This window comes from Somniosus microcephalus, chromosome 9 (assembly GCF_052327205.1).
Source record: "Somniosus microcephalus isolate GS21.2 chromosome 9, FLI_Smic_1.0, whole genome shotgun sequence".
Classification (NCBI taxonomy): Eukaryota; Metazoa; Chordata; class Chondrichthyes; order Squaliformes; family Somniosidae; genus Somniosus; species Somniosus microcephalus.
This window is the reverse complement of record NC_140995.1, coordinates 134,067,660-135,157,596: the sequence shown is the minus strand read 5'-3', so window position 1 is coordinate 135,157,596 and position 1,089,937 is coordinate 134,067,660. Positions and strand designations below refer to the sequence as shown.

The window sequence follows — 1,089,937 nt, the reverse complement described above, 5'->3', positions numbered from 1 at the left end:
TCATCCTCTAGCCCATTAATTCTTATTAATATCTGATCTCTGACACTGACCTAGAAATAAACTTTTAAAATTTGGTGCTTATTTGAAAGTCGCCTCAAGGCAAATATCTAATACCACGACTGAAAGTATTTTCAATTTGCTCTGCTGGCACAAAACCAGTGGGTGCCATCATGTTGTTCTGTCAGGAGTGGGAAATGACTGAAGTTGGGAGTTTGAACGTTTGAGCTGTGGCTGTAGTTTCCTCACTATGTTGGTGTTAATTTTTCAATGTAATTTTAACTAGTTGAAGTAGCTCACGAGACTCCTAATCAATCTGTCAAAAATACTTTTGTAAAAGTAACTGGGAACTGCTGTCATGTGTATGCACTGCTAAGATATTCATTTTATGCAGGAGTCTGCTCTATAGTCTCGAGATTGTGCTCATTTGCACTCCATGTAGTCGATTTTGCCAATTTTCAGACTTTAAAAAATATTCAGATAAGTACATTAAGGTGATGAGGGTGCGTAACACAGCATTCCATTTTGAAGTGCATGGTCCATTTAAGGTAGATTATCATTCATTCATCATATTACTGATTTTTTTATTTTGGGATGGGCTATAATGACCTTCCTCATTCACTGGGACAAGAGTCTGTGCTGATATTTTAATTTTTATTATTGTATAAAATCTAAAGTACAGCCACTGTATATAAATAAGACTCTTTAATAAGCATGGGGTTATGAGCTTTCTAAAGATTAGCAAGGGACTGAAACTGACGACTGTCTTCTGTTTGCAGACAGCTTTCCATTTCTTTAAACCCTGGAGCTTTCTAGTTCCTGTGTTAATGGATGAGAGAGGTTTTTTTTCATAATGCTATGGCAGTTTAAGCTTGGGAGCTTGCAAGAAGTGCCATTATACATAATTTTAAATATTTATATGGAATCCCAAAATTTACAGTGCAATGGCATCCAAAATACAGTTTGAACTTTTCAAATAATATCTATCATTCTGCTGATGCAATTTGAATTGCCCATTTAAAACAAAGTCCTGTATCTTTAAGTTATGAAATTGAGAAAAAGCATGGTAAAGATAACATTCTGCATTAAGATAATGGCATTTATTCATCTCTTGCTAAATGGTGATTGGCTCCCTTTAAACACTGCTTATAAATGAACCAAAAGTTGCAGATACATAAACCTTTAATGTGTGGAATAGACTAGCCCTCTATAATACCCAGCACACTAAAAGTTGTGATTGGTGCTTTAAAATTTAAAAACTGGAAAATTCAGATGAATTATTTTTTTTCCCTCTGAACTATGATGAATTGAAGCAAAAATGAAAACTAGATACATAAAATTGTGTGAGTTTAGAGGGGATTTGCACAAATTAACTCAGCTGTGCTTTAAGTCCTAGAGGTGAAGCTTTGGCACAGGAAGCAGAAAAAGCTTATTATCAAGTTTATTAACATGCACCATTACTTAAAACATTCTCTCACTTCAAAAAATTCCCTTTGACGTGGATCGCTCTCTTTTGTGGAAAAGGCTCCTGTTGAAGGGAAAATGTTAAAATGTTATTATCCTCATATCATTTTTCAAATAAAACCCTAATCAATGAAAGAAAAGTTTATTTTATATTGTTTTAAGAAAATACACTTTTTATTTTACTTTGCTTTCAGCCACTTTAAAAAATATTTTTCTGATCTTTTGCCAAATACTGAGCTATGGAAATAGAATGGAAGCTTGTTGTCATGGTAACAGTAAAATGGTTTCTCCTACACTCTGCCAATATTTGTATTATTGTTAGAACATTCCGTCTCTCATGCTTTCTATTGAAACAATGGTTATCGGTAATGCTTGTACAAGAAGGTGACCGCTTCTTGTAGCGGTGTCATTGTTATTCCCTCTCCATGGCAATGATCTGGATCAGAATATAAAACTGATATTAAAATAAGAAATGGGAACGGATACTGGTGACTTGTGATATTTATTTTACATAATAATGAAGCATGTTTAACTTGTATTGTGTGCACCACTTTCACACATGCAAGTATACATTTTATGAACTGCAAAAAGATGCAAAATACATTGGACAAATGTAAAATTTTAAATTGTCTTAACTTACCTCATTGAAACCAATTTTATATTGCTATATTTATTTATTTCTGTGTATTATGCACCATAATTTCACAAAAATTACCCTCGTTTTCAGCCAATTTTTTTCCATTTTGTGATTAGTTTGTATTTTTTGTTGTTGTTGAAAACTATACTGTATATACTTAACACTAAGTGTTGGTTCCTCTAGATATACAACTCCCATCAATACTACCTTCCAATTTACACGTGCACAGAACAACATTTGGCTCTTTTTCACACTTACAAACTACCTTCTAAATATATATTTAAATCCTACAGATACTGGCCCCACATTTCCTCAGGTCCTGGGGTGTAATGGGGTGGGTGGAAATGAAGAAAAGACAACACAAGAGGCCTGGTGGTGGAGTCTGGAAACTCTGGGCCACCACCCAGGAGAGGAGCCAGCAAGATTTTTTGTTGGGGCCTAGGGCAGGGTGAGCAGTATGGCGTCTCCCTCCGAAATACCCATGACTCCTGCCTCGTTTCCACACGGCGATCTGAATACCAGGTTATTGAAGAGGCAAAAGTGGGGTCTATCTGAAAAGTGCCAGCATGCTCAGGCATATTTGTCTCCTTCTAAAGGAGGCTGATTGACAACGTTAAATAAAAACTTTTGAGCCAGTGGCACCAGATATGCCCCCTGGTAGCATGCCAGCAGCGCTATCTCCTCCCTCCTTCCTTTAGTGGGTGCTAAAAATGGGGCCATACTGTTGCGAGTGCCCATTGAAAATAATGAAATAAGATGACGCCGTCCTGACTCCAGATACTCTGGTGGAGTCAGCTGCACCACCACATTTATAATGGTGCAGCAGGTCGAAGGATTTTCAGGGCCATTATTTCCACTATCATAAGAAGTTAGGTCTAAATTTTACATTCTGCACCGGTGGCGAGGTACCTCACCACTGTAGCCCACAATGCTCCAATACACACTCGCAGCAGGTTAGTTACTTCACCACTTGCTCAAGCTTGGGAAAGTTACCGCCATGTTGTACTTGTTACCTGTAGATAAACTAGTACTGGTCGGCTTGCTGCAAACATGTACCTTCCTATAAATATAATTCCTGCACCTGGAACATTTAAATTTGCACAATGGGTTATTTTCATGAAATTATGGGAAATGTACTGTAAGCTATAGTTATGCAATTTTTTCATGTAAGGTATCTGCGAAAATGTAACTCCGATCTTATGTAAAAGCTTTCATTGAAATGCTATTCTATGTATAAGCTGTTTGTATTTTGGTGTTGGCCTTCACCTCTGGAGGCCCAGGTCTGTCAAGTTTCAATCTTTTGGAGTAATACTCACTATTTTTGGCTGAAAAATGTAAACTGTTTCTGTACATCCCACTCTTTGAAAATAAATGCATCTCTATATATTTAAATGGCCTCATAATTCATCACAAAGTGTCACTTTTGGTAACACAGTATGCCTAATTACCATTCTCCGGTGTAGAGAGCGAGGTTCCTGCCTAAAACAGTCAGAGGCATTTAAATACGATAATGACATGGGAGTTGTAGTGTCCGCGTATCAATAACACACGGACTGCAGGAGAACGGTAATAACAGGTGTTTACTGAACAGAGGGTATGCTGGAACTAACTGTACAAATTACTACACGGTGTTATATACAGGTGTGGTCACTACTGATACTGCAGTATACAGGGGCTGTAAAAGATAGTTCCTCTCTTAAAGGTACATACATTACAATTCCTCCCCTTTTAGATAAACAGTACATAACATTCATTTAACAATTAAATAATAACTAATTACAATTACAATTTTCTTTGTACTATATACATCAGCTGAAAGTAATCATTTATAAATTCAGTCTTTGAGGAGGCTTCCTGATCCTGTCTGGATAGCACCTTTCTCGAGTATCCTGTTCTTGCGGCGGAGTCGATTCTGGTTCATTGTCATTGGTTGGTTCGTCAGCTTCCAATACCACTGATTCTGAGGTAGACGCAATCTGTACTTCGGGTTCATCGCCAGGTACGTATGGGCGAGGCATGGGGTTGACTTGTTCCTGTGACTCTAGAATCTGGTCAACATGGCATCTCACGATGCTCTCTCCAACGTCCACTGTGTACATTAGTGGTCCCTGCCGTGTGCATATCGTTCCTGGCTGCCATTTTTCTGTTCGGTAGTCGTGGGCCAAGACTGGTTGCCTTATCTTGAAGCTCCTGGTTGGCTTCTCATTGATGTGCTGGAATTGCTTATTCTCAACATCTCGTCTTATGTTTGGTTTGAGCAAATCCAGGCGACATCTTAACCTTCGGTTAAAGAACATCATGGCTGGAGCTTGGTTGGTGACTGCATGTGTCGCATTCCGGTAAGCAAACAAGAAATTATCCACCTTGTGTTGCAGTGGTATGTTGTCGTTATACATCGCCTTTATTGCTTTTTTAAAGGTTTGAACAAACCTCTCAGCCAATCCATTTGTGGCTGGATGATATGGGGCGGATGTGTAATGCTTTACCCCATTATTCTTCAAAAACCTCCGGAAATCCTCGGACACAAACTGTGGTCCATTGTCGAAGCAAATCTGTTCTGGCAAGCCATTCCTGGCGAAGATGGTCCGTAGGACTGCAATAATTTTCTCTGTGGAGGTGGAGGATATTTTGATGACCTCTGGCCATTTCGAATGTGCATCCACGGCGATTAAAAACATTGAGTCCATAAATGGACCAGCAAAATCAATGTGTACCCATTGCCATGGAGATGAGGGCCACTCCCATGGGTGTAGCGGGGCCTGTGGTGGAGCGTTTTGGACTTTCTGGCATCCTGTGCATCTCTTGGTCATTTCCTCGATTTCTTTATCAATTCCCGGCCACCACACAAACGCCCTGGCTAGGCTCTTCATTTTTACCCCTCCCAGATGACCTTCATGAAGCTCATTGAGCACTCTATCTCTCAACTTGGGTGGAATTACCACTCGGGATCCACACATCAAGGTCCCCCGGCACACTGACAGCTGTTCTCTCCTTGGCGAGAATGCTGGCAACAGTGAGTCACCACGTGCTGGCCATCCCTTCACCATCAAATCATAGACCCGAGAGAGTGTCGGGTCATTTCGGGTTTCCTTCTCTATACTTGAGTTTGTAACAGGTAGACATTCGACTATGGTCGAGTGGAATATCTCAACAGGGTCTACTGCAGGTGCTTCCTCCACCATAGGCAGCGGCAGGCGTGACAGCCCATCAGCGTTTCCATGCTGTTTCGTGCCCTTATACTCTATGTCGTATTGATGTGCCCCTAGAAAAAGGGACCATCTTTGCAGCCGTTGCGCCGTCATCACCGGAACGCCCTTCTTTGGGTTAAAAATGGAGACAAGGGGCTGGTGATCAGTCAGTAAGGTGAATTTCTGCCCGTGCAGATAGTGATTGAACTTCTTCACCTCCCACACCAGGCTGAGGGCCTCCCTGTCAATCTGGGCGTAGTTACGCTCGGCTGAGGTTAACGAACATAACGCAAAGGCTATTGGCCTCTGAACTGTCAAGGAATTTGTGCGACAGCACCGCTCCAATGCCGTAGGGAGATGCATCACATGCCAACCGAATCGGTAGTGTTGGATTGTAGTGGGCCAATACTTCTTTTGAAGTGATTAGGTATTTACATTTCTGAAAGGCACGCTTACACTCATCACTCCATTTCCATGCTACTCCAGTTTGCAGCAGGGCGTTCAATGGGTGCAGAATTGTAGACAAATTTGGCAAGAACTTATGGTAGTAGTTCACCAACCCGGGGAACGACCTCAGTTGCGACACATTTTCCGGTGCTGGAGCCTTGACTACTGCCTCAATCTTGTCTGGGGACTTATGTAACCCCTCTTCATCAATCACGTGGCCACAATACAAGATTTATTTCCTGAAAAACTCGCATTTGGGGCGGTTGGCTCGTAGCCCATATTCTTGTAATCTAGTGAGCACCTGCTCCAGGTTGGCAAGGTGTTCACTGTCATTTTCGCCCGTAACCAGGATGTCGTCCAAATAACACTGGGTCCCCGGGAACCCTTGCAGGACTTGTTCCATCGCCCTCTGCCAAATAGCCGGAGCTGATGCTACCCCGAATACCAGTCGGTTGTACTGGTAAAGACCTTTGTGAGTGTTTATCGTGAGGTATTTTCTAGATGCTTCTTCTACCTCCATTTGTAGATATGCTTGGGCCAGATCAATCTTCGTAAAGCGTTTCCCTCCAGATAGTGAGGCGAAAATATCTTCTATCCACGGAAGTGGATATTGTACTGTGTGAAGGACTGGGTTCACAGTTACCTTAAAGTCCCCACAGATGCGAACCTTCTTCGGCTCCCCAGGCGTGCTGCTCAATGATTTCTTCATTACAGGAACGATGGGTGTGGCCCACTCGCTCCAGTCCACCTTGGACAGCACACCTGAATGCTCCAGACTCTCCAGCTCTGCTTCGACGACTGGGCGGATCGCATACGGTACCAGTCTGGCCTTAAAAAAATTTGGGTTTGCGTTATCTTCAATTTTTATCGTTGCCGTTACGCCTTTTAGAGTCCCAAGTCCTTGCTGGAACACCTCTTTCGAGTCAGTTAGAATTTTTGACAGTCATCCAGGTGTGACGTCGTCATCCTTTTTGTCAGCCACAGTTAGCGCCTGAATGGAATGCCAATCCAATTGTATTTTTCAGATCCATTCACGTCACAATAATGGTGGTCCTCCATCTTGTAGTATATATAGATACAGTTTCTGTGTTTCCTTGCTGTTGTATTTAACGGGCACCCTTATTTTTCCTCTGGGGTAGACCTTTTGCCCCGTATATGTCTTCAAGACAATGGACGTGTCCTTCAAGGGTATGTGTGAGAATAGCCGCTCGTAGTCTCGTCGATTCATGACTGTTAGGGCTGATCCTGTGTCCAATTCCATCTTTACTTGGGACCCTGCTATCATGATGGTGACCCAAATGGTTCGGTGATCCTCCTTTGCGATCACGTGTAACTTTAGACAACTTAGTCTCCTGCTCCCGGAGTCATTATCACTCTTCTGATCTTCTGAACTACTGTCCGTCATCTTTTGTACTTTCTTGTACTTTTCCTTAGTAGTTCTTTTAGTGTTGGTTTTCTTTCCCGACCTGCAGACTCATGCTATGTGTCCCACTTTTCCACATTGCCTGCATACTTTGTCCTTAAACCAGCAATCCTTCTGGTCATGGGTTCTTCTGCCACAGCAATAGCACTTTTCTGCTCCATATGCCATTTCATTGGTGCTATATTCTTGCGGTTTCTGTTGTATTTCCGCAGCTCCCCGTGCTGCTGCTTTGTAGGATACTGCCACGCTGAAAGCCTTTTCTAGCGTAAGGTCTTTTTCCGAAAGTAGTCGTTTCTGGGTTCCTTCACTCTGGAGCCCGCAGACAAACTTATCCCTTAAGGTATCTGCCAGTCCTGCTCCGAACTGGCAGTGTTTTGATAACTTGCGTAGTTCTGTAAGATAGTCAGCATTACTCTCATCTTTGTGCTGGTTTCTTTTATGGAACTTGAATCTTTCTGCTATCAGCAGCGGTGTAGGGTTTAGATGTTCCTTTAAGATATTGACAATCTCTTCAAAGCTTTTCTCCATTGGTTTAGCTGGGGTAATTAAATTCCGCAATAGGCCGTACGTTCTCGCGCCCATCAAATTCAATAATACAGACGCCTTCTTTTCATCGGCCACCTCATTTGCCTTGCAGTACACTTCAATTCTTTCCACATACGTGGTCCAGTCTTCTATTTCGCTGCCACTCTTCGGCATCTTGGGTGGTTTAAAATGGCGCCTCCCACGCTTTTCCTTCTTCCCCAATGGATTAAAATGGCGCCTCCCGCGCTTTTCCTTCTTCCCCCTGCTGCCAATGCTGCTCCTAGCGTTCTAAATAGTAATGGCGGCGTCCCGCGGCTTTCTGCGCGTCTCTCTTTTGTTAATTAATTTTCTTAGTTTTATTCTTCTTTGACGCTGTCCACTGCGTGCCTCTTTTCCTTCTCCCTTTTTTATTTTCTTTAACGCTGCCCGGCTCTTGAGCACCGGCCACGCCCTGTGCGCTCCACCCTCTCTCTCTCTTTTCCTTCCCGACGATGCTGCTCGGCCCCCTTGCAGAGCCGCTCGATCGAGCTCTAGCCCGCCGCAGTCCGGGAAGGGCCAGCGCACTACCTGCTACCAGCCCGATTTGCTGGAACACCTTGACTGGAGAGCCAAGCCCAGTTCTCCACAGCTTCCCCTGCGATTCTCTGAACTCCGATGGATCACTGGGCGGTTGCCCACGGTCGACGCCCGTTGCTCTGGCTTCCACCTCCAAGAAGTTTCTTTTCAGGGATGGATCCCCGTGAGGTGATGCAGTACTGCAGGTGAGTTTGAACCTGCTCGTCGCCACTGTAGTGTCCGCGTATCAATAACTCACGGACTGCAGGAGAACGGTAATAACAGGTGTTTACTGAACAGAGGGTATGCTGGAACTAACTGTACAAATTACTACACGGTGTTATATACAGGTGTGGTCACTACTGGTACTGCAGTATACAGGGGCTGTAAAAGATAGTTCCTCTCTTAAAGGTACATACATTACAGGAGTGATGCCTCAACACCTCAAGCATTGTTTTCCTGAATTTCCACCTGACAGATGCCCAAAAAAGATCACCTAGAGAAAGTGAGCTTTAAAAATTGAAGCCAACCGCTTCAGATTGGAGGATATGAAAAGCGACTCCTAGCATTGCCAGAAAGAAAATAGGGCACATTAATGGGCCAACAAGCAGGGCAGCGGGACCCATCAAGCCTGTAACTATGGACGTGCATTCTCATAATCTGGCCATTTTGACAGCAAACCATGCAAATGAGCTGACTGTTTCCAAAACTTAACCTGAATTTTTATACAGGGGGTGAAATTCGGGATCGTTCATTTTTGCTCCCCCCCGCCAGCGCGCTGGGTAATTCTCCTGCGAACAAATGATAAGGTCCGGGAGGCCCCGAATATTCAGCCTTAGAATTCATTAGACACAAGACGGCATTGCGAGAAGAAGCCAGGGAGGTAAGGACTGCAGGTTCGGGCCACTGGTAAGTAATTAGTGTTCGCAGGGATCATGATAGGGCCTCGGGGGAGGGGAGTGATCGCGGCTTGGGGCAGGTAGAGATCGGGCCTCGGCGGGGGCAGGGGGAGAGCGATCGGGGCCTCTGTGAGGGAGAGATCAGGGACTCGGGGAGCAGTGATTGAGGGCCTTGGGTGAGGCGGGCGAGAGATTGGGCCTTGGTGGGGAGGGGCGAGTTCTGGACCTGGGGTGTGTTGGGGGGGGGTAGGAAGAGATAAGAACCTTGGGGGGGGCGAGTTCTGGGCCTGGGGTGTGTTGCGGGGCGGGGGGGAGATCGGGGCATCGGGGTGGGGATGCGGGGGGGGGTGGTAGGAAGAGATAAGGGCCTTGGGGTGGGGGGGGAAAGAGCTCATGGTCTCAGGGAGGGAGAGATCGGAATGTTACAGATCAAGCCTGTGTTCATATGACAGCTAATTCCAATGATGGGCACTCCCAGTGAGGGGCAGTGCATGGAGCATTGCTCTGGAAATTAATTGCCCACAAGTTATTATTTTTCCATTCATTAAAATTAACTGCAGCAAATCAATTGCTGTAGGCCCATGAATTCCTAATCTGGGAGCACCCTCCGTGTTGGGACTGCTCTATCAGGTAATCAGTCCTAAAATGTGTTTAGGAAGACCGTGACGTAACCTATTTCACACCATTTTCTGCTTGGAATGGTCCTGCTCCTCTGGACTCAAAAATTTGAATCTTATCTTTTCAGAGCCTATTTGACTCTAACATCCATAGAACAGTTTAATCCTAAAATGGCAATTGGGATCATAGGACAACGATTTGCATTTTAAAAAGGGCTTACCACCTGAAACAGGCTGGCGTTTTGGGCAGTCAGCAATAGGCCGCTGTACAAGTCGCAGTGGGGTGATTGTCACCGTTAATGGGATGGTGGGTTTACCAATCCCTTTTTTAGGCCCTTACTGCCCCAATTGGCCCTGATAAGCCTACACCAAAGGTCCAGAAGACCAACTAGGAGATATCCTTACTATCAGAGTCTACAGACCACTCCACTCCCTCAGTGATGACATAGAAGAGGTTTGCTTAAGGAGGCAATGGTTCAGTAAGGAGGCGTAGAAGGAACTCCCACTGTAAACTGAGACTCTTAAACATAAAAAACAAAGTACAGACTTACTTCAGAACACTGTGTCACTAAGTGGTTTTATTCTGCATATATATATTTACATCACATTCCTTATTGCCGCCATGCCTACCCAGCACACCTCTCTGCTGTTCTGTGATGGTGCTGTACCTGAGGGCCAGGGATACCAGCAGTGCTTGGTTGTGCTGTGGCATTATAAGCCTCTTGAGACCAAGGTGGCCGCATCTCAAGACTTCTGTGTCCTCGGAAGGACTCTTCAGGAAGCTACATAAACACAGCAAGTTCGTGGAGAGCCTGGTCCTGTATTCTAACCCCTACATGAGCAGGCATCTGAGGGGGCAGGCTAAAAAGATCACATGAGCTGTCATCAGGAGAGAGGATGGCACCATGAAGACAGACTCTAGCCACACCATTTATGTGTCTTGAGTACCCATTCATTACTGGGAGGATAGACCTTATAATATCAGTTACATTGTGCAGACTCTGATAGTTGATGCCTCAAAGCTCTCGGAATCTGCTTTCCATCTTTCTCTCCAAACGATCCCCCAAGACCTGAATGCCAGAGACTAAAGCATCCATTTTGGATGCATCAAATGGTCTGGAGGTATCTCTATCCGGTGGTACAGATGGTGTCACTCATCCCAGGTAGCCCTTCACTGTGTCAAATCCTTCTCAGATATTAGCACCGAAAACAGCATTGGACTTTGCCATGACTCCTGCCATCTGTTTCTGATCCTCTGAGATAGTCCTCAGTGCCTCCATGTGAGTGTGATGCTCACCCAGCATCCATCTGTTTAGAGCAGGACTCCGGAGATCTGTGTACACAGACGTAAAGGCCAGGGGCTGACTCCTGAATCCACTCTCCACTGTTAGATCTCACTTTCACTTCTGATTCCTCTGGCATTGTGAGGATAATGAATGAAGGAATGACACATATAAGGAGAATGCAAAGAAGAGTCGGGGAAGCAGATAGCTTACCTTGTCTGCTATGGTGAGGTTGTTAAACTTCCTGCACTGCAAATTAATTCTGAAGTTCAAGAAGTTGGTAGTCAGTGACCAAGCCACTTCCCTCCACAGAGTGTGTACCGCATTCTTGATAAATCTCCAGCCTCTGATCCCAAACAGACCATCCTCTTGCTTCGTACCTCAGTTTGGAGGACTAGCAGGTCCAGCTTTCTGAAGTCTGCTGCTCATTTCTTCGATCTGGCTGCCAGTCTTCTTCCTCCAGTGCTGCCATTGCTCTTTTAAGCAGCAGCAGGTTTTATTGCATTGTTCCATGGAAACCCAGTGTAAGCTCGAGGAACAGCACCTCATCTTCCGATTAGGCACTTTACAGCCTTCCGGACTCAATATCGAGTTCAACAATTTCAGATCATAACCTCGGCCCCCTTTTACATTTTTACTTATTTTTTATCCACACCTTTGTTTTAGTCTCGCCCCCCCACCCCCACCCCAGCTCCCCTCCTTTCTTTTTTTTCTCTCTCCCACATGACAGCTGTCTCCCATTCTGCCAGCGCATTTCACACCTAATCTAGAGCCGTCTTTTGTCTCCACTAGTCCTATCACCATCTCATCTCATTTTGAATACCTCTTGTTGGCCCAGTAATTCGGGTCCCAACACGTGAGTACAGACGGGGTACTCACGCGTGGGCCCGTTGGAAGTGCCGGATTTCAGCATGCACAGCGCATGCGCGGAAAACTGGCATTTCCTCTCCTCTGAACCAAGGGGTTAAGAGGCGGTTCGCGTGCGACGTTTCCGGCAGCGCGTACGCGTTGAACTTCGTTTTTTTTGACAGGTTTGTCCGTGCGTGAAGGCCTCCACTTTTTACCAATGAAAAAAGCAGACGTAAGGACTTAGTTTTAAAAGGTAAGTGGTCTAATAATTAAAGTTAGAATTTTTTTTCCACAGGTTTATTATTTTTAAAGAATTTACAGTAAGGTAAGTGTATTTTTGGACCTGATTTCTTGAAAAAAAAATTTTTGCAGAAATTTGAATAATTGTTTAAAATAGTTTTTTTACAGTTATTAATAGTTCATTTAATTAGTGGGATTTTTAAAAACTTTTATTTGAAGGTACTGTTTTGGGCGCCCGGAGTTTTCATGAGTTTGACAGGTCTTATGTCTAACTCATGAATGGACTTTTGCAAACTCCCATTGATTGCCCAGTGCTCACGTGATCCCAGCCGGCTCATCGCACTAAGTACGCCGCTGGATCATGCACGCACAGCGCGCCGGGAGCTGAACCGGGCCACAGACCGGAAATCCACGCAGGCCCAGTCTTCAAATGTCAGCGCGATATGTAAGTGTAGGTCGGGGGCTTGCACCAGCGGGAAACCCCCGACCCGAATTTCTGGGCCATTGTCTCTTCTCTTTTGTTCTCCCCCAGCCTGGCCTCTTAATCTATTTCATTTCTTGTGCTTCTTTTAGTCTTGACAAAGGGTTCACCTGAAACGTTGACTCTATTTTCTCTCCACAGATGTTGCCTGGCCTGCTGAGCTTTTCCAGAATTTTCTGTTGTTATAGCAGGTTTTATATCCTGTTGCTGCACTGGGCCTCTACATCTCCTCCATGTATTTTCTGTCCCCTGCACGCCCCCCCCCCCCACCCCGAATAATCTATTTGGAATCTAGCTCTCATCCCGCTGCTATTTCACATAGCCCTCTCCAGCGAATCTGAGGTGTGCAGGCTGTATTTACACATCCTGCCCGCCTCCGTCTATGTAAATTGGTTAACCTCACAATTTACAGCGGGATCAGCATCGCTACCTGGAGGTGGTTGGACATCCCTTTCCTCATCAGTACGAATGGCATAATGACACAGTGGGAATTTCGGTCCCTTGCTCCTTTAAAAAGACATCTGTGAAAATACCTGCTTGTTTCCTGGACTGGGAAAAGGATAGGACAAAAACCATGCTGGTCTGTGGAAAAGTCACACAACCACTCTCACTTTACTGGTTGACTATCTTCTGAATAATGACTAATGTTTTTCTTTGTGTGTTACAAGCCCTAAATGTCAGTGGTGCATGCCTCCTGCCCTGGCAGACACACTGGATCTTGCTAATTAAATGGCAGCAGCCGAGGCCACAGAAGGAGAAGTGTGATAGATGCTTGCTTATCCTTTCACTGATTGATAAGTGGAGCAGCTACAGATGCTTTTGTCCTGATTAGCTTATAATCATTAGAAGAGTAATACCTTCACTGCTAAATAATGACCAATTTTTTTTAACACATTCTAGCTGCAATCTGAATCATTGGGTGAGTGTGTTATCTGCTGTGCTGAAACTATTTCCTTTGGAAATGCCTACCAAAAAAAAAATCCCCACATTTGTGTGCCTCCTGGTTAACAGCTGGTAGGATGATACAGCTGGGACTCCAATACAAAGTGAGTCACCCTTAGGCTCCAATAGACAGATGTTCCATCCTCTCTGCCACTGTGCTATCACAGGTTATAATAAACACTGTGGTTTTGATTGTTATGAGATATTTTTGAATGTACCATCAGAAATTGTAATGAGGGCACTGGCAATGGCTTCAAGCTCATACTCTGCCCTCTGCCATGTTTACGGCAGGAGATTTCCTGGCCATTCACTGTCGAATATTGGTTGGAAAATCATGGGCAAGGCAGCCCAAATTTCTGATATTCATCCTCAGCAGGCAAAGTTCTGGGAGTGCAAAGAAAGCTTTATTTATATAGGAACAAAGGAACAGGAGTAGGCCATTCAGCCTGACATAGTCATACTCACAGAATCATCCCTTTCAGCCAATGTCCCAAAATCCTCCATCACCACCCCTGGGTATGTCACATCCCACCGGCAGGACAGACCCACCGGGGTGGCGGCACAGTGGTGTACAGTAGGGACGGAGTGGCCCTGAGAGTTCTCAACATTGTTTCCGGATCCCATGAAATCTCATGGCTTCTGGTCAAGCAAGGGCAAGGAAACCTCCTGCTGAATATCCTCCCTCAGCTGAGGAATCAGTGCTCATCCATGTTGAACACCACTTGGAAGAAGCAAGGGAGCAAGGGCACAGAATGCACTCTGGGCGGGGGACTTCAATGTCCATCACCAAGAGTGGCCCGGTAGCACCACTACTGACTGACCTGGTCAAGTCCTGAAGGATATAGCTGCCAGTCTGGGCCTGCGACAGGTGGTGAGAGAACCAACACGAGGGAAAAACCTACTTGACCTCGTCCTCACCAATCTACCTGTTGCAGATGCATCTCTTCATGACAGTATTGGTAGCAGTGACCACCGTACAGTCATTGTGGAAACGAGGTCCTGTCTTCACACTGAGGACACTCTCCATCGTGTTGTGTGACACTATCACTGTGCTAAATGGAATAGATTCAGAACAGATCTAGCAGCTCAAAACTGGGCATCCAAGAGGTGCTGTGGGCCATCAGCAGCAGCAGAATTGTATTCCACCACAGTCTGTAATCTCATGGCCCAGCATATTCCTCACTCTACCATTACCATCAAGCCAGGGGACCAACCCTGGTTGAATGAGCAGTGTAGAAAAGCATGCCAGGAGCAGCACCAGGCATACCTAGAAATGAGGTGCCAACCTGGGGAAGCTGCAATACAGGACTACATGCATGCTAAACAGCGGAAGCAGCATGCTATAGCCATAGCTAAAGTAAATGTTGGTCCCTTAGAGGATGAGACCGGGAAATTAATGGTGGGAAACATGGAGATGGCAAAAACGCTGAACAAATATTTTGTATCAGTCTTTACGGTAGAGGACACTAAGAATATCCCAACACTGGACAAACAGGGGGCTCTAGGTGGAGAGGAGCTAAATACGATTACAATCACTAAGGAAGTGGTACTTGGTAAAATAATGGGACTCAAGCCGGATAAATCCCCTGGACCTGATGGCTTACATCCTAGGGTCTTGAGGGAAGTGGCGGTAGGGATTGTGGATGCATTGGTAATAATTTTCCAAAACTCCCTGGACTCAGCAAAGGTCCCGGCAGACTGGAAAACTGCTAATGTAACACCCTTATTTAAAAAGGGCAGTAGACAGAAGGCTGGAAACTATAGACCGGTTAGCCTAACATCTGTGGTAGGTAAAATTTTGGAGTCCATTATTAAGGAGACAGTAACAGGACATTTGGATAATCATAATTTAATAGGACAAAGTCAGCATGGTTTTATGAAGGGGAAGTCATGTTTGACAAATTTGCTGGAGTTCTTTGAGGAAGTAACATATAGGGTGGATAAAGGGGAACCAGTGGACGTAGTGTATTTAGACTTCCAAAAGGCATTTGACAAGATGCCACACAAAAGATTATTGCTTAAGATAAAAAATCATGGGATTGGGGGTAATATTCTGGCATGGATAGAGGATTGGCTATCTAACAGAAGGCAGAGAGTTGGGATAAATGATTCATTCTCAGACTGGCAATCAGTAACTAGTGGTGTTCCGCAGGGGTCAGTGCTGGGTCCCCAACTCTTTACAATCTATATTAACGATTTGGAGGAGGGGACTGAATGTAACATATCAAAGTTTGCAGATGATACTAAGATGGGAGGGAAAGTAGTGAGTGAGGAGGACATAAAAAACCTGCAAGGGGACATAGACAGACTAAGTAAGTGGGCAGAGATCTGGCAGATGGAATACAATACTGGAAAGTGTGAGGTTATGCACCTTGGCAGGAAAAATCGTAGAGCAAGTTATTATCTTAATGGCAAGAAACTGGAAAGTGCTGAAGTACAAAGGGATCTGGGGGTCCAGGTGCACGAAACTCAAAAGGTTAGTATGCAGGTACAGCAAGTGATTAAGAAGGCCAATGGAATGTTGGCTTTCATTGCTAGGGGGATAGAATATAAAAATAGGGAGGTATTGCTTCAGTTGTACAAGGTATTGGTGAGACCGCACCTGGAATACTACATACAGTTTTGGTGTCCATACTTAAGAAAAGACATACTTGCTCTCGAGTCAGTACAAAGAAGGTTCACTCGGTTAATCCCGGGGATGAGGGGATGGACATATGAGGAGAGGTTGAGTAGATTGGGACTCTACTCACTGGAGTTCAGAAGAATGAGAGGCGATCTTATTGAAACATATAAGATTGTGAAGGGGTTGGATCGGGTGGATGCGGTGAGGATGTTCCCGATGATGGGTGAAACTAGAACTAGGGGGCATAGTCTTAGAATAAGGGGCTGCTCTTTCAAAACTGAGATGAGGAGGAACTACTTCACTCAGAGGGTGGTAGGTCCATGGAATATGCTGCCCCAAAAAGCTGTAGAAGCTACATCATTACATAAATTTAAAACAGAAATAGACAGTTTCCTAGAAGTAAAGGGAATTAAGGGTTACGGGGAGCGGGCAGGAATTTGGACATGAGTCTAGGTTCGGATCGGTCATGGCCCTGTGGGTAGCGGTGCGGGCCCAGGGGCCATGTAGCCTGATCCTGCTCCTATTTTGTGTGTCTAATTCTGTTAGATTCAGGAGATGGTTCTGTGATAGTAGATTGGCGGTTAGGATCAGATCAGCCATGATCTTATTGAATGGCGGAGCAGGCTCGAGGGGCCGATTGGCCTACTCCTGCTCCTATTTTTTATGTTCTTGGAAGCTTGACACCATCCAGGACAACGCAGCCCACTGGATTGGCACCCCATTAAACATTCACTCCCTCCACCACCAGCACACCATGGCTGCAGTATATATCATCTACAAGATGCACTTGCCAAGGCTTCTTCGACAGCACCTCCCAAACCCGTAGCCTCTACCACCTGGAATGACAAGGGCAGCGGGTGCATGGGAGCACCATCACCTCCAAGTTCCCCTCCAAGTCACACATCATCCTAACTTGGAAGTATATTGCCGTTCCTTTATCGTCGCTGGGTCAAAATCCTGGAACTCCCACCTTAACAGCACTACGGGAGTACCTTCACCACACGGACTGTAGCGGTTCAAGGCGGCTCACCACCACCTTCTCAACGGCAATTAGGGATGGTCAATAATTGCTGGCCTTACCAGCGACGCCCATATCCCATGAATGAATTAAAAATGTGCCTCGAGCCTGTTCTACCATTCAATTAGATCATGGCTGATCTGTATCTTAACTCCATCTAACCACATTGGTTCCATAATCCTTAATACCCTTGCCTAACAAAAATCTAATAACCTCAGTTTTGAAATTTTTAATTGATCTAGTCTCAACAATTTTTTGTGGGCAAGAGTTCCAGATTTCCATTACCCTTTGTGTGAATAACTGCATTCTGACATCACCCCTGAATGGCCCAGCTACAATTTTATGAGATTGTTAAATTTTTGTTAGGCAAGGTATTAATGGTTACGGAACCAATTTGGGTAGATGGAGTTAAGATACAGATCAGCCATGATCGAATACTTTTGGCTGGATTTTCATTGAGGAGGTGTGTAGGAGGCGGGACTACAACTTTCGGGGTTGTAGTCCCGCCTCCATCGAGTTGTGGCCAACCCACACAATTTTGACTTGATTGACCTTGTTGAGCCCGCCCAGCGCCCAATTAAGGGCCACCTGGCAACAGGTGACATCACAGATTGACATTTCATCTGTCAAGAGCTTTTGACAGATGAAATATCAGCATTTCACAGCTGTTTAAAGCTGTCAAACACTGACAATCTGTACTCTAAGTTAATTCCTTCCTCTCAGGATGATTTAGAGATCTCTCCGGAACAGAAAGCTGAATGCTGCAGATTTTGACAGATCGCGGCCATTCTGCTCTCTGTGCCGATGAGATGAGGGACTCCTAAGACCTGAAGGAAGGAAGGCTGTAAAGGTAAGTAAAACTTCTTTAAACACTTTACACACACCAAACACACTTAGCTTTGCACTCATGCACCCATCACTCACCTGAACACCGGACATCTCGACCCCTCCAAGCCCTTCATCCCGACGGCCCACCTCGCTAACTTGGTGTGGTTTGGAGCTGTTGGGAATCCCACACTTCACCAATAAAAATAGGAAATAGGCTAAAAACTGCCTGTTAACTACCTGTTAACAGGCAGCTAATTGGCACTAATCCCCTACCCGCCTCGGGGAGGTGGGTCCCAGCGCGGGTCAGGTACCCGCCTCCTTTGAAACTGGCATGGAGGCAGGTTGGGGGTGGGATGGGTTCGTGCCCCCCGATTTCAAGATTTTAACCCCCCACGCCTCCAATCCCGCCTCCACGGCTCAATGAAAATCCTGCCCTTTGTATCTGTCTTCATGGTAGAAGACACAAGTAACATTCCAGAAATAGTGGGGAGCCATGGGTCTATGAGAGACTTAAAGCAATTACTATTAGTAAAGACATAGTACTGGAGAAATTAATGGGACTAAAAGTTGACAAATCCCCTGGACCTGATGGCCTACATCCTAGGGTTTTAAAAGACGTAGCTACAGAGATAGTGGATGTATTGGTTTTGATCTTCCAGAATTCCCTAGATTCTAGAACGGTTCCCGTAGATTGGAAGGTAGCAAACATAACCCCGCTATTCAAGAAAGGAGAGAGGGAACAAACAGGTTGCTTAGACCAGTTAGCCTGACATCAGTAGTAGGGAAAATGCTAGAATCTATTATTAGGGATGTGGTAACAGGGCACTTAGAAAATAATAATAGGATTGGGCAGAGTCAACACGGATTTATGGAAGGGAAATCGTATTTGACAAATCTGTTAAGAGTTTTTAACTAGCAGGGTAGATAAGGAGGAACAAATGCATGTGGTCTATTTGGATTTTCAAAAAGCATTTGATAAGATGCCACTCAAGAGGTTGTTACACAAAATTAAGGCTCATGGGATTGAGGGTAATATACTAGCATGGATTGAGGATTGGTTAATGGACAAAAAGCAGAGAATAGGAATAAATGGGTAATTTTCGGGTTGGCAGGCTGTAACTAGTGGGGCATCACAAGGATCAGTGCTTGGACCTCAGCTATTTACAATCTATATCAATGACTTTGTTGAGGGGACCGAGTGTAATGTATCCAAGTTTTATGATGATACAAAGTTAGGTGGGAAAGTAAGCTGTGAGGAGGACACAAAGAGGCTGCAAAGGGGTATAGACAGGTTAAGTGAGTGGGCAAGCACCTGGCAAATGGAATATAAAATGGAGAAATGTGACGTTATCCACTTTGGTAGGGAAATTAGAAAAGCAGAATATTTTTTAATTGGTGAGAGACTGGGAAATGTTGGTATTCAGAGGGACCTGGATGACCTTGTACACGAATCACAGAAAGTCAACATGCAGGTACAGCGAGCAATTAGGAAGGCAAGTGGTATGTTAGCCTTTATTGCAAGGGGATTGGCGTATAAGATTAAACAAGTCTCACTACAGTTATATAGGGCCTTGGTGAGACCACACCTGGAGTGTTGTGTACAGTTTTGGTCTCCTTACCTAAGGAAGGATATACTTGCCATAGATGGAGTGCAACAAAGGTTCACCAGACTGATTCCTGGAATGAGGGGATTGTCCTATAAGGAGAAATTGAGGCGACTAGGCCTATATTCCCTAGAGTTTAGAAGAATGAGAGGTAATCTCATTGAAACATAAAATTCTTAAAGGGCTTGACAGGGTAGATGCTAGGAGGATGTTTCTCCTGGCTGGGGCATCTAGAACTAGGGGTCAGAGTATCAGAATAAGGGGTCGGCATTTAGGACTGAGATGAGGAGAAATTTCTTTCACTCAGAGGGTTGTGAATCTTTGGAATTCTCTACGTTAGAGAGCTGTGGATGCTCAGCTGTTCAGTATATTCAAGGCAGAGATCAATAGATTTTTGGCTACTAAGGGAATCAAGGGATATGGGGATAGGTGGGGTTGAGGTCAATGATCAGCCATGATCTTATTGAATGGTGGAGCAGCCTTGATGGGCCGAATGGCATGCTCCTGCTCCTATTTCTTCTGTTCTTATATTCCTAATTTTAAGGTTATGCTCCCTTGTTCGGGACTCCCCCACCAGAGCAAATAGCTTTTCTCTATCTACCCTATCAACTCCTTTAATCATCTTAAACACCTCAATTAGATAATCCCTTAATCTTCTGTACTCAAGGGAATACTCAAGGGGGGAGAAATTGGGTGAGTAGCGCCACCTGTTAGCGCCTAAAGAGGCAGTCAGTGGCTGTAGCACCACTGGCTGCATCTCCCGCGATATTCAGTAGGGGCGCTAATGGTGGCGTTAGGCTTTTGCGCTGCGCCGCCACCGATGACGTCATCGGTGTGCGCAGCGCCCCATTCGCGATATTTGGTAGCGAACGCCGCAGTTGCGCCGCTCGCTACCCGCGCCCGGTTCATGGGGCCTTACTGTGCCGGCAGCGGCGCAAGTTAAGGTGGAGGTGCGGGGCGGCCGCTTTTTCGGCGGCCGCCTGCCAGCACCTCCGTCCCCGGCCTCCTAACCCCCCCCCCGCAGCATTGCCAGCTGTTTCCCAATAGCCCGGCACTTCTCCTTGGTGCTGGGCTCATTTGCCGGCACTCACGAGCGGGGATCGCGCTGTTGCAGGCACCTCCCCCTTAACAGTGGGAGGAAGGCCTGCAGTACCGCAGCGTGCCGTGCCGCAGCATGTGGCGCTGCGGCACGTTGCGCTGCGATAATCAGTTTCAGCGCCCTAAGAGGGACGTGGAGCGCCTTGAGCCTCGCCCCCGTGTCCCTCGAGCGGCACTGAAACTGAATTTCTGGCGATCGGAATTACTCCGATCGCTGCGCTAAATCCTGCGCTCAGGCGACTTTTGCGCCACTTTGGCGCCCCAACCCAATTTCTAGGCCAAGGTCTATGCAACCTGTCCCACATATAAAAGGTAAAATTCAACTTTGGCGGGAGTGTAAAGCAGGCTGTCGCACATTGGCCATCCGTTATTCACCCGCCCAATTTTCTTTTCTATTGAAGTCAATAGAAGGAAAAAATCGGGCAGGGTGTTTAATTGGCAGCCGACCCAATACCACCTGTTTTGCGCTCATGAATTTTACCCCATCTAGTCTGGAATCAATCCTTGTTGATATATGCTTTGATTGTTGATACATGCTTTGAGGTTGACATGTGGAGTATTGACGGTGCCTTTTTTTCACTAGAAACGTGATAAAGGTACTTCTCCTGGTAAACATGCCATCTGTCATTTGCTTTATACAGGAATGAAATGCAGACTGGTTTATCTGCCAGACAGCCTCTACCGTGACCTAGAAGGAACCTGTGCCATAGAATTTTAATACCATAGTGATCTTTACATGGATGGGAAAAGCAGGTCCCCTCTGATTTACACAGGTAGCAGTGTCATGGTCTATAATTATGATTCTAGTTTTGAGAAAATCTCCAATGGCACCATGGTGTTAGATAGGGAATTCCAGGATTTCGACACAGCGATGATGAAGGCACATTTGTATATATCCAAGTCAGGATAGTTTGTGATTTGGAAGGGAATTTGCAGGTGATGGTGATCCCATGAAGTTGTTGCTGCTGCCCTTTTCCATGGTAAAAGTCATAGGGCTGGGAGGCACTGTCAAACTAAGCTTGGCAAGTTGCGGCAGTGCATCCTGAAGACAGATCATATTGCAGTGCTAGTGTGTCGGTAGTGGAAGGGATGTATATTAAGTTCAGTGGCAAGGTGCTGATCAAGCAGACTGATTTTTCCAGGGTGGTGTTCAGCTCATTGAGTGTAGTTGCATCTGCACCCATCCAGGTAACTGGTAAGGATTCCTGACTTGAGCCTTCAAGATGATGGCGCGATATTGAGGGATCATTGCAGAGTACCCAGTCTTTGCCCTGCTTGTTTAGGCATGGTGTAGTTATGATTAGTCTAATTAAACTTCTGGTCAATGGTGAACCCCAGAATGTTGGAAGTCGAGAGATCAGTGATAGTGGTGCGTTGAAGGTTAAGAGGAAGTAGTTTGGTCTCTTGTTCCTGGAAGTGGTCATTGTCTGGCTTTTCTGTGGCACAAATACTACCTGCCATTTGTCAGCCCAAGCCTGAATGTAGTCCAGGCACTGCTGTAGGCTGGCATGGGCTGCTTCATTATTCAAGGATTTATAATTGAAGCTGAACCAATGTTCCCACTAATTTATTTTGGGTGGGGTGGCCCCTGTAAGGGGCTGCACAGCCCATTCAAAGGTTTACGCATGTGCAAAACTTAACATTGAAAATACTGATCCCAGCTGTGCGGGACCGCAGAGAGCTGTGCAGATAAGCGGGAACATTGCGCTGAACACTGAATAATTAGCAAACAGAGGGAACATCAGTGATGAAGCAACTGAAGATGGTTGGCCTATAGACGCTGCCTTGAAGAACTCCCACAACACCAGGTTATAGTCCAACAGCTTTATTTGAAATCACAAGCTTTCGGAGCGCTGCTCCTTCACTCTTCAGGTGAAGTGAAGAGAAGCATACAGGCACAGCATATATAGTCAGAGAAAACTGCCAGATGATTACAGGTAATCTTTCTAACTGCCCTTTATCACAGCTCAGCAGAGAGATAATCACAGCAATCAAAGGTGTGAATGGTGTCCAAACAGGTCAGTCAGGAAAACATTACATCAAAGAACAATGAGGTGGGGTCACAAGGGATCAAATGTTGCAGATGCTGGGGTCTGTATGAAAAACAGAAAAAAACCCAAAAAACTTTGCTGGAAATCACAGCAGGTCCGGCCGCATCTGTACAGAGAGAACAAGCCAACGACGACTCGAGTCTGGATGACTCTACGTCAGGTGGGGTTACATGTAGCGTGACATGAATCCAAGATCCCGGTTGAGGCCGTCCTCATGAGTGCGGAACTTGGCTATCAGTTTCTGCTCGACGATTTTGCGTTGTCGTGTGTCTCGAAGGCCGCCTTGTAGAATGCTTACCCGAAGATCGGAGGCTGAATGTCCTTGACTGCTGAAGTGTTCCCCGACTGGGAGGGAACACTCCTGCCTGGCAATTGTAGTGTGGTGTCCGTTCATCCGTTGTCGCAGTGTCTGCATGGTCTCGCTGATGTACCATGCTCCGGGGCATCCTTTCCTGCGACGTATGAGGTAGACAACGTTGGCCGAGTCACATGAGTATGTACCATGTACCTGGTGGGTGGTGTCCTCACGTGTGATGATGGTATCTGTGTTGATGATCTGGCATGTCTTGCAGAGGTTGCCATGGCAGGGTTGTGTGGTATTGTGGTCACTGTTCTCCTGAAAGCTGGGTAATTTGCTGCGAACGATGGTCTGTTTGAGGTTAGGCGGCTGTTTGAAGGCAAGTACTGGAGGCGTGGGAATGGCCTTAGCGAGGTGTTCGTCATCGTCGATGACATGTTGAAGGCTGCGGAGAACATGGCGTAGTTTCTCCGCTCCAGGGAAGTACTGGATGACGAAGGGTACTCTGTTGGTTGTGTCCCGTGTTTGTCTTCTGAGGAGGTCTATGCGATTTTTTGCTGTGGCCCATCGGAACTGTCGATCGACGTGTCGAGCGTCATATCCCGTTCTTACGAGGGCGTCTTTCAGCATCTGTAGGTGTCCATCGCGTTCCTCCTTGCCTGAGCAGATCCTGTGTATTCGCAGGGCTTGTCCATAGGGGATGGCTTCTTTAACGTGGTTAGGGTGGAAGCTGGAGAAGTGGAGCATCGTGAGGTTGTCCGTGGGCTTGCGGTAAAGTGAAGTGCTGAGGTGTCCGGCTTTGATGGAGATTCGTGTGTCCAAGAATGAAACCGATTCTGAGGAGTAGTCCATGGTGAGTTTGATGGTAGGATGGAACTTGTTGATGTCATCGTGTAGTCTTTTCAGTGATTCTTCGCCATGGGTCCATAGGAAGAAAATGTCGTCGATGTATCTGGTGTATAGCGTTGGTTGGAGGTCCTGTGCAGTGAAGAAGTCTTGCTCAAACTTGTGCATGAAGATGTTGGCGTATTGGGGCGCGAATTTGGTCCCCATGGCTGTTCCATGTGTTTGGGTAAAGAACTGGTTGTTGAAGGTGAAGACATTGTGGTCAAGGATGAAGCGGATGAGTTGTAGGATGGTGTCTGGAGATTGGCTGTTGTTGGTGTTGAGTACTGAGGCTGTCGCAGCGATGCCATCATCGTGGGGGATACTGGTGTAGAGTGCCAAGACGTCCATCGTGGTGAGGAGTGTTCCTGTAATCATCTGGCAGTTTTCTCTGACTATATATGCTGTGCCTGTATGCTTCTCTTCACTTCACCTGACGAAGGAGCAGCGCTCCGAAAGCTTGTGATTTCAAATAAAGCTGTTGGACTATAACCTGGTGTTGTGTGACTTCCTACATTTGTCCACCCCAGTCCAACACCGGCATCTCCACATCTTGAAGAACTCCAGTAGTGATGTCCTGGTGCTGTGATGACTGGCCTCTGACAACCATGATCATCTTCTGTGTGAGGCATAATTCCATCAAATGGAGGATTTTCCTATTGATTCCCATTGCCCTCAGTTTTTCTAGGGTTCCTTAGTGCCATCCTCAATCAAATACTGCCATAATGTCTAAGGTGGCTACTCTCACCTCTCCTCTGGCATTAAGCTCTTTCATCCATGTCTGAATCAAGGCTGTGATGAGTTCTGGAGCTAATTGGTTCTGACAGAACACGAACTGAGTGCCAAGCAGGTTATTGGTGAGTAGATGTGGCTTGATGGTACTGACTTGATTGGAAAGACCAAAGCCATTGTTTTCAGTCCCTGCCACATACTCCGTTCCCCAGCTACCGACTCCATGCCTTTCCCTGGCAACTGTCTGAGGCTGAACCAGAATGTTCGCAACCTTGGTGTCATATTTGACCCTGAAATGAGCTTCCGACCACATATCCACATCATCACTCTGTCCCTGCCTCAGCTCATTTGCTGCAGAAACCCTCATCCATGTCTTTGTTACCTCTAAAACCTGACTATTCCAACTCACTCCTGGCTGGCTTCCCATGTTCTACCCTCTGTAAACTTGAGGTCGTCCAAAACTCTGCTGCCCGTGTCCTAACTCGCACCAAGTCCCGTCCACCCATCACTCCTGTGCTCACTGACTTTCATTGGCCTCTGGTTAAGCAATGCTTCGATTTTAAAATTCTCATCCTTGTTTTCAAATTCCTCATCCCTCCCTATGTCTGTAATCTCCTCCAGCCCCACAACCTTCCGAGACATCTGTGTTCCTCTAATTCTGGCCTTTTAAGCATCCCCAACTTCAATCGCTCCATCATTGGTGGCTGTGCCTTCAGCTGCCTAGGCCCTAAGCTCTGGAATTCCCCCCTTAAACCTCTTCGCCTCTCTTTCCACCTTTAAGACGGTCCTTAAAACCTACCTCGTTGACCAAGTTTTTTATCATCTGCCCTAATATCTCCTTATGTGGCTCTGTGTCAAATATTTTTTGATAACGCTCCTCTGAAGCTCCGTGGAATGTTTTACTGTGTTAGAGGCGCTATATAAATGCAAGTTGTTGTTGCTATTGTTGATGACTCCTTCCATCACTTGACTCACGATTGGAAAGAGGATGAAAGGGAAGTAATTGGCTGGGTCAGATTTCACATAGAGTCACATAGGCCCCAATCTTATCTCGGAGGCGGGGAGGGAGTGGGGAATGGGGTGGGGGGGTGGTGGGTTGGGGGCAGTTTTGCGGTCGGGAAACCAAATCTAACGGCACAACCTGATTACCATTTTGTGTCTCCGTTTCCCGGCCGCAGCTTGCCAGATAGAGAAGCTGGCTGGCTGTTGGGCAGGTAGACCTTCGGCACCGGGTCACAGCCGGAAAGTAGACAGGAGGGAGGGATCAGAAAGGCTGGGGGGGGGGGCGGGTAGGGTCAGGGACAGATTGGAGGCCTGAGGGGAGATCGGAGGCCAGGGTTGGGTGAAGATTGGGGTCCAGAGCAGAGGGGAGATCTGAGGCTAGAAAGGAGATTGGAGGCTCGGGTCGGGAAAGGAATTAGGTCCAGAGCAGAGTGGCGATCTGAGGCTGAGGTAGGGGTAGATCGGGGTCCAGAGCAGAGGGGAGAAGAGGGGAGATCGGAGGCCGGGGTCAAAGAAAATCAGAGGCCAGAGGGGAGATCGAAAGGGTTGGGGGGTATCCGATTGTGGAGGGTGGGTGAAGCAGGTTAACTGGATCCAGCAGGTGGATCCCACAATCCTCGCCTCCCTTTAGCTGTTGGGTTTCCCGAGGCCCGGGAAACCCGGCCGGCCAGGGTTAAATTTAATATGGTGGTTAATTCTGAGCCTTGCAGCCTCATTATAATATTTAAATGACCATCTTGCCTCCTGCGAGCGGGTTGGTTGCCCGCATCTCCATATCTTCTCCGTTAAATCTGAAAGTGGGCGGGTTGGAGGTGGGCTGGGGTCGCGTTTCAGAGTTTTAAAAGCTTTACATCCCACCCAACCCAAACGCACCTAATTTTGGGGATAAAATTCCCCACATAGAGCCAGCCTACAGCGCAGAAAAAGGCCATTCGGCCCAACTGGTCTATGCCGGCGTTTATGCTGCACACGAGCCTCCTCCCACCCCTCGACATCCAACCCTATCAACATATGCTTGTATTCCTTTCTCCCTCATGTGCTTATCTAGCTTCCCCTTAAGTACATCTATGCTATTCGCCTCAACTACTCTATGTGGTAGCAATTTCCACATTCTAACCACTCATTGGGTCAAGACGTTTCTCCTGAATTCTCTATTGGGTTTATTAGTGACTATTTTATATTTATGACCTCTTATGTTGGATTCCCCGACAAATGGAAACATCTTGTCTATGTCTACCCCATCAAATCCTCTCAAAGTCTTAAAGACCTCTATCAGATCACCCCTCAGCCATCTCTGTTCTAGAGAAAAAACGCAGCCTATTCAACCTTTCTTGTTAAGTATATCCTCTTAGTTCTGGTATCATCCTTGAGAATCTTTATTGCACCTTCTCCAGTACCTCTATATCCTTTTTATAATATGGAGACCAGAACTGTGCACAGTACTCCAAGTGTGGTTGAAGATTTGTCCTACCTTTTGTGGTTAGAACATACCTGGGCAATCTTCCATATTATCAGTAGTTGCCAGTGTTATAGCTGCACTGTAATAGCTTGGCCAGCGTGGCAACTAGTTCTGGTACACAGGTCTTCAGCTGAAATGTTATCAGGGTCCGTAGCCTTCACTGTGGCCAGTGCACTCAGCCACTTCTTAATGTCAAGTGGAGTGAACCAAATTGGCTGGACATCTATGATAATGGGGACCTTGTCTGGAGGAGCCCAAGTAGGATCATTTGATTGACCTTATTTGCTAAAGACACTTGTAAACACTTTAGCCTTCTCTCTTGCACTCATGTGCGGGCTGCACCATGGTTGAGGATGAGGATGTTAGCTGCCTGATTGTACACCAACGTTATAGCAAGGCCTATTTATTCTGCTTGAAATTACCTATTGGAAAATCAAGCCTAACACAAAGAAGGTGCATAAGATCAACCTTACGGCCCATACTTTCCACCAGCAAGGCTCCACGCTACAGGCAGAGGCTCAGAAAACCAAGGCCTAGGAATCTGAAAAGGCCCAAAAATGGGCAGTGCCACTGCGGGGCGAGGTTTGCTCACGTCTGTAAAAAGATCGCAGGCAGCGCTGTTATTTTGGTGCTGTCTGCTGATTATTATTATGGTGGCATTCAGCCCAATGCTGAACGCGTGAATGGCTGAATGCCCAGCAAGGACTCTGGGGGAGGGCCTGGAGGTTTGGGTAGGATCGTGGGGGGGGGGGGGGGCGGGTGTCAGGACCAGGATCTGGGATGGGGGAGATAGGGGCCAGGATCAGGGGCCAGGATCGGGACTTGAGACGAGGATCGGGGGGAAGGTCGTGGCCAGGACCAAGTGGAGGTTGGGACTTGAGGCGAGGATCGGGGGGAGGTCATGGCCAGGATCAGGGGGGAGTTTGGGGCCAGGAACGGGGGAGGGTGGGGAGAGATCGAGGCCAGCATCGGAGGGAGGTCAGGACTTGGGCCAGAATCGGCGGGACGTCAGAGCCAGCATTGGGGGGAAGGTTGGGTGTTGAGATTAACTTATCCCTGGTCTTTCAAATAAGCAGGATCAACTGCAACCAATATGGTGAGTATATTGTGTTTAATCGGAGTTTAAGGCGGAATATAACACAATAGTTATACAGCAAAAACTTACGACCATGACAAGTAGCAAGTACCGGCCCCGATTGAACAGACAACTGGCGTGCACGAACAGCTCTCCTTCTCGTCTCACATGTCTTCTCTCTCTCTCTCTCCTTGAACTGTCCAAGAGTGTTAGACCAGAGTCAGCATGGATCCGCCCTCAGGAGCTCTCCAGTCCACCGCCTGTACTGGAGGCTTTTTTAGGTCTTTCTTTTATACTCTTTTTAGGGGTGGACCTGGGGTAGAATATTGACAAGACCATTTAACCTATAGAGGTTTTCCTTAAAACAAGGTGCCCAATGGTATGTCAAGTTCTTTGTTTAAGCCATGGAAAAAGGCCAACCCTCATGTTATCTTCCACCTGTCAGGGGTCCCTGCAGCCATTACACATGGTTTCTGTACTTAACCAATTATGGCCTTACAGCATGTTGAGGACTGCTTTCCCCTTATCTCACCTGACTCTGTCCTCCCCAGCCTCCAGGAAAACAAAGCTTAAGTAGTTCCAGTGAAACACAAATTATACATTAACCCCTTACTTGTCTCGAGCTCTAATACAATCATCTAATCACAGTATTATTTGCATCACAATTTCATATGCGTAACCATATACATTTTAGGTACCCCTATTTTATAACACGGGACTCGAGGCCAGCATCAGGTGGAGGTCAGGACTCGGGACCAGCATCAGGGGGAGATCGAAGACGGCTTGGAGGTTGGAGTCACGAGTGAGGTCGGAGATGATAATGGTAAGTACTTTCCTTTTTTTCATTCTGCGCTGTTGAGCGTTTATTTTCCCAGGAGTACACATCGCTGGTGCTGAATATCCCAGACACATGCCAAATTTGTAAGAGGTAGCAGAAGCAGATGTTAGGCTCCTTATTTGGATATGTTAATAGCCTAACGCCTGCTTCAGACAAAGGTAAGCAAAGCCTTTTTTTGTCCTCACCAATATGGCATCTGGTGCGGCCAGCACCAGAAGTGGGTGGAAGCGAGGCAGACGCCACTTTTTCCACGAAACCAGCCTTAAAATCTGGCGCTAAGGTGCCGAGTTTCAGGCCCCAAGACTTTGCTATTAAGGTTCACGCATGAGGAGCAGCCAGTATTGCAAAGTGCGGAGAACAGCAGTCAGATCCTAGCACAACAGTCCCATTAAGAGAAGGGAGAAAATTGCACGGGGGGAAGAAAAAAAATCGACCTATACTAAGGCAAGTGTATGAAACAGTCTACCTTTTTGTTTACTATTCTTATCTTTGACTTTTGGATTATTCCATTACTGAACCAGTTCTCTGACTTTGTGGCTTTCCTCTGTTCATTCCTCTCACCCAGGTTTTCTGCCTTCAGATAGCCTTCCAAGAACTATACCAAAATGCTCATTTGGGGTAATTTGGTGGCGCCTCACCTGTCTGGAGCATGTCAGGAATTTGGAGCATTTTCTGTACATTCATTTTAATAGATGGAAATTCATATGGGGGGCACACACCCGAATTCCTAATATCCACTCTCAGCAGGTGAGATTTCTCGCCAAGAGTGTGAATTTATACACACATTCCTATTTCTTTTTGCTCTGCCCATATTGCCTTCTAAGGAACAAGATGAATGCAACAATATATCACATTGGATACTTCAGATTGAAGATTCTCTACTGTCTCTATCAATTAAATTTGTTTCACTTCTGGGGCCCTGTAGGTGTAGACTGTCAGCTTCAATAACAAAACTCTGCAAGTTTTATAATTCAGTATGAGATATAACCTTGAGGATCTAGCATAATGGGCAATCAGTAAAAGGTACTGTGATTATTTTGTAACCCAAAGATAGATTCATACAGATAACCATGAAAGAATTTCACAGCTCACATCAAAGCCAATGGTTTATTTTATGTTGTGGAATAATTTCTTTCAACCTTATTTAAACTTCTACTGACAGTAAAAAATCTTCTCCTCTCCCAGTCTTATTTCACTTGAGACAAAACCTTCCAGACCGATAGCTGAGATATTGATTTCTAAATAAAAATACCAAACATGCTGCTTGACATTTAGAAGTCAATAGGAAAGGTTTCTCTTTAAGACAAATATTAGATTAAAAAAAACAAGTAAAGCATCTGTAGAAAAGGCTATTCTTGAGAAATTCTAGTTCTAAGTAACAATGAGTAGGATAGGATTCAGCAGTATTAAAGTACAAGTTAAGCCTTTTAACGATACAAAAGTAAGATAGTGTGAGAGAAAATCAATAGGGGAGAAATCTACGATTTCTTTTCAGTGGTTTTCACAATAAAAAAATGATTGCTGTTTCTGGTAGCTTGAAGGATTGGCTATACATTCAAGTTCTTGGAGAAAATAGATATTAACAATGAAATGGTAATCAATAACAGCAGCAGGACTAGATGTATCGTATCCAATAATGCTTGAGGTAGAAGTGCGGAGATCTCCTGTTGATAGATTTTCACATTTTACTCTTTTTCAAATTCTTTCCAATTTTCCATCCTTACCCCTCTTGGTGTACGAGTCTCTGGAAGATGACAGACTTTAAGACAATTACAATGCCTTCATAGAAAGTGGGTTTATGATTTTGTTGCACATGCTACGCAGAGGAAATCTTTCTCCTCGGTGACCATGCACATTTTAAAGGATGAAAACTATGGTGACCACATTCAAGATTTTCCCGATATGTGCTTCTGGTAGGTGAGGCTCCACATATACATAAACTTGGCTCAACTAACTCCAAGTCAAAGTGAATGTATGACAAGTAGGCCATGCCAAACAAATGTATTCAAATTCTTCTGAAATGTTCCAGTGCATGTTATATATTTTGACTTTCAGAGTGCATTCCATAAGATTCCTTACAAGAGATATGTGTCTCAAATGGATCTCCTGGAATAATTGAAGAAGTAAAAATAAGGATAATAAATTAACTAAATAATAGGAAGCAAAGGGAAGTGATTAATGGGAGTGACTCTAAGTGTGCAGCTGTGACCAGCAAAGTATTTCAGGAATAACTCCTGGGACCTCTGCTGTTCACAATACTTATAAATGGTCTTGATGAAATTCTGCTCTCTATGCCAGCTGTTTTATCCCCCCCAAGTTTTCAGCTCACACACTGTGATGCTGAAATAAGCATAAATAGAATAGTAATACAGCACCTCAACTGTCAGGATTTATTACTGTACATTAGGCATACTCTACAACATGTTAATCTTAAAAAAAATTAAATAAAAAAATTACCAACACCATTTCTGCTTCCTCAGGTTTTCTTTCCGCCATGCGTTTTTCTTCCTTATTCTCTAACACTTGTATTGTTTTGATTTTTACATTTTTGCTTTAACAACTGTAAATTATTCTAGTCCTTGTTCATTATATATTGACTTTGTTAGGTCATAACCTTTAAAGCGTAAAATATGCCAAAATAAAAAGGACTGCTGCCAGATTATATAGAATTACATAGAAATTACGACAGGGCATTCAAGACAAACAGTTTGTGTTACTGTTTATCATCCACAGGGGCAGTAGTCCTAATCTCATATGCCCACTCTGTTCCCATATTCCTTTATTGCTTTTTATTCAAACCACCTATTTAACCTGTTCTTCAATGTTGATATGCCCAGAATTTCCTCGGAGCTGGCACTGTAATTTTGCCGTAAGTTTACATGCATAAACGGGGTTCTTGCCGCACTTCCAATGAAGCTATGGCGGCAGAGCAGAAGCAGCTCCGAGGAAATTTCGAGCCTTGGTCTCTGCTTCAATTCCTAACGCTGGTAATAAATTCCAGTCTCACGACCCTCTGTTTCAAAAAGCTTCTCCTGCTCTCTGTCCTAAATCTCTCACATTTAATCTTATATTTATATCCCTTCATTCTAGACTCTCAATCATTGGAAACATTCAGTTTCTATCTAATCTGTTCCATCTCTTCATAATTTTAAACACCTCTATCAAATCTCCTCTGTTCTAATGAAAATAGCCCATTTTTTTCAGTGTATTTAAATTTCCTGATATGAGGCAACATCTGTGCCATACCCTCTCTATTGCCTCAACATCCAAAACTGTACAAAGTACTCCAGCTAAGGTTTTAAATAGATTCATCATTTCATCGCAACTTTGATATTCTATACTTCTTGGTATAAAATACATTGTTCCATTTGTTGTTTTTACTCTATTTGACTTGCTGCTTTTAAGGTCTTGTGAATCTGAATCCCAAATCTCTCTGCCCTTCCACATTATCTAGCTTTCCTCCATTTAAAGTAGAATCATAGAAACTTACAACACAGGAGGCCATTCGGCCCGTTGTTCCTATGCTGGCTCTTGAAAGAGCAGTCGTGCTTAGTCCCACATCCCTGCTTTTGTTCCTCATCCTCAAGGGCCTGTCCAACTCCATTTTAAAATTATTTACGGAATCAGCTTCCACCACTTTTTCAGGTAGAGCATTTCAGATCCCGACAACTTTCTGAGTGAAAAAGCTTCTCCTCATCTCCCCTCTGGATCTTTTACCCATGATTTTAAATCTATGACCTTTAGTTAATGACCCACTCACCAGAGGGAACACTTTTTCTTTATCTACTCTATCAAAACCTCTCATCACATTGAAAACCACCATTAGGTCACCTTGTAACCTTCTCTGTTCCAAGGAGAACAGTCCTAACTTTTCCAAACTCCCTTCATAACTGAAGTTCCTCGTCGCTGGAAACATCCTGGTAAACCTCTTCTGTACCCTTTCTAATGCCTTTACATCTTTCCTGAAGTGTGGTGCCCAGAATTGTCCACAATACTCCAGCTGAGGTCTAACCAGTGATTTATAAAGTTCCAGCATGATCTCTATTCCTTTATTTATAAACCCAAGTAACCCACAGGCTTTTTTAACCACGCTATCAACTTGCTCTGCAACCTTTAAGGATTTGTGTATATGGACACCAAGGTCTCTCTGCTCATCTACACTTTTCAAAATCATGCCATTTATAGTACACTGTGGCGTTGCCACATTGGGGAAACACTGTGTGTATGTAGATAAACCTGTATAATCCCCTTTTAACTGCTGTATTCCCCTCCCCCCGCAAGACAGTTGCAAGCTGAGAGGAATAAGGCATGTTCAGACTTGCCTGCTGCTGAGAGAAGGAAAACCAATCAGGTTCCAGCAGGTGACCAATCCGTGAGTCATCACAGGTTCGCGGGCTTTACTAATTCAGTACTGTATTGTGAGAGTTGGAGTAAAGACCTATTTCTTGTAGCTCGCTGTGTTGCCTATTTCTTTACACGGGAGACTGTAGTCTCCCACATTGGTGACCCCGAATGTCAGCGGCCGAAGCCCCCGACTCACGTAGCCCTACAGAGGCTAGCAACGACCCGACGGCAACCAGCAGCAGCCCAATGTCGGCCGGCGCCGCGTCCTTGAAGCTCCCCACCTTCTGGGAACACCAAGCACCAGCTTGGTTTGCGCACACGGAGGCCCAATTCACCCTTCGCAGGGTTCAAGATGATGAAGAAAGGTACCTCCACGTAGTCTCAGCACCAGCAAGCTCCACCGCCGCCGAAGTTCTTGACCTGCTGGGGAATCCACCACAGACCGGCAAGTACTCAACCATTAATGGCCGCTTGCTGCAGGCTTATGGCCTGTCCGGGGAGGAGAGGGCCCGTAGGCTTCTTTCACTACCAGGCCTCGGTGACTGTACCCCGACCCAGTTGATGAGCCGGATGCTTGCGCTCCTGGGCTCTGAACCGCAGTGCTTCTTGTTTCGGGCCCTTTTCCTCAGCCTGCTTCCTCAGCAGGTACAGACTGCCCTCGTGGGGTCCCCGATCACGGACTGCGTACAACTGGCAGCCGCCGCGGACAAAGTCTTCGCCGTCGCCCAACTCGGCTGTGCAGCCGCGAGGCTCCCCGACACCACCGAGCGCGCGCCGCCACGCCAGGCCGCAGAACTATGCTACTACCACGTGCGTTTTGGCCACAAGGCCCAACGCTGCAGAGCACCCTGCTCTTTCGATCAAACCAAGATGGCCACCCGGCCCAACGCGCCAGCCCCATGCCGCCGTCTAGGCCCGCTCGACCGCACCCCCGCCGCCACGATGGCCATCGGCACCGCAGGTAAACTGCTGTACATAACCGACTCCCTTTCAGGGTGCAGATTCCTTTGCGACACCGGAGCACAATGCAGCATAATTCCTGCCTCCCAGCTCGACATCCAGGCAGGCTGCAGCGGCCCACCCCTCGTGGCGGCAAATGGCGCAGCCATCGCTACTTTTGGAAAGCGACGGGCCGAGGTTTGTTTCAACGGCCAGCGATTTCCGTGGGATTTCGTGACGGCCTCGGTGGCACATCCCTTGCTGGGCGCCGATTTTCTTTGCGCCCATGGACTCCTGGTCGACGTCCGCGACAGGCGCCTGATCGACGCAGCAACTTTCGCTTCACTGGCCTGCCAGCAGAGCAACAGCCCGGCCCTCGTCGGGTCCTGCTCTGCCCCGGTGGATGACGACTACGCCCGCCTACTCGCAGATTTCCTGAGGCTCACACAACCGACCTTCTCAGCCGCGGCAGCCAAGCATGGTGTCGAGCACCACATCACCACTACGGGACCACCAGTGTTCGCCCGAGCCAGACGCCTGGACCCAGCCAAGATGGCGGTGGCCAAGGAAGAATTCGCCACGATGGAGAAACTGGGCATCATCCGCCGCTCAAACAGCCCCTGGTCATCCCCCCTCCACATTGTGCCCAAGCCGGGCGGTGGCTGGCGCCCCTGCGGCGACTACAGACGGCTCAACGACGCCACCACGCCCGATAGATACCCCATTCCGCACATCCAAGACTTCTCGGCACACCTAGCAGGAAAGTCCGCCTTTTCCAAGGTCGACCTGATTCGCGGCTACCATCAGGTCCCCGTCCACCACGCAGACATCCAGAAGATGGCGGTCATCACCCTCTTCGGACTGTTCGAGTTCCTGCACATGCCCTTCGGGCTCAAGAACGTCGCACAGGCCTTCCAACGGCTCATGGATTCCATCCTACGGGACCTGAGCTTCCTGTTCGACTATCTGGACAATATCCTCGTGGCCAGCACCAGCAAGGCTGAGCACATCGCGCATTTGCGCTCTCTTTTCCAGCGCCTCAGCCAACACGGGCTAATCGTCAACCCGGCCAAATGCCAGTTCGGAGCAGCCCAAATTGACTTTCTCGGCCACAGAATCTCGCCAACGGGAGCCATTCCCCTACCTTCCAAGGTGCAGGCGGTGGCGGACTTTCCCCAGCCCACCTCGGTCAAGGCGCTGCAGGAATTTTTGGGGATGGTCAATTTCTATCACCGTTTCGTGCCCAAGGCCGCCTCACTCATGCGCCCCCTCTACGAAGCCACCAGGGGCAAAATGGGCAAAGAGCAACTCACCTGGTCCAGCGAGATGGCGACAGCCTTCCACCAGACCAAAAGCGCCTTGACCAACGCCACACTACTGGCCCACCCCATCCCGGGCGCCAAGACCGCCCTCACCACGGACGCCTCGGATTACGCCATCGGCGCTGTCCAGCAACAGTGGGTCGAAGGCGCGTGGCAGCCACTGGCATTTTTCAGCCGACAGCTGCGCAAGAACGAGCAGGCCTACAGCACGTTCGACAGAGAGCTCCTGGCCCTGTTCCTGGCAATCCGGCACTTCCGTTTCCTCCTGGAAGGCCAGCCGTTCACCGCATTCGTGGACCACAAGCCGCTCACTTTCACCATGGCCAAAGTAACCGAACCCTGGTCCGCGCGCCAACAGCGCCAACTCAACTTCATCTCGGAGTTCACCACGGACATCCGCCACGTCGCCGGCAAGGACAATTTGGTGGCCGACTGCCTCTCAAGACCCTCGCTCCACGCAATGCACCTGGGCGTCGACTACGCCAGCATGGCGAGAGACCAGGCCGCCGACGCGGAGATCCAGGCCCTCAGGACGTCAACCACCAGCCTCACTCTGGCCGACATCCACTTCCATGCAGCCGGCACAACCCTCCTGTGCGACGTCTCAGTCCCCTCACCTAGGCCGGTCGTCCCATCCGCCTGGCGCAAGCGAGTTTTCGACATCATCCACGGCCCCTCACATCCAGGGATGCGTGCGTCTCAGAAACTCATGTCCGCCAAGTTCGTCTGGCCTGGACTCCACAAGGATGTGAGAGACTGGACCAACACATGCGTGGCGTGTCAGCGCGCTAAGGTCCAGCAGCACACCAAGGCGCCATTGGAGTGTTTCCCGGTGCCCGAGAGGTGTTTCGACCATGTCCACGTCGATCTGGTAGGCCCCTTGCCGCCGTCGCACGGTTTCACACACCTGCTCACGATCGTCGACCGCACCACCAGATGGCCCGAGGTGGTTCCCCTCGCCTCCACCACCACGACCGACGTCGCGCGAGCATTCGTCTCGACATGGGTGGCCCGGTTCGGCGTGCCGACCGACATATCCTCGGACAGAGGCCCCCAGTTCACCTCCCACTTGTGGAATGCCATCACCGCCGGCCTCGGCACCAAGTTGCACAGGACAACAGCCTACCACCCGCAGGCCAACGGGTTCTGCGAGCGCTTTCATCGTTCCTTGAAAGCCTCCCTCCGCGCCAGCCTGGCCGACACCAGCTGGATCGACAAACTACCCCGGGTCCTCCTGGGATTGCGCACCGCACCCAAAGAGGACCTCCGCGCCTCCGCGGCCGAGATGGTCTACGGCCAACCGCTCAGAGTACCAGGCGACTTCCTCCCCCTGACAACGGAGCCGTGGTCAGCCGCCAGACAGCTTTCCCTGCACCAGGACGCGGCCCAGCAATTCCGTCCAGTGCCCACTTCGCAACACGGCCTGCAGCCGTCCTACGTGCCTCGGGACTTACGACATGCGGAGTTCGTCTTCGTGCGCCGGGACGCACACAGAGGCCTGCTGCAGGCACCATACACCGGCCCCTTCTCAGTATTGGAGATGGGGGATAAAGCTTTTCTTATCGACGTCGGCAGGAAGCCGGACCCTATTTCAGTAGACCGCCTCAAACCGGCGCACCTGGACCTCAGCTTCCCATTTCGTCCGGCTCTTCCCCCACGGCGGGGCAGACCTCCCGCGTTGGCGGCGGCCCCACAAGAGGACCAAGACACGCCAGAACCTTACTTCCCGGCCGCCGCCCCAACTTCGCCGGCAGCCCGTCCAGCCAGCCCACCGGCAGACCAGACGCCAGACCAGCCGACGAACCAACTGGCCGACCTCCCAGACAGCCCTCCTCACACGCCAGATGGCTACTACAGCCGCTACGGCTGTTTGGTCAAACCTCCGCAGAGACTGACTTTTACAGTTAACGAGGATTCTGGGGGGGCATATGTGGCATTGCCACATTGGGGAAACACTGTGTGTATGTAGATAAACCTGTATAATCCCCTTTTAACTGCTGTATTCCCCTCCCCCCGCAAGACAGTTGCAAGCTGAGAGGAATAAGGCATGTTCAGACTTGCCTGCTGCTGAGAGAAGGAAAACCAATCAGGTTCCAGCAGGTGACCAATCCGTGAGTCATCACAGGTTCACGGGCTTTACTAATTCAGTACTGTATTGTGAGAGTTGGAGTAAAGACCTATTTCTTGTAGCTCGCTGTGTTGCCTATTTCTTTACACGGGAGACTGTAGTCTCCCACAACACTGTCTTTCCATATTAGTCCTCCCAAAGTGGATCACTTCACACTTCTCCGCATTGAACTCCATTTGCCATGTTTCTATCATTTTCACCATTCTATCTATATCATCCTACATAGAAACATACAAGATAGGAGCAGGGGTAGACCATTCGGCCCCTCGAGCCTGTTCCGCCATTTAATGAGATCATGGCTGATCACCCAAATTCAGTACCCTGTCCCTGTTTTCTCCCCATATCCCTTGATCCCTTTAGCCTTAAGAAATATATCTAACTCCTTCTTGAATATATTTAATGAATTGGCCTCAACTGCCTTGTGTGGTAGAGAATTCCACAGGTTCACCACTCTCTGGGTGAAGAAATTCCTCCTCATCTCAGTCCTAAATGGCTTACCCCTTATCCTTAGACTGTGACCCCTGGTTCTGGACTCCCCGCCATCGGGAACATCCTTCCTGCATCTAGTCTGTCTAGTCCTGTTAGAATTTTATAAGTTTCAATGAGATCCCCTCTCATTCTTCTAAACTCTAATGAATATAAACCTAATCGACCCAATCTCTCCTCATACATCATTCCTGCCCTCCCAGGTATCAGTCTGGTGAATCTTCGCTGCACTCTCTCCATTGCAAGAACATCCTTCCTCAGATAAGGTGACCAAAACTGCTCACAATATTCAAGGTGTGGTCTCACCAAGGCCCTGTACAACTGCAGCAAGACATTCTTGCTCCTGTACTCGAATCCTCTCGCTATGAAGGCCAACATACCATTTGCCTTCTTAACTGCCTGCTGCACCTGCATGCTTACCTGAAGCAACTGGTGCACAAGGACACCCAGGTCTCGTTGCACTTCCCCTTTTCCCAATCTATTGCCATTCAGGTAATAATCTGTCTTCCTGTTTTTGCCACTGAAGTGGATAACCTCGCATTTATCCACATTATACTGCATTTGCCATGCATCTGCCCAATCACCCGATCTGTCCAAGAACCATCCTGAAGCCTATAACTATCCTTATCACTATCTGCTACATTGCCAAGTTTTGTATTATCTGCAAACTTTATAATGCTGCTCCCTACACCTGAGTCTAGGTCATTTATAAAAATTGAAAAGAGTAATGGACCCAAATCTGATCCTTGGGGAACACCACTGAAAACCACCTCGCAGTCCAAAAAACATCCATCCACCACCACCCTTTGCTTCCTGTCACTGTACCAATTTTGTATCCATACGGCCACTTTCCCCTTAATTCCATGGGCTTCCATCTTCTTAACAAGCATCCTGTGTGGCACTTTGTCGACTGCCTTCCGAAAGTCCATATATACATCTACTGCATTACCTTGATCAACCTTCTGTTATCTCATCAAAGAATTCAGTCAAGTTAGTCAGACATGATTTGCTTTTAACAAACCCATGCCTTTCCAAATGGAAGTTTATTTTTTCCCTGAAAATGGTTTCCAATAACTTCCCCACCACCGATGTAAGGCTGACTGGCCTATAGTTTCCTGATTTACCCATCTCCCCTTTCTTGAATAGTGGTATAACATTAGAAACCCTCCAGTCCTCCACCACTACTTCTATATCCAATGAGGATTGTGACCAATGGCTCTACTATTTCTACCTTTGTTTCTTTCAGCAACTTAGGATGCACTCCATCTGGACAGTGTGACTTACCAACTTTCAGTAATGCTAATCTTTTAAAATTATTACTTTTATATTTTTAACCGAAATTTACCAGCTCACATCACACTTACTGGCATTAAACTCAATCTACCACTTTTTAGTCTATTCCACCATCCTAGTAATATCTCTTTGAAGCTTCCTTTGGTCCTCAGAGATATTTATTTTGCCTCCATATCATGATAACTTGTTTAGAAGCACATTGTGCCAGACCCTATCAAAAGCTTTCTGAGATATCCAAAGTATTAACAGATGATTCAGCAAAGTGTTCAAGAGAAGAGTTCCAGAGTTATGTAACACATAGAACAAAATCACCAGGGGAACAATAACGCTGAAAACAATACTGACAATCATATGACTAGCCCAGGACTATCAAGATGATGGATAATTTGATAGTTAGCAGCAGCTTCCATAACGTTATGTCTTTAATAATAAATTTATCAATTTATTAATTTTCATCAGCAGAAAATCAAAGCTCAGAACTCCAGACATGATACCACCGCCTGCCCCATTCATATCCCACCTCCTTGTCTGGTTTTGGACTTAACAAAACATGGCAACTCCAACCACAGTGTAACACGGATGCAGGTGGCTGTGATTTCACACAGCCTGTGTTCCCAATCTTAGGCCATGTTATCAAAAGAGAGCAGGAATGAAAGATCTCTACAGCGATGCGGGAGGGTTGTGGTGTGGTGGGGGGGCGGGGGCTAAGTTGAGGAAAAATCCATCAGAGGGATCACACAATGTAGTATAATCGTGAGCAGAATGGAACCAATGCTAAATATTTGCACAGCTAAAGTTGAAAATTGCCCCCCCCACATGCGTTTTTTGTAATAAATCTCTTACATGATGTTATCAAATGCTTTCTGAAAATCCTAAAGCACATATTCCATTTAATTCTCTTTATCTATAGATTTCCTCAGGTTCACCTGCTCATTCAAGAAGCTTGACACCATCCGACACCTTAAACGTTCACTCCCTCCACCATCAGTGTAAGGTGGCTGCAGTGTGTACCATCTACAAGATGCACTGCAGCAACTCGACAAGGCTTCTTCTACAGCACCTCCCAAACCCACGACCTCTACCACCTAGAAGGACAAGGTCAGTACATGCATGGGAACACCATTACCTCCAAGTTCTCCTCCAAGTCACACACCATCCTGACTTGGAAAAATATCGCCATTCCTTCATCGTCATTGGGTCAAAATTCTGGAACTCCCTACTGTTAGATCCGTGATTCTTTAAATAGGATGTTTCCCCAAGAACTACACGGATGCTGTAACTTAACAATCAACAGGTATTTACTGGAGTAGAGTAGTCTCAAGACTGAAGTACAGAAGCCTGCTCCGGCTTTATATACAGGTGTGGTCACTGCCGGTATTACAGTATACAGGAGCTGTAAAACAGTTCTCTCTTAAAGGTACATACACAACAATTCCTCCCCTTTTAGATTAACAGTACCATAACATTCATTTAACAATTAACATTTTTAACATGCAACATTAACTGAAAATAGTCCATTTATAGATTCAGTCTTTGGGGCGGCTTCTTGATCCTTTCGGGATAGCACCTTTCCTGAGGTTCTTGTTCTTGGTGCGGAGGCGATTCTGGCCCCTTTTCGTCGGTTAGTTCATCGGTTTCCACTGCTACTGGTTCGGAGGTAGATGCTACCGGTATGTCGGGTTCATCCCCAGGCACTCGAGACATGGGGTTGACTCGTTCCTGTGATGCTAAGATCTGATCGACGTGGCGTCTCACAATGTTCTCCCCGACATCCACTGTGTACATTAATGGCCCCTGCCTTGTGCATATCGTTCCGGGTTGCCATTTCTCTGTTCGGTAGTCACGGGCCAAGACTGGTTGTCCTACATTGAAGCTCCTTGTCGGCTTCTCATTGATGTGCTGGAATTGTTTATCCTCAACATTTCTTCGCACATTGGGTGTGAGCAAATCCAGACGAGAACTCAACCTTCGGCTAAAGAACATCATGGCCGGGGTCTGGTTGGTAACTGCATGTGTCGCATTTCTGTAGGCTAATAGGAAATTGTCAGCACGGTGGCATAGTGGTTAGCACTGTTGCCTCACAGCGCCAGAGACCCGGGTTCGAATCCGGCCTCGGGCGACTGTCTGTGTGGAGTTTGCACATTCTCCCCGTGTTTGCGTGGGTTTTCTCCGGGTGCTCCGGTTTCCTCCCACAGTCCAAAGATGTGCGGGTTAGGTTGATTGGCTATGATAAATTGACCCTTAGTGTTAGGGGGATTAAATACGTGGGGTTACAGGGATAGGGTGGGATATGTGTCGGTGCAGGCTCGATGGGCCGAAATGGCCTCTATCTGCACTGTGGGGTTTCTGTGATTCTGTGATATGCTGTAGTGGAATTTCATCGTCACACATGGCCTTTATCACCTTTTTAAAGGTTTGTACGAACCTTTCAGCCAATCCATTTGTGGCTGGATGATACGGGGCAGATGTGTAATGCCTTACCCCATTCCTTCTCATAAATTTTCGAAACTCTTCGGACACAAACAGTGGTCCATTATCAGAGCAAATCTGCTCTGGCAAGCCGTTCCTGGCAAATATGGTCTGTAGGACTGCAATCGTTTTCTCTGTAGTGGTTGAGGACATTTTTATCACCTCAGGCCATTTCGAGTGAGCATCCACTGCTATTAAGAACATTGAGTCCATGAATGACCAGCAAAATCAATATGCACCCGTTGCCATGGAGAGGAGGGCCACTCCCATGGGTGTAAAGGGGCATGTGGTGGTGCATTTTGGACCTTCTGGCATCCTGAGCAGCTCTTGGTTAGGTCCTCGATTTGTTGATCGATCCCCGGCCACCACACATGAGCCCTAGCAAGGCTTTTCATTTTCACCCCTCCCAGATGACCTTCATGAAGCTCATTTAGCATTCTCTCCATTAACTTGGGTGGAATCACCACTCGGGATCCACACATCACTGTCCCCTGGCACACTGACAGCTGTTCTCTTCTGGATGAGAATGCTGGCAACAGTGAGTCACCATGTGTTGGCCACCCCCTCACCGTCAAATCATATACCCGAGACAGTGTCGGATCATTGCGGGTCTCCTTCTCTATATCCGCATTCGTTACTGGCAATCGTTCAATTATTGACAAATAAAATATCTCGATAGGGTCCACTGCTGGTGCTTCCTCCACAGTAGGCAGTGGCAGGCGTGATAGCCCATCAGCGTTTCCATGCTGTTTTGTGCCTTTATATTCTATTTCATATTGATTCGCCCCTAGAAACAGGGACCATCTTTGTAATCGTTGTGCAGTCATCACTGGAACGCCCTTCTTAGGATTAAAGATGGAGACAAGTGGTTGGTGGTCAGTCAGCAAGGTGAACATCTGCCCATGCAGATAGTGGTTGAATTTTTTTACTCCCCATACTAGGCTGAGGGTCTCCCTGTCAAACTGGGCGTAGTTGCGCTCGGCTGAGGTTAGTGACCGAGACGCAAAGGCTACTGGCCTCTCCAACCCGTCTGGAATTTGTGCGACAGCACTGCTCCAATACCATAGGGTGATGCATCACATGCCAAACGAATTGGTAATGCTGGATGGAAATGGGCCAACACCTCTTTTGATGTGATCAATTCTTTACACTTCTGGAAAGCTCGTCTACGTTCGCCATTCCACTTCCATGGCACCCCTGTTTGCAGTAGGGTGTTCAGTGGGTGTAATACCGTGGACAAATTTGGTAAGAACTTATGGTAGTAGTTTACCAGCCCGAGGAACGACCTCAGTTGTGACACATTTTCCGGTGCTGGAGCCTTGACTACTGCCTCTATCTTTTCAGGGGACTTATGTAACCCCTCTTCATCGATGACGTGGCCGCAAGACGAGATCTGCTTCTGGAAAAACTTGCACTTGTGGCGATTAGCTCGTAGCCCATATTCCTTTAATCTGGTGAGCACCTTCTCCAAGTTGGTGAGGTGATCACTGTCATTTTCGCCCGTGACCAGGATGTCATCCAAATAACACTGGGCTCCTGGAACCCCTTGCAGGACTTGATCCATCGCCCTTTACCAAATAGCCGGAGCCGATGCTACCCCGAACACCAGCTGGTTGTATTGATAGAGACCTTTATGAGTGTTGATCGTGAGGTATTGTTTCGAGGCTTCTTCTACCTCCATTTGCAAGTACGCCTGGGCTAGATCAATTTTGGTGAAGCGTTTACCTCCAGATAGCGAGGCGAAAATATCCTCAATTCGTGGAAGCGGATATTGTACCATGTGAAGGACTGGGTTCACTGTCACCTTAAAATCCCCACAGATGCGGACCTTCTTTGGCTCCCCAGGCGTATTACTCAACGACCTCTTCATTACAGGAACGATGGGTGTAGCCAGTGAGCCTAACATCTGTGGTAGGGAAATTATTGGAAAAAAATTCTGAGGGACAAAATTAGTCTCCACTTGGAGAGGCAAGGATTAATCGGGGATAGTCAGCATGGCTTTGTCAAGGGTAAATCATGTCTGACAAATCTGATTGAATTTTTCGAGGGGGTGTCTAGGGGGGTGGATGAGGGAAATGCTGTGGATGTGGTTTACATGGACTTCAGTAAAGCTTTTGACAAAGTCCCGCATAGGAGACTGGTCAAGAAGGTAAGAGCCCATGGGATCCAGGGTGCCTTGGCGCGTTGGATCATAAACTGGCTGAGTGGCAGGAGGCAGAGGGTGATGGTCGAAGGTTGCTTTTGTGACTGGAAGCCTGTGTCCAGTGGGGTACCTCAGGGATCGGTGCTGGGTCCCTTGTTGTTTGTGATCTACATAAATGATTTGGATGAGAATGTAAAAGGTATGATCAGTAAGTTCGCAGATGACACGAAAATTGGTGGGGTGGTAAATTGTGAGGAGGAAAGCCTCAGGCTACAGGACGATATAAACGGGTTGGTCAGATGGGCGGAAAAGTGGCAAATGGAATTTAACCCTGAAAAGTGCGAGGTGATGCATTTTGGACGGACAATTAAGGCAAGGGAATACACAATGAGTGGTAGGACCCTAGGAAGTACAGAGGGTCAGAGGGACCTTGGTGTACATGTACATAGATCCCTGAAGGCAGCGGAACAGGTAGATAAGGTGGTTAAAAAGGCATATGGGATACTTGCCTTCATTAGCCGAGGCATAGAATATAAGAGCAGGGAGGTGATGATGGAGCTGTACAAAACGCTGGTGAGGCCACAGCTGGAGTACTGTGTGCAGTTCTGGTCGCCTCACTATAGGAAGGATGTGATTGCTTTGGAGAGGGTGCAGAGAAGATTCACCAGGATGTTACCTGGGATGGAGCGCCTCAGCTATGAAGAGAGGCTGGACAGGCTGGGGTTGTTTTCCTTGGAGCAAAGAAGGCTGAGGGGGGACCTGATTGAGGTGTACAAAATGATGAGGGGCATAGATAGGGTAGACAAAGAGGAACTTTTCCCCTTAGTAGGGGGGTCAATAACAAGGGGGCATAGATTCAGGGTAAGGGGCAGGAGATTTAGAGGGGATTTGAGGAGGAACTTTTTCACCCAGAGGGTGGTTGGAATGTGGAACTCAATGCCTGAAAGGGTGGTAGAGGCAGGAACCCTCACAACATTCAAGAAGCATTTGGATGAGCACTTGAAATGCCATTGCATACAAGGCTATGGACCAAATGCTGGAAAATGGGATTAGACTGGACAGGGATGGATGGGCGGCGCAGACACGATGGGCCGAAGGGCCTCTTTCTGTGCTGTAAAACTCTAGGGGCTAGATTCTCAGTTGCTTGCGCCAGCAGTTAGCGCCTTAAGAGAAGTGATTTTCGGGCGCTATGCGTGTAGCGCCCGGGCGCAGCGCAGTTTGCGCCCCGCCCCAAATTAAGTTGCCTGTTAGCGCCGGCGCAAAGTTTAGCGGCTGCCCGGATGCGCACGCAGAAAATGACGTCACATCCTCGTGCAACGCCCTTTGGCCGCCCCGAATCCAAACTTCAGTCGGACCGCCCCATTGTGCGGCTGGCGTCCAGAGCGTTTGTAAAATGGAACGCAACACACCCTGGGGAGCGCAAATTAAAGGGCACTCCTCCTGCACTATAAACGGCAGTCTGCATGTGTTGTGTGGAAGGATGCAGTGTGTGTTGTTCTGAATGGCGTATTTATGTTTCCGTCCTCCTCCTCCTCCTCCTCCTCCTCCTCCTCCTCCTCCTCCTCCTCCTCCTCCTCCTCCTCCTCCTCCTCCTCCTCCTCCTCCTCCTCCTCCTCCTCCTCCTCCTCCCATCATCATTCCCCAGACTCTGCCTTTGAAAAAAAACACATGCACCCTTCCCCTTTAAGAGCTCACTGGCACCAGAGTGTCTGCTGTGCGCTGCGCCCGAACTCGGGCGCTGCGCTCTGCACCGCCGGCTTAGCGCCTAAAGATAGTAGTGGAACGCCTCTTTTAGCGCTCCACCAACCTCTTAGGGCGAAGCCACTGAATTTCCGGCAAAGGGGCGCTACTTTGGGGCGGGCGCTAACTTCAGGCGGGCGCTAAGGTTAGCGCCCCAAAACTGTCTATACTGAAAATCTAGCCCTATGACTCTATGACTCTATGACTCTAGCCCACTCGCTCCAGTCTACTTTGGACAGTACTCCTGAACATTCCAACCCTTCCAGCTCTGCTTCGACGGCTGGTCTGATCGCATAAGGCACTGGTCTGGCCTTAAGAATCTTTGGGCTTGCATTTTCCTCTATTTTGATCGTTGCTGTTATGCCTTTTAGTGTTCCGAGTCCCTCTTGGAACACTTCTTTTGCGTCAGTTAGCATTTTTGACAGTCGTCCAGGTGTGACGTCATCATCGTTTTTGGCCTCAACCTTCAGTGCCTGTATGGAATGCCAATCTAATTGTATCTTCCGGATCCATTCACATCCTAGCAGTGGTGGTCCTCCATCTGGCAGTACATATAAGTCCATTTTAGGTATTTCCTTGCTTTTGTATATCACTTTCACCCTTATTTTTCCTTTGGGGTAGACTTTTTGCCCCGTGTACGTCTTCAAGACAATCTCTGTAGCTTTCAAGGGTATATGTGAAAATAGCCGCTTGTAGTCCCTTTGGTTTATGACTGTTAGGGCTGATCCTGTGTCCAATTCCATTTTCACTTGGACTCCATCTATCTTGAGTATAACCCAGATAGTCTGGTGATCCTCCATTTTGGTTACCTTATGTAGTTTTAGACAACCCAGCTCCTTGCTTCTGGAGCCTGTGTCACTTTTCTGTTCGTCTGAACTACTGTCCATCACCTTGTGTACCTTTTTGTACTTCTCCTGTGGAGATTTCTTGCTGTTGGTTTTCTTCCCAGACCTGCAGACTCTTGCTATGTGTCCTGCTTTTCCACACTGTCTGCATACTTGGTCCTTGAACCAACAATCCTTCTGGTCGTGTGTTGTTCTGCCGCAGCGATAACACTTCCCTGTTCCATAGGACATTTCATTGGTGCCATATTCTTGCGGTCTCCCTTGTATCTCTGCAGCGCCCCTTGCGGCTGAAAGCCTTGTCCAGCGTAAGATCCTTTTCTGATAGAAGCCATTTCTGGGTTCCTTCACTTTGAAGCCCACACACAAACTTGTCCCTTAACGTATCTGCTAGTCCCACTCCAAACTGGCAGTGTTTCGATAGCTTGCACAGTTCCGTTAAGTACTCAGCATTGCTTTCGTCTTTGTGTTGGTTCCTTTTATGGAACTTAAATCGTTCTGCTATCAGCAGCGGTGTGGGGTTTAAGTGGTCCTGTAGGATTTCTACTGTGCTTTCGAAATTCTTATTCACAGGCTTCTCTGGGGTTATTAGGTTTCACAGTAACCCATAAGTTTTTGCACCCATGAAATTTAACAAAACCAGTGCTTTCCTAGCATCTGGCACTTCAGTCACTCTGCAGTACACCTCAATACGTTCCAGATATGTCGCCCAATCTTCGACTTCATTGTCGAACGTAGAGATACTGCCACTCTTCGGCATCCCTGGGTGTGATTTAACTGCCAAAAATGGCATCTCCCGCGCTTTCCCTTCTTCTCCGCTGGCACAAAATGGCGTCTCCCGCGCTTTCCTTTCTTCCTGCGCTCGCCCTTCTTCTCCGCTGCGGCTTCTAAAAATGGCGTCTCCCGTGCTCTTGCTTCTTCTCCGCGGCTCAATGGCGTCTCCCGCGCTCTCCCTTCTTCTCCCCATGGACAGTGTTCAGCCCTTGAGCCCTGGCTGTGCTCTGCGCGTTTTTTTTTTCTGTGCGCCTTTCCCGTTTCCACCACTCGGTCCTGAACCCGGCTGCTGCTTTACCCTCTCTCTCTCCATTTTGTTTTTCCTCGACGCCGCTCGGTTTTCAACCCCCGGCTGCGCCCTGTGCGCTTCACCCTCTATCTTACCCCGTCGACGCTACTCGGCTTTGTCTCTGCCATCGGTTGGCTCCAGCCGCCGCTGTCCGGGAAGGGTCTGCACTGTACCTGTCGTCAGTCTGTTGCTGATTGTCGTGGCTGGGGAACCAAGCCCAGCTCTCCACAGCCTCCCCTGCGATGTTCACTCTCTGCCGGACGACTGGGCGGTTGCTCGTGGTCGACGCCCGTGTTTCTGGCCTTGACTTTCTTTCACTGCCCTCCTGGAGTGAATCCTCGAGGGGAAATGCAGAGTTGCAGGTAGATTCGAATCGACACTCATCGCCACTGTTAGATCCGTGATTTTTTAAATAGGATGTTTCCCCACGAACTACACGGATGCTGTAACTTAACAATCAACAGGTATTTACTGGAGTAGGGTAGCCTCAAGACTGAAGTACAGAAGCCTGCTCCGGCTTTATATACAGGTGTGGTCACTGCCGGTACTGCAGTATACAGGAGCTGTAAAACAGTTCTCTCTTAAAGGTACATACACAACACCTACCTAACAAACTATGGGAGTACTTTCACCACACGGACTGCAACAGTTGAAGAAGGCGACTCACCACCACCTTCTCAAGGGCAATTAAAGATGGGCAGTAAATGCTGGCCTTGCCAACGATGCCCACATCCCATGAATGAATAAAATAAAACATAAGTTGGTAAAGATTTCTGTCATTCCGTGACTCTGAAGTACAAGATGGCCCCTTTCTCTGGAAGTGGTCCCACTGTACTTTGATGATCCTTTACTTACTGCTTATAAAAACCCTTGCTATTTCTCTTTATGTTGATCATAGGTCTGCCTTCTTCCTCCCCTTACCCCTCCTGATTTCTCTTTTTGCTTCTAGGTGTCAGCCATGGCTCAGTGGTAGCACTCTCACCTCCCACTTCAGGAGACTTAAGCACAAAATCTAGGCTGACACTCCAGTGCAGTCCTGAGGGAGTGCTACACTGTCAGAGGGGCTGTCTTTAGGAATAAGACGTTAAACTGAGACCCTGCCTGCCCTCTCAAGTGGACAAAAATGATCCCATGGCAATATTTCAAAGAAGAGCAGGGGAGTTATCCCTGGTGTCCTGGCCAACAACAAGAAAGCAGATCATCCGGTCAATGTCTCATTGCTGTTTATGGGATCTTGCTCGGTGTAAATTGGCAGCCATGTTTCCTGCATTAAAACACTTCAAAAATACTTAATTGGCTGTAATGCATCCTAAGGTTGTGAAAGTTGCTTTATAAATGCAAGTTAATTCTTTCTTAACTAAAGCTTTTATAATTCTTATAATTTTACTTTTCATTATTTCCCATATATTTATCATATGCCCCTTTTGAACCTGATTTTTGCTCTAATTTTTCTACTTATCATGGAGCCCCTTGATTTCTCTTTTACTCCTAGTTAGAATGTATTTAACTTGTGCCATATTCATCTCATATTTAAATACTCCCCACTGTTGGTCTGCTGTTTAATCTGCTATTTTTCTAACCTATTAATTTGGCTAGGTCTCTTGCAAGCCTTTCGAGTCCAACACCTTTATCTTTTACTCTTCTTTTTCTGTTTCAATATGAACCTAATTAGATTTATATCTTTACTTCCCAAGTGTTCCACCTCAGGTTTCTTATTTGTCCTGCTTTCTTATCTTGAACCAGATCTACCACAGTAACCATTATTCAGATATGCATCATACTGATTAAAAAGCTAATGGAACTAAAGATGCATTCTAAGAACTCTTTCCCATTTCTGACTATAAGCTTTTCTTTTACCGGAATCTATCTAAGAATAGTTAAAGTCCCCTTTAATTATAACCCTGGTTCACTACAAACCTCTCCCCTCAATTTATTTGACAACATCCAGTGGTCTATAATGTAAACCCAACATTGTAATCGCTCCCTCCTTAATTCTTAACTCTGTTCAGATAGAAGATTCCATCTGTGCACCACCATCAGTAAAAACTTTAGTTCTATGTCTGTAATGTTTTAATTAATAAGGTCACTCCTCCTCCGTCGTTTCCTTTTCTGTCCTGACAATTGTAGAGCCCGGAATATTTATTTCTCAGTCATGCCGCAGAACAGGTGCTTGGGCCTCATTAACAACAATGCAACATGATCGCTAAGGGCTGTGAAGTCGTGGGAGCACCCCAACTCCTCCTGGCTCCATGGGAAGGTTTGGAAAAAAATCTTGTTTAAAAAAGAAACAACCCTTAGTTTTAGGCCATAGCTGCCTGTGAAGAATCCTGGTCCGACCCCCTGCCCTGCTTATCATTGCTCAGCTTCTGTGAGGGACCTAAAACAGGCATTAGGCTCTTCATTTACATATAAAAGAGCCTCGTAAAAGGCCCAATTTCAATCCAGGTTCAGGTTTATGTCACATTTGTTAAAGTACAATTACATATATGGTCAAAATGTGTGGTTCCCTGAACCGGTTAATGCTGAGTGGATATAATTTGATTCCATTCTTAATGACTCCTTCCATCGCTTTGCGGATGATTGGCAGGGGGCTGATAGGATGGTAAATGAGCAGGTTAGATTTTTCCTTTATGATTTGTGGATGGGACATATCTAAGCAATCTTCTGTATTGTCATTAGTTTCATAGCTGTAATGGAACAGCTTGGCTAGGGAGGCAGCTAGCTTTGGTGCACAGGTCTTCAGCACTAATGCTGTCAGGGCCCATTAATCATATCCTGAGACATCTATCCAATTTTCATCTCATTATTGAACTGTGTTGTGAATTTTATAACTAGATGGCTTGCTAGGCTATTACAGAGGCATTAAGAGCCAACCACATAGTGGGGAACTGGAATAACATGTTGGCCAGACTGGGTAGGGGTAGCAACCATCCTTCCCTGAAGGACATTAATGAATCAGATGGGTAATGACAATCTGGAACCTTTCATGGTTATTTTTCCTGGGGTTAGCCCACAAATTACTAGATTTATTAAGTTCAATTTCACAACTTGCCATGATGGGAATTCAAACTCACAACTGTTGGGGTTGCTAATTCAGCACCATAACCACTAGGCTACCAATCCCATCTCTGATTATTGGCCTTGAATTTCATTGGACTTCCCCCCAACCCGCCCCGCCCTCCCCCACTGTTGGATCCATGGTTCAGTGGATAAATAATTACATGGATGCTGTACATAAACAAATAACAGGTCTTTACTGGAGGAGGGCAATCTCTAGACTGGAGTACAGAGGCATGCGCACAGCTTATATACCGGTGTGGTTACTGCCGGTACTACAGTATACAGGAGCTGTAAAAAGTAGTTCTGACTTAAAGCACATACACTACAATTCCTCCCTTTTTAGATTAATAATACCCCCTTAATATTCAAATAATAATTACATTTTTACATGTACATTCAATAACAAAAGTCCATTTATAGATTCAGTCTTTGGGGCGGCTTCCTGACCCTTTCAGGATAGCGCCTTTCCGGAGGTTCTTGTTCTTGGTGCAGAGGCAATTCTGACCCCCTTTCATCGGGTAGTTCATCGGGTTCCACTGTTACTGGGTCTGAAGTAGATACTACCGGTATGTCGGGTTCATCCCCAGGTACTCGAGACATGGGGTTGACGCATTCCTGTGATGCTAAGATCTGATCGACGTGGCGTCTCACAATGTTCTCCCCGACATCCACTGTGTACATTAATGGCCCCTGCCTTGTACATATTGTTCCGGGTTGCCACTTCTCTGTTCGATAGTCCCGGGCCAAGACTGGTTGCCCTACATTGAAGCTCCTTGTCGGCTTCTCGTTGATGTGCTGGAATTGTTTGTCCTCAACATTTCTTCGCACATTTGGTCTGAGCAAGTCCAGATGAGATCTCAACCTTCGGTTAAAGAACATCATGGCCGGGGTCTGGTTGGTAACTGCATGTGTCGCATTTCGGTAGGCTAATAAGAAATTGTCCATCTTATGCTGTAGTGGAATTTCCTCATCGCACATGGCATTTATCACCTTCTTAAAGGTTTGTACGAACCTCTCAGCCAATCCATTGGTGGCTGGATGATACGGGGCAGATGTGTAATGCCTTACCCCATTCCTTTTCATGAATTTTTGGAACTCATCGGACACAAACTGTGGTCCATTATCAGAGCAGATCTGCTCTGGCAACCCGTTTCTGGCAAATATGGTCCGTAGGACTGCAATCGTTTTCTCTGTAGTGATTGAAGACATCTTTATCACCTCAGGCCACTTTGAATGAGCATCCCCTGCTATTAAGAACATTGAGTCCATGAATGGACCAGAGAAATCAATGTGCACCCGTTGCCATGGAGAGGAGGGCCACTCCCATGGGTGTAGAGGGGCATGTGGTGGTGCATTTTGGACTTTCTGGCATCCTAAGCAGCTCTTAGTTAGGTCTTCGATTTGTTGATCGATTCCCGGCCACCACACATAAGCCCTAGCTAGGCTTTTCATTTTCACTCCCCCCAGATGACCTTCATGTACCTCATTTAGCACTCTCTCCCTTAACTTGGGTGGAATTACCACTCTGGATCCACACTTCACTGTCCCCTGGCATACTGACAGCTGTTCTCTTCTGGATGAGAATGCTGGCAACAGTGAGTTGCCATGTGTTGGCCATCCCCTCACCGTCAATTCATATACCCGTGACAGCGTCGGATCATTGCGGGTCTCCTCTATATCCGTGTTTGTTACTGGCAATCGTTCAATTATCGACGAATAAAATATCTCGATAGGGTCCACTGCTGGTGCTTCCTCCACAGTAGGCAGTGGCAGGCGCGATAGCCCATCAGCGTTCCCATGCTGTCTCGTGCCTTTATATTCTATTTCATATTGATTCGCCCCTAGAAACAGGGACCATCTTTGTAACAGCTGTGCAGTCATTACTGGCACGCCCTTCTTAGGATTAAAGATGGAGACAAGTGGTTGGTGGTCAGTCAGCAAGGTGAACTTCTGTCCATGCAGATAGTGGTTGAATTTTTGTACTCCCCATACTAGGCTGAGGGCCTCCCTGTCAATCTGGGCGTAGTTGCGCTCGGCTGAGGTTAGTGACCGAGACACAAAGGCTACTGGCCTCTCCAAACCGTCCGGGAATTTGTGCGACAGCACCGCTCCAATGCCGTAGGGTGATGCCTCACATGCCAAACGAATTGGTAGTGCTGGGTTGAAATGGGCCAACACCTCTTTTGATGTGATCAATTCTTTACACTTCTGGAAAGCTCGTCTACGTTTGTCATCCCACTTCCATGGTACCCCTGTTTGCAGTAGGGTGTTCAGTGGGTGTAATACCGTAGACAAATTTGGTAAGAACTTGTGGTAATAGTTTACCAGCCTGAGGAACGACCTCAGTTGTGACACATTTTCCGGTGCTGGAGCCTTGACTACTGCCTTTATCTTGTCAGGGGACTTATGTAACCCCTCTTCATCGATGACGTGGCCGCAATACGAGATCTGTTTCTGGAAAAACTCGCACTTGTGGCGATTAGCTCGTAGCCCATATTCCTTTAATCTGGCGACCACCTTCTCCAAGTTAGCGAGGTGATCACCGTCATTTTCGCCCGTGACCAAGATGTCGTCCAAATAACACTGGGTCCCTGGAATCCCTTGCAGGACCTGATCCACCGCCCTTTGCCAGATAGCCGGAGCCGAGGCTACTCCAAACACCAGCCGGTTGTATTGATAGAGACCTTTATGGGTGTTGATCGTAAGGTAATGTTTCGAAGCTTCTTCTACTTCCATTTGCAAGTACGCCTGGGCTAGATCAATTTTTGTGAAGCGTTTACCACCAGATAGCAAGGCAAAAATATCCTCAATTCGTGGAAGCGGATATTGCAACTTGTGAAGGACTGGGTTCACTGTCACCTTAAAATCCCCACAGATGCGGACCTTCTTTGGTTCCCCAGGCGTATTACTCAACGACCTCTTCATTACAGGAATGATGGGTGTAGCCCACTCGCTCCAGTCCACTTTGGACAGTACTCCTGAACGTTCCAACCCTTCCAGCTCTGCTTCAACCGCTGGTCTGATCGCATAAGGCACTGGTCTGGCCTTCAGAAACTTTGGGCTTGCATTATCCCCTATTTTAATTGTTGCTGTTATTCCTTTTAGTGTTCCTAGTCCCTCCTGGAACACTTCTTTTGCGTCAGTTAGCATTTTTGACAGTCGTCCAGGTGTGACGTCGTCATCCTTTTTGGCCTCCACCTTCAGTGCCTGTATGGAATGCCAATCTAAATGTATCTTCCAGATCCATTCACGTCCTAGCAGTGGTGGTCCTCCATTTGGCAATACATATATATCCATTTTAGGTTTTTCCTGACCTTTATATGTCACTTTCACCCTTATTTTTCCTTTGGGGTAGACTTTTTGCCCCGTATACGTCTTCAAGACAATCCCTGTAGCTTTCAAGGGTATGTGTGAAAATAGCCGCTTGTAGTCTCTTTGATTTATGACTGTTAGAGCTGACCCTGTGTCCAATTCCATTTCCACTTGGACTCCGTCTATCTTGAGTGTAACCCAGATAGTCTGGTGATCCTCCATTTTGGTTACATTATGTAGTTTCAGACAACCCAGCTCCTTGCTTCCGGAGTCTGTGTCACTTTTCTGTTCGTCTGAACCACTGTCCATCACCTGGTGTACATTTTTGTACTTCTCCTGTGGAGATTTCTTACTGTTGGTTTTCTTCCCAGACCTGCAGACTCTTGCTATGTGTCCTGCTTTCCCACACTGTCTGCACACTTGGTCCTTGAACCAACAATCTTTCTGGTCATGTGTTGTTCTGCCACAGCGATAGCACTTCCCTGTTCCATAGGTCATTTCGATGGTGCCATATTCTTGCGGTCTCCATTGTATCTCTACAGCGCCCCTTGCGGCTGCTTCGTGTGATCCTGCCATACTGAAAGCTTTGTCCAGCGTAAGGTCCTTTTCTGATAGAAGCAGTTTCTGGGTTCCTTCACTTTGTAGCCCACACACAAACTTGTCCCTTAACGTGTCTGCTAGTCCCGCTCCAAACTGGCAGTATTTCGATAGCTTGCGCAGTTCCGTTAGGTACTCAGCATTGCTTTCGTCTTTGTGTTGGTTCCTTTTATGGAACTTAAATCGTTCTGCTATCAGCAGCAGTGTGGGGTTTAAGTGGTCCTGTAGGATTTCTACTATGCTTTCAAAATTCTTGTTTACCGGCTTCTCTGGGGTTATTAGATTTCGCAGTAACCCATAAGTTTTTGCACCCATGGAATTTAACAGAACCAGTGCTTTATTAGCATCTGGCACTTCATTCGCCCTGCAGTACACCTCAATACGTTCCACATATGTCGCCCAATCTTCGACTTCATTGTCGAACGTAGAGATACTGCCACTCTTTGGCATCCTTGGTTGTGCGTTAACTATCACCAATGGTGCCTCCCGCGCTTCCCCTTCTTCTCCACTGGCATAAAATGGCGTCTCCCGTGCTTTCCTTCCTTCCCGCGCTTGCCCGTCTTCTCCGCTGCAGCTTCGCAAAATGGCATCTCCTGCGCTCTTCCTTCTTCTCCGTGGCTCAATGGCATCTCCCGTGCTCTCCCTGCTTCTCCGCGGCTCAATGGTGTCTCCCCTTGCTTCACCTCGCGGACCCTGATCAGCCCGTGATCCCTGGCTTTGCTCTGCGCGTTCTTCTCTTGATATTTGTCGACGCCGCTCAGTCTAGAACCCGGCTGTTTCTTACCCTCTCCGGTTTTGCAGTATTTTTCCTCGGCGCCGCTCGGTGATCAACTCCCGGCTGCGCCCTGCTCTCTTCACCCTTTTTCTTACCCCATCGACGCTGCCCGGCTCTCTCTCTCTGCCATCGGTCGGCTCCAGCCGCCGCTGCTCGGGAAGGGTCTGCTCTGGACCTGTCGTCGGTCTCTTACTGCTCGTTGTGGCTGGGGAACCAAGCCTGGCTCTCCACAGCCTCCCCAGTGAAGTTGGATCTCTGCCTGACTGCTGGGCGGTTGCTCGCGGTCGACGCCCGTGTTCCTGGACTCGACTATTTTTTTGTTTTTTTTGTTTAATGTTGCAGTTAGATTCGCATCAACACTTGTCGCCACTGTTGTATCCGTGGTTCAGTGGATAAATAATTACACGGATGCTGTACATAAACAAATAACAGGTCTTTACTGGAGGAGGGCAATCTCTAGACTGGAGTACAGAGGCATGCGCACAGCTTATATACCGGTGTGGCTACTGCCGGTACTACAGTATACAGGAGCTGTAAAAAGTAGTTCTGACTTAAAGCACATACACTACACCCGCCACTGCAATTTTAGATAGTTAAGGGTGAACCGTTCCACGTAGAACAGGGAACAGGTGCAGAGGGGAAGGCTGCATGGCATCTTCATTAAAAAACAAATGCACTGAATTTTATTCCACTTTGTAGGTTTCTGGCCACTGTGGGGGCAACATGCTTTCGTGGCACTGGACTTGGTAGAGGAGAGCCAGCAAGAGCAGTTAAGGGCTGGTCATAACATCAGGCCATAAAAAACTGTACTTTTATGTGCTGCCACCCTGCTATTTCTTTAATTCATTCTCAGGATGTGGATGTCGCCGGCAAGGCAGGCATTTATTGCCCATCTCTAGTTATCCTGAGAAGCTGGTGGTGGGCCTTCTTATTGAACCGCTGGGATACAACTGAGTGGCTTGCTAGGCCACTTCAGAGGGCAGTTTAGGGCCAACCACGTTGATGTGGGACTGGAGTCAAATATAGGACAGACCGGGTAAGGACAACAGGTTTCCTTCCCTAAAGACATTTAGTGAACCGGTTGGGTTTTTACAACAATCCGATAGTTTCATGGTCACTTTTACTGATACCAGCATTTTATTTCCAGGTTTCTGAAACTGAATTCAATTTCTAAAACTGTCATGGTGGGATTTGAGCTCACGTTCTCTGCATTATTAGTCCAGCTAACATACCAGTGTTTCCGATTTCCAGCAGAGTTATGTAGTAATCTATGATGTATCAGAGAACTGTGGCAGACCTTTGCCATTTCCTTCACAAAGACATTAGCATAACATGCAGTATCTGTACAGCACTGCCAAAGGGTGACATAGTTGGCACAGTATTCAATATTAATGTATCAGGCTCTCTCTCCCTTGCTTTCTTTCACTAAGTAACACTTAATTCCACAACTATTCTGTACAGTCAACAGCTGGCATTGCCATTCCAGTGCTACTGCAGGTGCTTAACGGGCTCCTTATTGCAGTTTGCAGCTGATTTAAAAGATTAGTGCTGCTCCCTTTCAATTTGCTGCTTGACTGTGTTGGAGAGAATGCCCACATTTTAGTCACAGTCTGAATATACCAACATTTTGTGTGAACCAGCAGGTTTAAATTCTCCCAGAACTTTCCGTAACCCACAGTTTACTCATGAATAGCCCACCAGCAGCAATTTCTAGTCTATTGAGACTAACATTGATATCTACTGATGTTGAATTAATAGGCTGATTGTCAAGCCAGGCAGCAACTTAAAATTAATCTATTGTTTATTGTAACTGAACTTCAGCTTACTGGTTCTTTCTTATCAACAAGCAGTCAGTCAGTAACATTCAATAAGCTGCTTCCTGCTTAACGAAACAACTGAAATAATGAGATTTCAATATAGCAAACCAGGTTTCTCTATACAACGGTTCATTATAAAATGAGACTCAGTCATTTTGAACAACTGAACATCGTGTGGCAATGTATTTTACTTATGGACATTAAATTTATATTTAAAGTCCTTGCATTGATGTTTCACAGCAATAAAAATAACAAGCTGAACAAACCAACCAGTTAATATTCCACCTTTCTATTACTGTATCTGTGTATTTGTTTTACTCTGGCCTCGATTCTAGGTCGAGATCGGTGCGTGCAGGGGGCCTGGGCTAGTGACAAACTCACATGCCGAGGCCCAGAGAGATTCTGACTGTTCGCAACCTTGGTATCATATTTGACCCTGAAATGAGCTTCCGACCACATATCCGCACCATAATGAAAACCGCCTATTTCCACCTCCGTAACATCGCCTGACTCCGCTGCTGCCTCAGCTGATCTGCTGCTGAAACCCTCATCCATGTCTTTCTTACCTCTAGACCTAACTGTTCCTGGCTGGCCTCCCACATTCTACCCTATATAATCTTGAGGTCATCCAAAACTCTGCTGCCCATGTCTTAACTCGTTCCAAGTCCGGTTCACCCATCACCCCTGTGCTTGCTGACCTGCATTGGCTCCCTGTTAAGCAATGCCTTGATTTTAAAATTCTCATCCTTGTTTTGAAATCCCTTCATGGCCTCATTCCTCCCTATCTCTGTACTCTCCTCCAGCACCAAAACCCCCATGAAATATCTGTGTTCCTCTAATTCTGGCCTCTTGAGCATCCCTGCTTTCAATCGCTAAACCATTGGTGGCCATGCCTTCAGCTGCCAAGGCCCTAAGCTCTGGAATTCTCTCCCTAAATCTCTCTACCTCTCTTTACTCTTTAAGACGCTCCTTAAAACCTACCTCATTGACCAAGCTTTTGGTTGCCTGCCCTAACTTCTCCTTATGTGGAGCGGTGTCAAATTTTGTTTTATAACGCTCCTGTGAAGTGCCTTGGGAAATTTTACTATGTTAAAGGCGCTATATAAATACAAGTTGTTGTTGTTTGACTTCCAGGCCTTGTTTCAACTTTCAGGCTCAGTCTCCTGCCCGAACCTGGCAGGAATCAGTGCCTGGCTGGCGATGGGGCGGCGGGGGGGGGGGGGTGCAGGCAGCAATTCGATCGGCAGCGGGAACAGTCCCTGGCAGTCGGAACAGTCCCTGGCAGTCAGGTAAGTTTTGAAGGGGTGGGGATGCTCGGGGCAAGGGAGGCCCAAGGTAGCATTGTGGGGTATAAAGTAGCACTCCTGCTGCTCCTGGCCCACAAGGGAACTTAAAATTTTTTTTTTATCTTAACTTACTGGGCCTCCTCTGGCCCTCAATCCAGCTCCTGGAAGGTTTGGCTGGGCGAGGATGCCACCACTACTCCCTTGCTCAGGCCTTAGGTGAAAATTGTAGATCGAGGCCCTGGGCTTGGGGCAGGTTTGCTTGCTATGTGCAATTTAACATTGGACTTGGTCAGATCAGCCAGCACAGCATTAAGATGCTCCAATTGGCCTCAGTGCCCTTGAGAATAAAAAAAAATCATCCATTGCTACCCAGTGACTTCATATGGATATCAGGTGGAAGTGGGGGCCATGATTGAACAGACTGTACATGTTAAAGGATGAAATTCCTGAAGTGGGAGAAGGCGCAACTTAGGTGAATCACTTGCCAGTGGCAGGGATTTGGGGTAGAACTAGATCCACTGGGTTTCTGTTCCAGTCACCCTCCATCCTAAATTCTGAGAGGGAGGGGCCAATCAGTTTTCTACCCAGCCCACCTACATTCACTTAGAGGTATGTATGGAGTGTTCCTAGGCTACTCCAAGAATACTAGCAAACAGGCCCTCCTTAGACCCAATGGAAGCCATACCAGTTAGGATAAGGCATGGCTTCCATTAAGGGCCTACTAAAGGCCTTAAAAAACTTGCACAGTTAAAGTAATCAATCGCAGAGAGAATCAGTGACCACTGACTGAAGGCCTCTGTTTCCTTTTGGGAAGAACTGAAATATTTTAAGCTATTTTTGGCCTGATAAGTGTCTCTGTCTTTCCTCATCAGTCAACATCTTTGGTGTCGATAAATTCCACTCTGTTGCCCTCCCCGCGGTGAAGCAGGGACCCCAGAATTTCAGGCCTTTACAGTCGAGGCTCCAACATGAATCATAGAATCATAGAAATTTACAGCACAGAAGGAGGCCATTCAGATCATCTTGTCCGTGCCGGCCGACACAGAGCTATCCACCCTAATCCCACTTTTCAGCACTTGGTCCATAGCCTTGTAGGTTACGGCACTTCAAGTGCATAGCCAAGTACTTTTTAAATGTGATGAGGGTCTCTGCCTCTACCACCCTTTCAGGCACTGAGTTCCAGACCCCCACCACCCTCTGGGTGAAAACATTTCTCCTCAAATCCCCTCTAAACCTCCTACCAATTACTTTAAATCTATGCCCCCTGGTTATTGACCCCTCTGCTAAGGGAAATAGGTCCTTCCTATCCACTCTATTTAGGCCCCTCATAATTTTATACACCTCAATAAGGTCTTCCCTCAGCCTCCTCTGTTCCAAAGAAAACAACTCCAGCCTATCTAATCTTTCCTCATAGCTAAAATTCCCCAACCCAGGCAACATCCTCGTAAATCTCTGCACCCTCTCTAGTGCAATCACATCCTTCCTGTAATGTGGTGACCAGAACTGCATGCAGTATTCTAGCTGTGGCCTAACTAGTGTTTTATACAGTTCAAGCATAACCTCCCTGCTCTTATATTCTATGCCTCAGCTAATAAAGGCAAGTGTTCTGTATGCCTTCTTAACCACCTTATCTACCTGTCCTGCTACCTTCAGGGATCTGTGGACATGCACTCCAAGGTCCCTCTGATCCTCTGAACTTCTCAGTGTCCTACCATTTATTGTGTATTCCCTTGCCTTGTTAGCCCTCCCCAAATGCATTACCTCACACTTCTCTGGATTGAATTCCATTTGCCACTGTTCTGCCCACCTGACCAGTCCATTGATATCTTCCTGCAGTCTACAGTTTTCTTCTTCATTATCAACCACACGGCCAATTTTTGTATCATTTGCAAACTTCTTAATCATATTTCCTACAATCAAGTCCAAATCATTGATATATACCAGAAAAAACAAAGAATCTAGTACTGAGCCCTGCGGAACCCCACTGGAAACAGCCTTCCAGTCACAAGAACACTCTTCGACCATTACCCTTTGTTTCCTGCCTCTGAGCCAATTTTGGATACAATTTGCCACTTTGCCTTGGATCCCATGGACTATTGCTTTCGTGACCAGTCTGCCATGCGGGACCTTATCAAAAGCCTTGCTAAAATCCATATAGATGATATCAAACGCACTACCCTCATTGACCCTCCTTGCTACCTCCTCAAAAAATTCAATCAAGTTAGTCAGACACGACCTTCCCTTAACAAATCCATGCTGACTCTTCCTGATTAATCCGTGTCTTTCTAAATGAAGATTTATCCTGCCCCTCAGAATATTTTCCAATAATTTTCCCACCACCGAGGTTAGGTTGACTGGCCTGTAATTACTCGGTCTATCCCGTTCTCCCTTTTTAAACAACAGTACCACATTAGCAGTCCCCCAGTCCTCCGGCACCACACCTGTAGCCAGAGAGGATTGGAAAATTATGGTCAGAGCCTCTGCTATTTCCTCTCTTACTTCTCTTAACAGTCTGGGATACAGTTCATCCGGGCCTGGGGATTTATCCACTTTCAAAGCTGCTAAACCCCTTAATACTTCATCTTTCACTATGTTTATTTCATCTAATATTTCATACTCCTCCTCCCTGATTGCAATTTCTGCATCGTCCCTCTCTTTTTTGAAAACAGACGCAAAGTATTCATTAAGAGCCTTACCCATGTCTTCCGCCTCCACATACAAGTTACCTTTATGGTCCCTAATAGGCCCTACTCTTACTTTAGTTGTCCTCTTGCTCTTAATGTATTTATAAAACATCTTTGGGCTTTCCTTGATTTCACTTGTCAACATTTTTTCATGCCCTCTCTTTGCTTTCCTAATTTCCTTTTTAATTTCCCCCCTGCATTTTCTATACTCCTCTAGGGTTTCTGCAGTATTGAGCCCTCGGTATCTATCATAAAATTCCCTTTTTTTCTTTATCCTTCCCTGTATGCCCCTTGACATCCAGAGAGCTCTAGATTTGTTAGCAGATTTTAAAAAGGAGGGCCACTAGTGTGAGTTACTGAAAGGGTTGTCAACCTCACCCCAGCAAAGGTCAACACGTGGAGGGGAGGAGGAAGGCAGACTGGGAAATTTTAAAAGAAGTACCTGTAATACAAAAAGCATTGCACTATTGTGGTCCATAACATACCTGATCATGTAATTGTATGGTAATTTTAATGCCATTGCATTAAATATATAGTTTTAATTTAATTTTTTAAAATATGCTAATTTCTAGTGGCCCATTGGCCGAGAGTATGAAGCCTCGATTTCCAGGTGCCAGTCACCAGATGTTGTGGCGTCAATCGGATGTCAGAGATGGGCGGAAGTCTCACTCTACTGAAGCTCGGCCCAGGCCTGCTTCCACGTCCTTATAATGCTGACCTAAGGGGACGGTGCTGGGGAGTGGCGCAGAGGACATCATCCTCACAAGAACCTCGTGCAACACCAACTCCGCTTCAGGGCAGCCATCAAACAGGGAGTCAAGTGTTGACTGCATCATCACTTATCTGCAGTTGATTAAATAGGAAAAATGGGAGAGGGAAATGTAACCTGGTGAGGGAAAAAAGCTTCAAATACGTGGGCAGAAATAAATGTAAAATACCAATTTTAATCATTTCAGTTGTTAAACAGCGAAGCTTTATTTTGAGGGGTGGGGAGTGGGGGCCGGTATACCAACATATTAACATTTAGATCCTAGTCTGCATTTTAAGACAAGGTTAAGCAGCTTTGACACAATTGGATAATGTCAGCTGCAGTAGCACATTGTGTTCACTTCATTCACCACAACTATACAACCAGTTAGAGATGCCCTGCGGTCTCTCATGGGCTGGTCAGGCAGGTGCATCAGCCAACCGCACAGCAAGCATGATTGAGTGCATAATCCTTTTAAAATACATATATACATGAAGGGCGGGTTAAGTCAGCTGTGCAGATAGGGTCTGTGAGCCTTTACTGATTGCAGCAATTACTGAGTAGTCTGCTAGAGCTCCCTTCAGGCATCAACTGCTTTGCTCTTTACAATGAACATTACAAAAAAAGCACACACACACACAGGCAGTATCCAGGCAACGGAAAAGCTAAGATCCTGCAGTTAATCATGAACTGCACCCTTTTACCTGCATTATTGAAACAAAATTACCTCAAATAGCATGATAAATTATTTTTATTTTTAATATTTTTATTTTAAATATTTTTATGTGCATTACCAAAAGATATATTTTTCTCCTTCAATTCAACCAAAATGAACCTTTAATATAATTTGATAGACTAAGTAAGAAGCATTATCCATGCAGTCAGAACCAAATTTATAAAGTGACACAAGTGCAGTTTTATTATGCAAATACCCCTAAATTTGGAACATTCTTCAAGTTGCATATCTATAATAATTCAGCAGAAAGGAAACTGGTTGACACAGATTAGTACATTTTTCTTTCAGCTTAGGAATTTGAGTATATTGATATCTTTTACTTACAACAGACTTCGTAGCTTCTTTCCCACCCTGTGGCTTCTTGATTTTCTGCTTCACACCAGTACCATCAGGCTCTCTCCATAGCTTGGAGCTTGTTTGTACTAGTTATATATTAGACTAACATATGCTGTGAGCTTTAGAGTTCTAGCAGGAACAAGCAATTTAATTACCCTATGTGGGCTGTCTAATCATGGACTGTGTAATCAGTAAATATCATTAAACATGGGGTTCAATCCGGCCCAGAATTATGGATGAAAGTCTCCTCTCACTGCTAGCTGTAAGGCCGGGTCCCGTATGAAATGAGCATGGATAGAGTGTGAGGCAAAAGCATATAAGTATGCATGAAGGAAACCCCAAGGAGGGATAAACTGATACAGCAGGATCACTTTGCTGCGTTTGGGGTTCCCCATTAATTTTAATGTGAGGCCACCTAATAGCTGGTGAGATTATACAACATGCAGGGCAAATCATAGACTGTACACTTTGACTGGTCTATATTGTGAAGTTCCTCTCCCTCCTTATGAGAGAGCAAGGTACCAATGTGAGTAATCTGTGTGCCTGGTGGTATCTCTGAGCTGCGTGCACTTCAGCCAGTAGCCGAAGAGGAACTGACAGTTAAATTTATGTTTAATTTTGTGGGGCCAGGCTGGTGTTCATCCAGTCTCTCCAAAATCAGCCTTGGCTTCTGCCGCTCCGCTCTCCCCCTCCTGCGAGTGGCCAGCGCCCCCCCACCCCACCCACAGATCTGCCTTTTTCCAGGCTGGAGGCTGGGCCAGGCCACCCGATATTGCGGTGGACCAGTGCCAGCAGGCTGCTCCAGGCGCTTGTTTTCCACCTTCAGCCCGCCGATATGAGTCGCGAAATCCAACTGTGGCAGGTTTGTAAAGCAGGAAATCTATGAGTGTGGGCCTTTCAGGAAAATTGGGTGGGGTGTATAATTGGCGGCCGATCCAATACTGGCCCTTTTACGCCACGCCCAAGTTGAACGCTCCGCCCCATGGTTTCAGATTCAGAAATCAATTACATTTCAAACAAGGAGCTGTTGATAATCTAAAATTGAATTTTGCAGAATATCTAATTGGGTTGTCACTAGACCTCTACTTTAGAGTACAAGAGAAGACAGAAATGCTCTGTTTGGACAAGCATCTTTGAAGCTAATGCTTTTGGCAGTTCAATTTTTCTTGCCAATTTCTGCCCTGAATTGGTATAATTTTTATAAACTTTTCATTTTTGTTTTTACCAAATAGGTCTAAGAATAGAGGCTCACAATAAATCCTGCTTTAAGTCTAAAACACGAAGCAAGTGTATTAAATGAACAACGGACAACTGAATTAAACAGTGATATAATAGTGAGAAATTTACTGAAGACTAATCAAAACCACACGGAAACTCCCGGGGAAGGGCAGCACCTGGCCATTAGGGTACTATGAGAGTCTGCAAAACCAGATGTCAGCAAGCATCCCATAAGGGGTGTAATGAAAGGTGAATACATGATGCAATTAAAGTCGATGGAAAGCTTTAGTGGGTGGTTGCAGTGAGGGAAAGAAAACTTACAGGTAAAGGCTGGGGTTTAAAGGGGTGCTGCCTACTAGGCATTGACAGCAAGCAATTCACTTAGTTTAAGACCATGGAGCCCTGGGTGAAATACACAGCATGAGTGAGAGGAGGTGACAGTAAGTTTCTAACACCTCCAACACCCAATCCCCTTCTCACCGCATCTTCCCGTGCAACCGCAGATGTAACAAATGCCCTTTTACCTCCTCCCTTCCCACTGTCCAGGGCCCCAAATACACCTTCCTGGTGAAACAGTGATTTACTTGTACTTCTTTCAATTTAGTATACTGTATTCGCTGCTCATGATGCGGTCTCCTCTACATTGGGGAGATAAAATGCAGATTGGGTGACTGCTTTGCGGAACAGCTCCGTTCAGTCCGCAAGCATGACTCCGAGCTTCCGGTCGCCTCTCATTTTAATTCTCCACCCCACTCTGACTCTGAGATCACTGTCCTTGGACTCTGACACGGTTCCAATGAAGCTCAACGTAAGCTCGAGGAACAGCACTTCATCTTTCTATTAGGTACTTTACAACCTTCTGCAACCTGCCTTGCACCAGCACAGCCACTCCTGCCTTCTACCCTATCATAGACCTTCCATTTTGTTCTTTCCTCCCCTCCTCCTTTCCCTGCTCTGTTCTTGCTTAAAACCTGTTACATCTTTAAACTTTTTCCAGTTCTGACGAAAGGGCATCGACCTGAAACATTGGGCAGGATTTTCATTGGGCCGTGGAGGCGTGTGGGGGGTTATAATTGCAAAGACTGGCAGGCGGGCCCAACCCCACCTCCATCCCTCCTCCAAGCAATTTTCATTAATTCGTGTCTAATGGTCCCATCTCCATCCCGCCTCCAAGAGACGGGATAGCCCGTTAAGGCCCTTAACAAGCACTAAATTGCCTCTGTAATGCCATTTTGAAAGGCCTTTGCGATTTTAACCCTTTTCCCACATGAAACACATCTGTTCTGAAACACGACGGTGAAACCTGGTGGGAGCACAATTGAATTGCTGACTATCAGCTGCAGCTCAACCATTAAAGAGGAGATTTGATCAGCCATCATTTGCAGGTGGCAGGACTTTGTAGTCTCATGTCTGGGGGAACTTTTAGAAGGCATAACCACAGCTGTGGAAGTTTGGAGCCTGACACCTATCTCCAGTGTGACCTCTTGGGAAACCCCTCTCGCCACCTTCACTGAGCGCTTCCTCAACTGAGGCATATACCAGAAGCATGGGAGCCATTTATTTCCTTCCCTTCTGAACATTAGATGAGGGCGAAGACCAGCCGCGGCAACAGCAGAACCATGAACAACAGCACCAGCAACAACAGCAGCACCAACAGCAGCAGCACCAACAACAGCAGCACCAACAGCAGCAGCAACAACAGGAGCACCAAGCTGCTGCTCACCCACCTGAAGCTGCACAGGCCAGAAGGGGCCAGCGCATGGAAGCCCGTCGGCTCAGGAGATACCCCCAAACAGGGTCTACAGACACAGGGTCAGCTACCTCAACATGTTTGAGCAGCAGTGCCAAAGGCGGCTCCCACTTTCACGAGAGGTAGTGGGTGACATCTGCGCAATGCTGCAACAAGACCTGCAGCCCAGAGGACCAGGTGGACAACCCTTACCAGTGGCTGTCAAAGTCAACACCGCACTCAACTTTTTTGCCTCAAGCTCATTCCAGAGATCAGCAGCAGACATCAGCGGCATCTCCCAGGCGGCCGCACACACTTGCATCACGCAGGTAACCGATGCCATCTTTGCCATCGTGCACAATCACATCCAGTTAACCAAGGATCAAGCATGTGTCACGACGCGTGCAGTTGGATTAGCTAATCTGGCAGGCTTTCCAAGGGTGCAGGGTGTTGTTGACTGCACACATGTGGCCCTTAAGGCACCCCATTGCAATCCAGGTATTTTTGTCAACCGCAAGGGCTTCCATTCCCTCAACGTTCAGCTGGTGTGCGACCACAAGAAGGAAATTTTGCATGTTTGTGCCAAGTACCCTCACAGTTGCCATGACTCCTTCATATGGCGCCAGTCTAGTGTGCCTCCACTATTCAGTCCGCCAGACCAACTTAACGGATGGCTACTTGGAGACAAGGGCTACCCCCTGAAGACGTGACTAATGACACCGTTGAGGAGCCCATCCAACGAAGCTGAGGAGAGCTACAACTCCAGCCACATGTCCACCAGAGCCATAATCGAGCAAACCATCAGTTTGCTGAGGATGTGCTTCAGATGCCTGGATAGATCAGGTGGAGCCCTGCAGGACTCAGCAGCCAGGGTCTCCAGAATCGTCGTGGTTTGCTGTGCACTTCACAACATGGCACAGCGTCGTGGCTTGCAGATTCCTGAGGACCAAGTGGCTCCTCACATATCCTCCTCAGATGAGGAGGAGGAGGAGAGCGAAAATGAACATCTTGCAGAGGCCCATCAACCAGCGGCAGCAGTACGCGAGAACATTGCTGCCCGGGATGCAAGGAACGCACTCATCTTGGCCAGATTTGCTTAGCCTAACCAATCAAGCACTTTTGCCTCGCAGCTTCTTACCTGAGCATCGACAATGGCCAAGGGCCAGCGGATTCCTAGCAATTTGACCACCATACTGAAAATTGCAAGTAATGCTAGGCCCTCAATGTGAAAGTCCCATTCACGAAATGCCACAACTACAGCAGTAGCCATCAGATTTTTTATTTACATTATTCATCTGATGGCTTTTTCACAGAAAACATCAAATTTCACCCAAGTGACTACACTTGTGACTATTTGTGCTGTATCGTTCTCTTACGCATGCTCCTACGTGGTGCTTCCCCTGTGGCTTCAGCAGGTGTGGAGGCCCCTTGCTTACTTTCCTGCTGTTCCTGTCTCGACACCTTTGGCGGGCGTCCTCTGGGGCTGGGAACCTGTGAGGGCTTGTCAACAGTCTACTGCTCCTGCGGCTGTGCAGCGCTTGAGACGCTGATCTCAGTTGGGTGTGGACTCTGGTGGGACTCTGACCGAGGGCTCTGCAGTGGCATGGAAGTGTGAGCGCTTGGAGAGGAGCCCCCACTTCCTTGATGTCTGCCACCAACTTCCCTCTCATGGGTCAGGTCCCCCCTCAGCGCTTGCAAGTGGCTTGAGAGCATCTTGCTGCACATCAGGGGGGCCATGGGGACCCGTATTTGCACTGGCAGTCCTACTCAGAAGGACTTCCATGAAGGTCTGGTTTCTCTGTTCAATAGATGGCCACCATTTTCTGATAGAAGCCGTTTCTGGGTTCCTTCACTTTGCAGCCCACACACAAACTTGTCCCTTAATGTATCTGCTAGTCCCGCTCCAAACTGGCAGTGTTTTGATAGCTTGTGCAGTTCCGTTAGGTACTCAGCATTCCTTTCGTATTTGTGTTGGTTCCTTTTATGGAATTTAAATTGTTCTGCTATCAGTAGCGGTGTGGGGTTTAAGTGGTTCTGTAGGATTTCTACTATGCTTTCGAAATTCTTGTTCACAGGCTTCTCTGGGGTTATTAGGTTTCGCAGTAAGCCATAAGTTTTTGCACCCATGGAATTTAACAAAACCAGTGCTTTCCTAGCATCTGGCACTTCATTCGCCCTGCAGTACACCTCAATACGTTCCACATATGTCGCCCAATCTTCGACTTCATTGTCGAACGTAGAGATACTGCCACTCTTCTGCATCCCTGGGTGTGATTTAACTGTCAAAAATGGCATCTCCCGTGCTTCCCCTTCTTCTCCGCTGGCACAAAATGGCGTCTCCCGTGCTTTCCTTCCTTCCCGCGCTCGCCCTTCTTCTCCGCTGCGGCTTCTAAAAATGGCGTCTCCCGCGCTCTTCCTTCTTCTCCGCGGCTCAATGGCGTCTCCCGCGCTCTCCCTTCTTCTCCCCATGGACACTGTTCAGCCCTTGAGCCCTGGCTGTGCTCTGTACGTTCTTTTTTTGTTTTTTTTGTGCGCCTTTCCCGTTACCACCGCTCGGTCCTGAACCCGGCTGTTGCTTTACCCTCTCTCTCTCCGTTTTGTTTTTCCTCGACGCCGCTCGGTTTTCAACCTCCGGCTGCACCCCCCGTCGACGCTGCTCGGCTTTCTCTCTGCCGTCGGTCGGCTCCAGCCGCCGCTGTCCGGGAAGCGTCTGCGCTGTACCTGTCATCAGTCTGTTGCTGATCGTCGTGGCTGGGGAACCAAGCCCGGCTCTCCACAGCCTCCCCTGTGATGTTCACTCTCTGCCGGACGACTGGGCGGTTGCTCGTGGTCGACGCCCGTGTTTCTGGCCTCGACTTTCTTCCACCGCCCTCCCGGAGCGAATCCTCGAAGGGAAATGCAGAGTTGCAGGTAGATTCGAATCGACACTCGTCGCCACTGTTAGATCCGTGATTCTGAGAGTACAGTATGATGTTTTTCAATAACCACACGGATGCTGTAACTTAACAATCAACAGGTATTTACTGGAGTAGGGTAGTCTCAAGACTGGGGTACAGAGGCATGCTCAAGGCTTATATACCGGTGTGGTCACTGCCGGTACTACAGTATACAGGAGCTGTAAAAGTAGTTCTCTCTTAAAGGTACATACACTACAATGCAATGTCAATGAGAGATGGAAAACTATTCTGTCACCAGCTTGCTGTGATGAAACACTCTGTCCGTCCCCCACTTGCGCATCTTCCTCCACTCCTACGATCTACAGGACCGCCTCCTCCCAGGGGGTGAGGTGGGCTACTGAGGGTGGCCCTCCTCCTCGCTTTTTCTCGCTTATTGTGAGCTCTCTTTTCCTGCAATGAGGGAGACAAGTGGAGGTTGAGTGAGAATGAAGGAGTGAGTGTAGCGATTCCATAGCATAGATACTTAGAAGGAGACAAAGATGGAGCGAGGTGGCAAGACCAAGGGCCCTCCCTGTATGTTGTCAGTTGTTTTCATAGCATCACAGTGATAGGGAGTGTGAGGGCTGCATAGTCAAATAGTTAGATGAATGTGACCATAGAGAGAGAGGGAATGGGTAAGAGTGCACGGATATGAGTGTCAAGTGGGATGTGGAGGAAGAGATTGCTAAAGCTGAGTGCTGGTGAGGAAAGGCAATGGGGATCAGATTGAGGGTGATGGGAAATTCATACTCACTTTTCCAGTGCGCAGAATGTCATGAAATCTCTTCCTGCACTGAATCCAGGTTCTGCAGGTTACTGATGATGAGTTGACCTCCTGGGCCACCTGGATCCACACAGCCTTGGTCTGCTGGGGAGGCTTCTTCCTCCCTGAAGAAGGGAAGAACACCTCCTTATGAGCTCTTGCTCCCTCAAAAAAAATCAAATCAAATCAAATCAACTTTTATTGTCATTGTTAGTGCACAAGTGCAGTACAACGAAATGTAGGCTTGCGGCTCCCGAGAGTGTACATTTAGATTAAGACATTTAAACATTCAACATACATTTGGCTTGTAATACATTAACATAAACATAACCATAATAAAGTGCATTGGCAGATGTGCAGGCTTTAGAGTTTATTTGTGGAGTTCAGTAGGATGACAGCCCTGGGAAAGAAGCTGTTCCTAAATCTGGTCGTACGGGTGCGAATGCATCTGTAGCATCTCCCAGATGGCAGGAGGGCGAACAGACTGTGGCTGGGGTGGGTAGGGTCTTTGATGATGGACCGTGACCTCCGTAAACAGCGTTTCTGGTATATGTGCTCTATGGTCGGTAGCCGGGTGCCGGTAATGCGTTTGGCAGTTTTGACTACCCGCTGCAGGGCTTTCCGGTCATAGTAGCTACAGCTGCCATACCATACTGTGATACAGTTTGTCAGGATGCTCTCTATTGTGCAGCGGTAAAAGTTAGAGAGGATCAGGGGTGACAGGTTACATCCCTTCAGCCTCCTTAGGAAATAAAGGCACTGCTGGGCCTTCTTCACCAGAGAGGAGGTATTGAGGGACCAGGAGAGGTCTTCTGTGATGTGGACTCCGAGGAACTTAAAGCTGTCCACCCTTTCCACCACAGCCCCATTGATGTGGATGGGGGTGTGACTTCCGCCTTTAGACTTCCTGAAGTCCACAATGATTTCTTTGGTTTTCTTGATGTTAAGGGCCAGGTTGTTATCGGCGCACCACTTCACGAGATGCTGGACCTCCTCCCTGTAGGCTGACTCATCATTGTTGGTGATCTGGCCGACTACAGTGGTATCATCATCCGCAAACTTGATGATGGTGTTGGAACCATGAACAGCCACACAGTCGTGGGTGAAGAGGGAGTAGAGGAGGGGGCTCAGCACACATCCTTGTGGGGCCCCCGTGTTCAGGGTCGGGGGGGGGGAGGTGTGGTTACCTAATTTGACAGACTGGGGTCTGTTTGTTAGGAAGTCCAGGGTCCAGTTGCAGAGGGAAGTGTTCAGGCCAAGAGTTTGGAATTTGGTGGCCAGCTTGTTGGGGACGATAGTGTTGAATGCTGAGCTGTAGTCTATGAACAGCACTCTGATGTAGGTCTCCTTACCATCTAAGTGATTCAGTGCCAAGTGTAGAGCAGTTGTGATTGCATCCTCCGTTGATCTGTTTGCACGATAGGCAAACTGGTGTTGGTCAAGAGAGGTGGGACCACTGGCTTTGATGTGAGCCAAGACCAGTCTCTCGAAACACTTCATTATGATGGGTGTGAGTGCGACAGGTCGATAGTCGTTCAGGCACGTCACAGCCGTTTGTTTTGGCACAGGAATAATGGTAGCGGTCTTGAAGCATGTAGGGACTACTGCCTGGGCCAATGACAGAACTAAAGCCTGCAAGGCAACGTCATCAAACCTGGGAGCAGACCTAGGTCTCTCGCTGGTCATTCTGCCTCCAGGTCCCTGTAGCATGAAAGGCCAAAAGGTTGGCAGTCTGCAGAAGAAGCAAGGCTTGTTGCAGACCTTAAATGCAGCAGCAATGATGATGTCATCGGAGGCGACTTTCAGACTGGAAAAACTCATTTGCCATGGGTTCCCACACGTTGGAACTCAGTTGGCCAATTAAGTTAAAATCGCATCAATCTCCCACATCGATTTTGATTCGGGTGGATAACACGAAATGCGGATTACACAACCCCAGCCCGCCCCTGAATTAAAATCCAGCCCATTAACTCTGTTTCTCTCTCTGGATTACAACAGTGACTCCACTTCAAAAGTACTTCAATGGCTGTAAAGCGCTTTGAGACGTCTGGTGGGCATGAAAGGCGCTTTATAAATGCAAGTCTTTCTTTCTATCTCCACAGATGCTGTCTGGTATGCTGAGTACTTCCAGCATTTTTTGTTTTTATTAGCCCCTTTAAGGTGTATACAGTGGTGTTCCCCAGGGGTCGGTTCTAGGACCACTGCTTTTCTTGATATATATTAATGACTTAGATGTGGGTGTACAGGGCACAATTTAAACATTTGCAGATGGCACAAAACATGGAAGGATAGTGAACAGTGAGAAGGTTAGTGATAGACTTCAAGAGGACATAGACAGGCTGGTGGAATGGGCGGACATGTGGCAGATGAAATTTAATGCAGAGAAGTGCAAAGTGATACATTTTGGTAGAAAGAATGAAAAAAGGACATATAAACTAAATGGTACGATCCTAAAGGGGGTGCATGAACAGAGAGACCGAGGGGTATATGTGCACAAATCGTTGAAGGTGTCAGGGCAGGTTGCGAAATCATTTTAAAAAGTTTATGGGATCCTGGGCTTCATGAATAGAGGTATAGAGTACAAAAGTGTGTAAATTATGATGAACTTTTATAAAACACTCATTTGGCCTCAACTGGAGTATTGTGTCCAATTCTGGGCATCGCACTTTAGGAAGGATGTGAAGGCCTTAGAGAGGGTGCAGAAAGGATTTACGAGAATGATTCCAGGGATAAGGGACTTCAGTTATGTGGATAGACTGGAGAAGCTGTGGTTGTTCTCCTTAGAGCAGAGAAGATTGAGAGGAGATTTGATAGAGGTGTTCAAAATCATGAGGGGTCTGGACAGAGTAGATAGAGAGAAACTGTTCCCATTGGCAGAAGGGTCGAGAGCCAGAGGACACAGATTTAAGGTGATTGGGAGAAGAACCAAAGGCGACATGAGGAAAAGCTTTTTTACTCAGCGAGTGGTTAGGATCTGGAACGCAATGCCTAAAAGGCTGGTGGAAGCAGACTTAATCACAGCTTTCAAAAGAGAATTGGATAAGTATCTGAAGGAAAAGACATTGCAGGGCTATGGGGAAAGGGCAGGGGAGTGGGACTAGCTGACAGGGAGCCGACACGGGCTCGACAGGCCAAATGGTCTTCTTCCGCGCTGTCGCCATTCTATGATTCTATGATTCTAAGCTGTCGAGGGTCTTTTAATCCTGCAGCAGCAATTTCCCAGCCCCAAAATGGTGAGCTCCCAATCAGAGGCAGTAATACCACTGGGAGCTTACCTCTAATATTAAGATTAGGTTGAGCCTGGAAAATGTCCACTTGACTTCTAGCATCCTGCCATTATTCCACCCAGGTTGTCACCTGAGTGGAGAATTTAGGCTTATGATTTTAAAGGGTTATTAGGACATGGAAGGCTTCACCACAAGTGACTATTGAGGCAGAGTGTTGTGTATGTACCTTTAAGGGAATAACTGGTCTCAGACTGCAGTACCGGCAGTGACCACCCCTGTATAAAAGGCCCTAGCAGGCTTCTGTAGTTTCAGTTTCCAGGTTGTCTCCATTCAGTAAAGACTTGTTATAATCAACTCCTGCAGTCCGTGTCTCAATTATACATGGCCTTAATACTGGCGACGAGTAAGAAACGAACTTACCTGCAACTCGGCAGCACCTCAGACGACGTTATTGAAGGTCGAAGCCAGAAGAAAGAAAAAAAAAATAATCCAAAGGAACTCGAGAAACGGGCATCGACCGTGGGCAACCGCCCTCCAAATCATCGAATTGAAAAGTTGCAGGAGAGACTGTCGAGAGCCAGGCTTGGTTCCCAGTCTGTGGTTTCCCAGCTAATCGGGCAGGTGGCAGGTAGTGCACTGATCCTTCCTGGGCTGCGGCGGGCTAGAGCTCGATCGGGTGGCTCTGCAATGGGGCCGGGCAGCGAGTCGGGAAGCAAAGAGAGAGAGAGAGGGTGGAGCACACAGGGCGCGGCCGGTGCTTCGAAGCCGGGCACCGTTCGGACCTAAGAAGAGGGAGGGAAGTGTCCCAAAGGGTCCGCTGCACGACGGGAACGGTTCTTCAATTAACGGAGCAAATATTGAAGCGCGATAGAAAAATAAAAATACCGCGGAGAGCGGCGTTGGCAGCAGCGATCGGGGAGGCGCGAAGACCATAGGGCGTCGCCATTACAGGATAGTAAAATAAATATAATCGCCAGCAACAGCGTTGGCAGCAGCGGCAGCGGCGGGAAAGTGCGGGAGGCGCCATCTTAACTCGGCGGGGAAGAAGGAAAAGCGTGGGAGGCGCCATTTTGATCCATCGGGGATGAAGGAAAAGCGCGGGAGGCGCCATCTTAGATTTTCAAGATGCCAAAGACTGGCGATATCACTGCCTTCGATAATGCAATAGAAGACTGGACCACGTATGTGGAAAGAGTCGAGGTATATTGCGAGGCAAACGAAATAGCCGATGAGAAAAAGGCATCGGTATTGCTAAATTTAATGGGCGCAAGAACGTACAGCCTATTGCGGGACCTGATTACTCCAGCCAAACCGAAGGCGAAGAGTTTTAACGAAATTGTTGCTATCCTACAGGAACACCTAAATCCTACACCACTGCTGATAGCAGAAAGATTTAAATTCCACAGGAGAAATCAGCATAAAAATGAGAGCAATGCTGATTACCTTACGGAACTACGCAAGCTATCAAAGCACTGCCAGTTCGGAGCAGGACTGGCAGATACCTTACGGGGCAAATTTGTCTGTGGACTCCTGAGTGAAGGAACCCAGAAGAGGTTACTCTCAGAGAAAGAGCTGACGCTAGATAAGGCTTTCAGCGTGGCAGTATCGTACGAAGCAGCAGCAAGGGGAGCTGTGGAAATACAGCAAAAGCCACAGGAATACGGCACCCACGAAATGACACGGGGATTTGCAAAATGTTATCGCTGCGGCAGAACAAACCATGACCAGAAGGACTGCTGGTCCAAGGACAAAATATGCAGGCAATGCGGAAAGATGGGACACATTGCACGAGTTTGCAGGTCTGGGAAAAGACCAATGACAACAAAAAGGCTACTAAGGAACCATACAGGAAAGTACAAAAGATGACAGACAGTAGTTCCGAAGACCAGATGAGCGATAGTGAATCCGGGAACAAGAGACTAAGCTGTCTCAAACTTCACAACATAATCGCAAAAGAGGATCACAGAACCATTTGGGTCACCCTCATGATAGCAGGGTCCCAAGTCAAAATGGAATTGGATACAGGATCAGCTCTAACCATCATGAATCGACGAGACTACGAGCGGCTATTCTCACACATACCCTTGAGAGAGACATCCATTATCTTGAGGATGTATACGGGGCAAAAAGTATACCCCAGAGGAAAAATAAGGGTGCCTGTCGAATACGACGGCAAGAAAATACGGAAATTGTATCTCTACATTCTGCAAGATGGTGGGCCACCGTTATTGGGACGTGAATGGATCAAAAAGATAAGTTTAGACTGGCACTCCATTCAGGCACTGACGGTGGCTGGTAAAAAGGATGATGACGTCACTCCTGGATGATTGTCAACAATCTTAGCTGACGCCAAAGAGGTATTTCAACAAGAACTGGGCACTCTTAAAGGCGTAACCGCCTCGATAAAAATAGAGGAGAATGCAATTCCCAAGTTTTTCAAAGGAAGACCGGTACCATATGCAATTCGCCCAGCCGTCGAGGCAGAGCTGGAGAATCTGGAGAATGCAGGCGTGTTATCTAAGGTAGACTGGAGCGAGTGGGCGACACCCATCGTTCCTGTCATGAAGAAAACGTTAAACAATATGTCTGAGGAGCCAAGGAAAGTTCGCATCTGTGGGGACTTCAAGGTGACAGTGAACCCAGTCCTTCACACAGTACAATATCCTCTTCCAAGGATAGAAGATATCTTCGCCTCACTATCTGGAGGGGAGCGTTTTACAAAAATTGACCTAGCACAAGCATATTTGCAGATGGAGGTTGAAGAATCCTCTAGGAAGTATCTCACGATAAACACTCACAAAGGTCTTTACCAGTATAATCGACTGGTATTCGGAGTAGCATCAGCTCCGGCGATATGGCAAAGAGCGATGGAACAAGTCCTGCAAGGGATTCTGGGGACTCAGTGTTACTTGGACGACATCCTAGTGACAGGTGAAGATGACAGTGAACACCTTGCCAACCTAGAGCAGGTGCTCACTAGACTACGTGAACATAGGCTACGAGCCAATCGCCCCAAGTGCAAGTTTTTTAAGAAATGGATATCGTATTGTGGCCACGTGATTGATGAAGAGGGGTTGCATAAGTCCCCTGACAAAATTAAAGCGGTAGTTAAGGCTCCAGCGCCTGAAAATGTGTCGCAACTGAGGTCATTCCTCGGATTGGTGAATTACTACCATAAGCTTTTTGCCGAATTTGTCCACAATTCTGCATCCACTGAACGCCCTACTACGAACGGGAGTAGCATGGAAATGAAGCGATGAATGTAAGCGGGCCTTTCAGAAGAGTAAGGACCTAATCACTTCAAGAGAAGTATTGGCTCACTACAACCCATCACTACCGATAAGACTGGCGTGTGATGCGTCTCCCTACGGCATTGGGGCGGTACTGTCACATAAATTCCTTGATGGTTCAGAGAGGCCGATAGCTTTTGCGTCACGCTCGTTAACTTCAGCCGAGCGTAACTACGCCCAGATTGACAGAGAGGCCCTCAGCCTGGTGTGGGGGGTGAAGAAGTTCAATCACTACCTGCACGGTCAGAAATTTACTCTACTAACTGATCATCAACCTCTCGTCTCCATTTTCAACCCTCAGAAGGGCGTACCGATAATGACGGCACAACGGCTGCAGAGGTGGTCCCTTTCCCTAGGGGCACACCAATATGACATCGAGTACAAAGTAACTAAACAGCATGGGAATGCTGATGGATTGTCGCGCCTACCATTGCCGATGGTGGAAGAAGAACTGGCAGTGGATCCAGTGGAGTTATTCCACTCGACTATAGTCGAATGTCTCCCTGTGACGAATGCAAACATAGAAAAGGAAACACGGAATGACCCGACACTCTCCTGGGTCTATGGTTTAACGGTGAAGGGATGGCCAGCACATGGCGAACCACTGCTGCCAGCATTCTCGCCGAGAAGAGAACAGCTGTCAGTGTGCAGAGGAACCTTGATGTGTGGATCCAGAGTAGTAATTCCACCCAAATTGAAGGATAGCTTGCTCAATGAGCTTCATGAGGGTCATCTGGGAGGGGTAAAAATGAAGAACTTAGCCAGAGCTTTTGTGTGGTGGCCGGGAATCGATAGAGAAATCGAAGAGATGACCAAGAGCTGTACAGGATGCCAGAAGGTCCAAAACGCCCCACCACAAGCCCCTCTACATCCATGGGAGTGGCCCTCATCTCCATGGCAAAGGGTGCACATTGATTTTGCTGGTCCCTTTATGGACTCGATGTTTTTAATTGCGGTGGATGCACATTCAAAGTGGCCAGAGGTAATAAAAATGTCCTCAATCACCACAGAAAAAACTATCACAGTCTTACGAACCATATTCGCCAGGAATGGGCTGCCTGAACAGATTTGCTCTGACAATGGACCACAGTTTGTGTCTGAAGAGTTCCAGAGGTTCTTAAAGAACAATGGTGTTAAGCATTGCACATCCGCCCCATATCATCCAGCCACTAATGGATTGGCCGAGAGGTTTCTTCAAACATTCAAGAAGGCTATCAAGGCAATGTGTAATGAAGATATACCCCTACAACACAAGGTGGATAACTTCTTGTTTGCCTACCGGAATGCGACACATGCGGTTACCAACCAAACTCCAGCCATGATGTTCTTCAATCGAAGACTACGATGCCGCTTGGATTTGGTAAGCCAAACGTCAGAAGAGATGTGGAGAACAGGCAGTTTCAGAATATGAATGAAAGGCCGACCAGGAGTTTTAAGATAGGTCAACCAGTTTTGGCCCGGGACTACCGCACAGAGAAATGGCAGGCAGGAACGATCTGTACACGGCAAGGACCTCTAATGTATACCGTGGACATTGGAGAGAGCATTGTAAGATGCCATGCTGACCAGATTCTAGAGTCACTGGAAAACGTCAACTCCACACCACGATCTGATACACCTGGTGATGAAACCGAAGTACCAATTGCATCTACCGCAGAATCGGTGATATTGGAAGCAGACGAACCAAACAACGACATTGATCCCAACTCAACCTTGCCAGAAGAACCTGATATCCCAAAGAGGCGTTATCCAGACAGAATCAGGAAGCCTCCTCAAAGACTGAACTTATAATTGCTTAACTTCAACCAATGTATCTAGCAACCGTAATTGTAATTGTAATTAGTTATTATTTAGTTGTTAAATGAATGTTATGTACTGGTTATCTAAAAGGGGAGGAATTGTTGTGTATGTACCTTTAAGGGAATAACTGGTCTCAGACTGCAGTACCGGCAGTGACCACCCCTGTATAAAAGGCCCTAGCAGGCTTCTGTAGTTTCAGTTTCCAGGTTGTCTCCATTCAGTAAAGACTTGTTATAATCAACTCCTGCAGTCCGTGTCTCAATTATACACGGACATAATACAGAGACTAAAACATAATTTAAATGGGAATTGAATAAGTATTTGAAAAGGAAGATTACAAAGGGATACAGACAAAGGGCAAGGAAATGGAATTAAAATAGATGAGCTAGCACTAATACAGGATTGATTTGTCAAATTGTCTTTTTCTGTGCTGATTCTATAATTCTAAATCAATAAACTACCAAAGCTGGAAGGTACAGTCATGTTCATTCAGTTATCAAGAAGAACTGCTGCAAAAATAATTTCTGATTCTTAAAAAATATCAAAATACATATATGTTTCATTAGGCTAATACAAATTATTTATACCCGCTCGGGTTAATCATTCAAGTTTATGCTGTTGTGAGAAAATGGTTATCTTTGCAAAATGACCAAAACCCCATGAAAACTGACTGGTTTTACTCTGTGTCCTCACAATACAGCTAAGGATTTGAACTTATGCTGTTCAGATATTAATAAGTGAAAGATTTACTTGCTTATGAAATTCATTTGCTTGTTATTTTAATGAAGCTGTTAATCTGTTTACTTCAAACCAATTATTGTGGACAGCGGAATTTCATATATACATGTTAAACGTTTGTATGTTAATATTCACACAGCATCATTTTAAGGCCTAAGAGTCATGCTACAAAAACAATGATACAAGTGAGCAATGATCTAAAGCTAGACTTCTCTTCTGTGGATGTCAGCGTTTTAATGTATTAAATTATCAAAACTTGGAAGTGTATGGCTTCTTCAGCATGTAAGTGTTAGCCCCATTATCCTCAGATTATAATGTTTTCTCTGATATTCTTCATTTTGAATAACTGCTATCGCTATTATTAAAAAAGGAAAACTCTTACACAATTTCATTTTGACTTTGGGCATTTCCTGCCTAGCTGAATGAGAAAGACATGTCAAATGGCAATGTAGTGGAAACCATGGAAAAGCCAATTGTCCCCTTGACTGCTTTTCTGCCAGAGGATTGGTTACCATTGTAGGCAGATATATAAAATGAGGAACACTTGGATACATTATGAGCTCTCACATTGAATACGAGCATCCAAGAGAGCAAATGATAGCAGCTACTGGAGATGTATATCCACATTACTTCTTGTGTCATTAGATATATATCACATGGTGGCAGAAAGCCTTCTAGCTGATATCTGATTCAGACCTCATTTTCGCAGTCATGAGAATGTTCTTTCTGGCACTTAAAAGGCTGTAAATAACAATTCTGTTCCCCCAAAAGTGCCGATGTCACGTAACATTTTTCAACAGGGCATGCTCCAATTCTATATTCAACTCCTGATTAATTATAATCCATAATAATGCAAATTATATATGGTCCGTGGATGATGCAGGCATGAACAGGTTCTTGGGCTAGATTTTCAGTCGCTTGCGCCAGCAGTTAGCGCCTTAAGAGAAGTGATTTCCGGGCGCTATGCGTGTAGCGCCCGGGCGCAGCGCAGTTTGCGCCCCGCCCCAAATTAAGTTGCCCGTTAGCGCCGGCGCAAAGTTTAGCGCCCGCCCGGATGCACGCGCAGAAAATGACGTCACATCCTCGTGCAACGCCCTTTGGCCGCCCCGATTCCAAACTTCAGTCGGACCGCCCCATTGTGCGGCGGGCGGCCGGAGCGTTTGGAAAAAGGAACGCAACACAACCAGCGCGGGCCCCGGGGGGCGCTAATTAAAGGGAACGTCCTCTCCAGTATAAAGGCCAGCCTTTTTTCAGAAAACAGTCTTGTGCAACGCATTTCTGGAGACACAACAAGGAGGATAGCTAACTGGTTTCAAGCAGCAAGAGCCAGGTATTTTTGGACTCAGGCCATAGCGCTGCAAGTGGCCATTTGGAAATTAGACTGTTTGCCAGGATTTGATGGGGCCTGCATGGGGTGCCAACGCGGAGCTGCAGCGCCATGTCCGTAGGGCTCGCAGACGCATTGTGAGAGGGGCAGCCCTGGCTAGAGGCAGAGGGGGCTACAGGCGTCGGCCACGTAGGCCTTACCCAGTCAGGCTATACCGCTAGCAGCGCTCCTACCTAAACATGAGTGCCGCGCGATGTGTTAAAAGGCTCCGATTCCGAAAGGAGGTGATTGCAGAGATCTGCCACCTGCTTCGCCGAGATCTGCGGCCAAAGCTCAGGTGCAGGACGTCTCTGTCGGTGGAAGTGAAGGTGACGGTGGCATTGAACTTCTATGCCACCGGCTCCTTCCAATACGCTGCTGGGGACATAGCAAACATCTCCCAGTATGGCGCGCATCGCTGCATCCGCCAGGTGACCGAAGCACTGTTCAGAAGGAGAAGCCAATTCATCTCCTTCCCCATGGCCCTCGAGAGCCAGCATCAGCGCGCATTGGGATTTGCCAGACTCGGGGAATTCCCCTTGGTGCAGGGCGCCATTGACTGTACGCATGTGGCTTTGCGGGCCCCTCTGGAGCATGGCGAGCAGTATCGCAACAGGAAGGGCTACCATTCTCTGAATGTGCAGCTGGTATGTGACCACAAGCAGCGCATCATGGCAGTCAATGCCAGCTTCCCAGGCAGCAGCCACGATGCCTTTATCCTGCGGCAGAGTACTGTGCATGACATGTTCCAGGCACAGCCTCCCCCAAGAGGATGGCTCATCGGGGACAAAGGCTATCCTTTGTGCACCTGGCTCATGACCCCGCTCCGCGCGCCCAGGACCGCTGCTGAAGTGGCCTACAACGAGAGCCATCAAACCACCCGCAACATCATCGAGCTAACTATTGGGGTCCTCAAGCAGCGGTTCCGCTGCCTTGATCGCTCCGGAGGAGCTCTCCAGTATTCGCCGGACCGGGTCTCCCAATTTGTGGTGGTTTGCTGCATGCTACACAACCTGGCTATCCGCAGGACTCAGGCACTGCCACCTGACGTTGGACCAGCACCTCAGGAGGAGGAGCAGGAGGAGCATGAGGAGGAGGAGGAGGAGGAGGAGCAGGAGTACGTTCCCAGGAGGGAGCGACCAGGGCCAAGGGCTGCACGACGCCACCTTATTACACGGTACTTCTAAGCCCCCTGTCAGGGAATGGCCAGGGGCCATGAGGGAAGATGAATGCAGCCGCTCCGCAAGCCCTCAGCCGGCGAAGCCAACAAACACTAAGAAGAACAACCATGGAGACTGCATGAATAAAGATAATTTTTTATTGCACAAAAATGAAAAGCCCTTCCCACATGAATCCCCAAAAACAATAAACGGGCCCCACAAAAAGCCCAACAAACGACTCACTCCCACAAACTGGGGAGGAGTCACTCCACCTTTCTTCAAACCGGGCCTCAACGTCGGCCTAACGCAAAAAATAAGCCCTCCAACAACACAACCATGGGCAAAATAAAGATGGCCACCGCCATATTAAAGGAAAGCTGCCCACACCCTCTACTGAGTGGCCCGCGAGGGCGAGACCTTGCCCAGCCTTTTGCCTCCCCTGCCCGGCCTGCTGCTCCTTCGCAAGCTCTGCCCAGTGGCTGCTGCGAGGCTGGGGGAAGGCACCTGAGGCTCAGATGCCCTTCCGCCAGATGCCGCTGGGGGGCGGCCTACACGGCGTTTGGGCCTCGAGGGGCCATCTGCTGAGTGGCGCACCTGAGCCTGGCCACCATCAGCTGCAGCCGCTTGCCCTTGACGCCCCAGTGGGGGAATGGCGGCGACGGATGGCGCAATGTGGGCCAGCTGGCGTCTGGGATGCGCTGGCTGGTGCTGTGGCGCGGTGGCACTCGGCCGGGCCCGCACTGCAGGATCCGCAGCAATCAGCCGAGGGGCAGCTTGCTGGGATGGTCCAGTGCGGCGGCTGCCCTGGCGATGCCTGCCTGAGTCAGCGCGTGTGGCAGCAGTGAGTGCCCCTGTGGTCCTGGTGTGCGCGCGCATCACAGCCGCCAGGGTCTTGACGGCATCAGTCAGCATGCGGCCACTCGCGGCAGTTGCTGCCCCGAACTCGCGCACACTGGTCGCCAGCAACTCGATGGCCTCAGGCATGCGCCCCACCACGCTCATGAGCTCCGTGTGGCGCCGGTCCGAGTCCTCGGCCATCTTATCCAGCTTCCGCACCTCCTCCGAAGTGAAGGTGTCCGGACTGGAGTCGCGACTCTCCCGCTGGGGAGGAGGGGGCCGAACTAGGGGACCCTTGCCGCGTTGGTGGCGGTGAGTGTGCCGAGCAGCAGCACTCCCCTCTGATCCTTCCCCCCTTTGGGGGGAAGGCCGCGGGCCACGCGCACGGCTGCTGGGTGGCTGGATGCCACTGGTCCCAGAAGCTGCATTGCCCTGCGACAGTTCCTCCAGGCACTCGTCCAGTGAGGAGGTGTCAAGCATTTCCTCCTCTCCTGCGGGACGTGACTGTTCCCCCGAAGGTCCGGCTTGCTCCTCCTCCTCCTCCTGGTCGGAGGTGCTGTCACTGGCAGCTTCAGGGTCGTGGTCGTCACCAGCTGAAAGCAGGAATGCACAAGAGTAGCTTCAGAGTGAGGAGACGGCGTCAGCGAGGGAGTTAGGACTGGTGGCATTCAGCGCATTGGTGGGACAGTGGCAAAGGAGGTAGCTCGGATGGGCCAGTGCGAGGCGAGAGGGCCAAAAGGTGAGGTCCTTACCATTGCCGGGCAGTGGAGGGTCGGATACACCGCACGCTGTGGGGACAATCACACGGGCTCCCATGAGCACACACACGCGCTCCTCCAGCCGAGTGAGCTTCTGCAGCTTGGCGCGGCCACCCCTGGCACGGGCCTGGCGATTAAACGCTACTTTAGCCTGCAAGAGAAAGGACGGGCTGTAAGTGCGCAGTGAAGCCCTGATGTAGTGTGCACTGCCTCCCATGGTGGAATAGCTTGGACAGAGTGAAGCCCTGATGTAGAGTGCACTGCCTCCCGTGGTGGAATAGCTTGGACAGAGTGAAGCCCTGATGTAGAGTGCACTGCCTCCCATGGTGGAATAGCTTGGACAGAGTGAAGCCCTGATGTAGAGTGCACTGCCTCCCATGGTGGAATAGCTTGGACAGAGTGAAGCCCTGATGTAGTGTGCACTGCCTCCCATGGTGGAATAGCTTGGCCAAAGTGTAGAGTGCCGAATGGCCATTTGATGCTCATGACTGTCCCAATGCTGCTGGCTGAGGGCTGGCCAATAGGACTTTCAGCTCCCTTTGCCCATCATGTCAGGTGTACATGCAAGAATGAGGAGGAGACTGGAAAAGCTACTCACCTTCACAATCCTGGTCAGATTGTTGTATTTTTTACGACATTGTTTGTGGGTCCTGGGGGCATCGCCGGTGAACGTCACCCTCTGGGCGATCTGCTTCCAGGCTTTGGTGTAGTCATGGTGGGTTGGATTCCTCCCACTCTCTGGAAACAAGATCTTGCGCCTCACCTCCAGAGCTGTGACCATTATGTCCAGATCACCCTCTGAGAAGCGCAGGGCACGCTGACGGGCCTTCTCTGGCGTTGCCATGACTCCCTGGGGCTGAGCAGCAGTGTTGAGGTCTCTTTGCAAGGCTGCAGTGTGCAGGGCGTGGCAGCAGACCAATTCGTCCCTTCCCCCTTTAACAGCTGGTCGGCACCACGGGGTCTGCTGTCAGTGCAAAAATGACCGCACCCGCGCTGCGCCCCGCCTGGGTGCTATCCCTCTGGACCACCGGCTTAGCGCCTAAAGGTAGGAGTGGAACGCCTCTTTTAGCGCTCCACCACTCTCTTAGGGCGAAGCCACTGAATTTCCGGCAACGGGGTGCTACTTTGGGGCGGGCGCTAACTTCGGGCGGGCGCTAAGGTTAGCGCCCCAAAACTGTCTATACTGAAAATCTAGCCCCTTGTACTTTATTGTCTTACATTTCATTGAATAATTAACAGCTCAGGTAAAATCCTTGTTGGCCAATGAAACACCTCTCTCTGAAAAAATGTCCTTTGCATAAGCCCGCAATCTCATCTGGCTAAGTAGATTTATAAAGAAATTAAAAATTTATTACAATAACTCCAGTTGGTTCCTTAATTCTGAAAAAAATCACAAATAATAATAATTCCTAAAGAATAGATAATTCAAATATAGCACCAGATATAACTTTTTTAATTACTATGGAGGTATAGCTTTTAATCAATCTTAATAAAGAACCAATTGCAACTACATACTAAAAAGGACATATAATCTATGAATTCTTGACATCTGCAAGCATGCAGTATTGGAGGTAATAACAAGGAAGTGCTGTGTCACCAATAAATTGATACAAGCCAGTAGAAGATGACATTTAATGCCTAGGTGTTACATCAGGCATCATTAAAAGCTAATTTTACATGCTTCTCTAGAAAACAAGAAACAACCTAAAAGGTATAAAAGTCAAGCTAACAGTTTGATGCTCTACATGTAGATTCATTACAAATAACCATTATTTTTCTGTATAAAGTCCATTCCAGTTGGGGCCAGATATGCTTCTTATTATGCTTAGAAACATAGAAAAAACATAGAAGATAGGAGCAGGAGTAGGCCATTCGGCCCTTCGAGCCTGCTCCGCCATTCAATGAGATCATGGCTGATCATCCAAATTCAGTACCCTGTCCCTGCCTTCTCCCCATATCCCTTGATCCCTTTAGCCTTAAGAAATATATCCAACTCTTTCTTGAATATACTTAATGAACTGGCCTCCACCGCCCTCTGTGGCAGAGAATTCCACAGGTTCACCACTCTCTGGGTGAAGAAATTCCTCCTCATTTCAGTCCTAAATGGCTTACCCCTTATCCTTAGACTATGACCCTTGGTTCTGGACTCCCCGGCCATCAGAAACATCCTTCCTGCATCTAGTCTGTCCAGGCCTGACAGAATTTTATAGGTTTCGATGAGATCCCCTCTCAATCTTCTAAACTCCAGTGAGTATAAGCCCAATCGACACAATCTCTCCTCATACGTCATTCCTGCTATCCCAGGTATCAGCCTGGTGAATCTTCACTGAACTCCTTCCATGGCAAAAACGTCCTTCCTCAGGTAAGGCGACCAAAACTGCACACAATACTCAAGGTGTGGTCTCACCAAGGCCCTGTACAACTGCAGCAAGACATGCTTGTTCTTGTACTCGAACCCTCTTGCTACGAAGGCCAACATACCATTTGCCTTCTTAACCGCCTGCTGCACCTGCATGCTTACCTTCAGCGACTGGTGCACAAGAACACCCAGGTCTCTTTGCACTTCCCCTTCTCCCAATCTATTGCCATTCAAATAATAATCTGCCTTCCTGTTTTTGCCACCAAAGTGGATAACCTCACATTTATCCACATTATAGTGCATTTGCCATGTTTCTGCCCAATCACCCAACCTGTCCAAATCGTACTGGAGTTTCACGACATCCTCCTCACAGCATACCCTCCCACCCAGCTTTGTGTCGTCTGCAAATTTGGAGATATTACATCCAATTCCCTCGTCCAGATCATTAATATCATTAATAGCTTGGGCGTAAAGGATCACCTGAATGTAGTGGAAAATCCCTGGAGTGCATCACTCACGCACATATTCGAGCTTGCTCGATTTTCCACTATTTACAATCTACATTAATGGCCCAGAAATTCGATTCTCCATAGGGGAGTACGCATGGGATACTCACCCATAGGCCCAATGGAAGTGCCGGTTTCGTGCATGCACTGCGCATGCGCAGGAAACCGGAACTTCCGTTCCCTTAAAGGAGGGGTTCAGAGGTCGAACGAGTATGCCGGAGAGGCAGCGCATGCACATGGAACTTAAGTTTTTTTTGCAGGTTTCTTCGGGAGGGTAAGTCTCTAGGAGTTACACATGTAAAAATTAGGCACAAGGCCTGCTTTTAATAAGGTAAGTGGTGAATTAATTAAAATTAAAACATTTTTTCCACAGGTTTATTATTTTTAAATACTTTAAAGAAAGGTAAGTTTATTTTTAGCCCCGTTAGAAAATGTAATTAATTTTTTCAAAAATTTATATTATTGTTTAAAATAGTTATTTTATGTAATTTATAGTTATTTTAAAAATGTGATTTTTTAAAAATGTATTTGAAGTTTTAGTGATGTTTTGGGGCTTATAGTATTTATAGTTTTGACAGCTCTTCCTGTCAATTTTATGAATGGGCATTTCCCTGCTACCATTGGCTCTCCATGGCCCACGTGATCCCAGGGGACGCATCGAACTAACTGCGCCCCTGGGATACGCAAGCACTGCATGCTGACAGTTGGAGGAGGCCCAGGATTGGAATCCCACGCGGGCCCACAGCTCAACGGCAGGCGCGCTAGGTAAGTGCAGGTCAGAGGCTTGCACCCACGGGATGCCTCCGACCCGAATTTCTGGGCCAATGACTTGGATGAAGGGACCGAGTGTAATGTAGCCAAGTTTGCTGATGATACAAAGATGGGTGGGAAAGCAAGTTGTACAGAGGACTCAAAGAATCTGCAAAGGGATATAGACAGGCTAAGTGAGTGGGCAAACATTTGGCAGATGGAGTATAATGTGGGAAAGTGTGAGGTTATCCACTTTGGCAGGATAAAAAAAGCAAATTATTATTTAAATGGAGAGAGATTACAAAATGCTACAGTTCAGAGGGACCTGGGGGTCCTTGTGCATGAAACACAAACAGTTAGCATGCAGGTACAGCAAGTAATCAAAAAGGCAAATGGAATGTTGGCCTTTATTGCAAGGGGGTTGGAGTATAAAAGCAGGGAAGACCTGCCACAACTGTACAGGGTATTAGTGAGACCACACCTTGAGTACTACGTACAATTTTGGTCTCCTTACTTAAGGAAGGATATACTTGCGTTGGAGGCAGTTCAGAGACGATTCACTTGGTTGATTCCTGAGATGAGGGGGTTGACTTATGAAGAAAGGTTGAGCAGGCTGGGCCTATACTCATTGGAATTTAGAAGAATGAGAGGTGATCTTATTGAAACATATAAGATACTGAGGGGGCTCGACAAGGTAGATGCAGAGAGGATGTTTCCCCTCGTGGGGAAACCTAGAACTCGGGGGCATAGTTTCAGAATAAAGGGTCGCCCTTTTTGAACTGAGATGAGAAGGTATTTGTTCTCTCAGAGGGTCATAAATCTGTGGAATTCTCTGCCCCAGAGAGCCATGGTGGCTGGGTCATTAAATACATTTAAGGTGGAGATAGACAGATTTTTGCAAGATAAAGGAGTGAAGGGTTATGGGGAGTGGGCAGGGAAGTGGCTTTGAGTCCAAGATCAGACATGATCTTATTGAATGGCAGAGCAGGCTTGAGAGGCCAAGTGGCCTATTCCTGCTCCTATTTCTTATGTTTACTGTGATGTAATAGAGGGAATGTGATTCCCTGGAGGCTAACCTCACCAAACTCCTTCTAGTCCTGCTAACCTACTCATCAGTTCACCAATGATAGTATAAAAATCTAGTTAATAATTTATTCAAATGGAAAATCATACAATAGATTTTTCCAAAATAGTTTTCATGACTAGCCAGCATTGTTAAATGTTGGCTTAGATTTGATGCAAAATCTTGTCTGAAGAAAATAAAGGCCAGTCTGGCTATGGCAATGAATGATAATTCATTGGATAATAAATGTTCACACCGATGCTAGACCATGCTGTTGTATAGAATCATAGAATAGTTACAGCACAGACGGAGACCATTTGGCTCGCCGAGCCTGTGTCAGCTCTCTGCAAGAGCACTTCAGCTAATCCCACTCCCCCGCCCTTTCCCCATAGCCCTGCAAATGTTTTCCCCTCAGGTACTTATCCAATTCCCTTTTGAAAGCCATGCTTGAGTCTGCCTCCACCACCCTTTCAGGCAGTGCATTCCAGATCCTAACCAGTAAAAAAGTTTTTCCTCATGTCGCCTTTGGCTCTTTTGCCAATCATCTTAAATCTGTGACATCTGGTTCTTGACCCTTCCACCAGTGGGAACAGTTTCTCTCTATCTACTCTGTCTAGACCCCTCATGATTTTGAACACCTCTATCAAATCTCCTCTCAACCTTCTCTGCTCTAAGGAGAACAACCCCAGCTTCTCCAGTCTATCCATGTAACTGAAGTCCCTCATCCCTGGAATAATTCTCGTAAATCTTTTCTGCACCCTCTCTAAGGCCTTCACATCTTTCCTAAAGTGCGGTGCCCAGATTTGGACACTATACTCCAGTTGAGGCCAAACCAGTGTTTTATAAATGTTCATCATAACTTCCTTGCTTTTGTACTCTATGCTTCTATTTATGAAGCCCAGGGTCCCATATGCTTTATTAACTGCTTTCTCAACCTGAAATGATTTGTGCACATATACCCCCAGGTCTCTCTGTTCATGCACTCCCTTTAGGATTGTACCTTTTAGTTTATATTGCCTCTCCTCATTCTTCCTACCAAAATGTATCACTTTGCACTTTTCTGCATTAAATTTCATCTGCCACGTGTCTGCCCATTTCACCAGCCTGTTTATGTCTATCACTATCCTCCTCATTGTTCACTATACCTCCAAGTTTCGTGTCATCTGCAAATTTTGAAATTGTGTCCTGTACTACCAAGTCCAAGTCATTAATATATATCAAGAAAAGCAGTGGTCCTAGTACCAACCGCTGGGGAACACCACTGTATACCTTCCTGTAGTCTGAAAAACAACCATTCACCACTACTCTCTGTTTCCTGTCACTTAGCCAATTTTGTATCCATGCTGCCACTGTCCCTTTTATTCCATGGGCTTCAACTTTGCTGGTAAGCCTATTATGTGGCACTTTATTAAGCACCTTTTGGAAGTCCATATACACCACGTCAACCGCATTGCCCTCATCAACCCTCTCTGTTAGCTCATCAAAAAACTCGGTCAAGTTAATTAAACACGATTTGCCTTTAACAAATCTGTGCTGGCTTTCCTTAAATAATCCACACTTGTCCAAGTGACTGTTAACTTTGTCCCTGATTATCATTTCCAAAAGCTTCCCCACTACCGAAGTTAAACTGACTGGCCTGTATTTGCTGGGTTTATGCTTACACCCTATTTTGAACAAGAGTGTAACATTTACAATTCTCCAGTACTCTGGCGCCACCCCCATGTCCAAGGAGGATTGGAAGATTATGGCCAGTTCCTCCGCAATTTCTCCCTTAACTTCCCTCAGCATCCTAGGATACATCGCATCCTATCCTGGTGACTTACCAACTTTAAGTACAGCCATCCTTTCTAGTACCTCCTCCTTATCATTTTTTATCTCATCCAGTAAATCCACTACCTCCTCTTTCACTATTATTTTGGCAGCACCTTCTTCCTTGGTAAAGACAAATGCAAAGTACTCATTTAGTACCTCAGCCATACCCTCTGCCTCCATGCATAGGTCTCCTTTTTGGTCCCTAATCGGCCCCATCCCTCCTCTTACTACCCAAGTATTATTTATATGCCTATAGAAGACTTGAATTCCCTTTTATGTTAGCTGCCAGTCTATTCTCATACTCTCTTTTTGTCCCTCTTAGTTTCTTTTTCACTCCTCTCTGAACTTTCTATATTCAGCCTGATTCTCACTTGTATTCTCAACCTGACATCTGTCATTTGCGCCCATTTTCTGCTTCATCTTACTCTCTATCTGTTTCATCATTCGTGGAGCTCTGGTTTTAGTTACCCTATCTTTCCCCCTCATGGGAATGCACTTCAACTGTAACAGGACCATGCCTGCCAATCTTTGATTCCAATTTACCTGGGCCAGATCCATTTTCAACCCACTGAAATTTGCCTTCCTTCAATTAAGTATTTCTACTCTAGATTGCTCCCTGTCCTTTTGCATAGCTAATCTAAACCTTATGATACTATGATCACTGTTCACTAAATGTTCCCCTAATGACACTTGCTCCACTTGACCCACCTTATTCCCCAGAACCAGATCCAGCAATGCCTCCTTCCTTGTTGGGCTGGAAACGTGCTGATCAAGAAAGTTGTCCTGAACATACTTCAGAAATTATTCTGCCTCTCTGCCCTTTACACTATTATTATCCCAGTCTATATTAGGATCATTGAAGTCCCCCATTATCACTACTCTATAGTTTTTGCACCTCTCTGTAATTTCCCTGCAAATTTGCTCCTCTATATTTTTCCCACTAGTTGGTGGCCTATAGAATACACCTAGTAGTGTAATGGCACCTCCATTGTTTCTTAACTCTAACCAATTTGATTCTGTCCTTGACCCCTCCAGGACATCCTCTCTCTCCAGCACTGTAACATTCTCCTTAACCAATACTGCCACCCCACCTCCTTTCTTTCCTTCCCTATCTTTCCTGAAAACCTTATATCCAGGAATATTTAAAACCCAATCCTGCCCTTTTTTGAGCCAGGTCTCCGTTATCGCCACAACATCATATTCCCATGTGGCTATTTGTGCCTGCAACTCACCAACCTTATTTACCACACTTCGTGCATTTACACACATACACTGTAAACCTGTCTTAGACCTTCTTGTATTCCCCCTTAATCTGACCCCACCTAATACCTTACTATTTCTTACTCTAGTGCTATCTGTCTCTCCCCATTCTTTGTGCCCTTTGTTCCTCCTTTCTAATGGTATATCCTGGTGCCCATTCCCCCAGCCAAATTAGTTTAAACCCTCTCCAACAGCACTAGCAAACCCCCCTGCGAGAACATTGGTTCCGGTTCTGTTGAGGTGCAACCCATCCAGCCTCCCCCAGAATGTCCCAGGAATCTAAAGCCCTCCCTCCTGCACCAGCTCTCCAGCCACACAGTCATCTGCTCTATTCTCCTATTTCTTTACTCCCTAGCTCATGGCATGGGGAGTAATCCAGAAATTACTACCTTTGAGGTCCCACTTCTTAATCGCTTTCCTAGCTCCCTAAAATCTGCCTGCAGGACCTCATCCCTTTTTTTTACCTATGTCATTGGTACCGATATAGACCACTACCTCTGGCTGTTCACCCTCCCCCTCAGAATGTTCTGCAGCCGCTCAGTGACATCTTTGACCCTGGCACCAGGGAGGCAACATACCATCCTGGAATCACGTCTGCGGCCGCAGAAACGTCTGTCTGTTCCCCTATCAAATCCCCTACCACTATTGCCTTCCCGATCTTCCTCCTCCCCCTCTGTACAGCAGAGCCACCCGTGGTGCCGTGAATTGGCTCTGGCTGTACTCCCCAGAGGAACCATCGCCCTCACCACTATTCAGTAACTGCCACAGTCAACTCAGGTGTCAGAAATATAAATGATCAGTTATTACTGATGATCCTGGAGGAGATAGGAGAAACTCAGACTTCAGTATAATCTCTCAAGCTGGCAAGACTCCAGCATGATTTTTCTAAAGTGGGGCAATGAATAGAACAGGTGGTGAGCATGCAACGCAGCTTAGGTCACAGCATGCAACTTGGCAGCAGTTGAAACACAAAGAAGCTGCTGCTGTCAGTGACCTGGAAAATCACTGGCTCCACCACGATGCAAAAATAATGGCAGTCTATTTTACTAAACTGATTTATTAAACTGACCCATCCGTATCGGGTGGGATTTAAGTCTGAGGTACACAATTCATAATGTAACAATGCATTGCAGATGCTATCCGTAGCTCAAAGGCACTAACTGAATTGAAACAAAAATAGTAAACACCGGAGACACTCAGCAGGTCAGGCAGCGCTCATCAAGCAAACACGAGGCAGGTGACGTTTCAGGTGTAAAAGCTTTTCTCAGAACTGAAAGATGTTACAAATGAACAGCATTTAAGAAGGAACAGAATAAGGAAAAGGGGGAAAAATACACACACACACACACAAAGACCACACGCAGAGGAAAGGATAGTGAATGACCTGTAAAGTGTGGGACTGGGAGAAGCAGGGCTTCTCCTCCGGTCTCCATAAAAACAACTTGGATCGCTGCTGCACAGAGTACCCCCTCTTGGGAATGGACCCCTTTTGGGCCTGGAAGTTGACCAGGCTGCTTGATACTGCAGTGGAACAGAGCCGGCGGACTGACCTGGGGCTCGTCTTACACATGTCGGGACTATGGGATGGTCAGGGGAGCGCTTCACAGGCCAGCCGCCCGAACAACGCTGGGGGCATAGGTGAGTTAGGGGGCGGGATGGAATCTATCCCTGAGAGTAGAGGAATCGGTTAGCAGAATGGGATGTATGAAAAAGTGAAGCAGGCCCCAGCAGTCCAGGAGTCTGGTGGAAGAAAAAAGTGGGTGCAGACCACCTCCCCATTCAGTGATCTAACAGGGGAGATTTGGGGGGTCCCCACTCCTTGCATCAACCCACTCACCTCCCCCTTCTTAAAAAATGCCAGTACACACCGATCCCACACTGCCAGCAACTACAACTTGAGGAACAGCACATCTGTGTACAAGGCACTTTACAGCGGCTGGCCTTAATATTGACTTTAGCAACTTCAGATCTTTACCAAAGCTCCCATTTTCTCTTCGGCAGTAGGTGAGTGTTTCATTTTATTGGTTTTCTTCCTGCCTTTCCAGGTCAGTTGTTCTGACTAATGGAATGAGCTTTGGTCAAAATTCAGGTCCTGGTATGTAGTCTGAAGAGTAGCTGTGAAATTGGATTTGTACAATAATGCAGATCTTGAGAAATCTGCACCCCTAAATAGTTCAAACCCACCAAAATCCACTGTAGGTACCTTGTATCCCATAATAGCACTTGAGAGCAGATTGCTTCGGGTTTGGAGATCCCATTCATACAGGGATCTCCAAATCCAATCTGAGCTTTTAGAGATTATTTGTGATGTTAAGATGTCAGGATCCATGTCACGGAAAACATTGTAGTTGATTTATTTTTCTTTAAAAGGATTTTAAAATTCATTCCTGGGAGGGACAACCAAGTAGGGATTGATTTTTTGAAGTTTTTTTCTGTTTGGCACTTCGTCCTTTGGGAACTGAACTGCAGTAAACCACATTTACAATGCTGTCTGTCATCTGCAGTTCAGGTCTGAAACTGCCAGATGCCTGCAGATCAATTCCATTTGCCTTTGACCCTGTTTACATACAGACCAGCGCTTTCAAAGACTCCATGACACCAGCGGGGCCTGACACACAGCGGGAGACATACTGGAAAATTATGGTGCTTTTGTCTGTGATTTTTCATCCTTTAACTGAATTGGTGGAAAACTGTTAGCAACATACCTACCATATATCAATGAGTATGCTGTATGCAAGGCCTGACTGGTGGTGCAGGACCTTGGAAAATTCCACTGACCATCTTTAGTATCACTTTGAAGTGAGAATTAGTCTCAAATAATGGTTGGAAGCATCAGTTCCTAATCCATAGCCTCTGACTTAGTACAGAAAGGGGTAAGAGAATGGCTTGCAAGTCAGCAGAGTGAACGCTCTGAATGCTGATAGTGGTTCTCTGAACTAGTGAACTAAGGTGTCTTGTTTTGCACACTTTGTACAAAAATAATAGCTTGCAGGACAACGGAGTATTACAGTTTACTTCTTTTACTAAGCAATAGGTCTGTAAACCTTCTCATACAGCACAGTGGGGACAAGATGGGGTAAGGAACCCTTACAGATGCCTGCAGGCCAATGACTACTCAGCATGTGATCACATGTGAATATAATAGGTATTCCTTACAGATGCCTGCGGGCCAATGATAATTCAGTATGCAAATGTTACACCCCCTTTTAAAAGAAAAATGTTATGCATTACTTTTAAACCTTCTACATAATGTTCTCGGTAGCATAAACATATAAGTAAACTCAGCATTTAACTAGCACTGAAAACATCTCAACATTTCAATAACGATGTACAGTTTTTTTTTAGGGCAGCGATCCACCTACACCCTTTGATAGTTCACAAGTCAAGGATAACTCTAGGCTTGACCTCTCGTCCCGACCTTGTGTGGTATGGAACTGAGCATGCTCCTGAATCGGTCAACAAATCAGGTTCAGGTAAGTATGATGTGTTTTGTGTATTGCTCTGTTCATCACACTCTGTTGAACTGATCCTCTCGTCGGAATGACGGTGTTGTTCCTTGGTGTTCAGGAGGTGTCTGCGATTGCGGCGGTACACCTGTTCTTCTGGGGTGCGGACGTGATACGATCGCTCAGTGTCAGCTGGCTGGATGATGACTGCTGGCTTCCAGTAGTCATGCTCCTGGATTCTGACGGATTCTCCATTGTGCAGTGGTGGCAGTAGTCTAGCTGACCTGTCATAGTATCTCTTTTGGTATTGCTGTCTCTGTACATGTTTTGCATGCACTTGCTTGTGGCTGACGACCTCTGGCTGCAGCTGCTGGTTGGTGCTTGGAAGGATTGAGTGAAGTCTGCGGCTCATCAACAGCTGTGCTGGTGACTTGAAGTTGTCAACCGGAGTGTTGCGGTACTCAAGGAGATTGATGTAGGGGTCTCTTTTGTCTGCTTTGGCTTTGTCCATGAGTGTTTTTGCAATCTGGACAGTTTTTTCAGCAAGGCCATTACTTTGAGGGTAATGTGGGCTTGATGTGACATGTGTGAAATCCCATGCCTTGGCAAATGACTCGAACTCTTTTGATTTGTATTGGGGGCCATTGTCTGAGACTAAAGTCTCTACAATGCCATGCCTGGCAAAGGCTGCCTTTAGCTTGTGGATCACAGCTGCAGGTGTGGTGCTGTGAAGCTTGTCCAGTTCAAAAAATCTGCTGTAGTTATCAATAGTCACTATGTAGTCCTCGTTGTTCCATGTGAACAGATCCGTTGCCGCGACCTGCCAGGGCCTGTCTGGGATACGGTGAGGTATCATGGGCTCTTTGACATTTGATGGGTGGTGTTCTAGACAAATGGAACATTTTCCGACAATGTCCTCAATGTGTTTGCACATTCCGGGCCAAAACATAATGTCATGCGCTCTTTGTTTGCATTTTTCCATGCCCATATGTCCAGCATGAATTGTTGTCAACATCTCTTCTCTGAGACTGGTAGGAATGATGACTTTCTCCCCTTTGAAGATGATTCCGTTGATTTGTGACAGTTCGTCTCTGTGGTTCCAGAATTCAGATATGCTCTGAGGGCATTTCTTCCTTTCCTCAGGCCATCCTTCGTGTATGACTTTGCTCAGCAGTGTGAGTTGTGCATCTTTCTTTGTTTCTGCTCAGATCTCCTTCAGTTTTGAGTCACTCACAGGTAAGCTGTTGTACACCATGTGCACCTGCACATCCATGCCTTCACTGAGGCTGCTGTCCTGGTAGCTAAGAGACTTTCTGGAGAGCGTGTCTGTGACAGGAATGTCTTTGCCTGGACAGTGAATGATTGTGAAGTCATATTTCTGCAGCTGAAGGATCATTCTCTGTAGCCTTGGTGGGGCTGCGGCTAGTGGTTTCCTCATGATTGACTCGAGGGACTTGTGGTCGGATTCCACAATGACTTGTCGGCCATAGACGTACTGGTGGAAATGCTTACATCCAAACAGAATTGCATATAGCTCTTTCTCGATTTGAGCATAGTTGATTTCACTGTCTGTGAGAGATCTGGAAGCGTAGCCGATGGGCTTTCCTTCTTGCAGTAATACTGCACCTAGCCCGTACTTTGACGCGTCCACTTGTAGTCTGAGCTCTTTGTTGGGGTCGAAGTAGGTAAGAACTGGTCCTGGTTCTCTGGTGATTAGGTCTTTCATTTTCTGAAATGCTGTGTCATGTTATTTGTCCCACAGGAACTCATTGGATTGTTTGAGCAACTGATGCATGGGTGCATTGATTTCGGAGAGGCTCAGGGCAAACTTGGCTAAGTAGTTAACCATGCCTAGTACTGTCTCTAGCTCTGCGCGGTTCTTCGGTGGCTCCATCTTCTTGATGGCGGAGATTTTCTCTGGATCCGGCTTAATGCCATCAGTTGAGAGGCGATGCCCGAAATAACTGATCTCGGTGGATCCGATTATGCTTTTCTCAGGGTTGAGCCGGATACCTTTCTCCCGTGATCTTTGTAGCATCGCACGAAGGTTCCTATCATGTTCCTCTCTATTCCTGCCATAGATGAGGATGTCGTCTACAATTGCGACTACTCCGCCAAGGCCTTCATAGGTTTCGTTGATCTTCCGCTGGAATTCATCCTGAGCTGAGATAAGACCAAATGGTAAATGCAGAAATCGGTAGCGTCCAAATGGTGTGTTGAACCTTGTTAGCTTAGATGACTCTTCCGTGAGCTTGATAGTCCAGTATCCTGATCGTGCATCCATTACCCTGAAGTAACATGCTCCCACTAGCTTGGGTGTGATGTCATCTAGCGTTGGTAGAGGGTAGTGAGGGCATTTGATAGCCTTGTTCAAATCTCTGGGGTCGAGACAGACTCTGAGCTTGCCTGTACGTGGTTTCTCAACCACTACTAACGCGTTGACCCACTCTGTCGGTTCTGTTTCCCGGACGATGATTTCTGTATTCTCCATGCTCTGTAGCTCCTCCTTCAGGCGACTACGTAGAGCAAGGGGTATCCTTCTCTGTGGGCAAACCACAGGGGTTTTGCTGCTGGGTCAAGGTGAATAGTGCATTCACCTGGGAATAGTCCGATTCCTTTGAAAATGTCAGCAAACTCCTCCATGACTGTCTGCTTCTCAACTGGTGCTGTCAATGATAGCACTAGCTTGATGAGGTCCATGTCTAAACATGCCTTTAGACCTAGCACTGGAGGTGCTTGAGTGTCTGCTTGAGTGTCAACAATGTAAATGTCCAACATCATGTCGCTTTCTTTGTACTTGCATTTCATCACGCATGTGCCTTTTACAATGAGCTGCTCACCCCCATAGCTGGTCAGTCTGCGTGAGGTGGGCTGTAGCTCACACTCATCCTTCAAGCTGTGATACTCACTCAGAGGAATTACATTAACCTGAGATCCAGTGTCTAGTTTAAACTTAAGCTCTTTGCCCTGTTTTCCTATCTCAATATCGGCAAAGGCTTGCTCAGTCTCTGAAATCTGTTTTTTCTGTGACACAGAATCAATAAACAGCTCCTCTGCATTTGGCTCTCTATCTGGCATTTGGCTGTCACTCACTGTGTGTACTGTTTTTACAAAAACAGTCCTGCAAACTTTAGCAAAGTGGTTCCATTTACCACATTTAGCACATTGCCTTCCTTTGGCAGGGCAATGCTCCTTTTCTCCACGCATCTTGTTTCCACAATATCCACAGTTTTTGAAGTGTTTTATGTCTGTGTCGCTCATTGTTAGAACTCTCTCTGTTCTTTCTGTTCTGAAACACGCTCTCTGGGCGGTGTTCTTTGGTGTGTGTCTATTAACTGCGTGCACTGTCTGTTCACTCGAGCTGCTCGTGGTGCCGGTTATGGTTTTCAACTGTGCTTGGGCTATCTCGTGCGATCTAGCTATGTCCATAGCTTTGTCCAGCGTTAGCCCGGACCCAACATTCAAAAGTTTCTCTCTCACTTTAGCTGAATGTATTCCAAACACGATGCGGTCTCTGACCATCTCATCTTTATCTGCATATTCACAGTCATTTACCTGCAGTTTTAACTCAGTCATGAACTGTTCAAACGACTCACTAGCTCCTTGTACTTTCTCCTGAAACTTGTACCTAGCGAATATCGTATTTCTTTTGGGCATCACATATGATTCAAAACGGTCAAAATAACTTTTCAGTACCTTTGCTTCATCCGCGGTGAGAGACCATGTGTTAAAAATGTCTCTCCCTTTTTCTCCGATCCACAGGAGTAGGTAGCTGCATCTTTCTTCCTCCCCTTTGCTTTTCAACGGACCTGAGAATCAACTGCACGTGTTGCTTGAACTTGCGCCATTCTCTATGTAAGTTCAAAGATTCCCAATTCATTCAAGGTAAGGGAGCTCCAACAATGTCCATTTCAAATCCCTGTTCTGACACCATGGCCCCGATTTTCGGCTTGTGTGGGAAATGGTCGGGTTTCCCCGAATGTGGGGTTTCTGACACACATAAAAAAGTCAGCCAGCTCCACGCAATTTTCCCTCAATTGGCCAATTAATTCCCAGCATGTTGGAAGCCTTGCTAATTGTCCAATTCAAGTCAGAAATCCCCACAGTATGATGTCATCATTCGTGGTGCTTTCAAGGTCCACAGCAAGCACTGTATCCTCTGAAGGCATCCAAACAAACCATACAGTATGGCAGAGGAGCCTGCAGCAGCTGTGGCCAGTGCCAGACCCCGAGCTGCCTTCAAATTCGATGAGGCTTCACTGCAGGCATTATTGGATGGGGTTAGGGCCAACAGGGAGGTCCTCTTCCCTAGGTCAGGGAGGAAGAGGCCTCCCACTGAGACCAATGCTGCATGGATGCAGGTGTCAGCAGATGCCAACTCGCTGGGAGTCACCAGAAGAACTCCTTCCTTAACTCCCCCACAGTACCATCCAGAGCCCCCGTCCTCACTGTGGAGGAAAAAGAGGCCGTGCAGCCAGACTCCTCAGGGGAAGCTCCAACCTCTGAGGGTGCAGCGTCAGCAGAAGTAAGCGCACCCAGCACCAGCGCAGACACTCACACCTCGGGAGGACTTTCGGGACATAGAGTAGTGTTGTCACTTGGTGTTTCACATCTCACAAGTGAGCCTCAGCAGATTCTGGAGACAGGGACAGTAGTGGAGAGTCCTCGTCGAAGGGCACAGGACTCTGCCAGCTCAGCTCAGCTGTGCTGCATGTCGACCCTCTGCCTCTGGGTCCATCTGCAAGAGAAGAGGTGATGGATCTCCATGCACAGATACAGGAGTCTCTGGCAGGTTTTGTCTCCAGGGTCGCTGCAAGTTTGGAGCGAATGGAGGAGTCCATAGCGACCATGAGCAGAGCCTTTGTGGAGTAATTGGCGCATGAACGCATCACCATGGAAAGGTTGGAGCAGATAACTCGCCAGGGTACGGAAAACATGGTGAGTGCTCTTAAGAGAATGACATCTCTTGAGGAGCGTTGGCCATAAGTTGAACAGGGAAACCAGATCTTCATGGAAGTCCTTCTGAGTAGGACTGCCAGTGCAGAAATGGGTCCCCATGGCCCCCTAAAGCGCAGCAAGGTGCTCTCAAGCCACTTCCAAGCGCTGGCCCCTTCTGGCCTGTGCAGCTTCAGGTGAATGAACAGCAGCCTGGTGCTCCTGGTGCTCATCATGCTGCTCCTGGTTCTGCTGCTGCCGTCTCTGCTGCTGGAGATCCTCTAATGGCAAGAAGGGAAGAAAAAAAAGGCGCCCCATGCTTCTCGTAGATGCCTCCGCTGAGGAAGCGCTGAGTGAGGGTGGCGAGAGAGGCTTCCCAGGAGATCACATTGGAGAAGTGTGTGAGGCTCCAACCTTCCACAGCTGTGCCTAAGCCTTGAAGAAGTAGCCCCAAGCCTTCAGCAACAAGGTTCTTCAACATACAAGTGCTGTCCCTTTAAATCGCAGCTTCTCCATTGACCTGCAGCTGACAGCTAGCAAGCCGGCAAGCTTCACGCCAGCTCTCAGCAGCAGGGTTCCCCACAGGCGGGTTTCATGTGGGGAAAGCCCCAAAGTCGCAACGGCCCCGGAAAATCTACCTCAACGAGGTCATTATTGGTATTAAGTGTGCCGACGACCAGTCCCGCCAGCGGCGGCCGGGACTGAAGCGGGGTGTGGGGAAACAGTGGTCCAAAAGTCGGACGGGGCGGGGAATCAGGCGGGGGGGGTGGGTCCCGACCCGCTTTTTTGATGATTTTTGGCCCCCGGCCGCATGAAATGCCGCCCAATGGCGGCCAGAAAATCGGGGCCCATGTCTTGTTTTGCACACTTTGTACAAAAATAGTAGCTTGCAGGACAACGGAGTATTACAGTTTAATTCTTTTACTAAGCAATAGGTCTGTAAACTTTCTCATACAGCACAGTGGGGACAAGATGGGGTAAGGACCCCTTACAGATGCCTGCAGGCCAATGACAACTCAGCATGCGATCACATGTGAATATAATAGGTATTCCTTACAGATGCCTACGGGCCAATGATAATTCAGTATGCAAATGTTACATAAGGCACCAAGTGGGAGTCCGCAAGCTGCTCGCCGGTACCAAGTCAGCAATTTGGTTCGGCTTCGGCGCCAACAGCAGCCATCAAGTATATCCTGCAATGGGGGTGTGGGGGTCTGGGGGGGTGTGGTGGTGGTGGGAGTAGTGGTGCTGAGATGGGGCGAGCTCGGTCTGGCAGCAACCCGCAGTTGTTTCACGGATCCAGGAGGAGCACTCCTGCTCCTTCCAACTCCACAAAATACAAACATTTTCAACGTTTTTTGCCTCTTTTTAGCGGCCTACAGTGGTCCCATTAAAGACCGTTGGTTAAGCCACTCTAGAACCAGAAGAACTAGTTGGAGCTCGGCCTAGTTAGAACAATGTAGGATCCCTACTTGAATAAACAAATCAGTCTGCCGCCTGTTTTAGGCAGGTGTCCTGGACGACTAAATGTTATCTGATGCAATTACATGTGAGGCACATTTCCGGGATTGATTTGGCGTGGGGGATCGCAACCTGAATTTGGACCATTTTTGTCTATTTCCTGCCTGAAAAACAGACTCATCAATGTCAATTCCTGCCCTTTAATCTTTATACCTAGACCTGCCACCAATGCAACGTATAATATTCAGAGAGACTGGATGTTAGAAGCATGCTATCAAGTATTATTGGATAGACCTGTGACCTGGATTCAGATGTTGTAGCGAATGATCCCGTTAGAGAGAATTATATATTCTCTTTGGCTGGACTGAGGGCAGCAGGTCCTTAACAACAAGGGGTCCTTCATAAGTTCAATCAATTCTCATGGAAGACATACTTAGGCTGAGCAGAGTTATTGAATGTATCCTTCAGAACAGCAGCTAGTATGCATTTAGATGGAGTGGGGCCTTGCTGGAATGATAGAATAGAATCATAGAATGATACAGCACAGAAGGACATCATTGGGCCCATCCTTTCTTTGCCGGCTCTTTGAAAGAGCTTTCCAATTAGTTCCCACTCCCCTGCTCATTCCCTATGGCCCTGCAAAACTTTCCCCTTCAAGTATTTATCCAAATCCCTTTTGAAAGTTATTATTGAATCTACTTCCACTGTCCTTTCAGGCAGTGCATTCCAGATCAAAACAACCACTGGGTAAAGAATATTCTCCTTCTCTCCCCTCTGGTTCTTTTGCCAATTACCTTAAATCTGCGTCCTCTGGTTGCTGACCCTTCTGCCAGTGGAAACAGCTTCTCCTTATTTATTCTATCAAAATTATTATTCAAAAAATTATCAGACTTTAATCTCGATATTTGTTTAACCTAGTACTTACACTTCTATTGTTGCTTGTTCATGCTATACAATCTATTCTGTGCTCTACAGGTCTCGTTTTCAATTATCTATATATATATAAACGGATCCTTCTGTCTGTCTGTCCTTCTGTCTGTCTGTCCTTCTGTCTGTCTGTGTCACGTGTGCGTCTGTCTGGCTATGCGCTCAAAAGTTATAGAGCGTACCTACGCGTGCGTTACGTCGAAAGAAAGCTTACCTTTCCGAAACGGTCGTAAGCGTATTTACGTTTCGGCCGGACAAAAATCGCGCCCACGGTATCTGAAAAACGTTCAAACTTCCTCATTAGCATCTCATTATCCGCTCATTAGCGACAGAGTGACCTCGAGGTCGACCAATCGTACGCCGGGTCCCTGGCGCGTGCGGCCGGGCCCTCCTACGGTCGAGTGACGGGACGATTGACCAATCCTACGCTTCGGTCACCTGATGGTCGACCAATCGGTGCGTGTGTGGGCGGGCCTTATCGTTCTGTACCGAGGTGAGTCGCCGCCATCTTTATTCTCACTTTCTGTGTGTTTATTGTCTGGGTGGGGCCTAATCCTTCAGAGACTATAAATACATTAGCTTAGCCTTCTTTCATCAACAAAGAGACGGACACTGGCCTGAGTACACGTGAGTCACTTGGAGGATTGAGAAGTAAGTTAAATTTCTGTTTTGTTAGGCGTGATTCTTTCTTTTATTTTTAAATGTGTGAAACGTTAAAACACAATGAAGATGGTGTCCCATCTCCTTAACAGCCGTTTAAAAAAAAAAAAAACAACTTTTGGTCTTTTCAGCAAGAATGCACATTCTCTCTCCGTGGCAGCTTTTTAAAAACTTAAAAAAACATTCAAAATAGCCTCCCATCTTCTTAACACCCATTAAAAAAAAAAATTTTTGGTGTTTCCCTGACCCCCTCAAAACACTCCTCCCCTCCTCCCTCTCCCTTTCCCCCCCCCAACTCTCCCTGACCCCCCTCCCTGACCCCCCTCCCTGACCCCCCTCCCTGATCCTCCTCTCCCTGAATCCCACTCCCCTCCCCGCTCTCTCTCCCTGCCCCCCCTCTCTCCCTGCCCCCCCTCTCTCTCTGCACCCCCTCTCTCTCTGCCCCCCCTCTCTCTCTGCCCCCCCTCTCTCTCTGCACCCCCTCTCTCTCTGCCCCCTCTCTCTCTGCCCCCCCCTCTCTGCCCCCCCTCTCTCTCTGCCCCCCCTCTCTCTCTGCCCCCCCTCTCTCTCTGCCCCCCCTCTCTCCCTGCCCCCCACTCTCTCCCTGCCCCCCCCTCTCTCCCTGCCACCCCTCTCTCCCTGCCCCCCCCTCTCTCCCTGCCCCCCCTCTCTCCCTGCCCCCCCCTCTCTCCCTGCCCCCCCTCTCTCCCTGCCCCCCTCTCTCCCTGCCCCCCCCTCTCTCCCTGCCCCCCCTCTCTCCCTGCCCCCCCTCTCTCCCTGCCCCCCCCTCTCTCCCTGCCCCCCCTCTCTCCCTGCCCCCCCTCTCGCCCTGCCCCCCCCTCTCTCCCTGCCCCCCCTCTCTCCCTGCCCCCCCTCTCCCTGCCCCCGCCTCCCTGCCCCCCCCTCCCTGCTGCCCCCCTCTTTCCCCCCGCTCCCTCTCCCCTCCCCGCTCGCTCGCCTCCTTGCTCTCCCCCCTCGCTCTCCCCCCTCGCTCTCCCCCCTCGCTCCCCTCGCTCCCCCCCCTCGCTCCCCCCCCCTCGCTCCCCCCCTCGCTCCCCCCCCTCGCTCTCCCCCCTCGCTCTCCCCCCTCGCTCTCCCCCCTCGCTCTCTCCCCCCTCGCTCTCTCCCCCCCTCGCTCTCTCCCCCCTCGCTCTCTCTCCCCCCTCGCTCTCTCCCCCCCTCGCTCTCTCCCCCCCCTCGCTCTCTCCCCCCTCGCTCTCTCCCCCCCTCGCTCTCTCCCCCCCCTCGCGCTCTCTCCCCCCCTCGCTCTCTCCCCCCCTCGCTCTCTCCCCCCCTCGCTCTCTCCCCCCCTCGCTCGCTCCCCCCCTCGCTCGCTCCCCCCTCGATCGCTCCCCCTCGCTCTCTCCCCCCTCGCTCTCTCCCCCCCTCGCTCTCTCTCCCCCCCCTCGCTCTCTCCCCCCCCTCGCTCTCTCCCCCCCCCTCGCTCTCCCCCCCCCTCGCTCTCCCCCCCTCGCTCTCTCCCCCCCTCGCTCTCTCCCCCCCCTCGCTCTCTCCCCCCCTCGCTCTCTCCCCCCCTCGCTCTCTCCCCCCTCGCTCTCTCCCCCCCTCGCTCTCTCCCCCCCTCGCTCGCTCCCCCCCTCGCTCGCTCCCCCCCTGCTCGCCCCCCCCTCGCTCGCCCCCCCTCGCTCTCTCCCCCCCCTCGCTCGCCCCCCCCCTCGCTCGCCCCCCCCTCGCTCTCTCCCCCCCTCGCTCTCTCCCCCCCTCGCTCTCCCCCCTCGCTCTCCCCCCCTCGCTCTCCCCCCTCGCTCTCCCCTCCCCCCCCTCGCTCTCCCCCCCTCGCTCTCCCCTCCCCCCCTCGCTCTCCCCTCCCCCCCCTCGCTCTCCCCCCCTCGCTCTCCCCTCCCCCCCTCGCTCTCCCCTCCCCCCCTCGCTCTCCCCCCCCCTCGCTCTCCCCCCCCCTCGCTCTCTCCCCCCCCCTTGCTCTCCCCCCCCTCGCTCTCCCCTCCCCCCCCTCGCTCTCCCCTCCCCCCTCGCTCTCCCCTCCCCCCCTCGCTCTCCCCTCCCCCCTCGCTCTCCCCTCCCCCCCTCGCTCTCCCCTCCCCCCCTCGCTCTCCCCCCCCCTCGCTCTCCCCTCCCCCCCCTCGCTCTCCTCTCCCCCCGCCCCCTCCCCCCACCACCTCCTCCCTCCTCCGCCCTCCCGCCCCCCCAGGTCTCTCCCTTTCTCCCACCCCGCCACAGACAGACAGACACACACACTCATTTCTATATAGAAAACTTATTTTTTCTTTTTTCATAACAGAATGCCCCCAAGAAAACGTACAAGACTTGGATGCAAACCTTCCGATGCTTCCTGGAAAAAGGAACAGAGAGCTGCTGAAACTGAGCAGCAGAAAGAGGCTCGCCTTCACGCTGATCAGGCCAGACATGCTGCTGCTAGATCAGCTGAGACTTCTGAACATTCTGAGGGATGCCTTACTGCTGACAGACAAAGACATGCCGAAGCCACTGCCTCCGAGACTCCTCAGCAGAGTCAGGCATGTCGCCAATCCGATAGTAGACGCAGGGCTATTGCCACATCTGACATTTGGAATCATTGGGTCGAAGCAGCCTTCTCCTATACACCCACCATCGATTATGAAGCATGGTGTGGAGATGCCGGAGTTGGACTGGGGTGGACAAATGTAAGAAGTCACACAACACCAGGTTATAGTCCAACAGCTTTATTTGAAATCACAAGCTTTCGGAGCGCTGCTCCTTCTTCAGGTGAAGTGGAGAAATGCATAAAGACACAACTTTGACTGCTGTGATTATCTCTCTGCCGAGGTGCGATAAATGGCAGTTGGAAAGGTTACCTGTAAACATCTGACATGATTCTCTGATTATATAAGCTGTGTCTTTGGGGAACAGCGACCACGACACCACACAACCCTGCCACAGCAACCTCTGCAAGACATGCCAGATCATCAACACAGATACCATCATCACACGTGAGGACACCACCCACCAGGTACATGGTACATACTCATGTGACTCGGCCAACGTTGTCTACCTCATACGTTGCAGGAAAGGATGCCCCGGAGCATGGTACATCGCGAGACCATGCAGACTCTGCGACAACGGATGAACGGACACCGCGCAACAATCGCCAGGCAGGAGTGTTCCCTCCCAGTCAGGGAACACTTCAGCAGTCAAGGACATTCAGCCTCCGATCTTCGGGTAAGCATTCTCCAAGGTGGCCTTCGAGACACACGACAACGCAAAATCGGCGAGCAGAAACTGATAGCCAAGTTCCGCACTCATGAGGACGGCCTCAACCGAGATCTTGGGTTCATGTCACGCTACATGTAACCCCACCTGATGCAGGGTCATCCAGACTCGAGTCGACATTGGCTTGTTCTCTCTACACAGATGCGGCCGGACCTGCTGTGATTTCCAGCCAAAAAAAATGTTTTTTGTCTTTTTTTGTTTTTCATACAGACCCCAGCATCTGCAATATTTGGCCCCTTGTGACCCCACCTCATTGTTCTTTGATGTAATGTTTCCCTGACTGACCTGTTTGGACACCATTCACACCTTTGACTGCTGTGATTATCTCTCTGCCGAGGTGCGATAAATGGCAGTTGGAAATATTACCTGTAAACATCTGACATGATTCTCTGACTATATAAGCTGTGTCTTTATGCATTTCTCCACTTCACCTGAAGAAGGAGCAGCGCTCCGAAAGCTTGTGATTTCAAATAAAGCTGTTGGACTATAACCTGGTGTTGTGTGACTTCTTACAATTATGAAGCAGACCACACAGTCATCATTGGCAACATGAGCGTCATTTGCCGTCACTGTGGCGCTCTGAAGTGGGAAGGAGAAATTGCTGGGATATGCTGCAATGGAGGAAAGGTTAAACTTCCAACACTAACCGCTCCACCTGAACCCCTACACTCACTTCTGTTTGGCCGAAATCCAGCTTCAACACATTTCCTCACTCGCATCAGAAAGTACAACAACTGCTTTGCAATGACCTCTTTTGGTGCAAACAGAGTGCGTGAAGCAGGATTTTCCCCAACTTTTAAAGTTCATGGACAGGTGTACCATACAGTTGGCTCACTACTTCCTCTCCCAAACGAAAGACCTCAGTTTCTGCAAATCTACTTCTTGGGTGACGACGAAGAGCAAGCCAATCGCCGCAGGGAAGCTGCTGTTCTCCCCACAGAACAACACCAAATCAAGCTTGAAACTTTGAGTGAGTTACAGCACATGCTTCATGACCAAAACCCATATGTTAAGACTTTCAAAACAGCCATCGAAGAAACAACAAATGAAGACCTTAAAGTTGTCATCAAAGCTGACAAGACTCCTGCAGGTGAACATGAGCGACGCTTCAATGCACCGACCACCAATGAGGTAGCCATTATTATTGTGGGCCAAGAATTTGACCAACGGGACATTGTCTTGCATATTAGGGGTGGTCCACTCAAAAGAATTTCTGAGCTTCACAGGTCATATGATCCTCTGCAATACCCGCTTTTGTTTTGCCATGGGGAAGATGGATACGATGTCTATAACAAGATCCCACATGTTGACCCCAAAACTGGTGTGCCACCTACAGCCCAAAGGCAAAAGATGGTTTCTGCCATGGAATTCTATTCATACAGGCTGATGGAACGACAAACTGCTTCAAACCACCTGCTTCAGTGTGGACGACTTCTGCAGCAGTTCCTCACTGACATGTATGCGAAAATAGAAGGAGAGCGGCTTAATTGGTTCCGGCATAACCAAAATCATTTGAGAGTCACAGACTATATACACTTACGAGATGCTGTGGCCAATGATGGCAACACTGAGGACATTGGTCAACTGGTCATCCTACCATCCACCTTCGTTGGGGGTCCTAGGTACATGCATGAGCACACGCAAGATGCCATGACCTATGTCAGAAACTATGGCAGACCTGACCTCTTCATCACCATGACTTGCAATCCCCAATGGCAGGAGTTCCCACCCAAAGCTGGTACTGAAAGGCATGACCTCATGGCACGGGTCTTCAACCTCAAAGTTAAAAAACTGCTCAAACTGCTGACTGCGGGCAAACTTTTTGGTGCACACAATTGCTACATGTACAGCATTGAGTGGCAGAAGAGAGGACTTCCTCATGTTCATCTGTTACTCTGGCTTCAGGCAAAGATTCGCCCCAATCAAGTTGATTCCTTCATTTCTGCAGAGCTACCCGATAAGGACCAGGATCCAGTCCTGTTTGATGTTGTTGTAAAACATATGATTCACGGTCCTTGTGGGTGACACAACCCTTTTTCTCCCTGCATGAAAAACAATGCATGTACAAAACGGTACCCAAAGCCACTCCACGAAGAAACTCAGCATGGGGATGATGGCTATCCTTTGTACAGGAGAAGGGGCAAAGAGAGTGGAGGTTTCAGCACTGAGATAAGAATGCGAACTAAAAAATCTAGCCACTCGAGTCAACCTGGTCCATCAACTCAGACAGCACAGCAAAGACAGACATTTGAAGTTGACAACCATTAGATTGTTCCTTACTGTCCACTCCTATCCAGGCTCTTCAAATGTCACATCAATTTGGAGTACTGCCACTCAGTTAAGTCTATCAAATATGTGTGCAAGTACCTCCATAAGGGCAGTGACCAAGCTGTCTTTGATCTTGAAGCGGCTGGACAGCAGAATCAAAATGATGAGATCACCACACATCTGATGGGCCATTACATCTGCAGCAATGAGGCAGCCTGGCGAACTTCTGGATTTGACAGCCACAACCGTGACCCCACTGTCACTAAATTGGATGTTCACTTGGGAAATGGAGAAAGGGTTTTATTCCGACCTGAAAATGCCAGCCAACGTGCTGAGCAACCTCCAAAGACAAAACTTACAGCATTCTTTCAGTTGTGCCAAACGAATGACTTTGCTAAGACACTTCTCTATCATCAGGTGTCGAAGTACTACATATGGCAGACAAACAAAACATGGCGGCCTCGGCGCCCTGGAGCAGGTCAGAAGGAAGTTCCTGGTCATACAGGGGTGGACTCATCAGATGCACTTGGCAGAGTCTACATGGTGCATCCAAACAACACAGAGTGCTTTCACCTTCGTCTACTCCTCCATCAGGTTGCTGGCCCCACTTCATTTAATGACCTCAAGACTGTCGATGGCCGTGTCTGTGAGTCTTTTCAAGAAGCTTGCCACATGAGAGGACTCATTGAGGGTGACAGTCATTGGGATGCGACGATGAAAGAAGCTGCTCCGTGTTACCCCACCAATCGCCTACGGAAACTCTTTGCCCTTATAATTGCCTTCTGCACACCTTCCAACCCAAAGCAATTGTGGGCAGATCACAAAGACTGCCTCACAGAAGACATCTTACGCCAACTCGCCAGAGCCAACCCCACAATGGCACTCAACTACACTGTTGCGATGTACAATCAGGCATTGATCCTTTTGGAGGACCAGACTTTGAAATTGGCTGGCAAGTCTCTGACTCAGTTGAACCTTCCAGCTCCCAATAGGGATGATTCTCCAGGTCTCAGCAGAGAGGTCCTCAGAGAAACCACCTACAATGTTGAGGAACTGACTTCCTTTGTTACAGTCACTGAGCCTAAATTGCTTCCAGAGCAGAAACAGACTTACAGGTTGCTCCTCGATATGGTGCAAAACAACACTCCTGGCATTATCTTCCTCGATGCCCCTGGTGGAACAGGAAAGACATTCCTGATCAATCTTTTGCTGGCCACGGTTCGCTCTAAGGGATTCATTGCACTGGCTGTTGCCTCATCAGGAATCGCTGCAACTCTTCTGCAAGGAGGTCGCACTGCCCACTCAACCTTTGCTCTGCCTCTGGATCTGACAAGACAAGAAGAACCAGTGTGTCGCATTAGCAAAGGAACTGGTGCTGCTGAGATGCTTCAAAAGTCTCGATTGATTGTGTGGGATGAGTGTACAATGGCCCACAAGAGGGCACTTGAAGCATTCAACAGAACTCTTAAAGATCCGAGAGGCAATGATATCCTGATGGGTGGCATCACCTTGTTGCTGGCAGGTGATTTCCGCCAAATCCTGCCAGTTGTCCCCAGAGGAACAGCAGCGGATGAAATCAATGCATGTCTCAAGAAATCCCATCTGTGGCAATATGTGCAAACAGTCCATTTGACGACAAACATGCGTGTTCATATGCATGGTGATGAGATGTCAGAATCGTTTGCGCGACTTCTACTACAATTGGGAGAAGGAAAGTTGCCCATTCACGGCAGTGGACAAATCACAATTCCTCCAGACTTTGGCACTCAAGTAAAAACAGTTGATGACTTGATATCAAACGTGTATCCAAACCTCGTGAATCACTTCAAAGATCACAACTGGCTGTGTGAACGGTCAATACTTGCACCCAGGAATTATATTGTCAACGAGATAAACAAGATCCTTCTTCAAAAACTCCCTGGCCAAGAGCACATTTACAAAAGCATTGATACTGTTTGTGATATTGATGATGCGGTAAATTACCCCATTGAGTTCCTCAACGAATTGGAGCCTTCAGGAACGCCTCCTCACAAACTGGTACTGAAGGAAGGCACCCCCATCATGCTCCTAAGAAACTTATATCCACCAAAGTTGTGTAATGGAACCAGACTGGCAGTCAAAAAGCTCATGGATCATTGCATTGAGGCTACCATCATGTCAGGCTGTGCCAGGGGGGAGGATGTTCTCCTTCCTCCAATTCCTATGATACCAACTGATTTACACTTTCAATTCAGAAGGCAACAGTTCCCTGTGAAAATTTCTTTTGCTATGTCCATCAACAAGGCCCAGGGGCAGACTGTGAAGGTTGCTGGCATCCACTTACTCACGCCCTGCTTTTCACATGGCCAGTTGTACGTGGCATGTTCCAGAGTTGGTGCATCCAAGAATCTGTTCATTTTAACCCCGTCAGGAAAAACAGACAATGTTGTCTATCCACAGGCTCTCCAATAACAGAGTGCTCCCACCTTCATCTACTCCTCCCATGAGGTTGCTGACTGAACCTCATTTAATTACCTCAAAACTCTCACGAGCCATCTCTGTGCCTGCTTTGTAAAAGCTTGCAGCAACAGAGCACTCCTTCAGGATCACATTCGTTGGCATCCAACGATCACAGAAGCTGCTCTGTCTTACTCCCCCAAAAGGCTACGACATCTCTTTGTGGCGATCCTTTGCTCTAAGGGATTCATTCCACTCGCTGTTGCCTCATCAGGAATCGCTGCAACTCTTCTGGAAGGAGGTCGCACTGCCCACTGAAACTCTCCTGTCCCTCTGGATCTGAATAGACAACAACACCCAGTGTGTAAGATTAGCACAGCAACTGCTGAGCTGCTTCCAAAGTCTAAAGTCATTGTGTGGGATGAGTGTACAAAGACCCACAAGAGGTCACTTGAAGAACTCAACAGCACTCTACAAGATATGAGAGGCTGTATACCTACTACAAGATAACACATTTAACAGTGTAATGTTGAATACTTTTATATTGATTATAAAATCACTCTGTATAATACCAAACCCATTGGGTTTGCAAAACTTTACCAGAACAAGTATTCACTCAGTCTTTGGTTGTAACTCCACCATTTTGTAAAATGTTCTTTTGTTCTACATTATTATTGGCATAAATGTTCACTGTTGATTTATAAACTGACCTCTAAATGACTGAGAGATAGTACCTTTTTATTTTGCTATTCTACTCATACACTGAAACTTTGTGATATCACTCCTGGGTCACCCACAATCACCTCCATCCCCTCCCTCGGCCCCCCCCCTCCCTCCCCCCCCAATCGCGCGCTCTCTCTCTATCTCTTTCCCCCCCCGTCGCTCTCTCTCTCTTCCCCCCCCCCAGTCGCTCTCTCTCTTTCCCCCCCCAGTCGCACGCTCTCTCTTTCCCCCCACCCAGTCGCTCTCTCTCTTCCCCCCCCGCAGTCGCGCTCTCTCTCTTCCCCCCCCGTCGCTCTCTCTCTTCCCCCCGTCGCTCTCTCTCATCCCACCCCCCCGTCGCTCTCTCTCTTCCCCCCCCTCAGTCGCTCTCTCTCTCTCTCTCTCCCCCCCCAGTCGCTCTCTCTCTCTCCCCCCCCAGTCGCTCTCTCTCTCTCCCCCCCCAGTCGCTCTCTCTCTCTTCCCCCCCCAGTCGCTCTCTCTCTTTCCCCCCCAGTCGCTCTCTCTCCGCCCCCCCAGTCGCTCTCTCTCTCTCCCCCCCCAGTCACTCTCTCTCTCTCCCCCCCCAGTCGCTCTCTCTCTTTCCCCCCCAGTCGCTCTCTCTCTTTCCCCCCCAGTCGCTCTCTCTCTTTCCCCCCCAGTCGCTCTCTCTCTTCCCCCCCCGTCGCTCTCTCTCTTTCCCCCCCAGTCGCGCTCTCTCTTCGCCCCCCCCGCCAGTCGCACTCGCTCTCTGCCCCCCCCCAGTCGCGCTCTCTCTTCCCGCCCCCCCAGTCGCTCTCTCCCTTCCCCCCCCGTCGATCTCTCTCTTCCACCCCCCCCCCAGTCGCTCTCTCTCTTTCTCCCCCCGTCGCTCTCTCTCCCCCCCCAGTCGCGCACTGTCTTCCCCCCCCAGTCGCTCTCTCTCTTCCCCCCCCCGTCGCTCTCTCTCTTCCCCCCCCCCAGTCGCTCTCTCTCTTCCCCCCCCAGTCACTTTCTCTCTTCCCCCCCCCCCAGTCGCTCCCTCTCTTCCCCCCCGTCGCTCTCTTCCCCCCCCAGTTGCTCTCTCTTCCCCCCCACCCAGTCGCTCCCTTCCCCCCCCCAGTCGCTCTCTCTCTTCCCCCCCCCAGTCGCTCCCTCTCTTCCCCCCCCCGTCGCTCTCTTCCCCCCCCGCAGTTGCTCTCTCTTCCCCCCCCACCCAGTCGCTCCCTTCCCCCCCCAGTCGCTCTCTCTCTTCCCCCCCCCCAGTCGCTCCCTCTCTTTCCCCCCGTCGCTCTCTTCCCCCCCAGTTGCTCTCTCTTCCCCCCCACCCATTCGCTCCCTTCCCCCCCAGTCGCTCTCTCTTCCCCCCCCCAGTCGCTCTCTCTCTTCCCCCCCCCAGTCGCTCTCTCTCTTAACCGCCCCCCGCAGTCGCTCCCTCTCTTCCCCCCCGTCGCTCTCTTTCCCCCCCGTCGCTCTCTTTCCCCCCCCCAGTTGCTCTCTCTTCCCCCCCCCACCCAGTCGCTCCCTTTCCCCCCCCAGTCGCTCTCTCTCTTCCCCCCCCCAGTCGCTCTCTCTCTTCCCCCCCCAGTCGCTCTCTCTCTTCCCCCCCCCAGTCGCGCTCTCTCTCTTCCCCCCCCGCAGTCGCTCTCTCTCTTTCCCCCCCAGTCGCTCTCTCTCTTCCCTCCCCTCCCCAGTCGCTCTCTCTCTTCCCTCCCCTCCCCAGTCGCTCTCTCTCTTCCCTCCCCTCCCCAGTCGCTCTCTCTCTTTCCCCCCCCGTCGCTCTCTCTCTTCCCCCCCCCAGTCGCTCTCTCTCTTCCCCCCCCCCAGTCGCTCTCTCTCTTTTCCCCCCCCAGTCGCTCTCTTCCCCCCCCAGTCGCTCCCTCTCTTCCCCCCCGTCGCTCTCTTTCCCCCCCCCAGTTGCTCTCTCTTCCCCCCCACCCAGTCGCTCCCTTCCCCCCCCAGTCGCTCTCTCTCTTCCCCCCCCCAGTCGCGCTCTCTCTTCCCCCCCCCAGTCGCTCTCTCTCTTCTCCCCCCCAGTCGCTCTCTCTCTTCCCCCCCCGTCGCTCTCTCTCTTCCCCCCCCAGTCGCTCTCTCTCTTCCCCCCCCAGTCGCTCTCTCTCTTCCCCCCCCCAGTCGCTCTCTCTCTTCCCCCCCCAGTCGCTCTCTCTCTTCCCCCCCCCAGTCGCTCTCTCTCTTCCCCCCCCCAGTCGCGCTCTCTCTTCCCCCCCCAGTCGCTCTCTCTCTTCTCCCCCCCAGTCGCTCTCTCTCTTCCCCCCCCGTCGCTCTCTCTCTTCCCCCCCCAGTCGCTCTCTCTCTTCCCCCCCCAGTCGCTCTCTCTCTTCCCCCCCCAGTCGCTCTCTCTCTTCCCCCCCCAGTCGCTCTCTCTCTTCCCCCCCCGTCGCTCTCTCTCTTCCCCACCCCAGTCGCTCTCTCTCTTCCCCCCCAGTCGCTCTCTCTCTTCCCCCCCCAGTCGCTCTCTCTCTTCCCCCCCCAGTCGCTCTCTCTCTTCCCCCCCCAGTCGCTCTCTCTCTTCCCCCCCAGTCGCTCTCTCTCTTCCCCTCCAGTCGCGCTCTCTCTTCCCCCCCCCAGTCGCTCTCTCTCTTCCCCCCCCAGTCGCTCTCTCTCTTCCCCCCCCCAGTCGCTCTCTCTCTTCCCCCCCCAGTCGCTCTCTCTCTTCCCCCCCCAGTCGCTCTCTCTCTTCCCCCCCCAGTCGCTCTCTCTCTTCCCCCCCCAGTCGCTCTCTCTCTTTCCCCCCCAGTCGCTCTCTCTCTTCCCCCCCCAGTCGCTCTCTCTCTTCCCCCCCCTCCCCAGTCGCTCTCTCTCTTCCCTCCCCTCCCCAGTTGCTCTCTCTCTTCCCCCCCAGTCGCTCTCTCTCTTTCCCCCCCCGTCGCTCTCTCTCTTCCCCCCCCAGTCGCTCTCTCTCTTCCCCCCCCAGTCGCTCTCTCTCTTTCCCCCCCCGTCGCTCTCTCTCTTCCCCCCCCAGTCGCTCTCTCTCTTCCCCCCCCAGTCGCTCTCTCTCTTCCCCCCCCAGTCGCTCTCTCTCTTCCCCTCCCCCCAGTCGCTCTCTCTCTTCCCTCCCCTCCCCAGTCGCTCTCTCTCTTCCCCCCCAGTCGCTCTATCTCTTCCCCCCCGTCGCTCTCTCTCTTCCCCCCCCCAGTCGCTCTCTCTCTTCCCCCCCCAGTCGCTCTCTCTCTTCCCCCCCCAGTCGCTCTCTCTCTTCCCCCCCCCAGTCGCTCTCTCTCTTCCCCCCCCCAGTCGCTCTCTCTCTTCCCCCCCCAGTCGCTCTCTCTCTTCCCCCCCCCAGTCGCTCTCTCTCTTCCCCCCCCCCAGTCGCTCTCTCTCTTCCCCCCCAGTCGCTCTCTCTCTTCCCCCCCCCAGTCGCTCTCTCTCTTCCCCCCCAGTCGCTCTCTCTCTTCCCCCCCCAGTCGTTCTCTCTCTTCCCCCCCAGTCGCTCTCTCTCTTTCCCCCCCCAGTCGCTCTCTCTCTTCCCCCCCCCAGTCGCTCTCTCTCTTTCCCCCCCCCAGTCGCTCTCTCTCTTCCCCCCCCCAGTCGCTCTCTCTCTTCCCCCCCCAGTCGCGCTCTCTCTCTTCCCCCCCCCCAGTCGCTCTCTCTCTTTCCCCCCCCAGTCTCTCTCTCTCTCTCTCAAGTCAGGTTCTTCCTGGCAAAACTGCTTCCTGGGGTCAACAGGAAGAAAGGTAGGAAGGTCAAATGACCTCTCACAGGAAGAAAGGAACAAAGGTCAAATGACCTCACACAGGAAGAAAGATCAGATGACCTTTCCAGCATACAAACTGTTAACACAATAACCGCCACCAGAGGGTGCTATTGCATGTAAAAATGTCCAGAATGTCACAATGTCCATCTGTCCAGAACACTCCCCATCTGGGGTCATTAACGACTCCACATAGTCCGAACTCTACTTGTCACTGGAGTCCTCTGGCGACAAAAGAAGAACCACCTTGGAGACAGTCTGTCGGTTTCGATGATAGGATGCAGCTTCCGTAGACTGCTGTGAGGGGGTAGGTTGCGTTCTGCTATGCACAGTTCCAACCTGGGTATGGTGAGGTCTGGCTGGGGCGTCAACTTGCCTCTATCAAAGACGAAGCCGATTTTGCTTTGTCCTTCTTGAATGGTGACCTTCAGATAAGCCACACTTGCAATGGCGTTAGCGGATGCGTCTGCAAAGACACAAAGCTCTTTGAATTGGGCATTTAAGGGAGAGAAAGATGAATAGCAGCGAGGTATTCGGATCTCCTGTATGTCTTGGAGTGAGTCTCTCCATCTGTCCCACTCTGCTTCCATCTCTTCAGGGAGAGGTGAATCCCACTCTTCAGCGTGTGTGGAGAGTTCCCTGAGGAGCAGCCTGCCTTGTATGGTGACAGGGGCTAAGAAGCCGAGAGGGTCGTATAGGCTGTTGACTGTAGAGAGCACTCCTCTACGTGTGAAGGGTTTCTTGGCGTCTAGGACTTGGAACGTGAACGTGTCTGTTGCTATGTTCCACGACACCCCTAGGCTACGCTGTAGGGGGAGGTCATCAGTGAAGAGGTCTAGGTCTTTGACGTCCTTAGCATGATCTTCAGGGGGGAATGCCTCCATCACTGCTGGTCTGTTAGAGGCTATCTTATGCAGCCTGAGGTTGGATAGTGCAAGTAGTTCCTGGGCTCGTCCGAGTGTACTGATGGCCTCTGCTTTGGTCGGGAATGACTTCAGTGCGTCGTCGACGTAGAACTCTCGTTCGATGAACCCTCTCACATCACTGCTAAAGTCGTCGTCTTCTTCCTTGGCAGCCCTCCTTAGTCCGTATATGGCGACAGCAGGGGACGGGCTATTCCCAAAGACATGGACACGCATTCTGTAGTCCACAATGTCTCTATTAGGGTCATTGTCCCGATACCACAGGAAGCGGAGGAAGTCTCTGTGGTCTTCTCTCACCACGAAGCAATGAAACGTGCTGGATATCGGCAGTGGTGATGACGGGCTCTTTCCTGAATCTCATGAGCACTCCCAAGAGGCTGTTGTTAAGATCAGGCCCTGTGAGGAGTACGTCGTTGAGAGAGACGCCCTGGAGTCAAACACCACGGGGATCTGACTACTGCATGGGGTAAGGTAGCTTGGACAACCATTCTCCAAGATGGAAGTCTTGAGTGTGCTCACCTGAGATGGCTTTCTCTCAGATTCTTGGCGCCATCCTACAGGGTACACATTAACGAGGCATATCTTGGAGCATGCTCTTGCACTCACTCCTTCTCCACACAGCTCGGTGCACCTGGATGTAACCTCTGGACCAGCAGCTCCCTCTCTCTCCCTGCCGTGCAATGATGCGGGAGGAGGCGTCTCTGACTTCCAAGGAGCTGGGCCTGGGTGTAGTGCTGAAACGTGCCGATCACTTTCGCCTTCTGTGCATTTTGCATATACCTTGCAGTTCTTGGCGAGATGGCTCGTGGAAGAGCAGCACCTGAAACATGTGGAGTTCTCTTTAAGATATTGTTTCCGTTCTTCCAGGGACATCTCCCTGAAGCCTCTGCACTTCTTTAAAGGATGGGGCTTGTTGTGGATAGGGCATTGTTTGCTCATATCCTCAGGTTTCTTCTGAATCTTTGTGTGCTCAGTTGAGGACACTTGCATTCTGTGGACAGATATTGGTGTCTTTCCATGTCTGTCGAACTTGTCTCTTCTGGCAAGTGCTGGGTGGGAGGAGAAGAAGTTGAAGCTGGGGTCGTTCCTGGCTTTGGCTTCTTTACGGATGAATTTAACGAACGCCGAGAATGGTGGGAACGCCACGTTGTGCTTTAGCTTGAACTTTGATCCAAACGTTATCCACTTCTCCTGCAGGTTAAATGGAAGCTTCTCAATGATGGGACTTACCCCTCTGGAAGTGTCTAAGTACGATAGACCGGGTAGGTAGCCGTCCTGCTTTGCGGCTTCGAGTTCCGACAGCAGATCTCCAAGGTCGCGGAGCTTCTGGGGTTCCTTACTCGTCAACCTCAGAAAGTTCTCCAACCTGTCAAAGAGAGCCCTTTCAATGGCTTTGGGCGAGCCGTAGCTTTCTTCCAGCCTCACCCAAGCCTTCTTCAACCCCTCTGGCAGCTGCCCCACTTTGGCCGCTTTTATCCTGCAGGCCTGTCCGGCGGACTCTGGGCCGAGCCATTTGATAAGGAGGCCGAGCTCTTCTCCTGCCGACAGGTCTAAGCCCGATATGGCATTGTGGAAGCAGGACTTCCAAGCCCAATAATTCTTTGGCCTGTCATCGAACTTGGTTAACCCTGTAGTCACCAGCTGGGTGCGTGCAAGGTATTTGGCAAGGTTGTAGGTACTGGGACCTGTGCCAGGGTTGCCTTGGCTGGGGGCTCTGTTGGGGGTCTCATGGGGCCGAGAGGGGATTTGCCTCTGACTTTCTCTATTCGGCATTCTATTCCTCTGCACCGTGTCTTCCGTTCTGCTGGCGGAGACTCTGTGGCTTGAGGCACGCCGTCTGCTTTGACCTTGGTTGGCAACTTGTGGCATGTTATATGAAGTGTTTGCGTCTGTAGAGATGTGCGGGCCTCCATCCCTTTCTCCTGTAAACTGTATGTCGGCATGGTCGCTCACGTAATCTATGGTGCGCTGTCGTGGACTCTGCCACGGAATGGGAATTAAAGGTTTGTAAGCTGTCTCGGGATCAGCTCCCTCCAAAATTGCCTCGAATACTTGTGTCTCGGCTAATGCAGCATCTATCTCTTTTTGTTGCTGCAGAGCCTCTAATGTGGCTTGGAGACGGGCCTGTTCAGCCTGGCATTCCACTTGGTGATGGACCTGTTCCGCTTGGAATTCAGCTTGGAGTCGGGCCTGTTCTGCTTGGAGCCGGGCCTGTTCTGCTTGGAATTCAGCTTGGAGTCGGGCCTGTTCTGCTTGGAGCCGGGCCTGTTCTGCTTGGAATTCAGCTTGGAGTCGGGCCTGTTCTGCTTGGAGCCGGGCCTGTTCTGCTTGGGGTTCAACTTGGAGATGGGCCTGTCTTACTTTTATTTCTATTTCACTGTCCGTATGCGCAGCTCTGGCTTGAGCTGCTACTAGTTTAGCCCGTGCTTTGGCGATGGCTATGCTTACTCTAGAACCACCCGATGACCGTGAACCAACTTGCGATCTGTAGTAACCGGTGCTTATAGACCGATTGTCATGTTCTACAGTTTCGTCTGCCTGTTTAAGGTCTTCTACTTGCTGCAAAGCATTTTCGTTATTATCTTCTGACATGTTGATGTGAGGTAGATGTGCTCTACGAGGTTAAGGCTTACTCTGGGTTTCTCCTGCTCCGCTCTTCACAGCTAGCTGTATTGCTATCTTTTCACTGTACTGGCCGCGCTAGACGTGCTCCTATCTAGTTATCCAGCAAGTTAAACACTCTTTCAAAAATAATTCTTCTGAAGCGGTTGCTGTTTTGAAGCTTTACTTGAACAAATTTGTGAAACTGTAAACAAAGACAAAGTATGTTTTGTACATAAACTGAGTACTATACATTCGATATTACATAAGATATAAACATATTTACAACAGTAGAATGGACTAATTGTATAACTAACTAACATTTGAACTAACTTCTGTAACTATTAAATATTAACCTTTTATAAACATAGTATTATCAAAATATTACTTTGACAACATTGCTATTATGCTAAGAACCAAAGATACTCACAGATATTGCGCTTGGCCTAACATATGAAATCAGATTACATTGGATTGTAAATGGAACCTCTCATGGCAGATTCTCCATTACTCAAGTCAGGTTCTTCCTGGCAAAACTGCTTCCTGGGGTCAACAGGAAGAAAGGTAGGAAGGTCAAATGACCTCTCACAGGAAGAAAGGAACAAAGGTCAAATGACCTCACACAGGAAGAAAGATCAGATGACCTTTCCAGCATACAAACTGTTAACACAATAACCACCACCAGAGGGTGCTATTACATGTAAAAATGTCCAGAATGTCACATAATGTCCATCAGTCCAGAACATAGACTGTTATTAAAAAAGAGGTCAGTCAAGGGATAAGATTCCATAGTTTGTAATAGCTCAAGGTGACACACTTTGCATCATTAAAATGGCCATAAGCAGGTCAGAAACATCACTTTTCAATGTCCTCTGGTACTATACAAAGAGGGTTATAGAATCTCAGTCTGCCTTCATAATTGTGTATGGAGCTATCTTAATACTAGTAGGAATATGAAGTAAAGAAGTTCCTATGACAGAACAATAGCAAAATACTGCAGATGCTGGAAATCCGAAATAACAACAGAAAATGCTGGAAAAACTCAGCAAGCCAGGCAACATCCGTGGAGAGAAAATAGAGTCGACGTTTCGGGTCTAACCCTTTTCAAAACTGGAAAGGAAATGAAATAGATCGAAAGGCAGGGCTGGGAGAGAACAAAAGAAGTGAAGAGACATTAAGAGGTATTCAAAACGAGACGAGATGGTGATAGGACTAGTGGAGACAAAAGACGGCTCTAGATTAGGTGTGAAATGTTCTGGCAGAATGAGAGACAGCTGCCATGTGGGAGAGGAAAAAAAAGAAAAAAAAAGGGGGGGGAAGGGCCAAAACAAAGATAAAATATAAGCAAAAATGTAATGGGGGCCGAGGTTATGATCTGAATTTGTTGAACTCGATGTTGAGTCCGGAAGGCTGTAAAGTGCCTAATCAGAAGATGAGGTGCTGTTCCTCAAGTTTACATTGAGCTTCCGTGGAACAATGCAAGAGCCCGAGTACAGTGAGGTCTGAGTGGGAATGGGGCGGTGAATTAAAGTGACAGGTGACCGGAAGCTCGGGGTCCCCCTTACGGACTGAACGGAGGTGTTCCGGAAAGCGGTCACCCAATCTGCGTTTGGTCTCCCCAATGTAGAGGAGACCACATCGTGAGCAGCGAATACAGTATACTAGATTGCAAGAAGTACAAGTAAATCACTGTTTCACCTGGAAGGGGTGTTTGGGGCCCTGGACAGTGGGAAGGGGGGGAGGTATAAGGGCAGGTGCTGCATCTCCTGTGCTTGCATGGGAAGGTGCCGGGCAATGGGGAAGGGGTGCTGGGCGTGATAGAGGATTGGACTAGGGTGTCTCGGAGGGAGCGGTCCCTCAGAATGCTGAAAGGGGAGGGCAGGGGAAGATGTGTTTGGTGGCGGGATCACTTTGGAGGTGGCGGAAATGTTGGAGGATGATCTGTTGAATGTGGAGGCTGGTGGGATGAAAGGTGAGGACAAGGGGAACCCTATCGTGGTTCTGGGAGGGAGGGCCAGGGGTGAGGGCAGAAGTGCGGGAGATAGAACGGACACTGTACTGGCCTCGCTAGACGTGCTCCTATCTAGTTATCCAGCAAGTTAAACACTCATTCAAAATAATTCCTCCTGAAGCCATTTGCTGTTTTGAAGCTTTACTTGAACAAATTTGTGAAACTGTAAACAAAGACAAAGTATGTTTTGTACATAAACTGAGTACTATACATTCGATATTACATAAGATATAAACATATTTACAACAGTAGAATAGACTAATTGTATAACTAACTAACATTTGGACTAACTTCTGTAACTATCAAATATTAACCTTTTATAAACATATTATTGTCATAATACTACTCTGACAACATTGCTATTATGCTAACAAACAAAGATACTCACAGATATTGCGCTTGGCCTAACATAGAACATCAAATTACATTGGAGTGTGAATCCCTTATGGAATCCTTCATTACTGCCAGGTTCTTCCTGGAATTCTACTTCCTGGATCACACAGGAAGAAAGCTACGAAGGTCAAATGACCTCACACAGGAAGAAAGGAACAAAGATCAAATGACCTTTGCTGCATACAAACTGCTAACACAATAACCACCACCAGAGGGTGCTATCTGCATGTAAAAATGTACAGAATGTCACTGCTATATGATAGCTACCACCAGAGAGTCCAGAACAGACACGGTCGAGGGCTGCGTCAACCACAGTAGAGGGGAATCCTCGGTTGTGGACAAAGGAAGACATGTCGGAAGCACTGGTGTGGAAGGTGGCATCATCAGAGCAGATGTGGCAGAGATGGAAAAACTGGGAGAATGGAATAGAGTCCTTACAGGAATAGAGCAATGTAAACTCAAGGAACAGCACCTCATCTTCCGATTAGGCACTTTACAGCCTTCCGGACTCAACATCGAGTTCAACAATTTCAGATCATAACCTTGGCCCCCATTACATTTTTGCTTATATTTTATCCACATCTTTGTTTTGGCCCTTTTCCCCCCAACCCACCCCCCTTTTTTTTTTCTTTTTTTTTCTCTCCCACATGGCAGCTGTCTCTCATTCTGCCAGAACATTTCACACCTAATCTAGAGCCGTCTTTTGTCTCCACTAGTCCTATCACCATCTCGTCTCGTTTTGAATACCTCTTAATGTCTCTTCACTTCTTTTGTTCTCTCCCAGCCCTGCCTTTCGATCTATTTCATTTCCTTTCCAGTTTTGAAAAAGGGTTAGACCCGAAACGTTGACTCTATTTTCTCTCCACAGATGTTGCCTGGCCTGCTGAGTTTTTCCAGCATTTTCTGTTGTTATTTCTTATGACAGAAGATAGTTTCCTGTGGTCCTCCTGGATTGGCTCTGAGTGGGCACTTTTTAAATAAATGAAAAGTCATCCATATATTTGCAGAAAATATCCTTGTTACCCAAAACTTTTTATTGGAAGGATGTGGAGAATGTTATGGCACTATTTTTGGACTTGTGGGATTTGGGGCAGTTTAAGCCAATCAGTAGTGGTAATCTCATACACACATGGTCATCAAGCCAATTGTGCCCCAGTTTTGACTCCATTGGGTTTTGACTTAACGCTTCTGATAGAGTAAGCCATGCAATCAGAGCCACGTAAAAATTTACAAATTGATTGATACAATTGATTGCAGTGTTCAGTTCCATTCGCAATTCCTCAGATAATGGAGCAGTCCATGCCCGCATGCAGCGAGACCTGGATGACATTCAGGCTTCGTCTGATAAGCGGCAAGTAACATTCGTGCCACACAAGTGCCAGGCAATGACTATCTCCAACAAGAGAGAGAAAAACCACCTCCCCTTGACATTCAACGGCATTACCATCGCCGAGTCCCCGACCATCAACATCCTGAGGGTCATCATTGACCAGAAACTTAACTGGACCACCCACATAAATACTGTGGCTACAAGAGCAGGTCAGCGGCTGGGAATTCTGCAGTGAGTGTCTCACCTCCTGACTCTCCAAAGCTTTTCCACCATCTACAAGGCACAAGTCAGGAGTGCGATGGAATACTCTCCACTTGCCTGGATGAGTGCAGCTCCAACAACACTCAAGAAGCTTGACACCATCCAGGACAAAGCAGTCCGCTTGATTGGCACCCCATCCACCACCTTAAACATTCACTCCCTCCACCACCAAGCTACTGCAGTGTGTACCATCTACAAGATGTGCTGCAGAAACTTGCCAAGGCTTCTTTGGCAGCACTTCCCAAACACGGGACCTCTTCCACCTAGAAGGACAAGGGCAGCAGGCGCATGGGAACACCATCACCTCCAAGATCCCCTCCAAGTCACACACCATCCTGACTTGGAAATATATCGCTGATCCTTCATTGTCGCTGGGTCAAAATCCTGGAACTCCCTCCCTAATAGCACTGTGGGAGTATCTTCACCACACGGACTGCAGCGGTTCAAAAAGGTGGCTCACCACCACTTTCTCAAAGGCAATTAGGAATGGGCAATAAATGCTGGCCTTGCCAGTGACGCCCACATCCCAGGAATGAAAAAAAAACCTTATTTTGGTGACAATAATGTCCCAGACAAGCAGTAGAAAAGCGTATTTCAGTAAAATGTGGATTTATATATTGGTAACAAGGGTATAACAGAAATGAAATGAGCATTCTGTGCGTATTGTTGATTTTAACCCTAGCCACCCGGGCAGGTAGGCAGTTTAAAACAAGTAGGTTACGTACCCGCTTAGAATGCGACCCTTTCCCACTGTCTCCAATATTAACCTGTAGCGTTCTGCAGGTGGCTGAGCTACTTAAAGGTGTTGGGAGCCTCATGAATTTGTACAAAATGGTGTGTTATTAGACATGTTAACCAGGGCCTGAGTGGGGAAGGCTCTGTGGCATTCTGCCGGGCTAAAATAGGTCAGTAGCAGGTGGGAAGGACGAAGAGGCCCTCCAAGTAAGTCAAAACATTTATTTGTGGGGCCAGAAGGTGCTTCTCCGAATTCCCAATATGTGCTTCTGGCATGGAGCTTCACCCACCAGGAGCGCTGTTCCAATAAAACCTCCCATATTTTATGTTCTTTGTAATTAAGTGTGACTAATATCATAGAAATGTTGATAATGTATTTTCTAATATTCACATAAATGCAAAGTCTTGAAAATCATAACTTAACAATGTTTTCTGTTTAGGAACATTCAGTATTCCAGGTAAATACATTTATAAGTGGCATTTTGAGTTCTGCACAGCTTGCTGTAACTACATCAAAACTTCATAGGAAGCGGTTAATTCAGCTTTCCCAGTAGTGAGCCATACACAAAGGGACTGTGGGTCAGAGAATCAGTGCTGCGGTTTTGTAACCCTATCTCCGACCAATGCTTCTTTTGAGTGTGACTCCCTATGGGAGCAGGGGAGCGCTGAATTTAATCATATAACTTGTCTCATAGCTGCGCAGTTGAGTCCATCACATGAAGCCTTGAGCTGCTGCAAGAGGTCATTACAATTTCTATGGATCAATGAGAGGCAGGTCCAGATGATGATCAGAAAAAGAGACTGCCACACAAATCATGAGATGTGACCTCTGGTTCGATGACTGTGCTGCCGAATGGTGGAGGACACTGAACTCGTAGGATCCCTCTCATGGATTCCTCTGGATTGCAACATCAAACCCAGAGGATCTATCACATAAAACCAAGGCCATATCAATCATAGTTTACAATACTGGACCTCAAGAGTCAAGACCAACCTCACAACCAGAGCGGACTACAGAAGGTAATTTCCTGCTACAATAGATAGTGCAAAAGGTTATGCCATTATGCTATCGAGATACACCCAGAAATACAGTTACGTGGCAATATTGAATTACATTAATGGTCACTTAGGCTGGGTGCAGTAGGTAGACTATTCAAATTGTTCACCACACAGGTAAGAAACCATCATGTGGGATCCAGCTCCAGCAAATCTTCTGATTTCCCATCAAGCCTTTACTTTTACAGAAATAATAAGAATACGTCAATGAATATTTGGAATGAAAGATTTGTTTTAGGTTTACCTGCATATTTAATTAAAAAAAAAGATGTGCAGCAAATCCAACATGTGCTCATGTTCTTGCCTGTAGAAAAACACATTTTTGAGCCGGTAAACTGTACTTAAATTTTTGATTAACCAGCTTATTATTTTTAATCCTGTCTTTGCTGTTGTCAGATCTTCATTTGAATTTCCAAGAGCCTATAATATTTGACTTCCTTCACTTCAAGATGCATGTTTTATCATTTCTGGAATACTCTGCCACACACGTTGCTCTTTAATTACAGAGGTTACCTGAATTCTACTGTCCGCCTCAAAAATACAATATTGTTCCAATGGGAGCTCCCTATGTTTATACTGAAAAATTATGAGGGGCATAGATAGGATGGATGCTGAGGAGCTTTTTCCCTTAGTAGAGGGGTCAATAACTAGGGGGCATAGATTCAAGGTAAAGGGCGGGAGGTTTAGAGGGGATTTGAGAAAGAACTTTTTCACCCAGAGGGTGGTTGGAGTCTGGAACTCACTGCCTGAAAGGGTTGTGGAGGCAGAAACCCTCACAACATTTAAGAAGCATTTGGATGTGCACTTGAAATGCCATAGCATACAAGGCTACGGGCCAAATGCTGGAATATGGGATTAGATTAGGCAGGGCTTGATGGCCGGCGCGGACACGATGGGCCGAAGGGCCTCTATCCGTGCTGTATTACTCTATGACTCTATGACTCTATGACTATAAAAAAATCCAATAACTATACACAGGTCCATTACTGAGCACACAGTAGTGAAGTAGATTGCCGTTATATGGCTAAATTTTCCCCTGTTGCCCAAACTCCGGCAGGATAGCAGTGGAAAAGTGGGAAATGGGCCTCACCGCTCACCCTCAATTTTCCTGCCCTGTTAGAACACTACGGGGTCAATTTTAACTCAGGTGTGGGGAATTGTCGGGTTCCCCGAATTTAGTGTTACCCACACGAATCTAAATGGGTCTGTGAGATTGATGCAATTTTAACTCAATTGGCCAATTGATTTCCAACGTGTGGGAAGCCTTGGCAATTGAGTATTTCCAGTTAGAAAGTCGCAGAATATGACGTCATCATTGCTGCTGCTTTTAAGGTCCACAGCAAGCCTTGCTTCCTCTGCAGGCTTCCAAACTTCACCATTGAGATGGCACAGGAGCCTGCAGGAGCAACGGCCAGCGGGAGGGCAAGAGCTGCCCCAAAATTTGATGAGGCTTCACTCCAGGCATTGCTGAATGGTGCTAGGGCCCACAGGGAGGTCCTGTTCCCTTCTTCAGGGAGGAAGAGGCCTCCCAGTCAGACCAAGGCTGTGTGGCTACAGGTGGCTGGGGAAGTCAACTCCTTGGAGCTCACACAGCGCACCTGGTTGCACTGCAGGTAAAGATTCCATGACCTTCATTGCACTGGAAAAGTATGTACTGTATGAAGTTTCCTTCACCCTCAATCTGATCCCCATTGCCTTTCCTCACCAGCACTCAGTTTTAGCAATCTCTTCCTCCACATCCCACTTGACACTCACATCCATGCACCCTTACCCATTCCCTCTCTCTCTATGCTCACACTCACGTAACTATTCCACCATGCAGCCCTCACACTCCCTCTCACTCTGATGCTTTGAACACAACTGACAACACACAGGGAGGGCCCTTGGTCTTGCAACCTCACTCCATCTTTGTCTACTTCTAAGTATCTATGCTATGCAATCTCTGCACTCACTCCTTCATTCTCACTCAACCTCCACTTGTCTCCCTCATTGCAGGAAAAGAGAGCTCACAACAGGAGAGAGCGAGCCAGGACAGGAGGAGGGCCACCCTCATTAGCCCAGCTCACCCCCTGGGAGGAAGCCGTCCTGGTGATTGTTGGGGCTGACAGAGATGCAGAAGTTGGGGAAGGACAGACAGGTGCATTCCCGCAAGCTGGTGACAGAATAGTTCACAGAAACCCCACAGTGCAGATAGAGGCCATTTCGGCCCATCGAGCCTGCACCGACACATATCCCACCCGATCCCCGTAACCCCTGTACCTACACATATCCCACCCTATCCCCGTAACCCCACATATTTAATCCCCCCAACACTAAGGGTCAATTTATCATGGCCAATCAACCTAACCCGCACATCTTTGGACTGTGGGAGGAAACCGGAGCACCCGGAGGAAACCCACGCAAACACGGGGAGAATGTGCAAACTCCACACAGACAGTCACCCGAGGCCGGATTCGAACCCGGGTCCCTGGCATTGCATGAGTCTCATTGGCATTGCATGAGTCGCTGATAATGATTCTGAAGCTACATCATATGGACTTATGATCATCTACAAAATGCAATGTGCATGTAACCTTGGCATCACATCTCTAACTTTTTCCTTGACTCCCCCACAGGACCATCGAGAGCCCCCATCCCCAGTGTGCAGGAGGAAGAGCCTGAGATGCCAGACTCCTCAGAGGAATCTGCAACCTCTGAGGGCGCAGCGTCAGCAGAAATAAGCGCACCCAGCACCAGCGCAGACACTCACACCTCGGTGGGACCTTCGGGACATAGAGTAGAGTTGTCACCTGGTGTATTACAGCTCACAAGTGAGCATCAGCAGATTGCGGAGACAGGGACAGCAGTGGAGAGTCCTCGTCGGAGGGTGCAGGACTCTGCCAGCTCGGCTCAGCTGCATGTCGACCCTCTGCCTCTGGGTCCATCCGTAAGATCAGAGGTGATGGAACTCCATGCACAGATGCAGGAATCTCTGGCAGGTTTAGTCTTTAGGGTCGCTGCGAGTGTGGAGCGAATGGAGGAGTCCATAGTGAACATGAGCAGAGCCTTTGTGGAGTCAGTGGTGCATGAACGCATCAACACGGAAAGGATGGCTACCTACGTGGAAATGATTGCTGCCTCCATAGTAAGGCTGGCTATGGTAGAGGAGAGGATGGCTATGGTAGAGGAGAGGAGGGCTACGGTAGAGGAGAGGAGGGCTACGGCCATGGAGGAGGTTAGTCGCCAGGGTATGGAAAACATGGTGAGTGTTCAGAATAGAATGACATCTCTTGAGGAGCAATGGGCATCTATTGAACAAAGAAACCAGACCTTCATGGAAGTCCTTCTGAGTAGGACTGCCATTGCAGATACGGGTCCCCATGGCCCCCCTGATGTGCAGCAAGCTGCTCTCAAGCCACTTGCAGGCACTGAGGGGGACCTGACCCATGAGAGGGAGGTTGGTGGCAGACCTCAAGGAAGTGGGGGCTCCTCTCCAAGCGCTCACACTTCCATGCCACTGCAGTGCCCTCAGTCAGAGCCCCGCCGGAGTCCACACCCAAATGAGATAGATGTCTCAACTCCTGCACAGATGCAGGCTCGCCACCCCAGAGGACGCCCGCCAAAGGTGTCGAGACAGGAGCAGCAGGAAAGTGAGCAAGGGGCCTCCACATCTGCTGAAGCCACAGGGGAACCACTATGTAGGAGCACGCGTAAGAGGAAAATAAAGCACAAATAATCACAAGGGTAGTCACTTGGGTGAAATGTTGTGTATTTTGTAAAAATGCCATCAGTTGTTTGTTTTGCATAAAAATTCTGATGGCAACTGCTGCAGTTCTGGCGTGTGTCATTTCGCGAATGGGGCTTTCACATTGAGGGCTTAGGATTACTTGCAGTTGTCAGGATGCTGGTCAAATAGCTCGGAATCTGCAGGGTTTGGCCATTGTCGATGCTCATTTAAGAAGCTGTGAGGCAAAAGAGTTTGATTTACTAGGCTAAGCCAATCTGGCCAGGATGAGTGCGTTCCTCGCATCCCGGGCAGCAATGTTCTCGCGTAATGCTGCCGCTGGTTGATGGGCCACTGCAGGATGCTCGTTCTCGCCCTCCTCCTCCTCATCATCATCATCTGAGGAGGGTATGTGAGGAGCCACTTGGTCCTCAGGAATCTGCAAGCCACGATGCTGTGCCATGTTGTGGAATGCAAAGCAAACCACAACGATTCTGGAGGCCCTGGCTGCTGAGTACTGTAGGGCTCCACCTGATCTATCCAGGCATCTGAAGCACATCTTCAGCAAGCCGATGGTTTGCTTGATTACGGATCTAGTGGAAATGTGGCTGGAGTTGTAGCGCTCCTCAGCATCGTTGGCTGGCCTCCTCAACAGCGTCATTAGCCAAGTCCTCAGGGAATAGCCCTTGTCTCCAAGCAGCCATCTGTGAAGTTGGTCTAGCGGACTGAATAGCGGAGGCACACTAAACTGGCACAGTATGAAGGAGTCATGGCAAATGTGAGGGTACTTGGCACAAACATGCAAAATCTCCTTCTTGTGGTCACACACCAGCTGAACGTTGAGGGAGTGGAAGCCCTTGCGGTTGACAAAAATACCTGGATTGCGATGGGGTGCCCTAAGGTCCACATGTGTGCAGTCAATGATGCCCTGCACCATTGGAAAGTCTGCCAGATGATCTAATCCAACTGCTCGCGCCGTCACATTTGTGCAATCCCTGGTGAAATGGATGTGATTGTGCGCGAGGGCAAAGAGGGCATCGATTACCTGTGTGATGCAAGTGTGTGCGGCCGACTGGGAGATGCCGCTGATGTCTGCTGCTGATCCCTGGAATGAGGCTGAGGCAAAAAAGTTGAGTGCGGTGGTGACTTTGATGGCCACTGGTAAGGAGTGTCCACCTGGTCCTCTGGGCAGCAGGTCTTGCTGTATCATTGCGCAGATGTCAGTCACTACCTGTCGCGAAAGTCAGAGCCGCCTTTGGCACTGCTGCTCAGTCATGTTGAGGTAGCTGACCCTGTGTCTGTAGACCCTGTTTGGGGGGTATCTCCTGTGCCAACGGGCTTCCATGTGCTGGCCCCTTCTGGCCTATGCTGCCTCAGGTGGGTGAGCAGCAGCCTGTTGGTCCTGCTCCTGCTGCTGCTGCTGCTGCTGTTGCTGGTGCTGCTGTTGTTCCTGGTTCTGCTGCTGCCGCGCCTGGTGCTAGAGGTCCTCTAATGCCAAGAAGGGAAGGAAAAAAAGGCCTCCCATGCTTCTGGTAGATGCCTCAGTTGAGGAAGTGCTGAGTGAGGGTGGCAAGAGGGGTTTCGCAGGAGGTCACTCTGGAGAAGTGTGTGAGGCTCCAACCTTCCACAGGTGTGGTTAAGCCTGGTAAAGGTTGTCCCAGGCCTGAGACAACAAAGTCCTGCCACCTGCAAATGATGACTGATCAAATCTCCTCTTTAATGGTTGACCTGCAGCTGATAGTCAGCAAGCCAATAGTGCTCACGCCAGGTTTCACAGGCGTGATCCCCACCAGGCGTCTTTTACGTGGGAAAAGGGTTAAGCAGGCAAGGGCCTGTTAAAATGGGATTATAAAGGCCAATTAGTGCTGTTTAAGGCGGGACTGATTCGGGACCATCAGACACGCCTAGGTTAAAATGGCTAGGTGTCGTGAACCAGGTGGGGTGGGGGGGGTCCCGACCCCCAGGTTTTGCGATTTTAACCCCCCACACGCCTCAAAGCCCGCCTGACGGCTGAGTTAAAATTGAGCCCTACCACTCCAAGGAAAATCCAGCCCATACTGTCTCTCTCAGATAAAGTATTGGCACTGAAAAAGCTGTTGCTGGTTATGTGGACATGTAGAGAATGGGATTTCACTTTCATTAAGCATAAGTTTTTTTGCATTTTAAAATTATAAGCAGCCTTACAAAGGTGGTCGAGGGGACCTGGCAAAACATCTTGGACTGGCAGAAGACGGATCATTTTCCGACCTTTAGAGCAGGTGGGTGCCCGTAGTGGTGTGAGCACCCTTCAATGGTATGCAAATCATAGAATCGTAGAAAACTACGGCACAGAAGTGTTAGATCCGTGTTTCTGAGAGTATGATGTTTTCAAATAACTACACGGATGCTGTAACTTAACAATCAACAGGTGTTTACTGGAGTAGGGTAGTCTCAAGACTGGGGGTACAGAGGCATGCTCAAGGCTTATATACAGGTGTGGTCACTGCCGGTACTACAGTATACAGGAGCTGTAAAAGTAGTTCTCTCTTAAAGGTACATACACTACAATTCCTCCCCTTTTAGATTAGCAGTACCCATAATATTCAAATAACAATTAACACTTTAACATGCACATTAAACAAAAATAGTCCATTTATAGATTCAGTCCTAGAAATTGAGTAGCCTTAGCGCCGCATTTGAGGCGCTAGAGGGCCTAGCGCCGGAGTTATGGCCAGTTGGGAAATTGAGTGGGGCCCTTCCGTCGGTGTTAAGCCGGTAGCGCTGCGCCGGCACCGATGACGTCATCGGTGTGCGCAGCGTCCCGGTTGCCATGCCGACGGGCCCCAGCGCCGAAATTCAGTTGCGGCCGCCTCGCCCGTGGCAGCCGCAACTAAGACTCTGGCAACCGAGTCTTCCCCGAGTTAGCGCCGGCGCATTAAGGTCGCGCGGCGGCCGGCCGCTTTCCCGTCGGCTGCCTGCCCGCACCTCCCTCCCCGGACTCCTCCACCACCCCCCCGCGGAACAGATGCGTCTGGCCTGCAAGCCCGGCACTTGTCCGAGGTGCCGGGCTCATTTTTTCAATATTTGAACGGACAGCGGGCGGGTGCAGGCAGCTCCTCCTTAACTGAAGGAGGAGGCCTGCACTTCCCCAGCCTGCCGCACCGCATCGGGTGCCGCAGCGCCGGATTAGCGCCGCAATTCGGCACTCAGCGCCCATTGGGAGGCGCTCACGCCCGCCAGTAGCGCCGGCAGCCGTCTGGGCGCGGCGCTACTGAATTTTTGGCGCGCGCAAGGGAATTAGCGCCGGCGCTAAATTTCCGGCGCTAAAGCCCTGGCGCGGCGTCAACTCAATTTCTAGGCCATAGTCTTTGGGGCGGCTTCCTGATCCTTTCTGGATAGCGCCTTTCCTGAGGTTCTTGTTCTTGGTGCGGAGGCGATTCTGGCCCCCTTTCGTCGGTTAGTTCATCAGTTTCCACTGCTACTGGTTCTGAGGTCGATGCCACCGGTATGTCGGGTTCATCCCCAGGTACTTGAGACATGGGGTTGACTCGTTCCTGTGATACTAAGATCTGATCGACGTGGCGTCTCACAATGTTCTCCCCAACATCCACTGTGTACATTAATGGCCCCTGCCTTGTACATATCGTTCCGGGTTGCCATTTCTCTGTTCGGTAGTCACAGGCCAAGACTGGTTGTCCGACATTGAAGCTCCTTGTCGGCTTCTCATTGATGTGCTGGAATTGTTTATCCTCAACATTTCTTCGCACATTTGGTCTGAGCAAATCCAGACGAGATCTCAACCTTCGGTTAAAGAACATCATGGCCGGGGTCTGGTTGGTAACTGCATGTGTCGCATTTCTGTAGGCTAATAGGAAATTGTCCACCTTATGCTGTAGTGGAATTTCATCGTCGCACATGGCCTTTATCGCCTTTTTAAAGGTTTGTACGAACCTCTCAGCCAATCCATTTGTGGCTGGATGATACGGGGCGGATGTGTAATGCCTTACCCCATTCCTTCTCATAAATTTCCGAAACTCTTCGGACACAAACTGTGGTCCATTATCAGAGCAAATCTGCTCTGGCAAGCCATTCCTGGCAAATATGGTCCGTAGGACTCCAATCGTTTTCTCTGTAGTGGTTGAGGACATTTTTATCACCTCAGGCCATTTTGAGTGAGCATCCACTGCTATTAAGAACATCGAGTCCATGAATGGACCAGCAAAATCAATATGCACCCGTTGCCATGGAGAGGAGGGCCACTCCCATGGGTGTAGAGGGGCATGTGGTGGTGCATTTTGGACCTTCTGGTATCCTGAGCAGCTCTTGGTTAGGTCCTTGATTTGTTGATCGATCCCCGGCCACCACACATAAGCCCTAGCAAGGCTTTTCATTTTCACCCCTCCCAGATGACCTTCATGAAGCTCATTTAGCACTCTCTCCCTTAACTTGGGTGGAATCACCACTCGGGATCCACACATCACTGTCCCCTGGCATACTGACAGCTGTTCTCTTCTGGATGAGAATGCTGGCAACAGTGAGTCGCCATGTGTTGGCCATCCCCTCACCGTCAAATCATATACCCGAGACAGTGTCGGATCATTGCGGGTCTCCTTCTCTATATCCGTGTTAGTTACTGGCAATCGTTCAATTATTGACGAATAAAATATCTCGATAGGGTCCACTGCTGGTGCTTCCTCCACAGTAGGCAGTGGCAAGCGTGATAGCCCATCAGCGTTTCCATGCTGTTTCGTGCCTTTATATTCTATTTCATATTGGTTCACCCCTAGAAAAAGGGACCATCTTTGTAACCGTTGTGCAGTCATCACCGGAATGCCCTTCTTTGGATTAAAGATGGAGACAAGTGGTTGGTGGTCAGTCAGCAAGGTGAACTTCTGCCCATGCAGATAGTGGTTGAATTTTTTTACTCCCCATACTAGGCTGAGGGCCTCCCTGTCAATCTGGGCGTAGTTGCGCTCGGCTGAGGTTAGTGACCGAGACGCAAAGGCTACTGGCCTCTCCAACCCGTCTGGGAATTTGTGCGACAGCACCGCTCCAATACCGTAGGGTGATGCATCACATGCCAAACGAATTGATAGTGCTGGGTTGAAATGGGTCAACACCTCTTTTGATTTGATCAATTCTTTGCACTTCTGGAAAGCTCGTTTACGTTCGTCATTCCACTTCCATGGTACCCCTGTTTGCAGGAGGGTGTTCAGTGGGTGTAATACCGTAGACAAATTTGGCAAGAACTTATGGTAGTAGTTTACCAGCCCGAGGAACGACCTCAGTTGTGACACATTTTCCGGTGCTGGAGCATTGACTACTGCCTCAATCTTTTCAGGAGACTTATGTAACCCCTCTTCATCGATAACGTGGCCACAATACGAGATCTGCTTCTGGAAAAACTCGCACTTGTGGCGATTAGCTCGTAGCCCATATTCCTTTAATCTAGTGAGCACCTTCTCCAGGTTGGCGAGGTGATCACTGTCATTTTCGCCCGTGACCAGGATGTCATCCAAATAACACTGGGTCCCTGGAATCCCTTGCAGGACTTGATCCATCGCCCTTTGCCAAATAGCCGGAGCCGATGCTACCCCGAACACCAGCCTGTTGTATTGGTAGAGACCTTTATGAGTGTTGATCGTGAGGTATTGTTTCGAGGCCTCTTCTACCTCCATTTGCAAGTACGCCTGGGCTAGATCAATTTTGGTGAAGCGTTTACCTCCAGATAGCGAGGCGAAAATATCCTCAATTCGTGGAAGCGGATATTGTACCGTGTGAAGGACTGGGTTCACTGTCACCTTAAAATCCCCACAGATGCGGACCTTCTTTGGTTCCCCAGGCATATTACTCAACGACCTCTTCATTACAGGAATGATGGGTGTAGCCCACTCGCTCCAGTCTACTTTGGACAGTACTCCTGAACATTCCAACCCTTCCAGCTCTGCTTCGACGGCTGGTCTGATCGCATAAGGCACTGGCCTGGCCTTAAGAAACTTTGGGCTTGCATTTTCCTCTATTTTAATCATTGCTGTTATGCCTTTTAGTGCTCCGAGTCCCTCCTGGAACACTTCTTTTGTGTCAATTAGCATTTTTGACAGTCGTCCAGGTGTGACGTCGTCATCCTTTTTGGCCTCAACCTTCAGTGCCTGTATGGAATGCCAATCTAATTGTATCTTCCGGATCCATTCACGTCCTAGTAGTGGTGGTCCTCCATCTGGCAATACATATAGGTCCATTTTAGGTATTTCCTGGCCTTTGTATATCACTTTCACCCTTATTTTTCCTTTGGGGTAAACTTTTTGCCCCGTCTACGTCTTCAAGACAATCTCTGTAGCTTTCAAGGGTATGTGTGAAAATAGCCGCTTGTCGTCCCTTTGGTTTATGACTGTTAGGGCTGATCCTGTGTCCAATTCCATTTTCACTTGGACTCCGTCTATCTTGAGTGTGACCCAGATAGTCTGGTGATCCTCCATTTTGGTTACCTTATGTAGTTTCAGACAACCCAGCTCCTTGCTTCCGGAGTCTGTATCACTTTTCTGTTCGTCTGAACTACTGTCCATCACCTTGTGTACCTTTTTGTACTTCTCCTGTGGCGATTTCTTGCTGTTGGTTTTCTTCCCTGACCTGCAGACTCTTGCTATGTGTCCTGCTTTTCCACACTGTCTGCACACTTGGTCCTTGAACCAACAATCCTTCTGGTCATGTGTTGTTCTGCCGCAGCGATAACACTTCCCTGTTCCATATGACATTTCATTGGTGCCATATTCTTGTCGTCTCCGTTGTATCTCTGCAACGCCCCTTGCGGCTGCTTCGTGTGATACTGCCATGCTGAAAGCCTTGTCCAGCGTAAGATCCTTTTCTGATAGAAGCCATTTCTGGATTCCTTCACTTTGAAGCCCACACACAAACTTGTCCCTTAACGTATCTGCTAGTCCCGCTCCAAACTGGCAGTGTTTCGATAGCTTGCGCAGTTCCGTTAAGTACTCAGCATTACTTTCGTCTTTATGCTGGTTCCTTTTGTGGAACTTAAATCTTTCTGCTATCAGCAGCGGTGTGGGGTTTAAGTGGTCCTGTAGGATTTCTACTATGCTTTCGAAATTCTTATTCATGGGCTTCTCTGGGGTTATTAGGTTTCGCAGTAAGCCATAAGTTTTTGCACCCATGGAATTTAACAAAACCAGTGCTTTCCTAGCATCTGGCACTTCATTCGCCCTGCAGTACACCTCAATATGTTCCACATATGTCGCCCAATCTTCGACTTCATTGTCGAACGTAGAGATACTGCCACTCTTCGGCATCCCTGGGTGTGATTTAACTGTCAACAATGTCGTCTCCCGTGCTCTCCCATCTTCTCCGCTGGCACAAAATGGCATCTCCCGTGCTTCCCTTTCTTCCCGCGCTCGCCCTTCTTCTCCGCTGCGGCTTCTAAAAATGGCGTCTCCCGCGCTCTTCCTTCTCCGCGGCTCAATGGCGTCTCCCGCGCTCTCCCTTCTTCTCCCCGCGGACACTGTTCAGCCCTTGAGCCCTGGCTGTGCTCTGCGCGTTTTTTTTTTGTGCGCCTTCCCCGTTTCCGCCGCTCGGTCCTGAACTCGGCTGCTGCTTTACCCTCTTTATCTCCGTTTTGTTTTTCCTCGACGCCGCTCGGTTTTCAACCCCCGGCTGCACCCTGTGCGCTTCACCCTCTCTCTTACCCCGTCGACGCTGCTTGGCTTTTTCTCTGCCGTCGGTCGGCTCCAGCCGCCGCTGTCCGGGAAGGGTCTGCGCTGTACCTGTTGTCAGCCTGTTGCTGGATCGTCGTGGCTGGGGAACCAAGCCTGGCTCTCAACAGCCTCCCCTGCGATGTTCACTCTCTGCCGGACGACTGGGCGGTTGCTCATGGTCGACGCCCGTGCTTCTGGCCTCGACTTTCTTCCACCCCCCTCCCGGAGCGAATCTTTGAAGGGAAATGCAGAGTTGCAGGTAGATTCGAATCGACACTCATTGCCACTGTTAGATCCATGATTCTGAGAGTATGATGTTTTCAAATAACTACACGGATGCTGTAACTTAACAATCAACAGGTGTTTACTGGAGTAGGGTAGTCTCAAGACTGGGGGTACAGAGGCATGCTCAAGGCTTATATACAGGGGTGGTCACTGCCGGTACTACAGTATACAGGAGCTGTCAAATTAGTTCTCTCTTAAAGGTACATACACTACAAGAAGGAGGCCATTCGGCCCATCGTGTCTGTGCCGGCCAAAAAAAGAGCAATCCAGCCTAATCCCACTTTCCAGTTCTTGGTCCATAGCCCTGTAGGTTACGGCACTTCTTGTACCTATCCAAGTACAAATAACTGGAGCTTCCCCTAAGCCCACATAGCTCCTGTGGGATCAGCAGCCGAGGTCCTCAGTGAGCATGATCTCGACATAAGGAGAGTATTTAGAAGTGGCAATTTAGAGGAATCTGGAAAAGTTCCAGTCACGAATGGGATGGCTGGCAATTGAAAATACCTCCATTAAAGCCATAGAGAGCATATAACATAGATTCATCAGGCTGATGCCAGGGATGGGAAACTATAATTAAAGGAACTGAGATACTGGGGCTATTCCCACTGGAGCAGGGAAGGCTAAGAGGGGATTTAATAGAGGTTTTTAAGATTATGAAGAGTTTTGATAGAGCAAATAGGGAAAGACTATTTCCTTTGTTTGGAGAATCAATGATGAAGATTGTCCATTTAAAATTATTACTAAGAGAGTAAAGAAAGAGTAAGGAGAACATTTTTCATGCAGCTGGTTGTTGGAGCATGGAGTGTTTTGCTACAGGGAACAGTTACGGCAAAGACTATTGCAACATTTTAAGGGAAAATTGGAGAATTTTTGAAGCCAAAGAAGATACGAGGACATGGGGGAGAGCCGGAGAGTGGGACTAGTTATGGATCGCTCCAGCAAACAGCTGGCATAGGCATGATGGGCTGAATGGCCGCCCTCTGTGCAGTAAACATCTATGGTTCTATTGGTGCAAGTATTTAAGATTGGTAAAGGTGCAGTATTCACAACATGGGCTTTTATAGGAAGGAAACTTAGCCCGTGCTCTTTTTGCAGAGTGTCATGTGTTTTCTGATGGGAGAATGGCTAAGGCAGTCTATATTTTCCAAGGCATTCTTTTTAGACCTCCAATTATTTCCCTCACCAGACTTCTGTCAATACTGTTCTATAAATAAATAATTGCTGACAGGTGTTGTAGTGCTTGACACTTATATACTTACACATACATCCAGCAGAGGGAGCCTGGTTCTGGAGGTAGTGGTAACAGTAGGGTTGTCGCCGTTTGCTAAATCCAGAACTGGACAGTGGAAAGGCATGGGCAAGTGATAGGAAGTAGATTCAGTAGAACCTCAGTGATGCCAACAATAAAGATGCTTGCAGACAAAAAAAGTGCAAATAGATATTGCCAACATGCTGACAGCAGTAAAAGGAATGTTTACACACTCCTATAGACACTAGGGTTGCCAACTCTGATTTGCCATATTCCTGGAGATTTGATCATGTGACACTTGATCACATGACATTCAATCATGTGACACCGCTCATATGATGCTTAATCACATGACATTCAATCATGTGGCATTTGCCTACTGTTTGCAAATGTTATTGCATTTACCTTAGTCTCACTATCACCAAGCCTCGAATAAAAGATTTGGGGGGAAAAATTCGGCATCAACCATTTTGGGGTGCTAACATCGCCTGGGCGCTAACTTTAGTGCCCGGCGCTAATTAGCGCCGGCGACTGCAAAATTCAGTTTTAGCACCCCAAGAGGGAGGTGGAGTGCTAATTGAAGCACTCCACTTCCTTCTTAGAGCGCTAACCCCGAATATCGGGGCGGTGAATTCTGCAGCGCTACGCACTGGGTCACGTAGCACTGCCGCATGGTAGGGCTCTTCCCGTCATTAAAGGGGAGGGCCCAAGCACACAACTCTGCGGGGCCCTACCTGGACCACCGGGGAGCGGGGTGATGTGCCAGCAGATCGGCACACAAGAGGAGTGCCGGGCTGCTAGATCGCAGCACGGACCCCGCTTTCAAAGACGCAATGGGCCACGACAAGTAAGTTGGCCGATTTTTCTCTTCCCCGCCCACCACCTCCCCTTTAGTTAGTGCCCCGCAAGCCTCCTGCCGCTCTGTTCCCACCCCCTGAATCGGTCGCTGTCATCGCCCGGCGTAGATTCAGGGGTTGCGGGCCAATTTTGCAGGCGGGGCAAAAACAGGGCGCTGTGCACTGTGATGATGTCATCATCGCCTGCGGAGCGGGGCACTACTGGTTACCGCTGCCGCAAAACTCCCGCTGAATTTAGCAAGAGTCGCTCATGGTGCTGCGCCTGGGCGAAAAGTCATTTGCACCATGTTAGCACCCCCCCGGAGGCGCTAATGGGAGGCGCTATGGTACCCAATTTCTAGCCCTTGACCTTTTATTTTATAGTGAGATGAATAACATAAATTATCAAAGAAAGAACACAAAAGAATAGAAAGATTTAAGGATAAGTGATCTTTAAATAAAAACTACTGTGATGTTTCTACAGTATTTACCACAACAAGAAACAACAAGTAAATACCACCGATAACAAAAACATCATCGATATAAGTAACATCTAACAATTTATGACTTTTTACAGTACACTGACTCCCAAACTCCACTACTGAAGTCCATCTTCAGAGAGGTGAGGCTTAGTCCTCAGGGAGAAGCACCAAAGCTGCCTGACTCCCAAAACAAAATACATTGTACAACAGCGCACATCATAGGCCAACATGAACTCTCCCTCCCTCCCATTTGTGTTTCTCTGTCTCCCTCCCGCTCCCCAGTTTGTGATTCTCTCTCTCTCTCCCTACCCAGTTTGTGTGTGTGTGTCTCCCTCTCCTCAGTTTGTGTTTCTCCCTCTCTCCCTCCCCCAGTTTGTGTTTCTCTCTCCCTCCCTCCCTCCCCCAGTTTGTGTTGTTCTCCCTCTCGCTCTCTCTCACTCTCCCTCCCCCAGTTGCTCTCTCAGGACTCAGAGGGGTCAATTTTCCTGGAGCCGTCAGGCGGGGTTTCAGGCGTGTGGCGGGGGGGGAAATCCCGAATTCGGGGGTCCCGACACCATCCCGCCCAAAACCCCGCTCCACGCAACTTTCAGAGGCGGCGGGTACTCGCCCCTGTAGGATTCGCAAAAATCCATGAAATACAGTATACGGGTAGGGCCCCTGAAGTGGCCACATTATGAGAACACAGAATGGAGTTGGCAGTTCTCATGGCCCAGTTCAAAAGGACGCACACACAGTACCTAAAAGCAGTCTGAGTCATCATCGATTAGAAGGATCCAGAACCTTACTGTTTTTGATATTGTAATGTGGTTACAGCAGTAAACAAAACTATTAGCACCTGGAGGTGCGCTAATCGCTGGCAGAGCGGGAACCGATCTCAGAAACTGCTGAGCACACACAAACGAAGGGACACTAATCGGATTCCCATTAGTTCGATTTGCGAGCAGTTAAAATTAATGTGCTTGCTTTTGTTAAAGCAACCTTAACAAAGGAAAATGGTTGATTTGGCGCCAAGATTAGGGCCAGAAAAGAGTATAACCGTTCAGGTAAATCGTCAGCAAGTCAGTCTAAGATTCGACCAGAGTAAGGAAGACCCCTCCGGAGACGGTTCACACCGTGAAGTCCAAGTCCAGTTACCATCAGGAGTTCGAGAACCGTGCGGAACAGAAAACGGCTCGAGGATTTCGGAGGACTTCCAAAGTTTGTACAGGAGAGCGAGTCCATGAGCCGGTCCCATAAGGAAGGTCGGAGGTCCTGGACGACACCAAGTAACAGGGTCCAGGAGCCGGTCCCATAAGGAAGATCGGAAATTCCAGACGTAACAAGAAGTACCAAGGTCCAGAAGGGTTTTGAAATTCTGGTGAGCATAAAGGCCCAACTCTACCTAACTGACATAATTGAGGTATATTCAGTAACGGGAGGGTTTGTAACGTTAAGGGTATTTGTAAGTCAGGAGTGTGATTTATCCCTCGATGTGTCCGTGCGCTTCCCTCAACCCCGCTTTTAGCTTATCGCTATGTTAGAACTGTTTATATGCTTTAAAGTTATTTTTCTCAGTGTATAATTTAGTCCTCTGTGAGAAACGTTATTTTTCGTCTGCATTTATTCTTGCCATTATTCTCTGTGTACATTCTCTTTCAAAAATAAAGATCGTTTTGATTTAAAACTCAATCTGTCTCATCTGACCATTTGTCTTCCGAGTCACGAGTTGGGCCAACACACAAAGGTTGTCTGGCAAAAAGCCCAGTGTCTAGAACCGTGAGGGGGGAGCGCTTCAAAACCGCTCACGAGTAGTGCGAAAATCAAAACCGATTTAGCACACCATAAGCTCGTTAAAACGACCCCTTACACCCCGCACTGGGACCTGCCGAAACCAGGAGGGAAGGGATTAGTGTCAATTAACTGCCTATTAACAGGTAGTTAACAGGCAGTTTTTAGCCTAATCCCTATTTTGAGGGGTTTCGTGTGGGATTCCCGACGGCTCCAAACCACGTCAGGTTAGAGCAGGTGGGCCGTCGGGTTGAAGGAGTTGGAGGGGTCGCGATGTCGGTGTTCAGGTGAGTGATGGGTGCATGAGTGCAAAGGTAAGTGTGTTTGGTGTGTCCAAAGTGTGTAAAGAACTTTTACTTACATGTACTTACCTTAACAGCCTTTCTTCCTGTAGCCGTCGGGAGCCCATCACTCAGCCGGAACTTAAAGCTGAACGGCTGCGATCTGTGAAAAGTGACAGCCTTCAGCTTTGAGTGCCGGTGTGAGTTCTAACTGAGTCTGCGCAGAAGGACTTATGTTACAACTCAGACTGTCAGTGTTTCACAGCTTCAAACAGCTGTGAAACACTGATATTTCATCTGTCAAGAACTATTGACATGAAATTGCAGTCTGTGACGTCACCTGTTGTCGGGTGGCCCTTAATTGGCCTGCTGAGCCCGCTGGGCGGGCTCAACAAGGTCAATCAAGGGAAAATTGCGCGGATTGGCCAGACGTCGAAGTAGGCGGGTCTAAAACCCGAAAGTTGTAGTCCCGCCTTCTTCCCGACAGCTTCGGGAAAATTGACCCCAGAGTTTCCAGGCGATTTCCGTTGGCCCCGATACCATCATCCTCACAACCAGCAATGAAGCGGGATGTTTCCGAATAGCGGAGGGACCAGCAGGGCCTAGACAACACGGTTTGGTTGCAAGCCACAACAGCCAGAGTATTGTGAATGCACTAATCGCACATACAAGGACGTTTCTTTCGAGTCGCCAGCAACAGCGCTCGGGAGACCAATCGTCCATTCCGGTAGACTCCCACCTAAAGCGGGAGGGTTAGGAACCCTAGACTGTGAGCTATTAATCTGGTGGTGGGACAGACTCAGATTGTGTGCACCTGTGGTCGAAAGACTAGGCTGTACTGATGGAAGTTCTGTATTGTTGGATGTGCTGTCTTTTGGATGAGATATTAAACAACGATCCTGTCTACCTGTTCAGGTGGATGTTAAAGATCTCATGGTACTATTTAAAGGGAAGCTGGTCAACATTCCTCCCTCAATAACAACAAAATCTTGCATTTATATAGCATCTTTAATGTAGAAAAACATCCCAAGGCACTTCACAGAACCGTAAGCAGACAAAAATTGATGCAGAGCCAAGAAAGAGATATTAAGAGAGGTCATTAAAAGCTTTGCCAAAGAACTGGTTTAAAGGGGGTCTTAAAGAAGGAGAGGGAATTGGAGAGGCAGAGAGGTTTAGGGAGGAATTCCAGAGCAGAGGCCTAGACTGAAGGCACGGCATCCAATGATGGGGCAAAAGAGGTGGTGGATGCACAAGAGGTGAGAATTGTAGGGACACAGAGGGGGTGAAAGTCGATAAGGCCCAAAAGCGGGCACGGGCACCGCAATGCGAGATATGCCCGTGCCTGTTCAGAAAGCGCAGGCAGCATGTCAATTTGGTGCTGCCTACTAATGATCATGATTATAGCACACAGCCTAGCGATTAACGTGCTGCTGATAGGCTGTGCGCCCAGCAGGGGGCCGAAGTCCGAGTCGCTGGAGCGAGGCTGGCCTTACTTAAAGCTAGCCTGCTCACAATTTCACAATTCACAATTCAAATGCTTTATTGGCATGAAAGTTTACAGAGAACCATATTGCCAAAGCTTACACAACAAAAAAGTACAGTTTTCCAACATTCTGTAGGTGTCAAACAATTTTGACCCTTGTTGGGTACATACAATATTACTTTTAAACAATATTAATTTAAACAGTCTTTGTACATCATTGGGTACATTCAGTGATAATTTTAAACAGTCCTCAGGTTGTGACATGTTGTTACATATTTGGCACCAAGGTATGGTCTGTCTCCCTCACCCAGGACTAATCTTAATTTCTTTCAAGGCAGTCTCTAGCTCTGAAAGCTGAACTGCCTTCTGCACATAAAAAATGCTAAAAGGACATTTGGATAATCATAATTTAATAAGACAAAGTCAGCATGGTTTTATGAAGTGGAAGTCATGTTTGACAAATTTGCTGGAGTTCTTTGGGGAAGTAACGTATAGGGTGGATAAAGGGGAACCAGTGGACGTAGTGTATTTAGACTTCCAAAAGGCATTTGACAAGGTGCCACACAAAAGATTATTGCTTAAGATAAAAAATCACAGGATTGGGGGTAATATTCTGGCATGGATAGAGGATTGGCTACCTAACAGAAGGCAGAGAGTTGGGATAAATGGTTCATTCTCAGACTGGCAATCAGTAACTAGTGGTGTTCCGCAGGGGTCAGTGCTGGGTTCCCAACTCTTTACAATCTATATGAACGATTTGGAGGAGGGGACCGAGTGTAACATATCAAAGTTTGCAGATGATACTAAGATGGGGGGGAAAGTAGTGAGTGAGGAGGACATAAAAAACCTTCAAGGGGACATAGACAGGCTAAGTAAGTGGGCAGAGATTTGGCAGATGGAATACAATACTGGAAAGTGTGAGGTTATGCACTTTGGCAGGAAAAATCGTAGAGCAAGTTATTATCTTAATGGCAAGAAACTGGAAAGTACTGAAGTACAAAGGGATCTGGGGGTCCTGGTGCACGAAACTCAAAAGGTTAGTATGCAGGTGCAGCAAGTGATTAAGAAGGCCAATGGAATGTTGGCTTTCATTGCTAGGGGGATAGAATATAAAAATAGGGAGGTATTGCTTCAGTTGTACAAGGTATTGGTGAGACCGCACCTGGAATACTGCGTACAGTTTTGGTGTCCATACTTAAGAAAGGACATACTTGCTCTCGAGTCAGTACAAAGAAGGTTCACTCGGTTAATCCCGGGGATGAGGGGATGGACATATGAGGAGAGGTTGAGTAGATTGGGACTCTACTCATTGGAGTTCAGAAGAATGAGAGGCGATCTTATTGAAACATATAAGATTGTGAAGGGGTTGGATCGGGTGGATGCAGGGAAGATGTTCCCGATGATGGGTGAAACTAGAACTAGGGGGCATAGTCTTAGAATAAGGGGCTGCTCTTTCAAAACTGAGATGAGGAGGAACTACTTCACTCAGAGGGTGGTAGGTCCATGGAATATGCTGCCCCAAAAAGCTGTCGAAGCTACATCATTACATAAATTTAAAACAGAAATAGACAGTTTCCTAGAAGTAAAGGGAATTAAGGGTTACGGGGAGCGGGCAGGAATTTGGACATGAGTCTAGGTTCGGATCGGTCATGGCCCTGTGGGTAGCGGAGCGGGCCCAGGGGCCGTGTAGCCTGATCCTGCTCCTATTTCATGTGTCTAATTCTGTTAGATTCAGGAGATGGTTCTGTGATAGTGGATTGGCGGTTAGGATCAGATCAGCCATGATCTTATTGAATGGCGGAGCAGGCTCGAGGGGCCGATTGGCCTACTCCTGCTCCTATTTCTTATGTTCTTATGTTCTTATGTACTAACACAAATGGCTCAACAGGCCAGGAAAAGGACACCCAGGGTCTCGCTCACAGCACTCCGGCTTTTGCAGGGGGTCAACACTGGAAGAGAGGTCCTCTACCCACAGGGGGCTGGGAGGCCCTCCAGAAGGAAGGATGTGGGACCAGATCGCCGAGGCAGTCACTACCAGCAGTGTCGCCCCCAGGACCTGGCTCCAGTGCCCAAAGAAGTTTCATGACCTCAGACGAGTGGTCAAGGTCAGTGAATGCATCTTCAAAAGCTGTCTCCTACCAACTGAATCACTAGCCTCACACACGACCCCATACCCCCATCACTCACCTACCAACAAACTGTACCAAACACGAGGCACACCTCCCATTCCTAGCTTCACCTCACCCACTTGGAGGAGACAGTGCAGGCCATTCTTGGCAGAGGCATTGCTGAGCTCCTGGCTAGCAGCGGGGTTGAAAGAATACAAGGTGCTGGTATCCTCATAGATTATCCTCCTTCTCATATCCCACTTCCCCCTCATCCCACAATCTCTTCTGATGTACAAGCTGCACATGGTGTAAGCATACACCTGTTCCTTTACCCTACTCCCCTCACCACAACCCTGCCCTTGTGCCTTCCTCATTTCAGACACCCAAGAAACCCAGCCTGCCCAGCAGTGGGCCAACAAGAAGAGGGAGAGGAGAGTGAAGAAGAAGAAGAAGAAGAAACACCGTCACTCGATTTCACATTCCCAGCCACCAGCTCCTCGAGGTCATCCTGCAAGGCCATCTGTAGAGCCCCCACTGAAAGTCAGCAGCCTTCCACCATCCATGCTGTACCCACTGCGGTAGCATTGTGTAACATTACTGGGATAGGCAAAACACACACAAGACAGTCACTAAGGGAATGTACAAAGGTGATTAGTTGATATTCTGATGTAATATTGGATGCATATATGGATAAAGTTGGATTGGAAAGTTTGATTTGTCATGGCTTTTATTTCAGCATTGTGGCCAGGAGGACGCTGTTGCGGTCAGTAACAGAGTGAAGGTAAGGTGTGGGACAAATGTTGAAAGGGGAATTGGGGTTATGTTCACTGGTACTGCAGGCTAATGATTCGGTCCCGGATATCCCAGCCAGTAACGGGATGTCTGCGTTGCCTCTTTCCTTCCGCTTCCTCCTCTTCAATTTTTTCCTCATCTGCTTCCTCCTCCCTCTGCGAGCAGCTTGTCCCTTTTGCTTCCTCTGCTCCATCTCCATGTCATGCTGCAGCCCAAGGGGGACTGCAACTAGAGCCCCCAGGACTAGGAGCAAGTGATGTTCTCAGAGGCCTTCCTTTAATAGCCAAAGCTTTGCAAACATCTAGCAGCACTCCCTGCACACTTTAACAAATTTTAAAATGCATCACACCAAGCCACTACTCCAATAAAATGTAAAAAAAGTCCAAAAGCAATAATCTAGACTTACCTGAAAGATGTGTGTGTCCCTTTAAGAAGTGCTGGAAGCGTCTCTGTTGTACTGCTGCACGCACGTTCTTCTGTGCGTGGTTTGGAGAGGGCATTAATAAGAGTGGTGACATCCAAAATCACAGATCGTGCATCAATTCAACTGTTGCACGTGAGTGACATCACGATCTGCATCATTTAAATGTGGGCAGCGAGCGCAGGCAATGGCAGCACTGCTGACCTTCCCAAAATGGCAACCGCCACGTTCCGCGCCGGAAGTGGGCAGAAGCAAGGCGGCCGCCACTTTTTCAGCAAAACCGGCCTTAACGGCCAGGGCTACACCTCCCAATTTCACGGCCAGAGTTCTTAAATAGCGCCAAAAACAGCTGTTCCTGACCATTCATTGTATTGCCCTTTGTGGATGCATTTGCCTGCACAACTGTCATTGCATTCCAAAAGTAATTCACTGTAAAGCATTTGACTCATTTCAATGACATAAGGCTGCAAGTATTTAGATAGCTTCCTCATGACTCTGTAAGCCATAAAATAAATTCATTTCCTACTCTTGTCAATGGATGAAGACCATAACCTCATTGCCTGACAATTTATTGGCAAGAGATTTCTAAAGCCAGAAATACACCTTACATCAACCTCAATATCACAATCAGATAAAAGGGATAACAGACTCAGAGTTCTCATTATACCTTCTGCCAGTTTAGTTAAAATTGCAGCTGTCTCCCTTAATTAATTTGGCTAAAATTGCTTTAAAGCAGCATTGGGATAAAATGTGACTTTCTTTGAAGATGATCCCTTGGCTTCCTTTCTTTTGGAGGCGGGGAGGCAGGAGAGGAGGGCAAGGGATCATCTCGGAAGAGAAACGCGTTCTATCCTAGTGCTGCCTAAAAGCAATTATAGCCAATCAACTGGGGGAGACAGCTGGAAGTTTAATTAAACTTATCATATAATACCCATTAAAAAGTAACTTGAATTAATAGCAAACTACCACCCAGTTTAATCCTCAGATTCCTCGAAGACACAACCAAAGCACATTTGCATCTCTTGCACTATGCCCATCTCACATTAATTGGCAGCAGAGTTGGGCTACCTCGAATAAAGGCTGGCTAGAGAGACAGGTGGGTCCTGGGAGATTGACTGATGGGTCAGGCAGAAAGTTGTACGCCACAATTCAGCTCCCACATACACATGGCATTTCAAAGATGCAAAACTGAAGAAAAAGAAAACTCGGAGAAAAGAACCAGAGATTGTGTGAGGCCCCAAACTTGGAGGCAATCTGGGTCGCGTCCTCAAAGAAAATGGGCTTGTTACTGCCTGAAACTGCATGGTTTAGCAACTGAAAACAAATAGGTGTTATCCCTAGGAACATTTCGAATGAAATAAAGAGGACTAGCAAGCTAAACATGTGCTAAAACAGACAGAATTCAATTTTGTTTATACCTAATTGCACACATGGGTGTGAGATTGCATTTACACTACAAGTTTAGTATTGGTGCAAAGTGATTTTGGATGTTAAGACTTGACCAAACTCCAGAACAAAGTGGAGCAAGACTGTCCTTCAAGAATCTCACTCACTTTGCTGCACATTCAGGCTGCATTTGCGCTATAACATCAGTGGTAGTGTAAACATACCTTGAGAAAGAATCAGAGAATTAACCCCGCCCTGATTTCCTTACGCACAAAACTCTACACATTTTTAAATTGCCAATTAATAGCAAATCAAACTATTGCACACCTGTACATATCCACATCTACATCAATGACCCAGAATTTTCTGGAATGACACAATCTGTGACTTATGCTGTAAATTATGCTGTTTTGGGCCCTGGTCTTTCAGTTGTGAACTTATTCCAAAATTTCCTGGAATAGTAATTTCAGTACGCCACAGCAAACATAATGGTGACTCCATCTGCATCAATTAAGCAGATCAATATTGGCCCGGTCTGAGTCATAGAATTCTAGATTTCAAATCCTTTCACTATGCTGAACATGGCACTTGCAGAAAACATCTTGGCCTAGAAATTGAGTTTGCGCTGCGCCGGGGCTTAACGCCGGAAATTTAGCGCCGGTGCTAAGTCGCGCTGTGCGCGCCAAAAATTCAGTAGCGCCGCGCCCAAACGGCTGCCGGCGCTACTGAAGGCTGTTTGCGCCTGAAAACTGGTGCTACGCGCCGCATTGCAGCGCTATTCCGGCGCTGCGGCGCCCGATGCGGTGCGGCAGGCTCGGGAAGTGCAGGCCTCCTCCCTCAGTTAAGGAGGAGCTGCGTGCACCCGCCCGCTGGCCGGTTAAATCGCCACAAATATGAGCCCGGCACCTCGGGGAAGTGCCGGGCTCGCAGCCGAGAAGCATCTGTTCCGCGGGGGGGGGTGGTGGGGGAGTCCGGGGAGGGAGGTGCGGGCAGGCGGCTGGCGGGAAAGCGGCCGGCCGCCGCTCCACCTTTATGCGCCGGCGCAAAGTCGTGTAAGACTCTGTTGCCAGAGTCTTAGTTGCGGCTGCCACGGGCAAGGCGGCCGCAACTGAATTTCGGCGCTGGGGCCCGTCACCACGGCAACCGGGACGCTGCGCACACCGATGACGTCATCGGTGCCGGCGCAGCACTACCGGTGTAACGCCGATGTTGGGCCCTAGTCAATTTCAAAACCGGCTGTAAGTCCAGCGCAATGCCCTCTAGCGCCGCAAAATGGGCGCTAAGCCCACTCAATTTCTAGGCCCTTGAGTTATAGACACACTCAGCTGCTGTATTCAATTTTCAGGAATATTCTAAGTTACAGATTTATTTTTTTACCATTTTTTAGAAGATGACGTTAGTAACTTAAGCTACCTAAAAAGTCTCAGATTAAACAGAGAGGGGGTGGAAGTTGTACCTCATTTTGGCCATTGGAAGGAAAACGAGGGCAAAATAGTCTAATTTTGGAGGCTATGTCCTGTGCCCCAATGTCAAATGCCATATTGGCTCGGGAAGTATTCAGTCATCCCTGGTGGCCGCCTTAAACAGGTGTTAGGCTTCTTACATATGCTAATGAGGGACCTAATGCTTCTTTCAGGACCTGTCTCTCAAATTGGTCAGAAACTAAGAAAAGCACGCGCTGGGCAATTTTTCCAGTTCCTTCTGTGGCATAACCAGCAGTCCTTAAAGGAACTGTTGGAGGCCACCAACATAAAGGGAAGATTTTTCTTTGTAACTGACCTTAATGTGGAGTCAGGAGGAGCAGGAGTGCTAGTCTGCTCCAAACCATGACTGAAGATTTGGCCGGCTCGATCCCCCTCCCAGGATCTACCTGAGGGCCTCTACTGGTGTCGCAGTCGGCCGAAATAAGTCCAGAGGAAATCAGCGAGCTGCATCAGAAGTGCCTGCAGCTCACTGCGTGCTGCGTGTGCTTCAGCCATTTCAGGCCTGAAAATAAGCCTAAACTAATTTCTGCACCACTCTCACTTACATCACTGGCATGTGCAAGTATTTCATTGCCCTACTCCATGTACAAAATGTACAATAAACCTAACAAACAATGAAGAACTATTTTGAGGGAACAACAGAAAATGCTGGAAATACTCAGCAGGCCAGGCAGCATCCGTGGAGAGAGAAACAAGGTTAATGTTTCAGGTCTGGGACCCTTCGGGTTTAGTTAAGAATTAAAAATATCAAGAACAAAGGTTTTATTTTACTTTAATCAATTATTTTCAACTCATAAATTTAAATACATTCACCTGCGCCATTATTTTTCTATCTAAGTGGCTGCAGTGAGAAAACTGGCATAAATCCAGGAAATATGCAATCGCCATTGACTTAATTGTAGTGGGGGAAGAGCTAAGATAATCAATTTTGCATGGCTTCAGTGAGGTTGTTGATGAAGCGGTGCAAATGTCTCAGGAAATTATGGGGGGAGGGGGCAAAAATAATGGTGTAAGTCACTTAATTTCCTGGAACTTTGTTGGTGTAAATAAATAGTATAGATGCATTTAAGGGGAAGCTAGATAAGCATATGAGGGAGAAGGGAATAGAGCGTTATACTGATAGAGTTAGATGAGGAAGGATGGGAGGAGGCTCGAGTGGAGCATAAACGCCAAATGGTCCGTTTCTGTGTTGTATATTCTATCTAATTCTATGTAAATGGACCCAACGCCGTAGATGCGACATTTAAATGGCACAAGGTTCCAGGAAATTCTGGGCCAATATCTGAATCTGATAAAGGCAGGATTGGACATGGCCATTAGGATTTTTTTTGGTCACGTTTTCTGGGAGTCACTGCATTTCGAAAGTGAAGCACTTTCAGATGTTCCCGTGCAACAGGGGTAACCTGAACGCTCAGGCGGTCCACCGGCAGAATGTGCAGGCCGACTATCCGGTGGTGCAGCGGGAGGCACGGTATATTTTAAAGGCCCAGGCTTCATTTTAATGGAACTGAAGGGTTTTGGGAACGAGGAAGGTGGGAGGAGCCCAGGGTAGCAGAAACCCAAACTATTTTCATGAGGTATGGCTGAGCGTTCAAAGGGAGCTTCGGTTGGAGAATCAAGGGTACAAGCCCTATGAGAGTGGCTTCCCTGTTGGGAGCGCAGGATCATGATTTATTCTTATATATCACGACTACATCAGTGTGAAAAGCAGTGTATAATTTTCTCTCGTAAAATATAAAACTGAGAATTTTAAAATTTAAAAAAGCTTATGACTGTTAATTGTTAAATGTTTGCCAATTTTCCTGTTTCAACTTGTAATCTATTTGTTCGTAATATAAATAACTTTCTTTGTGCATAATTTATTGTGATTCTGGCTTATTCCTGCCTTCGCTGCCTCAGGTCTCCCTTGACTCCTGACTGAATTACAATATAGCTGTCAGATTTATATTACCATTTTAAATTTTGTAACACATTTCTTTGACATCTGCTTTTATTGTATGTGTGTTAACGCTCTTAGATTAGGCATTGTGAGTTCACATGTCTTTTTCTAACGTTAGCTGTCTGCAGTTACTGGATTTGAATTGAAGGTTAATTTTTTTAATAAAGTTATCATTGTGATAGTTCTTGGGGCTCCTTTGTTCTGAATTATTGCATCCTCTCAGGGACAAAAGAAAAAAAAGAAAGTCTTGCATTTATATAATGCTTTTCATGACCCCAGGATGTCCCAAAGCACTTTACAGCCAATGAAGTACTTATGAAGCATGGTCACTGTTGTAATGCAGGATAATAGCCATCCTATGGTCCTACACATAATATTCCAGATGGAACAAGTGCCTTACGCAGCACATGGAAGTTCCATCATCTTCATTTTTTATTATCCATCAGACTTTTTGTAGGACAAAGCCTTGTGCAAGACATCAGGGGAGGAGGGGGGTGACTTTCAGTTTTGCCCCCAACTGGCACTTAGGATTTCATGAGTCTTTGTGCCAGCTGCTGTTATTTATTTATTTATTTTGCCCTGATCTCCCTTTATTGGCACCAGAAGATTTGCCACCAGGAATCCTTTGAGCTGATGTGTTCAGAGGTACAGAGGACCAGCAGAAGGATGCCAGGCAGGTCATGCTGGCCTGAGGGATGCCTTAGGCACTCCTGCCCACAACTGCACTGCAACATCTGCAGAGAGAGGTAGCAAACCTTACTTTGGCAGTTCTTCCTGGTGAAGGCTCTTCATCTCAATGACGGCCGCACCAGCAGACCTCCTGGTAGCATCACAATGAGATGTGAATGCCGATCTAACCTTTAAGCTTCCCAATCACAGCATGAAATGCCTTACATGGTATTGCATGGAAGAAAGCACTGAGTGATTATGAGCCAGCATTGCCTGCTTAGCTGCGCCTGCCAAAATGGCAGCGGCTATTTCTGCGGGTCCTGGTAAACCCACCTGGGATTGACCGATGGTCTGGATCAGCAGAAGGGAAGATTCCAAGCACTGCCATCTGCTGCAAGAACATTAATGTCTACCATGCAGCACAGAACTTGCATATGCACAAGGACACTGATGCTCAGCTGTGGACTGAAACATGGCTACACCTTCCAGTCATGCTGAAGTATGTCAGTGGTATTGTGCTATAGAGTGATACAGAGGAAAACCTCTGGATCCCTGCAAGCATTTGATGCAGCACTACCTCGATGTCAGCAGTCATCAAAGAGGAGTCCGAGCGCTGGGCTGCACCGTCATTCATCTGCAGACTCATGCCAACGCCTATGGACCACTTTCCCTTCATCCTGGCCTGCCGCTTCTTAAGCCCGTACCGCTTCAGCCTTGGAAAAGGTTGCTGATGGGTTCAGATGCCTTTTAATGCTGCTCAGAAGCTTTCTAATTTTTTGTCCCCCTCTTTGTGACACTCCCCTTAAATTGTCGCCATACCTTTAAAGTTGACTTGCAGATAATTTTTCTCTACTACCAGTGATGTCATCCCTAGACACATCTGAATTTGCACCTGGGATTGTGAATAATTATATAAATTCGAGAGAAAATTCAGTGCTATTAGCACATGGGATTCAGGCGTGTCTTAAAGAAGTGCAAACCAAATTAGAACAGTTTTACTCCTGAAGACAGTAATCGCCTCCTTTTACCTTAGATCTTGACTGTGTGAGATAGTGTAAAATGGGTGATAGTGAAACGACATCTCTCCCGATATATTATTGGCTGCCGAATTGTTATCCCCCATTTTACACTATCGCACAAAGTCAAGATCTACCCTTTAGAATGTGTCTCCATTGTATTTTTTTTATTTTACAGCAGAATAATGCGCAAAGCAATGAGGATTTGTATTTAGGATTAAAACAATTGAGTCCATATTGATAATAGGATAATAGACACAGTCGATCACATCATCCTCCTCCAAGCTTCTCCTTTTTCTAACTTGATGCAACTGCCTTTGCTTGATTTCAATCTTACCTATCCGATCATAGCCAGAGCATTTCTAGCAATGGCTTCTCCTCTCACCCCCACATCATCACCTTGGGAGTCTCCTAAGGACCCATCCTTGGCCTCTTCCTCTTCCCTTGGCGACATTATCCACAGACATCCACACTCACCAGCTTCCATATGTGCACTGATGACATCCAATTCTACTTCCCCATCATCTCTCTGTGGCCCTCCACTGTCTCTTTGCTGTCAATCTGCTTGTCTAACATCCAGTCCTGTGTAAGCAAAAATTTCATCCACCTAAACCTTGGGAAGACTGAAGCCATCATCTGCAGCCACTGCCATAAATTCTGTACTCTCACCACCGACTGCATCCCCTCCCTGGCCACTGTCTCAGGATGAAACAGACTGATTGCAACTTTGATGGGAGGTGCTGCCAAAGAAGCCTTGGTGAGTTGTTGCAATGCACCTTGTAGATGGTACACACTGCAGCCACAGTGCGCCGGTGGTGGAGGGAGTGAATGTTTAAGGTGGTGGATGGGATGCCAAGCAAGCGGGCTGCTTTGTCCTGGATGGTATTGAGCTTCTTGAGTGTTGTTGGAGCTGCACTCATCCAGGCAAGTGGAGAGTATTCCATCACTCTTCTGACTTGTGCCTTGTAGATGGTGGAAAGGCTTTGGGGAGTCAGGAGGTGAGACACTCATCGCAGAATACCTAGCCTCTGACCTGCTCTTGTTGCCACAGTATTTATGTGGCTGGTCCAGTTAAGTTTCTGGTCAATGGTGACCCCCAAAATGTTGATGGTGGGGGATTCGGCGATGGTAATGCCGTTGAATGTCAAGGGGCGGTGGTTAGACACTCACTTGTTGGAGATAGTCATTGCCTGGCACTTCTGTGGCACAAATGTTACTTGCCACTTATCAGCCCAAGCCTGAATGTCATCCAGGTCTTGTTGCATCTGGGCATGGACTGCTTCATTCTCTGAGGAGTTGTGAATGGCGCTGAACACTGTGCAGTCATCAGCAAACATCCCCATTTCTGACCTTATGATGGAGGGAAGGTCATTGATGAAGCAGCTGAAGATGGTTGGGCCTAGGACACTGCCCTGAGGAACTCCTGCAGCAATGTCCTGGGGTTGAGATGATTGACCTGCAACCACCACAACCATCTTCCTTTGTGCTAGGTATGGCTCCAGCCAGTGGAGAGTTTTCCCCCTGATTCACAATGACTTCAGTTTTACTCGGGCTCCTTGATGCCACACTTGGTCAAATGCTGCCTTGATGTCAAGGGCAGTCACTCTCAGCTCACCTCTGGAATTCAGCTATTTTGTCCATGTTTGGAGCAAGGCTGTCATGAATCACCAAAACAGCAAACTGTTTCTGTTTGATGCAGTGCTTAATCAGTGTTTTCTTTCTCAGGCCATTAATTCCAATTTGTGTAATTACTGACATGTTCTCTTTAGATGTTTCTATTTTTCAGCCCAAAGGTTTTAACAAGAACATTATCTAGAACCTTGTAGTTATTCCTTGGTTCACTGACCATTCTGATCACAATGGTTGCAGCCAAGCATTTTCATTAGGACTCAGTTTCGCTTTTGCTTGATTTGTTTCTCAGACAAAATTATTGATCTGGCTCCACATTACACAATGGTATTTTTTTTTCAAAGTGGAAGTTAAGCGATTCACTGAAGTAGAGTTTCTGCTTTAGGCGCAATCGGCAATCAAGGTGCGAATTGTGACCAAAGTTATGCCCGTTTTGAAGTATATTTTTTCTTCAGTTTCCGCTCAAACTCATTTGCATATAGCCAAATGCAAAACCTGCCAGGAACCAGCATAATCAGGCAGCGTTTTAAAATGCAATTTAAAAAAAATTACTTTAAGAAAATATTTCTTGATATATTTAAGAGGAGTAACTTGGTGCAGTTTGATTAATACAGCTGAAAATGGGTTTATCATAAAAAATAAGCATTTTAATGACAATATCAATCCACCACCTGTGAGTACCCTAATTTTAAATTGCTAAAATGACTTTTAAAAAATATACCAGACCCATTTCCTAGTTATATTGGGGTACAGTAGTCAGTTTCTTAGTAAATTAAAAAAATGACATTCAAAAGCTTTTAAAACGTGCTAGATATTAACTGGGATAAAATTAGTGTGAAGGGTATAGAGGGTGCGGAATTCCTAAAATGCATCCAGGAGAACTTTTTTAGCCAGTATGTAGCAAACCCAACAAGGGAGGGGGCGGTTTTGGATTTAGTTTTAGGGAATGAAGCTGGGCAGGTAGAAGGCGTGTCAGTGGGGGAGCATTTTGGTGCTAGTGACCATAATTCCATTAGATTTAAGGTAGTTATGGAAAAGGACAAGGATAGACCAGAAATAAAAATTCTAAATTGGGGAAAGGCAAATTTTGCTAAGCTCAGAGGGGATTTAGCCAGTGGACTGGAAACAGCTACTTGAAGGTAAATCAGTGTCAGAGCAGTGGGAGGCATTCAAGGAGGAGATCCGGAGGATTCAGACGGAATATGTGTCCTTAAAGAAAAAAGGTGGGACTAACAAATCTAGAGCCCGCTGGATGTCTAGGGACATACAGGGTAGGATAAAGAAAAAAAGGGAGGCGTATGACAGATACCGAGGGCTAAATACTGCAGACTCTTTAGAGGAGTACAGAAAGTGCAGGAGTGCAATTAAAAAGGATATTAGGAAAGCAAAGAGAGAGCATGAAAAATTATTGGCAAGTAAAATCAAGGAAAACCCAAAGATGTTTTATAAATATATTAAGAGTAAGAGGATAACTAAAGAAAGGGTAGGGCCTATTGCAGATCATGAGGGTAATCTGTGTGTGGAGGCGGGAGACGTCGGTAGGGTTCTTAATGAATACTTTGTGTCTGTTTTCACAAAGGAGAGGGGCAAAGCAGAGATTGCTATCAGGGAGGAGGAGTGTGAAATATTAGATGAAATAAACATAGTGAGAGAGGAAGTATTAAGGGGTTTAGCAGCTTTAAAAGTGGATAAATCCCCAGGCCTGGATGAAATGTATCCCAGGCTGTTAAGCAAAGCAAAAGAGGAAATAGCAGAGGCCCTGACCAAGATTTTCCAAACCTCTCTGGCTTCAGGTGTGGTGCCAGGGGACTGGAGGACTGCTAATGTGGTACCCTTGTTTAAAAAGGGTAAAAAGGATAGACCGAGTAATTACAGGCCAGTTAGCCTAGCCTTAGTGGTGGGAAAATTACTGGAAAGAATTCTGAATGACAGGCTAAATCTTCATTTAGAAAGACAAGGATAGTAAGCACGGATTTGTTAAGGGAAGGTTGTGTCTGACAAACTTGATTAAATTTTTGGAGGAGGTAACCAGGAGGCTCGATGAGGGTAGTGCATTTGATGTAGTGTATATGGACTTTAGCAAGGCTTTTGATAAGGTTCCACATGGTAGGCTGGTCATGAAGTTAAATGCCCATGGGATCCAGGGCAAAGTGTCAAGTTGGATTCAAAACTGGCTCGGAGGCAGGAAGCAAAGTATAGTAATCTGGAATGTTATGATTAAGGTTATCCACCAGGTGGTGCTGTAGCCAATGCTGCTACTAAGGTCAGAGGTTTGCTTCCTGTTAAGGTCAGAGGTTTGCTTCCTGTATAGGTCAGCAGAAGGTGGAATGCCAGGATGCTGATGCAGGCTGTCTGTAAATGTGTTTCCCAGTTGTTAATAAAGTACTCATGTTAATTCTAACATCTAGCCTCTTTGAGTTCCTTGTTCCACTTTCTGGATTTATCACATTTGGCGATGAGGATGGGAAACTTGTCAACTATGTTAGCACCTCTTCACAAACTACTGCACAAGGAGATACAGTGGCAGTGGGGAGAGGAGCATGGGGTTTCATTTGAACAGTCCAAGAAACTGATGCTGTCGTCAGATGTGCTGGTTCACTACAATGCAGAGAAAGACATCATTCTCTCTTGTGACGCTTCACCTTACGGGGTGGGGGCAGTTCTTTCACACTGCATGGAAGATGAAACTGAAAGACCAATAGGGTTTATGTCCCGAACTCTAACACCAGCGGAAAAAAACTATTCCCAGTTAGACAAAGAGGGGTGAGCAGTAATGTTTGGGTTACAGAGGTTCCACAAGTACATATATGGCAGGAAGTTCACCATATGCACTGATCATAAACCTCTTATCTCTCTTTTCAATGAAATGAAAGCAGTTCCACAGATGGTGGGCAGAGGTGGGCAGTGACGTTGAGGGCATATGAGTATGTCATCATCTACAAGGCGGGCAAGTACCATGGGAACGCAGATGCCTTGAGCCGTCTTCCACTGCCAGGCACACCTATCCGTGCAGCTCCAGAGGACAGAGTTTTGATGTTGGAGGACACTGACATGGCACTTGTGACTGCAGAGCAAGTAAGAACATGGACAGGTAAAGATCCAGTACTGTCTAGAGTTCGAGAATATGTGGTGAGGGGATGGCCACAGCATCCAGAAGGGGCTGACTTCACACCCTACAGTGTCAGGAAAACAGAGCTGAGTGTGCAGGATGGTTGCGTGTTGTAGGGAGCACGAGTGATTATTCCACAGCCAGCACGACAGTCTATCCTAGAGCAACTACATCAGTGTCATCCTGGGGTCTCGCGTATGAAAGCCTTGGCCAAGAGTTACTTATGGTGGCCAAAGCTAGATGAGGAGATAGAAAATCTAGTCAAGACATGCAACACTTGTCAGGAACACCGGAAAGCACCAGCAGCAGCTCCTCTCCACCCCTGGAAGTGGCCGGATAAACCATGGAGAAGATTGCACTTAGATTATGCTGGTCCATTCATGGGGAAGATGTTCCTCATAATCATTGGTGCACATTCCAAATGGATGGATGTTTATCCTGTAAATTCTGCTTCCGCCACTACTACTATAGACTGCCTGCATCGAAGCTTCAGCAACCAAGGGCTACCAGAGATCGTGGTGAGTGACAATGCCACTTGTTTTGTGAGTACAGAGACAAAAGAGTTCTTGAGAAAAAATGGCATAGTGCAGGTGACCTCGGCTCTATATCATCCATCCTCGAATGGACTTGCAGAGAGAGCCGTACAAACATTTAAGGAGATGATGAAAAAAAGTGCAGAAGGGAGTTTAGCAGCCAAAGTGTCACGGGTTCTGTTCAGCTACAGAATAACACCTCAATCCACCACAGGACTCTCTCCTGCTGAGATGTTATTAGGTCGTAGACTACGCTCCACTCTTGACCTTGTCCACCCAGACCTAAAAAGGAAAATGGAAAACAGACAAAACAAACAAAAAGAGAACCATGACAAAAGAACAAAGAGCTGAAGTTTTGGAGAAGGAGATGCGATCCTTACCAGGAATTTCAGTTATGGACCAAAGTGGATTCCTGGCTTCATAGACTCAACGACAGGTCCAGTATCATACAAGGTCATGTTGGGAGATGGTAGGGTAGTACGCAGACATGTAGATCAGGTACTTCCCAGACAAGGGGAAATTGAAATGAAGGTTCCAGATGCAATGACTGAAGACAGGGTTGCCCCCAGTTATCCAAGTGCATCTGTGGTGCCACCACCAGGGACAGAGATAATTCCACAGGAACCTATCCGTCAAGAGGAAACCATCGTTGCAGAGTCAGATACTCTGAGCACTGCTCAGGAGCAGCTGGTGGCTTCACCACAAACAAGCAGGGACTTTACTGTTAGACGTTCACAAAGGCCTCGCAAGCCACCAGAGAGATTAATACTGAACTGTTAGATTCGTCAAGTATGGAACATGATGAATGGAGACTCCTTATGTGACCCCCAGGAATGGTTGTTTGTTAAGAAATTCATACTGAAATCTTAAGGGGGGAGGGATATAATAATCTGGGATGTTATGATTAAGGTTATCCACCAGGTGGTGCTGTAGCCAATGCTGCTACTAAGGTCAGAGATTTGCTTCCTGTATAGGTCAGAAGGTGGAATGCCAGGATGCTGATGCAGGCTGTCTGTAAATGTGTTTCCCAGTTGTTAATAAAGTACTCGTGTTAATTCTAACATCTAGCCTCTTTGAGTTCCTTGTTCCACTTTCTGGATTTATCACACAGAGGGTAATGGTTGATGGGTGTTTTGTGACTGGAAGGCTGTTTCCAGTGGGGTTCCGCAGGGCTCAGTACTAGGTCCCTTGCTTTTTGTGGTATATATCAATGATCTAGACTTGAATATAGAGGGTATGATTAAGAAGTTTGCAGATGATGCTAAAATCGGCTGTGTGGTTGATACTGAAGAAGGAAGCTGTAGACTGCAGGAAGATATAAATAAATTGATCAGGTGGGCAGAACAGTGGCAAATGGAATTCAATCTGGATAAGTGTGAGGTAATGCATTTGGGGAGGGCTAACAAGGAAAGGGAATACACATTAAATGGTAGGACACTGAGTAGTGTAGAGGAACAAAGGGACCTTGGAGTGCATGTCCACAGATCCCTGAAGGTAGCAGGCCAGGTAGATAAGGTAGTTAAGAAGGCATATGGAATGCTTGCCTTTATTAGCCGTGGCATAGAATACAAGAGCAGGGGGGTTATGCTTCAACTGTATAAAACACTAGTTAGGCCTCAGCTAGAGTACTGCATGCAGTTCTGGTCACCACATTACAGGAAAGATGTGATTGCACTAGATAGGGTACAGTGGAAATTTACAAGGATGTTGCTGGGAGTAGAGAGTCTTAACTATGAGGAAAGACTGGATAGGCTGGGTTTGATTTCCTTGGAACAGAGGAGGCAGAGGGGAGACCTTATTGAGGTATATAAAATTATGAGAGGCCCAGATAAAGTGGATAGAAAGGATCTATTTCCCTTAGCAGAGGAGTCAAACACCAGGGGCACAGATTTAAAGTAATTGGTAGAAGGTTTAGAGGGGATTTGAGGGGAAATTTCTTCACCCAGAGGGTTGTGGGGGTCTGGAACTCACTGCCTGAAAGGGTGGTAGAGGCAGAAACCCTAACCACATTTAAAAAGTACTTGGATGCGCACTTGGGATGCTGTAACCTGCAGGGACCAAGAGCTGGGAAGTGGGATTAGGCTGGATGGCTCTTTGTTGGCTGGCGCGGACACGATGGGCCGAAATGGCCTCCTTCCACGCTGTAACTTTCTATGATTCTATGATTTTATGATTCTAGTGTGATGTTTTTAAAGTAGCGCAAAAGATCACGGAAACACGATTTGCGCTGAATGTAATTCTGCTTAAAATTCCGCGATTTTTTCCGCAGGTTATGCTGATTTGGGGCAATTTGTGTCGAAAAAAACAGCACAATCAAGCGGAAACTCTACCCCACTATTTTTACACAAACGAATTGTCTTGTATGGGTATGCCTTGCAGATCCACCTTCAAAACCCTCAGCTTCACATAAAGCAGCCTTTTATACTGTTATGAGCTGCTTTGCTATTAGCCAGTCTTATGATCCTGGTATGTCAGTGCAGGTGCAGGATATTATCATACACTTAAAACACTGGTTTGTCACTGAATCTCATTTTCAAAATCATACTTTCCTTATGCTCATTACTTTTCATATATTTGTTATTTAAAGATTATTCAAACAAAGATAATAGCAACCACAACAAAAAGTGCACAGGAGAGCATTTCAAGCGAACCTCAATCAATTGACAACATAACATCTCACATATTTATTAGAATTAATGTGCTGTAACATGTGATTTCTTCCAGGATTGAGTCCAAGCACAACATTAATTAAAAACAATAAATATCAATCCAAAAGCAAAACATATCATTGAGCACCAGAAGAAACTCTTTAACCACATCAGAATTAGAACCCTTACGTTGAAAGAAATCTGGAGTCACATAGATCATCAGCTACAGAATATTGATTGAAATACAGTGCCATAGAATAAAGGTACAGATTTATAAACACTGTAACCTAGTAATTAAATGTCGTAACTATTAGGTTTATTACATTTCAAACTTGTAGTCACTTTTCTGTTAAATGTCGTAGATACTTAGTGAGAAGACATTGTAAATGCCAAAGTGATTCTAATCAGTAAGTCATTAATCAGAGGTAAAGTTTTCACACTATACATTTTATTTTGGTTACGCCACACAGAGCTGATCTTAGTGCTCAGTCACAAAGAAAAAGAAAAATAATTAATTACAAACAGCAGTTACATAACTATATCGTATAACTGAAAATCACTTTTACGACTATACAATAAGTAAGCTTCTCCATAGCTTAAGGCAGTGTATTATAATATTACTTTTAGTACCTAATTGAGGTCTGTCTATTAGCACAAGAATCAATGTTTAAATGATAATAACGTTTTCAGTCAACATTTATTTTATTTTACCCTTTGATAACTGTCACATCTGAGTACTTCAAACTCTCACCAAGATGCTGAGCAACATCCAGCACCAGCCTACTGTCACAACCCTCCATCGTGACATTAGTCAGATAGCAACAACCTTCCAATGTCCCTCTCATATCAGTCTCTGAAGACAATTACAAAGCTTTCAGCCGAGAGTGAAGAACATTTCATGTGACTATTTTAAGTCAGTTATATTTGTTAATATTTTTGTTCATTTTGTCCAAAGGTAACATTTATTCAGAGGTGTTGTTCAGCCCCATTTGAGTGAATAGTTGAAAACTGATTGACTAAAACTAAAAAGTCATTAGGCATTTAAACAGAAGTTTCCGGCACTATTAAAAGAAAAGCTCAGTTTCAGCTCGTGTTTAATATTCAAGGTGGCCACTATCCGCCCGTGATGTGATCATTGTCATCTGATTCAAATAGCTTTCAAACATTAAATTATTTTATGGATTTTTTTTCATAAACTAGCAGCTGCATTTGGGAATATAATTTAAAAATGTCATTTAAATCCATACTTTATGATTTGTAATCAACAGAAGAGCAAAAGAAGAACATCAGTTTTAATTGGTTAAAACAGATGATTTGTATGGTATTGAAGGGTTTTATTCTGACTGCTATTTTTTGCTTCCAGGTTTTGGGAACCTGGTATTTTAACTGAAATCTCTGTTCAGCGGGAGAAATAAAATGGACTGTGATTACACTGTTTTAGTTGATCATGTAGAATTTATTGTAAACCATAGAATCATCAGCACAGAAAGAGGCTATTCGGCCCATCGTGTCTGTACTGGCTCTTTGAAAGAGCTGTCCAACTCGTCCCACTCCCCCGCCCTCTCCCCATAACCCTGCACATTTCTCCTTTTCAGCTACATATCCAATTCCCTTTTGCAAGTTACTATTGAATCTGCTGCCATCACCCTTCCAGATTGTAACAAATCGCTGTGTAAAATAATTTCTCCCCTGGATTTTTTGCCAATTATCTTAAATTAGTGTCCATTGGTTACCGACCCTTGTACCAATGGAAACGGTTTCTCCCTATTTACTCTATCAAAACCCCTTATTAAATTAATTTTTGGAGTTACTTTTGGAATTAATTTTTCCATATTGGCAGAGAATTTAAATTCTAGGTTACATAATTAATAATTTTATTTTAAATTAATGTTATCTGGAAGGGAGGAAGAATAAACTTATAGCCATGAATAATCTAGAATTCTATTGCAGGGAATATATGATTTAATAATTTTGTGCGCAGACACAAGCATTCAAATGTTTGCATGTTTACTGATAAGTGAGGTTTATCCTGTCTCTCTAAATCAAAAGCTAATTTCTGACTAATAATGTGCTGTATGTATCAATTTAATTTTTACCTTATTTGTTGTTCGATAGCTAAAACAAATCACAAGGTACATAATTCTAATTATTCCAAAATTAAACGTCATCTGTTGATATTAACATGGTAATCTCTCACCTCTCACACGCAGCTCCTTGCAATCCCTCCTGCATAACAGACACCACACCCAGAAACCCGAGAGAGAAAGCTTAATCATTTGCATATTCCTGCTCAATTATAAAAACAATCAGTTTAACTGGGAGAGATTTATAATTCATTAATCTTCCATCGAAAAATCTTATAACTTTGCTCCATATGTATGTTATGTGTTTATTCTCTTCAGCATGATTTATTGTCCTTTTTTGGAAATGAAAGTACTGAGACAGCTGGAAGGATATTCCTGTTTGGATTTCATGACTGAAAACTGTTTCTATGTGATTGTACTTTTAAGCTAAGCAATATTTTAGGTAAGTTCTGTTATTGCCCAAAATACTGATGAATGAATGAGTGGCTGGGTGCTGGTGCCTGATTTATTTTTCTCTGTGCCCTGCAGTGCTGGTATATGTTTCCTAAATGAATCTTGGCAGGAGCAGAGATATTTGCTGTGCGACAGGCTTTTGATAATCATAGATGCAGTATTTGTTACATTTTTACTTCTATCCATGCTATTGAATTATACATTTTGCATGTTGTTTTGAGTCACTGCCTCTTTGTAATGTGGAACATGTTGACATCAAATTACGAGGTCAATTTTCACTCCCCTTGCCTAACATTAACAGCCTCAAAATGGGGTTGGTAGCCTTACTGCCCCATTAATATCAGCGATGCAGCCAGTGCCATTTTACAAGGGGCCTACCTCTGGGTGTTCAAAGTGACTGTCCGTTTCAGGCGATAGGCCCCTTTTAATATGGAAATCGGTGTCCTATGACTTAACCTCCTCCAGCCCTACAACCCTCCGAGATCTCTGCACTCCTACAATTCTGGCCTCTTGCACAACCCCAATTTTTATCGCTCCACCATTGGTGGCCGTGCCTTTAGCTGCCTAAGCCCTAAGCTCTGGATTTCCCTCCATAAACCTCACCGCCTCTCTACCTCTTTCTCTTCCTTTAAGTCTTTCCTTAAAACCTACCTCTTTGACCAAGCTTTTGGTCACCTGTCCTAAACATCTCTTTATCTGGCTCGGTGTCAAATTTTGTCCGATAACACTCCTATGAAGCACCTTGGGAGATTTTACTATGTCAAAGGTGCTAAAGAAATGCAAGTTGTTGTTGTTGATTGTCAGTTTAGATAAATGGAAGGGAAGAGGCCCAGCAAAGGGAAGTCTTGAATTACTTTTGTGGGCCTCAAAGGAGCACCTCGGGAGAACACAAAAATAATCTGGGCCGATGCTGCCCTGGGACTCATGCCCTCCACGATTGTGACTCCCCCTCCCCCACCCACCACCACCGCCGTGAACTATCTTCTTGGCAGCAGCTTTCCTTTGCCAAATTTTGCGAGTTTAGTTGGGGTGCCTGTTTGGTGCCCTGTAGCTCGCCTGGTGAATGTAAATGAGGCCGGAGCCTCAAAATCACGGGGTCTCTTCACCGCTGGAATGGTCACTGCCCAAAAGTCACAATAGACCCCAACATTTCTCTGTTGAGTTATAATGGAAGAAAGGAACTCACTGACTTCTTTTCTATCAACATACAGTAGTCACTTTATGAAACAAATAAATACTGAACCTGTAAAAGGCATGGACTACATTTTACCCACTTACTGCTGCTGCTAAATAGTATCAGTTGCTGACAACATGTGGTTTTAATGTTACTCCATGACATAGAAATCAGGTGCACTAGTTTAACCCATCTCTCTAATCTGAGCTCCACTGTTTAAACTACCACTCCAGTGTAAAACAGGTGACAGTGAATCGGCAGCCTGTTTTACATCTCTTTTCATTTTAATTTCCATTGAAGTTGAAGTCAATGGAAATAAAGATCAGGAGAGATATAAAATGGACGATCGCACAAAGTCAATATTACCCCCTCCTAACATACTAAGGGGGAAAAATTCAGTTGTTTGCACCTCCCGTTAGCGCCTTAAGAGAGTGCTAATGGGGCGCAAAGCAACTAGCGCCCGGGCGCGGCGATGTTTGCGCCGCTTGCGAAATTAACTAGACATTTTGCGGCGGCGCTAAACACTACCACCACGATCTCCTGCGCCGGCAGATCGTGATGTCAGTCGAGTGCGCAACACCCCGGTAGTGCCCCGGACCGGATTTTGAGTGGTGCCCCCTGCCTTACCGCCTGCCGCTAGCAACGTCAGGTTGAGGGGAGCGTTATGCTGTCAGAAAGGGACTGGTGGAGCGCTATTTAAAGGTGTCCGCATCCTGCCTTTTTTTGTTGGTGACATTTTTGCACCACGCATTCTGAGAGAGAGAGAGAGAGAGAGCGCTGTGTGAAGGAGTTTTGGGTACTGAGCAGCACTTTGCAGGTTCATTTTGATTTGCCCTTCCTTGCTTCGCTAGCGCTCTGAGGTAGCGCCTCGCTCCTTGGCCTTTGCGCTTTAAGACTGGTGTGATGCGCCTGATTTAGCGCTCCAATCACCTCCAGGGGCGATAAAAGCCAAGTTTGCCGTCGGAGGCGATAATTAGCGCCAGGCGCTGAACTTTGCGCACGGCCGATAATGGCGCCCCAAACGGGGCGATACTGAATTTTCCCCCCTAAGACACAGGGCTAGATTTTCAGTATAGACAGTTTTGGGGCGCTAACCTTAGCGGCCGCCCGAAGTTAGCGCCCGCCCCAAAGTAGCGCCCCGTTGCCGGAAATTCAGTGGCTTCGCCCTAAGAGGTTGGTGGAGCGCTAAAAGAGGCGTTCCACTACTATCTTTAGGCGCTAAGCCGGCGGTGCAGAGCGCAGCGCCCGAGCTCGGGCGCAGCGCACGGCAGACACTCTGGTGCCAGTGAGCTCTTAAAGGGGAAGGGTGCATGTGTTTTTTTCGGAGGACGTCGTGGTGGTGGTGGTGGTGGTGCTGGTGGTGCTGCTGGCCGGAAACATAAATACACCGTTCACAACAACACACTGGATCCTTCCACACAACACATGCAGACTGCCGTTTATAGTGCAGGAGGAGTGCCCTTTAATTTGCGCTCCCCAGGGTGTGTTGCGTTCCATTTTACAAACGCTCTGGACGCCAGCCGCACAATGGGGCGGTCCGACTGAAGTTTGGATTCGGGGCGGCCAAAGGGCGTTGCACGAGGATGTGACGTCATTTTCTGCGCGCGCATCCGGGCGGCCGCTAAACTTTGCGCCGGCGCTAATGGGCAACTTAATTTGGGGCGGGGCGCAAACTGCGCTGCGCCCGGGCGCTACACGAATAGCGCCCGAAAATCACTTCTCTTAAGGCGCTAACTGCTGGCGCAAGCAACTGAAAATCTAGCCCCATGTCTTTAAATTGTCACACCCCTTTCTGCTATGTGCTACTAAAGGGAAGAATGGAGAGGAAAAGATTCATTCTTCCCTATTGAGTTCCAGAAGTTGTTGATAACTGCATTCAATCGACTGCTATCTTCCTGGGTTGGCATGTAAAATTGTTGCAAAGATCGGCCTGGTTGCATCTAAGACCATGTGAAACTGCCAAGTATGTGCTTTTGATTGGCTGAAAAAAGAAGTTTTGAAAATTTAGTTCAGCCAATAGAACCAAGTTTTCTAAAACTTGCTTTTACTTCCAAAATGGATGATGTGAGTCAAGACTCAAAAGAAACAAAGTCCATTTTTAAAAATGAGCTCACATTTTAGACAAAAGGGTAGAAAAGATAGAAAAGTTTAAAAATGAAAATTTCAGCCAAAATAATTATTGGAGAGATAGAGAATGGGAAGGTGAAAGAACACGAAAGAAAATAGGGGTAAAAGGCTAACGAAAATTAAAGTGTTAAAACTTTTCAATTAAAGTTGTATTCTAAATATGTATTTTAGTTCTATAGGATTAACATTACAGCCGTAAAGCTACTCAGGTACTGGAATAGTTTTACTGTGGTACTATTAGTGTTTATTTCTGTGTCATGTTACTTGGCCTGGAAACAAATAAAACTGTTTGGCCCAGGTAGACAGGAATTTCCCTTGTCGGCAGTCTTAGATTAATTCAGTAGCTTAGAGAATAATTTTTCTTGCCAATGTTTCTTGTCTTCCCATCCTCCCCTAAAGGCAATGGGCAGGATTTTCATTGGGCCATGGAGGCGGGATTGGAGGCATGTGGGGGGTTAAAATCTTGAAATCGGGGGGCACGATCCCATCCCGCCCCCAACCCACCTCCATGCCAGTTTCAAAGGAGGCGGATACCCGACCTGTGCTGGGACCCGCCTCCCCGAGGCGGGAAGGGGATTAGTGCCAAAACAGGCAGTTTTTAGCCCAATCCCTATTTTTATTCCAGAAGTGTAGGATTCACAACGGCTCCAAACCACTCCAAGTTAGCGAGACGGACCGTCGGGCTGAAGGACTTGGAGGGTTTGAGATGTCCGGTGTTCAGGTGAGTGATGGGTGCATGAGTGAAGAGGTAAGTGTGTTTGGTGTGTGTAAAGTGTTTAAAGAAGTTTTACTTACCTTTACAGCCTTCCTTCCTTCAGGTCTCGGGAGTCCCTCATCTCACCGGCACAGAAAGCAGAATGGCCACGAGCTGTCAAAAGTTGCAGCATTCAGCTTTCTGTTCTGGAGAGATCTCTAAATCAGCCTGAGAGGAAGGAATTAACTTAGTGTACAGATTGTCAGTGTTTGACAGCTTCAAAGAGCTGTCAAACGCTGATATTTCATTTGTCAAAAGCTCTTGACAGATGAAATGTCAATCTGTGACGTCACCTGTTGCCGGGTGGTCCTTAATTGGCCTGCTGAGCCCGCTGGGTGGGCTCAGCGAGGTCAATCAAGTGAAAATTGCGTGGGTTGGCCACAACTCGATGGAGGCGGGACTGCAACCCCGAAAGTTGTAGTCCCGCCTCCTACACGCCTCCAGAATCAAAATCCAGCCCAATGACTCTCTGTTGGGGTACAGTTCTAAAGTGCCAATCACCCTCCAGTACTTTACTCATTTGGCAATTGTTCATGTGTTAGCATTGGCAGTGAGTGTGGATAGCCTATTTGACCTACTTCACCTGAGCTGTACACCCACACACTCTACATAGGTCACTGAATAACACTCAGCAGCAGGAAATCTAGCTGATTTCCACCATCTATAATCCCAGACCTATAAAACACTCCTACCAACACTGATGAAATTAGCGAACTCAGCACAGTCAGGAGATGAAATCTCAGACCTTCTTGTTCTGTATGGATGAACTACTTACTGGATAAACTCACTGAACCACTGGAGGAACTGTTCCTAATACAATTTTAAATATTAGCATGAATAGTAACACAACATTGGTGTAGTGTAACAGTGAAATATTGGAAATAATCGTACCAGGTTATCGGAAGATGATGGAGTTAGGGGCTGAGCAATGATGAAGAGTTTGTACGGAAGAGAAATACAAATTTAAATCGTATTTAGATACCTCTTTATCCTACAAATGCTAAATAGATGTATTTTGGATTGTCTGTGAATTTGCCTAAAGTTTTGTACTATGGAAAACCTTTGATGATACAGGAAACCCTTGGATAGTAGCTTTTTTTGAAAGCTCTTCTGGGCTTTGTTTAACTTAATGAAGACACTGCTGTAGATATTGCACCAGATCACTTCTTGGGACTGTAAGCCAACCCACAAGTTGGAAGGTAGCAGCTCACAGTAATTGGAGGGGGAGAAAAGCTGATATGCTAAACCGACACTAGGACAACATTGTGCAGATAGAAGTTCAAGCCTGATCTCAGTCCCTAATGTTTCTTTGGAGGATGGATCTGCCATACATTTGATTGACTTTATACTAAAATAGTATGTAACGTATCCTAACTTGTTAATGACATTTTCTTTCATCTATTTTTCCCATGAAACTTTGTATTTCACTTATTTTTATTTATGTACCCAAATAAAAACAAATGATCTTAATTTGAGATTATTTTGTTTAAAAAAAACTCCACATGAACTGGCAGGGATTATAAATTGAAGCCATTTTCCTTTTTTCATTATTTTATTGAGTTGATGGATATTGAGGGATTATGACTGACCTTCAAGCCATATTCCTATTATTTTATTTTATTCAGTAAATATTGGCACCTTTCACCATTTCTGATCCTCCACTCAAAATATACTCTTGATGATGATATATTTTAATTAACTTTTTGATATATATTTAAATTAGTTTATTGGTATTCATTTGGTGCTACTGATCTCTGCCACTAAATAGAAAATTATTTTTGATTCCTAGAGTACTATACACTGGGGTAGATCTTGACTGCAGTAGTGTAAAACAAAGAGAGATGTAAAACAGGCTGCCGACTTGCACCCGTTTTACACTATTGCTCAAAGTCAAGATCTACCCTATTATCTTTAATACGAATACAAATAAAATCTAGCCCATAAACTCTGTTTAGTGTAATATTTTTGCAACATGAACTTTTCTTTTAAGAGCATATCAAAAGTACAATCTGAAAATATATGTTTGATCACAAAAGTGACATCGTCTTACAGCTCATGTTAAACTCATATAGCTATTCATTAGTTTCATTTATAACTTCCATTAAGCCTAAATTAAATGTTATGAAATTTCAGCCCAGATTAAGGACACTGTGGAGGCAGATTGGCTGCCTGCAGCCAGAATTTAGCTCTAATGGGAATCCACCCCATTTTTTGGGTGCACCCATTTTCTGGCGAGGGGGACCATGAATGGATCTACTGCCTGTGCCTACATCAAGGGGGCATGTCAGGTGAAGTTCACAGGCTACCTTGTGAATTCCATCCTGTACCCCTTTAAAAGACCTCAGCAGAACACACGCCATCTGAGATTTGTCGTGAGATTCCTTTGAAGCCCTTTGAAAGGCCTTAACTAGGCTAAGGTAATTGATCCCGGAAGGGATCAATAATCTTATATCTTCAAGCAGAATGTCTCCTTTTGGAGCCAAAGACTTGTGCACTTCAGTTTTTATCTTAAGCCTGGGGACAACTCAGGCAGACTGGCTGTGGGCTGCTCCACCTTACAAAGCTAGATTAAGAGGGTGCTACTGAAGCGCAAGTGACCATGACCATGCAAGTGACCCCGTTCCTACCATGTGGGCGGAGAGGTGTTCTGCTCTGCTGTTCTTGCACCGACAGAATAGCCTCAGTGGAATTTTGGGCCTCATATACATTTTTGAAGGTACGCATAAAAGCATAGCTGGAGTTGCTATCCCCTTTGACAGGAGATTGTGGTTACTCAGCTGCTCAGTGCCTTAAATTTCTCCATGATTTATATTAATATAAAAGTAAAATATAGCATAGTGCAGTGAATCACTTGAAAATATGATAAGCAAATGTACTTGTGCCTTGTAGGCAACTGAATGGTGATACTTATATAAAGCTTAATTTCACAGCCACAGATTTAAAAACAGCTTCTCAAGTTCAAACCTGTAACACACTTTCAAAGTGCCACCTTTCCCTTTCATCCCTTAATTCATTATTCCTGGAAAATAAAACTTGCTTCCATTTTGCCCTTCACACACCTTTACATTACCACTTACACTGATCAATGTAACCTGAAAAACTTCATAGATCAATCAGCCTCTTTTGCCCTCAAATTGTGTTTTCACCTCACCTATACAATGTCATCTGAACTTTTACAACTTCCTTTTAACAAATATTTTCTCCAGTCTCTCTTACCCTGTTAATTGTACCTTCCTGCCAAAATCATATGTTTCTTTACTTCCCTGTGGACACACATGGGCTGCACCCATCTGCTTTGCAGGATTACATCAGATTTATATTCCAGCAATTGGAAAGCTTTGTCCTTTGTGCCGAAATCTTTTCCAACTGCAAATAGTATAACATGGCAAACAGAATCCCAACAGAATATTTGGAATTCTTTTATAAAGAACACAAATTACTTACAGATGTTTACAATTTTGCATTCTCTGATTCAGCATTGATTCTGCACTAAGATAGTGCTGTCAATTGTATTTTAACATCCAATATTAAAAACTCATTACTGTCCAACTGTCACATTTCTTAATAGATTGCTAGATCTAAAATGCACTATAAAAAGTCTTTCACATCTTATTTCTGTATCTTCACCCATGCATGAACAGGATCTTCTTACTGAGATCTGATGCAACTAAAGTCCACATAGACAAGGTGCTGTGGCATAAATCCCAGAGCAGAAATTTCTGTCCACAAGCACACACATGCACATGCTCCAGAATAATTTATACTAAAAAGATTACAAGGCAACTTCTTTGTGAGTACATTGATAAACAATGATCACAATTAATATGAAGAAATGTAAGCACAAATTTAGGTAAAAAGTGAGATGCTTCAGTTTAGTTGCTCTTTCGATGTAGCCTTGTAATTACAAAATTATTAAAGCAAAAATCAAAAGCCTTTAGATGTTGCATTATTGAGTGCAGGCTCTATTAATGTCTGTAAGACTCTATTATGCATTTTGTTTATAAAAACAAATGATATATTAAAAATATTTAGCACCCAATGAAAATATTAGTACCCAATGAAAATATTACTATTATTACATTGGTGGCACCAGTCCTCTTGAATCTCGGTGACTTACTAGTTATTTGCACTATACATAAATCGGAACCAAGCAAAATTCTGACTAAGTCAAATGCAGTTTCCCACAATAAAACAACACTTGCATCTCTTTTAAAACTCTTGCTGGTGTTCAGTCACATACAAGAGCACGCAGACCACCTCAAGTCATGATATTTCATACTCCAAATACATTTCCTTCATGTGCTTCTATAATAATAACCCAGGTTATGAAATTTCTCCTCAAAACTTAAATTTTTTTTTATCACATGCTTGAAAAATAATTAAAGTCACACAGTAGCTGGTAAATAACTGTATTTTTTTCCCAAAATCATCATCATAGTATGTTATGAAAATACAGTTACAGAAGCGGGGAGCAGAGAGGTCACTTCCAACAAAGCCATGCACTGTCAGGATAGATACATCATAGGTTTCGGATAGGATACGTCTGACAGTAAAATGCTGAGTGCAACTGCTCTGTATGAAGGTTTCCATCTGGCAGTTAATCACAACAGTAGTTTTGAATGCTGAAGGGCAATTAATGGCATAAAAACAATTTGCTTTCCTGTAAATTCTACTTTAGAACTAATGCTTCAGAACATATTGTCAAGACTTAAGTCACATTGAAAATATGGATGGGCACTTTCACTGCCCATTGGTATTTGTGTCATAGTTAGTACAAAGATTATCGGAAACCCTTCACAGTCTGTACACAATGCTGAATATTCTCTCTGGTTCTCAGTAAGAACCAGCTGCAGTAACATTAATATTCAGAATTCATAGACAGAAGGCACAAGAACAATTGAAGCAGGCAAACAAGTATTTTGATGGCGCTCACATTTTTTTTCTACATCTGTTTAAACTGGAAAACGGAAATGCAGAAAGTCTATCAATTCAGGAGAATGAGAAATCATTACATAGACAAGCATTATTCTTCGTTACAAAGAGGTTTGAACTGAATAAATCATGGTTACAGAAGTGTTGTATTTTACAAGCATTTGAAAGGCAATTTTAAACCGACACATCTTCAAGTTTGAGAAGGACTTGCAAAAAACCAGAGAGCAAAAGAGCTGAAAGGTGCAGGCACATGTCAGCGTTGCAGATGTTGTTAGGAGCAATTTAATGCTATAGCACCAGAGTTTTGACAGAAGGAATTAGATGTTTAAGTGTTCCAACCCTAAATAATGTTGAGCTCCATTCAAACCGATCATCATTCCTGCTTTTTGTATCTGTAGTCAACAGTAAAATGCTTTCTTCTTCTCAGTGACCTCTGTGATTACAACTCTGCAAACAGAGCCAGAGCAGGAGGACTGAAAGTTTCAGCATGAAATCTGCAGAATAATTTTCCATGTAATCTCGTTATCTGTTCATCTAATGTCCTGGAGATCTGACCTTCTTTTCAGATTCCACACTCTGCTTGGGGTTATGTTTACTCACTGCAGGGCTTTGGAGAGACGATAAAGCATTTGACATAGGCCCATATCCATTGAGGGCATCAAGGAACACACACTGGAAGAAGTGCAGAGGAGCTGTAGTGGCAAAAGAGTATTAAAAAGTTCATACAGCAATGAAAATATACATTTTAGATTGAAGTGTGTAATTCTAACATATATATGATAGGGTGTTCATGGATACATGCATAGAACCATTTAAAAATGAATTAACTTCAAATGTAGTAATTTTGGTTTAGCATATTATGTAAACCAAACTTCCACCTTTTGATAAAAGTTCTGATAAATGCTAGCAAAATAACAAAAACATAAGTCTGGAAATTAAGGTTAGTGCACTAGTCAGGAGTACACAATGAGTTACTAAATGTTTTTGGGAGCAACAGTCTTGCTGGTTTACACGTTCCTGTTTATAATCTGTGGGCTATGTCTCCCACACAGCAAGCAAGGCAATGAAAAGGGAGAAGCACTAATCTTCTTAATCAGCTGGGAACTGCAATTAGGAAACAGTTTACCAAAAATGCACTGGGAAAGCAAAGGCAGCTATTTACTGAGCAAACTTGCTGTAGAGTTGGGCATTAGAATGAGGAAACACAGTTTTACAGGCCAGGTGCTGCAAGTGGAGGTACACAATTGAGGGGACTTGATGGCTGTCTCTCCAAAAGCTTGGTGCTTGGTGTACTGGGCGTGGAAAAGATGGCTAAAAGCAGGCAGGACCAGTCAGTTACTAGTCCTGGACACTTCCATCTCACATGCAGCCCAAGTAGGGATAGGGTTATTAGAATTGCAGCAGGTTGTAGGTGAAACTCTACAACCAGCCACAGTGGATTCACTTAGAAGGAGCAAGTAGGTTAGGTATCACACAACTGAAACAAAACACAAGCATCATCGGGCTGCACTGTGCTAACCCAAGCTGCTAGTGTTAACACACCACGCCCAGAAATTTCCTCGAAGCTGCTCATGCTCCACTGCCGTATCTTCACCGGACGTATGGTGGAACCCTCGTTTTAATTCGAGCATGAAGGCACCTAATGCAACTCTCTTTAAAAGCAAAAAATTATGAATTGATTTATGGATCTGATGTCATAACTAATTTGTAAATTCACTTTGTGCATGATTGACAGCAGTGTCCTCTGTGTATCCTCTATTAACACTCTGACTAGCCAATTAGTGCAATGGTTATATTCAGTGAATGCTCAAAGTGCAGCAGATAATGGTGACTGAGCATGACATTTAGGTGTAATTGCGCTGATAATACAAAAACTGAACAGTAATGCCATTAAAAGTCAAAGTAACACTTACACCATGGCATAGCTATTCAATGCTGCTTGATATGTTTGTAGCCAGTTTAAGATGCAATTCCTTTTTAGAATAACATCATGAAACAGTAACGGATTGCGACTACAGAAACAAAGATGTTCAACTGAGCTTTACGTTAATTTTCTAAATTGTGTAAATTTTACACCAAGGTCAGTTGTTGAAAATAATTGCATATAAGTTTCTGGTAATCATCAATTCAGTCATTTCATTCTGAAAATAAAGTTATTTGAATGCATATAGTTGAGCAGATATTTAGAGCTGGCAGTCCAGGAGGAGTTTTATGCCACTTCACACTTGATGGTGCAAGTTTAACACAGTGGTACATAATTAAAGCTAGTGAACTAAAAACAATAATGCATCCATTTAGAAAGACCAAATCCGATTAACCAAATATGTCATCCATAGTCTCATCTTTTAAAAGGAATTTCAGTCATGGTTGGACTAAGTTTTGAAACTGCTGGCAGTTAAGCATAGTGGTTAGCACTGTTGCCTCACAGCGCCAGGGAACCGGGTTCAAAATCCGGCCTCGGGTGACTGTCTCTGTGGAGTTTGCACATTCTCCCCGTGTTTGCGTGGGTTTCCTCCGGGTGCCCCGGTTTCCTCCCACAGTCCAAAGATGTGCAGGTTAGGTTGATTGGCCATGATAAAAATTGGCCCTTAGTGTTAGGGGGGATTAAATACGTGGGGTTACGGGGATAGGGCTTGGGTGGGATGGTTGTCGGTGTAGGGACCAGGTGCTAGGGTTTGGATGATCAGCCATGATCTCATTGAATGGCGGAGCAGGCTCGAAGGGCCGAATGGCCGACTCCTGCTCCTGTCTTCTATGTTTCTATGTTTCTATATTATGTAGCCTAGAAGGTTATCATCTTAGAGTATCAATCCCCCAGAGGAGATGAACTCAAATTGCACCACAGTGAGTTGTGAAATCGAATTGTGGGCTGGTACCATAAGAAATTACCATTGAAAGCTGCTGGATTGTGGTAAAAACCCAACTGGTTTACAAATATTCTTTAGGGAGGATCTGCCACCACTACTTGGTCTGGCCTACATGTGACTCCAGTCCCACACTATGTGGTTACCTCCTAATGTTCTCACACTAAGGATGGGTAATAAATACTGCCTTTCCAGTGTTGCCCACATCTAGAGAACAAATAAAACAAAAATCAATATAATTTATGCTAAGAAAAGCAAGAGAATGGTCCATAAAGGTGGTGACCAGCAAAGGAAAGATCCTACCCTCATGAAAGGCTGTCAGATTTAGAATTAATTACTTAGGGGGTAATTTTAAACTAATCTGCCAGCGAGAAACTGATGGGATTGGAACAACCGATTTTACTTCCCACAAAAAGTAGTGATATTTGGGCGATGGGTAAAACCAACAGCCGATCAATTTCCCACTGGGCAGGTTAGGTTAAATTGACACCCTTGGTCTTATTTGAATAGCAAAGAATTCAAAGAATTTGGATTACCCGGGAGGCTATCATTGAGATATGTCTAATGTTAATTGACTACAGTTTGGGAGGGATCCTCAGTGCTCCAAATCTTCTGCTTGTAGCTTTTAAAATGGTTTCCATTCTCAACATTGAAGCTACAGAACTGAATTGAGAGAGCTTTGCAGTCACACAAATCATGAATGGCCGACCATGTCACATCTTCAGAAGCTGGTTCTCATTATGTATTCAGTGAGTTTTTGGCCTGGATTGGGCATGGTGCTGGGAACTTGCCAACAGGTGAGGGTGTGGAAAATCTCATATTATTAGCCCTTAAAGGGCAGCAGGTATTTAAATGCAAGTGTAGCTGCCTCCCGTTCCTCCCCCAGTTCACACTGACACTCTCCCTAGATTGTTCACTAAATTGATTCCTGGGATGAGAGGGTTGTCCTATGAGGAGAGATTGAGTAGGTTGGGCCTATACTATCTTGAGTTTAGGAGAATACGAAGTGATCTCATTGAAACATATAAGATTCTGAGGGGAATTGACAGGGTAGATGCTGAGCGGTTGTTTCCCCTGAAGAGCCTAGAACTCGGGGGCATAGTCTCAGGATAAGGGGTCGGCCATTTAAGACTGAAATGAGGAGGAATTTCTTCACACAGAGGGTTGTGAATCTTTGGAATTCTCTGCCACAAAGGCTGTGGATGCTGAATCGTTGAGTATATTCAAGGCTGAGATAGATACATTTTTGGACTCTAGTGGAATCAAGGGATATGGAGATCAGGCGGGAAAGTGGAGTTGCGGATGAAGATCAGCCATGATCTTATTGAATGGTGGAGCAGGATGGAGGGGCCGTATGGCCTAATCCTGCTCACAATTCATATGCTCTTATGTCCCTCCCAATCCCCCCTGATTTAATGCTGGCACTTTTCTTCCTACCAAGTTGCCACTCCCAATTTCTCCACTCTTCCATCCCAAAACAAAGATCTGGATAAAGGCATTGGGGGAACTATTCAAAAGTTCATGGATACACAAATATATTTTTCCCCTGGAGAGTCTAGAACTCGGGGGCATAGTCTCAGGATAAGGGGTCGGCCATTTAAGACTGAAATGAGGAGGATTCAGCATCCACAGCCTTTGGGGCAGAGTAGTAGGCGCAGACAGGTAGTGCAGGGGTCCCCTGTGGCTATCCCCCTCTCAAACAGATATACCACTTTGGATATTGTTGAGGGAGATGGCTTATCGGGGGAAGGCAGCAGCAGCCAACTTTCTGGCACCATGGGTGGTCCTGCTGCACAGGACAGGAGGAAAAAGACTGGGAGAGCTATAGTGCTAGGGGATTCTATTGTTAGGGGAATAGATAGGCGTTTCTGCGGCCGCAAACGAGACTCCAGGATGGTATGTTGCCTCCCTGGTGCAAGAGTCAAGGATGTCTCGGGGCGGTTGCAGGGCATTCTGGAGGGGGAGGGTGAACAACCAGTTGTCGTGGTGCATATAGGTACCAACGACATAGGTAAAAAATGGGATGAGGTCCTAAAAGCTGAATATAGGGAGTTAGGAGGTAAATTAAAAAATAGGACCTCAAAGGTAGTAATCTCCAGATTGCTACCAGTGCCACGTGCTAGTCAGAGTAGAAATAGAAGGATATTTCAGATGAATATGTGGCTAGAGGAATGGTGCAAGGGGGAGGGATTCAAATTCCTGGGACATTGGAACCGGTTCTGGGGGAGGTGTGACCAGTACAAACTGGACGGTTTGCATCTGGGCGGGACCGGGACCGATGTCCTAGGGGGAGTGTTTGCTAGTGCTGTTGGGGAGGGTTTAAACTAAAATGGCAGTGGGTTGGAAACCTGTGCAGGAAGACAGAGGAAAGGGAAGCAAGGATAGAAACAAAAGACAGGAAGGAGAAAAGCAAAAGTGGAAGGCAGCGAAATCAAGGGTGTAAATCAAACAGGGCTACAGTAAATAATAATTCTAAAAGGACTAAGAGTGTTAAAAAAAAACAGGCCTGAAGGCTTTGGCCTAGAAATTCAGTATAGCCACTTTTGGGGCGGTAAAGTCGGGCGGCCGCTGAAGTTTGCGCCCGGCGCAAAGTCGAGGCCACTTCGCCGATATTCAGTAGCATTGCCCTAAGAGGTTGCTGCAGCGCTAAAACTGGCGATGCACGACTATCTTTAGGCGCTAAGCCGGCAGTGCTGAGCTATACCGCCGAGGCCGGGCGCAGCGCAGGTGCGGTGATTTCTTCATTGACGGCAGACACGCTGGCGCCGGCCATCTCTTAAAGGGGGAAGGGTCGATTTGTTTGGCTGCCACGCCCTGGACACTGCAGCCCTCCACCTAGGCCGGAGCACTGCTGCTGCAACTCTTTACCGCCCAGGACGATGCAGAAGGCCCGGGAGAGAGCGCTGCGCTTTAGCGAAGGTGACCTGAGGCTGCTGGTTAGCGCAGTGGAGCGAAGACGCCATGTTTTGTTCCCTGACAGTGGCAAGAAGCCGTAGCCCAGCGTCTACCGCAAAGCCTGGAGGGAGGTCTCCAACAGGGTGACATCCAACAGTGTGGTTGCCAGGAATCCTGTACAATGCAGGAAAAAGTTCAACGACCTCACTCGGATTGTCAGGGTGAGTACCCTTTCCAGTGTCCTCCTCATCCTTGCATGTGCACCTCACATTATGGACAAAGGGACCTGAAAGCCCTAATGGCCAGCCCTCATCCAGCAGCTATGGGACTGGCATGAACATCAATTGCACATTCTGCACTTTACACACTGTCCAAGCTATTCGACCATGGGAGGCAGTGCAGACAAGATCAGGGCTACACAATGGCCAAGCTATTCGACCATGGGAGGCAGTGCAGACAAGATCAGGGCTACACAATGGCCAAGCTATTCGACCATGGGAGGCAGTGCAGACAAGATCAGGGCTACACAATGGCCAAGCTATTCGACCATGGGAGGCAGTGCAGACAAGATCAGGGCTACACACCGTACTTAGAGGCCGTCCTTTCTCTTGCAGGCCAAGCTGACTAACAACAGGCGTAGCCAGATTGCAACCGGTGGAGGCCGACCTCAGCACCAGGAGCTCACCGACTTAGACCAGCGCATGGAGCGCATTATGGGAGTCCGTGTGATTGGCCCTGTTGCCACTGGAGATGCCGACCCTGTTCTGGGCACCAATGGTAAGGACATCACCTTTTGAACCTCTCTCGTTCCACTTGCGCATCAGATCAACATCCTTTGCCACTGTCCGACCAATGCGGTGAATGGCACCACTCATGCCTCCCTCGCTGACGCCCTGTCCTCACTCTAAAGCTACTCTTGTGCCTTCCTGCTTTCAGATGGTGAATCGCCAGGTGAGGAGGCGGGCCCTGAAGCTGCCAGTGACAGCCCCTCGGAAGAGGAGGAGGAAGAGGTAGCCGGCCCATCAGTGGCACCCTCAGCCGCGGCAGCCCATGGCGATGTAGGGGACACGTCTTCCCTGGAGGGGAGCCGGGGGGAAGGGTCGCAGGAGAGTGAAGTTCCTGGGCCCAGCGGCCTGCAGCAACGCGGGAGGGGTGGGGAAGCTCGGCGGCCTTCTCCCCAGAGGGTGAGCGCGGCCTCCAGTCCTGTGACGGTCAGCGCAGAGGAGGTGCGCCTCCTAGAGGAAATGGCCGTCGACTCGGAGCGCAGGCACACGGAGCTCATGGGGGTAGTGGCATGGATGCCTGACTCCATACAGTCACTGGCTCGGAGTGTGGAGGAATTCGGGGCAGCACAGGCCAGGCGTCTGCAGGAATTCGGGGCAGCACAGTCGGCGAGTACCCAAGTGCTCACTCGTGCCGTCCAGTCACTGCCTGGGAGTGTGGAGGAATTCGGGGCAGCACAGTCGGCGAGTACCCAAGTGCTCACTCGTGCCGTCCAGTCACTGCCTGGGAGTGTGGAGGAATTCGGGGCAGCACAGTCGGCGACTACCCAAGTGCTCAGTCGTGCCGTCCAGTCACTGGCTGGTCTTATGCGGTCACAGACCAGGGCAACACGGGCACTAACTGGTGCCACACTGGCTGCATCAGCCAGGCATCGCCAGGGCACCCGCCACCCTGCAGCAGCCCAGCGGGCTGTCCTTCAGTAGTTTGCTACGCATGCTGCAGTGCTGGCCCGGGCGACTGCCACTGTCTCAGGTGACCAGCGAGCGCCTGCCATCAGCCAGCTTGCCCCCATTCCTGCAGCCGACACTGCCACTCCACCAGTGCAGCTGCCACCAGCTGCTGGACACACTGATGCCGCCCAGCCACAGCTGCAGCAGTCACCAGCCGGCCCCTCGAGGGCCAGAGCTCGTGCAGGCCGACCCCCAAGGGCATCTGCCGTCTCGCCATGTGCCCCTCAGGAGCCTTCCCCCAGCCTTGCTGCAGCCACTGGGCTCCAATTGAGGAGGAGCAGCAGGGCGGGCAGGGGCCGCACAAGTATGCGCAAGGCATCGCCCTCGCGGGACAAAAAGTAGAAGGTGTGGGCAAATGTGTTGTTTTTATGAAGGCCGAGGATGTTGTGTTTGTTTTTATGAAGGTCGAGGATGACGGTCATTTTTGTTTCACTGTTTTGTTAATCCTCTCCAGGTTGTGGGAGCGAGTTATGTGTCTGACTGTTTTTGGTTTTTTTTTTCTGTTTTTGTTTGTCATGTGGGAAGGGCACAGAGTTTGTGGAATAAACAATTTTCTTTAATCAGATTGTCCATGTTTGAACTTTGACGTTTTTGTTGCCTTGACCGGCTGAGGGCTTGCGGAGCGGCTGCATTCATGTTCTTTCATTGGCACAAGCCATTCCCTGAGAGGGGGCCTAGAACCTACGTTCAATAAGCCGCCGACAGGCGGCCCTTGGACCTTGTGCCTCCCTCCTGTGCTGGTCCTCCTCCTCCTGCTCCTCCTGCTCCTCCTCCTGAGGTGGTGCTCCAATCTGTGGTGGCAATGCCTGAGTCCTGCGGATAGCCAGGTTGTGCAGCATGCAGCAAACAACCACGAAATGGGAGGCTCGCTCCGGAGCATACTGCAGGGCTCCGCCGGAACGATCCAGGCAGCAGAACCGTTGCTTCAGGACGCCGATTGTTTGTTCGATGATGTTCCTGGTTGCTTGATGGCTCTCGTTGTATGCCTCTTCAGCAGGGGTCCTGGGCGCGCGGAGCGGGGTCATGAGCCAGGTACACAAAGGATAGCCTTTGTCCCCGATAAGCCATCCTCATGGGTGAGGCTGTGCCTGGAACATGTCAGCCACAGTAGTCTGTCGCAGGATGAAGACATCGTGGCTGCTGCCTGGAAAGCGGGCATTGACAGCTAGGATGAGCTGCCTGTGGTCACACACCAGCTGCACGTTCAGCGAATGGTAGCCCTTCCGGTTGCGGTATTCCTCGGCATTCTCCACAGGTGCCCGCAAAGCCACATGCGTGCAGTCAATGGCGCCCTGCACCATGGGGAAGCCCGCTATTCTTCCAAATCCCATTGCACGCTGTTGCTGCTTGTCCAGGGTCATGGGGAAGGAGATGAACTGACGTCTCCTTCTGAAAAGGGCATTGGTCACCTGGCGGATGCAGCAATGCACGGCGAACTGGGAGATGTTAGCAATGTCCCCAGCAGCGGATTGGAAGGAGCCGGTGGCATAGAAGTTGAGAGCCACCGTCACCTTCACTGCCACCGACAGAGACGTCCTGCACCTCAGCTGTGGCTGCAGATCTCTCCGAAGCAGCTGGCAGATCTCTGTGACCACCTCCCTTCGGAATCGCAGCCTCCTAACACACTGGTCATCAGACATGTTGAGATAGGAGAACTGCTGGTGGTAGACCCTGGGTGGGTAAGGCCTCCCTTGGCGACGCCTGTTGCCCCCTCTCCATCTAGCCAGGGCTCGCACTCTCTCACGGCGTCTGTGAGCACTTTGGATGTAATTGTGAAAGCCAGCGTTGACACCCATTGCAGCCCCCATAATATGCTGGCAAACAATGAGATATGAATGAAGGCAAAGACAATTGCAAAGCTGTGGCCTGAAGCCAGAAGTACCTGTCCTAGTGTTGGGCCAAAGCAGTAAGCTCTCTACCTTGGTCTCTCTTCAAAGATCCGTTTCACAAGAATGAGTGCTGCAAAATGGCAGCCTTTTATAGTGCAGGTGACGTCCCCTTTAATTTGCGCTCCCCGCGGCCTGCATCGGCTGAGCACTGTTCCACTCAACAGTCGCTAGGGACGCCAGGCGCACAATGGGCCAGCGTGACTGAAGTTCCGGTTGGGGGCGCACAAAGGGCGTTGCACGAGGAAATGGTGTCATGATCTGCGCGCGCAGCTGAGCGCGCGCAAAGAATTTGCGCCGGCGCTAAATGTCTAATGAAGTTGGGGCGAGGCGCAGATCGCGCTGCGCCCGGGCACTAAGCGCCTAGCGCTCGACATCTACTCCTCCTAAGGCACTAACGGCTGGCGCAACCAACTGAATTTCTAGCCCTTGGTGTCTTAATGCGAGGAGCATTCGTAATAAGGTGGATGAATTAGCTGCACAAATAGATGTAAGCGGATATGATGTAATTGGAATTACGGAGACATGGCTCCAGGGTGACCAAGGCTGGGAATTCAACATCCAGGGGTATTCAATATTCGGGAAGGACAGGCAAAAAGGAAAAGGAGGTGCAGTAGCATTGCTGGTTAAAGAGGAGATTAACACAATAGTAAGGAAGGATATTAGCTCTGATGATGTGGAATCTGTATGGGTAGAGCTGAGAACTACCAAGGGGCAGAAAACATTAGTGGGAGTTGTATACAGACCCCCAAACAGTAATGCTGAGGTTGGGGATGGCATTAAATGGGAAATTAGAGACGCGTGCAATAAGGGCACAGCAGTTATCATGGGTGACTTCAATCTACATATAGATTGGGCTAACCAAATTAGTAAAAATACTGTGGAGGAGGAATTCCTAGAATGTATACGGGATGGTTTCCTGGACCAATATGTCGAGGAACCAACTAGAGATCAGGCCATCTTAGACTGGGTATTATGTAATGAGAAAGGATTCATTAGCAATGTTGTTGTGCGAGGCCCCTTGGGGAGGAGCGATCATAATATGATAGAATTCTTCATTAAGATGGAGAGTAAAGTAGTGGACTCAGAGACTAGGGTCCTGAATTTAAATAAAGGAAACTACGATGGTATGAGGCGCGAGTTGGCTAGGATGGATTGGGGAACGTTACTTAAAGGGTTGACGGTGGATAGGCAATGGCAAACATTTAAAGATCGCATGGATGAACTACAGAAGTTGTTCATCCCTGTTTGGCATAAAAATAAAACAAAAAAGGTGACTCAACCGTGGCTAACAAGGGAAATTAGGGATAGCATAAGATCCAAGGAGAAGACATATAAATTGGCCAGACAAAGCAGCAAAATTGAGGATTGGGAGCACTTTAGGATTCAGCAAAGGAGGACAAAGGGATTAATTAAGATGGGGAAAATAGAATATGAGAGTAAGCTTGCAGGGAACATAAAAACTGACTATAGATGCTTCTATAGATATGTGAAGAGAAAAAAATTGGTGAAATCAAGCGTAGGTCCCTTGCAGTCAGAATCAGGGGAATTTATAATGGGGAACAAAGAAATGGCAGACCAATTAAACACATACTTTGGTTCTGTCTTCACAAAGGAGGACACAAATAACCTTTCGGAGATGTCGGAGAACATAGGGTCTAATGAGAGGGAGGTATTGAATGAAATCAGTATTTGTAGGGAAATGGGGTTAGGGAAATTGATGGGATTGAAGGCCGATAAATCCCCAGGGCCTGATAATCTACATCCTAGGGTACTTAAGGAAGTGGCCCTAGAAATAGTAGATGCATTGCTGGTCATCTTCCAGAATTCTATAGACTCTGGAATAGTTCCCATGGATTGGAGGGTAGCTAATGTAACCCCACTATTTAAAAAAGGTGATAGAGAGAAAACGGGGAATTATAGACCAGTAAGCCTGACATCGGTAGTGGGGAAAATGCTAGAGTCCATTATAAAAGATGTAATAGCAGAGCACCTGGAAAACAGTGACAGGATTGGACAAAGTCAACATGGATTTACAAAAGGTAAATCATGCTTGACTAATCGACTGGAACTTTTTGAGGATGTAACTGGTAGAATAGATAAGGGAGAACCAGTGGATGTGGTGTATTTGGACTTTCAGAAGGCTTTCGATAAGGTCCCGCATAAGAGATTGACGTGCAAAGTTAAAGCATATCGGATTGGGGGTAAGGTACTGACTTGGATAGAAAACTGGTTGGCAGGCAGGAAGCAAAGAGTTGGAATAAATGGGTCTTTTTCCGAGTGGCAGGCAGTGACTAGTGGAGTACCACAGCGATCGGTGCTAGGACTCCAGCTATTCACAATATATATAAATGATCTAGACGAGGGAACTAAATGTAATATCTCCAAGTTTGCAGACGACACAAAGCTGGGTGGGTATGTGTGCTGTGAGGAGGATGCAGAGAAACTCCAGTGCGATTTGGACAGGTTGGGTGATTGGGCAGATACATGGCAGATGCAGTATAATGTGGATAAATGCGAGGTTATCCACTTTGGTGGCAAAAACAGGAAGACAGATTATTATCTGAACGGCAATAGATTGGGAAAAGGGGAAGTGCAACGAGACCTGGGTGTCCTAAAGGTAAGCATGCAGGTGCAGCAGGCGGTTAAGAAGGCAAATGGTATGTTGGCCTTTATAGCGACAGGATTCGAGTACATGAGCAAGGATGTCTTGTTGCAGTTGTACAGGGCCTTGGTGAGACCACACCTTGAGTATTGTGTGTAGTTTTGGTTGCCTTATCTGAGGAAAGATGTTCTTGCCATGGAGGGAGTGCGGCGAAGATTCACCAGGCTGATACCTGGGATGGCAGGAATGACGTATGAAGAGAGATTGAGTCGATTAGGCTAATATTCACTAGAGTTTAGAAGAATGAGAGGGGATCTCATTGAAACTGATAAAATTCTAACAGGACTAGACAGACTAGATGCAGGAAGGATGTTCCTGATGGCGGGGGAGTCCAGAACCAGGGGTCACAGTCTAAAGATAAGGGGTAAGCCATTTAGGACTGAGATGAGGAGGAATTTCTTCACCCAGAGCGTGGTGAACCTGTGGAATTCTCTACCACAGAAGGCAGTTGAGGCCAACTTATTAAATATATTCAAGAAGGAGTTAGATATATTTCTTAAGGCTAAAAGGATCAAGGGATATGGGGAGAAAGCAGGGACAGGGTACTGAATTTGGATGATCAGCCATGATCTCATTAAATGGCAGAACAGGCTCAAGGGGCCGAATGGCCTACTCCTGCTCCTATCTTCGATGTTTCTATGTTTCTATGTTCTGCTGTAAGGACCTTATATGAAAACAAATAGATTTCACGTAAATCTAGATGCAATAGGGGAATGGCCCCAGGTCTGGCAGATGACTTTAAATGTAGACAAATGTAGTGTGATGCACTTGGGTAGGGGGATCTCCAAGCAAGGGTGCACCATGCAGGGTTGCCTGCTCGAGGCAGCTGAACAGAAGAAGGACCTGGTTGTTATAGTATATAAGTCATTGAAGATCTACAACCAGTGTCAATAGGCTATTGTGAAAACAAATAGGGTGTTAGGATGTATTGCAAAGATAGTTAAATATCAAACAAGAAATAGATCATAATGGGTTGAAAGTAGCTGAAAGATTAACATGCAAATCGGCCAGCAACTTGTGGCGAGGAAGAGATACCCCATGACTTGCGAATCACCACAAGTTGCTGAACGATTTGGGCCGGTCTGCCGTTAGCTTCGCAAAAATGCCATCTTGCCCTTAACCTTCCCATCTGTTTCATGAACATAACATAAGAACATAAGACGTAGGAGCAGAAGTAGGTCATTTGGCCCCTCGAGCCTGCTCCGCCATTCAATAAGATCATGGCTGATCTGATCTTGGCCTCAACTCCACTTCCCTGCCCATTCCCCATAACCCTTGATTCCCTTATCGTTCAAAAATCTGTGTATCTCCACCTTAAATATATTCAATGACCCAGCCTCCACAGCTCTCTGGGGAAGAGAATTTGAAAGATTCATGGACCTCTGAGAGAAGAAATTCCTCCTCATTTCCGATTTAAAAGGGTGCCCCCTTATTCTGAAATTATGCCCCCTAGTTCTAGATTCCATCATGAGGGGAAACATCCTCTCTGCATCTACCCTGTCAAGCCCCTTCAGAATCTTATATGTTTCAATAAGATCCCCTCTCATTCTTCTAAACTCCAATGAGTATAGGCCCAACCTGCTCAACCTTTCTTCATAAGACAACCCCTTCATCTGCAGAATCAACCTCGTGAACCTTCTCTGAACTGCCTCCAATGCAAGTATATCCTTCCTTAAATAAGGAGACCAAAACTGTACGCAGTACTCCAGGTGTGTTCTCACCAATGCCCTGTACAGTTGTAACAAGACTTCCCTACTTTTATACTCCATTCCCTTTGCAATAAAGGCCACACTCCATTTGCCTTCCTAATAACTTGCTGTACCTGCATGCTAACTTTTTGTGATTCCTGTACAAGGACCCCCAGATCCCTCTGTACCTCAGCATTTTGTAATCTCTCCCCATTTAAATAATAAATTTGCTTTTTTATTTTTCCTACCAAAGTGGATAACCTCGCATTTTCCCACATTAAACTCCATCTGAAGTTGTTGCATTTACACATTATTTGCCCATTAAGCTGGCCACAGAAGGTTAAGACCAGTAACTAATAACGTAAGTACCCATTTAACAACGTGATAATTGTTAATGTCTGCCAATCAACATCTCTGGCCCCAAAAGTGAACAATTAAAAGTGTGGAGTCTTACTCCTTCAGGTAGTGATTTGTTGGGGATTTTAAAAATGCATTTTTTCCCCTTACTTTTCCTTTATGTCTCTTTTCTCTCTCTCTTAATTCAATTGCTCTTCGCCTCCCTTTATTTCTCTTTCTATACCTGATTTGATATTCAATTCACCCACTAATTCATCTTCCTTCTCAGTCCTTATCTGTTTATTTCTCAATCCTTAAATCTAATTGATTAAGGAGATACACTATTTGTCTTGTTGTTCACCAAGGTCCTAGATGGGCCGTTGCCCTCACTGCGCCGTTATCAGCTCACACTTCCAGCAACTTACAAGGCAAAATTTTTTTGAACTGAAATGTGCAGCAAAAGGTCTAACTAACCAGGCTGCTGTGAAATGCTCCACTCCAACAAATTCTGGGCCAATAGATTCTGGGACTAATCAGAACTCCAATTTTCAGGACAACCCAGGCTAACTCAAATTAATGATACTTTCTCATTTCAAAAGTACAATTCATAGCAAGTTTCTACAAAACAAATGACTCAAATTGGCTATTTTTACAACAAAAATGTGAAGATTTTTATTCAGGTGACCAACCTTTAGACTTCATCTCTGCAGCTGAACTTTGCCCTAGAAAATGAAAAAGATAGATTCAGTTACAGATATCTACAAGCCATTGTGCAAATGTATGTAAATACATTTTTAAAAATTACCTTTGAAATCTTAAGGGGTCTAGACCATAATTCCAGCCAATCAACCCCGCACCCCCCAACCACCCCATCAGAGGCTAGTACACCTCCTCTTCCTTACTGCACTGGCCTCCAGGTCCCTTTGAGGCCGAGAATGGGAGAACTGCATCAATGGCCTTCCTTGGCGCAGTAGATAAGGCCACAGGAAATCCTAGGGCAAGTTTATGATCCGGTGATCATGATGGGAGTCCGATGGAATGGCCATGCAATTTTGGCTCCATTACCCTTTCAACTGCAATTGAAAAGCAAACAAAATAATCCAAAATTTCCATGGGGAGCTTCTCCCAATCTCCTGTCATAACTTTGACAGACGATCAGCAGGGCTCCCGCAGCATGTGTAAATGTCTAAAATTGCTGGTTTATTCAGATTACTTGGGAGCTCTGCTGATCTCCCCCTGAAGTTGCAGCAGGAGATCCAGAGAATCCCTATGGAAATTCAGGTACAATAAGTTTAACCAAACATTCCCAGGTGAGGAAATACAAATGTGCGCAAGGTAGCCGCATCCATCTGGAGCACATCTCCAGAAACCACCAGCCCGCTGCCTATGGTTTTCCATCCATAAAATGAATGGTTGTAAAATTCTGAGGAATATGCCTATAATTTCCTAATACGTGCTCCTGGCAGTTGAGGCTCCCTGCCCAGGGCAGAATTTCATAAATCACATGATGGTTTTGCACCAAACAATGTCCTTTCAGAAAAAGTGTGTCATCATTGTTAAAGAAGAAAAAAGTCCACCAAACAATATTTGTTGAAAAACTTCAACTAAAGTTGAAGCTGTCAACCCAGGATTATATTTTAAACAGTCCTAAAATGGGGCTAATGTGTATAATAAAGAAATAATACTTGCTTTTACTTGACACCTCATCATGTTAAAATGTCTCTAAGTACTTCACACAATCAATTATTTTGAAGTGTTGTGATTATGTAGGCTAATATGACAGCAATGACCCATAAACAGCAATGAGCGACCAATTTTATTCATGGTACTGGTTGAGTAAGAAATGTTGACCAGGACATCAAGAAAGCTCCGTCTTATTTTTGAATACTTCCTGTAAGAACTCTAATATCTGGAACAAGTAGATTGGACCTTAGTTTGCCATCACACCATGGCACCTCTGACAATGCAGCACTCACACAGTACTATACGGAAGTGTCAGCCTCAGTTATGTGCTCAGAACCTGGCGTGGAGTTTGAAACCATAGGGGGAGAAATTCATTTTTGCCCCGTTTGGCGCGCTAACTTTTAAAAGTTGAGAAAATTAGCTCCAGGCACTAATGTTGCTAAACTTTTAACAAATTTGGATTTGCACTCCAGGAAGGAAGTGGCGCGCTAAATCAAGTGCTCCACTACCTTCTTGGAGCGCAATCGGCATCAAGCGGGGTGGAGACTTCAGCAGTGCTGCTCACTGGGCTGTGCAGCACTGCCACATTCAAAGGCTCCTTCCCTTCCTTAAAGGGAAGGGCCATTGCTGCAGGCTCTGCAATATATAAATTACCTACCTGGACCACCAAAGCAGCCGCGATCCCACGCGGTCAGCCCGGCACTCAAGCAGAGTGCCAGGCTGATCGATCACAGGCAGAAACCCGTGAAAGAAACTGGAACAAGAAAGGTAAGTTTTGCCTTTAATCATCGCCCCCGAAGCATCCGGCTGCCCGATGCTCACCTCCTGCAGCTGTCGGTGTTTTTGACTGGCGCTGCTGCAGGGGCCGGAAGTTAATTTCGGGTCCAGGGTGCTACCAGGGCAATGCGCACGCGATGATGTCACGATCTCCGGGCGGAGGAGATCGGGGCGCAATGCTGTAGCACTGCCGCAAAACTCCTGCTGAATATGGTGGGAGTCGATGTCAGCGCCGCGCCCAGTCGCAAAGCCATTTGCGCCCTGTTAGCATCCCCCAGGGGCCCTAACGGGGGGTGCAATGGCACCCAATTTTGCCCCCGTAATCTTCTGACCCAGAACCCAAAGAGTTACTTACTGAGCCAAGTTAACAAAAGGCAGAGATAGAAATTCCCAAGACTCATTTCAAGCAATACTTTTGAAAGCTTAAACATTTTTGACCCCAAACACTGTGATGTTGTGACATTGATAGCACCATCAATTTAATCATGCTATAGCACATTAAGTACTGAGACATTCATATGACTCCAATAAAGGATTTTACATTAAAGATGTTTTAGAGGATGCATATCAAGACCGGAAGATTCTGAAAAATAGACACGAGTCAGTTATACAAATCATAATATAATAGTTTATATTTTTTCAATGTCCTCCAGTACTTCCAGTGTATTCTGGTAAGGACTGATATTGATTCTCATCAGAATATATTCAGTCTGCAGCATGTTCCTGCTTTATGGGATAATATGAAGCAGCTTGAGGCAGTCATGAGATATTCTTTCTCAATGGTCTGGATGTTGATATGTAAAGCTGTTTGCATGGAGTGTGCTGAACTGGAGAAATGCCTCAGAAGACATTGAGCAGATGGAGCAACAGATCAGGAGGCACGTTGAAGAAACAAAAGGAGTATGCCAGGAAGGAGACCTTTGTAGGATTCGCAAAATCCAGAAAATACAGTCTAGATTGTAAAACCCCTGAAATGGCCACATTTTGTGAGAATACAAGATGGAGTTGGCAGTTCTCATGGCTCAGTTCAAAAGGACACACCAGCAGTATCTTACAGCAGCCTGAGTCATCACCGATTAGAAGATTCCAGAACTTACTGCTATTGATATGATAATATGGTTACAGTAGTAACGAAGTCAAAACAAAAGTATTTGCACCTGGAGGTGCGCTAGTTGCTAGCAAAATGCAAACCCATCTCTGAAATCGCTGAGCACAGAAAAAAAACCATTATCTGTACCAAACTCAGAGGGACACAGGATAGATCCCATCAGTTTCATTTACAAGACATTAAAATAAAGTACTTGCTTTTGTCAAAGCAGCCTGTCCATTACCTTGACAAAAGAAAACCCCTGATTTGGCGCCGAGATAAGGACAAGGAAACAGTATAGCTGGGAAGGGAAAATCGACAGCAAGACATTCATTCATTCAGTGAGATTCAGCCAGATCTATCACAGATTCACACAGACACGAGGTCAAGGACAGAGGGAGGAGGACCCACAAGATTGTGCAGGAGAGAGATTCAGAAGTTCAGTCCAGATCCAAGACCATCAGGAGTTCGAAGGCCGAGTGGAGAGGAGACGGTTCGAGGAGTTCGGAGGACTTTCAAGATTGTGCAGGAGAGAGATTCAGCCAGACTCAGACAGATCCATAAGATTCACCAGAAGCAGTGAAGTCCAAGTCCAGGTACCATCAGGAGTTCGAAGACCGTGCGGAAGAGGAGACGGCTCGAGGAGTTCGGAGGACTTCCAAGTTTGTGCAGGAGAGCGAGTCCAGGAGCCGGTCCCGTAAGGAAGATTGGAGATCCCAGACGTAACAAGGAGTACCAAGGTCCAGGAGGGTTTTAAAAATCTGGTGAGCATAAAGGCCCAACTCTACCTAACTGACATAGTTGAGGTATATTTTAGCAACGGGAGGGTTTATAACATTAAGGGTTTTGTAATTCAGGAGTGTGATTTATCCCTCGATGTGTTCATGCGCTTTTCCCACCCCCGTTTTAGTATACCGCTGATTAAGAATTGTTGTATGATTTAAGATAGTCAAAGTTATTCCTTGTGTGTTAATTTTAGTTCCCATTGGGAGACGTGCTAATGATTTTTGTCTAAATTGATTCTTGCATTCTCTGTGTTTATTCTCCTTGAAAATAAAGATATTTCTGATTTAAAACTCACCTTGTCTCACCTGATCCATTTGTCTTCCGAGTCACAAGTTGGACCACACATCAAGGTTGTCTGGCAATAAGCCCAGTGTCTAGAACCGGTGAGGGGGGAGCGCTTCGGAACCGCTCACGAGCAGTGCGAAATGAAAAACGATCTAGCACACCATAAGCTCGTTAAAACGACCCCTTACACCTTGTGCTTGAGCAGTAAGAATGAAACAAACGGGCTTAGAGTGAAAAATAACAGTTAAAAACAAATGAAATACTTAGAGGAATATCCTATTTATATTATTAGTAGGCAAGATTGTCCAATAATTTAATTTAAAGACATTGGCCTTGGAATTTCCACAGGGATTCTGCCAATTTCCTGTCAAAGTTACAGGAGACTGGAGATACTCCACAGAAATTCAGGGTTATCATTAATGCATGGAAGAGAAACTGAAAAAGTAGCATAAACGAATAAAAAACTTGGAGAGAATCCTACTGGCCTGTGGATGAGGATTAGGTACAGTAATAATTTGACCAGTTCAATGATCTGATGAGGGCAGGCAAGGTAACTGAACCGTCACTGTCCCTTTCTTGGGCAGCATGGACAACAATGCATAGTTGGCCCTCTAATATTACTTGCTGCACAAGTTGTGCTTCATACTGAACTGTGGCTCAGGGGTTCACTAACTTCTTATCATGCAGTATCTCCCCTTACTGGCTTAAAAGCTTTTCTCTACTTTGATAGGGTGACACCAGTAGATGCATTATAGCAGCCAACTGAGCTACCTAGGAGACATCCCACACATACTAGCTTTCACCTAATGCACACAATTGTAAGACAAACTTGCACACAAAGCCCATGAAAAGTAGATGACTGCAGGTGGCATACCCGAGGACAGCAGCACATGGCAGACATCCAGCCTGCCCCCTCAGAGCACCATGCAAATGGCCAAGGCAAATGCTCCAGCAATGTCTTGTAATGGGCAGAACCGCTGCCTGTCCCTTACAAGTGAGCCCAGTGAGTGAAAGGGTGTCAGTCTCCACAAAGGCACATGTGGGCCCAACAGACCACCAGTTTTTCAAAAGTTTATGCAGGTTGGCCCCCATGCTCAAGGAGCTGAAGAGATAATGGCTGAGGTCCAGGGCCTGAGAAACCCTCCCCAACACTGGCTGGTGCCAGAGTTTCCAGCCAACATAGACAGGGCACCAAAGATACACCCGAAGTGGTGCTCAAGCCCGCCTGTCTCATGTAAGTGAATTGCCCTTTCACTGATCTCTCAACCTTTGGCGGGTTCAATGCTAGACAGCCTCCTAGGCGTAATTCCAGTGTAACCACCATAATCATGATCTGAGAAATTTCAGGGCCAAGCACATTGTTTTGTGCTCATCAATGTGAGGGATAATAGTGCTGGGGAATGGAATATTTTGACATTTTATGCACCCAGTATTAGCATTATGCACTTCCAAGTCAGGTGTAGCTAGGTCAGATACAGAGTAAAGATTCCGCTACACTGCTCCAACAATCTGCCTCAACCTCAGACGACCATCTCCTACTTAACTAATATGGCAGTGGATTTTGCAGACTCAGTAAGAGGTCATCTAATTGGCATGGGGCAGGTTAGAGCATGTGCCATTGTGGGCACATCTCTGGCACCCACCTGCTCCATGCGGCCAAAGATTCTGGTGCCCACCTGCTATATAGTGGGCAGGGGTAACCCCTGCCCAGACTCCAGCCATGTACTCCTTGAGCAAGGCTGATCTGCCTTTTATCACCCCCCCAGAAAATGTAGAGGATTTCTTTGGGGGGGTCCAGGCCTACATTCATAAATGTGGAGGCTGGTGCACCTCAACTCACTCGATGTACCAGCCTCCACAGATACGCCAGATCCTGACTGAGCCACTGGAGCAGGAACCCGTGGAGTAAGGCAAATCGGAAACTCCCAGAAATGGTAGAGGCCCAGTGTAAATGGGTCTCTGCCATTTTCTGGGTGGTTCCACTTGTCTCTTGCCAAAATTACAGTGACAGACCAACAGGTCTCCCGTGGGATTTCAGCCCATGAACCCATTCGCTCCTCAGACTGTACCCTTATCCATTTGCCTCTAACCATCTTTTCTTCCAGGAGTTCAGGACAGGTATCAATCAGTCCATTAAAAAAAAAAGCTATTGTATTTTTCTAAAGTTTTGCAAACCCATAGCTGAGCAAATTTGTTCATGTTCCATGGAGCAGCTCACAAGCACTTGTCAAATTAAAATGCAGAACTAGAATGTTATGCATCTTATATAGTAAAGTTTAACATTTATTTTGAAAAGTACCACTGGTAAGATGATTAATGTAGCAGAATTCTACTTACTGTGTACATGACATCACTTTTTTACTAATAAGTCAAATAAATAAGCAATTATCACAGCAGGATAACATGATTCACTAATGGAAAATGGCATTAACTAAATCACTAGTAAGTGGATTTCCAGGAAAATTATACAGAGAACATAAGGGTACAAAAAATGTAAATTCTTATGTGAAGAGCATGAAGAAGCAAAGCAGTAAAGTCATTAATGTAAAATTAGAATAATCAAAACTAATTTACACAAAAGGATTGTATTTATTATTGAGTAATGAACTCAGATAATTGCCAAACATTACTGTCGTCAATTGAAAATAAATGAAGATAAACTATTTAAATGGAATTAAAGTATGGCAGTTCAATGTGTTCTGCTTAAAAGAGGTAACACAGAAATATGTGTCTCTAATTCTTTTTGTGACCTCAATTTCAAAGGGGGCCTTTGAGTGGAGACCTGGGACTGCTTCACAGTGAGGGAAAATCAGAGGACAAATGATCCAAGCTATTCTTGTGCATATCCTAGCAGCTGGTAATGCAGTACCAGCATCAGTCCAGGGAGTAATGCATGACACAGGGTGAAGAGCAAGAAAACATGACATAAAAAGAAACTGTCGGTGGGAGGAAATTATATCCCTAGGGGGGAGACGCAAAAGCAAAATTACATAATTTATGTGAAAATCACAGGCATGAAAAATGTTCTGAATTGGAAGTGTAGAATTATAACCAGACCAACTAACAGCAAAAATTTGAAGCCTACCTTTCACCAGCCACTGGGCTTTTAAAATAATACGGAGAAAATTCATAAACAACCATTTTTTCCAATTGCTTATCTTGTGCCAAAACAACTGAGAATCGAACACAGGAATCTGATATTTAACTACCCACAATCATATTAGATCACTGAAAATCACACTTAAATTGCAAAACTACCAATAAAAATATTTTTAAACAAAAATATTTGCAGGGTACCACCTCTTGAATAATCATTCCTAGTCACCATCACTAGAACATGATTCTAGTGACAAGAGGCAATGATTCCACATATTTATGGATTGATACTTTCTCCATAAGCATTTGACTTTTTTTCAGGAATGGCCTTTTGAATCACCTCTGAATCTAAACAGGTTTGACCTAAACCAGGTTTGTTCAAATTCAGGTTAGCTTTTTGATTCAGCCTGAGACAAGTACAAATGAGTTGAGATAGCTAGGGCCTGTCATGACCCTGTTGCGAAAGTGGCCTGCTCTGGCTATGCTGCACACTTTATGCAATTCTGATTCTGCTAACTGAAAACAATGAGCTTAATTCCTAGATTATCATATTATACAATTATAAGCACTGTAGGCACAGATTTATAAATGTTTCCCCTTGGAGACTAGCTGTAATTAGGACATGGAGGCATAGGCCAAGTTCTGATTGCATGCTAATAATCTAAGCGATACTGCTCTAAGAAAAGCAAGTTGGTAATTTTTATTTAATAAAACAAAAACATTGGAGAAAATTTTTATTTCTACCCAACCTTTCTTATAGGAAAAGGTCATGTTTGTTGTCATGGTAACATAGACGTCTCATAAATGGAATGCGTTTGTCCTCTTAATGTGCTTCTAATGAAATACAAGACGACATGAAAATACATTTTGAATTTCTATAATTATTTTGTCTCAGTTCATGGAAACAAACACAGAAGGAAGCTATTTGGCTAATTATGTATGTACCAGCACTAGCTTTTCAACTGAAAATATTTATTCTAATCCCATTTCCTTGCCCTTTCCCCATATCCTTTTTTCAAATATTTACCCGATTCCCTTTTAAATGATATATCATTACTTCCCCAATAACTACTTGTGGTAAAGCAGTCCATGTTCGAATAACCCTCATGTAGGAAAATAAATTATTCTAATTTCCCCCTTTGTTCCTCCAGTGATAATTCTGAGTCTATGCCCTTTCCAGGGCTGTAACATCCTTCCTATAATGGGGTGCCCAGCACTGCATTCTGTGCAATGGTTTGTACAATGTCAACATCACTTCCTTGCTTTTATATTTCATGGCCAATATATAAAGCCCAGAATCCCAGTTCCTTTTTTTTGGGACTTATCAATTTACACTCCAACATTTAAAGATCTACAGACCTGTGCCTTTTGATCTCTCTATTCCTTTACTTGGGTAAGAATATTACCAGTTATGTGGCATCTATCAAATGCATTCTGAAAATCCATATTGTGAAATTGGCTGTATTCCCTTTATCTATACATTCTGATTCCTTCAAAAAATTCAACTAAGCTAATCAAGCATGATCTGGTGTTTACAAATGCCTGCAGACTTTCCCTGATTAAGCCATGTCCTTCTGAGTGCTCAGTAATGCCGTCCTGCATTATAGACTCCAGGGGTAGATTTTTGGAATCCTTGGCAGGCACCAGCACTTTCCAAAAAATTGTGGGCAGCGCACCAGTGATTCTCCAATATGGCAGATGAGACACCTCAACACAGGTGAGAATTCATAAACTCCATCCTCAGAATGGGTGGAAGATTTGTCATATTCCAGTCCCTTGACAGAATTCCTCCCAATGTTTTAGGAAAATTATGATTAGCGCCTCTGCGGTAGTCTGGATATTTGCCATCTGGGCTGAAGACTTTTCCAATTTTAATTCCCGTCAAGTTTTGGGGCTTTTACACCAGATCTGTTCTTGTGTTCAGTGTTACCGACCACTCCCATAAGGGGACCTTGCGCCTCCTCTGATCCAGAGAGCTTTTCTTCTGCCTAATATCTAGGTAAATAATAATGAGACCCAGTGACCGCACCAGAAGACTATCACTCTGCACCATGGAAAGAAATATACTACCCCTAAATATGCTCGCATGGAGGGTAAACACTGACATGGATTTGTTGAGCCAAATGGTCTATTTGTGTATAGTAACATCAATGTAATTGTGTGATCTGGAGACTCCAGTTGCATGTTATGTGGTTGACTGTTAATGCCCATTGAAATGCCCTAGCAAGCTACTCAGTTATTAAAACAAGTATATCACTTTCTCAGGGCATCTAGGAATAGGCAATAAATGCAGCTTTGCCAGGGGCACCCACCTCCTGATTGCAAATTTAAAAAAAACTCAGGCTCTAAAGCAAGAGATAGTAGACATGAAATTGTAGTTATGCCAGGATTGTACCTGCCTCTGGTACTGACTCCACTGGAGAATGCGATCACCCTATTTAAATATTGCCAAGATACACCCCTAATGATGCATGCCTATTCATTCATGTCTGCTGCCATCTGAGGACTGGGTGCCTAACTTCCCTCCCAAGAAAGATGACTGTTGTGGCCCAGTCAGTCTGCTTTTGGGCTGATAATATCTTTAATTAAAAATAAAGTAAACTTAACTTCAGGGGTTCAAGGTTGCATCCCTGGCCTGGACCCTGATCCTTGTGCTCCGCAGGAGAGTGATACACCTCATCTCACTAAACATACCAACCTTCAAGTTTCTGACAAGTTACTTTGAGGCCAAGGACATGGGAATTCCCAGTGTAGGGAGTCCCTAACCCTCAGCCCCCACCACCCCATGCTCCCCCCCCCCCACCACGTTAGTCGTCTTTTGGGGGCAGGCAGGGATTCTGCCCCAAAGCAAAGCCATTGGAAAGTCTACCTTGAGTCTGGACCATGGCATTTCTGGGTCATGGTGCAGCTTGCAGCTGTTCTGCAGGAGTTAAGACAGGAGTCCACCAAAATGGCTGAGCAATTTCAAGGCCAGTTGTTTACATAAAACAAATAAATGAACAACACACAGTACAAAACAGTGAATCGTACACTACTATTCTTTTGATACATGAAACAATACACATAATGACCTTGATATTAACTCCCTCATGATGGGCGGGAGAGGCTTAGGTGGGGTTAAAGACTTAAATATGGGGAACACGCCACGCACGTGCCCATTGCTCTTTTTACGGAGGTGGATATTGGGGCATCTGAATGTCCCGCCTACATAATTAGTATATTTAAATTGGGTTCTCACAGTGCAATTGGGAGTCCGTTATAAAATTCACTGTTGCTGCATGGGTTTCCTAAGGGTGGGGAAACCCGGCAATGATAGGGAAGTGGGAGCTGCTGGCTCCACAAATTAAGGGCCTTTCGCAGCAGGAATGCTCCTCTCAGCCACTCAAGGAAGAATTTGGCCGCCACCCCTGCTAATCGGCAACCTCCCTCCCCCATGTCCCGTTTGCCAAGGACTGTCCCCAAGGCTGTGGCCTCCTGCTGCTGGCTTATTCTCCCAGCCACTGGCCAGGCTGACAGGCTGCTGGGCGGGACATGGAACAAAATTAAGTGATAATGAGGTCTTGCCATCAAATTTGGCAGGATCTCAATGTCCCAGGGCTTGCTAGGTTCTTTGGCCATTTTCAGCCTTCCCCGCATCCTTCCCGCCTCCCCGTAAATATTGGGACTCAACACTTGACCCCTCCATCCTTGCAAACTACCATCCCATCTCCAACCTCCCTTTCCTCTCCAAAGTCCTTGAATGTGTTGGCACCTCCTAAATCCGTGCATTCCATCTTTCTCGGAACTCCATGTTTGAATTCCTCCAATCAGGTTTCAGCCCCTGCCACAGTACCAAAATGGCTCTTACCACAGTCACAAATGACATCCTATGTGACTGTGGCAAAGGTAAACTATCTCTCCTCATCCTTCTCTACCTGTCTGCAGCCTTTGACATGGTTGACCACTCCATCCTCCTCCAACGCCTCTCCACCGTCGTCCAGCTGGGTGGGACTGCACTCGCCTGGTTCCATTCTTATCTATCTAATTGTAGCCAGAGAATCACCTGCAATGGCTTTTCTTCCTGCTCCCGCATCGTTACCTCTGGGGTCCCCCAAGGATCTATCCTTGGCCCCCTCCTATTTCTCATCTACATGCTGCCCCTTGGCAACATCATCCAAAAACACAGCGTCAGTTTCCAAATGTACACTGACGACACCCGAAATTTCTCCAATTCAATATTGGGAAGACTGGAGCCATTGTCTTCGGTCCCCACCACAAACTCCGTTCCATAGGCACCGACTCCATCCCTCTCCCTAGCACCTGTCTGAGTCTGAACTAGATTGTTCGCAAACTTAGTGACACATTTGACCCTGAAATGAGCTTCTGACCACATATCCATGCCATCATTAAGACCACCTATTTCCACCTCTGTAACATTGCCCGTCTCCAACCCTGCCTCAGCTCATCTGCTGCTGAAACCCCCATCTATGCCTTTGTTACCTCTAGACTTGACTATTCCAATGCACTCCTGGCTGGCCTCCCACGTTCTACCCTCCATAAACATGAAGTCATCCAAAACTTTGCTGCCCGTGTCCTAACTTCCACCAAGTCCCATTCACCCATCACCCCTTTGCTCATTGGCCTACATTGGATCCCGGTTAAGCAACACCTCGATTTTAAAATTCTCATCCTTGTTTTTCAAATCTCTCCATGACCTCGCTCCTCCCTATCTTTGTAATCTCTTCCAGCCCCACAGTCCTCTGCGATATCTGCGCTCCTCTAATTCTGGCCTCTTGAGCATCCCTGATTTTAATTGCTCCACCAATGGCGGCCGTGCCTCCTGCTGCCAAGGCCCTAAGCTCTGGAATCCCCTCCCTAAACCTCTCCACCTCTCTACCTCTCATTCCTCCTTTAAGACGCTCCTTTAAACCTTCCTCTTTGACCAAGGTTTTGGTCATCTGCCCGAATATCTCCTTATGTGGCTCAGTGTCAAATTTTATTTTATAATGCTCCTGTGAAGCACCTTAGGATGTTTTACTACATTAAAGGCGCTATATAAATACAATTGTTGCTGTACAAGTTGTTGTCAAGTAGCACCCCCCGCCCCCCAGAATCACCAGCGCAATTATTACAGCAGTCGTGAATGGGGTCAGGTTGGTCGATCCTGATATTTTAACCCCTCCCCCAGACACTCTCCTGCCTGTCGGGGGGGTGGGGGTTTAAAATCGAGACCTTTGTATCTGAGATGATCACCCTTTCTTTGACTATTCTTTTACTTCTTATGTGCTTATAAAACCACTTGCTATTTCTTTTTTATGATGACAATAAATCTTTCTCCATAACTCAGTTAACTTTCCAAACCTTTCATTTTGCTCCCTTAGTATGCTTTCTATAATTCTCCTAGTTTTCTTCTGCATTATTCCCCCTATCGTTAGCACATGTCTCTTCTTAAAAACAGTTTTGTTCTAACCTATTTGCCCGTGGAACCCCAGTCTTTGATGCACTCACTTTATTCTGTGTCATAAATTATTTAGCATGTACTTTATGCATCTCATATTTAAATATGTCGCACTGCTGATCCATTGATTGATATGCCATTTTCTTCCAAAGTATTAATCCGGTTAAGTCCCCTTAAATCTCACTGAAGTTAACTAAATTCCACTCCGACAGCTTTATCCTTGACCCTTCTTTATCTATTTTCAATTATCCTTCCTTTGAAAGTAAATTTATTTTATTGCAGTAATCGATTTACATTTGTTACTCTGTCCAAAGGATAGTTAGTATGTGCTGGACTGTGCTTGCTTTCCTAGGTTAAAATGAGCCTTTAATTTAGAAATCACATTTTATCAGCATTTTATTTTATAACACGCCTGTGACATGCCTTGGGACGTTTTTACTACGTTAAAGGTGCTGTATAAATGCAAGTTGTTGTTATTTCTTGACTGAGATAACCTGGTCTTGCAGTAGTTGTATGGAAAAGTGTTTCATTTATAACTGCATGACATACAGAATTTAATAATCACATATACATGAAACAAAAGATAGATGTAAACGTTATTATGCTGTGTCGAAGGTATTTTTAGTGTTAGCTACAAATGATGAAAATATTTAACTGTGACTATGAATCTATTTTTTTAATATTGAAATAGCACCTACTGGTAATGCATGAAATTCTTTCAGTCAGTAACAGAATCCAGGTACAGTTGTTTTTTTTTTGTCTGATTCATGTACAATTTTTCACACAGTCAGAAGCTGTTTCCTAATTGAAGCAGCTGAAGCTCCCAGCACACCCAGATACCTATTTCACTGTGTTCATTTCCATGCTTAATTGACATCATTTATTGCAGTATAAGAGATGCGTGCAGAATCGGAAGCCACCGGTATAAAATGATTGTAACCTTTAGGCTGGTGACAGATCCAGGAAAATAATGGGCCTCAAAATTCCTGAGGGTCCACTCCACAGCACAAGTGCAGTGGAGCAGAATCCCTGCCCACTCTAGCCCCATGCTGGAGACCATACCCCAAATCTTGGGAACGAGGTCATTGGCATGGCTGGAGCAGGTATATCAGCGGTGCATGCCCCAAACCACCAGCTGGTATGTCATAGTAATGCCATGCTGCTCTGATGGTAAAAAGTTGGCCCATCAAAGCCCTGAAGAGAATTTGCTTCTTTGGATCTTCTGCTCCCAGTGGGGCAGGCAGGCCTCTCGGAGAAGGTAAACTGTCCTCTCTGGGATCAATTATCTTTCCCTAGTAAAGGTTTGGCACCTCTTAGGGCATCTCACCAACTGTCAAGGGTAGCATGCAATCTCCTCCAGATATGTCCCTTAATGTATGGGGGGGTGGGGTGACAGAACATCCACCCATGGCTCACCCACAAAAATTCAAAGGGCCAATGGAAATAACTATAACCAGGACAGGGTCACGACAGGCCAAGTGGCAGGCAGAAGTCCTGCCCTACCTCCCTTCCACCCTCTTAAAAGGGACCATGGAATTTTTATGCTAATGAGGGGAAGGCAGGGGACATGCTACAGCTGCTTGTCACTAGCATTGGCTGTGACAGCCCTATGCTGCATTTTAGGTGCAAGTCTCCTTGCAGCAGATGGCACTGCTCTGCATCGTCCTCTCCGCTGAACCAAAGTTTGTGAAGACAGTTCCCTGCCAATTGGGAGCACCAATGCCTGCACTGTGACCAATCAGACTATACTACTGAATGCATGATGTTTAGAAATCAAGCTAATTACTGTGACATGTAGAACTGCCTTCGTAAACTTTGTTTTTTATTTTGTCAATTATCTATGAATTATTTGCATACTCTAAGTTTAAGTACTGTTAACTGTAATTCTAAGGTTAATAAACATAAGAACAGGAGTAAACCATTCAGCCCCTTGAGCATGTTTTGCCATTCAATTAGTTCATGGTTGATCTGAATCTTAACTCCATCCATTGCCTTCCATAACTCTTAATACCCTTGCCTAACAAAAGTCTATCAATCTCAGTTTTGAAATTTGCAATTGACCTGGCCTCAACAGCTTTTTGTGGGAGTGAGTTCCAGATTTCCACTACCCTTTGTGTGAAGAAGTGCTTTCTGACATCACCACTGAATGGCCTAGCTCTAATCTTCAGGTTATGTCCCTTGTTCTGGACTCCCCCCACCAGAGGAAATAATTTCTCTCTATCTATCCTATCAAATACTTTAATCATCTTATACACCTCAATTACATCACCCCTTAATCTTCTATATTTAAGGGAATACAAGCCTAGTCTATTCTACCTATCCTCATAATTCAACCCTTTTAGCCCTGGTATCATTCTTGTTAATCTGCGTTGTACCCTCTCCAAGGCCAATATATCCTTCCTGGGATGCAGTGCCCAGAACTGAACTCCATACTCCAGATGGGGTCTGACCAGAGCTCTATACAACTGTAACATAACTTCCAACCCTCTTGAGATAAAGGCCAACATTCCTTTAGACTTTTTAATTATTTTTTTGTACCTGTTCACTAACTTTCAGTGATTTCTATACTTGGACCCCTAAATCTCTCTGCTCATCCACAGTTCCCAGCTTCTCGTCATTTAAAAAATACCCTGATCTATCTTCCTAGGTCCAAAGTGGATGACCTCACACTTTCCCACATTAAGCTTCACCTGCCACAGTTTTGCCCACTCACCTAATCTATCAATTAGATTGTTAAGCAATTGTTAGTTCATGACTTTGTTGTCTGACTTCCTCTTGGATAATTGGCAAGAAAGGGTTAATTGAGTTACTCAGTATCCACTCATCGGATCCTGATGGGAGATTGGTAGTGTAAATGCCAATATAATCCAAGCTGGTTGATGTAAGACAGTTTGGCAAGCCAAATGTAGGCATCATTAACTCCTAGGCATAAACCGGGTGGTAAATCCCAGACGGTTCCTGACACGGAGTGAAGGTGAAGCGTTAAGGATTTGTCTGGCACCCTTGATGAATGCTCTTGTCAGGGTATCGATCCCAGTATTTTTACAGCTTACAGGTGAAAGGATAGAAAACTGTGGCAGATGAAGCTTAAAGTGGGAAAGTGTGAGGTCATCCACTTTGGACCTAGAAAGATAGATCAGAGTATTTTTTAAATGGCGAGAAGCTAGGAACTGTACCACCAGTCCTGCACTGAAAGCAATATAAATATAAAGCACAGGACAGAATTCAAATCTATAACTATAAACGTAAACTACAGATATATGATTCCACGCATCAATCTGTAATAACGTAATCAAATCCATACATCCCTGCTTTAACAATCTGCATGAATGATGGTGTTGTAGGAATGCCTAGTTCTGGACCAGATCGGATCAGGGAGCAGGAGGCGGAGACCGGTATAAAAACTGGAGAGCAGCGAGGCCTGAGACCAGATCGGACCAGGGAGCAGGAGGCGGAGACCGGTATAAAAACCAGAGAGCAGCGAGGCCCGAGACCAGATCGGACCAGGGAGCAGGAGGTGGAGACCGGTATAAAAACCGGAGAGCAGCGAGGCCCGAGACCAGATCGGACCAGGGAGCAGGAGGCGGAGACTGGTATAAAAACCGGAGAGCAGCGAGGCCCGAGACCAGATCGGACCAGGGAGCAGGAGGCGGAGACCGGTATAAAAACCGGAGAGCAGCGAGGTATACCAAATCAACAGCAGAGGAGAGAGGTAAAAAGTAATCAGAGTGTGACGTCACCAGGGAGCAGGTAAGTGATTGGTTGGTGAGTATTTCTCTTTTTTAAACTTTAACTCTGTAGTTTATAGTTACTAGGGTCTTTTCTGGTATAGCAGGGACTGTTGGTAGACTATACAAGTGCCTTAGTGATATATTTAATTGGTGATAGCAAATTAATTTAAATTAATTAAAGGGAAGGTCATGCCAGGAGAGCCCAGCCCCGTGATATGCTCCTCTTGCTCTATGTGGGAATTCAGGGACACTGCCGTTGCCCCTGATGACCACGTGTGCCGGAGATGCATCCATCTGCAGCTACTAGCAGACCGCATTGAGGCGCTGGAGCTGCGGGTGGATGGGTTGTTGAGCATTCACGATGCTGAGAGGGTCGTGGATAACACGTTTAGTGAGTTGGTCACACCGCAGGGTAGGGCTGCACAGGAAGAAAGGAAATGGGTGACCACCAGGTGGAACAATAGAAGCAGGCAGGTAGTGCAGGAGACCCCTGTGACCATTCCCCTCTCATACAGGTATACCGCTTTGGATACTGTTGAGGGGGATGACTCACCAGGGGAAGGCAGCAGCAGCCAACTTCCTGGCACTGGGGGTGCTCCTGCTGCCCAGGAAGGGAGGAAAAAGAGTGGGAGAGCAATAGTGGTAGGGGATTCTATAGTAAGGGGAACAGATAGGTGTTTCTGTGGCCGTAGACGTGAATCCAGGATGGTTTGTTGCCTCCCTGGTGCCAGGGTCAAGGATGTCACTGAGCGGCTGCAGGGCATTCTGGAGGGGGAGGGTGAACAGCCAGAGGTCGTGGTCCACATTGGTACCAACGACATAGGTAAAAAGAGGGATGAGGTCCTGCAGCAAGAATTTAGGGAGCTAGGTGGAAGATTAAAGAGCAGGACCTCAAGGGTTGTAATCTCTGGATTACTCCCGGTGCCACGTGCTAGTGAGTATAGGAATAGGAAGATAGAACAGATGAATGCGTGGCTAAAGGGATGGTGCAGGGGGGAGGGCTTTAGTTTCCTGGATCACTGGGTCTGCTTCTGGGAAAGGTGGGACTTGTACAAGTCGGACGGTTTACACCTGAACCAGAGGGGGACCAATATCCTTGCGGGGAGGTTTGCTAGCACTGTTGGGGGGGGTTTAAACTAACTTGGCAGGGGGATGGGATACAGAGTGGAGCTATAGTAGGGGGTGATTTACAGCCAAATACGGAGGAAAAAACAAGTCAGCTGGGAAGGCAGAGCAAATATGTGAAGGCAAAAGGGAATATGGCAGGGCTGGAAGGCATTTATTTTAATGCAAGGAGTCTTGCAAATAAGGTGGATGAACTGAAGTTGTTGTTGAACACATGGGAGTACGATATTGTTGCTATCACGGAGACATGGTTGAGGGAGGGTCAGAACTGGCAGCTCAATATTCCGGGGTATAGAATCTTCAGGCGAGACAGAGGGGGGTGTAAAAGGGGAGGGGGTGTTGCAATATTAATTAAGGAGTCAATTACTGCTGTAAGGAGGGACGATATATTAGCGGGTTCCTCTAATGAGGCCATATGGGTAGAACTTAAAAACAAAAAGGGGGCAAGTACTTTGCTGGGAGTGTACTATAGGCCCCCAAACAGTCAGGGGGAGATAGAGGAACAGATATGTAGGCAAATCTCAGAGAAGTGCGAAAATAATAGGGTAATAATAGTGGGGGATTTCAACTTCCCCAATATTAATTGGGATAGTCAGAGTGTGAAAGGCTTAGAGGGTGCAGAATTCTTAAAGTGCATCCAAGAGAGCTTTTTGAGCCAACATGTAGAAAGTCCTACAAGAGAGGGGGTGGTACTGGACCTAATTCTAGGGAATGTAGCCGGGCAAGTGGTGGAAGTGTCAATAGGAGAGCATTTTGGCGACAGTGACCATAATTCGGTGAGATTTAAGGTGGTCATGGAAAAAGACAAAGATGGCCCGGAAATAAGGGTTCTAAATTGGGGGAAGGCCGATTTTAATATGATAAGGCAGGATCTGGCCAAAGTGGACTGGGAGCAGCTACTTATAGGAAAATCCACATCAAAACAGTAGGAGACTTTCAGAAGGGAAATAGAGAGAGTACAACGCCAACATGTTCCTGTAAAGGTCAAGGGTGGGACCAACAAGCAAAGGGAACCTTGGATGACAAGGGATATACAAAAATGCATTAGGAAGAAAAGGGGGGCTTTTGGCAATTACAAAAGACTAAAGACGGAGGAAGCCCTAGAGGAGTATAAAAAGTGCAGGGGCATACTTAAAAGAGAAATTAGGAGGGCAAGGAGGGGCCATGAAATAACACTGGCGAGCAAAATAAAGGAAAATCCTAAGATGTTTTATAAGTATATTAAGGGCAAGAGGATAACCAGGGAAAGGGTAGGGCCCATTAGGGACCAAAGTGGCAATCTGTGTGTAGAGCCAGATGATGTAGGCGGGGTTTTAAATGAATTTTTTGCATCTCTGTTCACTATGGAGAAAGACGATGTAGACATAGAAATCGGGCAAGGGGACTGTGACATACTTGAACATATTAGCATCGAGAGGGAGGAGGTACTAGCGGTTTTAGCAGGCCAAAAAGTGGATAAATCCCCAGGCCCGGACGAGATGTATCCCAGGCTGTTGTGTGAGGCAAAGGAGGAGATTGCAGGGGCTTTGACACAAATTTTCAGAACCTCTCTGGCCACAGGGGATGTACCAGAGGACTGGAGAACAGCTAACGTAGTACCATTATTCAAGAAGGGTAGCAGGGATAAACCAGGGAATTACAGGCCAGTGAGTCTAACATCTGTGGTAGGGAAATTATTGGAAAAAATTCTGAGGGACAAAATTAGTCACCACTTGGAGAGGCAAGGATTAATCGGGGATAGTCAGCATGGCTTTGTCAAGGGTAAATCATGTCTGACCAATCTGATTGAATTTTTCGAGGGGGTGACTAGGTGTGTGGATGAGGGAAATGCTGTGGATGTGGTTTACATGGACTTCAGTAAAGCTTTTGACAAAGTCCCGCATAGGAGACTGGTCAAGAAGGTAAGAGCCCATGGGATCCAGGGTGCATTGGCGCATTGGATCCTAAACTGGCTGAGTGGCAGGAGGCAGAGGGTGATGGTCGAAGGTTGCTTTTGTGACTGGAAGCCTGTGTCCAGTGGGGTACCTCAGGGATCGGTGCTGGGTCCCTTGTTGTTTGTGATCTACATAAATGATTTGGATGAGAATGTAAAAGGTATGATCAGTAAGTTCGCAGATGACACAAAAATTGGTGGGGTGGTAAATTGCGAGGAGGAAAGCCTCAGGCTACAGGACGATATAAACGGGTTGGTCAGATGGGCGGAAAAGTGGCAAATGGAATTTAACCCTGAAAAGTGCGAGGTGATGCATTTTGGACGGACAAATAAGGCAAGGGAATACACAATGAGTGGTAGGACCCTAAGAAGTACAGAGGGTCAGAGGGACCTTGGTGTACATGTACATAGATCCCTGAAGGCAGCGGAACAGGTAGATAAGGTGGTTAAAAAGGCATATGGGATACTTGCCTTCATTAGCCGAGGCATAGAATATAAGAGCAGGGAGGTTATGATGGAGCTGTACAAAACGCTGGTGAGGCCACAGCTGGAGTACTGTGTGCAGTTCTGGTCGCCTCACTATAGAAAGGATGTGATTGCTTTGGAGAGGGTGCAGAGAAGATTCACCAGGATGTTACCTGGGATGGAGCGCCTCAGCTATGAAGAAAGGTTAAACAGGCTGGGGTTGTTTTCCTTGGAGCAAAGAAGGCTGAGGGGGGACCTGATTGAGGTGTACAAAATGATGAGGGGCATCGATAGGGTGGATAAAGAGGAACTTTTCCCCTTAGTGGGGGGGTCAATAACAAGGGGGCATAGGTTCAGGGTAAGGGGCAGGAGATTTAGAGGGGATTTGAGGAGGAACTTTTTCACCCAGAGGGTGGTTGGAATCTGGAACTCACTGCCTGAAAGGGTGGTAGAGGCAGGAACCCTCACAACATTCAAGAAGCATTTGGATGAGCACTTGAAATGCCATTGCATACAAGGCTATGGACCAAATGCTGGAAAATGGGATTAGACTGGACAGGGATTGATGGACGGCGCAGACATGATGGGCCAAAGGGCCTCTTTCTGTGCTGTAAAACTCTATGGCCTAGAAATTGAGTGCCCTTAGCGCCGATTTTGCGGCGCTAGAGGGCCTAGCGCTGCATTTGGCGCCGAAATTGCCTGCGGCCCTTACGCCGCGGTAGACCGGTAGCGCTGCGCCGGCACCGATGACGTCATCGGTGTGCGCAGCGTCCCGGTTGCCATGCCGACGGGCCCCAGCGCCGAAATTCAGTTGCGGCCGCCTCGCCCGTGACAGCCGCAACTAAGACTCTGGCAACAGAGTCTTACGAGTCTTTGCACCGGCGCATTAAAGGCCCCGCGGCGGCCGGCCGCTTTCCCGCCGGCCGCCTGGCCGCAGCTCCCTCCCCGGACTTCCCCCCCCCCCCCCCCGGAACAGAAGCAAGCCTGGCACTTGTCCGAGGTGCCGGGCTCATTTTTTAAAAGATTTTCGCGGGCCGCGATCGGGTGCAGGCAGCTCCTCCTTAAGGGAAGGAGGAGGCCTGCACTTCCCGAGCCTGCCGCACCGCATCGGGTGCCGCAGCGCCGGAATTGCGGCGCGAAACGGCAGTTAGCGCCGATTTACTGCCGCAAAGACCCTTCAGTAGCGCCGGCAGCCGCTTGGGCGCGGCCCTGCTGAATTTTTTGCGCGCGCAGGGGGACTTAACGCCGGCACTAACTTCCGGCGCTAAAGCCCTGTCTAAGCCAAAACTCAATTTCTAGGCCTATGACTCTATGACTATCCAAAAGACTGAGGTCCACTCAGGCAATCAAATAAACGAGGTTTAATTAAAACTAACAAGAGTTTAACAGATAACTACAGGAGAACATCGAATATAGGTCTAGTCAGTTCGGAGGTTCCACGAGGACTGCTTGGGCGGTCCCGTGGCTGACGTCATGACGTTTTTCCCGCCGGTGGGGGATCACGTGATGAACGGCGTGACATCATCACGTTTACCCGCGCTATTAAAGTGATCGCGCTCTGTACATGTAAACAGTGAAAACTAAGATACAGACTCAGGCTGTAGCTAACATATTATTAAAGGGAATTATATACAACTGATCGGAGTCCCTTAGTGGCTCTGCCACTGTGTCCCAATTAAACAACCAACAAAGCTTAACCAGTCTGACTTTGGTGATGAGGCATCGGTACCACAGATAGTGCCACCTGAATAAGCCCATATGTGCTGTGAAACCTGCCACATTCATTTATAACCAGAAAAGGTCTAGCCTAATGAGAACCCTTCCTTGGCTGACAGAGGATGACACGGAGTTCTTATATTTAAAAGTTGGAATATCAGTTGCAAAACTATTAATATATTGACTGCTTCACTACTGTTAGTCACTTTACTGTTGAAATCATTAACATTTCATTATTGTTAACCATTGAGGACTGCAATACTGTTCACCCCAAAATCAAGATTATAAATCAAGTTATACTTTCAGAAAATAAATTATGAAATATTAAATAAAATGACAATAGATCATCGACCTGAAACATTAACTCTGTTTCTCTCTCTACAGATGCTGCCTGACCTGCTGAATATTTCCAACATTTTCTGTTTTTATTTCAGATTTCCAGCATCCGCAGCATTTTGCTTTTGTATTATGAAATATTCATGGTTACACACCCATCTCTACTTAATAATCTGAATAATATTCAATATTCATGTTTCCAGTATCAATATGCATAACCTTACATGAATCCAAATTGTAATGCATCTGCCAGTCCTTAGCCCAGCCATTTGTTCAGGTTCCTTTGACTGCTATAAATTTTCCTTACACTGATTGCATATGACGCAGCCTGCTCTCATCCACAAATACAGTGGCATTACTGAAAAAGTTCCCTCCATATTATTAATGAATTGTGTGAAAAAGGAAACAGAACATACCCCTACTTAACTTCACTAAACACGGTACCTCCTGTGATTTTTTTTCGACAATTTTGAATGTATATAGCTAATTTGGCATAAATTCCATGAGTCTCAGGGCTGGATTTTGTGAATGGAGACATGCTGGAGGCGGGACTGCTGCTTGTCTGGTCTCAGTCCTGCCTCCATCAGCCTCTGGCCAACCAGTGGGATTTTCCCTGATTGACCTTGCTAAGCCTGCCCTACGGGCTCAGCAGGCCAATTAGGGGGAAGTCACTGACAGAGCACGTCAACGTCTGACGTGCCATCTGTCAAGACTTCTTGAAAGAAGAAATGTCAGCGTTTGACAGCTCTGTGAAGCCAGCAAACACTGACTTTCTGTGAAGTTTGATGAGTCCTTGTGTTCAGGACTCATCAAACCTTTCTAGTTTGTAGAAATCAGATGACTGTTGGTTTGGAGGATCCAACAGCCAGTCTGTGAAATCTACAACGAAGATGTTGGGACTCCGGAACCACCGCGGCTGAAGGCTGTAGGCAGAAACAAAGGTAAGTAAACATTTTATAACACTTTACACTCACCTCACATACTTACCACTCCATATTTGCACCCATCAGACCCCTCCAACCCCCGCAAACCTCATACTCGACTCCTCCACCCCGGCGGGGTTCTCCGAGGTCAGGAAGCCTGCACTTGAAAAGGTAAAATGGGACTAATCCTTTTTTCTGCCTGTTAACAGGCAGTTAAAAGGATTTAATACCTTTCCCGCCTCAAGGAGATGGGACCCAGGGCTTCCCACTTCCTGGCAAAAGGGCACGAAGGCAGGATTGCCATCCGCCCCCACTTTCTGCAACTTTACCGGCAGTCCCACCTCCATACCAGCCTCCTCGGGGCTGACAAAATCCAGCCCTCAATCTTTGTTAAACGCCATAGAAATGGATCTGATTCAAATGTATTTCCAATAGCCAACAAAGTTGCAGCCATTGAATTGCTCTTGTGCATTATTTTAATTATGTCCTCAAACAATTTCAATACTTCACCTATTGTTTCTAGATCTTTGTTTATATTCTCCTATTGGAACAAAAGGGGGAAAAATTGGCTCGCGCCCCCTTTGGGGCGCTAACTTCGCCAGAGCGCTACTTTTAGCGTCCCAAAAGTTAGCACACTTGTGCCCGAAATTGAATGTTAGCACCCCAAGCAGGAGGCGGGGTGCTACTGGAAGTGCTCCCCCTCCCTCTAGGGACGCTCCAGTTCAATATCATGGTGCTATGTGCCGCAGCGCCACGTGCGCCAGCACGTAGTGCCACGGTACTGTAGGCCTCCCTCCCCTTATTAAAGGGGAGGGGCCTTGCGCAGCGCATACCAGGGCCCTGCTGGACCACCAGGGAGTGGGGTGCCAGCAAAAGAGCCCGGCACTCAAGAGGAGTGCCAGGCTGACAGATCGCGGCCAACACCCCGTGGGAGGAGGCCAGTGGGAGCAGGTGTTGGCAGGCAGCCCACAAAAAAATGGCCGCTCAGCACCTGCCCTTTAAATATCACTGCGCCGGCCGCAAGAACGCCCCCCTGAACCTGTCGAACATATCGTCCAGCGGTATGTCAGGGGCACGACCCAAGTTTGCGGCTGGGGTGCGAACGGGGCTCTGCGCACGGTGGTGACGTCATCACCGGAGGTGCAGTGCTGGGGGTGCTAACGGCTACCTCCGCCACTAACCTCCCGCTGAATTTTGTGGGCGATGTTAGCGTTGCCGTGCCCGGGCGCTAGTTGCTTTGTGTCCCGTTAGTGCCCCCTTGGGACACTAACAGGAGGTGCAAAGCAACCAAATTTTGCCACCAAAGACTTGCATTTCTATTCCGCTTTTCACGATTTCAGGACATCCCAAAGCGCTTTACAGCCATTGAAGTACTTTTGAAGTGTGGTCACTGTTGTAATGTAGGAAACGCAACAGCCAATGTGTGCACAGCAAGCTCCCACAAACAGCAACGTGTTCACGACCAGATAATCTGTTTTAGTGATGTTGATTGAGGGATAAATATTGGCCAGGACACTGGTTATAACTCCCCTGCTCTTCTTTAAAATAGTGCCATGGGATCCTTTACATCCACCTGAGAGAGCAGATGGGGCCTCAGTTTAACGTCTCATCTGAAAGATGGTTCCTCTGACAGTGCAGCACTCCCTCAGTACTGCACTAGAGTGTCAGCCTGGATTTTTGTGCTCAAGTCCCTGAAGTGGGACTTGAACCCACAACTTTCTGACTCAGAGGCGAGCCACGTCTGACACTGCAGTCTTGAATGCTTGAGTGTTCAGACCATTGCAGTCTGCAGAGTTTTCAAATACAAAATCGATTCATTTCTTTCTTTCTCCTATGAGCCTTGTGAGTAAAGGTAGTCCTGGTGAAGCATTAAGCAACACAGACCAGAAAGTCCTAAGTTAAGTTACCGGTCTATACTGAGTTAACTGATGTCAGATAGGGCAGCAGTTGGAGCGCTGCAATTGGTTTCAACATACTTGAGCTCAGAAGGGGCAAAAAGCACCCTGGTGTAGATTTTAACTTTCAGCCGGGGTGGAAAATGGGCAGGAGCTGATCGAGTGCCCTTTATACATCACGGCTGATTTTCATTTACATTTAATTCCGATACCAATCGTTTTCTGCCCCTGCCAAATGTTAAAATTTCCCCCCTACGAGAGTTATAAATCATTAAAAAATACAGCACAGAAGAAGGCCATTCTCAAGCTCTTTCCCCATAGCCCTGTTAATCTTTTCAAGTATTTATCCAATTCCCTTTTGAAAGTTATTATAGAATCTGCTTCCACCACCCTATCAGGGAGTGCATTCCAGATCATCATAACTCACTGTGTAAATTTCATTTTCCTCATGTCGCTTCTGATTCTTTTGCAAATCACGTTAAATCAGTGTCCTCTGGATACTGACCATTCTGCCACCGGAAACAGTTTCTCCTTATTTACTCTAACAAAACTATTCATGATATTGAACACCTCTATTAAATCTCCCCTTAGCCTTCTCTGCTCTAAATGAACAAACCCAGCTTCTCCATTCTCTCCACATAACTGAAAAGGCACTTACCTTCTCCTCGCCTCCCTTCAGCTGCCAGGTTTCCCGAGGCCTGGGAAACCAAGCCGGACACTGTTAAACCTGCAAAGCAGGTTAAATCAGAGGCTGCCAGCCTCATTAAAATATTGAAATTGCCAACTTGCCTCCTGGGAGTAGGTTGGCTGTCTGCCCCTTGTTCCACCTCTGTTAAACCTAGAAGTGGGTGCGTTGGGGTCGGGTTTCAGATTTTTAAAATTTTAGCATCTGTCCCGACACCAACCCACCCATTTTTGGGTGTTAAAATTCATCCCCTTCCTCTATTTATAAAGCCAAGGATCCTACATGCTTTTTTAAGAGCCGTGTATACTCAAATCCAGGTCATTAATATATATCAAAAAGAACAGCGGTCCTAATACTGACTTCCTTCTCTCCAGTCTGAAAAACAATCATACACCTCTACACTTTTCCTTCAGTCCCTTAGCCAATTTCGTATCCACACTGCCACTGTCCCTTTAATCCCATGGGTTTTAATTTTGCTAACAAGTCTATTATGCGGTACTTTATCAAACGCCTTTTGAAAATCCATATGCTCAACATCAACCGCAAAACCCTCATCAACCCTCTCCAATACTTCATCAAAGAACTCAATCAAGCTGGTCAAACAAGATTTGCCTTTAACAAATCCATGCTGACTTTCATTTATTAGCTCATACATTTCCAAGTGCCAATTGATTTTGTCCCAGATTATTGTCTCTAAAAATTTCCCCACCACCAATGTTAGGTTGACTGACCTGTAATGGCCGGGTTTATCCCTCTCCCCTTTTTTGAACAGCAGTGTAACATTTGCAATTCTCCAGTCCTCTGGGATCTCCCCCATATCTAAGGAGGATTGGAAGATGTGGCCAGAGTCTCTGCAATGTCGACCCTTACTTCCCTCAGTAACCTAGGATGCATCCCATCCAGACTGGGTGAATTTTTTTACTTTGAGTACTGTCAACCTTTTAAGTACCTCCTCTTTTTCTATGTTTATCCTTTCCAATGTCATTACTACCTCCTCCTTAACTGCTTAATGGGCAGCATCCTCTTTTCTAGTCACTCATTTAGTGCCTCAGCCATGTCCTCTGCCTCCACATGATCTCCTTTTTGATGACTAATCGGCCCCACCCTTCCTTTGATTACCATCTTTCTATTTATATGTTTATAAAAGACTTTTGGGTTTCCTTTTATGTTAGCCACTAATCTATTCTCATACTCTTTCTTTGCCCCTCTTATTCCCTTTTTTAGATCTCCTCTGTACTTTCTGTATTCAGCTTGGTTGTCTACTGTATTATGACCCATACATTTGTCATAAGCCTCCTTTCTGTGTTTAATTTTAATCTCTATATCGTTAGTCATCCAGGGAGCTAGAGCTTTGGATGCCCTTCCTTTCCCCCTCATGAGAATGTATCTATTCTGTACCTGAACCATCTCCTCTTTGAAGGACTCCCATTGTTCAATTACTGTTTGCTATCTAATTTTTGATTCCAATCAAACTGGGCCAGATCCCTTTTTAACTCACTGAAATTATCCCTCCTCCAGTTCAGTATTTTTATGCTTGATTGTTCCTTGTCCTTGCCCTTTCCCATACTATTTTAAACTATTTTAAACCTGATGATATTATGATCACTGTTCCCCAAATGCTCCCCCACTGAAACATACTGCACTTGCCCCAATTCATTACCCCAAAATTCCTTCATCCATGGGCTGGAACACACTGATCAAGAAACTTCTTTGGCACACATTTCAGAAATTTCTCCCCCTTTTGATTGGCCACCCCAGTTCTACCCTCCATAAACTTGAGGTCATCCAAAGCTCTGCTGCCCATGTCCTAACTCACACCAAATCCTACTCACCCATCTCCCCTGTGCTCGCTGACCTACATTGGCTCCAGGTTAAGCAACGCCTCAATTTTAAAATTCTCATCCTTGTTTTCAAATCCCTCCATGGCCTCGCCTCTCCCTATCTCTGTAATTTCTACCAGCCCTACAATCCCCTGAGATATCTGTGCTCTGCCAATTTTGGCCCCTTGAGCATCCCCAATTTTAATTGCTCCACCACTGGCGGCCGTGCCTTCAGTTGCCTAGGTCCGAAGTTCTGGAGTTCCCTCCCTATACCTAAATGGTGTCAAATTTTGTTTGATATCGCTCCTGTGAAGCGACCTAGGATGTTTTACTACGTTAAAGGTGCAGTATCGATGCAAGTTGTTGTTTACACTGTTACTATCCCAGTCTATATTAGGGTAATTGAAGTCCCCCATTATAGTTCTTGCATCCTTCTGTAATTTGCCTGTAAATTTGCTCCTCTATCTGCTTCCCACTATTTGGTGTCCTATGGTGTACACCCAGTAGATCTATAGCTCTTCCATTGTTCCTTAATTCTAACCAAATAGATGTTGTTGCCCATTTCCAAAATAAGAATGGATATTATCTGAATAATATATCAGTTGATAATATCTTCTCAATTCCTATCTATTGCATTTGATGTTATTTGATATACCACGAAGCTGTTGGATTGTCATAAAAAACAACTGGTTCACTAACGTCCTTTAGGGAAGAAAATCTGCCGTCTTTACCAGGTCTGGCCTATTTGTGACTCCAGTCCCACACCAACGTGGCTGATTGTTAACTGCCTTCTGAACAAGACACTTAGTTAAATCAAAGTGCTACAAACCACATGGAGTGCAGTGGTTCAAGATGATGGCTGACCACCACCTTCTCAGCAACTGGGGATGGGCAATAAATGTCGGCTTTACCAGTGTCTCCCACATCTCGACAATGAACAAAAACATTTACAGTAAACAGATGGTTTAAAAATGAACACAGTTTAGGCAGTCAAATAGATACTAGTGGCCCTTCGACTGGAATTATTCTGTACTTAAATCCTCCTTGATGACATAAACTGAAGCAGCATGGTTCAGGATATGGAATGCAGTCTTGTTCTGCAATTCTAAGAATGGTTTGTAGACAATACAGATGCAGTTTAGTGTGGAGTTTTGGACTGCCTAAATAACACCACTGTGAAATGCTCAAATTCCACTTAAGATAAATAAAATGTTCAAACAGAATAATTTCCATTAAGCACTGTAAAATGTCACTGTTAAATTAAATTGCTTCTCAAGATCCTTTTGTTCTTGGATGATTAATTTGAACCCAAATTTCTTGTCATTTCTTTTTTTTTAAATTGTTCCTGGGATGTGGGTGTTGCAGGCAAGGCCAACATTTATTGCTCATCCCTATTTGCCCTGGAGAAGGTGGTCATGAGCCACCTCTTGAACTGCTACAGTCCTCGTGGTGAAGGTACTCCTGTAGTGCTGTTAGGGAGGGAGTTCCAGGATTTTGACCCAGCAACTATGAAGCAACGGCGATATATTTCCAAGTCAGGATGGTGTGTGATTTGAAGGGGAACTTGCAGGTGGTGGTGTGCCCATGCACCTGCTGCCCTTGCCCTTCCAGGTGGTAGAGGTTGTGGGTTTGAGAGGTGCTGTCGAAGAAGCCTTGGTGAGTTGTTGCAGTGCATCTTGTAGATGGTACACACTGCAGCCACGGTGCGCCAGTGGTGGAGGGAGTGAATGTTTAAGGTGGTGGATGGGGTGCCAATCAAGTCACTCTCACCTCAGCTCTGGAATTCAGCTCTTATGTCCATGTTTCGACCAAGGCTGTAATGAGATCTGGAGCCGAGTGGTCCTGGCAGAACTCAAACTGAGCATCGGTGAGCAGGTTATTGGTGAGTAAGTGCCGCTTAATAGCACTGTTGACGACACCTTCCATCACTTTGCTGATGACTGAGAGTAGACTGATGGGGCGGTAATTGGCTGGATTGGAATTGTCCTGTTTTTTGTGGACAGGACATACTTGGGCAGTTTTCCACATTGTCGGATAAATGCCAGTGTTGTAGCTGTACTGGAACAGCTTGGCTAGAGGTGCGGCTAGTTCTGGAGCACAAGTCTTCAGCACGACAGCCGGGATATTGTCGGGGCCCATAGCCTTTGCTGTATCCAATGCGCTCAGCCGCTTCTTGATATCACGTGGAGTGAATCGAATTAGCTGAAGACTGGCTTCTGTGATGGTGGGGACCTCAGGAGGAGGCCAAGATGGATCTTCCACTAGGCACTTCTAGCTGAAGATGGTTGCAAACGCTTTAGCCTTGTCTTTTGCACTCATGTGCTGAGTTTCGCCTTAATTGAGGGTGGGGATGTTCATGGAGCCACCTCCTCCACCCGTCAGTTGTTTAATGGTCCACCACCATTCATGACTGGATGTGGCAGGAATGCAGAGCTTTGATCCAATCCGTTGGTTATGGGATCGCTTAGCCCTGCATATAGCATGCTGCTTCCATTGTTTAGCATGCATGTAGTCTTGTGTCGCAGCTTCCCCAGGTTGGCATCTCATTTTTAGGTACGCCTGGTGCTGCTCCTGGCATGCTCTTCTACATTCCTCATTGAACCAGTTTTGGTCGCCTGGCTTGATGTTAATGGTAGAGTGATGTATATGCCGGCCATCAGGTTACAGAGTGTGGTGGAATACAATTCTGCTTCTGCTGATGGCCCACAGCGCCTCAAGGATGCCCAGTTTTGAGCTGCTAAATCGGTTCTGAATCCATCCCATTTAGCACAGTGGTAGTACCACACAACACGATGGAGGGTGTCCTCAGTGTCAAGACAGGACTTCGTCCCCACAAGAACTGTGCAGTAGTCACTGCTACCAATACTGTCATGGACAGATGCATCTGCAACAGGTAGATTGGTGAGGACGAGGTCAAGTAGGTTTTTCCCTCGTGTTGGTTCTTTCACCACCTGTCGCAGGCCCAGTCTGGTAGCTCTGTCCTTGAGGACTCAGCCAGCTCGGTCAGTAGTGGTACTACCGAGCCACTCTTGGTGATGGACATTGAAGTCCCCCACCCAGAGTATATTCTGTTCCCTTGCTACCCTCAGTGCTTTTTCCAAGTGGTGTTCAGCATGAAGGAGTACTGATTCATCAGCTGAGCGAGTGCGGTAGGTGGTAATCAGCAGGAGGTTTCCTTGCCCATGCTTGACCTGAAGCCATGAGACTTCATGGGATCTGGAGTCAATGTTGAGAACTCCCAGGGCCACTCCTTCCCAACTGTATACCACTGTGTCGCCACACCTGGTGGGTCTGTCCTACCGGTGGACAGGACATACCCAGTGATGGTGATGGAGGAATCTGGGACATTGGCAGAAAGGTATGATTCCGTTAGCATGACTATGTCAGGCTGTTGCTTGACCAGCTCTGCCAATTTTGGCACAAGTCCCTCGATGTTAGTGAGGAGGACTTTGTAGGGTCGACTGGGCTGGGTGTGCCATTGTCATATCTGAAGCTGGTGCCAAAGTTGATGCCGGGTTGGTTTGTCTGGTTTTCTTATTATTATTATTTCTTGTAACGGTTTGCTAGGCCATTTCAGAGGGCAGTTAAGAGTCAACCACATTGCTGTGGGTCTGGAGTCACATATCGGCCATGTTAGTGAACCAGATGGGGTTTTACAACAATCCGGTAGTTTCATGGTCACCAGTACTGATACTAGCTTTTTATTCCAGATTTATTTAATTAACTGAATTTAAATTCCACAGCTGCCGTGGTGAGATTTGAACTCACGTCTCTGGATTATTAGTCCAGTAACATAACCAGTATGCTACCATTCCCCTGCCATAGTTATGACAATAGATTAATTAAATCATAACGTGAAAACATTGGAGTCAAATGACTGCAAATTAAGTTCTATTTTGTTAAAATTACAGACAGATAAAAAAGTTATTTTTTGTTTTGCTAATGTGTAGGTTAGTGAAAATATTAACATATCTTGAGCTGGATATCTTCCAGTGGTACTTAGGTATGGTGCTACTGTCATGATTATCCGGGAAATTGGGGCAAATCTATGCAGTTTTCTCCTATCTCAAAAGAGATATTTGAAGTATTTTTTATTCATCTACGCACTGAATATTGAAATCTAAAAAAATCAAAATATAACTCTTAACCCAGGACCCTGAGGCCAATTGTAGCGAACATTCTACCATCCCTGCTGAAATCAGCTAACTCAGCATAGGCCAGTATTTGAACCTGCAATCTTACTGGTCTGCATGGCTCGGTCACTCACTTGTTAAATTCACCGTGGCATTGGGAGAGCTAAAAGGAAACTTCAAAGAGTATTTTAGAGAAGTGAGAGTTTCATGTCAATTTGAGCTCATCGATAATTAAAGTGTGCCAAGAAGTTAAACAGCTGTGGAATGAGTGATGGCAACGTTCCACTATGGGCAGTGTGCAACCTAACAGTGTTATGCTACTGATAGAAATAAACGGCACTTACTTGGTGGCTTCGCTGCTTTGGCAGGTTTCTCTGTAAATGAAAATGCTGCATTGTTATTTTATCCACACGTTTCTCAGTGCTGTAAACCTATTCACAGTCTCCTGCAGAGGCATCTTGCATATGATAAATCACATTAATTTTCATGCTTAACATGTATACAATCTAGTCCTGACATGAGCTGTCCACCTGTAAAGCAAAATCTGTTCTCATATTATTATTTGATAAATGCCTAATGTTTAACAATGCTTTACTTAGAAAAAAAAAAGTTAAATGTAACTTATAAATACATAAATATCGCAGTTGGATAAGTATTCAATATCAGACCTAGTGAATTAGAGCATGATATAATGCAATAAACAAGTTCACCTTTTATGCCACGTATATTTTTTTTGTTTGCATATATTACATTACAGTAATACATATTGTGGTAATATATTTTATATTATATATATTGAAGGAATACATCTAGCATAGACAACAAAATCGCAATTTGAATCTATTTACTGCATTTTCATCTCATGCACATACATATTCGCATTAATAGTCTTGCAGAATTTAGATTTGAGATTGTCCTGCATTAGTCAAACTCAAAAATACTAAGAACCGATAATTACTATTATTGTGCTGACATATAAATGACCAAATAATTAGTAGCGTATAGTGTGTAACCAATAATAAGTCCCTTTGTACTTATGGTACTGGATAAGCGACCAAGTTCGTGAGTTGAGATCCCATCGTGACAAGTTAAACTGAATTCAATAAATTTGGGAATTTATTGGATAGCATGTCAAAAAATGGCCAGTAAAATAGTCAGATTGCCATAAAAACCCAATTGGTTCACTAACATCCTGTAGGGAAGGAACCAGCCTACACATGACTGCAATTCCACAGTTGTTGACTTTTAATGCCCTCAGGACAACTAGGGGTGGGTAATAACTACTGCCTCACCAGTGTGGCACACATCCCAATAAATTAAAAAAATGAAAATGGACAGCAATCCAGAGAGAGAAGCAAGTAAAATACAGGATGAATGGTTATATTGCTCACGAATGGAGATCCTGACCATTCTATTAAGACACAGCCCAAAGAACAGAACATTTCTGCACCTCTTATTGACAAATGACATAGAATCAGCATTACAGTGAAAGAGGTGTTTATAAGTGAAATAGTTTTTTTTTGTACTGTTCTTTTCAATTTTCCCATGTCCTTTACTGAAAGCAGTAACTCTTATTCTGAACATAATTCCATGGTGGCTGGATAGTGACCAGGAGCTGACTTTACCTCATTAGCTCAGTTGTGCTAAGGCTAATTGTAGCAGCAATATAAATACAATTGGTTTCGGGTGACTCAGCACAGACCAAGGATCAAATCTGAGATCTTTCTAGCCTGTTTGGTTGAGTACCAAACCAAGCAGTACATTTGCTCAGTGAACCACTGGGGAAACATTAATGGAATATTCTACTTATCCTATGAAGTCTTTGATATGATCTAAAACAGAAATAACTCTAACCATGTCAAATTTTAAAGAACATGCCTTGTGTCAACAGTCCTTTAGATGAGACACCATGACAGCATGCTCCACAAACTGCTCCTGTTCCTATGTTATATATATGTCCATATTCTTGTGAAATCGCTGAAGCAGTAGCCAGATTAGTTATTATATTCACACACAACATTTCTTGTCCAACAGGTGTGATGAGTCATTGTGGAGTAAACATCCATGGATTGAAGTACAATTTGCAGAGAGCATGTGAACTTCCCTGAACTAAAACAAAATGTTTCATAAAGATGATTACTACAGACACTACTTTTACAGTTATAAAAATAATGAGCTTAATCTACAATGGGGTTTTGGCTTTGCATTCATTAGGGTAGATTTTCTGAGTCCTCGCACATACCCATTGCCAATGATTTTGTGATGCATTTTCATAGCTTGTAAAGTACCTCTTGACATGTGAGCACGCAAAATATCTATCTCTTGCTCTGAACCCTACAGATAATCTGAAGAGATTGAAGTTAGTTGTCAAAAGATGTTTCTGATATTTATTTGCAGTAACATTGTGCTATCATGCTGTTTCTTTCAATTTAGGAGTCAATCTGTCCAATTTTTGATCCATAATAAAAGAACATGTAGACAAACCAACATCTGTGAACTGTTAAACATCTGTCAAACATTCTGATCTAGAAACTCGATCACATCCAAAAACAAGTGTGTGGACACCTGTTCACGTGGGCGCAAGGACAAGGTGAAATTCGTGGAGTCAGGCATGCAGCCTATTTGGAGTGATGGGAAATCGGACTTCACTGACACCACTTAGAGGGAGCCAGCACCTCTTAAAGGGGAGGCGCACTGTGGCTGCAGACAGCAGGGAAACTTCACAAGTGGAAAAATGGCTGCAGAGGCTGGTGAGGGAGCGGTGAGACCAGAGACCCGAGGCCCGGTGAGTATTTAAACTCACTTTCGCGGGCTTTTTCTTACAGAGGCTGGTGAGGGGGCGGTGAGACCAGAGACCTGAGGCCCGGTGAGTATTTAAACTCACTTTCGCGGGCTTTTTCTTACAGAGGCTGGTGAGGGAGCGGTGAGACCAGAGACCTGAGGCCCGGTGAGTATTTAAACTCACTTTCGTGGGCTTTTTCTTACAGAGGCTGGTGAGGGAGCGGAGAGACCAGAGACCCGAGGCCCGGTGAGTATTTAAACTCACTTTCGCGGGCTTTTTCTTACAGAGGCTGGTGAGGGAGCGGAGAGACCAGAGACTCAAGGCCCGGTGAGTACTTAAACTCACTTTCGTGAGCTTTTTCTTACAGAGGTTTACCAATTTCAGAGAGGCAGCGGCGTTCCAGAGCCACATCACGATTCAAAATGTGACACGGGCAGGAGGGAGCAGCTGATTGGGTGAGTACGGCCAGGTTAGTTTGACAGTTAAGGTTCATAATAGTTTATAAAGCTTAGAAGGTCTTAATTTTTTGTGGTTATAGTTTCTAGTGCTAGTAACCAAGGGCCCTTGAGTATATCATTTAATTGGTGGTATTGATTTGACTTAAGTTAATTTGAATTAACTAAAGGGTAAGTCATGGCAAGAGAGCTCTGTGCCATGGTATGCTCCTCCTGCACTATGTGGGAAATCAGGGACACTTCCTGTGTCCCTGACGACCATGTGTGCGGGAAGTGTATCCAGCTGCAGCTACTGACAGACCGCATTGCGGCACTGGAGCTGCGAGTGGATACATACTGGAGCATTTGTGATGCTGAGGACATCGTGGATAGCACGTTTAGGGAGTTGGTCACACCGCAGGTAAAGGCTGCACAGGCAGGAAGAGAATGGGTGGCCACCAGGCAGAGTAGTAGGCGCAGGCAGGTAGTGCAGGGGTCCCCTGTGACTATCCCCCTCTCAAACAGATATACCGCTTTGGATATTGTTGCAGAGGATGGCTTATCAGGGGAAGGCAGCAGCAGCCAACTTCCTGGCACCGTGGGTGGTTCTGCTGCACAGGACGGGAGGAAAAAGAGTGGGAGAGCTATAGTACTAGGGGATTCTATTGTAAGGGGAATAGATAGGCGTTTCTGCGGCCGCAAACGTGACTCCAGGATGGTATGTTGCCTCTCTGGTGCAAGGGTCAAGGATGTCTCAGAGCGGCTGCAGAACATTTTGGAAGGGTAGGGTGAACAGCCAGTTGTCGTGGTGCATATAGGTACCAACAATATAGGTAAAAAATGGGATGAGGTCCTAAAAACTGAATATAGGGAGTTAGGAGGTAAATTAAAAAATAGGACCTCAAAGGTAGTAATCTCAGGATTGCTACCAGTGCCACGTGCTAGTCAGAGTAGAAATAAAAGGATATTTCAGATGAATACGTGGATAGAGGAATGGTGCAAGGGGGAGGGATTCAAATTCCTGGGACATTGGAACCGGTTCTGGGGGAGCTGGGACCAGTACAAACCGGACGGTTTGCACCTGGGCAGGACTTGGACCGATGTCCTAGGGGGAGTGTTTGCTAGTGCTCTGGGGGAGGGTTTAAACTAAAATGGCAGGGGGTTGGGAACCTGAGCAGGGAGACAGAGGAAAGGGAAACAAGGATAGAAGCAAAAGACAGTAAGGAGAAAAACAAAGGTGGCAGTCAGAGAAATCAAGGGTATAAATCAAACATGGCTACAGTAAATAATAATTCTAAAAGGTGTAAGAGTGTTAAAAAAAACAAGCCTGAAGGTGTCTTAATGTGAGGAGCATTTGTAATAAGGTGGATGAATTAGCTGTGCAAATAGAGGTAAACGGATATGATATGATTGGGATTACGGAAACATGGCTCCAGGGTGACCAAGGCTGGGAACTCAACATCCAGGGGTATTCAATATTCAGGAAAGATAGGCAAAAAGGAAAAGCAGGTGGGGTAGCATTGCTGGTTAAAGAGGGGATTAATACAATTGAAAGGAAGGATATTAGCTCTGATGATGTGGAATCTGTATGGGTAGAACTGAGAAAACGTTAGTGGGAGTGGTATACAGACCTCCAAACAGTAATACGGAGGTTGGGGATGGCATTAAATGGGAAATTAGAGATGCGTGCAATAAGGGCACAGCAGTTACCATGGGTGACTTTAATCTACATATAGATTGGGCTAACCAAATTAGTAACAATACTGTGGAGGAGGAATTCCTGGAGTGTATATGGGATGGTTTCCTGGACCAATACGTCGAGGAACCAACTAGAGATCAGGCCATCTTAGACTGGGTATTATGTAATGAGAAAGGATAAATTAGCAATTTTGTTGTGCGAGGCCCCTTGGGTCGGAGCAATCATAATATGATAGAATTCTTCATTAAGATGGAGAGTGAAGTAGTTGACTCAGAGACTAGGGTCCTGAATTTAAATAAAGGAAACTATGATGGTATGAGGCGCGAGTTAGGTAGGATTGATTGGGGAATGTTACTCAAAGGGTTGACGGTGGATAGGCAATGGCAAATATTCAAAGATCGCATGGATGAACTACAGAATGTGTTCATCCCTGTATGGCATAAAAATAAAACAAAATAGGTGACTTAACCATGGCTAACAAGGGAAATTAGGGATAGCATAAGATCCAAGGAGAGGACATATAAATTGGCCAGAAAAAGCAGTAAACCTGAGGACTGGGAGCAGTTTAGGATTCAACAAAGGAGGACAAAGGGATTAATTAAGAAGGGGAAAATAGAATATGAGAGTAAGCTTTCAGGGAACATAAAAACTGACTGTAAAAGCTTTTATAGATATGTGAAGAGAAAAAGATTGGTGAAGTCAAGCATAGGTCCCTTGCAGTCAGAATCAGGGGAATTTATAATGGGGAAAAAAGAAATGGCAGACCAACTAAATACATACTTTGGTTCTGTCTTCACAAAGGAGGACACAAATAACCTCCCAGAGATGTCAGGGAATATAGGGTCTAAGGAGAGGGAGGAATTGAAAGAAATCAGTATTTGTAGGGAAATGGTGTTAGGGAAATTGACGGAATTGAAGGCCAATAAATCCCCAGGGCCTGATGTAATAGCAGAGCACTTGGAAAACAGTGACAGGATTGGACGAAGTCAACATGGATTTACAAAAGGTAAATCGTGCTTGACTAATCTACTGGAATTTTTTGAGAATATAACTGGTAGAATAGATAAGGGAGAACCAGTGGATGTGGTGTATTTGGACTTTCAGAAGGCTTTCGATAAGGTCCTGCATAAGAGATTAGCATGTAAAGTTAAGGCACATGGGATTGGGGGCAAGGTACTGACTTGGATAGAGAACTGGTTGGCAGACAGGAAGCAGAGTTGGAATAAACGGGTCTTTTTCCGAGTGGCAGGCAGTGACTAGTGGGGTACCGCAGGGATCGGTCCCAGGACCCCAGCTATTCACAATATATATAAATGATCTAAACGAGGGAACTAGATGTAATATCTCCAAGTTTGCAGACGACACAAAGCTGGGTGGGCGTGTGTGCTGTGAGGAGGATGCCGAGAAACTCCAGTATGATTTGGAATGGTTGGGTGATTGGGCAGAAGCATGGCAGATGCAGTATAATGTGGATAAATGCGAGGTTATCCACTTTGGTGGCAAAAACAGGAAGGCAGATTATTATCTGAACAGCAATAGATTGAGAGAAGGGGAAGTGCAACGAGACCTGGGTGTCCTTGTGCACCAGTCGCTGAAGGTAAGCACGCAGGTGCAGCAGGCGGTTAAGAAGGCAAACGGTATGTTGGCCTTCGTAGCAAGAGGGTTCGAGTACAGGAACAAGGATGTCTTGCTGCAGTTGTACAGGGCCTTGGTGAGACCACATCTTGAGTATTGTGTGCAGTTTTGGTCACCTTATCTGAGGAAGGATGTTCTTGCCATGGAGGGAGTGCAGCGAAGATTCACCAGACTGATACCTGGGATGGCAGGAATGACGTATGAGGAGAGATTGGGTCGATTGGGTTTATACTCGCTGGAGTTTAAAAGAATGAGAGGGGATCTCATTGAAACTTATAAAATTCTAACAGGACTAGACAGGCTAGATGCAGGAAGGATGTTCCCGATGGCCGGGGAGTCCAGAACCAGGGGTCACAGTCCAAGGATAAGGGGTATGCCATTTAGGACAGAAATGAGGAGGAATTACTTCACCCAGAGAGTGGTGAACCTGTGGAATTCTCTACCACAGAAGGCAGTTGAGGCCAATTCATTAAATATATTCAAGAAGGAGTTAGATATATTTCTTAAGGCTAAAGGGATCAAGGGATATGGGGAGAAGGCAGGGACAGGGTATTGAGTTTGGATGATCAGCCATGATCTCATTGAATGGTGGAACAGGCTCGAGGGGCCGAATGGCCTACTCCTGCTCCTATCTTCTATGTTTCTATGTTTCTATGTTTAAGAAGTCCAGAGAGGGCACACAGATGCAACATTGGAGGTCCTGGTCAGACAGAGGACTGAGGAAGGAGATTCTGTTCCCCTTGGGAGGTTAAAAAGCTCTGTAGGCAACAGCTCCGTCATCAGTGGGACAAGGTCACTGAGGTGGTCAATGCGAGGAGCTTAGCTCCCAGGACATGGCTATAATACTGAAGGTTGAATGACCTCACGGAATTGTCAAGGTAAGAATCTTACCTCTCACACCAATTACTCTCTCCTTTCACCTGTCCCAGCTGCAGTCTCACTACTCACAATACTCCCCTCCTCTGCTTCCCTTCACTTTCCTACAATCACTGCAGCACATTTTGTTCCACATCTTTCTCCTCCTGCTCACACATTCTGCACTTCCTACTCTCACCACTATTGTAACCCTCACTTCCTCACATCTTGCACACAACATCTGCACTATTCGATTCAATTTTCCATCTCCAACAGGAGAAAAGACCAACCAGAGGTAAAGCACTTCCCTGAGACAATGAGGGAAAGTTGGGTGCAATTTTGACCAGTTATGAAGGAGCATTGACAAAGGACTAGCGAAAAATCACCTACTATTCCTTTCGGTTGAGAAATGATGTCCACAAGGTCATCTTATAAAGGAGAGAAAAATGCAATACATGTGTGAGTGTGCGTGTGGGGTGCGGGGTGGCGGGGGGGCGGTGGCGCACGAGGACAAATGCTATTTATGTCTGGTCATAAAGACAAACACTTTTCTGAAATAAAGCTCATTTACTACTGTGATGTCCAACCAGCAACCAAAACCTGGCCTACCTCTGTGCTTTCATCCATGCTGCCTCTCTTCAGATTGGATTCCTTCCACTCCCCAGTACAGAAGCACATAAGGAGAGTTTATGGCCGCGATCTTGCCAGCGCTCAGAGGGTGGGTTTGGAGGCGGGTCAGGTGTCAAAATGGCAAAGATTGACAGCGGGTAGGGAATCTGCTGTCAACCCGCATCCACGTGAGACTCCCAGGTGTCGGGTCAGTCGGCGCAAAAGAGACCCGACACCAAGCGGCAGGAGAGGCAATTCAAATCATTAACTGGGTTGTTAACATCCAATTAACTGCTATTTTGAGGCTACATTTCAATTTTACGTGCTCTCCCACGGGTTACCTGCTGCTCGGGGAACACGTCAGCTCACCATGTCGTGAGTTGAGTCTGCGTTGCATTACCTGATTACCTGACAGCTGCAGAAGTTCTATAAAGGTTACCATGTTGCAGCTATTCACTTTCAGAGCTCAGAAACTGTTGGTTACTGCATTTGGAAGACATACACAGCCTTGTGCAGCTTGCAAGCGTTTGGAGCCAACTCTATATCCAGTTCCACTTCACTGGAACAACCTCTCGCAGCATTCACAGATTTGCTTCTGTCATCTGCCATCTATTACATCAGAATGGGTACGGTTTACATTCTCTCACCTTGGTCCTCAGAATCTGACTACAATCAGCCGCAACACCAGCAGAACCAGGCACCCCAGCAGCCACAACAACAGCAAAAGCGCCAACCTTCGCCTCACCCACCTGGTGCTGCACAGGGCAGAGGGCATCAGAGCAGGGCTGGGCTTCGCCGGAGGCGATACCCCCAACACAGGGTTTACAGGCAGAGGATGAGCTTCCGCAACATGACTGAGCAGCAGTGCTAACGGAGGCTTAGGCTATCACACCAGGCTGTGGTGGACATTTGCAGATTGCTGGAGCAAGAGCTGCAGCCCAGAGCAGTGGGTGGACACCCCTTACCAATAGCTGTGAAAGTCACCCTTGCCCTCAACATCTTCGCCTCAGGCTCCTTCCAGGCATCTGCAGCAGACATTTGCAGCATCTCGCAGTCGGCTGCACACAGATATATTGCACAGGTGACCGATGCCCTACTTGACAAGTCAGCAAATTATATAAACTTTGCAACTGATGAAGCCAGTGTTGCTGAGCGTGCGGTTGGCTTTGCGGCTCTGGCTGGATTCCTACGGGTGTATAATCGACTGCACACATGTGGCCATCAGGGCACCCCATCATAACCCAGCAGTGTTTATCAACCGCAAGGGCTTCCACTTCCTCAATGTGCAGCTTGTCTGTAACCATAGGAAGATCATTCTCCATGTGTGCGCCAAATTCCCTGGGAGCTGCCATGATTCCTACATCCTACGCCACTCCACCATTCCTCAGCTCTTCATACCTCCAAACAGTCTTTCCGGCTGGCTGCTTGGACACAAGGGCTATCCATTAAAGATGTGGCTCATGCCACCTTTGAGGGGGACAACAAACGAGGCTGAGGAACATTACAATCAAAGCCTTATCTCCACCAGAAGTGTCATAGAGCAGACGATTGGGTTGCTTAAAATGCGCTTCAGATGCCTGGACAGATCTGGAGGAGCCCTGCAGTACGCACCAGCCAGGGTCTCCAGAATCGCTGTGGGCTGCTGCGTCCTGCACAACATAGCGCAGCAGCAAGGCTTAGTGCTGCGTGAGGAAGAACGCACAGAGCGCACAGCCTCTTCGGAGGAGGACAGGAGGAGGAGGAGGAGGATGAGTTTGAGGACGACGATGAGGAAGACCTTGATCAGCCGGCGGTACCAATGTGACCAGTACACGACTACATTGTTGCCCGTGAGGCCAGGAATCACCTCATCACGGCCAGATTTAGCTAAGTTCACACTACACAGACATGTGGCTGACACATGCGCTGGCGCATTGGCATCAGCCCACATCAACACCATTAACCATCCCTACAATGACCAGGCGTACCTTATCAATCTCAGCATCATTGATGGAGATTAAAGTATCCCTGACCATCCACTCTGCCACTTCCAAGGGTCAACACACATTTGTGAAGGAACAATATTTGAACGAATTAAAGATTTGTTCCAAGGAGGGAAAGAAGAGAAGGTTGAGTGAGACTAATGGAATGAGTGTAAGGAATGGATGTGTTAGATCTTTATAAGGAGACTATAATGGAGTGGGGTGGCTGTAACAAGTTGCATCCTTTACTGTTGCTAACTAGGATGAGGGTGAGTGTGAGGGGTGCATAGTAAGATGGGGATGCAATAATGTAGATAGATCGAGAGGGACGGGTGAAGGTCCAAGGGATGTTGCATCGAGTTGCGATATGCAGGAGTGGGTTTGGAAATGCTGAGTGATGGGGAAGTGATAATAGGCACAGCAGCATAAAGGTAAGTGTGGCTTTATACTCACTTTTCCAGATTGTAGAAGATCATGAAAACGCTTGCGGCACTGAACCCAGGTCCTCATCACCACACACCTGCCTGTTACCCCCTCAGCTATTTGCAGACAGGCTGCCTTGGTCTCCTGGGGAGGCCTCTTCCGCCCACTGGCAGGGAAGGGGACCTCCCTGCGTGCTCGGACTGCCTCCAAAAAACATGGAGGGAGTCATCACTGAAGCGAGGAGCAGCCCTCTGCCTTTCTGAGGCCATTCTTGGAGCAGAACAAGGTATATCTGTAATCTATGCTTTAAATGGAGCAAATGAAATGAAGTAGGGCCATGAGCCCTTTAAATATACTGGCAAAAGAAGCGTTAGCGCTGACGTCACCTGACCCGCACTTTGTAATAGGGTCGGGGATTGCGAAGGGCGGGCTTAACAAGGCCCATTAACGGAAAATCGTTTTTCTAGGCGGAATGTAGACAGCAGCAGGCTCGTAGCCCGACAACAACCTCTCCCGCCCCGGTCCTGCCTCGGTCGGCAAGATCGCGGCCTATTATTTTGCAATGCACCAGACTCCCAATGTTGCTTTCCTCCGTTTATTTTATCTCACATGGCACTGCACTCGGTAGAACACCGATTAGGAATACAGAGAGCCATTTTTTCTGTGCTTGCATTCAGCATATTGATCTCTGTTTCAATGTGAGCATTTTAATTGGTCAGCTTTTGATGCTTTTGAAGCTACTGCCAGTGGATGCATCTTAATAGTGTAATACTATTGGCATATTAGCATCAAGTGCACTAAAGCTGTTCCACAGATTTAATGAGCCAGAAGTGAAGTAGATAAATTTAGTGGCAACTCCCAAAACCTGTGAAAAAGTTAATCACCACAGCTGTAGGTCAAAGTGGATCAGGTCGTTTATATTGACCACTGCAGGTGACAGCCAGAGAACCACACACTGGCTGCATTCTTGCAAAAGAAAACAACCCTAAATGAGGGAGATGAGTAAAATTAATTAAACATTTTTGCCTCAAAAAAAAGGTGATAACAGAAACAGCTGATCTGCAGCTGGGAAATGCAACAAGCAGCACTGACGACTCTCTCAGCAGGAGTGCACATGGCCGGCATGCACCTGTCGTTTGCAGCAGTGCTGCTCTGCCCTTCCAATTGGAATCTGCCTGATAGTACGAGTCATGACTGAAGGGGGAGCAGCACTGTTAGAAGTGAGAGGCACACCGCGTGCACACCCACCGAGCTCCAACAGCGCCGTCTGCCGATCCCCACCAGCAAATCAGTTCTTTGCACCACTGGGTTTTTCAGAGGGCGAGTACATTTCATTAATTGCAATATATGGCTTTGTGCTCGAAGTGGGAGAGGTGGATGCCATCAGGGCTTTGCGAGTGTCTATTGAAGTGAAAACAGCCATTGAAGCCCAGGTCGGGCTGCTCAGTTTGAGCTTGCTAACGCCTGTGCCCTTCCCACTCCCCAACAAACTGTGCTTCCCAAAGCAGGCCACCAACCAAGAGGTTTTCAGATTCTCTCCCTGACCAATATGTTGCAGCATGCCTTACCACCAAGCTTAAGATACACGGCCTACCCATCTCCTCACCTCTCTCTCCTCATCAGAGCATAAGAATTAGGAGCAGGAGTAAGCCATACAGCCCTTTGAGACATTCAATAAGATCATGGCTGATCTTCGACTTCAACTCCACTTTCTCACCCGTGCCCCATATCCCTTGATTCCCCGAGAGTCCAAAAATCTATCTATCTCAGTCTTGAATATACTCAACGATCAGCATCCACAGCCCTTTGGGTTAGAGAATTCCAAAGATTCACAACCCTCTGAGTGAAGAAATTCCTCCTCATCTCAGTTTTATATATGTAATGGTTTTTATTTATTTATTTCAGTGTGTTGGTGCATTTTTGCAGTCATCCCCATTCATAATTTTGACAGTTCTGTGCGTATGGAACTGTCAAAAGCATGAAGGGGGATTCCCTTCTTCCATTGGTTCACACGTGATCCCAGGAGCGCTTGCGAACCTTATGCGCCCTTGGGATATGTGGGCCTCTGTGCATTTCGAAGAGGAGAGGCCCAGGATCGCAAGCCTCGGTATCTAGGGAACCAGCAGGTAAGTTCGTAGATTTTTTTCCGATCGTAGGCATTCGCCCGCAGGAAGCCTCCGATCGGAAATTCAGGGCCATCATGATTTTCTAAGTGCCCTGTTACCACTTCCTTAATAATGGATTCCAGCATTTTCCCGACGACTGATGTCAGGCTAACTGGTCTGTAGTTCCCTGTTTTCTCTCCCTCCTTTCTTGAATAGTGGGGTTACATTTGCCATCTTCCAATCCGCAGGAACCATTCTAGAATCTAGGGAATTTTGGAAGATCACAACCAAAGCATCCACTATCTCTGCAGCCACCTCTTTTAGAACCCTAGGATGTAGGCCATCAGGTCCAGGGGATTTGTCGGCTTTTAGTCCCATTAGTTTCTCAAGTACTTTTTCTCTACTGATCTTAATTACTTTAAGTTCCTCGCTCTCATTAGCCCCTTGGTTCTCCACTATTTTTGGTATGAAAGAGAAGTAATGAAGAAGAGAAGGAAATTGAAAAGAAATAAGAAAAAGGGGGAGAAATTCAGTTGTTAGCACCACCCGTTAGCATCTTAAGAGGGCGATAAGTGGGGCACGAAGTGGCTAGCGCCCGGGCGTGGCGAGACCTGCGGCTCTCACGACATTGAGCGGACATTTAGCGGCGGCGCAAAACCACAATGCCCGCTCAGCTGCGCGCGCAGATCCTGATGTCATTTCATGGTGCAACGCCCTTGGGGCGCCCCGAACCGGAACTTCAGTGGCGCCCCCCTCCTTTCCGCCTGGCGCTCCCAGCAACTGGTTGACCGGAATGGTTCCCAGTCACTGTGGGGCTGGGGGGGCGCTATTTAAAGGGGGCTCTTCCTGGCTTCTTAGGGGTAGCCATTTTTGGACCACTCCTTCTGTGAGACAGAGAGAGATTTGCAGAGACAAAGGGAGAGAGCTTTCTGCATTGAGTCAGCGCTCGCACAGGTACTTCTGGCTTCGGCCCAGAACTTTGCAGTTGGTTTGATTTTTCAGTAGCATGATCTTGAGTGGCCACATACTATGGGGGCTGCAATGGGTGGAAACACTGGGTTTCTGCATTGCATTGAGAGGGCTCAGAGACGCCGAGAGAGAGTGCCAATCATGGCCAGACGGAGGAGGGCCAACAGGCGTCGGCACAGGAGGCCTTACCCTCCCAGGGTGTTCCGCCAACAGTTCTCCTACCTCAACATGTCTGAGGAGCAGTGTTTTCGGAGGCTTCAATTCAGCAGGGAGGTGGTCACTGAGCTCTGCCACCTGCTTCAGCCAGATCCACAGCCTCAACTGAGGAGCAGGACGTCTCTGTCGGTGGCAGTGAAGGTGACAGTGGCTCTCAACTTCTATGCCACCGGCTGTGAATTGCTGCATCCGCCAAGTCACGAATGCCCTCTTTAAAAGGAGACGTCAGTACATTTCCTTCCCCATGACCCTGGACAAGCAGCAAGAGCGCGCAATGGGATTTGCAAGAATAGCGAGCTTCCCCATGGTCCATGGCGCCATTGACTGCACACATGTGGCTTTGCGGGCGCCGCAAGAGAATGCCGAGGATTACCGCAACTGGAAGGGGTTCCATTCGTTGAACGTCCAGTTGGTGTGTGACCACAGGCAGCTGATATTAGCTGTCAATGCCCGCTTTCCAGGCAGCAGCCACGACGCCTTCATCCTGCGCCAGACTTCTGTGGCAGACCTTTTCGAAGCCCCGGCTCACTAAGGAGGCTGGCTTCTCGGGGACAAGGGCTATCCTCTGTGCACTTGGCTGATGACCCCGCTCCGTGCGCCCAGCACCCCCGCTGAAGAACGATAAAATGAGAGCCATCAAGCAGCCAAGAACATCATTGAGCACACAATCGGCGTGCTCAAGCAACGGTTCCGCTGTCTGGACCATTCCGGGGAGCCCTTCAGTACTCACCTGAGCGAGTCTCCCATTTCGTTGTAGTGTGCTGCATGCTGCATAACCTGGCAATCCTCAGGACTCAGCCACTGCCACCAGACGTTGGAGCACCGTTGGAGGAGGAGGAGGAGGAGGAGGAGGAGCACCAGGACGGGAGGGAGGCACAAAGTGCAAGGGCCGTCTATCAGCAGCTTATTGCAAGTCGGTTCTAGGCCCCCTCTGAGGGAATGGCTTGTGCCATTGAAAGAACATGAATGGAACCATTCCGCAAGCCCTGAGCCGGTCAAGGCAACAAATAGTTCAAAGAGCAAACATGCACAATCTGAATAAAGACACTTCTTTATTTAACAAACTGTGTGCCCTTCCCGCATGACAAAGGAATAGAGAGAAACCCCCAAAAAAGCAGTCAGACACATAACTGGCTCTCACAACCTGGAGACAATGAACAAAAGATTTAACAAAAATGACCACGATCCTCGGCCTTCACTAAAAAAATTAACAGCATTTTGCCACACCTCCTACTTTTTGCCCTTCGAGGGTGATCTGCTTCGCTTGCAAGATTGGCCCCTTCCCACCCTGCAGCTCCTCCGCAATGGGACCCCAGTGGCTGCAGCAAGGCTGGGGGAAGCCTGCTGAGTGTCAGAAACTGAGTCGGCAGATGCCCTTGGGGGACGGCAAGGACCAGCTCTGGGCCTGGAGGGCCCGGCTGCTGACTGCTCCAACTCTGCATGGGCAGCAGTCTGTCCTACGGGTGGTGGCAGCTGCAGTGGAGAAGTGACAGTGTTGGCAGCAGGAATGCTGCCATCCTGACAGAGGACAGGCACTCCCTGGTCGGACGACACAGTGGCACTCGCATGGGGCAGCACTGCAGCATGCGGAGCAATCTGCTGAAGCACAGACTGCTGGCCTTCTGCGGCGCGGCGAGGGCCCTGGTGATTCGTGCCCGATGTAGCGAGGGTGGCAGCAGTCAGTGCTCGTGTGGCCTCAATCTGCATCTGCATCAGACCAGCCACTGACTGCATTGCAGCACTAAGCACTTGCGTGGAAGCCGCCTGTGCTGCACTGAAGTCCTGCAGACTCCTTGCCTGTGCTGCACCAAAGTCCTGCAGACTCCTTGCCAGTGCTGCACCGAAGTCCTGGACACTCCTTGCCAGTGACTCAATGGATTCGGGCATCCTTGCCACTGCAGCCATGAGCTCAGTGTGCCATGAGCTCAGTGTGCCTCTGCTCCACCTGTGTGCCCATTTCAGCGAGGAGCCGCACCTCTTCTGCGCTCACTGTAGCAGGACTGGAGACCAGACTCTCCCTCCGGGGAGAAGGCCACCGAGCTTCCCTAACCCCCCTGCATTGCTGCAGCCCGCTGGGCCCCAGAGCTTCACCCTCCTCAGACCCGTCCCCCTGCTCCCCTCCAGGGAAGAAGTGTCCCCATTATGGCCATGGGCTGCCTCGGCTGAGGGTGGCACTGATGGTCCGGCTTCCTCTTCCTCCTCGCCTTCAGAATCACTAACAGTGGCAGCTTGAGGCCCACCTCTCCACCTGGCGAATCAGCATCTGAAAGCAGGGAGGTACAAGAGTTGCTTTAGCGTGAGGACAGGGCGGCAGCGAGGGAGGCATGAGTGCTGCAATGCACTGTATTGGTTCGATAGTGGCAAAGGATGCTGGTGTGAGGCACAAGTGGAAGGAGAGAGGTCAAAAAGGTGATGACCTTACCATTGCTGTCCAGGATGGGGTCGGCATCTCCAGTGGCGACGGGGCCAATCATCCGGCCTGCCATAATCCGCTGGACTCGCTGCTCCAGATCGGTGAGGGCTTTTAGGTGAGGCCGGCCTCCCCCGGTCCGTTGCTGCTGCCTCCTGTTATGGGCCAGCTTGCCCTGCAAGAGAAAGGACGGGCTCTGAGTACAGTGTGAAGCCCTGATCTTGGCTGCACTGCCTCCCATGGTGGAATAGCCCTTACAGTGTGAAGCCCTGATCTTGGCTGCACTGCCTCCCATGGTCGAATAGCCCTTACAGTGTGTAAAGTGCTGAATGTGCGTATGAGTTTCATGAAAGGCCCATTGGTGTTGGATGAGGGCTGGGCATTGGGGCTTTCAGGACCCTTTAGCCATAAAGTGAGGTGGACATGCAGGGATGAAGAGGATACTGAAAAGGGTACTCACCCTGACGACCCGAGTGAGGTCGTTGAACTTCTTCCTGCATTGCACAGGGGTCCTAGGCACCATGCTGCTGGAGGTCACTCTGTGAGCCACCTCCCTCCAAGCTTTGCGGTAGTTGGTGGGCAGCGGCCTCCTGCCACTGTCCGGAAACAGGATAGATCGCCTGCGCTCCACTGCGCCAACCAGAACCTGCAGGGCCCCCTCACTGAACTGCTGCGCTCGCTCCCTGGCCCTCTCCATGGTCCTAGGCGTTAGAATGTGGCAGCAGGTCTGTCCAGGCCGAGAATCAGGGCTCCGATGCGCAGGGTGTGGCTGCAATCCAAGATCGACCCTCCCCTTTAAGAGCTGACCGGCGCCAGCGTGTCTGCGTGCAATCGCTAACTGGCTGCACCTGCGCTGCGCCCGCCCTCGGTGGTAGCACCTCGCTTCTACGGCTTAGCGCCTTAGGACAGTCGTGCAGCGCCTGTTTTAGCGCTCCAAGCACCTCCTGGGGCGAAGCAGGTCAATTTAGCTGAAGGTGGCGATAATTTGCGCCGGGCGCTAAATTTCGCGCCCGCTCGACTAGAACGCCCCAAACATTGGGATACTGAATTTCCAAGCCAAAAAGTTTTTAAAAAGTAGAAAATTGAATTGAAGGACAGAAAAACAGAAGCGAGATAGGAGAAAGAAAAATGAAATGTAGCAAAATAAAGAGCTTAGTTGTACAAAACAAGTTTGACTTCTCATGATCGTTACTATGGCTTCTGTGATGTGACACTGTTACGGTGATGAATGCATAAAAATAAATACAGCTCTAGACATAAAAGTTTGCTGGCCAGTACTTGCATGACTTCGGTCATATGGAGGAGGGACAGCGCTTCAGGGCAATTGAAAAACTAAAAGCAGCAGATATCTGAACAGCTCAGCGAACAGAGATTAAGCAGTGATCACTGCCGGTTTACAAATGGGACATTTGATAAAGAATATCAGTCAAGCCTGACTTTCTTACATTAGAAACAAACAATCATTTTATGAAACAAAGGCTGTCGGTTAAACAAGATTTAACTGTGCTCTGCATTTGTTTCATGAGGGAACTGATCAGCTACATGTTAAAACAAAGGAAGGGAGCTAAGGATGGTTCCATGTGTTATTTCTACATTCCAAAAAAACAAGTGTTGTGGAGTGAATTCTTTTACTCATCTGCTGGATGACGCAAAGCCTTGAGGTACATTGCAAAGGAGTTGGAAGCTGAAGACCGCAGAGGCATCAGTTTTGTCTCTCTTTTCTGTCAATGGCTTTTGGGTGGCTGGCTTATTGCAGATCACTTTGCATTGCCAAAATACCAACAATATCAAATCATTCAGCATTGGCAAAGACAAGTGCCTGTCTAAATTCTAATGCCCCACAACACTTACTCTCGGGATGTGGGTGTCGCTGGCAAGGCCGGCATTTATTGCCCATCCCTCATTGCCATTGGTGGATCTTCTTCTTGAACAGGTGAAGTCCGTGTGATGAGGGTACTCCCACAGTGCTGTTAGGTAAAGATTTCCAGGATTTTGATCCAGGTAAGATGAAGGGCTGGTGATTTATGCCCAAGTCACAATGGTATGTGACTTGTAGGGGCACTTGGAGATGCTGGTGTTCCCTTGCACCTGCTGCTTTGCCCTTCTAGGTGGTGGAGGTTGCAGATTTGGGAGGTGCTGCTGAAGGAGGCTTGGTGAGTTGCTGCAATGCATCCTGTAAGTATACACTGAAGCCACGGTACATCAGTGATGAAGAGGGTGTGGCCTAGAAATTGGGTTGGGACGCCAAAGTGGCGCAAAAGTCGCCTGCGTGCAGGATTTAGCGCAGCGTTCGAGGCGTCAGCAATCGTCGGATATTCAGTTTCATTACCCCTCGAGGGACACGGGGCGAGGCTCGAGGCGCTCCGCGTCCCTCTTAGGGCGCTGAAACTGAATATCGCAGCGCAACGTGCCGCAGCGCCACACGCTGCGGCACGGCATGCTGCGGTACTGCAGGCCTTCCTCCCACTGTTAAGGGGGAGGTGCCTGCAACAGCGCGAGGCCCGATCGCGAGTGCCGGCAAAAGAGCCCGGCACCAAGGAGAAGTGCCGGGCTCTCGAGAAACAGCCGGCAATGCTGCGGGGGAGGGGGGTTAGGAGGCCGGGGATGGAGGTGCTGGCAGGCGGCCACCGAAAAAGGCGGCCACCCCGCACCTCCACCTTAACTTGCGCCGCTGCCGGCCCAGTAAGGCCCCGTGAACCGGGCGCGGGTAGCGAACGGCGCAAATATCGTGATCGGGGCGCGAATGGGGTGCTGCGCACACCGATGACGTCATCGGTGGCGGCGCAGCGCAAAAGGCTAATGCCACTATTATCGCCCCAACTCAATATCGTGGGAGGCGCAGCCAGTGGCGCTACAGCCACTGCCTGCCTCTTTAGGCGCCAACAAGTGGCGCTACTCACCCAATTTCTCCCCCTGTATGTTTAAGCTACTGGATGAAGTGCTGATCAAGTGGATAGTGTTGAGCTTCTTGAGTGTTGTTGCAGTTGTACCCATCCAGGCAGGTGGAGAGTATGCCATCACATTCCTGACTTGTGCTTTGTAGGTGATGGAGAGGTTTTGGGGAGTCAGGAGGTGAGATACTCACCGCAGAATACCCAGCCTTTGACCTGCTCTAGTAGCTTGAGCATTTATGTGGCTTGTTAGTGGAGTTTCTGGTCAGTGGATGTTGATGGTGTGGAATGTGGTCTTGGTAATGCTGCTGAATGTTAAGGGGAGGTGGTTAGCCTCTCTCTTGACAGAGATGGTCATTGCCTGGCACTTGTGTGGCACAAATGTTATTGCCACTTATCAGCCCAAACCCGGATGTTGTCCAGGTCTTGCTGCATGCAGCTATGGACTGTTGTATTACCTGCAAATTGCGAATGGAACTGAACACTGTGCATTCATCAAAGAACAGCCCCACTTCTGACCTTATGATGATGGGAAGGTCATTGATGAAGCAGCTGAAGATGGTTGCGCCTAGGACACTGCCCTGAGGAACTCCTACAGTGATGTCCTGGGGCTGAGGTGATTGGCCTCCAACAATCAGAACCATCTGGTGGAAATGGCACGGTCCAAGGCATCCAAGAAATGAAAAATAGATTGGAGGTTGGATGTCGTGTTTAATCACGATTCTACTGGACTGAAAAGTGATGTGATCATATGCAGCCCACTTACGATTTGATGTACACAGATCGGTTCATCTCCACTCTTCCAAAGGATTGGACACCCCTGATTTTCTATGTCAGAAGATCTGAAAATAACTTCCCAGCTGCAGTACTATAAATGGTTTGAAGTGGCAAATGTTTAGCAAGTGCTTTTCAAATAATCCTGGTATAATAATTCTATTCAATAATGATTTTAAAAGCTACAATTTTCAGTAAAGTAATTGTAAAAGAGCATTCAAACTTGTTAGTAATTCAGAAAGTGCAGTATTGCAGTACTGGGATGCTGTCGAAGTGAGCCTGCTGGACAGTGACATTCCTCCCTCAAGTGGCCTGCTTCCTTCTCAAAATTAAACATTCATACAGTCAGGGACACACACCAGTATCTAATTCACTAAACATTGTTCAGGGTTTGATCAAGAAAATTAATTGACAGCAGTAATTCGGCTGTGGAGACAGTGGATGCTGTGGTATCAGATCTGGGAGAAAACATTGGCTATGATGAATGATAGAAAATGGAGTCCTGAAATTTGGACAAAGAGGCTCGGAATATTTAAGGCAGCGTGGTACCGATATTAAGCCCGCAAGATGACAAGATTGATGATATCTATAGAAAGGTATCAATTATGATCTGTTAAGACTGTCTGTAAAACATTAATGAGGAGTGAGTTCTGAATGCTCTACAATACGACTCTTAATAGAATTCTTAAAACACACCAAGGTTTTGCAGTTACAGTTTACAAGGTTCCAATCAGCACATTTGGATTTCTGGATGGATGGTGTGTTATTAGTGTCAAGAGGTTCACCGGCTTGTTAAGATATTAAACTGTAATTATAATGGCTCAGCCTCAATTGAATGATTAACTTCCCAACAAGCAAATATTACTTTGCTGTGGCCCAGAACTGCTGCACTCCTGCCTCTTCAGCATTGATTGAGCATAAAACAGTTCCCCTGTTTAAAAGCCCCAATGGATGACATATGGGCCCCAATTTTAGTCTCTCTACTGCCTTGCTTTTCAGCACAAATCGGGCATGGTAGCACAGTGTTTATGTCACTGGGCGAATAATCCAGAGGACAAATGACAAGTCCCACCACGGCACTAATAATCCAGAGGACCAATGACAAGTCCCACCACAGCACTAATAATCCAGAGGACTAACGACAAATCCCACCAAGGCATTAATAATCCAGAGGAACAATGACATGACCCACCACGGCACTAATAATCCAGAGGACTAATGACAAATCCCACCACGGCAATAATAATCCAGAGGACTAATGACAAGTCCCTGCACGGCACTAATAATCCAGAGGATGAACGACAAGTCCCACCACAGCACTAATAATCCAGAGGATTAATGACAAGACTCACCACGGCACTAATAATCCAGAGGACTAATGACAAGACCCACCACGGCACTAATAATCCAGAGGATCAATGACAAGACTCACCACGGCACTAATAATCCAGAGGACTAATGACAAGACCCACCACGGCACTAATAATCCAGAGGATCAATGACAAGTCCCACCATGGCACTAATAATCCAGAGGACAAACGAGAAGGCCCACCACGGCACTATTAATCCAGAGGATTAATGACAAGTCCCACCATGGCACTAATAATCCAGAGGACTAACGACAGGTCCCACCACGGCACTAATAATCCAAAGGATTAATGACAAGTCCCACCACGGCACTAATAATCCAGAGGACCAACGACAAGTCCCACCACGGCACTAATAATCCAGAGGACTAATGACGATTCCCACAACGGCACTAATAATCCAGAGGACTAATGAAAAATCCCACCTTGGCACTAATAATCCAGAGGACTAATGAGAAGTCCCAACACGGCACTAATAATCCAGAGGACCAATGACTAGTCCCACCACGGCACTAATAATCCAGAGGACCAATGACAAATCCCCCACGGCACTAATAATCCAGAGGACTAACTACAAGTCCCACCACGGCACTAATAATCCAGAGGACTAATGACAAATCCCACCCCGGCACTAATAATCCAGAGGCTTAATGGCAAGTCCCACCACGGCACTAATAATCCAGAGGACCAACGACACGTCCCACCACGGCACTAATAATACACAGGACCAATGACAAGTCCCACCACAGCACTAATAATCCAGAGGACTAATGAAAAATCCCACCTTGGTACTAATAATCCAGAGGACTAATGACAAGTCCCAACATGGCACTAATAATCCAGAGGACCAATGACAAATCCCACCACGGCACTAATAATCCAGAGGCTTAATGGCAAGTCCCACCAGGGCACTAATAATCCAGAGCATTAATGACAAGTCCCACCACTGCACTAATAATCCAGAGGACCGATGAAAAGTCCCACCACGGCACTAATAATCCAGAGGACTAAGGACAAGTCCCACCACGGCACTAATAATCCAGAGGACTAATGACAAATCCCACCCCGGCACTAATAATCCAGAGGCTTAATGGCAAGTCCGACCACGGCACTAATAATCCAGAGGACTAATGACAAATCCTACCACGGCACTAATAATCCAGAGGCTTAATGGCAAGTCCGACCACGGCACTAATAAACCAGAGGACCAATGACAAGTCCCACCACGGCACTAATAATCCAGAGGACCAATGACAAGTCCCACCACGGCACTAATAATCCGGAGGACTAACTACAAGTCCCACCACAGCACTAATAATCCAGAGGACCAATGACAAGTCCAACCATGACACTAATAATCCAGAGGACTAACTACAAGTCCCACCATGGCACTAATAATCCAGAGGACCAATGACAAGTCCCACCATGGCACTAATAATCCAGAGGACCAATGCCAAATCCCACCATGGCACTAATAATCCAGAGGACCAATGACAAGTCCCAACAGGGCACTAATAATCCAGAGGACCAATGACAAGTCCAACTATGGCACTAATAATCCAGAGGACTAACTACAAGTCCCACCACAGCACTAATAAACCAGAGGACTAATGACACGAACCACCACGGCACTAATAATCCAGAGGACCAATGACAAGTCCCACCACGGCACTAATAATCCAGAGGACTAACGACAAGTCCCACCACGGCACTAATAATCCAGAGGCTTAATGGCAAGACCCACCACGGCACTAATAATCCAGAGGACTAATGACAAGTCCCACCACAGCACTAATAATCCAGAGGACGAATGACAAATCCTACCACGGCACTAATAATCCAGTGGACTTACGACGATTTCCACAACGGCACTAATAATCCAGAGGCTTAATGGCAAGTCCTACCAGGGCACTAATAATCCAGAGGATTAATGAAAAGTCCCACCACGGCACTAATAATCCAGAGGACGAACTACAAGTCCCACCACGGCACTAATAATCCAGAGGACCAATGACAAGTCCCACGACGGCACTAGTAACCCAGAGGACCAATGCCAAATCCCACCATGGCACTAATAATCCAGAGGACCAATGACAAGTCCCAACACGGCACTAATAATCCAGAGGACCAATGACAAGTCCCACCTTGGCACTAATAATCCAGAGGACCAATGACAATTCCCACCACGGCACTAATAATCCAGAGGACCAATGACAAGTCCCACTATGGCACTAATAATCCAGAGGACTAACTACAAGTCCCACCACGGCACTAATAATCCAGAGGACCAATGACAAGTCCCACCATGGCACTAATAATCCAGAGGACCAATGCCAAATCCCACCATGGCACTAATAATCCAGAGGACCAATGACAAGTCCCAACACGGCACTAATAATCCAGAGGACCAATGACAAGTCCCACTATGGCACTAATAATCCAGAGGACTAATTACAAGTCCCACCACAGCACTAATAATCCAGAGGACTAATGACACGACCCACCACGGCACTAATAATCCAAAGGATTAATGACAAGTCCCACCACAGCACTAATAATCCAGAGGACTAACGTCAAATCCCACCACGGCACTAATAATCCAGAGGACCGATGACAAGTCCCACCACGGTACTAATAATCCAGCGGACAAATGAAAAATCCCACCACGGCACTAATAATCCAGAGTACTAATGACAAGTCCCAGCATGGCACTAATAATCCAGAGGACTAACGACAAGTCCCACCACGGCACTAATAATCCAGAGTACTAATGACAAATTGCACCACGGCACTAATAATCCAGAGGCTTAATGGCAAGTCCCACCAGGGCACTAATAATCCAGAGGATTAATGACAAGTCTCACCACTGCACTAATAATCCAGAGGACCGATGACAAGTCCCACCATGGCACTAATAATCCAGAGGACCAACGACACGTCCCACCACGGCACTAATAATCCACAGGACCAATGACAAGTCCCACCACAGCACTAATAATCCAGAGGACTAATGAAAAATCCCACGTTGGCACTAATAATTCAGAGGACTAATGACAAGTCCCAACATGGCACTAATAATCCAGAGGACCAATGACTAGTCCCACAGCGGCACTAATAATCCAGAGGACTAATGACAAATCCCACCACGGCACTAATAATCCAGAGGTTTAATGGCAAGTCCCACCAGGGCACTAATAATCCAGAGGATTAATGACAAGTCCCACCACTGCACTAATAATCCAGAGGACCGATGAAAAGTCCCACCACGGCACTAATAATCCAGAGGACTAACTACAAGTCCTGCCACGGCATTAATAATCCAGAGGACTAACTACAAGTCCCACCACGGCACTAATAATCCAGAGGACCAATGACAAGTCCCACCTCGGCACTAATAATCCAGAGGACCAATGCCAAATCCCACCACGGCACTAATAATGCAGAGGACTAACGACAAGTCCCGCCACGGCACTAATAATTCAGAGGACCAAAGAGAAGTCCCACCAAGGCATTAATAATCCAGAGGGCTAACGACAAGTCCCACCACGGCACTAATAATCCAGAGGACCAATGACAAGTCCCAACACGGCACTAATAATCCAGAGGACTAATGACAAATCCCAACACGGCACTAATAATCCAGAGGTTTAATGGCAAGTCCCACCACGGCACTAATAATCCAGAGGAACAATGACAAGTCCCAACATGGCACTACCAATCCACAGGATTAATGACAAGTCTCACCATGGCACTAATAATCCAGAGGAAGAATGACAGGTCCCACCACTGCACTAATAATCCAGTGGATCAATGACAGGTCCCAACACGGCAATAATAATCCAGAGGATTAAAGACAAATCCCACCACGACACTAATAATCCAGAGGACTAACGACATGTCCCACCACGGCACTAATAATCCAGAGGACTAACTACAAGTCCCACCACGGCACTAATAATCCAGAGGACTAATTACAAGTCCCACCACGGCACTAATAATCCAGAGGACTAACGACATGTCCCACCACGGCACTAATAATCCAGAGGACTAACGACATGTCCCACCACGGCACTAATAATCCAGAGGACTAACTACAAGTCCCACCACGGCACTAATAATCCAGAGGACCAATGACAAGTCCCAACACGGCACTAATAATCCAGAGGACCAATGACAAGTCCCACTATGGCACTAATAATCCAGAGGACTAACTACAAATCCCACCACGGCACTAATAAACCAGAGAACCAATGACAAGTCCCATCACGGCACTAATAATCCAGAGGACTAATGACAACTCCCACCCCGGCACTAATAATCCAGAGGCTTAATGGCAAGTCCCACCATGGCACTAATAATCCAGAGGACTAAGGACAAGTCCCACCACGGCACTAATAATCCAGAGGACCAATGACAAATCCCACCACGGCACTAATAATCCAGAGGCTTAATGGCAAGTCCGACCATGGCACTAATAATCCAGAGGACTAATGACAAGTCCCACCACGGCACTAATAATCCAGAGGACTAATGACAAATCCTACCACGGCACTAATAATCCAGAGGCTTAATGGCAAGTCCCACCACGGCACTAATAAACCAGAGGACCAACGACAAGTCCCACCACGGCACTAATAATCCAGATGACCAATGACAAGTCCCACCACGGCACTAATAATCCAGAGGACTAACTACAAGTCCCACCACGGCACTGATAATCCAGAGGACTAACTACAAGTCCCACCACGGCACTAATAATCCAGAGGACCAATGACAAGTCCCAACACGGCACTAATAATCCAGAGGACCAATGACAAGTCCCACCTTGGCACTAATAATCCAGAGGACCAATGACAAGTCCCACCACGGCACTAATAATCCAGAGGACTAACTACAAGTCCCACCACGGCACTAATAATCCAGAGGACTAACTACAAGTCCCACCACAGCACTAATAAAATGACAAGTCCCACCATGGTACTAATAATCCAGAGGACTAAGTACAAGTCCCACCATGGCACTAATAATCCAGAGGACCAATGACAAGTCCAACCACGACACTAATAATCCAGAGGACTAACTACAAGTCCCACCATGGCACTAATAATCCAGAGGACCAATGCCAAATCCCACCATGGCACTAATAATCCAGAGGACCAATGACAAGTCCCAACAGGGCACTAATAATCCAGAGGACCAATGACAAGTCCCACTATGGCACTAATAATCCAGAGGACTAACTACAAGTCCCACCACAGCACTAATAAACCAGAGGACTAATGACACGAACCACCACGGCACTAATAATCCAGAGGACCAATGACAAGTCCCACCACGGCACTAATAATCCAGAGGACTTACGACGATTCCCACAACGGCACTAATAATCCAGAGACTTAATGGCAAGTCCTACCAGGGCACTAATAATCCGGAGGATTAATGAAAAGTCCCACCACGGCACTAATAATCCAGAGGACTAACTACAAGTCCCACCACGGCACTTATAATCCAGAGGACCAATAACAAGTCCAACCACGGCACTAGTAACCCAGAGGACCAATGCCAAATCCCACCATGGCACTAATAATCCAGAGGACCAATGACAAGTCCCAACACGGCACTAATAATCCAGAGGACCAATGACAAGTCCCACCTTGGCACTAATAATCCAGAGGACCAATGACAAGTCCCACCACGGCACTAATAATCCAGAGGACTAATGACAAGTCCCACCACGGCACTAATAATCCAGAGGACTAACGTCAAATCCCACCACGGCACTAATAATCCAGAGGACCAATGACAAGTCCCACCACGGCACTAATAATCCAGAGGACTAATGACAAGTCCCAGCACGGCACTAATAATCCAGAGGACTAACGACAAGACCCACCACGGCACTAATAATCCAGAGGACTAATGACAAATCCCACCCCGGCACTAATAATCCAGAGGCTTAATGGCAAGTCCCACCAGGGCAATAATAATCCAGAGGATTAATGACAAGTCCCACCACTGCACTAATAATCCAGAGGACCGATGACAAGTCCCATCACGGCACTAATAGTCCAGAGGACTAACTACAAGTCCCACCACGGCATCAATAATCCAGAGGACTAACTACAAGTCCCACCACGGCACTAATAATCCAGAGGACCAAAGCCAAGTCCCACCACGGCACTAATAATCCAGAGGACTAACGACAAGTCCCACCACGGCACTAATAATCTAGGGGCTAGATTTTCAGTTGCTTGCGCCAGCAGTTAGCGCCTTAAGAGAAGTGATTTCCGGGCGCTATGCGTGTAGCGCCCGGGCGCAGCGCAGTTTGCGCCCCGCCCCAAATTAAGTTGCCCGTTAGCGCCGGCGCAAAGTTTAGCGCCCGCCCGGATGCGCGCGCAGAAAATGACGTCACATCCTCGTGCAACGCCCTTTGGCCGCCCCGATTGCAAACTTCAGTCGGACCGCCCCATTGTGCGGCGGGCGGCCGGAGCGTTTGGAAAAAGGAACGCAACACAACCAGCGCGGGCCCCGGGGGGCGCTAATTAAAGGGAACGTCCTCTCCAGTATAAAGGCCATCCATTATTTCAGAAAACAGTCTTGTGCCACGCATTTCTGGAGACACAACAAGGAGGATAGCTAACTGGTTTCAAGCAGCAAGAGCCAGGTATTTTTGGACTCAGGCAACAGCGCTGCAAGTGGCCATTTGGAAATTAGAGTGTTTGCCAGGATTTGATGGGGGTTGCATGGGGTGCCAACGCGGAGCTGCAGCTCCATGTCCGTAGGGCTCGCAGACGTATTGTGAGAGGGGCAGCCCTGGCTAGAGGCAGAGGGGGCTACAGGCGTCGGCCACGTAGGCCTTACCCAGTCAGGCTATACCGCCAGCAGCGCTCCTACCTAAACATGAGTGCCGCGCGATGTGTTAAAAGGCTCCGATTCCGGAAGGGGGTGATTGCAGAGATCTGCCACCTGCTTCGCCGAGATCTGCGGCCAAAGCTCAGGTGCAGGACGTCTCTGTCGGTGGAAGTGAAGGTGACAGTGGCATTGAACTTCTATGCCACCGGCTCCTTCCAATACGCTGCTGGGGACATAGCAAACATCTCCCAGTACGGCGTGCATCGCTGCATCCGCCAGGTGACCGAAGCACTGTTCAGAAGGAGAAGCCAATTCATCTCCTTCCCCATGGCCCTGGAGAGCCAGCATCAGCGCGCATTGGGATTTTCCAGACTCGGGGAATTCCCCTTGGTGCAGGGCGCCATTGACTGTACGCATGTGGCTTTGCGGGCCCCTCTGGAGCATGGCGAGCAGTATCGCAACAGGAAGGGCTACCATTCTCTGAATGTGCAGCTGGTCTGTGACCACAAGCAGCGCATCATGGCAGTCAATGCCAGCTTCCCAGGCAGCAGCCACGATGCCTTTATCCTGCGGCAGAGTACTGTGCATGACATGTTCCAGGCACAGCCTCCCCCAAGAGGATGGCTACTCGGGGACAAAGGCTATCCTTTGTGCACCTGGCTCATGACCCCGCTCCGCGCGCCCAGGACCGCTGCTGAAGAGGCCTACAACGAGAGCCATCAAACCACCCGCAACATCATCGAGCTAACTATTGGGGTCCTCAAGCAGCGGTTCCGCTGCCTTGATCGCTCCGGAGGAGCTCTCCAGTATTCGCCGGACCGGGTCTCCCAATTTGTGGTGGTTTGCTGCATGCTACACAACCTGGCTATCCGCAGGACTCAGGCACTGCCACCTGACGTTGGACCAGCACCTCAGGAGGAGGAGCAGGAGGAGCATGAGGAGGAGGAGGAGGAGGAGGAGGAGGAGCAGGAGTACGTTCCCAGGAGGGAGCGACCAGGGCCAAGGGCCGCACGACGCCACCTTATTACACGGTACTTCTAAGCCCCCTGTCAGGGAATGGCCAGGGGCCATGAGGGAAGATGAATGCAGCCGCTCCGCAAGCCCTCAGCCGGCGAAGCCAACAAACACTAAGAAGAACAACCATGGAGACTGCATGAATAAAGATAATTTTTTATTAAACAAAAATGAAAAGCCCTTCCCACATGAATCCCCAAAAACAATAAACGGGCCCCACAAAAAGCCCAACAAACGACTCACTCCCACAAACTGGGGAGGAGCCACTCCACCTTTATTGAAACCGGGCCTCAACGTCGGCCTAACGCAAAAAAAAAGCCCTCCAAAAGCACAACCATGGGCAAAATAAAGATGGCCACCGCCATATTAAAGGAAAGCTGGCCACACCCTCTACTGAGTGGCCCGCGAGGGCGAGACCTTGCCCAGCATTTTGCCTCCCCTGCCCTGCCTGCTGCTCCTTCGCAAGCTCTGCCCAGTGGCTGCTGCGAGGCTGGGGGAAGGCGCCTGAGGCTCAGATGCCCTTCCGCCAGATGCCACTGGGGGGCGGCCTACACGGCGTTTGGGCCTCGAGGGGCCGTCTCCTGAGTGGCGCGCCTGAGCCTGGCCACCATCAGCTGCAGCCGCTTGCCCTTGACGCCCCAGAGGGGGAATGGCGGCGACGGATGGTGCAATGTGGGCCAGCTGGCGTCTGGGATGCGCTGGCTGGTGCTGTGGCGCGGTGGCACTCGGCCGGGCCCGCACTGCAGGATCCGCAGCAATCAGCCGACGGCCGGCTTGCTGGGATGGTCCAGCGCGGCGCCTGCCCTGGCGATGCCTGCCTGAGACAGCGCGTGTGGCAGCAGTGAGTGGCCCTCTGGTCCTGGTGTGCGCGCGCATCACATCCGCCAGGGTCTTGACGGCATCAGTTAGCATGCGGCCAGTCGCGGCAGTTGCTGCCCCGAACTCGCGCACACTGGTCGCCAGCGACTCGATGGCCTCAGGCATGCGCCCCACCACGCTCATGAGCTCCGTGTGGCGCCGGTCCGAGTCGTCGGCCATCTGATCGAGCTTCCGCACCTCCTCCGAAGTGAAGGTGTCCGGACTGGAGTCGCGACTCTCCCGCTGGGGAGGAGGGGGCCGAACTAGGGGACCCTTGCCGCGTTGGTGACGGCGAGTTTGCCGAGCAGCAGCACTCCCCTCTGATCCTTCCCCCCTTTGGGGGGAAGGCCGCGGGCCACGCGCACGGCTGCTGGGTGGCTGGACGCCACTGGTCCCAGAAGCTGCATTGCCCTGCGACAGTTCCTCCAGGCACTCGTCCAGTGAGGAGGTGTCGAGCATTTCCTCCTCTCCTGCGGGACGTGACTGTTCCCCCGAAGGTCCGGCTTGCTCCTCCTCCTCCTCCTGGTTGGAGGTGCTGTCACTGGCAGCCTCAGGGTCCTGGTCGTCACCAGCTGAAAGCAGGAATGCACAAGAGTAGCTTCAGAGTGAGGAGACGGCGTCAGCGAGGGAGTTAGGACTGGTGGGATTCAGCGCATTGGTGGGACAGTGGCAAAGGAGATAGCTCGGATGGGCCAGTGCGACGCGAGAGGGCCAAAAGGCGAGGTCCTTACCATTGCCGGGCAGTGGAGGGTCGGATACACCGCACGCTGTGGGGACAATCACACGTGCTCCCATGAGCACACACACGCGCTCCTCCAGCCGAGTGAGCTCCTGCAGCTTGGCGCGGCCACCCCTGGCACGGGCCTGGCGATTAAACGCTACTTTAGCCTGCAAGAGAAAGGACGGGCTGTAAGGGCGCAGTGAAGCCCTGATGTAGTGTGCACTGCCTCCCATGGTGGAATAGCTTGGACAGAGTGAAGCCCTGATGTAGTGTGCACTGCCTCCCATGGTGGAATAGCTTGGACAGAGTGAAGCCCTGATGTAGTGTACACTGCCTCCCATGGTGGAATAGCTTGGACAGAGTGAAGCCCTGATGTAGTGTGCACTGCCTCCCATGGTGGAATAGCTTGGCCAAAGTGTAGAGTGCCGAATGGCCATTTGATGCTCATGACTGTCCCAATGCTGCTGGCTGAGGGCTGGCCAAAAGGACTTTCAGGTCCCTTTGCCCATCATGTCAGGTGTACATGCAAGAATGAGGAGGAGACTGGAAAGGCTACTCACCCTCACAATCCTGGTCAGATCGTTGTACTTCTTACGGCATTGTGTGTGGGTCCTGGGGGCCTCGCCGGTGAATGTCACCCTCTGGGCGATCTGCTTCCAGGCTTTGGTGTAGTCGTGGTGGGTTGGATTCCTCCCACTGTCTGGAAACAAGATCTTGCGCCTCACCTCCAGAGCTGTGAGCATGATGTCCAGATCACCCTCTGAGAAGCGCAGGGCACGCTGACGGGCCTTCTCTGGCGTTGCCATGACTCCCTGGGGCTGAGCAGTAGTGTTGAGGCCTCTTTGCAAGGCTGCAGTGTGCAGGGCGTGGCAGCAGACTAATTCGTCCCTTCCCCCTTTAAGAGCTGGTCGGCACCACGGGGTCTGCTGTCAGTGCAAAAATGACCGCACCCGTGCTGCGCCCCGCCTGGGCGCTATCCCTCTGGACCGCCGGCTTAGCGCCTAAAGAGAGTAGTGGAACGCCTCTTTTAGCGCTCCACCAACCTCTTAGGGCGAAGCCACTGAATTCCCGGCAACGGGGCGCTACTTTGGGGCGGGCGCTAACTTCGGGCGGGCGCTAAAGCTAGCGCCCCAAAACTGCCTAAACTGAAAATCTAGCCCGAGAGGCTTAATGGCAAGTCCCACGACGGCACTAATAATCCAGAGGACCAACGACAAGTCCCACCACGGCACTAATAATCCAGAGGACCAATGACAAGTCCCACCACAGCACTAATAATCCAGAGGACTAACGACAATTCCCACAACGGCACTAATAATCCAGAGGCTTAAAGGCAAGTCCCACCAGGGCACTAATTATCCAGAGGATTAATGACAAGTCCCACCACTGCACTAAAAATCCAGAGGACCGATGACAAGTCCCATCACGGCATTAATAGTCCAGAGGACTAACTACAAGTCCCACCACGGCATTAATAATCCAGAGGACTAACTACAAGTCCCACCATGGCACTAATAATCCAGAGGACTAACTACAAGTCCCACCACGGCACTAATAATCCAGAGGACTAACGTCAAATCCCACCACGGCACTAATAATCCAGAGGAACAATGACAAGTCCCACCACGGTACTAATAATCCAGCGGACAAATGAAAAATCCCACCACGGCACTAATAATCCAGAGTACTAATGACAAGTCCCAGCACGGCACTAATAATCCAGAGGACTAACGACAAGACCCACCACGGCACTAATAATCCAGAGGACTAATGACAAATCCCACCCCGGCACTAATAATCCAGAGGCTTAATGGCAAGTCCCACCAGGGCAATAATAATCCAGAGGATTAATGACAAGTCCCACCACTGCACTAATAATCCAGAGGACCGATGACAAGTCCCATCACGGCACTAATAGTCCAGAGGACTAACTACAAGTCCCACCACGGCATTAATAATCCAGAGGACTAAATACAAGTCCCACCACGGCACTAATAATCCAGAGGACCAAAGCCAAGTCCCACCACGGCACTAATAATCCAGAGGACTAACGACAAGTCCCACCACGGCACTAATAATCCAGAGGATTAATGACAAATCCCACCACGGCACTAATAATCTAGAGGCTTAATGGCAAATCCCACGACGGCACTAATAATCCAGAGGACCAACGACAAGTCCCACCACGGCACTAATAATCCAGAGGACCAATGACAAGTCCCACCACAGCACTAATAATCCAGAGGACTAACGACAATTCCCACAACGGCACTAATAATCCAGAGGCTTAATGGCAAGTCCCACCAGGGCACTAATTATCCAGAGGATTAATGACAAGTCCCACCACTGCACTAAAAATCCAGAGGACCGATGACAAGTCCCATCACGTCACTAATAGTCCAGAGGACTAACTACAAGTCCCACCACGGCATTAATAATCCAGAGGACTAACTACAAGTCCCACCACGGCACTAATAATCCAGAGGACTAACTACAAGTCCCACCACGGCACTAATAATCCAGAGGACGAACGTCAAATCCCACCACGGCACTAATAATCCAGAGGAACAATGACAAGTCCCACCACGGTACTAATAATCCAGCGGACAAATGAAAAATCCCACCACGGCACTAATAATCCAGGGTACTAATGACAAGTCCCAGCACGGCACTAATAATCCAGAGGACTAACGACAAGACCCACCACGGCACTAATAATCCAGAGGACTAATGACAAATCCCACCCCGGCACTATTAATCCAGAGGCTTAATGGCAAGTCCCACCAGGGCAATAATAATCCAGAGGATTAATGACAAGTCCCACCACTGCACTAATAATCCAGAGGACCGATGACAAGTCCCATCACGGCACTAATAGTCCAGAGGACTAACTACAAGTCCCACCACGGCATTAATAATCCAGAGGACTAACTACAAGTCCCACCACGGCACTAATAATCCAGAGGACCAAAGCCAAGTCCCACCACGGCACTAATAATCCAGAGGACTAACGACAAGTCCCACCACGGCACTAATAATCCAGAGGATTAATGACAAATCCCACCACGGCACTAATAATTTAGAGGCTTAATGGCAAGTCCCACGACGGCACTAATAATCCAGAGGACCAACGACAAGTCCCACCACGGCACTAATAATCCAGAGGACCAATGACAAGTCCCACCACAGCACTAATAATCCAGAGGACTAACGACAATTCCCACAACGGCACTAATAATCCAGAGGCTTAATGGCAAGTCCCACCAGGGCACTAATTATCCAGAGGATTAATGACAAGTCCCACCACTGCACTAAAAATCCAGAGGACCGATGACAAGACCCACCACGGCACTAATAATCCAGAGGACTAACTACAAGTCCCACCACAGCATTAATAATCCAGAGGACTAACTACAAGTCCCACCACGGCACTAATAATCCAGAGGAGCAATGACAAGTCCCACCACGGCACTAATAATCCACAGGACCAATGCCAAATCCCACCATGGCACTAATAATCCAGAGGACCAATGACAAGTCCCAACACGTCACCAATAATCCAGAGGACCCATGACAAGTCCCACCATGGCACTAATAATCCAGAGGACTAAGTACAAGTCCCACCACAGCACTAATAATCCAGTGGACCAATGACAAGTCCCAACATGGCACTAATAATCCAGAGGATTAATGACAAATGCCACCACGGCACTAATAATCCAGAAGACTAACGACAAGTCCCACCACGGCACTAATAATTCAAAGGACCAAAGAGAAGTCCCACCAAGGCACTAATAATCCAGAGGACTAACGTCAAATCCCACCACGGCACTAATAATCCAGAGGACCAATGACAAGTCCCAACATGGCACGACTAATCCAGAGGAATAATGACAAGTCCCACCACAACACTAATAATCCAGAGGATCAATGACAGGTCCCACCAGGGCAATAATAATACCAAAGGATTAAAGACAAATCCCACCATGGCACTAATAATCCAGAGGACTAACGACATGTCCCACCAGGACAATAATAATCCAGAGGACTAACTACAAGTCCCACCACGGCACTAATAATCCAGAGGACTAACTACAAGTCCCACCACGGCACTAATAATCCAGAGGAACAATGACAAGTCCCACCACGGCACTAATAATCCAGAGGACCAATGCCAAATCCCACCATGGCACTAATAATCCAGAGGACCAATGACAAGTCCCAACACGGCACTAATAATCCAGAGGACCAATGACAAGTCCCACTATGTCACTAATAATCCAGAGGACTAATGACAAATCCTACCACGGCACTAATAATCCAGAGGCTTAATGGCAAGTCCCACCACGGCACTAATAATCCAGAGGACGAACGACAAGTCCCACCATGGCACTAATAATCCAGAGGACCAATGACAAGTTCCACCACGGCACTAATAATCCAGAGGACTAACTACAAGTCCCACCACGACACTAATAATCCAGAGGACTAACTACAAGTCCCAACACGGCATTAATAATCCAGAGGACCAATGACAAGTTCCACTATGGCACTAATAATCCAGAGGACTAACTACAAGTCCCACCACAGCACTAATAAACCAGAGGACTAATGACACGAACCACCACGGCACTAATAATCCAGAGGACCAATGACAAATCCTACCACGGCACTAATAATCCAGAGGACCAATGACAAGTCCCAACACGTCACTAATAATCCAGAGGACCCATGACAAGTCCCACCACGGCACTAATAATCCAGAGGACTAACGACAAGTCCCACCACGGCACTAATAATCCAGAGGATTAATGACAAATCCCACCACGGCACTAATAATCTAGAGGCTTAATGGCAAGTCCCACGACGGCACTAATAATCCAGAGGACCAACGACAAGTCCCACCACGGCACTAATAATCCAGAGGACTAACGACAATTCCCACAACGGCACTAATAATCCAGAGGCTTAAAGGCAAGTCCCACCAGGGCACTAATTATCCAGAGGATTAATGACAAGTCCCACCACTGCACTAAAAATCCAGAGGACCGATGACAAGTCCCATCACGGCATTAATAGTCCAGAGGACTAACTACAAGTCCCACCACGGCATTAATAATCCAGAGGACTAACTACAAGTCCCACCACGGCACTAATAATCCAGAGGACTAACTACAAGTCCCACCACGGCACTAATAATCCAGAGGACTAACGTCAAATCCCACCACGGCACTAATAATCCAGAGGAACAATGACAAGTCCCACCACGGTACTAATAATCCAGCGGACAAATGAAAAATCCCACCACGGCACTAATAATCCAGAGTACTAATGACAAGTCCCAGCACGGCACTAATAATCCAGAGGACCGATGACAAGTCCCATCACGGCACTAATAGTCCAGAGGACTAACTACAAGTCCCACCACGGCATTAATAATCCAGAGGACTAAATACAAGTCCCACCACGGCACTAATAATCCAGAGGACCAAAGCCAAGTCCCACCACGGCACTAATAATCCAGAGGACTAACGACAAGTCCCACCACGGCACTAATAATCCAGAGGATTAATGACAAATCCCACCACGGCACTAATAATCTAGAGGCTTAATGGCAAGTCCCACGACGGCACTAATAATCCAGAGGACCAACGACAAGTCCCACCACGGCACTAATAATCCAGAGGACCAATGACAAGTCCCACCACAGCACTAATAATCCAGAGGACTAACGACAATTCCCACAACGGCACTAATAATCCAGAGGCTTAATGGCAAGTCCCACCAGGGCACTAATTATCCAGAGGATTAATGACAAGTCCCACCACTGCACTAAAAATCCAGAGGACCGATGACAAGTCCCATCACGTCACTAATAGTCCAGAGGACTAACTACAAGTCCCACCACGGCATTAATAATCCAGAGGACTAACTACAAGTCCCACCACGGCAATAATAATCCAGAGGACTAACTACAAGTCCCACCACGGCACTAATAATCCAGAGGACGAACGTCAAATCCCACCACGGCACTAATAATCCAGAGGAACAATGACAAGTCCCACCACGGTACTAATAATCCAGCGGACAAATGAAAAATCCCACCACGGCACTAATAATCCAGGGTACTAATGACAAGTCCCAGCACGGCACTAATAATCCAGAGGACTAACGACAAGACCCACCACGGCACTAATAATCCAGAGGACTAATGACAAATCCCACCCCGGCACTAATAATCCAGAGGCTTAATGGCAAGTCCCACCAGGGCAATAATAATCCAGAGGATTAATGACAAGTCCCACCACTGCACTAATAATCCAGAGGACCGATGACAAGTCCCATCACGGCACTAATAGTCCAGAGGACTAACTACAAGTCCCACCACGGCATTAATAATCCAGAGGACTAACTACAAGTCCCACCACGGCACTAATAATCCAGAGGACCAAAGCCAAGTCCCACCACGGCACTAATAATCCAGAGGACTAACGACAAGTCCCACCACGGCACTAATAATCCAGAGGATTAATGACAAATCCCACCACGGCACTAATAATTTAGAGGCTTAATGGCAAGTCCCACAACGGCACTAATAATCCAGAGGACCAACGACAAGTCCCACCACGGCACTAATAATCCAGAGGACCAATGAATAGTCCCACCACAGCACTAATAATCCAGAGGACTAACGACAATTCCCACAACGGCACTAATAATCCAGAGGCTTAATGGCAAGTCCCACCAGGGCACTAATTATCCAGAGGATTAATGACAAGTTCCACCACTGCACTAAAAATCCAGAGGACCGATGACAAGTCCCACCACGGCACTAATAATCCAGAGGACTAACTACAAGTCCCACCACGGCATTAATAATCCAGAGGACTAACTACAAGTCCCACCACGGCACTAATAATCCAGAGGAGCAATGACAAGTCCCACCACGGCACTAATAATCCACAGGACCAATGCCAAATCCCACCATGGCACTAATAATCCAGAGGACCAATGACAAGTCCCAACACGTCACTAATAATCCAGAGGACCCATGACAAGTCCCACCATGGCACTAATAATCCAGAGGACTAAGTACAAGTCCCACCACGGCACTAATAATCCAGTGGACCAATGACAAGTCCCAACATGGCACTAATAATCCAGAGGATTAATGACAAATGCCACCACGGCACCAATAATCCAGAAGACTAACGACAAGTCCCACCACGGCACTAATAATTCAAAGGACCAAAGAGAAGTCCCACCAAGGCACTAATAATCCAGAGGACTAACGTCAAATCCCACCACGGCACTAATAATCCAGAGGACCAATGACAAGTACCAACATGGCACGACTAATCCAGAGGAATAATGACAAGTCCCACCACAACACTAATAATCCAGAGGATCAATGACAGGTCCCACCAGGGCAATAATAATACCAAAGGATTAAAGACAAATCCCACCATGGCACTAATAATCCAGAGGACTAACGACATGTCCCACCACGACAATAATAATCCAGAGGACTAACTACAAGTCCCACCACGGCACTAATAATCCAGAGGACTAACTACAAGTCCCACCACGGCACTAATAATCCAGAGGACCAATGACAAGTCCCACCACGGCACTAATAATCCAGAGGACCAATGCCAAATCCCACCATGGCACTAATAATCCAGAGGACCAATGACAAGTCCCAACACGGCACGAATAATCCAGAGGACCAATGACAAGTCCCACTATGTCACTAATAATCCAGAGGACTAATGACAAATCCTACCACGGCACTAATAATCCAGAGGCTTAATGGCAAGTCCCACCACGGCACTAATAATCCAGAGGACGAACGACAAGTCCCACCATGGCACTAATAATCCAGAGGACCAATGACAAGTTCCACCACGGCACTAATAATCCAGAGGACTAACTACAAGTCCCACCACGGCACTAATAATCCAGAGGACTAACTACAAGTCCCAACACGGCATTAATAATCCAGAGGACCAATGACAAGTTCCACTATGGCACTAATAATCCAGAGGACTAACTACAAGTCCCACCACAGCACTAATAAACCAGAGGACTAATGACACGAACCACCACGGCACTAATAATCCAGAGGACCAATGACAAATCCTACCACGGCACTAATAATCCAGAGGCTTAATGGCAAGTCCTACCAGGGCACTAATAATCCAGAGGATTAATGACAAGTCCCACCACGGCACTAATAATCCAGAGGACTAACTACAAGTCCCACCACGGCACTAATAATCCAGAGGACCAAAGCCAAGTCCCAACACGGCACTAATAATCCAGAGGACCAATGGCAAATCCCACCATGTCACTAATAATCCAGAGGACCAATGACAAGTCCCAACACGTCACTAATAATCCAGAGGACAAATGACAAGTCCCACCATGGCACTAATAATCCAGAGGACTAACTACAAGTCGCATCACGGCACTAATACTCCAGTGGACCAATGACAAGTCCCACCATGGCACTAATAATCCAGAGGACTAATGACAAATGCCACCACGGCACTAATAATCCAGAGGACTAACGACAAGTCCCACCATGGCACTAATAATCCAGAGGACCAATGACAAGTCCCACCACGGCACTAATAATCCAGAGGACTAACTACAAGTCCCACCACGGCACTAATAATCCAGAGGACTAACTACAAGTCCCACCACGGCACTAATAATCCAGAGGACCAATGCCAAATCCCACCATGGCACTAATAATCCAAAGGACAAATGACAAGTCCCACCATGGCACTAATAATCCAGAGGACCAATGACAAGTCCCACAATGGCACTAATAATCCAGAGGACTAACTACAAGTCCCACCACAGCACTAATAATCCAGAGGACTAATGACACGACCCACCACGGCACTAATACTCCAAAGGATTAATGACAAGTCCCACCACAGCACTAATAATCCAGAGACTTACGTCAAATCCCACCACGGCACTAATAATCCAGAGGACTAACTACAAGTCCCACCACGGCACTAATAATCCAGAGGACTAACTACAAGTCCCACCACGGCACTAATAATCCAGAGGACCAATGACAAGTCCCACCATGGCACTAATAATCCAGAGGACCAATGCCAAATCCCACCATGGCACTAATAATCCAGAGGACCAATGACAAGTCCCACCATGGCACTAATAATCCAGAGGACCAATGACAAGTCCCACAATGGCACTAATAATCCAGAGGACTAACTACAAGTCCCACCACAGCACTAATAATCCAGAGGACTAATGACACGACCCACCACGGCACTAATAATCCAAAGGATTAATGACAAGTCCCACCACAGCACTAATAATCCAGAGGACTTACGTCAAATCCCACCACGGCACTAATAATCCAGAGGACCAATGACAAGTCCCACCACGGTACTAATAATCCAGCGGACAAATGAAAAATCCCACCAAGGCACTAATAATCCAGAGTACTAACGACAAGTCCCACCACGGCACTAATAATCCAGAGGACTAATGACAAATCCCACCCCAGCACTAATAATCCAGAGGCTTAATGGCAAGTCCCACCACGGCACTAATAATCCAGAGGACTAATGACAAATGCCACCACGGCACTAATAATCCAGAGGACTAACGACAAGTCCCACCATGGCACTCATAATCCAGAGGACTAACGTCAAATCCCACCTTGGCACTAATAATCCAGAGGACCAATGACAAGTCCCACCACGGCACTAATAATCCAGAGGACTAACTACAAGTCCCACCACGGCACTAATAATCTAGAGGACTAACTACAAGTCCCACCACGGCATTAATAATCCAGAGGACCAATGACAAGTCCCACCATGGCACTAATAATCCAGAGGACCAATGACAAATCCCACCTTGGCACTAATAATCCAGAGGACCAATGACAAGTCCCACCATGGCACTAATAATCCAGAGGACCATTGACAAGTCCCACAATGGCACTAATAATCCAGAGGACTAACTACAAGTCCCACCACAGCACTAATAATCCAGAGGACTAATGACACGACCCACCACGGCACTAATAATCCAAAGGATTAATGACAAGTCCCACCACAGCACTAATAATCCAGAGGACTTACGTCAAATCCCACCACGGCACTAATAATCCACAGGACCAATGACAAGTCCCACCACGGTACTAATAATCCAGCGGACAAATGAAAAATCCCACCACGGCACTAATAATCCAGAGTACTAACGACAAGTCCCACCACGGCACTAATAATCCAGAGGACTAATGACAAATCCCACCCCAGCACTAATAATCCAGAGGCTTAATGGCAAGTCCCACCACGGCACTAATAATCCAGAGGACTAATGACAAATGCCACCACGGCACTAATAATCCAGAGGACTAACGACAAGTCCCACCATGGCACTAATAATCCAGAGGACTAACGTCAATCCCACCATGGCACTAATAATCCAGAGGACCAATGACAAGTCCCAACATGGCACTAATAATCCAGAGGACTAATGACAAATGCCACCACGGCACTAATAATCCAGAGGACTAACTACAAGTCCCACCACGGCACTAATAATCCAGAGGACCAATGCCAAATCCCACCATGGCACTAATAATCCAAAGGACAAATGACAAGTCCCACCATGGCACTAATAATCCAGAGGACCAATGACAAGTCCCACAATGGCACTAATAATCCAGAGGACTAACTACAAGTCCCACCACAGCACTAATAATCCAGAGGACTAATGACACGACCCACCACGGCACTAATACTCCAAAGGATTAATGACAAGTCCCACCACAGCACTAATAATCCAGAGACTTACGTCAAATCCCACCACGGCACTAATAATCCAGAGGACTAACTACAAGTCCCACCACGGCACTAATAATCCAGAGGACTAACTACAAGTCCCACCACGGCACTAATAATCCAGAGGACCAATGACAAGTCCCACCATGGCACTAATAATCCAGAGGACCAATGCCAAATCCCACCATGGCACTAATAATCCAGAGGACCAATGACAAGTCCCACCATGGCACTAATAATCCAGAGGACCAATGACAAGTCCCACAATGGCACTAATAATCCAGAGGACTAACTACAAGTCCCACCACAGCACTAATAATCCAGAGGACTAATGACACGACCCACCACGGCACTAATAATCCAAAGGATTAATGACAAGTCCCACCACAGCACTAATAATCCAGAGGACTTACGTCAAATCCCACCACGGCACTAATAATCCAGAGGACCAATGACAAGTCCCACCACGGTACTAATAATCCAGCGGACAAATGAAAAATCCCACCAAGGCACTAATAATCCAGAGTACTAACGACAAGTCCCACCACGGCACTAATAATCCAGAGGACTAATGACAAATCCCACCCCAGCACTAATAATCCAGAGGCTTAATGGCAAGTCCCACCACGGCACTAATAATCCAGAGGACTAATGACAAATGCCACCACGGCACTAATAATCCAGAGGACTAACGACAAGTCCCACCATGGCACTCATAATCCAGAGGACTAACGTCAAATCCCACCTTGGCACTAATAATCCAGAGGACCAATGACAAGTCCCACCACGGCACTAATAATCCAGAGGACTAACTACAAGTCCCACCACGGCACTAATAATCTAGAGGACTAACTACAAGTCCCACCACGGCACTAATAATCCAGAGGACCAATGACAAGTCCCACCATGGCACTAATAATCCAGAGGACCAATGCCAAATCCCACCTTGGCACTAATAATCCAGAGGACCAATGACAAGTCCCACCATGGCACTAATAATCCAGAGGACCATTGACAAGTCCCACAATGGCACTAATAATCCAGAGGACTAACTACAAGTCCCACCACAGCACTAATAATCCAGAGGACTAATGACACGACCCACCACGGCACTAATAATCCAAAGGATTAATGACAAGTCCCACCACAGCACTAATAATCCAGAGGACTTACGTCAAATCCCACCACGGCACTAATAATCCACAGGACCAATGACAAGTCCCACCACGGTACTAATAATCCAGCGGACAAATGAAAAATCCCACCACGGCACTAATAATCCAGAGTACTAACGACAAGTCCCACCACGGCACTAATAATCCAGAGGACTAATGACAAATCCCACCCCAGCACTAATAATCCAGAGGCTTAATGGCAAGTCCCACCACGGCACTAATAATCCAGAGGACTAATGACAAATGCCACCACGGCACTAATAATCCAGAGGACTAACGACAAGTCCCACCATGGCACTAATAATCCAGAGGACTAACGTCAATCCCACCACGGCACTAATAATCCAGAGGACCAATGACAAGTCCCAACATGGCACTAATAATCCAGAGGACTAATGACAAATGCCACCACGGCACTAATAATCCAGAGGACTAACGACAAGTCCCACCATGGCACTAATAATCCAGAGGACTAACGTCAAATCCCACCACGGCACTAATAATCCAGAGGACCAATGACAAGTCCCAACACGGCACTAATAATCCAGAGGACCAATGACAAATCCTACCACGGCACTAATAATCCAGAGGCTTAATGGCAAGTCCTACCAGGGCACTAATAATCCAGAGGATTAATGACAAGTCCCACCACGGCACTAATAATCCAGAGGACTAACTACAAGTCCCACCACGGCACTAATAATCCAGAGGACCAAAGCCAAGTCCCAACACGGCACTAATAATCCAGAGGACCAATGGCAAATCCCACCATGTCACTAATAATCCAGAGGACCAATGACAAGTCCCAACACGTCACTAATAATCCAGAGGACAAATGACAAGTCCCACCATGGCACTAATAATCCAGAGGACTAACTACAAGTCGCATCACGGCACTAATACTCCAGTGGACCAATGACAAGTCCCACCATGGCACTAATAATCCAGAGGACTAATGACAAATGCCACCACGGCACTAATAATCCAGAGGACTAACGACAAGTCCCACCATGGCACTAATAATCCAGAGGACCAATGACAAGTCCCACCACGGCACTAATAATCCAGAGGACTAACTACAAGTCCCACCACGGCACTAATAATCCAGAGGACTAACTACAAGTCCCACCACGGCACTAATAATCCAGAGGACCAATGCCAAATCCCACCATGGCACTAATAATCCAAAGGACAAATGACAAGTCCCACCATGGCACTAATAATCCAGAGGACCAATGACAAGTCCCACAATGGCACTAATAATCCAGAGGACTAACTACAAGTCCCACCACAGCACTAATAATCCAGAGGACTAATGACACGACCCACCACGGCACTAATAATCCAAAGGATTAATGACAAGTCCCACCACAGCACTAATAATCCAGAGACTTACGTCAAATCCCACCACGGCACTAATAATCCAGAGGACTAACTACAAGTCCCACCACGGCACTAATAATCCAGAGGACTAACTACAAGTCCCACCACGGCACTAATAATCCAGAGGACCAATGACAAGTCCCACCATGGCACTAATAATCCAGAGGACCAATGCCAAATCCCACCATGGCACTAATAATCCAGAGGACCAATGACAAGTCCCACCATGGCACTAATAATCCAGAGGACCAATGACAAGTCCCACAATGGCACTAATAATCCAGAGGACTAACTACAAGTCCCACCACAGCACTAATAATCCAGAGGACTAATGACACGACCCACCACGGCACTAATAATCCAAAGGATTAATGACAAGTCCCACCACAGCACTAATAATCCAGAGGACTTACGTCAAATCCCACCACGGCACTAATAATCCAGAGGACCAATGACAAGTCCCACCACGGTACTAATAATCCAGCGGACAAATGAAAAATCCCACCAAGGCACTAATAATCCAGAGTACTAACGACAAGTCCCACCACGGCACTAATAATCCAGAGGACTAATGACAAATCCCACCCCAGCACTAATAATCCAGAGGCTTAATGGCAAGTCCCACCACGGCACTAATAATCCAGAGGACTAATGACAAATGCCACCACGGCACTAATAATCCAGAGGACTAACGACAAGTCCCACCATGGCACTCATAATCCAGAGGACTAACGTCAAATCCCACCTTGGCACTAATAATCCAGAGGACCAATGACAAGTCCCACCACGGCACTAATAATCCAGAGGACTAACTACAAGTCCCACCACGGCACTAATAATCTAGAGGACTAACTACAAGTCCCACCACGGCATTAATAATCCAGAGGACCAATGACAAGTCCCACCATGGCACTAATAATCCAGAGGACCAATGCCAAATCCCACCTTGGCACTAATAATCCAGAGGACCAATAACAAGTCCCACCATGGCACTAATAATCCAGAGGACCATTGACAAGTCCCACAATGGCACTAATAATCCAGAGGACTAACTACAAGTCCCACCACAGCACTAATAATCCAGAGGACTAATGACACGACCCACCACGGCACTAATAATCCAAAGGATTAATGACAAGTCCCACCACAGCACTAATAATCCAGAGGACTTACGTCAAATCCCACCACGGCACTAATAATCCACAGGACCAATGACAAGTCCCACCACGGTACTAATAATCCAGCGGACAAATGAAAAATCCCACCACGGCACTAATAATCCAGAGTACTAACGACAAGTCCCACCACGGCACTAATAATCCAGAGGACTAATGACAAATCCCACCCCAGCACTAATAATCCAGAGGCTTAATGGCAAGTCCCACCACGGCACTAATAATCCAGAGGACTAATGACAAATGCCACCACGGCACTAATAATCCAGAGGACTAACGACAAGTCCCACCATGGCACTAATAATCCAGAGGACTAACGTCAATCCCACCACGGCACTAATAATCCAGAGGACCAATGACAAGTCCCAACATGGCACTAATAATCCAGAGGATTAATGACAAGTCCCACCACTGCACTAATAATCCAGAGGACCAAAGCCAAGTCCCACCCCGGCACTAATAATCCAGAGGACCAATGCCAAATCCCACCATGTCACTAATAATCCAGAGGACCAATGACAAGTCCCAACATGTCACTAATAATCCAGAGGACCAATGACAAGTCCCACCACGGCACTAATAATCCAGAGGACCAATGACAAGTCCCAACACGGCACTAATAATCCAGAGCACCAATGACAAGTCCCACTATGGCACTAATAATCCAGAGGACCAATGACAAGTCCCACTATGGCACTAATAATCCAGAGGACTAATGACAAATGCCACCACGGCACTAATATTCCAGAGGATTACAGACAAATCCCACCATGGCACTAATAATCCAGAGGACTAACGACAAGTCCCACCACGGCACTAATAATCCAGAGGACTAACTACAAGTCCCACCATGGCACTAATAATCCAGAGGACCAATGACAAGTCCCACCACGGCACTAATAATCCAGAGGACCAATGCCAAATCCCACCATGGCACTAATAATCCAGAGGACCAATGACAAGTCCCAACACGGCACTAATAATCCAGAGGACTAACTACAAGTCCCACCACAGCACTAATAAAACAGAGGACTAATGACACGAACCACCACGGCACTATTAATCCAGAGGACCAATGACAAGTCCCAACACGGCACTACTAATCCAGAGGAATAACGACAAGTCCCACCATGGCACTAATAATCCAGAGGACTAATGACAAATCCCACCACGGCACTAATAATCCAGAGGCTTAATGGCAAGTCCCACCACGGCACTAATAATCCAGAGGACTAACTACAAGTCGCATCACGGCACTAATACTCCAGCGGACCAATGACAAGTCCCACCATGGCACTAATAATCCAGAGGACTAATGACAAATGCCACCACGGCACTAATAATCCAGAGGACTAACGACAAGTCCCACCATGGCACTAATAATCCAGAGGACTAACGTCAAATCCCACCACGGCACTAATAATCCAGAGGACCAATGACAAGTCCCAACACGGCACTAATAATCCAGAGGACAAATGACAAGTCCCACCTTGGCACTAATAATCCAGAGGACCAATGGCAAGTCCCACCACGGCACTAATAATCCAGAGGACTAACTACAAGTCCCACCACGGCACTAATAATCCAGAGGACTAACTACAAGTCCCACCACGGCACTAATAATCCAGAGGACCAATGCCAAATCCCACCATGGCACTAATAATCCAGAGGACCAATGACAAGTCGCACTATGGCACTAATAATCCAGAGGACTAACTACAAGTTCCACCACAGCACTAATAATCCAGAGGACTAATGACACGACCCACCACGGCACTAATAATCCAGAGGACTAACTGCAAGTCCCACCACAGCACTAATAATCCAGAGGACTAACGTCAAATCCCACCACGGCACTAATAATCCAGAGGACCAATGACAAGTCCCACCACGGTACTAATAATCCAGCGGACTAATGACAAAACCCACCCCGGCACGAATAATCCAGAGGCTTAATGGCAAGTCCCACCACGGCACTAATAATCCAGAGGACTAATGACAAGTCCCACCACTGCACTAATAATCCAGAGGACTAATGACAAATCGCACCACGGCACTAATAATCCAGAGGCTTAATGGCAAGTCCCACCAGGGCACTAATAATCCAGAGGATTAATGACAAGTCCCACCACTGCACTAATAATCCAGAGGACCGATGACAAGTCCCACCACGGCACTAATAATCCAGAGGACTAACTACAAGTCACACCACGGCATTAATAATCCAGAGGACTAACTACAAGTCCCACCACGGCACTAATAATCCAGAGGACCAATGCCAAGTCCCACCATGGCATTAATAATCCAGAGGACCAATGCCAAATCCCACCATGTCACTAATAATCCAGAGGACCAATGACAAGTCCCAACACATCACTAATAATCCAGAGGACCAATGACAAGTCCCACCATGGCACTAATAATCCAGAGGACTAACTACAAGTCCCATCACGGCACTAATACTCCAGTGGACCAATGACAAGTCCCACCATGGCACTAATAATCCAGAGGACTAATGACAAATGCCACCACGGCACTAATAATCCACAGGACTAACTACAAGTCACACCACGGCACTAATAATCCAGAGGACTAACTACAAATCCCACCACGGCACTAATAATCCAGAGGACCAATGACAAGTCCCACCATGGCACTAATAATCCAGAGGACCAATGCCAAATCCCACCATGGCACTAATAATCCAGAGGACCAATGACAAGTCCCAACACGGCACTAATAATCCAGAGGACCAATGACAAGGCCCACTATGGCACTAATAATCCAGAGAACTAACTACAAGTCCCACCACAGCACCAATAATAATGAGGACTAATGACACGACCCACCACGGCACAAATAATGCAAAGGATTAATGACAAGTCCCACCACAGCACTAATAATCCAGAGGACTAACGTCAAATCCCACCACGGCACTAATAATCCAGAGGACCAATGACAAGTCCCACCACGGTACTAATAATCCAGCAGACAAATGAAAAATCCCACCACGGCATTAATAATCCAGAGTACTAATGACAAGTCCCGGCACGGCACTAATAATCCAGAGGACTAACGACAAGACCCACCACGGCACTAATAATCCAGAGGACTAATGACAAATCCCACCCCGGCTCTAATAATCCAGAGGCTTAATGGCAAGTCCCACCACGGCACTAATAATCCAGAGGACTAACGACAAGTCCCACCACGGCACTAATAATCCAGAGGCTTAATGGCAAGTCCCACCACGGCACTAATAATACAGAGGACTAACTACAAGTCCCACCACGGCACTAATAATCCAGAGGGCCAATGCCAAGTCCCACCACGGCACTAATAATCCAGAGGACTAATGAAAAATCCCACCTTGGCACTAATAATCCAGAGGACCAAAGACTAGTCCCACAACGGCACTAATAATCCAGAGGACTAATGACAAATCCCACCACGGCACTAATAATCCAGAGGCTTAATGGCAAGTCCCACCAGGGTACTAATAATCCAGAGGATTAATGACAAGTCCCACCACTGCACTAATAATCCAGAGGACCGATGACAAGTCCCACCTCGGCACTAATAATCCAGAGGACTAACTACAAGTCCCACGACGGCATTAACAATCCAGAGGACTAACTACAAGTCCCACCACGGCACTAATAATCCAGAGGACCAAAGCCAAGTCCCACCCCGGCACTAATAATCCAGAGGACCAATGCCAAATCCCACCATGTCACTAATAATCCAGAGGACCAATGACAAGTCCCAACATGTCACTAATAATCCAGAGGACCAATGACAAGTCCCACCATGGCATTAATAATCCAGAGGACTAACTACAAGTCCCACCACAGCACTAATAATCCAGTGGAACAATGACAAGTCCCACCATGGCACTAATAATCCAGGGGACTAATGACAAATGCCACCACGGCACTAATAATCCAGAGGACTAACGACAAGTCCCACCATGGCACTAATAATCCAGAGGACTAACGTCAAATCCCACCACGGCACTAATAATCCAGAGGACCAATGACAAGTCCCACCACGGCACGAATAATCCAGCGGACTAATGACAAATCCCAACACGGCACTGATAATCCAGAGACTTAATGGCAAGTCCCACCACGGCACTAATAATCCAGAGGACCAATGACAAATTCCAACATGGCACTACTAATCCAGAGGATTAATGACAAGTCTCACCATGGCACTAATAATCCAGAGGAATAATGACAAGTCCCACCACGGCACTAATAATCCAGAGGATCAATGACAGGTCCCACCACGGCAATAATAATCCAGAGGATTAAAGACAAATCCCACCACGGCACTAATAATCCAGAGGACTAACGATATGTCCCACCACGGCACTAATAATCCAGAGGAGTAACGACAAGTCCCACCACAGCACTAATAATCCAGAGGACCAATGACAAGTCCCACCACGGACTTAATAATCCAGAGGACCAATGACAAATCCCACCATGGCACTAATAATCCAGAGGGTTTACGACAAGTCCCACCACGGCACTAATAATCCAGAGGATTAACGACAAATCCCACCATGGCACTAATAATCCAGAGTACCAATGACAAGTCCCACCTTGGCACTAATAATCCAGAGGACCAATGATAAGTCCCACCATGGCACTAATAATCCAGAGGACCAATGACAAATCCCACCACGGCACTAATAATCCAGAGTACTAATGACAAGTCCCAGCACGGCACTAATAATCCAGAGGACTAACGACAGGTCCCACCACGGCACTAATAATCCAGAGGACTAATGACAAATCCCACCCCGGCACTAATAATCCAGAGGCTTAATGGCAACTCCCACCACGGCACTAATAATCCAGAGGACTAACGACAAATCCCACCATGGCACTAATAATCCAGAGTACCAATGACAAGTCCCACCTTGGCACTAATAATCCAGAGGACCTATGATAAGTCCCACCATGGCACTAATAATCCAGAGGACCAATGACAAATCCCACCACGGCACTAATAATCCAGAGTACTAATGACAAGTCCCAGCACGGCACTAATAATCCAGAGGACTAACGACAAGTCCCACCACGGCACTAATAATCCAGAGGACTAATGACAAATCCCACCCCGGCACTAATAATCCAGAGGCTTAATGGCAACTCCCACCACGGCACTAATAATCCAGAGGACTAACAACAAGTCCCACCATGGCACTAATAATCCAGAGGACAAATGACAAATCCCACCACGGCACTAATAATCCAGAGGCTTAATGGCAAGTCCCACCACGGCACTAATAATCCAGAGGACTAACTACAAGTCGCATCACGGCACTAATACTCCAGTGGACCAATGACAAGTCCCACCATGGCACTAATAATCCAGAGGACTAATGACAAATGCCACCACGGCACTAATAATCCAGAGGACTAACGACAAGTCCCACCATGGCACTAATAATCCAGAGGACTAACGTCAAATCCCACCATGGCACTAATAATCCAGAGGACCAATGACAAGTCCCAACACGGCACTAATAATCCAGAGGACAAATGACAAGTCCCACCTTGGCACTAATAATCCAGAGGACTAACTACAAGTCCCACCACGGCACTAATAATCCAGAGGACTAACTACAAGTCCCACCACGGCACTAATAATCCAGAGGACCAATGCCAAATCCCACCATTGCACTAATAATCCAGAGGACCAATGACAAGTCCCGCTATGGCACTAATAATCCAGAGGACTAACTACAAGTCCCACAACAGCACTAATAATCCAGAGGACTAACGACAAATCCCACCACGGCACTAATAATCCAGAGGACCAAAGACAAGTCCCACCACGGTACTAATAATCCAGCGGACTAATGACAAATCCCACCCCGGCACTAATAATCCAGAGGCTTAATGGCAAGTCCCACCACGGCACTAATAATCCAGAGGACTAATGACAAGTCCCACCAAGGCACTAATAATCCAGAGGACTAATGACAAATCGCACCACGGCACTAATAATCCAGAGGCTTAATGGCAAGTCCCACCAGGGCACTAATAATCCAGAGGATTAATGACAAGTCCCACCACTGCACTAATAATCCAGAGGACCGATGACAAGTCCCACCACGGCACTAATAATCCAGAGGACGAACTACAAGTCACACCACGGCATTAATAATCCAGAGGACTAACTACAAGTCCCACCACGGCACTAATAATCCAGAGGACCAATGCCAAGTCCCACCATGGCACTAATAATCCAGAGGACCAATGACAAGTCCCACCATGGCATTAATAATCCAGAGGACTAACTACAAGTCCCACCACAGCACTAATAATCCAGTGGAACAATGACAAGTCCCACCATGACACTAATAATCCAGGGGACTAATGACAAATGCCACCACGGCACTAATAATCCAGAGGACTAACGACAAGTCCCACCATGGCACTAATAATCCAGAGGACTAACGTCAAATCCCACCACGGCACTAATAATCCAGAGGACCAATGACAAGTCCCACCACGGCACGAATAATCCAGCGGACTAATGACAAATCCCAACACGGCACTAATAATCCAGAGACTTAATGGCAAGTCCCACCACGGCACTAATAATCCAGAGGACCAATGACAAGTTCCAACATGGCACTACTAATCCAGAGGATTAATGACAAGTCTCACCATGGCACTAATAATCCAGAGGAATAATGACAAGTCCCACCACGGCACTAATAATCCAGAGGATCAATGACAGGTCCCACCACGGCAATAATAATCCAGAGGATTAAAGACAAATCCCACCACGGCACTAATAATCCAGAGGACTAACGATATGTCCCACCACGGCACTAATAATCCAGAGGAGTAACGACAAGTCCCACCACAGCACTAATAATCCAGAGGACCAATGACAAGTCCCACCACGGACTTAATAATCTGGAGGACCAATGACAAATCCCACCATGGCACTAATAATCCAGAGGGTTTACGACAAGTCCCACCACGGCACTAATAATCCAGAGGATTAACGACAAATCCCACCATGGCACTAATAATCCAGAGTACCAATGACAAGTCCCACCTTGGCACTAATAATCCAGAGGACCAATGACAAGTCCCACCATGGCACTAATAATCCAGAGGACCAATGACAAATCCCACCACGGCACTAATAATCCAGAGTACTAATGACAAGTCCCAGCACGGCACTAATAATCCAGAGGACTAACGACAAGTCCCACCACAGCACTAATAATCCAGAGGACTAATGACAAATCCCACCCTGGCACTAATAATCCAGAGGCTTAATGGCAACTCCCACCACGGCACTAATAATCCAGAGGACTAATGACAAGTCCCACCATGGCACTAATAATCCAGAGGACTAATGACAAATCCCACCACGGCACTAATAATCCAGAGGCTTAATGGCAAGTCCCACCACGGCACTAATAATCCAGAGGTCTAACTACAAGTCGCATCACGGCACTAATACTCCAGTGGACCAATGACAAGTCCCACCATGGCACTAATAATCCAGAGGACTAATGACAAATGCCACCACGGCACTAATAATCCAGAGGACTAACGACAAGTCCCACCATGGCACTAATAATCCAGAGGACTAACGTCAAATCCCACCACGGCACTAATAATCCAGAGGACCAATGACAAGTCCCAACACGGCACTAATAATCCAGAGGACAAATGACAAGTCCCACCTTGGCACTAATAATCCAGAGGACTAACTACAAGTCCCACCACGGCACTAATAATCCAGAGGACTAACTACAAGTCCCACCACGGCACTAATAATCCAGCGGACCAATGCCAAATCCCACATTGGCACTAATAATCCAGAGGACCAATGACAAGTCCCACTATGGCACTAATAATCCAGAGGACTAACTACAAGTCCCACCACAGCACTAATAATCCAGAGGACTAACGTCAACTCCCACCACGGCACTAATAATCCAGAGGACCAAAGACAAGTCCCACCACGGTACTAATAATCCAGCGGACTAATGACAAATCCCACCCCGGCACTAATAATCCAGAGGCTTAATGGCAAGTCCCACCACGGCACTAATAATCCAGAGGACTAATGACAAGTCCCACCAAGGCACTAATAATCCAGAGGACTAATGATAAATCGCACCACGGCACTAATAATCCAGAGGCTTAATGGCAAGTCCCACCAGGGCACTAATAATCCAGAGGATTAATGACAAGTCCCACCACTGCACTAATAATCCAGAGGACCGATGACAAGTCACACCACGGCACGAATAATCCAGAGGACTAACTACAAGTCACACCACGGCATTAATAATCCAGAGGACTAACTACAAGTCCCAGCACGGCACTAATAATCCAGAGGACCAATGCCAAGTCCCACCATGGCACTAATAATCCAGAGGACCAATGCCAAATCCCACCATGTCACTAATAATCCAGAGGACCAATGACAAGTCCCAACACGTCACTAATAATCCAGAGGACCAATGACAAGTCCCACCATGGCACTAATAATCCAGAGGACTAACTACAAGTCCCATCACGGCACTAATACTCCAGTGGACCAATGACAAGTCCCACCATGGCACGAATAATCCAGAGGACCAATGACAAGTCCCACTATGGCACTAATAATCCAGAGGACTAACTACAAGTCCCACCACAGCACCAATAATAATGAGGACTAATGACACGACCCACCACGGCACTAATAATCCAAAGGATTAATGACAAGTCCCACCACAGCACTAATAATCCAGAGGACTAACGTCAAATCCCACCACGGCATTAATAATCCAGAGTACTAATGACAAGTCCCAGCACGGCACTAATAATCCAGAGGACTAACGGCAAGACCCACCACGGCACTAATAATCCAGAGGACTAATGACAAATCCCACCTTGGCACTAATAATCCAGAGGACCAAAGGCTAGTCCCACAATGGCACTAATAATCCAGAGGACTAATGACAAATCCCACCACGGCACTAATAATCCAGAGGCTTAATGGAAAGTCCCACCAGGGCACTAATAATCCAGAGGATTAATGACAAGTCCCACCACTGCACGAATAATCCAGAGGACCGATGACAAGTCCCACCACGGCACTAATAATCCAGAGGACTAACTACAAGTCCCACCACGGCACTAATAATCCAGAGGACCAAAGCCAAGTCCCACCACGGCACTAATAATCCAGAGGACCAATGCCAAATCCCACCATGTCACTAATAATCCAGAGGACCAATGACAAGTCCCAACACGTCACTAATAATCCAGAGGACCAATGACAAGTCCCACCATAGCATTAATAATCCAGAGGACTGACTACAAGTCCCACCACAGCACTAATAATCCAGTGGAACAATGACAAGTCCCACCATGGCACTAATAATCCAGGGGACTAATGACAAATGCCACCACGGCACTAATAATCCAGAGGACTAGCGACAAGTCCCACCATGGCACTAATAATCCAGAGACTTAATGGCAAGTCCCACTAAGGCACTAATAATCCAGAGGACCAATGACAAGTTCCAACATGGCACTACTAATCCAGAGGATTAATGACAAGTCCCACCACGGCACTAATAATCCAGAGGATCAATGACAGGTCCCACCACGGCACTAATAATCCAGAGGACTAACGATATGTCCCACCACGGCACTAATAATCCAGAGGAGTAACGACAAGTCCCACCACAGCACTAATAATCCAGAGGACCAATGACAAGTCCCACCACAGATTTAATAATCCAGAGGACCAATGACAAATCCCACCATGGCACTAATAATCCAGAGGGTTTACGAAAAGTCCCACCACGGCACTAATAATCCAGAGGATTAACGACAAATCCCACCACGGCACTAATAATCCAGAGTACCAATGACAAGTCCCACCATGGCACTAAAAATCCAGAGGACCAATGACAAGTCCCACCATGGCACTAATAATCCAGAGGACCAATGACAAATCCCACCACGGCACTAATAATCCAGAGTACTAATGACAAGTCCCAGCACGGCACTAATAATCCAGAGGACTAACGACAAGTCCCACCACGGCACTAATAATCCAGAGGACTAATGACAAATCCCACCCCGGCACTAATAATCCAGAGGCTTAATGGCAAGTCCCACCACGGCACTAATAATCCAGAGGACTAACGACAAGTCCCACCACGGCACTAATAATCCAGAGGACTAATGACAAATCGCACCACGGCACTAATAATCCAGAGGCTTAATGGCAAGTCCCACCAGGGCACTAATAATCCAGAGGATTAATGACAAGTTCCACCACTGCACTAATAATCCAGAGGACCGATGACAAGTCCCACCACGGCACTAATAATCCAGAGGACTAACTACAAGTCCCACCACGGCATTAATAATCCAGAGGACGGACTACAATTCCCACCACGGCACTAATAATCCAGAGGACCAAAGCCAAGTCCCACCCCGGCACTAATAATCCAGAGGACCAATGCCAAATCCCACCATGTCACTAATAATCCAGAGGACCTATGACAAGTCCCACCATGGCACTAATAATCCAGAGGACTAACTACAATTCCCATCACGGCACTAATACTCCAGTGGACCAATGACAAGTCCCACCATGGCACTAATAATCCAGAGGACTAATGACAAATGCCACCACGGCACTAATAATCCAGAGGACTAACGACAAGTCCCACCATGGCACTAATAATCCAGAGGACTAGCGTCAAATCCCACCACGGCACTAATAATCCAGAGGACCAATGACAAGTCCCAACATGGCACTAATAATCCAGAGGACCAATGACAAGTCCCACCTTGGCACTAATAATCCAGAGGACCAATGACAAGTCCCACCACGGCACTAATAATCCAGAGGACTAACTACAAGTCCCAACACGGCACTAATAATCCAGAGGACTAACGACAAGTCCCACCATGGCACTAATAATCCAGAGGACTAGCGTCAAATCCCACCACGGCACTAATAATCCAGAGGACCAATGACAAGTCCCAACATGGCACTAATAATCCAGAGGACCAATGACAAGTCACACCATGGCACTAATAATCCAGAGGACCAATGCCAAATCCCACCATGGCACTAATAATCCAGAGGACTAACTACAAGTCCCACCACAGCACCAATAATAATGAGGACAAATGACACGACCCACCACGGCACTAATAATCCAAAGGATTAATGACAAGTCCCACCACAGCACTAATAATCCAGAGGACTAACGTCAAATCCCACCACGGCACTAATAATCCAGAGGACCAATGACAAGTCCCACCATGGTACTAATAATCCAGCGGACAAATGAAAAATCCCACCACGGCACTAATAATCCAGAGTACTAATGACAAGTCCCAGCACGGCACTAATAATCCAGAGGACTAATGACAAATCCCACCCCGGCTCTAATAATACAGAGGCTGAATGGCAAGTCCCACCACGGCACTAATAATCCAGAGGACTAACGACAAGTCCCACCACGGCAATAATAATCCAGAGGACTAATGACAAATCGCACCACGGCAGGAATAATCCAGAGGCTTAATGGCAAGTCCCACCACGGCACTAATAATCCAGAGGACTAACTACAAGTCCCACCATGGCACTAATAATCCAGAGGGCCAATGCCAAGTCCCACCACGGCACTAATAATCCAGCGGACTAATGACAAATCCCAACACGGCACTAATAATCCAGAGACTTAATGGCAAGTCCCACCACAGCACTAATAATCCAGAGGACCAATGAAAAGTTCCAACATGGCACTAATAATCCAGAGGATCAATGACAGGTCCCACCACGGCAATAATAATCCAGAGGATTTACGACAAGTCCCACCATGGCACTAATAATCCAGAGGATTAATGACAAGTCCCACCACGGCACTAATAATCCAGAGGATTAACGACAAATCCCACCACGGCACTAATAATCCAGAGTACCAATGACAAGTCCCACCATGGCACTAATAATCCAGAGGACCAATGACAAGTCCCACCATGGCACTAATAATCCAGAGGACCAATGACAAATCCCACCACGGCACTAAAAATCCAGAGGACCAATGACAAGTCCCACCACGGCACTAATAATCCAGAGGACTAATGACGAATCCCAACACGGCACTAATAATCCAGAGCATCAACGACAAATCCCACCACGGCACTAATAATCCAGAGGTCTAACGACAAATCCCACCACGGCAATAATAATCCAGAGGACCAATGAAAAGTCCCACCATGGCACTAATAATCCAGAGGACCAATGACAAGTTCAACCACGGCACTAATAATCCAGAGGATTAACGACAAATCCCACCACGGCACTAATAATCCAGAGGACCAATGACAAGTCCCACCATGGCATTAATAATCCAGAGGATCAATGACAGGTCCCACCACGGCAATAATAATCCAGAGGATTAAAGACAAATCCCACCACGGCACTAATAATCCAGAGGACTAACGACATGTCCCACCACGGCACGAATAATCCAGAGGAGTAACGACAAGTCCCATCACAGCACTAATAATCCAGAGGACCAATGACAAGTCCCACCACGGCACTAATAATCCAGAGGACCAATGCCAAATCCCACCATGGCACTAATAATCCAGAGGACCAATGACAAGTCCCACCACAGCACTAATAATCCAGAGGACTAATGACAAGTCCCACCATGGCACTAATAATCCAGAGGACTAACGACAAGTCGCACCACGGCAATAATAATCCGGAGGATTAATGACAAATCCCACCCCGGCACTAATAATCCAGAGGCTTAATGGCAAGTCCCACCACGGCACTAATAATCCAGAGGACTAACAACAAGTCCCAACACGGCACTAATAATCCAGAGGACTAATGACAAAGCCCACCACGGCACTAATATCCAGAGGCTTAATGGCAAGTCCCACCACGGCACTAATAATCCAGAGGACTAACTACAAGTCCCACCACGGCACTAATAATCCAGAGAACCAATGACAAGTCCCACCACAGCACTAATAATCCAGAGGACTATCTACAAGTCCCACCACGGCACTAATAATCCAGAGGACTAACTACAAGTCCCACCACAGCACTAATAATCCAGAGGACTAATGACAAGTCCCACCACGGCACTAATAATCCAGAGGTCTAATGACAAGACCCACCACGGCACTAATAATCCAGAGGACCAATGACAAGTCCCACCACGGCACTAATAATCCAGAGGACTAACGACAAGTCCCACCACGGCATTAATAATCCAAAGGATTAATGACAAGTCCCACCACCGCACTAATAATCCAGAGGACTAACATCAAATCCCACCACGGCACTAGTAATCCAGAGGACCAATGACAAGTCCCACCACGGCATTAATAATCCAGCGGACTATTGAAAAATCCCACCACGGCACTAATACTCCAGAGTACTAATGACAAATCCCACCCCGGCACTAATAATCCAGAGGCTTAATGGCAAGTCCCACCACGGCACTAATAATCCAGAGGACTAATGACAAATCCCACCACGGCACTAATAATCCAGAGGCTTAATGGCAATTCCCACCACGGCACTAATAATCCAAAGGACCAACGACAAGTCCCACCACGGCACTAATAATCCAGAGGACTAACGACGATTCCCACAACGGCACTAATAATCCAGAGGACTAATGAAAAATCCCACCTTTGCACTAATAATCCAGAGGACTAATGACAAGTCCCAACACGGCACTAATAATCCAGCGGACCAATGACTAGTCCCACCACGGCACTAATAATCCAGAGGACTAATGACAAATCCCACCATGGCACTAATAATCCAGAGGTTAATGGCAAGTCCCACCACGGCACTAATAATCCAGAGGACCAATGACAAGTCCCACCACGGCACTAATAATCCAGAGGACTAACTACAAGTCACACCACGGCACTAATAATCCAGAGGACTAATTACAAGTCCGACCACGGCACTAATAATCCAGAGGACCAATGACAAGTCCCACCATGGCATTAATAATCCAGAAGACCAATGCCAAACCCCACCATGGCACTAATAATCCAGAGGACCAATGACAAGTCCCAACACAGCACTAATAATCCAGAGGACTAACTACAAGTCCCACCACGGCACTAATAATTGGTCCTCTGGTTTATTGGGACTCTACTCATTGGAGTTCAGAAGAATGAGAGGCGATCTTATTGAAACATATAAGATTGTGAAGGGGCTTGATCGGGTGGATGCGGTGAGGATGTTCCCAATGATGGGTGAAACTAGAACTAGGGGGCATAATCTTAAAATAAGGGGCTGCTCTTTCAAAACTGAGATGAGGAGATACTTCTTCACTCAGAGGGTGGTAGGTTTGTGGAATTTGCTGCCCCAGAAAGCTGTGGAAGCTACATCATTAAATAAATTTAAAACAGAAATAGATAGTTTCCTAGAAGTAAAGTGAATTAAGGGTTACGGGGAGCGGGCAGGAAATTGGACATGAGTCTAGGTTCGGAATGGTCATGGACCTGTGGGTAGTGGAGTGGGCCCAGGGGCCGTGTAGCCTGGTTCTGCTCCTACTGTGTTCTAATTCTGTGTTACATTTCAGGAGATGGTTTTATTCCTGTTCCTGGCTGGGGTGGAGATCGCCTTTACCGAAGGTAAGTACTGTAGAAAATATAGGGACAGAGTGATCTGCTGGAAGAATTTCGATCGCCTAGATGGGTCGGAGAGGAATTTCCCAGATTTTTTTCTCCCAAATTGGCCATTGGGTCTTTATCTGGTTTTTCGCCTCTCCCGGGAGATCACATGGGTTCGGGTGGATGCACACTGATAGAAGATTTGAGGTTAGGATCAGATCAGCCATGATCTTATTGTATGGTGGAGCAGGCTCGAGGGGCCGTTTGGCCTACTCCTGCTCCTATTTCTTATGTTCTTATGTTATGTTCTTATGTTAGGACCAATGACAAGTCCCAACACGGCACTAATAATCCAGAGGACCAATGACAAGTCCCACCATGGCACCAATAATCCAGAGGACCAATGACAAGTCCAACCACGGCACTAATAATCCAGAGGACAAACTACAAGTCCCACCACGGCACTAATAATCCAGAGGACCAATTTCAAGTCCCACCACGGCATTAATAATCCAGAGGACCAATGCCAAATCCCACCATGGCACTAATAATCCAGAGGACCAATGACAAGTCCCACTATGGCACTAATAATCCAGAGGACTAACTACAAGTCCCACCACGGCACTAATAATCCAGAGAACCAATGACAAGTCCCACCAAGGCACTAATAATCCAGAGGACTATCTACAAGTCCCAGCACGGCACTAATAATCCAGAGGCTTAATGGTAAGTCCCACAACGGCACTAATAATCCAGAGGACTAATGACAAGTCCCACCACAGCACTAATAATCCAGAGGCTTAATGGCAAATCCCACCACGGCACTCATAATCCAGAGGACCAATGACAAGTCCCACCACGGCACTAATAATGCAGAGGACTAACGACGATTCCCACAACGGCACTAATAATCCAGAGACTTAATGGCAAGTCCCACCAGGGCACTAATAATCCAGAGGATTAATGAAAAGTCCCACCACGGCACTAATAATCCAGAGGACCAATGACAAGTCCCACCACGGCACTAATAATGCAGAGGACTAACTACAAGTCCCAGCACGGCACTAATAATCCAGAGGCTTAATGGCAAGTCCCACAACGGCACTAATAATCCAGAGGACTAATGACAAGTCCCACCACAGCACTAATAATCCAGAGGCTTAATGGCAAGTCCCACCACGGCACTCATAATCCAGAGGACCAATGACAAGTCCCACCACGGCACTAATAATCCAGAGGACCAATGACAAGTCCCACCACGGCACTAATAATCCAGAGGACTAACGACAATTCCCACAATGGCACTAATAATCCAGAGGCTTAATGGCAAGTCCCACCAGGGCACTAATAATCCAGAGGATTAATGAAAAGTCCCACCACGGCACTAATAATCCAGAGGACCAATGACAAGTCCCACCACAGCACTAATAATGCAGAGGACTAACTACAAGTCCCACCACGGCACTAATAATCCAGAGGACTAACTGCAAGTCCCACCACGGCACTAATAATCCAGAGGACCAAAACCAAGTCCCACCACGGCACTAATAATCCAGAGGACCAATGCCAAATCCCACCATGTCACTAATAATCCAGAGGACCAATGACAAGTCCCAACACGTCACTAATAATCCAGAGGACCAATGACAAGTCCCACATGGCATTAATAATCCAGAGGACTAACTACAAGTCCCACCACGGCACTAATAATCCAGTGGACCAATGACAAGTCCCACCATGGCACTAATAATCCAGAGGACTAACGACAAATGCCACCACGGCACTAATAATCCAGAGCACTAACGACAAGTCCCACCATGGCACTAATAATCCAGAGGACTAACGTCAAATCCCACCACAGCACTAATAATCCAGAGGACCAATGACAAGTCCCACAACGGCACTAATAATCCAGAGGACTAATGACAAATCCCAACACGGCACTAATATTCCAGAGACTTAATGGCAAGTCCCACCACGGCACTAATAATCCAGAGGACCAATGACAAGTTCCAACATGGCACTACTAATCCAGAGGATTAATGACAAATCCCACCATGGCACTAATAATCCAGAGGATTTACGACAAGTCCCACCACGGCACTAATAATCCAGAGGATTAACGACAAATCCCACCATGGCACTAATAATCCAGAGGACCAATGACAAGTCCCACCACGGCACTAATAATCCAGAGGACTAATGACAAATCCCAACACGGCACTAATAATCCAGAGCATCAACGACAAATCCCACCACGGCACTAATAATCCAGAGGTCTAACGACAAATCCCACCACGGCAATAATAATCCAGAGGACCAATGACAAGTCCCATCACGGCACTAATAATCCAGAGGACCAATGACAAATCCCACCATGGCATAATTATCCAGAGAATTAACGACAAGTCCCATCATGGCACTAATAATCCAGAGGACCAATGACAAGTCCCACCACGGCACTAATAATCCAGAGGATTAACGACAAGTCCCACCACGGCACTAATAATCCAGAGGACCAATGACAAGTCCCACCATGGCATTAATAATCCAGAGGATCAATGACAGGTCCCACCACGGCAATAATAATCCAGAGGATTAAAGACAAATCCCACCACGGCACTAATAATCCAGAGGACTAACGACGTGTCCCACCACGGCACGAATAATCCAGGGGAGTAACGACAAGTACCACCACAGCACTAATAATCCAGAGGACCAATGACAAGTCCCACCACGGCACTAATAATCCAGAGGACCAATGCCAAATCCCACCATGGCACTAATAATCCAGAGGACCAATGACAAGTCCCAACACGGCACTTATAATCCAGAGGACCAATGATAAGTCCCACCACGGCACTAATAATCCAGAGGACTATCTACAAGTCCCACCACGGCACTAATAATCCAGAGGACTAACTACAAGTCGCACCACGGCAATAATAATCCGGAGGACTAATGACAAATCCCACCCCGGCACTAATAATCCAGAGGCTTAATGGCAAGTCCCACCACGGCACTAATAATCCAGAGGACTAACAACAAGTCCCAACACGGCACTAATAATCCAGAGGACTAATGACAAAGCCCACCACGGCACTAATAATCCAGAGGCTTAATGGCAAGTCCCACCAGGGCACTAATTATCCAGAGGATTAATGACAAGTCCCACCACTGCACTAAAAATCCAGAGGACCGATGACAAGTCCCACCACGGCACTAATAATCCAGAGGACTATCTACAAGTCCCACCACGGCACTAATAATCCAGAGGACTAACTACAAGTCCCACCACAGCACTAATAATCCAGAGGACTAATGACAAGTCCCACCACGGCACTAATAATCCAGAGGTCTAATGACAAGACCCACCACGGCACTAATAATCCAGAGGACCAATGACAAGTCCCACCACGGCACTAATAATCCAGAGGACTAACGACAAGTCCCACCACGGCATTAATAATCCAAAGGATTAATGACAAGTCCCACCACCGCACTAATAATCCAGAGGACTAACATCAAATCCCACCACGGCACTAATAATCCAGAGGACCAATGACAAGTCCCACCACGGCATTAATAATCCAGCGGACTATTGAAAAATCCCACCACGGCACTAATACTCCAGAGTACTAATGACAAATCCCACCCCGGCACTAATAATCCAGAGGCTTAATGGCAAGTCCCACCACGGCACTAATAATCCAGAGGACCAATGACAAGTCCCACCACGGCACTAATAATCCAGAGGACTAATGACAAATCCCACCACGGCACTAATAATCCAGAGGCTTAATGGCAATTCCCACCACGGCACTAATAATCCAAAGGACCAACGACAAGTCCCACCACGGCACTAATAATCCAGAGGACTAACGACGATTCCCACAACGGCACTAATAATCCAGAGGACTAATGAAAAATCCCACCTTTGCACTAATAATCCAGAGGACTAATGACAAGTCCCAACACGGCACTAATAATCCAGCGGACCAATGACTAGTCCCACCACGGCACTAATAATCCAGAGGACTAATGACAAATCCCACCATGGCACTAATAATCCAGAGGTTAATGGCAAGTCCCACCACGGCACTAATAATCCAGAGGACCAATGACAAGTCCCACCACGGCACTAATAATCCAGAGGACTAACTACAAGTCCCACCACGGCACTAATAATCCAGAGGACTAATTACAAGTCCGACCACGGCACTAATAATCCAGAGGACCAATGACAAGTCCCACCACGGCATTAATAATCCAGAAGACCAATGCCAAACCCCACCATGGCACTAATAATCCAGAGGACCAATGACAAGTCCCAACACAGCACTAATAATCCAGAGGACTAACTACAAGTCCCACCACGGCACTAATAATTGGTCCTCTGGTTTATTGGGACTCTACTCATTGGAGTTCAGAAGAATGAGAGGCGATCTTATTGAAACATATAAGATTGTGAAGGGGCTTGATCGGGTGGATGCGGTGAGGATGTTCCCAATGATGGGTGAAACTAGAACTAGGGGGCATAATCTTAAAATAAGGGGCTGCTCTTTCAAAACTGAGATGAGGAGATACTTCTTCACTCAGAGGGTGGTAGGTTTGTGGAATTTGCTGCCCCAGAAAGCTGTGGAAGCTACATCATTAAATAAATTTAAAACAGAAATAGATAGTTTCCCAGAAGTAAAGTGAATTAAGGGTTACGGGGAGCGGGCAGGAAATTGGACATGAGTCTCGGTTCGGAATGGTCATGGACCTGTGGGTAGTGGAGTGGGCCCAGGGGCCGTGTAGCCTGGTTCTGCTCCTACTGTGTTCTAATTCTGTGTTACATTTCAGGAGATGGTTTTATTCCTGTTCCTGGCTGGGGTGGAGATCGCCTTTACCGAAGGTAAGTACTGTAGAAAATATAGGGACAGAGTGATCTGCTGGAAGAATTTCGATCGCCTAGATGGGTCGGAGAGGAATTTCCCAGATTTTTTTCTCCCAAATTGGCCATTGGGTCTTTATCTGGTTTTTCGCCTCTCCCGGGAGATCACATGGGTTCGGGTGGATGCACACTGATAGAAGATTTGAGGTTAGGATCAGATCAGCCATGATCTTATTGTATGGTGGAGCAGGCTCGAGGGGCCGTTTGGCCTACTCCTGCTCCTATTTCTTATGTTCTTATGTTATGTTCTTATGTTAGGACCAATGACAAGTCCCAACACGGCACTAATAATCCAGAGGACCAATGACAAGTCCCACCATGGCACCAATAATCCAGAGGACCAATGACAAGTCCAACCACGGCACTAATAATCCAGAGGACAAACTACAAGTCCCACCACGGCACTAATAATCCAGAGGACCAATGACAAGTCCCACCACGGCATTAATAATCCAGAGGACCAATGCCAAATCCCACCATGGCACTAATAATCCAGAGGACCAATGACAAGTCCCACTATGGCACTAATAATCCAGAGGACTAACTACAAGTCCCACCACGGCACTAATAATCCAGAGAACCAATGACAAGTCCCACCACGGCACTAATAATCCAGAGGACTATCTACAAGTCCCAGCACGGCACTAATAATCCAGAGGCTTAATGGTAAGTCCCACAACGGCACTAATAATCCAGAGGACTAATGACAAGTCCCACCACAGCACTAATAATGCAGAGGACTAACGACGATTCCCACAACGGCACTAATAATCCAGAGACTTAATGGCAAGTCCCACCAGGGCACTAATAATCCAGAGGATTAATGAAAAGTCCCACCACGGCACTAATAATCCAGAGGACCAATGACAAGTCCCACCACGGCACTAATAATGCAAAGGACTAACTACAAGTCCCAGCACGGCACTAATAATCCAGAGGCTTAATGGCAAGTCCCACAACGGCACTAATAATCCAGAGGACTAATGACAAGTCCCACCACAGCACTAATAATCCAGAGGCTTAATGGCAAGTCCCACCACGGCACTAATAATCCAGAGGACCAATGACAAGTCCCACCACGGCACTAATAATCCAGAGGACCAATGACAAGTCCCACCACGGCACTAATAATCCAGAGGACTAACGACAATTCCCACAATGGCACTAATAATCCAGAGGCTTAATGGCAAGTCCCACCAGGGCACTAATAATCCAGAGGATTAATGAAAAGTCCCACCACGGCACTAATAATCCAGAGGACCAATGACAAGTCCCACCACAGCACTAATAATGCAGAGGACTAACTACAAGTCCCACCACGGCACTAATAATCCAGAGGACTAACTACAAGTCCCACCACGGCACTAATAATCCAGAGGACCAAAGCCAAGTCCCACCACGGCACTAATAATCCAGAGGACCAATGCCAAATCCCACCATGTCACTAAAAATCCAGAGGACCAATGACAAGTCCCAACACGTCACTAATAATCCAGAGGACCAATGACAAGTCCCACCATGGCATTAATAATCCAGAGGACTAACTATAAGTCCCACCACGGCACTAATAATCCAGTGGACCAATGACAAGTCCCACCATGGCACTAATAATCCAGAGGACTAACGACAAATGCCACCACGGCACTAATAATCCAGAGCACTAACGACAAGTCCCACCATGGCACTAATAATCCAGAGGACTAACGTCAAATCCCACCACGGCACTAATAATCCAGAGGACCAATGACAAGTCCCACAACGGCACTAATAATCCAGAGGACTAATGACAAATCCCAACACGGCACTAATATTCCAGAGACTTAATGGCAAGTCCCACCACGGCACTAATCATCCAGAGGACCAATGACAAGTTCCAACATGGCACTACTAATCCAGAGGATTAATGACAAGTCTCACCATGGCACTAATAATCCAGAGGAATAATGACAAGTCCCACCACGGCACTAATAATCCAGAGGATCAATGGCAGGTCCCACCACGGCAATAATAATCCAGAGGATTAAAGACAAATCCCACCACGGCACTAATAATCCAGAGGACTAACGATATGTCCCACCACGGCACTAATAATCCAGAGGACCAATGACAAATCCCACCATGGCACTAATAATCCAGAGGATTTACGACAAGTCCCACCACGGCACTAATAATCCAGAGGATTAACGACAAATCCCACCATGGCACTAATAATCCAGAGGACCAATGACAAATCCCACCACGACACTAAAAATCCAGAGGACCAATGACAAGTCCCACCACGGCACTAATAATCCAGAGGACTAATGACAAATCCCAACACGGCACTAATAATCCAGAGCATCAACGACAAATCCCACCATGGCACTAATAATCCAGAGGTCTAACGACAAATCCCACCACGGCAATAATAATCCAGAGGACCAATGACAAGTCCCATCACGGCACTAATAATCCAGAGGACCAATGACAAATCCCACCATGGCATAATTATCCAGAGAATTAACGACAAGTCCCACCATGGCACTAATAATCCAGAGGACCAATGACAAGTCCCACCACGGCACTAATAATCCAGAGGATTAACGACAAGTCCCACCACGGCACTAATAATCCAGAGGACCAATGACAAGTCCCACCATGGCATTAATAATCCAGAGGATCAATGACAGGTCCCACCACGGCAATAATAATCCAGAGGATTAAAGACAAATCCCACCACGGCACTAATAATCCAGAGGACTAACGACATGTCCCACCACGGCACGAATAATCCAGGGGAGTAACGACAAGTCCCACCACAGCACTAATAATCCAGAGGACCAATGACAAGTCCCACCACGGCACTAATAATCCAGAGGACCAATGCCAAATCCCACCATGGCACTAATAATCCAGAGGACCAATGACAAGTCCCAACACGGCACTTATAATCCAGAGGACCAATGATAAGTCCCACCACGGCACTAATAATCCAGAGGACTATCTACAAGTCCCACCACGGCACTAATAATCCAGAGGACTAACTACAAGTCCCACCACAGCACTAATAATCCAGAGGACTAATGACAAGTCCCACCATGGCACTAATAATCCAGAGGACTAACGACAAGTCGCACCACGGCAATAATAATCCGGAGGACTAATGACAAATCCCACCCGGCACTAATAATCCAGAGGCTTAATGGCAAGTCCCACCACGGCACTAATAATCCAGAGGACTAACGACAAGTCCCACCACGGCACTAACAATCCAGAGGATTAATGACAAAGCCCACCACGGCACTAATAATCCAGAGGCTTAATGGCAAGTCCCACCACGGCACTAATAATCCAGAGAACTAACTACAAGTCCCACCACGGCACTAATAATCCAGAGAACCAATGACAAGTCCCACCACAGCACTAATAATCCAGAGGACTATCTACAAGTCCCACCACGGCACTAATAATCCAGAGGACTAACTACAAGTCCCACCACAGCACTAATAATCCAGAGGACTAATGACAAGTCCCACCACGGCACTAATAATCCAGAGGACTAATGACAAGACCCACCACGGCACTAATAATCCAGAGGACCAATGACAAGTCCCACCACGGCACTAATAATCCAGAGGACTAACATCAAATCCCACCACGGCACCAATAATCCAGAGGACCAATGACAAGTCCCACCACGGCATTAATAATCCAGCGGACTAATGAAAAATCCCACCACGGCACTAATACTCCAGAGTACTAATGACAAATCCCACCCCGGCACTAATAATCCAGAGGCTTAATGGCAAGTCCCACCACGGCACTAATAATCCAGAGGACTAATGACAAATCCCACCACGGCACTAATAATCCAGAGGCTTAATAGCAAGTCCCACCACGGCACTAATAATCCAGAGGACCAACGACAAGTCCCACCACGGCACTAATAATCCAGAGGACTAACGACGATTCCCACAACGGCACTAATAATCCAGAGGACTAATGAAAAATCCCACCTTTGCACTAATAATCCAGAGGACTAATGACAAGTCCCAACACGGCACTAATAATCCAGCGGACCAATGACTAGTCCCACCACGGCACTAATAATCCAGAGGACTAATGACAAATCCCACCATGGCACTAATAATCCAGAGGTTAATGGCAAGTCCCACCAGGGCACTAATAATCCACAGGATTAATGACAAGTCCCACCACGGCACTAATAATCCAGAGGACCAATGACAAGTCCCACCACGGCACTAATCATCCAGAGGACTAACTACAAGTCCCACCACGGCACTAATAATTGGTCCTCTGGTTTACTGGGACTCTACTCATTGGAGTTCAGAAGAATGAGAGGCGATCTTATTGAAACATATAAGATTGTGAAGGGGCTTGATCGGGTGGATGCGGTGAGGATGTTCCCAATGATGGGTGAAACTAGAACTAGGGGGCATAATCTTAAAATAAGGGGCTGCTCTTTCAAAACCGAGATGAGGAGATACTTCTTCACTCAGAGGGTGGTAGGTTTGTGGAATTTGCTGCCCCAGAAAGCTGTGGAAGCTACATCATTAAATAAATTTAAAACAGAAATAGATAGTTTCCTAGAAGTAAAGGGAATTAAGGGTTACGGGGAGCGGGCAGGAAATTGGACATGAGTCTAGGTTCGGAATGGTCATGGACCTGTGGGTAGTAGAGTGGGCCCAGGGGCCGTGTAGCCTGGTTCTGCTCCTACTGTGTTCTAATTCTGTGTTACATTTCAGGAGATGGTTTTATTCCTGTTCCTGGCTGGGGTGGAGATCGCCTTTACAGAAGGTAAGTACTGTAGAAAATATAGGGACAGAGTGATCTGCTGGAAGAATTTCGATCGCCTAGATGGGTCGGAGAGGAATTTCCCAGATTTTTTTCTCCCAAATTGGCCATTGGGTCTTTATCTGGTTTTTCGCCTCTCCCGGGAGATCACATGGGTTCGGGTGGATGCACACTGATAGAAGATTTGAGGTTAGGATCAGATCAGCCATGATCTTATTGAATGGTGGAGCAGGCTCGAGGGGCCGGTTGGCCTACTCCTGCTCCTATTTCTTATGTTCTTATGTTATGTTCTTATGTTAGGACCAATGACAAGTCCCAACACGGCACTAATAATCCAGAGGACCAATGACAAGTCCCACCATGGCACTAATAATCCAGAGGACCAATGACAAGTCCAACCACGGCACTAATAATCCAGAGGACTAACTACAAGTCCCACCACGGCACTAATAATCCAGAGGACCAATGACAAGTCCCACCACGGCATTAATAATCCAGAGGACCAATGCCAAATCCCACCACGGCACTAATAATCCAGAGGACTATCTACAAGTCCCAGCACGGCACTAATAATCCAGAGGCTTAATGGCAAGTCCCACAATGGCACTAATAATCCAGAGGACTAATGACAAGTCCCACCACAGCACTAATAATCCAGAGGCTTAATGGCAAGTCCCACCACGGCACTAATAATCCAGAGAACCAATGACTAGGTCCCACCACGGCACTAATAATCCAGAGGACCAATGACAAGTCCCACCACGGCACTAATAATGCAGAGGACTAACTGCAAGTCCCACCACGGCACTAATAATCCAGAGGACTAACTACAAGTCCCACCACGGCACTAATAATCCAGAGGACCAATGACAAGTCCCACCACGGCACTAATAATCCAGAGGACCAATGCCTAATCCCACCATGGCACTAATAATCCAGAGGACCAATGACAAGTCCCAACACGGCACTAATAATCCAGAGGACCAATGACAAATCCCACCATGGCACTAATAATCCAGAGGATTAACGACAAGTCCCACCATGGCACTAATAATCCAGAGGACCAATGACAAGTCCCACCACGGCACTAATAATCCAGAGGACCAATGACAAGTCCCACCACGGCACTAATATTCCAGAGGACTAATGACAAGTCCCAACACGGCACTAATAATCCAGAGGACTAATGACAAGCCCCACCACGGCACTAATAATCCAGAGGATTAACGACAAATCCCACCACGGCACTAATAATCCAGAGGATTAACGACAAATCCCACCACGGCACTAATAATCCAGAGGATTAACGACAAGTCCCACCATGGCACTAATAATCCAGAGGACCAATGACAAGTCCCACCACGGCACTAATAATCCAGAGGATTAACGACAAGTCCCACCACGGCACTAATAATCCAGAGGATTAACGATAAGTCCCACCATGGCACTAATAATCCAGAGGACCAATGACAAGTTCCACCACGGCACTAATAATCCAGAGGATTAATGACAAGTCCCACCACGGCACTAATAATCCAGAGGATTAACGACAAGTCCCACCTCTGCACTAATAATCCAGAGGACCAATGACAATTCCCACCACGGCACTAATAATCCAGAGGATTAATGACAAGTCCCACCATGGCACTAATAATCCAGAGGATTACTGACAAGTCCCACCACGGCACTAATAATCCACAGGACCAATGACAAGTCCCACCACGGCACTAATAATCCAGAGGATTAATGACAAGTCCCACCACGGCACTAATAATCCAGAGGATTAATGACAAATCCCACCACGGCACTAATAATCCCGAGAATTAATGACAAGTCCCACCACGGCACTAATAATCCAGAGGACTAATGACAAGTCCCACCACGGCACTAATAATCCAGAGGACTAATGACAAGACCCACCACGGCACTAATAATCCAGAGGATTAATGACAAGTCCCACCACGGCACTAATAATCCAGAGGACTAATGACAAGACCCACCACGGCACTAATAATCCAGAGGACTAATGACAAGACCCACCACGGCACTAATAACCCAGAGGATTAATGACAAGTCCCACCACGGCACTATGGTGATTATGCTAACATGTTGCGAAGTCAGAAAATTCAGTTAATAAGCTGGAATTTAAATTCAGTTAATTAAATAAATCTGGAATAAAAAGGTAGTGTCAGTAATGGTGACCATGAAACTAGGATTGTCGTAATAACCCATCTGGTTCACTAATGTCCTTCAGGGAAAGAAATCTGCTGCCCTTACCTAGTCTGGCCTCTATGTGACTCCAATCAATGTGGTTGACTCTTAACTAACTGCCCTCTGAAATGGCTTCAGTTGTACCAAACCGCTACGACAAACAATAATACCTTCGCCACACGGCCTGCAGCTGTTCAGGAAGGTGGCTCACCGCCAGCTTCTCAAGGGCGATTAGGCTGGCCTTGCCAGCAACGCCCATATTTTATGAATGAATGAAAAACAAACAAACACGGCAGTAGCGAGACTAAAATTGCAAAAAGTTACTTACTTCCCGTCCAAGGTCTACTGGTTTGGCCGAGCCCATAGCAATGGCAGGTGGCAGGTGCGGCCAAGCGGGCAACAATGGCTGCTGATCACCGTGCAATACCATGTAAAGTATGGCATGCTGTGATTGGACGTCGTCTGAAGAATCTTCCAGCATAAAGGTTAGACCGGCAGTCACGTCGCATTGTGATGTCACTGGGAGGTCTGCTGGTGTATTGGGAAGAGGAGCCTCCACCAACAATATCTGCCAAAGTGGGGTTTGCTGTCTCTCTCTGCAGATGCTGGGGTGCTGATGCAGGCAGGAGGGTCCAGAGCACCCCTCAGGCAGCATATCCTGCCTGACATCATTCTACTGGTCCCCTTTGCCTCTGTGCAGCTTTGAATGTTGTAGCATACCTGTTATATTTGCAGGGTCACTGGGGAGGAATGTCTGCCTAGTGAATATAAGGCAACCTGCTCCTAAATGTAACAGTTTCATTTATGTTTCGGAGAAAAATAATCCATATTGCTGCAATCAGGCACTGGTCAAAAATGTTGTTACCTCTTATTAAACTGAGCATATTTGTTAAGTGTACTGCCCTTGCTGTGAAACTCAAACCATAGTTTTAAGCACATTAGATACAGAATCACTTGGCAGCCAGAAATATGCCAATCACATTACTGCGTTGTGAAGTCAGAAAATTCAGTTAATATTCTGTAAGTGAAAAAATCTGCTCTGTGCACATGAATTTTAATACAATTGAGCCATAGATTTTTTTTTTAGCATTTTCTGTTGTTTAAAACAATGAGACTGTTTTCAAATGTAAACCACAAATAGTACTGCAGTTGGGAAGTAATTTTCAGCCTTGACTCAGAGGTAGCACTTTCACCTCTGAGTCAGTAGATTGTATGTTCAAGTCCCACTCCAACTGCATTGTCAGAGCTATTGTTTCTCAGATATGATGTTAAACTGGGACCCCATTAGCCTCCACATGTAGACGTAAATAGATCCCATGGCACTATTCAAAGAAGAGCAGAGGAGATAGTTCGGGTCTCCCAGTCAAATTTGCTGCCATGTTTGCCGACGGAACAATGACTACATTTCAAACTGTAATTCAATGCTAGGAAGCACTTTGGGGAGTCCTTAGGTATTTTAAACAATGTATGAATGCAATTTTTATGCAAGTTCTTTCTTTTGGTTTGGAAATGGGAAAATCGTTCAAAACCTTAACCTTGTTTTTATGGCAATTTACAGGTAAATTTCCTTGGCTGAATTTTAGTCTTCGGTGTACACTGGACAGGTGGTGGGTAGATAAATCGCACCCACTTGATGTCGTCAGCAAGAGACCCTTGACAGTTGGACCTCATTTACATTTTTTTGGCGAGCTACCATTTTGGGACAGCCAACAGGTTAAAGGGGAGGGCTTGGGTGCTTACAGCAACGGGTTAAAGGGGAGGGCTAGGGTGATTGGGGAGGAGTGCAGCAAAGGAGAGCATTAATGAAGGGGCGGAGGACTGTCAACAAGCAGCAGGGGGAGCATGATGCCAAAAACTGCCATATAAATTCAACTTTATTCTCGTCAGACCTACTTCCAGTGATCCCTTTCAGTAACGCTGGTACAAGATAGTGCTGTCGAGTGGCACAGAAGAAAACCTTCCTCGCAAGTATCTCATATAGCACAAACTTACATATGCAAGTCCCGTATTTAGTCAAATAAATTGGTTCACAATCATGCATCAAACTCATTTAAATGTTCGTCACGTATTTTATTTTCCCAGTGTGTCAAAATTAAGAGAGTCTCAACTACTCAGGAACAAGATGAAACTGTTCAGCATTGCCAATCTGGCAATATTTAGAAAGACCGAACAGGAAACTGATGCTAAAATAAATGCCACTCCCAGGGTCAAAATGATAGGATGTATTTTAAAATTGTACTTTTTATTTATTTTTACCCACTTTCTTAGGTATTCTTTGCATTCATAAATATCCCTTAACTCTATCTACCATTCCATGACTGGAGAGGGTTGGATTAATATGTAGTGCCAATGCAAGAATTCTACATTTACTATTTTATTTATATTATAATAAACCAAAAAATGCTGTCAGACTCATACTTTAAATCTGCTGTACAGAAAGATGCCAAGCCCTTCCAGCCACTGGTTTAAAAGAGTCTTAGCCGGGGATACATTGGCAGCTAACATGAATAGAAATCACTGTGACAAATTATCACGCCTCTGCAGTCAATTATGGAGAATGAATTAGTAATAGGACTTTGTCATGTAACTGGACTATACAAAGCCTCATAAAATTCACTCACCTTCAACTTTTTTTGCTTCTTTTGCAGGCTTCACAATTGCTGGAATAATGGAAATATTACTGCATTAGATAGCTGCATGGTTACATGTGTCACAAATATTTTAATAAAATGACAAATTGCAAGGGTTTTCAACAAGGGGTGTCTGGAGAGAAATCTCTGCATGTGTGGAGCCGTTGTTTTCAAACTTTGCTGCACGGGGAACCTGCTGCAAATGTTATTTCTGCCAAATCTCATGAGGCATAAAATCCTCAGCCCTGCTCCACTGGCAGAAATGCAGCAGGATGGGTGCTGGTGACCTCCCATCCCGGCCATACCGGAGTAACCAAAGTTACATGGCAGCAGCAGGATGGGTGCTGGCGACCTCCTATCCTGGCCATACCGGAGTAACCAAAGTTACATAGCAGCAGCAGACACCCATGCCACTATGGACGCACCTTGGGCATTCACCAGAGGAGCAACACTGGTAATTGCTAGTGCCACAGCCAGTGACAGCTGTACTGTTATTTACCTCATTAGTCCGAATCAAATTCTTGCCAGATTTTAAAAATAGAAAATGCTGGAAATACTCAGCAGGTCAGGCAGAATCTGTGGAGAGAGAAACAGAGTTAACGTTTCAGGTCGATAACCTTTCGTCAGACCTTTCTAACGAATGGTCATCGACCTGAAACATTGGGCTGAATTTTTCAGGGTAGTAGCGGGCACAATCAGTGGCAGGTCGGGTGGGAAAGTTGTTATTTTTGACAGCGGTGTCATCTCGCTCCCACGTGCCTTTCCTACAGGCGTGTCTGTTATTGTGGAACCAACCCGACCTGTAGCGGCAGGGGACCCAATTGAGATTATTATCATGTAGTTGACAGACACTTAAGAGCCTTTTTCCCCCTACTTTTTAAATTTTCCTGCATGGCCACGGGATTCACACAGCTCGGGAACCACGTCTGTTCACCTGAGGCATGAGTTCCGTGGCCATTGCTCCAGCTAATTACTTGACAGCATGGCAAACAAACCAAAATAAAACATGTTGATTACATGAGCTAACAGATTGATGGAGATTCTGTTCTACTTGACAAGCTACTGGTAAATGTTAATTCAGAAATTCCTGAAGGGATGCAAGTGCTACCCTGGATGGTGAAGGAAATATATTTTTCACTGGCCATTCTCAGCTGTTGCCTTCCAACTCAACAGTAGTTGCAGTGAATTGATCTGCACTATAAAAAATGACATTTACCATTTAAATAAATGTTTGTGTTGTTTCTGGTCAGGATTTTCTCAGTTCACTGTGATTGTTCAGTTACACATTAAATCAAGTCATCAACCGTAACAATTTCATTCTCATCACTGGTTCAATTTGCTTTCAGTCCCTAAATATGACTAATTGAATTTTTCAGTCTGAGACTTTAGGGTGAATTTCTGCGGAGGTTCTCTCACTTGTCCATTGTTAACTTCAATGGAAGAGCTGCAGAAATCTGAGAAACACATTGTAAGCACCACTTACGCTGTCAGGGATTCTACAGCTCTTCTACTGAACTTGCATAAGATTGTAAATCCACACCTTTACAATTACATTTAAAATCTGCTTAATTTTAAGTATTACATATACACACACATCTTTTATTTGTACCAGTTACTGGTACAAAAGTCTATAGATTTGTGTCTAAAGCACCAATAACTTCCCAATTAATGTACTTTATAAATTATATTCTTGATCGTATTTGTAGATGACATATTACTTAATGATATTGGCCCAGAAATTCGGGTCGGGGGCTTCCCGCGGGTGTAAGCCCCCGACCTGCACTTACCTAGCGCGCCGGCCGTTGAGCTGTGGGCCCCTGTGGAATTCTGATCCTGGGTCTGCTCCAGCTGCCGGCGCGCAGTGCTTGCGTATCCCAGGGGCGCAGTTAGTTCGGTGCATCCCCTGGGGTCACGTGGGCCATGGGGAGCCAATCGGAGCAGGGAATGCCCATTCATAAGTTTCACAGGAAGAGCTGTCAAAACTTAGAAATACTATGGGCCCCAAACCGTCACTAAATCTTCAAATACATTTTTTTTAAATCACATTTTTAAAATCTATCTATATATATATATAAAAGGATTCTTCTGTCTGTCTGTCTGTCTGTCTGTCCGTCCTTCGGTGTGTCTGTCCGGCTATACACTCTAAAGTTATAGAGCGTACCTACATGTGCGTTACATCAAAAGAAAGCTTACGATTCCGGAACAGTCGTAAGCATATTTACGTTTCGGTGAGACAAAAACTGTGCCCGCGGTATCCAAAAAACGTTCAAAATTCCGCTCATTATCTGCTCATTAGCATTGAGCGACGTCGAGGTCAACCAATCGTACGGTCGAGCGACCCGACGGTCGACCAATCGCTGCGTGGCGGGGGCGGGTTCCTGGCGTGTGTGGGCGGGCCCTCCGAGAGTCGAGTGACGGGACGATTGACCAATCCTACACTTCGGTGACCTGACGGTCGACCAATCGGTGCGTGTGTGGGCGGGCCTTATCATTCTGAACCGAGGTGAGTCGCCGCCATCTTGATTCCAAACTTTTCATTTCTTTTTCCCACCTTCTGCGTCTTTAAAAAAAAAGTTGCTTTTAAAACACATAGGGCTAAAAATTCAGTTTGGGGCGCCAAGCTCGCCTGGGCGCCGGAATTACCGCTGCGCACGGAGCCACTTGCGCCATCGGGATATTCAGTTTCAGCGCCCCAAATGGAAGCTGGACGCTAAACAAGGCTTTAGGCGCCTCGCTTGGGGCGCTGAAACTGAATTTTGGCGCACAAAGTGCCGCAGCGCCACCCGCTGCGGCACGGCAGGCTGCGGTACTGCAAGCCTTCCTCCCACTGTTAAGGGGGAGGTGCCTGCAACAGCGCGATCCCCGCTCATGAGTGCCGGCAAATGAGCCCGGCACCAAGGAGAAGTGCCGGGCTCTCGGGAAACAGCCGGCAATGCCGTGGGGGGGGGGGGGGGTGTAGGAGGCCGGGGACGGAGGTGCTGGCAGGCGGCCGCCGAAAAACCGGCCGGCCGCACCTCCACCTTAACTCGCCCCCACTACCGCCACAGATAGGCCCCTGTGTACCGGTCGCTATTTGCGGCCGGCGCGGAAGAGGCGGCTGCAACATAATATGGCGCTCGGGGCGGTAGCGGGGCGCTGCGCACACCGATGATGTCATCGGTGGCAGCACAGCGCTATCGGCTAACGCCGCCATTAGCGCCCCGCTAAATATCGCGGTGGTTGTGGCCAGTGGCGCTAAAGCCTCTGAGTGGCCTCTTTGGGCGCAAACTGGTGGCGCAAGCAACTGAATTTCTAGGCCATATTGTTTTAAAAAAAAGTTAATTACTTTCTAAATCTTTTATCTAATCTCATTAATTTTCCTACCTTTCCCCGTTTTTGCAGGTAGGCCTCGAAGCCTGGGCGTCTGTTGCCAGCCATGCTGGACCCTAGGCAATTGTTTTGTGGCAAGCTCCTCCCACCCCCCCGCTGGGCCCGATTCCAAACCAGCGGCCAGCCATCTTGGTAAAGGCTGGCAGGGCTCACTGCAAGCTCCTCGCGCTTCATTCGCGCTCGCGCTGCACGGCGCACGCGCACCTCCACACAGAGCGCGGCCAGAGGGAAGCGAGCAAGTTAGCGGGGGGGGAGGGGGCGGGACTCGGGAGGGAAAGGGGAGCGGGAGCGGAGAGGGTTACCCCGGCAACCGGGCTCGCCAGCCGCAATCGGCCGTCTCAAGCTGCTCAGGCCCAGGCTCGGTCCCGGAGATCGGGAGGCGGAGAGGGGAGGAGGGTTACCAAGGCAACCAGGCCCGGCCAGCCGCAATCGGCCGTCTCAAGCCGCTCAGGCCCAGGCCCGGTCCCGGAGATCGGGAGGCGGAGAGGGGAGGAGGGTTACCTAGGCAACCGGGCCCAGCCAGCCGCAATCGGCCGTCTCCAGCCGCCTCAGGCCCGGCCTCGGGAGGGCGGGGCTCGGGCTAACCGGGGCGCTGCGCTCGGCATGTCAGTGCGTGGGGCGGCACGGAGCTCAGTGGAGCCATCGCCGGCAGAGGGGAGAGGGTCTGCTGGCTCCCCCCTCCCTTTCTCCCCCCCTCCTTCCCCAACATCCCCCACCCCCCCCTCCTCTCCCCCTCCCTCTCCCTCCCCGCTCCCCACAGCCCCCCCTCCCCTCTCCCCCCTCCCCCTCCTCCCTCTTCCCCTCCCCTCCTCCCTCTCCCCTTCCCTCCCCCTCCCCCCCTTCCCTCCACCCCCCCTCCTCTTCCTCCCCCCTCCCCCCTTCCTCCCCCCCTCCCCCTCTTCCTCCCCCCCTCCCTCTCCCCTCCCCCTTCCCTCTCCCCTCCCCCTTCCCCCTCCCTCTCCCCTCCCCCCCTTCCCCCCCTCCTCTCCCCCCTTCCCCCCTCCCCCCCTCCTCCCCCTCCCCCCTCCCCCCCTCCCTCCCCCCTCACCCCCTCCCCCCCTCCCCCCCTTTCCCTCCCCTCCCCTCCTCCCCCCTCCCCCCCTTTCCCTCCCCTCCTCCCCCTCCCCCCTTTCCCTCCCCTCCTCCCCCCCTTTCCCTCCCCTCCCCCTCCCCCTTTCCCTCCCCTCCCCCCTCCCCCCTTTCCCTCCCCTCCCCTCCCCTCCTCCCCCTTTTCCCTCCCCTCCCCTCCTCCCCCCTTTTCCCTCCCCTCCTCCCCCCTTTCCCCCTCCCCTCCTCCCCGTTCCCCCCTCCCCTCCCCTTTCCCCCCCTTTCCCCCTCCCCTCCCCTTTCCCCCTCCCCTCCTCCCCCCCTTTCCACCCTCCCCTCCCTTTTCCCCCCTCCCCTCCCCTTTCCCCCCTTCCCCCTCCCTTCCCCTTTCCCCCCTCCCCTCCCCTTTCCCCCCCTCCCCTTCCCCCCTCCCCCCCCCCTCCCCCCTCCTCCCTCCCCCTCCCCTCCTCCCTCCCTCCCCTCCCCTTTCCCCCCTCCCCCCCTCCTCCCTCCCCTCCCCCCTCCTCCCTCCCCTCCCCCCTCCTCCCTCCCCTCCCCCTTCCTCCCTCCCCTCCCCTTTCCCCCCTCCCCACTCCCCTTTCCCCCCTCCCCCCCCTTTCCCCCCTCCCCTTTCCCCCCTCCCCTTTCCCCCCCTTCTCCTCCCCTTTCCCCCATTTCCCCCTTCCCCCTTTCCCCCCTTCCCCCCAGTCGCGCGCTCTCTTCCCCCCAGTCGCGCGCTCTCTTCCCCCCAGTCGCTCTCTCTCTTCCCCCCAGTCGCTCTCTCTCTTCCCCCCAGTCGCTCTCTCTCTTCCCCCAGTCGCTCTCTCTCTTCCCCCCAGTCGCTCTCTCTCTTCCCCCAGTCGCTCTCTCTCTTCCCCCCAGTCGCTCTCTCTCTTCCCCCAGTCGCTCTCTCTCTTCCCCCAGTCGCTCTCTCTCTTCCCCCCAGTCGCTCTCTCTCTTCCCCCCAGTCGCTCTCTCTCTTCCCCCCAGTCGCTCTCTCTCTTCCCCCCAGTCGCTCTCTCTCTTCCCCCCAGTCGCTCTCTCTCTTCCCCCCAGTCGCTCTCTCTCTTCCCCCCAGTCGCTCTCTCTCTTCCCCCCAGTCGCTCTCTCTCTCTCTTCCAACAACAACATGCCCTCAAAAGACCCTCAGCACCGCCGGGCACTTGAGCTAGTAAACTATAAATTACATGAAATAACTATTTTAAACAATAATTTAAATTTTTGAAAAAAATAATTTTATTTTCTAACAGGGCTAAAAATAAACTTACCTTGCTTTAAAGTATTTAAAAATAATAAACCTGTGGAAAAAATGTTGTAATTTTAATTAATTCACCACTTACCTTGTAAAAAGCAGGCCTTACACCTGCTTTTTATATGTGCAACTTCTGCAGACTTACCCTCCTGGGAAAACCTGTAAAAATAAAACTAAGTTCGATGCGCACGCGTTCGAACTCTGAATCCCTTTGTTCAGGGGAACGGAAGTGCCGGTTTCCCACGCATACGCAGTGCATGCAAGAAACCGGCACTTCCATTGGGCCTACGGGTGAGTACCCCGTGCGTACTCACCCGTGGAGACCCGAATTTCTGGGCCAATATTACTTAAATATTTCTTCCCTCTTATATAACTTATATTATATTTTTGTAGAGTAAAGATTCAACACCCACTATTTTAGATTAAACTTAAAATGTAATGTGGCCAGGGTCCCTTTAAGGATCCCGGCTGGAAACGCGTCAAGAATGACATCACCAGACCCACTCCATCTAATTGGGCCTGGTAACGCGCTGGGTGGGCTTAATGGGCCCCATTAAGGTAAACTCATTTTCTGCAGTGAAATGGAGCCAACAGCGGGGTCGGAACCCACCATCGACACTGCCCACACTGCACCCGCCCAGATAGGCAAAATTCCAGCCATTAACTTTGGTTTTTCTCTCCACAGATGCTGCCTGACTTTGAGTATTTCCAGCATTTTCTGCTTTTATCTCAGATTTCAAGCATCCGCAGTATTTTGCTTTTGTCTTCCCAGATTTTATTGGGGGGTCCAGCCTAGGCCCCAGATCTGAACCCCCAGGTTTCCCCAACTTGTGGTTCTGAGCATGCTTGTTTGCCGGGGTCATCCTGGCTTCCAGGGAACCCGGTAGTAGGGAAGCCAGGGCTGAGGAAATTTCCAGTGTGATAATGTCTTTCCTTGGCACCGTCCCCTCTGACATCAGCAGTCATGTTTGGTATGGATGAAAATTCCTCCCAAACCAGGCCCCAGTGTAACTGGGCTGGGAGTGCACCGCTGCTCAAATCTGAACTACCCAATAGCATAACCAAATTTTTGCGCACCCTTGCAAGGGATTTCTTACAAAACTTAGGATAATAATATAGTGTTAAAGTATTCTGGGGGAGCCTATGATTTAGAAACAGGCCAACTAATCATAGAAATAGAAATCATAGAAATTTACAGCACAGAAGAGGCTGCCATTTGGCCCATTGTGTCTATGCCGGCCAAAAAAGAGCTATCCAGCCTAATCCCACTTTCCAGCTCTTGGTCTGTAGCCCTGTAGGTTACGACGGTTCAAGTGCATATTCAAGTACTTTTAAATTCAATGAGGGTTTCTGCCCAGACCCCCACCACCCTCTGGGTGAAAAATGCTCTCCTCAACACCCCTCTAATCCTTCTGTCAATTACTTTAACTATGCCCCTGGTTGCTAACCTTCCTTGTTCTGATCCTTCCTATCCACTCTATCTAGGCCCCTCATAATTTCATACACCTCAATTAAGTCTCCCATCAGCCTCCTCTGTTCCAAAGAAAACAAACCCAGCCTATCCAATCTTTCCTCATAGCTAAAATTTTCCAGTCCTGGCAACATCCTAGTAAATCTCCTCTGTCCCCTCTCTAGTGCAAGCACATCTTTCTTGTAATGTGGTCACCAGAACTGCACGCAGTACTCTAGCTGTCACCTAACTAGTGTTTCATACAGTTCAAGCATAACCGCCCTGCTTTTATATTCTATGCCTCAGCTAACAAAGGAAAGTATCCCGTATGCCTTCTTAACCACCTTATCTACCTGTCCTGCTACCTTCAGGGATCTGTGGACATGCACTCCAAGATCGCTCTGTTCCTCTACACTTCTCAGTATCCTACCATTTATTATGTATTCCTCACCTTGTTAGCCCTCCCCAAATGCATTACCTCACACTTCTCCGGATTGAATTCCAGTTGCCATTTTTCTGCCCACCTGACCAGTCCATTGATATCTTCCTGCAATCTATAGCTTTCTTCCTCATTATCAACCACAAGGCCAATTTTTGTTAGTCAGACACGGCCTTCCCTTAACAAATCCGTGCTGACTGTCCTGGATTAATCCGTACCTTTCTAAATGACGATTAATATAGCCCTTCAGAATTTTTCCAATAATTTGTCCACCACCGAGGTTAGGCTGACTGGCCTGGTCTATCCATTTCTCCCTTTTTAACCAACAGTACAATATTAACAGTTCTCCAGTCCTCTGGCACCACACCTGTAGCCAGAGAGGATTGGAAAATGATGGTCGGAGCCTCCGCTATTTCCTCCCTTGCTTCTCTTAACAGCCTGGGATACATTTCATCTGGGCCCGGCGATTTATTTACTTTCAAAGGTGCTAAACCCCTTAATACTTCAGCTCTCACTATGTTTATCTCATCTAATATTTCACACTCCTCCTCCTTAACTACAATGTCTGCATCGTCGCTCTCTTTTAGAGTCACAGCCATAGAGTTAGACAGCACAGAGAGAGGCCCTTCGGCCCATCACGTCCGTGCCGGCTATCAAGCCCTGTCTATTCTAATCCCATTTTCCAGCACTTGATCCGTAGCCTTGTATGCTATGCCATTTCAAGTGCTCATCTAAATGCTTCTTGAATGTTGTGAGGGTTCCTGCCTCTACCACCCTTTCAGGCAGTGAGTTCCAGATTCCAACCACCCTCTGGGAGAAAAAGGTTTTCCTCAAATCCCCTCTAACCCTCCTGCCCCTTATCTTGAAACTATGCCCCCTAGTTATTGACCCCTCTACTAAGAGGAAAAGTTCCTTTCTATCTACCCTATCTATGTCCCTCATAATTTTGTACACCTCAATCAGGTCCCCCCTCAGCCTTCTCTGCTCTAAGGAAAACAACCCCAGCCTGTCCAGTCTCTCTTCATAGCTGAAGCGCTCCAGCCCAGGTAACATCCTGGTGAATCGCCTCTGCACCCTCTCCAATGCAATCACATCCTTCCTGTCGTGTGGCGACCAGAACTGCACACAGTATTCCAGCTGTGGCCTAACTAGCGTTTTGTACAACTCCATCATATCCTCCCTGCTCTTATATTCTATGCCTCGGCTAATGAAGGCAAGTATCCCATATGCCTTTTTAACCACCTTATCTACCTGTCCTGCTGCCTTCAGGGATCTAAGTACATGCACACCAAGGTCCCTCTGATCCTCTGTGCTTCCTAGCATCCTACCATTCATTGTGTATTCCCTTGCCTTGTTAGTCCTCCCAAAATGCATCACCTCACACTTTTCAGGGTTAAATTCCATTTGACACTGTTCTGCCCATCTAACCAACCCATCTATATCATCCTGTAGCCTGAGGCTTCCCTCCTCATTATTTCCCACTCCACCAATTTTCGTGTCATCTGCGAACTTACTGATCTTACCTCCTACATTCATATCTAAATCATTAATGTACACTACAAACAACAAAGGACCCAGCACCGATCCCTGCGGTACACCACTGGACACAGGCTTCCAGTCACAAAAACAACCTTTGACCATCACCCTCTGCCTCCTGCCACTAAGCCAATTTTGGATCCAATGTGCCAAATTGCCCTGGATCCCATGGGCTCTTACCTTCTTGACCAGTCTCCCATGTGGGACTTTGTCAAAAGCCTTTTGTGAAGACAGACGCAAATTCATTAAGAACCATACCCATATCTTCCGGTTACACACATAGGTTACCTTTTTGGTCTCTAATAGGCCCTACTCTTTCTTTAGTTATCCTCTTGCTCTTTATGTATTTATAAAACATCTTTGGATTTTCCTTGATTTTTACTTGCCAATATTTTTTCAAGCCCTCCCTTTACTTTCTTAATTTCCTTTTTAATTTCACCCCTGTCCTTTCTATATTCCTCTAGACTTTCTGCAATATTTAGCTCTCGGTATCTGACATAAGCTTCCTTTTTTTGCCATATCCTACCCTGTATGCCCCTTGACATCCAGGGGCCTCTAGATATGGGAGTCCCACCTTTTTCTTTGTGGGAACATATTTGCTCTGAACCCTCACTAATGTTGGTACTTAATATTCAATCTCCCTGTCATATATAGAAAATACATTTGTTAGTAAACAAAGTTTTATTACCTGGTTCAGGAACAGCAAGTGTCTCTGCAAAATAAGACAGATGCAAATTATTTCAGTAATATGAATATGATGTAGGTAGTGCACAAACAGGAATTTGTTTCCCAAGTAATACAAGGTTAAGCAGGTTCCTTGTTCACTTTTACTTCTGAAATACTTAACTTTCACACAATTTCCTTAACGGGCTGGCCCTTGTGCTTAGCAAAACATTATGGGGTCGACATTCAGTGTGCCGTGAGGCGGGCTTTTAGGCGTGTGGGGGGCAAAAATCCCGAATTCGGGGGTCCCGACACCATCCCGCCCAAAACCTGCCTCCACGTAAATTTCAAAGGAGGCAGGTACCCGCCCCGCACTGGGACCCGCCGACCTGAGGCGGGAAGGGATTAGTGCCAATTAACTGCCTGTTAACAGGTAGTTAACAGGCAGTTTTTAGCCTAATCCCTATTTTGAAGGGTGTCGTGTGGGATTCCCATTGGCTCCAAATCACGCCAGGTTAGAGGAGGTGGGCCGTCGCGTTGAAGGACTTGGAGGGGCCGAGATGTCGGTGTTCAGGTGAGTGGTGGGTGCATGAGTGCAAAGGTAAGTGTGTTTGGTGTGTCTAAAGTGTGTAAAGAAGTTTAAATTACCTGTACTTACCTTTACAGCCTTCCTTCCTCTAGGTTTCAGGAGTCCATCATCTTACCGGCACAGAAAGCAGAATGGCCGCGAGCTGTCAAAAGTGACAGCCTTCAGCTTTCAGTGCCGGCGAGATTTCTAACTGAGTCTGCGTAGAAGGACTCAGGTTAGAAGTAAGACGGTCAGTGTTTGACAGCTTCAAACAGCTGTGAAACACTGATATTTCATCTGTCAACACGTCGTGACAGATGAAATTTCAGTCTGTGACGTCACCTGTTGCCGGGTGGCCCTTAATTGGCCTGCTGAGCCCGCTGGGCGGGCTCAAAAAGGTCAATCAAGGGAAAATCACGTGGATTGGCCGCATCTCGATGGTGGCGGGACTAAAACCCGAAAGTTGTAGTCCCGCCTCCTTCCCGACTTCTGAATGAAAATCCAGCCCTATGTTTTTCCTTTCATTCCCAAGCATTGCAGTATTAGTGCTTGAGGATACTTTCTTTTTGAACAGATGTTCCCATTATAAGTTACTGGTGCAAAATGCTATATTACACTAGGCCAGATATTGTAGTAATTATTTAAAACACAGTTGTTAACACAGCTACCAGTTAAATAGAAGAAGCAATAGGCAAAGTCTTTTGTTACTGTTTGTGGGAAATTTTAGGTAAGCTTCACATCTTGCACCCACCAGCATCAGCCTGTGCCATAATTCCAGCACACTTGCCATTCCGAGAAAGATTGTTCTACAGCAGCTGCTATATCCAATTATGAGAAAATTATCTTCAACATTTTCACTATTTCTTACAGTGTACATATGAGGTGATACTATGGAAGACTTCTGTACGTTTTAGTTCTAAACCATATTTCAACCCACATGCTGTAATACAATATTCCTTTTTTGCTCTACCAACATTTATTCTTAACCCATGATACTTTAGTATTTCTGAATATTTGAAAGTGGCTCTGCACTGTATATATGAATATATAAGAAGGCATGGATTAGAGGACATTTGGCTCATCCATATGCCTTTTCCATAGCATGTACAATTCACTCAGTCTTAGACACTACTCAACTCATTTACCTTTCTATGGATAGGTTCTGCAATGTCCTGGTCACCACAACAACCATCACTACTACCACCAAAAAGGCAAACCAAATGAAAATTCAGAATACCTCTCTTACTTGGACATTATTCATCCTTAACTTGTACCATCTTTGCTATGACATTTTTATGGGCCTTAGCAATTGTGGAGACAATAGAGCCAATTTTCCTGCCCCTTGCCCTCAGGAATGCTCAATTCTTCAGGCACAAAGGTCTGGAAAAAGGAATGGAGATGCGGATTGCCATGACTCTTCCCCTTTACCGCTGCCCAGAGATTTCTTAGGCTTCCCTGGAAGTGGGGCAGAGCCTGGTTTGTGCCTGCCGCACCTATACATTTGAGGCAGGAGGGGCATACCTAGCTTCTTGCCTAGTTCTGTGTTGCGATTGCTAGCAGGTGCATCTGAAGAACATGCTGCAGTGGTTTCTCCTGAACGCCTGCTAACTGGAGGGTCTGCGGGGGTCTTGGGGCAGGCTAAACAAGGACAGGCGAGGATTGGAAACCTTTTTTTTTTACCCCCTCTAGAACTTTAAACTGGAATTGGGATCTTGTGGCTGCCAATGGAAATCACTGTGGCCAGAGATACAACTACCTCAATCTTCTTGTCCCTGTTGCTAGTGGCAGGCCCTGGCCGGTCGGCCACATTACGGTTGTTCCTGGGACAGGGAATCCAACAGGTCCCAGAGCAAAACCGATGAAACCCAGCCAAAGCCAGGGTAATGATTTGGGGCAGAAAAACCTGCCCTAACATCTTGCACACAATGTTTGTTCATCTCTATCTGCTCTCAATCTTGTTAACCTCCTTTCTGTTCCTAACCACATATTCATGAAGCACTTCTTTTAAAAAAGTGTTAATCAATATATTATTGATTATCGTAGGTAGGAGACTGTAACACATAGCCACTGCTGTATGGGAAAAATAAATTCTATCAAATCTCAAATCTTCCTCCAGGATTTATAATTTTAGATCTTCTCAGTCTATGCCAATTAAGTTAAAGAATCTTCTTGCATCTACATTATATATTCTTCTCAGACATCTTATTTCTTCTGAATCTTTTTGTGGTGAAAACAAACTCATCCCTTCATAATTTAAAGCCCCAAGTCCCAAAATTATCCTTGTCCCTCTTCCCTGGACCATCTCTAGTGCATCACTTTTCTTTCAAAGGTAAAATGCTCAATTTTGCATACCATATTCCAAATTTCAAATTGTTTTTAGAATTGGTTATCAACTTTTTTTGATACAGGATCTCAATAAAGGTACGTTATTATAATTTATGATGAAATAAGTAATTTTGCATGTTAATATTGCTCCTTTAAAAGTGAGTTTGCTGGAAAATCTTCAATCATTCTAAAGTAGAAATTTGAATTGGGACACTTTGGGGGTCTACACCATAATGAATCGGCAGCCCATTGTATACTGAGCCCGATTTTCTATTCCATGTAATTATTAGTGTCCTGATTTAGAAATACAGGAAGTTCTAACAGAGATCCTTTCCCTTCTATTAGTTAGCGCTTGTTTGCCATTATTGAATTTTCTATATCATTTGATCTCAGTACAAAGTCAATGGGGTACATTTTCAGCTTACCAGCCAGCTGGAAGCCCAGCATTGTAGATCGGCCACCTGTTATAGAAACCACACTTTTTAATTTCTATTGACTTAATTGGAAATGAAAATCGGGCAGTTTCTATAATGAGCGGCCATTCTGCAATGCCACATTTACACCCTGTTGGACATCCTGGAGAGATGCATGTTGGACATCTTGGGGAGTTAAGGGGTAACAGTCAAACTTCTTCATTTCATGGCGCAATAGACTTTCCAATATAAACATTATGGGCTGGATTTTATCAATTGAGGTGTGTAGGAGGTGGCACTACAACTTTTGGGGTTGTAGTCCCGCCTCCGTCGAGTTGTGGCCAACCCACTCGATTTTCACTTGATTGACCTTGTTGAGCCCACCCAGTGGGCTCAGCAGGCCAATTAAGGGCCACCCAGCAACAGGTGGCGTCACAGATTGACATTTCATCTGTCAAGAGCTTTTGACAGATGAAATATCAGCGTTTGACAGCTCTTTGAAACTGTTAAATACTGACAATCTGTACTCCAAGTTAATTCCTTCCTCTCAGGCTGATTTAGAGATCTCTCCAGAACAGAAAGCAGAATGCTGCAGATTTTGTCATCTCGCGGCCATTCTGCTTTCTGTGCCGGTGAGATGAGGGACTCCTGAGTCCTGAAGGAAGGAAGGCTGTAAAGGTAAGTAAAACTTCTTTAAACTCTTTACACACACCAAACACACTTACCTCTGCACTCATGCACCCATCACGCACCTGAACACCGGACATCTCGAACCCTCCAAGTCCTTCAGCCCGACGGTCCGCCTCACTAACTTGGCATGGTTTGGAGCCATCAGGAGGCCCACACTTCAAGGATAAAAATAGGGATTAGGCTAAAAACTGCCTGTTAACTGCCTGTTAACAGGCAGTTAATTGGCACTAATCCCCTTCCTGCCTCGGTTGGGGGTGGGATGGGTTTGTGCCCCCCGATTTCATGATTTTAACCCCCCACACGCCTCCAATTCCACCTCAACGGCCCGATGAAATTCAAGCCAATGACTATGTAGTGTCAGGAGAGAACTGCATAGCTTGTCTCCTGATGAAAAGTGCTTGTGTAAGGAAATACTTGACAGTAATGACCTCAGCCATGAGTGGTTAAAGTGTAACCTTAGGGTAATAAACATAGCTAGGGTAATAAACATAGGTAGAGGTATCCATTAGCTACAGTATAGAAAGATGACGGCTGATAAAGCCTATTCTTCAAAGAAGTTAGCAACTGTTACGTCAGGAAGTCTTGTTTAGGGGAAGTAGCTTTGGAGTAAACAATTAGAAGTGTTTACATGAATAGTCTGTCTTCAAAGGATTTGGGGATAGATCCGTCATGAGGTCTTATCTGTTACATTTACCTTTGATGTAGGCAAAATATGTTGTATAATAAAGCAGCATGGTTTTCAGCATTTCCTTGGAGGGTTCGAAAGATAGAGAAACCGAAAAGCCACTTTCTGTATACAGTTAGGCTGACCACCTCTGCTGTGCATCAATAAAGTCTGATTCGGTATACTACACTGCGTCTTGTGCTTACTCTAAACATGTTGTTGTGAACCAAAGGAGGAAGGAAGTTGACTGCTAACACATCCGAGCCTTAAGTTGAAAATCTACCCCAATATTTTGGCTAGATTTAGCAATGCTTTCTGGAAATAATACCAAATAATTGATCATAATCTTTTTGTACAGTTTAAAGATGATGTGTGCTTCAATCAGTGATGTTGGTGTTAGATTCACTGATATTCTGATTGCTTGAACTAATGATTTACCATTTAAATATATAGCTGTACAACAAATTTGTTTCAAGTAAAATAATTCTCTTTCCAATTAAAATAGGCTGCCAACGTTCAGCCTGACCCAATTTCCCATGTACTATGACAGCTAATGTGTATGTCATGTCATATCAGCTGACCCGGAAGGTGGGAACAGCTGGGAAAGAGATGCTGCAGACTAACTTTAATAATGTATTTATAAACACAATGCCCTCCAGGGGGATGGCATTATATTTTACTCTCATTTTATAAGCACATTTCAATATATAACCAGATATAACCTTTAAATTTGGCCACAGGTTTGCATTTTTATAATTCAATTTTTTTTCCAAGTTGAATTTGAGTCATATTCTTGTTTGTCAATGAATGTTTTAAGCTTAATAAAGAAGCACAAATTGTGCAGGGTGAACAAATGCAAATGCAGCTATCCAATTAAACCAGGTTAACCTCCCAAATGAATAGTGCAAATGTGATAACAGACATCATGTCACTAACACAGAGTCATAATCAACTGGAGAAACCGAACAGTCATTAAAAATGAAAATAAAATAATGATGCAAGAAATCCTTGGCTTCAAGTGGGTGGAAGGATGCAACACCATCAGTGAACAAATATCTCTGTGAGGATAAGAAATGTTACATAGAAACATAGAAGATAGGAGCAGGAGTAGGCCATTCGGCCCCTTGAGACTGCTCCGCCATTCAATGAGATCATGGCTGATCATCCAAATTCAGTACCCTGTTCCTGCCTTCTCTCCATATCCCTTGATCCCTTTAGCCTTAAGAAATATATCCAACTCCTTCTTGAATATATTTAATGAATTGGCCTCTGCTGCCTTCTTTGGTCGAGAATTCCACAGGTTCACCACTCTCTGGGTGAAGAAATTCCTCCTCATCTCTGTCCTAAATGGCTTGCCCCTTATCCTTAGACTGTGACCCCTGGTTCTGGACTCCCCGACCATCGGGAACATCCTTCCAGCATCTAGTCTGTCTAGTCCTGTCAGAATTTTATAAGTTTCGATGAGATTCCCTCTCATTCTTCTAAACTCCAGCGAGGACAAGCCCAATTGACCCAATCTCTCCTCATACGTCATTCCTGCCATCCCAGGTATCAGCCTGGTGAATCTTCGCTGCACTCCTTCCATGGCAAGAACATCCTTCTTCAGATAAGGCGACCAAAACTGCACACAATACTCAAGGTGTGGTCTCACCAAGGCCCTCTATAACTGCAGCAAGACATCCTTGTTCCTGTATTCAAACCCTCTCGCTACAAAGGCCAACATACCATTTGCCTTCTTAACCGCCTGCTGCACCTGGATGCTTATTTTCAGCGACTGGTGCACAAGGACGCCCAGGTCTCATTGCACTTCCCCTTCTCCCAATCTATTGCCATTTAGATAGTAATCTGCCTTCCTGTTTTTGACACCAAAGTGGATAACCTCGCATTTATCCACGTTACATTGCATCTGCCATGCTTGTGTTAATTTTACTTTTAATGTGGAATTGTTGTTTAATGCCTCTACAAATAGTAAACAGTTACTGAAATAATATATAACAAGTACGCCTACTGCTGAAGACCATCTTTCTCAAGCACACAAATGAAGCTTTTCAAGGCTACTCCAACCCTCACACTGCTGGGTGGACCAAAATCCCACACCATTAACACAGTAAATGCAGTAACAAGCAGCATTTTCTCTTCAGTTATGAAAGGTCTAAATAACAGATACAGTGAAGTCTGCTGAGAACTACATTGTTTTTGCCATTGAAAAGTGCTTGTGTATTTAAACAAACTGCATTAGGTAAGTTTTACAGAATTGCATGCCCAGCATGGAGCTTCAACTGCCAGGAATATCTATCAGGAATTAGGGTGCCCAAATCCCTAATATAAACTGCTGGTTAGTGAAGTTCTTTGCCAGGAGCGCGAGTTCCAGACATTTTGACTAAGACTTCTTTGTTAGTTGACCAAGATATTGTTGCAGTGTACTATGTCTTGCCTCCACAACTGAACTTTTCCCTTTTTATCTGTCTGTGAAGTTCCTGCTCTAACTTCACTGGAAGATCGCAGAAACCCCAGAAAAATGACCTAAGCAGCTGTTTCTAATGTTTCCTTTAATCTTCACCGAAGTTATGGTGGGAATTCAGGGGAAGATATGTGGAAATTTCTCTGCACGGAGCTTCATTTTGCAGTGTACTACCCATATTTTAAACATTCAGGGGGCGAAATTCCCCTCGTTTGCGCCTCGGAAGAAAAATTCGCAATCGCGCCCTGCAGCAGCGCCGGCCGATGTTACTGACTGCTGCAGGGGTCGCTATCACGGAGGCCGGCCACTCGTCTGGTGCAACTTAAGGGCACAGTTTGTGGCCGACCAAAAAAATCTGCCGATTTTTGTTTTGTTTTATTTTATTTTTGGCCACCGGTTGCGGCGTCCATGCCGCGATCGGTCAGCCCGGCATTCTACGAGTGCCGGACTGACCAATCGCGGCACTCCCACTCCCCGGTGGCCCACATATCTAAAAATAAACCTGCAGAGCTCGCAGTGTGCGGCCCTTCCCTTTGATGGAGGGAAGAGCCCCTGCAACACGGCAGCACCACGTTTGGCCACTTGTGGCGCTGCTGAGCACTTCGCCCCGGACGGGACATTCCCCGCCGAGGCAAGTGGAGCGCTTGATTTGGCGCTCAAAATCCCTCTTGGAGCAAGAAATGGGAATTTCTCAAATGTTTGAATAGGTTAGCGCCTGGTGCTAACTTTTCAAACATTTTTGACTTAGGGCCCTAAATGGCCCTCTCGCGAACTTCTCCCCCTTAGAACACTAGTTTTAAACAGGAGTGTGTTTAAAGTTCTGGCAGGCAGAGCAGGTTACCATAAAAGTTTACAGCACAGAAGACTTCTACTGCACTATTTCTGTGAGGCCATTCCAGGGTCTCTTGTGTTGTGTTACAGTAGCATGGCACTCCAACATTCTGCCATCCACTGGGGCGGCTGTCGCTGATGTACCCTTACAGGCACAATTCACCTGCCATGACTGTGCAAATTGCCTCGCCCGTGCAATTTGGGATGGGGGATAGCATTTTTGAAAGTTGGTGCACTTAGGCCACACATCTCTCAGTGGAGTGGAGCCAATGGATTTTCAGCCTTTATGGTTTAATGTCCTATTTATAATGGGGTGTTCTAAACTGCACACATCTTAAGTTGTCATTAGATATTGGCAAGAAATGGGCAGTGCTTAGACTAAAAATGGTTAAGCAGCACCACACAAAAATCGTCTAGGATGCACACAAAATTCGTGCTCACTCTTCGTTAAAATGATTGCAGTCATGATTCTCATCTAAAAAGTTAAGCATATTGGCGTTATAATGAAAAGCTGCACTAATATTGGGGGCAGTCTAATTGCAAGTAATGATTGCCACAGGTTTTATTTCACTACTTAAATGGGCGGTTCATTGATGCTGCTGCTGCTGCGGCGGCGACGACAACGGAGGAGGCAACAAATCCTGATGGCAGGTTGTCACCCCAGGGAGAGAGCCCGGAGATACTTGAAGATTTGGAGGCATTGGGTTTTGCGGCGGAGAGAAGGTGGGCGGTCTTGTCCCCGACAACTGGCAGGAGGCCCTCGCCACAAGTTTGCCAGACTATATGGAGGGAGATGGCACACCATGTCACGGGCAGCACTGTGGTCCCCAGGACCCACACCCAGTGCAGGAGGAAGTTTAACAACCTCACACGGGTGCTCAGGGTGAGTGAAGGCTTCAACAAATGCTACATACCACCATCTGTACCACAAGCTTCATACACTGCCCAAAGCACCACACACCCAGCAATCTGTGCTCCAACAGATTGCTAGGAATGCTGAGGCGCTGCCCCGGGGGAGTGGCAGTGTGCCTGTGGAGCAGGAACCTACTGTCCTCCCTCAGAATGACAGTATTCCTACTCCCACCACTGTCACTCCACCATTGCCCTTGCAGCTGCTTGTCAGCCAGCCAGCCCAGACTGCTGCTGCACATGCCGAGGTGGTGCAGTGTGCAGCTGGGCCTTCTAGGTCCACAGCTGGTCGAGGTTGTCCTGCAAGGCCATCTGAAGTCCCCCGCACGGAAACTCAGCAGCCTTCCACCCGCCGTGCTGCAGCCTTCCACCCGCCGTGCTGCAGCCACTGGGGGTGCACTGTGTAGGAGCACTAGAGGAGGAACCGGCACATGAACGACAGGCACTAAGGGATTGCACAGGGTGTTTAGTTATATGTTTATAGATACATTTATTAATTTTGTTTGGAATCTTTTGTGGTGTCTGTCATTTCAGCTTTGCGCCCAGGAGGACGCTGTGATAAGGCCTAAGACAGGGATGGTATGATGGGGATGTGGTGAGCAATGGGGATCTGGAGTTTCATTCATGCGAATCGGAGTCTGATCAGCCATTCCAGAAGGCCGATTGTCTCGCTGTCTCTGCCCTTCCTCCTGTTACTTGTCTTCCTCCTCATCCTTGTGGAGTATGCAGCAGACCACCATGAAATGGGACACCCGCTCAGCTGAGTACTGGAGGGCTCCTCCCAAGCGATCAAGGCAGCTGAATGTTGCTTCAGTAGACCGATGGTCTGCTCGATGATGTTCCTGGTCGCAGTATGACTCTCATTATATGAGTGATGAGCACGAGTGTTGGGTTGCGGAGGGGAGTCATGAGCTAGGTGGAGAAGGGATAGCCCTTGTCTCCGAGCAGCCACCCATGAGCTTGGCGTGGTGGCTGGAAGAGTGCTGGCACACCGGTCTGGCGCAGGGTGAAGGCATTGTGGCTGCGGCCAGGATAGCGGATATTGGTATTGAGGATTCGCTGTCTGTGGTCACACATCAACTGCACATTAAGTGAGTGGTAGCCTTTGCAGTTACGAAAGATCTCAGGATTGCTATGCGGTGCCCGTAAAGCCACATGGGTGCAATCGATGGTGCCCTGCACCATTGGGAAGCCTGCTATCCTGGCAAAGCCACATGCACGCTCATCCTGCTTCTCTCTGGTGATCGGAAAGCCAATGTGGTCCCTTCTCCTGGTGTAGAGAGCCTCAGTGACCTCACAGATGCAGCGAACTGAGATGTTAGCTATGTCTCCTGCTGCAGACTGGAAGGCTCCACTGTTGAAGAAATTGAGAGCCACGGTGACCTTGACTGCCACTGGGAGAGCTGTGGTCATCCTAGTCTGAGGCTAGAAGTATGGTTGCAGGAGGTGGCAGAGTTCTGTGACCACCTCCTTGGTGAGATGAAGCCTCCTAATACACTGCTCCTCGCTTAATTGAAGGTAGGAGAAGTGATGTCAGAAGACTCTAGGAGTGTAAGGCCTCCTGTTGAGTGCCCTGATGGCCCTTCTCCTCCCTCTGAGCACATGTGCCCACCTTTCTCGCTGCCTCCGCTCCCTCTGCTGCAGATCCTGGAGGGTGAGGTTGACTGCCAATACAGCCCCCATTACTTTTAGCAAATGTTGTAGGTTGAAGCATTTCAAAAATAATGAGGGAGTTTTGTACTTGCCAAAACACTCCCTGATACCAACTAACCTTGAAATGACTAAAGAAAACTATTGCAGTTGCAGGAAGTAGAACACAGCCACTCAAACTTCAAAACCCTGTCAGATGCGAGTGATTGGTGATGATCCCTTTAAAGAGTCGCTGCAGTCGGCTTCCTGCTACTGCATGCCACCTCAACCTGTTGTTGCTTTCCCCAGCCGGTAAGTTCAATAGCCAAAACGAAGTTGGGAGATCGGGCATCAAGTGAGCATTGCACACTCACTGACGTCATGATCTCCGTGATTGCGATGTCCCCGGCAACCGAGTTTAGCAGCAGCGCTACCTGCAAGACGGATATGGCGTGCAGCACTGGAACCTCCATCAGCTGGCGATAGAGTGTCAACCAGCGTTTTATTGCCATCTCGTGGTGCTAAACGCTCAATAAGTGTGTGGCGAGAATGAGGAACTTAAAGAAATTATTATTAGTAAAAAACAGTAATAGCAAAATTAATGGGACTAAAAGTCGCTAAATCGCAAGGACCGGATGACCTACATCCTAGGGTTTTGAGAGAGGTGGCCATTGGGACAGTGGACGCATTGGTTGTCATCTTCCAAAATTCTATAGATTCTGAAACGGTTCCTGCAGATTGGAGGATAGCAAATGTAACCCCACTATTTAACAAAGGAGGGAGATAGAAAACGGGGAACTACAGACCTCACATCAGTAGTTGGGAAAATGCTGGAATCTATTATAAAGGATGCAATAACTGGGCACTTAGAAACTAATAGTAAGATTGGGCAGAGTCAACATGGATTTATGAAAGGGAAATCCTGTTTGACAAACCTATTGGAGTTCTTTGAGGATGTAACTAGTGGAGTAGACAAAGGGGAACCGGTAGATGGGGTGTATTTGGATTTTCAGAAGGCCTTCGATAAGGTCCCACACAAGAGGTTGGTGAACAAAATTAGGGCACATGGAATTGGGGGTAATATACTAGCATGGATTGAGAATTGGTTAACAGACAGAAAACAAAGAGTAGGGATAAACGGGTCTTTTTCAGGATGGCAGGCTGTGACTAGTGGGGTACCGCAAGGATCGGTGCTTGGGCCCCAGCTATTCACAATCTATATCAATGATTTGGATGAGGGGACTAAATGTAACATTTCCAAATTTGCTGATGACACAAAACTAGGTGGCAGTGTCAGTTGTGAAGAGACTTCAAGGGGATCTCAACAGCCTCAGTGAGTGGGCGAGAACATGGCAGGTGGATTATAATGTGGGTAAATGTGAAGTTATCCACTTTGGCAGAAAAAACAGAAAGGCAAAGTATTTCCTAAATGGTGAAAGATTGGGAAATGCCAATGCTCAAAGGAACCTGGGTGTCCTTGTACATGAGTCACTGAAAGTGAATGTGCAGGTGCAGCAAGCCATTAGGAAGGAAAATGGTATGCTGGCCTTCATTACAAAAGGATTTGAGTACAGGAGTAAAGAGGTCTTACTCCAATTATATAGGCCCTTGGTGAGACCACACCTGGAGTATTGTGTACAATTTTGGTCTCCTTACCTAAGGAAGAATATACTTGCCATAGACGGAGTGCAATGAAGGTTAACGAGATTGATTCCTGGGATGGTGGGACTGTTGTATGAGAAGAGATTGAGTAAACTAGGCCTTTATTCTCTTGAATTCAGAAGAATGAGAGGGGATCTCATTGAAGCATACAAAATTATTGCAGGGCTTGATAGGGTGGATGCTGGGAGAATGTTTCCCTTGGCTGGGGAATCTAGAACTAGGGGCCACAGCCTCAGGATAAAGGGTAGGCCATTCAGGACTGAGAGGAGAAGAAATTTCTTCACACAGAGGGTGGTGAATCTTTGGAATTCTCTACCCCAGCAGGCTGTGGAGTCTCAGTCATTGGGTATGTTCAAAACAGAAGTCGATAGATTTCTGACTAGTAAGGGCATCAAGGGATATGGTGATAAGGCCGGTGAATATATACCTGTTTATACACTGTATGAATGTATGAATGGAACCGCGTTTATGTGTTCAACCATAAATGTATTTTGATGCTTTGGCAACATAAGATGTACCTTATCATGCCAATAAAGCGATTTGTATTGTATTGTATTGTATTGAATGGAATTGAGGTAGAAGGTCAGCCATGATCTCATTGAATGGTGGAGCAGGCTCGAAGGACCAAATGGCCTACTCCTGCTCCTATTTCTTATGTTCTTATAAGTCTTGTTCTCTATGTGCCTATTTACAAAGCCTAAAATGCAATTGGCTTTTTTTTTTACTTCGATGTAAATAAAAAATCAAGAGATGTAAAACGGGCTGCCAACTTCCTATTGCCTATTTTACACTATCGCACAACATCCAGATCTACCCCAATCTATTTAAAATACGAATTCCAGATCTCTAAGGAGCTGGAGAGCAGAGCATTTTGTTGAATGTAACAGCAGATGTTGCATAAAATATAATTGCCTCTGCAATGTGTTCAAATAGGAATCGATTGTCACTAGCCAGGTGAGAGTTAAGTGGCTGAGAATTTATTGAGCAATGGTATGAAACGTCTTGTCTGCTAGAGACAATCGCTGCCGGCATAAAAATTCATGCAATTAGGTGACTGAGTGGCCCATCAGAAGCTGTGAAAATCTGTGGACTTAATGGGACGTGATTTCATCCAGTGGCCAGTGTTGACCAGAATATTTAACACTGAATCCCATTGATGGTACCCACGCCATGAGGGATGCAGCTAGGGGGCACACCATATTGGAAATGCTGGAACGTCTAGTGGAGTGTTTTCGTCAGGGTGGGGAGTAGCAGGATTCCCCCTCCCCCGCCTACTTAATGGTGTCCTGGCAGCTCCAGTTATAAGGGAGCTGTATTAAAAAATATTTAAAAAAAAATATTCTTCAGGGGTCCAGGACTTGATCCCAGCCATTAATGGTCCCCACTTCCACCCCCGTCGGGGAGGTATGCCTGGTATGACCAGATTGTCTCAGTCGACCATGCACCAGCTCCCAATGAAGGGCAAGGCTATGAGAATGGCAACATTTGGAATCCCTGCCTGCAGCTTTACCCTCCCCTATATTGTTGGCCTTATTTGTGTTGGGTGGAAGCTCCGCCCCCAAAGGCCATTGAGGAGACTTCAGCGGTAGGCCAAGACCCGGCAATTGCAGCCTATTTCTGGTCATTCCAGCATACTCACACTGAAATTAAAGTAGGAGTACCAGAATGACCATGCACATTCAGGGCCAGTATGTAGGAATGATCACAATTAACTATTTTAAATTGTATCACAAACCATGCGAGCTCAGCTCAAATAGATTACAACAGTTATAAGACCATATGAAATAGGAATAGGAGTAGGCCATACGGTCCATTGAGCCTGCTCCGTCAGTCAATAAAATCATGGCCGATCTTTAACACCAACTCCACTTTCCTGCCCGATCTCTGTATCCCTTGATTCCCTTAGTGCCCAAAAATCTATTGCTCTCAGTCCTGAATATACTCAATGACTGAACATCCACAGCCCTCTGGGGTAGAGAATTCCAAAGATTCACTACACACTGAGTGAAGAAATGTCACCTCATCTCAGTCCCAAATGGCCAACTCCTTATCCCGAGACTATTCCCCCTAGTTCTAGACCCTCCAGCCAGGGAAAACAGCCTCTTGCATCTACCCTGTCAAGCACTCTAAGAATTTTATACATTTCAATGAGATCACCTCTCATTCTTCTAAACTCCAGAGAATATAAGCCCAGTCTATTCAATCTCTCCTCATAGGACAACCCTCTCATCCCAGGAATCAATCTAATGAACCTTTGTTGCACTCTTTCTAAGGCAAGTATATCCTTCCTTAGGTAAGGAGACCAAAACTGTACAGTATTCCAGGTCTCGTCTCACCAAAGAGCTATATAATTGCAGCAAGACTTCCTTACTCTTATGCTCCAACCTCCTTACTATAAAGGCTAACATACCATTTCCCTTCCTAAGTGCTTGCTGTACCTGCATGTTGACTTTCTGAGATTTGTGTACAAGAATACCCAAATTCCTCTGAATACCAACATTCACTAGTCTTTCACCTTTTAAAAAATATTCTGCTTTTCTATTCTTCCTACCTAAGTGGATAATTTGGGGCCAGTGCATAATTTCACTTAACCAGTCTATATCCCTTTGCAGCCTCTTTGCACCCTCCTCACAGCTTACATTCCCACCTAGCTTTGTATTGTCAGCAAACCTGGATATATTACACTTGGTCCCCTCATCTAAGTCATTGATATACACTGTAAATAGCTGAGGCCCAAGCACTGATCCTTGTGGTATTCCACTAGTTACACCCTGCCATCCTGAAAATGACCAGTTTATTCATACTCCCTGCTTTCTGTCCATTAACCAATCCTCAATCCATGCTAATATATTACCCCCAATCCCATGAGCCCTAATCTTGTCTAACAACCACTTGTGTGGCACCTTATCGATTGCCTTCTGAAAATCCAAATATATTACATCCACTGGTTCCCCCTTATCTACCCTGTCAGTTACAACTTCAAAAAACACTAATAGATTTATCAAACACGATTGCCATTTTATAAAACTGTGTTGACTCTGCCTAATCATATTATGATTTTCTAAATGTCCCGTTACCACGTTCTTCATAATAGATTCTAGCACCTTCCCTACTACTGATGTCAGGTTAACTTGCCTATAGTTCCCTGTTTTCTCTCTCCCTCCTCTCTTGAACAGCGGGCTTATATTTGCTACCTTCCAATCCACGGGGACCATTCTAGAATCTAGGGAATTCTGGAAGATCAAACCAATGCATCCAGTACCTCTGTAGCCACCTCGTTTAATTCTATCTGAATTCTGAGAAAAATAATGGACTTGAAATCATTTCATGACATGAATGTTTCTAAAACTCTGTAAACATTATGGATAGCTTTATTCATCATTGGGTCCCACTGTACATTGACTTTGATCCTCAATTTTGGACATGACAGCCAGCCCTCTATGTTATTGATGTGTGATGATATTCACACCAAAGTATTAACATCCAAGATATTACTATTATTTTAGTAATAAATCAGTTGCAGTTGATCACCTATTACAGCTGAAATCCTATAGCTAGCTTAGATAATATTATACAATGGAAATAAGTATTTATGTCTCATGTCTTCTAATTGATTCTAAAGTATGTTCAGGTTGAAAGTTCTTACAAATAACGGACTGGATGGCTCTTGAGTTGGGCCATTGTCTTTCAAATCTATAGCAGCCTCCTGTGATGAAAGACCCCTCTCCCTGCCAGCTGCTAGAGCCCAAAGTGAAAGCACTTTGGGAAGTTTCAATCCAGTTGCTAGTGGTGAGGTTCCACACCACAAGTATGTCCATAACCGCACAAATTGATGTAAAATTGACAGTGCCACTCAGAGAGATGACATGGGAAATAGAAAAGTTCACACTGGTACAATAGAGGGCGCTCTTCCGAGCTTGGGGTTGGATTAAGAAAGCTGTGCATTGTTGTATCGGCTCAAACTGATCTAGGAGTGTTTAAGGTTGATGCTAAGTATAAAGAGTAGAAAAGTGCCCCATGCTCTAACTGTGGTGCTTCTTAACTTGACAAATATTTTTTAAAAATCACCAAAACATATAAATGTGCCTTCTATACTGCAGGAAAGGATAGATGCAACTGGCCCACCTTTATACTTGGGTCGAGCCCATCTCTGACATCCCCTCTTGGAGCAGTATCCTGCCGTTCTGAGGTTATGATGTCTCTGCAAGGTCCCTGTTGCACCACTACAGGCACAGGGACCCATCTCCACTTATTTAAATGGCTCCCTCACCAGGATTTGGGATAGGGACGTAGACAGGGTCAAAGGGACAGGTCAAAATTCTGCCTCGGCTCACTTCTGGTAGCCGAGCAGCACCGTGGAATTTGTACGCTCTTTTATTTTGCATGGTCCATTTTGCAGGCTGAAAATAAAAATGATCCAGATTATGATTGGAGATTCGTTGCATCGGGTGACTGTCTGTGTGGAGTTTGCACATTCTCCCCGTGTTTGCGTGGGTTTTCTCCGGGTGCTCCGGTTTCCTCCCACAGTCCAAAGATGTGCGGGGTTAGGTTGATTGGCCATGATAAAAATTGACCCTTAGTGTTAGGGGGATTAAATACGTGGGGTTACGGGGATAGGGTGGGATATGTGTTGGTGTAGGGGTTACGGGGATCGGGTGGGACATGTGTCGGTGCAGGCTCGATGGGCCGAAATGGCCTCTATCTGTACTGTGAGGTTTCTGTGATTCTGTGATGATCTATCCTTTCCTGAAGCAGTTTTGTTGTGTGGATTTCTGTATAAGTTAACTCTGTTCTATATCTATAGGGCTCTGGTACTTTTCAGGCATCAAATATAGCCAGAGAGCTACAACTGAACTGACTGTCATAATGATTCAAACTGTTAGATGGTTGAATATTAAATCACAGTGTCCTGAAGTACAAACATATCCCACTTTGCTTTCCCTGTATCTATTCATAATTGAAGAGCTTTTTGTGAAGAACAATTGCATAAACGCTTTAATTACTTGATTTTTCTCTTCTCTCCAACTTCTTTGCTGAAGGAAAAAATATAAATATGATTGCAAAATTCATAATAGAATACAGCTTGCAAAGCATGTCGGCTGTCGTATATTTGATCTATTTAACTGAAAAGTACTCAGCAAAGTCAGGCCAATTTATGGTATGGGTGGTAAGTGGATCCAGACATATTAAGTGCTGTTATGAGTGTAATGCACTTGTGCCCTGAGAAGGAGATACTGTAGTTTCAGCAATAATGTCCCAGCAAGTGTCAGCTAACATCTCTCTCCAAGATTATACACTGCTGCAATCACTTATTTAGATTTATACACTCGTGTGACCTTTTACCCTCAAACAATTTGCTTAATTTGCAAATAGCCATAAAATAGCATGATGAACAGATCTACTTTACAAATCTCCTGCTTTCCCCCTCCCTGAGGTAATTGAAAATCTCCTAAGTGGGCACACAGTCTAAATAACATGGGCTGTTTCTGTGCCAAAGACTTAATAGTTTTATTCTTGGTCATAAAGCTTGTGATATTTTTGCTGATTTGTGGCTGCATTGTAATTAAAATAGAATTTTTAAATGAGCGCCATATTAGAGAGCAGAAAGCAGGCAATGAAAACAGATGTACTGAAAGTATCCCCCACAGTGCTCCGAGGAATCTGCACAGACATAGCTGTTTTTACTCTGCTGCTAGTAGCAGCAGCAGAATAACTGAGGTTCCCCCTCCCCTAGCTCTCCCTTCATCAGCACATACTACATCACCCGCAGAAAAGATGTTGGCTCTTTTACGGGTGTGCAATCCTCTGTGCTCAATATAGAATCCTGGAATCTTACAGCAAAGAAAGAGGCCATTCGGCTCATCATGCCTGTGCCGGCTCTTTGAAAGAGCTATCCCATTATTCCCACTCCCCAGCTTTTTCCCCATAACCTTGCAAATTAGTCCTCTTCCTTTACTTTGCTGCATTCTGCCAAGGTGGTAAAAACAAAAAATCTACCTCCTCATGTCTAAACCAATCTTTGACTTAAAAAATGAACAATTCCAGTCACTGTCAGCTTCTCTGGAGAATTAATATAGATGGCTATAATGCTGGAACAAGGGGGGTAAAAAATTAAAAAATGGGAAACCTGCCTATTAGTTTTAGTGGAGGTGGGTAAGGGAGCGGGTGACCAATCCGCTCTCAGGAGGCAGGTCGCTCACTAAAATATTTTAAGGAGGCTGCGTGCCTCCATTTTAACTAATCGTTTGTTTTTAAACTGCTGCAGGCTGGGTTTCCCGAACCTTAAGAATCCTGGCAGATGAAAAGAGACGAGAAAGGCTGGATCCATGAGGTAAGTTCCTTTATTGCACTGCTTGTGGGCCAGGAGGAGCAAGAGTGTTTCCCCCGGCCCACCAAGCTTACCTTTTAAACACCCCACGATCAGCTGACCAACACCTCTCCCAATGATGTCCGATTTCCACCCCCCACCCCCACCCCCACCCCGCCGTCAACCCCGTGATGTCAGACTTACCTGACTTCTGGTCCCAGGCTGCTTTCCAGCCAACAGACAGCCAGCCTGTTAATCTGTTGGCGGGAAGCCTGTTGAGATAATTTAAAGCAGGTCCTGCCGCTAAACCTGTGAGAAACCTATATTTCCAAGTTTCCCGTCTGCAAATCCTCCCCCCCCGCCCCACTCTCTTCCTGGTTCAGAGTTATTACCGGGCTCAATGTTTCAGCATGGAATGGCTAGAATAGCCCATCCTTACAAGTGAGAAAGAAATTATGCTAAATACAGCAAGTTGTTAAGGGAGGGAGGCACAAAGCATACAGAACATTTCTTTATTCACATTATTCACTAAAATAAATCTATTTAACGTAGAAGTGTTAGACTAGATGCAGGAAGGCTGTTCCCGATGGCGGGGGAGTCCAGAACCAGGGGTCACAGTCTAAGGATAAGGGGCAAGCCATTTAGGACTGAGATGAGGAGGAATTTCTTCACCCAGAGAGTGGTGAACCTGTGGAATTCTCTACCACAGAAGACAGTTGAGGCCAATTCATCAAATATATTCAAGAAGGAGTTAGATATATTTCTTAAGGCTAAGGGGATCAAGGGATATGGGGAGAATGCAGGGACAGGGTACTGAGTTTGGATGATCAGCCATGATCGCATTGAATGGCGGAGCAGGCTCGAGGGGCCGAATGGCCTACTCCTGCTCCTATCTTCTATGTTTCTATGTTTCTATAGGCTGGGCTTTTCGGAGTCTGCATGCCATTGGCACAATGAGAAGTTTATTGAATCATAAGTATACTACTCGGGATTTTCCACTATTAATACCAACATATGGAAAATCTTGGGCAGTGTACCCATGTTTTTCTGATAAGCGGCCCACTGATAATACCACTAGTGGCATGGAGTCTCAGAATATTTTGCCGTTAATGTCATCCTCATGAGTTGCAGCACAATAAAGCATAATTATTATTTATTCTGAGTACTAAAATATGTTTGCATTGAGCTCTTTTTCTTTTAATTATTGTCTCTCAATGACTAGGCAAGTTTAAACAGTCAAGTACACTTATTAAAAATTTGTCCGGGTCCTTGATGAATGCAAATTGGAACCACACAGTTAAACCTTCAGTGTTACATTGAAAATGTTTGCACTGCTTTGTTACCGAGGCTGTTTACAATGTCTGCATGAAACAAATAAGAATCAATTTCAGTAGGGCCACTTCATTTTGTGTTTTCCATAGAAAAAAAAGACAGAATTACAGAATATGGTTACTAAAACAGTGGTAAGAATCTGAAAACTCCCATACAATAAAAGTGAAATTTAACTAATTGGGCAGGATTTTCATTGGGCCGTGGAGGCGTGTGGGGGTTAAAATCTCGAAATCGGGGGGCACGAACCCATCCCGCCCCCAACCCGCCTCCATGCCAGTTCCAAAGGAGGCGGGTACCTGACCCGCACTGGGACCCGCCTCCCTGAGGCGGGAAGGGGATTAGTACCAATTAACTGCCTGTTAACAGTTTTTAGCCTAATCCCTATTTTTATTCTTGAAGTGTGGGATTCGCCATGGCTCCAAACCATGCCAAGTTAGCGAGGTGGGCCGTCGGGCTGAAGGACTTGGAGGGGTCGAGATGTCCGGTGTTCAGGTGAGTGATGGGTGCATGAGTGCAGAGGTAAGTGTGTTTGGTGTGTGTAAAGTGTTTAAGAAGTTTAACTTACATTAACTTACCTTTACAGCCTTCCTTCCTTCAGGTCTCGGGAGTCCCTCATCTCAGCGGCAGAGAAAGCAGAATGGCCGCGATCTGTCAAAATCTACAGCATTCAGCTTTCTGTTCCGGAGAGATCTCAAAGTTAATTCCTTCCTCTCAGGATGATTTAGAGTACAGATTGTCAGTGTTTGACGGCTTCAAACAGCTGTGAAATGCTGATATTTCATCTGTCAAAAGCTTTTGACAGATGAAATGACAATCTGTGATGTCACCTGTTGCTGGGTGGCCCTTAATTGGCCTGCTGAGCCCGCTGGGTGGGCTCAACAAGGTCAATCAAGTGAAAATCGCATGGGTTGGTTGCAACTCGATGGAGGCGGGACTACAACCCCGAAAGTTGTAGTCCCGCCTCCTACATGCCTCTTCAATGAAAATCCAGCCCATTCACAGTGTATAAATCAGTAAACCTTATTTTAAAAAGGATGGTGTCATGGACAAGCCCCAAAACATTGGTAAAAATCCCAGAATCCCCTGTAATAAAAAGACAATTTGGCTTATTCAGTGAAACCGCGGTCATGAACATCAGCCTTTAAGAAATATACGCCATTATTATTTTGTCTTAATGTTTCACAGAAGATATGAAGATACTCCACAATGCACTGTGACAAAAAAGCCAGAACCAAACACATCTGAAAAATTATAAATATTGTATTGCAAAAATAAATTAAAATCAGCATCCAAACATTAAGGGCGTGAGCATAGATTTTCCCTGTTCTGAGAGTAAAAAAGGTTTTAATAGGTTAGATTGTGACAGTGTTGCTAATCAATGGGTTGAGTCTGAGAGCAGTGGAGCTGTGGAATGGGTACTGAGTGGAAATCTGGTGCTTCTCACAGAAAGGGGTGGGGGGGGGAACAAAAAATATCAACTCATATTGCGGTAGGTACATGGCTTAGGGGAGCGGTGAAATATTGCACAAGTTGTACCAAATTTGCACCAGTAAGACCAGCTAGTTGGTGATGGGGTGGCAATGCAACTATGCTGCCATTTATTTATATTTCTGTAAGAAAAGTGAAAAAAATGGTGGTGAAATGGCAATTGGGCCTTTTTGTTTTCAAAAAGTTGAATAAACGCACAAATCCAGGAGACAATCTTGGGCTTACAACTGCTATAAGTGAACGACCCTTCCCAGCTCTGAACAATGGCAGTCATTATGCATGAGTGGTGCAAGGTAATTCTGGAATTTCATATGCAAATAGTAGCACAGACCACCATGGTATGTCATCATCAAATGGAACATTACTTCTGTATGGGGATGTCAGCGATGATTAAAATAAAAGTTGCCTAAATCTGCTGGATTTTGTAATAATGTTTCAAAAGAGATATTTGTACCTGATTCAGGTGCAGGTTTAGAACCTAAAAACAAAATGGAAAGTAAGAGAATATGGGTATAATAATCAAAGAAAGAAAGACTTACATTTATATAGCCCCTTTCACGACCACCGGACGTCTCAAAGCGTTTTACAGCCAATGAAGTACTTTTAGGAGTGTAGTCACTGTTGTAATGTGGGAAAAGTGGCAGCAATTTGCGCACAGCATGCTCCCACAAACAGCAATGTGATAATGGCCAGATAAGCTGTTTTTGTTATGTTGATTGAGGAATAAATATTGGCCAGGACACCGGGGATAACTCCCCTACTCTTCGAAATAGTGCCATGGGAACTTTTATGCCCACCTGAGAGAGCAGACGGGGCCTTCGTTTAACGTCTCATCTGAAAGACGGCACCTCCGACAGTGCAGCACTCCCTCAGCACTACACTGGAGTGTCAGCTTAGATTTATGTGCTCAAGTCCCTGGAGTGGGACTTGAACCCACAACCTTCTAACTCAGAGGCAAGTGTGCTACCAACTGAGTCACAGCTGAATCAAATGAAGTGAGCCAATACAGAATTAGCTTATTTTATACTGCACAGTGTTCAAACAACACCACAATTTTAAGGTTACTAAAATGGTCTGGTTTCAAAGTTTTATTTCACATATGCATAAATGGAATGCATCAAAAATGAAATGCAAGCAAAACTGGATTAAATATCACGGAATATACATACTTGCTGCTTTGGCTGGAGAAGGTTTCTCTGGGAAATGAAATCACAGGATGAGATCCCTGCTGCTTTGTCTTAGCACATTTTGTTTGGCATGATAACATTTCATTGATTAAGGTTTAGAAAGTCCACATAATTGGTTGGCACAGAAAGCTCTAAGCATCCAAGCAAAAAAACAGGAGGAGACCTAAAGCATTAATACTAATCAATCGATTGTTTTAATGCACTGCAGGCTTCTGAAGGAAAAGGGCAAAGCCGAGTATAATGCACAAAAGGTAATTGAAGCAACCATTTTAAAAATTCACAAGTAAATCAAGAGCACTGCATTGGTTTATTGCATACCGTTAATGCATTAATAAGTTTCAAGCAAGTTATTAAACTGACAATTTGTCTCAGAAGTCATTAGAGATGCAGAGATTCTTAGATAGTCAGGATTGCCTACATCAAACATCACTCTCAATGGACATATCAGGATTGTACCACTTACTTTTGTTTAAATCTGCCATAGCTCTTGCTGCCAAATTTGATTTGACTGAGTTGAACATTTAGCTCATGTTCAATCACCAGTGTTCCTTCCCTCTAGTAGTCATGTAATCTCTTGAGAGAGGCAAAACACCAGGTAAAATAAACCCTAGGTTAATTCAGGGAATAAAATCTGGGAAATTCCTCTCCGACCCCCTGGGGCGATCAAAAACAAGTTCCAGGAGATCACCATGACCAGGAGGTACAAACCCTAGTCCCACTTACCTTATGTACACAGTGATATTGGCCACAGCGAGAAACCCATCCAGTTCCTTTTGAACTATCGCGGCGAATTCGGCACTCACTACTCGAACCGGCAACTTGTTTCAGGTGTCATCAACCCTTTGCATAAAGAAAAATCTCCTGACATCTAACCTAGTCCTATGCTTGCATAGTTTATAAGCATGACCCCTCTCTTTTCCTAACCTATCTAGCTCAAATAGTCTATCCACACAGACAAATAAAATCTCTTGCTTATTCGCTTTATGTTGACCACCAGTCTTCAGTCACACTCTCTCTTAGCCTTCCTAATCTCCAGTTTTCCTTCTGTTTGTATAATTTTCAGTTCCCTTCTGGATTATCCCCCTATATTTATTATATGCCCTTTTTTAAAATCTCATTTTTGCTCCAACCTCTTCTTTTGAACCTCCAGCCTTTATCACATCCTCTTTACTCCTAGCAGGAATGTATTTAAGCTGTACCTTATTCCGCTCATAGTTAAACATCTCCCACTGCTGATCTGTGTTTTGATCTACCATTTTTTCCATCCAATTAATCTGGTTGGGGAAAATGAGAGGTCATGCCTACGTCCCCTTTCATCCCACTAAATTAGCAATTTTCCCGAGGCTCTGTTGCTTTTCCATCAATGTTACAGAGGATGAGCAGGAGAGCCTGCGCGGACATTCACCCCCCTATATCTGGTAGTGCACTTTACCACAATCATTTTGCAATGCCACTCTAAACATCATATGATCAACATCATGCATTTGCTTACATTACAAGTGCATTAATTGAAGCCACCATAGCAACACTGAGTAATGCCAAATCACCAACAATCCGCATCTTTACAAATAAATAAACATTGTGAAATAAAAAGTAAATGGATAGAAAGAAGGGCAATGAACATAATCCAGGGATGTGAATAATTTGTATAAACTAATCAAATTTTGATCTCCTGGCTCACAAATCAGTTTGACCCCCTGGATGTGTTATTGTCTTATAAATTCCTCCTGTCTGTTTACAAAATATAACTTTAATAAATAGACAGATCAGAAGAGTCTTGAACAGCAGAAGTCAAATAAGCATAGATAGTTGCAGGAGTGTTATGGTAGCATGCACTTAATTATCACTTGCAGGCTTGGTGTTCCCCAAACTACATACGTGCTACTTTTTGCTTTGTTGAACTGGCTGGAAAAAAATCAGGTGACAAAGTGAATTGGAAGTTACTAAAGGTGAAAATGAAAGATTGCCAGGAGTTTTATTCCTTACCTTGACTTTCTAAGCTGAATCTTAAGAGAAATCAATACAAGATTATTTCATACAAAGAAACTGGATATATTTAATCATGCTGAATGCACATGACATATGAATACAGCCTGCGGCTTCTGACCTAGTTACTGAATGTAACATAAACACCTCACAATACAGTGTGGTTGAACATGGGTAGACATACCAGCATACTTGATACATGGCAATTACACCAGGATGCCTCACGGAATGCATTTTGGGGACTACTCTTTCCCTGTAATATGTACTGCATGCTTATTGTCCAATAATGCATCTCAGATTAAACTCTTACAAACACACAGTGATGTCACAAATTTCAGGAGAGATGTTCCACTTTGGTGTTCTTGGCATTGAAAAGTGTTCCCTGGGAGTGCATCTTGAAAATCAGATTGCTTTTCCACACATGAATCTTAAAACAGTTAAAGAGTATTTAATCATTTTTGTTGTAGTTTGTAAAAAGTTTTCAATGGACAGTTGTCAAGCAAACTCCTTTAAGGGGTCTTTAACTATCCAATGGTATAACATTAACAATGGTGGTCAAGTTTGAGGAAGAGTTCACAGAATGCATTCAGGACTGTTTCCTAAGTCAGTACATTAAAAGTCCAATGAAGATATTCGAACCAGTAGACTTGGTTCTGAGAAGCAAAGTAGGACAAGTAAACAATCTGAAAGTAGGAGAACATGTAGGGATCAATGATCACAACACAATTGGGTTTACTGTCAGAATAGATAAAGAAAACACGAAGTCAAGGACAGAGGTGCTGCACTGTAAAAGAAAAAGTTTAGGCCGAAGAAAGTGGATCTAGCTCAAGTTAATTGGATAAACCAGATGACCAGCAGTGAGAAATACTTGAGTACAATTCAGGTAGTGTATAAACTAAAAATATTCTGACCAGGGTAAAAAGGTTGCAGCAAAGGCTAGAGTTCCATGGGTGAATAAAGAGATTCGATCAAAAGTAAAATCTAAGAGAATGCATACAATAGAGTGAAGACGAGTAATAGAAAAAACAGAAGAAATATGAAAATCACAGAAGAGAAGTAAAACAGTGATTTAAAAAATTAGGAGACACTATGAAAAAATGTTGTCAATTAACATAAAGAGTATCAGCAAAGCATTTGAAAGTACACTAAAGAAAAAGTGCAGTAAAAAAGGTGTGGAGCCACTAAGGGGTGAAAAAGGCAACCTTTTACTAGAGAATGACAGATGGTAGAGATGCTTAACGAGGATTTTGCCTCCTTATTAATACAGAAGGGTGAAGAATAAACTGAGAAGTATCAAAGGAGAGGGAGGAAGAACTAATAGATGAAAATAAATAAAATAGTTCACTTCCTTAGGATGCCCCAAAGTCTTTCACAGCCAATGAATTACTTTTGAAGTGTAGTCACTGTTGTTATGTAGGAAAACATGGCAATCAATTTGCTCACATCAAGCTCCCACAAACAGCAAACTAAATTAATGCCCAGCTAGTCTGCTTTTGGTGGCGCTGGTTGAGGGGAAAATCAGGAGAAATCCTTGCTCTGATCTTCGTAGAGTACCATGGGATTGTTTACATTCCCCTGAATGAGCAGATGTGTTTTGTAAATGATGGCATCCCCACAATACAACACACCCTCACTACTACACTGAAGTGTCAGCCTAGACCATGCGCTCAAGTCCTAGAATGGGGCTTAAATCTACAACTTCTGATTCAGAGGCAAGAATACTCCCATTAAGCATAACTATCTATGTGGATATGAAAAAGGAAACGATACTATAGAAGTGTTAATGGCACTTCAAGTTGCTAAGCTACCAGGTGTACCGACTTGTATGTGGGTTCAATGACGAGACATTTATGAAAGAGAATGTCTTTTAATCTAAAGTCTGTTCAACTCTTTTTAACAGCATTACAGGAGACACCATGCTAGTAATCCATCTAAAAGCGAAACCAAAACTAAACTGCTTGTCTGTCACATGCCCTCTGCTGGTCAGGCATAAGTAATCAATACATGCAAATATGCTGGTAAGGCATCATAATCAAACAGGCAAATACCATCACTATTTGCTGATATCATTACATCGCCCTTTCTTAAAACAGCAGTATTTTACTTTTAACTAACAACATGTTTTCTTTGTATTAATCTGCATTTTAACTGTAACACTTAATGAACTTACATTATCATTATCATGATCAAGGTTTTTTAACCTTGCTTTCTGTGTTCACATGAAATATGTAAATACACTAGAACTTGAAGAAAGAATAAGATAACATTACTTCCTTCTATAACAAGAGTCCTTAAATTTGCTCAATGAGTCTCTCAGGAGGCTTCACGCGTCTTGAGGATTTTCTGATTGATTGTCCTTGAATCTGAGTTGTTGCCTCCGATGATGATTTCTCAGCTGTGTGATTAGGTTATTCAACAGTATCAGTCTTTTGACCTGCTGTGTGATCAGGTTGTTCAACAGTATCAGTCTTTTGCCCTGCTGTGGCTGGTCCCATGAGAAGATCCCGACGATTTCTTCTCAGAACAGCACCCTCATCTGTCTGAATGGTGTATGATCTTGGTTGAACTTCACTCAGGACAGTTCCCTTCTGAGTCCATATGTTTGTTTTGTCTTTGAACCTTACTTGGTCACCAGTGTGGAGTTCAGGTAGGTTTTGTGTTCCTCTGTCATAGTAGTACTTTTGCTTTTCTTTCTGTTGTTCTTTGAACTTCCGCACTTTCTCCCCCTCTTTTGTTTTCAGGAGGTTTTCCGGGATGGGTAGGTTTGACCTTAGCCGACGTCCCATAAGGAGTTGGGCTGGTGACATACCACACTCGAGCGGCATTGTGCGGTATACAAGCATGCTCTGGTAGAAGTCAGTTCCACTGTCTTTTGCCTTGTACATCAGTCTTTTCACTGTCTGGACCGATTTTTCCACTAGTCCATTGGACTGAGGAAAGTGAGGACTTGACGTTGTGTGGACAAAGTCCCACTCTTTGACAAAGTGTCGGAAACTTGCATTGTAAAACTGGGGTCCGTTGTCTGTGAAGACCTCGCTTGCCACGCCATGTCTGGAGAATATGGCTTTCATACATGTTATCACAGCATCTGCAGTGGTGGTGTACAGTCTACAAACCTCTGGATACAGGGAGTAATAGTCTGTGACTACAAGATAGTCCTTCCCTTGACATACGAATAGGTCAGCGCCTACCTTCTGGTAAGGTCTGTCTGGCGCTGGGTGTGGCTTTAGTGGTTCTACCGGATTGCTTGCTCGATATCTCAGGCATATTGTGCAGTTTGACACCTCATTTGTCACATCTTGGTTGATTCGTGGCCAGTACATCACCTCTCATGCTCTTTTCTTACACTTTGATTCCCAGATGTCCTCCATGGATCCTTTTTAGCATCTCTCTTCTCAGACTCTTTGGGATAACTATTTTACTTCCTTTGTAGATGATGTCTTCGATCACTGATAGTTCCGCCCTGCAGTTCCAGTACTCTGCCATGTCAGGTGAGCAGTCTTGCTTCATGTTGGGCCATCCATCCAAGATGCTTTTCCTCAGTCATCTCAGTGTTTCATCTTTGTTTGTCTCAGTCTTTATGAGCTCCATTTTTGCATCTGCTATGGGCAGTGCACTTGTGATCATGTCCACGTAGGCGTTTACTTTTTCATCCATTTTGGTGTTTGCGGGCTCACTTGGGTCAACAGCTCTGGACAACGTGTCTGCTGTATACATCAGCTTACCCGGTGTGTACGCAACATTCAGTGTATAGCGTTGCAGCCTGATCATCATTCTTTGTATTCTAAGCGGACAGCTATTTAGTGGCTTTTGGAACAATGCAATCAAGGGCTTATGGTCAGTCTCTACACTGATTGCTTGTCCTGCCACAAACTGGTGAAATCTTTCACAGGCGTATGTGATGCTGAGCAGCTCCTTTTCTATTTGAGCATATCGCGTCTCCGCGTCTGTCATTGAGCGCGATGCATATGCAATAGGTTGCCAGTAGTCATATTTTTGCAGAAGAACGGCACCGAGCCCACTCTGTGATGCATCTGATGATATCTTGATGGGTCTCGCTGGGTCATAAAACCTCAGAACTGGTTCCTCTGTGAGCAGTTTCTTTAGATCGCTCCATGACTTCTCATGCTCATGATTCCATTCCCATTCTATGTTTTTTTCAGTTAGTCTTCTCAGTGGCGCCATCTATTCTGAGAGGTTGGATATGAATTTACCCATGTAGTTGATCATTCCATTAAACCTCTGCACGTCCTTTTTGCATTGTGGCTTTGGCATATTCTCAATGGCGGACACATTTCTGGGATCTGGTCTGATGCCCTCACTGCTAAGGATATCTCCCACGAATGTCAGTTCTGTCACCCCGAGCTGGCATTTCTCTCTATTCAGCTTCAGGTTTGTTTTCCTTGTTGCTTCCAGCACTTTTTTCAGTCTCTCGTCATGCTCAGTTCTCGTGGTTCCCCATACTATGATGTCATCCATTGATGTATCAACTCCCTCCAGATGCTCATAGATCATATGGATAGTTTTGTGATACACTTCAGGAGCTGAGGCAATGCCAAATGGTAACCTTAGGAATCTGTATCTGCCAAATGGACTGTTGAACGTGCACAGTCTTGAACTTGCTTCGTCCAATTTCATCTGCCAAAATCCTGATGATGCATCTAACTTGCTGAAATACTTTGCATTTGCAAACTGTGACATGATTTCCTCACGTGTAGGAAGCTTGAAGTGCTCTCTCTTTATTGCTCTGTTTAGATCTCTTGGATCCAGGCAAATTCTGAGCTTTCCATTCTTTTTGTCCACAACGACGAGGGAACTCACCCACTCAGTTGGCTCATCTATCTTCTGAATCACGTTCAGGCTTTCCATCCTGTCCAACTCTGCCTTCAGTTGCTTTTGAAGAGCAAACGGAACTTTTCTGCATGGATGTATGACCGTTGGCATACTTTTATCTACTCTGATCGTGTGTTCTCCTGGAATGCAGCCTAGACCCTTAAATAGGTCGTTGTACTCTTTCATGAGTCCATCATAGACTGTCTCTCCTTCGCTTTCCACAACGAGGACTCTCTTTACCAGGTTCAGTCTCTCACAGGCTTTTAAACCTAGTATGGCTTGCACATCCTTTGGCACCACGATTAATGCTAGCGCGTGCTCTCTGTCCTTGTGTGTTACTTTGACAATGCATCTTCCTTTCACTGGTATATCAGTACCTGAGTATCCTGTCACTTTCACTTTTATTCCATGTATCTTTGGTCTGGGTCTAATTTTCTTAAAATCAGTCTCTGATATCACATTAACTTGTGCTCCAGTATCCAATTTAAATGGAATATGTATGTCATTCACTTTTAGTGTCAACATCCAGTCTCTTTTGTTTTCAGACACAACATCTACATTGAACTCCCCTATCTCGCTTTCATCTACTGCATGGACCTTGCTTTGTTGCACTTGGTTCTTACAGCAACGGGCATAATGGTTGTTTTTGTTGCAACTATTGCATTTTTTACCATATGCTGGACACTTTTTTGGTGGCTGCTGTGTACCGCTTCGACTACATGACTTTCGATTGCCCTTTCCATTTTTGTTCGCTGGCCACGCCTCTTTTTTCACATTGGCGCTCTTTTTGTTAAACGGTTTGTGTCCGTTCTTTCTCACTGCATCCACGTTGCAGCTATTGTCACTGAACAGCTCCTTTGCCTGCAACTTCACAGTCTCTGTAGCCCTACACAGTGCTATGGCTTTTCCCAGGTCTAGATCTTGCTCTCTTAGCAGTCTCTCCCTTAGACCATTATCTGGAATACCACACACCAGTCTGTCTTTTATCAGCGAGTCTGTCAGTCCCCCAAATTCACATGTTTTGCTTCGGTTTCTCAGTTCAGCCACATACTGATCAATAGTCTCACCCGTTTTCTGTACACATGTGAAAAATCTGTGCCTCTCAAACGTCACGTTACATTTAGGTATGCAGTAGGCCTCAAACTGTTCCATTATTTTATCTAGCTTCATCTTGTCTCCATCAGCAGCGAATGTGAAGTTATTATACACCTCCAGCGCTTCATCACCCACGACATGTAAGAACACTGACGATTTCTTTTTATCACTTTTCTCGTCAGCTCAGATTGCCGCTAAATACAACCCCACACGTTGTTTGAACCTCCTCCAATTTTCAGCCACATTACCTGTCAACTGAAGCTTCGCCGGTGGGAGTAAACCTTCCATTTTTCACTTCATTAGCTATTCTCCAATGGTAAGTAACGATGTTCTCTTTTGGCTTGCTAATATGTGGAGAGCTGATTTCACTTCAGATTTTTCCTCTTCATCTCTTTCAATCACTTCTGACACCATGTATCGACTTGTATGTGGGTTCAATGATGAGACATTTATGAAAGAGAATGTCTTTTAATCTAAAGTCTGTTCAACTCTTTTTAACAGCATTACAGGAGACACCATGCTAGTGATCCATCTAAAAGTGAAACCAAAACTAAACTGCTTGTCTGTCACATGCCCTCTGCTGGTCAGGCATAAGTAATCAATACATGCAAATATGCTGGTAAGGCATCATAATCAAACAGGCAAATACCATCACTATTTGCTGATATCATTACACCAGGCATGATGATCTGCCCTCCATAATACTAAGAGAGGTGAGTGAGAAGTACTAGCCATCATTTTCAAAAATATTTGGAAATAGTAGTTGTACCAAAGGACTGCAGGGGGCAACTGCTACATGTTAGTCAGAATAGGGGAAAGGATTATATTAGGTAACTATTGACCAGTCATCCTCATGTTAATAGTATGACAACTACTCGAGACCACCATAAAGGATAACATCACTGAACATTTGAAAGGTATGGGCTAATCAGAGACAATCAACACAAATTTGTTAAGGATGAGCCATGCTTCAATTTAATCCAATTCTTCAAGGAAAATACCAAGCGCATAGAGAAAATAGAACTCATTAGCTGTGGTACATTGGACTTCTAAAAATCATTTGCGAAGGTGTTCCATAAGACACTTGTTGTGAAGATTAAGACCCATGGCATTAAAAACAAAGTGGCAGCATGGATAGAGAAATAGCTGAGGATAAATACCGAGAGTAGGAATAAAAGGATGTTTCTTGGGATTGGCAAGGTATAGTTAGTAGCATGCCCATGGAACGGTGTTGGCACCTCTCCTGTTACCCAAAAACATAAATCACTTGGACACTAGTAGAAAGAGAGTGATACTGAAACTTGTTTGTTGGCACTAAGTTAAGAAGCATAGCAGACTTGAGAAAGAATGAGAGAGACTGCAGAAGAACACAGACAGGTTGGAAAAATGAGAAGATATATTGCTAATATAATTCAACATAGATAAATGTTAGGTAGCACATTTTGTGAAAAAGAATAGAGAATGGGAGTATTCACAATGGAGTGAAGAAAGAGAGAGAGAGCTAGGGATACAGATACAGAAATTTATAAATGGCGGATAACAGGTGGAAAAATGATATAAAAAGCAAATTGGAATTCTAGGTTTACACATTTTGATAGAGTAAAAGCAGAGAGAGTGTTTCCACTTGTGGGGAAGAGCATAACTAGAGGCCATCAAAATAAGAGAGTCACCAAGAAATCAAATAGGGAATTCAGAAGAAACTTCTTTACCCAGTGGTGAGAATGTGGAACTCACTACCACAGGGAGTGGTTGAGGCAAATAGTATAGATGCATTTAAGGGGAGGCTAGATAAACATATGAGGGAACAGGGAATAGAGGGTTATGCTGATAGAGTTAGATGAGGAAAGATGGGAGGAGGCTCGAGTGTAGCATAAATGCTGGCATGGACTGGTTGGGCCGAATGGCCTGTTTCTGTGCCCATGTAATCCTATGTAATATATGCAATGAGGATAGAAAATCAAGGAAGTAAAATGACACTGTTGGGCCATAGTTGAATATAGCATGCAATTCTGGGAAACCTATACAGAAAAGCTATTGTAGCCATGGAAAAGATACAATACAGATTCACTAGGAGGATACCAGGAACAATAGGACATAGACTTAGTGTTTCCGCTTTGGGCACAGTTCGGAAATTGTGCTAATTAGGTTAAGCTTCATGTTTCCGCTAAAATTAATTTAATAATCACAAATGTAAAATCTTCCATGAACCAGCACAATTGGGCAGTGTAACAGGACATAATTGTTTCTTTTATTTATTTCCATTAAAAAGTATTCCTTGATGTCTTTAAAAGTGGTAACCTGGTGCAGTTTTATTAATACAGCTGAAAATGGGTTTATCAGGAAAAATAAGCATTTTAATAAGGGTGTCCAGCCTTCCACCTGTGAGCATCCCGATTTAAAAATCACTGAAAATGACTTTAAAAGCTATACTGAACCATTTCATAGTTTCATTGGTGTACACTAACCTGTTTCTTAGTAATAAATATCTTTTGATATGAAAAACTTTTAAACCGTGCCTACTAGTGCTTGTGCGCCTAAAGAAATGAACGCAATTTGAAGAGCTTTCCCGAACCAACGCAATCAGTGGAATCTCCCAATTTTGACCTGGAGATGTGGGCAGTTTTGTAGGCAGGCCCTGATTCGAGCAAATTGAATCTTCAATCAGCGGCAAAGATTGCGGAAAGCACGATGCAAGTGGCTTTTGACGTATTTTTCTTGCGCATGCGCAAATCAGCGTCTTTCCCCCCCCCCAAAATCCTGAGATTTAGGCGTTCCATCACAAGATGCGAGTGATGCTTTATTTCACTCTGAAATTGCGTCTCTCGCGATGGATTTGAGAGAGCTGACAACACTGTGGCATGAAGGCTTAAGGATGGAAAACTGTGGAGTAATAAAATAAATCCAAAAAGTTTAATTATAAACTTGAGCAAGCAGGACAAATGCGTCTTGAACCACACTAGATAACTTTACCACCATACAGGATTTCCAGGAAAATAAACTGCTCCCGTGGCATACAAAAAATGAGTTTAAGACATAAACATGAAAATAATCTGCACAAAAATAATAAAAGTAACTTATTAGTAAACTGAAAAATATTATAAAAACACATGTACTAAAATCAATATTTAATGTTTAGAAAGTTTTTGTATCAATCCCTGTTTCAAACATGCTTTTACAGACTACGATTTCAAACATCTTTGTGATGGGGTACCTACTTGATATTTTGGGCATTTGTGGTTTAGCTGAAAAAAACGAGAAGAGAAAAGTGAAGTGAGTCCCACATGCACTGGGATGTAACATACTTTTCTAGTATGGAAATAAAAATTCTGAAAACATACGGCAGGTCAGTCAGCATCTGCAGAGAAAAAAACAAGTTAATGGCTGGGATTTTCCCGTTTCCCACCTGTGGGGGTACCCGGTAGATGGCGGGAAACCTGGAGTTCTGGAAGTCAGCCTGATTGACAAGGGAACGCTGACCAGGGGACACCGCAGGACCAGATAGGTGCTAGGTCCAAGTGAGGTGGGGGGTGTCCGATCCCCGACCCTGGGGCTGAGTTGCGATCCAGGACCCTTGGGGGGGGGGGGGGGGGGGTGGGGAGGAGGGCGAGATCGATCTATGGGGGGGTATGATCCCCGACCCTGGGAAGGGGAGGGCTGCTGGTGGGGGAGCTTGAGGGGCCGGGAAGAAGCACTCCTGCTCCTCCCGGCCCACAAGGATTGCTCCCCGAGGCTGTGCTCACCTCGTTGCAGCCACTGGGAATACTGAGCCCCGGGATTCTCAGCCACCTGCAGTAAATCCTGCAAAGCAGAATAAAGCAGAGGCTTCAGGCCTCATTATAATACTTAAAATGCCTACCTGCCTCCTGCCCCCCTCCCTCCATCCTGCCTGAGTAAAAGATGAAAGTGGGCCAGTTGGAGGCAGGTTGGGGTCGGGTTTTAGATTTTTCCAACTTTCACTTCCCCACCGCCTCCAACCCACCCGTTTTTTCCTCTGAAAATTCCCCCCAAGGTTTCTGATATATCCCCTCTATAGGGATGATTTTAACTTCACACAGATAATGTGCAGGCGGTGCTCAAACTGCGCTGTGAGGCCGGAGCCATTTTGAGGCCCGAGCCTTATTTAGATGCAGCAGGCGAGGTATGGGTGCCAATCGGGCACCCCGCTGCATCTCACTAATTGTGAGAAGGCTGGCACCCATGTTGATCTGAGCAACAATCAGAGTCAGGCAGTATGGGGAGGAGCACCAAACAAAAAATTTAACATTTCCTGGGACGTTTTCTGAGAAGTCTCCAGTGGTCTCTTTAAGGACTGCTGGTTAGGCTACTCAACACCTGGTACAAATGGGCAGCACAAGCTCCACTAACTTATAGCTCGAAATTGCATTTGGGGTTCTATATACACATCATCAATTTGCATATTACTAGTGTCCACTCATCTGAAATAGGCTGGCACTCCGGCCACTCTACCCAAGATGACTGTGGCCAGAGCTCCAGTGTAATCAAGGCAATATGTGACCCAACGCCATTTTCAGACTGCTACCACCCTGTTTCCATCGGGCAGAGCGAGTTAAAATCAGCCCCAATGTGTCAGCACATTTCAGTGATAGTACTCTCACTTCTGAGGGAGAAGGTCGTCAATCGAAGCCCCATTGCAGAATTTGAACAAATAATCTAGACTGATGCTTCAGTGCATTACTGTGGGAAGGGTGGCATTATCAGAGATGCTGTCTCTCCAATGAGACATGGTCCTGTTTACACTCACAGGTGGATGTAAAGGATCCCATGGCACTTTTCAAAGTAGACAGTGAAGTTCTCGAAGTGTTCTGGTAGACATTTATCCCTCAACCAAAATTGGATTAACTGGACATTCATCGCATTGTTGTTTGAGGAATCTTGCTGTGCAAAAATAGGTTGCACATGTTTGTCCACAGAACAGTGCAGACTACACTTCAAAAAGTATTTAATTGGCTGTAAAGCACTTTGGGATATCTGGAGGAATTTAGAAGTGCTATACAAATACAAATGTCCCGGGCGTAGCACTGGTGTCGTGGATTGGCCGCCTGTTACAGAAACCGCCCAAATTTTATTTCCATTGAATAATGGACGACTAATCCGCAACACCAGCTTTATGGCTGAGTGGCAAGCTGAAAATCTACCCCAATGTCTTTGTCTTTTTTTCTTTCTATGAATGGTATACGTTCAAAATATTAACCCGTCTTTTCTCTTTACGGATGGGGACATGTCTGCTTTATATTTCCAGCGTTTTCTGTTTTTCTTTTAGATCTCTAGTTGTTTTCTTTTTACTTAGACTTTTCTCGTAAATATAATGGCAACAATATAATCCCTATGCAAAATAAAATATTGGTCTCATTAAAAAATTGCCAGCAAAATAAACTTCAGACATAAAGTGGTGAAATGTCTATCAAACATCACTATATGTAAACAAAGATGATGCACTGTAATGATACAATATCCAATCTCATGACATTGATTGCATCTAGGAATTATTAATTGAACAAAATTGGGATGAAAACATGGACATTACATTGCAACATGGCTGTTCTGCAGCATAGGTTTTTAAACAATAATTAATATACTTCCAGGTCAATTAACAGGATACCAGATTTAAGGCAAGAACAAATTAGAACCACAGAACCATAATAGCTTCCAGCATACAAGGAAACCATTCTTCCAATCACTTCAGTGCCGACTCTTTGCGAGAGCAATCCAAATCTAATCTCACTGTTTTACAGAATTTTACAGCAATTAATTTTACTAGATGGAAAATCCTGCCGGATCTGTTGCCCATCCCACCCAATATTCCTGATGTGTATCGCCTGAGGCTCCACACTGGGGGCACAAATTCACAAAATGTACCCTTTTATGTGAGTTGGTGGTGAAATAACACTTTTACTTGCATTAACTTTTCACTGAAATTAGCTAAGGCAAGAGTGGTAGAGAGGCGGAGAGGTTTAGGGAGGAAATTCCGGAGTTTAGGGCCTAGGCAGCTGAAAGCACAGCCACCAATGGTGGAGAGAAGAAAATCGGGGAATGGCAGAGATCTCAAAGCGTTGAAGAGTTGGATGAGTTTACAGAGATAGGGAGGTGGAGGCCATGGAGGGATTTGTAAAGAAGGAGAATAATTTTTAAATCGAAGTGTTGCCGGACCAGGATCCAGTGTAGGTCAGCGAGCACAGGGGCGATGGGTGAACTAGACTTGGTGCAAATTAGGATACGGGCAGCAGTTTTGGATGAGCTCAAGTTTATAGAGGGTGTAAATTGGGAGGCCAGCCAGGAGAGAATTGCAATAGTTGAGTCTAGAGGTAACAAAGACATGGATGAGAGTTTCAGCAGCAGATGAATTGAGGCAGGGGTGGAGATGGGCAATGTTATGGGGGTGGTAGTAGGCGGTCTTGGTGATGGAGAGGTTATAGGGTCAGAAGCTCAGCTCAAGGTCAAATAGGATGCCAAAGATTCAAACAGTCTGGTTTAGCCTCAGACAGTGACCAAGGAGAGGGACGGAGTCGATGTCTAGGGAACGGAGTTTGTGGTGGGGACCGAAGTCAAAGCCTTTGGTCTTCTGAACATTTAATTTGAGGAAATTTCTGCTCATCAAATACTGGATGTCGGACAAGCAGTGTGACAAATCAGAGACAGTGGAGGGGTCGAGAGAGGAGGTGGTGAGGTAGAGCTGGGTATCGTCAGCGTACATTTGGAACCTGATGTTGTGTTTTCAGATGATGTCGCCAAGGGGCAGCATGTAGATGAGAAATAGGAGAGTGCCAATTATAGATTCTTGGGGGATTCCAGAGATAACAGTGCAGGAGCGAGAAGAGAAGCCATTGCAGGTGATTCTCTGTTTATGACTGGATAGGTAGGAATGGAACCAGGTGAGGGCAGTCCCACCCAAATGGACAACGGAGGAGGTAAATTACTCAATTGGACATATTCCAAGGGACTCAATGAAGAAGCCTGTAAATTGGATTACTGTTAAAACTGATTGAGGTAAAAATAACCAACTGCTTGAATCATGTCCCAAGTATTAACCATTCTGGTACATAGCCCTCGAGATTCCTTCTCCTTTATAATTCAGCAAAAAGGAAGCAATACTGAGGCCAGAACCTGTCACTAACAATAAGCACCTCTTTTTGCTGGAGAGTCATAATTGCACTGTGCAATTGTGAATGTTATACATAGTGCCAACTAATTTGGCCTTGGGCTCAGCTGTAATGAGCACTCAGTTTTTTTATTTGGCTCAGCCCACCCAAATTAAAAGGAGAAAGGTCAGCTTCAGGTTGTTGAACACTTATTAGGATCAAACTGTGCTCTCTTTGTATGCAGTTGCTGCGCCCAAATTTGATCATTCTAATACCCCATGTACTAGCAGATGTTAGATCCTGTCATTTCTGCTGACATAACGAATTCAGAAGTTTACTAAGTGTCCATGTACAGGACAACAATAAACCTTGGAATTAGTCAAGTGCTGTGCACAACACATGAGGCACAAATCTCTTTAACCCACCACTGAATCCTACAAAAATTCAGGTATTGTCTCACCTTTCACAACATTGCAACATACAGTTTTATTAGTGATGGAGAATTCTTACTTCCTACTAGTTTTGCCTAGTGCTTTCAACAGTGCCCAATAATAGAATCATAGGCCCCAAGATTCCTTGGGGGTTCTGACTGTCTCCTAGTGAGAAACTGGTAGAACCCCCAGGAAATCAGCAGAGACCTGGTTGCGCTGTGTCTCCACTGCTTCCAGGAGCTTCCTGGATGCCTTGTGAAGGGCAGAACCTCCTTTGGGGGTTTCTGTTCTTTAGGCTGGAGCAGGGCCCAGTGCATCAGTAGAGGCCGGCTCTTGCCCGCCTGTCCCATTAGGTGCCTTCCCAGTGACCTGGCTAACTGCAGAGTTTCAGTCCTCATTTTTTTTTATTCTATGAGACACTTCACATAAATTTGACAGGATTAACAGCAGCAGATTCTGGACTGTCAAAAACAATTTTCTTTAGAACAGGCTCACTTTTCCTTGGCATCATTTGCTCATGAGCTGGAGGTTTGTTGTGATTCTATGGGATACATTTTTATCCTATTCAAAACAATCGCTACTAATGCCTTCTGTGACATTGGGAATGATTGCAAAGGACACCTGTGTAAAGATATGTCTGCTGCTGAATATAATTCCTATTTTGATTCTTTTAATTATACTTTACCATTAGCTTTATTATTACAAATTTTTACAAGATGGTCTTGTTCGGATAAACACTGGTTTCAACTGGACTAATCTCCATTTTCTTTCCATTTCCAAGAGCAGGAGAAAACTGGAGAGCAGATTGCTAGACATGATAACCCATCCATCCCCAGAGACTCACTGGTAGTTTTGTACTTTTAGCATTGGAACAAAGGAGAGCTGTGGGGTTAGAAACACCCATAAATATCTCTTTGGTTTAATTTTGTGTTACCTTTCTCTGTAGGTTTTGGTTTCACTTTCTTCATGGTTTCTGTCTCTAAACATTTAATGAAGAATTGAATTAGGTTCAATATTAATCATACTATGATTGTACATGAATATTAACCAGATATTAGTCTCATATAAGATGTACATTCAACATATTGGCCTGTAATTTGCAGCGATCGCTGCTGATCTCGAAGAAAGCTACCCAATCTCTGTGGCGAAAACTTTAGGTTTCTCGACAGATAAATGTAAGGGGCTAGATTTTCAGTATAGACAGTTTTGGGGCGCTAACCTTAGTGCCCGCCCGAAGTTAGCGCCCGCCCCAAAGTAGCGCCCCGTTGCCAGAAATTCAGTGGCTTCACCCTAAGCGGTTGGTGGAGCGCTAAAAGAGGCGTTCCACTACTATCTTTAGGCGCTAAGCCGGCGGTGCAGAGCGCAACACCCGAGCTCGGGCGCAGCGCACGGCAGACACTCTGGTGCCAGTGAGCTCTTGAAGGGGAAGGGTGCATGTGTTTTTTTCAAAGGCAGAGTCTGGGGGGGAAATGACGACGACGACGAGGAGGAAGAGGAAGAGGAAGAGGAAGAGGAAGAGGTGGAAGAGGAAGAGGAGATGATACCGTTCACAACAACACACTGGATCCTTCCACACAACACATGCAGACTGCCTTTTATAGTGCAGGAGGAGTGCCCTTTAATTTGTGCTCCCCAGGGTGTGTTGCGTTCCATTTTACAAACGCTCTGGACGCCAGCCGCACAATGGGGCGGTTCGACTGAAGTTTGGATTCGGGGCGGCCAAAGGGCGTTGCACGAGGATGTGACGTCATTTTCTGCGCGCGCATCCGGGCGGCCGCTAAACTTTGCGCCGGCGCTAACGGGCAACTTAATTTGGGGTGGGGCACAAACTGCGCTGCGCCCGGGCGCTACACGCATAGCGCCCAAAAATCACTTCTCTTAAGGCGCTAACTGCTGGCGCAAGCAACTGAAAATCTAGCCCAAGGTATTACATTTTGGTAAGAATAATAGGGAGGTCACATATTACTTGGAAAATAAGAATCTAAATGGGGTAGAGGAGCAAAGGGATCTCAGAGTACAAATACACAAATCACAAAGTATCAACACAGGTTAACAAGGCCATAATAAAAACAAACCAAGCACTCGGGTTTATTTCTAAAGGGATAGAATTAAAAAGTAGTGAAGTTATGCTAAACCTGTATCGAACCTTGGTTAGACCACACTTAGAGTACTGTGTGCAATTCTGGTCGCCATATAAAAAGGATATGGAGGCACTGGAGAGGGTGCAGAGATGATTTACAAGGATGATACCAGAAATGTGAGGGTACACCTATCAGGAAAGGATGAACAGGCTGGGTCTCTTTTCCCTTGAAAAGAGAAGGCTGAGGGATGACCTAATAGAGGTCTTTAAAATCATGAATGGTTTTGATAGAGTACATAGAGAGAGAGTGTTTCCACTTGTGGGGAAGAGCAAAACTAAAAGCCATCAATATAAGATAGTCACTAAGAAATCAAATAGGGAATTTGGAAGATACTTCTTTACCCAGAGAGTGGTGAGAATGTGGAGCATGCTACCACAGGGAGTGGTTGAAGCAAATAGTATAAATGCATTTAAGGGGTGGTTAGATAAGCATATGAGGGAGAAGGGAATAGAGGGTTACGATTATAGGGTTTGATGAGGAAAGACGGGAGGAGGCTCGAGTGGAGCATAAACACAGACATGGACTGGTTGAGCCGAATGGCCTGTTTCTGTGCTGTATATCCTATGTAATCCTATGTAATTGAATGCAGTACTGGCAATAGGGGATTCCTAGCGAGATGCAGCCATGATGTCAACAAGCTGTCTAAGCAGCCAATCACATTGACGAATTCTCACAGGCAGCAAACCAGGATATGAAAAGCACTGATTATCTGCACTTTTTAAAAATGATACAGAGAACAAAATAAAGATTGGGACATACATATGGGGTTAAGGTAGAAACTGAAATATCATGAACAAACAACTTGTTTGCGTGTTTAGGTACACATGCACTAATTCCTGAAGTTATGGTCAGTTTCAGAGGAGTAATGATGCGGAACACTAACAGTTCATCGTCATTATCCACCGCAAAATCGGGGCCAGTGTATATATACCTGCAGTAGTTAATATTGCACAAGAATCAGGTGGTAGTGGCCCCCCAAAAAGGCTGCTAGTTTCACCCACTTACTCCTTTTATGGGAAGTCTGATGTTGCAGTGGAGATAAATCTAGGTGAGAACCTCATGAGTATATACAAAGAAGTGTCGTGAAGTCAGTTAGACCCCTACGCCACTTTCACACTCACTGCCTGATTACCGTTAGTTTAGTTTCCTCCTAGAAACCGTGGATGGTATAAGATTTTTGGTTGTCATTTTCCAAAATTCCATAGATTCTGGAATAGTTCCCACGGATTGGAAGGTATAAATGTAACCCCACTATTTAAGAAAGGAGGGAGAGAAAAAACAGGGAACTACAGACCAGTTAGCCTGACATCAGTAGTAGGGAAAATGCTAGACTCTATTACGTGGTAACAGGGCACTTAGAAAATAATAATAAGATTGGGCAAAGTTAACATGGATTTATGAAATGGAAATCATGTTTGACAAATCTGTTAGAGTTTTTTGAGGTTGTAACTAGCAGATTAGATAAGGGGGAACCAGTGGATGTGGTGTATTTGGATTTTCAGATGGCAGTCGATAAGGTGCCACGCAAGAGGTTTTTAAACAAAATTAGGGCTCATGGGATTGGGGGTAATATACTAACTAGCATGGATTGAGGATTGGTTACCGGACAGAAAACAGAGTAGGAATAAACGGGTCATTTTCGGGTTGGCAGGCTGTAACTAGTGGGGTACCGCAAGGATCAGTGCTTGGGCCTCAGCTACTCACAATCTATATCAATGATTTGGATGAGGGGACCAAATGTAATATATCCAAGTTTGCTGATGATACAAAGTTAGGTGGGAATGTAAGTTGTGAGGAGGATGCAAGGAGGCTTCAAGGGGATATGGACAGGCTAAGTGAGTGGGCAAGAACATGGCAAATGGAATATAATGTGGAGAAATGTGAAGTTATCCACTTTGGTAGGAAAAATAGAAAAGCAGAGTATTTTTTTTAAATAGTGAGAGATTGGGAAATGTTTGTGTTCAGAGGGATCTGGGTGTCCTTGTACACGAATCACTGAAAGTTAACATGCAGGTCCGGCAAGCAATTAGGAAAGCAAATGGTATGTTGGCCTTTATTACAAGAGGATTTGAGTATAAGAGTAAAGATGTCTTACTGCAAGTATATAGAGCCCTGGTGAGATCACACCTGAACTATTGTGCATAGTTTTGGTCTCCTTACCGAAGGAAGAATATACTTGTCATAGAGGGAGTGCAACGAAGATTCACCAGACTGGTTCCTGGGATGTGGGGATTGTCCTATGAGGAGAGACTGAGTAGACTAGGCCTATATACTCTATAGTTTAGAAGAATGAGAGATGATCTCCTTGAAACATACAAAATACTTACAGGGCTCGACAGGGTAGATGCAGGGAGGATGTTTCCCCTGGCTGGGGAGTCTAGATCCAGGGGTCACAGTCTCAGAATAAGGGGTTGGCCATTTAGGGCTGAGATGAGGAGAAATATCTTCACTCAGAGGGTGGTGAATCTTTGGAATTCTCTACCCCAGAGGGCTGTGGAGGCTCAGTCGTTGAGTATATTCAAGACAGAAATCAATAGATTTTTGAATATTAAGGGAATCAAGGGATATGGGGATAGTGCAGGAAAGTGGAGATGAGGTAGAAGATCAGCCATGATCTTATTGAATGGTGGAGCGAGCTCGAAGGACCAAATGGCCTACTCCTGCTCCTATTTCTTATGTTCTTATGTTAAGTTACCTCATGGCATGGGCAAGGGTGGGCAGATGGAAAGCAGGCCTGGTTGAATATTGCAAAGCTAGCCCACCCTCCTCCTCAATTTAATCAGCTTCCTATGCAGCAGCACAGTTTTCTTGGGGCAGGACATTCGGTGCGGCAGCAGCTCTTAAAAGTTTTTTATTGTGGAAAAGTTTGTGCTTACAGTGATCAATTGCAGCAAAAGTAGCAAAGACTGCATGAATCCTAAAATTGTCTGGAAATACGAAAGTGGGGAAACTTCCTGTTGCAGAGGATGCCCTGGAGGCCCTGGTGCAGAAGGTGCAATAAAAGAACGTGGCCCTCTTGGGAGGAGATGGAGACTAAAAAGGAGAGATCAAATCTGCTTGGATGGAGGTAACGGAGTAAATGGATTTTCCCAGATCCATTAGCATGAGGAAGACATTTTGTAGTCTGAGGAGGAGTGAGAAAACAGGTGTACTGAACTTAACATAGTTTATTTTGCTCAGAGCACAGTACACATGAACCAAATCATGTGTGTGAGCTGCAACGTCTAGTGTGCAAAGCATGGACAACCCTTTCTACAATGCTTTTTACTTTAGGAAAACAGAAGTAAACATTTTTTGTGCAGTGCACAAATAACTTCCACTGTTACATAAAAACATTAAAAGGTATGAACTGTTGCTACAGAAAATGAGCTCTAATAATCCAACCTCAGCAGGCCAGAGCATTAGCCATGCGGCAATTGTTTACGGATGAGTTGAGAACCAGAAATGGAGCTCGACAAAGCCTGATTTCATCTCACTGAGGCTCCAGAAAATCAGCATTCATATATACAAGGCACAGTGCTACATTTCTTCATCAAACAACAATTGTTGGGCTTGTTGTGATGTTGAGTCAAGTTGAGGAGATTAATGTTAAGGAGGAATAGACTGCAGCTTGCTCATTACTGTTTGTAACATCCTAACTGAAGAGCCATATGACACTAAAGTATAACAATTGTTTATTTTGAGGTGCAACACTGAAACTCTGTGCTTAGTGTGTATATATATTAACAGAAAACAGTAGCAAATTGGTTTCAAACCCCACCATCAATTCAGTGAGCAAAGTTATCAGAGAATTGATAGTGTTGTAAACAGAAAATACATGCCCAATTAATCTTATATATGCCTGCAGCTCTAATCCTTTAACTCTACAGCCAGCAGCAAGAATAAAATCGCCACAAAAGTCACTCACTTGTTACTTTAGGCTTTACTGCTGTTTAAGAGAAAAATGATGAAAATCTGAGGTAAAAAGGTCGATACTTCTTTCAAGAGAACGTTCCCTACTACTGGTGGACTCATTTGTTTCTGAATGGTGATCAGGTGTGACATCAATCATTGTGTCATCATTTGATTGGTAAAGCTCTACTTCTGGCACATTGTATAAAAGGAGCTTGATGACATCACACAAAGTGGATAATTTTGACTTTGGGTGATGGTATAAAACGGGCAACATCGATTCAGCCGCCCTTAAACATCTCTCACGATTTTCAGTCTATTGATTTCAATGAAAACGAAAATCGGGAGAGATGTACAATGTGCGGCTGATCCAATATCACCCATTTTACACCATTGGCCAAAGTCAAATTACCAACTGGTGTGTGAAGATACAGCTGCTGCTGCTGCTCCTTACTTCTATTGTCACTTCTTATAGTGCACCAGACATTACTAACATGTGTGGACTGTGTACAGGGCTCAATTTTGCGAGGCCCGAGGATTGGAGGTGTGTCAGGTGTTAAAATCGCAAAAAATATGGAGAAGAATGATGTAGGCATAGAAATCAGGCAGGGGGATTGTGATATACTTGAACAAATTAGTATTGAGAGGGAGGAGGTACTAGCGGTTTTAGCGGGCTTAAAAGTGGATAAATCCCCAGGCCCAGACGAGATGTATCCCAGGCTGCTGTGTGAGGCAAGGGAGGAGATTGCAGGGGCTCTGGCACAAATTTTCAGAACCTCTCTGGCCACAGGGGAGGTGCCAGAGGATTGGCGAACAGCTAACGTAGTACCATTATTCAAGAAGGGTAGTAGGAATAAACCAGGGAATTACAAGCCAGTGAGCCTAACATCAGTAATAGGGAAATTACTGGAAAAAATTCTGAGGGACAGAATTAGTCTCCACTTGGAGAGGCAAGGATTAGTCAAGGATAGTCAGCATGGCTTTATCAGGGGGAGATCATGTCTAACCAATTTGACTGAATTTTGAGAGGGGGTGACTAGGTGTGTGGATGAGGGTAGTGCAGTTGATGTAATCTACATGGACTTCAGTAAAGCTTTTGACAAAGTCCCACATGGGAGACTGGTCAAGAAGGTAAGAGCCCATGGGATCCAGGGCAATTTGGCACATTGGATCCAAAATTGGTTTAGTGGCAGGAGGCAGAGGATGATGGTCAAACGTTGCTTTTGTGACTGGAAGCCTGTGTCCAGTGGTGTACCGCAGGGATCGGTGCTGGCTCCTTTGCTGTTTGTAGTGTACATTAATGATTTAGATATGAATGTGGGAGGTATGATCAGTAAGTTCGCAGATGACATGAAAATTGGTGGAGTGGTAAATAGCGAGGAGGGAAACCTCAGGCTACAGGACAATATAGATGGGTTGGTTAGATGGGCAGAACAGTGGCAAATGGAATTTAGCCCTGAAAAGTGTGAGGTGATGCATTTTGGGAGGACTAACAAGGCAAGGGAATAAACAATGAATGGTAGGACCCTAGGAAGGACAGAGGATCAGGGCGACCTTGGTGTGCATGTACATAGATCCCTGAAGGCAGCAGGACAGGTAGATATGGTGGTTAAAAAGGCATATGGGATACTTATATTCGATGCCTCGGCTAATGAAGGCAAGAGCAGGGAGGTTATGATGGAACTGTACAAAATGCTAGTTAGGCCACAGCTGGAATACTGTGTGCAGTTCTGGTCGCTACACTATAGGAAGGATGTGATTGCATTGGAGAGGGTGCAGAGGAGATTCACCAGGATGTTACCTGGGCTGGAGTGCTTCAGCTATAAAGAGAGACTGGACAGGCTGGGGTTGTTTTCCTTAGAGCAGAGAAGGCTGAGGGGGGACCTGATTGAGGTGTACAAAATTATGAGGGGCATAGATAGGGTAGATAGAAAGGAACTTTTCCCCTTAGTAGAGGTGTCAATAACCAGGGGGCATAGTTTCAAGATAAGGGGCAGGAGGTTTAGAGGGGATTTGAGGAAAAGCTTTTTCAACCAGAGAGTGGTTGGAATCTGGAACTCACTGCCTGAAAGGGTGGTAGAGGCAGGAACCCTCACAACATTCAAGAAGCATTTAGGTGAGCACTTCAAACACCATAGCATACAAGGCTATGGACCAACTGCTGGAAAATGGGATTAGAATAGACAGGGCTTGATGGCCGACGCGGACACAATGGGCCAAAGGGCCTCTTTCTGTGCTGTATAACTCTATGGGGTCGATTTTATCTCAGGTGCGGGGAATTGGCGGGTTCCCCGAATTTAGTGATTCCCACACGATTCCAAATGGGTCTATGAGACTGATGCAATTTTAACTCAATTGGCCAATTGATTTCCAGCGCGTGGGAAGCCTTGGCAATTGAGTATTTCCAGTCAGAAAGTCGCAGAATATCACGTCATCATTGCTGCTGCTTTTAAGGTCTACAGCAAGCCTTGCTTCCTCTGCAGGCTTCCAACCTTCAACATTAAGATGGCACAGGAGCCTGCAGGAGGAACGGCCAGCGGGAGGGCCAGATCTGCCCCCAAATTTGATGAGGCTTCACTACAGGCATTACTGGATGGTGCTAGGACCCACAGGGAGGTCCTCGTCCATTCTTCAGGGAGGAAGAGGCCTCCCAGCCAGACCAAGGCTGTGTGGCTAGAGGTGGCAGGTCAAGTCAACTGCTTGGGGCTCACACGAAGAACGTGGTTGCAGTGCAGGAAAAGATTCCATGACCTTCTTCGCACTGGAAAAGTAAATACTGTATGATGTTTCCTTCACCCTCAATCTGATCCCCATTGCATTTCCTCACCAGCACTCAGCTTTAGCAATCTCTTCCTGCACATTCCACTAGACACTCACATCCATGCACCCTTACCCATTCCCTCTCTCGCTATGCTCACATTCACAGAACTATGCCACCATGCAGCCCTCACACTCCCTCTCACTCTGATGCTTTGAACATAACTGACAACACACAGGGAGGGCCCTTGGTATTGCAACCTCACTCCATCTTTGTCTCCTTCTAAGTATCTATGCTATTCAATCTCTGCACTCACTCCTTCATTCTCACTCAACCTCCACTTGTCTCCCTCATTGCAGGAAAAGAGAGCTCACAACAGGAGAGAACGATCCAGGACAGGAGGAGGGCCGCCCTCATTAGCCCAGCTCACCTCCTGGGAGGAAGGCATCCTGGAGATTGCCGGGGCTGACCGAGATATGGACGTTGGGGAAGGACAGGCAGGAGCATCGCCGCAAGCTGGTGACAAATAGTTTTCCATCTCTCTCATTGGCATTGCATGAGTCACTGATAATGATTCTAAAGCTACATCATATGGACTTATGATCATCTGCAAAATGCAATGTGCATATAACTTTGGCATCACATCTCTAACTTTTTCCTTGACTCCCCCACAGGACCATCGAGAGCCCGGGTCCCCACTGTGCAGGAGGAAGAGCCTGAGATGCCAGACTCCTCAGAGAACTCTGCAACCTCTGAGGGCGCAGCGTCAGCAGAAATAAGCGCACCCAGCACCAGCGCAGACACTCACACCTCGGTGGGATCTTCAGGACATAGAGTAGAGTTGTCACCTGGTGTATCACAGCTCACAAGTGAGCATCAGCAGATTGTGGAGACAGGGACAGCAGTGGAGAGTCCTCGTCGGAGGGCGCAGGACTCTGCCAGCTCGGCTCAGCTGCATGTCGACCCTCTGCCTCTGGGTCCATCCGTAAGATCAGAGGTGATGGAACTCCATGCACAGATGCAGGAGTCTCTGGCAGGTTTTATCTCTCAGGTCGCTGCGAGTGTGGAGCGAATGGAGGAGTCCATAGCGAACATGAGCAGAGCCTTTGTGGAGTCATTGGCGCATGAACGCTTCAACACGGAAAGGATGGCTACCTACGTGGAAATGATTGCTGCTTCCGTGGTAAGGCTGGCTATGGTAGAGGAGAGGAGGGCTACGGCCATGGAGGAGGTTAGTCGCCAGGGTATGGAAAACATGGTGAGTGTTCAGAATAGAATGATATCTCTTGAGGAGCGATGGGCATCTATTGAACAGAGAAACCAGACCTTCATGGAAGTCCTTCTAAGTAGGACTGCCATTGTAGATACGGGTCCCCATGGCCGCCCTGATGTGCAGCAAGCTGCTCTCAAGCCACTTGCAGGCACTGAGGGGGACCTGACCCATGAGAGGGAGGTTGGTGGCAGACCTCAAGGAAGTGGGGGCTCCTCTCCAAGCGCTCACACTTCCATGCCACTGCAGAGCCCTCGGTCAGAGCCCCGCCGGTGTACACACCCAACGGAGATAGAGGTCTCAACCTCTGCACAGCCGCAGGAGCAGCAGACTGCTGGCGAGCCCTCACAGGCTCGCCATCCCAGAGGACGCCCACCAAAGGTGTCGAGACAGGAGCAGCAGGAAAGGGAGCAAGGGGCCTCCACATCTGCTGAAGCCACAGGGGAACCACTACGTAGGAGTACGCGTAAGAGGAAAATGAAGCACAAGTAGTCACAAGGGTAGTCACTTGGGTGAAATGCTGTGTATTTTGTGAAAATGCCATCAGTTGTGTGTTTTTCATAAAAATTCTGCCGGCAACTTCTGCAGTTGTGGCGTGTGTCATTTCGCGAATGGGGCTGGAGGTCATCTAATGCCAAGAGGGGAAGGAAAAAAAGGCCTCCCATGCTTCTGGTAGGTGCCTCAGTTGAGGAAGCGCTGAGTGAGGGTGGCAAGAGGGGTCTCGCAGGAGGTCACACTGGAGAAGTGTGTGAGGCTCCAACCTTCCACAGGTGTGGTTAGGCCTGGTAAAAGTTGCCCCAGACCTGAGACAACAAAGTCCTGCCACCTGCAAATGATGACTGATCAAATATCTTCTTTAATGTTGGACCTGCAGCTCATAGTCAGCAAGCCAATAGTGTTCACACCAGGTTTCACAGGCGTGATCCCCACCAGGCGCGTTTTACATGGAAAAAGGGTTAAACAGGCAAGGGCCTGTTAAAATGGGATTATAAAGGCCAATCAGTGCTGTTTAAGGGCCCTAAGGACCAGTCCCACCTGTTGCAGGCGGGACAGATTCGGGTCAATCAGACACACACAGGTTAAAATGGCGTGGAGGCGGGAACCAGGCAGGGGGGGTTAGCGACCCCTAGGTTTTGCGATTTTAACTCCCCGCATGCCTAAAAGCCCGCCTCACGGCCCAATGAAAATCGAGGCCTATGACTCTATGACTAAAATGGTGGGCAGCTCCGATTCTGCTTCCATCCCGCCTCCGAGCAATTTTCCCACAGTTGTGGTTTCAGACCCCGTTTCCATCCCGCTTCCAAGAGGCGGGACAGGCCCTTAAGGCCGGTAACAACTACATAATTGCCTCTATAATCCCATTTTGAGAGACCTTTCTGATTTAACACATTTCCCCCATCCTACACACCTCCTCTGGAACACGGCAGTTAATCCTGGCGGCCTCACAAGTGGATTGCTTACTAACAGCTGCAGCTCCACCATTAAAAAGCAGTTTTAACCAATGATCACTTGCAGCTGGCAGAACTTTGTTGTCTCAGGTCTGGGGAAGCTTTTAGCAGGCATACTCATTGTTGAGGAAGTTTGGAGCCTGACACCCATCTCCAGTGTGACCTGCTGGGAAACCCCTCACCCCACCTTGACTGAGCGCTTCCTCAACTGAGACATATACCAGAAGCATGGCGTCCATTTAATTCCTTTCCTCCTGGACATCAGATTCGGATGAAGACCAGCCGTGGCAGCAGCAGAACCATGAACAACAGCAGCACCAACAGCAGCAGCAACAACAGGAGCGCCAAGCTACTGGTCACCCACCTGAAGCTGCACAGGCCAGAAGGCACCAGCACATGACCACATTGCTGCCCGGGATGCAAGGGACGCACTCATGTTGGCCAGATTTGCTTAGTCTGCACAAAGACTTTTGCCTCGCACCTTCTTACCAGAGCATCGACAATGGACAAGAACCTACGGATTCCTACCACTCTGACCACCATAATGACAATTGCAAGTCGTTCTAAGCCCTCAACGTGGAAGTCCCATTTGTGAAATGACAGGCCACAACTTCAACAGTTTGCCATCAGAATTTTTTTATCACAACAAGCAACTGATGGCATTTCAAAAATAAACACAGCATAACACCCATGTGACTACTTGTGCATTATCTTCCTCTTACGCATGCTCCTACATGGTGCTTCCCCTGTGGCTTCAGCAGATGTGGAGGCCCCTTGCTCACTTTCTTGCTGCTCCTGTCTTGACACCTTTGGCGGCCGTCCTCTGGGGTTGCGAACCTGTGAGGGCTCGGCAACAGTCTGCTGCTCCTGCGGCTGTGCAGGGGATGAGATGCCCATCTCAGTTGGGTGAGGACTCTGTTGGGGCTCTGACCGAGGGCTTTGCAGTGGCATGGTCGTGTGAGCGCTTGGAGTCTGCCACCAACATCCCTCTCATGGGTCAGCCCCACTTCAGAGCTACCAAGTGGCTTGACAGCACCTTGCTGCACTTCAGGGGGGCCATGAGGACCCGTTTCTGCACTGGAAGTCCTACTCCTGAACAGCTGACCATCGCTCCTCAAGAGATGTCAGTCTATTCTGAACAATGACCATGTTTTCAACATTCTGGCAACCTAGCTCCTCCATGGCCATAGCCATCCTCTCCTCTACCGTAGCCATCCTTTCTGTGGTGATGCGTTCATGCACCAATGTCTCCACAAAGGCTCTGCTCATGTTCACGATGGACTCCTCCATTCGCTCCACACTTGCAGCGACCCTGGATACAAAACCTGCCAGAGACTCCTGCACCTGTTCCTGGAGTTCCAGCACCGCTCTCCTTCTGGATGGACCCGGAGGCACAGGGTCGACATGCAGCTGAGCCGAGCTGGCAGAGTCCTGCACCCTCTGACGAGGACTATCCACTGCTGTCCCTGTCTCCACCATCTGCTGATGCTCACTTGTGAGCTGTGATACACCAGGTGACAACACTACTTCATCTCGCGAAGGTCCTACCGAGGTGAGAGTGTCTGCGCTGGTGCTGAGTGCGCTGAATTCTGCTGACGCTGCGCCCTCAGAGGTTGCAGCTTCCTCTGAGGAGTCTTGAGGCTCAGGCTGTTCCTCCTGGACAGTGGGGACAGGGGCTCTCGATGGTCCTGTGGGGGAGTAAAGGAAAGAGTTAGAGATGTGAGGTCAAGGTTACATGCACATTGAATAGTGCAGATGATCATAAGTCAATCTGTTAGAGCATCAGATTCATTATCAGTGACTCATGAAATGTCAATGAGAGAGATGCCAAACTATTCGTCACCAGCTTCCTGTGATGCGCCCGTCTGTCCGTTCCCCACTTGGGAATTGTCCTCGACACCGGCGGTTTCCAGGGCCGCCTCCTCTCAGTAGCTGGGCTACTGAGGCTGGCCCTCCTCCTGTCCTCGCTCTTTCCCTCTTATTGTGGGCTCTCTTTTCCTGCAATGAGGGACACAAGTGGAGTTTGAGTGAGAATGAAGGAGTGAGTGTAGAGATTCCATAGCATAGATGCTTAGAAGGAGACAAAGGCCCCTCCCTGTGTGTTGTAAGTTGTTGTCATTGCGTCACAGTGATAGGGAGTGCGAGGGCTGTATGGTCGAATAGTTAAGTGAATGTGACCATAGAGAGAGAGGGAATGGGTAAGGGTGCAGGGATGTAAGTTTCAAGTGAGATGTGGAGGAAGAGGTTGACGAAGCTGAGTGCTGGTGAGGAGAGGTGGTGGGGATCAGATTGAGGGTGATGGGAAAGTCATACTCACTTTTCCTGTGCGGAGAAGGTCATGAAACCTCTTCTTGCACTGCAGCCAGGTTCTGTGGCTCATAGAGATGGAGTTGACCTCCTGGGCCACTTGCAGCCACACAGCTTTAGTCTGCTGGGGTGGCTTTTTTCTCCCTGAGGAAGGGAAGAGCACCTCCTTATTGGATCTTGCTCCCTCCACCAGAGCTTGGAGGGAGGCCTCAGCAAAGTATGGAGCACACTTTGGCCTACTGGAGGACATAGTGGATGAATGAAGGGCTTACAACAATGGTCATAAAGTTTCCAGTCTCCAGAAGAATCAAGGCTGCTTGCAGGTCTTAAATCCAGCAGCATTGATGATGTCATCGGAGGCGACTTTCTGTATGAAAAGACTCATTGGGCCGGGGTTTCCACACGCTGGAAATCAAGTGCCCAATTAGGGGAAAATCGCACTTTTTTCCCACTTCACATCGGAGTCGAGGTCCTGACACGCACCAGCCTGCCCCCAATGGCAAAAATCGAGCCCTGTAAGTTAATCATCAATGCTCATGTTGCTTCTCAAAGTGTTCCAGGAGGCAACGCGCCAGACTTTAATCTGAACATTATTTTGTTGATCATTGTTTGGCTAATTATTTTAATTATACTTTGCTTTATTATTACAAAATTGTCAAATGGTTTTTACAAGATGATTCTTTGTGAATAAACAATGATTTTAACTGGACAAATCTCCATTTTCTTTCCATTGCCAAGAGGAGTAGAAAACTGGAGTGCAGAATGCTAGACATAACTCATCCATCCCCAGAGACTCACTGGTAGTTTTGTATATTCAGCATTGGAACAAAGAAGAGCTGCAAAGTTAGAAACACATGGACATATGTAATTGGTTGAACTTTTGTATTACCTTTCTCTGCTGGTTTTGGTTTCACTTGCTTCACGGCTTCTTCCTCTAAACATTTGGTGAACAATTGAATTAGGTTCAATATTAATCATACTTTATTGTACATGAATATTAACCAGATATTGGTCTCATAATTTGTACATTCAACATATTTGTGATGAAATATTCATCATCATCACTGCCTGTGACGGAGATCGGTTTCAGTGCCATTTCCCTTCCCCCAGACCTCATTGTATTGTGTACTGGAATGTGCTGTATTGTATACTGGAATGTGCTGTGTGTAGGGCTCTGCCCATACCTGGCCCCGTTTGTAGGCTGGCTCAGTCTGGCCTCAGCCTCCAGAAGGAAGACATCTCTCTCGCTTACGTGTTACGTTCTAAGTTAATAAAAGCCTTGTTTTGTTCTGCTAACTTCGAGTCTCGGAATTATTGAGGCACATCAATTTTATTAACTTATTTTTCAACACTATGGATCAACTCCTGAAACCCGAACGTTTGGATTTGGATCAACATGCTCCGGACGCATCAGCACGCTTCGGACACTGGTTTGAGTGTATGGAATTCTTCCTGGACAATTCCGCAGCCGTCAAAGACGCTACGGACGCTGCGAGGATGAGACTCGGAATTCTGCGGAATTGGGTAAGCCACCGGGTTTACCCCCTCATCCAAGACGCCGAGACGTACCTGGCCGCCTGCGACATCCTAAAGGCGCATTACCAGCAGCCTACGAATGAGGTGTATGCTAGGCACCTGCTCGTTACCCGCGCACAGCGACCCGGGGAATCGGTGGAGGAGTTCCTAAGCACCCTGAAAATGCTTGGCAAAGACTGCAAGTGCCGAGATGTAAAAGCCGCAGTGTACACTGACGAGCTTGTTCACGATGCCTTCATCACAGGCCTCAGCTCCACTTACATCCGGCAAAGACTGCTGGAAAAAACGGGGTTGGACCTGAAACAGGCTGCGGACACCGCGCGATCCCTGGATGTGGCCCAGAGAAACTCGGACGCCTACTCTTCAGCCCGCGCCGTCCACGCCGCCACGTGTGCACCGAGGGCGCTGCCATCTTGGAAGGCATCTTCCCCGCCCGACAGCCCGACACCGGCTGGGCCCCGCTCTCCCCCCAGAAGCCCTACGACAGCCGCGACGTGTCAGGGACCCAACTGCTACTTCTGCGGGCAGCCAAAACACACCAGAAACCTGTGCCCAGCGAAAGGCACCACCTGCTTTAAGTGCGGTAAGAAGGGGCACTTCGGGAAGGTGTGCAGAGGGAACCCCGCCGGAAAACCAACCGCCGGAAAACCCGCCACCGCCGCGTGTGCGCCGTGGGAGCAGCCATCTTGGACGCCATCTTGCCCGACCTCGTGGGGTCCGCCATCTTGTGAGCAGACAGCGTGGACGCCATCTTGTATCGATCAGGGCCCTACAGTGGCATCGGTCACAGTGGACCAGACCAGGCCGCACCCGCTATCCAGATCAATGGTGGACATCGAGGTAAACGGGTGCCGGGTTAAATGCTTAATTGACAGTGGAAGCACGGAGAGCTTTATCCACCCAGAACTGGCACACAACTCTCCCTAAAGGTGGTCCCTACTCAGGGTACCATCTCTATGGCTGACAAAACCCAGACATCGACCATTCTGGGTTACTGCACGGTACAATTGTGCGTTAACGGAACTGTATATGATAATTTTAAAGTATTAATCATGAAGAACCTATGTGCGAGCGTGATCTTGGGCCTGGATTTCCAGTGCAACCACCAAAGCATCACGCTCAAGTACGGTGGGTCCCAGCCGCCCCTCGCAGTGTGCGGTCTGGCTACCCTGAAGGTAAAGCCGCCTTCGCTATTCGCGAACCTTACCCCTAACTGCCGGCCAATAGCGACCAAAAGCAGGAGGTACAGCTGGGAGGACAGGCGGTTTATCGCGACCGAGGTAGACAGGCTCCTGAAAGAGCGCATTATTGAACGCAGCAACAGCCCGTGGCGCGCCCAAGTGGTAGTGGTAAGGGGTAGCGAGAAGAAACGGATGGTGATCGACTATAGTCAAACGATCAACAGGTACACCCTACTAGACGCCTACCCGCTACCCCGCATATCAGAAATGGTGAACCAAATCGCCCAATACCGGGTGTTCTCCACCATCGACCTCAAGTCAGCGTACCACCAGCTCCCTATCAGACCAGAGGACCGCCCGTACACCGCCTTCGAGGCGAACGGACGCCTCTACCAATTCCTCAGAGTCCCCTTTGGGGTGACGAATGGGGTCTCGGTCTTCCAGAGGGAGATGGACCGCATGGTCGATGACCACCACTTGCAGGCAACCTTCCCCTACCTCAACAACGTCACCATCTGCGGCCACAATCAGCAGGATCACGAGTTGAACCTCGAGAGGTTCCTGGAAACCGCACAAAAACTCAACCTCACCTACAACGAGGACAAGTGCGTTTACAACACCACGCGCCTCTGCATACTAGGCAGCGTGGTGGAGAATGGGGAAATCGGACCAGACCCCGACCGATTGCGCCCCCTACGGGAGCTGCCCCTGCCCAACACTCCCAAAGCCCTGAAAAGGTGCCTGGGGTTATTTTCTTATTATTCCCAATGGGTCCCCAACTACTCCAACAAAGCCCGCCCCCTCTTGAAAGCATCCTCTTTCCCGCTCTCTGCTGAGGCCCACGCCGCCTTCAAAAGCATTAAGCAGGATATTGAGCGGGCCACGCTACAGGCAGTGGACGAGAACACTCCATTTCAAGTGGAAAGTGATGCGTCTGACTTCGCCTTGGCGGCCACCCTCAACCAGGCGGGGCGGCCCGTAGCTTTCTTCTCGAGGACCCTCCAAGAGCCCGAGATCAGACACTCCTCCGTGGAAAAGGAGGCCCAAGCCATCGTGGAGGCAGTGCGCCACTGGCGCCACTACCTAGCCGGCAAACGCTTCACCCTACTTACCGACCAGCGGTCGGTAGCGTTTATGTTCAATACTAAACAGAGGGGGAAGATTAAAAATGATAAGATTCTTAGGTGGCGGATCGAGCTCTCCACCTTCGAGTACGACATCATTTACCGGCCAGGGGCCCTTAACGAATCCCCTGACGCCCTCTCACGAGGGATGTGTGCCAGCGCCACCGGGGAATCGGCTACAGACCCTCCACAACGACCTCTGCCACCCAGGGGTCACGCGGCTGTTCCATTTCATAAAGTCCCGTAACTTACCCTACTCGATTGAGGAAGTTCGGTCCCTGACCAGGAACTGCCGCACTTGCGCTGAGTGCAAGCCTCGGTTCTACCGCCCAGATAGAGCCAACTTAATCAAAGCTACACGGCCCTTTGAGCAGCTCAGCTTAGATTTCAAGGGCCCCCTCCCGTCCGTCGACCGCAATGTTTACTTCCTGAACATTGTGGACGAATACTCCCGGTTCCCATTCGCCTTCCCCTGCCCAGACATGACCAGCGCCACGGTCATTACATGCCTCAACAGCCTGTTCTGCCTGTTCGGTATGCCGAGCTACATCCATACGGATAGGGGGGCGTCCTTCATGAGTGAAGAGCTACGCCAGTACATGCTGTCCAGGGGGATCGCCACGAGCCGTACCACCAGCTACAACCCCCGGGGTAACGGCCAAGTGGAGCGAGAGAACGGGACAGTATGGAAAGCAGTCACTCTAGCTCTAAGGACCAAGGGCCTCCCTATCTCCCGCTGGCAGGAAGTCCTCTCGGATGTGCTCCATTCGATACGGTCGCTATTGTGTACGGCCACTAATACCACGCCCCATGAACGAATGTTTGTCTTTCCCCGGAAATCCACCTCAGGCGTATCCATGCCGTCATGGCTCTCCACCCCAGGTCCGGTACTCGTGCGAAGGCATGTGAGGGGCCACAAGACAGACCCTCTCGTGGAGCCAGTACACCTACTCCACGCCAACCCCCAATACGCATATGTCCGGCACGCCGATGGAAGGGAGGACACCGTGTCCATAAAAGACGTCGCCCCAGCCGGCATCGACAACAACCACGGCAATAGCGGCAATGACGATCACAGCAACTCTTACCCACCCACTACTCTTTCATCACCCCCGGAAGAACACCGACCAACGGCACCCCCACCAACTACCCCTTCAACAACCCTGGCGGCACCCCCGGCAGAGACCCAGGAGGCTACCGGGGACACCCAGCCGACACCCGCGGCACCGCAACAGCCACGTCGGTCGCAGAGGACTATCAAACCCCCGAACAGACTAAATCTATAGAAGGGGTGAATGTGATGAAATATTCATCATCATCACTGCCTGTGACTGAGATCGGTTTCAGTGCCATTTCCCTTCCCCCAGACCTCATTGTATTGTGTACTGGAATGTGCTGTTTTGTATACTGGAATGTGCTGGAATGTGCTGTGTGTAGGGCTCCGCCCATACCTGGCCCCGTTTGTAGGCTGGCTCAATCTGGCCTCAGCCTCCAGAAGGAAGACATCTCTCTCTCTTACGTGTTACTTTCTAAGTTAATAAAAGCCTTGTTTTGTTCTGCTAACTTCGAGTCTCGGAATTATTGAGGCACATCAATATTATCTGTATACATGCAATAGTTAATATTGCACAAAAATGAGGCAGTCGTGGTCCCGAAGATGGCTGCCAGTCCCACTCACTCACTGCTCCATTTACAGGCTCATGAATACAAACAAAGAAGGGTCAAGTGAAGACATTTAGACCTCAACATTTACGCTCATCGCCTGACCTCCGCCAGTTCCTGCTCCTGCCTACAAACCCTAGAAAGTACAACCCAGCCTATGGCACGGGCAAGGATGTGCAGACAGAAAGGAAGGCAGAGCTCGATGAATTTTGCAAATCTAGCTTCTCCCTCAATTTAATCAGCTTCCTATGCATTAAAAAATGGGTGGAGGGAGCCTGGGCCGCTGCACAGTTTGTTTCTCTACAGGGAATTTGGTGAGGCAACAGCTCTTAAAGTGCTGTTATTTGCCCTTAAAGAAGAGTTCTCAGTGTGGTCACAGATCTGCTTGCAGAGATGAATAGTGACCAACTACAGGAAAAGTGGCCAAAACTGCATGCATGCAAAAATGCCTGGAAACAGGAATGTGGGGAAAATTCCATTTACTGAAGATACCCAGGAGGTCCTGGTGCAGAAGGTGCAACAAAGGAAGGTGGTCCTCTTGGGAGGTAATGGTTACCCCAAAGAAAAGGTCAAATCTGCTCAGACGGCTGTATCAAGGTAATTAGAGTTTCCCAGATCCATAGCCTGAGGAAGAGGTTTTGTAGTCAGGAGGAGCGAAAACATAGGTGTACTAAACTTTGCATATTTTATTTTACTCTGGTTCACAGTTCACACAAACCAAATCAAAGCTGAGAAATACATCATCTTCACAGAGCTCGCATGCAAAGCACGGACAACGTTTTCTGCAGTGTCTTTTACTGCAGGGAAACTGAAGTGCACACTTTTTGTGAGTAACAGAAATATCAATTGCTACAGAAACTTTGCTCTAAGAATCCATCCTCATGCAGCAATTTTTACAGGTGAGTTGAGAACCGGAATGGAGCTCGCCCAAAGAACGTACAATTTGGATCAGAACCTAATTAATATAATTACCATATTGCAATGATGCTGGTGGTAGCCACACTTAAGTCTCCCTTTGACTGTCATCTATCTCCACTGTGAAATGTAATGCACTGAAAATCAGACATGTAGCCGGATTTCATCCCATTGAGGCTCCAGAAAAATCAGCATTCATATACATACACAGTGCAACATGTCTTCATCAAACAACAATTGTTGGGGTTGTTGTGGTGTTGAGTCTAGTTGAGATTAATGGTGAGGAGTGATAGACTGCAGCTTGCTCGATACTGTTTGTAACATCCTAACTGAAGAGCCATTTTATACTACAGTATAACAATTGTTTACTTGGGGGTGCAACACTGAAACTGTGCCTTATATGCATATATATGCCAATTTGATTCAAATCCAATCATCGGTAATCATTCACTGAGCAAAGTTATCAGAACTTTAAAATAGCTTTAAACAAAAATTTCCTGCACACATTTGCTTTATATATGCCAGCTGCTTGAATTGTTTAACTCTACAGCATTTGCAAAGAATGAAAGCTCTAATCCCCAAAAAACATTGCAAACAAGAATAAAATTTCTACAAAAGTCACTCACTTTTTACTTTAGGCTTTACTGCGGTTTAAGAAAAAAAAATGACAATTTGAGGTGAGAAGGGCGATACATTTTTGAAAGGGTAGGTTCCCTACTGCTGGTGGAGTAATTTGTTTTTGAATGGTGATCAGGTATGACATCAATCATTTTGTCCTCCTTTGATTGGTAAAGATCTACTCCTGGCACTTTGTTTAAAAGCAGCTTGATGATATCACACTGTCCATTTGTGCACATGTCTGCTAAGAATACATTTTCTACTTCACACCCAATGGTAGAAATTTGTACTTCACAGTCCGGATAGTTCTGCTCCTGGTCACCAACGGCAGATACATCCACTCCACTGTCTTACATTGTTTGCTCATGTTCCGAGAATCCCAGTCACATGTGTACGGATAACCGTAGCTGTCGTAAAGACAGCGGGGTTTGATTGACAGCTGGTTGACGGCTGACCTCATATCCGGGGGCGGGATCCGATGCCACCTTGGCCATGCTCGAAGTACTGTACTACGAGACACAGAGTCAGGACTGAATAAATGGCACTCCACTACAACTGTTTGAGAGACTCGTAATTACGTTATTAAGATAACATTACATGGTACCAGGATTTATAGAACTCACAATAAGGACATACTACAACAATGGAAGGAATAAAACCTCCGGCTAGCCTGCAACTAGAAGGAAATGTGGATGAAAATTGGCGTGTCTTCAAGCAACGCTTTCTTCTCTACGTCACAGCGATTGACGCTTCGACTAGCTCTGGGACACGTAAAGTAGCTTTGTTCTAACAGTGGTTGGCTCGCAGGCAATCGAGCTGTTTAATACATTTACGTTTGCAGCCAAAGATGATAAAAATGATCTGGACAAAGTGATAGAACGGTTCGACGAATACTGCACTCCAAAAAAGAATGAAACGTATGAGAGATTCGTGTTTCGCTCCCGCGTGCAAAAGCAAAGAGAATCCTTTGGTGTTTTTTTGATGGACTTGAAAATAAAAGCACAAACATGCAACTTTAGGGACCTGAAGGAATCGATGATACGCGATCAAGTCGTTTTTGGAATACTCGACAAGAAGGTGAGGGAGAGAATGCTTAGAGGCAATGACCTAAATTTGGATGCAGCAGTGAAAATATGTCATGCTAGTGAACTCTCAGCCATGCACACGAAAACTTTCGAAGGGAGCAGCACAGCAGCGGGCGGGAGCACCCTGGGGCTGAAAAACCTGCCGGTGGATGTGGTACACAAAAGGGACACAAGAGGGCCCACAGAGTTCAAGACGATGACGCCTTACGAATGCAGACGGTGCGGTAATAAACACGTAGCCAGACAGTGTCCTGCTTATGGGAAGAACTGTGCAAAATGTAAAGGCAGGAATCACTTTGCCAAGATGTGTTTTTGGGAAGAGAAAACTGAAGGTAAAAAGACAGTGCATGCTATTGAGACTGAAATGACAGGAGCAGAGACTTTGTTTGTTGGAATGGTGAAAAATGAGTCAAAACAGGGCAAAAATGCTAATGAAGTGCACTCTGTAGGACCAAAGACTGAAGTTTGGATAGCTCCCTTGCTGGTAAATGGCACCATTGTTCCCTTTAAGCTAGATACAGGTGCTAAGGCAAACCTCATAAGTTGGAGTGATGCACGGAATCTCAAAGTGCGACCTAAAATACTGAACAAGACAGTGTCTGTGAAGGCATACAATGGACAAAGCATTGAAACAAAAGGAACGTGTAGGCTGAATGTTACGGTAAAAAATCACATTCACCCTTTGACCTTTGTTATAGTGCCTGAAGGACATGAGTCACTGTTGGGGGATAAGGCCTGTGTGGATTTGGGCTTGGAAAATGAGTCTATACTATCAATGAACTGAACTGTGTGCAGAGTGCCCCCCAAGATAGTACAAATCTGACTCATGAAACTATAGCACACAAATATGCAGATGTATTTCAGGGTTTCAGAGCACTGCCCTTTACATACTCCATCAAACTGAGAGAGGATGCACAACCTGTGATTTACGCACCCAGGAGAGTTCCAGTGGCTCGCCGTGAAAAACTGAGGAAAGAGCTAGACCGCATGGAGGGACTAGCTGTCATAAAGAAGATTGAGGAACTGACTGACTGGGTAAATTCCATGGTCTGCGTCAATTCAAAGAAAACTGATAAATTGCGTGTCTGCATGGATCCCAAGGACCTTAACGCCAATATCAAAAGAGAGCACTACCAAATTCCAAAGAGAGAGGAAATAGTCAGTGAAATGACAGAAGCGAAAGTCTTCTCCAAGATGGACGCCTCGCATGGTTTCTGGTAGTTGAAACTTGATGAAGAAAGTGCTAAGCTGTGCACTTTTAACACCCCGTTTGGTCGATACTCCTACCAGCGTCTGCCCTTTGGTATTAGCTCCGCCCCAGAAATCTTTCACAGAGCAATGGAACAAATCATCGAGGGCCTGGAGGGAGTGCGGATGTACATGGATGATCTGGTAGTATGGGGCGCCACTCAGGGGGGAGCACATCACCAGACTGGAGAAAACACTTCAGAGAATACAGCAGTATGGACTCAAACTAAATAAAGACAAATGTCAGTTCAGTGTCAATGAAATCACATTCCTCGGAGACAAGGGGCTAGATTTTCAGTATAGACAGTTTTGGGGCGCTAACCTTAGCGCCCGCCCGAAGTTAGCGCCCGCCCCAAAGTAGCGCCCCGTTGCCGGAAATTCAGTGGCTTCGCCCTAAGAGGTTGGTGGAGCGCTAAAAGAGGCGTTCCACTACTATCTTTAGGCGCTAAGCCGGCGGTGCAGAGCGCAACACCCGAGCTCGGGCGCAGCGCACGGCAGACACTCTGGTGCCAGTGAGCTCTTAAAGGGGGAGGGTGCATGTGTTTCTTTCAAAGGCAGAGTCTGGGGGGGGAAAACAGGAGGAGGAGGAGGAGGAGGACGGAAACATAAATACACCGTTCACAACAACACACTGGATCCTTCCACACAACAGATGCAGACTGCCTTTTATAGTGCAGGAGGAGTGCCCTTTAATTTGCGCTCCCCAGGGTGTGTTGCGTTCCATTTTACAAATGCTCTGGACGCCAGCCGCACAATGGGGCGGTCCGACTGAAGTTTGGATTCGGGGCGGCCAAAGGGCGTTGCACGAGGATGTGACATCATTTTCTGCGCGCGCATCCGGGCGGCCGCTAAACTTTGCGCCGGCGCTAACGGGCAACTTAATTTGGGGCGGGGCGCAAACTGCGCTGCGCCCGGGCGCTACACGCATAGCGCCCGAAAATCACTTCTCTTAAGGCGCTAACTGCTGGCGCAAGCAACTGAAAATCTAGCCCAAGATCTCTACAGAGGGGATTCAGCCAGACAAGTCAAAGGTAAAGGCTATACATGACATGGAGAAACCAAAGGACAAGAAAGGGGTTCAGCGGGCCCTTGGCATGGTTAACTACCTAGGAAAATTCATTCCAAATCTAGCAGTGAAAACTGTTCATCTGAGAAAACTGCTGCACCAAGAGACAGAGTTCCAATGGTGACATGAACATGAGAGAGAATGGAAGGGGCTGCTACACATTCTAGCAAGTGAACCCCTACTGAAGTTCTTCTGCCCCAAAAAGAGGACAAAAGTGTCCACAGATGCCTCTAAGAATGGATTAGGGGCTGTCCTTCTACAGGAAGATGAAGGAGAATGGCGACTAGTGGCATATGCGTCACGCTCCATGACAGCTACAGAGTGCCGGTACGCGCAAATCGAGAAGGAGTGCCTTGGCTTGGCATTTGGGTGTGAAAAATTTCATACCTACATCTATGGTCTTCCCAAGGTTATCCTAGAAACGGACCATAAGCCACTGCTAGGGATCGCAAAGAAGAATCTGTGTGACATGTCACCACGGATACAACGCCTAATGATGAGACTTCAACGTTACGATTTTGAGCTAACATATGTGCCAGGGTCACAAATGTTCATTGCAGACACACTATCCAGGGCTGCGCCTTACGCCACACAAAACAGTGAATCAGAAGAGGATGTGGCTCTTCATGTGGATATGGTCTACGCAGCATTGCTCGCCACACAGGAACAACTATCAGTGATAGTCACAGAGACATCAAAGGACCCAGTCCTGAGTAAAGTAATGAGAAATCTTCAAGAGGGCTGGAAGAAAGGGTCATGTAAACAATATTATCACATTCAGTCTGAGCTCTCTGTGGTCAATGGACTACTGCTTAAGTGTGACAGGATAGTAGTGCCCACCTCTATGCGACGAGAAATGCTCAACAGGATACATGAAGGGCACTTGGGTGCAGAAAAGTCAAAAAGGAGAGCACGTGAGGCACTCTACTGGCCAAACATGAACTCTGATATTGACCAGTTGATCAGCGAGTGTGTTACATGTCAGGAGTATCACTACAAGCAAACAAAAGAGCCCCTCATACCACAGAGCTCCCATCACAACCTTGGGAAAAGGTCGGAACTGATATATTTCACTATGAAGGAAAAGACTATTTGTTAGTTATTGATTATGATTCCAATTATCCGGAGATGGCTCTCTTGTCCAGTACCACATCAAGAGCTGTGATAACTCACCTGAAGTCAATCTTTGCCAGGCAGGGCATCCCTCTAACCCTGGTCTCTGATAATGGCCCTCCCTATGCCAGTCATGAGTTTCAGTCATTTGCTTCAGAGTATGAGTTTAATCATGTAACCTCCTGTCCGCTCTATCCTTAGGCTAATGGAAAAGCGGAGAAGGGGGTACAGATTGTGAAAAGACTATTAAAGAAAGCAGCACACAGCAACACTGACCCATATCTGGCCCTGATGTCGTACAGGGCGGGCCCACTAGCAAGTGGCAAGTCTCCAGCTGAGCTCTTACTGGGTTGGAAAATTCGTACACGACTTCCCAGTTCTGTCACACCTGACCACAGAGATGAGGTGTGGGCAGACAAGGCTTGGAAACTACAACAGAAACAAAAAACACTTCATGACCGCACAGCCACTACACTAGTGCCTCTACAGGAGAAAGATATAGTTTGCATTGAAGGGCCTGAGTCATGGCCTAAAAGAGCCACCGTTCTACAACAGGTCGCCCCCAGGTCATACAGTGTCATGACAGAGAACGGCAATGTGTTTCGCAGAAACAGGAGGCACCTACTGAAAACCACAGAGACCTTTCAGCCTCAGGAGGACGGAGAGGATGATGAGATGAGGGAAATGCCACAAAGAGACGAGATGAGGGAAATGCCACAAAGTGACGAAGGACACAGTAGTGATAATGTGACAAGGGACCTGTGTGGTACAGACATGAACTTAAGGGATACAACGGGGGTGGTTCAGCAAACACCCGTTCAGCCATGCAGGTCACAGCGCACCAGAAAGCCTGTAGTTAAACTTGACCTGTAGACAGGGATTGATAAGACTGTAAACAGTTAATGGACTCCTGGGTGTGGGTAAGGTTTATACCTACCTGCAATTAGTTCAACAGTGTAGTTACACTGACTGTTTCTATATGATGTTAACAAGTGTTCTATGTGTTATGTTATGTTATGTTGGTACTGTGTTATGTCTTCATTGAAGGGGGAAGATGTACGGATAACCGTAGCTGTCGTAAAGACAGCGGGGTTTGATTGACAGCTGGTTGACGGCTGATGTCATATCCGGGGGCGGGATCTGACGCCATCTTGGCCATGCTTGAAGTACTGTACTGTGAGACACAGAGTCAGGACTGAATAAATGGCACTCCACTACAACTGCTTGGGAGTCTCGTAATTACGTTATTAAGATAACATTACAACATGCGACTCCATTTTTAAAATTTCCACAGCTAGATTTCTAAAATTCTTATGGAGGCATGCTGTTGTGTGTTGCAGGCACATTATTTTAAAGCTCTCTTTGTATCTAGATGATACATACTTCTCAAATTTGATCATTCTAATACCCTATGTACCGTATTTACCGGCAGATGTTGGCTCCTGTCATTCCTGCTTACATAACGAATTCAGAAGTTTAATACATGTTCATGTACAGGACCCCACAAACCTTGGAATTAGTCAAATGCTGTGCACAACACATTTGACTATGAGACACCTCTTTAACCCACTGCTGAATACAGTAATATTCAGGCACAGTCTCGCCATCACAATATTGCAACAAACATAATCCTATTCGTAATGGAGGATTCTCACCTAACGAGTTTTGCCAAGTGCTTTCAACAGTGCTCAATAATGTAAACATAGCCACCAAGATTCCTTGGGGGTTCTGAAGGTCTCCTACCACAAGTCTGGTGGAAAACTGATGGAGCTCCCAAGGAAACGGCAGAGACCCGATTGTGCCAAGTCTCCACTGCTTCCAGGAGCTTCCAGGTTGCCTTTTGAGCGGCACAACCTCCGCTGGGTGTTCTCACTTCTGTGCTTGGACCTGGAGCTAGTGCATTAGTGGAGGTCGGCTTTTGCCCGCCTGTCCCATTAGGTGCCCTCGCAATGACTTGGTTAACTCCGGGATCCCAATCTGCAGAATTTAAGTCCGTTTATTTTTATTCTGTGAGAGATGTCACATGAGTTTTACTGGATAAATAACAGCGCTGTCAAAAACTATTTTCTTTAGAACCTGCTCACTTTCTCTTGGCATCATTTGCTCATGGTCTATCATGTTTGCTGTGATTCTATGGGATACATTTTTATCCCCTTCAAAAAAATCAGTACTTATGCCTTCTGTGGCACTGGGAATGATTGCAATTGAGACCTTGGTCCCGATATTTACTCAGGGCTGTCAAGAGAGAGAAGGAAGGATTTCCGGATGGGAGACACGGAAGTACGGGTTTCCCAGACGTCCTGCAGGAATTAACTGCAGGACGTCTTTTACATTTTTTCAGCAGGGTTCCCGCCCGACAGGACCAAGGCGAACAACCCCACTTCTCCAGTACTTTTAGCGCTGGAAGGAAGGCGAGCTGTGAGGTTAGAAACACACGTTACCATCTCATTGCTTTAACTTTTACGTTACCTTTTTCTCGAGGTTTTGGTTTCACTTGCTTCACGGCTTCTGCCTCTAAACATTTAGTGAACAATTGAATGAGGTTCAATATAATCATACTATGATTGTACATGAATATTGACAAGATATTTATCAAATAAGATGTACATCATATTGTATGTATACATGCAATACGTAATCTTAAACAAAAATGAGGCAGCAGTGATCCCAAACATGGCTGCTAGTCTCACCCACTTACTGCTTCTTTTAGGGACTGTCCAATTTTGCAGTGGAGATAAATCCCGGTGATATTGTCATAAATACAAACAAAGAAGGATCAAGTGAAGTACTTTAGACCCCAACGTCACTTTTACGCTCATCCCCCGACTAGGGCCTGCCTATAAACCACGGATGGTACAGGTCAGCTCATGGCACGGGCAAGCCTGTGCAAATAGAAAGGAAGGCAGGCCTCGCTGAATATTTTCAGAGCTTTCCCCCCTCCTCCTCTAATCAGCTTCCTATGCATGAAAATTGGGTGCACAGAACCTGGGCAGCAGCACTGTTTGCTATGTGGCAGGGAATCTGGTGAAGTGAAAGCCCTTCAAGGGCTGTTGCTTGCTATTAATGAAAAGGAGAGTCTCCTTTGTGGAAAAAGTTGAGCTTGCAGAGATGGGCAGTGACTAACTACAGGAAAAATGAACAAAACTGTGTGCATCCAAAAATATCTGGAAACAGGAAAGTGGGGTAAGTTCCTTTTACTGAGGATGCCCTTGAGATTCTGGCGCAGGAGGTGCAACAGAGGATGGTGGCCCTCTTGGAAGAAGACGGGCACCATAAATCAGAGGTCAAAACTGTCTGGATGGCAGCAGCGGAGTGAATAGACTTTCCCAGATCCACAGCATGAGGAAGAAGCTTTGCAGCATGAGGAGGAGTGAAAGAAGGTGTACTGACTTTTGCCTATTTTATTTTACTACTGGTGTACAGTTCACATGAACCAAATCAAATCTGTAAACTGCAACAACATCACAGAGCTCGCATGCAAAACATGGACATCACTTTCTACAGTGTCTTTTACTGCAGGGAAACTGAAGTGCACACTTTTTGTGTAGTACACAAATAACTTTCACTGTTATGTACAAATATTGAAAGGGATGAACTTAATTCTAAGAATCTAACCTCAGCAGGCCAGGCCGGTGCATTAGTCATGCGGTAATTTTTAGGGTCAAAGAGAGAACCAGAATGGAGCTCGCCCAAAGAACGTGCAATTTGGATCCGAATGTAATTAATAGAATTACCATATTGCAATGATGCTGGTGGTAGCCACAGTGAAGCCACCTTTTGATTGTCATTTATCTCCACTAAGAAATGTAATGCACTGAAAATCAAGCATGTTTTCAAATCAGGCATGGTTTCATAGCTGACAAGCCGGATTTCATCCCATTGGGGCATCAGAAAATCAGCATTCATATATACAAGGCACAGTGCAACATGTCTTCATCAAACAACAATTGTTGGGGTTGTTGTGATGTTCAGTCAAGTTTAGGGGGTAACGAGGAATAGACTGCAACTTGCTCGTTACTGTTTGTAACATCCGAACAGTCATACTGTATTACACTAAATTATAACAATTGTTTATTTGGAGGTGCAACATTGAAACTCTGTGCCTTGTATAAAAAACAGAAAACAGTAGCAAATTGGTTCCAAACCCAACCATCAATTCACTGAGCAAAGTTAGCAGAGAATTGATAGTGCTGTAAACAGAAAATTTATACCCAATTAGCCTTGTATATGCCAGCAGCTCTAATCATTTAACTTTACAGCCAGCAGCAAGAATAAAATTTCCACAAAAGTCACTCACTTGTTACTTTAGGCTTTACTGCTGTTTAAGAAAAACAATGATGAAAATCTGAGGTAAAAAGGTCAATACATTTTTGAAAGAGAAGGGTCCCTACTACTGGTGGACTCATTTGTTTCTGAATGGTGATCAGGTGTGACATCAATCATTGTGTCCCCATTTGATTGGTAAAGCTCTACTCCTGGCACATTGTTTAAAAGGAGCTTGATGACATCACACAAAGTGGATAATTTTGACTTTGGGTGATGGTGTAAAACGAACAACATCGATTCAGCCGCCCTTAAACATCTCTCCCGATTGTCAGTCTATTGATTTCAATGAAAATGGAAATCGAGAGGGTTGTACAACGTGCGGCTGATCCAATGTCACCCATTTTACACCATTGGCCAAAGTCAAATTACCAACTGGTGTTTGAAGATACAGCTGCAGCTGCTGCTCCTTACTCCTATTGTCACTTCTTGTAGTGCACCAGACACAACGAACATGTGTGGACTCTGTAAGTTAATCATCAATGCTCATGTTGCTTCTCAAAGTGTTCAAGGAGGCAACTTACCAGAATTTAAACTGAACATTATTTTGTTCATTATTTAAATTATTCTTTGCCATGAGCTTTACTGTTACAAAATTGTCAAATGGTTTTTACAAGATGGTTTTTGCAGATAAACAATGATTTTAACTGGACTAATCTCCATTTTCTTTCCATTGCCGAGAGGAGGAGTAAACTGGAGAGCAGATGCTAGACATGATAACTCATCCATCCCCAGAGACTCACTGGTAGTTTTGTACTTTTAGCATTGGAAGATGGAGAGTTGTGAGGTTAAACACACACAAAGATCTCATTGAATGAGTTTTCTGTTACCTTTCTCCGTAGGTTTTTGTTTCACTTGCTTCGCTGTTTCTGCCTCTAAAAATTTGGTGAACAATTGAATTAGGTTCAATATTAATCATATTTGTCCCATTAGATGTACATTCACCATATTTCATGCATACATACAATAGTTAATATTGCACAAAAATGAGACGGCAGTGGCTCCAAAAATGGCTGCTAGTCTCATCCATTTAGTGCTTCTTTTACAGGCAGTAAAATTTTCCAGTGGAGATGAATCAGGCAAGATTCTCATGAATACAAACAAAGAAGGGTCAAGTGAAGTCATTTAGACCCCAGCGCCACTGATACGCTCATCACATGACCACCGCCAGGTTCCTGTTCCCGCCTACAAACCATAGATGGTACAACTCAGCTCACAGCACAGGCAAGGCTGTGCAGATAGAAAGGACGGGAGACCTTGCTGCATTTTACAAAGCTAGCCCCCCATCACAGTTTAATTAGCTTCCTAGGCATGAAAAATGCATGCAAGGAGCCCGGATAGCGGAACGGTTTGACTGAGGCAGGAAATTCGGTGATGCAGCAGCTGGTAAGGGACTGTTGCTTGCTGTTATTTAAAAAGGGAGTTTTTATTGTGGCAAAGGCTGTGCTTGCAAAAAAGAAGTGATCAGCTACAAGAAAAGTAGGTAAAACCGTGTGAATCTAAAAATGGGAAGCTTCCTTTTACTGAGGATGCCCTGGAGGTCCAGGTGCAGGAGGATCAACAAAGGAAGCTAGCCCTCCTGAGAGAAGACGGTCACACCAAAGCACAGGTTTCGATAGAGGTAGTGGAGTAAATGGAGTCTCCCAGATCCATAGCATGAGGAAGAAGTTTTGTAGTATGAGGAGGTGTGAAAACATAGGTGTACTGACCTTTGCATATTTTATTTTACTCTGAGGCACAGTTCACACGAACCAAATCAAATTTGTGAGCTGCAATGTCTTTACAGAACTAGCAGGAAAATCATGGACAACTCTTTCTACAGTATCTTTTACTGCAGGGAATATGAAGTGCACACTTTGTGGGGTAAACAAATAACATTCACTGTTATGTACAAGTGTTGAAAGGTGTGAACTGTTACGACAGAAAACTAGCTCTAATAATTCGACCTCAGCAAGCCAGGCCAGAGCATTAGTTATGTGGCAATTGTTAAGGGCAAGATGAGAACCAGGAATGGAGTTTGCCCAAAAAATGTACAATTTGGATCAGAAGCTAATTAATATAATTACCATGTTGCAATGATGCTGGTGGTAGCCACAGTGAAGCCTGCTTTTGACTGTCATTTATCTCCACAATGAAATGTAACACACTGAAAATCAGGCTGATGCTCTATCAATTCTAATAAAAGGCTAGGCGGAGTTCAGAACAACAGGCTTTTATTAACTACTGAATTGCACTTCAGACAGATCAGGACTATGCCTCTAGTGGACGACCGAATGCCAGGAGCTGCCATGCGGCCGCTCTTATACTCGGTAGCCCAGGGGCGGAGTCAGCTGAGGCATAGTCAGGCACAACAGTGAAACAAGAGTGAACGACAACAACAACAACAACAACAGTGAACACAGTGAACTACAGTGGTTTACCACACAGGCATGTGGGCCAAAAAGCTGGAATTAACTCATTGAAGCTCCACAAATCAGCGTGCATATAAACAAGGCACAGCGCAACACGTATTTATATAAAAAAACAATTGTTGGGGTTGTTGTGGTCTTGAGTCTTGTTGAGGAGATTAATGGTGAGGAGGAATAGACTGCAGCCTGCTCGTTACTGAAGTAACATTCTAACTGAAGAGCCATATTACACTAACGTTTAGCATTTGTTTACTTGGGAGTGCAAGACACAAACTCCGCCAGATATTAATTTGTATATATTAACAGAAGAGATGCAAATTTGATTCAAATCCAACCATCAAAAATCAGTGAGCATAAGTGTCACAAAATTAAAACTGTTGTAAACAGAAAATTCATACCCAATTTGCTTTCCACATGCTAGCAGCTCTATTCATGAAACCCTGCAGCTTATGTAAAAATTGAAAGCTCCAATCCCAACAAAATATTATTACAAACAACAGGAATAAAATCTTCACGAAAGTCACTCACTTGTTACTTTTGGCTTTACAGCTGTTTAAGAAAAAATAAATAAAAATCTGAGATAAGAAGGTAGGTTTTTGTTGAAAGAGAAGGGTCCCAACTACTGGTGGGCCAATTTGTTTATCAACGGTGATTTGGAGTTACATCAGTCAATGTTCCCCTCCTTTGATTGGTAAAGATCTACTCCTGGCACATTGTTTAAAAGCAGCTTGATGCTATCACACTGTCCATTTGTGCAAACGTCTGCTAAGAATATATTTTTTACTTCACACCCAAAGGTAGAAATTTATATTTCACAGTCAGGATAGTTCTGTTCCTGGTCACCAACTGCAGATACACCCACTCCACTGTCTTACATTGTTTACTCATGTTCCGAGAATCCCAATCACAGATATTAAGACATGCGACTCCCTTTTGAAAAGTTCCACAGCTAGATTTCTAAAATTCCTATGGAGGCATGTTGTGTGTTGTAGGCACATTGGCCTAGAAATTCAGTAAGGTGCTGCAAGCTTTGCGCCCAGTTTCCGCCTAAAGAGGGCTTCTGCGCCAGTATAGGAGGTTGCGCTGATATTGAGATCGGCGGTAATGGCGGCGATAGCCGGTAGCGCTGCGCTGGCACCGATGAAGTCATCGGTGTGCGCAGTGCCCTGTTTCCGCCCCGATGCCGGCCCGACGCCCATATTCAGTTGCCGCTGCCTCCTCCATGGCGGCCGCTACTAACATCCGGAGACCAGGGCCTTACTGCAGCCTTAGTGGGGCGCATAAAGGTGGAGGTGCGGCCGGCCGCTTTTTCAGCGGCCGCCTGCCCGCACCTCCTTCCCCGGCCTCCTCCACCCCCCCGCCGCGGCATTGCCGGCTGCTTTCCGCGAGCCCGGCACTTCTCCGTGGTGCCGGGCTCATTTGCCGGCACAATCCAGCGGTGATCTCCCTGTTGCAGGCACCTCCACCTTAAGAGAAGGAGGAGGCCTGCAGTACCACAGCCTGCCGCACCGCATCGGGTGGTGCAGCGGCGCTTAGAGCGCTGATATTCAGTTTCAGCGCCCCAAGCGGGGGCGGGCACACCCTGGAATAGCGCCCGGTTCCGACTTGGGGCGCAAAAAGTGAATATTTGACGGTCGCACATGGCTCCGCGCCCAGCGCTAACTTTTGGCCATTAGCCAGCTGGCGGGGCCATAGTGAATTTCTAGGCCATTATGTTAAAGACGTACCATTCTAAAACTGAATTAGTGAACAAACAGAACTACGCTCTCTTTGTTTGTAGATGATACCTACTTACCAAATTTGATCATTCTAATACCATATGTACAGTATTTACTGCCAGAGGTTAGATCCTGTATAACTACTTCAAAAAGTTTATTAAGTGTCCATGTACAAGATCGCAATAAACGTTGGAAATAGTCAAGTGCTGTGCACAATACATTTGACTATGAGGCACTCTTGGCCAGAAATTCGTCGCGGGCGGTGGTGCAAAATGGGCGGTATCGGATCGGCCACTCGTTATAGGCAGCGCCTGATGTTCAGTTTCAGTGCAGTCAATGGAACTGAATATCAGGCACTGTGTATAACGGGTGGCCGATCCAATACGGCCTTGTTGTGTCCGTGTGTTCATAGAGACACTGAAGACAGGAGTTGGTTTCACAGGTGTTTATTGAACAAAGTCTGGAGGGGAACTAACTGATACAACACAATATACAGGCTTATATAGCCCGAGTGGCCATTACCGGCATTACAGTACACAGGGGGCTCTTAAAGGCACATACACCACAATTCCTCCCCTTTTAGCCAACCAGTACATAATATTTTAAGTATTCATTAATTACATGGACAAGAAAAAAAATCTACACATTGCTGCAGTTAATCAATTATAAGTCAGTCTCTCTGGAGGCTTCCTGACTCAGTCCGGATAACGCCTCGGTGGTGAAGTAGTTTCTGGTGGTGTAGTAGGTTCTTTTGGCAAGGCTGATTCGGCTTGAATGCCAGTGTCGGGTTCATCGGGTTCCAGTATCACCGGATCGGAGGTAGATACTATGGGTATCTCTACTTCATCATTAGGCGTATAGAGTTGTGGTGTAGGTTGTCCCTTTTCGGATGACGCTATGATCTGGTCAGCATGGTGCCTTATTATGCTTTCTCCAATGTCCACGGTATACATCAGCGGTCCTAGTCATGTGCAGATAGTTCCAGGCTGCCATTTCTCGGTACGGTAGTCCCGGGCCAAAACTTGTTGACCTATCTGGAAGGTTCTAGTTGGCCTTTCATTCATGCCTTGAAATTGCCGGTTCTCCACGTCCCTTCTGATGTTTGGCTTGATCAAATCCAGCCGGCATCTTAGGCTTCTATTGAAGAACATCATGGCGGGAGTTTGGTTTGTAACCACATGTGTTGCATTCCTGTACGCAAACAAGAAGTTATCCACCTTATGCTGAAGTTTTATGTCTTCATTACCCATGGCCTTTATGGCCTTCTTGAAGGTCTGGACAAACCTTTCAGCCAATCCATTGGTGGCGGGATGGTATGGGGCGGACGTGTAGTGCTTAACCCCATTGTTTTTTAAGAACTTCCTGAATTCTTCGGACACAAATTGCGGTCCATTATCAGAACAGATCTGTTCAGGCAGCCCATTCCTGGCAAATATGGTCCTTAATACTGTGATGGTTTTTTCCGTGGTGGTGGAGGACATCTTTATTACCTCCGGCCACTTGGAGTGTGCATCAACCGCAATTAAGAACATTGAGTCCATAAATGGACCAGCAAAGTCGATGTGTACCCTTTACCATGGAGATGAGGGCCACTCCCATGGATGTAGAGGGGCTTGTGGTGGAGCGTTTTGGACCTTCTGGCATCCTAGGCAGCTCTTGGTCATGTCTTCGATGTCTCCATCGATACCTGGCCACCATACAAACGCCCTGGCTAGGTTCTTCATTTTCACTCCACCCAGATGCCCCTCGTGAAGCTCCTTTAGCACTTTATCCTGGAGTTTGGGTGGAATCACCACTCTGGATCCACACATCAAGGTTCCTCGGCACACTGACAGCTGTTCTCTTCTTTGCGAGAATGCTGGCAACAGTGGTTCGCCATGTGCTGGCCATCCCTTCACTGTTAAATCGTAGACTCGTGAGAGAGTCGGGTCATTTCTCGTTTCCTTTTCAATGGCAGAATTTGTTACTGGTAGACATTCGACTATGGTAGAGTGGAAAATTTCCACTGGGTCTATGGTAGGTGCCTCTTCTACCGTTGGCAACAGTAGGCGCGATAAACCGTCAGCATTCCCATGCTGTTTTGATCACTTGTATTCTATGTTATATTGGTGTGCCCCTAGAAAAAGGGACCACCTCTGTAGCCTTTGCGCTGTCATAATGGGAACACCCTTTTTAGGGTTGAATATGGAGATGAGGGGTTGATGGTCAGTCAAAAAGGTAAATTTTTGTCTGTGTAGGTAATGGTTGAATTTCTTCACTCCCCATACCAGGCTGAGTGCTTCCCTGTCGATTTGGACATAGTTATGCTCAGCTGAGTTCAATGAGCGTGACGCAAAAGCTATCGGCCGTTCCGAGCCATCAGGGAATTTATGCGATAATACCGCTCCTACGCCGTAAGGGGATGCATCGCACGCCAGCCTGATTGGCAGTGATGGGTTGTAATGAGCCAAAACTTCTTTGGACGTGATTAAGTCTTTGCATTTATGGAAGGCACGTTTACAGTCTTAGCTCCATTTCCAAATTACTCCTATTTGTAGCAGTTCATTAAGAGGGTGCAGAAGAGTTGATAAGTTCGGTAAAAATTTATGATAGTAATTTATTAATCCCAGGAACGACCTTAATTGTGAAACATTTTCAGGTGCTGGGGCTTTTATGACCGCTTCAATTTTTTCAGGTGACTTATGCAACCCTTCCTTATTAATAATGTGGCCACAATATGATATTTGATTCTGGAAAAATTCGCACTTGGGGCGATTTGCTCGTAGGCCCCGTTCTCTCAGCCTAGTGAGCACCTGCTCCAAATTGGCAAGGTGCTCGTTGTCGTTTTCTCCTGTTACAAGGATGTCATCTAGGTAGCATTGAGTCCCCGGAATCCCTTGGAGGACTTGCTCCATAGCTCTTTGCCAGATAGCTGGAGCGGATGCTACTCCGAAAACCAGCCGATTGTACTGGTACAGGCCTTTGTGTGTATTTATCGTGAGATACTTTTTAGAGGCCTCTTCAACCTCCATCTGTAGATATGCCTGTGCCAAGATAATTTTGGTGAAACGCTTCCCTCCGGATAGTGAGGCGAAAGTATCTTCTATCCTCGGAAGAGGATACTGTACCGTGTGAAGGACCGGGTTTACAGTCACCTTGAAGTCTCCACAGATGCGAATTTTTCTCTGTTCTTCAGATTTATCATTATTCAACGTTTTCTTCATGACTGGGACGATGGGTGTTGCCCACTCGCTCCAATCTATTTTGGATAATACGCCTGCCTTTTCCAAATTCTCCAGCTCTGCCTCGACTGCTGGACGAATTGCGTATGGCACCGGTCTTGCCTTAAAAAACTTGGGAATTGCCGCATCTTCCAATTTTATTGAGGCGGTGATGCCTTTCAAGGTTCCTAGTTTCTCTTGAAACACTTCCTTGGTGTTGGCCAAGATGTCTTTTAATCGTTCAGGTGTGACGTTATCATCATTTTTTTCCTTACTGGTCACCGTCAGTGCTTGAATGGAGTGCCAGTCTAAATGTATTTTCCTGATCCATTCACGTCCCAACAGCGGTGGACCACCATCTTGTAGAACATATAAATACAACTTCTGTACTTCCTTGCCGTTGTATACAACAGGCACCCTTATTTTTCCTTTGGGGTATACTTTCTGCCCCGTATATGTTTTCAAGATAATGGATGTGTCTTTTAAAGGTATATGCGGAAATAGCCGCTCGTAATCCCGTCGATTTATGACGGTCAGAGCTGATCCTGTATCTAGCTCCATTTTAACTGGGGACCCTGCTATCATGAGGGTAACCCAAATGGTCTGGTAATCTTCTTTGGCAATTACATTATGTAATTTGAGACAGCTTAGTCTCTTGTTTTCGGAGTCGCTATCGCTCTTCTGGTCTTCGGAGCTACTGTCTGTCATCATTTGTACCTTTCTGTACTTTTCTTTATTGATTTTTTTCTTCCTGTTCGTGGATTTTTTTTGTCCAGATCGGCATACCCGTGCAATGTGTCCAATCTTTCCGCATTGCCTGCATGCTTTGTCCTTGAACCAGCAGTCCCTCTGGTCATGGGTGGATCTGCCGCAGCGATAACATCTCTCAAAACCCTGTGTCATTTCATGGGTGCCGAAGTCTTGTGTCTTTTGTTGTATCTCTGCAGCTCCTCTTGTGGCTGCTTCGTATGATACAGCCATACTGAAAGCCTTGTCCAGTGTTAAATCTTTCTCAGAAAGCAGCCTTTTCTGTGTTCCTTCACTTAGGAGACCGCAGACGAATTTGTCTCGAAGATAATCTGCTAGTCCTGCCCCGAATTGGCAGTGCTTTGATAGCTTTCTTAATTCGGTGAGGTAATCAGCGTTACTTTCATTATTGTGTTGATTCCTCTTGAAGAATTTGAATCGTTCCGCTATCAGCAGCGGTGTTGGGTTTAAGTGCTCCAGTAGGGTATCAACAATTTCTTTAAAATTCTTGTCGTTTGGTTTGGCTGGAGTGATTAAGTTTCGTAACAGCCCGTATGTCTTTGCGCCCATTAGATTTAGAAGTACTGACGCTTTTTTATCATTTTCTATTCCATTTGCGGTACAATATACCTCCACTCTTTCCACATATGTGGTCCAATCCTCTACATTGTTATCAAAAGCATCAATATTGCCAGCCTTAGGCATCCTGGAAAAAAAATGGCGCTTCCCGCGCTTTTCTTTCTTTTCTGCAGAAAAGATATGGCGCTTCCCCGCCGCTGCTGCCGATGACAACGCTGTTTTCCGCGTTTAAAAAATGTTTTTTTTAAATTTATTTACAGGTGGAGACTCGTTCCCGCCGGACTCTCTCTGCTAGGTCTGAACGCCGACCTGCTTGCAGCGCCGGCCGTCTCCCGAGTGCTCCCTCCCCGTCTGTTACTGCTTGCCTCCGCCTTCGCTGCTTGGCCTCGCTGCAGAGCCAGCCGCTGGAGCCCCAGCCCGACGCCCAGGAAGGATTATTGCAGTACCTGCCACCAGCTCGGCTAGCTGGTGAAACCACAGCTTTTTCTTTTCCTTGCTTCAACTTTGGACGTCAGAGGAATCGATGTCCTTGAGGTGCTGCCGAATTGCAGGTAAGTCCGTTTCCAATTCGTCGCCACTGTTGTGTCCGTGTGTTCATAGAGACACTGAAGACAGGAGTTGGTTTCACAGGTGTTTACTGAACAAAGTCTGGAGGGGAACTAACTGATACAACACAATATACAGGCTTATATAGCCCGAGTGGCCATTTCCAGCATTACAGTACACAGGGGGCTCTTAAAGGCACATACAATACAGGCTTGAAACGAATTTCTAGGCCAAAATCTCTTCAGCCCACCACTGAATCCGGCAAAGATTCAGATGCAGACTCACCTTTCACAATTTTGCAAAAAAAAAAGTCTTATTAGTGAAGAAAGAATGAATGGAGGATCCTCAGCTGCTGCTGGTTTTGCCAAGTGCTTTCAACAGTGCCCAATAATAAAAACATAGGCACCAGGATTCCTTTGGAGTTCTGGAGGTCTCCTGCCATCCTGGAGGGAAACTGGTCGAACTTGCAGGAAAACTGGCAAATCCCCGGTTGTGCAAAGTCTGCACTGCAATGTACCTCTCGTATGTAAAGGCATGGCTGCTGCTGCTGAACATAATTCCTATTTTCACTTCTGCCAGTGCACCAGACACAAGTAACATGCTCTGAATGTGTAAGATAATCATTAATGCTCAAGTTGGTATGCAAAGTGTTCAAGCAGGTAAGCTTTCCAGACTTTAATTTGAATATTATTTTGCTGATTATTTTAATTATACTTTGCTATTGGCTTTAGTACTACAAAATTCTCAAATGGTTTTTACAAGCTGTTCCTACGCAGATTTTAACTGGACTTATCTCCACTTTCTTTCCATTGTCAAGAGGTGCAGAAAATTGGAGTGCAGAATGCTAGATCTAATAACACATCCATCCCCAGAGACTAACTGGTAGTTTTTTAGTTTTAGCCATTTGGCATTGGAAGAAAGGAGAGCTGCGAGGTTAGCAATGGATGTAAATATCTCATTGGTATAACTTTTGTGTTACCTTTCTTTGCAGGTTTTGGTTTCACTTGCTTCATGGTTTCTGCCTCTAAACATTTGGTGAACAATATTAATCAATCTTTAATTGCACAAGAATATTATCCAGGTATTAATCTCATAAGATGTACATTCAAGGTATTATATGTATACATGCAATAATTAATATAACAAAATACATCTGGATGATTTTTGTACCAAAAATGAAGCGGTACTGGCCCCCCAAAATATGGCTGCCAGTCACTGCTGCTTTTAATGGCAGTAAAGCTTTCCAGTGGAGATAAATCTAGGCGTGAGTCTCATGACTACATACAAAGAAGGGTCAGGTGAAGTCATTTAGACTCCAGTGTACTTTTACCTTCACTGCCTGAATACAGCAAGTTCCCACAAACACCTACAAACCACGGATGGCACAGGTCAACTCACGGCATGGCAAGGCAGTGCAGATAGAAAGGAAGGCAGGATTTTTCAAAACTCCACTCCTCCTCAGTTTCCCTTGCATGAAAAATGGGTGCAGGGAACATGAGCAGTAGCACGGTTTGCTTGTGGGCAGGAAATCTGGTGAGGCAGCAGCTCTTCAAGGGCTGTTGCTTCCAATGCAGAAAATAAAAATTTTCATTGTGGCAAAAGTTGAGCCTGCAGTGATGAACAGTGAACAACTACAGGAAAAATTACCAAAACTGCGTACATCTAAAAATGTCTGGAGACGGGAATGTGGGGAAAATTCCCTTGACTGAGGATGCCCTGGCGGTTTTGATGCAGGAGGTACAACAAAGGATGGTAGCCCTCCTGGAGAAGACGCAGAGGACAAACTTGCTTGGATGGAAATAGCAGAGTAAATAGAGTTTCCCAGATCCATAGCATGAAGGAAGATGTTTTGTAGTATGAGGAGGGATTAAAAATAGGTGTACCGACCATTACATATTTGGTTTACTCTGGGGCACAGTCCACATAAATAAATTAAATCTGTGAACTGCAATGTCTTCACAGAACTAGCAGGCAAAACATGGACAACTTTTTCTACAGTGTCTTTTACTGTAGGGAATATGAAGTGCGCACTTTTTGTGGGGTAAACAAATCACTTTCACTGTTACATTCAAATGTTGAAAGGTATGAACTGTTGCTATAGAAACTTAGCTCTAATAATCCAACCTCAGCAGTGATGCGGCAATTTTTTAGGACCAAAGTGAGAACCAGCGATAGAGCTCGCCCAAAGAACGTGCAATTTGGCTCAGAATGTAATTAATAGAATTATCATATTGCAATGATGCTGGTGGTAGCCACAGTGAAACCTCCTTTTGACTGTCATTTATCTTTACAAGGAAATGCAATGCACTGAAAATCAGGTATGTTGGCCAAAAAGCCTGATTTCATCCCACTGAAGCTCCAGAAAAATCAGCATTCATATATACAAGGCACAGTGCAACATGTCTTCATCAAACAACAATTGTTGGGGTTGTTGTGATGTTGAGTCAAGTTGAGGAGATTAATGGTGAGGAGGAATAGACTGCAACTTGCTCGTTACCGTTTGTAACATCCTAATTGAAGAGCCATATTACACTAAAGTTTAACAATTGTTTATTTCGAGATGAACACTGAAACTCTGTGCCTTGTGTGTATATATGTATTAACAGAAAACAGTAGCAAATTGATTTCAAATCCAACTCAGTTCACTGAGCAAAGTTATCAGAGAATTGATAGTGCTGTAAACAGAAAATTCATACCCAATTAGCCTTGTATATGCGAGCAGCTCTAATCATTTAACTCTACAGCAAGCGGCAAGAATAAAATTTCCATAAAAGTCACTCACTTGTTACTTTAGGCTTTACTGCTGTTTAAGAAAAAAAATGATGAAAATCTGAGATAAGAAAGTCGATACATTATTGAAAGAGAAGGTTCCTTACAACTTGTGGACTCATTTGTTTCTGAATGGTGATCAGGTGTGACAATGGTGATCGGGAGCCGCAAGCCTACATTTCGTTGTACTACACTTGTGCACTAACAATGACAATAAAAGTTGATTTGATTTGATCAATCATTGTGTCCTCCTTTGATTGGTAAAGCTCTACTCCTGGCACATTGTTCAAAAGGAGCTTGATGACATCACACAAAGTGGATAAATTTGACTTTGGGTGATGGTGTAAAACGGGCAACATCGATTCAGCCACCCTTAAACATCTCTCCCGATTTTCAGTCTATTGATTTCAATGAAAATGGAAATCGAGAGAGATGTACAACGTGCGGCTGATCCAATATCACACATTTTACACCATTGGCCAAAGTCAAATTACCAACTAAATAACAACAGAAAATGCTGGAAAAACTCAGCAGGCCAGGCAACATCCGTGGAGAGAGAAATAGAGTCAACATTTCAGTTCGAAACCCTTTGCCAAGGCTCTCTCCACGGATGTTGCCTGGCCTGCTGAGTTTTTCCAGCATTTTCTGTTGTTATTTTGGATTTCCAGCATCTGTAGTAGTTTGCTATCAAATTACCTACTGGTGTGCGAAGGTACATCTGCTGCTGCTGCACCTTATTCCTATTATCACTTCTTGTAGTGCACCAGACATAACTAACGTGCAGATTCTGTAAGTTAATCATCAATGCTCATGTTGCTACTCAAAGGGCTGGATTTTACCAGCCCTGGGGAGGCGGGTTTGGAGGCGGCACCATTGGGAAAATCCCCCAAAATGGGAGCGGGTCCCAAACCCACTCCCAACCCACCTCCAACCAATCTTCCCGGGAGTCGGGTCCCAGATTTGTGCAGGGTCCCGACTGCTAGCGGCGGCAAGAGGATTATAGACACTTAACTGCCTGTACAGGCAGTTTAGAGGACTTTTTCCAATTTTTCAACTGCTGCTGCAGGCTTCCCGACGTCGGAGAACCCCGCCAGGGTCTGTTGTTATGTTGGTGTGTGGATGACAGCTGCGGAAGTGGTGTTAAGGATGCAATGGGATACTGGTTAGTATCAGATGTAAGGACTTTTTGTGAAAGTAATTTTTAATGTGTTTAGATGTTTCTGCAGGTGACAAGTTGTGGAGTGTTTGTGTAGCCTCATCTCATTGGGAGAAGTGAAGGATGGCTTCTGCAATTTCAGCTGCAGCTGCCATCTGTTTTATCCTAAGGAGAAAGTAATTGGGGAGCCTGGTTACAAGGGCACACTTTTGGACAGTGATCGTCAGTGTTTGACAGCACCTCAATGCTGTCAAACACTGTCAAATCATCTGTCAAACAAGTGTGGTGCATATGCCTGTAAGAAAACTGGCAGATGAAGCTTCATCAACTGACCTCATCTGACACCTCCTTTCTCTTAATTGACAGGCAGGGTGGGCTTAACAACGCCAATCAGGGGAAAATAGCGTCAGCTGATCGGACATAGCTGGGGGCGGGACAGAACCCAAAAACCAGCAGTCCCGCCTCGAACTCGGCCTGGAAGTTAAGATTCCGCCCAAAGTGTTCTCGGAGGCAACTTGCCAGACATTAAACTGAACATTATTTTGTTGATTATTTAAATTATACTTTGCAATGAGCTTTATTATTACAAAATTGTCAAATGATTTTTACAAGATGGTCCTTTGCAGATAAACACTGGTTTTAACTGGACTAATCTCCATGTTCTTTCCATTGCCGAGAGGAGGAGTAAACTGGAGAGCAGGTTGCAAGACATGATAACCCATCCATCCCCAGAGACTCACTGGTAGTTTTGTACTTTTAGCATTGGAAGGAAGGAGAGCTGTAACACACACAAAGTTCTCATTGAATGAGTTTTCTGTTACCTTTCTCCGTAGGTTTTCGTTTCACTTGCTTCGCGGTTTCTGCCTCTAAACATTTGGTGAACAATTGAATTAGGTTCAATATTAATCATATTTGTCTTGTAAGATGTACATTCACCATATTTTATGCATACATACAATAGTTAATATTCCACAAAAATGAAATGGTAGTGGCTCCAAAAATGGCTGCTAGTCCCATCCATTTAGTGCTTCTTTTACAGGCAGTAAAATTCTCCAGTGGAGATGAATCAGGCAAGATTCTCATGAATACAAACAAAGAAGAGTCAAGTGAAGTCATTTAGACCCCAGCGCCACTGATACGCTCATCACATGACCACCGCCAGGTTCCTGTTCCCGCCGACAAACCATAGATGGTACAACTCAGCTCACAGCACAGGCAAGGCTGTGCAGATAGAAAGGACGGGAGGCCGTGCTGCATTTTGTAAAGCTAGCCCTCCTCCACAGTTTAGTTAGCTTCCTAGGCATGAAAAATGCATGATAGCAGAACAGTTTGACTGGGGCAGGAAATTCGGTGATGCAGCAGCTGGTAAGGGACTGTTGCTTGCTGTTATTTAAAAGGGAGTTTTTATTGTGGCAAAGGTTGTGCTTGCAAAAAAGAAGTGAGCAACTATAAGAAAAGTGGGTAAAACTGTGTGAATCTAAAAATGGGAAACTTCCTTTTACTGAGGATGCCCTGGAGGTCCAGGTGCAGGAGGATCAACAAAGGAAGCTAGCACTCCTGAGAGAAGACGGCCACACCAAAGCACAGGTTTGGATAGAGGTACTGGAGTAAATGGAGTCTCCCAGATCCATAGCATGAGGAAGAAGTTTTGTAGTATGAGGAGGTGTGAAAACATGGGTGTACTGGTTTTTTGCATATTTTATTTTACTCTGACGCACAGTTCACACGAACCAAATCAAATTTGTGAGCTGCAATGTCTTTACAGAACTAGCAGGAAAATCATGGACAACTCTTTCTACAGTATCTTTTACAGCAGGGGATATGAAGTGCACACTTTGTGGGGTAAACAAATAACATTCACTGTTATGTACAAGTGTTGAAAGGTGTGAACTGTTACTACAGAAAACTAGCTCTAATAATTCGACCTCAGCAAGCCACGCCAGTGCATTAGTTAAGCGGCAATTGTTAACGGGCAAGATGAGAACCAGGAATGGAGTTTGCCGAAATAATGTACAATTTGGATCAGAAGCTAATTAATATAATTACCATGTTGCAATGATGCTGGTGGTAGCCACAGTGAAGCCTGCTTTTGACTGTCATTTATCTCCACAATGAAATGTAACACACTGAAAATCAGGCATGTGGGCCAAAAAGCTGGAGTTAACTCATTGAAGCTCCACAAATCAGCGTGCATATAAACAAGGCACAGCGCAACACGTATTTATATAAAAAAACAATTGTTGGGGTTGTTGTGGTCTTGAGTATTGTTGAGGAGATTAATGGTGAGGAGGAATAGACTGCAGCCTGCTCGTTACTGAAGTAACATTCTAACTGAAGAGCCATATTACACGAACGTTTAGCATTTGTTTACTTGGGAGTGCAAGACACAAACTCTGTCAGATTTTAATTTGTATATATTAATAGAAGAGATGCAAATTTGATTCAAATCCAACCATCAAAAATCAGTGAGCATAAGTGTCACAAAATTAAAACTGTTGTAAACTGAAAATTCATACCCAATTTGCTTTCCACATGCTAGCAGCTCTATTCATGAAACCCTGCAGCTTCGGTAAAAATTGAAAGCTCCAATCCCAACAAAATATTATTGCAAACAACAGGAATAAAATCTTCACGAAAGTCACTCACTTGTTACTTTTGGCTTTACAGCTGTTTAAGAAAAAATAAATAAAAATCTGAGATAAGTAGGTAGGTTTTTGTTGAAAGAGAAGGGTCCCAACTACTGGTGGGCCAATTTGTTTATCAACGGTGATTTGGAGTTACATCAGTCAATGTTCCCCTCCTTTGATTGGTAAAGATCTACTCCTGGCACATTGTTTAAAAGCAGCTTGATGCTATCACACTGTCCATTTGTGCACATGTCTGCTAAGAATATATTTTTTACTTCACACCCAATGGTAGGAATTTATATTTCACAGTCAGGATAGTTCTGCTCCTGGTCACCAACTGCAGATACACCCACTCCACTGACTTATATTGTTTGCTCATGTTCCGAGTGTTGAATCCGTCAATCTTTAGGTAGTGTGGCCTTCAAATAATCGACAGAGACTGCAGAGGAACAATCAACAGCTGTTTACTGGATGAGGGTTGCTCTAAAACTAAACAGTACAGATCCCTACTCAGGGTTATGTACAGGTGTGGTCACTGCCGGTACTACAGTATACAGGAGCTGTAAAAAGTAGTTCTCCCCTTAAAGGCACATACACTACAATTCCCTTTTAGATTAACAGTACCATAACATTCATTTAACAATTAACACTTTTAACATGCAACATTAACTGAAAATAGTCCGTTTATAAATTCAGTCTTTGGGGTGGCTTCCTGATCCTTTCTGGATAGCGCCTTTCCTGAGTGTCTTGCTCTTGGTGCGGAGGCGATTCTGGCCCCCTGTCGTTGGTTGGTTCATCAGCTTCCGATACTACTGTTTCTGGGGTAGATGCTACCTGTATGTCGGGTTCATTGCCAGGTACGCGAGACATGGGGTTGACTCGTTCCTGTGACGCTAGGATCTGGTCGACATGGCGTCTCACAATGTTCTCCCCAACATTCACTGTGTACATTAATGGCCCCTGCCGTGTGCGTATCGTTCCTGGTTGCCATTTCTCTGTTTGGTAGTCGCGGGCCAAGACTGGTTGCCTTACATTGAAGCTCCTTGTCGGCTTCTCATTGAGGTGCTGGAATTGCTTACTCTCAACATTTCTTCGTACATTTGGTCTGAGCAAATCCAGACGAGATCTCAACCTTCGGTTGAAGAACATCATGGCCGGGGTCTGGTTGGTAACGGCATGTGTCGCATTTCTGTAGGCTAACAGGAAATTGTCCACCTTATGCTGCAGTGGAATGTCGTCATCGCATATGGCCCTTACGGCCTTTTTAAAGGTTTGTACGAACCTCTCAGCCAATCCATTTGTGGCTGGCTGATACGGGGCGGATGTGTAATGCCTTACCCCATTCCTTTTCATAAATTTCCAAAAATCTTTGGACACAAACTGTGGTCCGTTATCAGAGCAAATCTGCTCTGGCAAGCCGTTCCTGGCAAATATGGTCCGTAGGACTGCAATCGTTTTCTCCGTGGTGGTGGAGGACATTTTGATCACCTCAGGCCATTTTGAGTGCGCATCCATGGCTATTAAGAACATTGAGTCCATGAATGGACCAGCAAAATCAATATGCACCCGTTGCCATGGAGAGGAGGGCCACTCCCATGGGTGTAGAGGGGCATGTGGTGGTGCATTTTGGACCTTCTGGCATCCTGAGCAGCTCTTTGTCAGGTCCTTGATTTGCTGATCGATCCCCGGCCACCACACATAAGCCCTAGCAAGGCTTTTCATTTTCACCCCTCCCAGATGGCCTTCGTGAAGCTCATTGAGCACTCTCTCCCTTAACTTGGGTGGAATTACCACTCGGGATCCACACATCAAGGTCCCCTGGCATACTGACAGCTGTTCTCTTCTGGATGAGAATGCTGGCAACAGTGAGTCACCATGTGTTGGCCATCCCTTCACCGTCAAATCATATACCCGAGACAGTGTCGGGTCATTTCGGGTCTCCTTCTCTATATCCGCGTTAGTTACTGGCAAGCGTTCAATTATAGTCGAATAAAATATTTCGACAGGGTCCACTGCTGGTGCTTCCTCCGCAGTAGGCAGTGGCAGGCGTGATAGCCCATCAACGTTTCCATGCTGTTTCGTGCCCTTATACTCTATTTCATATTGGTTCGCCCCTAGAAAAAGGGACCATCTTTGTAGCCGTTGTGCAGTCATCACCGGAACGCCCTTCTTTGGATTAAAGATGGAGACAAGTGGTTGGTGGTTAGTCAGCAAGGTGAACTTCTGCCCGTGCAGATAGTGGTTGAACTTTTTCACTCCCCACACTAGGCTGAGGGCCTCCCTGTCAATCTGTGTGTAGTTACGCTTGGCTGAGGTTAGTGACCGAGACGCAAAGGCTACTGGCCTCTCCAAGCCGTCCGGGAATTTGTGCGACAGCACCGCTCCAATACCATAGGGTGATGCATCACACGCCAACCGAATTGGTAGTGCTGGGTTGAAATGAGCCAACACCTCTTTTGATGTGATCAATTCTTTGCACTTCTGGAAAGTTCGTTTACATTCGTCATTCCACTTCCAAGGTACCCCCGTTTGCAGTAGGGTGTTCAGTGGGTGTAGTAACGTAGACAAATTCGGCAAGAACTTATGGTAGTAGTTCACCAGCCCGAGGAACGACCTCAATTGTGACACATTTTCCGGTGCTGGAGCCTTGACTACTGCCTCAATCTTTTCAGGGGACTTATGTAACCCCTCTTCATCAATAACGTGGCCACAATACGAGATCTGCTTCTGGAAAAACTCGCATTTGTGGCGATTATCTCAGAGCCCATATTCCTTCAATCTAGTGAGCACCTGCTCCAGGTTGGCGAGGTGATCACTGTCATTTTCGCCCGTGGCCAGGATGCCGTCCAAGTAACACTGGTTCCCTGGAATCTCTTGCAGGACTTGTTCCATTGCCCTTTGCCAAATAGCCGGAGCTGATGCTACCCCGAACACCAGCCGATTGTATTGGTAGAGACCTTTGAGTGTTGATCGTGAGGTACTGTTTCGAGGCTTCTTCTACCTCCATTTGCAGCTACGCCTGGGCCAGATCAATCTTAGTGAAGCGTTTTCCTCCAGATAGCGAGGCGAAAATATCTTCAATCCTCGGAAGCGTGTGAAGGACTGGGTTCACTGTCACCTTAAAGTCCCCACAGATGCGAATCTTCTTTGGTTCCCCAGGCGTATTACTCAATGACCTCTTCATTACAGGAACAATGGGTGTAGCCCACTCGCTCCAGTCCACTTTGGACAGTACTCCAGAATGTTCCAAACCTTCCAGCTCTGCTTCGACGGCTGGGCGGATCGCATAAGGCACCGGTCTGGCCTTAAAAAACTTTGGGCTTGCATTTTCCTCTATTTTGATCATCGCTGTTATGCCTTTTAGTGTTCTGAGTCCCTCCTGGAACACTTCTTGTGCGTCAGTTAGCATTTTTGACAGTCGTCCAGGTGTGACTTCGTCCAGGTGTGACGTCGTCATCCTTTTTGGCATCTACCATCAGTGCTTGTATGGCATGCCGATCTAATTGTATCTTCCGGATCCATTCACATCCTAGTAGTGGTGGTCCTCCATCTGGCAATACATATAAGTCCATTTTTGGTGTTTCCTTGCCGTTGTATATCACGTTCACCCTTATTTTTCCTTTGAGGTAGACTTTTTGCCCCGTGTACATCTTCAAGATAATCTCTGTATCTCTCAAGGGTATATGTGAGAATAGCCGCTTGTAGTCCCTTTCGTTTATGACTATTAGGGCTGATCCTGTGTCCAATTCCATTTTCACTTGGACTCCGTCTATTTTGAGCATGACCCAGATAGTTTGGTGATCCTCCATATTGGTTACATTATGTAGTTTCAGACAACCCAGCTCCTTGCTTCCGGAGTCTGTATCACTTTTCTGTTCGTCTGAACTACTCTCCGTCACCTTATGTACCTTTTTGTACTTCTCCTGTGGAGGTTTCTTGCTGCTGGTTTTCTTTCCCGACCTGCAGACTCTTATTATGTGTCCTACTTTTCCACGCTGTCTGCACACTTGGTCCTTGAACCAACAATCCTTATGGTTGTGTGTTGTTCTGCCGCAGCGATAACACTTCACTGCTCCATATGACATTTCTTTTGTGCCATATTCTTGCGGTCTCCGTTGTATCTCTGCAGCGCCCCGTGCGGCTGCTTCGTGTGATACTGCCATGTTGAAAGCCTTGTCCAGCGTAAGATCCTTTTCTGATAGAAGCCGTTTCTGGGTTCCTTCACTTTGAAGTCCACACACAAACTTGTCCCTTAAAGTATCTGCTAGTCCCGTTCCAAACTGGCAGTGTTTCGATAGCTTGCGCAGTTCCGTTAAATACTCAGCATTACTTTCGTCTTTATGCTGGTTCCTTTTGTGAAACTTAAATCTTTCTGCTATCAGCAGCGGTGTGGGGTTTAAGTGGTCCTGTGATTGCCACTATGCTTTCAAAATCCTTTTCCACTGGCTTCTATGGGGCGACTAGGTTTTGTAGTAAGCCGTACTTTTTTGCACCCATGGAATTCAACAATACCAGTGCTTTCCTGGCATCTGGCACTTCATTCACTTTGCATTACACCTCTATGCGTTCTACATATGTCGCCCAATCTTCAACTTCATTGTCGAATGCTGTGACCCTTCTGCATCCCTGGGTGTGGTTAGACTGGCTAAAAATGGCATCTCCCGCACTCTCCCTTCTTCTCCGCTGGCTCAAAATGGCGTCTCCCTCGCTCTCCCTTCTTCTCCGCTGGCTCAAAATGGCATCTCCCGCGCTTCCCTTTCTTCTCCGCTGCGGCCCAAATGGCGTCTCCCGCGCTCTTTTCTTCCCCCGCGGACGCTGCTCAGCCCTTGAACACCGGCTGCGCTCTGCGCGTTTTCCTGCGCGCTTCTCTCGTTGACGCCGCTCGGTCTTCAACCCCGGCTGCCCCCTGCGCACTTCACCCTCTCTCGTTGACGCCGCTCGGTCTTCAACCCCGGCTGCGCCCTGTGCGCTTTACCCTCTCTCTTACCCATCGACGCTGCTCGGCCTTTTTCTGTGCCGTCGGTCGGCTCCCGCCGCCGCTGTCCAGGAAGGGTATGCGCCGTACCTGCTGCCAGCCCGCTGCGCTGGATCGTCACGGCTGGAGAACCAAGCCCAGCTCTCCACAGCCTCCTCTGCCTGCTCAAGTCCTCTCAGGATGGTCGACGCCCGCACTGATGGAATCGGCCTTCTTCTGCAGAGTTGCAGGTAGGTTCGAATCACCTCATCGCCAATGTTGAATCCGTGAATCTTTAGGTAGTGTGTCCTTCAAATAATCGACAGAGACTGCAGAGGAACAATCAACAGGTGTTTACTGGATGAGGGTTGCTCTAAAACTAAACAGTACAGATCCCTACTCAGGGTTATGTACAGGTGTGGTCACTGCCAGTACTACAGTATACAGGAGCTGTAAAAAGTAGTTCTCCCCTTAAAAGGCACATACACTACACCGAGAATCCCAAGCACAGATATTAAGACATGCGACTCCTTTTTGAAAAGTTCCACAACTGGATTTCTAAAATTCCTATGGAGGCATGTTGTTGTGTGTTGTAGGCACATTATGTTAAATCGTACCATTCTAAAACTGAATTAGTGAACAAACAGAACTACGCTCTCTTTGTTTGTAGATGATACATACTTCCCAAATTTGATCATTCTAATACCCTATGTACAGTATTAACTGCCAGATGTTAGATCCTGTATAACTACTTCAAAAGTTTATTAAGTGTCCATGTACAAGATCGCAATAAACCTTGGAAATAGTCAAGTGCTGTGCACAATACATTTGACTATGAGGCACTCTTGGCTAGAAATTCATCGCGGGCGGTGGTGCAAAACGGGCAGTATCGGATCGGCCGCTCGTTATAGGCAGCGCCTGATGTTCAGTTCCAGTGCAGTCAATGGAATGAATATCAGGCACTGTGTATAATGGGTGGCCGATCCAATGCGGCCTGAAACGAATTTCTAGGCCAAAATCTCTTCAGCCCACCAGTGAATCCGGCAAAGATTCAGGTACAGACTCACCTTTCACAATTTTGCAAAAAAAATGTCTTATTAGTGCAGAAAGAATGAATGGAGGATTCTCAGCTGCTGCTGGTTTTGCCAAGTGCTTTCAACAATGCCCAATGATAAAAACATAGGCACCAGGATTCCTTTGGAGTTCCGGAGGTCTCCAGCCATCCTGGTGGGAAACTGGTCGAACTTGCAGGAAAACTGGCAAATCCCTGGTTGTGCAAAGTCTGCACTGCAATGTACCTCTCGTATGTAAAGGCATGGCTGCTGCTGCTGAACATAATTCCTATTTTCACTTCTGCCAGTGCACCAGACACAAGTAACATGCTCTGAATGTGTAAGATAATCATTAATGCTCAAGTTGGTATGCAAAGTGTTCAAGCAGGTAAGCTTTCCAGACTTTAATTTGAATATTATTTTGCTGATTATTTTAATTATACTTTGCTATTGGCTTTAGTACTACAAAATTCTCAAATGGTTTTTACAAGCTGTTCCTACGCAGATTTTAACTGGACTTATCTCCACTTTCTTTCCATTGTCAAGAGGTGCAGAAAATTGGAGTGCAGAATGCTAGATCTAATAACACATCCATCCCCACAGGCAACTGGTAGTTTTAGCCATTTGGCATTGGAAGAAAGGAGAGCTACGAGGTTAGCAATGGATGTAAATATCTCATTGGTATAACTTTTGTGTTACCTTTCTTTGCCGGTTTTGGTTTCACTTGCTTCATGGTTTCTGCCTCTAAACATTTGGTGAACAATATTAATCAATCTTTAATTGTAGAAGAATATTATCCAGGTATTAATCTCATAAGATGTACATTCAAGGTATTATAGGTATACATGCAATAATTAATATAACAAAATAAATCTGGATGATTTTTGTATCAAAAATGAAGCGGTACTGGCCCCCCAAAATATGGCTGCCAGTCACTGCTGCTTTTAATGGCAGTAAAGCTTTCCAGTGGAGATAAATCTAGGCGTGAGTCTCATGACTACATACAAAGAAGGGTCAGGTGAAGTCATTTAGACTCCAGTGTCACTTTTACCTTCACTGCCTGAATACAGCAAGTTCCCGCAAACACCTACAAAGCATGGATGGCACAGGTCAACTCACGGCATGGCAAGGCAGTGCAGAAAGAAAGGAAGGCAGGATTTTTCAAAACTAGCCCCACTCCTCGGTTTCGTATGCATGAAAAATGGGTACAGGGAACATGAGCAGTAGCACGGTTTGCTTGTGGGCAGGAAATCTGGTGAGGCAGCAGCTCTTCAAGGGCTGTTGCTTGCAATTCAGAAAATAAAAATTTTCATTGTGGCAAAAGTTGAGCCTGCAGTGATGAACAGTGAACAACTACAGGAAAAATTACCAAAACTGCGTACATCTAAAAATGTCTGGAGACGGGAATGTGGGGAAAATTCCCTTGACTGAGGATGCCCTGGCGGTTTTGAGGCAGGAGGTACAACAAAGGATGGTAGCCCTCCTGGAGAAGACGGTCACCATTACGCAGAGGACAAATTTGCTTGGTTGGAAATAGCAGAGTAAATAGAGTTTCCCAGATCCATAGCTTGAAGGAAGATGTTTTGTAGTATGAGGAGGGATCAAAAATAGGTGTACTGACCGTTACATATTTGGTTTACTCTGGGGCACAGTCCACATAAACAAATTAAATCTGTGAACTGCAATGTCTTCACAGAACTAGCAGGCAAAACATGGACAACTTTTTCTACAGTGTCTTTTACTGTAGGGAATATGAAGTGCGCACTTTTTGTGGGGTAAACAAATCACTTTCACTGTTACATTCAAATGTTGAAAGGTATGAACTGTTGGTATAGAAACTTAGCTCTAATAATCCAACCTCAGCAGTGATGCGGCAATTTTTTAGGGCCAATGTGAGAACCAGCGATAGAGCTTGCTCAAAGAACGTGCAATTTGGCTCAGAATGTAATTAATAGAATTATCATATTGCAATGATGCTGGTGGTAGCCACAGTGAAACCTCCTTTTGACTGTCATTTATCTTTACAAGGAAATGTAATGCACTGAAAATCAGGTATGTTGGCCAAAAAGCCTGATTTCATCCCACTGAAGCTCCAGAAAAATCAGCATTCATATATACAAGGCACAGTGCAACATGTCTTCATCAAACAACAATTGTTGGGGTTGTTGTGATGTTGAGTCAAGTTGAGGAGATTAATGGTGAGGAGGAATAGACTGCAACTTGCTCGTTACCGTTTGTAACATCCTAATTGAAGAGCCATATTACACTAAAGTTTAACAATTGTTTATTTCGAGATGAACACTGAAACTCTGTGCCTTGTGTGTATATATGTATTAACAGAAAACAGTAGCAAATTGATTTCAAATCCAACCATCAGTTCACTGAGCAAAGTTATCAGAGAATTGATAGTGCTGTAAACAGAAAATTCATACCCAATTAGCCTTGTATATGCCAGCAGCTCTTGTTGAGATACCGCGGCAAACGTGGGAGTCGAGACCAGAGTTAGTTAAACACAACTGCTTTAATCAACCTCATGGCAAAGAGGAACTGGAAAAGACCACGCAACCACTTAAATACTCCCCAGACAGGAAGTGCTCCCGGCAGCCTGTCCCTGCGGGAAACAAGTTGCTGGAGTAGAGGGCCCCCGGCTGGGGGCGTCTGCTTAAACTGTCCATGCAGCCGTGAGCGGATTATGTCCAGTGGTGGCGTGCCGCCACAGAGCTCCCCCCAGAATCTGCTTAGGAGGAGTGGACGAGTCGTGACAGTGGTCTACTGGTTCTGCCAGAGCGGCTCTGAGTGGTCGTCGGTCTAGTTGGTGGGGCCGGGCGGTTCGCCGCCGGCTGTGCTGGCTTGCTGGCGGGACGGCCTCTAGTTGGAGGTCGGACCACGGGGACCTGTTCCCCTGGTTCTGTGTGTGCAGGTTTGAGCCGGTCGATGGAGACTGTGTCGACCCTGTCGCCGAGTCGCAGCTTGAAGACCTTGTCCCCGGTTTGTAGTACCTCGTACGGTCCGTCGTACGGGGGTCGCAGGGGTCCGCGGTGCGTGTCGTGTCGCACGAAGATGAAGCGTGCCTGCTGTAAGTTTGGCGGGACGTGAGGTGCGAGTTCGCTGTGTCGGTTGACCGGAAGTGGGGCGAACTGTTGAGCGGAAGAGAAAGAGTTGAGCCGCTGCTGTTCGGCTGACCAAGGCGTGGTAGCCTCCGGAAGGAATTCGCCTGGGACGCGCAGCGGTTGTCCGTAGACTAACTCCGCTGCCGAGGACTGGAGGTCTTCCTTGACCGCGGTGCGTAGGCCTAGTAGCACCCACGGTAGGCGGTCAGTCCAGGTACTGTCCTGCAGGCCGGCGCAGAATGAGGCCTTGAGTGACCTGTGGAAGCATTCACACAGTCCATTGGCCTGCGGGTGGTACGCCGTGGTTCGGTGGAGCGTCACCCTGAGGTTGCGTGCTGTGGCCGTCCAGAGTTCGGAGGTGAACTGGGCGCCTCTGTCGGTGGTTATGTCGGCTGGTACGCCGAACCTTGCGACCCAGGTGTTAACGAATGCCCTGGCGATGTCAGCTGTGGTGGTGGAGGGCAGTGGCACTGCCTCAGGCCAGCATGTGTAGCGGTCGACCATCGTGAGGAGATAAGTTTGGCCTTGCAATGGCGGCAGAGGACCGACGATGTTGACGTGTACGTGGTCGAAGCGACGGTTGGGTAACTCGAAGTCTCCCAGGGGTGCTTTTGTGTGTAACTGTACCTTAGCCTGTTGGCAGGCGAGGCAGGAGGTGGCCCAAGTCTGAACATCTTTGCTGAGGCCGCGCCAGACGAAACGCTGGGAGAGGAGTTTGACGGATGCGCGGGCACCCGGATGGGAGAGCGCGTGTAGCGCGTCGAAGATACGACGGCGCCAGGTTGCAGGGACGACCGGCCTGGGTTGGCCGAGTGAGACGTCGCAAGTGACTGCCGTGGCTTCGGGCCCGTGCGCGACCTTGGCTAGGCGTAGCCCTGGCAGGCTGGTAGCTGTCGAGAGGAGGTCTGGGTCCGTGAGCTGGGCCGCTGCTAGTTGCGCGTAGTCGACCGCGAGGTGATTCACGCAGATGGCGGGACGGGAAAGGCAGTCGGCGACAACGTTGTCTCTACCGGAGACGTGCTGGATGTCCGTAGTAAACTCGGACACGGCCGCGAGCTGGCGTTGCTGCCTAGCGGACCAGGGTTCGGTGTGCTTGGCCATCGCGTATGTGAGCGGCTTGTGGTCCACGTACGCGGTGAAGGGGCGGCCCTCCAGGAGGAACCTGAAATGGCGGACCGACAGGTGGAGCGCGAGAAGCTCGCGGTCGAAAGTAGAGTATTTGACCTCCGGGGGGCGCAGTTGGCGGCTGTAGAAGGCAAGTGGCTGCCATGCACCATTGACCCACTGCTCGAACACGGCTCCGACCGCGTGGTCGGAGGCGTCGGTGGTGAGCGCGACCCGGGCATCGGCCCTCGGGTGCGCGAGCAGGGTGGCATCGGCGAGCGCGTTTTTGGTGGCGTCGAAGGCGGCTGACGTGTCTGTGGTCCAGGCTACGGCCATCTTGCCGGATTTACCTCGGAGGGAGTCGTATAGGGGCTTCATGAGGGCTGCAGCGCTGGGGATGAACCTGTTGTAGAAGTTCACCATCCCGAGGAACTCCTGGAGGCCCTTGATGGTGTTGGGGTGGGGGAATTGCTGGACGGCCTGCACTTTGTTGGGCAGGGGGACGGCCCCAGCAGGGGTGATGTGGTGACCGAGAAAATCGATCTCGGTTAGGCCGAATTGGCACTTCGCCGGGCTGAGGATGAGCCCGTGTTGGGCTAGGCGCCCGAACAGGATGCGAATGTGTTCGAGGTGTTCCTGTTGGGAGGAGCTGGCCACGAGAATGTTGTCTAGATAGACGAATAGGAAGTTCAGGTCCCGGAGGACTGAGTCCATAAGGCGCTGGAAAGCCTGGGCTGCATTCTTGAGGCCGAAGGGCATCCTCAGGAACTCGAACAGGCCGAATGGGGTGATGACGGCCGTTTTGGGGATGTCCGCGGGGTGTACGGGGACTTGGTGGTAACCGCGCACCAGGTCGACCTTGGAAAAGACGGTTCGTCCAGCCAGTCGGGCCGAGAAGTCCTGGATGTGCGGCACCGGGTATCGGTCGGGGGTGGTGGCGTCGTTGAGGCGGCGGTAGTCCTCGCAAGGGCGCCAGCCTCCGCTGGGCTTGGGGGCGATGTGGAGGGGCGAGGCCCAAGGGCTGCTGGAGCGGCGGATGATGCCGAGTTGTTCCATGGTGGTGAACTCGGCCCGCGCTATTTCCAGCTTGGCCGGGTTGAGTCTGCGGGCGTGGGCAGAAACCGGGGGGCCGGTGGTGGGGATATAGTGCTCCACACCGTGTTTGGCGGCTTTGGCCGAAAAGGTCGGGTTAGTGAGGGCGGGAAACTCGGCTAGAAGTGCCGAGTAGTCGTCCGTGGCTCTGGCGAGGCAGTAAGTCGTCAGGCCGGCCGAACGGGCCGGGGTAAATGCACCAGGGATGGGGGCCATAGTGTTGATGTCGACGAGGCGGTGCCTCGGAATGTCGACAAGGAGGCCGTGGGCACGTAGGAAGTCGGCGCCGATGAGTGGGCAGAGGACCCTGGCTGTGAGGAACTCCCAGCGGTAGCGGCGGCCTGCGAGGTCGAGCGTGACCATGCGGGTGCCATATGTGCGGATGTCAGAGCCATTGGCTGCGGCCAGCGTGATACCCCGTGCGCTGCGTTGGATTTCGAGGGTGGAGGCGGGGGTGATGCTGTGCTGGGCCCCTGTGTCGCACAGAAATCGGCGGTTGGTGCTGTCGTCGGTGACGTACAGTAGAGGCCCCTTTTGCCCCGCGGCCATCGTGGGGGCCGGTGCGGGGGGGGGTTTGAAAGTGCACGGTGGCGTGCAGCGTTGGGCCCTAGTGCCAAAACGGGTGTGGTAGTAGCAGTGACCCGGAGTGGTAGGGCGGCCGGGAAGACCGCGTGGTCGTTGCCGTGAGGTCGGGCGCGATGTCGCGGGCGGACTGCGCAGAGAGCAGCTGGTCGGCCTTTTCGGCTATCTCATTCAGGTCCGTAGAGCCAGATTCCACAATGAGCGGGCGGATGCTGGCGGGGAGCTGCCGAATGAAAAACGTGCGAAAGAGGGCGCCGGTGTTTTTGTCGTCCGAGAGGGACAGCATGTGGGAGAGCAGATCCGATGGTGAAGCGTCACCAAGGCCGGGGAGGTCGAGGAGTTGGCAGTTGCACTGGTAAGAGGACGTTTGAAATTTTTTAAGGAGCGCAGCCTTCAGATGGTCGTACTTGCCTTCCGCTGGTGGCTCCTGCAGCGCTGCCCAAACCTTGGGGACTGTGGCGTAGGTGAGGGAGGCGACAAGGTAGTCGTACTTCGTGGCGTCGACTGTAATGTGTTTCAGCTGGAATCTGGAATCGGCTTGAACAAACCAGGCTTCGGCCAGGTTCTCCCAAAAGTCCGGTAGTTTAACCGTGACTGCATTTGTATCCGCCATGCTAGCTTAGGATTCGTCCTGAGCGTCAGGGTCACCAGTGTTGGGATACCGCGGCAAACGTGGGAGTTGAGACCAGAGTTAGTTAAACACAACTGCTTTAATCAACCTCATGGCAAAGAGGAACTGGAAAAGACCGCGCAATCACTTAAATACTCCCCAGACAGGAAGTCCTCCCGGCAGCCTGTCCCTGCGGGAAACAAGTTGCTGGAGTAGAGGGCCCCCGGCTGGGGGCGTCTGCTTAAAATGTCCGTGCCGCCGTGAGCGGATTATGTCCAGTGGTAGCGTGTCGCCACACTCTAATCATTTAACTCTACAGCAAGCGGCAAGAATAAAATTTCCACAGAAGTCACTCACTTGTTACTTTAGGCATTACTGCTGTTTAAGAAAAAAAATGATGAAAATCTGAGATAAGAAGGTCGATACATTATTGAAAGAGAAGGTTCCTTACTACTGGTGGACTCATTTGTTTCTGAATGGTGATCAGGTGTGACATCAATCATTGTGTCCTCCTTTGATTGGTAAAGCTCTACTCCTGGCACATTGTGTGATGTCATCAAGCTCCTTTTAAACAAAGTGGATAAATTTGACTTTGGGTGATGGTGTAAAACGGGCAACATCGATTCAGCCGCCCTTAAACATCTCTCCCGATTTTCAGTCTATTGATTTCAATGAAAATGGAAATCGAGAGAGATGTACAACGTGCGGCTGATCCAATATCACACATTTTACACCATTGGCCAAAGTCAAATTACCAACTAAATAACAACAGAAAATGCTGGAAAAACTCAGCAGGCCAGGCAACATCCGTGGAGAGAGAAATAGAGTCAACGTTTCAGTTCAAAACCCTTTGCCAAGACTCTCTCCACGGATGTTGCCTGGCCTGCTGAGTTTTTCCAGCATTTTCTGTTGTTATTTCGGATTTCCAGCATCTGTAGTATTTTGCTATCAAATTACCTACTGGTGTGCGAAGGTACATCTGCTGCTGCTGCACCTTATTCCTATTATCACTTCTTGTAGTGCACCAGACATAACTAACGTGCAGATTCTGTAAGTTAATCATCAATGCTCATGTTGCTACTCAAAGGGCTGGATTTTACCAGCCCTGGGGAGGCGGGTTTGGAGGCGGCACCAGTGGGAAAATCCCCAAAAATGGGAGCGGGTCCCAAACCCACTCCCAACCCACCTCCAACCAATCTTCCCGGGAGTCGGGTCCCAGATTTGTGCAGGGACTCGACTGCTAGCGGCGGCAAGAGGATTATAGACACTTAACTGCCTGTACAGGCAGTTAAGAGGACTTTTTCCAATTTTTCAACTGCTGCTGCAGGCTTCCCGACGTCGAAGAACCCCGCCAGGGTCTGTTGTTATGTTGGTGTGTGGATGACAGCTGCAGAAGTGGTGTTAAGGATGCAATGGGACACTGGTTAGTATCAGAGGTAAGGACTTTTTGTGAAAGTAATTTTTAATGTGTTTAGATGTTTCTGCAGGTGACAAGCTGTGGAGTGTTTGTGTAGCCTCATCTCATTGGGAGAAGTGAAGGATGGCTTCTGCAATTTCAGCTGCAGCTGCCATCTGTTTTATCCTAAGGAGAAAGTAATTGGGGAGCCTGGTTACAAGGGCACACTTTGGACACTGATTGTCAGTGTTTGACAGCACCTCAATGCTGTCAAACACTGTCAAATCATCTGTCAAACAAGTGTGGTGCATATGCCTGTAAGAAAACTGGCAGATGAAGCTTGATCAACTGACGTCATCGGTCACCGGCTTTCCCTTAATTGGCAGGCAGGGTGGGCTTAACAAGGCCAATCAGGGGAAAATAGCGTCAGCTCATCGGACATAGCTGGGGGCGGGACAGAACCCAAAAACCAGCAGTCCCGCCTCGAACTCGGCCTGGAAGGTAAGATTCCGCCCAAAGTGTTCTTGGAGGCAACTTGCCAGACATTAAACTGAACATTATTTTGTTGATTATTTAAATTATACTTTGCAATGAGCTTTATTATTACAAAATTGTCAAATGATTTTTACAAGATGGTCCTTTGCAGATAAACACTGGTTTTAACTTGACTAATCTCCACGTTCTTTCCATTGCCGAGAGGAGGAGTAAACTGGAGAGCAGATGCTAGACATGATAACCCATACATCCCCAGAGACTCACTGGTAGTTTTCTACTTTTAGCATTGGAAGGAAGGAGAGCTGTGAGGTTAAACACACACAAAGTTCTCATTGAATGAGTTTTCTGTTACCTTTCTCTGTAGGTTTTCGTTTCACTTGCTTCGCGGTTTCTGCTTCTAAACATTTGGTGAACAATTGAATTAGGTTCAATATTAATCATATTTGTCTTGTAAGATGTACATTCACCATATTTTATTATGCATACATACAATAGTTAATATTGCACAAAAATGAGATGGTAGTGGCTCCAAAAATGGCTGCTAGTCCCATCCATTTAGTGCTTCTTTTACAGGCAGTAAAAATTTCCAGTGGAGATGAAACAGGCAGGATTCTCATGAATACAAACAAAGAAGGGTCAAGTGAAGTCATTTAGACCCCAGCGCCACTGATACGCTCATCACATGACCACCGCCAGGTTCCTGTTCCCGCCTACAAACCATAGATGGTACAACTCAGCTCACAGCACAGGCAAGGCTGTGCAGATAGAAAGGACGGGAGGCCTTGCTGCATTTTGTAAAGCTAGCCCCCCCTCCACAGTTTAGTTAGCTTCCTAGGCATGAAAAATGCACGCAGGGAGCTCGGATAGCAGAACAGTTTGACTGAGGCAGGAAATTCGGTGATGCAGCAGCTGGTAAGGGACTGTTGCTTGCTGTTATTTAAAAGGAAGTTTTTATCGTGGCAAAGGTTGTGCTAGCAAAAAAGTGATCAACTATAAGAAAAGTGGGTAAAACTGTGTGAATCTAAAAATGGGAAACTTCCTTTTACTGAGGATGCCCTGGAGGTCCAGGTGCAGGAGGATCAACAAAGGAAGCTAGCCCTCCTGAGAGAAGACGGTCACACCAAAGCACAGGTTTGGATAGAGGTAGTGGAGTAAATGGAGTCTCCCAGATCCATAGCATGAGGAAGAAGTTTTGTAGTATGAGGAGGTGTGAAAACATAGGTTTACTGACCTTTGCATATTTTATTTTACTCTGACGCGCAGTTCACACGAACCAAATCAAATTTGTGAGCTGCAATGTCTTTACAGAACTAGCAGGAAAATCATGGACAACTCTTTCTACAGTATCTTTTACTGCAGGGAATATGAAGTGCACACTTTGTGGGGTAAACAAATAACATTCACTGTTATGTACAAGTGTTGAAAGGTGTGAACTGTCACTACAGAAAACTAGCTCTAATAATTCGACCTCAGCATGCCAGGCCAGAGCATTAGTTATGCGGCAATTGTTAACGGGCAAGATGAGAACCAGGAATGGAGTTTGCCGAAAGAACGTACAATTTGGATCAGAAGCTAATTAATATAATTACCATGTTGCAATGATGCTGGTGGTAGCCACAGTGAAGCCTGCTTTTGACTGTCATTTATCTCCACAATGAAATGTAACACACTGAAAATCAGGCATGTGGGCCAAAAAGCTGGAGTTAACTCATTGAAGCTCCACAAATCAGCGTGCATATAAACAAGGCACAGCGCAACACGTATTTATATAAAAAAACAATTGTTGGGGTTGTTGTGGTCTTGAGTCTTGTTGAGGAGATTAATGGTGAGGAGGAATAGACTGCAGCCTGCTCATTACTGAAGTAACATTCTAACTGAAGAGCCATATTACACAAACGTTTAGCATTTGTTTACTTGGGAGTGCAAGACACAAACTCTGTCAGATTTTAATTTGTATATATTAATAGAAGAGATGCAAATTTGATTCAAATCCAACCATCAAAAATCAGTGAGCATAAGTGTCACAAAATTGAAACTGTTGTAAACAGAAAATTCATACCCAATTTGCTTTCCACATGCTAGCAGCTCTATTCATGAAACCCTGCAGCTTCGGTAAAAATTGAAAGCTCCAATCCCAACAAAATATTATTGCAAACAACAGGAATAAAAATCTTCACGAAAGTCACTCACTTGTTACTTTTGGCTTTACAGCTGTTTAAGAAAAAATAAATAAAAATCTGAGATAAGTAGGTAGGTTTTTGTTGAAAGAGAAGGGTCCCAACTACTGGTGGGCCAATTTGTTTATCAACGGTGATTTGGAGTTACATCAGTCAATGTTCCCCTCCTTTGATTGGTAAAGATCTACTCCTGGCACATTGTTTAAAAGCAGCTTAATGATATCACACTGTCCATTTGTGCACATGTCTGTTAAGAATACATTTTTTACTTCACACCCAATGGTAGAAATTTATATTTCACAGTCAGGATAGTTCTGCTCCTGGTCACCAACTGCAGATACACCCACTCCACTGACTTATATTGTTTGCTCATGTTCCGAGTGTTGAATCCGTGAATCTTTAGGTTCCTGTGACGCTAGGATCTGTCGACATGGCGTCTCACAATGTTCTCCCCAACATTCACTGTGTACATTAGTGGCCCCTGCCATGTGCATATCGTTCCTGGTTGCCATTTCTCTGTTTGGTAGTCGCGGGCCAAGACTGGTTGCCTTACATTGAGAGGAGGGCCACTCCCATGGGTGTAGAGGGGCATGTGGTGGTGCATTTTGGACCTTCTGGCATCCTGAGCAGCTCTTTGTCAGGTCCTCGATTTGCTGATCGATCCCCGGCCACCACACATAAGCCCTAGCAAGGCTTTTCATTTTCACCCCTCCCAGATGGCCTTCGTGAAGCTCATTGAGCACTCTCTCCCTTAACTTGGGTGGAATTACCACTCGGGATCCACACATCAAGGTCCCCTGGCATACTGACAGCTGTTCTCTTCTGGATGAGAATGCTGGCAACAGTGAGTCACCATGTGTTGGCCATCCCTTCACCGTCAAATCATATACCCGAGACAGTGTCGGGTCATTTCGTGTCTCCTTCTCTATATCCGCGTTAGTTACTGGCAAGCGTTCAATTATAGTCAAATAAAATATTTCGACAGGGTCCACTGCTGGTGCTTCCTCCGCAGTAGGCAGTGGCAGGCGTGATAGCCCATCAGCGTTTCCATGCTGTTTCGTGCCCTTATACTCTATTTCATATTGGTTCGCCCCTAGAAAAAGGGACCATCTTTGTAGCCGTTGCGCAGTCATCACCGGAACGCCCTTCTTTGGATTAAAGATGGAGACAAGTGGTTGGTGGTCAGTCAGCAAGGTGAACTTCTGCCCGTGCAGATAGTGGTTGAACTTTTTCACTCCCCACACTAGGCTGAGGGCCTCCCTGTCAATCTGGGCATAGTTATGCTCGACTGAGGTTAGTGACCGGGACGCAAAGGCTACTGGCCTCTCCAAGCCGTCCGGGAATTTGTGCGACAGCACCGCTCCAATACCATAGGGTGATGCATCACACGCCAACCGAATTGGTAGTGCTGGGTTGAAATGAGCCAACACCTCTTTTGATGTGATCAATTCTTTGCACTTCTGGAAAGCTCGTTTACATTCGTCATTCCACTTCCAAGGTACCCCCGTTTGCAGTAGGGTGTTCAGTGGGTGTAGTAACGTAGACAAATTCGGCAAGAACTTATGGTAGTAGTTCACCAGCCCGAGGAACGACCTCAGTTGTGACACATTTTCCGGTGCTGGAGCCTTGACTACTGCCTCAATCTTTTCAGGGGACTTATGTAACCCCTCTTCATCAATAACGTGGCCACAATACGAGATCTGCTTCTGGAAAAACTCACATTTGTGGCGATTAGCTCGGAGCCCATATTCCTTCAATCTAGTGAGCACCTGCTCCAGGTTGGCGAGGTGATCACTGTCATTTTCGCCCGTGAGCAGGATGTCGTCCAAATAACACTGGGTCCCTGGAATCCCTTGCAGGACTTGATCCATTGCCCTTTGCCAAATAGCCGGAGCTGATGCTACCCCGAACACCAGCCGGTTGTATTTGTAGAGACCGTTGAGTGTTGATCGTGAGGTACTGTTTCGAGGCTTCTTCTACCTCCATTTGCAGGTACACCTGGGCCAGATCAATCTTAGTGAAGCGTTTTCCTCCAAATAGCGAGGTGAAAATATCTTCAATCCTCGGAAGTGGATATTGTACCGTGTGAAGGACTGGGTTCACTGTTACCTTAAAGTCCCCACAGATGCGAATCTTCTTTGGTTCCCCAGGCGTATTACTCAACGACCTCTTCATTACAGGAACAATGGGTGTAGCCCACTCGCTCCAGTCCACTTTGGACAGTACTCCAGAATGTTCCAAACCTTCCAGCTCTGCTTCGACGGCTGGGCGGATCGCATAAGGCCTTAAAAAACTTCGGGCTTGCATTTTCCTCTATTTTGATCGTCGCTGTTATGCCTTTTAGTGTTCCGAGTCCCTCCTGGAACACTTCTTGTGCGTCAGTTAGCATTTTTGACAGTCGTCCAGGTGTGACGTCGTCATCCTTTTTGCCATCTACCGTCAGTGCTTGTATGGCATGCCAATCTAACTGTATCTTCCGGATCCATTCACGTCCTAGTAGTGGTGGTCCTCCATCTGGTAATACATATAAGTCCATTTTTGGTGTTTCCTTGCCGTTGTATATCACGTTTACCCTTATTTTTCCTTTGGGGTAGACTTTTTGCCCCATGTACGTCTTCAAGATAATCTCTGTATCTCTCAAGGGTATATGTGAGAATAGCTGCTTGTAGTCCCTTTGGTTTATGACTGTTAGGGCTGATCCTCTGTCCAATTCCATTTTCACTTGGACTCCATCTATCTTGAGCGTGACCCAGATAGTTTGGTGATCCTCCATATTGGTTACATTATGTAGTTTCAGACAACCCAGCTCCTTGCTTCCGGAATCTGTATCACTTTTCTGTTCATCTGAACTACTCTCCGTCACCTTATGTACCTTTTTGTACTTCTCCTGTGGAGGTTTCTTGCTGCTGGTTTTCTTTCCCGACCTGCAGACTCTTATTATGTGTCCTACTTTTCCACGCTGTCTGCACACTTGGTCCTTGAACCAACAATCCTTATGGTCGTGTGTTGTTCTGCAGCAGCGACAACACTTCACTGTTCCATATGACGTTTCATTTGTGCCATATTCTTGCGGTCTCCGTTGTATCTTTGCAGCACCCCGTGCGGCTGCTTCGTGTGATACTGCCATGTTGAAAGCCTTGTCCAGCGTAAGATCCTTTTCTGATAGAAGCCGTTTCTGGGTTCCTTCACTTTGAAGTCCACACACAAACTTGTCCCTTAAAGTATCTGCTAGTCCCGTTCCAAACTGGCAGTGTTTCGATAGCTTGCACAGTTCCGTTAAATACTCAGCATTACTTTCGTCTTTATGCTGGTTCCTTTTGTGAAACTTAAATCTTTCTGCTATCAGCAGCGGTGTGGGGTTTAAGTGGTCCTGTGATTGCCACTATGCTTTCAAAATCCTTTTCCACTGGCTTCTCTGGGGTGACTAGGTTTCGCAGTAAGCCGTACGTTTTTGCACCCATGGAATTCAACAATACCAGTGCTTTCCTGGCATCTGGCACTTCATTTGCTTTGCAGTACACCTCTATGCGTTCTACATATGTCGCCCAATCTTCGACTTAATTGTCGAAAGCTGTGACCCTGCCACTCTTCTGCATCCCTGGGTGTGGTTAGACTTGCTAAAAATGGCGTCTCCCGCACTCTCCCTTCTTCTCCGCTGGCTCAAAATGGCGTCTCCCGCGCTCCCCCTTCTTCTCCGCTGGCTCAAAATGGCGTCTCCCGCGCTTCCCTTTCTTCTCTGCTGCGGCCCAAATGGCATCTCCCGCGCTCTCTTTTCTTCCCCCGTGGACGCTGCTCAGCCGTTGAACACCGGCCGCGCTCTGCGCGCTTCTCTCGTTGACGCCGCTCGGTCTTCAACCCCGGCTGCGCCCTGCGCGCTTCACCCTCTCTCATTGACGCCGCTTGGTCTTCAACCCCGGCTGCGCCCTGTGCGCTTTACCCTCTCTCTTACCCATCGACGCTGCTCGGCCTTTTTCTGTGCCGTCGGTCGGCGCCCGCCACCTCTGTCCGGGAAGGGTCTGCGCCGTACCTGCTGCCAGCCCGCTGCGCTGGATCGTCGTGGCTGGAGAACCAAGCGCAGCTCTCCACAGCCTCCTCTGCCTGCTCAATTCCTCTCAGGATGGTCAACGCCCGCACTGATGGAATCGGCCTTCTTCTGCAGAGTTGCAGGTAGGTTCGAATCACCTCGTCGCCAATGTTGAATCCGTGAATCTTTAGGTAGTGTGTCCTTCAAATAATCGACAGAGACTGCAGAGGAACAATCAACAGCTGTTTACTGGATGAGGGTTGCTCTAAAACTAAACAGTACAGATCCCTACTCAGGGTTATGTACAGGTGTGGTCACTGCCGGTACTACAGTATACAGGAGCTGTAAAAAGTAGTTCTCCCCTTAAAAGGCACATACACTACACCGAGAATCCCAATCACAGATATTAAGACATGCGACTCCTTTTTGAAAAATTCCACAACTAGATTTCTAAAATTCCCATGGAGGCATGTTGTTGTGTGTTGTAGGCACATTATGTTAAATCGTACCATTCTAAAACTGAATTGGTGAACAAACAGAACTACGCTCTCTTTGTTTGTAGATGATACATACTTCCCAAATTTGATCATTCTAATACCCTATGTACAGTATTTACTGCCAGATGTTAGATCCTGTATAACTACTTCAAAAGTTTATTAAGTGTCCATGTACAAGATCGCAATAAACCTTGGAAATAGTCAAGTGCTGTGCACAATACATTTGACTACGAGGCACTCTTGGCCAGAAATTCGTCGTGGGCGGTGGTGCAAAACGGGCGGTATCGGATCGGCCGCTCGTTATAGGCAGCGCCTGATGTTCAGTTCCAGTGCAGTCAATGGAACTGAATATCAGGCACTGTGTATAATGGGTGGCCGATCCAATGCGGCCTGAAACGAATTTCTCGGCCAAAATCTCTTCAGCCCACCAGTGAATCCGGCAAAGATTCAGGTACAGACTCACCTTTCACAATTTTGCAAAAAAAATGTCTTATTAGTGCAGAAAGAATGAATGGAGGATTCTCAGCTGCTGCTGGTTTTGCCAAGTGCTTTCAACAATGCCCAATGATAAAAACATAGGCACCAGGATTCCTTTGGAGTTCCGGAGGTCTCCTGCCATCCTGGTGGGAAACTGGTCGAAATTGCAGGAAAACTGGCAAATCCCTGGTTGTGCAAAGTCTGCACTGCAATGTACCTCTCGTATGTAAAGGCATGGCTGCTGCTGCTGAACATAATTCCTATTTTCACTTCTGCCAGTGTGCCAGACACAAGTAACATGCTCTGAATGTGTAAGATAATCATTAATGCTCAAGTTGGTATGCAAAGTGTTCAAGCAGGCAAGCGTGCCAGATTTTAATTTGAATATTATTTTGCTGATTATTTTAATTATACTTTGCTATTAGCTTTAGTACTACAAAATTCTCAAATGATTTTTACAAGCTGTTCCTACGCAGATTTTAACTGGACTTATCTCCATTTTCTTTCCATTGTCAAGAGGTGCAGAAAATTGGAGTGCAGAATGCTAGATCTAATAACACATCCATCCCCACAGGCAACTGGTAGTTTTAGCCATTTGGCATTGGAAGAAAGGAGAGCTACGAGGTTAGCAATGGATGTAAATATCTAATTGGTATAACTTTTGTGTTACCTTTCTTTGCCGGTTTTGGTTTCACTTGCTTCATGGTTTCTGCCTCTAAACATTTGGTGAACAATATTAATCAATCTTTAATTGTACAAGAATATTATCCAGGTATTAGTCTCATAAGATGTACATTCCAGGTATTATATGTATACATGCAATAATTAATATAACAAAATAAATCTGGATGATTTTTGTGTCAAAAATGAAGCGGTACTGGCCCCCCAAAATATGGCTGCCAGTCACTGCTGCTTTTAATGGCAGTAAAGCTTTCCAGTGGAGATAAATCTAGGCATGAGTCTCATGACTACATACAAAGAAGGGTCAGGTGAAGTCATTTAGACTCCAGTGTCACTTTTACCTTCACTGCCTGAATACAGCAAGTTCCCGCAAACACCTACAAAGCATGGATGGCACAGGTCAACTCACGGCATGGCAAGGCTGTGCAGAAAGAAAGGAAGGCAGGATTTTTCAAAACTAGCCCCACTCCTCGGTTTCGTATGCATGAAAAATGGGTACAGGGAACATGAGCAGTAGCACGGTTTGCTTGTGGGCAGGAAATCTGGTAAGGCAGCAGCTCTTCAAGGGCTGTTGCTTGCAATTCAGAAAATAAAAATTTTCATTGTGACAAAAGTTGAGCCTGCAGTGATGAACAGTGAACAACTACAGGAAAAATTACCAAAACTGCATACATCTAAAAATGTCTGGAGACAGGAATGTGGGGAAAATTCCCTTGACTGAGGATGCCCTGGCGGTTTTGAGGCAGGAGGTACAACAAAGGATGGTAGCCCTCCTGGAGAAGACGGTCACCATTACGCAGAGGACAAATTTGCTTGGTTGGAAATAGCAGAGTAAATAGAGTTTCCCAGATCCATAGCATGAAGGAAGATGTTTTGTAGTATGAGGAGGGATCAAAAATAGGTGTACTGACCATTACATATTTGGTTTACTCTGGGGCACAGTCCACATAAACAAATTAAATCTGTGAACTGCAATGTCTTCACAGAACTAGCAGGCAAAACATGGACAACTTTTTCTACAGTGTCTTTTACTGTAGGGAATATGAAGTGCGCACTTTTTGTGGGGTAAACAAATCACTTTCACTGTTATATTAAAATGTTGAAAGGTATGAATTGTTGCTATAGAAACTTAGCTCTAATAATCCAACCTCAGCAGGCCAGGCCAGAGCATTAGTGATGCGGCAACTTTTTAGGGCCAAAGTGAGAACCAGCGATAGAGCTTGCCCAAAGAACGTGCAATTTGGCTCAGAATGTAATTAATAGAATTACCATATTGCAATGATGCTGGTGGTAGCCACAGTGAAACCTCCTTTTGACTGTCATTTATCTTTACTAGGAAATGTAATGCACTAAAAATCAGGTATGTTGGCCAAAAATCCTGATTTCATCCCACTGAAGCTCCAGAAAATCAGCATTCATATATACAAGGCACAGTGCAACATGTCTTCATCAAACAACAATTGTTGGGGTTGTTGTGATGTTGAGTCAAGTTGAGGAGATTAATGGTGAGGAGGAATAGATTGCAACTTGCTCGTTACTGTTTGTAACATCCTAACTGAAGAGCCATATTACACTAAAGTATAACAATTGTTTATTTCAAGATGAACACTGAAACTCTGTGCCTTGTGTGTATATATGTATTAACAGAAAACAGTAGCAAATTGCTTTCAAATACAACCATCAATTCACTGAGTAAAGTTATCAGAGAATTGATAGTGCTGTAAACAGAAAATTTATACCCGATTAGCCTTGTATATGCTAGCAGCTCTAATCATTTAACTCTACAGCAAGCGGCAAGAATAAAATTTCCACAAAAGTCACTCACTTGTTACTTTAGGCTTTACTGCTGTTTAAGAAAAAAAATGATGAAAATCTGAGATAAGAAGGTTGATACATTTTTGAAACAGAAGGTTCCTTACCACTGGTGGACTCATTTGTTTCTGAATGGTGATCAGGTGTGACATCAATCATTGTGTCCTCCTTTGATTGGTAAAGCTCTACTCCTGGCACATTGTTTAAAAGGAGCTTGATGACATCACACAAAGTGGATAATTTTGACTTTGGGTGATGGTGTAAAACGGGCAACATCGATTCAGCCGCCCTTAAACTTCTCTCCCGATGTTCCGTCTATTGATTTCAATGAAAATGGAAATCGAGAGGCATGTACAACGTGCGGCTGATTCAATATCACACGTTTTACACCATTGGCCAAAGTCAAATTACCAACTAAATAACAACAGAAAATGCTGGAAAAACTCAGCAGGCCAGGCAACATCCGTGGAGAGAGAAATAGAGTCAACGTTTCAGTTCAAAACCCTTTGCCAAGACTCTCTCCACGGATGTTGCCTGGCCTGCTGAGTTTTTCCAGCATTTTCTGTTGTTATTTCGGATTTCCAGCATCTGTAGTATTTTGCTATCAAATTACCTACTGGTGTGCGAAGGTACATCTGCTGCTGCTGCACCTTATTCCTATTGTCACTTCTTGTAGTGCATCAGACATAACTAACGTGCAGATTCTGTAAGTTAATCATCAATGCTCATGTTGCTACTCAAAGGGCTGGATTTTACCAGCCCTGGGGAGGCGGGTTTGGAGGTGGCACCATTGGGAAAATCCCCCAAAATGGGAGCGGGTCCCAAACCCACTCCCAACCCACCTCCAACCAATCTTCCCGGGAGTCGGGTCCCAGATTTGTGCAGGGACCCGACTGCTAGCAGCGGCAAGAGGATTATAGACACTTAACTGCCTGTACAGGCAGTTTAGAGGACTTTTTCCAATTTTTCAACTGCTGCTGCAGGCTTCCCGACGTCGGAGAACCCCGCCAGGGTCTGTTGTTATGTTGGTGTGTGGATGACAGCTGCAGAAGTGGTGTTAAGGATGCAATGGGACACTGGTTAATATCAGAGGTAAGGACTTTTTGTGAAAATAATTTTTAATGTGTTTAGATGTTTCTGCAGGTGACAAGTTGTGGAGTGTTTGTGTAGCCTCATCTCATTGGGAGAAGTGACAGATGGCTTCTGCAATTTCAGCTGCAGCTGCCATCTGTTTTATCCTAAGGAGAAAGTAATTGGGGAGCCTGGTTGCAAGGGCACACCTTTGGACAGTGATTGTCAGTGTTTGACAGCACCTCAATGCTGTCAAACACTGTCAAATCATCTGTCAAACAAGTGTGGTGCATATGCCTGTAAGAAAACTGGCAGATGAAGCTTCATCAATTGACGTCATCGGTCACCGGCTTTCCCTTAATTCACAGGCAGGATGGGCTTACCAAGGCCAATAAGGGGAAAATAGCGTCAGCTCATCTGACGTAGCTGGGGGCGGGACAGAACCCAAAAACCAGCAGTCCCGCCTCGAACTCGGCCTGGAAGGTAAGATTCCGCCCAAAGTGTTCTCGGAGGCAACTTGCCAGACATTAAACTGAACATTATTTTGTTGATTATTTAAATTATACTTTGCAATGAGCTTTATTATTACAAAATTGTCAAATGATTTTTACAAGATGGTCCTTTGCAGATAAACACTGGTTTTAACTGGACTAATCTCCATGTTCTTTCCATTGCCGAGAGGAGGAGTAAGCTGGAGAGCAGATTGCAAGACATGATAACCCATCCATCCCCAGAGACTCACTGGTAGTTTTGTACTTTTAGCATTGGAAGGAAGGAGAGCTGTGAGGTTAAACACACACAAAATTCTCATTGAATGAGTTTTGCGTTACCTTTCTCCGTAGGTTTTCGTTTCACTTGCTTCGCTGTTTCTGCCTCTAAACATTTGGTGAACAATTGAATTAGGTTCAATATTAATCATATTTGTCCCGTTAGATGTACATTCACCATATTTTATGCATACATACAATAGTTAATATTGCACAAAAATGAGATGGTAGTGGCTCCAAAAATGGCTGCTAGTCCCACCCATTTAGTGCTTCTTTTACAGGCAGTAAAATTTTCCAGTGGAGATGAATCAGGCAGGATTCTCATGAATACAAACAAAGAAGGGTCAAGTGAAGTCATTTAGACCCCAGCGCCACTGATACGCTCATCACATGACCACCGCCAGGTTCCTGTTCCCGCCTACAAACCATAGATGGTACAACTCAGCTCACAGCACAGGCAAGGCTGTGCAGATAGAAAGGATGGCAGGCCTTGCTGCATTTTACAAAGCTAGCCCCCCTCCACAGTTTAATTAGCTTCCTAGGCATGAAAAATGCATGCAGGCAGCCCGGATAGCAGAACAGTTTGACTGAGGCAGGAAATTCGGTGATGCAGCAGCTGGTAAGGGACTGTTGCTTGCTGTTACTTAAAAAAGGGAGTTTTTATCGTGGCAAAGGTGCTTGCAAAAAAGAAGTGATCAACTATCGGAAAAGTGGGTAAAACTGTGTGAATCTAAAAATGGGAAGCTTCCTTTTACTGAGGATGCCCTGGAGGTCCAGGTGCAGGAGGATCAACAAAGGAAGCTAGCCCTCCTGAGAGAAGACGGTCACACCAAAGCACAGGTTTGGATAGAGGTAGTGGAGTAAATGGAGTCTCCCAGATCCATAGCGTGAGGAAGAAGTTTTGTAGTATGAGGAGGTGTGAAAACATAGGTGTACTGACCTTTGCATATTTTATTTTACGCTGAGGCACAGTTCACATGAACCAAATCAAATTTGTGAGCTGCAATGTCTTCACAGAACTAGCAGGAAAATCATGGACAACTCTTTCTACAGTATCTTTTACTGCAGGGAATATGAAGTGCACACTTTGTGGGGTAAACAAATAACATTCACTGTTATGTACAAGTGTTGAAAGGTATGAACTGTTGCTACAGAAAACTAGCTCTAATAATTCGACCTCAGCAAGCCAGGCCAGTGCATTAGTTAAGCGGCAATTGTTAACGGGCAAGATGAGAACCAGGAATGGAGTTTGCCCAAAGAATGTACAATTTGGATCAGAAGCTAATTAATATAATTACCATGTTGCAATGATGCTGGTGGTAGCCACAGTGAAGCCTGCTTTTGACTGTCGTCATTTATCTCCACAATGAAATGTAACACACTGAAAATCAGGTATGTGGGCCAAAAAGCTGGAGTTAACTCACTGAAGCTCCACAAATCAGCGTGCATATAAACAAGGCACAGCGCAACACATATTTATATACAAAAACAATTGTTGGGGTTGTTGTGGTCTTGAGTCTTGTTGAGGAGATTAATGGTGAGGAGGAATAGACTGCAGCCTGCTCGTTACTGAAGTAACATTCTAACTGAAGAGCCATATTACACGAACGTTTAGCATTTGTTTACTTGGGAGTGCAACACACAAACTCTGTGCCTTTGTATATATATTAATTAATAGAAAAGAGATGCAAATTTTATTCAAATCCAATCATCAAAAATCAGTGAGCATAAGTATCACAAAATTGAAACAGTTGTAAACAGAAAATTCATACCCAATTTGCTTTCCACATGCTAGCAGCTCTATTCATGAAACCCTGCAGCTTATATACAAATTGAAAGCTCCAATCCCAACAAAATATTATTACAAACAACAGGAATAAAATCTTCACGAAAGTCACTCACTTGTTACTTTTGGCTTTACAGCTGTTTAAGAAAAAATAAATAAAAATCTGAGATAAGTAGGTAGGTTTTTGTTGAAAGAGAAGGGTCCCAACTACTGGTGGGCCAATTTGTTTATCAACGGTGATTTGGAGTTACATCAGTCAATGTTCCCCTCCTTTGATTGGTAAAGATCTACTCCTGGCACATTGTTTAAAAGCAGCTTGATGCTATCACACTGTCCATTTGTGCACATGTCTGCTAAGAATACATTTTTTACTTCACGCCCAATGGTAGGAATTTATATTTCACAGTCAGGATAGTTCTGCTCCTGGTCACCAACTGCAGATACACCCACTCCACTGTCTTACATTGTTTGCTCATGTTCCGAGAATCCCAATCACAGATATTAAGACATGCGACTCCTTTTTGAAATGTTCCACTGCTAGATTTCTAAAATTCCTATGGAGGCATGTTGTTGTGTGTTGTAGGCACATTATTTTAAAGTCGTACCATTCTAAAACTGAATTAGTAAACAAACAGAACTACGCTCTCTTTGTAGACAACACATACAGTACTTCCCAAATTTAATCATTCTAATACCCTATGTACAGTATTTACTGCCAGATGTTAAATCCTGAATAACTACAGGAAACCAGGAAACTCTCGATTTACCGGCACCTAAATAACCGGAAATCTCTGTTAACTGGCAAAATTCAGGAGTAGGTTCAGGTAAGTTTTACTGCATATTAGTGGCCATTCCTGGATCTGTGGCTGTGTAATCGGGGTTCCTGCACTTGTTGCTAAGCAACAGGGATGCTTGGTCTCTGGCCGGGCTTCCTGCAGCTGTTGATAAGCAACAGGGAAGCCTGGATTTGTTGCTGTGTACAGAGCTCTCGTACCTTTTAACTATACCTCTCTGTAATCCGGACTTTTTGATAAACCGGCACCACGCCGGTCCCGTCGGTGCTGGATAAAAAAAAGAGTTTCCTGTACTTCAAAAAGTTTATTAAGTGTCCATGTACAAGATCGCAATAAACCTTGGAAATAGTCAAGTGCTGTGCACAACACATTTGACTACGAGACACTTTTGGCTAGAAATTCGTCGCGGGCGGTGGTGCAAAACGGGCGGTATCGGATCGGCCGCTCGTTATAGGCAGCGCTTGATGTTCAGTTCCAGTGCAGTCAATGGAACTGAATATCAGGCACTGTGTATAATGGGCGGCCGATGCAATACAGCCCGAAACAAATTTCTAGGCCAAAATCTCTTCAGCCCACCACTGAATCCGGCAAAGATTCAGGTACAGACGCATCTTTCACAATTTTGCAAAAAAAGGTCTTATTAGTGAAGAAAGAATGAATGGAGGATCCTCAGCTGCTGCTGGTTTTGCCAAGTGCTTTCAACAGTGCCCAATACTAAAAACATAGGCACCAGGATTCCTTTGGAGTTCTGGAGGTCTCCTGCCATACGTCTGGTGGGAAACTGGTCGAACTTGCAGGAAATCAGGCAAATCCCTGGTTCTGCAAAGTCTGCACTGCAATTTACCTCTCGTATGTAAAGGCATGGCTGCTGCTGAACATAATTCCTATTTTCACTTCTGCCAGTGCACCAGACACAAGTAACATGCTCTGAATGTGTAAGATAATCATTAATGCTCAAGTTGGTATGCAAAGTGTTCAAGCAGGTAAGCTTGCCAGATTTTAATCTGAACATTATTTTGTTGATTATTTTAATTATACTTTGCTATTAACTTTAGGGTAAAGGGAGCATGTTCTTGAGGGGGACAAGGACAGAATCAATTTGGTTGGAGCTGAGGAGCAAAAAGGGTATGATCACACTATTGGGGGTATTCTACAGGCCTCCAAATAGTGAGAGGGAGGTAGAGAAGCAAATCTGCAGGGAAATCGCAGAGATATGCAAGAGCTATAGAGTGGTGATATGGGGGACTTTAATTAACCAAATATCGATTGGGATAATGCTAGGGTAAAGGGAAAGGATGGGGAGGAATTTCTGAAATGTGTTCAGGAGAAATTCCTTGACCAACATGTTCTTGGCCCAACTAGGAAGGAGGCTGGATCTGGTGCTGGGGAATGAGGTGGGCCAGGTTGACCAAGTCTCTGTGAGAGAACACCTGGGTATGAGTGATAATCGTATCATAAGATTTTGATTAGCAATGGAGAGGAGCAAGAAATAATCTAGAGTGGAACTTCTAAACTGGAATAGGGCTAACTTCTATGGGATGCGAAAGGATCTAGCCAGGGTAAAATGGAACCAAAGACTGACACGAAAAACTGTAACGGAACAATGGGAGATTTTTAAGGAGGAGATGTTCCAAGTATAGGCTAGGTACATTCCAACAAGAGGGAAGGGTAAGGGAACCAAAGCAAGGGCTCCTTGGATGACGAGGGAGATAGAGAAGATAATGAACAAAAAAAGGGTGTATGATGCATGTCAGGTGAATTCTTAAAGGGATAATCAAACCAAATACAATAACTTGAGAGGGGAAGTGAAGGTGAAAATAAGATTGGCAAAGAGAGAATATGAGAGTAGAATGGCGGTTAACATAAAAGGGAACCCCAAAAATCTTCTACCGGCATGTAAACAGAGGCAGGGTGGGGCCTATTAGGGACAAAGAAGCTAATATAATATTAGAGGTGCAGAACAAGGCTAGAATACTCAATGAGTACTTTGTATCGGTGTTTACTAAGGAGGTGGATGCTGACAAAATATCGGTAGAAGTGGAAAACGTAGAAGCAATGGAAGGGGTGAAAATTGATAGACAGGATATACTAGAAAGGCTGGGTATGCTTAGGGTGGATAACTCGCCAGGTCCAGCTGGCTTGCATCCCAGGTTGCTAAGGGAATTGGGGGAGGAGATAGCGAAAGGGCTTGCCATAATTTTCCAATCTTCCCTAGATGCGGGGGAGGTGCCTGAAGATTGGAAAGTGGCAAATGTGACACCATTGTTCAAGAAAGAGTGCATGGACAATCCTAGTAACTACAGGCCCGTCAATTTAACATCAGTGGTGGGTAAAGTTTTATACACAATACTCAAGGAAAAAATGAACGGGCACTTGGAGAGCATTAAGCTAATTAAGGAGTGCCAACATGGATTTGTAAAAGGCAGATTGTGTTTAACTAATCTAATTGAACTTTTTGATGAAGTAACAGGGAGGATTGATGAAGGGAATGCCATGGATGTTGTCTACATGGATTTTCGGAAGGCATTTGACAAAGTACCACATAGAAGGCTGGTTAACAAAATTGAGGCTCATGGAATAGATGGGCCAGTGGCAGCTTGGATAAGGAATTAGCTTAAGGACAGAAAACAGCGAGTTGTGGTAAATGGCTGTTTTTCAGACAGGAGGATGGTAGACAGTAGTGTTCCCCAAGGGTCAGTGCTGGGGCCACTGCTTTTTTTGATAGATATAAATGACCTTGATATTGGAATACAAAGTAGAATTTCTAAATTTGCCGATGATACCAAACCTGGGGGTGTGGCAAACAACTGCAACAGGACATAGAAAGGCTAGTAGAATGGGCAGACAAGTGGCAGATGGAATTTAATACAGAGAAGTGTGAATTGATGCATTTTGGCAGAAGGAACAGGGAGAGGCAATATACACTTAATGGCAGAGGTTTAAAGAGTGTGCAGGGACAGAGGGACCTGGGAGTTAATGTGCATAGGTCCCTGAAGGTGGCGGGACATATTGAGAGAGTGGTTAGCAAAGCATATGGGATCTTGGGCTTCATAAATAGCGGTATTGAGTATAAAAGTAGAGAAGTTATGCTGAACCTTTATAAAGCGCTGGTTAGACCACAACTGGAGTATTGCGTCTAGCTCTGGTCACCACACTTTAGGAAGGATGTGAAGGCACTTGAGAGGGTGCAGAGGAGATTTACCAGAATGATTCCGGGGATGGGGGGTCTTAGCTACAAGGACAGTTTGGAGAAGCTGAATTTGTTTTCATTAGAGCAGAGGAGATTGAGGGGCGATTTGATAGCAGTGTACAAGGTTATGACGGGTTTGAATAGACGAGACAAGGAAAGGCTGTTCCCACTAGTTAATGGTACAAGCACTAGGGGACACAGATTTAAGGTTTTGGGCAAGAGATACAGGGGGGCTGTGAGGAAAAACTTTTTTATGCAGTGAGTGGTGAGGACCTGGAACTCGCTGCCAAGGGAAGTGGTGGAAGCGGAGATACTCGGAGAAAAATCCAGTTGGTTTGTGCCTCCCGTTAGCGCCTTAAGAGGGCACTAATGGGATGCAAATCAACTAGCGCCCGTGCGCGGCGATGTTTGCGCCACTCACGAAATTAACTAGACATTTTGAGGTGGCGCTAAACGCTACCGCCACCATCTCCTGCGCCGGCAGATCGTGACATCAGTCGAGTGTGCAACGCCCCGGTAGCGCCCTGAACCAGATACTGAGTGGTGCCCCCTGCCTTTCCACCTGCCGCTAGCAACGACAGGTTGAGGGGAGCGTTTTGCAGTCCGGAAGGGACTGGGGGAGCAGTATTTAAAGGCCACCGCTTCCTGCCTTTTTTTGTTGGTGACATTTTTGCACCACGCATTCTGAGACAGAGAGACTTCTGTGTGAAGGAGTTTTGGGTACTGAGCAGCACTTTGCAGGTTCATTTTGATTTGCCCTTCATTTTATCGATTTAGAAGAGACTGTGGGGGCTGCACTCTGAGCACTTTCCCTGGGCCTCTCCATTGCTCTATCCAGCAGATTTGATGTACAGGTCTCTCCAGGCCGAGATTGAAGGCTGCAATGTGTAGGATGTGGTTTGAGAGCAAAATAAACCCTCCCCTTTAAGAACTGGCCGGCGCCAGTGTGTCTGTGTTCCATTGCTGACTGACATCACATGAGCTTCACCAGCGCTCTGAGTTAGTGCCTCGCTCCTCAACCTTTGCGCCTTAAGAGAGGTGTGTAGCACCAGATTTAGCGCTCCAAACAACTCCGGGGGTGATAAAAGCCAAGTTTGCAGTTGGAGGCGATAATTAGCGCCCGGCGCTAAACTTTACGCACGGCCGATAATCGCACCCCTGATGGGGCGATACTGAATTTTTCCCCCTCAATGTTTTCAGGGGGAGACTGGATAGGCATTTGAGGAAAATAAACTTGCAGGGCTACGGAGATGGAGCGGGGGAATGGGACTGACTGGATTGCTCTACAGAGGGCCGGCATGGACTCGATGGGTCGAATGGCCTCCTTCTGTGCCGTTATGACTCTGACTAGTGTTACAAAATTCTCAAATGATTTTTAAAAGCTGTTCCTACACAGATTTTAACGACTTATCTCCATTTTCTTTCCATTGTCGAGGTGCAGAAAATTGGAGTGCCGAATGCTAGATTGAATAACCCATCCATCCCCAGAGACTAACTGGTAGTTTTAGACATTTGGCATTGGAAGAAAGGAGAGCTGCGAGGTTAGCAATGGATGTAAATATCTCATTGGTCTAACTTTTGTGTTACCTTTCTTTGCAGGTTTTGGTTTCACTTGCTTCATGGTTTCTGCCTCTAAACATTTGGTGAACAATATTGATCAATCTTTAATTGTACAAGAATATTATCCAGGTATTAGTCTCATAAGATGTACATTCAAGGTATTATATGTATACATGCAATAATTAATATAACAAAATACATCTGGATGATTTTTGTATCAAAAGTGAAGCGGTACAGGCCCCCCAAAATATGGCTGCCAGTCCCACCCAGTCACTGCTGCTTTTAATGGCAGTAAAGCTTTCCAGTGGAGATAAATCTAGGCGTGAGTCTCATGACTACATACAAAGAAGGGTCAGGTGAAGTCATTTAGGCTCCAGTGTCACTTTTACCTTCACTGCCTGAATACAGCAAGTTCCTGCAAACACCTACAAACCACAGATGGTGTAGTGTATGTACTTTGCAGAAGGAACTATATTCTGCAGCCCCTGTATACTGCAGTACCAGTAGTGACCACCCCTGTATATAAGCCTGTGTAGTAACTTTTGCATAGTAGTTCCAGGTTGTCTCCACTCAGTAAAGACCTGTTATAACCAACTCCTGCAGTCCGTGTCTCAATTACACACGGACATAATACTGGCGACGAGCAGATCCGAACTTACCTACAGTTTGCACCACCTCATGGGGATCCATCCCTGAAGCGAAGTTATCAGAGGTCGAGGCCAGAAGAAAGAAAAAAAAAAATCAAACAAACAGAAGAAACGGGCGTCGACCGTGGGCATCCGCCTCTGATTCATCGGAGTTGAAGATTTGCAGGAGAGGCTGTCGAGTGCGGGGCTTGGTTATCCTGTCGATGGTGTTTCAGCTAATTGGGCTGGTGGCAGGTAGTACACTGATCCTTCCTGGGCTGCGGCGGTCTAGAGCTCGATCAGGTGGTTTTTCAACGGGGCCGAGCAGCGTTGTCGGGAAGAGGAGAGAGAGAGAGGGTGGAGCACACAGAGCGCGGCCAGTGCTACGAAGCCGGGCAGCGTACAGACCCAAGAAGAGGGAGGCAAGTGTTCCACAGGGTTGCTCCGACGACGGGGAAATAATTTTAAAAAATTAGAAGCGCAGAAAGCCGCGAGGAACTGCAGTTTGCTACTGGAACCGCGGAGAGCGGCGTTAGCAGCAGCGCGGGGGGATGTGCGCGAAAACCATAGGGCGTCGCCATCAAGGCATAAAACACCAGCAACAGCGCTAGCAGCAGCGGAGAAGGCAGAAAGCGCGGGAGGCGCCATCTTAATCCATCGGGGAAGAAGGCAAAGTGCGGGAGGCGCCATTTTGTAAATCGGGGAAGAAGGCAAAGCACGGGAGGTGCCATCTTAGATTTCCAAGATGCCGAAGACTGGCAATATCACTGCCTTCGATAATGCAATAGAAGACTGGACCACGTATGTGGAAAGAGTCGAGGTATATTGCGAGGCAAACGAAGTAGCCGATGAGAAAAAAGCATCGGTACTACTAAACTTAATGGGTGCAAGAATGTACGGCCTATTGCGGAACCTGATTACTCCAGCCAAACCGAAGGCGAAGAGTTTTAACGAAATTGTTGATATCCTACAGGAACACCTAAATCCTACACCGCTGCTGATAGCAGAAAGATTTAAATTCCACAGGAGAAATCAGCATAAAGATGAGAGCAATGCTGATTACCTTATGGAACTACGCAAGCTATCAAAGCACTGCCAGTTCAGAGCAGGACTGGCAGATACCCTACGGGACAAATTTGTCTGTGGACTCCTGAGTGAAGGAACCCAGAAGAGGTTACTCTCAGAGAAAGAGCTGACGCTAGATAAGGCTTTCAGCGTGGCAGTATCGTACGAAGCAGCAGCAAGGGGAGCTGCAGAAATACAGCAAAAGCCACAGGAATACGGCACCCACGAAATGACACGGGGATTTGAAAAATGTTATCGCTATGGCAGAACAACCCATGACCAGAAGGACTGCTGGTCCAAGGACAAAACATGCAGGCAATGCGGAAAGATGGGACACATTGCACGAGTTTGCAGGTCTGGGAAGAAGACTAACGACAACAAAAAGGCTACTAAGGAACAGTACAGGAAAGTACAAAAGATGACGGACAGTAGTTCCGAAGACCAGATGAGCGATAGTGAATCCGGGAACAAGAGACTAAGCTGTCTCAAACTTCACAACGTAATCGCAAAAGTGGGTCACCGAACCATTTGGGTCACCCTCACGATAGCAGGGTCCCAAGTCAAAATGGAATTGGATACAGGATCAGCTCTGACCGTCATGAATCGACGAGACTACGAGCGGCTATTCTCACACATACTCTTGAAAGAGACATCAATTGTCTTGAAGACGTATACGGGGCAAAAAGTATACCCCAGAGGAAAAATAAGGGTGCCTGTCGAATACAACGGCAAGGAAATACAGAAATTGTATCTGTACATACTGCAAGATGGTGGACCACCATTATTGGGACGTGAATGGATCAGAAAGATAAGTTTAGACTGGCACTCCATTCAGGCACTGACGGTGGCTGGTAAAAAGGATGACAACGTCACTCCTGGACGATTGTCAACAATCTTAGCTAACGCCAAAGAGGTATTTCAACAAGAACTGGGAACTCTTAAAGGCGTAACCGCCTCAATAAAAATAGAAGAGAATGCAATTCCCAAGTTTTTCAAAGCAAGACCGGTACCATATGCAATTCGCCCAGCCGTCGAGGCAGAGCTGGAGAATCTGGAGAATGCAGGCATGTTATCTAAGGTAGACTGAAGCGAGTGGGCGACACCCATCGTTCCTGTCATGTAGAAAACATTAAACAATAAGTCTGAGGAGCCAAGGAAGGTTCGCATCTGTGGGGACTTCAAGGTGACGGTGAACCCAGTCCTTCACACAGTACAATATCCTCTTCCGAGGATAGAAGATATTTTTGCCTCACTATCTGGAGGGAAGTGTTTTACAAAAATTGACCTAGCACAAGCATATTTGCAGATGGAGGTTGAAGAATCCTCTAGGAAGTATCTCACGATAAACACACACAAAGGTCTTTACCAGTATAATCGACTGGTATTCGGATTAGCATCAGCTCCGGCGATATGGCAAAGAGCGATGGAACAAGTCCTGCAAGGGATTCCGGGGACTCAGTGTTACTTGGACGACATCCTAGTGACAGGTGAAGATAACAGTGAACACCTTGCCAACCTAGAGCAGGTGCTCACTAGACTAAGAGAACATGGGCTACGAGCCAATCGCCCCAAGTGCGAGTTTTTTAAGAAACAGATATCGTATTGTGGCCACGTGATTGATGAAGAGGGGTTACATAAGTCCACTGACAAAATTGAAGCGGTAGTTAAGGCTCCAGCGCCTGAAAATGTGTCGCAACTGAGGTCATTCCTCGGACTGGTGAATTACTACCATAAGTTTTTGCCGAATTTGTCCACAATTCTGCACCCACTGAACGCCCTACTACAAACCGGAGTAGCATGGAAATGGAGCGATGAATGTAAGCGGGCCTTTCAGAAGAGTAAGGACCTCATCACTTCAAGGGTAGTATTGGCTCACTACAACCCATCACTACCGATAAGACTGGCGTGTGATGCGCCTCCCTACGGCATTGGAGCGGTACTGTCACATAAATTCCTTGATGGTTCAGAGAGGCCGATAGCTTTTGCGTCACGCTCGTTAACTTCAGCCAAGCGTAACTACGCCCAGATTGACAGAGAGGCCCTCAGCCTGGTGTGGGGGGTGAAGAAGTTCAATCACTACCTGCATGGCCAGAAATTTACTCTACTAACTAATCATCAACCTCTTGTCTCCATTTTCAACCCTCAGAAGGGCGTACCGATAATGACAGCACAACGGCTACAGAGGTGGTCCCTTTTCCTAGGGACACACCAATATGACATCGAGTACAAAGGAACTAAACAGCATGGGAATGCTGATGGATTGTTGCGCCTACCGTTGCCGACGGTGGAAGAAGCACCTGCAGTGGATCCAGTGGAGATATTCCACTCGACCATAGTCGAATGTCTCCCTGTGACGAATGCAAACATAGAAAAGGAAACACGAAATGACCCGACACTCTCCTGGGTCTATGATTTAACGGTGAAGGGATGGCCAGCACATGGCGAACCACTGCTGCCAGCATTCTCGCCGAGAAGAGAACAGCTGTCAGTGTGCAGAGGAACCTTGATGTGTGGATCCAGAGTAGTAATTCCACCCAAATTGAAGGATAGAGTGCTCAATGAGCTTCATGAGGGTCATCTGGGAGGGGTAAAGATGAAGAACTTAGCCAGAGTATTTGTGTGGTGGCCGGGAATCGATAGAGTATTCGAAGAGATGACCAAGAGCTGTACAGGATGCCAGAAGGTCCAAAATGCCCCACCACAAGCCCCTCTACATCCTTGGGAGTGGCCCTCATCTCCATGGCAAAGGGTGCACATTGATTTTGCTGGTCCATTTATGGACTCGATGTTTTTAATTGCGGTGGATGCACATTCAAAGTGGCCAGAGGTAATAAAAATGTCCTCAACCACCACAGAAAAAACTATCACAGTCTTACGAACCATATTCGCCAGAAATGGGCTGCCTGAACAGATTTGCTCCGACAATGGACCACAGTTTGTGTCTGAAGAGTTCCGGAGGTTCTTAAAGAACAATGGTGTTAAGCATTACACATCCGCCCCATATCGTCCAGCCACCAATGGGTTGGCTGAGAGGTTCGTTCAAACATTCAAGAAGGCTATCAAGGCAATGTGTAATGAAGACATACCCCTACAACACAAGGTGGACAACTTCTTGTTTGCCTACCGGAATGCGACACATGCGGTTACCAACCAAACTCCAGCCATGATGTTCTTCAATCGAAGACTACGATGCCGCTTGGATTTGGTTAAGCCAAACATCAGAAGAGATGTGGAGAACAAGCAGTTTCAGAATATGAATGAAAGGCTGACCAGGAGTTTTAAGATAGGTCAACCAGTTTTGGCCCGGGACTACCGCACATAAAAATGGCAGCCAGGAACGATCTTTACACAGCAAGGACCTCTAATGTATACCGTGGACGTTGGAGAGAGCATTGTAAGACGCCATGCTGACCAGATTCTAGAGTCACTGGAAAACATCAATTCCACGCCACGATCCAATACACCTGGTGATGAAACCGAAGTACCAATTGCATCTACCTCAGAATCAGTGACATTGGAAGCAGACGAACCAAACAACGACATTGATCCCGAATCAACTTTGCCAGAAGAACCTGATACCCTAAAGAGGCGTTATCCAGACAGAATCAGGAAGCCTCCTCAAAGACTGAACTTATAATTGCTTAACTTCAACTAATGTATCTAGCAACTGTAATTGTAAATATGTTATTTAATTATTAATCGAATGTTATGTACTGTTTAGCTAAAAGGGGAGGAATTGTAGTGTATGTACTTTGCAGAAGGAACTATATTCTGCAGCCCCTGTATACTGCAGTACCAGTAGTGACCACCCCTGTATATAAGCCTGTGTAGTAACTTTTGCATAGTAGTTCCAGGTTATCTCCACTCAGTAAAGACCTGTGATAACCAACTCCTGCAGTCTGTGTCTCAATTACACATGGACATAATAGATGGCACACGGCAACTCACGGCATGGCAAGGCTGTGCAGATAGAAAGGAAGGCAGGATTTTTCAAAACTAGCCCCACTCCTCGGTTTCCTATGCATGAAAATGGGTACAGGGAACATGAGCAGTAGCACGGTTTGCTTGTGTGCAGGAAGTCTGGTGAGGCAGCAGCTCTTCAAGAGCTGTTGCTTCCAATTCAGAAAATAAATTATTTCATTGTGGCAAAAGTTGAGCCTGCAGTGATGAACAGTGAACAACTACAGGAAAAATTACCAAAACTGCGTACATCTAAAAATGTCTGGAGACAGGAATGTGGGGAAAATTCCCTTGACTGAGGATGCCCTGGCGGTTTTGAGGCAGGAGGTACAACAAAGGATGGTAGCCCTCCTGGAGAAGACGGTCACCATTAAGCAGAGGACAAATTTGCTTGGATGGAAATAGCAGAGTAAATAGAGTTTCCCAGATCCATAGCATGAAGGAAGATGTTTTGAAGTATGAGGAGGGATCAAAAATAGGTGTACTGACCGTTACATATTTGGTTTACTCTGGGGCACAGTCCACATAAACAAATTAAATCTGTGAACTGCAATGTCTTCACAGAACTAGCAGGCAAAACATGGACAACTTTTTCTACAGTGTCTTTTACTGTAGGGAATATGAAGTGCGCACTTTTTGTGGGGTAAACAAATCACTTTCACTATTATATTAAAATATTGAAAGGTATGAACTGTGGGTATAGAAACTTAGCTCTAATAATCCAACCTCAGCAGGCCAGGCCAGAGCATTAGTGATGTGGCAATTTTTTAGGGCCAAAGTGAGAACCAGCGATAGAGCTCGCCCAAAGAACGTGCAATTTGGCTCAGAATGTAATTAATAGAATTACCATATTGCAATGATGCTGGTGGTAGCCACAGTGAAACCTCCTTTTGACTGTCATTTATCTTTACTAGGAAATGTAATGCACTGAAATTCAGGCATGTTGGCCAAAAAGCCTGATTTCATCCCACTGAAGCTCCAGAAAAATCAGCATTCATATATACAAGGCACAGTGCAACATGTCTTCATCAAACAACAATTGTTGGGGTTGTGATGTTGAGTCAAGTTGAGGAGGTTAATGGTGAGGAGGAATAGACTGCAACTTGCTCGTTACTGTTTGTAACATCCTAACTGAAGAGCCATATTACACTAAAGTATAACAATTGTTTATTTCGAGATGAACACTGAAACTCTGTGCCTTGTGTGTGTATATATATTAACAGAAAACAGTAGCAAATTGGTTTCAAACACAACCATCAATTCACTGAGTAAAGTTATCAGAGAATTGATAGCGCTGTAAACAGAAAATTCATACCCAATTAGCCTTGTATATGCCAGCAGCTCTAATCATTTAACTCTACAGCAAGCGGCAAGAATAAAATTTCCACAGAAGTCACTCACTTGTTACTTTAGGCTTTACTGCTGTTTAAGAAAAAAATGATGAAAATCTGAGATAAGGTCGATACATTTTTGAAAGAGAAGGTTCCTTACTACTGGTGGACTCATTTGTTTCTGAATGGTGATCAGGTGTGACATCAATCATTGTGTCCTCCTTTGATTGGTAAAGCTCTACTCCTGGCACATTGTGTGATGTCATCAAGCTCCTTTTAAACAAAGTGGATAATTTTGACTTTGGGTGATGGTGTAAAGCGGGCAACATCGATTCAGCTGCCCTTAAACATCTCTCACGATTTTCAGTCTATTGATTTCAATGAAAATGGAAATCGGGAGAGATGTACAACGTGCGGCTGACCCAATATCACCCGTTTTACACCATTGGCCAAAGTCAAATTATCAACTGGTGTGTGAAGATACAGCTGCTGCTCCTTACTCCTATTGTCACTTCTTGTAGTGCACCAGACATAACTAACGTGCAGATTCTGTAAGTTAATCATCAATGCTCATGTTGCTACTCAAAGGGCTGGATTTTACCAGCCCTGGGGAGGCGGGTTTGGAGGCGGCACCATTGGGAAAATCCCCCAAAATGGGAGCGGGTCCCAAACCCACTCCCAACCTGCCTCCAACCAATCTTCCCGGGAGTCAGGTCCCAGATTTGTGCAGGGACCTGACTGCTAATGGCGGGAAGAGGATTATAGCCACTTAATTGCCTGTTTTTCAACGGTGATTTGGAGTTACATCAGTCAATGTTTCCCTCCTTTGATTGGTAAAGATCAACTCCTGGCACATTGTTTAAAAGCAGCTTGATGCTATCACACTGTCCATTTGTGCACATGTCTGCTAAGAATACATTGTGTACTTCACACCCAATGGTTGAAATTTATACTTCACACTCAGGATAGTTCTGCTCCTGGTCACCAACTGCAGATACATCCACTCCACTGTCTTATATTGTTTGCTCATGTTCTGAGAATCCCAATCACAGATATTAAGACATGCGACTCCTTTTTGAAAAGTTCCACAGCTAGATTTCTAAAATTCCTATGGAGGCATGTTGTTGTGTGTTGTAGGCACATTATGTTAAATCGTACCATTCTAAAACTGAATTAGTGAACAAACAGAACTACGCTCTCTTTGTTTGTAGATGATACATAATTCCCAAATTTGATCATTCTAATACTCTATGTACAGTATTTACTGCAAGATGTTAGATCCTGTATAACTACTTCAAAAAGTTTATTAAGCGTCCATGTACAAGATCGCAATAAACCTTGGAAATAGTCAAGTGCTGTGCACAACACATTTGACTACGAGGCACTTTTGGCTAGAAATTCGTCGCGGGCGGTGGTGCAAAACGGGCGGTATCGAATCAGCCGCTCGTTATAGGCAGCGCCTGATGTTCAGTTGCAGTGCTGTCAATGGAACTGAATATCAGGCACTGTGTATAACGGGTGGCCGATCCAATACTGCCCGAAACAAATTTCTAGGCCAAAATCTCTTCAGCCCACCACTGAATCCGGCAAAGATTCAGGTACAGACTCACCTTTCACAATTTTGCAAAAAAAAAGTCTTATTAGTGAAGAAAGAATGAATGGAGGATCCTCAGCTGCTGCTGGTTTTGCCAAGTGCTTTCAACAGTGCCCAATACTAAAAACATAGGCACCAGGATTCCTTTGGAGTTCCGGAGGACTCCTGCCATGCGTCTGGTGGAAAACTGGTCGAACTTGCAGAAAAACAGCCAAATCCCTGGTTGTGCAAAGTCTGCACTGCAATGTACCTCTCGTATGTAAAGGCATGGCTGCTGCTGCTGAACATAATTCCTATTTTCACTTCTGCCAGTGCACCAGACACAACTAACATACTCTGAATGTGTAAGATAATCATTAATGCTCAAGTTGGTATGCAAAGTGTTCAAGCAGGTAAGCTTGCCAGATTTTAATCTGAACATTATTTTGTTGATTATTTTAATTATACTTTGCTATTAGCTTTAGGGTAAAGGGAGCATGTTCTTGAGGGGGACAAGGACAGAATCAATTTGGTTAGAGTTGAGGAGCAAAAAGGGTATGATCACACTATTGGGGGTATTCTACAGGCCTCCAAATAGTGAGAGGGAGGTAGAGGAGCAAATCTGCAGGGAAATCGCAGAGATATGCAAGAGCTATAGAGTGGTGATATTGGGGGACTTTAATTACCCAAATAGCGATTGGGTTAATGCTAGGGTAAAGGGATAGGATGGGGAGGAATTTCTGAAATATGTTCAGGAGAATTTCCTTGACCAGTATGTTCTTGGCCCAACTAGGAAGGAGGCATTGCTGGATCTGGTGCTGGGGAATGAGGTGCGCCAGGTTGACCAAGTGTATGTGGGAGAACACTTGGGTACGAGTGATCACCGTATCATAAGACTTAGATTAGCAATGGAGAGGAGCAAGGAACAATCTAGAGTGGAACTTCTAAACTGGAATAGGGCTAACTTCAATGGGATGTGAAAGGATCTAGCCAGGGTAAAATGGAACCAAAGACTGACAGGAAAAATTGTTACGGAACAATGGGTGATCTTTAAGGAGGAGATGTTCCAAGTACAGGCTAGGTACATTCCAACAAGAGGGAAGTGTAAGGGAACCAAAGCAAGGGCTCCTTGGATGACGAGGGAGATAGAGAAGATGATGAAACAAAAAAACAGTGTATGATGCATGTCAGGTGAATTCTTCAAGGGATAATCAGACCAAATACAATAAGTTGAGAGGGGAAGTGAAGATGAAAATAAGATAGGCAAAGAGAGAATATGAGAGTAGAATGGCGGTTAACATAAAAGGAACCCCAAAAATCTTCTACCAGCATGTAAACAGTAAGCAGGTAGTAAGAGGTGGGATGGGGCCTATTTGAGACAAAGAGGCTAATATAATTTTAGAGGCGCAGAGCAAGGCTAGAATACTCAATGAGTACTTTGTATCGATGTTTACTAAGGAGGTGGATGCTGACAAAATATCAGTAGAAGTGGAAAACATAGAAGCAATGGAAGGGGTGAAAATTGATAGACAGGATATACTAGAAAGGCTGGGTATGCTTAGGGTGGATAAGTCGCCAGGTCCAGCTGGCTTGCATCCCAGGTTGCTAAGGGAATTGGGGGAGAAGATAGCGAAAGGGCTTGCCATAATTTTCCAATCTTCCCTAGATGCGGGGGAGGTGCCTGAAGATTGGAAAGTGCCAAATGTGACACCTTTGTTCAAGAAAGGGTGTAAGGGCAATCCTAGTAACTACAGGCCGGTCAATTTAACATCAATGGTGGGTAAAGTTTTAGACACAATAATCAAGGAAAAAATTAACAGGCACTTGGAGAGCTTTAAGCTAATTAAGGAGAGCCAACACGGATTTGTAAAAGGCAGATCATGTTTGACTAATCTATTTGAACTTTTTGATGAAGTAACAGGGAGGATTGATGAAGGGAATGCAATGGAGGTTGTCTATATGGATTTTCAGAAGGCGTTTGACAAAGTACCACATAGAAGGCTGGTTAACAAAATTGAGGCTCATGGAATAGGTGGGCCAGTGGCAGCTTGGATAAGGAATTGGCTTAAGGACAGAAAACAGCGAGTTGTGGTAAATAGCTGTTTTTCAGACTGGAGGATGGTAGACAGTGGTGTTCCCCAAGGGTCAGTGCTGGGGCCACTGCTTTTTTTGATATATATAAATGACCTGGGTATTGGAATACAGAGTAGAATTTCTAAAGTTGCCAACGACACCAAACCTGTGGCTGTGGCAAACAGTGAGGATGATACCAATCAACTGCAACAGGACATAGAAAGTCTAGCAGAATGGGCAGACAAGTGGCAGATGGAATTTAATACAGAGAAGTGTGAGGTGATGCATTTTGACAGAAGGAACAGGGAGAGGCAATATACACTTAATGGCAGAGGTTTAAAGAGTGTGCAGGGACAGAGGGACCTGGGAGTTAATGTGCATAGGTCCCTGAAGGTGGCGGGACATATTGAGAGAGTGGTTAGCGAAGCATATGGGATCTTGGGCTTCAGAAATAGCGGTATTGAGTACAAAAGTAGACAAGTCATGCTGAACCTTTATAAAGCGCTGGTTAGACCACAACTGGAGTATTGCATCCAGTTCTGGTCACCACACTTTAGGAAGGATGTGAAGGCACTTGAGAGGGTGCAGAGGAGATTTATCAGAATGATTCTGGGGATGGGGATCTTAGCTACAAGGATAGATTGAAGAAGCTGGATTTGTTTGCATTAGAGCAGAGGAGATTGAGGGGTGATTTGATAGCAGTGTACAAGATTATGACGGGTTTGAATAGGCGAGACTGGGAAAGGCTGTTCCCACTAGTTAATGGTACAAGCACTAGGGGACACAGATTCAAGGTTTTGGGCAAGAGATTCAGGGGGGATGTGAGGAAAAACTTTTTTACGCAGTGAGTGGTGAGGACCTGGAACTCGCTGCCAAGGGAAGTGGTGGAAGCAGAGACACTCGGGGAAAAATTAAGTTGGTTTGCGCCTCCCATTAGCTCCTTAAGAGGGCACTAATGGGGTGCAAAGCAACTAGCGCCCGGGCGAGGCGATGTTTGCGCCGCTCACAAAATTAACTAGACATTTTGCGGCAGCGCTAAACGCTACCGCCACGATCTCCTGCGCCGGCAGATTGTGACGTCAGTCGAGTGTGCAATGCCCTGGTAGCACCCCGGACCAGATATTGAGTGGCACCCCCTGCCTTACCGCCTGCCGCTAGCAACGACAGGATGAGTGGAGCGTTTTGCAGTCAGGAAGGGACTGGGGGAGTGCTATTTAAAGGTGACCATTTTTGCATCACGCATTCTGAGAGAGAGAGAGAGAGAGAGAGACTTCTGGAGAGATTCAACGCTGTGTGAAGGAGTTTTGGGTACTGAGCAGCACTTTGCAGGTTCATTTTGATTTGCCCTTCCTTGTATCGATTTAGAAGAGACTGTGGGGGCTGCACACTGAGCTCTTTCCTTGGCCCTCTCCATTGTTCTTTCCAGCAGATTTGATGTACAGGTCTCTCCAGGCTGAGATTCAAGGCTGCAATGAGCAGGATGTGGATGGAGAGCAAGATCAACCCTCCCCTTTAAGAACTGGCCGGCGCCAGTGTGTCTGTGTTCTATTGCTGACTGACATCACATGAGCTTCGCCAGCACTCTGAGGTAGCGCCTCGCTCCTCGGCCTTTGTGCCTTAAGGCAGGTGTGTAGCACCTGATTTAGCGCTCCAATCACCTCCAGGGGCGATAAAAGCCAAGTTTGCAGTTGGAGGTGATAATTAGCGCCAGGCGCTAAACTTTGCGCATGGCCCACAATCGCACCCCTAACTGGGTGATACTGAATTTTTTCCCCCTCAATGTTTTCAAGGGGAGCCTGCATAGGCACTTGAGGAAAATAAACTTGCAGGGCTATGGGGATAGAGCGGGGGAATGGGACTGATTGGATTGCTCTACAGAGAGCCGGCATGGACTTGATGGGCCGAATGGCCTCCTTCTGTGCCGTTATGACTCTGACTAGTGTTACAAATTTCTCAAATGATTTTTACAAGCTGTTTCTACACAGATTTTAACGACTTATCTCCATTTTCTTTCCATTGTTGAGGTGCAGAAAATTGGAGTGCAGAATGCTAAATCTAATAACCCATCCATCCCCAGAGACTAACTGGTAGTTTTAGAAATTTGGCATTGGAAGAAAGGTGAGCTGCGGGGTTAGCAACAGATGTAAGTATCTCATTGGTATAAATTTTGTGTTACCTTTCTTTGCAGGTTTTGGTTTCACTTGCTTCATGGTTTCTGCTTCTAAACATTTGGGGAACAAAATTAGTCAATCTTTAATTGTACAAGAATATTAACCAGGTATTAGACTCCAATGTCACTTTTACCCTCACTGCCTGAATACAGCAAGTTCCTGCAAACACCTACAAACCACGGATGACACAGGTCAGCTCATGGCATGGCATGGCTGTGCACATAGAAAGGAAGGCAGGCCTTACTGAATTTTTCAAAACTAGCCCCACTCCTCCTCAGTTTCCTGTGCCTGAAAAATGGGTACAGGGAACATGAGCAGTAGCACGGTTTGCTTGTGGGCAGGAATTCCGGTGAGGCAGCAGCTCTTCAAGAGCTGTTGCTTGCAATTCAGAAAATAAAAGTTTTTATTGTAGCAAAAGTTGAGCCTGCAGTGATGAACAGTGAACAACTACAGGAAAAATTACCAAAACTGCATATATCTAAAAATGTCTGGAGACAGGATGTGGAGAAAATTCCCTTGACTGAGGTTGCCCTGGCAGTTTTGATGCAGTAGGTACAACAAAGGATGGTAGCCCTCCTGGAGAAGACGGTCACCATTAAGCAGAGGACACATTTGCTTGGATGGAAATAGCAGAGTAAATAGAGTTTCCAGATCCATAGCTTGAAGGAAGATGTTTTGTAGTATGAGGAGGGATCAAAAATAGGTGTACTGACCGTTACATATTTGGTTTACTCTGGGGCACAGTCCACATAAACAAATTAAATCTGTGAACTGCAATGTCTTCACAGAACTAGCAGGCAAAACATGGACAACTTTTTCTACAGTGTCTTTTACTGTAGGGAATATGAAGTGCGCACTTTTTGTGGGGTAAACAAATCACTTTCACTGTTACATTCAAATGTTGAAAGGTATGAACTGTTGCTATAGAAACTTAGCTCTAATAATCCAACCTCAGCAGACCAGGCCAAAGTGAGAACCAGCGATAGAGCTCGCCCAAAGAATGTGCAATTTGGCTCAGAATGTAATTAATAGAATTACCATATTGCAATAATGCTGGTGGTAGCCACAGTGAAATCTCCTTTTGACTGCCATTTATCTTTATTAGCAAATGTAATGCACTGAAAATCAGGCACATTGGCCAAAAAGCCTGATTTCATCACACTGAGGCTCCAGAAAATCAGCATTCATATATACAAGGCACAGTGCAACATGTCTTCCTCAAACAACAATTGTTGGGGTTGTTGTGGTGTTGAGTTACGTTGAGGAGATTAATGCTGAGGAGGAATAGACTGCAACTTGCTTGTTACTGTTTGTAACATCCTAACTGAAGAGCCATATTACACTAAAGTATAACAATTGTTTATTTCGAGGTGAAAACTGAAACTCTGTGCCTTGTGTTTCTGTGTATATATATTAACAGAAAACAGTAGCAAATTGATTTCAAATCCAACCATCAGTTCACTGAGCAAAGTTATCAGAGAATTGATAGTGCTGTAAACAGAAAATTCATACGCAATTAGCCTTGTATATGCCAGCAGCTCTAATCATTTAACTCTACAGCCAGCAGCAAGAATAAAATCTCCACAAAAGTCACTCACTTGTTACTTTAGGCTTTACTGCTGTTTAAGAAAAAAAATGATGAAAATCTGAGATAAGCAGGTCGATACTTTTTCCAAGAGAAGGTTCCCTACTACTGATGGACTCATTTGTTTCTGAATGGTGATCAAGCGGAAGCCAAGCGCAAACAGCAGAAGGAGCGCACGTCAACCCAAGCACCCCACCCACCCGCTCCTTCAACCACCATCTGCCCCAGCTGTGACAGAGACTGTAGGTCCTGCATTGGACTCATCAGTCACCTGAGAACTTATTTTTAGTGTGCAACCAAGTCATCCTCGGTTCCTAGGGATTGCCTAAGAAGAAAACGGGCAACATCGATTCAGCCACCCTTAAACATCTCCCAATTTTCAGTCTATTGATTTCAATGAAAATGGAAATCGAGTGAGATGTACAAAGTGCGGCTGACCCAATATCACCCGTTTTACATCATTGGCCAAAGTCAAATTACCAACTGGTGTTTGAAGATACAGCTGCAGCTGCTGCTCCTTATTCCTATTGTCACTTCTTGTAGTGCACCAGACACAACTAACATGTGCGGACTCTGTAAGTTAATCATCAATGCTCATGTTGCTTCTGAAAGTCTTCAAGGAGGCAACTTACCAGAATTTAAACTGAACATTATTTTGTTCATTATTTAAATTTTACTTTGCCATGAGCTTTACTGTTACAAAATTGTCAAATGGTTTTTACAAGATGGTTCTTTGCAGATAAACAATGATTTTAACTGGACTAATCTCCATTTTCTTTCCATAGCCGAGAGGAGGAGTAAGCTGGAGAGCAGATGCTAGACATGATAACCCATCCATCCCCAGAGACTCACTAGTAGTTTTGTACTTTTAGCATTGGAAGGAAGGAGAGCTGTGAGGTTAAACACACACAAAGTTCTCATTGAATGAGTTTTGCGTTACCTTTCTCTGTAGGTTTTTGTTTCACTTGCTTCGCGGTTTCTGCCTCTAAACATTTGGTGAACAATTGAATTAGGTTCAATATTAATCATATTTGGCTCGTAAGATGTACATTCACCATATTTTATGCATACATACAATAGTTAATATTGCACAAAAATGAGACGGTAGTGATGTGCCTCAATAATTCCGAGACTCGAAGTTAGCAGAACAAAACAAGGCTTTTATTAACTTAGAACGTAACACGTAAGCGAGAGAGATGTCTTCCTTCTGGAGGCTGAGGTCAGACTGAGCCAGCCTACAAACGGGGCCAGGTATGGGCGGAGCCCTACACACAGCACATTCCAGCACATTCCAGTATACAATACAGCACATTCCAGTACACAATACAATGAGGTCTGGGGGAAGGGAAATGGCACTGAAACCGATCTCAGTCACAGGCAGTGATGATGGTGAATATTTCATCACAGGTAGTGGCTCCAAAAATGGCTGCTAGTCCCACCCATTTAGTGCTTCTTTTACAGGCAGTAAAATTTTCCAGTGGAGATGAAACAGGCAAGATTCTCATGAATACAAACAAAGAAGGGTCAAATGAAGTCATTTAGACCCCAGCGCCACTGATACGCTCATCGCATGACCACCGCCAGGTTCCTGTTCCCGCCTACAAACCATAGATGGTACAACTCAGCTCACAGCACAGGCAAGGCTGTGCAGATAGAAAGGACGGGAGGCCTTGCTGCATTTTGTAAAGCTAGCCCCCCTCCTCCACAGTTTAATTAGCTTCCTAGGCATGAAAAATGCATGCAGGCAGCCCGGATAGCAGAACAGTTTGACTGAGGCAGGAAATTCAGTGAGGCAGCAGTTGTTATAGGGCTATTGCTTTCCGTTAAATAAAAGGGGAGTTTTTGTTCTAGCAATTGTTTTGTTTGCAGAGAAGAATAACAATCAACTACAGGAAAAGTGGCCAAAACTGAAGGAATCCTATTATGTCTGGAAGTAGGAATGTGGGGAAACTTCATTTTACTAAGGATGCCCTGGAGCAAATAGGTATGTGGTCCTCTTGGGAGAAGACGCCACCCCAAAGCAGAGGTCAACCCTACTTGGATAGAGGTAGCAGAGTACATGGAGTTTCCCAGATCCAGAGCATGAGGAATGAGGTAGTATGAGGAGGATGAGAAAGAGTGAGAAAATAGGTGTACTGACCTTTGCATATTTTAGTTTAATCTGAGGCACAGCTTACATGAAGCAAATAAAATTTGTGAGCTGCAACGTCTTCACACAGCTATTGTGCAAAACATGGACAACTCTTTCTACGGTGTCTTTTACTGCAGGGAAACTGAAGTGCAATCTTTTTTTGTGAGTAATGCTGCATACAAATGTTGAAAGTTCTGAATTTTTGTCACTGAAACTTTGCTCTAAGAATCTATCCTCAGCAGGCTACGCATTAGTCATGCACCAATAGTTTACGGTTGAGTTGAGAACCAGAATGCAGCTTGCCCAAAGAATGTACAATTTGGGTCAGAACCTAATTAATATAATTACCGTAGTGCAATGATGCTGCTGGTAGCCACAATGAAGCCTCCCTTTGACTTATTTATCTCCACTATGAAATGTAATGCACTGAATAACAGTCTGATATCATCTCACTGAGGCTCTGCAAAATCAGTGTTGACATATACAAGGTACAGTGAAACATGTCTTTATAAAATAAAACTATTGTTGGGGTTGTTATGATGTTGAGTCTAGTTGAGGAGATTAATGGTGAGGAGGAATAGACTGCAACTTGCTCGTTACTGTTTGTAACATCCTAACTGAAGAACCATATTACACTAAAGTATAACAATTGTTTATTTGGGAGTGCAAAACTATTTAACTCTGTGCCTTTATATATAGATAAGAGTAGCAAATTTGATTTAAATCGAACCACTGAGTAAAGTTATAAGAAAATTAAAACAGCTGTAAACAGAAAATTCATGCAAACATTTGCTTTGTATATGCCAGTAACTCAAATCATTTAACTCTACACCTTTTGCAATGAAAGAAAGCTCTAATCCCAACAAAACATTATTGCAAACAACAAGAATAAATTCTTCATGAATGTCACTCACTTGTTACTTTAGGCTTTACCGCTGTTTAAGAAAAAAATAAAATAATAAAAACCTGAGATAACAAGTTAGGTCTTTATTGAAAGAGAAGGGTCCCTATTCCAGGTGGACCAATTAGATTTTCAATGGTGATTAGGAGTGACATCAATCAATGTTTTCCTCCTTTGATTGGTAAAGGCCTGTTCCTGGCACATTGTTGAAAAGCTGCTTCATGATATCGCACAATCACTGTCCATTTGTGCACATGTCTGTTAAGAATACATTTTCTACTTTGCACCCAATGGTAGAAATTGTACTTCACAGTCAGGATAGTTCTGCTCCTGGTCACCAACTGCAGATAACGCCACTCCACTGCCTTGCATTGTGTATTGCATGTTTCAAGCATCCCACCCGTGCATATTAAGTTCCACAGCCAGATTTCTAAAATTCATATGAAGGCATGTTGTTGAAGTCAATAGAAATGAAAATCATAGAGGCCAAAGTCAAAATTACCCCTTTGTGTGTAAAGGTACACCTCCTGCTGCTGCACATTATTCCTATTTTCACTTCTGGTAATGCACCAGACACAACTAACGTGTGCAGAATCTGCAAGTTAATGGCAGACGTTAGATCTTGTTCCTCCTACCATAACTAATTCGGAAGTTTACTAAGTGTCCATGTACAGGACAACAATAAACCTTGGAAGTGGTAAAGTGCTTTGCACAACACATTTGACATATGAGTCACAAAATCTCTTTAACCCACCACTGAATCCTGCAGAAATTTAGGTATAATCTCGCCTTTCACACTATTGGATCAATCACAGTTTTATTTGTGATGGAGGATTCTCATCTGCTACTGGTTTTTCCAAATGCTTTCAACAGCGCCCAATAATAAAAACATAGGCCACGATTTTGCCGGCACTCAGAAGGCGGGTTTGGAGGTGGGTCATAAGTTAAAATCGTTTTAATTGACGGCGGGTTCCGATCCCGCCATCATCCCGCCTCCAAACAGCTTTCCCAAGTGTCAGGTCCCTGATTTGCGAATGGACCCAACACCTAGCAGTAGGATGTGGATTAAAGGCAATTACCTGCCTATTAACAGGTACTTGCCAGTAGTTGTCAGCCTATTATTGAACTTTGCTGCTTCTGGCTCAGGTTTCCCGATGTCCAGACATCACGCCAGGTAAGTGTGGCGTGTTGTGAGTCTGCTGTAATGTTTCTGGATTGATGACAGCTGCAGAAGTGGTGTGAAGGATGCAATGTTGCACATGGTGAGTCTCATAGGAAGGAAAATGTTGGGTACTGCATCTATATATATATATATATATATATATATAAAACGGTTGGTCTGTCTGTCTTTCTGTCTGTTTGTCTTTCTGTCTGTTTGTCTTTTTGTCTGTGTCTGGCTATACAATCAAAAGTTAGAGTGTACCTACACATGTTATATCAAAAGAAAGCTTATCATTAGGGGAGTCTAATAGGCGTATTTACTTTTTGATCAGACAAAAATTGTTCCGACAGTATACAAAAAAGTTTCAAAAAACGGCAACATTCCGCTCATTTGAGTGACGTGATGGTTGACCAATCGTACAGGGGATTAACCTGATGGTTGACCAATCGGTGCATCACGGGGGGCGTTTCATTGCGTGTGTGGGCGGGCCTAATCCTTCTGAGCTGAGGTGAGTAGCCGCCATCTTGATTCCTAACTATTGATTTCTTTTTCCCACTTTCTGCGTGTAAATATAGATTTCCAGCAAAAAATAAGTTGCTTTTAAAAGAAAAAAAAATCCTTTTGCAAAGGGGACTCGGGCTTTCCCCCCCTCGGCGGTGGATGAGCTGCCTGCAGGTCTCAGGCCTCGAAGCCTCGGCCTCTCCTCGCCAGCCACGCCCGAGCTAGGCACTGCCCGTCCCGCCCCGCGATCGCCGCCATCTTGGTAAAGGCTGGCGGCGCGGGACTGAGCCGAGCGTAGCCATCACCGCCATCTCAGTAAAGGCTGGCGGGGCGGGAGTCAGCGCGCGCGTCAACGTCGGCCTGGAGCGCGACCTGAGCTAAGGTGAGTCCGGCCGGGCCTCACGTGCTAGGCCGCGCACCGGCCGGCTCTGAGGCGCTGATCCGCACACGGAGGCTTCGGCTCACCGCGTCCGGGCTCTGAGGAAAGGCAGAGAGAGAGGGGGAGGGAGGGACAGAGAGGAAATCAGGGAGAGACAGGGGGAGGGAGAGGAGAGGGGGGGGAGGGAGAGGAGAGGGGGGAGGGAGGGGAGAGGAGAGGGGGGGAGAAGAGAGGAGGGGAGAGGGGGGAGGGGAGAGGAGGGGGAGGGAGGGAGGGAGGGAGGGGAGGGGAGAGGAGGGAGGGAGGGGAGAGGAGAGGGGAGGGAGAGGAGGGGGGGAGGGAGAGGAGAGGGGAGCGAGAGGAGGTGAGGGAGAGGAGAGGGGGAGGGAGAGGAGAGGGGCAGGGAGGGAGAGAGAGAGAGTAAAGCAGGGAGAGACAGGGGCAGGGAGACGGTGAGGGAGGGAAAGAGTGAGGGGGTGGGACAGGGAGGGAGAGCTCGCCTTCTTCCTTCCTTCGCAGGGGTCGATCGGGCCAGGCCTGAGGCGCTCCTTCCCCCCCTCTCTCTCCAGGCTAATCCCGAATTAAATCCACCAGTCTCTCTCTCTCTCTTCCCCCCCGTCTCTCTCTTCTCCCCCCAGTCTCTCTCCCTCTCTCTTCCAACAACAACATGCCCTCAAAAAACCCTCGGCACTGCCGGGCACCCCAGCTATTTTTTAATATATTTACACATTTCTTTAGGTTACAAGTTTTTAAATCCATATCCAGTGCCACCTCATTGGGAGAACCTCTCTCACCAGTGACAGATTGCTTCTGTCACCTCACCTGCAGCTGCCATCTATTCCAGCCTATGGAGAGAGTCTTTGGAGAGCCTGGGTGCAAGAGATCACCTTTGTGCAATGATTGTCAGTGTTTGCAGCACTTCAATGCTGTCAAACACTGAGAAATCAACTGTCAAAATAAAATTCTGCATGGTCCCTTTAAGAAAACCGGCAGATGACATGTCATCAAATGACGTCATCTGACCGGGTTTCTGTTAATTGGCTGGCAAGACCGCAGGGCGGGCTTAACAAAGTCAATCAAGGCAAAATCACGTCTGTGGACTGGATGCAGCTGGGGCCGGGATTGGAAACCGGAAACCACCTGACCCACACCCAACCCGCCTCCATTAATAAAATCGCGGCCATAGACACCAAGATTCCTTGGAAGTTCCAGAGGTCTCTGGCCATAAGTCTAGTGGGAAGCTGGTGAAACCCCAGGAAAACCAGACCCAACTGTGCTAGGTCTGTACTGCAATGAACCTCATGAGCAAAGATATACCTGCTGCTGCTGAACATAATTCCAATTGTTAATGGTCATGTTGGTTTACCAAATCCTAGAAATTCGAGAGCATCCATTTTGGGGAACTCTCCCTCCGCACAAATGGTGAGGTCCAAGGAGCCCCAGATGCTGGACCTCAAACTTCATTCCCATATAGGTGCTGTTAGCGCAGATGTAAATGATGGCCTGGGGGTGGGGGTTGGGGGGGTGAGCGGAGTTCAGCGCCCGGAGATCGGGGGCAGGGAAGGAAGGGAGATCAAATGTGAGGCCAAGGCCTGGAGGTTGAGGGTCCTTGGGCCTGGGGGTGCTGGAAGCAGCAGTGTTTGGGAGGGTGGTTTACGGGTAAGCAATTTACTGTTTTTCTGCAATCTGTAGGGTAGTTCTCCCTGAGTGCAATGGCACTGGCTGCCTCAAGGAAAACCAATGTTGCGGCAGGGCCCTTATTTTACATCTGGAAAGGGCCTAACGCCTGCTCCAGTCATGGGTAAACAATCCCTCTTGTTTGCCTATAGCCTATATGGCTACCTGCTCCCCATTGAGGTGACTTAGGAGGCTGTGTAGCACCTGAAAAACGGACACTACATGGCCTAATTCCTAAGCCGAAGAGTTCAACAAGATAAGCTTACCAAATTTTAAATTGAATGTTGTTTTGTTGACTATTTTAATTATACTTTGCCATTAGCTTTATTATTACAAAATTCTCCAGTGAATTTTACAAGACAGTCCTGTGCGAATAAACACTGGTTTTAACTGGACTAATCTCCATTTTCTTTCCATTGCCGAGAGGAGGAGTAAACTGGAGAGCAGGTTGCTAGACATGATAACCCATCCATCCCCAGAGACTTGCTGGTAGTTTTGTACTTTTAGCATTGGATGGAAGGAGAACTGTGAGGTTAGAAATACACGTAAATAACTCAATGGATTGAGTTTTGTGTTACCTTTCTTTGCAGGTTTTGGTTTCACTTGCTTCGCGGTTTCTGCCTCTAAACATTTGGTGAACAATTGAATTAGGTTCAATAGTCTCATAAGTTGTACATTCAACACCTTGTATGTATAATTAATAAAACAATAGACACAATGATTTTTGTCTTTTTACCACCAAAAAATTGCCCCAATCCCACCCATTTACTGCTGCTTTTAAAAGCAGTCTGATTTTCCAGTGGCAATAAATCGAGGCAAGAACCTCAAATACGTACAGAAGGGGGTTAAGTAAAGTCGTTTAAACATCAATGCCACTATTACATACACTGCCTGAGCATGGCCAACAACGGATGGTCCAAGTCAGATCACAGCACAGGCAATGCTGTGCAGAAAGACAGGAAGGTAGGCCTCGCATCAATTTCATCATCTTCCTATACATGAGAAATGGCTGCAAAGAGCATGGGCAGCAGCAGTTTGCTGGGGGCAAGAAATTTGGTGAGCGACAGCTCTTAAAGTGCTGTTGTTTGCAATTAAAGAAAGGATGTTGGCATTGTGGCAGAAGATATGATCGCAGAGAGGAACAGTGATCAGCTACAGCAAAAGTGGCCAAAACTGCGTGAATCCAAAAACGTCTGGAAACTGGAATGTGGGGAAACGTCCTGTTACGGAGGATGCCCTGGAGGTCCTGGTGCAGGAGGTGCAACAAAGGAAGGTGGTCCTCTTGGAAGAGATCAAATCTTGGATGAAAGTAGCAGGGTAAAAGGAGGTTCCCAGCTCCATAGCATAAGGAAGAAGTTTTGTAGTATGAGAAGGAGTGAAAAAAGGTGTACTGACCTTTGCATATTTTATTTTACTCTGGGGCACAGTTCACATGAAGCAAATCAAATGTGTGAGCTGCAACATCTTCACAGAGATAGCATGCAAAGCACAGACAACCCTTTCCACCAGGTCTTTTACTGCAGGGAAACTGAAGTGTACAATTTTTCTGGGTTACGCAAACAACATTCACTGTTACATATAAATGTTGAAAGGTATGAACTGTTGCTACAGAAACCTAGTTCTAAGAATCCATTCTAAGCAGGCCAGGCCAGTGGTTTAGTCATGTATCAATTTTGTACAGGAGTGGAGAACCAGAAACGGAGCTTGCCCAAAGAACGTGCAATTTAGATCAGAACCTAATTGATCCAATTACTATATTGCAATAATGCTGGTGGTCGCCGCAATGAAGGCTCCTTGTACGTCATTTATCTCCACAATGAAATGTAACGCACTAAAAATCAGGCATGTTGGCCGACAAGTCAGATTTCATCTCATTGGAGCTCCACAAAATCAGTATTCATATATACGAGGCACAGTGCAATATGCCTTTATAAAAACAATTGTCGGGGACTTGGGGAGGAATAGGCTGCACTGTTTGTAACATCCTAGCTGAAGAACTATATTATAATAAAGCATAACTTTGGCCCAGATTTTCTGGGGCCAATGGGTGTGTATGCACCTGTAAGGGCCCTGCAAGTTCCGGGTATAAGGCCTGCTTGTACTAGCGTAAGAGCTTAAAATGAACATAAAAATACATTAAAAAAAATTATTTAAACATAAAAAACCTGTAAAATAAATTCAGGTTATTTTCAGCCCCTTCAAAACATTTTTCCCCCAAAATTAAATTTCTGTTTTAATATTTAATTAAATTATATTTTAATTAATTTTAAATATGCAATGTTTGTTATGTATTTATTTGGTATGTAAATGTGGTTTTTTATGTGATCCCCATTCATGCTTATGGGGGTTCCGTATGAAAATGGAATCCCCATAAGCATGAATGGGGATCGCCTTCTTTTATTGGTTGGGCCGGCCCACGTGATCCCAGGGGTGCTTGCGAATCGCCTGCGCCCCTGGGATATGTGGGCTTCTGCGTAGAGGCCCAGGAGCATGAGTCTCCGTGGATCCTGAGGCAGAAGGTAGGCGCAGACTTTATTTGCGGATCGGAGGCATTTTCCCACGGGAAGTCTCGGACCGCAAATTCAGGCCCATTGTTTATTTGGTAGAGCGACACTGGTAATATATAAATATACAAGGCACACAGAGTTTAACTGCAAACAATTGCAAATTTGATTCAAATCAAACCACTGAGAAAAGTTAGCAGAAAATTAAAATAACTGTGAACAGTAAATACAGGTACAAATTTGCTTTGTATATGAAAGCAGATCTAATCATTTAACTCTACAGCTTTTGCAAAGAAAGAAAGCTCTAATTCCAACAAAACATTATTGCAAACAACAAGAATAAAGTCTCCATGAAGGTCACTCACTTGTTACTTTGGGCTTTACTGCTGTGCAATACAAAAATAATGAAAATTTGTGATAACAAGGTCAGTACATTTTTGAAAGTGAAGGTCCCTTACTACTGGTGGAACAATATGTTTCTGAATGGTGATCAGGAGTGACATCAATCATTGTGTCCTCCTTTGATTGGTAAAGCTCTACTCCTGGCACATTGTTTCAAAGGAGTTTGATGACATCACACAAAGTGGGTAATTTTGACTTTGAGTGATGGTGTAAAATGGGCGATAACAATTCAGCCGCTTGTTATACATTTCTCCCGATTTTCATTTCCATCGGGCGGGCGAAACGATTTTGCCCTTTTTACACTATTGACCAAAGTCCAAATTAACCCCTGTGAGTAAAGATACAGCTGCTGTACATTCCTATTTTCACTTCGCATATTGCACTAGATACAACAAACGTGCAGATTCTGTAAGTTAATCATCAATGCTCATGTTGGTACAAAGAGTGTTCAAGGAGGCAAGCTTGCCAGACTTTAATTTGAATGTTATTTTGTCAATTATTTAAATTATACTGCGCCATTAGCTTTATTATTACAAAATTGTCAAATGATTTTTACAAGATGGTCCTGTGTGGATAAAAACTCAATTTTCTTTCCATTGCCAAGAGGACAAGAAAACTGGAGTGCAGAATGCTAGATCCATCCATCCCCAGAGACCCACTGGTAATTTTGTACTTTTAGCATTGGAAGAAAAGTGAGCTCTAAGGTTAGAAACACGTAAATATCTCATTGGTTTAACTTTTGTGTTACCTTTCTCTGTAGGTTTGGGTTTCACTTGCTTTACGGGTACTGCCTCTAAAAATTAGGTGAACAATTGAATTAGGTTCAATATGGTTAATACATTAATTGTACATGAATATTAACCAGATATTAGTTTCATAAGATGTACATTCAACATATTGTATGTACACATGCAATAATTAATATAACAAAACATATGGGGGTGGGTATTGCCCTGTCTGTGCACAGAAATGGGGCTGTAGTGACCCTGAATGAAATGGCTTAGTCACACCCACTTATTGCTGCTTTTACGGACAGTCCGATTTTCCAGTGGACATAAATCCTGTCGAGCGTCTCATGAATGCGTAAAAAAAAAGGATCAAGTGAAGTCATTTAGACCCCAACACCACTTTTACGCTGACCACCTGATTACCGCCAGTTCCTGCTCAACGCCTACAAACCATGGATGGTACAACTCAGCTCGCAACACGGGCAAGGCTGTGCAGATAGCTTTGCTGCATTTTGCAAAGCTAGCCGCACTCCTCCTCGATTTAATTAGCTTCCTAGGCAGGATTTAAAGGAGCCTAAGCTGCAGCACAGTTTGCTAAAGGGGCAAGAACTTGGGAGAGGCAGTAGCTCTTAAAGGGCAGTTGCTTGGCATTGAAGGAAAGGAGGGTTTTCGTTGTGGCTGAAGTTTCTGCTTGCAGAAAAGTGACCATCAAAGAAAAGTGGACAAAAATGTCTGGAAACAGGAATGTCAGGAAAGTTCCTTTAATTGAGCAAGCCCCAGCGGTCCTGGTGCAGGAGGTGCAACAAAGGAAGGTGGCCCTCCTGGGAAAAGATAATCACGATAAAGCAGAGGTCAAATCTACTTGGATAGAGATAGCAGAGTACATGGAGTTTCCCAGATCCAGAGCATGAAGAAGAGCTTTGGTAGTATGAGGGGGATGAGAAGGAGTGAGAAAAAAGGTATACTGACCTTTGCATATTTTATTTTACTACTGGAGCACAGTTCACATGAACCAAATCAAATTTGTGAGCTGCAACGCCTTCATAGAACTAGTGTGCAAAACATGGACAACCCTTTTTACCGGGTCTTTTACTATAGGGAATATGAAGTGCACACTTTTTGTGGGGTAAACAAATAACTTTCACTGTTATATACAAATGTTGAAATGTTGAAATGTTGCTACAGGAAACTAGCTCTAAGAACCCATCCTCAGCAGGCCTAGCCAGTGCATTAGTCATGCGCCAATATTTTATGGGTGAGATGAGAACCAGAATGGAGCTTGCCCAAAGAACATACAATAGAATCAGAACCTAATTAATATAATGACCATATTGCAGTGATGCTGGTGGTAGCCACAGTGAAGCCACCTTTTGACTGTCATTTATCTTCACAATGAAATGTAATGCACTGAAAATCAGGCATGTGGGCCAACAAGGCTGATTTCATCTCATTGAAGCTCCATAAAATCAGCGTTCATATATACAAGGCACAGTGAAACATGTCTATAAAAAACAATTGTTGGGGTTGTGATGTTGCGTCTATTTGAGGCCATTCATGATGCGGAGGAATAGACTGCAGCTAGGTTATTACTGTTGGTGACGTCCTAAATATAAATCTATGTTACACTCGCTTTTAAAGTAGACTCATAGATTCATACAGCACAGATGGACATTCGGTCCATTGTGCCTATGCCAATTAGTCCCACTCCCCTATTTTTTCCCCACAGCCCTGCAAATTTTTGCTTTTTAACTATATATCCAACTATTGAATCTGTATCCACCACCCTTTCAGACAGTGCATTCCAGAACCCGCTGCATACAAACAAAAATCTCCTCATCTCCCCTCTGCTTCTTTTGCTAATTATCTTAAATCTGTATCCTCTGGTTTCTGACCCTCCTGCCAGTGGAAGCAATTTCTCTACAAAAAACCCTCATAATTTTGAACACCTCTATTAAATCTCTCATTCTCCTTCTCTGCTCTAAGGAGAACAATCCCAGCTTCTCCAGTCTCTCCACGTAACTCAAGTCCTGCATCCCTGGTACCATTCTACTAAATCTCCTCTGCCCCCTCTCCAAGGCCTTGCCATCCTTCCTGAAGTGTGGTGCCCAGAATTGGACACAATATTCCATCTGAAATATAGGCCCGGATTTTGTGGTGGCTTTGACGGCAAACGCTCATCATATGCTGTCGTAAGACTTGTAAAAGGCCCCGCAAGTTCAAGGTTTCCGCAGGCGCTGCGCATTCGCGAAAACCCGGAACTTGTGATCTGTCAAGGTTCACCTTGACAGATCTACCGAACCGAAAGTAAAATCACTTTCACTGGTGTAGATTTGGGCTATTTGCCCAATTACTGCCCAGCAGCCCACAAAACTCTTATGGCTGGTAAAAGCAGGCATAGGGCCTACTTTCACCAGCGTAAGGGTTAATATAAATCTTAAATTAAAAATTTCAAAATAAAAAATGATGCACAAACACTTAAAATTACTTTATGCAAATTTTGGCCCGGATTAAAATCTTTTAAATTATTTTTCAAAAAATTTAAATTTTATTTTATTTGATGTATTGAAGGGACTTTTAATTACATTTGAGAATGAGAACATATAATTTTATTAGAATTGTGTAAATTCTTTAATTATTTGGGGATTCCATTGCTTGTCATTAGGGGACTCCATTTTGAAATGACAACAATGGAATCCTCCTTTCTGATTGGCCGACCTGGCCCACGTGATCCCAGTGTTCCGAACTGCCTGTGTCCCTGGGATCCGTGGGCTTTTACGCAGGCATTCGCCTGGAGGCCCAGGACCCAAACTCTCCACAGCCAGGGAGCCTGAAGGTAAGTTTGTATATTTTTAGCGGGTCGGAGGCGTACTCCGGAGGTACGCCTCCGACCGCAAATTCTGGGCCAAAATAATTGTTTATTTGGGGATGTGACACTAATAAACCCTGTACACTGTGAACAGAAAAGAGTAACAAATTTCATTCAAATCCAACCATCGATAATCAATGAGCAAAGTTATCAGAAATTAACAGAAAATTCATGCAAATATTTGTTTTGTATATGCTAGCAACGCTAATCATTTAGCTCTACAGCTTATGTAGAGAAAGAAAGCTCCAATCCCAACAAGACATTATTACAAACAAGAAGAATAAAATCTGAAGCAAGTCACTCACTTGTTACTTTGGGCTGTACTGCTGTTTGAGAAACAGATAATGAAAATCTCAGGTTTTTATTGAAAGAGAAGGTGCCCCACTAGTGGCGGACCAATTTGGTTTTGAATGGTGATCAGGTGTGACATTAATTAATGTTTCCCTCCTTTTTGTATGCAGGCCTACTAAGAGTTTTCTACATTTTCTACTTTGCACCCAACAACAACTTGTATTTATATAATGCCTTTAACATAGTAAAATGTCCCAAGGCGCTACACAGGAGTATTATAAGATTACAAAATTTGACACTGAGCCACATAAGAAAAATTAGAACAGGTGACCAAAAGCTTGGTCAAAGAGGTAGGTTTTAAGGAGCGTCTTAAAGGAGCAAAGAGAGGTAGTGAGGTGGAGAGGTTTAGACAGGGAATTCCAGAGCTTAGGGCCTAGGTAACAAAAGGCCCAGCCACCAATGGTTGAACGATTATAATCAGGGATACTCAAGAGGACAAAATTAGAGGAGTGCAGATAGCTCGGGGGGGCGGGGGGTGGTTGTGGAGCTGAAGGAGATTACAGAGATAGGGAGGGGTGAGGCCATGGAGGGATTTGAAAACAAGGATGAGAATTTTGAAATCAAGGCGCTGCTTAACCGGGAGCCAATGAAGGTCAGCGAGCACAGGGGTGATGGCGAATGGGACTTGGTGCGAGTTAGGACACGGGCAACCGAGTTTTGGATGACCTCAAGTTTACATAGGGTAGAATGTGGGAGGCCAGCCAGGAATGTGTTGGAATAGTCAAGTCTAGAGGTAACAAAGGCATGAATAAGGGTTTCAGCAGCGGATGAGCTGAGGCAAGGGCGGAGATGGGCGATGTTATGGAGGTAGAAATAGGTGGTCTTTGTTATGCTGCGCATATGTGGTCAGAAGCTCATTTTGGGGTCAAATATGACACCAAGGTTGCAAACAGTGTGGTTCAGCCTCAGACTGATGTTAGGGAGAGGGATGGAGTCAGTGGCTAGGGATCAGAGTTTGTGCCGGGCACCGAAAACAATGGCTTCGATCTTCCCAATATTTAATTGGAGAAAATTTCTGCTCATCCAGAGCTGTATGTCGGAGAAGCAGTCTGACAATTTAGACACTGTGGAGGGGTCGAGGGCTACTTCACAGTCGGCGTTGTTCTGCTCCTGGTTAACAACAGCAGATTAAGTCCAGTTCTCTGTCTGGAATTATTTGTTCATGTTCCTAGAATCCAATCTGCACATATAGATAGATAGATAGAAGATAGGAGCAGGAGTAGGCCATTCGGCACCTTGAGCCTGCTCCGCCATTCAATTCGATCATAGCTGATCATCCAAATTCAATACCCTGTCCCTGCTTTCTCCCCATACCCCTTGATCCCTTTAGCCTTAAGAAATATATCCAACTCCTTCTTGAATATATTTAAAGAATTGGCCTCTACTGCCTTCTGTAGTAGAGAATTCCACAGGTTCACCACTCTCTGGGTGAAGAAATTCGTCCTCATTTCTGTCCTAAATGGCTTACCCATTATCCTTAGACTGTGACCCCTGGTTCTGGACTCCCCAACCATCGGGAACATCCTTCCTGCATCTAGTCTGTCCAGTCCTGTCAGAATTTTATAAGTTTCAATGAGATCCCCTCTCATTCTTCTAAACTCCAGTGAGTACAAGCCCAATTGACCCAATCTCTCCTCATACGTCATTCCTGCCATCCCAGGTATCAGCCTGGTGAATCTTCGCTGAACTCCCTCCATGGCAAGAACATCCTTCCTCAGATAAGGCGACCAAAACTGCACACAATACTCAAGAGGTGGTCTCACCAAGGCCCTGTACAACTGTAGCAAGGCATACTTGTTCCTGTACTCAAACCCTCTCGCTACGAAGGCCAACATACCATTTGCCTTCTTAACCGCCTGCTGCACCTGCAGGCTTACCTTCAGCGACTGGTGCACAAGGACACCCAGGTCTCGTTGCACTTCCTCTTCTCCCAATCTATTACCATTCAGATAATAATCTGCCTTCCTGTTTTTGACACCAAAGTGGATAACCTCGCATTTATCCACGTTATATTGCATCTGCCATGCTTCTGCCCAATCACCCAACCTGTCCAAATCATCCTGGAGTTTCTCGGCATCCTCCTCACAGCACACACGCCCACCCAGCTTTGTGTCGTCTGCAAACTTGGAGATATTACATCTAGTTCCCTTGTCTAGTTCATTAATATATATTGTGAGTAGCTGGGGTCCAAGGACCGATCCCTGCAGTACCCCACTAGTCACTGCCTGCCACTCAGAAAAAGAACCGTTTATTCCAACTCTTTGCTTTCTGCCTGCCAACCAGTTCACTATCCAAGTCAATACCTTGCCCCCAATCCCATGTGCCTTAACTTTAAACGCTAATCTCTTATGCGGGACCTTATCAAAAGCCTTCTGAAAGTCCAAATACACCACATCCACTGGTTCTCCCTTATCTATTTTATCAGTAACATCCTCCAAAAATTCCAGTAGATTAGTCAAGCACAATTTACCTTTTGTAAATCCATGTTGACTTTGTCCGATCCTGTCACTGTTTTCCAAGTGCTCTGCTATTACATCTTTTATGATGGACTCTAGCATTTTCCCCACTACCGATGTCAGGCTTACCGGTCTGTAATTCCCCGTTTTCTCTCTACCACCTTTTTTGAATAGTGGGGTAACATTAGCTACCCTCTAATCCATGGGTACTGTTCCAGATTCCATGAAATGTTGGAAGATGATCAGCAATGCATCTACTATTTCTAGGGCCACTTCCTTAAGTACCCTAGGATGTAGATTATCAGGCCCTGGGGATTTATCGGCCTTCAATCCCGTCAATTTCCCTCACACCATTTCCCTACAAATACTGATTTCTTTCAGTTCCTCCCTTTCATCAGACCCTATGTTCCCAACATCTCTGGGAGGTTATTTGTGTCCTCCTTTGTGAAGACAGAACCAAAATATGTATTTAATTGGTCTGCCATTTCTTTCTTCCCCATTATAAATTCCCCTGATTCTGACTGCAAGGGACCGACGCTTGACTTCACCAATCTTTTTCTCTTCACATATCTATAAAAGCTTTTACAGTCAGTTTTTTTGTTCCCTGAAAGCTTACTCTCATATTCTATTTTCCCCTTCTTAATTAATCCCTTTGTCCTCCTTTGTTGAATCCTAAACTGCTCCCAATCCTTAGGTTTACTGCTTTTTCTGGCCAATTTATATGCCCTCTCCTTGGATCTTATGCTATCCCTAATTTCCCTTGTTACCCATGGTTGAGTCACCTTTTTTGTTTTATTTTTATGCCAAACTGGGATGAACAAATTCTGTAGTTCATCCATGCGGTCTTTGAATATTTGCCATTGCCTATCCACCGTCAATCCTTTGCGTGACCTTCCCCAATCAATCCTACCCAACTCGCGCCTCATACCATCGTAGTTTCCTTTATTTAAATTCAGGACCCTAGTCTCTGTGTCAACTATTTCATTGTCCATCTTAATGAAGAATTTGATCATATTATGATTGCTCCGACCCAAGGGGCCTCGTACAACAAGATTGCTAATTAATCCTTTCTCATTACATAATACCCAGTCTAAGATGGCCTGATCTCCGGTTGGTTCCTCGACATATTGGTCCAGGAAACCATCCCATAAACACTCCAGGAATTCCTCCTCCACAGTATTGTTACTAATTTGGTTAGCCCAATCTATATGTAGATTAAAGTCACCCATGATGACTGCTGTGCCCTTATTGCACGCTTCTGTAATTTCCCTTTTAATGCCATCCCCAACCTCTGCATTACTGTTTGGAGGTCTATATACCACTCCCACTAATGTTTTCTGCCCCTTAGTATTTCTCAGTTCTACCCATACAGATTCCACATCATCAGAGCTAATATCCTTCCTTACAATTGTGTTAATCCCTTCTTTAACCAGCAATGCTTCCCCACCTCCCTTTCCTTTTTGCCTATCTTTCCTGAATATTGAATACCCCTGGATGTTGAGTTCCCAGCCTTGGCCACCCTGGAGCCATGTTTCCGTAATCCCAATCAAATCATATTTGTTTACCTCTATTTGCGCAGCTAATTCATCCACCTTATTAGAAATGCTCCTCGCATTAAGACACAAAGGGGGAGAAATTCGGTATCGCCCATTTTGAGGCGCAAATATCAGCCGGGCGCAAAGTTTAGCGCCCGGCTTGCAAAATTCACCTCTCTCGCCCCTGGAGGTGATTGGAGCGCTAAATCAGGCGCTACACAACTCTCTTAAGGCGCTAAGCCCGAGGAGCGAGGCGCTACCTCAGAGGGCGGGCACAGCACAGGTGCTGTCAGTTAGCGACTGAACACAGACACACTGGCACCGGTCAGTTCTTAAAGTGGAGGGTCGATCTTGCTCTGCAGCCTCGCCCTGCTCACTGGAGCCTTGAATCTCGGCCTGGACAGACTTGTGGTGAAATCTTCCAGCCAGGGACTATGGAGAGGGCCAGAAAGCGAGCACAGCGCTTCAGCGAGCGTGCCTTGGAGGCTCTGGTTGGTGCGGTGGAGCGCAGAAGATCTCTACTGTAACCAGAGAGTGGCAGGAGGCCTTTGCCAAGCGAATACAGAAAAGCATGGAGGGAGGTGGCTCACAGAGTGACCTCAAGCAGCATGGTGCCTAGGACCCCTGTGCAATGCAGGAAAAAGTTCAACGACCTCACTCGGGTTGTCAGGGTGAGTGCCTTTTTTTCAAAACCTCCTCATCCCTCCATCTCCACCTCACTTTATGGCCAGAGGGTCTTGAAAGCCCCAATGCCCAGCACTCATCCAACGCCTATGGCCCGTTCATGAAACACACACGCACATTCCACACTTTGCATACAGTAAGGGCTATTCAACCATGGGAGGCATTTCAGGCAAGATCATGGCTGCATACAGTAAGGGCTATTCAACCATGGGAGGCATTTCAGGCAAGATCATGGCTGCATACAGTAAGGGCTATTCAACCATGGGAGGCATTTCAGGCAAGATCATGGCTGCATATTTGCTCAGATGCCGTCCTTTTTCTTGCAGGCCAAGCTGGCTCATAATAGGAGATAGCAGCAGCGGACCGGTGGAGGGCGGCCTCACCTTCAAGCCCTCAGCGATCTTGAGCAGCGCGTCCACAGGATTGTGGCAAGCCGGATGCTTGGTCCTGTCGCCACTGGAGACGCCGATCCCGTTCTGGCCAGCAATGGTAAGGTCATCATCACCTTTTTGTCCTCTCTCCTTCCACTTGTTCCTCACAACAGCAGCCTTTGTCACTTTCAATCCAAATCAGTACATCGCTGCACTCATGTCTCCCTTGCTGCCACCCTGTCCTCATGCTAAAGCCACTCTTGTACCTCCCTGCTTTCAGATGGTGATTCACCAGGTGAGGAGACGGGCCCTCAAGCTGCCATTGAGAGTGAAGCTGAAGGCGAGGAGGAAGAGGAAGCCGGACCATCAGCGCAACCCTCTGCCGAGGCAGCCCATGCCCATACTGGGGACAGGACTTCCCTGGAGGGGAGCGGGGGGGAATGGTCTGATGAGGGTGAAACTCCGGGACCCAGCGGGCTGCAGCAACGCGAAGGTGTTAGGGAAGCTCGGGGGCCTTCTCCCCAGACGGAGAGTGTGGCCTCGAGTCCTGCTGCACTGAACGCAGACGAGGAGCGGGTCCTCGCTGAAATGAGTGCCCAGGCGGAGCAAAGGCACACTGAGCTCATGGCTGCAGTGGCAAGGATGCCCGAATCCATTGAATCACTGGCAAGGAGTGTGGAGCACTTTGCTGTAGCACAGGCGGCTGCCACGCAAATGCTAAGTGCTACAATGCAGTCAGTGGCTGGTCTCATGCAGATACAGATTGAGGTCATGCGAGCACTGACTGCTGCCACCCTCGCTGGATCGGGCAGATTTGCCCGGGGCTCCCACCGCGCCGCAGCAGGCCAGCAATCTGTGCTGCAGCAGATTGCTCCGCATGCTGAAGTGCTGCCCCGTGGGAGTGCCAGTGTGTCGGTCGAGCAGGGAGTTGCTGTCCTCGCTCAAGATGACAGCATTCCTGCTGCCAACACTGTCACTTCTCCGCTGCAGCTGCCACCACCTGTAGGACAGACTGCTGCCGCCCATGCAGAGTTGGAGCAGTCAGCAGCCGGGCCCTCCAGGCCCAGAGCTGGTCCAGGCCGTCCCTCAAGGGCATCTGCAGTCTCAGTTTCTGACACTCAGCAGCCTTCCCCGAGCCTTGCTGCAGCCACTGGGGTCCCATTACGGAGGAGCTGCAGGGTGGGAAGGGGGCAATTTTGCAAGGGAGGCAGATCACCCTCGGAGGGCAAAAAGTAGGAGGTGTCGCAAAATGTATTTCATTGTTTTATTGAAGGCCGAGGGTCGTGGTCAAATTTTTGTTACTGTTTTGGACATTGTCTCCAGGTTGTGAGAGCCAGTTATGTGAATAACTTTTTTTTGGTGTTTCTTTCTATTACATTGTCATGTGGAAATGAGACACAGTTTGGGAAATAAAGAAGTGTCTGTGTTCAAAATGTGCATGTTTGGTCTTTGCGCTCATTGTTGCCTTGACCGGCTTAGGGGTTGCAGGATGGTTTCATTCAGGTTGTTTGAATTGCAGAAGCCATTCCCTCAGAGGGGGCCTAGAAGCGACTTGCTATGAGCCTTTGATGGACAGCCCTTCCACTTTGTGCCTCCCTCCCGCCTTGGTGCTGCTGATGACCATCCTCCTCATCCTCCTCCTCCTCCTCTGCTGGTGCTCCAATGTCTGGTGGTATTGGCTGGGTCCTGAGGATTGCCAGGTTATGCAGCATGCAGCACACAACAACGAAGTGGGAGACTCGCTCAGGCGAGTACTGCAGGGCTCCTCCAGAATGGTCCAGACAGTGGAACCATTGCTTGAGCACACCGATTGTGTGCTCAACGATGTTCCTGGTAGCTTGATGGCTCTCATTGTATCGTAACTCAGCAGGGGTGCTGGGCGAACGGAGCGGTGTCATCAGCCAGGTGCACACAGGATATCCTTTGTCCCCGAGAAGCCAACCTCCTGGGCGAAGCGGTGCCTCGAAAAGGTCTGCCACAGAAGTCTGGCGCAGGATGAAGGCATCGTGGCTGCTGCCTGGAAAGTGGGCATTGACAGCGAGTATCAGCTGTCTGTGGTCACAGACCAACTGGACATTTAAGGAATGGAAGCCCTTTCGGTTGCGGAAATCCTCGGCATTCTCTTGTGGTGCCCGCAAAGCCACATGGGTGCAGTCAATGGCGCCCTGCACCATGGGGAAGCCCACTATCATCGCAAAGCCTGTTGCGCGTTCTTGCTGCTTGTCCGGGGTCATGGGGAAAGAGATGTACTCTTGTCTCCTTTTAAAGAGGGCATTTGTGACCTGACGGATGCAGCAATGCACCGCGAACTGGGAGATATTGGCGATGTCCCCAGTAGCGGATTGAAAGGAGCCGGTGGCATAAAAGTTGAGAGCCACTGTTATCTTCACTGCCTCCGACAGAGATGTCCTGCTCCTCAGTTGAGGCTGCAGATCTGGCTGAAACAGGTGGCAGAGCTCAGTGACCACCTCCTTGCTGAATCGCAGCCTTCACAAACACTGCTCCTCAGACATGTTAATGTATGAGAACTGTTGGCAAAAAACCCATGGGAGGGTAAGGTCTCCTGTACCGAGGCCTGTTGACCCTCCTCCATCTGGCCATGATTGCCACTCTTCTCTGCATCTCTGTGCCCTCTGAATGTGATGGAGAAGGACGATGTTCCCATCCATTGCATCCCCCATAGTATCTGGGCAATCAAAGTTATGATGGTCAAAAAGCAAAGTACCTTCAAAGTTATGGTCAGAAGCCAAAACTACCTCAGACAGCGTTGACTCAATGCAGAAGTCTTTCTTTCTCTCTTTGTCTCTCTCCAAATCTCTCTCTCTCTCTCAGAACGAGTGGTGCAAAAATGGCTACCACACAAAAGCCAGGAAGAGGCCCCCTTTAAATAGCGCCCCCCCCAGCCCCACAGCGACTGGGAAGCATTCCAGTCAACCTGTCGTTGGTTGCGCCAGGCGGAAAGGAGGGGGGCGCCACTGAATTCCCGGTCCGGGGCACCCCAAGGGCGTTGCACTCTCGAATGACATCAAGATCTGCGTGCGCAGGAGATTGGGCGATATTGTTTAGCGCCGCCGCAAAATGTCCGGTCAATTTCGCGAGAGGCGCAGATATCGCTGCGCCTGGGCACTAGTTGGTTTGCGCTCCACTTAACGCCCTCTTAAGGCGCTAACGGGTGGTGCTACCAACTGAATTTTCCCCCCAAAGCCTTCAGGCTTGTTTTTTTAACACCCTTAGACCTATTAGAATTATTATTTACTGTGGCCATGTTTGATTTAAACCGTTGATTTCTCTGACTGCCACTTTTGTTTTTCTCCTTCCTATCTTTTGCTTTTATCCTTGTTTCCCTTTCCTCTGTCTCCCTGCTCAGGTTCCCAACCCCCTGCCATTTTAGTTTAAACCCTCCCCCACAGCACTAGCAAACACTCCCCCTAGGACATCGGTCCCGGCCCTGCCCAGGTGCAAACTGTCCGGTTTGAACTGGTCTCACCTCCTCCAGAACCGGTTCCAATGTCCCAGGAATTTGAATCCCTCCCCCTTGCAGCATTCCTCTAGCCACGTATTCATCTGAAATATCCTTCTATTTCTACTCTTGACTAGCACGTGGCACTGGTAGCAATCCTGAGATTACTACCTTTGAGGTCCTATTTTTTAATTTACCTCCTAAGACATGCAACTCCTTTTGAAAAGCTCCACAGCTACACTTCAAAAATCTGTATAGAGGTACATTGTTGTGTGTTAGAGAAGCACCATTTCAAAACTGAATTAGTGAAAAAACAGAACTATATTGAATTGAGGCAACACTTACTGGTTAAAAAAAAATACATACATATTCAAAAAGACAGATAAACACTAAGGGGGAAAATTGGGTTGGTTAGCGCCTCCTGTTAGCACCTCTGGGGGGTGCTAATGGGACGCTAGGAACTTAGCGCCCGAGCGCAGCGATTTTAGCGATCGAGCGCGGCAATTTTAGCGCTGCTCGCAAAATTGATCAGTCGTTTTGCGGCAATGCTAAACACTACTGCCACGATTTCCTGCGCCTGCAGATCGTGATGTCAGTCGAGCATGCAACGCCCCGGTAGCGTCCCATTCCGGATATTGAGTCACACCCCCTACCTTAGCGCCTGCCGCTAGGAACGACAGGTAGAGGGGAATGTTTTCAAGTCGGGAAGGGGCTGGGGGAGCGCTATTTAAAGGTGGGCGCTTCCTGCCTTTTCTTGTTGGCAAAATGTTTGGTTTTAACGCTGTCCTAAGGAGTTTTGCACCACTTTTGAGGTTCCTATGCGCCGAGCTCTTTCCTTGGGCCTATCCATTAGTGCTTCCAACACAATTGCTTTTGAGGTCTCTCCAGGCCGAGATTCAAGGCTGCAATGAGCAGGGAGTGGCTGGCCAGCAAGATGCCCCCTCCCCTTTAAGAACTGGACAGAGCCAGTCTGTCTGGCTTCCATGGTAACTGGCATCGCCTGAGCTTCGGTAGTGTTCTGAGGTAGCGCCTCGCTCCCTGACGTTTACGCCTTAAGAGAAGTGTGCAGCGCCTGATTTAGTATTCAAATCACCTCCAGGGGCGACAGGCGAATTTTGCAGTCGGAGGCGATAATTAGAGCCGGGCGCTAAACTTTGCGCCCGGCCGATATTAGCGCCCCAAAATGGGCGATACCGAATTTTTCCCCCTAAATGTTTCAAGTTTAAAAAAGAAAAATGATTAAATAAATGTTTAGAGATGTCATCTCGGTAGCCTGAACATGACACATTCCTGGTGAGCTCAACACATCAACTGAAACCAATACATCATCTTTTATTCATCTTTACTGACTGAAAGGTACTTAAAACCATTGGGCTAGATTTTCAGTATAGACAGTTTTGGGGCGCTAACCTTAGCGCCCGCCCGAAGTTAGCGCCCGCCCCAAAGTAGCGCCCCGTTGCCGGAAATTCAGTGGCTTCGCCCTAAGAGAGTGGTGGAGCGCTAAAAGAGGCGTTCCACTCCTACCTTTAGGCGCTAAGCCGGCGGTCCAGAGGGATAGCGCCCAGGCGGGGCGCAGCACGGGTGCGGTCATTTTTGCACTGACAGCAGACCCCGTGGTGCCGACCAGCTCTTAAAGGGGGAAGGGACGAATTGGTCTGCTGCCACGCCCTGCACACTGCAGCCTTGCAAAGAGGCCTCAACACTGCTGCTCAGCCCCAGGGAGTCATGGCAACGCCAGAGAAGGCCCGTCAGCGTGCCCTGCGCTTCTCAGAGGGTGATCTGGACATAATGGTCACAGCTCTGGAGGTGAGGCGCAAGATCTTGTTTCCAGAGAGTGGGAGGAATCCAACCCACCATGACTACACCAAAGCCTGGAAGCAGATCGCCCAGAGGGTGACGTTCACCGGCGAGGCCCCCAGGACCCACAAACAATGCCGTAAAAAATACAACGATCTGACCAGGATTGTGAAGGTGAGTAGCCTTTCCAGTCTCCTCCTCATTCTTGCATGTACACCTGACATGATGGGCAAAGGGACCTGAAAGTCCTATTGGCCAGCCCTCAGCCAGCAGCATTGGGACAGTCATGAGCATCAAATGGCCATTCGGCACTCTACACTTTGGCCAAGCTATTCCACCATGGGAGGCAGTGCACAGTACATCAGGGCTTCACTCTGTCCAAGCTATTCCACCATGGGAGGCAGTGCACACTACATCAGGGCTTCACTGCGCACTTACAGCCCGTCCTTTCTCTTGCAGGCTAAAGTAGCGTTTAATCGCTAGGCCCGTGCCAGGGGTGGCCGCGCCAAGCTGCAGAAGCTCACTCGGCTGGAGGAGCGCGTGTGTGTGCTCATGGGAGCCCGTGTGATTGTCCCCACAGCGTGCGGTGTATCCGACCCTCCACTGCCCGGCAATGGTAAGGACCTCGCCTTTTGGCCCTCTCACGTCGCACTGGCCCATCCGAGCTACCTCCTTTGCCACTGTCCCACCAATGCGCTGAATCCCACCAGTCCTAACTCCCTCGCTGACGCCGTCTCCTCACTCTGAAGCTACTCTTGTGCATTCCTGCTTTCAGCTGGTGACGACCAGGACCCTGAAGCTGCCAGTGACAGCACCTCCGACCAGGAGGAGGAGGAGGAGCAAGCCGGACCTTCGGGGGAACAGTCACGTCCCGCAGGAGAGGAGGAAATGCTTGACACCTCCTCACTGGACGAGTGCCTGGAGGAACTGTCGCAGGGCAATGCAGCTTCTGGGACCAGTGGCGTCCAGCCACCCAGCAGCCGTGCGCGTGGCCCGCGGCCTTCCCCCCAAAGGGGGGAAGGATCAGAGGGGAGTGCTGCTGCTCGGCACACTCGCCGTCACCAACGCGGCAAGGGTCCCCTAGTTCGGCCCCCTCCTCCCCAGCGGGAGAGTCGCAACTCCAGTCCGGACACCTTCACTTCGGAGGAGGTGCGGAAGCTGGATAAGATGGCCGACGACTCGGACCGGCGCCACACGGAGCTCATGAACGTGGTGGGGCGCATGCCTGAGGCCATCGAGTCGCTGGCGACCAGTGTGCGCGAGTTCGGGGCAGCAACTGCCGCGAGTGGCCGCATGCTGACTGATGCCGTCAAGACCCTGGCGGATGTGATGCGCGCGCACACCAGGACCACAGGGCCACTCACTGCTGCCACACGCGCTGTCTCAGGCAGGCATCGCCAGGGCAGGCGCCGCGCTGCACCATCCCAGCAAGCCGCCCGTCGGCTGATTGCTGCGGATCCTGCAGTGCGGGCCCGGCCGAGTGCCACCGTGCCACAGCACCAGCCAGCGCATCCCAGACGCCAGCTGGCCCACATTGCGCCATCCGTCGCCGCCATTCCCCCTCTGGGGCGTCAAGGGCAAGCGGCTGCAGCTGATGGTGGCCAGGCTCAGGTGCGCCACTCAGCAGACGGCCCCTCGAGGCCCAAACGCCGTGTAGGCCGCCCCCCAGCGGCATCTGGCGGAAGGGCATCTGAGCCTCAGGCGCCTTCCCCCAGCCTCGCAGCAGCCACTGGGCAGAGCTTGCGAAGGAGCAGCAGGCCGGGCAGGGGAGGCAAAATGCTGGCCAAGGTCTCGCCCTCGCGGGCCACTCAGTAGAGGGTGTGGGCAGCTTTCCTTTAATATGGCGGTGGCCATCTTTATTTTGCCCATGGTTGTGCTTTTGGAGGGCTTATTTTTTGCGTTAGGCCGACGTTGAGGCCCGGTTTGAATAAAGGTGGAGTGGCTCCTCCCCAGTTTGTGGGAGTGAGTCGTTTGTTGGGCTTTTTGTGGGGCCCGTTTATTGTTTTTGGGGATTCATGTGGGAAGGGCTTTTCATTTTTGTGAAATAAAAAATTATCTTTATTCATGCAGTCTCCATGGTTGTTCTTCTTAGTGTTTGTTGGCTTCGCCGGCTGAGGGCTTGCGGAGCGGCTGCATTCATCTTCCCTCATGGCCCCTGGTCATTCCCTGACAGGGGGCTTAGAAGTACCGTGTAATAAGGTGGCGTCGTGCGGCCCTTGGCCCTGGTCGCTCCCTCCTGGGAACGTACTCCTGCTCCTCCTCCTCCTCCTCCTCCTCATGCTCCTCCTGCTCCTCCTCCTGAGGTGCTGGTCCAACGTCAGGTGGCAGTGCCTGAGTCCTGCGGATAGCCAGGTTGTGTAGCATGCAGCAAACCACCACAAATTGGGAGACCCGGTCCGGCGAATACTGGAGAGCTCCTCCGGAGCGATCAAGGCAGCGGAACCGTTGCTTGAGGACCCCAATAGTTAGCTCGATGATGTTGCGGGTGGTTTGATGGCTCTCGTTGTAGGCCTCTTCAGCAGCGGTCCTGGGCGCGCGGAGCGGGGTCATGAGCCAGGTGCACAAAGGATAGCCTTTGTCCCCGATGAGCCATCCTCTTGGGGGAGGCTGTGCCTGAAACATGTCATGCACAGTACTCTGCCGCAGGATAAAGGCATTGTGGCTGCTGCCTGGGAAGCTGGCATTGACTGCCATGATGCGCTGCTTGTGGTCACATACCAGCTGCACATTCAGAGAATGGTAGCCCTTCCTGTTGCGATACTGCTCGCCATGCTCCAGAGGGGCCCGCAAAGCCACATGCGTACAGTCAATGGCGCCCTGCACCAAGGGGAATTCCCCGAGTCTGGCAAATCCCAATGCGCGCTGATGCTGGCTCTCGAGGGCCATGGGGAAGGAGATGAATTGGCTTCTCCTTCTGAACAGTGCTTCGGTCACGTGGCGGATGCAGCGATGCGCGCCATACTGGGAGATGTTTGCTATGTCCCCAGCAGCGTATTGGAAGGAGCCGGTGGCATAGAAGTTCAATGCCACCGTCACCTTCACTTCCACCGACAGAGACGTCCTGCACCTGAGCTTTGGCCGCAGATCTCGGCGAAGCAGGTGGCAGATCTCTGCAATGACCTGCTTTCGGAATCGGAGCCTTCTAACACATCGCGCGGCACTCATGTTTAGGTAGGAGCGCTGCTGGCGGTATAGCCTGACCTGGTAAGGCCTACGTGGCCGACGCCTGTAGCCCCCTCTGCCTCTAGCCAGGGCTGCCCCTCTCACAATGCGTCTGCGAGCCCTACGGACATGGCGCTGCAGCTGCGCGTTGGCACCCCATGCAGCCCCCATCAAATCCTGGCAAACAGTCTAATTTCCAAATGGCCACTTGCAGCGCTATTGCCTGAGTCCAAAAATACCTGGCTCTTGCTGCTTGAAACCAGTTACCTATCCTCCTTGTTGTGTCTCCAGAAATGCGTTGCACAAGACTGTTTTCTGAAAAAAGGATGGCCTTTATACTGGAGAGGACGTTCCCTTTAATTAGCGCCCCCCGGGGCCCGCGCTGGTTGTGTTGCGTTCCTTTTTCCAAACGCTCCGGCCGCCCGCCGCACAATGGGGCGGTCCGACTGAAGTTTGGAATCGGGGTGGCCAAAGGGCGTTGCACGAGGATGTGACGTCATTTTCTGCGCGCGCATCCGGGCGGGCGCTAAACTTTGCGCTGGCGCTAACGGGCAACTTAATTTGGGGCGGGGCGCAAACTGCGCTGCGCCCGGGCGCTACACGCATAGCGCCCGGAAATCACTTCTCTTAAGGCGCTAACTGCTGGCGCAAGCGACTGAAAATCTAGCCCTTTGTCTCTGGTACTTTTAAGTTGAATAAAATACACAAAAGTAGTCTGAGAGTATGTATAAGTCTTGTTTGGGGTATAAGTCTTGTTTGGGTTTTAAATCAATCAATGAGTCAGGACATTAGATTACTAAGGTGTGGTCACACAGATGGCGAGTCATAGTTTTAACCTCCCTCCACCAGAGACTGAATTGTATCAGCTGCACCACTGTGAGGAACTGAGCAGAGGACAGGTCCTGCCCCACAAAGAGGGAGGGGGAATAAAGTCAAAGGAGGTGTACATCTTCTAGGAGCAGTGTCAGAGCAGCAATGGCAGAGGCTTGGAAATAGGTCTTCTGCCCACCTTTTCAGCTACAGCTGGTGGATGGCCTGGAAAGCCAGGGGAGAGAGGTGGCAGATAACACACTGGGGTAGATCTTGACTTAGTGCAACAGTATAAAATGGGTGATAGTGCATTGGCAGCTCATTTTACATCTCTCCCTGTTATTATTTCCAATGCCTTCAAAATAAAACTCTTACTGAACTGAATAAAGTGTTTTGTATTCCTTGTTTTGATCTAATACTGCTGCAGTTTGTCATACTTGCCACTCAAGCCTCACAGAAACATTGTGGAGAGTAAAGGTCGAAAGTTCAGGAATACAGCATGCTGATATATAATAATGCTGCACTCCTGAGAGATCAACTGCTTTTAATTCCTCACAAAACACCTTCCAGGTGAAACAGCGCTTTACTTGTACTTCTTTCAATTTAGTATACTTTATTCGCTGCTCACAATGCGGTCTCCTCCACACTGGGGAGACCAAACGCAGATTGGGTGATTGCTTTGCGGAACACTCCATTCAGTCCACAAGTGTGGCCCTGAGCTTCTGCTCGCTGATCACTTTAACTCTCTGTCCCACTCTGACCTCCTACACTGTTCTAATGAAGCTCAACGGAAGCTCTAGGAACAGAACCTCACCTGTCGATTAGGCACGTTACAGCCTTCCGGACTCAACATTGAGTTCAACAATTTCCTATGCCCCCATTTTTTTTGGATAGCAGGTGCTGCAAATGATTCTGCTTTTGTCATTTTCAGCTCCTCTAGACCCAACTTTTGTTTCTTTTCTTGTCCCATTACCACTCCCTTTTGCTTTGCAAGATCATCCAGATCTTCCCTTTTATTCTTTCCTCCAACCACCCCCCCCACTTTCCCTGCCTCTGTACTTGCCTTAAAACCTGTTATTTCTCTAACTTCTTCCATTTCTGACAAAAGGTCATCGACCTGAAACGTTAACTCTGTTTCTCTCTCCACAGATGCTGTCTGACCTGCTGAGTATTTCCAGCATTTTCTGCTTTTATTTCGTTATATAATTTGTTTAAATATAAAAGAATGAATAAAATTGGGGCATATTCAAAGTATCGGAACCTCCTTACTGTTGAAAAAATAGAGCCTATTGTTTTTAAATTAGGGCTTACTAAAGGTAATAAAATTGGGACCTGTGTAGTTTTTAAAATATCAACTTTTTCAATATTAGAAAAGTTGGGACACCTCTCATTGAAAAATTGGAGACATCTCCACTGAGGCACTTTTCCAAACTTCCCATACTACACAGTTCCTCCCACTCCCATCCCTCACAGGTACCTTTCCAAACCCACCCTCACTAAGATAGTTTCCCCATCCCCCACCTCCAATCCCTCACGGAGGTACTTTTCCAACACCCCTCACTAAGTCGTTTTTCCAACTCCTCCCCTTCTGAGGAAATTTTTTATGTCCCCCAGCGCATAGAATCATAGAATGGTTACAGTACAGATGGAGGCCATTTGGCCCGACAAGCTCATGCTGGCTCTCTGCAAGAGCACTTCAGCTAGTCCCACTCCCCAGCCCTTTCCTTGTAGTCCTACAAATGTTTTTCTTTCAGGTACTTATCCAATTCCCTTTTGGAAGCCACAATTGAATCTGCCTCCACTACCCTTTCAGGCAGTGCATTCCAGATCCTAACCACTCGCTGCGCAAAAAGGTTTCCCCTCATGTCGCCTTTGGTTCTTTTGCCAATCACCTTAAATCTGTGTCCTCTGGTTCTCGGCCCTTCCGCCAATGGGAACAGTTTTTCTCTATCTACTCTGTCCAGGTCCATCATGATTTTGAACACTAAGCACTTTTCTAATTACTCCCCCCCCCAACCCCACTGAAATACATTTGCTGCACTCCCCTCCCACAGAGGCAGTTTTCCACATCCCCATCTCCCTCCCCTGTTACTTCCGGCTCCCTTCCCTTCCTTCTGGAAGCCAATGTAGGTTATTGAGCACAGGGGTGATGGGAGAATGGGACAGAGATAGGGAGGGGGAATGGGACAGAGATAGGGAAGGGGCGAGGCCTTATTTGTAAATAAGGAGGATCATTTTAAAAATTGAGGTGTTGCTAGACCAGGAGCCAGTGTAGGTCAGCAAGTACAGGGGCGATGGGTGAACTGGACTTGGTGCGAATTAGGATACGGACAGCAGATTTTTGGATGAGCTCAAGTTTATGAAGGGTGGAAGGTGTGAGGCCGGCCAGGAGATCATTGGAATAGTCGAGTCTGGAGAGAACAAAGGCATGGTTGAGGGTTTCAACAGCAGATGAGCTGAGGCAACGGCAGAGACGGGCGATATCACTGGGGTGGAAATAGTTGTGAGGGGAGAATACGAGAGAAAAACTTGCATCAGGTTTCATAGGACTATAGTACAATGACAGTACCCTATCTCTGCTTTTAAACATATGTGGGCCTCAATTCTTACATAACTTAAGAACAGATGCCTCACTTTCTTACAAAATATTAAATAACAATGATGAAATTATATGTTACAATTTTGTTCCGATATGTGTTCTACCTTTAGTTGTAGTTGCTATTGCTGATTTTGCTTTTTTCAGCTTTCCTGGTTCTGTAGATAATATAAGAATATACATTAGTAATTATGTAACAAATATATTATTCATGTACACCCTCCAGATATAACCATTCTTAATTAAAATCCATTACAAATGGAAGAACTCAGTAGCAATTCTGTCATAAAATCAGCAACAATATTTGATTAATTTTGAGTCTTGGCTGTGAAACCAGATAAAATATTTAAATGGCCATTGTCAGTGTGTGGGGAAGTTTCCACAAGCTAAGTTCCTGGAACAACTAGAAGAAATTTAACATTAAAATGCTGCTGAAATTCTACCAGGCTAGCTGCCACGGTAAGATTGTGATGCATTAAACCATTACAACCTTTTTTTTGTAACCCGAATCTTGAAAGGTGCCTCATCAGATGGCAATTCCCTTTTTAAAAAGGTGCACATACATGTGATTTTCTGTTAGAAATGTTCCTTAAGAAGAATGATGTGAGATTATCACAACAAGTATTCCAATGCTGAAATTTGGTATAATTCCTGCTCATCAAGGAGGACCAATATCAGATGTGCCTTGGGCCTGCACCCAGCACAAATTTTTAGGCTAACCACTCAGTTATAATAAATTTCCTGTGATTTCACATATGATTCACCTTGGCTTTTTTCACTTGCCTCAGCCATACAGTAGCTACACCATTCACCTCAAGCTGATGTCCATTACTTTATCCCACTACCTACTAATTGTTACTCATATTGCTTCTGCCATCTCACCTTCTGTTGTTAAATACACATTTTATAGCTGGAGTACCATTCCTTAACACTCCAGAATTGATTTACCATTCATTTTCATCTTGTGCCATTGCAATCACTAGCATGAACACTGATATATGCACAAGGTTTGTCATTGTCTAATTATAACCAGAAAAATTATTTATTGCAGTGGGATGTAACATTCCTCAACAAATCCTATGATATTCATCTCACAGCACAACATCGCTCATTTCTCCCTTCCCCAGCACTAGGGAATATGGTGTACTGCATTTCGCAGCCTGCCTAACAAGTAAATCAAGTTTCTGTCCAGTTACTGTAACAGCTGCTCATACAGCCATCAAGCACTCAGCTCACTGACCCTGTTTAAAACTAAAGTCTGAATTAAAGTGGCTGTTACCTGAATGTTAGGTAAGAGGTATAAAGGGATACAGAGCAAAGGCAGTTGAGGCACAGGTCAGCCATGATCTAATTAAATGGTGGTACAGTCTCGAGGGGCTGAATGGCCTAATCCCATTCTCATGTTCCTACGCTGACTGTAACAGCAGCTGTTACAATAACAAAATGGAAGCTTCTTTCATTCTTAAGTGGACTGAAAAAGAACGAAAAACTAACAATTTAAAACATGAATCTGGTTAAAATTGAAGCGCTGGTGATGGGAAAAACTAAGTGAAAGAACAAGAAAAAAAAACTCCACAGCTACCCATGATTTTATAATTTCCTCTGCAATTTCCTTTTGGTTTTTGGCAGTTTTGCCTTGATTATAACACATGATATGCCTGGCTCCAGAGAGCTATGCTTTATTGATGGTCGTATCATTTCTTTAAACCTTGAAGGATTAATCTGGATTGATCAACTAATAATCCTATTTTTTTCCTGAATTTACAATTTCTGATTAGTGCTAGTTTACGATTCAGGACTGTGCTGTTCTGGGTTTTTTTAATCCCTCAGCTCTATTGAACTACACATTTCTCCTCTGGGAGGGACTGGAGATAAACTGTGAGAATGGGTCACATTTTATTTGTTGTTTGTTATGTTTAAAGGATATCACTAATAAAATTACCATTCTGTACATACCAATGAGTTTTGCTCAAGTTTTAAATTAACCACTGCACACAAACATATTCTGGCAGCAGGTCTGCAAAACAAAGCTGGCTCTGAATACAATCTGGTATTTAGCATAGAGGCACAGAAGGAGGCCATTCGGCCCATCGAGTCCGTGCCAGCTCTCAGTAGAGCAATCCAATCAGTCCCATTCCCCAGCTCTAGCCCCGTAGCCCTGCAAGTTTATTTCCCTCAAGTGCCTATCCAGTCTCCCCTTGAAAACATTGAGTGTCTCCGCTTCCACCACTTCCGTCGGCAGCGAATTCCGGGTCCTTACCACTCGCTGCGTAAAAAAGTTTTTCCTCATATCCCCCTGAATCTCTTGCCCAAAACCTTAAATCTGTGTCCCCTAGTCCTTATACCATCAACTAGTGGGAACAGCCTTTCCCTGTCTAGCCTATCCAAAACCGTCATAATCTTGTACACCTCTATCAAATCACCCCTCAACCTGCTTTGCTCTAATGAAAACAAATCCAGCTTCTCCAACCTGTCTTTGTAGCTAAGATCCCCCATCCTCGGAACCATTCTGGTAAATCTCCTCTGCACCCTCTCAAGGGCCTTCACATCCTTCCTAAAGTGTGGTGACCAGAACTGGATGCAATACTCCAGTTGTGGCCTAACCAGCACTTTATGAAGGTTCAGCATTACTTCTCTACTTTTGTACTCAATACCTCTATTTATGAAGCCCAAGATCCCATATGCTTTGCTAACCACTCTCTCAATATGTCCTGCCACCTTCAGGGACCTATGCACATTAACTCCCAGGTCCCACTGTCTCTGCACACTCTTCAAAACTGTGCCATTAAGTGTATATTGCCTCTCCCTGTTCCTTCTGCCAAAGTGCATCACCTCACACTTTTCTGTATTAAATTCCATCTGCCACTTGTCTGCCCATTCTGCTAGCCTTTCTATGTCCTGTTGCAGTCGATTGATATCATCATCACTATTTGCCACACCTCCAAGTTGGGTGTCATCGGCAAATTTAGAAATTCTACTCTGTATTCCAATATCCAGGTAATTTATATATATTAAAAAAAGCAGTGGCCCCAGCACTGACCCTTGGGGAACACCACTGTCTACCATCTTCCAGTCTGAAAAACAGCCATTTACAACAACTCGCTGTTTTCTGTCCTTAAGCCAATTCCTTATCCAAGCTGCCACTGGCCCACCTATTCCATGAGCTTCAATTTTGTTAACCAGCCTTCTATGTGGTACTTTGTCAAACGCCTTCCGAAGATCCATGTAGACAACATCCATTGCATTCCCTTGATCAATTCTCTCTGTTACTTCATCAAAAAATTCAATTAGATTAGTCAAACACGATCTGCCTTTTACAAACCCATGTTGGCTCTCCTTAATTAGCTTAAAACTCTCCAAATGCCTGTTCATTTTATCCTTGATTATTCTTTCTAAAACTTTACCCACCACTGATGTTAAACTGACCAACCTGTAGTTACTAGGATTGCCCTTACACCCTTTCTTGAACAAAGGTGTCACATTTGCCACTTTCCAATCTTCAGGCACCTTCCCCGCATCTAGTGAAGATTGGAAAATTATGGCAAGCCCTTCTGCTATCTCCTCCCCCAATTCCCTTAGCAACCTGTGATGCAAGCCATCTGGACCTGGCGACTTGTCCACTCTAAGCATACCCAGCCTTTCTAGTACATCCTGTCTATCAATTTTCACCCCTTCCATTGCTTCTAATTTTTCCACTTCTACCGATATTTTGTCAGCCTCCAACTCCTTAGTAAACACTGATACAAAGTACCCATTGAGTATTCTAGCCTTGCCCTGTGTCTCTAAGCATATATCACCTTCTTTGTCTCTAATAGGCCCCACCCCGCCTCTTACTACCTGCTTACTGTGTACATGCTGGTAGAAGATTTTTAGGTTCCCTTTTATGTTAACCGCTATTCTACTCTCATATATTCTCTCTTTGCCAATCTTATTTTCATCTTCTCATCCCCTCTCAACTTATTGTATTTGGTCTGGTTCTCCCTTGAAGAATTCACCTGACATGCATCATACACCCTCTTTTTTTGTTTCATCATCTTCTCTATCTCCCTAGTCATCCAAGGAGCCCTTCCTTTGGTTCCCTTACCCTTCCCTCTTGTTGGAATGTACCTAGCCTGTACTTGGAACATCTCCTCCTTAAAGATCACCCATTGTTCTGTTACAGTTTTTCCTGTCTGTCTTTGGTTCCATTTTACCCTGGCTAGATCCTTTCGCATCCCATTGAAGTTAGCCCTATTCCAGTTTAGAAGTTCCACTCTAGATTGTTCCTTGCTCCTCTCCATTGCTAATCTAAATCTTATGATATGATGGTCACTCTTACCCAAGTGCTCTCCCACAGACACTTGGTCAATCTGGCCCACCTCATTCCCCAGCACCAGATCCAGCAATGCCTCCTTCCTAGTTGGGCCAAGAACATATTGGTCAAGGAAATTCTCCTGAACACATTTCAGAAATTCCTCTCCCTCCTTTCCCTTTACCCTAGCATTATCCCAATTGATATTTGGGTAATTAAAGTCCCCCAATATCACCACTCTATAGCTCTTGCATATCTCTGCGATTTCCCTGCAGATTTGCTCCTCTACCTCCCTCTCACTATTTGGAGGCCTACAAAATACCCCCAATAGCATGATCATACCCTTTTTGCCCCTCAACTCTAACCAAATAGATTCTGTCCTTGTCCCCTCAAGGACATCCTCCCTTTCCAACACTACAATGTCTTCCTTAATCAGCACTGCCACCCCACCTCCCTTTTTTCCTTCCCTATCTTCTTAACATCTTGTACCCTTGAATATTAAGTGCCCAGTCCTCATCGTTTTTAAGCCACGTTTCCGTCATTGCCACACAGCTAATTGTGCTTGTAGCTCACCAACCTTATTCACCACACTTTGTGCGTTTACGTACATGCATTCTAAACCCATTTTTGAATTTTTCGTAGTCTTTCTTAGTCTGCTCCTATCTGATAAGATACTACTACCGCCTCTAGTGCTATCTTCTCTAGTACTATCCAACACACTCGCTCTTTTATTCCTCTTTTCTACTCCTATATGCTGGTGCCCATCCCCCTGCCAAGTTAGTTTAAACCCTCCCCAACAGCACTAACAAACCTCCCCGCGAGAATATTGGTCCCGGCTCTGTTGAGGTGTAACCTGTCTGGCTTGTACAGGTTCCAGCTTCCCCAGAAACGGTCCCAATGCCTCAGGAATCTAAAGCCCTCCCTCCTGCACCATCTCTCCAGCCACGCATTCATCTGTTCTATCCTCCTATTCCTGTACTCACTAGCACGTGGCACCAGGAGTAATCTGGAGATTACTACCTTTGAGGTCCTGCTTTTTAATCTCTCTCCTAGCTCTCTAAACTCTGCCTGCAGGATCTCATCCCTCTTTCTGCCTATGTTGTTGGTACCGAAATGGACAATGACCTCTGGCTGTTCACCCTCCCCCCTCAGAGTGTCTTGCAGCTGCTCAGTGATGACTTTGTACAAAGGCAGGCATTATAATTCTCATTTATCCTTTGGTGATACAGTGAAATTAAAGAGAAACAGAAAAATAACTCTTTTTGAGTTATTTTTGGAAATATTGCAGGAATGGAAGGACTAATGCTACCCAGGCGGTATTCTGTTCAAGTTTGTGCTGGTAAAATGGATAATATAAGCTTTGCTGCTTTGTAGGATCATCAGAACTGCCTCAGAAAGAGAGATTTGGATGGTATAGTGGGCTAGCATATTGTTCTTTCACCTCTGGGACCTTGGTCTAAGTCCAGCCAAACCGATCGGATGAAATCCGCTCTCAGCTACAGTGGTCCTCCATGCAATTAATTTAAGTAGCCTCAATCCAATTCTTAATTGGTGTACTGCACAAAACAGCCTCCAATTCAGTACTCATTGGTGCTAACTGGCAATCTCATGCAAAGGGACCATAACCTTAGCTACATACTGACAATGATGAGGTGCTCTACCCAAATTCCTGATGTGTGCTCCTGCTGTGCAAAGATCAGGGCTGAGAGTGCTTGAGATGAAAAGTTTTCCCAGGAATGCTGGATACTGACGCTGGTTAAAAAAAGTGAAAATGTTCTATTCCCCAGTACTGACATTCTTCACCTTGATGAGCACAACATTATTTTCAAATGCCATATGTGGTCAAGTTCTTCACTTTGACCAATCATCATACCTGGTTGTGTGAGATGTGTTTTTTTCTCTTTTACAGCTTTTGCCTCTGTTTGACAATAATGAAAGTGTTAATGTTTGATAAATTGGAATTATTTCACAGCATACGTGCATGATAATCTATTCAAAGAATTACATTTTGTTCAACATCTATGTACAGACTTTACGTCATAATCCACAAAAAGCTTATGAATAATTGTAATACATGATGCAAAGTCTGACCCGGTTTAAACAGATGTAGCATCATATGAGCTATCTAAATTTGTTGAAGACATGCATAGGTATTTTATGTAGATTTAAAGAATAAAACTCTGCCATGCAACAAAACTCTAAACAAAAGCCCAAGTCTTTTCCCATAAAGCAGTAATTCTGGGTGCTTTAGTGAAATTGCAATTTGATGCCAAAATGGGCAGTTCTTTGCTGTTCACCCATGCCCACTAGAAACAGGGTGAGATTATCAAAACTCATTTCACATAGGGCCTTTGCAGCCAGCAGAGGGAGGACACTATTATCCAATAAGTCGAAGTTGGATTTAAACACAGGCCCAGTGAGCAACCTGTTGCATTATACATCCTTTTTCTTGTTTTTCATTTCTGCAAATATACTGCACCCAGATCTCATGTTGCACATTTAATGCAGGCATAATGGCCTGTAATTTCCAATGCCTACGGATGTGCACGAGCTGTGTACACACCCGTAGGGACCTCACAAGTGCTGGTTTCAGGCATGCAAAGCACATGCGCTGAAAACCGGCACTTCCGATCTGTCCAGAATCCTCTGGACAGATCGCCGCCTGCCCTGGAGAAGGGCCTCTGTGGGTGGAGAGTTCCACTTTCTGCAGAACTTCCGCCTGCTGAAATCCTTTAAAAATCTTACGCCTGGTAAAAGCATGCGTAAGGCCTGCTTTGACCAGCATAGAGTTTAAAAAAGTAAAAAAATATTTTTTTCCACTCATTTATAACTTAAAAATACTATTAAAAAAGCTAAGTTTATTTTTAGCCCCATAAAAAACGTTAATTTTTTTTTCCAAAAATTAAATTTTTGTTTAAAGTATTTAATTTATTGTCATTTTAACTAATTTTAAAAACATGATTTAAAAAAAAATGTATTTAATGTTTTGATGTGTTTTTGGAGTGATCTCCATTCATATTTTTGACAGGTCTATGCTGTCAAAAGTATGAAGGGGCATTCCCTTCTCCCATTGGTTCCCCATGGCCCACGTGATCCCAGGGGCGTTTGTGAACCGCCTGCGCCCCTGGGATACCTGGGCCCTGCGCATTTCGTAGAGCAGAGGCCCAGGAGTGGAAATGGCCGGACCTCTGGAGTCCTCAGGTAAGGACGTAGATTTTTTCTAGATCGGAGGCCTCTGCACGCAGGAAGCCTCCGATCAGAAAATGCGAGCCATTGATTGAAAAATAAACCCGCTGTTTTTCCATTACTATTTTAATCCAAAACCAAGGCACTGTTTAAACCATTTAGGCAGCGGCATCATTGTGAAAGCGCGAAAGCTTGGAAGGATGGCAGCAACCATATTTTTTTAACTGACATGCCAATAATCTCTAAATTTAAACAAATATCTGCAGATTTAATCCATGTGGACAGTGTTGAAAATACATAGTCTAAACTCAACTACAATGTCAAATCAAAAAAAATGATTGTGACTGTTGCTGTTCATCCCAAGCTTAGTCCTTACTTCCTAACAATCAACACCTTTTCTGCTGGTGCCCGTGGCCACTTTCACAGATAGCTCCTTAATTTGGCAGAAGCTCCCATTTAATTACATCAGAAAGATGCTGATTCTGAGAAAAATGGATTGGATAAGACAGATGGCAATTAGATCAAGGTGATCCTAAGGACACATTTCACTATAGGAGCCCATTTTACTTTTACAGTTCTATCATTTTTAGTATTGGCCTACTTGTGCTCTGGGGAGGGGGCTGATGCTTCTCAAAAAATAATTATCTGGCATGTGATATGAAAACCTGAATTTTATGAAATTCAAAACTCATATGGGAACGCAATAGAGAAAATCAGCCTAAAGTCTTGAAAACTGACTTCGAGTTCAGATGTTGCATACAATGCAGGAAAAAAAGATCCAATATATTTAAACAATTTATGTTCAGGGCTTGCCACTGAAAGACAGATGCACAGAAGTGAAGCTCTTCCCTGGAACCATACTTATATCTGATAAACAGATTAGTGTTTAGCAGCATGGTGATTTGAGAGGCTGTTCTATTATTTTCATCAAATGGGATTAGATTGTTCATCAATCACTTTGAGATAGGTCACTGTTTGGTCAACATACACAATATATGAGTGAGTGATGGCCAGAACCCATTCTATGAGATTGTTAGCCCTTGATAAATAATAACTTTTGTTTGTATTATAAATATATTCTCATTTAACATAAAGCTGACTCAAATTATTCACCACTAATGTTGAGATTATATGCAATCATACAATACACTATAAAAAGACTGTGAATGAGAAGAGGAATATAGGGAGTGTGCTGCAGTTCCATCTTAGTACTGCAACTTCAATTATGAAACATGAGGATATAATACGGTTGTTTGAACTTATAAAAAAATGCACAAACTATGTACTATTTACTAAAAGATAACAATGTTAGTTTCTCAATCAAGAAAATAAAGTCTACTTGTATAAAATGTCATTAGTCCAGCCTGTTTACATGTAGCTGATATCCTATCTGTTCTCTATCAATGGGTTTATCTATATGTCAACAAATCTCCAAATAGTTTATATTCTAAAATTTCCCTACATCTTGAGTAAGAGTATTCTGTTCATTCCCTGTAACAAAATCATAAATATGCTCTTTATAAGCATATTAGCAATTTTGCTACAAATCGGGCACAGAGGAAATCTTCTTTGCTGATGCACTTAAAGGCACAAATTGTGACTAATTCCTGCCTCAAAAAAATCTGCCAATTAGTTTAACAAACTGTTTGCTTGACTTAACAACATATACAAAAACAACCAATGTCTCTAGAAATAGGTCAGCATTGCATTACATAATCCAGCAAGCTAAAGATTAAAACAAGAAAAAACAGAGTGATAAGTCAGCAGTGAATTTATCATCACACCCACACACAACTCCATGTAAATAGTGTCACTGGAAGGCAGAGCAGCATTGGGCATATTTACTTTCTGGTTTGGCTTTTAAGAAGAAAGAACACAAAAAGAAGCATAGTCAGTGAGGATATAGTCATCAATGTCGGTTAGTTTACAAATCTGCTTCTATTCAGTTCAACACATGAGCAAAATAAAAAAAAGCATAAGCAATTATAGTTGGTTTAAAACATTTTTGTTGTTCCTGTTTTAAATCATCTCTATTATATAATATAATATATTATATATCTCCACATGTTCGAGTGATATACATTAATAGTGGCACGCTGTTTTTCTTACACAATAGGCACGGTTATGTTTTGGAATTGAACCCCAAGATCCAGGTCCATTGACATCTAACTTTAAATTAGATAGGTAGCTGGGGAATTTGAATTCAGTTAATTAAATAAATCCGGAATAAAAAGCTAGTATCAGTAATGGTGACCATGAAATTATCGGATTGTCGTAAAAACCCATCTGGTTCACTAATGTCCTTTAGGGAAGGGAATCTGCCGTCCTTACCTGGTCTGGCCTATATGTGACTCCAGACCCACAGCAATGTCATTGACTCTTAACTGCCCTCTGAAATGGCCTAGCAAGCCACTCAGTTGTAACAAAATTGCTACGAAAAAGAATAAGAATAAACCCGGATGAATCACCCGGCATCGACCTTGGCACCGGTTACGGACACAACGGCATACCCAGCCCAGTCAACCCTGTAAAGTCCTCCTTACCAACATCTGGGGAATTGTGCCAAAATTGGGAGAGTTGTCCCACAGACTAGTCAAGCAACAACCTGACATAGTCATACTCACAGAATCATACCTTTCAGACAATATCCCAAACTCCTCCATCACCATCCCTGGGTATGTCCTGTCCCACCGGCAGGACAGACCCACCAGGGGTGGTGGCACCGTGGTATACAGTCAGGAAGGAGTGGCCGGGGGAGTTCTCAACATTGACTCCGGACCCCATGAAGTCTCATGGCTTCAGGTCAAGCATGAGCAAGGAAACCTCCTGCTGATTACCACCTACCGCCCTCTCTCAGCTGATGAATCAATACTCCTCCATGTTGAACACCACTTGGAAGAAGCACTGAGAGCAGCAAGGGTACAGAATGTACTCTGGGTGGGAGACTTCAATGTCTATCACCAAGAGTGGCTCGGTAGCACCACTACTGACCGAGCTGGCCGAGTCCTGAAGGACATAGCTGCCAGTCTCGGCCTGTGACAGGTGGTGAGTGAACCAACACAAGGGATAAACCTATTTGACCTCGTCCTCACCAGTCTACCTGTCGTAGATGCATCTGGCCATGACAGCATTGGTAGCAGTGACCACTGCACAGTCATTGTGGAAATGAAGTCCCGTCTTCACACTGAGGACACCCTCCATCATGTTGTGCAGCACTACCACCGTGCTAAATGGGATAGATTCAGAACAGATCTAGCAGCTCAAGACTGGGCATCCATGAGACACTGTGGGCCATCAGCAGCAGCGTTAGATTCCACCACAATCTGTAACCTCATGGCCCGGCATATCCCTCACTCTACCATTACCATCAAGCCAGGGGACCAACTGTGGTTCAATAAGGAGTGTAGAAGAGCATGCCAGGCATACTAAAAAATGTGGTGCCAACCTGAGGAAGCTGCAACACAGGACTACATGCATGCTAAAAAGCGGAAGCAGCATGTTATAGACAGAGCTAAGCGATCCCACAATCAAAGGATCAGAGCAAAGCTCTGCAGTCCTGCCACATCCAGTCGTGAATGGTGGTGGACCATGAAACAACAAACGGGAGGAGGAGGCTCCATCAATGTCCCCATCCTCAATGATGGTGGAGCCCAGCACATGAGTGCAGAAGACAAAGCTGAAGTTTGCAACCATCTTCAGCCAGAAGTGCCGAGTGGATGATCCATATTGGCCTTCTTCTGAGGTCCCTACCACCACAGAAGCCAATCTTCAGCCAATTCGGTTCACGCCAAGTGATATCAAGAAACGGCTGAGTGCACTGGATACAGCAAAGGCTTTGGGCCCCGACAACATCCCGGCTGTCGTGCTGAAGACTTGTGCTCCAGAACCAGCCGCGCCTCTAGCCAAGCTGTTCCAGTACAGTTATAACACTGGCATCTATCCGACAATGTGGGAAACTGCCCAGGTATGTCCTGTCCACAAAAAGCAGGACAAATCCAATCCGGCCAATTACCGCCCCATCAGTCTACTCTCAATCATCAGTAAAGTGATGGAAGGTGTCATCGACAGTGCTATCAAGCAGTACTTACTCACCAATAACCTGCTCACTGATGCCCAGTTTGGGTTCTGCCAGGACCACTCGGCTCCACACCCAAACATGGACAAAGGAGCTGAATTCCAGAGGTGAGATGAGAGTGACTGCCCTTGACATGAAGGCAGCATTTGACCAAGTGTGGCATCAAGGAGCCCTAGTAAAACTGAAGTCAATGGGAATCGGTGGGGGGGTGGGGGGGGAAACTCTCCACTGGCTGGAGTCATACCTAGCACAAAGGAAGATGGTTGTGGTGGTTGGAGGTCAATCATTACAGCCCCAGGACATTGCTGCAGGAGTTCCTCAGGGCAGTGTCCTAGGCCCAACCATCTTCAGCTGCTTCATCAATGACCTTCCCTCCATCATTAGGTCAGAAATGGGGATGTTCATTGACGACTGCACAGTTTTCAGTGCCATTCGCAACTCCTCAGATAATGAAGCAGTCCATGCCCGCATGCAGCAAGACCTGGACGACATTCAGGCTTGGGCTGATAAGTGGCAGGTAACATTCGTGTCACACAAGTGCCAGGCAATGACTATCTCCAACAAGCGACATTCAATGGCATTACCATCGCCGAATCCCCTACCATCAATATCCTGGGGGTCACCATTGACCAGAAACTTAACTGGACCAGCCACATAAATACTGTGGTGACAAGAGCAGGTCTGAGGCTAGGTATTCTGCAGCAAGTGTCTCACCTCCTGACTCCCCAAAGCCTTTCCACCATCTACAAGGCACAAGTCAGGAGTGTAATGGAATAATCTCCACTTGCCTGGATGAATGTAGCTCCAACAACACTCAAGAAGCTCAACACCATTCAAGACAAAGCAGCCCGCTTGACTGGCACCCCATCCACCACCTTAAATATTCACTCCCTCCACCACCGGTGTATTGTGGCTGCAGTGTGTACCATCTACAAGATGCACTGCAGCAACTCGCCAAGGCTTTTTCAACAGCACCTCCCAAACCTGCGACCTCTTCCACCTTGAAGGACAAGGGCAGCAGGTGCATGGGAACACCACCACCTCCAAGTTCCCCTCCAAGTCACACATCATTCTGACTTGGAAGTATATCACCAATCCTTCATCGTTGCTGGGTCAAAATCCTGGAACTCGCTCCCTAACAGCACTGTGGGAGTACCATCACCACACGGACTGCAGCGGTTCAAGAAAGTGGCTCACCACCTCCTTCTCAACGGCAACTAGGAATGGGCAATAAATGCTGGCCTTGCCAGTGACACCCACATCCCATGAACAAATAAAAAAAATCATGGGGTAAATCTCCACCTGCAACACGCCAGGAGCACCTCAAGAATTCAGATACAAGCCCCCATGATTTCCCACTCATTAATTTTAATTGTGACAATTTTTTGTATCTTTGAGAAACCCACCAAAATGACATGTTTCGGACTATTTCCTCAGTTCTGAGAAACATTTTCGTCATCCCTTTGCCTCCTCTGATTAAACTTGAACTGTTCCAGAATAAGAAGTGGTTTCAGGCTCAGATGTTCTTTGGCCACTTGGACCAACTCCTCATACCATTTGTCTTTAGTCTGGGCAGGAGCAATCAGCTTCTAAATCAATGTATATGTTTCGGGTTTCAGGTCACCTGACGAAGGAGCAGCGCTCCGAAAGCTTGTGATTTCAAATAAAGCTGTTGGACTATAACCTGGTGTTGTGTGACTTCTTACATTTGTCCACCCCAGTCCAACTCCGGCATCTCCACACCATAATAAGCAAAACTGCTGTCTTTTTGGCTTCTATTGCAAGGGCATTTTTCTACATCGTCACTCCAGCCTGACCCCATTTGATACACTCCAATTTTTCCAACTAATACCGACATGATTAAAAATAATTCAGTGACAAGGTGGACCACTACCTAAGTAACAAAAATATCTAATATTCAATCTTAACAATGCACTGTCTGTTATCCTTGTTACCACTGTTATGCCTAAATAAACACTCATAGTTGGTGTGGTAATAACTAGTTGCTTTTACTTCCAGGCCCTCTCGAATATTCCGTGAAAGAATAACAAAATAATACAAGATAAGATACTGGAGTGTAATTGCTACAATCACTCCCATCAGGAGGCCATCTAGTGTTCAGTTAATATGCAAGTACCATACCTATTATCTGTGAATGAACACACAACCTGATCGTGAACTACAACTTCCAGAATGCACTAATGTAAATCTGTAAAAGTACAGCATGGAGCACTGCTCCAATTTCAGGAGAACCCACCAGAAGCAGAAGCTCTTGCTGACAGCAAATGCAGGTCTTATTTGTGAGTTGTGACTAATTTGATAGCTCGTTCAAAGGTCCGGCATAGACATGAAGGCCCAAATGGCCTCCTTCTGTGCTGTATGATCCTATGATATTCAAGCTTGTTATAATTATGCCAAAAATAGAATCAGAGTTAAAATAATGCTGCAATAAATGATAAATTATTGCTAACATTAACTATTGCTAACGTTACCACAAATGGGATCATTCTACCTACTTTTATTTAAACATTAATATTATGTAAGATTACTCTAGGTCAATAACTCACAATGGTAATCTTTAAACCTTTAATAAAGTTACTGAATCTACCATTGGTTTCTTATTTTCTTCTGTTGGAGATCAAATGATTTGAGGTTCATCAACAATGACTTCCTTTAGAAGTAATGTGTATAAATTGGAATGGATGTGTATTCATTAGACAACCACAACGAGGGCATGCAAGTTGCCAAGAATGAAATACAAGGTAATTCCCAACTTGATTGTCACTTGATTGTCCTCATAACTTACAAGAGCCTCTAACTCTAACCCCTCTGTGATACTAGGTGATTATATGAAAGTATGATTCTATATAGACTCAGTCTACTAACAAGTCCCCTTGATTAAGCCATAAACCAAGATCTAACAAAATCAATAATGCATCAGGGAGACAGACTGAAGAACTGTTTTGAAGAACTGCTTGAATATGGAAATAAGTTGTCTGCAAATTTGGGAATACTGACATAAAGAGGATCTTCTGAATAGAGGCCCTGTCATTTTAAGCAGTATATCACGTCAATCATCTCTGGGTAACATTACAAGTTTAATGAGGCAGAGCATCATAAGGGCATGCTCCGGGCTACTTAACATTTTGGGGTTAACCACAAGTGACATGATGTCAATATCTTGCAAATGACTTTCAGCATCATTAGTTGTTTCCTTCCTGCATTTATATGTTTTTTTTAAGAGCTTTGAGGTACCTTAAACTTGATAGTTTAGCACAGAAATATATCTGTCCCTCTGCTATCAATTTCAGTAGGGATGTTTCTGAAACATTAGGGGCCGTATTTTGCGAGGTGTGTACGCGCCCGTAGGGGCCGTGCAAGTGCTGGGTTTAGGTATGCGAAGCGCATGCGCTAAAACCCGGAACTTGCGATATGTTAAGAATCCTCTTGACAGATCCTCCGCATCCCCAGGAGATGGGCCTCTGTGGGTGGAGAGTTGCACCATTTGCCCAACTTCTGCCCACTGAATGCCAGTGAAATTCTTACGCCTGGTAAAAGCAGACGTAAGGCCTGTTTTTACCAGCATAAGAGTTTAAAAAATAGAAAAATAAAATGTTATCACTCATTTATACATTAAAAACCCTGTCCAATAAGGTAAGTTTATTTTTAGCAAAACTTTTGTTTAAAATATTTAATTAAATGGCATTTTAATTAATTTTAAATACGTAATTTAAAAAAAATGTATTTCATGTGTTTGTGTGTGTTTTTAAGTGATCCCCATTCATATTTATGGGAGTTCCATGGAACTCCCATAAGTATGAATGGGGATTCCCTTCTTTTATTGGTTGGGTCGGCCCACATGATCCCAGGGGTGCTTGCGAACCGTATGCGCCCCTGGGATACGTGGGCCTCTGCTCGCGCATACCCGGAGAGGCCCAGGATCGCAAGCCTCTATACCTCCCGGGCCACCAGGTAAATGCGTAGATATTTTACAGGTCAGAGGCATCCACCCACGGGAAGCCTCCGATCGCAAATGTTGGGCCGATATCTTAAAATCCATTGTAAAGCTCTTGTCTTCATATAGGCTGTCATGGCCTGCAAACATGCAATGTAATGTTGAAATTGTTGTATCCGTGTGTTAATGGAGACACGGAATGCAGGAGTTCGTTTAACAGGTGTTTACTGAACAAAGTCTGGAGGTGAACTAAAAGATACAAGACGCTATACAGGCTTATATACCCGAGTGGTCACTACCGGTATTACAGTACACAGGGGCTCTTAAAGGTACATACACTACAATTCCTCCCCTTTTAGATAATTAGTACATAACATTTTAAGTAGTCATTAATTAACATGTTTACAAGAACAATAATCTACACATTTGCTGCAGTTAATCAATTATAAGTCAGTCTCTCTGGAGGCTTCCTGACTCGGTCCGGATAACGCCTCGGTGGTGTAGTAGTTTTCGGTGGTGTAGTAGGTTCTTTTGGCAAGGTCGATTCGGCTTGAATGCCAGTGTCGGGTTCATCTGGTTCCAGTATCACCGGATCGGAGGTAGATACTATGGGTATCTCTGCTTCATCATTAGGCGTATAGAGTTGTGGTGTAGGTTGTCCCTTTTCGGATGACTCTATGATCTGGTCAGCATGGCGCCTTATTATGCTTTCACCAATGTCCACGGTATACATCAGCGGTCCTAGTCATGTGCAAATAGTTCCAGGCTGCCATTTCTCGGTACGGTAGTCCCGGGCCAAAACTTGTTGACCTATCTGGAAGGTTCTAGTTGGCCTTTCATTCATGCCTTGAAATTGCCGGTTCTCTACGTCCCTTCTGATGTTTGGCTTGATCAAATCCAGCCGGCATCTTAGTCTTCTATTGAAAAACATCATGGCGGGAGTTTGGTTTGTAACCACATGTGTTGCATTCCTGTATGCAAACAAGAAGTTATCTACCTTATATTGTAGATTTATGTCTTCATTACCCATGGCCTTTATGGCCTTCTTGAAGGCCTGGACAAACCTTTCAGCTAATCCATTGGTGGCGGGATGGTATGGGGCGGACGTGTAGTGCTTAACCCCATTGTTTTTTAAGAACTTCCTGAATTCTTCGGACACAAATTGCGGTCCATTATCAGAACAGATCTGTTCAGGCAGCCCATTCCTGGCAAATATGGTCCTTAATACTGTGATGGTTTTTTCCGTGGTGGTGGCGGACATCTTTATTACCTCCGGCCACTTGGAGTGTGCATCAACCGCGATTAAGAACATTGAGTCCATAAATGGACCAGCAAAGTCGATATGTACCCTTTGCCATGGAGACGAGGGCCACTCCCATGGATGTAGAGGGGCTTGTGGTGGGGTGTTTTGGACCTTCTGGCATCCTAGACAGCTCTTGATCATTTTTTCAATGTCTCCATCGAAACCTGGCCACCACACAAACGCTCTGGCTAGGTTCTTCATTTTCACTCCACCCAGATGCCCCTCGTGAAGCTCCTTTAGCACTTTATCCTGGAGTTTGGGTGGAATCACCACTCTGGATCCACACATCAAGGTTCCTCGGCACACTGACAGCTGTTCTCTTCTTTGCGAGAATGCTGGCAACAGTGGTTCGCCATGTGCTGGCCATCCCTTCACCGTTAAATCATAGACTCGTGAGAGAGTCGGGTCATTTCTCGTTTCCTTTTCAATGGTAGAATTTGTTACTGGTAGACATTCTACTATGGTTGAGTGGAACATCTCCACTGGGTCCACTGTAGGTGCCTCTTCTACCATTGGCAACGGTAGGCGCGATAAGCCGTCAGCATTCCCATGCTGTTTTGATCCTTTTTATTCTATGTCATATTGGTGTGCCCCTAGGAAAAGGGACCACCTCTGTAGCTTTTGCGCTTTCATAATGGGAACGCCCTTTTTAGGGTTGAATATGGAGACGAGGGGTTGATGGTCAGTCAACAAGGTAAGTTTTTGTCCGTGTAGGTAATGGTTGAATTTCTTCACTCCCCATACCAGGCTGAGTGCTTCCCTGTCGATCTGGGCATAGTTACGCTCAGCTGAGTTCAATGAGCGTGACACAAAAGCTATCGGCCGCTCCGAGCCATCAGGGAATCTATGCGGTAATACCGCTCCTACGCCGTAAGGGGATGCATTGCACGCCAGTCTGATTGGCAGTGATGGGTTGCAATGAGCCAACACTTCCTTGGACATGATCAAGCCTTTGCATTTATGGAAGGCACGTTTACAGTCTTCGCTCCATTTCCAAATTACTCCCGTTTGTAGGAGTGCGTTAAGAGGGTGCAGAACAGTTGACAAGTTCGGTAAAAATTTATGATAGTAATTTATCAATCCCAGGAACGACCTTAATTGTGAGACATTTTCAGGTGCTGGGGCTTTTATGACTGCTTCAATTTTTTCAGGTGACTTATGCAACCCTTCTTCGTTAATTATATGGCCACAATATGATATTTGTTTCTGGAAAAATTCGCACTTGGGGCGATTTGCTCGTAGGCCCCGTTCTCTCAGCCTAGTGAGCACCTGCTCCAAATTGGCAAGGTGCTCGTTGTCATTTTCTCCTGTTACAAGGATGTCGTCTAGGTAGCATTGAGTCCCCGGAATCCCTTGCAGGACTTGCTCCATAGCTCTTTGCCAGATAGCTGGAGCTGATGCTACTCCGAAAACCAGTCGATTGTACTGGTACAGGCCTTTGTGTGTGTTTATCGTGAGATACTTTTTAGAGGCTTCCTCAACCTCCATCTGTAGATATGCCTGTGCCAAGTCAATTTTGGTGTAACGTTTCCCTCCGGATAGTGAGGCGAAAATATCTTCTCTCCTTGGAAGAGGATACTGTATCGTGTGAAGGACCGGGTTTACAGTCACCTTGAAGTCCCCACAGATGCGAATTTTTCTCTGTTCTTCAGATTTATCATTATTCAACATTTTCTTCATGACCGGGACGATGGGTGTTGCCCACTCGCTCCAATCTACCTTGGATAACACGCCTGCTTTTTCCAAATTCTCCAGCTCTGCCTCGACTGCTGGACGAATTGCGTATGGCACCGGCCTTGCCTTAAAAAACTTGGGAATTGCCGCATCTTCCACTTTTATTGAGGCGGTGACGCCTTTCAAGGTTCCTAGTTCCTGTTGAAACACTTCCTTGGCGTTGGCCAAGATGTCTTTTAATCGTTCAGGTATGACGTCATCATCATTTTTTTTCTTACTGGTCACCGTCAGTGCCTGAATGGAGTGCCAATCTAAACGTATCTTCCTGATCCATTCACGTCCCAACAACGGTGGACCACCATCTTGCAGAACGTATAAATACAACTTCTGTATTTCCTTGCCGTTGTATACAACAGGCACCATTATTTTTCCTTTGGGGTATACTTTCTGCCCCGTATATGTCTTCAAGATAATGGATGTGTCTTTCAAAGGTATATGCGGAAATAGCCGCTCGTAATCCCATCGACTTATGATGGTCAGAGCTGATCCTGTATCTTGCTCCATTTTAACTGGGGACCCCACTATCGTGAGGGTAACCCAAATGGTCTGGTAATCTTCTTTGGCAATTACATTATGTAATTTGAGACAGCTTAGTCTCTTGTTTCCGGAGTCGCTATCGCTCTTCTGGTCTTCGGAGCTACTGTCCATCATCATTTGTACCTTTCTGTACTTTTCCTTATTGATTTTTTTTCTGTCAGTGGATTTTTTGTTTCCAGATTGGCATACACGTGCAATGTGTCCCATCTTTCCGCATTGCCTGCATGCTTTGTCCTTGAACCAGCAGTCCCTCTGGTCATGGGTGGATCTGCCACAGCGATAACATCTCTCGAAACCCCATGTCATTTCATGGGTGCCGAAGTCCTGTGGCTTTTGCTGTATCTCTGCAGCTCCTCTTGCTGCTGCTTCATATGATACAGCCACACTGAAAGCCTTGTCCAGTGTCAAATCTTTCTCAGAAAGTAGCCTTTTCTGTGTTCCTTCACTTAGGAGACCGCAGACCAATTTGTCTCGTAGAGAATCTGCCAGTCCTGCCCCGAATTGGCAGTGCTTTGACAGCTTTCTTAATTCGGTGAGGTAATCAGCGTTACTTTCATTCTTGTGCTGATTCCTCCTGAAGAATTTGAATCGTTCCGCTATCAGCAGCGGTGTTGGGTTTAAGTGCTCCTGTAGGGTATCAACAATCTCCTTAAAATTCTTGTCCATCGGTTTGGCTGGAGTGATTAAGTTTCGTAACAGCCCGTATGTCCTTGCACCCATCAAATTTAGAAATACCGATGCCTTTTTATCATCCTCTACTTCATTCGCTGTGCAATATACCTCCACTCTTTCCACATATGTGGTCCAATCCTCTATATCACTATCGAAAGCAGTAATATTGCCAGTCTTAGGCATTCTGAAAATCAAAAATGGCGCCTCCCGCGCTTTCTTTTCTTCCCTGCCGAGAAAAAATGGCGCCTCCCGCGCTTTCCTGCCGCTGCCGCTGCTGACAACGCTGTTCTCCGCGGTTTTTATTTACACAGATATTTTTAATAGTTGGAGACTCATTCCCGCCGGACTCTCTGGGACTTTTCCCTCCCTCTGCTTGGTCCGAATGCCGACCTGCTTTGCAGCGCCGGCCGTCTCCCGAGTGCTCCACCCTCCATCTCTGTTTGCCTCCGCCTTCTGACTCGCTGCTCGGCCCCGCCGCCCAGGAAGGATTAGTGCAGTACCTGCCACCAGCCCGGCTAGCTGGTGAAACCACAGTTTTTTTTTTCTTCGACCTTCGTCTGAGGAATCGATCGCCTTGAGGTGCTGCCGAATTGCAGGTAAGTCCGTTTCCAATTCGTCGCCACTGTTGTATCCGTGTGTTAATGGAGACACGGAATGCAGGAGTTGGTTTAACAGGTGTTTACTGAACAAAGTCTGGAGCTGAACTAAAAGATACAAGACGCTATACAGGCTTATATACCTGAGTGGTCACTACCGGTATTACAGTGCACAGGGGCTCTTAAAGGTACATACACTACAGAAATTTGGTCAGAAAACATAACAATTGCAAGTTTAATTTTTATACAAATGCACCAAAACACTTTTTGGTTTCCACATCCATCTCTATTCTAAGATGATTAATGCTTACCTGGTGGATTTTAGTGGCATGATGTGTGCCATAGTTTATTATTTGCAAGTGTCATGAAACAATGTCAATAACAATACGGGCATTTCTGACCACTTCTTGTATCCTCCACCACCCACCCCTTCCTATCGTCTTTCAACCCCAATTCTACATTCATTTCATTCACTTGAGAAAATCTGGTGCACAACTGGCTTAACCATCCTTTGCTATATCGGGCTCAACCATTTCAAGCTTTACCAGACCTCACTCTCCTTTGCCAAAACTGCCCACTACTCTTGGGTCATCTCAGAGGGCTAATGTAACCCCAGGCTCCTTTTCTTTTCTACCAACCGCCTCTTTAAGCCCCTCTCCCCTGCCTGCTTCCACCTCACCTCGAACAAATATTCCCTGGAATATAGAAGGATAGAATCATAGAATGATACAGCACAGAAGGAGGCCATTCAGCCCATCATGCCTGTGCCGGCTCCTTGGCAGAACCATCCAAATAATCCTACTCTCGCACTCTTTCCCTGTAGCCCTTCAAGTACTTCTCCAATTCTTTTTTGAATATTACTATTGAATCTGCTTCCACCACCCTTTCAGACAGTGCATTCCAGATCACAACAACTCACTGTGTAACCGATCCTTCTGTTAAGGGGTGGTTTGATTAAGGTTATTAGAATTTTGAAAGGAATTAATAGGGTGGATAGAGACAAACTTTTTCCGCTGTTGGTTGAGTCTAGGACAAGGGGACATAACCTTAAAATCAGAGCCTGACCATTCGGGAGAGAAGTTAGGAAACATCTTCACAAAAAGGGTGGTGGAAGTGTGGAATTCTCTCCCACAATAAAGCAGTAGATGCTAGCTCAATTGATCATTTTAAATCTGAGATCGATAGATTTTTCCTCGTCATTGGTATTAAGGGATACGGAGCCAAGGCAGATGGATGGAGTTAAGATACAGATCAACCATGATCTTATTGATCGGCGGAACAAGTTTGAGGGGCTGAATGGCTTGCTCCTGTTCCTATGTTCTTAAGTGCAAGGAGCTCATAGATTTCTTTGTCACCATGATACAGATCATCAGTTCAGTTGCCTTTGCATCTTACTCCCTTTCCTATGCAGAAAATGTACAGTAGTGTAGTGGTTATGTTAGTGGACTGGTAATCCAAAGGCTTAACAGGCGGATAGAATGACTTGTGTTTGTCAGTGAGATGTTAAGAGTGCTGTAAAAAAAAAGTGGATGACTTCATTATTTATGACACTAGAAATCATTTCAGCACATCCACCCAATCGGAATTCGGTGCTGCAGTCCTCACAAGGCACTTTCAGTGAATGAAGAGGTGCCTTGAATGTGTGCACTCAACCGTGGTGTGATTTCAGGGTTTCATGGCACCTCTTTATGCTCTGATTTAATTTATGAAAACATTAGATGGTGCTGGGAAACACTTATCCAAGTCCTTGCTTTACTCTAGTTCATGGTTCTAACACCTCACAATTTTCAAGCATGTGGGTGAATCTCATAAGGTCCCCATCAGCACAAATATAAGTGTCTTTCGGATGAGACGTTAAACCGAGGCCCCATCTGCTCTTTCAGGTGGACGTAAAAGATCCCATGGCACTATATCGAAGAAGAGCAGGGGAGTTATCCCCGATATCCTGGCCAATATTTATCCCTCAATCAACATCACTAAACAGATTATCCGGTCATTATCACATTGCTATTTGTGCTCTTGCCCCACGGAACTGATTTCTTCATATCTCGACTCTATTTTTTCTCCCCTTGTCCAGTCTCTTCCCACCTACATTTGCGACTCTTCCAATGCCCTCCGCCACTTTAACAGTTTCCAGTTTCCAAGCCCCAACCGTCTCCTTTTCAGCATGGATGTCCAATCCCTCTACACCTCCATCCCCCACCAGGATGACCTGAGGGCACTCCGCTTCTTCCTTGAACAGAGGCCCAACCAGTCCCCATCCACCACCACCCTCCTCTGCCTGGCTGAACTTGTTCTCACATTGAACTGCTCCTTTGACTTCATTCACTTCCTTCAAATTAAAGGTGTTGCTATGGGAGCCTGCATGGGTCCTAGCTATGCCTGCCTTTTCGTGGGATATGTGGAACATTCTTTGTTCCAGTCCTACTCAGGTCCCCTCCCTAACCTCTTTACCCGGTACATTAATGACTGTACCGGTGCCGTTTCCTGCTGTCGCCCTAAACTAGAAAATTTTATTCACTTTGCTTCCAATTTTCACCCTTCCCTCACCTTCACATGGCCCATCTCCAACTCTTCCCTTCCCTTCCTCGACTTCTCTGTCTCCATTTCTAGGGATAGGCTATTGACAAATATTCACTCAAAGCCAATGACCCCCGCAGCTACCTGGACTACACTTCCTTCCACACCGCTTCCTGTAAGGACTCTATTCCATTCTCCCAGTTTCTCTGTCTCCATCGCATCTGCTCTGATAATGCAACCTTCCGTACTTGTGCTTCCAATATGTCTTCCTGTTTCCTCAACCGAGGATTCCCCTCTACCATGGTTGACATGGTCCTCGACCATGTCCATTGCATTTCCCACACTTCTGCTCTCACCCTTTCCCCTCCCTCCCAGAACCACGCTAGGGTTCCCCTTGTCCTCACCTTTCACCCCACCAGCCTCCACATTCAACGGATCGTAAGAGATGCTCTTTATGATCATTGGGAAAGGGAAGGGGCATTAGAAATGCACAACGTGGCTTCTAGAAAAATAGGTCATGCCTAACAAATTTGATAGCTTTTTAAGGAAGTCACTTGGGTAGTGGATGAGAGATAACCAGTAGACATTATCTACCTGGACTTTCAGAAAGCCTTTATTAAGGTACCTCACACTAGGTTACTTCACAAAATAGAATCTTGAGGCATCAGTAGGAATTTGAAATGTTGGATTATGCTATTGCTATTGTCTTTGGTCCCCGCTACTAACTCCGTTCCCTTGCCACCAACTCCATCCCTCTCCCCGGCAACTGTCTGAGGCTGAACCAGATCGTTCACAACTTTGGTGTCGTATTTGTCACCGAGATGAACTTTAGACTACATATCCACTCCATCACCAAGCCCGCCTATGTCCACCTCCATAACATCTCCCGACTCCACCTCTGCCTCAGCTCATCTGCTGCTGAAACCCTCATCCATGCTGTTGTTACCTCTACACCTGACTATTCCAACGCTCTCCTGGCTGACCTCCCATCTTCCACCCTACATAAACTTGAGCTCATGCAAAACCCTGTTACCCATATTCTAACTCACACCAAGTCCCGTTCACCCATCACCCTTGTGCTCGCTGATCGACATTGGCTCCCGGTCCGGCAATATCTCAATTTTAAAATTCTCATCCTTGTTTTCAAATTCCTCGTTGGCCTCGCCCCTCCCCATCTCTGTAGCCTCCTCCAACCCAACAAGCCTTTGAGGTTTTTGCGCTCCACCAATTCTGGCCTCTTGTGTATCCCCGATTTTAATTGCGCCCCCATTGGCGGCCATGGCTTTAGCTGCCTAGGCCTTAAGCTTTTGAATTTCCTCCCTAAACCTCACCGCCTCGCTACCTCTCTCCTCCTTGCAGACGCTCCTTAAATCCTACCTCTTTGTCTAAGCTTTTGGTTATCTGTCCTAATAGCTCCTTACGTGGCTCAGTATCAAATTGTGTTTGATAACGCCCTTGTGAAGCGTCTTGGGGCATTTTACCATGTTAAAGGAGCTATATAAATGCAAGTTGTTGTTGTTGTTATTCACAGAAATCACAGAAACCCCACAGTGCAGATAGAGGCCATTTCGGCCCATCAAGCCTGCACCGACACATATCCCACCCGATCCCCGTAACCCCTACACCAACACATATCCCACCCTATCCCCGTAACCCCACGTATTTAATCCCCCTAACACTAAGGGTCAATTTATCATAGCCAAGGAATTGCTTCCAATTCCGCAGGCAAAAAACTGTAGTTAACGGATGTGAGTTAGCCTGGAGACTAGTGGTGTCCCCCAGGGATCGGTCCTACGCCAGCTACTCTCGACAGACTTTATTAATGACCTGGACAGTGGTGTTGGGAGCATGGTAAGTAAATTTGCAGAGTACACCAAAATCTATGCAATGGTTAAGACGGTAGAGGAGTGGAATCAAATCCAAAAAGGTTTAGATGTGCTAGAGGAGTGGACCACACAACAGCAAATTATGTTTAATTTCGATAAATGCATGTTGGTATGGCCAACACAAAATACACATGTCGTTTGCAGGGAACAATACTGAAAGAGGTTGAGACAGAAAAAGATTTAAGCGTTATTGTGCACAGATCACTTAAGGTTCATGACCAATGTAGAGAAAATGAAACTAAAGCTAACAGGGTATTGGGTTGTATTAATAGAACCCTTCAGCATAAATCAAAGGAGACCATTTTGATAATATATAGGTCACTAGTCAGACTGCATCTGGAGTACTGTGCCCAGTTTTCATCCCCCCACATGGTGGGTGATATAGTGGCCTTGGGAAAGGTCCAGGGGTGAACTACAAGAATGATACCTAGGTTAAAGAAGTTCAGCTGTACAGATAGACTCAAGGACCATGGTTTATTTAATTTAGAGCAGCGTAGACTTAGAGGGAAGCTGATTCAGGTCGATAAAATAATTAAAGGGCTGCATAGCGTCCCTATTGATGGATTATTCCAGTTTGACATATTGGGGAGGACCAAGGGTCACGAGTTTAAACTATGTAAGAGTAGGAATAAGCTGGATGTTAGACGGTTCTTATTTTCCCAGCGAGCCGGGGGCCTCTGGAGTACATTGCCAGCTGGTATGGTGGGAGAGCAGAAACGTTTAATCCTGATGCTCTGGCTATCATGGTGTGGGGCAGGCTTGGTGTACCAGCTGGTCTTTCCCTGCCCGTCAATTTCGTATTTTCGTATGTTTGAAGTTTAGAAATGCATTTCCACAGCAACACAACAAACTTTATTACCTTTCTCCTTTGGTTTGATTGTAGGCTTTCTCTGCTTTTCCTTTTCAATCTCTACCAAATATAATGAATGATATAGTTATTCAAAATTTGCATTAATGTATATAATATTTATCTGAGAAATATTAATAATCCTTTTTCTTTGACACCAAGGGCTTTTACAGGGAGCTTAGGCTTGAGAAAACTTTAATGTATATTTAAGAAAATAAACGTAATTACTAATTTGTGCAATAAGAATCCATAGAAACACATATCTTTCACACAAAGTTACCCCTAAAGGCTCTGGGCCATATATAACAACAACTTGCATTTATATAGCACCTTTAACATAGTTAAACATCCCAAGTGATTATCAAACAAAATTTGACACCGAGGCACAAGAGATATCAGGACAGGTTATGAAGGAATAGCCATGATTCAGAGAAATACACGATACTATAAACAGATTTCTAATATCTATATATATATGAAGGAATCGATCTGTCTGTCTGTCCTTCTGTCCTCGAGTGTGCGTCTGTCCGGCTATGCGCTCAAAGGTTATAGAGCGTACCTACGCACGCGTTACCTCCGAAGAAAGCTTACACTTCCGGGGCAGTCGTAAGCGTATTTACTTTTCGGTCGGACGAAAATTGTTCGCGCCTTATGCAAAAAACCTTCAAAATTAAACTCATTATCTGCTACTTAGCATTGATTGGCTGACGTCAAGCTTCGACCAATCCTGTGCCGTCACGATTGACCAATCCTACAGTACGGTCCCCTGATGGTTGGCCAATCGGTGTGTGTGTGTGGGCGGGACTAATCGTTTTCATCTCAGGGATGTGGCGGCCATTGTTTCACTGCTTGCAGCTCAAACTACTCTCCTTATCCAGCTTTGAAAAAGTTAGTATCTCTTTTAAAAATAACATAAGATTTACCAAAAACGTTTTATAAGTACTTTCACTTTCATCTTTCAAGGTATTAAAAGGTCAAAATGTTGCCCGGCAGCAGATTGAGACAGGGCCCAAAAGCCTGGGACTCGATTTAAAATGTTGCCCGGCAGCAGATTCACAGAGGGACACAGAGAGGCCCCAAAGCCTCGCACTCGATTTAAACCGCCCGGCCCAAAACAGCCCTGGCAAAGCCGGGCTCCCCCCAGCTAGTTACTAATAAAAGACATACGGGGTTTAAAAGACACAATTCTCAGCAGAAAGGCTGTAAACAGAAATACAGGCTTCTGAGAAAAGATCAGTTGATAACAAAGTTGTAAACAAGCTTTGAAATGGGAATTAGTTAAATATTCTAAAACAATGAAAGATTGAAGCAAACCATTGGTGGTTCCGAAAGGTCTACAGTTTGCAACGAACACAATGGGAAGACCCAATTTAGGTGTTACAAACTAACACGTTAAAACAGAAATACAAACATTAAAAGAGGCATATGCCTTTGAAACATGACATCAAGAAAAGAAACATTTGCTGGTCAAATAGTTTTATGTTAAACTTGGATGACAGGAAACACGATTAAATATGCAACCAATTGAGATAGCTAGAAAACAAGTAAACACACAGTTAAAGTGGTTTTGATTTACATATAGTAAAAACCATACCAACAAGACTTTGAAGATATAACTTCAATAGATGACACCAAGCAATTGCATTGTGTTTGTATTAAACTTGAAGCAGAACGGAGTCAAAATGTCTGCAAAAAAGTAGTTAAGCCAATATTAAGAAATGAATGAAGAATCTTCGGTAAGAATGACATCAAACAAAAACCATAGCTGTCATTGTTTTTATGATAGTTTTTGGAACACCTAAAAGTAGAGAAATAATTATGAATGCAATAGTTGAATTGACAGTAACATAGAAAGCATTCAAAAGAACTATCAATAAAGACAATTAGCTGACATCAGCAGAGAACATCAAAGAAGAAACCAATGCTAAAAGAGTATAAAAATAAGACCTTTTAACAGAAAGTCAGAATTCGCTGAACGGGCATGGCGTTTCTCAACTTTCCAGAGGCATCTCTAAGTTTTTAACTATGAGTCTCGAGTATATCAAAGTGATTGATTTTTGGTGGAAGTTCTGGATTTAGAAATAAGAAATAAGAAATGTTCTGGATTTAGAAATAAGTAAGAAATAAGAAATATAACAAAGTAAAGATTTGAGAATAAAGATCTCTGAGAAATAAGAAATGTAAGCTAATTGTACTTTGAATTGTTAATGTTGCGACTGATTCAACAGATGTTAACTGAATGCCGGCTCTTATATTTTTAGAATTGTCTCAAAAGAGTGAATCTGTATAGACTCGCGAACCCACAAATTCTGTACACTCATTTGTAGGGAGTTGCAGAAATCTGGGGGATATTCCAGACCCTCATAATATCTGGAAGGATACAGTCCAGTTCAACTTATTAAAAGTACTATCCGGAGGACGGTAACATCTTCAGTCATTCCGTTCCTTTAGGGAGAGATAACCTGAACCTTTAGACCTATTTAAGCGTCTTATCGAATTCAGCTATCTCTAACTTAAGTTGAGAGTGAACGTCTGGGGAATACGCCTGATCTGGAATAGCCCAAAAGGGCTAGGACTGTAATTAACCCTTCAGTTGGCGCCCAATGAGTGTGTTAACGAGTTGATACAGAACCTATACTTATATTAATATCTATATCCATGCTGTAGATTGTTAAGTATAGAAGGAGTGTTTACTGACAGTGGTTCTAAGACCCAGATTTAAGTCTCTAGAGATGACAAAGACCCTGATCAGGCTTTGTAGAGCTTAAATCCAAACTTCTTCAAAATACTATTTGAGGTTTAGAAGCTTCTTATAAAGTTCATTTTAAATCCTAACCGAGGTTAGGTCCTGACGAAATATTAAACCCAACCAAGGTTAGGTCCTGACGAAATATTAAACCCTAACCGAGGTTAGGTCCTGAAGAAATGGCAAATCCTGTCGGAATTGGCCAAGTTTTTTGATTAGAAAATTTAAACGATTGCTTTATAAGGGGAAATAATCCTATCCCTGTACCTCCACAAAACCAAGTGATAATTTTTGAAATAGAAGGCTTTGATGCCGAAGGAGCTCTTTGAACTCATGGCACGATTAATGTTGATCCCCAGAACCAGGGGATACAGAATATCCTGTGGGATAATCAAACGAATACTCCAAATCCAATAAATTCCTTAATGATAAGGTGTACATCTGCACAATTGGGAGGCCTAATGAATGGTGCCCAACAAGGTGGTGGCAACCATGGCCGAATAGCAGGACCCGGAGCAGCCTATGCTGCTGGGGGCCATGGATTCTGGTTAAGGTGGCAAACTCATGATGAAATAAATAACAATTTTTGAGATTCCTATTCTTTATATCCAAAAGAATTACTGTTTAAATCATTTGGCCATAAGACAGCGCGATATTCTAAGCCGTCGCATTACGGTATGTTTTAAAAGAAAGCAGATTTTATTAAACCCACACTGTGGGAAGAAATTCTCCATTCGAGAATGGAGAAAATGAAGAATTGTCAGGTGATTCATATAAACGGGCATACCACTGGAACAGTACACTCAACAGGAAACAGCCTTACAGGCGAACAAGCGAAACATTCGGTCTGCATGATACCCCCTCGAGAGGGGCTGCCAATGTTAGTGTAATCACTAGGGCAGAATGGGCAGCTAATCAGGATGAGGAACTGATTCAGCTATAAGACCCAATAACAGAGAATCCACCAGAATGTCCACCAAGGTACTTTTACTCAGAAACCCCTACGGGAATTGTACTAGTTAAGTTGCCCAAAGGAAACCGAGAAGTACACCCGAGCCACAAACGAGAACAACATGTAAAAAAAAAAGCTCACAAGGGCATAAGTCAATCATATTGTAGTGCCAGAATAACATTCTGCAAATTGACCCTCTTATATTGGTGTCCAGGCATGCTTAAAGCCTGTAAAACATACGTGGCAAATTGTGAGCCATGCTATTCGACCAATAAGTCATCACTAAATTAAGCCACCACCATTGGCTCCTGTGAAAGCTGATGAGCCAATGGGAAAATTCTTTATTGACTTTATTTGATCACTTCCCCCATTTTTGGGATATGGACATGTTCTCGTTTGTGTGGATGGATGCACTTCCTTTTGCTGGCTGGTCCCCCAAACTGTTTCAGAAAATGCACTCGCCAGGTCTATTTCTGATATAATTACTGTAGCTGGTGCACCCAAAATCTTGCACTCTGTTAAAGGCGGAGCCTTTATATCTAAGGTCTTCAAGACTATTGCAAACAAAGGGGGATTGGGTTAGAGCATAGCACGCAACGTCATCCGCAATCAGCGGGGCTGGTGGAATGTAAAAAAAATTGGTAAGTAATAAAGTTATTGGTCAAACTGTTGAGAATCAGGGAAATAAGTGGACCACCAGCATTCCGGAAGTACAGCTATCACTCAATAATGTGCCCACATCTGCATCAGGGACAGTGTCCCCTAAGAAACTCCATATTATCTGATGTATGGGGTTGAGATGCATACACTGCTTACCCATAGTTCTTTTATTGCCTCTACACACTAAGTCCTTGACCCGACAGCGACAGTTAGAAAAAAAAAGAAGTAACAGAGGAGATTCATCGAATTGATCAGAGGATAAGGGAAGCAAATAGGCCCTAAGCTTTTAAGTTTCCTCCCCAAACCTCTTCGCCTCTCCATTTCTCGGTCCTCCTTTAAGACACTGCTTAAAACCTACCTCTTTGACCATGCATTTGGCCACCTGTCCTAATGTCTCCTTCTTTGGCTCGGTGTCAAATTTTTCTTGGTAACGCTCCTGTGAAGCACCTTGGGACATTTTACTATGTAAAAGCACTATATAAATGCATGTTCTTATTGTTGTTATCCACATTGCTGGATGATAGGCCAGGGCTGAGAGGAAAATTCCAGAGTGGGAATTCTCTCCTCTTCGCCCCGCCCCCTCTGACATCAGGGGCCATGTTGGAGGGTGGAAGAAGTTCAGTCCATTCCAGCTCTCTGCATGAACTGGGTGCAAGTGGATTTGAGCTGTGAACTGGTGTCCTTGCATCTTGCCAGAAACCCTGCTTCTCCAGGCCTCCTGTGTCTGACATATGCCACAAGACACTGTTGGTCCCAAGGATATAACAGCTGATTATAGCTGAATAAGACAGACTTGAAGCTGGAAGAAGGGCCCTCATTTATTTATAATTTCTTGATCATTGTCAGCAAAGAACCACTTACTTTTTTCTTTGCCTTTGGCTGGTTCAACTGAAAAGATTAAAAATCTGTGTTGGGATGTTATACAGTGAAATCTTTGTTTTCTCTCCTTTATTCACAACAAATATTTCAATAATTGGGATTCATTATTATTAATAATTTGCAAACTCAATGAGCATTATTTCCTGTTTAACATACCAGCACTAAAAGAAAGAACTTTTTCCATAGCAACTTATTATGTCCTCAGGTGATCTCAAATGCCTTTCAACGGATTACTTTGGAAGTTCAGTCATTTACCCCATAGTTTCTGTAACAGAGGGTTTCAGCCTCTCAAACCAGCACCACCCCAAAATAGACTTTGTGCTCATTCATTTATTTGTTGTTAGTGCAAATTGGATGCCACATTTGCATACATAACTACAGTGAATGAACTTTAGAAATAACTTATTGATTATAATGCTTTGGAACATCCGAAGGATGTGAAAGGCACTGTATAAGTACAAGTTCTTCCTTTCTTTAAAATGGAAATTGGTACAAAGCACTGCAATTACAATGAAACGCATTTAATTATTTTATTTTTTATCCACAAAGGGAGTCCATGTACTTATAATAAAGCTTTGTGGGGCAAAGATGCCTTCACACTGATTAAGGACAGCTTCAAATTAAGCTTTACCTACCTTTCTCTTTAGCAGGCTTTGGCTTTTCTTTCTTTGACTCTATAAACAACAAGAAAGGTTTGGTATTTCTCATTTATACATGATATTCTTACTTCAATGTATAAAGCACTATATACACCACGGCGTTAGTATTATAATTAGAAGCACGCAAAATACACTGTGGTTTGGGTACGTGAGCTCCATATTTTTGGGTGCAGAGGTCTGAAGCCTACTCTTTTGGGTTGGGTGAGTCGGAGTTAGGTGAGGAGTGGAAAGAGCAGCTCCCTTGCTTCGCCTTTGTTTTTCCTAACTTTTCACCTTGTAGGAAGAGGCCGGTGTCGGGAGCAGCAGGAGAGTAGTGAGTATTTAAACTCACTTTCACAGGCTTTTTTTCAGAGGCCGATGTCGGGAGCAGCAGGAGAGTACAGTGAGTATTTAAACTCACTTTTGCGGGCTTTTTTTCAAAGGCCGGTCAATCTCGCAGACCGGCGGTGGTGTTCCAGAGCCACGCCACGATTCAAAAAGTGACGCAGGCAAGAGGTTGGGTGATTGGGTGAGTACGGCCAGGTGAGTATCTATACTACTCTATAGTTTGACAGTTAAGGTTAATAGGTTATAAAGTTTAGAAGGTCTTAATTTTTGTGGTAACAGTTTCTAAGGTCTCTGTTGTGTAGTGGGGAGAGCTAGTAAACAAGGGCCCTTGAGTATATCATTTAATTGTAGTGTAATTAGTGGCATTGATTTGATTTAATTTAATTAAAATTAATAAAAGGGTAAGTCATGGCAGCACAGCTCGGCCCCATGGCATGCTCCTCCTGCACTATGTGGGAAATCAGTGACACTTCCTGTGTCCCTGACGACCATGTGTGCGGGAAGTGTATCCAGCTGCAGTTATTGGCAGACCACTTTGCGGCACTGGAGCTGCGAATAGATACATACTGGAGCATTTGCAATGCAGAGGACGTCGTGGATATCACGTTTAATCAGTTGGTCACACCGCAGGTAAAGGCTGCACAGGCAGGAAGGGAATGGGTGACCACCAGGCAGAGTAGTAAGCACAGGCAGGTAGTGTAGGGGTCCCCTGTGGCCATCCCCCTTTCAAACAGATATACTGTTTTGGATATCGTTGAGGGAGATGGCTTATCGGGGGAAGGCAGCAGCAGCCAACTTCCTGGCACCATGGGTGGTTCTGCTGCACAGGACGGGAGGAAAAAGAGCGGGAGAGCTATAGTGATAGGGGATTCTATTGTAAGGGGAATAGGTAGGCGTTTCTGCGGCTGCAAACGAGACTCCAGGATGGTATGTTGCCTCCCTGGTGTAAGGGTTGAGGATGTCTCGGAGCGGCTGCAGGGCATTCTGGAGAGAGGGGGTGAACAGCCAGTTGTCGTGGTGCATATAGGTACCAACGATATAGGTAAAAACCAGGATGAGGTCCTAAAAGCTGAATATAGGGAGCGAGGAGGTAAATTTAAAAATAGGACCTCAAAGATAGTAATCTCAGGATTGCTACCAGTGCCACATGCTAGTCAGAGTAGAAATAGAAGGATATTTCAGATGAATACGTGGCTAGAGGAATGGTGCAAGGGGGAGGGATTCAAATTCCTGGGACATTGGAACCGGATCTGGGGGAGGTGGGACCAGTACAAACTGGATGGTTTGCACCTGGGCAGGACTGGGACCAATGTCCTAGGGGGAGTGTTTGCTAGTGCTGTTGGGGAGGGTTTAAACTAAAATGGCAGGGGGTTGGGAACCTGTGCAGGGAGACAGAGGAAAGGGAAGCAAGGATAGAAGCAAAAGACAGGAAGGAGTAAAGCAAAAGTGGCAGTCAGAGAAATCAAGGGTGTAAATCAAACAGGGCTACAGTAAATAATAATTCTAAATGGTCTAAGAGTGTTAAAAAAAACAAGCCTGAAGGCTGTGTCTTAATGCGAGGAGCATTCGTAATAAGGTGGATGAATTAGCTGGGCAAATAGAAGTAAACGGATATGATATCATTGGGATTATGGAGACATGGTTCCAGGGTGACCAAGGCTGGGAATTCAACATCCAGGGGTATTCGATATTCAGGAAAGACAGGCAAAAAGGAAAAGGAGGTGGGGTAGCATTGCTGGTTTAAACAGGAGATTAACACAATAGTAAGGAAGGATATTAGCTCTGATGAAGTGGAAACTGTATGGGTAGAGCTGAGAAATACCAGGGGCAGAAAACATTAGTGGGAGTTGTATACAGACCCCCAAACAGTAATGCTGAGGTTGGGGATGGCATTAAATGGGAAATTAGAGATGCGTGCAATAAGGGCACAGCAGTTATCATGGGTGACCTTAATCTACATATAGATTGGGCTAACCAAATTAATAACAATACTGTGGAGGGGGAATTCCTAGAGTGTATACGGGACGGTTTCCTGGACCAATATGTCAAGGAATCAACTAGATATCAGGCCATCTTAGACTGGGTATTATGTAATGAGAAAGGATTAATTAGCAATCTTGTTGTGCGAGGCCCCTTGAGGCAGAGCAATCATAATATGATAGAATTCTTCATTAAGATGGAGAGTGAAGTAGCTGACTCAGAGACTAGGGTCCTGAATTTAAATAAAGGAAACTACGATGGTATGAGGCGCGAGTTGGCTAGGATGGTTTGGGAAACGTTACTTAAAGGGTTGATGGTGGATAGTCAATGGCAAACATTTAAAGATCGCATGGACGAACTACAGAATTTGTTCATCCCTGTTTGGCATAAAAATAAAACAAAAAAGGTGACTCAACCGTGGCTAACAAGGGAAATTAGGGATAGCATAAGATCCAAGGAGAGGACATATAAATTGGCCAGAAAAAGCAGCAAACCTGAGGATTGGGAGCCATTTACGATTCAGCAAAGGAGGACAAAGGGATTAATTAAGAGGGGGAAAATAAAGTATGCGAGTAAGCTTGCAAGGAATATAAAAACTGACTATAAAAGCTTCTATAGATATGTGAAGAGAAAAAGATTGGTGAAGTCAAGCATAGGTCCCTTGCAGTCAGAATCAGGGGAATTTATAACGGGGAACAAAGAAATGACAACCAACTTTGGTTCTGTCTTCACAAAGGAGGACACAAATAACCTCCCAGAGATGTCGGGGAACGTAGGGTCTAATAAGAGGGAGGAACTAAATGAAATCAGTATTTGTAGGGAAATGGTGTTCGGGAAATTGATGGGATTGAAGGCCGATAAATCCCCAGGGCCTGATAATCTACATCCTAGGGTACTTAAGGAAGTGGCCCTAGAAATGGTAGATGCATTGCTGGTCATCTTTCAAAATTCTATAGACTCTGGAACAGTTCCCATGGATTGGAGGGTAGCTAATGTAACCCCACTATTCAAAAAAGGTGGTAGAGAGAAAACGGGGAATTATAGACCGGTAAGCCTGACATCGGTAGTGGGGAAAATGCTAGAGTCCATTATAAAAGATGTAATAGCAGAGTACTTGGAAAACAGTGACAGGATCGGACCTAGTCAACATGGATTTACAAAAGGTAAATCATGCTTGAATAATCTACTAGAATTTTTTGAGGATGTAACTGGTAGAATGGATAAGGGACAACCAGTGGATGTGGTGTATTTGGACTTTCAGAAGACTTTCAATAAGGTCCCGCATAAGACATTGGCGTGCAAAGTTAAAGCACATGGGATTGGGAGTAAGGTACTGACTTGGATAGAGAACTGGTTGGCAGACAGGGAGCAAAGAGTTGGAATAAACGGGTCTTTTTCCGAGTGGCAGGCAGTGACTAGTGGGGTACCGCAGGGATCAGTGCTAGGACCCCAGTTATTCACAATATATATTAATGATCTAGACGAGGGAACTAGATGTAATATCTCCAAATTTGCAGACGACACAAAGCTGGGTGGGCGTGTGTGCTGTGAGGAGGATGCAGAGAAACTCCAGTATGATTTGGACAGGTTGGGTGATTGGGCAGATGCATAGCAAATGCAGTATAATGTGGATAAATGCAAGGTTATCCACTTTGGTGGAAAAAAACAGGAAGGCAGATTATTATCTCAATGGCAATAGATTGGGAAAAGGGGAAGTGCAACGAGACCTGGGTGTCCTTGTGCACCAGTCGCTGAAGGTAAGCATGCAGGTGCAGCAGGCGGTTAAGAAGGCAAATGGTATGTTGGCCTTCATAACGAGAGGATTCGAGTACAGGAGCAAGGATGTCTTGCTGCAGTTGTACAGGGCCTTGGTGAGACTACACCTTGAGCATTGTGTGCAGTTTTGGTCACCTTATCTGAGGAAGAGTGTTCTTGCCATGGAGGAAGTGCAGCAAAGATTCACCAGACTGATACCTGGGATAGCAGGAATGACGTACGAGGAGAGATTGGGTCGATTGGGCTTATAATCGCTAGAGTTTAGAAGAATGAGAGGGGATTGTAAAGTCTGTGGGTTGTGCAGTTAATAAATACACAGACTTCAGAAGTAACAAACAAACAGGTCTTTACTATTCGAAGGTCCGGGCGAATCTGCCCCAGCAATCCTGCCACAACACTTATATACTGGTGTGGTCACTATCGGTATTACAGTATACAGAAGCCAAACAAATAGTGCCACACCTAAAGTAGTTCTCTTAAAGGTGAACGGTTACATACAATAGTTTCCTTAAAGGTAGACGGGTACATACACTACAATCCTCCCTTTTTAGCTTTCAACATACTAAGTCCATAGTGAACATACATTCTAACATATATACAGGTTTATGTAAGACAGTTCATAGATTCAGTCTTTCTGGGGGTTTCCGGATTCTGTCCGGATAACGCCGCAGTGGTGTCGTCATTTCAGGCGGGCTAGGAGGTGCTTCTGGCAAGGTCGATTCGGCTTGAAAAGCCGTGTCAGGTTCAGCTGACTCCATTATTATTAGATCGGAAGTAGGTGTTCTGGGTATCTCAGTCTCGACCTTACCCGGATAAGGTGGTGAAGTCGGTTGCCCATTTGTGGCGGACCCTATGATTTGGTCAACATGGCGCCTTATTATATTGTCTCCAATGTCCACGGTGTACATCAACGGCCCCAGCCGTTTCCCAATAGTTCCAGGCTGCCATTTCTCAGTACGGTAGTCCCGGGCCAAAACTCGTTGACCGATCTGGAAAGATCTAGTGACCCTGTCGTTCATGCCCTGGAATTGCCGGTTCTCTACGTCTCTTCTGACGTTCGGTTTTAGTAAATCCAGTCGGCATCTTAGGCGTCTATTACAAAACATCATTGCGGGAGTTTGATTTGTGACCGCATGTGTTGCATTTCGGTATGCCAACAAAAAGCTATCCACCTTATGTTGTAGACTTATGTTTTCATTACTCATGGCCTTTACGGCCTTCTTGAAGGTCTGGACAAACCTTTCAGCCAATCCATTGGAGGCGGGATGGTATGGGGCTGACGTGTAATGTTTAACCCCATTGCTCTTTAAGAATTTCTTGAATTCTTCGGACACAAATTGTGGTCCATTATCAGAACAGATCTGTTCCGGCAGGCCATTCCGAGCAAACATAGTCCTTAATACGGTAATGGTTTTTTCCGTCGTGGTGGTGGTCATCTTAATTACTTCCGGCCACTTGGAGTGGGCATCCACCGCTATCAGAAACATCGAGTCCATAAATGGACCAGCAAAGTCGATGTGTACTCTTTGCCAAGGCGATGAGGGCCACTCCCATGGATGCAGAGGAGCCTGGGGTGGCGCGTTCTGAACCCTCTGACATCCTAGGCAGTTCTTCGTGATCTCCTCTATGTCTCCATCAATGCCTGGCCACCACACAAACGCTCTTGCTAGATTCTTCATCTTTACTCCACCCAGATGTCCTTCGTGCAGCTCCTCTAGCACTTTCTTTTGGAGTTTGGGTGGAATCACCACTCTAGATCCACACATCAGGGTTCCTCGACACACTGACAGTTGTTCTTTCCTCTGTGCAAATGCTTGCAGTGTTGGTTCACTCTGTGCTGGCCATCTCTCCACCGTTACATCATAGACTCGTGAAAGAGTCGGATCATTCCTTGTCTCATTCTCAATCATTGAGTTTGTTATCGGTAGACACTCCACTATGGATGAGTGGAACAACTCTACTGGGTCCACTATACTCGCTTCTTCTACCATCGGCAATGGCAAGCGTGACAACCCATCAGCATTTCCATGCTGTTTAGACCCTTTGTACTCAATTTCGTATTGGTGTGCCCCAAGTAACACGGACCACCTTTGTAACCTTTGTGCTGTCATGGTGGAAACGGCCTTATTTGGGTTGAATATGGACACCAACGGCTGGTGGTCTGTCAGCAATGTGAACTTCTTACATTGTAGGTAATGGTTGAATTTCTTCACGCCCCACACAAGACTGAGGGCCTCCCTATCTATTTGGGCGTAATTTCGCTCCGCGGGTGTCAATGATCGGGACGCGAAAGCCACTGGCCTTTCCGAGCCATTTGGTAGCCTGTGCGAGAGTACTGCCCCAATTCCGTACGGGGAAGCATCGCAAGCTAGACGAAGGGGTAATGCTGGGTTGAAATGAGCCAGCACTTCTTCAGAGGTAATCAACTCCTTGCTTCTGCGAAAAGCCTTTTTGCATTCTTCACTCCACTTCCATGGTGTTTCTTTCCGCAACAGGTCATTCAGCGGATACAGCACCGTGGATAAATTTGGCAGAAACTTGTGATAGTAATTAATCAACCCCAAGAATGATCTTAACTGTGATACATTTCCTGGAGCGGGGGCCTTCACGACTGCTTCTATCTTTTCAGGTGACTTATGCAGTCCCTCTCGGTCAATTACATGACCGCAGTATGAGATCCGTTTTTGGAAGAACTCACACTTCTTGCGATTAACCCGAAGGCCATACTCCTTCAACCTGGTGAGTACCAGTTTCAAATTCGTGAGGTGTTCTTCCTCATCTTTTCCCGTGATTAAAATGTCATCTAAGTAGCACTGCGTGCTTGGAATTCCTTGTAACACCTGTTCCATGGCCCTCTGCCAAATTGCTGGCGCCGAAGCTACCCCAAAGACCAGTCTATTGTAGCGATACAAGCCTCTGTGAGTGTTGATGGTAAGGTACTGGCGTGACTCTTCCTCGACCTCCATCTGTAGATATGCTTGAGCCAGATCTATTTTCGTGAAATGCTTCCCTCCAGCCAACGAAGCAAAGATATCTTCAATCCGCGGAAGCGGGTATTGTACCGTGTGAAGCACCGGATTCACAGTAATCTTGAAATCTCCGCAGATACGGACCTTCCCCGGTCCCCCTGGCTTATTACTTGGTGAGGACTTCATGACGGGAACAATGGGCGTGGCCCACTCACTCCAGTCCACTTTTGACAGAACCCCTGATCGTTCAAGTTCTTCCAGTTCTGCCTCCACAGCTGGTCGTATTGCGTAAGGTACCGATCTGGCCTTAAAAAACTTTGGGCTTGCATTCTCTGCAATCTTAACCTTTGCTTTAATTCCTCGCAGTGTTCCCAGTCCTTGCTGGAATACCTCCTTAGCTTCGTCCAATATTCTGGACAACCGTTCAGGTTTGACATCCTCTTTTTCGGAATCCACCGTCATGGTGTTTAGTGACTGCCAGTCCAACTTTATTTTTCGGATCCACTCCCGCCCCAGAAGTGGTGGTCCTCCCTCAGGCAATACATACAGGTCCAACCGATGATGATCTTTATCCTTGCATCTCACCTTGACTTCTATCTTTCCGATGGGGACTACTTTGTGCCCCGTGTATGTCTGTAATACTAGTTCCGTATCCCGTAGTGGAATATGTTTGAAAAATTTCTTGTAGTCATGCTTATTCATGACCGTCAACGCCGATCCGGTGTCCACTTCCATTTTTACTTGGACCTTTGCAATCTGTAGCGTTATCCAGATAGTTTGTCGGTCAGCTTCATTGCTCACATTGTGAATTCTCAGACTGTCCAGTCCTTTGCATTTGGAGTGTGAGACCGACTTCTGTTCCCTCAGACTCTTCTTAGTCACCTCTTGCACCTTTCCGTACCATTTTTGTGGTGACTCCTTATTGTTGTACGTTGCTCCTGACCGGCATACCTTAGCTATGTGCCCGATCTTGCCACATTTCCTGCATTCTTGGTTTTTAAACCAGCATTGATCCTGGTCGTGTGTTGCCTTCCCACAACGGTAGCATTTTATTGTGCTCGACGTAATTTGGTCCACCCCTAGTGCCGCCGCCTTTAGCTGCATTTCCGCCGTTCCTTTCGCTGCGGCTTCGTGCGATGCAGCTATGAGGACAGCCCTGTCCAGTGTGAGGTCATTTTCTTCCAGTAGTCGCTTCTGCGTTCCTTCTTTGGACAATCCGCATACGAAATTGTCACGCAGTGCCTCTGTCAGATTCCCTCCGAACTGGCAGTATTTCGCTAGCCTACGCAGTTCGACCAAGTATTCCGCATTGCTTTCGTCTTTCCTCTGCGTTCTTGCGTAGAATTTGAATCGTTCAGCCAGCATCAACGGTGTGGGGTTCAAGTGATCCTTCAGCACTGCTACCACATCATCGAAAGTCTGATCTGCCGGTTTAGCTGGTGAGAGAAGATGCTTCAACAACCCGAATGTTTTCGCACCCATCATGTTAAGTAAGGTTAAAGCTTTTTCATCCTTAGCTATTTTGTTAGCCTTACAATGTATCTCAATACGTTCTACGTACGTGGCCCAGTCTTCTATCTCCGGATTGAACTCGTTGATGTCCGCCCGCTTAGGCATCTTCCTTTCCTTGGGCACAACACAAGTATTTCTTTAAATATTCTTATTTATTTGTTTATTTCTAAGATGGCGGCTTTCCCGCGAAAATGGCAGTTTCCCGCTCTTTCCTTCTCGCCCCGCCCACTTCAATGGCGGTTTCCCGCTTCTGTCGTCTTCTCCGCCTAATGGCGGCTTCCCGCGTTTCCTCCCGGTGGAAGGGGTACGCTTCCCCCACAGCGGACAGGTTCAGCCGCTGGCTGGCTTCCGCACAGCTCCCCTTACTCGGCTCTGTCTTTTCCTCCCGCCCGCACGGCTCTACTGGCGCTGGGTACACCCCGTTAACGGAGGACAGTTCAGCCGCTGGACTGGCTCTCGCGCAGTCTCTCTCTCCGTACCCGGCTCTGTCGCTCTCTCTCCCGCACGTTCGGTTCCACCGGCTCTGGGTACCCCGTTGGTGGAGAACAGCTCAGCCGCTGGACTGGCTCTCGCGCAGTCTCTCTCCCCTTGCTCGGCTCTGTCTCTCTCTCCCACCCGCACGGTTCCTGTTCGCCTCCCAGCCCTCTCGCAGACCGGTGTTTCCCTCCCCGGCTGCGGCTGGGTTTCTCTTCCCGCGCCTACTCCCAGTCTCAGCACTTCGTGGCTGCGGTCGCTGCCCGGCTTTCCCCGCCGATCGCGGTCTGACTGTCTCACGGCGCCGTTGGACCCGACTTTCTGACCGGCTCCGTTCCCCCTCGACCGTGGTCGAGTGCACAGCCCTTATCCTCCGGATATTCTCTACCTCTTCCCCTACTCACAGTCTCCGCGGCCGCCTTGTTTCCTGCTGATCGGCTCACTCCGCACCGTGGTAAAAGGGTAGTCAGTGCCTGTTGCTGATGAACTTTTGTTGCTAGTCTGCTTCCTTTCTGTTGCTGCCGCCTCGTGTTTTCTCTTTCTGTTGCTGCAGCCTCGTGTTTTCTCCCAGCAGCACGACGAGGGCGGTTGCCTCTCTTCGACGCTCTTCGCTGCTTTGGTAGTCTTGCCGCAGGGTACGATCGGACTCGTCGCCACTGTAAAGTCTGTGGGTTGTGCAGTTAATAAATACACAGACTTCAGAAGTAACAAACAAACAGGTCTTTACTATTCGAAGGTCCGGGCGAATCTGCCCCAGCAATCCTGCCACAACACTTGTATACTGGTGTGGTCACTATCGGTATTACAGTATACAGAAGCCAAACAAATAGTGCCACACCTGAAGTAGTTCTCTTAAAGGTGAACGGTTACATACAATAGTTTCCTTAAAGGTAGACGGGTACATACACTACAGGGGTCTCATTGAAACTTATAAAATTCTAACAGGACTAGACAGACTAGATGCAGGAAGGATATTCCCGATGGCAGGGGAGTCCAGAATCAGGGGTCACAGTCTAAGGATAATGGGTAAGCCATTTAGGATTGAGATGAGGAGGAATTTCTTCACCCAGAGAGTGGTGAACCTGTGGAGTTCTCTACCACAGAAGTCCATTGAGGCCAATTCATTAAATATATTCAAGAAGGAGTTAGATATATTTCTTAAGGCTAAAGGGATATGGGGAGAAAGCAGGGACAGGGTACTGAATTTGGATGATCAGCCATGATCTCATTAAATGGCAGAACAGGCTCAAGGGGCCGAATGGCCTACTCCTGCTCCTATCCTCTATGTTTCCCCATCTGTGGCACGCATGGCAATTTGTATGATTAGAACCTGTGCACACAGTATCTGCAAGGCTTATTAGGTCCCACAATTTTATATAAATAATAACATAGCTGGTGCACCAGAAAAGCGCATCATGTGCTCAGCGCTGCGATGGCACCTAATATTTAAATGAGCTGACCTTGCATTATGGTGTAAGGTCAGACACTCGTCCACAGTGTGCGTGCAGTACCCAACATGCACCAGTTCTGGCGCTGCTGCTCTAGGGAGGAATTATCTCCTCCATAAGTGATCAGCTTCAATAACCTCTGGGCCTGTAAGTCTCTATCTCAGTTTACCAATGCCTGTGCTTACAAAGCTTTCTCTTCACACTCAGAATTATCATCTAAGATTGATAGGAAATATTGATTTTGCATAGAAATATGGGCATTACAATTTTATGCTGTGAGTTTATGATCTCAACTAGGTTATTAATGCAGCAGTTACTGACAAGATTGAAAAATTGCAAAAATGGGTGGCAGTAAGTTTGGCACAAGCAGTAACATATTGCTAGCTACTCAGGGAAAACCTCAGATCCTGGATTGGAGTCTAGTGTTGTAGTATTGTAATGACATTTCCTCACCGGTTCTGGCCACAAAACCTGCTGCATGCCAGCCTACAATTCTACCCCTGTTGAATGACATCCATTTGACTAACTGTATGATAGTCCTCTCCCAAAAAAAAATTATGTGCATACAGAGCATCTATTGGCCCAGTAATTCCGGGCACAACGCGTGAGTACGGACGGGGTACTCACGCGAGTGCCCGGAGGAATTGCCGGTTTTCAGCATGCACAGCGCATGCACTGAAAACCGGCATTTCCTGTCCTCTGACCCAAGGGGTTAAGAGGCAGAACGTGCGCGACTGCACAGGCAGCGCGTGCGCAGTAAAATTCCTTTTTTTTTTCCAGAGTTGCGCGTGTGTAAAGGCCTCCGGTCTTTACGCGTGGAAAAACAAGACGTAAGTATTTAGTTTTTCAGGTAAGTGGGCTTTTAGTACAATGTAGAAATTTTTTTTCCACAGGTTTGTTATTTTTAAAGAATTTACAGGATGGTAAGTTTAGTTTTAGACCCTATTTTTAAAAAATTTATTGTTTTCAAAAAATTGATTAATTGTTTAAAACATTTAAAAAAACTTATTTATAGTTAATACAGGTAGACTATCCTTTATCCGAACTTCCGAAAACCGAAAACCTCTAAAAACCGAAAGTTTTTTTGTTCAGCGTAAGTCGTGCGCACGACATGACCAGAGTGGCGCACGACTTACGCTGAGCAGGGCAGAGGGTCACAGAGTTCCCTCCTGGGTAGGAGATTGCAGGCCGAGCCGGGCAGTGTGAAGGAGGTACCGGGAGAGTGAACCCAACAATACAGCGGCCCGTCCGATAGCTGCAGCGGCCCGTCCGATATTCTTTTCTCCACCCCCCACCGGACCCGACCCGACCCCCGACCTGTCCGATATTCTTTTCTCCCCCCTCCCACCCGACTCGACCCGACCCCCGACCCAAACTGCGGCCCGTCTGATATTCTTTTCTCCCCCCCGACCCCCGACCCCCGCCGACCCCCACACCCCGCCGACCCCCACCCCGACCCCCCGCCGGCACCCCCCGCCGACCCCCACCCCCGACCCCCCGCCGACCCTGACCCCCCCGCCCCCGCGCCGACCCTGACCCCCGCCAACCCCCACCCCCGACCCCCCGCCGACCCCGACCCCCGACAAATTTCCCAATACCTTCTGAAATCCGAAAAATTCCGAAAACCGAAACTCAGCTGGTCCCAAGGCTTTTGGATAAGGGATAGTGTACCTGTACAATCAGTGGGATGTTTTTTAAAATTTTATTTAAAGTTAAAGTAGTGTTTTGGCAGCCCATACTTTTCATGAGTTTGACAGCTCTTACTGTCAAACTCATGAATGAGTTTCCCCTCCCCTGATTGGCTGCACAGTGCTCACCTGATCCCAGCCAGCACATCGCACTAAGTACGTTGCTGGATCAGGTAAGCACATCGCGCCGACATCGGAACTGGGCCTGTGACAGGAAATGCAAGCAGGCCCGGGCTTCAGATGTCGGCGCGCAGGGTGAGTGCAGATCGGGGGCTTGCACGCGTGGCAAGCCCCCGATCCTAATTTCAGGGCCAATGTGTCTGTACATATAGCATGCCCAAAAAAAAAATCACACTTCTGACTTGGAACTGTCCTGCTGAGAGGTAATTGTATAAGTAAAATGGAAATAATGGGCCGGATATTCCGACCCCCACGGGTGTGTATAAGGTGTGTACACACCCATAGGGACCTCGCAAGTGCCGGTTTCAGGCATGCGAAGCGCATACCCTAAAACCCGGCACATCCGATCTGTCAAGAATTCTCTTGACAGATCATCCGCCTGCCCAGGAGAAGGGCCTCTGCGGGCAGAGAGTTCAGCTTTCTGCACAATCTCCGCCCGCTGAAAACCTTTAAAAATCTTACGCCTGGTAAAAGCATCCCAGCGTAAGAGTTTTTAAAAATAATTCTTTTTTTCACTCATTTATAATTGAAAAATACTTTAAAAAAAGGTATGTTTAATTTTAGCCCCGTAAAAAACTTTAATTTTTTTTCAAAAAAATTAAATTTTTGTTTAAAATATTTAATTTAATGTAATTTTAACTAATTTTAAATACGTGATTTAAAAAAAAAGTATTTAATGTTTTTTGAGTGATCCCCATTCACACTTTTGACAGATTTATGCAAAGAGACCTGTCAAAAGTGTGAAGGGGGATTCCTTCTTTGACTGGTTCCCCATGGCCCACGTAATCCCAGGGACGCTTGCGAACCGCATGAGTCCCTGGGATACCTGGACCTCTACGCGCGCAGACCAGGAGAGGCCCAGGATCGGAAGCCTCGGGACCTACGGAGCCAGCAGATAAGTGCGTAGATTTTTCCCGATCGGAGGCATCCACCCACAGGAAGTCTCCGATTGGAAATTCAGGGCCTTTAGGTTCAGGTGAAGTAGGTCCTACAGCCCATTTGATCTCATGCAGGGAGTTAGTTCCAATCGATCTATACTTACAAATGCACACACTGAACCTACATTGCTACACCAAGACCCCATCTCCCATTTACCTTACAGGGCTGCTTTAACGACAGGAGTGTTGTCCAAGACAATCCTGTCATGAACAAAACTGTGCTGCTATTGGAGGCTCAACACTCACCTTGGGAGGGGATTTTGCTGGCTATCTCTGACCCCCTGAGTGTCAGTGTCTGCAACCATAAACTACTGCTGCCACCAGCATTTGAGTTTGGATTTGGTCAGGCTGAACTCTCAGATTGCCCACATGGGCCATCGATGCTGTTTTACCACTGCCTGTCTGTACAGACCGTAAGGAAATGATTAATTTTTAACTTGTACCTTTTGCCCGCTAGGTGAGTTTCTGTTAGAAGGCTGGAAAAATCAGTTTTGTTTACCAGACAGAGACTTCAGCTGATAAGCATTCAGCTACAAGCTTTCTTTGTCTTAGCAGCTGTCCTCAAGAGATTAACTCCTCCAAGGACACATCGACACAAGGCAAGTGATAACTCAGCCAGTTGAATGATTTGATTGATAACTCAGTCAAGATAAAGCCTTGATAAGGTATATACGAAGCCTTCTTGTTAAAACTGAAATTCATTAAGTGAATAACGGGATGAGGTAATACTTTGAAACATACGGATATCTCGTGTAGCGAGAGTGAATGTAAGGTATAAGAAGAGGGGGGATGGAATAGATACTTCAAAATTCAACAAGGCCTGGCCAGCTGATCCCCCTCGAGCTCGAAACCTGTGACGCAGTAAATTCTCCAGTAATTGTTTTACCGTAAGCGTCTCAAGTGTTATTATTAATAATGGTTATCATTGTATATGTGTAATTGTTGGTAATAATGGTTATCATTGTATGCTTAATTCCGATGAAAGCTAATAAATGCCTTTGAACCCTATTATTTTGTGGAATAACGTATAAATTTACAAGTAAGAACATCCATTCCCGAACACAGACCTTCCCCTGACATCAAAGGAGGGCTCAGCCAGACTGGTAAAATGGCAAGTGGGTGAGATTTGTCGGTATGCAGCTGCTTTAAAGTTGCATTTGCAGCATTCAGTAGCAGGAAAATTAGGCTGTATTACAGAAATGCTTCCAGTGGAAAGAGCTCTGTTGTATAAATAGATTGTCAGTATCTGTACAGAATTAACTATATGAATAATAACACAGTAGATTCTAACATGCAAGAGTATGCATCTTATGGCATCTTATGACAAATTTAAATTTTTTGCAAATTTCCAATTAAAATAGTTAAATTTATACTCCTGTCCCATGGTGCTGCTGCCTTCTTGGATTTACCTGTTTGATTATTATTATACTAAATACACCAGATGACACAAAACTTGGAAGTATAGTGAACAGTGAGGAAGATAGTAATAGACTTCAAGAGGAAATAGACAGACTGGTGAAATGGGCAGACACGTGGCAGATGAAGTTTAACGCAGCAAAATACAAAGTGATACGTTTTGGTAGGAGGAACGAGGAGAGGCAATATAAACTAAAGGGTACAATTCTTAAGGGGGTGCATGAACAGAGAGACCTGGGGGTATATGTGCACAAATCGTTGAAGGTGGCAGGGCAGCTTGAGAAAGCAGTTAAAAAAGCATATGGGATCCTGGGCTTCATAGAGGCTAAGGGCTGGATATTGTCAATGAGGAGCTTTTGGAGGCGGGACTCCCACTTGTTGGGTTTTAGTCCTGCCTCCATCGACTTGTGGCCAACCCACGCTACTTTCCCTTGATTGAGCTTGTTAAGCCCGCCCAGCGGCCAATTAAGGGAAAGCCAGTTACAGGTGACGTCAGTGAGTGCCGTTTCATCTGTCAAGAGCTTTTGACAGATGAAATGTCATCGTTTGACAGCTCTGTGAAGCTGTCAAACACTAACAATCTGTCTAAGTTGTGTCTTTACTCAAGACTCAATTAGAAAGCCTTCCTGACCAGAAAGCAGAAGGCTGCAGCTTTTGACAGTTCAGCGGCCATTCTGCTTTCTGTGCCGGTGAGCTGAGGGACTCCCGAGACCTGAAGGGAGGAAGCCTGCAGGAAGAAGTAAAGGTAAGTAAAACTTATTAAAACACTTTACACACATCTCACACACTTACCTCTGCACACATGCACCCATTACTCACCTGCACACTGGACATCTTGGCCCCTCCAACCCCCGCAGACCGACAGCCCGTCTCGCTGACCCTGGCGAGGTTCGGAGCCATTGGGAAGCCCGCACTTCAGGGCTCAAAATAGGATTAGCCAAAAAACTGCCTGTTAACTACCTGTTAACAGGCAGTTAATTGGCATTAATCCCCTCCCCGCCTCGAGGAGGCGGGACACAGCGCGGGTCGGCTACCCACCTCCTGGCAAGATGACATGGAGGCGGGTTGGGGACAGCTTGGGCACCCGCCCCCAAATTCTGCCATTTTCCCGGCAGTCCCGCCTCTAAACCCGCCTCCCCAAGGCTGGCAAAATCCAGCCCATAGAGTACAAAAGCAAGGAAGTTATGATGAACCTTTATAAAACACTGGTTTGACTTCAACTGGAGTATTGTGTCCAATTCTGGGCACCGCACTCTAGGAAGGATGTGAAGACCTTAGAGAGGGTGCAGAAAAGATTCACAAGAATGGTTCCAGGGATGAGAGACTTCAGTTATGTGGATAGACTGAAGAAGCTAGGGTTGTTCTCCTTAGAGCAGAGAAGGTTGAGAGGAGATTGATAGAGGTGTTCAAAATTATGAGAGGTTTGGACAGAGTAGATAGAGAGCAACTGTTCCCATTGGCAGGCAGGTCGAGAACCAGAAGACACAGATTCAGGGTGACTGGCAGAAGAACCAAAGGTGACATGAGGAAAAACTTTTACGCAGTGAGTGGTTAGGATCTGGAATGCACTGCCTGAAAGTGTTAGGAATGCAGACTCAATCATGGCTTTCATAAGGGAATTGGATAAGTACCTGAAGGGAAAAAAAATTGTAGGGCTACGGGGAAAGGGCGGGTGACTGGAACTAGTTGAGAGCTGGCACAGGCTCGATGAGCCAAAAGGCTTCCTATTATGCTGTAACCATTCTATGATTCTATGGTTCTATTCTACCTATACCAGTGCCAAGAACAACTCCGAAGTGTGAAGCCCGCAGATTTCAAACAGGTAGAACTAATGAAAGAGAGTAACAGCAGCATCTGTCAGTGTGAGACAGGAGCCCATCTACAGAGGGAGCTGAATCACGGGAATAAGCAGGGAATTAGAGCCATCCAGAGAGAAGCATCAGCCTTCCAACCTCCCCTCTGCCTCATTGTCCCAGGCACTGCCTGCCTCTGTCTGCAGTAATTCCTGGGCCTGCTGGTGCTCTTCACTGGTTTATTGGCTTTAGACGTCAAAGCCAATGTATTGCTTAAAATGCCTGCCCCACTGTGTCTCAGTTATCTTTCCCTTTGTGCGTCTGTATGGCCTGGATTTTGCACTCAGCGTCGAAGCAACAGCACTCGCTGTTCACTTCACTGACAGTTGCCCACAGAGTTTTTGCAGGCTTGTCAGCAGAGATTCCACCTAATCTGCCATCTGGTTCAGCGTGGCGCCCTCTACAGGGAATTTGTGGCGTCTGTGAGCAGGGGAAGAAACAGCAAGGCTCTTCAACCAATCAGTGGAGGTGAAGGTGCACAGCACCACCAGTGGTGCGTGGTCTGCAACTATACCGTGGCAGGCAAGTGTGTACATTTGAAATGTCCTTTACAAGTATTTACATCAGTAGTTTCAATTATAAATATTGGCATAAAAAGTGTTATTCAAAATTATGACACCGGCTTTTAATAATATATTGATAACATTACTGATAAAGTAATTGGTGTTTATTGCCTCCAACTGGCATTCAAAGTGAAGAAAGCTTTAATCATGTCAGCATGCAGACAGATCAGAAATAAGTGAGGATTTGGGCTGAGATAATTTCCTTTGGGAATTGAATGCTAAGAAATGGCATTAATTACCTTTCTTTGTTGTAACAGGAGCTGAAGCTTTCTGTTTTACTGGTTCTGCAAAAGTGAAAAAGGAAATGTTAAAATATATCACCCTATGAGCTCATTGGTAACAAAAGCAAAATCCCCCTTGCCTTCCACCATTATTATTGATCAACCCACATTTATCAACTGAATATCTGGATTCCTTAGCCCAATCTGCATAAAACACAGAATGCAGCAAGCAGCTATTCATACTGGAATACAATTAAATACCTTAAAACATTAACATACTATACTTACTTAAAGATTGCATCTATTGATTATATTTTCAATTAATAAAAAATATAACACCTTAAAAGAACATTTAGCAGTCTTTAATGAAGTATATGCAGGAAAAAGCCAGCCAGAGTTGCCAAAAAAAATCTATATTCTGGTTGTCGAGCTATTATGCCTGCTTTGAAACTGGATCCTTTTGATGCAAGGTGGTTCATGAGTTTCAAGCCAATGTTTATGATTAAACCTTGGACAAAAAGTTCCTGCAATTATTGGTTTTTGCTTAAACTAGCTGGGCTGCTTGTCTACCTCCCTCAAGATAAGAGGGGCAGTATGCTTTACTTGTGTGTCCAACTTGACCTCTACTGAACCCATATGGTTTACCAGGTTCAGATACTTTGTACGTGTTGGGCAAGCACCAGATGGGACTATCCCACACCAGAATAGGGGCTGGATCGTTGTGTGCTGCTGTAGAACCTAAAGGCCCATAGCAGTACGAATAGCCAGTGTAATTTTGCCTTTGTGGCTGCTGTCAGAAGTAACAGGTAAACGGCCTCCACGCCCTAAGCTGCAACAAAGAATTGAACAAAAAAGCCTTAGTTGAGTTAAGAGAAGTTTGCTGGCTGCCCCTTGACAGAGTCTCCAATCAGAAGGTGCAACCCACAACTCCATCCACCCAGTTTCCATGGGTTCTCTTCAAGCCAGGTTGGCGGGACGGCGGCTAGTGAACAATTGGAGGGGTGCAAATTTCAGATCGGCAGTGGCCCTAAGAGTGCTGTGGAAGTGCACTCATATTCCTCCTGGCTCCACACCAACCTTAAAATAAAATTACCTACCTTTCAGGTGGCGGACGCTTGCTAAGCCACATCCACACCCGGAAAACCTGAGAGGGCAGCCCAATTTATCAGAGGGGACCTAAAACAGGCATTAGGCCCCTTATTAGCATATATGCAAGGGCCCTGTTTTAGGTGACCGCCCCGTACACCTGAAAATCACCCGAGGGTGTTTGATGTTTTACAGGTGCCCTTGCAAAATTGATCATTTTTACTCTCATTTTCCATCTAGAAAACAAGCTCAATGATGACCAATTTCTACCCCACTTTTTTTCCCCCCAATATCAAATTGTGCTCCTATTAAAACAATTTTTTTTTTCCATAAAATCAATGGCCAGAGTACAGCTCACAGACTCAATACACAAATCTCCTGCCATTATTTCTGGATTTGCCTTTTAACTTTGTGTTGGGCAGTTGAAGTCAGAGTGAAAATGAAAAGATTTTTCTGAATTGATTTAAACCTTCAAAACTAAAAGGCAAGTCAGAAAAGGTTAAGATTAAAGATTTTTTCACTTAATTTAACTTATAAAAATGGTCAGAAAATGGAAATGAATATTACATTTTAACCAGCAGTAAAAACAAATTCGCTAAACGTTGATTGACTAGAAAGAGTAGAATGAGAGATTGCACCAACCCTTCATGTAAAAGACTCATAGTACAGTTTACAAAAATAAATTAAGATGTGTGAATTCAGGGAGAAAGCACGAAGAATCCAAAAATCTCATTTACATTGTACACAAATACTTAAATTGTGATCTACCAACGCAGTGTAAATACCTGTAATAAGAAAATCAGGTTTGGATCATTGCTTTGGCAATAATATTGCATTGAGATGAACATTTTGTGTAACATTGTTTTAAACACTAAAGTTTTCATTCTAATTAGGTATCAGAATGTTAGCCGGGCTTTTGTTAAATTACCAGAGAAGTCGCTAATCTTTCCCACATATGCTCTATTCGCTAAAATATATAAATCCTGCAAAGCATGCAAGTATGAAATGCCAGATTATCATTCGCCATCTCAGCAAAGCTAAATTAAATATAGACCAAACAGTTTCTAAAAAAAAAGCTCATTTCTGGAGAGAAAATTAAAAGCACACATTAATACCAGGACGTGGTGCTGCTTTTATTTTGTCAAGAAAGAGAGCCAAGCAAAAGTTTCATACGACACGTACTTGCTTTTTCAAATTTTTCATGTTTGGCTGAAAAAATGAAATGATCACAGAGTAAGGGCTGATTCCTTCAGAAAACAAAGATCTCTTTACTGAAACCATTTCAAATGATAACGGACCAGGATATCTGATGGCTAGAAGACATATTGCAACCAAGATCTTGAGATTCCTTTTACTTGAGAAACAATTACCTAGAAGAATGGACTCACTGGGCTAGATTACCTTTTTCTCATGCCTGGACTTTTTATAAATCGCACTCATAGAGAAACAGTTGGTGAATCGTACATTAAATGGATCAAATCACATAGCACTGAGGAAAAGAGTCTCATAAAGTTACGCAGGGCTAGCAATTCCCTCAGTCTCTCCAATTATTGTCCCGTCTCTAATCTCTCTTTCTTGTCTAAGGTCTTTGAATGCACCATCACCTCTCCGCTGCATGCTCACCTCACCTGCAAATCCCTGTTCAAATAGTTTGTCTGTTTTATCCCTGTCCAAAGTCAGCAATGATATTACTGCAATTCTGGCTATGAAGCACTGTCCCTGTTTGTTCCTCCTAACCCTCTATGATATTCAACACGGTTGATCATGATGTCCTCCTCCAATGCCTCTCCCCCGTGGTCCACCTCCCTTGCGTCGTTCCAATCCTACCTGTCCCAAAGCAGCTCGCATATCTGCAGCAATGGCTTCTCCTCCAGCTCCTGCATTGCCATCTCTAGAGTTCTCAAATGATTCATTCTTGAACGCCCCCCTGTCCCCCCCCCACCCGCTTCTTCATTTACATGCTGCCCCTCAGTCATGTCATCTGTAAATATAGAGTCAGCTCCCATATATTTGCTGATGACAATCAACTGTACTCTAAGACTTCCATCGACCCCCATGGACACCACTGTACTATTAGACTGTCTGTATGATTTTATGTTATGGATGAGCCAGAATTTCCTCCAACTCAACATTGGAAAGTCTGAAGCCACAGTTAAAACTCCATAGCCTTTGCCATTGACACCATCCCATTCCCTCTGAGCTCAGTCAGGCTGAGCTATGCTGCACGCAATCACTGTTCTGTTGAATCCAGGACTGACCTTCAGAGCCCCTATCCTATCCATTAGTTATTCATTTCATACAAGGAATATAGAAGAAGGTTCAAATTGTATTGCGAAGTGATTAAAAATTACCAGATGAATTAAAAAAATATATAATTAATTACAGCCTTGAGTTCTCCATGTGAGTGTAATTAACTCACATGCTGTTGGGCTGTTCTAAGCAGCAATGTTGTACAGTAATTCTGCGAAAGTATAATTGTTTATTTCCTACATTACAACAGTGACAACACTTCAAAAGTACTTCATTAGTTGTGAAGTGTTTGAGATATCCTGAGGTTATGAAAGGCACTATATAAATGCAAGTCTTTCTTTTATTTGACGCCAAGCTTTCCCATGTAATCTGAGTAGAGTAAGTAGGTCATGTGATTGAATGCTGGAAAATGTTTAGCCTAGGTTCTGTAATATTGATAGGGAGCATATACAACCCCATTTGCTCTTCGTCTTGATCCTCTCATTGAATACAGTGTGGTGCATATAATACCATTTGTATCAAATAGGTATTTCACTACAAGGGTAATTCGATGAATTTGTGCTCTTGGCACAGAACTCCGCCTGCTGGGAGAACGGATCTGGAATTCAGCACCTGAATTCTCGATATATGATCTCAGGAATGAACTGCACCACAAGAACTTCCATTCCACCTGGATTCAAAACTGCAACTACTGTGGACAGTGTTTCCCTTGTCATTACGATCCAACAGCACAAACTCATTGGCCGTGATTTTGCTGGCACTCAGAGGGCAGGTTTGGAGGTGGATTAGAGGTTAAAGTCGTTTTGATTGATGGCGGGTTCTGAACCCGCTGTCAACCCGCCTCCAAACAACCTTCCCAAGTGTCGGGTCCCTGATTTGTGAATGGACCCGACACCTAGTGGCGGGAAACGGATTAAAGGCAATTAACTGCCTATTAACAGGTACTTGTCAGTAGTTTTCAGGCTGTTTTTCGATTTTCCAGCTTCTGGGTCAGGTTTCACGACGTCCGGACAACACGCCAGGTAAGTGTGGCTGGTTGTGAGTCTGATCTGATGTTTGTGAATAGATGACAGCTGCAGAAGTGGTGTCAAGGATGCAATGTTGCACATGGTGAGTTTCAGAGCAAAGAAAATGTTGGTTACTGCATTTTTAATACATATACAGATTTCTCTAGCTTACAAGTTTTTAAATCCAACTGTATGTCCAGTGCTACCTCATTGGGAGAACCTCTCTCACCAGTGACAGATCGCTTCCGTCATCTCACCTGCAGCTGCCATCTATTCCAGAATATGGAGGGAGTCATTGGAGAGTCTGGGTGCAAGAGTTCAACTTTGTGCAGTGATTGTCAGTGTTTTCAGCACCTCAATGCTGTCAAACACTGAGAAATCAACTGTCAAAATAAAATTGTGCATGGTCCCTTTAAGGAAACCGGCAGATGACGCGTTATCAAATGACCTGCTTCCTGTTAATTGGCCGGTAAGCCAGCAGGGCGGGCTTAACAAGGCCAATCAAGGGAAAATCATGCCTGTGGAGCGGAGACGGCTGGGGGCGGGACTGGAACCCGGAAACCAGCTGACCCGCCCCCATTCCGACAACAAGCAGAAAATCGCAGCCATTGTCTTTACCTTTTTCAGCAATAGCAGGTTTCTTTTTCTTTCCTTTTTCTGTAAAACAGTAATAGTTCAGTTTGATTTCTCTTACTATGTCATTTTCTTTTCTTTATCGAGTTCCATTTCCCCCTCTGTCTTTTGTACCTTTCTCTCTTTGGTTTTCTCATCACACTTGTTTTATTTCTCCCCTTTATTTTTCCCTTCATCATTAATTTGTTTTGTCTATCTTCCATTCCATGTTTTTGTTTCTCCCTAATTGCCAGCTCCATCTGTCTCTGAACTCCATATTGCCCATGTCTTAGCTCTACTCTTATAAGTCATGCATTTCCTCAGCATCATTATTACCATGGCCACTTCTATACTTCATTGATACAAATCAAGCACAGCCCTTCATTCTGACAAGTCATCTCCTCTTTCTGCGCTCTCTCTGTGGGTAATGGATTAACCACAGTCGAGTAGGCAAGTGGCTGGCCTATTCACAGGCTTTTGTCTGTGCTGCTCCCAGTCAGTATAATAGTCATGGTCATTGTGGTACGATATTTGGTCTGATTGAGAAAGAAGCAATCTGATTGGCCAGGATACTGAACATTAATGTGGTTTAAAAGTCCATAAATTCCATGAAAAGATTTACGTTGGGAATTTCCTCTGGTCTCCTGCTCCGGCACCGTAAATGGGGTTTTCGCCAAAGTCACAGCACCGGAGCAGGAGAAGCCTAGAGGAAATTATTGACGTTAGAAGCTCAGAGGTTCTGCAACATAAGGACTTAAATAACATATCTCTGTGTTCATAGAACAAACCTAAAATTTAAAATAAAGGAATGATAAAGCTAATGAAGACTACAATGAAAGTTTCCATCCAAAGTGTTTGCGCTGAAGTAATAAACATTCAGGTATTTAAATGATAAGATGTGACTTTAATCTTTAATCTGCCCTGCACAAGTGATGCTGGAACATTCACCACAATTGCAGTAAATCATCTTTACAACCTACTTGTCCTGTTTATAACACACTTTTCAGTTCAGTGTGAAAGTATCATAGGTCTTGTATGAAAAACTGATACAGGTGAAAGACAATGGATGTGATAATTTGTGAATCATATCCATTTATGTTAACAAAGCGGTTACAGACTCCAAAGCACTATTAATATTGCTACAATTAGTTTTTTTTAACCAATCCACTCTGTTAGTTAATTGCTGTTTATCGCTTTGTTAATATATTGTATAGAAATGTCCAGGTGCTAGCTGCACATAAATGTCTGAGTTGTTTCGGTGAAGAACTCACCTGGAGCTTTTTCTTTTGCAAGTTTAGCTGTGAATATACAAAAGAATTGAAAACTTTTAAATTTCAGGCATTGCTAAATAGAAGCTTTTTACTGTTGCTCAGCATATTTATTATGACATTGATAACCATTGCATTGACAATAATATGATCTAAATGTTGTAATTTTAATGCACATTTTCAAACGTTGGGTTGATTTGAAATACTGAAGCAATTCTTCAGTTAAGACATAAGTGGTCCTGAAGGGGTAATATATACACTGTATCAGTGAGCATCAAATCAGCTAAGTGAATAAAAGTGAATATAGGAACAGGAATATGCCACTCAGCCCCTCGAGCCTCTTCCGCCATTGAATTACCTCAACTCCGAATACCCACCTTTGCTCCCTCTGCTCTCTGGGTATGACGCCAGGGTTTTACGCTAAACATCACGAGGGCTTCTGACAAGTAGGTTCACATATGCGTGTGTGTGTAGTCTAGTAAGTGTATTGTACATTATGTTGCAAATTTTTGGTACTTTAAAATATTTATGTTTATGTAAATATTTATATAGTACTGAGACGCAAGGACCAGTTCTCTTGACCTTTGCCCCAAGGAAGACCCATTCCCCGTGTGGAATGGCCTGGAAAACAGGAGCAGAGACCCATTACACTGAGGGGAGGTGGGGTGGTGAGGGACAGAGTTGGGTTTGTGGCTGCATTAGGCACAAATGGGGAACAGTTCCACAGGGGCCACCTTGCTTCTGGTACCTCACTAAGTGACTATTCTTTATGTGTGCGTACAGGAAGTATAACAGTTATTCAAACTTGGAGGAGGATAAAAACACACAGCCAGCACTGATCCTGTTATTACACAGAAATAAACATATGTGGTCAAGAACTCTCAGTCTGCTATTAGACACTCGCTGCATCACTAGGCTCAATTTCGACAACCTGTGTGAACAGCTAGAAGTAACAATTCATCAATGGTGTGTACTTTATGTTAATCCATATAGACATAGACCACAAATGTCAAAGAAAAAGTGTCAGTCTTACCACCTACTTCTACATCTGTGCTACAGTACAAAGGGATCTGGGGGTCCTGGTGCATGAAACACAGAAGGTTAGTATGCAGGTACAGCAGGTGATCAGGAAGGCCAATGGAATCTTGGCTTTTATTGCAAGGGGGATGGAGTATAAAAGCAGGGAAGTCTTGCTTCAGTTATACAGGGTACTGGTGAGGCCACACCTGGAATACTGCGTGCAGTTTTGGTTTCCATATTTAAGAAAAGATATACTTGCTCTCGAGGCAGTTCAGAGGAGGTTCACTCGGTTGATTCCGGAGATGAGGGGGTTGACTTGTGAGGAAAGGTTGAATAGGTTGGGACTCTACTCATTGGAATTCAGAAGAATGAGAGGCGATTTTATCGAAACATATAAGATTGTGAAGGGGCTTGATCGGGTGGATGTGGTGAGGATGTTTCCACTGATGGGTGAGACTAGAACTAGGGGGCATAATCTTAGAATAAGGGGCTGCCCTTTCAAAACTGAGATGAGGAGAAACTTCTTCACTCAGTGTAGTAAATCTATGGAATTTGCTACCTCAGAGAGCTGTGGAAGCTGCGACATTAAATAAATTTAAAACGGAGATAGACAGTTTCCTAGCTGATAAGGGAATTAGGGGTTACGGGGAGCGGGCAAGGAAGTGGACGTGAGTCTAGGTTCGGACCAGCCATGATCCTATTGAATGGTGGAGCAGGCCCGAGGGGCCGTATGGCCTACTCCTGCTCCTACTTCTTATGTTCTTATGTTCTTATGTAATATTGCCCATCTCCACCCCTGCCTCAGCCCATCTGCTGCTGAAACTCTCATCCATGGTTGAGTCACCTCCAGACTCAACTATTCCAGTGCACTCCTGGCCAGCCTCCCATCCTCCACCTCCACAATATTCTGCTCATCTAAAACTCTGCTGTCCGTATCCTATCCGGTACCAAGTCCCACTCACCTATCCCTCCCATGCTTGCTGACCTACATTGGCCCCCTCCTTAACCTCCTCCAGCCGTAAAATGCTCCAGGATTTCTGCGTTCCTTCAACTCTGGCCTCTTGTGCATCCCCCAATCCCCTCATCCAACCATTGGCAGCATGTCTTCAGCCATCTAGACCCTACTTTCTGGAATTCCCTCCATAAACCGCTCTGCCTTTTCACAACCCTTTCCTCCTTTAAGGCCTTCCTTAAAACCCACTTCTTCACCCAAACTTTTAGTCACCCCATCTAATATATATTTCTTCGGTTTAGCATCTATTATTGTCTGATTATGGTTCTGTGAAACACATTATACATTAAAGGTACTAAATAAATGCAAGTTGTTGTTGTTCTTGTTACTGATGGACCAAAATAATATATGTTGATGTGACAATGGCACGAAAACTTTGCAAAGGGCACTAGCTGGGAAGCATGTATGTGCTTGTTTGTATTCTTCAAAATCAGGGTTGACCCAGTGCTGGGGATGGCACATCAGATATTACAGGGCTACATGCAATGCTGGGCTCCAGCATTTCCAACTGCAATGCAATTTATGTAGCTCTCCTATCCCTTTAAATCATATGGTATTTCATTTCCCACATTCACTGTCCTCAGGACTTTTTGGAGTAAAACTATCAAATTGCTACTAGTGTTCAATTCAGAGCATTTGCCAAACACATATATCCATGCGAAAAATAGACTGAAATTGACAAAAAATGAATGCCATTGAATATCCACCACAAAACGGAAATGAATGCACCTCCTCCTCTTTTTGTGTGTATTAAAACTGGGTCACAGAAGTGAAAGAACATTTCCAAACATGAATCAGCATCACTCAGTATCACCAAGTATCCACTCCAACAGGACTCAGACCTGGAACGACTGCAGGTGTTCCTCTTACTGTCACCGGCTGTCTCTGTATAATGCAGCAGCACTGTGACAAGGCAAACTGAAAACTCTTTACCTTTTCCAGCAGCAGCCGGCTTTTGTTTCTTTTCTTTTTCTACAAAAGGAAAAGATTAAATTTAACGTAAAACTTTAGAAGGCATCATGAAGGAGGGATTAATGAAGCATCTACAAATTACAGGAGAGTAAGTGAGAATCACCATGGCTTTATAAATACTCAAATAATGTAAAATCCTCAGGAGTACAATTCCAGAGATTACGCCTGGATCACACCTGCGGCTGAACTTTGCCACTGTCCCTGATGAAGTCCCTGGGATTAGGGAGAGTGCCTGGAAGAGCTGAGCTGTGGCAACAAGTGCACCTCCTCTCCACCAAAGAGGCTGGAAACACCGGCCTAAGCTTGTTGGGAGTGTGGAAGTTTGTTGGGAGTGTGGTGTGGTGCCGGGTCACCCGCAGAATGGTAAGGATGCTGCTCCCCATGGCCTCCTGTGTCCGGGGTGATAAAGAACCTGTATAAAGTATTGGTATTGGCCCGACTTGGAATACTGTGTGCAATTCTACAGTACTACAACGGGAACATCCTGGCATGAAAGAGGGTACAGAAAAGGTTGACTAAACTGATATCTTGAAATGAGCAACTGAGCTACCGGGAGGAGCTATGGAAAGTGGGAATATTAACAGAATAAATAAACAAAACCTAATAATATGTTTGCCAAAATTACAAATTGTGCACGGGACTCGTGGCTAGAAGAAGAAAGGTGAACAGATGGTTTTGATTTAACGAGGTTGATGAATATATGAAACAGAGTGCCCAAGTAAGCTGTGCAGACAGATGGAATTAACAAATTCAAGAGGGAACTGGATAGATATTGGGCAGAGAAAGCAATTGAGAAATGTGAGAGATGGAGAAGCGTATGGTATTTTTTGAGCTGTGGGACTAGCCAGATGGACCATTCTTTAATGTTCCTGTTTTTCCTGTCATCCATTTTCTGTATATTCCTTTCCATTACTTTCTCACTTTTAAGGGCCAATTCTGTACTCCCAGGGAGCACGTGGTGGAAAACCTGAAAGAAGCAGGTGACCAGACCGCTTAAAGGAATGACTGACATCACTGAACCCAAGTAGATATTTGCAGCAGACCTGAATTCATAACAGGGAGCAAAGGGCAGAGGTGAGTTGCTCGATTTAGAAAAAAATGATTTAATGAAAGTATATCCTTCAGCATTCATTCTAACCAAGCTGTTTAGGTGCTCCAAGCACATTATGAAGTGGCCACCTACTTAACATAGAAGTCAGGGGACTAATGAGCCCGTACATGACAACTTATAAACCTCACAAAAGCTGACGAACTGCTTCAAAAGAATCATTGCACTTTGTAATACTTAAAAGAAAAAGTAGTGCACAAAACTCAGGTTGCTGGCATAGGGAACTGAATTTGATGCTTTCAGATGCACTTGACTGATTGCCTCCAGTCTGGGGGTGGTTATGATACTCTTACTGATTATTAATGTCTCTTCATATTTCTGGCAGCAGCTCGCAGTCTTAATGTGGAGTAGAGAGGAGTTTAATGCCCCTCCCAGCTCCACATGCAGGTAAAGACCTTTAAAAAAAAATTCACCTTTGTGGTGGCAGCCTCCAGCGTCCATTTAAGGACCATTGGTTCAGCCACAAGGAGAGTTTGTAATCTTGAATGCAGCAGGAACGATGCCTGCTGTGTTCCGAGTAAATCAATTTCTAGCTTGGGTCTTAAAACAGGCGGTAGACCCCCAGTTAGACTCCCATATTCAAGGCGGCCAATGCATGTTTTAGGCGTCTGCCAGGGATGCCTCCAAAGCGCCCAAGCCAATATGACATTGGATGTGTTTCTGTCGCTATTTGAGCATGGGAGGTCGGCCCCCTAAATTGGATCATTCTGCACCCATTTTCTGCCTAGGAAGCGGGCTCAACAAGGTCCAATTTCACCTTCCAATATTTCCAAACTCTGACAGTTCCACCGCTGCAGTGACAAAATACTCAATAAAGCCAGTCAATCCATTCAGAGATTAAAAAAGTGGCTTCAACTAGTCTTGAAGAAAATAAATCGTCATAGGCAGGCATGCCCCAGAAAATCCCATTGCAAAAAAAAATTAAAGTTATTAAACGTTGCATGTTAGCATTTTATTTTTAATACACAATTTAGTTGGGGACAAACACAAAATAAAAACATCTGTAAGTGCAATTCTCAGAAACCATCACTTCATCTGCCTCAAGTTTGTGTGTAAGCAACAATGGAGAATAAATTGGTTCTATCAGTCTTTAGTTTCCATCTGACTGATCTGATTGGTTCAAATTGACAACCTCCAGTCCTAGTGAAAAAAATATTTTTCTTGTGAAATGCTGTCAAGTTGACATATAGGTTGAAAAGCCGACTGTTAGCTTAAAAAACTGATGGTTAACATGTAACTGAGCTGGCACACTGCTTGTGCACAAAGGCCGCCTTTGCCACTTTGGAGCCTTGCGCACACTGAAGGCCCCACGTCTCCATGCCTGATAACTCGGGAACAGGTAACGTGCCATTGTATTGTAAATGGCATTGATCAGAAAGCAGTTTACTGGTAAACATTATTCTACAGAGAATAAAAATGCTTTGGCGCATGCTACAAGTCTGCAACACTCTTTGAACAGAATCCTAAACTGTAAGAAAGAAATGTTTTCTTAATTTATTCATTCACACGATGTGGGCATCGTTGGCAAGGCCAGCTTTTATTGCCCATCCCTAATTGTCCTTGAGAAGGTGGTGGTGAGCCCCCTTCTTGAACCGCTGCAGTCCGTGAGGTGAATGTATTCCCACGATGCTGTTAGGGAGGGAGTGCCAGGATTTTGACCCAGCGACAATGAAGGAATGGTAATATATTTCCAAGTCAGGATGGTGTGTGACTTGGAGGGGGTGGTGTTCCCATGCGCCTGCTGCTCTTGTCCTTCTAGGTGGTAGAGGTCGCGGGTTTGGGAGGTGCTGCCTAAGAAGCCTTGGTGAGTTGCTGCACTGCATCTTGTAGATGGTACACACTGCAGCCACGGTACGCCAGTGGTGGAGGGAGTTAATGTTTAAGGTGGTGGATGGCGTGCCAATCAAGCGGGCTGCTTTGTCCTGGATGGCATCGACCTTCTTGAGTGTTGTTGGAGCTGCACTCATGCAGGCAAGAGGAGAGTATTCCATCACACTCCTGACTTGTGCCTTGTAGATGGGGGAAAGGCTTTGGGGTTTCAGGAGGTGAGTCACTTGCCATAGAATTCCCAGCCTCTGACCTGCTCTGGTAGCCACAGTATTTAAGTGGCTAGTCCAATTAAGTTTCTGGTCAATGATGACCCCCAAGGTGTTGATGGCAAGGTATTCAATGATGGTAATTTCATTGAATGCCAAGGGGCAGTGGTTAGACTCTCGCTTGTTGGAGATGATCATTGCCTGGCACTTGTGTGGCATGAATGTTGCTTGCTACTTATCAACCCATGCCTGGATGTTGTCCAGGTCTTGCTGTATGCGGGCATAGGTTGCTTCATTATCTGAGGAATTACGAATGGAACTGAACATTGCAATCATCAGCGAACATCCCTACTTCTGACCTTATGATAGAGGTCACCATTCACGACTGGATGTGGCAGGACTGAAGAGCTTTGATCTGATCCGTTGGTTGTGGAATCGCTTAGCACTGTCTATAGCATGCTGCTTCCGTTGTTTAGCATGCTATAGACAGTTTAGCATGTATGTAGTCCTGTGTTGCAGCTTCACCAGGTTGGCACTTCATTGGTGCTGCCCTGGCATGCTCTTCTATTCTCCTCATTGAACCAGGATTGGTTAGCTGGCTTTATGGTAATGGTAGAGTGAGGGATATGTCGGGCCATGAGATTACAGATTGTGGTGGAATACAAATGTGAATAGTTTATAGAATCTTCCAAGTCTCAAGACTGTACTAAAGCCTGAAACACATTTCTAAATATTGTGGATTTTCTTTTTGATATTTTCTGCTGTTTAGTTTTTTTTCCTAACACTTACAAATCATTACTGATGGAGTGTATAGATTCTGTTAACCCCACTAGTCGCGGCCATTATAGCTTCCAAATTATTTTTACACAGATCTGTATCAAGTGACAGAAAGAACAGGTATTAAAATGTTTTGATGCCAAGCCAGAGTTATAATGATGTCCACTGACAGGTAGAGAAAATGTTAATAAGACACTTAGGGGGAGAAATTCAGTATAGCCCCGTTTGGGGCGCTAACTTCGCCGGGGAGCTAAAAGTAGCGCCCCGGAAAAATTAGCGCCCCGGCGCCAGAAATTGGTCAGCTGCACCCCAAAGGGAAGCGGGGCGCTACTGAAGGCACCCCGCCTCCCTCTTGGGATGCTGCGACTGAATATCGTGGCGCTACGTGCCGCAGCGCCACACGCTATGGCACGGTGCACTGCGGTATTGCAGGCCTTCCTCCCCTTTTTAAAGGGGAGGGGCCTTGTGCAGCGCGATCTGGGGCCTAGCTGGGCCCCCGGGGATCAGGAGTGCAGGCAAAAGAGCCCGGCACCCAAGAGAAGTGCCGGGCTCTTGGAGCGCAGCCGGCACTCCGCGGGGGGGGGGGGGTTCCGGAGGCCGGGGACGGGAGCGCAGGCAGGTGCTGGCAGGCGGCCAACAACAAAAATGGGCGCCCCGCACCTCGCCTTTAATTTGCACCTCCCCGGCCGCAGGTACGCCACCCTGACCCTGTCGGACATAGCGTCCGGCGGTAAATCAGGGGGCGCTCCCGAAGATTGCGGCCGGGGCGTAAGCGGGGCGCTGCACACACCGATGATGTCATCGCCAGCGGCGCAGCGCTAACGATTAGCGCCACCACTAACCTCCCGCTGAATTTTGCGGGAGGCGTGGGCAGTGCCGCGCCTGGGCGCTAGTTGGTTTGTGCTCCACTTAGCGCCCTCTTAAGGCGCTAACGGGTGGCGCAACCAACTGAATTTTTCCTCCGAAAATTTCTACCTATACTCTACAGTGGTATCCTATACATATACTCCTTACAGAGGTGTTCCTGCACATATTATACTTCAACAGATCAAACCCACAGACTCTATTACCTTTTTCAGCAGCAGCAGGTTTCTGCTTCTTTACTTTCTCTGTAAAATGAAATTGGCAGCTTAGTTTCTTTTCACTCTTGATGTGCATCAGTACAACTTGTACAAAGTATAGCCTTAATAGGAACAGCAAAGACAAATTGCTGTTAACTAGAAGTTCTGTGTAGTTTCTAGACATACAGTATTAAAGCATTCATCACACTGTGCTGCAGCATCTCACGCAAGCACTGCCTGGAATTTCTGCAGGAGTCATTCTGATCTCCCGCTGTAACTTTGGCAGAAACTTCACAGAAATGGCGTAACTGAGTGTTTGTGCCATTTCTCTGGGCTTCTGCCAATCCTCTGGCAAAGTTATGGAGGGAGATTGGGGAACACCATGATCAGCCATGATCTAATTGAATGGGGGAACAGGCTCGAGGGGCTGAATGGCTTACTCCTGTTCATGTTTCTACGTTCCTACCACCTTCAGAAATTCTACCCCACAGTCATTAATAACAAAAGATAGTTTCATTTTTTGACGATATATCTAGTCAAGTTTTCTAGGAGTTATTTTAAAAGAATTCCTCTAATTTTTTGTCCTTTCTAGTCCAGAAAGTATGGACTCATGTTATGGTACAGTTCCACAGGCACTAGCTCTCCTCCAGTATTTTATCTAAATAGCCATTCTTCATGAATGAGCCTAGACGGTAACTGTTTGCAAGCTGTTTAACAACGGATTGTAGCACAATCATGTCCTCGCCCAGTTGCAACGAGAAAATCAAGAGCAGGAATCTTCGTTCATCGCTCCATTATTTCTGGGGCACTGAATCCAAGGGCAAATTTTCACCTATAGCACTCCTGGTACAAAGCCTTGTGAACTATCAAGAATCTGTGCACATACCCCCAGGAATTTCTGTCCATTCATTTTAATGGGAAGAAAATTGAGGAGCTGGGGAGGTGGTGTTTACCTGAATTCCCGATATGCACTTTCAGCTAAGCTGCACACTGGGATTGCTGAAGATGAAAGTTGAAACCCAATCGTAAGTCATACCAATTCTCCTCACCCCAGAGTTACTTTTACAATGAATGCTTTTAAGCAATGTTACTCAAAGGAACTGTAAAGATGTCAAGTGTGGGAAATGTGATCCTAGTACAGTAGGGGCTCATAGCCATACATAATTCTTGGCACAGAAGTCTCTGGAAGACATTTCATGGCTCGAAGGGATACCCTGAAAACATTTTGGAATAGCTTCACCTTGCATTCCCAGCAGGCTGCCATGCTCGAAGGGAGAATGGGTCAGAGAAAGGACAACAGCGCTCTAGCGCTGAGTCTTAGAGCAGTGCTGCCCATTAGGATCAGTGGCTTTAACCTTTTTTTTAAAGAAATTTTTTTGAGAGAATAGTTCATAGAACCAAATTCATTGGGCCTGAATTTGCGATCGGAGGCTTCCCACGGGCGGATCCCTCCGATCATCAAATTTTCTACGCATTTACCTGGTGGTGTGGGAGATAGGAGGCTTGCGATCCTGGGCCTCTCCTGGTAGAAATGTGTAGGAGCCCACGTATCCCAGGGGCGCAGGTGGTTCGCAAGTGCCCCTGGGATCACGTGGGCCAGCCCATATATGAAAAAAGGGAATCCCCATTCATACTTTTGATAGTTGCGTACATACGGAACTGTCAAAAGTATGAATGGGGATGACTTAAAAAATACACGAACACATGAAATATTTTTTTAAATTACATATATAAAATTAATTAAAATGCCATTTAATTAAATATTTTAAACAAAAATTAAATTTTTTGAAATTTTTTAAAATATGTTTTAACGGGACTAAAAAATAAACTTACCTTATTGGGTTTTTAATGTATAAGTGAGTGATAACATTTTATTTTTCTATTTTTTAAAACTTTTATGCTGGCAAAAGCAGGCCTTACACCTGCTTTTACCAGGCATAAGAATTCCACGGCCTTTCAGTGGGCGGAAATTGGGCAAATAGCGCAACGCTCCACCCGCAGAGGCACTTTTCCCGGGCAGGCGGATGATCTGTCATGAGGATTCTTGACAGATCACAAGTGCCGGGTTTCAGTGCATGCGCTTCGCATGCCTAAACCCAGCACTTGCGCAGCCCCTACGGGCGCCTGTGCACCTCGTACGTACCCGTAGTGTCAAGAAGCTTAAAGTGCCAATTTAAAAAAGGAATATATTTTTTAATAATCATGGAACGCTAAAGTTGCATCTGAGAAACAGTTTTTATGATTATTTAATAGGAATAAAATCAAATATCAGAAAAATTGTCAAACAGTGAGTTCACGCTATATATATTTAGCAATAGTGCAAAGCCAAAACCACTTTACACCAACATTAAACTTATGGAATGTAAATCGGTGTAAAACCCCAAATTGACCCTGAAGCACAGTGTAGCTAGAGTGACCCTCCTACAAAACGTCTCACCTCCATACACTGGAGTCAGGCTGCATTTATACTATAAAGAAAAACCACTTCACACTGATGTTACAATGGTAGTGTAAATCAATCCAAATTCAAAGTCATTTCTAATTAGAGGTTTAAGCTCTATTCGGTTTAAATGCCGCACCAGCTTAAGGCAGCTTTACACTGATAAGAAATGGATCTTCAATTTTTACCATCTCTGCTTTTAGAGATGAAACCATCTCTCCAATATTTAAACAGCTTATGGAAAGAATGTCATTATATATTCAATATTTTTCCAGTTTTAAATGTCATTCTTCTGTTGAACTTCTGTATCTACAAATTTTTCTCAGTAAATACAACTGATTTGTAATAATAGAGGCCAGAAGATTCCCCAGTCAAACCTCAATTAAGCAGTAAAACTCAAAGGTGTTGGGTGAGCAGAGGTTCATGCTAAACCATATTTTCTAACCAAAATAATCCGATGTCAACCTTGGCTTGAATTAGATATTTCTGAGTTAGAATGTATGGCCTAGAAATCCGATAAGGCTCAAAAATAGGTGGTGCCACCACGGAGCGAGGTTAACTCGCACCCATATAATGATCGCAGGCAGCGACGTTATTTTGGTGCTGCCTGCTGATTTGAATGATTGGAGCGCACAGCCTAGCGAGGAAGGCACTGCCTCAGACTGTGCGCTCAGCAGGAGGCCCAATGTAGCGTGGCTGCAGCGTCCCTGAAGCGAGGCTGCATTTTCTTAAAGCAAGGCAGCCATTTTAGAAAGCAGTCTCGAGCCCTTAAAGGGGAACTGCCTTCTAAAAAAAAAAGTTTGAAAATAGGCAGTCTCTAGCCCTTAGAGCTCAACTGCCTTCTGAAAGAAAACCATTAAAAATCATTCCAAACTGGGCAGTCTTCTGCTCTTAAAGCTGAACTGCCTTCTTCACATAAAAAATGGTAAATGTGCTTCAGCACTAACACAAATGGCTCAACAGGCCGAAGAAAGGACATCCTGGGTCTCACACACAGCACTCCAGCTTTGTGCAGGGGGTCAAAAGTGGAAGAGAAGTCCCCTACCCACAGGGGCCAGGAGGCCCTCCAGAAAGAAGGATGTGGGACCAGATCGCTGAGGCTGTCACTACCAGCAGTGTCGCCGCCAGGACCTGGCTCCAGTGCCCAAAGAAGTTTCATGACCTCAGACCAATGGCCAATGGTCAAGGTCAGTGAATGTACCTTCAAAAGCCTACTAACTGCACCACAAGCCTCACATACTGCTCAATGCACGACCCCCTGCCCTCCATCACTCACCTATCAACAATCTCTATGAAACACGAGGCACACCTCCCATTCCTAGCTTCACCTCACCTCCTTGGAGGAGATGGTGCTGGCCATTCTTTGCCCTTGGCCAGCAGCAGAGCTGAAAGAATACAAAATGCTGGTATCCTCATACGTTATCCTCCTTCTCACATCCCACTTCCCCCTCATCCCACAATCTCTTCTGATATACAAGCTTCTGATGTAGTAAGCATGCAGCTCTTGCTTTCCCGACCTCCCCTCACCACAACTCTACCCTTCTGCATTCCTCATTTCAGACACCAAGAAATCCAGCCCACCCAGTCAATGGTTGACCAAGAAGAGGGAAAGGAGAGTGAAGAAGAAGAAGAAGAAACACCATCACGCGATTTCACACCCCCAGCCACCAGCTCCTCGAGGTCATCCTGCAAGGCCATCTGCAGTGTCCCCCATTGAGTGTCAGCAGCCTTCCACCAGCCATGCTGCAGCCACTGGGGTAGCACTGTGTGACATCAGTAGGATAGGCAAAGGCACAAGAGTGATTAGTTGATTTCTTGATGTCATATTGGATGCATATATGGATAAAGTTGGATTGGAGAGTTTGTTTTGTGGTGGTTTTTATTTCAGCATTGTGGCCAAGAGGACGCTGTGATGGTCAGTAACGGAGGGAAGGTAAGCTGTGGGACAAATGTTGAAAGGGGAATTGGGGTTGTGGTCACTGGAACCGCAGGCAGATGATTCCATCCCGGATATCCTGGCCAGAAAGGGGCTGTCTGGATTGCATCCTTCCTTCCACTTCCTCCTCTTATGCGTCTTCCTCTTTTGCTTCTTCCTCTTCCCTCTGCAAGCAGCTTGTCCCCTTTGCTGTCTCTGCTTCATCTCCATGTGCCCCTAAGGACTGTGAGCAAATGGTCTTCTCAGAGGCAAAATACTTTGGATGCTGGAAATCTGAAATAAAAGCATAAAATGCTGGAAGTATGCCAGGCAGCATCTTGACCTGAAACGGTAACTTGGTGTTTCTCTCTCCACAGATGCTGCCTGACCTGCTGAGTATTTCCAGCATTTTCTGTCTTCTCACAGGCCTTCCTTTAATTCAATTCAATTTTATTTGCCATATGTAACTAGTACAATGGAATGCTTACTCCCCGTAGGGACACGTCAGCTATTCTTACAGCGCTGTGTTCAGAAAGTCAATTCTTTGGCATCCCGTGGCAGTGGGAGCACGATGTCCCTCAGCCGCTCCGTCCTCCTCGTCACCGCGGCCTCCTCCTCACTGTTGCTGGCTCGGCTCCATGTGTGGTGGCCTGCTTTACCATCCAAAGCCTTGCAAGCATCAAACAGCACACCCTGCACACTTTAACAACTTTTCAAATATATTGCACCAAGCCACTACGTCAATAAACTATAAAAAAACTCCAAAAACTGAAATCGAAACTTCTCTGAAAGATGCGTGTATCCCTTTAAGAAGTGCTGACAGCACCTCTGCAGAACTGCTACACGCACGTTCTTCCTGCGTGGTTTGGAGAGGGCGCCATGGCGTGCGGTGATGTCCAAAATCGCAGTCGTACGTCAAATCAGGCGTGGCATGCTGATTGACGTCACAATCTGCTCATTTGAATTAGAGGCAATGGCAGCACTATGGACCTCACCAAAATGCCAACCACCGTGTCCTGTACTGGAAGCGAGGTGGCTGCCATTTTTTGCTGAAATACTGTGCTAACGGTCGATCGTAAGGGAATTTCTAGGCCTATGTATTTTTTTTGAAAATGCCAAAAAGCAGTGAAAAATCATCCATTTACATGTAAACACAACCATCAGCTAATATGAATCGGCTCAAAATCACAAGCTGGGAAACACAGAAGCAGAAATTCCCAGTCATCAGACTTAGTTGCAGGCAAACTGCCATTGTTTGTGGCCAGAGCTACAGCAACTAAGATAACAATGACACCATATTTTATTTTAAATTATGGAGTAGAAACTGGACTTGCGTGCAAAACAGGCAACAAATCAGTGGAGTGATTACTCCGTGCTCCAGTCCATAATGGCCAGGTTTGGCACGGGGCACGAGGCCTCAGCTGCATTTAACTGGTGAGCTGCGGGCACCAAGCGGGCATCTGGAAGCAGCTTGCCAGTACCAATGGATACAACGCTGACAGCGGCCGTCAGGTAGGTCCAGTGAGCGGGGGGCGGTGCGGGAGTGGGATGGGAGATGCTTAGAGGGGGCGAGCCGGGGCCAATAGTTGCCCACAGTTGTTTTGTGGAGGAGCCAGGAGGAGGACTCCACGAAATACAAACATTTTCCAAATTCATTGGGCCATTTTTCAGCGGCCTCCAGTGATCCCTTGAGGGGCCACTGGTTAAGCCGCTCTAGACCCAGAAGAACAAGTTGGAACTCGTGCGACGCAAGCTCCACCTAGTGACTGTCCAATTTTACCTTGGGGTCCTACAGCCTGCCCGATTTGAATAACCAAATCAGCCTGCTACCTATTTCTGACAGGTGTCTTGGGTGACTAAAATGATTCAATTTCTTATGAGGTGTACTTCCAGGATTAATCAGGTGCGGGAGATTGTGACTCAGTTTTGGATCCCGTTTCGCATATTTCACATCCGATAAATAGTCGCAACAATGTCCAATTTCTCCCCCAATATTTTTTCTAACCCACAGCCAGGAGCTACATGACTTTATAGATGAGGGGTAACTGTGCAGAAATGTGCAGTCTCAAACCTCAAACAATGGATGTTCTAACCATGGCTTAAAAAATAATCACTCAGGTCACAGTCAGCCCTGTCAGCTCAGGTTGTATCCTTCAGAACCAAAACTCAACCCAAAATTTGTATTCATCTAAATTCTATTAGGTGCCATCCCTTGTTTATATATTAGCACTGGATGGAGAATGAAAAGCATTCTTCTATCCTACTGCACTGCCATGCTTCACCTTAAACAGCACAGGATTTATAACAAATCCTCAAAGATCTTTGATGTGAATTGTGCTTACTGTGAAATATTCATTATCATTCCACAGTGGTGCAAAATATATGCTAATTAGCAGCTGAAGCCTTTTCTCGGCATCATAACATTTTAATTCAGTGTGCTCTTATGCTGGCTTGTGATCTTAAAGAAAAATCACTTTCATGAACAAGTATGTCGCAAACCTTTCTTTCATTTGTTTACAAATTCACAACATGATGCTTTGCGTGCATGTGATGCCGCTGTATTGAACGTAATGCATGTTCTTCACACCACTTCTCCCTCCCCACACAAAAACAAGGTATGTCAAGCATTTTTTTCTTAATGGCGGTGTCCTTTTAACTGGAAAGATAAAGCACTAACGAATCATTGGATGGTTTTATATTTTCAGCACCTGGCACATGCAGGGCTTCTTTCTGTTTGGCAACTGCAGGTGCTGCAAGAATCCAAATGTAGACAATCTGTTACGAAGCACTGTTGAGAGCAACTTCAGTGGATTATATAAGATGTATGTGGCACACAGTGGTCAGTCAATTCATACAAACATCAAGCTTACGTAATGAAATGTCCTTTAAAATTGAAACAATGCATTTAGTAAAATGTCTCACTGTAATAACCCCTTTCCCTGATCGCAGCTGAGAAGCTTGGTTATGAGCATTAATGGAGTTGAATCCTCATTAAATGAACAATTTTGCACTGGTGCTCTAATGTGCTGCACTGCGTAACATAAGGCATGTGTTCAAGGTTGAGACATCCCCTGCAGTGAGTTCATCCTCTCAGCTGTGCCAGAAAGGTGCAGTGCTGAGTGGAAGCTTCTTAAACAGGATGAACAGAAACGCAGAGGATCAATCAACCAGCGCTGCACTGGTACATCTCCAAGTCATTAGTTTAAGAGCAATTTTGGCAGATGACTGGAAGTAAACTGCTTGTCTGTGAATGGTAAGTGCCACAGGGAAAACCTAAAGCAAGGGGAGAAAGGTATATTAAATGAAGCAATGTAAAATGGATCAGGTGAATCCATGATAATGCCCCATTTGTAAGTCTGTAACAATGAGTGCCGAACCATAACTGAATTCCAATTTGCACATGTTCCTGTATTTAGAAATACAGCTTGCTTTGCCCCATCAGTTGTTCTATGCATGTAACAAAGCAGCAAGATGGCCTCCTGGCTTTATAATTATTTCTATTTTAAAATGTTTTTACTTTTCAAGCCAATGACCCTGTATTTGTGAGGGTGTCTGATTTCTGTCAGTGTAGTGTGGAGTGCAGGGGGGTTCATTGTAAAGTATGCGTCAGATTTCTTTTTTTTTTAAAACAATTGTTATAAAAGTCCTGTTGCTGTGGTGATAGTGCTTGGTTGCTAGGAGTACAGCAATTGCTCCACGGCGGCCAAATTTCCACTGAGCCCCATGATCCCCACTTTTACTCCAGGATCGTGCCTGCCAGTGCCCTCCAGCAGGGAGAGGAGGAGGGCACCTATTTGACATAGGCTGGTGGGCACTCCCAGCATTATGTGCACATGCTGGCTGCCTTCCTGCCCCAAACTGCATTTTCAGAGCTCGGATTTCTAGTAATCAAAGGTATTTGTAATAAAAACAGAAAATGCTAGAAATACTCAGCAGGTCAGGCAGCATCTGTGGAGAGAGCAACAAAGCAAAGAGATGCAACACCTGCCCTTTTACCTTCTCCCTTCCCATCGTCCAGGCCCCCAAACACTCCTTCCAGGTGAAGCAGCAATTTACTTGTATTTCTTTCAATTTAGTATACTGTATTTGCTGCTCATGATTTGGTCTCCTGTACATTGGGGAGACCAAACAACGATTGGGTGATCGCTTTGCGGAACACCTCCATTCAGTCTGCAAGCCTGACCCTGAGCAATTGTCATTTTAATTCCCTGCCCCATTCCCACTCTGTCCTCGGCCTCCTACACTGTGCTAATGAAGCTCAATGGAAGTGCGAGGAACAGCACCTCATCTTTCGATTAGGCAAGTTACAACATTCCGGACTCAACATCGAGTTACGCAATTTTAGTTCATAATCACTGCTCCCATTTTTTCAGACAGCAAAGGCTGGTAATGATTCTGCTGTTGATGTAATCTCTCCTTCCTTCCACCCTACCACAGACCTACCCTTTTATTCTTTCCTCCCCTCCCCCTTTCCCTGCCTCTGTACTTACTTAAAACCTATTACATCTCTTAACATTTTCCAGTTCTGACGAAAGGTCATCGACCTGAAACGTTGACTCTGTTTCTCGCTCCACGGATGCTGCCTGATCTGCTGAGTATTTCCAGTATTTTCTGTTTGTATTTCAGATTTCCAGCATTCGCAGTATTTTGCCTTTGACCTATTGATAGTGTCTGGCTGGAACTGGTTATGCACAGAGTTCCTCACTCAGCAGTTAAAATGTAAATGTTCAGACGGTACAGACAGGAGTATCTACATTATCTAAACATTTAAGTTAATTCCAGCAATGTTTCCAAAAAAAGTTTCAGAAAGCCCAATGGATCCCCATGGAACTTTTTAGAACCCATTGCACACCATGTTAGAATTGCACTCTATGCAGTGTCAAACTGATGGAGTATGACTATCCAATCCAGGAGATCTCACATCTCTTCTCTCCAGAATCAGGTGGGAGGATGTGAACGACAGATTTAGTGGAAACTGACCCTAAAGATGTAGTTAAATACAACTTCAGACTTTACAAATTTCACCTCATACTCCATTTTGTTAATTCAAAAAAAGGTGTAAAATCTTAGATCTAAAAATTTTAAATGCATATATCCTAAAATAATAGTCTTCAAGAGTGTTATTGGAGCATACCATGGAACCATTGATGTTTACAGCACAGAAGGAGGCCATTTGGCCCATTGTTCTACGCCAGATATTTATTTGAGCAATCTAAATCAATCTCACTGCCCGCTCTCTCCCTGTAGCCTTGTATCTCTTCTGCTTCAAACATGTATCCAATTTTCTCTTAAAACATGCCTTGCTCTCTGCCTCATCCAATGACTTTGCAAAGCATTCCGTGCTTCATCCAACAACTGCATAAAGAAATGTCTCCTAACTTCTCTCCTCACTCCTTAATGATAATTTTAAATTGATGATCCCTTATTATGATTCCTCAACCAGAAGAAATTGTCTTTTCCAATTCACTCTATTAATAATCTTTTAAAACTCCAATCAATGTTCTCTTAGCCTTCTCTGTTCCAATGCAAATAGTCCCAGCATCTCAAGTCTCTCCTCGTAACTATAATTTCCAATCCTTGGCATCACCCTGCTGAATGTACACTATATGTGATCTATGGCTTTAATGCTCGTCACATAATAAGGTTCCCAAAAACAGCAAACAGTACACTAATTGGTGCCAAACTAATGTTATACAGGCAGTCCCTCTGGTGGATGTTGTAATAAAATGAGTTTGTTCTCTCACACCACAGTGCTGATTGCTGCCTTTTGAAGTATGCACTATAGTGATTCAGTATAACAATTTTCAACTTGGTCCCAGAGAGCTAGAGCGGTTATTTTATATAATATGTACTGTTTGCATTTTGCAAAGAAAGAAATGACACCTTATTCCCACCAGGAGATGTCCAGTGCCTATGATACTGATTAACATTCTTTGAAATAGAATAGAATGCTGTAGATTACAGGGAAATGCAATGTGTATTATGTATTTGAAATATTGATTCCATTATTTTAGCTCTAAGTGAAGCTATTTCCCTGGTATTATTACAGCAATTCCTGTGTACAACATTTTTAAACAGTATAAGCCTCAAAGTACTTGAAGTATATCTTATTTCAAATCCACACAAATAAGTAAAATATAACTTAAATTAAATCTATTTCCTCTACTACAGTTCAGGTTCTAAGAATTTGTATGTTAGAATGATCGAAGATACAACAAGCATTTGGGTTATAAGAAAACCAGATCACAATTAGATACCTTTTGCTGATTTCACTGCTGCTGCATGCTTGGCTGTAAAAGAAAAAGAAAAGGAATAAAAAATGTAGCTGTAATTCATTGGAAGCAATAATACAATTTTTCTTTGATTTAGCATTCTTGTAGCTCTGGTATCCAGGTGCAAATTCTGTTCCAGGTAGATGTATTGAAAATGCTCGTTATTAAGGATGTTAAATTTCTCCAGTGGAGTGAGTTGAGCCATTCGCTAACACGCAATCCAGCTTCCTGTGGGAAATCACAGCATAAAACTATTCTGAAATTCAGTGCAACTAATTCAGAAAACTCACTCAAAGAGGCGATATCAATGTTCAGCATGTTGTTCTGAGATTAGAATTTCTGTTCACAAAGTCTTAGTTTAGAGATTTTTCACTGATTTAAAAATGTTTTGGACCAATCTTAAAAACGAAATATTTTTGCATCGTATACAAAAATAGATACCAAGGTTCTGTGGGAACATAAATTGGTACATTCAAAAATTATTGGTCTCAAGAAATGGTTCCCACTCCCAATGCCATCTTGGATTTGATAAACATTCAAACCACATTCTGGAGCTTAATGCCCTGCTGTGCCATTTGTCTTTGAACCTTAAACTGTCAGCCTATTGCCATGCAGAAAAGGGCAAAGAGCAACCAATATCTATAATGTAATGGTAGACACTACTTATCCTCTTAAATTCAGTGACATTTGTTACAATACAAAAGTTAGATATTCAAAGCTTGAATTCATGTTACAGAGAATGCACTGAAATGCTCCAAGCACTGTCAGGAGACTAGAGAGAGAGAGAAAAGGAAAGAAAGCAAGCAAGAAAGAAAGAAAGCAAGAAAGAAAGAAAGAAATGTTAAGGTAATCCAAAGAACTTAAAAAAAATCCTCTTCATAAGGCTGCAAACAAAGTTTTGTAACCACATGCAGGGTCCATATAACCAAGACATACAAATGCAATGATGATATGAGAGCAATGACGCACTTTTAAATGTCCAGTCTGACCTAGAGATGCTGATAAAAGATCAAAGGGACCTGTTCCTCCAATGCTTTTGTGAAGAGGTTCTTTGGAAAAGCTTTGAAGCCTGGATATAGAGGCTAGAATCAAAGAGCTACAACCACATCTGACAGGTAAGCACCACACCATCCTGTGTGAGTCTTGGATGGATCTGAAAAAAGCTCCAGGGTAACATAAACCTAGTGTGTGTCATTCCAGGAGTGAGGAGGGAAACATCAGTTTGGCTCAGTGGTATCACTCTTGCTCCCTAAGTCCGAAAGCTCTCAGTTCAAGTCCCACTACTAAGGTTATGTCTTTCTTGCCATGCTCCTGTGATCCACAAACTCCGACTGACTTCCTGCTTCATCCTTGATGAAGGAGAACAAAGGAATTTGGGCAAATAGAGACCTCATTTATATCAGAGGATGGAGAAGGGGACCTACATCTATCAGCTACATTCATTGATGGCCAGCATCAGTGTCAGGAGTATCATGGGATATTGACACACCCACTTTGTGCTTTCTGAGACCTGGGGCTGGATTTTGCTGCTTGGGACAGAGTAGCAGAGGGATGAGACTTCCACCCCTCCCTGCAACCCTGACCCATTTTCTTGAGGATCACTGATACAGAGTCTGCTCTCTCACATATCAGCAGATGTGTTGAGCTGCGGAACCAGTAGCAGGGGCAGTGGTGCAATGGAAATGGAACCTGATGCCATCACTCATGAATGACAACATTTCTGTACCCTTGAGATCCCCAGAACCAATGCCTGGCCTACTGGCAGAAAGCAACCTGGGACAGATTGTTCTGGCAGGCGCATAGTTGTTGCAGTCTGCAGCTGGGTACTCTCTCAGGCCCGAACTCTTAGAGGTTGCTGACCACAAGTATTTCATGTGTGCTTGAATGAACCACAGCAGTTTCCCTCCTACCATGTTGCAGCCACTGGGAGAACACCTCGCAGAAATATTAGAATAGATTAAAAAATCACTTTAGTTAGGCACTAGGAGCTCGTACCAGAATGAGAATTAGTTTGTAGGCCTGTCTGAAAGCCGTTTACTTTCACATGCAGAACAGTGCCTCCACCTCCACTTCCACCTAAGCCCCTCTGCCACTAAAACCCTTATACATGGCTTTTATCATCTCCAAACTTGAGTATTCCAATGCTCTCCCATCATATTGCTGTCTTATTCCTAGGAATCTCCTAGGAAGCCTTTCCACCATCTACAAGGCACAAATAAGGAGTGTGATGGAATATGCTCCACTTGCCTGGATGAGTGCAACTCCAACAACACTCAAGAAGCTCGACACCATCCAGGACAAAGCAGCCCGCTTGATTGGCACCCCATCCACCACCTTAAAAATTCACTCCCTCCACCACTGGCATACCGTGGCTGCAGTGTGTACCATCTACAAGATGCACTGCAGCAACTCGCCAAGGCTCCTTCGGTAGCACCTCCAAAACCTGTGACCTCTTCCTAGAAGCACAAGGGCAGCAGGTGCATGGGAACATGACCATCTCCAAGTTACCCCCCCCCCCACAAGTCACACACCATCCTGACTTAGAAATATATCGCCATTCCTTTATCGTCGATGGGTCAAAATCCGGGAACTCTCACCCTAACAGCACTGTAGGAGTACCTTCACCACAAGGACTGCAGCGGTTCAAGAAGGCGGCTCACCACCACCTTCTCAAGGGCAATTAGGAATGGGCAATAAATGCTGGCCTTGCCAGCGATGCCCACATCCCTTAAACAAATAAAAAAACTGAATCAAAAGCAAGGTACTGTCGACATCCATAAATGGGCACTGACAGCATTTTAAAAATGTCAGTAATTTAGATCTCCTGATAGTACCTGACAGGGCAGACATTTCCATTATATGGTCAACCTGATTAAATTTTTTCTTGGAGCCTTCCTTTATGTATTCCTGTTAACATAACTTGAGGGCTTAGCTTGAACTTTTTTTGAGGTCATGAAACTGCTTACACATCTCCTTCCATTTGTGTATGGTGGTCAAAACTGAGTTCACCCAGTTAATAACTTGCTTCCAAGCTGTTTAACGACAGGCTGAGACACCACTGAGATCACTACTGTACCAGAAAGAATGTAATTCCTGATGACCATGGCATCACCTGATCCATGGCTCAGTCAGTAAACACACTTTGCAACTGTATTGCTCAGCAAACATTCCCTGTTTCTCACTCAGAAAGAAAAAAAGAGGTCAGCCACCATTTTATTTTGTTATTGCTGAAGTAAAACAAAACTGGGAAGTTTAGCACTCCCAGCTCTGAAAGCAAAAAGCATAGCCAAGAAAGAGTCTCGTGTTCAGATGCAGTTCTACTGGCCAACCTCTTAACTGTTTCAATGTCAACCTGAATAAAGTAGATCAAAGACTCCGTGACCAATAGCCATTGTCAGTTGAAATCATGGTCCCAGGATGCCAAGTGCATCAAGTAGATAGCTGTAACAGCACATATACCTCCATCTAAAGTAGTAAGACTGGCATAAACTAATATAACACCAAGCTCACCTCTAAGTGACTCAATGAGACTTCTATAACAGCAGGCCCACTTCTAGATGCCACAGACAGTTATAAAAAGCAGGCTACTTCCAGGTGTTCCAGGAACACCACTACAATGGCAAATCCATCTCCAGGTGATGTAATTAAGCAGCCCCATCACTAGGTAAGCCAATGAGACTACTGTAACGGAAAAGTCCACCTCCATATGCTCCAAGGAGACTATCAGAGCATCAGATCCACCCCTAGGTATCTCAGGGTAATTATTATTTCTTTTGCTTTTTATTAATGCAGGTATCGCTGGCAAGGTATCGCTGGCAAGGTATCGCTGGCATGGCCAAGCATTTATTTCCCATCCCTAGTTGCCCTGCGAAAAGGGTTGGCCTTCTTCTTGAACTGCTGAATTGTTAGTAGCAGTTTGATACAACTGAATGGCTTGCTGGGCCACTTCGGAGGGCAGTTAACAGTCAACCACATTGGTGTGGGACTGGAGTCACATATAGGCCAAACCAGCTAACAACGATAGGTTTCCTTTCCTAAAGGACGTTAATGAACCAGTTGGGTTTTTAAGACAATCAGACAGCTTCATAGTCACTTTTACTGATACCAGTCTTTTTTATTATAATAGCAGGCCCAAGCCAGGTGTTACGGGAGTCTATTATAACAAGCAGTAGATCTTAATGAGCCAATTCTGCAGTTTACAAATAATAAACACATTAAGAAATCTCTAAATTCTATTTGTGGTACATTATATTAATGGAGTTGCATAAGCTTTAGAATAGGGTCTTGTTTCAAACTTAAAATTCTTCCATTGCACAGCATAATCACCCCTCAGGTTGAGAAGCAGAATTAAATACAAATATAATTAGAAGAAAATCATTTCCTTTAGTTTTACACTTTTAAAAGTGTTACTTTTAATTTTTCACAATCAGTTTGTAAATGTAACCCAAGGGAAATGTTTACTCACTTTCTTTCTTTTCTTTCACTGTAATAAACAAAATAATTACTTTACAATATATCTTTACAAGTCCTTAAATACAGCTTGCATATTTATTAGATTTGGCCTTTGTTAACAGTACATCTCCTTCAATAAATATGTTGATAATTTAAGAAGAATTACCAGTTTTAGATTTTTTACAATTATTATGACCAGTAGATGGCATAATTGTATTTTAATTCCCATCAGAAACCAAGAAATTCTGGATTGTTCAAAATTTACCTGATGCGACTTTGGATGTTTTGTGTTTCATTGTAGAGGCTTCCACTGGTTCTATAGAAGGAAGAGAAAATATACTTAAAGAAAGTAGAATATTTTGAAATATCCATGGTCATTCTCTGTTGTATCTCTAAATCAAACTGACTTATAAAGATCCTGCAGTGCAATGAACGGTGCCAACCACTTTATTTGGTATTCTGAAGTTTTCTATTTGCTCTGTTGGTATTATCGTCATATATTAATTTGAATATATTTCTACAATACATTTGTGTAATTGTCAGTATGGGTTTTATTGGGTCACTGGGAAGGAACAGTTTCAAATGGTACTGGGGGTTGTGACAATTACTTCACCACATCCCCCGCTGCCACGCCCCCCCCGCCCTGCTGCCAAGCCTGCCCCCTCCCCCACTGCCCAGTCTGCACCCCCACCCCGCTGCCCAGCCTGCCCCCTCCCCCGCCGCCCAGTCTGTCCCCCCGCCCCACTGCCCAGCCTGCCCCCTCCCCCTGCCACCCAGCCTGCCCCCACCCCCATGCCCAGCCTGCCCCCCACCCCACCGCCCAGCCTGCCCCCTCCCCTGCTGCCCAGTCTGCCCCCCGCCCCGCCACCCAGCCTGCCCCCTCCCCATGCCCAGCCTGCCCCCCCGCCCAACCTCCCAGCCTGCCCCCACCCTCATTTCCAGCCTGCCCCACCGCCCAGCCTGCCCCCTCCCCTGCTGCCCAGTCTGCCCCCCGCCCCGCCACCCAGCCTGCCCCCTCCCCATGCCCAGCCTGCCCCCCCGCCCAACCTCCCAGCCTGCCCCCATCCCCATTTCCAGCCTGCCCCACCGCCCAGCCTGCCCCCTCCCCCTGCCGCCCAGCCTGCCCCCTCCCCCTGCCGCCCAGCCTGGCCCCTCCCCCTGCCACCCAGCCTGCCCCCTCCCCCCGCCGCCCAGCCTGCCCCCCCACCGCCGCCCAGTCTCCCCCCCCACCCACCGCCGCCCAGCCTGCCCCCCCACCGCCACCGCAGCCTGCCCCCACCCCGCCTAACGACTACCACCATTCACAGAGCTGCAATAAAACTGTCGAAAGTTGATAGAAAAAGAGGCCGAAACATTTTATCTAAATGTATTCTTTGTCCTCATCTACAAACCCCTTCAAGGTTTTGCTCTTTATTCTACGTTCAATTCAGTTCTACGTTCATGTGCTCGCCCTCTGCTCTTTCAATTCTGGCATATTTTGCATTTCTCCTTTTCTCCATTCCACCTAAGATTGCACAATGATCAACTATTTCAGCCGCACATTCTGGAACATTCTGCCAAGGCCCATCTACCTTGCTACTTCTCTCCCCACCTTCAGAAACCTCCTCAAAATCGACCTCTTCTGTTTGGACCAGATTGTAGCATCTTTTAACATGTACAAAGCTATTTGCGCTGTTTCACTTGACGGTGTAGAGATTCCTTAGAATATTCTATACTGTTCTTGCCCAATATGATTATGGGTTTTTGAAGACAAATTGCAATCAATCAACAACTGTAATCTATAAGCTTCATATAAGAGGCTCGTGGGGCGCTAAGTAAAGGGGAGGTGGCAGGCGGGGAAAAAGAAATTGTCCGACTTACTTGTCGCGGCCAGTTTCGTCTTTGAATGCGGGGTCCGTGCCGCAATCTGGCAGCCCGGCACTTTTCTTGTGTGCCGATCTGCTGGCATGGCACTCCGCTCCCCCGTGGTCCAGGTAGGGCCCCACAGAGTTGTGGGCTTAGGCTCTCCCCTTTAATGAGGGGAAGAGCCGTTCCATGTGGCAGCGCTATGCGGCCCAGTGCGTAGCACTGCAGAATGCACCGCCCCGATATTCGGGGTTAGCACTCTAAGAAAGGAAGTGGAGCGCTTCAATTAGCGCGTCACCTCCCTCTTGGGGTGCTAAAACTGAATTTTGCAGTTGTTGGTGCTGGGCACTAAAGGTAGCACCCAGGCAATGTTAGTGACCCAAAATGGTGGATACCGAATTTTTCTCCTATAGAATCATAGAATGACACATCATAGAATGACACAGCACAGAAGGAGGCCAGCATGCCTGTGCCGGCTCTTTGAAAGATCTATCCAATTAGATCCCATTCCCCTGCTCTGTCCCATAGCCCTGCAAATGTTTCCCCTCCAAAAAATGATCAAATTCCCTTTTGAAAGTTATTATTGAATCTGCTTCCACCACCCTTTCAGACAGTCCATTCCAGATCGCAACAACTCGCTGCATAAAAAAAGTTTCCTCATGTCGCCTCTGGTTCTTTTGCCAATTACCTTAAATCTGTGTCCTCAGGTTATCTATCCTTATGCCACTGGAAACAGTTTCTTTTTATTTACTCTATCAAAACTTTTTATGATTTTGAACACCTCTATCAAATCTTCTGTTAACCTTTTCTGCTCTAAGGAGAACAATCCTAGCTTCTCCAGTCTCTCCACATCCCTGGTACCATTCTAGTAAATCTCCTCTGCACCCTCTCCAAGGCCTTGACATCCTTCCTAAAGTGTGGTGCCCAGAATTGGCCACAATATCCGCCTGGGGCCTAACCAGTATTTTATAAATACTTAGCATAACTTCCTTGCTTTTGTGCCTCTGTTTATAAAGCCAAGGATCCCATATGCTTTTTTTAACAGCCTTCTCAACTTGTCCTGCCACTTGCAAAGACGTGTGTAGATACACTCCCAGGTTCCAGCACCCCCTTTAAAATTGTACCATTTAGTTTATATTGCCTTACCTCATTCTTCCTACCAAAAAGAATCATTTCACACTTCTCTGCCTTAAATTTCATCTGCCATGTGTCTGCCCATTTCACCAGTGTCTCTATGTCCTCCTAAAGTCTGTTACCATCCTCCTCACTGTTTACTACATTTCCAAGTTTCATGTGATGTGCATACTTTGAAATTATGCCCTGCATACCCAAGTCCAGGTCATTAATATATATCAAAAAGAGCAGTGGTTCTAAAACCGACCCCTGGGGACACCACTTCACACTTAGCTTCTGTCTGAAAAACAACTGTTCACCACAACTCTCTGCTGTCTTAGCCAATTTTGTATCCATGCAGCCACTGTCCCTTTAATCACATGGGCTTTAGTTTTGCTAACAAATCTATTATATGGTACTTTATCAAATGGCTAGACCCCAGCCAGAGTTTTTTTTCTCCATTTATTACCTTCTACTTCCTATTGCTATGTCAATTTATAGTCCAACTAGCTAACTGGCCATTACATCCTATGAACTGGAAGCTTCTGTAAAAGCTTCACATGTGGATCATTATCAGATACCTTCTGAAATCCCAAGTAAATGATGGCAGCAATAACGCCTGAAACACTGTGTCACATTGGGCATGGGTATCTAGTATTGTTAGGTGACAAAGATCCACTTAGTGCTAAATGTGCTCAGCCCCTCATATTGTGGGTCCCAAGCACTGTCAGCATTCATAGCCAGTGCACAAATTATGTTCAAAGCTCATTGAAGACCCTGCATTTATTCAAATTAGGGATAATTTCACAGAGACTTGTCAATTGTTTGCAATGGACACTTCAATGGAGGCCTGCAGTAAAATACATGTTGTGCCTTAACACAGGGCCACCCTTTTTTGATAAACCTTCTACCCCATGATCTCCAATGCCCACTCAGCACATTTCTCACTGCGAGGACTAAAAAAGATACACCTTTAACGGCAGTCAGCAGTCCTGTTATGGTTGATGGAGCCTGATAATTTTCTCCTAAGACCTTGGTGATCTCCTAGTGTTTTATACACTGGGAACACCGTCTAAATATGTTGATAAGCTGACCTTGCATTATTGGGTGATGTGGGGCACGGGCACTCACAGCACTGGGGCCACATTATTGGCCCCTATATCTCCTACACAGCTTCATTCACAAATTTAGTTAGTACCATAAAAAAAATCCAGTGGGTTCATTAGGCAGAGTTTGTATATTAATAACAAATATATGCTGACTAATCCTGAAAGTCTCTTTACACTTCATATGAGCATTGACAGCATCACTCAAAGTGCTGTTGAGCACATTCCCTACTGCCATCACTTTACAGCTGGTCTACAGTTCCATGATCCATGTCTCACTTCTTTTTTTGACTACCAGTGTTGTAGTTGCAACCCTGAAGCTCTCAAATATTGCTCCAGTATTTATGGAGCTCTCTAGAAGTACTAAACAAATGCTTCTCATTTTTTCCCTCCTTTCCTTGAGCATTTTGGAGTTATGCTATCTCCTTCTGGTACACAACAGAAAATTCTGGATGTCCCACTCTGCTGGTGGAAGTGCATTGGAACAGAGCTCCCAGCCACCAGTGGAGAATTAGGGGAATGGTCATTGACATTTTCAGAGAAGGCAGGCTTTGCCTGCAAGAGCACTTCAGAGGCACCTGCCAGTCTACAGAGATAAAAGTCAAAGTGGTACTATACTGATCAAGGGGTGCACTTGAAGCATGCGGTAGGCCGGACAGAAGAAACCTTAAATTAGTTCAAGGGAGCCAAGGGACATTTTCTGAGAAGTAATTGTTCCATTCCAAGAGTGATTACCTCAGGCTTGGCAAGTTCTGAGGCCTTTCCAAGGGTCTCAATAGACCTTATGCCATTAGGTTCCATTGAGCCTTACAGGAGCATAATGGAGTGATTGCTGGGATAATCCAGGAACCGCCTCCGACACACCCCCTTGACATGTGTTTCAGTTATTAGACTCACCCAACGGAAATAGACCATTGACAATTGCAGAGTACATTTAAATAGCCTTCTCACATAGTTAGCTGAGAATAACAGAATACTGAGCACATACTTTTGGTCACCTGGTCAACATGCTTCTTTTTAACTGAGGATAACAAGAGAAAGAAAAGTCAAATAACCTGTTAATATAACATTTAACTAGTTTTCCAATTTAAAAAAAACTTTCCCCGTTGTTGCATGCAAAACATTTCTTTAGTATTTTCCAATTGAAGAAATCATTTTACAACTGGCATTGATAAATGAAGAGAGGAATACAAATAAATGTATCATCCAATGCGATGATGGGACTGGAACTACATATTCCTCTCTGATAACTTTTGTAGCCTGTTGTAGTGTGAGAATGGTGATTTTTTTTCAATGCAATGGCTAATATTAATTTAACCATATCACAGTACTAGTCAGCACTTTCAGGAGGAGAAGAGGATAATAAAATCTGAAATCTGGGTCATGTAATATTTTTAATGCAGTTAATTGTTATATTAATAAATCATTCACTACTTCTGTTTGTAATGATTTCACCATTCCACCCCTATATTTGAAATATATATTTGTTAAATATTCTTTAGACAGTTTTAAGCAGCTCTTAGCACCTCTTTCTGAACAAATTTATGAAAATATTTGCATCTAGTCTGATGAGCTTATGTGTTAATTAGCAATTCAGAATGGTTATTTGAATAGCCACTTTTATTTGCTATTTTCACGAATCAATTTTATTATTTTATTATTTATGAAACGTTTGGAGCCTACTCTAACTCTGAAACAGTTCTCAGCCAGAACGATCTGTGACATGGCACTCCCATTAAAATATTAAATCAGAAAATGATGTGAAATTACTACAGAGAATAATTAATTTACCATTAAGAATTTAAAGAAATGCTTGAAGTACATGCCTTAGGTAAAGAAGCAGGCAGCTGGACAACAGACTCATTACACATTAGGTTCTGCAAAACTTTCACACAGCCATCACATTAAGCCTTTAGCAAATTTCTAATGAAAGACCTCATGTTGCCATTAGAATGCCATCAATCTCAATGTAGAATTTATTGAAGCATTGTTTCAGTCATGCAGTTTATTCTTTCAGGTAAATCATTCTTTATATATGTGTATGTGTGTATCTGTCAAACCTTCTGTTTCTTTGATGGCAGGAGGAGGCAATTTCTTCTTTGCTAAATAATAGAATGTTAATAATTTTCCATTATTATATGCAACACAGAATACTTAATTACATGTCAGAGACAACAAATATGTTGTACAATTAGAATTAATCGTTCGACTGACAGCAAGTCCAGGAAAATTTCTATCTCCCTCGCCCGGCTGATTGCTCATGTACTGGAATATTGAGACAACCATTAATATTATAGTAATAAAGCTACTGTAATATCAGGAGTTGCTTTACTATTGAAATAGTCACCCTGAACTTAAAAAATAAACCATTAAAAATAAAATTAGGGTTGAATTCCTGTCCAATGCCCACAGGCGCAAAGGAGAGGAAAAGGAGTGGTGATCCATGACATTGGCCACCCGCTTCATGTCACCTGGAATTTTAAGGCCATCCCTGGGGTAGGGGCAGAGTACTTGTGCGTGCTAAATAATCAAACAGAGACAAGCAGTCAGGACCAGAGGACCCAAGAAAGGAAGTTCCTTTTTCTTTCCAGGACAGTAGGGCAGGGAATGGAGCTGCAGGCCCTCTGGCTGTTGTTTTGGACAGCGGCCATAAAGCCCTTCATTTTCACACCCTTTCCAGGTGCAAGGCTTTGTCAAGGATGGGCCTGCACCTAAGGTGTGTTGGGGCTAGGTTGATGACTGGAACACACAAATACAGTCAGGTTAGGCAGAGCACACCTTTGCTGTGGTTCACGTCACTAGCATCAGGTCCAGGAGGAAAAAGAACATCGGCCCCTTTATTTGGACTGATTTGGCGTTTCTTCCCCTCAGTCTCTATTCTATCTATTTTGTTCCCCACTCCACCCCCTAACATTACAAAAAATTTAATTACGTTGGGCCAGATTTTTCTGGAGCGGGGCATCTCACGACAGGCCCAGTTAGTTAGACTCGTTTGTGCATATTTAGGTTTTAAAAATTTATGCCCACAAAGTTGCTGGAAGTGCAAGCTGATAATGGTGCAGCGAGGGCAACAGGGCATCTGGATCTTTGGTGAACAATGGGACAAACAGTGTATCTCCTTAATCAATGAGATTTAAGGATTGAGAAATAAACAGAGGAAGGACTGAGGAGGAGGGTGAATTAGAGGGAAAGAAAGACTGGATCAAGAGAGAGTAAAAAGAAACAAAGGAAAAGTAAGAATAAAATGTAAAATTTGAAATTTTAAAAATCTCCAAAAGTCATTCACAACCGGAAGGAATGAGACTCCACACTTATAATTGTTCACATTCTGGGCTAAAGAGGTTAATTGGCAGTCATTAACAATCATCACATTGTTAAAAGGGTACTTATGCTATTAATTACTAGACTTAACTTTCTGTGGCGTGTTTAATGGGAAATTAATATGCAAATGCTGCAACTTCATGAAAATCGCAGGGAGATGGCATTTTTGCAAAGCTAACGGTCAGCAACTTGTGACAATTCCAAATTCACGGGGTATCTCTTCCTCGCTATAAGTTGTTGGTCAATTTACACATTAATGGCGTTGTTCAAATGCAATCATTTTTTCAGCAAATTCAGCACCTTCTTTTCCTCTGACTTCTGCTGCATATATGTATGTGTGTCACGTGTCAAGATTTTTGACTACTTGGCCTAGGAGGGATTTTGGATCAATTTATATTGCTATTAAGTTAAATTTAGCTTACCATGGATTAAATCTCCAATTTATAGTTTACGGGAATGCTGATTAGATTCAGTCGAAGCATCTGTCTAGAATGTTGCTTTTCATATATCACATCAGTTTGAGATGATGGAGGTTCATTAAGACATTCAATTAAACTTTCACACTTAATATGTTGGACTAGCTTTATTTATGTGCGCTCAGTGGGAAATAGGTTCCAGAGCTTAGACGTAGGAGGGCTGGTTTAATACTAGTTCAACTGACCAATTTTTAAAAATTCATTCACGGGATGTGGGCGTCGCCAGCATTTATTGCCCATCACTAATTGCCCTCGAAAAGGTGGTGGTGAGCCGCCTCCTTGAACCACTGCATTCCGTGTGGTGAAGGTACTCCCATAGTTAGGGAGGGAGTTCCAGGATTTTGACCCAGTGCCGACAAAGGAACGGTGATATATTTCCAAATCAGGATGGTGTGTGACTTGGAGGGGAACTTGGAGGTGGTGGTGTTCATATGCACCTGATGCCCTTGTCCTTCGAGATGGTAGAGGTCGCGGGTTTGGGAGATGCTGTCGAAGAAGCCTTGGCGAGTTGTTACAGTGCATCTTGTAAATGGTACACACTGCAGCCACGGTGCGCCGGTGGTGGAGGAAGTGAATGTTTAAGGGGGTGGATGGAATGCCAATCAAGTGAGCTGATTTGTCCTGGATGGTGTCAAGCTTCTTGAGTGTTGTTGGAGCTGCATTCAGCCAGGCAAGTGCACATCACACTCCTGACTTGTGCCTTGTAGATGGTGGAAAGGTTTTTGGGGAGTCAGGAGGTGAGACACTCGCCACAGAATAAACAGCCTCTGACCTGCTCTTGTTACCACAGTATTTATGTGGCTGGTCCAGTTGAGTTTCTGTTCAATGGTGAACCCCACGATGTTGATGGTGGGGGATTTGACAATGGTAATGCCGTTGAATGTCAACGGGTGGTGGTTAGACTCTCTCTTGTTGAAGATAGTTATTGCCTGGCACTTGTGTGGCAGAAATGTTACCTGCCACCTATCAGCCCAAGTTTGAATGTTGTCCAGGTCTTGCTGCATGTGGGCATGGACTACTTCATTATCTGGGGAGTTGCGAACGGAACTGAACACTGTGCAATCATCAACAAACATCCCCACTTCTGACCTAATGATGGAGAGAAGGTCATTGATGAAGCAGCTGAAGATGGTTGGGCCTAGGACACTGCCCTGAGGAACTCTGCAGGGATGTCCTAGAGCTGAGATGATTGACCTCCAACAACCACAAGCATCTTCCTTTGCGCTAGTATGACTCCAGCCAGTGGAGAGTTTTCCCCCGGATTCCCATTGACTTCAATTTTACTAGAGCTCCTTGATGCCACACTCGGTCAAATACTGCCTTGATGTCAATGGCAGTCACTCTCACCTCACCTTTGGAATTCAATTCTTTTGTCCATGTTTGGATCAAGGCTGCAATGAGGTCTGGAGCTGAGTGGCCCTAGCCATACCCAAAGTGAGCATCGCTGAGCAGGTTATTGGTGAGTAAGTGCCGCTTGATAGCACTATTGACAACACCTTCCATCATTTTGCTGATGATTGAGCGTAGACTGATGGGGCAGTAATTGGCCAGATTAGATTTATTCTGCTTTTTGTGGACAGGACATACCTGGGCAGTTTTCCGCATTGTCGGATAGATGCCGGTGTTGTAGCTGTACTGGAACAGCTTGGCTAGAGGTGTAGCTAGTTCTGGAGTGCAAATCTTCAGTACGACAGCTGGGATGTTGTCGGGACCCATTGCCTTTGTTGTATTCAGTGCGCTCAGCCATTTCTTGATATCCCGTGGCGTGAATCGAATTGACTGAAGATTAGCTTCTGTGATGGTAGGGACGTCAGGAGGAGGCTGATGTGGATCATCCACTCGACTCTTCTGGCTGAAGATGGTTGCAAATGCTTGTCTTTTGCACTCGCGTGCTGGGCTCTGCCATCATTGAGGATGGGGATATTCATGGAGCCTCCTCCTCCCGTTAGTTATTTAATTGTCCACCACCATTCCTGACTGGATGTGGCAGGACTGCGGAGGTTTGATCTGATTCGTTGATTGTGGGATCGCTTAGCTCTGTTTATAGCACGCTGCTTCTGCTTTTTAGCATGCATGTAGTCCTGTATTGCAGCTTCCCCAGTTTGGCACCTCATTTTTAGGTCTGCTTGGTGCTGCTCCTGGCATGCTCTTCTGTACTCCTCATTATACCAGGGTTGGTCCCCTGGCTTGATGGTAATGATAGAGTGAGGGATATGCCGGGCCATGAGGTTACAGATTGTGGTGGAGTACAATTCCGCTGCTGCTGATGGCCCACAGCGCCTCATGGATGCCCAGTTTGAGCTGCTAGATCTGTTCTGAATCTATCCCATTTAGCACGGTGGTAGTGCCACACAACACGATGGAGGATGTCCTCAGTATGAAGACGGGTCTTTGTCTCCACAAGGACTGTGCGGTCACTGCTACCAATGCTGTAATGGACAGATGCATCTGCGACAGGTAGATTGATAAGGACGAGGTCAAGTAGGTTTTTCCCTCATGTTGGTTCTTCCACCAGCTGCTGCAGGCTCAGTCTGGCAGTTTTGTCCTTCAGGACTCTGCCAGTAGTGGTGCTACCGAGCCACTCTTGGTGATGGACATTGAAGTCCCCCACCCAGAGTAAATTCTGTGCCCTTGCTACCCTCAGTGCTTCTTCCAAGTGGTGTTCAACATGGCGGAGTACTGATTCATCAGCTGAGGGAGGGGGCTAGATGGTAAACAGCAGGAGGTTTCCTTGCCCGTGCTTGACCTGAAGCCATGAGACTTCATGGGGTCCAGGGTCAATGTTGAGGACTCCCAGGGCCACTCCCTCCTGACTGTATACCACTGTGCCTATTTAATGTGAATAGGATAACAACTGAACAAAAATATTTTCCATTACCAAGAGTGCACACAGCTCAATGGGGAGTTCTAACTCCGTTCACTGATATTACGAGAAAATTGAGTCCATTAATTTGTCAGTCACCCAGTTGAGCACTGATTTGTATTATATGCCACTAACCATGCTAGATTTTCTCAATGGAGATGAGTTGGAGGCGGCACTGCTGCTTGTCGTGTCAATGTCCTGCCTCCATCATCGTCTGACCAACCAGAGGGATTTTCCCCTGATTGACCTTGTTAAGCTCAGCAGGCCAATTAGGGAGGAAGTCATTGACAGAGCACGTCAACGTCTGATGTGCTATCTGTCAAGACTTCCTGAAAGAAGAAATGTCAACGTTTGACAGCTCTGTGAAGCTGTGAAACACTGACATTCTCTGTAGTTTGATGAGGCCTTGTGTTCAGGACTCATCAAACCTTTCAACTTTGTTGATTTCAGATGGCTGTTGGTTTGGAGGATCCAACAGCCAGTCTGTGAAATCGACAAGGAAGATGTCGGGTCTCCCGATCCAGGGTGGATGAAGGCAGTAGGAAGGAAATAAGGTAAGTGAACATTTTTAAACACTTATCACTTACCTTACATACTTACCACTCCACACTTGCACCCATCCTGCACCTCTACATCTTACTTCCAGGTGCCTCTGACCCCCGCAGACCTCCATCACGTCTCTTCCAACCCGGCGGGGTTCTCCGAGGTCGGGACACCTTCACCTGAGAAGGCAAAATGGCACTAATCCTTTTTCCTGCATGTTAACTACCTGTTAACAGGCAGTTAAAAGGATTTAATCCCTTTCCTGCCTCCAGGAAACGGGACCCGAAGCAGCACAGCTTCCCGCCTCCTGGCAAAAGGGGATGGGGGCGGGTTTGCCATCCGCCCCCACTTTCTGCTACTTTACCGGCAGTCCCGCTTCCATGCCCACCTCCTCAGGGCTGAGAAAATCCAGCCCACCTTACCTATTTCAAGTGACTTGATCCCAGACAATCAATTAAATATAAATAATGAATGAAATCGATTATTTTTTAAATTGAGGTTTTTGCGTGATTGTATAATTTCTATTTAAAATGAGTGCAGTGCCCGCCCACTAATTGTCAGAGCAACCCTGGGCAATTAAAATTCTGGTATTGAGCTTGTAAAACCAAGTTTAAAAAAAATTGAACCAAGAATAGTATAAAATGTAACTGAAAAAAATAATATAAAATATAACTGATGCATGAGCCCCAGACTTTTTTCCATTATTCTGGAGATGGAAAATCACATAATTTGGCTGGAGGAATTTTGGGCGGGACCTGGTAATGCAGAATCTCTGCTTCCTTTCTCCGTTGGTCATAAATGTGCTGGTGGTGGAGGCAGAGGCGTGTTGCATCTGCCCCGTTCCTTGCGGTTTTCAGAAAAAGATGCAAGATTGGTGGGATGGTGTCATCTGTCGGAATTCCCACCAGTTCTGCCTCTATTGCCACTAAAGCAATGTGCACATGCATCAAGCAGGCTTACTTTCTTGCCAGCATGGACCTGATCCTGGCAAAAAAAAATGAGGCCAGCAGGATTTACAAATGTCAATTTCCCTGTGGTAATCGATCGTGGAGAGATCAATTGATATTGGGAAAGCAGCAAATTCAAAATTAAGGGGGTAAGTTTCTGCTTTGGGCACTATCGGGAAATTGGGTGTAAATTGCACTTGAAATTGCGCTGGTTAGGTTACAGTTCAAGTTTCCGCTAAAATGCATTTGCAGAATCTCAAACATAAAGGAGGCGATTTTGCCGGCACTCAGGGGTCTGGTTTGGAGGCGGGACTGCTGGCAAAATCAAAAAGATCCCCAACCCGCTTCCAACCCGCCTCCAATCAATCTTCCCGGGAATCGGGTCCCCGATTTGCGCAGGAACCCAACTCCTAGTGGCGGGAAGAGGAATATAGCCACTTAACTGCTTGTTAACAGGTAATTAACAGGCAGTTAAGAGGCTTTTCCCAATTTTGACACTTCTACTGCGGGCTTCCTGACATCGGGAAACCCCGCCAGGGTAAGTGTGGCATGCTGTGGGTCTACTGTAACGTTTGTGTCTAGATGACAGCTGCAAAAGTGATGTGAAGGATCCAATGGGACACTGGTGAGTTGCAGAGGTAAGAAAATGTTGGGAAAGTCATTTTTAAAGTGTTTAGAATTTTCTGTATGTAACAAGCTTTAAGTGTTTGTGTAGTCCCACCTCATTGGGAGAACTCTCTCACCAGTGACAGATTGCTTCTGTAACTACACCTGCAGCTGTCATCTGTTTCAGCCTAAGGATAGAGTCACTGGAGAGCCTGGGTGAAAGAGTTCACCTTTGTACAGTGATTGTTACTGTTTGCAGCACCTTAATGCTGTCAAACACTGAAAAAAATCATCTGTCAAAAAGAAATGGTGGTGGCCCCTTTAAGAAAACTGGCAGATGACACGTCATCAACTGATGTCATCTGACACTGGCTTTCTCTTAATTGGCCGGCAAGCCCACAGGGTCGGCTTAGCAAGGCCAATTGATGCAAAATAGCATCTGTGATTCGAATGTCGCTGGGGGCAGGACGAGAACCCGAAAGGCAGCAATCCCCCCTCTTCAGGTATTTTCCCAGCCAAAATCTTCCATGAACCAGCATAATTAGTCAGGGTAATAGATTGTAATCCTTTATTTTTTTTCTTTGCATTAAAAAATATTCATTGATGTATTTAAGAGTGGTAACGTGCTGCAGTTTTATTAATACAGCTGAAAATGAGTTTATCACAAAAAATAACCATTTTTAATAAGAGTGTCTAGTCCACCACCTGTGAGTAACCCGATTTTAAATCACTGAAAATGACTTTAAAAAAATCTATACAAAACCATTTACTAGTTTCATTGATGTACACTAGTCAATTTTTTAGTAAATAATTTTTTTTTTAAACATGTAATAACTTTGAAAACATGCCTACTAGTGCCTATCCACCTAAAAACAAGTTCAATTTGAAAAGCCTTCCGGAACGGCGTGGCCAGTTTTGTGGGCGGGTCCGACTTCGGGTGAAATTATTCTTAAACCAACATTAAAGATCGCGCAATCTCAATTTACGCTTGATGTAACTTACATTTATTCTTCCCCGATCTTTTGCACTAGTTCAGCCGATTTCACCCTGATTGCACTGATAAAACTAATGCAAACCAGCGGAAACTCTACCCCAAGATGTTTTAAAATATTTTTTAAGATCTTTGGCTAGCACAGTTTACTTTGTGGCTAGGTGTTGCAGAGATATTCCGCCACCCCTAGCACCCCAAAATGGACGGTGAATTGTTTCATTCCATTGAAGTAACACTGGCCCAAAAATTGCTGACAAAATAACGGTGAGGCTAATAGCGGTCGCTGTTATTTAAGTGTAAATGCCACAGCAACTTCAGGCAAGGGCAGATGCATGATTAAATGCAGAAATCCAAAACAACATCTGGTTGTCTAGCTCTCCATTCAAATGCATTGAGTGGCGTGAATTTCCTATATTTGCACGGCAGATAGGAAGTAAACTCGCCACAGAAAATTTAGTCTAAGTACCCTTTTAACGATGTGATAAGTGTTAATTACTGCCAGTCAACCTCTCTGACACTAAAAATTAACTATTACAAGTGTGGAGTCTCATTCCATCAGCTTTGAATTGTTGTTGGAGATTTAAAAAAACTTTTTTTAACTTTTTCTTTCTGTCTCTTTTTTCTCTCTCTTAATCCAATCTTTCTTTCTGTCTTTTTATTTCTCTTTCTGTACCTGATTTGACTTGAATTCACACACTCTAACTTACACTTCTTTGTTCAGACCGTGCACTGTTCATTTCACAATCCTTCAACTTGATTGGTTAAAGAGATACACAGTTGCTTTCCCTGTTCACTCAGATCCTAGATGCCCGGCAGAGGGCGTCACGCTATTTGCATCTTGCACTTCCAGCAACTTGCAGCAAAAAATATCATCATGGAGATTAAACGGGCAAGGGCAAGTCTAACTAATGGCAGGCACCTGTCGTTGACAAGTTACAGAAATTTTTGGGCCAATAATTTTCCCATACTTAAATACATAGTTGCATAGTTTGAACCATATTGAGAACTGCTCTGCATTTGAATCACAGGTTAGAGAATATAAGCGATAGTTACCTGGTTCCTTTGGTGATGGAGAAGCTGGTTTCTCTTTGGCTGGTTCTTGAATAGAAAGACAAAAAACAGGTGTTTTAAAGAACAATGTTTCTCTAAAAAACACAACAATAAAACATAGAGACACACATCAAAATAAAAGCAAGAAGCTGCTATTTTTGCTGAGGGCACTATATCAGATAACAGCAATCAGTAATTTTGACATCAATTTTGCAGTTGCTATAAGAGATCCTTGTAAAGCCTTGCATTGTTCTGCCTTTGGTGTCACATATCTGATTTTTCTGTGAAACAAATGATACATCCCAGTGGCAAGTATCCTAGCAACAAAATTAGAACTAAGTTTTAAAATGATCTTCCTTTGCATAATATTGTTATGTGATATAATGCTTTGTTTCATAGTAAATGCCTGCAATATGATTGTGCTTAGACTATTTTATGTATTTTTAAAATGTTATTTAGACCACAGACTAAAGGTTGTAGTAATCTGGAAACTACTGCAAACCTTAAAATATTTATAGTAGAAATTGTTTGGTAATTGTTTCAAATAAAATGGATATATTTTGAACTGTCCTTGAATTCTTATTTACAAGTACAGCATAAAATATTCAAACTGCGTTGGAGCTATTTTAAACCATTAAATATGTAAGATTTCTAGTACTAAAGGTTTCAATGGGAGATTTAGCATAAAGCTATTCATTTGGCCACTATTAAAAAATAAAAAAGGCCCAATACACTGGCACAGAGTGCTAGAACTCAGCTTCACACCTGCGATGTTGCTCACAGTGAGAACCCAATTGGGGAGGTACAATAAGACACATTCTCACACTGGGAGACAGAAGAATGGACAGTGAATGAACCTGGTTGCCACGTGCACCTGCCAGTGACTGGTGAGAGCATCACTGAGAATGATTTGGAGTAACACCCTTCTAGTTAATAAATGGTGTGTGGTAGGGGTGTGGTGGTAGGGAACCCAAAGCAAGAGAATGAAAATAAATAAAACTAATCATGTCACAATGAAAACTTTACAAAGAATCCACGAGTGGCACAACATTAGAAATGATTTTAGAGCAAAATTGTTGCTACAGGTGATGCAGTTGTCATGCCATTGAAATACAATATTTACTTGTGGCTGATTTTGCTGCTCGAGGTTTCCCTTTCTCTATAGTGAACAAAAATGAAAACAAGATGGAATACAAATGTCAAACACACGTTAACATGCTGTTAAAGAAAGACATGAAATCTGACAGTCAAATATCAGATGTGGATGTTATGTACAGTGACTATAGAGTTCATGTTCAGAAAGTGTCAATTAGAATTGTGCATGGCAGTTTTTTACCAGCAGGTGGTGTCTCCTAGTTGTTTGCACACGCCACACATAAGGAAATATTATTTACAAGCATATTAGCACGGCCACGGAGAATCTGCACTGGTCTCACACATGTCCATAGAATCATGGGCTATTACAGCACAGAAACAGGCCATTATAACACATTCAGCCCATCAAGTCTGCACTGGTGATTTTATCCACATAGGACACCCCATTTAATCACACTCTCCTCTTTGCTCCCCATACCCAATTCAATTTAATTCACAAATGTGCTTCCATTCTCTTTTACCATTTATCTGATTCCTTTCTCAGAATTTTTTATCTAAGTGACGTGACTCAATAGTCAGTCATGGCCTCTCCGTGGCCTCCATCGATGGCAAGGTCTCACAAATTTAACTCAGCAATGTAAACACATTTGAGTGGCAGACTGTGCCAGGGCTCAAACCCCTGCATTCAAGAATGGGAGTTCAGTGTTTTTATCACTTCTTCTCCCTTCCAATTTTCCCTCTGATTTTCTGTCCTCAACTGAAGAAAGACTTTGGTTGGGAAACCATTCTATGGGTATTAATGCCCATCCAAGTAGTTAATCTTCATGTTTAGTATTGTCAAGCCAGAAATGTTGTTATTGATTCATTGATTCTGCATCACTGTTTTCATGTGCATGATTCAGGGGGAACAGAAGAAATGGAGAGATAGAGACTGCTCAGAAAACGGCCCAGGAAATTTCTAATTTTATATTTGGTGGAGCCAGGAGGTGCACTCCTGCCCCTTCCAGGTCCCCTCAAAAAAACCTTAGCCCACTAATGGCCCATGCGAGCCCCCCTCCCCCACAGGATGCCCTCCCATCCAGGCTCCAATTGTCATCTAGTTCAGCTTCGGGGACGGCTGATTTCCTGCACTCCCACAACTGGCGAGCTGTAGGGGGCATCCATTTGATGTCCGCAGTTGACCAGCTGTGTGTAACCAAGGCCCAGGCCTCAAAATGTTGTGCGCCTCAAGTTAGTCAGGAAAATAGAACTAGAGAAAATAAATTTTAATTAGTGAAAAATAAATTAACATATATATGAGACAGAATTTCTTTACTCAAAAGATGATAAATGGTTGGAATAATCTGCTAAGCAAGATGGTAGAGAAAGAGACAGTGGCCCTGAAATTCCACATGTAGTTTTGGTGTATAGTCAGGGCAAGTAATTTTTGGGGGGGGCAGCAAAATAGGGCAGTAGCCGTTTCTAAAATGTTTTGGCTTCAATTGCGCAGAATTCCTTTGTGTTTTTTGGCCCTTTTCGCAATCTTCCCAATGAGTTCCGAGTTAACACATTTTATAATGAGGGCCAGTGGTGCTGCAGCTCTGAATTTCTGGCTTATACACTCACAAAGCACTCGGAGTAACTTAGACGGAGAATTAAACGGGGCAGCTGTTGTCAAGGTCAGCAGAGACAGGCAGAAGTGAGGAGTGTGTGAGCCTGAGCAGTGTGGAAAGTTTCAATCGTGATTTCTGCGGCGTGGAATGTCTTTTTCCAATGATTTTGGCCATCTGCCTACACAATCTTGGATTTGTTTCTGACTGCTTCTGAGAGTATGAGACCACCAGGAGATTTGGACCATAGTGAGGAGATGTGCATAAAAGGATAATGGCCCATAATTTCCGATAGGAGGCTTCCTGAGTGTGAATGCCTCCTAGCGGGAAAAAATCTATGCACTTACCTGAGGTCTCCCGAGGTGCGGCCACTTCCGATCCTGGGCCTCTCCACAGTCAAAATGCGCAGGGCCCACGTATCCCAGGGGCGCATGTGGTTCGCAAGCATCCCTGGGATCATGTGGGCCAGGCAAGCCAATGGGAGAAGGGAATCCCCCTTCACACTTTTGACGGATAGACCTTTCAAAAGTATGAATGGAGATCACCCCAAAAGCACATCAAAACATTAAATAATTTTTTTTAATCATGTTTTTAAAAGGAGTTAAAATTACATTAAATTAAATATTTTAAACAAAAATTTAATTTTTTGAAAAAAATAATTAAAGTTTTTTTACGGGGTGAAAAGCATTTAAAAACAATTTTTTTAAACACTTATGCTGGTAAAAGCAGGCCTTATGTCTGCTTTTACCAGGCGTGAGATTTTTAAGTGTTTTCTGTGGGCAGAGGTTCTCCAGAAAGCAGAACTCTCCACCCGCAGAAGCCCTTCTCCAGGGCAGGCGTCCAATCTGTCAAGAGCATTCTTGACAAATCGGAAATGCCGGTTTTCAGCACATGCGCTTCGCATGCCTGAAACTGGCACTTCCAATGTCCCTACAGGTGTGTACACAGTGCATACACACCCGCAGGGATTGGAAAATACGGCCCAATACTTCACCAAAGAGGCAACAGGGCAGCTCTGCCATTTACTGCATAAGGACCTGAGCCACGGTCACCTGCTCACACTGCTCTCTCTGTGGCAATGAAGGTGACCACTGCATTCAACTTTCATGGCAGAGGGTCACTTCAGAGGCGGGTGATCTCTGTAATATCAGCCAGGCTGCAGTGCAGGCATACATTTATCAGATGACTGACGCACTTTAAAGGACAGCTGGGAAATTCATCACCTTTGGCATCACAGCAAGGCAGCAGTGAGATTGGACCATCCATTTATACAGGGTTGCTGGCTTTTCCAAAGTCCAGAGTGCAATTGATGGCACACATGTTGCTTTGCGAGCTCTTACAGAAAACACCCTTCAACTTCCTCAGCATGAAGGGCTTCCACTCCCTGAATGTACAGATTGTGTGTGACAACATGCAGAGGATCCTTCATGCCAAGACCCAATATGCTGGAAGTTGCCACAATGCCTTCATCTTTCAAAATTCAGCCCTCTCTGGCCTCTTCAGGGATGAAAATCAATGTTCATTGCTGTATATACCTTTACCCACCTGGTTTTACTGCCAGTGCTGGAGCAGCTATCTTTTTCTTTGAAGCAACTTCTAGTTCTAAAGAGGAAAAACAAGGCAAACCTTTAAATCTGTCATTAACAATTGGAGCAATTAGTTCAATGTATATGCAACATTAGGCATAATGAAGAATAAACACTATCCATTTTCCAGAATAACCAAGCACTGTACAATAGAAAATACTACGGACGCTGGAATCCGAAACAAAAACAGAAAATGCTGGAAACAGAGTCTGTGACCCTTCGTCAGAACTGGAAAAACGTAGAGATGTAACAGATTTTAACCAGGAGCAGGGGCAGGGAAAGTGGGGTGGGAGGGGAGAAAGAACAAAAGGGACGGTCTGTGATAGGGTGGAAGGCAGGGGAGATTAAATGTTGCAAATGGTGATGGCAGAATCATCAACAGCTGCCGTCTGAAAAAATAGGGGCAGAGGTTATGGTCTGAAATTGTTGAACTCGATGTTGAGTCCAGAAGGCTGTAAAGTGCCTAATCGAAAGATGAGGTGCTGTTCCTCAAGCTTACGTTGAGCTTCATTGGAACAGTGTAAGAGGCCGAGGACAGAGAGGTCAGAGTGGGAGTGGAGCGGAGAATTAAAGTGACAGCGACTGGAAGCTCGGGGTCACCCTTAAGGACTGAACGGAGGTGTTCCGCAATGCGGTCACCCAACCTGTGCTTGGTCTCCCCAATGTAGAGGAGACCGCATCGTGAGCAGCGAATACAGTATACTAAATTGCAGGAAGTACAAGTAAATCGCTGTTTCACCTGGAAGGAGTGTTTGGGGCCCTGGACAGTGAGAAGGGAGGGGGTAAAAGGGCAGGTGTTGCATCTCCTGCACTTGCACGGGAAGGTGCCGTGGGGAGGCAAGGGGCTGTTGGGGGTGATTGAGGAGTGGACTAGGGTGTCACAGAGGGAGCGGTCCCTTTGGAATGCTGAAAGGGGAGGGGAGAGGAAGATGTGTTTGGTGGTGGGATCATGCTTGAGGTAGCAGAAATGGCGGAGGATGATCCGTTGAATGTGGAGGTTGGTAGGGTGAAAGGTGAGGATAAGGAGATCCCTATCGTGGTTCTGGGAGGGAGGGGAAGAGGTGAGATCAGAAGTGCGGGAAATGGAATGGACATGGTCGAGGGCCATGCCAACCACGGTAGAGGTGAATCCTTGGTTGAGGAAAAAGGAAGACATATCGGAAGCACTAGTATGGAAGGTGGCATCATCAGAACAGATGCGGCAGAGATGGGGAAACTGGGAGAACAGAATAGAGTCCTTACAGGAAGTGGGGTGGGAGGGCGTGTAGTCCAGGTAGCTGTGGGAGTCAATGGGCTTATAGTGGATGTTTGTCGATAGTCTATCCCCAGAAATGGAGACAGAGAAGTCGAGGAAGGGAAGGGAAGAGTCGGAGATGGACCATGTGAAGGTGAGGGAAGGGTGGAAATTGGAGGCAAAGTGAATGAAATTTTCTCATTCAGAGCGAGTGCAGGAAACGGCACCAATACAGTCATCAATGTACCAGAAAAAGAGGTGAGGGAGGGGACCTGAGCAGGAATGGAACAAAGAATGTTCCACATATCCCACGAAAAGGCAGGCATATCTAGAGCCCATGCGGGTTCCCATAGCAACACCTTTAATTTGGAGGAAGTGAGTGGAGTCAGAGGAGAAGTTGTTCAATGTGAGAACAAGTTCAGCCAGGCAGAGGAGGGTGGTGGTGGATGGGGACTGGTTGGGCCTCTGTTCAAGGAAGAAGCGGAGCGCCCGCAGGCCGTCCTGGTGGGGGATGGAGGTGTAGAGGGATTGGACGTCCATGGTGAAAAGGAGACCTTTGGGGCCAGGAAACTGGAAACTATTAAAGTGGCGGAGGGCGTCGGAAGAGTCGCAAATGTAGGTGAGAAGAGACTGGACAAGGGGAGAAAAAATAGAGCCGAGATAGGAAGAAATCAGTTCCATGGGGCTAGAACAGGCTGAAATGATGGGTCTACCAGGGCAGTCCTGTTTGTGGATCTTGGGAAGGAGGTAGAAGCGGGTTGTGCGGGGTTGGGGGACTATGAGGTTGACAGCTGTGGGGGGAAGATCTCCAGAGGAGATGAGGTCAGTGACAGTCATGGAAACAATGGCTTGATGTTTGGTAGTGGGGTCATGGTCCAGGGGGAGGTAGGAGGAGGTGTCAGAGAGTTGGCGTTCAGTCTCCGCACAGTAGAGGTCGGTTTGCCAAACAACAACAGCACCACCCTTGTCAGCAGGTTTAATGACAATGGCCCAGAAATTCAGGTCTCCACGGGTGAGTATGCATGGGGTACTCACCCGTAAGTCCAATGGAAGTGCCGGTTTCCTGCATGCACTGCGCATGCGCGGGAAACCGGCACTTCCGTTCCCCTGAAAACAGGGGTTCAGAGGTCGAACGCGTGCGCGGGAGAAGCTGCGCGTGCGCATCGAACTTTGTTTTTTTTTACAGGTTTTCCCGGGAGCGTAAGTCTCCAGAAGTTAGACATATAAAAAACAAGTGTAAGGCCTGCTTTTTACAAGGTAAGTGGTGAATTAATTAAAATTAAAACATTTTTTCCACAGGTTTATTATTTTTAAATACTTTAAAGAAAGGTAAGTTTATTTTTAGCCCCGTTAGAAAATAAAATTATTTTTTTCAAAAATTTAAATTATTGATTAAAATAGTTATTTCATGTAATTTATAGTTTATTTTAAAAATGTGATGTTTTTAAAAAATTTATTTGAAGATTTAGTGATGTTATGGGGCCCGTAGTATTTCTAAGTTTTGACAGGTCTTCCTGTCAGACTTATGAATGGAGCATTCCCTGCTCCGATTGGCTCCCCATGGCCCACGTGATCCCAAGGGATGCATTGAACTAACTGCGCCCCTGGGATACGCAAGCACTGCGCGCCGGCAGCTGGAGCAGGCCCAGGATCAGAATTCCACGGGGGCCCACAGCACAATGGCCGACGCGCTAGCTAAGTGCAGGTCGGGGGCTTGCACCCGTGGGAAGCCTCTGACACGAATTTCTGGGCCAATGCTGGGATTGGATCGGAGAGAAGGAGTGCTGCAAGTTCAGAGGGAGGTAGGTTGGAGTGAGTGAGGGGAGCAGAGAAATTGAGACAGCCGATGTCACGTCGGCAGTTTGCAATGAAAAGATCTAGAGAGGGTAAGAGGCCAGAGGGAGCGGTCCAGGTAGACCGGGAATTCTGAAAGCGGGAGAAAGGGTCCACTGTGTGAGCGGAAAGACTCCCAGCCAAACAAGTGGGCACGGCGACGAAGGCGATGGAAAAAGAGCTCGGCATCATGCCGAGCTCAAAATTCATTGAGGTGGAGGCGTAAGGGGATGAAGCTCAGGCCTTTGCTGGGGGATGAAGCTCAGGCCTTTGCTGAGGACTGATCGTTCAGGGTCACAATCACTGTTCAACTGCATCCCCAGTAGAAACTGAAAGATAATATCAAAACCATGGTGAGGAATGCTGATGAAAATTAGTTGATAAATTAATGGAAATGAGTATTTCAACCAGCAGAGAATATGCCTCCCTAAAATGAGTACAATAGATCAAAAGTAAAAATGTGTAGGAGTTTTTAATGAGCTTGTAGACACAGTGATTTATAAGAACAAGAAAAATTGCCTTATCTAACGTGGTTATTATGAATGTCTCATGTTTTAAGCTGAATTGGAAGACTTCATATTGACAAAAGCAGCTCAGTTGCACTTCATTCTTTACATAAGAATATAAGAAAGATTGGAGCAAAAAAAATCTCTTTGGCTCCTTAACCCTTTTTTTCTTTTACACCAGTTACTTGAGCAGCAGGACTTCTGTGCTTGAATTTCTGGGTGTCCGAAATGCAGTTAGTGATCGGACACCCAGAAATAACAATGCTGTGCCACTCAAACCTGTTGGGAATGGATGGAGGTTATCAGTCTGTCATAAGATCCGCAATGCTATTGAATGCTACTCATTGTGGCGACAATCATTATTTCTGAAGAGAGCAGGAGGCATGAGAAGTGAAGCACAATTTCAGTAAAAGAAATCTCCAGTTCCAACAAAAGAAACTTCATACACATTTCTGCCTCATGCCAGACACTCATATAAATAAACCATTCTAACCTCCTGCCCAAAGGAATCATTATATAAGGCCTGTCTTCTCTTAGGCAGTCCCTCGGAACTGAGGATGACTTGCTTCCACACTAAAAATGATTTCTCAGGTGACTGATGAGTCCAATGTGGGACCTACAGTCTCTGTCACAGGTGGGGCGGGTGGGTCGGGTGCTTGGGTTGACGTGCGCTCCTTCCGTAGTTTGCGCTTGGCCTCCGCTTACTCCCAGCGAAGAGACTCGAGGTGTTCAGCGCGTTCCCAGATGCTTCTCCTCCACTTTGTGCAGACTTGGGCCAGGGATTTCCAGGTGTCGGTGGGGATGTTACACTTTTTCAAGGAGGCTTTGAGGGTGTCCTTGAAACGTTTCCTCTGCCCACCTGGGGCTCTCTTGCCATGTCGGAGCCCTGAGTAGAGCACTTGTTTTGGGAGTCTCGTATTGGGCATGCGGACGATGTGGCCCGTCCATCGGAGCTGATCGTGCGTGGTCAAAGCTTCGATGCTGGGGATGTTGGCCTGAGCGAGAACACTAACGTTGGTGCGTCTATCCTGCCAATAGATTTGCAGGATTTTGCAGAGGCAGCGTTGGTGGTACCTCTCCAGGGCTTGAGGTGCCTGCTGTACATGGTCCATGTCTCTGAAGCATACAGGAGGGCGGGTATCACTACTGCTCTGTAGACCATGAGCTTAGTGCTGGGTTTGAGGTCCTGGTCTTCAAACACTCTCTTCCTCAGGCGACCGAAGGCTGCACTGGCACACTGAAGGCGGTGTTGGACTTCATCATCGACATCTGCCCTTATTGACAGTAGGCTCCCGAGCTATGGAAAGTGGTCCACGTTGTCCAAGGTCTCGTCATGGATTTTGATAATCGGGGAGCAGTACTGTGTGGTGGGGGCAGTTTGGTAGAGGACCTTTGTCTTATTGATGTTTAGTGTAAGGCCCATGCTCTCGTATGCTTCGGTGAAGGTGTTGATGACGGTTTGGAGTTCGACCTCAGAATTTGCGCAGACGCAAGCATCGTCTGCATACTGTAATTCGATGACAGAGGATGGGCCGACCTTGGATCTGGACTGGAGGCGACGGTGGTTGAACAGTTTCCAGTTTGTTCTGTAGATTAGCTTCACTCCCGCAGGGAGGTTACTGAGGCTGAGATGGAGCATTGCAGCCAGGAAGATTGAGAAGAGTGTTGGTGCGATGACACAGCCTTGCTTGATCCCGGTCTGTACGTGAATTGGGTCTGTGGTGGATCCGTTGGTCAGGATCACGGCTTGCATGTCGTCGTGAAGCAGGTGCAGGATGTTGACAAACTTTTGGGGGCAGACGAATTTGAGGAGGACACTCCATAATCCCTCAGAGTTGACCGTGTCGAAGGCCTTTGTGAGGTCAAAGAAGGCCATGTACAGCAGTTGGTGCTGTTCCCTGCATTTCTCTTGTAGTTGACACATGGTGAAGATCATGTCCATTGTGCCCCTTAGTGGGCGAAATCCACATTGCGATTCTGGGAGGAGCTCGTCAGCCACTGGGAGAAGGCAATTGAGGAGGATTCTTGCGATGACTTTCCCTGTGGCAGACAGCCGGGAGACTCCTCTGTAATTACCACAATCGGACTTGTCACCTTTCTTGAAGATGGTCACGATTACGGCATCTCTGAGATCCCCTGGCATGCTCTCCTCCTTCCAAATAAGTGAAATGAGTTCATGTATTCGCGCCAATAGTGCTTCTCCACCATGTTTTAGCGCCTCAGCGGGGATTCCATCTGCTCCCGAGGCCTTGTTGTTCTTCAGTTGTCGGATGGCCTTTTCAACCTCATGCTGGGCTGAGGTTGTGCTGAGGAGGTGGCGGGTAGCATGCTGCGGGATGGAGTTGAGGACACTCGCATCGAAGACAGAGTCTTGGTTAAGGAGATCTTTGAAGTGCTCCTTCCAGTGGGCACTGACTGCCTCTGTCCTTGATGAGTCTCCATGCAAGTGACTGCTTGATGGTTGCTGATGTGGAAGTGGAAATAATTGTGAGGGGGGTTGGATTCTATCTCATCATCCTCATAGGTCAGCCTTGCAATAATTGAGCAAAGTTCAGGCCACAGCTCACCATTACTGTCACCGGATGTGCCAGTCCTAGTCTGCATGACAGCTGTACATCTCTGAGCAGCAGATAACACAACTCTGCATCTAGTTCTCTAATGACCAGAGAATGTAGGTGTTTCCAGGCCTAGAGATATAGATAGTGGCATCTTAGCAGATGAGGCCAATCAGAGTGTGCTGGCTGTTAATCACCCAGGCATACCTTCTTTCACATGACTTACTGTGATTGGGCATCCCACAATCTCTTCTGATTTACAAGCTGCACATGGTGTAAGCATGCACCTCTTGCTTTACCCCCCTTCCATTACCACAACCCTACTCCTTGTGCCTTCCTTATTTCAGACACCCAAGAAATCCAGCCTGCCCAGCCAGTGGGTCAACAAGAAGAGGGAGAGGAGAGTGAAGAAGAAGAAGAAGAAGAAACACCATCACTCGATTTCACATTCCGAGCCACCAGCTCCTCGAGGTCATCCTGCAAGGCCATCTGCAGTCTCCCCCACTGAAAGTGAGCAGCCTTCCACCAGCCATGCTGCAGCCACTGGGGTAGCACTGCATGACATCAGTAGGATAGGCAAAGGCACACACAAGACAGTCACTAATGGAAAGCACAATGGTGATTAGTTGATTTTTTGATGTAATATTGGATGCATAGATGGATAAAGTTGGATTGTAAAGTTTGCTTTGTGGTGACTTTTATTTCAGCATTGTGGCCAAGAGGACGCTGTGATGGTCAGTAACAGAGGAAAGGTAAGGTGTGGGGCTATTGGTGAATGAGGAATTGGGGTTGTTTTAACTGGTACCGCAGGTGGGTGATTTGATCCCAGATATCCCAGCCGTAAAGAGGCTGTCTGGGTTGCCTCCTTCCTTACGCTTCCTCCTCTTCTGCGTCCTCCTCTTCTGCATCATCATCTTCCGCTTCCTTCTCTTCTGCTTCCTCCTATTCTGCTTCTTCCTCTTCCTCCTCCTCCTGTTCGTCCCTCTCCTCCTGCGAGCAGCTTGTCCCCTTTGCTGCCTCTGCTCCATCTCCATTTCATGCTGCAGCCCAAGGGGGACTGCAACTAGCACCCTCAGGGCTGGGAGCAAATGGTGTTCTCGGAGGCCTTAGTTAAGAGCCAAAGTGTTGTAAACATCCAGCAGCACTCCCTGCACACTTTAATAATTTTTAAAGGTCTTACACCAAGCCACTACTCCAATAAAATGTAAAGAAATCAGTACAAAAGCAAAAATCTAAACTTACCTGAAAGTTGCGTGTGTCCCTTTAAGAAGCGCTGGTAGGGGGTCCATCGTACTGCTACACGCACGTTCAGCTGTGCGGCTTTGGAGAGGGCATTAAAAGGAGCGGCGATGTGCAAAAATCCAGATTCTGCGTCAGTTCAGCATTGCACACTGATTGACGTCACAATCTGACTAATTTCCATATCTGGAGTGAGCGCAGGAAACAGCAGCGCTGCCGACCTGCCAAAAATGGCAGCCGCCGCGTTCCATAACGGAAGTGGGCGAAAGCAAGCAGGCCGCCATTTTTTCATCCAAACCGGCCTAAACAGCTGGCGCAAACGGGCCAAATTTCACGGCCAGAGATCGATAGATTTTTGGACTCTAAGGGAATCAAGGGATATGGGATAGGTTAGGAAAGTGGATTGGAGGTAGAAGATCAGCCATGATCTTATTGAATGGCAGAGCAGGTTCGAAGGGCCAGACGGCCTACTCCCAATGTTCCCGTTAAGCTGCACGGCCACGCAGCGCTCTGGAGGTCCCGCGCAATGCCGCTCAGTGGCTTTACAATGGCAAAACCGCGCATGTGCAGAAATTTGAATGATCGTACAGTCCGTTAAAGGGGCCGCGCACCCAAAAAAATATTAGTGGAAACATTGTCCTGCTCCTATTTCTTATATTCTTATCTTATGTTCTAAAGAAATTTCTTTTTATTTCCCTATTGGATTTATTAGTAACTATCTTGTATTTATGGGCCCTAGTTTGGGATTCTCCCACAAGTCGAAACATTCTCTCCACATCTACCCTGTCCAACCCATTCATAATTCTAAAGAAAAAAGCCCCAACATGTTCAATCTTTCCAGATAGCTATAATTTCTCAGTTCTGGTACCATCCTTGTAAATCTTTATTGCACTTTTTCCAGTGCTTCTATGTCATTTTTATAGTATGGAGACCAGAAATGTGCACAGTATGCTAAGTGCGGCCTGACCAGGATCCTGTACAAGTTTAATATAACTTCACTACTTTTGAATTCTGTACCCCTAGAAATAAATCCCAGTTAGCATTTTTAATTGCTTTGCAGACCTGTGATGCTGCTTTTAATGATTTGTTCACTTGTATCCCTAGATCCCTTTGCTCTTTCTTATTTTCTAAGTTGTGAGTGATCATTTATATGTTTCCTACCAAAGTGCGTCATCACACATTTATCTATGTTAAAGTTTATTTTCCATTTAACTGCCCAGTCTGCAAGTACTGCCCAGTCTACCTGAACTAATCAGCTGCCAAAGTGAGTTATGTTCCCTCTGTGTGTGCAGATGTGTGTGTGTGGGTGCTAGCAGGTGGGCACAGGGCACCTCTCGTGCAACCTGACCTGCCTGGTATTATTCTGTTGATTCTACTCTTCCACTTTCAAAGACATCAGATAGGAGCATCTTTTGGGAAATTCACTGTTGCCAGTAATGGTGCTGGGGGTAAATAAAATGAGAACAATTGACATAATAGCTCACGAGTATCTAAGTGCCAATGGGGGAAAAATTGAGAAAATGTTTAAGAAATGGCTGAAATACACCTGTCTTAACATTACTGTATCCTTTCCATGTCCTGCAATGTCTAGCAATCCTGGATGCCTATTTCACATGCATATGATTATGAATCAACTGATGTGCCTCAATAATTCCGAGACTCGATGTTAGCGAAACAAAACAAGGCTTTTATTAACTTAGAAAGTAACACGTAAGAGAGAGAGGTATCTTCCTTCTGGAGACTGAGGCCAGACTGAGCTAGCTTACAAAAGGGGCCAGGTATGGGCGGAGCCCTACACACACAGCACATTCCAGCACATTCCAATAAACAATACAATGAGGACTGGGGGAAGGGAAATGACACTGAAACCGACCACAGTCACAGGCAGTGATGAATGGAATATTTCATCACATTCACCCCTTCTATAGATTTAGTCTGTTCGGGGGTTTGATAGTCCTCTGCGACCGACGTGGCTGTTGTGGTGCCGCGGGTGTCGGCTGGGTGTCCCCGGTAGTCTCCTGGGTCTCTGCCGGGGGTGCCGCCAGGGTTGTTGAAGGGGTAGTTGGTGGGGGTGCCGTTGGTCGATGTTCTTCCGGGGGTGATGAAAGAGTAGTGGGTGGGTAAGAGTTGCTGTGATCGTTGTTGCTGCTATTGCCGTGGTTGTTGTCGATGCTGGCTGGGGCGACGTCTTTTATGGACACGGTGTCCTCCCTTCCGTCGGCGTGCCGGACATATGCGTATTGGGGGTTGGCGTGGAGTAGGTGTACTGGCTCCACGAGAGGGTCCGTCTTGTGGCCCCTCACTTGCCTTCGCACGAGTACCGGACCTGGGGTGGAGAGCCATGACGGCATGGATACGCCTGAGGTGGATTTCCGGGGAAAGACAAACATTCGTTCATGAGGCGTGGCATTAGTGGCCGTACACAATAACGACCGTATTGAATGGAGCACATCCGAGAGGACTTCCTGCCAGCGGGAGATAGGGAGGCCCTTGGTCCTTAGAGCTAGAGTGACTGCTTTCCATACTGTCCCGTTCTCTCGCTCCACTTGGCCGTTACCCCGGGGGTTGTAGCTGGTGGTACGGCTCGTGGCGATCCCCCTGGACAGCATGTACTGGCGTAGCTCTTCACTCATGAAGGACGCCCCCCTATCCGTATGGATGTAGCTCGGCATACCGAACAGGCAGTTGAGGCATTTAATGACCGTGGCGCTGGTCTTGTCTGGGCAGGGGAAGGCGAATGGGAACCGGGAGTATTCGTCCACAATGTTCAGGAAGTAAACATTGCGGTCGGCGGACGGGAGGGGGCCCTTGAAATCTAAGCTGAGCCGCTCAAAGGGCCGTGTAGCTTTGATTAAGTGGGCTCTATCTGGGCGGTAGAACCGAGGCTTGCACTCAGCGCAAGTGCGGCAGTTCCTGGTCAGAGACCGAACTTCCTCAATCGAGTAGGGTAAGTTACGGGACTTTATGAAGTGGAACAGCTGCGTGACCCCTGGGTGGCAGAGGTCGTTGTGGAGGGTCTGTAGCCGATCCCCGGTGGCGCTGGCACACATCCCTCGTGAGAGGGCGTCGGGGGATTCGTTAAGGGCCCCTGGCCGGTAAATGATGTCGTACTCGAAGGTGGAGAGCTCGATCCGCCACCTAAGAATCTTATCATTTTTAATCTTCCCCCTCTGTTTATTATTGAACATAAACGCTACCGACCGCTGGTCGGTAAGTAGGGTGAAGCGTTTGCCGGCTAGGTAGTGGCGCCAGTGGCGCACTGCCTCCACGATGGCTTGGGCCTCCTTTTCCACGGAGGAGTGTCTGATCTCGGGCCCTTGGAGGGTCCTCGAGAAGAAAGCTACGGGCCGCCCCGCCTGGTTGAGGGTGGCCGCCAAGGCGAAGTCAGACGCATCACTTTCCACTTGAAATGGAGTGTTCTCGTCCACTGCCTGTAGCGTGGCCCGCTCAATATCCTGCTTAATGCTTTTGAAGGCGGCGTGGGCCTCAGCAGAGAGCGGAAAAGAGGATGCTTTCAAGAGGGGGCGGGCTTTGTCGGAGTAGTTGGGGACCCATTGGGAATAATAAGAAAATAACCCCAGGCACCTTTTCAGGGCTTTGGGAGTGTTGGGCAGGGGCAGCTCCCGTAGGGGGGCTGCAATCGGTCGGGGTCTGGTCCGATTTCCCCATTCTCCACCACGCTGCCTAGTATGCAGAGGCGCGTGGTGTTGAAAACGCACTTGTCCTCGTTGTAGGTGAGGTTGAGTTTTTGTGCGGTTTCCAGGAACCTCTCGAGGTTCGAGTCGTGATCCTGCTGATTGTGGCCGCAGATGGTGACGTTGTCGAGGTAGGGGAAGGTTGCCTGCAAGTGGTGGTCATCGACCATGCGGTCCATCTCCCTCTGAAAAACCGAGACCCCATTCGTCACCCCAAAGGGGACTCTGAGGAATTGGTAGAGGCGTCCGTTCGCCTCGAAGGCGGTGTACGGGCGGTCCTCTGGTCTGATAGGGAGCTGGTGGTATGCTGACTTGAGGTCGATGGTGGAGAACACCCGGTATTGGGCGATTTGGTTCACCATTTCTGATATGTGGGGTAGCGGGTAGGCGTCTAGTTGGGTGTACCTGTTGATCGTTTGACTATAGTCGATCACCATCCGTTTCTTCTCGCTACCCCTTACCACTACCACTTGGGCGCGCCACGGGCTGTTGCTGCGTTCAATAATGCGCTCTTTCAGGAGCCTGTCTACCTCGGTCGCGATAAACCGCCTGTCCTCCCAGCTGTACCTCCTGCTTTTGGTCGCTATTGGCCGGCAGTTAGGGGTAAGGTTCGCGAATAGCGAAGGCGGCTTTACCTTCAGGGTAGCCAGACCGCACACTGTGAGGGGCGGCTGGGACCCACCGTACTTGAGCGTGATGCTTTGGTGGTTGCACTGGAAATCCAGGCCCAAGATCACGCTCGCACATAGGTTCTTCATGATTAATACTTTAAAATTATCGTATACAGTTCCGTTAACGCCCAATTGTACCGTGCAGTAACCCAGAATGGTCGATGTCTGGGTTTTATCAGCCATAGAGATGGTACCCTGAGCAGGGACCACCTTTCGGGAGAGTTGCTGTGCTAGTTCAGGGTGGATAAAACTCTCCGTGCTTCCACTGTCAATTAAACATTTAACCCGGCACCCGTTTACCTCGATGTCCACCATTGATTTGGATAGCGGGTGCGGCCTGGTCTGGTCCACTGTGACCGATGCCACTGTAGGGCCCTGATCGATACAAGATGGCGTCCACGCTGTCTGCTCATAAGATGGTGGACCCCACGAGGTCGGGCAAGATGGCGTCCAAGATGGCCGCTCCCACGGCGCACACGCGGCGGTGGCGGGTTTTCCGGCGGTTGGTTGTCCGGCGGGGTTCCCTCTGCACACCTTCCCGAAGTGCCCCTTCTTACCGCACTTAAAGCAGGTGGTGCCTTTCGCCGGGCACAGGTTTCTGGTGTGTTTTGGCTGCCCGCAGAAGTAGCAGTTGGGTCCCTGACGCATCGCGGCTGTCGTAGGGCTTCTGGGGGGAGAGCGGGGCCCCGCCGGTGTCGGGCTGCCAGGCGGGGAAGATGCCTTCCAAGATGGCGGCGCCCTCGGTGCACACGTGGCGGCGTGGACGGCGCGGGCTGAAGAGTAGGCGTCCGAGTTTCTCTGGGCCACATCCAGGGATCGCGCGGTGTCCGCAGCCTGTTTCAGGTCCAACCCCGTTTTTTCCAGCAGTCTTTGCCGGATGTAAGTGGAGCTGAGGCCTGTGATGAAGGCATCGCGAACAAGCTCGTCAGTGTACACTGCGGCTTTTACATCTCGGCACTTGCAGTCTTTGCCAAGCATTTTCAGGGTGCTTAGGAACTCCTCCACCAATTCCCCAGGTCGCTGTGCGCGAGTAGCGAGCAAATGCCTAGCATACACCTCATTCGTAGGCTGCTGGTAATGCGCCTTTAAGATGTCGCAGGCGGCCAGGTACGTATCGGCGTCTTGGATGTGGGGGTAAACCCGGTGGCTTACCCAATTCCGCAGAATTCCGAGTCTCATCCTCACAGCATCCGTAGCGTCTTTGACGGCTGCGGAATTGTCCAGGAAGAATTCCATACACTCAAACCAGTGTCCGAAGCGTGCTGATGCGTCCGGAGCATGTTGATCCAAATCCAAATGTTCGGGTTTCAGGAGTTGATCCATAGTATTGAAAAATAAGTTAATAAAATTGATGTGCCTCAATAATTCCGAGACTCGATGTTAGCGAAACAAAACAAGGCTTTTATTAACTTAGAAAGTTACACGTAAGAGAGAGAGGTATCTTCCTTCTGGAGACTGAGGCCAGACTGAGCTAGCTTACAAAAGGGACCAGGTATGGGCGGAGCCCTACACACACAGCACATTCCAATAAACAATACAATGAGGACTGGGGGAAGGGAAATGACACTGAAACTGACCACAGTCGATGAATGGAATGGAATATTTCATCACATCAACATCCTGCACAGAAGAGCCAGAGGCAAGCATTTTGATTTCAAACAATTTATTGGGGCCAGTTTTCCAGTCTCTAGCCTCCCAAGTGAGTCAGTTCCTGGGACATTACAGAGAAGAAAGAGAGGATCATCGCTCTGGATGTCTGCCCTTTTGCAAATGACATGCATTTCCTGGGACTCAAGGGGCGGTAGCGGGAAGCTCCCTCCTGAAACAGGCAGGAGCATTTAAATGGCAGTAAAATAACATGCAAGTTAACATAATAACAGCTTCCGTGTCATTTGCAGTATTAATGCTGGATGAACGCCTGGGTGAAAGAATGCCGACAGAAACTGGATGTTCAGCGTTGCGAGGGTACCTTGAGTTTGCAGGAGCTTTAACGTGGCAGCCAGTCATTTTCACTGAGCTTAAGGGTAGCTTACTCTTACAAACACTTTGGTGCAACAGGATAACACTGCATGGACGGAGGTGATTTTGTTGCACCATTGCAGCCACCAGGACACTCTGGCCCTTAAAGCCTGAAGCAGCACCACAACTATGCAGTCGTGAAAGATACATAACAAGAATCTGTGCTACCTCAATTAATCAATGAGGCACAAAAATATGCATTATATCAAATATAATCAAATTGTATTACATGGGATTATTACAGCAGGTTTCTCACTGGTAGTAAAGAGTTGTCAATAGACATTGGGGTGGATTTCCCTCCCCTTTCTGCCTGAGTTCTAGTCAGGTAAAACCAACTCAGAATGCACTCGGGCATGATGTGCCCACCCCAGACATCTGCTGCTGGCCCCGGCAAGGTCACAGATCTGAAACATTAACTCTGTTTCTCTCTTCAAAATGGTGCCTGACCGGCTGAGTATTTCCAGCATTTTTTGTTTATATTTCAAAATGCACTCATCCTGAAAGGACTTGAACCCATCTATATTTGCAGATTCAGGCTGTTACCATGTCCCCGACATTGTCCCAGCAGAGGAACACCCTTTGGAAGAGGCTTGCACCCAAAAGTAGAGGAGGAAAGTGTATTGCTGCTGCAGGCCTGAGAGGCCTATAGCACCATTAACAGCCACTGACTACAGGGCCTTCTGGCTGCTGTCCAAGAATGGCTTGTTGATCCTCCGACTGCCCCTGAAAGTAAAAGCATTTACCTGTTTGGAGTGCAAGGAGATTGTTGACAGCCTAAAAATTCGGTTGATTTGTGCCTCGCGTTAGCACCCTAAAAGGGCGCTAATGGGGCGCAAAGCAACTAGCGCCTGGGCACGGCGCCGCCAACGCCTCCCGTGAAATTCAGCGGGAGGTTAGCATCAGCGGTAACCGTTAGCAACCCATGGTGCTGCGCTGCCGGCGATGACGTCATTGCCGTGCGCAGCGCCCCGCTCGCGCCCCGGTCATGATCTTCAGTAGCGCCCCCTGACTTACCACCAGATGCTATGTCAAACGGGTCAGGGGGGCCTATCTGCAGCCGGGGCGGCGCAAATTAAAGGGGAGGTGCCGGGCGGCCATTTTTGTTGTGGGCCGCCTGCCAGCACCTGCCCCCTCTGATGTTTCCGTCCTCCTCTGCAGCCCCCCCGTGGAGTGCCGGCTGTGCTCTATGAGCCCGGCACTCCGATCCCTGGTGGCCCAGCTGGGCCCCGGGTCGTGCTGCGCTAGGCCCCTCCCCTTTAATAAGGGAAGGAAGGCATGCAGTACCGCGGTGCAACGTGCCACAATGCATGGCGCTGCGGCACATAGTGCCGCGATATTCACTCGCAGCGCCCCAAGAGGGAGGCGGGGCGCTTCCAGTAGCACCCCGCCTCCCTCTTGGTGCACTACCGATGAATTTTGGGCGCGAGGGCACTAATTTTTTCGGGGCACTAAAAGTAGCGCACCGGTGAAGTTAGCGCCCCAAAGGGGGCGTGACCCATTTTTTCCCCCTTATATATTTTGGGCCTCCACCAGGTGAAGACCCAGGAAATTGTGGTGGGGGCATGTTGACACCAATATATTTTTATTTACTGGATCTGAAAAATATACTTAACTCTACACAGGATTGTGTCACACTTGCAGATCATAATTATAATTCTTAAGATTTCCTCCATGTTAACATGTCTTATCAAAGTAGTTTACATTTATAAACAAAATGAGTGACCGTCTATCCAAATGAATGATCCTTGGCAGGTCTGCTCTAGTGTTATGTAACAACTGTTTTATTTTGAGTAAACCAGCAGGCCTTGAAAATCCACAGTGGGGTGCAGGAGTAGTGGGGTGGCGGGGGGGGGGGGGGTCGGTGGTGGTTAAGGGGAAGGGAGATGTCTCCCTGGGTATGTGGCACGATGTGTCCATCTGCTGGCCCCACCAAATTTCCAGGGTCAGTGGGAGGTCCACTAATTAATATGTGACTAGCAGGAACCTGCACCAATAGGAGCGCATCTAGGGCATTCGTCCACTGTAGAGGCTGCACATTGCAACTGAAGAGCACTGGGCCAGGGGAGCGGCCTATGGAAACTGAAGGTAACTGCCCCAACAGTCCCCTTGGTAAAGGTGTGACATTGAACGTTTTTTTGCTTTAAAAAATTCCAGCTTGACTTTGGGAGGGGAGGGCCAGGCCACGATCCTTGCATGGACCTTCAGTGGGCCCACGGCTGCTAATCAGCAGTCACCCCAGGTGTATCAGCCACCTATCTTAGCCACATTGACTGAGAGAACTCTAACATGGGAACTCTAACGTTTGGAGTCCCCACTCCCACCCCAGCCCCCTCTTAAACCACCGGGCTTGTAACAGGCAGGTGGAAACTCCATCTCTTTCAAGGTTAAGTAAGAGAACACACACAAGGCTAAGAGCCAACGTATCCAGGTCCCAGCCTAAATTCTGGCCTTTCCAGCAGACTCCCGCCAATATTCCACTGGGAGTATGATAGAGGGTCTGTTAATTTTCAGGGTCATCATATCTCATGACATTGAAGAACTCAACGATGTTTGTTATCACTGTTTGCTTGAGGTGGGCAAGCCAATGGGAGCAGAAATACCCCAGGGAGCTGGCCACAAGTATTAGCCAAACCCCAGCTCATCCATTGGATTCAGGGCAGAGAGAAATGGCTGAGTACAAAGGCTGCACTGCCATCGATTCATTGGGATCCCCAGCAGACCAGAAAATCCAGGTCCTGGCATTGTGTTGATTGTAATATTTCAAGTTCAAGTGATGCCTCATAACTGAATGTAATTTGGTAAAGGACATAAGTGTTCTAAGAAATGTAAGCTCAATAGATTCCAGAATTAAAGTTTCCTTAAAATAAAATTGGTGTAGCAACTTGGTTTATCACAGCATTGTCATATACCAAGATTACTATTATAGAGTGCTGATTAGCACTGCATAAATTAGAGGCAGAGCTAGCCTGGAACCAAGATAGACTAGCGGCAAACATACCAATAAATTGTCATGCTGGTGGGAATAAACAATTTAAGTTACCTATCAAGATTTAAATTACTTTTTGTTAATCCTTGAGCAAACACATCAGCATAGTAAAAAAGTACACTTCCATCTCATATTTTTCCGCCCTTTCTGGTACTAAATCTGCTAAGCTTATGATTGGTTTTCTGATTGAACCTTGTTGCAGTTTTAAAATACTTCTTCAATTCTTCAAATGATGACACCATACACTTTTTTTTTTAGACAGCACAGTATTTTGATCCAAACAATTAATAATTCATTCTTACTTCCAGTCTATACAAGTATTTTGCTGAAATGCACTTTTAGATATTTTAGAAACTTTGGGCTCGATTTTCCCAGCCCCGAGGAGACAGGTTTGGAGTCATGCGAGTTGTTAAAATCGCCAAAACTGGTGGATGGGCCTGTTCCTGCCTCTGAGCAATTTTCCCAAGTGCGTGGTTTCTGACCCGCTTTCCATCCCGCCTCCAAGAGGCGGGATTGGCCCTTAAGGCCCTTAACAACCACTTAATTGCCTCTATAATCCCATTTTGAGAGGCCTTTCCGATTTTAACACATTTCCCCCATCCTACACGCCTCCTCTGGAACATGCCAGGTAATCCTGGCTGCCTCACTAGTGGATTGCTTACGAACACCTGCAGCTCCACCATTACAAAGGAGTTTTCACCGATGATCATTTGCAGGTGGCAGAACTTTGTTGTTTCAGGTCTGGGGGAACTTTTAGCAGGCATACTCATTGTTGTGGAAGTTTGGAGCCTGACACCCATCTCCAGTGTGACCTCCTTGGAAACCCCTCTCCCCACCTTGACTAAGCGCTTCCTCAACTGAGGCATATACCAGAAGCATGGCGACCATTTAATTCCTTTCCGCTCGGACATCAGATTCGGATGAAGACCAGCTGCGGCAGCAGCAGAACTATGAGCAACAGCAGCACCAACAGCAGGAACCTCAACAGAAGCACCAAGCTGCTAGTCACCCACCTGAAGATGCACAGGCCAGAAGGCGCCAGAGCACCACCATATTGCTGCCCGGAATGCAAGGGACGCACTCATCCTGGCCAGATTTGCTTAGCTTGCACAATCAAACACTTTAGTCTCGCTCCTTCTTACCAGATCATTGACAATGGAGAAGAACCTACAGAATCCTGTCACTCTGACCACTATTCTGATAATCGCAAGGTGCCCTAAGCCCTCAATGTGAAAGTCCCATTTGCGAAATGACACAGGCCACAACTTCAACAGTTTGCCATCAAAACACTTTATGATACAATCAGAATGATGGCTGGTCCAAAAACAAAACAACACAGCCCCCAAGTGACTACCCTTGTGACTACTTGTGCTTTATCTTCCTCTTGCATGTGCTCCTACGTGGTACTTCCCCTGTGGCTTCAGCAGATGCAGAGGCCCCTTGCTCACTCTCTTGCTGCTTCTGTCTCGACGCCTTTGGTGGGCATCCTCTGGAGTGGCGAACTTGTGCGGGCTCACCAACAGTCTGCTGCTCCTACGGCTGTGCAGGGGCTGAAACGCCCATCTCATTTGGGTGAGGACTCTGGTGGGGCTCTGACCGAGGGCTTTGCTATGGCATGGTCGTTAGAGCGCTTGGAGAGGAGCCCCCACTTCCTTGTTGTCTGCCACCAACATCCCTCTCATGGGTCAGCCCCACTTCAGCGTTAGCAAGTGGCTTGACAGCACCTTGCTGCACTGCAGGGGGGCCATGAGGACCCAATCCTGCACTGGAAGTCCTACTCCAGAGGATTTGCATGAAGGTCTGCTTTGTTTGCCCAGTAGCTGACCATCGCTCCTCAAGAGATGTCATTCTATTCTGAACAATGACCATGTTTTCAATACCCTTGCGACTAAGCTCCTCCATGGACCATGGAAGGAGTGAGTGTAGTGAAGGCATAACATAGATGCTTAGAAGGATACAAAGGACCATCCCTGTGTGTTATAAGTAGTTGTTGTCATGTCATCACAGTGATAGGAAGTGTGAGGGCTGCATGGTCGATTAGTTAAGTGAATGTGACCATAGAGAGAGAGGGAATAGGTAAGGGTGCAGGGATGTAAGTGTCAAGTGGGATGTGGAGGAAGAGGTTGGCAAAGCAAAGTGCTGGTGAGGAGAGGTGATGGGGATCAGATTGAGGGTGATGGGAAAGTCATACTCACTTTTCCGGTGCGGAGAAGGTCATGAAACCTCTTCCTGCATTGCAGCTAGGTTCTGCGGCTCATTGAAATGGAGTTGACAACCTGGGCCACTTGTAGCCACACAGCTTTTGTCTGCTGGGGTGGCTTTTTTCTCCCTGAGGAAGGGAACAGCACCTCCTTATTACAGCTGGCTCCGTACACCAGAGCTTGGAGGGAGGGCTCATCAAACTGAGGAGCACACTTTTGCTTGATCGTTGACATTTTCCACAATTCAACTCCTTCATATAAATTGCAGAGCCTTTGCAGTCGCCAGAAGAGTCAAGGCTGCTTGCAGGCCTTAAATCCAACAGCATTGATGACATCATCGGAGACGACTTTCAGGATGGAAAGACTAAGTGGGCCAGGGGTTCCTACACGCTGGAAATCAATTGCCCAATTAGGGCAAAATCACATATTTTTCCTACATCAAATTGGAGTCGGGTGGCTAACATGAAAAGCGGCTGACATGCCCCCAGCCCGCACCAATGGCAAAATCGAGCCCTTTAACTAACAGATGTAACCCAACCAAGTTGGGCTATTACCTCAACAGCACTAAAGCAGGATACATTGGGGGTCATTTTGACTTTGTGCGATAGTGCAAAATGGATGTTAGCAAATCAGCAGCCTTGTTTGCATCTCTCCCGATTTTTATTTCCATTGGTAGTACCCGTTTTGCACTAGCGCACAAAGTAAAAATTATCCCCAATGGTTTCAGTTCAGCCTTGCATCTTGCCATTCCAGATACCAGAACTGATAAGATATGGTGAGTGCCTAATTCCCAGAAAATAGGGCACAGAGGCAGAGCTCTACAACATAACCAAGACAATCAGTGTGCCCCAGCGTGGACATGGAATGCAAAGGAGACTGGAGCCAGCTCGCAAGTTGTGCACGATGCTCATTAGGTCCCTGATTTCTATTTTGATCGGCTTCACAATGTAGCTGGTATACCTGAGCAATGCTCAAGTTCCACACAGTCCATTTAGAATGGGAGCTGAAGGGGGTGGGCACCCTGAAAAATTGTTTTTAAAAGGGCTAAATTAGAGGCCTCCTATAGTATACAGCTGTCCAGTTGTCTCGTTCCATCACTGTGTGAGGTTTTAAAGATTTCTGACCAATTTCAAACGCCATTTTTTTTGCAGTTACTCTCTTTTAGTATTTGTGTGGACAGATTTTCCTCTGCCTAGATCCCAAACAGCATATTTGACAAGGTATCACATGGAAGAATACTAAAGTGATACATTTTGGTAGGAAGAATGAGGAGGGGCAATATGAACTGTACGGTACAATTTTAAAGGGGGTGCAGAAACAGAGAGACCTGGGGGTGTATCTACACAAGTCTTTGAAAGTGGCAGGACACGTTGAGAAGGTTGTTAATAAAGCATATGGGATCCTTGGCTTTATTAATAGAGGGATAGAGTACAAAAGCAAGGAAGATATGCTAATCCTTAGGCCTCAGCTGGAGTACTGTGTTCAATTCTGGGCACCACACTTTAAGCAGGAATGCAAGACCTTGGAGAGGGTGCAGAAGAGATTTACCAGAATGATACCAGGGATGAGAGACTTCAGTTATGTGGAGAGATTGGAAAAGCTAGGGTTGTTCTCCTTAGAGCAGAGAAGGTTAAGAGGAGATTTAATAGAGGTGTTCAAAATCATGAATGATTTTGTTAGAGTAAAAAGGAGGAACTGTTTCCAGTGGCAGAAGGGTCAGTAACCAGAAGACACAGATTTAAGGTGATTGGCAAAGGAACCAGAGACAACATGAGGAAACTAGTTGTTGTGATCTGGAATGCACTGCTTGAAAGGGTGGTGGAAGCAGATTCAATTGTAGCATTCAAAACTGAATTGGATAAATACTTGAAGAGAAAAAAATTACAGGGCTATGGGGAAAGAGCAGGGGTGTGGGACTAATTGGATTGCTCTACCAAAGAGCTGGTACAGGCACACTGGGCCGTATGGCCTCCTACTGTGCTGTATTATTCTATGATTGCATAATAGAGAAGATTAAGGGGTATAGAATTAAGGGGAGGATAGCACATGGGGCTTTTACTACACCTGCCCCTTTATTGTTGCAGGGCCTGCAATAGGACATAGGGATGGAAACAGGAGTGGAATTGTGGATCTGGATGCCACCCCTAGGGTCTTTTGGCTGCTACTCTCCAGAAGGCCACAGGTGGGCCATTACTGACAACTTTTTTTTAACATGCAATTAGGTCCACTTTGGCTTGATGCTAGTCCTCCCTAGACCTTCCAACCTGAAGGGTGGCCTTTCTCAAGCCTGTAGCCAGCTTATTAGGATGGCCTTCTCTCTGGGAACTCCTGGGCTGCAATGTCAGGTAATTGAGGAGGGTGGCTGGGATTGCCCCTGCTGCCTCATTGCCATAGCAATGCAATGTCTGTGCCTTTTAGAGACACAGCCCCTGTTCCATCCCTTGGGGAAAGCCACAGAAATCCCATGGCAATGCAGTAAGGGGCAGAGACTTTGCGTAGCCGGTGTCCGACTCCTTTTCCCTGACCTTTTTTGGAAAATAGCTATTCCCCAGTGCAAATTTTAGGAAAATTGGCTCCGATAGTCCACAAGTCCATTCAATAAAGTGTTTTCCTTCAATGACATATAGTAAGAACTTTAATAAATTGATTTGAACCACTTCAATCTACGAAACTTTTGCACCCCACTGGGAAACAATTCCCAATTTGTGTATTTCTTTATTTAGAAATGGTATTCTATAAGCATGGCTTCCCTGATTGATTAGGCTCATCTCTACCTCTGTCAACATTTTGCCAGAAGTCATTTATATGTAGGAAAAACATTTCGGTGAAAAATTCTAACTTTGTAAAATGCAAATGAAGGTGTAGAAACATTAGGAAAGAGTCCATTTACGTGACGCAAATTATGTTCAAACATTTCATCTGTCTCTGGCACTGAACATTATCATTGATCATAAATGTTCGCTAGTCATGCTTCTTATAACCCACTTGACACTTATTGCATTAAATAGAGAAATTAATTATCTCCTGTTTTGGTCCAGTTAGCTCGAAATCAAAAAACATTCGAATATCTAAACCTTGAGGCATCAGGACACAGACATAAATCACTGTAAAGGACTCCTGTAAATTTTTTAATTAAAATTCTACCAACATGGTCTTCAGGTAAAGAGCATCATTTCAAATCAAAATTAATTCTGTTTTATTTACTGAGGTGAAATACTTACTTTTAATCTCTTTAGGCTTGGTAGCAGTGACAGCATCTTTCTTTTCTGTAAGAATGCAAAAAGGAAGTGTTATTATACAGTAAGAAGGCAGCATTTACATCTGGTAATGATTTGAGTGCTACAAAAGCAGCAAGAAGACTCTAGTCAATGCTGGACCTTTGGCCTGCGTGCAATTCGTTGCACATTAAAAGACCGCAATACCTTATACAACAATATTTTTGTGAACATTTTTGAAGAGATTTTGTTGTTCAGTTCCTTTTTTATGCGAGAGTAGAGTGGGAAAACTCCGATCATCAACAAGCCAGGAGTAAGATGCTTTCCAGTGTTCTAGAACGTGAAAGCAAAGCATCTTCCCAGACTTCAGCAAATATCATCATATCTTTCTCTCTATTTCCGCTTTTCCTTTGTTTATTTCTTTGCTTTCTTGTGGTATTTTGTGGCCCTGTGCAGCTTTTCTCCACCTCACTGACAAGATATTTCAATTGTTTAAAAATCCTACTTCCAGTATTTTTCTGTAGTATGTTGCACCTCTTTTAAAAGCTATTTTCAAAGAATGAAAGATGATGAGCAAGAAACAAGTATAATTTTAAATCCATGTTCCAGTAAGAGAAGGAAAGTGAAGTTGGTGTCTAATCTTGATCATCTGATGGGTGGAATGCTATACAGCTGTGTTTTAATGGGTCATTCATTCAGGATATGACTATCTGATGCCTGGTACACTGCTGGAGAGGATGGACCCATGACTCAAAATAATGGCATTTATTACCCATGCTTCTTAGCATTGTGAAATCACTCTGCAATTAGCTTAAAACTTGGACTTGGCTTTTCTAAAGTCCAAATGAACCCTAATATCATTCCTAACCCTGCTACCGAGTCACCATCCACATAAAACAAAAAGTATTTTTCTTTATTGTTAAAAAAAGTTATGTATGTTCCGTTCTCATAAACATAGAAACACTGGCCTAGAAATTCAGTTTGGGCCCGCCAGCTGGCTTGCGCCCAAAAGTTAGCGCTGCGCGCGGAGCCAGTTGCGCCCGTGAGATATTCAGTTTTTGCGCCCCAAGTCGGAACCGGGCGCTGTTCCAGGGTGTGCCCGCCCCCGCTTGGGGCGCTGAAACTGAATTTCAGTGCTCTAGGTGCCGCTGCGCCACCCGATGCGGTGCGGCAGGCTGCGGTACTGCAGGCCTCCTCCTTCTCTTAAGGTGGAGGTGCCTGCAACAGGGAGATCGCCGCTGGATTGTGCCGGCAAATGAGCCCGGCACCACAGAGAAGTGCCGGGCTCGCAGAAAGCAGCCGGCAATGCCGCGGAGGGGGGTGGTGGAGGAGGCCGGGGAAGGAGGTGCGGGCAGGCGGCCGCCGAAAAAGCGGCCGGCCGCACCTCCACCTTTATGCGCCCCACTAAGGCTGCAGTAAGGCCCTGGTCTCCGGATGTTAGTAGCGGCCGCCACGGAGGAGGCGGCGGCAACTGAATATGGGGGTCGGGCCAGCATCGGGGCGGAAACGAGGCACTGCGCACACCGATGACGTCATCGGTGCCGGCGCAGCGCTACCGGCTACCGCCGCCATTACCGCCAAGCTCAATATCAGCGCAACCTCCTCTACTGGCGCAGAGGCCCTCTTTGGGCCTTAACTGGGCGCAAAGCCCACTGAATTTCTAGGCCACTGACTCACCTGAATTTATTATTTTGAAACTTAAAATTTGGTTCAAAATACAATTGTTTTTCTTTACCTTTCTAAGTTAGTGTCAAAACTCTCCACTTGGAAGGAAAACTTAAATGTCTTTAAATATACAGCAGTAGTAAACTGGAAAGTTATTAAGGTAGTTATCACAGGTTGATGTAGCTGCAAAGCATAATGCTTTATCTCAGTCTTTCAACTGTATCAGTTCTGATAGACCATCCAATCTATTAATATCGTCTGCCTTTGGTTTCAGGGATATATTGTGTAGGTTTTCTGGGTATGGATCTTGCAAACACTCGTTTCGTACATTCACAAAAAGCTTTACAGCAAAAGTAATAATGGAATATTCTTGATCAGCTGTAGTCACTTTTAAGATATATACTTGCTGGTCTCCCAATGAAATTGTCTGATATCTAAGGCACAGTTGTGATCTTTAGCTTGGTCTAGAATGTGGAGCACAGGAAGAGGGGTACAGAGATGTGACCTACACTTTGCACTTTCCCTTCCTTATTAAAACATATACAATGTACAATCTCCCATGTGCTACCACCGTGCTAAGTGCGATAGATTAAGAACAGATTGAGCAGCTCAAAAATAAGCATCCAGGAGACACTGTGAGCAATCAGCATCAGCAGAATTGTATTCCACCACAATGTGTAACCTCATGGCCCGTCTGCAGTGTGTACCATCTACAAGATGTACTGCAGCAACTCAACAAGGCTTCTTTTATAGCATCTCCCAAACCCGCGACCTCTACCACCTAGAAGATCAAGGGCATGGGAACACCATCACCTCCAAGTCACACACCATCCTGATTTGGAAATATATCGCTGTTCCTTCATCGTCGCTGGGTCAAAATCCTGGAACACCCTCCCTAACAGGACTATGGGAGCACCTTTACCACAGGGACTGCAGCGGTTCAAGAAGGTGGCTCACCATCACCTTCTCAAGGGCAATTAGGGATGGACAATAAATACTGGCCTTGCCAGCGACCCCCATATCCCAGGAATGAATAATAATTTTAAAAAATCCCTCACTCCTCCGTCACCATCAAGCCAGGTGACCAAGCCTGGTTCAATGAAGAATTCTGTAGAACATTCCGGGAGCAGCATCAGGCATACCTGAAAATGAGCTTACAGCCATCATCAGCCAAAAATATCAGGTAGATGATCCTTCTCGGTCTCCTCCTAGGCCTCCACCATCACATATGACAGTCTTCAGCCAATTCAATTCACTCCATGTGAGTGCATAGTGTAGGCTACAGGCCCCGAGAACATCCCGGCTGTAGTACTGAAGAGCTGTTCTCCAGAACTAGCCCTTAGCTAAGCTATTCCAGTACTGATACAACACTGGCATCTACCCGTCAATGTGGAAAATTGCCCAGGTATGTCCTGTCCACAAAAATTAGGTCAAATCCAACCTGGCCTACTACCACCCCATCAACGTACTCCCAAACATCAGCAAACTGATGGAAGGAGTCATCAACAGCACTATCAGCGTGGCACTTACTCACCAATAATCTGCTCACTGATGCTCAGTTTGGGTTCCTTCAGGATCACTTCGCTGCAGACTGCATTACAGCCTTGGTCCAAACATGGACACAAGACCTGAATTCCAGAGGTGAGGTGAGAGTGACTGCCCTTGAAATCAAGACAGCATTCGACAGAGTATGGCATGAAGGACGCCTAGTAAAACTGAAGTCAATCGGAATTGGGAGAAAACTGTCGAGTGGCAGGTATCATATCTGACACAAAGGAAGATAACTGTGGTTGTTGAAGGCCAATCATCTCAGCCCCAGGACATCACTGCAGGAGTTCCTCGGGACAGTGTCCGAGGCCCAACCACCTTCAGTTGCTTCATCAATGACCTTCCCTCCATCATAACGTCAGAAGTGGGGCTGTCCATTGACGATTGCAGTGTTCAGCTCTATTCGCAATTCCGCCAATAATGAAGTTGTCCATGCAGGCATGCAGTAAGACCTGGACAATACCTGGGCTTGGGCTGATAAGTGGCAAGTAATATTCGCACCACACAAGTACTTGGCAATGACCATCTCCAACAAGCAAGAGTCTAACCATCACCCCTTGACATTTAATGGCATTACCAGCATAGGATCCACCACCATCAACATCCTGGGAGTCACCATTGATCAGAAACTCAACTGGACCAGCCACATAAATGCCGTAGTTACAAAACCAATCCAAGGTTGGATAATCTGCGGCAAGTGGCTCACCACCTGATTCCCCAAAGCCTCTCCATTACCTACAAGGCACAAGTCAGGAGTGTGAATGAATACTCTCCATTTACCTGGATGAATGGGGCTGTGACAGCACTCGGGCAACTTGACACCAGGACAAAGGCAGTCTGCTTGATCAGCACCTCATCCACTAGCCTAAACATGCAGCCCTTCCACCACTAGTGTGCCATGGCTGCAGTGTGTACTATCTACAGGATGCACTCTAACAAGTTGCCAAAGCTTTTTCGGCTCCTCCTCCAAAACCTGTGACCTCCACCGTTCAGAAGTGCAACAGGTGCATGGGAAAACCATCATTTTCAAGTTCACCTCCAAGTCACACAACATCCTGGCTTGGACATATATCACCTTTTCTTTATCATCGCTGGGTCAAAATCCTGAAACTTCCTACCTAACAACATTGCGGAAGCACCTTCACTACACGAACTACAGCAGTTCAAGAAGGCGGCTCACCACCACCTTCTCACAGCATGTGCTGGATGCAAGGCTTTTAAGTGTACAGATTTTTTTATTATTATTTATTTTAATTTTTATATTATAATTTTTGTTACTGTGTGTTTTTTGCAATAACTTGTAGAGAGAGGCCTGGGGGCAATTCCCCCCCCCCCCGATAATTTAGGCACTAAAGAGCCTCCAAGGTGGCCAAGATGGGGTTTTAAGCTGAAACGCCGGTTTAGCCCATGTTTAGCGCAAGACACCATCTTGGTAAGAAGTTGAAGCTAGGAACGGCCGCCCGGACAATCGTTAAGGGGCTGATTGCCACTTAATTTGTCTGCTAGCGCTCATTAAGGAGGCGGCACAGCATTTTGGTGGCTAGCACTTGAACAGAGGATTTTGAACACTACTTAAAGGTATATCACCGTTTACTGTTCACTTGCTGCTGGAGGTTTGAAGAGTACTTTTGAAACACATCTGGAGACTTCCTGTGACACTTTGTCAAGACTTCACCAACACTCTATCAAAATTTATTCTGGCAGTTCTCTGAGGACTTCACCTAAAAAGAGTGAGTGCTGTGCTACTCTACTTTATTGGACACCTTATAGGAGTCACCAGGAGAAAGGGCGAGCTTGGTCATCAGCATCTTGCTAGGGGTTGCCCTTGGTCTGCAGAAGGAATGGGAGGAGGACGTGAGGCCAGGCAGAGCAGCACCAGCTGCTGCAGGAGAGAGGGACAGGAGGGCGAGGTGGAGTCCTTCCCCCCCTGCAGGTACAGGACATCCCTCCTCCTCTGGATCTCCTCCACCAGGATCTCCAATGCCATGTCCAAGAACCTGTGTGCCCTCTTACCCAGTCCCTGAGCCATCCTGAAACATGCCATTGTGTGTCAGCCAGTGTACTCCACACCTTCAGTGGAAGTGAGTGCATGGAGCCCACCTATACTGCTCCACGAAAAGTTTGTTTAATCAGCACTTGAGTGCTAAACCTGCAGGTGTCTGCTTTAGCACCTCCAGGTAAGTTCAAATTATGGTAATCAGCAATTAGGACCAAAATTGCGAGCTAAAACCAGACTTTCAAACAGGCGAGTCTTATGAGCACAGCACCCATTTAGCGCCTGTTTTCACCCTTTTACCAAAATAACCCCCCTGATGTTTGTGTTGGGCTCAGTGCAATGGGATATAACTTGCAAAACGGTTATTAGACATGTTTTTCTCCAGTTATCTGTTAGAGGGGTTTTTCTCCAGTTATCTGTTAGAGGGGCTATCAACAACAGTATACAGAAACCTGGATAATGACGTAAAAGGCACTCAGGCAAATGTAATATCCCCACAGCTGGAGGTTAATAAGAAAATGGTAATGAGCTATAATGAATCATTGCAAGTAGAAGCCTAGCCTTAAAACCTAGCATCATCAAAATATAGTTCAGTAAGAGATTCTCAGCATTCTGCATTGTGATTTGCTGCTGGTGGAATATTATTATCACTGACTTTCCTCCTATCTTCAGTTGATGTTATACAATGTCTTCAGTATATACCATTATTGCTCAACAATCATTTTCACTTTTACTGTTGCAATGTGATAGGTCATTCAATAGCTGTGATGTGGATTATTTGAAAACTCATAAAGGTCATTAGAAAAATATATAACAAGTTACTTTCAAGAAGCTACTTTAAATGTTATATCTTAATAAATTATCAATTAAAATTAACTGTTATTTTATATTACAAATTTTCTTTTGTTTAGACTTTTAGGGGGAAAAATTCAGTATCGCCCCGTTTGCGGCACGATTATCGGCCGTGCGCAAAGTTTAGCGCCTGGTGCTAATTATCGCCTCCGACTGTAAACTTGGCTTTTATTGCCCCTGGAGGTGATTGGAGCGCTAAATCAGGCACTTCACACCTGTCTTAAGGCGGAAAGGCCGAAGCTCATGTGATGTCAGTCAGCAATGGAACACAGACACAATGGAGCCAGCCAGTTCTTAAAGGGGAGGGTTAATCTTGCTCTCCATCCACATCCTGCTCATTGCAGGCTTGAATCTCTGCCTGGAGAGAGCTGTACATCAAATCTGCTGGAAAGAACAATGGAGAGGCTTAGGGAAAGAGCTCAGAGCGCAACCCCCACAGTCTCTTCTAAATCGATACAAGAAAGGGCAAATCAAAATGAACCTGCAAAGTGCTGCTCAGTACCCAAAACTTCTTCACACAGCGTTGAAACTCTCCAGAAGTCTCTCTCTCTCTCTCTCTCTCTCTCTCAGAATGCGTGGTGCAAAAATGCCACCAACAAAAAAAGGCAGGAAGCGTTCACCTTTTAATAGCACTCCCCCACTCCCTTTCTGACTGCAAAATGCTCCCCTCAACCTGTCGTTGCTAGCGGCAGGCAGTAAGGCGCTACCGGGGCGGTGCACACTCAACTGATGTCGTGATCTGCCAGCGCAGGAGATCGTGGCGGTAGTGTTTAGCACCGCCGCAAAATGTCTAGTTAATTTTGTGAGCGGCGCAATCATCGCCTCGCCCGGGTGCTAGTTGCTTTGCGGCCCATTAGCGCCCGCTTAAGGCGCTAATGGGAGGCGCAAGCCAACTCAATTTGTCCCCCTTAATGTTTTAAGTTAAGCTGTACAGATGGATGGGCTTCACCTGATTCAGACCGGTACCATTGTCATGAAAAGAGGTTAAATGGAAAGTGGGGAAGGATTTAAACTTAACGGCAGGGGGAAGGGCTAATGGAACAGACTTAGAGGGGAAATAAAGAGTGATGGAGGTACTTGATGTTATGGTACAGAGGAGGGCTGGGAGGTCCTGAGGATATCCCAGAGCACTTCAGATTAAAATTTCTCATCCCTGGCGATTGTTTGGCTGAGGCGAGCCTCTGTACCTTCTCAACGGCCTTGACATGCTTCCTAAAGTACGGCACTTGATATTCTAATTGTGGGCTAACTAATAGTTTGTACAGGTTTTGCGTTACATAATTTATAATATAATGTAATTTGTAATTTATTCCCCTATTTATAAAAGCTAGGGTACCATGGGGGAAAAATTCAGTATCGCCCCATTTGGGGCGCAATTATCGGCCGGGCGCAAAGATTAGCGCCTGGCGCTAATTATTGCCTCTGAATGCAAACTTGGCTTTTATCACCCCTGGAGGTGATTGGAGCACTAAATCAGGCGCTTCACACCTGTCTTAAGGCGCAAAGGCCGAGGAGCGAGGCGCTACCTCAGAGCGCTGGCGAAGCTCATGTGATGTCAGTCAGCAATGGAACACAGACACAATGGCGCCAGCCAGTTCTTAAAGGGGAGGGTTGATCTTGCCCTCCATCCACATCCTGCTCATTGCAGCCTTGAATCTCGGCCTGGAGAGACCTGTACATCAAATCTGCTGGAAAGAACAATGGAGAGACCCAGGGAAAAAGCTCAGAGTGCAGCCCCCACAGTCTCTTCTAAATCGATACAAGGAAGGACAAATCAAAATGAACCTGCAAAGTACTGCTCAGTACCCAAAACTCCTTCACACAGCGTTGAATCTCTCCAAAAGTCTCTCTCTCTCTCTCTCTTAGAGTACGTGGTGCAAAAATGTTACCAACAAAAAAGGGCAGGAAGTGGTTGCCTTTAAATAGCGCTCTCCCAGGCCTAGAAATTCGGTATAGCCGCGTTTGGGGCGCTAGTCCTGGCGATGCGCAAAGTTTAGCGCCAGGCGGAATTTAGCACCACCTAGCGTGATATTGGGTTGCAACGCCCCTAAAGGTGATTGCGGCGCTAAATCAGGCACTGCACGCTACTCTTAAGGCGCTAACCCAGCGGCGCAACCAGATTTCGTGGCGGCGGGGCGCAGCGAAGGTGCTGTCAATAATCACTTTCTCTGAGACACACTGGCGCCGGCCAGCTCTTAAAGGGGCAGATCAATTGGCATCATCAGACACACTCACTGCCTTGTAGGCCTTCAAAGCGGTGGGAGCCTACCTGTGGCGCACCAGCCTAGCAAGACATGGAAAGGGTGAGGCAGAGGGCGGAACACCTCACTGATGGGGCATTGGATGCTTTGGTTGGCGCAGTGGAATCAAGGCCGAGGAAGATGGTCGGAATGTGATTTATGTTTTGGGCAGTCTCCCGGGTGTGAGAGCCTTTTATGTGTCAGTGTATTAGTTTTGCTTTCTGTTGCCATAGCTTTCTCATGTTTGAAGGAACCACATTTTGTGTAATGAAACACTTTCTTCATTTACAATGGCCATTGCTGCTATTTACATGCATCTTGCCCTTCACAGGCTTGGGGGTATCAGACCGGTTCCATTCCTGTTCTTGGAATGGCAGCAAGCATTCAGTGAGAGGGGCCTAGAAGCTACTTCTGATCAGCCTCTGACGCGCAGCCTGAGAAGAGCCGCTCGCTTAGAAGTTCAGGCCAGCAGGCATCTTCTCAGCCACCGACAGAGATGTCCTACACCTTATCTGAGGCTGCAGATCTGGCTGAAGCAGCTGGCACAGCTCAGTCACCACCTCCTTTCTAAATCGCAGCCTTCTGATACACTGCTCCTCCGGCATGTTCATGTAGGAAAACGGCTGTCGGAAAACCCTGCCAGCGTAAGGTCTGCTGTGGCGACGTCTGTTGGCCCTCCTCCATCTGGCCATGCCCGCCCCCCTCTCCCAGCATCTCAGTGCCCTTTCCAGATGATTCAGCAGCAGGACGTTCCCCTCCAATGCAGCCCCCATAATAAGTGCCCACAGGAAGGTTCACCGTTGTCAAGGCTCACCAGCAGCAAGGTGATGGTCAGAAGGCTGAAGATCGTCTGCCTGCGCTGGCTCAGTGGTCAAATGGCTCTCAGTGTGCAGCTCAGCAACTCTTTGTAGCTCTCGAGGAAGTTGTGCTCCAAAAATGGCTGCCACTTTTAAGCCACACCAGTCCCCTTTAAATAACACTCCTCCAGCCCGAGAGCGACTTGGTAAGGTTCCAGGTAAGCTGTTACTATTAGCGTCAGGTGCTACGGAGGGGGACGCCACTGAATTTCCGGTCCGGGGCGCCCAAAAGGCGTTGCACACTCAAATGATGTCATAATCAGCCTGCGCCCGTGAGCCGGCACTAAATGCATGCTCAATATGGGGCGAGGCGCTAGGCGCCCTGCGCCCACCCGGAAATTGGCTAGCGTCCCACTTCTCGGCCTCTTTAGGCATTAATCGGTGGCGCAACCAACCGAATTTCTCCCCCCCAGTCCCTTCCTGACTGCAAAACGCTCCCCTCAACCTGTCGTTGCTAGCGGCAGGTGGTAAGGCAGGGTGCGCCACTCAATATCCGGTCCGGGGCGCTACCGGGGCGTTGCACACTCGACTGATATCACGATCTGCCAGCGCAGGAGATCGTGGTGGTAGTGTTTAGTGCTGCCGCAAAATGTTTAGTTAATTTCATGAGCGGCGCAAACATCGCCGCGCACGGGCGCTAGTTGTTTTGTGCCCCATTAGCGCCCTCTTAAGGCACTAACGGGAGGCACAAACCAACTGAATTTTTCCCCCACATATTTTAACAGCTTTATCAACTGAATCTGAATCCCTATGTCTATGTGCTTCTCTACTACTTTTAAATTTTACCATCTAGTCTGTATATCCTTCCCTTAGTCTTCCGCCTAAAATGTATCACTTCACATTTTGCCACATTAAATTGCATCCAATAGCAATCAGTCCAATATAGAGACCTGTCTAAGTCCTCTTGAAGTTGTTCAGTCCTCTTCACAGTTAAATATACTTCCTATTTTTGTGTCATCTGCAAATGTTGATATACTCCTATACCTGAGTCCAGTTCACGTACATATATATTGAGAAGAGAAATAGTCCTAATACTGATCCCTGGGCTATTCACAGTCCAAAAAACATCCATTAACCACTACTCTCAGTTTTCTTCTGTCCAGGGATACAGATTACTTCATATGGAAAGAAAAGACAAACTGTGAGGGGATGTAATCTTTATTTTGAAGGAGAACTTGATTTTAACAGAAATGGACCAGTAGTGTGGTGCTTACAGTACTGGACTAGCAACCAATTTGTAAAAATAAATCCATCAAAGCTGCTGGACTGTTATCAAAATCCAAATGAGCCCTAATGCCCTTGACTATTTGAACTTGCTATCCCTACCTGATCTGGCGTACACATGATTCCAGTCCCACACTATAGTAATCTCGGATGTAATGCTTAAGTTGTCCACCAGATGGAGACAAATTAAAGGGTTCATTTACCAGTGTTTTAAGGTAAGCCCTGCTACACAAGTATTTAGGTAATGTGGACTTGTGGGTATGACATCATAAGATCCTCCATGTTGGTTTGCTCATGCAGTAAGAAATACCAGTGCATGCCTGTAGCTGTAAGAGCTCTGTTCTCTCCTTATTCTGTGTAATTAAAAGTAAAGTTTTGAGTTCCTGAAGTCTCACTTATATCAGTTATTTGGACCTTACTACTCGGAAATAACATTTGGCGACGAGGATTAACAGATCTCAACTTGAGGAAGGGAAAATACAAGAACACTGCATCTGAATCATGGCTACTTGAGTAGGAGAGATTTCTTCTTTTGATGTTCAAAATCAAACTTGGGAAGAGTACTGTGAGTTATTGGAGCATTTCTTTGTAGTAAATGATATTGTCGATGTTGGAAAAAGGAGAGCTTTTTTGCTAACTTCAGTGGGAAGTCTGAAATATAGTTTATTGAGAAACTTATGCAGTCCTAATAAGCCGGGAGACAGCTCATTTACTGAATTAGTGGATTTGCTGAAGGATCTTTTCAATCCCAGACCGAGTGAGATTGTACAGCATTTCAAATTTAATTCACGGAACAGGATACCAGGAGAAACTGTGTTGGATTATGTAGCGGTGTTGAGAAAACTGGCACATGATTGCAATTACGGGAACAGCTTGAAAGACATGCTGCGCAATAGGCTGGTTTGCGGGATAATGGATGCTCGAATGCAGAGGAGATTATTTTCCGAGACTGGGCTTACGTATGAAAAAGCGTTGGAACTTGCTCAAGCCATAGAGACAGCTAACAGTGATGTAAAAGAAATACAAGTTTCAGAAGGGGCTACTACAAAGCAAGTTGGAAGTCAGTTTATTGTGCACAAGTTAAATATGGGTCCGAAATCACAATGTGAGCATATAAAAGCATGTTATAGATGCAATGGAGATCACCTGGCAAGGGAATGCAGGTTTCTGGAGAAAAAGTGCCACAAGTGTGGGAAAAAAGGACATATAAAACGAGCATGCAGAGCAAAAGCTACCCTGGAGGGATACAAACCTAAAGGGGGAGAAAAGCAAAACCTTGGAAGAGAAGTGAAAAAACAGGGAGCACATCACATCAGTGGAGAAGCTGAGAAAGAAGACGACGTGTTCATATTGCATAGTATGGTAGAGGACATTCCAAAAGTGGATCCTATCACTTTGCAACTGATAGTAAATGACTCTAAGGTCAACTTTGAGGTGGATACTGGATGTGGTGTTACCATAATGAACAGGGAGGAGTACTCAAAATTGTGGAACCATGCAAAAGTTCCAGAGTTAAAGTCTTGCTCTATGAAGCTTAAAACATATACTGGTGAGCAAGTGGCGACATTGGGTACAGCTACTGTAACTGTGCAACACAGGGACACCATGGAACAGCTACCTGTAGTTGTAGTATCAGGTTCTGGACCAAACTTGTTAGGTCGGGGCTGGATACGAGAACTTAAATTAGATTGGGGAGCAATAAATCAACTAGAGGGAGGCAAACAGTTGTCTTTGCAAGACGTGTTGATTGAACATGAGAATGTGTTCAAGGAAGAACTTGGAACATTTAATGGCCCCCCAGCTAAGATTTATGTCGACAAAGTGGGCAAGTTCCATGGGAACGCAGGTGCCTTGAGCCGTCTTCCACTACCAGGTACACCTATCCATGCAGCTCCAGAGGACAGAGTTTTGATGTTGGAGGACACGGACATGGCAATTGTGACCACAGAACAAGTAAGGACTTGGACTGGTAAGGATCCAGTACTGTCTAGAGTCTGAGAATATGTAATGAGGGGTTGGCCACAACATCCGGAAGGGACTGATTTCACACCTTACAGTGTCAGGAAAACAGAGCTGAGTGTGCAGGATGGTTGCGTGTTGTGGGGAGCTCGAGTGATTATTCCACAGCCAGCACGACAGTCTATCCTACTGCAACTACATCAGTGTCATCCTGGAGTTTCACGTATGAAAGCATTGGCAAGGAGTTACTTGTGGTGGCCAAAGCTAGATGAGGAGATAGAAAATCTTGTCAAGACATGCAGCACTTGTCAAGAACACAGGAAGGCACCAGCAGTGGCTCCACTCCACCCCTGGGAGTGGCCGGATAAACCATGGAGAAGATTACATGTAGATTATGCGGGTCCATTCATGGGAAAGATGTTCCTCATAATCATTGATGCACATTCCAAATGGATGGATGTGTATCCTGTAAATTCTGCTTCATCTACAGTTACTATAGACTGCCTGCGTAGGAGTTTTAGTAATCAAGGGATACCGGAGATCGTAGTAAGTGACAATGCCACGTGTTTTGTGAGTACAGAAACAAAAGAGTTCATGAGAAACAATGGCATAGTACACGTGACTTCAGCTCCATATCATCCGTCTTCAAATGGACTTGTGGAGAGAGCCGTACAAACATTTAAGGAGACGATGAAAAAAAGTGTGGAAGGGAGTTTGGCAGCCAAGGTGTCACGAGTTCTGTTCAGCTACAGAATAACACCTCAATCTACCACAGGACTCTCTCCTGCTGAGTTATTGTTAGGACGTCGACTACGCTCCACTCTTGACCTGGTTCACCCAGATCTAAAAATGAAGGTGGAAAACCGACAAATCAAACAAAAGGAGAACCATGGCAGAAGGACAAAGAGTCGCAGGTTTGGAGTAGGAGATGCGGTCCTTATCAGGACCTTCAGTTATGGTCCAAAATGGATTCCTGGCATCATAGATTCAATGACTCGTCCAGTTTCATATAAGGTCATGCTGGGAATTGGTCAGGTAGTACGCAGACATGTGGATCAGATACTGACCAGACAACGGGAAATCGAACTGGAGGTTCCAGAGGAAATGTTGGAGGACAAGTTGGTCCCCAGTTATACAAATGCATTGGTGGTCCCACCACCACGAACAGAGACAGTTATACCTGGACCCCTTAATCAAGAGGAAACCATCATAGCAGAGTCAGATACTCTGAGTACTGCTCAGGAGCAGCAGGTGGCTCTACCACAACCAAGCAGGGACTTGACTGTAAGACGTTCAACAAGGACTCACAAGCCGCCAGAGCGATTGATCACAACCTGCTAAATTTGTTCAGTATGGACTATCGTTAAAGGAGTTTCCTTATCGACTTTTTAAGAATGTTGTTAAGAATTGTTGTAACTTAAGAGGGGGGGATATAGTAATCTCGGATGTAATGCTTAAGTTGTCCACCAGATGGAGACAAATTAAAGGGTTCATTTACCAGTGTTTTAAGGTAATCCCTGTTACACGAGTATTTAGGTAATGTGGACTTGTGGGTATGACATCATAAGATCCTCCATGTTGGTTTGCTCATGCAGTAAGAAATACCAGTGCATGCCTGTAGCTGTCAGAGCTCTGTTCTCTCCTTATTCTGTGTAATTAAAAGTAAAGTTTTGAGTTCCTGAAGTCTCACTTATATCAGTTATTTGGACCTTACTACTCGGATATAACACACACTATCTGGTTAACTCTCAAATTGCTTTAACAAGCCACTCAGTTGTACCAATCGCTGCAGAACACAATCATAAGACAAATATCAGATAGACCTATCAAACCTTAGGCAATCCCAAAGTCCCCCTCACTATTGTCTGGGAACCTGACATTGTCATACTCAAAGAGTTGTAATTATCAGTCAACCCAGACCAATCCATCACCATCATTCAGCTACTGTTCCCTCCTGAATGCTATTTGGACGAAGCACTGACAGAAGCAAAGTGGTATTACCACTGACTGAGCTGACCAAGTTCTGAAAGACGCACTTGCCAGCTGGTGAAGGACATGCCTGGCCACAATAGCACTGGTAGGAGTGGCCAATGCACAGTCCTTGTGAAGACAAAGTCTTGCTTTCACAGTGATGACACCGTCCATCATATCGTCAATCTTCAGCTATAGGTCCATCTTCACAGCTATAGGTCCATCTTCACAGCTGGTATGGTAGTGTAGTGGTTATGTTACAGGATTAGTAATCTAGAAGCCTAGGCTAATATATGTGAGTTCAAATCCTACCATGGCAGTTTGTGAATTTGAATTCAATTAAATAAATCTGGAATAAAAAGCTAGTATCAGTAATGGTGACCATGAAGCTATTGGATTGTTCTAAAAACCCAACTGGTTCATTAATGTCCCTTTAGGGAAGGAAGCCTGCCATCCTTACCCGGTCTGGGCCTATAAGTGACTCCAGACCCACAGCAATGTGGTTGACTCTTAACTGCCCTCTGAAATGGCCTACCAAGGCACTCAGTTGTATCAAACTGCTACAAAAAAAATCACCACTTAGACGGTACAGACAACATCTAGGGATGGGCAATAAATGCTGGCCTTGCAACTGATGCCCACATCCAATAAATAAAATTTGGGCCAGAACTTCAGGTCCCCACGGGTGAGTACGCACTGGGTACTCACGCGTAGGCCCAATGAAAGTGCCGGTACTGCGCATGCGTGGGAAACCGGAACTTCCGTTCCCTTAAAGGAAGGGGCTCACAGGTCAAATGCGTACGCCTGGAGCTTCCATTTTTTTTGCAGGTTTCTCCAAGAGGGTAAGTCTCCAGGAGCTATGCTTGTAAAAAGCAGTCACAAGGCCTGCTTTTAACAAGGTAAATGGTGAATTAAGTTAAATTAAAACATTTTTTCCACAGGTTTATTGTTTTTAAATACTTTAAAGAAAGGTAAGTTTATTTTTAGCCCCGTTAGAAACTGCAATTAATTTTTTCAAAAATTTAAATTATTGTTTAAAATTTTTTAATGTAATTTATAGTTATTTAAAAAATGTGATGGTTTTTTCTTTAATTTATTTGAAGTTTTAGTGATGTTTTGGGGCTGAATTGTATTCATAGATTTGACAGCTCTTCCTGTAAAATCTATGAATATAGATTCCCTGCTAGCATTGGCTCTCCATGGCCCACGTGATCCCAGGGGACGTTTCGAACTAACTGCGCCCCTGGGATACTCAGCAGCTGGAGCAGACCCAGGATCGGAATCCCACGCGGGCCCACAACACAACAGCCGGCGCGTTAGGTAAGTGCAGGTCGGAGATTTGCACCTGCGGGAAGCCCCCGACCCAAATTTCTGGGCCAATATATATTTTTAAAAGGTTCCAGACTTCATCACAACCTTGATCCATTCATGAACACAAGAGTGCCAGAGGAGAGGTAAGAGTATCTGCCCTCAACATCAAGGCAGCATTCAACTGAGTATGACACCAAGGAGCTATATAGCAAAACTGAGGTCAATGGGAAAACCAACCATGGTTGGAGTCATACTTGGCACACAGGAAGATTGTCATGATAGGCCAGTCTTCACAGCCCAGGACATTGTTGTAGGAGTTCCTTAGAGAAGTGTCTTCAGTCCAACTAGCTTTAGCTCCTCCAAATATAAATCAGCCCATGCCAGCCTACAGCCAGACCTGAACGACATCCAAGCTGACAAGAGGAAGGTAATATTCATGCCACATAAGTGCCAGGCAATGACCGTCTCCAAGAAGAAATTACCCAATCACGTCCCCTTGGTTTACAACCTTCTGGACTCAACATCGAGTTCAACAATTTCAGACCATAACCTCTGCCCCTATTTTTTTCACATGGCAGCTGTTGATGATTCTGCCATTGCCATTTACACCTCATCTAGACTCATCTTTTGTTTCTTAACTCGTCCCATTACCATCTCCTTTTGCCTTGCACCATCATCCCTTTTGTCTTTTAATCTCTCCTGCCTTCCATCCTATCACAGATCTTCCCTTTTGTTCTTTCCTCTCCTCCCCCCCTCCCTGCCCCTACACTTGCTTAAAAACCTTTTACATCTCCAACTTTTTCCAGTTCTGACGAAACGTTAACTGTTTCTCTCTCTACAGATGCTGCCTGATCTGCTGAGTATTTCCAGCATTTCCTGTTTTTATTTTTAAAAGTACTTACGTTGTTTCTCCGGGGTTTCCACAGACCTTACACAAGTTATGGCAGACGATCTGATGAAGACCTGCAGAAATTCAACCCCATTTTGGAAGGAAATCTACTTATGAAGTATGAAGGAATGGTGGGAGTACAGAAAAGTGTGATAGTGAAAATGAAAGGATACAAAAGAGGTAGAGCAATTGGATAGCACAGCAATAGATGAAGAAGTGGTACTGAAAAGATTGGTGGAACTCAAATTGGAAAAATCAGACCACTTAAGGAATGGCAGACCTGTCAAGGATTCATGAGAGGCACTCTGTGCCCACCCATCACTACCAACATATCCACATCCATGGATAGAGATAACTGCACCTTGATTTGGCAGGTTATTACTGCACATAGAGGCCCCATCTCTGACTGTAGGATGTCACAGCAGGGCATCATGGTCATGAAGACCTGACTAGCCATTTTGCAAGATGGTTCTTCAGAAACACCCCAATTACAGCATGTCACGCTTTATATGGCATTGCATGAAAGGAGGCATGTCAGGACCACGTGGTGTGTGTAACCTGTTCCACCTTAAGAGAACTACCTTAAGAGATGTACTACTTTCTCTTGGCTGCTGTATACTGTAATACTGGTGGTGACCACACCGGTATATAAGTGTTGTGTAGGGATTTGCTGGGCAGTTCAGCCCTGACCTCCGAATAGTAAAGACCTGTTAAAAGTTATTCTTGTTGTCTGTGTCCAGTGATTGATCATAAGCATAACTGGGACACACAGGCTCAACAGTGGCGACGAGTCCGATCTTACCCTGCGGCAGTTTTACATCCAAGGCAGCTTCGTCCTCAGAACAGGCGTCGAGAAGAGGCATCCGCCCTCATCATCCTGCTGAGCACCATCGCACGGGAGGCATCGAGAACCCAGGTTAAAAAGAAAAATTCTGACCACGAAGCCCTCCATCAGTGACAGGCAGTGATCATCCCTTCTACCACGGTGGTGGGTAAGCCGATCAGCGACACGAGCAGAAAGTCGGCCGCGTTGGCTGTGGAGTAGGGGAGGGAAAACGGAGGAATAAGGGCGGAGAACTCGACCACGGCCGGTAAAAAGGGCCGGGCTGCAATCGAGGCCGAGAGGCGCAGCGACTGGGGCAGCTTAAGGCACGAGAGCTGCAGAGAACTCAAACGCAGCCGGTGTAAAGGACCGGGCTGCAAGCGGGGCTGCGAGGCAAAGCAGCGTCGGGGAATTGAGAACCGCTGGGGAGGCGAGAACGGCAGCAGCACGGCAATCGCCATTGCAGCCAGTGGGGGAAGAAGGCAAACGTGGGAATCCGCCATTGTAGTCGGCGGGGGAAGAAGACGAGCGCAGGAAAGACCGCCAAGCGCGGGAAGCCGCCATTTTAGTAGGCGGGGGAAGAAGACAAGCGCGGGAAGCCGCCATTTTGAGAAAAAGAAAAATTTTAAAACTTGCAAGGATGCCTAAACATGGGAACATTAATACCTTTGATAGCGATATCGAAGATTGGACCACGTATGTAGAATGCATGGAAGTTTATTGTAAAGCAAATAAGGTACCAGATGATGAGAAAGCACTAACCTTATTAAGCTCAATGGGTGCGAAGACATACGGGCTATTGAAGCACCTTCTATCACCAAATAAACCGGCGGATCAGACTTTCGCGAATATTGTTACTGTCCTGAAAAATCATTTAAACCCCACGCCGCTGATGATAGCAGAACGATTTAAATTTTACAGAAGAACGCAGCTGAAAGACGAAAGCAACGCTGAATTTTTAATTGAACTGCATAAGCTATCGAAGTACTGTCAGTTTGGAACAGGACTAGCAGATGCGCTGAGAGATAAATTTGTGTGTGGATTGTTAAAAGAAGGAACACAAAAGCGACTGCTTGAGGAGAATGAGCTTACGCTTGATAAAGCTGTCACTATTGCAGCATCGCAAGAAGCCGCAGCGAGAGGCACGGCAGAAATGCAGCTACGGTTACCGGAACTCAGCACCAATCAAATGGTCTTGGGTACAGTAAAATGTTATCGTTGTGGAAAGACAACGCACGATCAGAACCAGTGCTGGTTCAAAAATCAGGAATGCAGAAAATGTGGCAGGCTTGGTACACAAGGTGACAGAGAACAGTTCGAACGAACAGAAGTCAGATTCAGACTCCAGCAGTAATGAACTGGGTAGTCTAAGAGTACACAATGTTGGTAAGGAAGCAGACCTCCAAACAATTTGGGTCACACTTCAGATAGCAGGAGTCCAAGTGAAGATGGAATTGGACACTGGATCGGCATTGACGGTCATGAATAAACAAGATTACAAAAGGTTATTCCCACATATTCCCCTACGGGATACGGAGATTGTATTGAAAACATACACGGGGCAAAGAGTATACCCCATCGGGAAGATAGAGGTAAAGGTGGTCCACAAGGGCAAAGAAAGCCGAGGAATGGACTTATATGTGCTACCTGAGGGAGGTCCACCACTACTGGGACGGGAGTGGATTAGGAAAATAAATATGGACTGGCATTCCTTAAAAGCACTAACGGTAGATTCCGGAAAAAAATGTCAAACCTAAACGATTGTCCAGAATATTGGACGATGCTAAAGAGGTGTTCCAACAGGGACTGGGAACACTGAGAGGAATTACGGCAAACATCAAGGTTGAAGAACATGCAAACCCGAAATTTTTCAAAGCCAGACCGGTACCTTATGCGATACGACCTGCTGTGGAAGCTGAGCTGGAAGGGCTAGAACGTTCAGGAGTACTGTCTAAGGTAGACTGGAGTGAGTGGGCTACGCCCATTGTTCCCGTCATGAAGCGTTCATTGAGCAACAAGCCGGGGGAACCGGGGAAGGTTCGAATCTGTGGAGATTTCAAGATCACTGTTAATCCGGTGCTTCACACGGTGCAGTATCCGCTTCCGTGGATTGAGGATATCTTCGCTTCGTTGTCTGGCGGGAAACACTTTACCAAGATAGACCTGGTGCAGGCGTGCTTACAGATGGAAGTTGAGGAAGAGTCACGCCAGTATCTCACGATCAACACGCATAGAGGCTTGTACCGGTATAATAGACTGGTTTCTGGAGTGGCATCAGCTCCAGCAATTTGGCAGACGGCCATGGAGCAGGTATTACAGGGAATTCCAGGCACACAATGTTACCTGGACAATATTCTGATTACAGGAGATGATGACGAGGAACACCTTGCAAATTTGGAACTGGTGCTCACCAGATTGAAAGAATATGGACTTCGAGTTAATCGCCAGAAATGTGAGTTCTTTCAGAAGCGGATCTCGTACTGTGGTCATGTCATTGACCAGGAGGGGCTTCATAAGTCTCCTGACAAGATCGAAGCTGTTGTGAAGGCTCCCGCTCCGGATAATGTATCCCAGTTGAGGTCGTTCCTAGGGTTGATTAACTATTACCATAAGCTTCTGCCAAATTTATCCACGGTGCTGCACCCGCTGAACGCTCTTTTGCAGAAGGGAGTACCGTGGAAGTGGAGCGAGGACTGTAAGAGGGCCTTTCGCAAAAGCAAGGCATTGATCACCTCAGAGGAAGTGTTGGCTCACTTCAACCCAACGCTGCCTATTCGTTTGGCTTGTGATGCTTCTCCATATGGTATTGGGGCAGTACTCTCACACAAGTTGCCAAATGGCCTGGAGAGGCCAGTCGCGTTCGCATCCAGATCATTGACCTCCGCGGAGCGCAACTATGCTCAGATAGATAGGGAGGCTCTCAGCCTTGTGTGGGGAGTAAAGAAGTTTAATCATTACCTGCAGGGCCAAAAGTTTACGCTTCTGACAGACCACCAGCCGTTGGTATCCATTTTTAACCCTAAGAAGGGTGTTTCGGTGATGACAGCACAGAGACTCCAGAGATGGTCCCTTTTCCTAGGGGCACATCAATATCAGATTAATTCAAAGGTACAAAGCAGCATGGTAATGCTGATGGGCTGTCGCGCCTGCCACTACCTACAGAGGAGGAGGCACCGACGGTTGACCCTGTTGAGTTATTTCACTCGACCATCATCGAATGTTTACCAGTCACCAATGCAAGTATTGAAAGAGAAACCAGGAACGACCCGACACTGTCCCGGGTCTACGAAGTGACAGTGAAGGGATGGCCAGCACATGGTGATCCACTGTTACCGGCATTCTCAGCAAGACGAGAACAGCTGTCCGTCTGTCAAGGAACATTGATGTATGGAACAAGGGTGATTATTCCTCCTAAGTTAAGAGAGAGAGTTCTAAAGGAACTGCATGAAGGTCATCTGGGGGGAGTCAAGATGAAAAGCCTTGCTAGGGCTTATGTGTGGTGGCCGGGTATCGACCAACAGATAGAGGATCTGACGAAAAGCTGCTCAGGGTGCCAAAAAGTGCAAAATGCACCTCCGATTGCACCGCTGCATCCATGGGAATGGCCTTCAACCCCATGGCAACGTGTACATATTGACTTTGCTGGTCCATTCATGGACTCCATGTTTTTAGTTGCGGTGGACGCACATTCTAAATGGCCAGAAGTGATTAAGATGACTACCACTACCTCGGAAAAGACGATCGCGGTGCTAAGAACGATATTTGCAAGAAATGGATTGCCAGAACAAATATGTTCAGACAACGGACCGCAGTTCGTGTCAGAAGAATTCCAGAAATTCATGAAGAAGAATGGGGTGAAACATTATACCTCTGCCCCATATCATCCGGCTACAAACGGGTTGGCCGAGAGATTTGTACAAACGTTCAAAAAAGCAATAAAGGCCATGAGCAAAGATTAGATTCCACTACAACACAAGGTGGACAAATTCCTACTGGCATATCGAAACGCCACTCATGCAGTGACAAACCAAAGTCCTGCCATGATGTTCTATAACAGGAGGTTGCGGTCCAGGTTGGACTTGTTAAAACCAAATGTGCGGAGGGAAGTTGAAAACAAACAGTTCCAGCATATAAATAACAAGACCACTCGGAGTTTCGAAATAGGACAACCAGTGTTAGCCCGGGACTATAAAAACGAGAAATGGCAATCTGGAACAATTCGGGCCAGACAAGGACCCCTGATGTACACGGTAGATATTGGTGAAAATGTAATACGGCGTCATGCTGACCAACTGGTAGAATCGAGAACAAGGGTCGAACCCATGGTTACGGCAGAGACAACCGTGGAAGAAGTTAGTGAACCTGAAGCATCTACCTCAGAAGTGAATGTACCTGATGATGTCCAATCCATAAGAGACCAACTAGATGAGTCACCCCAGCAACGAGAATCAGAGACCCCTGAAAGGCGTTATCCAACTCGAATCAGGAGGCCTCCTCAGAGACTGAATCTTTGAACTGTTTTGCATGAAGTTGTATATATATATATATGTTATTATGTTATGTTAAATGGGGATATAACTGTTAAGCTAAAAAGGGAGGATTGTGGTGTATGTAACCTGTTCCACCTTAAGAGAACTACCTTAAGAGATGTACTACTTTCTCTTGGCTGCTGTATACTGTAATACCGGTGGTGACCACACCGGTATATAAGTGTTGTGTAGGGATTTGCTGGGCAGTTCAGCCCTGACCTCCGAATAGTAAAGACCTGTTAAAAGTTATTCTTGTTGTCTGTGTCCAGTGATTGATCATAAGCATAACTGGGACACACAGACTCAACAGACCACACAGCCAAGATGCCACCAAATACATTTGCAGGCATTGTCGCACTTACTGAGCAATGACTGTGGGGAAGTCTCTTCACAAGACCTAGGTCAGCAGAGTCAGATGCAGAGCTGTGCCATTTGCTGCAAAGACATCTGCTGCTAACATGCACAGTCATTAACAAAACTAGCCAGCTTGTGGCCTCAGGTCCGCTCATGAGGCATCCTTCCTTCATTCTTAGCTGTCTGTTCTTAATCCTCTATTTTTCAGCTTTGTCAAAGGCTACTTATGGGCTGAAATGCCTTTTGAGTCTTTTTAAAGGTTTTCAGAATTTTTGTTCCTCCATTGTAACAATTCCTTTAATTGTCCCCATACCATTAACTTTTACTTCCACACAATTTTCTGCTCCACTACTAGAGTGTTTCTTACACTTGATTTGGTCTGCAAATTAATTATACAAATGAGTTGACTCAGGAAATTTGAGGGCTATTAGCACATTACCACTCAGGCAACATTACCATCATATTTTAACCTTTTAGATATGACTTACACCAGAAGAGGAAAATTGGCCACTATCTGATTATATTGTTAGGTTAACAAAGACCCAAAAGAGAGAGAGAGAGAAAGAGAGAGAGAGAGAGAGAAAGAGAGAAAAAGAGAAAGGACGAAAATAAATAAAGAATGACAGAGAGAGAGAAAGGAAGAAAAGAAAGTCCAGCTGATGCCTCTTTTCCAAATGGAAAGTGATGAAAGTGCTGCTTCTTGCAAACATAGCACCTGTCACTTGCTTGGTGTATTCATGGATTACAGACCGCTTGATCTGGCATATGTCCCCTGTAGTGGTTTGAAAGCATGCAATAGCATAAAAGCTCAATGCTGTGGTAACCTTCATAGCTACCAGAGACAGCTGTCTCTATGATAGACGTTGCCTGCAGGCCAGATGGTGTAACTCAGTGACAGCTTCTCAAGTGAATCCAAGGCAGTAAGGATGGGTGTCCTCTGATCAGTCCAGATAGTTGTGCCAGGGTCCATAATGGGTGTTTTGGATTACTCGCAGGTGTGGATGTACTGCCTCATGTCTTGGTGCACCTGCATTTCATATCCCATCATGAACTCGCTTCCTCGTCTAAACCATGGAGCCAGAAAGGAATTCTCATCTTCAGTATTTTGTTTACTGCACCTTCAATTTCAGCAGCAAGCAACAACATTTTATTTTAAAATGATCAGAAATGATGCCCGCCACAGTAGCAGAAGTTAGTGCAAGAAGCAAAGTGCAACTAAACATCAATGCTTTTTCAAAAAAACCCTCAAGCTTAGTACCAACTTATACAAAAGATTCCTACTTCAGCAGGCTAGGTCAGTGGATGAGACATAAGCCCTATTTGTATAATTGAGGTAAGCACTGGGGTGCTGCAGACTGCACAACGTAAGTGAAATTCAGCATGGGACCTGATTCCCATAATTAACACATTGCTGAGGTTCACAGTGGCCTCGAGTGTAACTGTTCTTTGTCTGACATCTTTCTTTGCCACAAAATGTAGCGCAGTATGAATCAGGCACGTATGAGTGTCCATATCTCAATATGTGTTTGTCCCTTAGCGAAGCTTCGGGCCCCAGTGGAGCCTCACAAAATGAGAGCTATAATTCCATTCAATATATTGGCGCTGAATTTAAGTGACTTTTGTTAAATAGTGCGCATTCATTTCCTTTATAATGACACTAAACAGATATAAGTATACATTAGAGTCTGAATGTAGACATATTTTGCTTATTAATAACAAGGCTTTACAAGTATCACTGGTTGCAATTCAAAGTCTAAAATGTTACACTTGTGTCATATCAGAATCCTGCCCCATCTTAATTTGCGCACTGGCCTGGAGCAAGCGGAATTTCTGCCCACCCCAAATGTGGCCCCGATGTCAGAGGGAACAGGACCAAGGATAGGGAATTCCCTCACTGGAAATGTCCCTTGCCCCAGGCTCCCTACCACCAAACGGCCAAGATGCCAGGATTAACCCAGTGTGAAAGTCAGCTCAATGGCGCAAGTGGAGCCCACCTGAGGGTCCAGGTCTGGCAGTCCATACGAATGCTGCCTCCATTATTGATGTCAGCCCCCATATAATGTGGCTAAATGGGATGCTCTTTGCCAGTAGCTGGTCAGTGATTATCTTGCCAGTGCCACTTTTCCCATCTCCCCATTACAGGCACTCAAGATGGCACAGGCACCCGCCACTGACATTTCAATTATGTCATCCCGCCCTGACCCTGAATATCCAACGGGGTCAGGAATGAAGGCCACCAGCATCGGCTCTGCCTTACATCTGCCAGAGGGACAGCACTGCTACCCTACATTGCAACCTCCATTCAAAGGGTATAAGTTACTATGTAAGCCCTATTGCACAGCTGTTTTGGTGACGTGGCTATTTCATGCACTCCAGTATCATAAGCCTGGCTTTAACTCCAGTGAATCACTATTAAAGGAATAACTGCACAGGCTGAAGTCCAAAACAATAGAAAGGCTATGGGCTAATCAGACCTGAGACAAGAAGAACAGGACAAAGTTGACAAAGAGTTAAAAAAAAATTCTCAGCTACAGTGACCCCCTTGTTATGTCAAGGATTTGGCTGACTCTCAAATACGGTACTTCAAAGATTTGTGGAGCAAGAAAGTCAGAACTGTCACTATGGGCCTGAGCACATGAATGCCTCACTGGCTACTCAAGAGTTTTTGAATTTTTGTTAAGTTATTTTCCATATAACTTGCACTTTCCCTAGGTGGATTAACAAACTTTTCAGTTAAGTGAAATAAAAACAGTAAGTGCTGGAAATACGCAGCAGGTCCACCAGCATCTGTAAAGAGAAAAGTTTTGGGTGCGTACTCCTTGAACGAATAAGAATTCTGTCTTTTCTCTTGAAAGATGCTGTGGATTTGCTGTGGATTTCTGTTCTTCTTTCCAATTTCCAGCATTTTTAGTTTTTCTCTTTTATCTTTGGTTAAATGTCTTGTTAGCTACTTCAGAAGCATTAAAGAATCATTATTTGGAGTGTGTCGTGATTGGCTTCTGATGAAATCACATACTCTGGAAGTGTACATTTTAAAACCATGCGTTCCCATGATTTCATTAGCATGTCTTAAATTATAATGAAAAACAAGCATTCCAACAGTTAGTGATCAAGGAGGAAAATCTAGCCCTGGGTATTTTTAGCACTATGTATAGTTGCAATATACTTACTAATGGATAATTCCCCACAAGCCTAGATTAGTGAAATTTCCGTCTTTTCTTATCTCTCTAGCACTTACTGCAGGAGTAGAAAATAGGTCTCTGAGTTGAAGAACTGAAAGGTTCCAGACTTGCATTGCTGGAGCTGGCACATGTCAACAGACAAGCTGAAATCTCGAAACAGCTTTCATCATTCAATAGATAAGTGTTAATGTTTGGGTAGCTTTTTCCATTACACCCACTTATAGAACAGCAAGATTCAGTGTGACTGTGTGAAGTCCTATCATTTTGCTGATAAACAGGTAACAAACATGTTAAAAAAAAAACGCTGCATAGGTCAGTCCATGCGCAGTAAATTCCAGCCATTTCAGTCTTTAAGAGGAGTTAATTTTGGTACTGTAAAATCCTGCCTTTTGTAAACTTTCACTGCATACTTTGCTTATTAATCTATGAAAGGTCCATGTTGGCTGAGAACATCTGTGTTTACTGATAATATTTGTTGAATTATATATTTCAGATGCAATGAATATATAAACTAATTTTCAATCTAAACACACATTCCTGCTCCTCTTGCCCCCATAAAAATAAAAGATGAAAATGGTTTAGAGCCATTATTTCAGCGGCCTCTTTAAGGACCACTAGTTAGGCCACTCAATGGTCGTACAATTAGACGGAGTGTGCACAATGCACGCTTTGCCCATTTATACCTCAAAATTACAATCGGCATCCTATGTACATCATAGGAACCAATTTGCATATTGAAATGGATCTCATGCCTGAATAGCCAGGTGCTGCGGCTGTCCATCTGAAGCTCCCTACTAAGCTGGTGGTGGCTGGGGTGTCAAGGTAAACGGGATGTTAAGTGACCTAATTCCACTTTCAGGCTGCTACTGACACAGGGCAGCCACAGTGAAAATCAGTCTCATTATATTTACACCCTTAGATCGCTCTCTTCCTCCATTACATTCAGAATTTTACTACTTAGGATTTATTTCCAATCTTTATTTTTCCTCAAAATGGACTGCTTCTCATTTATCTCCTTTAAATTTTATTTTACACATATCTTCTCACTCTCCTAACATGACTATCTTCCTGTAGTTTCTCGTATTCTCCTCAGAGTTTGCCATGGCCCCTAATTTAGAATTGTCAACACATTTTAATTTAATTCTTCTTAACCCCATATCCAAATTATTTTATATATAAGGAAAATATACCCAAATCCTCTTCCTTTTCCATCTCTGCTAACAGGTACACTTCCATTATATACACAGTTACTGTTCCCTTTTCCACTATCATTTTGCATTTATTGGCTATAAGAACATAATAACATAAGAAATAGGAGCAGGATTAGGCCATTCGGCACCTCGAGCCTGCTCTGCCATTCAATAAGATCATGGCTGATCTTCTACCTCAACTCCACTTTCCTGCACTATCCCTTGATTTCCTTAATATCCAAAAATCTATCGATCTCTGTCTTGAATATATTCAATGACTGAGCCTCCACAGCCCTCTGGGGCAGAGAATGCCAAAGATTCACCACCCTCTGAGTGAAGACATTTCTCCTCACCTCAGTCCTAAATGGCCGACCTCTTATTCTGAGACTGTGACCCCTGGTTCTAGACTCCCCAGCCAGGGGAAACATCCTCCCTGCATCTACCCTGTCAAGCCCCCTAAGAATTTTGTATGTTTCAATGAGATCACCTCTCATTCTTCTAAACTCTAGAGAATATAGGCCTAGTCTACTCAATCTGTCCTCATAGGACAATCCCCCCATCCCAGGAATCAGTCTGGTGAACCTTCATTACACTTCCTCTATGGCAAGTATATCCTTCCTTAGGTGAGACCAAAACTGTACACAATACTCCAGGTGTGGTCTCACCAGGGCCCTATATAATTGTAGTAAGACATCTTTACTCTTATACTCAAATCCTCTTGTAATAAAGGCCAACATACCATTTGCTTTCCTAATTGCTTGCTGTGCCTGCATGTTAACTTTCAGTGATTCATGTACAAGGACACCCAGGTCCCTCTGAACACCAACATTTCCCAATCTCTCACCATTTAAAAAATATTCTGCTTTTCTATTTTTCCTACCAACGTGGATAACTTCACATTTCTCCACATTATATTCCATTTGCCATGTTCTTGCCCACTCACTTAGCCTGTCTATATCCCTTTGAAGCCTCTTTGCATCCTCCTCACAACTTACATTCCCACCTAGCTTTGTATCATCAGCAAACTTGGATATATTACATTTGGTCCCCTCATCCAAATCATTGATATAGATTGTGAATAGCTGAGGCCCAAGCACTGATCCTTGCGGTACCCCACTAGTTACAGCCTGCCAATCCAAAAATGATCCGTTTATTCCTACTCTCTGTTTTCTGTCCGTTAACCAATCCTCAATCCATGCTAGTATATTACCCCCAATCCCATGAACCCTAATTTTGTTTAATAACCTCTTGTGTGGCACCTTACCGAATGCCTTCTGAAAATCTAAATACACCACATCCACTGGTTCCCCTTATCTATTCTGCTAGTTACAACCTCAAAAAGCTCTAACAGATTTGTCAAACACGATTTCCCTTTCATAAATTCGTGCTGACTCTTCCCAATCCCATTATTATTTTCTAATTGCCCTGTTACCACGTCCTTAAAATAGATTCTAGCATTTTCCCTACTACTGATGTCAGGCTAACTGGTCTGTATTTCCCCATTTTCTCTCTCCCTCCTTTCTTAAATAGTGGGATTACATTTGCCACCTTCCAATCTGCGGGAACCATTCTAGAATCAATGGAATTTTGGAAGATGACAACCAATGCATCCACTATCTCTATAGCCAGCTCTTTCAAAACCCTAGGATGTAGGCCATCAGGTCCAGCGGATTTATTGGCTTTCAGTCCCATTAATTTCTCCAGTACTATTTTTTTACTAATACTAATTATTTCAGTTCCTCATTCTCGCTAGACCCTTGGTTTGCCACTATTTCAGGGAGGTTTTTTGTGTCTTCTTCCATGAAGACAGACACTCTGGGGGGAATTTTCCCAGCCCTGAGCAGGCGGGTTTGGAGGTGGGACTGCTGGGAAAATGGCAGAAACTGGGAGCGGGTACCAACCCCGCTCCCAACCCACCTCCGTGCCATCTTCCCGGGAAGCGGGTCCCCAAGTTGCGCAGGGACCCGTTTCCTCGAGATGGGTAGGGGATTAGAGCCAATTAACTGACTGTTAACAGGCAGTTTTGAGGCTTTTCCCCATTTTATGCCTGCAATTACGGGCTTCCCGATGGCTGTGAACCTCGCCAGGGTCAGTGAGCAAGCAGTGGGTCTGTGGGGGTGAGAGGGGTCGATATGTCAGATGTAGAGGTGAGTGATGGGTGCAAGTGTGGACAGGTAAGTATGAGAGGCGAGTATAAAGTTTTAAAAATAGTTTCCTTACTTCTGCTTCTTTCTGCAGGCTTCAACCGTTGAGGATCCGAAGGTTCCTCTTCTCAACGGCAGAGATGACAGAATGGCTGCTGCATTCTCAGATTCAGCAGCCATCTGCTTTCTGCTGAGGAGAGAGGTTTTGGTGAGCCTTTGTGCAAGGGCTCACCTTAGACCAGCGACTGTCAGTGTTTGACAACTTCTCAAAGCTGTCAAACGCTGACAATTCATCTGTCAAAAATTTTTCGACAGATGAAACATCATACACTGATGTCCTCTGTCACCGGCTTTCCCTGAATTGGCTGGCACGAGCTTAACAAGGCCAAGCAAGGAAAAATAGCGTGGGTTCATCATACATCACTGGGGGCAGGACTAGAACCCAGAAGGCAGCAGTCCCGCCCCCAACTCATCTCAGCTGGCAAAATCCAGCCCAAAGTATTTGTTTAATTTCTTTGCCATTTCCTTATTCCCCATTATAATTTCTCCTGTCTCAGCCTGTAAGGGACCCACATTTACTTTCGCTAATCTTTTCCTTTTTACATACCTATAGAAGCTTTTACAATCTGTTTTTATGTCTCTCACTAGTTTATTCTCATATTCTATTTTCCCTTTCTTTATCAATTTCTTGGTCCTCCTTTGCTGAATTTCAAAAATCCTCCCAATCCTCAGGCTTACTGCTCTTTTTGACAACATTATATGCCTCTTCCTTTGATGTAATACTATCTTTAGCTTCTCTTGTTAGCCACGGTTGGACCACTTTTCCTGTGGGGTTTTTGCGCCATAATGGAATGTATATTTGTTGTCAATTATGTATTAATTCTTTAAATGCTAGCCATTGCTTCTCCACTGTCATATGGTTTAATGTAGTTTTCCAATCTACCTTAGCCAACTCGCCCCTCATACCTACATAGTTTGCTTTGGTTAGATTTAAGACCCTAGTTTCAGATTTAACTAAATCACTTTCAAACTTAATATAAAATTCTATCATATTATGGTCACTCTTCCCTAAGGGCCCCTTTACTACAAGGTTATTCATTAACCCTTTCTAATTGCACAATACTAGATCTAAAATAGCCTGTTCCCTCATTGGTTCCTCAACATACTGATCTAGAAAACTATCTTGTATACATTCATTGAATTTGTCCTCCACACTATTACTGCAAATTGGGTTTGCCCAGTCTATATGTAGATTAAAGTCCCCCAAGATTACTGTATTACCCTTGTTACATGCGCCTCTAATTTCCTGATTTATACACTGCCCTACATTACAACCATTGTTTGGGGGCCTATAAATAACTCCCACCAATGTTTTCTGCCCCTTGCTGTTTCTTAGCTCCACCCAAACTGATTCTACTTCTTGATTTTCGAAGCTACGATTATTTATTTAATTGATTGAGATCTTTTTGAATGCTGTTTGTCTGCCCTATACTTGACATCTCGTCATGTGAGTTAGTATCATTAAATTTTATTGCATTATTATAAAATATACTTCTGACAAAATTAAGCATGTTATATGATGTTTCATGTTATGGGCTTATTTCTTCTATTATGTTACTATAGGGTTAAAAGCCAGATTAACTCACAGAAAATTGCCTAGCTTGTTTTATACAATAGACCCAGATTATAGAAATTACTGAGGAGGAACTGGCAGCAATGGTGAGGAGAGCAAGCTGAAGAATGGTGCCCAGGCCCGGGGAGGGAGCTCAGGACAGGCCCAGGTCCCAGGCCCAACAAAATGATGTAGAAGATCAGCCATGATCTTATTGAATGGTGGCGCAGGCTCGAGGGGCTGTATGGCCTACTCCTGCTCCCAGTTCTTATGTTCTTATGTTTCTTATGTCTGGCTAGGTATCCAAAGGGGCATGGGGGTCAAGCCATTCAATTCAAATATAAGCATCTTGTAGTTTTATTTGTATTTGTGTTTAATTGGCAGTTATTTCTGAGTTTGAGAGACACAAATTTAAATTTAGCTTGTCCCAGTCATATTTTTGAAAGGCATTTCTCAGAGGTAGGTCAGAAGGACTCAGTGAACAAGCAGCAACATATCACCTGTCAAAATTAACATTCACAGACTTCGTATCTTTGCCAGTTTACATTGCAGTAGGTGTAACTATTTGTTATTTTCTATCTCCTGAGCAGGGATAGTTAAGCTGGTAACGGCAGTAAATCTACAGTGTCTCATTGCTTCCATTTACTTATTCATTTACTGGTCTATAACCTAAGCATTGGTGCACTGAAGTATTTATTCTACTGCCCTGGGCTCAGTACAGATCACCTCGATATTGCACAGGTAAAGGCACACTCAAGATCATAGAGAGTGAGAACTCGCTTACAGGAGCAGTCTGATATGCTGATCCCAAGAAAAATATCTGGAGTACAAACTCAAAAACCTAACAAGTCATTCAGGATTTCAAAATATAACACATCACAACACTACACAGACAACAACGAAGTACCACAGACACTATCGTTGTATCAGGACAGAATCGTTCCCCTTTCATTTCAAAAGATAAGAATCTTGATGTGTTCCTAACACAGGCACTGAACACAATCAAGGTGGTGTCAGAAAAAGACTGAAAGAAATGATCAATGAGTGACACAATTCTGGCAATGGTAGTTGTGAACCCTGAAATAAAGCAACAAAAGTGCAGATCACCTGAAGATAAGCACGTCTATCATCAATTTACTACATGCGAAATAAAGGACGTGGGAATATGGGAGAGAAATATATGTTCATGTGTAATGTACAGAAACTGATAAGAAAAGAATCCCTGACTGCAGACAGCCAGGGATCACACAGAGACAAAAAACAACATGCATGTAGTCAAAGACAAAGATTGAAGATGTACTGTAGGATAAATCAAAAATGTAAATGTACTGTCATGAACTTTTTAAGCAAGATCTAGGATATGAGCCTCATGTCAAATATCAACTAGAACACATTTTATCAAAGCCAGCATTAAAAATGAATAGTGACAGGATAATGTAGAACATCAATAAAAAGCTAAAATACAATAAGGTACAAGGATATCTGAATAACCTCTGAGGACCAGAATCAGCATAATTAGGATCATTTAAGAACTTAGATTATTGCTTCATCGAGCTTCGAACAGAGGCTCAGACACTTCAACTTGCCCTCATTGCAACAAAGAAAATCGAAGGGAATATGAATTAAATGCTTAAAATTACAAACAGATTTGACAAGGTGAAATTTAAGAATCTCCTCATGTGAAACCAGGAACATAGAATAAGAGGTCACTGCTATAATCTTACAAAAGCATAACTTAGAGATTACTTAAGATTCAATCTCCCAGCAGAGTTGTAAACCTGCAGGTTAGAATACAGGTTGAGCGTCCTGAATCCGGCAACCTCGGGACCGAGGTCGAGCCAGTTTTCATTTTTTTCCGGATTTCGGAACGTGTTTCTGATGTCCGAAGTCCGGAAATATCACAACCTGGGCTCGGGCGTTTCCAGACTTCGGACATCAGAAACACGTTCCGAGACCGGAAAAACCCGAAAACCGGCTCGACCAATATTTCCGGTTTTTGGACGTCACCCGGCTGGAGGCGGAAACAGTTTGACAGGATGTCTGGATTCCAGAACATTTTACGGATTCCGGACGACCCTGCCACCAATCGTCCTGGAAGTCTGGATTCTGGAACATTCCAGATACCGGAACTCTGGATTTTGGACACTCAACCTGTACTAATAAGAATGGCAGTATAAAGTATCTGGAACATGGATCCAGAAAATTGACTTCAATCATAGCAAGTTGAACGATAGCCTTTATTTTTATCCTTTATTTTATTTTTAATGAACTTAACCCCGATATTCATTCCTCACTGGCCCAGTGTAGAGCACTCTAAGACGTTCTTCTGTGCAAAAATGTGATACAATTGTAAGCTATTGTTGCTGTTGATGTTACTAACCATGCAATTAATGAGTTCAAGTTTGTAAAATTTAACTAATGGTGTTGTGTAGTCCACACTTCTCTGGTACTTTCTGTTCTTATTGCCATAGGTAAGAGCATGGGAAATCTGATGTGCCCTGAATGTTTGAATTAGCTAATGCCCACATTGCCAACCATTCAGCTTTAACAGGAGCAAGTGGTAAAATAATTATTAATGGGCATACTCCTTGCAGTCCTTTTCCAATGGATTATCACTAGATGCAAATAAATTATTCACCAACTCCTAGAACGGTTAGTACTTTTTGAAAATTATGATGATTAAATCAAACAACAAGCTTAACAGGAGATATGTGTTAGGGTGTTAAATTTTACACTGTAATGGCACAGAAAGTGCAATTAAGTACTACCTGTCATATTGGGGTGTTGTGTAAACACAGGTACATAATGACACTTGTAAACTTATTATTTCTCAGTGTAAAAAATGAAAAAGCTTCAAAGCATGCAAATAGTCCAGCTGCCTAGGCCCCAAGCTCTATTCTCTCACTAAACCTCTCTGCCACGCTACCTCACTCCCCTCCTTTAAGATGCTCCTTAAAACTTATCTCTCCTGCCCTAATATCTGCCATGTGGCTCAGTGTTAACATAGAAACATAGAAGATAGGAGCAGGAGTAGGTCATTCAGCCCCTTGAGCCTGCTCCGCCATTCAATGCGATCATGGCTGATCATCCAAATTCAGTACCCTGTCCCTGCTTTCTCCCCATATCCCTTGATCACCTTAGCCTTAAGAAGTATATCTAACTCCTTGAATATATTTAATGAATTGGCCTCAACTGTCTTCTGTGGTAGAGAATTCCACAGGTTCACCACTCTCTGGGTGAAGAAATTCCTCCTCATCTCAGTCCTAAATGGCTTACCCCTTATCCTTAGACTGTGACCCCTGGTTCTGTGGAGCGGGGGGCCATTCAAGTGGGGGGAGTTAAAAGAAATGTTGTAGCGGTAGGGGATAGTATCGTTAGGGGGATAGATAGAGTTCTCTGCAGCCGAGAGCGAGAGTCCCGAAGGCTGTGTTGCCTGCCCGGTGCCAGGGTTAAGGACATCTTAAGGCCAAGGCAGAGGCCCAACCAGTTCGGGGGAGAGCAGCAGCGGAGGAGGTGAGCCCGGTATAAAAACCGGCGCCAAGGCAGAGGCCCGACCAGTTCGGGGGAGAGCAGCAGCGGAGGAGGTGAGCCCGGTATAAAAACCGGCGCCAAGGCAGAGGCCCGACCAGTTCGGGGGAGCAGCAGCAGCGGAGGAGGTGAGCCCGGTATAAAAATCGGTGCCAAGGCAGAGGCCCGACCAGTTCGGGGGAGAGCAGCAGCGGAGGAGGTGAGCCTGGTATAAAAACCAGCGCCAAGGCAGAGGCCCGACCAGTTCGGGGGAGAGCAGCAGCGGAGGAGGTGAGCCCGGTATAAAAACCGGCGCGAAGGCAGAGGCCCGACCAGTTCGGGGGAGAGCAGCAGCGGAGGAGGTGAGCCCGGTATAAAAACCGGCGCCAAGGCAGAGGCCCGACCAGATCGGGGGAGAGCAGCAGCGGAGGAGGTGAGCCCGGTATAAAAACCGGCGCCAAGGCAGAGGCCCGACCAGTTCGGGGGAGAGCAGCAGTGGAGGAGGTGAGCCCGGTATAAAAACCGGCGCCAAGGCAGAGGCCCGACCAGTTCGGGGGAGAGCAGCAGCGGAGGAGGTGAGCCCGGTATAAAAACCGGCGCGAAGGCAGAGGCCCGACCAGTTCGGGGGAGAGCAGCAGCGGAGGAGGTGAGCCCGGTATAAAAACCGGCGCCAAGGCAGAGGCCCGACCAGTTCGGGGGAGAGCAGCAGCGGAGGAGGTGAGCCCGGTATAAAAACCGGCGCCAAGGCAGAGGCCCGACCAGTTCGGGGGAGAGCAGCAGCGGAGGAGGTGAGCCCGGTATAAAAACCGGCGCCAAGGCAGAGGCCCGACCAGTTCGGGGGAGAGCAGCAGCGGAGGCGGTGAGCCCGGTATAAAAACCGGCGCCAAGGCAGAGGCCCGACCAGTTCGGGGGAGAGCAGCAGCGGAGGAGGTGAGCCCGGTATAAAAACCGGCGCCAAGGCAGAGGCCCGACCAGTTCGGGGGAGAGCAGCAGCGGAGGAGGTGAGCCCGGTATAAAAACCGGCGCCAAGGCAGAGGCCCGACCAGTTCGGGGGAGAGCAGCAGCGGAGGAGGTGAGCCCGGTATAAAAACCGGCGCCAAGGCAGAGGCCCGACCAGTTCGGGGGAGAGCAGCAGCGAAGGAGGTGAGCCCGGTATAAAAACCGGCGCCAAGGCAGAGGCCCGACCAGTTCGGGGGAGAGCAGCAGCGGAGGAGGTGAGCCCGGTATAAAAACCGGCGCCAAGGCAGAGGCCCGACCAGTTCGGGGGAGAGCAGCAGCGGAGGAGGTGAGCCCGGTATAAAAACCGGCGCCAAGGCAGAGGCCCGACCAGTTCGGGGGAGAGCAGCAGCGGAGGAGGTGAGCCCGGTATAAAAACCGCCGCCAAGGCAGAGGCCCGACCAGTTCGGGGGAGCAGCAGCAGCGGAGGAGGTGAGCCCGGTATAAAAACCGCCGCCAAGGCAGAGGCCCGACCAGTTCGGGGGAGAGCAGCAGCGGAGGAGGTGAGCCCGGTATAAAAACCGGCGCCAAGGCAGAGGCCCGACCAGTTCGGGGGAGAGCAGCAGCGGAGGAGGTGAGCCCGGTATAAAAACCGGCGCCAAGGCAGAGGCCCGACCAGTTCGGGGGAGAGCAGCAGCGGAGGAGGTGAGCCCGGTATAAAAACCGGCGCCAAGGCAGAGGCCCGACCAGTTCGGGGGAGAGCAGCAGCGGAGGAGGTGAGCCCGGTATAAAAACCGGCGCCAAGGCAGAGGCCCGACCAGTTCGGGGGAGAGCAGCAGCGGAGGAGGTGAGCCCGGTATAAAAACCGGCGCCAAGGCAGAGGCCCGACCAGTTCGGGGGAGAGCAGCAGCGGAGGCGGTGAGCCCGGTATAAAAACCGGCGCCAAGGCAGAGGCCCGACCAGTTCGGGGGAGAGCAGCAGCGGAGGAGGTGAGCCCGGTATAAAAACCGGCGCCAAGGCAGAGGCCCGACCAGTTCGGGGGAGAGCAGCAGCGGAGGAGGTGAGCCCGGTATAAAAACCGGCGCCAAGGCAGAGGCCCGACCAGTTCGGGGGAGAGCAGCAGCGGAGGAGGTGAGCCCGGTATAAAAACCGGCGCCAAGGCAGAGGCCCGACCAGTTCGGGGGAGAGCAGCAGCGGAGGAGGTGAGCCCGGTATAAAAACCGGCGCCAAGGCAGAGGCCCGACCAGTTCGGGGGAGAGCAGCAGCGGAGGAGGTGAGCCCGGTATAAAAACCGGCGCCAAGGCAGAGGCCCGACCAGTTCGGGGGAGAGCAGCAGCGGAGGAGGTGAGCCCGGTATAAAAACCGGCGCCAAGGCAGAGGCCCGACCAGTTCGGGGGAGAGCAGCAGCGGAGGAGGTGAGCCCGGTATAAAAACCGGCGCCAAGGCAGAGGCCCGACCAGTTCGGGGGAGAGCAGCAGCGGAGGAGGTGAGCCCGGTATAAAAACCGGCGCCAAGGCAGAGGCCCGACCAGTTCGGGGGAGAGCAGCAGCGGAGGAGGTGAGCCCGGTATAAAAACCGGCGCCAAGGCAGAGGCCCGACCAGTTCGGGGGAGAGCAGCAGCGGAGGAGGTGAGCCCGGTATAAAAACCGGCGCCAAGGCAGAGGCCCGACCAGTTCGGGGGAGAGCAGCAGCGGAGGAGGTGAGCCCGGTATAAAAACCGGCGCCAAGGCAGAGGCCCGACCAGTTCGGGGGAGAGCAGCAGCGGAGGAGGTGAGCCCGGTATAAAAACCGGCGCCAAGGCAGAGGCCCGACCAGTTCGGGGGAGAGCAGCAGCGGAGGAGGTGAGCCCGGTATAAAAACCGGCGCCAAGGCAGAGGCCCGACCAGTTCGGGGGAGAGCAGCAGCGGAGGAGGTGAGCCCGGCATAAAAACCGGCGCCAAGGCAGAGGCCCGACCAGTTCGGGGGAGAGCAGCAGCGGAGGAGGTGAGCCCGGTATAAAAACCGGCGCCAAGGCAGAGGCCCGACCAGTTCGGGGGAGAGCAGCAGCGGAGGAGGTGAGCCCGGTATAAAAACCGGCGCCAAGGCAGAGGCCCGACCAGTTCGGGGGAGAGCAGCAGCGGAGGCGGTGAGCCCGGTATAAAAACCGGCGCCAAGGCAGAGGCCCGACCAGTTCGGGGGAGAGCAGCAGCGGAGGCGGTGAGCCCGGTATAAAAACCGGCGCCAAGGCAGAGGCCCGACCAGTTCGGGGGAGAGCAGCAGCGGAGGAGGTGAGCCCGGTATAAAAACCGGCGCCAAGGCAGAGGCCCGACCAGTTCGGGGGAGAGCAGCAGCGGAGGAGGTGAGCCCGGTATAAAAACCGGCGCCAAGGCAGAGGCCCGACCAGTTCGGGGGAGAGCAGCAGCGGAGGAGGTGAGCCCGGTATAAAAACCGGCGCCAAGGCAGAGGCCCGACCAGTTCGGGGGAGAGCAGCAGCGGAGGAGGTGAGCCCGGTATAAAAACCGGCGCCAAGGCAGAGGCCCGACCAGTTCGGGGGAGAGCAGCAGCGGAGGAGGTGAGCCCGGTATAAAAACCGGCGCCAAGGCAGAGGCCCGACCAGTTCGGGGGAGAGCAGCAGCGGAGGAGGTGAGCCCGGTATAAAAACCGGCGCCAAGGCAGAGGCCTACCAAATCAACAGCAGAGGAGAGAGGTAAAAAGTAATCAGAGTGTGACGTCACCAGGGAGCAGGTAAGTGATTGGTTGGTGAGTATTTCTCTCTTTTCAATACAAGCTTGACTTCTGTGGTGTTAAATTTCTAGGGTCTCTGGTGTAGTGGGGACAGTTGGTAAATAAAGCGCCCTAGAGTATACCTGTAACTGGGGTATTGAATAAATTTTTTAATTAATTAAAGGAGTAAGTCATGGCAGGAGAGCTCAGACCCGTGTTCTGCTCCTCTTGCTCCATGTGGGAAATCAGGGACGCTGCCAGTGTCCCTGGCGACCATGTGTGCGGGAAATGCATCCAGCTGCAGCTACTTGCAGACCGCATTGCGGCGCTCGAGCTGCGGGTGGATGAATTTTGGAGCATGCGCGATGCTGAGAGGCTCGTGGATAGCACGTTTAGCGAGTTGTTCACGCCTCAGGGTAGGGCAGCACAGGGGGTGACCATCAGGCGGAGCAACAAAGGCAGACAGGTAGTGCAGGGAACCCCTGCGGACATCCCCCTTTCAAACAAGTACACCGCTTTGGATACTGTTGAGGGGGATGACTCACCAGGGGAAGGCAGCAGCAGCCAACTTCCTGGCACTGGGGGTGCCCCTGCTGCCCAGGAAGGGGGGAAAAAGAGTGGGAGAGCAATAGTGGTAGGGGATTCTATAGTAAGGGGAACAGATAGGCGTTTCTGTGGCCGTAGACGTGAATCCAGGATGGTTTGTTGCCTCCCTGGTGCCAGGGTCAAGGATGTCACTGAGCGGCTGCAGGGCATTCTGGAGGGGGAGGGTGAACAGCCAGTGGTCGTGGTCCACATTGGTACCAACGACATAGGTAAAAAGAGGGATGAGGTCCTGCATCAAGAATTTAGGGAGCTAGGTAACAGATTAAAGAGCAGGACCTCAAAGGTTGTAATCTCTGGATTACTCCCAGTGCCACGTTCTAGTAAGTATAGGAATGGGAGGATAGAGCAGATGAATGCGTGGCTAAAGAGTTGGTGTAGGGGGGAGGGTTTTACTTTCCTGGATCACTGGGCCTGCTTCTGGGAAAGGTGGGACTTGTACAAGTCGGACGGGTTGCACCTGAACCAGAGCGGGACAAATATCCTTGCGGGGAGGTTTGCTAGCACTGTTGGGGGGGGTTTAAACTAACTTGGCAGGGGGATGGGATACAGAGGGGAGCTGAAATAGGGGGGGATGTGCTGCCAATTATAGAGAAAAAAACAAGTCAGCTTGGTAGACAGGGCAAATATATAAGGGCAAGGCTGGATGGCATCTATTTTAATGCAAGAAGTCTTGCAAATAAGGTGGATGAACTGAAGGTGTTGATAAACACATGGGAGTATGATATTGTTGCTATCACGGAGACATGGTTGAGGGAAGGGCAAGATTGGCAGCTCAATATTCCGGGGTACAGAATCTTCAGGCGAGACAGAGGGGGAGGTATAAGAGGAGGGGGTGTCGCAATATTAATTAAGGAGTCAATTACTGCAGTAAGGAGGGATGATATATTAGCAGGGTCCTCTAATGAGGCCATATGGGTGGAGCTTAAAAACAAAAAGGGGGCAAGTACTTTGCTGGGAGTGTACTATAGGCCTCCAAACAGTCAGGGGGAGATAGAGGAACAGATATGTAGGCAAATCTCAGAGAAATGTGCAAATAATAGGGTAATAATAATGGGGGATTTCAACTTCCCCAATATTAACTGGGATAGTCAGAGTGTGAAAGGCTCAGAGGGTGTAGAATTCTTAAAGTGCATCCAGGAGAGCTTTTTGAGCCAGCATGTAGAAAGTCCTACAAGAGAGGGGGCGGTACTGGACCTAATTCTAGGGAATGTGGCCGGCCAAGTGGAAAAAGTGCTAGTAGGGGAGCACTTTGGTGATAGTGACCATAATATGGTAAGATTTAAGGTGGTCATGGAAAAGGACAGGGATGGGCCGGAAATAAAGGTTCTAAATTGGGGGAAGGCCGATTTTAATAGGATAAGGCAGGATCTGGCCAAAATGGACTGGGATCAGCTACTTGTAGGAAAATCCGCATCGGAGCAATGGGAGGCTTTCAGAAGGGAGATTGAGATCATACAATGGCAACATGTTCCCGTAAAGGTCAAGGGTGGTTCCAAAAACCACAGGGAACCTTGGATGTCAGGGGATATACGAGAATGGATTAGGAAAAAAAGGAGGGCTTTTGGTAGATACAAAAGGCTAAAGACGGAGGAAGCCCTAGAGGAGTACAAAAAGTGCAGGGGGATACTTAAAAAAGAAATTAGGAGATCAAGGAGGGGCCATGAAATAACACTGGCGAGCAAAATAAAGGAAAATCCGAAGGTGTTTTATAAGTATATTAAGGGTAAGAGGATAACTAGGGAAAAAATAGGGCCCATTAGGGACAAAAGTGGCAATCTGTGTGTGGAGCCGGAAGATGTAGGAGGGGTTCTAAATGAATTTTTTGCATCTGTTTTCACTATGGAGAAGGACAATGTAGACATAGAAATAGGGCGGGGGGACTGTGATATGCTCGAACATATTAACATCGAGAGGGAGGAGGTATTGGCGGTTTTAGCTGGCCTAAAAATGGATAAATCCCCAGGCCCGGATGAAATGTATCCCAGGCTGCTGTGTGAGGCAAAGGAGGAGATTGCGGGGGCTCTAACACATATATTCAGGACCTCTCTGGCCACAGGGGATGTGCCAGAGGACTGGAGAACCGCTAATGTAGTACCATTATTCAAGAAGGGTAGTAGGGAAAAACCGGGGAACTACAGGCCAGTGAGCCTAACATCAGTGGTAGGAAAATTATTGGAAAAAGTCCTGAGGGACAAAATTTGTCTCCACTTGGAGAGGCAAGGATTAATCAGGGATAGTCAACATGGCTTTGTCAAGGGAAGATCATGTCTGACTAATTTGATTGAATTTTTTGAGGGGGTGACTAGGTGTGTGGATGAGGGTAACGCAGTGGATGTGGTATACATGGATTTCAGTAAGGCCTTCGATAAAGTCCCGCACAGGAGACTGGTCAAGAAGGTAAGAGCCCATGGAATCCAGGGTGCCTTGGCACATTGGATACAAAACTGGCTTAGTGGCAGAAGGCAGAGGGTGATGGTCGAAGGTTGTTTTTGTGACTGGAAGCCTGTGGCCAGTGGGGTACCATAGGGATCGGTGCTGGGTCCCTTGCTGTTTGTGGTCTACATTAATGACTTGGATATGAATGTAAAGGGTATGATCAGTAAGTTCGCGGATGATACAAAAATTGGTCGGGTGGTAAATAGCGAGGAGGGTAGCCTCAGTCTGCAGGACGATATAGATGGGTTGGTCAGATGGGCGGAACAGTGGCAAATGGAATTTAACCCGGAAAAGTGCGAGGTGATGCACTTTGGGGGGACTAACAAGGCAAAGGAATACACAATGAATGGAAAGACCCTAGGCAAGACGGAGGGTCAGAGGGATCTGGGTGTGCAAGTACACAGATCCCTGAAGGCGGCGGAACAGGTGGATAAGGTGGTAAAAAAGGCATATGGGATACTTGCCTTCATTAGCCGAGGCATTGAATATAAGAGCAAGGAGGTTATGATGGAGCTGTATAAAACACTGGTTAGGCCACAGCTGGAATACTGTGTGCAGTTCTGGTCGCCACACTACAGGAAGGATGTGATCGCGTTAGGGAGGGTGCAGAGGAGGTTCACCAGGATGTTACCAGGGCTGGAGCACTTCGGCTATGAAGAGAGACTGGGCAGATTGGGTTTGTTTTCCTTGGAGCAGAGGAGGCTGAGGGGGGACATGATTGAGGTGTACAAAATTGTGAGGGGCATAGATAGGATGGATGCTGAGGAGCTTTTTCCCTTAGTAGAGGGGTCAATAACTAGGGGGCATAGATTCAAGGTAAAGGGCGGGAGGTTTAGAGGGGATTTGAGAAAGAACTTTTTCACCCAGAGGGTGGTTGGAATCTGGGACTCACTGCCTGAAAGGGTTGTGGAGGCAGAAACCCTCACAACATTTAAGAAGCATTTGGATGTGCACTTGAAATGCCATAGCATACAAGGCTACGGGCCAAATGCTGGAATATGGGATTAGATTAGGCAGGGCTTGATGGCCGGCGCGGACACGATGGGCCGAAGGGCCTCTATCCGTGCTGTATTACTCTATGACTCTATGACTCTATCTCCTCTGGACTGGAGAGAAACTTGGAGTGGGAGGGGGAGGATCCAGTTGTCGTGGTCCATGTTGGTACCAACGACATAGATAGGACAAGGAAGGAGGTTCTGCTGAGGGAGTTTGAGCAGCTAGGGGCCAAATTAAAAAGCAGAACCACAAGGGTAATAATCTCTGGATTATTACCTGAGCCACGAGCGAATTTGGCTAGGATAAATAAAATTAGAGAGTTAAATGCGTGGCTCAAAGACTGGTGTGGGAGAAATGGGTTTTGCTTCCTGGGACACTGGCACCAGTACTGGGGCAGGAGGGAGCTGTTCCGTTGGGACGGGCTTCACTTGGCCAGTGCTGGGACTAGAGTCCTGGCGGATCATTTAACTAGGGCTGTAGAGAGGGCTTTAAACTAACTAGTGGGGGGGAGGTTCCTAGAGAGCAAATAATAAAAATGACAACAGAGAAGGTCATAGACTTAGGTAGCAGTGGGGAAATTAAAAGCCAGAGCGTGTCAGGAAGGGGCAGAAGGTATGGAGTAAAAGGTAAAGTAATAAAAAGGGCAAAAGCAGGAACTAAGTGTCACAAAACATCTTTGAAAGTTCTCTATCTGAATGCACGTAGCATTCGTAACAAAATAGATGAGTTAATGGCACAAATAACTACATATGGGTATGATCTTGTGGCCATTACAGAAACATGGCTGCAGGGTGACAATGCCTGGGAATTAAACATACCAGGTTATTTAACGATCAGGAAGGACAGGCAGGAAGGAAAGGGAGGTGGGGTGGCTATGTTAATAAAGGAAGGAATCACTGTAATACAGAGAAATGATATTGGGTCAAAAGATCAGGACAATGAAACAGTTTGGGTGGAGGTAAGGAATAATAAGGGGAAAAAAACACTAGTGGGCGTAGTCTATAGGCCTCCGAACTGTGGCAACTCTGTTGGACGGAGTATCAATCAGGAAATAGTTGAGGCTTGTAATAAGGGAACATCTATAATTATGGGGGATTTTAACTACATTATTAATTGGACAAATCAAATTGGGCAGGGCTGCCTTGAGGATGAGTTCATTGAGTGTATTAGGGATGGGTTTCTTGAGCAGTATGTAACTGAACCGACCAGGGGGCAGGCAACCTTAGATCTGGTCCTGTGTAATGAGACAGGATTAATTAAAAATGTCCTAGTAAAGGATCCCCTTGGAATGAGTGACCATAACATGGTTGAATTCCATATTCAATTAGAGGGTGAGAAGGTTGGATCTCAAACAAGCGTGCTAAGCTTGAATAAAGGAGACTATGAAGGTATGAGAGTGGAATTGAGTAGAGTGGATTGGGAAAATAGATTAAAGGGTAAGACGATACATGATCAGTGGTGTACATTTAAGGAGTTATTTTACAACTTCCAAAAAATATATATTCCACTGAGAAGAAAGGGGTGTAAAAGAAAAGACAGCCATCCGTGGCTAAGTAAAGAAATTAAGGATAGTATTCGACTAAAAACAAGGGCATATAAGGTAGCCAAATCTAGTGGGAGGATAGAGGATTGGGAAAAATTTAAAAGACAGCAAAAAATAACAAAAAGATTGATTAAGAAAGGGAAGGTAGATTATGAAAGTAAATTAGCAAATAATATAAAAACAAATAGTAAGAGTTTTTATAGTTACATAAAAAGAAAAAGGGTGGCTAAAGTAAATGTTGGTCCCTTAGAGGATGAGACCGGGAAATTAATGGTGGGAAATATGGAGATGGCAAAAACACTGAATGAATATTTTACATCAGTCTTTACAGTAGAAGACACTAAGAATATCCCAACACTGGACAAAGAGGGGGCTAAAGGGGGGGAGGAGCTAAACACGATCAAAATCACTAAGGAAGTGGTACTCGGTAAAATAATGGGACTCAAGGCGGATAAATCACCTGGACCTGATGGCTTACATCCTAGGGTCTTGAGGGAAGTGGCAGTAGGGATTGTGGATGCATTGGTAATAATTTTTCAAAACTCCCTGGACTCGGCAATGGTCCCGGCAGACTGGAAAACTGCTAATGTAACACCCTTATTTAAAAAGGGCAGTGGACAGAAGGCTGGAAACTATAGACCAGTTAGCCTAACATCTGTGGTAGGTAAAATTTTGGAGTCCATTATTAAGGAGACAGTAACAGGACATTTGGATAATCATAATTTAATAGGACAAAGTCAGCATGGTTTTATGAAGGGGAAGTCATGTTTGACAAATTTGCTGGAGTTCTTTGAGGAAGTAACGTATAGGGTGGATAAAGGGGAACCAGTGGACGTAGTGTATTTAGACTTCCAAAAGGCATTTGACAAGGTGCCACACAAAAGATTATTGCTTAAGATAAAAAATCACGGGATTGGGGGTAATATTCTGGCATGGATAGAGGATTGGCTATCTAACAGAAGGCAGAGAGTTGGGCTAAATGGTTCATTCTCAGACTGGCAATCAGTAACTAGTGGTGTTCCGCAGGGGTCAGTGCTGGGTCCCCAACTCTTTACAATCTATATTAACAATTTGGAGGAGGGGACCGAGTGTAACATATCAAAGTTTGCAGATGATACTAAGATGGGGGGGAAAGTAGTGAGTGAGGAGGACATAAAAAACCTTCAAGGGGACACAGACAGGCTAAGTAAGTGGGCAGAGATTTGGCAGATGGAATACAATACTGGAAAGTGTGAGGTTATGCACTTTAGCAGGAAAAATCGGAGAGCAAGTTATTATCTTAATGGCAAGAAACTGGAAAGTACTGAAGTACAAAGGGATCTGGGGGTCCTGGTGCACAAAACTCAAAAGGTTAGTATGCAGGTGCAGCAAGTGATTAAGAAGGCCAATGGAATGTTGGCTTTCATTGCTAGGGGGATAGAATATAAAAATAGGGAGGCATTGCTTCAGTTGTACAAGGTATTGGTGAGATCGCACCTGGAATACTGCGTACAGTTTTGGTGTCCATACTTAAGAAAGGACATACTTGCTCTCGAGTCAGTACAAAGAAGGTTCACTCGGTTAATCCCGGGGATGAGGGGATGGACATATGAGGAGAGGTTGAGTAGATTGGGACTCTACTCATTGGAGTTCAGAAGAATCAGAGGCGATCTTATTGAAACATATAAGATTGTGAAGTGGTTGGATCGGGTGGATGCAGGGAAGATGTTCCCGATGATGGGTGAAACTAGAACTAGGGGGCATAGTCTTAGAATAAGGGGCTGCTCTTTCAAAACTGAGATGAGGAGGAACTACTTCACTCAGAGGGTGGTAGGTCCATGGAATATGCTGCCCCAAAAAGCTGTTGAAGCTACATCATTACATAAATTTAAAACAGAAATAGACAGTTTCCTAGAAGTAAAGGGAATTAAGGGTTACGGGGAGCGGGCAGGAATTTGGACATGAGTCTAGGTTCGGATCGGTCATGGCCCTGTGGGTAGTGGAGTGGGCCCAGGGGCCGTGTAGCCTGATCCTGCTCCTATTTCATGTGTCTAATTCTGTTAGATTCAGGAGATGGTTCCGTGATAGTGGATTGGCGGTTAGGATCAGATCAGCCATGATCTTATTGAATGGCGGAGCAGGCTCGAGGGGCCGATTGGCCTACTCCTGCTCCTATTTCTTATGTTCTTATGTTCTGGACTCCCCCGCCATCGGGAACAGCCTTCCTGCATCTAGTCTGTCTAGTCCTGTTAGAATTTTATAAGTTTCAATGAGATCCCCTCTCATTCTTCTAAATTCTAGCGAATATAAGCCTAATCGACCCAATCTCTCATCATACATCATTCCTGCCATCCCAGGTATCAGTCTGCTGAATCTTTGCTGCACTCCCTCCATGGCAAGAACATCCTTCCTTAGATAAAGTGACCAAAACTGCACACAATACTCAAGGTGTGGTCTCACCAAGGCCCTGTACAACTGCAGCAAGACATCCTTGCTCCGGTACTCGAATCTTCTTGATATGAAGGCCAGCATACCATTTGCCTTCTTAACTGCCTGCTGCACCTGCATGCTTACCTTCAGCGATTGGTGCACAAGGCCACCCAGGTCTCATTGCAATTCCCCGTTTCCCAATCTATTGCTGTTCAGATAATAATCTGCCTTCCTGTTTTTGCCACCAAAGTGGATAACCTTGGGCCAGAAATTCGCGGCCAGAAGCGTGAGTACGGTCGGGGTACTCACGCATTTGGCTGTTGGAAATGCCGGCGTTCAGCAGGAACAGCGCATGCAGGGAACGCCGGCATTTCCAGACCCGAGGTCTATTCACAGCGTGTGCGACTGCACAGGCAGCGCTTGCACAGTGAACTTTGTGGATTTCAATGATGGATTCAGTGAGGGTAAGTCCTTAGAAGTTACACTTGAAAAAAGCAAGTGTAAAGTTGTTCATTGGCTGCGGAGGAAGATATATTTTATCGTGGAGCTTCTGAAATGCAATATTTTTGTTTGGGAAAGGGAGGGAAGTTATTTTAAGAAATTTTAAGTAAGTTTTAAAGTTAAAATTTTTTTTTTTTTTTAAAGTGTTTTCAGAACGGTAGGTAGAAGGAGCAATTGTGGCTGTGTGAATGGAATGTGAGAATGAGTTATGTATGTATGTCCACATATATTCCTTTACGTATATGTATGTATGTTTTATATTCCTTTACTAATGTGTATGAATGTATGTTTTTAATTATGATTTTCCAATAAGTTACTTTCTCTGAAAGTCATAATTAAATAATACATACATAGATACATAGAGATAGGAACAGGAGTAGGCCATTCGGCCCTTCGAGCCTGCTCCGCCATTCAATGAGATCATGGCTGATCTTACCAGTTCAGTACCCCGTCCCCGCCTTTTCTCCGTAACCCTTAATCCCCTTAGCCTTCAGAAATATATCCAATTCTCTCTTGAAAATATTTATTGAATTAGCCTTCACAGCCCTCTGTGGCAGGGAATTCCACAGGCTCACCACTCTTTGAGTGAAGAAATTCTTCCTCATCTCTGTTTTAAATGATTTGCCCGCTATTTTTAGACTGTGGCCCCTGGTTCTGTGCTCCCCGGCCATTGGAAACATTCTCTCTGAATTCAGCCTGTCCAGGCCTGCCATAATTTTATATGTTTCGATGAGATCCCCTCTCAATCTTCTAAACTCCAGTGAGTACAAGCCCAAACTATTTAATCTCTCTTCGTAGGTCATTCCCGCCATTCCAGGTATCAGCCTGGTGAATCGCCGTTGCACTCTTTCCATGGCAAGAACATCCTTCCGCAGATGGGGCGACCAAAACTGTACACAATACTCCAGATGCGGTCTCACCAGCACCTTGTACAGCTGTAGTAAGGTATCCCTATTCCTATACTCGAACCCCCTTGATATGAAGGCCAACATACCATTTGCCTTCTTAATCGCCTGTTGCACCTGCATGCTCTCCTTCAGTGACTGGTGCACAAGAACACCCAGGTCCCTCTGCACTTCTCCATCTCCCAATCTATTGCCATTTAGATAATAATCTACCCTCCTGTTTTTACCCCCAAAGTGGATAACCTCGCATTTATCCACATTATAGTGCATCTGCCACGTATCCGCCCATTCCCCCAACCTGTCCAAATCGCACTGTAGCCTCCTGACATCCTCATCAGAGCCCACCCCTCCTCCTAGTTTAGTGTCGTCAGCGAATTTGGAAATATTGCATCCAATTCCCTGATCCAGATCATTTATATATATTGTGAACAGCTGGGGTCCCAGGACAGATCCTTGCGGCACCCCGCTGGTCACTGCCTGCCACTCCGAAAACGAGCCGTTTATTCCAACTCTCTGTTTTCTATCCGCCAGCCAGTTCTCTATCCACGTTAATACTTTGCCCCCAATTCCATGAGCCTTAATTTTGCATGATAATCTTTTGTGTGGAACCTTATCGAATGCTTTCTGGAAGTCAAGGTACACCACATCCACTGGCTCTCCCCCATCTATTTTACCAGTTACTTCCTCAAAAAATTCCAGCAGATTAGTCAAACACGATTTACCCTTTGTAAATCCATGTTGACTCTGTCCGATCCTTTCCCCATTTGTCAAGTGCTCCGCTATTTTATCCTTAATAATGGACTCCAGCATTTTGCCCACAACCGATGTAAGGCTTACTGGTCTATAATTCCCTGCTTTCTCTCTACCCCCCTTTTTAAATATTGGGGTAACATTAGCTACCCTCCAATCCACGGGCACTGTTCCCGAGTCAATGGAGTTCCGGAAGATGATCCTTAGAGCATCTGCTATCTCCAGGGCCACCTCCTTAAGTACCCTAGGATGTAGTTTATCAGGCCCCGGGGATTTGTCGGCCTTCAGTCCCCTCAACTTACCCAACACCATATCCCTAGAGATACTAATTTCTGTCAGCTCCTCCCTCTCATTAGTCCCCATGTTTGCCGATATTCCTGGGAGGTTATTTGTGTCCTCCTTTGTGAATACAGAACCAAAGTATGAGTTTAATTGGTCTGCCATTTCCTTATTCTCCATTATATATTCTCTCGAATCGGACTGCAAGGGACCGACTTGGGATTTTACCAGTCTTTTCCTCCTGATATACCGATAAATATGTAAAGGAATATATACATAACACGCAAAGGAATATATACAGACATACATACTTTCAGAAGCTCCACGATAATAAATATCTTCCTCCGCAGCCTCTGGAGCAACTGTACCCATGCTTTTTTCATGTGTAAGTTGTAATGACTTGACCTCACTGAAAGCATTAAGCGGCGAATTATACTCAGTCGCACGCGTTCTGCCTCTGAACCCCTTCGTTCAGAGGACAGGAAATGCCGGTTTTCCCCACATGCACTGTGCATGCTGAAAACCGGCATTTCATCCGGCCAGATGCGTAAGTACCCCGACCGTACTCGCGCATTTGGAAGGGAATTACTGGGCCAACATTTTACATGTCAATAAAATGAAAAATTTAACAATTGCACGACTTGCCCCCTCACATCTGTGACTGAGGGTCCAAGGAGGTGCATTGCGCAAGAGGTCATCATCGTACGTATCCTCACACTGTTCCCTTTGGGGAACTGTATGAAGTGGTGGAAGGATTTATGGCCGTGATTAACGCTCATTCCGTGACCGTAACCATCTTTGAACCAGCCATTAGGGTGGTTAGTCCTATGGTGGGAGAGTTTTACGGGCTCCCACAACCCACCTGAGGGGGGGGGGCCACCAATACCCACGGACGCAAGTATCCCGCTGGATGTCCACCCAGAATTTAAAGTTGGAGCTCCGACTCCACTTGCCGGGACTGTCTGGAGTGGGGTTCAAAACCCTACTCCTTCTGGCCCAGCGGCGGGGATGCTTACTGCTACGCAAAAGGCCCACTCCGCACAAAAGGTGACACCCATACATTTCCTGCGCCTTTTCCCTCCCCCGTGACTGGAGCCCTATGCTGCCATTTCACGTTGCTAATCGGATTGGGCCTTTGTCATAGCGGTAGGATCCCCACCGCTGGGCCAGATCAGGGTAGGGTTTCGAACCCCGCTCCAGACAGTCCCGGCAAGTGGAGTCGGAGCTCCGGCTCTAAATTCTGGGTTGACATCCAGTGGGATATTTGCGTCCGTGGGTGTGGGTGGCCCCCCCTCCTTGTATAGCTTGTGGGAGCCCGTAAAACCCTCCCGCCATAGGACTAACCGCCCTAATGGCTGGTTCAAAGATGGTTACGGTCACGGAATGAGCGTTAATCATGGCCATAAATCCTTCCACCACTTCATACAGTTCCCCAAAGGGAACAGTGTGAAGACACGTATGACGACGACATTGCTAAATAAATAAATGGAATTAAAAAAATTCTTTTAGGGCTTTTAAAAGTCTTTAAATTGCTTTAATTCTCTTTAAAACTACTTCAGATTACTCAAAATAATGTAAACATTTAAAAAAGTTTATAAAAGTTACCAAAATCTTCAAAAAACTTCCAAAAACCTATTTAAACTGCTGCTTTGCATGTAAAAATGCTTAGCAGCTTGACAGAAACATTGGGGGCGTGTCCAGTGAAACTGAGACCTCAAGGGGCGTGTCTCACTTGCACTGCACGCTCCTGGCTTCGCGCTGGCTGCACTCCTGGGCGGCGTGACGTCATACGCTGCCCGGGATTCTTCTTTTTCAAACACCAAGTCCAGGCGTCCCTGGAGCTGATCGGCAGTAGCGCGGGGTAAGTGCATATACGGGGCTTGCACGCGCGGCAAGCCCCGTTCACCAATTTCTGGCCCCTTGCATTTATCCACATTATACTGCATCTGCCATGCAGCTGCCGAATCGCCCAACCTGTCCAAATCGTACTGGAGTTTCTCTGTATCCTCCTCACAGCACACACGCCCACCCAGCTTTGTGTCGTCTGCAAACTTGGAGATATTACATCGAGTTCCCTTATCTAGATCACTGCCTGCCACTCGGAAAAAGACCCATTTATTCCATCTCTTTGCTTCCTGTCTGCCAACTAGTTTTCTATCCAAGTCAGTATCTTACCCCCAATCCCATGTGCTTTAACTTTGCATGCTAGTCTCTTATGCGGGACCTTATCAAAAGCCTTCTGAAAGTCCAAATACACCACATCCACTGGTTCTCCCTTATCTATTCTACCAGTTACATCCTCAAAAAATTCCAGTACATTAGTCAAGCATGATTTACCTTTTGTAAATCCATGTTTATTTTGTCCGATCCTGTCACTATTTTCCAAGAGGTCTGCTATTACATCTTTTACAATGGACTCTAGCATTTTCCCCACTACCGATGTCAGGCTTACCGGTCTATAATTCCCTGCTATTTCTCTCCCACCTTCTTTAAATAGTGGGCTTACATTAGATACCCTCCAATCCATGGGAACTGTTCCAGAGTCTATAGAATTTTGGAAGATGACCAGCAATGCATCTACTATTTCTAGGGCCACTTCCTTAAGTACCCTAGGATGTAGATTATCAGGCCCTGGGGATTTATCGGCCTTCAATCCCGTCAATTTCCCTAACACCATTTCCCTACAAATACTGATTTCATTCAGTTCCTCCCTCTCATTAGACCCTATGTTCCCCGACATCTCTGGGAGTTTATTTGTGTCCTCCTTTGTGAAGACAGAACCAAAGTATGTATTTAATTGGTCTACCATGTTCTTGTTCCCAATTATAAATTCCCCTGATTCTGACTGCAAGGGACGTACGCTTGACTTTACCAAACTTTTTCTCTTCACATATCTATAGAAGCTTTTACAGTCAGTTTTTATGTTCCCTGAAAGCTTACTCTCATACTCTATTTTCCCCCTCTTAATGAATCCTTTTGTCCTCCTTTGCTGAATCCTAAACTGCTCTCAATCCTCAGGTTTACTGCTTTTCTGGCCAATTTATATGTCCTCTCCTTGGATCTTATGCTATCACTAAATTCCCTTGTTAGCCACGGTTGAGTCACCTTTTTTGTTTTATTTTTATGCCAAACAGGGATGAACAAATTCTGTAGTTCATCCATGCGATCTTTAAATGTTTGCCATTGTCTATTCACCGTCAATCCTTTAAGCAACATTCCCCAATCCATCCTAGCCAACTCGCGCCTCATACCATCGTAGTTTCCTTTATTTAAATTCAGTACCCAAGTCTCTGAATCAGCTACTTTACTCTCCATCTTAATGAAGCATTCTATCATATTATGATCGCTCCTCCCCAAGGGGCCTCGCACAACAAGATTGCTAATTAATCCTTTCTCATTACATAATACCCAATCTAAGATGGCCTGATCTCTAGTTGGTTCCTCGACATATTGGTCCAGGAAACCATCCCGTATGACTCTACGAATTCCTCTTCCACAGTATTGTTTCTAATTTGGTTAGACCAATCTATATGTAGATTAAAGTCACCCATGATAACTGCTGTGCCCTTATTGCACGCATCTCTAATTTCCCATTTAATGCCATCCACAACCTCAGCATTACTGTTTGGGGGTCTGTATACAACTCCAACTAACGCTTTCTGCCCCTTGGTATTTCTCAGCTCTACCCATACAGATTCCACATCATCAGAGCTAATATCCTTCCTTACTACTGTGTTAATCTCCTCTTTAACCAGCAATGCTACCCCACCGCATTTTCCTTTTTGCCTATCCTTCCTGAATATTGAATACCCCTGGATGTTGAATTCCCAGCCTTGGTCACCCTGGAGCCATGTCTCCGTAATCCCAATTATATCATATCTGTTTACATCTATTTGCGCAGCTAATTCATCCACTTTATTATGAATGCTCCTCGCATTAAGACACAAAGCCTTCAGGCTTGTTTTTTAAACACTCTTCGACCTTTTAGAATTATTGTTTATTGCGGCCATGATTGATTTACACCCTTGATTTCTCTGACTTCCACTTTTGCTTTTCTCCTTCCTGTCTTTTGCTTCTATCCTGGCTTCCCTTTCCTCTGTCTCCCTTCACAGGTTCCCAACCCCCTGCCATTTTAGTTTAAACCCTCCCCAACAGCACTAGCAAACACTCCCACTAGGACATCGGTCCTGGTCCTGCCCAGGTGCAAACCATCCTCCTCCCCCAGAACCGGTTCCAACGTCCCAGGAATTTGAATCCCTCCCCCTTGTACCATTCTTCTAGCCACATATTCATCTGAAATATCCTTCTATTTCTACTCTGACTAGCACGTGGCACTGGTAGCAATCCTGAGGTTACTACCTTTGAGGTCCTATTTTTTAATTTACCTCCTAACTGCCTATATTCAGCTTTTAGGACCTCATCCCATTTTTTACCTATATTGTTGGTACCTATATGCACTACGACAACTGGCTGTTCACCCTCCCCCTCCAGAATGCCCTGCAGCCGCTCCGAGACATCCTTGACCCTTGCACCAGGGAGGCAACATACCATCCTGGAGTCTCGTTTGCGGCCACAGAAACACCTATCTATTCCCCTTACAATAGAATCCCCTATTACTATAGCTCTCCCGCTTTTTCCTCCCGTCCCATGCAGCAGAACCACCCATGGTGCCAGTAAGTTGGTTGCTGCTGTCTTCCCCCGATAAGCCATCCTCCCCAACAATATCCAAAGCGGTATATCTGTTTGAGAGGGGGGTGGCCACAGGGGACCCCTGCACTACCTGCCTGCACCTACTGCTCTGCCTGGTGGTCACCCATTCACTTCCTGCCTGTGCAGCCTTTACCTGCGGTATGACCAACTGATTAAACGCAATATCCACGATGTCCTCAGCATTGCAAATGCTCCAGTATGTATCCATTCGCAGCTCCAGTGCCACAATGCGGTCTGCCAGTAGCTGCAGCTGGATACACTTCCCGCACACATGGTCGTCAGGGACACAGGAAGTGTCCCTGATTTCCCACATAGTGCAGGAGGAGTATGCCATGGGGCCGAGCTTTGCTGCCATGACTTACCCTTTAATTAATTTAAATTAAATCAATACCACCAACTATACTACAATTAAGTGATCTACTCAAGGGCCCTTGTTTCCTAGCACTCCCCGTTACACAACAGAGACCTTAGAAACTATAACCACAAAATTAAGAATTTCTAAACTTTATAAACTATGAACCTTAACTGTCAAACTATAGAGTAGTATAAATACTCACCTGGCCGTACTCACCCAATCAACTGCTTCCTCCTGCCCGCATCACGTTTTGAATCGTGACGTGGCTCTGGAACGCTGCCGCTGGTCTGTGAGATTGGTAAGCCTCTGTAAAAAAGCCTGCGAAAGTGAGTTTAAATACTCACTGAAACTCCGCTCTCATCGCTCCTGACACTGGCCTCTGTAAAAAAGCCCGCGAAAGTGAGTTTAAACACTCACTGAAACTCTGCTCTTACCGCTCCCGACAATGGCCTCTGTAAAAAAGCCCGCGAAAGTGAGTTTAAATACTCACTAAAACTCTGCTCTCACCGCTCCTGACTCTGGCTTCTGTAAAAAAGCCCGTGAAAGTGAGTTTAAATACTCACTGAAACTCCGCTCTCACCACTCCCGACAATGGCCTCTGTAAAAAAGCCCATGAAAGTAAGTTTAAATACTCACTGAAACTCCGCTCTCACCGCTCCCGACACCAGCTAACGCTCCTGTGAAGCGCCTTGGGAAGTTTTACTATGTTAAAGGCGCTTTATAAATGCAATGTTGTTGTTGAAATTTCAGAAGCAGTAATCAACCCCTGGGAGGTGGAGTTTTAACTCACTCCACTTGGCGGGAACAGAGCAGGCAAGCAGTTAAAATGGAGCGGCTCCATTTCCACTGATTCCTGATTTTAAAGCCATTGGTTTTGACAGCGGATGAGGTACCCACTGGATTGAGGTGGGAGCCTCATGATGTCAATAGGACCTCGATGGCATTTTAACCCCATCCTGAGTGGAACATTGGCTGTGGCCGCCCTGCTCATTGTCACCTAGTCTGAAGGTAGCGGAGGCACTCCAAGGGAAGTCAAATTCTTTCTTCAGAGGGCCAAGAGGAGCAGGAATGCTCCTGCGGGCGCCACAAGAAAGGTCTGCACTTCTGCTGCCCCATGCTGCTCCTCCTCCTCACCCACAAGACCCTGAGAGCAGCCCCCCACTTCCCCCACCCCCCCACCCACTATGATGTACCTGGGTGCTGGTGAGCCTTCCCTTAATGCCAGCGGACAACCTCCAGCCCACCTGAACTTCTCCTCATGCCTGCCGGCCAGCTGTTGTTTTCCACCCATTTCAGGCGGGTCGCTGACCAGCAGTATGTAAATGAGGTTCGGGAGTTAAAATACCCCTGGCCTGAAATTTATGCCAATGGGTGCATTTCAGACTTGCTCCAGATGGGTGCGGGGGGCGGAGAGGGATGCGGGGAGGGGGCGGAAGGGGCTGTGGGGGGCAGAGGGGCTGTGGGGGTCGGAGGGGGGTGCGGGGGGGCACACCCAGCACCCCTGCACCCCCTCTACACCCCCTGCACCCCCTCCACCACCCCCGCCCCCCCCTCCACCCCTGGCCCCCTGGCCCCTCCACGCCCCTGCCCCCACCACCCCTCCCCGCCCCCGCCCCCCCTGCCCCCCCCACACCCCTCTCCACCCCCGGCCCCCGCACCCCCCCACACCCCTCTCCACCCCCGGTCCCCGCACCCCCCTCCGACCCCCGCACCCCCCTCCACCCCCTCCGACACCCGCACCCACCTCCGCTCCCTCCACGCCCCCGCCCCCCCTCCGCCCCCCGCCCCCTCCAACCCCTGCACCCCTCCTCTCCCCGCACCCCCTCCACCCCCACACACACCTCTGCCCCCCGCCCCCTCCACTCCCCACCCCCCTCCACCCCCTCCAACCTCCTCCACCCCCTCCAACCCCCGCACCCCCCTCCGATCCCCACACCCCCTCCGCCCCCCACAGCCCCTTCCGCCCCCCCACCCGCATCCTCCTCCGCACCCCGCACCCATCTGGAGCTTGGGTGTCTTTTTTTGGGCCCCCAGTTTAAACATTTGTATTGTATGGAAAGTATAATTCATTCTTGCCATACTAGCAGACAGTTTGAATGTTACCAGGTGTAGTAAATTTCAGCAGTTCTGTTACTATTATGTTGATCCTATGTACATAATCTTTCACAATGCAAAGCTAACATTTTGTCAGAATTTTGTTGAACTAACCTTCACCTTTAGCTTCTCTTGCTTAAATATGCATCATCATAGAAACATGACCGATGGTTTTGACATCAGTAGTAGCACATGGTCCAGGCACCTACAAAGGGCGCTTGCAGCATATAGAACACTTTCTCATCAGGACAGTGAAAGGTTTTCTGCAGTCTCCTTGCCACTCTCTATTTATCTTAGCTGTCCTTTATTTCTTAATCCAGACTCTTGGGTGAAGCTGGTCCTAACTGTATCCCTAATAAATAGACGTCCTGTCCTGACAACTGCACCATTCAATCCCCCCTTTACTTTCATCATTTATGACGTGTGTGGGCAGATCTGCTGAGTCGCAAATCCCAATGTGAAAGAAGCCACTAACAGACACAAATTGACCTGAAGGTGGCTCAAGTGAAGGAGTGCAAATGATGCTGTTCCCCTGAAGAACTGCAGATCTTAGCTGTGCCACTGGGAATGTGGTGCATCATAGAAAGCAAGGGGAGTTCAGGAAAGTGGGTAATCTGTCTATTCTTACTGGCCAGTTATTATAGAATAACATTGACACCGGCCTGGAAACTAAGGGCTGGATTTACATTGAGGAGGTGGGAAGGAGGCAGGACTACAACTTTCGGGGTTGTAGTCCCGCCTCCATCGAGTTCTAGCCAACCCACGTGATTGTGACTTGATTGACCTTGTTGGGCCCGCCCAGCGGGCTCAGCAGGCCAATTAAGGGCCACCCGGCAACAGGTGACGTCACAGATTGATATTTCATCTGTCAAGACCTTTTGACAGATGAAATATCAACATTTCACATCTGTTTGAGGCTGTCAAACACTGACAATCTGTACTCCAGGTTAATTCCTTCCTCTCAGGATGATTTAGAGATCTCCCCAGAACAGAAAGCAGAATGCTGCAGATTTTGACATCTCGCGGCCATTCTGCTTTCTGTGCCGATGAGATGAGGGACTCCCGAGACCTGAAGGAAGGAAGGCTGTAAAGGTAAGTAAAACTTCTTTAAACACTTTACACACACCAAACACACTTACCTTTGCACTCATGCACCCATCACTCACCTGAACATTGGACATCTCGACCCCTCCAAGCCCTTCATCCCGATGGCCCGCCTAGCTAACTTGGCGTGGTTTGGCGCCGTCGGGAATTCAACATTTCACCAATGAAAAGAGAAATTAGGCTAAAAACTGCCTGTTAACTACCTGTTAACAGGCAGTTAATTGGCACTAATCCCCTTCCCGCCTCGGGGAGGCGGGTCCCAGTGTGGGTCGGGTACCCGCCTCCTTTGAAACTGGCATGGAGGCGGGTTGGGGGTGGGATGGGTTCGTGCTCCCCCGATTTCGGGATTTTAACCCCCCACATGCCTCCAATCCCACCTCCATGGCCCAATGAAAATCCTGCCCAAAATGTCTGCCCAGTGACACGGGCAGGCTTGAGTGAGAATGGAAGGGAAAGGAAGACTACTACTAAATAATGTTGACAAACAACAAAATGGTCTCATCTGTATTCCAGATGGATGAGTGCAACAGGAGAAATCAGTAACATTGGACGCGATCTTGCCAGCCCTGGGGAGGCGGGTTTGGAGGCGGGACTGCCGGGAAAATGGCAGAATCTGGGGGCGGGTGCTCAACCCGCCCCCAACCTGCCTCCGTGCCATCTTGCCAGGAGGTGGGTAGCCGACCCACGCCGGGTCCCGTCTCCTTGGAGGCGGGAAGGGGATTAGTGCCACTTATCTGCCTGTTAACAGGTAGTTAACAGGCAGATAAGAGGATTATCCCCATTGTACCCACACAAATGCGGGCTTCCCGAAGGCTCCGAACCCCGCCAGAGTCACCAAAACGAGCAGTGGGTCTGTGGCGGTTGGAGGGGTGCAAAGGTGCACTGTGAAGGTAAGTGATGGGTGCAAGTGTGGAGAGGTGAGTATGTGAGGTAAGTGGAAAGTGTTAGTAAAACTTTACTTACCGTTGTTACACTAAACATCCGTAAGACAAAGGTCCTCTACCAACCTGCCCCCGCCACACAGTACTGCCCCCCCAATTATCAAAATCCACGACAAGGCCTTGGACAAGGTGGACCACGTTCCATACCTCGGGAGCCTACTGTCAACAAGAGCAGACGTCGATGATGAAGTCCAACACTGCCTTCAGTGTGCCAGTGCAGCCTTCGGTCACCTGAAGAAGAGAGTGTTTGAAGACCTGGACCTCAAACCCAGCACCAAGCTCATGGTCTACAGAGCAGTAGTAATACCCGCTCTCCTGTATGCCTCAGAGACATGGACCATGTACAGCAGGCACCTCAAAGCACTGGAGAGGTACCACCAACGTTGCCTCCGCAAGATCCTGCAAATTCATTGGCAGGATAGGTGCACCAACGTCAGTGTTCTCGCTCAGGCCAACATCCCCAGCATTGAAGTTTTGACCACGCTCGATCAGTTCCGATGGACAGGTCACATCGTCTGCATGCCCGATACGAGACTCCCAAAACAAGTGCTCTACTCGGAGCTCCGACACGGCAAGAGAGCCCCAGGTGGGCAGAGGAAACGCTTCAAGGACACCCTTAAAGCCTCCTTGAAAAAGTGCAACAACCCCACCGACACCTGGGAATCCCTGGCCCAAGACCGCACGAAGTGGCGGAGAAGCATCCAGGAAGGTGCCGAACACCTCGAGTCTCTTCGCTGAGAGCAAGCGGAAGTCAAGCGCAAACAGCACAAGGAGCGCGCGTCAACCCAAGCATCCCACCCACCCGCCCCTTCAACTACCGTCTGCCCCACCTGTGACAGAGACTGTAGGTCCCGCATTGGACTCATCAGTCACTTGAGAACTCATTTTTAATGTGGAAGCAAGTCATCCTCGGTTCCGAGGGACTGCCTAAGAAGAAGAAGACCATTGTTTCTTCCTGCAGGTTTCAATCGTTGGGTATGCGGAGAGTCTCGCAATTCCACGGCAGAGATGACAGATGGCTGCTGCATTCTCCAATGCAGCAACCATCTAATTTCTGCTAAATAAAGAGGTTTAATGAGTCTTGAATTCAAGAACTCATCAAACTACAGAGAATGTCAGTGTTTGACAGCTTCACAGAGCTGTCAAACGATGACAATTCATCTGTCAATACGTTGACGTTCTCTGTAACCGACTTTCCCTTAATTGGTCTGCTAAGCCCACTGGGTGGGCTGAACAAGGTCAATCAAGGGGAAATAGCGTGGGTTGGCCAGAAGTTGATGGAGGCGGGACTGAAATCCGACAAGTGGGAGACTCGCCTCCAAAAGCTCCCCATTGGCAAAATCCAGCCCATTAAGGGGGAAAAATTCGTTAGCGACTAGTTTGGGTCGCTAACATCGCCTGGGTGCTAAATTTAGCGCCTGGCGGAAAATAGCGCCGGTGATCACTAACTTCAGTTTTAGCGCCCCAAGAGGGAGGTGGAGCGCTAATTCAAACGCTCCACTTCCTTCTTAGTGTGCTAACCCTGAATATCGGGGCGGTGAGTTCTGCAGCGCTATGCACTGGGCCATGTAGCGCTGCCTCATGGAAGGCCTCTTCCCCTCATTAAAGGGGAGGGCTCAAGCCCACAACTCTGTGGGGCCCAACCTGGACCACCGGGGAGCAGGGTGCCATGCCAGCAGATCGGCACTCAAGAGGAGTCCCGGGCTGCCAGATCGCGGCACGGACCCCGCGTTCAAAGACACAACGGGCCGCGACAAGTAAGTCGGCCAATTTTTTTTCCCTGCCTGCCACCTCCCCTTTAGTTAGCGCCCCGCAAGCCTCCTGCCGCTCTGTTCCCGCCCCCTGAATCAGTCGCTGTCACCACTAAGCGCAGATTCAGGGGGTGCGGGCCAATTTTGCAGACAGGGCAAAAATGGAGCGCTGCTCACAGTGATGACATCATCATCGCCTGCACAGCGGAGCGGGGCACTATTGGTTACCGCCACTGCTAAACTCCTGCTGAATTTAGCTGGAGTTGTTAGCGGTGCCGCACCCGGGCAAAAAGTAATTTGCGCCCCGTTAGTGCCCCCGGAGGTGCTAACGAGAGGCGCAAATGCACCGAATTTCTAGCATAAAAATGTAACAATGGTCCCAAAATTTCAAGCAAAGCTGATAAGTGAAAATGATTGAGTATTTTTCTGACCTTTTAGATGGCCGCCCCCCAAAAATCTAGATCTTGAGTTGCAAAATTTAGCTAAAAATGTAACGTAGATATTTCTATCAGATCATTGTCACAAGACGCTGCAACAGTCTTCTATTATTTAAATATGAGATGGCACTTGGATGTGAATATCAGTAAGCAGGAGGTACAAGGTTATTAGCATGGAAATAGCGTTTCATTTTCTATCTTTTTAATAAACTGTTAATTTAGATTGCAAGAAAATTTTGTTAGAACTGCTTTGCAAAAAGAAGAATGATTTCCCCACTGAGGCGCAGTTTGCCGCTGTGCTATTCATAGCTAGCAAGCAAACACAGGAGCTTCCAACTGGGAGCCAAAAGAGATCAGGGAATAAGCAACTCAGGTTGCTCTCATCTCATATGGAGCAGCGTAAAAAGAAACCGCTGGAACAGTTAAATGTGTGTGTGTGTGGAAAGAATAGGAAAGAAGGCTGAACTAAGTACTACTAAGTAACAGTGTGAAAAAGCAAGGAAAATCAATGAAGATCTCATTATATTCCATCTCAATGTGGTGAGAGTCCAAGAAATCACAACAAGGTGATGAGCTACTTTTTAAGTAAATGCATACTCACGGAAGTGCTGCCAGAACCCAGTATGCATAAATAAAATGGAAACTTAAATTTCAAATGGTAGTTGGCAATGCAGTTCCCTCTTTAACTATATGATCACATTAATTTAAAGTATAGCGCATAAAATTTTCAGTACGTCAAACTGAACTAAAATGCTATTATTGGTGATGAATTAACAGTTACATAATTCTACAGAATAGACAGTGGGGGTTATTTTGGGGAAGGGGTGAAAACAGGTGCTAAGTGGTTGCTGTGCTAATAAGATACGCCTGTTTAAAAGTTTGGATTTGGCCTGCAATTTTGGGGCTAATTGCTGATTACCATGAATTAAACATGCTTGGAGGCGCTAAAACAGACACCTGCTCGTTTAGCACTCAAGCACTGATTAGGAGCAATTTTCGTGGAGCGGTAAATGCAGCCCCCACGCACCCATTTGCATTGAAGTTGTGAAGTGCAGTGGCTGACACACAATGTAATGTTTCAGGATGGCTCAGGGACCGAGGGAGAGGATGTACAGGTTCTCGGATGTAAAACTTGGAAGTATAGTGAACTGTGAGGAGGATAGTGATAGACTTCAAGAAGACATAGACAGGCTGGTGAAATGGGCAGACACGTGGCAGATGAAATTTAATGCAGAAAAGTGTGAAGTGATACATTTTGGTAGGAAGAATGAGGAGAGGCAATATAAACTAAATGGTACAATCCTAAAGTGGGTGCGTGAACAGAGAGACCTGGGGGTATACGTGCACAATTTGTTGAAGGTGGCAGGGCAGGATGAGAAAGCAGTTAAAAAGGCATACAGGATACTGGGCTTCATAAATAGAGGCATAGGGCAGGATTTTCATTCAGGAGTCGGGTTGGAGGTGGGACTACAACTTTCAGGGTTGTAGTCCCGCCTCCATTGAGATGCGGCCAATCCACGCGATTTTAACTTGATTGACCTTGTTGAGCCGGCCCAGCGGGCTCAGCAGGCCAATTAAGGGCCACCTGGCAACAGGTGACGTCACAGACTGAAATTTCATCAGTCAAGAAGTTTTGACAGATGAAATATCAGCGTTTCACAGCTGTTTGAAGCTGTCAAACACTGACAGTCTTCTAACACGAGTCCTCCACAGACTCAGTTAGAAATCTCTCCTGCACAGAAAGCTGCAGGCTATCACTTTTGACACTTCGCAGCCATTCTGCTTTCTGTGCCGGTGAGATGAGGAACTCCCGAGACCTAAAGGAAGGAAGGCTGAAAAGGTAAGAAAATGTATGTAAAACTTATTTAATCACTTTAGACATACCAAACACACTTACCTTTGCACTCATGCACACATCACTCACCTGAATACTGACATCTCGACCCCTCCAAGCCCTTCAACCTGATGGCCCGCCTCCTCTAACTTGGCGTGGTTTGGAGCCGTCGGGAATCCCACACTTCAACATCAAAAATAGGGATTAGGCTAAAAACTGCCTGTTAACTACCTGTTAACAGGCAGTTAATTGGCACTAATCCCTTCCCACCTCGGGTAGGGGGATCCCGGTGCGGGGCGGGTACCCGCCTCCTTTGAAACTGGCATGGAGGCTGGTTTGGGTGCAGGATGGGGTCGGGACCCCTGATTTCGGGATTTTAAACCCCCGCACGCCTCCAATCCCGACTTCACGGCCCAATGAAAATCCTGCCCATAGAATACAAAAGCAAGGAAGTTATGATGAACCTTTATAAAACACTGGTTCAGCCTCAACTGGAGTATTGTGTCCAATTCTGGGCACCGCACTTTAGGAAGGATGTGAAGGCCTTAGAGAGGGTGCAGAAAAGATTTACGAGAATTGTAGTGTCCGAGTATAAATAATACACGGACTGCAGGAGAACAATAATAACAGGTATTTACTGAACAGGGAGTAATTCAAGACTGAAATACAGAAGCCTGCTATGGCTTTATATACAGGGGTGGTCACTGCCGGTACTGCAGTATAGAATCAGTTCTTCTCTTAAAGGCACATACACAACAATTCCTCCCCTTTTAGATAAACAGTACATAACATTCATTTAACAACTAAATAATAACTAATTACAATTACAATTTTCTCTGTACTATATACATCAACTGAAATAATCATTTATAAGTTCAGTCTTTGAGGAGGCTTCCTGATCCTGACTGGATAGCGCCTTTCTCGAGTATCCTGGTCTTGCGGCGGAGTTGATTCTGGCTCATTGTCATTCATTGGTTCATCAGCTTCCAATACCACTGCTTCTGAGGTAGACGCAATCTGTACTTCGGGTTGATTACCAGGTGCACCTGCTCGTGGTATGGGTTTGGCTTGTTCCTGTGACTCTAGAATCTGATCAGCATGGCATCTCACGATGCTCTCTCCAACGTCCACTGTGTACATTAGTGGTCCCTGCTGTGTGCATATCGTTCCTGGCTGCCATTTTTCTGTTCGGTAGTTGCGGGCCAAGACTGGTTGCCCTATCTTGAAGCTCCTGGTTGGCTTCTCATTTATGTGCTGGAATTGCTTATCATCAACATCTCGTCTTGTGTTTGGTTTGAGCAAATCCAGGCGACATCTTTGTAGTGTATGTAACCGTTCCACCTTTAAGAGAACTATTTTAAGGGTTGCACTACTTTATCTTGGCTGCTGTATACTGTAATACCGGTGGTGACCACACCGGTATATAAGTGCTGTGTAATGATTTATTGGGCAGTTCCGCCCGGACCTTCGACTAGTAAAGACCTGTTAAAAGTTACTCTTGTGGTCTGTGTAGTAATTCTCATTATAACACACAGACTTAACAGTGGCGACGAGTACGATCTTACCCTGCGGCAGAGATACATCCAAGCATCCTGCTGAGAAAAGACTCGGGTCTGAAGAGCAAAGGAAGAATTCTGCAATGAAGCCTTCCATCAGCAACAGGCAGCGATCATCCCTTCTATCACGGTGGTGGGTAAGCCGATCAGCGACGAGCAGCAAGTCGGCCACGTTGGCGTGAAGTAGGGGAGGGAAAAACGGAGGATATAAGGGCGGAGAACTCGACCACGGCCGGGGAAAAGAGCCGGACAGAAGTCGGGGCCAGAGGCGCTGAGACTGGGGCAGCGTAAGGCACGGGAGCCGCGGTGAATGTAAACGCAGCCGGTGTAAAAGACCGGGCTGCGAGCGGGCTGGGAGACGCAACAGCGTCGAGAGAGAGCTCGACCGCGACCGGTGAAAAAGGCCGGGCAGCTACCGAGGCCGCGAGGCGCAGCGACCGGGACAGCGTAAGGCGCGGAGAAAATAAAAAAACCGCGGAGAACTCAGCCGCAGCCGGGGGAAAGGACCGGACTGCAAGCGGGCTGGGAGACGCAACAGCGTCGAGAGAGAGCCCGACCGTGACCGGGGAAAAAGACCGGGCAGCTACCGAGGCCGCGAGGCGCGGGAGAAATTTTTTTTTAAAAACCGCGGAGAACTCAGCCGCAGCCGGGGGAAAGGACCGGACTGCAAAAGGGGCTGAGAGGCACGATTTGAGAACCGCTGGGGAGGGCGAACGCAGCAATACGGCAATCGCCATTACAGCCAGCGGGGGAGAAAGGCAAACGTGGGAAACCGCCATTTTCGTAGGCGGGGGAAGAAGACAAGCGCGGGAAACCGCCATTTTGAAAAAAAAAGAAAAAGAAAAATTTCTTTTTGTTTCTCAAGAAGATTGCGAGGATGCCTAAGCGTGGTAACATCAACGATTTCGATTCCGATGTTGAAGATTGGGCCACGTATGTAGAACGCATAGAGATTTATCGTAAGGCAAATAAAATATCAAATAAAGATAAAGCACTAACCTTACTAAACTCAATGGGTGCGAAGACATACGGGCTATTGAAGCATCTTCTATCACCAGCTAAACCGGCGGATCAGACTTTCGCTAATATTGTTGCTGTCCTGAAGAATCATTTGAACCCCACACCGCTGATGTTAGCGGAATGATTTAAATTTTATGCGAGAACGCAACGGAAAGAGGAAAGCAACGCGGAGTATTTAATTGAACTGCATAAGCTAGCGAAATACTGTCAGTTTGGGGAAAGCCTGACAGAGGCACTGAGAGACAAATTCGTGTGTGGATTGTCGAAAGAAGGAACACAAAAGCGGCTGCTTGAAGAGAATGATCTTACACTTGATAAGGCTGTCACTATTGTAGCATCGCACGAAGCCGCAGCGAGAGGCACTGCAGAAATGCAGCTGAAGGCAGCGGTACTCAGCGTAGATCAAATGGGTTTGGGTACAACGAAATGTTATCGTTATGGGAAGACAACACACGATCAGAACCAATGCTGGTTTAAAAACCAGGAATGTAGAAAATGTGGCAAGCTTGGTCACATAGCTAAAGTATGCCGGTCAGGAAAGAAGACCAGCAACAAAAAGTCACCGCAGGAAAAGTACAGAAAGGTACATAAGGTGGCTGAGAAGAGTTCAGATGAACAGAATTCGGATTCAGACTCCAACAGCAAGGAACTGGGTAGTCTGAGAATTCACAATGTGAGTAAGGAAGCTGACCGACAAACTATCTGGGTCACACTGCAGATAGCAGGAGTCCAAGTGAAGATGGAATTGGACACCGGATCGGCGTTGACGGTCATGAATAAGCAAGATTACAAAAGGTTATTCACACATATTCCCCTACGGGAGACGGAGATAGTATTAAAGACATACACGGGGCAAAGAGTATACCCCATCGGAAAGATAAAAGTCAAGGTGGTACACAAGGGCAAAGCACACCAAGGAATGGACATATATGTACTACCTGAGGGAGGTCCACCACTTCTGGGATGGGAGTGGATCAGGAAAATAAATATGGACTGGCACTCCCTAAAAGCAATAACGGTAGATTCCAGGAAAAAGAAAGATGTCAAACCTGAACGATTGTCCAGAATATTGGATGTGGGCATATGCAGCCGTGACAGTGACAAAGCAGAGAGTGAGAACTCGGTGAAGACAATCAGCTCAGACTCTGGAACTGATGATGGTAAGACCAGCCCATGTGCAAAAGACAAGTCTAAAATGGACTTGCAGACTAATGATGGAAAAACGAAGGAGTGCATAAACGCTTCAGAAGAGAACAAAGTATCAGAACAGAATTCCACTGAACAACAACAACATAGTTTGACAGAGAATTCTGAGTCTGTCCAGTCTACAGACATGCACATTTCTGAGGAACACCGGGCTCGAACTCAATTCAATTTCAAACTACAACAGCAATTAGAACAAATGATTCGCCATTTTGACCAAGAGATGAATGCAAAGAAAAAGTTCTTTGACACAGAGTGGGAGAATCTGGAAAGACAGCAGAAGCAGCTGATTGAGAAAATGGAACAGGAACACACAAACCGTCTACGCGATGAGGCCAAACGAATCAAAGCTGAGCAAGAAAGGGAATATGTCAAATTCATCGATCAGTTGAAAGCTAAGAAGAAAGAGCACCCTTTTGTGAGCAGTGTTAGCAGTAATAAGCCACTCAGGGAATTGGTGGCAGAGGCAAAAGCTGAAGTGATGGAGGAAATAGAAGACAATAGAGAAGAAGCAGAAGATGATGACTCATCGGAACCATTATCACCCCTACCAGGTCACGCACGTGGTCCCTCCGAACTGAGCCAAATCAGTCTGGAAGTAGAAAAACTTCCCAAGGTACTCGAGCCTTTAGAAGTCAGCAATGCTGGTTCTGAAGTTACGAAAGTTCAAGCTGTTAAGTCCAGTGAAGGACTATTAGATGAGTCACCCCAGCAACAAGAACCTACTACACCACCGAAAACTACTACACCACCGAGGCGTTATACGGACCGAGTCAGGAGGCCTCCTCCGAGACTGAATCTGTGAACTGTTTTTACATGAAGTTGTGTATATATGTTATGATGTTATGTTTAATGGGGAATATATACTGTTAAGCTAAAAAGGGAGGATTGTAGTGTATGTAACCGTTCCACCTTTAAGAGAACTATTTTAAGGGTTGCACTACTTTATCTTGGCTGCTGTATACTGTAATACCGGTGGTGACCACACCGGTATATAAGTGCTGTGTAATGATTTATTGGGCAGTTCCGCCCGGACCTTCGACTAGTAAAGACCTGTTAAAAGTTACTCTTGTGGTCTGTGTAGTAATTCTCATTATAACACACAGACTTAACAATCTTAGCCTTCGGTTGAAGAACATTATGGCTGGAGCTTGGTTGGTGACTGCATGTGATGCATTCCGGTAAGCAAACAAGAAATTATCCACCTTGTGTTGTAGTGGTATGTCGTCATTATGCATTGCCTTTATGGCCTTTTTAAAGGTCTGAACAAACCTCTCAGCCAATCCATTTGTGGCTGGATGATATGGGGCAGATGTGTAATGCTTCACCCCATTATTCCTCAGAAACCTCCGGAAATCCTCTGACACAAACTGTGGCCCATTGTCGGAGCAAATCTGTTCTGGCAAGCCATTCCTGGCGAAGATGGTCCGTAGGACTGCAATAGTTTTCTCCGTGGTGGTGGAGGACATTTTGATGACCTCTGGCCATTTTGAATGGGTGTCCACAGCGATTAGGAACATTGGCCTAGAAATTCAGTATAGCCAGTTTTGGGGCGGTAAAGTCGGGCGGGCGCTAAAGTTTGCGCCTGGCGCAAAGTCGAGGGCACTTCGCCGATATTCAGTAGCTTCGCCCTAAGAGGTTGCTTGAGCGTTAAAACTGGCGATGCACGCCTATCTTTAGGCACTAAGCCGGCAGTGCTGAGGGATAGCGCCAAGGCCGGGCGCAGCGCAGGTGCGGTCATTTCTTGATTGACAGCAGACACCGTGGCGCCGGCCAGCTCTTAAAGGGGGAAGGGTCGACTTGGTCTGCTGCAACGGCCTGCACACTGCAGCCTTCCAGCTAGGCCTGAACACTGCTGGTGATCAGAAGGAGCCATGGCAACGGTACAGAAGGCCCGTGAGCGTGCCCTGCGCTTCTCAGCCCATGACTTGAAGGTGATGGTGACGGCTTTGGAGAAGAGACAGCACATCTTGTTCCCGGACACTGGCAGGAAGCCTCCCACCAGCGTCTATAGGAAAGCCTGGAGGGAGGTCGCCCGCTGGGTGTCAGCCACCGGCGATGCCCCCAGGGACAATGTCCAATGCCGGAAGAAGTTTAATGACCTGACCAGGATTGTCAGGGTGAGTACCCTTTCCAGTCTCCTCCTCATCCTTGCATGTACACCTGACATGATGGGCAAAGGGACCTGAAAGCCCTAATGGCCAGCCCTCAGCCAGCAGCTATGGGACAGTCATGAACATCAATTGCACATTCTGCACTTTACACCATGGGAGGCAGTGCACACCACATCAGGGCTACACACTGGCCAAGCTATTCCACCATGGGAGGCAGCGCACACCACATCAGGGCTACACACTGGCCAAGCTATTCCACCATGGGAGGCAGCGCACACCACATCAGGGCTACACACTGGCCAAGCTATTCCACCATGGGAGGCAGCGCACACCACATCAGGGCTACACACTGGCCAAGCTATTCCACCATGGGAGGCAGCGCACACCACATCAGGGCTACACACTGGCCAAGCTATTCCACCATGGGAGGCAGTGCACACCACATCAGGGCTACACACCGTACTTACAGGCCGTCCTTTCTCTTGCAGGCAAAATTGCCAACAACCGAAGGCACCAGGAGGAGACTGGGGGAGGCCGCCCCCAGATCCAGGAGCTCACTCCCCTGGAGGAGCGCGTGAGTCGCCTCATGGGAGCCCGGGTGATTGGGCCCGTCGCCTGTGGAGATGCCGACCCTCTTCTGGGCCACAATGGTATGGACATCACCTTTTGGACCTCTCTCGTCACACTTGCGCATCCGATCTACCTCCTTTGCCACTGTCCGACCAATGCGCTGAATGCCACCAGTCATGCCTCCCTCGCTGACACCCTCTCCTCACTCTAAAGCTACTCTTGTGCCTTCCTGCTTTCAGCTGGTGACGAGGAGCTCCCTGAAGCTGCCAGTGACAGCCCCTCCGAGGAGGAGGAGGAGGAGGAGGAGGAACAGGAAGGCGGACCATCAGGGCAGCACTCAGGTCCGGCTGCAGATGCCGAAGTAGTGGACACGTCTTCCCTGGAGGAGAGCCTGGAGGAAGTGTCGGAGGGGAGTGGAGCTGCTGGGACCAGTGGCGTCCAGCAACCCAGGAGGGCTGCGGTTGGTCCGTGGCCTTCCCCCCAGAGGGGGGAAGGATCGGAGGGGAGTGCAGTTGCTGGGCCCAGTCGCCGCCGGCAACGTGGCAAGGGCCGGGCAGCTCTGCCCCCTGCTCCCCAGCGGGCGAGTCCGGACTCCAGTCCGGCCACGTTCAACTCAGAGGAGGCGCGCCACCTCGATCAAATGGCCCAGGATTTGGATCGCCGGCACACCGAGCTGATGGGGGTAGTGGCACGGATGCCTGAGGTGATCGAGTCCCTGGCTAGTAGTGTGCGCGAGTTCGGGGCCTCACATGCCGCGAGTGGCCGGCTGATCAGTGATGCCGTCCAGACAGTGGCTGCTCTGTTGCGGTCGCAGACCAGGGCAACAGGGGCACTCACTGCTGCCACACGCGCTGCGTCAGCCAGGCATCGCCTGGACACCCGCCGCGCTGCAGCAGCACAGCGGGCTGCCCTTCGGCAGATTGGTGCGCATGCTGTAGTGCGGGCCCGGGCAAGTGCCAGAGTGCCACATCACCAGCCAGCGCCTACCATCCGCCAGATTGCACACATTCCTCCAGCCGTCACCGCTACTCCCCCAGTGGCGCCTCAACGGCAAGCGGCTGCGAATGACATTGGCCAGGCACAGCTGCGCCAATCACCAGCCGGCCCCTCGAGGGCCAAACCCCGTCTAGGCCGCCCCCCAAGGGCATCTGCCGGAAGGACATCTGACCCTCAGGAGCCTTCCCCCAGCCTCGCAGCAGCCACTGGGCAGAGCTTGCGGAGGAGCAGCAGGCCGGGCAGGGGCCCCAAAAGGCTCGACAAGGCCTCGCCCTCGCGGCCCAATAAGTAGATGGTGTGGCCAAGTGTTATTTTATATGACGATGCCTATGTTTCTTTTGGGGATGGTTGTTTTGTTTCTGGGGATGTTTTTTGGGTTAAGGCCGAGGATGAAGGCCATTTTTGTCCAAATGTTCAGTTATTCCTCCCCAGGTTGTGGGAGTGAGTCATTTGATGTACTGTTTTTTGGGGCCGTTGAATGTTTCTGGGTTTCATGTGGGAAGGGGTTTCATTGGTCTAAAATAAAGATTTCTCTTTATTCAGAGAGTGTCCATGTTTGTTGCTGTAAGTGTTTGTTGCCTTCGCCGGCTGAGGGCTTGCGGAGCGGCTGCGTTCATGTTCCTTCATGGCCACAAGGCATTCCCTGACAGGGGGCTTAGAAGTGACGTTCAATAAGCCGCCGACGGGCGGCCCTTGGACCTTCTCGCTCCTTCCTGGGATGGTACTCCTCCTCCTCCTGCTCCTCCTCCTCATGCTCCTCCTGCTCCTCCTCCTGAGGTGGTGGTCCAACGTGAGGTGGCAGTGCCCGAGTCCTGCGGAGAGCCAGGTTGTGCAGCATGCAGCAAACAATGACGAATTGGGACACTTGGTCCGGGGAATACTGCAGAGATCCGCCGGAACGATCCAGGCAGCGGAACCGCTGCTTGAGGACGCCAATTGTTTGCTCGATTATGTTCCTGCTCGCTTGATGACTCTCGTTGTATGCCTCTTCAGCAGGGGTCCTGGGCGCGCGGAGCGGGGTCATGAGCCAGGTACACAAAGGATAGCCTTTGTCCCCGAGAAGCCATCCTCTTGGGGGAGGCTGCGCCTCGAACATGTCACGCACAGTTGTCTGCCGCAGGATAAAGGCATCGTGGCTGCTGCCTGGAAAGCGGGCATTGACAGCTAGGATGCGCTGCTTGTGGTCACACACCAGCTGCACATTGAGGGAATGGTAGCCCTTCCGGTTGCGGTAATCCTCGGCATGCTCCACAGGTGCCCGCAAAGCCACATGCGTACAGTCAATGGCGCCCTGCACCAAGGGGAAGGCCGCGAATCTTGCAAATCCCAGTGCACGCTGATGCTGCCTCTCCAGGGCCATGGGGAAGGAGATGAATTGGCGTCTCCTTCTGAAAAGGGCATCGGTCACCTGGCGGATGCAGCAATGCACGGCGAACTGGGATATGTTAGCAATGTCCCCAGCAGCGGATTGGAAGGAGCCGGTGGCATAGAAGTTCAAGGCCACCGTCACCTTTGCTTCCACTGACAGAGACGTCCTGCTCCTGAGCTTTGGACGCAGATCTCTGCGAAGCAGATGGCAGATCTCTCCAACCACCTCCTTTCAGAATCTCAGCCTTTTTGCACATCGCGCGCCACTCATGTTGAGGTAGGAGCGCTGCTGGCGGTATGCCCTGACTGGGTAAGGCCTATGTTGCCGACGCCTGTTGCCCCCTCTGCGTCTAGCCAGAGCTGCCCCTCTCACACCGCGTCTGCGAGCCCTACGGACATGACGCTGAAACTCAGCGTTGGCACCCCATGCAGTCCCCATAATATGCTGCCAAACAGTCAAATATCCAAGAGGCCACTTGCAACACTCTGGCCTGAAGCCAAAAATACCTGAGCTAGTGTTGGCCCAAACCAGAAAGCTGTCTTCCTTGGTCTCTCTCCAGAAATCCATTGCACAAGAGTGTTTGCTGCAAAATGGCTGCCCTTTATAGTGCAGGGTAAGTGCCCTTTAATTTACGCACCCCGGGGCCCGCGTCGGCTCTGTTGCGTTCCACTAAACAAGCGTTCGGGCCGCCGGCCACACAATGGGGCGGTCCCACTGAAGTTCTGGATCGGGGCGCGCAAAGGGCGTTGCACGAGGATATGACGTCATTTTCTGCACGCGCAGGTGAGCGCGCGCTAAGACTTTGCGCCAGCGCTAAATGTCTACTTAATTTGGGGCGAGGCACAGATCGCGCTGCGCCCGGACGCTACACGCATAGCGCCCGAAATTCACTTCTCTTAAGGCGCTAACGGCTGGCGCAACCAACTGAATTTCTAGGCCATTGAGTCCATAAATGGACCAGCAAAATCAATGTGCACCCGTTGCCATGGAGATGAGGGCCACTCCCATGGATGTAGCGGGGCCTGTGGTGGAGCGTTTTGGACCTTCTGGCATCCTGTGCATCTCTTGGTCATATCCTCGATTTCTTTATCGATTCCCGGCCACCACACAAATGCCCTGGCTAGGCTCTTCATTTTTACCCCTCCCAGATGACCCTCATGAAGCTCATTGAGCGCTCTATCTCTCAACTTGGGTGGAATTACCACTCGGGATCCACACATCAAGGTCCCCCGGCACACTGACAGCTGTTCTCTCCTTGGCGAGAATGCTGGCAACAGTGAGTCACCATGTGCTGGCCATCCCTTCACCGTCAAATCATAGACCCGAGAGAGTGTCAGGTCATTTCGGGTTTCCTTCTCTATACTTGAGTGTGTAACAGGTAGACATTCGACTATGGTCGCATGGAATATCTCAACAGGGTCCACTGCAGGTGCTTCCTCTACCGTAGGTAACGGTAGGCGCGACAGCCCATCAGCATTTCCATGCTGTTTCGCACCCTTGTACTCTATGTCGTACTGATGTGCCCCTAGAAAAAGTGACCATCTTTGCAGCCGTTGCGCCATCATCACCGGAACACCCTTCTTTGGGTTAAAAATGGAGACCAGGGGCTGATGATCAGTCAGTAGGGTGAATTTCTGCCCGTGCAGATAGTGATTGAACTTCTTCACCCCCCACACCAGGCTGAGGGCCTCCCTGTCAATCTGGGCGTAGTTACGCTCGGCTGAGGTTAACGAGCGCGACACAAAGGCTATTGGCCTCTCTGAACCATCAGGGAATTTGTGTGACAGCACCGCTCCGATGCCGTAGGGAGACGCATCACATGCTAACCGAATCGGTAGTGTTGGATTGTAGTGGGCCAATACTTCTTTTGAAGTGATTAGGCATTTACATTTCTGAAAGGCACGCTTACACTCATCACTCCATTTCCATGTTACTCCAGTTTGCAGTAGGGCGTTCAGTGGGTGCAGAATTGTAGATAAATTCGGCAACAACTTATGGTAGTAGTTCACCAACCCGAGGAACGACCTCAGTTGCGACACATTTTCCAGTGCTGGAGCCTTGACTACAGCCTCAATCTTGTCCGGCGACTTATGCAACCCTTCCTCATCAATCATGTGGCCACAATACGAGATTTGTCTCCTGAAGAACTCGCATTTGGGGCGGTTGGCTCGTAGCCCATATTCCTGTAATCTCGTGAGCACCTGCTCCAGGTTGGCAAGGTGTTCACTGTCATTTTTTACCCGTAACCAGGATGTCGTCCAAATAACACTGGGTCCCCGGGATCCCTTGCAGGACTTGTTCCATCGCCCTCTGCCAAATAGCCGGGGCTGATGCTACCCCGAATACCAGTCGATTGTACTGGTAAAGGCCTTTGTGAGTGTTTATCGTGAGGTATTTCCTAGACGCTTCTTCCACCTCCATTTGTAGATACGCTTGGGCCAGATCAATCTTTGTAAAGCGTTTCCCTCCAGATAGTGAGGCGAAAATATCTTCTATCCGTGGAAGTGGATATTGTACTGTGTGCAGGACTGGGTTCACAGTTACCTTGAAGTCCCCACAGATGCGAACCTTCTTCGGTTCCCCAGGCGTGCTGCTCAATGATTTCTTCATTACAGGAACGATGGGTGTGGCCCACTTGCTCCAGTCCACCTTGGACAGCACACCCGAACGCTCCAGACTCTCCAGCTCTGCTTCAACGGCTGGGCGGATTGCATAAGGTACCGGTCTGGCCTTAAAAAATTTTGGGTTTGCGTTATCTTCGATTTTTATCATTGCCGTTACTCCTTTTAGAGTCCAAAGTCCTTGTTGGAACACCTCTTTCGCGTCAGTTAGAATTTTTGACAGTCGTCCAGGTGTGACGTCATCATCCTTTTTATCAGTCACAGTTAGCGCCTGAATGGAATGCCAATCCAATTGTATTTTTCGGATCCATTCATGTCCCAATAATGGTGGTCCTCCATCTGGTAGTATATATAGATACAGTTTCTGTGTTTCCTTGCCGTTGTATTCAACTGGCACCCTTATTTTTCCTCTGGGGTAGACTTTTTGCCCCATGTATGTCTTCAATACAATGGACGTGTCCTTCAAGGGTATGTGTGAGAATAGCCACTCATAGTCTTGTCGATTCATGACAGTTAGGGCTGATCCTGTGTCCAATTCCATCTTTACTGGGGACCCTGCTATCATGAGGGTGACCCAAATGGTTCAGTGATCCTCCTTTGCGATTACGTTGTGTAACTTTAGACAACTTAGTCTCCTGCTCCCAGAGTCCTTATCACTCTCCTGATCTTCTGAACTACTGTCTGTCAATTTCTTTACTTTCTTGTACTTTTCCTTAGTAGTTCTTGTAGTGTTGGTTTTCTTTCCCGACCTGCAGACTCTTGCTATGTGTCCCATTTTCCCACATTGCCTGCATACTTTGTCCTTAAACCAGCAGTCCTTCTGGTCATGGGTTGTTCTGCCGCAGCGATAGCACTTTTCTGCTCCATACGCCATTTCGTTAGCGCTGTATTCTTGTGGTTTCTGTTGTATTTCCGCAGCTCCCCATGCTGCTGCTTCGTAGGATACTGCCACGCTGAAAGCCTGTTCTAGCATCAGGTCCTTTTCTGAAAGTAGTCGTTTCTGGGTTCCTTCACTCTGGAGCCCGCAGACAAACTTATCCCGTAAGGTGTCTGCCAGTCCTGCTCCGAACTGGCAGTGCTTCGATAATTTGCGTAGTTCCGTAAGATAGTCAGCATTGCTCTCATCTTTGTGCTGGTTTCTTTTATGGAACTTGAAACTTTCTGCTATCAGCAGCGGTGTAGGGTTTAGGTGTTCCTGTAAGATATTAACAATCTCTTCAAAACTTTTCTCCATTGGTTTAGCTGGGGTAATTAAATTCCGCAATAGGCCGTACGTTCTCGCGCCCATCAAATTTAATAATACCGACGCCTTCTTTCCATCGGCCACCTCATTTGCCTTGCAGTACACTTCAATTCTTTCCACATACGTGGTCCAGTCTTCTACCTCGTTGTCGAAAGCAGTGATACTGCTACTTTTCGGCATCTTGGGTGATTTAAAATGGTGCCTCCCGCGCTTTTTCTTCTTCACCAATGGATTAAAATGGCGCCTCCCGCGCTTTTCCTTCTTCCCCAATGGAATAAAATGGCACCTCCCGCGCTTTTCCTTCTTCCCCTTGCTGCCATGCTGCTCCTAGCATTCTGCAGGGTAATGGCGGTGACCCGCGGCTTCAGCGCGTCTCACTTTTCCTTCCCCTTGTTTTATTTTCGCTACGCTGCCCGGTTTTTGAGCACCGACCGCGCCCTGTGCGCTCCACCCTCTCTCTCTCTCTCTTTTCCTCCTGACGACGCTGCATGGCCCCTTTGCAGAGCCGCTCGATCGAGCTCGAGCCCGCCGCAGTCCGGAAGGGTCAGCGCACTACCTGCTACCAGCACGATTTGCTGCAACACCTTGACTGGGGAGCCAAGCCCAGCTCTCCACAGCCTCTCCTGCAACTCTCCGAACTCCGATGGATCCTTGGGCGGTTGCCCGCGGTCGACGCCCGTTGTTCTGACTTCGACCTCCAAGAAGCTTCTTCGCAGGGAAAGATCCCCGTGAGGTGATGCAGTACTGCAGGTGAGTCCGAACCTTTTCATCGCCAATGTAGTGTCTGAGTATAAATAATACACGGACTGCAAGAGAACAATAATAACAGGTATTTACTGAACAGAGGGTAACTTAAGACTGAAATACAGAAGCCTGCTATGGCTTTATATACAGGGGTGGTCACTGCCGGTACTGCAGTATAGAATCAGTTCTTCTCTTAAAGGCACATACACAACAAGAATGATTCCAGGGATGAGGGACTTAAGTTACGTGGCTAGACTGGGGAAGCTGCGGTTGTTCTCCTTAGAGCAGAGAAGGTTGAGAGGAGATTTGATAGAGGTATTCAAAATCATGAGGGGTCTGGACAGAGTAGTTAGAGATAAACTGTTCCCATTGGCGGAAGGGTCGAGAACCAGAGGACACAGATTCAAGGTGACTGGCAAAAGAACCAAAGGCGACATGAAGAAAAAATGTTTACGCAGTGAGTGGTTATGATCTGGAATGCACTGCCTGAAAGGGTGGTGGAGGCAGATTCAATCATAGCTTTCAAAAGGGAGTTGGATAAGTACCTGAGGGAAATAAATTTGCAGGGTAACGGGGAAAGAGTGGAGAAGTGGAACAAGCTGAAGTGCTCCTGCAGAGAGCCGGCACGGGCTCGACGGGCTGAATGGCCTCCTTCTGTGCTGTAACCATTCTATGATTCCAGATTCCAGAGGAGGAGAGGTGCCCTGTACCTGTAGGGGGGTGGGGGGAGGGGGCGGAAGGAGGCCACAGAGGCAGCTAATGCAGCGGATGTGGGAGAAGATCGCCCTGGATAACAGCCAGGAGCCCTGCCCCAGGACATGGCTCCAGTACCACAAGAAATGTAATGACTTGACACGTGTGATCAATGTAAAAGCCCATCTCACAAACACACTGCTCAGTAACTGCACCACCACCACCATCACAACACATTGCATCCACTATCTAACTGTACACTGACATTCACAAAACCCACACTATTGCATCCTTCACTACTCACACCTCAGAGACATCTCACAGCTCTTCAACCATGTGAGGCATCACACAAACACATCTGCCAGTACACTCATTCACAATCACCACTCTTTCAGGACAAGACAGTACATAACAGGCAGCAGCAGGACCTGACCGGGGGAGGGGGCGCACTTCTGTATGATATCATTCCCCTTGGGGAGGCAATGCTGGCCATGATCGGGCAGGGAGTGGCAGATGCAATGGCCACAGGCAGAGCAGGGGACATATAGTCTAGAGGTATGTGGTCACGCCATCTTCCTTACAGATCCACAACTATTCCTGATCCCTAATCCCCACAAACCTATCCTCACTCACAAGTTTTTTTTACATAGGATTACATAGGATAAACAGCACAGAAACAGGCCATTTGGCCCAACCAGTCCATACCGGCATTTATGCTCCACTTGAGCCTCCTCCTGTCTTTCCTCATCGAAATCTATCAGCATAACCCTCTATTCCCTTCTCCCTCATAAGCTTGTCTAGCCTCCCCTTAAATGCATCCATACTTTTCGCTTCAACTACTCCCTGTGGTAGCGAGTTCCACATTCTCACCACTCTTTGGGTAAAGAAATTTCCTCTGAATTCCCTATTGGATTTCTTGGTGGCTATCTTATATTGATGGCCCCTAATTATGCTCTTCCCCACAAGTGGAAACATTCTCTCTGTATCTACTCTATGAAAACCTTTCATAATTTTAAAGACCTCTACTAGGTCACCCCTCAGCCTTCTTTTTTCAAGAGAAAAGAGACCCAGCCTGTTCATCCTTCCCTGATATGTATACCCTCGCATTTCTGGTATCATCCTTGTAAATCTTCTCTGCACCCTCTCCAGTGCCTCTATATCCTTTTTATCATATGACGACCAGAACTGTACGCAATACTCTAAGTGTGGTCTAACCAAGGTTCGATACAGGTTTAGCATAACTTCCCTACTTTTCAATTCTATCCCTCTAGAAATAAACCATTGGCCTTGGTTTGCTATTTTTATGGCCTTGCTAACCTGTGTCGCAAATTTTAGGCTGCGATCTTACCTGAAGAGGCAAGATGGGAGTGCGTCATCTGACTTGCGGGTTCCGATCCCGCCCCCAACAACGCCCGACGCACAGACGCTATTTTGCATCAATTGACCTTCTTAAGCCCGTCCTGTGGGCTTGCTGGCCAATTAAGAGAAAGCCAGTGTCAGATGACGTCAGTTGTTGACGCGTCATCTGCCAGTTTTCTTAAAGGGGACATGCTCATTTTTGTTTGACAGATGATTTTTCAGTGTTTGACAGCATTGAGGTGCTGCAAACACTGACAATCATTGTACAAAGGTGAGCCCTTGCACCTAGGCTCTCCAGAGCAACTCTCTCCTTAGGATAAAACAGATGGCAGCTGCAGGTGAGGTTACAGAAGCGATCTGTCACTGGTGAGAGAGGTTCTCCCAATGAGCTGGAGCTACACAAAGGGTTCGATTTTAACTCAGCCGTCAGGCGGGCTTTGAGGCGTGTGGGGGATTAAAATCGCAAAACCTGGGGGTCGGGCCCCCCCCGCCTGGATCCCGACACCTAGCCATTTTAACCCAGGCGTGTCTGATGGTCCTGAATCAGGGACTGGTCTTTAGGGCACTTAAACAGCACTCATTGGCCTTTATAATTCCATTTTAACAGGTCCTTGCCTGTTTAACCCTTTTCCCACGTAAAACGCGCCTGGTGGGGATCACGCCTGTAAAATCTGGCGTGAGCACTATTGGCTTGCTGACTATCAGCTGCAGGTCAGCCATTAAAGAGGAGATTTGATCAGTCCTCATTTGCAGGTGGCAGGACTTTGTTGTCTCAGGCCTGGGGCAACTTTTACCAGGCATAACCGCACCTGTGGAAGGTTGGAGCCTCACACACTTCTCCAGTGTGACCTCCTGCGAAACCCCTCTCGCCAGCCTCACTCAGTGCTTCCTCAACTGAGGCATCTACCAGAAGCATAGGAGGCCTTTTTTTCCTTCCCCTCTTGGCATTAGAGGACCTCCAGCCCCATTCGCGAAATGACACATGCCACAACTGCAGAAGTTGCCATCAGAATTTTTTTGCAAAACAAACAATTGACGGCATTTTTACAGAATACACTACATTTCACCCAAATGACTACCCTTGTGACTATTTGTGCTTTATTTTCCTCTTACGCGTGCTCCTACATAGTGGTTCCCCCGTGGCTTCAGCAGACGTGGAGGCCCCTTGCTCACTTTCCTGCTGCTCCTGGCTCGACACCTTTGGCGGGCGCCCTCTGGTGTGGCGAGCCTGTGAGGGTTCGTCAGCAGTCTGCTGCTCCTGCGGCTGTGCAGGGGTTGAGACGTCTATCTCACTCGGGTGTGGACGCCGGCGGGGCTCTGACCGAGGGCCCTGCAGTGGCATGAAAGTGTGAGCGCTTGGAGAGGAGCCCCCAATTCCTTGAGGTCTGACACCAACCTCCCTCTCATGGGTCAGGTACCCCTCAGTGCCTGCAAGTGGCTTGAGAGCACCGTGCTGCACATCAGGGGGGCCATGGGGACCCATATCTGCAATGGCAGTCCTACTCAGAAGGACTTCCATGAAGGTCTGGTTTCTCTGTTCAATAGATGCCCATCGCTCCTCAAGAGATGTCATTCTATTCTGAACACTCACCATGTTTTCCATACCCTGGCGACTAACCTCCTCCATGGCCGTAGCCCTCCTCTCCTCTACCATAGCCAGCCTTACCACGGAGGCAGCAATCATTTCCACTTAGGGTAGCCATCCTTTCCGTGTTCACCATCATCATGCGCCAATGACTCCACAAAGGCTCTGCTCATGTTCGCTATGGACTCCTCCATTCACTCCACACTCGCAGCGACCCTAGAGACAAAACCTGCCAGAGACTCCTGCATCTGTGCATGGAGTTCCATCACCTCTGATCTTATGGATGGACCCAGAGGCAGAGGGTCGACATGCAGCTGAGCTGAGCTGGCAGAGTCCTGCGCCCTCCGATGAGGACTCTCCACTGCTGTCCCTGTCTCCACAATCTGCTGATGCTCACTTGTGAGCTGTGATACACCAGGTGACAACTCTACTCTATGTCCCGAAGGTCCCACTGAGGTGTGAGTGTCTGCACTGGTGCTGGGTGCGCTTATTTCTGCTGACGCTGCACCCTCAGAGGTTGCAGATTCCTCTGAGGAGCCCGGCTTCTTCCTCCTGCACCATGGGGATGGAGGCTCTCGATGGTCCTGTGGGGGAGTCAAGGAAAAGGTTAGAGATGTGATGCCAAGGTTACATGTAAGAAGTCACACGACACCAGGTTATAGTCCAACAGCTTTATTTGAAATCACAAGCTTGGATGTAATGTTTCCCTGACTGACCTGTTTGGACACCATTCACACCTTTGACTGCTGTGATTATCTCTCTGCCGAGGTGTGATAAATGGCAGTTGGAAAGGTTACCTGTAAACATTTGACATGATTCTCTGACTATATAAGCTGTGTCTTTATGCATTTCTCCACTTCACCTGAAGAAGGAGCAGCGCTCCGAAAGCTTGTGATTTCAAATAAAGCTGTTGGACTATAACCTGGTGTCGTGTGACTTCTTACATTTGTCCACCCCAGTCCAACTCCGGCATCTCCACACCAAGGTTGCATGCACATTGCATTTTGCAGATGATCTGAAGTCCATCTGATGTAGCTTCAGAATCATTATCAGCGACTCATGCAATGCCAATGAGAGAGATGGAAAACTCTTCTGTCACCAGCTTGCGGGGATGCACCTGTCTCTCCTTCCCCAACTTCCGCATCTATGTCAGCCCCGACAATCTCCAGGATGCCTTCCTCCCAGGGGGTAAGCTGGGCTAATGTGGGCAGCCTTCCTCCTGTCCTGGCTCGCTCTCTTCTGTTGTGATCTCTCTTTTCCTGCAATGAGGGAGACAAGTGGAGGTTGAGTGAGAATGAAGGAGTGAGTGCAGAGATTGCATAGCATAGATACTTAGAAGGAGACAAAGATGGAGTGAGGTTGCAAGACCAAGGGCCCTCCCTGTGTGTTGTCAGTTGTGTTCAAAGCATCAGAGTGAGAGGGAGTGTGAGGGCAGCATGGTGGAATAGTTATGTGAATGTGAGCATATGTAAGAAGTCACACAACACCAGGTTATAGTCCAACAGCTTTATTTGAAATCACAAGCTTTCGGAGCGCTGCTCCTTCTTCAGGTGAAATGGAGAAATGCATAAAGACACAGCTTATATAGTCAGAGAATCATGTCAGATGTTTACAGGTAACCTTTCCAACTGCCATTTATCGCACCTCGGCAGAGAGATAATCACAGCAGTCAAAAGGTGTGAATGGTGTCCAAACAGGTCAGTCAGGGAAACATTACATCAAAGAACAATGAGGTGGGGTCACAAGGGGTCAAATATTGCAGATGCTGGGGTCTGTATGAAAAACAAAAAAACAGACAAAAAACATTTTTTTTGGCTGGAAATCACAGCAGGTCCGGCCGCATCTGTGTAGAGAGAACAAGCCAATGTCGACTCGAGTCTGGATGACCCTGCATCAGGTGGGGTTACATGTAGCGTGACATGAACCCAAGATCTCAGTTGAGGCCGTCCTCATGAGTGCGGAACTTGGCTATCAGTTTCTGCTCGACGATTTTGCGTTGTCGTGTGTCTCGAAGGCCACCTTGGAGAATGCTTACCCGAAGATCGGAGGCTGAATGTCCTTGACTGCTGAAGTGTTCCCCGACTGGGAGGGAACACTCCTGCCTGGTGATTGTTGCGCGGTGTCCGTTCATCCGTTGTCGCAGTGTCTGCATGGTCTCGCCGATGTTCCATGCTCCGGGGCATCCTTTCCTGCAACGTATGAGGTAGACAACGTTGGCCGAGTCACATGAGTATGTACCATGTACCTGGTGGGTGGTGTCCTAACGTGTGATGATGGTATCTGTGTTGATGATCTGGCATGTCTTGCAGAGGTTGCTGTGGCAGGGTTGTGTGGTGTCGTGGTCGCTGTTCTCCTGAAAGCTGGGTAATTTGCTGCGAACGATGGTCTGTTTGAGGTTAGGCGGCTGTTTGAAAGCGAGTAGTGGAGGCGTGGGGATGGCCTTAGCGAGGTGTTCGTCGTCATCGATGACATGTTGAAGGCTGCGAAGAACATGGCGTAGTTTCTCCGCTCCGGGGAGGTACTGGACGACGAAGGGTACTCTGTTGGTTGTGTCCCGTGTTTGTCTTCTGAGGAGGTCTATGCGATTTTTCGCTGTGGCCCGTCGGAACTGTCGATCGACGAGTCGAGCGTCATATCCCATTCTTACAAGGGCGTCTTTCAGTGTCTGTAGGTGTCCATCGCGTTCCTCCTCGTCTGAGCAGATCCTGTGTATTCGCAGGGCTTGTCCATAGGGGATGGCTTCTTTAACGTGGTTAGGGTGGAAGCTGGAGAAGTGAAGCATCGTGAGGTTGTCCGTGGGCTTGCGGTAGAGTGAAGTGCTGAGGTGTCCGTCTTTGATGGAGATTCGTGTGTCCAGGAATGAGACTGATTCTGAGGAGTAGTCCATGGTGAGTTTGATGGTGGGATGGAACTTGTTGATGTTATCGTGTAGTCTTTTCAGTGATTCTTCGCCGTGGGTCCATAGGAAGAAAATGTCGTCGATGTATCTGGTGTATAGCGTTGGTTGGAGATCCTGTGCAGCGAAGAAGTCTTGCTCGAACTTGTGCATGAAGATGTTTGCGTATTGGGGTGCGAATTTGGTCCCCATGGCTGTTCCGTGTGTTTGGGTAAAGAACTGGTTGTCGAAGGTGAAGACATTGTGGTCAAGGATGAAGCGGATGAGTTGTAGGATGGCATCTGGAGATTGGCTGTTGTTGGTGTTGAGTACTGAGGCTGTCGCAGCGATGCCGTCATCGTGGGGGATACTGGTGTAGAGTGCCGAGACGTCCATCGTGGCGAGGAGTGTTCCTGGTTCAACTGGTCCGTGGGTGCTGAGCTTCTGTAAGAAGTCTGTAGTGTCGCGACAGAAGCTGGGGGTTCCCTGTACGATGGGTTTCAGGATGCCCTCGACATATCCAGAGAGGTTCTCACACAGGTGTGAGCATAGAGAGAGGGGGAATGGGTAAGGGTGCATGGATGTGGGTGTCTAGTGGGATGTGGAGGAAGAGATTGCTAAAGCTGAGTGCTGGTGAGGAAAGGCAATGGGGATCAGATTGAGGGTGATGGAAACTTCATACAGTACTTACTTTTCCAGTGCGAAGAAGGTCATGGAATCTTTTCCTGCACTGCATCCAGGTGCGCCGTGTGAGCCCCAAGGAGTTGACTTCACCAGCCACCTGTAGCCACACAGCCTTGGTCTGACTGGGAGGCCTCTTCCTCCCTGAAGAAGGGAACAGGACCTCTCTGTGGGCCCTAGCACCATCCAGCAATGCCTGGAGTGAAACCTCATCAAATTTGGGGGCAGCTCTTGCCCTCCCACTGGCCGTTGCTCCTGCAGGCTCCTGTGCCATCTCAATGGTGAAGTTTGGAAGCCTGCAGAAGAAGCAAGACTTGCTGTGGGCCCTAAAAGCAGCAGCAATGATGACATCATATTCTGCGACTTTCTGACTGGAAATACTCAATTGCCAAGGGTTCCCACACTTTGGAAATCAATTGGCCAATTGAGTTAAAATTGCATCAATCTCACAGACCCATTTAGATTCGTGTGGGAAACACCAAATTCAGGGAACCTGCCAATTCCCCGCACCTGAGTTAAATTCGACCCCAAACATGTCAAACCTTATTACCTGCAGAAAAGTCTAAATACATTAAAAATGATTTGCCCAGCATTTCCTTACCTCTGAAACTCACCAGTGTACCATTGGATCCTTCACACCACTTCTGGAGCTGTCATCAATGAAGAAACATTACAGTAGACTCACAACACGCCACACTTACCTGGCGTGGAGTCTGGACATCGGGAAGCCCGCAGTCGACCTGGCAAAATTGGAGAAAGCCTCTTAACTGCATGTTAACTACCTGTTAACAAGCAGTTAAGTGGCTATAATCCTCTTCCCGCCGCTAGGAGTTGGGTCCCTGCGCAAATCAGGGACCCGACTCCCGGGAAAATTGATTGGAGGCAGGTTGGAAACGGGTTTGGAACCCGCTGCCAATCTTTTTGATTTTGTCAGCAGTCCCACCTCCAAACCCGACCCCTGAGCGCCGGCAAAATCGAGTCCTGAGTGATTTGTGTATTTGTACTTGGAGATCCCTTTATTCCACAACCCCACCTAGACTCACACCCTCCAAGTGATAAGTGACCTCCCTATTCTTCCTACCAAAATGTAATACCTCACATTTATCTGTGTTGAACCTCATTTGCCAATTATATGCCCATTCTGCAAGTTTATTAATGTCCTCCTGTAATTTGTTGTAGTCCTCCACCATATAAGTTCTATATAGCCTCATCACACACATCCTCCTATAGTGGCCACATGCCATACACCCTAACACTTCCAGATTTATCATTGCAGGCTTCCAGGAGCAAGATCCACCTCGGCCCCCGGAAGAACTGGAAGAGGAGGAAGAGCCATCTCACCCCCCAGAGGGCAAGGAGGAGGAGGGTGAGGAAGATGGCACTGGGCCAATCACTTCTATTGTCGCAGGCACCAGCTCACAGACCAGCATCACATGTACCTTAGAGTTTAGGGTAGAAAAGGAATCCTCACAGTGGGACGCCCCGGGCACTAGTGGGCAACAGCTATGCCAAGTGGAAGGGACACCACAGGTGCCACCTTCCGGGGGGGCAAGGTCACATACTAGTTCTGCTGTAGAGGAGTCAGATGAGGACCTCGCAGGGCCAAGCTTCAGAAGAAGGCTGATGGGTTTGGCAAATCAAATTCTTGATGCAATGGACAGCCTGCCTGAAAGCTTACAGGACGTGGCTAGGGGGATGGAGGTGTCTGCCTCCATCTTGGTCTGTGGCTCAACCAAATGTAATATATCCAGATTTGCTGATGATAAAAGCTGGGTGGGAATGTAAGTTGTGAGAAGGATGCAAGGAGGCTTCAAGGGGATATAGACAGGCTAAGTGAATGGGCAAGAACGTGGCAGAACATGACAGAGGGAGCTGGGTGTCCTTGTACAAGAATCACTGTAAGTTAACATGCAGGTACAGCAAGCAATTAAGAAAGCAAATGGTATGTTGGCCTTTATTACAAGAGGATTTGAGTATAAGAGTAAAGATGTCTTACTGCAAGTATATAGGGCCCTAGTGAGACCACACCTGGAGTATTGTGTACAGTTTTGGTCTCCTTACCTAAGGAAGAATATACTTGCCATAGAGGGAGTGCAATGAAGATTCACCAGACTGGTTCTTGGGATGGGGGGATTGTCCTATGAGGAGAGATTGAGTAGATTAGGTCTATATTCTCTAGAGTTTAGAAGAATGAGAGGTGATCTCATTGAAACATACAAAATTCTTACAGGACTTGACAGGGTAGATGCAGGGAGGATGTTTCACCTGGCTGGGGAGTCTAGAACCAGGGGTTACAGTCTCAGAATAAGGGGTCGGCCATTTAGGACTGAGATGAGGAGAAATGTCTTCACTCAGATGGGGGTGAATCTTTGGAATTCTCTCCCCCAAAGGGCTGTGGGGGCTCAGTCTAGTATGTGACCTTGTCCCCCCCGGCAAGGTGGCCCCTGTGGTGTCCCTTCCACTTGGCATAGCTGCTGCCCACTAGTCCCCGGGGCGTCCCACTGTGAGGATCCCTTTTCTACCTTAAACTCTAAGGTACATGTGATGCTGGTCTGTGAGCTGGTGCCTGCGACAATAGAAGCGATTGGCCCAGTGCCATCTTCCTCACCCTCTTGAGTATATTCAAGACAGAGATCAATAGATTTTTGAATATTAAGGGAATCAAGGGATATGGGGATAGTGCAGGAATGTGGAGATGAGGTAGAAGATCAGTGATGATCTTATTGAATGGCAGAGCAGGCTCGAAGGGCCAAATGGCCTACTCCTGCTCCTATTTCTTAAGTTCTTATGTTCTTGATGCAGAGCCTGGAACCCATCCCATCCAGTGTGGAGAGGCTGGCCAATTCCAGCCAGTGACCTGTGGAGCCCAACATCATGCAGCATCTGATGACTGAGGTTGCAACTTCCACTGCAGTTATTGCAGCTTCCATGGATCGACAAAGTGCTGCAATGGAAGCTCATTGTATTACTTGCATCTTCCATGGAATGGCAAAGTTCTGCAATGGAAACTCAGGCAGCTGCCATGGTGGCTCTGGGCTCCTTGGTTGAAAGGGGCTTGCAAAGTGCCACCGATGCTCTGAGATCTGTCCTCCAGCAGATCACTGGGCTGGCTGAACAGATGCCCCGAGACAGTGGTGTCAGAATCATGGAGCAGGAACCTATTGGCCTCTCTATGGATGGAAGCATTCCTGCTCCCTCCCCCACCACTCTATCAATGCCTTTGCAGTTGCCTGCCAGCCAGGCGGCCCAGACTGCTGAAGCTGTGATGGTGCAGTCTGAGGCGGGGCCATCACGGCCCACAGTCTTTCGAGGGCGTCCCAGGAGGACATCTGAACTGCCCTCTTCAGATTCTCAGCAGCCAACCACCTCGCCTGCTGCTGCCACTCGGGTTGTACTTCATAGAAGCACCAGAGTAGGCAAGAGCACTTATAGATAGCCACTCAGGATAAGCACCAGGGTGAATAGTTTAACATTTGTAAGTGCTGTTGGTTGTTGTAATATTTTCATTGTTTGTTTTTGCTCTAGATAAAGAGTGATTATGGTAATTGAGTAGTGGTGGAATTAGTGGTCTTTTTTATTGTGTTCTTCATGGGAAAGGGGTTGAAAGGATTGAGTGCAGATGGTGGACTTCTTGATGGATCCTCAATCCTGGAAGGTAAGGTATGTGGCAACAGTGCTCCAAAGTCTGATGGTGGAGGATGTCTCTCAAAAGCGGTCTTTAATTAGATGGCAGAGAGCGTCCCTCCCAGGTGTGGGCCATCTATCTGGAACCCTCTGGTACTCCCCAGGTCCCCCTCATCTTCCTCCTCCTTCTCAACCTCCTCCTCCTCCTCCTCCTCCTCTTGTGGCTCCTAAGCTTGACCCTCTGGCACAATTACTGGTGGTAATGACTGGTCTCTCATGATCACCAGATTGTGGAGCATGCAGCAAGTCACCACGAATCTGGGGACCTTCGCAGCCGAGTACTGCAGGGTACCTTCTGACTGGTCAAGGCATCTAAACCTCTGCTTGAGGACCCCAATGGTATGCTCAATGATATTCCTAGTGGCAGAGTGGCTCTCATTGTATGAGTGCTTAGCTGGTGTCTAGGGCTTTCTCAGGGGAGTCATGAGCCATGGCATCAGAGGATATCCCTCTGTAGCCAGCCATGCACATTACATTGGGACTCAAAGATCTGTGGGACGGATGACTATCTCATTATAAAAGTTTGTGCAGCTCCCTGGATAGCAGGGATTCACCACATGATGCACTGTCAGTGGTCGCACACGAGCTGCACATTGAGGGAATGGAATCCCTTCCTGTCCCTGAACACCTCTGCGTGAGGGGCTCGCATAGCCACATGTGTGCAGTCAATGGGGAATCTCGCAATCCTGTTGAATCCTAGATCTCTCTGCCTCTGGTCTTTTCTGACAATACGGCATGATATATAATAATTCTTCAGAGCGTATAGAGCCACAGGACTTCCATTATGCAGAAATGAACAGAGGATTGTGAGATGTGACTGATATCACCTGTGGCAGCCTGGAAGGTTCCAGTAGTATAAAAACTAAGTGCTACTGTGACCTTTATTGCCATGGGCAATGCAGTCCTGGCTGTGCTGCAAGGTCTGAGTCTTCCTTCCATGAGGCCACAGATCTCTATGACAACCTCTTGGTAAAGCGCAGCCTCTTTATGCACTGGTCTTGGGTCATGTGAATGTAGAAGTACTGCTCTCTAAAGACCCTGGATGGATAGGGCCTCCTGGTAAGAACCCTCCTCACTCTCCTGTCCCTCTCTCCTCTAGCAGCTGGTGCTGCTCTGCCTGGCCTCATCTCCTCCTCCCATTCCTCATCCAAACCAAGGGGGACCCTTATCAAGATCCCCATGACCAACCACTCCCTTTCTTCTGGTGACTCCTATAAGGTCTCCAATAAGGTGGAGTAGCACAGCACTTACTCTCTTTAGGTGAAGTCCTCAGAGAATTTCCAGGAAAAATATTGGTAGAGTGTTGGTGAAATTTTGACCAGGTGTCCCAGAAAGTCTCCCAATGTGTCTCAAAAGTCCTCTTCAAAGGCAGTGTAGTCAGTCGATCTCAATCAGCAAGTGAACAGTTAAAGCTGAGCATGGCTTTAAGTAGCACTCGAAATCTTCAGCAACGACTTCTTTACTCCTGTTCAGCTGTTCGCTGTTAGGAAAGGTCGCTAATTGCAGCACTAGCCAGCAAAATGACATGCAGCCTCTTTAATGAGCACTAGCACCCAATTTAATTGGCAATCAGAGCCTGAACGAACCTCGGAGTGGCCGTTCCTAGCGCGCACTTCAACTCCTTTACCAAGATGGCGTCTTGTGCTAAAGGCGGGTTAAATCAGCGTTGCCGCTCAAGACCCCAGCTTGGCTACCTCGGAGGTTCTTTAGCACCTAAAGTAGCCAGGGAAAATCTCCCCCAGTGTCACTAGCATAAATGGAAGCAGTGGTTATTTTGCACTTTCACGTTTCTTGCACTTTCAGTGCCACTTAGAGTGGGATTGGACCTTATTTACAGCAATCCTATCATATTGATTTTAATCTGCCACAAAATAAAGCTGCCATTCAATCTTAATTAATATTCCAAGTTCTTGGGCTGTATTAAAGGTGTCGAGCATCAGCACTTTTTCTGCAAATAACTTGCACTATGCTGACAATATGTGATACTGACAAGTTACTTTCTAGCTAGCTGTGAGAATTATTCTGGATCAATTTTGCAGACACAAACAAGTGCCTCCATCCATATTTAATAATTATGTGCCTCACTAGATATTTTTTTCCCACATGCATATTGGTTTAACACTTCATCAGCCAATTAAAATCATACTGAAAAATACCCAGACTATATTTAAGGAAATCCTGAGGAAAGTTAAATAGGTAAACTAGCTGTACCAATTGTCTAACCCCACCTGAAATTGTTACTATATTGACAAAAATAAACAACAGGTCTGTCAGAATCTAAAACAAAAAGTTCTGCTGCATTGCTGAAGGTGCAGTCCTTTGGATAACATTATCCATCAGCTCAGGTGAACATAAGATCATGGGACCAAACATCCACAGCCCCTCCGAGCAACTCCAAGTGTACATCTGAGATAGAAAGAAAAAGAAAGACTTGCATGTATAAAGCGCCTTTCATGACCTCAGGATGTCTCAAAGCGCCTAACAGCCAATTAAGTACTTTTGAAGTGAAGTCACTGATGTAATGTAGGAAATACAGCTGCCAATTTGCACACAGCAAGCTCCCACAAACAGCAATGTGATAACGGCCAGATCATCTCTTTTTGTTGTGTTGATTGAGGGATAAGTATTAGCCAGGACACTGGGGATAACGGGGCCCCAGCTCTTCTTCAAAGTAGTGCCATGGGATATTTTACATCCACCTGAGAGAGCAGTCAGGGCCTCGGTTTAATGGTTCATCTGAAAGACGGCACCTCCGGCAGTGTCAGCCTAGGTTTTTGTGCTCAAGTCCCTGGAGTGGGATTTGAACCCACAATAGAGGCGAGGATGCTACCAACTGAGCCACAGCTGATACATCCTCCTGAGAGAACAGTCAGGGCCGCGATTTAAAGTGAGATCCAAAAAGCAATGCCAGGAACAGTGCAGCAGTCCCTCAGTATTGCACTGAAATATGAGCCTAGATTATGGGCTTGATTTTAACTCAGCTGTCAGGCGGGCTTTGAGGCACGTGGGGGGTTAAAATCGCAAAACCTGGGGGTCGGGAACCCCCCCGCCTGGTTCCCGGCACCTAGCCATTTTAACCCAGGTGTGTCTGATGGTCCCGAATCAGACCCGCCTGCAACAGGCGGGACTGGTCTTTAGGCCCCTTAAACAGCACTCATTGGCCTTTATAATCCCATTTTAACAGGCCTTTGCCTGTTTAACCCTTTTCCCACGTAAAACATGCCTGGTGGGGATCACACCTGCGAAACCTGGCATGAGCACTATTGGCTTGCTGACTATCAGCTGCAGGTCAACCATTAAAGAGGAGATTTCATCAGCCATCATTTGTAGGTGGCAGGACTTTGTTGTTGTAGTGTATGTACTTTGCAGAAGGAACTATATTCTGCAGCCCCTGTATACTGCAGTACCAGTAGTGACCACCCCTGTATATAAGCCTGTGTAGTAACATTTGCATAGTAATTCCAGGTTGCCTCCATTCAGTAAAGACCTGTTATAACCAACTCCTGCAGTCCGTGTCTCAATTATACACGGACATAATACTGGCGACGAGCAGATACGAACTTGCCTACAGTCTGCACCAACTCATGGGGATCCATCCCTGAAGCGAAGTTATCAGAGGTCGAGGCCAGAAGGAAGAAAGAAACAGAAGAAACGGGCGTCGACCATGGGCATCCGCCTCTGAGTCAGCGGAGTTGAAGATTTGCAGGAGAGGCTGTCGAGAGGGGGGCTTGGTTATCCTGTCGATGGTGCTACAGCTAATCGGGCTGGTGGCAGGTAGTACACTGATCCTTCCTGGGCTGCGGCGGTCTAGAGCTCGAGCGGGTGGCTTTGCAATGGGGCCGAGCAGCGTTGTCGGGAAGAGGAGAGAGAGAGAGAGGGTGGAGCACACAGGGCGCGGCCGGTGCTATGAAGCCGGGCAGCGTACAGACCCGAGAAGAGGGAGGCAAGAGTCCCGCAGGGTTGTTCCGACGACGGGGAAATAATAAAAATTACACGCGCAGAAAGCCGCGAGGAGCTGCAGTTTGCCATGGGAACCACGGAGAGCAGTGTTAGCAGCAGCGCGGGGGGAAGCGCGCAAAGACCATAGGGCGTCGCCATCAAGGCATAAAACGCCAGCAACAGCGCTAGCAACAGCGGAGAAGACAGAAAGCACAGGAGGTGCCATCTTAATCCAGCGGGGAAGAAGGCAAAGCGCGGGAGGCGCCATTTTGTTAAATCAGGGAAGAAGGCAAAGCGCGGGAGGCGCCATCTTAGATTTCCAAGATGCCGAAGACTGGCAATATCACTGTCTTCGATAATGCAATAGAAGACTGGACCACGTATGTGGAAAGAGTCGAGGTATATTGCGAGGCAAACGAAGTAGCCGATGAGAAAAAGGCATCGGTACTGCTAAACTTAATGGGCGCAAGAATGTACGGCCTATTGCGGGACCTGATTACTCCAGCCAAACCGAAGGCGAAGAGTTTTAACGAAATTGTTGCTATCCTACAGGAACACCTAAATCCTACACCACTGCTGATAGCAGAAATATTTAAATTCCACAGGAGAAATCAGCATAAAGATGAGAGCAATGCTGATTACCTTACAGAACTACGCAAGCTATCAAAGCACTGCCAGTTCGGAGCAGGGCTGGCAGATACCTTACGGGACAAATTTGTCTGTGGACTCCTGAGTGAAGGAACCCAGAAGAGGTTACTCTCAGAGAAAGAGCTGACGCTAGATAAGGCTTTCAGCGTGGCAGTATCATACGAAGCAGCAGCAAGGGGAGCTGCGGAAATACAGCAAAAGCCACAGGAATATGGCACCCATGAAATGACACGGGGATTTGCAAAATGTTATCGCTGCGGCAGAACAACCCATGACCAGAAGGACTGCTGGTCCAAGGACAAAATATGCAGGCAATGCGGAAAGATGGGACACATTGCATGAGTTTGCAGGTCTGGGAAGAAGACCAATGACAACAAAAAGGCTACTAAGGAACCGTACAGGAAAGTACAAAAGATGACGGACAGCAGTTCCGAAGACCAGATGAGCGATAGTGAATCTGGGAACAAGAGACTAAGCTGTCTCAAACTTCAAAACGTAATCGCAAAAGAGGATCACCGAACCATTTGGGTCACCCTCACGATAGCAGGGTCCCAAGTCAAAATGGAATTGGATACAGGATCAGCTCTAACCGTCATGAATCGACGAGACTACGAGCGGCTATTCTCACACATACACTTGAAGAGACATCCATTGTCTTGAAGACGTATACGGGGCAAAAAGTATACCCCAGTGAAAAAATAAGGGTGCCTGTCGAATACAACGGCAAGGAAAGACAGAAATTGTATCTGTACATACTGCAAGATGGTGGACCACCGTTATTGGGATGTGAATGGATCAGAAAGATAAGTTTAGACTGGCACTCCATTCAGGCACTGACGGTGGCTGGTAAAAAGGATGACGACGTCACTCCTGGACGATTGTCAACAATTTTAGCTAACACCAAAGAGGTATTTCAACAAGAACTGGGAACACTTAAAGGCGTAACCGCCTCGATAAAAATAGAAGAGAATGCAATTCCCAAGTTTTTCAAAGCAAGACCGGTACCATATGCAATTCGCCCAGCCGTCGAGGCAGAGCTGGAGAATCTGGAGAATGCAGGCGTGTTATCTAAGGTAGACTGGAGCGAGTGGGCGACACCCATCGTTCCTGTCATGAAGAAAACGTTAAACAATAAGTCTGAGGAGGCAAGGAAGGTTCGCATCTGTGGGGACTTCAAGGTGACGGTGAACCCAGTCCTTCACACAGTACAATATCCTCTTCCAAGGATAGAAGATATCTTCGCCTCACTATCTGGAGGGAAGCGTTTTACAAAAATTGAACTAGCACAAGCATATTTGCAGATGGAGGTTGAAGAATCCTCTAGGAAGTATCTCACGATAAACACTCACAAAGGTCTTTACCAGTATAATCGACTGGTATTCGGAGTAGCATCATCTCCGGCGATATGGCAAAGAGCGATGGAACAAGTCCTGCAAGGAAATCCGGGGACTCAGTGTTACTTGGACGACATCCTAGTGACAGGTGAGGATGACAGTGAACACCTTGCCAACCTAGAGCAGGTGCTCACTAGACTACGTGAACATGGGCTACGGGCCAATCGCCCCAAGTGCGAGTGTTTTAAGAAACAGATATCGTATTGTGGCCACGTGATTGATGAAGAGGGGTTACATAAGTCCCCTGACAAAATTGAAGCGGTAGTTAAGGCTCCAGCGCCTGAAAATGTGTCGCAACTGAGGTCATTCCTCGGATTGGTGAATTACTACCATAAGTTTTTACCGAATTTGTCCACAATTCTGCACCCACTGAACACCCTACTACAAACGGGAGTAGCATGGAAATGGAGCGATGAATGTAAGCGGGCCTTTCAGAAGAGTAAGGACCTAATCACTTCAAGAGAAGTATTGGCTCACTACAACCCATCACTACCGATAAGACTGGCGTGTGATGTGTCTCCCTACGGCATTGGGGCGGTACTGTCACATAAATTCCTTGATGGTTCAGAGAGGCCGATAGCTTTTGCGTCACGCTCGTTAACTTCAGCCGAGCGTAACTACACCTAGATTGACAGAGAGGCCCTCAGCCTGGTGTGGGGGGTGAAGAAGTTCAATCACTACCTGCACGGTCAGAAATTTACTCTACTTACTGATCATCAACCTCTTGTCTCCATTTTCAACCCTCAGAAGGGCGCACCGATAATGACAGCACAATGGCTACAGAGGTGGTCCCTTTTCCTAGGGGCACACCAATATGACATCGAGTACAAAGGAACTAAACAGCATGGGAATGCTGATGGATTGTCGCGCCTACCGTTGCCGATGGTGGAAGAAGAACTTGCAGTGGATCCAGTGGAGATATTCCACTCGACCACAGTCGAATGTCTCCCTGTGACGAATGCAAACATAGAGAAGGAAACACGCAATGACCCGACACTCTCCTGGGTCTATGATTTAACGGTGAAGGGATGGCCAGCACATGGCGAACCACTGCTGCCAGCATTCTCACCGAGAAGAGAACAGCTGTCAGTGTGCAGAGGAACCTTGATGTGTGGATCCAGAGTAGTAATTCCACCCAAATTGAAGGATAGAGTGCTCAATGAGCTTCTTGAGGGTCATCTGGGAGGGGTAAAAATGAAGAACTTAGCCAGAGCGTTTGTGTGGTGGCCGGGAATCGATAGAGAAATCGAAGAGATGACCAAGAGCTGTACAGGATGCCAGAAGGTCCAAAACGCTCACCACAAGCCCCTCTACATCCATGGGAGTGGCCCTCATCTCCATGGCAAAGGGTGCACATTGATTTTGCTGGTCCATTTATGGACTCGCTGTTTTTAATTGCGGTGGATGCACATTCAAAGTGGCCAGAGGTAATAAAAATGTCCTCAACCACCACAGAAAAAACTATCACAGTCTTACGAACCATATTCACCAGGAATGGGCTGCCTGAACAGATTTGCTCCGACAATGGACCACAGTTTGTGTCTGAAGAGTTCCGGAGGTTCTTAAAGAACAATGGTGTTAAGCATTACACATCCGCCCCATATCATCCAGCCACTAATGGATTGGCCGAGAGGTTCGTTCAAACATTCAAGAAGGCTATCAAGGCAATGTGTAGTGAAGATATACCCCTACAGCACAAGGTGGATAACTTTTTGTTTGCCTACCGGAATGCGACACATGCGGTTACCAACCAAACTCCAGCCATGATGTTCTTCAATCGAAAACTACGATGCCGCTTGGATTTGGTTAAGCCAAACATCAGAAGAGATGTGGAGAACAGGCAGTTTCAGAATATGAATGAAAGGCCGACCAGGAGTTTTAAGATAGGTCAACCAGTTTTGGCCCGGGACTACCGTACAGAGAAATGGCAGCCAGGAACGATCTGTACACGGCAAGGACCTCTAATGTATACCGTGGATGTTGAAGAGAGCATTGTAAGACGCCATGCTGACCAGATTCTAGAGTCACTGGGAAACGTCAACTCCACACCACGATCTGATACACCTGGCGATGAAACCGAAGTACCAATTGCATCTACCTCAGAATCGGTGATATTGGAAGCAGACGAACCAAACAATGACATTGATCCCAACTCAACGTTGCCAGAAGAACCTGATACCCCAAAGAGGCGTTATCCAGACAGAATCAGGAAGCCTCCTCAAAGACTGAACTTATAATTGCTTAACTTCAACTAATGTATCTAGCAACTGTAATTGTAAATATGTTATTTCATTGTTAATCGAATGTTATGTACTGTTTTGCTAAAAGGGGAGGAATTGTAGTGTATGTACTTTGCAGAAGGAACTATATTCTGCAGCCCCTGTATACTGCAGTACCAGTAGTGACCACCCCTGTATATAAGCCTGTGTAGTAACATTTGCATAGTAGTTCCAGGTTGCCTCCATTCAGTAAAGACCTGTTATAACCAACTCCTGCAGTCCGTGTCTCAATTATACACGGACATAATAGTTGTTCCAGGCCTGGGGCAACTTTTACCAGGCTTAACCATACCTGTGGAAGGTTGGAGCCTCAAACACTTCTCCAGTGTGACCTCCTGCAAAACCCCTCTCGCCAGCCTCACTCAGCGCTTCCTCAACTGAGGCATCTACCAGAAGCAAGGGAGGCCTTTTTTTCCTTCCCTTCTTGGCATTACAGGACCTCCAACCCCATTCACGAAATGACACACGCCACAACTGCAGAAGTTGCCATCAGAATTTTTATGCAAAACAAACAACTGATGGCATTTTTACAGAATACACAACATTTCACCCAAGTGACTACCCTTGTGACTATCTGTGCTTTATTTTCCTCTTACGCGTGCTCCTACGTAGTGGTTCCCCTGTGGCTTCAGCAGATGTGGAGGCCCCTTGCTCACTTTCCTGCTGCTCCTGTCTCGACACCTTTGGCGGGCGTCCTCTGGGGTGGCGAGCCTGTGAGATTTCGTCAGCAGTCTGCTGCTCCTGCGGCTGTGCAGGGGTTGAGACGTCTATCTCACTTGGGTGTGGACTCCAGCGGGGCTCTGACCGAGGGCTCTGCAGTGGCATGGAAGTGTGAGCGCTTGGAGAGGAGCCCCCACTTCCTTGAGGTCTGCCACCAACATCCCTCTCATGGGTCAGCTCCCCCTCCGCACCTGCAAGTGGCTTGAGAGCATCTTGCTGCACATCAGGGTGGCCATGGGGACCCATATCTGCAATGGCAGTCCTACTCAGAAGGACTTCCATGAAAGTCTGGTTTCTCTGTTCAATAGATGCCCATTGCTACTCAAGAGATGTCATTCTATTCTGAACACTCACCATGTTTTCCATATCCTGGCGACTAATCTCCTCCATGGCCGTAGCCCGCCTCTCCTCTACCGTAGCCAGCCTTACCACGGAGGCAGCAATCATTTCCAAGTAGGTAGCCATCCTTTCCGTGTTGATGCGTTTGTGCGCCAATGACTCCACAAAGGCTCTGCTCATGTTCGCTATGGACTCCTCCATTCGCTCCACACTTGCAGTGACCCTAGAGACAAAACCTGCCAGAGACTCCTGCATCTGTGCCTGGAGTTCCATCACCTCTGATCTTACGGATGGACCCAGAGGCAGAGGGTCAACATGCAGCTGAGCCGAGCTGGCAGAGTCCTGCGCCCTCCAACGAGGACTCTCCACTGCTGTCCCTGTCTCCACAATCTGCTGATGCTCACTTGTGAGCTGTGATACACCAGGTGACAACTCTACTCTATGTCCCGAAGGTCCCACCGAGGTGTGAGTGCGCTGGTGCTGGGTGCGCTTATTTCTGCTGATGCTGTGCCCTCAGAGGTTGCAGATTCCTCTGAGGAGTCTGGCATCTCAGGTTCTTCCTCCAGCACACTGGGGACGGGGGCTCTCGATGGTCCTGTGGGGGAGTCAAGGAAAAAGTTCGAGATGTGATGCCAAGGTTAAACGCACATTGCATTTTGCAGATGATCATAAGTCCATATGATGTAGCTTCAGAATCATTATCAGCGACTCATGCAATGCCAATGAGAGAGATGGAAACCTATTCTGTCACCAGTTTGCGGGGATGCACCTGTCTCTCCTTCCCCAACTTCCGCATCTATGTCAGCCCCGACAATCTCCAGGACGCCTTCCTCCCAGGGGGTGAGCTGGGCTAATGAGGGCGGCCCTCCTCCTGTCCTGGCTCACTCTCTCCTGTTGTAAGCTCTCTTTTCCTGCAATGAGGGAGACAAGTGGAGGTTGAGTGAGAATGAAGGAGTGAGTGCAGAGATTGTATAGCATAGATACTTAGAAGGAGACAAAGATGGAGTGAGGTTGCAAGACCAAGGGCCCTCCCTGTGTGTAGTCAGTTGTGTTCAAAGCATCAGAGTGAGAGGGAGTGTGAGGGCTGCATGGTGGAATAATTATGTGAATGTGAGCATAGAGAGAGAGGGAATGGGTAAGAGTGCATGGATGTGAGTGTGAAGTGGGATGTGGAGGAAGAGATTGCTAAAGCTGAGTGCTGGTGAGGAAAGGCAATGGGGATCAGATTGAGGGTGATGGAAACTTCATACAGTACTTACTTTTCCAGTGCGAAGAAGGTCATGGAATCTTTTCCTGCATTGCATCCAGGTGCGCCGTGTGAGCCCCAAGGAGTTGGCCTAGAAATTCGGTGGGGTTAGCGCCCAATTAGAGGCGTTAGAGGGCCTTGCGCCGGAATTATAGCCGCGATCGAAATTGCGTTGGGCCCTACCATCGGCGTTAGCCGGTAGCGCTGCGCCGGCACCGATGACGTCATCGGTATGCGCAGCGTCCCGGTTGCCGTGGTAACGCGGCCGGACGCCCAAATTCAGTTGCGGCCGCCTCGCCCGTGGCAGCCGCAACCAACGATTGTTCAACGGGATGTTGCAGCACGTAGCGCCGGCACATTAAGGTGGAGCGGCGGCCAGCCGCTTTCCCGGTGGCCGCCTGCCCGCACCTCCCTCCCCGGACTCCTCCACCACCCCCCCGCGGCACTGATGTGTGTGGCCCGCGAGCCCGGCACTTCTCCGAGGTGCCGGGCTCATTTGTCGGGCGCATCGACCGGTCAGCGGTCGGCTGCAGGCAGCTCCTCCTTAACAGAAGGAGGAGGCCTGCAGTACCCCAGCCTTCGGGCGCAAAAGCCCTGGCGGAGGCAAACCTAATTTCTAGGCCGTTGACTTCACCAGCCACCTGTAGCCACACAGCCTTGGTCTGACTGGGAGGCCTCATCCTCCCTGAAGAATGGAACAGGACCTCCCTGTGGGCCCTAGCAACATCCAGCAATGCCTGGAGTGAAGCCTCATCAAATTTGGGGGCAGCTCTTGCCCTCCCGCTGGCTGTTGCTCCTGCAGGCTCCTGTGCCATCTCAATGGTGAAGTTTGGAAGCCTGCAGAAGAAGCAAGACTTGCTGTGTGTATCGATTTGTATGTGGGTTCAATGACGAGACATTTATGAAAGAGAATGGCCTAGAAATTCAGTTCGGACGCTATTGCGGCGCTAAAGTCGGGCGCTCGTCAAATTTAGCGGCCGCCGGAAAGTGCAGGCGAGCTCGCCGAAATTCAGTAGATTTGGCCAACTTTTTGGCCGAGCGCTGCAAAAGGCGTTGGAACCCTGTGTTCAGGCGCTAATCCGGCGATGCAGCCTGATAACGCCGATTCCGGGCGCAGCGCAGGTGCGATCATGTGGTGAGTGTCAGCAGACACCCTGACGCCGGCCAGCTCTTAAAGGGGGAAGGGTCAACTTTGACTGCAGCCACGCCCTGCATGCTGTAGCCCTGCAACTAGGCCTCAGGACTGGTTGTGTGCCATATCAACGCCTGGAGGTCATGGAGAGGGCCCGTGAAAGAGCCCAGCGGTTCTCTGAGCATGCGCTGGGTGTGCTCCTTCATGGGGTGCGCAAAAGAAGACGGGTCGTGTGCCCGGCTAGTGGCAGGAAGGCTCCCAGGAGCCAGTTCAGGGAGGCGTGGACCAAAATTGCCCGGAGGGTCTCCTCCAACTCCGATGTTCCCAGGAGTGCGGACCAGTGCCGCAAGAAATACAATGACCTATGTCGGCTGGTCAAGGTGAGTACCCTTTCCAATGTCCCCCTCATCCTTGCATGTGCACCTCCCATTAGGGCCAAAGGGACATCCAAGGTCTAATGCCCAGCCCTGCTGCCGCTGCAATGGCACTTGCATGTTAATCAATAGCTCTTTCTGCACTTACCACACTGTGCAAGCTATTCCACCATGGGAGGCCTCACACACAGCTACAGGGCACCACACTGTGCAAGCTATTCCACCATGGGAGGCCTCACACACAGCAACGGGGCACCACATTGTGCAAGCTATTCCACCATGGGAGGCCTCACACACAGCAACAGGGCACCACACTGTGCAAGCTATTCCACCATGGGAGGCCTCACACACAGCAACGGGGCACCACACTGTGCAAGCTATTCCACCATGGGAGGCCTCACACACAGCAACGGGGCACCACACTGTACTTAGACGCCCTCCTTTCTCTTGCAGGCCAAGCTGGCGAGGAACGCCAGGAGCCTGCATGTCACTGGTGGAGGCCCTCGCGATTACCAGGAGCTAACGGCTCTGGAAGAGAGGGTGGCCCGACTGCTGCGTCACCCGGTGATTGGGCCTGTGGCGCTCGGCGACGCCGACCCTATACTGGAACCCACTGGTAAGGACAGGACCGGGTGCACCTCTCTCCTTGCCCTCACGCATCAGATCTACATCCTTCCCCACTGGCCGAAAAATGCGCATAATGCGCCAGTGCGGCCTCCCTCGCTGTCGGCCTGTCCTCACTCTAAAGCTACACTTGTGCCTTCCTGCTTTCAGCTGGTGAGGAGGAGGTGCTCCCTGAAGCCCACACAGCCAGGCCCTCGGAGGAGGAGGACGTCGAGGAGCAGCAGGAAGGCGCCACCTCGGGGGAACCCTCCTCCGCTCCAGGAGATGGCAATGAAGGGGAGACGTCTGGCGTGCCGGAGAGCCAGGGGGAGGCGGGGGAGGGGAGCCCCGAACCTGGTCCCAGTGGCATGGACGCACGCGGCAAGGCTCCGGCGGCACACCAGCCTTCTGCCCAGAGGGGGGAGGCGGTGGAGGGGAGGGCAGAACCTGCTCCCAGTGGCGTGGCCGCACGCGGCAACGCTCCGGCGGCACGCCAGCCTTCTGGCCAGAGGGTGGAGGCGCCCTCCAGTCCGGACTCGGACGTCGCCCAGGAGGTGCGCCTCCTGGACGAGATGTCGGCGGCGTCGGAGCGCCGGCACGTCGAAATCATGGAGGTGGTGGCACAGATGCCTCACGCCATCGAAAGCCTCGCTCAAAGTGTGGTGGCTTTCGGCCAATCCCAGGCCAGGGGCCTAGAGCTATTCGCAGCAGCGCACGCCAGGGGGGTGGAGCTCCTTGTGGCAGCGCATGAGAGGGGGGTCGAACAACTCGAGGCAGCGCAGCACGCCAGTCGCCAGCTGAGAGGTGCTGTGCAGACAATGGCACTGCAGATGCGGGGACATGCCGGCGCAGTTGGGGCACTGACTTCTGCCACCCTCGCACTGGCGCGGAGGCGTCGCCAGGCCAGCCGCCGCCCTGCTGCCGCACACCGGTCTGGCGACCAACAGTTTGGCGCGCTTGCTCCCCGGCCAGGCCGGCCGAGTGCACGTGTGTCTGGCGACCAGCGCGCGCCTGGCATCACCCACCTTGTCCCCATTGGTGCAGGCGAGCCTGCGACTCCCCCAGCCAGGGTGCAAGGAGCTACTGCAGCCAGTGAAGAGGGCCACCCACAGCTGCAGCAGCCACCAGCCGGCCCCTCCCGGGCCCGCCCTCGTGTAGGCCGACCCCCAAGGGCATCTGGCGAGACGCCTTGTCGCCCTGAGGATCCTTCCCCCAGCCTCGCCACAGCCTCATGGCCCAGCTTGAGGCGCAGCAGCAGGACGGGCCGGGGCAAAAGACGGCTGTCGACAGACTCGCCCTCTCGCCACACCGAATAGAGTGTGTTGAGCGAGGGTTTGGGTGATGCGGGGGCTTCTGTTCTGGGGGGCATTATGTGGTTTGGTTTTATGGGGGTCTTTGTGTTGTGGGGGGGGGCTTGTTTTTGTTAGGCCAGTGACGAAGGCCATTTGGATGGTGATGTTATGTTAGTCCTCCCCAGGTTTTGGGAGTGACAGAAGTTTGTTACTGTTTTTTGGGGGTCTTCTCTGTTTTGCTCTTCCATGTGGGAAGGGCCCTGAGTTTTTGAAATAAAGATGTTTATTTATTCACCATGTGCAGGTGTCATGTTTCAAGTGGTTGTTGGGTTAACCGGCTGAGGGCTTGCGAAGCGGCTGCGTTCAGTGGGCCAGGCCATTCCCTGACAGGGGGTCTAGAAGTGTTGAGCAATAAGCCCCCGGCGGACGGCCCTTGGACCTTGTCGCTCCCTCCTGGCCTGGTGCTCCTCCTCCTCAGGGTCCTCCTGCTCGTCCTCCTGAGGTGGTGGGGCAATGTCAGGTGGCAGTGCCTGAGTCCTGCGGATAGCCAGGTTGTGGAGCATGCAGCACACCACGACGAACTGGGAGACTCTATCCGGCGAATACTGAAGAGACCCGCCCGAACGATCCAGGCAACGGAACCGTTGCTTGAGGATGCCTATCGTTTGCTCTATTAGGTTCCTTGTGGCTTGATGGCTTTCGTTGTATGCCAGCTCCGCTGGGGTCCTGGGCGCGCGGAGCGGGGTCATGAGCCATCTGCACAAAGGGTACCCCTTGTCCCCGATAAGCCATCCCCTTGGTGGAGGCTGTGCCTGGAACATGTCAGCCACAGTAGTCTGGCGCAGGATAAAGGCATCGTGGCTGCTTCCTGGGAAGCGGGCATTGACAGCTAGGATGCGCTGCCTGTGGTCACACACCAGCTGCACATTTAGGGAATGGTAGCCCTTCCGGTTGCGGTATTGCTCGGCATTGTGGATAGGTGCCCGCATAGCCACATGCGTGCAGTCAATGGCGCCCTGCACCATGGGGAAGGCCGCGATCCTGGCAAATCCGAATGCACGCTGCTCCTGCTTGTGTTGGGTCATGGGGAAGGAGATGAATTGGTGCCTCCTCGCGAAAAGTGCTTCGGTGACCTGTCGGATGCAGCGATGCGCGGCGAACTGGGAGATGTTCGCGATGTCCCCAGCAGCGGCTTGGAAGGAGCCGCTTGCATAAAAGCTGAGAGCCACCGTGACCTTCACTTCCACCGAGAGAGACGCCCTGGACATGAGCTGTGGCTGCAAATCTGCATGAAGCAGCTGGCAGATCTCTTCAACCACCTCCCTTCTGAAGCGCAGCCTCTTAACACAATGCGCCGCAGTCATGGTGAGATATGAGACCTGCTCCCGGTATTGCCTGACTGGGTAAGGCCTACGTTGGCGACGCCTAATGGCCCCTCTGCGTCTAGGCATGCCTGGCCCTCTCTCAAAGCGTCTGCGAGCCCTTCGCACAAAATGTAGGAACTGAGGGTTGGCCCCCCATGCAGCCCCCATTACAAAGTTCCAAACAGCAAAATCACAAGGATGCAAATGTCAAAGCACTGGCTAGAAGCCAAAAATACCTCTCCTATGGTGTCCGAAATCAGTAATCTCTGTGCCTTGCTCTCTGTGCAGAAATCCAAACCAGTCAAGTCATTGCAGCGAAATGGCTGGCTTTTATGGGTGAGTGGATGTGCCCTTTAATTAGCGCTCCCCGAATCCCACAGGGCCTCTGTTGAGTTCCATTTCACAGTTCTTAGCAGCGCCACGGCCACATCGGCCGGGCGCCACTGAATTTCCGGTTTGGGGCGCACAAACGGCGTTGCACGACGGAATGACGTCATAAGATGCGCGCGCAGCTGAGCGGGCGCTAACACTTTGCGCCGGCGCTAAAGCCCAGCTGAATTTCGGCGTAGGCGCAGATCCGGCGGTACCCGGGCGCTAAGTGGATAGCGCCGGAAATCTGGCGCTAACGGATGGCGCAAACAGCTGAATTTCTAGGCCAATGTCTTTTAATCTAAAGTTTGTTCAACTCAGTTAACAGCATTACAGGAGACACCATCTTAGAGATCCATCTAAAGCGAAACTAAAACTAAACTGCTTGTCTCTCACATGCCCTCTGCTGGTCAGGCATAAGTAATCAATCAGGCAAATATGCTGGTAAGGCATCATAATCAAACAGGCAAATACCATCACTATTTGCTGATATAATTACATCTCCCTTTCGTCAAACAAAAGTGTTTTATTTTAACTAACAACATGTTTTCTTTGTATTAATCTGCATTTTAACTGTAACACTTAATGAACTTACGTTATCATTATCAAGGTTTTTTAACCTTGCTTTGTGTGGTCACATGAAATATGTAAATACACTAGAACTTGAAGAAAGAATAAGATAACATTACTTCCTTCTATAACAAGAGTCCTTAAATTTGCTCAATGAGTCTCTCAGGAGATTTCACGTGTCTTGAGGATTTTCTGATTGATTGTCCTTGAATCTGAGTTGTTGCCTCAGATGATGATTTCTCAGCTGTGTGATCAGGTTGTTCAACAGTATCAGTCTTTTGACCTGCTGTGTGATCAGGCTGTTCAACAGTATCAGTCTTTTGACTTGCTGTGGCTGGTCCCATGAGAAGATCTCGACGATTTCTTCGCAGAACAGCACCCTCATCTGTCTGAATGGTGTATGATCTTGGTTGAACTTCACTCAGGACAGTTCCCTTCTGAGTCCATATGTTTGTTTTGTCTTTGAACCTTACTTGGTCACCAGTGTGGAGTTCAGGTAGGTTTTGTGTTCCTCTGTCATAGTAGTACTTTTGCTTTTCTTTCTGTTGTTCTTTGAACTTCCTCACTTTCTCCCCCTCTTTTGTTTTCAGGAGGTTCTCCGGGATGGGTAGGTTTGACCTTAGCAGACGTCCCATCAGGAGTTGGGCTGGTGACATACCACACTCGAGCGGTGTTGTGCGGTATACAAGCATGCTCTGGTAGAAGTCAGTTCCACTGTCTTTTGCCTTGTACATCAGTCTTTTCACTGTCTGGACCGATTTTTCCACTAGTCCATTGGACTGTGGAAAGTGAGGACTTGACGTTGTGTGGACAGAGTCCCACTCTTTGGCAAATTGTCGGAAACTTGCATTGTAAAACTGGGGTCCGTTGTCTGTGAAGACCTCGCTTGCCACGCCATGTCTGGAGAATATGGCTTTCATACATGTTATCACAGCATCTGCAGTGGTGGTGTACAGTCTACAAACCTCTGGATACAGGGAGTAATAGTCTGTGACTACAAGATAGTCCTTCCCTTGACATACGAATAGGTCAGCGCCTACCTTCTGGTAAGGTCTGTCTGGCGCTGGGTGTGGCTTTAGTGGTTCTACCGGATTGCTTGCTCGATATTTCAGGCATATTGTGCAGTTTGACACCTCATTTGTCACATCTTGGTTGACTCGTGGCCAGTACATCACCTCTCGTGCTCTTTTCTTACACTTTTCGATTCCCAGATGTCCTCCATGGATCCTTTTTAGCATCTCTCTTCTCAGACTCTTTGGGATGACTATTTTACTTCCTTTGTAGATGATGTCTTCGACCACTGATAGTTCCGCCCTGCAGTTCCAGTACTCTGCCATGTCAGGTGAGCAGTCTTGCTTCATGTTGGGCCATCCATCCAAGATGCTTTTCCTCAGTCGTCTCAGTGTTTCATCTTTGTTTGTCTCAGTCTTTATGAGCTCCATTTTTGCATCTGCTATGGGCAGTGCACTTGTGATCATGTCCACATAGGCGTTTACTTTTTCATCCATTTTGGTGTTTGCGGGCTCACTTGGGTCAACAGCTCTGGACAACGTGTCTGCTGTATACATCAGTTTACCCGGTGTGTACGCAACATTCAGTGTATAGCGTTGCAGCCTGACCATCATTCTTTGTATTCTAAGCGGACAGCTATTTAGTGGCTTTTGGAACAATGCAATCAAGGGCTTATGGTCAGTCTCTACACTGATTGCTTGTCCTGACACAAACTGGTGAAATCTTTCACAGGCGTATGTGATGCTGAGCAGCTCCTTTTCTATTTGAGCATATCGCGTCTCCGCGTCTGTCATTGAGCGCGATGCATATGCAATAGGTTGCCAGTAGTCATATTTTTGCAGAAGAACGGCACCGAGCCCACTCTGTGATGCAACTGATGATATCTTGATGGGTCTCGCTGGGTCATAAAACCTCAGAACTGGTTCCTCTGTGAGCAGTTTCTTTAGATCGCTCCATGACTTCTCATGCTCATGATTCCATTCCCATTCTATGTTCTTTTCAGTTAGTCATCTCAGTGGCGCCATCTTTTCTGAGAGGTTGGATATGAATTTACCCATGTAATTGATCATTCCATTAAACCTCTGCACGTCCTTTTTGCATTGTGGCTTTGGCATATTCTCAATGGCGGACACCTTTCTGGGATCTGGTCTGATGCCCTCACTGCTAAGGATATCTCCCACGAATGTCAGTTCTGTCACCCCGAGCTGGCATTTCTCTCTATTCAGCTTCAGGTTTGTTTTCCTTGTTGCTTCCAGCACTTTTTTCAGTCTCTCGTCATGCTCAGTTCTCGTGGTTCCCCATACTATGACGTCATCCATTGATGTATCAACTCCCTCCAGATGCTCATAGATCATATGGATAGTTTTGTGATACACTTCAGGAGCTGAGGCAATGCCAAATGGTAACCTTAGGAATCTGTATCTGCCAAATGGACTGTTGAACGTGCATAGTCTTGAACTTGCTTCGTCCAGTTTCATCTGCCAAAATCCTGATGATGCATCTAACTTGCTGAAATACTTTGCATTTGCAAACTGTGACATGATTTCCTCACGTGTAGGAAGCTTGAAGTGCTCTCTCTTTATTGCTCTGTTTAGATCTCTTGGATCCAGGCAAATTCTGAGCTTTCCATTCTTTTTGTCCACAACGACGAGGGAACTCACCCACTCAGCTGGCTCATCTATCTTCTGAATCACGTTCAGGTTTTCCATCCTGTCCAACTCTGCCTTCAGTTGCTTTTGAAGAGCAAACGGAACTTTTCTGCATGGATGTATGACCGTTGGCATACTTTTATCTACTCTGATCGTGTGTTCTCCTGGAAGGCAGCCTAGACCCTGAAATAGGTCATTGTACTCTTTCATGAGTTCATCATAGACTGTCTCTCCTTCGCTTTCCACAACGAGGACTCTCTTTACCAGGTTCAGTCTCTCACAGGCTATTAAACCTAGTATGGCTTGCACATCCTTTGGCACCATGATTAATGCTAGCGTGTGCTCTCTGTCCTTGTGTGTCACTTTGACAATGCATCTTCCTTTCACTGGTATATCAGTACCTGTCACTTTCACTTTTATTCCATGTATCTTTGGTCTGGGTCTAATTTTCTTAAAATCAGTCTCTGATATCACATTAACTTGTGCTCCAGTATCCAATTTAAATGGAATGTGTATGTCATTCACTTTTAGTGTCAACATCCAGTCTCTTTTTTCTTCTTTGTTTTCAGACACAACATTTACATTGAACTCCTCTATCTCGCTTTCATCTACTGCATGGACCTTGCTTTGTTGTGCTTGGTTCTTACAGCAACGGGCATAATGGTTGTTTTTGTTGCAACTATTGCATTTTTTACCATATGCTGGACACTTTTTTGGTGGATGCTGTGTACCGCATCGACTACATGACTTTCGATTGTCCCTTTAATTTCGTTCGCTGGCCACACCTCTTTTTTCACATTGGCGCTCTTTTTGTTAAACGGTTTGTGTCCGTTCTTACTCACTGCATCCATGTTGCAGCTACTGTCACTGAACAGCTCCTTTGCCTGCGACTTCACAGTCTCTGTAGCCCTACACAGTGCTATGGCTTTTCCCAGGTTTAGATTTTGCTCTCTTAGCAGTCTTTCCCTTAGACCATTATCTGGAATACCACACACCAGCCTGTCTTTTATCAGCGAGTCTGTCAGTCCCCCAAATTCACATGTTTTGCTTCTGTTTCTCAGTTCAGTCACATACTGATCAATAGTCTCTCCCATTTTCTGTACACATGTGAAAAATCTGTGCCTCTCAAACGTCACGTTACGTTTAGGTATGCAGTAGGCCTCAAACTGTTCCATTATTTTATCCAACTTCATTTTGTCTCCATCAGCAGCGAATGTGAAGTTATTATACACCTCCAGCGCTTCATCACCCACGACATGTCAGAACACTGACGCTTTCATTTTATCACTTTTCTCGTCAGCTCCGATTGCTGATAAATACAACTCCAAACGTTGTTTGAATCTCCTCCAATTTTCAGCCACATTACCTGTCAACTGAAGCTTCGCCGGTGGGTGCAAACCTTCCATTTTTCACTTCATTAGCTATTCTCCAAAGGTAAGTAACGATGTTCTCTTTTGGCTTGCTAATATGTGGAGAGCTGATTTAACTTCAGATTTTTCCTCTTCATCTCTTTCAATCACTTCTGACACCATGTATCGATATGTATGTGGGTTCAATGATGAGACATTTATGAAAGAGAATGTCTTTTAATCTAAAGTTTGTTCAACTCAGTTAACAGCATTACAGGAGACACCATCTTAGAGATCCATCTAAAGCGAAACTAAAACTAAACTGCTTGTCTCTCACGTGCCCTCTGCTGGTCAGGCATAAGTAATCAATCAGGCAAATATGCTGGTAAGGCATCATAATCAAACAGGCAAGTACCATCACTATTTGCTGATATCATTACACTGTGGACCTTAAAAGCAGCAGTAATGATGATGTCATATTCTGCGACTTTCTGACTGGAAATACTCAATTGCCAAGGCTTCCCACACGTTGGAAATCAATTGGCCAATTGAGTGAAAATTGCATCAATCTCACAGACCATTTAGATCTGTGTGGGAAACACCAAATTCGGGGATCCCGACAATTCCCCGCACCTGAGTTAAAATCGAGCCCTATGTGTTCAAATCTCTGCAGTAGGGTTTGAACCCATGACGTTTTAACTCAGAGGCAAGAGTGCTACCACTGATACAAGGCTAACTTCTTAAAGAAGGCCTGAAATGGTAAGTCCTGTCTTTCCTTCAGTCTTCCCTGGATATTTATCTTATCAGAAACAGCAGATAGTTAAATGCTTGTTAAACGCTTGTTAACTACTATTTTGCCAGCCTGTTTCAATTTTACCACTTTTTTAACAAGGCTCATGTCGTTCGGAGATCACGTCAGATAAGTAGGTCGGGTTCTCTATGTCTCCCCATTGCTGTGAATAGGTGACAGCTGCAAAAGTGGTATGAAAGCTACCATTTCACAGCTGTTCACTTTCCAGTGTCAAAAGCTTGAGCCGTTAGGACTTGGAAGACACTTTTGAGCTGTATGCAGTTTGGCATTGTTTGGAGTAAACTCTCTATCTACTGTCACCTCCTTGGAGCAACCTCTCTCACCATTGACAGATCACTTCTGTCATCTCAACTTCAGCTGCCATCTATTCCAGCAACATCGGTGCCCTTGAAAAAAATCTCACCTTTGTCCTCTGAATCCCTCCACGATCAGCCCCAACACCAACATCATCAGGCACACCAACATCACCAACAAAAACACCAACCTTCTCCACAATCACCTGATGCTGCACAAGACACAGGGCATCAACACCTGACAACACTGCTGCCCGGGAGGCCAGAGATGGCATCACCATGGCTAGATTTACTTCACTTGATGTTATACACCCTGGCTGCCACATGATGCATCAGGTTGACACCAGCACCATAAAGCATCTCTACAATGTCCAAGCCATTCCTTTCACACTCATCACAATTTGGGGCGGGGGGGGGTGGAGGGTGGAGAGTGATGTCTCAACCTTCACTGGAACTCACTAAGGCACTTCCAAAGGTAAGCACAGATCTGTCCAATAAGGTAAAGTGTTGAAAATATAGATTTCAATGTTTGACAACATATTAACAGAAACTTCACATGAACATTGGCTAAACCACCCAACACCCAAGTGTGTTGTTAGTTCATATGCTTGCAGTAGGTTGAGGGTGAGTGTGAGGAGTGGCTAGTGAGATGGGGAAGTGGTAATGTAGATAGAGAGGGATGGGTGGAGATGCAAGGTAAGTTGGTGTGAGTAAAGACGTGCATGAGTTGGGTAGGGAAGGCAGAGTGATGGGGATGTGATGAGTGGCACATGAGGATGAGGTTGAGTGTGGCTTGCAGTAACATTTTGTGACCTGCTCAGATCATTGAAAGGTTTGCACCACTGCAGCCTGGTCCTCCTGATGACATCCCTGCTTGTGTCCTCCTGTGCAATGTGCAACCAGGCTGCGTTGATCTCCTGGGGAGGTCTCTTCCACCCACTGGAAGGGAAGAGAACCTCCCTGCATGCTGTGACTAAGCATATGGAGGGAGTCATGGGAGAGCCTGGGTGCAGCTGTGCACCTTTGTGCAGTGCTTGTCAGTGTTTGCAGCACCTCAATGCTGCAGAACACTGACAACAGAACTGTCAAGATCAATTTGGACATGGCCCCTTTAAGGAAACCGGCTGATGATGCGTCATCAAATGACATCATCAGACCCACTTCCTATTAATTGGCCGGGAACCTCGCGGAGCGGGCTTAACACGCCCAATCAATGTAAAATCACTTGGAGAGTGCGGGCTGCAGTAGGCAGCAGGCTGGGACCGTGACACCGACCCCGGCCACCCCGGACCCACCTCGGTTGACGAAATCACGGCCAAAACTTCTATCCATCCTATATAACATCATGGGAATGCAAGCATAGTGATTACATTATTGGACTAGTAAACCAGAGGCCTGGACTAATGATCCAGAAACGTGACTTCAAATCCCACCAGCAGCTGGGGAATTTAAATTCAGTTAATTGAATAAAATCTGGAATAAAAAGCTATTATCAGTAATGGTGACCATGAAACTATCGGATTGTCATTAAAACCCATCTGGTTCACTAATATCCTTTAGGGAAAGAAATCTGCCATCCTTAGGGTCTTGTCTATAGGTGACTCCAGGCCCTAAAGATGACATGCCAGCCTGGGGAAGCTACAACACAGGACTGCATGCATGCTAAACAGCAGAAGCAGCATGCTATAGACAGAGCTCAGCAATCACACAATCAATGGATCAGATCAAAGCTCTGCAGTCCTGCCACATCCAGTCGTGAATAGTGGTGGACCATTAAACAACTAACGGGAGGAGGAGGCTCCATGAATATCCCCATCCTCAATGATGGTGGAACCCAGCACGCGAGTGCAAAAGACAAAGCTGAAATGTTTGCAACCATCTTCAGCCAGAAGTGCTGAGTGTATGATCCATTTCGGCCTCCTCCTGAAGTCCCCACCATCACAGAAGCCAGTCTTCAGCCAATTCGATTCACTCCACGTGATATCAAGAAACGGCAGAGGGCATTGGATACAGCAAAGACTGTGGGCCCCGACAACATCCCAGCTGTCGTGATGTGGACTTGTGCTCCAGAACTAGCCGCACCTCTAGCCAAGCTGTTCCTGTACAGCTACAACACTGGCATCAATCCGACAATGTGAAAAACTGCGGAGCCCAGCACGTGAGTGCAAAAGGCAAGGCTGAAGAGTTTGCAAACATCTTCAGCCAGAAGTGCTGAGTGCATGATCCATATCGGCTTCCTCCTGAGTTCCCCACCATCACAGAAGCCAGTCTTAAGCCAATTCAATTCACTCCACGTGATATCAAGAAATGGCTGAGCACACTGGATACAGCAAAGGCTATGGGCTTCGACAACATCCCGGTTATCATGCTGAAGACTTGTGCTCCAGAACTAGCCAAGCTGTTCCAGTACACCAACATCACTGGTATCTAACTGACAATGTGGAAAACTGCCTAGGTATGTCTTGTCCACAAAAAGCAGGACAAATCCAATCCGACCAATTACCGGCGCATCAGTCTACTCTCAATCATCAGCAAAGTGATGGAAGGTGTCGTCGACAGCACTATCAAACGGCACTTACTCACCAAAAACCTGCTCACTGATGCTCAGTTTGAGTTCCACCAGGACCGCTCAGCTCCCGACCTCATTACAGCCTTGGTCCAATCATGAACAAAAGCGTTGAATTCCAGAGGTGAGGTGAGAATGACTGCCCTTGACATCAAGGCAGCATTTGACTGAATGTGGCATCAAGGAGCCCTAGTAAAATTGAAGTCAATGGGAATCAGGGGGAAAACTCTGCACTGGCTGGAATCATTCCTAACACAAAGGAAGATAGTTGTGGTTGTTGGAGGTCAATCATCTCAGCCTCAGGACATCACTACAGGAGTTCCCCAGGGGAGTTTCCTAGGCCAATACATCTTCAGCTGCTTCATCAATGACCTTCCCTCCATCATAAAGTCAGAAGTGGGAATGTTCGCTGATGATTGCACAGTTCCATTCGCAAATCCTCAGATAATGAAGCAGTCCATGCCCGCATGCAGCAGGACCTGGACATCATTCAAGCTTGGGCTGATAAGAGGCAGGTAACATTCGTGCCACACAAGTGCCAGGCAATGACTATCCCCAACAAGCGAGCGTCTAACCACCGCCCCTTGACATTCAACAGCATAACCATCGCCGAATCCCCCACCATCAATATCCTGGGTGGTCACCATTGACCAGAAACTTAACTGGACTAGCCACATAAATACTGTGGCTACAAGAGCAGATCAGAAGCTGGGTATTCTGCGGCGAGTGTCTCACCTCCTGACTCCCCAAAGCTTTTCCACCATCTACCAAGCTACAAGTCAGCGGTGTGATGGAATAATCTCCACTTGTCTGGATCAGTGCAGCTCCAACAACACTCAAGAAGCTCGACACCATCCAGGACAAAGCAGCCTGTTTGATTGGCAGCCCATCCACCACCTTAAACATTCACTCCCTCCACCACCAGCACACCATGTCTGCAGTGTGTACCATCTACAAGATATTCTGCAGCAGCTCACTAAGGCTTCTTCGACAGCACCTCCCAAACCCGCGACCTCTACCACCTAGAAGGACAAGGGCAGCAGGCGCATGGGAACATCACCACCTCCTGACTTGGAAACATATCGCCGATCCTTCATCGTCGCTGGGTCAAAATCCTGGAACTCCCTCCCTAACAGCACTGTGGGAGTATCTTTACCACATGGACTGCAGCAGTTCAAGAAGGCAGCTCACCCCTACCTTCTACCTTCTCAAGGGCAATTAGGGATGGACAATAAATGCTGGCCTTGCCAGCAATGCCCACGTCCCAGGAACAAATAAAAAAAATCCTTCTTTCTGGAGGGCCTCCTGGCCCCCTGTGGGTAGAGGACCTCTCCTGTAGTGTTGACCTCCTGCACAAAGCTGGAGTGCTGTGTGCGAGACCCTGGGTGCCCCTTCCTTGGTTTGTTATGCCATTTGTATTAGCGCTTGTTGAGTCTGTGTTTACAAGTGCAGTTATGATGAATAACACGACACAGTGGAATATCTCGACAGGATCAACTGCCGGTGCCTCTTCCACTGTAGGTAGTGGCAGGCGCGACAGCCCATCAGCATTACCATGTTGTGTTGTACCTTTGAACTCAATATCGTATTGATGTGCCCCTAGGAAAAGGGACCATCTCTGAAGCCTCTGCGCCGTCATTACCGGAACACCCTTCTTAGGATTGAATATGGAAACCAATGGTTGATGATCTGTCAGCAGTGTAAACTGTTGTCCGTGCAGGTAGTGGTTAAATTTCTTCACTCCCCACACGAGGCTGAGGGCCTCCCTATCTATCTGAGCATAGTTGCGCTCAGCGGAGGTCAATGATCTGGATGCAAAAGCGACTGGCCTTTCCGAGCCATCTGGAAACCTATGTGAGAGCACCGCCCCGATACCATAGGGAGATGCATCATAAGCCAACCGAATAGGTAGCGTTGGGTTAAAGTGAGCCAACACTTCCTTAGACGTGATCAACGCCTTGCTCTTCTGAAAAGCCCGCTTACAGTCATCGCTCCACTTCCATGGTATTCCCGTTTGCAAGAGGGTGTTTAGTGGGTGTAACACCGTAGATAAATTTGGTAAAAACTTGTGGTAGTAGTTAACCAGCCCGAGGAACGACCTCAACTGTGAAACATTTTCCGGTGCTGGAGCCTTGACTACTGCCTCAATCTTGTCAGGGGACTTATGTAACCCCTCCTTGTCAATAACGTGGCCGCAGTACGAAATTTGCTTCTGAAAAAACTCGCATTTCTGGCGATTAGCTCTTAGCCCATATTCTTTCAATCTGATGAGCACCTGTTCCAAATTCGCGAGGTGATCACTATCATTATCTCCTGTAACCAGGATGTCATCCAAGTAACACTGTGTCCCTGGAATTCCCTGCAAGACCTGTTCCATGGCCTGTTGCCAAATAGCCGGAGCCGATGCCACTCCAAAAACCAGCCTATTATACTGATATAAGTCCTTATGCATGTTAATCGTGAGATACTGTCTCGACACTTCATCAACTTCCATCTGCAGGTACACCTGCGCCAGGTCTATCTTGGTGAAGTGCTTGCCGCCAGATAGCGAAGCGAAGATATCTTCAATCCGCGGAAGCGGATATTGCACTGTGTGAAGAACTGGATTAACAGTGACTTTGAAATCACCACAGATGCGAACCTTCCTAGGTTCACCAGGCGTGTTGCTCAACGATCGCTTCATGACAGGAACAATGGGTGTAGCCCACTTGCTCCAGTCCACTTTGGACAGTACTCCTGAACGTTCTAACCCTTCCAGCTCTGCTTCCACAGCAGGTCGTATCGCATAAGGCACCGGTCTGGCTTTGAAAAATTTTGGGCTTGCATTTTCTTCAACCTTGATGGTTGCAGTAATTCCTTTCAGTGTCCCAAGTCCCTGTTGGAACACCTCCTTAGCATCGTCTAAGATTTTGGACAGTCGTCCAGGTTTGACGTCATCCTCCTTACTGGCATCCACTGTCAGTGCTTGTATGGAATGCCAACCCAGTTGTATTTTCCGGATCCATTCACGTCCTAGTAGTGGTGGACCTCCATCAGTTAACACATATAAGTCCATTTCCTGACTTTCTTTACCATTGTAGACCACGTTTACTTTTATTTTTCCTTTGGGGTATACTTTTTGCCCCGTGTATGTTTTCAATACAATCTTCGTATCCCTCAGGGGAATGTGCGAGAATAACCTTTTGTAGTCTCGCTTATTTATGACCATTAAGGCCGATCCTGTGTCCAATTCCATCTTCACTTGGACTCCTGCTATCTTGAGCATGACCCAGATAGTTTGGTGGTCTGCTGTGTTGCCCACATTATGTATCTTCAGACATCCCAGTTCCTTGCTGCTGGAGTCTGAATCAGTCTTCTGTTCATCCGAACTGTTCTCTGTCACTTTATGTACTTTTTTGTACTTCTCCTGCGGTGACTTTTTGCTGTTGGTCTTCTTTCCTGACCGGCAGACTCTCGCTATGTGACCAAGTTTGCCACATTGCCTGCATTCTTTGTCTTTGAACCAGCACTGGTTCTGGTCATGCGTTGTCCTACCGCAACGATTGCACTTTACTGCACCCAATGCCATTTCATTGGTGCTGAATTCAGGTGGCTTTTGCTGTATTTCCACAGCTCCCCATGCTGCTGCTTCGTACGATACGGCCACGCTGAAAGCCTTGTCCAGTGTCAACTCTTTCTCTGAGAGTAGCCTTTTCTGGGTTCCTTCGCTCAGGAGACCGCATACGAATTTGTCCCGTAGGGAATCTGCCAGTCCTGCTCCGAACTGACAGTGCTTTGATAGCTTGCGTAATTCCGTAAGGTAATCAGTGTTACTCTCATCTTTATGCTGATTCCTCTTGTAGAATTTAAATCGTTCTGCTATCAGCAGCGGTGTAGGGTTTAGGTGCTCCTGCAGGATAGCAACAATATCCGTGAAACTTTTTTCTACCGGTTTATCTGGGGTTACCAGGTTCCTCAATAACCCATACGTCTTCACACCCATCAAGTTTAATAGGGTTAGTGCTTTCTTATCATCCGGCACTTCATTCGCTCTACAATAAACTTCGATGCGTTCCACATAAGTGGACCAATCTTCCACATCGTTGTCGAATGCAGTAATGTTGCCTGTTTTCAGCATCCTAGCTGAGTTTCTTCTTTCCCTTTGGATATTATTTTTTTTAAATTTAAGATGGCGGCTCCCGCGCTCGTCTTCTTCTCCGCTGGCTCAAGATGGCGTCTTTTCCCGCGCTGCTGCTGCCCACGCCTCACAGTGGTCCTTCCTGCACTTGTTTTTCCCTGTATGTGCGCTTCCTTGAGCTGCTGTTGTTGTTGTTGTTGTTGTTGCCACGCCGCTTTCTGCGGTCCTCGTGGCAATGGAGCGCCTTTCTGGCTGCTGCGCACCTCTGCCCCGCGATTACAGTCCGGCCCCTGACACCGGCTGCGGTCTTGTTCTCCGCCCTCTATGCTTTCCTCCCCTTCTCCCTCCGACAAGCTCGGCCGTCTTCCCCCGCGCCGCTCGATCGGGCTTACCCGCCACTGCCTTAGAAGGGTTGCGCACTACCTGTAGCCAGCCCTTATGCTGGACTTCGTGGCCAGAAACCCAAGCCCGGTTCTCGATGGCCTCCCTTGCAATGCACCGCTCTGCAGGATGCTGAGGGCGGATGCCCTTGGTCAACGCCCGTGTTCCAGGATGCAGCCTCCTTCCAATGTACCCCAGATTCAGTACTGGGGAAGGTGATGCAAAACTGCTGCTAGGTTCGATCAGACTCGTCGCCACTGTTGAGTCTGTGTTTACAAGTGCAGTTATGATGAATAACACGACACAGACAACAGAGAGTAACTAAACAGGTCTTTAGTGATTGAGGGTCAGAGCGGGAACTGAGATACATATTTCTCCACAGGGTTTATATACCGGTGTGGTCACTACCGGTACTACAATGTACAGGAGCTGTTAAAAAGTAGTCCTTCACCTTAAGGTATCCTCTTAAGGTAGTACAGGTTACATACACTACAGCGCTGAAGCATTTTGCCCATTTATTTAGGTGCGGAAGGGAATTCAGCTTTAAGAGCTGAAGACTCCCATTTGGGAATTCTTTTTTAAGTTATTTCAGAAGCCAGTTGTGCTGTAAGGGTTGAAAATTGCATATTTTTACATCATTTTCATTTTTATCATTTAAGAAAACGACAATACATTGCCCCTTTAAGATCCCATAATGCTTTGCAAAATCTCAGCCTCGCTTTCAGAGTCTGTTCGAAGCTGCTTGTGGATGCCACATTGGGGCCTGATGCTGGGATGAATGCCACAAGAAGGGCGTTACACGGTGAGTTTAGAGCTGGGCTAATAATCATTAGTCTCCAGTGCTAATTTTTCAGCCCTACCAGCGCCACCATTTTCGGCGGCCATTAACCCGTGACCACGGTGGCACCAGCAGGTTTTGTGACGGCCATGAATTTCTGGGCCATTGTCTTTAAGGGAAAAAATATCCTGCATAATGACACCTCAAGACTGAACTCCCCATGAGGGTAAACTTCACAATCTCCTAGCTTTTCACCCTCCATTGGCCTCTTGCAACTCAACATTCACACAATAAAATTTACCAACACGTAATACACATAACATTGGCCATTAGCTCAATCGGAAAAAGAGAGACATGTAGACAAAGAGACATGGATTGAGGTACAAAGAGACAAAGTAAGAGGTAAATAATCAGCATGGGAAAGGAAATAAGGATACAAGGCGCAATCAGAAACTAAACAAGTGAGTGACTTAACCCACAATGAATAAATTCTGAATGGGCAAGTTAACTAAAACAACAGTATTACTGGAATAAATATTTTCAACTAATTAATAATTTAACCTAACTGCCACAGGCCAGGACACTGGTTTACTATTCATCCATGTAATATGGACACAGGAAGGAGAGCTCACCCAAACAATATGAATTTCGGTGTGGGACATCATTAACATAACTCTTCTTTCATGAGGAGACTGACCCACTGACCCTGGCCAGCAGTACAACTTCCCATTGTCCCATTTCTTTTGCTTGTTATGAACTGCAGCACTGGTGTGTGTGACCAAAATCCTCACAATCTCAGGGCTTTCATCTTAACCCTTGAAATTTATTACCTAGCAATAGCCCCAATGCATTTATATTTTAAAAAAACTGATCAAATTGAGTAGAAGTAGAAGAATCACTTGTAGAAATACTTGATGTTTGAAGGTATCCTATGACAAAGCAGTGAATTGCAGCCTGAAGGTCTCGGTTCCGAAGTTAATTAGTTCACGATCCCTATTCCTGCTGGATCACCCATTTAATTTAATTTCATGAGTAAATCTCTGAGATAATTATGAAAAAGTTCAGCCCGAAAAATATTTAGCCCTACATAACCTTGCAATATAAAAATAAGTCAGTTTTCAAAAAACAATGTTAGAGATTAATCATACCATAAAAGTTAAACACCATTACACCATGGATTTTGAGACTCCCTAAATCCAGGACGTGTCACAGCAAATTGGCACATCTGATTATTTGATGTAGGACCCTTTACATCCACAGAAGTGAGCATACATATTGGCAATGCATTATCTTTATTAAAGTATCAAAAGTACTAATATTTTTCAGCAATATATACAGCTGGATGCATTGAATACTGCTTATGACTTAACAATCAACAATAATTCATTCATAACAGCTAGCACTTTGAGTTATGTAGTCAGAGTACTTACTGATTATTTATTATATTCAGTGACTCCTTACTGTTTATCTATTATTTAATGCAATCAATATTTCAGGTGACCTCATGATTCTGCAGCACATCTTACAGTCAAAGTATCATTTCCTGGGGTAGGTCAAGGTATATACTGTATTGAAATCAAAAAAGTGTGCACTACCCTTTCTCCTATTTTAATTTTATAATACATTGTATTTTATTTTAATCAAAATGATAATATATTCTGTGCTGTAGAAGTCCTGTAAACGCCAGTGGTTCCTATTGTAAAATGCTATATACCTGCACATCTTATGTTACTATCACCTTTTTAACCCTTCCTCCTATGATAGTCATGTTCTATTCTAATCTTGCTATGTAGCCATGCCTATGTAACCTGAGTTTCACCATGTCCATTCGCGTGTGCATTTTGGCTGCTGCTCCGGAGCCGAACACATCACTTCTTTTTCCCTTTTATTTTTCTACTTTTCTCTTTACCCCTCCTATGCCCCGCTAGCCTGTCGTCATGCCTCCTTTTATCACCCATCATCCACGTTTCCGTCAAGGCCATGATGTTGATGCAACCATCCACAATAAGCTCTCAGGTACTCTGATGAAAATCCCTACCCCAACCTTTCACCACTCCTTGACCTTTCTACTCTTCTGCCACCATCCCAGTCTTGACTCTCTCTTAGATAAGCCTATAGCTTCTCCCGTGTCTCTCTTGGCAACCTCCGAAGGGCCCATCAAGGCACTTGTCACTGCCTCCTTATGAGCAGCAACCCCAACAACCCCATCCTACTCTCTCATCGACTGTCCCACCCAGTGCACCCGCTGTGGGCTAATCTTGCCAACCTCCATCCCATCCCATTCACCCCTCCCAGTGATGACCCTGTGGACTCTGCCAGCAGATCAGCGATCACCACCCCTCTGGGCATCTCCCTCCAGAACATCTGTTAACTTGTGAACAAGGCCTTTGCCACCCATTGTGGTTGATGGCATCGACATCATGGCCTTGACGGAAACTTGGCTGACGGGAAATGACACCTTCCCCCTTAATGAAGTGTCACCGCCTGGCTATACCTTCCACCACTTGCCCTGCCAGTTCGCTGCAGTGGGGGTATGGCCCTTATCACCAAATCACACATTGGTCCATCCCCATCCTCCTCTGGCACCTTCTTTTCGTTTGAGCATCTCACCTTATTCCAGCACTCCCGCCTCTCCTTTAAAATCCTCTTTATCTGCCGCCCTCCCAAGTGCCACACCAATTTTCTCACCAAGATAGCTTCATTGTTTTCCTCCCTTAGGGCTCGATTTTCCAAGCCCTGAGGAGGCAGGTTTGGAGGCAGGAGTGGTGGGAAAATTGCAGAATCGGGGGGCAGGAACCCACCCCGCCCCCAACCCGCCTCCGTGCCAGGAGGCGGGTACCCGACCTGTGCTGGGAGCCGCCTCCCCGAGGCGGGAAGGGATTAGTGCCAATAACAGGTAGTTAACAGGCAGTTTTTTTGTCTAATCCCTATTTTTAGCCCTGAAGTGTGGACTGTTCGACGGCTCTGAACCACGCCAAGTTAGCGAGGCGAACCGTCGGTCTGCAGGGGTTGGAGGGGTCGAGATGTTCGTTGTGCAGGTGAGTGATGGGTGCATGTGTGCAGAGGTAAGTGTGTGAGGTAAGTGTAAAGTGTTTTAATAAGTTTTACTTACCTTTACTTTCTCCTGCAGGCTTCCTTCCTTTAGTTCTCGGGAGTCCCTCAGCTCACCGGCACAGAAAGCAGAATGGCCGCTGAACTGTCAAAAGCTGCAGCCTCTGCTTTCTGGTCTGGAGAGCTCGCTAACTGAGTCTGAGTAGAAGGACTCAAGTCAGAAGACAGATTGTCAGTGTTTGACAGCTTCACAGAGCCATCAAACGCTGATTTTTCATCTGTCAGAAGCTCTTGACAGATGAAATGTCAATCACTGATGTCACCAGTAACCAGGTGTCCCTTAATTGGCCTGCTAAGCCTGCTGGGCGGGCTTAACAAGGTCAATCAAGGAAAAGTAGCGTGGGTTGGCCACAAGTCGATGGAGGCAGGACTACAACCCAAAAAGTGGGAGTCCCGCCTCCAAAAACTCCCCATTGACAAAATTGAGCCCTTAGTCTCTGCACCAAGTGACTTTTCATCCTCGGTGATTTCAACCACCATCTCAACTCATCATGCCCTCTCTCCTCTGAGTTCACTGCCCTCCTATCCTCCCTTAATCTCTCCCTCCATTTAAACTCCCCAACCCATACTCATCATCAGATCTGGCTGGACTACATAAAGAACTATCAGATCCTGCACTCCTCTGCCAAAACCCTGCTGAAACCCTCATTCATGCTTTTGTTACCTCTAAACTCAACTGTTCCAATGCTCTCCTCACCAGCCCCCCATTTTGCTCCCTCCATTAACATGAGCTTATCCAAAACTTGCACCAAGTCCCTTTTACAAATCACCCCTGTGTTTGCTGGCCTATATTGGCTCCCTATGCAATAAAACCACAATTTTAAAATTGTCGTCTTTGTTTTCAAATCCCTCCATGGCCTCGCACCTCCCTATTTCTGTAACCTCCTCCAGCCCTACAACTCTCCGAGATCTCTGCGCTCCTCGGATTCTGTCCTTTTGCGCATCCCAGGTTTGAATCTCTCCACCATTGCCGGACGTGCCTTCAGCTGCCTAAGCTCTGGAATTCCTTCCCTAAACCTCTCCACTTCTCTAACTCTCTCTCTCCTGCTTTAAGACACTCCTTAAAACCTACCTCACCTGTTCTAATATCTCCTTATGTGGCTCGGTGCCAAATATTATTTGATGACAATCCTGTGAAGCACCTTGAGATGTTTTACTATGTTAAAGTTATATAAATGCAAGTAGTTGTTGTTGTTGTTTTCCCATGATTTCACCAAGCCAGGAAGGTTTATATAATTTAAATAATGGGCAATATATAGTTACATATAGAATATATATCAAGAACACGCATACAATATGTATTCAACAAGCATCCCTAACCAACTAATGGATGAACAATTTATTGCTAGTGTGTTTTAATCACTTTGGATAAATAATCATTTCATAATTTCTCTAACGATAAACAGAAATAATAAAAATTAAGGATTGCACATAGGAGAGAAAATATGCAAAAAAACTGAAAGCAATTTCTAAATTACATTGTTCCTTAATGTCAAAAAGCATTTTACCATCTTAACTGTGATTGGTAAGACAATTTGAATTGGCGCATTTTGGTTTCCTGGCTTTAGGTTGTTTATTGGTTGCTAAGAGAATGTTTTCTTACTTAACGCATGATTTCTGGTCGCAGGCATATAAAAAGGAAACAACAGCTTTCAGTTTAAAAATTCGGAGCATTCTGGGATACCCAAATAAGAATTGAAAATAATCCTCTTAAAATTATTCACAATCCATGCTATCTCCTGGCTGAGTCTCATAACCAAATGATTACCATGGCAATGTGCCACGCCAACTTCTAAACAAAGTATGTTGACATCAGAGTTGAAAAGAACATCCCAACAGGGATAAGCAGATAAAATGCAGGACACAGGGCCTGAAAGCATGCAGTATGTAAAAAACTTAAAAGATACTCTTACTATAACCAGACTTTCTGTTTCACACAAATAAAAAGCAAAAACAGCAAATGCTGCAAATCTGAAATGAATCAGAAAATATGTGGCGAGAACAGGCAAATTAACATTTCTGCTGCAGATCCTTCATCAGAACTAGGAAAAATAATTAAATTGTTGTTCATCTAATTTTTACACGTAAAATATTAACTTGCCTGTTCTCTTCGAAGATGGTGGGCTCGATTTTAATTCGGGTGCGGGCTGTTGTCATGTTATCCGAATTTCGTGTTTCCCACACGAATCTAAATGGATGTGGGAGATTGATGCAATTTTAACTCAATTGGCCAATTGATTTCCAACATGTGGGAAGCCTTTGCAAAGGGTTTCTCATGACTGAAAGTCCCCTCCGATTACGTCATCATTGCTGCTGCATTTAAGGTCCACAGCAAGCCTTGCTTCTTCTGCAGGCTTCCACGCTTCCTCCATTTGGTGTCAGAGGGACCTGCAGGAAAGATGACAAGCGGGAGGGCAAGAGCAGCTCCTCGCTTTGACGAGGCGGCACTGCAGGCATTGGTGGATGGGGCTAGGTCCAACAGGGAGGTCCTGTTCCCTTCATCAGGGAGGAAGAGGCCTCCCACTCAGACCAAGGCTGTGTGGATGCAGGTGGCTGAGGAGATCAACTCCTTGGGAGTCACCCGCAGAACCTGGCTTCAGTGCAGGAAAAGATTTCATGACCTTCAGCCCACTGGAAAAGTGAGTATGAATTTCCCATCACCCTCAATCTGATCCCCATTGCCTTTCCTCACCAGCACTCAGCTTTAGCAATCTCTTCCTCCACATCCCAATTGACACTGACATCCATGCACCCTTACCCATTCCCTCTCTCTCTATGGTCACATTCACCTAACTATTTGACTATGCAGCCCTCACACTCCCTATCACTCTGATGCTTTGAACACAACTGACAACACACAGGGAGGGCCCTTGGTCTTGCAACCTCACTCCATCTTTGTCTCCTTCTAAGTATCTATGCTATGCAATCTCTACACTCACTCCTTCATTCTCACTCAACCTCCACTTGTCTCCCTCATTGCAGGAAAAGAGAGCTCACAACAAAAAAGAGTGAGCCAGGACAAGAGGAGGTCCACCTGACCCTCTGGGAGGAGGCCGTCCTGGAAATCATGGGCATTGAGGATGATTCACGCGTGGGGGACGGACAGACGGGTGCAACACAGCAAGCTGGTGACAGAAAAGTTTCCCATCTCTCTCTTTGACATTGCATGAGTTGCTGATAATGATTGTGAAGCTGTAACAGATGCGCTTATGAGCATCTGCAAAAAGCTATGTGCATGTAGCCTTTGCATCACATCTCTGACTCTTTCCTTTACTCCCCCACAGGACCATCGACAGCACCCGTCCCCACTAGCCAAGAAGAAGAGGCTGAGCAACCAGACTCCTCAGAGGAAGCTGCAACCTCTGAGGGCGCAGCGTCAGCAGAATTCAGCGCACCCAGCACCAGCGCAGACACTCACACCTCGGTGGGACCTTCGGGACATAGAGTAGTGTTGTCACCTGGTGTATCACAGCTCACAAGTAAGCATCAGCAGATTGTGGAGACAGGGACAGCAGTGGAGAGTCCTAGTCGGAGGGCGCTGGACTCTGCCAGCTCGGCTCAGCAGCATGTCGACCTTCTGCCCCTGGGTCCATCCATAAGATCAGAGGCGATGGAACTCCAGGCACAGATGCAGGAGTCTCTGGCAGGTTTTGTCTCTAGGGCCGCTGCGAGTGTGGAGCGAATGGAAGAGTCCATAGCTAACATGAGCAGAGCCTTTGTGGAGTCATTGGCACATGAACGCATTAACACGGGAAGGATGGCTACCTCCGTGGAAATGATTGCTATCGCCGTGGTAAGGCTGGCTACCATACAGGAGAGGATGGCTACGGTAGAGGAGAAGAGGGCTACAGCCATGGAGGAGCTTAGTCGCCAGGGTATGGAAAACATGGTCATTGTTCAGAATAGAATGATATCTCTTGAGGAGCGATGGGCATCTATTGAACAGAGAAACCAGACCTTCATGGAAGTCCTTCTGAGTAGGACTGCCATTGCAGATATGGGTTCCCATGGCCCCCCTGATGTGCAGCAAGGTGCTCTCCAGCCACTTGCAGGCGCGGAGGGGGACATGACCCATGAGAGGGAGGTTGGTGACAGACCTCAAGGAAGTAGGGGGTTCCTCTCCAAGCGCTCACACTTCCATGCCACTGCAGAGCCCTCGGTCAGAGCCCCACCGGAGTCTGCACCTGAGTGAGATAGATGTCTCAACCCCTGCACAGCCGCAGGAGCAGCAGACTGTTGACGAGCCCTCACAGGCTCGCAACCCCAGAGGACGCCCGCCAAATGTGTTCAGACAGCAGCAGCAGGAAAGTGAGCAAGGGGCCTCCACATCTGCTGAAGCCACAGGGGAAGCACTACGTAGGAGCACGCATAAGAGGAAGATAAAGCATAAGTAGTCACAGGGGTAGTCAATTGGGTGGAATTCTGTGTTTAGTGTGAAAATACCATCACGTCGTAATTGTGCATAACAATTCTGATGGCAAATGTTGCAGTTGTGGCGTCTGTCATTTCACTATTGGGACTTCCACTTTGAGACCTTAGGAATACTTGCAACTGTCAGTATGGTGGTCAGAGTGCTAGGAATCCTCTGGTTCTTGGACATTGTCAATGCTCTGGTAAGAAGCTGCGAGGCAAAATTGTTTGATTGACTAGGCTAAGCAAATCTGGCCAGGATAAGTGCGTTCCTTACATCCCAGGCAGCAATGTTCTCGCGTAATGCTGCCGCTGGTTGATGGGCCTCTGCAGGATGTTCATTTTCGCCCTCCTCCTCCTCCTCCTCCTCATCTGAGGAGGATATGTGAGGAGCCACTTGGTCCTCAGGAATCTGCAAGCCACGATGCTGTGCCATGTTGTGAAGTGCACAACAAACCACGACGATTCTGGAGACCCTGGCTGCTGAATACTGCAGGGCTCCACCTGATCTATCCAGGCATCTGAAGCGCATCTTCAGCAAACTGATGGTTTGTTCGATAATGGATCTGGTGGAAATGTGGCTGGAGTTGTAGCGCTCCTCAGCTTCGCCTCCTCAACGGCATCGTTAGCCACCTCCTCAGGGGATAGCCCTTGTCTCCAAGTAGCCATCCATTAAGTTGGTCTGGCGGACTGAATAGCGGAGGCACACTAGACTGGCGCAGTATGAAGGAGTCATGGCAACTGCCAGGGTACATGGCACAAACATGCAAAATCTCCTTCTTGTGGTCACACACCAGCTGAACATTGAGGGAGTGGAAGCGCTTGCGGTTGACAAAAATACCTGGATTGCGATGGGGTGCCCTAAGGGCCACATGTGTGCAGTCAATGACACCCTACACCCTTGGAAAGCCTGCCAGATGAGCTAATCCAACCGCTCGCGCTGTGACACTTGTTCGATCCTTGGTGAAATGGATGTGATTGTGCACGAGGACAAAGAGGGCATCGGTTACCTGCATGATGCAACTGTGTGCGGCCGCCTGGGAGATGCCGCTGATGTCTGCTGCTGATCCCTGGAATGAGCCTGAGGCAAAAAAGTTGAGTGCGGTGGTGACTTTGACGGCCACTAGTAATGCTTGTCCACCTGCTCCTCTGAGCAACAGGTCTTGCTGTAGCATTGCGCAGATGTCAGTCACTACCTCTTGCGAAAGTTGGAGCCGCCTTTGGCACTGCTGCTCAGTCATGTTGAGATAGGTGACCCTGTGTCTGTATACCCTGTTTGGGGGGTATCTCCTGCGCTGATGGGCTTCCAGGCGCTGGCCCCTTCTGGCCTGTGCAGTCTCAGGTGGGTGAGCAGCAGCCTGGCGCTCCTGCTGCTGCTTCTGTTGCTGGTGCTGCTGTTGTTCCTGGTTCTGCTGCTGCCGCGGCTGGTGCTCGAGCTCCTCTAATGCCCAGATGGGAAGAAAATAAATGGCTCCCATGCTTCTGGTATATGCCTCCGTTGAGGAAGCGCTGAGTGAAGGTGGCGAGAGGGGTTTCCCAGGAGGCCACACTGGAGATGGGTGTGAGGCTCCAACCTTCCACAGGTGTGGTTAAGCCTTGTAAAAGTTGCCCCAGACCTGAGACTACTAAGTCCTGCCACCTGCAAATGATGGCTGATCAAATCTCCTCTTTAATGGTTGACCTGCAGTTGATAGTCAGCAATCCAATCGTGCTCCCGCCATGTTTCACATTCGTGATTCCCACCAGGAGTGTTTTACGTGGGAAAAGGGTTAAAGTTGCAAGGGCCTGTTAAAATAGCATTATAGAGGCCATTTAGTGGCAATTAAGGGCCTTAAAGACCAGTCCAAAAATCTATCTATCTCAGCCTTGAATCTACTCAACGACTCAGCATCCACGGCCCTTTCAGGTAGAGAATTCCAAAGATTCACAACCCTCTGAGTGAAGAAATTCCTCCTCATTTCAGTCTTAAATAGCGTACCCTTTATTCTGAGACTATGCCCTATAGTTCTAGATGCCCCAGCCAGGGGAAACAGCCTCACAGCATCTATCCTGTCAATCCCCCTCAGAATCTTATATGTTTCAATGAGATCACCTCTCATTCTTTTAAACGCCAAAGAGTATAGACCCAATCTACTCAATTTCTTCTCAAAGGACAACCCTTTCATCCCAGGGATCAATCTAGTGAACCTTCGTTGCACCGCTTCTAAGGCATGTATGCCTTTTCTCAGATAGGGAAACAAAAACTGTGCACAGTACTCCAGGTGTGATAATAATACTTCCTTACACTTGTACTCCAACCCCCTTGCAATAAAGGCCAACATTCCATTTGCCTTCCTAATTGCTTGCTGTACTAGGATGCTAACTTTCTGTGTTTCCTGTACGAAGACACCTAAATCTCTCTGAATACCAATATTTAATAGTTTCTCACCATTTAAAAAAATTCTGTTTTTCGATTCTTCTTACCAAAGTGAATAACTTCCCATTTCCCCACATTATACTCCATCTGCCACCTAATTGCTCACTCACTTAACCTGTGCAAACAGGGCTAGAAATTCGTTATAGCCAAGGAGTCAGTAGAAAAGTTGGAGAATTAGCGCCAGTCTCAAATGCTTTAGACTGCACGCAAAATTCGTCCTCACTGCTCAATAAAATAATTAGGGGGAGAAATTGGGTGAGTAGCGCCACCTGTTAGCGCCTAAAGAGGCAGTCAGTGGCTGTAGCGCCATTGGCTGCGTCTCTGGCGATATTCAGTAGGGGCGCTAATGGTGGCGTTAGGCATTTGTGCTGCACCGCCACCGATGACGTCATCGGTGTGCGCAGCGCCCCATTCGTGCGCCGTTCGCGATATTTGGTAGCGAACGCCGCAGTTGCGCCGCTCGCTACCCGCGCCCGGTTCACGGGGCCTTACTGTGCCGGCAGTGGCGCAAGTTAAGGTGGAGGTGCGGTGCGGCCGCTTTTCCGGCGGCCGCCTGCCAGCACCTCCGTCCCCGGCCTCCTAACCCCCCCCCACCTGCGGCATTGCCGGCTGTTTCCCGAGAGCCCGGCACTTCTCCTTGGTGCCAGGCTCTTTTGCCGGCACTCGCGATCGGGGCTCGCGCTGTTGCAGGCACCTCCCCCTTAACAGTGGGAGGATGGCCTGCAGTACCGCAGCGTGCCGTGCCGCAGCGTGTGGCGCTGCGGCACGTTGCGCTGCGATATTCAGTTTCAGCGCCCGAAGAGGGACGCGGAGCGCCTCGAGCCTCGCCCCGTGTCCCTCGAGGGGCAATGAAACTGAATATCTGGCGATCGGTATCACTCCGATCGCTGCGCTAAATCCTGCGCTCCGCCGACTTTTGCGCCACTTTGGCACCCCAACCCAATTTCTAGGCCTTATAGTCCTAAATCAAGTCTTAAAACCCAAGCTCATTGGCGATACCCCTAAAGGCTGGACCAATATCGGGTGCAGTCTAATTGCAACTCATAATTGCCACAGGCTTTTTTCACTACTTAAAGGGAAGGTTCATTGATGCTGTAGCACCTCATTCTCAGCTGTGCAGCTGCCTCACCAAGCAAAAGCAGAACAAGGAGAAGGAGCCAGAGGACTGAACCAGGTGTGCTCATGACAGGTCCACGCCACAGGGTGAGAGTCCGCAGATTCTCCGATGAAGCATTGGAGGCACTGGTTTTCGCTGTGGAGAGATGGAGGGCGGTGTTCTACCCGGCAAGTGGCAGGAGGCCCTCGCCACACGACTTCCGCACCATGTGGAGGGAGGTAGCGCAGCACGTCTCAGGCAGCACTGTGGTCCCCAGGACCCATACACAGTGCAGGAAGAAATTTAACGACCTCACTAGGGTGATCAGGGTGAGTAAATGCTTCAACAATTACTACATACCACCATCTGAGCCATAGTCTTCACCATACCCCCAGCACTCACCCACCAACAATCTTTACCTACCAACACTCACATCCACATCTCACATCTTGCACACAATGACAGTTATTCAACTATGGCAGGCACATCGCTCAAACACATTGCTCCACACTCACTCACACACTTTCCTTTCTCTTGCAGGGCAAGGTGGCGCACAACCGGAGGGAGCAGGATCGCACAGGCGGGGGACAAGCTGACACCCAACCACTGTCTGCGCTGGAGAATCGAGTGCTGCAACTTAGCGGGGGCCAGGTGGTGGGAGCCATGGCCACCAGTGACGTTGACCACCTTGGGGACATCAACGGTATGTTCACACCTACTCCTTCTTCTCACATCCCACTTCTCCCTCACCCCACAAGCATTTTGCACTTTCCAGCTCATTTCTCCCTTCCTGCCCCCCTTCCCTCACTTTACCCTGAATCTTACATATAGAAACATAGAAACATAGAAGAGCAGGAGCAGGCCATTCAGCCCCTCGAGCCTGCTCCACCATTCAATGCGATCATGGCTGATCATCCAAATTCAGTACCCGGTCCATGCTTTCTCCCCATACCCCTTGATCCCTTTAGCCTTCAGAAATATATCCAATTCCTTCTTGAATATATTTAATGTATTGGCCTCTACTGCCTTCTGTGGTAGAGAATTCCACAGGTTCACCACTCTCTGGGTGAAGAAAGTCCTCCTCATTTCTGTCCTAAATGGCCTGCCCCTTATCCTTAGACTGTGACCCCTGGTTCTGGACTCCCCGACCATCGGGAACATCCTTCCTGCATCTAGTCTGTCCAGTCCTGCCAGAATTTTATAAGTTTCAATGAGATCCCCTCTCATTCTTCTAAACTCCAGCGAGTACAAGCCCAATCGACCCAATCTCTCCTCATACATCATTCCTGCCATCCCAGGTATCAGCCTGGTGAGTCTTCGCTGAACTCCTTCCATGGCAAGAACATCCTTCCTCAGATAAGATGAACAAAACTGCACACAATACTCAAGATGTGGTCTCACCAAGGCCCTGTATAACTGCAGCAAGACATCCTTGTTCCTGTACTCAAACCCTCTCGCTACGAAGGCCAACATGCCATTTGCCTTCTTAACCACCTGCTGCACCTGCATGTATACCTTCAGCGACTGGTGCACAAGGACACCCAGGTCTCGTTGCACTTCCCCTTCTCCCAATCTCTTGCCATTCAGATAATAATCTGCCTTCCTGTTTTTGCCACCAAAGTGGATAACCTCACATTTATCCACGTTATATTGCATCTGCCACGCTTTTGCCCAATCACCCAACCTGTCCAAATCATCCTGGAGTTTCTCAGCATCCTCCTCACAGCACACATGCCCACCCAGCTTTGTGTCGTCTGCAAATTTGGAGATATTACATCTAGTTCCCTTGTCTAGATCATTAATATATATTGTGAATAGCTGGGGTCCAAGGACCGATCTCTGCGGTCTCTTGTGCCTTTATGCTTTCAGATAATCAGCAAGCACCTGAGCAGCCTGTTCCTGACGGCACCGTAGAGAGCGAGGCGGCAGAAGAGGAGGAGGAAGAACGCACCATGTCTCTGCATCTCCCACCTGCAGACACCAGCTCAGATACTGCCACTACGTGTTCTTTAGAGGCTAGTGTAGTAGCGGGTTCTGCACAGGGTGATGCACCGGGGACGAGTGGGCTGCAGCTAGGCCAGGGGGAAAGGATAGCTCAGGCGCCAGCTCCCTGGAGGGCAAGTTCTGTTGCAGGACTCCGATGAGGACCTCGATGGGGAGGACTTTAGAAGAAGGGTGATGGGCATGCACACGGAGATGATAGGTGCAATGGCAAGGGTGCCGAGAGCCTCTCGGCAATGGTAAGGAGCGTGGAGGAGTCCGCCTCCAACATTGCACAAGGCTCTGCGCACATCATGGAGCCCATCATTTCCAGTCTGCAAAGTAGGGTTGACTCCCAGAGAGAACGTGGCGAACCAGGCCTGATATCGCCTATGATGAGTGATCTAGCAGCTTCCACTACAGCACAGGCGGAAGCGACGTAATGTCTTAGTGAAGTAATGGAGCCTATGCTTGGTGACACCCAATCTCAGACTGCTCTAATGCAGTCTCAGCTTGATGCCATGCAAGCTCTGACTGCTGCCTTCATGGCTGGGTCTACCACCGTCGACCAGGGCTTTCATGGTGTCGCAGCAGGCCAGCAATCTGTGCTCCAACAGATTGCTAAGGATGCTGAGGTGCTGTCCCGGGGGAGTGGCAGTGGGTCAGTGGAGCAGGAACCTGTTGTCCTCTCTCAGGATGACAGCATTCCTGCTCCCACAATTGGCACTTCACCGTTGACCTTGTCGTTGCCTGTCATCCAGTCAGTCCAGACTGCTGCCGTCCATGCTGAGGTGGTGCAGTCTACAGCCAGGCCTTCCAGGACCAGAGCTGGTCGAGGGTGTCCTGCAAGGCCATCTGAAGTCTCCCGCATGGACACTCAGCAGCCTTCTACCAGCCGTGCTGCAGCCACTAGGCCAACACTTCGTAGGAGCACTAGAGCAGGAAAAGGCACAGTAACGGCAGGCACTAAGGGATTACACAAGGGTGAAAAGGAAATATTTTTGGTGTAAATATGCGTCCACTACTTTTTGATAAATTTATTACTTCACTTACCATTCTTTTGTGGTGTCTCTCATTTCAGATTTGCACTGTGATATGGACTGTGAGAGAGATGGAATGATGGGGATGTGGCGAGCAAAGGGGATCTGGGGTTTAAGTCATCCTGGTGTGAGGCTGGTGGTCTGTTTGGAGGAGGTGGCAGAGTTCTGTGACCACCTCCTTGATGAAGTGGAGCCATCTAATACACTGCTCCTCGCTTCATTGAAGGTAGGAGAAGTGCTTTCGAAATACCCTCAGAGGGTAAGGCCTCCTGGTGAGAACCCTGATGTCCCTCCTCATCTCTCTGTGCAAATATTCCTGTATTTCTCGCTGCCAACGCTCCCTCCGCCATAGATCTTGGAGGGCAATGTGGCATGCCAGTACAGCCCCCATTAATGTTACCAAATGTAGCAGGTTGAATCTTTGAGGAATAAATGTAGCTACTTTTTAGTTGCCAGAAGACTCCTGATACAAAAGAACCTTGAAATTACTGAATGAAACTATTGCAGTGTGTGAAACTAACCAAAAACCACTGAAACTGCACTAACCTGACAGCTGTGAGTGATTACTCATGATCCCTTTAAATAATGTCCCTGGAGCCGGCTTCCTGGTACTGCATGTCAGCTCTGCCTGTCGGTGTTTACTCCAGGCGGTGAGGTAAGTGGTGAGAATCAATTTAGCAAATCGGGCAATGAGTGAACATTGCACACTCACTGGCGTCACGATCTACCTGGCACTGATGTTCCCATTACCGGTGGTGCTACGGGGGGCTGGATTTGGCATGCGGTGCTGGATTTGCTTCGCCCTGGTCTAGCCACCATTAGCGGCATCTACCGGTGCTAATGGGAGGTGCTAAGGGGACAAATTTTTCCCCCTTTGTGTCCTCCTCACAGCTTACTTTCCCACCTAGCTTTGTATCGTGAGCAAACTTGGATACATTGTACTCAGTCCCTTCATCTATGTCATTAATATAGATTGTAAATAGCTGCGGCCCCAGCACTGATCCTTGTGGTACCCCACTAGTTACAGCCTGCCAACCAGAAAATGACCCATTTATCCCTACTCTCTGTTTTCTGTCCATTAACCAATCCTCTATCCATGCTAATACATTACCTCCAACCCCATGAGCCCTTATCTTGAGTAGCAACCTTTTATGTGGCACCTTATCGAATGCCTTTTGGAAATACAAATATATTACATTCACTGGTTCTCCTTTATCTACCCTGGTAGTTACATCCTCAAAAAACTCTAATAAATTTGTTAAACACGATTTCCCTTTCATAAAACCATATTAACTCTGCCTAATCATATTATGATTTTCTAAGTACCCTGTTACCATTTCCTTTTCTAATGGATTCCAGCATTTTCCCGATGACTGCTGCCAGGCTAACTGGCCTGTAGTTCCCTGTTTTCTCTCTCCCTCCTTTCTTGAATAGCGGGGTTACATTTGCTACCTTCCAATCTGCTGGGACCAATCTAGAATCGAGGGAATTTTGGAAGATCACAACCAATGCATCCACTGTATCTGCAGCCACCTCTTTTTGAACTGTAGGATATAGGCCATCAGGTCCAGGGGATTTGTCAGCTTTTAGTCCCATTATTTTCTCAAGTACTTTTTCTCTACTGATATTAATTACAGTACTTTAAGTTCCTCACTCTTATTGGCCCCTTGGTTCTCCACTATTTTTGGTATGCTTTTTGTGTCTTCTACTGTGAAGATAGATACAAAATATTTTTTTAAAGTCCATGCCATTTCCTCATTCCCCATTATAATTTCATCAGCCTCTAAGGGACCAATGTTTACTTTTGCTACTCCCTTCCTTTTTACATACTTATAGAAGCTCTTACAATCTGTTTTATATTTCTTGCTAGTTTACTCTCATATTCTATTTTCTCCCTTTTTATCATTGTTTGGTTATCCTTTGCTGGTTTCTAAAGCTCTCCCAATCCTCAGGCTTACTACTATTCCTCACAACAATATAAGCCTCTTTTAATCTAATACTATCCTTAACTTCTTTAGTTAGCCATGGATGTATCACTTTTCCCATGGAGTTTTTATTTCTCAATGGGATGTATATTCATTGAGAATTTTAGAATATTTCTTTAAATGTTTACTCTATTGTGGTTATGGTATAATGACAAAAAATAAAGACAATGCAAAACTGGTATTTTTTTCAGTGAATGGAAGGTTTGAATTAATCAATATGCTATGCACTCTATGGACAAATCAAACATTTTCCCATAGACTATGGATGGATTCCAGGTGCACGACATACATGGCTTCACTTAATCTTGAAATTCTATCATTCATAAACCTGTATTCTCTTAGTCTGTTATGTCATTAGAAGTACTCATTGTAATTCATTCTATATGTATTATACCAACATACTTACTGATGGTTCATTGTAAGATTTTGAATTGATAGACCTTATTTGAACTTCAGAGCATGATCATTACAAAAAGGACACAAATGCCTTCATTGGTAAAACGAGTATAAAATTGCATAAGGCTTTGCAAAGACTACCAAAAGCCATTATCAGTTACACACTTCATTTATTATGTGACAAATATGTAGCATAGCCTGCATAAGTGTTTTTAAATATTCTGCCAGTCATAACAAAGAGCATTACTTGCCTCGAACATCCGGTCCAGTAGGTTTCTTGGCTGGAAGTTTCTTTGCTGGAGGTTTTGCTAGTTCTGGAGCTGGAGTGACTGCTGGAGCTGCTGGACGTCCTGGAGTGAAAAGATGCATTCCATTAAATAGAAATGAAGGAACTGATGAGATTGTGATCACAATTTTTAAAAACACATTGGAAGGCTGTTTACATTATTACATACTTCAAAGCTCAACCTGAGCATTATACTGGAGAAGCACAATAACCCGCCTGCAACTGCAATGTGTGTTGCACTATGCTTCACTATATCTAATTACCATAATGGCTCTTTTCCTATTTCAGTTTGTACATTGAATCATAGAATCATAGAAAGTTACAGCACGGAAGGAGGCCATTTCGGCCCATCGTGTCCACGCCGGCCAACAAAGAGCTACCCAGCCTAATCCCACTTCCCAGCTCTTGATCCATAGCCCTGCAGGTTAGAGCATCCCAAGTGCACATCCAAGTACTTTTTAAATGTGGTTAGGGTTCCTGCCTCTATCACCCTTTCAGGCAGTGAGTTCCAGACCCCCACAACCCTCTGGGTGAAGAAATTTCTCCTCAAAGCCCCTCTAAGCCTTCCACCAATTACTTTAAATCTGTGCCCCCTGGTTTTCGACCCCTCTGCTAAGGGAAATAGGTCCTTTCTATCCACTTTATCTATTCCCTCATAATTTTATACACCTCAATAAGGTCTCCCCTCAGCCTCCTCTGTTCCAAGGAAAACAGACCCAGCCTATCCAGTCTTTCCTCATAGTTAAGATTCTCTACTCCCGGCAACATCCTTGTAAATCTCCTCTGTACCCTCTCTAGTGCAATCACATCTTTCCTGTAATGTGGTGACCAGAACTGCACGCAGTACTCTAGCTGAGGCCTAACTAGTGCTTTATACAGTTGAAGCATAACCCCCCTGCTCTTGTATTCTATGCCACGGCTAATAAAGGCATGCATTCCATATGCCTTCTTAACCACCTTATCTACTTGGCCTGCTACCTTCAGGGATCTGTGGACATGCACTCCAAGGTCCCTTTGTTCCTCTACACTACACAGTGTCCTACCATTTAATGTGTATTCCCTTTCCTTGTTAGCCCTCCCCAAATGCATTACCTCACACTTCTCCAGAATGAATTCCATTTGCCACTGTTCTGCCCACCTGACCAATTTATTTATATCTTCCTGCAGTCTACAGCTTCCTTCTTCAGTATCAACCACACAGCCGATTTTAGCATCATCTGCAAACTTCTTAATCATACCCTCTATATTCAAGTCAACATCGTTGATATATACCACAAAAAGCAAGGAGCCTAGTACTGAGCCCTGCAGAACCCCACTGGAAACAGCCTTCCAGTCACAAAAACACCCATCAACCATTACCCTCTGCTTCTTGTCTCCAAGCCAACTTGACACTTTGCCCTGGATCCCATGTGCTTTTAACTTTGTGACCAGTCTGCCATGTGGAACCTTATCAAAAGCCTTGCTAAAGTCCACATACCCTCATCCACCCTCCTTGTTACCGCCTCAAAAAATTCAATCAAGTTTGTCAGACACGACCTTCCCTTAACAAATCCGTGCTGACTATCCTTGATTAATCCGTGTCTTTCTGAATGAAGATTTATCCTGTTCTTCAGAATTCTTTCCAGTAATTTTCCCACCACCAAGGTTAGGCTGACTGGCCTGTAATTACTCGGTCTATCCTTTTTACCCTTTTTAAACAAGGGTACCACATTAGCAGTCCTCCAGTCCTCCGGCACCACACCTGAAGCCAGAGAGGATTGAAAAATGATGGTCAGGGCCTCTGCTAGTTCCTCTTTTGCTTCGCTTAACAGCCTGGGATACATTTCATCCAGGCCTGGGGATTTATCCACTTTTAAAGCTGCCAAACCCCTTAATACTTCCTCTCTCACTATGTTTATTTCATCTAATATTTCACACTCCTCCCCCCCGATAGCAATGTCTACTTCGCCCCTCTCCTTTGTGAAAACAGACGCAAAGTATTCATTAAGAACCCTACCGACATCTCCCGCCTCCACACACAGATTACCCTCATGATCTCTAATAGGCCCTACCCTTTCTTTAGTTATCCTCTTACTCTTAATAAATTTATGAAACATCTTTGGGTTTTCCTCGATTTTACTTGCCAAGAATTTTTCACGCTCTCTTTTTGCTTTCCTAATATCATTTTTAATTGCACCCCTGCACTTTCTGTACTCCTCTAAAGATTCTGGAGTATTTAGCCCTCGGTATCTGTCATACACCTCCCTTTTTTTCTTTATCGTACCCTGTCTGCCTCTAGACATCCAGTGAACTCTAGATTTTTTAGTCCCACCTTTTTTCTTTAAGGGCACATGTTTGGTCTGAGCCCTCCGGATCTCCTCCTTGAATGTCTCCCACTGCTCTGACACTGATTTACCTTCAAGTAGCTGTTTCCAGTCCACTATGGCTAAATCCCCTCTGAGCTTAGCAAAATTTGCTTTTCCCCAATGTTGTGATGCCGCAAAGCATTCAAACACAGGCAATTGGTACAAGTAATAATGTTTATAAACAGATCAAGGTTTTGGTAAACAGGTTAAAATGCCCAACATAAGAAATAAGGAATTACCATCAAAGGATTGAGTTACGTGGAAAGACCAGAGAAACTAAAGCGTTACAGTCTTGAAAGAGGACAAACGAGAGAGGTTTTGTAGAATCTATTAAATAATGGCCCGGAATTTGCCGGTCAGCAGCGAAGCACAAGCAACCAGTCATTATACCTTTACTTTTTTGATCTCATCACTAGCTTAAATTAAAGGAGTATCAGCAGAATTTACAAGTTCATTTTTGGCATGATTTGCAACGCTATTCAATTTTGATTAGCACCACATAATCCAAATATTAAATAATGACCTGTACTTAAATAGCACTTTATCACATCTGTCGAAAACAGCCCAGAGCACTTCACAGACAATTAGTTACTTTGAAATGCTGACTGCTGTTATGTTATGTAGCAAATACAGTAATCATTTTGTACACAGCAAGATCCTGCAGCAATGAAATAAATGATGAATTAATCTATCTTGATAATGTTGATTGAGGAAAGCTGGGACACCAGTCGAACTCCCCTATTCTTCTTTGAATAGTTCCAACTATTCAACATCTTGAACAGCCACCTGAACAGGCCTCAGATTATTGCCTCATCTGAAGGACAAAATCTGTTATGTTTTTGAGTTTTATGCTAAATATTCGTCTTGGGAGTCAGCATCACCAAATGCTCCCATAGGCTGACCTTGTATCTCCTATGATCCAGAGAGTGTGCTTATCTGCCCAATAGTTAGAAAAACATAGTAAGACCCAAAAATTAAACAAAGAACCCTCTTACTTAATGCCAGTTTAATGAAATGTTCTGCATCCCACCATGTGATTTTCCTCATCCTCAGTAGACAGATTGCATATATACTCAATCAGGCCAAGACTCAGACTATAAACTAACAGAGAACTTAAATCACATAGAACAGGTAAGTGAACAGTATTTACTGCAAACTTCGCAATCCTTCACAACACATCAAAACGAGAAAGATGCTTCCCGCAGGCCATAACTAAATCCCTGAAATGTTTGCTCACTTCTTACAAAATCAAACACTACTCATGGAGTCAAACTAGCCCAGGCCTTCTGCTGACCGTAAACTGTAGATTGAGTAGATGGCTTCAGGTAACTCTCCCCATCAGAGGTTTCTGCCTGCAGAGCTGTCCATCAAAAGACTGCAGTCAATCAGTGACCTAGCCCCTTCTTCAGATCTCAGATAGAACTATAAATGAAAACTACCACCCCTGGATGCTTGATCCTTTGATCACTGTCATAGGCTTTCACTGACTTGTTTCAAGATCCAATGAAGACATGTCCGAACAAAAAAGACATAAAAAAACTGAAGCCCTTCTAACTACATAGGTGGGCTGTTATTTCACAGTATTCAAACACAGAACGGTTGGGGAGGCGGGGGGAGGGGTGCGATTTTAAACCGGGCAGATCAACAGGCAGTTAAAATCAACTTATCCACCGAAGTCACATTCCTTTCCGTTGCCTTCTTTTTTAACCTGCTCTTCTGAGCAGGTGGCAAGGACATCTGCCTGTAGCCCACAGCATTCTTCTTCAAATATGTAGATCGTCATCCGATGACATCGTTGGGCCCCAACTGCAAGTTTAACTGGTGGAGTTGTGTGGAGACACCAGTTAGGTAATGATAGCTGGCAAAGGATCTTGGGCCAGAAAAGCCCGAACAGTTAAGTTTTTTTTACTTTGGGCCTCACAAAGAGGGCCAAGAGCATGTAGGTGAAGCCCGTGAATTAAAATCGCTCGGGCCTCATGTTGCCAAAGTCAGGATTTGTGTGTTCACCTCATCCCCCACCTGCTTGTGGATAATATAGGAAAATAGGAACAGGAGTAGGCCATTCAGCCCCTCGAGCCTGTTCAGCCATTCAATTAGATCATGGCCCCATTTACTCGCCTTTGCTCCATATCCCTTGATACAGTTACCCAACAAAAATCTATCAATCTCAGTCTTAAAAGCTTCAATTGACCCAACATCCACAGCCTTTTGGAGAACGAGTTCCAGATTTCCACTACCCTCTGTGTGAAGAAGTGCTTCCTGATTTCACTCCTGAATGGCCTGGCTCTAATTTTAAGATTATGTCTCCTTGTTCTGGATTCCCCCAGTGTAGAAAATAGTTATTCTATCGAATCCTTTTATAATTTTAAATACCTTGATTAGATCACCTTTCTAAACTCAAGGGAATACAAGTCAAGTCAAGTTTATGCAACCTGTCCCAATAATTTACCACTTTTATAGTCCCAGTACCATTCTGGGATACTGGAACTAAAAGAGTTAAACTATAAGTTGATTTCCGACCTTCCAGCATGTCTAGAATCCTCTGTGGTTCAGATGATTTTCAATGAAAAGCTTGTCATTTAATCTACTGTATTAACATATGACTAACATAGTAAACTATCTCTTATCTGAAAGGAAGTGGCTATAGAAGTACAAATTTGGATCTGCATATGTATATTAACTTTTGATTTGGCTGACCAAAATATATAACCCTGTACTTGGCAGAACTAATCAACTGAAACCAAAATTCATCATGTGACCAATAATAAAGAAACCAAATGTTAAACCAACAAAGACAAAATGACTTCATTCTTGTCACAACTTCGAACAATGTACCACTCACTTCGTGCTGCACCAAAGTGTCAATCAAGATTATGCAGTCAGATCTAGAATGTGCTATCAACTGAGTCAAACTGACACTTAATATGGCTACATAAAGGGATTCAACCTTGAAGGAGGTAAAAAGTATATTATTTAATGATAGCGTGCCGCTTCTTAAAGCTATCTCTACAATGTGAGATTAAACACAAAGAAAATGTTAGGCTGTATATTCAGATACATGGAATATAAATTTAGGGAGCCAAACTTTCTATAAGACATTGTAGAATGTAAAACATGTTCAGTATTTGATATGGAAACATAACAAAACCACGCATGGACGAGACGAAGGTTAACTCATACGATGATGATGGGTTTAGCAAGCTCACCAATTCTATTCTTGTAGAAAAAGGCGACTGAGATAAATTGCCTTTTTCTACAAGAATCTGATCCAAGCCATTAAAACAAGAAAGGAATAATCCTAATATAGGCTGGTACGTTCTTTTGTATTAAAATGGAAAGTTAAGTGAGGTGGTATGAATTGAAAACTAGACAATGACTGTGTTCCTGACCGTGAGTGTATGTCAGAAATTTGAGGACACATTACCTAATGGTGAGAAAAGTGTTGCAATGTATGGCCAAGTTTTTGATTATGTGCTCCAGTGTGCAAAGCTCCCTGCCAAGGAATCACAGTTAAATTTTAGATTTCAAATCTGTACTTAGTTTTTAGTCCCCATAGAAAACAAAATTGTAATGACAGAAGGCTGCAAGTTTTACAGGTCAGCTAAGCTGGAAATGTGTGACATCAATTAGCAGGAAGTACCATCATGTGCAGATGGCCCTAGAAAATATGTATTTCAATATCAAAAATGATTATTTCTCCAGTCTCTCTAACATTGAATCAAGTTTGAATATAGGTGATCATTTTTGAGAGCAGTGTGACAAGAATTTTCAGTAGCCTCATTAAAATACAAGATCATCTTATCAGTGTCTGTGTCGATCATGCAGAACATGGAGTGGGCTCCTAAAAATGTTCTTAATGATACTGCAGTTTATTTTTCTTTCTATTATTTTCCTTGTCATGATTTCTCCTTTATTTCCTACTTTCACTCCTTGTGATTTGGGAGGTGAAAACCTGCAGGCCCAACATCCTGGCCTAAGCACAGGGATGTGCCAGCCTGTGACCTCTAGCTCAAAGTAGTCAAGGTCAAGGGGGGAGGTCGCCTCATTCAAAATAATGCTGGTGAGTGCCCGAGACACTAGGGGGGAAAAACTTGGTTGCTTTGCGCCTCCCGTTAGCACCCAAAGCAACTAGTGCCCGGGCGCGGTGCCGCCAACGCCTCCTGCGAAATTCAGCCGGAGGTTAGCGGCAGCGGTAACCGTTATCAGCCCGTGGCGCTGTGCCATCGGCAATGACATCATCGCCATGCGCAGCGCCCCGCTTGTGCCCCGGCTGCGATCTTCGGTAGCGCCCCCTAATTTACCGCCGGACGCTATGTCCGCCGGGGTCAGGGAGGCTTACCTGCGGCTGGGGTGGCGCTAGTTAAAGGGGAGGTGGCGGACGGCCATTTTTGGTGCTGGCCGCTTGCCAGCACCTGCCCCCCGGCCCCCGTGAAGCCCCCCCTCCCACCACGGGGTGCCGGCTGCTCTCCATGAGCCCAGCACTCCCGATCACTGGTAGGCCAGTTGGGCGCTGGGATGCGTTGCGCCAGGCCCCTCCCCTTTAATAAGGGGAGGAAGGCCTGCAGTACCACAGCACGTAGCACCGCAATATTGCCTCGTAGCGCCCCAAGAGAGATGCGGGGTGCTTCCAGTAGTGCCCCCCTCGGGGCACTACCTGGGAAAATCGGCCGCGGGGCACTAATTTTTTCAGGGCCCTAAAAGTAGCGCCCCGGCGAAGTTAGCACCCCAAAGGGGGCGCAACTCAATTTTCCCCCCTAGGGGTTCATCTTAGGCACCTACCTGACCGGAGAGACCAGAATTCCAGTGGGGTCACTGGTCTGGGGAGGGAATCAGTTGCTGCCATCTGCTCCTGAAAGATATTTTAACAATGCCCATTTGCCCCTTTTGTAAGCGCTGAAAAAAGCTCCAAAAACTTCTTCAATATTTGGGGTCCCTGAAGAGCCCCACATACATCGACCTGCTGGCCAGTACTCCTGGTTTCACTCAACATACTGACCCATCGCTGTCTGCAAAGCCCAGGACAAGGAAACTCCCAGCTTGTGAATCACCTACCCTGACTGTGTCTCCTCTGGTGCCGTTATCCTTGTCTAGGGTGGGCAGGGGCAACACCGGTGGGGAAGGTTGGCAGTCGGTGCATCCAGATCCAGACTAATTACGGCCCCTTCTGCCACACTCCCGTAGGAGTAATGGTGGGAGTGCGACAGAAGGGCCACAGATGTTTGGTCGCTTGCACTTTTTTGCTTTTCACTATTTCCTTTATTTATGTTTTGTTTCTTCCTTTTCACTTCCCTCTGTTGTTTTTTTTTTCTCTGTGAATCATTCTTTCATGGTTTCTCTGTTTATTCAATTTTTTCCCCTTATTCTTCTTTAACTTTACCCATCCAGAGGAAGAGTCTTAATGGTGGACCTAGAATCAGTACTGGTCAGTCTTTTACCTAGTTTTCCTCCCATTTCTCTCTTCTTCACCTGAGGACATTGGCTCACACTGGGGAGGGGTGAGGGTGCAGTTCAATATCCCCAAAAACTACCATCCTTTGTGTACCTCAACAAAGCATGAATCTGAACAGTGAGCACCAGCAAGCATTTCCTGTCCTCACAGGCATATTGGAGCAATGATCACGGGATACTAATCAGGAGCCAGATCGCTGGCTGATTTTCCAAATCCTCAGCCTGGAGACACTGGAGCCAATTTTTATGAGTGTTACTGACCAGAGAAGTCGGTCAATATCCATAACACCAGATCTCCGCCTCTTCTGAACATCATGTACATTCCCAGCGGGCTTGGGGCCGGGAACAGGAAAGTCCCACCTGAAACAGTGAAACAATAAGCAGCCTTGTACTAATAGTAAACTTAAGTGATGTTACACTAACTGCAATTTTTTCAGCCCATTACACCACTGCAACATCTCTTTGTATTCTTGCCCATATAAACTGACAATTGTAACATAAAAAGTTTTCTGAAAAAGCAGACAGCATTATAATGTTACAATTTAAATCATCTTTCTTATCCTGCGGGTGAGTTTTTTGGATTTATTCTTTTTTTCTTCCACTCAATTGTGTTGATGAAGGCACTTTGTAGGGCAGCTTTGGAACCAGACATTGCTACTCTCAACAAACCTCTTCACGCAATAGGTGTCCGTATGAAAACTGCACTAATGCGTGCTGTTGGTGGGAAGTGGAAGAGGACAAGGAGAAATGCATAGTTTGCAGAGAAGCCAGGTTACATTACAAGATGAGAGCTTCTATCTGCCATTAACCTTCTAAACAGATCTATCCACAATAGCAAACTTATCTGGACTTGTCCAAGAAATAATGCATGATAAGGCTTAAATTCCTCAGGAAGCAGTGACAAAGTTCTGCTGCATGCTTTAAGATGAGCTTCAGCCAAGAATGACATCCATGATCATCTCTGTGCTTATTGAGGGTTAACAGAAATCCAAAACACAGATACCAATGATCTGACTGCTTGCAGGTGAGTATCCCTTTAAATACCACTTCCTATTGCCGTTTGGAAACCAATCCTGCTAGGATTTACTCAGTGGGCTCAGCACTGAGCAGCACTTACATTTTTGCATGTTAAGATTGCATTGAAGTCCTAATGATATCATGGGACCCTGAGTTCCATATCGTAATGAACCTCCCATCTGCCCCAGGCGGGTGCCCCAGACGCCTAAAAAACCTATGTGGTTAAGATGGCAGTGATCGGGAATCAAGCAGGAATGGGGCAGTAAGTCCTCCAATGTGATTTTACCACCACCCTGTTCCTGCTGGGAGGGAGGAGTTCTGTCGCCCTTCATGTATTTTCCTCAGCCATGCAAGTGAAACTCGCTGCAGCTTAAGTGCCACCATAGTTTATGAACCAAATGTGATGCACCTGAGAGGCTAGTGCCTGCTACCCTGAGGCATCCTCTTCCTAACAGTCTTTTGTGCTGTGTACCACCTAGTTGTGCGCCTCCTCTCTGTGTTACCCCATGTGGCTAGAACCTGTGAGGGGTGACAGCATCAAAGTGACACAAAGGGCTGGATTTTCTCAGCCCCGAGGAAGCGGGTATAGAAACATAGAAACATAGAAGATAGGAGCAGGAGTAGGCCATTCGGCCCCTCGAGCCTGCTCCGCCATTTAATGAGATCATGGCTGATCATCCAAATTCAGCACCCTGTCCCTGCTTTCTCCCCATATCCCTTGATCCCTTTAGCCTTAAGAAACATATCTAACTCATTCTTGAATATATTTAATGAATTGGCCTCAACTGCCTTGTGTGGTAGAGAATTCCACAGGTTCACCTCTCTCTGGGTGAAGAAATTCCTCCTCATCTCTGTCCTAAATGGCTTACCCCTTATCCTTAGACTGTGACCCCTGGTTCTGGACTACCCCGCCATCGGGAACATCCTGCCTGCATCTAGTCTGTCTAGTCCTATTAGAATTTTATAAGTTTCAATGAGATCCCTTCTCATTCTTCTAAACTCCAGCGAATATAAGCCCAATCGACCCAATCTCTCCTCATACATCATTCCTGCCATCCCAGGTATCAGTCTGGTGAATCTTCGCTGCACTCCCTCCATGGCAAGAACATCCTTCCTCAGATAAGGCAACCAAAACTGCACACAATGCTCAAGGTGTGGTCTCACCAAGGCCCTGTACAACTGCAGCAAGACATCCTTGCTCCTGTACTCGAATCCTCTCGCTATGAAAGCCAACATACCATTTGCTATGGAGGTGGGACTGCTGGGAAAGAGGCAGAATTTCGTGGCGGGTGGCAAACCCGCCCCAACCTGCCTCCGTGCCCTCTTGCCAGGAGGCGGGAAGCCGTCCCGCCCCGGGTTCCGTCTCCTTGGAGGCGGGAAGGGATTAAAGCCTATTAACTGCCTGTTAACAGGTAGTTAACAGGCAGAAAATAGGATTATCCACATTTCTCGTCGTAAAGTGCGGGCCTCCCGACCTGGGGGAACCCCGCCAGGATGTAAGAGGCGAGTAGGAGGTCTGCGGGGGTCGGAGGGGTCTGAAAGTGCGATGTAGAGGTGAGTGTTGGGTGCAAGTGTGGAGTGGTAAGTATGTGAAGTGAGTGTAAAGTGTTAGAAAATGTTAACTTACCTTTGTTTCTACCTACAGCCTTCAGCCACTGTGGAGCCGGAGTCCCCGACATCTCCATTGTAGAGATCACAGACTGGCTGTTGCATCCTCCGATACAACAGCCAGCTGATTTCTGCAAAGTTGAAAGTTTTGATGAACACAAGGGCTCATCAAACTACACAGAATGTCAGTGTTTGACAGCTTCACAGAGCTGTCAAACGATGACATTTCTTCTTTCAAAAATTCTTGACAGCTGACACATCATACGTTGAAATGCTCTGTCACTGACTTCCCCCTAATTGGCCTGCTGAGCCCGCCGGGCGAGCTTAACAAGGTCAATCAGGGGAATATCCCACTGGTTGGCCAGAAGCTGATGGAGGCGGGACTGAAACCCAGCAAGCAGCAATCCCGCCTCCAACACGTCTCCATTCATAAAATCCAGCCCTTTGTCTCTGGGCGCACTGGCCTGAGATGGTCCAGCTGCAGTATTTCTGCAGCTGTGGTGCAGTTTGGCACTACCCACTTACTGGCACATGAAGTCATGGAAGGGGCGTTTAGATGGCTCAGATTTGTTGTTATTAGAAGACACAGGAACATTATCCATTGCCACCTTATCGCTTCTGCTGATTCGCAGGCTGTGTCACCATGCCAACTGATCTATAGGCTGGCAAAACCCAAGGCACCAATAAATGTATTTAAATCTCTCCATTCTATTGGCAAACCTGTCCAAGCAACAGCCATGGGTCTGTATGGTAGCACTCTAAATATCACGAGCCGCTGCCCAGTCTTATTCTGAATTTTAAAGAGGGAAAGGATATTGATAGTTTTATCCAGGCTTTTGAATAGTAAGCCAGTCGCCACAAGTGGGATAAAAATAATATGCCAGCTAACTCATGTCATCATGGTTTTTTCTCATGTCAATCTTGATAATGGTAAACTCAGATGTTTTAAAAGGTGCTATTCTCAGTGCTTATGAATTAACATATAAAGCATACAGGCAGAAATTCCCAGGACCAGATGGATTCCACCCCAGGGTTTTAAAGTAAATAGCTGAGAACTTTGTAGATGCCCTAACTATAACCTTCCAACGTTCTCTTGATTCGGGAACCGTTCTTTTAGATTGGAAAATTGCACATGTTATTCCGCTATTTAAGAAAACCAAGATTGATAGATTTTTGTTAGGTAAAGGATATTAAGGGTTTCGAAACCAAGGCAGGTGGATGGAATTAAAATACAGATCAGCCATGGTCTAATTGAATGGTGGAACAGGCTCAAGAGGCTGAATGGACTACTCCTGTTCCTATGTTCCTTCCTATAAACTAGGAGCGCACGTGAGCCTATAAAGTATAAAGCAATCAGTTCTGCAGTGACTGCCTATATGGATAGGTTGACCCTTTTGTGGAGCAGCCACCAAAGGTCCCTTTGAGGACTGCTGGTAAGCTTGCTCACCACCCAGAACAAATGGGCAAAGCATGTGTGCTGCCGTTAGATCCACTTGTACTTCAAAACTGCAATCGGGGTCCTACAATAGCAACGTGCATATTTAAACAGTATCGCTCCCAAAACAGGTGGAAGTGCTGCACACCCAGTTACAGTCCTGCCTGCAAATTGCATCAGATGGGCCTTAGCTTCCAAGGAGTGGCTGAGCAACCACCCATCTCCCACTCCCAATTTTCCACTGCTGGCCACCTGGTTTTCAGGTGAGAAACAGATGGGTGGCAATTGAAAATCGCCCCCATTGTTTTTTTTGGCCAGCCAAGTTTCTGAAGTATGGAAATGCATCAGCATGTTTTGTATTTTCTAGTTAAACTGCTGAGACATCCAAGCTGAGATTTTCCTTACCTCGGCGGGTCCAGTGAGGCCGGGGTCGGTGGCGGGTCCTGACCTGCTGCTGGCTCCATCCCGCTCTGGAAAATGATTTTCCGTTGATAGGGCTTGTTAAGCTCGCCCAGCGCGTTTCCCAGTCCAATTAGTGGAAGCGAGTCTGGTGACATCATTCATAATGCATCATCAGCCAGTTTCCTTAAAGGGACCATGGCCAACTTTATTTTGACATTTGTGCTGTCGGTGTTCTACAGCATTGAGGTGCTGCAAACATTGACAATCACTGCACAGAGGTGCAGGGCTGCACCCAGGTTCTCCCATGACTCCCTCCATATACTTATGAAGGGAGTCACAGCATGTATGGAGATCCTCGTCCCTTCCCATGGACAGAAGAGACATCCCCAGGAGACCAAGACAGCCTGGTTACACATTGCAGAAGAGGACACAAGCAGGGATGTCATCAGGAGGACCTGGGTGCAGTGCCGCAAACCTTTTAATTATCTCATTAAATCACAAAACATTAGTACAAAGCCACACTCACCTTCATCCTGCTGTGCCTCTCATCACATCCCCATCACTCTGCCTTCCCTATCCTACTCCAGCACATCCATACTCACACCAACTTACCTTGCACCTCCACCCATCCCTCTCTCTCTATCTACATTACCACATCCCCATCCCACTAGCCACCCCTCACACTCACCCTCATCCTAGTGCAATCATACCAACTAACAACACACAAGGGTAGCCACTTGAGTGTTTTATGCAATGTTCATGTAAAGTTTCTGTTAATGTGCTGTCAAACATTGAAATCTTTATTTTCAACACTTTGCATTCTTGGACAGATTTATGTGCACCTTTGGAAGTGGCTCAGTGAGTTGCAGTGAATGGTGAGACATAACAGTACCCCCCGCAATGGTGATGAATGTGAAAGGTATGGCTTGGACATTGTAGGGATACTTTATGGTGTTGGTGTAGGTGGTGCCAACCTGGCGCATCATGTGGCAGCCAGGGTGTACAGGGTCAAGTGAAGTAAATCTGGCCATGGTGATGCCAGCCCTGGCCTCCCGGGCAGCAATGTGGTCGGGTGCTGATGCTGTGTCCTGTGCAGCATCAGGTGATTGTGGAGAAGGTTGGTGTTGATGCTGGTGCTGCTGGTGTGCCTGGTGCTGCTGGTGTTGGGGCTGATCGTGATCGGATTCTGAGGACTATATAAATGCAAGCTGTTGTTGTAAATGTTTAATTGGGCTCCTCTGGGGCCATGCTTGTCTTTTGTTCCTGGCCATGCTTTTCATCATGTTTATGTGTTTCTTACAATCCTGGTACTTTTTTAGTGACAGTGGTCCATGCATACATTCATTCTCTAAATGGTGGAGTAGGTTGACTCCCAGAGAAAATGTCTTTGGATTTTATAAACTATTGAACTAGAACAAACAACTTCAGTCCTGTGAAATGTAGTTTTCTTTGTCTCCTTCTTTACTCTGCTTTGCCCCTTTAGCAGGGGCAGCATATGTTGCCACATTTATTAGCATAGGTTACCATGCATCAGCATAGAAAAAGTGCCTCCTTGAGACAGCAGATTTGAGTAATTTCAACCAATTATGAACTGGGCGTGTCAGTTTATTGTCAGTGTTAAGTTAAAATGTTGTCACCTGGGAGATAAGTCGAGGCATTTACCGCAGCGTAATTGACTAGAGCGCTTTGATGCATCCGGGCCAGAATATTACTCTGATGACACCAAAAAGAAAGTGCTCAATTATAATGAACCTTTGAGAAAACTTTGTATCTATCTTTAACTTTGCACTTTGCAATCATTCAGTAACCACCTTTGTACGACTTGGTTGTCCGATCAATTATTTATGACACTGAAGTAATCATATTGCAAAAGAAGTCTCCTTCTAAAAAGGCGAGTCACCGAAAATGCTTGTCCCCTTACTCTGAGTGACTTTTGAAAAATTTTCAAAAATCCTTTGGTTGGATATTTTCAATACATATTAATGGAACCAAAGTTGCTTATTAGTGTAAATGCGTTACATTTTAGGAAGAAAATGCAGCTGTGACAACAAAAAACTAAGGTAATTTCAAAATATTATTTTTGAAATCATTTGAAAATAAAGGTTTCAAAAGATACCTTTGCTAAAGATGCTTTAATCTAACAAGACATCAGGCACCAAATGTTAGCAGATTTTCTGTAACTTTCTGTGTGTTCTACTTTTTAGGCAACTATGTTATTAACATTTGTGCGTATCCTCAGAATTTGATAAATACTTGAAGCCCAGATCATGAGTAGTTAATTGTCTCGCCACCTGTCAAAAGCACTAAAGAAGAGAATGAGCGGGTTAACTAGAGAAAAGGAGGATCTCCTTACAGTAAGAAAGGAAAGTAACTTGTGAGGAGGACGCAAAGAGGCTGCAAAGGGATATGGACAAGCTAAGTGAGTGAGCAAGAACATGGCAGATGGAATATAATGTGGAGAAAGGTGAAGTTATCCAATTTGGTAGGAAAAATAGAAAAGCAGAATATTTTTTAAATGGCGAGAGATTGGATAATGTTGGTGTTCAGAGGGACCTGGGTGTCCTTGTACACGAATCACAGAAAGTTAACATGTAGATACAGCAAGCAATTAGGAAAGCAAATGGTATGTTAGCCTTTATTACCTAAGGATTGGAGTATAAGAGCAAAGAAATCTTACTCAATTAGAAAAGGCCTTGGTGAGAACACACCTGGAGCATTGTGTACAGTTTTGGTCTATTTACCTAAGGAAGGATATACTTGCCTTAGAGAGAGGCAACAAAGGTTCACCAGACTCGTTCCTGGGATGGGGGGATTGTCCTATCAGGAGAGATTGAGTAGACTAGGCCTATATTCCCTAGAGTTTAGAAGAATGAGAGGTGATCTCATTGAAACGTATAAAATTCTTAAGGGGCTTGACAGGGTAGATGATGGGAGGATGTTTCTCCTGGCTGGGGAGTTTAGAACTAGGGGTCACAATCACAGAAAAAGAGGTTGGTCATTTAAGACTGAGCTGAGGAGAAATTTTTTCACTCAAAGGGTTGTGAATCTTTGGAATTATTTACCCCTGAGGGCTGCAGCTGCTCAGTCATTGAGTATATTCAAGACAGAGACCGATAGATTTTTGGGTACTAAGGGAACCAAGGGATATGGGGATAGTGCGGGAAGGTGGAGGTGAGGTAGAAGATCAGCCATGATCTTATTCAATGACGGAGCAGGCTCAACGGCCGAATGGCCTACTCCTGCTCCTATTTCTTATATGCTTATGTTCTTAAAGGAGTCAACATGCTTATGCAAACCAGAGTCTTCTCCAGTACAGTCAAAAGTATTGGGCATGTGTAGGTCTATTGGGCTAGAAATTCAAAGGCCTCTCTCCCAATTGCCTCCCTCCCTCCCAATTACTTCCCCCCTTCTCTCGGCTGCGTCCTCTCCCTCTCGAGCTCCCCACTCCCTCCTGATCTCTTCCCCCCCCCCTCCTTTCAGGTCACTACCCTGCATCCCAATCGCTTCTCCCTCCATCTCTCCCTTTCCAGGACCTTCCAGAGGGCCTCTGCCTGCGATGCGGTGGCCCAAAATTAAAATTCTTTGTCTGTTTGCCAGTCTTATGCAAATGAGGCCCGAGGCCCAATACTAGGTGTGTCTCGGGCCTAACCGGTCCGGTGCAGAGAACACTCAATTTTTAGGCCATTAAGTCTAACCTAGTTGGGATTTAGCCAATGTATTGTTTTATGGATATAGAAAGTTCTTCCAAAAAATCTGTTAATAACTGAATGTAAAGAAATGCTTATTGCCCAGCAATTCTTATCAGTTTACTTATATTATTCTGAATGATGTAAAATTATGGGTTAGTTGAACTACATTGCATAACTAAACAGCAAAAGGCAGTGACAGTGAATAGTCTACACATCTGACTTTTAAAAGATTAGTTTGTGCAAAATTATTTGTAAACTTTCAATTAAGAAGACAAATGGGTTAATGGAGACATGCAACAGAACACAGCATCATGTACCATATGAACATGATTTGAACAGTACAGACACAGCAGTTACACAAGTTAATAGATTTTAACCACCAGATTGTTGCAGGAGAACCATAGCATTTGGAGAAAGTGACTATTTTGGTGATTTAAAATAAAGAAATCAAACAAGCATCAAATCATGTTCATATTCAAACTTTATTGGTAGCTAAAGCTAATTACAGAGCTCATCATTATTTGGTTTACAAAAGTCTAAATAAGTGATAACAGTAGCAAGACCATTGTAATCATTAAGAGAAGTAATCACTGGTGCTTAGAAATTATTGGACGTTTAGTAAAACACACATTTATGTACATAATAGCACTGAAGATATTAGAGAAATATAAAGCTTCCACTAGATATGAAACACAGCCCTCTTAGTTCAGTACTAGTAATAACGCACAGCTCCTCTTCAGCTCAGTGTCAGCTTTAAAAAAACAGCCCCTCTTATTATCAGATCCAATTCCCACCCATTCAGCACTAAAGGGTCAATTTTAACTCAGGGAGCATTCGGGGCAGGCATGGACGGGAATGGCAGGAGACTCCACGGAATCCTCGGCATGAGCCTAGGGCCATTTTATCTCCCAGTCCTCATTTAGATTTGTCTGCAGCGTCTCCCACCTGAAGCCAGTGGGACTGATGTAAGATCCAGCTGGTGGGAGCAGAGAATTGGGTGGGAGGCCGTCGTTGCTGGAGACCCAAAGGGTCCTGTCCCAGTATAAGATTAGTGCCAGGGTGGGGTTCTCAAAAGAGCTGCCGGTAGTGGGAGGGAGAGGGAAGGCCAGGGCTGGGGAGGACCAAGGGTTCCTTGTGAGGTCCAGAGGAACACTCTTGCTCCTCCTAGCCCACAAGGAATTCTCACAATTTTTTTTTAAATGAAACTTACCTTGGCCTCTTCTTGCCACTCTGCTGTCTCCTGCCACGTTTCGCAGGTGATTTTGGAGCCATACAAGTCTCCTGTGATTTAAAGTTAAAATGGGGTCATTGGGTCATGACTTTTCCGTGTAAAGTAGGACCCCGCCTGCCTAGGGATGTGCCTGATTTTCTGAGGTCAGTTAAGATGGTGGAGGGCAAGAACATTTCAACAATGCGGCATGACCACTCTCCAACCCCCAACCCCAGTCATCTTAACCTCCTGCCTGCACCGTTCCCACTGGGTGGACAAGGTTAAAATTGACCCTTGATTATCAGATACGGACTTCTTTTCATTTAGCTCCAGTTATAAGATGTCTCTTAGTCTAGATCTGGCTATCAGATGTTTAGTCAAGTATGTGCTCTTATGCACTGGGTGACTTTGAAGCCCAAAATGTAAACTGTCAGTTAATTATTGTCCAACATGTTCTTGTATCCACTTTATAAAATATATATATATTGTTCAAAGACTGCATGCAGACAACAGCAGCATGTGAAAAGACACAATCCATCAGGTTTATAGAATATAATTTTAAATGTGTAAATTAACCTAAGCCTCTATGAACCTGATAACCATCTGCCTAAGTACATAACAATTAATATTGCTGTACTGTGTCATACAATCATTTTCGAACAATGCTGAATAACTAAATCTCAAAGTCACAGTGACCAAATAGAACATTTATAATCTTTCTCTTCTGCTACATATGTGTATGAATTCAAAGTCAATGGACATTTACAAAAGTCTCCAAAATGAGATGCAAACATCTATAGGATAATTCTACAGTCCGAATCATCCCTATATCTGCATCTGGTCATAGAGGATACCTGGTTCATGAATCCATCCTTCATCTCCCCCATACAACATGGACTAATAAACCGATGGCCGCCTTTGGATAAATAATCACTCTGCTTACCAAATGTTTCTGTACCAATAAATAAAAATGAATATTAAAATAACTCATATGGATATCTGCTAAAATCTTTAGCGCACATCCAGAACTGAATGTGACATGACAAAAGGCATCAAACAGCTTAATTTGCTGTTTACACTGTATTTCATAGCATTAACAAAATAAGTGTTTCATATGCAGATTTATTCTAAGTGCATAAACACTATTTTCAACACCAATGTGGTTATTATTCCTTACCCTGGAAAATTAAAAATGTAGATTTTTAAAAAGAATAACATATTCCAGAGCTACAAATACAGCTGTAATTTGGATAAGTGAGAAACTTCAATAATGCAACAGTCTCATCTTTTTGGAACTCCGTAATAATGCAAACTATTTTTTCTGTACAATACAATCCTTAAACCAATTGTCATTGGACAATATCTGCCTTCGCACTGTGGAACAAAATTAGCATTCCACATTTTACTGCCAACTGATATTTTTAATAAATACAAATGACAAGGCAGAACAGAAGAACAACTTTCTCTGCTCCTGTTTCCATGTTTGAGTTGGTGGTGATGGTTGAATGATGGACAGTGAAAGTTAAGTGCCACAAGTGCCTTTATGCTTGAATTGTTTAGAACAAAGCAACCAAAATAAAAGACCATTCAAATTCCTGCCATGCTGGAGTTTTTAAAATACCATTATTGAACATTGTACTGCAAAAATACAAGCTTCTGGGTTATGTTATATACCAAGGCCTTTTAGATTCTTAGCTCAAACCTTTAGCTTCCTCAAGTTTCTAGTTAAAAAGTGTGCCAAAATTCTCACACAAAGCATTTGTGCTCTTTTATACCAAAAAAAAATTCTGCAGGGAATTCTTTTAATATTGTGAATGACTCCCCTATCTAATATAATGTTTACATTAAAAATAAAAACATGATGACCAGATCCTTAGGACAATTTCAATTTGAAATATTTGCAACAATAATCATAATCTCAAGTATCAGAATCTATTCAATTAAACAATGACAGTGTATGAAACAAGGGGGAGGAGTCAGATTTGGCAAGAAATGTCATAAGGATTGTAAATGTACCTGGATAAATATCCCCAAGAGTGTACATGTCAATCACATAGCGACAGAACTGATACTGATCTGGCAGAGCAGAAGGAAAAAAAACAGCAGTGAAGACAACATTCAATGAACAGAGTGACAGCAAAGTGGATTTGCTTCCATCAGCTTCTGCTGTAGCAGGGAACAGAACAAGCTGTTCCCGGTACTACCAGTTACCGCTGAGTAAACAAAACAGTTACACTTTGCATTAACTTGGCAATGTAGGTGTACCTGTGCTTCATTTTCTCTGAACTCAATTTTGTTTTAAAGCCTTTGGCATTGAAAGGCCAGTCCAACATTCATAAGTTTTTCATTTCATTTATAAATCAGAATAAAGAACATTTGCAAAATCAAAGAACAATCCTTTGTTCAGGTTATTCTTGGAATCGATAAAGGAAAAAACAAACAAATTGATGCAGGAATGTACCCACAGTTTTAAAGGGTTAATGGTTGTTTACATTCTTCTGCTTTCTCTTAATTGCATATCTGCTCACCGGCAAATTGACTGTTGTAAAAATGCACAACAGCAAATTTAAAAGTGGTGCTAACAAATTTTGTAGTGACTGAGGCTATAGTTATACTGCAACTATTAATCTCAGATCACATGTGGAGTGTTACACACTGTCAACACACTGGACTTCTACTGCACACTGCACATCACTGCGGGTCACACTGAGGTCGGCCATACAGGGGTTCAGTAGCTGCATGCTTGGTCACATGCAAAGAACTACACTTTTAGGTGGCTAATTTTTTATATAACGAGAGTGTGGGAGGGAGTGTTCACTTTTTCATCATTGTTAAAAGATTCCAAAAAAAAGTGTTAAGTTTCCAGGAGATCCAGTGGGACTTTTAAAATACAGTGTTGTACTCGACTGCAGCCTGGCAATGGCTTCGTAGAAGAGGCCTCACACCATTTGGCTTTGTGTACTTGAAAGCCATATTGGGACTTGACTCCTGAGTTATACGGCCAAATCTGCACCTAAGACTTCTTTGTATTGTTGAAAGAGTGACAGAAAGTGTCTTTTAAATATGTCAAAATGCAGATTAACTGCAGGCACTACAAAAAATATAAAGTATCGTTCCTACTTAGAAGATCTGATACTATCAGAAAATGTCTATGAATTGATGAGCTTCATTAATTGATAATAATCATGAGCATTACAAAATTAATTAGCAGGACATTTTGGTAGCTAGCAATAACATATTTTGAATAGTCAAAAACGTTAGCATGAAAATGAATGTTCTCTCCTTGCAAGCAGCATTCAAAGTGCAGTACATAAGCTCGCCCGTTTTCCCCTAGATAATTAGGATGGTTATTATTGGTTTCACTGAATGGATTTCATGCTGGTTGAATGGACATGCTGCCGATCTGTGCTGAAAAGGGTATTTTCTTTCTTCTTCAGTCTATGATATTCGAAATCAAGAGACTATGAACCACATCGTGCAGATGATACCTGCTGAGTTTTACCCCAAACCGTTTTTCAGGACAAACACACGGGAAGACATGAATAGACCCCATTACAAGCATATTAGTTCACTTTGCTTTTCAGGCATCTGAGTCACACAGATGAAGTAAAGACGATATATGATATATGGTACGAAGAACCAATTGGAAAGAAAGCACTATTCAGCTGCTTTCCTTCACTGTCAGAATAATCCTTGGTTAAGGTTTCAATATAAATATTGTGAAAGGATCGAAATGATTTTAATCGTTGTACCTTAAATTGCGATTCAAAATAAAGACAATAGAAACCTCATTACTTTTTCTTTTAGACAGTTGTCACTTTTAAAAATGTATTTTATGCCCCATGTTTTTTCTTTTGCTGTCTCTCAGATGCCTTACTTTGATTTTTATTGCTAACACCCTTTTTGTCAATATTTGTCTTTTCACCTTTATCCTTTGATTTCGGCTTCCCTTCTTTGGTATCTTTCACTTTTTCCTTCCTTATGCCTACTTTCTCAGACTTCGGTTCTGCAGGCTCCTTGTCTCTCTTTTTACCTTTCTTTTCTGTTTCAGCCTTAGGTTTTTCACGTTTCATGGGCTTCTCCTTCTTTACTTGGAACTTTGGCTTTGCTTTTTCCTCTTCCTTAGGTCTTTTTTCAACTTTCTTTACTTTCTCTACCTTTTTCTCCAATTTAATTGTTTTGAGCTGCTTCGTCACTTTTTCTTCAACTTTGGGTACTTTAACTTTTTTATCTATAGGAGAAAACAGAAGATTTTTTAAAAATGTTATGGCCTAGAAATTCACTAGCCTTAGCGCCGCTTTTGAGGCGCTAGAGGGACTAGCGCCAGAGTTATGGCCAGTTCAAAAATTCCCTAGGGCCCTAAAGCGGCGTTGCACCGGTAGCGCTGCGCCGGCACCGATGACGTCATCGGTGTGCGCAGCGTCCCGGTTGCCATGCCGACGGGCCCCAGCGCCGAAATTCAGTTGCGGCCGCCTCGCCCGTGGCAGCCGCAACTAGGACTCTGGCAACAGAGTCCAACATGTGTTTGCGCCGGCGCATTAAAGGCCCCGCGGCGGCCGGCCGCTTTCCCGCCGGCCGCCTGCCCGCAGCTCCCTCCCCGGACTTCTCCCCCCCCCCCCCGGAACAGATGCAAGCCCGGCACTTGTCCGAGGTGCCGGGCTCATTTTTGAAGAGATTTGCGCGGGCCGCGGCCGGGTGCAGGCAGCTCCTCCTTAACGGAAGGAGGAGGCCTGCACTTCCCGAGCCTGCCGCACCGCAGCGGGCGCCGCAGCGCCGGAATAGCGCCGCAATGCGGCGCGTTGCGCCAGTTTTCAGGCGCTAAAACCCTTCAGTAGCGCCGGCAGCCGTTTGGGCGCGGCGCTACTGAATTTTTGGCGCGCGCAAAGGGACTTAGCGCCGGCGCTAACTTCCGGCGCTAAAGCCCTGGCGCAGCGCAAACTCAATTTCTAGGCCTATCTCTTTTAAGGCTCCCAGTTTTCAACTGAAATGATTTGCCAGTATGTTTAATTACTTGTAAAAGGAAAACACTAGGGGGGAGAAATTGGGTTGCTTTGTGCCTCTCGTTCGTGCACCTGGGGGGGGGGGGCGCTAATGGGGCGCATATGCCCTAGCGACCAGGAGCCGCTAATGCCTCTCGTGAAATTCAGCAGGAGGTTAGCGGCGGCGGTAGCCGGTAGCGCTCTGCTAAGCTGCGTCAGCGATGATGACATCATCACCATGCGCAGCGCCCCGTTTGCGTCCCAGCCGCAAACTTCCCCTGCGCCCCCTGAACTATCATCAGGCGATGAGACCAACAGGATCAGGGGGCGGTTTTGCAGCGGTGGTCGTGTGCAGCGGCGCTACTTAAAGGGCAGGTGTCGGGTGGCCATTTTTATTTTGGCCGACTGCCAGCATCTGCCCACCTTTCACATTTCTATGCAGGGTGCTGGCCACTATCGCTCAGCCCAGCACTCCTCTTGAGTGCCGGGCTGTTTCCACAACACCGCACTCTCCAGTGGTCCAGCAGGGCCCCAGTGCGCGCAGCGCTAAGCCCCTTCCTTTTTAATCAGGGGAGGAGGCCTGCAATGACACAGTGCTACATGCTGCCGCGCGTGGCGCTGTTGCACATAGCACCACGACATTGAGTAGTAGTGCACCAAGAAGGAGGTGGAGCGCTTCCAGTAGCGTTCCACCTCCTTCTTGGGGTGCTGCTACTGAATTTATGGGGGAGGGGCGCTAACTTTTTCGGGGCGTTAATTTTAGCGCCCCGGCGATGTGGGCACTACTCAATTTTTCCCCCTAGAAATTTTCTTAAAAGACAAGTAAATCTCCTGTGGTGCTGCTCAGATAGTTCAGGTTATGGGGCACAGTGTTCTGTATATGTTAGGGTAAATTTTCAAAGCTCAGTGTTGCACTTGGAGACTTGCTTGATGGGAGCATTAATTGGAGAATCAAACAAGTTGGTCAATATATCTGATTCACAGTGCCCACTTCTGATTTTCAAATGATTCATTTTAATCACCAGAAGATCGTTAGCCTCTCAGATTAGTCACGCTGACCTCTGTGTCTGATTCTCCAATCCGCACACCTGCAGGGCAAGGTTCCACAAGCAGTTCTAACCTATCTATCAGATTGTATCCAATTCCTTCATCATTTTAAAAACCTTAATCTTATCCCCTCTAAGCCTATATTCTTGAAAGAAATAATCCTAACTCAAAGTTCATTCTTATCAACATAGGGACAGCAGTAGGCCATTCTGTCCCTTGAACCTGTTCCGCCATTCAATTAGATCATGGCTAAACTCCATTTACCCACCTTTGTTCCATATCCCTTGATACCCTTATCTAACACAAATCTATCGATCTCAATCTTGAAAATTTTAATTGGCCCAACATCCACAGGCTTTTAGGGGAGAGAGTTACAGATTTCCACTACCCTTTGCGTGAAGAAGTGCTTCCTGATTTCACTTCTAAATGCCCTAGCTCTAATTTTAAGATTGTGCCCCCTTGTTCTGGATTCCCCCAATGTATTTACTCTGCATTTACCCTGTTGAATCACTTCACCATTTTAAACACCTCAACCATCTAAACTCAAGCCAAGTTTACGCAACCTGTTCTCATAATTTAACTGTTTAAGTCCTGGTATAATTCTGGTGATTCTGTGCTGTACCCCCTCCAAGACCAATATATCCTCCTGAGGTTTGGTGCCAAAACTGAAGGTGACAGGTGAATCTATCGGCAAAACTGTGATTCTTTTGTGAATTAGTGATTTTTTTATGTGTTAATTATATGATAAAGTTTATCAGTTTAATAGTAGTATATAGTGGGGGTTGATGAGGAACTGTCACAGCAGTAGTATACGGTAGATATTTGTTTGGTAACATGAGATTGGTCATTTTTGCAGCTGAATTAATGAGGAAAAGCTCATATGACCTAATCCCACACTTGGCAGAGCAATCGATTGCAGTACAGAAACCAACCTATTCATCAAACAGAGCAATTTATTTTCTTTAAATCGTCAGGCTGGACCACTTCATAGAATCTTACAGCACAGAAGGAGGCCATTCGGCCTATCGTGCCTGTGCTGGCTCTTTGAAAGAGCTATCCTAGTTAGTCCCACACTCCAGCTTCTTCCCCCATAACCCTGCAAATTAGTTACAGGAACATAGGAACAGGAGTAGGCCATTTAGAAAGAAAGAAAGACTTGCATTTCTATAGCACCTTTTATGACCACCGGACGTCCCAAAGCACTTTACAGCCAATGAAGTACTTTTTGAAGTGTAGTCACTGTAATGTAGGAAATTTAGCCCCTCGAGCCTGTTCCGCCATTCGATGAGATTATGGCTGGTCTGCGACCTAACTCCATATACCTGCCTTTGGCCCATATCCCTTAATACTTTTTGTTAACAAAAATCTATCAATCTCAGTTTTAAAATTAACAATTGATCTAGCATCAATTGCTGTTTGCAGAAGAGACTTCCAACCTTCTACCATCCTTTGTGTGTAGAAGTGTTACCAAATTTGATTCCTGAAAGGTTTAGCTCTAATTTTTAGACTATGCCCCCTAGTCCTAGACTCCACAACCAACGGAAATAGTTTCTCTCTAGCTCTTCAACTACATGTCCAATTGCCTTTTGAAAGTTCCTATGGAATCTGATTCCACCATCCTTTCAGGTAGTGAGTTCCAGATCATAATAACTCTCTGCATGAAATAATTTCTCCTCATTTCCCCTCTAGTTCTTTTGCCAATTATTTTAAATCTATATCCACAGATTATCGACCCTCTCGCCAGAGGAAACAGCTTCTCCCTATTTGTTCCATCAAAACCCCTCATAATTTTGGCTACCTCTATTAGCTCTTCCCTTAATCTTCTCCGCTCTAAGGACAACAATCCCAGCTTCTCTAATCTCTCCACATAACTGAAGTCCCTCATCCCTGGTACCTCCCTGGTAAACCTCCTGTGTACCCTTTCCAAGGTCTTGACATCCTTCCTAAAGTGTGGTGCCTAGAATTGGACACAATACTCCAGCTGAGGCCTAACCAGTGATTTGTAAAGGTTTAGCATGACTTCCTGGTTTTTGTATTCAATGCCCCTATTTACAAAGCCAATATCCCATATGCTTTCTTAACTGCCTTATCAATTTGCACTAGCCACCTTCAAGGATTTGTGAATATACATCCCCAGGTCCCTCTGCTCTTGCACCCCCCTCAAAATAGTGCCATCATACTGCCTCTCCATGTTGTTTCTCCTAAAGTGCATCACTTCACACTTATTCACAATGGGCCGGATATTCCAACCCCCACGGGTGGGTACGAGGTGTGTACGCACCCGTAGGGGCCTCGCAAGTGCCGGTTTCAGGCACGCCAAGCGCATGCACTAAAACCCAGCGCTTGCGATCTGTCAAGAGAATTCTTGACAGATCATCTGCCTGCTCGGGAGAAGGGCCTCCGCGGGCAGAGAGTTCTGCTTTCTGCACAACCTCTGCCCGCTGAAAACCTTTAAAAATTTTACACCTGGTAAAAGCAAGCATAAGGCTTACTTTTACCAGCATAAGAGTTTAAAAAAAAAAAAAATTTTCACTCATTTATAATTTTAAAATGCTTTAAAAAAGGTAAGTTTATTTTTAGCCCCGTAAAAATTTTTAATAATTTTTTTCAAAAAATTTAATTTTTGTTTAAAATATTTAATTTAATGTAATTTTAATTAATTTTAAATACGTGATTTAAAAAAAAGTTCATTAATGTTTAACTGTTTTTTGAGTGATCCCCATTCACACTTTAGACAGATCTATGCATAGAGACCCGTCAAAAGTGTGCAGGGGGATTCCTTTCTTTGATTGGTTCCCCATGACCCACGTGATCCCAGGGATGCTTGTGAACCACATGCGCCCCTGGGATATCTGGGCCTCTGCGCACGCGGACCAGGAGAGGCCCAGGATCGGAAGTCTCGGGACCTACACAGCCAGCAGGTAAGTGCATAGATTTTTCCCGATCGGAGGCATCCGCATGCAGGAAGCCTCCAATCGGAAATTCAGGGCCAATAAATTGCATCTGCCATGTGGCTGCCCATTTCACCAATCTATGTCCTCCTGAAATCTGCTACTATCTCACTCACTATTTACTACGTTGTCAAGTTTTGCATCATTTGCAAACTTCGAAATTATACACCCTATACCCAAGTCCAGGTCATTTATATCTAACAAGAAATACCTAATACCAACCCCTGGGGGACCCCACTTCTCTCCAGTCAGAAAAACATCCATTTACCAATACTCTATGCCTCCTATCCCTTAGCCAATTGCGTACCCAAGTTATCACCGCCCCTTTAATGCCATATGCTTCTATTTTCAAAATAAGTCTGTTGTGAGGTACTTTATCAAATGCCTTTTGAAAAGTCCATATATACATCTACTGCACTACCTTTATGAACCCTCTCTGTTACATAATCAAATAACTCAATCAGGTTAGTCAGACACGATTTACCTTTAACAAATCCGTGCTGGCTGCCCCTTATTAACCCATGCTTCTCCAAGTCCTTGACAATGGTCTCTAGTAATTTTCCCACCACAGACATTAGACTGATTGGCCTGTAGTTACCAGATTTATCCCCCTCTCCTTTTTTGAACAGGGGTGCAATGTTTGCAGTCCTCCATTCCTCTGGCACCACTCACATATCCATGGAGGATTGAAAGATTGTGGTCAGTGCTTCTGCAGATCAACCAAGTCCTACTGCCATGTTACTCCACCCGCCTGCACTGAAGCTGCATTGAAAATTTTGTGGGTGCCCACCAACAATATGCAAATGCTCCAAACAACAGAATTTGAGGCTGGGTCAGACCCACGCCCATGGATATATCCCTCAATACTGCCCCAAAAGGCCTCTCCCGGAAATTAGACCCCAAGGTTTAATAATATAGATTTTGTTACTCACTAACTGACATGGATTTGGTTTTCTTTAGGAAAAGGAAAATTGTAAAAGAAAAACTATTAGATCATTCTTAAAAAAATCCAGCATAAATTAGTGAGCTGATGATTTGAATGAGCTGGTTTGCTAATCTGAGTGAAGGGGAGATATTTGCCTTTCTATCAGTACTGATTAAATCAGAAGCTAATTAGTCCCAGAGGCTTGCTGCAATAGAGAGTGGGGGTGAATTCCATGGAGGTTGTCCTCTCATCTGCCATAACTTCACCAAAAGAGCCTTTTAGAAAAATGCCGTAAATTCTGTTTTCACTGTTCTTCCTGGGTTTCCGTGGCTCTTGTACCGAAGTTATGACGGACGAGTGGGAGAAACTTCATGGAAATTCACCCCCACTGATTTTAAATTTAAAGCACTGGTAAGCTTCATTTTAGACCCAAGGTGCCAGTTAGTATTTTTTTTAGCTGAATATGTTCTTTTAATACAGTTGGTTAAGTTGAATTTTAAGAATAAAAAAGAAATGCTTTTAATGAATAAGTTAATGTTTTGTAAAGTTGATTTGGCTTGTACAATACACAATGGGTGCACTGTTACAAGTGATAATTGTTTCATACAGTGCAAAGAGCCAGCGTGTACTACATAGAATTACATAGAATTTGACAGCACAGAAACAGGCCTTTGGCCCAACTGGTATATGTCGCTGTTTATGCTCCACATGAGCCTCCTTTCACCTTACTTAATCTCACCCTATCAACATGTCCTTCTACTCCTTTCTCCTTCATGTACTTATCTAGCTTCCCCTTAAATGCATCTATGTCAATCTTTTTTGTACTTTCTCCAATGTTTCTGTATCCTTTTGGTAATAGGGAGGCCAGAACTATGCAGGGTACTCTAAGTTGCAAGAGATCCTGCACTGAAAGATGGCCCTATGTGGAGGAATTTTTTATTCTTCACTTGTCCTCCCTCTTTGAAGTGCCTATTTCCAACAGGTGTTGAGCATCTAGAGCATGTTGAGACAATCCAGGGGAATTATCGGGTATTCCCCATACCATGATATAAACTGGAACCCTAATAAGCCTTGCACAGAGTGAGTGTGCAGACTTAATGCGCTTCTGGGTCACATTACTATGCTCAGTGAATATCGGTCATGGACGATCCTGTCTGGAACCCAAACGACAACTACCAGATGCAGGTCAGTAGCTGCAGTGTAAATGCATCCCCACGTAACAGTTAAAGTAGAGTCATATTTTGACAGGCTTTATTCTTACCATTTATAAGAAAACTATTCTATCAAAAATATGGGTAATGATAATGATGTTTCTTTGTTCTGACACCAAGGATAGCACCGATTCCTGACCAAAGTGCCTCTACTGGTTGCGAGTGGTGTTTACCTTTTGATGGAGCTTTTTGTTTTGTTTCTTCTTTTGCTTTTATTGTCCTTTCAGGTTTTTGTCTTTTAGTCTCTGTGAGTGAAAGCACATACATCAACATTGGGAAAACAAAAGGAAACACAACTAAAAAGGCAGGGGCAAAGGATGTCATTAAACAAAATCCATTCTCAAGGAACACAAAGTATGGTAATTATGGTGCACCAAATTTATTATTTTCAACAAAATCTGATTTCATTTCAGCATAAGTACAAAGCTGAAGTTTAAAAGGATATCCAATAAAATGTTATCATTTTAAAGTACAGAATACAGTACTATTTGCTCTATTGTTTGTATTATAATGTGTTTTTACATATCAATTCAGTCAGATTTGCAATAAAATGTGCAAACGAGTCAAAATATATTGAAGACTAAGCAATGTTTCTTACCTGGTGGTGCAGCTGAAAAAGACAAAGGAATATGATCATTTAAAAAATAATTAATCTGTACATCATTTTTTACATAATTAAAACACAGAAATATCTATCAAATTGGCATAGCCAGCTTCTATATTGTCATTTTCTATTTGACACATTACATGGGTTCATGTAATGCTATCAATACAACCAGTAAACAGGATAAGACCATAAGAAAGTGTGACTCATGGAAAGTTCATTCAGCCCCTCTGAATTCATCCCTTGTGATGGACCATGTACAATTTGCATTTCTGTGGACTTTACCTAAACTGAATGAAATGATACTGTATGATATTAGTATATGAACAATTAACTTTTTCATATGAAATCCTTTTGCTTGCTATTTTAATGGGCGAGTTAATCCATTCATTTTATTTATATTTAAAACGTTAATGCGCTAATGCCTCAATTAAAATAGTAGACAAAGCAGTTTCATACCAATATATCCTGTTCATCAGCTAATACCACATGACATGGTTACACACCATTAATCTTTTGATGGGAACAATTAACATCAGGTAATAGATTTTTGGACTCTAGGGGAATCAAGGGATATGGAGATTGGGCGGGAAAGTGGAGTTGAGGTCAATGATCAGCCACGATCTTATTGAATGGCAGAGCAGGCTCGAAGGGCCGTATGGCCTACTCCTGCTCTTACTTCTTATGTTCTTTGTAAAGTATGTGACTATACTTAATCCAATAATGAAGAGACAGCTTGGAAGGTTCAACTTAGGTCTTTACTTCATACCAACAGGTGGGAACTGAGGGGAGATCAGTACCCACAGTACTATTTATACCCCTATGGCCAGGAGTGGTACTACGGTATCACTACGCCCTACAAAGTAGTGCTGCCCTGGCCATAGGTTTAAAGTAACATACATATTACATACACAACATTCCTCCCCTTTTAATTAAAACGTACCCGTGCAATTAAGTCAACAGATGCACCATAACTAGGGCTAATAACATTTGGTAACACAACATACATAACATTCTTATGTAAAACCTTTAAGATAAAACTGTGTATTCCCTCTTTGACTGTTGTGCTTCAATGCACTTTGGAGTACCCTTAAGATCAAGATTTACAACAGAAAAAAATAATCTTAATCAGAATTTGATCATATATCTTTTATTAAAATAATAAACTTTGAGCCTTATGTTGTTCTATGCTGGTGCAAAACACACTGTGACAGAATGTAGAATGCAGGTGTACAATATCACAAACGGTGAGTTTCTAATCTTAGTTGGTATCTCAAGGAGAAGCAGAGATGGAGGTCAGGAAAAATGGTACAGTAGTTGGAGGAGAAGTCACCCGCACACATTTTCTGATGGTCAGTTAGAGATAAAGCGATGTACAGGTTTGTGAATAGGTAGCTTGCTTATCATCTTGGCCATGGAATGATTCCCTCAGCTCCCCCAATGGCTTAGTGGGTAAATATACTGTCCAGCCATTAAGTGAGCTATATAGATCAGGCAGTTTCGACACATGGTCCCTGGCCTGTGCTGTGTAAACTTATATCAGTCCATATTGCATTAGGGGTTCTACAATTGGCCTCAGAAACCCTGGGATAGGCAAGGAAAAATCAGCCAGATCTCTGTTCCGGATTGCTATCCAAAGACCACTGAAGAAGTGCATGCACATTCAGACACTGGATGACAGATGGCCAGGGCTTGGTTGTGATGTCTGCTATGGTTAAATAGCCCGTTAACCCTTATTCTCTGGACTCACACATAAAGGATGGCCACTTAGGTGAGGCACCAGAGGGTTGAGGCAACTATGAACTGGAGCCCAGCAGCATCTTCAGGAGAGAAGGGAAGAAAATTGGGAAAAAAATCCCAATCATTCACCATTTAATCATATTAAATCCAAATATAGCACAGTTGACAGATTCTAATTATTTTATGTGGAGTATATAATTATGACAGCAGTTTTGTAAATGAGTACAATAAAATGCATTTCCCTGAAGACACTATGCACACTTGACTTTCATTCTGTTTGTGTGATTAAAAGCTTTTCAGCAGCAAAACTCACAGGCATATTTACAAAGAAAATCAATCGTGTTGGGATTTAAGACAGCCATGGACTGGGAATGAAAACTGCAGGGTTTGAAATATATATAACCTGAGGCTTCCCTGTCAAGATGTATTGAAAAGATTCTATCTAAATTGTGCAATCTCAATTTGTGGACTGTTTTCTCAGATATGCACCTGTAGTTTAATGGAGAATTCAAATACAATGAATTCTGCAAAGATTTTTTTACAAAACTCTTCCCAGCTGAGTTGTGTAGAGGAATTTATTAAACCTGCAAATTTCGCCCGGATTTTGCAGTAGAAACAGCAGTGAGGCTAACAGCGCTCACTGTGATTAAAGAGTAAATCGGACAGCAACTTCCAGCAAACGCACATGCCCAGTTAATGCGGAAATCAGGAAGTTGCAGTCCGAGTTGTTCTGCTCCTCCAGAGCAGTATTGCGCTGAGAGACTCGGCATTCAAACACATGGAACGGTGTGAAGTAGTGCTACTTACAACAACAACAAGAGCAACTTGTATTTATATGGCGCCTTTAATATAGTAAAACGTCCCAAGGTGCTTCACAGGAGCATGACAAAACAAAATTTGATACCGAACCAAATAAGGAGATATTAGGGCAGATGGTCAAAAGCTTGGTCAAAGAGGTAGGTTTTAAGAAGAGCCTTAAGGAGGGAAGAGAGGCGGAGAGGTTGAGGGAGGGAATTCCAGAGCTGAAGGCACGGCCATCAATGGTGGAGCGACTTACGTGATCGATACGCACTAAACACGCCAGAAAATGTTAGGGCTTATCCATTCAATTGTATGTGAAATTTTAACAACGTGATAAGTCTCAATTACTGCCAAACAACCTCACCGGTAATGAAAAATAACTTTAACAAATGTGGAGACTTTTTCCTTCAGAGTTTAATTATTGTTAAATATTTTTTTACTTTTTCTTTCTGTCTCTTTTACCTCTCTCTCTCTCTTAATCCTGTCTTTCTTTCCCTCTCTATATTTTGCTTTCTGTACATGATTTGACATTGAATTAAATATTGTAACTTACATTTCCTGCTTCAGATTCTGTGGGCTGGATTTTGTCAGCCCCAAGGAGTCCTGTATGGAGGTGGGACTGCCGGTAAAGTTGCAGCATTTGGGGGCGGGTGGCAAACCCACCCCCAACCCATCTCCGTGCCCTCTTGCTAGGAGGCGGGAAGCAGTCCTGCTCCGGGTCCCGACTCCTCGAGGTGGGAAAGAGATTAAAGCCTATTAACTGCCTGTTAACAGGTAGTTAACAGGCAGAAAATAGGATTATCCACATTTTTCATTCCAAGGTGCAAGCTTCCCGACCTCGGGGTACCCCGCCAGGGTGTTGGAGACGAGTAGGAAGTCCGCGGGGGTCGGAGGGGTCTGAAAGTGTGACGTAGAGGTGAGTGATGGGTGCAAGTATGGAGTGGTAAGTAAGGTGAGTGTAAAGTGTTAGAAAATATTAACTTACTTTTGTTTCTGCCTACAGCCTTCAGCCACTGTGGAGCCGGAGTCCCAACATCTCCATTGTAGATGTCACAGACTGGTTGTTGCAACCTCCGAACCAAAAGCCAGGTGATTTCTGCAAAGTTGAAAGGTTTGATGAGTCCTGAACACAAGGACTCATCAAACTATACAGAATGTCAGTGTTTGACAGCTTTACAGAGCTGTCAAACGATTACATTTCTTCTTTCAAAAGTTCTTGACAGATGGCACGTCATAGAAACAGAGAAGATAGGAGCAGGAGCACGCCATTCGGCCCTTCGAGCCTGCTCCACCATTCAATGAGATCATGGCTGATCATCCAAATTCAGTACCCTGTCCCTGCCTTCTCCCCATATCCCTTGATCCCTTTAGCCTTAAGAAATATATCCAATTCCTTCTTGAATATATTTAATGAACTGGCCTCCACCGCCCTCTGTGGCAGAGAATTCCTCAGGTTCACCACTCTCTGGGTGAAGAAATTCCTCCTCATTTCAGTCCTAAATGGCTTACCCCTTATCCTTAGACTATGACCCCTGGTTCTGGACTCCCCAGCCATCAGAAACATCCTTCCTGCATCTAGTCTGTCCAGGCCTGACAGAATTTTATAGGTTTCGATGAGATCCCCTTTCAATCTTCTAAACTCCAGTGAGTATAAGCCCAATTGACACAATCTCTCCTCATACGTCATTCCTGCCATCCCAGGTATCAGCCTGGTGAATCTTCGCTGCACTCCTTCCATGGCAAGTACGTCCTTCCTCAGATAAGGTGACCAAAACTGCACACAATACTCAAGGTGCGGTCTCACCAAGGCCCTGTACAACTGCAGCAAGACATCCTTGTTCCTGTACTCGAACCCTCTTGCTACGAAGGCCAACATACCATTTGCCTTCTTAACCGCCTGCTGTACCTGCATGCTTACCTTCAGTGACTGGTGCACAAGAACACCCAGATCTCTTTGCACTTCCCCTTCTCCCAATCTATTGCCATTCAAAAAATAATCTGCCTTCCTTTTTTTGCCACCAAAGTGGATAACCTCACATTTATCCACATTATAGTGCATTTGCTATGTTTCTGCCCAATCACCCAACCTGTCCAAATCGTTTCACGACATCCTCCTCACAGCATACCCTCCCACCCAGCTTTGTGTCGTCTGCAAATTTGGAGATATTACATCCAATTCCCTTGTCCAGATCATTAATATATATTGTGAACAGCTGGGGTCCTAGGACCGATCCTTCCGGTACCCCACTAGTCACTGCCTGCCACTTGGAAAACGACCCGTTTATTCCAACTCTTTGCTTTCTGTCCACCAACCAGTTCTCTGTCCAAGTCAATACCTTGCCCCCAATCCCATGTGCCTTAATTTTGCACGCTAATCTCTTATGCGGGACGTTATCGAAAGCCTTCTGAAAGTCCAAATACACCACATCCACTGGTTCTCCCTTATCTATTTTACCAGTTACATCCTCAAAAAATTCCATTAGATTAGTCAAGCATGATTTACCTTTTGTAAATCCATGTTGACTTTGTCCGATCCTGTCATTGTTTTCCAAGTGCTCTGCTATTACATCTTTTATAATGGACTCTAGCATTTTCCCCACTACCGATGTCAGGGTTACCGGTCTGTAATTCTCCGTTTTCTCTCTACCACCTATTTTGAATAGTGGGGTAACATTAGCTACCCTCCAATCCATGGGTACTGTTCCAGATTCCATCGAATGTTGGAAGATGATCAGCAATGCATCTACTATTTCAAGGGCCACTTCCTTAAATACCCTAGGATGTAGATTATCAGGCCCTGGGGATTTATCGGCCTTCAATCCCGCCAATTTCCCTAACACCATTTCCCTACAAATACTGATTTCTTTAAGGTCCTCCCTTTCATCAGACCCTATGTTCCCCGACATCTCTGGGAGGTTATTTGTGTCCTCCTTTGTGAAGACAGAACCAAAATATGTATTTAATTGGTCAGCCATTTCTTTGTTCCCCATTATAAATTCCCCTGATTCTGACTGCAAGGGACCTACGCTTGACTTCACCAATTTTTTTCTCTTCACATATCTATAAAAGCTTTTACAGTCAGTTTTTATGTTCCCTGAAAGCTTACTCTCATATTCTATTTTCCCCTTCTTAATTAATCCCTTTGTCCTCCTTTGTTGAATCCTAAACTGCTCCCAATCCTCAGGATTATTGCTTTTTCTGGCCAAAGTATATGTCCTCTCCTTGGTTCTTATGCTATCCCTAATTTCCCTTGTTAGCCACAGTTGAGTTACCTTTTTTGTTTTATTTTTATGCCAAACTGGGATGAACAAATTCTGTAGTTCAGCCATTCAGTCTTTGAATGTTTGCCACTGCCTATCCACCGTCAACCCTTTGAGTGACATTCCCCAATCAATCCTACCCAACTCATTCCTCAGACCATCGTAGTTTCCTTTATTTAAATTCAGGACCCTAGTCTCTGAGTCAACTACTTCATTCTCCATCTTAATGAAGAATTCGATCATATTATGATCGCTCTGACCCAAGGGGCCTCGTACAACAAGATTGCTAATTAATCCTTTCTCGTTACATAATACCCAGTCTAAGATGGCCTGATCTCTGGTTGGTTCCTCGACATATTGGTCCAGGAAACCGTCCTGTAAACACTCCAGGAATTCCTCCTCCACAGTATTGTTACTCATTTGGTTAGCCCAATCTATATGTAGATTAAAGTCACCCATGATGACTGCTGTGCCCTTATTGCACGCTTCTTTAATTTCCCTTTTAATGCCATCCCCAACCTCTGCCTTACTGTTTGGAGGTCTACATACCACTCCCACTAACGTTTTCTTCCCCTTAGTATTTCTCAATTCTACCCATACAGATTCCACATCATCAGAGCTAATATCCTTCATTACAATTGTGTTAATCCCTTCTTTAACCAGAAATGCTACCCCACCTCCCTTTCCTTTTTGCCTATCTTTCCTGAATATTGAATACCCCTGGATGTTGAGTTCCCAGCCTTGGCCATCCTTGAGCCACGTTTCCGTAATCCCAACCAAATCATAATCGTTTACCTCTATTTGCGCAGCCAATTCATCCACCTTATTACGAATGCTCCTCGCATTAAGACACAAAGCCTTCAGGCTTGTTTTTTTAACGCTCTTAGACCTATTAGAATTATTATTTACTGTGTCATACGTTGACGTGCTCTGTCACTGACTTCCCCCTAATTGGCCTGCTGAGCCCACTGGGCGGGCTTAACAAGGTCAATCAGGGGAAAATCCCACTGGTTGGCCAGAAGCTGATGGAGGTGGGATTGAAAGCTGGCAAGCAGCAGTCCCGCCTTCAAAAGCTTCCCATTGAGAAAATCCAGCCCTGCGTATCTCAGTAAGGATTCTTCAATCTGACTGATTAAGAACACACAGGTCCCAGATCCCCTGTAGAGGGCGGAGCGTTGAATTGGATTCCTAGGGGTCGATTTTATCTCAGGTGTGGGGAATTGGTGGGTTCCCCGAATTTAGTGATTCCCACATGATTCTAAATGGTCTATGAGATTGATGCAATTTTAACTCAATTGGCCAATTGATTTCCAGCGTGTGGGAAGCCTTGGCAATTGAATATTTCCAGTCGGAAATTTGCAGAATATGACGTCATCATTGCTGCTGCTTTTAAGGTCCACAGCAAGCCTTGCTGCCTCTGCAGGCTCTCAAACTTCACCATTAAGATGGCACAGGAGCCTGCAGAAGCAACGGCCAGCGGGAGGTCCAGACCTGCCCCCAAATTTGATGAGGCTTCACTCCAGGCATTACTGGATGGTGCTTGGGCCCACAGGGAGGTCCTGTTCCCTTCTTCAGGGAGGAAGAGGCCTTCCAGTCAGACCAAGGCTGTGTGGCTACAGGTGGCAGGTCAAGTCAACTGCTTGGGGCTCACACGAAGAACGTGGTTGCAGTGCAGGAAAAGATTCCATGACCTTCTTCGCACTGGAAAAGTAAGTACTGTATGAAGTTTCCATCACCCTCAATCTGATCCCCATTGCCTTTCCTCACCAGCACTCAGCTTTAGCAATCTCTTCCTGCACATCCCACTTGACACTCACATCCATGCACCCTTACCCATTCCGTCTCTCTCTATAGTCACCTGCACAGAACTATTCCACCAAGCAGCCCTCACACTCCCTCTCACTCTGATGCTTTGAACACAACGGACTACACACAGGGAGGGCCCTTGGTATTGCAACCTCACTCCATCTTTGTCTCCTTCTAAGTATCTACGCTATGCAATCTCTGCACTCGCTCCTTCATTATCACTCAACCTCCACTTGTCTCCCTCATTGCAGGAAAAGAGAGCTCGCAACCGGAGAGAGCGAGCCAGGACAGGAGGAGGGCCGCCCTCATTAGCTCACCCCCTGGGAGGAAGGCGTCCTGGAGATTGCCGGGGCTGACCGAGATGTGGACATTGGGGAAGGACAGACAGGAGCCTCCCCGCAAGCTGGTGACAGAATAGTTTTCCATCTCTCTCATTGACATTGCATGAGTCGCTGATAATGATTCTGAAGCTACATCATGTGGACTTCTGATCATCTGCAAAATGCAATGTGCATGTAAACTTGACCTCACATCTCTGACTTTTGCCTTGACTCCCCCACAGGATCATCGAGAGCCCCCGTCCCCACTGCCCAGGAGGAAGAGCCTGAGCTTCCAGACTCCTCAGAGGAATCTGCAACCTCTGAGGGCGCAGCGTCAGCAGAAATAAGCGCACCCAGCACCAGCGCAGACACTCACACCTTGGTGGGACCTTCGGGACATAGAGTAGAGTTGTCACCTGGTGTATCACAGCTCACAAGTGAGCATCAGCAGATTGTGGAGACAGGGACAGCAGTGGAGAGTCCTCGTCGGAGGGCGCAGGACTCTGCCAGCTCAGCTCAGCTGCATGTCAACCCTCTGCCTCTGGGTCAATCCGTAAGATCAGAGGTGATGGAACTCCATGCACAGATGCAGGAGTCTCTGGCAGGTTTTGTCTCCAGGGTCGCTGCGAGTGTGGAGCGAATGGAGGAGTTCATAGTGAACATGAGCAGAGCATTTGAGGAGTGTTTGGCGCATGAACGCATGAACACGGAAAGGATGGCTACCTATGTGGAAATGATTGCTGCCTCCGTGGTAAGGCTGGCTACTGTAGAGGAGAGGAGGGCAACGGTAGAGGAGAGGAGGGCTACGGCCATGGAGGAGCTTAGTCGCCAGGGTATGGAAAACATGGTGAGTGTTCAGAATAGAATGACATCTCTTGAGGAGCGATGGGCATCTATTGAACAGAGAAACCAGACCTTCATGGAAGTCCTTCTGAGTAGGACTGCCATTGTAGATACGGGTCCCCATGGCCCCCCCTGATGTGCAGTAAGCTGCTCTCAAGCCACTTGCAGGCACTGAGGGGGACCTGACCCATGAGAGGGAGGTTGGTGGCAGACCTCAAGGAAGTGGGGGCTCCTCTCTAAGTTCTCACACTTCCATGCCACCGCAGAGCCCTCGGTCAGAGCCCCGCCAGAGTATACACCCAACGGAGATAGAGGTCTCAACCCCTGCAAAGCCGCAGGAGCAGCAGACTGTTGATGAGCCCTCACAGGCTCGCAACCCCAGAGGACGCCCGCCAAAGGTGTCGAGACAGGAGCTGCAGGAAAGTGAGCAAGGGGCCTCCACATCTGCTGAAGCCACAGGGGAACCACTACGTAGGAGCATGCGTAAGAGGAAAATAAAGCACAAATAGTCACAAGGGTAGTCACTTGTATGAAATGCTGTGTATTTTGTAGAAATGGCGTCAGTTGTTTGTTTTTCATAAAAATTCTAATGGCAACTTCTGCAGTTGTGGCATGTGTCATTTCGCGAATGGGGTTGGAGGTCCTCTAATGCCAAGAGGGGAAGGAAAAAAAGGCCTCCCATGCTTCTGGCAGATGCCTCAGTTGAGGAAGCGCTGAGTGAGGGTGGCGAGAGGGGTCTCACAGGAGGTCACACTGGAGAAGTGTGTGAGGCTCCAACCTTCCACAGGTGTGGTTAGACCTGGTAAAAGTTGCCCCAGACCTGAGACAACAAAGTCCTGCCACCTGCAAATGATGACTGATCAAATATCCTCTTTAATGTTGGACCTGCAGCTGATAGTCAGCAAGCCAATAGTGTTCACACCAGGTTTCACAGGCGTGATCCCCACCAGGCACGTTTTACGTGGGAAAAGGGTTAAACAGGCAAGGGCCTGTTAAAATAGGATTATAAAGGCCAATCAGTGCTGTTTAAGGGCCCTAATGACCAGTCCCACCTGTTGCAGGCGGGACTGATTCGGGTCAATCAGACACATCTAGGTTAAAATGGCGTGGAGGCGGGAACCAGGCGGGGGGAGGTCCCAACCCCCAGGTTTTGCGATTTTAACCCCCCGCACGCTTAAAAGCCCGCCTGTCAGCTGCATTAAAATCAAGCCCTTAACCTCTGTAATTTCCAATGCAAAAGTCATAAATAGTCTGTGAGCCAGTGTAAGTGTAACGAACGGCTAGCTTCATTCATTTGCGGCTGACTGCAAATTCCGGGCCATTGTACTTACTTAATTACATTAGTTATGCTTGCCCACTTAACCCATGTGATTATTGTAACAAAGAGCTGGCACAGACATGATGGGCTGAATGACTATCTTCTGTGCTGTAAACTTCTATGATTCTACAGTTTCAGTCTTTACAACGTGTAATGACTGACAAGCCATGAAGGATTACATAGGATTACATAGGATATAAAGCACAGAAACAGGCCATTCGGCCCAACCAGTCTATGCCGGTGATTATGCTCCACTCGAGCCTCCTCCTGTGTTTCCTCATCTAATCCTATCAGCATAACCCTCTATTCACTTTTCCCTCATATGCTTATCTAACTGCCCCTTAAATGCATCTATACTATTCGCTTCAACCACTCCCTGTGGTAGCGAGTTTCACATTCTCACCACTCTTTGGGTAAAGAAGTTTCTTCTGAATTCCCTATTTGATTTTTTGGTGACTCGCTTATTTTGATGGCCTCTAGTTTTGCTCTTCCTCACAAGTGGAAGCACTCTCTGTGTATCTACTCTATCAAAACCTTTCATGATTTTAAAGACTTCTATAAGGTCACCCCTAAGGCTTCTCTTTTCAGGAGAAAAGAGACACAGCCTGTTCATCCTTTCCTGATAGATGTACCCTTGCATTTCTGGTATCATCCTTGTAAATCTTCTCTTCACCCTCGCCAATGCCTCTATATCCTTTTTATAATATGGCAACCAGAATTTCACACAGTACTCCAAGTGTGGTCTAACCAAGGTTCGATACAAGTTTAGCATAACTTCACTACTTTTCAATTCTATCCCTCTAGAAATAAACCCGAGTGCTTGGTTTGCTTTTTTATGGCCTTGTTAACCTGTGTCGATACTTTTAGTGATTTGTGTATTTTTACCTCTAGATCCCTTTGCTCCTCTACCTCATTTAAATTCTTATTTTCCAAGTAATACGAGACGTCCCTATTTTTCCTACCAAAATGTAATACCTCTCATTTATTTGTGTTAAATTTTATTTGCCTATTATATGCCCATTCTGCAAGTTTATTAATGTCTTCTTCTAATTTGTTGCTGTCCTCCTCAGTATTGGTTATACCACCCAATTTGGTGTATCCGCAAATTTAGAAATTGTGTTTTTGATTCCAAAGTCTAAATCATTAATATAAATTGAGAACAACAGTGGTCCCAGCACTGATCCTTGTGGAACACCATTACCCACCTTCTGCCACTCTGAATAGCTACCCTTTACTCCTACTCTCTGCTTTCTGTCGTGAAGCCAGCTAGCTATCCAATCTGCTACTTGTCCTCTGACTCTGCATTCCCTGACCTTATTCATCAGTCTATTATGTGGTACCTTATCGAAGACCTTTTGAAAATCTAGATGAATGACATCTATTGCATTACCCTTGTCTACTCGCTCTGTTGCCTCTTCAAAAAATTCAATAAGGTTGGTCAAGCAAGACTTTCACTTTTGAAATCCATGCTGACTATTTATTATTATATTTTTTGTTTCTAGATGTTCTTCTATTTTCTCCTTTAGTAGGTATTCCATTATTTTTCCTGCCACCAATGTTAAGCTGACTGGTCTATAGTTCCCTGGACATGTTCTATCTTCCTTCTTAAATATAGGTATTACATTAGCTATCCACCAGTCCTCTGGCACTACACCTTTTTCTAATGAATTACTAAATATGTGTAGTAATACCTCTGCTATTTCTTCCCTAGATTCTTTTAAAATGCGCAAATGTAACCCATCCGGACCAGGGGTTTTACCCTCTTTCAGTTTCATTAGTTTATTTAGTATATGTCCTTGTTTTATTTTAAATGCAGTTAACTCATTACTAATCTCATCATCCGATGTCATCACCGCCTGTTCTATCTCTTTGGTAAATACTAAAGAAATGTAATTATTTAATATCTCTGCCATCTCTCTATTGCTGCCTGTGGTATTATCCTCTCCACCCCTTAGTGGCCCAATTCCCATCTCAACCTTCCTTTTTTTATTTATGTGCCTGTAAAATATTTTACTAACTTGTTTTATATTCCTTGATAATTTAATTTCACAGTTCCTCTTTGCCTTCATAATTGTTTTTTGACTTCTCTCCTAATTTCTTCATATTCTCCCTTATCATGCTCTCCCCTGCTGTCCATGTACTTAATGTATGTTTATTGTTTATTAGTGGAATATATTTTTCCTGGACTCTGTTGAACACCATTTTAAATGTTTCCCATTGCTGTTCTACATCATTGTTTGCCAATACTGTTGCCCATTTTATTTTCCCAAGTGCTATTCTCAGCCCCTCAAAATCAGCTTTTCTCCAATCTATTACCCTGGTCTTTGTCATACCTATGTCCTTCTCAATTATTATCTTAAAGCCTATTATATTATGGTCACTATTGCGGAGATGTTCCCCCACTTTTACTTCTCTTATTTGCTCAGGTTCATTCCCCATTAGCAGACCCAATAGCGAATCCTCCCTTGTTTGCTGTGATTTCCTGTCAACGACAAGAAACCATACTTCCTTTACTCAGTAATGTCTTCATGGTTCCTTATTTGACATTATAGGGGCGAATTTCTTTGGGACTTCTCCAACTCTGCCACTGTAACTTCGGCAGAAACCCCATTGACATGTGCAAATTGGGTTTCTGCCAAATTTCCGCTGAAGTTACGGCAGCGGAGTAGGAGAAAAGCCAAGGAAATTCCCGGTCTATATATGATGCTTGCTGGGATATTGCAGCTTTTTGGGCATTATGATTTAATCTTTGGAACAACATCATCAGTTACTGATTTTTCTTATGTTACATTCGATAGTGATTTATGAGTCTTTTATATCACATACCGTTTACATGTACAGTGACAGTGTATCATAATTTATATCTTGGTACTGTCTGACTTTGTTAAATAAGAAAGGAAAGCAAGATTTGATGTATACGGTGCCTTATCGCATCTCTCAGAAATATCTTACCATACTTCACACAAAATATTTTGAACTTCACCAATTGCTATAATTTAAACAAATACAGCTGTTATTTTGCACACGGGAAAATCACATAAACAGCAATAAGTTCATCTGCTTTTGGTTGAGGAAAGAATGTTTTCCAGGACCATTTCCTGCTCTGAGCTAAATAATGCTATGGGAATTTTAATAAATTACCAGTGCAAGAAGATGGTGACCATAGTTTAACATCTCATCTGATAGGTAGTAACTTCAACAAGACGGTAGTTCCTCAGGACTGAAATAGAATAACTAGATAATGTGCTCAAATCCTGCAGTGGAACATGAACCCACAGCCATTGAAACTTGAACCCACAGCCACTGACTCAGAAATGAGAACTCTAATACTAAGATAATCTGACAAGCTGACTTGAGTATTTTGGAACTAAGTACTTGTACGATAAAGCTGATAAACTCCTCAACCAATGTTGAAGAGCAGCTCCTAATGAAGTCTAGGCTTTGGTGTCATGTCATGTAATCTGTCAGATTATCTTTTCCTGTGCGATATTCCACAGTCATTTGTGGATCCAGAATGAAGGATTCAACATTGGCTCTTCAAGGATGGGTAAAAGAAGTTTATGATTCTTGGTAATATAAATTGGACAACCATACACTTACACAGAGAAAGACTGCACTCCCCATGTTACTGCAAGTAACTCTCATTCAACCTGGGTATATTATTGTTCTGTAGGAGATGATAAACGACTAGCATAACTGACAGTTTTTCTGCTCTCAGTCTTGTCACTCTGAGTTAGTAACCACCCAGAGTTATGTACTTTACAGTGTGACAGTATGACATAATTGTGTCAAAAGTAATTTTTCAACTGCTGGTTTTCTCTTATTTAATTTCCCTTTGAAATTTTGTATCTCAGTGTTTTCAAAATGGTTCTGTGGTTAGAACAAGATTATGGATGAAAATTGAACTGTATATGGATAGAATGCACCTTCTTTGGCTCAAATGATAAATCTTTTCTAAATATCCAACCAGAAATGTCAAGTTTCTTCTTACTGAGTCCATAACTTTGATAAGTAAGCACAGGGCATTTATTTCCAATCTTTTCCCCATGGTCCTTGTAAGAGCTTTTACAAGAAGGTAAAGAGGAAGAGATTGGAGAAAGTTAATGTGGGTCACTTACAGGCAGAGACAGGAGAAATTGTAATGGGAAATAAGGGAATGGCAGAGATGTTAAACAAATACTTTGCATCTTTCTTCACAGTAGAAGACAGAAAGAACATATCAGAAATTGTGGGGAACCAAGGGTCTAATGAGAGTGAGGAACTTAAAGTAATTAATCATAGAATTATACAGCACAGGCCCATCATGCCTGTGCTGGCTCTTTGAAAGAGCTATCCAATTAGTTCCATATCAGTAAAGCAAAAGTACAGGAAAAATTAATGGGACTAAAAGCCAACAAATCCCCTGGACCTGATGGCCTACTTCCTAGGGTTCTAAAAGAGATGGCTATAGAGATAGTGGATGCATTGGTTTTGATCTTACAGTATTCTCTAGATTCTAGAATGGTCCCTGTGGATTAAAAGGTAGCAAATGTAACCCCGCTGTTCAAGAAAGGAGGGAGAGAGATAAAACAGGGAACTATAGGCCAGTTAGCCTGACATCAGTAGTAGGGAAAATGCTAGAATCTATTATTAGGGACGTGGTAACAGGGGACTTAGAAAATAATAACAGGATTGGGCAGAGTCAACACAGATTTATGAAAGGGAAATCGTGTTTGACCAATCTATTAGAGTTTTTTGAGGGTGTAACTAGAAGGGTAGATAAAGGGGAACCAGTGAATGTAGTATATTTGGATTTTCAGAAGGCATTCGATAAGGTGCCACACAAAGGTTGTTACACAAGATTAAGGCTCATGGGATTGGGGGTAACATATAAGCATGGATTGAGGATTAGTTAATGAACAGAAAACAGAGTAGAAATAATTTTTCAGGCTGGCAGGGTGTAACGAGGGGAGTGCCAGAGGATCAGGGCTTGGGCCTCAGCTATTTACAATCTATATCACTGACTTAGATGAGGGGACCGAGTGTAATATATCCAAGTTTGCTGACTATACAGAGCTAGGTGGGAAGGTAAACAGTGAGGAGGACGCAAAGGGGCTGCAAAGGGATATAAACAGGTTAAGTGATTGGGCAAGAAGGTGGCAGATAGAGTATAATGTGGAGAAGTGTGAAATTATCCACTTTGGTAGGAAGAATGGAAAACCGGAATATTTTTAAATTGTGAGAGACTAGTAAACTTTGATATTCAGAGGGATTTGGGTGTCCTTGCACATGAATCAGAAAGTTAATGTGCAGGTACAGCAGGCAATTAGGAAGGCAAATGGTATGCTGGCCTTTATTGCCAAGGGGTTAGAGTATAAGAGTAGGGAAGTCTTGCTGCAATTTATAAAGCTTTGGTGAGACCATACCTGGAGTACTGTGTACAGTTTAGTCTCCTTACTTAAAGAAGGATATACTTGCCTTAGAGGGGGTGCAACGAAGGTTCACTGGATTGATTCCTGGGATGAGAGAGCTGTCCAATGAGGAAATTGAGTAGAATGGACCTATATTCTCTGGCATTTAGAAGAAGAGGTGATCTCATTGAAACGTATAGAATTCTTAAAGAGCTTGACAGGGTAGATGCTGAGAGGCTGTTTCCCCTGGCTGGAGGGTCTAGAGCTAGGGGTCACAGACTCAGAATAAGGGATCGGCCATTTAGGACTGAGATGAGGAGAAATTTCTTCACTCAGAGCGCTGTGGATGCTAAGTCGTTTAGTATATTCATGGCTGAGATCGATAGATTTTTGGGTACAAAGGGAATCAAGGGATATGGGGATTGGGCAGGAAAGTGGAGTTGATGTAGAAGTTCAGCCATGATCGTATTGAATGGCGGAGCAGGCTCGAGGGGCCATCATCTTGCATTGGGCTCAATACATCTACTAACAAATGATCTGATATGTTCAAGACCCACAGATGGTTTCTTCTGCTTGTTGGATTAAATTCAGCAATATCTTGTCTGCAGACAACATGCCAAAGTTTGATATTCTATATTATTTGAGACCAATGTGCAGTGCAGTGATTTCAGATTTAAAATTTTATTAAGAGGCAGTATATTTTTAGAGAGTGAAAATGTTACTCTTGTACAGATATAGTGGTGCATTGGACATTTGATTAAATCAGCATATTTCACAGGCCAATGTCAACTTTCAAATGCCAATTTTCATGTGCCTTACTGATACTTTTTCTTGCTTATAGACACGCACTAGATGCATTATCTTTATTATATAGATATGGCTTTAAGGTAGAATAAACTGTCTAAAAGTAGCCTCAAGAAGATGGCATTAAGACTGCAGTTATACTGTACTATCAATATGGGATTTATAGTTGTAGAGTGCAAGACACAGCCAGTCCGACATGATCTATCTTTCTGCCTGCCAGGAAGAACCTCTGCACATATATGCTTCCTAGCATTCACAAGGTTTCACTCACCCATCATCAGTTTTTCAGTTAGGAGTGAGCAGATGGTGGTGTCTGCTTTCTCATCACATTGTAAAATCTCACATATAAATTTATAAAGTGCCCAGAATATACAATGAGCCCTGTTTAAACCTGGCGTCACACCCAATTGTCGTAAACTTCAAGCTATCAGAATCGCCAGCTGTCAGTGGATCTCATACATTTAATTTCATTACGCTCAGGAGCCAAGCCCAAGATGACTCCTAAGTTATATAAACACTTTTTGCATTAATATGCGCCCAAGACTGCTTGGTACTGACACAAGCATGGCAGTGAAACTTCAGCCCAAATATAAGAAAATAGGCCCAGAAATACCTGATTTGTAGTCGTAAGTCAGACTTTTTGCATTTGTGTTCAAGAATTTCTGATGGGGTAGATTTATGCCAGAGTTCTTCTGGAGAAGTGCCCTGGCAGAAATTCTGTTCTGTTTCAGGACAGGCTGAAGAAACATCCATCCTGACAGCAGCAAATACATGCAAATGACGGAGTTAGAACGAGATGACATCATGCTTCCTAAATTCCAGGGTGTTCACCTTCCCACTGCCCTTGAGACTGTGCCACTGTTTAAAAGGTGCTGTTTGCCATGGCCCATTCATCTCGTACTTCAATAGAGATTGCTTGTGGAGACTTTTGGCCATTTTCTTCCCTACATCACCCTTGGAATGTATTCTATTTCAAGAGAATTAATGAGCTAGGATCTGAGGGCTGCACAATGGCCTGCTCCAGTAGTCTGGCATTCCCACTTTATATGATCTGTATGCTGGAGAAAGAGGAGCAGCAGAAGGTTGTAATGATAGCCAAATTAATCAGACAACAACAGAGGAAAGCCAGACCATCCCAACATTATCCATGCAGCAGGATTTATAGAACCAGGCATACTTTCTGAGACCTTTCTCAGGAGCTCTGTCTCAGGAGGCTATATTTCAGTCATGAAGCTTTGAAGGAACTCATGAAGATCTGGAATCAAGGTCCACAGCACAATGGCTCTCGCTGTGACACAGAACGTGACCACAACTCTGAATTTTAAGCATATGGGGAACTTTTGTCTCATCACATGTCAATCCTCATCCACACTATCTAAATATTCTTTGGTGTGATTGAGAAGCTTTCTATTATAATCAGCTACTTTGGAGCTATGAAGGGAAGTGGTAGCTGGTGAAGAGACTGAAGAAGCACTAAAAAAAACATTAAAATACATTCTCATGAACCCACTGAAGGCACGGAGACCTCCACATCTCCATTCCCACATGCCATGCCAGAGTGGTAGCCAATTTTAACCTTTTCTTTCCACTTCATGTGGTGACAAATGCTGGCTGTTTGGCATGTCCTCCTCCAGTAGCCTGGCATTCCTTGGCATTTTGTGACCGCAGGAGAAATGCCTCGTATTCGTTGGCTGCTGCAGTTTCCAGATCCTGTAGTCACAAGCAGTCAGGCTTCATGGAATGGACAGTAGTAAGAATAGGTTTCAGGGAGCAAGGACCTAGGCCAGAATTTTCCCCTAAAGTAACGGGTGGGTTTGGAGCATGGGGGCAGTTAAATTGTAAAAAAACGGGATTCCCGACCTGATCCTGCCTCCAACCCGCCCACTTCGGGTTTTAACAGAGGCAGGGCGGGGGGGCAGGGGGTATGTGGTGGGCAGCCAAACCACTTCCAGGGGGTGATACCTTAATTTAAATATTGTAATGAGGCTGGCAGCCTTTTTTTTTCACCTCCATTTTGATTTTAACTGCCTGTGGACGGGTTTCACATAATTCGTGAAACCCGGCAGTTAAACCGAGGCGGGAACTACTGCATCCATGAGGTAAGTGCCTTTATACCTACATCCTGGATCCAGGGTTCTGACCATACCCAACCCCTGCAATCAGAAACCGCCTCCAATCACCCCTCCAGCCTCCAATCCCTACCACAAGGCCCCCCCCTCCACTCCATCGTTGATGCTGAGGCCGGCCTCAATTCTCCAGTGGCCTGCCCCGATCCTCGCTCCTCGCTCCTTGCTCCCCCTGCTGATGCTCCAGCCTCCCCCCCTCCCCCCCGTTGGCCCCCGGCCCCCTCTCCCAATTCCCAACCTAGCCCATGCCGATCCCCAACGCTACCTGCCAATCCCCAATCGACCCCACTTCCCGAACCCCGACCGATCCCCCCCCCACTGATCACCAACCCCCCCATTCCCCGACCATGCCGCCCCCCGACCCCCCTGACTCCCTGACCATGCCGATCCCTGACGCCCCCCCCCCCCACCCACGATCCCCGACCATGCCGACTCAGCAATCCCTCGCATCTGAGGCCTACCCGCCCGCAGCCAGCCAGCCTTTCAATCTAGCTGGCTGCGGGCAGGAATCCGAGATCTTATATTTGTAGTGTATGTACCTTTAAGAGCCCCTGTGTACTGTAATACCAGTAGTGACCACTCGGGTATATAAGCCTGTATAGTGTCTTGTATCTTTTAGTTCACCTCCAGACTTTGTTCAGTAAACACCTGTTAAACCAACTCCTGCATTCCGTGTCTCCATTAATACACGGATACAACAGTGGCGACGAATTGGAAACGGACTTACCTGCAATTCGGCAGCACCTCAAGGAGATCGATTCCTCAGACGAAGGTCGAAGAAAAAAAAAAAAAAAAACTGTGGTTTCACCAGCTAGCCGGGCTGGTGGCAGGTACTGCACTAATCCTTCCTGGGCAGCGGGCTGGGGCTCGATCGGGTGGCTCTGCAGCGGGGCCGAGCAGCGAGTCGGAAGGCAGAGGCTACAGAGGTGGTCCCTTTTCCTAGGGGCACACCAATATGACATAGAATACAAAGGATCAAAACAGCATGGGAATGCTGACGGTTTATCGCGCCTACCGTTGCCAACGGTAGAAGAGGCACCTACAGTGGACCCAGTGGAGATGTTCCACTCAACCATAGTGGAATGTCTACCAGTAACAAATTCTACCATTGAAAAGGAAACGAGAAACGACCCGACTCTCTCACGAGTCTACGATTTAACGGTGAAGGGATGGCCAGCACATGGTGAACCACTGTTGCCAGCATTCTCGCAAAGAAGAGAACAGCTGTCAGTGTGCCGAGGAACCTTGATGTGTGGATCCAGAGTGGTGATGACACACAAACTCCAGGATAAAGTGCTAAAGGAGCTTCACGAGGGGCATCTGGGTGGAGTGAAAATGAAGAACCTAGCCAGAGCGTTTGTGTGGTGGCCAGGTATCGATGGAGACATCGAAGAAATGACCAAAAGCTGTCTAGGATGCCAGAAGGTCCAAAACGCCCCACCACAAGCCCCTCTACATCCATGGGAGTGGCCCTCATCTCCATGGCAAAGGGTACATATCGACTTTGCTGGTCCATTTATGGACTCAATGTTCTTAATCGCAGTTGATGCACACTCCAAGTGGCCGGAGGTAATAAAGATGTCCTCCACCACCACGGAAAAAACCATCACAGTATTAAGGACCATATTTGCCAGGAATGGGCTGCCTGAACAGATCTGTTCTGATAATGGACCGCAATTTGTGTCCGAAGAATTCAGGAAGTTCTTAAAAAACAATGAGGTTAAGCACTACACGTCCGCCCCATACCATCCCGCCACCAATGGATTAGCTGAAAGGTTTGTCCAGACCTTCAAGAAGGCCATAAAGGCCATGGGTAATGAAGACATAAATCTACAACATAAGGTAGATAACTTCTTGTTTGCATACAGGAATGCAACACGTGGTTACAAACCAAACTCCCGCCATGATGTTTTTCAATAGAAGACTAAGATGCCGGCTGGATTTGATCAAGCCAAACATCAGAAGGGACGTAGAGAACCGGCAATTTCAAGGCATGAATGAAAGGCCAACGAGAACCTTCCAGATAGGTCAACAAGTTTTGGCCCGGGACTACCGTACCGAGAAATGGCAGCCTGGAACTATTTGCACACGACTAGGACCGCTGATGTATACCGTGGACATTGGAGAAAGCATAATAAGGCGCCATGCTGACCAGATCATAGAGTCATCTGAAAAGGGACAACCTACACCACAACTCTATACGCCTAATGATGAAGCAGAGATACCCATAGTATCTACCTCCGATCCGGTGATACTGGAACCAGATGAACCCGACACTGGCATTCAAGCCGAATCGACCTTGCCAAAAGAACCTACTACACCACCAGAAACTACTACACCACCGAGGCGTTATCCAGGCCGAGTCAGGAAGCCTCCAGAGAGACTGACTTATAATTGATTAACTGCAGCAAATGTGTAGATTATTGTTCTTGTAAACATGTTAATTAATGATTACTTAAAATGTTATGTACTAATTATCTAAAAGGGGAGGAATTGTAGTGTATGTACCTTTAAGAGCCCCTGTGTACTGTAATACCAGTAGTGACCACTCGGGTATATAAGCCTGTATAGTGTCTTGTATCTTTTAGTTCACCTCCAGACTTTGTTCAGTAAACACCTGTTAAACCAACTCCTGCATTCCGTGTCTCCATTAATACACGGATACAACAATATTCAAATCAGGCCCTGCCGCTAAAGTTGGCAGGGCCTGCAGGAAACCCATCCTCCCGGTTTCCTGCCCGCCTCGGAGGCCCCCCGCTCCCAATCTGTGAAGGAATGAGCTGTATAAATATTCAGAAAAAGACACCATTCTATGAAAGAATTCTGGCCTTATTAAAACATGACAAACTGGGTCTGGAAATCTAGAAACCTAACGGTGAAAAAACTGTGATAGCATTCTGGTTATAGAGATAAGATAGTTGTTGACACTGAATCAATGACCTTATTGAAACAGAAGGTTAAAGGCTCCCGACAGGCTAACCTTTCGGAACAAGACAATGGTTCACCCTGGTTAAGGGGTTCTAATTTACACTTTGTAAAGAAGCACAAACATCTGCCTTCGGAAAAATTACATCAAGTAAAACGCACCTAGAGAAGAGACATAATTCTGTAATGCTACCAGCTGAGGTGACTGTAAGAATTGCAGGGGTCAGCAGAAAAATGACTAGAGATAATTAGCTTATATCAGCAGAAAACCTTAAAGGAAATACCACTGGAAAAGAGTATAAATAGTGAACTCTCAAATGGGGTAGTAGACTAGCTTTAAAGGGGCAAAGTGAATCTCGGCTTCAGAGGTGGCTCTGTAAGTCTCCAACTCTTTTTAACTCGAGGATCAAAGGTATTTGATTTTGGTGGATATCCTGAATAAAACTAAGAACTGTAAAACTGTAGCAAAGTTAAGATTTGAGAGTAAGAATCTCTGATAATAGAATTGTAAGCTTTCTCTTTTTGGAACTGTTAATGTTGCGATTGACTCACCAACTGTAAACTGCATGTCGGTTCTTTAATAAATCTATATATTTTTAGAATTGTCTCACGTAATACTTCTGTATCAAACTCGCGAACTCAATCTCTGTACACTCTTTGGTGAGGAGTTGCAGAATTCTGGGGGAGTTTTCCAGACTCTCATAATATCTGGAATGTTACAGTCTAGCTAAACTTATTAAAAGTGCTTTCTGGAGGACGGTAAAATTTTCAGGCTGTTTCTTTCCTTTAGGGAGAGACAGTCCAGACCTTTAAACCCAATTAAGCGTCTTTAGGATTCGGCTACCTCAAACTTTAGTTGAAAGTGAACGTCTGAGGAATACGCTTGATCTGGGGTAGCCCTAAAGGGGCTAGTAATTATCCCTTCAAACCCACCACCCTTGAGAAAATTCCAGCCCTAGATTGTGAGATTTTAGTGTGCTATTTTGCTAGATTGTGAGATTTTAGTGCGCTATTTTGCATTACAGAATGTGAAATACTGAACATGAATGACTTTGTCCAATGACTTTGCTTCTGGGACAATGGACAGGGTATCATAAAGGCAATGCTTGACTACTGTTCTCTGGAATACCTATTTGCTGCTCTGTGATTCAGTTATCTGTCCTGTTATTCATCTGATAAAAATCTTACCTTTGTTGACCTAGTTAGGACATTAAAAACTTCTTACGACATTGCAAGGGGGTCCTTGATGTTATGTAGGTTGCATCAACAACCACAGCCACCTTCAGCCACATGGCCTGTCCTGCACCATGATGGCCGCTTCCCAGGTACTCCAACAATGACATTCCTCCATTTCCAAAATTATAAAATAGCACTTCCACATCATCTAAAAATAGTTGCACCTCACTATTTTCCTTCTTTAGCTCCAGCCAATTTAGTCCCTCTTCCAAGAGTCTGCTCAGCCCTGTAAATAGAGGTTATGTCCTTGCTCTGCCCCTTACCAATTTTTCTGGCTCTCCTGGCCTACCTGACTCCCACCCTTGACACACCAGCATTATTTAAATTAGGTGGCCCCGGAACTTCTGATAGGTTCAGCCATTTTGGCGGGTTTAAGCACCACTCCACCACACTTACATCAGTGGAGCAGGATTCCAGGCATTTCCAGGCTTTATCGGTAATATTTGAATGTAGCACTTTCCTTTATGGCTACTAATTTCACCCACACTAGGAAAGAATGTGGCTCGGATTAAGATAGATAGCCTTAATTTTGCAGCAATCTCACCATAACTTATTGCAGATGGCAAAAGTGGATGTAATTGCATTGAAGGACAGTTCAGACTCAGTGATCTATCTTAATCATTCTCCTTTATTCATTATGATAGATTGTTGATAAAGTCTGGGCATAAAAGATGCATGGCCAATAAATGTACTACGCAAGAAATGATGAACATGATTCCATGTTTCCATGACAACCAATCTTGCTCTTTATCAGATGACAATCAAGTTTATGAAAAAGCACAATGAACTTGACAGCGTCTTTATGTAAAGTAACTACTCTCATTATGACAAATAGGCCTCCTCTCTGCTCTTTACTGCTACACATGTGCTGATTTCACCTTGATTTATTAATGTAAGATATCATAAATTCTATTAATTATTATTCACTTATAGCAAATGATGAAATTAAAATACAGAATTTTTAATAATGACTTTCTCTTACTTCATGCACAGGCCAATGATAATAACAAAGTCCTCCAGACAACACCATTTAGACAATCAGCATAAAACCTTTAGTTTTAGTTTCATACAATTAACCTTCAGAGTGTTAGTCACTCACATTTTCTTCCAAAACACATCCATTTTTCCCCCAATAGCAACTCTTGGCCCCAGGCATTCTCCTCCAGTCAGCAATGCATGGCCCTCCACCATGACCCTCATGATAGCCATCATCAATACCAAACCACCACAGATAGGAGGTACAATTCAAATGAAGTGTGTTTCTCAAACAAGTATCAGACTGCAGCCCACCATGAGCCAATTCAAACTGGTTTGTTTTGATTTGCTCATTATGAATCAACTTTATTGTCATTATGACAATTTGCCTTTGTGTTGTGCTTGGAGTTGATGAGCTTGGCTTTGCTACTTCATTGCTTCTCATGGTAAAACGAATAGAGGGCCTATACTCTCTGGAGTTTAGAAGAATGAGAGGTGATCTGAGCGGGGTTGGCAGGGTAAATGCTGAGAGGCTGTTTCCCCTGGCTGGAGAGTCTAGAACCAGGGGGCACGGTCTCAGGATAAGGGGTCGGCCATTTAGGAATGAGATGTGGAGAAATTTCTTCACTCAGAAGGTTGTGAATCTTTGGAATTCTGTACCTGAGAGGGCTGTGAATGCTCAGTCATTGAGTATATTCAAGGCTGAGGTCGATAGATATTTGAACTCTAAAGGAATCAAGGGATATGGGGATCGGGCGGGAAAGTGGAGTTGAGGTCAAAGATCAGCCATGACCTTACTGAATGGCGGAGCAGGCTCGAGGGACTGTATGGCCGACTATTTTTTATGTTCTTATATCATTTAGGACCATCATCAAGTGAGTTTCTTTTTAAGTTATGGGTTTCGTTTAGATAACATTTTCATCTTATTGTGATAGAACATAGGGTTAATGTTTGTCTCCTGCAGAATGGAGGGTCTGTAGTGGTCCCAGTATACAGGAAGCATCAGCTATGTTGAACTTTGACCACCCTTCTCAGCAGCAGTCAGTTGGCCCTGATGCTACTGGTCAGGAGCATAACTGTAGGCCTCTCAGGCCTGTAGCTATACTTCTGTTTCTGCTCCCCACCCCAGGGCAAGATTATGCTAGGGTCGGTTCTGTGTCAAGAAGCTGCCCATCCCATGCACTCCAGGGCCCCGCTGGGTACCAGACGGGTGCAACGGGCTGGAATTATACTGCAGCTGTGAGGGAAGGAATTGATGTTAGGTTAATTGTTAATTGTAAATCTGAGATTTATAGCTTTCTGTTAACCAAAGGTATTAAGGGATATGGGGCAAAGGCGGGTACAATGAATTAGGTCACAGCTCAGCCATGATGTCATTGACTGACAGAATATGCTCGAGGGGCTAAATGGCCTACACCTTTTCCTATGTTACTAAAGGGGTAAATAACTGATAGCAGAAAAAGTATTTTTACCCTTCACTGTCATCCTGCAGTCCATGGTGTGTATGATGAGAGTAATAACCTTCCTGCTGTTAGAATTGCTGGAAGGAGTTGTTAGGGAGCAACTTTTCAGAATGTGAGGAAAATGAGAAAGGATGTTTGGCAAAGTCTACCCTGCTGCCGAATGGGCAACCATGGGACGCTTCCATGGAAATGACAGATTAGAGGAGGCATTATAAGTACATGGGTCATTCCTTGTATAGTGGAAATTTTGCAAGATGTGAGTAGGATTTCCAACCTAAGTACATTTGCTGAGGTCATTGAATTTCTTTCTGCACTGCATCTAGGTCCGAGTAAATAAGCTGCTGGTATTAATATGGTTTGCTATCTCCTGCCAAGCCTCTTCTCTAACTCTCTGTGAGAGGTAACGTCCGTCCAAGGGGAACAGGATGCCCCACCTCTCCGAAACCTGGCCCACCTAGGTCTTCACTGCTTCATCTGAAAAATGAGACGCTCCATTGTTTCGTCAATTGCTCATTAATGCCTTTGTGAACCTGAAAACATTTATTGCTATTCTTGTACAAAGAATAGCGCAATATCCTTTTAAGCTGCTGCGGGTTTTCTTGTACCACTAATGGGCAGGCTTCCAACTCAGCTGCTATTTGTGCCTGCAACTCACCCACGATCTGTAACTGTGGCTGAACTTAGAAATTTGTCTGGGTTCAGCGTTGCTCAGCTCGGGCAGGGACTAATCCCATGGCATCAGCTTTCTATCTCTTTTAAACTGCTCGAATAAAATTGGCCCCAGTGAATATATTAGCCATCTGTTCATATCAGTTACACAATTTATGTATGAAACAACATAAAAAAGCAGCATCCAAAGCAATTACATTTGACTTTTCAAGCCCATTCCTCTTACAGGCCATTTGCAGTGGACGCTATCATGAAATCTACCCAACCCATTTAATCTCCTGAGGTAAGTTCTGCAAAGTTACTCCCTGTCCCCAAAGGTAAATCAGCCAAAACTCCAAACTATCTAAACATTTTACTACCTGCATTATACATCCTAGACCAGTTTTTTTTGTTCTTTGGCAAGATGTTTTTACAACTTTTGTTTTACAATTGTCCTTTCCCAACTTGGATTTGCTCACTTCTATGAAGTGTAATTGCAGGATCACAATATGCAGATCAATGATACAAAGTAATGCTGGAGAAAGCTTTCTAATTCATTCTAAGAGTACAAAGCACAACCAAGTACAGAACTTAAATTACTGAATCATAAGTAGAGCTCCATCGAGTAAATGGCTGAGTAGAATATCAATTTTCTGATTTGCTTGTTCAATTCAGTTCAGTTTCAAATTCAGAAAAAAACAGCTGGTTATCTCTGCATACGTTGAAATTTACTGTTGACACATTACAAATTAGGGGGTATGTTTTTCTCTATTCGTTATTTTGGTGAAAAAGATCAGTGTGAATAAAATGCCAAATTTTTCCACAGGATTTAAAAGGTTATGATCTATCTATACACAGAAACAATGCAACACCTTGGCCCAAAACTCTTCAGGCCTGCTCCACCACTGGAATTGTGAAGGAGCAGGCACTGGTGACCTCCACTCTTGACTCCGCTGTTGTATTCGGCATCAATGGGGGTCACCTTATTTACATGGAAACAACGGGCACATTTGCGCCACTGTGGGCACATTTTGGGTGCCTGCCCTGTGCGGCGGGGCAAAAGGCAGCACTGGTCAGCCTGGAAGATATTTGTGTTCCCTACCCAATCGACCCTTTTTTACAGGGGGCTGATTTAATTACAGCTGCTGGATTCTGATGGGGAGGAGGGTCCATGTCAGGACTCAGGTCTGCATCCCTCAGATGGGTCCTACTTTCGCAGCTCCAAAGACTTATACGCCAGGTTCATCCCAGTGTAAGGTTCGCAAGAATTTCGGAAAATTTCTACAGCCCCCAAAGATTATTTTTGATTAAAGAAAACCTGGGTGGAATATTCCTTAAAAACCCAGGGTATCAAAATGGCTGTCAGGCCTCGTGGCAGAAGACAAAGACAGCCTGCTTGTATATCTTCAATCACGGGCTGACAAAGGATTTGAAAAAAACACCAGCCTGCGCGAATGTTGAAGTACTTGAAACTGTCAATCAACTGCAGTTTAGGAAGTTTCACCCACAGGGCAAAGGATGTTTCTTTACAGAACTCTCTACAATGTTGACTCAAAGGCTTAAGTACTTAAAGCTGTCAATCAATTGTGGTTGGGCGGTGACAGCAGGACAATGGTTTGTTTACAAAGCACTTGAGTGCTGTTGACTGAAATTCAGTACGACATTTCAAACTGGTCGAAAACCAGTTTAAATGAATGGGTAACACATTCAAACCCATTACAGTCAATGGGGACAGTTCGGTCCCTTTTGTATAGCCCAGATACATCCAGATTTGGGCGCGAAGATTACGGCTCCCAATGGGGTATAAAGATAGCCCCTCAGGAAGCCATTCTCTCTCTCTCTGCCGCCTTACTTCCGTGCCCTGCCCACCAGAGGAACAGCTCAACAGCCCACCCAAAGAAGTGGAATACCAGCAGTTACTTTTGAATTACTGGGGTATCTCTACTTCGGGGCGGAGAAGAATATAAGACAGACCGCAGGGGCACGGAACAGGCGTTTACTGGTGAGCATAAAACTTTCTGGCCCTTTACAAGGCAACCTAGATAGGTATTCGGGGTGGGAATTAAAGGGGGATTTTGTTAAATTGTAATTTTAGTCAAGTTTCCCTCGACGTGTCCATTTCTCCTCCCCTATTAAGTAAAAGTGTGCTGTATTAAGCAAAGGTGTGCTGAATTAAGCAAAAGTGTGCTGTATTAAGCAAAGGTGTGCTGTATTAAGCAAAGGTGTGCTGTATTAAGCAAAGGTGTGCTGTATTAAGCAAAGGTGTGCTGTATTAAGCAAAGGTGAGCTGTATTAAGCAAAGGTGAGCTGTATTAAGCAAAGGTGTGCTGTATTAAGCAAAGGTGTGCTGTATTAAGCAAAGGTGTGCTGTATTAAGTAAAAGAGTGCTGTATTCATCATTATTTTCAATTTATTCTTATTTTCAACAAATACTGGTCTTCGTTGCACCCAACCACGAGTCTCATTTTGTCTACATCGCTACTGAAATAAGTCCGGCAGTCAGAACCAGAAAAGGGGAGCGATTCGAAACTGCACGGGGCTCTGGAGCAGCTCAGATACTTCTGACTGGCCAGAGACAATAACCCCAGTAACTAACCCCCTGTTGCTACACCAGCATCCAAGTCATTAGACACTGGAGAGGATGGAAACGAGGACATTCCAAGGATAGTCATTCCAGCCCTTCACTCCTGCCCCCTCTGATGCCAGGAGCCATGGTTTGGGTGGATGGAGGTCCCGTCCCAAATAAGCCCCAACACCAACTTACAGCTTGGGCTGGGACCCAGCATTTCCAGGTCTTGCCCAATTTCCTGACGCCTCCACTGAAATTCTGGTTGACTTACGCCAGGAGTGTTCTGCTAGCCCACTGAACTTCAGGGCCCTTTCACTTAAGTAATTTGCAGTATTTTGTATGAAAGATTGTGTTATTATTTTTACTTTTATGGAATAAGATATGTTAAGTTACAAAGGCCATGTACTATGCTGTCTCAAAATTGAAGAAGCTTTCTATTTTTGCTGTGCAGGAAATATAAGCCTTTGGTTGATACAAATTGTGTTGTTCAACTATATGCAGAGTAGATCCTACTGAAAGCAGCCTAATTGTGTGTATGGTGAAGTTTGATTTCTGTGTGGCTGCATGCATTGATAACTTGTGTTTCAGTAAACCATGGTCGGAATTTTCCTTACCTGGGCAGGTCAAGTGCAGTCATTCGCCATGGCAGGTTGCGATCCCATTGCTGCTTCCATCCCACTCCAGAAAATGACTTTGTGTCAATGGAGCATATTAAACCCACCCTGCATGTTACCTGGCCCAATTAAATGGTGCAGATCTGATGACTCATTGATGATGCGTTTTCAGCCAGGATACTTAAAGGAGCCATGGCCACATTGTATTTGAAGGTTCATCGAGGAGTATGCAGTCAGTGCACTACAGCATTGGAGTGCTGCAAACACTTTGTAAATGACTGCACAGGGGCAGAGGGCTGCACCCAGGTTCTTCGATGACTCCCTCCATATGCTTGTGGAGAGAGTCAGAGCATGCCAGGAGGTCCTCTTCCCTTCCAATGGGCAGAAGAGACCTCCCCGGGAGACCAAGACAGCCTGGTTGGAGATTGCAGAGGAGGTCACAAGCAGAGATGTGGTCAGGAGGACCTGGATGCAGTGCCGCAAATGTTTCAATTATCTCATTAGATCAGGAAAGGTGAGTACAAAGCCACACTCAACTTCATCCTGCTGTTCCTCTCAACACATCCCCATCACTCAGCCTTCCCAACCCTACTCCTGCACATCCTTACTCACACCAACATACCTTGCACGTCCACCCATCCCTCTTTCATAAGAACATAAGAAATAGGAGCAGGTGTAGACCATTTGGCCCCTCGAGTCTGCTTCGCCATTCAGTAAGATCATGGTTGATCTTCTAACTCAATTCCACTTTCCTGCACTATCCCCAGATCCCTTGATTCCCTTAATATCCAAAAATCTATCGATCTCTGTCTTCAATATACTCAATGACTGAGACTCCACAGCCCTCTGGGGTAGAGAATTCAAAAGATTCACCCCCCCCCCGCCCCCGAGTGAAGAAATGTCTCCTCATCTCAGTCCTAAATGGCCGACCCCTTATTCTGAGACTGTGACCCCTGGTTCTAGACTCCCCAGCCAGGGGAAACATCCTCCCTGCATCTACCCTGTCAAGCCCTGTAAGAAGTTTGTATGTTTCAATGAGATCACCTCTCATTCTTCTAAACTCCAGAGAATATAGGCCTAGTCTAATCAATCTGTCCTCATAGGACAATCCCCCATCCCAGGAATGAGTCTGGTGAACATTTGTTGCACTCCCTCTATGACAAGTATACCCTTCCTTAGGTAAGGAGACCAAAACTGTACACAATACTCCAGGTGTGGTCTCACCAGGGCCCTATATAATTGCATACAGGCCAGGCATTAAGTCTGGGATCTTCCTCCTCTCAATGGCTCAGATGTATTTGATGCAGTGCACTTGCCAATTCAGGTATCAAAAGAGCTACTACCACTGAAGCTTAGATTTTTTAAATTATTTGTTGTTGAGATAATGGCAAAACTAGCAGATTTCCAGCATCCGTAATATTTTGTTTTTGTATTGGCAAGGCCACATTTATTGTCCATCCCTAGCTACCCTTGAACCACTAGAGTCCTTATGTGCTGGTGCTCCCATAATATTGTTAGATTGGGAATTTCAGGATATTGACCCAGTGACGAAGAAGGAATGGCTATATATGTCCAAATCAGGATGCTGTGTGATTTGATGGAGAACTTAGAGGTGATAGTGTTCCAACGGCATGCTGATCTTGTCCTTCTCAATCGTAGAGGTTGCAAGGGAGGGAGGTAACTTTGGTGAGTTGCTGCAGTGCATCCTATTAATCATACATACTGCAGCCACAGTGCACTGGTGGTGGAAAGGTGGATATTGAGTCCAGTGCCAAGGGCGCTGATCAACCTAACTGCTCTGTCCCAGATAGTGTTGGGTTTCTTGAGTATCATTGCGATTGCACCCATCCGGATGCATGGTGAGTATCCCATCACACCTCTGACAGGGTGCAGGAGGTAAGAGGAGTACTCATTCTCTATTCTGCTCTTGTAACTACAGCATTTATATGGTTGAGCTTGTTAAGCTTCTGGTCATTGGTGACACCCAAAATGTTGATGATGGGGGACTCAATGATAGTGGTGCCATTAAAGGTCGAGTGGGTGGATGGGCTTTCTCTTCAAGATGGTCATTGCCTGGCACTTATGTGGCATGAATCTTAGCTGCCACTTGTCAACCCATGCTTGGATGTTATCCAGGTCCTGCTGTAAGCTGGCATGGGCTGCGTTGTTATTGGAGAAGTTGTAAATGGAGCTGAACACTGTGGAATCATCAGTGAACAGTTCCACTGCTGACCTAATCACAGAGGGAAGGTCATAGATGAAACATCGGAAGATGGTCGGGTAAGGATGCTTCCCTGAGGAACTTCTGCAGTGCTGTCCTGGGGCTGTGATGATTGGCCTCTTGACAACTACAATATGATTTTAACCACTGGATGAAATCAATTCCCTTTGACTGCTTTTGACCTCAGTTTTGCTCAGGCTACTTGGTGCCATACTCTGTCAAATGGTGCCTTGATGTCAAAGGACAGCTATTCTCACATCTCTTCTAGCATTCAGCTTGCATCCATGTCTGGGTCAAAGCTGTGCTGAGGTCTGGAGCCGAGTGTTTCTGGCAGAACCCAAGCTGAGCATTGGTGAGCAGGTGAGTAGATGTCCCTTGATAGCACTATTGATAACTCTTTCCCTCATTTTACTGATGATTGGCAAGGGGCTTATAGAGCAGTAATTGAATGGGTTAGTTTAATCATACTTTATTGTCAATAGAACATATCTGGGCAATCTTCCACATTGTCAGGCAGGTGTCAGTGTCACAGATGAACTGATACAACTTGGCTAGGGGAGCAGCGAGCTCTGGTGCACAGGTCTTCAACAGTACACTGAGCTGAGTTCACCTTTGACACTGTCAAGTGGACTGAACCTTTATTCTTTCCACCTCACATTGATCAAAACGCGATTTTCAACTTGACACCCGGGTGTAAAACTGACATTGAAGATCCGCTGCCTGTTATCGAACCTGCTCAAATTCCAGTTCTGTTGAAATCAATGGAAATGAAAATCGTGCGGTTTCTATAATGTGCAGCCAATCCGCAAGGTCAGTTTTACACCTAGGTGGTAAGTTGAAATGTATCCCATAGTCTTGCATCAAAGGAAGAGTTGAACATGAAGCTCAGTTAAAAAATCACTTGCAGTACTTGTACAAATAATACAAAATAGCAAATTCAAGTAAAGCTTTGTTCAATCTAATGACACTAAATTGTATCATCAATTGTAGAGATTATTAATTCATTGAAATTGATCAATAGCCAACTAAATAGCAGCCACTCCACAGACAAACAGACAAGGTTCAAAATGTTCTGTTTGCCCAAACTGAGCTAAATCAGCATCAATTATAGCACTTATTTATTTCAATTGTTTCATTGAAAATGATCAAAACTCCACTGAATAACAGACTTAACCAAATGTGAAATCCCTTTAACTGTTCAACGGCAAATTGACCACTGCAGATGTTGGGTAAACTTTGGAGTCATTTTAAATCTGAAAACAGTGCAAACACTGTAAATTTGGAAGACAAGCAAAATAACATTGTATCTGAACTGATACTGTAGAAACATGGGCTGTATTCAGAGAGCTGAATATGATACAGGTAGACTATCCTTTATCCGAACTTCCGAAAACCGAAAACCTCTAAAAACCGAAAGTTTTTTCGTTCAGCGTAAGTCGTGCGCACGACATGACCAGAGTGGCACACGACTTACGCTGAGCAGGGCAGGGGGTCACAGAGTTCCCTCCTGGGTAGGAGATTGCAGGCCGAGCCGGGCAGTGTGAAGGAGGTACCGGGAGAGTGAACCCAACAATACAGCGGCCCGTCGGATAGCTGCAGCGGCCCGTCCAATATTCTTTTCTCCCCCCCCCCGACCCGACCCGAACCGCGGCCCGTCCGATATTCTTTTCTCCCCCACCCCCCGACCCGTCCGATATTCATTTCTCCCCGACCCGACCCGAACCGCGGCCCGTCCGATATTCTTTTCTCCCCCCCACCCGACCCCCGACCTGATTTGCGGGCCAGCTTAGTAGGAGTCAGCCGATATCCGGCTTTCCAGAGAAGCAGGAAGGGGAATGAGACACGGAACAGTCGCAAGAGGTAGCCTGAACTTTAAAAATTTATATTGAATACAAATTTCCCAGTCTTATAATAATACCTTCTGAAATCTGAAAAATTCCGAAAACCGAAACTCATCTGGTCCCAAGGCTTTCGGATGAGGGATAGTCTACCTGTATATGTTAAACAGGGCTAGTGTACCTGTATATGTTAAACATGGTTTAATGCAACAAATATACAATTTTCAAAGTTTTAAACCATTAAGAAACAGGACGGAATGCCAAATCTAATGTCACTGAAGCCAGAATCCAATGGGTCAATGAACTCAGGAAGGAGAGATTCAGAAAATATACGCACGTGTCTTTTCTTTTCAAATTGGCAACGTTTAGCTTGCCTTTCCATTTATAAAAGAAAACTCTGGCAGTGTGCTACATTAAAATGAGAAATTACCAACCTTTTCTTTTAGAGGGAGGATGAGCTTCACCTGAATAAAAAGAAGGGCAAGAGATTTTTTTTTGGAATGATATTTCTGGAAGATAACCCTGTGAAAAATCACAGTTCAACTAATGAAAAAGGGATTGGAAATACTCTTGTGGAATACCATTACCAAGATATCCAGTCTCAGCACATATTGATAAAACATTGTTGTCTTGGCATATTTAAATCTTTTCCATAGCTCTCCAGGTTCAATTTTCCAAAACTCTGTAAATCTAGTAGGATTCTATCCTTCCTCCAGATATGATAAAACAGAAATTTTATTTTTTCCTCTGACAAAATACATGACATTTCAGATTTTATAAAACTAAGTCAAAATCTGGCAAATCAGTCAAAAACATACTAAGGATATAAATAAGTTCTAAAGCAGTTATAACTGTTCTCTCTTGGGTAACTATTTATCCATGGAAGCTGTAAGTTATCCTGGGAGATAAATGAGACAAAAGAAAACAGTGCAGAGGAGGAAATCATCACTTTTGAATTACAAGAAACAGAAGAACTGATTAACTAGGTATACAGTAGTACAATCTCCAAAGATTGACAAATGTAGGGTGTTTATCCCCAACAATATCAAAAATATTTCTTCCATAGACCATAGATGTGCAACTTATACAACCTCCAGGCTAGAATGAGTTTCTCTCAGTTAACAGGGAACTGACAACAAGGGGTAGAAATTGGACCTCATTGCACCTGTTCTACAGGAATAAAACGGACGCAATGAGGGGCAATATTGGGGACCAATGACCCGTGCCCAAAGGACACCTAAAAGATGTCTGACCCGATATTGCATCAGGCCATTTTTCAGGCATCCCTGGTATCTGCCTAGAACAGGTGTGTTAGATCCCTTACATGTGTAAATGAGGAGCCTAACTCCTATTTTAGGCCCCCTATAGGAAATTGGGCATCGCAGAGTGCTCTGGATTCTTTAGTGGTCACTGCGGCCTAAGCAGTGGGCTCCTCCCCCCAGTTGCCATTACACCCTCCGTCTCAGTAATTACTTTCAGGCCGCTGCCCGTGGGGCAAGTGGCTCAATATTCATCTTTCTAAAATAGCTGAGCTGCCTGTGGAGGTGCGACCTATGCTGCCAGCTCACTCTAATAAAGTTAATGAGGCCCAATTTTGGGCCAACCTCAGGCCTCCCCGTTGGGATGCATGTTCCTTGCGTGTCCATTTCAGAACCGAAAATCATTCTAATATAATTGCACCCCAAAGTGCTGAAAAGAATGTGCAATGCAGTGCCGCAGATGGTTTTAGATGCAAAACCAATTGAGATGTTTAAAAGAGAGATAGATACATATATAGATGTAAGGATATAAAGGATAATGGAGAAAGGGTGGAAAAGCACGTTTTGCACAGAAAAGATCTGGAAACGAGTTATACTTAAATGTTGTTTTTAACTCAAGTGTATTCACATACATTTAAAAAAGACACTGAGACAAAAGCAGGTTAAAATGTTGCAGTTTAGTTCAGTTCGATCCTAATCCAGCATATATATCCACATATGCATTTTCATCAGGGATTAATGGATACTATCATGAACCTTGGGACAATGAGATCAATTGTAACAGCCCTGTACTCGATTAACTGAGGTCGGTTAATTCAGCCCAGGCCAGAAGCTGAACTTTGGACCGACTTGATAAGATATTTCTACACTGAAAATACCAACCTTTTCTTTTAGCTGGGGGGTGAAGAACTCCTATATTGGGTTAAATAAAAAGAGAAGAATAAATATAAGTTACATAGCACAAAGAACATTTATAATTAAACATATACAAATAAGCACAATTAGATCAAGTAGCAAGTCATTACAGGGTTTGATTAATTAAAAGAATCATCTTTCACATTTGCCAATTCTGTAATGGTCTTTTAATATTTTAAAGTATTACAAAATTATATTAAGAAGGCTGGTATATAATTAAAATGATGCTGCTATCACTGTAATTTATGAAATTCAGTTCAACAGATTGGAACAGGGCAAATCTATTTTTAAACAGGAAAAAGTTGGTGCATAGAACACTGAAGTATGGAATTACAAAACAGAACACCAAAGCCTGCAACCAAATCTGTGTTTCAGAGCTTCCAGGGAGCCTGCAAGGTACAAAAAATAATCAAGAAGGCTAATGGAATGTTAGCCTTTATAACTAGAGGGCTGGAATATAAAGGGGAGGACGTTTTGCTAAAGCTATACAAATCCCTGGCTACATCACATCTGGAGTGCTGTGTACAGTTCTGGCCATCGCACCTTGGAAGGATATGTTGATCTTGGAAGGAGTGCAGCGCAGATTCACCAGAATGTTACCAGGACTCCGAGGGTTAGATTATGAAGAGAGATGACATAAACTAGGCTTGTATTCCCTGGAATATAGAAGTTTAAGGGGTGATTTGATTAAGGTTTTTAGGATTTGGAAAGGAATTGATAGGGTAGATAGAGAAACTTTTTCCGATGGTGGGGGAGTCTAGGACAAGGGGACATAACCTTAAAATCAGAGCCAGGCTATCAGGAGAGAAGTTAGGAAACACCTCTTCACACAAACGGTGGTAGAAGTGTGAAACTCTCTCCCACAAAAAGCAATAGATGCTAGCTCAATTAATAGTTTTAAATCTGAGATTGATTAAGTTTTGCCAGACAGCTGTATAAAAGGATATGGAGCCAAGGCAGGTGGATGGAGTTAAGATACAGATCAATCATGATTCTTGATCTCATTGAATCGCACAACAGGCTCGAGGGGCTGAATGACCTACTCCTGTTCCTATGTTCTACTACCTGCTTTCCTTAAATGGGGAAACTCTATCTGGAAATTAAATGAAATCGCTACTTTTATTTTCACTAAAGCACCTGAATGGGATATTTTTTCACAGCCTGAAGTTAATGGAAAAGAAAATCAGGTGGGGTTGTACAATGAGCAGCCAATCTGCTCCTGCCAGTTTTCCACTCCCACTGAGGTGAAAAATATACCCTACCCCAACCACCCCGCCCCCACGATCTGCTTTTGTTAACTTTGCAAATAAGATTGCTGTTTTTTGGTTCTTAATTTCTTTTTGGTGCCATTTATTTTATTTTGTTTAGATGAGATGACACAGGCTAGGAAATGAATAGTAAAAGGTATTCGATGAACTGCAGTTTAAGGAGGGTGGAGGGCGGGAGCCAAGCAAGGTGAGCATTGAAGTAATTAAGCCTGGATATGATGAAAGCATGTCGGAGGGTTTCGGCAGCAGATGGGCTGAGCTAGAGATAGAGACAGGTAATGTTACAGAGGTTGTGGCAGGCAGTCTTTGTAATACAGAGCATATGGGTCATAAGCTGAGCTTGAGATCAAACAGGCTACCAAAATTGCAAACAATCTATTTCAGCCTGAGACAGTGATTAGGTAGGGGGATGGAGTCAGTTTAGATTTTATTTTCTGGGTACTTGGATTTCATGCACACTGTAGCAAATGTCACTCTTTCATTCTTAGTTACATATGGACCAAAGACAGTAATGCACTAACATAGTTACTACACTGATAGTCCCCTGAAGACTGAGGGAATTAATCAAAGGCTGGCTCTGGTCACGCCCGAGGCATTGTTTACTAAAAGCAAGATTTCAACTGTTCCCCTCTGCAATCATTTTTTTATTATCCCACCTTCATAGTAACAGATAAGTGACTGGAATCACAACAATAAATCTAGGGATGCCAAAGACCATGGTGCATCTGGTGCACTCCCACCGCAAGTCCTGCAAGAGTGCAGCAGAAGGGTCATGAATTAGGCTGGATACAACAACAACTTGCATTTATATATTAACGTAGAAAGATTCACAGAGGCGTAATCAAACAAAAATGGACATAGGAACATAAGCACAGGAGGAGGACACTCAGCCACATTCAATTAGATCATGGCTGATCTGCAGATCAACTCCATTTACCTGCTTTTGATCTATATTCCTTGATAGCTTTACCTAATAAAAATCTGTCGATCTTGAAAATGTCAATTGACCCAGCATCCCCAGCCTTTGGGGGAGAGAATTCCAGATTTGCACTACCTTTATGTGAAAAAATGCTTCCCTTCCTCTCTATCTACAATATCACATCCCCATCTTACTATGCACTGCTCACACTGACCCTCATCCTAATGCAATGACACCAACTAACAACACAAAAGGAAACAACTTGGTATTGGCACCCCGCTCCATCATCGTCTCCCTCTAAACATCTATCCCATCCATTCTTTACGCTCATCCCATCACTCTCACTCAAACTTCACTTCTTTCCCTCATTGCAGGAAAATAAAGCTGACAATAAGAGGGAGAGGGAGAGAACGGGAAGAGGCCCTCAATCTATGGCAATTTTAACCAATGCAGAGGAGGCCGCATTGGAATTAACTGGAGTGGTGGACCAGCCGGAAGTGGGGGATGGAGAGAGGTGCTCATTAGAACAACCTGGTGACAGAATTATTTTCCATACATCTAAATGGCATTCATGAGTGACTCATATGGGGTCTCATATCAAGAGAAACTGAATGCTTATCATGTGCATAATAGGATGTGACTGCAATCGGCATATCATATCTAACTGATGTTTTTACTCTTCCACAGATCCATCAAGAGACTTCCCCCCCCCCACCCCTCTATCCAGGAGGAAGACCAGGAGCACTCCTCAGAGGAGCCTCCAGCCTCTGAGAGAGCAGCGTCACCAGACATAAGTTCACCCACACCAGCGCAAAGATGCACACCTCGGTGGGTCTCTTATGAGATAGAGTAGTGTTGTCATTTGGTGTCTCATAAGAACATAAGAAATAGGAGCAGGAGCAGGCCAATCGGCCCATCGAGCCTGCTCCGCCATTCAATAAGATCATGGCTGATCTGATCCTAACCGCCAATCCACTATCACAGAACCATCTCCTGAATCTAACAGAATTAGACACATGAAAAAGGAGCAGGATCAGGCTACACGGCCCCTGGGCCCGCTCCGCTACCCACAGGGCCATGACCGATCCAAACCTAGACTCATGTCCAAATTCCTGCCCGCTCCCCGTAACCCTTAATTCCCTTTAATTCTAGGAAACTGTCTATTTCTGTTTTAAATTTATGTAATGATGTAGCTTCTACAGCTTTTTGGGGCAGCATATTCCATGGACCTACCACCTTCTGAGTGAAGTAGTTCCTCCTCATCTCAGTTTTGAAAGAGCAGCCCCTTATTCTAAGACTATGCCCCCTAGTTCTAGTTTCACCCATCATCGGGAACATCCTCCCCGCATCCACCCAATCCAACCCCTTCACAATCTTATATGTTTCAATAAGATCGCCTCTCATTCTTCTGAACTCCAATGAGTAAAGTCCCAATCTACTCAACCTCTCCTCATATGTCCATCCCCTCATCCCCGGGATTAACCGAGTGAACCTTCTTTGTACTGACTCGAGAGCAAGTATGTCCTTTCTTAAGGATGGACACCAAAACTGTACGCAGTATTCCAGGTGCGGTCTCACCAATACCTTGTACAACTGAAGCAATACCTCCCTATTTTTATATTTTATCCCCCTAGCAATGAAAGCCAACATTCCATTGGCCTTCTTAATCACTTACTGCACCTGCATACTAACCTTTTGAGTTTCGTGCACCAGGACCCCCAGATCCCTTTGTACTTCAGTACTTTCCAGTTTCTTGCCATTAAGATAATAACTTGCTCTACGATTTTTCCTGCCAAAGTGCATAACCTCACACTTTCCAGTATTGTATTCCATCTGCCAAATCTCTGCCCACTTACTTAGCCTGTCTATGTCCCCTTGCAGGTTTTTTATGTCCTCCTCACTCACTACTTTCCCTCCCATCTTAGTATCATCTGCGAACTTTGATATGTTACACTCGGTCCCCTCCTCCAAATTGTTAATATAGATTGTAAAGAGTTGGGGACCCAGCACTGACCCCTGCGGAACACCACTTGTTACTGATTGCCAGTCTGAGAATGAACCATTTATCCCAACTCTCTGCCTTCTGTTAGATAGCCAATCCTCTATCCATGCCAGAATACTACCCCCAATCCCGTGATTTTTTATCTTAAGCAATAATCTTTTGTGTGGCACCTTGTCAAATGCCTTTTGGAAGTCTAAATACACTACGTCCACTGGTTTCCCTTTATCCACCCTATACGTTACTTCCTCAAAGAACTCCAGCAAATTTGTCAAACATGACTTCCCCTTCATAAAACCATGCTGACTTTGTCCTATTGAATTATGATTATCCAAATGTCCTGTTACTGTCTCCTTAATAATGGACTCCAAAATGTTACCTACCACAGATGTTAGGCTAACCGGTCTATAGTTTCCAGCCTTCTGTCTACTGCCCTTTTTAAATAAGGGTGTTACATTAGCAGTTTTCCAGTCTGCCGGGACCTTTGCCAAGTCCAGGGAGTTTTGGAAAATTATTACCAATGCATCCACAATCCCTACCTTCACTTCCCTCAAGACCCTAGGATGTAAGCCATCAGGTCCAGGTGATTTATCACAGCTCACAAGTGAGCATCAGCAGATGGTGGAGACAGTGACAACAGTGGAGACTCCTCGTTGGAGGCCACAGGAGTCTCCTAGCTCTGCTCAGCTGCGTGCAGCAGCTGAGCCTCCGGGGCCATCCAGGAAGAGGGCGATCCTGGATCTTCAGGAACAAGTTGTGATAATAATAATAACTTCCGGGAAGTTATGTCATCACTTCCTGTGAACTGTGAACTATGAACTATGAACTGTGTACATACCTCACTTCCTGTCATATGTCACTTCCTGTTGGACTGGTATAAATACTGGTCTGTTCAGTATTGTAAGAGGCTTCTACCAGAGGCATGGTAAAGACCTCTCTGGTATATAGTGTGTTTATAAGTTACTTAAAGCTTATTTTAAAGTTACTTGATGGTAAGACTCCTTTTTCTTACATCAGTCTATGCTAGACATCTACTGGCCACAGCCCAACAACGGCCAGGGGAATCAATTGACGAATTCCTGCAAGAACTTCGCAGGCTCAGCATAGATTGTAACTTTCAGGCAGCCTCAGCTGAGCTGTACCGCAAAGAAATGATTCGTGATGCTTTCATCTGCGGGATTGCCTCTCCATTTATACGCCAGCGTCTACTAGAAAGTAAAACACTTGAGCTACAAAAAGCTTTTGACCTAGCTTGTTCTCTGGATTTGGCAAAGAGAAATGCAGACCTCTATCAGCTGCCCAGATCTCGATCTGCTGCTGTAGCTGCAACCAGACAATTCAAGCGGTCTCAGGTGAACCCTATCATGGGGGAATCTAATTCTGATAATTCTGATGAAGAAGAGGAGGATGACCCCACTTTAGCAGCCTCTTGGCAATCTAGGAATGAGTGCTTCTTTTGTGGAGATGCTTTTCACCCTAGGAAAACCTGCCCTGCTCACAATGCAATCTGCAGTTATTGCAAAAAAAAAGGACACTTTGCTAAAGTTTGCCTATCAAGGGCCTCTACGAGGGCCAATCCAGCTAAGGCCTACCGAACTGCCCCAATTAGGGCCTATCAAGATGCTCCAGCTAGGACCTATCAAGCTTCCTCTCGAGCTCTCTCCCGAAGAAGCACACCGAGAGTTTTAGCCACTCTCTGTGCAACGACACCAATTACAGCTGCTTGCCCACAGAACCTGTCTCATGCAGCCACAAAAATTTCAATTAAAGGGCATACCTTAGATGCCTTAATTGACTCAGGAAGTACTGATAGTTTCATTAAGGAACAGATTGTTGCGAAATTGAAACTACATGTCTTCCCATCGGACCAGGCAATTGCGATGGCTCAGTCATCACTTAATACCAGAATCTCCGGCTTTTGTGTTGTTGATATGACACTTCATGGTCGTATGTATCCCTCCACCCGGCTTTCGGTGCTCAAGGACTTATGTAGTGATCTCCTCTTAGGGCTGGACTTCCAAAAACAGCATAAGAAACTCACCATTGAGTTTGGTGGATCCAAACCCGGACTTACTATTTCTAATATACTGTCTAAATTACCATTTTGTGCATTGTCAGCAGCTTCACTTGATGAACCCTCATTATTTGCCAGTATTCCGCCTCAATGCAAACCAATAATAACAAAATCGCGGCGCTTTAATCAGGAAGACCAATCTTTTATTGCGGCTGAAATCTCTCGACTTCTAGCAGAGGATATCATCGAACCATATTCGTCGCCCTAGCGGGCTCAAGTCGTCATTGTCAAGAACCCTCTAAAACCTCACAAACAGCGACTATGCATCGATTATTCGCAAACCATCAATCAATATACCGACTTGGACGCCTACCCATTGCCACGCATTGATGATATGGTTAATAAACTGGCCGAATACAAAGTGTTCTCAACTTACGATTTAAAAAGTGCCTATCATCAGGTACCCTTGAAGGTCTCAGATAAGCAGTACACGGCCTTTGAGGCTAATGGACGGCTGTACCAATTTTGTCGCCTCCCATTCGGGGTTACTAATGGAGTGGCTGTCTTCCAATGGGCAATGGATGGCCTGGTTAAGCAGGAAAACCTAAGGGACACTTTTCCCTATCTTGATAACATTACCATTGCAGGTCACGATCAACAGGAACACGACGCCAACCTCCAAAAATTTCGGGATGCCCTCCATCGCCGTAATTTGACCCTGAATGAATCCAAATCTGTTGAGTCGCAACCGACCATCAACATCCTTGGCTACTGCGTAGGCAATGGTATCATTAAGCCAGACCCAGAAAGACTTCGCCCGCTCCAAGAGCTCCCGTCACCTAAGAATCCGGCTTCTTTACATCGGGCTCTCGGTCTGTTTGCATACTACGCTAAATGGATTCCTCATTTTTCGGACAAAATCCAACCCTTGCTGCATGCTGGATCATTTCCACTAGGAACAGCGGCTGTTGCAGCCTTTAACCTTCTCAAAAAACAGTTGGAGAAAGCGGCTCTTCACTCCATCGATGAGAATCTCCCTTTCGTGGTTGAATGTGATGCCTCAGAGGTGGCGATCTCGGCTACTCTGAATCAGGAAGGTCGTCCTGTAGCATTTGTGTCCAGGACCTTACAAGGTGCCGAGCTACATTATCCTCCGGTTGAGAAAGAAGCCACAGCCATCATAGAGGCAGTACGGAAGTGGAACCATTTTCTAGCTCGCCAGCACTTTACATTGATCACGGACCAACGATCAGTCGCCTTCATGCTCGATAATCGAAAACGAACCAAAATTAAGAATAATAAAATACAACTTTGGAGGATGGAACTGGCCTCTTTTGGTTATACCATTCTCTATCGGCCTGGCAAGGAGAATGTGGCCCCGGACACCCTCACACGGGCATTCTGCTCCACTATGTCATCCTCTACTCTCATGGATGTCCACAATGGATTGTGTCATCCTGGCGTTACACGCATGCTACATTTCGTACGATCACGGAATCTCCCTTTTTCCACTGGAGATGTAAAGAAAATATGCTCAGAATGTCGGCTTTGTGCGGAATTAAAACCTCAGTTCTTCCGCCCCTCAGATGGTATACTCATACATGCAACCCAACCGATGCAACGACTTAGCATCGATTTTAAGGGCCCAGTGCCCTCTTCAACTCGGAACACATATTTGCTCACCATGATCGACGAATATTCACGTTTTCCGTTAGCCTTCCCCTGCTCCAATATGCTGGCGTCCACAGTAATCTGCTGCCTTGAGCAGGTATTTTCTCTCTGTGGCATGCCGGCTTATATTCACTCAGATCGGGGTCCATCCTTTATGTCAAGGGAACTCAAGGACTACCTCTCAGAACGGGGAATTGCTACAAGCAAAACAACACCATACCATCCCATCGGAAATGGGCAGGTAGAGAGGTATAACGGTATCATCTGGAATTCCGTACATCTCGCTTTAAGATCTCGGGGCCTACCAGACCAGCAATGGGAAACAGTGCTTCCGGATGCATTGCACGCAATACGGTCCCTGCTTTCTACAGCCACAAATACTACACCTCATGAGCGGTTCTTTGGATTCCAGCGTCGCTCATCTCATGGGACATCACTCCCATCATGGCTAACTACTCCTGGACCTGTATTACTCCGAAGATACGTTCGGACGTCTAAAAATGACCCTCTCGTAGACGAGGTCGAACTAACCGATGCCAACCCCACCTATGCAAACATACGATATTCCGACGGCCGAGAATCAACCGTATCATTACAGGATCTGGCTCCCTGCCCACCAGGACCTAGTGGGACATCGGGTGATGGCATTTCACCAGGAAACTCTTGGGACCTATCGGGTACCCCTCTCCAGGATCCTGATTGGACACCAACTAGCTTGGTGCCGGCAGAACCCCGTACTCAAGGTTGCGACCCTCCCAGTACCGCGCATGAAAGTACTGATCCGCCACAGACCAGCTCTGCACCTCCCTCTGAACAGAGGCAGTCCGACTTTGAACCTATTGGGGCTCGTACTCGAAGCCATGATCTCCCCGACCCTTCACAGGGCAATCCAGGCCACACAGACTCTGACCAATGGCCAACCGCATGTAAGCGGACCAGCGACCCTCTACGACGGGAATCCAAACGGGTGCGACTCTTCCTTGTTCGGCGGCTGCGGACCAAAAGGTAGACCACAGCCTCCTAATCCTGCAGGAGGGAAGAATGTGATAATAATAATAACTTCCGGGAAGTTATGTCATCACTTCCTGTGAACTGTGAACTATGAACTATGAACTGTGTACATACCTCACTTCCTGTCATATGTCACTTCCTGTTGGACTGGTATAAATACTGGTCTGTTCAGTATTGTAAGAGGCTTCTACCAGAGGCATGGTAAAGACCTCTCTTGTATATAGTGATGTGCCTCAATTATTCCGAGACTCGAAGTTAGCAGAACAAAAGTAAGGCTTTTATTAACTCAGAACATAACACGTAAAATAGAGAGATGTCTACCTTCAGGAGGCTGATGCCCGACTGAAGTTAGATTACAAAGGAGCCAGGTATGGGCGGAGCCCTGCACACAACCAGTTCCAGCACATTCCAATACATAATACATGAGGACTGGGGGAAGGGAAAAGACACAGAAAGCAGGCAGTTACAAGACACAGAAAACAGGCAGTGATGAATGGAATATATTTCATCACATTCGCCCCTTCTATAGATTTAGTCTGTTCGGGGGTTTGATAGTCCTCTGCGACCGACGTGGCTGTTGTGGTGCCGCGGGTGTCGGCTGGGTGTCCCCGGTAGCCTCCTGGGTCTCTGCCGGGGGTGCCGCCGGGGTTGTTGAAGGGGTAGTTGGTGGGGGTGCCGTTGGTCGATGTTCTTCCGGGGGTGATGAAAGAATAGTGGGTGGGTAAGGGTTGCTGTGATCGTCGTCACTGCTATTGCCGTGGTTGTTGTCGATGCCGGCTGGGGCGACGTCTTTTATGGACACGGTGTCCTCCCTTCCGTCGGCGTGCCGGACATATGCGTATTGGGGGTTGGCGTGGAGTAGGTGTACTGGCTCCACGAGAGGGTCCGTCTTGTGGCCCCTCACATGCCTTCGCACGAGTACCGGACCTGGGGTGGAGAGCCATGACGGCATTGATACGCCTGAGGTGGATTTCCGAGGAAAGACAAACATTCGTTCATGAGGCGTGGCATTCGTGGCCGTACACAATAGCGACCGTATCGAATGGAGCACATCCGAGAGGACTTCCTGCCAGCGGGAGTTAGGGAGGCCCTTGGTCCTTAGAGCTAGAGTGACTGCTTTCCACACTGTCCCATTCTCTCGCTCCACCTGGCCGTTACCCCGGGGGTTGTAGCTGGTGGTACGGCTCGTGGCGATCCCCTTGGACAGCATGTACTGGCGTAGCTCTTCACTCATGAAGGACGCCCCCCTATCCGTGTGGATATAGCTCGGCATACCGAACAGGCAGAACAGGCTGTTGAGGCATTTAATGACCGTGGCGCTGGTCATGTCTGGGCAGGGGAAGGCGAATGGGAAACGGCAGTATTCGTCCACAATGTTCAGGAAGTAAACATTGCGGTCGACGGACGGGAGGGGGCCCTTGAAATCTAAGCTGAGCCGCTCGAAGGGCCGTGTAGCTTTGATTAAGTGGGCTCTATCTGGGCGGTAGAACCGAGGCTTGCACTCAGCGCAAGTGCGGCAGTTCCTGGTCAGAGACCGAACTTCCTCAATCGAGTAGGGTAAGTTACGGGACTTTATGAAGTGGAACAGCCGCGTGACCCCTGGGTGGCAGAGGTCGTTGTGGAGGGTCTGTAGCCGATCCTCGGTGGCGCTGGCACACATCCCTCGTGAGAGGGCGTCAGGGGATTCGTTAAGGGCCCCTGGCCGGTAAATGATATCGTACTCGAAAGTGGAGAGCTCGATCCGCCACCTAAGAATCTTATCATTTTTAATCTTCCCCCTCTGTTTATTGTTGAACATAAACGCTACCGATCGCTGGTCGGTAAGTAGGGTGAAGCGTTTGCCGGCTAGGTAGTGGCGCCAGTGGCGCACTGCCTCCACGATGGCTTGGGCCTCCTTTTCCACGGAGGAGTGTCTGATCTCGGGGCCTTGGAGGGTCCTCGAGAAGAAAGCTACGGGCCGCCCCGCCTGGTTGAGGGTGGCCGCCAAGGCGAAGTCGGACGCATCACTTTCCACTTGAAATGGAGTGTTCTCGTCCACTGCCTGTAGCGTGGCCCGCTCAATATCCTGCTTAATGCTTTTGAAGGCGGCGTGGGCCTCAGCAGAGAGCGGAAAAGAGGATGCTTTCAAGAGGGGGCGGGCTTTGTCGGAGTAGTTGGGGACCCATTGGGGATAGTAAGAAAATAACCCCAGGCACCTTTTCAGGGCTTTGGGAGTGTTGGGCAGGGGCAGCTCCCGTAGGGGGCGCAATCGGTCGGGGTCTGGTCCGATTTCCCCATTCTCCACCACGCTGCCCAGTATGCAGAGGCGCGTGGTGTTGAAAACGCACTTGTCCTCGTTATAGGTGAGGTTGAGTTTTTGTGCGGTTTTCAGGAACCTCTCGAGGTTCGAGTCGTGATCCTGCTGGTTGTGACCGCAGATGGTGACGTTGTCGAGGTAGGGGAAGGTTGCCTGCAAGTGGTGGTATCGACCATGCGATCCATCTCCCTCTGAAAGACCGAGACCCCGTTCGTCACCCCAAAGGGGACTCTGAGGAATTGGTAGAGGCGTCCGTTCGCCTCGAAGGCGGTGTACGGGCGGTCCTCTGGTCTGATAGGGAGCTGGTGGTACGCTGACTTGAGGTCGATGGTGGAGAACACCCGGTATTGGGCGATTTGGTTCACCATTTCTGATATGCGGGGTAGCGGGTAGGCGTCTAGTAGGGTGTACCTGTTGATCGTTTGACTATAGTCGATCACCATCCGTTTCTTCTCGCTACCCCTTACCACTACCACTTGGGCGCGCCACGGGCTGTTGCTGTGTTCAATAATGCGCTCTTTCAGGAGCCTGTCTACCTCGGGCGCGATAAACCGCCTGTCCTCCCAGCTGTACCTCCTGCTTTTGGTCGCTATTGGCCGGCAGTTAGGGGTAAGGTTCGCGAATAGCGAAGGCGGCTTTACCTTCAGGGTAGCCAGACCGCACACTGTGAGGGGCGGCTGGGACCCACCGTACTTGAGCGTGATGCTTTGGTGGTTGCACTGGAAATCCAAACCCAAGATCACGCTCGCACATAGATTCTTCATGATTAATACTTTAAAATTATCATACACAGTTCCGTTAACGCACAATTGTACCGTGCAGTAACCCAGAATGGTCGATGTCTGGGTTTTATCGGCCATAGAGATGGTACCCTGAGCAGGGACCACCTTTAGGGAGAGTTGTTGTTCCAGTTCAGGGTGGATAAAACTCTCCGTGCTTCCACTGTCAATTAAGCATTTAACCCGGCACCCGTTTACCTCGATGTCCACCATTGATTTGGATAGCGGATGCGGCCTGGTCTGGTCCACTGTGACCGATGCCACTGTAGGGCCCTGATCGAGACAAGATGGCGTCCACGCTGTCTGCTCATAAGATGGCGGACCCCACGAGGTCGGGCAAGATGGCGTCCAAGATGGCCGCTCCCACGGCGCACACGCGGCGGTGGCGGGTTTTCCGGCGGTTGGTTTTCCGGCGGGGTTCCCTCTGCACACCTTCCCGAAGTGCCCCTTCTTACCGCACTTAAAACAGGTGGTGCCTTTCGCCGGGCACAGGTTTCTGGTGTGCTTTGGCTGCCCGCAGAAGTAGCAGTTGGGTCCTTGACGCGTCGCGGCTGTCGTAGGGCTTCTGGGGGGAGAGCTGGGCCCCGCCGGTGTCAGGCTGCCGGGCGGGGAAGATGCCTTCCAAGATGGCGGCGCCCTCGGCGCACACGTGGCGGCGTGGGCGGCGCGGGCTGAAGAGTAGGCGTCCGAGTTTCTCTGGGCCATCTCCAGGGACCGCGCGGTGTCCGCAGCCTGTTTCAGGTCCAACTCCGTTTTTTCCAGCAGTCTTTGCCGGATGTGGGTGGAGCTGAGGCCTGTGATAAAGGCATCGCGAACAAGCTCGTCGGTGTACACTGCGGCTTTTACATCTCGGCACTTACAGTCCTTGCCAAGCTTTTTCAGGATGCTTAGGAACTCCTCCACTGATTCCCCAGGTCGCTGTGCGCGAGTAGCGAGTAGATGCCTAGCATACACCTCATTCGTAGGCTGCTGGTAATGCGCCTTTAAGGTGTTGCAGGTGGCCAGGTACGTATCGGCGTCTTGGATGAGGGGGTAAACCCGGTGGCTTACCCAATTCCGTAGCATTCCGAGTCTCATCTTCGCAGTGTCCGTAGCGTCTTTGACGGCTGCGGAATTGTCCAGGAAGAATTCCATGCAGTCAAACCAGTGTCCGAAGCGTGCTGATGCGTCCGGAGCATGTTGATCCAAATCCAAACGTTCGGGTTTCAGGAGTTGATCCATAGTGTTGAAAATTGAGTTAATAAAATTGATGTGCCTCAATTATTCCGAGACTCGAAGTTAGCAGAACAAAAGTAAGGCTTTTATTAACTCAGAACATAACACGTAAAATAGAGAGATGTCTACCTTCAGGAGGCTGATGCCCGACTGAAGTTAGATTACAAAGGAGCCAGGTATGGGCGGAGCCCTGCACACAACCAGTTCCAGCACATTCCAATACATAATACATGAGGACTGGGGGAAGGGAAAAGACACAGAAAGCAGGCAGTTACAAGACACAGAAAACAGGCAGTGATGAATGGAATATATTTCATCACATATAGTGTGTTTATAAGTTACTTAAAGCTTACTTTAAAGTTACTTGATGGTAAGACTCCTTTTTCTTACATCACAAGTGCAGGAGGCTCTGACAGGGTTCGCAACCACGGTGACTGCGGGTGTGCAGAGAATGGAGGAGTCTATCTCAAATATGAGCACCACCGTGGCGCACGCACTGGCAACTATAGTTTCCTACATGGATAGGATGGCCACCTCCATGGAGGACATAAATCGCCAATCACATGAGAACATGGTCACACTTCTAAATAGATGGCCATCTATGGAGGATAGATGTGCATCTCATGAGGAGAGAAACCAAAGGCTCATAGAGGTCCTTTGTAGGAAGAATGTCAGTATAGACATGGGTCCTCATAGCCCCACTGGTGCACAGCAAGGTGCTCTCCAGCTACTTCCTAGCTGAGAAGTGGGGGCTCCTCTCCAAGCGCTCACACTTCTCTCCCCTTGCCAACCCCTCGGTCAGAGCCCCAGATGCCTCTAGTGATGGACAAGTCTGCCCCTGCACAGCCGCAGGAGGAGCAGACTTTGGCGTGGCCCGCACAGGCTCCAAAACCCGGAGGATGACCACCAAAGGCATCTCAGCAGGCTGCCTCCACCTCTGCTGGAGGCACAGGGGTAGCACCTCGTAGAAGCACTCGGAAAAGAAAGATCCCACATAAATAGTTACAAGGGTAGTCACTTGGGTGTTTTCTGAAAAATGATTGTTAATTTAATGTTGTTTTCATTTTTTGTAATAAACCATTTATTTTGGAAAGTTTGAATTTGTTGCCAAATGTATGCTCACAATTGGAAGTGGCAGAGTGAACTGTCAGGGCTCCTTTTATGTCCAGCAATGGTGGTGACAGTGAAAAGAATGTACTGGTCATTGTAGGGATGCTCTATGGTGTTGAAGTGGGGTGATGCCAACCTGCATGCACATGTGGCAGCCACAAATTTGTGCTGCATAAAGTTAGGTCAATCTGCAATTGACTAGGCCATCCCTGGTGTGACGGGCAGCAATGTGCTCGTGTACTGGTTGCATTGGGACAGTCGGCTCCTCTAGGTCTTCCTCATCCTGAACCTCATGCTCCTCCTCCTCCGAAGAGGCTGTGCACTCTGCGCCTTGTTCCTCATGCAGCACTAATCCTTGCTGCTGTGCTATGTTATGCGGGGCGCAGCAGACCACGATGATTCTGGAGACCCTGGCTGGTGCGTACTGAAGGGCTCCTCCAGATCTGTCCAGGCATCTGAAGTGCATTTTGAGCAACCCTATTGTCTGCTCTATGACTCTATGACACTTCTGGTGGATATGTGGCTTTGATTATAATGTTCCTCAGTCTCGTTTGTTGGCCTCCTCAAAGGAGTCATGAGCCACATCTTCAGGGGATAGCCCTTGTCTCCAAGAAGCCAGCCGGAAAGTCCGTTTGGTGGTGCGAAGAGCTGAGGGACGGTGAACTGGCACAGGATGTACGAGTCATGGCAGCTGCCAGGGAACTTGGCGCACACATGCATGATGCTCTTCCTATGGTTGCAGACCAGCTGCACATTGAGGGAGTGGACGCCCTTGCGGTTGACAAATACTGCTGGGTTCTGATGAGGTGCCCTGATGGCCACATGTTTGCAGTGGATTACGCCCTGCACCTGTGGGAAGCCAGCCACAGTGGCAAAGGACAGTGCCCGCTTAGTAACACTGGCTTCATTAGTGGCAAAGTGGATATAATTGGTGGACTTGTCAAAGAGGGCATCGGCGACCTGTATAGTGCATCTGTGGGCGGTCGACTGGGAAATGCCATAAATGTCTGCTGCAGATCCCTGGAAGGAGGCTGAGGTGAAGAAGTTGAGGACGGTGGTGATTTTGACAGCTACTGGTAAGGGTGTCCACCCATTCCTCCAGGCTGCAAGTCTTGCTCGAGCAATCTGCAAATATCTGTGATGAACTGGCACGATAGTCTGAGCCTCCTTTGGCACTGCTGCTCAGTCATGTTGAGGAAGCTAATCCTCTGCCTGTATACCCTGTGTTGGGGATATCACCTCTGGCATGTTGCAGCCCTGCACTGATGCCCTCTGCCCTGTGCAGCATCAGGTCATTGAGGTGAAGGTTGGTGCTCATGGTGTTGGTGCTGCTGGCATGCCTGGTTCTGCTACTGTTGCGGCTGATCATGGTCAGATTCTGAGGACCAAGGTGAGAGACTATAAACCGTACTCATTCTGATGTAATAGATGGCAGGTGATGTTGAGATGATAGAAGCAATCTGTCATGAGGTTATTCCAAGGAGGTGACAGTGGATAGAGAGTTTACTCCACACACTTCCAATCTGCATAAAGATCAAATGTGTCTTCCAAATCCTGAAATCGGCAGCTTCTGAGATTGGAAAGTGAACAGCTGTGAAATGGTAGCTTTTATACTACATTTGCAGCTGTCAACTATTCAGAACGATAGCCATTGAATTTCCGATCTACTTACCTGACGTGATCTCCGAACGGTGTGAACCTCATGAAAAAGGTGTAAAAATAGTAAGTACCTGGTAAAATAGCGTTTAACAACCTTTTTAAATTGCTTTTAATGAGCTTAATTGCCTGTCCCGCTGCTTGGGGTCGGGTCTATTCACCGCTGACAGACCCGACACTTGGGAAACTCGCGTGGATTTGACAGCTGACCCGCCTCCGAGCGCTGGCAAAATTCCAGCCTATGTCCCCTTTTCTGGATTCCCCCAGTAGAAAAAACAGTTCCTCCTTTTTAACTTTATTTTGAATTTTACAATCATTTTCTAGGGATTAAGTAAGATTCGGAGGGTGTTCTCCATAAAAGTGGGATCTGTAAATTGTGTAAATTAATTTGGTTTCTCATTTAGTTTGACTATCTTTTTAAAATTCCTTGCTCATTTTCCTAAGTTTTAGTGACGTTCAAAATAAAACTGTTATTTTACTGATTTTCTGTGGATTTACCAGGTGTTTAGGATCAGCTTTTACACCATTGATTTTCTCTGGATTTACCGGGTATTTAGGATCAGCTTTTACACCACTGATTTTTCTCTGGATTTACCAGGTGTTTAGGATTAGCTTTTACACCACTGATTTTCTCTGGATTTACCGGGTATTTAGGATCAGCTTTTACACCACTGATTTTCTCTGGATTTACCGGGTATTTAGGATCAGCTTTTACACCACTGATTTTCTCTGGATTTACCGGGTATTTAGGATCAGCTTTTACACCACTGATTTTCTCTGGATTTACCGGGTATTTAGGATCAGCTTTTACACCACTGATTTTTCTCTGGATTTACCAGGTGTTTAGGATCAGCTTTTACACCACTGATTTTCTCTGGATTTACCGGGTATTTAGGATCAGCTTTTACACCACTGATTTTCTCTGGATTTACCAGGTGTTTAGGATTAGCTTTTACACCACTGATTTTCTCCCTTTTGAAACCAAATGTAAAACTTGATCGAACTGAATAAAATTTCAGGCTTAATCAGAACTCAGGAAGTGCGGCATTGCTAGAGGTCCTTAGGATGAACTGTTAAGCTGAAGCCCCAACTGTCTGCTCAGGTGAAGGTAAAAAAATATCCTATCTCACATTTTGAAGTAGGGCAGAAGGTTCTCCTGGTCTTCTGGGTAACATTCCTCCATCCACCAACACCACCAAAAACAAATTATCTGGTCATTCATTGATTCGTTGTCTTTGGATCCTTGCTGCAAGCAGTTTGGTTGTCATGTTCATCTACATAATAAAAGTGACTGTACTTCTACAAGCAGTTAATTGGTCGTAAAGTACTCTGAGGTGACCTGAGGACGTGGTATGGCATTACATAAATGTAAGTTCTTTCTTTACACAACAAAAGTGAACACTTCGTCAACTCAAAATTCTCAGAAGACATGGCCTAGAAATTCAGCCGTGCACCACCCATTTTTTTGGGGAGCTAAACGGCCTCCTAAGTCTCCGGTGTGGTGGGCAGGAAGTGCCCACTCATTATGAGCTGAAAGTGCACCCCGCACCCGCCCCAACCCCCCGCCATATTGGTAAAGGCTAAAAATTCGGCATGCAGTGCTCACGCCTGAAACAGGCGTTAGGTTCTTTGCTTATTCAAATACAGTAAGGGACATAATGCCTGTTTGAAGCCACCACTGCAAGATTGATTTGCTCTGAGGCAGCCGGCACTGGCTGCACTCGGGAAAACCAAGCCCCCAACTAACGAGATATTAAAATATACTTAGCAGAATGCGGAGCCATGCGGAGCAGTAGTGCTCCTCCCAACCCCACATTCAACGCGGGCCATTGCCAACCACCGCTGCCCTCCAATCCCTGCCGCCACTCCCAACCAGCAGGCCACAGCTATCTCAGCTCGCTGGCTCGCTGGGAATGAGGTCTGAGTTCCAATATCATGTGTGCCTCAGGCTTCACCATTCAGGTGCAGGGAGTGGCCCTGCACCCCTGTGTGCCCTGTAATGGGTGCGCCTGAATTTATAGGCCTATATTTTTCAACAAATCACAATATAACTTACATTCATGCAGAAAATAAATATTGAAATCCCAGAACAGTTTCATAATATAGCACTGAACTACAATTGTGTTTTTCCCTGCAGCAATGAAACTCTTTGGGGTGATTTTTAACTTTTGGATCTGAAACGCGTGGGAAACACGGAAGTTCAGGTCTCCCCACACACGTGGAGTTTTAACTCCCCAGCGTGCGTGTGATGTCACTGACAGGGTCTCTGCCCGGAATTCAGCCTGGCCTGGCTTCCAGTCGGGCGGAGAAGGCTGGAGAAGAGGCCGTAGCCTCAGGTAGATCCGAGCCCCGACCCCGGGCGGGGGTTCCAATCTCCCACTCCATGGGTGGGTGGGGGTTCTGATCCCTGGGGGTGGGCCCGATCGGTGGGGGGGTTATATGGTGGGGGCTGAAGATGGGGGAGCTTGGGGGAGCTGGGGGGCGGGAGCACTCCTGCTCCTCCCGGCCCTCAAGGAGTGCTCCCCGAGGCTGGCCTTGCCTCACCTAAGACTGGGAACCACTGCCAGCCACAGTTAAACCTGCAAAGTAGGTTCAGTCTGAGGCTTTCAGCCTCATTATCATGTTTAAAGTACCAACTCGCCTGCTGGGAGCAGATTGGCTGCCCGCCCCATCCCGTATCCCTTAAAACTGGAAGTGGGAGGGTTGGAGGCGTATTGGGGTCGGGATTCAGGTTTATAACACTTTAACCTCCCACCCGAACCAAATCTGCTCTTTCTTTGGGGTTAAAATTCCCCCCTTTCTGTTTAGAGTTGTTTTATTGCATTCACTGTGTGCTTTATATTCACCTCATTTAGCTGCTTATGTCCTAAGGGGAATGCTATCTTGGGACTAGATTCCTAGTGGAGTCACTCCAAACTGAGATATTGGCCCAGAATTTACGGTGGGTAATAACGGCGGACTAACATCATTCACCGTCATTACCCCTCTGAAACTGACCGCAACTTCAGGAATTAGCGCATGCACATCTAAACACAGAAATCCTGAAGTTGCGGTCAGTCATTCGCTGCTCCGACACTGGCTGCGCTGTGGATGCCCACCGCCCGCCACCGCCCCCCCAATAGCCGGCCTCAGTGTAATCAATAAAATCTGTGAAACTGACAAAAACTTGGGCTTTTCCGCGGTAATATCGCTGTTAAATACCCCATTAAATGTTAAGCCTTGTTGGAATAGGTGCAGTTGGGGTTTTAACAGTGTATTGACTGCTAAACAAATGTTCTGGCCCTGAATAATATTTTTTTATATTTGTGGAGTGTCAAATTTCTCCAGTACAATAAAAATTACAATTTTTAAAAGACTTCTAAAAAACATTTTTTTTTTAAAGTTTGTTCATGATATTTCAGGTTCCACCTTAACCCCCTGTGAGAGCCCCAGTCTTTATTTTGCTCGCTGTAACATTTTTAAAAAGTCTGGATAAAAGCAGCTTCTCATTTCCTAGTTTCCTGTCTGTGAGAATTCTGCAATATGATTCGTTACTTAGACAGCTTGTTGATGTCTCAGCAGCATCACACTAGGGATTCCCACTACAGAGCACCGAAATCACTTGAACGTTGAAAAAAGCAAACATCTCACCATACATATTGCGAAATTTCGGTGGCCAGCTTTCTTCGGGGCTAATGGCAAGCGCCTTTGCTTCGTCGCTGACTGCAAATTCTGGGTCAAAGTTCATAGCAGCCTGTTTTGCCATGCTGACAGCAATGAGTTGCTTCAGAAATGTTCACAGATATTGAGATGTAGGGGTGGATTTACCTCCAGCGTGGTATCTGGGCAGCTGACCAGCGGAACACCTGGTAATCCCACCAGGATACCCAGTCCATTTTGAGGACTGAGCAACTTCTGCATCGGACTGACGGGCCGAGGCTGGAAATCAAGCAAACCTGTCGGCTCCGGGCGGCTCCAAAATCAGGGGCCAGAACCAATAGGTGAACTCCTCCCAGCCCCGCAAGAATGAAGAGGAAGTCACATGCAGGATCCAATTTAGGACAGCCACTTGATGCTGGTCAGAGTGTGCACAGCACTCACTCTGCCCAGATCAATCCAACATTGCAAATGGAGTCCTACTGATGTCATAGGACCCTGATTTCCATTTTAAATGGACTACCCAGCAGTAGGCCCTGGTGAACATTGCTGTGGCCATGGCAATGATGGTAACATGGCAGTAGGTCATTGCTGCCCCATTTCCGCCGGGCAGAAGGGCTGAAAATTCAGCCCATTCTCATCATTCAATTTTCCGTTACTTAAATGTTAAAAATGAAAAGAATTCACAAGAAACGAATCATCCCCATCCTCACAGTGCACCACCGATTACAAACTGTTTCAGATTGGTTCCTTTAAGCATTAAAGGAGTACAACCTTCATGAAGATCCTGTTTAACAAACATTACTTTTCTTTTGAGAGGGAGAAGAGCCAGAAGAGTTTCAATGGCACATTATGAAGTGAATTTTACAACATGAGTATTGCAAATAAATGGAAAAAGCTTTGCCACTTTCTCATGATCGTGTTTTTTTTGTTAAATAATTTGAACTGCCCAGGCATTACAGAACATCCTGTTAAAGTATTGTTCTAGTTTTCAAATTCCTAAAATCTTCTGCTCCCCCCGAATTTGGCTAGGATAAATAAAATTAAAGAGTTAAATGCATGGCTCAAAGACTGGTGTGGGAGAAATGGGTTTTGCTTCTTGGGACACTGGCACCAGTACTGGGACAGGAGGGAGCTGTTCCATTGGGACAGACTCCACTTGGCCAGTGCTGGGACTAGAGTCCTGGTGAATCATATAACTAGGGCTGTAGAGAGGGCTTTAAACTAATTAGTGGGGGGGAGGTTTCTAGAGAGCAAATAACAGAAATGACAATGGAGAAGGTCATAGACTTATGTAGCAGTGGGGAAATTAAAAAACAGAACGTGTCAGGAAGGGACAGAAGGTATGGAGTAAAAGGTAAAGTAGCAAAAGGGGAAAAAACAGGAACTAAGTATCACAAAACATATTTCAAAGTTCTTTATCTGAATGCACGTAGCATTCGTAACAAAATGAATGAGTAAACGGCACAAATAACTACATATGGGTATGATCTTGTGGCCATTACAGAAACATGGCTGCAGGGTGACCATGACTGGGAATTAAACATACCAGGTTATTTAACAATCAGGAAGGACAGGCAGGAAGGGAGGGGAGGTGGGGTGGCTATGTTAATAAAGGAAGGAATCACTATAATACAGAGAAATGATATTGGGTCAAAGGAGCAGGATAGTGAAACAGTTTGGGTAGAGATAAGGAATAATAAGGGGAAAAAACATTAGTGGGCGTAGTTTATAGGCCTCTGAACAGTTGCAACTCTGTTGGACGGAGTATTAATCAGGAAATAGTTGAGGCTTGTAATAAGGGAACAGCTATAATTATGGGGGATTTTAATTATCATATTAACTGGACAAATCAAATTGGGCAGAGCAGCCTTGAGGATGAGTTCATTGAGTGTATTAGGGATGGGTTTCTTGAGCAGTATGTAACTGAACCGACCAGGCGGCAAGCAACCTTAGATTTGGTCCTGTGTAATGAGACAGGATTAATTAAAAATGTCCTAGTAAAGGATCCCCTTGGAATGAGTGACCATAACATGGTTGAATTCCATATTCAAGTAGAGGGTGAGAAGGTTGGATCTCAAACAAGCGTGCTGAGCTTGAATAAAGGAGACAATGAAGGTATGAGAGCGGAATTGATTAGAGTGGACTGGGAAAATAGATTAAAGGGTAAGACGGTACATGATCAGTAGTGTACATTTAAGGAGTTATTTTACAACTTCCAAAAAATATATATTCCACTGAGGAAAAAAGGGTGTAAAAGAAAAGATAGCCATCCGTGGCTAAGTAAAGTAATTAAGGATAGTATCCGACTAAAAACAAGGGCATATAAGGTAGCCAAATCTAGTGGGAGGATAGAAGATTGGGAAGTCTTTAAAAGACAGCAAAAAATAACTAAAAGATTGATTAAGAAAGGGAAGATAGATTATGAAAGTAAATTAGCAAAAAATATAAAAACGGATAGCAAAAGTTTCTATAGTTATATAAAAAGAAAAAGGGTGGCTAAAGTAAATGTTGGTCCCTTAGAGGATGAGACTGGGAAATTAACGGTGGGAAACATGGAGATGGCAAAAACGCTGAACAAAAATTTGGATCAGTCTTTACGGTAGAGGACACTAAGAATATCCCAACACTGGACAAACAGGGGGCTCCAGGGGGAGAGGAGCTAAATACAATTAAAATCACTAAGGAAGTGGTACTTGGTAAAATAATGGGACTTAAGCCGGATAAATCCCCTGGACCTGATGGCTTACATCCTAGGGTCTTGAGGGAAGTGGCGGTAGGGATTGTGGATGCATTGGTAATAATTTTCCAAAACTCCCTGGACTCAGCAAAGGTCCCGGCAGATTGGAAAACTGCTAATGTAACACCCTTATTTAAAAAGGGTAGTAGGCAGAAGGCTGGAAACTATAGACCTGTTAGCCTGACATCTGTGGTTGGTAAAATTTTAGAGTCCATTATTAAGGAGACAGTAACAGGACATTTGGATAAACATAATTTAATAGGACAAACTCAGCATGGTTTCATGCAGGGGAAGTCATGTTTGACAAATTTGCTTGAGTTCTTTGAGGAAGTAACATACAGGGTGGATAAAGGAGAACCAGTGGATGTAGTGTATTTAGACTTCCAAAAGACATTTGACAAGGTGCCACACAAAAGATTGTTGCTCAAGATAAAAAATCACGGGATTGGGGGTAATATCTGGCATGGGTGGAGCCTGGCTCTCTAACAGAAAGCAGAGAGTTGGGATAAATGGTTCATTCTCAGACTGGCAATCAGTAACTAGTGGTGTTCCGCAGGGGTCAGTGCTGGGTCCCCAACTCTTTACAATCTATATTAACGATTTGGAGGAGGGGACCGAGTGTAACATATCAAAGTTTGCAGATGATACAAAGATGGGAGGGAAAGTAGTGAGTGAGGAGGACATAAAAAACCTGCAAAGTGACATAGACAGGCTAAGTAAGTGGGCAGAGATTTGGCAGATGGAATACAATACTGGAAAGTGTGAGGTTATGCACTTTGGCAGGAAAAATCATAGAGCAAGTTATTATCTTAATGGCAAGAAACTGGAAAGTACTGTAGTACAAAGGGATCTGGGGGTCCTGGTGCACGAAACTCAAAAAGTTAGTATGCAGGTGCAGCAAGTGATCAAGAAGGCCAATGGAATGTTGGCTTTTATTGCTAGGGGGATAGAATATAAAAACAGGGAGGTATTGCTGCAGTTATACAAGGTATTGGTGAGACCGCACCTGGAATACTGCATACAGTTTTGGTGTCCATACTTAAGAAAAGACATACTTGCTCTCGAGTCAGTACAAAGAAGGTTCACTTGGTTAATCCCGGGGATGAGGGGGTGGTCATATGAGGAGAGGTTGAGTAGATTGGGACTCTACTCATTGGAGTTCAGAAGAATGAGAGGCGATCTTATTGAAACATATAAGGTTGTGAAGGGGCTTGATCGGGTGGATGCGGTGAGGATGTTCCCAATGATGGGTGAAACTAGAACTAGGGGGCATAATCTTAGAATAAGGGGCTGCTCTTTCAAAACTGAGATGAGGAGAAACTTCTTCACTCAGAGGGTGGTAGGTTTTTGGAATTTGCTGCCCCAGAAAGCTGTGGAAGCTACATCATTAAATAAATTTAAAACAGAAATAGATAGTTTCCTAGAAGTAAAGGGAATTAAGGGTTACGGGGAGCGGGCAGGAAATTGGACAGGAGTCTAGGTTCGGAATGGTCATGGCCCTGTGGGTAGTGGAGCGGGCCCAGGGGCCGTGTAGCCTGGTTCTGCTCCTACTTCTTGTGTTCTAATTCTGTGTTAGATTTCAGGAGATGGTTTTATTCCTGTTCCTGGCTGGGGTGGAGATCGCCTTTACAGAAGGTAAGTACTGTAGAAAATATAGGGACAGAGTGATCTCCTGGAAGAGTTTCGATCGCCTAGATGGGTCGGAGAGGAATTTCCCAGATTTTTTTCTCCCAAATTGGCCATTGGGTTTTTTATCTGGCTTTTCGCCTCTCCTGGGAGATCACATGGGTTCGGGTGGGATGGAGAGTGATAGATTTGAGGTTAGGATCAGATCAGCCATGATCTTATTGAATGGTGGAGCAGGCTCGAGGGGCCGATTGGCCTACTCCTGCTCCTATTTCTTATGTTCTTATGTTCTTATAAATTCACAAATACAGAAAAATTGGTTGGAATGTTTAGAATGGATAAAACTTTGCAATTAATTAACTGGGATTTTTGAAATTGAAAATCATATGCGCGATATGTTTGAATGTATGGCAGGCGTTTGATGACCTTGAACACCAAAAAGATACAGTTTATAATGCGATTGCACAGTGTGTTATATCTTTTGATTAAACAGCTTTTGCAAATCTGGACGATGTATGCTAAGTCTCCTCGAGGTTACTGCAGTTTGTTGGGATGTACGTATGTATTCTGATTATATTATGCTCCGCAAAGTGCAATGAAGAAATGAAAAAAAACTAGATCTAAATATTAAGTGCTAAAAATAAAAGTTATAGGAATTGAATTTTAATTGGGAACTCATTTTTAGTGTGGTGGTTGCCGCTGAAACCAATCATTGCTGACACATTGAATACCATGCTATATATATTTCTTCCCCTGTTGCCAGTTGCTAATATGTAGCTATTATATATATGCAATTTGTGTGCTAAAATGCAAAACAATGCTTTATTTTGTTAATTCAGAGAATATTAAGAATAAGGGTTGTGAGGATTAATTTATCTACCTCTTCCAAGCTATACAGCATTTGAAAATAAAGAAATTATATGTATAAATAATATTACAAGCTCTAAAGCTGTACCTGGAACAGGCTCTAGTATGGTGCTGCCGCTAACTTGATAGTGGACGAATAAATAATGCACAACAGAGATGAGTGCCGTGCTGAGATAAAGTTACATCCAGCAGTGATCAAAGACAGGATCAAGGGACTTTAAAAATCTCCTATCAAAATGGCCGCCATTGATATTTTCGTGTATAAGGAAAATAAATGTCAATTTTTTTTTAATACTGATGCACACTATGGATTATATCTTATTGTATTGATCTTATTTGTCATATTTCTAGCAGGCTAAAGCACAAATCTGCCTCTATTTCCTGCAACATTACATCTGTCAACATTACCATTTTCCTATGGTACAACTGTTTCATTATAGCCTGGAAATCCTCATTGGCATTGCACTGAGCATCTGTACTATCCATGTGTTAGAGAGCAGTGTCATTGGGAATGTAGAGTTCTGGCCAGTGAATGCAACATTTTCACATATTGTGGCTTATGGGTGCTACAGCACTGAAGATGTGCATTTGGCTTGTCAGCGCAATTATTACCAACAATAGTTATTTAAATCTGAAGTGCAGCATAAAGCTCATATATCACACATGCAGTGCAGAGCTAACCCTCCTATAAAACTGGCTGTACTGACAAAATTCTTAATTTTAATTGGAAAGGCTTGACATAATATATTCCTTTTTAAAATTCTGCCTTAATTAGTTGATATTGTGTTCTGTGTGTACATGGACAGTTTGATGCTGTAAATCACCCACCTTTCTTTTTTGTCTGAGGTTCAATTTCACCTAAATCAGAAAAAAACAAAATGAGATGGGATAGTCATGTGGTGCCAACAGGCACAGGCTATATTAAAGTATGGAAAACTCTACGCATATCAATTATCATCTAATAAAATAGAACATTAATGTTAACAACTGACTCGGCACAGTAAAGATTATAATTCCAAAGCATAATTACATTTTCTGCACTTTATACGATTTCCACAGAAAGAGCATGCAACGCAAGTCCAGCTCACCACCTCAACTTCTCCTCCTCAGAAAAGGATAAATGAAAATAATTGATAAAAAAATTCTATTCCATCATGTCCATTTTAGATTTTTTTAATTAAGGAAGAGGTCAACTATTCTTTGTAGTGTTACATTTTCAAAGATTTTGAAAGAGAAACATATTACTTTTGTTGTGTTCAAAGTTTAAAAAGAAATTTGTATTGGAAATAGAAAATGGACAGGCTTTTGTTTTAAAATAACAACATTTTTGCAAATTCTAATTCTAATGTATGCATAAACCATTTAACAAAGGCTGCTGTTATGCCATATCTTTCACATGGATGTGAAGCAGTTTCTTATGCATATCGACATAATAGCACTGAAGATGCGAGGTGTGAGAACACCTGTAGTTGGTAGCCTCACAACTCCTGGCCTTCACACCAGGTGTAGTATAATTCCAGACCAGTGTGAAGGTACTGTATGTTTAAAAACTACCCACATGGTTCATTGAACTTCCTGGTCAGGGTAAAAGGGTGTCATGGGTTAACTAGTGTAGGCAGTTAGAGAGAGAGAATACAGCATGTGAAGAATAAGCAGCCTGAGAAAGATAAGGCAGCTGGTGTACAAATGATGAACTGTCTTCATGTAGAACTGGGTTTAGACAATAGACTCTTAAATTAGTGTATAAGTTTAAGATAGTTATGTGGGGAGGGTTGCCAAAAAGCACTGAGAAAGCAAGATGAAGTAACCCTGAATCAGAGATTAGAGATGAAGCCCCCTTTCTAATGGTTTTGTGCAGACTAGTCAGGTGATATGCTGCAGAAGAGCTGGACAAATCTGGTTTGAGTCAGTTTTCAGACAAAGGTGCTAGAGCTACATCATATTTTATGACCACAAGTAGGTGTGTTATAGAAAAGGTATAAAAGTAGTATGCAAGGTATCTTCACTGTGATACTTCTAATTAGGAACAGCCTGGATTAGTTACGCTCCTGGTTCCTGATGGGTATTCTACTTGTGAGTATAATAGATATAGCTGCTTACTTATAACCTCATATATGTTCAATAAATCTTGAAAGTTAATTTGTCTCTAGAGGCCGAGCCTATCTTAGGACTGGAGTGGATGTCTTATATGGCCCCAGTCCCACAGTGGGGATCAGTGCTCTCTGCACACATACATGCACGGAGATCTTTTGTCCCACAGTTTAAAGTGAGGCACAGTTAGCAGCATAACTTGAGGTCTTCTTGCTGCACCATCTACAGGTACTGGTCCAAAACCAGCACCGAAAATATAACAGCAGCTAAAGAATAATTTACCTTACAGTTTTGCGGACTCTGTCTAACTACATTTTAATGATCCTAACCTGAGAATCTGATTGTGCTGTTCTCATTTAGAAACAATCACATTTTCAGGCATGTTCTGGTTTGCCAAAATTCCCATTTACTTTTATTGCTGCTGTGGCCACGGGGAAGGAAGGCACAGCCTTCACGCTGCAACAGAGGAGCTATAAGATGTTTCACTGAGTGCTTCAATCAGCTCAAAGCCCACTGTTGCAGCTTAGAGTCTGTTCTCTTGCACTGTAGCTTTTAGTGCTTTACACAGTCTCATGGCACCACTTTGATATATTCAATGATGTTCTAAGAATTCTGCTTCACTGCAAATTACAGCCATTCTCTCCGAGCTAGCCAATCAAATTGCTCAATAACAATAATCTGCAATGATCCGAGGCAGCAACAGAGAAGCCAAAGGGGAAAATAGGAATGTTTTTTAAAGGAAGGTTTTCCAAAAATACAGTATAATGGGGTATACGCCCCTCCTGATTGGAACTGAATACCAGATGGAGTGTATAATGGATGGCCGATGCAATACCGCTCATTTTGAACGTTTGCCCAAGTCAAATTTCTACCCCCATGTTCTTATCCTCGGCCATTCCTTATCAAAGCACATTCCACATTTTGTTCATTATTTAATACTGTTTTAATTGATTTTAAAATGTATTCAGCCACTGCTGACTCCCCAGTTGAAGCTCTGTTCATTGTGCCATTTCTCAGGTCTAGGAAAGATGGGCACAGGAGCACTGAAGCATGTTATCCCAGCATCCAGCCTAATGATGCCAGAGCCTTTGCCCCATTACTGAATTTATTCAATGGAACACCTCTCAGCTACTGGCAACTTTTTAAACCTGTCTTATAGACTTAAAGAGCTGACTTGCATTCCCAATGGATAAATAGATAAATAGTCACATTGTGTGTTATTGAACCATACAGATCAGCAAGATCCAAGATTTGAATCCTGGACTATGCTGACTTAGCTGATCTCCCCTGAAATTGCAACAGGTTTCAGTGTCCCTGGACTGAAGGAAAAACCCATAACCTCTCCATTACCAAGACCGCCTACTTCCACCTCCATAATATCGCTCGTCTCCACCCCTGCCTCAGTTCATTTTCCGTGAAACCCCCATCCATGCTTTTGTTACCTCCAGACTCAACTATTCCAATGCTCTCCCATTTTCCACCCTCCATAAACTTAAGCTTATCCAACTCTGCTGCCCATATCCTAACTTGCACCAAGTCCCGTTCAATCATCATCACTATGCTCACTGGCCTACATTTTTTCCCAGTCCTTGATTTTAAAATTCTCATCCTCGTGTTCAAATCCCTCCACAATCTTACTCCTCCCTATCTCTGTATCTCCCCCAGCCCTACAATCCTCCAAGAACTGCATTCCTCCAACTTTGGCCTCTTGTGCATCCCCCACTTCCTTTGCCCCACCATTGATGGCCGTGCCTTCACATGTCGAGGCCCTAAGCTTTGGAATTCCCTCCTGAAACCACTCTGCCTCTCCATTTCTCTCCCCTCCTTTAATACACTCCTTAAAACCTACCTCTTTGACCAAGCTTTTGGTCATCTGCCCTAATGTCTCCTTTAGCTCAGTGTCAATTTTTGTCTGATTACATTTCTGTGAAACACCTTGGGACATGTTACTATGTTAAAAGCACTATATAAATGCAAATTGTTGTTGTTGTTTGGAATGGAACAGTGGTTAGGGTTCCAGTTTCTGACTGATGTTCAGTGATCCCTGCTAGAAAGTGTGAATGTATAGATATCAAGTAAGGATTGGATTGGGCTCAACTATGAAGCTCCCTACAGTAAATTCAAGTGCCAGCATTAACATTTGCGGAGTGACCAATTAAGCAAGTTAGGCATTTGGACAATATGAACTGAAAGATATTTTATGGCTAAAACCGAATGGATTGCTGTAGTTGACTTCCTCCTCGAATTTCATAATCACAAGTTCAGACAATTAAAGATTTTATTTTAGTTATAGTACCTTGTGCATCTCTTTAACTTTTCTGAGGAGTGTATAAGATCCAAGTTCAAAATGCATACATCATTAATCATAAAAATGTCAGTGTCACTGAATCATACAAGACATCAAAGTGAGACAAAATGCATTTGTTTTTCATTAACACTCACAAGCAATTAAAGTTAGACAGAAAACTGGTTACTTAGAAAGAGCATATGGCATTCAATAGGTAGAATGATAACTATACAAGGCAACCTCAAAATGACACAAGGGCATTTTAATCAAAGATCACTCCAAAGATAATCATTCCTTTGACAAGATGTGGTGGATGGTAATTCTTCTGCTTCCCAGTTGCAAGGACCAATGTGAACAAAAGCATTGTACTTCTAGCTTTGTGAATGTGTTAGAATACAAATTTGAGCAAAATAAAGTTATTTGTATCACACAGCTGGTATTATAAGCTCAATAATCATTCAAACATTTTAATTGCTTTTAAGAACTGACATGCTTATTGTGCATTTCTACAGTGTTTCGTTACAGTTATTTCAGTAAATAAAACATGTGAATGCTCTCTTTTTGTAGTGGGAGTTAAATTGAAAATAATTTCTTGAAAACATATTTGACATGAATTCTGTGGCTTATTCCAAATAATGTTAAAAATATATTTGTTTTCCCATGTCTAAATCACCAAAAAAAAAAAAAATATTACTTTTGGTTTATCCTGTGGATATTTTCAGTGAGAAAGCCTTTACCCTTTATTTCAATAATCCATTTACAGGCAGAATAAATTAAAAATTGATAGGGATAATCTTATGAAACATACACTACCAGCTTGGAGCCTTACTCACTCATAGCATAAATCATTCCCCGTGATTTTTTGTTGATAGAAATTAATGAATGGAAAACCATTACAGACATGTGTCCGAATTCGTGATATGCACTCTTGGTGGGTAAGGCTCCACGCTAGCAGTATGATTTTGTTAAATTCGCCCTAAACTTATTAAAATATCTTTACATATTTCTCTTTGCTTCCCCTCCCACCCTCGCTCCATTTATGAATGAATGTTGATTTCATGGAGGTGCGAAATATTCGTGCTGAAAATTGTAACATTTTCCTAATTTTTGCAGCCAGGTACTTCCAGGTTAAATGTAGCATGAATTAAATGCTCAATAAAACTCACTCAACTTTACTACAACAATGTGCCTTAACCCGAGTCTCAGAAGTGAGTCAGTATGGCATTTCCATTTTCTACACCAGCTTTTCTTCTGGCCTCTCTGAATCAGAGTGCTTGCTGAGTGTCAAGTAGTGGCAACTTGTGAGTGGTTTCACACTGTTTACCCATAATCACAGGGAACTGGTTTGAGACTGCTCAAACAAATTTCACAAAGGACTCTTTACAGCAGAGAGAGAGAGTTACATCTCACCAGTCCTTCCTGGGGGTGAAAGGACAGGTTCTAATCCATTATGCCAAATAATTTCCAATAATCAGGTACTGACATTAGCTGGGACCAGAATTTCTAGGTTTTTTTAATCAAAATAATGATAGATTATTTTTAAATTGTGCTCCAAATGTAAACATATGGAACAGATAAGAGAGTTGGGAGAAGAATGTCCTCTCTTCACCTAACAATAAAGTAGAAATGTACCACAGAATTTTCAGTGCAAGAAGCTTTCCAAGTTCATAAAAATCAAAATGTCTGACTATAAAAGCTTAGAAAGCAGAAATATTACAGCACTTGTAATTCTAGTTACTTCAATCAGGTTGGACATAGTGCTCATATAATTTAATCATTTTATACTCATTATTACATATAAAAGTATCTACCACTATACAAGTCTGTTTGCTCTGAATACCTTCATCCATATCGTCATCGGGGTATTCTGTGGTTGTTAATATATCACATAGTAAAGATATAAAGCCATAGATCCAATCTGAGGTATCTTCCACAGCCTCATCTATGACTTTCATAGGGTCTGAGCTTAAATCTTTAAAACCTCCTGAATGCATATAAGGAAAGAGCAGTAAGAAATAAAGAAAATAGTTCAGAGATTAAAAGAAGAAAATGGAACAGCTGCAAAATAATTTATTGTTTGAATTCTCTTTCAGAGAGACAAGGAAGTTATTTATTTTATGTACATTATTATTATGTACATCTAATAACAGTGTCAGGGGAAATCTCTTTGAACTAGTTTACCAGATGCAATGGTAGAAATTAAAAAGCATCAGGTACTAAAAATATTTTCCTGGTACATACAGGGATGAATGAATTTAGCCATAGTTTTTGATGAGAAAGCTATTTATTTGCAAATAAAACTCCCTTGCTTAAAAAAATCCAGTAATTTCACCAGATAGCATAAAAATGATAATTTTCTTAAGAAAATGTTATAAAAATTATATTTAAATTGAGTAGAAAAAGAAGACAGCAGTACTTTAAAATTACAGACAACTCCCAGCCATAGGTGAGGACAGACAAAAACATCAGAATTGTTATTCTCTTTTAACCTGGAATGCCTATTACTCCGACACTGATCTAGCTCCATTTACGCAAATACGTTTGTGTTATTTTGTCCAAATAGGTGCAAGCATGGCACAGATTTCAATTTCCTGGGAAACTGGGTAGGGTAATTCTCTACTAATGCCCCTTAAAAATGGATTGATTTGCTGAGGAACACACGTGGGAACTAAGAAAAAATGGCAGCTCACTTGAGTTGAGACAATTAACAGAATTTGGCCACAGCCGGTTCTGACTGGCTGTTTGTGGAATGGGTTTAAGTGATGTTCTCCAGAACACTGTGGAGAAAATATTAAGGACAAAACCTAGAAGAACAAGTGAGACCATACATTTTGTGAATGGTGCTTTTTAAAAACTGCAACAAGAGTTAAAGACACTTTTTTGTACCTTCACCGCCCGGGCAGCAGCCTGTGAAGTGGATCAACTGCATGTTATAGAACCCTCCTTATTTTTATTCTACTGAAATCAATGGAATGACAATCAGGTGGGTTCTATAACCAGTGGGTTAGTGGGTGATACGCTTTACCAGGTGGTTAAGATGAAAATCCACCCCCATGTGTTTTGAATCTGTGGTGTTCACGGTAGAATATGCACAGAAGAATCTGTTGAAGGATTGAGGCCACTGCTGCCCTCAGGGTATTTAAGAATAGCTACTTCCTTGATATACTGTGTGAAGCCTGTGCACATCTTCACCATCGAGCAAAGGCACAGCAGCAAAACATATACATGCGTCCTACACATTCGGAGAACATGCAATGGTCATTCACAAAATTAAAAACATAGCTGTTAGTTTCTAAACATTTCAATAGGTGTTAGGAACAAAGAAAATAATCCTATATCCTTGTGATCAGTGAGTTGGAATGTACAATCTGTTACATTTCTAATTAGCCCATCTTTAGGGCAGCAGGGTTACTTTAGCACATGCCACCTTGTCAAATTAACCAGTGTGGAGAACACTTAACATTAAAATAAGACATAGATAGAAGAGTAAAATGCTTGTATACCAGGATTGGTGAAACTTACAAGACTTTACTCCTTCAAGGTTAAACTATGAACAGTATAAATTCACATAATCCATGTTCAGTCCACTGCAAAAATACTTCCCTTCAAGGAAAACAAACATTTATTGATTACACCTTTTGGTTAATGGTGTGCCACAATTCTTTGTAAATGCATTACAATTTGTCACTTTGATTTGAGACATAAGTCTAAGTGTTAGAGTTCCTTGAAGGCAGTGCCAAGAATATAATGAACAACATGAAATGAGTCCTTGCCTCTAGGGCTCTGTGCTTCCTTTAGTACTTTGCCGACATCAACTTGATGCTTTCCTGTTAGGACAAAATGCATTAAAAAAGGGAGAGTGAAGAGTAACTGAGACATGCACCATAGGAAAAGTCAAGAGAGATCATTTAGTCCACTCAGTGCAGTACTCATGGTGTCAGTGACTGCGGCAGATAGTGCAGAAAATCTAGCAAACACAAACAAACAAATAAACACTTTAGAGAAAACATTGAGTCAAAGAAAGATAACTCTGAGCTTTTAAAATTCAGTTCCACTCAGTTAATCAATCATAGAGGCCTCACTATTATGCATTAGACTCAGTGCAGGGCATGCTAACAACTAAGGTGCAATTCCTCTTTAATACTGCTAGATGTATTAATGGTGCAGATCTCTTTTTCTCAATTTAGAAAACAAGTGAAATTCTATCTAATAAAGCAAATAAAAATATTTAATGTTGAATTTTGGTATAAGTTATGTCGATTTTCTCTTTCTTGTCTGCAAAACAGTGAAATAGAGTATCGGGTAAATCTACACTGTGCATACTTTTTACATTAATCAGAGAATATTTATAAAAATAATTATTTAGAATTATATTCTCTTTTGTCCTCCAAAGATTGGGAAAGAGCTACAAGTGTAAACCATCTGCTTTCCCTATGTATTGCTATGGTGTTTCTCAAAAGTACTTTTAATGTGTAAAATTAATCTCTAAACAGTGGAAGCAAGATTTAAATAGCAGGCTGTTAAATCGGCCTCCACAGCCACCTACCTAAGAATGTAAATGAGCTAAACAATATTTGAGACTATGCTCTGATCTTATCTTGGAGACAGGGAGGCAATATTGCGGTCGGGCTCAGGTCCTGCCGAACTTAACAGCAGGACCTGATTATCATTTTTGTCTCTGTTTTCTGGCCGCAGCAAGACAAATTGCGAAGCTGGCTGTCGGGTGAGGGGGTGGGGGTGGGTAGGCCTTTGGCACCAGGCTGCAGCCAGGGAGTGGAGAGGAGGGATCGGAAAGACCGGGTGGGGGGGAAGATTGGAGGCCAGAGGGGAGGTCGGAAGCCGGGGTTGGGGGAAAATCGGGGCCTGAAGCAGAGGGGCGATTGGAGGTCAGAGGGGAGATCGGAAAGGCCGGGGGGGGGGGAAATCGGAAGGGTCAGGGTGGGGAGGAAGAGCGGAAGGGTTGGGGGATGTCCGATGGTGGAGGGTGGGTGAAGCAGGTAAACTGGATCCAGCAGGTAAATGGAAAGACACTTACCTCCTGGATCCAGCAGTCCTCGCCTCCCTTTAGCCGACGGATTTTCTGAGGCCCGGGAAACCCAGCCGGCCAGGGTTGAAGTTAATATAGTGGTTAATTCTGAGGCACGCAGCCTCATTATAATATTTAAATGACCAACCCGCCTCCTGTGAGCGGGTTGGTTGCTGGTCCCCCGTACCGCCTCCTTAAAACCGGAAGTGGGTGGGTTGGAGGTGGGTTGGGGTCGGATTTCAAATTTTTAACATTTGTACATCCCACCTGCCCCAAATCCACCCATTTTTGAGGGTTATAATTCCCCGCTATATTTTCCCCATCTGCATAATTTTTGCAAAAAGTAGATGTGAGTAGCAGGTGCTGTAATATCAGTGGAAAAAGCAATAATAGACTTATTGTTCAGGCTTATTAAGGTCATTGCTGCGGAACTTGTGCAGCATTTTACAGCTGCACAGTCAAATTGAAAATTGAGTGTTTTTCTCCAGGTGTGACGTTAGTGAATTTAAAGAATGGGAAAGATGTTTAACCCTATCACCACAATGGTAATGGCTGGTACAGTGGGGATTTTGGATGGTTCTAATAACCCCTCCAAATGAAATGCAACTCATGTGGTGAAGCAAAGGGGCAGAACAGCCAGCGAGGAAAGTAACAAGGACCACCAAGAATGTTATTTCTTTTTAATTGGTATACATATTCAGTGCAGAACAGCACTAAATTGTGTTACTTAGTGCTGTATATGCATACAGGATCTCACCAGTTTGGTGCATAAGGGCATAAATGAGGTTTAAAGAAGAGGCACATGATGAGTATAGGGTGAATAATACAGAGGACAGCTATGGGGTAAATGTTAACCCTTTGTGCTCTTGTTGGAGAGCTTCACATGCTGGAGCACAGATTGGTAATTCGAGCATGTGCCCAAGTCATAGGTCCACAGTTTTCTGTCCATTGATTTTTATTTGAATTGGGCGCACACCTAAATTCCACATAGGTGCTCCCAGTATGGGGAGCTCACTCCTAGGAGTGTTAAAGTTAAAAATGATACAAGTACAGAATATAGTGCCGCTACAGTTGGCTGCTGAAGTGAGAACTGATGTGGGTAATGAGGGTAGTATCTCACACAGGTTGCCAACTGTCTACTAGCCTGGTTACAACTATCATTATGTGCTAATCCAATTACAATACTGAAAAAAAATACAGTCCCCACCACCTTAAGATGCCCACATTTAAGTCAGGCAATTGTTTAAATTGGCCAAAAAATGTTAACCATTTTTAATTTCCATTTTGTTTGATTACAAAGTTGCTGCTTAAAGTGAGTTAAGTGCTCCAAGTATTTTGGGCAGAGACAGGTGTTTACTCAATAGTTGACTGCTTCAATAAATAAGCTTCTTGAATAAATGCTACAAATCGATGCAGTGTTGACTGTGATGAATTAATAATTATGTTCTTTGATGAATTTATCCAGTTATTGTTTGAGAGTGATCAATTTCTCACATCACAGATCTCTTTCCCTTCTCCTGGCTCTGAATCCTCACTAACTGGTCTAATCACCCCCTCCTCTCCCAGAACAGCTGTGGCTTCCTTCATCTCCAGATATATATATATATAGATATAAATATTTTGGGACAATGGTAAATTGATTTTGGAACAAATCAGTTTTTGCAGCTGACATTTCTAGTGTTTTTTTATTCGTTGCTGGGATGTGGGCATCACTGGCAAAGCCAGCATTTATTGCCCATCCCTAATTGCCCTTGAGAAGGTGGTGGTGAGCCGCCTTCTTGAACCACTGCAGTCCTTGTGGCACCCACAGTGCTGTTAGGGAGGGAGTGCCAGGATTCTGACCCAGCGATGATGAAGGAATGGCGACATATTTCCAAGTCAGGATGGTGTGTAACTTGGAGGGGAACTTGCAGCTGATGGTGTTCCCATGCGCCTGCTGCCCTTGTCCTTCTAAATGGTAGAGGTCATGGGTTTGGAAGGTGCTGCCGAAGAAGCCTTGGCAAGTTACTGCAGTGCATCTTGAAGATGGTACACACTGCAGATACATTGCACCGGTGGTGGAGAGAGTGAATGTTTAAGGTGGTGGATGGGGTGCCAATCAAGCGGGCTGCTTTGTACTGGATGGTGTCGAGCTTCTTGAGTGTTGTTGGAGCTGCACTCATCCAGGCAAGTGGGGAGTATTCCATCACACTCCTTACTTGTGCCTTCTAGATGGTGGAAAGGCTTTGGGGAGTCAGGAGGTGAGTCACTCGCTGCAAAATACCTAGCCTCTGACCTGCTCTTGTTGCCACAGTATTTATGTGGCTGGTCCAGTTGAGTTTCTGGTCAATGGTAACCCCCAGGATGTTGATGGTGGGGGATTCGGCAATGGTAATGCCATTGAATGTCAAGGGGAGGTGGTTAAACTCTAGCTTGTTGGAGATAGTCATTGCCTGTGGTGCGAATGTTACTTGCCACTTCCTGAATGTCACCCAGGTCTTGCTGCATTTGCACATGGACTGCTTCATTATCTGTGGAGTTGCGAATGTGCAATCATCAGCGAACATCCCCACTTCTGACCTTATGATGGAGGGAAGGTCTTTGATGAAGCAGCTGAAGATGGTTGGGCCCAGGACATTGCCCTGAGGAATTCCTGCAGCAATTTCCTGGGGCTGAGATGATTGATCTCCAACAACTACAACCATATTCCTTTGCCAACAACTACAGCCATCTTCCTTTGTGTTACGTATGACTCCAGCCAGTGGAGAGTTTTCCCCCTGATTCCCATTGACTTCAATTTTACTAGGGCTCCTTGATGCCACACTCGGTCAAATGTTGCCTTGATGTCAAGGGCAGTCACTCTCACCTCACCTCTGGAATTCAGCTCTTTTGTCCATGTTTGGATCAAGGCTGTAATGAGATCTGGAGCCGAGTGGTCTTGGCGGAACCCAAACTGAGCATTGGTGAGTAAGTGCCACTTGATAGCACTGTCGGCGACACCTTCCATCACTTTGCTGATGATTGAGAGTAGACTTATGGGGCGGTAATTGGCCTTGTCCTGCTTTTTGTGGTCAGGACATACCTGGGCAGTTTTCCACATTGTCAGGTAGATGCCAGTGTTGTAGCTATTCTGGAACAGCTTGGCTAGAGGAGTGGCTAGTTCTGGAGCATGACAGCCAGGACCCATAGCCTTTGCTGTATCCAGTGCGCTTAGTCATTTCTCGATATCACGTGGAGTGAATCGAATTGGCTGAAGACTAGCTTCTGTGATGGTGGGGACTGCAGGAGATGGCCAATCTGGCTGAAGATGGTTGCAAACGCTTCAGTCAGTGTCAGAGATCAATGCTGGGTGGTCTGTCTGGATAATTATTACAATAATTATTCTTATTGTTATTGTTTTTCGTAGCGGTTTGTTACAACTGAGTTGCTTGCTAGGTATTTCAGAGGGCAGTTAAGAGTCAACCACATTGCTGTGGGTCTGGGGACCAGGTAAGGATGGCAGATTTCCTTCTCTAAAGGACATTAGTGAACCAGATGGGTTTCATGGTAATTTCATGGTTACCATTATTGATACTAGCTTTTTATTCCAGATTTATTTAATTAACTGAATTTAAATTCTCCAGCTGTTACTGTGGGATTTGATCTCATGTCTCTGGATCATTAGTCCAGGCCTCTGGAATACTAGTTTACTAAACATAACCACTATGCTACCGTTCCCGTGCTTAGTTCCAGTGCTTACAAAAGTAGCATATGGTAATTGTAAAGTGGTTGAGCTTTCTTCATGTTCTCTTCACCTTCCAATTCAACCTAAACAGTCAGGTTTTACACAAATCCTCTAGCTTTATGCCACAGCCCACGTGCTCCATTTCTCACTCTCTATTACAGTTGATTCCCTGCTCCCTCCGCTTCACCGTAAGAGGCTGATCTTTCAGCCAATTATATACCCGCTCTCTTCTAAAAGTAGTAATTGTCCCATGAATCAATGCATTGTGCACAGCGAACCAAGTACGTCCTACCCAATGAGTGACATGGAACACTGGAGTGTCTAAATGTGCTGGATTGTCTTGAGAATTCTGTGTTCCATATTTTTCTGCATTTGTTGATTTACTGACGCATTGGCACTGATTTTACCTCTGAGGTGCGTTCTGAGCGGGGAGGTGAAGTTAGGGTCGCAATTTTGCCTAGACAGGCGGCCGAGGGCGGCTGAGGTTGGTGGCAGGGAGCAACCCCGCTGCTGGCTTCATCCCGCCATGTGAAAAGATTTTACATTGACTGGGCTTGTTAAGCCCGCCCTGCGCGTTTCCCAGCCAATTGAAGGAAGCGGGTCTGGAGACGTCATTTGATGATGTGTCATCAGCCGGTTTCCTTAAAGGGACCGTGCGCAAATTGATCTTGACAGTTGTGCTGTCAGTGTTCTACAGCATGAGGTGCTGCAAACACTGACAAACACTGCACAGAGGTGTATGGCTGCACCCTGGCTTATGCTTATGGAGGGAGTCACAGCACGCAATGAGGTCCTCTTCCCTTCCCATGGGCGGAAGAGACCTCCACAGGAGAGCAATGCAGCCTGGTTGCACATTATACAGGAGGACGCAAGCAGGGATGTCATTAAGAGGACCAGGCTGCAGTGGCGCAAACCTTTCAATGATCCCAGTAGATCACGACACATTCCTACAAAGCCACGCTCAAGCTCATCCTGCTGTGCCACTCATCACATCCCCATCACTCTGCCTTCCCTACCCTTCTCCTGCACATCCTTACTCACACCAACTTACCTTGCACCTCCACCCATCCCTCTCTATCTACATTATCACTTCCCCATCTCACTAATCACCCCTCACACTCACCCTGATACTAGTCCAATCATACCAACTAACAACACACAAGGGTAGGCACTTGGGTGTTTTAGCCGATGATCATATGAAGTTTCTGCTAATATGCTGTCAAACATTGAAATCTTTATTTTGAACACTTTGCGTTCTTGGACAGATTTGTGTGCACCTTTGGAAGTGGCTTAATGAGTTGCAGTGAACAGTGTGACATAATGGTACCCCCTGCAATTGCAATGAGTGTGAAAGGAATGGCTTGGGCATTGTAGGGATGCTTTATGGTGTTGGTGTGGGGTGGCGCCAACCTGTGGCAGCAAGGGTGTACAGCATCAAGTGAAGTAAATCTGGCTATGGTGAGGCCATCCCTGGCGTCCCGGGCTGCAATGTGGTTGGGTACTGATGCCCTGTGTCCTGTGCAGCATCAGGTGATTGCGGAGAAGGTTGGTGTTGTTGTTGGTGCTGCTGGTGTGCCTGGTTCTGCTGGTGTTGGGGCTGATCGTGGTGGGATTCTGAGGACCAATGTGAGAGAGTGTAAACCGGACCCATTCTGATGTAATAGATGGCAGATGAATGTACAATGATAGAAGCAAATCTGTCAATGCTAAGAGAGGTTGTTCCAATGAGGTGGCACTGGATAGAGAGTTGACTCCAAACAGTTACAAGCTGCATAAAGCTCAATCTCTCTTCCAAATGCAGTAAGCAACAGTTTCTGAGGTTGAAAAGTGAACAGCTGTGAGATGGGAGCTTTTGTACAGCTTTTATACAGCTTTTTTGCAGCTGTCAGGTAATCAGATAATTCACTGCTGAATCCACTCACAACATGCTGAGCTGATGTGATCCCCGATCAGCGTGTAACCCATTGGGGAACATGTAAAATTGAAAGGTAAGCTTAAAATACTATTTAAGTGCCTCTTAACAATTTCTCTAATGATCTAAATTGCCTCCCCCGCTGCTGTGTGTCAGGTCTGTTCAGCGATGACAGACCCAGCTTCTGGGAGACTAGTATGGAGACGGGTTGACAGCAGGTTCCCTACCCGCAGTCAAAAAAAAAATTTCCCACCCGACCCGCCACCAAACGCACCCGCTGGCCCCATCGAAAAATTCCCTCCTAGGAACAGGAAACCCAGAAGTACGGGTTTATAACCCCCTCTGATCACTCAGTGGGAGTTATAAACAAGCAGCTCAGAAGAGAGATCAGGGCAAAGCAGTACAGTGGTGTGCTAATTCATCCAGGAAGGCAGCTGCAGAAGCTGCTGATCAAGTTGAACACCTGAAGAAATTCAGGAGGATAAGGCCATTTCAGGTGGAAGTTTGCCGAGTCAGCTCCGAACATCATGGAGACAGGCGGGTTGGCAGCACATGGCATGTCAAATTATGTTGGGGGTTTCAAGGTCCGGAGTTAGAATAAACCCAAGGAGTGTTGGAGGAGGTGGAGTTGGACAACCATGCATGAGGGCTCGAGAAAGAACAGAAAGAAAGCTCACTCCTCACCTCACAGACTGAGGGGTTGATTTTTGTGGAGCCGTCAGGCGGGGTTTCAGGCGTGTGGGGGGGAAAATCCCACCCAAAACCTCGCTCCACGCAACTTTCAAAGGCAGCGGGTACCCACCCCACACTGGGACCCGCCGACCCCAGGCGGGAAGGGATTAGTGCCAATTAACTGCCTGTTAACAGGTAGTTAACAGGCAGTTTTTAGCCTAATCCCTATTTTGAGGGGTTTCGTGTGGGTTTCCCGACGGCTCCAAACCACGTCAGGTTAGAGCAGGCGGGCCGTCGGGTTGAAGGAGTTGGAGGGATCGCGATGTCGGTGTTCAGGTGAGTGATGGGTGCATGAGTGCAAAGGATAGTGTGTTTGGTGTGTCTAAAGTGTGTAAAGAACTTTTACTTACCTGTACTTACCTTCACAGCCTTTCTTCCTGTAGCCGTCGGGAGCCCATCAGTCAACCGGCACTTAAAGCTGAACGGCTGCGATCTGTGAAAAGTGACAGCCTTCAGCTTTGAGTGCCGATGTGAGTTCTAACTGAGTCTGTGCAGAAGGACTCATGTTAGAACTCAGACTGTCAGTGTTTCACAGCTTCAAACAGCTGTGAAACACTGATATTTCATCTGTCAAGAACTCTTGACAGATGAAATTGCAGTCTCTGACGTCACCTGTTGCTGGGTGGCCCTTAATTGGCCTGCTGAGCCCGCTGGGCGGGCTCAACAAGGTGAATCAAGGGAAAATCGCGTGGATTGGCCGGACGTCGATGTAGGCGGGACTAAAACCCGAAAGTTGTAGTCCCGCCTTCTTCCCGACAGCTTCGGGAAAATCGACCCCTGAATTTACAAAGGCACCATGTCCTGGAAGAGTCTGTTCAGTCACACAGGGTGTTTGGGGAGCAGGTCTGCACCATACCTCATGCAGGATGAACTAGCACTTTGGGGGAAAAATTCGGCATCGCCCCATTTGGGGTGCCGTTCTCGGCCGTGCGCAAAGTTTAGCGCTTGCCGTTAATTATCGCCTCTGACAGCAAACTTGGCTTTTATCGCCGCTGGAGGTGATTGGAGCGCTAAATCAGGCGCTTCACACCAGTCTTAAGGTGCAAACACCGAGGAGTGAGGCGCTACCTCAGAGTGCTGGCGAAGCAAGGAAGGGCAAATCGAAATAAACCTGCAAAGTGCTGCTCAGTACTCAAAACTCCTTCACACAGCGTTGAATCTCTCCAGAAGTCTCTCTCTCTCTCTCTCAGACTGCGTGATGCAAAAATGTCACTGACCAAAAAAGACAGGAAGCGGTCGCCTTTAAATAGCGCCCTCCTAGTCCCTTTCTGACAGCATAACGCTTCCCTCAACCTGTCGTTGCTAGCGGCAGGCGGTAAGGCAGGGGGCGCCACTCAATATCCGGTCCTGGGCGCTAATGGGGCGTTGCGCACTCGAATGACGTCACAATTTGCCGGCGCAGGAGATTGTGGCGGAAGTGTTTAGTGCCGCCGCAAAATGTCCAGTTAATTTCACGAGCGGCACAAGTATCGCCGTGCTCGGGCGCTAGTTGCTTTGCGCCCCAATTGGCGCCCTCTTAAGGCACTAACGGGCGGCGCAAGCAACTGAATTTTCCCCCTATGTGTCTTATGTGCTCAAGGTAGAGACATGGGAGACCAATTGGTACAGCAACAGGCTGGGGGGAGGAAGAGCCATTCATTGGGCATGGCTGCCTAAGAGAAATTAAAAGAGAGAGGCTGAGACACAGGCAAGAAGAGAGACAGCCTTTTTTTTGAAACAGGACAGCTGTAAAGATTTTTAAAGGGAAAGCTGTGAGGGCTTTCATGGAGAGGAAGAGGTTAGAAATGCTGCAAGATAGTTAGAAGCCACCTTGTTTCACTCAAGTAAGATGCCCAATGGTGTGAAATTGTCCTTACGCAAAGGTAAATTCTACAGATTGAATTAGTGAGTCTGGGCACAAGGTCGGTTCTGTATAGTCACTTTCCTGTGAAATTAAGCAGCTGTGCGATTCATATCTGGCCTCGTATCACCAAATGTTTTCTTGGTTCTTCGAATATCCGGTTCTGGTCAAAAGGGGGTACTGTCATTACAATCCAGACCATGATATCGTACAAGCAGATATAGGGGAGTGCAAGTCAATTCCGACAAAAGTAAAACACTCAGACCGCTAATGCTAGCGCCTGACACCACTGAACCCGAGAAGGTATCTACGGTAGACCTGAATTCATAACAGGAATGTTTTGCTGAGCTTGGACATTCCCAGTAAAATAATCCTATTACACTGCATTAGTCTACAAGCCTGAAATCTGTGGAATGCAAGTAGTCATGCATTAACAGAAAAATAATAATGCTATCATTTTCTTTTGCCCTGGGTACATTGTTTTTGCAATCATAGCAATACTATAGTTAGTTAATAGTTCAATAACTTCATCAGTCTTTCCCTTGCAAATGCTTTTTCATTTTTTGTCATGTTACTTCAGCTTTGATTTTGCACAAAGCAATACCAGCAGAAAATCATTCTTCATCGATATACTGTGGTCTCAAGCACAGCCTGAAATGCTTTAAAATGTATCAACAGCACTTTGCAAGGTATCTTAGCTCATATTTGAGATGTTCTGCAAAGTATGGAAATACAGTTGATAAGAAACCTATATTTAGCCATTGTGATCTTTATTGATTTGTATCCACTGGTGGAAATCCTAAGAATGGGGTCTGGTAATGTTTATGTTGTTTTAAATATATTTATTATTTCAGCCACTGTTACATATGAATAACATGGGATCTGCCTTTGCCATTATCACATAAACAACCTGATATTTAAAAAACCTGTACTGTCATGGCCATATGCTCGGCTATTAGTTTAAAAAAAAATGTTACAGGTATCAGCACCTTCTGCTCTATTGTGTTTTTAAAGACATTAAAGAAAGAGATCAACGTTAAATTTCAAAACACAACACAGCCTTCAATGACATGTTCAAGAAATGAACCTTCAGCAATATCTTTTTAATTCTCGAATCCAATTTGCACCATCACATCTAACATCCCAGATGGTAGCTGGGGCGACACAATGGAATTAATGTTCTGATGAAGGGTCATCGACCTGAAACGTTAACTCTGTTTCTCTCTCTACAGATGCTGCCTGACATGCTGAGTGTTTCCAGCATTTTCTGTTTTTATTTCAGATTTCCAGCATCCACAGTATTTTGCTTTTGTATCAATGGAATTAATGGTTTGGTTATATTTTGAATTCTTCTCTTTCTCCTCCCAATAAACTGCACAAAAGGAAAAAAATAGCTTGTTTTAATCTTTTATGAAAAAAAAATCACAATTCATGCTATGTTTTTCCTAAAATTTAATGGTTTGGGAATTAGGTCCAAAATCTAAAGGTATTTATTGAATAAATGTTCTCATTTTTCTAATAAGAAGCATGCTATGGCTGTGTCAAGTCATATGTGTTAACCATCTAGCTACAAGCATTCTGGAGACATATTGAAAATCATTCAGTATATTGTTGGCAGACTACAAGTTAATTATTTATAGATCACTTCCATAATCGGAGAGGAAGATAAGTTTGATTATTTTTGGACAAATCAACCATGTTGGATTAAGGTCAATTCACTAAATTACAGTCGCACCCAAATGTATTTTCAAACATTCCAGAAATTAAAGCAATCAAAGCAGCTTCAACACCACCACTGCATGCAGTATGTCTTTACCAGGTGGCAAACAGGGCTCATCACAGTACAGAGAATAGGCGGGCTCTATGTCAGCTTTAGAAACCAGGACGACAACGAGATGAAGTGTGGCATGATTGATTGAGAAAGGAGGAAAAAGCATTAAAAGTAATGAGGACCCAAGAATGACTCAACCGCCGTTGGAATTCAGAAAAATGTTCATCATTTCAATAAAAGGTGACAGTACAACATTAGGAAATTATTGCATTGCAAAGTGTTTGGGACTGATTAGATTGTAGGCTATAACCAACTAGAGCAAGGTCCCCTTACAATCTGCCAAAGTCTTTAAACACTCCCCAGTGCAGTAATACTTTAATAGCATTCTCAGTTTCTTTTTATTTTTGTTTTGACTTGGAATGAAAGTGAAGGTATTCCATATGAGACTACAGAGTTAGTTTGTATGTTAGGTTACACAGTGGAGGAAGGTTGTCACATGTCCTGTTTTGAAGTAGCCAGTCAAAATTTTGAATAGGTTGTTTGGAAATGTGCAAAAGTCATCTAAGTGGTAGTTTTCTGACTACACACTCCCAACGTGGAGCCTCGGCCGCTAAATGCGCAAATCAGAAAATTGTGCGGTGTACGGGCTGGAATTTGCAATAATGGCTCTTTGTGACTGGGACACCCTACTGGGAGCCTGCAGCCAGAAAATTACATCTCTGGTATGTTCTTCTAAAAAAAACACATAAACCCTTTCTTTTGCATTTTGCTTCTCATAGAATCATAGACATTTGTGGCACAGAAGGAGGACATTCGGCCCATCGTGTTGTGCTGGCCGAAAAAGAGCAATCCAGCCTAATTCAACTTTCCAGATCTTGGTCTGTAGCCCTGAAGGTTACGGCACTTCAAGTGCATATCCAAGTACTTTTTAAATGCTTCTGCCTCTACCACCCTTTCAGGCAGTGAATACCAAATCCCCACCACCCTCTGGGTGAAAAAAATTCTCCTCAACTCCCCTCTAATCCTTCTACCAATTACTTTAAATCTATACCCACTGGTTATTGACCTCTGTATCTTATGATGTGCAGGCATTAATTACTATTGTTTTAAATGAACTTTCATCAGCAGCAAAGCTGATATTAGCACCCTTGTCATTTCCTGTTCCTAATCTACCCCTCTGACTTTTAAACTGGTGGAAAAGTGTCAATCCAGGATGGTGCAGGAAGAGAATCCTATTGAAATCAATGGGTAAACAAACGTGGAGCTGAAATGTATCTGAAAAGTCTCAATTATCCTGCTTTCTCACCATCCTATAGTTTGTCAATGGGAACATCCACACAGATGTGCTGGAAAAGTGAATTTTGTTGTCATGGTAACAGAGATACATTTACGTGGCGGCTTACAGAGCAAAATCATAAATTAAAAAGTAAATTGAGGTAAACGTTTTGCTTTTAGAAGCCACAATAGGTTTTAATATTGCTCTTAATACAAAGTCATTTTTTTAGGCTCTATTGCTAACAGCCAGCACATTATGAACTGGAGGTACAGAAGAAATTAGATAACATACTGATTAATGAATAAATCAATGCAACATTCAATGTTCTAGCTAAAGCCTGGGTGAGAATGGAAGATATCCCAATCCCCTGCTCACTCCAACAAGAGGCAAGTCTGGAAAGGCTTCCATTGAATTTAAACTTACAGCTGTGATTACTACCTCTCCTCCATTTTCTTTTGCATCGAGTCGGCTCCTAAAACCGTGTAACTTTGTGAAGATCGGTATAACAAAATATGAAGTTATCATATTTTCTAAAGGTTAATGCCTGGATCACAAAGCAGCATCTCTTCAGTTTAGATAAGAACATAAGAACATGAGCAGGAGTGGGCCATTTGGCCCACGAGCCTGCTTTGCCATTCAATAAGATCATGGCTGACCTGATCATGGCTGCAAATGATTGGACCTGCAATGAACAGAACTGAACTACACCCATACCCAAGAAAGAGAAGCTGCCTAATTGTGGCAAGCAGACTTTTTCAGTCCTGCATATTACCATTGCTTTTCTACTGCATAGCTGCAAATGTGATGTAAATTATCACATACTTACCATGCAGTAGAAAAGCAATGGGAATAGCCATAGATAGTTATGGTGAAAGTACTATGATATTTCACAATACAGGACAAGATAGGCCAGTGAAACTAGCGCTCAGTGCCAATGCTCTGGGGGAGGGTTTAAACTAAAATGGCAGGGGGCTGGGAACCTGAGCAGGGAGACAAAGGAAAGGGAAAAAAGGATAAAAGCAAAAGATAGGAAGGAGAAAAACAAAAGTGGCAGTCAGAGAAATCAACAGTTTAAATCAAACATGGCCACAGTAACTAATAATTCTAATAGGTCTAAGAGCGTTAAAAAAAACAAGCCTGAAGGCTTTGTGTCTTAATGCGAGGAGCATTCATAATAAGGTGGATGAATTAGCTACGCAAATAGAGGTAAACGAATATGATTTGATTGGGATTATGGAAACATGGCTCAAGGGTGGCCAAGGCTGGGAACTCAACATCCAGGGGTATTCAATATTCAGGAAAGATAGGCAAAAAGGAAAGGGAGGTGGGATAGCATTGCTGGTTAAAGAAGGGATTAACACAATTGTAAGGAAGGATACTAGCTCTGATGATGTGGAATCTGTATGGGTAGAACTGAGAAATACCAAGGGGCAGAAAATATTAGTGGGAGTGCTATATAGACCTCCAAACAGTAATGCGGAGGTTGGGGATGGCAGCAAAAGGGAAATTAGAGAAGCGTGCAATAAGGGCACCACAGTCATCATGGGTGACTTTAATCTACATATAGATTGGGCTAACCAAATTAGTAACAATACTGTGGAGGAGGAATTCCTGGAGTGTTTACAGGATGGTTTCCTGGACCAATATGTTGAGGAACCAACCAGAGATCAGGCCATCATAGACTGGGTATTATGTAATGAGAAAGGATTAATTAGCAATCTTGTTGTACGAGGCCCCTTGGGTCAGAGCGATCATAATATGATAGAATCCTTCATTAAGATGGAGAATGAAGTAGTTGACACAGAGGCTAGGGTCCTGAATTTAAATAAAGGAAACTACGATGGTCTGAGGCACGAGTTGGGTAGGATTGATTGGGGAATGTCACTGAAAGGGTTGACGGTGGATAGGCAATGGCAAACATTCAAAGACCACATGGATGAACTACAGAATTTGTTCATCCCAGTTTGGCATAAAAATAAAACAAAAAAGGTGACTCAACCATGGCTAACAAGGGAAATTAGGGATAGCATAAGATCCAAGGAGAGGACATATAAATTGGCCAGAAAAAGCAGTAAACCTGAGGATTGGGAGCAGTTTAGGATTCAACAAAGGAGGACAAAGGGATTAATGAAGAAGGGGACAATAGAATATGAGAGTAAGCTTGCAAGGAACATAAAAACTGACTGTAAAAGCTTTTATAGATATGTGAAGAGAAAAAGATTGGTGAAGTCAAGCGTAGGTCCTTTGCAGTCAGAATCAGGGGAATTTATAATGGGGAACAAAGAAATGGCTGACCAATTAAATACATATTTTGGTTCTGTCTTCACAAAGGAGGACACAAATAACCTCCCAGAGATGTCGGGGAACATAGGGTCTGATGAAAGGGAGGAACTGAAAGAAATCAGTATTTGTAGGGAAATGGTGTTAGGGAAATTGACGGGATTGAAGGCCGATAAATCCCCAGTGCCTGATAATCTACATCCTAGGGTACTTAAGGAAGTGGCCCTTGAAATAGTAGATGCATTGCTGATCATCTTCCAACATTCGATGGAATCTGGAAGAGTACCCATGGATTGGAGGGTAGCTAATGTTACCCCACTATTCAAAATAGGTGGTAGAGAGAAAATGGAGAATTACAAACCGGTAAGCCTGACATTGGTAGTGGGGAAAATGCTCGAGTCCATTATAAAAGATGTAATAGCAGAGCACTTGGAAAACAGTGACAGGATCGGACAAAGTCAACATGGATTTACAAAAGGTAAATCATGCTTGACTAATCTACTGGAATTTTTTGAGGATGTAACTGGTAAAATAGATAAGGGAGAACCAGTGGATGTGTTGTTTTTGGACTTTCAAAAGGCTTTCGATAAGGTCCCGCATAAGAAATTAGCATGTAAAGTTAAGGCACATGGGATTGGGGGCAAGGTATTGACTTGGATAGAGAACTGGTTGGCAGATAGAAAGCAAAGAGTTGGAATAAACGGGTCTTTTTCCGAGTGGCAGGCAGTGACTAGTGGGGTACCGCAGGGATCGGTCCTTGGACCCCAGCTATTCACAATATATATTAATGATCTAGACAAGGGAACTAGTTGTAATATCTCCAAGTTTGCAGACGACACAAAGCTGGGTAGGCGTGTGTGCTGTGAGGAGGATGCTGGGAAACTCCAGGATGATTTGGACAGGTTGGGTGATTGGGTAGAAGCATGGCAGATGCAATATAATGTGGGTAAATGTGAGGTTATCCACTTTGGTGGCAAAAACAGGAAGGCAGATTATTAACTGAATGGCAATAGATTGGGAGAAGGGGAAGTGCAACGAGACCTGGGTGTCCTTGTGCACTAGTCACTGAAGGTAAGCATGCAGGTGCAGCAGGCGGTTAAGAAGGCAAATGGTATGTTGGCCTTCGTAGCGAGAGGGTTTGAGTACAGGAACAAGGATGTCTTGCTGCAGTTGTACAGGGCCTTGGTGAGACCACATCTTGAGTATTGTGTGCAGTTTTGGTCACCTTATCTGAGGAAGGATGTTCTTGCCATGGAAGGAGTTCAGTGAAGATTCACCAGGCTGATACCTGGGATGGCAGGAATGATGTATGAGGAGAGATTGGGTCGATTGGGCTTATACTCGCTGGAGTTTAGAAGAACGAGAGGGGATCTCATTGAAACTTATAAAATTCTGACAGGACTGGATAGACTAGATGCAGGAAGGATGTTCCCGATGGTCGGGGAGGCCAGAACCAGGGGTTACAGTCTAAAGATAAGGGGTAAGCCATTTAGGACAGAAATTAGGAGGAATTTCTTCACCCAGAGAGTGGTGAACCTGTGGAATTCTCTACCACAGAAGGCAGTAGAGGCCAATTCATTAAATATATTCAAGAAGGAGTTGGATATATTTCTTAAGGCTAAAGGGATCAAGGGATATGGGGAGAAAGCAGGGACAGAGTACTGAATTTGGATGATCAGCCATGATCGCATTGAATGGCGGAGCAGGCTCAAGGGGCCGAATGGCCTACTCCTGCTCCTATCTTCTATGTTTCTATGTAACTGGAATCCATTTGCTGCCATGAGATGGGATAGTTGCATAATCCCCATTTATTAAAGATACAAAGAACAGGTTTGCTTAGATATGAATGTGTTACTGTTTCAGTCACTCTTATTTTCCTTCTTGCACAGTGCCTCAAAGAAGCACTTAAAATCACCAGAGTGTGGCCTAATTAACTATAGTTATTTACAATGTCTTCAAAACTCTCTTAAGCATAATAAGTTATGAAATTAAGCTCATTGTGTTTTATAAATAAATTGACTACCCAGCTACGATACTGTAAATAGAAAAATGTCAATTAGTAAAACAGCTTCTCTCAAACTCAATTATCCTACTAACTGAAATGTGCTAATCTATTAGAGCCAGTCTTATAATTAGCAACCATGCCCTTTAAAGCAGCACTGCCTGATAGCCATATAAATCGCTGTTGTTTTGATTATACTGCTAACTCCTAACTCAACTCACTTCCATTAAAAAAGCTCAGAAATCATTTGCTGGCAATATTAATTAAAGTGCACAAATTAATCAGAAAAGCCTTACCAGTAGCCGACTCTATCCCCATTATCATCCACAAGGACCAACCCCATTCACTATAAGCACAGTTATGCAATCCTGAATTTGACCGCAGATACCCTGGATTGTCACATGGGGAAGGACAGATTTTTTTTCTGAGAACACTATTGGAATTTTTCATTTTCTAAATTTATCTAACAAAGTCAGCACAGGGTGGTAATCCAACATGAATCACAGAATCACAGAACCACAGAAACCTCACAGTGCAGATAGAGGCCATTTCGGCCCATCGAGCCTGCACCGACACATATCCCACCCGATCCCCGTAACCCCTACACCAATACATATCCCACCCTATCCCCGTAACCCCACGTATTTAATCCCCCTAACACTAAGGGTCAATTTATCATAGCCAATCAACCTAACCCACACATCTTTGGACTGTGGGAGGAAACCGGAGCACCCGGAGGAAACCCACGCAAACACGGGGAGAATGTGCAAACTCCACACAGACAGTTGCCCGAGGCCGGATTCGAACCTGGGTCCCTGGCGCTGTGAGGCAACAGTGCTAACCACTATGCCACCGAATCATTTCTGGATTGGGAATATACTTTTTATTTTGCAAAGAATCTCTCCTGCAGACCCTTTTTAGGGCAAATGCCACCCCATTCAAAAATACATGAACCCTAAAGAGTTTTGGTGAAACAGCAGAGGAACCACATTTTGTAAATAAAACATTTATGAGGGTCAGTACTGATGCGCTATCGATTACTCATAAAAGACTGAGAGTTAGAAGAGTAACTAAAGGCTTTTATTAACAACAGAATGGAGGTCTGCCTCGCGTGGTCGACCGGTCCATGATACTAAGGGCTGGGGAGCAGTCACCTTTATACTAGGACCTGTGGGAGGAGTCAGCCGAGGCATGTCCAGGCATGTACACAGTGGAATACAAACAGGACAAACAGGAATACAAACAGTGGTTTACCACAAGTACCTAGTGTGGTGAAGTCTAAAATCAGAAAGAAGACAATTGTTATAAAAACAAAGAATACTTATTAATTATAAATCTCACTTACTGATACAAGATTTTCTTGTGAGGTACAATAAACAGAAATGAGAATTAAATCTGATTAAATGTACACTGGGTTTTCCTGATTAAACATAGAAACATAGAAGATAGGAGCAGGAGTAGGCCATTCAGCTCCTCAAGCCTGCTCCGCCATTCAATGAGAGCATGGCTGATCATCCAAATTCAGTACCCTGTCCCTGCCTTCTCCCCATATCCCTTGATCCCTTTAGCCTTAAGAAATATATCTAACTCCTTCTTGAATATATTTAATGAATTGGCCTCAACTGCCTTCTGTGGTAGAGAATTCCACAGGTTCACCACTCTCTGGGTGAAGAAATTCCTCCTCATTTCAATCCTAAATGGCTTACCCCTTATCCTTAGACTGTGACCCCTGGTTCTGGACTCCCCCGCCATCGGGAACATCCCTCCAGCATCTAGTCTGTCTAGTCCTGTTAGAATTTTATAAATTTCAATGAGATCCCCTCTCATTCTTCTGAACTCCAATGAGTATAAGCCCAATCGACCCAATCTCTCCTCATACGTCATTCCTGCCATCCCAGGTATCAGTCTGGTGAATCTTCGCTGCACTCCCTCCATGGCAAGAACATCCTTCCTCAGATAAGGCGACCAAAACTGCATTAAACCTTGCTGTCATACATGTCAGGCTTTACTCGACAGAATGGCAGTCAATTAAGTCAACCATATTTAGACAGCTGATATTACACAACATGCAGAACTATATTTGCAAAATTGAACTTGTTTAAAATTAACTTTGATTATGATACCATCAATCCTAAGATGAACTTTCTAGTTGCTGTAATGTACTATTTCAATACAGTTTCAGGCCCAATTAAACAAAATCTCCACTACAGTTAGCTCTTTATTTGGAACAAAGCAGTAGGTTGGGCTTTACTATCGGGAATTCCACAGAAGTAGGTACCTTAAAGCTGAATTATTTCTATCTGCCGGCTGTTTCAACCAATTGTTGGAAATATTTTAACTTGTCATTAAATTTCTATGAAAATTATAGTGCCCCACAGTTGTTTCACAATTTTAAAAAGACTGATTATATGGAGAAAGGTATTAATACTTTATTTATTTTCCAAGGTTGCCACCAACAGGAAAGTAATCAACTAAACATTATTGTTCGGACACCAAAAACCTTCACTTGGAAGGAGTTTCATTGTTTGTCTCTGAGCACTGTGTGTCAGTAAGAAAGAGTTTCTTTGTATGTCACTGAGCACCGTGTGTCGGTAGGAAGGAGTTTCTTTGTATGTCACTGAGCACCGTGTGTCGGTAGGAAGGAGTTTCTTTGTATGTCACTGAGCACCGTGTGTCGGTAGGAAGGAGTTTCTTTGTATGTCACTGAGCACCGTGTGTCGGTAGGAAGGAGTTTCTTTGTATGTCACTGAGCACTGTGTGTCGGTAGGAAGGAGTTTCTTTGTATGTCACTGAGCACCGTGTGTCGGTAGGAAGGAGTTTCTTTGTATGTCACTGAGCACTGTGTGTCGGTAGGAAGGAGTTTCTTTGTATGTCACTGAGCACCGTGTGTCGGTAGGAAGGAGTTTCTTTGTATGTCACTGAGCACCGTGTGTCGGTAGGAAGGAGTTTCTTTGTATGTCACTGAGCACCGTGTGTCGGTAGGAAGGAGTTTCTTTGTATGTCACTGAGCACTGTGTGTCGGTAGGAAGGAGTTTCTTTGTATGTCACTGAGCACTGTGTGTCGGTAGCAGCAAAAAGTAAATAGCTGCTCTAATTTGGAAGTTAGATCACAAGATAATTACGGGTGAGGAAGGCCATTCACCAATCTTATTTCAATCACCCAGAGATCTCCTAAGGTCCCCCACTATAGCATCAATTGTCACTTAAATGATTCCAGAGTTTTTGACTCCAGTACTCTATCTGGAAGTTTATTCCACATGTTGGTCACTCTGTGTGAAGCAGAATTTCCCAGTAGGAATCCTGAATTACCTTTTACTAGTTTGAACCTGTGTTCAGGTAAAGTCATATTCTGGGTTAACTTTTTCTATACCCTTAACAATCATATATACCTCTCTAAGATTACCTCGCAGCATGTCCTTTCTAGGCTGAACAGCCCAAGTTCCTCCAGTCCTTCTTCATAACTCAGATCCCTGGCATTACAGATCAGCCTAGAATCTCTTTTTTGCACTACCTCCAGCACTTAAATGTGTCTCTTGTTTCTGGATGCGGAATTCAAAGTGCAGTCTTATCCAAGCACGAGAACATTTGATCACTACCTCCTCTGACCTATATTCTACTGTTTTGACTACATAGTTCAACATCCTATTGGCTTTTGATAAAGTCCTACATGAAAGGCAATTAATTAAATTTACAGTTGTGGCTATTTAAGTTAAACTCTGAAAAGGGCAGGCAACAAAGAGTACTCATGAGAAGAATGATGTCAGAGTGGGAGGAAGTACTGAGTGGGGGGCTCAGAGCCTAATGCTGGAACCATTACTATTTCTAATTTGAATAAATGACCTGGATTCAGAAAGTCAATGTAAAGTGGTAACATTCGCAGACGATACAAAAGTAGGAAGGTCAGTTGAATTGGTGGCTGCTTTGGATTGGTTGGACTACTACTAAGACTCCTACATCTCTTTCAGATTCATCCTTAGCTATTTCAACACCATTCATGGAGCACACCTGCCATCTATGTTTTCTTCATATGTGCAGAACTTTACGCTTATGTGCATTAATTTACATCTGCCATTGTTTTGTCCACTTACATATCTTATCTCACTCATTCTGTAATTTCTGAGCTGCCTCTTCCAATTTCACTGACCTTTCCAGTTATTTATATAAATGTAATTTACCCCTACATCAACTAATGAGTCCCCACCCGTGCCTTTCAGTATCCCTTCTAACCTTTCCTCAATATGTACTGCTCTAGTTCAAGGCTCACCATCCTGTAGGGTGACAAAGGACAGTTATCCCTTATGACAGATATAGCCATCCACTTTCCTGAGCAAAGAATCTCTTGAACTACAATCTCTCCATGGCCTGCAAACTCTCTGGTTTTCGATCTATCCTTTCTTCTGGAACCCAATTCTGGACAGTACCTGGTATCTGTTTGCTACAGTAATCTCTTAAATAGCTTCCCAGGGTTTCTTACCTTTCTTGCTTCTGTTGCCAAGATTAATCCATTCAATGTCCCCATTTCTGTGGCTTCCTTCAACATTTTCCTCTCTGTCATGTCATTGCTGTTCCTGATTGTATTTGTTTCCAGCTCCAATCTCTAAAGGTTCACTCTTGATTTATGATGCTAGTCTGGCATACCACTTACCTGAGATTATTAACTTACTGAATCTAACACTATCCACAGGCCCACAAAACATCCCCTTCTGTCTGCTCTTGTAAGTTCTGTACCTTGCCTTCTAAAGGCCATAACTCTTTCTGTAAGCTTACTGATTAACTAACAGTTTTTGTACATCTTCATCCTCTATTGTATCTGGCTGTCTTGTTTGTGAATATCCACAGCAAACACACCTCATGGTTTCCATATTAGTTCTATTCACTTGGCTGTTTGCCTTATTCTTTATATTTCTCCTCTTGATCCCTTTTAATTTAATTTTTTTATTTCATGTATTCCATTGTGATTTTAGTTGTGTCTGATGTCCCTTTTAATTATTACTTCCCTTGAGTGTTCTGTTTTGCTTTTAATTGTCTCATTTGCCTTTCAATTCACTTAGGTGTTCTCTTTGTAATAAATGTATTTCTGCCTATTAGATGTCTTTGCCTTTGTGGTCCCTTTTTAGTTCTTTCACTCCCTTTGCTTTATCTGCTCGCTCAGATGCTCCATGCTGTGCTGAGACATTCCCAAGGCTTCGGAGTGTTTAACTTACTTTTGTGGGATATTTTTCCACAATGCTGATAGCTCCCAATGCAGTCTACCTCCTACCTTAGTCCTCGATATAAGATTTAACAGTCTCTAGCGCCCCTCTGCCTTGACATATTAGGATTAGTAATTTCAGATAGTGGGAACTCTCTGAGGTCAATGCCATGCCAGTGATCAGAAGTAGTCACCCCCTAAAACTTTCCCTGCATACCCTGACACATCTATCTGGCCCAGTGTCTTGCATCAGTCTGCAGGAAAAGGTGGACTAGCCTCAGCCCACCTCTACAGGCTAGCAGTACAGTTTCCACATTGCTGGCCCCGCTGGCCCCTGTGGGTCTTCTTTTGACATCAGTGCAAGCCATGGCCAGACTATCAAAGTCAGATTCATTACTTTGGGCCAATTGTAACTGCGCAAATGATTATGAATCTTGACACTCACTCTGGCCTGTACTGATGGGCTTCTCCTGAGCTGTCCAGACAGCAGAAGCATTGGGCTGAATTTTAATAGGGAAGGTGGATTGGGGGCTGGGGGCTGGGGGGCGGGCTCCGAGGCGGTTGGGAAACCCGGGAGAAGGGGTTTCCCACAGACCCTGCTGAATTTAACAGCAGGGTCTGATTTGAATGGGAAACCTCTGTTTCCCACCTGCAACCAGCTAGATTGAGAGGTTGACTGGCCCTGGGCGGGTAGGCCTGCGGAGGATGGAGGGAGGGATCACGACCCGCCTCCTAGCAGTGGATTGGCTGCCTGACCCAATCCCGCCTCCAGTAAAACTGAAAGTGGGTGGGTTGGAGGCGGGTTCAGGTCAGGACTCCGATTTTTAAAACTTTAACATCCCACACGCCCCCAGACCACCCGTTTCTTTTAGGTTAAAATTACCCCCATTGTTTCAAGACACTAATGGTTTGCTCAATCAGAATCCTTGTCATTGTACGGCTCTCATATCACAGCTCTGCGTCAGTGCCCAGGTTCCTGATAGTAGTCGTGAGTTAGTTGGTGAAGATACACCCCTTGTCCCTCAGCAGTCAGCCTGTCACTCGATGGAATGGAGGGCTGGTGCAGTATGAAAGCACAGCACAGCAAACTGGTTGATGTTGCTGATATCACCAGAAGCAGTTTGCAAGGAGCCAGAGTGGATCCCTTGGTGTTGGGTTCCAATTTTATCTCCAATGGCCAACATAGGTAATTCACTCTCTCCCTGTTGAAATACAGCCACTGTACACACTCTGTGAGGTTCAGGTCTGATGTTCTGTTTCTGAAGACCATACGCTGCAAACCATTACTGTTACTATGCCCTCCCATCCTTCTCCCTCTTCTTGTAGCATCTGCAGGTCTTTGCTGCCTTCCTTGCTTCTGCTCTTCCTGCTGATCTGGCAGCCTTGAGGATAAGCCCAGCAGCATCCTCATGTTCTCCAATTCTTGGGAAAGAGTTCAAGACCTCCAAAGACTCTGGGCAGGATTTTCATTGGGCCGTGGAGGCGGGATTGGAGGCATGTGGGGGGTTAAAATCCCGAAATCAGAGGGCACAAACCCATCCTGCCCCCAACCCGCCTCCATGCCAGTTTTAATGGAGGCAGGTTCCCGACCTGCACTGGGACCCGCCCCCCTGAGGCGGGAAGGGGAGTAGTGCCAATTAACTGCCTGTTAACAGGTAGTTAACAGGCAGTTTTTATCCTAATCCCTATTTTCATTCTTGAAGTGTGGGATTCCCGACAGCTCCAAACCACGCCAAGTTAGCGAGGTGGGCCGTCGGGCTGAAGGGCTTGGAGGAGTCGAGATGTCCGGTGTTCAGGTGAGTGATGGGTGCATGAGTGCAGAGTGTGTTTGGTGTGTTCAAAGTGTTTAAAGAAGTTTTACTTACCTTTACAGCCTTCCTTCCTTCAGATCTCAGGAGTCCCTCATCTCACCGGCACAGAAAGCAGAATGGCCGTGAACTGTCAAAAATGGCAGCATTCAGCTTTCTGTTCCAGAGAGATCTCTAAATCATCCTGAGAGGAAGGAATTAACTTAGAGTACAGATTGTCAGTGTTTGACAGCTTCAAACAGCTGTCAAACGCTGATATTTCATCTGTCAAAAGGTCTTGACAGATGAAATATCAATCTGTGAAGTCACCTGTTGCCGAGTGGCCCTTAATTGGCCTGCTGAGCCCGCTGGGCGGGCTCAACAAGGTCAATCAAGTCAAAATCGCGTGGGTTGGCTACAACTCGATGGAGGCGGGACTACAACCCCAAAAGTTGTAGTCCCGCCTCCTACCCGCCTCCTCAATGAAAATCCAGCCCTCTCTCTCCAAAAGAATTTCACATTCAAACACGAGTCATAACAGCCAGAAAATTGACCCTAAACCACCTTAGAAGCCTAAAATGACTAACCAGAGACTCACTTTAATGGAGGTGAGAATCTCTTTAAATAGCACCTGTGAAGGCTGACTGGCCTGCTGTGATTTGCTGGGCAGGGTTTAGGAAATGACATTTCAGGCGTGCACTGACACCAATTTCACAAAAGTGTCCTGATTCAGGCGTAGGACCTTTATTAACATATTTTAATGATGCTTTCATTTGTTACAGGTGGTTACCAGGGATGCCTAACAAACGCCTAAACTAATATGGTGCTGGGCACATTTCCGGTGCCATACAGGCACGGGGCATTGTGCTGCAAAACCCAACTTTGTGGTACCTATTTTGGACCCAGAAAATGGCCAAAACACACAATTTCTACCCTCGTGTTTCTCTGTTAGAAACCACTAATTGTTGTAAGATTTGGGGGAAAAAGGACTTTGTGAACAAGTAATTACTCTCCCCTGCATTTACACCTTCCACAGAGTCAGATTTGAAATATACGGCAGGGCCAGGCAATGCTATCCCTCTAGTATTACCTGAAATGAGCTGCTAGCATGTCTAGCCTAATGTCTTGTATTGAAGTTATAGAGAATGGGATAGCTGACAGTGTGCTTCTGAGGATAAGACTCGGGTTGCAAGGCCAGTGAGTGCCAGAGGTTGCACATTCCTGCTGAACTGCACTATACCTCACTTAGTAAATATAAGTCTAGGACAGAACACCTCATCTCAAGCCATACAAGGTAGCTATAATATTTTACAATATGATCATTTTTTGAAGCAAAAAATATTTTATTCAACGTGACCAAAACAGTCTTATTGTGCAGCTAATAGTTTGAAAAAGTGAAGATTGTTTTTAGGAATCTTAAATTGAAAGTGCACTAACAGGTTAAAACATAAACCAAACAGTGCACAAAATAAGCCCATTTTTGGCTCCAGATTAGTTTAGTTATCACAAGTAAAACGTTCACACCTGATGCTTTTTCTTCACAGATTGTGGAAGGGGATATTTCTGCCATTGCATTAGCAAGCTAGTGAAACACTACCCACTGTTACAATATTTGTCATTTCCATTTTTTGTTTTGTGCTTTTTGAAAAACCAAATGTACTGAAAATTTCAACTCAATATCAAGAATGGAAATATTGGCCAGTCTGAGGAAATTTGCTTACTTTGGTGATACAGTCCTATTCTAGGTGAGCAGTCAAGTCAAAGCCATCTTCTCAGTTTTAAATGAAAATAATTGTCCACCAGCTTGAACAATTTTTAAAGACATTGAAGATGTTTGCACCTACTTGTAGAATAATATGCAACAATTAAATTATATTTTAACTAATTTTTGTAGTTTATCTGTAAAAATGCTGTAATTCTTCTTTTGGATTGTATTACATACCAACAAGGCTCTTGTAGTCCATCAAGTCAAACATCACAATGGCCACTGCTGACCAGGTTACAATCAAAGCCACGACTAGGAACCATGCTGCCGGAGAGCTGAAAGTTGTAGCAAGATCATCAGAGACAGATTTCTTCGATACCTTTGCCAGAGGCGCTGGGACAGCTCCATTCTTGTTATCAAAGGTGGTGGTGGCTGCTGGGCGGCCTAGATATTTAATGTTAAGAACAAGGTTAGAATTCAATATTTTCAAAAAGGAAGTTACAAGATATTGACAAAATGCAATGGTAATATGCATTGGACTAAAACAGACCTTTAAGTGAGTGTTTCAGAACATATGGCTCCTTATCCTCAAGTCGAACATCATTAGGAAATATTATCAACACACAGGGGATGATTTTAACCCACTCCACTCAGTGGGAACAGGGTGGGGGACCTTTAAAATGGAGCGTTGTGTATTACCATGTTCCCGTTGTAATCGCACTGGCTACCATTTTAACTGCTCACTGCAGTTAGATGGCTGAAACACCGGGAGCCTTGTGAATTAATGCAAATCAGCGCCCTATTATGTCAATGGGACCCTGAATATATTTTAACCCAGGCCTGAACGGGAAAGCCGCCGTGCCTCTCCCGCCAGGTGAAGGTAGGTTGACAGCAGCCAGGAAGGGTGAACAGGCCTTCCAAGGTACATAAAAAGCTTTCCATTGTGGGGCCTGAAGGAACAGAAGTGCTCCACTGAGACCCACAATGGAAAGTCGCGGCCTTCCCTCCCGTAGATTACCCCCTACCTACCCCCGCGAGACTCTCCCAAATCTCTCTCTCTCTGCGACTTACCTGCATGCCAGCAAGCCTTCCTTTGGTGCCGTATGGCATCTTCTCCCACCCGCAGGCCAGCTGCTGATCTCCGCACATTTCAGGCGGGCAGCTGACTGGTGCCATGCAGGTGAGGCCTAGGAGTTATAATACCCTGGACCTTAGACTTAGGCCTGCAGTCATCATACCACCCTGCCCACCCGAAACCCACGGGGGGTTAAAATTGAGCCCTGATATTTCCTGGTAACATTTCTTGGCAGGGCCTTTGATCAAACTTGTAAACGCTGCTAGATACAAGGGTAAATTCACTGATCCCAGGCTCCCAGTGGGGCAATATGCTCAAATGGTGCATGGGTTGAAGAATCAGCTATAGTGCTGTAGCCTTACCTCCAACCCACACACCTTTGGGAAATGGGGTTGCTGAATTTTCCCTTTAATCACATGATTGGTAATGTAATAGCATTGTCAAGTTGCCACTGCCCTAATGACATGTTTTACCTCTTAGAATGACAGCAGCTCCAAACAACTTTATTCTTCCTGGGTCATCCATTTTTAAAGAGATTTCAGCACATACAGGTGATGTTGAAAAATCTCTAAATATTACAGCTACAATGCTGATAAAATGTCAGGAGTAACTTTAGTGCTGTAACATCAATGTATATTAGTAATATAAACAAGCCTAGCAACTATTGTTAGCAATACCAGTGGATGAATGTTTAAGGTGTTCTATGACATTCTTCTGATTACTAGAAAATAGGGTAATATCAGGTGGTGAGGCTTACCGCCACCTCCCTGCTACGATCTTAATTTTTCTCCCCAACCCCATCAGGACTGATGCTGGCCACTCGTTCCCCACCCACCACATGAAATGGCCTGGGTTCCCAGCAGATTATATTTCAGGGGTTAATTCTCTAAATTTATGTGTTTTCATTGATTAAGCTTTTGCGAGAAAGCAGCTTAGTTTAGAATGGGGGAAGCCCATGATGTATGGCGCCTGAGCAATGTGGGAGGTTCCAGATGCTTTTACAGTGCAAACAGCATTTGCATCACATTTCTGCAGCTTCCGTGGCTCCTCTGTCAAAGTTACTGCAGATGAGTGTGCGGCTCACAGAAATTTACCCCTTCCATTATCTAAACCATCAAATCTATACTGCCCCAGATCCTTCATCTTCCGTAATGTACAGTATTGTGGTTTTTATTAATTTACCTTTTGATTAAAGCTCGTACACGGCCCTGGCTACCCTTAAAGGTAGACTTTGGTTTTCACCTGAAAAATGGTTGGGGACAGAATGACCTCATTTAGCGAAAAGGCTTTGGAGCCCCTGCTGCAAGAAGTCCTGCAGTGAAGGGTGGCTCCATTTGTTGGAGAGAGCCACACTACAATAAAGAGTATAGCCAGGAGAGGATGATGGTAACAGAGCATGTCAATATAGTCTCACCTGTGGACCAAACCCAAAATGCATGTGAGGCAGAAGTTTTTTGGCCAACGTATGGTTGCCAAGGTAAGTAGGTAAACATGGGACAACATGTTAATAGGTTATCCAGCCAAGCTTCTTTATTGCTTCTTACTATAAATATTGTTCATCATCACAGAGGGAGAACACAGGGATCATAGCCAACTGCTGATCTTTTTATAAATGCACATACAGGATTATTTTTTTCTGTCCTGCTGTGGTATGTTCCCCCTGTCACCCATTAAATATCAAGCACCAAGTGCTATGCCAGCACAAGGTTCACTGACTTCTGTATGTTCACTGACTTAAATAAGATAGCTGTTGTCCTTGACATTTCAGTACAGGTCATTTATTTTTCAAAGTCCCCTTTCCAACAGATTTCCTTTTTACATCTGCTTGCAGAAGAAGACTACATATAACATGAGGCAGAGCTTTCAGACAGGCGGGGAGTCACCTAAGCTATGACCTCTAACTCCTTATCAGTAAATGATGACCAAAATTCTGGGTGTGGAGACAATAGAGGAAATGTGGGAGAATGAAGTCAGAGGCCTCAACAAGCTCATGGCTGGTAGCTCTTGCTTTTCATTGCTTATCTTCTTATTAATTCACTCATTCATTCCCTCACACACAGGTCTACAGTCACATGATAATCTTTTATCATGCACAGCAGTGTTTCAAGAGGTATATTGGGCCAGAAATTGGTGAACGGGGCTTGCCGCGCGTGCAAGCCCCGTATATGCACTTACCCCGTGCTACTGCCGATCAGCTCCAGGGACGCCTGGACTTGGTGTTTGAAAAAGAAGAATCCCGGGCAGCGTATGACGTCACGCCGCCCAGGAGTGCAGCCAGCGCGAAGCCAGGAGCGTGCAGTGCAAGTGAGACACGCCCCTTGAGGTCTCAGTTTCACTGGACACGCCCCCAATGTTTCTGTCAAGCTGCTAAGCATTTTTACATGCAAAGCAGCAGTTTAAATAGGTTTTTGGAAGTTTTTTGAAGATTTTGGTAACTTTTATAAACTTTTTTAAATGTTTACATTATTTTGAGTAATCTGAAGTAGTTTTAAAGAGAATTAAAGCAATTTAAAGACTTTTAAAAGCCCTAAAAGAATTTTTTTAATTCCATTTATTTATTTAGCAATGTCGTCGTCATACGTGTCTTCACACTGTTCCCTTTGGGGAACTGTATGAAGTGGTGGAAGGATTTATGGCCATGATTAACGCTCATTCCGTGACCGTAACCATCTTTGAACCAGCCATTAGGGCGGTTAGTCCTATGGCGGGAGGGTTTTACGGGCTCCCACAAGCTATACAAGGAGGGGGGGCCACCCACACCCACGGACGCAAATATCCCACTGGATGTCAACCCAGAATTTAGAGCCGGAGCTCCGACTCCACTTGCCGGGACTGTCTGGAGCGGGGTTCGAAACCCTACCCTAATCTGGCCCAGCGGCGGGGATCCTACCGCTATGACAAAGGCCCAATCCGATTAGCAATGTGAAATGGCAGCATAGGGCTCCAGTCACGGGGAGGGAAAAGGCGCAGGAAACGTATGGGTGTCACCTTTTGTGCGGAGTGGGCCTTTTGCGTAGCAGTAAGCATCCCCGCCGCTGGGCCAGAAGGAGTAGGGTTTTGAACCCCACTCCAGACAGTCCCGGCAAGTGGAGTCGGAGCTCCAACTTTAAATTCTGGGTGGACATCCAGCGGGATACTTGCGTCCGTGGGTGTTGGTGGCCCCCCCCCATCAGATGGGTTGTGGGAGCCCGTAAAACCCTCCCGCCATAGGACTAACCACCCTAATGGCTGGTTCAAAGATGGTTACGGTCACGGAATGAGCGTTAATCACGGCCATAAATCCTTCCACCACTTCATACAGTTCCCCAAAGGGAACAGTGTGAGGATACGTACGATGATGACCTCTTGCGCAATGCACCTCCTTGGACCCTCGGTCGCAGATGCGAGGGGGCAAGTCGTACAATTGTTAAATTTTTCATTTTATTGACATGTAAAATGTTGGCCCAGTAATTCCCTTCCAAATGCGCGAGTACGGTCGGGGTACTTACGCATCTGGCCGGATGAAATGCCGGTTTTCAGCATGCACAGTGCATGTGGGGAAAACCGGCATTTCCTGTCCTCTGAACGAAGGGGTTCAGAGGCAGAACGCGTGCGACTGCACAGGCAGCGCGTGCGCAGTATAATTCGCCGCTTTCATTAATGCTTTCAGTGAGGTCAAGTCATTACAACTTACACATGAAAAAAGCATGGGTACAGTTGCTCCAGAGGCTGCGGAGGAAGATATTTATTATCGTGGAGCTTCTGAAAGTATGTATGTCTGTATATATTCCTTTGCGTGTTATGTATATATTCCTTTACTTATGTGTATGAATGTATTATTTAATTATGACTTTCAGAGAAAGTAACTTATTGGAAAATCATAATTAAAAACATACATTCATACACATTAGTAAAGGAATATAAAACATACATACATATACGTAAAGGAATATATGTGGACATACATACATAACTCATTCTCACATTCCATTCGCACAGCCACAATTGCTCCTTCTACCTACTGTTCTGAAAACGCTTTTAAAAAAAAAAATTTTAACTTTAAAACTTACTTAAAATTTCTTAAAATAACTTCCCTCCCTTTCCCAAACAAAAATATTGCATTTCAGAAGCTCCACGATAAAATATATCTTCCTCCGCAGCCAATGAACAACTTTACACTTGCTTTTTTCAAGTGTAACTTCTAAGGACTTACCCTCACTGAATCCATCATTGAAATCCACAAAGTTCACTGCGCAAGCGCTGCCTGTGCAGTCGCACGCGCTGTGAATAGACCTCAGGTCTGGAAATGCCGGCGTTCCCCGCATGCGCTGTTCCTGCTGAACGCCGGCATTTCCAACGGCCAAATGCGTGAGTACCCCGACCGTACTCACGCTTCTGGCCGCGAATTTCTGGCCCATTAATGCAAGCATTGTAAAGTATGTTTTTCTTCTGCTGCTCCAGGTTCCCAAGGGGAGGATATTGCCAAGACAACCTCACATCACCCTGAGTCACCCCCTCCTACAGTGACAAGAACCATATATACCTCAAATACTTTTTTAGTAAGCTGCAGCAGAGAGTAGTTAGTGAAGTACTGAGCATGGGAGAGGGGGAGAAAATGCAGGTGAAATGGTAGGAAATGCAAACTGCTGGCCTGAGGTTCAGCTAAAGCTGTTCTTTAGCTGTTATGCCCAGGGATTTGGACCTCACAGGGTCTGTCTGCAAATTATTTTTGTAGCTTTATATCAGCATTTAATAGCATAATTTGAGAGTGAGCCACAAGCCTGTATAGTCTGGGAGGATCCATGAAGGAGTCCACAATCTGTGAAATGTCACATCACTGCCTGAGCAAGCTGCAGACTATCATTGGGGTTTCCAGAGTACTTTGGAGAGGAGCATCTGTTGGCTGAGGTTCTGAGCTCAAGCATAGTTTCTTTCACACATGCTTTGATTGGAGCTGTGGGGATCATCAGCTCCAACCTACAACAACCAAGATATAAGCACTTAGCTTGGTGAGAGTTGGGTGAATCTGTTAAATGGAATGGCTTGCTAAACAGAGTTATGACGGGAATTTGGAGAGAGTGAGAATTAGGTGCAGAAGGGGGAAGGCAGTGCTAAGTAACCAAAAGGCAATAGTAAATAAGTAAATATATAAATAATCAGAATAATTTATTAGATCTAAGGGAATAAAATTAAAATGAACTAAGTAGATGATACCAACATTAAAGGGATTGGAATTGCATTAAATAAAAATCTGGTTATACATAAATAATAAATAGGAGTAAAAGGATACTAAACTAAAAGCACACACACACGCATATATCTATATATATATACACACACACATATATAAGCAAAATGATGTGTCAGCTGAGACCCGCTGTCTGCGATTCCTGTGCCATTTGGGAACTCCAGGACGCTTCATGTGGCCTGGATAACCATGTGTGCAGGAAGTGCCTCCAGTTGTTCGAACTCAAGCTCAGGGTTTCTGAGCTTGAGGAGCAGCTGGAGTCACTGCAGGGCTTACAGAAGGCTGAGAAGTACCTGGAGCGCACGTTCCAGGAGGTGGTCACCCTGCAGCTACAGAGAGTTCAGGAGGATAGTAAATGGGTGGCTATCTAGTAGTGTAGGAAGAGCCAGGCAGTGCAGTGCAGGAATCCTCCGGGAGTGTGGCACTTTATTACTCCTGGATTTCCTCTCCTTTTTTCTCATCCTCTGATTTTTAATGTGTGCAGTTTCCAATCTGAAAGTACTGTGAAATGTTTTAATGATGTCTTGATGTCCAGATGGATTTTTACTTCTGTAATTAGAGAGCTGCATTGACACACTGAAGGATCTGAGCAGATCTTGGCTTTTGATGTCATTGAAGAGAATGCTACCAAACAAAGCTTCAAAAAGCAAGACGTTTTACCTCCTTATCAAACCTTATACTGATAATACAATCAGTAATATCCTTGAAGTTTCTGTTTAGGAATCCCTTGTAGATTATTCTGTGATTTTAAAAGAATCTAGTAAACTATTGAAAGGTGTGGGATCATGCGTGGAGAATACTAATTAAAAGATTTGAAGCCTGGGTCTGTAAACAATTGAAACAGTTCCATTAATTTAGTTTGTCGCTGGGTGCCTGGCCAGCAACTTCAAACAATAACCAATTTTGGACTGTAATGTCTGAAGAAGCTTGTAGCATTATTAGTAAAACATTAAGCAATATGAAGACAGTACTGATTTAATCTCTAAACTAAGAAAAATATCCTGTTGGCAGCATAATCCACTTTTTTCTTAGAAATATTCAAATATCTGTAGGTATTTTCCTTGTCCATCATAACATAAATCATTTTACTCTTTTTCAGTATAAACCATTTCACACCATTTAGCTTTTGAAAGGTACATCAACAAAAAGATAAAATGTTGCTGCTGTATAAATTGGGCAACCAATTCAATAGAGAGGAATAAAAGAGAAACATCAAATGGACCATGTAGAGTTGCTACCATACAATAAATTCACAGCAGTACAGTGATCAAGTGCCTGCGTTATATTCAGTCATTAACTCATTAATATCTTGCCCACAGCTACAATGGCCGAACAGTGGCAATTACTCTTGTTAATGATTTTTTTCAAACAGGTGGCACAGAACTAACATTTTCTGATATTATAGTCTATACAAGGACATTAAAGTTGGTAAGAGAAAGATATTTGTTGTGAAGGAACTACAGAACCATGCATACTGAGCCATTAGTCTTTATAACTTCCATCCCATTACCTGGCACAATGGAGTGGATTTTAACTCAGAGTGGGTGTCCAGCAGCAGCAGGAGGCCATGGTCATTTTAATTGCTGGGACTCATTTGAATGCCACAGGTCTACTTCCTGCCCAGAACGGCTGCCAGCAGGGAACGATCAGGTGGCCCTTAGCCGCCCACCGGCTACCAGGTAAGTGGCAGGGGTGGGGTTTCCAGAGGATCTCGCGAGAGGGAAGGGGTGGAGACCATGCCAGGGGAGGCCACAATTTTCATTGTGGGACACAAGGAGCATTCCTGCTCCTCCTGGCCCCACTATGGACATTTTCTGACTTACCTGGAGGGCCTTTTCGCCCTTCTCACCAGCTGCCGACTTGTTTCAGCCTGGCAGGAAAGTCACGGTAGCTTTTCCACTCAGGCATTGGTTAAAATGCCATCAGGTCTTATTGATGTAATGGGACCCCAATTTGCATAAATTCATGATGCTCCCACGTGGTTTTGTGGGCGCCTCAAGTTGCTGTAGGGATTTTAACCCTGCCCACCGGATGGGAATGGGGTGACGGGTAGTTAAATTAGCGGTACTTACTGCTGCGTCCCTAATGCGCTCCCCTCCACCACCAGCTTAACCATGCACTTTTCTGAGTTGGCCTGAGGAGCCCAACAGAGGTTTCCTAACTTAAATGGTCCTACAAGGTGCTCCCCTAGTGACCTCAGCAGATCTGGTGGAAGGCTGCCATTGCTCATGTTGGGAACCCTTGAGATGCTTGTGGCTCGAGGCTGTGAGTGTTCGACTGCTGCAACTTGGCAGCCGCCAGGACAGCTCGGCCCAGTTAACTTCCTGGCATTACGGTGGCTCTTGACTGAGGGGGTGCCAAAGGAGCAGACGTGCTGAGAGAAGGCAATGCGCAAAGCTCCTGTCATGCCACTGCCATTTCTTTGGGGCCGGGGCACATCACTTCCACTGATCTGCAGGAGTGCAGAAGATGAGTGACTCCTTGAAAGCCCATAGCCATTTCCTCCACTAACCTCTGTCTCGGAAAAGTGGATGTCCAAGGCAGAGCACAAGTTTGAGCCCAGAGTCTGCATGGCAGCCATTTGAGCTTCCACCAAAGCTGCAAAGGCTGGTGACACTGACTCCCTTTGTGAGATCCCAGCTGTAGTGTTCCTGGAGGCGGTCACACTCGCCAGGGTAGACTGATGCCTTGTGAGATGACACCGCACAGGCTGTGAGTGGTCTCATTAATACTTCTAGCCATCGTGCTGAAACTGCCCTGAAATTTTTATAAATGTACAAATTATGGCCGGAATCTTCTGCCCTTCTTTGATTGGGACACATTCCCAGAGAGGGAAGGTGGGATTTCTGCCTACAATAGAGATGTGCCCCAACTCCGGCTGACCTTTCGGTCTTGGGGTCGTTAGCATTTTGGAGAGGGTTTTGCTGCGGCAGCAAACAAAAACAGAATTCTTTTCTAAAAAACCATGGGGCCTTCGATCAGTAGGCAATGAACAAGCAGTCAAGGCTAATATGTGTAATAGGATCAACTTTGAAACTACACATCACTAGCCGGGCCTCACACACAGCAGTTGGCTTATCAGAAAATTATGGGTGGGCTGTCCTGATTTTCCTTTCATTGGCATTGAAGATTTTGACCCCAAAATCATACAGTGGGATAATAGCATACAAACACATTTGTCTGAAATACATGTTTTTGCTATTTTAACAGAGGCAGCAACCCATTTTAAGCCCCTTTAACACATCCATTAAAATAGTGGAGAGAGGAACCACAAGGACACATTAAGCATGTTCACACTGGTATCACAATACAATCTCTTTGATGTTAATGTTGATACACTGCACAGGAAAAACACTTTTAAAGTTCATGAACATTCCTACAATAACACAAGCCAAAGTCCTAATATTGGTCCATACAATAATCATAGCAATGTAAACAGCAATGTGTTAATTGAGTATGCTCCTGTGATATTGATCCTTCAGACAACACAGTTGTTTAACCAAGTATGTAACAAATTGGTTTAGAGTGTTATTGGATGAGCAGAAAAAAATAATTAAATTCAAAAGGGTAATTTTCTATGTCTTCACAACATTTCCAATAATATGATATCATGACAGCAGTACTTCTACGCATTATGTCAGTCATTTGTCTTGGATAGGTTTCTATGCTGGAAATGAGTGTCTGAATGTGTTGTGAAAATACCAATTAAGCTCATTAAGCAGCGAATCCTAGTAAAGGAGCTCAAGTTGAAGCTTTCAATTATTAAAGAGCCTGGGAACATGCAAGTCCAGCTCAGAGCTGCTGTTAATTCTATAAACTCGGAACCAAAAACAGCATGAAGACTGCAACACGACTGCTCAGAGGAGAAGCACAAACAGGAAGTTCAGGCACACAAGCAGAGGACTCTCAGGAGAAGAGTATATCCAAGGGACATGGTTTATGTGGCCATAATACCATACTTGGCAGTAATGGATGAGCAGTGTTTAAGTACATCAAGGCTCTCCAGGGATATGATTACTGAAATGGAACAATGACTTGAGGTTCTCTGTCATTTGAACTGCCCTGTCTGCAGATATGAAAATCACAGCTGCTCTGATTGTTCTTTTTTCACTGCTAGCTCATTCTAATCTGGTGCTGATTTGCCACGGTTAAGCTAGAATACACTATCAACCTCTATTCAATACTTGACTGATGCATTATTCCAGGAGTCACAAACTCATCCATTTCCACAAGAGGTGCAGAGCAATAGTTAGAGTTGATACCATTGCTACTTTTCCAGATTTTGGGTGTAATCAATTAGTTTCAGGTGGGGTAAGGGCACCAAAATTGGTTTTATGGCCTGTATCACTCAACGTGCAGGTTGCTGCAAGCCACAATGAAGGATCTTGCATGTAAATACACAAGAGTGAGACAAACCACACGATTCCATGTTCTTCCATCAGCATATCAGTGTGTTAACTGACTTCAAGGTTGGTTGTTGGATTTTGGGCTATGATCTGATAAGAGCAATTGCTTTCCCAGTGACCATGACTATGTACTAATGGAGCTAAAACTCCACTCCTATGCATTAGTGGCGCAGGTAGATGGCAGGCACACAGGGAACAGAAAATTGGGATCAGAATAATTTGTCCCAGGTTTTCTGATGGGCATGCATGGGCGGGGTGTTCAGAGGCCAAACCAGCTTTAATTTGGGTTGTGTTGAGGGTGAGTCTTTGCTCTCCCCCGAACTTGGATAAATTATGCCCTTGGGGGTCACACCAGAAGTGTGCACCTTTAAAACTTGGGGAAAAGCACACTCCTGCAGACATACAACAACAGGAAGCTGTTTTAAAACTATTAGGACTGACCTTTTGATGAGATTAGTCCTTATCTTTTGCCATTTTTGGTTTGTTGGCATTACACCAAGGCTTGTGTTTTTGGATTGAATATTTATTTGTTCCCTTTTATTTAGTTTCAGCTTTACTGCTGGACACCCCACCATTCAAAGTACTTTGCCTGACTTTAACTCTCCTGGCTCCTGGTGATTAGTCTCCTGCCCCAAATCAGCACACAACACAACACAACACAAATGGCCAATTTCAAACTTTGTCACCAACAGAAAGAGCAGGTGCCACTTTAAAAAGCCTCACCAGCATATTTCTACTCCTGTCCAGGAATTCCTGAACTCCCTGTTCCCAGTGCATAGCACATATTGCACTGGAAATGTATGAGCTGCACTTAAATGAGGGGCTACTGGAAAACTTGGGACTGTGCACCAGCATTGTCAAATGTGCTGGGCAAAATGGGCTAATGCTATTGATGTGCCTGAGTGGAATTTTAGCCTGAATATGACTGGGCTGGAGTAAAGTAAGTTCGACAAGTTACTATGCAACCAATTGCGTATCATATTGATACTATTGTTTCTGCTTACGGACAAGGGAATTGCAAGTTTGATTGAAGAACAAAACTCTTAGGTCAATTTTTTTCAAATTAACTATTCATATTTAATTGCAGGAAGTGCTGTAAATATCCAATAGGTCCACGAACACCTGAAAGGTGAAAAGATAGATCAAATTTTGGGCGTGGATCTTCCTTCAGACCAGTTCTGAAGAAGTATCTGTACCTGAAATGCTAATCTATCTTTTCTTGTTTTGGCTGTTGGCAGATCTGCTGTGTATTTCCAGTATTTTCTGTTTTTATTCAGGATGTGCAACCTGGGAAGTAAACAAAATGAGGTGGTAAGCTATACAATGGACTAATCTGCTTAGTCTGGGTATGAGTTGGAAAGTTCACCTGCTGCTGGGTGCTGGAATAGAGGTGTGTGTCAGAGGGATGCATAATGTGAGCGCCTCCTGAGGAACTACAGTGCCCAAACAGGCTGACAATGCTAACTTTGGTGCCTGTAACACAGCAAGTGCATCAGGCACCTGATTCTTGCACTATCATAGAAACATAGAAGATAGGAGCAGGATTGGCCATTCGGCCCCTCGCGCCTGCTCCGCCATTCAATGAGATCATGGCTGATCATCCAAATTCAGTACCCTGTTCCTGCCTTCGCTCCATATCCCTTGATCCCTTTAGCCTTAAGAAATATATCCAACTCCTTCTTGAATATATTTAATGAATTGGCCTCAACTGCCTTCTTTGACAGATAATTCCATAGGTTCACCATTCCCTGGGTGAAGAAATTCCTCCTCATCTCTGTCCTAAATGGCTTTCCCCTTATCCTTAGACTGTGACCCCTGATTCTGGACTCCCCAACCATCGGGAACATCCTTCCAGCATCTAGTCTGTCTAGTCCTGTTAGAATTTTATAAGTTTCAATGAGATCCCCTCTCATTCTTCTAAACTCCAGCGAGTACAAGCCCAATCGACCCAATCTCTCCTCATACGTCATTCCTGCCATCCCAGGTATCAGCCTGGTGAATCTTCGCTGCACTCCTTCCACGGCAAGAACATCCTTCCTCAGATAAGGCGACCAAAACTGCACACAATACTCAAGATGTGGCCTCACCAAGGCCCTGTACAACTGCAGAAAGACATCCTTGTTCCTGTACTCAAACCCTCTGGCTATGAAGGCCAACATAACATTTGCCTTCTTAACCGCCTGCTGCAGACTTATTCAGTGCCTAATGTGCACAGTAGGAAATAATCCAGATGTGAAACACTGTTAGCAAGGCTCATTATAATCTTGATTTGCATGCAAATTGGGGTAATGCCCATAATGCACCTGGAATGCCTACGCAGACCTGCAGATGCTCAGTGCCTGTTCCAAATGCAATGGAGGCCCCATTATTATTTTATTCTGTTGCTTAAAGTGGTCTCACTTTTTCCTGCCATTCTCTGCTGCTTATTTTTGCCAGTAAGTCTGCAGAGTGAGGTCGTTGCTTTTCTCATTGTCTGCCTTGCTGCTCAAGCACAAATGGACTTGACTTTTTACAGTAACCTTCTTCAAGGTCTACTATATCTGCCATCTTAGTCTGTTTGCACAGAGATATATTATGCTGCCTATTTGGAAAGTTTTTTTTTGGCTTTTCCTCTGTTTGGTGGAGGATTAGGATCAGAGGAAACATGCCAGGCAGGTAATGTTGGCACCTTCTGCAATTCTTAAGGCTAAAGGGATCAAGGGATATGGGGAGAAGGCAGGGACAGGGTACTGAATTTGGATGATCAGCCATGATCTCATTGAATGGCGGAGCAGGCTCGAGGGGCCGAATGGCCGACTCCTGCTCCTATCTTCTATGTTTCTATGTTTCGATGATCCATTCTTAAGCTGTTGTCTGTCAGTAGAGGATTAGACATTCATAGAAACATAGAAGATAGGAGCAGGAGTAGGCCATTCGGCCCTTCGAGCCTGCCCCGCCATTCAATGAGATCATGGCTGATCATCCAAATTCAGTACCCTGTCCCTGCCTTCTCCCCATATCCCTTGATCCCTTTAGCCTTAAGAAATATATCCAACTCTTTTTTGAATATATTTAATGAACTGGCCTCCACCGCCCTCTGTGGCAGAGAATTCTACAGGTTCACCACTCTCTGGGTGAAGAAATTCCTCCTCATTTCAGTCCTAAATGGCTTACCCCTTATCCTTAGACTATGACCCCTGGTTCTGGACTCCCCGGCCATCATAAACATCCTTCCTGCATCTAGTCTGTCCAGGTCTGACAGAATTTTATAGGTTTCGATGAGATCCCCTCTCAATCTTCTAAACTCCAGTGAGTATAGTCCCAATCGACACAATCTCTCCTCATACGTCATTCCTGCCATCCCAGATATCAGCCTGGTGAATCTTCGCTGCACTCCTTCCATGGCAAGAACGTCCTTCCTCAGGTAAGGCGACCAAAACTGCACACAATACTCAAGGTGCGGTCTCACCAAGGCCCTGTGCAACTGTAGCAAGACATCCTTGTTCCTGTACTCGAACCCTCTTGCTACGAAGGCCAACATACCATTTGCCTTCTTAACTGCCTGCTGCACCTGCATGCTTACCTTCAGCGACTGGTGCACAAGAACACCCAGGTCTCTTTGCACTTCCCCTTCTCCCAATCTATTGCCATTCAAATAATAATCTGCCTTCCTGTTTTTGCCACCAAAGTGGATAACCTCACATTTATCCACATTATAGTGCATTTGCCATGTTTCTGCCCAATCACCCAATCTGTCCAAATCGTACTGGAGTTTCACGACATCCTCTTCACAGCTTACCCTCCCACCCAGCTTTGTGTCGTCTGCAAATTTGGAGATATTACATTCAATTCCCTCGTCCAGATCATTAATATATATTGTGAACAGCTGGGGTCCTAGGACCGATCTTTGCGGTACCCCACTAGTCACTGCCTGCCACTCGGAAAACGACCCGTTTATTCCAACTCTTTGCTTTCTGTCCGCCAACCAGTTCTCTATCCAAGTCAATACCTTGCCCCCAATCCCATGTGCCTTAATTTTGTACACTAATCTCTTATGTGGGACCTTATCGAAAGCCTTCTGAAAGTCCAAATACAACACATCCACTGGTTCTCCCTTATCTACTTTACCAGTTACATCCTCCAAAAATTCCAATAGATTAGTCAAGCATGATTTACCTTTTGTAAATCCATGTTGACTTTGTCCGATCCTGTCACTGCTTACCAAGTGCTCTGCTATTACATCTTTTATAATAGGTTCTAGCATTTTCCCCACTACCGATGTCAGGCTTACCGGTCTATAATTCCCCGCTTTTTCTCTACCACCTTTTTTGAATAGTGTGGTAACATTAGCTACCCTCCAATCCATGGGTACTGTTCCAGAGTCTATCGAGTTCTGGAAGATGGCCAGCAATGCATCTACTATTTCTAGGGCCACTTCCTTAAGTACCCTAGGATGTAGATTATCAGGCCCTGGGGATTTATCGGCCTTCAGTCCCATCATATCTGCACGTTGAAGGAGTCACCTGTATGCAGAGATAATAATGCCCCAGAAGAGCCATCGCAGTTCTGCAGACAGAGCCACAACTCAGTTTCATAACAGCTGTGGCCCAGTAAGTGCTTATTAAGGTAATCATGGCCTCAGATGTGGCTTGCAGAGTCCTTTGAAGCAACGGCAGGTGTATAACACATCTCCTGACCTGCAGTGTGCAGTTGCCTCATGCAAGTCAAAGGTGCCTTGTCTGCACAAGCAAATTAATTCATGCACTTTCTGATTGGAAACACTCAGCAGCACAATCTTGCTTTGCAAAGGTACTCGGTCTGAGGTAGGCAAGGGGGAACAGGCACCAGATACTAGTGTCACAATAAACCCCTCAACAAAAGACAGACATGCTGCCTGTATACCTACCAGCCAAATAGCTGAAATGAAAAATTCATTAGTGAACAATTATGCAACCACTTAAGTGCCTGAAACAGCCAGTGCAAAACAGTTTCATAGCTTTACATCAGGACTCTTGAACAGAACAGGCTTTCTCCCCAGCTGTATTACTCTGTCCCATCAGTGTCTCAGGACACAATCAGTTCCGATTTATCCAAATATTATTGACTCTCACAGTGAGTGGTATGTTCAGAGGTGCTGATTTAGTGGCAATGTATGGGATGTTTCTTCTACTTTCTAGCCTTGTGCTCCTTCTAAATGTTTCTCCAGTGGGAATAACAAGTGTGATGGATGACTGCTGTGCATCAATGCATGCGTCTAAGGTTAGAGATGGTCCTGTAGCTCCTGTAGCTCATTCTGCAACTTCAGACATCCCAGGTATAGAAGCAGTGGGTGCCTTTATGCTGTTTAATACACTCAAACTAGCTCGGCAGCAGGCATGTTGTTGCCTCTCCAATTCTACCTGCACTTTCCCCATGCTTCATTAGGTGCAATTCAGTAACAGAGCCCCACTGGAGTGGATATATTTGTGATGATACCTGAAAAATGGTCTCTGAGCGATCCAATTTCTAACAAGACATTGCAGTATGTTACACTGAACTGCTGCAATGTTTGCCTGTGTGTGAGGAAATGAATAAGAAAGAAAGACTTGCATTTATATAGCACCTTTCATGACCACCAGACATCTCAAAGCGCTTTACAGTCAATGAAGTACTTTTGAAGTGGAGTCACTGTTGTAATAAAAGCGTGAATAAAGAGATGAGAAATGAAAAAAAAGGGTACTAGTCTTGAGCTTAGGAGAAGTCTCTGAGTTAATTCTCCCCAACTCTTTCCATAGTCTCCATGCCTCTTCTTCTTCTTAGGCAGTCCCTCAGAACCGAGGATGACTTGCTTCCACATTAAAAATCAGTTCTCAGGTGACTGATTAGTCCAATACGGGACCTACAGTCTCTGTCACAGGTGGGGCAGACAGTAGTTGAAGTGGCGGGTGGGTGGGGTGCTTGGGTTGACGGCACTCCTTGCGCTGCCTGCGCTTGGTTTCCGCTTGCTCCCGGCGAAGAGACTCGAGATGTTCGGCGTCTTTCCAGATGCTTTTCCTCCATTTTGTGTGATCTTGGGCCAGGGATTCCCAGGTATCGGTGAGGATGTTACACTTTTTTCAAGGAGGCTTTGAGGGTGTCCTTGAAGCGTTTCCTCTGCTCACCTGGGGCTCTCTTGCCGTGCTGGAGCTCCGAGTAGAGCGCTTGTTTTGGGAGTCTCGTATTGGGCATGCGGACAATGTGACCCGTCCATCGGAGCTGATCGAGCGTGGTCAAAGCTTCGATACTGGCCTGAGCAAGAACACTGATGTTGGTGTGCCTATCCTGCCAATGGATTTGCAGGATCTTGCGGAGGCAGCATTGGTGGTACCTCTCCAGTGCTTTGAGGTGCCTGCTGTACATGGTTCATGTCTTTGAGGCATACAGCAGGGCGGGTATCACTGCTGCTCTGTAGACCATGAGCTTAGTGCCGGGGTTGAGGTCCTGGTCTTCAAACACTCTCTTCCTCAGGCAACCGAAGGCTGCACTGGCACACTGAAGGTGGTGTTGGACTTCATCGTCGATGTCTGCCTTTGTTGACAGTAGGCTCCCGAGGTATGGAAAGTGGTCCACATTGTCCAAGGCCTTGTCGTGGATTTTGATAATCGGGGGGCAGTACTGTGTGGTGGGGGCAGGTTGGTAGAGGACCTTTGTTTTACGGATGTTTAGTCTAAGGCCCATGCTCTCGTACACTTCGGTGAAGGTGTTGACGATGGTTTGGAGTGCGACCTCCGAGTTAGCACAGACGCAAGCGTCGCCTGCATACTGTAATTCGACGACAGAGGATGAGACAACCTTGGATCTGGAATGGAGGTGACGGAGTTTGAACAGTTTCCCATTTGTTCTGTAAATTAGCTCCACTCCAGTGGGGAGCTTACTGGCATCTGCTGGACTATGTCATCATCCAAGCGAAGGACCGCAAGGACGTCCGCATCACCCAAGCCATGACAGGAGCTGACGACTGCTGGACAGACCACCGCCTAATCCGCTCTGTCATCTCCATCAATGTAGCCCCAAAACAGCGGCAGCAACAGAAACAATGCCGCAGGAAAATTAACACTGGAGCACTCAAAGACCCCGCTAAGAAAGCCCTATTCAGCCTGCGCCTCACAAACAACTTGACGACTCCCAGTGATGCAGAGACACAGTGTTCCCACAGCACCTGGTCTGCACTCAAGGCCTCCATAATCAGCATCTGTGAAGAGACACTCAGTCACTTGACCAGGAAACACCAAGACTGGTTCGACGAGAACGACCAGGAGATACAGGAGCTAATAAGCCGCAAGCACAAGGCATTCCTGATCTGGAAACAGCAACAGAACTCGAGAGCAAGAAAGCAGCTCTACAGACGCCTGAAGGTCGAGGTCCAACAAAAAACTCGCGACCTAAAGAACAGATGGTGGGTGGAGAAAGCGCAGGAGACCCAGCAGCTAGCCAACAACCACGACGTGCGTGGATTCTTTAGCGCAGTCAAGACCATCTACGGCCCAAGCACCCAAGGCCCTACCCCTCTGCGGACCAAGAATGGAGAAGTACTCATCAAGGACAGAGAGGCAGTCAGTGCCCACTAGAAGGAGCACTTCGAAGATTTCCTTAACCGCGACTCTGTTTTCGATGCGAGTGTCCTCAACTCGATCCCGCAGCATGTTACCCGCCACCATCTCAGCACAACCCCAGCCCGGCATGAGGTTGAAAAGGCCATCCAACAACTGAAGAACAACAAGGCCTCAGGAGCAGATGGAATCCCCGCCGAGGCACTAAAGCATGGCGGAGAAGCACTACTGGTGCGAATTCATGAACTCATTTCTCTTATCTGGAAGGAGGAGAGCATGCCAGGGGATCTCAGAGATGCCGTAATTATGACCATCTTCAAGAAAGGTGACAAGTCAGATTGTGGTAATTACAGAGGAGTTTCCCTGCTGTCTGCCACAGGGAAAGTAATCGCAAGAATCCTCCTCAATCGCCTTCTCCCAGTGGCCGAAGAGCTCCTCCCAGAGTCACAATGCGGATTCCGCCCACTAAGGGGCACAATGGACATGATCTTCACCACACGTCAATTACAAGAGGAATGCAGGGAACAGCACCAACCGCTGTACATGGCCGCCTTTGATCTCACAAAGGTCTTTCACACTGTCAACCGTGAGGGATTATGGAGTGTCCTCCTCAAATTCAGCTGCCCTCAGAAGTTTGTCACCATCCCCCGCCTGCTTCACGACGACATGCAAGCTGTGATCCTGACCAACGGTTCCAACACAGACCCAATTCACGTATGAACCAGGGGCAAGCAAGGCTGTGTCATCGCACCACCGCTCTTCTCAATCTTCCTTGCTGCAATGCTCCATCTCACCCTCAGTGACTCTCCATGAGATATAATCTCCATGACTCTCTCTTAAGGAGTCAAGTGTTACAGCCTTGGTGGCCCCACTCTCCTGTCAGCAAGCACTAGAACCAGGGGTCACAGTCTCAGAATAAGGGGTTGGCCATTTAGGACTGAGATGAGGAGAGATTTCTTCACTCAGAGTGTGGTGAATCTTTGGAATTCTTTACCCCAGAGGGCTGTGGAGGCTCAGTCATTGAGTATTTTCAAGACAAAGATCGATAGATTTTTGAATATTAAGGGAATCAAGGGATATGGTGATAGTGCAGGAAAGTGGAGATGAGGTAGAAGATCAGCCATGATTTTATTGAATGGCAGAGCAGGCTCGAAGGGCCAAATGGCCTACTCCTGCTCCTATTTCTTATGTTCTTATGTTCTTATGATTTCTGTTATTTGCAGTCTCCTCATGCAAGCAGAAGTAAAAGGAGCATATGTTGAAAAGAGGATTGTGAAACATGAATGCTACCCAAATGTCAAGGACACTAGCTACTTTAACTGAATCTGTGAACATGCAGCATTAATATCCTTGTGCTGGCATAGTTATTTGGTATTTGTTACTTGCCACATTTGACAGTTGACATGGTCAGCACTTTGATAGATGTAAACGGATATGATATGATTCGGATTACGGAAACATGGCTCCAGGGTGACCAAGGCTGGGAACTCAACATCCAGGGGTATTCAATATTCAGGAAAGACAGGCAAAAAGGAAAAGGAGGTGGCGCAGCATTGCTGGTTAAAGAGGAGATTAACACAATAGTAAGGAAGGATATTAGCTCTGATGATGTGGAATCTGTATGGGTAGAGCTGAGAAATACCAAGGGGCAGAAAACGTTAGTGGGAGTTGTATACAGACCCCCAAACAGTAATGCCGAGGTTGGGGATGGCATTAAATGGGAAATTAGAGATGCGTGCAATAAGGGCACAGCAGTTATCATGGGTGACTTTAATCTACATATAGATTGGGCTAACCAAATTAGTAACAATACTGTGGAGGAGGAATGCCTGGAGTGTATACAGGATGGTTTCCTGGACCAGCATGTCGAGGAACCAACTAGAGATCAGGCCATCTTAGACTGGGTATTATGTAATGAGAAAGGATTAATTAGCAATCTTGTTGTGCGAGGCCCCTTGGGGCGGAGCGATCATAATATGATAGAATTCTTCATTAAGATGGAGAGTGAATATTTGACTCAGAGACTAGGGTACTGAATTTAAATAAAGGAAACTATGATGGTATGAGGTGCGAGTTGGGTAGGATGGATTGGGGAATGTTACTTAAAGGGTTGACGGTGGATAGGCAATGGCAAACATTTAAAGATCGCATGGATGAAATACAGAATTTGTTCATCCCTGTTTGGCATAAAAATAAAATAAAAAAGGTGACTCAACCGTGGCTAACAAGGGAAATTAGGGATAGCATAAGATCCAAGGAGAGGACATATAAATTGGCCAGAAAAAGCAGCAAACCTGAGGATTGGGAGCAATTTAGGATTCAGCAAAGGAGGACAAAGGGATTAATTAAGAGGGGGAAAATAGAGTATGAGCGTAAGCTTGCAGGGAACATAAAAACTGACTGTAAAAGCTTCTATAGATATGTGAAGAGAAAAAGATTGGTAAAGTCAGAATCAGGGGAATTTATAATGGGGAACAAAGAAATGGCTGACCAATTAAATACATACTTTGGTTCTGTCTTCACAAAGGAGGACACAAATAACTTCCCAGTATTTGTAGGGAAATGGTGTTAAGGAAATTGACGGGATTGAAGGCCGATAAATCCCATGGGCCTGATAATCTACATCCTAGTGTACTTAAGGAAGTGGTCCTAGAAATAGTAGATGCATTGCTGGTCATCTTCCAAAATTCTATAGATTCTGGAGCAGTTCCCATGGATTGGAGGGTAGCTAATGTTACCCCACTATTCAAAAAAGGTGGTAGAGAGAAAACGGGGAATTATAGACTGGTAAGCCTGACATCGGTAGTGGGAAAAATGCTAGAGTCCATTATAAAAGATGTACTAGCAGAGCACTTGGAAAACAGTGACAGGATCGGACAAAGTCAACATGGATTTACAAAAGGTAAATCGTGCTTGATTAATCTACTGGAATTTTTTGAGGATGTAACTGGTAGAATAGATAAGGGAGAACCAGTGGATGTGGTGTATTTGGACTTTTAGAAGGCTTCCGATAAGGTCCTGCATAAGAGATTAGCATGTAAATTTAAAGCACATGGGATTGGGATCAAGGTACTGACTTGGATAGAGAACTGGCTGGCAGACAGGAAGCAAAGAGTTGGAATAAATGGGTCTTTTTCCGAGTGGCAGGCAGTGACTAGTGGGGTACCGCAGGGATCAGTGCTAGGACCCCAGCTATTCACAATATATATTCATGATCTAGACGAGGGAACTAGATGTAATATCTCCAAGTTTGCAGACGACAAAAAGCTGGGTGGGCGTGTGTGCTGTGAGGAGGATGCAGAGAAACTCCAGTACGATTTGGACAGGTTGAGTGATTGGGCAGATGTATGGCAGATGTAGTATAATGTGGATAAATGCGAGGTTATCCACTTTGGTGGCAAAAACAGGAAGGCAGGTTATTATCTGAATGGCAATAGATTGGGAGAAGCGGAAGTGCAATGAGACCTGGGTGTCCTTGTGCACCAGTCGCTGAAGGTAAGCATGCAGGTGCAGCAGGCGGTTAAGAAGGCAAATGGTATGTTGGCCTTCATAGTGAGAGGATTCGAGTACAGGAGCAAGGATGTCTTGCTGCAGTTGTACAGGGCCTTGGTGAGACCACACCTTGATTATTGTGTGCAGTTTTGGTCGCCTTATCTGAGGAAGGATGTTCTTGCCATGGAGGGAGTACAGCGAAGATTCACCAGGCTGATACCTGGGATGGCAGGAATGACATATGAGGAGAGATTGGCTCAATTGGGCTTGTACTCGCTGGAGTTTAGAAAAATGAGAGGGGATCTCATTGAAACTTATAAAATTCTAACAGGACTAGATAGACTAGATGCAGGATGGATGTTCCCGATGGCGGGGAGTCCAAAACCGGGGGTCTCAGTCTAAAGATAAGGGATAAGCCATTTAGGATTGAGATGAGGAGGAATTTCTTCACCCAGAGAGTGGTGAACCTGTGGAATTCTCTACCACGGAAGGCAGTAAAGGCCAATTCATTAAATATATTCAAGAAGGAGTTAGATATATTTCTTAAGGCTAAAGGGATCAAGGGATATGGGGAGAAGGCAGGGACTGGTTACTGAGTTTGGATGATCAGCCATGATCTCATTGAATGGCGGAGCAGGCTTGAGGGGCCGAATGGCCTACTCCTGCTCCTATCTTCTATGTTTCTATGTTTCTATATATGGTAACATACTTTTTGCAGTGTAAGAACATGAGTATTCCTGTACATTTAAAAGGAGGACCATTTGGCACTATTCGCTGCACTCTGTTTCTGTGATAATGTTCTTAGTTTACAATGCAGAGCAATAAAGAAACTTGGCAAGCCAACCAACTTCCTCACACCCAGGCAGACATTTCAGTGTAACACGCTGCAATATGTCACGGTTGTCTTACTGCAAACATTATGGAACGTGTTGTTCTTCTGCTTCTCCCAAGATGAGAAGGTGGTGAAGCCCAATAAGCAGCTTCAATCGAATGAATTTGGCTGTTCTGTGCCTAGCCAGTTTTTCTCCTTTTAATAGATGCTGGCATCAGAAATCTCATCCCACAGCCTCAGCACACTCCTAACATGGCATGCATGAAGAATTAGGAGAACCTTCTAAACATATTAAGTAGCTGAGCTCACATCATAAAGGGGAATCAGCATAGAATGCCCATTTCTTGGCTGCATGGCCCCAGAGTGTACTGCAACCTAGGTAGTACATTTTTAAAATGGCAACTGTGAGGGAATGCTGACAGAAGAGCTTTTATGGTTTGGGCAAGGCAGTGCAATATGTGTTACACTAAAATGCTGCAATATCTACCTAGGTGTGAAGAAGTGGAAGCAGAAGAGCAGCACCAACATTTTCCATTTATCTTCAGCCCAACCAGCCTGCTACTGGTCTGCAGATTGCTCGGGAGCTGCTCCAATATTCCTTTGCTAATGCAGGGTTGGCATCTCTGTTGCACTGCCAATATGTTTGTGACCCTGTTGATGGGATTTGACACAGGGTCATGGGAGAGCAAAGCAGCAAGTGGAAGAGCAATTGTGTGATGGGAACCTTTGGCAAACAATGATGTAGAATAGCAATGGGAAACATTTAAAACGGTGTTCAACAGAGACCAGGAAAAATATATTCCACTAAAAAACAAGAACAAGCTAAACAGTAATGAGACACCATGATTGAATAAAGCTGTAACGGAAAAATTGAGGGTAAGGAAAGAGGCATACATTAAGTACATGAACAGCAGAAGAGAGCATGACAAGGGAAAATACGAAGAGAGAAGTCAAAAAAACAATTAGGAAGGCAAAGAGGAACTATGAAATTAAATAATCAAGGAACATAAAACAAAATAGTAAAATATTTTTAAGGCACATCAATTAAAAAAAGGAACATCAGGATGGGTATAGGGCTACTAAGGAATGACAGGATAATACCACAGGCAGTGATAGAGAGATGGCAGAAACATTAAATAATTACTTTGCCTCAGTATTTACCAGGGAGATAGAACAGGTGGACATCACATTAGATCATGAGATTAGTAATGAAATAACTGCATTTAAAATAAAATGAGGAGATATATTAACTGAACTAATCAAACTCAAAGAGGGAAAAAAGACCATGTCCGGATGGATTACATCCGTGCATTTTAAAAGAACCTAGGGAAGGGATATCAGAGGCATTACTACACATATTTAATAATTCATTAGAAAAAGGTGTAGTGCCAGAGGACTGGCGGATAGCTAACATAATACCTATATTTAAGAAGGGATATAGAACATGTCTAGGGATCTATAGACCAGTCAGCTTAACATTGGTGGTAGGAAAAATAATGGGATCCATACTAAAGGAGAAAATAGAAGAACATCTAGAAGCCAAAAATATTGGGCCGGATATTCTGGTCCCTACGGGTGAGTACGCGCTGTGTACTCACCCATAGGGACATCGGAAATGCCAGTTTCAGGCATGCACTGCGCATGCGCTGGAAACCGGCATTTCCGATCTGTCAAGAAAGCTCTTGACAGATCCTCCGGCTGTGCTGGAGCAGGGCCTCTGCGGGTGGAGAGTTCTGTTTTTTGAAGACCCTCCGCCCACAGGAAACACTTACAATTCTTGCACCTGGTAAAAGCAAGGCCTGCTTTTAGCAGGATAAGAGTTGAAAAAAGTCCAAAAAATAATAATTTTCCACTGATTTATCATTTAAAAATACTTTAAAGAAAGGTAAGTTTATTTTTAGCCCTGTTAAAAATTTTAATTATATTTTTCAAAAATTTAAAATTTTGTTTAAAATAGTTAACTTATGTAATTTATAGTCATTTTAAAAATGTGATTTAAAAAAAAAATTATTTGAAGTTTTATTATGTTTTGGGGGTGATCTCTATTCATATATTTGACAGGTCTTCCTGTCAAATCTATGAATGGAGATTCCCTTCTCTGATTGGTTCCCCATGGCCCACGTGATCCCAGGGATGCTGCGAACTACCTGCGCCTCTGGGATATGTGTGCCCTGCACACTGGCAGTTTGGAGAGGCCCAGCAACACCTCCGGTCTTGGTGCAGATTTTTCCAGATCGCAGCCCTCCGCCCGTGGGAGGCCTGCGAACGGAATTTCTGGGCCATAATAATGAATAGTCAGCATGGATTTCAAAAGGGAAAGTCTTGCTTGACCAACCTCATTGAATTTTTTGAAGAGGTAACAGAAAGAATAGACAAGGGTAATGCAGTAGATATAATTTATCTAGATTTTCAAAAGGCCTTCGGAAAGCTACCACATAATAGACTAATGAATAAGGTCAGAGAATGCGGAGTTAGCAGACAAGTAGCAGAATGGATAGCTAGCTGGCTTCAAGACAGAAAGCAGAGAGTAGGGGTAAAGGATAGCTATTCAGAGTGGCAGAAGGTGGGTAGTGGTGTTCCACAAGGATCAGTGCTGGGACCACTGTTGTTCACAATTTATATTAACGATTTAGACTTTAGAATCAAAAACACAATTTCTAAATTTGCGGACGGCACCAAATTGGGGGGGATAGTCAATACTGAGGAGGACTGCAACAAATTACAGGAAGATATTAATAAACTTGCAGAATGGGAATATAATTGGCAAATGAAATTCAACACAGATAAATGTGAGGTATTACATTTTGGTAGAAAGTATAGGGAGGTCACTTATTACTTGGAGGATGTGAGTCTGGGTGGGGTAAAGGAGCAAAGGAATCTTGGAGTACAAATACACAAATCACTACAAGTAGCGACACAGATTAACAAGGCCATAAAAAAGCAAACCAAGCACTAGGGTTTATTTCTAGAGGGATAGAATTGAAAAGTAGTGAAGTTATGCTAAACATGCACTTGGTTAGATTACACTTGGAGTACTGTGTACAATTCTGGTCGCCATATTATAAAAAGGATATAGAGGCACCAGAGAGGGTGCAGAGAAGATTTAAAAGGATGATACCAGAAATGCGAGGGTATACCTATCAGGAAAGGATTAAAAGGTCTTTAAAATTATGAAAGGTTTTGATAGAGTAGATTCAGAGAGAATGTTTCCACTTGTCAGGAAGAGCATAACTAGAGGCCATCAAAATAAGATAGTCACCAAGAAATCAAATAGGGAATTCAGAAGAAACTTCTTTACCCAGAGAGTGGTGAGAATGTGGAACTCGCTACCACAGGGAGTGGTTGAAGTGAATAGTTTAGATGCATTTAAGGGGAGCCTAGATAAGCATATAAGGGAAAAGGGAATAGAGGGTTATGCTGATAGCTTTAGATGACTGGAGGAGGCTCGAGTGGAGCATAAACACTGGCATGGGCTGGTTGGCCGAATGGCCTGTTTCTGTGCCTTATATCCTATGTAATCCTATGTAAACTTCTAACCCTTAATTTTTTCCAGCTTTTTACACAGCCTATGTTGTTAAATAAAAATTGTGAACTAATAATGATGTTTGGGATGAGTTTTTTTTGCTTATTTTGCTGAGGGGGGCTGATGTTGGAAATAGATCAAGTGATATGTTTATGAGGTACTTTGATGCTGACCTCAGACACTACATCCAGAATCAGTCAATCAGCCAGGTCCTGACCAGGCGAATGATCAGCTGTTCAGGTGCTAGTCATTGGAGACTTGAGATTGTGGAAATACATCCCTTGGCAATGCTATACTACAGGCAGTAGCAGCAAGAACTGCCAAGCAAGGCAGAAAATAAATCTTTCACAATATGTATAGAACTGAGAAAAAGAATTTTAAGGAGAGAAGAAAATAACAAATAATTCTTGCCTCTTAAGTAAATGGGAGATAGCACAAAACTGGAAATAAGAGTGGTGGTAAAGTTTCTTGGGAGTCCCACTGTAATTCCAGCAGAACCCCTAGGGAAATGGAAAAAACGACCAGTCTCCCACTGGAGATATGGTGGGAGATGGGTGGAAGCCCGAAGTAATTTCAGCCCCAAGTGATTTTGGAGAGGAACAACAAAGCTACTTGCATCTTAGAAAGCAAAAAAATAACTTGCATTTATATCGGGTCTTAGGACATCTTGGGGGCTATTTTGCCAGCCCTGGGGAGGCGGGTTTGGAGGCGGGACTGCTGGGAAAATGGCAGAATTTGGGGCGGGTGCCCAACCCGCCTCCATGCCATCTTCCTAGGAGGTGGGTAGCCGTCCTGTGCCGGGTCCCATCTCCATGGAGGCGGGAAGGGATTAAAGCCTATTAACTGCCTGTTAACATGTTGTTAATAGGCAGAAAAAAGAATTATCCCCTTTTTGCCCTCACAAGTGCAGGCTTCCCGAAGGCTCCAAAACACGCCAGCTCAGCGAGGCGAGTACTGGGTCTGCGGGGGTTGGGGTGGGGGGGCTGCAAAAGTGTGGTGTGACAGTAAGTGATGGGTGCACGAGTGTAGAGGTGAGTATCTGAGGTAAGTGCTAAGTGTTTTTAAAAGTGTACTTACCTTTGTTTCTTCCTGCAGGCTTCAGTCGGTTTGTATGCAGAGAGTCTCGGACCTCCATGTTGCAGATGAGAGATGGCCGTTGCATTCTCAGATGCAACAACTATCTCATTTCTGTAAAAGAAAGAAGGTTGATGAGGTCTTGTATGCAAGACCTCATCAAACTGTAGAGAATGTCACTGTTTGACAGCTTCACAGAGCTGTCAAAAGATGACAATTCATCTGTCAAAAACTTTTGACAGATGAAACGTCATACATTGATGTGCTCTGCAACCGGCTTTCCCTTAATTGGCCTGCTAAGCCCACTGGGTGGGCTTAACAAGGTCAATCAAGGGAAAATAGCGTGGGTTGACTACAAATCGATGGAGGCGGGACTAAAACCCGACAAGTGGGAGTCCCGCCACCAAAAGCTCTCCATTGAGAAAATCACCCCCCTTAAAGTGCTTTACAGCCAAGCTTAAGTATGATTTTATAAAGTTTTATGTAAGTAGCACTGGAAAATATATTTATGGACCCTGTACCTTTCAGTAGGAACATAGGAGCAGGTGTAGGCCACTCTGCCCCTTGCGCCTGTTCCGCCATTCAATTAGATCATGGCTGATCAGTAAAGTATCAATAAGGTCTGTTATGTGATATATTGCTTTTGTAGATTTCCTGTATTTAGGCTGCAGGGAGACTGCGGTAAACATCAAATATTATGCACCATTACATCTTTCTATTTGCATCCTTTGTGGTTGCAATAGCTCTAAAAAATAGGGAAAACATCCAATTAGGGCTGTTTTCAGAGATGCTGGTAGGATTAGCAGGACTCTGTTGTTAGTACATCAGGGAAGAAGTGTCTTGAGCCATCACCTGATGGGTTCAGTGTCTTTGAGAGGGACTTGAGTGAATGCATTACCTGGGCTCTCCAATATTATTGACAGGTTGTTGACTCAAGACCATATGTTCCAGTTCTGAATTCCTCATTTCAAGGGACAGTCAATCTGGCAGAAACCAGACTAATGAACATCTGGAGGCCTTGACAATCTTTCTACCATAGTTGACTGCAATCTCTCTCCAAAATCTGCAAAACCTTCCCTTAATTTCCCCAAGATCTGCGAACCAATGACTGTAGTTGCTTGGACAGTTGACCTGAAGCCAGACATAGATAAATGTCAGTGCCAAAAGTGCAAAGGGTGCTAGTTTTTAAACTAGCTAAAAATAAATTCATCACAAGCTAGCCATGGGTGGTGCATGTTCTCCATGAGTATCATTTTCTGTAGATGTTCAGTGAAAGTTTCTAATACAATAAAAACACGAGTATACTATTCAGATTTAATATATCCCATTAGGAATATTCAGAGAATGGTTGATGTATTCCATCATAATGTCTACCAGTGCCAAAATCTCTCTGTGCAAATAATTGATTCCACCCAACACTCTGGGCAAGGCAGCAATGCTGTGAAAATATTGTTCCCCCTAAATATTTTTTGATGCTGTTGCAGAACGGCTTGGGTGGGATGGCTGTCGGTGTAGGGGCCGGGTGCTAGGGTTTGGATGATCAGCCATGATCTCGTTGAATGGCGGAGCAGGCTCGAAGGGCCGAATGGCCTACTCCTGCTCCTATCTTCTATGTTTCTATGTTTCTAAATCCATGAACTTCCAAACTCTCTAGAGCAGTGCATCAATCATCTCTTGGTGCAAGTGGAAGTGGTGCATTGCCTAATGCCTGTAAAAAAAAAACTCCTGATGTCAAAAAATTTATGGTGTTATAGTGTTCACAGCCGTAGGCAGAGTCATCACAACTCCTATAAGTTTGTTTCTATCATTCAGCAGTACCTCCCAAGTAAACTTAAATCTCTAAATGCAGTTTCTACAAAATGACTAAGCATGATATAAAAGGTCTATGTAGCTTCTCCCTGTGGTATGGTCTTTTCTTCATTGATTTCTCTACGTGCTACATTTCTCTTCCATCTTGCTTCTCTTGATACAATTATGACTTCTGCAAGTGGCACATATGTTACATTCTCATATGCAAACAGCAACTGTTTAGCTTGCTGTTACTATCCAAGTGTTACTTAGAACGTTGGTACAAAAACTGTCTCAAGGTTCAGAATTCACAGCATGGCTTTAAATTAGTGGGATCCACTTCGTCCCAAAATAATTTGCTGAATCTACACTTTTAGTTCACTGGTGTTAAATATACTGCTGTGTTGGCCTAACATGGGAATTACAACTGACATCAGGACCACTATTTCCTGAATGGTGATAAGTTGGGGAAAAAACTGTTGATACTTAGGCCGCAATTTTGCTGGCGCTCAGAGGGCGGATTTGGCGGCGGGTAAGTAGTGAAAATCTAAATGATTGACGGCGGGTTGCGAATCCACCACCATCCCGCCTCCACGCAACTTTGCAAAGTGTCGGGTCTACAAGTCCCGATCAGACCCGACACCAAACGGTGGGAGAGGCACTACATATTCCCATTTTTACAGGCTCTTCCCATTTTACTACATTTTCAGCATATTGCACGCCGTGCGACAAACACGGCAGCTGATTGTGCCGGGTTCAGCAACTACCTGAATTCTTGACAGCTGCACCTGCAGCATAAAAGCGGACCTGTAACATAGCTGAGTTTCAGATGCCAGAGGTTTTGGAACACATTTTGCAGGTCTATTGAGCTTGTCAGTGTTTAAGCTGAGATCCATATGCACTGTGACTTCCTTGGCAAGCCCTCTCCCCACATTGACTGAGCGCTTATAACATCTATTCCTCAACTGAGATACATACCAGCGGAATGGGAACCATTTATACCCTCTCATCCTGGTCCTCAGAATTGGAGGAAGAGCAGCCCTGGCAGCAGCAGAACTGGGCACAACAGCAGAAGCAACAACAGGAGCACCAACCTTCTCCTCAGCCACCTGATGCTGCACAGGGCAGAGGGCATCAGCGCAGGGCTGCTCCGTGCTGCAGGAGATACCCCCAACACAGCGTTTATAGGCTGAGGATGAGTTTCCTCAACATGACTGAGCAGCAGTGCCAAAGGAGGCTGAGACTTTCACGAGAGGTAGTTGCTGACATCTGCACAATGCTGCACCAATACCTGGAGCCCAGAGGAGCAGGTGGACACTCCTTACCTGTAGCTGTCAAAGTTACCACTGCACTCAACTTCTTTGCTTCAGGGTCCTTACAGGGATCAGCAGCAGACATCAGCGGCATCTCCCAGTCGGCCGCACACACTTGCATCATACAGGTTACCGATGCCCTTTTTGCAAAGTCACACAATTACATCCACTTATCCACGGATGAAGCAAGCATAACCGTGCATGCGGTTGGCTTTACAAATATGGCAGGCTTCTCAAGGGTGCAGGGCATCGTAGACTGCTCACATGTGGCCATTAGGGCACCCCATCACAACCTAGCTGTATTTGTCAATCGCAAGGGCTACCACTCCCTTAACATCCAGCTGGTGTGTAACCACAGGGAGAACATTATGCATGTTTGTGCCAAGTTCCCTGGCAGTTGCCATGACTCGTTCATCCTGCGGCAGTCCACTGTGCCTCAACTGTTCAATCCACCAACCCAACTTTCCGGATGGCTACTTGGAGACAAGGGCTATCCCCTGAAGATGTGGCTAATGACACTGATGAGGAGGCCATCAAATGAAGCTGAGGAGTGCTACAATGTGAGCCACATTTCCACCAGAAGCATCATAAAGCAAACCATCGGCTTGCTCAAAATGCGATTCAGATGCCTCGACAGATCTGGTGTAGCCCTACAGTACTCACCAGCCAGGGTCTCCAGAATCATCGTGGTCTGCTGTGCCCTGCACAACATCACACAGCAGCGTGGCTTACCACTGCCTGAGGAACAAGTGGCTCACCGCACAGCCTCCTCCTCCTTCTCGGATGCAGATGAGGAAGACCTTGAGGAGGTGGATGTGCCAGTTCCACCAGCACGCAAGCACATTGCTGGCTGTGAAGCAATGGATGCACTAATCCATGCCAGATTCGCGTAAGTTTATGCAGCAAACACATGTGGCTGGCACCTGGAAATGAATGTCTGGCCGACGGTCTTAACACACCATACAGCATCTGTACAATAAACTGTGGGATTCTATCACTCTCAGCACCATCATTACAGATGAAAGGTGCCCTGACCCCTCACTGTGACTCTTTGAATCTTTGCCATCGCATTGTTTTATTACAATTGAAATAATGATGAAAATCTTCACTTTGTATTATATCAAAACACCCAAGTGACTACCCTTGTGACTATTTCTGTGTTAACTTTCTCTTACACGTGCTTCTACGTGGTGCTTCCCCTGTGGCTTCAGCAGATGTTGAGGCACCTTGCTCACTTCCATGCTGCACCTGTTTCGACGCCTTTGGCAGGCGTCCTCTGGGTTTGGAAGCCTGGGAAGGCCCAGCCACAGTCTGCTCCACCTGCAGCTGTGCAGGGGCTGAGACAGCCATCTCAGTTGGGTGAGGAATCGAGGTCTCTGACCGAGGGCTCCACAGTGGCATGGGAGTGTGAGCGCTTGGAGAGGAGCCCACACTTCCTTGTTGTCGACCACCAACATCCCTCTCATGTGTCCATCGCACTCCATTGCTAGCAAATAGCTGGAGAGCACCTTGCTGCACATCAGTGGGGCCATGAGGACCCATCTCTGTAGTGACAGTCCTGATAATGGGGACGTCCATGTACCTCTGGTTCTTATCCTTAATAGATGCCCATCTATCCTCCATAGCAGACCATCTATTTAGAAGAGTCACCATGTTCATTTGCGTCTGGTGATTTATGTCCTCCATGGAGGTCGCCTTCCTTTCTACGGCGGCACCTACCTTTGCCATTGAGCGCACCACGGCATTGCTCATGTTTGAGATGGATTCCTCCATTCTCTGCACACCCGTAGTTACAGTGTTTGTAAACCCTGTCAGAGACCCCTACACTTGTTCCTAAAGTTCCAGCACCACTCCCTTTCTGGATATGGCCCCAGAGGCACAGGGTCCACATGCAGCTGAGCAGAGCTAGGAGCGTCCAGCACCCTCTGACGAGGATTCTCCACTGCTATCCCTGTCTCCACCATCTGCTGATGCTCACTTGTGAGCTGTGATTCACCAGGTGACAACACTAATGGATCTCGCGAATGACCCACTGAGGTGCGCATTTCTGTGCTGGTGCTGGGTGTGCTCAGTTTTACTGATGCTGCACCCTCAGAGGTTGCAGCTTCCTCTGAGGAGTCTTCTGGCTCTTCCTCCTGGACAGTGGGGAGGGGGGCTCTCGATGGACCTGTGGGGGAGTAAAGGCATGAGTTAGACATGTGATATTAACATAGCAGACACATCCCATTGTACAGATGACCAGAACTCAATCTGTATGAACATCAGATGCCATATCAGTCACTCATGCACTCTAAATGAGAGGGTTGCAAATCTATTCTGTCACCAACTTGCTCTACTGCGCCCGTCTCTCCGTCCCCCACTTTCAGCTCCTCTGCACCTCCGACGATCTCGATAGCAGCCTCCTCAGCGGTGGTCAAGTGCGCCAAGGAAGATGGCCCTCCTCCTATCCTGCCCCTCTCCCTCTTATTGTGGGCTCTCTTTTCCTGCAATGAGGGAGACAAGTGGAATTTGAGCGAGAATGTTGGAGTGAGTGTAGGGAATCCATAGCATAGATGCTTCAAGGGAAACAAAGATGGAATGAGGTGCCAATACCCTGTGCGTTGTTAGTTGTTGCCATAGCATAACAGTGAGGGCGAGTGTGAGGGGTGCATAGTAGAATGGTGGAGTGATTCTGTACATAGAGAGAGAGAGATGGTTAAGGGTGCAAGGGATGTAAGAGTAAGTTGGGATGTGCAGGGGTAGGTTGGCAATGCAGAGTGCTGGTGATGAGAGGAGATGGGGAGCAGATTGAAGGTAAGTGTGATGTTATACTCACTTTTGCTGAGCGTAGCAGATCATTGAACCTTTTCCTGCACTGAACCCAGGTGCATGAGTACAAGGACCTGGCGCTAACCTCCTCAGCAATTTGCAGCCAGGCTGCCTTGATTTGCTGAGGAGGCTTCCTCCGTCCACTTGAGGGGAACAGAACCTCTTTGCACCCTCTCATTCCCTCCACAAGAGCATGGAGGGAGTCATCATCGAATCTTGGAGAGGCCTTTGCTCTTGAAGCAGTCATCTCTCTATCTGCCACACTGGAAAACATCAGAAAATGAATGAAAAACCACAAGGCTGCAATGGGCCCCTTAAATGCAGCTGGATGGAAGATGTCAGCAGAAGCGAGCAGCAGACCCACTGATTGGGCCGGGCAATGCGCAGGACGGGCTTAATAACCCCAGTTAAGGGAAAATAATTAATGCAGAGCAGATTAATCCGGCAGCGGGACCGGAACCTGCCTACCAGCCAACCCGGCTCCAACCCGCCTCCACTCAGAAAATCACGGCCTTAGAGTGCAGCACTCATGACCTTTCATGAGAAGCTATCTAGAAAATATCACAACGGGATTCTACTACAATAAAATTATGTGTACAATTCATATCTTCTTTGGCAGCAATTCAATGGGATATCTTACTGACCTCTATTCAACTTTGATCATTTGTTACATTTTTTCCTTACAATTGTTGATTCTTTTCCTTGCTTTATGTTCCCCTTATGTTATAGATAGAATCAGCTATACATACTCCTCATGAGTTGAGCCTCCTCCACCCTCTCCCAACATATAAATACACAATTACCATGTACCTTAGCATGAGGTTTACACCATTCCAGCCTCTGACAAGCCATCAAGTTCCAGGTTTTTACTATTTGAATATACTATTGGATCTCATATTGGTCAGATAGTTTAGGGTTGGAGTATAGAGGTGCTAATTTTCTAGGTAATTGTAGATGCTTAGGGCTGGCTTTTGTCAATGGGGATGTGATGGAGGCGGGACTCCCACTTTTTCGGTTGTATTCCTGCCTCCATCGATTTGTGGCCAACCCACACGATTTTCCCTTGATTGACCTTGTTGAGCCTGCCCAGCGGGCTCAGCAGGCCAATTAACGGACACCCAGTTACAGGTGACGTCAGGGATTGACATTTCATCTGTCAAGAGCTTTTGACAGATTAAATATCAGCATTTGACAGCTCTGTGAAGCTGTCAAACACTGACAATCTGACTTCTAACTTGAGTCCTTCTCCACAGACTCAGTTAGAAATCTCTCCAGAACAGAAAGCAGAATGCTGCACCTTTTGACAGCTCGCAGCCATTCTGCTTTCTGTGCCAATGAGATGAGGGACTCCCGAGACCTGAAGGAAGGAAGCCTGCATTAGTAAGTAAATGTAAGTAAAACTTATTTAAACACTTTACACACACCAAACACACTTACCTCTGCACTCATGCACCCATCACTCACCTGAACACTGGACAACTCGAACCCTCCAAGTCCTTCAGCCCGACGGTCTGCCTCGCTAACTTGGCGTGGTTTGGAGCCGTCGGGCAGCCCACACCTCAGGACTAAAAATAGGGATTAGGCCAAAAACTGCCTGTTAGCTACCTGTTAACAGACAGTTAATTGGCACTAATCCCCTTCCCCCCTCGGGGAGGTGGCTCCCAGCACAGGTCCGATACCCGCCTCCTGGGAAACGAGCATGGAGGCGGGTTGGGGGCGGGAAGGATTTGTGCCCCCCGATTCTGCAATTTTCCCCCCACTCCCGCCTCCACGGGGCTTGGAAATTCGAGCCCTTATAAACAGCTGAGGTTAATCAAGAAGCAATTTTAACCCTTGTAAATCCTTATTTAAGATTGCATCTATAACAAAATGTGACTTCTGATGTGTGACAGACACGGATCAGATGCAAGACTTTCATTTACAGTATATATAGATATTCAGCACTTAATGTTGTTCCTAACCAGAAACTTAGTCAGCTCTTTTTTTAAAGTTATTAATTGACACAAAATTATATACTTTAGCTGCTAATGGATTCCACGTATCCATTACATTGCAGAGTAGTTGAGTCAGAGACCATTGTATCTTTTAAAGGAAGAGTGGACAATATTTGAAGTTGGGGCCTTATTACATAATCTAAACCACAATCTGCATATTTAAAGAAGGACCCCCTGGGTTTGGGTGAGTGGCTTAGCCGCTTGTCCTGAATTGTTGGTAGAAATCAGAAACAGTGGATCTGGACCAGATATCGGCAGGTAAGACACTCAGTGGATTTTAACTGCTTACCCGCCTGGTTTTCGCCATCCACCTCTATGTTATATTTAATATTGCACAACATCAAGCAAGATCACTTTATAAACCTATGAAATTCAAAACATTTTTCTAACAAATTTCACGTTTTATTTGAACATTGATATACATTGAAGGTGCTCCTGCATTCATTTATTTTTAATAGCTGTCTAAACACAGCATACTTACTTTTAGGGAACAGAATTACCCTATATTTGGAGAAGGCAAATACTGATTAAAACATGCCGCCTTTATTTTTCCAGTCAGACCAGAGCAGGCTGAAACTAACTTCATGGCTTTTCCTGTGAGTCAGAAGCTCAGGATCCCATGCCAGGTGTCACCATCAGCACTTGTTAGCGTAAGGCATGCAGGTCAGGTTATGCTCAGTAATCAGTGATTATGATACAAGAGGCCTAGAAATCCAAGTTCAAGTTCCACCTACTTAAACTGGAAAATTCATGGTGTGGAGATGCCGGAGTTGGACTGGGGTGGACAAATGTAAGAAGTCACACAACACCAGGTTATAGTCCAACAGCTTTATTTGAAATCACAAGCTTTCGGAGCGCTGCTCCTTCGTCAGGTGAAGTGGAGAAATGCATAAAGACACAGCTTATATAGTCAGAGAATCATGTCAGATGTTTACAGGTAATGTTTCCAACTGCCATTTATCACACCTCGGCAGAGAGATAATCACAGCAATCAAAGGTGTGAATGGTGTCCAAACAGGTCAGTCAGGAAAACATTACATCAAAGAACAATGAGGTGGGGTCACAAGGGGTCAAATATTGCAGATGCTGGGGTCTGTATGAAAAACAAAAAAACAGACAAAAAACTTTTTTTTTTGCTGGAAATCACAGCAGGTCCAGCTGCATCTGTGTAGAGAGAACAAGCCAATGTCGACTCGAGTCTGGATGACCCTGCGTCAGGTGGGGTTACATGTAGCGTGACATGAACCCAAGATCTCGGTTGAGGCCGTCCTCATGGTTGCGGAACTTGGCTATCAGTTTCTGCTCGACGATTTTGCGTTGTCGTGTGTCTCGAAGGCCGCCTTGGAGAATGCTTACCCGAAGATCGGAGGCTGAATGTCCTTGACTGCTGAAGTGTTCCCAAAATGCAGTAACTGCCACAAAAGTCCTCCCGAGACGCATAACAGAGGTCGCTCTGGAGTCCATGCAAAGGACAATCTAAATATAGAACTTGTCATACACTTTTTTAGGTGTACTTTCTAAAACATATATTACCCGGTATACAAAAATTAAAGTACCAATGTCAGAATTATAAGAATTTAAAAAATTGAGTATGGGGAGGGCATGTTTCATGAAGGAAAAATGAATACAATCAGAATATCCTTTCTTGCAGTGCATGGTATATTAATAATACAATCCTATTTTGTTTGTATTGTACCAAGATAATAAAGTGAAATCCACTCAGAGTGAACTTGAATATATGAAAAACAGTTAGTTTGGTTAATGTTACAAGGCAGCACCAGAATCTAAGGTGCTCAATCATAAATTGTGAAAGTGAAGCATCACAAATAATCATACCTGTGACTATCTTAATGGCAGCTTACTATAGACCAACAACTGTTTTTATATAATGCTAGCAGATCTCACATGGCATTACCTATGGCAAGTCGGAGGTTTCATAAAAACAGAGGTGTTATGCCATGTAGCAGCGCCAGGGACACTGATTCATCAGTTTTAGAATGGCTCTTGGAGTACTGGGAAGGGGTCCAGGATGTGGCAGTACTGGAGTTGAGCCTCTAGGTCTTGCAGTATTTTGTGGGGGTGGTCCTAGGGTTCGGCAGTACCGAGGGGTGTCCATGATTCGATGAACACTGAAAAAGGGGGTTCCATGAATCCTGGGGCAGTTCCTGGGCTATTGGATGATTGGGAGAGAGATCCTGGGATCTAGGAACATTGGGGAGAGAGGTCTCATGGTTTGGGAGCATGAGGAAATTCAAGGATCTGGAGCAAGGAGAATGCAGTCATGGGGTTTATGAGCACTGGGGGGGAATCCCAGGATCTGGAGGTGTGTGGGAATTTTTTCAAAGTTTCCTGGATAAAGCAAAGGAGGTCTCAAATACTTACAGGATTAGGAAATGCCCTCTTCTATGCTTGAACATTGGGAGTTTGCAATTTTGATGTTGAAAAGTAACAAGGTGCCATATTTTTCAGGGAAACTCTATACATACTGTATATAGCAAAAAAAAATCCAGTCTCTAAATTGAATTCACAAGGTTTTTTTTAATGAAAATTATGCTCCTAAGAATTTAGGTGCACATTGGGAATCTAAGGAGAGTAAATTCATAAAATTATCACTCACATGTAACAAAGATTAACTACCAATAAATTACCTGTGAAAATCTTAGCACCAATCTTTCATTGTTTATCCCCATAAGGAGCAATAGTATGCATCTCAGTTAGTTTTTGGTATTAGTACTTCTAGTCATATGGTACTTTATTAGTATGTTGATTGGATTGGAGTTTCCCCTTTTGAAAATGTTTATTCACCTTAAACTACAGGAGCAAGTTAGTCTCAGGATCATAATCTTTCTCACAAAATATGCAGTCAGTTTCACAGTGGCCCAAAATGTGAAGGAGCAAGAGATGCAGTTATGCTTGCAAGCTTTTTCTGAATAGGTCAGTTTCAGGCTTCATGTCTTGGTAATAAAAACAGGAAATGCTGGAAATACTCAGCAGGTCAGGCAGCATCTGTGGAGAGAGAAACCTTTCAGCTCGATGATCTTTTGTCTGATGAAAGGTCATCGACCTGAAATTGGCCCAGAAATTCGGGTCCCAACGCATGAGTACGCATGGGGTACTCATGCGTGGACCCGATGGAAGTGCCGGTTTCTTGCATGCACTGCACATGCGTGGGAAACCGGCACTTCCGTTCCTCTGAACGAAGGGATTCAGAGGTCGAAAGCGTGCGCGCGGGAGTCTGCGCTTGCGCTTTGAACTTACGTTTTTTTTACAGGCTTTTCCGTGAGGGTAAGTCTTTAGATTTTAGAAATGTAAAAACAAGGCGTAAGGCCAGCATTTTAAAAGGTAAGTGGTCAATTAATTAAAATTAAAACATTTTTTCCACAGGTTTATTATTTTTAAATACTTTAAAGCAAGGTAAGTTTATTTTTAGCCCCGTTTTTTTATAAAATTATTTTTTTCAAAAATTTAAATTATTGTTTAAAATAGTTATTTAATGTAATTTATAGTTTATTTAAAAAGTGTGATTTAAAAAAAAATGATTTGAAGGTTTACTGTTATTTTGGCGCCCGTATATTCATAAGTTTAGACAGGTCTTTCTGTCAATCTTATGAATGGGCTTTTCCCTCCTCTGATTGGCTGCCCATGGCTCACGTGATCCCAGGGGACGCATCACACTAACTATGCCCCTGGGACACGCAAGCACAGCGCGCCGGGAGTTGGAGCAGGCCCCAGAGCGGAATTCCACGGGAGCCCAGAGATCAACTGCCGGCGCGCAAGGTAAGTGCAGGTCAGGGGCTTGCACCCGCGGGAAGCCCCCGACCCGAATTTCTGGGCCGTTAACTGTTTCTCTCTCCACAGATGCTGCCTGACCTGCTGAGTATTTCCAGCATTTTCTGTTTTTATTTCAGATTTCCAGCATCTGCAGTATTTTGCTTTTGTATTCATGACTTGGTACTTTTATTTCCACTTCATCAAACAATTAGGCACCAACAGCCAGCCAGCCCTCAATTTTTGCATGAAAGCAACTCGAAAAGTTGCAATATTTAATTATCACACAGCTGCATACAGTGGTAACTACAAGCAAGAATTATAGGGCTGGATTGTCCCCCAGAGCAGATTTCGGGCAGCTGGTCAGTGGAGCGCCAGCTGGCTGCCAGGTAGCCCTTGTGGGAGGCTGCATCCATTTTGAGGACTGGGCCTTGTAACATTTGCATACTGAATTATCATTGGCCCGCAGGCATCTGTAAGGAATACCTATTATATTCACATGTGATCACATGCTGAGTTGTCATTGGCCTGCAGGCATCTGTAAGGACTGCTATTGCTTAGAAGACCCAGGGGGTCCTAACTCCATCTTGTCCCCACTGTGCTGTATGATTGAGATCACAGACCTGATGCTTCATAAAAGAGTTTAAACTGTACTACTCCGTTGTCCTGCAAGCTATTATTTTTGTACTAAGTGTGCAAAACAAGACATGGTGTCAGAACAGGGATTTGAAATGGACATCGTTGGAGCTCCCTTACCTCGAATGAATTGGAGATCTTTGAACTTACATAGAGAATGGTGCAAGTTCAAGCAACACGTGGAGTTAATGTTCTCGGGTCCACTGAAAAGCAAAGGGGAGGAAGAAAGATGCAGCTACCTACTCCTGTGGATCGGAGAAAAAGGGAGAGACATTTTTAACACATGGTCTCTCACCGCGGATGAAGCAAAGGTACTGAAAAGTTATTTCGACCGTTTTGAATCATATGTGATGTCCAAGACAAATACGATATTCACTAGGTACAAGTTTCAGGAGAAAGTACAAGGAGCTAATGAGTCGTTTGAACAGTTTGTGACTGAGTTAAAACTGCTGGTAAATGACTGTGAATATGCAGATAAAGATGAGATGGTCAGAAACAGCATCGTGTTTGGAATACATTCAGCTAAAGTGAGAGAGAAACTTTTGAATGTTGGGCCTGGGCTAACGCTGGACAAAGCTATGGACATAGCTAGATCGCACGAGATAGCCCAAGCACAGTTGAAAACCATAACCGGCGCCACGAGCAGCTCGTATGAAGAGACAGCGCACGCAGTTAATAGACACACACCAAAGAACACCGCCCAGAGAGCGTGTTTCAGAACAGAAAGAACAGAGAGAGTTCTAAAAATGGGCGACACAGACATAAAACGCTTCAAAAACTGTGGATATTGTGGAAACAACTGGCATAGGGAAAAGGAGCATTGCCCCGCCAAAGGAAGGCAATGTGCTACATGTGGTAAATGGAACCACTTTGCTAAAGTTTGCAAGACTGCTTTTGGAAAAACAGTACACACAGTGAGTGATAGCCAAATGCCAGATAGAGAGCCAAATGCAGAGGAACTGTTTATTGATTCTGTGTCACAGAAAAAACAGATTTCAGAGACTGAGCAAGCCTTTGCCGATATTGAGATAGGAAAACAGGGCACAGAGCTTAAGTTTAAACTAGACACTGGATCTCAGGTTAATGTAATTCCTCTGAGTGAGTATCACAGCTTGAAGGATGAGTGTGATCTACAGCCCACCTCATGCAGACTGACCAGATATGGGGGTGAGCAGCTCATTGTGAAAGGCACATGCGTGATGAAATGCAAGTACAAAGAAAGCAACATGATGTTGGACTTTTATATATTGACACTCAAGCACCTCCAGTGCTAGGTCTAAAGGCATGTTTAGACATGGACCTCGTCAAGCTAGTGCTATCATTGACAGCACCAGTTGAGAAGCAGACAGTCATGGAGGAGTTTGCTGACGTTTTCAAAGGAATCGGATTATTCCCAGGTGAATGCACTATTCACCTTGACCCAACAGCAACCCCTGTGGTTTGCCCACCGAGAAGGATACCCCTTGCTCTATGTAGTCGCCTGAAGGAGGAGCTGCAGAGCATGGAGAATACAGAAATCATCGTCCGGGAAACAGAACCGACAGAGTGGGACAACGCATTAGTAGTGGTTGAGAAACCACGTTCAGGCAAGCTCAGAGTCTGTCTCAACCCCAGAGATTTGAACAAGGCTATCAAACGCCCTCACTACCCTCTACCAACACTAGATGACATCACACCTAAGCTCGTGGGAGCACAATCAGGATACTGGACTATCAAGCTCGCAGAAGAGTCATCTAAGCTAACAACGTTCAACACACCATTTGGACGCTACTGATTTCTGCGTTTACCATTTGGTCTTATCTCAGCTCAGGATGAATTCCAGCGGAAGATCGACGAAACCTATGAAGGCCTCGACGGAGTAGTCACAATCGTAGACGACATCCTCATCTATGGCAGGAGTAGAGAGGAACATGACAGGAACCTCCGTGCGATGCTACAAAGGTCACGGGAGAAAGGTATTCGGCTCAACCCCGAGAAAAGCATAATCGGATCCACCGAGATCAGTTACTTCGGGCATCGCCTCTCAACTGATGGCATTAAGCCGGATCCAGAGAAAATCTCCGCCATCAAAAAGATGGAGCCGCCGAAGAACTGCGCAGAACGAGAGACAGTACTAGGCATGGTTAACTACTTAGCCAAGTTTGCCCCGAGCCTCTCCGAAATCAACGCACCCATGCGTCAGTTGCTCAAACAATCCAATGAGTTCCTGTGGGACAAACAACATGACACAGCATTTCTGTACTGGCCGCGCTAGACGTGCTCCTATCTAGTTATCCAGCAAGTTAAACACTTATTCAAAGTAATTCCTCGTGAAGCCGTTTGCTGTTTTGAAGCTTTACTTGAACAAATTTGTGAAACTGTAAACAAAGACAAAGTATGTTTTGTACATAAACTGAGTACTATACATTCGATATTACATAAGATATAAACATATTTACAACAGTAGAATAGATTAATTGTATAACTAACTAACATTTGGACTCACTTCTGTAACTATCAAATATTAACCTTTTATAAACATAGTGTTATCAAAATACTACTCTGACAACATTGCTATTATGCTAACAAACAAAGATACTCACAGATATTGCACTGGGCCTAACATATGAAATCAGATTACATTGGATTGTGAAACCCTCATGGAATTCTCCATTACTCAGTTCAGGTTCTTCCTGGAATTCCACTTCCTGGGATTTCACTTCCTGGGTCACACAGGAAGAAAGGTAGAGAGGCCAAATGACCTCTCACAGGAAGAAAGGTAGAAAGGTCAAATGACCTCTGCTTCATACAAACTGCTAACACGATAACCACCACCAGAGGGTGCTATCTGCATATAAAATGGTTCATCAGTCCAGAACATCACTGCTATACAATAGCTACCACCAGAGGGTGCTATCTGCATGTAAAATGTCCAGAACAATTTCAGAAAATGAAAGACCTAATCATCAGAGAACCAGGGCCAGTTCTTGCCTACTTCGACCCCAACAAAGAGCTCAGACTACAAGTGGACACATCAAAGTACGGATTAGGTGCAGTATTACTGCAAGAAGGAAAGCCTATCGGCTATGCTTCCAGATTACTCACAGACAGTGCAACCAACTATGCTCAAATCGAGAAAGAGCTATATGCAATCCTGTTTGGATGTAAGTGTTTCCACCAGTACGTTTATGGCCAACAAGTCATTGTGGAATCCGACCACAAGCCCCTCGAGTCAATCATGAGGAAACCACTAGCCGCAGCCCCACCAAGGCTACAGAGAATGATACTACAGCTACAGATGTATGACTTCACAATCATTCACCGTCCAGGCAAAGACATTCCTGTCGCAGACATGCTCTCCAGAAAGTCTCTTAGCTACCAGGACAGCAGCCTCAGTGAAGGCATGGATGTACAGGTGCACATGGTGTACAACAGCTTACCTGTGAGTGACTCAAAACTGAAGGAGATCCGAGCAGGAACAGAGAAAGATGCACAACTCACACTGCTGAGCAAAGCCATACATGAAGGATGGCCTGAGGAAAGGAGGAAATGCCCTCAGAGCATATCTGAATTCTGGAACCACAGAGACGAACTGTCACAAATCAACAGAATCATCTTCAAAGGGGAGAGAATCATCATTCCTACCAGTCTCAGAGAAGAGATGTTGACAAAAATTCATGCTGGACATATGGGCATGGAAAAATGCAAACAAAGAGCACGTGACATTATGTTCTGGCCTGGAATGTGCAAACACATTGAGGACATTGTCGGAAAATGTTCCATTTGTCTAGAACGCCACCCATCAAATGTCAAAGAGCCCATGATACCTCACCATATCCCAGACAGGCCCTGGCAGGTCACGGCAACGGATCTGTTCACATGGAACAACGAGGACTACATAGTGACTGTTGATTACTACAGCATATTTTTTGAATTGGACAAGCTTCACAGCACCTCATCTGCAGCTGTGATCCACAAGCTAAAGGCAGCCTTTGCCAGGCATGGCATGGTAGAGACTTTAGTCTCAGACAATGGCCCCCAATACAAATCAAAAGAGTTCGAGTCATTTGCCAAGGCATGGGATTTCACACATGTCACATCAAGCACACATTACCCTCAAAGTAATGGCCTTGCTGAAAAAACTGTCCAGATTGCAAAAACACTCATGGACAAAGCCAAAGCGGACAAAAGAGACCCTACATCAGTTTCCTTGAGTACCGCAACACTCCGGTTGACAACTTCAAGTCACCAGCACAGCTGTTGATGAGCCGCAGACTTTGCTCAATCTTTCCAAGCACCAACCAGCAGCTGCAGCCAGAGGTCATCCGCTGCAAGCAAGTGCATGCAAAACGTGTACAGAGACAGCAATACCAAAAGAGTTACTATGACAGGTCAGCTAGACTATTGCCGCCGCTGCACAATGGAGAATCCGTCAGAATCCAGGAGCATGACTACTGGAAGCCAGCAATTGTCATCCAGCCAGCTGACACGGAGCGATCGTATCACGTCCGCACCCCAGAAGGACAGGTGTACCGCCGCAATCGCAGGCACCTCCTGAACACCAAGGAATAACACCGTCATTCCGACGAGAGGATCAGTTCAACAGAGTGTGATGAACAGAGCAATACACAAAACACATCATACTTACCTGAACCTAAACCTGAACCTGATTTGTTGACCGATTCAGGAGCATGCTCAGTTCCATACCACACAAGCTTGGGACGAGAGGTCAAGCCTAGAGTTATCCTTGACTTGTGAACTGTCAAAGGGTGTAGGCGGATTGCTGCCCTAAAAAAAAACTGTACATCATTATTGAAACGTTGAGATGTTTTCAGTGCTAGTTAAATGTTGAGTTTACTTATATGTTGATGCTACTGAGAACATTATGTAGAAGAAAGGTTCAAAAGTAATGCATAACATTTTTCTTTTAAAAGAAAGGGGATGTAACATTTGCATACTGAATTATCATTGGCCCGCAGGCATCTGTAAGGAATACCTATTATATTCACATGTGATCACATGCTGAGTTGTCATTGGCCTGCAGGCATCTGTAAGGACTGCTATTGTTTAGAAGACCCAGGGGGTCCTAACTCCATCTTGTCCCCACTGTGCTGTATGATTGAGATCACAGACCTGATGCTTTATAAACGAGTTTAAACTGTAACTCCGTTGTCCTGCAAGCTATTATTTTTGTACAAAGTGTGCAAAACAAGACAGGCCTCATCAGCATCGGGTTGGCAGGCTGTCGCTGGATATCAAGCACTGTGGAGCAGCTGCTGACTCCAGGCTGCTGCAATATAATGCCTGGAGGAGGCCCCAATCTCTGGGGAGGAGGTTGGGGGGGGGGGGGCGTTGCCTGGAGGTATGGAATCACAGCGAATCACAGGGTTGTTTTATGGAACCTAGAGGAGCACGCTGTTCCTCCCAGCCCTCAAAAATTAAGTCTAATTTAACTATTGAGTTGTCTTTGGCCCAGCCACTATCTGATACATACATGACACATGCTCTGCTCAAAATGGCATCATAGTCCTATCAACATCATAGGACCCCAATTTAAATATTTTCATCAGCTTGGTACCCTATTTAGGCAGTTGCTCAGGATGCCTATTCAGAAGACTCCTTCAATATGGTGATGGCCACCACGATGGCGCTATGAGGCGCTAAGTTCTTACACTCCCTTTTATGTCACTACCATAGGAACAAGAGTAGGCCATTCAGCCCCTCAAGCCTGTCCCGTCACTCAATTAGATCATGGTTGATCTACACCTCAACTCCATTTAGCTACCTTTGATATATATCCTTACCTAATAAAATCTGTCAATTTCAGTCTTGAAAATTTCAATTGACCCAGCATCCACATCCTTTTGTGGGAAGAGAGTTCTAGATTTCCACTGCCCTTTGTGCGGAAAAGTGCTTCCAGATTTCACTCCTAAATAGTTTAGGTCTAATTTTAAGATTGTGCCCTCTTGTTCTGGGGAAGTAACTGTATCTACTGTTACAGGGTCCCACTGTCTCAGAGCATCCTTTTCCTTACAAGCAGTAGTTCTTTAACAATCCAAGTTCCAAACACCTTTTAATGCACAAAACACACAGCAAGACCACACAATGGGCTGGATTTTCATTGAGGAGTCGGGTAGGAGGCGGGACTACAACTTTCGGGGTTGTAGTCCCGCCTCCATCGAGTTGTAGCCAACCCACGCAATTTTGACTTGATTGACCTTGTTGAGCTTGCCCAGCGGGCTCAGCAGGCCATTTAAGGGCCACCCAGCAACAGGTGATGTCACAGATTGATATTTCATCTGTCAAGACCTTTTGACAGATGAAATATCAGCGTTTCACAGCTGTTTGAAGATGTCAAACACTGACAATCTGTACTCCAAGTTAATTCCTTCCTCTCAGGTTGATTTAGAGATCTCCCCGGAACAGAAAGCTGAATGCTGCAATTTTTGACAGCTCGCAGCCATTCTGCTTTCTGTGCCGGTGAGATGAGGGACCCCCGAGACCTGAAGGAAGGAAAGCTGTAAAGGTATGTAAAACTTCTTTAAACACTTTACACATACCAAACACACTTACCTTTGCACTCATGCACCCATCACTCACCTGAACACCGGACATCTCGACCCCTCCAAGCCCTTCATCCCGACGGTCCGCCTCCTCTAACTTGGCGTGGTTTGGAGCCGTCGGGAATCCCACACTTCAACAGTAAGAATAGGGATTAGGCCAAAAACTGCCTGTTAACAGGCAGTTAATTGGCACTAATCCCCTTCCCGCCTCGGGGAGGCGGGTCCCAGTTTGGGTACCCGCCTCCTTTGAAACTGGCATGGAGGCGGGTTGGGTGCGGGATGGGTTCGTGCCCCCCGATTTCGGGATTTTAACCCCCCACATGCCTCCAATCCTGCCTCCACGGCCCAATGAAAATCCTGCCCAATATGTCTTTCAACTCTTTCAGGCCCTACTTCTCTTGAACATCACCTTTTATCTTTAGCTGGCTGGGGAAAGTCTACTCCCACTCCAGGTGCAATTATCTTTAAAGGGCAGGTTGTTAAAGGAGCCATACCCTTCCTCTGGGATCAGGGCCCTCATCAGCCTGCTGCTGACATAACAGCCCTCAATCACCTTGCTACCCTACTTTATCAAATCTTTTTATCATTTTAAACACCTCGATTACATTACTGCTCAACCATCTAAACTCAAGGGAATACACGCCTAGTTTATGCAATCTGTCCTCATAATTTAATCCTTTAAGCCCTGGTATCATTCTGATATATCTGTGCTGTACCCCCTCCAAGGCCGGGATCTCCTTCCTAAGCTGTGGTGCCCAAAACTGAACGCAGTACTTCTGATCAAGGCTCTGTACAACTGAAGTAACATTTCTCCTACTTTGTGTTCCAATCCTCCCCTTTGTGTACCACCGAGATTCTGCCTGATGGGAGCCCTGAAAATTCAGCCCAATGTGTAATTTATGTGAATACATGCTGGAAATGAGTGATTACTTTTCATTTATTTATTGTACAATTTTACACTGAAAACAATTAGCTTCATCCAAATTTTCGTAATTTGCTTGGTGTAAAATTAGATCAGAAAATTGAAGACATTTACATTAAACAATTCAAGAGGCTTTCAAAAACACTAAAGAAGCTTAATCACTCTACTAACTACTGGCTTGTGATGTTTGTCCCACAAGTGACTGGCAGAATGTACTGCTTCTACTAAAACTGGCAATCTAAAATGTCACAAATCAACAGCTTATTTTGGAAAACCAATCAATTCATTTGCTAATTGTTGGGTGGATCTCCACAAATTATAATTTATTACCTTGTGAATATCACAAATGTATTTTTTATTGTGTAAACAAGTATGTTTGAATTCTCAGAGGTTTTTTTTTTGTACTTATAACATTCAATGGGACAACATGGTACAAACAGAACTTTGGACCTACATCCTTACAAGATTATACAGAACTGGCAATAAATCCACTATAAAATACAGTTAGATAACATATCATATAGTTAGATTTAGTGGTCTTGTCCAGAGGTTTAAGTATTATAAAGTTTCAAATTGCAGTCATGATTTGTGAATCAGTCCTCCTACTCTATCTAATTATATGTGGGAAGTGGTTAATCTCCGACAGTAGTTGAAGCACCGGAATAAATCTTGACAAATTTATGTCAGATAGAATATATGGAACACAATTCTATACATACAATTAGCAATCCTGTGTGCCTTGTCACTAAAATTCTATTCTATACAGTAGCACAATGAAGTATCAAAAATCACTAGATTAGTGAATGAAGAGTAATTTTCATGTTTTTCCAGTAGAATGTAACGGCATGCCACTTTTGTACTGGAGTTTAACAGAGGAGGGGCATCACACATCCATCAGTAATTAAAGGCATCTGTTTGTCAGCCTGGTATATGAGCAATTAAAGCACATTCAAAAGCTGGTCAAAGGTTGTTCATAACAGCCTCGTACAACTTAAAAATCATAGCTCACTATTGGCAGTATCGCACCCATCGCTCTGGTCCCAGTCTTTCCATCTTTAAATAATTAAACAAATTCCAGGTAAATTTATAATAAATCAATAGCAAAATGCTACAGTAAATTTATGTCAGATAGGGCCCTGACTCCAAAACTATAATGCAAAAAAAGTAAAATGGGGCCAATGTGGATTTCCACCACAATCACAGCCCAAAATATGGCCACCAAATTGTTAATCTTAAACGTCACCAGTATCGATGCCCATCTACTCTGAGCCTTCCCCGCCGTATGGTAAACTTGGGCAGATGGGTGTGTCGAAGCTGACCCTGCAAATTAGCGTCCTAATCCAACCACATGAAACACTGCCACTATATAAGTGGTAGTAGATGCAGCAAAGCAGCATCATCGAGACAGATAATGCATTGAGGAGGTCATCTTTGGTGAAACTACTGCAGCTTTCTAAAACTTTCCCAGGACAGCAGTGAGTACTCGAGAGTTTTACATTTTAGATTGAGGAAATGGATTTCCCAATGGGAATCCCTATCTTCCCGTGTTATGAAGTGGAGGAGGATGATGATGAGATAATGGAAGTAGCCAGATTGGTAGAACTGAGGGTAAGGCATCACCAAAGAGTTTGTTTCCAACATGCTGATACCTATTCCACAGGTTTTGCAGACCTAGACTTCTTACATAGATTTCTCTGCCCACCAATGCTTCTGAAGACTGCACTTCCCCCAGAGACGATCAGAGAGTTATGCCAGCCCTTGCCCAAAGAGTTGCAGTCCACTTCAATAAGGAGCTTAGAATTATTTTCAGCAGTGCAAGTGGCCAATGCCATGAAATTTATTTTTGGATTGTTCCAGGCAGCCTCAGGTGGCCTTTGTCACATTAGTCAGACAGCATTTCACCACTTGTATAAAGGTCATTGATGCTCTATTCAGGTGGATCGTGCAGTTCAGTAGAACCTGCAAAACAAATCAATCCATTTCTATAGACTGGCACGGTTTTCACAGGTGCAGGGTGCAATTGACAGGAGACATGTGGCCTTGAAAGCCGAATAATGACAACCCCCTCTATTTCATTAATAGGAAAGGGTTTCACTCCATCAACATCAATCTAGTGTGTGATGACAATTACCTTATCCTGCACGTTAATGTCTGTTAACCAGGACATTGTCATGAAACTTCTATCATACGAGAATTCACTATATGTTCCTATACCAGACTCAAAAACATGTACAAGGATGGTTAATTGGTGATTAGGGATCTCCCCTACAGTCCTGGCTAATTACTCCAGTATACCATCCATAGACAGAGAGGAAGAACAAATATAATGAAGCCCACGGGACTACAAGTGTGATAAAGCAGTCAGTGGCATTCTGAAGTCTCATTTTAGGTGCCTGGGCAAACCTGGTGCAGCTCTGCAGTACAGCCCAGCCTAGTGTCCAGAATTATGTAGCATGCTGCATTCAGCATAATATTGCTCTGCAGAAAATAATACTACTTCCTGAAATTGAAGAGGACAATGATTAAAAGAGAGAGGTGTCCATCCATCCCCACATCTAGAGGAGATTGCACAGGAAGGAGCAAGAAATCCATCAGCATGCAGCCAGACAAAGGAGGCAGCAGGTTATTTTTAAAAAGTCCTGAAGCCAAATAAAAATCCTTCACTCATAGCTGGTTCCACTCATCACCCTCAAATGCCTCATTAAAACCTGCATTCCCAAAGGCCTCTGTATCTTATCTCAACAATAGAAATATCACATTTCATTAATTCAGACCACTGAGCTGCATACATCCAGAAAAATGGAGTCTGTGTGGTCAATCAATTTGTACTTTCCAGTATATTCTCCAAATGATTCCAATAATTTCAAACACTAACTACAACTACTTCTTACTTCTATCAGCTACTTTACTACCGTCTCCTTAAGCCCCTCTCCCCTGCTCCCTCAACCCTCACTTCCAGTAACAAGTGAGAGGAGCTTAAGGACTTCTTTGTCAGTAAAATTGAGACTGTCCATTAGCTGCCTCTGCTGCTTCCTCCCTTCCCCCTGCCCACCAAGCCAAGCATTCCTCCAAGCTCCGTCCTGCCCTAGCCTGGATCCTACATCCTTTTCTAGTTTCTCTCCTATCTCCCCTCATGCCCTCTCCAAGCTCATCTTGTCCATGAGACCCACCTCTTGCTCTCTTGACCGCTTTCTCACTAAACTGCTGATTACCCAACTTCCCTTCCTGGCCGCCATGCTAGATTATTTTATAAATAGCTCCCTGTCCTTAGATACTGTGCCTCCACCTTTCAAAACAGCCTTCATCATGCCTCAAACCACACTCATCCCCAATGGCCTTGCAAACTATCACCTAATCACCAACCTCCTTTTCTTCTCCAAAGTCTTTGAATGAGTTGTCACCTCCCAAATCCATGCACATCTTTCCTGCAACACCATTTTGAATCTCTCCAATCAGATTTCCACTCCTGCCACAGCACTGAAACGACTTTAATTAAAGTGTCAAATGACATCCTGTGTGACTGCGACCATGGAGCATTTTCCCTTCTCAACCTCTCTGCAGCATTCGAAAAAGTTGATCACACAATCATGCTCCAACACCTGTCCTTCGCTGTCCAGTGCAGTGGCACTGCCACTGCTTGGTTCCACTACTACCTATCAAATCGTAGCCACAGCATTTACATCAATGCCTTCATTTCCCACTCCTACACCAATACCTCTGTGATCCCCCAAGGATCAATCCTTGGCCCCCTACTTTTCCTCATTTAACATTATCCAAAGACATAGGCCCTGCCCCCAATCGTAATGGGAGTGTGTGAGCCCCGAAGCGGATGGCACACCCAGAAATAAGAATGACATCGCGACACGGAGGATTTTAGTGGCCAGGTGTCATTGCATGCCAATTGCTGAATTTCTAACCAAAGCAGCTGGGAAGTCAGTGGAAAACATTGGGGCAGTAATTCCTCCCCAAACGCGTGAGTATGGAAGGGGTACTCACGCGTCTGGCCGGAGGAAATGCCGGTTTTCAGCATGCACAGCGCATGCGCTGAAAACCGGCATTTCCTCTCCTCTCACCCAAGAGTTGAAGAGGCTAGCGCGTGCGCTGTAGGGGGCAGCGCGTGCGTCTTGGATTTCCTCTGTTTTGGGGGATTTGCGCATGTGTAAAGGCTTCCGGTCTTTACGCTTGTAAAAAGCACACGTAAGTATTTATTTTTACAGGTAAGTGGTGTTTTAGTGCAATTTAGACATTTTTTTTCCACAGGTTTATTATTTTAAAGAATCTACAATAAGGTAAGTTTAGTTTTAGACCCTTTTTATTAAAAATTTATTTTTTTCAAAAAAAAAAATTATTGTTTAAATTATTTTTTTAAACTTATTTATACTTAATTTAATGAGTGGGATGTTTTTTAAAATTTTATTTAAAGTTTAAGTAGTGTTTTGGGGTGCAGTACTTCTCATGAGTTTGACAGTTCTTACTCTCAAACTTATGAATGAAGTTTCCCCTCCCCTGATTGGCTGAACAGTGCTCACCTGATCCCAGCCGGCACATCGCACTAACTACGCCGCTGGGTCAGGTTAGCACAGCGCGCCGACATCAGAACCTGGCCACTGAAAGGAAATCCACTGCGGGCCAGGTTTCAGATGTCGGCGCGCAGGGTGAGTGCACATCGGGGGCTTGCCGCGCGTGCAAGCCCCTGACACCAAGTTCTGGGCCATTATAATCATGCCGGTCAGAAACAGCCAGAGGGGACCAAAGGGAATGGCCCCTGGCACTAAGGTAAGTGGATAGGCAGGGTGGTGAGGGGCTGGGGGGGTGGGTCTTGGTTGAGGGTGAAGGAATCCAGGAGCTGGGGAGGCCCAAGGTTTACATATGGGGCCCAGTGCAGCACTTCTGCACCTATTGGACCACAACTTATTGCAGGTGGTGTAACTGTAGTCAGTAGTCTGGAGTTAAGAAGACGGATTATTCCAAAAATTGCTTATAGAAACATAAAAACATAGAAGCTAGGAGCAGGAGTAGGCCATTCGGCCCCTTGAGCCTGCTCCGCCATTCAATGCGATCATGGCTGATCATCCAAATTCAGTACCCTGTCCCTGCTTTCTCCCCATATCCCTTGATCCCCTTAGCCTGAAGAAATATATCTAACTCCTTCTTGAATATATTTAATGAATTGGCCTCAACTGTCTTCTGTGGCAGAGAAATCCACAGGTTCACCACTCTCTGGGTGAAGAAATTCCTCCTCATCTCAGTACTAAATGGCTTACGCCTTATCCTTAGACTGTGACCCCTGGTTCTGGACTCCCCCGTCATCGGGAACAGCCTTCCTGCATCTAGCCTGTCCAGTCCTGTTAGAATTTTATAAGTTTCAATGAGATCCCCTCTCATTCTTCTAAACTGTAGCGAATATAAGCCTAATCGACCCAATCTTTCTTCATACGTCATTCCTGCTATCCCAAGTATCAGTCTGGTGAATCTTCACTGCACTCCCTCCATGGCAAGAACATCCTTCCTCGGATAAGGTGACCAAAACTGCACATAATACTCAAGGTGTGGTCTCACCAAGGCCCTGTACAACTGCAGCAAGACATCCTTGCTCCTGTACTCGAATCCTCTCGCTATGAAGGCCAGCATGCCATTTGCCTTCTTAAACACCGGCTGCACCTGCATGCTTACCTTCAGTAACTGGTGCACAAGGGCACCCAGGTCTCGTTGCACTTCCCCTTTTCCCAATCTATTGCCGTTCAGATAATAATCTGTCTTCCTGTTTTTGCCACCAAAGTGGATAACCTCACATTTATCCACATTATACTGCATCTGCCATGCATCTGCCCAATCACCCAACCTGTCCAAATCATACTGGAGTTTCTCTGCATCCTCCTCACAGCACACACGCCCACCCAGCTTTGTGTCATCTGCAAACTTGGAGATATTACATCTAATTCCCTCGTCTGGATCATTAATATATATTGTGAATAACTGGGGTCCTAGCACCAATCCCTGCGGTACCCCACTAGTCACTGCCTTCCACTCGGAAAAAGACCCGTTTATTCCAACTCTTGCTTCCTGTCTGCCAACCAGTTTTCTATCCAAGTCAGTACCTTACCCCCTAATCCCATGTGCTTTAACTTTGCACACTAGTCTCTTATGCGCGGCCTTATCGAAAGCCTTCTGAAAGACCAAATACACTACATCCACTGGTTCTCCCTTATCTATTCTACCAGTTACATCCTCAAAAAATTCCAGTAGATTAGTCAAGCATGATTTACCTTTTGTAAATCCATGTTGACTTTGTCTGATCCTGTCACTGTTTTTCAAGTGCTCTGCTATTACATCTTTTATAATGGACTCTAGCATTTTCCCCACTACCGATGTCAGGCTTACCAGTCTATAATTCCCTGTTTTTTTCTCTACCACCTTTTTTAAATAGTGGGGTTACATTAGCTACCCTCCAATCTATGGGAACTGTTCCAGAGTCTATAGAATTTTGGAAGATGACCAGCAATGCATCTACTATTTCTAGGGCCACTTCCTTAAGTACCCTAGGATGTAGACTATCAGGCCCTGGGGTTTTATCGGCCTTCAATCATGTCAATTTGCCTAACACCATTTCCCAACAAATACTGATTTCATTCAGTTCCTCCCTCTCATTAGACCCTATGTTCCCCGACATCTCTGGGAGTTTATTTGTGTCCTCCTTTGTGAAGACAGAACCAAAGTATGTATTTAATTGGTCTGCCGTGTCTTTGTTCCCCATTATAAATTCCCCTGATTCTGACTGCAAGGGGCCTATGCTTGACTTTACCAATCTTTTTCTCTTCACTTATCACCAGTTAATGACAAGAGGAAAGCATGATAGGTAAAGGGGCAAGAGTGTTACAGGATGTGCATGGGAAATAGTTAATTCAGTTACCTTGGCCAAACTCATTAATCTCATTCTGCACTCTGTGGCAATTTGTGGGGCAGTGGAGGTTGCACTGCCTTTCATTATTGCTTCCCTCCATACAGTTTCTACCATCATCTTATGGGATTTCTTGCTCTCAATCCTCAGGAGGCCATATTTTCTAGACCTCATTTTAGCAATTAAATATAATGGATGTATCAGAAAAATTGGCACCTCTTGCAGTCTTTCGCTTCTTGTGGTTTGACTTCAGAATTCACCCTTTAACCAGCTGCTGCATTTTAGATGCTGCAACACAACTTGATTCCCCTCCCTTCAAGTGGTTGTACGCCAATGACCTGGCCAATATTTATCCCTCAATCAATATCACAAAAACAGATTATTCTGGTTATTTATCTTATTGCTGTTTGTGGGACCTTACTATGCACAACTTGGCTGCCGCGTTTCCTACGTTACAACGGTGGCTACACTTCAAAAGTACTTCATTGGCTGTAAAGCACTTTGGAATGGCCTGAGGTCGTGAAAGGCGCTATATAAATGCAAGTCTTTCTTTTTTTCTTTCTTATCACTAAGAGAAAGCAATGTCAGAGACTTTATCATTGTAATGCTAATTATGAACTTTGTATAGATCATTAGTTCTATAGCATTATTGCCAAAACATTAAAGACTTTGGCCTAGATTTTCCTTGTTGTTGCCTCCCATGTTCGGGCAGTACTGAGATGAGTCAGGCTGTGAAATTGGCCAGGAGCTGTTCCCTAGGGGGTGGAAAGGTTTTTAAAAAAAATGTAAATCCCTGCCAGGAGTAGAATCGATTATGGGGCAATCAATTCACTCCTTCTTCCCGCAAAATTTAAATTTAAGCTTCTAAAGGCCTTTTCTCTTGCATTACTGCACCACAGCTGAACTTGCTTCGATGTTATAACTGCCATTTTACAGAAATTTCTTTGGGATCAGCACTGGTTCAATTGGGTGAGCAGAAAGCCAGCCCTGCCACAATTCCATCAGCAAAGCCACTGCTGAAGAAAATCTGAGCCTCAGTTTTGTCCAATTTGTCAGTTGCGGCAGTCTGTGTTCATAGCATTGACAACCTTGCCGTGTCACTTCCAGCATTGCTCTCCACAAACCTGGACATCTGCGCAATATGATTAAAATGGCATTGTCACACTGCTCAGCAAATCAAAATATTTATGAAAAACACTTCTTATTTGTTTGAAAATTGAAGTTAACATTTTATTGACATTAGAGGGCAGATCTTTCTCATGTGGACTTAAATGTAAAGGATTGCCTGAGCGCAGCGCATAGAGGAAAATTGAACAGGGCAGAACAAATGCCCTTAATGGAGCCTGCACTATTTTCTGTCCATTTATGTTAATGAATGAATGGAAAAATCAGGTGGGCTTCCTGCCCGATTTTCTTCAATGTGTTGCACTCAGGCAAGCATTTATGTCTCAGTCCAATAAGAGGGAAATTTTGAGCCTAGTACTTTAGCAGACAAGCAAGAAGATCGAGATTCTCAGCTTTTCTTGGTTTTGACAGAGATCAGTAGACTGCTCTCTGCTTATAGATAGGAGACTGTCCAACTTAATCACCTGTTTTTATACTTTGCCACAGTTTGTTATATTCACGTTCAACCTATAAAAATAGCTGACAAAAGCAGTTTACTGCACTAATTAAACCATTAATGCATTAGCGCAATGCAAACAATTTTATTAACTATCTTGGGAAAGAAACAAAATAAAATATGACATAAACTATACGTTTGGCCTTTCTGTGTAAGAAAATTAGTATACTTTAGTCCAAAATATTTGTTGAGTATAACATGATGCATTGTTTTTAATCAAAGCATACTACATTATGCGGTCATTTACTTTAATTCATAGCAATCTCTTTCTTAGTTTCTACTGATATATATTAAACAGACAAGCAAATTGATAGAGTAAATATCACTGATCTGATTAATGCTGCCATCCATGTGGAATCTTAACAATGTTGCTTCAATCATAATTCCCTAATGCATTTAAAATTCATGTATCTGAAATTAATGCACCCATCCCCCAAATGCACTAGACATAAACACCCCCACATAATTTCTCAGGCTGCACAACCTGTGTTATTTATAGAAAGCTATGGTAATCTAATTCTGCTGCTGACTGATGCAGCCACTTGCAATTCACACAGTAACTGGGAAAATCTTTTTTCAGCCAGCACAAAACATATTTTAATTATTGCTCCTGGGGCTTTCAAATGAAATATATTTTCCATGCAACATTAAACAAATGACACAGACACTTTTTGCAGCTCTTCACAATACCTTCAGTTGTGAGTTCAGTCATACTGGTCAAGATTCTTATTTCCACTCTCCTGGCAATTCAATGAACTTCTTCAAGTATGCTGAACTTGGTTACTCAGAACTGTGATAATAATAAGAGAGGAGGGATGATCCTCACACTTATCAAGTAGTGGGACTGTGGAGATCTTCGGTGCCCTTTGCAGAGTCCTCCCCCCAGCAAGAGCTTTCACAACTGGAGGCTTGTTGCTCGCAATAAGGATATCAACTTCAATCTAAAATAGAAATGTCTCACAATGTGTTTCCATGTTCCCGATTTTAGAATCATTAGTATCTGAAGGAATCCAGCACCAAGGGACAGCAAAGCAGGAAAGGACACTAAAAAGCACAGTTAGTCTATGGCACTGTTCAAGCCCTTGCAACTTCCACTCTGTATCTACTGCTGCCCAATGTATAGGTCAAAATAAAGAATTATTTGCTTCAAGGTAACCTTATCCATTATTACTCAGTTTTATTATTAGAACAGTTAATGCTTAGTCCATTCTGCATTGCCTTTTTTAGCCAGGGGAGGGTCCGGACACAACTGGTGTCAGAAGGCAATGAATTATGGGTACTGAGCTAATTTATTTTTTACGTTCCCTGATGATTTAAATTCCAGCTGCCAAACAGCAGTTACAGGGGCAGGAGATTAGTGCTGTAATAAGATAGCGATTATACAATAAACACTCCCATTTTTCTTGCTTTTCTTTGCTTTTTATTTATTTACATATGAATGTGAACTATTTGCCTGCATTTGCCTTTATTCAGGCAAGTAATTAATCATTTGTTCTTGCTTTTTATGAGCAATGAAGCCCATCATAATCCTGAGCGGCTTTTACAGGTTTCCGCAACACTGTACTGTTCCACCCAAACCCGATCACCTCTGCACCACAACAAAAAAGAAAGGCTTGCATTTGTTTAGCACCTTTCACGACCTCAGGACATCCTAAAGCACATTTCAGCCAATGAAGTACTTTTGAAGTGTGGTCACTGTTGTAATGTAAGGAAATGCGGCAGCCAATTTACGCACAGCAAGCTCCCATAAAACAGCAATGAGATAAATAACCCAATAATCTGTTTTCAGGTGTTGATTGAGGGATAAATGTTGGCCAGGACACTAAGGAGAACTCTCCTGCTCGTCTTCAAAATAGTGCCGTGGGATCTTTTACGTTCACCTGGGAGGACAGACGGGGCCTCGATTTAACGTCTCATCCAAAAGACGGCTACTCCCCAACTCCCATTTAATCACATTACACTGTAGCACAGAGTGTGCAGGTGTCTTTTTTATTTATTAATTCTCGGGATTTGAGTGTCACTGGCAAGGCTGGCATTTATTGCCCATCCCTAGTTGCCCTGGAGAAGGTGGTGGTGCAGCTTCTTCTTGAACCACTGCCGTCCTTGTGGTGAAAGTGCTCCCACAATGCTGTTCGTTAGGGAGTTTCAGGATTTTCCTGGACGATGAAGGAACGGCGGTATATTTCCAAGTCAGGATGGTGTGTGACTTGGAGGTGATCTTGGATGTGTTATTTTTCCCATGCACCTGCTTCCCTTGTCCTTCTAGTTGGTGGAGGTTGCAGGTTTGGGAGGTACTGCCAAAGAAGCCTTGGCGAGTTGCTGTGGTGCATCTTTTAGATAGTACACACTGCAGCCATGGTACACTGAAAGTAGAGGGGATGGATGTTTAGGCTAGTGGATGAAGTGCCAATCAAACAGATTGCTTTGTCCTGGATGGTGCCAAGTTTCTTGAGCATTGTTGCAGCTACTCTTATACAGGCAAATGGAGAGTATTCCGACATACTCCTGACTTCTGCTACAGTAAATCGTGACAGAATAATGTCATTATAGGGATGACTGCTTCTTTTCACCATTTGTAGCAAAGTACCAAAGTTTACAATTTCACTATTGATAAGGGCAAAAGAAATCCTCCTCTCCCAAATGGAACACCACACTCGCACATACCCTCACAGCTTTCCAACACCAGCACAGGATTGTATTCTGCTCATCAGTCAGCACAAGTACTGGTGACACTCACGTCACTGAGGAGGACAGGCTCAAGTAACGAGCAGTTCAGAAACTTGATCCTGTGACTGTCTGGTCAGAAATCTCCACTACCCAAACAGCTATCTAAGTTTATGGAAACTAAACAACCTTTCAGTAAGGAAACACTGTTTCAGATAAAGCAGTGATTAATTTGCAAGTATTTACTGGAACTTGAATAATATATTCAAATGCCACATTTTTAGAAATTCATCAAAAATGATTGCTGATGATTAAGCTTAACTAAATACTCTCCTGAGCTCTACAGTTTATTCTGTTCATATACAGTATACACATGGCCTTTTGGTCAGCTGTCGTGCATTGCATGCCTCTCATGCCATTCTGTGTTACTAATGCAGCTGCAGTAAATGACTACCATTTCATACACAACGCTGAGGATGTACAATATTCTAATCTATAATCTTAAAATCAAAAGCAAAATTCTGTACAAAGTTCTCCAAGACTGTAGTGAAAAAATAATGACCACTAACTTTTAACACTGCACAAATATGATGAACTATATACAGTAATGTAGTGGTACCACCGAGTGTCTCTTACTTACTGTACATAATTCCCTTTAACTAAGTTTATATAGAGTTTGCATGTACGGGGCATTGCCCCTTTAAGAACGCGACCTAATGCGATGACGTCACGTCGCACATCACGTGATAGCCCTAAGCGCGGGCAAATGCGATGACATCACGTCGCACATCACGTGACAGCCCTAAGCGCGGGCAAATGCGATGACATCACGTCGCACATCACGTGACCGTTCCAAGCGTGGGCAAACGCGATGATGTCTCGTCGCACATCACATGACCGCCCCAAGCACGGGCAAATGCGATGACATCACGTCGCACATCATGTGACCGCCCCAAGCGCGGGAAAACGCGATGACGTCACGACGCAATCCACGGGACTGCCTACTCAGTCCTCGCGGCGTCCCCGTCGGGTGAAGACCTGCTCCACGGCTTTCCTGCATCGATCTCTGTTGTTCTCTGCAATTCGTCGAATCCTACATTAAAGACCTATTTGATTCTTCTCCTGAGTCGACCTCAGTTATTAGCTAGGAATACATCAACACCTACATTGGTGACCCCGAATTCCTACATCAGTGGTCTTCGACATTGGTGAATTCCTACATTGGTGACCCCGAGTTTCGTGAACGTTTTTCACGAAAGAAGCGTAGCCGGACTCCGAGTTTTGTGAACGTTTTTCACAAATGAAGCACGCCATGCAAGCAACAGCCGTTTCACTGACGCTACCGCAATTCAGGGAGCAGCAACCGCCCTCGTGCTTTATTCAGGTAGAAGCCCCGTTTGCCAAGAACATCGATGTGGCGCAGACCAACGAGGTCTCCGTATTCGACAGCTCTACTGCCTCATGGATCGTCCGCCTCCACGACAACCCCCAACGAAACAGCAAGTATGGAGCCCCTCAAAGCGAGGGTACTGCAGGTTTTTCGGGCCCACTAGATCGGAGCGCGCCCCGGCGGAGATGCCACGGGGACTCAGTCCTCGCAAACCATGCCTCGCAACCCACGAGGGCTCGCCCCTCGCAACCCACAAGGACACGCTCCTCACGAACCATGCGGATTCACCCCTCACAACCCACGAGGACTCGCCCCTCGCAACCCACGAGGACTCACCCCTCGCAACCCACGAGGACTCACCCCTCGCAACCCACGAGGACTCACCCCTTGCGAACCACGAGGATTCACCCCTCGCAACCCACGAGGACCCATTCCTCGCGAACCACGAGGACCCATCCCTCGCGAGCCACGACGACTCATCCCCCGCCGTCGCCGCACCAGCCCGTCAGCCTGCTGGTTTGTGTAATCTACCGCGCGCAGTTCGGCATGAATGCGAAGCGTTGCCGCCCTCCCGGCAGTTTTCCCCACGAACGAAACAACAACCAACACTCCGACCAATGAGGTATGGGTCTAACAGGCCTCCCGCGGCCGCGATCGCGATCGGCGACGTGGTCAATTGCTGTCATCACTGATCACGGCCTCACCCTTGAACCGGCGGCTGATCAACGCAGTAACTGTTAATTATTCTGTGTTACCGCAGTAACACTACGGCACGCACCGATTGTGCGTTCCCGACTTCTGAAGAGTTCGCTCGCCTGCTCGGCGAGTTCCCAGACCGGCAAGACCCACGTTAATTTCCTTCTGGATCGCCCGTTTTGGCTTTCCCACCGATATTTTGTTCAACAGGGGACTTCGTAACAACAACGACAGAGCCATTGTCCGCATCTGCCCAACCTGCCGGTCACTATGATGCGGCCAGCTGTTTCGCCCCGGCGCCCGCTGCGAACCACGGACTGCAGAGGTCACACGTCTCCACGGTCCTTCGCATGGCTGAATATGTTTTATTCACCATGACGCCACTGTCCTTCGCAAGGCTGGATACGTATTATTCGCCACGACGCACGCAAGGATCCACTCACGACCAGCACCTTTAGACCTCGCCCGCCAAGTCGAGACAGCACGACCGCTGAGACCACCGGCCACCATCGTCATTACGGCAGACCAAGTACGACCGCCCGCCTGACCACCGGCCACCCATTGTCGTTACGGCAGACCAAGTACGACCGCCCACCTGACCACCGGCCACCCATCGTCGTTACGGCAGACCAAGTACGACCGCCTGCCAGACCGCCAGCCACCCAGCAGTCTCCGCCTCGAGACTACAGGAGTCGTTCGGACAGGCTCGTCAGACCACTTCACCATTTGACTTTGTCCGTTAAAGCGAATTCTGGGAGGGCGTATGTAGCGGTACCACCGAGTGTCTCTTACTTACTGTACATAATTCCCTTTAACTATGTTTACATAGAGTTTGCATGTACGGGGCGTTGCCCCTTTAAGAACGCGACCTAACGCGATGACGTCACGTCGCACATCACGTGACCGCCCTAAGCGTGCACAAAGGCGATGACGTCAAGTCACACATCACGTGACCGCCTCAAGCATGGGCAAACGCGATGACATCACGTCGCACATCACATGACCGCCCCAAGCGTGGGCAAACGTGATGATGTCACGTCGCACATCACGTGACCGCCCCAAGTGCGGGCAAACGCGATGATGTCACGTCGCACATCACGTGACCGCCCTAAGCGTGGGCAAATGCGATGACGTCATGTCACACATCATGTGACCGCCCCAAGCATGGGCAAACGCGATGACATCACGTTGCACATCACATGACCGCCCCAAGCGCGGGCAAACGTGATGATGTCACGTCGCACATCACGTGACCGCCCCAAGCGCGGGAAAACGCGATGATGTCACGACGCAATCCACGGGACTGCCTACTCAGTCCTCGTGGCGTCCCCGTCGGGTGAAGACCTGCTCCACGGCTTTCCTGCATCGATCTCTGTTGTTCTCTGCAATTCGTCGAATCTTACATTAAAGACCTATTTGATTCTTCTCCTGAGTCGAACTCAGTTATTAGCTAGGAATACATCAATACCTACATTGGTGACCCCGAATTCCTCCATTGGTGACCTTCGACATTGGTGAATTCCTACATTGGTGACCCCGAGTTTCGTGAACGTTTTTCACGAAAGAAGCGCAGCCGGACTCCGAGTTTTGTGAACGTTTTTCACAAACGAAGCACGCCATGGAAGCAACAGCCGTTTCGCTGATGCTACCGCAATTCAGGGAGCAGCAACCGCCCTCGTGCTTTATTCAGGTAGAAGCCACGTTCGCCAAGAACATCGATGCGGCGCAGACCAACGAGGTCTCCGTATTCGACAGCTCTACTGCCTCATGGATCGTCTACCTCCACGACAACCCCCAACGAAACAGCAAGTATGAAACACCTCAAAGCGAGGGTACTGCAGGTTTTTCGGGCCCACTAGATTGGAGCGCGCCCCGGCGGAGATGCCACGGGGACTCAGTCCTCGCAAACCACGCCTCGCAACCCACAAGGACTCGCCCCTCACAACCCACGAGGACACGCTCCTCACGAACCATGTGGATTCACCCCTCGCAACCCACGAGGACTCGCTCCTCGTAACCCACGAGGACTCACCCCTCGCAACCCACGAGGACTCACCCCTCGCAACCCACGAGGACTCACCTCTCGCGAACCACGAGGATTCACCCCTTGCAACCCACGAGGACCCATCCCTCGTGAACCACGAGGACCCATCCCTCACGAGCCACAACGACTCATCCCCCGCCGACGCCGCACCAGCCCGTCAGCCTGCTGGTTTGTGTAATCTACCGCGCGCAGTTCGGCATGAATGCGAAGCGTTGCCGCCCTCCCGGCAGTTTTCCCCATGAACGAAACAACAACCGACACTCCGACCAACGAGGTATGGGTGTAACGGGCCTCCCGCAGCCGCGATCGCGATCGGCGACGCGGTCAATTGCTGTCATCACTGATCACGGCCTCACCCTTGAATCGGCGGCTGATCAATGCAGTAACAGTTAATTCTTCTGTGTTACCGCAGTAACACTATGGCACGCACCGATTGTGCGTTCCCGGCTTCTGAAGAGTTCGCTCGCCTGCTCGGTGAGTTCCCCGACCAGCAAGACCCACGTTAATTTCCTCCTGGATTGCCCATTTTGGCTTTCCCACCGATATTTCATTCAACAGGGGACTTCCTAACAACGACAGAGCCATTGTCCGCGTCTGCCCAACCTGCCGGTCACTATGACGCGGCCAGCTGTTTCGCCCCAGCGCCCGCTTCGAACCACGGGCTGCAGAGGTCACACATCTCCACGGTCCTTCGCATGGCTGAATACGTTTTATTCGCCATGATGCCACGGTCCTTCGCAAGGCTGGATACGTATTATTCGCCACGACGCACGCAAGGATCCGCTCACGACCAGCACCTTTAGGCCTTGCCCACCAAATCGAGACAGCACGACCACCAAGACCACTGGCCACCATCGTCGTTACGGCAGACCAAGTACGACCGCCTGCCTGACCGCCGGCCACCCATCGTCATTACGGCAGACCAAGTATGACCGCCCGCCAGACCACCAGCCACCCAGCAGTCTCCACCTCGAGACTACAGGAGTCGTTCAGAAAGGCTCGTCAGACCACTTCACCATTTGACTTTGTCCGTTAAAGCGAATTCTGGGGGGGCGTATGTAGCGGTACCACCGAGTGTCTCTTACTTACTGTACATAATTCCCTTTAACTACGTTTATATAGAGTTTGCATGTACGGGGCGTTGCCCCTTTAAGAACGCGACCTAACGCGATGACGTCACGTCGAACATCACGTGACTGCCCCAAGTGCGGGCAAACGCGATGACATCACGTCGCACATCACGTGACCGCCCCAAGCGCGGGCAAACGCGATGACATTACGTCGCACATCACGTGACCGCCCCAAGCGCGGGAAAACGCGATGACGTCACGACGCAATCCACGGGACTGCCTACTCAGTCCTCATGGCGTCCCCGTCGGGTGAAGACCTGCTCCATGGCTCTCCTGCATCGATCTCTGTTGTTCTCTGCAATTCATCGAATCTTACATTAAAGATCTATTTGATTCTTCTCCTGAGTCGACCTCAGTTATTCGCTAGGAATACATCAATACCTACATTGGTGACCCTGAATTCCTACATCGGTGACCTTCAACATTGGTGAATTCCTACAGTAACACAGTAGTGGCATCTTGCATCTTTATGAAAAGAGCTGTATCTTCTTTAGTAAAAAAAACTACAGATAATAGTTCTTTGTATCAGATAACAATATATGGTTACAGAATGCTGTGGAATTTTTTTGGAGCGACTTAATTTTGCCTGTTATATCATGATAATATTTTACTGCTGTCATATATTTTTTGCACTTCTAGAATCATAGTTTTATTACTTTTAAGATTACTATTTGCCGTTCTTAATTACAAAACATAAGTTCACCATCATATTTAACTCATCGGATTCAATGGTGGCTATAAATCCTAAACTCTAGATAAAACAGTAATAATACTTTTTAAAAGACAGTGGCAACTTAGGGTTGAATGACTAAAAAGGCTGTGTTGCCTACCCGGTGCCAGGGTTAAGGACATCTCCTCTGGGCTGGAAAGAAACTTGCAGTGGGAGGGGGTGGATCCAGTTGTCGTGGTCCATGTTGGTACAAACGACGTAGATAGGACGAGGAAGCCGGTTCTGTTAAAGGAGTATGAGCAGCTAGGGGTCAAATTAAAAAACAGAACCTCAAGGGTAATAATCTCTGGATTATTACCTGAGCCACGAGCGAATTTGGCTAGGACAAATAAAATTAGAGAGTTAAATGCGTGGCTCAAAGACTGGTGTGGGAGAAATGGGTTTTGCTTCCTGGGACACTGGCACCAGTACTGGGGCAGGAGGGAGCTGTTCCGTTGGGACGGGCTTCACTTGGCCAGTGCTGGGACTAGAGTCCTGGCGGATCATATAACTAGGGCTGTAGAGAGGGCTTTAAACTAACTATTGGGGGGGAGGTTCCTAGAGAGCAAATAATACAAATGACAACAGAGAAGGTCATAGACTTAGGTAGCAGTGGGGAAATTAAAAACCAGAGTGTGTCAGGAAGGGGCAGAAGGTATGGAGTAAAAGGTAAAGTAATAAAAAGGGCAAAAGCAGGAACTAAGTGTCACAAAACATCTTTGAAAGTTCTCTATCTGAATGCACGTAGCATTCGTAACAAAATAGATGAGTTAATGGCACAAATAACTACATATGGGTATGATCTTGTGGCCATTACAGAAACATGGCTGCAGGGTGACAATGCCTGGGAATTAAACATACCAGGTTATTTAACGATCAGGAAGGACAGGCAGGAAGGAAGGGGAGGTGGGGAGGCTATGTTAATAAAGAAAGGAATCACTGTAATACAGAGAAATGATATTGGGTCAAAAGATCAGGATAATGAAACAGTTTGGGTGGAGGTAAGGAATAATAAGGGGAAAAAAACACTAGTGGGCATGGCCTATAGGCCTCCGAACAGTTGCAACTCTGTTGGACGGAGTATCAATCAGGAAATAGTTGAGGCTTGTAATAAGGGAACATCTATAATTATGGGGGATTTTAACTATCATATTAATTGTACAAATCAAATTGGGCAGGGCTGCCTTGAGGATGAGTTCATTGAGTGTATTAGGGATGGGTTTCTTGAGCAGTATGTAACTGAACCAACCAGGGGGCAAGCAACCTTAGATCTGGTCCTGTGTAACGAGACAGGATTAATAAAAAATGTCCTAGTAAAGGATCCCCTTGGAATGAGTGACCATAACATGGTTGAATTCCATATTCAATTAGAGGGTGAGAAGGTTGGATCTCAAACAAGCGTGCTAAGCTTGAATAAAGGAGACTATGAAGGTATGAGAGCGGAATTGAGTAGAATGGACTGGGAAAATAGATTAAAGGGTAAGACGATACATGATCAGTGGTGTACATTTAAGGAGTTATTTTACAACTTCCAAAAAAAAATATTCCACTGAGAAGAAAAGGGTGTAAAACAAAAGACAGCCATCCGTGGCTAAGTAAAGAAATTAAGGATAGTATTCGACTAAAAACAAGGGCATATAAGGTAGCCAAATCTAGTGGGAGGATAGAGGATTGGGAAAACTTTAAAAGACAGCAAAAAGTAACAAAAAGATTGATTAAGAAAGGGAAGATAGATTATGAAAGTAAATTAGCAAAAAATATAAAAACAGATAGTAAGAGTTTTTATAGTTATATAAAAAGAAAAAGGGTGGCTAAAGTAAATGTTAGTCCCTTAGAGGATGAGACCGGGAAATTAATGGTGGGAAATATGGAGATGGCAAAAACACTGAATGAATATTTTGTATCAGTCTTTACAGTAGAAGACACTAAGAATATCGAATATCCCAACACTGGACAAACAGGGGGCTATAGGGGGGGAGGAGCTAAACACGATCAAAATCACTAAGGAAGTGGTACTCGGTAAAATAATGGGACACAAAGTGGATAAATCACCTGGACCTGATGGCTTACATCCTAGGGTCTTGAGGGAAGTGGCGGTAGGGATTGTGGATGCATTGGTAATAATTTTCCAAAACTCCCTGGAATCAGCAAAGGTCCCGGCAGACTGGAAAACTGCTAATGTAACGCCCTTATTTAAAAAGGGCAGTAGACAGAAGGCTGGAAACTATAGACCGGTTAGCCTAACATCTGTGGTAGGTAAAATATTGGAGTCCATTATTAAGGAGACAGTAACAGGACATTTGGATAATCATAATTTAATAGGACAAAGTCAGCATGGTTTTATGAAGGGGAAGTCATGTTTGACAAATTTGCTGGAGTTCTTTGAGGAAGTAACATATAGGGTGGATAAAGGGGAACCAGTGGACGTAGTGTATTTAGACTTCCAAAAGGCATTTGACAAGGTGCCACACAAAAGATTATTGCTTAAGATAAAAAATCACAGGATTGGGGGTAATATTCTGGCATGGATAGAGGATTGGCTATCTAACAGAAGGCAGAGAGTTGGGATAAATGGTTCATTCTCAGACTGGCAATCAGTAACTAGTGGTGTTCCACAGGGGTCAGTGCTGGGTCCCCAAATCTTTACAATCTATATTAACGATTTGGAGGAGGGGACCGAGTGTAACATATCAAAGTTTGCAGATGATACTAAGATGGGAGGGAAAGTAGTGAGTGAGGAGGACATAAAAAACCTGCAAGGGGACATAGACAGGCTAAGTAAGTGGGCAGAGATTTGGCAGATGGAATACAATACTGGAAAGTGTGAGGTTATGCACTTTGGCAGGAAAAATCGTAGAGCAAGTTATTATCTTAATGGCAAGAAACTTGAAAGTACTGAAGTACAAAGGGATCTGGGGGTCCTGGTGCACGAAACTCAAAAGGTTAGTATGCAGGTGCAGCAAGTGATTAAGAAGGCCAATGGAATGTTGGCTTTCATTGCTAGGGGGATAGAATATAAAAATAGGGAGGTATTGCTTCAGTTGTACAAGGTATTGGTGAGACCGCACCTGGAATACTGCATACAGTTTTGGTGTCCATACTTAAGAAAAGACATACTTGCTCTTGAGTCAGTACAAAGAAGGTTCACTCGGTTAATCCCAGGGATGAGGGCATGGACATATGAGGAGAGGTTGAGTAGATTGGGACTCTACTCATTGGAGTTCAGAAGAATGAGAGGCGATCTTATTGAAACATATAAGGTTGTGAAGGGGCTGGATCGGGTGGATGCGGGGAGGATGTTCCCGATGATGGGTGAAACTAGAACTAGGGGGCATAGTCTTAGAATAAGGGGCTGCTCTTTCAAAACTAAGATGAGGAGGAACTACTTCACTCAGAGGGTGGTAGGTCCATGGAATATGCTGCCCCAAAAAGCTGTAGAAGCTGCATCATTACATAAATTTAAAACAGAAATAGACAGTTTCCTAGAAGTAAAGGGAATAAAGGGTTATGGGGAACGGGCAGGAATTTGGACATGAGTCTAGGTTCGGATCGGTCATGGCCCTGTGGGTAGCGGTGCAGGCCCAGGGGCCATGTAGCCTGATCCTGTTCCTATTTCGTGTGTCTAATTCTGTTAGATTCAGGAGATGGTTCAGTGATAGTAGATTGGCGGTTAGGATCAGATCAGCCATGATCTTATTGAATGGCGGAGCAGGCTCGAGGGGCCGATTGGCCTACTCCTGCTCCTATTTCTTATGTACTTATGTTCTTATGATAGGTGTGTTTTTGGTATTGAGTATTCGATTCGTGACTATCTAAATCCAATCCAGAATTGCACATACCTATTAACACCATACCCTCCTCATTCGAAGAGCTGCAATTCCATGAGGATGTACCTGCCAGAGCTCCAGCAGGAGACCAATGAAACTCCCACAGGATTTCAGCCTCATTCTGTGTATCTGTATACAGGTTTACTTTCAGTCAATCCCGGCAGCTGTTACTGATGATTCTGATGTGCACATTTACACCTGCTCCACCCATCTTTTGTTTCTTTACTTGTCCCATTACCATTCCCTTTCGCCTTGCACCACCATCCCTTCTGTCATTTAATCTCTCCTGCTTTCCAACTAACATACCTATCACAGACCTTCCCTTTTGTTTTTTCCTCCCCTCCCCCCTCTCTCTGCCTCTGTACTTGCTTAAATCCTGCTACATCTCTAACTTTTTCCGTTCTGATGAAAGGTCATCGACCTGAAACGTTAACTCTGGGCTGGATTTTACCAACCGTGGCGGGTTCGTGGCGGGTGACATCGGTGGCGGGTCCGGGCCTCGCTGCTGGCTCCAGCCCGCTGTCCAAAATGATTTTCCCCTGATTGGGCTTGTTAAGCCCATTCAGCGCATTTGCTGGCCAATTGAAGGAAACGGGTCTGCTGATGCCATTTGATAATGTATCATCAGCCGGTTTCCTCAAAGGGACCATGTGCTAATTTACTTTGACAGTTATGCTGTCAGTGTTCTATAGCATTGAGGTGCTGCAAACACTGACAAGCACTGCACAGAGGTGCACGGCTGCACCCAGGCTCTCCCATGACTCCCTCTAAATGCTTATGGAGGGAGTCACAGCATGCAGGGAGGTCCTCTTCCCTTGCAATGGACAGAAGAGACCTCCTCAGGACACCAACGCAGCCTGGTTGCACATTGCACAGCAGGACACAAGCAGGGATGTCATTAGGAGTAACAACAGAAAATGCTGGAAAAACTCAGCAGGTCAGGCAACATCCGTGGAGAGAAATTTGAGTTGACGTTTCGGTTCGAACCCTTCTTCAAAACTGGAAAGAAAATCTGCGATCTGACAAAAGAAGTAAAAGAAACAAAAGCAGAGAAAGAGACAATAAAAGGTGCTCGAAGCTAGACGAGATGGTAGCCAAACGGAGATCCCGTCAAAGAGAAGAGCAGAACTTCTTCAAGGTAGGCATTCCTAGAAGAGGTGTGGCAGTGAACCAAACACTAGTACGATAGCAAAATACTGCAGATGTTGGAAATCCGAAATAACAACAGAAAATGCTAGAAAAACTCAGCAGGTCAGGCAACATCCGTGGAGAGAAATTTGAGTTGACGTTTCGGTTCGAACCCTTCTTCAAAACTGGAAAGAAAATCTGCGATCTGACAAAAGAAGTAAAAGAAACAAAAGCAGAGAAAGAGACAATAAAAGGTGCTCGAAGCTAGACGAGATGGTAGCCAAACGGAGATCCCGTCGAAGAGAAGAGCAGAACTTCTTCAAGGTAGGCATTCCTAGAAGAGGCGTGGCAGTGAACCAAACACTAGTACGATAGCAAAATACTGCAGATGTTGGAAATCCGAAATAACAACAGAAAATGCTGGAAAAACTCAGCAGGTCAGGCAACATCCGTGGAGAGAAATTTGAGTTGGACCTGGCTGCAGTGGCATAAACCTTTCAATGATCTCAGTAGATCACAAAACGTTACTGCAAAGCCACACTCGACCTCACCCTGCTGTGCCACTCATCACATCCCCATCACTCTGCCTTCCCTACTGTTAAGTCTGTGTGTCCCAGTTAAGCTTATTATAAATCACTGGACACAGACCACAAGAATAACTTTAACAGGTCTTTACTATTTGGAGGTCAGGGCTGAACTGCCCAGCAAATCCCTACACAACACTTATATACCGGTGTGGTCACCACCGGTATTACAGTATACAGCAGCCAAGAGAAAGTAGTACATCTCTTAAGGTAGTTCTCTTAAGGTGGAACAGGTTACATACACCACAATCCTCCCTTTTTAGCTTAACAGTTATATCCCCATTTAACATAACATAATAACATATATATATACAACTTCATGCAAAACAGTTCAAAGATTCAGTCTCTGAGGAGGCCTCCTGATTCGAGTTGGATAACGCCTTTCAGGGGTCTCTGGTTCTCGTTGCTGGGTTGACTCATCTAGTTGGTCTCTTATGGATTGGACATCATCATCAGGTACATTCACTTCTGAGGTAGATGCTTCAGGTTCACTAACTTCTTCCACGGTTGTCTCTGCCGTAACCATAGGTTCGACCCTTGTTCTCGATTCTACCAGTTGGTCAGCATGACGCCGTATTACATTTTCACCAATATCTACCGTGTACATCAGGGGTCCTTGTCTGGCCCGAATTGTTCCAGATTGCCATTTCTCGTTTTTATAGTCCCGGGCTAACACTGGTTGTCCTATTTCGAAACTCCGAGTGGTCTTGTTATTTCCATGCTGGAACTGTTTGTTTTCAACTTCCCTCCGCACATTTGGTTTTAACAAGTCCAACCTGGACCGCAACCTCCTGTTATAGAACATCATAGCAGGACTTTGGTTTGTCACTGCATGAGTGGCATTTCGACATGCCAGTAGGAATTTGTCCACCTTGTGTTGTAGTGGGATCTGATCTTCGCTCATGGCCTTTGTTGCTTTTTTGAATGTTTGTACAAATCTCTCGGCCAACCCGTTTGTAGCCGGATGATATGGGGCAGAGGTATGATGTTTCACCCCATTCTTCTTCATGAATTTCTGGAATTCTTCTGACACGAACTGCGGTCCGTTGTCTGAACATATTTGTTCTGGCAATCCATTTCTTGCAAATATCGTTCTTAGCACCGCGATCGTCTTTTCCGAGGTAGTGGTAGTCATCTTAATCACTTCTGGCCATTTAGAATGTGCATCCACTGCAATTAAAAACATGGAGTCCATGAATGGAGCAGCAAAGTCAATATGTACACGTTGCCATGGGGTTGAAGGCCATTCCCATGGATGCAGCGGTGCAATCGGAGGTGCATTTTGTACTTTTTGGCACCCTGAGCAGCTTTTCGTCAGATCCTCTATCTGTTGGTCGATACCCGGCCACCACACATAAGCCCTAGCAAGGCTTTTCATCTTGACTCCCCCCAGATGACCATCATGCAGTTCCTTTAGAACTCTCTCTCTTAACTTAGGAGGAATAATCACCCTTGTTCCATACATCAATGTTCCTTGACAGACGGACAGCTGGTCTCGTCTTGCTGAGAATGCCGGTAACAGTGGATCACCATGTGCTGGCCATCCCTTCACTGTCACTTCGTAGACCCGGGACAGTGTCGGGTCGTTCTTGGTTTCTCTTTCAATGCTTGCATTGGTGACTGGTAAACATTCGATGATGGTCGAGTGAAATAACTCAACAGGGTCAACCGTCGGTGCCTCCTCCTCTGTAGGTAGTGGCAGGCGCGACAGCCCATCAGCATTACCATGCTGCTTTGTACCTTTGAATTCAATCTGATATTGATGTGCCCTTAGGAAAAGGGACCATCTCTGGAGTCTCTGTGCTGTCATCACCGAAACACCCTTCTTAGGGTTAAAAATGGATACCAACGGCTGGTGGTCTGTCAGAAGCGTAAACTTTTGGCCCTGCAGGTAATGATTAAACATCTTTACTCCCCACACAAGGCTGAGAGCCTCCCTATCTATCTGAGCATAGTTGCGCTCAGCGGAGGTCAATGATCTGGATGCGAACGCGACTGGCCTCTCCATGCCATTTGGCAACTTGTGTGAGAGTACTGCCCTAATACCATATGGAGAAGCATCACAAGCCAAACGAATAGGCAGCGTTGGGTTGAAGTGAGCCAACACTTCCTCTGAGGTGATCAATGCCTTGCTTTTGCGAAAGGCCCTCTTACAGTCCTCGCTCCACTTCCATGGTACTCCCTTCTGCAAAAGAGCATTCAGCGGGTGCAGCACCGTGGATAAATTTGGCAGAAACTTATGGTAATAGTTAATCAACCCTAGGAACGACCTCAACTGGGATACATTATCCAGAGTGGGAGCCTTCACAACAGCTTCGATCTTGTCAGGAGACTTATGAAGCCCCTCCTGGACAATGACATGACCACAGTACGAGATCCGCTTCTGAAAGAACTCACATTTCTGGCGATTAACTCGAAGTCCATATTCTTTCAATCTGGTGAGCACCAGTTCCAAATTTGCAAGGTTGTTCCTCGTCATCATCTCCTGTAATCAAAATATCATCCAGGTAACATTGTGTGCCTGGAATTCCCTGTAATACCTGCTCCATGGCCCTCTGCCAAGTTGCTGGAGCCGATGCCACTCCAAAAACCAGTCTATTATACCGGTACAAGCCTCTATGCGTGTTGATCGTGAGATACTGGCGTGACTCTTCCTCAACTTCCATCTGTAAGTACGCCTGCGCCAGGTCTATCTTGGTGAAGTGTTTCCCGCCAGACAACGAAGCGAAGATATCCTCAATCCGCGGAAGCGGATACTGCACCGTGTGAAGCACCGGATTAACAGTGATCTTGAAATCTCCACAGATGCGAACCTTCCCCGGTTCCCCCGGCTTGTTGCTCGATGAACGCTTCATGACGGGAACAATGGGCGTGGCCCACTCACGCCAGTCTACCTTAGTCAGTACTCCTGAACGTTCTAGCCCTTCCAGCTCAGCTTCCACAGCAGGTCGTATCGCATAAGGTAACGGTCTGGCTTTGAAAAATTTCGGGTTTGCATGTTCTTCAACCTTGATGTTTGCCGTAATTCCTCTCAGTGTTCCCAGTCCCTGTTGGAACACCTCTTTAGCATCGTCCAATATTCTGGACAATCGTTTAGGTTTGACATCTTTTTTACCGGAATCTACTGTTAGTGCTTTTAAGGAATGCCAGTCCATATTTATTTTCCTAATCCACTCCCGTCCCAGTAGTGGTGGACCTCCCTCAGGTAGCACATATAAGTCCATTCCTCGGCTTTCTTTGCCCTTGTGGACCACCTTTACCTCTATCTTCCCGATGGGGTATACTCTTTGCCCCGTGTATGTTTTCAATACAATCTCCGTATCCCGTAGGGGAATATGTGGGAATAACCTTTTGTAATTTAGCTTATTCATGACCGTCAATGCCGATCCAGTGTCCAATTCCATCTTCACTTGGACTCCTGCTGTCTGAAGTGTGACCCAAATTGTTTGGAGGTCTGCTTCCTTACCAACATTGTGTACTCTTAGACTACCCAGTTCATTTCTGCTGGAGTCTGAATCTGACTTCTGTTCGTTCGAACTGTTCTCTGTCACCTTGTGTACCTTTCTGTACTTTTCCTGCGGTGACTTTTTGTTGCTGGTCTTCTTTCCTGACCGGCATACTTTAGCTATGTGACCAAGCCTGCCACATTCTCTGCATTCCTGATTTTTGAACCAGCACTGGTTCTGATCGTGCGTTGTCTTTCCACAACAATAACATTTTACTGTACCCAAGACCATTTGATTGGTGCTGAGTTCCGGTGACCTTAGCTGCATTTCCGCAGTGCCTCTCGCTGCGGCTTCGTGCGATGCTGCAATAGTGACAGCTTTCTCAAGCGTAAGATCATTCTCCTCAAGCAGTCGCTTTTGTGTTCCTTCTTTTAACAATCCACACACAAATTTATCTCTCAGCGCATCTGCTAGTCCTGTTCCAAACTGACAGTGCTTTGATAGCTTACGCAGTTCAATTAAAAATTCAGCGTTGCTTTCGTCTTTCAGCTGCGTTCTTCTGTAAAATTTAAATCGTTCCGTTATCATCAGCGGCGTGGGGTTTAAATGATTTTTCAGGACAGTAACAACAATATTCGCGAAAGTCTGATCCGCCGGTTTATTTGGTGATAGAAGGTGCTTCAATAGCCCGTATGTCTTCGCACCCATTGAGCTTAATAAGGTTAGTGCTTTCTCATCATCTGGTACCTTATTTGCTTTACAATAAACTTCCATGCGTTCTACATACGTGGTCCAATCTTCGATATCGCTATCAAAGGTATTAATGTTCCCATGTTTAGGCATCCTTGCAAGTTTTTTAAATTTTTCTTTTCCTCAAAATGGCGGCTTCCCGCGCTTGTCTTCTTCCCCCCGCCTACTAAAATGGCGGCTTCCCGCGCTTGGCGGTCTTTCCCGCGCTCGTCTTCTTCCCCCGCCGACTACAATGGCAGATTCCCGCGTTTGCCTTCTTCCCCCGCTGGCTGCAATGGCGATTGCCGTGCTGCTGCCGTTCTCGCCTCCCCAGCGGTTCTCAATTCCCCGACGCTGCTTTGCCTCGTATCCCCGCTTGCAGCCCGGTCCTTTACACCGGCTGCGTTTGAGTTCTCCGCGGCTCTCGTGCCTTAAGCTGCCCCAGTCGCTGCGCCTCTCGGCCTCGATTGCAGCCCGGCCCTTTTTACCGGCCGTGGTCGAGTTCTCCACCCTTTTTCCTCCGTTTTCCCTCCCCCACTCCACAGTCAACGCGGCCGACTTTCTGCTCGTGTCACTGATCGGCTTACCCACCACCGTGGTAGAAGGGATGATCACTGCCTGTCGCTGATGGAGGGCTTCGTGGTCAGAATTTTTCTTTTTAACCCGGGTTCTCGATGCCTCCCGTGCGATGGTGCTCAGCAGGATGATGAGGGCGGATGCCTCTTCTCGACGCCCGTTCTGAGGACGAAGCTGCCTTGGATGTAAAACTGCCGCAGGGTAAGATCGGACTCGTCGCCACTGTTAAGTCTGTGTGTCCCAGTTAAGCTTATTATAAATCACTGGACACAGACCACAAGAATAACTTTAACAGGTCTTTACTATTCGGAGGTCAGGGCTGAACTGCCCAGCAAATCCCTACACAACACTCATATACCGGTGTGGTCACCACCGGTATTACAGTATACAGCAGCCAAGAGAAAGTAGTACGTCTCTTAAGGTAGTTCTCTTCAGGTGGAACAGGTTACATACACCACACCTACCCTACTCCTGCGCATCCTTACTCACAGCAACTTACCTTGCACCTCCACCCATCCCTCTCTATCTAAATTATCACTTCCCCATCTCACTAGGCATGCCTCACACTCACCCTCATCCTAGTGCAATCATACCAACTAACAACACACAAGGGTAAGCACTTGGGTGTTTTTTCCAATGTTCATGTGAAGTTTCTGTTAATGTGCTATCAATCATGGAAACCTTTATTTTGAACACTTTGCATTCTTGGGCAGATCTGTGTGCACCTTTAGAAACATAGAAACATAGAAGATAGGAGCAGGAGTAGGCCATTTGGCCCCTTGAGCCTGTTCCGCCATTTAATGAGATCATGGCTGATCATCCAAATTCAGTACCGTGTCCCTGCTTTCTCTCCATATCCCTTGATCCCTTTAGCCTTAAGAAATATATCCAACTCCTTCGTGAATATATTTAATGAATTGGCCTCAACTGCCTTGTGTGGTAGAGAATGCCACAGGTTCACCACTCTCTGGGTGAAGAATTTTCTCCTCATCTCAGTCCTAAATGGCTTACCCCTTATCCTTAGACTGTGACCCCTGGTTCTGGACTCCCCCGTCATCGGGAACATCCTTCCTGCATCTAGTCTGTCTAGTCCTGTTAGAATTTTATAAGTTTCAGTGAGATCCCCTCTCATTCTTCTAAACTCCAGCGAATATAAGCCTAATTGCCCCAATCTCTCCTCATACGTCATTCCTGCCATCCCAGGTATCAATCTGGTGAATCTTCGCTGCACTCTCTCCATGGCAAGAACATCCTTCTTCAGATAAGGTGACCAAAACTGCACACAATACTCAAGGTGTGGCATCACCAAGGCCCTTTACAACTGCAGCAAGACATCCTTGCTCCTGTACTCGAATACTCTTGCCATGAAGGCCAACATACCATTTGCCTTCTTAACTGCCTGCTGCACCTGCATGTTTACCTTCAGCGACTGGTGCACAAGGACATCCAGGTCTTGTTGCACTTCCCCTTTTCCCAATCTATTACCGTTCAGATAATAATCTGTCTTCCTGTTTTTGCCACCAAAGTGGATAACTTCGCATTTATCCACATTATACTGCATTTGCCATGCATCTGCCCAATCACCCAACCTGCCCAAATCATACTGGAGTTTCTCTGCATCCTCCTCACAGCACACACGCCCACCCAGCTTTGTGTCATCTGCAAACTTGAAGATATTACATCTAGTTCCCTCGTCTAGATCATTTATATATATTGTGAATAGCTGGGGTCCTAGCACCGATCCCTGCAGTACCTCACTAGTCACTGCCTGCCACTCGGAAAATGACCCGTTTATTCCAACTCTTTGCTTCCTGTCTGCCAACCAGTTCTCTATCCAAGACAGTACCTTACCCCCAATCCCATGTGCTTTAACTTTGCATGCTAGTCTCTTATGCGGGACATAATCAAAAGCTTTCTGAAAGTCCAAATACACCACATCCACTGGCTCTCCCTTATCTATTCTACCAGTTACATCCTCAAACAATTCCAGTAGATTAGTCAAGCATGATTTACCTTTTGTAAATCCATGTTGACTTTGTCCGATCCTGTCACTGTTTTCCAAGTGCTCTGCTATTACATCTTTTATAATGGACTCTAGCATTTTCCCCACTACCGATGTCAGACTATAATTCCTCATTTTCTCTGTACCACCTTTTTTAAATAGTGGGGTTACATTAACTATCCTCCAACCCATGGGAACTGTTCCAGAGTCTATAGAATTTGGAAGTAACTTACTGAGTTGCAGTGAATGGTGAGACATAACGGTACCCCCTGCAATGGTGATGTGTGTGAAAGGAATGGCTTGGGCATTGTAGGGATGCTTGGGCATTGATGGTGTGGGGTGGTGCCAACCTGGCACATCATGTGGCAGCCAGGGTGTACAGCATCAAATGAAGGGCACAGATGCTAATGGAATAGATGGCAGGTGAACTTGAGATGACAGAAGCGATCTGTCAATGGTGAGAGAGGTTGTTCCAATGAGGTGACACTGGATAGAGTTTACTCCAAACACTTCCAAACTGCATAAAGCTCTTCTAAACGCCCACTGTCAAAAAAAAATGTTCCCCACCCGACCTGCCACCGATTGCACCTGCTGAGCTCCCAAAAAATTCCTCCACCTGTTTCTCTCTCCACAGATGCTGCCTGACTTGCTGAGTATTTCCAGCATTTTGTGTTTTTATTTCTAGGAAACCATTGTTCCCCCCAACATGATCCAAAATTAAAGCTTTGCTTCTGATTAGAGAGGTATAAACTGGTACTTTCACATTCAGAACAGTTATATTATGCAGAAAATTAGATTCCACGGGGGGGCGAGTGGGGGTGGGGGGCAGTTCCATCAATCTCCCACCAGAGTTTCAGCAGGAGACTAGCAGAACTCCTGTGGCATTTCAGCACCTTAATGTCTAATGTTATTAATATTTGTTGTTTTTTAAAAAAAACAAATACTCAGTAATCCCAAGAGTAGGCCCAAATGTTCCCCAACTTCTACCAGTCAACAGCCGAACATAATGAGGCTGAAATTACATGGTATTCTACCGATCTCCTGCCTAAATCCAGCAGGAGACCGAAGGAATCCCCAGGGAAACATAAATAGTTGTTTTCATTGTTTCCCTGCGGGTTCTGCTGGTCTCCCGCCAGAGTTACAGCAACAGACCAGTGGAATCTCCATGGAATTTCAGCCCCAATATTCTTATCTTGTTCCCTAGATAACATCTAACATAGTTTTTTTTTTATTCGTTCCTGGGATGCCGGCATTGCTGCCCTTGAGAAGGTAGTGGTGAGCTGCCTTCTTGAACCACCGCAGTGCCTCTGGTGAAGGTAATCCCATAATGCTGTTAGGGAGGGTGTTCCAGGAATTTGACCCAGCAATGATGAAGGAATGGCAATATATTTCCAAGTCAGGTTGGTGTGTGACTTGAAGGGGAACTTGGAGGTGATGGTGTTCTCATGCACCTGCTGCCCTTGTCCTTCTAGGTGGTAGAGGTCGCGGATTTGGGGGGTGCTGTCGAAGAAGCTTGCCGAGTTGCTGCAGTGCACTTTGTAGATGGTACACACTGCAGCCACGGTGTGCCAGTGTTGGAGGGAGTGAATGTTTAATGTTGAGAGCATGTGCATGTAGTCACTGCTTTTCAGTGTAACTGAAGCTGTTTGGGAGGAATCTCAGCCTTCGGAGATGCCTGTACCTCTCCAGGTCTCCTCAATAAGCCAGGCAGGCTGGTTGATCAGCTACTGCATCTTGGAATACTGCAGACCTGCCTCAGGTATTGAAACTCAGTTGAAACAGATTAAAATTACTTCACTTACGACCTTTACAGCTAGTAGATATAGGAGAATTTCATCCCATCAGTCTGGACTAAATTTAGATCCAAGCTACAAATGTGAATGGATGTTGTCCACTGCCTCTGTGTTGATGGACTGCTTGTCCAATATCCATTCCTGCAATTTCCTCCATTTAAACATTGGGACAACTGAAGCCATTGGTTTTGGTCCCCACCACAAACTCCATACACTTAATTCTATTCCCCTCCCCGGTCGCTGTCTCAAGCTAAATCAGATTATTCACAATCTCGGTCTCCTATTCAATCCCAAGCTGAGCTTCTGACCTCATATACTCTCCATTACAAAGACCGCCTACATCCACCTCCATAGCATTGCCTGCCTCTGCCCTGCCTCAGACCATCTGCTGCTCAAACTGTCATCTATGTATTTATCTCCTCCAGAATCATTTACTCCAATGCTCACCTGGCTGGCTTCCCATTATCAGACAAAAATAAATGCTGAGACAAGGAGGAAATATTAGTAGAGGTAACCAAAAGCTTGGTCAAAGTGGTGGGTTATAAGGAGCCTAAAAGACAGACAAACTCTGTAAGAGTAGTAATAGACTGGATGTTGGGCGGTTCTTCTTTTCCCAGAGTGTAGTGAGCCTCTGGTGGGTGCTGATTCTCTCTATGCCTTCAAGAGGGAGCTGGACCAGTTCTTGACTGGGGCAGAGGTTGCCTTATATAGAAGGTAAGTGTCTTTATAGATAACATTTAGTCCATGTGATCTTCTGGACTGGTTTTGATTGCCCGAGTGGGTCGGAGAGGAATTTTCCAGTGTCTTTTTTCCCATTTTGGCCCTTTTTTTCCCTGTTTTTTGCCTCTCCCAGGAGATTACATGGCAGTGGGTGGGCGGGGGGGGGGGGCGTTGGGGGCGGAGGTGTGGGAGGTGTAAGGTTTGAAAATTTCTGCACAACCCCAAAACAGAGGGAAAGCCTTATTTTAAAATGATTTTGGAACATCACAGAAGAAATCTGTAAAAAGGATAAAAGTTTGGTTGGGCCTAACAGAAGAATTCAAAGAGTTAAATTACACATTTTTCCTAAGTGTAAGGAAGGAAGAAATTTTGGACTGTTTTAAGGAGTTATTGGGCCAAAGGAATTTAAAATAAAAATCCCAGGAAGATTTGGCTGGTTTAAAAGACATGTTCAGGCTTGCAAAAGGCTGTGACACAGGGGAGGTGAGGTGGGCCCCTGAGTTTGGATATTGGACAGTCTGGGAATGTCCTGGGCCACCCCAGCTTTACATAAAGACAATGAAACCTGTTCCCGCCGAGAATTTGCAGAGCCAGGTTGTGGTGATTATTCTCTATGTTTAGTAAGAAGTATTGTGATTGGTTGTTTGTTTCCTGCCTTGGGATATATGCTGTAATCTCATTGGTAGTTGATGTCATGTGATTTGTGGTGGCCATCTTAAATTCAGTTCTTTCCAGCCTTTAGTTGGGACTGGGTGTTGAAGATGTGCTACAGGATTTTTAAGTTAATAAAGCCTAGATTAGAAAGGCAAATCTATTCTTTATTTCAATTTATTAACTTTATGTCAGAATGGAGCGATATCTTCAACCAGAACGATTCAATGCTGACCCTAATTCTGCAGGAGTGGATGATAAATGGAAACATTGGTATTGTACATTTAAAAACTTTTTGGGCGTGTTGGATCAAGAATCTCTAAATAAGCTGAATATGCTGATCAATTACATTGCTCCGGATGTGTATAAGTATATTTTGGACTGTAAAACTTATGAAGTGGCTATTTCTACATTGGAAAAGATTTTTGTTAAACCAAAGAATGAGGTATTTGCACATCACCTTCTATCTGCCCGTAGGCAGCAGGTGGGAGAATCTTTGGATACTTATTTACAAGCACTTTGGTGCCTTAGTGTTAACTGTAATTATAAGGCCGTGACGACTGAAGAATATAAGGAAGAATCGGTACGGGATGCTTTTATTAATGGATTACTGTCTAGATCAATTCGTCAGTGGTTGTTAGAAAATAAGACTTTGGATCTTAAGAGTGCTTTTGAGCAAGCTTCTACATTGGATGTGGCTCAGAGAAGTTCGGATTCTTATGCTCTTTTTAATCGGCCTGTGACTGTGGTTTCGGCAGTTCCGGATGAAAAGGAATTATGTGGACTTAATAGGAGTGGTTTACTAGATTCTGAAACAGTTTCTACTTCAGCGGCTGTTGCCTCTAGGATTCAGAAGTGTTATTTTTGTGGGAACGTCCGGCACCCTCGTCTGAAGTGTCCTGCTCGGGAGGCTGTGTGTAGTAAATGCGGCAAGAGAGGTCATTACGCACGTGTGTGTAAATCATCAGGTTCAATTACCTCCTCTGTGACTATTCAGCCTTTAGATAGGGCGTTTATTGCATCAATTTCTGCTGCATTTGCTCATGGCCTAAACAAAGCTATAGTTACGGCCCAAGTTAATGGGTTGGAAGTGAAGGCCCTTATAGATACGGGCAGTACCGAGAGTTTTATAAGTCTTCAGTTTGCAAAGGAGAAGCATTTGAAAATTTCGCCTGTTTCCTATCAGGTGTGTATGGCTCAGACGACTCTCACTTCACAAGTAGCTGGTTGTTGCCTTGTGAAATTGATTCTTCTAGGTAATACGTATACTGATATACGCCTATCTGTTTTGCCTAATCTCTGTGCGGATATTTTGATTGGTCATGATGTGCTTCAGTTACACGAGTCTCTCAGTCTTTCATTTGGAGGGACTAAGCCACCTTTATCTATTTGTGGATTAACCTCTTTATCCATTTCTCCATTATCACTTTTTTCCAATTTAATGCCGGATTGTAAGCCAATTGCTACCAAGTCAAGAAGGTATAGCAGTCAGGATAGAGAATTTATTAATTCTGAAGTTCAACGTCTCTTATTGGAAGGAATCATTGAACCTAGTTGTTCGCCTTGGCGGGCACAGGTAGTTGTCACGACTAACGAGAGACATAAGAAACGAATGGTGATAGACTATTCCCAAACTATTAATAGGTATACTCAATTAGATGCGTACCCTTTGCCTAAGATTGATGAGCTTATCAATAAAGTATCTCAGTATAAGGTTTTTAGCAGTATTGACCTAAAGAGTGCTTATCATCAGATTCCTATTGTTAAGAAGGATCAACCATATACGGCCTTTGAGGCTGGTGGAAAGCTGTATCAGTTTTGCCGAATACCATTTGGTGTTACTAATGGTGTTGCTTGTTTTCAACGGGCAATGGATGCTTTTATAAGTGATAACTCTCTCTCTGACACCTTTTCATACTTAGATGACATCACGGTGTGTGGCAAATCAAGGGTGGAGCATGATTCTAATTTAGAAAGATTCCTTCAAGCTGCGGAAAAAGTTGGTTTAACTTTCAATAAAGAGAAGTGTACCTTTTCGACCACTGAGGTAAATCTACTGGGGTACATTATCTCGGGAAACAAGATTAAATCAGACCCAGAACGTCTGCGACCATTGATTGATTTACCTTGTCCTACTAATTCTAAGGCTTTGCAACGAGTTGTTGGACTGTTTTCTTACTATTCTAATTGGATTGCAAATTTTTCACAGAAGATCCGGCCTCTTATTCGGGTTACGACATATCCTCTATCATGGGAGGCCAGGACGTGTTTTGATCATTTTAAAAAGGATATCCTTGGAGCAGTTGTGCATTCTATTGATGAGCAGGTTCCTTTTGTGATTGAGACGGACGCTTCTGATTTTGCAATTGGGGCTACTCTGAACCAAAATGGAAGACCTGTGGCCTTTTTCTCACGTACCTTGAACAATAGTGAAAAAAGGGATTCTTCAATAGAGAAAGAGGCGTATGCAATAGTAGAAGCACTGCATAAATGGAGACATTATTTATCGGGGTGACATTTTACATTGGTAACTGATCAAAAGTCTGTGTCCTTTATGTTTGATGTCAAACATTTTGGAAAGATTAAGAATGATAAAATAATGAGGTGGAGGATTGAGTTGGCATGTTACCATTTTGATATAGTTTATCGTCCGGGGAAGGATAATGTTGCTGCTGATGCGCTGTCGAGGGCTTATTGTTCTGTGATTCACGGAGATACGCTTATTAATCTTCACAATGCCTTATGCCATCCTGGGGTTACGAGGATGATACACTTCGTACGCAGTAAGAATTTGCCCTTTTCAGTTGAAGACGTCAAGCGGATGACTTCATCATGTTCTATCTGTGCTCGGTGTAAACCGAATTTCTTTAAGCCTCAACGAGCTCATCTTATAAAGGCTACTTCTCCTTTTGAACATTTGAGCGTTGATTTCAAGGGGCCTCTTCCTTCAACTACTCAAAACCGATATATATTTACTGTTGTGGATGAGTTTTCAAGGTTCCCTTTTGCTTTTCCTTGCGCAGATGTATCAGCTGCTACAGTTATCAAATGTCTGACTCAACTTTTTGTCATCTTTGGGATGCCTGCGTATATCCATTCAGATCAGGGAAGTTCTTTTATGTCTTCCCAGTTGAAGGAATACCTTCAGAGTCGGGGAATTTCTACTAGCAGAACTGCCCTCGACCGTGTCAGTTCTATCTCCCGCACTTCTGCCCTCACCCCTGCCCCTCCCTCCCGGAACCACGATAGGGTTCCCCTTGTCCTCACCTTTCACCCCACCAGCCTCCACATTCAACGGATCATCCTCCGGCATTTCCGCTACCTCCAAAGTGATCCCACCACCAAACGTATCTTCCCCTCCCCTCCCCTTTCAGCATTCCGCAGGGACTGCTCCCTCCGAGACACCCTAGTCCACTCCTCTATCACCCCAAACAGCCCTTCCTCTTCGCCTGGCACCTTCCCGTGCAAGCGGAGGAGATGTAACACCTGCCCCTATACCTCCCCCCTTCCCACTGTCCAGGGCCCCAAACACCCCTTCCAGGTGAAACAGCGATTTACTTGTACTTCTCGCAATCTAGTATACTGTATTCGCTGCTCACGATGCGGCCTCCTCTACATTGGGGAGACCAAACACAGATTGGGTGACCGCTTTGCGGAACACCTCCGTTCAGTCCGTAAGGGTGACCCCGAGCTTCCGGTCGCCTGTCATTTTAATTCACCGCTCCATTCCCACTCGGACCTCACCGTCCTTGGCCTCTTGTATTGTTCCACGGAAGCTCAACGTAAACTCGAGGAACAGCACCTCATCTTCCGATTAGGCAGTCTGCAGCCTTCCGGACTCAATATCGAGTTCAACAATTTCAGATCATAAGCTCGGCCCCCATTTCATTTTCTCTTGTAATTGTTCCACTCCTTTTCCCCCCCCCCTTTCCTTTTGTTTCTCTCTCACACCTGGCAGCTATCTTTTGCCCTGCCAGTACACTTTACACCTAATCCCAGCCTATTACCATCTCGTCTAGCTTCTAATCTCTTTTACTTCTTTTGTTTCTTTTATTCTTTTGTCCGATCGCAGCCCTGCCTCCGATCTAGTTTCTTTTCTTTCCAGTTTTGAAGAAGGGTCCAACCCGAAGCGTCAACTCAAATTTCTCTCCACGGATGTTGCCTGACCTGCTGAGTTTTTCCAGCATTTTCTGTTGTTATTTCGGATTTCCAACATCTGCAGTATTTTGCTATCGTACCCCGTATAATCCCCAGGGTAATGGACAGTGCAAACGATACAATGGGGTGATCTGGAAGGCAGTTATGTTGGCTTTGACATCCCGGACCCTTAAGAATACACAGTGGGAAATGGTACTGCCTGATGCCCTGCATTCCATTAGATCATTGCTTTCAACGGCTACTAATGTGACCCCCCATGAAAGGCTCTTTAACTATCCGCGGAGATCTACTATGGGATATTCGGTACCTTCATGGCTTACTATGCAGGGACCTGTGCTGCTTCGATGCCATGTTAGATTGTCAAAATATGATCCTTTAGTGGAGGAGGTGGAGCTGTTGGAGGCAAATTCCCAATATGCTCATATTCGATTCCAAGATGGGAAAGAAAGTACCGTTTCAATTAAAGACTTGGCTCCTTGTGGTGGCCAGCCCTCTTCTGAGGATATTAACAATAGTCATGATTCAGATAATGTGGATGCTGTTACAGATACTACGAATATTTCCAATCCGACTGCAGATAATTATACTTCTATTAGTCAGCCCTCGATGGATGTTCATGACCATCCCAGTTTACCTCCTGATGGGATTTCTAATCCGGAAACCGTTGAAAATCGGGATATGGATAGCCTTCCTGCAGAAGATACTTCTGTGTCTCCTGGTGTGGGAGGGCAAGGAATTTCACCAAGGTTAAGAAGGTCGCCACGAACAAGATATCCGGTCGACCGATTGAAAATGGACTTTTAAATTGATAGTAATGTTTTAAAATTGTTGAAATATTATATTATATTGTTTTAGTTGAGAGATACTTAATACTTATGTGCAATGTTACTATTTGTTGTTGCTCACTTAGTATTGTGTCATGTTGAATAGTTTTATTTTGTCTGTGCATAGGTTTAGTTGTAAATAATTAATTATAAATTGTAAAGGTTATTTCGGTTGGAGTATATTTTAAAAGAAGGGGTGAATGTGGTGATTATTCTCTATGTTTAGTAAGAAGTATTGTGATTGGTTGTTTGTTTCCTGCCTTGGGATATATGCTGTAATCTCATTGGTAGTTGATGTCATGTGATTTGTGGTGGCCATCTTAAATTCAGTTCTTTCCAGCCTTTAGTTGGGACTGGGTGTTGAAGATGTGCTACAGGATTTTTAAGTTAATAAAGCCTAGATTAGAAAGGCAAATCTATTCTTTATTTCACAGGTACATGAATAAAACAGGACATGTCCCCAGCCACACAAAGGAAAGAACATAGCCCTACATGATACAATCAAACAGCAGTCCAAAAACCAATCAAAGAGATTGACAAACGTTTTGCATTTTTTAATTAGTTTCAGGGCAATTCCGAAATCAGTTAAAGGCCAATTAAAGTTAGATGGACCATCCCCCAAGCTCGTTAAGAGTTAGATGGGCCATCCCCGAAGCTTGTTAAAGTTTTATAACACATTAAAAATAACGAGCCTGCCAAATTTAACAAAGAAACCCGAGATATGACTGTCAGCTAAGCCAGGCCCCAAAGTAGCATAATTGAGGCCCGCCTTTTCAGTTAAACAGTCAGTCAGTTCAGCTCAGAAGTCAGTTCAAGATTGGAGCAGTTCAAGTTCAGCCAACCAGTTCGAGAGAGAGATCATCATCGGAGACTTGAAGAAACAGAAAGAAGAAACGGAGATCGCGGCAACCAAAGGCCTACAGAAACCAACAACCACCAATATTACCACCAACCAGGTAATATTGGGCCACCACGAACAACAAGGAACCAACCGCTGAAAAACTCACGAACCAAAGACTTGTTTCCACTCTACAGGCTAGTCTGACTTACCCCTGGGTAAGATTTGGACACAAAAGACCCTAAAACTAGCCCTAACCAAAGAAAATCGGGTACTCACCCGATACATCCAACAGTGCGACTAACCGCATCTGCAGACAAACCCAAACTGAAGACCCAACGCAGGTGCAGTCTTCTACCACGTCCGGGGTACGGCAGGCCCCAACCACCACAACTAAGGAGAACCCCAAAATCGCGAACCTCTACAATCTGTCAAGAAAGTCGTTTTGGTGAGCATTTCCTGGTCCTCTGGATTCCAGCCTAGCTAGTGTAGTGGGGTTGGGATGGTAAGGGATTGTGTGTATTGTAATTCTCCCTCGCTTATTCTGAGTGTTCCCCACCCTTTTAGAGCATAAGTTTTTATTGTACTGTATATTTTCCTGTCTCAAAATAAAGATCTGAATTCTTTTGACCAACACAGGTGTCTGTTGCAAGTTCATTACAACCCCCAAATAAGTCCAAAGTCAGTGGGAGCGATTCAAACCGCTCAAAGGAGTCAGAGGTGAAGCTGACAAACAACCCATACACCACCCCTTACAGAGGAGAGGGAGGAAGTGTTTAGTCATGATGCTCTGGCCATCATGGTGTGGGGCAGGCTTGATTGTTCAGCTGCTCATTTTTCTACCTGTCAAATTTGCATGTTTGCAAGTCAGAGTTATTGCAGGATAGAATCTGTGTGGTTGAGTTTAGGATAGGTTGCAGTTTTTGGAGGATGGAAGGTGGAACACCAGCATGCCATACACTTGTTTTTTTATCCCAACCTGACTGAGGAGCAATGTGTGAGGAACCTGCACCTCAACAAGGAGGCTGTCATTGAGCTGTGTCATCAGCTGCAGCCACAACTGGAGCCCCAAACCAGGGCATGGACTGCGCTGCCTCTGTCTACTAAAGTCACCATAGCCCTTAATCTTTATGCCAGAGTCGTTCCAGGCTGTGGTAGGTGAAATCAGCAAAATCTCCCAGTTCTTTGTACACTGCTGCATAAGGCTTTCTACTCCAGGAGGGATCAAATGTTCATGAGATCATTCCAAATCTGATTTCTCTTGCTGCAATAAATTTAACAAATGACAGCTTTCAAATAGTAAATCAAATACACTTCAGAGATATTTGTCATGCTTTTGACACATGCTTATACAAACTACCAACAGATGTACAATAAAATCACCAGGCTGGGCATCATATTTGCCCTTACTATCATTTCTCTGTAAACGTCCCACAAAGCAAATTGTTTGTGCACATCCACACAGCCTCTGCTACATACACACGTGCAGTGTACATAAATGCACGTGCAGCATAAAAATATTTTAAAAATAAAGATGGCAAAGCAGCAGCCAAGCAACCCAGGCAATGTTGAGGCTAAACTATAGCATTGAGTTAGTGTTTATAATGTAATAGGGCAGTGTAGCGGTTATGGTACTGGACTAACAACCTAGAGGTTGTAAGTTCAAACCCCACATGGTTAGTTGTGAAACTGAGTTCAATAAATCTGTTCATTTGTGAGCTAGGTCCAGGAAAATGACGATCAAAGTTGTCAAATTGTCATAAAGACCCAAAGGCTGACTTTGGTCCCACAATATGTGGTTGACTTTTAATGGGCTCTGAAACTGTTAAGTATGTGTATTGTATTGAACAATTAACACAAAGACTTAAACGTATAACTCAAACAGGTCTTTACTGGTTGGAGGTAGGGACTATACATAGGTCTTTACTTCATGCCCACAGGCGGGAACTGAGGGGGATCAGTACCCACAGTATTATTTATACCCCTATGGCCAGGAGTGGTACTGCGTATCACTACGCCCAACAAGTAGTGCAGTCCTGTCCATAGGTTCAAAGTAGCACACATATTACATACACAACATTCCTCCCTTCCTAGCTTTACAGTCATCTCCCCATTTAACATAACGTAATAACATATATACATATATAACTTCAGGTTTACATAACAGAATAACATAGATACATAGATAACTTCATGTCAAAACAGATCACAGATTCAGTCTCTGCGGAAAACAGTTCACAGATTCAATCTCTGTGGTGTAGTCGGTTCACGTTGCTGGAGTGACTCATTCAATCGTCCTTCCATGGATTTAACAGTTTGAACTTCCGAACTGAATTGGCTCCGTTCGGAGGGACCACGTGTGTGATCTGGTAGAGGTGATAATGGTTCAGATGGGTCATCTTCTGTTTTTACTTTTCCTTTTCTGCTTCTTGGAGACTCTCTGGGCTCCATTGTCAGCTGCCACAGCTGCCAGCTGCATGCGCAGTTCCTCCTTCTCTTCCTCCTGTTTCCGTCGTAGAGCCAGCTTCTCCCGATGTTCCGTAGACTTTTGGTGCTCCTCCATGATTTCTGCACTTTGGGAGTCGAAGTTACAAGCTGGGCAGGACAGGACATCGTAATATTCGGTGTCGTCCTGAGCTAGACCAGTGAGAGGGTCGTCTATTTCCTCCATACCCAGCTGGACATTAGCCAGCTCTTGTTCCAAATCCAGACATCTTTCCTGAAGAGACTTCTTCATGTGTACCTCTGCATCCAGCTTTTTCTGGGCTTTCAGCAAGTCGTTTACTAGTGACCTCATTTGTGATTTTAATACTTCAACTTCCTTTGGAGATTGATTGATCGGACTATGCAATCCCTCTACCGGAGCAGCTGTTTCAGCGGTCTGTTGTTCTACGTTGACGTGAGTCAGCGTACTTTTGGCATCCAAGGGCTGCTCTGTTGCAGTCATCTCAGTCTGTGTTGCCACCTCAGCTCTTCCAATAACCTTTGAGAGCTCCGAACCCCTTTCGTTTGAATATTGAAGTTCATGTTCAAGTTTTTCCCATTTCAGAGTCCTGTCCTTCAGCATATGCAGGAGTTGGCTGACCGTTAACTCCTCTGACATCAGACGTTTTGTGTGCTCCTGCTCCATTTTCTCCATCAGCTGCTTCTGTTGTCTTTCCAGATTCTCCAACTCTATATCAAAGAACTCTTTCGTTGCATTCAACTCTTGCTCAAAACGGCGAAGCATTTGTTCTAATTGCTGTTGTAGTTTGAAATGGAGTTGAGTTCGAGCCCGGTGTCCCTCAGAAATGGGCACATCAGTAGACTTGCCAGATTCAGAATCCACAGTTAAACTATGTTGTTGTTGCTCAGTGGAATTCTGTGCTGAAACTTTGTCTTTTGCACCTGAGTTGGGCTTACCATCATCCGTTCCAGAGTCTGGGCCGACTATCTTCACCGAGTTCTCACTCGTTATTGTTTGTAGGAAATGCCAGTCCATATTCATTTTCCTAATCCACTCCCATCCTAGTAGTGGAGGACCTCCTTCAGATATCACATATAAGTCCATTATTTGACTGTCTTCGCCCTTGTGGACCACTGCAACCTCTATTTTCCCGATGGGGTACACTCTTTGCCCCGTGTATGTTTTCAATATAATCCCCGTATCCTGTAGGGGAATATGCTGGAATAACTTTCCGTAATCTTTCTTATTTATGACCGTCAATGCCGATCCAGTGTCCAATTCCAGTTTTACTTGGACTCCTTCTATCTGAAGAGTGACCCAAATTGTCTGGAGGTCTGCACCCTTACCAGCGTTGAGTACTCTTAAGCTAGCCAGTTCATTACAGCTTAAGCTAGCCAGTTCATTACTGCTAGCGTCTGAATCGGACTCCTGTTCGGTCACCTTGTGTACCTTTGCGTATTTTCCTTGCGGTGACTTCTTGTTGCTGGTCTTCTTCCCTGACCTGCATACTCTAGCTATATGTCCAAGCCTACCACAAGTTCTACATTCTTGGTTTTTAAACCAACACTGGTTCTGATCATGCGTTGTCTTTCCACAACGATAACATTTGCCAGAACTCACACCCAATTTGTGTGCACTGAGCTCCGGTGACCGTAGCTGCATTACTGCCGTGCCTCTCGCTGCGGCTTCGTGTGCTGCTGCCATAGTGACCGCCTTCTCAAGCGTCAGCTCATTCTCCTTGAGCAGTCGCTTTTGTGTATCCTGTTTAAATAACCCACACACAAATTTGTCTCGAAGTGCCTCTGTCAATCCCGTTCCAAACTGGCAATATTTCGCTAATTTACGCAATTCCAGCAAATAATCAGCATTGCTTTCATGCTGTAGCTGCCTTCTGTCGTAAAATTTAAATCGTTCCGCTAGCATCAGCGGCGTGGGGTTTAGATGATCTTTCAGGACAGTAACAATCTCATCGAACGTCTTATCCGCCGGTTCATCTGGTGATAACAAGTGTTTCAATTGCCCGTATGTCTTCGCACCCATTAAATTTAATAATGTTAGTGCTTTATCAGCCTCACGAATTTTATTGGCCTTACAATAATTTTTAACTCGTTCAACATATATGGCCCAATCTTCGATGTCACTATCAAAGTTGCTAATATTCCCGTGTTTAGGCATTGTAGTACTTTATCAGATTTGCAATTTCTCAGATTTTTTTTTTTTTACTGTTATCCAAGATGGCGGCTTCCCGCTCTTGCCGTCGTCCTCCGCCCACAAAATGGCGGTTTTCCCGCTTCTGCCTTCTTCCCCAGCGGTTTTCCCGCGAAAAATGGCGGCTTTCCCGCGCTTCTCGCTCTCCCCGCCCACTTCAATGGCGGTTTTCCTGCGCTTCTCGTCGCTGACTTTCAGCCCGACTGCGGCTCTTATCTCCTGTGCGATCGCTGGTGTGCCGCCCGCCCGAAACGGTTCTCAGCCCTTATCACCGGTGCGATCGCTGGCCCGCTAAGCGCCTCCCGCTTGAAGCGGCTCCCGGCCTCTGGCTCACCCGCTCGGCGGCTCTTGCTCGCTCCCTCCCGGGCTCTGGCTTACCCGCTCGCGCCCTCAGTGTCTGCCGACGCTGCGCCTTCCAGCCCGAGTGCGGCCCTTATCAGGGATTTCGATCGATTGCCCTTCTACCTCCGACTTCCCCCAGCCCTGTCTTTGCAGCCAACGCTGCTTGGCTTACCCACCACCGAGGTTGAAAAAGCTGCAGGATGTCTTCTGTCCTCCCGTTTTCAGTCGTTGATGGAGGCTTCAGTGTCCTAATGCCTGTCGCTTCCAGTCGCTGGAAGCTGTCAGGATTTCTGCTGCCCTTCAGTTTTCAGTGGGGTGTTGAGGATTGGAACCTCTCTTCAACGTCCTGTCTTTGGACGAAGCCGCTGTGGAATAACTGCCGCAGGGTTCGAACCGACTCGTCGCCAGTGTTAAGTATGTGTATTGTATTGAACAATTAACACAAAGACTTAAACGTATAACTCAAACAGGTCTTTACTGGTTGGAGGTAGGGACTATACATAGGTCTTTACTTCATGCCCACAGGCGGGAACTGAGGGGGATCAGTACCCACAGTACTATTTATACCCCTATGGCCAGGAGTGGTACTGCGTATCACTACGCCCAACAAGTAGTGCAGTCCTGTCCATAGGTTCAAAGTAGCACACATATTACATACACAACAGAAACCACTACAAAACAGATTAATAACAGAAACATCAGGTACACCTATCAGCAATGAGACAGGCAATACCAACCCAGTCGACCCTACAAAGTCCTCCTCACTAAAATTTGGGGACTGGTGCCCAATTTGGAGAACTGTCCCACAAACAGGCACCTGCCTGACATACTTGTTCTCACAGTCATATCTGTCAGCCAACATCCCAGAGTCTATCACCACCCCTGGGTATGTCCTATGCCACTGGCAGAATTGATTCACTAGAGGTGGGGCCAGATTGGTATAAGTGAGGTGGGTGTGGCACAGTGAGTCAACATTGACTCTGGACCCCATGAAGTCTCATAGATCCTGGTCAAACAAGAACAAGGAAACCTCCTGATTACCAGGTAAAATTCCCTCCATTCATCAATGAAGAATTAGTATTCTACAATGTTGAACATCATTTGGTGAAAACACTAATGGAAGCAAGGGCACAAAATGTACTCTGGGTAGGGAACTTCAATGTCCTCCTCCAAAAATAGCTTGGTAGTACCATAACATACTGCCACTGAATATGCTGGCCAAGTCCTGAGGAACATACTTCTAAGACTGGGTCTGTGTCAGGTGGCGAGAAAAACATTCACAAGGGAGTAATTCACTGGACCTTGTCCTCGCCAAACTACGTCTCACAGACACATCTGTCCACGATAGCATTGGTAGGAGTGACCATATGTACTCCTTGTGAAGACAAAGACTGTATCCTCAGTTAGGACACTATTCATCATGCAGTGTGGCACTACTGCGATAAGTGGAACAGACCAAAAACAGATTTAGCAACCCAAAACTGAGCATCCATGAAGTGCTGTCAATTATCAGAAGCAGAATTGCACATGATGGGGACCCAGTATATCAGCAGCTGCCAGTATGCTGAGCGAGGTGATACACACTGGCCTCACCAAAGGCGCATTTTGGCTGATGGGTCTGAACCCCCAAAAAGGGAAAAATATATATATTTTAATCTCTGGGTCTTCCCCCTTGTTGAAGGGCTAATCGGAGCAGTGGCAGGGCCATGGGATGTGTATGAACATCCCCATCTCTGGAAAATTGGTGTTTTAAACTGGGAATCATTCTTGTGGCCCTCCTCCAAACCTTTTCTGAAGCCTCAATATCACCCACCATGTGAGTGGGCCGAAACTGAACTCAGTATGCTAAATAAGGTCTAACCACTGTCTTTTACCTGTAAGTTGTGTTTTGTAATGGATAGTCCATTGACTGCAGCTCAGTACTCTATTTACTTTAGCTGTAGCTTCGCGACATTAGTTGTGAATTTTTAGACTGACATGAATTATGGTAAATGATGATCTGGACCTCCAAAGAGGTACCAATTAAAACATATATATATATCATAGATCGATCCCTTTTTTCAGGAGCCAATCAGGTTGGGATGGTGGGTGTGGCCTGGGTTACTCCCTGCCAAGATCGTGATCCAAGCAATTTCGAAGCCATGGGGCTAGAAATTCATTATAGCCCAGGAATGGGCAGTAAAATTAGGAAAGTTGGAGAATTAGTGCCAGGTGCTAATACTTTAGACTGCACACAAAATTCCTGCTCACTGGTCAAAGAAATGATTGGAGTGCAAATTCAAACGCTAATTGCCATTACCCTCAAAGGGTGGACCAGTATCAGGTGCAGTCTAATCGTAATTCATGATTGCCACACACTTTTTCCAGTTCTTAAAGGGGAGGGTCATTGATGCTGCAGAACCTCATTCTCAGCATTGCTGGCTGTGCAACTGCCTCAGCAAGCAGCAGCAGGTCAAGGAGAAGGAACCGGAGGACTGATGCAGCTGTACTCATGGCAGATCCACACCCCATGGAGAGAGCCCGCAGATTCAGCGATCAAGCATTGGAGGCGTTGGTGTTCACTGTGGAGAGACGGAGGGCGGTGTTCTACCCGTCAAATGACATGAGGCCCTCGCCGCAAGTCTTCCACACCATGTGGAGGGAGGTAGTGCAGCACATCTCAGGCTGCACTGTGGTCCCCAGGACCCACACACAGTGCAGGAAGAAAGTTAACGACCTCGCTCAGGTGGTCAGGGTGAGTGAATGCTTCAACAAATGCTACATACCACCATCTGAACCACAGTCTTCACACACTGCCCAAAGCACCACACCCCCAGCACTCACCTACCAACAATCTCTACCTACCAACACTCACACCCACATTACACACTTTGGAAACAATGACAGCTATTCAACTGTGGCAGGCACATCACCCAAACACATTGCTCCACACTCACTCACACACTTTCCTTTCTCTTTCAGGCCAAGGTGGCTCACAACAGGAGGGAGCAGGAGCGCACAGGCAGGAGACAAGTCGACACCCAACAACTGTCTGTGCTGGAGAATCGAGTGCTGCAGGTGATGGGAGCCATGGCCACCAGCGACATTGACCACCTTGGGGACATCAATGGTATGTTCACCCCTACTCCTTCTTCTCACATCCCACTTCCCCCTCACCCCACAAGCATTTTGCACTTTCCAGCTAAGGATGGTAGACTCCCAGAGAGACCGTGGTGACCCAGACCTGATGCCGCATGTGATGGGCGATCTGGCAGCTTCCATTGCAGCACAGGCAAAAGCCATGCAACGTCTTTGTGCTGTAATGCAGTCTATGCTTGGTGGCATCCAATCTCAGACTGCTCTCATGCAGTCTCAGCTTGATGCCACGCAAGCTGCCATCATGGCTGGGTCTACCACCATTGACCGGGGCTTTCATGGTGATGCAGCAGACCAGCAATCTGTGCTCCAACAGATTGGTAGGGATGCTGAGGTGCTGGCCCAGGGGAGTGGCAGTGGGTCAGGGAGCTGCTGTCCTCTCTCAGGATGACAGCATTCCTGCTCCCACCACTGCCACTCCGCCATTGCCCTTTTCGCTGCCTGTCATCCAGCCAGCCCAGACTGCTGCTGCCCATGCTGAGGTGGTGCAGTCTACAGCCGAGCTTTCCAGGTCCAGAGCTGGTCGAGGGCATCATGCAAGGTCATCTGAAGTCTCCCACATGGACACTCAGCAGCCTTCCACCCACCGTGCTGCAGCCACTGGGCCAACACTTCGTAGGAGCACTAGAGTAGGTAAAGGCACTGTAACGAGAGGCACTAAGGGATTGCACAATGGTGAATAGTTAATATTGTTGTTGTAAATATGTGTTCATTGATTTTTGATAAATTTATTAATTCAGTTTCGATTATTTTGTGGTGTGTCTCATTTGAGCTTTGCGCTGTGATATGGATTGCGACAGGGATGGAATGATGGGGATGTGGTGAGCAACAGGGATCTGGGGTTTAATTAATTGGAACCGTAGTCTGATGAGGCAGTCATGGGCTGCCCGCCCTTCCGGAAGGCCGATTGAGTGGCTGCCTCCTCCCTCACTCCTGTTCCTCCTCCTTGTCATCCACCTCATCTTCCTCTCCCTCCTCGTCCTTCTCTCTCTATTCCTTCTCCTGAGGTGATCCTGCAGTCCCTGGTGGCAAGGGGCTGGACCCTCATGATGGACAAGTTGTGGAGCATGCAGCAGACTACCAAAAAATAGGACACCCACTCCGCCGAGTACTGGAGGGCTCCTCCTGAGCGGTCAAGGCAGCGGAACCATTGCTTGAGCACCCCGATGGACTGCTCGATGATGTTCCTGGTGGCAGCATGGCTCTCATTATATGAGTGCTGAGCAGAAGTGTTGGGGTTGTGGACATGAGTCATGAGCCAGGTGGAGAGGGGATAGCCCTTGTCTCCGAGCAGCCAGCCGCGAACTTGACATGGTGGCTGGAAGAGTGCTGGTACAGGAGTCTGGCGCAGGATGAAGGCATCGTGGCTGCTGCCAGGATAGCAGGCATTGACGGTGAGAATTAGCTGTCTGTGGTCGCACACCAACTGCACATTAAGACTGTGATTTCGCCTACCTGGGCGGCTTCAAGGTGGGAGAGGTCGGCGGTGTGGAGCGACCCCGCTGCTGCGTGGCTCCCGTCGATAAATCGAATCTTGCCCGAAAGGGCCTTGTTCGGCCCGCCCTGCGCGTTGCCCGGCCCTATTAAAGGGTGCGGGTCTGGTGACGTCACCAGATGACGCAATTATTGCCAATTTATTTAAAGGGACCATAGCCACAGTTACTGTCAGTTGCAAATTGATAGCATTCAGTGTTTGAGTCTCTGCACTATGAGCTTGCAGCTCCAACGAGCAGCACCTCGCTTCACAGATGAGTCCCTCCATCATTTTGTGGAGACAATGAGAGCACATAGGGAGGTTCTCTTCCCTACAGAAGACAGGAAGAGGCTTCCCCAGCAGACAAAGGTAGCGTGGCTGCAGATATCGCAGGAGGTTACGGGGCTGTCAGTGGTAGTTCGCACCTGGGTGCTGTACATCAAGAAGTTCAATGATCTAGTAAGATCAGGAAAAGTGATTACAGGAATCCCGCCCCAACCGCGGTTTTGCAATTCGCAGATTTCACGTATACACGGTTTCCACTCTGCGACAATTTTCGCCAACCGCGGCAGTGAAATTCGCGTATCCGCAGTTTTTAATTTAGGAATAAGGTAAATAACATCATTTTTATGCTTTTTATATGCTTTTTATATTTTTTATTGTGTTTATACGCATTTATACTGAATTTGCCAACCGCCCTTTTACTAACCACGGGGGTTTTCAGGGACGTATCTACCGCGGTTGGGGAGGGATTCCTGTATTAAGCCACAATTAGCTTGATGATGCTGTGCATCTCATCACATCTGCACCACTCTACATTGCCACCCCTACTCCTGCACAACACTACACAGCCCAACATCCCTTGTACCTTCATCTATCCCTCAAACTCTATCTACATTATCAGGTCGCCATCTTACTATGCAGCCCTCACACTGAGCCTTATCGTTATGCAATGACAGCAACTAACAACACAAAAGGAGGAAACTTGGTATTGCCAAACTACTCCATCAAATTGTTAGTGTCAAGCTCTATGTCATTCCATTCCTTACACTCGTACCATCACTCTCACTCAACCTTCTCTTGTTTTCCTCCTTGCAGGAAAAGATAGCCCACAATAAGAGGGAGAGGGAGAGAACGGGAGGAGTGCCTCCACAAACCATGTCATATCTGACGAGTGCAGAGGAGGCAGCACTGGAGATTGCTGGAGTGGTGGACCTTCCGGAAGTGGGGGATGGAGAGAGGGACTCATTAGAAGAAGCTGGTGACAGAAGGAATTTTCATACAATTGCATGGCTTTCATCAGTAACTCATATGGGGTGTGATGTCAAGACAAGATGAATGCTCATCATAATGGATAATGGTATGTGTCTGTATATCTAACTGATTTCTTCCCTCTCCCTCAAGAGCCCCACCCCCCCAGCAATGACCAGGAGCAACAGCAAGAAGACACCTCTGTAGGGGGTGGCAGGTGGCGCGTGCGCCCAGTCAGTTATGCCCCTGACTGTCTGTGAGCGGTTCAAATCGCTCCCACGCCCCTGGGTTCTAGACACCGGACTTAGGTACAGGCGGCGATACAGAAAGGCTCGAGTAGACTAGTGGTTTGGTGTAAGAAAACCAAGATTTTATTAAAACAGAAATTAAAACAGTCTTATGAGAAGTCACTAGTATAAAATACAGGCAAATACAAAATAACTATACTTATACAGGGAATGGGGAACACACGGCACATCGAGGGAAAAACAATTTCTTTAACAATCCCCTTAATCCTTATCCCACCCCTATACCTAACTAGATTAAGCTATGAGGCGCCAGAATTCATGCTCACCAATCCAAAGCAAAGCCAGCTGTTTTAACGGATGAGGGTTTTGAGGTTTGGTCTTCTGTCCTTTTAGGTACCCCGTCGCCACGTGGTCTCAGGGTGCAGTGCTAGAACTGCTGCTGCGACACACCTTTCTTCTCCTTGTCATGGTCGTTGGCGGTAACGTTACGTCAATGAGACGATTAGCAGTTTTTACTGCTTAGATTTTACTACCCATTCTTAGAACGCCAACATTTTCGTCATGGCGTGGACACCTGCGTTACAGTGTTCAACAAGGGGCTTGCCAGCTTAATTGCGGGGTTCGCCCAACCAACTTAGTCCCACTGTCCTCAGATACTTTCTTCCCCGAGCGTCAGCTTATAACTCGGCGCTCGGGTTTTTAATTAATACGTCTTCTGCTGCCCTTCTCTGCTCTCTGTCGGGTCTACCTTACTCTTCATCTCGATTTGTCTCGTCACGTATGGCTACCATACAAGTCCTGGGCTACCTGCTCAGTTTCGTCTCGCCCCTTTCTGCGGCCTGGGTGTCCTGGATGACTATGGACTAAGGTCTCGTTACCCTCCCCTGCTGTTGGTATGGATGTCCTTGACTGCTGGAATTTTACTGCAGGGAGCGAGGAGAGACCCGCCATGATGCCAGGGCATGAGTGCGAGTGCTGGCAGCCCCAAGCCTGACGAGAGCAGAGCGACCAGAGGGAAGAGCCCGAGAGCGATTGGTACTAAGGGCCTACAGTTATACTCTTTTCGATGGCCCCTTATCTGCACGCCAAATCAGGTTAGTTCATTGTTTCAATTTTGGCGGGCTGTTTTAAATGATTGCACCAATCTAAAATAACTGGTTTTAGATGGCCGTTTATCGCACCTAAAATGTCCGGGCTGTATTGTCATTAATGCATTCTAATCGGCCTGTCCAGCCTTGATGGCTCCCATAAGCTGTTTCCGATTATTTATGCGGACAACCTAATGGCCTCAAGTATAGGCCTAACTGGTTTTGATCTGTCTACGATCTGACGTAATGCATGTTCCATGTTTGCTGTCTGGCTTCCAAAACACAAAGTCCTTTTCACAGAAACTGCATTTTAAGTTTCGATTTCCCAAAGCTGCTTGTTCTGAGCTGCAGAGTCCAAGCTTTTAAAATCTTACAAGCTTTTGGTCACGAGGTGCGGACGCCATCTTTGGGTACCGTTTTTAAATTGTCCATGCAAGGTCCCTTTTATTAATAACCTTGGGGGAATGTGGGAATTTTGCGAATCTTACACTCAGAGGAGCCTCCTGCCTCTGAGGGCACAGATTCACCTCAGACAACGCAACCCAGCGCAGAGTCGCACACCTCGGTGGGTCTCTCACGAGATAGAGTAGTGTTATCATCTAGTGTCTCACAGATCACAACTGAGCAGCAGCAGATGGTGGAGACATTGACAGCAGTGGAGACTACTTGTCAGAGGGTGCAGGAGTCTCCTAGCTCTGCTCGGCTGCATGCAGACGCTGAGCCTCGGGGGCCATCCAGCAAGAGGGCGATCCTGGAGTTGCAGGAAGACGTGCAGGAGGCTCTGACTGGTTTTGCGACCGCAGTAACTGCGAGTGCGCAGAGAATGGAGGCGTCCACCTCCAGCATGAGCAACACCGTGGCGCACTCACTGGCAACTATAGCTTCTTCCATGAACAGGATGGAGACCTGCATGGAGGAGACACGGCGCCAGTCGCATGAGAACATGGTTTCTCTTTAAAATCGATGCTCATCTATGGAGGAGAGATGGGGGGGAAATGGAGGAGAGATGGGCATCTATGGAGGAGAGAAACCAGCTGCTCATAGACGTCCTTGTAGGAGGGATGTCAGTATAAAGGTGGGCCCCCATGGCCCCACTGAAGTGCAGCAAGGTGATCTCCAGCTATTTGCTAGCAGGGAAGTTTGGGTGGCCCATGAGAGGGATGAAGGTTGAAGGGGACATTGAAGTGGGGGCTCCGCTCCAAGCGCTCTGACTTCCACCACCGTGCCAACCCCTCGGTCAGAGCCCCAGATGCCTCCCCGGACAGTGATGGTCGCGTCTGCCCCTGCACAGTCGCAGGAGGAGCACACTTTGGCAAAGCCATCAGTGGCTCTAAAACCCAGAGGGCAACCGCCAAAGGCATCTAAGCAGGTGCAGCACGGAGATGAGGAGGCTGCCTCTACCTCTGCTGAAGCCGTAGGGGTAGCACGACGTAAAAGCACCCAGAAAAGAAAGATCCCACACAAATAGTCACAAGGGTGTGTCTTTCTTTATCAATGTCATGTTAGTATTCTATGAAGTGCTGTTAATAAATCATCTAATTGTCACACTTGGAGGTCGTTGGCAAATTCATGTGATGAAACGGAAGTGGCAGAGTGAAGGGTCAGAGCTCATTTCACACCCAGCAATGGTGGTGAGAGACAAAACAAGGGATGAATCATTGTTTGACTGCTGCATAGTGTTGGTGTTGGGTGATGCAAACCTGTGTACGTGAGTGGCAGCCACATGTATGAGCTGCATGAAGTTATTGAAATCTGCCATTGATAAGGGTATCCCTGGCGTGACGGGCAGCAACATGCTCACTTACTGGTCGCAGTGGGACTGCCGGCTCGTCCAGGTGTTCCTAATCCTCATAACCAACCTAATGGTGAGCCTCCTCATCCTCATCCTCCTTGTCCTCCGATGAGGCTCTGCGCTCAGCGCTGTCTTCCTCATCCAGTACTAATCCTTGCTGCTGTGCTATGTTGTGAAGGGCGCAGCAGACGACGACTATTCGCGAGACCCTGGCTTGTGTGTACTGAAGGGCTCCTCCAGATCTGTTGAGGCATCTGAAGTGCATTTTGAGCAACCCTATTGTCTGCTCGATGACACTTCTCATGGAGATGTGGCTTTGATTATAACCTCCCTCAGGCTCATTTGTTGGCCTCCTCAAAGGTGTCATGAGCCACGTCTTCAGGGGATAGCCCTTGTCTCCAAGCAGCCAGCCGGAAAGACTGTTTGGCGGTGCGAAGAGCTGAGGGATGGTGGACTGGCACAGGATGTACGAGTCATGGCAGCTGCCAGGGAACATGGCGCACACATGGATGATAATCTTCCTATGGTTGCAGACCAGCTGAACATTGAGGGAGTGGAAGCCCTTGCGATTGACAAATACTACTGGTTTGTGATGGAGTGCCCTGATGGCCACATGTGCGCAGTCGATGACTCCCTGCACCCATGGAAAGCCAGCTAGAGTGGCAAAGCCAAGCGCATGTTCATTGACAGTGGCTTCATCAGTGGCAAAATGAATATAATTTGTGGACTTGTTAAAGAGGGCATCGGTTGCCTGTGCGATGCATCTGTGTGCAGCCGGCTGCAAGATGCCGCAAAGGTCTGCTGCAGATGCCTGGAAGGAGCCTGAAGCGAAGAAGTTGAGGGCAAAGGCGAGTTTGGCAGTCACTGGTAAGGAGTGTTCACCCCTTCCTCTGGGCTGCAGGTCTTGCTCCAGTAAAGCACAAATGTCTGCGATGACCTGGCGCGATAGCCTGAGCCTCCTTTGGCACTGCTGCTCCGTATTGTTGAGGAAGCTCATCCTCTGTCTGTATATCCTGTGCTGGGGGTATGGCCTCCGGCGTGGTGCAGCCCTGTGCTGATGCCCTATGTCCTGTGCAGCATCAGGTGGTTGAGGAGAAGGTTGGCACTCTTGTTGTTGCTGCTGCTGCTGGTGTGGCTGGTTCTGCTGCTGCTGCTGTGGCTGATCCTCATCAGATTCGGAGGACCAAGGTGACAGCATAAATCGTGCCCATTCTGATGATTCATATGGCAGGTGAAGTTCAGATGACAGAACCAATCTATCAAGAGTTAGATATGATGTTCCAAGGAGGTGACAGTGAATAGACAGTTTACTGCAAACACTTTCCAAATGCATAAAGCTTAAAAATCTGTTCCAAATACTGAAGGCTGAAGCTTCTGAGAGTGGAAAGTGACCAGCTGTAAAATGGTAGGTTTTAAACCACTTTTGCAGCTGTCACCTATTGAAAGAAGTGGAGAGTTGTTCAGAACCTGACATACTTACCAGGCTTGATCCCCAAGCAACGGGAACCTCATGGAAAGCTTGGGAAAATACAATGCCTGCTAAAATGGCGAGTAAATTGGTTTAAATTCCCTCTCAACTAGCACAATTGAATGACCTGTCACTTAGTGCCATGTCTGCAAAGCGCAGGCAGAACTGGCACTAGGGAAACTCACAAGGAGGCGGGTTTAGAGCGGGATACTGCCCCGCTGTCAATCATTTGGATTTTGACAGCGGACCTGCCTCCGAACCTGCCCTCTGAGCACCGGCAAAATTCAGCCCTAAGTGAGTGGTAGCCTTTGCGGTTATGAAAGATCTCAGGATTGTTATGCGGTGCCCGCAAAGCCACGTGGGTGCAGTCAATGGCACCCTGCACCATGGGGGATCCCGCTATCCTGGCAAAGCCACATGCGCACTTGTCCAGCTTCTCTCTGGTGATAGGGAAGGAAATGTAGTCACTTCTCCTACTCTCTGTGACCTCCTGGATGCAGCAATGGACGGCGAACTGTGAGATGTTAGTTATGTCTCCTGTTGCAGACTGGAAGGATCTACTGGCATAGAAATTGAGGGCGACAGCAACCCTGACTGTCACTGAGAGCCATGGTGGTCACCCTGATCTGAGGCTCGAGGTTTGGTTGCAGGAGGTGGCAGAGTTCTGTGACCGCCTCTTGGTGAAGCAGAGCCTTCTAATACACAGCTCCTCGCTTAATTGGAGATAGGAGAAGTGCTGTCGGAAAACCGTCGGAGGGAAGGCCTCCTGTTGAGAGCCCTGATGGCCCTCCTCCTCCCTCTGGGCACATGTTCCAGTCTTTCTCACTGCCTTTGCTCCCTCCACCATAGATCCTGAAGGGCAAGGTTGACTGTCAGTACAGCCACAATTAGTGGAACCATGTGGGCCAGTTTGTTTTATTAAGAATAAATGTAGCTACCTTTTAGTTGCCACAACACTCCGGATACTAAATTACCTTGAAATTATGGAATTAAACTGACAAGAAAGCACTGAAACTCAACTAACCTACAGCTGCGACTCATTACTGATGATCCTTTAAATAACTTCCCTGGAGTCAGCTTCCTGCTGCTTCATGCTAGCTCTCCCTGTCGTTGTTTACTCCAGGCACTAAGGTAGGTGGCAACAATCAATTTTGCAGATCGGACGGCCAGTGAGCCTTGCATACTCACTGACGTCACGATCCACCTGGCGTTGAGGCTCCCGGCGATAACTGTTAGCGGCGGTGCTACGGAGGCGGGGAGGGGACTGGATTTGGCATGCTTTGTTGGATTTGCCTCACCCCGGCGATAATGCTCTAGTGCCCCGTTAGCACCATCTGCTGGTGCTAATGGGAGGTGCTAAGATATCGAATTTATTTGCCTGCTATGAAACATTTTTGTGTCATTATGAGAAGGAATCAATGGATAATCGCAGGAAACTATTTGTGCTGGAAATTGGTTCAGAATCCTCTTGTGTCACTTTATTATTTACATATTAGATGATCCTGTCCCAGACATTTCTTTACAGGTGATAAGGTGGAGAGACTACAGAAACTGAGATTGTTCTCCTTAGAGCAGATAAGGTTAAGGGGAGATTTGATAGCGGTGTTCAAAATCATGAAGGTTTTTGATAGAGTAAATAAGGAGTAACTGTTTCCAGTGGCAGAAGGGTCGGTGATCAGAGGACACATATTTAAGGTGATTGGCAAAAGCACCAGAGGCGACATGCGGAAACATTTTTTTACACAGCGAGTTGCTATGATCTGGAATGCACTGCCTGAAAGGATGGTGGAAGCAGATTCAATAATAACGTTCAAAAGGGAATTGGATAAATACTTGAAAAGTAAAAAACTCCTGGGCCATGAAGAAAGAGCAGGGAAATTGGACTAATTGGATAGCTCTTTCAAAAACCCGGCACAGGCATGATGGCCTCTTTCTGTGCTGTATCATTCTATGATTCTATGATTCAAGCAGAATCCCATTGCATTTACACTTCAGTTGCTCCCTATATAAAACCCATTTCAACCAAATTCTTTCATTATTTTCTCATTGCAAATTTCAACTTCAGTCCTAATTTATGGAAACTAACTTTACAAATCATGATATTATGGGCTAGAAATTAGCTATAGCCCCGCCAGCTCGCTTGCGCCCAGAATTTACCGCTGGGCGCGGAGCCACTCGCGCCCATCCGATATTCAGTTTCAGCGCCCCAAGTCGAGGACGGGCACTGTTCCAGGGTGTGGCCGCCCCCGTTTGGGGCGCTGAAACTGAATATCGGCGCGCTAGTTGCCGCAGCGCCACCCGCAGCGGAGCGGCAGGCTGTGGTACTGCAGGCCTTCCTCCCTCTCTTAAAGGGGAGGTGCCTGCAACAGCCGGAGCCCCGATCGCGAGTGCCGGCAAAAGAGCCCGGCACAACGGAGAAGTGCCGGGCTCCCAGAAACCAGCCGGCAATGCCGCAGGGGGGGGGGGGGTGGAGGAGGCCGGGGAAGGAGGTGTGGGCAGGCGGCCGCCGAAAAAGCGGCCGGCCGCACCTCCACCTTAAAGCGCCCCACTAAGGCTGCATTACGGACCCGGTCTCTGAACGTTGTTTGCGGCCGCCACGGAAGAGGCGGCCGCAACTATACATGGGGGTCGGGCCGGTATCGGGGTGGAACCGGGGCACTGCGCACACCGATGACGTCATCGGTGCCGGCGCAGCGCTACCGGCTACCGCCGCCATTCCCGCTGCGTTGAATATCAGCGCAGCCCCCTCTTTTGGCGCAGAAGCCCTCTTTCGGTGGTACCTGGGCGCAAAGCTGGCGGGGCCTTACTGAATTTCTAGGCCAATATATTTTAGTTTTTACAATTAAGTTAAGTAAGAAAGTGATTACCATAAGGTCCAGTGGCTTTGGTAAAATCTTCACGTGGGCTTTTATGATCTGCCCAATTCAGTGAACTTTTCAGAGATTAATTTTAAGTGTGAGATATTTTTAAAAATTTGACAATTTGCTACTAACACTACTACTTTTATTGCCCCCCCCCATATAATTGTTCTTTGCTGATGTAACATGCTGCATATGATGATAACGGGCAACTTGCCACTAACTCTGGCACTCATTCTCTGAGTGCTGATAATGCAACTAAGACAGCACCAGAGAACACAAGCAGTAATGGCAGTGAAACCACCAATGGGAAAAATATCGACTTTTGTCTACTGCTGAGCCACGTGAGGTCCCATTATCATTATCCTGTGATTAGCTGAAGGTGCCATAATAACTTTTAAAGTAATTTGACTGCTGCATTCAATGATGTTATAATGACTCAGTATACTCCTGAGTATTCTTTAAATTGCTAAAACTTTTATTAACTTTGAATCTTTGTGGTTGACATATTGAGTTGGACACCAATAGGTCTGGAATTATGAAAAATGCAATCTTGTTAACCAGCTAAAATACCACACATGCAGTCCCACAACTGTGTAAATGTAAATCATATGTTTACACATGAGGTCATAATTATTCAGCTGCATTGACTAAGCTTACTTTCTGCTGTTCCTTTCCGTTAGGCCCAAATGGCTAATTTACACCCAAATATCCTGGCAGCTATAATATAGTAGGGCCATCTGGGCACTAAATACAACAACGTGTTTGTAGTTAAAAAGTTACATGATTTAATATTACTACAGAAACTTAAATACAACATCAAGTGTATTATTAATAGCAGCATGGAAGCAAAAAATTATGCTGAAATTAAATATGAGAAGAAAATAAATTGAGATCTTCGAAACAAACAGATGGCTAAAGCTTTTTCAGATAAACTTGCAAATGATTGATTTTGCATTTATGCTCAATTCAGATCAATTTGGATTTACCTATCCCTTAACAAAATAAATGCACAATGTAGAGGGGCACAGTAGCTTTCTGTATGTAGATCCCACATTGCAACCCATGTTAACGATGGGTAAGTAGGTGGACTCTGGCTAACATCAAGACAACAAAGATACTAGCACCTAATTCTTGACGGCGTATTGAAAAGGAAGCAGGGTCCTGGTGTCTGAATCCAGCTAATAGTGATTATGCATTATTTTTCCAAAGCTTTTGTATGAATGGGGTAGTATGACATCTGACTCCCCAGTCATGGTGTCTATGATAATTTTCCCTGTGAAGATGTTAGATTAATCAGTCTAGGGGGCCAGCTCTAATCGCTCAAGGTACAGAGCTGAGAGTAGTGAAGCAGAGCTCTATCTTGTTTCATATCATAAAATGTAAGGGTAACTTTACAATTCCACGCTACCGGCAATTCCACCCCAACTTTACAATTCCAGCCCATCTCTGACCTGCAATCCATTTGAGCATGGTTCAAAGCTGGGAATTCACGATCACTGAATTTATCTGTAGATCTCCAGGCAAGTTCATGAAAAACACAATATTACCTGCAAAATAAAGCAGTGCATTTCTGCAGTTGACACTCTGGGGGTATTTTTAACCTAACCCGCCCAGTGGGAAACTGACATGATCAGATCGGCCACCAGTTTTATACACTGTACGATTTTACTTTGCATTCAAGTCAATGGAATATAAAATTGGGCGGTGTGTAAAATAGGCATTCAATCTCATCGTGTCAGTTTCCTGTTAAAATTATGTTTAAAATTAGGTTAAAATCTCATGCAATTAGGAAAGCAAATGGTATGTTGGCCTTTTATTACAAGAGGATTTGAGTATAAGAGTAAAGATGTCTTACTGCAATTATATAGGGCCCTGGTGAGACCACACCTGGAGTATTGTGTACAGTTTTGTCTCCTTTCCTAAGGAAGGATATACTTGCCATAGAGGGAGTGCAACAAAGGTTCACCAGACTGGTTTCTGGGATGGGGGGATTGTCCTATGAGGAGAGATTGAGTAAGCTAGGCCTATATTCTCTAGAGTTTAGAAGAATGAGAGGTGATCTCATTGAAACATAAAATTCTTACAGGGCTTGACAGGGTAGATGCAGGGAGGATGTTTCCCCTGGCTGGGGAGTCTAGAACCAGGGGTCACAGTCTCAGAATAAGGGGTCAACCATTTAGGACTGAGATGAGGACAAATTTCTTCACTCAGAGGGCGGTGAACCTTTGGAATTCTCTACCCCAGAGGGCTGTGGAGGCTCAGTCGTTGAGTATATTCAAGACAGTGATCGATAGATTTTTGAATATTAAGGGATATGGGGATAGTGCAGGAAAGTGGAGATGAAGTAGAAGATCAGCCATGATCTTATTGAATGGCGGAGCAGGCTTGAAGGGCCAAATGACCTACTCCTGCTCCTATTTCTTCTGTTCTTATGTTATGAGTCTCCTCCCATTCCATCTGCCTCATCTCAGCATTTCCACATATCTTTCTGTTCCCTTTTCTCTCATGTACTTGACCAATTTCCTTTTGAAAGCATCTAAGCCATTTGTCTCAACCTCTTCCTGTGGAAGCGTGTTCCATATTCTAACCACTTTCTGAGTAAAGAAATTTCCCCTTATTTCCCTATTGGATTTATTAGTAACTATTTTGTCTTTATGGTCCCTAGTTTTGGATTCTCCCACACGTGGAAATGGATTCTCCCACACGTGGAAACATTCTCTCCACATCTAACTGTCCAACACAGTCATAATTTTAAAGACTTCTATCAGGTCACATCTAAGTCTTCTCTTTTCTACAGAAAATGACCCAACCTGATCAATCTTTCCCAATAGCCGTAAGCTGTCTATTCTCTAGCATGTAAATCTTTTTTGCACTTTCTCCAGTGCTTCTATTGTCCTTTTTATAGTATGGAGTACAGAACTGTGCACAGTACTCTAAGTGCGGCCTGTTCAGTGTTATAGCTGTACTGGAACAGCTTGGCTAGAGGCGCGGCTAGTTCTGGAGCACAAGTCTTCAGCATGATAGCCGGGATGTTGTCAGGGCCCATAACCTTTGGTATATCCAGTGTGCTCAGCCATTTCTTGATATCATGTTGAGTGAATTGAATTGGCTGAAGACTGGATTCTGTGATGGTGGGGACCTCAGGAGTAGGCTGATATGAATCATCCACTCGGCACTTCTGGCTGAAGATGGTTGCAAACACTTCAGCCTTGTCTTTTGCACTCATGTGCAGGGCTCCACCATCATTGAGGATGGGGATATTCCTGGAACCTCCTCCTTCCGTTAGTTGTTTAATGGTCCACCACCATTCACGACTGGATGCAGCAGGACTGCAGAGCTTTGATCTGATCCGTTGATTGTGGGATCGCTTAGCCCTGTCTATATCATGCTGTTTCCGTTTTTTAGCATGCATGTAGTCCTGTGTTGCAGCTTCCCCAGGTTGGCACCTCATTTTTAGGTACGCCAGGTGCTGCTCCTGGCATGCTCTTCCACGCTCCTTATTGAACCAGGATTGGTCCCCTGGCTTGATGGTAATGGTAGAGTGAGGGATATGCCGGGCCATGAGGTTACACATTCTGGTGGAATATAATTCTGCTGCTGCTGATGGCCCACAGTGCCTCATGGATGCCCAGTTTTGAGCTGTTAGATCTGTTCTGAATCTATCCCATTTAACATGGTGGTAGTGCTACACAACATGATGGAGGGTGTCCTCAGTGTGAAGATGGGACTTTGTCTCCACAAAGACTGTGCGGTGGTCACTGCTACCAATGCTCTCATGGACAGATGTATCTGCGACAGGTAGATTGGTGAGGACGAGGTCAAGTAGGTTTTTCCCTCGTGTTGGCTCTCTCACCACCTGTCGCAGGCCCTGACTGGCAGCTATGTCCTTCAGGACTCAGCCAGCTCGGTCAGTAGTAGTGCCCCACCCAGAGTACATTCTGTGCCCTTGCTACTGTCAGTGCTTCTTCCAAGTGGTACTCAACATGGAGGAGTCCTGATTCATCAACTAAGGGAGGGCGGTAGCTGGTAATTAGCAGGAGGTTTCCTTGCCCATGCTTGACCTGAAGCCATGAGACTTCATGGGGTCCAGAGTCAATGTTGAGGACTCCCAGGGCCACTCATTCCCGACTGTATATCACTGTGCCCCCAACCCTGGTGGGTCTGTCCTGTCGGTGGGAAAGGACATACCCAGGGATGGTGATGGAGGAGTTTGGGACATTGGCTGAAAGGTATAATTCTATGAGTATGACTGTTGGTGAAAAATAGATTCACTCAAGTCTGTCTTAAAGTAAAAGTACACAGTTTATTAACAGAACGTTCTGGGAGAAGAACCTTAGACCCCGCGGTCTAATGGCCACCTTCTCACCATTACAGTGATATCGAAACTTCTTTTATACAGGCAAAATACTACACACAAATGTGTTCACCCAAATATGTTCCCCCAGCAACAATTCTCTTGTCCTCATCCAATCACGTTCCCCCAGCAACATGATATTGAAACTTCACAGAAATGTGTTCATCCAGTTATGTTCCCCCAGCAACAATTCTCTTGTCCTCATCCAATTACGTTCCCCCAGCAACAAGGTATTGAAACTTCTTTTATACATTATAGCAAATATTACACACACGTGTCTTCAACGAATCACGCTCCCCCAGCAACAACTCCCCTGTCCTCACAGGAATGATATGGAACCTTCTAGAACTTTGGGCAGTTTTTAATAGTTAATTACAAAATGGGCAGTTTTGCAGCTACCAATTACTGTAACTCATCAATACACACAATTTTGATTCATCTACTTTGCATTATAGAATAGTAGAATTACATTAATACATCCAAAGGGCTTCCAGCAAATAGTTTGCAGAAGGCTGCACCACTGAATAATTGTGAAATATTTAGTGTTTCCCACATTCAATAACTGTTCAACAATAATGTCAAGCACAATGGTTTTAATGGGAGCAGACACAAACAGTTAATTCCTGCCCCGTCTTAAGCTGAGTTTGTTTTGTCTTGTGCCATTGTTTCTTATTTACAAGTTCACTTCTTACAATACATTATTTAACTCTTTATGTTGCTGCTTTAAGCTATATAATTTTCACCCTAACAGTGACTATGTCAAGCTGTTACTTGACTAGTCTGTGGGACAGCTCTCCCAATTTTGGCACAAGTCCCCAGATGTTGGTGAGGCGGACTTTGCAGAGTCGACTGGGCTGGGTGTGCCATTGCCGTGTCCATAGCCGATGCCGACGTCGATGCCGAGTGGTCTATCCGGTTTCATTCTTATTATTGTTTTGTTTGTTATGACTGAGTGACTTGCTGGGCCATTTCAGAGAGCAGTTAAGAGTCAATCACATTGCTGTGGGTCTGGAGTCACATATAGGCCAGACCAGGTAAGGACGGCAGTTTTCCTCCTAAAGGACATTAGTGAACCAGATGGGTTTTTACGACAATCCGATAGTTTCATGGTTACCATTACTGATACTAGCTTTTTATTCCAGATTTATTTAATTAACTGAATTTAAATTCCCCAGCTGCCATGGTGGGATTTGAACTCACGTCTCTGGATCATTAGTCCAGGCCTCTGGAATACTAGCCCAGTGACATTACCACTACGATACCTCAAAAAACTCTAACTGATTCTTCAAACACTATTCCCCTTTAATAAATCTGTGTTGACTCTGCCCAATCCTGTTATTATTTTCTAAGTGCCCTGTTACCACATCCTTAATAATAGATTCTAGCATTTTCCCTATTACTGATGTCAGGCTAACTGGTCTGTAGTTCCTTGTTTTCTCTCTCCCTCCTTTCTTAAATAGTAGGGTTACATTTGCCACCTTCCAATCCATGGGAACCATTCTAGAATCTGTGGAATTTTGGAAAATGACAACCAATGCATTCACTATCTCTATAGCCACCGCTTTCAAAACCATTAGGATGCAGACCATCAGGTCTAGGAGATTTATCAGCTTTCAATCCCATTAATTTCTCCAATACAATTTTTTTACTAATACTAATTTCTTTCAGTTCCTCATTCTCGCTAGACCCTTGGTTCACCACTATTTCCGGGAAGTTTTTTGCGTCTTTTTCCGTAAAGACAGACACATGGGGGGCAATTTTGCCAGCCCTGGGGAGGTGGGTATGGAGGTGGTGGGACTGTCGGGAAAATGGCAGAATCTGGAAGCGGGTACCCATCCCACCCCCAACCCGCCTCCGTGCCATCTTCCCAGGAGGTGGGTTCTCGACCCACGCCGGGTCCCGTCTCCTCGAAGCGGGAAGGGGATTAGTGCCAATTAACTGCCTGTTAACAGGTAGTTAACAGGCAGTTTTTTGGCTAATCCCTATTTTGTGACCTAAAATGTGGGCTTCCCGATGGCTCCAAACCTCGCCAGGGTCAGCGAGGTGACACGGGGGTCGGAGGGGCCGAAGTGTCCGGTGTGCAGGTGAGTGATGAGTGCAAGTGTGGAGAGGTAAGTGTGTGAGGTGAGTCTAAAGTGTTTTAATAAGATTACTCACTTTTGCTTCTTCCTCCAGGCTTCATCCCTTTAGGCTGCGGAGCTGCCTCATCTAACTGGCAGAAAAAGCAGAATGGCCACTGCATTCTTAAATGCAGCAGCCTTCTGCTTTCTGCTCAGGAATGCTATCTAAGTGAGTCTTGAGTAAGGACTCAATGTGGAAGACAGATTGTCAGTGTATGACAGCTTCACAGAGCTGTCAAATGATGACAATTCATCTGTCAAAAAATCTTGACAAATGAAACGTCATACGCTGATGTTCTCTGTCACCAGCTTTCCCTTAATTGGCCTGCTAAGCCTGCTGTGCGGGCTTAACAAGGTCAATCAAGGGAAAATAGCGTGGGTTGGCCGGACGTCGATGGAGGTAGGACTAAAACCCGACAAGCAGCAGTCCCGCCCCATCATGTCCCCATTGATAAAATCACCCACATTGTATTTGTTTAATTTCTCTGCCATTTCCTTATTCCCCATTATAATTTCTCCTGTCTCAACCTGTAAGGGACCCATATTTACTTTCGCTAATCTTTTCCTTTTTACATACCTATAGAAGCTTTTACAGTCTGTTTTTATGTCTCTCGCTAGTTTACTCTCATGTTCTATTTTCCCTTTCTTTATCAATTTCTTGGTCCTCCTTTGCTGAATTCTAAAATCCTCCCAGTCCTCAGGCTTACTATTCTTTTTGGCAACATTATAAGCCTCTTCTTTTGATCTAACACTATCTTTAACTTCTCTTGTTAGCCATGGTTGAACCACTTTTCCTGTGAGGTTTTATGTGCCTTAGAGGAATGCATATTTGTTGTAAATGATGTGTTAATTTTTTTAATGCTTGTCTACCATTATACCTTTTAACGTGGAGTATAAACACCAGCACAGACTAGTTGGGCCAAATGTCCTGTTTCTGTGCTGTACATTCTATGTAATTCTATGTACCCACTCTGAGTTTGTCCCTTATTAAGCTATCCATCGTCATTGAGGAAGACATTGGCCAGAATTTTCCGTATCTTGGTGGGTCCGGTGCAGGTGGTGTCCATGGGTGGTCGCGATCTCGCTGCTGGCTCCATCCCGCTGTACAAAATGAACTTACCTTAATGGAGCTTATTAAGCCCACCCAGCACGTTACCAGGCCCAATTAGATGGAGTGGGTCTGGTGACGTCATTCATGATGCGTTTTAAGCTGGGATCCTTAAAGGGACCCTGGCCACATTAAATTTTAAGTTCAATCTAACACAGTGGATGTTGAATCTTTACTGTACAATAATATAATAAAAGTTATGTATGAGTGACAAAGAAATATTTAAATAATATTATCATTAAGTAACATGACTATCTGCAAATAATATCAAGAACATAATTAAGAAAGTACATTAATTGGGAAGTTATTGGTGCTTTAGTCACAAATCTATAGACATTTATATCAGTAACTGGTACAAATAAAAGATGTGTGTGTGTGTGGGTAATACATAAAATTAAGCTGATTTTAAATGTAATTGTGAAGAGGTAGACTTACAATCTTATGCAAGATCAGCGGGAGGGCTAAGGAATCTTTGACAAACAGTGTAAGTGGTGCTTACAATGTGTTTCTGGGATTTCTGCAGCTCTTCCGTTGAAGTTAACAATGGACAAGTAACCTCCGCAGAAATTCACCCTAAAGTCTCAGACTGAAAAATGTAATTAGTCATATTCAGGGACTGAAAGCAAATTGTACCAGTGGAATGAATGATGAGAATGAAATTGTTACGGGTGATGACTTGATTCAATATGTAACTGGACAATCACAGTATACTGTGAGAAAAACCTGACCAGAAACAACACAAAAATTTATTTAAATGGTATATGTCATTTTTTATAGTGCAGTCAATTCAATGCAATTACTGTTCTGTTGGAAGGCAACAGCAGAATGCATTTCCCTCACCATTTACATCCCTTCAGGAATTTCTGAATTAACATTTACCAGTAGCTTTTCAAGTAGAACAGAATCTCCATCAATCTGTTAGCTGATGTAATCGACATGTTTTTATTTTGGTTTGTTTTCCATGCTGTCAAGTAATCTGCTGGGGCAATGGCCACGAAACTCACGCCTCAAGTTGACAGATGTGGTTCCCGAGCTGTGTGAAACCCGTGGCCATGCAGGGAAATTTAAAAAGTAGGGATAAAAAAGGCTCTCAAGTGCCTGTAAAGTACCTCATACTGCTTTCAGTTGGGTCCCCCGCTGCTACAGGTCGGGTCGGCTCCACAATGACAGACGCGCCTGGGAGAAAGGCGCGTGGGAGCGAGTTGACAGCAGGTTCCTGACCCACTGTCAAAAAAAACAACTTTCCCACCCGACCCACCACCGATCACACCCAGTACCACCACAGAAAATTCAGCCCATTGAATAGGATAAGGAACAATGGGTAACAACTCATTCCTCTTTCAAGGCAGATAGGCTTAGAAAGTCTTTTATATACAATAACAACATACTTTTCTACACCACTCTGCACATGCAGGAAGAATTCTCAGAGAGCTTTATGTTCAGCAAGAATGAAGTGGTGAGCGCCAATCAGGAGTGTAAAAAGGTTAAACAGAAAATGAAAACGGTTAGGATGGCGTGCCTGATGCACTGTCAAGTAGAAGGGCCTTGAGGAGATTAATGAAAGGACAGTGGACTTGCAGAGTGAAACCAGGCAGGAAGCTTAAAGGACAAAAGCAAAGTGGTTGAAGAAGTGGACCCCATTGCTGGAGTGGAGAGCGCGAAGAACAGGGATTACGTGGGACTGGATTTTAACTGCCAGCGTGTTTCTGGTGGTAAACGGTACTGGCGAGTTAATTTCCCGTCCATCTGTGGCAGAATGAGACCCGGCTGATTTTAAAAACAGAAAATGCTGGAAGGAAGAAGAGAGAAGCAGCCAGAGGGCTCAGAGGCTTGAAGATCTCTGGGGAGAGGGGGAATGACAGCAAGTACTTCAGCGGCATGATCCTGGTCTCCTATTCCATCTTTAGGCTAGAATGCCCATATGTCCTGGTGCAAGCCCCAATATTTGTTTTTTTCAGATGAGCCCAATGGTCAGAGAAGGGGAAAGTAAGATGAAAGGCTGGGAACACCCCTTTCAGCCTCATTTAAATGCAATTGTTGGAACTTCACCTATTGCAGGGACTGCTCTGTCCCTGGGGAAACCTGTAAATCCGGGACAATGTCTAAGTGGCTGAGATCCATGTAATAGTTTTTTTTTTCACTTCTCCTGACCATTCCCCAGGGAAGAGGTTTAGGAAAATTAACCCCTCTGAGTTATAGGATGAGTGAGGGCAAACCTCGATAACATTTTATTTCCAGACTACCGCAATTTTCTTGAGTCATATCATGCAACTTTTTTGGGGAGATTATGGTGAGAGTGAATAAAAGCAAGCATGGTCTACACAAGGACAAAAATATATAATTCAGTTGTTGGATTAAAAAGTAAAACCAACAGAATGCATGCCTAAATTAAATTAAGAAATTGTCAATTATACAAAATAAATGAAGTCTGTAGGTACTGGATGATTTTGACAATGTACATCTTTTCAATTAACATGTAACACTTACTAACTGGTATTCTCTTGTGACTTAATTACATAAACCTTCAGCACAGCCAGCATCTACATTCCTTTCTATGCATGTTTTTATGGATGATGTGTAATTCATTTATAAATTAATTTTAATGGAACACATACCACAGATAGGAAGATCTGCTATTTAACAGACCACACAATAAATATAAGTGCAGCAAAAGCAATTGCCAAAAATAAAGGAGACATAAGACACAGGTGAAATCAGCATTTCACATATGGGTGACTAAGAATCTACTTAATAAACTAATCACACACCATCAGTAGAACAGCTTAGAGCCCTAAGGAGATTAAAAATAGTACAAAATGAAGGATCAAATCATATTTGAAACAGAAATAGATGGAGGGAAGTGACAAACAAGAATGAAAACATTTTAATTTGTAACTATCAAAGTGGAAGAGAATGCCTGCCCCCAATTACTCGAGAAACATTCCAATACCATCTAAAGGATCATGAAACAGAAAACCAAAATTTCACCTAATGAAAAGGAAAATAAAAATGCGCAGGAATGGATTTGAGTGCAGAGGAACAAAGAACCTTCAAAGACTATCATGACAACAGCTACTAATATTGTTCAAAAAGGTTCCGTACAAAAAAATTGTATCAATACCTAATTCAGGGTCAACAACTACAGACATCAATCGCAAGAAAGCGCACACTAAAAATGTTCATTACTTTTTGTACAGCAACCTGCAATACATCTATAATGAAACAAATATTAAGGAAATTGGCCCTGATTTTAACCCTAGCCACCCAGTGGGAAGAGTGTGTGGAAGGGTTAAAATCTTACGAGTCAGCGTTATCAAATCCAGGCCACTCCATTCCCGCTGGTAACATTTTATCTTCACTGACATTCAAGTCAGTCAAAGTTTCCACTGCAGGCAGGCGGGTGCCTCATGAATACCAATCAAATTGAGGACATCTGATGTAATTTAGACCTCAACATCATTTTAACGAAAAAAAATGGAAGTCCCGTCAAATTGCCAGCTCGTTGGTGAGATTGTCTGATGAGTATATAGGCTGACATTGGTTCGCAACCCCACCACACCACAGCCGATCAGATACAACAACAGCATTAACACCACAAGGAGGGTCATCAAGCTCACCACCATTGAGTTCCTCAAGCAATGCCTCAGATGGCTTCTTGCAATAATCTCCAGACAAGTCTCCTGAATAATAGTAGCCTGCTGAGTCCTACACAACATTGGATTGGAGTTTCATAGGCAAATGAGCACTGACTCATCCTCCAATGAGGAGCAGGTGGTCGAATGTGATGCAGAGGCAGAGGAAGAACAGCCAGCATGTTACCTTGCAGGTAGAAATGTAAGGAATCCACTTATTGAACAATGGTTCCACTGAGTAGCTCAGTCCCTGGCCAGTAAAGAAGAAACCAATGGCCCTTACAATAATAGTCCTGATCAACTCAATCACCACTCTGTTACACTAAACGCATTCATCCAGCTTTCACATCAAAGCCTTAATGAGAATGTGTACTCATAAGCTGCTCTACAAACACTCTGCAGACCAAATTGAAGAAGATTCGAATGAGCACCCAGGCACAATCATTTGCATCAAATCACCCAAGGGTCAACCCATAGTGCCTTTTTTAACAGAAGGTTTTCTCACTCTGCTACTTCTACGAGGAGCGCCCCCTGTGGCATCAGCAGAGCTGATGGTAGGCTGCAGTAGATCATGTTCGAGCCCCTGCTATGCTTGTAGGTGGCGACCTCTGGGTGCTTGAGCCCATGAGGGCACAGATGCAGACTGCAGCTCCTCAGTTGCTGTCAGGGCGGTCTGGCCCAGCTGGCTTTCAGGCACCATGGCAGGTATTGATTGAGGGAATGGTGAGGGAGCAGACGTGCTCCCATCCTGAGAGAGGGAAGCACTTCTCTGTGCTGTGCCTCACCATTCACACTGATCGGAAGGAGAGAACTTTGCAGTAGATGAGTTACACCTTAAAAACCCATGTCGACGTGGTCCACCAGTGAATCATTCTGGTGCACCAGTCTCTCCAAGGTTGTGCCCAGAGTCTGAGATTCTTTTCAAAGCTGAAAATGTTGGTGACTCATACTCCTGCTGTGATGGCCCAGCTACAGAATTTCTGGAGGTAGCCACACACTCCAGGGTAGATTGCAGAGTGGAAATGCCATGCAAGAGAACATTGCACATGCTGGACGTGGAATCTTCCATACTTTTGAAAGAAAGAAAATAACTTGTATTTATATAGTACCTTTCATGACCTCAAGACAACCCAAAGCGATTCACAACCAATTAAGTACTTTTGAAGTGTAGTCACTTTTGAAATGTAGGAAACATGGCAGCCACTTTGCATACAGCAAGGTCCCATAAGCAGCAATTAGATAATGACCAGATTATCTGTTTTAGTGATGTTGGTTGAGGGATAAATAATTTGCCAGGACACTGGGGATATCTCCCCTGCTCTTCTTCGAATAGTGCTATGGGACCTTTTACATCTACCTGAGAGGGCAGACCGTCTCAAAAGAAAGCCAGCACCTCCAACAATGTAACCCTCCCTCAATACTGACTGGATTATGTGCTCAAGTCTCTGGCGTGGAACTTGAACCTACAACTTTCTGACTCAAAGGCAAGAGCGCTACCACTGAACCAAGACTGGCACCTTTCTAGACATGGTCCTCAAAGTCTTTGGCAGGCCTTCAAATACCTCACATAATTGCTACTGTGCCTCAAACAATTTATTTTATGGTCAGACCCCGAAGGTCTGCATCTTTGCCTTGCTCAGCAGAGCTAGTGGAGGACTGCACCCTCCAGTGAGTGTCTCCTGGGCTGTCGCTGCCACCAGTACCGGTATCACCAGTACTCTTGCTCACTTGGGGGATGTTTATTTTTCAATAATTTTTTCATGATCATTCCTAGCTTTAGTTCATTATTTTCCTAAGTTCTTATTAAAGACAAGTTTGTCTTTTGCAAACTAATATTAGCTACTACAAGAAATTATTCTGCAATAAAAAGCAAAAACTGCAAATGCTGGAAATCTGAAACTAAAACATAAAATGCTGGAAATACACAGCAGATCAGGCAACATCTGTAAAGAGAAGAGTCACTTCATGACGTTCTGGATGTATTTCCTTCCTCAGAACTGGGTTCTAACTAAACTGCTATATATTTCCAACATTTTCTGTTTTTACTTAAAATTATTCTGAACAAGGTCTATAATTCATTATAAAGCATACAATGCTCTTCTGATGACATATTGGGTAAAGACACCTCTGGGTGTAGCAGTACATTATACAGACAAGAAGGGCCAAAGTTCAATTCTTGGTTTGTAGCTGGTCTCAGCTAGGGCAGCATTTGGGGTGTTACAACTGATCTCTGTGAGAGGATAAGCTAGCCATGGTTGTTGCTACTGACTGCTATCCCATGACCTATGCTGAAAAGTGCATTTGTGTGAATGTTGGATGAGGAGAGGAAGAGAGAAAATTGAAAATGAAGAAGACCATACAATATCCCCAATCTCCACTTTTTTTCTTGTTAGAATCAATGGTTAACGATACTGTGACTGAATTCTTTCTAGATGTGCTCCAGGCTTGGGAGATGTGACCTTAGCTTGTTATTGTCCAGATCAGCAACAGCAATATCAGTTATTCAAATTGAAGAAAGATAAGTGCACTGTACGCTGCTGTAATAACTAGCATTCTTGCTAATTTCACACTGAATGTTTAAAGTGGACTGAATGTTAGGCACGGTTCCTTTTCATACATGCATTTCCTACATGTTCATCTTCAAACTTTCAAAACAGATCTGACAAGCTTAAAGAAAGCTTGTATTGCAGATATTTAAACAGAGATCAACACAACTACTGTTATTTGTGAAAAAGTGATAATTAAATTCCAGTCCCAAGAGTTCACCCACAGTCTGAGACAATGGGGGGAATTTTTTGGGGGCTCAGTGGGCGCGATTGGTGGCAGGTCAGGTGGGAAAAAAACCTTTTTGACAGCAGGTTGGGACCCCGCTGTCAACCCGCCGCCACGCGCCTTTCCCAAATGTTGGGTCTGTCAATGCTGAGCAGACCTGACATGCAGCAGCGAGGGAAGCAATTCAGATCATTATGACCTTGTTAACAGACCATTAAGAACTATTTTCAGCTCAACTTCAGAGTTTACCAGGTCACCCACAGGGTCTACGCAGTTTGGGGATCAAGTCAGGTAAGCAGGTCAGGAGTTGAATGGCCATGGAATCATCTCATCACTTGACAGCTGCAAATGTGCTATAAAAACTCCCATCTCACAGCTGTTAACTTTCCAAGCTCAGAAACTGTTGCTTACTGCATTTGGAAGTCAGATTGAGCTTTATGCAGGTTGCAAGTGTTTAAACTCTCTATCCAGTGCCACCTCACTGGAACAACCTCTCTCACAATTGACAGATCACTTCTATCATCTCAAGTTCACCTGCCATCTATTACATCAGCATTGGTGTCATTGAAACTATCTCAACTTGGTCCTCAGAATCCCACTACGATCAGCACCAACACCAGCAGCACCAGGCACACCAGCAGCACCAACAACAACACCAACCTTTTCCACAATCAACTGACGCTGCACAGGACAGAAGGCATCAACACCCTACCACATTGCTGCCCAGGACGTCAGGGGGCCTCACCATAGTCAGATTTACATAACTTGATGCTGTACACCCTGGCTGTCACATGATGCATCAGGTTGGCACCACCCCACACCAACAACATAAAGCATCCCTACAATGCCCAAGTCATTCCTTTCATACTCATCACCATTGCGGGGGGTACCATTATGCCTCACCATTCACTGCAACTTACTAACCCTCTTCCAACAGTGCTCACACATCTGTCCAAAGTGTTGAAAATAAAGATTTCAATGTTTGACAGCACATTAACAGAAACTTCACATGAACATTGGCTAAAACACCTAAGTATCTACCCTTGTGTGTTGTTAGTTGGTGTGATTGGACTAGGATGAGGGGAGTGTGAGGGTAGGCTAGTGAGATGGGGAAGTGATAATGTAGATAGAGAGGGATGGGTGGAGATGCAAGGTAAGTTGGTGTGAGTAAGGATGTGCAGGAGTAGGGTAGGGAAGGCAGACTGATGGTGATGTGATGAGTGGCACAGCAGGATGAGGTTGAGTGTGGCTTTGTAGTAATGTTTTGTGATCTACTGAGATCATTGAAAGGTTTGCACCACTGCAGCCTGGTCCTCCTGGTGACATCCCTGCTTGTGTCCTCCTGTGCAATGTGCAACCAGGCTGCGTTGGTCTCCTGGGGAGGTCAGGATATGGAGATCGGGTGGGAAAGTGGAGTTGAGGTTGATGATCAGCCATGATCTTATTGAATGGTGGAGCAGGCTCGAGGGGCCAAATGGCCAACTCCTGCTCTTATTTCTTATGTTCTTATGTTCTTATGTCTCTTCCGCCTATGAGAAGGGAAGAGAACCTCCCTGCATGCTACATGGGTACATAAGTATATGGAGGGAGTTATGGGAGAGCCTGGGTGCAGCTATGCAGCTCTGTGCAGTGCTTGTCAATGTTTGCAGCACCTCAATGCTGTAGAACACTGACAGCACAACTATCAAAGTAAATTTGCGCATGGTCCCTTTAAGGAAACCGGCTGATGACATGTCATCAAATGATGTCATCAGTCCCGCTTCCTTCAATTGGCCGGCAAATAAGCTGTGCGGGCTTAACAAGCCCAATCAGGTGAAAATAATTTTGGACAGCGGGCTGGAGCTGGCAGTGAGGCCGGGACCTGCCACCGATGTCGCCCGCCACGGACCCACCGAGGTTGGTAAAATCCAGCCCAATGTTCAATTTCACAGTGTCATCTATTCTCAAGGACTATTTTATTTTCAAAAGCAGAAATATTTCCCTGAGTTCATTGTTCAGTGGATAAGAACTAGATTAACATGTGAATACAAAACAGGTGCATTTGGATTCCACTGTTCTATGAACTTCCAGATATTGTGTACTGAACTTCTTAGAATTCAAACTAAAAAAACAAAGCAAACAATCTGAAAAGTCACATCCATATTCTCCCACTCATTATTAAAGTTTTCTTATAAGCAATAAAATAATTCTAGCAAATCCTGTATGAATACTGGAGGTGGCAGTATTAGTATGAGCTTGGTGAACCTTTGGTGCATTATTTTGCTTTACAAAAATTAGAATGAATTGTGTCAGCATAAATAACATTACCAAAAAAGTTGTGGCAAAAAAAGTACTCCGTTTTGTAAAAAATTTCTGAAGTAGATTCTGTTGAGCTTCACAGTTATATTGATGCACTTGGAGGCTAATTTTAACCCTCTTGTGAATTTCTGTACTCTTACAAAATTTATCATGTTGTTCCGAACATCAGCACTCTGAATAGGAAGTTTCGTAACTGCAAAATGCCTACCTGAAGTGTGTTAACTGAAAGTTAGATATTGTGTCTTTGTCCAGTTGTAGTACAAGGATAAGTTAATAGGCCAGTAATTATACAGAGTTCACTTAAATGAAAAGTGGTTTCAGATTCACATTGATGGAAGCAATTTATTGTAATCACCTGAAGGACACTAACAGATGTGAGACTGCCCCTTGGAGTAAATATAACTGCCTGAAGATGACTGGGAACTTTTGAAACTTAAGGGCTGATTTTTTTCCTCAAAGCACACTGGTGGTGCACCCAGAAGTATAATGAATGCATCTTCCATCAGATGTGCATGGAGCAGATCTCATGATATTTTGTGAGTTGTGCTCATGTAAATTACTCAGCATTCCAGCAATAGATTTAAAGAGCTGCAGCTGTGGCTTAGAGGGGCAGTGACAATTTCAGCAGTGTAAGATAGCAGCAAACATAATTGTAGCTTCAGTACCCTGAAAGATACAGCTGAGGATACGGTCAGAGCCAGAGGAGGAGGGAGAACTATTTGCTGGAGGTGATGCTGAAGGACATGTAGTAAAGTAGGGATGCCATCGTTGAGTCTAACATGAACCCTCCTTAGAAGTCTGCATGGAAAGAGAATGACAGAGCAAGTGAATACCAGTTCACACGTGAGGAGCTTAGTATGTTTGCCAGAGTAATGCGTACCTTGAAATTAGCTGCTTCAAGTTTAATGCGATGGAACAGCTGTAACACATAATTTCACTTCATCATGCCACATCTTAACTTGGGATACATGAAGATCAAGGAACACAAAACTTCCTGGAGATGCTGGCACTGTCAAAGTTAATGAGCCATCGTCAACTCACTTTAAAAATAAGTTAAAGAAAAGAAAAGAAAGAAACAACTTGCATTTATATAATGCCTTTCATAACCTCAGGATGTCCCAAAGTATTTACAATCAATTAAGTACTTAATGACTGCTGTAATGTAAGAAAATAAGGTCAGAGTTACTTTTACCATTCTGCTTCTCTCATTGAATGTTTTTGTTTAGTAATCAACAAAAATGATGCTGAAATAATCAGAGGAGTTTCAGAGACTGAAGTTATGAGGAAGGCGAATTAACTTGCATGGTTGGAGGCAAAGCATCCCTTGTGAATGTATACATCTTTGCTGATGGTTATGAATAATTTATTTACCATAAACCACTTGTCCGGATGTGTAGTTTGTCTATTCTTTATGTATGTTTATTTCCACATTCAAGTGTAAAATGTTGCCTTTTGTTAACTTAAAGTAATATTATTCCTCAGTGAGATGAATGACTTGCACTATAATATATTGATAATGTAATTTAATTGATCTCTGTGAAGCATTGAGCCCTCAGTTACTTGCTTGCAGCCTATTGTTAACATCAAGAAGTTTTGTATAGCATGGAGATTAGCAAACAGAAACAGACAAGGCTAGGAAGCAGAGAAATAATGAGAACATGGGGAAAGGTAGAGAATCTGGATGATAGTTAGAGAGAAGACATGCCAATGAGAAAACGTTGTTGTGTATGTAATATGTGTGCTACTTTGAACCTATGGACAGGACTGCACTACTTGTTGGGCGTAGTGATACGCAGTACCACTCCTGGCCATAGGGGTATAAATAGTACTGTGGGTACTGATCTCCCCTCAGTTCCCGCCTGTGGGCATGAAGTAAAGACCTATGTGCAGTCCCTACCTCCAACCAGTAAAGACCTGTTTGAGTTATACGTTTAAGTCTTTGTGTTAATTGTTCAATACAATACACATACTTAACACTGGCGACGAGTCAGGTTCTTACCCTGCGGCAGTTGAAGAGAGGTTTCAAACATCACCACCCCACTAGAAGCGACAGGCTTTAGGACTCTGAAGCCTCCATCAGCGACTGAGCACTGGAGTGCAGCAAACATCCTGACAGCTTCCAGCGACTGACAGAAGTCTTTCTGCAGTTTCCTTGTTCAACCTAGGTGGTGGGGTAAGCCGTGCAGTGTTGGCTGCAAAGACAGGGCTGGGGAAGTTGGAGAAGATAAGGGCGATCGCAAACCCTGATAAGAGCCGCGCGAGCGGGTGAGCCAGAGGCCGGGAGCCGCTTCAAGTGCGAGGCGCAGCGCGGGCCAGCGATCGGAACCAAAGATAAGGGCCGCACTCGGGCGATCGCATCCGCTGATAAGGGCCGCACTCGGGGGCTGAAGGGAAGACGGCGTCGGGGGACGGGTGAAGACCGCCAAGCGTGGGAAAACCGCCATTTTGTGGGCGGAGGACGACGGCAAGAGCGGGAAGCCGCCATCTTTGATAACAAGTAAACAAAATAAAATCTGAGAAATTGCAAATCTACAATGCCTAAACACGGGAATATTAGCACCTTTGATAGTGACCTCGAAGATTGGGCCATATATGTTGAAAGAGTAAAAAATTATTGTAAGGCCAATAAAATTCATGACCAAGATAAAGCTCTAACATTATTAAATTTAATGGGTGCGAAGACATACGGGCAATTGAAACACCTGTTATCACCAGATGAACCGGCGGATAAGACGTTCGATGAGATTGTTACTGTCCTGAAAGATCATCTAAACCCCACGCCGCTGATGCTAGCGGAACGATTTAAATTTTACGACAGAAGGCAGCTACAGCATGAAAGCAATGCTGATTATTTGCTGGAATTGCGTAAATTAGCGAAATATTGCCAGTTTGGAACGGGACTGACAGAGGCACTTCGAGACAAATTTGTGTGTGGTTTATTTAAACAGGATACACAAAAGCGACTGCTCGAGGAGAATGAGCTGACGCTTGAGAAGGCGGTCACTATGGCAGCAGCACACGAAGCCACAGCGAGAGGCACGGCAGTAATGCAGCTACGGTCACCGGAGCTCAGTGCACACAAATTGGGTGTGAGTTCTGGCAAATGTTATCGTTGTGGAAAGACAACGCATGATCAGAACCAGTGTTGGTTTAAAAACCAAGAATGTAGAACTTGTGGTAGGCTTGGACATATAGCTAGAGTATGCAGGTCAGGGAAGAAGACCAGCAACAAGAAGTCACCGCAAGGAAAATACGCAAAGGTACACAAGGTGACCGAACAGGAGTCCGATTCAGACGCTAGCAGTAATGAACTGGCTAGCTTAAGCTGTAATGAACTGGCTAGCTTAAGAGTACTCAACGCTGGTAAGGGTGCAGACCTCCAGACAATTTGGGTCACTCTTCAGATAGAAGGAGTCCAAGTAAAACTGGAATTGGACACTGGATCGGCATTGACGGTCATAAATAAGAAAGATTACGGAAAGTTATTCCAACATATTCCCCTACAGGATACGGGGATTATATTGAAAACATACACGGGGCAAAGAGTGTACCCCATCGGGAAAATAGAGGTTGCAGTGGTCCACAAGGGCGAAGACAGTCAAATAATGGACTTATATGTGATATCTGAAGGAGGTTCTCCACTACTAGGACGGGAGTGGATTAAGAAAATGAATATGGACTGGCATTTCCTACAAACAATAACGAGTGAGAACTCGGTGAAGATAGTCGGCCCAGACTCTGGAACGGATGATGGTAAGCCCAACTCAGGTGCAAAAGACAAAGTTTCAGCACAGAATTCCACTGAGCAACAACAACATAGTTTAACTGTGGATTCTGAGTCTGGCAAGTCTACTGATGTGCCCATTTCTGAGGGACACCGGGCTCGAACTCAACTCCATTTCAAACTACAACAGCAATTAGAACAAATGCTTCGCCGTTGTGAGCAAGAGTTGAATGCAACGAAAGAGTTCTTTGATATAGAGTTGGAGAATCTGGAAAGACAACAGAAGCAGCTGATGGAGAAAATGGAGCAGGAGCACACAAAACGTCTGATGTCAGAGGAGTTAACGGTCAGCCAACTCCTGCATATGCTGAAGGACAGGACTCTGAAATGGAAAAAACTTGAACACGAACTTCAATATTCAAATGAAAGGGGTTCGGAGCTCTCAAAGGTTATTGGAAGAGCTGAGGTGGCAACACAGACTGAGATGACTGCAACAGAGCAGCCCTTGGATGCCAAAAGTACGCTGACTCACGTCAACGTAGAACAACAGACCGCTGAAACAGCTGCTCCGGTAGAGGGATTGAATAGTCCGATCAATCAATCTCCAAAGGAAGTTGAAGTAGTAAAATCTCAAATGAGGTCATTAGTAAACGACTTGCTGAAAGCCCAGAAAAAGCTGGATGAAGAGGTACGCATGAAGAAGTCTCTTCAGGAAAGATGTCTGGACTTGGAACAAAAGCTGGCTAACGCCCAGCTGGGTATGGAGGAAATAGAAGACCCTCTCGCTGGCCTAGATCAGGATGACACCGAATATTACTATGTCCTGTCCTGCCCAACTTGTAACTTCGACTCCCACCATACAGAAATCATGGAGGAGCACCGAAAGTCTACGGAACATCGGGAGAAGGTGGCTCTACTACGGAAAAAGGAGGGAGAGAAGGAGGAACTGCGCATGCAGCTGGCAGCTGACAGTGGAGCCCAGAGAGTCTCCAAGAAGCAGAAAAGGAAAAGTCGAAACAGAAGATGACCCATCTGAACCATTATTACCTCTACCAGATCACACACGTGGTCCCTCTGAACGGAGCCAATTCAGTTCGGAAGTTCAAACTGTTAAATCCATGGAAGGACTATTGAATGAGTCACTCCAGCAACGTGAACCGACTCCACCACAGAGATTGAATCTGTGAACTGTTTTCCGCAGAGACTGAATCTGTGATCTGTTTGGACATGAAGTTATCTATGTATCTATGTTATTCTGTTATGTAAACCTGAAGTTACATATGTATATATGTTATTACGTTATGTTAAATGGGGAGATGACTGTAAAGCTAGGAAGGGAGGAATGTTGTGTATGTAATATGTGTGCTACTTTGAACCTATGGACAGGACTGCACTACTTGTTGGGCGTAGTGATACGCAGTACCACTCCTGGCCATAGGGGTATAAATAGTACTGTGGGTACTGATCTCCCCTCAGTTCCCGCCTGTGGGCATGAAGTAAAGACCTATGTGCAGTCCCTACCTCCAACCAGTAAAGACCTGTTTGAGTTATACGTTTAAGTCTTTGTGTTAATTGTTCAATACAATACACATACTTAACAAACGTGAAGGAAGAATATAGGTCAGGATGGCTGAGCAGTCTAAAGTGCTGTGCTCAGCCTCTTTTGGAGGCTTGGGTTTGAATCCCACTTCTGACAGATATTTTGGAACTAAAAGCCAACAAATCCCCTGGACCTGATGGCCTACATCCTAGGGTTCTGAAAGAGGTGGCTGCAGAGATAATGGGCCAGATTTTCCGACCTCCACGGGTGCGCACGAGGTGTGTATGCACCCGTAGGGGCCTCGCAAGCACCTGGTTTCAGGCATGTGAGCGCATACACTAAAACCTGGCACCTCCGATCTGACAGATCATCTGCGCGCCTGGGAGATGGGCCTCCGCGGGTAGAGAGTTGCGCTTTCTGCACAACTTCCGCCTGCTGAAAACCTTTAAATATCTTACGCCTAAATTTTTTCAACTCATTTATAATTTAAAAATACTTTTAAAAAAGGTAAGTTTATTTTTAGCCCTGTAAAAAGCTTTAATTATATTTGTCAAAAAATTTAATTTTTGTTTAAAATATTTAATTTAATGTAATTTTAACTAATTTTAAATATGTGATTTAAAAAAAAATTATTTAATGTAACTTTTTTTAAAGTGATCCCCATTCATATTTTTGACAGACCTGTGAACCACATGCGCCCCTGGGATACCTGGGCCTCTGCGCATTTTGTAGAACAGAGGCCCAGGATCGGAAGTCTCAGGACCTACGGAGCGAGCAGGTAAGTTCGTAGATTTTTTCCAATCGGAGGCATCCGCCCGCAGGAAACCTCTGATCAGAAAATCCTGCCCATTGGATGCATTGGTTGTGATCTTCCAAAATTCCCAGGCAAATCTAACACAGCTATTTAAAAATGGAGGGAGAGAGAAAACAGGCCAATTAGCCTGATATCAGTCGTTGGGAAAATGCTGGAATCCATTATTAAGGAAGTGGTAACAGGGCAGTTAAAAAAACATGATATAATTAGGCAGAGTCAACATGGTTTTATGAAAGGGAAATTGTGCTTGACAAATCTATTAGAGTTTCTTGAGGATGTAACTAGCAGGGGAACCAGATAAAGAGGAACCAATGGATGTAGTATATTTGGATTTTCAAAAAGCATTCGATAAGGTGCTACACGAAACATTGTTGCACAAGATAAGGGCTCATGGGGTTGGGGGTAATATATTAGTATGGATAGAGGGTTGGTTAAAGGACAGAGAAGAGAGGGTAGGAAAAAACTGATCATTTTCACGTTGGCAGGCTGTTATTAGTGGGGTGCTACAAGGATCAGTGCTGAGGCCTCAGCTATTTACAATCTATATTAATGACTTAGATGAAGGGACCGAGTGTAATGTATCCATGTTTGCTGATGATGCAAAGCTCGGTGGGAAAGTAAGCTGTGAGGAGGACACAAAGGGCTGGATTTTGCGGGGGTGGGTGGTCAGCAGGTGCGATCGGTAGCGGATCGGGTGGGAAAGGGTTTTTATTTCCCAACGGGTCAGGACCCTGCTGTGAACCCACTGCCATGCGCCTTTACCAAATGTCAGGTCTGTCAGCACAGAGCAGACCCAACACACAGCAGCGGAAAAGGCAATTAAAATCATTAGTGGTTTGTTTACAGTCACTAATCAATGGTTTTTATCCCAGCTTTTTGGATTTGACAGGTTGCCCACCGGTTTCCCGCTGTGACTAGACCTCATCTGTGAAGCTGAGGTGGGAGTTCAGTGACCATTGAATCAGCTGTTGAGTTGACAGCTTCAAATGTCAAGTCAAAACTCCCAGCTGATTGAGATATATTCCCTTAACCACTAGCTTCTCTAAACTGCATTTCCACTAAAGACTCATAATGCTGCAAGTCTTTATACATGTCTACATTCAGTCTGACCTCATAACCTCTCTCACCATTAACAGATCACTTCTGTCATCTCAACTTCACCTGCCATCTATTACATCAGCATGGGTGCCCTTGAAACTGTCTCACTTTGGTCCTCAGAATCCCACCACAATCAGCCCCAACACCAGCAGCACCAGGCATACCAGCAGCACCAACAACAACAACAGCCTTCTGCACAATCACCTGATGCTGCACAGGACACAGGGCATCAGCACCCAATCACATTGCTGCCAGGGATGGCCTCACCATGGCCACATTTACTTCACTTGACGCTGTACACCCTGGCTGCCACATGATGCGCCAGGTTGGCACCACCCCACACCAACAACATAAAGCATCCCTACAATGCCCAAGCCATTCCTTTCACACTCATCACCATTGCGGGGGTACTGTTATCTCTCACCATTCACTGCAACTCACTAAGCTACTTCCAAAGGGACACACAAATCTGTCCAAGAATGCAAAGTGTTGAAAATAAAGATTTCAACGGTTGACACCACAGTAACAGAAACTTCACATGAACATTGGCTAAAACATGCAAGTGCCTACCCTTCTGTGTTATTACTTGGTATGATTGCACTAGGATAAGGGTGAGTATGAGGGGTGGCTAGTGAGATGGGGAAGTGATAATGTAGATAGAGAGGGATGGGTGGAGGTGCAAGGTAAGTTGGTGTGAGTAAGGATGTGCAGGAGTAGGGTAGGGAAGGCAGAGTGATGGGGATGTGATGAGTGGCACAGCAGGATGAGGTTAAGTGTAGCGTTGCAGTAACATTTTGTAATCTACTGAGATCACTGAAAGGTTTGCAGCACTGCACCCAGGTCCTCCTGATGAAATCCCTGCTTGTGCCCTCCTGTGCAATGTGCAACCAGGCTGCATTGGTGTCTTGGGGAGGTCTCTTCCACCCATGGGAAGGGAAGATGACCACCCTGCATGCTGTGACTCCCTCCATAAGCATATGGAGGGAGCCATGGGATAACCTGAGTGCAGCCCTGCACCTCTGTGCAGTGCTCGTCAGTGTTTTCAGCACCTCAATGCTGTAGAATACTGACAGCATAAATGTTAAACTAAATTTGCACATGGTCCCTTTAAGGAAACCGACTGCTGACATCAGACCTGCTTCCTTGAATTGGCCGGGAAACTCGCTGGGCCCAATCATCGGAAAGTCATTTTGGAGACCAAGATGGAGACAGCAGTGGGGCCGAGACCCGCCACCGACGTCGCCTGCCTTGGACCCGCTGAGGTAGGGTAAATCGCAGTCAAAGAGGCTGCAATGGGATACAGACAGGTTAAGTGAGTGGGCAGTAAGGTGGCAGATAGACTATAATGTGGGGAAATGTGAGGTTATTCACTTTGGTAGGAAGAACAGAAAAACAGAATATTTTTTAAATGGTGAGAAACTATTAAATGTTGGTGTTCAGAGGATTTTGGGCATCCTTGACACAAAATACAGAAAGTTAACATGGTGGTGCAGCATGCAATTAGGAAGGTAAATGGCATGTTGGCCTTTATTACAAGAGGATTTGAGTATAAGAGTAAAGATGTCTTGGAGTACAAGATAAAGGAACTTTTTCTGCAAATGTACAGGGCATTTGGTGAGACCACACCTGAAGTACTGTGTACAGTTTTGGTCTTTGTACCTTTGTACTTATCTTAGTGGGGTGCAACGAATGTTCATTAGATTGATTCCTGGGATGAGAGGGTTATCCTATGAGGAGAGATTGAGTAAAATGTGCCTATACTCTCTAGAGTTTAGAAAACATGGTGTGGAGATGCCGGTGTTGGACTGGGGTGGACAAATGTAAGAAATCACACAACACCAGGTTATAGTCCAACAGCTTTATTTGAAATCACAAGCTTTCAGAGCGCTGCTCCTTCATCAGATGAAGTGGAGGGATGCATAAAAACACAGCTTATATAGTCAGAGAATAATGCCAGATGTTTACAGGTAATCTTTCTAACTGCCATTTATCACACCTCGGCAGAGAGATAATCACAGCAATCAAAGATGTAAATGGTGTCCAAACAGGTCAGTCAGGAAAACATTACATCAAAGAACAATGAGGTGGGGTCACAAGGGGTCAAATGTTGCAGATGCTGGGGTCTGTATGAAAAACAAAAAAAACAGACATAAAACATTTTTTTTGCTGGAAATCACAGCAGGTCCGGCCGCATCTGTGTGGAGAGAACAAGCCAACGACGACTCGAGTCTGGATGACCCTACGTCAGGTGGGGTTACATGTAGTGTGACATGAACCCAAGATCCCGGTTGAGGCCGTCCTCATGGGTGCGGAACTTGGCTATCAGTTTCTGCTCGACGATTTTGCGTTGTCGTGTGTCTCGAAGGCCACCTTGGAGAATGCTTACCCGAAGATCGGAGGCTGAATGTCCTTGACTGATGAAGTGTTCCCCGACTGGGAGGGAACACTCCTGCCTGGCGATTGTTGCGCGGTGTCCATTCATCCGTTGTCGCAGTGTCTGCATGGTCTCGCCGATGTACCATGCTCCGGTGCATCCTTTCCTGCAACGTATGAGGTAGACAACGTTGGCCGAGTCACATGAGTATGTACCATGTACCTGGTGGGTGGTGTCCTCACGTGTGATGATGGTATCTGTGTTGATGATCTGGCATGTCTTGCAGAGGTTGCTGTGGCAGGGTTGTGTGGTGTCGTGGTCGCTGTTCGCCTGAAAGCTGGGTAATTTGCTGCGAACGATGGTCTGTTTGAGGTTAGGTGGCTGTTTGAAGGTGAGTAGTGGAGGCATGGGGATGGCCTTAGTGAGGTGTTCGTCGTCATCGATGACATGTTGAAGGCTGCGAAGAAAATGGCGTAGTTTCTCCGCTCCGGGGAAGTGCTGGACGACGAAGGGTACTCTGTTGGTTCTGTCCCGTGTTTGTCTTCTGAGGAGGTCTATGCGATTTTTCGCTGTGGCCCATCAGAACTGTCGATCGACGAGTCGAGTGTCATATCCCGTTCTTACGAGGGCGTCTTTCAGTGTCTGTAGGTGTCCATCGTGTTCCTCCTCTTCTGAGCAGATCCTGTGTATTCGCAGGGCTTGTCCATAGGGGATGGCTTCTTTAACGTGGTTAGGGTGCAAGCTGGAGAAGTGGAGCATCCTGAGGTTGTCCGTGGGCTTGCAGTAGAGTGAAGTGCTGAGGTGGCCGTCTTTGATGGAGATTCGTGTGTCCAAGAATGAAACCGATTCTGAGGAGTAGTCCATGGTGAGTTTGATGGTGGGATGGAACTTGTTGATGTTATCGTGTAGTCTTTTCAGTGATTCTTCGCCGTGGGTCCATAGGAAGAAAATGTCGTCGATGTATCTGGTGTATAGCGTTGGTTGGAGGTCCTGTGCAGCGAAGAAGTCTTGCTCGAACTTGTGCATGAAGATGTTGGTGTATTGGGGTGCGAATTTGGTCCCCATGGCTGTTCCGTGTGTTTGGGTAAAGAACTAGTTGTCAAAAGTGAAGACATTGTGGTCAAGGATGAAGCGGATGAGTTGTAGGATGGCATCTGGAGATTGGCTGTTGTTGGTGTTGAGTACTGAGGCTGTCGCAGCGATGCCGTCATCGTGGGGGATACTGGTGTAGAGTGCCGAGATGTCCATCGTGGCGAGGAGTGTTCCTGGTTCAACTGGTCCGTGGGTGCTAAGTTTCTGTAAGAAGTCTGTAGTGTCACGACAGAAGCTGGGGGTTCCCTGTACGATGGGTTTCAGGATGCCCTCGACGTATCCAGAGAGGTTCTCACACAGGGTTCCGTTGCCTGATACGATAGGACGTCTGGGTGTGCTGGCTTTGTGTATCTTTGGGAGGCAGTAGAAGTCTCCCACGCGGGGAGTACGTGGGATGAGAGCGCGTAGGATGCTTTGAAGGTCTGGATCGAAGGTCTTGATCAGTCTGTTGAGTTGGCGGGTGTGTTCTTTGGTCGGATCTGCGGGTAAGTGTCTGTAGTGTTCCTGGTTGTCCAGTTGTCGGTATGCTTCTTTGCAATAGTCCGTTCTGTTCTGTATGACGATGGCTCCTTCTTTGTCTGCTGGTTTGATGACGATGTTGCAGTTGGTCTTGAGAGCGTGGATGAGAGGTGATCTCATTGAAACATATAAAATTCTTAAGGGACTTGACAGGGTAGATGCAGGGAGGATGTTTCCCCTGGCTGGAGAGTCTACAACTAGGGGCACAGTCTCAGGATAAAGGGTCGGCCATTTAGGACTGAGATAAGGAGAAATTTCTTCACTCAGAGGGTTGTGAATCATTGGAATTCTCTAACCAGAGGGCTGTGGATATTCGGTCATTGAGTAGATTCAAGGCTGAGATAGAGAGATTTTTGGACTCTAAGGGAACCAAGGGATATGGGGATCAGGCGGGAAAGTGGAGTTGAGGTCGAAGATCAGCCATGATCTTACTGATTGGTGGAGCAGGCTCGAGGGGCCATATGGCCTTCTCCTACTCCTACTCCTATTTATTATGTTCTTAAACCAGAAGATAGATGGCAATAGGCGACGAGCAGGCAGATGTGGTTTAGAATGGCACACCAATAAAATCAGGCAGAATAAAAGAGAACCGAAGAGGCAAAGGGGAAAGCCAGAGAACAGAAGTATTAAGACAGAGACTGTTATAACCATATTCTATGGCGTTGACTATTGTGATGGGAAGGAGAAGGGAAAAGGATGCACATTCTAATATTCGAGAGGACATCTGACACTGGTGGTTAAGTTCGCTAAACCATTGGGTATGCTCCTTGCTTAGAGCAGAAGGAAAAAACAGTTCTAAATATATTTTTCATATGATAATTTTCATAAAGACCAAGAGGTAAGCATGGATACAGGAGTTCATTCAGCCCATCCATCTTACTTCTTGATAGAAATCTCCCTTTCAGAGCATCCAATTGCTTTTTGGGTGATACCAGCATTTTTGCATTCACTAACTTATCCAGAAGACCATTGTGGTCTTAATTACTTGCTACACAGGGAAGTGTCTCCAGATATCAGTTCTGAACTAGTCTTTTACTAGTTTACACTAAAGTTACCTTGTCCTGCAGTCAAAATGTAGTTTAAAATAACATTCAAATGTAGCTTTTCTGCTTAGCATTTTATAATGCTATAAATCCCCATAAGATCTCCCTCTCTCCTTTCAAGGCTGAAGAGTCCATAGTTTCCTGCCTTGCCTCATAACTCCATCCTCTGACACTAGTGACAGTTTTGTTGCCCTTCTTTGCACCATCTCCAAGGTTTGGATGTTAAATTAATTCAAACAGTGAAACACTGTGGCAGTTAAGTTGTTTTATGACATTATACAAAATCTAGTGTAGTATCAGAGCAGTTACAATTAAATCAGAAAATAAGCAATATTTCCCACGACGAAACATGGAGTACCAAACAGTTATTTTATGAAATGGATGTAATAGCTTGAGATTCAACAAACAGTAGCTAGTAGAAGTATTTTACTTATTTCCTCATAAATAACATAATGCTACACACTAATATAATTTTATTTTGGCTCTGAGTCCCGAGAAAAATTGTAAAGATTCCTTACTGGGTGGAAATCCTTTTGTGCACTTACTCTAAAACCTGCAACATTAGTCATCTATCAAAGGTGCTACAGTACAATATTGCTCTTCTGTTAGCTATGTGTAAAAAAAAATAGACAGTACACCCCCTAGTGTTCAAACCCTTTTTGACGGCTAATATCCTGATGATTTACTAGTGTATAAACAAACCATTAGACTTTTTATATTTAGCATGCTAGTTCTATTTCTAAGAATGACTGTTTGATACTGTAACTTTTCAAATTCTTAATTATAAACACTGTTATCTGAAACTTGTTAACAGACTATCATGAGAGCCAATATTCATTAATGTGCATTAAGACGCATTTTTCGTTACTGACTTAATCATTACCTGCATTGGACATGGATTATAGTTATTGATATAGGCCGATCATAGTGTCAAAATTTCAGTTAAAACAGACAAATTGGAAAATATAGATTATTTGACCCAAGAGCTTACTCTGACAATATTGCAATTGCTGAAACAACTGGCTGTCCAATTAGTCATTGTCAATCAAGGTGGCCTAGTAATTGACTCTTATTGACAGATAGTAATACGGCACCCAAAATATCAAGAAGGGAACATTTGTAATTTATCTTAGCAAAAAGTAGCCTTTATAGCTCTTCTAACATATTGCTCTATGGTGGAAAAGCATAATTTTGAGAATTTTTGTGCGCATCAAGGTGAGGGGTGTTTATTCCAGTAAACAGAATTCTGTAACAATATTAAGCACTTTTATGTGAAGTACATCATGGGTCAAGTCTAAGACAATCCTCCTCCTATATCCAGTTCAGATGATAGGTCATCAACCTGAAATATTAACTCTGTTTCTCTCTCCACAGATGCTGCCTGACCTGCTGAATGTTTGCAGCACTTTCTGTTTTTATTTCTCCTCCTATACTTCCACAGTAATGCCCTCACAGCCAGCATCAGAAGCGAGCAGCTGATTATTGGTGAGTACATGGTGCTTGATCGAATGATTGATGACTCCTTTCACCACAATAGAATGATGGATTACTCCTTCCATCATTTCACTAATGATTGGTTGGAGGCTGATAAGCCAGTAATTGGTCAGGTTAGATATGTCCTGCTTTTTGTGAATAGGACTTACCTGGGCAGTTTTCAGGTAAATGCCAGTATCATACCTTGCCTATAAGTGGATGGCTGCTGGTAGATCTTCAACACTTCAGCCAGGATATTATTGGGACCCATAGCCTTCAGTGTTTCCAGTAAACTCAACCATTTCTTAATGTCATGTTGAGTGAACTGAATTGGCTGGACAGTGATCATGGTGGGGAGTAAGATCATCCATATGGTACTTTGACTGAAGACACCTGCAAAAGCTCAGCCTTGTTTTTTGCATTCATGTGTTGGTTTCACTATGGCTGTGAATAGGGATGATCATGCTATTTCTTCCTCCTGTTAGTTTCCTGTTTGCCCACCACCATTCTTGACTGCATGTGGTAGAGCTACAGGAATTTCTTCTGATCCACTGGTTGTGGACTCACTTAGTCTGTTTATAGTCTGGTGTTTATAGCCCATTATTGTAGCTTCACTAGGTTGCTGTCTCAATCTATGGTATAACAATTGCTGCTTCTAGCAAGCCCTTCTGCACTCCCCATTGAACCAAGGTTCATCTCCTGACTTAATAGTGATGAACAGCTGAAGTATCTGCAGAGCTATGAGGCTACAGATTGCGTTGGTATACAATTTTGCTGCTGCAACTGGCCCACAGGGCCTCTTTGGTGCCCAATTTTGGGCTGTTAGATCCATACCTTGCCTCACTTAGCACGGTGGTAATTCCACACTACATGGCAGACAGTGTCCTAACTCTGGAGTCAAGACTCTGATCCCAAAATTTCTGGGGGACTGTTCTACAGGTACATGAATGCCACATCGGAACTCCCATCTACCCATGTTGGTAGCCACATACCCTGTCGCAAATTGTGGGGATGGTATCATTTGCATAACCAGGGATGGCACATCGTGCTTCCAAGGGTGCTTCAGCAACACCCACTCCAAACCACTGACTGGAATGTTGGTGCAGTGCCCTCCCACTTCAAAGACAGAGAGGAGAAAATCCTCTTCTTTATAACTTCTGCAGTTGCAGCAAACAGGCCTCTTGCGAGGGTAATCTATCCTGCACCAGATCAATTATTTTCCCTAGTAAAGCTTTGAGGTCTTTTAAGGTCCTCGGTGGGAATCACACCAGTTTTCAGCTGTCGAGAGTTCTACTGAGGCTTTTGAAGGGCAGAAATCCTGGGTACCCAGGGAAATTGCCCAGGAAAGGCTGGAGGCACTGACTTCCAAAACAGTAGCTTGTCAGTGCCGCTTTTCCTGCCCCCTCCTCTGAGAGGCACCCAAGATATGCCCATAGTGGCGCAGTTGCTTGCCTCCAGCGTGCTAATTAGCTGACCTTTCTCTCATCAATACTGTAGCAATGTCAGGAGCAGATGTCCACAGCATCTGCTCTGCCACACATCTGTTTGGAGCAAGGCTAAGGCTTTTTGGCCCCCTTCTATTCCTGTATTTTACCAGCACTAAGAGAACAAAGTGGCTAATACATTATTGTTTCAATGACTTCTTGTATACATTATTCATACAGGCAGGTAAGCAAAGGGAAACATTGAGTAGAATATATCTATCCAAGCATTCACAATAGCTACATCTCAACAAAGCAAAAATTTGCATTCTCATGCATCCATGCAAATTTGCTTGGCCAAATGGCATGTTATGCAATTAGGCTGGGCACAGTTGGCAGAGCAGACTGCTTTCTAATCATTTTTCCCACCACAATGTTGTGAAACTGAAAGACCTCCTTACGCCAATTCAGGAATGTTGCCATTCAGAGCTACATAGATCCCATAAGCAGCCATGGTAGTGCAGCGCAATCAGACTTTTCTGCGTCGTCATCTTCTTAGGCAGTCCCTCGGAACCGAGGATTGTAAAGTCTGTAGGTTGTGCAGTAAATAACTTCAGAGACTTTAGAAGTACAAACAAAACAGGTCTTTACTATTCAGAGGTCTCGGCGATTTCTGCCCTAGTTAACGTATCACAACCCTTATATACTGGTGTGGTCACTATCGGTATTACAGTATACATGAGCCAATAAATAGTGCCACCCTGAAGTAGTGCTCTTAAAGGCGAACGGTCACATTCTATAGTTCCCTTAAAGGTAAACGGTTACATACACAACACTCCTCCCTTCCTAGCTTATTACTTACAGAATCCCGTTAAACATACAATCTTCAATTTTATATAAACAGGTTGCAGATATACTCTCGATGGAGTCAACGTCATATAACAATTTACAGATATACTCTCGATGGAGTCAACGTCATATAACTTCATGTTTAACATAACATAATAACATATATAACTTCATGTCAAAACAGATCACAGATTCAGTCTCTGTGGAAAACAGTTCATAGATTCAGTCTCTGTGGTGTAGTCGGTTCACATTGCTGGAGTGACTCATTCAATAGTCCTTCCATGGGTTTAACAGTTTGAACTTCCGAACTGAATTGGCTCCGTTCGGAGGGACCACGTGTGTGATCTGGTAGAGGTAATCATGGTTCAGATGGGTCATCTTCTGTTTCGACTTTTCCTTTTCTGCTTCTTGGAGACTCTCTGGGCTCCACTGTCAGCTGCCAGCTGCATGCGCAGTTCCTCCTTCTCTTCCTCCTTTTTCCGTAGTAGAGCCACCTTCTCCCGATGTTCCGTAGACTTTCGGTGCTCCTCCATGATTTCTGTATGGTGGGAGTCGAAGTTACAAGTTGGGCAGGACAGGACATAGTAATATTCGGAGTCGTCCTGAGCTAGGCCAGCGAGGGGGTCTTCTATGTCCTCCCTACCCAGCTGGACGTCAGCCAGCTTTTGTTCCAAATCCAGACATCTTTCCTGAAGAGACTTCTTCATGTGTTCCGCTTCCTCTAACTTTTTCTGGGCTTTCAGCAAGTTGTTTACTAATGACCTCATTTGTGATTTTAATACTTCAACTTCCTTTGGAGATTGATTGATCGGACTATTCAATCCCTCTACCGGAGCAGTTGTTTCAGCGTTCTGTTGTTCAACCTTGACATGAGTCAGCGTACTTTTGGTATCTAAGGGTTGCTCTGCTGCCATCTTCTCAGTCTGTGTTGCAACCTCGGCTATTTCAATAACTTTTGAGAGCTCCAAACCCTTCTCCTCTGACGATTTAAGCTCATGTTCATGGCCCATTCTTACGGTCTCTGTGTTTCTTACAGTTCCCTTTTCTTCCACTGAAAAGATTTCCAGTTGCATCTGTTCTTCAAGTCGTTGGACCTCGGCCATTGCCGCTTCATATTTATTTTGTGTTTCCTTTAATAATTTAACGAGTTCTTGGACATCCTGTATTCCCTGTTCTGGTATGTCTTCCACCACTAATTTTTTTCCTATGGATTGAATCCCTAACGATGAGTCAGCCTTGGCCTGAAGCTCATCAAACATTTCCTGCAGACTTTGTAATTCTTGCTTATGGTCAACCTTTAGTCGTTCATGTTCTTTCACTAACACGAGCTTTTCGGAAGTTGCCAAGTTAACCCCTTCCAGGATTGTAGTCCGAGCCTGTTCATACTGTTCTTTCAACTCGTTACACTCTGCTTGCAACAAGTCGTAGAGGTGAACTGGAATACCATCCTGACTTCCTGAAGATTCCTCTTCCTTTGGATCGTTCTGTGTATATTCTAGTTCCTGAACAGCCTCAGGGAGATGTGATTGGGACTTGGCCACGATGGCTCTATGGTCGCTCTCTGCTTGAGCGAGCTGTCTCTGTTGTCTTTCCAGGGACTCCCATTCGGTGTCCCAGAACTTTTTCACCTTTTCCATCTCTTGTAGGAGACGGGCACTCAACTGTTCTAATTGTCGTTGTACTTTGACATAACGTTGAGTTCTAGCCCGGTGTTCCTCCGTAATGCATCTGTCTGTAGCTTGAACAGACTCAGAATTCTCTGTCTTTATGCACGCCATCGATTTCCCAACCTTAGTCCGTGAGTTCATGTTAATCTTGTTTTTCATACATAAGCTGGACTTATCGTCTTCCGGCTCGGAGTCTGAGCTGCTTGTCTGCACCGAGTCCTCACTCGTCATTGCTTGTCGGTAGTGCCATTCCATGTCTATTTTCTTGATCCACTCCCGTCCCAGAAGTGGTGGTCCTCCCTCAGGTAGTACGTACAGATACATTCACAGAATCACAGAATCACAGAAACCCCACAGTGCAGATAGAGGCCATTTCGGCCCATCGAGCCTGCACCGACACATATCCCACCCGATCCCCGTAACCCCTACACCAACACATATCCCACACTATCCCCGTAGCCCCATGTATTTAATCCCCCTAACACTAAGGGTCAATTTATCATAGCCAATCAACCTAACCCGCACATCTTTGGACTGTGGGAGGAAACCGGAGCACCCGGAGGAAACCCACGCAAACACGGGGAGAATGTGCAAACTCCACACAGACAGTCGCCCGAGGCTGGATTCGAACCCGGGTGTTCTTTACCCCTATCTCTCACCTTGACTCGTATTTTTCCCAGGGGGTATACATGATGCCCCGTGTATGTCTGTAATACGAATTTGGTATTTCTTAAGGGTATGTGAGAGAATAGCCGGTGATAGTCCTTTTGGTTGATGACGGATACAGCTGATCCCGTGTCCAGCTCCATTCGTACTTGGACTCCCGCTATTTTTAGTGTGACCCAGATCAACTGTAGATCAGTTACTTTACCCACATGGTGGATTCTCAGACTATCCAGCTCCTGGCTGTTTGGGTCTGAGTCTGAATTTTGTTCGTCTGAACTCTTTTCAGCCACCTGATGCACCTTGTTGTACTTTCCTTGTGGTGGTGGCTTCCTTTGCTTGTTGGTCTTCTTTCCGGACCTGCATACCTTCGCGATGTGACCCAGTTTGCCACATTTCCTGCACTCTTGGTTCTTAAACCAGCACTGATTCTGGTCGTGCGTTGTCTTTCCACAACGGTAGCATTTGGGAGTGCTTGTTGTAATTTGGTCCACCCCGAGTGCCGCCGCCTTTAGCTGCATTTCCGCCGTCCCTTTCGCTGCGGCTTCGTGCGATGAAGCTATGAGGACAGCCCTGTCCAGTGTGAGGTCGTTTTCTTCCAGAAGTCGCTTCTGCGTTCCTTCTTTGGCCAAGCCGCATACGAACTTGTCCCGCAGCGCCTCTGTCAAATTCCCTCCAAACTGGCAGTATTTCGCTAGCTTACGCAGTTCGACTAAGTATTCCGCATTGCTTTCATCTTGCCTCTGGGTTCTGGCGTAAAATTTAAATCGTTCAGCCAGCATCAACGGTGTGGGGTTCAAGTGATCCTTCAACACTGTTACGATCTCTTCGAAGGTCTGGTCCACTGGTTTAACTGGTGCTATTAGATGTTTCAAAAGCCCGTATGTTTTTGCTCCCATCGAATTTAACAAAGTTATTGCCTTGTTGTCATCCTCAATTTCGTTGGCTACGCAATATATTTCTATGCGTTCCACATACGTGGCCCAGTCTTCTATTTCTGCATTAAAGTCATTAATATTTCCTCGCTTAGGCATCTTCTTCTCTTTTTGAGAACAGTACAAGTATTACTTTACTTATTATTAATTTTCTTCTCTCTTCTTGAGAACACACCAGCCTTTCTGAAAAATCTTATTACTTTTCTGAAATTCTTAATAATTTCCAAGATGGCGGTTTCCCGCTTCTTCCTTCTTCTTCAGCGGTTTTCCCCGAAAAATGGCGGCTTTCCCGCGCTTCTCGCTCTCCCCGCCCACTTCAATGGCGGTTTTCCCGCGCTTGGCGGTCTTCACCCGGTCCCCCGACGCCGTCTGTCAGCCCGAGTGCGGTCCTTATCTATAATGCGATCGCTGGATCGCGAAGCGGCTGCCGGCCCTTATCTGTAGATCCGATCGCTCTCGCGGCTCTCGGCCCTTATCTGGAGATGCGATCGCTGGCTTGCAACGCCTCCCGCTCGGCTCTGGCTCCCCCGCTCGCGCGGCTCTCGGCTCTGACACTCCCGCGCCTACTCGCAGGCTCAGCGCTTCGTGGCAGCGGTTGCTGCACGGCTTCTCACATTGCCCGCGGTCCGGCTGTCACCCGACGCCGTTGGACCCGAATGCTTTGCCCTTCTCCTCCAAATACTTCTACCCCGTTTTTTTTAAAATTTATTTGTTTTAACTACTCACAGTCTCTTCGGCCGCCTTGTTTTAGGCTGATTGGCTCGCTCAAGATGTGGTAGCAGGGTAATCTGTGCCTGTTGCTGCCGCAGCTTTGCTGTTAATCTTCCAGCTTCCAGTAAGTACTATACTTTTAGTAGACGGAGCCTCGTGTTTTCTTTTTGAAGCTCTCTGCTACTGGTTAGTCTTGCCGCAGGGTACGATCGGACTCGTCGCCACTGTAAAGTCTGTAGGTTGTGCAGTAAATAACTTCAGAGACTTTAGAAGTACAAACAAAACAGGTCTTTACTATTCAGAGGTCTGGGCGATTTCTGCCCTAGTTAACGTATCACAACCCTTATATACTGGTGTGGTCACTATCGGTATTACAGTATACATGAGCCAATAAATAGTGCCACCCTGAAGTAGTGCTCTTAAAGGCGAACGGTCACATTCTATAGTTCCCTTAAAGGTAAACGGTTACATACACAACAAGGATGAATTGCTTCCACGTTAAAAATGAGTTCTCAGGTGACTGATGAGTCCAATGCATGACCTACAGTCTCTGTCACAGGTGGGGCAGATGGTGGTTGAAGGGGCGGGTGGGTGGGGTGCTTGGGTTGATGTGCGTTCCTTGTGCTTGGCTTCTGCTTGCTCCTGGCAAAGAGACTCGAGGTGTTCGGCACCTTCCCAGATGCTTCTCCTCCACTTCATGCGGTCTTGGGCCAGGGATTCCCAGGTATTCGTGGGGATGTTGCACTTTTTCAAGGAGGCTTTGAGGGTGTCCTTGAAGCGTTTCCTCTGCCCACCTGGGGCTCTCTTGCTGTGTCGGAGCTCCGAGTAGAGCGCTTGTTTTGGGAGTCTCGTATCGGGCATGCAGACGATGTGAGCCATCCATCGGAGCTGATCGAGCGTGGTCAGAGCTTCGATGCTGGGGATGTTGGCTTGAGCAGGAACACTGACGTTGGTGCGCCTATCCTACCAATGGATTTGCAGGATCTTGTGGAGGCAGCATTGGTGGTGCCTCTCCAGTGCTTTGAGGTGCCTGCTGTACATTGCCCATGTCTCTGAGGCATACAGCAGGATGGGTATCACTGCTGCTCTGTAGACCATGAGCTTAGTGCCAGGTCTGAGGTCCTGGTCTTCAAACACTCTTCCTCAGGCGACCGAAGGCTGCACTGGCACACTGAAGGTAGTGTTGGACTTTGTCATCGACGTCTGCCCTTGTTGACAGTAGGCTCCCGAGGTATGGAAAGTGGTCCACGTTATCCAAGGCCTTGTCGTGGATCTTGATAATCGGGGGGCAGTACTGTGTGGCGGGAGCACGTTGGTAGAGGACCTTTGTCTTACGGATGTTTAGTGTAAGGCCCATGCTCTCGTACACTTCGGTGAAGGTATTGATGATGGTTTGGAGTTCGACTTCCGAGTAAGCGCAGACGCAAGCGCCGTCTGCATATTGGCCCAGAAATTCCATTTGCAGGCCTCCCGCGGGGAAGGGCTGTGATCTGGAAAAATCTGCGCCTGGACTGGAGGGCTCCTGGGAGACGCAGAGTTCCATTGCTGGGCCTCCCCAAACTGCTGGTACACAGAGCACACGTATCCCAAAAAACGGAACTCTCCACCCGCAGAGGCCCTGCTCCAGCACAGCCGGAGGATCTGTCGAGAGCTTTCTTGACAGATCGGAAATGCCGGTTTCCAGCGCATGCGCAGTGCATGCCTGAAACTGGCATTTCTGATGTCCCTACGGGTGAGTACACAGCGCGTACCCACCCATAGGGACCGGAATTTCTGCCTCATTGTAATTCGACAACAGAGGATGGGCCAACCTTGGATCTGGACTGGAGGCGACGGTGGTTGAACAGTTTCCCATTTGTTCTGTAAATTAGCTCCAATCCAGCGGAGAACTTACTGAGGGTGAGATGGAGCATTGCAGCAAGGAAGATCGAGAAGAGCGTTGGTGCGATGACACAGCCTTGCTTGACCCCGGTCCGTAAATGAATTGGGTCTGTGGTGGAACCGTTGGTCTGGATCACGGCTTGCATATCATCGTGAAGCAGGTGGAGGATGGTGACAAACTTTTGAGGGCAGCCGAATTTAAGGAGGACACTCCATAATCCCTCACGGTTGACAGTGTCGAAGGCCTTTGTGAGATCAAAGAAGGCCATGTACAGCGGTTTGTGCTTTTCCCTGCATTTCTCTTGTAATTGACATGTGGTGAAGATCATGTCCATTGTGCCCCTTAGTAGGCGGAATCCGCATTGTGACTCTGGGAGGAGCTCTTCGGCCACTGGGAGAAGGCGATTCAGGAGGATTCTTGCAATGACTTTCCCTGTGGCAGACAGCAGGGAAACTCTTGTAATTACCGCAATCGGACTTGTCACCCTTCTTGAAGTTGGTCACAATTATGGCGTCTCTGAGATCCCCTGGTATGCTCTCCTCCTTCCAGATAAGAGAAATGAGTTCATGAATTCGCGCCAGTAGTGCTTCTCCGCCATGCTTTAGTGCCTCGGCAGGGATTCCATTTTCTCCTGAGGCCTTGTTGTTTTTCAGTTGTCGGATGGTTTTTTCAACCTCATGCTGGGCTGGGGTTGTGCTGAGATAGACACATAGAAGATAGGAGCAGGAGTAGGCCATTCGGCCCCTCGAGCCTGTTCCGCCATTTAATGAGATCATGGCTGATCATCCAAATTAACTACCCTGTCTCTGCTTTCTCCCCATATCCCTTGATTAATTTAGCCTTAAGAAATATATCTAACTCCTTCTTGAATATTTTTAATGAATTGGCCTCAACTGCCTTCTGTGGTAGAGAATTCCATAGGTTCACCACTCTCTGGGTGAAGAAATTCCTCCTCAGCTCAGTCCCAAATGGCTTATCCCTTATCCTTAGACTGTGACTCCTGGTTCTGGACTCCCCCACCATCGGGAACATCCTTCCTGCATCTAGTCTGTCTAGTCCTGTTAGAATTTTATAAGTTTCAATGAGATCCCCTCTCATTCTTCTAAACTCTAGCGAATATAAGCCTTGGTGTGGAGATGCCAGTGTTGGACTGGGGTGGACAAATGTAACAAGTCACACAACACCAGGTTATAGTCCAACAGTTTTATTTGAAATCACAAGCTTTCGGAGCGCTGCCCCTTCGTCAGGTGAAGTGGAGAGATGCATAAAGACACAGCTTATATAGTCAGAGAATAAATATAAGCCTAATCGACCCAATCTCTCCTCATACGTCATTCCTCCCAGGAATCAGTCTGGTAAATCTTCGCTGCACTCTCTCCATGGCAAGAACATCCTTCCTCAGATAAGGCAACCAAAACTGCACACAATTGGTGGCGGGTAGCATGCTGCGGGTTGGAGTTGATGACACTCGCATCGAAGACAGAGTCTCGGTTAAGGAGATCTTCGAAGTGCTCCTTCCAGCGGGCACTGACTGCCTCTCAGTCCTTGATGAGTACCTCTCCGTTCTTGGCCCACAGTGGGGTAGGACCTTGGGTGCTTGGGCCGTAGATGGTCTTGACTGCGCTAAAGAATCCACGCACGTCGTGGTTGTTGGCTAGCTGCTGGATCTCCTGCGCTTTCTCCACCCACCATCTGTTCTTTAGGTCGCGAGTTTTCTGTTGGACCTCGGCCTTCAGGCGTCTGTAGAGCTGCTTTCTTGCTCTCGAGTTCTGTTGCTGTTTCCAGATCAGGAATGCCTTGCGCTTGCGGCTTATTAACTCCTGGATCTCCTGGTCGTTCTCGTCGAACCAGTCTTCGTGTTTCCTGGTCGAGTGACCGAGCTGTAAGGGGTTTTAGATCACAGAGGTTTTTCTCTCTAGAGGCCTCTCTCTCTTGCACAGTAAAACCGTGAGTGGTTCGACCCACTCGCCCCTTAAATTCTGTACTCTGGACTTTGGGGCAGGAACTGCAATGTAGAGAAAACTCTTATAGACCAAGTTTGATAAAACGAAATGGAATTTTATTGCATAATGTAAAACAAATCAAATGCAAGCAAATAAGAGGGTACATGGGAGGGAAAAACACACACAAATCATAACGACACAATACTAACTAAGGCAAATACAGGCATATTATACTCTACAAAGATCATCATGAAATGGGGAAACACACGGAACATCGAGGGACAACAACTCATGTTAATTATACCCTTAAATGTCCACCCCCTTAAACCTATCTAGATCTGATTATGAAGGGCCAGAAACATGCTCACCAGTCCAATGGGAAAAGTATAGAGTTTTGAAGTCTTGTGTTTTGATCCTTTCAGGCTTCCTGTCTCCACGTGGTTAGTGGAGCCCCAGCGAGCTGCGCCACATCTCTCTCCTGAGGTGGGGGTCAGGGACGGCTGGACACCGGCTGGCCTGGATGTCGGCGGGGTCGGGGATCATCTGCTCGACCCCGGTCAGAGGAGCCTCGGACTGGCTTTCATATTTTCTTCTGTAGTTTTTTGTTGTGTCTTCTCCCGAGCCGGAGTGGGTCGATGGCCTCCCATTTCGTCAACGGCCTGGGGTTGGTCGATGATCTCCCGATGTTTTACCCCAGGGCGGGACGCCGGCTCGAACCGTCTTCTTCTCCTTCTTCTAGCGATGACGCCACCGATACGATGGTAGCACCACGGTGACTGCTTTTTTTGCTACCCCCGGGCTCCCCAGATATACTTCTCAGGAGAAGCCTTTTTCTCCCGCCCAAATCAGGTTAGTCTTTGTTTAACTTTTGGTGGACTTATCGCACAGCGGGGTAGTTATTATATTTTAAAATACTTTGGGATGGCCGGTAAAGGGCCATCTCTGGTCTGGAATGACCTTCATTGTTTTTAATGTCCTGGTGATGTCCTTAATGGGTCCTTGATGCTCTTCTCATGAATATGAAACTGTTCCCTTTTGTCTGGGTAAACATTTAGATGGCCTTTATCCGCAGGCCGATCTTGACTGGATCTGCATCCAATCTATATGTATATGTGGGTGTCTGGTTTCGTTCTCTCAGAAACGGCTTCCAGAACTTACTGTGGGTTGAATCCACAAAGCTGTCTGAGGACTGCAGGAACTATTTTAAAGTGTCCCAATAAGTTGGTCACGGGGTCTGGTGGCCATTTTGAATGCCCCTTTTTCCTAGGCTTCTTTTAAAATAGTCTTTAAAATCATGGCATCTTCTGCAATTCGACCCTTTATAATATAAAGTTCAATTTTGCGAATCCTACAGAGCGTCTCTTCACAGGTGCTGATTATGGAGGCCTTGAATGCAGTCCAGGCACTGTGGGCAGTCTGTGTCTCTGCATCACTGGGAGTCGTCAGGTTATTTGTGAGGTGCAGGCTGAATAGGGCTTTCTTAGTGGGGTCTTTGAGTGCTCCAGCGTTGATTTTCCTGCGGCATTGTTTCTGTTGCCGCCGCTGTTTTGGGGCTACATTGATGGAGATGACCAAGCGGATTAGGCGGTGGTCTGTCTAGCAGTCGTCGGCTCCTGTCATGGCATGGGTGATGCGGACGTCCTTGCGGTCCCTCGCTCGACGATGACGTAGTCCAGCAGATGCCAGTGCTTGGAGCAAGGGTGCTGCCATGAAGCCTTGTACTTGTCTCTCTGACAGAACAAGGTGTTTGTTATGACAAGGCCATGTTCTAAGCATTTCGACAGGAGGAGGGTACCATTAGAGTTTGCTTTCCCTATCCCGTCTCTGCCGATCACACCTCCCCAGAGGTCTGTGTCCTTTCCAACTCTGGCATTAAAGTCACCAAGGAGGATTAGCTTGTCGCCCGTTGCGACTCGGGGCAGGGATTGTTCGAGGCTGGAGTAGAATTCGTCTGTGGCTTCCAGTGTTGGGGAATACGCACTGATGACTGTAGCGTACTGGTTCTGGGCTAGGGTGAGCCAAAGAGTCATGAGGTGTTTGTTTATACCGCTAGGAGAGTTTCTGAGATGCCCAACTAGTTCACTTTTTATGGCAAAGCTTACCACATGGAGGCGGCGTTCTTCTTCAGATTTGGCTTTCCAGAAGAAGGTGCAGCCACTGCCTTGCTCCTTGAGCTGGCCTTCCCCTGCTCGCCGGGTCTCACTTAGGGCGGTGATGTCAATGTTGAAACGTCTGAGCTCCCGGGCAACGATAGCAGTACGGCGTTCCGGTCTGTCACTGCTGGGGTTGTCCATGAGGGTCCTGACGTTCCAGGTCCCGAACTTCATTATAAAGGGTGGAAGATGCCTGTGCATGAATTCTTTTAATGTGGGGTGGCCATTGCACACCAGCTACCACATGGGCTTGACAGAACAATGTCTTGGTCCAATGGCAAGGGGATCCAAGTTGATTGGAGACCAGGCTCTGCTACAATGGCCTAGCACACACACACAAACATACTGCTACTGTCCTCCCTCCTTCCCACAGGTCCTCTCTGCCTGGGTTTCGTAGGATGCATTGTGGTTCTCCCGACCTCGCTGTTGGCCCGTGCCGCACCTTCCCTGGGCCCTGACCCCGCTGCGCCACTCCTGGGCCTTGACCTCGCTGCTGGGCTCGTCCTCGCTCCTGGGTCCCGGCCTTGGACATGGATGATGTTGTCTCTCGCAGGATCAAATTCTCGCGATCCCTGGCCCCGAACTCCACTCGCGATCCACTGGTCACTAGATCACTAGTCCAGTGGAGAAGCGTAGTCTTGCATTTTATTCCTAACTGCAAGTTCAAGCTGCAAGTTTAAAGTTACCTGAGCCCACTGCCCATCCCCTGACCATGCTTGTTCACATCAGTGAGCACTGGCTCTTCACTTAAACTTAGCTCCCAAATTCCCAGACCTCTCTTTTCTGTGTAATCTTTAGATTAATACACCCCAGATCCAATGTGTTACACTTTGTGCAATCCTGCCAAATCTTCATGGATAGTTCTTGAGGATATCTCTAAACAGAAGAAATGTAAATCTTTTTAATATGCATTCCTCACAATAAATTCAAAACAATTAATTTTCAATTCCATTATAATTTTCTACCATTGTTTACCCCCTTATTTATACTGAGATAAACAAGGCTGCCTCATGATCACTGTTTGGAAACATAATGGCCCTGATACTCCTCTCTGTAGTGCTTGGCAAATGTTCAGTTTTGAGCAAAAATGAGCATAAACAAAAAAGACAACAAGAATGAGTAAGAATCAAAATATTTGGGTCTAAGGGGGCGATTGTGCCAGCCCTGGGGAGGTGGTTATGGAGGCAGGACCGCCGGGAAAATGGCAGAATTTGGGGGCGGGTGCCCAACCTGCCCCCAACCCGCCTCCATGCCATCTTGCCAGGGTAGTTAACAGGCAGAATATAGGATTATCCCCTTTTTGCCCTCAAGTGTGGGCTTCCCGAAGGCTCTGAAACCCGCCAGGTCAGCGAGGCGAGTACTGGGTCTGCGGGGTCGGGGGCGGGGGGCTGCAAAGTGTGCTGTGGAGGTGAGTGATGGGTGCAAGTGTGGAGAGGTGAGTATCTGAAGTAAGTGCGAAGTTTTAGTAAACGTGTACTTACCTTTGTTTCTTCCTGCAGGCTTCAGTTGGTGTGTATGCAAAGAGTCTCAGACCTCCGTGTTGGAGATAACAGATGGCCGTTGCATTCTCAGATGCAACAACCATCTCATTTCTGTAAATGAAAGAAGTTTGCTGAGGTCTTGAATTCAAGACCTCATCACAGAGCTGTCAAACGATGACAATTCAACTGTCAAAAACTTTTGGCAGATGAAATGTCATACGTTGATGATCTCTGCAACCGGCTTTTCCTTAATTGGCCTGCTAAGCCCGCTGGGCGGGCTTAACAAGGTCGATCAAGGGAAAATAGCGTGGGTTGGCCAGAAGTTGATGGAGGCGGGACTGAAACCCAGCAAGTGGGAGTCCTGCCTCCAAAAGCTTGCCATTGAGAAAATCACCCTCATAGACTTTCTGAAGGTGGAATAAAACCAGTTCCAACTAAATTTGAAGGAATGCTTAAGATGTCTTCTCCCACTAACAAACAATGGCCCCAAATTCCTGAAACAATGTAACTGGCAAGTTAAGCCAAAATTTATGCCAATCTTCCCATTGGCACAAATTTAATTAGCAGACGCTGGAACATAAAAACCAATGCAACAAAGTGAAAATCAGCACAAAACATTAGGGCTGGAGGAAAGCACCAAATTTATGCCATATTCCATCTTTAAACCCCCTCATTATGCATAAAAGGGAGGTAACTGGACCTTGTTGTGCCTATTTTATGGAGTGGAGCTATGTTAATGAGCGACAGAAAGGTTCGCTGGAGATTTCGCAGGATCATCGTAAAATAGGGAGGAAATTTTGGCATATCGTAAAAAGTGGCATAAGTCATTTATGCCCAAATTTCCTCAATGTTTTACGTTGAATTACATCGTACTTATGCCGTTATTTCAGGTCAATGTATACAGAGAATTCCTGGAATGACTGACTAACTGCATCAGTGGGTGAGACTGGGCCATTCAAATGACATGCTCCACCAAATATGGGCATAGTCAGGTCCAGTTCCAGGAAAGTGTGTAGAAAATGATCACAATCTGCTTGAAGTCTTTTTGAACAATAATCTAATTAGTGTATTCAAAAGGGTCCAAAGAATGATGTTACTTGTTACAAGACAAGTAAGGAGATGATGAGCAGTGCGTACCTGTCTCATTCGGCCTGACATGAGACATGCTACCCTTTGAATACTGTGTACTTCAAAATCAGGAAGGAACTCAGTCTAGATTGATATTGGAGTGATAAAGTAGCTATATCACTGTGGATGAGAGAAGATATGCCACATCAGAATCAATGGTTATCTTTGGAGAGCTAATAAAGTGATTTACATGCCTCTGAGGAACAATGACATGCATGTCAAGGTGTCAGCAATATAAGCCGCACAACAAAAGGAACTGTTTATTAGCCACCGAACACCAAAATGGCCCTGGCAAAAAATAGGATGTGATCAGTCTGAAGTAGATGGAAGATACTAGAGGGTTGAAATTCTACTGGGGCCACGACTGTGGCAAAGCACATTTGCCTTGGTGCATTGTGTGTTTCTGACATGGAAAGGGAACACCCCGGGTTTTCCGAGGTCCCATCACTTGTGCATCCAGCACATTGTGCATAATGCGCTGGGAGTGAAGAGCCTGAGAGTGGGACTTCCTGAGCAGTAGCTTAACATGTAGGTACAGCTCCTTAAACTGCACCTGCAGTTCCTGTTGGCTGCAAATTTCTTCCTTTTTGTTTCTTCTGCTGATTATTTTGGTCAGATGAGCCAGGGGTTTGCCACTTCCCAGGGTCAACTGTTCCCTTTTCTAACAGACCCTCGAGACCATGCTGAGAGAGGCAATGACAAGGAGGGTTGTCATTTATACCTGTTAGGGCACCCTTCTCAGGAAACAGCAGAGCAGGTAAATGCATTTTATGCAGTACAAAGGTCATCCTGCCAGATGAGCACAACTTCAATACCTAGAAGAAGTTTGTGAGGTAAGTAACTACTGTTCTTATCCCTTAACAGAGTTCTGCAACAGTGAGCCTGCAGCACACCTTTCATCTTACCTGCAAACCTCTCACTGCCCCCACTGATGGATATGAGGACTAAAACTGACTCCCCCAATGCCAACTGCATGGTCTTGCACTCGTAGTTTGTGAAGCAGTGTTCAATTGCATAGCTGTTGCAGGGATCAGAAAATACTCAGCATTTCATTAATATCTTTATGATTTCAGGAAAAGGAAGACCACAGTAGAAAGGAAGGCTAAATATTGGAGGGGACACTACAAATCTCAAGCCCTTGACATACATGGAAGAACATACCCTGGAGTGGGCCAACAATCTATGCTCCCCATTGGAGAGTGGCATGCAGGTAGCAAACCAATATCTGGAGAACAGTTCCCATTCTTCCGACTTTCTGTTCCTTCAAGGAATTAGTCCTTCATTTGCAAATTCTCCTCACAGTATATCATGGCACATAGTGGTTACTTTGTTATAAGGAGATCACAATGTATGCTTTTTCCCATTGTTTTTCTTTAGGACTACTGATGGAGCAGCTGCTCGCAGGCCCATCTACTTTGCACCACACTGCATCATTAACTCCACCTGCAACATCATGTACCCAGGAATATCCCCTCCAGAGTTAAACCAATTGGAAAAGGGTAATGGATCCCAGCACAAGTATAACAGCAAGCGTATATCAGACCCTACAGTGTAAGGATGAAAGGTAGGAAAGTCTTTAGAAGGTATCTGCAAAAACAGAACCATCATTTGTAGAGAGACCTAACAGTCTCTTACATCTATATATATAAATCGGTACTTCTGTCATTCTGTCTTTCTATCTGTCTATCTGTCTATCTGTCTTCCGAGACGGTTTTAAGCGTATTTACGTTTCGGCCGGGCTAAAATTGCGCCCGCGGTATCCCAAAAACCTTCAACATTCCGCTCAATAGCATCTCATTATCCGCTCATTAGCGACAGAATGACCTCGAGCTCGACCAATCGTACGCCGGGTTGCTGGCGTGTGCCGCCGGGCCAATCGGTGCGCGTGTGGCTGGGCTTTATCGTTCTGAACCGAGGTGAGTCGCCGCCATCTTGATTCCAAACTTTTCCTTTCTTTTTCCCGCTTTCTGCGTCTTAAAAAAAAACGTTGCTTTTAAAACACATATTGTTTTTTAAAAAAATGATTTAGAAAGTAATTAACTTATCTAATCTCATTAATTTTCCTACCTTTCCCCGTTTTTCCAGGTAGGCCTAGAAGCCTCGGCGTCTCCTCCGCACCCACGCCCGAGCTAGGCACCTCCCGGCCCCACTCGAAGGCTGGAGGGCCGAGCCTCAGCCCAGCGCCGCTAGGGTGCGCGCGCAGCAGGAGCTGAGACGTCTCTCTCTGCTGGGGCTTGCTGAGCGTCCAGCGTTACCCTGGCAACGGGCGCAATCGGCGGTCTTCACCTCGGGGGGGGAAGGGGGGCGGCCGCGACCCTCGGGGGGGGGGCCGCAACCCTCGGGGGGGGGGGGGGCCGCGCGCGCAGCAGGAGCAGCTGAGACGCGGCGTCTCTCTCTCTGGCTTGGTCAGCGTCAAGGTTGCCCTGGCAACCGGGCCCGCCGGCTGAGAGAGACGCCGCGTCTCAGCTCCTGCTGCGCGCGCAATTGGCGGTCTTCACCTCCGGGGGGGGGGGGCGCGACCCTCGGGGGGGGCGCCCGCCGCCCTCCCTCCCCTCCCTCCCTCCCTCCATCCCCCCCTCCCCTCCCCCGCCCTCCCTCCCCCCCTGCCCTCCCTTCCCCCCTCCCTCCCTCCCTCCCTCCCCCTCCTCCCCCCCGCCCTCCCTCCCTTCCCCTCCCCCCCACCCTCCCTTCCCCGCCCTCCCGCCCTCCCTTCCCCTCCCTCCCCTCCCCCCCGCCCTCCCTTCCCCTCCCCTGCCCTCCCTTCCCCCCTCCCTCCCTTCCTTCCCCCCCTCCCTCCCTTCCTTCCCCCCTCCCTCCCTTCCTTCCCCCCTCCCCTCCCTTCCCCGCCCTCCCCTCCCTCCCTTCCCCGCCCTCCCCCTCCCCCTCCCCTTCCCCCCCGCCCTCCCTTCCCCTCCCCCTCCCCTCCCTCCCCCCTCCCCTCCCCTCCCTCTCTTCCCCCCAGTCGCTCTCTCTCTTCCCTCCAGTCGCGCTCTCTCTTCCCCCCAGTCGCTCTCTCTCTCTCTCTCTCTTCCAACAACAACATGCCCTCGAAAAAGCCTCGGCACCGCCGGGCACTTCAGCTAGTGCTCCATAAACAAGCCAACCTAGCCAACTGCCCACAGTAAACAAACGACAGTCACAACAACTGAGAAAACAGAAGAAAAGACATGGCTGCTCACCAACAAAACAGTGAACTAGCACTACAGCGAGGACCTCGGAAGGAAAAGGCTTCCATCAACACTACAAATAACGAGCTTGCTACCCTTATAATGTGAAGTGGTAGAGTACTTTAAAAATCATATAACAATTTTATCTATCAGCGATTTGTTTGAACTGTTAGTACAGGTACTGAAACTGTTGACTTTATGGTTGACATAGATTTCATCATTGCTGATGAAATGTTGTTATTTAAAAGCTTTATTTCGTTTGAGGAGGAAATTCCTTGACTGTTCCCTTTGACCTGAAAGTACTTGAATGATTAATAATTTCATTAAGTTGAGTTGAAATGGCTGATCACTAAATGCAATTTTCCTGTGGCCCCAGTCTGCTGGCAGAATTGCAGCAGAGCATGACTTGAACCTGGTTGATTTCTGGGGATCAGGGATATTTGAATATTTTGGGTGGGCACCAGTGCCATTCCACCTTGGAGCAGGAGGGAGCAACTCCTTGAGGCAACTTTCTGCAGTGTAAGTGGACCGCAGTTCTGGGGAAACAGGTTATACATTTATTAAAAGTTGCCTGTTTTCCATTTTGTCATTTTATGTAATGTAATCAATCAATTTGTGATCAATTGCATTAACTAAACTGGTTTTATAAAACTTAAATCACTCCTTCAAGGTCCGTAGCAATGCTGGATGTCAGGGACACATAGGCACCTAGTGTGCAAATGACAGAAAATATGTTGTGTGATGTTTTTCCATCATTTGCCCTTGATTATAATATGGTGGCCATATTTGGGCACGTGTATTATGCCACTTCTGTCAGAAAATGCAAGCAGTGTTGGGAATGCAGGGATCTGGCAGAATGGCTCGGCACCTGATTTTCCTCCACACGACCATTGGCTGTGATTTCGCCTACGTGGGCAGGTTCATGGTGGAGAGGTTGGTGGCGGGCCGTGAGCCCATCCTGCTGAAAAAAAGGATCTTACTGTAATGGGCCTAGTTAAGCCCGCCCCGTGCATTACCCAGCCCAATTAGAGGGTGTGGGTCTGGTGACGTCAGCGCTGATGCGTTTGGTGCTGGTATATTTAAAGGGGCCATGGCCCTGTTTCATCTCACTTCTGATTTTGACAGGCTACAGTGCTGACATTGGTTGTTTGTGTGGAACATGACTTCCCAGAGGCAGAGGGCTGCTCCTTGCTTCAGCGATGACTCCCTCCATATTCTTGTGGAGGGAGTCAGAGCACGCAGGGAGGTTCTCTTCCCTGCCAGTGGAAGGAAGAGACCACCCCAGGAGATCAAGGCAGCCTGGCTGCAGATTACAGAGGAGGTCAACAGAAGGTGTGTGGTGATGCGGACCTGGGTGTAGTGCCGCAAGCGCTTTAATGATTTTCTAAGATTAGGAAAAGTGAGTATAAAGCCACACTTACCTTCATGCTGCTGTGCCTGTCATCAAATCCCAATCACTCTGCCTTCCCAACCTTATTCCTGCACATCCCTACTCAAAGCAACATCGCTTGCACCTTCACCCTGTAATGTATGTAATGTATATATACCTTAAGGGAGAGAACTACTTTTTACAGCTCCTGTATACTGTAGTACCAGCAGTGACCACACCTGTATATAAACCCTGAGTAGTGATCTGTATAGTTAGTTCTAGAGTAACCCTCATTCAGTAAACACCTGTTGAATCGTTCCCTGCAGTCTGTTGTCTGATTATTGAAGGACACAACATTAAGATACACGGATATAACATTGGCGACGAGGCAGATTCGAACCTACCTGCAACTCTGCATCACCTCCCAGGGATTCACTCCTGGAGATCAGTGGAAGAAGGTCGAGTCCAGAAGCACGGGCGTCGACCACGGGCAACCGCCCAGTCATCCAGCGGAGATTGGAGCATCACAGGGGAGGCTGTCGAGAGCCAGGCTTGGCTTTCCAGTCACGGTGGTCCAGCGAAACAGGCTGGCAACAGGTACTGCGCAGACCCTTCCCAGACAGTGGCGGGCTAGAGCCCGACCGAGCGGCACAGAAAAAGGCTGAGCAGCATCGACGGGGGAGAGAGAGAGGGCAGAGCACACAGGGCGCAGCCGGTGTTCAGGACCGAGCGGCGTCAATGGGGGAGAAAGACGAGAGAGAGCAGAGCACAGCCGTGTTCAAGGGCCGAGCAGCGTCAACGGGGGAGAGAGGCGCGCAGGAAAACACGAGGCGCTGCCATTGCCATGAGGACTGCAGAGAGCGGCGTTGGCAGCAGCGCAGGAGCAGCGCGCGAAACCCACAGGGCGTCGCCATTTGCCACGAGGACCGCCGAGAGCGGCGTTGGCAGCAGCGTGGGAGACGCCATTTTAAGCTGCAGCGGGGAAGAAAGGAAAGCGCGGGAGATGCCATTTTAAGCCAGTCTAACCACACCCAAAAATGCTGAAGAGTGGCAGTATCACAGCGTTTGACAATGAAGTCAAAGATTGGACGACATATGTCGAACGCATAGAAGTATATTGCAAGGCGAATGAAGTGCCAGATGACAAGAAAGCACTGGTATTGTTGAATTCAATGGGTGCAAAAACATATGGCTTACTACGAAACCTAGTAACCCCAGAGAAGCCAGTAGAAAAGGATTTTGACAACATAGTGTCAATCCTACAGGACCACTTAAACCCCACACCGCTGCTGATAGCAGAAAGATTTAAGTTTCACAAAAGGAACCAGCATAAAGATGAAAGTAATGCTGAGTATTTAACGGAACTGCGCAAGCTATCGAAACACTGCCAGTTTGGAACGGGACTAGCAGATACTTTAAGGGACGAGTTTGTGTGTGGGCTTCAAAGTGAAGGAACCCAGAAACGGCTTCTATCAGAAAAGGATCTTACGCTGGACAAGGCTTTCAGCATTGCAGTATCACATGAAGCAGCAGCACGGGGCGCTGCAGAGATACAACAGAGACCGCAAGAATATGGCACAAATGAAATGTCATACGGAACAGTGAAGTGCTATCGCTGCGGCAGAACAACACACGACCATAATGATTGCTGGTTCAAGGACAAAGTGTGCAGACAGTGTGGAAAAGTAGGACACATAGCAAGAGTCTGTAGGTCGGGAAAGAAAACCAGCAGCAAGAAATCTCCACAGGAGAAGTACAAGAAGGTACATAAGGTGACGGAGAGTAGTTCAGACAAATAGAAGAGTGATACAGATTCCGGAAGCAAGGAGCTGGGTTGTCTGAAACTACATAATGTGATCAAAACGGAGGATCACCAAACTATCTGGGTCACGCTCAAGATAGCAGGAATTGGACACAGGATCAGCCCTAACAGTCATAAACCGAAGGGACTACAAGCGGCTATTCTCACATATACCCTTGAGAGATACAAAGATTGTCTTGAAGACGTACACGGGACAAAAAGTCTACCCCAAAGGAAAAATAAGGGTGAACGTTATATATAACGGCAAAGAAACACCAAAAATGGACCTATATGTATTGCCAGATGGAGGACCACCACTACTAGGGCGTGAATGGATCCGGAAGATACAGCTAGATTGGCATTCCATACAAGCACTGACTGTAGATGCCAAAAAGGATGACAACGTCACACCTGGACGACTGTCAAAAATGCTAACTGACGCACAAGAAGTGTTACAGCAGGGACTCGGAACACTAAAAGGCATAACAGCGATGATCAAAATAGAGGAAAATGCAAGCCCAAAGTTTTTTTTAAGGCCAGACCGGTACCTTATGCGATCCGCCCAGCCGTTGAAGCAGAGCTGGAAGGTTTGGAACGTTCAGGAGTACTGTCCAAAGTGGACTGGAGCGCGTGGGCTACACCCATTGTTCCTGTTCTGAAGAGGTCGTTGAGTAATACGCCTGGGGAACCAAAGAAGGTTCGCATCTGTGGGGACTTTAAGGTGACAGTGAACCCAGTCCTTCACACTGTACAATATCCGCTTCCGCGGATTGAAGATATTTTCGCCTCGCTATCTGGAGGGAAACACTTCACGAAGATTGATCTGGCCCAGGCGTACCTGCAAATGGAGGTAGAAGAAGCCTCAAAACAGTACCTCACGATCAACACTCATAAAGGTCTCTACCAATACAACCGGCTGGTGTTCGGGGTAGCATCAGCTCCGGCTATTTGGCAAAGGGCAATGGAACAAGTCCTGCAAGGGATTCCAGGGACCCAGTGTTATTTGGACGACATCCTGGTCACGGGCGAAAATGACAGTGATCACCTCGCCAACCTGGAGCAGGTGCTCACTAGATTGAAGGAATATGGGCTCCGAGCTAATCGCCACAAATGCGAGTTTTTCCAGAAGCAGATCTCGTATTGTGGCCACGTTATTGATGAAGAGGGGTTACATAAGTCCCCTGAAAAGATTGAGGCAGTAGTCAAGGCTCCAGCACCGGAAAATGTGTCACAACTGAGGTCGTTCCTCGGGCTGGTGAACTACTACCATAAGTTCTTGCCGAATTTGTCTACCGTACTACACCCACTGAACACCCTACTGCAAACGGGGGTACCATGGAAGTGGAGTGACGAATGTAAACGAGCTTTCCAGAAGAGCAAAGCATTGATCACATCAAAAGAGGTGTTGGCTCATTTCAACCCAGCACTACCAATTCAGTTGGCGTGTGATGCATCAACCTATGGTATTGGAGCGGTGCTGTCGCACAAATTCCCGGACGGCTCGGAGAGGCCAGTAGCCTTTGCGTCTCGGTCACTAACCTCAGCCGAGCGTAACTACGCCCAGATTGACAGGGAGGCCCTCAGCCTAGTGTGGGGAGTGAAAAAGTTCAATCACTATCTGCACGGGCAGAAGTTCACCTTGCTGACTGACCACCAACCACTTGTCTCCATCTTTAATCCAAAGAAGGGCGTTCCGGTGATGACTGCGCAACAGCTACAAAGATGGTCCTTTTTCTAGGGGCGCACCAATATGAAATCGAGTATAAGGGCACGAAACAGCATGGAAACGCTGATGGGCTATCACGCCTGCCACTGCCTACTGCGGAGGAAGCACCAGCAGTGGATCCTGTCGAAATATTTCATTCGACTATAATTGAATGCTTGCCAGTAACTAACGCTGGTATAGAGAAGGAGACCCGAAATGACCCGACACTGTCTCGGGTATATGATTTGACGGTGAAGGGATGGCCAGCACATGGCGACTCACTGTTGCCAGCATTCTCATCCAGAAGAGAACAGCTGTCAGTATGCCAGGGGACCTTGATGTGTGGATCCCGAGTGGTAATTCCACCCAAGTTAAGGGAGAGAGTGCTCAATGAGCTTCACGAAGGTCATCTGGGAGGGGTGAAAATGAAAAGCCTTGCTAGGGCTTATGTGTGGTGGCCGGGGATCGATCAGCAAATTGAGGACCTGACAAAGAGCTGCTCAGGATGCAAGAAGGTCCAAAATGCACCACCACATGCCCCTCTACACCCATGGGAGTGGCCCTCATCTCCATGGCAACGGGTGCATAATGATTTTGCTGGTCCATTCATGGACTCAATGTTTCTAATAGCCGTGGATGCGCACTCGAAATGGCCTGAGGTGATCAAAATGTCCTCCACCACCACGGAGAAAACTATTGCAGTCCTATGGACCATTATTGCCAGGAACGGCTTGCCAGAGCAGATTTGCTCTGATAACGGACCACAGTTTGTGTCCGAAGAGTTTCGAAGATTTATGAAAAGGAATGGGGTAAGGCATTACACATCCGCCCTGTATCATCCAGCCACAAATGGATTGGCTGAGAGGTTCGTGCAAACCTTTAAAAAAGCAGTAAAGACCATGTGCGATGACGACATTCCACTGCAGCATAAGGTGGACAATTTCCTGTTAGCCTACAGAAATGCGACACATGCAGTCACCAACCAAGCCCCGACCATGATGTTCTTTAACCAAAGGTTGAGATCTCGTCTGGATTTGCTCAGACCAAATGTACGAAGAGATGTTGAGAGTAAGCAATTCCAGCACATCAATGAGAAGCCGACAAGGAGCTTCAATGTAGGGCAACCAGTCTTGGCCCGCGACTACCAAACAGAGAAATGGCAACCAGGAACGATATGCACACGGCAGGGGCCACTAATGTACACAGTGGATGTTGGGGAGAACATTGTGAGATGCCATGCTGACCAGATCCTAGAGTCACAGGAACGAGTCAACCCCATGTCTCGGCCATACGTACCTGGTGAGGAACCCGACGTACAGGTCGCATCTACCTCAGAAACAATAGCATCGGAAGCTGATGAATCAACTGACGACAGGGTGCTAGAATCGCCTCCGCACCAAGAGCGAGACATTCAGGAAAGGCGTTATCCAGAAAGAATCAGGAAGCCTCCCCAGAGACTGAATATATGAATGGACTATTTTCATATAACATTGTATATTAAAATGTTAATTGTTAAATGAGTATTATGGTACTGTTAATCTAAAAGGGGAGGAATTGTAATGTATGTAATGTATATATACCTTAAGGGAGAGAACTACTTTTTACAGCTCCTGTAGTACTGGCAGTGACCACACCTGTATATAAACCCTGAGTAGTGATCTGTATAGTTAGTTCTAGAGTAACCCTCATTCAGTAAACACCTGTTGAATTGTTCCCTGCAGTCTGTTGTCTGATTATTGAAGGACACAACATTAAGATACACGGATATAACACACCCATCCCTCTCTCTCTATCTACGTTATCACATCCCCATCTTACTAAACACCCCTCAAACTGGCGCTCATCCTAATGCAATGACACCAACTAACAACACAAAAGGAGGCAACTTGATATTGCTGCCCCACTCCATCATAGTCTCCCTCTAAAGATCTAACCCATCCATTCCTTACACCCATTCCATCACTCTCACCCAACCATCTCTTCTTTCCCTCCTTGCAGGAAAAGAGAGCTCACAATAAGAGGGAGAGGGAGAGAATGGGAGGAGGCCCTCAGTCTATGGCAATTCTGACGAGTGCAGAGAAGGCAGCCCTGGACATTAGTGGAGTGGTGGACCAGCCGGAAGTGGAGGTGGAGAGAGGGGCTCATTAGAACAACCTGGTGACAGAATCATTTTCCATAAAGTTACATGGCATTCATCAGTCACTCATATGGGGGTTGATGTCAAGAGAAATTGAATGCTCATCATGTGCATAATGGTATCCGTATGCAATCGACATCAAATATCCATCTGATGTCTTTACTCTTCCACAGGCCCATCAAGAGCCTCCCCCCACTGTCCAGGAGGAAGAGCCAGATGACTCCTCAGAGGAGGCTCCAGCCTCTGAGGGCACAGCGTCACCTCAAACAAGGCAAGCCAGCACCAGTGCACCTCGGTGGGGCCGTCACAAGATAGAGTAGTGTTGTCACTTGGTGTGTCTCACAGCTCAGGTGAGCAAGAGCAGATGGAGGAGACTCTTAGCTTTGCTCAACTGCATGCAGACGCTGTGCCTCGGGGGCCATCCAGGAAGAGGGTGATCCTGGTGCTGCAGGAACAAGTGTAGGAGGCTCTGACAGGTTTTGCAACCGCGGTGACGGCAAGTGTGCAGGAAGGTGCTCTCAAGCTACTTGCTAGCAGAGAAGTGCGGGTGCCCCATGAAAGGGGTGATCTTGGGAGGGGACATGGAAGTGGGGGCTCCTCTTCAAGCACTCACACTTCTACCCCCTTGCCAACTCCTCGGTCAGAGCCCCAGATGCCTCCTCCGGACAGTGATGGATGGGCCTGCCCCTGCAAAGTCGCAGGAGGAGTAGACTTTGGCGGGGCCCTCGCAGGCTCCAAAACCCAGAGGACGACCGCCAAAGGTGTCTAAGCAGGCACAGCAGGGAAGTGAGGAGGCTGCCTCTACTTCTGCTGAAGCCACAGGAGTAGCACCACATAGAAGCACTCGGAAAAGAAAGATGCCACACAAATAGAGTCACAAGGGTATTCACTTGGGTGTTTTTCTAATTGTTATTGTGAAGTTTATGTTCAATTAATTTCTGGTATTAAATCATCTATTTTGGAAACTTTGCGGTCCTTGCCAAATGTGTGTGCACAATTGGAAGTGGCAGAGTGAACGGTCAGGGCTAATTTAACCTCCAGCAATGGTGGTGACAGTGAAAAGAATGGACTGGTGATTGTAGGGATGCTTTATGGTGTTGCTGTGGGGTGATGCCTACCTGCCTATGCATATGCCAGCCACATGGCTGTGCTGCATAATGTTAACTAAATCTGGCTATGATGAGGCCATCCCTGGCCTCACGGGCAGCAATGTGGTCACGTACTGGTGGTATTTCGACCGTCGGCTCTTCCAGGTCTTCCTCATCCTCGGCTTCAACCTCATGCTGCTCCTCCTTCTCCTCCTCCTCGAAGAGGCTGTGTGCTCTCTGCCTTGTTCCTCCTGCAGTGCTAATCCTTATTGCTGTGCTATATTGTGCAGGGCGCAGCAGACCACGATGATTCTGGAGACCCTGGGTGGTGCATACTGAAGGGCTCCTCCAAATATGTCCAGGCAGCTGAAGCGCATTTTGAGCAACCCTAATGGCCCAGTAATTCCGTTCCAAACGCGTGAGTACGGTCGGGGTATTCACGCGTCTGGCCAGAGGAAATGCCGGTTTTCAGCATGCACAGTGCATGCTGAGAAAACCGGCATTTCCTGTCCTCTGAACGAAGGGGTTCAGAGGCACAGCGCGTGCGACTGCACAGGCAGCGCGTGCGCAATGAACTTCATCGATTTCATTCATGGATTCAGTGAGGTTAAGTCCTTACAACTTACACATGAAAAAAGCATGTGTAAAGTTGCTCCAGAGGCTGCGGAGGAAGATATATTTTATCGTGGAGCTTCTGAAAGGCAATATTTTTGTTTGGGAAAGGGAGGAAAGTTATTTTAAGAAATGATGAGGTAAATTTTAAAGTTTATTTTTTTTTTTTTAACGGGTTTTCAGTACTGTAGGTAGAAGGAGCAAGTGTGGCTGTGTGAATTGAATTTGCTGTGTTTATTAAATGTGAAAATGACTGTTCTAAAATGAGTAATGTAACATTTCCAACATTTTTAAGAAAGAAACTTTTCATCAGTAATATATTCTTTTAAGTAATTATGTATGTATGTCCGTATATATTCCTTTACGTATATGTATATATTCCTTTACTTATGTGTATGAATGTATGTATTTAATTATGATTTTCCAATAAGTTACTTTCTCTGAAAATCATAATACATACATTCATACACATAAGTAAAGGAATATATACATACATATACGCAAAGGAATATATACAGACATACATACATAATTACTTAAAAGAATATATCACTGATGAAAAGTTTCTTTCTTAAAAATGTTGGAGTCATTTTCACATTTAATAAACACAGCAAATTCAATTCACATAACCACAACTGCTCCTTCTACCTACAGTACTGAAAACCCGTTTTTAAAAAACAAAAATAAACTTTAAAACTTACCTCAGCATTTCTTAAAATAACTTTCCTCCCTTTCCCAAACAAAAATATTGCCTTTCAGAAGCTCCACGATAAAATATATCTTCCTCCGCAGCCTCTGGAGCAACTGTACTCATGCTTTTTTCATGTGTAAGTTGTAAGGACTTAACCTCACTGAAAGCATGAATGAAACCGGTGAATTTTACTGCGCATGCGCTGCCTGTACAGTCGCATGCGTTCTGCCTCTGAACCCCTTTGTTCAGAGGACAGGAAATGCCGGTTTTCCCCGCATGCGCTGTGCATGCTGAAAACCGGCATTTCCTCCGGCCAGACGCGTGAGTACCCCGACCGTACTCACGCGTTTGGAACCGAATTACTGGGCCAACATTTTACATGTCAATAAAATGAAAAATTTAACAATTGCACGATTTGCCCCCTCGCTTCTGCGACTGAGGGTCCAAAGAGGTGCATTGCGCAAGAGGTCATCATCGTACGTATCCTCACACTGTTCCCTTTCGGGAACTGTATGAAGTGGTGGAAGGATTTCTGGCCACGTTAACGCTCCTTCCGTGACCATAACCATCTTCATACCAGCCATTAGGGTGGTTAGTCCTATGACGTGAGGGTTTTACGGGCTCCCACAACCCATCTGAGGGGGGGGGCCACCCACACCCGCGGACCCAAGTATCCCGCTGGATGTCCACCCAGAATTTATAGTTGGAGCTCTGACTCCACTTGCCGGGACTGTCTGGAGCGGGGTTCGAAACCCTACTCCTTCTGGCCCAGCGGCGTGGATGCTTACCGCTACGCAAAAGGCCCACTCCGCGCAAAAGGTGACACCCATACATTTCCTGCGCCTTTTCCCTCCCCGTGACTGGAGCCCTATGCTGCCACTTGAAAGACCAAGCTATCATCTGTCCTTTTTGCGGCGCCTTGGACTTCTCATTACCAATGATGAGCAGGCGCTGCGCCTCCACCTCGTTGAGGAGATTGCTGAGGTCATCATCAGTTCAATTGTGAGTTCTTTTAATGCCGTGAATTGTGCTCATTCCAGCCATTTCACGTTGCTAATCGGAGTGGGCCTTTGGCGTAACGGTAGGATCCCCGCCGCTGGGCCAGACGGGATAGGGTTTCGAACCCCGCTCCAGACAGTCCCGGCAAGTGGAGTCGGAGCTCCGGCTCTAAATTCTGGGTTGACATCCAGTGGGATATTTGCATCCGTGGGTGTGGGTGGCCCCCCCTCCTTATATAGCTTGTGGGAGCCCGTAAAACCCTCCCGCCATAGGACTAACCACCTTAATGGCTGGTTCAAAGATGGTTACGGTCACGGAATGAGCGTTAATCATGGCCATAAATCCTTCCACCACTTCATACAGTTCCCGAAAGGGAACAGTGTGAAGACACGTATGACGACGACGTTGCTAAATAAATAAATGGAATGAAAAAAATTCTTTCAGGGCTTTTAAAAGTCTTTAAATTGCTTTAATTCTGTTTAAAACTACTTCAGATTCTTCAAAATAATGTAAACGTTTTTAAAAGTTTATAAAAGTTACCAAAAGCTTCATAAAAATACCAAAAACCTATTTGAAATGCTGCTCTGCATGTAAAAATGCTTTTCAGCTTGTGAGAAACATTGGGGGCGTGTCCTATTAAACTGAGACCTCAAGGGGCGTGTCTCACTTGCACTGCGTGCTACAGGCTTCGCGCTGGCTGTACTCCTGGGCGGCGTGATGTCAGACGCTGCCCGGGATTCTTCTCTTTCAAACAGGAATTCCAGGCGTCCCTGGAGGTGAACGGCAGGCGCGTCGGGTAAGTGCAGATCGGGGGCTTGCACGCGCGGCAAGCCCCCGACCCGAATTTCTGCCCCATTGTCTGCACTACGACACTTCTGGTGGAGATGTGGCTTAGATTGTAATGTTCCTCAGCCTCGTTTGTTGGCCTCCTCAAAGGTGTCATGAGCCATGTCTTCAGGGGATAGCCTTTGTCTCCAAGCAGACTGTTTGGAGGTGCGAAGAACTGAGGGACGGTGGACTGGCACAGGATGGCAGCTGCCAGGGAACTTGGCGCACACATGCATGATGATCTTCCTACGGTTGCAGACGAGCTGCATATTGAGGGAGTGGAAGCCCTTGTGGTTGGCAAAGACTGCTGGGTTCTGATGGGGTGCTCTGATGGCCACATGTGTGCAGTCGATGATGCCCTGCACCCGTGGGAAGCCAGCCAAAGTCGCAAAGCTGAGCGCACGCTCAGCAGCACTGGCTTCATCAGTGGCAAAGTTGATATAATTGGCGGACTTGTCAAAGGGGGCATCGGTGACCCGTGTTAGAAATAGCCAAGTTATGGCTATCTCTGGTCACTTTAAATAATCAGGTTTGAGTGCAAACCAATATGGTGGGTATATTGTGTTTAATCAGAGTTTAAGATGGAATATAACACATTAGTTATACAGCAAAAACATACGACCATGACAAAAAGCTGATACTGATCCGATCAGACAGATTGTTGACACACGTGAGCAATTCTCTTCTACCTTTTGTCTAGAGCCTCCTTCTCTTTCTCTCTCTCTCTCTCTCTCTCTCTCTCTCTCCCGTCATGTGAGTACAAGCTCTCTCTCTCTCTTTCTCTTCTGTCTGTGAGTACAAGCTTTCGGGAGGTCACTTTTATTCTACTTTTAGGGGTGGGCCTGAACCGGGATATTGATGAGACCTTTTGACCTATAGAAGTTCCCCATAAACCTTAATATCCAATGGGACTTCTAGTTCTTTGACTTGATTCTTGTGTCAAAGCTTGCCCTAAAGCTGTCTTATGATTTTGGCCACATGTCTTTCTCTGTTTATATTTTCCCAGGGTTTCCTTCCTGTGGAATTCGTGTCTTATCTCTTTCATCTGTATCCTTCTTTGATCTCGTGTGGCCCAACCAGAAACATGTTCACTTCAGAGTGTTACCTCCTTTATGACGTAGCAAATGTTTTCATTAACTTCCCCAAACTTCCTTCCGTTATCTTCGCAAGCAGTTCTGTTAAGCTAATTTCAAATCCTACCTTATCATTATACATAAAATACATCAACAAGGTTCAAGTCTTAACTTAAAAACAGATAATCACTCAGCAACAAGGAGATTGTATACCCTCTGTAGGAAACCAAAACATTAGCAATTCTAAGCATCTATCTGGTCCAAGGAGACTTTCCATCTGCAATTTGAACATAGCCATTTAAACACAGCATTTTTTGCATCACAGTTTTAATCGCATAACCATATACATTTTTAGGCATCTTTAGTTTCTAACACCCGTGTAATGCATCTGTGGGCGGCCGACTGAAAATATCTGCTGCAGATGCCTGGAAGGAGCCTGAGGTGAAGAAGTTGACTTTGACAGCTATTGGTAAGGGGTGTGCACCCGTTCCTCTGGGCTGCAGGTCTTGCTCCAGCAATCTGTAAATGTCTGCGATGATCTGGCGTGATAGCCTGAGCCTCCTGAAGCTCTGCTGCTCAGTCATGTTGAGGAAGCTCATCCTCTGTCTGTATACCCTGTGTTGGGGGTATCCCCTCCGGCATGGTCCAGCCCTGTCCTATGCAGCATCAGGTGGTTGAGGAGAAGGTTGGCGCTCTTGTTGTTGGTGCTGCTGGTGTACCTGGTTCTGCTGGTGTTGCGGCTGATCGTGGTCAGATTCTGAGGACCAAGGTGAGAGCGTATAAACCGTACCCATTCTGATGTAATAGATGGCAAGTGAAATTGAGATGACAGAAGCAATCTGTCAATGGGGAGAGAGATTGTTCCAGTCAGGTGACACTGGATACAGAATTTGCTGCAAACACCTGCAACCTGCATAAAGCTCAATCTGTCTTCCAAATGCAGTAAGCAACAACTTCTGAGCTTGGAAAGTGAACAGCTGTGAGATGGGAGCTTTTGTACCACATTTGCAGCTGTCAAGTAATGAGATAATTCCATGGTAACACAAATCCTGACCTGACCTGATCCCCGAGCAGCGTGGACCCCATGGGCAGCCTTGTAAAATGTTCTGGTGAGCTCAAAATACTTTTTAATGAGCTCTAAACACTGTCATAATGACCTGAATTGCTTTCCCCGCTGCTGCATGTCGGGTCTGTTCAGCCCTGACAGACCGACATCTGGGAAAGTCGTGTGGCGGCGGGATGACAGTGGGTTCCCGACCCACCACCGAACGCGCCTGCTGAGCCCCCGGAAAATTCCCGCCATTATCTCGGATTGAAGCAGCCTGTTCACAAACTCGTCATTCTATTTGACCCAAAGCCTTCAGCTATTATTCATCTGTAAATCTTGGTAATGGTTTGAGAGGCTATTTGAATGGGGGGAGGGGAGGGGAATGTGGGCTGGGGCAACACAGCTGAGCTTAAACTAATCCTCATCTGATGTTCATATGCACCCTTCCAACAGGCAGAATCAGCTCAAAGATTGGGAAAAAACTTAGATTACCATTCTCAAAGGATATATCAGGTTTAGGATAAAATGAAAACTCAAACTGTGTCTTGTAAAAAAAACTACTTGTCAATAGGAATTTCCATTTATATGGTTCATTACCATGGTCTCAGGATGCCCTAAAGCACTTTATAACCAATGAAATGCTTTGTGAAATGCAGTCACTGTTATTATGCACAGCAAGGTCTCACAAACAGCAAATAAATAAATGACCAAATAATCTGTTTTTGGTAGTAATGGTTGAGGGAGAAATGTTGACACTGATAGAATAGTGCTATGGGATCTTATACGTCCACCTGAACCAGCTAACGGGGCCTTGGTTGAATGTTTCTCCAAAAAGAAGTGCCTCCAATGATGCAGCATTCCTTCAGTATTGCACTGAAGTATCAAGCTTGGCTTGTGTGCTCAGGTTTTGGAGTTTTTGGGCATGAATCCATTGCCTCCTGACTCGGTATCGATCCCAGTTGCAATCGGGGTAATTTTAACCTAACCGGGAAACTGACAGTGTCATGTCGCACTCCACTTTTAGACCCTGCTCAATGTTACTCTCAAAGCAATGAAAAGCAAAATCGGGTGGGAGTGCAAAACTGCCATTCAACCCGATTGAGTCAGTTTCCTGCCAGGCAGGTTAAGTTAAAATTAACCCCACTGAACATTTGATTGATTAGCGAGCACATGGAATATTTGGGTTCTGCATCTGATGAGACAAAGTCTTCGTTCCTGTTTGCTACAGTCAATGCAAAAGTGAAAGTGTTGATGCAGAATCCCCGAGGGAGGTGAAATAACTGAGTTGATGTACAACTGACAGCCATTTTATTGTGGTAAATCTATGTAGTCAAGGATCAAATGATTGTTAACTTCATCACCATATAGTCAGTAAATTGGCTTAGGAACTAAAATAATGCAACATTAAATGTGTTCAGCTTAACATACTGCAACTCTGAACTGAGTTATGCTATCACAGCCATAGAATCATAGAAATTTACGGCACAGAAGGAGGCCATTCAGACCATTGTGTCTGCGCCGGTTGAAAAAGAGCTATCCAGCCTAATCCCACTTTCCAGCTCTTGGTCCGTAGCCTTGCAGTTTACAGCACTTCAAGTGCATATCCATGTACTTTTTAAATGCGATGAGGGTTTCTGCCTCTGCCATCCTTTCAGGCAATGAGTTCCAGATCCCCACCATCACTGAGTTCAATGTAATATAACATAGTCTTTTTTGGCTTATTTGGTATAGCAATCATGATGATTTTTAAGCCTATATTATGAATTATATTCATATAAAAGCACAAGGCATTTCAGATTAGGTAATCACAAAAACAACATGTATTTCTATATCATTTTTAATATAGAAAAATGCCCCAAGGTGCATAACTTAGGGAGGAGAGAACGAGAGTAAAATAACAGATTTTGAACCATGGTCTGTGAGTTAGGAGAAGTGACTGAAAGCTTGGTCAAAATGATGAGTTTTGTAAAGATTTTTAAAGATGGTGAGAGAAGTGGAGAGGTTGAAGCATGGGTTTTCGGAGAATAGAGTCAAGGCGGCCGAGGCCTCTGTCATCAATGGTGGGGACGAAGGGAAGGAGAGATGCACAAAGAACCAGGGCTGGAGTATCGAAGGGTACAGGAGGTGATAGATAGCGTAGGGTGAAGCGATGGAGGGATTTGGACAAGAATTAGGATCTGTTGAGGGGCAGGGAGCCAACGCAGTTCAGGGAGGAGAGGATCACAGAATCACAGAAAGTGAATCACAGAAACCCCACAGTGCAGATAGAGGCCATTTCGGCCCATCGAGCCTGCACCGACACATATCCCACCCGATCCCCGTAACCCCTACACCAACACATATCCCACCCTATCCCCGTAACCCCACGTAGGAGTGTTAGATGAGTGGGATAGGACTCGGGCAGCTGAGGTTTCAACAAGTTGGCGTTTATGAAAGGTGAAGGATGGGAAACCCGGCAAGGAGCACATTAGAAAAATCGAGTTTGGAGCGTGATAAGGGTTTCCTGGCAGTGAAAGCAAGGTAGGGGCAGAGTTCAGCGAAAGTACAGAGAAGGAAGTAAGTGGTCTTGGTGATGAATAGGATGTGGAACTTGAAGCTCATCTCTAGGTCAAACAGTATGCCAAGGATTTGCAAGGTATGGATCAGCCTGAATGGGTGACCAGGGTGGGGGTGGTGGGGGTGGTGGGTGGTGGTGGCAGGTTGGAATTACTGGCAAGGAAATGGGGTTTATGGCAGGGCCTAAAGTGATGACTTCAGTCATCCCGATGTGCAGTTGGAGGAAATGTTTGACATCAGCACTTGATGCCAGACATATTGTTTGACAGCAAAGAGATAGGGTTGAGGAAAGTGGTTGATAGATAAAACTGAGTATCATCAGCATACATATGGAAACTGACCTTTGTCTGTGAATGGTGTCACTCAGGTCTAACAAATAGATGAGGAAGAAGTGGGGGCCATGATAGATCTGATGGGGTGGGGACTGCAGGGGTAATGGTGCAGGGGCAGGAAGAGAAGCCATTGTTGGAGATACACTGGCTGCATTGAGATAAGTAAAAGTGGAACTATGCATGGTTTTTCCCGCAACTCCATGTTTGAATCACTTAAATCAGCTATCTACTCTTGCCACAGCACTGAAACAGCCCTAATCAAAGTCACAAATGCCACCCTCTGACTGTGGTACACTATCACTCTTCATCCTTGTTAACCTCCCTGCTACTATTGGCATATTCAATTACACCATGTTCCTCCAACATTTATTCTCTATTAACCAGCTCAGTGTCCTTATTTGGTTCCACTCTTACCTATCCAATCATAGCCATGACATCTCCAGCAACAGCTGCTCTTCCAGCCCCCCGCACCGTTACTTCTGGAGTTCCCAAAAGATCTATTATGGCCGGCTCCACTTCCATATCTACATGCTACTCCTTGGCAGCATCTTCTGAACACATGTATGCTGACGATACCCAGCTCTACCTCTCCACCAACTCTCTCAAACCCTCCATTGCCTCTGTGCTGTCAGACTACATTGCCAACATCCAGTTTTGGATGAGCTGCAATTTCATCCAGTTAAACATTTGGTAGGCTAAAGCCATTGTCTTCTGCCCCCAACCACAAATTCTCTACCCTTGCCAACAATTCCATCTCCCACATGGCCATTGTCTCAGGTTGAACCAGCTGTAATGATCAATAACATGTCATTCTAGAGTGGTACACTAGATGGAGCCATAGAGCTGTATTGCTGTGTATATAGTTGCATGTGTTTAAGATTACACTACCCACGATGCACTAGGCTACCCAAAAGGCAGTAGTCAAGATGGCTGCCTGCAAACAGAAGCACACATGCTGAATCTCTACAGATGCTGTACCAAGAGAACGTGTACTGAATAAATGTCTAGTTAGAAGCTAGCTATTCATAATAAGAATGTCTAGTTATTAATGAACATAACATGGTACCAGGATTGGTGAAGATCTGCTGAAAATTGTGAAAAGCGACATGGAGAATTTGAGGCCACCAGAGTTTTTGAATCTCACGGGAAATGTCGACTACAATTGGCGGACTTTCAAACAACAATTCGAACTCTACATTGCTGCCATCGGATTCGGTACGAAGCCAGATGCAAGAAAAATAGCGTGGCTGCTCATGGTTGCAGGCCCACAGGCGATAGAGGTATTTAATACATTTGTATTTAATCCAGAGGAGAACAGAGAAAATGTAGACGATGTGCTAAAGAAATTTGATACACATTGTTCTCCCAAAAAGAATGAAACCTATGAAAGATACGTGTTCCGTTCGAGGACACAGCGGCAAAATGAAACTTTTGATAGCTTTGTGACCAATCTGAAACTGAAAGCACAGACATGTAATTTCTCTGAGCTGAAAGCATCCATGATTCGTGACCAGATTGTGTTTGGTATTCATGATAAAAACGTCAGGGAACGTCTGTTGAGAGAAACCGAACTAACATTGGAAAATGCTGTGAATATATGCCAAGCCAGTGAGCTAGCTCGACAGCACGCGAAGACTTTCAGTGAAATCAATAATGATGCGATTGTAGTAAGTGCTGCTGTCAGTGCTGTGTTCTACAAGGGGAAGCAACATGGGCAGAACAGAAATGAAAAGCAATCAGAGGAAGGAATTTTTAATTGTAAACGCTGTGGTTACAAACACCAGTTAAAACAATGCCCAGCGTTTGGAAAAATGTGCACAAAATGTCATGGAAAGAATCACTTTGCCAAACAATGCTTTTCAAAAGTAAAAATAAAGAAAGGGCAACAAGTCTGAGTTAATGTGATTGAGGACACTGATTTAAGTGAGACATTTTTTGTAGGAATGGTGTCATGTGACAATATAGAAAAGGATACAGAAAATGTGCAGCCCTCAGGAATAAACAATGCTGAACATAACGTCAATGCAGTAAAAGAGGACAAATGGATGATCCCACTGCAGGTAAATGGAGCATTAGTTACATTGAAACTAGACACTGGGGCATAAGCAAACTTAATCAGTATGAGTGACATTAAAAACATGAAAGAAAAGCCCAAAATACAGAAAAAGTCCGTACTACTGAAAAGCTATAATGGACAGAAAATAGATAGCTTAGGTGTATGCAGACTTAAAGTGACAGTCAAAGACAATGTGCATCATCTCATGTTTTCTGTTGTGGCTGAAGGACTTGATTCACTACTGGGTGACAAAGCTTGTGAGGACTTAGAACTGGTCAAGAGAGTCTACCGTATAAACTGTGCCATAAGCAGACCAGATGACTCAGTGGATTCTGTAGTGAGTAATTTCCAGGATGTGTTCAAAGGATTTGGAGTTCTACCATTCACTTACAAGATCCAGCTAAAGGAGGATGCTCAGCCAGTGGCACATGCTCCACGAAGAGTTCCAGCACCCCTGCGTGACTGGCTCAAGAAAGAACTGGACAGAATGACCACACTAGGAGTCATCAGGCAAGTCGAAGAGCCAACAGACTGGGTTAACTCCATGGTATGTGTAAAGAAAAAGAACAATGATCTAAGAATATGCATGGATCCAAAGGACTTAAATGCAAACTTAAAAGGTGAACACTACCAGATTCCCAAGCGAGAAGAAATCACCAGTGAAATGTCAGGTGCCAGATATTTACAAAGCTCGATGCCTCACAAGGATTTTGGCAACTAAAACTGGATGAAGAGAGCACCAAATACTGTACCTTCAACACACCACTTGGCAGGTATTGTTTCTTCAGAATGCCTTTCGGGATAATATCTGCATCTGAAATCTTTCATAGAGCGATGGAAGGTCTGGAAGGAGTTCGGGTCTATGTTGATGACATCATCATCTGGGGCTCCACACTGAAAGAACACAATGAGAGACTGACTAAAGTGCTACAGAGCATACACCGGAATGGACTAAAGTTCAACAAAGCCAAGTGTCAGTTTGGCATCCAGGAAGTCACTTTCCTAGGAGATAATCTCTCTGGTAAAGGAATAGAGCCAGATATGGAAAAAGTAAACGCCATACTCAACATACCCTGACCCACTGACAAAAAAGGAGTGCTACGCATCATGGGGATGATAAACTTCATTGGAAAGTTCCTTCCTAACTTGTCAGCCAAGACAACCTGTCTGCGAGACCTGCTACATAAAACAAATGAGTTCGCATGGACAGAAAGACATGAACAAGAGTGGATGAATCTCAAAACAGTGCTGACAACCGCACCTGTATTCACTTTCTTTGACCCAACAAAGAGAATCAAAGTGTCAATGGATGCATCAAAAGATGGCCTCGGCGCGGTCTTGCTACAAGCAGAGGGTGAAGATTGGAAGCCTGTTGCCTATGCCTCCAGGTCTATGACTGATACTGAGTGTCGATACGCCCAGATTGAAAAGGAATGTCTAGGCTTGGTAGTTGGATTAGAAAAGTTCCATGGCTACATATATGGACTTCCCACCTTCACAGTTGAGACAGACCACAGCCCACTGGTTGCCATCATAAAAAATAACCTGAATGAGATGTCTCCAAGGATTCAACGACTCATGATAAAGCTGCAAAGATATGACTTTGAACTGATCTACACACCAGGCAAGTACATAGTGTTAGCAGATGCACTATCCCGAGCACCCACAATGAGTCAAGTGAGCTCTACTGAAGAAGACGTGGATGTTCATGTGAGTATGGTCACTGCTGCGCTGCCCGTGTCAGACACAAAATCAAAGCAAATAGCAGGAGAAACAGTAAAAGATACAGGCCTAGAAATTGAGTGGGCTTAGCGCCCATTTTGCGGCGCTAGAGGGCATTGCGCTGGACTTACAGCCGGTTTTGAAATTGACTAGGGCCCAACATCGGCGTTACACCGGTAGCGCTGCGCCGGCACCGATGACGTCATCGGTGTGCGCAGCGTCCCGGTTGCCGTGGTGACGGGCCCCAGCGCCGAAATTCAGTTGTGGCCGCCTCGCCCGTGGCAGCCGCAACTAAGACTCTGGCAACAGAGTCTTGCACGACTTTGCGCCGGCGCATAAAGGTGGAGCGGCGGCCGGCCGCTTTCCCGCCGGCTGCCTGCCCGCACCTCCCTTCCCGGACTCCCCCACCCCCCCCCCCGCGGAACAGATGCTTCTCGGCTGCGAGTCCGGCACTTCCCCGAGGTGCCGGGCTCATTTTTGTGAAGATTTTACCGGCCAGCGGGCGGGTGCAGGCAGCTCCTCCTTAACTGAAGGAGGAGGCCTGCACTTCCCGAGCCTGCCGCACCGCATCGGGCGCCGCAGCGCCGGAATAGTGCCAGTTTTCAGGCGCAAACAGCCTTCAGTAGCGCCGGCAGCCGTTTGGGCGCGGCGATACTGAATTTTTGGCGCGCACAGCGCGACTTATCACCGGCGCTAAATTTCCGGCGTTAAGCCCCGGCGCAGCGCAACCTCAATTTCTAGGCCACAGTGTTACAAACAGTAATAGAGAACATTCATCATGGTTGGCCAAAAGGTTCCTGTCCAAAATACTTTCACATAAGGTCAGAATTGAGTGTCGCAAGTGGACTGTTACTAAAACAGAACAGAATAGTCATTCCACAGGCTCTACGTCAAGACATGCTCAAAAGGATTCATGAGGGACACCTCGGAATTGAAAAATGCAAAAGGAGAGCAAGAGACACTGTTTATTGGCCTGGCATAAATAAGGACATTGAGAACATGATAGGCAGATGTGAGACATGTCAGAAACACCAGAACAATCTCATGAAAACACATCAGACTTACCCGTGCTGAGAAGATCCACACGTGAAGTAAAAAAGCCTGATAGACTTAGGCCTAGAAATTGAGTTGACGCCGCGCCAGGGCTTTAGCGCCGGAAATTTAGCGCCGGCGCTAATTCCCTTGTGCGCGCCAAAAATTCAGTAGCGCCGCGCCCAGACGGCTGCCGGCGCTACTGGCGGGCGTGAGTGCCTCCCAATGGGCGCTGAGTGCCGCATTGCGGCGCTAATCCGGCGCTGCGGCACCCGATGCGGTGCGGCAGGCTGGGGAAGTGCAGGCCTCCTCCTCCCGTAAATGAGGCGCTGCCTTCACCCGATCGCTAGCCGTTTGATTTTTTCAAAAATGAGCCCGGCACCTCGGACAAGTGCCGGGCTTGCAGGCCAGACGCATCTGTTCCGCGGGGGGCGGGTGGAGGAGTCCGGGGAGGGAGGTGCGGGCAGGCGGCCGGCGGGAAAGCGGCCAGCCGCCGCGCGACCTTAATGCGCCGGCGCTAACTTGTGTAAGACTCGGTTGCCAGAGTCTTAGTTGCGGCTGCCACGGGCGAGGCGGCCGCAACTGAATTTCGGCGTTCGGGCGCGTTGCCACGGCAACCGGGACGCTGCGCACACCGATGACGTCATCGGTGCCGGCGCAGCGCAACCGGCTAACGCCGATGGCAGCGCCGAAGTGAATTTCAGAAACGGCTATCATTGCGGCGCTAGGCCCTCTAGCGCCGCAAAATGGGTGCTAACCCTACTGAATTTTCAGCCCTTAATCTTTGAGTATAAAGTAAAGCTTTGAAAATGTGTTGACTGTTGTGAAAATGTTTATGTTTATAGAGCACTAGCAAAAGTGTTACTGATATCATCTTTATCGTTTTTCTTGTAAGTTGATTGATGTTGATTTTGTTTAACCTCAAAGAAAGGGGGATGTAATGATCAATAACATTTCATTCTAGAGTGGTACACTAGATGGAGCCGTAGAGCTGTATTGCTGTGTATATAGTTGCATGTGCTAAAGACTACACTACCCATGCCCACGATGCACTAGGCTACCCAGAAGGCAGTAGTCAAGATGGCTGCCTGCAAACAGAAGCACACATGCTGAATCTCTACAGATGCTGTACCTAGAGAACGTGTACTGAATAAATGTCTAGCTAGAAGCTAGCTGTTCATAATAAGAATGTCTAGTTATTAATGAACATAACACCAGCTTGTTCACAAACTCGTCATTTTTTTGACCCAAAGCTGAATTTCTGACCCTATCACAAAGATCGCCTACTTTCACCATGCATAACATCGTCCGGCTCCACTCTTGCCTCAGCTCATCTGCTGCTGAAACCTTCATCCATGCATTTGTCACCTCCTAATTCAACTTTTCCAATGCTCTCTTGGCCAGCCTCCCATCCTTCACTTTCCATAAACTTCAGCTCATCCAATATTCGGCTGCCCATATCCTATCCAGCACCATCACCCCTGTGTTTTCTGACCTACATTGGCTTACTGTCCCTTAATGACTCAAATTTAAAATTCTCATCCTTGTGTTTCAATCCCTTCATGTCCTCACCTTCTCCAGCCCTACAACACCGTGAGAACTCTGTTCTTCAACTCTGGCCTCTTGTGCATCCCCCACTCCCTTCACTTCACCATTGGTGACCGTGCCTTCAGCTGTCTCAGTCCTAAACTACAAAATGTCCTCCCTAAACCGCTCTGCCCTCCCACCTTTCTTCTCCTTTAAGCCTTCCTTAAAACCCATCTCTTTGATTAAATTTTTGTTCACCCCTTCTAATATCTCCTTCATTGGGTTGATGTTGATTTGTGGCTGATTATGCTTCTGTGAAGTGGCTTGAGACATTTATCTACATTAAAGGTGCTGTATAAATGCAGTTATTGTTGTTATTTACTTGGTTGCTGCCAGTTTAAATTTTTCTTGGAAAAGTTATGCCTATAATAGTTGGCTTTATGTTGCAATTCCTTGGAATTGATCTAGAAAACTGCATTCAAAACAAAAAATTACCAAGTTTTGAAAATGGAAACAACACTTTTTTTGTTTTATCCCTAACAAAAACTCTGCATACTTATAATCACTGTAGTACTCTGTATATTGTGTCTTCTGTTCCTAGAGATCAAACAAAGGGGAAGAAATTCAACTTACGTTTGCCCATTTTTTGGGCATAAAATTATCATTTGGCCTGTGAATTTTGAGTTGCAATCTCCCGTACCTGATCTACCCTGGAAGTGCATTGGTTGCTATACTGGATTGAGAGACCTTTAGTCATTCAGGGTGGGCGCCTGAAAGCAGTGGAGCCTAATGAATATATTAAAATTAGGATTCTGTGCCTGGTTAGCAAGGACCCTTTTGCCAAATGGAACTGTACAACAAATTCATCTGTTTCCTGTGGAGGCAGCAAAATAAGAAGAAACAACTGTGGGCTTTACTGGAAGAGAGGCTTGCCACAGGTACCGGGCATCATTAATTGTACCCACATGGTTTTGTGGCTCCATATGAAGACTCAGGACTATTCCTAAGCAGGAAGGGCTTCCACTCACTCAATGTGCAGCTGGTGTGTGACAACAGGAAGTGCATCATGCATGTTTCTGCCTGGTTTCCTGACGCTGTCATTTTGCTTTTATTCTGCGCCAGTCCTTAATCCAGACTATTGAGTGTCAGGCTGACTGCTTGGGGACAAGGAGTATCCCCTGAGAATGTGCCTCATCACACCTATTAGGAACCTGAGTACAGATGCTGACTGTTGGGGACAAGGGGTATCCTCTGAGAATGTGCCTCACGGGACCTATCAGGAACCTGAGCACAGATGCCGAGGAGCGCTACAATGGGAGTCATGCCTCTACCAGAGCTATGATTGAGCAAACAATTAGCATTCTCAAACAGAAGTTCCATTGCCTAGATAGGTCTAGTGGTGCCCTACAGTGCAGCCCTGAAAGTGTCTCCAGTTTCCTAGTGGTATGCTGCATGCTCCATAACGTTGCCTTGCAAAAGTCACCTGGGGAGGAAGAAGTGGAGGCGCAGGAGCAGGAAGATCAGCAGGAAGCTGTGGATGAAGAAGAAAAGCAAGGACCACCAATGCTGCCCTCTGCCAGAGCTCTACGACAGCGAATTATTGAAAAATGCTTCAGTTGAATCATATGGGAACGGTAGCTTAATGGTAATGTTACTGGGCTAGTAATCTGGAGGCCTGGACTAATGATCCAGAGACTCATGGCAGCTGGGGAATTTAAATTCAGTTAATTAAAATTAATCTAGAATAAAAAGCTAGTATCAGTAATGGTAACCATGAAACTATTGTCTTAAAAACCCATCTGGTTCACTAATGTCCTTTAGGGAAGGAAATCTGCCATCTTTATATGTGACACCGGACCCACAGCAATGTGGTTGACTCTTAACTGCCCACTGAAATGGCCTAGCTAGCATTACTCTCAGTTGTCTTCCACGACCGGTGAGCGCCGCGGGGACTGGAGTGCATCATGACCCCGGCCAACCAAATTTTAATTTAATTTGTTAAGGTTCCTTTAAAGTTTTATTAATTTACAGACCAATTGTTTAACCACCCAATCCAAAAGAATACACTCAGTTGTAACAAACCACTACGGAACACAATAAGAATGAAACCGGACGGACCACCCGGCATCGGCCCTGGAAAGTCCTCCTCACCAACATCTGGGGACATGTGCCAAAATTGGGAGAGCTGTCCCACAGACTAGTCAAGTAACAGTCTGACAGAATCATACCTTTCAGCCAATGTCTCAAACTCCTCCATCACCATCCCTGGGTATGTCCTGTCCCAGGAATAGTCCTGAGTCTTCATATAGAGCAACAAAACTATCCGGGTACAATTATGAAGGACATAGCTGCCAGTCTCTGGCTGCAGCAGGTGGTGAGAGAACCAATACGAGGGAAAAACCAACTTGACCTCGTCCTCACCAATCTACCTGTCACAGATGCATCTGTCCATGACAGCATTGGTAGCAGTGACCACCACACAGTCATTGTTGAGACAAAGTCCCGTATTCACACAGAGGACATCCTTCATCGTGTTGTGTGGCACTACCACCATGCTAAATGAGATAGATTCAGAACAGATCTAGCAGCTCAAAACTGGCCATCCATGAGGCGCTGTGGGCCATCACAATCTGTAACCTCATGGCCCGGCATACCCCTCACTCTACCATTACCATCAAGCTAGGGGACCAACCCTGGTTCAATATGGAGTGTAGAAAAGCATGTCAGGAGCAGCACCAGGAGTACCTAAAAATGAGGTGTAAACTTGGGGAAGCTGCAACACAGGACTACATGTATGCTAAAAAGCGGAAGCAGCATGCTATAGACAGGGCTAAGCGATCCCACAATCAACGGATCAGATCAAAGCTCTGCAGTCCTGCCACATCCACTTGTGAATGGTGGTGGACCATTAAACAACTAACAGGAGGAGGAGGCTCCATGAATATCCCCATCCTCAATGATGGTGGAACCCAGCACGTGAGTGCAAAAGACAAGGCTGAAGCGTTTGCAACCATCTTCAGCCAGAAATGCTGGGTGAATGATCCATATCGGCATCCTCCTGAGGTCCCCACCATCACAGAAGCCAGTCTTCAGCCAATTCGATTCACTCCACGTGATATCAAGAAATGGCTGAGCGCACTGGATACAGCAAAGGCTATGGGCCCCGACAACATCCCGGCTGTCGTGCTAAAGACTTGTGCTCCAGAACTAGCCGCGCCTCTAGCCAAGCTGTTCCAGTACAGCTACAACACTGGCATCTATCTGACAATATGGAAACCTGCCCAGGTATGTCCTGTCCACAAAAAGCAGGACAAATCCAACCCAGCCAATTACCGCCCCATCAGTCTACCCTCAATCATCAGCAAAGTGATGGAAGGTGTCGTTGACAGTGCTATCAAGCGGCACTTACTCACTAATAACTTGCTCACTGATGCCCAGTTTGGGTGCCGCCAGGACCACTCGGCTCCAGACCTCATTACAGATGTGGTCCAAATATGGACAAAGGAGCTGAATTCCAGAGGTGAGGTGAGAGTGACTGCCCTTGACATCAAGGTAGCATTTGACTGAGTGCGGCATCAAGGAGCCTTAGTAAAACTGAAGTCAATGGGAATCGGGGGGAAAAATCTCCATTGGCTGGAGTCATACCTAGCAAAAAGGAAGGTGGCTGTGGTGGTTGGTGGTCAATCATCACAGCTCCAGGACATCTCTGCAGGAGTTTCTCAGGGCAGTGTCCTAGGCCCAACCATCTTCAGCTGCTTCATCAGTTACCTTCCCTCCAACATAAGGTCAAAAATGGGGATGTTCGCTGTGTTCAGTGCCATTCGCAACTCCTCAGATAATGAAGCAGTCCATGCCCACATGCAACAAGACCTGGATGACATTCAGGCTTGGGCTGAGGCAGGTAACATTCATGCCACACAAGTGCCAGGCAATGACTATCTCCAACAAGCGAGAGTATAATCACCACCCCTTGACATTCAATGGCATTACCATTGCCGAATCCCCCACCATCAACATCCTAGGGAGTCACCATTGACCAGAAACTTAACTGGACCAGCCACATAAATACTGTGGCAACAAGAGCAGGTCAGAGGCTAGGTATTCTGCGGCGAGTGTTTCACCTCCTGACTCCCCAAAGCCTTTCCACCATCTACAAGGCGCAAGTAAGGAGTGTGATGGAATACTCTCCACTTGCCTGGATGAGTGCAGCTCCAACAACACTCAAGAAGCTCGATACTATCCAGGACAAAGCAGCCCACTTGATTGGCACCCAATCCAGCACCTTAAACATTCACTCCTTCCACCACTGGCGTACCGTGGCTGCAGTGTGTACCATCTACAAGATGCACTGCAGCAGCTCGCCAAGGCTCCTTCAGCAGCACCTCCCAAACCGGCGACCTCTACCACCTAGAAAGACAAGGGCAGCAGGCACATGGGAACACCACCACCTCCAAGTTCCCCTCCAAGTCACATACCATCCTGAGTTAGAAATATACTGCCGTTCCTTCATCGTCGCTGGGTCAAAATCCTGGAACTCCCTCCCTAACAGCACTGTGGGAGTTCCTTCACCACACAGACTGCAGTGGTTCAAGAAGGTGGCTCACCACTTCTCGAGGACAATTAGGGATGGGCAATAAATGCTGGCATTGCCAGTGATGCCCACATCCCATAAATGAATAAAAAAATTAATGTGCTCTCGTCATGCTGCAACTGTGTTTTAAAATATATCTAATGCGTTCTGTTTTAACCCTTTCAAGACAGACATGCATTTTTAAAATTAAATACCTTCCCTGAAAGTCCACAGATACAAAAAGTAGATGGGATTTTTTTCCATTTACAAGATCATAACCTTCAAATCTGTCTCTGTATCATAATGGTAATGCTAGACAGTTATTTTAGTGACAGCTAATTATCAAGTACTCACTATAGGTTTATGATCATGCTTAGATTTAGGCCGAATCATTCTTATCAGCAGTGCCATTTTACTCACCACTAAACACACAGACTTCCAAGAAAATGACAATCCGATTATCAGAATTTTGCATGACTAAACAAACCGTATCCTATTTACAGGCCAAATTTCCCCATCACAATGTTTCACTAAATATTAATTTCAGGTTTGTATTAATTAAATTGGAGTTCAGGCTGAACCCTGTGCCCGTGTCTAATGCAACTGTGCCTAAAATGAATTGAATTGTTCTTTATTATTTTATCTGTAGTATATTGATTGATTTTAAATACAGATATAACGAAGCATTCACGCAGCTGAGCAACTGTCAGAAGACTGTAGACTTCTGCCAATGGCGTTTCCCAATATTGTCGGTAATTGAAGTAGCCAGAAGAGGTCGCTTTGATAACCAGAAACTGCCTGCGGTCTCTTGATGACAAACAGTTTCACCCTTTGACGAATCGATATCGATAATAGTTATCGTATGTACACGAGTACACTTACCGTAAAGGCGTGAAAAGTACTTTAAGTGGCGGATACCAGTTGCAAATTAGTATACTGCATCAGGACTACGAAAAGACATTATGTGAATTGGGAAGAGCTTGATGTGTTAACAGAACGATATTCAGAGGCAACAACAGCGTCATTTGATCCGAGAGTCCCCAAACACTGGTTATGCCCAATAGGTTACTCCATTCCCCTTTAATCTTCAATTCCGCACAATTTTGTGTGGTATATAATTTGGAAAGTACTTAGCTTTGGGGGAGAAACGGGGCTTTTAATATTTGCCTATTACAGAAAGAAAGCATTAGAGATAGTTTGTAACAAATGTAAAACATTAGCGAAAATAAAAGTAATTTCAGTTAATACCCTTGAGCTGAAAATTAATTAAGAAATGCATTAATATTTAACAATTGTAAAAATTCTGTAGTGGAAATACATGCATTATTGGGTGCGAAGCAGGGACTTTAAAATTATCATTCCCACGATACCTATGTTGCTAATAAAAGCAGAAAATGCCGGAAACACTCAGTAGGGCAATCAGCCTCTGTGGAGAGAGGAAGTCCACGTTGCTGTTTATTTCAGACCATTTTTCTCTGCTTGTTTGAACTGGGGAATTATGCAGTAGAATGTAATTTCGGCTGAACTGGATTTATCCTCCTTATGTAAAATAAGGTCAATTAAACATTGTTTTACACTTTAAAAACGCTTGGTTCAATGACAATAAGTAACTTTTCAGCTGGGGCATTAACTATGTACAGCAGTTCGGTAGGGCCATTGATTTAATTGTTCACGGCAGAACGACCCCCCGCCCCCTCCGTCATTAACATTGAAAACGCTACATAAAGTTATGGCGTAACTGGATAAATGGTTATTAAAATGTGGTAATGACCATAGATTACTATTTCAACTATACAAAATACATGAGATATTTCTAGTTAAATTCTGATAGAATGAGATAATGGCATTACCGTTACGTTGTTAATTCTAATTGTGGAATGGGATTCACATCACAGAGAAATCTCTCAGTTTTGCTTCTTAAAGCAGTTGTCGAAATTGAAGGAGATGGAACAATGATAACTATTCAATGCTATATGTTCGCGCTCAAAGGCGTCCTATTACAGCTGTTCGAGCTACAATGGCAAGTCTGATATCCAACAAGGGGGTGACATAGTGCGCGCTTTGCCAATCTGTAGCGTCAGATGGCATATCTGTGCAGTTACTGCATGGTGTCTCCTGTCTCTGTGATCTCTATTGCTGTTCCTATTCGGGCGAGAGGGAAAAAAAGGGAGAAAATAACTGGAGGACAGAGAACAAGTTGTTCGAGCGATTAATCCAGCAACAGAGACTGAGCAGGTTCGCGCCCTTACAGCTCGGTAGTCAGCAGCTGGAGCGAGGTTTTATTTTGACAGGAGCCGGGCTCCATTTCACCGCTCGCACCGAACAGTTACAATAGAGCGAGACCGACTGGCTTGCCGAAACGAGATTATGATCCGGGCTTGTTCATCATTTCGCATCGGTAGTTTCCCTCCCACCCACCTCCGAGTCGCGGCGTCAGCAAAGCTGCGGGCTGGGAAATAATTCACCTAACAACCATCGCCAGCAGCGTGAGCAGATAGTCTCTAAGATAAATAAGGTCCGCCGCTGCCAACCTTCTCGCAATTGAATTGTGGAGAAGCGCATCTGAAACGCGGTCTTGTGTGGATGGTAACACAACAACAAAAAGAGTTTGCACAGCCCGCCCTCCTTTCTTCGCTTGCCTTGTTGGCGAGTGCTGTCTCTGTTGTGCGGATTGTGTGTGTTGCTTTGGCACGGTGATGGTGTGCAGCAGGAGGATCGCGAGCTGCCTGCCCTCGCGCTGCTGAGCCCGGGCAAGACAGGCCACTCAGCGCGCGCAAACCAGCCAGGTGTGCCCGAGCCCGAGCCCGAGCCCGGCAATCAAAGCGGAGCCAGCCAGCCGGCGGGAAACGTGCAGAGAGACAGAGAAAGGGGCATCGGGACCCGACCCACTGCCAACCATGGGCTGCTGCAGCGGGAGGTGCACCCTCATATTCATCTCCAGCCTACAGCTAGTAAGTGAAAGTAGAAACTTTTTTTTAAAGATACAATAATATATATTTGAAGGGAAAGTCCGTGCTTCTGTATTCTTACACTAGCAAATGTTTATTTTCGGCTCCAGCAACTGGATGGAATGAATACTGGAAACTTTTACACCTTCGTCCATTTTAATTGCTTTTTATGGATCAAATGCGAACTAATGCAGTATTTTGTTAATATGTACATTTTTCATGCCTTAGATACGCGTGTTTAATGATTTTCACTGCTATTTGTAATGGCACTTAAGTACACTCAAACCAGTTACAGACAACTGTGAAGTTTACCATTGTTCAGTAAGTTAGATATCTGAAGTGCATACATAGTGCATCAAAACGTTGAGGATACGATGCTGCTATTTTTATTATACACCACGATTTTGCATCTACTAATATAAATGGTTTAAGTTCGGCCATTTAACAGGTCACTTTTTGGGTTGAGTTCCATTGTGGCCAGAATGTAGACAGGTGGCCAGACAAATATTGGCAGCGCCGTGAGCCACTCAGTGTGACCGGTTTCTGTTTCACAGAAGACTCGCACATTTATTCAGCTTATATCCTGGCACAGTAATATCTACAGTGTACAAGGTGAACGGGAACTCCAATGTACGCGTTCTGCTGTGTGATTTTTCTTCAGCTTTGGTTTACTGTCAACTCCGACAATAGAGTTGTACTGGTGTATTGTTTTGTAATTGAGTGATACAGTGGTCAAGGTGTGCACTGGTAGTCATTCTTTGTGTAACATTTCCAGTGGATAAAATAATAATGCGATAAATTGCCAGCTCACCCGTGTTTTTTCCCGTCCTACATTTAAATATCATCTATTATCTCCATGGAAGCCAGATGTGCGTAAGACCAGAAAGTTTTAATAATGCTTTTAATTCATTTGCTTGTTAAAAGGGAAGATGACTTCGCGTCAGTCGGGACACAAGCATGACGACTGATACTGCTGATGAGCAGTTGCCAGGATGAGATTTGTTTGCCAAAGGAGACCTGAATTGTTAAAAGAATTTAGGATTATAAGTCTGAGTTCCAATCGTTGTAAATCTAAGTAGATTACCAGCAGTACAATTTTTATTTTAAGCTGTCATTTGCCCACTGAACCAAAATGATATGCGTAACTGAGTCTTGTTTCCTTGTCAAAAGTTATCGAAATGGTGTCCTCTACATTTAAAAACAGTAGAAGCAGTATTCATTTTGGGCCACAGGGGGCCACTTCTGCCTTAAACCCCCTCTTCACTTGCACAGTCTCTATGTAACCGGGGCATACTAGACAAATGAGTGTTACTAATTCGACGGTTAAAATGTATTAAACCATCCCGTATTCTACAAAGAAGTCTGTATATACAATTGTAGCAGCTCATACAAGTGTCTATGTGAAGCCAGTTCCTGTCCGATTTTATTGCAAATGTTGTAACTGTCCATGCCTTTGTTACCTCTAGACTTGACAATTCCAGCCACTCCTGGCTGGCCTCCCACATTCCACCTTACCTAAACTTGAGGTCATCCAAAACATGGCTGCCCCTGTCCTAACTCACACCAAGTCCCATTCATCCATCACCCCTGTGCTCGCTGACCTACATTGGCTCCTGGTTAAGCAGCGCCTCAATTTCAAAATTCTCATCCTTGTTTTCAAATCCCCCCATGGCCTCGCCCCTTCCTAACTCTGTAATCTCCTTCAGCCCCACAACTCCCGCCACCCGCCCCCCCCCCCGATATCTTCGCTCCCCTAATTCTGCCCTCTTGAGGATCCCTAATTATAATCGCTCAACCATTGGTGGCTGTGCCTTCTGTTGCCTAGGCCCTAAGCTCTGGAATTCCCTGCCTAAACCTGTCCGCCTCACTACCTCTCTTTCCTCCTTTAAGACGCTCCTTAAAACCTACCTCTTTGATCAAGCTTTTGGCCACCTGTCCTAGTTTATCCTTATGTGGATTGGTGTCAATTTTTTTTGTCTTAAAATACTCCTGTGCAGCGCCTTGGGACATTTTACTACGTTAAAGGTGCTATTTAAATACAAGTTGTTGTTGTTGTACATCATTTCTTTAATGTTATTTCGCACTGTGGATTGAGATTTGGCCACTGCTCAGTTGTTGCTATTTATGCTAGATGTGTTTGAACACTAGATATTTAGTCATTATATCAATCTTTGCAATGTTTTATTGCAAAACATTTGCAATATTGCTCTGAAACCAAGTTGGAACTAAATTAGTTATTTCTTCCTAGTTCATTTATATTAAGACCATTTCATTCTAATTTCTGTTTGCTAATTGATCACACTGGCTGTTTCTGTTATTTTGAATGCACATTAGTCATGGTTTTATCTGCAAACATAGAAATTAAACAGTCTCAAAATTGAGTAGAGCGAGGATGATGAAATTTGAAGTTAACTCCTTATTAGATGTATTTTTTGATTTCTGGCAAGTTTTTGAAAAAAATGTACATTTTGTAGCTGGTTGATGTGCAAAATATGTGGTGTTCCAGAGCAATTCTATTATTGATATCAACAACAAAAATCTACAATTGCCTTCCGTCAAGTGTTTTTTTGGTACAATATATGGGCTTTTACATAGTGTGGACCTTGTTTCCCTGCAAGCACAACTTGCGTATTATCTATATGGGCTGTTAATAGTAAGATGATACAATGTTATTAACTTCTGATAGAGCACTTCTTGTATTGATACATTTTATCAATGATTATAAATTGTTCTAGTTGTAAAGGACATATGCCTCATAGACCAATGAATGTTATATAAAGATTTTACACTGAAAGGCTAAACTAGTTAGGTGCACCTTTAATATAATAATACCAAAGTTACAGTGGAGCATGCAGCCAGGTGAGAGTTGTGCCAGGCTGCATGCTGCACGGAGCTCGTACTCTCCAGTGAATAGGAACAATTAATATAGAGTTTAGACTATTGGAATAGCAGATGGTCTTTGTGGCCTCCTCGACTGCCATTCAGAATGACTGAATGTGGGCTTTACCAAAATATGTAATCAGTACGTTTCCGGCCCAAGGAAGAAGGAGACATTGCTGGATCTGGTTCTGGGGAATGAAGTGGGTCAAGTAGAGCAAGTGTCAGTCGGGGAACATTTAGGGAACAGTGATCACAGCATCATAAGGTTTAAACTAGCTATGGAAAAGGACAGGGAGCAATCTAGAGTAAAAATAATTGGAGGAAAGCCAATTTCAGTGGGTTAAGAATGGATCTGGCCCAGGTAAAAATGGAATAAAAGATTGGCAGGCAAAACTGTAATCGAACAATGGGCTGCCTTTAAAGAGGAGATGGTTCAGGTACAATCGAGGTACATTCCCATGAGGGGAAAGGTAGGGCAACCAAAGCCAGAGCTCCCTGGATGATGAAAGAGATAGAGAGTAAGATGAAGCAGAAAAAGGCAGCGTATGACAGATGTCAGGTTGAGAATACAAGTGAGAACCAGGCTGAATAAAGAAAGTTCAGAGGGGAAGTGAAAAAGGAAATCAGAGGGGCAAAGAGAGAGTATGAGAATAGATTGGCAGCTAACATAAAAGGGAATCCAAAAGTCTTCTATAGGCATATAAATAGTAAACGGGTAGTGAGAGGAGAGGTGGGGCTGATTAGGGGACCAAAATGGAGACCTACGCATGGAGACAGAGAGCGTGGCTGAGGTACTAAATGAGTACTTTGCAGCTGTCTTTACCAAGGAAGAAGGTGCTGCCAAAGTCATAGTGAAAGAGGAGGTAGTTGAGATATTGGATGGGATAAAAATTGATAAGGAGGAGGTACTAGAAAGGCTGGCTGTACTTAAAGTAGATAAGTCACCAGGTCTGGATGGGATGCATCCTAGGATGCTGAGGGAAGTAAAGGTGGGAGTTGTGGAGGTATTGGCCATAATCTTCCAATCCTCCTTGGATACTGGGGTGGTGCCAGAGGACTAGAGAATTGCAAATGTTACACCCTTTTTTGAACAAGGGTGTACGGATAAACCCAGCAACTACAGACCAGTTAGTTTAACCTCGGTAATGGGGAAGCTTTTAGAAATGATAATCCGGGACAAAATTAACAGTCACTTGGGCAAGTATGGAATAATTAAGGAAAGCCAGTACTGATTTGTTAAAGGCAAATTGTGTTTAACTAACTTGATTGAGTTTTCTGATGCGGTAACAGAGAGAGTTGATGAGGGCAATGCGGTTGATGTAGTGTACATGGACTTCCAAAAGGTGTTTGATAAAGTGCCACATAATAGGCTTACCAGCAAAGTTGAAGCCCATGGAATAAAAGGGACAGTGGCAGCATTGATACAAAATTACCTAAGTGACAAGCAACAGAGAGTAGTGGTCGATGGTTGTTTTTCGGACTGGAGGAAGGTATACAGTGGTGTTCCCCAGGGGTCGGTACTAGGACCACTGCTTTTCTTGATGTCTATGAATGAATGACTTTGACTTGGGTGTACAAGGCACAATTTCAAAATTTACAGATGACACAAAACTTGGAATTATGGTGAACAGTGAGGAGGATAGTGATAGACTTTAAGAAGACATAGACAGGCTGGTGTAATGGGCGGACATGTGGCAGATGAAATTTAACACAGAAAAGTGCAAAGTGATACATTTTCATAGGAGGAACGAGGAGAGGCAATGTAAACTAAAGGGTACAATTTTAAAGGGGGTGCAGGAACAGAGAGACCTGGGGGTATATGTGCATAAATTGTTGAAGGTGGCAGGGCAGCTTGAAAAAGTGGTTAAAAAAGCATACGGGATCCTGGGCTTCATAAATAGAGGCATAGAGTACAAAAGTAAGGAAGTTATGATGAACCTTTATAAAACTGGTTCGGCCTCAACTGGAGTATTGTGTCCAATTCTGGGCACTACACTTTAGGAAGGATGTGAAGGCCTTAGAGAGGGTGCCGAAAAGATTTACAAGAATGGTTCCAGGGATGAGGGACTTCAGTTACGTGGATAGACTGGAGAAGCTGGGGTTGTTCTCCTTAGAGCAGAGAAGGTTGAGAGGAGATTTGATAGAGGTGTTCAAAATCATGAGGGGTCTGGACAGAGTAGATAGAGAGAAACTGTTCCCACTGGCGGAAGGGTCAAGAACCAGAGGACACAGATTTAAGGTGATTAGCAGAAGAACCAAAGGCAACATGAGGAAAAACTTTTTTACGCAGCGACTGGTTAGGGTCTGGAATGCACTGCCCGAAAGGGTGGTGGAGGCAGATTTAATCACTGCTTTCAAAAGAGAATTGGATAAGTACCTGAAGGAAAAAAATTTGCTGGGCTACGGGGAAAGTGCGGGGGAGTGGGACTAGCTGAAGTGCTCTTAGAGAGCTGTCACGGGCTCGACGGGCCAAATGGCCTCCTTCTGTGCTGTAACCATTCTATGATTCTACGTGTAGAAAGTTACCCATCTGCCAGATGCCCAACCAGCAACCATCTAGTGAGGAAGAATGAAACTTGTGGAGCATCCGTGGGATGTATTATGTACCATGTATGTTTTTGCGTTGACCCTCAAACATTTTGCTGCAGGTGATGGTGTTGAAAGTTAGTCTTCATATCTCTTGCCATTCTGTCTCCATTAACTTTATGCCTACATCTTGTTGTTGGGCTCTTTTTAGATTTTCAGCAGTTCTTTTCCCATGAAGGCTCTTACAAAGAGTTTATAGAATATCGTTGAGTCTTCAGGAATGTGCCTAGTAAAGCAAGTAGCAATTTAGATCTGCTGGAATGACATAATCTGGCTCTTGTGAAGGATTATATGTTAAATTCTTTAACATGCCAGGGTGCATTCACTTGAGTTGAGCTTCCTATTGTACCAGATTGGATAAAGGTCTGATAATTGCAGAGAGATCTTCAGGTAGATGCAAGCTGCCTCTAGGCTGAGATTTAGTGTGATAGTGGGTGCTTTTGGGCCCTGTCAGCCTTTTCTGAGGCTTTATGAAAGATATATTTGGGTTGGTAGGGGGGTCAGAGACTAGAATGTGATTTCTTGCATTTGGGAGGTGAGCCTCGTTTCTTGCAGGGACAGTAAAGGTTAGCTATTGCATAAAGCTTTGCTGCACCTTCTTTCAATTATTCTGTAGCACCGACCTATGGGAATGCTACTAAAAGCCTTTCTCACAAGCATCTCATGTAGCAGCAGCTTGACTTCAGCAGCCATCAAATAGGTGGCCAAGCATAGAGCTGCATTGTCACTTGTCTGCAGACTCTTGCCTGCACCTATGGGTCCTTTTCCCTTCATCCTGGCCTGCCACTTCTTAATTGCATACCTCTTCAGCCTAAGTAAAGGGTGATGATGAGGTTGAGATGCTTTTTAATGCCCTCCAGAAGCCTAATAAACTTTTGTTCTCCTTATAACACTTACTTTTAATTATTTAAATTTAAACTTGATTTGCACACAAATTTCCTCTTCTACCAGTGATGTCATTCCTAGATCCACCGAGGCTGCATTTGAAGTGTAAATAATTATGCAAATAAAGTTAGACAGAAACTTCAGTGCTATTTCAGGCCGATCTTAAAGCACTGCAAACCAAATTAGAACTGTTTTATACCTGAAGATGGAAATCACCTCCACAGTCTTTTATATATTTTTTCCAGCCAGATATCTGTTATGGATTAAGTCACAAAAACACAATGCAGGCATTTCACCATGAATAATATGTCATTAACAGACCAATGTGAAAGAAAAAGCTGTTAAATAATTCAAAAATACTCAATGCTTGTGAGGAGTTTTTTCAGCACTGTCCCATAGGTCAGTGCTGCAGAATACCTACAAGAAAGTGCAGCCAAGTTTGAGGTCACAGCTCAGTTTTACTGTTCATGCATGTGCGCAAGCTCTATGCTGCATAGTAGCTGCTGGGGTTCAGCTATGGGGAAAGAGCAGGAGAGTGGGATGAATGCGACAGCTCTTTCAAAGAGCTAGCACACAAACAATTGGCCAAATGGTCTCCTAGTGTGCTGCAAGATTCTATGAAAAACTGCGTGCCACAAACCACATGCAAAATGTTTACTAGGAGCCAAGAAATGTGGGAGAAGTGGAAAAATGATTAACCTATTTTAATACAATATCATTTTTAATGACTAAGCTTTTCAAAACCAAAATGGTTGTCCTTTTGTTTTTAATTGTAATTTTCAGGCTCCAAATCATATCACTGCAGTATGTAACCATTGCTTTTTCATTTAGCACTCACTTGGTAACCACAATAAACTCTTAGTGGAATCTCAAAGTTAACAGATTACACTCCTGCCAGCTCCTACAGAAGCTGCAGCACCATAAGAAGGTTTTTTGTTGACTGGCACTTTACATTCAGAAGAAATGGTTAAAAGTTCAAAGTTAAAGTCAACCAAGAACTTGTTAGGGCAATTTTAACTTGAAAGAACATCATTGATGGAAATTTGTAATTTATAGTCCCAGGAAAGTAATTGATTTACATTGCAGATAAATTCCTTTATTTTTGTAATATACCTGATGAGAAGATAAAATGTGATGGCAGAGGAGTCTGCTGAACATTCTTGCTTTAAGGGGCTACTTATCTTTCTCAATTCTTATTTCCCTGTTATTCTAAATAAAGACAACATAGTCTGTTCTCATTCTGTCTGTAAAATGATCAAGTATGCTGTAATCAATGCCAGGCAGTAGACACGCTCTTTGAGGATGTCGCTATCTGACGTCAGCAGAGTGTGTCCTTTTCTTTCCCTTGAATGAAATTCTGACTTCTGGGCTCCATGGAGCATTTCTCTTCAAAGGATTGAGGCATATATGGAGCGTACAATGGAGTAGGGACTTTGCATTTTTAAGTTTTATATATGTTATGTTTTTTTTGTTGTCTAGGTAAGGGACTGTAATGCTGGTGTACAGAATACCTATTCATTCTAAACACCGTGTTGGCATCAAGCAATTCCTGATCAATTGTGGCACAACTAATCATGACAAAACCTCCCTGTACTCTTCCCCCAACAATAGGCCTCAACTGAGAAGAGTAACAAATATTACACCAGTGTAAATGTTTCCATTTCCACATGAACATCTTTAGGGCCTCTTGTAGTAAGATTACAAGTTTAGGGGAGAACGATAGAAGTTTATGGCAATGGCCTTGTACAGTAAGGCTGCCAATTGAGGGGTAGAACCCTAGGAGTTTACTGCAGAGAAGGAGGCCATTCATCCCCCATCTTCTCTGTGTGTGCTCTTTGCTGGAGTAATAAAACTACCTTGCTCCCTTCCCATAACCTTGTATCTTCCTTTGCTTCAAATGTTTATCCACGTTTTCCCTAAAGAATGCAATGGTCTATGCCTCAACTATTATCTGTGGCAAAACATTATGTGCTCTAACTACTCTGCAGAGTTATGGGGAAAGATCAGGGGAGTGGGACTAATTGGACTGCTCTTTCAAAGAGCCGGCACAGGCACGATGGAGCGAATAGTCTCCTTCTGTGCTGTATGATTCTATGATTTTAACCATCCCTCCCATGAAATTTCAGGGTCAATGCATTTTATAAAATGTTATATATATTTTACATTGATTGATTTTGACTGTCGTTTCTTTTTTCCAAACCTCTAACTTCAAATGTACTCACCACCCAAAGTTCTCTCTATTTTCCTACATGACCTCAACACCCATGCAGGCTCAGAGCCTTGCCTTTATTGCAGTCCTTGCCTGCAGCCATCTCTCAACAACACATTTTCATCTACCTATTGAACTTCAGGCAACAGAGGCCGGTAGTGACTACGACAGGATCACATTCTCTTAAATACAAGTAGGTCACATTCACAGATGCTAAATGCCAATTATCAATAATATTTATAATTATATTTAAAAAAAATATACCCTGAAAACCACTAACGATAGTCCCTATTTAATTTCTCATTCATTATTAAAATGCATATCAAGTAAATCTAACAGTTTAATACAATAATCCTGAAATGTACTAAAATCTTCACCTCTGAATTATGCTTTATTTTATTGTGAAATGGTATAATTGTGAAATGGTATAATAGAACCTATCATTTATGACCCCCTATGAGAGAACACCTGTTTGGCTGAAAATTGTAATTGACCTTCAATGAAAGCCCACATGCTGAACATGACCCATCCAGGATCCATGTGTAATTAACAACCACACAAAGGCATAACTGAGAGCAGGAGGGCAAGACATGGGTGGGATTATGAGCATAACTTTGCATGGTATCACTCTGTGACATAATGGTCCTGATTTTGCTCAGAGCGGCGAACTAATGCCGCTAGCCATTTGTTAGACTTGCACTTGCCCATACACTTTCTATAATTACAATATGGAAGAATGCGACTCTACACTTGCAAAAGTTAATTTTCAGTGCCAGAGAGGTTGTTTGGCAGTAATTAAGACTTACCACGCTGTTGGAGGGGTACTATTGGTATGGTAGCATAGCGATTATGTTACTGGACTAGCAATCCAGAGGCCTGGACTAATGATCCAGAGATGTGAATTCAAATCCCACCACGGCAGCTAGTGAATTTAAATTCAGTTAATTAAATAAATCTGGAAATAAAAAGCTAGTATCAGCAATGGTGACCATGAAACTATCGGATTGTTGTAAAAACTCATCTGGTTCACTAACACCCTTTAGTTAAGGAAACCTGCTGTCATTACCTGGTCTGGCCTATATGTGACTCCACACCCACAGCAATGTGGTTGACTCTTAACTGCTCTCTGCGACTCAAGAAGGTGGCTCACCACCACCTACTCAAAGGTAATGAGGGATGGGCAATAATTGCTGGCCTTGCCAGCGACACCCACATCCCATGAACGAATATAAAAAAACTTGCACTAGAATGGACAAGCCCTAACTTTTTCTGCCATGTTTAGTCCGTATCTATTGTTCATTGCAGTTGAATTGTGAGTTAAACGGCAAGATGCCATTTTTGGGAAGCTTTTGGAGGAGCAGGGCATCTCGGACAGCAACTTCCAGATTTCCGCGATTAACTGCGCATGTGCGGTTGCCAGAAGTTGCTGTCCAATTTGCACATAAATAACGGTGAGTGCTGTTAGCCTCATCATTATTTTTACAGCAAAATCTGGCCCAGTGAGTCAGGGCTCCAACGTACAGTGCCACGCTTCAGCTTATAAATGTATCACCTATGGTTCTCAGATCTTATAACTGACCTTCCTGTCTCAGCCAGAAATTTCACGGAGCTGCTGCATGTGCACATTTGTCTGGTTGTGGTCTGTTTTCATCTGTACCAGCTGCCTGCTCACAATCCTATTGGTATTGTTTTATAACTGCATGCTTCCAGTCACGAGTGGCAAAGCAGTGGGATGAATTGTGCTGGCTTTCATGCTGATTCACTTTGAAATTCAAACATAAATTGCCTCAAGTGGAAGTTCTCTCTAAGTCCTGAGAAGTGTCAGAAATAGCAGGCACATGCTGTAATTTCAGTAAACAGTAGCAGAAGTATTGTTCCAATATTGTTAAGGAACAGATTGTAGAGTGCATACAGTGGACTGAACACTGGAATCTTATGTTACTTTTTATTCATTCTCGGGATATGGGTGTTGCTAGCAAGTCTAGCATTTATTGCTCATTCCTAAATGCTGTAGCGGTTTCTTAACTCTATCTTTACGCCTTAGGGATATCAGAGGTAAAATCAACTAAGGCTTGAAACCTTTCTAACAATTGGTTTCATTAACATTAAAATACAACAGGTTTACAGATAGAGATGCATACAACATTAAGTCAGTTGTACAACTCGAAACTTAGAATGGTCAAATTCTTCTACTTCGGGAGACTGAAGGGTTAATTCTCCATTGACATTCTTTTTGGTGTTCATTTGGTCTGTCTCGTGGTCTATCTCCAGTCTGTCTGGAGGACTGTCTGGAGGACTGTCTCCTCCTTTCATCTTTGAATGGCTGCTCTTATGCCATTCTCGCTGGTAAAAACAAGCTGCTGGTACTTTTCCCACTCTCTCTTTCACATGGTTCAAACAAGCTGGTGCTACAGCAGTATCTGATGTTTATGACCGTTTTCCATGGACGTTCAAAGCCTAGAGAGGCAGCTGCCTTATCTTTAACCTCACCACTTATCTCTGCAAAAAACCTCCTGGAAATAGTGGAGAACCAAGGGTCCAGCGAGAATGAGGAACTGAAAGAAATTAGTATTAGTAAAAAATGAGTACTGGACAAATTAATGGGACTGAAAGCTGATAAATCCCCAGGACCTGATAGCCTATATCCTAGGGTTATGAAAGAGATGGCTGTAGAGATAGTGGATGCATTGGTTGTCATCTTCCAAAATTCCATAGATTCTAGAATGGTTCCTGCAGATTGGAAGGTGGCAAATGTAAACCCACTATTTAAGAAAGACGAGAGAGAGAAAACGGGGAACTACAGACCAGTTAGCCTGACATCAGTAGTAGAGAAAATGCTAGAATCTATTATTATTAATAATAGGATTGGGCAGAGTCAACACAGATTTATGAAGGGGAAATCATGTTTCACAAATCTGTTAGAGTTTTTTGAGGTTGTAACTAGCAGAATAGATAAGGGGGAATCAGTGGATGTGGTGTATTTGGATTTTCAGAAGGCATTCAATAAGGTGCCACACAAGAGGTTATTAAACAAAATTAGGGCTCATGGGATTGGCGGTAATATACTAGCATGGATTGAGGATTGGTTAATGGACAGAAAACAGAGAGTAGGAATAAACGGGTCATTTTCAGGTTGGCAGGCTGTAACTAGTGGGGTACCGCAAGGATCAGTGCTTGGGCCTCAGCTATTCACAATCTATATCAATGATTTGGATGAAGGGACCAAATGTAATATATCTATGTTTGCTGATGATACAAAGCTAGGTGGGAATGTAAGTTGCGAGGAGGATGCAAAGAGGCTTCAAGTGGATATAGACAGGCTAAGTGAGTGGGCAAGAACATGGCAAATGGAATATAACATGGAAAAATGTGAAGTTTTCCACTTTGGTAGGAAAAATAGAAAAGCAGAGTATTTTTTAAATGGTGAGAGATTGGGAAATATTGGTGTTCAGAGGTACCTGGGTGTCCTTGTCCATGAATCACTGAAAGTTAACATGCAGGTACAGCAAGCAATTAAGAAAGAAAATGGTATGTTGGCCTTTATTCTTATACTCAAATCCTCCTGTAATAAAGATGTTTTACTGCAATTATATAGGGCCCTGGATAGACCACACCTGGAGTATTGTGTACAGTTTTGGTCTCCTTACCTAAGGATGAATATACTTGCCATAGAGGGAGTGCAACAAAGGTTCACCAGACTGATTCCTGGGATAGGGGGGTTGTCCTATGAGGACAGATTGAGTAGACTAGGCTTATATTCTCTGGAGTTTAGAAGAATGAGAGGTGATCTCATTGAAACATACATAATTCTTACAGGTCTAGACAGGGTAGATGCAAGGAGGTTATTTCCCCTGGCTGGGGAGTCTAGAACCAGGGGTCACAGTCTCAGAATAAGGGGTCGGCCATTTAGGACTGAGATGAGGAGAAATTTCTTCACTTAGAGAGGGTGGTGAATCTTTGGAATTCTCTACCACAGAGGGCTGTGGAGGCTTAGTCGTTGAGTGTACTCAAGACAGAGATTGATAGGTTTTTAGATATTAAGGGAATCAAGGGATATGGGGATAGTGCAGCAAAGTGGAGATCCATGATCTTATTGAATAGTGGAGCAGGCTCAAGGGGCCGAATGGCCTACTCCTTCTCCTATTTCTTATGTTCTTATATTCTTATCTCAGTTACGCTTCTGAAAAGTCTGAAGCAATACTAATACCTCTTGAACTTGGTCAAGCTTCCCAGACTGTATATAGCTGAGGTCAGTTAGCTCCATGTGAAACATTTGCTTTGGTATTATTAAATAATTCAATATATTGTTATATGTTAGAGAAGGGAGTTACTCTTTTTCACCATGCTTTTTAAAATAAAATAAGTTGGAGAAACTCTTAATTCCACGAATAGCAATGTGACCAGCAGAATTAAAATAATTTTCTGATGGCTTTGGTTAGAAGCTAACATTAAATCATGTTTGCAGGCATAAAGTTAATACAATGGATATTTTTACCTATCTAAACCCCCCAGTCACTTGATATGAGGTAGAAAAGCATGTGAAATAGACAGAGACCATTTCAACTTGGTACTTTGCTCTCTTATTTTAATGCGTTAAAGGAAATTTATTTTAAAGCACTTGACTGAATTGGAGAACATGTTCTGAAAATTGTATATTCTTGACAAAGAGTAGAGAAAGAACTTCATATCGTACAGCAGAAAGGATTTTTAAATTCCATTGTTATAAAAAAATGTAATTAATGAGTGCGGGATAAATATTGCAGTAAGTAGAGAAATACATTTTCATTGAAAAGAGAATAAATAATAGTTTAACATGTACTTCTTACGATTTATTTTCTTTGAACATTTTTTGAGAACAGAGAACCATGCCTGATAATCCTCAGTAACTTTCTGGTATAAAGCTCTGTAATCGCAGGCACATTAGGAGTGATTACACTCATAATTTCCTGAGATGTACCATCTACGAGTGCCGCTTCCTGCTGGGAGCACTGGATCGCAAAATCACCCCTGAAGAAAAGTTTTGTTATTGAGGATCTTAGGATGAAAGCCATTAGGCTTAACATTACTTTATTTTCCTAGGGCCAGCAAATTATATGGAATTTCATAAAGCCATAATAGATATTCAAGTTATGTTATGGGTGAAAAGCTGGCTACTGCAAAATAGTTTATTAAAGCACAAAGAAACTATATACAGTATGTCCCTAAAGTCAAAAGAAGGGCACATGGCAAGACTAAGCCAAGACTGCTCATATTTAAAGGTAAATTAGACTCAAACAAAAATGTTTTGATAGATTAAAAGAATGTATTTTTCAGAAAAACAAAGATATACGTCATGCACAATTAAAGGAAACCAAAGCTGCTATCGGAGCAGCTAAAAGGTCACTGGAGATGAGGATAGTAGACAATTGCGATAGAAATGATAAAAGATTTTTTAGCTATGTTAGGAGTCGGAGAACTGTTAAAGACTGTGTAAGGCCATTCAAAGATTCCCAGGGACAGTTTTGAATGGACACCTAGGGGATGGCAAAAGTATTACATGATTACTTCACATAAGTCTTTAATCCTGAGGATGATCAACTACCAGCAGAAAGTTGCACAGCTAAAAGAAACATTGTAAATGTTAACATATTATATAGAACTGGAAACCGGATGACATCCATCTGAGGGTTCTTAAAGAGTTGTGGCATGTGCTTTGCGAGCCCCTTGCCCATATCTTTAACAGCTTGCTAGAATCAGTGACTATTCCCTCAGACTGGAAGGGTGCCCATGTAGTTCCAATTTTCAAAAGGGGGACAAGGCAGGACCAGGTAATTATAGGCCTATTAGTTTGGCTTTAGTTATAGGTAAGATGCTCAAAGGGCTCATAAGAGGTTCTCTATGACCATGTAAACAGAGGAGTCATCAGGGACACTCAACACGGCTTCTGGAAAAAAAGGTTGTGTCTTACTAACTTTATTGAATTTTTGAAGTCACCAGGTTAGTAGATGAAGCTGCTACAGTAGATAAAGAACTGGCTGTGTGCCCATAGGCAGAAAATTGTTATCAGTGGTTGTGTGTCTGCTTGGAGACCGGTTACTAGTATTGACAAATTGGCAGGAATGCAGATATTGGGCCGGATTTTCTGACCCCCATGGGTGGTTACGAGGTGTGTACGCACCCATAGGGGCCTCGCAAGTGCTGGGTTTAGGCATGCGAAGCGCATGCACTAAAACCTGGCACTTGTGATCTGTCAAGAATCCTCTCGACAGATCGCACGCCTGCTCGGGAGAAGGGCCTCTGTGGGCAGAGAGTTCCGCTTTCTGCACAACTTCTGCCCGCTGAAAACCTTTAAAAATCTTATGCCTAGTAAAATCATGCATAAGGCCTGCTTTTACCAGCATAAGAGTTTAAAAAAATAAAATAATATTTTTTTTCCACTCATTTATAATTAAAAAAAACTATTAAAGAAGGTAAGTTTATTTTTAGCCCCGTAAAAAACGTTAATTTTTTTCAAAAGTAAAATTTTTGTTTAAAATATTTAATTTAATGTAATTTTAACTAATTTTAAATATGTGATTTAAAAAACCATTTATTTAATGTTTAACTGTTTTTTAAGTGACCCCCATTCATACTTTTGACAAATCTGTGTGTAGAGGCCTGTCAAAAGTGTGAAGCTGGATTCCCTTCTTTGCTTGGTTCCCCATGGCCCACGTGATCCCAGGGACGCTTGTGAACCACATGCGCCCCTGGGATACCTGGGCCTCTGTGCATTTCGAAGAGGAGAGGCCCAGGAGCACAAGTCTCGGGACCTACGGAGTGAGCAGGTAAGTCCGTAGATTTTTTCCGATCGGAGGCATCTGCCCATAGGAAGCCTCCGATCAGAAAACCCGGCTCAATAGTTCAGGATGGTAGAAACGAGGGGCAGCTGGACTGCTCCTTCCTTTTCTGGATCCAGCCCTGAGGTGCTGCAAACCAGGATTCAGCCTCTTTGGAGCTGACAAACACCCTTTAATCAGGAGTACAGATTAGAATTTTGAGTGGTGGTGGTCAAGTGAGTCAATGCAACGCATAGGTTGTGGCAGAAAATGTGACAACAAATTCTGAACTCATGGAGATTGCCCAGGTAAAAGTATCCACATTTTGATTACTTTTAGTATATGAATGTACAATGAATACCAACAAGATTTCACTCTCTCGTTGGTGTTATTTCACTAAAGCAACATGTAAAGAACTCAAACAGCTGCTTGACACATTCACATGCATGCCTATATTGCTGCTGACACACAAAAAATACACATAAATCTTGCAAATTAGGATCACCAAGTACACTGCCAACATAAGCGACTTGCATGCTCATGTTCGTGGACTCACAGGAGGTGGCAAGTAGGCTGGCCACTAAGTGACATCGGGGGAGAATTTCAAATCATGGACGCCCATTTTTCTGGCATAAGATTAGCATTAGATCTCTGAATTTCGCGTCATGATCTGTCATGACCAAACTGCGCCGGAAGTGCGCTGGATGCCATATTGGATATGGGGACTTTTAGTCATCCAGGATGCTCGCCTGAAACAGGTGTTAGGCTTAAATAAGTAACTTGGGGTCCTTTGCTGATTTTAGAATCCTAACTGTAAAATTCAGCTGGAAATGGTGGTGCCTGCGTCGTAAACACTCTGCCTAGTTGTACCAGGTGTTAAATGGCCAGCTTGTTTGAGGCTCTTCCATTGCCCTCCCCCCACCCCACTGACCCAAACTGCCAGAAAATGAATTCCTGAACAAACATAATGCTGGATGCTTCCTCAGGAGTATACCAATCACAGTATGTCATGCTTTTAGTTGTACTGTATGAAAGAAGGCAAGTCAAGTGATCAACTAGCCAGCACAGCCGAATTGGCTGCACCTGCCAAGATCCCATCAACCATATTTGCAGGCATCATCGCATATACCAGGGTAATGACCTTGGGAAACTGTCTCCACAATGTCTCAGTCAGCAATGAAGCACATGCAGGGCTTTGCCATCTGCTGCTAGGACACCTGCAGCTATCATGCAATATAGGTTTGGCACAGCTAGTGACAGTACTGATCAACTGTGACTTCTACCACCTTCCTTGCACGCATGCGTGCACACACATATACACACATGCAGCCGACAAGCTGCATGTGGTAATCCAGCACTCCGAGGCAGCTCGTTGGTTGGGAAGGGTGAGAAATTGACTGATGCCTCCATGGAGCTGTCCGACATCAGAGCCTGAGGGGTGGTGATCCCGGAAGGTGCGCATGAGCTGGCAGTGGGCCAGAGTATTTTTGTGTTAAAATCAATAGAAATTAGAAACATTTTTGGGCTGGTTTTTGAGTGGCCTCAAGCTTTAAAAAACGATAATTAGGCCGCTCATTGATGGTACAAATGCGCGAAGCTTGTGTGGCACATACTTTTGTACCTCAAAATTGTAATCAGGGTCCTATTTATGTCATGGGACCCCAATTTGTATATTAAAAGTGGTTTCCTGCCTGAAACTGGCAGGTGCTCCAGTCGCCCTTCGTAGGAACCTACTCAAGTTGGCAGCAGCTGGTGTACTGTCCCCTTTATGTTGGCACTTGAACTGACGCCATTTTCAGGCTGCTACTGTCTCATTGGCAGTTAAAATTGGTCCCAGGAAATCAAGAGCTGTGCTGGTTAAAATGTCCCACCTACACATACTTTTCACAATGTGAGAACTTCATTCCTTAAATCAGCAGATGACTCAAACAACTTCATGGAGTTGAGAAAAATTGTTTAATTATATTTACAAAATCAAGTTCACCTTAAGAGTTAACTCAACACATCTTGATTAAAAGGAAGAGAATTAACATCATTTGCAGCAGCTCTGACACAAATAGTTTTCTTTATTTCATTATTATTATGGGAGACACCTCAGGTTGGGTGTCTTCACGTAGCAGCTTCTCGGAGTCAGACTAAAATGATTTCATTATATAAAATCAAGACAGAATCTGTTCAGTAGAATCAACTCAGCAAATTTAAAGTGAAATATAATTTAATTATTATTTGCTGGAGCTTTGATACAAACTTTAACTTATCTAATTTTTTATTAAGGTTCTTGTCAATTCATTAAACTAATTAAAGTATCATGGTTTTCCCAGGGCAGTACTATATTATGAGATATCAGAGCAGCTAACCAGCCAGCTGGCAGTCCCACTGGGAGTTCTGGTTCATTTTGAGGACTGAGCCTCATTTACATAAGGACAGCGGGCTGCGGCCGAAAACAGCCCCCAGCTAGCTCTGGGCCACCTCGAGGGGGGTGGGGGACTGGAGCGGCTGCAGCAGCGACCCAGGCTGAGTTTGTGGAGCTGAGAGGAGCTTTCCTGCTCCTCCTGCTCTTACAAAAATGAAGAGGAACTTTCCTTTTGGGTCCTCTTTGGCCCAGTACCACTGATACTAGCCAGGGCGTGCACAGCACATGCTCCACCCAGTTCAGCACAAAAGTGGCATTGGGGTCCAATTCACGTCACAGGATCCCAATTTAAATATTACAATCAGCTCGGCGCCCTCTTCAGGCAGTTACTCAGGCCGCCCACTTGGAGGAACCCAGCTAAATGGCAATGGCCACCGCGTTAGCGGCAGTAAGTTTATACACTCCATTTTCAAGTTGCTAATGCCACATTTCCACTGGGTGGGTGGCCTGAAAATTCAACCATTTGTGTCTTTAAGTTACATTCTGGTTTGTAGGGAGCAAGGGCTCACTTATGGAAGTGGTCTTAGGTTAGTGAACATGAGAGAAGTATCAGGTAAGCCTAAAACCTTTACAGCCACAAGCTGCTCCACATAGATGGTTCCATCATTCTGAGTGGTAGGTCCCCTATATCCATATATTTATAAAGTGTCCCCTGAGTCAGGCAAGCACCCTAACTGTCCAGTGTTCAAACAGCCACAGGGCAGTATCTGAGTAGCAAAAAGTACCACACTGTTTTAACTCTCATTCTGCCTGGTTTCCACCTGGCGGAGGGAGTTAAGATCCTCCTAATGTGACCTGCTATGGAAATTCACAACCAAGTCAACCCATCTATGGCAGATACTGAACCAGACAACTCCACAGTGTTCCATGGTACTGCTGTTAATTGATCAGCCAGCTTGACTCATTAATGAGACCTGAAGGCATAGGTCTGTCATTGGGACCTACGTTTCTTCACATTTGGCTGCAGATAACCTGGCAAGTTAATGTCCTAACAGTAGTGTTGTCTGGTTGGACAAGCAATGGAAAGCTTACAAGTGCTCCACGCCAATCGTTTGCATGGTTTTAGTTGGTCAAACCCCAGCAGTTCCTAATACTTGGCTCTTGCCAACTTGCATCTGAGCTCTCTGGACTTGTGTAAGTTGGATGTGTCCCTTGGGGAAAGATTGCGCACTCCATATTGGAAAATAGAGACTCTGCTTGTGTAGATTTCTCAGTAGCTTGGATTGGAAATTGGGGATGGGTTTACACGCACGCCAGACAGCCAGCTGACCAAGAAAACCCAGTAAATATATACTTTCAAGCTTTTGAGACCGGTTCCATGTCAATAAAATAAACATAAATAAATATAGATATTATTTTACTGTAATTCTGCAGACTGATAAGATCTATGGTATTGAAGAGAATACTATTGAGAAAATTAAAGATCTGGGACTTCCTTTACTGAAAGAAAAAGCATTGTGAGTAAAATGGGATTTTCATCTATTTTTATTCAGTTGTTACAATAAAGTCTTGCACATTCCACAGCTGAATGAACAAAATATTAAACATTTATACAAATTAAGCAACAATTTAGTTGGTTGAGAAATGGGAACAGTTTTATTACAGATGCATTGTTATTGGCTTACTTAGTCCCATTACTGTTCATGGATTCAGATTGCACAGATAATTTGGTAGGAAAACACATGTACTCCTGATTTTACTTTGGGTTATTATTTTCTACAATACAGATTCTATTAACCTGTTTTTCAGGAAAAAAGGAAATAGGCCCTTAGCTGTTAATTATATATGAGAATTTGTTTCCATCATTTCACCCTTTAATTGAGCTAATTTGCTCTTACTCGTTCAGGCAAAAAAAATAGTCATTGCTGCCAGTCATTACTTTGAATGGGTAACCTGAACTGGCAATAAATACACCATATACAATTTTACTGCATAAAAAGTACAGATTATCTCCAATGTTAAATTTATTCAGACACGAATAACATTAACAAAATTGAGAGGTAGATAAAACAAATCTTAAATTATAATCCTTAATAACAATCATTTACTCATGTCATCCAGTAGCGTGTCATATTACACTTTTTCTTGAAAGGTTTGGCACCTTTTTGTTTTGTGGAGTTTTTACAACATGGAATCATAGAATGATACTGCACAGAAGGAGGCCATTCGGCCAATCGTGCCTGTGCCAGCTCTTAGTTAGAGCTATCCAATTAGTCCTTCTGCCCTGCTCTTTCCCCATAGCCCTGTAAATTTTTCCTCTTCAAGTATTTATCCAATTCCATTTTGAAAGTTACTATTGAATCTACTTCCACCACCCTTTCAGGCAGTGCATTCCAGCTCACAACAACTCGTTTGCGTAAAAATAAGTTTCCTCAAAAATGTTTCCTCCTGTCGCCTCTGGTTCTTTTGCCAATCACCATAAATCTGTGTCCTCTGGTTACTGACCCTTCTGCCACTGGAAACAGTCTGTTTATTTACTCTATCAAAACCGTTCATGATTATGAACACTTCAATCAAATCTCCTCTTAACCTTCTCTGTGCTAAACAGAACAACCCCAACTACTCCAGTCTCTCCACAGAACTGAAGTCCCTCATCCCTGGTAACCATTCTAGTAAATTTCTGTACCCTATCTAAGGCCTTAACATCTTACCTAGACTCCTCCATGCTCCTTGACATTGAGGGCAGGGTTCTTAGAGCACCAAGCACTTTGGTGTGTACGCCCATCTGCTATCTTCTGTAGCCTGGCCCAGCGAAGTCATCATCTGAGTCCTCTGCAGCGAGCTGGCACCTGTGCTATCCTTTCCCCCTGCCCTGGCACTTGTGCCTGATGTCTCACCATGTGCAGATCCCTCCCCTATCCTAGCCTCTAAATTACACACAGTTTCAGTATCTGAGCTGGTGGCTGTGACTGTGAAATCGAGTGATAGTGTGTCTTCATCTTCACTGTCTTCTTGCTCTTCCTCCACTGCAGTTCTTGAATATCTGAAAGGAAAAAGTGACAAGGTTGCGCTGAAGGGAAAAGAGAAAGTAAGAAGTGCAGGCTTACACCATCAGCAGCTTCACTGTCAGAAGAGATTGTGGGATGAGGGAGAAGTGGGATGAGAGAAGGAGGATTAGGTATGCGGAAACCCTCATCTTCAATGGCTTCAGCCCCACTGGTGGCCATGGCCTCAGCAGTGGCCCTTCCCATAATGGTCAGCACCGTCTCCTCTATGGGGGTTAGAAAATGCAGGCGTGACTCTACCCCTCTGGTTAGTTTCTGTTGCCTCTGGTTGTGTGCCACCTTCTCCTGCAAGAGAGAGGGAGTGTGTCAGTGAGTGTCATGCAATCTGTGTGGTTGTCATGATTGAATAGCTGGCAGTACGTGCAAGCTGTGAGATGTGGTTGTGCGGTTTGCAACAGTACCAAGTGGGTGAGGTGAAGCATATGAATGTTAGGTATGAAACCTGACTGATAGAGATTTTTGGTAGGTGAGTGATGGGGGTGTGATGAATTGAGCAGTGGCTGTGGCTAGTGGTGCAGTTGGTAGGATATGGCATTTGAAGATGCATTAATGGATCTTGACAACTCATGTGAGATCATTAAACTTCCTCCTGCACTGCATCCATGTTCTTGGAGCTAAACTCTTGGCATTGTCCTCCGCCGCTTTCTCCTGCCACTGCCTTCTGAGCATGTGTCTGGAAGGCCACTGGTCCCCCTGAGGCTATAGGACATCTCTCCTCCATTCGACTCCTTTCACCAAGACCTCTAGTACAACGTCCGAAAACCTTGGTGCCTGCTCTCTCCCATGGTCAGCCATTGTTGATTGTTGCACAGCACACTATTCCCAATAATCTCAGTGCCTCCAGCAGCCACAGTGCACCTTCCCTTTAGGAGCTGCAGTCTAGCTTTAAGTAGTGCTAGGAAGTAACCATATTAGGTGCCCTGCTGATGCATGCAGCCAATGAACAGCGCGGTTAGCGCTGGCTGCACGCAGAAATCATTATAATGAGCAGGCAGCATGAAATTGGAGTCGTGCCTGCATTACAGTGAATGGGCACGAGTTAACCACGCATCGAGATCCCTATGCCCGTTTTCAGGGGCTATCTAATTTAACCCCCTTGGACTCTGTTAATAAAACCAAGGATCCCATGTGCTTTTTTAACAGCCTTCTCAGTTTGGCCTGCCACCTTCAAAGATCCGTGTACATACCCGGCCAGGTCTCTCTGTTCCTGTACCCCATTTAAAATTGTACCATTGCCTCTCCTCATTATTCCTACCAAAATGTATCACTTCACACTTCTCTGTGTTTGATTACATCTGCCATGTATCTGCCCATTTCACCAGTCTGTCTATGTCCTCTTGACGTCTGTTACTAACCAATAACTATGTTTACTATGTTTCCGAGTTTTGTGTCATCTGCAACCTTTGATATCATGCCCTGCATACCAGGTCATTAATATATATCAAAAAGCATGTGCTCCTAATATCGACCCCTGGGGAACACCATGGTGTACTTCCCTCTAGATTGAAAAATAACCGTTCACCACTACTCTCTGTTTTCTAACCCATAGCCAATTTTACATCCACACTGTCACTGTCCCTTTAATCCCATGGGCTTCAACTTTGCTAACTAGTCTATCATATGGTGCATTTGCGAATGCCTTTTGAAAGTCAATGTACACATCAACCACATTACACTCATCAACGCTCTCCGTTACTTCATCAAAGAACTTAATCAAGTTAGTCAAACACAATTTGCCTTTAACAAATCATTGCTGACTTTCATGTATTAGTCCATACTTTTTTTAAGTGCTAATTAATTTTTTTCCTGGATTATTGTGTCTATAAAAGTTTCTCCACCACTGACGCTAGGCTGACTGGCCTGTAGCTGCTGGGTTTATCTCTCTTCCCTTTTTTGAACAGGGGTGTGACATTTGCAATCCTCCAGTCCCCTGGCAACACTCCCACATCTAAGGAGGATTGGATGATTGTGGCCAGAGATTGAACTCAGCACAAAGGTCCAAGTTCGCTGTGGTGACGTTAAGTCAGCCTTGCATGACGACTGATGTCACCACTCCCTCATTTTACTGTGTAGGTGATGGATTTTACTGGCAGTACTGCCGGGCCTTTGTAAATGGAGGACACCGTGGGATCCGCCACCAGCTGGTGAAAGAGTGGTGGCCGCCCTCTTTTTATGCGATTTTTTTTTTTTTTTTTTTTTTTTTTTTTTTTTTAGACAATAACGAGTGGCGTAAAGCCCTTGAATTTTTTAGCCCTAAATGTTTAGTCATCCAAGGGACTTCAGTTCTGGATGCCCTTCCTTTCCCCATCGTGGGAATGAATCTGCATTGTACCCAAACCACCTCCTCTTTGAAATAACAACAGAAAATGCTGGAAATATTCAGCAGGTCAGGCAGCATTGTGCAGAGAGAAACAAAGTTAACGTTTCAGGTTGATGACCCTTCGTCAGGACTGGAAAAGGTTAGAGAAGTAACAGATTTTTAAGCAAGTGTGGGGCAGGGAAAGCGGGGAGGGGAGTAAAGAACAAAGGGAAGGTCTGTGATAGGCTGGAAGGCAGGAGAGATTAAAAGACAAAAGGGATGATGGTACAAGCAAAAGGAGATGGTAATGGAACAAGTTAAGAAACAAAAGATGACTCTAGATGAGGTGTAAATGGCAATGGCTGAATCATCAACAGCAACCGTGAGAGAAAAACAAGAGGAAAAAAAAATGAAAAAAAAATATGGGGTCCGAGTTATAGTCTGAAATTGTTGAACTCAATGTTGAGTCCAGAAGGCTGTAAAGTGCCTAATCGAAAGCTGAGGTGCTGTTCCTCGAGCTTACGTTGAGCTTCGTTGGAACAGTGTAAGAGGCCAAGGACGGAGAGATCAGAGTGGGAGTGGAGTGGAGAATTAAAGTGACAGGCGGCCGGAAGCTCGGGGTCATGCTTACGGACTGAACGGAGGTATTCCGCAAAGTGGTCACCCAATCTGCGTTTGGTCTTCCCAATGTAGAGGAGATCGCATTGTGAGCAGCGAATATAGTATACTAAATTGCAAGAAGTACAAGTAAATCGCTGTTTCACCTGGAAGGAGTGTTTGGAGCCCTGGACAGTGGGAAGGGAGGAGGTGAAAGGGCAGCTGTTGCATCTCCTGTGCTTGCACAGGGAGGTGCCGTGGGAAGGGGAAGGGGTGATAGAGGAGTTGGACCAGGGTGTCGCGGAGGGAGCAGTCCCTTCGGAATGCTGAAAGGGGGGGGAGAGGAAGATGTATTTGGTGGTGGGATCATACTGGAGGTGGTGGAAATGGTGGAGGATGATCCATTGAATGTGGAGGCTGGTGGGGTGAACAGTGAGGACAAGGGGAACCCTATCGTGGTTCTGGGAGGGAGGGGAAGGGGTGAGAGCAGAAGTGCGGGAAATGGAACGGACACGGTCGAGGGCCATGTCAACCATGGTAGAGGGGAATCCTCAGATGAGGAAAAAGGAAGACCTATCGGAAGCACTAGTATGGAAGATGGCATCGTCAGAACAGATGCGGCGGAGACGGAGAAACTGGGAGAATGGAATAGAGTCCTTACTGGAAGTGGGGTGGGAGGAAGTGTAGTCCAGGTAGCTGTGGGAGTCATTGGGCTTATAGTGGATGTTTGTCGACAGCCTATCCCCAGAAATGGAGACTGAGAGGTTGAGGAAGGGAAGGGAAGAGTTGGAGATGGACCATGTGAACATGAGGGAAGGGTGGAAATTGGAAGCAAAGTGAATGAAATTTTCTAGTTCAGGGTGAGAGCAGGAAACGGCACCAATACAGTTGTCAATGTACTGGAAAAAGAGGTGAGGGAGGACACCTGAGTAGGACTGGAACAAAGAATGTTCCACATATCCCACGAAAAGGCAGGCATAGCTAGGGCCCATGCAGGTTCCCATAGCAACACCTTTAATTTGGAGGAGGTGAATGGAGTCAAAGGTATAGTTATTCAATGTGAGAACAAGTTCAGCCAGGCGGAGGAGGGTGGTGGCGGATGGGGACTGGTTGGGCCTCTGTTCAAAGAAGAAGCTGAGCGCCCTCAGGCCATCCTGGTGGGTGATGGAGGTGCAGAGGGATTAGACGTCCATAGTGAAAAGGAGATGGTTGGGGCCAGGAAACTGGAAACTGTTAAAGTGGCAGAGGGCGTCGGAAGAGTCGCGAATGTAGGTGGAAAAAGATTGGACAAGGGGAGAAAAAATAGAGTTGAGACGGGGCAAGAACAGGCTGAAACGATGGGTCTACCAGGGCAGCCATGTTTGTGGACCTTGGGAAGGAGGTAGAAGCCTCCTCTTTGATCCCTTTTCAACTCACTGAAATTAGCCCTCCTTCAGTTAAGTATTTTTGTACTTGATTGTTCCATGCCCTTTTCCATAACTATTCTTAACCTGGTGATGTTATGATCACTGTTCTCCAAATGCCCTCCACTGAAACACACTTCATTTGCCCCACTTCATTCGCCAGAAGTAGATCCAGCACTGCTTCCCTCTCCGTTTGGCTGGAAACACACTGATCAAAAAAATGTTCTTGTACACCAGGAATTTCTCCCCTCTTTGCCCTTTACACTGTTATTATCCCAGTCTATATTAGAATAATTGAAATTCTCCATTGTCACTACTCTATAGTTCTTGCACCTTTCTGTAATTTTCCTGCAAATTTGCCCCTCTATTTCCTTCCTTATTTGGTGGTCTATAGTATATACCCAGTAGTATAATAGCTCCTCTATTGTTCCTTAATTCTAACTAAATAGATTATGTCTTTGACCCCTCAACTACATCATCCCTTTCCAGTATATGGTAATAGTTTAGTTGATCAGTACTGCCACCCCCTCCTTAATTTCCTTCCTTATCTTTTCTGAATATCTTGTAGCCAAGAATATTAAGTTCCCAATCCTCCCCTTGTTTGAGCTAGGTCTCTGGTATTACCACTATATCATAGTCCCATGTGGGGACTTGCGCCTGCATCTCACCAACCTTATTTACCACACTATGTGCATTTACGCACATGCACTCAAAGCAATCTTAGACTGCCTCATACTTACCCCCTATCTATTCCCTCCTATTTCTGAACTATTCTTTACTCTAGTGCTATTTGTCACTCCCAATCCTCTGTGCACCTTGTTTCTCCTCTCTAATGTTTCATCCTGGTGCCCACCCCCCTGCCAAATTATTTTAAACCCTCCCCCACATCATGAGTTAACCTCCTCAAGATGACATTGGTCTCAACTCTGTTGAGGTGCAACCCGTCCATCTTGAACAGGTCCCTCCTGCCACAGAACTAGTCCTAATGCCCCAGGAATTTGAAGCCCCCTCCTGCACCATTTCTTCAGCCAAATGTTAACCTCTCTTAAGCTACTATTCCTATACTCACATTCGTGTGGAACTGGGAGTAATCCAGAGGTATCCTTTGAGGCCCTGCTCTTTAATTTCCTCCCCAGTTCCTGAAACTCCAGGACCTCAATCCTTTTCCTTCCTATGTCATTGATTCCTATATGAACCACAACTTCTGGCTATTCCCCATCCCCCCATAAAATGTAAAATGTTCTGTACTGTCTCAATGATGTCCTTTAACCTGGCACCAGGGAGGTAACACACCATGTGGGACACACGTCGGCGGTTGCAGAAACACCTGTATAGCCCCTGACTATCAAATCCCCTATGACCACTGCATTTCTTTTTTTTAAATTCATTCCTGGGATGTGGGCGTCGCTGGCAAGGCCAGCATTTATTGCCCTTGAGAAGGTGGTGGTGAGCCGCCTTCTTAAACCGCTGCAGTCCTTGTGGTGAAGGTGCTCCCATAGTGCTGTTAGGGAGGGAGTGCCAGGATTTTGACCCAGTGACGATTAAGGAACGGCAATATATTTCCAAGTCAGGATGGTGTGTAACTTGGAGGGGGACTTGCAGGTTGTTGTGTATGTAATATGTGTGCTACTTTGAACCTATGGACAGGACTGCACTACTTGTTGGGCGTAGTGATACGCAGTACCACTCCTGGCCATAGGGGTATAAATAGTACTGTGGGTACTGATCTCCCCTCAGTTCCTGCCTGTGGGCATGAAGTAAAGACCTATGTATAGTCCCTACCTCCAACCAGTAAAGACCTGTTTGAGTTATACGTTTAAGTCTTTGTGTTAATTGTTCAATACAATACACATACTTAACACTGGCGACGAGTCAGGTTCTTACCCTGCGGCAGTTGAAGAGAGGTTTCAAACATCACCACCCCACTAGAAGCGACAGGCTTTAGGACTCTGAAGCCTCCATCAGCGACTGAGCACTGGAGTGCAGCAAACATCCTGACAGCTTCCAGCGACTGACAGAAGTCTTTCTGCAGTTTCCTTGTTCAACCTAGGTGGTGGGGTAAGCCGTGCAGTGTTGGCTGCAAAGACAGGGCTGGGGAAGTTGGAGAAGATAAGGGCGATCGCAATCCCTGATAAGAGCCGCGGTGAAACGCGCGAGCGGGTGAGCCAGAGGCCGGGAGCCGCTTCAAGTGCGAGGCGCAGCGCGGGCCAGCGATCGGAACCAAAGATAAGGGCCGCACTCGGGGGCTGAAGGGAGACGGCGTCGGGGGACGGGTGAAGACCGCCAAGCGCGGGAAAACCGCCATTTTGTGGGCGGTGGACGACGGCAAGAGCGGGAAGCCGCCATCTTTGATAACAAGTAAACAAAATAAAATCTGAGAAATTGCAAATCTACAATGCCTAAACACGGGAATATTAGCACCTTTGATAGTGACCTCGAAGATTGGGCCATATATGTTGAAAGAGTAAAAAATTATTGTAAGGCAAATAAAATTCATGACCAAGATAAAGCTCTAACATTATTAAATTTAATGGGTGCGAAGACATACGGGCAATTGAAACACCTGTTATCACCAGATGAACCGGCGGATAAGACGTTCGATGAGATTGTTACTGTCCTGAAAGATCATCTAAACCCCACGCCGCTGATGCTAGCGGAACGATTTAAATTTTACGACAGAAGGCAGCTACAGCATGAAAGCAATGCTGATTATTTGCTGGAATTGCGTAAATTAGCGAAATATTGCCAGTTTGGAACGGGACTGACAGAGGCACTTCGAGACAAATTTGTGTGTGGTTTATTTAAACAGGATACACAAAAGCGACTGCTAGAGGAGAATGAGCTGACGCTTGAGAAGGCGGTCACTATGGCAGCAGCACACGAAGCCGCAGCGAGAGGCACGGCAGTAATGCAGCTACGGTCACCGGAGCTCAGTGCACACAAATTGGGTGTGAGTTCTGGCAAATGTTATCGTTGTGGAAAGACAACGCATGATCAAAACCAGTGTTGGTTTAAAAACCAAGAATGTAGAACTTGTGGTAGGCTTGGACATATAGCTAGAGTATGCAGGTCAGGGAAGAAGACCAGCAACAAGAAGTCACCGCAAGGAAAATACGCAAAGGTACACAAGGTGACCGAACAGGAGTCCGATTCAGACGCTAGCAGTAATGAACTGGCTAGCTTAAGAGTACTCAATGCTGGTAAGGGTGCAGACCTCCAGACAATTTGGGTCACTCTTCAGATAGAAGGAGTCCAAGTAAAACTGGAATTGGACACTGGATCGGCATTGACGGTCATAAATAAGAAAGATTACGGAAAGTTATTCCAACATATTCCCCTACAGGATACGGGGATTATATTGAAAACATACACGGGGCAAAGAGTGTACCCCATCGGGAAAATAGAGGTTGCAGTGGTCCACAAGGGCGAAGACAGTCAAATAATGGACTTATATGTGATATCTGAAGGAGGTTCTCCACTACTAGGACGGGAGTGGATTAGGAAAATGAATATGGACTGGCATTTCCTACAAACAATAACGAGTGAGAACTCGGTGAAGATAGTCGGCCCAGACTCTGGAACGGATGATGGTAAGCCCAACTCAGGTGCAAAAGACAAAGTTTCAGCACAGAATTCCACTGAGCAACAACAACATAGTTTAACTGTGGATTCTGAGTCTGGCAAGTCTACTGATGTGCCCATTTCTGAGGGACACCGGGCTCGAACTCAACTCCATTTCAAACTACAACAGCAATTAGAACAAATGCTTCGCCGTTTTGAGCAAGAGTTGAATGCAACGAAAGAGTTCTTGGATATAGAGTTGGAGAATCTGGAAAGACAACAGAAGCAGCTGATGGAGAAAATGGAGCAGGAGCACACAAAACGTCTGATGTCAGAGGAGTTAACGGTCAGCCAACTCCTGCATATGCTGAAGGACAGGACTCTGAAATGGGAAAAACTTGAACACGAACTTCAATATTCAAACGAAAGGGGTTCGGAGCTCTCAAAGGTTATTGGAAGAGCTGAGGTGGCAACACAGACTGAGATGACTGCAACAGAGCAGCCCTTGGATGCCAAAAGTACGCTGACTCACGTCAACGTAGAACAACAGACCGCTGAAACAGCTGCTCCGGTAGAGGGATTGAATAGTCCGATCAATCAATCTCCAAAAGAAGTTGAAGTAGTAAAATCTCAAATGAGGTCATTAGTAAACGACTTGCTGAAAGCCCAGAAAAAGCTGGATGAAGAGGTACGCATGAAGAAGTCTCTTCAGGAAAGATGTCTGGACTTGGAACAAAAGCTGGCTAACGCCCAGCTGGGTATGGAGGAAATAGAGGACCCTCTCGCTGGCCTAGATCAGGACGACACCGAATATTACTATGTCCTGTCCTGCCCAACTTGTAACTTCGACTCCCACCATACAGAAATCATGGAGGAGCACCGAAAGTCTACGGAACATCGGGAGAAGGTGGCTCTACTACGGAAAAAGGAGGAAGAGAAGGAGGAACTGCGCATGCAGCTGGCAGCTGACAGTGGAGCCCAGAGAGTCTCCAAGAAGCAGAAAAGGAAAAGTCGAAACAGAAGATGACCCATCTGAACCATTATTACCTCTACCAGATCACACACGTGGTCCCTCCGAACGGAGCCAATTCAGTTCGGAAGTTCAAACTGTTAAATCCATGGAAGGACGATTGAATGAGTCACTCCAGCAACGTGAACCGACTCCACCACAGAGATTGAATCTGTGAACTGTTTTCCGCAGAGACTGAATCTGTGATCTGTTTTGACATGAAGTTATCTATGTATCTATGTTATTCTGTTATGTAAACCTGAAGTTATATATGTATATATGTTATTACGTTATGTTAAATGGGGAGATGACTGTAAAGCTAGGAAGGGAGGAATGTTGTGTATGTAATATGTGTGCTACTTTGAACCTATGGACAGGACTGCACTACTTGTTGGGCGTAGTGATACGCAGTACCACTCCTGGCCATAGGGGTATAAATAGTACTGTGGGTACTGATCTCCCCTCAGTTCCCGCCTGTGGGCATGAAGTAAAGACCTATGTATAGTCCCTACCTCCAACCAGTAAAGACCTGTTTGAGTTATACGTTTAAGTCTTTGTGTTAATTGTTCAATACAATACACATACTTAACACAGGTGATGGTGTTCCCATGCGCCTGCTGCCTTTGTCCTTCTAGATGGTTGAGGTCTCGGGTTTGGGAGGTGCTGCCGAAGAAGCCTTGGCGAGTTGCTGCAGTGCATCTTTTAGATGGTACACACTGCAGCCATGGTGCACTGGTGGTGGACTGCTTTGTCCTGGATGGTGTTGAGCTTCTTGAGTGTTGTTGGAGCTGCACTCATCCAGGCAAGTGGAGAGTATTCCGTCACTCTCCTGACATAGAAACATAGAAACATAGAAAAATAGGAGCAGGAGTAGGCCATTCAGCCCTTCGAGCCTGCTGCGCCATACAATATGATCATGGCTGATCCTCTATCTCAATACCATATTCCCGCTCTCTCCCCATACCCCTTGATGCCTTTTGTGTCTAGAAATCTATCTATCTCCTTCTTAAATATATTCAGTGACTTGGCCTCCACAGCCTTCTGTGGTAGAGAATTCCACAGGGTCACCACCCTCTGAGTGAAGAAATTTCTCCTCATCTCAGTCCTAAATGTCCAACCCTGTATCCTGAGACTGTAATCCCTCGTTCTAGACCCCCCAGCCAGGGGAAACATCCTCCCTGCATCCAGTCTGTCTAGCCCTGTCAGAATTTTATATGTTTCAATGAGATCCCCTCTCATTCTTCTAAACTCTAGTAAATACAGGCCTAGTCAACCCAATCTCTCCTCATACGACAATCTTGCCATCCCAGGAATCAGTCTGGTGAACCTTTGCTGCACTTGTGCCTTGTAGATGGTGGAAAGGCTTTGGGGTATCAGGAGGTGAGACATTCGCCGCAGAATACCCAACCTCTGACCTGCTCTTGTCGCCACAGTATTTATGTGGCTGGTCCAGTTAAGTTTCTGGTCAATGGTGAGCCCCAGGATATTGATGGTGAGGGATTCAGCGATGGTAATGCTGTTGAATGTCAAGGGGCGGTAGTTAGACTTTTGCTTGTTGGAGATAGTCATTGCCTGGCATTTTTGTGGTGCGAATGTTACTTGCCACTTATCAACCTAATCCTGAATGTCATCCAGGTCTTGCTGCATTCGGGCATGGACTGCTTCATTTTCTGAGGAGTTGCGAATGGAACTGAACACTGTGCAATCATCAGCGAACATCCCCACTTCTGACCTTACGATGGAGGGAAGGTTATTGATGAAGTCGCTGAAGATGGTTGGGCCTAGGCCTCTGCCCTGAGGAGCTCCTGCAGCGATGTCCTGGGGCTGAGATGATTGACTTCCAACAACTACAACCATCTTTCTTTGTGCTGGGTATGACTCCAGCAAGTGGGGATTTTCCCCCTGATTCCCATTTACTTTAATTTTACTAAGGTTCCTTGATGCTACACTCGGTCAAATGCTGCCTTGATGTCAAGGGCAGTCATTCCCACATCACCTCTGGAATTTAGCTCTTTTGTCCATGTTTGGACCAAGGCTGTAATGAGGTCTGGAGCCGAGTGGTCCTGGCAGAACCCAAATTGAGCATTGATGAGCAGGCTATTGGTGAGTGATAGCACTGTTGACGACACCTTCCATCACTTTGCTGATGATTGAGAGTAGGCTGATGGGGCGGTAATTGGCCGGATTGGATTTATTCTACTTTTTGTGGACAGGACATACCTGGGCAGTTTTCCGCATTGTCGAGTAGATGCCTGTGTTGTAGCTGTACTGGAACAGCTTGGCTAGAGGCGCAGCTAATTCTGGAGCACAAATCTTCAGCACGAAAGCTGGGATGTTGTCAGGGCCCATAGCCTTTGCTGTATCCAGTGCGCTCAGCTGTTTCTTGATATCACATGGAGTGAATCGAATTGGCTGAAGACTGGCTTCTGTGATGGCGAGGACCTCAGGAGGAGGCCGACATGGATCATCCACTCGGCACTTCTGGCTGAAGATGGTTGCAAACGCTTCAGTCTTGTCTTTTGCCCTCGCGTGCTGGGCTTCATCATCATTGATGGGGATATTCATGGAGCCTTCTCCTCCCGTTAGTTGTTTAATTGTCCACCACCATTCACAACTGGATGTGGCAGGATTGCAGAGCTTTTATCTGATCTGTTGGTTGTGGGATTGCTGAGCTCTGTCTATAGCATGCTACTTCCACTGTGTTGTAGCTTCCGCAGGTTGGCAGCTCATGTTTAGGTACGCCTGGTGCTGTTCCAGGCATGTTCTTATGCACTCCTCATTGAACCAAGGTTGGTCCCCTGGCTTGATGGTAATGGTAGAATGAGGGATATGCCAGGCCATGAGATCACAGATTGTGGTGGAATACAATTCTGCTGCTGCTGATGGCCCACAGCACTTCATGGATGCCCAGTTCTGAACTGCTAGATCTGTTCTGAATCTATGCCATTTGGCACGGTGGTAGTGCCACACAACACGATGGAGGGTGTCCTCAGTGTGAAGATGTGATTCCGTCTCCACAAGGACTGTGCGGTGGTCACTGCTATCAATGCTGTCCTGGACAGATGCATCTGCGACAGGTAGATTGGTGAGGACGAGGTCAAGTAGGTTTTTCCCTCGTGTTGGTTTTCCCACCACCTGCTGCAGGTCCAGTCTTGCAATTATGTCCTTCAGGACTGGACCAGCTTGGTCAGTAGTAATGCTACCAGCCACTCTTGGTGATGGACATTGAAATCCCCCACCCAGAGTACATTCTGTGCCCTTTCTACCCTCAGTGCTTCTTCCAAGTGGTGTTCAATAAGTGCTGTTCATTAGCTGAGGGGGTGAGGTAGGTGGTAATCAGTAGGAGGTTTCCTTGCCCATGCTTGACCTGAAGCCATGAGACTTCATGTGGTCCAGAGTCAATGTTGAGGACTCCCAGGACCACACCCTCCCGACTGTGTACCACTGTGCCGCCACCTCTGGTGGGCCTGTCCTGCTGGTGGGACAGGACATACCCAGGGATGGTGATGGAGGAATCTAGGACATTGGCTGAAAGATATGATTCTGTGAGTATGAGTATCGCAGGCTATTGCTTGACTCAGAAACCCTGAGCTCGAGCAGCCAGAGGCACTTCCTGCACACACGGTTATCCAGGACACATGAAGCCTCCTGGAGATCCCACATGGCACAGGAATTGGAGGCAACAGGTCTCGGCTGTCCCATCATTTTGCTTAAATGTCTATCTGCTTACGTTTTATATATATAATTAGTTTATTATCCCCTTACTCCTATTTATTATTTATTTATTATTTATGCGTACCAGAATTATATTTAATGCAATTTGGATCCCTTTAATGTTGGTTACCTCTGCTTAGTTAATTTTAATTTTATCCCCTTGGGTCTAATTAATTATTCTGATTATTTATATATTTACTTATTTACTGTTGCCTCTTGGTTTAAATTATTTAGCACCTCCTTCCCCCTCTGCACCAAATTCCCACTCTTACCAAATTCCTGTCTTTACTCTGTTGAGCAAGCCATTCCGTTTTGCTAATTCGCCCTACTCTCACTAAGCTGTGTGCTTAAAGCTCACAAACACCTTAACTATTTAATGTTATTGTAAGCACCCCACCTCCCTCTTGGGGCGCTGGGAGTGAATATTAAAGGGGAGGGACCTTGCGCAGTGCGACCCGGGACCCAGCTGGACCACCAGGAATCGGAGTGCCGGCAAAAGAGCCCAGCACTCAAGAGGAGTGTCGGGCTCACAGAGTGCAGCTGGCACCCTGCAGGGGGGGCTTCACAGGAGGCCGGGGACAGCAATGGGGACAGGTGCTGGCAGGTGACCAGCAACAAAAATGGCCGTCAGGCACCACCCCTTTAATTTGCGCTGCCCCGGCTGCACGTATGCCCCCCTGACCTTTTCGGACATAGCGTCTGGCAGGAGGTCAGGGGCACTACCGAAGATCCCGGCCGGGGCGCGAGTGGGGCGCTGCGCATGGCGATGGCGTCATCGCCAGAGGTGCAGTGCCGCGGGGTGCTGATGGTTACTGCTGCCACTAACATAGAAACATAGAAAAATAGGAGCAGGAGTAGGCCATTCGGCCCTTTGAGCCTGCTCTGCCATTCAACACGATCATGGCTAATTCTCTATTTCAATACCATATTCCCGCTCTCTCCCCATACCCCTTGGTGCCTTTTGTGTCTATAAATCTATCTATCGCCTTCTTAAATATATTGGCTTCCACAGCCTTCTGTGGTAGAGAATTTCACAGGTTCACCACCCTCTGAGTGAAGAAATTTCTCCTTATCTCAGTCCTAAATGTCCTACCCCGTATTCTGAGACTGTGACCCCTCGTTCTGGACCCCCCAGCCAGGGGAAACATCCCCCCTGCATCCAGTCTGTCTAGCCCTGTCAGAATTTTATATGTTTCAATGAGATCCCCTCTCATTCTTCTAAACTCTAGTGAATACAGGCCTAGTCAGCCCAATCTCTCCTCATACGACAGTCCTGCCATCCCAGGAATCCATCTGGTGAACCGTCACTGCACTCCCTCTATGGCAAGTGTATCCTTTCTTAGGTAAGGAGACCAGAACTGCACACAGTACTCCAGGTGTGGTCTCACCAAGGCCCTGTATAACTGTAGTAAGACATCCTTGCTCCTGTACTCAAATCCTCTTGCAATGAAGGCCAACATACCATTTGCCTTCCTAACTGCTTGCTGCACCTGCACGTTTTCTTTCAGTGACTGGTGTACAAGGACACCAAGGTCCCTTTGTACATCAACATTTCCCAATCTATCACCATTTAAATAATACTCTACCTTTCTGTTTTTCCTACCGAAGTGGATAACTTCACATTTATCCACATTATACTGCATCTGCCATGTATTTGCCCACTCACTCAACTTGTCTAAATCACCTTGAAGCCTCTTTGCATCCTCCTCACAACTCTGAGTTACTACTAGTCTTTAACCTTGTTTTGTAAGCAAGAACTTCAAGCAATCAGTACAACACAAGTTGTGGTTAATTAATTAGGATTAATACAGTGAATATTTACCATTTAATTGCATCATGTAAGGACTGATTATAATACAAACGAGCAAACAAGCTCATGTTGATTCACTGTACTGCACAGTATGGCAAATATGCTGATTTAATGTTAACACATTGTATAAATAATGGGTGGGAATTTATGTCGGATCAAGATTTATAATGATGTCTGTCTGTCTGTCTATATTCATATTAAAGTTTTGGTTACATCTGTCACACTCCAGGCATTATAATTTAGATGCTACTCTTGGGCAATTTTAACCCTACTCTCTCAGCAGAAACCTGGCAGGTGGGCAGTTAAAATCGCCCTGGCTTACCTCTCCAAACGCCAGCAATATCACAACATCTGCAATTTTAACCTGCTCGCCTGAGTAGGCAGCAAGGACATGCGCCCAGAGCCAACAGGGTCCTTCTTTACATTGGGATGTTGCAGCCTAATGACATCATTGAGACCTGTCTGTAATTTTAACTCAGGCTTGAGTGGGGAATCTACCTGGAGTTAAAATCAGGGCCATTTTACAATCTTAGAAAAAAAATGATATAAAAAGAGAAACAAACCCAGTTATTTCATGTTATTTTTGATGAACTGGAGTTTGACATTGGGAGGAGAAGAGCCAACCAGCTGCAAATCTAGAGAAATATCCAGTAGCAAAAATATTTTTTCCGTAATTAACCTCGAAACCTTTTTAGACCATTTCTTCAGAGGGAATAACTGAGCAGTGACCTTAATGCGCCATGCCAGATTCGCAGCTGAAGATTGCAATCATGCACCAGGCTCCAAACTACACAACAGAAGACCTGTGTATATATGTATATACATCTATGAAAGATAAAAAATCTTACACCTGTATGTATTTCCTGTCGGCTTTTTCCTCTAAGTTTCTAGTCTACAGTTACAATGGAAACTTTCTATGTAAGCTTGTCACTCTGTAATTATATCCTGCTTACAATGGAGCTGCTGCTGGTAATGTTTTAAGGTCTTCAACCCAGGCCTGGGCCCCACTTCTGCCAATCAGCTGGCCGGTGCACCTGCTTTTTCACAGCCTTTTGACCTGTTGATGTTCCGCCAAGCCAGGCACATGGGAACTTCAGGCCAAGGAGTCCCCTCCACTGGCTTCATCACCTCCTATGCAGCAGGTCTTGTTTGGGGCAGGTAGAGTCTCTGCTTCTTACTGTGCCTTATGAAAACGGTTGGGGAAGGTCAGAATCCAGTGTATCTGGGACCCAGCATAATTTGCAGCCCTTCTTGCCAGAGTCTTACCACACGGACTGCAGCGGTTCAAGAAGGCGGCTCACCACTACCTTTTCAAGGGCAACTAATGCTGGCTTTGCCAGTGAAGCCCACATCCCATGAATGAATAATTAAAAATAATTATTGCAAGTGTGCCAAAAGGCCCGCAGATTTTTAGCCTGCATGCTTTTTCTGTGATTCACTGTGAGCAATGCTGCAGGAGATTCACTTGTACTAATATAAAGCTTACGTCAAGCACATATTTTGTTCATCACATTTCAAATCACAGGAGCATCTGATTCATTCAAATGTCATATTTATAAACCAGCAACCAATCATATTTGAACAGATTTGGAATCAACCAATCAAAATTTTAAAAAAAGTCAGAATAACAGGTGTAATTTTCCAAATATGTGATGGTGCTGGAGAACCAGTTAGACTGCAATCAACAAGGTGAGATTTTCAAGTATACTTACCTGATAGCAGGTGTGCGCCTCCCGGCTCCACATTAAAAGAATGCAGGTTGCCCACCCACCCCCACAGTCACCAATCAACATCCCCCAGGCGCTGCTACCTCCTGGCCCGATCCCCTTCCTCACTTACCCGAGGGTCGCTGCGATGCCAGCAGTGGCCGGCCTCATCTTCAATTACACTTTTCAGGCAGCTCTGCACAGCTTGCTGGCTCCATGGAAATGTGGCCTGAGGCCCAATATCAGAGGCGCCGTGGCCCTCACCATTCAGGTGTAGGGATCGTACCTAAAATGGGCACATCTGAATTTCTAGGCCCTAGTGTTTGAGTTCTACTCAGTTTCTAGAGCTTGTAGTGTTTATCTGGGTTACTTGTCAAAAATGTTTTGGGTTTAGAGCATGCTAAACTTTACTTTTCATCCTGTGTTTGCAGTCTCTGATAATTAGCAAGCTGCCATTTTCACAGTGATTTCACACTGTTTCTGAGAGCCCAAGTTTCCAATATGTGCTGCTAGCCTTCTACTGGGAGTGCAAAGTCATAACATTACCACTTACATTTCCAACAATAGGGCCCCTGCCTGTGATGCTGGTTCATCAGGGTTATATTAAAAATCTTACATTGGTGCAGACTTACCATCTCCAGATTCTCACTGCTTCATGATTTTGTCACACTTTTGTGTCAATTTAACATTTTAAATTGTTATTTGTGTCAATTTCTTCCCATAATGAATTCATACATTCAGGTTTATAATGGAAATTGTCTATGTAAACTTAACAAGCTGTAGCATCTCATTTTTGGATCTCTCAGCTCCTCGGTACATACTGCAGAGAAACTCTTGTACTTCGACCAACTCTACTTCTCTGCTTCCTAAAAGGCCTCAATTTTGCTTTTGAACTATAAATAATATTAGATCAAAGTATTTTATAAAAACCTAGCAGATGTCACCTGGTATTACTCATGATGAGTCATACGATTCACTATTTTATAATAGGGATGTTTATGCCATGTTGCGTATAACATCTACACCACTGATTTCCAGAGATTAATAACTCAAATTCTATTTTTATTAATGGCCCAGAAATTCAGGTCGGGGGCTTTAGAATTAGAAAATAAAATTATTTTTTTCAAAAATTTAAATTATTGTTTAAAATAGTTATTTCATGTAATTTATAGTTTATTTTAAAAATGTGATGATATTTTTTAATTTATTTGAAGATGTAGTGATGTTTTGGGGCTTATGGTATTTAAATGTTTGACAGCACTTCCTGTCAAACTTATGAATGAAGCATTCCCTGCTCCGATTGGCTCCCCATGGCCCACATGATCCCAGGGGACGCATCGAACTAACTGCGCCCCTGGGATACACAAGCACTGCGCGCCGGCAGTTGGAGCAGGCCCAGGATTGGAATTCCACGGGGGCCCACAGCTCAACGGCCGGCGTGCAAGGTAAGTGCAGGTTGGGGGCTTGCACCCGCAAAATAAACTTACCTTTCTTTAAAGTATTTAAAAATAATAAACCTGTGGAAAAAGGTGTTTTAATTTTAATTAATTCACCACTTACCTTGTAAAAAGCAGGCCTTGCGACTGCTTTTTATATGTGTAACTTCTGGAGACTTACCCTCCCGGAGAAACCTGCAAAAAAAACGTAAGTTCGATGCGCACGCACTGCCTCTCCTGCGCACGCATTCGACCTCTGAACCCCTTCGTTCAGGGGAACGGAAGTGCCGGTTTCCCGTGCATGCGCAGTGCATGCAGGAAACCGGCACTTCCATTGGGCCTATGGATGAGTACCCAGTGCGTACTCACCCGTGGAGACCAGAATTTCTGGGCCAATATATATTCTGGGATATTTTACTGGTGCTTTGGGGATTGAATTCCATAACTCTGTCCACAACTCTGCCCATTATTTCGTGATAACTGTAAAGGTGTGGCCTTTACATTTTTGTATACAGTCTCCATTGCTTATAGCAAGTGTGTTGGTGCTAACATGATTTGCCCACCATAGGCAGTGAACTGTGTAACAAGGAGTAGGAAGGCAGCTGTGTGACTAACTACACCTGTCCTCTGACTGTGCCAGCTGTGAAAATAGTGAGATCAGTCTGCATGTACAATTTCACACAGTGGTTCCATGTTTTTCCTTTTTTCTAATCAAGAGCCACAGTTTTAGCCAATCACTTGCTCATGGGCTACTCTCAGGAATACTGGGGCGCAGGCCTACCTCTGCAATTTCCCTGCTTCTGAATTAAATTGAGCAACTTGGGGGGGGAGTTATTAGTGCAGTATCAATGGGAAGGAGAGGGGAGATTGTTATTGGCTTTAAATATGGCTCTTGATTAGAAAAGGAAAGAACATGGAATCATGTGTGGAATTGTGCAGGTAGATAGCTGGGATTGAAACTCCTCTGAGTTCCTCCAGATCTCCTACCAAAGTTACAGTGGGAGACTTGGAGAATCCCTGTAGAATTTCTGGATCCTGATCTTTGGCAGTAGTGGGGAGGGGGGCGATAGGATTTAGCTTCACTTGGGGGCAGTGGGTATTTTGCTAACGGTGGGGGCAGTACTTGGCTTTTCTAGTGCTGGGAAACGGCCCTGCCGTTTGGCAGAACTGGGTGGGGCCCTGGAGTTTGATGGTACAGTATTGGTGCTGCAGGAGTTTAGCATTGGCGGGTGGGTGGGCTTTTATCTGGTATCACCTGGGCTTGGCAGAACTTAGTCAGGAAGAGCTGAGATTTGTCAAACTGGTGGGGTTGAAAGTGGGGTTTGGCTCAAATTGTGAATTCCTGGGCCGGGATTTTGCTCACCTCGGCGGGTCCATGGCAGGCAATGTCGGTGCCAGGTCTCGACACTGCTGCTGGCTCCATCCCGCTCTGTGAAATGAATTTCCGTTAATAGGGCTTGTTAAGCCTGCACAGCATGTTTCCCAGCCAATTAGTGGAAGCGGGTCTGGTAATGTCATTTCATGAGGACATTTCAGGGGTTAATTAATAATCTTGTTGTGCGGGGTCCTTGAGGGAAGAGTGACCATAACATGATAGAATCCTTCATTAAGATGGAAAGTGAAGTAGTCCAATCCTAAATCTAAACAAAGGAAACTACGAAGGTATGAGGACTGAGTTGGCTATGATAGATTGGGGCGCTTCATTAAAAGGCATGACGGTGGATAGGCAATTGCTAACATTTAAGGAACGAATGCATGAATTGCAACAGTTATACATTCCTTTCTGGCGCAAAAACACAAAAGGAAAAGTGGCCCAACCATGGCTAACAAAAGAAATTAAGGATAGTATTAGATCCAAAGAGGAGTCATATAAAGTTGCCAGAAAAAGTAGCAAGCCTGAGGATTGGGAGCAGTTTAGAATTCAGCAAAAAAAGGACCAAGAGATTGATTAAGAGGGGAAAAATAGAGTATGAGAGTAAACTTCCAAGGAACATAAATACAGACTGTAAAAGCTTCTACAAGTATGTAAGAAGAAAAAGATTAGTGAAGACAAATGTAAGTCCCTTACAGTCAGAAATGGGAGAATTTATAATGGGGAACAAGGAAAAGGCAGTGCAATTAAACAAATACATAAGAACATCAGAAATAGGAGCAGGAGTAGGCCATTCGGCCCTTAGAGCCTGCTCTGCCATTCAATTAGATCATGGCTGATCTTCTGCCTCAACTCCATTCACCGGCCCTATTGCCATATCCCTTGATGCCCTTACTAGTCAGAAATCTATCGATTTCTGTTTTGAATATAACCAATGACTGAGCCTCCACAGCCCTCTGGGGTAGAGAATTCCAAAGATTCACCACCCTCTGTGAAGAAATTTCTTCTCATCTCAGTCCTGAATGGCCTACCCTTTATCCTGAGGCTGTGGCCCCTGGTTCTAGACTCCCCAGCCAAGGGAAACATTGATGCTCACGGTGATCACATTTGCAGTAAGTGTTGGCTGCTCGAGGAATTCCGGCTCCGTGTTGAAGAGCTGGAGTCCGAGCTTCAAACACTGAGACACATCAGGGAGGGGGAGAGTTACCTGGACTCTGTGTATCACGAGGTATTCACACCAATTAGATTAATTAATTCAGATGTAGTCCGTGGCCAGGGTCAGGATGGTGTGACTAGAAGTGAGGCAGGTACGGGGATCCAGGAGGTAGTGTTGGAGGAGCCGCAGCCCTTGCACTTGTCCAACAGGTTCGAGGCTCTTACTCCCTGTGAGGATGGGAACAGGGACTGCGGGGAGGACGAGCAACCTGGCCACAGCACCGTGGAGCGGGGGGCCATTCAAGTGGGGGGAGTTAAAAGAAATGTTGTAGTGGTAGGGGATAGTATCATTAGGGGGATAGATAGAGTTCTTTGCAGCCGAGAGCGAGAGTCCCGAAGGCTGTGTTGCCTGCTCGGTGCCAGGGTTAAGGACATCTCCTCTGGACTGGAGAGAAACTTGGAGTGGGAGGGGGAGGATCCAGTTGTCGTGGTCCATGTTGGTACCAACGACATAGATAGGACAAGGAAGGAGGTTCTGCTGAGGGAGTTTGAGCAGCTAGGGGCCAAATTAAAAAGCAGAACCACAAGGGTAATAATCTCTGGATTATTACCTGAGCCACGAGCGAATTTGGCTAGGACAAATAAAATTAGAGAGTTAAATGCGTGGCTCAAAGACTGGTGTGGGAGAAATGGGTTTTGGTTCCTGGGACACTGGCACCATTACTGGGGCAGGAGGGAGCTGTTCCGTTGGGACGGGCTTCACTTGGCCAGTGCTGGGACTAGAGTCCTGGCGGATCATATAACTAGGGCTGTAGAGAGGGCTTTAAACTAACTAGTGGGGGGGAGGTTCCTAGAGAGCAAATAATAAAAATGACAACAGAGAAGGTCATAGACTTAGGTAACAGTGGGGAAATTAAAAACCAGAGCATGTCAGGAAGGGGCAGAAGGTATGGAGTAAAAGGTAAAGTAATAAAAAGGGCAAAAGCAGGAACTAAGTGTCACAAAACATCTTTGAAAGTTCTCTATCTGAATGCACGTAGCATTCGTAACAAAATAGACGAGTTAATGGCACAAATAACTACATATGGGTATGATCTTGTGGCCATTACAGAAACATGGCTGCAAGGTGACAATGCCTGGGAATTAAACATACCAGGTTATTTAACGATCAGGAAGGACAGGCAGGAAGGAAGGGGAGGTGGGGTGGCTATGTTAATAAAGGAAGGAATCACTGTAATACAGAGAAATGATATTGGGTCAAAAGATCAGGATAATGAAACAGTTTGGGTGGAGGTAAGGAATAATAAGGGGAAAAAAACACTAGTGGGCGTAGTCTATAGGCCTCCGAACAGTGGCAAGTCTGTTGGATGGAGTATCAATCAGGAAATAGTTGAGGCTTGTAATAAGGGAACATCTATAATTATGGGGGATTTTAACTATCATATTAATTGGACAAATCAAATTGGGCAGGGCTGCCTTGAGGATGAGTTCATTGAGTGTATTAGGGATGGGTTTCTTGAGCAGTATGTAACTGAACCGACCAGGGGGCAAGCAACCTTGTAATGAGACAGGATTAATTAAAAATGTCCTAGTGAAGGATCCCCTTGGAATGAGTGACCATAACATGGTTGAATTCCATATTCAATTAGAGGGTGAGAAGGTTGGATCTCAAACAAGCATGCTAAGCTTGAATAAAGGAGACTATGAAGGTATGAGAGCAGAATTGAGTAGAGTGGATTGGGAAAATAGATTAAAGGGTAAGACGATACATGATCAGTGGTGTACATTTAAGGAGTTATTTTACAACTTCCAAAAAATATATATTCCACTGAGAAGAAAAGGGTGTAAAAGAAAAGACAGCCATCCGTGGCTAAGTAAAGAAATTAAGGATAGTATTCGATTAAAAACAAGGGCATATAAGGTAGCCAAATCTAGTGGGAGGATAGAGGATTGGGAAAACTTTAAAAGACAGCAAAAAGTAACAGAAAGATTGATTAAGAAAGGGAAGATAGATTATGAAAGTAAATTAGCAAAAAATATAAAAACAGATAGTAAGAGTTTTTATAGTTATATAAAAAGAAAAAGGGTGGCTGAAGTAAATGTTGGTCCCTTAGAGGATGAGACCGGGAAATTAATGGTGCGAAATATGGAGATGGCAAAAACACTGAATGAATATTTTATATCAGTCTTTACAGTAGAAGACACTAAGAATATCCCAACACTGGGCAAACAGGGGGCTAAAGGGGGGGAGGAGCTAAACACGATCAAAATCACTAAGGAAGTGGTACTCGGTAAAATAATGGGACTCAAGGCGGATAAATCACCTGGACCTGATGGCTTACATCCTAGGGTCTTGAGGGAAGTGGCGGTAGGGATTGTGGATGCATTGGTAATAATTTTCCAAAACTCCCTGGACTCAGCAAAGGTCCCGGCAGACTGGAAAACTACTAATGTAACACCCTTATTTAAAAAGGGCAGTAGACAGAAGGCTGGAAACTATAGACCGGTTAGCCTAACATCTGTGGTAGGTAAAATTTTGGAGTCCATTATTAAGGAGACAGTAACAGGACATTTGGATAATCATAATTTAATAGGACAAAGTCAGCATGGTTTTATGAAGGGGAAGTCATGTTTGACAAATTTGTTGGAGTTCTTTGAGGAAGTAACATATAGGGTGGATAAAGGGGAATCAATGGACGTAGTGTATTTAGACTTCCAAAAGGCATTTGACAAGGTGCCACACAAAAGATTATTGCTTAAGATAAAAAATCACGGGATTGGGGGTAATATTCTGGCATGGATAGAGGATTGGCTATCTAACAGAAGGCAGAGAGTTGGGATAAATGGTTCATTCTCAGACTGGCAATCAGTAACTAGTGGTGTTCCGCAGGGGTCAGTGCTGGGTCCCCAACTCTTTACAATCTATATTAACGATTTGGAGGAGGGGACCGAGTGTAACATATCAAAGTTTGCAGATGATACTAAGATGGGAGGGAAAGTAGTGAGTGAGGAGGACATAAAAAACCTGCAAGTGGACATAGACAGGCAGAGATTTGGCAGATGGAATACAATGCTGGAAAGTGTGAGGTTATGCACTTTGGCAGGAAAAATCATAGAGCAAGTTATTATCTTAATGGCAAGAAACTGGAAAGTACTGAAGTACAAAGGGATCTGGGGGTCCTGGTGCACGAAACTCAAAAGGTTAGTATGCAGGTGCAGCAAGTGATTAAGAAGGCCAATGGAATGTTGGCTTTCATTGCTAGGGGGATAGAATATAAAAATAGGGAGGTATTGCTTCAGTTGTACAAGGTATTGGTGAGACCGCACCTGGAATAGTGCGTACAGTTTTGGTGTCCATACTTAAGAAAGGACATACTTGCTCTCGAGTCAGTACAAAGAAGGTTCACTCGGTTAATCCCGGGGATGAGGGGATGGACATATGAGGAGAGGTTGAGTAGATTGGGACTCTATTCATTGGAGTTCAGAAGAATGAGAGGCGATCTTATTGAAACATATAAGATTGTGAAGGGGTTGGATCGGGTGGATGCGGGGAAGATGTTCCCGATGATGGGTGAAACTAGAACTAGGGGACATAGTCTTAGAATAAGGGGCTGCTCTTTCAAAACTGAGATGAGGAGGAACTACTTCACTCAGAGGGTGGTAGGTCCATGGAATATGCTGCCCCAAAAAGCTGTAGAAGCTACATCATTACATAAATTTAAAACAGAAATAGACAGTTTCCTGGAAGTAAAGGGAATTAAGGGTTACGGGAAGCGGGCAGGAATTTGGACATGAGTCTAGGTTCGGATCGGTCATGGCCCTGTGGGTAGCGGAGCGGGCCCAGGGGCCATGTAGCCTGATCCTGCTCCTATTTTGTGTGTCTAATTCTGTTAGATTCAGGAGATGGTTCTGTGATAGTGGATTGGCGGTTAGGATCAGATCAGCCATGATCTTATTGAATGGCGGAGCAGGTTCGAGGGGCCGATTGGCCTACTCCTGCTCCTATTTCTTATGTTCTTATGTTCTCCCAGCATCCACCCTATCAAACCCTGTAATAATTTTGTATGCTTCAATGAGATCCCCTCTCATTCTTCTGAATTCAAGAGAATACAGGCCTAGTTTACTCAATCTCTTCTCATATGACAGTCCCGCCATCCCAGGAATCAATCTCGTGAACCATCGTTGCACTCCCTCTATGGCAAGTATATCCTTCCTTAGGTAAGGAGACCAAAATTGTACACAGTACTCTAGGTGTGGTCTCACCAAGGCCCTATATAATTGGAGTAAGACTTCTTTACTCCTCTACTCAAATCTGCGTGTAATGAAGGCCAGCATACCATTTGCCTTCCTAATGGTTTGCTGCACCTGCACATTCACTTTCAGTTACTCATGTACAAGGACACCCAGGTCCCTTTGAGCATCTGCTTTCCCCAATCTTTCACCATTTAGGAAATATTCTGCCTTTCTGTTTTTTCTATTAAAGTGGATTACTTCACATTTATCCACATTATATTCCATCTGCCATGTTCTCGACCACTCACTGAGCCTGTCGAGATCCCCCTGAAGCCTCTTCATATCCTCTTCATAACTGACACTGTCATATAGCTTTGTATCATCAGCAAATTTGGAAATGTTACATTTAGTCCCCTCATCCAAATCATTGATATAGATTGTGAATAGCTGGGGCCCAAGCACTGATCTTTGCAGTACCCTACTAGTCACAGCCTGCCATCCTGAAAAAGACCCATTTATCCCTACTCTTTGTTTTCTGTCTGTTAACCAATTCTCAATCCATGCTAGTATATTACTCCCAATTCCATGTGCTCTAACTTTGTTCACCAACCTCTTGTGTGAGACCTTATTGAAGGCCTTCTGAAAATCCAAATACACCACATCTACCAGTTCCCCTTTGCCTACTCCACTAGTTACATCCTCAAAGAACTCCAATAGGTTTGTCAAACAGGATTTCCCTTTCCTAAATCCATGTTGATTCTGCCCAATCTTACTATTAGTTTCTAAGTGCCCAGTTATTGATCCTTTATAATAGATTCCAGCATTTTCCCAACTACTGATGTGAGGCTAACAGGTCTGTAGTTCCCTGTTTTCTCTCTCCCTCCTTTCTTAAATAGCGGGGTTACATTTGCTATCCTTCAATCTGCAGGAACCGTTCCATAATCTATAGAATTTTGGAAGATGACAAGCAATGCGTCCACTATCCCAATGGCCACCTCTTTCAAAACCCTAGGATGTAGGTCATCCGGTCCTTGGGATGTATCGACTTTTAGTCCCATTAATTTTGCTGGTATTGTTTTTTTACTAATAATAATTTCTTTAAGTTCCTCATTCTCACCACACCCTTGGTTTTCTCGTATTTGTGGAAGGTTTTTTGTGTCTTCCTCCGTGAAGACAGAAACAAAGTATTTTTAATTTTTCTGCCAATTCCTCATTCCCCATTATAAATACTTTGGTTCTGTCTTCACGGAAGAGGACACAAATAACTTCCCAGAAATGCTAGGGAACCAAGGGTCTAGTGAGAAGAAGGAATTAAAGGAAATTTAATATTAGTAAAAAAAATAGTACTGGAGAAATTAATGTGACTGAAAGCCGATAAATCCCCAGGGCCTGATAACCTGCATTCCAGAGTACAGTACTAAAATACTAAAGGAGGTAGCCATGGAAATAGTGGGTGCATTGGTTGTCATCTTCCAAAATTCTATAGATTATGGAACAGTTCCTGCAGATTGGAGGGTGGCAAATGTAATCCCACTATTTAAAAAAGGAGGGAGAGAGAAAACAGGGAACTGCAGACCGGTTAGCCTAACAACAGTAGTAGGGAAAATGCTAGAGTCTATTATAAAGGATGTGATAACAGGACACTTAGAAAATATCAATGGGATTAGACAAAGTGAACATGGATTTAGGAAAGGGAAATCGTGTTTGACAAACCTACTGGAATTTTTTGAGGATGTAACTGGTAGAATAGATAAGGGAGAACCAGTGGATATGGTGTATTTGGATTTTCAGAAGGCCTTTGATAAAATCCCACAAAAGAGGTTAGCGTGCAAAATTAAAGCACATGGGATTGGGGGTAATATACTGGCATGGATTGAAAATTGGTTAACAGACAGGAAACAGAGAGTAGGAATAAATGGGTCGTTTTTGGGGTGGCAGGCGGTGACTGGTGGGGTACCGCAGGGATCAGTGCTTGGGCCCCAGCTATTCATAATATATATCAATGATTTGGATGAGGGAACCAAATGTAATATTTCCAAGTTTGCTGACGACACGAAACTAGGTGGGATTGTGAGTTGTGAGGAGGATGCAAAGAGGCTTTAAGGCAATTTAGACAAGTTGAGTGAGTGGGCAAATACATGGCAGATGCAGTATAACGTGGATAAATGTGAAGTTATCCACTTCGGTAGGAAAAACAGAAAGGCAGAGTATAATTTAAATGATAGATTGGGAAATGTTGATATACAAAGGGACCTGGGAGTCCTTGTACACCAGTCACTGAAAGAAAACGTGCAGGTGCAGCAAGCAGTTAGGAAGGCAAATGGTATGTTGGCCTTCATTGCAAGAGGATTTGAGTACAGGGGCAAGGATGTCTTACTACGGTTATTGGTAAGCCCACACCTGGAGTACTGTGTGCAGTTTTGGTCTCCTTACCTAAGAAAGGATATATTTGCCATAGAGGGAGTGCACCAAAGGTTCACCAGACTGATTCCTGTGATGGCAGGACTGTCGTATGAGGAGAGATTGGGTCGACTATGCCTGTATTCACTAGAGTTTAGAAGAATGAGAGGGGATCTCATTGAAACGTAAAAAATTCTGGCAGGGCTAGACAGATTGGATGCAGGGAGGATGTTTCCCCTGGCTGGGGGAACTAGAACGAGAGGTCACAGTCTCAGGATACGGGGTAGGACATTTAGGACTGAGATGCGGAGAAATTTCTTCACTCAGATGGTGGTGAACCTATGGAATTCTCTACCACAGAAGGCTGTGGAGGCCAAGTCACTGAATATATTTAAGAAGGAGATGGCTAGATTTCTAGACACAAAAGGCATCAAGGGGTATGGGGAGAGAGCAGGAATATGGTATAAGAACATAAGAACATGGAGCAGGCCAATCAGCCCCTCGAGCCTGCTCTGCCATTCAATAAGATCATGGCTGATCAATCTTGTCCTCAACACCACTTTCCCACTCTCCCCATACCCCTTTACTCCCTTGCAGTTCAAATGTCTGTCAATCTCTGCCTTGAATATATTCAGTGGCTCTGCCTCCACAGCTCTCCGGGGTAGAGAATTCCAAAGATTCAAGACCCTCAGAAGAAATTCCTTCTCATCTCCGTCTTAAATGGGTGACCCCTTACTCTGAAACAATGCCCCCTAGTTCTAGATACCCTCACTAGGGGAAACATCCTCTCAGCATCCACCCTGTCAATCCCCCTCAGAATCTTATATGTTTCAATAAGATCACCTCTCATTCTTCTAAACTCCAATGTGTATAGGCCCAACCTGCTCAACCTTTCGTCATACGTCAACCCCTTTATCCCAGGAATCAACCTAGTGAACTTTCTCTGCAATGCCTCCAATGCAAGTATATCCTTCCTTAAATATGGAGACCACAACTGTACGCAGTACTCTAGGTGTGGTCTCACCAGCGCCCTTTAAAGTTGCATCAAAACTGCCCTACTTTTATACTCCATACCCCTTGCAATAATGGCCAACATTCCATTAGCCTTCCTAATTACTTGCTGTACCTGCATGCTAAGTTTTTGTGTTTCATGTACTAGGACCTCCAGATCCCTTTGTACCGCAGCATTTTGTAGTCTCACTCCATTTAAATAATAATTTGCTTTTTCATTCTTCCTTCCAAAGTGGATAACTTCACAGTTTCCCACATTGTACTCCAGCTGCCAAATTTTTGCCCACTCACTTAACCTATCTATATCCCTTTGCAGACTCTTTGGGCAGGATTTTCATTGAGCCGTGGAGGCGGGATTGGAGGCGTGTGGGGGTTAAAATCTTGAAATCAGGGGGCACGAACCCATCCCGCCCCCAACCCGCTTCCATGCCAGTTTCAAAGGAGGCGGGTACCCGACCCGCGCTGGGACCCGCCTCCCTGAGGCAGGAAGGGGATTAGTGCCAATTAACTGCCTGTTAACGGGCAGTTTTTAGCCTAATCCCTATTTTTATTGGTGAAGTGTGGGATTCCCGACAGCTCCAAACCACGCCAAGTTAGCAAGGCGGGCGGTCGGGATGAAGGGCTTGGAGGGGTCGAGATGGGTGCATGAGTGCAGAGGTAAGTGTGTTTGGTGTGTGTAAAGTGTTTAAAGAAGTTTTATTTACATGTACTCACCTTTACAGCCTTCCTTCCTTCAGGTCTCAGGAATCCCTCATCTCACCGGCACAGAAAGCAGAAATGCCACGATCTGTCAAAAGTTGCAGCATTCAGCTTTGTGTTCCGGAGAGATCTCTAAATCATCCTGAGAGGAAGGAATTAACTTGGAGTACAGATTGTCAGTGTTTGACAGCTTCAAACAGCTGTGAAACGCTGATATTTCATCTGTCAAAAGCTCTTGACAGATGAAATGTCAATCTGTGACGTCACCTGTTGCCGGGTGGCCCTTAATTGGCCTGCTGAGCCCGCTGGGCGGGCTCAACAAGGTCAATCAAGTGAAAAACGCGTGGGTTGGCCACAACTCGATGGAGGCGGGACTACAACCCTGAAAGTTGTAGTCCCGCCTCCTACCCGACTCTTGAATGAAAATCCAGCCCTACGTGTCCTCCTCACAACTTGTTTACCTACCTATCTTTGTATCATCAGCAAATTTGGCTACAGTACACTCGGTCCCTTCATCCAAGCCATTAACATAGATTGTAAATAGTTGAGGCCCCAGCACTGATCCCTGTGGCACCCCACTAGTTACTGGTTGCCAACCGTAAAATGACCCATTTATCCCGACTCTCTGTTTTCTGTTAGTTAGCCAATCCCCTATTCATGCCAAAATATTACCCCCAACCGCGTGCGCTCTTATCTTGTGCAGTAACCTTTTATGTGGCACCTTATCGAATGTCTTCTGGAAATCCAAATACACCACATCCATTGGTTCCCCTTTATCCACCCTGTTTGTTACATACTCAAAGAACTCTAGCATATTTGTCAAACACGATTTCCCTTTCATAAAACCATGTTGACTCTGCTTGATTGTCTTATGCTTTTCTAAATGTCCTGCAATTATTGAGATAGAGGATCAGCCATGATCATATTGAATGGTGGAGCAGGCTCGAAGGGCTGAATGGCCTACTCCTGCTCCTATTTTTCTGTTTCTATGTTTCCGTGTTAAAGGGACCATGTCCAAATTTATCTTGATATTTGTGCTGTCGGTGTTCCACAGCATTGAGGTGCCGAAAACACTGACAATGACTGCACAAAGGCACAGGGATGCATCCAGACTCTCCCATGACTTCCTCCATATGTTTATGGAGGGAGTCACAGCATGCAGGGAGGACCTCTTCCCATCCAATGGGCGGAAGGGACCTCCCCAGGAGATCAACACAGCCTGGTTGCACATTGCACAGGAGGTCACAGGCAGGGGTGTGGTCAGGAGGACCTGGGTGCAGTGCCGCAAACATTTCAATGATCTCAGTTGATCACAAAACATTAGTACAAGGCTACACTCAACCTCATCTTGCTGTGCGTCTCATCACATCCCCATCACTCTGCCTTCCCTACCCTACTCCTGCACATCCTTACTCACACCAACTTACCTTGCACCTCCACCCATCCCTATCTATCTATATTATCAGATCCCCATCTCACTAGCCACCCCTCACACTCATCCTCGTGCAATCATACCAACTAACAACTCACAAGGGTAGGCACTTGGGTGTTTTATGCGACGTTCATGTAAAGTTTCTGTCAATGTGGTGTCAAACATTGAAACCTTTATTTTCAACACTTTGCGTTCTTGGACAGATTTGTGTGCACCTTTGGAAGTGGCTTAGTGAGTTGCAGTGAATGGTGAGACATAATGGTACCCCCCCGCAATGGTGATGAGTGTGAAGGGAATGGCTTGGGCATTGTAGAGATGCTTTATCGTGTTGGTGTGGGGCGGTGCCAATCTGGCGCATTATGTGGCAGCCAGGGTATACAGCGTAAAGTGAAGTAAATGTGGCCATGGTGAGGCCATCGCTGGCCTCCTGGGCAGCAATGTGCTCAGGTGTTGATGCTCTGTGTCCTATGCAGCATTAGTTGATTACGGAGAAGGTTGGTGCTGCTGGTGATGATCTTGTTGGGATTCTGAGGACTAAGTTGAGAGAGTGTAAAGGGCACCCATGTTGATGGAATTGATGGCAGGTGAAGTAGCGACGACAGAATCATTCTGTCAATGGTGAGAGAGTTCTTCCTAATGAGGTGAGAGTAGTTGTGGAGTGGAAAGTGGAAAACCTACAGAATGTATACTGGAAATGGAGTGAGAAAAAGCTTCCGCCTGAGGAAAGTGCCTATCAGTCAGGTGGGAGCTTTTACTGTAGATTTGAAGCTGTCAAGTAAAAAGCTGGAGCAATGGCCACTGAACTCGCACCTCAGCTTGACAGCTGTGGTCTGCGTACAGCGGGGATCCCGTGGTCATGAAGTTAAAGACAAAAGGTAAGTGAAAAAGGACTGTTAAGCACCTGGCAACTAGATGCTAATCATTTTAATTAAGTCCCCCGCCGTTGCCGGTCGGGTCTGCTCAGCATTGACGGACCCAACATTGGGAAAGGCACGTGGTAGCGGGTTGATGGTGGTTTTAGGACCCGCTGTCAAAAAAAAAAACACGTTTCCACCCGACCTGCCATTGATCATGCCCGCCGACCCCCTGGAAAATTCCGGCCCTGGTTTCTGTTAGCAGTGAGGGAAAGGGCAGGGCATAGATCTGACAGTTGTATGGTGGGGAATCCATGTGTGCTGGTTTGTGACTTTCTAAATCTCTGTAAACATTTAAATGTGATGTTTTGTGATTGGTTCCTGGATGTGTATTGCTATCTCTGTCTCTATCTCTCTCTCTCTGGGCTGGATTTTGTCAGGGCCGAGGAGGCGGGTTTGAAGGCAGGTCCGGTGGGAAAGTTGCAAAAAATGGTGTCGGGCTCCGATCCCGCTTCCACCCCACTTCTGCGCAACTTTCCCAAATGCGGGCTTGCAGACCCCGTTTCGGTCCTGCCTCCAAGAGGCGGGATAGGCCCTTAAGGCACTTAACAACCTCTAATGCCATTTTGAGAGGCCTGTCAGAGTTTACCACATTTCTCGCATGCTGCATGTCTCCCCTGGAACACGCCAGCTAATTGGGTTCACAAGTGGGTGGCTGAATAACAGCTGCAGCTCCACCATAAAAACGGCATTTTCCACAATGACCATTTGCAGGTGGCAGAACTTTCTTTTCTCAGGTCTGGGAGAACTTTTTGCAGGTCTACTGATTTTGGAAGTTTTGAAGCTGAGATCTATCTCCACTGTGACCTCCTGGGAAACCCCTCTCCCTATGTTGACTGAGCGCTTCCTCAACTGAGGTATATACCTGCAGCATGGGAATCATTTATTTCCTTTCCTCCTGGACCTCGGATTTGGACAAAGACCAGCCGCGGCAGCAGCAGAACCCGGAACAACAGCAGCACCAACAGCAGCACCAACAGCAGGAGCAACAACAGGAGCGCCAACCTGCTGCTCACCCACCTGAAGCTGCACAGGCCAGAAGGCGCCAGCACAGGGAAGGACGTCGCCGCAGGAGATACCCCCAAAATAGCGTTTACAGTCAGAGGATGAGCTACCTCAACATGACTGAGCAGCAGTGCCAAAGGAGGCTCAGACTTCCGTGAGAGGTAGTGGGTGACATCTGCGCAATGCTGCAGCAAGACCTGGAGCCCAGAGGAGCGAGTGGACACCCCTTACCAGTGACCGTCAAAGTCACCACTGCACTCAACTTTTTTGCTTCAGGCTCATTCCAGGGATCAACAGCAGACATCAGCGGCATCTCCCAGGTGGTCGCACACACTTGCGTCATGCAGGTAAGCGATGCCCTCTTTGCCAACACGCACAAGTACATCAACTTCTCCAAGGATCAAGCAAGTGTAACCGCGCGTGCGGTTGGATTTGCTAATCTGGCAAGATTTCCAAGGGTGCAAGGTGTTGTAGACTGCACACATGTGACCCTTAAAGCACCCGATCACAATCCAGGTATTTTTGTCAACTGCAAGGGATTCCACTCCCTCAACGTGCAGCTGGTGTGTAACAACAAGAAGGAAATTTTGCATATTTGCGCCAAGTACCCTGGCAGTTGCCATGACTCCTTCATCCTGCGGCAGTCTAGTGTGCCTCCGCTTTTCAGTCTGCCAGACCAACTTTGCGGATTGCTACTTGGAGACAAGTGCTATCCCCTGAAGACATGGCTAATGATGCCGTTCAGGAGGCCATCCAACGAAGCTGAGGAGCACTACAACTCCAGTCACATTTCCACCAGATCCATTATCGAGCAAACCATCGGCTTGCTGAAGATTCGATTCAGATGCCTTGATAGATCAGGTGGAGCCCTGCAGTACTCGGCAGCCAGGGTCTCCAGAATTGTCATGGTTTGCACTTCACAACATGGTACAGCATCATGGCTTGCAGCTGCCTGAGGTACAAGTGGCTCATTCCATAGCCTCCTCAAATGAGGAGGAGGAGAGCGAGAACGAAGAGCTTGTGGAGTCGCATCAACCAGCGGCAGCAGCATGCGAGAATATTGCTGCAAGGGATGCACTTGATCTTGGCCAGATTTGCCTAGGCTGCCCAATCAAACACATTTGGCTCGCACCTTCTTACCACACCATCGACAATGGACAAGAACCTGTGGCTTCCTATCACTCTGACCACCATATTGACAATTCCAAGTCGCCCTGAGTCCTCAATGTGGAAGTCCCATTTGCAAAATGACACAGCCCACAACTTCAACAGTTTGCCAATAAGTCATTTTATAACATTCAGTCAAGGATGGGTATTTCACAATTAAACACAACCAAACACCCAAGTGACTACCCTTGTGACTACTTGTGCTTCACCTTCCTCTTACGTGTGCTCATATGTGGTGCTTCCCCTGTGGCTTCAGCAGATGTGGAGCCCTCTTGCTCACTTTCATGCTGCTTCTGCCTCAACACATTAGAGATAGCATAAGATCCAAGGAGAGGGCATATAAATTGGCCAGAAAAAGCAGTAAACCTGAGGATTGGGAGCAGTTTAGGATTCAACAAAGGAGGACAAAGGGATTAATTAAGAGGGGGAAAATAGAGTATGAGAGTAAGCTTGCAGGGAACATCAAAACTGACTGTAAAAGCTTTTATAGGTATGTGAAGAGAAAAAGATTGGTGAAGTCAAGCATAGGTCCCGTGCAGTCAGAATCAGGGGAATTTATAATGGGGAACAAAGAAATGGCTGACCAATTAAATACATACTTTGGTTCTGTCTTCACAAAGGAGGACACCCATAACCTCCCAGAGATGTCGGGGAACATAGGGTCTAATGAAAGGGAGGAACTGATAGAAATCAGTATTTGTAGGGAAATGGTGTTCGGGAAATTGACGGGATTGAAGGCCGATAAATCCCCAGGGCCTGATAATCTACATCCTAGGGTACTTAAGGAAGTGGCCCTAGAAATAGTAGATACATTGCTGGTCATCTTCCAAAATTCGATAGACTCTGGAACAGTACCCATGGATTGGCGGGTAGCTAATGTTACCCCACTGTTCAAAAAAGGTGGTAGAGAGAAAACGGGGAATTACAGACCGGTAAGCCTGACATCGGTAGTGGGGAAAATGCTAGAGTCCATTATAAAAGATGTAATAACAGCGCACTTAGAAAACAGCGACTGGATCGGACAAAGTCAACATGGATTTACAAAAGGTAAATCATGCTTGACTAATCTACTGGAATTTTTTGAGGATGTAACTGGTAAAATAGATAAGGGAGAACCAGTGGATGTGGTGTATTTGGACTTTCAAAAGGCTTTTGATAAGGTCCCGTATAAGAGATTAGCGTGTAAAGTTAAGACACATGGGATTGGGGGCAAGGTATTGACTTGGATAGAGAACTGGTTGGCAGACAGAACGCAAAGAGTTGGGATAAATGGCCCTTTTTCCGAGTGGCAGGCAGTGACTAGTGGGGTACCGCAGGGATTGGTCCTTGGACCCCAGCTATTCACAATATATATTAATGATCTGGACGAGGGAACTAGATGTAATAGCTCCAAGTTTGCAGATGACACAAAGCTGGGTGGGCGTGTGTGCTGTGAGGAGGATGCCGAGAAACTCCAGTATGATTTGGACAGGTTGGGTGATTGGGCAGAAGCGTGGCAGATGCAATATAATGTGGATAAATGTGAGGTTATCCACTTTCGTGTCAAAAACAAGAAGACAGATTATTATCTGAATGGCAATAGATTGGGAGAAGGGGAAGTGCAACGAGACCTGGGCGTCCTTGTGCACCAGTCGCTGAAGGTAAGCATGCAGGTGCAGCAGGCGGTTAAGAAGGCAAATGGTATGTTGGCCTTCGTAGCGAGAGGGTTTGAGTACAGGAACAAGGATGTCTTGCTGCAGTTGTACAGGGCCTTGGTGAGACCACATCTTGAGTATTGTGTGCAGTTTTGGTCACCTTAACTGAGGAAGGATGTTCTTGCCATGGAAGAAGTGCAGCGAAGATTCACCAGGCTGATACCTGGTATGGCAGGAATGACGTATGAGGAGAGATTGGGTCAATTGGGCTTATACTCGCTGGAGTTTAGAAGAATGATAGGGGCTCTCATTGAAACTTATAAAATTCTAACAGGACTAGACAGACTAGATGCAGGAACGATGTTCCCAATGGCAGTGGAGTCCAGAACCAGGGATCACAGTCTAAGGATAAGGGGTAAGCCACTTAGGACAGAGATGAGGAGGAATTTCTTCACCCAGAGAGTGGTGAACCTGTGGAATTCTCTACCACAGAAGGCAGTAGAGGCCAATTCATTAAATATATTCAAGAAGGAGTTGGATATATTTCTTAAGGCTAAAGGGATCAAGGGATATGGGGAGAAAGCAGGGACAAGGTACTGAATTTGGATGATCAGCCATGATCACATTGAATGGCGGAGCAGGCTCGATGGGCCGAATGGCCTACTCCTGCTCCTATCTTCTATGTTTCTATGTAACACCTTTGGCGGGTGTCCTCTGGGGTTACGAGCCTGTGAGGGCTCATCTGAAAGGATTATTACTAGTCCTCGCCCCTTTAGGGCTACCCCAGATCAGGCGTATTCCCCAGACGTTCACTTTCAACTAAAGTTTGAGGTAGCCGAATCCTAAAGACGCTTAATTGGGTCTAAAGGTCCAGACTATCTCTCCCTAAAGGAAAGAAACAAACTGAAGATGTTGCCGTCCTCCAGATAGCACTTTTAATAAGTTTAGCTAGACTGTAACGTTCTGGATATTATGAGGGTCTGGAAAACTCCCCCAGAATTCTGCAACTCCTCACCAAGGAGCATACAGAGATTGAGTTTGCAAGTTTGATACAGAAGTACTATGTGAGACAATTCTAAAATATATATTGATTTATTAAAGAACCGACATGTAATTTACAGTTGGTGATTCAATCGCAACATTAACAGTTCCAAATACAAAAGCTTTTACAATCTTATTATTAGAGATCCTTATTCTCAAATCTTAACTTCGTTACATTTTTACATTTCTTAGTCTTATTCCAGGATATCCACCAAAATCAAATACAAGTACCTTGATCCCTGAGATACAAAGAGTTGAAGACTTACAGAGCTTGCCTCTGAAGCCTGAGAATCGCTTTGCCCCTTTACAACGAATCTGTCTTCCCATTTGAAAGTCCAATTTTTATACCCTTTCTCAGTGCTATTTTCTTTGAGGTTTTCTGCTGATGTAAGCTAATTATCTCTTGTCATTTTTCTGTTGACTTCTGCTATTCTTACAGTCAGATCAGCTTGTAGCATTAAGAATCGTGTCTCTACCTTTTAGGTGTTCGAAACTTATCATAAAAAACGGTGTGGAGTAGGTGCATCTATTTGATGTAATTCTTACCAAAGTCTTCTGTTTATGTCTCTTTCCGAAGTGTAAATTAAAAACACCTCAACCAGGTGCTCCATTGTCTTCTTAGTTACCTCAGCTGGTTGTAACACAGACTCGTGTCTCCATGTTTCATTTGATGTCATTTTTATGAAGGCATTTGTTTCTTTAATCTTATGTGTTTCTTTCCAAAGTGTTGGTTTAAGACACTTTAACTGGGTGTACCATTGTGTTCTTTCCAAGGCTTCAGACTTTCAGGAACCTCCAACCTCCTGTTTCAATAAGGTTATTGATTCAGTGTCAACAACTTATCTTATCTCAATAGCCTGTATGCTGTTTACAGCTTTTCCATTGTTAAGGCTTTTAGATTTTCAAGCCCAGTATATCATGTTTTAATAAAGTCAAAATTCTTTCATAGGATTGTGTATTTTTCTGAATAGGTATATTGCTTATTCCTTCACATGCCAATAGTCTGCTGCTCCTGTGGCTGTGCAGGGCCTGAGATGCTGCTCTCAGTTGGGTGAGGACTCTGCAGTGGCATGGTCATGTGAGTGCTTGGAGAGGAGCCCCCACTTCCTTGTTGTCTGCCCCCAACATCCCTCTCATGGGTCAGCCCCACTTCAGAGTTAGCAAGTGGCTTGACAGTACCTTGCTGCTCTTCAGGGGTGCCATGAGGACTCATTTCTGCACTAGCAGTCCTACTCCAGAGGACTTCCATGAAGCTCTGGTTTGTTTGCTCAATAGCTGACCATCGCTCCTCCAGAGATGTCAGTCTATTCTGAACAATGACGATGTTTTCAAGACCCTGGCGACTTAGCTCATTTATGGCTGTAGCCATCCTCTCCTCTATGGTAGCCATCCTTTCCACGGAGGTTGCCATCCTTTCTGTGGTGATGCGTTCATGCACCAATGCCTCCACAAAGGCTCTGCTTATGTTAGCGATGGACTCCTCCATCTGCTCCACACTCGCAGTGACCCTGAAGACAAAACCTGCCAGAGACTCCTGTTCCTGGAGTTCTATCACCGCTCTCCTTCTGGATGGACCCGGAGGCACAGGGTCGACATGCAGCTGAGCCGAGCTGGGAGCTCCCTGTGCCTCCAACGAGGACTCTCCACTGCTGTCCCTGTTTCCACCATCTGCTGATGCTCACTTGTGAACTGTGATGCACCAGGTGACAACACTACTCTATGTCCTGAAGGTCCCACCGAGGTGTGAATGTCTGCACTGGTGCTGGGTGCGCTTACTTCTGCTGACGCTGCACCCTCAGAGGTTGCAGCTTCCTCTGAGGAGTTTTGTGGCTCAGGCTGTTCCTCCTGGACAGTGGGGAAGGGGGGCTGTCGATGGTCCTGTGGAGGAGTAAAGGAAAGAGTTAGACATGTGAGATAAATGTTGCATGCACATGGAATTGTGCAGATCATCATAAATCAATCTGTTAGAGCATCAGAATCAATATCAGTCACTCATACAATGTCAATGAGAGAGATGAAAAACTATTCTGTCACTAGCTTGCTCTGATGCGCCCGTCTGTCCCCACTTGTGCATCCTCCTCGACTCCCACGATCTCGAGGGCTGCCTCCTCTGCGCTGGTGAGCAGGGCTATTGAGGGTGGCCCCCCTCCTGTCTTTGCCCTTTCCCTCTTTTCCACTCTTTTCCTGCAATGAGGGACACAAGTGGAGTTTGATTGAGAATGATGGAGTGAGTGTAGAGAATCCATAGCATAGATGCTTAGAAGGACACAAAGATGGTGTGACGTCCCAAGACCAATGGCCCTCCCTGTGTGTTGTAAGTTGTTGTCATAGCATAACAATGATAGGGAGTGTGAGGGCAGCATCATTGAATAGTTAAGTGAATGTGTACATAAAGAGAGAGGGAATGGTTAAGGGTGCAGGGATGTAAGGGTAAAGTGGGATGTGGAGGAGGAGGTTGACAATGCAGAGTGCTGGTGATGAGAGGCGATGGGGAGCAGATTGAGGGTCATGGTGATGTCATACTCACGTTCCTGTGCGGTGAAGGTAATTAAATCTCTTTCTGCACTGCAGCCAGGTTCTGCTGCACATTGATCTTGCACTGACCTCCTGTGCCACTTGCAGCCACACAGCTTTGGTCTACTGGGGAGGTTTTTTCCTCCCAGGGGAAGGAAACAACACCTCTTTCTGAGCTCTGGCTCCCTCCACCAGAGCTTGGAGGGAGTCCTCATCAAAGCGGGTGTGGACTTGGACCTTGAGCTTGACATCTGTGCACCACAAATCCCTCAGAAGTCTCTTCAAAAAAAGTAGTTAGGCATAAAATGAACCAAGGCTGCTTGCAGGCCTTCAATGCAGCTGCATAAATGACGTAATCAGAGGCGAGTTTAAGGACCAAAAGACTCACTGGGCCAGGGCTTCTGACACTGGGAATCAAGTGCCCAATTAGGGCAAAATCGCTAAATTATCCTGCCTCACATCGGAGGCAGGGGCGGAACCTGCCGACAACCTGACCCGCCCCCAATGACAAAATCCAGCCCTCTGTCTCTCTTTCTCGCAGCTATAAAAAATGCAGGCACTCTAATTATTAACTATCAATAAAACATAATTGATAATTAGAGGGTGCAACTCATTTGTTTTTATTTTTAAAAAGTGCAATAAGGAAAGACACTCTCTATATGCCTCTCTGACTTTCTAGTGATAACTTTAACCTCACCTTCTCGGCCACCTGTTTTTGATGTCACCCACCCAACTTTACTTTCCGTTGATTTCAATCGGACGGGCTGTAAAATGGGCAAGGATCTGATCCTGTCCATTTCCTGGCAAGCAAGTTATGTTAAATTTACCTCCTGTGCCTGATAACTGTTACCAATTAGAAAGTTTACATTTTCGGTCAAAATAAGGGGTAATAATTAAGCTGTTCTACCTGTCAACACAACACAAGTGATAATTAGAAGCTGTTTACTTAAAAAAAAAAATGAACTTATAGAATAAGGAAAGACTCACTTTTTACTGAGTGGAAAGCTGGCAGTAGTATATCGGCCTCCAGTTTTACACATCGCCCGATTTTAATTTCTATTGACTTCAATGGAAACAAAAATCGGGCAGGGTGTAAAAAGGATGACCGATCGGTTTTCCATCCAGTTGTAAAAATTAAAATTCACCCATCTGTCTCTGATCTTAATGCAATTTGTTAAATTTAAAGAACACAAAATAAAAGCTACAACAGGGGTATAATTTTTTTTCATACATTCACACTCACACACACTCTGGCAAAACATACAGCACCTCTGTTTAAGAAAATACACAGCCTCTCTGTTTATAAAAACACTGAATACAAATTTCCCCTGAATAAAGATTTTGAAATTTTAGCGTAAAGCTAAGGAAAAATATCCTGCTAGTGTAGTACTGCTGAGTGAGCGATACTGATACATCCTGGGAAACTAGGCACACTGCACATGCTCACTCTGCACAATCCAAACTCAGCTCACAGAGTCATAGATATGGGCAAAACTAATAATTCCAAACGCAGGCATTTTGGGACAGGATGTGGTCTTCAAGTAAAAATTGTAATGAAGGCATTAAAAGAAACAAAAGACAATTCAAGGGATAAACGTAATCATAATATTGTGAAATATGCAATTGCTTAGAGTTTTATATTCTAAATTAAAACTTTATTTTGGTCATTAGAGCATTCAGTTAATCAGGAAATAATTGGTGGATGAAAAATTATTTCAAAAAAGACCTTCATGTAAGATTTTTAATAATGTAAAACTTTGTCATTATCTGCACACTGCACAACTCATTATCAGATGGAAATCGGACCCTCTTAAGTAAATTTCCCTCCTCTTCCTCTGTAGAGATTGATGCAAAGTAGCTATTTTACAACTGTTACTTCCTCACCCTACAGTTACAGTTCCCACTATTGTGTCTAATGGATTAATATTTTATTTCATCCTTTGTTTACTGCACATATGTATTTGAAGAACACTTTATTGAAGCACAATCAATTTGATAATTTCTAACTATTTATTTTAGAATCCTCAATTTTTTTTTTTGCATCGTTCACTTTTTACAGATGTTGAAACAACATAATTTGCTTTAGCTGGAAGTCTATTTCACATACCCACAGCTCTATCAGGAAAGAAAACCTCCTAATCTCATGAAAGGTCATCGACCTGAAACGTTAACTGTTTCTCTCTCCACATATGCTGCCTGACCTGCTGAGTGTTTCCAGCATTTTCTGTTTTTATTCCTAAACTTTGAGGGTTGTTGACTTATGAACGCAATTTACTGTTTTATACTCGTAATGCAAATGTAATTGATCTCGATAATCTAAATAATCTGATTCTATCTAAATTACAACTTGCACTTTTGCTGCATATTATGATGAGAAATTAGTTTGTGATGGAAACTGTAAAAATTCTATTCAATTCAATCCATATATAAAACAGAATCTAAAAATATTTGAACAGACTAAATTTAGATAATCCCGAATGGATTTGAGTTACTTGAAACCAATCTCACTTTGGATTTCTCGCCAGAACTTCGGGTCCCCACGGGTGAGTACGCGCTGGGTACTCGTGCGTAGGCCCAATGAAAGTGGCGGTTTCGTGCATGCGCGGGAAACCAGAACTTCCGTTCCCTTAAAGGAAGGGGTTCACAGGTCGAACGTGTGCGCCGGAGAGGCAGCGCGTACACCTGGAACTTCCATTTTTTATGCAGGTTTCTCCAGGAGGGTAAGTCTCCAGGAGCTACGCTTCTAAAAAGCAGTCGCAAGGCCTGCTTTTAACAAGGTAAGTGGTGAATTAAGTAAAATTAAAACATTTTTTCCACAGGTTTATTATTTTTAAATACTTTAAAGAAAGGTAAGTTTATTTTTAGCCCCGTTAGAAACTGTAATTCATTTTTTCAAATTTAAATTATTGTTTAAAATAATTATTTTATGTAGTTTATAGTTATTTTAAAAATGTGATTTAAAAAAAAAAATTATTTGAAGTTTTAGTTATGTTTTGGGGCTGAATTGTATTCATAGACTTGACAGGTCTTCCTGTCAAATCTATGAATACAGATTCCCTGCTACCATTGGCTCTCCATGGCCCACGTGATCCCAGGGGACGCTTCGAACTAACTGCGCCCCTGCAGTTGGTGCAGGCCCAGGATCGGAATCCCACGTGGCCCACAGCACAACAGCCGGCACACTAGGTAAGTGCAGGTCGAATTTCTGGTGGAGATCTCTCTATCTGAAGTCATAGTTAGATTGATCTACTTGTCCATCCATCGATCAGAGATTTCATCCTTGTCATAGCGTCCATTTGGATATTTGGATATAAAACTGTCAAATTTATGTGGCTTTACAAAATATTAGAAATAGAGATTAACACATTATTGCTGTTCTGCTTCTAGATATTACTAATAGTAAAGAATTGTAAAAACAAAATCAAAAATATTTAATTTCATGCTGAGAGTTTTTAAATGAAACAAACATCAGTCCAAGTCCAACATTTCTAATTAATGTAGTTTTCAGAATGGTATTTAAGGCTGCTATTTGGGTTTTGGACAGTGCTGTCTTAGACACAGATATTGTTACAGAGAATTCAGTCAAAATTGTGAAGTCTAGTACATAAACTAGCAGGTCAATTACATAGTAGAGGCTTATTATTGTCTTGGCAAATATCCCATCCTTTTGTTGGGTTTGATTTTTTAGAACAATCATGTAATTGTATCATTCATCCTGTCTGCGCTAAACTGCATCACAATAATTTTGCTGCAGAAAATATACCAGCTTCTGCAGCATAACTTTCATAGACTCCAATATTTCTGCTGTCAAATACTTTTTGAAACAGTCTGTTGCAGAATCTCAGGCTGCCCTCAAGCTCCCCAAAGCTACAGTATATGTATGGTGCAATAAAAAAACAAACAAAAAAGACATCTTTGACACTTTCAAACCTGGTCTCGGAAAACCACATCTCAACATGTGGCCAACAAGTATAACAGTAGCGTGCTAATTCATTGGAAGCCAAGCTGAGAACTGTGAATAATGCTTTTCAAAAAGTGAAGCAATCCAAGAGGGAAAATGAAATCCCAGAAACCAGTTCCTGCCTATAAAGAAAATATTATTAACACATAATTTTATAATGCCAAAATATTGAGTCTGTTATGTTTCTGTGTTTTATGCTTGAAATACTGCTCTATTATGAGCTAACTTTAACGTGTAGTTATGAAGGTTGTTGTGCAATAAGATTACTATAATGAAACCATGTGTAATAGATGTTGTAATTATTCCAAGGACTATAAAATATATATTTGCACTTTATTACAGTGGAGCTTGCTATAAAGGCAAGGGGAATGACATTTCTCCTTCAACAAAAAAGGCAAATGCCTATTTTTGTCTCCATATTTAACGACTCGCTAAGAAAGTTTTAGGAACATCTGGCTTTGAAACATGCGATTTCAGAGACTGGGATTTCATTTGAAGGTAGTTAATTACTAAAAATAAGCTATAGGGAATATGATCGCTAAATCCTGCACAACACCCACAGTGAATACAAAATATTGGCCCAAAAATTGCTATCAAAATAACGACGAGGCTAATAGTGCTCGCCGTTATTTAAGCGTAAATGCCACGGCAACTTCAGGCGAGGGTAGATGCATGATTAAACGCAGAAATCGAGGAGTGCCTGTCGGAGTTGTGAAGCTCTGCTGTTAGCTTTGCGAAAACGACATCTGTCTCCCCATTCAAATTCATTGAGCAGTGTGAAGTTCCTGTTCTTGCACTGCCGATACGGAGTAAACTGGCCACAGAAAGTTAAGTCAAGTCATTTCAAGTCTAAGTACCCTTTAATGACTTTGCAGTTATAGCAGCTTGCAACGAAAAATATCATGGTGATTAAATGGGCAACGGCAAGTCTAACAGCGGGCGTCTTTCGTTGAACGGTTAAAGGAATCTTTGGGCCAATGTATTGAAAAATTTCAATGTGAGGCCTATGTTAGTTAAAAAGTATAGAGCAAATATTACCCCTTTTTCATCAAAAGATCAGGATTTGCTGTTTATGTTTATGGATTTATATATTTTGCCTAAATCAGCCCACTTCAAACTATACCACATAACCCCCTCTGAAAGATACTGAAATTTGTCTACCAATTGCAGGACCACATTACAACACTGAATAAAATACAACTTAATTCATGCTTGCCAGAGGCATCAAGGACTGAGCTATATTACTAACACTGCTTTATTTGATGACATCCATACAAGATTAGTGTCATCATAAGATGATGATTATCATAAAGGTAACTGATACTTTCGATCAATCAACAGAATACAAATAATCATAAGCCACAGCATTAAATGCCTTTTCAAGTATCACAAATCTTGGCATTCGTTGAGTTTCATTTAATTACAGTATAATAAAGTAACTTTAATGTCCAGGATTACAACACAGACTAACTTCGCAGTCCATATCGCAGAATGGCATTGTTATTCTAGATATTAAATTTGTTCTTTGGAAGATGTTACCATAAAGTTTTACAGCCTCTCCTAAGGTAGTAGGCAGGTTGTGATGTTGGGTATTTCTGTTTCACTCTGCAACCTAGTTTTCCCTCAGGAGTACATCCACAGTGAATCATCTTTCATCAGGGTAATTTAAAGTTTTGGTACTGGTGTAAAACAGTGATATCGGACATAAAAACAGAAAATGCTGGAGATGCTCAGCAGGTCAGTCAGCATCTGTGAAGAGAGAAACAGAGTTAACGTTTCAGGTCGATGACCTTTCGTCAGACCGTTCTGACGAAAGGTCATTGACCTGAAACGTTAACTCTGTTTCTCTCTTCACAGATGCTGCCTGACCTGCTGAGTATCTCCAGCATTTTCTGTTTTTATTTCAGATTTCCAGCATCTGCAGTATTTTCTTTTTGTATTAGTGATATCGGACAGGCTGTCTGTGAATAACAGACCGCCAATCTGATATCGCTGAAAGTTAAAATGATCTCCCCTTGTTTTTTTTTCTTGGTCTCCATGTCCAAATTTACAAAAACATAAAATGTATCCCTTAATCCTATAGTTGGACTCACTTTGTCTGTTTTACATTAAATAAGGAATTTCACTAGCCATCTGATCAACAATTTCAGTTTGAACAGTAAATTAACAGCAGTTCAGACTTGGAGCTCTATCAAACAACTGTCTATAAAGACCACAGTATATCAACCTCAGAGGTAGCCTCTTTTTCAATGATTCAATTATTTTGATAACTATTAAAATATGTATTCCTGATTATTATGAGAATGTCCAACATCAGGTAATACAATGATATTTGAAGAATTTTAGTTGTACAGTATTGTTTAAATCTTGAATTCAACTCTTTATATGTCATGATACTCATCCACTTCTTAGCAGTGGCAAAAATAAATTAGTACTAGGTTTTCATTTTATGCTCTCTCACTATCATCACTGGTAGGGACCTGCCTTCAGGGTATAGACAGATAGTGAGTGGGTTAAGTACTATTGGGCCACTAAACAATTTTCTGTTCTTTCTAGTGGTACTGGTGGTAGTGGAGATAAAGCCACATAGAAGCTAGTTCATCACCAAAGTAGGTTGCAAAGTATTCTCCTTAGGCTGATAGGCTTATGGCTTGAATTCTTATCCTTCATGGAACAGAATTTCAGCTATGTAAGACATAAAGGGGAAAAATTTGGTTGGGGTGCTAACATCGCCAGGGCGGTTAGTTTGGTGCCTGGTGCTAATTAGCGCCCCATACTGCGATATTGGCTTTAGCGCTCCAAGAATCTTGTATTGTGTAATTAGCAACCTCTTAGTAAAGGATCCTCTGGGGCAGAGTGATCATAATATGATAGAATTTCACATTAATTTTGAGAGTTACTTGCCTAAGTACGAAACTAGAGTCTTAAACTTAAATAATGCCAATTACATAGGTATGAGGGGCAAGTTGGCTAAGGTAGATTGAAAAATAGATTAAAAGGTATGGCGGTAGAGAAGTAGTGGCTAGCATTAAAGGAATATTTCATAATTCTCAACAAAAATACATTCCATTGAGAAACAAAAACTCCACGAGAAAAGTGATCCAACCGTGGCTAACTAAAGAAGTTAAGGATAGCATTAGATTGAAAGAAGAAGCTTATAATGTTGCAAAGAATAATAGTAAGCCTGAGGATTGGGAGAGTTTCAGAAATCAGCAAAGGTTGACCAAAAAATTGATAAAAAGGGAGAAAATAGAATGATAGAAAACTAGCAAGAAGTATAAAAGCAGATTGTAAGAGTTTCTACAAGTATGTAAAAAGGAAAAGAGTAGCAAAAGTAAACATTGGTCCCTTAGAGGCTGAGACAGGAGAAATTATTATGGGGAATAAGGAAATGGCAGAAACGTTAAACAAATATTTTTATCTGTCTTCACAGTAGAAGACACAAAGCATACCAAAAATGGTGGGGAGCCAAGGGTCTAATGAGGATGAGGAACTTAATGTAATTTATATAAATAGAAAAAAAGTACAAGAGAAACTAATGGGACTAAAAGCTGACAAATCCCCTGGACCTGACGGCCTACATCTTAGGGTTCTAAAAGAAGTGGCTGAAGAGATAGTGGATGCATTGGTTTTGATCTTCCAAAATTCCCTAGATTCTGGAATGGTCCCAGCGGATTGGAAGGTCACAAATGTAACACCGCTATTCAAGAAAGGAGGGAGAGAAAAAACAGGGAACTTCAGGCCAGTTAGCCTGACATCAGTCATCGGGAAAATGCTGGAATCCATTGTTAAGGAAGTGGTATCAAGTCACTTAGAAAATCATAACATGATTAGGCAGAGTAAACATGGTTTTATGAAAGGGAAAAGAAAATAGGGTTTGACAAATTTTGTACAGTTTTTGAGGATTTAACTAGCAGGGTAGATAAAGGGGAACCAGTGGATGTAGTATATTTGAATTTCCAAAAGGCATTCGATAAGGTATCATGTAAAAGGTTGTTACAGAAGATTAGGGCTCATGGGATTGGAGGTAATGTATTAGCATGGATGGAGGATTGGTTAAACATAGAAGATAGGAGCAGGAGTAGGCCATTCGGCCCCGCAAGCCTGCTCTGCCATTCAATGCGATCATGGCTGATCATCCAAATTCAGTACCCTGTCCCTGCTTTCTCGCCATATCCCTTGATCCCCTTAGCCTTAAGAAATATATCTAACTCCTTCTTGAATATATTTAATGAATTGGCCTCAACTGTCTTCTGTGGTAGAGAATTCCACAGGTTCACCACTCTCTGGGTGAAGAAATTCCTCACCTCAGTCCTAAATGGCTTACCCCTTATGCTTAGACTGTGACCCTTGGTTCTGGACTCCCCCGCCATCGGAAACATCCTCCCTGCATCCAGCCTGTCTAGTCCTGTTAGAGCTTTATAAGTTTCAATGAGATCCCCTCTCATTCTTCTAAACTCTAGCGAATATAAGCCTGATCGATCCAATCTCTCTTCATACGTCATTCCTGCCATCCCAGGTATCAGTCTGGTGAATCTTCACTGCACTCCCTCCATGGCAAGAACATCCTTCCTCAGATAAAGCGACCAAAACTGCACACAATACTCAAGGTGTGGTCTCACCAAGGCCCTGTACAACTGCAGCAAGACATCCTTGCTCCTGTACTCGAATCCCCTCACTATGAAGGCCAGCATACCATTTGCCTTCTTAAACGCCTGCTGCACCTGCATGCTTACCTTCAGCGACTGGTGCACAAGGACACCCAGGCCTCGTTGCAGTTCCCCTTTTCCCAATCTATTGCCGTTCAGATAATAATCTGCCTTCCTGTTTTTGCCACCAAAGTGGATAACCTCGCATTTATCCACATTATACTGCATCTGCCATGCATTTGTCCAATCGCCCAACCTGTCAAAATCGTACTGGGGTTTCTCTGCATCCTCCTCACAGCACACATGCCCACCCAGCTTTGTGTCGTCTGCAAACTTGGAGATATTACATCTAGTTCCCTTCCAATATATATTGTGAATAACTGGGGTCCTAGCACCGATCCCAGTGGTACCCCACTAGTCACTGCCTGCCACTCGGAAAAAGACCCGTTTATTCCAATTCTTTGCTTCCTGTCTGCCAACCAGTTCTCTATTCAAATCAGTACCTTACCCCCAATCCCATGTGCTTTAACTTTGCACGCTAGTCTCTTATGCAGGACCTTATCGAAAGCCTGCTGAAAGTCCAAAAACACCACATCCACTGGTTCTCCCTTATCTATTCTACCAGTTACATCCTCAAAAAATTCCAGTAGATTAATCAAGCATGATTTACCTTTTGTAAATCCATGGTGACTTTGTCCGATCCTGTCACTGTTTTCCAAGTGCTCTGCTATTACATCTTTTATAATGGACTCTAGCACTTTCCCCACTACCGATGTAAGGCTTACCGGTCTATAATTCCCCGTTTCTTCTCTACCACCTTTTTTAAATAGTGGGGTTACATTAGCTACCCTCCAATCCATGGGAACTGTTCCAGAGTCTATAGAATTTTGGAAGATGTCCAGCAATGCATCTTCTATTTCTAAGGCCACTTCCTTAAGTACCCTACGATGTAGATTATCAGGCCCTGGGGATTTATCGGCCTTCAATCCAATCAATTTCCCTAACACCATTACCCTACAAATACTGATTTCATTCAGTTCCTCCCTCTCATTAGACCCTATGTTCCCCGACATCTCTGGGAGGTTATTTGTGTCCTCCTTTGTGAAGACTGAACCAAAGTATGTATGTAATTTGGTCTGCCATGTCTTTGTTCCCCATTATAAATTCCCCTGATTCTGACTGCAAGGGACCTATTCTTGACTTCACCAATCCTTTTCTCTTCACATATCTATAGAAGTTTTATAGTCAGTTTTTATGTTCCGTGCAAGCTTACTCTCATACTCTATTTTCTCCCTCTTAATTAATCCCTTTTTCCTCCTTTGCTGAATCCTAAACTGCTCAGGTTTGCTGCTTTTTCTGGCCAATTTATATGTCCTCTCCTTGGATCTTATGCTAGCCCTAATTTCCCTTGTTAGCCAATGTTGAGTCACCTTTTTTGTTTTATTTTCATGCCAAACAGGGATGAAGAAATTCTGTAGTTCATCCATGCAATCTTTAAATGTTTGCCATTGCCTACTCACCATCAACCCTTTTAGGTAACATCCCCCAATCCATCCTAGCCGACTTGCGCCTCATACCATCGTAGTTTCCTTTATGTAAATTCATTACCCAAGTCTCTGAATCAACTACTTCACTCTCCATCTTAATGAAGCATTCTATCATATTATGATCGCTCCTCCCCAAGGGGCCTCGCACAACAAGATTGCTAATTAATCCTTTCTCATTACATAATACCCAGTCTAAGATGGCCTGATCTCTAGTTGGTTCCTCGACATATTGGTCCAGGAAACCATCCCGTATACACTCCAGGAATTCCTCCTCCACAGTATTGTTACTAGTTTGGTTAGACCAATCTATATGTAGATTAAAGACACCCATGATAACTGCTGTGCCCTTATTGCACGCATCTCTAATTTCCTTTTTAATGCCATTCCCAACATCCGCATTACTGTTTGGGGGTCTGTATACAACTCCCACTAACATTTTCTGCCCTTTGGTATTTCTCAGCTCTACCCATACAGATTCCACATCATCAGAGTTAATATCCTTCCTTACTATTGTGTTAATCTCCTCTTTAACCAGCAATGCTACCCCACCGCCTTTTCCTTTCTCTCTGTCCTTCCTGAATATTGAATACCCCTGGATGTTGAATTCCCAGCCTTGGTCACCCTGGAGCCATGTCTCCGTAATCCCAATTATATCATATTCATTTACATCTATTTGTGCAGCTAATTCATCCACCTTATTATGAATGCTCCTCGCATTAAGACACAAGGCCTTCAGGCTTGTTTTTTTTAACACTCTTACACCTTTTAGAATTATTGTTTACTGCAGCCATGTTTGCTTTACACCCTTGATTTCTCTGATTTCCACTTTTGCTTTTCTCCTTCCTGTCTTTTGCTTCTATCATTGCTTCCCTTTCCTCTGTCTCCCTGCACAGGTTCCCAACCCCCTGCCATTTTAGTTTAAACCCTCCCCAACAGCACTAGCAAACACTCCCCCTAGGACATCGGTCCCGGTCCTGCCCAGGTGCAAACTATCCAGTTTGTACTGCTCCCACCTCCCCCAGAACCGGTTCTAATGTCCCAGGAATTTGAATCCCTCCACCTTGCACCATTCTTCTAGCCATGTATTCATCTGAAATATCCTTCTATTTCTACTCTGACTAGCACGTGGCACTGGTAGCAATCCTGAAATTACTACCTTTGAGGTCCTATTTTTAAATTTACCTCCTAACTCCCTATTTTCAGCTTTTAGGACCGCATCCCATGTTTTACCTATATCGTTGGTACCTATATGCACCACGACAACTGGCTGTTCACCCTCCCCCTCCAGAATGCCCCGCAGCCGCTCCGAGACATCCTTGACCCTTGCACCAGGGAGGCAACATACCATCCTGGAGTCTCGTTTGCGGCTGCAGAAACGCCTATCTATTTCCCTTACAATAGAATCCCCTATCACTATAGCTCTCCCGCTCTTTTTCCTCCCGTCCCATGCTGCAGAACCACCCATGGTGCCAGGAATTTGGTTGCTGCTGCCTTCCCCCGATAAGCCATCGTCCCCAACAATATCCCAAGCGGTATATCTGTTTGAGAGGGGGATGGCCACAGGGGACCCCTGCACTACCTGCCTGCGCCTACTACTCTGCCTGGCGGTCACCCATTCCCTTCCTGGCTGTGCAGCCTTTACCCGCGGTGTGACCAACTGATTAAACGTGATATCCACAACGTCCTCAGCATCGCGAATGCTCCAGTATGTATCCATTCGCAGCTCCAGCGCCGCAATGCGGTCTGCCAGTAGCTGCAGCTGGATACACTTCCCGCACACATGGTTATCGGGGACACAGGAAGTGTCCCTGATTTCCCACATAGTGCAGGAGGAGCATGCCACGGGGCCGAGCTTTGCTGCCATGACTTACCCTGTAATTAATTTAAATGAAATCAATACCGCCAATTATACTACAATTAAATGATATACTCAAGGTTCCTTGTTTCCTAGCACTCCCCGCTACACAACAGAGACCTTAGAAACTATAACCACAAAATTAAGACCTTCTAAATTTTATAAGCTATGAAGCTTAACTGTCAAACTATAGCGTAGAATAAGTACTCACCCAATCAGCTGCTTCCTCCTGCCCGCGTCACATTTTGAATCATGACGTGGCTCTGGAATGCTGCCGCCAGTCTGTGAGATTGGTAAGCCTCTGTAAAAAAGCCCGCGAAAGTGAATTTAAATACTCACTGAACCTTCGCTCTCACCGCTCCCAACAATGGCCTGTGAAAAAAAGCCCACGAAAGTGAGTTTAAATACTTACTGAACCGCCGCTCTCACCGCTCCTGACAATGGCCTGTTAAAAAAAGCCCGCGAAAGTGAGTTTAAATACTCACTGAACCCCCGTTCTCACCGCTCCCAACAACGGACACCCAATAGAGTGCAGGGCTGCCCCATTGGTGGCACCAAAAGTGGCAAAATACCGTACCCGGGGCACTAATTAAAGGTCAGCCTACTTGACAGCCGATGCCTTTAATTAGTGCCCCCCGACCTGCCGGGCAATGCTGCAGCACCTGCTCCAGCAGTCCCAGTGGGGCGCTAACTGAGCGTTAACGGAACGCTGCGCACCTGGATGACATCATGATCTCTGGGGCACAGGGTTCTGAGGCGCAAACTGTTAGAAGTGTTAGCGCCGGCGCTAACCACCAACTGAATTTATAGTGCGGCGCTGTTATTGGTTATCCAATTTCTAGTCCTCATGTTTTAAATTAACTTACTGAATGTGTGTAATTACTGGAAACTGACTACATTTTACTGGTTCACTTTACTTGCAGTGTGGTCTGGCTTTTTAACATGCAAGACAGGGACAGTTGATCAATACCATTCAATGTCTATCCAAATGACACACAGTTTTTGATGTAGACATTAGACTGAACATCATAATTGTACTGCCTATTATGTGCTTCAAAGAGAAGTATATTTTTTAACTGCCACATAATCTTATAGCATTGGTATCTCTTGGTCTTTTGTTTAAGTATTTAAACTTTGAAACCCCTAATCAGAGGCAACTTGGCAACAATGATTTTGCACATTCTGTTCAATGAGATCAAATTCTGCTTTAGTGACACTATGGGAGGAATTTTCCGGGGGGTCAGCGGGCGCGATCGGTGGTGGGTTGGGTGGGAAAATGGATTTTTGTGACAGCGGGTCATGACCCCGCTGTCAACCCGCCGCCACGCACTTTCCCAAATGTCAGGTCTGTCAGCGCAGAGCAGACCCGACACGCAGCAGCAGGGGAGGCAATTAAGGTCATTATGACCTTGTTGACAGAGCATTAAGAACTATTTTCAGCTACTCTTCAGAGTTTACCAGGTCACCCACGGGGTCCACGCTGCTCAGGGATCAGGTCAGGTAAACAGGGCGGGAGTTGAATGGTCATGGAATCATCTCATTGCTTGACAGCTGCAAATGTGCTATAAAAGTTCCCACCTCACAGCTGTTCACTTTCCAAGCTCAGATACTGTAGCTTACTGCATTTGGAAGACAAATTGAGCTTTATGCAGGTTGCAAGTGTTTGGAGCAAACTCTCTATCCAGTGTCACCTCATTGGAATTACCTCTTCCACCATTGACATATCGCTTCTGTCATCT

General features: G+C 45.9%; 2 protein-coding genes across 53 annotated transcripts in view; one reads left to right on the top strand and one right to left on the bottom strand.

Moving 5' to 3' along the window:
- Positions 1 to 159,325: 159,325 nt before the first annotated feature.
- trdn (triadin) lies at positions 159,326 to 892,157 on the bottom strand. 50 transcript variants are annotated; one of them, XM_085997227.1, is made up of 71 exons: positions 891,716 to 892,157; positions 835,797 to 836,003; positions 821,364 to 821,417; positions 810,108 to 810,161; positions 808,175 to 808,318; positions 802,785 to 802,814; positions 777,117 to 777,146; positions 775,410 to 775,439; positions 742,073 to 742,084; positions 741,648 to 741,719; positions 734,287 to 734,592; positions 732,378 to 732,437; positions 721,262 to 721,360; positions 713,173 to 713,271; positions 581,814 to 581,858; positions 559,613 to 559,669; positions 556,507 to 556,542; positions 555,387 to 555,431; positions 546,647 to 546,688; positions 545,575 to 545,607; positions 540,788 to 540,838; positions 540,536 to 540,553; positions 536,056 to 536,088; positions 525,453 to 525,491; positions 520,423 to 520,461; positions 517,461 to 517,487; positions 516,196 to 516,234; positions 513,503 to 513,529; positions 511,253 to 511,297; positions 493,866 to 493,904; positions 493,213 to 493,239; positions 488,006 to 488,056; positions 468,556 to 468,600; positions 462,499 to 462,549; positions 445,475 to 445,495; positions 442,324 to 442,368; positions 441,539 to 441,559; positions 439,248 to 439,292; positions 434,964 to 434,984; positions 432,859 to 432,903; positions 431,932 to 431,952; positions 430,339 to 430,383; positions 424,587 to 424,607; positions 417,562 to 417,606; positions 412,107 to 412,127; positions 410,268 to 410,312; positions 408,380 to 408,400; positions 406,544 to 406,588; positions 400,889 to 400,909; positions 399,051 to 399,095; positions 391,009 to 391,053; positions 384,323 to 384,343; positions 382,498 to 382,542; positions 380,534 to 380,554; positions 378,731 to 378,775; positions 371,490 to 371,510; positions 369,384 to 369,428; positions 368,528 to 368,545; positions 366,700 to 366,744; positions 353,572 to 353,616; positions 344,916 to 344,936; positions 339,802 to 339,846; positions 334,555 to 334,581; positions 325,304 to 325,330; positions 323,408 to 323,434; positions 322,693 to 322,716; positions 300,985 to 301,008; positions 291,195 to 291,233; positions 217,162 to 217,206; positions 185,594 to 185,626; positions 159,326 to 171,529 (listed from the first exon to the last, which is right to left on the bottom strand). In XM_085997227.1, exons 1-71 carry the CDS (start codon positions 891,735 to 891,737, stop codon positions 171,372 to 171,374), a joined length of 3,357 nt encoding a protein of 1,118 aa, XP_085853353.1. In that variant the 5' UTR covers positions 891,738 to 892,157; the 3' UTR covers positions 159,326 to 171,371. The 50 variants fall into 50 exon arrangements, with proteins under 50 accessions (XP_085853353.1, XP_085853351.1, XP_085853352.1 ...); XM_085997225.1 differs by having other exon boundaries at positions 368,528 to 368,548; positions 380,534 to 380,551; XM_085997226.1 differs by having other exon boundaries at positions 368,528 to 368,548; positions 408,380 to 408,397.
- Positions 892,158 to 1,016,192: 124,035 nt separating this feature from the next.
- The window catches only part of nkain2 (sodium/potassium transporting ATPase interacting 2), a 1,023,309-nt gene continuing 949,564 nt past the window's right edge, over positions 1,016,193 to 1,089,937 (top strand). For 2 of the 3 annotated variants that reach the window (XM_085997219.1, XM_085997220.1), the window contains exon 1: positions 1,016,193 to 1,017,305. In XM_085997219.1, coding sequence (XP_085853345.1) covers positions 1,017,252 to 1,017,305 — 54 coding nt within the window. In that variant the 5' untranslated portion in view covers positions 1,016,193 to 1,017,251. The remainder of the gene's footprint in view (positions 1,017,306 to 1,089,937) is intronic. The other variant, XM_085997218.1, reaches the window with a different exon arrangement.

Bases quoted from the DNA above. Each gene is read 5' to 3' on its own strand.
- trdn (XM_085997221.1), bottom strand. From the start codon at position 891,737: ATGACTGAACTCACAACTGAAG. The intron at 384,344-391,008 runs GTAACACAAAAG...TTTCTTAAACAG, and splicing joins ACCAAAACCGGCAAAGAAAG to CTGTAAAGCCAAAAGTAACA. The intron at 322,717-323,407 runs GTATGTATATTC...TTTTGTTTTTAG, and splicing joins TTCTCCAGCCAAAGCAGCAA to GTTCTAAACCTGCACCTGAA.